The sequence below is a fragment of the Hypanus sabinus genome, chromosome 10 (genome assembly GCF_030144855.1).
Source record: "Hypanus sabinus isolate sHypSab1 chromosome 10, sHypSab1.hap1, whole genome shotgun sequence".
Taxonomy (NCBI): Eukaryota; Metazoa; Chordata; class Chondrichthyes; order Myliobatiformes; family Dasyatidae; genus Hypanus; species Hypanus sabinus.
In genome coordinates this window covers 142524069-143677501 of record NC_082715.1, presented here as the reverse complement: position 1 = coordinate 143677501, position 1153433 = coordinate 142524069, and the positions used below count along the sequence as shown (strand labels likewise).

The 1153433-nt window shown below is 46.6% G+C and overlaps 1 protein-coding gene and 2 long non-coding RNA genes across 7 annotated transcripts in view; 1 reads left to right on the top strand and 2 right to left on the bottom strand.

Annotated features, from left to right (window-relative positions):
- Window positions 1–8569, top strand: part of LOC132401193 (uncharacterized) — a 9347-nt gene extending 778 nt beyond the window's left edge. The window contains exons 2-3 of the long non-coding RNA XR_009514521.1: window positions 1314–1431; window positions 7609–8569. This is a non-coding gene — a long non-coding RNA (uncharacterized LOC132401193). The remainder of the gene's footprint in view (window positions 1–1313; window positions 1432–7608) is intronic.
- A 274974-nt stretch (window positions 8570–283543) lies between these two features.
- LOC132401189 (sialate:O-sulfotransferase 2-like) lies at window positions 283544–1047988 on the bottom strand. 5 transcript variants are annotated; one of them, XR_009514517.1, is made up of 11 exons: window positions 1046551–1047063; window positions 961146–961202; window positions 904463–905869; window positions 613348–613462; window positions 611208–611392; window positions 450255–450376; window positions 427034–427208; window positions 425550–425714; window positions 354757–354957; window positions 286113–288086; window positions 283544–285977 (listed from the first exon to the last, which is right to left on the bottom strand). XR_009514517.1 is itself a non-coding variant. In XM_059983172.1 (10 exons), the coding sequence occupies exons 3-10, from the start codon at window positions 904881–904883 to the stop codon at window positions 287734–287736; spliced, it is 1737 nt and encodes a 578-aa protein (XP_059839155.1). In that variant the 5' UTR covers window positions 904884–905869; window positions 961146–961202; window positions 1047444–1047988; the 3' UTR covers window positions 283544–287733. The 5 variants fall into 5 exon arrangements, 3 of the variants coding, with proteins under 3 accessions (XP_059839155.1, XP_059839153.1, XP_059839154.1); XR_009514518.1 differs by lacking the exon at window positions 283544–285977 and adding an exon at window positions 290382–290445 and having other exon boundaries at window positions 288033–288086; window positions 1046551–1047064; XM_059983172.1 differs by lacking the exon at window positions 1046551–1047063 and adding an exon at window positions 1047444–1047988 and having other exon boundaries at window positions 283544–288086.
- On the bottom strand, window positions 652879–667855 carry LOC132401190 (uncharacterized). The gene is made up of 3 exons (XR_009514519.1): window positions 667746–667855; window positions 664207–664402; window positions 652879–661437 (listed from the first exon to the last, which is right to left on the bottom strand). It is a non-coding gene; the product is annotated as an uncharacterized LOC132401190 (long non-coding RNA).
- Window positions 1047989–1153433: the final 105445 nt, after the last annotated feature.

Below are 1153433 nucleotides of genomic sequence, written 5' to 3'. Positions count from 1 at the left end.
ATACAAACAACACATTTCACTGTATGTTTCATAGTTCATGCGATAAATTAATCTGAATAGCCCCTTCTTGTCTCTTCAATGTCTTATTTTTATTTTCACCAGCTTAGTTTGCTCTGTTATTCTTTGGGCCACTTTATTGTTTTGCGCTCATCGCTGTAATTATTGTTGTTATTTATTAGTCTGTGAGATTCCAGTTCCTGGGTATTAACATCTCTGAAGATCTTTCCTAGGCCCAACGTATTGATGCAATTATGAAGAAGGCACGCCAGTGGCTATCTTTTATTAGGAGCTTGAGGAGATTTGGTTTGTCAGTAAATTTCTACTGATGTACCATGCAGGGCATTGTAACTGGTGGTATCACTGTCCAGTATGGAGAGAGCACCGCATAGGATGGGAAAAGATGTAAACTCTTCCAGTTCCATCATGGGCACCAGCATCGAGGGCATCTTCAAAAAGCAATGCTTCAAAAAGGCAAAGTCAATCATTAAGGACACTCAGCACCCAGGACAGGCCCTCTCCTCATTACTACCCTCAGAGAGAAGGTACAGGAGCCTGAAGACTTACAATCAATGTTTTAGAAAGAGCTTCTAGACCTCTGCCATCAGATTTCTGAGTGGACATTGAGACCATGAACACTACCTTACTAGTTTTGCTCTCTTGCTGCACTGCTTATTTAATTTTTATTTGTATTTCTTTTTGCAGTTTATAGTCTTTTTATGTTTTGCACTGTACTGCTGCCCCAAAACAACAACATTCATGACATATGTCAGTGATAATAAACCCGATTCTGATTCTGAGATTCGTTACACTCTGGTGTAAGTAACAATAAACTGATCCGAATCCAAATCTGAAGATCTCTCTGGTCTGAAGCACCGTTAGTGCTAATGACGGAATAAGCTTCAAGGTGCGATTTGCCCCATTTGTGCATTCTACTGCAAACCCTGGAGCTGCACCAGGGGGTCCTAGGCTTTGTTTCAACCCCATCTGATGTTGTGAGGAGCAGCTGGTAGTCAGGGGTGTCGCCGAGAGAACTGCCTTCATCCCAAGCTCCACTGAAAGCGTGGAAGCCCACAGAGAGGATCTGTCCAGTATGGAGAGAGCACCGCATAGGATGGGAAAAGTTGTAAACTCTTCCAGTTCCATCATCACTGTCCAGTATGGAGAGAGCATCGGCAGGGAGTTTGGAAACACCATGGGAGGGTGAATAAGGGGTGGTTCCTGCAGGAAAAGGTAGGGAAACAGTGGGACATGGAAGTAGAACGCCGAAGCAGGGTTTCATCCTGAAACATCAACAGCTCCCTTTTGCTCCACAGATGTTGCCTGACCTGCTGAGCTCCTCCGGCAGACTGTGCGTTGTTCCAGATTCCAGCATCTGCCATCTCTTGGGTCTCCATGGAAACGGGGTGATCTCACAAGATCTGCAAGCGCAAGGTCAGTAAAATATTTATCCAGGCTTCTTTATATTTTGGCTCAATTAAGACTTTGTTTGCAGTTTCTACGGCAAGAAGCTACTGAAACTTGAGCCGCAATAAAGAAAACTGAGGAATTCAATTAAATTACCTTTCAGGAAGGTGAAAATGCTTCAGAGAATTAATTTCTGATCTGCTTTGAAGCATTGTCTGACCTCCACTGCAAGACCAAGGAAGCTCTGCACAATCAAAGTGCCAACATTCAGAAGTGTTAAACCCAAGTTTCATCTGTTCCCACAACTGGATGTGTAAGATTCCCTGGTGCTATGCTGAAAAACAGCAGACGAGCCATGCCTGGTGTCTCAGCCAATATTTATTCCTCAATTAACATCGCTAAAACAGATTATCTGATCATTATCACTTTCCTCTGTGTGGGAAGTTTACTGAGCCAAAATTGCCTGCTGCATTTCCTGCGGCACCACAGCGGTTCCATTTAAAAATATTTTCATTTATTGAGGGAAACAAGAGAGTGCAGATGTTGGAATCTGGAGCATCAAACGATCTCAAAAGATGCTGGAAACCCACACGAAACGCCGCCTGGCCTGCTGAGTTCTTCCAGCACTCTGCGTGTGTTTCTACAAGCAGTCTGCTAGAGGAGCTCGGTGCGTCGAGAGGCATCTGGGTGAGGGAAGGAACTGTCGGCGTTTTGAATCAAAACTCTTGCTTCTTTGTCTCAAAGTTGCTTTATCCGTGGAGATGTTTAAACCCCAACCTCAGCTGTGGGTTAAACAGGTAAAAGTGGCAGATTTCCTTCCTGGGAGGACACTTGTCAATCAGATTTTTTTTATTATGTCCACTTCAAAGGGATGAAGATCAAAGGTGAACATTATTTGTCACGTGTGCATCAAAGAATTGAGACAGACAGTCAAGCCTATCAATGGCTAACACAGTCCGAGGAGGATCTGGGGGCAAGTCATCACACTTCCGACGCCCGTATAACATGCCTACAAATCAATAACCTGTCTGTCGGATGAAATGGAGCACCCGCAAGAAACCCACGTGGTCACGGGGAGGATGTACAAACCCCTTACAGGCAGCAGCGGGTGTTGAACCCCAATCGCTCACGTGGTATAGTGTTGTGCCAGTTGCTATGCCACTGAGCGGCCCACACATGGTGCTACAGGAAGTGCTCTGAGCAGCTGGTTATGGGTTGCATTAAATCCCATCATCCCGTTATATTGGAAACTTTACCCATTCTCCGATTGCTCCAATCAGTCCACTGATGCCATCATAGCCTCTGCACTCCACTCCGTCCTGTGCCCCACCTGGAAAATATTGCCTCACGCGCAAAGATGCTACTTATTGGCTTCAGTCCAGCATTTAATACCATCATTCTTCAGAAGCTGGCGAGTAAACTGATCTCGTTGAGTGTCAACACCTCTTTCTGTAAATGGATCTTAGACTTCTAGACAGAAACACCACAGTCAGTCGGTGTTGGCAGTCCAGCACCATCGGTCTGAGCACTGGCCCACTGCTGACGCGGGACTGTATTGCCTAGTCCCAGTTCCCAACAGAATCAGCAAGTTCACAACAGTGGCTGGCCTCATCAACATCGATGACAAGTGTTACGTACCCCGTAACTGGGTCACTTACCAGCAAAGATAGAGAGGTCCTTTGAAGTCTGATGGTACTATTTTTAACAGTATTTATTGATAAAAATACACAAAAATAATATCAATGCAAACATACAGATGATATACGTCGTCAATACAAAATCTAAAAGCGCGGGTATAATAATAATCAATAAGAAATAGCTCTATCATTGTCTAGGGGATAATGTATTGTCCGATGGGAATATAAAAGTCACTTTAGTTCGTTCAAGCTGCAGCTTTTTGGTTGGAGAGAAAGACGGGTTAAAACTTGCCCATTCCTTTAATGATGTCAATCCTTCGAGAGTCGTTGGGAGTTGATTTCCCCGTTGTTAGCTGAAAACCGTTCTTCCGTGGTAAAGGACCACCGATTCCGGGGCAAATGAAAACGGACGCACGTGGCCTTCCCACCGGCTTTTGCTAATACGGGATCGCTAGCGTTTCTTCTGGTGCGTCTGAGGGGCTGTTCCCACAGACCTTCTTTTATCCTGACTCACAGGGTCTCAGATGTCAATCAGGTTGGGGGTGATGCAATCCCTCCACCAACCAGCCCACTTTGCCTGAGGGCTTCCACGTAGCACAGTATTTTAATACACAATTCCGTCTCCAAGAGACAATGGCCGTTTCCAGTAGCTTTATATCGCCGGGGGTGGGGGGGGTCAAGACATTCCAAACGTCTCTCTCTCACTTCCTGGGTCTCCTGACCCAAATCAATAGCCATCCTGCGATTCTCAAAAACGAGGGGGCTGCAGGCGTAACACAAGAAAGGTAGTAGAGCAGCTGGTGGAATGGTATGAGCACAACAACTTGAGTCTCGATGTGGACAAGACCGAGGAGATAAATATGGACTTCAGGAAGGTGGAGGCTGACTGCTCATCACTGCAGTTAAATGGCTTCTCTGTGGAGAAAGTGAGGAGCATCAAGTCTCTGGGAATGTACGAAACAGACGAAATCACCTGGTCCCTCAACACCACCTCTTTGGTCAAGAACGCACAGCAGCATCTTCACTTGCTGAGGAGATTGAGGTGGGTGAGGCCCCTATCCACCACCCCCAGCCCATTCTAACCAATTCTTACAGGAGCACTATCGAGAGTGTCCTGACCAACGGCATCATCATCTGGTCGGGGAATTGTAAGGCATCCGACCTCACTGCTGAGAGGATCAACAAGGTCTCTCATTTACCCATCAGAGGTTTTTATCCAGAGGGCTGTGTACACAGGGCCTCATCCCTCCCATTTGCCCAACAAGGAAGGGTGGTGAGGTGACAATGGAAGTCAAAAACAGCATAAAAGCAAAAGAGAGGGCATATAATATAGCAAAAATTAGTGGGAAGTTAGAGGGTTTGGACATTTTTAAAAACCAGCAGAAGGAAACTAAAAATATAAGGATAGCAAAGGTAAAATGTGAAGGACAAAGAGCCAAAAAGTATCAAAGAAGATACCAAACATTATTTTCAGATATATAAAGAATAAAAGAGAGGGAAAAGTGGTTATTGAACTGCTGGAAGATGAAATTGGAGAGATTGTAATCGGGTCAAGGAAATGGCGGATGAATTTAATAAGTATTTTGCATCACTCTTCAAGGGAGAAGACACTAATGTTATGCTAGAAATTCCAGAGTGTCAATGGTCAGAAGTGAGTGTAGTTGCTATTACTAAGGTGAAGGTGTTTGGAAAACTGAAAGGTCTGAAGATAAATAGGTCATCTGGACCAGATGGACTACACCCCAGGGTTCTGAAAGAAGTAGCTGAAGAGATTGTGGAGGCATTAGTAATGATCTTTCAAAAATCACTAGATTCTGGATATGGTTCCAGAGGACTGTAAAATTGCAAATGTCACTCAACTCTTTAAGAAGGGAGGGAGTCAGAAGAAAGGGAATTATAGGCCAGTTAGTCTGATTTCAGTGGTTAGGAAGATGGTTTAGTCCATTACTAAGAATGAAGGCCCAGAGTACTTGGAGGCACATGATAAAGTAGGACAGAGTCAACTTAGTTTTCTTAAAGGGAAATCTGGCCTGACAAATCGGTTGGAATTCTTTAAAGGAATAACATGCAGGGTCGACAAAGGAAAATCGGTTGCTGTTGTGCACTTGGATTTTCAGAAAGCCTTTTACAAGGTGCCACACAAGGCTGCTTAAAAAGTTGAGAACCCATGGTATCACAGGAAAGATATGAGCATGGATAGAAGATCGGCTGCTAGGCAGGAGGCAAAGAGTTGGAATATAGGGAACCTATTCCGGTTGGCTGCTGATGACAAGTTGTGCCTCTGCTTCTTTTTATGTTTTATATCACGATTTGGATGATGGAATTGATGCCTTTGTGGCCAAATTTGCAGATGATACACAGATAGGTGGAGGAGCTGGTAATGTTGAGGATGTACGAGTCTCCAGAAGGACTTGGACAGATTGGGAGAGTGGGCAAAGAAGAAGCAGATGGAATATAGTGTAGGGAAGTGTATGGTCATGGACTTTGGTAGAAGGAATAAAAGCCTAGACTAATTCAGGACATGTTGTCGTCTTGTGCCATCATCAGAAGGAATGTATAGGAGTCTCAGAGCTCACGGCACCGGCTCAGAAACAGTTATTACCCCTCAACCATCAGGCTCTTGAACCAAAGGGGATAACTCCACTCAGCTTCACTTACCTCATTATTGAAATGGTCCCACAACCAAGGGACTCACTTTCAAGGACTTTTCATCTCATGTTCTCGACACTTATTGCTTATTTGTTTATTAATATTTCTTCTTTTTGTATTTGCATCATTTGTTGTCTTCTGCACTCTGTTAAATGCCCCAGTTGGGTTGTCTTTCAATGATACTATTATTGTTATTATTCTATAGATTTATTGAGTATGCCCACAAGATAATAAATCTCAGGGTTGTATATGGTGACATATGTGTACTTTGATAATAAATTTACTTTGAACTTTGAGTGTGACTAGAAAATGATCTAAAATCGTGAGCCTCGACACAGGCAAGGTGAAGGGTTCTCCAACCAAAGATGATTGACTTTGATCAATGATTATTTTTAAATTTAAGATTGAATTGGGGTGAAATTTGTATCTGACCATCCATGGTAAACATGTGAATGAGTTTCAGCTGACATTTGTGCCTGTTTTCTAATATTTGGTTCTGATCACTCCAATGGAGCCCAGTGTTTAATGCGTCTACCTCGGGAACAGTGGTATTGATGTGCGCATGTGGAGGCAGGTCATTGATCTATTGAAAAGATAGCATCTTAAAGGGCTGAATGGCCTCTAATATGACTGATAGATCAGATAGTTCACCCTGGTCAGGTGTAGTGACATCATCATGTCCCATCATTGCATCACCATGGAAGCAACAATTTTTCTATGTGATGTAATGTCAGACAGCGATGTCATCCCATAGTCATCAAGAAACAGTGTCACAAGACGCCAGAGGAATTCACAAGGTCAGGTAATCCATGGAGAAAATGGACAGTTGGCGTTCAAAAGATGCTGATGATCAACTGGCTATTCCCCTCCAGAGACACTGACCTGCTGAGCTCCTCCAGTGCTTTGTGTGTGTTACTCAAGATATCCAGCCTCTGCCAAACCTTGTGTCTGTTGCCACCAAAAGTCTGCTAAGAACTAGTTAATCACAGACAGAGGGCTTGGCAGAGACACACAGCCTAAATGAAAGTATAATTATGGAGGTTGTCACATGTGCAAAACTGAAGGAAGATATAATGTCTCCTCAAAACTACTTGCTATGGCACCCCTGATGTGCTCTAATCATGTGTCACAACCGAAGCCAATCAGTAAACTCCAAGATCTGGGCCTCAATATCCCTTTGTGCAATTGGATCCTGGATTTCCTCACTTGTAGACCACAGTCAGTCAGATTGGATTGGCAAAAACATCTCCTCCACAATCTCCATCAGGACAGGAGCACCGCAGGGATGTGTGCTTAGCCCCCTGCTCAACTCATTTACACCTGTGACTGTGTGGCTAAGTACAACTCCAGCACCATATACAAGTTTGCTGATGACACCTGTGTTGCCTTATGGCATGTGTTTAGTTTATAATATTTTCGCTTAGTAATTCATTTGTTAGCATTTTTCTAGTTAAAGTTAGGATTGTTTAAAGTAAATTCATTGTCTGTAATATATCGCGGCATGCGATGACATCATATCCATTTTCGCCGCGTCTTGTGGGAAAATACCGGTTTGGAGAAACGGGAAGGTGGGGGGGCACACATGTGCGATATCAGCGCAAGAAAAGTTGTCTTCTACGCATTAGAAACATAGTGAAGCAACGCCGTAAGTTCATGAGATAATCAATATGTTGAATTAAAATGTTAATGCTGATTCTGTTAAAAGTAATGACAGTTGATAAGGTTTATGTTTTCGTTAGTTAAAGAGTTGCGGATAGTTTGTGTTAAAGCAGTCAATGGTGTAGGTAGATTCTGACTGTATGCTGCACATTAATGCAATGTAGTTGTTGTAGTTTTACTTTTGCAAGTATTTATGATGTAAGTGCGATATCAAGAAGGAAACAAATGCTGTACAAATCTTGTATTGTTTTGTCAACAGTTTTCACCATACATTAATGAGGAAGAGTGAACAGTAAACGGTTAACCTTACTGCGACCCTGTTTTCATTGACTACGGTTTACCTCGTTGTTTAGTTCGGCGTTCTCTTACACCCGAGAGAGAATACTACAACACCACTGTTGTGAACTGTATCAAAGGGGCTGATGAATCAGCATACAGGAGGGAGATTGAAAACTTGTCCAAGTCGTTTTATAACAACACCCTCTCACTCAATGTCAATAAGACCAAGGAACTGATTGTAGACTTTAGGAGAGGGAAACCAGAGAGGTCTGTGAGTGAGTAATCATCAGAGGATCAGAGGCAGAGAGGGTCAGTAACTTTATATTCCAGGGTGTCACTATCTCAGAGGACCTGTCCTATGCCCATCATTTAAAAGTAATTGCGAAGAAAGTATGACAGCACCTCTATTTCCTCAGGAGTCTGTGGAGATTTAGCACGTCTTCAAGAACCTTGGCAAACTTCCACAAACGTGTGATGAAAACTGTGCTGGCTGGCTGATACAGGAGCATCAATGCTTTTGAGCAGAAAATTCTACAAAAGGTAGTGGATTCAACCCAGTACATCACGAGTAAAACCCTCGCAACCATTGAGCACATCTACATGAAATGTTACTGTAGGAAAGCAGCATCCATCTTCAAAGATCCTCACCACCCAGGCCGTGCTCGTTTCTCACTGCTGCCATCAGGTAGAAGGTACAAGGGCCCCAGGACTTGCACCACCAGGTTCAAGAACAATTACTATCCCTCAGTCATCCAGAATCTTGAACAAAAGGGGAAAACTACACACATTTATGGACTCTGTTATCTTGTTATTTCATGCTTGTTACTACTTATTTATATCTGCATTTGCACAGGTTGTTCACAGTTTATAGATTTGCTAAGTATGCCCACAGAAAAAGAATCTTGGAGTTGTAAAGTAAATTTTACCTTGAAATTGTGAACCGTCATCTCTTTTGATACCAGCAGCCGATGGTACAGAATTACTAACTCCTCTCCTTGTGTAGCAGCCTTGATTAAGTGCGTGAAGGTGTTCAGAATAGCAAGGAGAGAACTGATGAATTTCACAGAACTAAGGTTTACTTCTTTACTATTTGTGAGTTAATTATTGTGCTTTGCTGGTTCAGGTCAAGCCTCCCCAGGGATCAAGGATCGGGGATCAACTTTATTCGCCATATTCGTATAGATGTATTAGGAATTTGCCATGGTGCATTGGTCAGGGTACAACAGGCAACAAAAAATAACATTCAACAATTATAACAAACAAAATTGCATAAAAATGGAATTATATATAAAAAGCTAATAAAGTTCGAGTTTAAAGGATGGATTTTGAATAAAATGTGCACAAATAAATAAATAAAGACCACATATATTCACAATGTAAAGAACACTATAAAAAGTGGTTTGAAGTGTCTACAGTGCAGTACAGTGACTGAGGCAATACACACAATAGAACTAAGCATGGAACAAAAACCATGCAATGTATAACATTCATGGAACTGAATTGGTCCAGGTCGATTTAATTGTTATGCTATCAGTATTGATTTAACCTGAACCAATTATTAATCAAATGCTTCACGGGTTAGATACTGTGTTGATCTGACACAGATTATTTATTCAAATGAATGCAACCCTAATGAGAAAACTTATATAATGCTGGTGAATTTGAAAACCATTGTAGTACTTGTTAATTAATAGACTGGGTAAACTAAGTAAATTATTAAACTGATGTGAACTGAATAATTTCTGCACTGATAAAACTGAGTTAATTATAAAGTTGATCTAACCCATTTTTCATTTTATAATTCTAGCTAGTTATTAAATTATTATTAACAGTTGTTAATTCATGGACTGACAGTCCAAGTTTGGTGTTAACAGACAAGATGCTGGAGGAACTCAAAAGGTCAGGCACCATCTCAAAGTTCAAAGTAATTTTTTTTATCAAAGTATGTACTGTTATGCTACATGTATACTACCTTGAAATTAATTTTCCTGCAGGCATTTGCAGGGAAAAAGAAAAGCAGTGAATTCATGAACAACACGTAAACAGAGACCGTCCTGTCCAGATGAAGGGACTTGAGTCAAAATGCCAAATGTCCATTTCTCTCCATAAACTCTGCCTGACCTGCAAGTTCCTGCAGCAGCTTGTGTTTAGCATCCGCATTCTCTGTCGGTGTTAATCTGATGCTGGCCCAGCTAATGAATCTACCAATAAAATTCTCATCAATTATTTAACTGATGTAGTCTCAGTTTGTCATTATGCTGAAGTAAGCCAGGCTTGTTAACTTACCAAAGACATAAACCCAGATAATTATTAAACGGATACAAAACTGGTGGATTATACCTCAGGCACAACAACAAATTATAAAGGTGAGCATGATAAAGATTAGCTTTATATTTCACATGCATATCGAAAGATCTATGGTGAAATGCATCGACCACCAATGTGCTGAGGAGTGAGCTGGGAGCAGCCCACAAGCGTCACCGTGCTCCTTGTGCCCACAGCGCGTTAACCCTGAGCTGCTTCTCTTCGGATTGTGGGAGGAAAGCAGAGCACCTGGAGCAAAGCCACACAGTCGCGGGGACAACATGCAAACTCCTCACAGACAGCAACGGGAGCTGAACCCCATACTAACAGCTACACTACTGTACTGCAAGAAGAGCTAATCACTGTTCCAATGCAACCCTAATTAATCACGATATTAATGCAACATTGATTGATTACTGTCAGCCCTACTCAATTGCTCTAGCAATGTAACCCAATTTAACTACTCTATTGATATAGCTAGATTAATGGCAATATCAGTGTCACCCCAGTTAATCACAATATCAATGTAAGCACATAGAACATTTGGATTATGTTCCTTTCTTTGCCACTTTGGCCACATTTTCACATTAAGTAGATGGCAGCCTGTATTAAAATAGCAAAAGAAAGGCACATTAAGTACTCCACCTATTTAACACTGGCCCAGTCACAGGACAATTTACAATGACCAGATAACCTGCTAACTGGTACGTCTTTGGATGGTGGGAGCAAACAGAAGCGCCTGGAGGAAACGCACGCACTCGCAGGGAGAACAAAAAGACTCCTTACAGACAGCGCTGGAACTGAACCCCAGACTCTGGAACGCCCAAAGCTGCAACAGTGTTCTGCTAACCGTTGCAAACCATGGCACTAATTCCTCACTGTCGTCTCATACAACAAGTGAAAAAACTTAATTTTGCCTGCCATCTAGGTACAACACTTCATTAAGCAATGCATGGCAGTAGTCCAACGGGAAATGGTAACAGGATGCAGGATACAGTGTGACAGTTATGGAGGAAGAGCAGTATAGGCGGACAATGAGCTACAAATTCAGGGAAAAGTTGAAAGTACATTTATTATCAAACCATGTATACTCTATACAACCTTCAGATTCATCTCCTTAGAGCCTGCCAACAGAACCCATTAAAAAATGAAGATTGTCAAACACCCAATGTGCAGAAAAACAAACAAATCGTGCCAGCAATACTAGAAAGCAAGTGACATTTGGAATGGAAGTTCACCGAAGTGAATCCACAGCCACAAAGCCAGTCATCACTGCAGTCTTTCCAGCAGCCCGTTAAGCTGCAGGCCACAGCCTCCATTCAGCGCAGAAACAAGCTGAACTCTGGTCCCTCCCTTTCTTCAGGCTCTGACACCCTGACCTGGGCTGACGCTTAGATTGTTCATTCCTTAGGTCGTTCCTTACTCTCGAACCCAGGCCCTGTCACTTCAACACACTCCCAGGCCCTGTCACTTCAACATACTCCCAGGCCCTGCCTCTTCAACACATTCTGCAGGCCCTGCCTTTTCAACACACTCCCAGGCCTTGCCACTTCAACACACTCCAATACATTCCCAGGCCCTGTAACTACAACACATTCCCAGGCCCTGCCACTACAACACACTTCCAAGCCTTGGTACTACAACACACTCCCAGGCCCTGCCACTGCAACACACTTCCAAGCCCTGGTACTACAACACACTCCCAGGCTCTGCCACTTCAACACACTCCAATACACTCCCAGGCCCTGTAACTACAACACATTCCCAGGCCCTGCCACTACAACACACTTCCAAGCCCTGGTACTACAACACACTCCCAGGCTCTGCCACTACAACACACTCCAATACACTCCCAGGCCCTGTAACTACAACACATTCCCAGGCCCTGCCACTACAACACACTTCCAAGCCCTGGTACTACAATACACTCCCAGGCCCTGCCACTGCAACACACTCTCAGGACCAGGCTCTACCGCTTCAGTTTGGCCCGTACCTGACCTTTCCAATTTGGTCCGGTGTTTAAATCGATAAAACCTCAGCTCTTTCCTGCCTCTCGGCCAGTGGCCTGGGCTCCACTGCCTTAGCCCTGCATCGCCTCCACTCATCTTGCCTCAGTTCCGCCACATCCAAGTCCACTCCAATGAGCAAACATTGGCTCATTCCCTACTCTCGTGCCCAGGCCTCGCCGCCTTGATTCAGTCCATACTGCAACCATCCTGCACCTTCTAACTCAGTTCACACCACAAAAGAAACAGGTTATACAGGTGATTTACCAGCCGAACTCCGAATGGGAAGTTACAGGCAAGTTAAAGAGAAACTGATTGCAGTGATCGTATCTGAGAAAAAATGTAATTAATACAGACATTTTTTGTTTAATTTTCTACCAGCAAGTTGTCACTATGCTTCATCAGTGCCATCTTAAACAAGAGTCTATCTTATCATACTTGGCGACCATTTATGAGAATTATAACAGAGTGACAAAAGCTGTCCCTGAATAAGCAAAAGACAATAGGTGCAGAAGTAGACCATTTGGCCCTTCGAGCCTGCACTGCCATTTTGAGATCATGGCTGATCATCTACTATCAATACCCAGTTCCTGCCTTGTCCCCATATCCCTTGATTTCCCTATCCATAAGATACCTATCTAGCTCCTGAATCTGGTGGTATGCATTCTCAGGTTTTTGTATCCCCTGCCCATTGGGAGCGGGAAGAAAACAGCAACTTGTAGACTGTGATCTTGCATCTTGTGGATTATCATCGCAATTATAATACATCTTCAATGAATCTTCTCTTAACAAGAGTAAATCTGCTCATCAAGTCAAAATATAACAGGTACCAGCTGAATCTGACTCTTAGAACAAATTCAGGGGATGGTCCTGCGACTTACAGAACATTGCCATCTCACAACTGGGCAGATGCATTTCCAAGGTGAAATTTCTCTGGTGTCTTCCATTAATGTGTAAGGGGTCTTTGGGAGTAAGGGACGCTGGTAAGGCTGGATAGTTATCACGTGTGGGCCATTCTGCTACGTTCTCATGAATGGGAGCAAATCTGTAAATGTCTCTGCTTTGAACCACAGCACTGTGTGAAGGGAAGCGGTCCAGGTGAATATGAGCTACATATTTTCTACTTGTACTTGGGTCCAATGTCCATTTTGCATACCAATCTCTCCAGAAATCCACAGGAACTGCGGATGTCCAAGACCACCATCCTCTACTGAAATACATTCTCAACTTATTTATCTAAATATCTGTCTGTCTGTCTGTCTATATTCTGTCTATCTATTTATCTCTCTCTATCTATCAGACTATCTGTCCATCTGCCTGTCTATTTACCTATCCATCTATCTATCAGTTTATTTATCTCTCTGCCTATCTATGTCTACCTATCTGTGCATCAATCTATGTCTATCGATATCTATCTAGCTGTCTGTCTCTACGACTATCTATTTACTTATTTGTTTTTGAGTTAAAGCAACGTAACAGGCCCTTCCAGCCCAATGAGGTTGTGCTACTCAATTTCACCCATGTGGCCAATCAGTCATCTGCTGTGTACGTCTTTCGGGATGTGCGAGAAACCTGAGCACGAGACAAGGCCAGCACAGACTCAGGGTTAATGCACTCTCTCCTTACAGACAGCAGTGGGCATGGAACCCTGATCCGTGATCGCCAGTGCTGTAAAGCGATTAGACTAACCACTACGTTCCCATGGCAACGTATGTAGACTCAAATCTATCAGTTTTGAATACACTCAGCAACCAAACATCCAAAATCAGAGAATTCCAAGGAGTCCCTCCACTGACTGAAAAGATCTTTTGTCATGGACTGGGACATCCTGAGACTGACCGCAACCCCCATCCATTCATTACCTCTCACCTTCGCTTGAAGCTCCCCAGCCAAGGAAATCATTCTCAGCAGAAGTCTGTACAACCTCAGCCCAAATTAGAGTATACAGTCAAAGAGTCATAGAGCACGGGAACAGGCCTTTTAGGCCTTCTAGTCCATGCCAAACTGTTCTTCCACAATGTACAATGGACTGTGTATGTTAATCAAAATGGCTTCTTTGGTTTGCTAGAGTAGGAATGCTTTTATGTTTGATAAGTGTTTCTCTCGCAGTTGTTTAGCTTTGGACTTGCTGATATGGGGATTGTATTTATTTTTTAACCAATGGGGAATGTTATTTCGTCTTGTGAGGCTGGGAGCTGGGGGGTTTTCGCGGTCTTTTCAGGGGAGTCGGGAAGAAGACGCCGAGGAAGGTGGACGAGCGCTGCACTGCTCGGTCGACCACCGGGGTGGTCCCAGGTGCGAGGACGTGGAGGTCGGAGGAAAGTGACGAGGGGTCGAATGGTTCGATGATTGAGCTCCAACGATGTGCACTAAACTGACTGAACTTTGATAAGTTGGCGCCTTTTACTTTATTTTCTTTTCCTTCATATATACTGTATTGCATAGTACTCTTTTAGTTTTAGTAGAATCTTTAAAGTGTATTCCATAATGGTATCTGGTGTGAGTTTGATATTATGTGTGTACATGCGGCATAAACCTGATTCTAACAGCACCTGCGTGTACGGGAGGTGGGGTTGGTGAGTGGCTGGGTAAGTGTTACATGTTCTTCCGCTTAGCCCCATCGACCCACACCTGGACCACAGCCCTCCATATTCCTCCTACCCATGTACAGCCACGACTAGGAGTTGAGGATGCCATCGTCTACCTGCTGAACCATGTCTACCCCCACCTGGACAAGCCGGCGAGCACTGTGAGGGTCATGTTTTTTGATTTCTCCTGTGCGTTCAACACCATCCGCCCTGCTCTGCTGGGTGAGAAACTGACAGTGATGCAGGTGGATGCTTCCCTGGTGTCATGGATTATTGATTACCTGACTGGCAGACCACAGTACGTGCGCTTGCAACACTGTGTGTCAGACAGAGTGGTCAGCAGCACTGGGGCTCCACAGGGGACTGTCCTGTCTCCCTTTCTCTTCACCATCTACACCTCGGACTTCAACTACTGCACAGAGTCTTGCCATCTTCAGAAGTTTTCTGATGACTCTGCCATAGTTGGATGCTTCAGCAAGGGAGATGAGGCTGAGTACAGGGCTACGGTGGGAAACTTTGTCACATGGTGTGAGCAGAATCATCTGCAGCTTAATGTGAAAAAGACTAAGGAGCTGGTGGTGGACCTGAGGAGGGCTAAGGCACCGGTGACCCCTGTTTCCATCCAAGGGGTCAGTGTGGACATGGTGGAGGATTACAAATACCTGGGGATATGAATGGACAATAAACTGGACTGGTCAAAGAACATCGAGGCTGTCTACAAGAAGGGTCAGAGCCATCTCTATTTCCTGAGGAGACTGAGGTCCTTTAACATCTGCCGGACGATGCTGAGGATGTTCTACGAGTCTGTGGTGGCCAGTGCTATCATGTTTGCTGTTGTGTGCTAGGGCAGCAGGCTGAGGGTAGCAGACACTAACAGAATCAACAAACTCATTCGTAAGGCCAGTGATGTTGTGGGGGTGGAACTGGACTCTCTGACGGTGGTGTCTGAAAAGAGGATGCTGTCCAAATTGCAAGCCATCTTGGACAATGTCTCCCATCCACTCCATAATGTACTGGTTAGGCACAGGAGTACATTCAGCCAGAGACTCACTCCACCGAGATGTAACACTGAGCGTCATAGGAAGTCATTCCTGCCTGTGGCCATCAAACTTTACAGCTCCTCCCTCGGAGTGTCAGACACCCTGAGCCAATAGGCTGGTCCTGGACTTATTTCCACTTGGCATGATTAACTTACTTTTAATTTAATTATTTATCATTTTAAATTCCTATATTTCTACACTATTCTTGGTTGGCGCGGCTGTAACAAAACCCAATTTCCCTCGGGATCAATAAAGTATGTCTGTCTGTCTGTCTTACCCAAACCTCTTAAATGTGGCAATCAAACCCCCCATTCATCACTTCTGCTGGCAGCTCGTTCCACATTCTTTCACCACCCACTTAGGTTTCAATTAAACATTTCACCTTTCACCCTTAATATGACTCACCCAGCCTCAGTAGAAGACTGCTTGCATTCACCCTAATAATACCCCTCACAATTTTGTACACCTGTATCAGATCTTCCCTCATTCTCCTACACTCCAGGGAATAAAGTCCTAACCTATTCAACCTATCCCTATAACTCAGTTCTATAGTCCTGGCAACATCCTTGTAAAATTCTCTTTCTGTTAGTATCTTGCTGCTAAATGGTTAAAACTCCTCACCTTTGTAATGTAAATGTTGGAGTAGTCATTTATTAAAAGAAAAGCAGAGCAGTGAATGTTTCTTTAATGGCTTTTAGTCAAGTCTGAATTGATGTGAAGCAGTAAAGCATTTCTAATAGTTTAGCCGGATGCTGGAGACCCAATTTAACACTTGGCTGAGCTAAGCCATAATCCACCTTTCACATTTATTCTGAAATCTTTATTTAATATTGTTCTTTGTTTCAGATGTGAGGATCAACCCTTTCAAGTACACATAGGCATTCTGATCTTCTTGGCCCTTTGCAAAAAGTAACTAACCAGGTTTAAGAGCCCCTTGTGGGCACCTTTTCTACCGACCATGGTTACAAACTGGGTGGCCGATTAAGCCTGACTGCTCATCAAAGCTTTATAAGCTGCTTGAAGTTATCCCACTCAGCAAAAGTCAAAGAATGAATAAACCATGGGACTTTCACCAACTCAGGACATCCCAGAAATGCTTGCTGATCAGGCAACATGGCAGTGTAATGGTTAATGTAATGCAATTACAGTGCCAGTGACCCGGGTTCTATTCCCTCTGCTGTCTGTGGGGAGTTTGTACGTTCTCCTGATAACTGCATGGGTTCCCTCCAGTTGCTCCGGTTTTTTCATATATCCTTAAGACGTACGAGGTTAAAGGGTCACATGCAATGAGCCTGAAAGAGAGATTGCCAAGTCGAATATCTGTAGTAACGTACTTGACATCGCAGAGCAAGTGGTGAACAGTTTACACACAGCAAGATCCCATGAGCAGCCTTGGGACAATTACCAGAGCATTTGTTATGGTAAATAATTTTTTTAAATGTGTAAATTTGAAACAAAAACATAAAATGCTGCAAACATTCAGCAGGTCAGACAGCAACTGAGGAGAAAGAAACTGAAGGACTTGGACCAGAAACAATCTTAACCATATAACCATATAACAATCACAGCACGGAAACAGGCCATCTCGGCCCTCCTTGTAAACGTTCTTGCTCTCACCTTAAATCAGTGCCTTCTTGGGATAAGTTTATTTATAACACAACCACCATGGGATGAAGATATTTACAACACACCACATCTCAGTCCCACACTAACAGACAGATATTTAAAACATACCCTATCTTGTCCGTCATCACTTGATAAAACTACTTACAACACACTCTATCTCTGCCCCTCATTAACCGTTAAAGGTATTTCCAACACCCCCTCTCTCTGCCCTTCATTAACCGATGAAGATATTTCCAACTCCCCCTCTCTCTGCCCCTCATTAACCGATGAAGATATTTCCAACTCCCCCTCTCTCTGCCCCTCATTAACCGATAAAGAAATTTCCAACTCCCCTTCTTTCTGCCCCTCATTAACCAATGAAGATAGTTACAACACACTCTAACTCTGCCCCTGATAATTTTGCAGCAGGTCACCCGTCAGCATCCACTCCGGGGAAAACAAACAAAATCTATCTGATGTGTCCTTAGAACTGCCAAAGCCACTCTCTTAACAAGGTCCCCATTCAGCAACATCCCCCCCCCCGCCAGCCCACAGTAGCTGAAATGCGTACCACCACATACCAGTTCCCCTCCCTGCCGTGCCCCATCCTGATGTCGAAGTGTATTGCTTTTGTCACTGAATCTACGTCCTGCCTCACCTGCGTTGTTCAAAGAATCTCTTCCGTGTATTCAGTGGGTAAAGGAGAGCTACAGACAATGGTATCTTGGGGTCCAAGTTCACGGCTTTCTGTAGGTGGCTGCACAAATTCAGATTCAGTTTATTGTCATTTAGAAACCACAAATGCAATGCAGTTAAAAAATGAGACAACGTTCCTCCAGAATGATATCACAAAAGCACATGACAAAACAGACTACACCAGAAAATCCACACAATGTTTGGCAATCCCCAATCCAGAGTCCGGAGAGGCTGCTGCGTATTAATATCGCGCTACCGTCTTAGCGCATTCCCCGGAAAGGAGCTCCAAATTCACCAGACAAAACAAGACCAAAAACTAAAGCTACGAGACCTGCACAAAACCACATAGTTACAACATATAGTTACAACAGTGCAAATAATAGCATAATTGATAAAAAAAAAAAGACCATGGGCACAGTAAAAATAGTCCAAAGATGTTAAAGGACCATAAGTTCAAATGAAATCACCACACAGTTTCCACAAGTCCCCAGGGTCCCCGATAGACTCGCCATCCCACGCCGGCAGCAGAAGGGAATACCCCCGCTATGGACTTCCACGGCACCGCCCGACTCAGCCTCGCAGACGCAGCACACACCGAAATCGACCCGACCACAGCGGACAAATTGATAGGGTAGAAAAGAAGTTGTCCCACATGCTTGTCTTTATCAGCTCAGGGACTGGATTCAAAGTCAGGAAACTGTTTTGCAGATGTACAAAATCGTGATTCATTCCTAGTTGTCCTATTGGAAGGATGCAGAGGCTTTGGAGAAGGGTGCAGAAGAAGTTTGCAAAGATGATGCCTGGATTAGAGGCTAGTGCTAACAGGAAAGGTTAGAGAAACTTGATTTGTTTCTTCTGGACCAGTGGACATCTGATAGAAACTGATGAGAGGCATCGATAGAGAGATGCTATCTTTCTTCCCCCAGTCTAATACCTGTGGGCATTTATCTAAGCTGAGTGGGAGGAAGATGTACGCACCAGATGTTTTACACACAATGTCCGAACCACCGACGTCCAGTATCCGCTGCTCCGGAACCGCTGTCTGTTCCTCACACGTCCGTCCTCCTCACTCGCCTCCAGTTCAGCTCACATATAAAAGATAGTATTGTGGCGACCCACTTCCTAGCGCACTCGAACCGGCTCACAAATAGCCAGTGTGCTGGCATAAAGGCCAGTCCCAAAAGGGCACCAGGTCTGCTTCACTAACAAAGGGAAAAGCTTGCGCGGGACTGTGAATATGTGCCCCTACAGCATCCGCGCCCGGGGAGGGCGGGATCAGGGAGGCTTTAAAGCGAGGCTGCGAAGTTCGAATAAAATCTTCTTTAACTGCAGTTTACCGACACCGTGTCATTATTTCAGCGCTGCGTGTAGCACACCGCTACAGTATAACAATTCTCCATTGGTTACTTCCCCCCTTATCTACAGTTATAACCCAAACATTCTAGACACAGAAACCCATTACAGCATTAAGTAACATTTCAGAGAAGCCAGTTCATTACAACAATACAGAGAAGCCATTTTGTTAGTCTGAACAGTTAACACCACAGTTACTGGTACTGAGACACACACACACTTTCTTGATCCTGTTAACTGTTTGATAAAGCTGACATTGGTAAATACACGTTCTTTATAACTTTATGCAGTATATGATCTGTTATTCCTTGTCCACTGGTAACTACACATGGATGGTATCTGCACAGCATTCGCTCAAGTCAAGATTCCTTTAATCGGAATGCCCAATGGTCCTGGTTGGTTGAACTCCAAATCATAGACACGTATACTGTCTACGAATGATGGTCTCACCACTGAGTCACGTGGCTGTTAGTTGATGAGCCAAGTTTGTGTAGGAGTCCCAGTGAGAGGGATATGCTCACAATTAAGCTATCTTTGTGTGGGAGGAAAGCAGTGGACCCTGGCTAAATCTATACATGCAAAGTGCCCTGGTCAAGTTGGACCTGGATCAAGGGCAGCTGTGAAATATTCCCAATGCATCCACAAGATATAGGAGCAGAATTAGGCCATTTAGTGCATTGAGTCTTCCCCCTTATTCAATCATAGCTGATTTATTTTCCCTCTCAGCCCCATTCTCCCGTCTTCTCCCTGTAACCCGGTGGCATCCTAACTCTTCAATACAGAACCATAGTACCTTGCACATCATTCCTGCAAACAGACAGGGCCTCAATTTGTCAACATGCCTCCAATAATACCACACTCCCTCACCATTGCACAGAACTGTACACCGAATTCTTTTGTCCACAAGTTTCTAGAGTGAGACCGGAACTCAGAACAGAGAATGGGAGAGTCTGGGACCAGAGAGCACAGCCTCAAAATAGAAGAACGTCCCTTTAGAACAGAGATGAGGAGGAATTTCTTTGGCCGGAGAGTGATAATTCTGTGCAATTCATTGCTACAGACGGCTGTGGAAGCCAAGGCAATGGGCATATTTAAAGTAGAAGTTGATAGATTCTTGATTAGAAAGGGTGTCAAGGATTCTGGGAAGAAGGCAGCAGAATGGAGTAATCAATCAGCCATGATCGAATGTAGGAGCAGTCTCGATGGACAGAATGGCCTGGTTCTGCTCCTCTGTCTTATAAGTCTTATTGTCTTATGATGTTTCCAACAAGAGATTGGTGCCAGATGAGTCTCATTTGATAATAAATTATGTTGTATTAAAGCTTGAGGTAGGAAAACCAGCAGGTAGTCTTTTAGAAAAAGGTTTGGAGACTTAGAAACAGATGCAGAAGCATTTATCAAACTTCATCATAGTCAGTGGCAGCTTGCATTGGAGATCGGGAATTAAATCAAGCTTGAAAAAAAGTTGGGTTTCTGTCAGAAACACACTGAGTCTCAGCAATTTGCAGAACGGTAAACTTTATTTTTCGAGTCTGCAGAGTCGGACCCAACCAGCTCCTGCTAGATTGAGTGCCGAATTACACTTTGCACAGTTTTTTATACCCTACATTCTTCTTTAATCTCATTACAAAATTACAAATGTGATTACCCCTTTGGCCCACTTATCAGCCTCAGCGCATTAACACCGTTATTGTTCAACCGTTAAGCATGTCTTCCCGTTACCCGTATCGCTTCTTTAATCAGCAAGCTATTGTTTCATCCTGATTTTGCAAATTGGTTTATACGTTGCCCTGCAAGTTGCTTTGCACGTTCTTTCTGTGTCAGCACATTCTAAATGGACTCCTTAAGAATCATTTCTCTCAATCCACCCTTTTTCTTTTTAGAATGTGCTATCAGTTGGGCTTTTGCCACGGGTTTACATAGGCTTCTTCCTCTAGCTCTATTTCCCTTTGTAGGAGTACCTGAACAGGATCAGCCGGGGCCCCTGGTTGCATGACTTGTCTTGCCACCCGAGCTACTAGCTCCCGCAAGCAGGGGATCAGACATGGTAGCAGAAGGAGGACCATCAATCCCCCTCCTATAACCCCTAAAGCGGTTCGCCACCAGCCTCCTTTCAACCATCCGTCCAGCCAGTCCCAATACCCCAGCGGCTTCCAGGTCTGTACCGGCACGTGGGCCAGTTTCCTTATTTTATCTGATATTTTTTTGAACCACCTTTCCGTTGTCATCTATCTTTAAGCAGCAGTTGGTTAGATTAAACTTTCCACATACTCCTCCTTTTTGTTGTAGTCATAACATTTCTCGTTTACATGAGAGTGTGATACAAAGGACCCTGGAAAAACCGTCATGCCCACCCTTACCGTTGTCCTGCACTTATCACATCCCCCTTCAGCGCTTCTCAACAATAGCAGTATATACATTACAGTCCCAAAGTTCATTCTGTCCGTCTTTTGAGCTTTAGCACCATCGGGTCTTCTCCCTGGACGCAAGTCCATTCTGCACCTTCTTCGGGCTTTACGGGTCCCTTGATTCTCGCGGCGTGGGTCCACCCTTTTTCTTTTGTCCTTACTGCGGCTTCGGTGGTCAGTAGCACCTGGAATGGGCCTTCCCACTGCGGCTGTAACTTCTCTGGCTTCCAAGTCTTAATCAGGACCCAGTCACCGGGCTGAGTTCGGTGGAGTGCGAAGTCCAGAGGTGGGGTTTGTGCGAGTAACCCCTTCCTGCGCAATTCTGCAAAAGAACGAGACAGTGCCTGTAAATAGTCCTTTACAAAGACATCTCCCCCTTGCAGGGAAGGATAGCCCTCCACCTTGTTCCAATATGGAAGGCCAAACAACATTTCATAAGGGGATACTCCTATATCTTTTCGAGGAGCCGTGCGGATTCTTAGTAGGGCCAGGGGTAGACACTTGGTCCAGGGTAGCTTGGTTTCCATCATTAGTTTTGTCAATTGCGTCTTCAAAGTACTGTTCATCCTCTCAACTCTTCCTGAGCTCTGAGGGTGCCAGGGGGTGTGCAGCTTCCACTGGATTCCCAAGGCGTCACAGATTAGCTGGTGTGTTTTTGAGGCAAAGTGTGTTTCCCTATCTGAATCAATAGACCCCATTATTCCATATCTCGGGACTATATTTTCTAATAGGATCCGTGCCACTGTAGGGGCGTCCGCTTTAGTGGTTGGGAATGCTTCCACCCACCTAGTGAAGTGATCCACAATTACTAACAGGTACTTCCATCTCTGAACTTGTGGTAGTTCCGTAAAGTCTATTTGGATCCGATGGAACAGTCGGATGGCTAGTGTTTGTCCCCCCTTATGGGTGGCACGCATCATTTTCTTGTTTACCTTTTGGCAGGTGTAACAGCCCCACACCTCCTGTTGAGCTAGTGTGAATATCCCTTTACAAACATAGTCCCTTAGGATAGTGTCGCACATAGCTTGCACTCCCCAATGGCTTTGTTGGTGTAGTTGTTGCAGTATATGACGAGTTACTTCCTTATTCAGTACTTGCCGTCCGTCGGGGGTCTTCCACTCGCCTTCTGATGTTTGTCGGGCTCCCCTGTTGATTCCCCGTATAAGAACTGTGCCGGGTTACAACTATTGTTCCTTTCAAAGCTTACATCATCCCCGACCATCAGAATGGTTTCGTATTTCAGTATGCGAGAGTCCGTCAACCACCGCTGAGCTTTTTGGGCTAAGAGGGTGCTAACGGAGTGCTGGGTATACACCGTCATTCTTCCCCCAAAGGTTAATTTCCGTGCTTCTTCTACTAGTACGGCTGCTGCCGCTACGGCTTGTATGCACGTCGGCCATCCCCGGGATACCGGGTCTAACATTTTTGATAAAAAGGCCACAGGTTGCCGCTTTCCTCCTTTTTCTTGGGTTAGTACTCCTAACGCAGTTCCTTCATTGTTTGTTGCATACAGCTGAAAGGGCTTTTCCAGTGCTGGCAGTGTTAATACCGGGGCCCGAATTAGTTGCCCTTTTATTTTCCTGAACTTCTGTTCTTCTTCTTCGGTCCAGCTGATTATTCCCCGGTCTTCCTTTGCCAATTTGTCGTACATAAACTTCACCAGGGAGGTATAATTCTCTATCCAAATCCGGCAATAGCCCACTAAGCCCAGAAATTGTCTTATTTCCTTCTTTGTCCTGGGAAGCGGTATTTTAGTTATTCCCGCTATTCTTTCTGGGGTTATTTGGCGGTGCCCTTTACTGACTGTGTCCGAGGTATGTTATTTCCTTCTCGACAAATTGCAGTTTATTCTTGGACACCCGCAATCCTTTTTCTCCTAGGTAATTCAGGAGTCTTATAGTATCGTCTCGCACTACCTCCTCTGCTGGTCCCGATAGTAGTAGGTCATCGACATACTGTAATAGTTGGTTCTTTTCGGTACAATGGAATCCAGCCAATACTTGCTCCAGTACCTGTTCGAATAGGTTTGGGGACTCCGTGAACCCTTGGGGCAAGACGGTCCACCGGAGTTGCTTCTTCCGCCCAGTGAAGGGATTTTCCCATTCAAATGCGAACATATCTCGGCTACCTTCCTCCAACGGGCAACTCCAAAAGGCATCTTTTAGATCTATCACACTGAACCATTCATGTTCAGGAGGTATTTTGCTCATTAATGTATAGGGGTTAGGCACTACCGGGTATCGTGTTTGGACTACCGCATTTAAGCCTCTCAGATCTTGAACCATTCGATACGTGCCGTCGGGCTTTCGGACCGGTAGGATGGGGGTATTAAAGGGTGACATACATTCTTCCAGGAGTCCATCTGATACTAATGTCTCAATTACAGGTTGTAATCCCCTCCTCCCTTCCATGGCAATAGGATATTGCCGTCTTCTCTCTTCTGCTTGTTTGTCCCACTGTGGGTCGTTTACTGGAAATTTCCGGTCCCCCGGTAACTCATTCGGCTGTTCCCTTTCCCAAATTGATATTGCAGCTTGTCGTATCATTTGCCTCTCTTGTGCAGAAAATAGCGTTCCCATAATCGCATGCATTTCTTCCGAAGTGTAAACATTAGGTCCTAAGAATTGATCCAACTGTTCTGCCAGTCCCATTGGATCTTCTAATAAAGTTTTCATATCTTTCTTAAATCCTCGTACTTCGGTACTTGTCAGAGGGACGTTTACAAATCCTGTTCCTCCCCGTTCTCCTCCCATTGGAACCTCTCGAAGGGGACACAGCTGTACCTCTTTCTTTTTTAATTCGTCTTTCTTTTTCTTATCTGCTCCTGTCACACTCCTTGTTTCGATCCTTGCTTTTGCTTTTTCCCTAACATCCCTCTCTTCCCTTTCCGGGTCTATTTCTTCTGTTTTTTCACTTTCTTCACGTTCTCCCTCTGCTCCCGCAAGGGGCGCAGAAGGCTGGACATAGGGAGGGGGTAAATGATCGAGTGGGTCCCACTTCCGCTCCCCTTTAATGCCCAACTTAAAACTCTTTGTTGTTACTCCTGGCCAGGGAGCCCAACAAAAAGCATAAGCAATTTCTTCCGGTTTTACATTTGGTTTTGAATTAACGTAAATGTTTAAGGCTTGTCGTACCCAATCCTCCTCAGACCCAAGCCGCGGCCACCAGACCGCAGGTTTTTCTATCGGCTGTTTCGACCAAATTAAACAGTACTGTATCATTTTTTTCTTTTGTTTCCCTTTTAGTCTTCCACATCCCCAATTCTCAAACATTCTACCGAGGGGGCTATCAGGAGGAACCCCCGGGTATGGTCCCGGTCTTCTCCGTCTCCTCTTTCTTTTTAGAGCCACCCCCTCCCATCTTATTCCGCTCTTACTTAATCAGGAGGACCCCCGGGTAGCGATCCCGGTCTTCTCCGTCCTTACTTATTCCCGCACCTTTCTACTATAATAGTAGGCACTTACCCGGTGCGTCCTGGGGACTTCCAGTACCAGGTACTGTCCCCTTCTCCCCGTTTACCGCTCTGCGCTGTCCGGATATCACTCGCTCAAGCCGCGCTGGAGCGACGAGCAAGGAGTCAGGGACCGCCAAACTCGGCGGGGTGCACCGTCTCCGATGTCCTTCCTCGTGTCCACCGCGGCCGGAGTGTGGATCCCGGACGAGCCCCCACGTTGTCAGAAACACACTGAGTCTCAGCAATTTGCAGAACGGTAAACTTTATTTTTCGAGTCTGCAGAGTCGGACCCAACCAGCTCCTGCTAGATTGAGTGCCGAATTACACTTTGCACAGTTTTTTATACCCTACATTCTTCTTTAATCTCATTACAAAATTACAAATGTGATTACCCCTTTGGCCCACTTATCAGCCTCAGCGCATTAACACTGTTATTGTTCAACCGTTAAGCATGTCTTCCCGTTACCCGTATCGCTTCTTTAATCAGCAAGCTATTGTTTCATCCTGATTTTGCAAATTGGTTTATACGTTGCCCTGCAAGTTGCTTTGCACGTTCTTTCTGTGTCAGCACATTCTAAATGGACTCCTTAAGAATCATTTCTCTCAGTTTCCATAAGAATGTCACATCATCTGTGGGCAGAGAGCCAGTGGGTATTGTGCGCGTTGATTTCTGAAAAGCATTTGATAACATTCCTCCCAGTGTGCAAGGTATTGTGGGTAAGATTTTAAGATACATCTTGTACAAAGGGGTGAATCCTTGACTGCACAATTTGCCTCGATGTGGCCTCGCATCTTATTGTCTCCCTACACTGCACCTCCTCTGTAACTGCAACATGACAGTCTGCTTTCTCTTGTTTTTCTTTTGTACGACCTTGGTGTACAGATGAGATGCAATGATCTGTATAGAAGGCCTTTCTTTCTTTCTTTCTTTCTTTCTTGGTTTCATGGCCATCTGGAGAATTGAAGGATTTCAGTTACAGTATATTCTTTGATTATAAAGAAACATTTGAAACTTAATGTTTGTATGATGACCTGTTTGTAAATGTTCAGTGGATTTTCAGTAACTTGTAGTGTAGCTGTTTCTGTCTTTCTGTAGTTTCTTTGCCTTTGAGCCTGTGTCAAGATAAATCAAGATTGTGCTTGTTTTTTTCAGGGAGGAACCTTTATCTGACCAGTTTGAACCAGTTTTCAGTACAAAGAAAGACCATGAGGCAGGTTCTCTGTTAGAGTGAACTGGTTACAGTTCCCTGCTGCTGCACTTTACTGTCTTTTCTTTGTTAAGAACAAAGATATAAAATAGTTGTAACCACAAGATTTGTGCCCTGTTATTGAATGCTGGACAAGATCATCTCCAGGTTCAACAGGAACAGAAACTGAAGTTTAGTCATTCCCAGTTAACTATTCATAAGGTGTAAGAAATTAAAAGAACAATTTTTTAATCTTCATCTTTGGTAGTGAGGATAAGTTAAACAAAACGTGAAATATTTAAGGATAACCTGGGAGGGAGCTTCTTCACGCACAGGATAGGGTGAATATGGAATGATCTGCCAGTGAAAGCCTGGTGCTTTGCTGTGTTCCATGTTCACCATTATATGTTCTTTTTTCTATATTCAATGTTATATATGTTCCACGTTCTATGTTTGATGTTATACACTCTATGTTCTATGTTCGATGTTCCATGCAGGTTTGATTTCAATGTTTAACAGAAATCTGGATAAGTAAATGAATGGGATGCATATAGACCAGGTGCAGATCTTTCTTTTTCAATCTTTTTATTGATTTTCATATATAAAAAAATAACATAACATAATATTAAATAGATTGTAAATACATTAGGTTTGAAATTGAATTAGTGATAAGATATCGATATCTTATTAAAATATCAGTAAAAAAAACATCATATAATAATCAGTCAAACCTATATTGATTATACATGAAAAAGGATAATCATTAAAAGAGAGAAAAGAAAAAAAATATATAAAAAATACAAGAAAAAATATATATTGAAAAAAAATAAACCTAAACTAACATGGGCAATAATAAAAGTTTATATGTACATGATAGTGTCAAGAACTCCGGAACTCCATACCAGAACAAGGATAAAAAGAGAAAAGGTCCAGAAGAGGTCAAATTAACTCATATGAAAATGTCGAATAAACGGTCCCCAAGTTTCTTCAAATTTAATTGATGGATCAAAAATAGTACTTCTAATTTTTTCTAAGCTCAGACAAGAGATAGTTTGAGAGAACCACTGAAACGTGGTAGGAGGGTTTACTTCTTTCCAATTTTGTAATATAGACCTTCTCGCCATTAGGATTGTAAAAGCGATCATTCGTCTAATTGAAGGGGACGACTACCATCCTCATTTGGTATACCAAAAATTGCAGTAATAAAATGGGGTTGTAAATCAATATTCCAAACTGAGGAAATGATAGCAAATATGTCCTTCCAATAGTTATATAAGGTGGGACATGACCAAAACATGTGGGTCAATGAAGCAACTCCTGAATGACATCTGTCACATTGAGGGTTAATATGGGAGTAGAATCAAGCGAGCTTATCTTTAGACATGTGAGCTCTGTGTACCACCTTAAATTGTATTAAAGCATGTTTAGCACATATAGAAGAAGAATTAACCATTTGTAGATTTTTTTCCCATTTTTCTGTTGATATAGTATATTGAAGCTCTTTTTCCCAGTCTTGTTTAATTCTGCCTGACATTTCTGGTTGTATCTTCATAATCATATTATAAATAAGAGCCACTAATCCCTTCTGACAAGGATTCAAGGTAAAAATCATATCTAAAAAATCTATCGGGGTTGAATTGGGAAAGGATGGTAAAACTTTATATAAAAAGTTTCTGATTTATAAATATCTAAAAAAATAAGATTTAGGTAACTTAAATTTGTTAGAGAGTTGGTCAAAAGACATCAAACTGCCTTCAAAAAAAAGATCACGAAAACATATTATACCTTTCCTTTTCCATACACTAAAGGCTTGATCTATTAAAGAAGGTTTAAAAAAAAAGTTAAATAGGATTGGGCTATCAAGAACAAAATTTCTCAAGGTAAAAAACTTACAAAATTGAAACCAGATTCGTAATGTGTGTTTGACAGTAGGGTCAGATATCTGTTTATTGAATTTGACTAAATCAACGGGAAGAGAAGAACCAAGAACGGAGAATAAAGAATATCCTTGTACATCATTACATTCCAAATTTACCCACTGTGGGCATAATGGTGAATCCAAATCTTGTTTCCAGTATATTAAGTTTCGAGTATTATTCGCCCAGTAGTAAAATCTAAAGTTAGGTAAAGCTAAACCACCATCTTTTTTAGGTTTCTGTAACTGTTTTTTACTTAACCTGGGGTTTTTATTTTGCCACACAAATGAGGAAATTTTTGAATCTATGTTGTCAAAAAAAGATTTAGGGATAAAAATTGGTAATGTTTGAAATAAATATAAAAATTTCGGTAAAACCATCATTTTAATAGCATTAATCCGACCAACCAATGATAAGGATAAGGGAGACCATCTAGTAGTAAGTTGTTGAATTTGATGAAGCAAAGGTAAAAAATTCAATCTGAATAAATCTTTATGTTTCTTGGTAATTTTTATACCTAGATAAGTAAAGTTATCAGTAACAACTTTAAATGGTACCCTATCATTCAATAAAGTTTGCGCATTTAAAGGGAACAATTCACTCTTATCCAAATTTAATTTATAACCAGAAAAACTACCAAATTGAACCAACAAGGATAGAATAGTGGGAATGGATCTATCAGGATCAGAAATATATAACAGCAAGTCATCAGCATATAGTGATAACTTATATAACTTCTCATTATGGGTAATACCAAAAATATTAGGTGATTCACGAATAGCAATGGCTAAAGGTTCTAATGCAATATTAAATAATAAAGGACTTAAAGGACAACCTTGTCTCGTACCACGAGATAATTGAAAAAACGAGGACCTATGATTATTTGTAAGAACAGAAGCAACAGGTTTATAATATATTAGTTTAATCCATGATATAAAATTAGAACTAAAATTAAAATTTTTTAACGCATTAAATAAGTAAGTCCATTCAACTCTATCAAAAGCTTTTTAAGCATCTAATGAAATAACACATTCTGGGGTTCTAGATGAAGAGGTATAAATTATATTAATCAATTTTCTAACATTGAAAAAGGAGTACCGGTTTTTAATAAAACCAGTTTGATCTTCTGAAATAATCTGTGATAGTATCTTTTCTAACCTAATAGCTAAAATTTTTGTAAGAATCTTAGAGTCTACATTTAATAGTGATATAGGGCAATAGGATGCACATAAGGTAGGATCCTTATCATTTTAAGAATTAGAGAGATAGTAGCTTCATAAAAAGACTGGGGTAATCTCTTCTTAGTAAATGCATCATTGAAAATTTCACATAACCATGGGGAAAGCAAAGAAGAAAAAGTTTTTAAAAATTCCATAATATAACCATCAGGGCCAGGAGCTTTCCCTGAATTCATTGATGAAATAGCCTCTCCTACTTCAGCCATAGAAATAGGAGCATCAAACAAACTCCGATCCCCATCCACCAGGTGCAGATCAATGGGACTAGGCAGATTAATAGTTCAGCATGGACTAGATGGGCCAAATGACTTAGTTCTCCTATATCTTATGGCCTTACGTTGGCCCAAGGGCCTGTTTCTTTGCTGTGGGGCTCTGTGAATCCATAACTCTAAATGAATAGATCATCGGTTTGTTATTGTCACATGTACTGAGTGTGGTGAATTACGTATACCTGTCTGGACACTGTTGACTGCTGACTGCTCCTGTGGCTCCTCCCACAGACCCCTGTATAAAGGCGACTGGAGGCACTGCTCCTCCCTCAGTCTCCAGGATGTTGTGTGATGGTCTCTTGCTGCAGTCAGTGCTTTCTTCCAGCTAATAAAAGCCTATCTCTCGCCTCACGTCTCTGAGAGTTATTGATGGTGCATCACTGAGTTACAGTGGAAAGCTGTTGTCTGCCTGCCATCCTGACAGACCACTCCATGTATGTTAAAGTAGTACAGACGGAAAGGAGAATAGATTGTGGAATGTGCTGTTCCAGTTACAGAGTAAGGGCCCTGCAGACAGACAAGCAAGGTGCAAGGGGCATAATGTACTAGATCCAAACCTTCTGTATGCCCAGGACCGATACTATTAAGCAAGGGGTTCCTGGACTGCAGGTTGGGAACCCCTGCGTTAGATTGAGATACCAACAGTTCATCTTTTCTCATAAGATTACAGATTAGCTTTATTCATCACGTGCACATTGAAACATCGAAACAGACAGTGAAAAGTCTCGTTTGTGTTGATGACCAACACAGTCCAATGCTGGCGCCAACATAGCTTGCCCACACTTGCTAACTCTAACCCGTAAACGTCTTCAGAATGTGGGAGGAAGCTGGAGCACCCAGAGGAAACCCACACGTTCACGAGGAGAATATGCAAACTCCTTACAGGCAGCTGCTGGATCGGTAGAGCATTGTGCTGACTGCTACCACCCTGTGCTGCACGTCTGCACTACCATACCTCCTTTTCGGGTGGCATTCCTGCTGTTCCCATAGCGTTCAACTATTGTTTTATGAGGCCGAGACGCTAGCTTGATGCTCAACCAAGCACGGATGGAAAGGAACTGGCCAGATTTGGCCTCAGGACCATCCGCCTTGAAGTCTGGTGCTGATGCCACTGGCCAGCTGCCTCCCATGTATAAGGGGTCTTATTACAGCATAATAGAAGCCGAGCCGGGGTCTTTGATGAGGTTGGATACTTTTCCCAAGGCAGTAGGAGGTATGGAGTCAATGAAAAGGAAGCTGGTTTCCTTCATTCACAGTTCTGTGCCGTGCCTTGTGGTCCTGGGTGGAGCAGACGAGGCTGGAGCTAGTAAGTAAGAACTGAAGTGAGACTGCTCTGAAGGATATTGTGGTGTCCTCACGTGTAAGATGCAGGCAGTTGTCAAGCTGGCACAGGAAGTGACTAAGAAAGCAAGTGATATTTTGGCTCTTGTTGTGATGAGTACAAGAGAGGCAAATGCATTTGAGAGGGTTCCGGGGAGGTTCCTGAGAACGATTCCAGAAATGAAAGGGTTAATGTGTGAGGACTGTTTGATGGTTGTGGATCTGTACTCAGTAGAATTTAGAAGAATAAAGGGGGGATTTCATTGAAACCTATCGAATGTTGAAAGGCCTAAAGAGAGTGGATGTGGAGAAGATGTTTTTCAGAGAGGAGGAGTCTAGGACCAGATGGCACGGCCTCAGAAAAGTGGGAGGTCCCTTTAGAACAGAGAAAAGCAGGAATTTCTTTAGCCAGGGGGTGGTGAATCTGTGAAAATCTTAGCCACAGAAAGCTGTGGAGACTAAGTCATTGGGTATATTTAAAGCAGAGGCTGATAGGTTCTTGATTAGCCAGTGTGTCAAATGTAATGGAAGAAGGCAGGATAGTGGGGTTGAGAGGGATAATAGATCAGCCATGATGGAATGCCGGAGCAGACTCGATGGGCCAAATGGTCTAATTCTGTTCCTATGTTTTGCGGTCTTATGGACATTGTGCAGATCTGGTCTCCTGCCTACAGGAAAGTTATTAAAGAGTTTTAAAAAGTGCAGAGAAAATTTGCCAATATTTGCCGGGACTTGAGGACTTTATTCCCAAGAGTGTAGGAGAATACGGGGAGATATGATAGAGGCAATCAGAATTATGAGGGATATAGATAGGGTAAGTGCAAGCTAGCTTTTTCCACTGAGGACTGGACTAAATCTACAGGTCATAGAAGGTGAAAGGTGAAATATTTAAGTGGAACATGAAGGGGATCTTCTTCACTCAGAGGGCTGTGCGAGTATAGAATGAGCTGCCAGCAAAATTGGTGGATCCAGATCCAATTTCAACACTTAAGCTAAGTTTGGATAGGTATATTGATGAGAGGAATATTGAGGGCTCTTGGCCCAAAATATTGACTGTTTATTCCCCTCCTTAGATGTTGCCGACCAGCCGAATTCTTCCAGCATTTTGTGCGTGTTGGTAATGACAGCATGCTTGCCATTCTTGTCATGAAATGTGTTGTTTTGTGACAGCAGTACACTGCAATAAATAATAATTTAAAAAGACAGTTAATTACAATAAGAAACAGCAGAATCAGGTTTATTATCACCAGTATGTGTCATGAAATTGTTAACTTAGGAGCAGCAGTTCAATGCAATACATGATAATATAGAAAGAACAGATTAATAAGCATATCAATAACATTAAGTATATACATGGTAAGTATCAAGATGTACAAAAAAGCTGGATGAACTCAGCAGGTCGGGCAGCATCCGTTGAAATGAGCAGTCAACGTTTCGGGCCGAGACCCTGACAAAGGGTCTCAAAAGGGTCTCGGCCCGAAACGTTGACTGCTCATTTCTATGGATGCTGCCCAACCTGCTGAGTTCATCCAGCTTGTTTGTACGTCTTGATTTGACCAGGGCATCTGCAGTGTACTTTCTGTTTACATGGTAAGTATGTCTCTAACCATTTTATACACTCGATGGTGCCTTTACCACCCCCATTCACCTGGTTTTATCCCATGCCTTCTCCTTCAATCTCACTCAACCACGTTCTTTAACAGTGATTTGGTTTCGTTCTCTCTGTCATTGCCATTGTCTTTGCATTTTAAAATATTTTATCTCGAGCTCTTCCAGGTTCTGAAGGAAACCTGAAACATTAACCATTTTTCTCTAAACAGGCTCTGCCTGGTGTGAGAATAATTTGTGTTCCATTATAGATTTTATTGGACCTTGTTATAAATGTGATTGATTCGCATGTTGCTAAAGAAAAGTTCAATATTAACAAAAATTGGTCTGACACAGGCATTTATATAACCGAGCAACACTCACAAAGTACTGGGGAAACTCAGCAGGTTAGGCAGCAATGATGGAGAGGAATAAACAGTCAATGCTTTGAGCCAAGAACCTTCATCAGGACATGAAACATTGACTGTTTATTCCTCTCCATAGATGCTACCTGACTTGCTGAGTCCCTCCAGCATTGTGTGTGTGTTACTCTGCATTTCCAGCATCTGCAGAACCTCTTATTTATCATTTATATAAGAGTCTTCTGTTCATTGAGTATTAACGATGTGAACTTTGAAGACTTCCAAATCACTTTTTGCACATACCATACAATCAGTCTATGTACATAAGTTATCTATGTATTTATATTGATTGTGTTTATTTTATCACGTTCTTTTTGTGCTGCATCAAATCCCATTTAGCAATTACTCTGCTCTGCTTTACACTTGTGTACTGAAAATGACATGAAACAATCTTGAATCTTGCAATCAAAATGACCGTATTTTCAAATGCAAATCCACTAGACATCCCTCAATAATCTGCATAATAACTATTAAATGTGCTTGTTTCCTAAACTGGGAGGTAAGTGCACATTCCAGTAGTTTTTAATATTATGCACTATCCACCCCAGACATCACCAATCATTCAATCATCAATTCCACCACAATAGTTTCACAATCTTACCAAAAGAAAGTCCTGATTTTTTCGATATAGAAGCAGTCTGCTACCAATCCTCACCTAAAGGACATATTTTACATTTTGTTTAACCAGGCTTCCCTGCAGTTCAGGGCCTTTGAAGGTGGCATTGATTCTTCAGAGACAAAGTGGGTCAATGTCATGTTCAATCTGTCCTGTGACTGGAGGATATAACTGCTGAATTATTGGTGAAGATGTTACAGAGTTCGATTTGGTTCTAACTCAAACCATGGGAACTTCCTGCAGCAAACAGGATTTAAACTGAGGGCTGTGGTGAGGGGAGGGGGAGAGGAACAGAGAACATAGAATAGTACAGCACAGTACAGGCCCTTTGACCCACAATGTTGTACTGACCCTTAAACCCTGCCTTCCAGGTAACCCCCCCCCCCCCCCCACCTTACATTCCTCCAGATACCTGTCCAGTAGTCTCTTAAATTAGTGTATCTGCCTCCACCACTGACTCAGGTAGTGCATTCCATGCACCAACCACTCTCTGAGATTTACAACACCAGCGATCACTGATTCCGTGCAGGTTTCCTTCAGATCCTCTGGTCCCAAAGAGGCATGGGTTAGGGTCAGTAAGCCTGGAGTGGTAACTTGAATCACCACTGCTCTGAACTGATCCCACAACCGGCAGATTTGTTTTTAAGGACTACGACTCACGTTCTCAGTATTATTCATGCACTATTTTAATTTGCACTCTTTGGCTTTATTTTGCACATTGCTTGTTTCATATTCTTGGTTTGAGTATAGCTTTTATAAACTCTGTTGAATTTCTGCATTTTTCCTGTGGATGCCTATGAGAAAATGAATCTCAAGGTAGTATATGGTAACATATGTACTTGGATAATAAAGTTTCCTTTGTCTTTGACTTTGAATTTGACATTAATTTTGGGGGCTGGCTGATGCCTTTGCAACAAGTCCAGTCGTCTGTGCAACTTGGGATGAATCTGCCCGTTCTGCGTTTCCAGAAAAAGGCACTCATCTGGTTCCACACGCACATGCCAGTAGGTTGTGGGCATGTTATGTCGGCACTGGAGGCATGGTGTCGCTTGCAAGATGCCCACAGCACATCCTTGACTGTATGTTTGAATGTTTTGATGCACACGTGACAAATAAAGCTAACCCTTCAAAAAAAGCCTGAATCAGTAATCACAAAACTACTGGTTGTTGTAAAAACCCATTTGGTTCATTGCAGGCAGCAAATTCTACCATGCTGACAGGGTTTGGCCCAAAATCTACCTACCTGACATGGTTTGGCCCAAATCTACTATGTAGATAGAGTTTGGCCCAACATCTACCATCCTGACGAGGTTTGGCCCAAAAAACTCTGCCTTCCTGACAGAGACTGGCTCAAAAATCTACCTTCTTGACAGGATTAGGCTCAAAAATCTACCATGCAGAGTTTGGCCAAAATTCTACCATGCAGACAGAGCTTGGCACAAAATCTACCATCCTGACATTGTTTAGACCAAAAAATCTACCTTCTTGACAAGGTTTGGCTCAAAATCTACCGTACAGACAGAGTCTGGCCCAAAATCCACCATCCTAACAGGGCTTGGCCTAAAACTGATGCCAAGTCAGTTTTGTTTTAACCGAACTGTTTGATCGAGTGAGCCACTCAATGGGACTGGGCAGAATAACAGTTCAGCACAGACTAGATGGGCCAAAAGGCCTGTTTCTGTGCTGTAGTATTTTATGACTCTACCATGCAGGGGCAGTCAGTGAAGGTCCTGTGCAAGGTTTGCCATTCCTGTCAACAAGTGAATGAACAAAAAAAAATACTTCAAGGAGTGTTGGGAGCAGCTGAAGTCTGGCAGGACTTTTACAGTCCATCGATCTTCCTGGCAGCTTTGAAGGTGGGATCTTTCTACAGATTGTTCCTCTGAAACTGTCAAAACTGATATCATCTCCAGAAATCACTGTGAACTCCAGCTGTCTGCAGTGATCTTTGCAAATACAAATCTAGCTGCACTGCGGGCCCTGTTGTCATGACTTTGATGATTTTATTAACAGGATTCGAGGCTAGAGTCAGGGCTGACCCTAATTCGATTGCATTAACGTGCTGATCAGGATGTCATGATTCTGAAGGTCCGAGTGTGTACCACTTTCCCAAATCAAAGTTCAAACAGTTGACAGTAAATTTATATTCAACGTATGTATACTGTACGTAACCATAAACTGGATGACCTTGAGATTCATTTTCTCACTGGCATTTACAGGAAAAGTAAACAAATAAATTAGAGCTTAAATCAAGATGGTGCCGAGCTGAGGTCTCTGCCAAGATTGTCGCTCGGGCATAGTTGCTTTTCTTTAAGTTTGGGGACCAAGAGTGGATTTAGGGGTCGGGTTAGGGATGTACAGACGCTAGAGGCCAGGTCTCCACACTGTGCTCCGTGTTCAAAGTCCGATGATGTGGATGGGTGAAGAAGGATGTCCACAGTCTAGGATTCTGCCCTGCCCTCAAAGCAATGAAGGACATCTGCAGTCCAGGTCTCCTCTCCACGCTCAAAGGCCAACAATAGTCGGTCCTGGGATCAGATGACCAGGCGGGCAGGAAACACGAGGAGGCACAAGGGCCAGTGAGTCCGTGCACCTGGAGTTCGGGGTCCTGTCATCTGCTAGTCCGGGGTCAATACTAGAGGTAGATGACGCAAGGTTGATCTGAGGTCAAAAAGTCAAAGCCCGATGGCCAAGGCTTGTCCAAGAATTGGAGGACTGTCCATCTGTGTGGGAAAGAAGAAAGGGGATTCTTTTGTCTCTGTCGTTTTGTTGCTTGTTACATGTTGTTTTGCTGTGTTCTGTGTTGCTCTGACAACCACTGTGGGCTAATGCAAATCATGTATTTTACTGTATGTTAGCACTTCCATGTGATAAATCTGAATAGTGAAGTTATCCACTTTGGTTCAGGAGCCTGATGATTGAAGGGTGATAATTGTTCCTGAACCTAGTGATGTGGGACCTGAGGCTTCTGTACTCCTGAATGACAATCTATGTGGATCTAGTTACAAAAGCAGACTCCAAAGATGCCTGGTTACTAGGGAGATATGAATACTAGGCGTGCTTCGCACAGTCTTCGGCTGATTCAAACTATCTTTGTCCATTTGTGGTGAAACTCCCTGAGCGTGATCAAATTCAGCAAGTGTATGATTCTCCATAGGAAATGCAGATACTGACTTTCAGACAGCTACCTCCTAAAATCACTGACTTCACAACCAAAAGCATATTCTACATTCCAAATATTGCTTGAAGGAGAACTCCTAAATTAAGGAGAGGAGGAGGCAACTCAAGCCCTCTACCATTTCATACCTCAGCCCTCATTCATATCTACAGATAGTAACCATTCACTCCCTTTGCTTATGAAGCATCTACTGAACTATCTTGTGCACATTTTATCCCATATCCAAACTTCAAACGTTATGTTTTTTATATTCTATATTCTTTATCGTTGTTGAATGTTGTTATTTTTGTTACACCAACAGCAAATTCCTAAAATCAGTTAATGTATATAGCAAATAAAGTTGCTCCTTGACCCTTGACCCTATATGGGCACGTGGATGATAGTAAAATAGAGGCCTTTGCATGGGGGTAATTGTTAGATTGATCTTGGAGTCAGTTAAAAGGTCAGAACAATATTGTGGGCCAATGGGCCTGTACTGTTCTATGTTCAAACTCTGCCTCAAAAACTTTCAAAGATTGTTTCTTTGAAGAAGAGAAATGTGAAAACACACAATTTCAGTTGATCTCTGTCTAAAAATGGTGACTCCTTACCTTTGACCAGTAACCCCTAGTTTTAGGTTCTTCACTTTCAATAATCCCCATTCATTCTTCTAAGCTCCAGAAGATCCAAATCCAGTTTGCCTGATTTTTCCAAGTCTTAGTTTGGTAAACCTTGTCTGAACGTTCTTCTTTCGATAAACATCTTGATACTGTACACAAGGAGCACTGCTACAAGAAGCAGTATCCGTCATCAAGCACCATCCAGGACATGGTCTCTCATCACTTCTAACATCAGGCAGGAGATACAGGAACCTTAAGTCCCAAACCACCAGGTTCAGGAGCAGTTATTACTCTTTGACCATCAGGCTCCTAAACAAATGTGGACAGCTTCATTCGCCTCAACGCTGAACTATTCCACAGCCAGCACATGCAAAATGCTGGAGGAATGCAGCAGGCAAGGCAGTATCCATGGAAAACAGTGAGCAGTTGACATTGTGGGCTGAGAACCCTTCCTAAAGACTGATTAAAAAAGAAAAGACGAGAAGTGAGAGTAAGAAGGTGGGGTGAGTGAATCCCCTCGTCTGCTTTCTGGATGTCTGTAACTTTGTTTTCAACAAAACCTATTTTTGTGGTAGTCATTCAGAACACACATCAAAATACAAGTTACTCAAAAGAGGAGCAATTCACATTCATGGGTCACCCAGTCCATCACGCGACACCCTTTGGCCATGGGTAAATAAAAGATGGGGCCTTGTCAAAGGAGAAAAGCGCATTCCCTGGGTATACAAGGATGGTGCCAGGATTTCAGTTGCAGGGAAAAGTTGAATAGGTGAGGACTTTTATCCCAAGAGCATAGGTAAATGCAGGGAGATTTGACAAAGATATACAAAATTATAAGATATATAGATAGGAGTAATGCAAGTAGGCTTTTTCCACTGAGGGTGCGTGAGACTGGAACCAGAGGTTATAGGTTAAGGATGAAAGGTGAATTATTTAAGGGGAACCGCCCCTTAACTCCGAGGGTGGTGATGACGTGGAGTGAGTTGGCAGTGAAATTGGGGGATGCATACTCAAATATAACTCCTATCAGGGATTTTTTAACCCCTGTAGTTCCTTAACTCTACCCACAACGATTCTGCATCTTCTGATCCTATGTCACCTCTTTAAGGATTTAATTTCATTTTTTACCAAGGGAGCCACCCCATCCCCTCGGCCAACTACCTGTCCTGCCCTTCCAATACAATGTGTTTCCTCTCAGCTATAATCTTCCTTCAGCCACAACTCAGCAATGCCCACAATGTCATACCTGCTGAACTCGAACTACACTGCAAGATCATCTACCTTATTCTGTATACAGCATGTAGTCAAATGCAACACCTTCAGTCTTGTAATTGTCATCTTTTTTAATTTTGCCCTTCTATTTTCCTGTCCTTCCTGACAGTCTTGCCACACACTGCCTCCACTTCTATAGCACCCTCAGCCCCATTACTCAGATTCCCATCCACCTGCCAGATTAACCCCGCCCCAACAACTCTAGCAAACCTGCCCATAAGTATATTGGTAACCCATCCCTTTTGTATCGGCCATTCCTTCCCCGGTGGCAGTGTGGAGGGGCAGAGGTATGTCTCTACCTAAGGAAAAGTAAAACACTCCCTTCCTCTGCTAGCTGCAGGTCACCCTCGGGCAAGTTGTAGCATCTGCTTAGGCCCCCGACTCCGAACAGGGTCATGTGAAGCCATGGGATCAGGCAGTGGATGGTCGAATGAGCAGCTGGTGTATAACACAAGTCCTGGTTATGAAGCCAGTGACACCAGGCAGATGAGCTCTGAAGAGTATTGATAATGGCTAGGGTCACCCGTCTTGTAAAGACACTGCCAGAAGAAGGCAACGGCAAACCACTTCTGTAGAAAAATTTGCCAAGAACAATCATGGTCATAAACCATGATCGCCCCTGTCATACGAAATGGCACATAGTGATGGTGTCGTTCAAAACAGCGCATAGTGATGGTGGAGAAATCTGAACCCCTGCCCCCTGCACCATTTCCTCAGCCACACATTCATCTGCCACATCATCCTATTCTTACCCTCTCTGGAAATGACACAGGCAGTAATCCAGCGATTAGTACACTGGATGTCCTCTTTTTCAGCCTTCTACTTAGAGTGGCATTCAAAAGTTTGGACACCACTGGTCAAAATTTCTGTTACTGTGAATAGTTAAGTGAGTAGAAGATGAACTGATCTCCAAAAGTCATAAAGTTAAAGCTGAAACATTCTTTTCAACATTTTAAGCAAGATTAGTGTATTATTTTTGTTTTGTACAATTTTAGAGTGGAAAAAAGGGAAAGGAGCACCGTGCAAAAGTCTGAGCACCCCAAGAGATTTGAGCTCTCAGATAACTTTTACCAGGGTCTCAGACCTTAATTAGCTTGTTAGGGCTATGGCTTGTTCACAGTCATCATTAGGAAAGGCCAGGTGAAGCAAATTTCAAAGCTTTATAAATACCCTGACTCTTCAAACCTTGTCCCATCAATCAGCAGCCATGGGCTCCTCTAAGCAGCTGCCGAGCACTCTGAAATTAAAATAATTGATGCCCACAAAGCAGGAGAAGGCTATAAGAAGATAGCAAAGCATTTTCAGGCAGCCATTTCCTCAGTTTGTAATGCAATTAAGAAATAGCCGTTAACAGGAACGGTGGTGGTCAAGTTGAGGTCTGGAAGACAGAAAACTTCCCGAGAGAACTGCTAGAAAGGCAAATCAAATCCCCCGTTTGACTGCAAAAGACCTCCAGGAAGATTTAGCAGACTCTGGAGTGGTGGTGCACTGTTCTACTGTGCAGTGACACCTGCACAAATATGACCTTCATGGAAGAGTCATCAGAAGAAACCGTTTCCTGTGTCCTCACCACAAAATTTAGCGTCTGAGTTTGCAAAGGAACATCTAAACAGGCCTGATGCATTTTGGAAACAAGTCCTGTAGACTGATAAAGTAAACTTTTTGGCTGCAATGTGCAAAGGTATGTTTGGAGAAAAAAGGGTGCAGAATTTCATGAAAAGAACACCTCTCCAACTGTTAAGCACGGGGGTGAATCAATCATGCTTTGGGCTTGTGTTGCAGCCAGTGGCACAGGGAACATTTCACTGGTAGAGGGAAGAATGAATTCAATTAAATACCAGCAAATTCTGGAAGCAAACATCACACCATCTGTAAAAAAGCTGAAGATAAAAAGAGGATGGCTTCTACAACAGGATAATGATCCTAAACACACCTCGAAATCCACAATGGACTACCTCAAGAGGCGCAAGCTGAACTTTTGCCATGGCCCTCACAGTCCCCCAACCCAAGCACATCATTGTGAATCTGTGGATAGACCTCAAGAGAGCAGTGCATGCAAGACAGCCCAAGAATCTCACAGAACTAGAAGCCTTTTGCAAGGAAGAACGGGCGAAAATCCCCAAAACAAGAATTGAAAGTCACCTGCTTATTCATTTCCGTAGACGCTGCCTGGCCTGCTGAGTTCCTCCAGCATTGTGTGTGCATGGCTTTGGATTTTCTCTTGTTTGTGATATGATCACCTCCTCGGTCTCCTGTATGAGCCGAAGGTCCTTCGGTTGCAGCTCCAGTCCCTTAACACGATCTCTGAGGAGCAGCAGCTCAATGCGTCCAGTGTAGATGTGGCTATCCGGAATGCCCACATCTGACACAAAGATCACAACACACCCACTGGAGCAATTCTCAATGCGAAATGTACTAACAGACGAAGAATGAAGGATGAGGAAGGAACTTACCACATGCTTACCTCGCCCAAACCTGTTTCTTCCAAAGCCTCCCCGCTCTAACACTGGTCCACTCCAACAATGGCCTCTCTGCTTGCCCCTGCCTGATATTTATCTGCTCTTGCTAATGAATTGTGATTTGATTGAGCTGCCGAAAAATGCTAAAATCCTGCAAACGTTCCTTTTTAAATCTCACTGACTGACGTGTGAGTTGCCTCCTCTCTTACTCGGGCTGACTGAAGAAATATTGTTCTGTATATATGTTGCATTATTTAGCTTAACTATGGTTCACATTTTCGATTTGGTTCATGACCTGTCATACCCTTTGCTAACAAAACTCTATCAGACCTAATTATTCACTTTCAGCTTCTACAGGGAAAAGGTTTCCACACTTCCACCGTGAAGCAGCATTGCTCCTATTTTAAATTATCTCTTCCTGCTCTGTGCTCCTTCCATCTGGCAAAATAGTTTCATCTTTTACCAGTCCTGTACTGGTAGGAATAATTCTGTGAAAACCTGTTGCTACAGTGTCATGAAGTTACAGAGTTATGGAGATACACCAGACAGAAATAAGCCCTTCAGCCCAACTGAAGGCAGCTACCTGAAAAGCATGTACTTGTATGATAAGATAGATTCCTCGAATTCACAATCTACGCGCTTTGCTATGATTTTGCACCTTACTGTTCACCGGCACTGTATTTTCTCTGCAACTGTAACATTTTATTCCGCATTCTTACTTTATTTAGGGATACAGCACAGAAACAGGCCCTTCTGGCCCAACGAGCCTGAATGGCCCAACTACACCCATGTGACCAATTAACCAACTCATCTGAGCTGCGTTGGAATGCGGGAGGAAATCCATACGGTCACGGGAGATTGCACAAACTCGGACAGACAGCGGTAGAATTGAACCTGGACCACTGGCACCGTAGTAGTGTTACGTTAACCACTAACCCCCCCACATTCTGTCATTGCTTTTCCTTTGCTCTATCTCAGTGCGCTGGGTAATGGATTGACCTATATGAACAGTTTGCAAGACAAGCGTTTCCCTGTGTCTCTGCACACATGGCGGTAATAAACCAATTCCTACTTCAGTTCCAGTTCCATTTCCAATTCACTGTGCCAGCTGAGTTGCCAAATTGAGCTGATGTCATTTGCATACCCGTCTCACCATTCCTAAGCATGAACCTGTCCTCTTCAACTTTGTCATTATCATCACATCTACAGCTTCCAGCATTTTATCTCGGGTTTCATTCCGGTGAACTTCTCTGCAGTACTCGGGCCCAGAATGAGTGAGGAGACTGCAGATGGCCAGGACCTGGAACGGTACGTCCTATCATCAGGCAGGAGGTACAGGAGCCTGAGGACACAGACTCAGGAACAGCTTCTTTACCACCACTGCAGATCTCTGAAGGTCAGTGAGCCCATGTACACTACCTCACATTTCGCTACATCACATTTGTAGCGATGTGCTACACACAGCGCTGAAATAATAACACACAGTTGGTAAGTCGTTTCGAGACTAGTTTATTCAAACTTCACGGCGCTGGCATTTAATCCCTAGTGCCCGCCCTCTCCGGGCGGAAATGACATCAGAGGTGCGTCACCAAAGTCTCCCCCCGCGCCCCGCGCGCTGGCTATTTGTGAGCCAGTTCGCCTTCACAGAAAGTGGGTCGCCACATAACCCCCCCCCCCCCAGAACCAGCGATACACCCCCCAAATGTCCACAGTCTGGATCAGCCTCTGTTTGGGAGGTCTGCCTCTGCGTCGCGGTGCCTGAACCTCGACTGGCTGCGCCATGTCCACATGGGTTGGTTTGAGTAGGTCCACCATGAAAATCTCCTCTTTCCCCCCAATGTTCAGAACGTACGTGGACCCGTTCAAGGTTGATCACCTTGAACGGCCCCTCGTATGGCCGCTGTAGTGGTGCCCAGTGTATGCTCCTTCGTACAAACACAAACTTACAGTTCTGCAAGTCTTTGGGTACATGGGTCGGGGTCCATCTGTGAAGTGGGTAGGGGGGCCAGGTTGCCGAGCCTCTCACGTAGTCTGTCCAGGACTGCTGCAGGTTCTTCCTCTTGCCCCCTTGGGGCTGGTATGAACTCTCTGGGACGGCCAGGGGCGCGCCGTACACCAACTCAGCTGATGAGGTGTACAGATCCTCTTTGGGTGCTGTACGAATTCCAAGCAGGACCCAGGGAAACTCGTCCACCCAGTTAGGTCCTCTCAGGCGGGCCATGAGAGCTGACTTCAAGTGACGGTGGAAGCGTTCCACTAGTCCATTCGACTGTGGGTGATAGGCAGTAGTGTGGTGTAGCTGCATTCCCAACAGGCTGGCCACAGGCTGGAGGTGAACTGGGCGCCTCTGTCGGAGGTAATGTGGGCCGGTACCCCGAAGCGTGCTACCCAGGTTGCGATCAGTGCTCGGGTGCAGGAATTGGCAGATGTGTCGGTGAGCGGGACCGCCTCTGGCCACCTAGTGAACCCGTCTACCACCGTTAGGAGGTACCGCACTCCTCGGGACACTGGTAGGGGGCCCACGATATCCACATGAATGTGGTCGAACCTCCGGTGGGTGGGCTCAAACTGCTGCGGCGGGGCTTTAGTGTGCCGCTGCACCTTGGCTGTTTGGCACAGCGCGCACGTTCTGGCCCATTCACTGACCTGCTTGTGAAGTCCGTGCCACGTGAGCTTGCTGGAGACCAGCCAGACAGTTGTCCTGATAGATGGCTGCGCCAAACCGTGTATGGAGTCGAAAACTCGCCGCCTCCAGGCTGCCGGGACGATGGGGCGAGGTTGGCCGGTAGCCATGTCGCACAGGAGGGTCCTCTCACCTGGGCCCACCAGAAAGTCCTGCAGCTGCAAACCCGAGACTGCGGTCCTGTAGCTGGGCATCTCGTCATCTGCCTACTGCGCCTCCGCCAGTGCTGCATAGTCCACCCCCAGGGACAGGGCCTGGACAGCTGGTCTGGAGAGTGCATCCGCCACAATGTTGTCCTTTCCCGAGACATGCTGGATGTCCGTCGTGTACTCGGAGATGTAGGACAGATGTCGCTGCTGGCGAGCCGACCAGGGATCGGACACCTTCGTGAACACAAAAGTCAACGGTTTGTGTCCGTGAACGCAGTGAACTTCTAAGAATTATCTGAAATGCCGGATTGCCAGATACAGTGCCAACAGCTCCCGGTCGAAAGCACTGTACTTGAGTTCGGGTGGTCGTAGGTGCTTGCTGAAGAACGCCAAGGGTTGCCAGCGCCCCACCGACTGCTGTGTCGGATACATCCACCGTGGGGGCGGTCGGAACGTCTGTTCTGGGGTGCACCAGCATCGTGGCATCTGCCAAGGCTTCCCTGGCTTTAATGAAAGTGGCCGCAGCCTCCTCATCCCAAGTAATGTCTTTGCCTTTACCCGACATCAGGGTGTACAAAGGACGCATGATACGGGCTGCTGAAGGGAGGAAACGGTGGTAGAAGTTCACCATACCAACGAACTCCTGCAGGCCTTTGACCGTGTTGGGCTGGGCAAAGTGGCGGATCGCGTCTACCTTGGCGGGCAGAGATGTTGCCCTGTCTTTGGTAATCCTGTGGCCCAGGAAGTCGATGGTATTGAGACTGAACTGGCATTTGGCCGGGTTGATCGTGAGGCCGAAATCACTCAGGCGGGAGTAGAGCTGGCAGAGGTGGGACAGATGCTCCTGACGACTATTGCTGGCTATAAGGATGTCGTCCAAATAGATAAACGCAAAGTCCAGGTCGCATCCCACCTCATCCATTAGCCGCTGAAGTGTCTGTGCGGCATTCTTCAGGCCAAGCGGCATTCGGAGGAACTCGAACAGGCCGAACGGGGTGATGAGTGCTGTTTTGAGGATGTCTTCAGGGTGCACCAGGATTTGATGGTATCCCCGGACGAGGTCTACTTTGGAAAATATTCTTGCCCCGTGCATGTTTGCTGCAAAGTCCTGTATGTGCGGCACGGGATAGCGGTCTGGAGTGGTAGCCTCGTTCAGTCTGCGGTAGTTGCCGCATGGTCTCCAACCCCCAGCTGCTTTGGGCACCATGTGCAGGGGGGAGGCCCATGGGCTGTCGGACCTCCGTACAATCCCCAATTCCTCCATCCTCTTGAACTCCTCCTTCGCCAGGTGGGGCTTTTCCGGGGGGAGCCTTCGTGCGCGGGCGTGGAGGGGTGGCCCCTTGGTCGGGATGTGGTGCTGTACCCCGTGTCTGGGCATGGCTGCCGTGAACTGCGGTGCCAGAATCGATGGAAAGTCTGTCAGGATTCTGGTGAATTTGTTGTCTGATAGCGTGATGGAGTCCAGGTGTGGGGCCGGCAACTTGGCTTCACCCAGGGAGAACGTCTGGAAAGTCTTGGCATGTACCAGTCTTTTCCCTTGCAAGTCGACCAGCAGGCTGTGAGCTCAGAAGAAGTCCGCCCCCAGGAGTGGTTGGGCCACCGTGGCCAGTGTGAAGACCCACGTGAACCGGCTGGCGCCGAACTGCAGCTGCACTGTGTGGGTGCCTTAGGTCCGTATCGTGCTGCCGTTTGCGGCCCTCAGGGTGGGTCCTGGCTTCCTGTTGCAGGTGTCGTACCCCATCGGGGGCAAGACGCTGATTTCCACTCTGATGTCAACCAAGAAGCAGCGTCTCGACTGTTTATCCCAGACGTACAAGAGGCTGTCCTGGTGGCCAGCCGCCATAGACATTAGCGGCTGCTGGCCCTTGCAGGGCGGGCGACAATAGCGGGCTTCTGTGCCCCACCGCTAGTGGTAGAAACACCACTGTTCACTGTCCTCCTCACTCCTGCCTCTGTGTTGAGTGTGCCCCCCTGCCGGGCTTGGTCTGGTCTGCTGTTGGGCACGCGGCCTGGTAATCTGACCGACGAACGCCACACTCTCCCTCTTGGCTTCCCACAGCACGTCTGCCCGGGCCGCCACCTTCCGGGGTCGCTGAAATCTGCGTTGGCCAGCAGCAAATGTATGTCCTCGGGCAGTTGTTCTAGGAACACTTGCTCGAACATGAGGCAGGGCTCGTGTCCGTCAGCCAGGACCAGCATCTCGTTCATCAATGCTGATGGCAGTCTGCGTCCCAAACCGTCCAGGTGAAGCAGGCGGGCACCTCACTCGCCGCGAGAGGCCAAAGGTCCCAATGAGCAGCGTTTTGAATGCTTCATATTTGCCTTTTTCCGGGGGCGACTGTATGAAATCCGCAACCTGGGCGGCCGTCTCCTGGTCAAGGGCGCTCACCACAAAATAGTAACGCGTGGAATCAGAAGATATTTGCCGAATCTGGAACCGGGCTTCCGCTTGGCTAAACCACACGCGTGGTCGCAGTGTCCAGAAAGTTGGCAGTTTTAGCAAAACTGTGTGAACAGATGAAGAGTCGGTCATCTTTGGGCCAAATCACCAATGTAGCGAAGTGCTTCACACAGCGCTGAAATAACGACATGCAGTCGGTAAGTCATTTCGAGACTAGCTTATTCAAACTTTGCGGCGCTGGCATTTAATCCCTAGCGCCCGCCCTCTCTGGGCGGAAATGACATCAGAGGTGCATTACCAAAGCCTCTCCCCGAGCGCTGGCTATTTGTGAGCCAGTTCGCCTGCGCAGGAAGTGGGTCACCACATATTGCAATGTCCTGCTGCCAGAAAAAAAAACAACACATTTCACGACATACGCCAGTGATAATGAATCTGGTTCTGATTCTGCTGCACCAGAGCGATCAGAGTAGGATAAGTAGAACCCATAAACACAAGAGGTTCCGCACAGCAACACGCAGAGCGTTCTGGAGAACTCAGCATGCCAGGCAGCTCCTACGGAGGGGAATAAACAGTCGACATTGTAGGCCAAGGCTCTTCATCAGGACTTAGTGTAGTCCGGCTCACTTTTAAGATAACGACCCGCAGTAACATGTTTTAAACAAATTGTTTAGGCCAACAGAAGCTCCGAAGACCTCATCCCTGGGAGAGGAGGGGTCTTTTTGGAGCCGTGCGAGAAAACAGAAGCCACAGGGCCAGTCAAACTTCGATTGGCCCAGGACAGAGGACCCTGGTGAGCGGCTGTCGGCGGTCTATGACCAAGGAGGAAGGAGAAGAGGAAAATGAGAATAACTGTTTAATTAAATACAGATTTTACTGTTGATGTTTTGGCAAGCCAAGACTCTGCACATTGTCTGAAATAACAGCTCAATATTACGATAATTGTGTTACGTTCCTGCTCTGAGGATTCATCATTCCTGAAATTATTACCTAATTAGTTACCTTGTTCAGGATCATCCAAATATATAAAATATAATTAAGTCATTACACAAAACATAATTTAATTGGAATATTTTAATGTCATTGCTGCTCACTCCCATTGCTATAACAATTCATTTGTTCAGTTGCCCCAGAGGACAAACGATCCAAGGCAATGCAATATGTTTTTGTGTCTTACAGAGATCTCGTACAAATGAATATCTGCCTGTTTGTGTGGTGACGGTGAAGTACTAAATAAGATACGAGTTCTGCTCAGTGCCCTGGCCAATATTCATGCTTTGAACATCACTGCCTGGCAGCTTCAGGGATCCTGGTTCAATCCCAACCTTGGGCGGTGTCGGTATTTTGCCGCAGCAGGATAGAGTATAATCATAAAATAAATTACAGAAATAAATATATAGTGCAAAAAACCGTGACTAACAAGGCTGATGCAAGAGATGCTGCAGATGCTGAAAATTGTGTGCAAAGCACAAAAAGTACTGGGGAAACTCAGCAGCCCAGGCAGCATTTGTGGAGGGGAGTAAAGAGTTGATGTTTCAGGCCGGACCCTTCGTCAGGTCTGGAGAGGAAGAGGGCAGCAAAAGGTGGGGGGGAGGGGAAGAAATACAAGGTGGTAGGTGAGGGGGATGGTGGGCCAATGAGGGAAGGGGATGTGGGGAGGATATTTTCCAGAAACATAGGGCAGAGCATCAAAATTGAGGGGCGACCCTTTAGAACAGAGGTAAGGAGGAATTATTTTAGCCAGAGAGTAGTGAATCTGTGGAGGCCAAGTCTGTGGGTATATTTACAGCAGAAGTTGATGGTTTCCTGATTGGTCAGGGCATCAAAGGATATGGCGAGAAGGCAGGTGTATGAGGTTGAGTGGGATCTGGGATCAGCCACCATGCATCGTGCAAGGGAAGAAACTGAAGGGGAGGTGCACCAGAGTGAGGTGATCGACAGGTTGGGAGAAGAGTAGGGGTAAGAGGGTAATCAGAATGGAAATGGAAAAGCAGAGAAGGGGGGGGAGAAATTATTGGAATTTAAAGAAATTAATGCTCGTACCATCAGGTTGGAAGCTACCTAGACAGAATATGAGGTGTTGCTTCTCCAGCCTGAGTTTGGCCTCATCATGGCAGTAGAGGAAGCCATGGACAGACATGTCAGAATTGGAAGTGGAATTTGAACAAGGTAGTGTTCGTGGGTTCGTGGACCGATCAGAAATCTGATGGAAGAAACTATTATGGAATCGCTGAGTTTAGGCCAGTGGTAATAATGAGAAGAGGACATATCCTGGATAGTGAGGGTCCTTAGCGATGTTCTTCCTGAGTGAGCGTTGGTTTCTCCTGGGTGCTCTGCTTTCTTTACGAAGACGTGTCGGTGGGCTACCCAACTGCTGTAAATTACCCCTAAAGGGAATGACAGAGGGAAGTTGTAAGGCTAAAGAGAGTAAGAGGGAATAGGACTCTTGGGTGACAGTATTGTCCAAAGGACCAAATGCTCTCCTTTGTGTCATCATAAGTAAATGGTAATTAACATCAGTGGAACAGACTTCCCTTTCAATACCAGGCTATTGACAGATAGACATAATTTGTCTCCTGTCCTGTATGTATCTCAGTGGATTAACTTGAGAAATCATTCATTGATTACTAACACTTCAGAAACCTCTTAAAGTTATGAAGGGTGTAACAGAAATCAAAGGCCTTCCTTCTGAATGCACATCTTTCCTTGTCGCATCTGTCTGTAAAACCCAGAATATAACAATACTGCAACTATTAAAGTCACTGCCTGCTGCGTGGCAGGTCCAAGTTCAATCCTGCCCAGGTGCAATTTGCATTGACCTCGTGAATTTCTTCTGGTTGGTCCAGTTTGTTCCCACGTCCCAGAGATCACGTGGGTTAGTAAGTTAAATGGCTAATGACTCCTTGGCAGTTCTGAGATGACTCTTCAAGATGGAGAAGAGATGTCTGGGATTGTCCATGCATTGGGAGCACACAGACGTCAAGCCATAATGGAAGTGCACCACCTCTCAAACTGCCAACTTTCCCAAAATCTGCGGGTCCCACGTTGGCCTAATGAGTCACTCCAGACCCACACAAACTTGGAAGTGAATGCAAATTGTTCGTGACCTGGAAGGAAAGAAGACGGATGACCAAAGCGATAGGAGAATTGGAGGTATGCCAGGAAGTTGGACAAGTTACAGGAGGGTTGCAAATGTTCTAGGAAAGTTAGAAGGAGTACAGGTAAGTTGGAAGAGTTACAGGAGGGTTACAAATTTTCCAAGAAATTTAAAAAAGCTTCATAAAATCAGTCATGAAGACTGATGCATTAAGAATGAAGTACCTGGAGGAAGATATATTTAGGAATTAACTAATTAACTGTGGTGGAGGGAGGAGGGCTCTTGGGCCAGTAAAGAAACCATTTTGAGAAGTAAGAGGAAAATAAAACTAGAACAAAATGATTGCATTTTCTTCAGCTTCCAAATTAATTCTCAAAACAGAGCCCATTGAGGAACGAATGCTTCAGCACTTGTGCTGCCACAACAGTATCACACACGCTTCAAAGCAGCTTTCAAACTCTCGTTATTGTGTTTCCTTAAGCAATGATTGAGATAATTGAACTGATGCTCATCTTGCTAATCCTAGCCGGATGATGGATCGTTTTGCATATAAACTACATGTCCACAGGCTAACTGAACAAAGCTGCCACTTATGTAAGGTAATTACAGCTTGCTTCTCCTACCATTGCACAGATAAATCAGTTTATATACTGAAGGATAATGTAATTATAGAGATATGATGACAACTTCACAAATCAATGGTGTTTCAATTAAGAAAACATGGAAGCAAGTAGAAAATTAGGATTATAACCCAAAAGGCAGACTAGGATACAGAAACCTATTCAATAGGAAGTCTTTCACCCTCTTACCATTCAACTCATCTCATGGTTATGGTGCATACAGTTGACAGAATAGACTGTGGAAACTTATCAGAACTTTTCTAATAAACCTGCTGCCTCTGGCAACATGAGGGGAGCAGGTGTTTGTTAATTGGATCAAAGTTTAAGAATCAAAGTAAATTTAATATCAAAGTACGTATATGCCACAGTGTACTATCTTGAGATTTATTTCCTTGCAGGCATTTACAGTAGAACAGAGAAATGCAATGGAATGAATGAAAAACTACAAACCTGTGACAAGATGGTGCCAGCAACCAGTGCAACTAATGGCAGCATCCTGAAGACAGTCCATGAAACTACATCATCTTGTCCTCCTCTTGAGTAGCAAGATGCAGGCATCTAGGGTTTTGGGTCTTAGGCAAGGTTTGATCAGCAGGCTTTGTGGATTGGACTCATTAGAAAACTCAGCAGTGGATGTTATGATGTGTTTCTGGGTACTCCTTTTGTTTAATGCTACTTTGCATGATTTTGATTGGGATGGACTGGCTCATGCAAGTACTCTGTGGTTTGATGTTTCATATTCTGTCTACTATTCAAAGGCAACACGAGTGAATCTGCAGATGATGGAAATAAATAAAAGCACAAAATGCTGGCAGAACTCAGCAGGCCAGACAGCATCTATGGGAGGAGGTAGTGACGACGTTTCGGGCCGAAACCCTTCATCAGGAGTGAAGTAACATGGGATGGTCGAGGGGGGGATAAGAAGTAGAGAGCTGGGAAGTGATAGGCTGGAGGGAAATGAGCTAGGATGAAGGTGGAGAATTATGGGAAATGAAAGAGAAAGAAAGGTAAGGCTGGGGGGAGATTACCGTCAAGATGAGGCCACACGCAGGTTGATGGAGCAACACCTTATCTCCCGCCTAGGTAGCTTCCTACCTGCCAGCATGAACATTCAACTCACAGACCTCTGTTGATACCCCTGCCCTCTCCCTTACCCCATCCCTATCTATAATTTTGGTCTGGTTCTCTTTCTCTCTCTTTTTCCTTCCTCACTGTAATCTCCCCTCAGCCCCACCTTTCTTTCCCTTTTATTTCCCATAATTTTCCACCTTCCCCCTAGCCCATTTCCCTCTAACCTATCACTTCCCAGCTCTCCACTTTATCCCTCCCACCCACTTCTTATACCCCAGTCGACCATCCCATGTTACTTCACTCCTGATGAAGGGTTTCGGCCCAAAATGTCATCACTACCTCCTCCCATAGATGCTGTCTGGCCTGCTGAGTTCTGCCAGCATTTTGTGTTATTATTCTATTATTCACTCATTTTTTTGCCATTTGCGTGATTTGTTCTTTTTTTGTGTGTTGGGTGTTTGATGTTTTCTTTGAATGGTTTCCATAGCGTTTCTTTGTTTCCTGGCTGCCTGCGGGATAATGAATCTCAGGGTTATATCCTACATACATACTTCAATAATATGAAGGGTGATTGATAAGTTCATGGCCTAAGGTAGAAGGAGTCAATTTTCGAAAACCTAGCACATTTGTTTTTCAACATAGTCCCCTCCTACGTTTACACACTTAGTCCAGCGGTCGTGAAGCATATGGATCTTGGACCTCCAGAAAGTGTCCACAGATGGGTGATTGACAAGTTCATAGCCTAAGGTAGAAGGAGATGAGTTATACAGCTCTCTTTACATGCATACACAGTCAGCTTTTTGAGTGATTATGCAGGAAGTTTGAAGTTAATAACTCATCTCCTTCTACCTTAGGCCATGAACTTATCAATCACTCCTAATGGTTTACTAACTTCAAACTTTCTGCATAATCACTGAAAGAGTTGACCTGCATGTACATGTAATGAGAGCTGTACAGCTCATCTCCTTCTCCCTTAGGCCACGAGTTTATCAATCACCCATCTGTGGACACTTTCTGGAGGTCCAAGATCCGTATGCTCCACGACCGCTGGACTAAGTGTGTAAATGTAGGAGGGGACTGTGTTGAAAAATAAATGTGCTAGGTTTTCGAAAATTGACTTTTTCCACCTTAGGCCACGAACTTATCAATCACCCCTAATAAATGTACTTTGAATCTTTGAATTGTTGACAAAGATTGACAAACAATCAATGTGCAAAAGAAGACAAACTGCACAAGTAAACGATAAATAAACAGATAAATGAATGAACGAATAAATAAGCACTGAGAACATGAGTTGTAGAGTCCTTGAAAATGAGTCCATAGGTGGTGTTCAGTGCTCAGTCTGTGTTGAAGTTATCCATGCTGGTTCAGGAGCCTGATGGTTATAGGTTAGTGACTGGTCCTGAAGCTGGTGGTGTGGGATCTGAGGCTCTTTCCCGATGGCAGCAGCAAGAAGAGAGCATAGCCTGGATAGTGAGTAATGATCAGATATCCTTGCAAACAGGAGTCTCTGCCGGTTCTTCTCTTTCATTGTCAACCTCACTTGAAATGACTTCATCCCCAGCCATCTTCCACTCCTCAAGGCTGGAGTGGCTGTAAGACTTCCATATCGACTCTACGCAATACCATTATTATTTCCTGAACATCCTTTCCATGCTTAATAATAATTTCTTCTATTTTCCCTAATCATTATGTCAGCAAATGGGATAAAAGTTCTGTTTTCTCTCTTCATTCCTTCTTAAACAATGGAATTGTATTTGCAGAGGGGAAGAAGCTGTTTCTAAAATGTTCCACGTGTGTCTTCGGCCTCCCGTACTTCTCTCTGACGGTACAAATGAGATGACGGCATGTTCAGGGTGAGTATAAGATATGAACATGTTTAGGCCATTCAGCCCATCAGGTTCCTTCAAGGCTGACTTATTATCCCTCTCTACACCACTCTCCTGCCTTCATCGTGTAACCTTTGACACCCTAACTAATCAGGAACCTATCGACCTCCACTTTAAATATACCCAATGCCTTGGCCCCACAGCCATCAATACATTCACAGATTTACCGCACTCTGGCTAAAGAAATTCCTCCTCATCTCTGTTCTAAAGGAACATCCTTCTATTTTGAGGCTGTGCTCTCTGGTCCTAGTCTTCCTTAGACACTTCCAAGCTGACCCCAGCTGATCTTCAGACTGAGTTGGTTGCTGCCGCTAAATGACGCATTTTGCTGCATGTTTCAGTGTTTCTGAAGGTCGATTGGACGTCCAGAAGTCAAAGTCAAGTGGCCAGAGGACGAGTCTGTGAGTCCTCTGGGGAAGGCGAAGGTCCAGTGTCTGTGAATCCACCAGTCTGCTGGAGGTTGAGGCCAAAGAAGACAGTGGTTAAAGGACTGTGTGTGTGTGGGTGGGAGAGAGAGAGAGAGAGAGACGGAGCTGGTGTTGTTGTTGCTTTGTCACTTGCTATGCTCTGATCTGCTGAGCAGTGTGGGTATGCTGGTGCTAGAATGTGCCGTGACACTTGTGTGCTGCCTTGGATGTGCTGGTGGTTGAGGCAAGCAGCACGTTTCATTGTGTGCTCCATTGTAATAATTGAGTTGCAGATGAAAAAAGCAGGGGATGGACAAATCGTAAATGTTCTAGTTTGACACAGGTGCAATCTCCATGAAGCTGATCTGTTTTGACCCTTACAGCTATTGGTTCAATGGTTCAATATTATCTCATCATTGTAGCATCATTAATTGGTGCCTGTCAGGTAGCCACTGTGTTAAACAGGATGCCAGTGACATGCTTAAATGTTGAAGATACACAATAAAATCATCAGTGATAAAATCTGTGCTATATGAACCACGTACACAGTGTTTGTGAAGTCAACAATGCAGAGAATAACAGATTAAAGAAGCAGAATTGAAAGATATGAATTCATCCTCTTGCAATCAGTCTGGTGTCATTAAGAAGCAGCATCTTTATGTTGAACATTTTTTCTAACACAAAACTAATGACATGGCACATTTGATTCCAACAGTAGCATTTGTTTCACAATAATCCTGACTGACATACCTCATGAGAACATATAACTTTCCGATGAAGGGTCTCAGCCCAGATTGACAACTCTCTATTCCTTTCCATAGACGCTGCCTGAGCTGCTGAGTTCCTCCAGCATTTTGTGTGTGTTATTCCGGATTTCCAGCAACTGCAGGATCCCTTGCCTCCTGTTCCCTCTGCTACTCCTTCCTCCTGATGCGAGGTTTCTGATACCCGGTGGAGACACGCCGACAGACAAAAGACGTGCTCATCAATTCAGAATGGTCCCGCAGGAGTGCCGCACTGCCACAGGTGCTCTCTCCTGGTTGAAGAGTTAAACCAGGGCTCTGTTTGTCTCAGGTAGACAAATGGCATCCCATAGAACCATTGGCAAGAAGAGGGGAGGAGTTACTCCTGCTGACCAGGTCAACAATTTCCTGTCAGTCAGCATGAGGAGATTATCAGGTCAGTATGGGAGCTTCCTGTGCAAAATTCACTGCCATGTTTTCTACTCCACAACTGCCACGACCTTTCATTCTGCAGAGGACGTAAATGCAGCATGGCTCTAAGATCTTGAAAGGAAACATACAAAGAGAATATTCCCAATAGTGTTTTTCTTTTAAGACTGAGAAATTGAGATTCCCGCTTCTTACTACATAATTCAACATTTGTTTTATCAGAATCAGGTTCAATATCACCGGAAGTTGTTTTGCAGCAGGAGTACAGTGCGATGCATAAACAGGTACTGTACGGTAAGCAACACACACAACGTGCTGGAGGAAGTGAATCTAGTCCACGGTTCAGGCCAAGAACCTTCTTCAGGACCTTTTGCAACTTGCTACACAGCAAGTTACACTAAGAGATGTAGAAAAGTAAATCAGTGGTGAAAAAGAGAGCAGAAGAGTGAGGTAGTGCTTATGGGTTCATCGACCACTCAGAAATCTGACGGTGGAAGGGAAGAAGCTGTTATTAAGCTATTGTGTGTGGGTCCTCAGGCTCCTGCACCTCCTCTCCGATGGTTGTAATGAGAAGATAGCATGTCCTGGTTGGTGAGGATCCTTAATGGTGGACACCACTGTCTTGAGGCAAAGCCATTTGAAAATGCTGCGGAGGCTAGTGCCCGTGATGGAGCTGGCTGAGTTTACAATCCTCTGCAGCTTTTTCCAATCCTGTGCAGTGACCCCTCCATGCCAAAGGTGATGCAATCAGCTGGAACGCTGTCCATGGTACCTCTGTAGAAATTTGCTGGAGTCTCTGGTGATGTATCAAATCTCCTCAAACTCCCAATGAAATCAAGCCTTCCTTATAATTGGATCAATATGTTGGGTCTTCAGAGTTTTAATCTCATCATTTGCAGGGCACTGACGAGGCTATACTTTTTTAATCTATCCCAATTGGAGCTAAACCAATGAAACCCTGGTGTCCTTGGGCTGCGTATGTCCAGGGAATTAAAAAAAACTCCGGTCCCGCCAAACCCTGAGATTGAAACGGCTGTCCCACCCCAAAGCCCGGTTTGTGTGGATGCTACCCTGTCACAACTCAGACAGCACACTGCATACGATTAAAGAAATTATATTTACGAATCTTATCTTAACTAAAGGGTTAGTGAAGAAAAGAAAAAAAAAACTTAAAAAGAGCCCATTATAATTAAATGTGCAAAAGTTGGAGCTTAACCCTTCCAAAGGTGATATTCACTGATCCTCTGTAGAGCTCCACACCATCAAATCAAGGTCCCCCACCGGGTCGAATCTTACGACTGGGTCTTCTCTCTTCATCTCCTACCGAACAAAGACCCCAGCTCTCACCAGTGTCAGGCACACAAAAAAAAAAACCCACTCCCCTGATTGGATGGCTCACATTCCACAGCACCTGTTATCTCTGACCATAACCCAGACACTGCGTCTACAGACAGGCCATTACGTCAGCAGTGAAACCTTTTCCATGGCATTACACTAAGAAGGCAGTACAACGTCAGCCGCAGAGGTGCGTCTAAACTCACATGCAGATCAGTCCAAGTGAGGACAGCAGATTTCTATCTGCAAAGGAAATTAATGAACCAGGGAGGTTCTTGTGATAATCCACTAGTTTCATGTTAACCAATAATGAGTTTACCAACACACACAAAATGCTGGTGGAATGCAGCAGGCCAGGCAGCATGAGTTTACCACTTGTTTTAAGTGCAGTTATTTATCTGAATGTGAATTCCCCAGCTGCTGTGCTGGGATTTGAACTCATAACTCAAGGTCAAAGTCCCAGCCATCTGAATGCCATTCCAGCAAATATTAAAGAAAGAGATTACAGCATTTCTCAAAGATTAGCTTTATTTGTCACATGTACATCCCAGCGAGTGCTGGCTCGTGGCCAAGTGGTTAAGGCGTCGGTCTAGTGATCTGAAGGTTGCTAGTTCGAGCCTTGGCTGAGGCAGCGTGTTGTATCCTTGAGCAAGGTACTTAACCACACATTGCTCTGTGACGACACCGGTGCCAAGCTGTATGAGTCCTAATGCCCTTCCCTTGGACAACGTCGGTGGCATGGAGAGGGGAGACTTGCAGCTTGGGTTCTTTGCTCCGATGGTTCTTTGCTCTCTGCATGAACAGCCGATGTGTTTCTGCGGAGGGTGACCAGTAAAAAAAGGAGAAAGCTCCAGATCGTAAGACATAGGAGCAGAACTAGGCTCTTTGGCCCATCGAGTCTGTTATGTAACCCACCCAGGCTGTCCCTCCAGTGTCCAGGAGTACCCTGCTTTCTTAACCACCTCACTGCAGTGTGCCTTACAGACTCAAAAACACTTCCAACAAAAGGACTATGAGGAATGTAAAATCTGCGGACATACCTCACTGAGCTTGCACAAGTTAAACTTGCTTTTGCTGTAATGATTTACCTGCGTGTAATTTAATTTTGCATTCTGACAATTATTGCTATTGATTCCAAAGGTTTTAATGCCAAATTTCTCATGTCACCCCTTTGAGTATATGTGAAATCCTTTTTAAAGATTGGTTCATGATATTCTCTAATGAAATATTGCACCACTGATAACGTTGAGCCTTTTCTAATTATTGGCTCCACGCTGTGTATGCGATTTGAATTGGTTGTGATAAAGTAATAAAGTGGAAAGCTGTGATGGTATAATCATCCATGCTTTTTCCTGTATTTATGAATTACAGATATCGCATGCAATGACAGTTGATCTAATTTATAAATAAATATATTTTACTTTATAATGAAAATTCATCAGCTTTGTGTGTGCTTTAGAACAAAACCCTTGCTTCATGCAACCTTCTTGTTACCATGGCAATTAGGAAACCCAAAAGGCAGTGAGCATTTCCTTTCTAATCATCCTGATGTTATTATAATTATCTGATACTTTAATATACTGTATACAATACTGTGGAAGAGTCATAGGCACATACATCTAGCTGGGGAGCCTAAGACTTTTGCACAGTACTGTATTCGTCAACGTGGAGCAAAGAGTGAGTTTGTAAATCTGTCAGGAGCAAAGGATGTTGGGAATAGAGAGGGTGGACCACCACAGGAAGGGTGTGGGACAGGTGGCGGAGTACAGTGTCTATAAAAAGTATTCACCCCCTCCTCGTAAGTTTTCATGTTTTATTGTTTTATGACATTGAATCACAGTGGATTTAACTCGACTTTTTTTTGACGCTGATCAACAAAAAATGACTCTTTCACGTCAAAGTGAAAACCAATCTCTGTCAAAGTGATCGAAATTAATTACAAATATAAGAAATATAAAATAATTGATTGCATAAGTATTCACCCCCTTCAAGTTGGTATTTAGTAGATGCACCATTGACAGCAATTACAGCCTTGAGTCTATGTGGATAGGTCTCTATCAGCTTTGCACATCTGGACTGCAATTTTTCCCCATTCTTCTTTACAAAACTGCTCAAGCTCTGTCAGATTGCATGGGGATCATGAGTGAACAGCCCTCTTCAAGTCCAACCACAAATTCTTAATTCAATTGAGGTCTGGACTCTGACTTGGCCACTACAAGACATTAACTTTGGTGTTTTTAAGCCATTCCTGTGTAGCTTTGGTTTTATGCTTGTAGTCATTGTCTTGCTGGAAAACAAATCTTCTCCCAAATCACAGTTCTCTTCAAACTGCATCAGGTTTTCCTCCAGGATTTTCCTGTATTTTGCCACATTCATTTTACCCACAAGCCTTCCAGGGCCTGCTGCAGGGGAGCATCCTCACAGCATGATGCAGCCACCACCTTGCTTCACGGGAGGGATCATTTGTTTTTAATGGTGTACGGTGTTTGGCTTACACCAAACATAACACTTAGTCTGATGGCCAAAAAGCTCAATTTTGGTTTCATCAGACCATAGAACTTCCTTCCAGCTGACTCCCTGGCAAACTCTAGCCGAGAGTTCATAGGAGCTTTCTCCCATAAAGCCGTGACTGGTGAGGCACCCAGGCAACAGTTGTTGTATGTGCAGTCTCTCCCATCTCAGCCACTGCAGCTAGTAACTCCTCCAGAGTTGTCATAGGTCTGTTGGTGACCTCCTTCGCTAGTCCTCTTTGTGCACCATCACTCAGTTTTTGAGGACGGCCTGCTCTAGGCATATTTACAGCTGTGCCATATTCTTTCCATTTCTTGATTGACTTAACTGGGATATTCAGTGAGTTGGAAATTTTCTTGTTTCCATCTCCCGACTGGTGCTTTTCAAAAGCTTTTTCACGGAGTTGCTTGGAGTGTTCTTTTGTGTCCATGGTGTAGTTTCTGCCAGGATCCTGACTCACCAGCAGCTGGAGCTTCCAGACACAGGTGTATTTTTACTCCAATCAACCCTGACTGCACACAGGTGATCTCCATTAACTAATTATGTGACTTGTGAAACCAATTGGCTGCACCAGTGATGATCTGGTGTGTCATATTAAAGGGGGTGAATTCTTATGCAATTATTTTGTGTTTTATATTTGTAATTAATTTAGATCACTTTGTCAAGATGAGTTTTCACCTTGACATGAAACAGTCTTTTTCTGCTGATCAGTGTCAAAAGAAGCCAAATTAAATCTATTGTAATTCAATGTTGTAAAAAACCATAAAACATGAAAACTTCCAAGGGGGGGCTGAATACTTTTTATAGGCACACCTGGCCCTGAGACACCAGGCAAGGTAATTTTATTCCAAACATCTGATTTATTGATCATTATTGAAAGTCTCTCTGGTGTTTCCTGCTCCCTCCCCTTTTCCCAACCATAATTCCCCTTCTCCTGATCTCTTTCTGCTCTGTGTCCACAATAGAGACCCATATCAGAATTGGGTTTATCATTCACATATGTGCAAAAGTCTTATATATCTAGTGCTATATATCTGTGTGTAAGAGACATCTGCACAGTATTGCATTTACTGTGAAGTCATGGAAGTCGAGGGAACACGCACCAGTCCTTGTAGGGGGTTCAGCAGTGGAAAGGGTAAGCACTTTCAAATTCCTTGGTGTCAATACCTCTGAATATTGAAATATATTGATGCCATTATGAAAAAGGCACGTCATTATGAGGAGCTTGAGGAGATTTGGTATGTACCCAAAAGCTGGAGTGAATTTCTACAGATGTCCTGTGGAGACCATTCTAACTGGTTGCATCACCATCTGCATGTAGGCACCACTGCACAGAATCGGAAAAAGCTGCAGACAGTTAAAGAGTCTGTCAGCTCCAGCATGGTCAGTAGCCTCCCCACCACGGAACACGTCTTCAAAGTGATGTTTCAAGAAGGCAGCATCTATAATTAAGGACCCTCACCACCCAGTAGTCTTCTTCTCATTCGAGAGGAGGTACAGGAACACTCAAAGTTTTAGTCACAAATATTTCCCCCTCCACTGTCATATTTCTGAACGGACAATGAAGTCGTGAATGATACCTCATTATCTTTGCTCTCTTATACGAATTATTATTTTTTTTCATTTATTTCTTAATATATAAGAACAAGAGATCTGCTCAAGAATGTTTCAACAGTGGGATAGATGCTGCGCTCAAGCCTGGTGATGTATGTTTTAAGCTTTTGTGTTTTCTGCCTGATGGGCGGGGCCTTTATGTTGAAGTGACATACTAAATCAGTTTTTAGACATCATCTGAAATGTTAATTCTCTGCTTCACAGTGGCTGCCTGGTCTGTTGAGTATTGCCAGCAGTCCCTACTGCTAACTTTCTACCTTCTGCTTTTGTGTGAATCTTTCAGAAGCAGTTTATAAAAAAGTAACAACATAATCAATATGACATACTGGTGATGTTTTACTAAATATGCAACATTTTTATGTGACTGATAGATCATAAAAGGTTTCTATTTGTTTGAGAGAAAGCATCTCAGTGCCAGGAAAAGATGAGAAGCGGTGACACACACTGAACTGCCAAAGGAACTCGGCAGGCCAGGCAGTGTCTATGGAAAGGGATGCAGTCGACGTTTCAGACTGAAACTCTTCAGCAGGACTCAGTGAAATGACTTTGTAATAAAAATGTTTTCCTAAAGATTACTGAACCTGTTTATATTATATGTGTATAGATATATTGACAAGGAAAATTCATGTCTCATTCTCTCACTCCCACTTCTCATTCTGTCTGTATCTCTCTTCCACCCTCTCCGTATCTCTCTCTCCCTCCCCTCTCTCTGTACCTCTTTCCTGCACCCTTTCTCTGCTCTTTCTCCCCTATTTCTCTCTTCCTCCCTCTTTTTCTCTTTCTCTCTATCACACTTCTCTTTTCTCCCCTATATCTCACTCCCTTTCTCCTCTCTCTCTGTGTATCTCTTTCCCAACTCCTCTCTCTCTCCATCTCCTCTTTTTCTCTCATTGTATCTCTCTCTCTCACCTCTCAGCCCCCTGTCTTCCCCTGCCCCACTCCCACTCCTTCTCCCTCACTCCTTCCCTCCCTACTCATTCTATCCACCCTCACAATGGACCAGGCATGAGGAGCACATTATAACTGAGTGGCGATGCCTGCTTATGTTGAGATCGAAAAGATTTGTAACTATTGCACTCTGTCTCTTAGCAGCATCTCACCCACAATGCAAGAGACACAAGTGTCCGTCCAAGAGGCTGACAATGCACAGGTTAAAAGTGTGTGGTTGCTGAAACACCAGCCTACCCACCCATGGACTCTCACTGCCTCTATTGGGCATTCACTGGGCTGGGATACACCATTAACAAAGTTCTATTATCAGGAACGTTCATCAACTCTCATTTTGGCTTCATCCCCCTTCCTTTCCAGTACCCATGAAGGGCTGGGCCCAAAACGTCGACTGTTCATTCATTTCTGTAGATGCTGTCTGAGTTTCATTAAAATGGCTGAAACGTTGCCTGAGTTTTGTGTGTGTTGCTCTGGAGAATCTCTTGTGTATTGTCTTCCATACGTAGCTTCACTGGGACAGAATCACAAATTCCCACACCCAACAATGGTTTGAGTAGACACAAAGTAGCAATTGGCAGATAAATTGTTGACATGTTTTAATTCCTGAGGACTGATTTTCATTCTAGTTAATCCATAATTTCATAATCCCGGAATGATCCCCAACAATAACTAAACATACCTTTCACCCCTTGTTAAACACAAGAGATTCTGTAGATTTCTGTTGGAAATCTCAGAGTTACGCACATACAAAATGCAGGATGAGCTCAGCAGGTCAGGCAGCGTCTGTGGGGAAGAATAAACGGTCAATGTTTTGGGCTGATCCCTTCATCAGAACACTTCATGAGTCTTGATGAAGGGTGTGAACCTGAAACACTGACTGCTGACTTCCTCCGGTGTGTGTGTGTGTGTGAGAGTGTGTGTGTCTGTGAGTATATGGGTGTGTGCTTTTCGTGTGTGTAGTGTCTGTGTGTGTACCTTGAGGTACAATCTATATCCCGGTTTGGTTCTTTGTTTATCCACAGAGAAGATTCACATGGTTGATTCTTGGGACTGAGAGTGTGGAGTGTGTACTGTATGAAGTTTAGGAAAATGAAAGATGATTTTAATAAAACATATAAGACACGGAGGGGGCTGACAAGTAGAAGCTGAGAGAACGTTTGTTCTTGTGGAGGAATCTAGCACCACGGGCACTGGTCAAGACTGTGGGGTTTTCCATTTAAGAATGATTTCTTCTCTCAGAGGTTTGTCAATTTTTTAAAATTACTCTGAGAGAGTAATGGAGGCTGAGTCATCGACTCCATTGGTCGTTGATATTGATTTTTAGCCTGCAGGAGTACTGCCAAGCAGGCAGGAAAGTGAAGCTGCAGTCAAGATCGAATCAGTTCAATGGAAGACCAGTCCAACTCCTTCTGTTTCTTATCTACAGCTGCTAAGCCCTGTTTAACCATTCAAGCCCCACATGTTTACAGGTTTAAATGTTGGGACATCACCATTAAATGGGCCAGCAATGGAGAACACCAGCATCGACGGTGATATACAAGTTCCAATCATATTTCAAAATCAACTTTGCTCCAAGTCTGTTGTGTCACAAACACTATACTTGCCAGTGCTTGGACTTTCCGACATGTCTGAAATACCTGTCCTAACTCCACATTAAAGATCAGCTTTGCATGGAAACATGCAGCAAAATGTATCGTTCTTGCGTCAACGAGGATTGAGCTGGGGACAGCTAGCAAGAATCGCCACACTTCTGCCGCCAGCATAGCATGGCCACGACTTACTAACGCTCACCCTAACCGGCTGTCTCGAGGGAGAAGCCGGAGCACCCCAAAGAAAACCACACAGGAAAACACGCAAACTCCTCAGAGGTCACGGTGGAAATCGAACCTCGATCAGTGATCGCTAACACTGTAAACCAACAGTGCTAACTCCTAGGCGTTGGCCGACCAATTGGTGTAACTCTTGGAGAAATCCCAGAAACATATCTGAATCAATCCCTGAGAGTTTCAGCAGACCGTGACTCCACAATAACGCACAGCAATCCGATAAACTACCCAGATGAGGAAAACAATTCTTTAAACATCAAGGGTGAAGTATCCTTAGGATAAATAGTAAAATTCTGCAGAATCACATTACTAAGTCAGGAAGAGAGCCTGTCATGGTTTATATCAAATTCTAATCATCCTTGAACTGGCCACATATCTGTGATATAACCGTGATATGTCAACAGACATGGCTTGCCTGTCAGAACAATCATTAGACCAGCAGCTAGATTTGTCTTCCTTCAGCAAATCAATTATCAGGATACCAAACTTGATCTCCTTGTGGACACACAATAGGAAACTATTCTTGGAAAGGGAAAACGAGAGGTGGAGTTAGTTTGGTTCCATCGGAACTATCCACTGGCTCCAGGTACCAGGAAAGAGATGATCTACTCAGTGGCCACTTTATTGGGTATGCTGGTGTGGTGAAATACATATACCTGTCTGGACACGCCCCCTGCTGACTGCTCCTGTGGCCCCTCCCACACACCCCTGTATAAAGGCAATTGAGGCCTGAGCCCGGCCTCTCTGTCTCCAGGATGTAGTATGGTGGTCAACCACTGCTTGTTCCTTCTTCCAGTCAATAAAAGCCGATATCTTGCCTTTACGTCTCAGAGAGTTATTGATGGTGCATCAATTTTAATGACTGGAAGTTTTAAAACATGGAAAGTGTTTTACGTCTGGAAAGATTGGATTTGGACCCCAAAGACCCTGAAGCAGCTCTTGCCTTGGAACTCTGGCTTGCATGCTTCCAATCGTACTTGGAGGAGGTTCGTGTGACTGAACCCGCTGTTATGCACCGAATTCTCCTCTCGAGGGTCACCCCAAAAGTTTACTCACTTATCAGGGGCCTGTCGACCTACGAAGGGGTACTGGATGCCCTCAAAAGACAGTACCTGGGGCCGGTGAACACCGTCTACACAAGACATTGCTTTGCTACACGACGACAACGGCCTGGAGAATCGAGCGCCCAGTTTCTCCGAGCCTTACAGACGCTGGTCCAAATTTGTGACTGCAAAACTCTCACGGTGGAACAGCATGCGGAACTCTTGGTACAAGACACCTTTGTTACAGGAATCAGGTTAGTGTATGTGCGTCAACGGCTGCTGGAAAATGCAGATCTTACCTTATGCTCGGCGATCGAGATGGCTGACACGCTGGAGGCTGCTCTGCACAACGCTGATGCTGTCCAGCCACGCGATCCCCCGCCAGTCCTGTGGATGCCTCAGACCCCACCGCCGCCGGTTCCCGGGAGCAAATTCGCCAATGCCGCTGCCAGTCGCGATTCCACGAACTCCCCGAACCCGATAACAGCTACGGCCAGTCAAAAGCCTGCACAGTGTTACTTCTGCGGACTCGAAAAGCACCCCCGAAAATGCTGCCCGGCCCGAGAAGCGACCTGCTCCAGCTGCGGGAAGAAGGGCCATTTCGCCAAGGTCTGTAAGTCTGAACTTCGAGCGGGGTCGGGCAGCGCTGCGTGCAAGGCATGGGGGCCGCCATCTTGCATGCCCGGATGTGGGCGGCCATCTTTGTCGGCGTCAACATGCCCCGCCCCCGACCCACCGGTGCTTACCGGGCACCAAGACAGCGGTTCAACTCTGGCCTCCATAACCCTCGACCAAAGCGCTCCACACCAGCTGGCAAGGTCAATGATGGACATCCTGGTGGAGGGGCACAGGGCTAGCTGCCTGTTTGACTCGGGCAGCACTGAGAGTTTTATTGACCCGGACACGGTGCAACGCTGTGGACTCGTGACACGGCCGGTAAGCCAGAGGGTCACCAGGGCTTCTGGGTCGCATTCCACAGACATCCGGGTGGGTTGTGTAGCGACATTGGTGGCACAGGGCTCAGAATATCGGGACTTTGTGCTACTGGTCATGCCTCAACTGTGCGCACCTGTGTTATTGGGGCTGGACTTCCAGAGCCACCTTGTAAGTGTGACTATGGCATATGACGGGCTCCTCCCACCACTCACTGTCCGGAATCCTCAGTTTTGTGGGACTTCGTCATATACCCGCTACTGACCACACACACACACCGAACCACACGTCCCACCCAGCACCATGCCGACAGCTGCACTACTGACACCACTTGCAGCCTCTCCACTCTCAAGATCCCTCCCCCACCGCTGTTCGCCAACCTGACCCCCGACTGTAAACCGGTGGCAACTAAAAGCAGGTGGTACAGCGCGGGGGACAGGGCCTTCATTCAGTCAGAGGTGCAGCGGCTGCTCAGGGAGGGGATCATTGAGCCAAGCACAAGCCCTTGGAGGGCCCAGGTGGTCGTTGTTCGGACTGGGCAGAAAAATAGGATGGTCGTGGACTATAGTCAAACCATCAATAGGTTCATGCAGCTTGATGCGTACCCACTACCCCGCATCGCGGATATGGTCAGCCAGATAGCTCAGTACAAGGTGTACTCGACAATAGATCTGAAATCCACTTATCACCAGCTCCCCATCCGCCCAGAGGACCGTCCCTACGCCACTTTCGAGGTGGGCGGCAGGCTCTATCACTTCCTGCACGTCCCATTCAGTGTCACAAATGGTGTCTTGGTCTTCCAGAGGGAAATGGACCGGATAGTGGACCAGTACCAACTGAAGGCCACATTTCCCTATTTGGATAACATCACCATCTGTGGTCACGACTGGCCGGATCACAACGCCAACCTCCAATGATTTTTCCAAGTGGTCGAAGCCCTGAACCTTACTTATAATAGGGACAAGTGTGTGTTCGGAACCACCCGACTCGCTATCCTTCGGTATGTCGTGGAGAATGGGGTTATTGGCCCGGATCCCGACCGTATGCACCCCCTGTTAGAACTCCCTCTTCCCACCACCCTCAGAGCCCTCAGACGGTGCCTGGGCTTCTTTTCCTATTACGCCCAAAGGGTCCCCCATTACGCCGACAAGGCCTGCCCCCTGGTCAAGTCTACGACATTTCCCCTCTCTGCTGAGGCCCGCGCGGCCTTCAGCCACATTAAAGGGGACATTGCCAAAGCAATGATGCATGCGGTGGACGAGACCATTCCGTTCCAAGTAGAGAGTGACGCCTCCGATTTTGCGCTGGCTGCTACCCTCAATCAGGCAGGCAGGCCAGTAGCATTCTTTTCTCGCACCCTCCAAGGCTCTGAAATTCGGCACTCCGTGGTGGAGAAAGAAGCCCAGGCCATAGTGGAAGCTATTAGGCACTGGAGGCAGTATCTCGCTGGCAAAAGGTTCACCTTGCTGACCAACCAGCGCTCAGTTGCATTCATGTTCAGCAATCAACAGCGGGGCAAAATCAAAAATGATAAAATTTTGCGGTGGAGAATAGAACTCTCCACCTACAACTATGACATCCTGTACCGGCCTGGAAGGCTCAATGAGCCCCCTAATGCCCTATCCCAGGGAGCGTGTGCCAGCGCACAACTCGACCAGCTATACGCCCTCCATGCAGATTTTTGCCACCTGGGGGTCACCTGATTTTACCATTTCATGTAAGCCCAGAACCTGCCTTACTCAGGACGATGACCAGGGACTGCCAAGTCTGCGCTGAGTGCAAACCGCACTTCTACCGTCCTGAAAAGGCGCACCCGCCCCTTTGAGTGACTGAGTGTTGACTTTAAGGGCCCCCTTCCCTCCACAGACCGCAATGTCTACTTCCTCAACATTATCGACGAGTACTCGCGGTTCCCCTTTGCCATCCCCTGCCCTGACACCACTACCAAGTCCGTCATAAAAGCCCTGCGCCAGCTCTTCACTCTGTTCGGATATCCCTGCTATATCCACAGTGATAGAGGGTCCTCCTTTATGAGTGACGGGCTGCGCCAGTACCTGCTGGTTAGGGGCATTGCTACTAGTCGGACCACGAGCTATAATCCCTGGGGAAATGGACAGGTGGAGCGGGAGAATGCCACAGTGTGGAAGGCCACACTTTTAGCCCTTAAGTCAAAAGGGTTGCCGGTCTCTCGATGGCAGGAGGTCCTCCCCGAAGCACTCCACTCTATCCGCTCCCTGTTATGTACGTCCACCAATGCCACCCCTCACGAGCACCTATTCTCTTTTCCTAGGAAGTCTGCCACTGGGACCACCCTACCGGTTTGGCTGACGTCCCCAGGGCCAGTACTGCTCCGGAAACATGTGAGGAGCAATAAATACTCCCCGCTGGCCGAGAAGGTTCACCTTCTACATGCGAACCCCCAGTATGCCTAAGTGGTCTTACCTGATGGGCGGGAGGACACGGTCTCCATCCGCGACCTGACGCCCACAGGAGCAGCAGACCACTACCCTGAACACTCCACGGTAACTATGAACCCTGTACCTGAGGTGACACCGCGCACACCGAGCCCTACACAGACTCCTCACGACACTCATATACCGGGCGTCTCGTACGTGCATATACCAGGTGCCTCACACACGCATGAGGGATCACTGACGCCTAGTGGGCTGACACCTCCAGTTAGGCCGGAACCAGCACAACCACCACCTCTGGTACAATCACCACTGGCACCTGTGCAATCACAGCTGGTGCTACGTAGATCACAGCGACAGATTCAACCACCTGATAGACTTAACCTGTAAATATACTTGTAAGAAACTTCACCACATGGGGACTCTCTTTTAAAACAGGGGGGGATGAATGTGGTGAACTACATATACCTGTCTGGACACGTCCCCTGCTGACTGCTCCTGTGGCTCCTCCCACAGACCCCTGTATAAAGGCGATCAAGGCCTGAGCCCGGCCTCTCAGTCTCCAGGATGTAGTATGGTGGTCACTCACTGCTTGTTCCTTCTTCTAGTCAATAAAAGCCGATATCTCGCCTTCACGTCTCAGAGTGAGTTATTGATGGTGCATCAGCTGGTACACCTGCTCATTAATGCAAATAATTGATCAGCCGATCACGTGGCAGCAACTCACAGTGAATTGAGTTTAGTGAATTTACTGAATTGAATTTTCTTTAAATCTTACACGCGCCCCACATGTGAGAGGGTAAAAATCTTTGTGTTATGACTCCATTGCAGTGCACAGACATGTGAATTTAAAAATCTAATGGCCTATAGAAAGAAGCTGTTTTTGCCACACAGCTGTTGGTCCTGGTTTTAATGCTGCGGTACCGCTTTCCAGATGGAAGCAGCTGGACCTGTTTATGGTTGGGGTGTCTGGTGTCCCCCGATGACCTTCCAGGCCTTCCTTCCCCACCTGCTGCTGGAAATGTCCGCAATAGAGGGAAGTTCACATCCACACATGTGCTCGGCTGTCCGTACCACTTTCTGCAGTGCCCGGCGATCAAGGTTGGTGCAGATCCCGCACCACGTGGTGATACAGCCAGTCAGGATGCTCTCAATGGTGCCCCTGTAGAGGGTCTTGAGGATTTGGGGACCCATGCCAAACTTCTTCAGTCACCTGAGGTAGAAGAGACGCTGTTGTGCTTTTTTTGCCACAAAGCCGGTGTGTACAGTCCAGGTGAGATCTTTGGTGATGTGTACACCGAGGAACTTGAAACTACTCACCCTCTCAACTCCAGACCCAATGATGTGATCAGGGGAGAGCCCGTAATCCACAATCAGCTCTTTAGTGTTTTGGACATTGAGGAAGAGGTCGTTATCTTGGCACCCCTGTGTCAGGATGTTAACCTCTCCTCTGTAGGCTGTCTTGTCACCACCAGAAATAAGACCAATCAATGTTATGCCATCTGCAAACTTGATCAGCAGCAGGTTGGAGCTGTGTGTGGCAGCACAGTCATGGGTGTAAAGGGAGTAGAGGAGGGGCCTCAGGACACAACGCTGGGGGGCACCTGTGTTGAGGGGTAGAGGGGAAGAGATGCTGGAGCCCATCCTTACCACCTGTCGGCGATCCAATAGGAATGGCCACTGAGTAGATCATTTCTTTCCTGGTACCTGGATCTAGTGGATAGTTTGCATAGAACCAAGCTAACTCCAACCAAGCTCTCGTTTTCCCTTTCCAAGAATGCTTTCCTATTGTACGTCCAGAAGGAGATTAAGTTCGATCCGATGGAAACATGCTGACATGGTAAAGAGGTTCAGTTGGTGCTCACTCCAGACATCAGAATGGGGAAGAAATGTGATCATGGAATGATTGTTGGGGCCAGACTGGGTGGTTTCCGTGTCTCAGAAACTGCCGATCTCCTGGGATTTTCATGCACCACTGTCTTTAGAGTTTACAGAGAATGCAGAAGAGCATCTCTGAATGCACAACACATTGAGCCTTGAAGTGGGTGGTCTACAGCAGCAGAAGACCATGATCATACTCTCAAATGCTTGAATCTCGTGACCACATATGCATGCTTTCATGCTTTGAGTTGCTGCCACATGATTAGTTGATTAGATATTTACGTAACAGAGCAGATGTACCTAATAAAGTGGCCACTGATAATAAACCTGATTCTGACTCTAAGCCTTCAATCAAGAGGTTGTCTTAATACTCACTTCCACATGTCTCTGATACTATAATTGCATTGTCAGTACAATTAGTCCTAATCTTAGGCCACTTCACTGAATTAGATGTTCCTCAGTTGTCTCAGCTCCAATCAGTCACAATCCTCTCCCACTTTGCCTTGTTCAGGGGCTAGACTGGCTGACCGTCTATTTTACATTTTGTAAACTTTATTGACACCGATATATACTTTGATAATAAATTTACTTTCACTTTGATTGTTGAGAAACCTAATTCTTCGATATCCTGTTAATCTTACCCATATGTGACTTCTGGCACCAAATAATCCTTCCTCAAGTAGCATTCCCACAAGCCCAGGACCCAATATACTGTAATCAACCCTTGATCCTCTCTTTATCCTTCGGCAATATGAAGAGGCTAGACAGACCTTCTCACTCTACGGAAAGTATAAAATGGCATTTAAGGAGCATCTGCTGGCTTCAATTCACTTTCTCAATGTACTTAACTAAACAAGCCAATCTTGAAATTATCTACAAACTGGATATATAAGTTAAATTGAATCACTCATTTTGCTTTTGGCCTCAGGGACATAACCAAACTGTGGAGAGGATTGTTAGAATGAATATTAGTCCTTATCACAGAAAATGAGCTACAGGTTATTTCATATTAAAAGCAATTGTTATTTCAGAAGATTGTTGATTCTGAAGCAAATCTGGAGGAGATTACTTGTCAGCATCAAAGAGGACGTCAAACAATTATTCTACAGTATTAAGGTGTCAATAAGATTCTATTCAAATGTCTGAAAATGCAATGATTCAACTAAATAATTGTGAATATTTTATAACTGACATCCAAAGGTGTTTCAGACTAAAAGCAATCATTGTTCAAACATTAATATTTTGTTGAAATTTGCACATTAGTGTTGGAAACATTTGGTGTTAATGTTTACAAGATGTAATATTTCTTTATTTTCCTGTAGATTCTTGCAACAAAATGAATCTCAAGGTAGAATTTACAGGAAAATAAAGAAATACAGTAGAATTTACGAAAAAACTCCACATAAATTGACCAACAGCCAATGGGCAAAAGAAGATGCATTGTGAAAATAAAGTAAATACTGCTGAGAAAGTGAGTCTAGGTTGTAGATGAGTTCAGATCTGAGGTGAGTGAAAGCATCGACACCGGTTCAGAAGCCTGATAGTTACAGGATAATAATTGTTTCTGAAGTGGGTGGTGTCGGACTAGGCTCCTGTATCTCCTACTTGGTGACAGCAATGAGAAGAGAGCATGGACCAGAATGGTGGGTCCTTGATGACGGATGCTGCTCTCTTGTGGCAGTGCTCCTTGTGTATCAGAATCAGGTTTATTATCACTGGCATGTGACGTGAAATTTGTTAACCTAGCAGCAACAGTACAATACAATACACAATATAGAAGGGAAAAAAAAACAAAATAAAATAATAATAATAAATAAATAAAACAATCAATTACAATATGTGTATATTGAATAGATTAAAATTGTGCAAAAACAAATAATATATATTTAAAAAGTGAGGTAGTGTCCAAGGGTTCAATGTCCACTTAGGAATCAGATGGCAGAGGGGAAGGAGCTGTTCCTGAATCGCTGATTGTGTGCCTTCAGGCTTCTGTATCTCCTACCAGATGGTAACAGTGAGAAAAGGACATGCCCTGGGTGCTGGGGGTCCTTAATAATGGACGATACCTTTCTGAAACACCGATCCTTGAAGATGTCCTGGGTACTTTGTAGGCTAGTACCCAAGATGGAGCTGACTAGATTTACAACCTTCTGCAGCTTCTTTCGGTCCTGTGCAGTAGCCCCTCCATACCAGACAGTGATGCAGCCTGTCAGAACGCTCTCCATGGTGCAACTATAGAAGTTTTTGAATGTATTCATTGACATGCTAAATCTCTTCAAACTCTTAATGCTGTCTTACCTTCTTTATAACTGCATCGATATGTTGGGACCAGGTTAGATCCTCAGAGATCTTGACACCCGGGAACTTGAAGCTGCTCACTCTCTCCACTTCTGATCTCTCTATGAGGATTGATATGTGTTCCTTCATCTTACGCTTCCTGAAGTCCACAATCAACTCTTTTGTCTTACTGACATTGAGTGCCAGGCTTTTGCTGCGGCACCACTCCACTAGTTGGCATATCTCACTCCTGTACACCCTCTTGTCACCCCCAGAGATTCTACCAACAATGGTTGTATCATCAGCAAATTTATAGATGGTATTTGAGCTATGCCAAGCCACACAGTCATGTGTATTTAGAGAGTAGAGCAGTGGGCTGAGCACATGCCCCTGAGCTACGCCCATGTTGATCATCAGTGAGAAGGAGATGTTATCACCAATCCACAAAGATTGTGGTCTTCCAGTTAGGAAGTCGAGGATCCAGTTGCAGAGGGAGGTACAGAGGCCCAGGTTCTGCAACTTCTCAATCAGTATTTTGGGAATGATGGTATTAAATGCTGAGCTATAGTTGATGTACAGCATCTTGACATAGGTGTTTGTGAAGAGCCATTGAGGTTGCATCTGCTGTTGACCCATTGTGGCAATAGGCAAATTGCAATGGGTCCTTGTCCTTCCTGAGGTAGGAGTTCGGTCCAGGCACGACCAACGTCTCAAAGCAATTCGTCACTGTAGATTCGGAGCAAGAAGGCTGCAAGTGAACGGCCGATTTTTCAGAGCAAAGGGAGTTTTTTACTACTCGGGGTAAAAGTGAAGCGAGACTGTGCAAACACATGACATCAGCCAGTAGAGCGCTAAGACTTAAAAAGACAATCGCCATATCCAGCGGGCAGCGGAGTGAGAGGCAGCAGAGTGGTGGGGCTTTGGCTCAACGGGCGTAGGTGGTAACGGGACGTGGCGAGTCAGGTTTAACTGTGTTAATTGCGGAAAAGAGAAAGTACATGTGTGAGACCAGTTTTCTGTGCTTAGTGTGAGATGTGGGAGGCCCTGGTCTCTCAGCCTTTTGAATGGCCATATCTGCACCAGGTGTGTCTAGCTGCATCTCCTGAGGGATCGTTAGGGAACAGGAGATGCAGCTCGATGAGCTTCGCGAGGAGCTGACAGAGAGGAGTTGTAGGCAGGTGGTCACTCCGGGGCCATGGGAGACAGGCAGGTGGGTCACAGTCAGGAGGGGGAAGGGGAAGAGCCAGGTACTAGAGAGTACCCCTGTGGCTGTACTCCTTGAAAATAAGAACTGCTGTTTGAGTACTGTTGGCGGGGACAGCCTACCTGGGGGAAGCAGCAGAGGCCGTGCCTCTGGTACAGAGTCTGGCCCTGTGATTCAGAGGGTAGGGAAGGGAAGAGGAAGACAGTAGTTATAAGGGACTCCATAGTTATGGGGTCAGACAGACGATTCTGTGGATGCAGGAAAGAAATTCGGATGTAGTTTGCCTTCCAGGTGCCAGGGTCCGGGATGTTTCGGATTGCATCCATGATATCCTGCAGTGGGATAACTGTTGCCTTTCTGCCCGTAGCAGTCAGAGGTTGAAAATGGGCCCAATGGTGGGAAGGGCTTTGCCTGACATGGACTCGGCTGTTTTCCTAGGAACTTTTCCGTTCCTAGGCATTGTTTATTCCATACCAGGCCCTGATACAAGAAGTCAGGATACTCTCCACTCTGCATCCATAGAGGGACTTCTGCTTCTTTTAGTTCTATTAAAAGAGAATCTTTATTGCAAGGCATTTCATTGGATAGTAGAACAACAAACACTAAATGATGGGGGAGTTCACCAGGCCAGGCAGCATCTCCGGAGAGGAACCAACAGTCAATGTTTCGGGGAACGTTGTATTCAGTTTTGGCCATCCTGCTGTGGGAAAGATGCCATTAAGCGGGAAAGAGCTCAGAAGAAGACCTTAGGAGAATGCGACCTGGATCTGAGGGACTGGGCTATAGAGAGAAGTTTGGGAGGCTGGGATCCTTCATCGGAGCTGACAAAGAGAGAAACAAGTTAGGGAAAACAGCAGAAAAGGTGGGAGAGAAAGAAGGGATGGATAGAAAGAAGTGATAGCAGAAAGAAGAAAATTTCAAAGTAGTTTATTCAAATTCAGATTAGTTTTTTATTACATGGCAGTCAGAGGAAATTAACCTCTGACAGCTCTCCACACTGTCCACAGCACCCCCAACCTTTGTGTCATCAGCAAATTTAGTAACCCATCCCTCCACTTCCTCATCCAGGTCATTTATAAAAATCACGAAGTGTCTCACAACAGATCCCTGAGGCACACCACTGGTCACCAACATCCATGCAGAATATGACCCGCCTACAACCACTCTTTGCCTTCTGTGGGCAAACCAGTTCTGGATCCACAAAGTAATGTCCCCTCAGATCCCATGCCTCCTTACTTTCTCAATAAGCCTTGCATGGAGTACCTTATCAAATGCCTTGCTGAAATCCATATACTCTTCCTTCATCAATGTGTTTAGACACATCCTCAAAAAATTCAATCAGGCTCGTAAGGTATGACCTGCCTTTCACAAAGCTGTGTTGACTATTCCTACTCATATTATACCTCTCCAAATGTTCATAAATCCTGCCTGTCAGGATCTTCTCCATCATCTTACCAACCACTGAAGTAGACTGTCATGGTCCCATCTGGCTGTTGCCCATCTCACTCCTATCTCCTTGATTATGCTTTAATTCCCATCATCTAATTCCCAATTCCTGCTCAGTCACTTAATTACAGCACATCTGGTTTCCCTCAGAGGCTGCGGGATAGGAACTCTGGCATCACAACCATGAGTTGCCAGTTTGTTGGTCAATTCCCGTGTGTTGACCTTGTTTCCCGATTATTCAGGACCATTAGTTCTAAGATCAGCGCCAGTCTCCAGATATTCTATGAAAGCCTTGTCGCCAGGTGAAGACTCCCCTAGTTATCTGTTCCACCTTAGCGACTGTGCAAGCCCCTCTCAACCCTGTCTCCGTGTCTGTGTCCTGGACTTGGGTTCGCCCCCAGTCGCTCCATGGAACAGAACGAACTGGACAAGTATGAACCCAATGAACATGAACCCCCTGCAACAGGTCCTCACCAGCCAGGGTTCCCTACTGGGCCTACACGATCAACTGCTCAGAGACATCATGGAGAACCTCCATGCCCTGTCCGAGAATGTAAAGAACATCAGTGAGCAGGTCGACCAAGTATCCGCTCCCCTTACTCTGTCCCTTCCGCTAACGCGGTCTAACAACCCGCACAGCCTGGGATGGCAACACCATCAGCAAGAGAGCCGCACGTACCCGAACCGGAACCTGACGCTGGGGACCGAGGGAAGTGCCAGGCTCTCTTGGTTTTTGGTTTTTGATTGTTGGTTTTTGAGCAGCAGTTATGTACGTACGCCACGGACAGATCAAAGATGGTGTGCATCATGGGGTTGTTACAAGGGAATGCCTTAGCACGGGCCACCGCGATTTGGAATAACCAGCCAAAGAACTGTTCTTCTTTTCCCACCTTCATCTCTGAAGTGAGGAAGATTTTTGAACATCCCATTCGCGATAAGGATGCTGCTAAGCGCCAACTGACTCTCTGTCAGGGCTCATGAAGTGTAGCTGAATTCTCCGCAGAGTCCTGGAATCTAGCGGCCGACTCAGGGTGGAATGACGAGGCACTCCAGACAAGGCCTCTGTGACAGGATTGGTGGCGAGGGATGACGCAGAGACTTGGACTCTCAGACAGCTTTGGTCTCTCTAGTCACCAGGCTAGATAACCGACTCCAAGACCATCAGAGAGAGAAAACCCGTCGCCCCATTCCTCGAGTCACCCCACGGCCCATTTTACCATCTTCGACCAGCCCTCTCTCTCCCTTCCGCTCCCAGCACAGCTCCCGTTCCGACCATTCCCACTACCCTGGTGAGCCGGACGACCCTCCCTTCAGTCCCCCAAACCCGGATGCAGATCCACGCTACTGTGAACTATCACCAACAGTCCCTGTCTCTATCTACCTCGGTGGACTCCGCTGCCAAGGGAAATCTGTTGGACAAGGACGTAGCCTCCCGGGCCGGAATTCCTCGGGAACTGTTAAGTACCCTCTGGAAGCCCCTCTGGATAGAAGACTTCTGGCCCAGGTCACCCACTGTATGCCACCCCGACTTTGAATCCATTGGGAGCAGGTACAATTTAACCTGATCCATTTTCCTCAAGCCCATATAGTTCCGGGATACCCCTGGTTGAGTCACCATAATCCCCACATGGACTGGTCCACTGGGGGGATAGCCAGCTGGAGCCTGTTTTGTCACTTCACCTGTCTTCAGTCAGCCCTTTCCCTGGGGAGGTCACTGCGACCTCTCCTGTCGTGGAACCTCCCCCCATCCCGCCACCCCCCGACTTATCCAGGGTTCCAGCAGTGTATCACAAACTGGGACAGGTATTTAGTGAACAACAGGCTCTTTCCCTGCCTCCACACCAACCATACGATTCTGCTACCAACCTTCTCCTCAGGGCCTCATTACACACCAGTCGGTTATATAACTTGTCCCAGCCTGAGAGAGAAGCCATGGAGAAGTACATCAGTGAGTCTCTCGCGACGAGCATTATTCGGCCCTCATCCTCCCCGGTGGGCGCAGGGTTCTTCATTGTGGGGAAGAAGGATGGGTCACTATGTCCCTGCATTGATAACTGAGGCCTTAACAACATGACCGTTAAAAACAAGTTCCCACTGCCCCTCATAAATTCAGCGTTTGAACCACTTCATGGAGTCACCATCTTCTCGAAGTTGGACCTACTATCTGGGCAGAATTAGAGAGGGGTTGAGTGGAACACGGCATTTAATATCCCTCTAGGCCACTTCAAATACTTGATCATGCCGTTTGGCCTCACCAGTGCCCCCACTGTTTTTCAAGCTCTGATTAACGATGTGCTAAGAGACTTCATTAACCGCTTTATGTTTGTCTACCTGGATGACATCCTAATCTTCTCCAGCAGTCTCCAGAAACACATTCATTATGTCCGTCAAGTCCTACACAGGCTGTGGGAGAACAAGTTATCCATGAAGGCTGAGAAGTGTGAATTCCATGTCCCCTCGGTCAGCTTCTTTGGTTACATCATCGAGAGCGGATCCTGAGAAGACCCAGGCGGTGGCAGAGTGGCCCGGACCCACGACCCGCAAGCACCTCCAGCGATTTCTGGGGTTTGCGAACTTCTATCGCCGGTGTATCAGGGATTAAAGTCGGGTGGTTGAGCCCCTCACTGAACTTACCTCAGCTACACCGCCTTTCCTTTGTGACTCCGAGGCTGACTCAGCATCCACTGAACTGAAGAGGCGTTTCATGTCCGCTCTCATCCTGGGTCCAACTGGATCCCTCCATTGTGGAGATCGACGCCTCTGACTCCGGGGTAGGAGCAGTCTTGTCCAAACATTCAGGTCCTGATCAGAAACTTCATCCCTGTGCCTTCTTTTCTTGCTGGCTGTCGCCCGCTGAGCAAAACTACGATGTGGGAAACCGGGAGCTACCGGCATTGGAAGAATGGAGGCACTGGCTGGAGGGGGTGTAATACCCATTTATCATATGGACCAATCACAAGAACCTTGGATATATCCAGACCGCCATACGCCTGAATTCCTGCCAAGCCCATTGGGCGTTATTTTTTGGCAGGTTCAAGTTTACTCTCACCTATCGTCAGGGGTCCAAGAACGGGAAATTTGACGCGCACGCCCGTCAATATAATTCTGAAGAAGACCTTTCCTGTGTGATGGCGGCCCTCACCTGGGTAATCGGGTCCATAGTAACAGAGGCCCAACGGGCTGAACCTGACCCCGACAACGGACCCACCAATTGCCTTTTTGTGCCGGATTCCATTCGATCTCAGGTTCTCCAGTGGGGACACACACTGCCATTCCGGGAGTGATCAGACACTGTCTCTTCTGAAAAGACTCTTTTGGTGGCCTTCCATGGATGCTGATACCCGCTCCTATGTCTCTGCATGTTCTGTCTGTGCCTGTAGGAAAGCCTCCCATCGGCCACCTGCGGGATTACTTTGTCCCCTACCTGTCCCTAGTCGTCCTCGGTCTCACATCACACTGGATTTCATCACGGGATTACCCCTTCATATGGGAACACTGCTGTACTCGCCATGGTGGACCGTTTCTCCAAGACTGTGCACTTTGTAGCCCTCCCTAAACCCCCTCTGGTCAGGAGACCACAGACCTTCTCATCCACCAAATCTTCCGCCTTTATGGAATTCGTTTGGACATTATCTCCGACCGGGGCCCCCAATTCATATCGCAAGTCTGGAGATCCTCGTGCCGAGCCCTGGCTGCCTCAGTTAGCCTGTCGTCCGGATTTCATCCACGGACAAATGGGCAAATGGAACGGGTCAAGCAGGCGCTATGTTGTATAACAGCCAACAACCCGTCTACCTGGAGCAATCACCTCGTGTGGGTAGAGTACGCCCACAACCCTCTGGTCAGCACTGCCACCAGGATATCCCCTTCTGAACGCTCCCTTGGTTACCAAACCTCCGCTGTTTCCCACTCAGGAAGAGGATATTGCAGGGCCCTCTGTTCAGGCCCATATCTGCCGGTGCGGCAAGGTCCGTGAAGTCACACGCAAGGCCCTGCTCCGTTCAGCCGACCGCAACCGGAGGAATACCGATCGCCATCAGACTCCTGCGCCCGAGTATCGACCTGGGCGGAAGACGTGGCTCTCGTCTAAAGACATTCTTCTCAAGAACGAGCCCAAGAAGCTCGCCTCTCGCTTCCTGGGACCTTTCGAGATTGAGAGTATTATCAACCCCACAGCAGTTCGACTTAAGCTGCCTAAATCTATGCACATCCATCCTACATTTCACGTACCCCAATTCAAATCAGTTTCTGTCAGCCTCTTGTGCCCTCCGACCAAACCCCCTCCTCCCACCCAGACCATCGACGACCACCCAGCGTACACTGGCAGTTTCTGGATGTGCGCCGTCGGGGCAGGGGCCTCCAGTACCTGGTTGACTGGGAGGGATATGGCCCGGAGAAACGTTCCTGGATTCCCTACTCCTTCATCCTGTACCCTTCCCTCATCCGTGATTTCCATCAGAACCATCCAGACAAGCCTGGGGGATCGCCTGGAGGCTCCCATTGATGGGGAGCGGTTCTATCATGGTCCCATCTGGCGGTCCCCCATCTCGCTCCTATCTCCTTGATTATGCCTTAATTCCAGTTGTCTGATTCCCAAGTGCTGCGAGTTCACTTAATTACAGCACACATGGTTTCCATCCAAGACTGCAGGACAAGAACTGTGGCGTCACAACCACGGGTCACCAGTTTGTTGGTCGATTCCTGAGTGTTAACCTCATTTCCTGATCACTTAGGACCGTTAGATCTAAGTTCAGCGCCAGCTTCTAGATATTCTACGAAAACCTCGTCTCTGTGTCAAGACCTCCCTGGTTATCTGTTCCACATTCGTGACTGTGCAAGCACCTCTCAACCCTGTCTCCGTGTCTCTGTCCTGCACTTGGGTTCACCCCCAGTCACTCCGTGTAACAAAGACTCACTGGTCTATAATTTCCAGGGCTATCTCTACTCCCTTTCTTGAATAAGGGAACAACATCCACAGCCCTCCAATCCTCCGGAACCTCTCCCGTCCTCATTGATGATGCAAAGATCATTGCCAGAGGCTCAGCAATCACCTCCCTCATCTCCCACAGTAGGCTGGGGTACTTCACATCCAGTCCCAGTGACTTATCGAACTTGATGCTTTCCAAAAGCTTCAGCACATCCTCTTTCTTAATATCTACATGTTCAAACTTTTCAGTTCACTGCAAATCATTCCTACAATCGCCAAGATCCTTTCCCATAGTAAATACTGAAGAAAAGTACTCATTAAGTACATGTGCTATCTCCTCCAGTCCCATGCACACTTTTCCACTGTCACACTTGATTGGTCCTACTCTCTCACATCTTATCCTCTTGTTCTTCACATACTTGTAGAATGCCTTGGGGTTTTCCTTAATCCTGCCCACCAAGACCTTCTCATGGCCCCTTCTGGCTCTCCTAATTTTATCCTTAAACTCCTTCCTGCTCGCCTTATAATCTTCTAGATCTCTATCATTACCTGGTTTTTTGAACCTTCCGTAAGCTCTTCTTTTCTTCTTGATGAGATTTACAACAACCTTTGTACACCATGGCTCATTGGAATGTACCTATTGAGAATTCCATGCAAATATCCACTGAATATTTGCCAGATTTCTTCCATACATTTCCCTGAAAACATCTGTTCCCAATTTATGCTTCCAAGTTCCTGCCTGGTAGCCTCATATTTCCCCATACTCCAATTAAACACTTCCAAGTCTCTGTAATGGCCACAACATCATAGCTGCAAGTGCTGATCCCCGCTGTAAGTTCATATGCTTTGTTCATAATACTCCCTGAGAAATGGATAATCTGTTATAATGAGCTGTGTTGAAGAATGAATGGTGGCCAAGACTTGCTGAAACTTCTTGGTGTGGTGTTATTGGGTCCTATCCAAATGACAGGGCCTTTATCTGAAGTATTATTCACAAGACTTCACCTCCAGAGCCTCTGTGTCACAACAGCAGATTCTGTCTACTGACTTTACTGGCTGGAAGTTGAAGGATATAAGGAACTGGCACTGTTCCCATGTACTTTTGTGAACACACACCTGTTCTCCTCGTGAGGTCAGCACTGGAAAGGGTAACCAGTTTCAAATTCCTGGATGTCAACATCCTGAAGATCTATCTTGGGCAAAACATATTGATGTAATTATGAAGGGTCGGCAGTGGCTATATTTCATTCAGAATTTGAGGAGATTTGGTCTGTCACCAAAGACTAGCAATTTTCTCTAGTGGAGAGCATTCTGACTGGTTGTATCACTGCACGCACCAAAGCACATGACTGGAAAAAGCTGGGGGGATTGTAAACTCAACCTGTTCCATCTTGGGCACTCGTCTCCTCCCTATCTTCAGTAGGTAATGCCTCAAGAAGGCAACATCTGCCAATAAAGACGGTCACCAACCAGGACATTACTACCATCAGGAAAGAGGTACAGGAGCCTGAAGACAACTTCTTCCCCTCTGCCATGCGGTTTCTGAACACTCCATGAACCCATGAACCTCATTACTTCCCTGCAACACACACAAAATGCTGGTGGAACGTAGCAGGCCAGGCAGCATCTATAGGAAGAAGTACAGTCGATGTTTCGGGTCGAGACCCTTCGTGAGGACTAACTGAAAGGAAAGATAGTAAGAGATTTGAAAGTAGTGCGAGGAGGGGAAATGCAAAATGATAGGAGAAGAGTGGAGGGGGTGGGGTGAAGCTGAGAGCCAGACAGGTGACTGGCAAAAGTGATATAGAGCTGGAGAAGGGAAAGGATCATGGGACGGGAGGCCTAGGGAGAAAGAAAGGGGGAGGGGAGCACCAGAGAGAGATGGAGAACAGGCAGAATGATGGGCAGAGAGAGAGAAAAAAAAGAAGAGGGGGAGAAAAGGAGGGGGGTACAAAACTAAATATATCAGGGATGGGGTAAGAAGGGGAGGAGGGGCATTAATGGAAATTAGAGAAGTCAATGTTCATGCCATCAGGTTGGAGGCTACCCAGCCGGTATATAAGGTGTTGTTCCTCCAACCTGAGTGTGGCTTCATCTTGACAGTAGAGGAGGCCATGAATAGATATATCAGAATAGGAATGGGACGTGGAATTAAAATGTGTGGCCACTGGGAGATCCTGCTTTTTCTGGCAGACCGAGCGTAGATGTTCAGCGAAATGGTCTCCCAGTCTGCGTCGGGTCTCACCAATATATAAAAGGCCACACCGGGAGCACCGGACGCAGTATACCACACCTGCCGACTCACAGGTGAAGTGTTGCCTCACCTGGAAGGACTGTCTGGGGCCCTGAATGGTGGTGAGGGAGGAAGTGTAAAGGCAGGTGTAGCACTTGTTCCGTTTACAAGGATAAGTGCCAGGAGGGAGATCGGTGGGAAGGGATGGGGGGGATGAGTGGACAAGGGAGTCGCGTAGGGATCAATCCCTGTAGAAAGCAGAAAGAGTGGGGGAGGGAAAGATGGGCTTGCTAGTGGGATCCCATGTCTCCATCGCCAACTGACTCCAGTTGGCTTCAGGATCCGTTCTCGAGCTTTTCAATTTGGACTTTTTGAGAATCCCGGGTACTCACATTTAATTGACTCTGCCTCCCGTTGTTTCTCCCGTCGAGCTCTGAGGGTGACACTCTCCGCCATGAGAAGGTACCTGGCATTCCTGTCACAATCCCTTCCACACCTCCGGGACACCTTTCTCTCCGTTTGCAATGGACCCGTCAGTTATTTCATCCTCCGTCGGATCCATGCGTGCAATCGCCGTTTCTTTAACTTTATCACGTCCTGCAAGGATCGCACGATCTTCCATCTGCAGACCACAGAGCCTGCTGGCTCCACCACCAGCAGGCATGAACTTTGTATCGCGGCCCCGGCCATCGATCTCGGCTGCCCCAGCAACCCAGGGCATATTCGAAACCATTAACATCATCAACATGGGTTCCAACGACCATGGACAGCTTCAAAGCGATTGCACAACCACCGACTGCAACTCCAGCCTTGAACTCTAGGCCGGGTCTTCACATGCCCGTCTTTTCCTTCGCTGCATCGACGACTGCATTGACGCTGCCTCCTGCACGCGTGCTGAATTCAACTTCATTAACTTTGCCTCCAACTTTCACTCTACCCTCTAATTTATCTGGTCCATTTCTGACACCTCCCTCCCCTTTCTTGATCTTTCTGTCTCCATCTCTGGAGACGGCTTATCTACTGATATCTACTATAAGCCTGCAGACTCTCACAGCTACCTGGACTATTCCTCTTCCCACCCTGTCTCTTGCAAAAAGGCTATCCCCTTCTCACGATTCCTCTGTCTCCGCCGCAACTTCTCCGAAACTTCCGCCACCTCCAATGGGAACCCACTACCAAGCACATCTTTCCCTCCCCCACTCTTTCTGCTTTCTGCAGGGATCGCTCCCTACATGACTCCCTTGTCCACTCGTCACCTCCATCCCTTCCCACTGATCTCCCTCCTGGCACTTATCCTTGTAAGCGGAGCAAGTGCTACACCTGCCCTTACACTTCCTCCCTCACCACCATTCTGGGCCCCAGACAGTCCTTCCAGGTGAGGCAACACTTCACCTGTGAGTCGGCTGGTGTGGTATACTGCGTCCGGTGCTCCCGGTGTGGCCTTTTACATATTGGTGAGACCCGACGCAGACTGGGAGACCGTTTCGCTGAACACCTACGCTCGGTCTGCCAGAGAAAGCAGGATCTCCCAGTGGCCACACTTTTTAATTCCACACCCCATTCCTATTCTGATATATCTATTCATGGCCTCCTCTACTGTCAAGATGAAGCCACTCTCAGGTTGGAGGAACAACACCTTATATACCGGCTGGGTAGCCTCCAACCTGATGGCATGAACATTGACTCCTCTAACTTCCATTAATGCCCCCCTCCCCTTCTTACCCCATCCCTGATATATTTAGTTATTTTCCCCCCTCCTTTTCACCGCTCCTCTTTTTTTTCTCTCTCTCGGCCCATCACTCTGCCTGTTCTCCTTCTCCCTCCGGTGCTCCCCTCCTCCTTTCGTTCTCCTGAGGCCACCCGCCCCATGATCCTTTCCCTTCTCCAGCTCTGTATCCCTTTTGCCAATCACCTTTCTAGCTCTTAGCTTCACCCCACTCCCTCCAGTCTTCTCCTATCATTTCGCATCCCCCCCCCCCACTTTCAAATCTCTTACTATCTTTCCTTCCAGATAGTCCTGACGAAGGGTCTCGGCCCGAAATGTCGACAGCACTTCTCCCTGCCTGGCCTGCTGCATTCCACCAGCATTTTCTTTTTAAATCTTTTTATTAATTTTAAACAAACATAAGAGAAACATAGATACAGAGAGTTTGAGGATACATAGTTAATAGGTTAAAATATAAATACAAATAGATGATAATCCATATATAATAACCTCCCAAACTCATAGTAATTATGAAAAAGAATAAATAAGAAAAAAAAACCCTCCAAGTAAAAACCTAACCCACATTGGCCATTGCATTATATCAAATAAACACAGCAGCTTCAATAACTCTGAACCTCCATCCAAATAATTAAGGATAATAAAAGTAAGGTTTAGGAAAAGTCAGTTTAGCTCATATGAAAATGTTGAATAAATGGTCTCCAAGTTTCTTCAAATTTAACTGAAAGATCAAAAACAACACTGCTAATTTTTTCTAAACTCAAACAAGAAATAGTTTGAGAAAATCACTGAAATATAGTTGGAGGATTAATTTCTTTCCAATTCAATAGGATAGATCTTCTAGCCATTAACGTAACAAATGCAATCATCTGCCGAGCTGAGGGGGATAAGCAACTATTATCCACCATTGGTAAACTGAAAATTGCAGTAATAGGATGCGGTTGCAATTTGATATTCAGAACTTTTGAAATAATACCGAAAATATCTTTCCAATAATTTTGCAAGCGGGGGCAAGACCAAAACATGTGGGTCAATGAAGCAACTTCAGAATGACATCTGTCACAGGTTGGATTAACATGAGAATAAAGTCGAGCAAGTGCGCTCCACCAGCATTTTGTGTGTGTTGTTTGAATTTCCAGCATTGGGAGATTTCCTCATGTTGCTCATTACCTCCCTCTCGTTTTGCATGACTTATTTCTTTTCTCACATTTTTATTGTAACTTGCATCAACATTTTTATTTATTATGCTGGATGGCTGTTCCCAAACTAATGTCACAACACCTGTTAGTGTAACAAAGTGATTCTGATTCTTGTTCTTGTGTTCATGTACAATGGAAACATGGAGAATTGCAGCAAGGAGTCAGGTCCTTCTGCCCAACTCGTACATCCCCAGCAATGTGCCCAATGAAGCACATCTCATTTGCCTGCAATTGACCTTACCTAGCTATGCACTCTATCTAAGTGTTCTTGTAAAACTAACCCCTAATGATGTAAGTGATGTATTGCAGCAACAGTGGCTCTGAAATGCTGCTCTGTTGACTTCATTGACTCCTACATAGCAACAATGGGCAGAGGTGACGTTCTCTGGGGAAGTGCAGATGACCTTCAACATCCTAAGTGTTGTTAAGTTTCCAGCGCCAACATGACATGGCCACAACTTACTGTAGATCTTTGGAATGTGGGAGGAAACCAGAGCACCCAGAGGAAACCCATGCGATCACAAGGAGAACATTCAAACAGTGGCGGGAGTTGAACCTCGATTACTGACTGCTGGCGCTGTAAAGTGACACACAAGCCATTACACGACCATGCCACTCATCACTAACTTGCCAACCATAAAAGCAGCATTAGTAGTATAAAATGATTACAATGGACAGGGGAAGTAAAGTGACTCTATTTCCATTAATGTGTTAGTTGCCTGAAATGAGAATACCAGCAGAATTGGAGCTGTCTGTTCAGGGATGACATCAAGATGCACAAATGATTTTTCAAATCAATACTATAAGATCTATTGTCTAGGGATCAAAGGTTAGGTTGGGTAGATATGTTCCCCAGTTGAATGGTCCTAGTCCGAAACATTGAACGCTAATTTCTCTTTATCAGTGCATCATGACCTGCTGAGTTTCTGCAGTTGTAAGGAGCTCATTCGGCCTGTGTGAGGAGCCAGACAGTGTTGGCTCTGAGGTCTTTAGAACACCTGAACTGGTTAATGAGAGTCATTATTCATTTAGATCCCCTTTCTTGAGTGACACTCTTTAAAATGCCGTCTAATGATGCTTCTGTTAAAACCTGATATATTTATGTTGATAGGCTCAGGGATTCTGTATTAATTGTATTAGTTAAGTGGATGCCTGATTAGTGTTAATCCCGGGGTCCTGGTTTTGAGAATGTTTTCTCTTGTGGTGTCGCTCAGTCGAGCCACTGATGTTTTGTTGGAATTATGAATAAATACTGGTCATCATCTCTACATCTGCGCCTCTCTTTACTCCACACTCAGGGTCCAGCATTGCCAGTGCACATTGTGATACCAGTATTTTATGTGTGTTGCCGGAGGAATTTATGACCAGGTTTAAAATAAGAGGTGAGAGTATTAGAGGATATTCGTGGAAGAATCTTTAGGGCAGGTGGGATCTGGAAGCTACTGCCTGAGAGAGCAGTGGCTGAGCTCTTGAACAGACAGCCAGGAGCCGATAATGCTGCTAGAAGAAAGCTTTTCATAAGACCAAAAGGCAGAAATAGGCCATTAAGCCCATTAATTCTGCTCTGCCATTCCATCATCGCTCACTTATTTTCCTTCAACCCCAATCTCCGACCTCCTCCCCATAACCTTTGACACCCTTACTAATCAAGAACCTACCAACCTCAGATTTATAGACAATAGACAATAGACAATAGGTGCAGAAGTAGACCATTCGGCCCCTCGAGTCTGCACCGCCATTCTGAGATCATGGCTGATCATTCACTATCAATACCCAGTCCCTGCCTTGTCCCCATATCCCTTGATTCCCCTATCCATCAGATATCTATCCAACTCCTTCTTGAAAGCATCCAGAGAATTGGCCTCCACCGTCTTCCGAGGCAGTGCATTCCACACCTTCACAACTCTCTGGGAGAAGAAGCTCTTCCTCAACTCTGTTTTAAATAACTGACCTCTTATTCTCAATCCATGCCCTCTGGTACTGGACTCTCCCAACATCTGGAACATATTTCCTGCCTCAATCCTATCAAATCCTTTAATTATCTTAAACGTTTCAATCAGATCCCCTCTCAATCTCCTCAATTCCAGCGTGTACAAGCCCAATCTCTCCAATCTCTCTGCGTAAGACAGCCCTGCCATCCCAGGAATCAACCTAGTGAATCTACGCTGCACTTCCTCAATTGCCAGAATGTCCTTCCTTAAACCTGGAGACCAAAACTGTACACAATATTCCAGGTGTGGTCTCACCAGGGCCCTGTACAAATGCAAAAGAACATCCTTGCTCTTGTATTCAATTCCCCTTGTAACAAAGGCCAACATTCCATTTGCCCTCTTCACTGCCTGTTGCACTTGCTCATTCACCTTCATTGACTGGTGAACTAGGACTCCTAGGTCTCTTTGCATTTCTCCCTTACCTAACTCGACATCGTTCAGACAATACTCTGCCCTCTTGTTCCAGCTTCCAAAGTGGATAACTTCACATTTATTCACATTGAATGACATCTGCCAAGTATCTGCCCACTCAGTCAGCCTATCCAAGTCTCCCTGTATTCTCCTAACGTCCTCTTCGCATGTCACACTGCCACCCAGTTTAGTATCATCAGCAAACTTGCTGATATAGTTTTCAATGCCCTCATCTAAATCATTGACATAAATCGTAAAGAGCTGTGGTCCCAATACAGAGCCCTGTGGTACCCCACTAGTCACCTCCAGCCAGTCTGAGAAACACCCATTCACTGCTACCCTTTGCTTTCTATCTGCCAACCAGTTTTCTATCCATGTTGAAACCCTGCACCCAATGCCATGAGCTCTGATTTTACTCACCAATCTCCTATGTGGCACCTTATCGAATGCCTTCTGAAAATCTAGGTATACAACATCCACTGGCTTACCCTCGTCTAACATCCTTGTTACACGCTCAAAAAACTCCAACAGATTAGTCAAGCATGATTTGCCCTTGGTAAATCCATGCTGGCTCGGCCTAATCCTATTTCTGCCATCTAGATGTGCCACTATTTCGTCCTTAATAATGGACTCAAGCATCTTCCCCACGACTGACGTTAGGCTAACAGGGCGATAGTTCTCCGTTTTCTCCTTCCCTCCCTTCTTGAAAAGTGGGACATTAGCCACTCTCCAATCTTCAGGAACTGATCCTGAATCTAAGGAACATTGGAAAATGATTACCAATGCATCCGCAATTTCCTGAGCCACCTCTTTTAGAACCCTCGGATGCAGACCATCTGGACCCGGGGATTTATTAGCCTTCAGTCCTACCAGTCTACTCATCACAATTTCTTTCCTAATGTCAATCTGTCTCAATTCCTCTGATATCTTATGACCCTGGCCCATCCATACATCTGGGAGATTGCTTGTGTCCTCCCTGGTGAAGACAGATCTAAAGTATGCATTAAATTCTGTTGCCATTTCCCTGTTTCCCATAACAATTTCTCCCAATTCATTCTTCAAGGGGCCAACATTGTTCTTAACTATCTTCTTTCTCTTCACATAGCTAAAAAAGCTTTTGCTATCCCTTTTTATATTCCTGGCTAGACTGAGCTCATACCTGATTTTTTCTCTCCGTATTGCTTTTTTAGTTAAGATCTGCTGTTCCTTAAAACTTTCCCAATCATCTGTATTCCCAATCATCTTAGCTCTGTCATACTTCTTTTTCTTTAATGCTATACAATCTCTGACTTCCTTTGTCAACCACTGTGGCTGAATCTTTGAATCCTTCCTTCTCATTGGAATGAACTGCATTTGCATCTTTTGTATTATGCCCAAGAATATCTGCCACTGCTGATCCACTGTCTTTCCTGCCAGGGCATCCGCCCATTTAACTTTGGCCAGCTCATCCCTCATGGCTCCATAGTCTCCTTTATTTAATTGCAACACTGACACCTCTGATCTGCCCCTATCCCTCTCAAATTGTAGATAAAAACTTATCATGTTATGATCACTACTTCCTAATGGCTCCTTTACTTCAAGATCACTTATCAATTCCTGTTCATTACCCATCACCAAGTCCAAAATAGCCTCGTTCCTGGTTGGCTCAAGCACAAGCTGTTCCAAAAATACATCCCTTAGACAGTCCACAAACTCCCTATCCTGGGGTCCAGCACCTACCTGATTCTCCCAGTCCACCTGCAAGTTGAAATCTCCCATAATGACTGCATTACCTTTAGCACATGCCAATGTTAACTCCCTAATCAACTTGTACCCAATATCCACACTACTGTTTGGGGGCCTGTACACAACACCCATTAGGGTCTTTTTACCCTTACTGTTCCTCAGCTCAATCCACACAGACTCTACTTCCCCTGTTCCCAAGTCACCTCTTGCTAAGGACTGAATCTCATTCCTCACCAACAGAGCCACCCCACCCCCTCTTCCCATATTTCTGTCTCTACGATAGCACGTATACCCTGGTACACTCAATTCCCAGGCCTGATCCCCTTGCAGCCATGTCTCCGTTATCCCAACAATATCGTAGTTCCCCATTTTCATCTGAGCTTCAAGCTCATCTGTCTTATTTCTGACACTATGCGCATTCAAGTATAGAATTCTTAGCCCATTCCTCCTCTCTTTGCTTAAAACACTGTCTACTGTACCTAACCCAGCTCCTTGAACTTCCATCGGGCAAATTGCACCCTGAATTTTGATGACCTTCTCAAGATCACCCAAACCTTGTACACATTTAACCCCATGCACCTTCTGACCAACCCTCTGGATCTGGATCCCTGCCCCCTGCACATCTAGTTTAAACCCCCCTGAGCAGCACTGGCAAATACTCCTGCAAGAATGTTAGTACCCCTCCGGTTCAGATGTAGACCATCCCTTCGAAACAGATCCCAATGTCCCTGGAACAAAGACCAATTATCCAAAAACCTGAACCCTTCCTTCCTGCACCATGCTCTCAGCCTCGTATTAATGTGCATAATCATTCTATTCTTCGCCTCACTCGCACGTGGCACAGGTAGCAATCCCGAGATTGTCAACCTGGAGGTCCTGCCTTTCAGCTTCACTCCTAACTCCCTGATCTCTCTAAGCAGGACCCCCTCACTCACCTTACCTACATCATCGGTCCCTACATGGACCACTACATCTGGGTTCATGCCCTCACTCTCAAGAATAGCCTGCACCCGATCTGAGATGTCCCGGACCCTGGCACCAGGGAGGCAACATACCATCCGAGACTCCCGATCTGCCCCACAAAATCTCCTATCTGCCCCCCTAACTATAGAGTCCCCTAAAACTATCGCTCTCTTCTCTTCCCTCCTCCCCTTTCTAGTTGAGGGTTCAACCTCTGTGTCAGAGGCAGGACCACTACAACTCATTCCTGGTAGGTCATCCCCATCAACAGTATCCAGTACGGTATACTTATTGTTAATGGGAATGGCCGCAGGGGTGCTCTGCTCTCTCTGCCTGCTCCCCCTGCCTCTCTGGACCGTCACCCATCTGCCTACTTCTTGGATTTTTGGTGTGACTACCTCCTGATAACTCCTATCTATCTCTGCCTCCACCTCCCGAATGATCCGTAGTTCATCCAGCTCCTGCTCCAACTCCCTAACTCGGGCTGATAGGAGCTGCAGCTGGACGCACCTTTTGCAGGTGTGGTCATCAGGGACAACTGTGTTGACCCTGACCTCCCACATACTGCATACGGAGCACACCACTGCTCTGACTGTCTCCCCCATACCTGAACTGGATTAATAGAATAAGTCTAAAAAGCACCTAGTGACCTTACCTTCTTCCCCTCAGCGAGCAATCACACAAGCTTACCGAAGTCCCCTTACGCCGAAGCCCACTTAGCCAAAGCCCAGGACTCTGCTTCCACGGACTCCGCTGCCCGCTCGACGCTGATTTAAATATGACTTGGCCTCCACAGCCGTCTGTGGGAATGAATTTCACAGATTCACCAGCCTCTGGCTAAAGAAATTCACCTCATCTCTGTTCATTGCATCTGCGCACACATTTACTTGTGTGCATGACAATAAGCTCGACTTTGGCTTTGATCAGTTTAGGTTAAAGCTCTCAATGGCACTGCTCAGACATGGAGGATATTATAGATAAGCCTAAACACAGATCTGAAGACTGAGCCACACACCCACATATTCCAAAGGGCAAAAACTCTGCCAGTTCTGAAAAAAATAGCAGGACTTAAGGTTGAAAGCACAGGCCCCTGATGGCAGGCAGAAACTTTGTCGGGATGGAAGGAAGTCCCATTGAGCATGTTTATTCAACAACAGAGGAGAAGATGAAATTAGTAACAATTCACCAGTTTTATTAAAGGCAAATGCAGGCAAGCATTTTAAATCTATAATTCAGCATAACATTAACAAAAGTGCATGTTAATGGGTTTATTGAAGCCAAATCATGTTTGATAGTGATTTAAATGGAACACAGTCAACATAGTTTTCAAGATATTCTTCCTTAACCTTTTGTAAGGTGAGATTGAAGAAGAAATTACATGCACGTTGAAAAATGAAGTAATTTACATACACATTGAAAAATATTGGATGAACTCAGCAGGCCAGGCAGTATCTATGGAGATGAATAAACAGTCAAGGTTTCAGGCCGAGGCCACAGAGGGAAAGTGGGGTAAAAAACAAAGTGGAAGCAAGGAGTTGAGTCTGTGTTCCTCAGACAGGACCAGAGAAGATGGCTATGATAGATTCCCTTGCGGCTCTTGTGGTGTGTGGGAACCACAACAATCAGAATCAGCTTTATTATCACTGACATACGTCATGAAATTTGTTGCTTCGTGGAAGAAGTACTGTTCAACAGATAAAACAATTATTCAAAGTTAGAAGAACTATAAAAGTAGTGCAGACAGAGAGCAAAAATGTGAGGTCATGTTCGTGGGCTCAATAGAACATTCAGAAATCAGACGGAAAAGGGGAAGAAACTGTCCCTAAAATGTTGAATGTGTGTCTTCAAGCTCCTGTACCTCCTCCCTGATGGTAATGATGAGAAGAGGGTATGTCCTAGGTGGGGAGGGTCTTTAATGGTGGATGCCTCCTTCATCAGACGTCTTCTCTTGAAGACATCCTCGATGCTGGGGAGGCTAGTGCTCATGATGGAGCTTGCAACCCTCTACACATCTTTCTGATGCTGTGCATTGGAGCCTCCATACCAGATGAAGAAGCACCAGTCAGAAGGCTCTCCACGGTGCATCTATAAGTTTGCTAAAATCTTCGGTGACATACCAAATCTCCTCAAACTCCTCATGGAATATAGCCACTGGCATGCCTTCTTCATAATTGTATCAATTTGTTGAACACAGGGTAGATATTCAGAGACATGAACACCTAGGAACTTGAAGCTGGTCACACTTTCCACTGCTCATCACTCCATGAGGACTGGTGTGTGTTCTCCCAACTTCTCCTTCATGAAGTCTACAATTAATCCCTTGGTCTTACTGATGTTGAGGAGTGAACAATAACTCCGTTTGAAAGTTCTTCACTGATGTAAAGTACTTTAGGGCATCTGAAATCGTAGAACATACAAACTTATTACAGACAGTGTAAGGTATTGACTCTTGATCTTACAGCTGCTCTGTAAAACTTTGCACTTAACTGCTATGCAAATGTGCTGTCCTTTAAATACTGCAGAGACCTGTGGAGACCGAGTCATTGAGTATGCAGTATTCAAGACTGAGATAGATATAGTTCTTGGACTATCAGGGTCTCAAGGATTATAGATTATAAAACAGACAGCAGAGTTGAGGCCAAGATCAGGTCATTTATGGTTCTGGTAAACCTCAAGGGCTGTAAGGCTTCCTTGTGTTTCGATTTCTTATACTTCTATGTTCTTACAAAATGGAGTGTTTTTACCCAACAAAATGGTTGAAAATGGGCAGGGGCAGGGATAAACAAGAGAAAACCTGCAGATGCTGGAAATCCGAGCAACACACACAAAATGCTGGAGGAACTCAGCAGGTCAGGCAGCATTTATGGAAACCCTTTGGCAGGGGCAGGGATAGTTGACAATTCCAATTCCCCAAATATACAACTCCATACTGGCTTTACAAATAGGGTATTTGAAAAGAACTAGGACAAGTTGAGTTTATTGTCATATGCACAAGGGTACTGTCAAAGTCAAAGCAAATTTTTGATCAAAGTTCATATATATCACCACATTGAGATTCATTTTTTGACAGGCATTACAGGAAAATAAAGAAATGAAGAAGAAAACATAAAAATAGACGTCTTTTTGAGATTAGGAAGTTTTTCAACTGAGCAAATACTCAAGGCTATTTCCCCCAGTTGAGGAGTTGGTAATTAGTGGATCTCAATTTAAGTTTGTTAACAGAAGATTGAGCATAAAAGCTAGAAGAATTGATTTTAATGCAGAGGCTTGATGGAGCAAAAATGCTTTGCACAACGAGTACTGCAGATGAAACAATATCTTTTAAGCAGACACTTCAAGAAATATTTGAAACAGAAAGTAGCTATCCATGTGTGAGAACAGGGTAGTTTTTTTGTTTATACACAGAATTACATGAAGCTTATAATTTTGATTGTATTAATAGACAATAGAGAATAGATGCAGAAGTAGACCATTCGGCCCTTTGAGCCTGCACCGCCATTCTGAGATCATGGCTGATCAATTACTATCAATACCCAGTTCCTGCCTTGTCCCCATATCCCTTGATTCCCCTATCCATAAGATACCTATCTAGCTCCACACAGCTCGCCTCAGCTCTGAACTGACTGCACAGCATGTAGACTCACTTTTGCGGCTCTGCAGCTCATGTTCTCAGTATCACTTGTTTATGTTTTTTAACACAGGTTGAGAACCCCCTATCTGAAATTCCAAGATCTGACAACCTCAAAAATCCAAGAATTTTTTGAGCACTAACATGACATCACAAATGAGAAATTCGCAGGTGTTACATTTGTCCCTGCGCACCACGGACAGTTCTGAGAACTGACCTCACATATGTCATGAACAGCAGTTAATGTTAAGTAGAGAACACGGCATCAAGCAAAAATTGAAGATTTTGATTCGTGTATTGAATGAGTGGACTCATCATTATCAGATTTAACGTTTACTGCTTAACAGTGTGCTGATAATGAAACTAGCGAAGATCTGGCGTGATAAAATTTTTAAAAAGTAATTGTGAATATTCAACAGGCTTGTTGGAGAAATTTAAGAAAAGGCACAGCAATAAATTTCTGAAGTTTTGTGATGATAAAGAGCCAGCTGATCAGGAAGCCACAGGGAAGTTCATTGATGAGTTTGCCACGATCGTCGCTGATTAAAATCTAACACACTGTACAATACATATGTGTGATGAACAAGTGTAAGGCGAAGACTGCTTACCGGTGGCCCATAAATTCAGGGTCAGAAACGATGGCTTTCCCAAGCTATCTCATCACATATTCCAAAATCCAAAGCACGTACAGCTCCAAGAATCTCAGGTGAGGGGTACTCAACGTTCGTTTTCACTATTTGTCCTCTTTTGCACATTGGGTGTCTGTCAGTCTACGCTTTGCATGGTTTCTATTGCATTTCTTTTATTTGCCTGTGGGTGCCTACAAGAAAATGAATCTCAAAGTTGTATATGCTATACATACTTTGATAATAAATTGTCTTAGAATATTGAATTTTGAACTATTCCACACAATTGTACACCACAGAGTCATGGAGTCATGCAAAATAGAAATAGGAACTTCGATCCACTCTGAACATCAATGACCACTTACTCTAATCCAGATTTCAAAGATTCATAGATTCAAATACATTTATTATTGAAGTATGTACACAGTATACAGTACACAACCCTGCGATTCTATCTCCCACAGGCAGTCACAAAACAAAGAAACACAATGGAACCTGAACTATCTGCAGGGCATCACCACTGGTTGTGTTGGTTGCTAGTGCCATCTTGAAGACATTAAGATTTATTCAGACTAGTCCCAATTTTATTTGTCTCCCCACATTTCTACCAGTTCCCCCCAGACTCTATTACATACCAACTCAAATACTGTGCCCTATTACCCTAATAACTCACATATCTTTGGGATGTGCGAGGAAACCTATGCCATCACAGGAAGAACATGCAAACACCACACCGACAGCACCCCAAGGCAGAGGATCTACTGTCTTACCCACAATATGGGGATTGTCACTAATTAATCCAACAAGGAGTTTTGAGAACAATTTCTCCCAGGGAATAGTTTGTTTATGGAATATGCTAGCACATAGAGTAGTTAGGACAGCAATCTGCAGGAAGTTCTCAGTGGGCCGAGCAGCATCTCTGGAAGGAAAAGAAGTGCCAACATTTTGGGTCAGACTTAGACAGGGTTTCAACTCTAGACATTGCCAGTTCCTTTCCCCTGACAGTTGCCACTTGAGCTGCTGGGTTCCTCCAGCAGATTGCTTGTTGCTCCAGATTTCAGCAGCTCTTGGGTCTTACAAGTAGTTAGAGCAAATGATTTCAAAATTGCAAACAGATGGATTCTGATTCTCTTTGGGAAGGGTACTAAGGTGTACTGCAACCTTGAGGATTCGATGACTCAGCATTCGTCGTCCTTTAGGATAATAAATCCCAGAGATTCTGAACCCTCTGAAAGAAGAAATGCTTTCTCAACTCTGTGGCCAAACCTTTACCCTGAAATTATGCCCCACGGTTCTAGATACTCCACCAGGAGAAGCATCCTCCACCCCTCAGAACCTTACTGTGCTAAGTAACATTCACAAAATACTGGAGGAGATCAGCAAGTCAGGAGCCATCTTTGGAGGGGAATCAAGAATTGAAACGTTGGACACAGAACCTTAAGTATACCATCATGATATGACCATGGTCAATCAGTGAAGGCTGAGGATGACATCAGAACGGCAGCCTTCTGACTACAGGTACAATGGATAGAACATGTAGACAGTAGGATATGTTCTTGTGGCACAACATTCACAAAGGGACCAGCTTTCTTGTGAACCGATTTTCAATTACCAATTCAATTCTGGTTAAGGTGACTATGATATGGTTTGTGTAAAAACTAATCGGTCCCCAAGGTTGTTGAAGTTAACTAGGTTAAGCAGATATAGTGGACAACCATCCAATATGGCATGCCTCTTGAGTACAATGTAGATTTACTCTGTCAGATAACCCAAAGTGCATGTTTTGACATTGTCAGGGCTTGTAGTGATAAGTACATACAATGATTTGCTTCTCCTTATGTTCAGTTTTAAGACACCAGGGACAATCACTTCTGGAGAGAGGCAGATGTCAGCAATTGTGGAATTGTATAATCATAATCACTTATACACTATGTCCTCATTATATTTTCCTAAGGCCAAAAGATTAGCTTTATTTATCATATGTACAATGAAACATATCATGAAATGCATCATTTGCATCAGCTTCCAGTGCCAATGAACATGGTCACAACTTGCTAAGCCTTTGGAATGTGGGCGGAAGCTGGAACATCCAAAGGAAGCCCACGTGGTCACAGAGAGAATGTGTAAATGCAGTACCTACAGAGACACTGCCTCTAGGAGGCAACATCTATCATTAAAGAACCCCACTACCTGGGCAATCCACTTATTAATTATTAACAAGAGCTCATTAGAAGGATTGCTATAAGTTAATACAATATCTATAGAGAAGTCGGTTTTAACATTATACTTCCAAACAACAATTCATATTGTGGGGTTCCCAAGGGAAATCATATCAGCATTATCAAATATTTCAATATTTAAAAAAAATATTTGTTGTTAATTTTCACAGATTTTGAGGGATACAGATGCTCAGAGACATTGGGAGTTCTATGTAGAATTGACAGCCAGCAAAGCTGATGACTAAAGTTTATTGGCTGTCAAAGCTTGCAGGGGTATTTCATGGATGGGCTCTCTGCAGGGTACCATTCATGGCCTGACCCTGCTCACCCCTGGACACTGAAATGGCTCTAGGCCCAAGGTGGACTACCTGCATCTGGATTGAATGTTTGGAAATGCGGAGTGTTCATGGAATATAGAATAGTACAACACTACAGGTCCTTCAGCCCCCAGTGTTGGGCCAACCTGTCTAAACTAACTCCATGATCAATCTAACCCTTCCCTCCTACACAGCCCATATCCCTCCATCTTTTGTGCATCCATATGCCCAGCTAATTATCCCTGTCATATCAGCCTCTAACATTGCCCCCAACCGTGTGTTCCAGTCCTTACCACTTTCCAAGGTGACATCTCCCCAAAACTTTCCTCCATTCACCATAAATGGATTTCCCCTGGTATTGGTCATTGCTGCCCTGGGAGAAAGATGTTGGCTTTCCACTCTATCTATACCTCCCATAATCACATACACCTCTATCAAATTGCCTTTCACTTAGCTTGCTCAACTCTTCCCCAAAAGACATGTCCTCTAATCCAGGCAGTATCCTAGTAAATCTCTTCTGCACCCTCTCTAAAGCTTCCATATCCCTCCTGTAATGAGGTGACCAGAAGTAAGCACAGTTAGTCCAAGTGGGTCTAGGCATTGTTTTATAGAGCAGCAATATTATCTCCTGGCTCGTGAACTCAATCCCTCAGTTAATGAAGACCAATGCACCATATGCCTACTTACCCTTTCAGCTTGTCACTGCTCTTTCAACATTTCCTTCACAAGTCTGGCCCAATGGCTTTAACCTTCACTGTAGCTCATTGAAGGAAATTCCTGTTCACCTTGTACTAGACTCACTCTTTAATAATCTCAAGGTGGTGGAGCAGCTCAGGCAGATAGAAGTAATAACTGCATCTGAGATATCCTAGGAGGTGCCCTTCTGAGTCAGCATGTAACACCAGCAGCTGAATGTGGCTCAGTGCCAACAGGATTAGCTTCACATCTAATGAAATCAAGGCTAAACTGGAATGTTGATCTTGAAATTCACATTGCAATAACCTGATTACATTTATAACAAATTACTGAGGATCCGCTATCATTTTATTCCTTACACCACCATCTTCAATATCTGATTTAGACACATTCAGAGATAATTAGCAAATATTGAAGTTATCGAACTGACTGTCAAACCTTTGGCTGGAATGGTCCACGTCTGGTGTGGCAGGGCTAAGTAGATATCATAGACAAGCACAGCACAGATAAAGGCCATTCAGCCCATCTAGGCCATGCTGAACAGATATTTTTCCTGGTCCTATCAACCTGCACCTGGACTATAGACCTCCATGTCCATGTCCTTATTGAAATCAAACCCATATCCTCAACTTATTGCTCCCCACTCACACTACCCTCTGTGAAGAAGCTTACCCTTAAATATTTCACCCTTCATCCTTAACCTATGACCTCTAGTTTTAGTCTTCACCAACCTCCATGGAAAAGACTGCTTACCTTTACCTGATATATACCTTTTGGAATTTTGAATACTTCTATCAAATTCTCCTACGGTCCAGGGAATAAAGTCCTAACCTGTTCAACCTTTCCCTATAACTAGTTCAATATATATAATGTGGCATGCCAACATTAAATGTATTCATTCCAGGGGACTTGACAGTCAGAGCCTGGGAATTTGTTCTGTTGTTCTTCTGTGGGTTTACTAAGCTTGTACTCTTGTAGTTTGTTACCATGGGGAAATAGTGCTGTGTGGCTTTGCGCCACAGTAAAACTTTCAGAACTCAACCATCTACTGTTAGAAGGTGCAAGACAAGAGATTATGCCTTTCCAGTGCTCACAGTGTAGTCTTCTACAACATGCTCCAAGGTAATCTTCAGTAAATTGGCAAGATCTTCAAGGATTTACTGTCCAGTCAAACATTGTGCTTATTTATATGAGGTGTAAATGAATACCTTCTGACAAATTAAACCACAATGATTTTACAAAATCTTAAAACTGGAGTGTATAGAAATTTCTTATCTCAAAGGAACTCCACCATGGATGATCCCAAGCCTGGCTGCGAAGGGAGAAAGGTTGGGCATGAGCTAAGAACCGCACCCAGTGCTGCAGAAACACCAGCAGAAGCTCCAAAGACCTCATCCTTGGGAGAGGAAGGTTGCACCACGAAGATGGGCTACACCTGAGAAAACTTGAAAGTCTGGCCCAGGACAGAGGAGTTTGGTGAGCTGCTGTCGGCAGCCTGTACCCCGGGGCTGGTGGGGGGAATGGGTTTAAGAGGAAGAAGAAGAGAGAATAGTAAATCTCTGAAATACTTTACCCACTGAGGTGGAGGTGGAAGCCAGATCATTAGATATATTTAATGCAGGGGCAAGTGATTGAAAGCTCGAGGATTTGATGGTTATGGGAAATGAGCACAGAGAAAGAGCTGAGGCCGGCAGAGATCAATGAAGATCACACTGAATGGTGGAGTACACTTGAGAGGCCTATTCCTGCCTCCATGGTCTTATGATTGTGTGTTCTTGTACAGTTTATCAAACTTAATAACCCATTGGTTGTTTCAACAGCTATTTCTTCAAAAGGATATTTCAAAATATGAAAGGTAGATGATTCACTATAATACATGCTGAATATGCAATGTAGCAATGATTATGTAATTGGATTTCATCAACCGCTATCTGCATGGAGACAGCTCTACGACATAGCATGGTAGCAGTTAGTGCAATCTCATTACAGCCCCAACAATCACAGCCCAGTCTTCCAACTGTAATGGTTGTTGACGCAAGAGACACATTTCATTATATGTTTCGATGTTTCATTGTACATGTGACAAATTAATCTTTTGTCCAGAGTCACAGAATCATACAACATGGAAATAGGGCCTTTAACCCAACTCGATCATGCTAACCAAGGAGTCCATCCATTTGCCTGTATTTGGCCCACATTCCTCTAAACCTTAGACATCCATGCACCTGTTCAAATGTCTTTACTATCCATGTACTTGTTGAAGCATCTTTGCCTTTCATGTACCCATCCACATGTTTTAAACTTTGTAACTGTGCCTGCCTCTCGATTTCCTCTTACCACTCATTCCATACACTCACCAAGGCCCATGTGCAAAAGTTGCTTCCCAACTCCCCTGTAAACATATTCCCTCTCATCTATGCCCATATGTTCTTCATCTTGAATTTGCTTTTTGTGAAATGTTTCAAATTCCGTTTTTTTATTGCTGTTGGCGTGGATTGATCACTGCTTCACGGTCCCAGTGAACGGTGGGGGGGCGGGGGGCGGGGGAGGGTCCTGACCTCCTGTACTGCCTGCACGTTCTCTCTGTGACCACGTGGGATTCCTCCAGCATCACAAAAGTATCCCACTCTAAATTGCACCAAATGTAGCTGAGGGGTGGATTCTGTGGGAGGTGATGAGAGTAAGGGGAGAATAAGATAAAGAGAAAATAAGTGGAGAATGTTTGTTGGTTTGTGACTCAACTCAGATATACCTGTGAAAATGGCAGGAGACTGGTATTGGTTTGTGAGGTCACACAGATATACGGGGGAAATGGTTAAAGTTATTGGTTTGTGATCTGACACAGATGTTCTGGAAGAGAGATTTTGGTGTTCTTTTGCCGGGAAGAGATGAGGAGTGAAGATGCAAATGGAGAGAGTTGGTAGACCGCTGGACTTGGAGCGAGGGTCCAGAGGGCAACGACAATCGGAGGAGGTCGGTGGTGGACAATCGGCTTGTCAGTGAGCTCCAACATTGTGCAACAGACTGTTTCATGAGAATGGGCCCTTTTTCTTCTTTTTTGTTTTCTTTACTAACCATATAGTCAAAGTAAGGATTATAAATCTTAATCGTTTAATCACATATTGTGTACTGTTTGTTATTTTGGGGCACTGATTTGTCACAGGGGACACATCATGCAGAATCCCACCAAATGAGATTACTTAAGTTTGGCCGGGCCGGGGGCTATCACCCCCTACATTAAGCCGCTAGCCGTAGCGAGAGTCACATATAAGTAATAGTTTTTGTAATATGCATTGCAGTGTACTGCTGCAGCAAAACAACAGATGTCATGACATATCAGTGATATTACTCCAGACTCTGATTCTGTTTCTATATATATTTCCAAAGGGGCATCGCATACAATAAAGCATTCATGAAATCTGCGCTGTAATATTGGAATTACAGCTGCCAATTACCATACGGCAAGCTCCCACAAGCTGCAATCAACCATTTTTGGTTGCTGGTTGACGGGTAACTATTGGTCTACATAACGGGTGTAAAGATTGCCATGGGACAGTGTAAGTCTACAGAAGGGAGGAAGTTGTTCCTCAGTTTAATATTTCATTTGAAAATCATCCTCTCTGACGGTGTAGTCAGCCTGTACTGCAGTGGAACAGGAGCTCTTCAGGGATGTGGGTCAAAAGCTGGAGAGGTGGCTTAGAGGGTGGTTCTTACAGGAAGCCACATCACCTCTCTTTCTGCAAATCAAGATCCACAATATCCAAGCCGTACCATTTCCTCACAGCTACCATCGGGAGAGAGGTACAGAGGTGGAGGTAAATAGAATAGAGGAGTTAAGAGGCTCTTGGATAGGCACGTTAATATGGAGAGAATGGAGGGGAGTGGATGTTGTGTGAGCAGAGGGATCTTTTCCTGCGCTGTGCTGCGCCTATGTTCCAAGTCAAGCTGTCTGACTTTTCTCCTGCACTGTAATTACACACTACATTCAGTGTAGTGAATTGCACTTATATAGCACCTTCGAAAGATGTCAAGCCCTTTCCCAGATGTGTTAGCAAACTACATTGAAGGTTGAGATAGATAAAGAGGTTTTGAAACATGTTTTCCACTCAGTTTCAGGTAATGATGCACACTGCTGTTTATGCCCAACTGATCAGAATCAGGCTTATAATCACTGACATATGCCGTGAAATTTGTTTTTTTTTTACAGTAGCAGTACAGTGCAATACATAAAATATACTATAAATTATAAAAATAAATATATATAACAAGAATAAATCAGTAGCGCAATAAAGAGTAAAGAATAGTGAGATAGGGATCATGGCTTCATAGAACATCTGACAGCTGTGGGGAAGAAGCTCTCTAAAATATTGCAGAGGTGTCTTCAGGCTCCTCTACCTCCTCCCTGTTGGTAGTAATGAGAAGAGGGTCTTTCCCACATAGTGGGGGTCCTTCATGATGGGTATTGCCTTTTTTGATGCCATAGAGCGCTACAGCACAGAAACAGGCCTTTTCATCCATCTAGTCCTTGCTGAACCATTAACCTGCCCCGTCACATCAAACTGCACCTACCCTGCAAATCCCTCCCATCCACGTGCCTATCCAAATCTCTTTGAAAGGATGAAAAACACCCATGAGCAGTGATCAGTGGCACTGTAAAGCAATTGTGCTAACTGCTACGCAAACCCTTGTTGTAAAAAGGGATGAGAATAGAAAGGTAGAGACTGTTAGAAAGGGATTTTCAGAACTTTGGACCTCAAAGTTCAAAGTCAACATTCAAAGTAAATCTATTATCTAAGTGCATACATGTCACCATGTACAACCCTGAGATTCTTTTTTCTCACAGGCATACTCAATAAATCCAAAGACTAATAACCATAACAGAATCAATGAAAGACTGCACCAACTTGAGCATTCTACCTGTGTGAAAAAAACCATGCAAATACAAAAAGAAAAAAACAAGAAATAATAATATCAACAATAAATAAATAGGTAAGCAATAAATATCAAGAACATGAGATGAAGAGTCCTTGAAGGTGAGTCCATGGGTTGTGGGAACAGTTCAGTGATGTGGTAAGTGAAGCTGAGAGACACTATCCCCTCTGGTTCAGGGCCCTGATGGCTGAGGGGCAGTAACTGTTCCTGAGCCTGGTGTTGTGAGTACTGAGGCTCCTGTACCTTTCTCCTGATGGCAACAGTGAGAAGAGAGCATGTCCTGGGTGGCGGGTGTCCCTGATGATGAATGATGTTTTCTCATGACCGCATTTCATGTAGATGGTGGGGATTGTTTTAGAACACAGAGCATAGAACAGGCCCTTTGTCCCACAATGGTGTACTGAATCAGAAAATAAGCAAATCGGAAACACCCAAACACTAATCCCTCCTACCTGCACCATGTGCATATCCCTCCATCTTCCTCACATCCATGTGCCTATCTGAATGGTTCTTAAAAGCTTCTAATGTATTTGCCACTACCACCATACCAGGCAGTGCATTCCAGGCATCTACCAGTCTCTGAGTAAAAAACTTACCCCTCACACCCCCTTTCAAACTACCCCTCTCACCTTTAGTGATTGCCCTCTGGTATTAGACATTTGAATCCCAGGAAGCAGGTACTCCCTATCTTCTCTACCTATGTCCCTCATTAGTCTTGTAAACCTCTACCAGATCTCCACTACGCCTCCATCGCTCCACTGAAAATAACCCAAGTTTATCTAGCTTCTTATGTGTGCACATGCCCTCTAAACTGGGCAGGATACTGGTAATCCTCTTCTGCACCCTCTCCAAAGCCTCAACATCCCTCCTATAATGGGGCAGCCAGAACTGTACACAATACTCCAAATGTGGCCTAACCAGAATTTTATAAAGTTGTAACATAACCTCGTGACTTTTGAGCTCAAAGCCTCAACTAAGCCTCCCATAAGCCTTCTTAACCACCTTATCAATCTGTGTAGCCACTTTGAAGTAGCTATGAACTTTGATCCTAAAATCCCTCTGCTTAGCAACAGTGATAAAGACCTTGTCCTTTAACAGTGCACTGTCTCCTTGCATTTGCCCTGCTGGGGCGCAACAGCTCACAATTATCTGGGTTAAACTCCATCTGCGATTTCTCAGCCCATATCTCCAGCTGATCTATATTGTGCTGCATTCTTGGCCAGTCTTCTACACTATCCACAGCTCCACCGATCTCGGTATCATCCACAAACTTACTAACCCACTCATCTGCATTTTCCTCCACTCATTATAGCCCAACTTGAATAAGTCGCTTCAACCACTATACTCTGTCTTCTATGCACAAACCAGTTATGAATCAAAACAGCCAATTCACTGTGCAGCCTGTGTATCCTAATCTTCTGGATTAGCCCCCCACCCCATGAGGGAGTTTGTCAAACATCTTATTATAATCCATGTTGAAAACGTCCACTGCCCTACCCTCTTCAATCTCTCTCATTACCTTGTGAAAAAAACTTAATCAAGTTGTTAAGACACGACCTGCCCTGCACAAGGTCGTGCTGGCTCTCCCTAATTAGGCCATGGTGTTTCCAAATGCGCATATATCCTATCCCTAAAAAGTTTTTCCAGCAATTTCCCTCCAACTGATTTGAGACTCACCAGTTTATAGTTCCCAGGAATTTCCCTTCTTAAGTAGAGGTACAACATTAGCCACTCATCAGTCCTCAGGGACCTCACCTGTGCCTAGACAGGACATGAAGATACTGGTCAAGGCCCCAGCAATCTCATCTCATGCCTCCTTCAATCATCTGCGGTAAATCCCATGATGGACTGGGCCATATCCCCTCCTTTTTGTAGGATTTTCTGCTCAAAGGCATTGATGTTTCCATTCCAGGCTGTGATGCAGCCAGTCAATATACTCACCACAACTTATCAACAGAAGTTTGTCAAAGTTTTAGATAGCATGTTGAATCTTCGCAAACTACTTAGAAAGTAGAAGCACTGCTGTGCTTTCTTTGTAATTACACTTAATGTGCTGGGCCTAGGACAGGTCCAAAATAATAACACTGAGGAATTTATAACTGCTGACCCACTGCATGTCTGATCCTCCAATGAGGACTGGCTCATGGACATCTGGTTTCCTTTTACTTCCCAAATTTTATCAGTCTCCACTCTATATATTTACAAATTATCTAGCCTCCACAACTCTCCCCAGTAGAGGATAGCAGAAATTCACTACCTTCCACAAGAAGAAATTTCTGCATTCTCATGTCTTATAACTCCAAAACATAAAACAAATTGAAATGTCAGTCTGGAATGCGTGTGCATTAGTTTCATTTTTACTTTAAGGAAGGCACGTACTTATGACCTGGTGGCATGATGACGTATGCCATTTGCGTATTTTTACATATAACCCAAAATACGTTATGTAAACAAAAAATTCTTCATCAAACATGATATCTACAATATTACTCAAATATTACTGAAATATGAAATACACAACACTCCTCCCTGCTTAGCTATGAACTTCAACTCAATATAGAATGCATATAATATACACGGTATACTGAGTTTACATTCTTGGAAGACCATTGATGAATCTTGACATGTATTTGCTGAAATACAAATTACAATGGATACTATACCACTGGACTTGGATTAGGATTGTTGATATCTAGAAATCACTGCCAGAGAATGTGGTGGATTGGATACATTCGTAATGTTTAAAACATATTTAGACAGTGAATTAAATAGGTAAGACAAAGGATATGGACCTAATATATGCAGGTGGCCAAAAGGGTCAGTGTGCACATGAATGCAACAAGAGGTGCTTCCTCAGATCAATTCTTCACATTTGTGAATCAAAGCATAGGATTTCAGTTTGTAACATATCTCAGCAGACTTCAGGATCTCATGGGCACTCCGCACAACCAAGGACACACTTTAGAAGCATCATGGAGGAAATTCAGCAACCACATGAACTCAGGAACATCCCACAACTACCAAACTACCTTACAGGTAATCTCATAAGTGATCCTATCAGGTTCAAAATCAAGTAAGATGATTTTGTCATACATCATTATACATTTCTTATGATGATAGGCTGAGTGAGCTAGGACTATTCTATCTGGAGTGAAGAAGGACGAGAGGTGACTTAATAGAGGTGTATAACATGAAAAGAGACATAGATCTCTTTTTCCAGACATTTTTCCAGCGTGAAAATGGCTAATACAAGGGGACATAATTTTAAGGTAATTGGAGGGAAGTACTTTATAGGGGTGCTTTTTTCACACTGGGTGTGATGGGTGCATAATGGTAGAGATAGATACATTAGGGATATTTATGAATCTCTTAGATAATCACATGGATAATAGATACATGGAGAGTTATGTAGGAGGAAAGGGTTAGATTGATCTTAGACATGCTGGAAATCCAAGTAATCCAAGTAACATGGAAAAGAGTAAGTCGACATTTCAGTCCTGATGAAGGGTCTCAGCCTGAAACATCAACTATACTCGTTTCCATAGATGCTGCCTGGCCTGATGGGTTCCTCCAGCATTTTGTGTTTGTAGATTGATCATAGAGTAGGTTAAAAGGTCAGCACAACATCATGGGCCAGTGGACTTGTACTAGACTGTGTGATATATATTCACTAACCTGGACCAGAAGGCTTCTGGTTTTTTGCCAAGCTCAGCTTTCTAAACACTAGCAGCTGTGAGCTTCTGAGATCAAATTGTTTTTTTAATCTTAAACTTTCAACTAATATTCTTTGTTTAGCTTTGGGTGCTAAACGGGAGCCGGTCTTCTGTTCTCAATGTAAATGGGAAGGAAGCAGTAATCAGTTTGAAGTTGGATAGACAGCTTTGCAAAGAAGCACTGCCCATAGATCAGATTTGCTGGCCCCACAGCATCTGTGCTAACTGATGTAGAGATGCAGTTTAAGATCATAGGTTATTTAATCTGGTTTGTTTCAAAACAGACAACGCTGGCTAAGTTATTTAGTTCAAGGAAGCTGGGAGACCAGATGGATAATATCACTTAGCATATCAATAGCTAATCTGTTAATAAATTAGATGGTTTATGTACTCAAAGAGTAATCTTCACTGATTTAATTATGGGTGTCTGGATATTACCTCCAGAAGCTTTTTAGAGCATTGGGTTAAAAGGTACTTGATATGATATGTTATGTGTGTGAAGTCACCCAAGTGGAAAAGAAATAGTATAAATGAAGAGACAAGTTGAAGTTTATTAGGAATGGTCCTGGAACTTCAAAAATGACAAAAGCATGGGTGAAATGGAATCCATTCCTCTGCCTTCAACTTCTGCGATGGATGCTGGTTTGTCTGCAGCTCGTGGGTAGGTCTTTCCTGGCTTATAGGTAGTAGTACCTTGGTTTTGGGATTATTTTGTGTTTTCGAATTTGTTTGTGATTTGGAAATCTTTTATAAGATTGAAATCCTCTGTGAGTTTAAATGCATGTTTAAGAATTTTTTTGGATTTAAATGTGTATCACTGAAAATCGCTTAAATACACTGTCAGCTGGAAGTATCTTTGCCTTGGTGGGGGGGGGAACCCACCACTTAATTAGAGTTAAACTCACTGTGGAGGATAAACAGGGAGGTGAATCAGTGTTTTGAAGATTGAGTAGTTACAGCACAATCTCCCCTTAGCGAGGGTATTTGTAGCTATCTATATCAGAAAGGGATTATGGTCTTCATCTGAGTTTAGTGCTCTGTGGTCAGCAAACCCAACTGCAAAGCTCTACATTCTCATTCTAACATTCACAGTATTTTATTATCTGTCAAGTACTTTAGGTTTTGTGAAAGGGATGGAAATGATGCTAAATAAATGCAATTATTGATTTTGTTGAGTTTTATCCATTCTTGGCTTAAGTCTGAATAGAGGGCTTGATGGGAAAATCTCATAAATCACAGTTACATTATCACACCACAGCCTACAGAGCAAACTTTTCCGCTGCTTCATCAACACACTCCTGGCTGCCTCAGCCTTATTTTTAAAGCCTTATATTTCAGTAGGCACTCCAACCAGAACCAATCTCATCAGCAGATTACAGTTAATAACCGCAGCAGTACCTGCAATTCCCAAGGAAAGCTCTCAGTATGAGACTAATTGCTAATTGAGGCTTGCAGCTAGTTAGTAGCAACCATCGGGGGAAGACAACCCATTTTCTGATGGGCCTCTATTAATGACTACACCATGAGTCATTACTCCTCCCTTTGGGCTGCCCAATTCACTATGAATGGAGAATTGTCCGTACAGGAAAAGCCTGCAACCATTCCTTCCAACAACATGAGAAGGATATTTATAGGAACCAACCCTTGATAAAAGAATGGCCTAAATACAATCAGAGTCTACTTTATTAGGTGCACCTGTACACCTGTTTGTTAATGAAAATATCTAATCAGCCAATCATGTGGCAGCAATTCAATGCATAAAAGCATGCAGACATGGTCAAGAGGTTCAGTTGTTCAGACCAAACATCAGAATGGGGAAGAAATGTGATCTAAGTGACTTTGACTGTACAACTATTGTTGGTGCCAGATGGGGTGGTTTGAGTATCTCAGGAACTGCTGATCTCCTGAGGTTTTCATGCACAAGAGTCTTTAGAGTTTGCAGAGAATGAGGCAAAAGAACAACAAAACACTCCATGAGCAGAAGTGCTGTGGGTGAAAACACTTCATCGTGAGAGAGGTCAGAGGAGAATGGCCAGACTGGTTCAAGCTGACAGGAAGGTGACAGTAACACAAGTGGTCACACGTTACAACAGTGGCATGCATAAGAGCATTACTGAATGCACAGCACATTGAACCTTGAGGTGGACAGGCTACAGCAGCAGAAGACCACAAACATACACTCAGTGAGCACTTTGTGATGGAAGTACCCAATAAAGTGGCAACTGTGTGTATGTACCTACTCAAGAATTGTTTTAGGTTAATGACCACACTGCATACTGATGCTGGGAGCTTGCAGCATGTCTTTTCCCTGTTGCTTAAACATTTTTATCAGGTGGTGGTTTGGTTTTCATTCAGTCATACGTCGGGGTATTGCTGTCAATTGCTGTCAGGTGCAACATTTATTGTCTGCCCCAATAGTCCTTGAGAAGGTGGGAAGGAGTGGCCTTCATGAACCATTCCAGTCACTCTGGTGAAGATTATTCCGCAGATTAATTAGGCTGGGATTTCCAAGATTTAGACCTAGCAATAATGGAATAGAGATGCAGTTCCAGGTCAGGATGGTGTGTGACCTCAATATAAGCTTGTGGGTTTAGATCTTAGAGTCGATACAGCATGGAAACAGGCCTTTTGGCCCAACTAGTCCATGCTGACCACAGTGTTCTCCCTGCTAGGCTCAGTTGGCCATTACTGTCTGAGCCCCTTGTTTCTATGTACCTGCACAAATGTATCTTAGATGTTGTAATTGTACCCACTTCCACTGGCAGCTCATTCCGGCGTATATAAATTACCTCTCAGGTCTCTTCTAAATCCCTCTCCTCTTTTCTTGCATCTGTTCGAACTTCCCAGCCCTATGAAAAAGACAAAGACCTTATCTGTACCCCTCATGCTGTTACAAACCTTTATGAGGTCGCCCCTCATCCTGCTCCAGTGAGTAAAGAGCTTGCATGGCCAACGGCTCCCGAAAACTCAGGCCCACATGTTCTGGGCCAGGCTACCGGGGCAGTGGTGGAGACAGGTATATTGTCAGCATTTAAAAGGAAGTTGGATAGGAAAGGTTCAGAGGGATATGGGCCAGACACATGTAAATGGGATTAGCTTAGATGGTCGACATGGAGCAGCTGAGCGGATTTGTCTTCCATGATCTATGACTCGATATACATAAAAGGCTCAGAGGGCCAGTGAGGAAGCTTGACTTGCACTTGTTGATGACACAAACTAGGAGCATGGTTTTGGATGGTGTACAGGGTTAATGCTGGCTGTGGGCTGACAGTCAAACAGGTATATCAGGTGGGTGAATAAGTGTTCATCGCAGTCTCCAGGTGTAATAATACCAATATCTACGTTCTCCATTGGGGGAGCAATGTCATATTACAACACCAGACTGCTGAGGATTCACTCCTTTGACTTAGTGGTGATGTTGTTTTAACTGTTACTTTCAACTTCTGGGCTAAAGCATTGCCAGCTCTGATGGATAGGTCATATCAAATGGATGCCAAACTCACACCTCCTCAGATAGATTCTTTACTCCCAGTTGAAGGAAGGTTAATGAGTTCCTGTTGGGCAAAGGAAACACTTCAAAAGATAACATCAAAATCAGCCCTGAAGTAATTCAATTTTCCACCTAAAATTTGGGAAGACCTGGTACTCAAAAGTTACACCTGGAGGGAATCTGTTCAAGAGGGAGCTACGCTGCATGAATGCAACTTCCGTGTGCTACAGAGCACAAGCGACAGTTGTGAGAGACTCAACAGCCGAAAGACCCAAGAGTAGCTAACCACAGCAACTCTTACCCACAATGCACCAGGATATGTAGATCCCAGATTGGCCTCTACCAATGGAAACAACACTTTAGGAGAACTTCATACTCAACACAAGTGACTACACCATCCTTGGTTTGATAAGACAGAGTGATTGTAATGGATTGAAAATATGAGCATGCCACAAGAGGGATATTCCAACAGAGACTGGTAATTAGGATGGATAGAGTTCTTTGCTGTCATCAGCACAAGACTTATTCATGTCTGGCCATCTGCTGAAACAAGAAATGTTGGTCCTAAACTTACACAGTCACAGAGGTGGGAGCTTCTTAAAAGTGAGACTTTTTGCAACGTGAACAAGCATCCAACTGAATCAATGGGGATTTGATTACTAGTTCCACTTGCATTGAAGAATAGCTTGTAAATTATTCCAAAAGATCAGAGCAGAGCACAGAGCTGTTCAAAACGAAAGGAATAAAAAATGTTTCAGTGTTTAACATTGACAGGGCCACTATGTAATCTTTTTCATCTTGTCTGACCATTACCACACAATATCACGTTCATAATGACTTCATAGTAACCACACAATATCACGTTCATAGTAATATTTAGTCAATGTTACTGCTGCAACCTCCCCTCTTTTCAAGATGCTGAAAATCAGAGTAACACACAGTAGTTATGGGGGGATTTCAACATGCAGGTGAACTGGGAGAATCAGGTTGGTGCTGGACCACAGGATAGGGAGTTTGTAGAGTGCCTACGTGATGCATTCTTGGAACAGCTTGTACGAGAGCCGACCAGGGACAAGACTATTCTGGATTTAGTGTTATGTAATGAACAGGATTTGGTAAGCGATCTCGCAGTAAAGGAGCCATTAGGAGGTAGTGATCACAATATGATAAGCTTTAATCTGCAATTTGAGAAGGATAAGGGCAGCTCGGAGGTGTCAGTGTTGCAGATGAACAGGGGAAACTATGGAGCCATGAGGGAGGAGCTGGTCAAAGTTGACTGGACGGATAGCCTAGCAGAAAAGACAGTGGAACAGCAATGTCAGGTATTCTTAGGAATAATGCACACAAGATGCAAAATCAGTTCATCCCCCAGAGAAGGAAGGATTCAAAGGGTGGAAAGGGGCCACAGCGGTTGACAAAGGAAGTCAGAGATTGCATAGCATTAAAAAAAAGGATATATGATAGAGCTAAGGTGAGTGAGAGAACAAATGATTGGGAAGTTTTTAAGGAACAACAGAACTTTACTAAAAAGACAATACGGGGAGAAAAAATGAGGTACGAACGCAAGCTAGCCAGGAATATAAAGGAAGATAGCAAAAGCCTTTTTAGGTATGTGAAGAGAAAGAAGACAGTTAAGAACAATGTTGGGCCCTTGAAGAATGAATTGGGTGAAATTATTATGGGAAACAGAGAAATGGCAGAAGAATTTAATGAGTACTTTAGATCTGTTTTCACTAAGGAAGACACAAGCAATCTCCCAGATGTATGGATGGGCCAAGGACATAGGGTAACAGAGGAAATGAAACAGATTGACATTCGGAAGGAAACGGTGATGAGAAAACTGATGGGACTGAAGGCTGACAAATCCCCAAGTCCAGATGGTCTGCATCCTAGGGTACTAAAGGAGGTGGCCCTGGAAATTGCGTTTGCATTGGTAATCATTTTCCATTGTTCCTTAGAGTCAGGATCAGTTCCTGAGGATTGGAGAATGGCTAATGTTATCCCACTTTTTAAAAAAGGAGGGAGGGAGAAAACAGAGAACTATCGACCTGTCAGCCTGACATCGGTGGTGGGAAAGATGCTAGAGACCATTATTAAGGATGAAATAGTGGCATATCTAGATGGCAGTGATAGGATTGGGCCGAGCCAGCATGGATTTACCAAGGGTAAATCACGCTTGACTAATCTGTTGGAGTTTTTCGAGGATGTAACCAGGAAGTTAGACAGGGGGAGATCCAGTGGATGTAGTGTACCTCGACTTTCAGAAGGCATTTGATAAGGTCCCACATAGAAGATTGATGGGTAAAATCAAAGCTCAGGGCATCGGGGGGAAGATATTGACATGGATTGAAAACTGGTTGGCAGATAGAAAGCAAAGGGTAATGGTGAATGGGTGTTTCTCGGAATGGCTGGTGGTAACTAGTGGGGTGCCACAGGGCTCGGTATTGGGATCACAGCTGTTTACCATTTACGTTAACGATTTGGATGAAGATATTAAAAATAACATCAGCAAATTTGCTGATGATACTAAGCTGGGTGGCAGTGTGACATGTGATGAGGATGTTAGGAGAATTCAGGGTGACTTGGATAGGCTGGGTGAGTGGGCAGATACTTGGCAGATGACATTTAATGTGAATAAGTGTGAGGTTATCCACTTTGGGAGTAAGAACAGGAAGGCAGATTATTATCTGAACGGTGTAGAGTTGGGTAAGGGAGAAATACAAAGAGATCTCGGAGTCCTTGTTCATCAGTCACTGAAGGTGCATGAGCAAGTGCAGCAGGCAGTGAAGAAGGCTAATGGAATGTTGGCCTTTATTACAAAGGGAATTGAGTACAAGAACAATGAAATCCTCTTGCATTTGTACAGAGCCCTGGTGAGACCACACCTGGAGTATTGTGTACAGTTTTGGTCTCCAGGGTTAAGGAAGGACATCCTGGCTGTAGAGGAAGCGCAGTGTAGATTCACAAAGTTAATTCCTGGGATGTCTGGACTGTCTTATGCAGGGAAGTTAGAGAGACTGGGCTTGTACACGCTGGAATTAAGGAGATTGAGAGGGGATCTGATTGAAACATATAAGATTATTAAGGGATTGGACAAGATAGAGGCAGGAAATATGTTCCAGATGCTGGGAGAGTCCAGTACCAGAGGGCATGGTTTGAGAATAAGGGGTAGGTCATTTAGGACAAAGTTAAGGAAAAACTTCTTCTCCTAGAGAGTTGTGGGGGTCTGGAATGCACTGCCTCGGAAGGTAGTGGAGACCAATTCTCTGGATGCTTTCAAGAAGGAGCTAGATAGGTATCTTATGGATAGGGGAATCAAGGGATATGGGGACAAGGCAGGAACCGGGTATTGATAGTAATTGATCAGCCATGATCTCAAAATGGCGGTGCAGGCTCGAAGGGCCGAATAGTCTACTTCTACACCTATTGTCTATTGTCTATAAAATCCTGGAGGAACTCAACAGGTCAGGCAGCAACTATGGAAACAAATAAAGAGTAGATATTTAGGACCGAGACCCTTCATCAGGACTGATTCATCACCCTCTTTTCATTGCTTTTTTGTGTCAATGTTAATCAAAGTACCTTTCAAAGTATCAACTATTTTCAAAGCGTCATCCAGCCATTGAAATACAGTTTGGAGTAGTCATAACGTGGGATTTGCAACTTTCTATCTGTGTACAGTAATTGCTCATAATGAACAGAACATGTTAGAGTGCATTGGTGCCATACGTAAGATGGGAAAAAAAGGAGCAGTAGGCCACTATTCTAGATGTCCTGGCTAATCAGCCCCAGGCCTCATCTCTTCTGTACCCGTTCCCCATAATCCTCGGTTCCTGATAGCACTCAATATGGCAGCACTGTAGATCGGCAGTTATTGTAAAGCACAGGGGTCGGAAGATTGGTGTCCAATTCCTGCCGCTGTCTGTGTAGAGTTTGTACATTCTCCCTGTGGCCACGTGGGTTCCCTCCCACATTCCAAGGATGTACAGCTTAGGGCTACTAAGTTGTGGGCCTGCTGTGTTGATGCGGGGAGGCTGGCTGCCCTCAGCACATATTCGGACTGTGCTACTTGTTGAAGCAAACAACACATTTCACTGTATATGTGACAAATGCAGCTAATATTAAAGATTCCTTGACTTAAAAAAATCTAATTCCTCCGTGTACCCCTTTTGATCAGCCTACACTACCCTCCAGGCAAGAAAACTCCAGAGGTTCACCACCCACTGTAACAAGAGGCTGCCAAGCATCTTGGTTTTAAATGTCTGCCCCCTAATCTTGTCCCCCCAATTGAAATCCTCCTACTAGTGAAAACATCTCAACATCTACTCTCTGCTGCCCTCTTAGCTCTCGTGTCTGAATAATTACACCCTTCACAGATGGTTGGCTGAAGAGCAAAGTAATGTTCAGGACTGTTCATAAAACCACAGGGTATAAGAGCAGAATTAGGCCATTTGGCCCATTAGCTCTGCTCCACCATTCAATCATGGTTGATTTATTTCTTCTTGACCCCATTCTTCTTTCTTCTTCCTATAAACCTTTTTCTTCTTCTTCGGCTGTCCATCGATTTCGATGTTGACCATGCTGAGAGTTTAGTCTCTGCAGGCCCGTTTGTGGACCACAAGACCAGCATTGGATCGACTCTGTCTCCCACATCGGTTGCATTTGTGGTTTGACTGGTCTAGCACCGAATGTCTGCGTTCATGACCTGCTTCATATTTCTTCAGACTTTTCTCCTCGATATCTGGGATTGACTTCTTGTCAATGCAGCGCCGACTTCTTCAGTCCAAAGCATCTTTCTCCCAGGTGTTGATATTCATGTCAATGTTCTTCACATGGCGCTTGAGCACATCTTTGTAGCGCAGCTTCTGCCCACCATGCTTCCTCGTTCCTTCATGTAGCTCGCCATAGAAAACAGCTTTGGGTAAACGATCATCGCCCATTCTTGTGACATGACCAGTCTAACGCAGCTGAGAGGCTGTGATGAGCGATTCTGCGCTGACTGTCCCAGCACGTTTGAGCACCTCCACATGTGGTACCCTCTCTTGCCATTTGATGTGTAATGTTTGGCGTAAATGCCTGAGTTGTGACTTGGTCAATTTCTTGATGTGCTTCCGAAACAATGTCATCATTTCAGTTGAATAAAGCAGAGATGGTAAAACAGCTGTGTTATACACTTTGACCCTGTTTGCCATTTTAATGCTGAGACCAAAGTTGCTTCTGCAAAGCACCAAGGACTTTTGTAACTGATTGAATTCTTCTTTCAGCTTCCAGATCTAGTGAGTCAGTGTTGGTCACAGTGCTTCCTAAGTATGTGAGAGAGTCAGTACATTTCAGTGCTACCCCATTGACCGATATGACTGGTGGTTGGGTCTCACTGGGACTACACAGAGGAGGAGGCTGATACAGAAGTTCGGTTTTGGAGACATTGATTCTTAGGCCAAAAAGAGTGGCAGCAAACGAGAAGCGGTCTAAAATTTCTTGAATCACATCAGCATCAGTAGCAACCAGGGCTGAGTCGTCTGCATACAGAAGCTCTCTGACACACATCTCTCTCCATTTGATTGAGGCTTTGAGTCTCGACAGGTTGAACAATTTTCCATCTGAGCGAGTCCTGATGTACACAACTTTGTCCAAATTATGGTCCATTATTTCCAAAACTGCAGCAAGATATAGTGTGAACAAAGTTAACCTTAATCCCTTAACAATCAAAAACCTATCAATCCCTGTCTCAAGTACACCCAACTACTTAGCCCGCACAGCACCTTACGGCAATGAATTCCACAGGTACCACCATCTGGCTGTAGAGCCAATAGAGTATTGAAATGCCTAGACAGGATGGACATGGAGAGGATGTTTTCTATGGGGGGGGGGATTCTCGGACCAGAAGACACAGCCTCAGAATACAAGGACATCCCTTTACAACAGAGATGAATAGGAATTTCTTTAGCCAGAGAGTGGTGAATATGTGAAATTCATTACCTCAGATTCCGTGAAGCGAAGTCATTGCATTTATTTAAAATGGAAGTTGATGTTCTTGATTAGTAAGGGTGTCAAAGGTTACAGGAAGAAGGCAGGAGAATGGCGTTGAGAAGGAAAATAAATCAGCTATGATCAAATGGCAGAGAAAGTTTTATGGGACAAGTAGCCAAATTCTGCCTTTATGACTTATGGTCTTATAGTCTTATCTCAGTACTAAAGGGATGTCCCTTTATTCTGTGGCTGTGCCCTTAGATCCTTCAATCTCCTGCTAAGGAAAGGATAATGGAAAGATGCAAAGGGAAATGACATCTCTCCTCATCACTGTCCTAAATTTATTCCCCCAAATCTTGAGGCTATTTCCCCTTCCTTTAGCCTCACTTAGTAGTGGAAATAACATTCCTTCTTCCACCTTATCTTTCAATTTTATAATTTTATATGCAGCCTTCTAACAAGACAATTCCCTGATGGATGGAAAGATTTTTATCGTAGGGTGAACGCGAGATTGCTTAATACTGATTATAATGCCCATTATTGTATTAGGCCAGGGCAGCAAGCCTTTACAGATCCTGTAGGTACAGAGGGAGAAGAGTTTGAGAAACTGGAATGAAATGCAGCTGTAGTCAAGACAAGCCTGAAGGATCAGATGGCAGCAGTCACAGGGATAACACAGGATTGACTAGGTTTATGAGGTGCATCACTGAACCAGCCAGCTAATGACGGGCCGTACCCATTATCCACCTTTCCAAAGCCAAGTACATCTAGATGCAGGGTCTCCGTCTGAAGTGTCGACTGTTTATTCCTCTCCAAAGACACAGCCTCATCTGCTGAGGTTCTCCAGCAGTTTTTGTGTGTCACTCTGGATTTCCAGCATCTACAGAATCTCGTTCGTCTCCTCAGCTGAGCGTAGTCAGGATGCTCATGAGTACTTGACAATTATTGAGCATAATTCCTGCATTTGTAATCGAAACTAACTGCAGTGGAGGATGAGAGGTGACCTGGTAGAGGTGTACAAGATGGTAAGAGGCATTGATGGAGTGGCTAGGCAGAGGCTTCTTCCCAGGGTAGAAATGGACAATGCCAGGGGAATAACTTAATAATAACTTAAACCGGAGGAGAGTTTAGGGGTATGTCAGAGATAGAGAGTGGTGGGTGCAGAGAACATGTTGCTGGGGTGGTTCATTAGGGGCATTTTGAAAGGCTTAGATATGCATGTGGATGACAGAAGGAAAATGGAGGGCTATGTGGGAGGGAAGGCTGAGAATTATCTTATGGTAGGTTAAAAGGTCAGCACAACACTGTGCTGTAATGTTCTAGGTTTTATGGTCAAGGATAAGCCATGAAATCATCTCTGAGAATCTTTCCAGCTACCTTGGACAAGTCATGGTATAAATTAACATGTACAAACAAGCTGGATGAACTCAGCAGGTCGGGCAGCATCTGTTGAAATGAGCAGTAGTCAACGTCAGGATGAAGGGTCTCGGCCCGAAACATTGTCTGCTCAATTCGACGGAGTCTGCCTGACCTGCTGATTTCCTCCAGCTTGTTTGTACGTGTTGATTTGACCACAGCATCTGCAGTGTACTTTGTGTTTACACGGTATAAATTATTGTCCATGCAATCCAAATGACAACTTGTGTACCAAGCAGGAAATCATTCAAATACTGGAAGTTATACAGTACACAGCCACGCAAACACAATATAAAGTTTAAAGAAACTCTTGTGTTCATTCCTGCTGAATAAGATATAGTGTACATTGGGCTAAATGGATTGCAAACATAGAACGACAGAAATCTGAAAACGTTCCAGGCTTCAGTATGAGCCAGCAAAGCCTGCTTCAGAATGAGACCTTTGAACCTTTGAACATTGATTATTGTGGAAAAGGAACTGACAAGTTTTCAGTAGTCATAGGTAGTCAATCAGAACAGATCAAAGTATAATGTGCTGGGTCCCATACTACAACTGAATGAGCTATTAATGAATTGATAGCTATTTCCACATACGGAGGACTTTTGGATAGCTAGTCTCAGAGAATAGTCATCAGCTCTGTTTATTTCTCAGAATCCTGTTTATTATTATTGAAATATGCTTTGAAATTTGTTGTTTTCTGGTAGCAGCAAGGCGCTATTGGGGTATACAGTACAATTACACTGTAATAGAAGTTACAATAAATGAATAAACAGTCAAAAGAGGAATAGTGCGGCAGTGTTCATTGGAGCATTCAGAAATACGAAGGCAGAGGGAAGAGGCTCTTCTTAAAAAGTTGAATGTGTCTGTACCTTCTCCATCGTGGTAGTAATGAGAAGAGGCCATGTTCCATTTGGTGAGGACATTCTTCAGTCGTCGGCTTTTGAAGATGTCCTCGATGGTGGGGAGTCTCATGCCTGTGATGGAGCCAGCTGAGTTTATAACCCAGCACAGCCTGCCCATTTGGAGCCTCTGTGCCAGGCAGTGGTGCAACCCGTCAGATTGCTCTGCACTGTACGTCTGTAGAAACTTGCCACAGTCATTGGTGACATACCCAAGCTCCTATAGACACTGGAACCTCCTCCTCATGATTGCATCAATGTGTTGGGACCAGCATAGAATCTCTGAGAGGTTGATGTCCAGGAACTTGAAGCTGCTCACTCTCTCCATCACTGACAGACAGACAGAAAGACATACTTTATTGATCCCGAGGGAAATTGGGTTTCGTTACAGCCGCACCAACCAAGAATACTGTAGAAATATAGCAATATAAAACCATAAATAATTAAATGATAATAAGTTAATCATGCCAAGTGGAAATAAGTCCAGGACCAGCCTATTGGCTCAGGGTGTCTGACACTCCGAGGGAGGAGCTGTAAAGTTTGATGGCCACAGGCAGGAATGACTTCCTATGACGCTTAGTGTTACATCTCGGTGGAGTGAGTCTCTGGCTGAATGTACTCCTGTGCCTAACCAGTACATTATGGAGTGGATGGGAGACATTGTCATGCAACTTGGACAGCATCCTCTTTTCAGACACCACCGTCAGAGAGTCCAGTTCCACCCCCACAACATCACTGGCCTTATGAATGAGTTTGTTGATTCTGTTGGTGTCTGCTACCCTCAGCCTGCTGCCCCAGCACACAACAGCAAACATGATAGCACTGGCCACCACAGACTCGTAGAACATCCTCAGCATCGTCCTGCAGATGTTAAAGGACCTCATTCTCCTCAGGAAATAGAGACGGATCTGACTCTTCTTGTAGACAGCCTCAGTGTTCTTTGACCAGTCCAGTTTATTGTCAATTCATATCCCCAGGTATTTGTAATCCTCCACTATGTCCACACTGACCCCTTGGATGGAAACAGGGGTCACCGGTGCCTTAGCCCTCCTCAGGTCCACCACCAGCTCCTTAGTCTTTTTCACATTAAGCTGCAGATGATTCTGCTCACACCATGTGACAAAGATTCCCACCGTAGCCCTGTACTCAGCCTCATCTCCCTTGCTGATGCATCCAACCATGGCAGAGTCATCAGAAAACTTCTGAAGATGGCAAGACTCTGTGCAGTAGTTGAAATCCGAGGTGTAGATGGTGAAGAAAAAGGGAGACAGGACAGTCCCCTGTGTAGCCCCAGTGCTGCTGACCACTCTGTCTGTCACACAGTGTTGCAAGCACACGTACTGTGGTCTGCCAGTCAGGTAATCAATAATCCATGACACCAGGGAAGCATCCACCTGCATCACTGTCAGCTTCTCACCCAGCAGAGCAGGGCGGATGGTGTTGAACACACTGGAGAAGTCAAAAAACATGACCCTCACAGTGCTCGCCGGCTTGTCCAGGTGGGCATAGACATGGTTCAGCAGGTAGACGATGGCATCCTCAACTCCTAGTCGGGGCTGGTAGGCGAACTGGAGGGGTCTAAGTCTGGCCTAACCATAGGCCGGAGCTGCTCTAGAACAAGTCTCTCCAGGGTCTTCATGATGTGGGAGGTCAATGCCAACAGTCTGTAGTCATTGGAGCAACTGGTGACGGCGTCTTCGGTACGGGGACGGCGTCTTCGTTACAGGGACGAGACAGGACGTCTTCCACAGCACAGGAACTCTCTGGAGACTCAGGCTCAGGTTGAAGACATGGTGAAGTACTCCACATAGCTGGGGAGCACAGGCTTTGAGCACCCTGGGGCTGACACCATCCGGGCCTGCAGCCTTGCTTGGGTGGAGACATTTCAGCTGTCTTCTCACCTGTTCAGCTGTGAAGCCCAACGTGGTGGTATCAGGTGAGGGAGGGGTGTAGTCACGAGAGCAGGGTACTCAATGAGGACCAGTGTGTATCTTGTTGTAACTTCTCATGAAACAAAATTAAGCACATACTTATTCCACCATTTCATTCAGTATTAGATCACGTGGTAGAGGAACCAGTGACATCAAGGAAGCAAGGAAACAAGCATTATTCAGATGCTCATGTTTAACAGTGAGACATCTGTTAGCAAGCCACCATGTTCCACAGCATGTTACACCCTGCAGAGTTACCAATGTGTGGAACACAGCTGAGCTTAGTTCAGCCATATCTTTAGGGGAGAGTGAAAGAGGGGCAGTTGAGAATGAAACAAAATTAGAGCTTAAGCCCCAGCATTATAAACAACACGACAGGCTTTGTGTGTTAACATCACCCAGCAAATCTCACATCATCCAGAGGAGACAATGGCCATATGTGGTACAAAGGGATGGAATGACAAATATACACATGAATCACACCACTCCAACGAGTGATATAGAGGGAATTGGGGAAAGGTTATGTGGTTGTAACGATAGTCCTGAAACTGAGGGACCTTGAAAGAAGCAACACAAGATTCTACTGAACTGAGTTCAAAGTTCAAAGTAAATTTATTATTGAGCTACGTATATATGTGACCATATACTACATCGAGATTCATTGTCTTGCAAACATCTACAGTACAATGAAGAAGTACAGTAGAATCAGTGAAAAACAGACAGACAACCAATGTGCAAAAGAAGATAATCTGTGCAAATACAGAAATAAATAATGCTGAGAACTTGAGTTGTCAACTCCTTGAAAGTGAGTCCATAGGATGTGGAATCAGTTCAAAGTAAAGTTGTTCACACACTGGTCCAGGAGTCTGACGTTGAAGGAATAACTGAATTAACAAGTGTCACTTTCCCCAAGCCAGGAAGTTGATAAAAACTTAATAACACATTTCTTTGTGAAGATCAAAGAGAGCTTAGATTTATAAATAAGAAAGAAAGAATAAAATATTGCCATTTCAGAAAGGGGAAGGAATTGTACTTTCTCTAAGTACGTGTCGTGTATGGTGAATGCAGAGACAGGCACTGTTGTTGGAGACACTGAAAGCTACAAGATGCTCACATTATCACAGCTCTCTGGTCTCTAAGTGATTCATTACATTCCTACCACCACCCACCTTCAGAATAAGTACTCACCCATACATTACCAAACTCTTCCTGGAAAACAACTGGAAGTGTTGACCTGATTCTCGTCGAGCAATTCACCATCTGTCAGTGGTTCTCAGTGTAAAGTACAGAACTGCACTTCATTTTGAAATTTGGACTCGATTTAAGAGTGGAGAATAACACACAGCTGCCTAATGTTATACCTGGCATTTCTGAAGAGAGTTGATGTTGGTCTTCACTTTGCATTTGAATGGACTTCAAACTTTTTTAAGAAGAGGGATCATTCAACCATGCTAGTTTGGAATAGAAGTCATAAATAAGGACAAACAAGGAGAAGGTGGCAGAGTCTCATCTTAAGGAGCTTCTGCAAAGAATGGAATTGCTCGATGGTCAACTTGATTGATAACAATGGGCAAGGTGCAGATTCAGCTCAGTGGTTCAGACAGTATCCATGGAGAGAAAACGATTGGTTGACATTTCGGGTCAGGACCCATTGTCTGGGCTGGGGGTGGCCTAGCCAGTATGAAAGGAGGGAGGGAAGTGGGTGGAGAAAGAGATAGTCATAGTGGATTTAATGGTCATAGTGTTGCTAAACTGTAGTAATTAAGCTTGTATTACTTTGTCCCGAATGGTGGCTGTTCTTGAATCTGGTGGTGTGGGACTTCAGGCTTCTGTACCTCCTGCACAATGGCAGACGCCAAGGCCCAGAGGGTGGGGATCTTTGATGATGGATGCTGCCTTCATGAGGCATCTCCTCCAGTAGATACGACCAGTGGTGGGGAGGGAAGTGCTTGTGGTGCACTGGGCTGAGTCCTCAACTCTCTACAGCTTCTTACTTCCCTGAAAATCAAGGCACGTGGAAACCCCCTCCCTTCCACCCAGTAGAAGATGGCTGCCCCACAGCAGCCACCCAATTCCTCCCGATCCAGCCCAGCAGCTCTACGGGGTGTCCGTAAGTTGGGTGTTTGTAATGCGGGGAGACCTGTGTTCAGTGGGCTCAATGTGAGAAGCAGCAACTGGTTTACACTTGCCTGTGTCCCGAGGTTATTTTTGTTCACTGTGTTTACTGGGAAATAACCAGGACACTGGCGATGCCTCCTCTCTCCTGATTTACAGCAGCAGCACCATCAGCTCCCCCACTTCCTCTGAAAAGTTTTGAACTGAGCTCTGTAAGAGTGGGACGAGAACCCGGAACTTGGTGTCTTCGCTGAAGGAGACTCATACAACAATGAACGGATTACCTCGGGCTTTTCCAGACCTTGCGTTAAGGAAGGACGTATTTATTGTTGGCCTCCATTAGTTGGGGAATTGAATTCAAGAGCCATGAGGTTGCATTGCAGCTCTAAAAGACTCTGGTCAGACTGCACTTGGAATATTGTGTTCAGTTTTGGTCACCTCATTATAGGAAGGGTTCGGAAGCTTTGGCGAGGGTGCAGTGGAGATTTACTGGGATGCTGCTTGGATTTGAGAATAGGTTTTATGAGGGAGGGTTGAGCAGTCTGGGGATTTTCTCTGGAGCGAAGGAGGATGAGAGGTGACTTGATAGAAGTGTATAAAATGATGAGCTATGGATAGAGCAGACAGCCAGTGGCTTTTTCCGAGGCCAGAAGTGGCTAATATGAGAGGGCGTGATTTTAAGGTGATTGTAGGAAAGTATAGGGGGAATGTCAAGGGCAGGGTTTCTTTTACAGAGAGTGGTGGGTGCCTGGGACACACTGCCAGGGGTGGTGGTAGAGTCAGATACATTAGGGGTTTTAGGAGACTCTTAGGTAGGCACCTGGATGAAAGAACAATGGAGGGAAGTGACAGACTGATTTGAGAGCAGGTTAAAAGGTTGACACAACATTGTGGGCTGAAGGGCCTTATTGTGCTGTACTGTTCTATGTTCTGAGCTAAGGAGAGAAGCATCCTCAGTGAAACCTTATCTGCCACGCTTATGATGGTGATGTAGTTAACTGGGTAGTTATTAAGAGCCGCACTGTATGCCCTAGCGCACAGTTCCTTTGACATTTTCCTTTCAAATATCAGTCTTTTGTTGGCTGTACGAATGTTTAAAATGCATTTCCAGTAGCTGTCACAGCAGGGCACCACCTCCATTCTGAAATTAGACCCGAGGCCTCCCTGTGATGAAATATATCCCGGCCACTGGGCCTCCAATATCAATATGCAAATTCAGCCAGATTCCCTGAAGAGCTATTACCTGTCAGAGGATAATTAATGCCTATGTGGTTTGATAAAAATCTCCCAAAAGCCTGCTCACACTGCTTGCTACTCCCTGGCTTACCAACCATTGAGCTGTTGAATAGAAAATAGCTTTCAGACTTCGGGCTTGTTCCCTGGGCATCGACCCATGCCAGTCAAGGCTCTGGGAGAGCAGGCTGCACTGATGTGTTGTGCAGTGGACATTGTGGTTGCTGTTCAAGTTCCCCCTCACTTTGACTGATGAATGCAGCCCGTGAGGTTCCTTAGTGCAGATTGTTGTTACCTCTCAATCCATCACGTAACCCGTCCTTCAGTCGTCCCTTCAAGCCCAGGTACAGAACCTCCTGGGTAATAGCAACAACTAGACAAAAATATTAACATGCTCCTTAATCAAGGTTATGGGAACTTGTCATCACCAGCATGGAAATTTTGAAGTCATGTTTCTCTCAATTATCGAGCAGCTTATGTTAATGAAACCACAAATTAACTCTTCTCGGGCTTCCAGCCGGATACAGGTATCAATTATAACTGATGTTTCGATGACAAACTCTGCCATCTTCATCAGGGATGATGCCTGGTCATGTCTAGTCTGGTGGTATTTATACCCTCAATATCCATCCCTTCTGATTGGTTAGACTTCATCCAATCAGATTTCTGCTCTCCCACCTTGGTTACAATCAAATTCCGGTTCTTACTTAAAGGGAGACCTTCCTCTTTGTTAAAATCCTTTTCCTCTGGTTTCATTTCAATGGTTTCCTTTACCAGGCAGTTCTCAAAGCCACAGTGACTCTCCTGCACTGCAAACACTTCACACCACTTTTTATAAAGCTGTTTACATTGTAAATATATCATGGCATTTATGCATTTATGCATTTATGCACATTTATTCCATATCTGTACTTTAATTTCTAAATGTATTTTATATAATTCATTATGCTTATAATCGTTGAACATTGTTTTTGTTGCATGTCGTGTCAGCACGCCTAATTCCTGAAATGTGTAACTGTTCACAGTGACTGAAGTTGGTTCTCTGTCCTTGACTTTGGCCCTACGTACAGTTCATCCGGATCATATCATTGCACAGTTCATCGAGCTGGAACGAGAGGAACAATAACAGTGCAGAATGAAGTGTAACAGCTACAGAGGAAGTGCAGTGCAGGTACACAAGAAAGTGAAAGATCACAGTAACTCTTAGCGTTGAGAATTTCGATTTAAAAGCATAGAACGATTCTAATAGAAGTGATGGCTTGAAATGAGTTGCCACACTCCAGCACCGTACAAAATTCTTGTTGTTCTTGGAGTATTTAGAACTGGGATCACTCTCTAAACTTTGCTATTTAGAGCTGAGATGAGAAGTAATTGTTTCAACCAGAGAGTGTGTCGAACCTTTGCTGGAATTTCAATCCCTGAGTATATTCTGAGATTGGTAGACTGTTGGATTCTCAGGGAACAGATTGATATGGTGTTTGGACTAGAGGGGCTGCTGTGTTTGGAGATCAGCTAAGACCTTCCTGATTGCCTGTACAGACACTGAAGTCTCAAAGAACCATTCCTGCTCCTTTTTCCAGTATTCATATCAACAGTGAACTGTACATATTGTAAGAATGAGCAACAAGATGCCGTGATATATTTGATAAATAAAGGAGACAGCTTCTCATGTTTTCAGTAAGTGTTTACTGAGGGTTTATGTTTTCTTGCTTTGCTGCATCGTAAATACTAGTTACCCTCTCCGTCCAGCTCGCACTCCTTCCCCTCCCCATAACTTCTCCCCGTTCTTTCCAGTCCTGATGAAGCACCTCTTGGCCCCAAGTATCGACCCTTTATTCCGCTCCGTAGATGCTGACTGACCTGCTGAGCTCCCCCAGCATTTTGTGTGTGTGTGTACTCTGTTTTTCCCGAATCTGCGATATCTCTCGTGTTCATGCTCCCTCTACAAGCTGCTTAACTGAGGCAAAACAGTGCGGAACCAAAAGAGATTCTCAGGCACAATGAAGGAGAGCAGCTTTGACATCTTAGTCCTCAGGGAATTGTTTAGTCCCGCTGTGCACACTGTTGTACGACAGGAAGTGTTCTCAGTGAGACTCCTATTGGGTTATGCCTTGGCCACGTGGGGAACTATGGGCATGAGAGAACGTCGAAACTGGCAATCAAGCTCTTCCTCTGCTGTCCGCTCCGGAGTGAGTCCTCCTCCTCCTCCAGGGACCTGACGGACCGAAGAGAGGAGATTTCCCAATGCTGACGGACCGAAGAGAGGAGATTTCCCAATGCTGACGGACTGAAGAGAGGAGATTTCCCAATGCTGAGGGACTGAAGAGAGGAGATTTCCCAATGCTGACGGACTGAAGAGAGGAGATTTCCCAATGCTGAGGGACCGAAGAGAGGAGATTTCCCAATGCTGAGGGACTGAAGAGAGGAGATTTCCCAATGCTGAGGGACTGAAGAGAGGAGATTTCCCAATGCTGAGCGACTGAAGAGAGGAGATTTCCCAATGCTGAGGGACTGAAGAGAGATTTCCCAATGCTGAGACACTGAAGAGAGGAGATTTCCCAATGCTGACGGACTGAAGAGAGGAGATTTCCCAATGCTGAGGGACTGAAGAGAGGAGATTTCCCAATGCTGAAGGACTGAAGAGAGATTTCCCAATGCTGAGGGACTGAAGAGAGGAGATTTCCCAATGCTGAGGGACTGAAGAGAGGAGATTTCCCAATGCTGAGGGACCGAAGAGAGGAGATTTCCCAATGCTGAGGGACCGAAGAGAGGAGATTTCCCAATGCTGAGGGACTGAAGAGAAGAGATTTCCCAATGCTGAGGGACTGAAGAGAGGAGATTTCCCAATGCTGAGGGACTGAAGAGAGATTTCCCAATGCTGAGGGACTGAAGAGAGGAGATTTCCCAATGCTGAGGGACTGAAGAGAGCTTTCCCAATGCTGAGACACTGAAGAGAGGAGATTTCCCAATGCTGAGGGACTGAAGAGAGGAGATTTCCCAATGCTGAGGGACTGAAGAGAGGAGATTTCCCAATGCTGAGGGACTGAAGAGAGGAGATTTCCCAATGCTGAAGGACTGAAGAGAGATTTCCCAATGCTGAGGGACTGAAGAGAGGAGATTTCCCAATGCTGAGGGACTGAAGAGAGGAGATTTCCCAATGCTGAGGGACTGAAGAGAGGAGATTTCCCAATGCTGAGGGACTGAAGAGAGGAGATTTCCCAATGCTGAGGGACTGAAGAGAGGAGATTTCCCAATGCTGAGGGACTGAAGAGAGGAGATTTCCCAATGCTGAGGGACTGAAGAGAGGAGATTTCCCAATGTTGAGGGACCGAAGAGAGGAGATTTCCCAATGCTGAGGGACCGAAGAGAGGAGATTTCCCAATGCTGAGGGACCGAAGAGAGGAGATTTCCCAATGCTGAGGGACTGAAGAGAGGAGATTTCCCAATGCTGAGGGACTGAAGAGAGATTTCCCAATGCTGACGGACTGAAGAGAGGAGATTTTCCAATGCTGAGGGACTGAAGAGAGGAGATTTCCCAATTCTGACGGACTGAAGAGAGGAGATTTCCCAAAGTTGAGGGACTGAAGAGAGGAGATTTCCCAATGCTGAGGGACTGAAGAGAGGAGATTTCCCAATGCTGAGGGACTGAAGAGAGATTTCCCAATGCTGACGGACTGAAGAGAGGAGATTTTCCAATTCTGACGGACTGAAGAGAGGAGATTTCCCAATGCTGAGGGACTGAAGAGAGGAGATTTCCCAATGCTGAGGGACTGAAGAGAGGAGATTTCCCAATGCTGACGGACTGAAGAGAGGAGATTTCCCAATGCTGAGGGACTGAAGAGAGGAGATTTCCCAATGCTGACGGACTGAAGAGAGATTTCCCAATGCTGACGGACTGAAGAGAGGAGATTTCCCAATGCTGAGGGACTGAAGAGAGGAGATTTCCCAATGCTGACGGACTGAAGAGAGGAGATTTCCCAATGCTGACGGACTGAAGAGAGGAGATTTCCCAATTCTGACGGACTGAAGAGAGGAGATTTCCCAATGCTGAGGGACTGAAGAGAGGAGATTTCCCAATGCTGAGGGACTGAAGAGAGGAGATTTCCCAATGTTGAGGGACTGAAGAGAGGAGATTTCCCAATGCTGAGGGACTGAAGAGAGGAGATTTCCCAATGCTGAGGGACTGAAGAGAGATTTCCCAATGCTGACGGACTGAAGAGAGGAGATTTTCCAATTCTGACGGACTGAAGAGAGGAGATTTCCCAATGCTGAGGGACTGAAGAGAGGAGATTTCCCAATGCTGAGGGACTGAAGAGAGGAGATTTCCCAATGCTGAGGGACTGATTTCACAATGCTGAGCGACTGAAGAGAGGAGATTTCCCAATGCTGAGGGACTGAAGAGAGGAGATTTCCCAATGCTGAGGGACCGAAGAGAGGAGATTTCCCAATGCTGAGGGACTGCAGAGAGGAGATTTCCCAAAGCTGATGGACTGAAGAGAGGAGATTTCCCAATGCTGAGCGACTGAAGAGAGGAGATTTCCCAATGCTGAAGGACCGAAGAGAGGAGATTTCCCAATGCTGAGGGACTGAAGAGAGGAGATTTCCCAATGCTGAGGGACCGAAGAGAGGAGATTTCCCAATGCTGAGGGACTGAAGAGAGGAGATTTCCCAATGCTGAGGGACTGAAGAGAGGAGATTTCCCAATGCTGACGGACTGAAGAGAGGAGATTTCCCAATTCTGAAGGACTGAAGAGAGATTTCCCAATGCTGAGGGACTGAAGAGAGGAGATTTCCCAATGCTGAGGGACCGAAGAGAGGAGGTTTCCCAATTCTGAGGGACTGAAGAGAGGAGATTTCCCAATACTGAGGGACCGAAGAGAGATTTCCCAATGCTGAAGGACCGAAGAGAGGAGATTTCCCAATGCTGAGGGACTGAAGAGAGGAGATTTCCCAATGCTGAGGGACTGAAGAGAGATTTCCCAATGCTGACGGACTGAAGAGAGGAGATTTTCCAATGCTGAGGGACTGAAGAGAGGAGATTTCCCAATTCTGACGGACTGAAGAGAGGAGATTTCCCAAAGTTGAGGGACTGAAGAGAGGAGATTTCCCAATGCTGAGGGACTGAAGAGAGGAGATTTCCCAATGCTGAGGGACTGAAGAGAGATTTCCCAATGCTGACGGACTGAAGAGAGGAGATTTTCCAATTCTGACGGACTGAAGAGAGGAGATTTCCCAATGCTGAGGGACTGAAGAGAGGAGATTTCCCAATGCTGAGGGACTGAAGAGAGGAGATTTCCCAATGCTGACGGACTGAAGAGAGGAGATTTCCCAATGCTGAGGGACTGAAGAGAGGAGATTTCCCAATGCTGACGGACCGAAGAGAGATTTCCCAATGCTGACGGACTGAAGAGAGGAGATTTCCCAATGCTGAGGGACTGAAGAGAGGAGATTTCCCAATGCTGACGGACTGAAGAGAGGAGATTTCCCAATGCTGACGGACTGAAGAGAGGAGATTTCCCAATTCTGACGGACTGAAGAGAGGAGATTTCCCAATGCTGAGTGACTGAAGAGAGGAGATTTCCCAATGCTGAGGGACTGAAGAGGGGAGATTTCCCAATGTTGAGGGACTGAAGAGAGGAGATTTCCCAATGCTGAGGGACTGAAGAGAGGAGATTTCCCAATGCTGAGGGACTGAAGAGAGATTTCCCAATGCTGACGGACTGAAGAGAGGAGATTTTCCAATTCTGACGGACTGAAGAGAGGAGATTTCCCAATGCTGAGGGACTGAAGAGAGGAGATTTCCCAATGCTGAGGGACTGAAGAGAGGAGATTTCCCAATGCTGAGGGACTGATTTCACAATGCTGAGCGACTGAAGAGAGGAGATTTCCCAATGCTGAGGGACTGAAGAGAGGAGATTTCCCAATGCTGAGGGACCGAAGAGAGGAGATTTCCCAATGCTGAGGGACTGCAGAGAGGAGATTTCCCAATACTGAAGGACCAAAGAGAGGAGATTTCCCAATGCTGAGGGACTGAAGAGAGGAGATTTCCCAATACTGAAGGACCAAAGAGAGGAGATTTCCCAATGCTGACGGACTGAAGAGAGGAGATTTCCCAATGCTGAGGGACAGAAGAGAGGAAATTTCCCAATACTGAGGGACTGAAGAGAGGAGATTTCCCAATGCTGAGGGACTGAAGAGAGGAGATTTCCCAATGCTGAGGGACTGAAGAGAGGAGATTTCCCAATGCTGAGGGACTGAAGAGAGGAGATTTCCCAAAGCTGATGGACTGAAGAGAGGAGATTTCCCAATGCTGAGCGACTGAAGAGAGGAGATTTCCCAATGCTGAAGGACCGAAGAGAGGAGATTTCCCAATGCTGAGGGACTGAAGAGAGGAGATTTCCCAATGCTGAGGGACCGAAGAGAGGAGATTTCCCAATGCTGAGGGACTGAAGAGAGGAGATTTCCCAATGCTGAGGGACTGAAGAGAGGAGATTTCCCAATGCTGAGGGACCGAAGAGAGGAGATTTCCCAATGCTGAGGGACTGAAGAGAGGAGATTTCCCAATGCTGACGGACTGAAGAGAGGAGATTTCCCAATTCTGACGGACTGAAGAGAGGAGATTTCCCAATGCTGAGGGACTGAAGAGAGGAGATTTCCCAATGCTGAGGGACTGAAGAGGGGAGATTTCCCAATGTTGAGGGACTGAAGAGAGGAGATTTCCCAATGCTGAGGGACTGAAGAGAGGAGATTTCCCAATGCTGAGGGACTGAAGAGAGATTTCCCAATGCTGACGGACTGAAGAGAGGAGATTTTCCAATTCTGACGGACTGAAGAGAGGAGATTTCCCAATGCTGAGGGACTGAAGAGAGGAGATTTCCCAATGCTGAGGGACTGAAGAGAGGAGATTTCCCAATGCTGAGGGACTGATTTCACAATGCTGAGCGACTGAAGAGAGGAGATTTCCCAATGCTGAGGGACTGAAGAGAGGAGATTTCCCAATGCTGAGGGACCGAAGAGAGGAGATTTCCCAATGCTGAGGGACTGCAGAGAGGAGATTTCCCAATACTGAAGGACCAAAGAGAGGAGATTTCCCAATGCTGAGGGACTGAAGAGAGGAGATTTCCCAATACTGAAGGACCAAAGAGAGGAGATTTCCCAATGCTGAGGGACTGAAGAGAGGAGATTTCCCAATGCTGAGGGACAGAAGAGAGGAAATTTCCCAATACTGAGGGACTGAAGAGAGGAGATTTCCCAATGCTGAGGGACTGAAGAGAGGAGATTTCCCAATGCTGAGGGACTGAAGAGAGGAGATTTCCCAATGCTGAGGGACTGAAGAGAGGAGATTTCCCAAAGCTGATGGACTGAAGAGAGGAGATTTCCCAATGCTGAGCGACTGAAGAGAGGAGATTTCCCAATGCTGAAGGACCGAAGAGAGGAGATTTCCCAATGCTGAGGGACTGAAGAGAGGAGATTTCCCAATGCTGAGGGACCGAAGAGAGGAGATTTCCCAATGCTGAGGGACTGAAGAGAGGAGATTTCCCAATGCTGAGGGACTGAAGAGAGGAGATTTCCCAATGCTGACGGACTGAAGAGAGGAGATTTCCCAATTCTGAAGGACTGAAGAGAGATTTCCCAATGCTGAGGGACTGAAGAGAGGAGATTTCCCAATGCTGAGGGACCGAAGAGAGGAGGTTTCCCAATTCTGAGGGACTGAAGAGAGGAGATTTCCCAATACTGAGGGACCGAAGAGAGATTTCCCAATGCTGAAGGACCGAAGAGAGGAGATTTCCCAATGCTGAGGGACTGAAGAGAGGAGATTTCCCAATGCTGAGGGACTGAAGAGAGGAGATTTCCCAATGCTGACGGACTAAAGAGAGGAGATTTCCCAATGCTGAGGGACCGAAGACAGGAGATTTCCCAATGCTGAGGGACTGATTTCCCAATGTTGAGGGACTGAAGAGAGGAGATTTCCCAATGCTGAGTGACTGAAGAGAGGAGATTTCACATTGCTGAGGGACTGATTTCCCAATGCTGTGGGACTGAAGAGAGGAGATTTCTCAAAGCTGAGGGACCGAAGAGAGGAGATTTCCCAATGCTGAGGGACTGAAGAGAGGAGATTTCCCAAAGCTGAGGGACCGAAGAGAGGAGATTTCCCAATGCTGAGCGACTGAAGAGAGGAGATTTCCCAATGCTGAGGGACCGAAGAGAAGAGATTTCCCAATGCTGACGGACTGAAGAGAGGAGATTTCCCAATGCTGAGGGACTGAAGAGAGGAGATTTCCCAATGCTGAGGGACTGAAGAGAGGAGATTTCCCAATGCTGAGGGACTGAAGAGAGGAGATTTCCCAATGCTGAGGGACTGAAGAGAGGAGATTTCCCAATGCTGAAGGACTGAAGAGAGATTTCCCAATGCTGAGGGACTGAAGAGAGGAGATTTCCGAATGCTGAGGGACCGAAGAGAGGCGATTTCCCAATTCTGAGGGACTGAAGAGAGGAGATTTCAGAATACTGAGGGACTGAAGAGAGATTTCCCAATGCTGAAGGACCGAAGAGAGGAGATTTCCCAATGCTGAGGGATTGGAGATTTCCCAATGCTGAGGGACTGAAGAGAGGAGATTTCCCAATGCTGACGGACTGAAGAGAGGAGATTTCCAAATGCTGAGGGACCGAAGAGAGGAGATTTCCCAATGCTGAGGGACTGATTTCCCAATGTTGAGGGACTGAAGAGAGGAGATTTCCCAATGCTGAGGGACTGAAGAGAGGAGATTTCCCAATGCTGACGGACTGAAGAGAGATTTCTCAATGCTGAGGGACTGAAGAGAGGAGATTTCCCAATGCTGAGGGACCGAAGAGAGGAGATTTCCCAATTCTGAGGGACTGAAGAGAGGAGATTTCCCAATACTGAGGGACCGAAGAGAGATTTCCCAATGCGGAAGGACCGAAGAGAGTAGATTTCCCAATGCTGAGGGACTGAAGAGAGGAGATTTCCCAATGCTGACGGACTGAAGAGAGGAGATTTCCCAATGCTGACGGACTGAAGAGAGGAGATGTCCCAATGCTGAGGGACCGAAGAGAGGAGATTTCCCAATGCTGAGGGACCGAAGAGAGGAGATTTCCCAATGCTGAAGGACTGATTTCCCAAAGTTGAGGGACTGAAGAGAGGAGATTTCCCAATGCTGAGGGACTGATTTCCCAATGTTGAGGGACTGAAGAGAGGAGATTTCCCAATGCTGAGGGACTGAAGAGAGATTTTCCAATGCTGAGGGACTGAAGAGTGGAGATTTCCCAATGCTGACGGACTGAAGGGAGGAGATTTCCCAATGCTGACGGACTGAAGAGAGGAGATTTCCCAAAGCTGACGGACTAAAGAGAGGAGATTTCCCAATGCTGAGGGACTGAAGAGAGGAAATTTCCCAATGCTGAGGGACCGAAGAGAGGAGATTTCCCAATGCTGACGGACTGAAGAGAGGAGATTTCGCAATGCTGAGGGACTGAAGAGAGGAGATTTCCCAATGCTGACGGACTGAAGAGAGGAGATTTCCCAATGCTGAGGGACCGAAGACAGGAGATTTCCCAATGCTGAGGGACTGATTTCCCAATGTTGAGGGACTGAAGAAAGGAGATTTCCCAATGCTGAGTGACTGAAGAGAGGAGATTTCACATTGCTGAGGGACTGATTTCCCAATGCAGTGGGACTGAAGAGAGGAGATTTCTCAAAGCTGAGGGACCGAAGGGAGGAGATTTCCCAATGCTGAGGGACTGAAGAGAGGAGATTTCCCAATGCTGAGGGACCGAAGAGAGGAGATTTCCCAATGCTGAGCGACTGAAGAGAGGAGATTTCCCAATGCTGAGGGACCGAAGAGAAGAGATTTCCCAATGCTGACGGACTGAAGAGAGGAGATTTCCCAATGCTGAGGGACTGAAGAGAGGAGATTTCCCAATGCTGAGGGACTGAAGAGAGGAGATTTCCCAATGCTGAGGGACTGAAGAGAGGAGATTTCCCAATGCTGAGGGACTGAAGAGAGGAGAATTCCCAATGCTGAGGGACCGAAGAGAGGAGATTTCCCAATTCTGAGGGACTGAAGAGAGGAGATTTCCCAATACTGAGGGACCGAAGAGAGATTTCCCAATGCTGAAGGACCGAAGAGAGGAGATTTCCCAATGCTGAGGGACTGAAGAGAGGAGATTTCCCAATGCTGACGGACTGAAGAGAGGAGATTTCCCAATGCTGACGGACTGAAGAGAGGAGATTTCCCAATGCTGAGGGACCGAAGAGAGGAGATTTCCCAATGCTGAGGGACCGAAGAGAGGAGATTTCCCAATGCTGAAGGACTGATTTCCCAAAGTTGAGGGACTGAAGAGAGGAGATTTCCCAATGCTGAGGGACTGATTTCCCAATGTTGAGGGACTGAAGAGAGGAGATTTCCCAATGCTGAGGGACTGAAGAGAGGAGATTTTCCAATGCTGAGGGACTGAAGAGAGGAGATTTCCCAATGCTGACGGACTGAAGGGAGGAGATTTCCCAATGCTGACGGACTGAAGAGAGGAGATTTCCCAATGCTGACGGACTGAAGAGAGGAGATTTCCCAATGCTGAGGGACTGAAGAGAGGAAATTTCCCAATGCTGAGGGACCGAAGAGAGGAGATTTCCCAATGCTGAGCGACTGAAGAGAGGAGATTTCCCAATGCTGAGGGACCGAAGAGAAGAGATTTCCCAATGCTGACGGACTGAAGAGAGGAGATTTCCCAATGCTGAGGGACTGAAGAGAGGAGATTTCCGAATGCTGAGGGACTGAAGAGAGGAGATTTCCCAATGCTGAGGGACTGAAGAGAGGAGATTTCCCAATGCTGACGGACTGAAGAGAGGAGATTTCCCAATTCTGAAGGACTGAAGAGAGATTTCCCAATGCTGAGGGACTGAAGAGAGGAGATTTCCCAATGCTGAGGGACTGAAGAGAGGAGATTTCCCAATGCTGACGGACTGAAGAGAGGAGATTTCCAAATGCTGAGGGACCGAAGAGAGGAGATTTCCCAATGCTGAGGGACTGATTTCCCAATGTTGAGGGACTGAAGAGAGGAGATTTCCCAATGCTGAGGGACTGAAGAGAGGAGATTTCCCAATGCTGACGGACTGAAGAGAGATTTCTCAATGCTGAGGGACTGAAGAGAGGAGATTTCCCAATGCTGAGGGACCGAAGAGAGGAGATTTCCCAATTCTGAGGGACTGAAGAGAGGAGATTTCCCAATACTGAGGGACCGAAGAGAGATTTCCCAATGCTGAAGGACCGAAGAGAGGAGATTTCCCAATGCTGAGGGACTGAAGAGAGGAGATTTCCCAATGCTGATGGACTGAAGAGAGGAGATTTCCCAATGCTGACGGACTGAAGAGAGGAGATGTCCCAATGCTGAGGGACCGAAGAGAGGAGATTTCCCAATGCTGAGGGACCGAAGAGAGGAGATTTCCCAATGCTGAAGGACTGATTTCCCAAAGTTGAGGGACTGAAGAGAGGAGATTTCCCAATGCTGAGGGACTGATTTCCCAATGTTGAGGGACTGAAGAGAGGAGATTTCCCAATGCTGAGGGACTGAAGAGAGATTTTCCAATGCTGAGGGACTGAAGAGAGGAGATTTCCCAATGCTGACGGACTGAAGGGAGGAGATTTCCCAATGCTGACGGACTGAAGAGAGGAGATTTCCCAATGCTGACGGACTAAAGAGAGGAGATTTCCCAATGCTGAGGGACTGAAGAGAGGAAATTTCCCAATGCTGAGGGACCGAAGAGAGGAGATTTCCCAATGCTGACGGACTGAAGAGAGGAGATTTCGCAATGCTGAGGGACTGAAGAGAGGAGATTTCCCAATGCTGACGGACTGAAGAGAGGAGATTTCCCAATGCTGAGGGACCGAAGACAGGAGATTTCCCAATGCTGAGGGACTGATTTCCCAATGTTGAGGGACTGAAGAGAGGAGATTTCCCACTGCTGAGTGACTGAAGAGAGGAGATTTCACATTGCTGAGGGACTGATTTCCCAATGCAGTGGGACTGAAGAGAGGAGATTTCTCAAAGCTGAGGGACCGAAGGGAGGAGATTTCCCAATGCTGAGGGACTGAAGAGAGGAGATTTCCCAATGCTGAGGGACCGAAGAGAGGAGATTTCCCAATGCTGAGCGACTGAAGAGAGGAGATTTCCCAATGCTGAGGGACCGAAGAGAAGAGATTTCCCAATGCTGACGGACTGAAGAGAGGAGATTTCCCAATGCTGAGGGACTGAAGAGAGGAGATTTCCCAATGCTGAGGGACTGAAGAGAGGAGATTTCCCAATGCTGAGGGACTGAAGAGAGGAGAATTCCCAATGCTGAGGGACCGAAGAGAGGAGATTTCCCAATTCTGAGGGACTGAAGAGAGGAGATTTCCCAATACTGAGGGACCGAAGAGAGATTTCCCAATGCTGAAGGACCGAAGAGAGGAGATTTCCCAATGCTGAGGGACTGAAGAGAGGAGATTTCCCAATGCTGACGGACTGAAGAGAGGAGATTTCCCAATGCTGACAGACTGAAGAGAGGAGATTTCCCAATGCTGAGGGACCTAAGAGAGGAGATTTCCCAATGCTGAGGGACCGAAAAGAGGAGATTTCCCAATGCTGAAGGACTGATTTCCCAAAGTTGAGGGACTGAAGAGAGGAGATTTCCCAATGCTGAGGGACTGATTTCCCAATGTTGAGGGACTGAAGAGAGGAGATTTCCCAATGCTGAGGGACTGAAGAGAGGAGATTTTCCAATGCTGAGGGACTGAAGAGAGGAGATTTCCCAATGCTGACGGACTGAAGGGAGGAGATTTCCCAATGCTGACGGACTGAAGAGAGGAGATTTCCCAATGCTGACGGACTGAAGAGAGGAGATTTCCCAATGCTGAGGGACTGAAGAGAGGAAATTTCCCAATGCTGAGGGACCGAAGAGAGGAGATTTCCCAATGCTGAGCGACTGAAGAGAGGAGATTTCCCAATGCTGAGGGACCGAAGAGAAGAGATTTCCCAATGCTGACGGACTGAAGAGAGGAGATTTCCCAATGCTGAGGGACTGAAGAGAGGAGATTTCCCAATGCTGAGGGACTGAAGAGAGGAGATTTCCCAATGCTGACGGACTGAAGAGAGGAGATTTCCCAATTCTGAAGGACTGAAGAGAGATTTCCCAATGCTGCGGGACTGAAGAGAGGAGATTTCCCAATGCTGAGGGACTGAAGAGAGGAGATTTCCCAATGTTGAGGGACTGAAGAGAGGAGATTTCCCAATGTTGAGGGACTGAAGAGAGGAGATTTCCCAATGCTGAGGGACTGAAGAGAGGAGATTTCCCAATGCTGAGGGACTGATTTCACAATGCTGAGCGACTGAAGAGAGGAGATTTCCCAATGCTGAGGGACTGAAGAGAGGAGATTTCCCAATGCTGAGGGACCGAAGAGAGGAGATTTCCCAATGCTGAGGGACTGCAGAGAGGAGATTTCCCAATACTGAGGGACCAAAGAGAGGAGATTTCCCAATGCTGAGGGACTGATTTCCCAATGTTGAGGGACTGAAGAGAGGAGATTTCCCAATGCTGAGGGACTGAAGAGAGGAGATTTCCCAATGCTGACGGACTGAAGAGAGATTTCTCAATGCTGAGGGACTGAAGAGAGGAGATTTCCCAATGCTGAGGGACCGAAGAGAGGAGATTTCCCAATTCTGAGGGACTGAAGAGAGGAGATTTCCCAATACTGAGGGACCGAAGAGAGATTTCCCAATGCTGAAGGACCGAAGAGAGGAGATTTCCCAATGCTGAGGGACTGAAGAGAGGAGATTTCCCAATGCTGACGGACTGAAGAGAGGAGATTTCCCAATGCTGACGGACTGAAGAGAGGAGATGTCCCAATGCTGAGGGACCGAAGAGAGGAGATTTCCCAATGCTGAGGGACCGAAGAGAGGAGATTTCCCAATGCTGAAGGACTGATTTCCCAAAGTTGAGGGACTGAAGAGAGGAGATTTCCCAATGCTGAGGGACTGATTTCCCAATGTTGAGGGACTGAAGAGAGGAGATTTCCCAATGCTGAGGGACTGAAGAGAGATTTTCCAATGCTGAGGGACTGAAGAGAGGAGATTTCCCAATGCTGACGGACTGAAGGGAGGAGATTTCCCAATGCTGACGGACTGAAGAGAGGAGATTTCCCAATGCTGACGGACTAAAGAGAGGAGAATTCCCAATGCTGAGGGACTGAAGAGAGGAAATTTCCCAATGCTGAGGGACCGAAGAGAGGAGATTTCCCAATGCTGACGGACTGAAGAGAGGAGATTTCGCAATGCTGAGGGACTGAAGAGAGGAGATTTCCCAATGCTGACGGACTGAAGAGAGGAGATTTCCCAATGCTGAGGGACCGAAGACAGGAGATTTCCCAATGCTGAGGGACTGATTTCCCAATGTTGAGGGACTGAAGAGAGGAGATTTCCCAATGCTGAGTGACTGAAGAGAGGAGATTTCACATTGCTGAGGGACTGATTTCCCAATGCAGTGGGACTGAAGAGAGGAGATTTCTCAAAGCTGAGGGACCGAAGGGAGGAGATTTCCCAATGCTGAGGGACTGAAGAGAGGAGATTTCCCAATGCTGAGGGACCGAAGAGAGGAGATTTCCCAATGCTGAGCGACTGAAGAGAGGAGATTTCCCAATGCTGAGGGACCGAAGAGAAGAGATTTCCCAATGCTGACGGACTGAAGAGAGGAGATTTCCCAATGCTGAGGGACTGAAGAGAGGAGATTTCCCAATGCTGAGGGACTGAAGAGAGGAGATTTCCCAATGCTGAGGGACTGAAGAGAGGAGATTTCCCAATGCTGAGGGACTGAAGAGAGGAGAATTCCCAATGCTGAGGGACCGAAGAGAGGAGATTTCCCAATTCTGAGGGACTGAAGAGAGGAGATTTCCCAATACTGAGGGACCGAAGAGAGATTTCCCAATGCTGAAGGACCGAAGAGAGGAGATTTCCCAATGCTGAGGGACTGAAGAGAGGAGATTTCCCAATGCTGACGGACTGAAGAGAGGAGATTTCCCAATGCTGACGGACTGAAGAGAGGTGATTTCCCAATGCTGAGGGACCTAAGAGAGGAGATTTCCCAATGCTGAGGGACCGAAAAGAGGAGATTTCCCAATGCTGAAGGACTGATTTCCCAAAGTTGAGGGACTGAAGAGAGGAGATTTCCCAATGCTGAGGGACTGATTTCCCAATGTTGAGGGACTGAAGAGAGGAGATTTCCCAATGCTGAGGGACTGAAGAGAGGAGATTTTCCAATGCTGAGGGACTGAAGAGAGGAGATTTCCCAATGCTGACGGACTGAAGGGAGGAGATTTCCCAATGCTGACGGACTGAAGAGAGGAGATTTCCCAATGCTGACGGACTGAAGAGAGGAGATTTCCCAATGCTGAGGGACTGAAGAGAGGAAATTTCCCAATGCTGAGGGACCGAAGAGAGGAGATTTCCCAATGCTGAGCGACTGAAGAGAGGAGATTTCCCAATGCTGAGGGACCGAAGAGAAGAGATTTCCCAATGCTGACGGACTGAAGAGAGGAGATTTCCCAATGCTGAGGGACTGAAGAGAGGAGATTTCCCAATGCTGAGGGACTGAAGAGAGGAGATTTCCCAATGCTGAGGGACTGAAGAGAGGAGATTTCCCAATGCTGACGGACTGAAGAGAGGAGATTTCCCAATTCTGAAGGACTGAAGAGAGATTTCCCAATGCTGAGGGACTGAAGAGAGGAGATTTCCCAATGCTGAGGGACTGAAGAGAGGAGATTTCCCAATGTTGAGGGACTGAAGAGAGGAGATTTCCCAATGTTGAGGGACTGAAGAGAGGAGATTTCCCAATGCTGAGGGACTGAAGAGAGGAGATTTCCCAATGCTGAGGGACTGATTTCACAATGCTGAGCGACTGAAGAGAGGAGATTTCCCAATGCTGAGGGACTGAAGAGAGGAGATTTCCCAATGCTGAGGGACCGAAGAGAGGAGATTTCCCAATGCTGAGGGACTGCAGAGAGGAGATTTCCCAATACTGAAGGACCAAAGAGAGGAGATTTCCCAATGCTGAGGGACTGAAGAGATGAGATTTCCCAATACTGAAGGACCAAAGAGAGGAGATTTCCCAATGCTGAGGGACTGAAGAGAGGAAATTTCCCAATGCTGAGGGACAGAAGAGAGGAAATTTCCCAATACTGAGGGACTGAAGAGAGGAGATTTCCCAATGCTGAGGGACTGAAGAGAGGAGATTTCCCAATGCTGAGGGACTGAAGAGAGGAGATTTCCCAAAGCTGATGGACTGAAGAGAGGAGATTTCCCAATACTGAGCGACTGAAGAGAGGAGATTTCCCAATGCTGACGGACTGAAGAGAGGAGATTTCCCAATGCTGAGGGACTGAAGAGAGGAGATTTCCCAATGCTGAGGGACTGAAGAGAGGAGATTTCCCAATGCTGACGGACTGAAGAGAGGAGATTTCCCAATACTGAAGGACCGAAGAGAGGAGATTTCCCAATGTTGAGGGACTGAAGAGAGGAGATTTCCCAATGTTGAGGGACTGAAGAGAGGAGATTTCCCAATGCTGAGGGATTGAAGAGAGGAGATTTCCCAATGCTGAGGGACTGATTTCACAATGCTGAGCGACTGTAGAGAGGAGATTTCCCAATGCTGAGGGACTGAAGAGAGGAGATTTCCCAATGCTGAGGGACCGAAGAGAGGAGATTTCCCAATGCTGAGGGACTGCAGAGAGGAGATTTCCCAATACTGAAGGACCAAAGAGAGGAGATTTCCCAATGCTGAGGGACTGAAGAGAGGAGATTTCCCAATACTGAAGGACCAAAGAGAGGAGATTTCCCAATGCTGAGGGACTGAAGAGAGGAGATTTCCCAATGCTGAGGGACAGAAGAGAGGAAATTTCCCAATGCTGAGGGACTGAAGAGAGGAGATTTTCCAATGCTGAGGGACTGAAGAGAGGAGATTTCCCAATGCTGACGGACTGAAGGGAGGAGATTTCCCAATGCTGACGGACTGAAGAGAGGAGATTTCCCAATGCTGACGGACTGAAGAGAGGAGATTTCCCAATGCTGAGGGACTGAAGAGAGGAAATTTCCCAATGCTGAGGGACCGAAGAGAGGAGATTTCCCAATGCTGACGGACTGAAGAGAGGAGATTTCGCAATGCTGAGGGACTGAAGAGAGGAGATTTCCCAATGCTGACGGACTGAAGAGAGGAGATTTCCCAATGCTGAGGGACCGAAGACAGGAGATTTCCCAATGCTGAGGGACTGATTTCCCAATGTTGAGGGACTGAAGAGAGGAGATTTCCCAATGCTGAGTGACTGAAGAGAGGAGATTTCACATTGCTGAGGGACTGATTTCCCAATGCTGTGGGACTGAAGAGAGGAGATTTCTCAAAGCTGAGGGACCGAAGAGAGGAGATTTCCCAATGCTGAGGGACTGAAGAGAGGAGATTTCCCAATGCTGAGGGACCGAAGAGAGGAGATTTCCCAATGCTGAGCGACTGAAGAGAGGAGATTTCCCAATGCTGAGGGACCGAAGAGAAGAGATTTCCCAATGCTGACGGACGAAAGAGAGGAGATTTCCCAATGCTGAGGGACTGAAGAGAGGAGATTTCCCAATGCTGAGGGACTGAAGAGAGGAGATTTCCCAATGCTGAGGGACTGAAGAGAGGAGAATTCCCAATGCTGAGGGACCGAAGAGAGGAGATTTCCCAATTCTGAGGGACTGAAGAGAGGAGATTTCCCAATACTGAGGGACCGAAGAGAGATTTCCCAATGCTGAAGGACCGAAGAGAGGAGATTTCCCAATGCTGAGGGACTGAAGAGAGGAGATTTCCCAATGCTGACGGACTGAAGAGAGGAGATTTCCCAATGCTGACGGACTGAAGAGAGGAGATTTCCCAATGCTGAAGGACTGATTTCCCAAAGTTGAGGGACTGAAGAGAGGAGATTTCCCAATGCTGAGGGACTGATTTCCCAATGTTGAGGGACTGAAGAGAGGAGATTTCCCAATGCTGAGGGACTGAAGAGAGGAGATTTCCCAATGCTGACGGACTGAAGGGAGGAGATTTCCCAATGCTGACGGACTGATTAGAGGAGATTTCCCAATGCTGACGGACTGAAGAGAGGAGATTTCCCAATGCTGAGGGACTGAAGAGAGGAAATTTCCCAATGCTGAGGGACCGAAGAGAGGAGATTTCCCAATGCTGAGCGACTGAAGAGAGGAGATTTCCCAATGCTGAGGGACCGAAGAGAAGAGATTTCCCAATGCTGACGGACTGAAGAGCGGAGATTTCCCAATGCTGAGGGACTGAAGAGAGGAGATTTCCCAATGCTGAGGGACTGAAGAGAGGAGATTTCCCAATGCTGACGGACTGAAGAGAGGAGATTTCCCAATTCTGAAGGACTGAAGAGAGATTTCCCAATGCTGAGGGACTGAAGAGAGGAGATTTCCCAATGCTGAGGGACTGAAGAGAGGAGATTTCCCAATTCTGAGGGACTGAAGAGAGGAGATTTCCCAATGTTGAGGGACTGAAGAGAGGAGATTTCCCAATGTTGAGGGACTGAAGAGAGGAGATTTCCCAATGTTGAGGGACTGAAGAGAGGAGATTTCCTAATGCTGAGGGACTGAAGAGAGGAGATTTCCCAATGCTGTGGGACTGATTTCACAATGCTGAGCGACTGAAGAGAGGAGATTTCCCAATGCTGAGGGACTGAAGAGAGGAGATTTCCCAATGCTGAGGGACCGAAGAGAGGAGATTTCCCAATGCTCAGGGACTGCAGAGAGGAGATTTCCCAATAGTGAAGGACCAAAGAGAGGAGATTTCCCAATGCTGAGGGACTGAAGAGAGGAGATTTCCCAATACAGAAGGACCAAAGAGAGGAGATTTCCCAATGCTGAGGGACTGAAGAGAGGAAATTTCCCAATGCTGAGGGACAGAAGAGAGGAAATTTCCCAATACTGAGGGACTGAAGAGAGGAGATTTCCCAATGCTGAGGGACTGAAGAGAGGAGATTTCCCAATGCTGAGGGACTGAAGAGAGGAGATTTCCCAATGCTGAGGGACTGAAGAGAGGAGATTTCCCAATGCTGATGGACTGAAGAGAGGAGATTTCCCAATGCTGAGCGACTGAAGAGAGGAGATTTCCCAATGCTGACGGACTGAAGAGAGGAGATTTCCCAATGCTGAGGGACTGAAGAGAGGAGATTTCCCAATGCTGAGGGACTGAAGAGAGGAGATTTCCCAATGCTGACGGACTGAAGAGAGGAGATTTCCCAATACTGAAGGACCGAAGACAGGAGATTTCCCAATGCTGAGGGACTGATTTCACAATGCTGAGCGACTGAAGAGAGGAGATTTCCCAATGCTGAGGGACTGAAGAGAGGAGATTTCCCAATGCTGAGGGACCGAAGAGAGGAGATTTCCCAATGCTGAGGGACTGCAGAGAGGAGATTTCCCAATACTGAAGGACCAAAGAGAGGAGATTTCCCAATGCTGAGGGACTGAAGAGAGGAGATTTCCCAATACTGAAGGACCAAAGAGAGGAGATTTCCCAATGCTGAGGGACTGAAGAGAGGAAATTTCCCAATGCTGAGGGACAGAAGAGAGGAAATTTCCCAATACTGAGGGACTGAAGAGAGGAGATTTCCCAATGCTGAGGGACTGAAGAGAGGAGATTTCCCAATGCTGAGGGACTGAAGAGAGGAGATTTCCCAATGCTGAGGGACTGAAGAGAAGAGATTTCCCAAAGCTGATGGACTGAAGAGAGGAGATTTCCCAATGCTGAGCGACTGAAGAGAGGAGATTTCCCAATGCTGAAGGACCGAAGAGAGGAGATTTCCCAATGCTGAGGGACTGAAGAGAGGAGATTTCCCAATGCTGAGGGACCGAAGAGAGGAGATTTCCCAATGCTGAGGGACTGAAGAGAGGAGATTTCCCAATGCTGAGGGACCGAAGAGAGGAGATTTCCCAATGCTGAAGGACCGAAGAGAGGAGATTTCCCAATTCTGAGGGACTGAAGAGAGGAGATTTCCCAATGCTGAGGGACCGAAGAGAGGAGATTTCCCAATGCTGAGGGACCGAAGAGAGATTTCCCAATGCTGAGGGACTGCAGAGAGGAGATTTCCCAATGCTGAGGGACTGAAGAGTGGAGATTTCCCAATGCTGAGGGACTGAAGAGAGGAGATTTCCCAATGCTGAGGGACTGCAGAGAGGAGATTTCCCAATGCTGAGGGACTGAAGAGAGGAGATTTCCCAATGCTGAGGGACTGATTTCACAATGCTGAGCGACTGTAGAGAGGAGATTTCCCAATGCTGAGGGACTGAAGAGAGGAGATTTCCCAATGCTGAGGGACCGAAGAGAGGAGATTTCCCAATGCTGAGGGACTGCAGAGAGGAGATTTCCCAATACTGAAGGACCAAAGAGAGGAGATTTCCCAATGCTGAGGGACTGAAGAGAGGAGATTTCCCAATACTGAAGGACCAAAGAGAGGAGATTTCCCAATGCTGAGGGACTGAAGAGAGGAGATTTCCCAATGCTGAGGGACAGAAGAGAGGAGATTTCCCAATGCTGAGGGACTGAAGAGAGGAGATTTCCCAATGCTGTGGGACTGATTTCACAATGCTGAGCGACTGAAGAGAGGAGATTTCCCAATGCTGAGGGACTGAAGAGAGGAGATTTCCCAATGCTGAGGGACCGAAGAGAGGAGATTTCCCAATGCTGAGGGACTGCAGAGAGGAGATTTCCCAATAGTGAAGGACCAAAGAGAGGAGATTTCCCAATGCTGAGGGACTGAAGAGAGGAGATTTCCCAATACTGAAGGACCAAAGAGAGGAGATTTCCCAATGCTGAGGGACTGAAGAGAGGAAATTTCCCAATGCTGAGGGACAGAAGAGAGGCAATTTCCCAATACTGAGGGACTGAAGAGAGGAGATTTCCCAATGCTGAGGGACTGAAGAGAGGAGATTTCCCAATGCTGAGGGACTGAAGAGAGGAGATTTCCCAAAGCTGATGGACTGAAGAGAGGAGATTTCCCAATGCTGAGCGACTGAAGAGAGGAGATTTCCCAATGCTGACGGACTGAAGAGAGGAGATTTCCCAATGCTGAGGGACTGAAGAGAGGAGATTTCCCAATGCTGAGGGACTGAAGAGAGGAGATTTCCCAATGCTGACGGACTGAAGAGAGGAGATTTCCCAATACTGAAGGACCGAAGAGAGGAGATTTCCCAATGTTGAGGGACTGAAGAGAGGAGATTTCCCAATGTTGAGGGACTGAAGAGAGGAGATTTCCCAATGTTGAGGGACTGAAGAGAGGAGATTTCCCAATGCTGAGGGACTGAAGAGAGGAGATTTCCCAATGCTGAGGGACTGATTTCACAATGCTGAGCGACTGAAGAGAGGAGATTTCCCAATGCTGAGGGACTGAAGAGAGGAGATTTCCCAATGCTGAGGGACCGAAGAGAGGAGATTTCCCAATGCTGAGGGACTGCAGAGAGGAGATTTCCCAATACTGAAGGACCAAAGAGAGGAGATTTCCCAATGCTGAGGGACTGAAGAGAGGAGATTTCCCAATACTGAAGGACCAAAGAGAGGAGATTTCCCAATGCTGAGGGACTGAAGAGAGGAAATTTCCCAATGCTGAGGGACAGAAGAGAGGAAATTTCCCAATACTGAGGGACTGAAGAGAGGAGATTTCCCAATGCTGAGGGACTGAAGAGAGGAGATTTCCCAATGCTGAGGGACTGAAGAGAGGAGATTTCCCAATGCTGAGGGACTGAAGAGAGGAGATTTCCCAAAGCTGATGGACTGAAGAGAGGAGATTTCCCAATGCTGAGCGACTGAAGAGAGGAGATTTCCCAATGCTGAAGGACCGAAGAGAGGAGATTTCCCAATGCTGAGGGACTGAAGAGAGGAGATTTCCCAATGCTGAGGGACCGAAGAGAGGAGATTTCCCAATGCTGAGGGACTGAAGAGAGGAGATTTCCCAATGCTGAGGGACCGAAGAGAGGAGATTTCCCAATGCTGAAGGACCGAAGAGAGGAGATTTCCCAATTCTGAGGGACTGAAGAGAGGAGATTTCCCAATGCTGAGGGACCGAAGAGAGGAGATTTCCCAATGCTGAGGGACCGAAGAGAGATTTCCCAATGCTGAGGGACTGCAGAGAGGAGATTTCCCAATGCTGAGGGACTGAAGAGTGGAGATTTCCCAATGCTGAGGGACTGAAGAGAGGAGATTTCCCAATGCTGAGGGACTGCAGAGAGGAGATTTCCCAATGCTGAGGGACTGAAGAGAGGAGATTTCCCAATGCTGAGGGACTGATTTCACAATGCTGAGCGACTGTAGAGAGGAGATTTCCCAATGCTGAGGGACTGAAGAGAGGAGATTTCCCAATGCTGAGGGACCGAAGAGAGGAGATTTCCCAATGCTGAGGGACTGCAGAGAGGAGATTTCCCAATACTGAAGGACCAAAGAGAGGAGATTTCCCAATGCTGAGGGACTGAAGAGAGGAGATTTCCCAATACTGAAGGACCAAAGAGAGGAGATTTCCCAATGATGAGGGACTGAAGAGAGGAGATTTTCCAATGCTGAGGGACTGAAGAGAGGAGATTTCCCAATGCTGACGGACTGAAGGGAGGAGATTTCCCAATGCTGAGGGACTGAAGAGAGGAAATTTCCCAATGCTGAGGGACCGAAGAGAGGAGATTTCCCAATGCTGACGGACTGCAGAGAGGAGATTTCCCAATGCTGAGGGACTGAAGAGTGGAGATTTCCCAATGCTGAGGGACTGAAGAGAGGAGATTTCCCAATGCTGAGGGACCGAAGAGAGGAGATTTCCCAATGCTGAGGGACTGAAGAGAGGAGATTTCCCAATGCTGAGGGACCGAAGAGAGGAGATTTCCCAATGCTGAAGGACCGAAGAGAGGAGATTTCCCAATTCTGAGGGACTGAAGAGAGGAGATTTCCCAATGCTGAGGGACCGAAGAGAGGAGATTTCCCAATGCTGAGGGACCGAAGAGAGATTTCCCAATGCTGAGGGACTGCAGAGAGGAGATTTCCCAATGCTGAGGGACTGAAGAGTGGAGATTTCCCAATGCTGAGGGACTGAAGAGAGGAGATTTCCCAATGCTGAGGGACTGCAGAGAGGAGATTTCCCAATGCTGAGGGACTGAAGAGAGGAGATTTCCCAATGCTGAGGGACTGATTTCACAATGCTGAGCGACTGTAGAGAGGAGATTTCCCAATGCTGAGGGACTGAAGAGAGGAGATTTCCCAATGCTGAGGGACCGAAGAGAGGAGATTTCCCAATGCTGAGGGACTGCAGAGAGGAGATTTCCCAATACTGAAGGACCAAAGAGAGGAGATTTCCCAATGCTGAGGGACTGAAGAGAGGAGATTTCCCAATACTGAAGGACCAAAGAGAGGAGATTTCCCAATGCTGAGGGACTGAAGAGAGGAGATTTCCCAATGCTGAGGGACAGAAGAGAGGAGATTTCCCAATGCTGAGGGACTGAAGAGAGGAGATTTCCCAATGCTGTGGGACTGATTTCACAATGCTGAGCGACTGAAGAGAGGAGATTTCCCAATGCTGAGGGACTGAAGAGAGGAGATTTCCCAATGCTGAGGGACCGAAGAGAGGAGATTTCCCAATGCTGAGGGACTGCAGAGAGGAGATTTCCCAATAGTGAAGGACCAAAGAGAGGAGATTTCCCAATGCTGAGGGACTGAAGAGAGGAGATTTCCCAATACTGAAGGACCAAAGAGAGGAGATTTCCCAATGCTGAGGGACTGAAGAGAGGAAATTTCCCAATGCTGAGGGACAGAAGAGAGGAAATTTCCCAATACTGAGGGACTGAAGAGAGGAGATTTCCCAATGCTGAGGGACTGAAGAGAGGAGATTTCCCAATGCTGAGGGACTGAAGAGAGGAGATTTCCCAATGCTGAGGGACTGAAGAGAGGAGATTTCCCAAAGCTGATGGACTGAAGAGAGGAGATTTCCCAATGCTGAGCGACTGAAGAGAGGAGATTTCCCAATGCTGACGGACTGATGAGAGGAGATTTCCCAATGCTGAGGGACTGAAGAGAGGAGATTTCCCAATGCTGAGGGACTGAAGAGAGGAGATTTCCCAATGCTGACGGACTGAAGAGAGGAGATTTCCCAATACTGAAGGACCGAAGAGAGGAGATTTCCCAATGTTGAGGGACTGAAGAGAGGAGATTTCCCAATGTTGAGGGACTGAAGAGAGGAGATTTCCCAATGTTGAGGGACTGAAGAGAGGAGATTTCCCAATGCTGAGGGACTGAAGAGAGGAGATTTCCCAATGCTGAGGGACTGATTTCACAATGCTGAGCGACTGAAGAGAGGAGATTTCCCAATGCTGAGGGACTGAAGAGAGGAGATTTCCCAATGCTGAGGGACCGAAGAGAGGAGATTTCCCAATGCTGAGGGACTGCAGAGAGGAGATTTCCCAATACTGAAGGACCAAAGAGAGGAGATTTCCCAATGCTGAGGGACTGAAGAGAGGAGATTTCCCAATACTGAAGGACCAAAGAGAGGAGATTTCCCAATGCTCAGGGACTGAAGAGAGGAAATTTCCCAATGCTGAGGGACAGAAGAGAGGAAATTTCCCAATACTGAGGGACTGAAGAGAGGAGATTTCCCAATGCTGAGGGACTGAAGAGAGGAGATTTCCCAATGCTGAGGGACTGAAGAGAGGAGATTTCCCAATGCTGAGGGACTGAAGAGAGGAGATTTCCCAAAGCTGATGGACTGAAGAGAGGAGATTTCCCAATGCTGAGCGACTGAAGAGAGGAGATTTCCCAATGCTGAAGGACCGAAGAGAGGAGATTTCCCAATGCTGATGGACTGAAGAGAGGAGATTTCCCAATGCTGAGGGACCGAAGAGAGGAGATTTCCCAATGCTGAGGGACTGAAGAGAGGAGATTTCCCAATGCTGAGGGACCGAAGAGAGGAGATTTCCCAATGCTGAAGGACCGAAGAGAGGAGATTTCCCAATTCTGAGGGACTGAAGAGAGGAGATTTCCCAATGCTGAGGGACCGAAGAGAGGAGATTTCCCAATGCTGAGGGACCGAAGAGAGATTTCCCAATGCTGAGGGACTGCAGAGAGGAGATTTCCCAATGCTGAGGGACTGAAGAGTGGAGATTTCCCAATGCTGAGGGACTGAAGAGAGGAGATTTCCCAATGCTGAGGGACTGCAGAGAGGAGATTTCCCAATGCTGAGGGACTGAAGAGAGGAGATTTCCCAATGCTGAGGGACTGATTTCACAATGCTGAGCGACTGTAGAGAGGAGATTTCCCAATGCTGAGGGACTGAAGAGAGGAGATTTCCCAATGCTGAGGGACCGAAGAGAGGAGATTTCCCAATGCTGAGGGACTGCAGAGAGGAGATTTCCCAATACTGAAGGACCAAAGAGAGGAGATTTCCCAATGCTGAGGGACTGAAGAGAGGAGATTTCCCAATACTGAAGGACCAAAGAGAGGAGATTTCCCAATGATGAGGGACTGAAGAGAGGAGATTTTCCAATGCTGAGGGACTGAAGAGAGGAGATTTCCCAATGCTGACGGACTGAAGGGAGGAGATTTCCCAATGCTGAGGGACTGAAGAGAGGAAATTTCCCAATGCTGAGGGACCGAAGAGAGGAGATTTCCCAATGCTGACGGACTGAAGAGAGGAGATTTCGCAATGCTGAGGGACTGAAGAGAGGAGATTTCCCAATGCTGACGGACTGAAGAGAGGAGATTTCCCAATGCTGAGGGACCGAAGACAGGAGATTTCCCAATGCTGAGGGACTGATTTCCCAATGTTGAGGGACTGAAGAGAGGAGATTTCCCAATGCTGAGTGACTGAAGAGAGGAGATTTCACATTGCTGAGGGACTGATTTCCCAATGCTGTGGGACTGAAGAGAGGAGATATCTCAAAGCTGAGGGACCGAAGAGAGGAGATTTCCCAATGCTGAGGGACTGAAGAGAGGAGATTTCCCAATGCTGAGGGACCGAAGAGAGGAGATTTCCCAATGCTGAGCGACTGAAGAGAGGAGATTTCCCAATGCTGAGGGACCGAAGAGAAGAGATTTCCCAATGCTGACGGACGAAAGAGAGGAGTTTTCCCAATGCTGAGGGACTGAAGAGAGGAGATTTCCCAATGCTGAGGGACTGAAGAGAGGAGATTTCCCAATGCTGAGGGACTGAAGAGAGGAGAATTCCCAATGCTGAGGGACCGAAGAGAGGAGATTTCCCAATTCTGAGGGACTGAAGAGAGGAGATTTCCCAATACTGAGGGACCGAAGAGAGATTTCCCAATGCTGAAGGACCGAAGAGAGGAGATTTCCCAATGCTGAGGGACTGAAGAGAGGAGATTTCCCAATGCTGACGGACTGAAGAAAGGGGATTTCCCAATGCTGACGGACTGAAGAGAGTAGATTTCCCAATGCTGAGTGACCGAAGAGAGGAGATTTCCCAATGCTGAGGGACCGAAGAGAGGAGATTTCCCAATGCTGAAGGACTGATTTCCCAAAGTTGAGGGACTGAAGAGAGGAGATTTCCCAATGCTGAGGGACTGATTTCCCAATGTTGAGGGACTGAAGAGAGGAGATTTCCCAATGCTGAGGGACTGAAGAGAGGAGATTTTCCAATGCTGAGGGACTGAAGAGAGGAGATTTCCCAATGCTGACGGACTGAAGGGAGGAGATTTCCCAATGCTGACGGACTGATTAGAGGAGATTTCCCAATGCTGACGGACTGAAGAGAGGAGATTTCCCAATGCTGAGGGACTGAAGAGAGGAAATTTCCCAATGCTGAGGGACCGAAGAGAGGAGATTTCCCAATGCTGAGCGACTGAAGAGAGGAGATTTCCCAATGCTGAGGGACCGAAGAGAAGAGATTTCCCAATGCTGACGGACTGAAGAGAGGAGATTTCCCAATGCTGAGGGACTGAAGAGAGGAGATTTCCCAATGCTGAGGGACTGAAGAGAGGAGATTTCCCAATGCTGAGGGACTGAAGAGAGGAGATTTCCCAATGCTGACGGACTGAAGAGAGGAGATTTCCCAATTCTGAAGGACTGAAGAGAGATTTCCCAATGCTGAGGGACTGAAGAGAGGAGATTTCCCAATGCTGAGGGACTGAAGAGAGGAGATTTCCCAATGCTGACGGACTGAAGGGAGGAGATTTCCCAATGCTGAGGGACTGAAGAGAGGAAATTTCCCAATGCTGAGGGACCGAAGAGAGGAGATTTCCCAATGCTGACGGACTGAAGAGAGGAGATTTCGCAATGCTGAGGGACTGAAGAGAGGAGATTTCCCAATGCTGACGGACTGAAGAGAGGAGATTTCCCAATGCTGAGGGACCGAAGACAGGAGATTTCCCAATGCTGAGGGACTGATTTCCCAATGTTGAGGGACTGAAGAGAGGAGATTTCCCAATGCTGAGTGACTGAAGAGAGGAGATTTCACATTGCTGAGGGACTGATTTCCCAATGCTGTGGGACTGAAGAGAGGAGATTTCTCAAAGCTGAGGGACCGAAGAGAGGAGATTTCCCAATGCTGAGGGACTGAAGAGAGGAGATTTCCCAATGCTGAGGGACCGAAGAGAGGAGATTTCCCAATGCTGAGCGACTGAAGAGAGGAGATTTCCCAATGCTGAGGGACCGAAGAGAAGAGATTTCCCAATGCTGACGGACGAAAGAGAGGAGTTTTCCAAATGCTGAGGGACTGAAGAGAGGAGATTTCCCAATGCTGAGGGACTGAAGAGAGGAGATTTCCCAATGCTGAGGGACTGAAGAGAGGAGAATTCCCAATGCTGAGGGACCGAAGAGAGGAGATTTCCCAATTCTGAGGGACTGAAGAGAGGAGATTTCCCAATACTGAGGGACCGAAGAGAGATTTCCCAATGCTGAAGGACCGAAGAGAGGAGATTTCCCAATGCTGAGGGACTGAAGAGAGGAGATTTCCCAATGCTGACGGACTGAAGAAAGGAGATTTCCCAATGCTGACGGACTGAAGAGAGGAGATTTCCCAATGCTGAGTGACCGAAGAGAGGAGATTTCCCAATGCTGAGGGACCGAAGAGAGGAGATTTCCCAATGCTGAAGGACTGATTTCCCAAAGTTGAGGGACTGAAGAGAGGAGATTTCCCAATGCTGAGGGACTGATTTCCCAATGTTGAGGGACTGAAGAGAGGAGATTTCCCAATGCTGAGGGACTGAAGAGAGGAGATTTTCCAATGCTGAGGGACTGAAGAGAGGAGATTTCCCAATGCTGACGGACTGAAGGGAGGAGATTTCCCAATGCTGACGGACTGATTAGAGGAGATTTCCCAATGCTGACGGACTGAAGAGAGGAGATTTCCCAATGCTGAGGGACTGAAGAGAGGAAATTTCCCAATGCTGAGGGACCGAAGAGAGGAGATTTCCCAATGCTGAGCGACTGAAGAGAGGAGATTTCCCAATGCTGAGGGACCGAAGAGAAGAGATTTCCCAATGCTGACGGACTGAAGAGAGGAGATTTCCCAATGCTGAGGGACTGAAGAGAGGAGATTTCCCAATGCTGAGGGACTGAAGAGAGGAGATTTCCCAATGCTGAGGGACTGAAGAGAGGAGATTTCCCAATGCTGACGGACTGAAGAGAGGAGATTTCCCAATTCTGAAGGACTGAAGAGAGATTTCCCAATGCTGAGGGACTGAAGAGAGGAGATTTCCCAATGCTGAGGGACTGAAGAGAGGAGATTTCCCAATTCTGAGGGACTGAAGAGAGGAGATTTCCCATTGTTGAGGGACTGAAGAGAGGAGATTTCCCAATGTTGAGGGACTGAAGAGAGGAGATTTCCCAATGTTGAGGGACTGAAGAGAGGAGATTTCCCAATGCTGAGGGACTGAAGAGAGGAGATTTCCCAATGCTGAGGGACCGAAGAGAGGAGATTTCCCAATGCTGAGCGACTGAAGAGAGGAGATTTCCCAATGCTGAGGGACCGAAGAGAAGAGATTTCCCAATGCTGACGGACGAAAGAGAGGAGTTTTCCAAATGCTGAGGGACTGAAGAGAGGAGATTTCCCAATGCTGAGGGACTGAAGAGAGGAGATTTCCCAATGCTGAGGGACTGAAGAGAGGAGAATTCCCAATGCTGAGGGACCGAAGAGAGGAGATTTCCCAATTCTGAGGGACTGAAGAGAGGAGATTTCCCAATACTGAGGGACCGAAGAGAGATTTCCCAATGCTGAAGGACCGAAGAGAGGAGATTTCCCAATGCTGAGGGACTGAAGAGAGGAGATTTCCCAATGCTGACGGACTGAAGAAAGGAGATTTCCCAATGCTGACGGACTGAAGAGAGGAGATTTCCCAATGCTGAGTGACCGAAGAGAGGAGATTTCCCAATGCTGAGGGACCGAAGAGAGGAGATTTCCCAATGCTGAAGGACTGATTTCCCAAAGTTGAGGGACTGAAGAGAGGAGATTTCCCAATGCTGAGGGACTGATTTCCCAATGTTGAGGGACTGAAGAGAGGAGATTTCCCAATGCTGAGGGACTGAAGAGAGGAGATTTTCCAATGCTGAGGGACTGAAGAGAGGAGATTTCCCAATGCTGACGGACTGAAGGGAGGAGATTTCCCAATGCTGACGGACTGATTAGAGGAGATTTCCCAATGCTGACGGACTGAAGAGAGGAGATTTCCCAATGCTGAGGGACTGAAGAGAGGAAATTTCCCAATGCTGAGGGACCGAAGAGAGGAGATTTCCCAATGCTGAGCGACTGAAGAGAGGAGATTTCCCAATGCTGAGGGACCGAAGAGAAGAGATTTCCCAATGCTGACGGACTGAAGAGAGGAGATTTCCCAATGCTGAGGGACTGAAGAGAGGAGATTTCCCAATGCTGAGGGACTGAAGAGAGGAGATTTCCCAATGCTGAGGGACTGAAGAGAGGAGATTTCCCAATGCTGACGGACTGAAGAGAGGAGATTTCCCAATTCTGAAGGACTGAAGAGAGATTTCCCAATGCTGAGGGACTGAAGAGAGGAGATTTCCCAATGCTGAGGGACTGAAGAGAGGAGATTTCCCAATTCTGAGGGACTGAAGAGAGGAGATTTCCCATTGTTGAGGGACTGAAGAGAGGAGATTTCCCAATGTTGAGGGACTGAAGAGAGGAGATTTCCCAATGTTGAGGGACTGAAGAGAGGAGATTTCCCAATGCTGAGGGACTGAAGAGAGGAGATTTCCCAATGCTGTGGGACTGATTTCACAATGCTGAGCGACTGAAGAGAGGAGATTTCCCAATGCTGAGGGACTGAAGAGAGGAGATTTCCCAATGCTGAGGGACCGAAGAGAGGAGATTTCCCAATGCTGAGGGACTGCAGAGAGGAGATTTCCCAATAGTGAAGGACCAAAGAGAGGAGATTTCCCAATGCTGAGGGACTGAAGAGAGGAGATTTCCCAATACTGAAGGACCAAAGAGAGGAGATTTCCCAATGCTGAGGGACTGAAGAGAGGAAATTTCCCAATGCTGAGGGACAGAAGAGAGGAAATTTCCCAATACTGAGGGACTGAAGAGAGGAGATTTCCCAATGCTGAGGGACTGAAGAGAGGAGATTTCCCAATGCTGAGGGACTGAAGAGAGGAGATTTCCCAATGCTGAGGGACTGAAGAGAGGAGATTTCCCAAAGCTGATGGACTGAAGAGAGGAGATTTCCCAATGCTGAGCGACTGAAGAGAGGAGATTTCCCAATGCTGACGGACTGAAGAGAGGAGATTTCCCAATGCTGAGGGACTGAAGAGAGGAGATTTCCCAATGCTGAGGGACTGAAGAGAGGAGATTTCCCAATGCTGACGGACTGAAGAGAGGAGATTTCCCAATACTGAAGGACCGAAGAGAGGAGATTTCCCAATGTTGAGGGACTGAAGAGAGGAGATTTCCCAATGTTGAGGGACTGAAGAAAGGAGATTTCCCAATGTTGAGGGACTGAAGAGAGGAGATTTCCCAATGCTGAGGGACTGAAGAGAGGAGATTTCCCAATGCTGAGGGACTGATTTCACAATGCTGAGCGACTGAAGAGAGGAGATTTCCCAATGCTGAGGGACTGAAGAGAGGAGATTTCCCAATGCTGAGGGACCGAAGGGAGGAGATTTCCCAATGCTGAGGGACTGCAGAGAGGAGATTTCCCAATACTGAAGGACCAAAGAGAGGAGATTTCCCAATGCTGAGGGACTGAAGAGAGGAGATTTCCCAATACTGAAGGACCAAAGAGAGGAGATTTCCCAATGCTGAGGGACTGAAGAGAGGAAATTTCCCAATGCTGAGGGACAGAAGAGAGGAAATTTCCCAATACTGAGGGACTGAAGAGAGGAGATTTCCGAATGCTGAGGGACTGAAGAGAGGAGATTTCCCAATGCTGAGGGACTGAAGAGAGGAGATTTCCCAATGCTGAGGGACTGAAGAGAGGAGATTTCCCAAAGCTGATGGACTGAAGAGAGGAGATTTCCCAATGCTGAGCGACTGAAGAGAGGAGATTTCCCAATGCTGAAGGACCGAAGAGAGGAGATTTCCCAATGCTGAGGGACTGAAGAGAGGAGATTTCCCAATGCTGAGGGACCGAAGAGAGGAGATTTCCCAATGCTGAGGGACTGAAGAGAGGAGATTTCCCAATGCTGAGGGACCGAAGAGAGGAGATTTCCCAATGCTGAAGGACCGAAGAGAGGAGATTTCCCAATTCTGAGGGACTGAAGAGAGGAGATTTCCCAATGCTGAGGGACCGAAGAGAGGAGATTTCCCAATGCTGAGGGACCGAAGAGAGATTTCCCAATGCTGAGGGACTGCAGAGAGGAGATTTCCCAATGCTGAGGGACTGAAGAGAGGAGATTTCCCAATGCTGAGGGACTGAAGAGAGGAGATTTCCCAATGCTGAGGGACTGCAGAGAGGAGATTTCCCAATGCTGAGGGACTGAAGAGAGGAGATTTCCCAATGCTGAGGGACTGAAGAGAGGAGATTTCCCAATGCTGAGGGACCGAAGAGAGGAGATTTCCCAATGCTGAGGGACTGAAGAGAGGAGATTTCCCAATGCTGAGGGACCGAAGACAGGAGATTTCCCAATGCTGAGGGACTGATTTCCCAATGTTCAGGGACTGAAGAGAGGAGATTTCCCAATGCTGAGTGACTGAAGAGAGGAGATTTCACATTGCTGAGGGACTGATTTCCCAATGCTGTGAGACTGAAGAGAGGAGATTTCTCAAAGCTGAGGGACCGAAGAGAGGAGATTTCCCAATGCTGAGGGACTGAAGAGAGGAGATTTCCCAATGCTGAGGGACCGAAGAGAGGAGATTTCCCAATGCTGAGCGACTGAAGAGAGGAGATTTCCCAATGCTGAGGGACCGAAGAGAAGAGATTTCCCAATGCTGACGGACTGAAGAGAGGAGATTTCCCAATGCTGAGGGACTGAAGAGAGGAGATTTCCCAATGCTGAAGGACTGAAGAGAGGAGATTTCCGAATGCTGAGGGACTGAAGAGAGGAGATTTCCCAATGCTGACGGACTGAAGAGAGGAGATTTCCCAATTCTGAAGGACTGAAGAGAGATTTCCCAATGCTGAGGGACTGAAGAGAGGAGATTTCCCAATGCTGAGGGACCGAAGAGAGGAGGTTTCCCAATTCTGAGGGACTGAAGAGAGGAGATTTCCCAATACTGAGGGACCGAAGAGAGATTTCCCAATGCTGAAGGACCGAAGAGAGGAGATTTCCCAATGCTGAGGGACTGAAGAGAGGAGATTTCCCAATGCTGAGGGACTGAAGAGAGGAGATTTCCCAATGCTGACGGACTGAAGAGAGGATATTTCCCAATGCTGAGGGACCGAAGACAGGAGATTTCCCAATGCTGAGGGACTGATTTCCCAATGTTGAGGGACTGAAGAGAGGAGATTTCCCAATGCTGAGTGACTGAAGAGAGGAGATTTCACATTGCTGAGGGACTGATTTCCCAATGCTGTGGGACTGAAGAGAGGAGATTTCCCAAAGCTGAGGGACCGAAGAGAGGAGATTTCCCAATGCTGAGGGACTGAAGAGAGGAGATTTCCCAAAGCTGAGGGACCGAAGAGAGGAGATTTCCCAATGCTGAGCGACTGAAGAGAGGAGATTTCCCAATGCTGAGGGACCGAAGAGAAGAGATTTCCCAATGCTGACGGACTGAAGAGAGGAGATTTCCCAATGCTGAGGGACTGAAGAGAGGAGATTTCCCAATGCTGAGGGACTGAAGAGAGGAGATTTCCCAATGCTGAGGGACTGAAGAGAGGAGATTTCCCAATGCTGAGGGACTGAAGAGAGGAGATTTCCCAATGCTGAAGGACTGAAGAGAGATTTCCCAATGCTGAGGGACTGAAGAGAGGAGATTTCCGAATGCTGAGGGACCGAAGAGAGGAGATTTCCCAATTCTGAGGGACTGAAGAGAGGAGATTTCCCAATACTGAGGGACTGAAGAGAGATTTCCCAATGCTGAAGGACCGAAGAGAGGAGATTTCCCAATGCTGAGGGTCTGGAGATTTCCCAATGCTGAGGGACTGAAGAGAGGAGATTTCCCAATGCTGACGGACTGAAGAGAGGAGATTTCCCAATGCTGAGGGACCGAAGAGAGGAGATTTCCCAATGCTGAGGGAATGATTTCCCAATGTTGAGGGACTGAAGAGAGGAGATTTCCCAATGCTGAGGGACTGAAGAGAGGAGATTTCCCAATTCTGAGGGACTGAAGGGAGGAGATTTCCCAATACTGAGGGACCGAAGAGAGGAGATTTCCCAATTCTGAGGGACTGAAGAGAGGAGATTTCCCAATACTGAGGGACCGAAGAGAGATTTCCCAATGCTGAAGGACCGAAGAGAGGAGATTTCCCAATGCTGAGGGACTGAAGAGAGGAGATTTCCCAATGCTGACGGACTGAAGAGAGGAGATTTCCCAATGCTGACGGACTGAAGAGAGGAGATTTCCCAATGCTGAGGGACCGAAGAGAGGAGATTTCCCAATGCTGAGGGACCGAAGAGAGGAGATTTCCCAATGCTGAAGGACTGATTTCCCAAAGTTGAGGGACTGAAGAGAGGAGATTTCCCAATGCTGAGGGACTGATTTCCCAATGTTGAGGGACTGAAGAGAGGAGATTTCCCAATGCTGAGGGACTGAAGAGAGATTTTCCAATGCTGAGGGACTGAAGAGAGGAGATTTCCCAATGCTGACGGACTGAAGGGAGGAGATTTCCCAATGCTGACGGACTGAAGAGAGGAGATTTCCCAATGCTGACGGACTGAAGAGAGGAGATTTCCCAATGCTGAGGGACTGAAGAGAGGAAATTTCCCAATGCTGAGGGACCGAAGAGAGGAGATTTCCCAAAGCTGACGGACTGAAGAGAGGAGATTTCGCAATGCTGAGGGACTGAAGAGAGGAGATTTCCCAATGCTGACGGACTGAAGAGAGGAGATTTCCCAATGCTGAGGGACCGAAGACAGGAGATTTCCCAATGCTGAGGGACTGATTTCCCAATGTTGAGGGACTGAAGAGAGGAGATTTCCCAATGCTGAGTGACTGAAGAGAGGAGATTTCACATTGCTGAGGGACTGATTTCCCAATGCTGTGGGACTGAAGAGAGGAGATTTCTCAAAGCTGAGGGACCGAAGAGAGGAGATTTCCCAATGCTGAGGGACTGAAGAGAGGAGATTTCCCAATGCTGAGGGACCGAAGAGAGGAGATTTCCCAATGCTGAGCGACTGAAGAGAGGAGATTTCCCAATGCTGAGGGACCGAAGAGAAGAGATTTCCCAATGCTGACGGACTGAAGAGAGGAGATTTCCCAATGCTGAGGGACTGAAGAGAGGAGATTTCCCAATGCTGAGGGACTGAAGAGAGGAGATTTCCCAATGCTGAGGGACTGAAGAGAGGAGATTTCCCAATGCTGAGGGACTGAAGAGAGGAGAATTCCCAATGCTGAGGGACCGAAGAGAGGAGATTTCCCAATTCTGAGGGACTGAAGAGAGGAGATTTCCCAATACTGAGGGACCGAAGAGAGATTTCCCAATGCTGAAGGACCGAAGAGAGGAGATTTCCCAATGCTGAGGGACTGAAGAGAGGAGATTTCCCAATGCTGACGGACTGAAGAGAGGAGATTTCCCAATGCTGAGGGACTGAAGAGAGGAGATTTCCCAATGCTGACGGACTGAAGAGAGGAGATTTCCCAATGCTGAGGGACCGAAGAGAGGAGATTTCCCAAAGCTGAGGGACTGATTTCCCAATGTTGAGGGACTGAAGAGAGGAGATTTCCCAATGCTGAGGGACTGAAGAGAGGAGATTTCCCAATGCTGACGGACTGAAGAGAGATTTCCCAATGCTGAGGGACTGAAGAGAGGAGATTTCCCAATGCTGACGGACTGAAGGGAGGAGATTTCCCAATGCTGACGGACTGAAGAGAGGAGATTTCCCAATGCTGACGGACTGAAGAGAGGAGATTTCCCAATGCTGAGGGACTGAAGAGAGGAAATTTCCCAATGATGAGGGACCGAAGAGAGGAGATTTCCCAATGCTGAGCGACTGAAGAGAGGAGATTTCCCAATGCTGAGGGACCGAAGAGAAGAGATTTCCCAATGCTGATGGACTGAAGAGAGGAGATTTCCCAATGCTGAGGGACTGAAGAGAGGAGATTTCCCAATGCTGAGGGACTGAAGAGAAGAGATTTCCCAATGCTGAGGGACTGAAGAGAGGAGATTTCCCAATGCTGACGGACTGAAGAGAGGAGATTTCCCAATTCTGAAGTACTGAAGAGAGATTTCCCAATGCTGAGGGACTGAAGAGAGGAGATTTCCCAATGCTGAGGGACCGAAGAGAGGAGATTTCCCAATAGTGAGGGACTGAAGAGAGGAGATTTCCCAATACTGAGGGACCGAAGAGAGATTTCCCAATGCTGAAGGACCGAAGAGAGGAGATTTCCCAATGCTGAGGGACTGAAGAGAGGAGATTTCCCAATGCTGAGGGACTGAAGAGAGGAGATTTCCCAATGCTGACAGACTGAAGAGAGGAGATTTCCCAATGCTGAGGGACCGAAGAGAGGAGATTTCCCAATGCTGAGGGACTGATTTCCCAATGTTGAGGGACTGAAGAGAGGAGATTTCCCAATGCTGAGTGACTGAAGAGAGGAGATTTCACATTGCTGAGGGACTGATTTCCCAATGCTGTGGGACTGAAGAGAGGAGATTTCTCAAAGCTGAGGGACCGAAGGGAGGAGATTTCCCAATGCTGAGGGACTGAAGAGAGGAGATTTCCCAAAGCTGAGGGACTGAAGAGAAGAGATTTCCCAATGCTGAGCGACTGAAGAGAGGAGATTTCCCAATGCTGAGGGACCGAAGAGAACAGATTTCCCAATTCTGACGGACTGAAGAGAGGAGATTTCCCAATGCTGAGGGACTGAAGAGAGGATATTTCCCAATGCTGAGGGACTGAAGAGAGGAGATTTCCCAATGCTGAGGGACTGAAGAGAGGAGATTTCCCAATGCTGAGGGACTGAAGAGAGGAGATTTCCCAATGCTGAAGGACTGAAGAGAGATTTCCCAATGCTGAGGGACTGAAGAGAGGAGATTTCCCAATGCTGAGGGACCGAAGAGAGGAGATTTCCCAATTCTGAGGGACTGAAGAGAGGAGATTTCCCAATACTGAGGGACTGAAGAGAGGAGATTTCCCAATGCTGACGGACTGAAGAGAGGAGATTTCCCAATGCTGAGGGACCGAAGAGAGGAGATTTCCCAATGCTGAGGGACTGATTTCCCAATGTTGAGGGACTGAAGAGAGGAGATTTCCCAATGCTGAGGGACTGAAGAGAGGAGATTTCCCAATGCTGACGGACTGAAGAGAGATTTCCCAATGCTGAGGGACTGAAGAGAGGAGATTTCCCAATGCTGAGGGACCGAAGAGAGGAGATTTCACAATTCTGAGGGACTGAAGAGAGGAGATTTCCCAATACTGAGGGACCGAAGAGAGATTTCCCAATGCTGAAGGACCGAAGAGAGGAGATTTCCCAATGCTGAGGGACTGAAGAGAGGAGATTTCCCAATGCTGACGGACTGAAGAGAGGAGATTTCCCAATGCTGACGGACTGAAGAGCGGAGATTTCCCAATGTTGAGGGACTGAAGAGAGGAGATTTCCCAATGCTGAGGGACTGCAGAGAGGAGATTTCCCAATGATGAGGGACTGAAGAGAGGAGATTTCCCAATGCTGAGGGACTGAAGAGAGGAGATTTCCCAATGCTGAGGGACTGAAGAGAGATTTCCCAATGCTGACGGACTGAAGAGAGGAGATTTTCCAATGCTGAGGGACTGAAGAGAGGAGATTTCCCAATGCTGAGGGACTGAAGAGAGGAGATTTCCCAATGCTGACGGACTGAAGAGAGGAGATTTCCCAATACTGAAGGACCGAAGAGAGGAGATTTCCCAATGTTGAGGGACTGAAGAGAGGAGATTTCCCAATGTTGAGGGACTGAAGAGAGGAGATTTCCCAATGTTGAGGGACTGAAGAGAGGAGATTTCCCAATGCTGAGGGACTGAAGAGAGGAGATTTCCCAATGCTGAGGGACTGATTTCACAATGCTGAGCGACTGAAGAGAGGAGATTTCCCAATGCTGAGGGACTGAAGAGAGGAGATTTCCCAATGCTGAGGGACCGAAGAGAGGAGATTTCCCAATGCTGAGGGACTGCAGAGAGGAGATTTCCCAATACTGAAGGACCAAAGAGAGGAGATTTCCCAATGCTGAGGGACTGAAGAGAGGAGATTTCCCAATACTGAAGGACCAAAGAGAGGAGATTTCCCAATGCTGAGGGACTGAAGAGAGGAAATTTCCCAATGCTGAGGGACAGAAGAGAGGAAATTTCCCAATACTGAGGGACTGAAGAGAGGAGATTTCCCAATGCTGAGGGACTGAAGAGAGGAGATTTCCCAATGCTGAGGGACTGAAGAGAGGAGATTTCCCAATGCTGAGGGACTGAAGAGAGGAGATTTCCCAATGCTGACGGACTGAAGAGAGGAGATTTCCCAATGCTGAGGGACTGAAGAGAGGAGATTTCCCAATGCTGAGGGACTGAAGAGAGGAGATTTCCCAATGCTGAGGGACAGAAGAGAGGAGATTTCCCAATGCTGAGGGACTGAAGAGAGGAGATTTCCCAATGCTGAAGGACTGAAGAGAGATTTCCCAATGCTGAGGGACTGAAGAGAGGAGATTTCCCAATGCTGAGGGATCGAAGAGAGGAGATTTCCCAATTCTGAGGGACTGAAGAGAGGAGATTTCCCAATACTGAGGGACCGAAGAGAGATTTCCCAATGCTGAAGGACCGAAGAGAGGAGATTTCCCAAAGCTGAGGGACTGAAGAGAGGAGATTTCCCAATGCTGAGGGACTGAAGAGAGGAGATTTCCCAATGCTGACGGACTGAAGAGAGGAGATTTCCCAATGCAGAGGGACCGAAGAGAGGAGATTTCCCAATGCTGAGGGACTGATTTCCCAATGTTGAGGGACTGAAGAGAGGAGATTTCCCAATGCTGAGGGACTGAAGAGAGGAGATTTCCCAATGCTGACGGACTGAAGAGAGATTTCCCAATGCTGAGGGACTGAAGAGAGGAGATTTCCCAATGCTGAGGGACCGAAGAGAGGAGATTTCCCAATTCTGAGGGACTGAAGAGAGGAGATTTCCCAATACTGAGGGACCGAAGAGAGATTTCCCAATGCTGAAGGACCGAAGAGAGGAGATTTCCCAATGCTGAGGGTCTGAAGAGAGGAGATTTCCCAATGCTGACGGACTGAAGAGAGGAGATTTCCCAATGCTGACGGACTGAAGAGCGGAGATTTCCCAATGTTGAGGGACTGAAGAGAGGAGATTTCCCAATGCTGAGGGACTGCAGAGAGGAGATTTCCCAATGCTGAGGGACTGAAGAGAGGAGATTTCCCAATGCTGAGGGACTGAAGTGAGCAGATTTCCCAATGCTGAGGGACTGCAGAGAGATTTCCCAATGCTGACGGACTGAAGAGAGGAGATTTTCCAATGCTGAGGGACTGAAGAGAGGAGATTTCCCAATGCTGAGGGACTGAAGAGAGGAGTTTTCCCAATGCTGAGGGACTGAAGAGAGGAGATTTCCCAATACTGAAGGACCAAAGAGAGGAGATTTCCCAATGCTGAGGGACTGAAGAGAGGAAATTTCCCAATGCTGAGGGACAGAAGAGAGGAAATTTCCCAATACTGAGGGACTGAAGAGAGGAGATTTCCCAATGCTGAGGGACTGAAGAGAGGAGATTTCCCAATGCTGAGGGACTGAAGAGAGGAGATTTCCCAATGCTGAGGGACAGAAGAGAGGAAATTTCCCAATACTGAGGGACTGAAGAGAGGAGATTTCCCAATGCTGTGGGACTGAAGAGAGGAGATTTCCCAATGCTGAGGGACTGAAGAGAGGAGATTTCCCAATGCTGAGAGACTGAAGAGAGGAGATTTCCCAATGCTGACGGACTGAAGAGAGGAGATTTCCCAATGCTGAGGGACTGAAGAGAGGAGATTTCCCAATGCTGAGGGACTGAAGAGAGGAGATTTCCCAATGCTGAGGGACAGAAGAGAGGAGATTTCCCAATGCTGAGGGACTGAAGAGAGGAGATTTCCCAATGCTGAAGGACTGAAGAGAGATTTCCCAATGCTGAGGGACTGAAGAGAGGAGATTTCCCAATGCTGAGGGACCGAAGAGAGGAGATTTCCCAATTCTGAGGGACTGAAGAGAGGAGATTTCCCAATACTGAGGGACCGAAGAGAGATTTCCCAATGCTGAAGGACCGAAGAAAGGAAATTTCCCAATGCTGAGGGACTGAAGAGAGGAGATTTCCCAATGCTGAGGGACTGAAGAGAGGAGATTTCCCAATGCTGACGGACTGAAGAGAGGAGATTTCCCAATGCTGAGGGACCGAAGAGAGGAGATTTCCCAATGCTGAGGGACTGATTTCCCAATGCTGAGGGACTGAAGAGAGGAGATTTCCCAATGCTGAGGGACTGAAGAGAGGAGATTTCCCAATGCTGACGGACTGAAGAGAGATTTCCCAATGCTGAGGGACTGAAGAGAGGAGATTTCCCAATGCTGAGGGAACGAAGAGAGGAGATTTCCCAATTCTGAGGGACTGAAGAGAGGAGATTTCCCAATACTGAGGGACCGAAGAGAGATTTCCCAATGCTGAAGGACCGAAGAGAGGAGATTTCCCAATGCTGAGGGACTGAAGAGAGGAGATTTCCCAATGCTGAGGGACTGAAGAGAGGAGATTTCCCAATGCTGACGGACTGAAGAGCGGAGATTTCCCAATGTTGAGGGACTGAAGAGAGGAGATTTCCCAATGCTGAGGGACTGCAGAGAGGAGATTTCCCAATGCTGAGGGACTGAAGAGAGGAGATTTCCCAATGCTGAGGGACTGAAGAGAGGAGATTTCCCAATGCTGAGGGACTGCAGAGAGATTTCCCAATGCTGACGGACTGAAGAGAGGAGATTTTCCAATGCTGAGGGACTGAAGAGAGGAGATTTCCCAATGCTGAGGGACTGAAGAGAGGAGTTTTCCCAATGCTGACGGACTGAAGAGAGGAGATTTCCCAATGCTGAGGGAACGAAGAGAGGAGATTTCCCAATGTTGAGGGACTGAAGAGAGGAGATTTCCCAATGTTGAGGGACTGAAGAGAGGAGATTTCCCAATGTTGAGGGACTGAAGAGAGGAGATTTCCCAATGCTGAGGGACTGAAGAGAGGAGATTTCCCAATGCTGAGGGACTGATTTCACAATGCTGAGCGACTGAAGAGAGGAGATTTCCCAATGCTGAGGGACTGAAGAGAGGAGATTTCCCAATGCTGAGGGACCGAAGAGAGGAGATTTCCCAATGCTGAGGGACTGCAGAGAGGAGATTTCCCAATACTGAAGGACCAAAGAGAGGAGATTTCCCAATGCTGAGGGACTGAAGAGAGGAGATTTCCCAATACTGAAGGACCAAAGAGAGGAGATTTCCCAATGCTGAGGGACTGAAGAGAGGAAATTTCCCAATGCTGAGGGACAGAAGAGAGGAAATTTCCCAATACCGAGGGACTGAAGAGAGGAGATTTCCCAATGCTGAGGGACTGAAGAGAGGAGATTTCCCAAAGCTGATGGACTGAAGAGAGGAGATTTCCCAATGCTGAGCGACTGAAGAGAGGAGATTTCCCAATGCTGAAGGACCGAAGAGAGGAGATTTCCCAATGCTGAGGGACTGAAGAGAGGAGATTTCCCAATGCTGAGGGACCGAAGAGAGGAGATTTCCCAATGCTGAGGGACTGAAGAGAGGAGATTTCCCAATGCTGAGGGACTGAAGAGAGGAGATTTCCCAATGCTGACGGACTGAAGAGAGGAGATTTCCCAATTCTGAAGGACTGAAGAGAGATTTCCCAATGCTGAGGGACTGAAGAGAGGAGATTTCCCAATGCTGAGGGACTGAAGAGAGGAGATTTCCCAATGCTGAGGGACTGAAGAGAGGAGATTTCCCAATGCTGAGGGACTGAAGAGAGGAGATTTCCCAATGCTGACGGACTGAAGAGAGGAGATTTCCCAATGCTGAGGGACTGAAGAGAGGAGATTTCCCAATGCTGAGGGACTGAAGAGAGGAGATTTCCCAATGCTGAGGGACTGAAGAGAGGAGTTTTCCCAATGCTGAAGGACTGAAGAGAGATTTCCCAATGCTGAGGGACTGGACATTTCCCAATGCTGAGGGACCGAAGAGAGGAGATTTCCCAATTCTGAGGGACGGAAGAGAGGAGATTTCCCAATACTGAGGGACCGAAGAGAGATTTCCCAATGCTGAAGGACCGAAGAGAGGAGATTTCCCAATGCTGAGGGACTGAAGAGAGGAGATTTCCCAATGCTGAGGGACTGAAGAGAGGAGATTTCCCAATGCTGACGGACTGAAGAGAGGAGATTTCCCAATGCTGACGGACCGAAGAGAGGAGATTTCCCAATGCTGAGGGACTGATTTCCCAATGTTGAGGGACTGAAGAGAGGAGATTTCCCAATGCTGAGGGACTGAAGAGAGGAGATTTCCCAATGCTGACGGACTGAAGAGAGATTTCCCAATGCTGAGGGACTGAAGAGAGGAGATTTCCCAATGCTGAGGGACCGAAGAGAGGAGATTTCCCAATTCTGAGGGACTGAAGAGAGGAGATTTCCCAATACTGAGGGACCGAAGAGAGATTTCCCAATGCTGAAGGACCGAAGAGAGGAGATTTCCCAATACTGAAGGACCGAAGAGAGGAGATTTCCCAATGTTGAGGGACTGAAGAGAGGAGATTTCCCAATGTTGAGGGACTGAAGAGAGGAGATTTCCCAATGTTGAGGGACTGAAGAGAGGAGATTTCCCAATGCTGAGGGACTGAAGAGAGGAGATTTCCCAATGCTGAGGGACTGATTTCACAATTCTGAGCGACTGAAGAGAGGAGATTTCCCAATGCTGAGGGACTGAAGAGAGGAGATTTCCCAATGCTGAGGGACCGAAGAGAGGAGATTTCCCAATGCTGAGGGACTGCAGAGAGGAGATTTCCCAATACTGAAGGACCAAAGAGAGGAGATTTCCCAATGCTGAGGGACTGAAGAGAGGAGATTTCCCAATACTGAAGGACCAAAGAGAGGAGATTTCCCAATGCTGAGGGACTGAAGAGAGGAAATTTCCCAATGCTGAGGGACAGAAGAGAGGAAATTTCCCAATACTGAGGGACTGAAGAGAGGAGATTTCCCAATGCTGAGGGACTGAAGAGAGGAGATTTCCCAATGCTGAGGGACTGAAGAGAGGAGATTTCCCAATGCTGAGGGACTGAAGAGAGGAGATTTCCCAATGCTGACGGACTGAAGAGAGGAGATTTCCCAATGCTGAGGGACTGAAGAGAGGAGATTTCCCAATGCTGAGGGACTGAAGAGAGGAGATTTCCCAATGCTGAAGGACAGAAGAGAGGAGATTTCCCAATGCTGAGGGACTGAAGAGAGGAGATTTCCCAATGCTGAAGGACTGAAGAGAGATTTCCCAATGCTGAGGGACTGAAGAGAGGAGATTTCCCAATGCTGAGGGACCGAAGAGAGGAGATTTCCCAATTCTGAGGGACTGAAGAGAGGAGATTTCCCAATACTGAGGGACCGAAGAGAGATTTCCCAATGCTGAAGGACCGAAGAGAGGAGATTTCCCAATGCTGAGGGACTGAAGAGAGGAGATTTCCCAATGCTGAGGGACTGAAGAGAGGAGATTTCCCAATGCTGACGGACTGAAGAGAGGAGATTTCCCAATGCTGAGGGACCGAAGAGAGGAGATTTCCCAATGCTGAGGGACTGATTTCCCAATGTTGAGGGACTGAAGAGAGGAGATTTCCCAATGCTGAGGGACTGAAGAGAGGAGATTTCCCAATGCTGACGGACTGAAGAGAGATTTCCCAATGCTGAGGGACTGAAGAGAGGAGATTTCCCAATGCTGAGGGACCGAAGAGAGGAGATTTCCCAATTCTGAGGGACTGAAGAGAGGAGATTTCCCAATACTGAGGGACCGAAGAGAGATTTCCCAATGCTGAAGGACCGAAGAGAGGAGATTTCCCAATGCTGAGGGACTGAAGAGAGGAGATTTCCCAATGCTGACGGACTGAAGAGAGGAGATTTCCCAATGCTGACGGACTGAAGAGCGGAGATTTCCCAATGTTGAGGGACTGAAGAGAGGAGATTTCCCAATGATGAGGGACTGCAGAGAGGAGATTTCCCAATGCTGAGGGACTGAAGAGAGGAGATTTCCCAATGCTGAGGGACTGAAGAGAGGAGATTTCCCAATGCTGAGGGACTGCAGAGAGATTTCCCAATGCTGACGGACTGAAGAGAGGAGATTTTCCAATGCTGAGGGACTGAAGAGAGGAGATTTCCCAATGCTGAGGGACTGAAGAGAGGAGTTTTCCCAATGCTGAGGGACTGAAGAGAGGAGATTTCCCAATACTGAAGGACCAAAGAGAGGAGATTTCCCAATGCTGAGGGACTGAAGAGAGGAAATTTCCCAATGCTGAGGGACAGAAGAGAGGAAATTTCCCAATACTGAGGGACTGAAGAGAGGAGATTTCCCAATGCTGAGGGACTGAAGAGAGGAGATTTCCCAATGCTGAGGGACTGAAGAGAGGAGATTTCCCAATGCTGAGGGACAGAAGAGAGGACATTTCCCAATACTGAGGGACTGAAGAGAGGAGATTTCCCAATGCTGAGGGACTGAAGAGAGGAGATTTCCCAATGCTGAGGGACTGAAGAGAGGAGATTTCCCAATGCTGAGGGACTGAAGAGAGGAGATTTCCCAATGCTGACGGACTGAAGAGAGGAGATTTCCCAATGCTGAGGGACTGAAGAGAGGAGATTTCCCAATGCTGAGGGACTGAAGAGAGGAGATTTCCCAATGCTGAGGGACAGAAGAGAGGAGATTTCCCAATGCTGAGGGACTGAAGAGAGGAGATTTCCCAATGCTGAAGGACTGAAGAGAGATTTCCCAATGCTGAGGGACTGAAGAGAGGAGATTTCCCAATGCTGAGGGACCGAAGAGAGGAGATTTCCCAATTCTGAGGGACTGAAGAGAGGAGATTTCCCAATACTGAGGGACCGAAGAGAGATTTCCCAATGCTGAAGGACCGAAGAAAGGAGATTTCCCAATGCTGAGGGACTGAAGAGAGGAGATTTCCCAATGCTGAGGGACTGAAGAGTGGAGATTTCCCAATGCTGACGGACTGAAGAGAGGAGATTTCCCAATGCTGAGGGACCGAAGAGAGGAGATTTCCCAATGCTGAGGGACTGATTTCCCAATGCTGAGGGACTGAAGAGAGGAGATTTCCCAATGCTGAGGGACTGAAGAGAGGAGATTTCCCAATGCTGACGGACTGAAGAGAGATTTCCCAATGCTGAGGGACTGAAGAGAGGAGATTTCCCAATGCTGAGGGAACGAAGAGAGGAGATTTCCCAATTCTGAGGGACTGAAGAGAGGAGATTTCCCAATACTGAGGGACCGAAGAGAGATTTCCCAATGCTGAAGGACCGAAGAGAGGAGATTTCCCAATGCTGAGGGACTGAAGAGAGGAGATTTCCCAATGCTGACGGACTGAAGAGAGGAGATTTCCCAATGCTGACGGACTGAAGAGCGGAGATTTCCCAATGTTGAGGGACTGAAGAGAGGAGATTTCCCAATGCTGAGGGACTGCAGAGAGGAGATTTCCCAATGCTGAGGGACTGAAGAGAGGAGATTTCCCAATGCTGAGGGACTGAAGAGAGGAGATTTCCCAATGCTGAGGGACTGAAGAGAGGAGATTTCCCAATGCTGACGGACTGAAGAGAGGAGATTTCCCAATGCTGAGGGACTGAAGAGAGGAGATTTCCCAATGCTGAGGGACTGAAGAGAGGAGTTTTCCCAATGCTGACGGACTGAAGAGAGGAGATTTCCCAATACTGAAGGACCGAAGAGAGGAGATTTCCCAATGTTGAGGGACTGAAGAGAGGAGATTTCCCAATGTTGAGGGACTGAAGAGAGGAGATTTCCCAATGTTGAGGGACTGAAGAGAGGAGATTTCCCAATGCTGAGGGACTGAAGAGAGGAGATTTCCCAATGCTGAGGGACTGATTTCACAATGCTGAGCGACTGAAGAGAGGAGATTTCCCAATGCTGAGGGACTGAAGAGAGGAGATTTCCCAATGCTGAGGGACCGAAGAGAGGAGAGTTCCCAATGCTGAGGGACTGCAGAGAGGAGATTTCCCAATACTGAAGGACCAAAGAGAGGAGATTTCCCAATGCTGAGGGACTGAAGAGAGGAGATTTCCCAATACTGAAGGACCAAAGAGAGGAGATTTCCCAATGCTGAGGGACTGAAGAGAGGAAATTTCCCAATGCTGAGGGACAGAAGAGAGGAAATTTCCCAATACCGAGGGACTGAAGAGAGGAGATTTCCCAATGCTGAGGGACTGAAGAGAGGAGATTTCCCAATGCTGAGGGACTGAAGAGAGGAGATTTCCCAATGCTGAGGGACTGAAGAGAGGAGATTTCCCAAAGCTGATGGACTGAAGAGAGGAGATTTCCCAATGCTGAGCGACTGAAGAGAGGAGATTTCCCAATGCTGAAGGACCGAAGAGAGGAGATTTCCCAATGCTGAGGGACTGAAGAGAGGAGATTTCCCAATGCTGAGGGACCGAAGAGAGGAGATTTCCCAATGCTGAGGGACTGAAGAGAGGAGATTTCCCAATGCTGAGGGACTGAAGAGAGGAGATTTCCCAATGCTGACGGACTGAAGAGAGGAGATTTCCCAATTCTGAAGGACTGAAGAGAGATTTCCCAATGCTGAGGGACTGAAGAGAGGAGATTTCCCAATGCTGAGGGACTGAAGGGAGGAGATTTCCCAATGCTGAGGGACTGAAGAGAGGAGATTTCCCAATGCTGAGGGACTGAAGAGAGGAGATTTCCCAATGCTGACGGACTGAAGAGAGGAGATTTCCCAATGCTGAGGGACTGAAGAGAGGAGATTTCCCAATGCTGAGGGACTGAAGAGAGGAGATTTCCCAATGCTGAGGGACTGAAGAGAGGAGATTTCCCAATGCTGAGGGACTGAAGAGAGGAGTTTTCCCAATGCTGAAGGACTGAAGAGAGATTTCCCAATGCTGAGGGACTGGACATTTCCCAATGCTGAGGGACCGAAGAGAGGAGATTTCCCAATTCTGAGGGACTGAAGAGAGGAGATTTCCCAATGCTGAGGGACTGAAGAGAGGAGTTTTCCCAATGCTGAAGGACTGAAGAGAGATTTCCCAATGCTGAGGGACTGGACATTTCCCAATGCTGAGGGACCGAAGAGAGGAGATTTCCCAATGCTGAAGGACCGAAGAGAGGAGATTTCCCAATGCTGAGGGACTGAAGAGAGGAGATTTCCCAATGCTGAGGGACTGAAGAGAGGAGATTTCCCAATGCTGAGGGACTGAAGAGAGGAGATTTCCCAATGCTGAGGGACTGAAGAGAGGAGTTTTCCCAATGCTGAAGGACTGAAGAGAGATTTCCCAATGCTGAGGGACTGGACATTTCCCAATGCTGAGGGACCGAAGAGAGATTTCCCAATGCTGAAGGATCGAAGAGAGGAGATTTCCCAATGCTGAGGGACTGAAGAGAGGAGATTTCCCAATGCTGAGGGACTGAAGAGAGGAGATTTCCCAATGCTGACGGACTGAAGAGAGGAGATTTCCCAATGCTGAGGGACCGAAGAGAGGAGATTTCCCAATGCTGAGGGACTGATTTCCCAATGTTGATGGACTGAAGAGAGGAGATTTCCCAATGCTGAGGGACTGAAGAGAGGAGATTTCCCAATGCTGACGGACTGAAGAGAGATTTCCCAATGCTGAGGGACTGAAGAGAGGAGATTTCCCAATGCTGAGGGACCGAAGAGAGGAGATTTCCCAATTCTGAGGGACTGAAGAGAGGAGATTTCCCAATACTGAGGGACCGAAGAGAGATTTCCCAATGCTGAAGGACCGAAGAGAGGAGATTTCCCAATGCTGAGGGACTGAAGAGAGGAGATTTCCCAATGCTGACGGACTGAAGAGAGGAGATTTCCCAATGCTGACGGACTGAAGAGCGGAGATTTCCCAATGTTGAGGGACTGAAGAGAGGAGATTTCCCAATGCTGAGGGACTGCAGAGAGGAGATTTCCCAATGCTGAGGGACTGAAGAGAGGAGATTTCCCAATGCTGAGGGACTGAAGAGAGGAGATTTCCCAATGCTGAGGGACTGAAGAGAGATTTCCCAATGCTGACGGACTGAAGAGAGGAGATTTTCCAATGCTGAGGGACTGAAGAGAGGAGATTTCCCAATGCTGAGGGACTGAAGAGAGGAGATTTCCCAATGCTGACGGACTGAAGAGAGGAGATTTCCCAATACTGAAGGACCGAAGAGAGGAGATTTCCCAATGTTGAGGGACTGAAGAGAGGAGATTTCCCAATGTTGTGGGACTGAAGAGAGGAGATTTCCCAATGTTGAGGGACTGAAGAGAGGAGATTTCCCAATGCTGAGGGACTGAAGAGAGGAGATTTCCCAATGCTGAGGGACTGATTTCACAATGCAAAAGCGACTGAAGAGAGGAGATTTCCCAATGCTGAGGGACTGAAGAGAGGAGATTTCCCAATGCTGAGGGACCGAAGAGAGGAGATTTCCCAATGCTGAGGGACTGCAGAGAGGAGATTTCCCAATACTGAAGGACCAAAGAGAGGAGATTTCCCAATGCTGAGGGACTGAAGAGAGGAGATTTCCCAATACTGAAGGACCAAAGAGAGGAGATTTCCCAATGCTGAGGGACTGAAGAGAGGAAATTTCCCAATGCTGAGGGACAGAAGAGAGGAAATTTCCCAATACTGAGGGACTGAAGAGAGGAGATTTCCCAATGCTGAGGGACTGAAGAGAGGAGATTTCCCAATGCTGAGGGACTGAAGAGAGGAGATTTCCCAATGCTGAGGGACTGAAGAGAGGAGATTTCCCAAAGCTGATGGACTGAGGAGAGGAGATTTCCCAATGCTGAGCGACTGAAGAGAGGAGATTTCCCAATGCTGAAGGACCGAAGAGAGGAGATTTCCCAATGCTGAGGGACTGAAGAGAGGAGATTTCCCAATGCTGAGGGACCGAAGAGAGGAGATTTCCCAATGCTGAGGGACTGAAGAGAGGAGATTTCCCAATGCTGAGGGACTGAAGAGAGGAGATTTCCCAATGCTGACGGACTGAAGAGAGGAGATTTCCCAATTCTGAAGGACTGAAGAGAGATTTCCCAATGCTGAGGGACTGAAGAGAGGAGATTTCCCAATGCTGAGGGACCGAAGAGAGGAGGTTTCCCAATTCTGAGGGACTGAAGAGAGGAGATTTCCCAATACTGAGGGACTGAAGAGAGGAGATTTCCCAATGCTGAGGGACTGAAGAGAGGAGATTTCCCAATGCTGACGGACTGAAGAGAGGAGATTTCCCAATGCTGAGGGACCGAAGACAGGAGATTTCCCAATGCTGAGGGACTGATTTCCCAATGTTGAGGGACTGAAGAGAGGAGATTTCCCAATGCTGAGTGACTGAAGAGAGGAGATTTCACATTGCTGAGGGACTGATTTCCCAATGCTGTGGGACTGAAGAGAGGAGATTTCTCAAAGCTGAGGGACCGAAGAGAGGAGATTTCCCAATGCTGAGGGACTGAAGAGAGGAGATTTCCCAAAGCTGAGGGACCGAAGAGAGGAGATTTCCCAATGCTGAGCGACTGAAGAGAGGAGATTTCCCAATGCTGAGGGACCGAAGAGAAGAGATTTCCCAATGCTGACGGACTGAAGAGAGGAGATTTCCCAATGCTGAGGGACTGAAGAGAGGAGATTTCCCAATGCTGAGGGACCGAAGAGAGGAAATTTCCCAATGCTGAGGGACTGAAGAGAGGAGATTTCCCAATGCTGAGGGACTGAAGAGAGGAGATTTCCCAATGCTGAAGGACTGAAGAGAGATTTCCCAATGCTGAGGGACAGAAGAGAGGAGATTTCCGAATGCTGAGGGACCGAAGAGAGGAGATTTCCCAATTCTGAGGGACTGAAGAGAGGAGATTTCCCAATACTGAGGGACTGAAGAGAGATTTCCCAATGCTGAAGGACCGAAGAGAGGAGATTTCCCAATGCTGAGGTACTGGAGATTTCCCAATGCTGAGGGACTGAAGAGAGGAGATTTCCCAATGCTGACGGACTGAAGAGAGGAGATTTCCCAATGCTGAGGGACCGAAGAGAGGAGATTTCCCAATGCTGAGGGACTGATTTCCCAATGTTGAGGGACTGAAGAGAGGAGATTTCCCAATGCTGAGGGACTGAAGAGAGGAGATTTCCCAATGCTGACGGACTGAAGAGAGATTTCTCAATGCTGAGGGACTGAAGAGAGGAGATTTCCCAATGCTGAGGGACCGAAGAGAGGAGATTTCCCAATTCTGAGGGACTGAAGAGAGGAGATTTCCCAATACCGAGGGACCGAAGAGAGATTTCCCAATGCTGAAGGACCGAAGAGAGGAGATTTCCCAATGCTGAGGGACTGAAGAGAGGAGATTTCCCAATGCTGACGGACTGAAGAGAGGAGATTTCCCAATGCTGACGGACTGAAGAGAGGAGATTTCCCAATGCTGAGGGACCGAAGAGAGGAGATTTCCCAATGCTGAGGGACCGAAGAGAGGAGATTTCCCAATGCTGAAGGACTGATTTCCCAAAGTTGAGGGACTGAAGAGAGGAGATTTCCCAAAGCTGAGGGACTGATTTCCCAATGTTGAGGGACTGAAGAGAGGAGATTTCCCAATGCTGAGGGACTGAAGAGAGATTTTCCAATGCTGAGGGACTGAAGAGAGGAGATTTCCCAATGCTGACGGACTGAAGGGAGGAGATTTCCCAATGCTGACGGACTGAAGAGAGGAGATTTCCCAATGCTGACAGACTGAAGAGAGGAGATTTCCCAATGCTGAGGGACTGAAGAGAGGAAATTTCCCAATGCTGAGGGACCGAAGAGAGGAGATTTCCCAATGCTGACGGACTGAAGAGAGGAGATTTCGCAATGCTGAGGGACTGAAGAGAGGAGATTTCCCAATGCTGACGGACTGAAGAGAGGAGATTTCCCATTGCTGAGGGACCGAAGACAGGAGATTTCCCAATGCTGAGGGACTGATTTCCCAATGTTGAGGGACTGAAGAGAGGAGATTTCCCAATGCTGAGTGACTGAAGAGAGGAGATTTCACATTGCTGAGGGACTGATTTCCCAATGCTGTGGGACTGAAGAGAGGAGATTTCTCAAAGCTGAGGGACCGAAGAGAGGAGATTTCCCAATGCTGAGGGACTGAAGAGAGGAGATTTCCCAATGCTGAGGGACCGAAGAGAGGAGATTTCCCAATGCTGAGCGACTGAAGAGAGGAGATTTCCCAATGCTGAGGGACCGAAGAGAAGAGATTTCCCAATGCTGACGGACTGAAGAGAGGAGATTTCCCAATGCTGAGGGACTGAAGAGAGGAGATTTCCCAATGCTGAGGGACTGAAGAGAGGAGATTTCTCAATGCTGAGGGACTGAAGAGAGGAGAATTCCCAATGCTGAGGGACCGAAGAGAGGAGATTTCCCAATTCTGAGGGACTGAAGAGAGGAGATTTCCCAATACTGAGGGACCGAAGAGAGATTTCCCAATGCTGAAGGACCGAAGAGAGGAGATTTCCCAATGCTGAGGGACTGAAGAGAGGAGATTTCCCAATGCTGACGTACTGAAGAGAGGAGATTTCCCAATGCTGACGGACTGAAGAGAGGAGATTTCCCAATGCTGAGGGACCGAAGAGAGGAGATTTCCCAATGCTGAGGGACCGAAGAGAGGAGATTTCCCAATGCTGAAGGACTGATTTCCCAAAGTTGAGGGACTGAAGAGAGGAGATTTCCCAATGCTGAGGGACTGATTTCCCAATGTTGAGGGACTGAAGAGAGGAGATTTCCCAATGCTGAGGGACTGAAGAGAGGAGATTTTCCAATGCTGAGGGACTGAAGAGAGGAGATTTCCCAATGCTGACGGACTGAAGGGAGGAGATTTCCCAATGCTGACGGACTGAAGAGAGGAGATTTCCCAATGCTGACGGACTGAAGAGAGGAGATTTCCCAATGCTGAGGGACTGAAGAGAGGAAATTTCCCAATGCTGAGGGACCGAAGAGAGGAGATTTCCCAATGCTGAGCGACTGAAGAGAGGAGATTTCCCAATGCTGAGGGACCGAAGAGAAGAGATTTCCCAATGCTGACGGACTGAAGAGAGGAGATTTCCCAATGCTGAGGGACTGAAGAGAGGAGATTTCCCAATGCTGAGGGACTGAAGAGAGGAGATTTCCCAATGCTGAGGGACTGAAGAGAGGAGATTTCCCAATGCTGACGGACTGAAGAGAGGAGATTTCCCAATTCTGAAGGACTGAAGAGAGATTTCCCAATGCTGAGGGACTGAAGAGAGGAGATTTCCCAATGCTGAGGGACTGAAGAGAGGAGATTTCCCAATTCTGAGGGACTGAAGAGAGGAGATTTCCCAATGTTGAGGGACTGAAGAGAGGAGATTTCCCAATGTTGAGGGACTGAAGAGAGGAGATTTCCCAATGTTGAGGGACTGAAGAGAGGAGATTTCCCAATGCTGAGGGACTGAAGAGAGGAGATTTCCCAATGCTGAGGGACTGATTTCACAATGCTGAGCGACTGAAGAGAGGAGATTTCCCAATGCTGAGGGACTGAAGAGAGGAGATTTCCCAATGCTGAGGGACCGAAGAGAGGAGATTTCCCAATGCTGAGGGACTGCAGAGAGGAGATTTCCCAATACTGAAGGACCAAAGAGAGGAAATTTCCCAATGCTGAGGGACTGAAGAGAGGAGATTTCCCAATACTGAAGGACCAAAGAGAGGAGATTTCCCAATGCTGAGGGACTGAAGAGAGGAAATTTCCCAATGCTGAGGGACAGAAGAGAGGAAATTTCCCAATACTGAGGGACTGAAGAGAGGAGATTTCCCAATGCTGAGGGACTGAAGAGAGGAGATTTCCCAATGCTGAGGGACTGAAGAGAGGAGATTTCCCAAAGCTGATGGACTGAAGAGAGGAGATTTCCCAATGCTGAGCGACTGAAGAGAGGAGATTTCCCAATGCTGACGGACTGAAGAGAGGAGATTTCCCAATGCTGAGGGACTGAAGAGAGGAGATTTCCCAATGCTGAGGGACTGAAGAGAGGAGATTTCCCAATGCTGACGGACTGAAGAGAGGAGATTTCCCAATACTGAAGGACCGAAGAGAGGAGATTTCCCAATGTTGAGGGACTGAAGAGAGGAGATTTCCCAATGTTGAGGGACTGAAGAGAGGAGATTTCCCAATGTTGAGGGACTGAAGAGAGGAGATTTCCCAATGCTGAGGGACTGAAGAGAGGAGATTTCCCAATGCTGAGGGACTGATTTCACAATGCTGAGCGACTGAAGAGAGGAGATTTCCCAATACTGAGGGACCGAAGAGAGATTTCCCAATGCTGAAGGACCGAAGAGAGGAGATTTCCCAATGCTGAGGGACTGAAGAGAGGAGATTTCCCAATGCTGAGGGACTGAAGAGAGGAGATTTCCCAATGCTGACGGACTGAAGAGAGGAGATTTCCCAATGCTGAGGGACCGAAGACAGGAGATTTCCCAATGCTGAGGGACTGATTTCCCAATGTTGAGGGACTGAAGAGAGGAGATTTCCCAATGTTGAGGGACTGAAGAGAGGAGATTTCCCAATGCTGAGGGACTGCAGAGAGGAGATTTCCCAATACTGAAGGACCAAAGAGAGGAAATTTCCCAATGCTGAGGGACTGAAGAGAGGAGATTTCCCAATACTGAAGGACCAAAGAGAGGAGATTTCCCAATGCTGAGGGACTGAAGAGAGGAAATTTCCCAATGCTGAGGGACAGAAGAGAGGAAATTTCCCAATACTGAGGGACCGAAGAGAGGAGATTTCCCAATGCTGAGGGACTGAAGAGAGGAGATTTCCCAAAGCTGAGGGACCGAAGAGAGGAGATTTCCCAATGCTGAGCGACTGAAGAGAGGAGATTTCCCAATGCTGAGGGACCGAAGAGAAGAGATTTCCCAATGCTGACGGACTGAAGAGAGGAGATTTCCCAATGCTGAGGGACTGAAGAGAGGAGATTTCCCAATGCTGAGGTACTGAAGAGAGGAGATTTCCCAATGCTGAGGGACTGAAGAGAGGAGATTTCCCAATGCTGAAGGACTGAAGAGAGATTTCCCAATGCTGAGGGACTGAAGAGAGGAGATTTCCGAATGCTGAGGGACCGAAGAGAGGAGATTTCCCAATTCTGAGGGACTGAAGAGAGGAGATTTCCCAATACTGAGGGACTGAAGAGAGATTTCCCAATGCTGAAGGACCGAAGAGAGGAGATTTCCCAATGCTGAGGGACTGGAGATTTCCCAATGCTGAGGGACTGAAGAGAGGAGATTTCCCATTGCTGACGGACTGAAGAGAGGAGATTTCCCAATGCTGAGGGACCGAAGAGAGGAGATTTCCCAATGCTGAGGGACTGATTTCCCAATGTTGAGGGACTGAAGAGAGGAGATTTCCCAATGCTGAGGGACTGAAGAGAGGAGATTTCCCAATGCTGAGGGACCGAAGAGAGGAGATTTCCCAATTCTGAGGGACTGAAGAGAGGAGATTTCCCAATACTGAGGGACCGAAGAGAGATTTCCCAATGCTGAAGGACCGAAGAGAGGAGATTTCCCAATGCTGAGGGACTGAAGAGAGGAGATTTCCCAATGCTGACGGACTGAAGAGAGGAGATTTCCCAATGCTGACGGACTGAAGAGAGGAGATTTCCCAATGCTGAGGGACCGAAGAGAGGAGATTTCCCAATGCTGAGGGACCGAAGAGAGGAGATTTCCCAATGCTGAAGGACTGATTTCCCAAAGTTGAGGGACTGAAGAGAGGAGATTTCCCAATGCTGAGGGACTGATTTCCCAATGTTGAGGGACTGAAGAGAGGAGATTTCCCAATGCTGAGGGACTGAAGAGAGATTTTCCAATGCTGAGGGACTGAAGAGAGGAGATTTCCCAATGCTGACGGACTGAAGGGAGGAGATTTCCCAATGCTGACGGACTGAAGAGAGGAGATTTCCCAATGCTGACGGACTGAAGAGAGGAGATTTCCCAATGCTGAGGGACTGAAGAGAGGAAATTTCCCAATGCTGAGGGACCGAAGAGAGGAGATTTCCCAATGCTGACGGACTGAAGAGAGGAGATTTCGCAATGCTGAGGGACCGAAGACAGGAGATTTCCCAATGCTGAGTGACTGAAGAGAGGAGATTTCACATTGCTGAGGGACTGATTTCCCAATGCTGTGGGACTGAAGAGAGGAGATTTCTCAAAGCTGAGGGACCGAAGAGAGGAGATTTCCCAATGCTGAGGGACTGAAGAGAGGAGATTTCCCAATGCTGAGGGACCGAAGAGAGGAGATTTCCCAATGCTGAGCGACTGAAGAGAGGAGATTTCCCAATGCTGAGGGACCGAAGAGAAGAGATTTCCCAATGCTGACGGACTGAAGAGAGGAGATTTCCCAATGCTGAGGGACTGAAGAGAGGAGATTTCCCAATGCTGAGGGACTGAAGAGAGGAGATTTCCCAATGCTGAGGGACTGAAGAGAGGAGATTTCCCAATGCTGAGGGACTGAAGAGAGGAGAATTCCCAATGCTGAGGGACCGAAGAGAGGAGATTTCCCAATTCTGAGGGACTGAAGAGAGGAGATTTCCCAATACTGAGGGACCGAAGAGAGATTTCCCAATGCTGAAGGACCGAAGAGAGCTGATTTCCCAATGCTGAGGGACCGAAGAGAGGAGATTTCCCAATGCTGAGGGACCGAAGAGAGGAGATTTCCCAATGCTGAAGGACTGATTTCCCAAAGTTGAGGGACTGAAGAGAGGAGATTTCCCAATGCTGAGGGACTGAAGAGAGGAGATTTCCCAATGCTGAGGGACTGAAGAGAGGAGATTTCCCAATGCTGACGGACTGAAGAGAGGAGATTTCCCAATTCTGAAGGACTGAAGAGAGATTTCCCAATGCTGAGGGACTGAAGAGAGGAGATTTCCCAATGCTGAGGGACTGAAGAGAGGAGATTTCCCAATGCTGAGGGACTGAAGAGAGGAGATTTCCCAATGCTGACGGACTGAAGAGAGGAGATTTCCCAATTCTGAAGGACTGAAGAGAGATTTCCCAATGCTGAGGGACTGAAGAGAGGAGATTTCCCAATGCTGAGGGACTGAAGAGAGGAGATTTCCCAATTCTGAGGGACTGAAGAGAGGAGATTTCCCAATGTTGAGGGACTGAAGAGAGGAGATTTCCCAATGTTGAGGGACTGAAGAGAGGAGATTTCCCAATGTTGAGGGACTGAAGAGAGGAGATTTCCCAATGCTGAGGGACTGAAGAGAGGAGATTTCCCAATGCTGAGGGACTGATTTCACAATGCTGAGCGACTGAAGAGAGGAGATTTCCCAATGCTGAGGGACTGAAGAGAGGAGATTTCCCAATGCTGAGGGACCGAAGAGAGGAGATTTCCCAATGCTGAGGGACTGCAGAGAGGAGATTTCCCAATACTGAAGGACCAAAGAGAGGAGATTTCCCAATGCTGAGGGACTGAAGAGAGGAGATTTCCCAATACTGAAGGACCAAAGAGAGGAGATTTCCCAATGCTGAGGGACTGAAGAGAGGAAATTTCCCAATGCTGAGGGACAGAAGAGAGGAAATTTCCCAATACTGAGGGACTGAAGAGAGGAGATTTCCCAATGCTGAGGGACTGAAGAGAGGAGATTTCCCAATGCTGAGGGACTGATGAGAGGAGATTTCCCAATGCTGAGGGCCTGAAGAGAGGAGATTTCCCAAAGCTGATGGACTGAAGAGAGGAGATTTCCCAATGCTGAGCGACTGAAGAGAGGAGATTTCCCAATGCTGACGGACTGAAGAGAGGAGATTTCCCAATGCTGAGGGACTGAAGAGAGGAGATTTCCCAATGCTGAGGGACTGAAGAGAGGAGATTTCCCAATGCTGACGGACTGAAGAGAGGAGATTTCCCAATACTGAAGGACCGAAGAGAGGAGATTTCCCAATGTTGAGGGACTGAAGAGAGGAGATTTCCCAATGTTGAGGGACTGAAGAGAGGAGATTTCCCAATGTTGAGGGACTGAAGAGAGGAGATTTCACAATGCTGAGGGACTGAACAGAGGAGATTTCCCAATGCTGAGGGACTGATTTCACAATGCTGAGTGACTGAAGAGAGGAGATTTCCCAATGCTGAGGGACTGAAGAGAGGAGATTTCCCAATGCTGAGGGACCGAAGAGAGGAGATTTCCCAATGCTGAGGGACTGATTTCTCAATGTTGAGGGACTGAAGAGAGGAGATTTCCCAATGCTGAGGGACTGAAGAGAGGAGATTTCCCAATGCTGAGGGACCGAAGAGAGGAGATTTCCCAATTCTGAGGGACTGAAGAGAGGAGATTTCCCAATACTGAGGGACCGAAGAGAGATTTCCCAATGCTGAAGGACCGAAGAGAGGAGATTTCCCAATGCTCAGGGACTGAAGAGAGGAGATTTCCCAATGCTGATGGACTGAAGAGAGGAGATTTCCCAATGCTGACGGACTGAAGAGAGGAGATTTCCCAATGCTGAGGGACCGAAGAGAGGAGATTTCCCAATGCTGAGGGACCAAAGAGAGGAGATTTCCCAATGCTGAAGGACTGATTTCCCAAAGTTGAGGGACTGAAGAGAGGAGATTTCCCAATGCTGAGGGACTGATTTCCCAATGTTGAGGGACTGAAGAGAGGAGATTTCCCAATGCTGAGGGACTGAAGAGAGATTTTCCAATGCTGAGGGACTGAAGAGAGGAGATTTCCCAATGCTGACGGACTGAAGGGAGGAGATTTCCCAATGCTGACGGACTGAAGAGAGGAGATTTCCCAATGCTGACGGACTGAAGAGAGGAGATTTCCCAATGCTGAGGGACTGAAGAGAGGAAATTTCCCAATGCTGAGGGACCGAAGAGAGGAGATTTCCCAATGCTGACGGACTGAAGAGAGGAGATTTCGCAATGCTGAGGGACCGAAGACAGGAGATTTCCCAATGCTGAGTGACTGAAGAGAGGAGATTTCACATTGCTGAGGGACTGATTTCCCAATGCTGTGGGACTGAAGAGAGGAGATTTCTCAAAGCTGAGGGACCGAAGAGAGGAGATTTCCCAATGCTGAGGGACTGAAGAGAGGAGATTTCCCAATGCTGAGGGACCGAAGAGAGGAGATTTCCCAATGCTGAGCGACTGAAGAGAGGAGATTTCCCAATGCTGAGGGACCGAAGAGAAGAGATTTCCCAATGCTGACGGACTGAAGAGAGGAGATTTCCCAATGCTGAGGGACTGAAGAGAGGAGATTTCCCAATGCTGAGGGACTGAAGAGAGGAGATTTCCCAATGCTGAGGGACTGAAGAGAGGAGATTTCCCAATGCTGAGGGACTGAAGAGAGGAGAATTCCCAATGCTGAGGGACCGAAGAGAGGAGATTTCCCAATTCTGAGGGACTGAAGAGAGGAGATTTCCCAATACTGAGGGACCGAAGAGAGATTTCCCAATGCTGAAGGACCGAAGAGAGCTGATTTCCCAATGCTGAGGGACCGAAGAGAGGAGATTTCCCAATGCTGAGGGACCGAAGAGAGGAGATTTCCCAATGCTGAAGGACTGATTTCCCAAAGTTGAGGGACTGAAGAGAGGAGATTTCCCAATGCTGAGGGACTGAAGAGAGGAGATTTCCCAATGCTGAGGGACTGAAGAGAGGAGATTTCCCAATGCTGACGGACTGAAGAGAGGAGTTTTCCCAATTCTGAAGGACTGAAGAGAGATTTCCCAATGCTGAGGGACTGAAGAGAGGAGATTTCCCAATGCTGAGGGACTGAAGAGAGGAGATTTCCCAATGCTGAGGGACTGAAGAAAGGAGATTTCCCAATGCTGACGGACTGAAGAGAGGAGATTTCCCAATTCTGAAGGACTGAAGAGAGATTTCCCAATGCTGAGGGACTGAAGAGAGGAGATTTCCCAATGCTGAGGGACTGAAGAGAGGAGATTTCCCAATTCTGAGGGACTGAAGAGAGGAGATTTCCCAATGTTGAGGGACTGAAGAGAGGAGATTTCCCAATGTTGAGGGACTGAAGAGAGTAGATTTCCCAATGTTGAGGGACTGAAGAGAGGAGATTTCCCAATGCTGAGGGACTGAAGAGAGGAGATTTCCCAATGCTGAGGGACTGATTTCACAATGCTGAGCGACTGAAGAGAGGAGATTTCCCAATGCTGAGGGACTGAAGAGAGGAGATTTCCCAATGCTGAGGGACCGAAGAGAGGAGATTTCCCAATGCTGAGGGACTGCAGAGAGGAGATTTCCCAATACTGAAGGACCAAAGAGAGGAGATTTCCCAATGCTGAGGGACTGAAGAGAGGAGATTTCCCAATACTGAAGGACCAAAGAGAGGAGATTTCCCAATGCTGAGGGACTGAAGAGAGGAAATTTCCCAATGCTGAGGGACAGAAGAGAGGAAATTTCCCAATACTGAGGGACTGAAGAGAGGAGATTTCCCAATGCTGAGGGACTGAAGAGAGGAGATTTCCCAATGCTGAGGGACTGAAGAGAGGAGATTTCCCAATGCTGAGGGACTGAAGAGAGGAGATTTCCCAAAGCTGATGGACTGAAGAGAGGAGATTTCCCAATGCTGAGCGACTGAAGAGAGGAGATTTCCCAATGCTGACGGACTGAAGAGAGGAGATTTCCCAATGCTGAGGGACTGAAGAGAGGAGATTTCCCAATGCTGATGGACTGAAGAGAGGAGATTTCCCAATGCTGACGGACTGAAGAGAGGAGATTTCCCAATACTGAAGGACCGAAGAGAGGAGATTTCCCAATGTTGAGGGACTGAAGAGAGGAGATTACCCAATGTTGAGGGACTGAAGAGAGGAGATTTCCCAATGTTGAGGGACTGAAGAGAGGAGATTTCCCAATGCTGAGGGACTGAACAGAGGAGATTTCCCAATGCTGAGGGACTGATTTCACAATGCTGAGCGACTGAAGAGAGGAGATTTCCCAATGCTGAGGGACTGAAGAGAGGAGATTTCCCAATGCTGAGGGACCGAAGAGAGGAGATTTCCCAATGCTGAGGGACTGCAGCGAGGAGATTTCCCAATACTGAAGGACCAAAGAGAGGAGATTTCCCAATGCTGAGGGACTGAAGAGAGGAGATTTCCCAATACTGAAGGACCAAAGAGAGGAGATTTCCCAATGCTGAGGGACTGAAGAGAGGAAATTTCCCAATGCTGAGGGACAGAAGAGAGGAAATTTCCCAATACTGAGGGACTGAAGAGAGGAGATTTCCCAATGCTGAGGGACTGAAGAGAGGAGATTTCCCAATGCTGAGGGACTGAAGAGAGGAGATTTCCCAAAGCTGATGGACTGAAGAGAGGAGATTTCCCAATGCTGAGCGACTGAAGAGAGGAGATTTCCCAATGCTGAAGGACCGAAGAGAGGAGATTTCCCAATGCTGAGGGACTGAAGAGAGGAGATTTCCCAATGCTGAGGGACCGAAGAGAGGAGATTTCCCAATGCTGAGGGACTGAAGAGAGGAGATTTCCCAATGCTGAGGGACTGAAGAGAGGAGATTTCCCAATGCTGAGGGACCGAAGAGAGGAGATTTCCCAATGCTGAGGGACTGAAGAGAGGAGATTTCCCAATGCTGAGGGACCGAAGACAGGAGATTTCCCAATGCTGAGGGACTGATTTCCCAATGTTCAGGGACTGAAGAGAGGAGATTTCCCAATGCTGAGTGACTGAAGAGAGGAGATTTCACATTGCTGAGGGACTGATTTCCCAATGCTGTGGGACTGAAGAGAGGAGATTTCTCAAAGCGGAGGGACCGAAGAGAGGAGATTTCCCAATGCTGAGGGACTGAAGAGAGGAGATTTCCCAATGCTGAGGGACCGAAAAGAGGAGATTTCCCAATGCTGAGCGACTGAAGAGAGGAGATTTCCCAATGCTGAGGGACCGAAGAGAAGAGATTTCCCAATGCTGACGGACTGAAGAGAGGAGATTTCCCAATGCTGAGGGACTGAAGAGAGGAGATTTCCCAATGCTGAGGGACTGAAGAGAGGAGATTTCCCAATGCTGAGGGACTGAAGAGAGGAGATTTCCCAATGCTGACGGACTGAAGAGAGGAGATTTCCCAATTCTGAAGGACTGAAGAGAGATTTCCCAATGCTGAGGGACTGAAGAGAGGAGATTTCCCAATGCTGAGGGACCGAAGAGAGGAGGTTTCCCAATTCTGAGGGACTGAAGAGAGGAGATTTCCCAATACTGAGGGACCGAAGAGAGATTTCCCAATGCTGAAGGACCGAAGAGAGGAGATTTCCCAATGCTGAGGGACTGAAGAGAGGAGATTTCCCAATGCTGAGGGACTGAAGAGAGGAGATTTCCCAATGCTGACGGACTGAAGAGAGGAGATTTCCCAATGCTGAGGGACCGAAGAGAGGAGATTTCCCAATGCTGAGGGACTGAAGAGAGGAGATTTCCCAATGCTGAGGGACCGAAGAGAGGAGATTTCCCAATGCTGAGGGACCGAAGAGAGGAGATTTCCCAATGCTGAGGGACCGAAGAGAGGAGATTTCCCAATGCTGAAGGACTGATTTCCCAATGTTGAGGGACTGAAGAGAGGAGATTTCCCAATGCTGAGTGACTGAAGAGAGGAGATTTCACATTGCTGAGGGACTGATTTCCCAATGCTGTGGGACTGAAGAGAGGAGATTTCTCAAAGCTGACGGACCGAAGAGAGGAGATTTCCCAATGCTGAGGGACTGAAGAGAGGAGATTTCCCAATACTGAAGGACCAAAGAGAGGAGATTTCCCAATGCTGAGGGACTGAAGAGAGGAAATTTCCCAATGCTGAGGGACAGAAGAGAGGAAATTTCCCAATACTGAGGGACTGAAGAGAGGAGATTTCCCAATGCTGAGGGACTGAAGAGAGGAGATTTCCCAATGCTGAGGGACTGAAGAGAGGAGATTTCCCAATGCTGAGGGACTGAAGAGAGGAGATTTCCCAAAGCTGATGGACTGAAGAGAGGAGATTTCCCAATGCTGAGCGACTGAAGAGAGGAGATTTCCCAATGCTGAGGGACCGAAGAGAGGAGATTTCCCAATGCTGAGGGACCGAAGAGAGGAGATTTCCCAATGCTGAAGGACTGATTTCCCAAAGTTGAGGGACTGAAGAGAGGAGATTTCCCAATGCTGAGGGACTGATTTCCCAATGTTGAGGGACTGAAGAGAGGAGATTTCCCAATGCTGAGGGACTGAAGAGAGATTTTCCAATGCTGAGGGACTGAAGAGAGGAGATTTCCCAATGCTGACGGACTGAAGGGAGGAGATTTCCCAATGCTGACGGACTGAAGAGAGGAGATTTCCCAATGCTGACGGACTGAAGAGAGGAGATTTCCCAATGCTGAGGGACTGAAGAGAGGAATTTTCCCAATGCTGAGGGACCGAAGAGAGGAGATTTCCCAATGCTGACGGACTGAAGAGAGGAGATTTCGCAATGCTGAGGGACCGAAGACAGGAGATTTCCCAATGCTGAGTGACTGAAGAGAGGAGATTTCACATTGCTGAGGGACTGATTTCCCAATGCTGTGGGACTGAAGAGAGGAGATTTCTCAAAGCTGAGGGACCGAAGAGAGGAGATTTCCCAATGCTGAGGGACCGAAGAGAGGAGATTTCCCAATGCTGAGGGACCGAAGAGAGGAGATTTCCCAATGCTGAAGGACTGATTTCCCAATGTTGAGGGACTGAAGAGAGGAGATTTCCCAATGCTGAGTGACTGAAGAGAGGAGATTTCACATTGCTGAGGGACTGATTTCCCAATGCTGTGGGACTGAAGAGAGGAGATTTCTCAAAGCTGACGGACCGAAGAGAGGAGATTTCCCAATGCTGAGGGACTGAAGAGAGGAGATTTCCCAATACTGAAGGACCAAAGAGAGGAGATTTCCCAATGCTGAGGGACTGAAGAGAGGAAATTTCCCAATGCTGAGGGACAGAAGAGAGGAAATTTCCCAATACTGAGGGACTGAAGAGAGGAGATTTCCCAATGCTGAGGGACTGAAGAGAGGAGATTTCCCAATGCTGAGGGACTGAAGAGAGGAGATTTCCCAATGCTGAGGGACTGAAGAGAGGAGATTTCCCAAAGCTGATGGACTGAAGAGAGGAGATTTCCCAATGCTGAGCGACTGAAGAGAGGAGATTTCCCAATGCTGAGGGACCGAAGAGAGGAGATTTCCCAATGCTGAGGGACCGAAGAGAGGAGATTTCCCAATGCTGAAGGACTGATTTCCCAAAGTTGAGGGACTGAAGAGAGGAGATTTCCCAATGCTGAGGGACTGATTTCCCAATGTTGAGGGACTGAAGAGAGGAGATTTCCCAATGCTGAGGGACTGAAGAGAGATTTTCCAATGCTGCGGGACTGAAGAGAGGAGATTTCCCAATGCTGACGGACTGAAGGGAGGAGATTTCCCAATGCTGACGGACTGAAGAGAGGAGATTTCCCAATGCTGACGGACTGAAGAGAGGAGATTTCCCAATGCTGAGGGACTGAAGAGAGGAAATTTCCCAATGCTGAGGGACCGAAGAGAGGAGATTTCCCAATGCTGACGGACTGAAGAGAGGAGATTTCGCAATGCTGAGGGACCGAAGACAGGAGATTTCCCAATGCTGAGTGACTGAAGAGAGGAGATTTCACATTGCTGAGGGACTGATTTCCCAATGCTGTGGGACTGAAGAGAGGAGATTTCTCAAAGCTGAGGGACCGAAGAGAGGAGATTTCCCAATGCTGAGGGACTGAAGAGAGGAGATTTCCCAATGCTGAGGGACCGAAGTAGGAGATTTCCCAATGCTGAGCGACTGAAGAGAGGAGATTTCCCAATGCTGAGGGACCGAAGAGAAGAGATTTCCCAATGCTGACGGACTGAAGAGAGGAGATTTCCCAATGCTGAGGGACTGAAGAGAGGAGATTTCCCAATGCTGAGGGACTGAAGAGAGGAGATTTCCCAATGCTGAGGGACTGAAGAGAGGAGATTTCCCAATGCTGAGGGACTGAAGAGAGGAGAATTCCCAATGCTGAGGGACCGAAGAGAGGAGATTTCCCAATTCTGAGGGACTGAATAGAGGAGATTTCCCAATACTGAGGGACCGAAGAGAGATTTCCCAATGCTGAAGGACCGAAGAGAGCTGATTTCCCAATGCTGAGGGACCGAAGAGAGGAGATTTCCCAATGCTGAGGGACCGAAGAGAGGAGATTTCCCAATGCTGAAGGACTGATTTCCCAAAGTTGAGGGACTGAAGAGAGGAGATTTCCCAATGCTGAGGGACTGAAGAGAGGAGATTTCCCAATGCTGAGGGACTGAAGAGAGGAGATTTCCCAATGCTGACGGACTGAAGAGAGGAGATTTCCCAATTCTGAAGGACTGAAGAGAGATTTCCCAATGCTGAGGGACTGAAGAGAGGAGATTTCCCAATGCTGAGGGACTGAAGAGAGGAGATTTCCCAATGCTGAGGGACTGAAGAGAGGAGATTTCCCAATGCTGACGGACTGAATAGAGGAGATTTCCCAATTCTGAAGGACTGAAGAGAGATTTCCCAATGCTGAGGGACTGAAGAGAGGAGATTTCCCAATGCTGAGGGACTGAAGAGAGGAGATTTCCCAATTCTGAGGGACTGAAGAGAGGAGATTTCCCAATGTTGAGGGACTGAAGAGAGGAGATTTCCCAATGTTGAGGGACTGAAGAGAGGAGATTTCCCAATGTTGAGCGACTGAAGAGAGGAGATTTCCCAATGCTGAGGGACTGAAGAGAGGAGATTTCCCAATGCTGAGGGACCGAAGAGAGGAGATTTCCCAATGCTGAGGGACTGCAGAGAGGAGATTTCCCAATACTGAAGGACCAAAGAGAGGAGATTTCCCAATGCTGAGGGACTGAAGAGAGGAGATTTCCCAATACTGAAGGACCAAAGAGAGGAGATTTCCCAATGCTGAGGGACTGAAGAGAGGAAATTTCCCAATGCTGAGGGACAGAAGAGAGGAAATTTCCCAATACTGAGGGACTGAAGAGAGGAGATTTCCCAATGCTGAGGGACTGAAGAGAGGAGATTTCCCAATGCTGAGGGACTGAAGAGAGGAGATTTCCCAATGCTGAGGGACTGAAGAGAGGAGATTTCCCAAAGCTGATGGACTGAAGAGAGGAGATTTCCCAATGCTGAGCGACTGAAGAGAGGAGATTTCCCAATGCTGACGGACTGAAGAGAGGAGATTTCCCAATGCTGAGGGACTGAAGAGAGGAGATTTCCCAATGCTGATGGACTGAAGAGAGGAGATTTCCCAATGCTGACGGACTGAAGAGAGGAGATTTCCCAATACTGAAGGACCGAAGAGAGGAGATTTCCCAATGTTGAGGGACTGAAGAGAGGAGATTTCCCAATGTTGAGGGACTGAAGAGAGGAGATTTCCCAATGTTGAGGGACTGAAGAGAGGAGATTTCCCAATGCTGAGGGACTGAAGAGAGGAGATTTCCCAATGCTGAGGGACTGATTTCACAATGCTGAGCGACTGAAGAGAGGAGATTTCCCAATGCTGAGGGACTGAAGAGAGGAGATTTCCCAATGCTGAGGGACCGAAGAGAGGAGATTTCCCAATGCTGAGGGACTGCAGCGAGGAGATTTCCCAATACTGAAGGACCAAAGAGAGGAGATTTCCCAATGCTGAGGGACTGAAGAGAGGAGATTTCCCAATATTGAAGGACCAAAGAGAGGAGATTTCCCAATGCTGAGGGACTGAAGAGAGGAAATTTCCCAATGCTGAGGGACAGAAGAGAGGAAATTTCCCACTACTGAGGGACTGAAGAGAGGAGATTTCCCAATGCTGAGGGACTGAAGAGAGGAGATTTCCCAATGCTGAGGGACTGAAGAGAGGAGATTTCCCAAAGCTGATGGACTGAAGAGAGGAGATTTCCCAATGCTGAGCGACTGAAGAGAGGAGATTTCCCAATGCTGAAGGACCGAAGAGAGGAGATTTCCCAATGCTGAGGGACTGAAGAGAGGAGATTTCCCAATGCTGAGGGACCGAAGAGAGGAGATTTCCCAATGCTGAGGGACTGAAGAGAGGAGATTTCCCAATGCTGAGGGACTGAAGAGAGGAGATTTCCCAATGCTGAGGGACCGAAGAGAGGAGATTTCCCAATGCTGAGGGACTGAAGAGAGGAGATTTCCCAATGCTGAGGGACCGAAGACAGGAGATTTCCCAATGCTGTGGGACTGATTTCCCAATGTTCAGGGACTGAAGAGAGGAGATTTCCCAATGCTGAGTGACTGAAGAGAGGAGATTTCACATTGCTGAGGGACTGATTTCCCAATGCTGTGGGACTGAAGAGAGGAGATTTCTCAAAGCTGAGGGACCGAAGAGAGGAGATTTCCCAATGCTGAGGGACTGAAGAGAGGAGATTTCCCAATGCTGAGGGACCGAAGAGAGGAGATTTCCCAATGCTGAGCGACTGAAGAGAGGAGATTTCCCAATGCTGAGGGACTGAAGAGAAGAGATTTCCCAATGCTGAGGGACTGAAGAGAGGAGATTTCCCAATGCTGAGGGACTGAAGAGAGGAGATTTCCCAATGCTGACGGACTGAAGAGAGGAGATTTCCCAATTCTGAAGGACTGAAGAGAGATTTCCCAATGCTGAGGGACTGAAGAGAGGAGATTTCCCAATGCTGAGGGACCGAAGAGAGGAGGTTTCCCAATTCTGAGGGACTGAAGAGAGGAGATTTCCCAATACTGAGGGACCGAAGAGAGATTTCCCAATGCTGAAGGACCGAAGAGAGGAGATTTCCCAATGCTGAGGGACTGAAGAGAGGAGATTTCCCAATGCTGAGGGACTGAAGAGAGGAGATTTCCCAATGCTGACGGACTGAAGAGAGGAGATTTCCCAATGCTGAGGGACCGAAGAGAGGAGATTTCCCAATGCTGAGGGACTGAAGAGAGGAGATTTCCCAATGCTGAGGGACCAAAGAGAGGAGATTTCCCAATGCTGAGGGACCGAAGAGAGGAGATTTCCCAATGCTGAGGGACCGAAGAGAGGAGATTTCCCAATGCTGAAGGACTGATTTCCCAATGTTGAGGGACTGAAGAGAGGAGATTTCCCAATGCTGAGTGACTGAAGAGAGGAGATTTCACATTGCTGAGGGACTGATTTCCCAATGCTGTGGGACTGAAGAGAGGAGATTTCTCAAAGCTGAGGGACCGAAGAGAGGAGATTTCCCAATGCTGAGGGACTGAAGAGAGGAGATTTCCCAATACTGAAGGACCAAAGAGAGGAGATTTCCCAATGCTGAGGGACTGAAGAGAGGAAATTTCCCAATGCTGAGGGACAGAAGAGAGGAAATTTCCCAATACTGAGGGACTGAAGAGAGGAGATTTCCCAATGCTGAGGGACTGAAGAGAGGAGATTTCCCAATGCTGAGGGACTGAAGAGAGGAGATTTCCCAATGCTGAGGGACTGAAGAGAGGAGATTTCCCAAAGCTGATGGACTGAAGAGAGGAGATTTCCCAATGCTGAGCGACTGAAGAGAGGAGATTTCCCAATGCTGATGGACTGAAGAGAGGAGATTTCCCAATGCTGAGGGACTGAAGAGAGGAGATTTCCCAATGCTGAGGGACTGAAGAGAGGAGATTTCCCAATGCTGACGGACTGAAGAGAGGAGATTTCCCAATACTGAAGGACCGAAGAGAGGAGATTTCCCAATGTTGAGGGACTGAAGAGAGGAGATTTCCCAATGTTGAGGGACTGAAGAGAGGAGATTTCCCAATGTTGAGGGACTGAAGAGAGGAGATTTCCCAATGCTGAGGGACTGAAGAGAGGAGATTTCCCAATGCAGAGGGACTGATTTCACAATGCTGAGCGACTGAAGAGAGGAGATTTCCCAATGCTGAGGGACTGAAGAGAGGAGATTTCCCAATGCTGAGGGACCGAAGAGAGGAGATTTCCCAATGCTGAGGGACTGCAGAGAGGAGATTTCCCAATACTGAAGGACCAAAGAGAGGAGATTTCCCAATGCTGAGGGACTGAAGAGAGGAGATTTCCCAATACTGAAGGACCAAAGAGAGGAGATTTCCCAATGCTGAGGGACTGAAGAGAGGAAATTTCCCAATGCTGAGGGACAGAAGAGAGGAAATTTCCCAATACTGAGGGACTGAAGAGAGGAGATTTCCCAATGCTGAGGGACTGAAGAGAGGAGATTTCCCAATGCTGAGGGACTGAAGAGAGGAGATTTCCCAATGCTGAGGGACTGAAGAGAGGAGATTTCCCAAAGCTGATGGACTGAAGAAAGGAGATTTCCCAATGCTGAGCGACTGAAGAGAGGAGATTTCCCAATGCTGAAGGACCGAATAGAGGAGATTTCCCAATGCTGAGGGACTGAAGAGAGGAGATTTCCCAATGCTGAGGGACCGAAGAGAGGAGATTTCCCAATGCTGAGGGACTGAAGAGAGGAGATTTCCCAATGCTGAGGGACTGAAGAGAGGAGATTTCCCAATGCTGACGGACTGAAGAGAGGAGATTTCCCAATTCTGAAGGACTGAAGAGAGATTTCCCAATGCTGAGGGACTGAAGAGAGGAGATTTCCCAATGCTGAGGGACCGAAGAGAGGAGGTTTCCCAATTCTGAGGGACTGAAGAGAGGAGATTTCCCAATACTGAGGGACCGAAGAGAGATTTCCCAATGCTGAAGGACCGAAGAGAGGAGATTTCCCAATGCTGAGGGACTGAAGAGAGGAGATTTCCCAATGCTGATGGACTGAAGAGATGAGATTTCCCAATGCTGAGGGACCGAAGACAGGAGATTTCCCAATGCTGAGGGACTGATTTCCCAATGTTGAGGGACTGAAGAGAGGAGATTTCCCAATGCTGAGTGACTGAAGAGAGCAGATTTCACATTGCTGAGGGACTGATTTCCCAATGCTGTGGGACTGAAGAGAGGAGATTTCTCAAAGCTGAGGGACCGAAGAGAGGAGATTTCCCAATGCTGAGGGACTGAAGAGAGGAGATTTCCCAAAGCTGAGGGACCGAAGAGAGGAGATTTCCCAATGCTGAGCGACTGAAGAGAGGAGATTTCCCAATGCTGAGGGACCGAAGAGAGGAGATTTCCCAATGCTGAGGGACTGAAGAGAGGAGATTTCCCAATGCTGAGGGACTGAAGAGAGGAGATTTCCCAATGCTGAGGGACTGAAGAGAGGAGATTTCCCAATGCTGAGGGACTGAAGAGAGGAGATTTCCCAATGCTGAAGGACTGAAGAGAGATTTCCCAATGCTGAGGGACTGAAGAGAGGAGATTTCCGAATGCTGAGGGACCGAAGAGAGGAGATTTCCCAATTCTGAGGGACTGAAGAGAGGAGATTTCCCAATACTGAGGGACTGAAGAGAGATTTCCCAATGCTGAAGGACCGAAGAGAGGAGATTTCCCAATGCTGAGGGACTGGAGATTTCCCAATGCTGAGGGACTGAAGAGAGGAGATTTCCCAATGCTGACGGACTGAAGAGAGGAGATTTCCCAATGCTGAGGGACCGAAGAGAGGAGATTTCCCAATGCTGAGGGACTGATTTCCCAATGTTGAGGGACTGAAGAGAGGAGATTTCCCAATGCTGAGGGACTGAAGAGAGGAGATTTCCCAATGCTGACGGACTGAAGAGAGATTTCTCAATGCTGAGGGACTGAAGAGAGGAGATTTCCCAATGCTGAGGGACCGAAGAGAGGAGATTTCCCAATTCTGAGGGACTGAAGAGAGGAGATTTCCCAATACTGAGGGACCGAAGAGAGATTTCCCAATGCTGAAGGACCGAAGAGAGGAGATTTCCCAATGCTGAGGGACTGAAGAGAGGAGATTTCCCAATGCTGACGGACTGAAGAGAGGAGATTTCCCAATGCTGACGGACTGAAGAGAGGAGATTTCCCAATGCTGAGGGACCGAAGAGAGGAGATTTCCCAATGCTGAGGGACCGAAGAGAGGAGATTTCCCAATGCTGAAGGACTGATTTCCCAAAGTTGAGGGACTGAAGAGAGGAGATTTCCCAATGCTGAGGGACTGATTTCCCAATGTTGAGGGACTGAAGAGAGGAGATTTCCCAATGCTGAGGGACTGAAGAGAGATTTCCCAATGCTGAGGGACTGAAGAGAGGAGATTTCCCAATGCTGACGGACTGAAGGGAGGAGATTTCCCAATGCTGACGGACTGAAGAGAGGAGATTTCCCAATGCTGAGGGACTGAAGAGAGGAGATTTCCCAATGCTGAGGGACCGAAGAGAGGAGATTTCCCAATGCTGACGGACTGAAGAGAGGAGATTTCGCAATGCTGAGGGACCGAAGACAGGAGATTTCCCAATGCTGAGGGACTGATTTCCCAATGTTGAGGGACTGAAGAGAGGAGATTTCCCAATGCTGAGTGACTGAAGAGAGGAGATTTCACATTGCTGAGGGACTGATTTCCCAATGCTGTGGGACTGAAGAGAGGAGATTTCTCAAAGCTGAGGGACCGAAGAGAGGAGATTTCCCAATGCTGAGGGACTGAAGAGAGGAGATTTCCCAAAGCTGAGGGACCGAAGAGAGGAGATTTCCCAATGCTGAGCGACTGAAGAGAGGAGATTTCCCAATGCTGAGGGACCGAAGAGAGGAGATTTCCCAATGCTGAGGGACTGAAGAGAGGAGATTTCCCAATGCTGAGGGACTGAAGAGAGGAGATTTCCCAATGCTGAGGGACTGAAGAGAGGAGATTTCCCAATGCTGAGGGACTGAAGAGAGGAGATTTCCCAATGCTGAAGGACTGAAGAGAGATTTCCCAATGCTGAGGGACTGAAGAGAGGAGATTTCCGAATGCTGAGGGACCGAAAAGTGGAGATTTCCCAATTCTGAGGGACTGAAGAGAGATTTCCCAATGCTGAAGGACCGAAGAGAGGAGATTTCCCAATGCTGAGGGACTGGAGATTTCCCAATGCTGAGGGACTGAAGAGAGGAGATTTCCCAATGCTGACGGACTGAAGAGAGGAGATTTCCCAATGCTGAGGGACCGAAGAGAGGAGATTTCCCAATGCTGAGGGACTGATTTCCCAATGTTGAGGGACTGAAGAGAGGAGATTTCCCAATGCTGAGGGACTGAAGAGAGGAGATTTCCCAATGCTGACGGACTGAAGAGAGATTTCTCAATGCTGAGGGACTGAAGAGAGGAGATTTCCCAATGCTGAGGGACCGAAGAGAGGAGATTTCCCAATTCTGAGGGACTGAAGAGAGGAGATTTCCCAATACTGAGGGACCGAAGAGAGATTTCCCAATGCTGAAGGACCGAAGAGAGGAGATTTCCCAATGCTGAGGGACTGAAGAGAGGAGATTTCCCAATGCTGACGGACTGAAGAGAGGAGATTTCCCAATGCTGACGGACTGAAGAGAGGAGATTTCCCAATGCTGAGAGACCGAAGAGAGGAGATTTCCCAATGCTGAGGGACAGAAGAGAGGAGATTTCCCAATGCTGAAGGACTGATTTCCCAAAGTTGAGGGACTGAAGAGAGGAGATTTCCCAATGCTGAGGGACTGATTTCCCAATGTTGAGGGACTGAAGAGAGGAGATTTCCCAATGCTGAGGGACTGAAGAGAGATTTCCCAATGCTGAGGGACTGAAGAGAGGAGATTTCCAAATGCTGACGGACTGAAGGGAGGAGATTTCCCAATGCTGACGGACTGAAGAGAGGAGATTTCCCAATGCTGAGGGACTGAAGAGAGGAAATTTCCCAATGCTGAGGGACCGAAGAGAGGAGATTTCCCAATGCTGACGGACTGAAGAGAGGAGATTTCGCAATGCTGAGGGACCGAAGACAGGAGATTTCCCAATGCTGAGGGACTGATTTCCCAATGTTGAGGGACTGAAGAGAGGAGATTTCCCAATGCTGAGTGACTGAAGAGAGGAGATTTCACATTGCTGAGGGACTGATTTCCCAATGCTGTGGGACTGAAGAGAGGAGATTTCTCAAAGCTGAGGGACCGAAGAGAGGAGATTTCCCAATGCTGAGGGACTGAAGAGAGGAGATTTCCCAATGCTGAGGGACCGAAGAGAGGAGATTTCCCAATGCTGAGCGACTGAAGAGAGGAGATTTCCCAATGCTGAGGGACTGAAGAGAAGAGATTTCCCAATGCTGACGGACTGAAGATAGGAGATTTCCCAATGCTGAGGGACTGAAGAGAGGAGATTTCCCAATGCTGAGGGACTGAAGAGAGGAGATGTCCCAATGCTGAGGGACTGAAGAGAGGAGATTTCCCAATGCTGAGGGACTGAAGAGAGGAGAATTCCCAATGCTGAGGGACCGAAGAGAGGAGATTTCCCAATGCTGAGGGACTGAAGAGAGGAGATTTCCCAATGCTGACGGACTGAAGAGAGGAGATTTCCCAATGCTGACGGACTGAAGAGAGGAGATTTCCCAATGCTGATGGACCGAAGAGAGGAGATTTCCCAATGCTGAGGGACAGAAGAGAGGAGATTTCCCAATGCTGAAGGACTGATTTCCCAAAGTTGAGGGACTGAAGAGAGGAGATTTCCCAATGATGAGGGACTGATTTCCCAATGTTGAGCGACTGAAGAGAGGAGATTTCCCAATGCTGAGGGACTGAAGAGAGGAGATTTTCCAATGCTGAGGGACTGAAGAGAGGAGATTTCCCAATGCTGACGGACTGAAGGGAGGAGATTTCCCAATGCTGACGGACTGAAGAGAGGAGATTTCCCAATGCTGACGGACTGAAGAGAGGAGATTTCCCAATGCTGAGGGACTGAAGAGAGGATATTTCCCAATGCTGAGGGACCGAAGAGAGGAGATTTCCCAATGCTGAGCGACTGAAGAGAGGAGATTTCCCAATGCTGAGGGACCGAAGAGAAGAGATTTCCCAATGCTGACGGACTGAAGAGAGGAGATTTCCCAATGCTGAGGGACTGAAGAGAGGAGATTTCCCAATGCTGAGGGACTGAAGAGAGGAGATTTCCCAATGCTGAGGGACTGAAGAGAGGAGATTTCCCAATGCTGACGGACTGAAGAGAGGAGATTTCCCAATTCTGAAGGACTGAAGAGAGATTTCCCAATGCTGAGGGACTGAAGAGAGGAGATTTCCCAATGCTGAGGGACTGAAGAGAGGAGATTTCCCAATTCTGAGGGACTGAAGAGAGGAGATTTCCCAATGTTGAGGGACTGAAGAGAGGAGATTTCCCAATGTTGAGGGACTGAAGAGAGGAGATTTCCCAATGTTGAGGGACTGAAGAGAGGAGATTTCCCAATGCTGAGGGACTGAAGAGAGGAGATTTCCCAATGCTGAGGGACTAATTTCACAATGCTGAGCGACTGAAGAGAGGAGATTTCCCAATGCTGAGTGACTGAAGAGAGCAGATTTCACATTGCTGAGGGACTGATTTCCCAATGCTGTGGGACTGAAGAGAGGAGATTTCTCAAAGCTGAGGGACCGAAGAGAGGAGATTTCCCAATGCTGAGGGACTGAAGAGAGGAGATTTCCCAAAGCTGAGGGACCGAAGAGAGGAGATTTCCCAATGCTGAGCGACTGAAGAGAGGAGATTTCCCAATGCTGAGGGACTGAAGAGAGGAGATTTCCCAATGCTGACGGACTGAAGAGAGGAGATTTCCCAATGCTGACGGACTGAAGAGAGGAGATTTCCCAATGCTGAGGGACCGAAGAGAGGAGATTTCCCAATGCTGAGGGACCGAAGAGAGGAGATTTCCCAATGCTGAAGGACTGATTTCCCAAAGTTGAGGGACTGAAGAGAGGAGATTTCCCAATGCTGAGGGACTGATTTCCCAATGTTGAGGGACTGAAGAGAGGAGATTTCCCAATGCTGAGGGACTGAAGAGAGATTTCCCAATGCTGAGGGACTGAAGAGAGGAGATTTCCCAATGCTGACGGACTGAAGGGAGGAGATTTCCCAATGCTGAGCGACTGAAGAGAGGAGATTTCCCAATGCTGAGGGACCGAAGAGAGGAGATTTCCCAATGCTGAGGGACTGAAGAGAGGAGATTTCCCAATGCTGAGGGACTGAAGAGAGGAGATTTCCCAATGCTGAGGGACTGAAGAGAGGAGATTTCCCAATGCTGAGGGACTGAAGAGAGGAGATTTCCCAATGCTGAAGGACTGAAGAGAGATTTCCCAATGCTGAGGGACTGAAGAGAGGAGATTTCCGAATGCTGAGGGACCGAAGAGAGGAGATTTCCCAATTCTGAGGGACTGAAGAGAGGAGATTTCCCAATACTGAGGGACTGAAGAGAGATTTCCCAATGCTGAAGGACCGAAGAGAGGAGATTTCCCAATGCTGAGGGACTGGAGATTTCCCAATGCTGAGGGACTGAAGAGAGGAGATTTCCCAATGCTGACGGACTGAAGAGAGGAGATTTCCCAATGCTGAGGGACCGAAGAGAGGAGATTTCCCAATGCTGAGGGACTGATTTCCCAATGTTGAGGGACTGAAGAGAGGAGATTTCCCAATGCTGAGGGACTGAAGAGAGGAGATTTCCCAATGCTGACGGACTGAAGAGAGATTTCTCAATGCTGAGGGACTGAAGAGAGGAGATTTCCCAATGCTGAGGGACCGAAGAGAGGAGATTTCCCAATTCTGAGGGACTGAAGAGAGGAGATTTCCCAATACTGAGGGACCGAAGAGAGATTTCCCAATGCTGAAGGACCGAAGAGAGGAGATTTCCCAATGCTGAGGGACTGAAGAGAGGAGATTTCCCAATGCTGACGGACTGAAGAGAGGAGATTTCCCAATGCTGACGGACTGAAGAGAGGAGATTTCCCAATGCTGAAGGACTGATTTCCCAAAGTTGAGGGACTGAAGAGAGGAGATTTCCCAATGCTGAGGGACTGATTTCCCAATGTTGAGGGACTGAAGAGAGGAGATTTCCCAATGCTGAGGGACTGAAGAGAGATTTCCCAATGCTGAGGGACTGAAGAGAGGAGATTTCCCAATGCTGACGGACTGAAGGGAGGAGATTTCCCAATGCTGACGGACTGAAGAGAGGAGATTTCCCAATGCTGAGGGACTGAAGAGAGGAGATTTCCCAATGCTGAGGGACCGAAGAGAGGAGATTTCCCAATGCTGACGGACTGAAGAGAGGAGATTTCGCAATGCTGAGGGACCGAAGACAGGAGATTTCCCAATGCTGAGGGACTGATTTCCCAATGTTGAGGGACTGAAGAGAGGAGATTTCCCAATGCTGAGTGACTGAAGAGAGGAGATTTCACATTGCTGAGGGACTGATTTCCCAATGCTGTGGGACTGAAGAGAGGAGATTTCTCAAAGCTGAGGGACCGAAGAGAGGAGATTTCCCAATGCTGAGGGACTGAAGAGAGGAGATTTCCCAAAGCTGAGGGACCGAAGAGAGGAGATTTCCCAATGCTGAGCGACTGAAGAGAGGAGATTTCCCAATGCTGAGGGACCGAAGAGAGGAGATTTCCCAATGCTGAGGGACTGAAGAGAGGAGATTTCCCAATGCTGAGGGACTGAAGAGAGGAGATTTCCCAATGCTGAGGGACTGAAGAGAGGAGATTTCCCAATGCTGAGGGACTGAAGAGAGGAGATTTCCCAATGCTGAAGGACTGAAGAGAGATTTCCCAATGCTGAGGGACTGAAGAGAGGAGATTTCCGAATGCTGAGGGACCGAAAAGAGGAGATTTCCCAATTCTGAGGGACTGAAGAGAGATTTCCCAATGCTGAAGGACCGAAGAGAGGAGATTTCCCAATGCTGAGGGACTGGAGATTTCCCAATGCTGAGGGACTGAAGAGAGGAGATTTCCCAATGCTGACGGACTGAAGAGAGGAGATTTCCCAATGCTGAGGGACCGAAGAGAGGAGATTTCCCAATGCTGAGGGACTGATTTCCCAATGTTGAGGGACTGAAGAGAGGAGATTTCCCAATGCTGAGGGACTGAAGAGAGGAGATTTCCCAATGCTGACGGACTGAAGAGAGATTTCTCAATGCTGAGGGACTGAAGAGAGGAGATTTCCCAATGCTGAGGGACCGAAGAGAGGAGATTTCCCAATTCTGAGGGACTGAAGAGAGGAGATTTCCCAATACTGAGGGACCGAAGAGAGATTTCCCAATGCTGAAGGACCGAAGAGAGGAGATTTCCCAATGCTGAGGGACTGAAGAGAGGAGATTTCCCAATGCTGACGGACTGAAGAGAGGAGATTTCCCAATGCTGACGGACTGAAGAGAGGAGATTTCCCAATGCTGAGAGACCGAAGAGAGGAGATTTCCCAATGCTGAGGGACAGAAGAGAGGAGATTTCCCAATGCTGAAGGACTGATTTCCCAAAGTTGAGGGACTGAAGAGAGGAGATTTCCCAATGCTGAGGGACTGATTTCCCAATGTTGAGGGACTGAAGAGAGGAGATTTCCCAATGCTGAGGGACTGAAGAGAGATTTCCCAATGCTGAGGGACTGAAGAGAGGAGATTTCCCAATGCTGACGGACTGAAGTGAGGAGATTTCCCAATGCTGACGGACTGAAGAGAGGAGATTTCCCAATGCTGAGGGACTGAAGAGAGGAAATTTCCCAATGCTGAGGGACCGAAGAGAGGAGATTTCCCAATGCTGACGGACTGAAGAGAGGAGATTTCGCAATGCTGAGGGACCGAAGACAGGAGATTTCCCAATGCTGAGGGACTGATTTCCCAATGTTGAGGGACTGAAGAGAGGAGATTTCCCAATGCTGAGTGACTGAAGAGAGGAGATTTCACATTGCTGAGGGACTGATTTCCCAATGCTGTGGGACTGAAGAGAGGAGATTTCTCAAAGCTGAGGGACCGAAGAGAGGAGATTTCCAAATGCTGAGGGACTGAAGAGAGGAGATTTCCCAATGCTGAGGGACCGAAGAGAGGAGATTTCCCAATGCTGAGCGACTGAAGAGAGGAGATTTCCCAATGCTGAGGGACCGAAGAGAAGAGATTTCCCAATGCTGACGGACTGAAGATAGGAGATTTCCCAATGCTGAGGGACTGAAGAGAGGAGATTTCCCAATGCTGAGGGACTGAAGAGAGGAGATGTCCCAATGCTGAGGGACTGAAGAGAGGAGATTTCCCAATGCTGAGGGACTGAAGAGAGGAGAATTCCCAATGCTGAGGGACCGAAGAGAGGAGATTTCCCAATGCTGAGGGACTGAAGAGAGGAGATTTCCCAATGCTGACGGACTGAAGAGAGGAGATTTCCCAATGCTGACGGACTGAAGAGAGGAGATTTCCCAATGCTGAGGGACCGAAGAGAGGAGATTTCCCAATGCTGAGGGACAGAAGAGAGGAGATTTCCCAATGCTGAAGGACTGATTTCCCAAAGTTGAGGGACTGAAGAGAGGAGATTTCCCAATGATGAGGGACTGATTTCCCAATGTTGAGCGACTGAAGAGAGGAGATTTCCCAATGCTGAGGGACTGAAGAGAGGAGATTTTCCAATGCTGAGGGACTGAAGAGAGGAGATTTCCCAATGCTGACGGACTGAAGGGAGGAGATTTCCCAATGCTGACGGACTGAAGAGAGGAGATTTCCCAATGCTGACGGACTGAAGAGAGATTTCCCAATGCTGAGGGACTGAAGAGAGGAAATTTCCCAATGCTGAGGGACCGAAGAGAGGAGATTTCCCAATGCTGAGCGACTGAAGAGAGGAGATTTCCCAATGCTGAGGGACCGAAGAGAAGAGATTTCCCAATGCTGACGGACTGAAGAGAGGAGATTTCCCAATGCTGAGGGACTGACGAGAGGAGATTTCCCAATGCTGAGGGACTGAAGAGAGGAGATTTCCCAATGCTGAGGGACTGAAGAGAGGAGATTTCCCAATGCTGACGGACTGAAGAGAGGAGATTTCCCAATTCTGAAGGACTGAAGAGAGATTTCCCAATGCTGAGGGACTGAAGAGAGGAGATTTCCCAATGCTGAGGGACTGAAGAGAGGAGATTTCCCAATTCTGAGGGACTGAAGAGAGGAGATTTCCCAATGTTGAGGGACTGAAGAGAGGAGATTTCCCAATGTTGAGGGACTGAAGAGAGGAGATTTCCCAATGTTGAGGGACTGAAGAGAGGAGATTTCCCAATGCTGAGGGACTGAAGAGAGGAGATTTCCCAATGCTGAGGGACTAATTTCACAATGCTGAGCGACTGAAGAGAGGAGATTTCCCAATGCTGAGGGACTGAAGAGAGGAGATTTCCCAATGCTGAAGGACTGAAGAGAGATTTCCCAATGCTGAGGGACTGAAGAGAGGAGATTTCCGAATGCTGAGGGACCGAAGAGAGGAGATTTCCCAATTCTGAGGGACTGAAGAGAGGAGATTTCCCAATACTGAGGGACTGAAGAGAGATTTCACAATGCTGAAGGACCGAAGAGAGGAGATTTCCCAATGCTGAGGGACTGGAGATTTCCCAATGCTGAGGGACTGAAGAGAGGAGATTTCCCAATGCTGACGGACTGAAGAGAGGAGATTTCCCAATGCTGAGGGACCGAAGAGAGGAGATTTCCCAATGCTGAGGGACTGATTTCCCAATGTTGAGGGACTGAAGAGAGGAGATTTCCCAATGCTGAGGGACTGAAGAGAGGAGATTTCCCAATGCTGACGGACTGAAGAGAGATTTCTCAATGCTGAGGGACTGAAGAGAGGAGATTTCCCAATGCTGAGGGACCGAAGAGAGGAGATTTCCCAATTCTGAGGGACTGAAGAGAGGAGATTTCCCAATACTGAGGGACCGAAGAGAGATTTCCCAATGCTGAAGGACCGAAGAGAGGAGATTTCCCAATGCTGAGGGACTGAAGAGAGGAGATTTCCCAATGCTGACGGACTGAAGAGAGGAGATTTCCCAATGCTGACGGACCGAAGAGAGGAGATTTCCCAATGCTGAGGGACCGAAGAGAGGAGATTTCCCAATGCTGAGGGACCGAAGAGAGGAGATTTCCCAATGCTGAAGGACTGATTTCCCAAAGTTGAGGGACTGAAGAGAGGAGATTTCCCAATGCTGAGGGACTGATTTCCCAATGTTGAGGGACTGAAGAGAGGAGATTTCCCAATGCTGAGGGACTGAAGAGAGATTTCCCAATGCTGAGGGACTGAAGAGAGGAGATTTCCCAATGCTGACGGACTGAAGGGAGGAGATTTCCCAATGCTGACGGACTGAAGAGAGGAGATTTCCCAATGCTGAGGGACTGAAGAGAGGAGATTTCCCAATGCTGAGGGACCGAAGAGAGGAGATTTCCCAATGCTGACGGACTGAAGAGAGGAGATTTCGCAATGCTGAGGGACCGAAGACAGGAGATTTCCCAATGCTGAGGGACTGATTTCCCAATGTTGAGGGACTGAAGAGAGGAGATTTCCCAATGCTGAGTGACTGAAGAGAGGAGATTTCACATTGCTGAGGGACTGATTTCCCAATGCTGTGGGACTGAAGAGAGGAGATTTCTCAAAGCTGAGGGACCGAAGAGAGGAGATTTCCCAATGCTGAGGGACTGAAGAGAGGAGATTTCCCAAAGCTGAGGGACCGAAGAGAGGAGATTTCCCAATGCTGAGCGACTGAAGAGAGGAGATTTCCCAATGCTGAGGGACCGAAGAGAGGAGATTTCCCAATGCTGAGGGACTGAAGAGAGGAGATTTCCCAATGCTGAGGGACTGAAGAGAGGAGATTTCCCAATGCTGAGGGACTGAAGAGAGGAGATTTCCCAATGCTGAGGGACTGAAGAGAGGAGATTTCCCAATGCTGAAGGACTGAAGAGAGATTTCCCAATGCTGAGGGACTGAAGAGAGGAGATTTCCGAATGCTGAGGGACCGAAAAGAGGAGATTTCCCAATTCTGAGGGACTGAAGAGAGATTTCCCAATGCTGAAGGACCGAAGAGAGGAGATTTCCCAATGCTGAGGGACTGGAGATTTCCCAATGCTGAGGGACTGAAGAGAGGAGATTTCCCAATGCTGACGGACTGAAGAGAGGAGATTTCCCAATGCTGAGGGACCGAAGAGAGGAGATTTCCCAATGCTGAGGGACTGATTTCCCAATGTTGAGGGACTGAAGAGAGGAGATTTCCCAATGCTGAAGGACCGAAGAGAGGAGATTTCCCAATGCTGAGGGACTGAAGAGAGGAGATTTCCCAATGCTGACGGACTGAAGAGAGGAGATTTCCCAATGCTGACGGACTGAAGAGAGGAGATTTCCCAATGCTGAGAGACCGAAGAGAGGAGATTTCCCAATGCTGAGGGACAGAAGAGAGGAGATTTCCCAATGCTGAAGGACTGATTTCCCAAAGTTGAGGGACTGAAGAGAGGAGATTTCCCAATGCTGAGGGACTGATTTCCCAATGTTGAGGGACTGAAGAGAGGAGATTTCCCAATGCTGAGGGACTGAAGAGAGATTTCCCAATGCTGAGGGACTGAAGAGAGGAGATTTCCCAATGCTGACGGACTGAAGGGAGGAGATTTCCCAATGCTGACGGACTGAAGAGAGGAGATTTCCCAATGCTGAGGGACTGAAGAGAGGAAATTTCCCAATGCTGAGGGACCGAAGAGAGGAGATTTCCCAATGCTGACGGACTGAAGAGAGGAGATTTCGCAATGCTCAGGGACCGAAGACAGGAGATTTCCCAATGCTGAGGGACTGATTTCCCAATGTTGAGGGACTGAAGAGAGGAGATTTCCCAATGCTGAGTGACTGAAGAGAGGAGATTTCACATTGCTGAGGGACTGATTTCCCAATGCTGTGGGACTGAAGAGAGGAGATTTCTCAAAGCTGAGGGACCGAAGAGAGGAGATTTCCAAATGCTGAGGGACTGAAGAGAGGAGATTTCCCAATGCTGAGGGACCGAAGAGAGGAGATTTCCCAATGCTGAGCGACTGAAGAGAGGAGATTTCCCAATGCTGAGGGACCGAAGAGAAGAGATTTCCCAATGCTGACGGACTGAAGATAGGAGATTTCCCAATGCTGAGGGACTGAAGAGTGGAGATTTCCCAATGCTGAGGGACTGAAGAGAGGAGATGTCCCAATGCTGAGGGACTGAAGAGAGGAGATTTCCCAATGCTGAGGGACTGAAGAGAGGAGAATTCCCAATGCTGAGGGACCGAAGAGAGGAGATTTCCCAATGCTGAGGGACTGAAGAGAGGAGATTTCCCAATGCTGACGGACTGAAGAGAGGAGATTTCCCAATGCTGACGGACTGAAGAGAGGAGATTTCCCAATGCTGAGGGACCGAAGAGAGGAGATTTCCCAATGCTGAGGGACAGAAGAGAGGAGATTTCCCAATGCTGAAGGACTGATTTCCCAAAGTTGAGGGACTGAAGAGAGGAGATTTCCCAATGATGAGGGACTGATTTCCCAATGTTGAGCGACTGAAGAGAGGAGATTTCCCAATGCTGAGGGACTGAAGAGAGGAGATTTTCCAATGCTGAGGGACTGAAGAGAGGAGATTTCCCAATGCTGACGGACTGAAGGGAGGAGATTTCCCAATGCTGACGGACTGAAGAGAGGAGATTTCCCAATGCTGACGGACTGAAGAGAGGAGATTTCCCAATGCTGAGGGACTGAAGAGAGGAAATTTCCCAATGCTGAGGGACCGAAGAGAGGAGATTTCCCAATGCTGAGCGACTGAAGAGAGGAGATTTCCCAATGCTGAGGGACCGAAGAGAAGAGATTTCCCAATGCTGACGGACTGAAGAGAGGAGATTTCCCAATGCTGAGGGACTGAAGAGAGGAGATTTCCCAATGCTGAGGGACTGAAGAGAGGAGATTTCCCAATGCTGAGGGACTGAAGAGAGGAGATTTCCCAATGCTGACGGACTGAAGAGAGGAGATTTCCCAATTCTGAAGGACTGAAGAGAGATTTCCCAATGCTGAGGGACTGAAGAGAGGAGATTTCCCAATGCTGAGGGACTGAAGAGAGGAGATTTCCCAATTCTGAGGGACTGAAGAGAGGAGATTTCCCAATGTTGAGGGACTGAAGAGAGGAGATTTCCCAATGTTGAGGGACTGAAGAGAGGAGATTTCCCAATGTTGAGGGACTGAAGAGAGGAGATTTCCCAATGCTGAGGGACTGAAGAGAGGAGATTTCCCAATGCTGAGGGACTAATTTCACAATGCTGAGCGACTGAAGAGAGGAGATTTCCCAATGCTGAGGGACTGAAGAGAGGAGATTTCCCAATGCTGAAGGACTGAAGAGAGATTTCCCAATGCTGAGGGACTGAAGAGAGGAGATTTCCGAATGCTGAGGGACCGAAGAGAGGAGATTTCCCAATTCTGAGGGACTGAAGAGAGGAGATTTCCCAATACTGAGGGACTGAAGAGAGATTTCACAATGCTGAAGGACCGAAGAGAGGAGATTTCCCAATGCTGAGGGACTGGAGATTTCCCAATGCTGAGGGACTGAAGAGAGGAGATTTCCCAATGCTGACGGACTGAAGAGAGGAGATTTCCCAATGCTGAGGGACCGAAGAGAGGAGATTTCCCAATGCTGAGGGACTGATTTCCCAATGTTGAGGGACTGAAGAGAGGAGATTTCCCAATGCTGAGGGACTGAAGAGAGGAGATTTCCCAATGCTGACGGACTGAAGAGAGATTTCTCAATGCTGAGGGACTGAAGAGAGGAGATTTCCCAATGCTGAGGGACCGAAGAGAGGAGATTTCCCAATTCTGAGGGACTGAAGAGAGGAGATTTCCCAATACTGAGGGACCGAAGAGAGATTTCCCAATGCTGAAGGACCGAAGAGAGGAGATTTCCCAATGCTGAGGGACTGAAGAGAGGAGATTTCCCAATGCTGACGGACTGAAGAGAGGAGATTTCCCAATGCTGACGGACTGAAGAGAGGAGATTTCCCAATGCTGAGGGACCGAAGAGAGGAGATTTCCCAATGCTGAGGGACCGAAGAGAGGAGATTTCCCAATGCTGAAGGACTGATTTCCCAAAGTTGAGGGACTGAAGAGAGGAGATTTCCCAATGCTGAGGGACTGATTTCCCAATGTTGAGGGACTGAAGAGAGGAGATTTCCCAATGCTGAGGGACTGAAGAGAGATTTCCCAATGCTGAGGGACTGAAGAGAGGAGATTTCCCAATGCTGATGGACTGAAGGGAGGAGATTTCCCAATGCTGACGGACTGAAGAGAGGAGATTTCCCAATGCTGAGGGACTGAAGAGAGGAGATTTCCCAATGCTGAGGGACCGAAGAGAGGAGATTTCCCAATGCTGACGGACTGAAGAGAGGAGATTTCGCAATGCTGAGGGACCGAAGACAGGAGATTTCCCAATGCTGAGGGACTGATTTCCCAATGTTGAGGGACTGAAGAGAGGAGATTTCCCAATGCTGAGTGACTGAAGAGAGGAGATTTCACATTGCTGAGGGACTGATTTCCCAATGCTGTGGGACTGAAGAGAGGAGATTTCTCAAAGCTGAGGGACCGAAGAGAGGAGATTTCCCAATGCTGAGGGACTGAAGAGAGGAGATTTCCCAAAGCTGAGGGACCGAAGAGAGGAGATTTCCCAATGCTGAGCGACTGAAGAGAGGAGATTTCCCAATGCTGAGGGACCGAAGAGAGGAGATTTCCCAATGCTGAGGGACTGAAGAGAGGAGATTTCCCAATGCTGAGGGACTGAAGAGAGGAGATTTCCCAATGCTGAGGGACTGAAGAGAGGAGATTTCCCAATGCTGAGGGACTGAAGAGAGGAGATTTCCCAATGCTGAAGGACTGAAGAGAGATTTCCCAATGCTGAGGGACTGAAGAGAGGAGATTTCCGAATGCTGAGGGACCGAAAAGAGGAGATTTCCCAATTCTGAGGGACTGAAGAGAGATTTCCCAATGCTGAAGGACCGAAGAGAGGAGATTTCCCAATGCTGAGGGACTGGAGATTTCCCAATGCTGAGGGACTGAAGAGAGGAGATTTCCCAATGCTGACGGACTGAAGAGAGGAGATTTCCCAATGCTGAGGGACCGAAGAGAGGAGATTTCCCAATGCTGAGGGACTGATTTCCCAATGTTGAGGGACTGAAGAGAGGAGATTTCCCAATGCTGAAGGACCGAAGAGAGGAGATTTCCCAATGCTGAGGGACTGAAGAGAGGAGATTTCCCAATGCTGACGGACTGAAGAGAGGAGATTTCCCAATGCTGACGGACTGAAGAGAGGAGATTTCCCAATGCTGAGAGACCGAAGAGAGGAGATTTCCCAATGCTGAGGGACAGAAGAGAGGAGATTTCCCAATGCTGAAGGACTGATTTCCCAAAGTTGAGGGACTGAAGAGAGGAGATTTCCCAATGCTGAGGGACTGATTTCCCAATGTTGAGGGACTGAAGAGAGGAGATTTCCCAATGCTGAGGGACTGAAGAGAGATTTCCCAATGCTGAGGGACTGAAGAGAGGAGATTTCCCAATGCTGACGGACTGAAGGGAGGAGATTTCCCAATGCTGACGGACTGAAGAGAGGAGATTTCCCAATGCTGAGGGACTGAAGAGAGGAAATTTCCCAATGCTGAGGGACCGAAGAGAGGAGATTTCCCAATGCTGACGGACTGAAGAGAGGAGATTTCGCAATGCTGAGGGACCGAAGACAGGAGATTTCCCAATGCTGAGGGACTGATTTCCCAATGTTGAGGGACTGAAGAGAGGAGATTTCCCAATGCTGAGTGACTGAAGAGAGGAGATTTCACATTGCTGAGGGACTGATTTCCCAATGCTGTGGGACTGAAGAGAGGAGATTTCTCAAAGCTGAGGGACCGAAGAGAGGAGATTTCCCAATGCTGAGGGACTGAAGAGAGGAGGTTTCCCAATGCTGAGGGACCGAAGAGAGGAGATTTCCCAATGCTGAGCGACTGAAGAGAGGAGATTTCCCAATGCTGAGGGACCGAAGAGAAGAGATTTCCCAATGCTGACGGACTGAAGATAGGAGATTTCCCAATGCTGAGGGACTGAAGAGAGGAGATTTCCCAATGCTGAGGGACTGAAGAGAGGAGATTTCCCAATGCTGAGGGACTGAAGAGAGGAGATTTCCCAATGCTGAGGGACTGAAGAGAGGAGAATTCCCAATGCTGAGGGACCGAAGAGAGGAGATTTCCCAATGCTGAGGGACTGAAGAGAGGAGATTTCCCAATGCTGACGGACTGAAGGGAGGAGATTTCCCAATGCTGACGGACTGAAGAGAGATTTCTCAATGCTGAGGGACTGAAGAGAGGAGATTTCCCAATGCTGAGGGACCGAAGAGAGGAGATTTCCCAATTCTGAGGGACTGAAGAGAGGAGATTTCCCAATACTGAGGGACCGAAGAGAGATTTCCCAATGCTGAAGGACTGAAGAGAGGAGATTTCCCAATGCTGACGGACTGAAGAGAGGAGATTTCCCAATGCTGACGGACTGAAGAGAGGAGATTTCCCAATGCTGAGAGACCGAAGAGAGGAGATTTCCCAATGCTGAGGGACAGAAGAGAGGAGATTTCCCAATGCTGAAGGACTGATTTCCCAAAGTTGAGGGACTGAAGAGAGGAGATTTCCCAATGCTGAGGGACTGATTTCCCAATGTTGAGGGACTGAAGAGAGGAGATTTCCCAATGCTGAGGGACTGAAGAGAGATTTCCCAATGCTGAGGGACTGAAGAGAGGAGATTTCCCAATGCTGACGGACTGAAGGGAGGAGATTTCCCAATGCTGACGGACTGAAGAGAGGAGATTTCCCAATGCTGAGGGACTGAAGAGAGGAAATTTCCCAATGCTGAGGGACCGAAGAGAGGAGATTTCCCAATGCTGACGGACTGAAGAGAGGAGATTTCGCAATGCTGAGGGACCGAAGACAGGAGATTTCCCAATGCTGAGGGACTGATTTCCCAATGTTGAGGGACTGAAGAGAGGAGATTTCCCAATGCTGAGTGACTGAAGAGAGGAGATTTCACATTGCTGAGGGACTGATTTCCCAATGCTGTGGGACTGAAGAGAGGAGATTTCTCAAAGCTGAGGGACCGAAGAGAGGAGATTTCCCAATGCTGAGGGACTGAAGAGAGGAGATTTCCCAATGCTGAGGGACCGAAGAGAGGAGATTTCCCAATGCTGAGCGACTGAAGAGAGGAGATTTCCCAATGCTGAGGTACCGAAGAGAAGAGATTTCCCAATGCTGACGGACTGAAGATAGGAGATTTCCCAATGCTGAGGGACTGAAGAGAGGAGATTTCCCAATGCTGAGGGACTGAAGAGAGGAGATTTCCCAATGCTGAGGGACTGAAGAGAGGAGATTTCCCAATGCTGAGGGACTGAAGAGAGGAGAATTCCCAATGCTGAGGGACCGAAGAGAGGAGATTTCCCAATGCTGAGGGACTGAAGAGAGGAGATTTCCCAATGCTGACGGACTGAAGAGAGGAGATTTCCCAATGCTGACGGACTGAAGAGAGGAGATTTCCCAATGCTGAGGGACCGAAGAGAGGAGATTTCCCAATGCTGAGGGACAGAAGAGAGGAGATTTCCCAATGCTGAAGGACTGATTTCCCAAAGTTGAGGGACTGAAGAGAGGAGATTTCCCAATGATGAGGGACTGATTTCCCAATGTTGAGCGACTGAAGAGAGGAGATTTCCCAATGCTGAGGGACTGAAGAGAGGAGATTTTCCAATGCTGAGGGACTGAAGAGAGGAGATTTCCCAATGCTGACGGACTGAAGGGAGGAGATTTCCCAATGCTGACGGACTGAAGAGAGGAGATTTCCCAATGCTGACGGACTGAAGAGAGGAGATTTCCCAATGCTGAGGGACTGAAGAGAGGAAATTTCCCAATGCTGAGGGACCGAAGAGAGGAGATTTCCCAATGCTGAGCGACTGAAGAGAGGAGATTTCCCAATGCTGAGGGACCGAAGAGAAGAGATTTCCCAATGCTGACGGACTGAAGAGAGGAGATTTCCCAATGCTGAGGGACTGAAGAGAGGAGATTTCCCAATGCTGAGGGACTGAAGAGAGGAGATTTCCCAATGCTGAGGGACTGAAGAGAGGAGAATTCCCAATGCTGAGGGACCGAAGAGAGGAGATTTCCCAATGCTGAGGGACTGAAGAGAGGAGATTTCCCAATGCTGAGGGACTAATTTCACAATGCTGAGCGACTGAAGAGAGGAGATTTCCCAATGCTGAGGGACTGAAGAGAGGAGATTTCCCAATGCTGAAGGACTGAAGAGAGATTTCCCAATGCTGAGGGACTGAAGAGAGGAGATTTCCGAATGCTGAGGGACCGAAGAGAGGAGATTTCCCAATTCTGAGGGACTGAAGAGAGGAGATTTCCCAATACTGAGGGACTGAAGAGAGATTTCCCAATGCTGAAGGACCGAAGAGAGGAGATTTCCCAATGCTGAGGGACTGGAGATTTCCCAATGCTGAGGGACTGAAGAGAGGAGATTTCCCAATGCTGACGGACTGAAGAGAGGAGATTTCCCAATGCTGAGGGACCGAAGAGAGGAGATTTCCCAATGCTGAGGGACTGATTTCCCAATGTTGAGGGACTGAAGAGAGGAGATTTCCCAATGCTGAGGGACTGAAGAGAGGAGATTTCCCAATGCTGACGGACTGAAGAGAGATTTCTCAATGCTGAGGGACTGAAGAGAGGAGATTTCCCAATGCTGAGGGACCGAAGAGAGGAGATTTCCCAATTCTGAGGGACTGAAGAGAGGAGATTTCCCAATACTGAGGGACCGAAGAGAGATTTCCCAATGCTGAAGGACCGAAGAGAGGAGATTTCCCAATGCTGAGGGACTGAAGAGAGGAGATTTCCCAATGCTGACGGACTGAAGAGAGGAGATTTCCCAATGCTGACGGACTGAAGAGAGGAGATTTCCCAATGCTGAGGGACCGAAGAGAGGAGATTTCCCAATGCTGAGGGACCGAAGAGAGGAGATTTCCCAATGCTGAAGGACTGATTTCCCAAAGTTGAGGGACTGAAGAGAGGAGATTTCCCAATGCTGAGGGACTGATTTCCCAATGTTGAGGGACTGAAGAGAGGAGATTTCCCAATGCTGAGGGACTGAAGAGAGATTTCCCAATGCTGAGGGACTGAAGAGAGGAGATTTCCCAATGCTGACGGACTGAAGGGAGGAGATTTCCCAATGCTGACGGACTGAAGAGAGGAGATTTCCCAATGCTGAGGGACTGAAGAGAGGAGATTTCCCAATGCTGAGGGACCGAAGAGAGGAGATTTCCCAATGCTGACGGACTGAAGAGAGGAGATTTCGCAATGCTGAGGGACCGAAGACAGGAGATTTCCCAATGCTGAGGGACTGATTTCCCAATGTTGAGGGACTGAAGAGAGGAGATTTCCCAATGCTGAGTGACTGAAGAGAGGAGATTTCACATTGCTGAGGGACTGATTTCCCAATGCTGTGGGACTGAAGAGAGGAGATTTCTCAAAGCTGAGGGACCGAAGAGAGGAGATTTCCCAATGCTGAGGGACTGAAGAGAGGAGATTTCCCAAAGCTGAGGGACCGAAGAGAGGAGATTTCCCAATGCTGAGCGACTGAAGAGAGGAGATTTCCCAATGCTGAGGGACCGAAGAGAGGAGATTTCCCAATGCTGAGGGACTGAAGAGAGGAGATTTCCCAATGCTGAGGGACTGAAGAGAGGAGATTTCCCAATGCTGAGGGACTGAAGAGAGGAGATTTCCCAATGATGAGGGACTGAAGAGAGGAGATTTCCCAATGCTGAAGGACTGAAGAGAGATTTCCCAATGCTGAGGGACTGAAGAGAGGAGATTTCCGAATGCTGAGGGACCGAAAAGAGGAGATTTCCCAATTCTGAGGGACTGAAGAGAGATTTCCCAATGCTGAAGGACCGAAGAGAGGAGATTTCCCAATGCTGAGGGACTGGAGATTTCCCAATGCTGAGGGACTGAAGAGAGGAGATTTCCCAATGCTGACGGACTGAAGAGAGGAGATTTCCCAATGCTGAGGGACCGAAGAGAGGAGATTTCCCAATGCTGAGGGACTGATTTCCCAATGTTGAGGGACTGAAGAGAGGAGATTTCCCAATGCTGAAGGACCGAAGAGAGGAGATTTCCCAATGCTGAGGGACTGAAGAGAGGAGATTTCCCAATGCTGACGGACTGAAGAGAGGAGATTTCCCAATGCTGACGGACTGAAGAGAGGAGATTTCCCAATGCTGAGAGACCGAAGAGAGGAGATTTCGCAATGCTGAGGGACAGAAGAGAGGAGATTTCCCAATGCTGAAGGACTGATTTCCCAAAGTTGAGGGACTGAAGAGAGGAGATTTCCCAATGCTGAGGGACTGATTTCCCAATGTTGAGGGACTGAAGAGAGGAGATTTCCCAATGCTGAGGGACTGAAGAGAGATTTCCCAATGCTGAGGGACTGAAGAGAGGAGATTTCCCAATGCTGACGGACTGAAGGGAGGAGATTTCCCAATGCTGACGGACTGAAGAGAGGAGATTTCCCAATGCTGAGGGACTGAAGAGAGGAAATTTCCCAATGCTGAGGGACCGAAGAGAGGAGATTTCCCAATGCTGACGGACTGAAGAGAGGAGATTTCGCAATGCTGAGGGACCGAAGACAGGAGATTTCCCAATGCTGAGGGACTGATTTCCCAATGTTGAGGGACTGAAGAGAGGAGATTTCCCAATGCTGAGTGACTGAAGAGAGGAGATTTCACATTGCTGATGGACTGATTTCCCAATGCTGTGGGACTGAAGAGAGGAGATTTCTCAAAGCTGAGGGACCGAAGAGAGGAGATTTCCCAATGCTGAGGGACTGAAGAGAGGAGATTTCCCAATGCTGAGGGACCGAAGAGAGGAGATTTCCCAATGCTGAGCGACTGAAGAGAGGAGATTTCCCAATGCTGAGGGACCGAAGAGAAGAGATTTCCCAATGCTGACGGACTGAAGATAGGAGATTTCCCAATGCTGAGGGACTGAAGAGAGGAGATTTCCCAATGCTGAGGGACTGAAGAGAGGAGATTTCCCAATGCTGAGGGACTGAAGAGAGGAGATTTCCCAATGCTGAGGGACTGAAGAGAGGAGAATTCCCAATGCTGAGGGACCGAAGAGAGGAGATTTCCCAATGCTGAGGGACTGAAGAGAGGAGATTTCCCAATGCTGACGGACTGAAGAGAGGAGATTTCCCAATGCTGACGGACTGAAGAGAGGAGATTTCCCAATGCTGAGGGACCGAAGAGAGGAGATTTCCCAATGCTGAGGGACAGAAGAGAGGAGATTTCCCAATGCTGAAGGACTGATTTCCCAAAGTTGAGGGACTGAAGAGAGGAGATTTCCCAATGATGAGGGACTGATTTCCCAATGTTGAGCGACTGAAGAGAGGAGATTTCCCAATGCTGAGGGACTGAAGAGAGGAGATTTTCCAATGCTGAGGGACTGAAGAGAGGAGATTTCCCAATGCTGACGGACTGAAGGGAGGAGATTTCCCAATGCTGACGGACTGAAGAGAGGAGATTTCCCAATGCTGACGGACTGAAGAGAGGAGATTTCCCAATGCTGAGGGACTGAAGAGAGGAAATTTCCCAATGCTGAGGGACCGAAGAGAGGAGATTTCCCAATGCTGAGCGACTGAAGAGAGGAGATTTCCCAATGCTGAGGGACCGAAGAGAAGAGATTTCCCAATGCTGACGGACTGAAGAGAGGAGATTTCCCAATGCTGAGGGACTGAAGAGAGGAGATTTCCCAATGCTGAGGGACTGAAGAGAGGAGATTTCCCAATGCTGAGGGACTGAAGAGAGGAGATTTCCCAATGCTGACGGACTGAAGAGAGGAGATTTCCCAATTCTGAAGGACTGAAGAGAGATTTCCCAATGCTGAGGGACTGAAGAGAGGAGATTTCCCAATGCTGAGGGACTGAAGAGAGGAGATTTCCCAATTCTGAGGGACTGAAGAGAGGAGATTTCCCAATGTTGAGGGACTGAAGAGAGGAGATTTCCCAATGTTGAGGGACTGAAGAGAGGAGATTTCCCAATGTTGAGGGACTGAAGAGAGGAGATTTCCCAATGCTGAGGGACTGAAGAGAGGAGATTTCCCAATGCTGAGGGACTAATTTCACAATGCTGAGCGACTGAAGAGAGGAGATTTCCCAATGCTGAGGGACTGAAGAGAGGAGATTTCCCAATGCTGAAGGACTGAAGAGAGATTTCCCAATGCTGAGGGACTGAAGAGAGGAGATTTCCGAATGCTGAGGGACCGAAGAGAGGAGATTTCCCAATTCTGAGGGACTGAAGAGAGGAGATTTCCCAATACTGAGGGACTGAAGAGAGATTTCCCAATGCTGAAGGACCGAAGAGAGGAGATTTCCCAATGCTGAGGGACTGAAGAGAGGAGATTTCCCAATGCTGACGGACTGAAGAGAGGAGATTTCCCAATGCTGACGGACTGAAGAGAGGAGATTTCCCAATGCTGAGGGACCGAAGAGAGGAGATTTCCCAATGCTGAGGGACCGAAGAGAGGAGATTTCCCAATGCTGAAGGACTGATTTCCCAAAGTTGAGGGACTGAAGAGAGGAGATTTCCCAATGCTGAGGGACTGATTTCCCAATGTTGAGGGACTGAAGAGAGGAGATTTCCCAATGCTGAGGGACTGAAGAGAGATTTCCCAATGCTGAGGGACTGAAGAGAGGAGATTTCCCAATGCTGACGGACTGAAGGGAGGAGATTTCCCAATGCTGACGGACTGAAGAGAGGAGATTTCCCAATGCTGAGGGACTGAAGAGAGGAGATTTCCCAATGCTGAGGGACCGAAGAGAGGAGATTTCCCAATGCTGACGGACTGAAGAGAGGAGATTTCGCAATGCTGAGGGACCGAAGACAGGAGATTTCCCAATGCTGAGGGACTGATTTCCCAATGTTGAGGGACTGAAGAGAGGAGATTTCCCAATGCTGAGTGACTGAAGAGAGGAGATTTCACATTGCTGAGGGACTGATTTCCCAATGCTGTGGGACTGAAGAGAGGAGATTTCTCAAAGCTGAGGGACCGAAGAGAGGAGATTTCCCAATGCTGAGGGACTGAAGAGAGGAGATTTCCCAAAGCTGAGGGACCGAAGAGAGGAGATTTCCCAATGCTGAGCGACTGAAGAGAGGAGATTTCCCAATGCTGAGGGACCGAAGAGAGGAGATTTCCCAATGCTGAGGGACTGAAGAGAGGAGATTTCCCAATGCTGAGGGACTGAAGAGAGGAGATTTCCCAATGCTGAGGGACTGAAGAGAGGAGATTTCCCAATGCTGAGGGACTGAAGAGAGGAGATTTCCCAATGCTGAAGGACTGAAGAGAGATTTCCCAATGCTGAGGGACTGAAGAGAGGAGATTTCCGAATGCTGAGGGACCGAAAAGAGGAGATTTCCCAATTCTGAGGGACTGAAGAGAGATTTCCCAATGCTGAAGGACCGAAGAGAGGAGATTTCCCAATGCTGAGGGACTGGAGATTTCCCAATGCTGAGGGACTGAAGAGAGGAGATTTCCCAATGCTGACGGACTGAAGAGAGGAGATTTCCCAATGCTGAGGGACCGAAGAGAGGAGATTTCCCAATGCTGAGGGACTGATTTCCCAATGTTGAGGGACTGAAGAGAGGAGATTTCCCAATGCTGAAGGACCGAAGAGAGGAGATTTCCCAATGCTGAGGGACTGAAGAGAGGAGATTTCCCAATGCTGACGGACTGAAGAGAGGAGATTTCCCAATGCTGACGGACTGAAGAGAGGAGATTTCCCAATGCTGAGAGACCGAAGAGAGGAGATTTCCCAATGCTGAGGGACAGAAGAGAGGAGATTTCCCAATGCTGACGGACTGATTTCCCAAAGTTGAGGGACTGAAGAGAGGAGATTTCCCAATGCTGAGGGACTGATTTCCCAATGTTGAGGGACTGAAGAGAGGAGATTTCCCAATGCTGAGGGACTGAAGAGAGATTTCCCAATGCTGAGGGACTGAAGAGAGGAGATTTCCCAATGCTGACGGACTGAAGGGAGGAGATTTCCCAATGCTGACGGACTGAAGAGAGGAGATTTCCCAATGCTGAGGGACTGAAGAGAGGAAATTTCCCAATGCTGAGGGACCGAAGAGAGGAGATTTCCCAATGCTGACGGACTGAAGAGAGGAGATTTCGCAATGCTGAGGGACCGAAGACAGGAGATTTCCCAATGCTGAGGGACTGATTTCCCAATGTTGAGGGACTGAAGAGAGGAGATTTCCCAATGCTGAGTGACTGAAGAGAGGAGATTTCACATTGCTGAGGGACTGATTTCCCAATGCTGTGGGACTGAAGAGAGGAGATTTCTCAAAGCTGAGGGACCGAAGAGAGGAGATTTCCCAATGCTGAGGGACTGAAGAGAGGAGATTTCCCAATGCTGAGGGACCGAAGAGAGGAGATTTCCCAATGCTGAGCGACTGAAGAGAGGAGATTTCCCAATGCTGAGGGACCGAAGAGAAGAGATTTCCCAATGCTGACGGACTGAAGATAGGAGATTTCCCAATGCTGAGGGACTGAAGAGAGGAGATTTCCCAATGCTGAGGGACTGAAGAGAGGAGATTTCCCAATGCTGAGGGACTGAAGAGAGGAGAATTCCCAATGCTGAGGGACCGAAGAGAGGAGATTTCCCAATGCTGAGGGACTGAAGAGAGGAGATTTCCCAATGCTGACGGACTGAAGAGAGGAGATTTCCCAATGCTGAGGGACCGAAGAGAGGAGATTTCCCAATGCTGAGGGACAGAAGAGAGGAGATTTCCCAATGCTGAAGGACTGATTTCCCAAAGTTGAGGGACTGAAGAGAGGAGATTTCCCAATGATGAGGGACTGATTTCCCAATGTTGAGCGACTGAAGAGAGGAGATTTCCCAATGCTGAGGGACTGAAGAGAGGAGATTTTCCAATGCTGAGGGACTGAAGAGAGGAGATTTCCCAATGCTGACGGACTGAAGGGAGGAGATTTCCCAATGCTGACGGACTGAAGAGAGGAGATTTCCCAATGCTGACGGACTGAAGAGAGGAGATTTCCCAATGCTGAGGGACTGAAGAGAGGAAATTTCCCAATGCTGAGGGACCGAAGAGAGGAGATTTCCCAATGCTGAGCGACTGAAGAGAGGAGATTTCCCAATGCTGAGGGACCGAAGAGAAGAGATTTCCCAATGCTGACGGACTGAAGAGAGGAGATTTCCCAATGCTGAGGGACTGAAGAGAGGAGATTTCCCAATGCTGAGGGACTGAAGAGAGGAGATTTCCCAATGCTGAGGGACTGAAGAGAGGAGATTTCCCAATGCTGACGGACTGAAGAGAGATTTCCCAATGCTGAGGGACTGAAGAGAGGAGATTTCCCAATGCTGAGGGACTGAAGAGAGGAGATTTCCCAATTCTGAGGGACTGAAGAGAGGAGATTTTCCAATGTTGAGGGACTGAAGAGAGGAGATTTCCCAATGTTGAGGGACTGAAGAGAGGAGATTTCCCAATGTTGAGGGACTGAAGAGAGGAGATTTCCCAATGCTGAGGGACTGAAGAGAGGAGATTTCCCAATGCTGAGGGACTAATTTCACAATGCTGAGCGACTGAAGAGAGGAGATTTCCCAATGCTGAGGGACTGAAGAGAGGAGATTTCCCAATGCTGAAGGACTGAAGAGAGATTTCCCAATGCTGAGGGACTGAAGAGAGGAGATTTCCGAATGCTGAGGGACCGAAGAGAGGAGATTTCCCAATTCTGAGGGACTGAAGAGAGGAGATTTGCCAATACTGAGGGACTGAAGAGAGATTTCCCAATGCTGAAGGACCGAAGAGAGGAGATTTCCCAAAGCTGAGGGACTGGAGATTTCCCAATGCTGAGGGACTGAAGAGAGGAGATTTCCCAATGCTGACGGACTGAAGAGAGGAGATTTCCCAATGCTGAGGGACCGAAGAGAGGAGATTTCCCAATGCTGAGGGACTGATTTCCCAATGTTGAGGGACTGAAGAGAGGAGATTTCCCAATGCTGAGGGACTGAAGAGAGGAGATTTCCCAATGCTGACGGACTGAAGAGAGATTTCTCAATGCTGAGGGACTGAAGAGAGGAGATTTCCCAATGCTGAGGGACCGAAGAGAGGAGATTTCCCAATTCTGAGGGACTGAAGAGAGGAGATTTCCCAATACTGAGGGACCGAAGAGAGATTTCCCAATGCTGAAGGACCGAAGAGAGGAGATTTCCCAATGCTGAGGGACTGAAGAGAGGAGATTTCCCAATGCTGACGGACTGAAGAGAGGAGATTTCCCAATGCTGACGGACTGAAGAGAGGAGATTTCCCAATGCTGAGGGACCGAAGAGAGGAGATTTCCCAATGCTGAGGGACCGAAGAGAGGAGATTTCCCAATGCTGAAGGACTGATTTCCCAAAGTTGAGGGACTGAAGAGAGGAGATTTCCCAATGCTGAGGGACTGATTTCCCAATGTTGAGGGACTGAAGAGAGGAGATTTCCCAATGCTGAGGGACTGAAGAGAGATTTCCCAATGCTGAGGGACTGAAGAGAGGAGATTTCCCAATGCTGACGGACTGAAGGGAGGAGATTTCCCAATGCTGACGGACTGAAGAGAGGAGATTTCCCAATGCTGAGGGACTGAAGAGAGGAGATTTCCCAATGCTGAGGGACCGAAGAGAGGAGATTTCCCAATGCTGACGGACTGAAGAGAGGAGATTTCGCAATGCTGAGGGACCGAAGACAGGAGATTTCCCAATGCTGAGGGACTGATTTCCCAATGTTGAGGGACTGAAGAGAGGAGATTTCCCAATGCTGAGTGACTGAAGAGAGGAGATTTCACATTGCTGAGGGACTGATTTCCCAATGCTGTGGGACTGAAGAGAGGAGATTTCTCAAAGCTGAGGGACCGAAGAGAGGAGATTTCCCAATGCTGAGGGACTGAAGAGAGGAGATTTCCCAAAGCTGAGGGACCGAAGAGAGGAGATTTCCCAATGCTGAGCGACTGAAGAGAGGAGATTTCCCAATGCTGAGGGACCGAAGAGAGGAGATTTCCCAATGCTGAGGGACTGAAGAGAGGAGATTTCCCAATGCTGAGGGACTGAAGAGAGGAGATTTCCCAATGCTGAGGGACTGAAGAGAGGAGATTTCCCAATGCTGAGGGACTGAAGAGAGGAGATTTCCCAATGCTGAAGGACTGAAGAGAGATTTCCCAATGCTGAGGGACTGAAGAGAGGAGATTTCCGAATGCTGAGGGACCGAAAAGAGGAGATTTCCCAATTCTGAGGGACTGAAGAGAGATTTCCCAATGCTGAAGGACCGAAGAGAGGAGATTTCCCAATGCTGAGGGACTGGAGATTTCCCAATGCTGAGGGACTGAAGAGAGGAGATTTCCCAATGCTGACGGACTGAAGAGAGGAGATTTCCCAATGCTGAGGGACCGAAGAGAGGAGATTTCCCAATGCTGAGGGACTGATTTCCCAATGTTGAGGGACTGAAGAGAGGAGATTTCCCAATGCTGAGGGACTGAAGAGAGGAGATTTCCCAATGCTGACGGACTGAAGAGAGATTTCTCAATGCTGAGGGACTGAAGAGAGGAGATTTCCCAATGCTGAGGGACCGAAGAGAGGAGATTTCCCAATTCTGAGGGACTGAAGAGAGGAGATTTCCCAATACTGAGGGACCGAAGAGAGATTTCCCAATGCTGAAGGACCGAAGAGAGGAGATTTCCCAATGCTGACGGACTGAAGAGAGGAGATTTCCCAATGCTGACGGACTGAAGAGAGGAGATTTCCCAATGCTGACGGACTGAAGAGAGGAGATTTCCCAATGCTGAGAGACCGATGAGAGGAGATTTCCCAATGCTGAGGGACAGAAGAGAGGAGATTTCCCAATGCTGAAGGACTGATTTCCCAAAGTTGAGGGACTGAAGAGAGGAGATTTCCCAATGCTGAGGGACTGATTTCCCAATGTTGAGGGACTGAAGAGAGGAGATTTCCCAATGCTGAGGGACTGAAGAGAGATTTCCCAATGCTGAGGGACTGAAGAGAGGAGATTTCCCAATGCTGACGGACTGAAGGGAGGAGATTTCCCAATGCTGACGGACTGAAGAGAGGAGATTTCCCAATGCTGAGGGACTGAAGAGAGGAAATTTCCCAATGCTGAGGGACCGAAGAGAGGAGATTTCCCAATGCTGACGGACTGAAGAGAGGAGATTTCGCAATGCTGAGGGACCGAAGACAGGAGATTTCCCAATGCTGAGGGACTGATTTCCCAATGTTGAGGGACTGAAGTGAGGAGATTTCCCAATGCTGAGTGACTGAAGAAAGGAGATTTCACATTGCTGAGGGACTGATTTCCCAATGCTGTGGGACTGAAGAGAGGAGATTTCTCAAAGCTGAGGGACCGAAGAGAGGAGATTTCCCAATGCTGAGGGACTGAAGAGAGGAGATTTCCCAATGCTGAGGGACCGAAGAGAGGAGATTTCCCAATGCTGAGCGACTGAAGAGAGGAGATTTCCCAATGCTGAGGGACCGAAGAGAAGAGATTTCCCAATGCTGACGGACTGAAGATAGGAGATTTCCCAATGCTGAGGGACTGAAGAGAGGAGATTTCCCAATGCTGAGGGACTGAAGAGAGGAGATTTCCCAATGCTGAGGGACTGAAGAGAGGAGATTTCCCAATGCTGAGGGACTGAAGAGAGGAGAATTCCCAATGCTGAGGGACCGAAGAGAGGAGATTTCCCAATGCTGAGGGACTGAAGAGAGGAGATTTCCCAATGCTGACGGACTGAAGAGAGGAGATTTCCCAATGCTGACGGACTGAAGAGAGGAGATTTCCCAATGCTGAGGGACCGAAGAGAGGAGATTTCCCAATGCTGAGGGACAGAAGAGAGGAGATTTCCCAATGCTGAAGGACTGATTTCCCAAAGTTGAGGGACTGAAGAGAGGAGATTTCCCAATGATGAGGGACTGATTTCCCAATGTTGAGCGACTGAAGAGAGGAGATTTCCCAATGCTGAGGGACTGAAGAGAGGAGATTTTCCAATGCTGAGGGACTGAAGAGAGGAGATTTCCCAATGCTGACGGACTGAAGGGAGGAGATTTCCCAATGCTGACGGACTGAAGAGAGGAGATTTCCCAATGCTGACGGACTGAAGAGAGGAGATTTCCCAATGCTGAGGGACTGAAGAGAGGAAATTTCCCAATGCTGAGGGACCGAAGAGAGGAGATTTCCCAATGCTGAGCGACTGAAGAGAGGAGATTTCCCAATGCTGAGGGACCGAAGAGAAGAGATTTCCCAATGCTGACGGACTGAAGAGAGGAGATTTCCCAATGCTGAGGGACTGAAGAGAGGAGATTTCCCAATGCTGAGGGACTGAAGAGAGGAGATTTCCCAATGCTGAGGGACTGAAGAGAGGAGATTTCCCAATGCTGACGGACTGAAGAGAGGAGATTTCCCAATTCTGAAGGACTGAAGAGAGATTTCCCAATGCTGAGGGACTGAAGAGAGGCGATTTCCCAATGCTGAGGGACTGAAGAGAGGAGATTTCCCAATTCTGAGGGACTGAAGAGAGGAGATTTCCCAATGTTGAGGGACTGAAGAGAGGAGATTTCCCAATGTTGAGGGACTGAAGAGAGGAGATTTCCCAATGTTGAGGGACTGAAGAGAGGAGATTTCCCAATGCTGAGGGACTGAAGAGAGGAGATTTCCCAATGCTGAGGGACTAATTTCACAATGCTGAGCGACTGAAGAGAGGAGATTTCCCAATGCTGAGGGACTGAAGAGAGGAGATTTCCCAATGCTGAGGGACCGAAGAGAGGAGATTTCCCAATGCTGAGGGACTGCAGAGAGGAGATTTCCCAATACTGAAGGACCAAAGAGTGGAGATTTCCCAATGCTGAGGGACTGAAGAGAGGAGATTTCCCAATACTGAAGGACCAAAGAGAGGAGATTTCCCAATGCTGAGGGACTGAAGAGAGGAAATTTCCCAATGCTGAGGGACAGAAGAGAGGAAATTTCCCAATACTGAGGGACTGAAGAGAGGAGATTTCCCAATGCTGAGGGACTGAAGAGAGGAGATTTCCCAATGCTGACGGACTGAAGAGAGGAGATTTCCCAATGCTGAGGGACTGAAGAGAGGAGATTTCCCAAAGCTGATGGACTGAAGAGAGGAGATTTCCCAATGCTGAGCGACTGAAGAGAGGAGATTTCCCAATGCTGACGGACTGAAGAGAGGAGATTTCCCAATGCTGAGGGACTGAAGAGAGGAGATTTCCCAATGCTGAGGGACTGAAGAGAGGAGATTTCCCAATGCTGACGGACTGAAGAGAGGAGATTTCCCAATACTGAAGGACCGAAGAGAGGTGATTTCCCAATGTTGAGGGACTGAAGAGAGGAGATTTCCCAATGTTGAGGGACTGAAGAGAGGAGATTTCCCAATGTTGAGGGACTGAAGAGAGGAGATTTCCCAATGCTGAGGGACTGAAGAGAGGAGATTTCCCAATGCTGAGGGACTGATTTCACAATGCTGAGCGACTGAAGAGAGGAGATTTCCCAATGCTGAGGGACTGAAGAGAGGAGATTTCCCAATGCTGAGGGACCGAAGAGAGGAGATTTCCCAATGCTGAGGGACTGCAGAGAGGAGATTTCCCAATACTGAAGGACCAAAGAGAGGAGATTTCCCAATGCTGAGGGACTGAAGAGAGGAGATTTCCCAATACTGAAGGACCAAAGAGAGGAGATTTCCCAATGCTGAGGGACTGAAGAGAGGAAATTTCCCAATGCTGAGGGACAGAAGAGAGGAAATTTCCCAATACTGAGGGACTGAAGAGAGGAGATTTCCCAATGCTGAGGGACTGAAGAGAGGAGATTTCCCAATGCTGAGGGACTGAAGAGAGGAGATTTCCCAAAGCTGATGGACTGAAGAGAGGAGATTTCCCAATGCTGAGCGACTGAAGAGAGGAGATTTCCCAATGCTGAAGGACCGAAGAGAGGAGATTTCCCAATGCTGAGAGACTGAAGAGAGGAGATTTCCCAATGCTGAGGGACCGAAGAGAGGAGATTTCCCAATGCTGAGGGACTGAAGAGAGGAGATTTCCCAATGCTGAGGGACCGAAGAGAGGAGATTTCCCAATGCTGAAGGACCGAAGAGAGGAGATTTCCCAATTCTGAGGGACTGAAGAGAGGAGATTTCCCAATGCTGAGGGACCGAAGAGAGGAGATTTCCCAATGCTGAGGGACCGAAGAGAGATTTCCCAATGCCGAGGGACTGCAGAGAGGAGATTTCCCAATGCTGAGGGACTGAAGAGAGGAGATTTCCCAATGCTGAGGGACTGAAGAGAGGAGATTTCCCAATGCTGAGGGACTGATTTCACAATGCTGAGCGACTGAAGAGAGGAGATTTCCCAATGCTGAGGGACTGAAGAGAGGAGATTTCCCAATGCTGAGGGACCGAAGAGAGGAGATTTCCCAATGCTGAGGGACTGCAGAGAGGAGATTTCCCAATACTGAAGGACCAAAGAGAGGAGATTTCCCAATGCTGAGGGACTGAAGAGAGGAGATTTCCCAATACTGAAGGACCAAAGAGAGGAGATTTCCCAATGCTGAGGGACTGAAGAGAGGAAATTTCCCAATGCTGAGGGACAGAAGAGAGGAAATTTCCCAATACTGAGGGACTGAAGAGAGGAGATTTCCCAATGCTGAGGGACTGAAGAGAGGAGATTTCCCAATGCTGAGGGACTGAAGAGAGGAGATTTCCCAAAGCTGATGGACTGAAGAGAGGAGATTTCCCAATGCTGAGCGACTGAAGAGAGGAGATTTCCCAATGCTGAAGGACCGAAGAGAGGAGATTTCCCAATGCTGAGGGACTGAAGAGAGGAGATTTCCCAATGCTGAGGGACCGAAGAGAGGAGATTTCCCAATGCTGAGGGACTGAAGAGAGGAGATTTCCCAATGCTGAGGGACCGAAGAGAGGAGATTTCCCAATGCTGAAGGACCGAAGAGAGGAGATTTCCCAATTCTGAGGGACTGAAGAGAGGAGATTTCCCAATGCTGAGGGACCGAAGAGAGGAGATTTCCCAATGCTGAGGGACCGAAGAGAGATTTCCCAATGCCGAGGGACTGCAGAGAGGAGATTTCCCAATGCTGAGGGACTGAAGAGAGGAGATTTCCCAATGCTGAGGGACTGAAGAGAGGAGATTTCCCAATGCTGAGGGACCGAAGAGAGGAGATTTCCCAATGCTGAGGGACTGAAGAGAGGAGATTTCCCAATGCTGAGGGACCGAAGACAGGAGATTTCCCAATGCTGAGGGACTGATTTCCCAATGTTCAGGGACTGAAGAGAGGAGATTTCCCAATGCTGAGTGACTGAAGAGAGGAGATTTCACATTGCTGAGGGACTGATTTCCCAATGCTGTGGGACCGAAGAGAGGAGATTTCTCAAAGCTGAGGGACCGAAGAGAGGAGATTTCCCAATGCTGAGGGACTGAAGAGAGGAGATTTCCCAATGCTGAGGGACCGAAGAGAGGAGATTTCCCAATGCTGAGCGACTGAAGAGAGGAGATTTCCCAATGCTGAGGGACCGAAGAGAAGAGATTTCCCAATACTGACGGACTGAAGAGAGGAGATTTCCCAATGCTGAGGGACTGAAGAGAGGAGATTTCCCAATGCTGAGGGACTGAAGAGAGGAGATTTCCCAATGCTGAGGGACTGAAGAGAGGAGATTTCCCAATGCTGACGGACTGAAGAGAGGAGATTTCCCAATTCTGAAGGACTGAAGAGAGATTTCCCAATGCTGAGGGACTGAAGAGAGGAGATTTCCCAATGCTGAGGGACCGAAGAGAGGAGGTTTCCCAATTCTGAGGGACTGAAGAGAGGAGATTTCCCAATACTGAGGGACCGAAGAGAGATTTCCCAATGCTGAAGGACCGAAGAGAGGAGATTTCCCAATGCTGAGGGACTGAAGAGAGGAGATTTCCCAATGCTGAGGGACTGAAGAGAGGAGATTTCCCAATGCTGACGGACTGAAGAGAGGAGATTTCCCAATGCTGAGGGACCGAAGACAGGAGATTTCCCAATGCTGAGGGACTGATTTCCCAATGTTGAGGGACTGAAGAGAGGAGATTTCCCAATGCTGAGTGACTGAAGAGAGGAGATTTCACATTGCTGAGGGACTGATTTCCCAATGCTGTGGGACTGAAGAGAGGAGATTTCTCAAAGCTGAGGGACCGAAGAGAGGAGATTTCCCAATGCTGAGGGACTGAAGAGAGGAGATTTCCCAAAGCTGAGGGACCGAAGAGAGGAGATTTCCCAATGCTGAGCGACTGAAGAGAGGAGATTTCCCAATGCTGAGGGACCGAAGAGAAGAGATTTCCCAATGCTGACGGACTGAAGAGAGGAGATTTCCCAATGCTGAGGGACTGAAGAGAGGAGATTTCCCAATGCTGAGGGACTGAAGAGAGGAGATTTCCCAATGCTGAGGGACTGAAGAGAGGAGATTTCCCAATGCTGAAGGACTGAAGAGAGATTTCCCAATGCTGAGGGACTGAAGAGAGGAGATTTCCGAATGCTGAGGGACCGAAGAGAGGAGATTTCCCAATTCTGAGGGACTGAAGAGAGGAGATTTCACAATACTGAGGGACTGAAGAGAGATTTCCCAATGCTGAAGGACCGAAGAGAGGAGATTTCCCAATGCTGAGGGACTGGAGATTTCCCAATGCTGAGGGACTGAAGAGAGGAGATTTCCCAATGCTGACGGACTGAAGAGAGGAGATTTCCCAATGCTGAGGGACCGAAGAGAGGAGATTTCCCAATGCTGAGGGACTGATTTCCCAATGTTGAGGGACTGAAGAGAGGAGATTTCCCAATGCTGAGGGACTGAAGAGAGGAGATTTCCCAATGCTGACGGACTGAAGAGAGATTTCTCAATGCTGAGGGACTGAAGAGAGGAGATTTCCCAATGCTGAGGGACCGAAGAGAGGAGATTTCCCAATTCTGAGGGACTGAAGAGAGGAGATTTCCCAATACTGAGGGACCGAAGAGAGATTTCCCAATGCTGAAGGACCGAAGAGAGGAGATTTCCCAATGCTGAGGGACTGAAGAGAGGAGATTTCCCAATGCTGACGGACTGAAGAGAGGAGATTTCCCAATGCTGACGGACTGAAGAGAGGAGATTTCCCAATGCTGAGGGACCGAAGAGAGGAGATTTCCCAATGCTGAGGGACCGAAGAGAGGAGATTTCCCAATGCTGAAGGACTGATTTCCCAAAGTTGAGGGACTGAAGAGAGGAGATTTCCCAATGCTGAGGGACTGATTTCCCAATGTTGAGGGACTGAAGAGAGGAGATTTCCCAATGCTGAGGGACTGAATAGAGATTTTCCAATGCTGAGGGACTGAAGAGAGGAGATTTCCCAATGCTGACGGACTGAAGGGAGGAGATTTCCCAATGCTGACGGACTGAAGAGAGGAGATTTCCCAATGCTGACGGACTGAAGAGAGGAGATTTCCCAATGCTGAGGGACTGAAGAGAGGAAATTTCCCAATGCTGAGGGACCGAAGAGAGGAGATTTCCCAATGCTGACGGACTGAAGAGAGGAGATTTCGCAATGCTGAGGGACTGAAGAGAGGAGATTTCCCAATGCTGACGGACTGAAGAGAGGAGATTTCCCAATGCTGAGGGACCGAAGACAGGAGATTTCCCAATGCTGAGGGACTGATTTCCCAATGTTGAGGGACTGAAGAGAGGAGATTTCCCAATGCTGAGTGACTGAAGAGAGGAGATTTCACATTGCTGAGGGACTGATTTCCCAATGCTGTGGGACTGAAGAGAGGAGATTTCTCAAAGCTGAGGGACCGAAGAGAGGAGATTTCCCAATGCTGAGGGACTGAAGAGAGGAGATTTCCCAATGCTGAGGGACCGAAGAGAGGAGATTTCCCAATGCTGAGCGACTGAAGAGAGGAGATTTCCCAATGCTGAGGGACCGAAGAGAAGAGATTTCCCAATGCTGACGGACTGAAGAGAGGAGATTTCCCAATGCTGAGGGACTGAAGAGAGGAGATTTCCCAATGCTGAGGGACTGAAGAGAGGAGATTTCCCAATGCTGAGGGACTGAAGAGAGGAGATTTCCCAATGCTGAGGGACTGAAGAGAGGAGAATTCCCAATGCTGAGGGACCGAAGAGAGGAGATTTCCCAATTCGGAGGGACTGAAGAGAGGAGATTTCCCAATACTGAGGGACCGAAGAGAGATTTCCCAATGCTGAAGGACCGAAGAGAGGAGATTTCCCAATGCTGAGGGACTGAAGAGAGGAGATTTCCCAATGCTGACGGACTGAAGAGAGGAGATTTCCCAATGCTGACGGACTGAAGAGAGGAGATTTCCCAATGCTGAGGGACCGAAGAGAGGAGATTTCCCAATGCTGAGGGACTGAAGAGAGGAGATTTCCCAATGCTGACGGACTGAAGAGAGGAGATTTCCCAATGCTGAGGGACCGAAGAGAGGAGATTTCCCAATGCTGAGGGACCGAAGAGAGGAGATTTCCCAATGCTGAAGGACTGATTTCCCAAAGTTGAGGGACTGAAGAGAGGAGATTTCCCAATGCTGAGGGACTGATTTCCCAATGTTGAGGGACTGAAGAGAGGAGATTTCCCAATGCTGAGGGACTGAAGAGAGGAGATTTTCCAATGCTGAGGGACTGAAGAGAGGAGATTTCCCAATGCTGACGGACTGAAGAGAGGAGTTATCCCAATGCTGACGGACTGAAGAGAGGAGATTTCCCAATGCTGAGGGACTGAAGAGAGGAGATTTCCCAATGCTGAGGGACTGAAGAGAGGAGATTTCCCAATGCTGACGGACTGAAGAGAGGAGTTATCCCAATGCTGACGGACTGAAGAGAGGAGATTTCCCAATGCTGAGGGACCGAAGAGAGGAGATTTCCCAATGCTGAGCGACTGAAGAGAGGAGATTTCCCAATGCTGAGGGACCGAAGAGAAGAGATTTCCCAATGCTGACGGACTGAAGAGAGGAGATTTCCCAATGCTGAGGGACTGAAGAGAGGAGATTTCCCAATGCTGACGGACTGAAGAGAGGAGATTTCCCAATGCTGAGGGACTGAAGAGAGGAGATTTCCCAATGCTGAGGGACTGAAGAGAGGAGATTTCCCAATGCTGACGGACTGAAGAGAGGAGATTTCCCAATACTGAAGGACCGAAGAGAGGTGATTTCCCAATGTTGAGGGACTGAAGAGAGGAGATTTCCCAATGTTGAGGGACTGAAGAGAGGAGATTTCCCAATGTTGAGGGACTGAAGAGAGGAGATTTCCCAATGCTGAGGGACTGAAGAGAGGAGATTTCCCAATGCTGAGGGACTGATTTCACAATGCTGAGCGACTGAAGAGAGGAGATTTCCCAATGCTGAGGGACTGAAGAGAGGAGATTTCCCAATGCTGAGGGACCGAAGAGAGGAGATTTCCCAATGCTGAGGGACTGCAGAGAGGAGATTTCCCAATACTGAAGGACCAAAGAGAGGAGATTTCCCAATGCTGAGGGACTGAAGAGAGGAGATTTCCCAATACTGAAGGACCAAAGAGAGGAGATTTCCCAATGCTGAGGGACTGAAGAGAGGAAATTTCCCAATGCTGAGGGACAGAAGAGAGGAAATTTCCCAATACTGAGGGACTGAAGAGAGGAGATTTCCCAATGCTGAGGGACTGAAGAGAGGAGATTTCCCAATGCTGAGGGACTGAAGAGAGGAGATTTCCCAAAGCTGATGGACTGAAGAGAGGAGATTTCCCAATGCTGAGCGACTGAAGAGAGGAGATTTCCCAATGCTGAAGGACCGAAGAGAGGAGATTTCCCAATGCTGAGAGACTGAAGAGAGGAGATTTCCCAATGCTGAGGGACCGAAGAGAGGAGATTTCCCAATGCTGAGGGACTGAAGAGAGGAGATTTCCCAATGCTGAGGGACCGAAGAGAGGAGATTTCCCAATGCTGAAGGACCGAAGAGAGGAGATTTCCCAATTCTGAGGGACTGAAGAGAGGAGATTTCCCAATGCTGAGGGACCGAAGAGAGGAGATTTCCCAATGCTGAGGGACCGAAGAGAGATTTCCCAATGCCGAGGGACTGCAGAGAGGAGATTTCCCAATGCTGAGGGACTGAAGAGAGGAGATTTCCCAATGCTGAGGGACTGAAGAGAGGAGATTTCCCAATGCTGAGGGACTGATTTCACAATGCTGAGCGACTGAAGAGAGGAGATTTCCCAATGCTGAGGGACTGAAGAGAGGAGATTTCCCAATGCTGAGGGACCGAAGAGAGGAGATTTCCCAATGCTGAGGGACTGCAGAGAGGAGATTTCCCAATACTGAAGGACCAAAGAGAGGAGATTTCCCAATGCTGAGGGACTGAAGAGAGGAGATTTCCCAATACTGAAGGACCAAAGAGAGGAGATTTCCCAATGCTGAGGGACTGAAGAGAGGAAATTTCCCAATGCTGAGGGACAGAAGAGAGGAAATTTCCCAATACTGAGGGACTGAAGAGAGGAGATTTCCCAATGCTGAGGGACTGAAGAGAGGAGATTTCCCAATGCTGAGGGACTGAAGAGAGGAGATTTCCCAAAGCTGATGGACTGAAGAGAGGAGATTTCCCAATGCTGAGCGACTGAAGAGAGGAGATTTCCCAATGCTGAAGGACCGAAGAGAGGAGATTTCCCAATGCTGAGGGACTGAAGAGAGGAGATTTCCCAATGCTGAGGGACCGAAGAGAGGAGATTTCCCAATGCTGAGGGACTGAAGAGAGGAGATTTCCCAATGCTGAGGGACCGAAGAGAGGAGATTTCCCAATGCTGAAGGACCGAAGAGAGGAGATTTCCCAATTCTGAGGGACTGAAGAGAGGAGATTTCCCAATGCTGAGGGACCGAAGAGAGGAGATTTCCCAATGCTGAGGGACCGAAGAGAGATTTCCCAATGCCGAGGGACTGCAGAGAGGAGATTTCCCAATGCTGAGGGACTGAAGAGAGGAGATTTCCCAATGCTGAGGGACTGAAGAGAGGAGATTTCCCAATGCTGAGGGACTGCAGAGAGGAGATTTCCCAATGCTGAGGGACTGAAGAGAGGAGATTTCCCAATGCTGAGGGACTGAAGAGAGGAGATTTCCCAATGCTGAGGGACCGAAGAGAGGAGATTTCCCAATGCTGAGGGACTGAAGAGAGGAGATTTCCCAATGCTGAGGGACCGAAGACAGGAGATTTCCCAATGCTGAGGGACTGATTTCCCAATGTTCAGGGACTGAAGAGAGGAGATTTCCCAATGCTGAGTGACTGAAGAGAGGAGATTTCACATTGCTGAGGGACTGATTTCCCAATGCTGTGGGACTGAAGAGAGGAGATTTCTCAAAGCTGAGGGACCGAAGAGAGGAGATTTCCCAATGCTGAGGGACTGAAGAGAGGAGATTTCCCAATGCTGAGGGACCGAAGAGAGGAGATTTCCCAATGCTGAGCGACTGAAGAGAGGAGATTTCCCAATGCTGAGGGACTGAAGAGAGGAGATTTCCCAATGCTGAGGGACCGAAGAGAGGAGATTTCCCAATGCTGAGGGACTGCAGAGAGGAGATTTCCCAATACTGAAGGACCAAAGAGAGGAGATTTCCCAATGCTGAGGGACTGAAGAGAGGAGATTTCCCAATACTGAAGGACCAAAGAGAGGAGATTTCCCAATGCTGAGGGACTGAAGAGAGGAAATTTCCCAATGCTGAGGGACAGAAGAGAGGAAATTTCCCAATACTGAGGGACTGAAGAGAGGAGATTTCCCAATGCTGAGGGACTGAAGAGAGGAGATTTCCCAATGCTGAGGGACTGAAGAGAGGAGATTTCCCAAAGCTGATGGACTGAAGAGAGGAGATTTCCCAATGCTGAGCGACTGAAGAGAGGAGATTTCCCAATGCTGAAGGACCGAAGAGAGGAGATTTCCCAATGCTGAGAGACTGAAGAGAGGAGATTTCCCAATGCTGAGGGACCGAAGAGAGGAGATTTCCCAATGCTGAGGGACTGAAGAGAGGAGATTTCCCAATGCTGAGGGACCGAAGAGAGGAGATTTCCCAATGCTGAAGGACCGAAGAGAGGAGATTTCCCAATTCTGAGGGACTGAAGAGAGGAGATTTCCCAATGCTGAGGGACCGAAGAGAGGAGATTTCCCAATGCTGAGGGACCGAAGAGAGATTTCCCAATGCCGAGGGACTGCAGAGAGGAGATTTCCCAATGCTGAGGGACTGAAGAGAGGAGATTTCCCAATGCTGAGGGACTGAAGAGAGGAGATTTCCCAATGCTGAGGGACTGATTTCACAATGCTGAGCGACTGAAGAGAGGAGATTTCCCAATGCTGAGGGACTGAAGAGAGGAGATTTCCCAATGCTGAGGGACCGAAGAGAGGAGATTTCCCAATGCTGAGGGACTGCAGAGAGGAGATTTCCCAATACTGAAGGACCAAAGAGAGGAGATTTCCCAATGCTGAGGGACTGAAGAGAGGAGATTTCCCAATACTGAAGGACCAAAGAGAGGAGATTTCCCAATGCTGAGGGACTGAAGAGAGGAAATTTCCCAATGCTGAGGGACAGAAGAGAGGAAATTTCCCAATACTGAGGGACTGAAGAGAGGAGATTTCCCAATGCTGAGGGACTGAAGAGAGGAGATTTCCCAATGCTGAGGGACTGAAGAGAGGAGATTTCCCAAAGCTGATGGACTGAAGAGAGGAGATTTCCCAATGCTGAGCGACTGAAGAGAGGAGATTTCCCAATGCTGAAGGACCGAAGAGAGGAGATTTCCCAATGCTGAGGGACTGAAGAGAGGAGATTTCCCAATGCTGAGGGACCGAAGAGAGGAGATTTCCCAATGCTGAGGGACTGAAGAGAGGAGATTTCCCAATGCTGAGGGACCGAAGAGAGGAGATTTCCCAATGCTGAAGGACCGAAGAGAGGAGATTTCCCAATTCTGAGGGACTGAAGAGAGGAGATTTCCCAATGCTGAGGGACCGAAGAGAGGAGATTTCCCAATGCTGAGGGACCGAAGAGAGATTTCCCAATGCCGAGGGACTGCAGAGAGGAGATTTCCCAATGCTGAGGGACTGAAGAGAGGAGATTTCCCAATGCTGAGGGACTGAAGAGAGGAGATTTCCCAATGCTGAGGGACTGCAGAGAGGAGATTTCCCAATGCTGAGGGACTGAAGAGAGGAGATTTCCCAATGCTGAGGGACTGAAGAGAGGAGATTTCCCAATGCTGAGGGACCGAAGAGAGGAGATTTCCCAATGCTGAGGGACTGAAGAGAGGAGATTTCCCAATGCTGAGGGACCGAAGACAGGAGATTTCCCAATGCTGAGGGACTGATTTCCCAATGTTCAGGGACTGAAGAGAGGAGATTTCCCAATGCTGAGTGACTGAAGAGAGGAGATTTCACATTGCTGAGGGACTGATTTCCCAATGCTGTGGGACTGAAGAGAGGAGATTTCTCAAAGCTGAGGGACCGAAGAGAGGAGATTTCCCAATGCTGAGGGACTGAAGAGAGGAGATTTCCCAATGCTGAGGGACCGAAGAGAGGAGATTTCCCAATGCTGAGCGACTGAAGAGAGGAGATTTCCCAATGCTGAGGGACCGAAGAGAAGAGATTTCCCAATACTGACGGACTGAAGAGAGGAGATTTCCCAATGCTGAGGGACTGAAGAGAGGAGATTTCCCAATGCTGAGGGACTGAAGAGAGGAGATTTCCCAATGCTGAGGGACTGAAGAGAGGAGATTTCCCAATGCTGACGGACTGAAGAGAGGAGATTTCCCAATTCTGAAGGACTGAAGAGAGATTTCCCAATGCTGAGGGACTGAAGAGAGGAGATTTCCCAATGCTGAGGGACCGAAGAGAGGAGGTTTCCCAATTCTGAGGGACTGAAGAGAGGAGATTTCCCAATACTGAGGGACCGAAGAGAGATTTCCCAATGCTGAAGGACCGAAGAGAGGAGATTTCCCAATGCTGAGGGACTGAAGAGAGGAGATTTCCCAATGCTGAGGGACTGAAGAGAGGAGATTTCCCAATGCTGACGGACTGAAGAGAGGAGATTTCCCAATGCTGAGGGACCGAAGACAGGAGATTTCCCAATGCTGAGGGACTGATTTCCCAATGTTGAGGGACTGAAGAGAGGAGATTTCCCAATGCTGAGTGACTGAAGAGAGGAGATTTCACATTGCTGAGGGACTGATTTCCCAATGCTGTGGGACTGAAGAGAGGAGATTTCTCAAAGCTGAGGGACCGAAGAGAGGAGATTTCCCAATGCTGAGGGACTGAAGAGAGGAGATTTCCCAAAGCTGAGGGACCGAAGAGAGGAGATTTCCCAATGCTGAGCGACTGAAGAGAGGAGATTTCCCAATGCTGAGGGACCGAAGAGAAGAGATTTCCCAATGCTGACGGACTGAAGAGAGGAGATTTCCCAATGCTGAGGGACTGAAGAGAGGAGATTTCCCAATGCTGAGGGACTGAAGAGAGGAGATTTCCCAATGCTGAGGGACTGAAGAGAGGAGATTTCCCAATGCTGAAGGACTGAAGAGAGATTTCCCAATGCTGAGGGACTGAAGAGAGGAGATTTCCGAATGCTGAGGGACCGAAGAGAGGAGATTTCCCAATTCTGAGGGACTGAAGAGAGGAGATTTCACAATACTGAGGGACTGAAGAGAGATTTCCCAATGCTGAAGGACCGAAGAGAGGAGATTTCCCAATGCTGAGGGACTGGAGATTTCCCAATGCTGAGGGACTGAAGAGAGGAGATTTCCCAATGCTGACGGACTGAAGAGAGGAGATTTCCCAATGCTGAGGGACCGAAGAGAGGAGATTTCCCAATGCTGAGGGACTGATTTCCCAATGTTGAGGGACTGAAGAGAGGAGATTTCCCAATGCTGAGGGACTGAAGAGAGGAGATTTCCCAATGCTGACGGACTGAAGAGAGATTTCTCAATGCTGAGGGACTGAAGAGAGGAGATTTCCCAATGCTGAGGGACCGAAGAGAGGAGATTTCCCAATTCTGAGGGACTGAAGAGAGGAGATTTCCCAATACTGAGGGACCGAAGAGAGATTTCCCAATGCTGAAGGACCGAAGAGAGGAGATTTCCCAATGCTGAGGGACTGAAGAGAGGAGATTTCCCAATGCTGACGGACTGAAGAGAGGAGATTTCCCAATGCTGACGGACCGAAGAGAGGAGATTTCCCAATGCTGAGGGACCGAAGAGAGGAGATTTCCCAATGCTGAAGGACTGATTTCCCAAAGTTGAGGGACTGAAGAGAGGAGATTTCCCAATGCTGAGGGACTGATTTCCCAATGTTGAGGGACTGAAGAGAGGAGATTTCCCAATGCTGAGGGACTGAATAGAGATTTTCCAATGCTGAGGGACTGAAGAGAGGAGATTTCCCAATGCTGACGGACTGAAGGGAGGAGATTTCCCAATGCTGACGGACTGAAGAGAGGAGATTTCCCAATGCTGACGGACTGAAGAGAGGAGATTTCCCAATGCTGAGGGACTGAAGAGAGGAAATTTCCCAATGCTGAGGGACCGAAGAGAGGAGATTTCCCAATGCTGAGGGACTGAAGAGAGGAGATTTCCCAATGCTGAGGGACCGAAGAGAGGAGATTTCCCAATGCTGAGCGACTGAAGAGAGGAGATTTCCCAATGCTGAGGGACCGAAGAGAAGAGATTTCCCAATGCTGACGGACTGAAGAGAGGAGATTTCCCAATGCTGAGGGACTGAAGAGAGGAGATTTCCCAATGCTGAGGGACTGAAGAGAGGAGATTTCCCAATGCTGAGTGACTGAAGAGAGGAGATTTCACATTGCTGAGGGACTGATTTCCCAATGCTGTGGGACTGAAGAGAGGAGATTTCTCAAAGCTGAGGGACCGAAGAGAGGAGATTTCCCAATGCTGAGGGACTGAAGAGAGGAGATTTCCCAAAGCTGAGGGACCGAAGAGAGGAGATTTCCCAATGCTGAGCGACTGAAGAGAGGAGATTTCCCAATGCTGAGGGACCGAAGAGAAGAGATTTCCCAATGCTGACGGACTGAAGAGAGGAGATTTCCCAATGCTGAGGGACTGAAGAGAGGAGATTTCCCAATGCTGAGGGACTGAAGAGAGGAGATTTCCCAATGCTGAGGGACTGAAGAGAGGAGATTTCCCAATGCTGAAGGACTGAAGAGAGATTTCCCAATGCTGAGGGACTGAAGAGAGGAGATTTCCGAATGCTGAGGGACCGAAGAGAGGAGATTTCCCAATTCTGAGGGACTGAAGAGAGGAGATTTCCCAATACTGAGGGACCGAAGAGAGATTTCCCAATGCTGAAGGACCGAAGAGAGGAGATTTCCCAATGCTGAGGGACTGAAGAGAGGAGATTTCCCAATGCTGACGGACTGAAGAGAGGAGATTTCCCAATGCTGACGGACTGAAGAGAGGAGATTTCCCAATGCTGAGGGACCGAAGAGAGGAGATTTCCCAATGCTGAGGGACCGAAGAGAGGAGATTTCCCAATGCTGAAGGACTGATTTCCCAAAGTTGAGGGACTGAAGAGAGGAGATTTCCCAATGCTGAGGGACTGATTTCCCAATGTTGAGGGACTGAAGAGAGGAGATTTCCCAATGCTGAGGGACTGAATAGAGATTTTCCAATGCTGAGGGACTGAAGAGAGGAGATTTCCCAATGCTGACGGACTGAAGGGAGGAGATTTCCCAATGCTGACGGACTGAAGAGAGGAGATTTCCCAATGCTGACGGACTGAAGAGAGGAGATTTCCCAATGCTGAGGGACTGAAGAGAGGAAATTTCCCAATGCTGAGGGACCGAAGAGAGGAGATTTCCCAATGCTGACGGACTGAAGAGAGGAGATTTCGCAATGCTGAGGGACTGAAGAGAGGAGATTTCCCAATGCTGACGGACTGAAGAGAGGAGATTTCCCAATGCTGAGGGACCGAAGACAGGAGATTTCCCAATGCTGAGGGACTGATTTCCCAATGTTGAGGGACTGAAGAGAGGAGATTTCCCAATGCTGAGTGACTGAAGAGAGGAGATTTCACATTGCTGAGGGACTGATTTCCCAATGCTGTGGGACTGAAGAGAGGAGATTTCTCAAAGCTGAGGGACCGAAGAGAGGAGATTTCCCAATGCTGAGGGACTGAAGAGAGGAGATTTCCCAATGCTGAGGGACCGAAGAGAGGAGATTTCCCAATGCTGAGCGACTGAAGAGAGGAGATTTCCCAATGCTGAGGGACCGAAGAGAAGAGATTTCCCAATGCTGACGGACTGAAGAGAGGAGATTTCCCAATGCTGAGGGACTGAAGAGAGGAGATTTCCCAATGCTGAGGGACTGAAGAGAGGAGATTTCCCAATGCTGAGGGACTGAAGAGAGGAGATTTCCCAATGCTGAGGGACTGAAGAGAGGAGAATTCCCAATGCTGAGGGACCGAAGAGAGGAGATTTCCCAATTCGGAGGGACTGAAGAGAGGAGATTTCCCAATACTGAGGGACCGAAGAGAGATTTCCCAATGCTGAAGGACCGAAGAGAGGAGATTTCCCAATGCTGAGGGACTGAAGAGAGGAGATTTCCCAATGCTGACGGACTGAAGAGAGGAGATTTCCCAATGCTGACGGACTGAAGAGAGGAGATTTCCCAATGCTGAGGGACCGAAGAGAGGAGATTTCCCAATGCTGAGGGACTGAAGAGAGGAGATTTCCCAATGCTGACGGACTGAAGAGAGGAGATTTCCCAATGCTGAGGGACCGAAGAGAGGAGATTTCCCAATGCTGAGGGACCGAAGAGAGGAGATTTCCCAATGCTGAAGGACTGATTTCCCAAAGTTGAGGGACTGAAGAGAGGAGATTTCCCAATGCTGAGGGACTGATTTCCCAATGTTGAGGGACTGAAGAGAGGAGATTTCCCAATGCTGAGGGACTGAAGAGAGGAGATTTTCCAATGCTGAGGGACTGAAGAGAGGAGATTTCCCAATGCTGACGGACTGAAGAGAGGAGTTATCCCAATGCTGACGGACTGAAGAGAGGAGATTTCCCAATGCTGAGGGACTGAAGAGAGGAGATTTCCCAATGCTGAGGGACTGAAGAGAGGAGATTTCCCAATGCTGACGGACTGAAGAGAGGAGTTATCCCAATGCTGACGGACTGAAGAGAGGAGATTTCCCAATGCTGAGGGACCGAAGAGAGGAGATTTCCCAATGCTGAGCGACTGAAGAGAGGAGATTTCCCAATGCTGAGGGACCGAAGAGAAGAGATTTCCCAATGCTGACGGACTGAAGAGAGGAGATTTCCCAATGCTGAGGGACTGAAGAGAGGAGATTTCCCAATGCTGAGGGACTGAAGAGAGGAGATTTCCCAATGCTGACGGACTGAAGAGAGGAGTTATCCCAATGCTGACGGACTGAAGAGAGGAGATTTCCCAATGCTGAGGGACTGAAGAGAGGAGATTTCCCAATGCTGAGGGACTGAAGAGAGGAGATTTCCCAATGCTGACGGACTGAAGAGAGGAGTTATCCCAATGCTGACGGACTGAAGAGAGGAGATTTCCCAATGCTGAGGGACCGAAGAGAGGAGATTTCCCAATGCTGAGCGACTGAAGAGAGGAGATTTCCCAATGCTGAGGGACCGAAGAGAAGAGATTTCCCAATGCTGACGGACTGAAGAGAGGAGATTTCCCAATGCTGAGGGACTGAAGAGAGGAGATTTCCCAATGCTGAGGGACTGAAGAGAGGAGATTTCCCAATGCTGAGGGACTGAAGAGAGGAGATTTCCCAATGCTGACGGACTGAAGAGAGGAGATTTCCCAATTCTGAAGGACTGAAGAGAGATTTCCCAATGCTGAGGGACTGAAGAGAGGAGATTTCCCAATGCTGAGGGACCGAAGAGAGGAGATTTCCCAATTCTGAGGGACTGAAGAGAGGAGATTTCCCAATACTGAGGGACCGAAGAGAGATTTCCCAATGCTGAAGGACCGAAGAGAGGAGATTTCCCAATGCTGAGGGACTGAAGAGAGGAGATTTCCCAATGCTGAGGGACTGACGAGAGGAGATTTCCCAATGCTGACGGACTGAAGAGAGGAGATTTCCCAATGCTGAGGGACCGAAGAGAGGAGATTTCCCAATGCTGAGGGACTGATTTCCCAATGTTGAGGGACTGAAGAGAGGAGATTTCCCAATGCTGAGTGACTGAAGAGAGGAGATTTCACATTGCTGAGGGACTGATTTCCCAATGCTTTGGGACTGAAGAGAGGAGATTTCCCAATGCTGAGGGACTGAAGAGAGGAGATTTCCCAATGCTGAGGGACTGAAGAGAGGAGATTTCCCAATGCTGACGGACTGAAGAGAGGAGTTATCCCAATGCTGACGGACTGAAGAGAGGAGATTTCCCAATGCTGAGGGACTGAAGAGAGGAGATTTCCCAATGCTGAGGGACTGAAGAGAGGAGATTTCCCAATGCTGACGGACTGAAGAGAGGAGTTATCCCAATGCTGACGGACTGAAGAGAGGAGATTTCCCAATGCTGAGGGACCGAAGAGAGGAGATTTCCCAATGCTGAGCGACTGAAGAGAGGAGATTTCCCAATGCTGAGGGACCGAAGAGAAGAGATTTCCCAATGCTGACGGACTGAAGAGAGGAGATTTCCCAATGCTGAGGGACTGAAGAGAGGAGATTTCCCAATGCTGAGGGACTGAAGAGAGGAGATTTCCCAATGCTGAGGGACTGAAGAGAGGAGATTTCCCAATGCTGACGGACTGAAGAGAGGAGATTTCCCAATTCTGAAGGACTGAAGAGAGATTTCCCAATGCTGAGGGACTGAAGAGAGGAGATTTCCCAATGCTGAGGGACCGAAGAGAGGAGATTTCCCAATTCTGAGGGACTGAAGAGAGGAGATTTCCCAATACTGAGGGACCGAAGAGAGATTTCCCAATGCTGAAGGACCGAAGAGAGGAGATTTCCCAATGCTGAGGGACTGAAGAGAGGAGATTTCCCAATGCTGAGGGACTGAAGATAGGAGATTTCCCAATGCTGACGGACTGAAGAGAGGAGATTTCCCAATGCTGAGGGACCGAAGAGAGGAGATTTCCCAATGCTGAGGGAGTGATTTCCCAATGTTGAGGGACTGAAGAGAGGAGATTTCCCAATGCTGAGTGACTGAAGAGAGGAGATTTCACATTGCTGAGGGACTGATTTCCCAATGCATTGGGACTGAAGAGAGGAGATTTCTCAAAGCTGAGGGACCGAAGAGAGGAGATTTCCCAATGCTGAGGGACTGAAGAGAGGAGATTTCCCAAAGCTGAGGGACTGAAGAGAGGAGATTTCCCAATGCTGAGCGACTGAAGAGAGGAGATTTCCCAATGCTGAGGGACCGAAGAGAAGAGATTTCCCAATGCTGAGGGACTGAAGAGAGGAGATTTCCCAATGCTAAGGGACTGAAGAGAGGAGATTTCCCAATGCTGAGGGACTGAAGAGAGGAGATTTCCCAATGCTGAGGGACTGAAGAGAGGAGATTTCCCAATGCTGAAGGACTGAAGAGAGATTTCCCAATGCTGAGGGACTGAAGAGAGGAGATTTCCCAATGCTGAGGGACCGAAGAGAGGAGATTTCCCAATTCTGAGGGACTGAAGAGAGGAGATTTCCCAATACTGAGGGACCGAAGAGAGATTTCCCAATGCTGAAGGACCGAAGAGAGGAGATTTCCCAATGCTGAGGGACTGAAGAGAGGAGATTTCCCAATGCTGAGGGACCGAAGAGAGGAGATTTCCCAATGCTGAGGGACTGATTTCCCAATGTTGAGGGACTGAAGAGAGGAGATTTCCCAAAGCTGACGGACTGAAGAGAGATTTCCCAATGCTGAGGGACCGAAGAGAGGAGATTTCCCAATGCTGAGGGACTGATTTCCCAATGCTGAGGGACTGAAGAGAGGAGATTTCCCAAAGCTGACGGACTGAAGAGAGATTTCCCAATGCTGAGGGACTGAAGAGAGGAGATTTCCCAATGCTGAGGGACCGAAGAGAGGGGATTTCCCAATTCTGAGGGACTGAAGAGAGGAGATTTCCCAATACTGAGGGACCGAAGAGAGATTTCCCAATGCTGAAGGACAGAAGAGAGGAGATTTCCCAATGCTGAGGGACTGAAGAGAGGAGATTTCCCAATGCTGACGGACTGAATTGAGGAGATTTCCCAATGCTGACGGACTGAAGAGAGGAGATTTCCCAATGCTGAGGGACCGAAGAGAGGAGATTTCCCAATGCTGAGGGACCGAAGAGAGGAGATTTCCCAATGCTGAAGGACTGATTTCCCAAAGTTGAGGGACTGAAGAGAGGAGATTTCCCAATGCTGAGGGACTGATTTCCCAATGTTGAGGGACTGAAGAGAGGAGATTTCCCAATGCTGAGGGACTGAAGAGAGGAGATTTTCCAATGCTGAGGGACTGAAGAGAGGAGATTTCCCAATGCTGACGGACTGAAGGGAGGAGATTTCCCAATGCTGACGGACTGAAGAGAGGAGATTTCCCAATGCTGACGGACTGAAGAGAGGAGATTTCCCAATGCTGAGGGACTGATTTCCCAAAGTTGAGGGACTGAAGAGAGGAGATTTCCCAATGCTGAGGGACTGATTTCCCAATGTTGAGGGACTGAAGAGAGGAGATTTCCCAATGCTGAGGGACTGAAGAGAGGAGATTTTCCAAAGCTGAGGGACTGAAGAGAGGAGATTTCCCAATGCTGACGGACTGAAGGGAGGAGATTTCCCAATGCTGACGGACTGAAGAGAGGAGATTTCCCAATGCTGACGGACTGAAGAGAGGAGATTTCCCAATGCTGAGCGACTGAAGAGAGGAGATTTCCCAATGCTGAGGGACCGAAGAGAAGAGATTTCCCAATGCTGACGGACTGAAGAGAGGAGATTTTCCAATGCTGAGGGACTGAAGAGAGGAGATTTCCCAATGCTGAGGGACTGAAGAGAGGAGATTTCCCAATGCTGAGGGACTGAACAGAGGAGATTTCCCAATGCTGAGGGACTGAAGAGAGGAGAATTCCCAATGCTGAGGGACCGAAGAGAGGAGATTTCCCAATTCTGAGGGACTGAAGAGAGGAGATTTCCCAATACTGAGGGACCGGAGAGAGATTTCCCAATGCTGAAGGACCGAAGAGAGGAGATTTCCCAATGCTGAGGGACTGAAGAGAGGAGATTTCCCAATGCTGACGGACTGAAGAGAGGAGATTTCCCAATGCTGACGGACTGAAGAGAGGAGATTTCCCAATGCTGAGGGACAGAAGAGAGGAGATTTCCCAATGCTGAGGGACCGAAGAGAGGAGAATTCCCAATGCTGAAGGACTGATTTCCCAAAGTTGAGGGACTGAAGAGAGGAGATTTCCCAATGCTGAGGGACTGATTTCCCAATGTTGAGGGACTGAAGAGAGGAGATTTCCCAATGCTGAGGGACTGAAGAGAGGAGATTTTCCAATGCTGAGGGACTGAAGAGAGGAGATTTCCCAATGCTGACGGACTGAAGGGAGGAGATTTCCCAATGCTGACGGACTGAAGAGAGGAGTTTTCCCAATGCTGACGGACTGAAGAGAGGAGATTTCCCAATGCTGAGGGACTGAAGAGAGGAAATTTCCCAATGCTGAGGGACCGAAGAGAGGAGATTTCCCAATGCTGAGCGACTGAAGAGAGGAGATTTCCCAATGCTGAGGGACCGAAGAGAAGAGATTTCCCAATGCTGACGGACTGAAGAGAGAAGATTTCCCAATGCTGAGGGACTGAAGAGAGGAGATTTCCCAATGCTGAGGGACTGAAGAGAGGAGATTTCCCAATGCTGAGGGACTGAAGAGAGGAGATTTCCCAATGCTGACGGACTGAAGAGAGGAGATTTCCCAATTCTGAAGGACTGAAGAGAGATTTCCCAATGCTGAGGGACTGAAGAGAGGAGATTTCCCAATGCTGAGGGACCGAAGAGAGGAGATTTCCCAATTCTGAGGGACTGAAGAGAGGAGATTTCCCAATACTGAGGGACCGAAGAGAGATTTCCCAATGCTGAAGGACCGAAGAGAGGAGATTTCCCAATGCTGAGGGACTGAAGAGAGGAGATTTCCCAATGCTGAGGGACTGAAGAGAGGAGATTTCCCAATGCTGACGGACTGAAGAGAGGAGATTTCCCAATGCTGAGGGACCGAAGAGAGGAGATTTCCCAATGCTGAGGGACTGATTTCCCAATGTTGAGGGACTGAAGAGAGGAGATTTCCCAATGCTGAGTGACTGAAGAGAGGAGATTTCACATTGCTGAGGGACTGATTTCCCAATGCATTGGGACTGAAGAGAGGAGATTTCTCAAAGCTGAGGGACCGAAGAGAGGAGATTTCCCAATGCTGAGGGACTGAAGAGAGGAGATTTCCCAAAGCTGAGGGACTGAAGAGAGGAGATTTCCCAATGCTGAGCGACTGAAGAGAGGAGATTTCCCAATGCTGAGGGACCGAAGAGAAGAGATTTCCCAATGCTGACGGACTGAAGAGAGGAGATTTCCCAATGCTGAGGGACTGAAGAGAGGAGATTTCCCAATGCTGAGGGACTGAAGAGAGGAGATTTCCCAATGCTGAGGGACTGAAGAGAGGAGATTTCCCAATGCTGAGGGACTGAAGAGAGGAGATTTTCCAAAGCTGAAGGACTGAAGAGAGATTTCCCAATGCTGAGGGACTGAAGAGAGGAGATTTCCCAATGCTGAGGGACCGAAGAGAGGAGATTTCCCAATTCTGAGGGACTGAAGAGAGGAGATTTCCCAATACTGAGGGACCGAAGAGAGATTTCCCAATGCTGAAGGACCGAAGAGAGGAGATTTCCCAATGCTGAGGGACTGAAGAGAGGAAATTTCCCAATGCTGAAGGACTGATTTCCCAAAGTTGAGGGACTGAAGAGAGGAGATTTCCCAATGCTGAGGGACTGATTTCCCAATATTGAGGGACTGAAGAGAGGAGATTTCCCAATGCTGAGGGACTGAAGAGAGGAGATTTTCCAATGCTGAGGGACTGAAGAGAGGAGATTTCCCAATGCTGACGGACTGAAGGGAGGAGATTTCCCAATGCTGACGGACTGAAGAGAGGAGATTTCCCAATGCTGACGGACTGAAGAGAGGAGATTTCCCAATGCTGAGGGACTGATTTCCCAATGTTGAGGGACTGAAGAGAGGAGATTTCCCAATGCTGAGGGACTGAAGAGAGGAGATTTTCCAATGCTGAGGGACTAAAGAGAGGAGATTTCCCAATGCTGACGGACTGAAGGGAGGAGATTTCCCAATGCTGACGGACTGAAGAGAGGAGATTTCCCAATGCTGACGGACTGAAGAGAGGAGATTTCCCAATGCTGAGGGACTGATTTCCCAATGTTGAGGGACTGAAGAGAGCAGATTTCCCAATGCTGAGGGACTGAAGAGAGATTTTCCAATGCTGAGGGACTGAAGAGAGAAGATTTCCCAATGCTGACGGACTGAAGGGAGGAGATTTCCCAATGCTGACGGTCTGAAGAGAGGAGATTTCCCAATGCTGACGGACTGAAGAGAGGAGATTTCCCAATGCTGAGGGACTGAAGAGAGGAAATTTCCCAATGCTGAGGGACCGAAGAGAGGAGATTTCCCAATGCTGACGGACTGAAGAGAGGAGATTTCGCAATGCTGAGGGACTGAAGAGAGGAGATTTCCCAATGCTGACGGACTGAAGAGAGGAGATTTCCCAATGCTGAGGGACCGAAGACAGAAGATTTCCCAATGCTGAGGGACTGATTTCCCAATGTTGAGGGACTGAAGAGAGGAGATTTCCCAATGCTGAGTGACTGAAGAGAGGAGATTTCACATTGCTGAGGGACTGATTTCCCAATGCTGTGGGAATGAAGAGAGGAGATTTCTCAAAGCTGAGGGACCGAAGAGAGGAGATTTCCCAATGCTGAGGGACTGAAGAGAGGAGATTTCCCAATGCTGAGGGACCGAAGAGAGGAGATTTCCCAATGCTGAGCGACTGAAGAGAGGAGATTTCCCAATGCTGAGGGACCGAAGAGAAGAGATTTCCCAATGCTGACGGACTGAAAGAGGAGATTTCCCAATGCTGAGGGACTGAAGAGAGGAGATTTCCCAATGCTGAGGGACTGAAGAGAGGAGATTTCCCAATGCTGAGGGACTGAAGAGAGGAGATTTCCCAATGCTGAGGGACTGAAGAGAGGAGAATTCCCAATGCTGAGGGACCGAAGAGAGGAGATTTCCCAATTCTGAGGGACTGAAGAGAGGAGATTTCCCAATACTGAGGGACCGAAGAGAGATTTCCCAATGCTGAAGGACCGAAGAGAGGAGATTTCCCAATGCTGAGGGACTGAAGAGAGGAGATTTCCCGATGCTGACGGACTGAAGAGAGGAGATTTCCCAATGCTGACGGACTGAAGAGAGGAGATTTCCCAATGCTGAGGGACCGAAGAGAGGAGATTTCCCAATGCTGAGGGACCGAAGAGAGGAGATTTCCCAATGCTGAAGGACTGATTTCCCAAAGTTGAGGGACTGAAGAGAGGAGATTTCCCAATGCTGAGGGACTGATTTCCCAATGTTGAGGGACTGAAGAGAGGAGATTTCCCAATGCTGAGGGACTGAAGAGAGGAGATTTTCCAATGCTGAGGGACTGAAGAGAGGAGATTTCCCAATGCTGAGGGACTGAAGAGAGGAGATTTCCCAATGCTGACGGACTGAAGGGAGGAGATTTCCCAATGCTGACGGACTGAAGAGAGGAGATTTCCCAATGCTGACGGACTGAAGAGAGGAGATTTCCCAATGCTGAGGGACTGAAGAGAGGAAATTTCCCAATGCTGAGGGACCGAAGAGAGGAGATTTCCCAATGCTGAGCGACTGAAGAGAGGAGATTTCCCAATGCTGAGGGACCGAAGAGAAGAGATTTCCCAATGCTGACGGACTGAAGAGAGGAGATTTCCCAATGCTGAGGGACTGAAGAGAGGAGATTTCCCAATGCTGACGGACTGAAGAGAGGAGATTTCCCAATTCTGAAGGACTGAAGAGAGATTTCCCAATGCTGAGGGACTGAAGAGAGGAGATTTCCCAATGCTGAGGGACTGAAGAGAGGAGATTTCCCAATTCTGAGGGACTGAAGAGAGGAGATTTCCCAATACTGAGGGACCGAAGAGAGATTTCCCAATGCTGAAGGACCGAAGAGAGGAGATTTCCCAATGCTGAGGGACTGAAGAGAGGAGATTTCCCAATGCTGAGGGACTGAAGAGAGGAGATTTCCCAATGCTGACGGACTGAAGAGAGGAGATTTCCCAATGCTGAGGGACCGAAGAGAGGAGATTTCCCAATGCTGAGGGACTGATTTCCCAATGTTGAGGGACTGAAGAGAGGAGATTTCCCAATGCTGAGGGACTGAAGAGAGGAGATTTCACATTGCTGAGGGACTGATTTCCCAATGCTGTGGGACTGAAGAGAGGAGATTTCTCAAAGCTGAGGGACGGAAGAGAGGAGATTTCCCAATGCTGAGGGACTGAAGAGAGGAGATTTCCCAAAGCTGAGGGACTGAAGAGAGGAGATTTCTCAATGCTGAGCGACTGAAGAGAGGAGATTTCCCAATGCTGAGGGACCGAAGAGAAGAGATTTCCCAATGCTGACGGACTGAAGAGAGGTGATTTCCCAATACTGAGGGACCGAAGAGAGATTTCCCAATGCTGAAGGACCGAAGAGAGGAGATTTCCCAATGCTGAGGGACTGAAGAGAGGAGATTTCCCAATGCTGAGGGACTGAAGAGAGGAGATTTCCCAATGCTGACGGACTGAAGAGAGGAGATTTCCCAATGCTGAGGGACCGAAGAGAGGAGATTTCCCAATGCTGAGGGACTGATTTCCCAATGTTGAGGGACTGAAGAGAGGAGATTTCCCAATGCTGAGGGACTGAAGAGAGGAGATTTCCCAATGCTGACGGACTGAAGAGAGATTTCCCAATGCTGAGGGACTGAAGAGAGGAGATTTCCCAATGCAGAGGGACCGAAGAGAGGAGATTTCCCAATTCTGAGGGACTGAAGAGAGGAGATTTCCCAATACTGAGGGACCGAAGAGAGATTTCCCAATGCTGAAGGACCGAAGAGAGGAGATTTCCCAATGCTGAGGGACTGAAGAGAGGAGATTTCCCAATGCTGACGGACTGAAGAGAGGAGATTTCCCAATGCTGACGGACTGAAGAGAGGAGATTTCCCAATGCTGAGGGACCGAAGAGAGGAGATTTCCCAATGCTGAGGGACCGAAGAGAGGAGATTTCCCAATGCTGAAGGACTGATTTCCCAAAGTTGAGGGACTGAAGAGAGGAGATTTCCCAATGCTGAGGGACTGATTTCCCAATGTTGAGGGACTGAAGAGAGGAGATTTCCCAATGCTGAGGGACTGAAGAGAGGAGATTTTCCAATGCTGAGGGACTGAAGAGAGGAGATTTTCCAATGCTGACGGACTGAAGGGAGGAGATTTCCCAATGCTGACGGACTGAAGAGAGGAGATTTCCCAATGCTGACGGACTGAAGAGAGGAGATTTCCCAATGCTGAGGGACTGAAGAGAGGAAATTTCCCAATGCTGAGGGACCGAAGAGTGGAGATTTCCCAATGCTGACGGACTGAAGAGAGGAGATTTCCCAATGCTGAGGGACTGAAGAGAGGAGATTTCCCAATGCTGAGGGACCGAAGACAGGAGATTTCCCAATGCTGAGGGACTGATTTCCCAATGTTGAGGGACTGAAGAGAGGAGATTTCCCAATGCTGAGTGACTGAAGAGAGGAGATTTCACATTGCTGAGGGACTGATTTCCCAATGCTGTGGGACTGAAGAGAGGAGATTTCTCAAAGCTGAGGGACCGAAGAGAGGAGATTTCCCAATGCTGAGGGACTGAAGAGAGGAGATTTCCCAATGCTGAGGGACAGAAGAGAGGAGATTTCCCAATGCTGAGCGACTGAAGAGAGGAGATTTCCCAATGCTGAGGGACTGAAGAGAGGAGATTTCCCAATGCTGAGGGACTGAAGAGAGGAGATTTCCCAATGCTGAGGGACTGAAGAGAGGAGATTTCCCAATGCTGAGGGACTGAAGAGAGGAGATTTCCCAATGCTGAGGGACCGAAGAGAGGAGATTTCCCAAATCTGAGGGACTGAAGAGAGGAGATTTCACAATACTGAGGGACTGAAGAGAGATTTCCCAATGCTGAGGGACTGAAGAGAGGAGATTTCACATTGCTGAGGGACTGATTTCCCAATGCTGTGGGACTGAAGAGAGGAGATTTCTCAAAGCTGAGGGACCGAAGAGAGGAGATTTCCCAATGCTGAGGGACTGAAGAGAGATTTCCCAATGCTGAAGGACCGAAGAGAGGATATTTCCCAATGCTGAGGGACTGAAGAGAGGAGATTTCCCAATGCTGACGGACTGAAGAGAGGAGATTTCCCAATGCTGAGGGACTGATTTCCCAATGTTGAGGGACTGAAGAGAGGAGATTTCCCAATGCTGAGGGACTGAAGAGAGGAGATTTCCCAATGCTGACGGACTGAAGAGAGATTTCCCAATGCTGAGGGACTGAAGAGAGGAGATTTCCCAATGCTGAGGGACCGAAGACAGGAGATTTCCCAATTCTGAGGGACTGAAGAGAGGAGATTTCCCAATACTGAGGGACCGAAGAGAGATTTCCCAATGCTGAAGGACCGAAGAGAGGAGATTTCCCAATGCTGAGGGACCGAAGAGAGGAGATTTCCCAATGCTGAGGGACTGATTTCCCAATGTTGAGGGACCGAAGAGAGGAGATTTCCCAATGCTGAGGGACTGAAGAGAGGAGATTTCACATTGCTGAGGGACTGATTTCCCAATGCTGTGGGACTGAAGAGAGGAGATTTCTCAAAGCTGAGGGACCGAAGAGAGGAGATTTCCCAATGCTGACGGACTGAAGAGAGGTGATTTCCCAATGCTGAGGGACTGAAGAGAGGAAATTTCCCAATGCTGAGGGACCGAAGAGTGGAGATTTCCCAATGCTGACGGACTGAAGAGAGGAGATTTCCCAATGCTGAGGGACTGAAGAGAGGAGATTTCCCAATGCTGAGGGACCGAAGACAGGAGATTTCCCAATGCTGAGGGACTGATTTCCCAATGTTGAGGGACTGAAGAGAGGAGATTTCCCAATGCTGAGTGACTGAAGAGAGGAGATTTCACATTGCTGAGGGACTGATTTCCCAATGCTGTGGGACTGAAGAGAGGAGATTTCTCAAAGCTGAGGGACCGAAGAGAGGAGATTTCCCAATGCTGAGGGACTGAAGAGAGGAGATTTCCCAATGCTGAGGGACAGAAGAGAGGAGATTTCCCAATGCTGAGCGACTGAAGAGAGGAGATTTCCCAATGCTGAGGGACTGAAGAGAGGAGATTTCCCAATGCTGAGGGACTGAAGAGAGGAGATTTCCCAATGCTGAGGGACTGAAGAGAGGAGATTTCCCAATGCTGAGGGACTGAAGAGAGGAGATTTCCCAATGCTGAGGGACCGAAGAGAGGAGATTTCCCAAATCTGAGGGACTGAAGAGAGGAGATTTCACAATACTGAGGGACTGAAGAGAGATTTCCCAATGCTGAGGGACTGAAGAGAGGAGATTTCACATTGCTGAGGGACTGATTTCCCAATGCTGTGGGACTGAAGAGAGGAGATTTCTCAAAGCTGAGGGACCGAAGAGAGGAGATTTCCCAATGCTGAGGGACTGAAGAGAGATTTCCCAATGCTGAAGGACCGAAGAGAGGATATTTCCCAATGCTGAGGGACTGAAGAGAGGAGATTTCCCAATGCTGACGGACTGAAGAGAGGAGATTTCCCAATGCTGAGGGACTGATTTCCCAATGTTGAGGGACTGAAGAGAGGAGATTTCCCAATGCTGAGGGACTGAAGAGAGGAGATTTCCCAATGCTGACGGACTGAAGAGAGATTTCCCAATGCTGAGGGACTGAAGAGAGGAGATTTCCCAATGCTGAGGGACCGAAGACAGGAGATTTCCCAATTCTGAGGGACTGAAGAGAGGAGATTTCCCAATACTGAGGGACCGAAGAGAGATTTCCCAATGCTGAAGGACCGAAGAGAGGAGATTTCCCAATGCTGAGGGACCGAAGAGAGGAGATTTCCCAATGCTGAGGGACTGATTTCCCAATGTTGAGGGACCGAAGAGAGGAGATTTCCCAATGCTGAGGGACTGAAGAGAGGAGATTTCACATTGCTGAGGGACTGATTTCCCAATGCTGTGGGACTGAAGAGAGGAGATTTCTCAAAGCTGAGGGACCGAAGAGAGGAGATTTCCCAATGCTGACGGACTGAAGAGAGGTGATTTCCCAATGCTGAGGGACTGAAGAGAGGATATTTCCCAATGCTGAGGGACTGAAGAGAGGAGATTTCCCAATGCTGAGGGACTGAAGAGAGGAGATTTCCCAATGCTGAAGGACTGAAGAGAGATTTCCCAATGCTGAGGGACTGAAGAGAGGAGATTTCCCAATGCTGAGGGACCGAAGAGAGGAGATTTCCCAATTCTGAGGGACTGAAGAGAGGAGATTTCCCAATACTGTGGGACCGAAGAGAGATTTCCCAATGCTGAAGGACCGAAGAGAGGAGATTTCCCAATGCTGAGGGACTGAAGAGAGGAGATTTCCCAATGCTGAGGGACTGAAGAGAGGAGATTTCCCAATGCTGACGGACTGAAGAGAGGAGATTTCCCAATGCTGAGGGACCGAAGAGAGGAGATTTCCCAATGCTGAGGGACTGATTTCCCAATGTTGAGGGACTGAAGAGAGGAGATTTCCCAATGCTGAGGGACTGAAGAGAGGAGATTTCCCAATGCTGACGGACTGAAGAGAGATTTCCCAATGCTGAGGGACTGAAGAGAGGAGATTTCCCAATGCAGAGGGACCGAAGAGAGGAGATTTCCCAATTCTGAGGGACTGAAGAGAGGAGATTTCCCAATACTGAGGGACCGAAGAGAGATTTCCCAATGCTGAAGGACCGAAGAGAGGAGATTTCCCAATGCTGAGGGACTGAAGAGAGGAGATTTCCCAATGCTGACGGACTGAAGAGAGGAGATTTCCCAATGCTGACGGACTGAAGAGAGGAGATTTCCCAATGCTGAGGGACCGAAGAGAGGAGATTTCCCAATGCTGAGGGACCGAAGAGAGGAGATTTCCCAATGCTGAAGGACTGATTTCCCAAAGTTGAGGGACTGAAGAGAGGAGATTTCCCAATGCTGAGGGACTGATTTCCCAATGTTGAGGGACTGAAGAGAGGAGATTTCCCAATGCTGAGGGACTGAAGAGAGGAGATTTTCCAATGCTGAGGGACTGAAGAGAGGAGATTTTCCAATGCTGACGGACTGAAGGGAGGAGATTTCTTTATGCTGACGGACTGAAGAGAGGAGATTTCCCAATGCTGACGGACCGAAGAGAGGAGATTTCCCAATGCTGAGGGACTGAAGAGAGGAAATTTCCCAATGCTGAGGGACCGAAGAGTGGAGATTTCCCAATGCTGACGGACTGAAGAGAGGAGATTTCCCAATGCTGAGGGACTGAAGAGAGGAGATTTCCCAATGCTGAGGGACCGAAGACAGGAGATTTCCCAATGCTGAGGGACTGATTTCCCAATGTTGAGGGACTGAAGAGAGGAGATTTCCCAATGCTGAGTGACTGAAGAGAGGAGATTTCACATTGCTGAGGGACTGATTTCCCAATGCTGTGGGACTGAAGAGAGGAGATTTCTCAAAGCTGAGGGACCGAAGAGAGGAGATTTCCCAATGCTGAGGGACTGAAGAGAGGAGATTTCCCAATGCTGAGGGACAGAAGAGAGGAGATTTCCCAATGCTGAGCGACTGAAGAGAGGAGATTTCCCAATGCTGAGGGACTGAAGAGAGGAGATTTCCCAATGCTGAGGGACTGAAGAGAGGAGATTTCCCAATGCTGACGGACTGAAGAGAGATTTCCCAATGCTGAGGGACTGAAGAGAGGAGATTTCCCAATGCAGAGGGACCGAAGAGAGGAGATTTCCCAATTCTGAGGGACTGAAGAGAGGAGATTTCCCAATACTGAGGGACCGAAGAGAGATTTCCCAATGCTGAAGGACCGAAGAGAGATTTCTCAATGCTGAGGGACTGAAGAGAGGAGATTTCACAATACTGAGGGACTGAAGAGAGATTTCCCAATGCTGAGGGACTGAAGAGAGGAGATTTCACATTGCTGAGGGACTGATTTCCCAATGCTGTGGGACTGAAGAGAGGAGATTTCTCAAAGCTGAGGGACCGAAGAGAGGAGATTTCCCAATGCTGAGGGACTGAAGAGAGATTTCCCAATGCTGAAGGACCGAAGAGAGGAGATTTCCCAATGCTGAGGGACTGAAGAGAGGAGATTTCCCAATGCTGACGGACTGAAGAGAGGAGATTTCCCAATGCTGAGGGACTGATTTCCCAATGTTGAGGGACTGAAGAGAGGAGATTTCCCAATGCTGAGGGACTGAAGAGAGGAGATTTCCCAATGCTGACGGACTGAAGAGAGATTTCCCAATGCTGAGGGACTGAAGAGAGGAGATTTCCCAATGCTGAGGGACCGAAGACAGGAGATTTCCCAATTCTGAGGGACTGAAGAGAGGAGATTTCCCAATACTGAGGGACCGAAGAGAGATTTCCCAATGCTGAAGGACCGAAGAGAGGAGATTTCCCAATGCTGAGGGACTGAAGAGAGGAGATTTCCCAATGCTGACGGACTGAAGAGAGGAGATTTCCCAATGCTGACGGACTGAAGAGAGGAGATTTCCCAATGCTGCGGGACCGAAGAGAGGAGATTTCCCAATGCTGAGGGACCGAAGAGAGGAGATTTCCCAATGCTGAAGGACTGATTTCCCAAAGTTGAGGGACTGAAGAGAGGAGATTTCCCAATGCTGAGGGACTGATTTCCCAATGTTGAGGGACTGAAGAGAGGAGATTTCCCAATGCTGAGGGACTGAAGAGAGGAGATTTTCCAATGCTGAGGGACTGAAGAGAGGAGATTTCCCAATGCTGACGGACTGAAGGGAGGAGATTTCCCAATGCTGACGGACTGAAGAGAGGAGATTTCCCAATGCTGACGGACTGAAGAGAGGAGATTTCCCAATGCTGAGGGACTGAAGAGAGGAAATTTCCCAATGCTGAGGGACCGAAGAGAGGAGATTTCCCAATGCTGACGGACTGAAGAGAGGAGATTTCCCAATGCTGAGGGACTGAAGAGAGGAGATTTCCCAATGCTGAGGGACTGAAGAGAGGAGATTTCCCAATGCTGAGGGACTGAAGAGAGGAAATTTCCCAATGCTGAGGGACTGAAGAGAGGAGATTTCCCAATGCTGAGGGACTGAAGAGAGGAAATTTCCCAATGCTGAGGGACTGAAGAGAGGAAATTTCCCAATGCTGAGGGACTGAAGAGAGGAAATTTCCCAATGCTGAGGGACTGAAGAGAGGAAATTTCCCAATGTTGAGGGACTGAAGAGAGGAGATTTCCCAATGCTGAAGGACTGAAGAGAGATTTCCCAATGCTGAGGGACTGAAGAGAGGAGATTTCCCAATGCTGACGGACTGAAGAGAGGAGATTTCCCAATGCTGAGGGACTGATTTCCCAATGTTGAGGGACTGAAGAGAGGAGATTTCCCAATGCTGAGGGACTGAAGAGAGGAGATTTCCCAATGCTGACGGACTGAAGAGAGATTTCCCAATGCTGAGGGACTGAAGAGAGGAGATTTCCCAATGCTGAGGGACCGAAGACAGGAGATTTCCCAATTCTGAGGGACTGAAGAGAGGAGATTTCCCAATACTGAGGGACCGAAGAGAGATTTCCCAATGCTGAAGGACCGAAGAGAGGAGATTTCCCAATGCTGAGGGACTGAAGAGAGGAGATTTCCCAATGCTGACGGACTGAAGAGAGGAGATTTCCCAATGCTGACGGACTGAAGAGAGGAGATTTCCCAATGCTGCCGGACCGAAGAGAGGAGATTTCCCAATGCTGAGGGACCGAAGAGAGGAGATTTCCCAATGCTGAGGGACTGATTTCCCAATGTTGAGGGACTGAAGAGAGGAGATTTCCCAATGCTGAGGGACTGAAGAGAGGAGATTTTCCAATGCTGAGGGACTGAAGAGAGGAGATTTCCCAATGCTGACGGACTGAAGGGAGGAGATTTCCCAATGCTGACGGACTGAAGAGAGGAGATTTCCCAATGCTGACGGACTGAAGAGAGGAGATTTCCCAATGCTGAGGGACTGAAGAGAGGAAATTTCCCAATGCTGAGGGACCGAAGAGAGGAGATTTCCCAATGCTGACGGACTGAAGAGAGGAGATTTCCCAATGCTGAGGGACTGAAGAGAGGAGATTTCCCAATGCTGAGGGACTGAAGAGAGGAGATTTCCCAATGCTGAGGGACTGAAGAGAGGAAATTTCCCAATGCTGAGGGACTGAAGAGAGGAGATTTCCCAATGCTGAGGGACTGAAGAGAGGAAATTTCCCAATGCTGAGGGACTGAAGAGAGGAAATTTCCCAATGCTGAGGGACTGAAGAGAGGAAATTTCCCATTGCTGAGGGACTGAAGAGAGGAAATTTCCCAATGTTGTGGGACTGAAGAGAGGAGATTTCCCAATGCTGAAGGACTGAAGAGAGATTTCCCAATGCTGAGGGACTGAAGAGAGGAGATTTCCCAATGCTGAGGGACTGCTGACTCTGCAGTCTCTAAAACAGAATCAGACCCCCCAGAACAAAAGTCTCATGGTGCCGTTGGCGTGGTGACGGGCTCTCATTTGTTCAACAGCAGCAGCCTCTGCTACAGTCACCTTGACTTTACCAGCTGAGCAGTATTTAACTGCCGAATGGCAAAGCATTCATCAGACTTCTTTACCTAGTACGACCATAAGACATAGGAGCAAAATTAGACCAGTCAGCTAACTGAGACTGTTCCACAATTCCATCATGGCTGATTTATTCTTCATCTAAACCTCATTTCCCTGCCTTCTCCCTGTTATCTTTGACACCCCTACTAATCAAGGACCTATCAACCTCCACTTTAAATATATCCACTGTGGCAATGAATTCCACAGATTCACCACCCTCTTGCTAAAGAAGTTCCTCCTCATCTTTGGTCTAAAGGGAAGTCCTTGTATTCTGAGGCTGTGCCCTCTGGTCCTAGACTCCCGCACTATTAGTGGCATCCTCTCTATGTCCTATCAACGCAGGTCTTTGAATATTCGGTAGGATTCAATTAGATTCCTCACCCACCCGCATTCTTCTAAACTCTCATGTGTACAGGCACAGAGCCATCAAACACTCCCCATATGTTAACCCTTTCATTCCTGGGATCATTCTGTGAACCTCCTCTGGACCCTCTCCAATGCTAACACAAACTTTCTTAGATCAAAGGATGAAGGCCATGTCTATGAGAGAATCTTTGCATGTTTTATTTATTTATTCATTTATTGTAACTTGCAGTCATTTTTTATGTCTTTTACTGCACTGCTGTCGCAAAACAAACACATTTCACAGCATATGTTAGTGATAATAAACCTGATTCTGATTCTGATCAGCCCCTCACACCACAGGATTATGGAACAGCTCCTGGAATTAATGGCTTTGCATTTGGGAGGTGCACAGTCCCAGCTGAGATTCCATGTTTTCCTGAGCAGACAGAGAGGGTCTCCAGTTTTATGTTTCAACTGAAAAGCAGGAAGCAGCACCCCTGACAATGTATTGTCATTACATTGGATCGGAACCCCTGACAATGCATTGGTATTACATTGGATCAGCACCCCTGACAATGTATTGTCATTACATTGGATCAGCACCCTGGACAATGGATTGGTATTGCATTAGATCGGTGCACCTGACAATGAATTGGCATTCCCTTGGGTCAGCCTTATAAATATGTTTATTGCAAATAAATTTTATTTTGGTTAAAAAATGACCGTCAGGAGACTGGCAGATGTATTCGCCAACTGCCGCAAGTCTACAGATATCTTCTGCCATGTGGAAATGGGACAGCTCCCTGTTTCTTCTCTCCCCCGTTCCCTGAGCTGCAGCAATCAGGGCCTGGGTGAGTGAGAGCTGAGCCGGGAGCATTGAGTTAGACTCCTTCCCTCACCGACTGGCTCGGTGAGGCTGGACAGCGGCCACTCCTCCCGTGCTTCCTCACGGCGTTTATTTGAATGTATACCGTATACTGAATAAGGTAGCACGGTTACAGATTGGCATGCATTGGCATCACTGAATCGTGGCTGAGAAAAGATTGTAACTGCGAGCTTATACATTATATCGAAAGCACAGGCAGGTAGGCAGGGAGTTTGGTGTGGCTCTGTTGGTAAAAAATGAAATTAAATTATTAGAAAGAGGTGACATAGGGTCAGAAGGTGTTGAACCATTGTGGGTAGAGCTAAGGAACTACAAGTGTAAAAAGACTCTGATGGGAGTTATAGACAGACTCACAAACAGTAGTGAGGATGTAGTCTACAAATTACAATGGGAGATAGAAAACGCTTGCCAAAAGGGCAATGTTGCAATAGTCAAGGTGGATTTCAATATACATGTAGACTGGGAAAATCTAGTTGGTGCTGGATCTCAATAGGGGAATTTCGAGAATGCCTATGAAATAGCTTTTTGGAGTAGCTCATGGTTGAGCCCACTAGGGGACCAGCTATTCTGGCTTGGGTGTTGTGCAGTGAACTGGAATTGTTTAGAGAGTTTAAGGTAAAAGAACTCTTGGGGAAAAGTGATCACAATATGATCAAATACACCCTGAAATCAGATGTATCAGTATTACAGTGGAGTAAAGGGAATTACAGAGGCACAAGAGTGGAATTGACCAAAATTGATTGGAAAAGAACACTGGCAGGGATGATGGCAGTGCAGCAATGACTGGAATTTCTGGAAGCAATACAGAATTTGCAGGATATACACATCCCAAAGAGGAAGAGGTATTCTAAGAGCAAAACACACAACCGTGACTAACAAGAGAAGTCAAAGCCAACATTAAAGCCCAAGAAAGGGTATATAATAGAGCAAAATTAGTGGGAAGTTAGAGGATTGGGAAACATTTAAACCAACAATAGGCAACTAAAAATGTCATAAAGAAGGAAATGGTGGATTATGAAGGTAAGCTAGACAATAATATTAAAGAAGATACAGTTCCAGAAGTTTCGTCAGATACATGAAGTGTAAAGGAGAGGTGAGAGTGGATATTAGACCACTGGAAAACAGTGCTGGAGAGGTAGTCATGGGGGACAATGAAATGGTGGATGAACTGAATAAGTGTTTTGCATCAGTCTTCACTGTGGAAGACACCAACAGTATGCCAGAAATTCGAAAGTGTAAGAGGGCTGAAGTCTATGAATTTGCGATTACTAGGGAGAAGGCTCTTGGGAAACTGAAGAGTCTGAAGGTAAATAAGTAACCTGGACCAGATGGTGTACACCCTGGAGTTCTGAAAGAGGTACATGAAGAGAGTGTGGATGCATCAGTAATGATCTTTCAAGAATCAATTGACTCTGGCATTGTTCTGGACGAATGGAAAATTGCAAATGACACTCCAAGGAGGGAGAGAGGTAGTAGAAAAGAAATTATAGGTTAATTAGTCTGACCTCAATGATTGGGAAGATACTGGAGTTGATTGTTATGGATGAGGTTTTGGGATACTTGGAGGCACATGATAAAATAGGCCAAAGTCAGCATGGTTTCCTTGGGAGAAAATCTTGCCTGATGAATGGGAATTCCTTGAAGAAATAATAAGCAGAATAGACAAAGCAGAATTGGTGGATGTTGTGTATTTGGATTTTCATAAGTCCTTTTACCAGGTGCCACAGATGAGGCTGCTTAACAAGTTAAGAACCCATGGTACTACACAAAAGATACAAACATTTATAAAGCTGTGGCCAATTGGCAGGAGGGAATAAAGGGAGCCTTTTCTGGTTGGCTGCTGGTGACTAGTGGTATTCCACAGGGGTCTGTGTTGGGACCACTTCTTTGTATGTTGTATGTCAATGACTTGGATGATGAAATTGATAGCTTTGTGGCCAAGTTTGCAGACGATATGAATGTAGGTAGAGAGGGCAGGTAGTTTTGAGAGAGGCTATAGAAGAACTTTGACAGATTAGGAGAATAGGCACATAAGTGGCAGATGGAATACAGTGCTGGGAAGTGTCTGGTCATGCACTTGGGTGGAAGAAATAAAAGGGTAGTCTATTTTCTAAACAGTTTATTTTCTAAACTGGTGAGCAGGTTTGGGCCCCGTATCTAAGAAAGGATGTGCAGAGGGTTCCAAGGAGTCTTGTGAAAATGATTCCAGGATTGAATGGTTTGTCATATGAAGAGCATTTGATGGCTCTGGGCCTCTTACGCACTGGAATTCAGAAGAATGAGAGTTGACCTAATTGAAAACTATAGAATGTTGAAAGGCCTCAGTAGAGTGGACGTGGAGAGCACGTTCCCTATGGTGGGGGAGTCTCAGACCAGAGGACACAGCCTCGGAATAGAGGGGCGTCCTGTTAGAAAGGAGATCAGGAGGAACTTCTTTGGCCAGGGAGTGGTGAACCTGTGGAATTCGTTGCCACAGCCAACTGTGGAGGCCAAATCATTGGGTATATTTAAGGCAGAGATTGATAGGTTCTTGATTAGTCAGGGCATGAAGCAATACGGAAAGAAGGCAGGAGACTGGGGCTGAGAGGACAAATGCATCAGTCATGGTGAAATGGTGACCAGACTCGATGGGCCAAATAGCCTAATTCTGCTCCTATATCTTATGGTCCTTCCCATCACCGCAGTTTCTGGGACCATCTCCTACACGCTGCTCTTGTTCATTTCTGATGTGCTGAATAGTTCTGGTCACAAACAGCTCTCAGGAATGGAACCCTCGCGTAACTCAGAGACTGCTTATAGATTTAATCGGTAGAGGGGAGAAGTGGAAGAAAATGTTTCAAGCAAGACAGTCCTTGGGTCTGAAATTCATTACCTTGAAGGGTAGAGGAATTAAAAACTTTAACACTTAATAAAGAGTGCCCCCCCCCCCATTTTCCACATAAAGAACTAGCAGTACAATCGCTCCAGAGCCGAGAATGATCTCCTCAGGGGTTGTCCATTGGTGGATCCTCAGATGGTCGTAGAGCCCTCTCTGGCACCCACTTATCATGACCTTGACCCATTCAGCACTTTCTGATATGCTCAGGACTTAATCTAGGATGTTAGGGTGGAACTCTTCATGGAGAATGTCTGTGCGTGACTTTGTTTAACGTGAGGAGGCTGATGCACAGGAAGACACCACATGGTCATTGACAGATTGGGCTCAGGGCCGAGTGGCACGGAGGGCACAATTACTGGGGACCCTTCACTGCTGCAGTCTTCCTCCACATTTGCTACATCGTGATGTGTCGTCATCTTCTGCCTGCGCCATTGTTGAGGTCTTTGTTGGATCGCTCTTTGTCTGGAACATCTCCCTTGATGTCACCAGCATGGGTGACACTACCAGGAGCTCAGCACCAGGGGGATAAACACCAGATGGCTTAGCGCCAGACGGCTAAACTCCAGCCAGTATCGCCTCGTGATCTCAGTTACTGACAACCATCTCCACCGTGACAAGGCGATGATCCTCAGAGAAGATGTGCACCTACGTGGCTCTTTTTTCACCAGAACAGAAGCAGTGGGCCGAATGGTCTCTCTGTATCTCTTTGCAATCCTATTCCTATGGAAGCTGCAGGTACACAGGCACTGAGTGCATTGAAGTCTGAAGCAATTGATTTTCGGGCTTGCTAATCTGCAAATCTTCCACAGGCATCTGGATTGAGAGAAGCAATAACAGATGCAAAGGGAAAACTATCTCAGTCAGCACCTGTTGATAATGGTAAGTGAGAGAGATAAAGTTAAATCACAAAACCAAGTAAATGGTTCCTAAAATCTTGAATCGACTCGATGCACAATAGTTTGCTTTCAGCCAAGATTAGGTGTTTGAAAGTAAGCTATATCATGATGTTTGATAGTTAAAAGCTGAAAGTCTATATTTCCTTCCTCTTCCTTTCATGGTCTCCCTCTTGAATAAAGATTAGTGGCAGGCAACTGCAGATTTAATACTGTGTGCCCTTTGACTTCCGATCCTAAAGGAAGCCATGTGGATCAGATCTAATTCAGCAAAAAGACCTTGAAAGTAATGGCTTGCTTTCGGTCTTGAATTTAACTGTGTGTGTGTGTGTGTGTGTGTGTGTGTGTGTGTGTATGTGTGTGTGTGTGTGTGTGTGTGTGTGTGTGTGTGTGTGTGTGTGTGTGTGTGTGTGTGTGTGTGTGTGTGTGTAGAGGAGCGGTTGGTTATAGAATAACTTCACTGACTGAGAAACACAGAGATATGTGGATAACTGAATCATAGAGAGAGAGAGTGTGTGTCTGTGTGTGTGTGTTGGGGAAAAGGTCAGGGTATGGTTATAGAATACCTCTACAGTGATTGAGAAACACAATAGTTTGTGGGTAACTGATGCACCATCAATTAATCTCTGAGATGTGAGGCGAGATATAGGCTTTTATTGGCTGGAAGAAAGAACAAGCAGCAATTGACAACCACACTACATCCTGGAGACTGAGAGGCCGGGCTCAGACCTCAATCTGTGGGTCCGTGGGAGGAGCCACAGAAGCAGTCAGCTGGGAGGGGAGGAGTTGTCCAGACAGGTATATGTAGTTCACCACATTCACCCCCCCCCCCTGTTTTAAAAGAGAGTCCCCATGGGGCAAAGTTTCTTACAAGTATATTTACAGGTTAAGTCTATCAGGTGGTCAAATCTGTCGCTGCGATCTACGTAGCACCGGCTGTGATTGCACAAGTGCCGGTGGTGATTGCACTGGAGATGGAGGTTGTGCTGGTTCCGGCCTAACTGGAGGTGCCAGCCCACTATGCGTGTGCGAGGCACCTGGTATATGCACGTACGAGACGCCCGGCATAGGAGTGTAGTGAGGAGTCTGTGTAGGGCTTGGTGTGCACGGGTCACCTCGGGTACAGGGTTCATAGTTACCGTGGAGTGCTTGGGGTAGTGGTCTGCTGCTCCTGTGGGCGTCAGGTCACGGATGGAGACCGTGTCCTCCCGCCCATCAAGTAAGACCTCGTAGGCATACTGGGGGTTCGCATGTAGAAGGTGAACCCTCTTGACCAGCGGGGAGTATTTATTGCTCCTCACATGTTTCCGGAGCAGTACTGGCCCCGGGGACGTCAGCCAAACCGGTAGGGTGGTCCCAGTGGCAGACTTCCTGGGAAAAGAGAATAGGCGCTCGTGAGGGGTGGCATTGGCGGATGTACATAACAGGGAGCGGATAGAGTGGAATGCCTCGGGGAGGACCTCCTGCCATCGAGAGACCGGCAACCCTTTTGACTTAAGGGCTAAAAGTGTGGCCTTCCACACTGTGGCATTCTCCCGCTCCACCTGTCCATTTCCCCGGGGATTATAGCTCGTGGTCCGACTAGTAGCAATGCCCCTAGCCAGCAGGTACTGGCGCAGCTTGTCACTCATAAAGGAGGACCCTCTATCACTGTGGATATAGCAGGGATATCCGAACAGAGTGAAGAGCTGGTGCAGGGCTTTTATGACGGACGTGGTAGTGGTGTCAGGGCAGGGAATGGCAAAGGGGAACCGCGAGTACTCGTCGATAATGTTGAGGAAGTAGACATTGCGGTCTGTGGAGGGAAGGGGGCCCTTAAAGTCAACACTCAGTCACTCAAAGGGGCGGGTGCGCCTTTTCAGGACGGTAGAAGTGCGGTTTGCATTCAGCGCAGACTTGGCAGTCCCTGGTCATCGTCCTGATGTCCTCAAGGGAGTAAGGCAGGTTCTGGGCTTTCATGAAATGGTAAAATCAGGTGACCCCCAGGTGGCAAAAATCTGCATGGAGGGTGTATAGCTGGTCGAGTTGTGCGCTGGCACACGCTCCCTGGGATAGGGCATTAGGGGGCTCATTGAGCCTTCCAGGCCGGTACAGGATGTCATAGTTGTAGGTGGAGAGTTCTATTCTCCACCGCAAAATTTTATCATTTTTGATTTTGCCCCGCTGTTGATTGCTGAACATGAACGCAACTGAGCGCTGGTTGGTCAGCAAGGTGAACCTTTTGCCAGCGAGATAGTGCCTCCAGTGCCTAATAGCTTCCACTATGGCCTGGGCTTCTTTCTCCACCGCGGAGTGCCGAATTTCAGGGCCTTGAAGGAACGAGAAAAGAATGCTACTGGCCTGCCTGCCTGATTGAGGGTAGCAGCCAGCGCAAAATCGGAGGCGTCACTCTCTACTTGGAACAGAATGGTCTCGTCCACCGCATGCATCATTGCTTTGGCAATGTCCCCTTTAATGCGGCTGAAGGCCGCGCGGGCCTCAGCAGAGAGGGGAAATGTGGTAGACTTGACCAGGGGGCGGGCCTTGTCGGCGTAATAGGAAAAGAAGCCCAGGCACCGTCTGAGGGCTCTGAGGGTGGTGGGAAGAGGGAGTTCTAACAGGGGGTGCATACGGTTGGGATCAGGGCCAATGACCCCGTTTTCCACGACATACCCAAGGATAGCGAGTCGGGTGGTTCCGAACACACACTTGTCCCTGTTATAAGTAAGGTTCAGGGCTTCGACCACTTGGAGAAATCGTTGGAGGTTGGCGTTGTGATCTGGCCTGTCGTGACCACAGATGGTGATGTTATCCAGATAGGGAAATGTGGCCTTCAGTTGGCACTGGTCCACCATCCAGTCTATTTCCCTCTGGAAGACAGAGACACCATTCGTGACACCGAAGGGGACGCGCAGGAAGTGATAGAGCCTGCCGCCCGCCTCGAAGGCGGTGTAGGGGTGGTCCTCTGGGCGGATGGGGAGCTGGTGATAAGTGGATTTCAGATCTATTGTCGAGTACACCTTGTACTGAGCTATCTGGTTGACCATATCCGCGATGCGGGGTAGGGGGTACGCGTCAAGCTGCGTAAACCTATTGATGGTCTGGCTATAGTCCACGACCATCCTATTTTTCTGCCCAGTCCGAACAACGACCACCTGGGCCCTCCAAGGACTTGTGCTTGGCTCAATGATCCCCTCCCTGAGCAGCCGCTGCACCTCCGATTGAATGAAGGCCCTGTCCCCCACGCTGTACCTCCTGCTTTTAGTTGCCACAGGTTTACAGTCGGGGGTCAGGTTGGCGAACAGCGGTGGGGAAGGGATCTTGAGGGTGGAGAGGCTGCAAGTGGTGTCAGTAGTGCAGTTGTCGGCATGGTGCTGGGTGGGATGTGTGGGTCGGTGTGTGTGTGTGGTCAGTAGTGGGGTATATGACAAAGTCCCACAAAACTGAGGATTCCTGACAGTGAGTGGTGGGAGGGGCCCGTCATATGCCATAGTCACACTTACGAGGTGGCTCTGGAAGTCCAGCCCCAATAGCACAGGTGCACACAGTTGAGGCATGACCAGTAGTGCAAAGTCCCGTTATTCTGAGCCCTGTGCCACCAATGTCGCTACACAACCCACCCGGATGTCTGTGGAATGCGACCCAGAAGCCCTGGTGACCCTCTGGCTTACCGGCCGTGTCACGAGTCTGCAGCGTTGCACTGTGTCCGGGTCAATAAAACTCTCAGTGCTGCCCATGTCGAACAGGCAGCTAGTCCTGTTCCCCTCCACCAGGATGTCCATCATTGACCTTGCAAGCTGGTGTGGGGCGCTTTGGTCGAGGGTTACGGAGGCCAGAGTTGAACCGCCGTCTTGGTGCCCAGTAAGCACCGGTGGGTCGGGGGTGGGGCGAGGTGGCGCTGACAAAGATGGCGGCCCCCATGTCTCGCACGAGGCTGGCAGGCAAGATGGCGGCGACCAAGATGGCGACCCCCATGCCTCACATGTGGCGCTGCCTGACCCCGCTTGTGGTTTAGACTTACAGATCTTGGCGAAATGGCCCTTCTTCCCGCAGCTGCAGCAGGTGGCTTCTCAGGCCGGGCAGCGTTTTCGGGGGTGCTTTTCGAGTCTGCAGAAGTAACACTGCGCGGACTTGCGACTGGCAGCAGCTGTGGTCGGTTTTGGGGTGTTCGTGGACTCGCGACTGGCAGCGGCGTTGGTCAATTCACTCGCGGGCGGCAGGGGCGGGGTCTGGCGGGGGATTGTGTGGCTGGACAGCATCAACGTTGTGCAGAGCAGCCTCCAGTATGTCGGCCGTCTCGGTCACCGAGCATAAGGTAAGATCGGCATTTTCCAGCAGCCGCTGGTGCACGTACACTGATCTGATCCCCGTAACGAAGGCGTCTCGTACTAGCAGATCCGCATGTTGTTCTGCCGTCAGTCCCTTGCAGTCGCAGGCCCACACGAGTGTCTGTAGGGCTCGGAGAAACTGCCCGCTCGACTCGTCGGTTCGCTGTCGCTGCGTCGCTAAGTGATGTCTTGTGTAGATGGTGTTCACCGGCTGCAGGTACTGTCTTTTGAGGGCGTCCAGTTCCCCTTGGTAGGTCGGCAGGTCCCTGATAAGGGAGAATACTTTCGGACTTACTCTGGATAGTAGTATTTTGTACATTGTGGCAGGCTCAGTCATTGGAATCTGTTCCAAGTATGATTGGAAGCATGCAAGCCAGAGTTCAAAGGCAAGAGCTGCTTCTGGTGCTTGGGGGTCCAAGTCTAATTTTTCCGGATGTAAAATACTTTCCATGTTTTAAATCTTCCAGCCAATAAAATTGATGCACCATCAATAACTCTCAGAGACGTGAGGCGAGATATCGGCTTTTATTGGCTGGAAGAAAGAACAAGCAGCAATTGACCACCACACTACATCCTGGAGACTGAGGCCGGGGCTGTGTCTCCAATTGCCTTTATACCGGGGTCCGTGGGAGGAGCCACAGGAGCAGTCAGCAGGGGGGGCGTGTCCAGACAGGTATATGTAGTTCACCACAGTAACTGAATCAGAGTGTGTGTGTGTGTGTGTGTGTGGGGGGGGGGGGGATTGTTATGGAATAACTCTGCCATGACTGAGAAACCCAGAGGTATGTGGGTAAGTGAAGGATGATACAGCTTCCTGAGATGAGGCTCAGAATCAGAATCAGGTTTATTATCACCAAAGCACTTGGTTGTGAAATTTGAAATTTAGTGGCAGCAGTACAGAGCAATACATGAAAAATACTAAAAATTACAATAAATATATATTAAAGAAATTAAGGTAAATAAGTAGAATAAAATAGTGAAGTAGTATTCAGGGGCTGGTTCATTGTCCATTCAGGAATCTGGTGGCAGTGGAGAAGAAGCTGTTTCCAAGATGTTGAATGAGTGTCTTCAGGCTCCTGTGTAAAGATCAGAGGGCCTGTCCTGGGTGATGTGGGTCATTAATGCTGCTATAGGGAAGTGTTCCATTGCACTGTACATACTGGTACAATAAACTCAACTTGTACTTTCACTGTCCATGTATCTCCTTTGAACCATTATCATTCTACAAGCATGTATGACTTCCTTTGGTAGATTGCTCCACATCCTGACCACTCTGTCAGCACGGAGCTGATTATTGACGTCAGGAGGAGGAACCAGAGATCCACGAACCAGTCCTTCTTTGGGGGGGGGGGGGCAGAATCAGAGGTGGAGAGAGGCAGCAATTTTAAATCCCTCTATGTTATCATTTCAGAGGAACTGTCCTGGGTTCAGCATGGAAATGCCATCATGAAGAAGAAAGCATGGCAGCACGACTACTTCCTTTGAAATTTGAGAAGATTTGGCAATTCATCTAAAACCTTACCAAGTTTCTATAGATACGTGGTGGGGTGTATGTTGACTGGTTGTACATGGCCTGGTGTGGGAACACCGATATCCTTCAACAGAAGAGCCGACAGAAGGTAGCGGATATGGTCCAGTCCAGAATAGGTGAAGCTGAGCACGTCGACTCAGAACGAGTCACAGGAAAGCAGCAACCATCGTCCATCATCCAGGCCATGCTCCCTTCTCACTGATGCCACGAGGAAGAAGGTACAGGAGCCTCAGGATCCATGCCACCATGTTCAGGACCAATTATTACTCCTCAACTATCAGACTTTTTAACCAGAGGGGATAACTCCACTCACTCCGTCACTGAAATGTTCCCACAACACTCAAACTCACTTCAAAGGACTCTTCATCTCATGTTCTTGATATTTATCGCTTATTTATTTATTGTTCCTCTTCAGCTTATTACTACTATTTATTTTGCATTTGCAAAATTTACTGTCTTTTGCATACTGCAAATGCCCACAAGAAAATGAATCTCAGGATTGTATATAGTGACAAATACGTACTTTGACAATAAATTTACTTTGAATTTTGAACTCTGTGTAAAAAAGTTACCCCTCTGGTCCCTGTAAATTTCTCCCTCTCACCTTAAACGTTAAAAGCACCCATCAAGATGTGAAGAAGTACTGCTGTTTGCATCTGCAGTTAAGACATAAATGAAACAGAGGCTTTGTATTTGTTTCCACCTTTTTCTTAAGCACAGGACACCCCAAAACACTTTACAAGCAACTTGTAGGCATTTAATTCACTTCAATGTGAGGTATTGTGAGGTAAATATCTTCGCTCTTCCCTCGGCTGAGTCTGAATATCTTCCCTCTTCCCTCAGCTGAGTCGTACCGTCAACCTTCCTCATGCTCAGAGTTTCATATGTCATGGAAAGGAGGCGGATGCCCAATGTTTTGGATCATTATCTAGACGGTGAACAGTGCTGGATGGCAAAACTAAAATGAGAACCAGTCTTCAGAAGAAAAAAACTTGTACACAATTTAACTTCTAACAGATACTATATAGCTACTGAAACAAAATATATAGATGTGAAACATTCTGTCCCATTGACACTACTTGAGGAAGTTCGGTAGATCAATGTTCCTGCGATTGTTAAGGGTGTATTCCTACCCCTTAATGCACCGTTTAGGGCAGATCTTGTTTGTCTCTTAATTCTCTGGTTAATTGTATATCCATGGGGCCATCCCTCAAAGAAAGGGGCATGTTTTGAGCACTAGACATTCTGCAGATGTTAGAAATCCAGAACAACACACATAGAGTGCTGGAGAAACTCAGCAGGTCAGGCAGCATCTATGGAGAAGAATCAATAGTTGTGGTTTCGAGCTGAGACCCTTCACTGGAAGCATATTTTGGGTGCCTGGCTTTTAGAGCTGACGCCTGTATCGAAGATTCAAAAAGGCTCTGCTTGTTGGGATGTGATGTCGTTGTAACTATGTAGTTCTGTAAATTTAATTGACTGTATTACAAATGTTAACTTTGAGTAGATGATAATAGCAATTGGCATGGTGGTTTACTGTTTATTGTCATCTTTGTGTTGACAAATTATAAAACAGTGTCAGGAGAGTGAGATTCTTTTGGATTCTCCTCTACTCTCTCTCTCTCCAGATTGCTGTGAGTAAAGGCTTTTATATATCTCAGTTACAGCTTGTGCGTGACTAGCTTTAGTGGGTCACAACACCCATCACCCCCCCAATCACGCATCAGCGTTGATAACTGGGCTTGAATCTCCAGAGAATAGTTTGAACCGGCAACCTCTTGCTTCAGAAGAAAGAGTGTTACTCACACTGAGCCACGGAGGAGACCCACAGCTTTAGCATAGAACACACGTGAGGAAAGCATCCAGGGACGTTAATCCAGCCCAATAACTGACTGGTGATTGCAATTGTTCAATACACTATAAAATGTATTAAAAACCCAATATTAAATGAATATATTAAAAGTTCTACCAGAATGCATTATTTAAAATGCATGACACCATGCACAATCCACAATATAGTTTGGTTGGTGCATATTGAACTTGGCATTTACAGTTTCGTTCCCTGAGGAAGTTTTTGCCCTCACGGATTTGTGTTCATCTTAACCAGTTGGCACCTCTGGAGATGCCAAACTCAATGTTGCTGCACATGTCTTTCAGCTTTCCTTCACAATGAACGTTCACGAACCCCACTGTAGATATTAACCATTCTATCGGTGGAGTTATAGAATTAGACTGAGGTTACAACCTCTAAAACCGTGCTTTATTGCAACAGTACTAATTGTTCTTTGCGATCAATGGATTCTGAGATGGAGATTGTAGGTTTGTCCCAATCTAGGCTAATACTCTAGTTCAACACCAAGAGAACTATTGTAAGCATTACCTTTTAGACATTAAACTATTTGGATACAGCACAATAGCTGCATTGTTTTTTTTAATTAAAAGATTAGCTTTATTTGTCACATGTACATTGAAACATCAAAATAAGCAGTGAATGCATCATTAGCGTCATTGTCTGCGATATGCTGGGGGGGGGGCAGCCTGCAAATACCGCCATAGCTTAGGCACCAGCATAGCACATTAACAACTCACTAACCTGAAACTGTACATTGTTGGAATTTGGGAGAAAACTGGAGCACCAGGAGGAAACCCACACGGCCAGAGGGAAATGTACAAACTCCTTATAGACAGCATCGGGAGCTGAGCCTGATCAGTGATCACTGGTGCTGTAAAGGGATTGTGCTAGCCACCAAGCTATCATGCTCACCTAATGCTACCATCCCTGTTTTGAAAGAAACTGTACTGTACTGTTATCAAAATCAGTGGAGTTATTTCTGGTATTGTCAATCACCATCACTAAAACAGATTAACTGCCCATTTCCACAGAGCTCTCTAAGATAGCGAGTTGTGCTTAAGTCAGCTGACTGGTCTCCTTCATTTCTCAGTGACTGAACTTCAACATGGACTTTATAGGCTCTGTCTGTCCAGAGAGGAGGGTCAGGAGCCTGAAGATCTGCACTCAATGTTTTAGCAAAAGCTCCTTTCCTTTCTGAACGGTCCATGAACTACACCACCAATCTTCTTCTGCACTGTTTATTTATTTATTCACTTGTTGATTTGTTTCTATAACTTGTAGTAGTCTTTTGTCTGACACGACACTGCTGCCACAACCAACTTCATGTCATACGTCAGCTCATATGTAAACTCGATTTTGCTTCCGTGTAATCACTGGGTTTTCCATATTATAAGAGTATCTGTAATTGGAATAGACGTTGTTGTCTGGAAAGTGATTTGCCACGTCCTGAGCTTTGAAAGAGGTTATTATGCACAAGTGCTCCCACAACCTCACAGGGAAAGGTCGTGGAAGATGGGGCAAAATGAAGCTCTCAGCAGTGCTCCCCCCATTGACATGCACAGAGTACAGAGGAGAATTATGAAAATACTGCCGGGACTTGTGGGACCGAGTTATGAAGAGAGGTTAGGTGTTCTAATTGAAGCGTTGAAGAATGTGATGTGATCTTATAAAGGTGGCTTAAATCTTGAGGGGGACAGATCAGGTGAATGTGTGCAGCCATTTTCCCAGCGATGGGATTCACGAACCTGAGGATTTAGGTTTCAAGTGAGGGGGAAGAGATTTAACAGAATGCTGAAGGACAGCTTTATCACCCAGAGGGTGGTCAGTAGTGTATATGGAATGAGTCACCAGGGGCAGTGGCTCAGAGGTGCATTAACAACATTTAGAAGTTACTTGGACATGTCCATGGTTAGGAAGGGTTTGGAGGGATATGGTCAATAGCTGGCAAATATGAAGAGCTTAGATGGGAACCTGGGTGAGAAGGGACGATTTGGGCCGAAGGGCTGATTTCTGGGCTGAATGATTCTGTGACTCTCCATTGTTAGGTATGACTGGTGACATAACGCTCTTGGGGTTTGTTCTGAAGTAAAAAGCTTTCATTTTTAGCCTGGCCTTTACACCTTCTTCTGTTATGCTGCAGCAAATGTACATCTGTGGAGATAAAACCATTTCTTCTAAGTTCTCCTGTGTTCAGTGACCTAGTTTTCTCCTGAAAAATTCTTCAGTTTTTGAAGTTCTTATTCACGAGTTTGAGCCCTTCCAGGGATACAACCCCACCCCCCCCCCCCCTCCATTTCTGCAACCTTCCCAAACACTGGAGAACTCAGTGCCCTTCTAATCTTGGCTTTTTGCAAACTCCCCAATTTCCTTTGCTCTTCTCTCGGCAGCTATGTCCAGGCTCTCCCCGATAATGAACTGGTTCTGTGTCAGCCCACGGCCTCCAGTGCCACGGTGAGGCCACTCTCAGGTTAGAGGTGAAGCACTTCATGTTCCATCCGGGTAACCTCCACCTGATGGTATGTACATTAATCTCTCTAACTTCCCCTATTCTTCCATTCCCTACTCTGACTCCCCTCTTACCTCTTCTGGTGCACCCTTCTCCATCCCTTTCTCCCACAATTCATTTTCCACTCCTATCAGAGCTTTGTCCTTCAGCTCTTAACTTTTTCTACCAATCACCTCCCAGCTTCTCACTTCATCCACCCTCCCCTGCTCAGCTAGCCTCACCTATCGCCTTCCAGACTGTACCCTTCCCCTCTTCCCCTCTTCTTCTTTTGGATTCTTCTCCCTTCCTTTCCAGTCCTGATCAAGGCTTTTGGTCAGAAATGTCAACTGTTTGTTCCTTTCCATAGATGCTGCCTGACCTGCTGAGTTCCTCCAGCATTGTGTATGTGTTAGTCTGGGTTTCCAGCATCTGCAGAATCTCTTGTGTTTCTGTTTCTACAGATGTCCGTAAGCTGATTTTGTCAAAAAGTCACTCAATGCAATAATTATACTAACACAGCACTGTAATGAATTACATCAGGAGGACACAGGACCGATAAGTAAGACAATTATTTAAAGCGGTGAGAGTCAAAACTAGTTCTGTTATTCATGGGAATGAGTGTATGAACATACACTGGTCTTTCGAATTCAATATCATGGGATCTTGTTTCTATGCAGCAGTCTGTAAATTGGGTATTTGTAGTCTGGGAATATTCTGCATTTACTGCCCAGAATATTAAGCTCCAGATTCCCTTCACAAACATTTCTCCCTCATTCCACACTTTAAATTGTTCCTTGAATCTTTATCTTCTCTCTGCCCTCGCAACCCTCTTTTCACCCAGTAGGTTTGCCATCCTGTGACAAACCTCAGCTGAATGACTCGTGCCCAGAATCCAATCACACCATGTTTTTATGCTGTCCAAATGAAGTCCAATTTCCCCTGAAAGTAATACGGTAACAACAGTTTCTGGAGCGTTTTGTCTCAGGATGAAATTTATGATTGGACTCTACTGAATGCAAATTCTGCATTAGGCCATTCCTCCTTTTGGATCGTTGTAGGAGGTTGTACCATGTTGTCAGAGAGCTTCCATTGCTAGGCCAAGCAAGTTGAGAGGGTGGTTAAGAAGGCATTGTTAGCCTTCAAGAGCAACGGGTAACCTATAAAACCCTTGTTAGACCTCACAGAGTATTGTGTTCATTTCTGGATACCTCGTTACAAGAAGGATCTGGAAGCTTTAGAGAGGCTGCAAGGGAAATTTCCCAGGATGCTGCCTGTTTCTGAGAATAGAACTTTATCCAACGTCAATGATTGCCTCAGACCGTTTGACTGACATAACCTTTCTACCTGTGTCATTCTCACCATTTTCCATTTGTGAAGTTCACTGATGAAATAAAGACACAAGAGACAGCTCTGCAGATCATAAGAAGAATATTTTAATGCAGACCTGAGGATAATTCAGATGAATACAAGAACCGGACTTCAAGAAATTGACCAAGATTTATTTTCATTCATTTCCTCTCAGGAAATTCACATCTGGAAAAATATCATAAATGTCATATCAAATGATTACTTTTTAAATCCCCTTTTATACAAAATGTTTCATTCACTTTGTGTAAAAACCTGTCCCATTTTGCGTGTATAAAATATGTGTGGAGATCAGAAATTCTGCACAAAGACGGACAGTGACAACGATCTGCCACGTATCAATGTTACTTTTGACAAAGAAGCAGAGTTAAGGCCAGTTCACACAATCACTTGCATCAAATGCAATCCATTCAATAGCTTTGTAAGTTTATTATGGAACGAGGATCAAAGAATAGCCAGTATTTATCGTTCATTCTGAGCAGAAGGTAACACTGTATTTGTGAAGGGGCCAGGGCCAAGAGGGCATTGAGAAAGGATCCAAGGAGTCAAGTGCCAGTTCCCCCTCCCCCTCCCCGCAGTGCGATTATATAACACTGACCCATACGGGCATTTGAATGCTTGATGGGTCCAACCAAACTTGTTTGAGAGACCGGGGACACAAGCCCACTGCTCTCCAACTGAACAGGAAATTCTGGAGAAACTTCTTTACCCAGGGAGTGGACAGAAAGCTTAACTCCGTTTCACAAGGAGAGTTGAGACAACTAATAGATGCATTTGAAGGGCAAATAAATGATCTGCTTGTGGGATGGGGGCATAAACCCTAGCATAGGATTGTTGGGCAGAATGGCCTGTTTCTATGCCGTTAATTCCATCAGTTTCTGTGCAACAGGAAACTACAGCTCCTGTTGTTTTAGCAGAGAGCAGAGGACTGATACGATGCAAAGGTGCAAAGGTTTACACATGAGCATGTCGTGATGAGGGGACGAGTGGAATAGGGTGGTAGGGGTGGGTGGTGAAACTCACCGGCAAACTGATGGAAGGTCTGCCTGATGTTGTGGGTTCTCTTCTGTCTCCCCCCGCCCCCACCCCATTAGCTGCCATAAATCCAGCTAATGACTCAGGTCTGTGTGAACCCCTGCCAAAAGCAACTCAACCTGTTTCAACATCGCTGGTGAAGAGCCTCTTCAACAATAAACCTCTGTAGCTTTTTGCCAACACCTTCTCTTAATGAAGATGGAAAAGTGGCTCATCCTCTCTTGTTCCTTTTTCTGAAAGCCATTTGCAAAGAATTATTATATTTAACAAAGAACATGGAGCAGGACATCACAGTACAAGTCCTTTAGGCCATGATGTTGTGCCAACCTCTTAACCTACTTTTAAGTTAAATCTATCCGCTCCCTCCCACACAGCCCTTCATTTTCCCATCATATTATAGACCACTTTCAGGATTTGTTTCATCCTGGGTGAGCTGCTTTGTTGATGTGATGCTCTTCCCGAGTCTGGATCCAAGCCACAATGCTGCTCTTAAATCGAAGGATTTGCTTCCAACTTGTCAGACCCATTGACTTCATCAATGTGTGGTGATTACTGTGGGCACCCAATCCAGATGCATCACGGCAAGCACTCTGCTCAAGGAGCGGCAGAGTTGTGGACTCCGCTCACAAAACTGACCTCCTCTCTCTGCACTGGTATAGCGGCGACATCGCCAAGATCTGCTCCTGCCCCAGGCATTCTCTCTTCTCCGCCTCTCACTAGGTAGAACATACGAGAACCTAAGTGCAAGCATCACTAAGCTCCCAGATTATTGAATGGACCTCTGGTACAATAGGGTGGATTCTTGTCTTCACAATCTACCTCACAGTGGTCTTGCATCATTTATCTGTCTGCTCCACACTTCCTTTGTCTCTGTAACACTTTATACTGCATTCTGGTACAGTCTTTCCCTCGTGCTACCTCCATACTGATGTGATGAAATGATCTTTGAGGATGGCATATACAGCAAAGTTTTCACTGTACATATGACAACAATAAACCAATCACTGATTTCCCATGTCCCAGAAATAGAAAGACAAGAAGGGTAATCTCGATGACATCATGAATCAAGTTGTCATAGCAACCATTCCACTGTAACTCACCTCAAATGACTCTCTGATGCCTATCCTATCCAATCACACCAGAACTGAGGTGCCATGTCACAGAAGTGATTGCAAATTGCTTGTCTCTTTCTAATAAGTATACGATTTGAAATGTAAAGTGACTGAAACACATGAAATAAACATCATTATCAATTATGGGGTAAAGGATAAAGTCTGATGTTTCACTCCCAAATAGCCTTCCGTTTTTCTATCACCCACATGCCTAAGAGATAATTATTTTAAAAAGTCACTAAAAGATGTTTTTATATATTCATTTTATGAACAGCTCATCAATTAATTCAGTGGCAGAAATGATGAGGATAAGATTGACTGAGTGGGCAAGGCTTTTGGTCACATGTTGAAGCACTGAACCAAGTCTGACAACTCATCATGTCAGAAAACAAGGTTCGCTCTTAGGAATCAGGCTGGATCACGATGTGGGAAATGGGAGATACGGACATGGGTGATCAAATGCCAGAATCATTTCCCTGAAGTTGCATCATGGCCTGGTACGGAAACACCAACACCCAGGATCAGAAATGGCTACAGAAAGTGGTGGATACGGCCCAGTCCATCACAGGCGAAGCCCTCCCCACCACTGAGCACATTTACATGGAACACTACCACAAAAAAGCAGCATCCATCATTAGAGACCCCACCATCCAGGTGATGCTCTCTTCTCATTCCTATCACTGGGCAGGACGTACAAGAATCATAGCTCCCACACTACCATGAACAAGTATTACCCTGCTCCTGAACTGGCATGGATAACTTCAATCCCCACTCCTCTGAACTGATTCTACAACCTATAAACTCACTTTCAAGGACTCTTTCCAACTCATGTTCTCATAATTACTATTTTTATTTCCACGGTTTGTCTCCTTTTTCACATTGACTGTCAGTCTTTTTCTGTTTATGTACATACATTGTTGGGAATATTCTATCATATTTCTATTTTCCTGTAAATTCCTACAAAATGAATCTCAAGGTAACATATTTGGTATTTGGTAACACATACATACTTTGATAATAAATTCACTTTGAACTTTACACTTTGACCTTTTGAACTTTGTAGATGCCACATTCATCCATATAAAGGTTTCCAATTTTACTTGTTCCTATTGGTTGGCAGCATTGGCAAAGCTGGCATTGGGTAGCCACCCATGTCTGGGCTGGTGATGTAGCTTCTTGTGACACTGACAAAGTACATTCTCCTATTGCTGTCTGTTGGTTAAGAAGTAACTGATCCATTTGCAAAGGGAGGTGCTGAGTCCCGGGTTTAGGAGCTTGGAGCTGGTTTTCTTGGAGTTTTGTGCTGAAGGCACAGTCTTAGTTAATAATCATTAGTCTAACGTAGTAGAAATTCTAGGGATGTGACTAGGGCCAGGTGGAAGGTGATCATCTCTTTCAGTGGAAGGCCAATTTGTAGTAGGCAGAGGTAGTCAGGAAGGCTGGAGTTAATGTGTGCCATGACTAACCTCTCGAAGCACTTGTCTAATCCCAACAGCATATCCACTCCTGCACAAGTTACCACAGAATCAACCTTTGCCACAGTACCTCTTCCTCTACTCCTGATATCTTCCTTCAACTGGGAACATTCACAAATATCTCCTCAAGCTTAATATAAATATCAAGGATGGAGTGCTTTAATACTGCTTCTCATCATCCAGGGATGGAGAGGGTTAATTCTACCTCACTTCATCCAGGGATAGAGAGGGTTAATTTGAATCCCCATCACCCAGCAATGGAGAGAGATAATTCAATTTCCCATCAACTAGAGATGCAGAGGGTTAATTTAACTTCCCATCATCCAGGGATGCAGAGGGTTAATTCTATTTCCCATCACACAGGGATGGAGAGAGTTAATTCAATTTCCCATCACACAGGGATGGAGAGAGTTAACTCAATTTCCCATCACCCTGGAATAAAGAGGGCAAATTCTATTTCCTTTCACCCCAGGGATGCAGAGGGTTAATTCTATTTCCCTTCGCCCCAAGGATGGAGAGGGTTAATTCCAATTCTGATCACACTGCTTATTGTTCACCATTAATTTTGCCTTAAGTAAATCTGGATAAAATAGCCTCTGACAAAGACGTAATGAATTGTCAGCTGAATAAAAAACATATATCCCTCTCTTTGAACACAAATATTTTTGCCCACACCACCGTTGGATGTTAAACGTGGGACGCTGAACTCAATGCTGGGTTGTAACCGTGATTCTGCGTTGCTGCTGAGTCATTGCAGTTTACATGACTGAGCATTTGAGGATCTCCAGTGCCGAGGGATTTATCTGCTCGGTCACAGAAAGGCCGTCAGTCCCCTGAGCTCGTTCTGCTGTTCACTCACATCACAGCTGACTTGCATCCACCTGCCCAGTTTGAATTCAGTCCCTGTGATCAGATCATCAAACTGGATGGAGACTCAGAGCCAACATGCTAGTCGGTGACCTGAACACAGTGTGCTGAGGAATTTAAACACTGAGTGTGCTGGAACAATCTCCTGAGGATTTGGTCAAACCTTGATCTAACCTTCATGCTGCTTTGCTTCGGAGGTACAGCTGTTTGGCTCTCTGGTAAAACTGAACATCAGATCCAAAACCGCAACTCCCTCAGTGCTTGCTTTAAATAGAAAGTCAGGAGGGGAGACGTGGTCAATGAGAGGAAACTAAACAAATGTAGCGGCACAAAGCTTGAATGATAGCAAGGTGGATTAAAGAGCCATCGAGGTTAGTAGTTCCATAATGATTGTAAGCATGGAAGGGACAATGGGTGAAAAATCCCCAGCATCAACCCAAACCATTGCACTTCTGAGGGAACATTGTCAGCAGTCCTTGGATATCAACCGGTATCTCCCCCAAACGTCCTTTATTGTACCATCTCAGTAAGCAGCTGGAAGTGGGAGGGACCTTCCACATTGTTTGTGGAGTGCACGGGAGATTACTCAAAGTTTACTGTGCCTGATATCCATCAAATATTGAAAGGCTGAGATAGAGTGGATGGTGAGAGGATGTTTCCTGTAGTGGTGGAGTCTCGGACCAGAGGACACAGATAGAGTGGGTGTGGAGAGGATGTTTCCTGTAGTGGGAGAGTCTAGGACCACAGATAGAGGGGAGGTGGAGAGAATGTTTCCTGTAGTGGGGGAGTCTCGGACCAGAGGACACAGATAGAGTGGGTGTGGAGAGGATGTTTCCTGTAGTGGGGGAGTCTAGGACCAGAGGACACAGCCTCACAATACAGGAACGTCCATTTAGAAGAGAGATGAGGAAGAATTTCTTTAGCCAGTGGGTGATGAATCTGTCAAATTCATTGTCACGGATGGCTGTGAGGGCCAAGTTATTGAGGATATTAAAAGCTGAGGTAGATAGGTTCCTGCTTATTGAGGGAAGCAGAGGAAAAAGGCAGGAGAAAGGGGTTGTGAGGGATAATGAATCAGGCATGATGGAATGGCAGAGCAGACTCGATGGGCACATGTTCCTATTCTGTTCCCATTCCTATAGTCTTATGGTCTGACCTTCATTGTCACAGGAAATCCTGCAGATACCTCAAAGTTATTTCAGATCTATTTTAATGCTGGGAAGAGAAACCTTTGACAAATTAAAAAACAAGATGTCAGAGAAACTCAGCAGGTCAGTCAGCATCTGTGGAAGAAAATGGACAGGTGATGTTCAGGCTGTTACCCGTTGAATCAAATCATCGAATGTCCATTTCCCTCCAGAGACATTGCCTAACTTGCTGAGTTCTTCCAGAAACTTCTTGTTGCTCCACATTCCAGCATCTGCAGCATCTCTTGTGTCAACACCTCACCAGTCTGCTTTCAGAGGATCGAGTGGGGGGCTTCCCCTTGCCCTCCCAATGGTCCAACCGACTGACCTTCTGTGACGGGACAGCATGTGAAGTGTAACTTCAGTGTCGATCTGGTCAGCTGGCCGGTGGAGTCAGCACTATCAGCAGAGTTACTGCCTCAGGCAAATGCATCTTGTAAGGTGAAGGAAATATACCAGGGACATTACAAACCTGGCAGAGACATTGCGGTTACTAATGAAACCTACAGAGCCTCCCTGTCATCATGAAAATAATGAACATCATGTTATTTATGGTTAATTTAATGATTCAGGGACACCTACAGAGGAGTGTTATCAAGTCAGTTGTATTCTGACAACACAAAACACTAAAACTGTGAATAATTCCACCAAATGGGAAATATTATTTGGAAGGAAATTACCAAGGATGTTTGTGATTTTAACAGAGAGAATGCCCCAGGAACACTGCACTGAGGTGAGACCTTGCGGAGTAATGGGATGGTAACGGGGAGTTCCGAGCAATCACCAGAGTAATAGACCATGAGAAAAGTTATTTAACATGGAGCCATATTACACTGAAACAGGCCTTTCAGCCCAACCATTCAATGCCAACCAATGCCCATCTAAGCTAGTCCCAAGCAGCACATACAAAGTGCTGGAGGAACGCAGGTCAGGCAGCATCCATGGAAACGAACAGGCAGGTCAGGACCCTTCTGGACTGCAAAGGAAGGGGAAAGATGCCAGAATAAGAAAGTGGGTTGGAGACAGGAAGGAGGGCAAACTAGAAGGTGATAGGTTGAACCAGGTGGGTTGGGAAATGGAGGGGATGAAGAAAGAATTAGGAGATGATGGGTGGTAAAGGTTAGACAAGTAGGAATCTGATAGAAGTGGAGAGTGAACCATGGAGAAAGGGAAGGAGGAGGGGCACCAGAGGGAGGTGATCGGCAGATGAGGAGAGGAGATAAGAAGCCCGAGTGAAGAATTAAAGTGGGCAAGGGGAGGGAAAATTTACCGGAAGGTGGAGAAATCGATGTTCGTGCCGTCAGGTTGGAGGCTACCTAGAAGGAACATGAGATGTTGCTCCTCCACCCTGAGAGTGATCTGATCATGGCAAAAGAGGAGTTCACAGACTGTCCCATTTTCCAGCATTTGGCTGATATCCCTCTAAACTTCTCCTATCCATGTACTGTTCATGTCCGAAATCTTTTTAACTGTTATTATTGCACTTCCCTCAACTGCTTTCTCTAGCAGTTTGTTCCATACACAGAAAAACTGTCCCTCAAGTTCCTGTTAGATCTTTCCTCCCTCACCTTAAACCTTTGTCCTCTCATTCCTGATTCCCAAACCTCGGGTAAAAGACTGAGTGCATTTACCCCTCATGTTTTTATACACCTCTATAGGGTCACCTCTCATTTTCCAGGACTCCAATGAATAATGTCCTAGCATGTTCAACCTCTCTAGTAAGTCATCATAAATCTTCTCTGCACTCTCCCCATCTTTCCTATATCAGAGTGGTCAAACTGAATACAAGATTCAGAACCCTCTTACACCTTTCCCTTCACCTCACCTGCCCATCACCTCCCTCTGGTGCCCATCCACCTTCACTCTCCTCCACTATCACCTTCCCTCTTCTTCTGCTCTTCTCCTTTTCCATCTGTTGTCTCCCAGCTTCTCACTTCATCCCACCTACCTCCCCTCTCACATGGCTACACCTATCATCTGCCAGCTTGACCTCCTTCCCCTCTCCCTCCTCCTCAATCTGGCTTCTTCCTCATTCATTTCCATTCCTGATGAAGGGTCTCAGTCCAAAGGGTCAACTGTCTTTTCCTCTCCCTAGATGCTGCCTGACCTGCTGAGTTCTTCCAGCGTTTTGTGTTACATTGCCCTGGATTTCCAGCCTCAGCAGAATCTCGCATGTTTACAACATTCCTAATGCAGCCTCACCCATCACTTGGACATCCCAACATCTGCACTCATTGCCATGACTGATGAAGACCAGTGTGGGAAGCCTTCTCCAGTGCCCTTCAGTGATGCACCTTTCAGTGAGAATTGAGAACAGGTCACCGTGGAAACAACTAGGACCACAGATGCAACACACACAAAATGCTGGAGGAACTCAGCAGGTCAGGCAGCATCAATGGAGAGGAATAAACAATCGACGTTTCGGGCCTAGACCCTTCATCAGTACAGGAAAGGAAGGGGGCAGAAGCCAGAATAAGTAGGTGGGGTGAGTAGAAAGGGTATAAACTGATAGCTGATAGGTGAGATCGGTTGAGGGGGAAGGTGGCTGGGTAGGGAAGTTGTGGAAAGGATGTGAGAAGCTGGGATGTTATAGGCAGAAGGCGTAAAGGGCTGAAGGAGAAAGAATCTATCGGTGTCGGCCTGGAACGGTGACTGTTTCCCTCCACAGATGCTGCCTGAGCTGCAGAGTTCCTCCAGCTCTTTGTGTGTTGCACAAGGTTTACAGCATCTGCAGATCCTCTTTGGTCTCCGTCTTGCTGCAAGAGCTCGGGGGGTTCTGCCACTGATACAGACCGGGGAAAGCTCTGGGTCTGGGAGGAGAGACTGCACAGCTAAGGAGGCATGTATTATCACTGAGGGGTTGAAGAGAAGGATGCAGAGATTGGCTGGTTAGTGTCAGGGAGGTTTGTGGGATCTGGTGTATGGAAGGAGGGATTTGAGGTAGCAGGGATAGGGATGGACGGGGCAAAGAGGTAACTAAGCAAGGAATGGGCGCTGGTGATGAGCTGTGGGGTGAAGCAAGGAGACTGGAATGAGTAGGAGTGCACCGTGGAAGGTAAAGTTTAGCTTTGTTTTTCATGCGGACATCGAAACACACAGTGAACTGCATTGTTTGTATCAACGGCCAGCACAGTCCGAGGCTGGACTGGGGGCAGCCTGCAAGTGTCTCCATGCTTCCAGTACCAACATAGCATGCCCACAACTCACCAACTCTAACCCGTACGTCTTTGGAATGTGGCAGGAAAGTGGGACACCCAGGAAACCCACCGGGAGTTCGTACAAATTCCTTGCAGACAGCGGTGGGATTGTATCCCGATCTTACAGCTGGTGTTGCAGAGCGTTACGCTAACCACTGCACTATTGTGTACCTGAGGAAGTGCAGGCAGGGAGAGGCCTGATCTGTCTGAGAGAGCAGAGTGAAGCAAGCGAGAACTGTGAGGACACAGAGGCAGCAGGGATGTGGGTCCACACTCGGCAGGGTAGGGGAATTGTCTCAGGAGTTCCTCTGGCAGATCATGTCACCTGAACCAGGGGCAGGAAAGGGCAGAGCGAAGGGGCAACTTGGCGAGGAATGAGTGAGAGAAAGCAGCCGTGGGGTGAAGCACAGGTGGATGTGGGTAGTGCTAGAGGCAGATACGTTCAGGGCATTCAAGAGATTCTTAGATAGGTGCATGGATGAAAGGAAAATCAGAGGCCAGGTGTGGGTTATTTATCCAAATTAACCTGTTGTACCTGATTACTTGCACTTCAGTCATTTGTAAAGTCCTGGATAACATTTCCCTAAGCAGATCACTCCTATTTTGTCCAGTATGACCATCGTCACAGTGTCTCATCTTCTCAAAGACAACTGGACAGCCAGCAAACAGTTTCTTCCCCAAAATAAGATACTGGAAAAGAGTGGAGATATTTGAAATAGTCTTGAGAGGTAACTTCTTCACAACGAGGCAACAAGGCATGGAATGTGCTGCCAGAGGAAATGATTGAGGCAAGGTCCATTGCAACATTCAAAGTTCAAAGTATATTTATTATCAAATTACATATATATCATCATATACAACCCTGAGATTCATTTTCTGTGAGCATTCTCAGTAAATCCAAGATGTACATTAGAATCAATGAAAGACTGCACCCAACGGGACAAAAATACAACAAACTGCAAATATAAAAGAATAAATAAATAAGCAATAAATATTGATAAGATGAGATGAAGAGTAAATGAAAGAGAGTTCATAGGTTGTGGGAACAGCTCAGTGATGGGACGAGTGAAGTTATCCCCTCTGGTTCAAAATCCTGATGGCTGAGGGACAAAACTGTTCCTGAACCTGGTGGTGTGGGTCCTGAGGCTCCTGTACCTTCTTCCTGGTGGCAGCAGTGACAAGACAGCTGGGTCTGGGTGGTGGGGGTCCTTGATGATGGAAGTTGCTTTGCTTTGACTCTGTTCTGTGTCAATGTGTTCAACGGTGGGGAGGACTTTACCGGTGATGGATGGGGCATTTAGAAAGGTAGATGGAGGGATATGGACCAAATGCAAACCACGGGGACCAGTATGGAGGGTGCTGTGGACGGCATGGGCCAGTTAGGCTCAAGGTCCTGTTTCCGTGAACAACTGGCTGTCTCTACGTATGATATTCAACCAACAGCCAAATGGCTACTAATTCCCACTGCAGCATTTTGATTAAGAGTGTTGAAAGATAAAGTTTCACCAACTTGTGATGGCTCTCCTTTTTTTTTCCTGCTCCCAAGACAGCTTATTTTTATTAATTCCTGGAGGGAAGGGGGTGGATAATTACTCTTATTATTAATCTTGTTATTATTATTTTGTCTTATTGTTACCCGATTATTCTAATGAATGTTATTAGTCTAAAACTGAGAAACAGTCCAAAGCTTGAGAGAGGGTGTGGATGGTGGCAGGAGTGGGGGAAGCTCTCTCTCTCTCTCTCTCTGGCCTCGGCTCACAGCGGGGACTAGGCCTGGAACCACGGTGTCAGCTGTTTGCAGCCACTGCAGTGAGCAGACTTCACCAGGGGCAGCATCCAGAACAGAGTCGGAGCTGCCTTCCCAGGGTTTGGTTTCTCTCGGAAGAAGACGAGCTCTGTTGTGGCCGACTACAGATTTTATTTTGGCGGCACCAATAGACTCAGGCCTCAAGCTGCGGGTCGCTTGCTTTTCAGACGCTGCGGGAGAAGGCGTCCCAGCTGTCGTGCTCGACCGGGGACGACATAGCGCAGTTGTGGTCGACTGAAGATTGAAATTGGACTGAGGGGCCTGGACTATATTTTCTGGGTGTGTTTTACTGATATTCTTTATGAACCTGTATATGCGAGGATTGGGCCTTTAAGCCATGGTGTCGCCCACTGGGCGTCTGGTGTTGGGGTGGGTCGACATATTAAATTGGTGGGCTGGGAGATCTGGACTATATACATATTTTGCGTTGTTGTATTTTGACTAATATTCTATATGTGCTTGTACGTGTGAGGACTGTGCCTCAAATCCGCAGATTCACCAAGCGGAGTCAGGTGTCGGGGTGAGAACTGGGCCATGTCACTGGGCGGGTGGTCAGATGATCTTGGTGAGCTGGTCTGCACGATATACATGCACATTCTGCCTCGTTGTATTTTACTGATATTCTATGTTGACGGATGTGTGAGGACTGGGCATCATGTCGCGGGGGGGGGGGGGAGGACATTGGTGCTCTTATTCTGAGTGTGTGTTCTTGTGTGTGACTTGGCAATGTGTTTAGCACCTTGATCTGGTCTCCTTTGGTGATATTCACCAGCATTCATGGATGGTTGAGTGACAATTCAGCTTGAATCTGATGCTGTGGCAAGTTTTTCATTGTTCATACATGGCCTTGTGCTTGTAACAATAAACCTGGCTTTGACTTTGACATGCAAAGTCTATAAAATTGAAGGTGTGCTTGTGTCTGAGCACACAAACATAGGGTCCCCCACACCCTTGAGTCACAGTAGTTATAAGAGAGATTGGGATATCTCTGATTACCACCTTCTTATCCAGCACATTCCCAGTTCCAGGAATATTGTCAGCAAAATAACCATCATGAATGTCTCCAAGCAATTACTACAAGCAGAGGAGTTATTATCCAACTCTGTTCATTGACACCACCTTACAACCCCAAAGTCCTTTTGTCCAAATGAAAGTCTCTCATTGGCCGATCTTTAGAGAGACTGAGTTATTTTAATCAGAATTTCTTGTGGTACTACCGTGTCAACTGTGGAAACTTGAATTATTAGCTGTACATGAGATTCAAGCTTCTCTTTGTTTTGATCACCATTTCCTCAGGAAACGCTGTTCCTCTTTCCAGTTGTCCTTGACAGCAGTGGTGAATTCTGGGAATGACTCAGTTCTTCTGACAAAGTAATTTTACTGATGCACAAGAATGCACAACATTACCCTGAAAATGGCACACCTGTATGCTGTCATGTTTTTTACATGTCTTATGTTTACTGTGTAGGGATGGTTTCTTAACGTAAAGGATCTGAATTTTCCCAGGCCATCCCACCAAGATCACGCCATAACCTGCATGTAACAGCATCGAGAATACTGTAAATCTGACACAGTGAAATTCTGCTGCCTTTGAGAAAATCCCACTTAAATGTTGAAAGCAGACTGGGCTGGGGTATAATATTCCATATATTTTTGAGAAACATAACATCATTTCCTAGAAAACCCTTACAATATGGTTAAGTTTCCACATTGATCACTGTACTAATGCTGATTTCTGCACCAAGGCAGAATTCATCAAATTTATCACCTTCTCCTCCAACTTTTACTTTTCCAGTTCTCACGGTCCATTTCTGACACATCTTCCTCTTCCTGGTCTCTGATGGAAAGATGCATGATCAGAGCAACTTTGTGCTCTATGACTGTCCCCATCTCAGGAGACAAGCTCTCCATTGATACTTACTGTAAACTCACTGACTCTCTCTCAGTGCCTTTGACTAGAGCTCTTCCCACTCTCTCTGTCTCCATCTCAGGAGACAAACTCAATGACTCTCACACCTTCTCCCATCATGTCTCTTGTAAGGATAACATCCCTTTCTCTTAATTTCACATTCTCTGCCAAATCTGCTCTCAGTATGGGACTTTTCTTTCCAGGTCATCTGAAATGTCCTTTGTCAGGAAACGTGGCTTCTTTTCTGTGGTGGTTGATGGAGTCCACTCTCACATCTCCTCTGTTTCTGTATTTCGACTCTCACCCCACCTCGCAGCAGATTGAGCAGTTTCCCTGGTCTTCACCTTCCACCTTGTGAGCCTCTTTACCCAACATTTCATCCTTTGAAATTTTCACCAGCTGCCACAAGATCACATCAGCAGCCACATCACCTCCTCCCCACTTTGCATTCCCTTCACCGAGGATTAATCCTTGTCCTCCTTCGTGTCTTGGGGTACTCGCAAATGAGTGGGGACAATAACCATCAGAAATGATCGGCTATTATGACATGGGACTTGATACTCCTATTTCATCTGATCCAAACAAAGGATTACAGGCAGTACGTTGGAGAGCGGTTAAGTGCAAAGTTATTGCAGCACCAGCGACCCAGGTTCAAGTCCTCTGCTGTCTGTAAGCAGCCTGTACATTTTTCCCATGAGTGTGTAGGCTTCCTCTGGGTGCACCAGTTCCCTCCCATATTCCTACATTACTTCAGTTTGTACCGCTGTACTTGGCACCATCTTGTTTTGTGTTTGTCAGTGTACGTATTGTTGAAATTGTCATTCCCATGTGTAACTGTCAGTTTCACATGGGCCAGGAAGTTCATTGCACCCTGGTGTATGAAACAACAAACTGAACGTTTCCTCTGCTAGTTCGGCACAGATAGCATCTATTAGCAGGTCGTCAGTGCAAAGCTGAACAGTTTCTGAGTTACCGGTTGCTTAGGAAGAGGTGGAAGATCAATCCAAGTGCTGGAAATCTAAATCCAGTACTCAGCGCGGCAGTGCTAAGCCATTTATTCTGCAAACCCAACTAAATTATAACACAAAACTGTTCATTAATGGATCTCAAATGAATGAATTAATTAGAGCATTTTAACTAGAACAATGACAGCACAGCAGGAGTCCACTTCATCCATTGTGTCCTTTCCATTTATCTGCAGTTTTGTATAGTTCTAATTTAATTACTTTCCTAATCCTCTCATGTAGCTTCTCAAAGAAAATCAAATGGAAATGAGTGCTTTATTGAGTTACCTAATGTAAATAATTGACCCCAATTATATCAAAGTTCTCTCTCCTCTCTTTCTGTCTCACTTGCATTCTCTTTCTCTCTCGTTCTTTCTCCCCCCACCACCCCTCCCCCGACCTCTCTTCCCCCAACAAAGGCTCTGCATCATATTAGTGAGGTAAGATCTGCCGCCATGTCTATAAAATACACTAATTTCATTCTAACATGAGTCACCACCGTTTGGCAGGCAGTGGTTGACCGTTTCTGAAAGGCGCAGGAAACAGCCTGTGATGTCCTGTCATGTTAAGTATGTTGATCATCCCAGATGTTCTTAGTGAATGAATTTGCCAGGCTGAACTCTAAACAACAGCCCATAATCAATTCAGATTTTGAGGAAGGTGTGGAAGAGCAAGACAGTGACTGTGTTCTCAATCAAAGCGGGATAGGTTTGCACCTGATAAACCACGGGTTGCCTGTTGTGGTGTGATCCAGATGGGTGGGTGTTGGTTAAAATTAATAAGTACATGCTTTCCCTCAACTTGCCCCTTCTCTTCCCACCCCCTCCTTGGTAAAAGGCTCTTGGCTGGTTCCTGCCCATGTTCATTCCAACCAATCAGAGTCGCCACTTTTCTCTGCAACTCAGCTCCAAATTTGACAGTCCAAGAACAGCATTAAAAACAGAGGCAAAGGTCTAAGTCCAGTTTCAGAATGTCACAAAGCCCATGGACCACCCTGATTTCTCCTTCCACACTGTCCATGGACCACACTGATATCTTCCTCTGCACTGCCCATGGACCACTCTGATATCTCCTTCCACACTGCCCATGGACCACACTGATATCTCCTTCCACACTGTCCATGGACCACACTGATATCTCCTTCCACACTGCCCATGGACCACACTGATATCTCCTTCCACACTGCCCATGGACCACACTGATATCTCCTTCCACACTGTGACAAACTCTAGCTCCTGTATGTCACAAAGCCCATGAACCACACTGATATCTCCTTCCACACTGTGACAAACTCCAGCTCCTGTATGTCACAAAACCCATGGACCACACTGATATCTCCTTCCACACTGTCCATGAACCACACTGATATCTCCTTCCACCCTGTCCATGGACCACACTGATATCTCCTTCCACACTGCCCATGGACCACACTGATATCTCCTTCCACACTGCCCATGGACCACACTGATATCTCCTTCCACACTGTGACAAACTCTAGCTCCTGTATGTCACAAAGCCCATGAACCACACTGATATCTCCTTCCACACTGTGACAAACTCCAGCTCCTGTATGTCACAAAACCCATGGACCACACTGATATCTCCTTCCACACTGCCCATGGACCACACTGATATCTCCTTCCACACTGTGACAAACTCTAGCTCCTGTATGTCACAAAACCCATGGACCACACTGATATCTCCTTCCACACTGTGACAAACTCCAGCTCCTGTATGTCACAAAACCCATGGACCACACTGATATCTCCTTCCACACTGTCCATGAACCACACTGATATCTCCTTCCACCCTGTCCATGGACCACACTGATATCTCCTTCCACACTGTCCATGGACCACACTGATATCTCCTTCCACACTGTCCATGGACCACACTGATATCTCCTTCCACCCTGTCCATGGACCACACTGATTTCTCCTTCCACACTGTACATGGACCACACTGATTTCTCCTTCCACACTGTCCATAGACCACACTGATATTTCCTTCCACACTGCCCATGGACCACACTGATATCTCCTTCCACACTGCCCAAGGACCACAATATCTCCTTCCACACTGCCCATGGACCACACTGATATCTCCTTCCGCACTGCCCATGGACCACACTAATATCTCCTTCCACACTGCCCATGGACCACTCTGATATCTCCTTCCACACTGCCCATGGACCACACTGATATCTCCTTCCACACTGTGGCAAACTCCAGCTCCTGAATGTCACAAAGCCCATGGGCCACACATAATTTCTCCTTCCATATCATCACAAACTCCAGCTCCTGCATGTTAGAAAGCCCATGGACCACACTGATATCTCCTCCCACACTGTCCACGGGTCACACTGATATCTCCTTCCACACTGCCCATGGACCACACTAATATCTCCTTCCACACTGCCCATGGACCACACTGATATCTCCTTCCACACTGCCCATGGACCACACTGATATCTCCTTCCACACTGTCCACGGGTCACACTGATATCTCCTTCCACACTGCCCATGGACCACACTGATATCTCCTTCCACACTGTCCATGGACCACACTGATATCTCCTTCCACATTGTCCATGGACCACACTGATATCTCCTTCCACACTGCCCATGGACCACACTGATATCTCCTTCCACACTGTCCACGGATCACACTGATATCTCCTTCCACACTGCCCATGGACCACACTGATATCTCCTTCCACACTGTCCATGGACCACACTGATATCTCCTTCCACATTGTCCATGGACCACACTGATATCTCCTTGCACACTGCCCATGAACCACACTGATAAACCTTCCACACTGTCCACGGGTCACACTGATATCTCCTTCCACACTGCCCATGGACCACACTGATATCTCCTTCCACACTGTCCATGGACCACACTGATATCTCCTTCCACATTGTCCATGGACCACACTGATATCCCCTTGCACTCTGCCCATGAACCACACTGATAAACCTTCCACACTGTCCACGGGTCACACTGATATCTCCTTCCACACTGCCCATGGACCACACTGATATCTCCTTCCACACTGTGGCAAACTCTAGTTCCTGAATGTCACAAAGTCCATGGGCCACACATAACTTCTCCTTCCATATCATCACAAACTCCAGCTCCTGCATGTTAGAAAGCCCATGGACCACACTGATATCTCCTTCCACAGTGCCCATGGACCACACTGATATCTCCTTCCACACTGCCCATGGACCACACTGATATCTCCTTCCACACTGTCCATGGACCACACTGATATCTCCTTCCACACTGCCCATGGACCACACTGATATCTCCTTCCGCACTGTCCATGGACCACACTGATATCTCCTTCCACACTGCCCATGGACCACACTGATGTGGCAAACTCCAGTTCCTGAATGTCACAAAGTCCATGGGCCACACATAATTTCTCCTTCCATATCATCACAAACTCCAGCTCCTGCATGTTAGAAAGCCCATGGGCCACACTGATATCTCCTTCCACACTGTGGCAAACTCCAGCTCCTGAATGTCACAAAGTCCATGGGCCACACATAATTTCTCCTTCCATATCATCACAAACCAGCTCCTGCATGTTAGAAAGCCCTTGGGCCACACTGATATCTCCTTCCACACTGTGGCAAACTCCAGCTCCTGAATGTCACAAAGTCCATGGGCCACACATAATTTCTCCTTCCATATCATCACAAACTCCAGCTCCTGCATGTTAGAAAGCCCATGGACCACACTGATATCTCCTTCCACACTGCCCATGGACCACACTGATATCTCCTTCCACACTGTCCATGGACCACACACTGATATCTCCTTCCACACTGTCCATGGACCACACACTGATATCTCTTTCCACACTGTCCATGGACCACACACTGATATCTCCTTCCACACTGCCCATGGACCACACTGATATCTCCTTCCACACTGCCCATGGACCACACTGATATCTCCTTCCACACTGCCCATGGACCACACTGATATCTCCTTCCACACTGCCCATGGACCACACTGATATCTCCTTCCACACTGTCCATGGACCACACTGATATCTCCTTCCACACTGTCCATGGCCCACATTGATATCTCCTTCCACACTGTCCATGGCCCACACTGATATCTCCTTCCACACTGTCCATGGCCCACACTGATATCTCCTTCCACACTGCCCATGGACCACACTGATATCTCCTTCCACACTGCCCATGGACCACACTGATATCTCCTTCCACACTGTCCATGGCCCACACTGATATCTCCTTCCACATGGTGGCAAACTCCAGCTCCTTCAGGTCACAAAACCCAAAATCATACAAATGCCTCCTTCCACATTGTGGCGAACTTCAGTCAGTCACCCATCCTGGCAACACTCCACTTCCTAAAGGTTGCTTCCTGGCATAACCACACTATACAGTTACTGACACACTCAGCTGTTTCTATCTGGTGAACTTCTCTCTAGATGCTGGAAACACCTAGGAAGCTAATAGCTGTTGAATATTAAAAGAAGCCACCCACTGTGGGAGAAAGAGTACCGACCGGGGAAGGAGAGAACACAGCTATGTCCCAAAAGCATTTACCAACAAAATCATCTGGGGGCGTAATCCTCGGGAACACCAGTTAGGTTTCTCAGTTTGAGGGCCACGTCTACAGTCTTGACAAAAGCATCAATCATTTTCCTCATCTCCGGAGTATAGGGATCATATTCCAGTTTCCTGAGGCCAGAGCGTTTGAAGTTCCCATCCTTCTGGCTCTCCACACAGAGCAGCCTGTCGTCGGAGACACTGAGGCCCAGGATGAACACCATCTTTTTCAGCTGGTTGAAGAGATCGTGCTTCAGATCTTCATAGTGGACCACAAGGACTTCCTTGCCGTACTTTAACCAGTCGAGAGTGTGGGATGCCCACCAAGGTGCGTAGTTCTTCACGAACTCAGGCCATTCTGTAGAACAAAGGAAATCATTAAATATAAAAGACCGCTTTGGTTTAATTCATGACAACACATTTTCAATAGGTGACGGTTCGAGAAGGCAGCACTTATCACTGAGGGCCCTCACCATCCAGGTCATGCTCTCTTCTCATGGCTACCATCAGGCAGGAGGCAGAAAACCCCTGAAAACACAAACTCAATGTCTTAGGGACAGCTTCTTCCTGTCTGCTATTAGATTTCTGAATGGATCATGAACCCATGAACACTACCTCCTTATTCGCTATCTTGTCACTCTGTATTTATTTATTAATATTTCTTATTGTAACTTATAGTAAATTTTATGCATTGTACTGCACTGCTGCCAAAAAACAATAAATTTCATGGCATACACACAGTGGCCACTTTATTAGATACATCTGTTCACCTGCTCGTTGATGCAAATATCTAATCAGCCAATGATGTGGCAGCAACTCAATGCATAAAAGCATGCAGACATGGTCAAGATCTAAGTGATGTTGACGCCATGCAGTGTGGTTTGTGTATCTCAGAAGTTGATTTCCTGGGATTTTCAAGCACAATGATCTCTAGAGTTTACAGAATGGTGCAAGAAACAAAAAGATCATGCAGTGCTGTTACTGTTCTGTGCTTTGTTAATGAGAGAGGTCAGGGGAGAATGCCCAGACTGGTTCAAGCTGACAGGTAGGTGACAGCAACTCAAGTAACTATGTGTTACAATGTGGTGTGCAGGAGAGCATCTTTGAATGTACAGAACATCAAACCTTGATAGACTATGTGGCTTATTTAATGTGAGTAATATGTGAGGAATCTTGTGTATGCATTGGTTGATAAAGCATTATTGTTTGTTACAATAATTCTTACAGTTTATATGTATAAATACATGAATTGCATATGTCATCACACTACCATGAGATACAGTGGCATGCAAAAGTTTGGGCACCTCTGGTCAAAATTTCTGTTACTGTGAATAGCTAAGTGAATAAAAGATGGCCTGATTTCCAAAAGGCATAAAGTTAAAGATACACATTTCTTTAATATTTTAAGCAAGATTACTTTTTTATTTCCATCTTTTACAGTTTCAAAATAACAAAAAAGGAAAAAGGCCCAAAGCAAAAGTTTGGGCACCCTGCATGGTCAGTACTTAGTAACACTCCCTTAGGCAAGTATCACAGCTTGTAAATGCTTCCTGTAGCCAGCTAAGAGTCTTTCAATTCTTATTTGGGGGACTTTCACCCATTCTTCCTTGCAAAAGGCTTCCAGTTCTGTGAGATTCTTGGGCTGCCTTGCATGCACTGCTCTTTTGAGGTCTATCCACAGATTCTCGATGATGTTTAGGTCAGGGGACTGAGGGCCATGGCAAAACCTTCAGCTTGCACCTCTTGAGTAAGCCCATAGTGGATTTTGAGCTGTGCTTAGGATCATTATCCTGTTGTAGAAGCCATCCTCCTTTTATCTTCAGCTTTTTTACAGATGATGTGATGTTTGCTTCCAGAATTTGCTGGCATTTAACTGAATTCATTCTTCCCTCTACCAGTGAAATGTTCCCTGTGCCACTGGCTGCAACACAAGCCCAAAGCATGATCGATCCACCCCCATGCTTAACAGTTGGAGAGGTGTTCTTTTCATGAAATTCTGCACCCTTTTTTCTCCAAACATACCTTGGCTCATTGCAGCCAAAAAGTTCTATTTTAACTTCATCAGTTCACAGGACTTGTTTCCGAAACACATCAGGCTTGTTGAGATGTTCCTTTTCAAACCTCTGATGCTGACTTTTGTGGTGAGGATGCAGGAAAGGTTTTCTTCTCATGACTCTTCCATGAAGGTCATATTTGTGTAGGTGTCGCTGCACAGTAGAACACTGTACCACCACTCCAGAGTCTGCTAAATCTTCTTGAAGGTCTTTTGCAGTCAAACGGGGGATTTGATTTGCCTTTCTAGCAGTTCTCTCAGAAAGTTTTCTGTCTTCCAGACCTCAACTTGACCTCCACTGTTCCTGTTAACGGTCATTTCTTAATTACATTATGAACTGAGGAAATGGCTACCTGAAATCACTTTGCTATCTTCTTATAGCCCTCTCTTGCTTTGTGGGCATCTTTTATTTTAATTTTCAGAGTGCTAGGCAGCTGCTTAGAGGAGCCCATGGCTGCTGATTGTTGGGACAAGGTTTGAGGAGTCAGGGTATTTGTAAAGCTTTGAAAAATTGCATCACCTGGCTTTTCCTAACGATGACTGTGAACAAGCCATAGCCCTAACAAGCTAATTAAGGTCTGAGAGCTTGGTAAAAGTTACCTGAGAGCTCAAATGTCTTGGGGTGCCCAAACTTTTGCATGGTACTCCTTTCCTTTTCTTCACTCTAAAATTGTACAAAACAAAAATAATACACTAATCTTGCTTAAAATGTCAAAAAGAATGTTTCATCTTTAACTTTATGACTTTTGGACATCAGTTCATTTTCTACTCACTTAACTATTCACAGTAACATGAAATTTTGACCAAGGGTGCAAAGACTTTTGCACGCCACTGTATGTGCACACCTTGCTTAAAGAAAACACACAGACTAAGACACTCATCTCTCATGTTTTGCTTTGAATTAGTTTCATGTTTTGAAGTTACAAAACATAACAGCGGTGATGAGGTATTTTTAGAATGAACCTGAGACTGCTATCGACATATTGACATGCAGTATGGAATGATGGGTAAACAAACAATGCAGCACCACACCTGCAGAGATGACTGTTTAAAATAAAGGCCGAAAACGGAAGAATTTATGGGTTCATAAACAGTGAGTACCAGTTGATAATGAACATTAAAAAAAACAGAAATAGCGGCTATATTGTAAGGACAGATGCTTTTGATTACTCAGTGAGCAATTGGTTCAGATCTGCTGAACTAATTGAACAGTATTTTGAAGTATATAAAATAGCCAATGAGAAACAAGTATCATTTTTGCTGTGTGCATCATGTTTAAAGGCATACAGTTTACTTTGAAGTTTACCTGCTCCAACCAAAACTGCAGAAATTAACTTTGCTGATTTTATGAAAGTAATTCAGGAACAATTTGAACTGAAACCATTGTTGATTGCAAATGCTTTAAGTTTCATAAGCAGAACCAAAAGGAAAGGGAGTCCATTTCAGCCTATGTGGCTAAATTGAAGAGATTGTCTGAGCATTGTCAGTTTGGTAATGGTCTTAGTGATGCACTGACAGATCACTTAATTTCTAGAATCTTACGAGAAAGCATTCAAAATGGCTCCTAACTGAAGCACAACTTGCATTTAAAAGAGCAGTTGAAATTGCTGTATCAATAGAAATAGCAGACAGTCGCAAATGATTTGCAGTTAGGAATGAAAGTGAGTGTGAACAAAATTGTCAATGTCTAAACAGAAACTGGCCTGACCAATCAAATTGTGTTCGTTTTGTGGCAGAGGCTCACGTCCACCAGACCAATACAGATTTAAGGGTAAATCTTGCAGAAAATGTCACAGCGTAAGACATATACAAGCATAATGGGCAGACATAAATTAATGGACTGCACAGGGAAGAGAAAAAGATAAAAAGTCAAGTTGCAGTTTCAAACAGTGCTCCAATCTGGATGCTGTAGATGAAAAATCTGACAATGACGAGAGTTCACAGGACTGGCAAACCCTGAAATTTACAATAGGAACACTAGCAATAAACAAGCAATATGGCTTAAGCCAAAAGTGAACGACAAATTAATTGAAATGGAATTGGACACTGGTTCAGCTGTTTCAGCCATCACAGGAAATGAATTTGAATGGCATTTTAAAGATTCTACTAAGATGCAACTAAGAAAAGATAACTGTGTGAATGACATTCATATCAGTGACGTACAACAACCAACAAGCCACATTGGGCTTCTCTGTGGTAAAAAGAGGAGGACCAACATTGTGGGGGTGTGATTGGCTGAGACAACTACAACTTGACTGGAGATCCATCCGCTATTTGCATGCCACATGCCCTGCAGCAGTCAACTGAAAGTGGATTAAGAAAAGTACTGGATGGTGCCACAATTGCCCCCATACTGTACACCATGAGCCATTGCCCAGCACAGGGCAAACGGGTGATGGTGCCAATCTGTGTGTCTCTGGTTGGAAAGCATGTTGGTCCAAGAGATGACCATGTTGCTCAGAAGAATCATGAAAGTGGCAATAGTGGTGGTCCGAATACAAGATTTTGTAGCCAATGTATTTAAGAAAGCTTCTGGTATGTTATTCAGGCAGTTACTGCAAAATGTGGCTTGGTTTTAAGCTGGAAGAGTTCAAGGAGCTTCAGGAAAGTTGCAAGCGTTCAGCTTTTGTGAGTGTAAGGAACCAGAATCTACTCTGTGTGCATTAAGGTAATCGCATGAGCTTCAAGTGGGAGACAAAAAGCTGCTTGTAAAAGTAGATGCAAAAACCAAAGCCCAGCTGGATGAATGGAAGGTCATTAGGAAAGGAGTCAATGGAGATCTGAAAACAGAATTTGTCAGGTGATGCTGTGGGTGAGGAAACCAAGAGGAGAGATCAGATAAAGGAAGCAATAGAAGGATTAATAAGAGAATTCTCGAGTGAACTAAATGCACCTTCCTGAGATCAAGAAACTAGAAAGAAGGGCAGGATAAAGAGCAGGGATTGGGATCAAAGTAGATCCACAGAAAAGCTGAGAAAAAGGAGGAGAAAAGTGTCCAGAGCTGTCAGACCCATTCCTGCGGTCTCGGAATCAACTCCTACGACCACCACAGAGGAGGCTCCAGAACCTGAGATGGTTTCACAGCCACAAGTCTCGGTTGCCAAGCAGAGTGACCCCACTGTCAGGAAAGATGGTATCCCATGGTAAAAAAAATCCTCCCCAGTGATGAAAGCTTTAGGCCTGAATGGGGCAATTTAAAATTGATACTTTGTGGATGTCTATGTATAGTAATTGCATTATCTAGTGTACTGTGTATATAGCTGAGATGCATTCTCTGTTGATTTGGAGTTCGTAGATATGCAGGGAGGAGTGTTGTGTTGATTAAGCACTCTTGTTCATTTCAATAATTCATTACAGGCTATTGCATGTGTCCTGCTACCATGTGATATGTGAGTGTCTCGCTTCAAATAAAATCACAAACCAAGACCTGCATCTTGTGGCTCTTGTTTTCCTTTAAATTAACGTCCTGAAGTTACAAAACATAACAGGCTGCAGAAGGCTACAAATATGCAGAAATACTCTCAGTGGTCACTTTACTGGGTACAGGAGGTACCTAATTAACTGTAAGTGTATGTCAGGGATAATAAACCTGATTCTGATTCAGAATGGATCCATCCAGCTTTATGGTGATTCCCTCTGACTGTTAATCCAGTCTCAATTCCAGAATGTTCTCATTATCACATTCATTGAAGAGAAGAAATTTTCTCCTTTGGTGTGTTGCAATTCAATATTAAACATCAATATATAGTGTTGGAGGATTAGTCCAGGTTTTTGACTGTTGATGACACCATGGCTTGTTTACACATGGGCTTATTCTTAAATCAAAACCATTCTCTCTTGCCCTTCTCTTTTCTTCACCTGCCCATCACCTGCCTCTGGTGACTTTCCTCCTTCTTTCTCCCATTGTCCACTCTCGTCTCCTATCAGATTCCTTCTTCTTCAGCCCTTTATCTCCTCCACCTATCACCTCCCAGCTTCTCACTACTTCACCACTCCCCACCCACTGACCTTTCCCCCTCACCTGGGTTCACCTACCACTTGCCAGCTTGTACTCTATCCCCTCCCCCACCCCCTTATTTTGGCCTCTTCCCAATTCTTTTCCAGTTTTATGAAGCATCTCACCCCAAACATTGACAGCTTATTCCCCTCCATAAATGCTGCCTGATCTGCTGAGTTCCTTCAGCATTTTGTGTGTTACCTTTAGTTACTGACCCATTTTCGAAGAGTCACCTGAGCATCCCTCAATGACCCTTACTCCTGCCTTACTCTTCAGCCTCCCCTGGAGAAATTCCTTTCTTCTTCAACTTCTTCCTTACACCCCTGCAATATCTTGGGTGACGAAACTGAGACAAGTTGTCAGGTTACTAAACATACGGGGACACACTTGGCTAAATCCACTTGATTAATACACAACAAAAAGAAATGCAGGTCCAATGCCCCAGTAGGGGTGATGGGCTTTAGTCAATAAGTGAGTAAACTTACCCTGATTGCTGTTTGTAAAGATTTAGCTCCTAAGTGCACACTTTGCCACTCAGTAACAGTAGGGATGCTTCCATAGTTCCCTGCACACATTTCAGTCTGTAGAGAACATTTTTTCAAGGGAAATATGCAATGTTCTTAAAGCGGACGCAATACTATAATTGAACAATGCTGCTGTGCTGAAGAAAAGGCATGGATAATTTATCCAGAGGAACGAGTGACAACTTTCGCTGTCCGACTGTTTGGAAATCCTTCTGGTTCAGTATCGGATACACCAGGCAGTGTTTGTGTCCATCAGGGCCTGGTTCCCACACTCCCTTTTCACTTAATGGCAATTCACATACTCCTTTTCCTCTCACCCTGTTCCACTGTTACTTCTCAAATTACTCTGCTTGCTGCAAATTTTATTATAAAGCTGCACAACATCTAGAGAGTTAAAGGATGTGTTGGGGAATTGAGATATAGGAGCAGAATTACATTATTTGGTCATCGAGTCTGTCCAATCATTCACTCATGGCTGATTGATGTTCCCTCTCAAACCAATTCTCTTGCCTCCTACTCGTAACCTCTGATTAATCAACCCTTATTAATTAAGAACCCATCAACTTCTGCTTTAAATATACCTAATGAATTGGCCTCCACAGCAATGAGTTCCACAGATTCATCACACGCTGGCTAAAGGAATTCCTCCCCATCCCTGTTCCAAATGGTCTGTCACCATCAAAGCCCTAACTGAGCCGGATTATCAGAGTTCTACAGAAAATGACCCCATCTCCTGCTACTGAATATGTCCCAGTGTTGTATACCTCACAACAAAGAACAAGGGGTAACACTGTAGATCTGCGTTTAGTAGTGAATGCGTTCTATATTTACAGTTGTCTTTAAATTAAAAAATAGACAAAAATCGCTTGTTACGGTCACCAAACCGCCACAGTGTTGTAACGAGCAGCATCAAAAACACATCAGAATGATCAGAAGGAAGATTTCAAACAGTGGGGAGGGAGGAACAACAGTAGGTACATGTGTTACATTGAATTTAATAAAATTAGCGGAGCCCGTTCACATGTGTGGGTGGACATAGGCTCAGTGGCCACTTTATTAGGTACACCTGTACACCCGCTCACTAACACAAATATCTAATCAACCAATCACGTGGCAGCAACTCAATGCATAAAATGTGTAAGCATGGTCAAGTGGTTCGTGCCAGACATCAGAATGTGACAAAGAAATGTGATCTAGGTGAATTTGACCGTGGAACGATTGTTGGTGGATTGAGTATCTCAGAAACTGCTTAACTCTTGGGATTTTCATGCACAACAGCCTCTAGAGTTTACAGAGAATAGTGTGAAACATTAAAAAAAATTCTGTGAGCAGCAATTTTGTGGTGAAAACATCCTGTTAACGAGGCCAGTCCTGATGAAGGGTCTCAGCCCAAAACATTGACTGTTTACTCTTTTCCATAGATGCTGCCTGGCCTGCTGAGTTCCTCCAGCATTGTGTGTGTGCTGACAGAACTAAAAATAACCATTTGCTCTTTTCCATGCCAAGGTTGCAAGCAAACTGTGCTCAACTTGGTGTCACAGCTGACTGGCTCGGAGTGGGCTGGGACAGAGCCAGTGTTACACCTTGCTCTGTGATCAGACGTACCAGAGCAGATGCCGGAGTTGGCCATGAATTCCCCACTGAACCATCGGAGACGGAAGCTGTTTCATTAAGCAGATTCGGGGCAATCCACCTTGTGTAATCACAGCACATAAAGCTTTGCTTTACAACGGCCCTGAGGAGATCGTAAAACTAATGTCATGGAACAGAGTGACAATTTTGCAGACACTTCAGTCATGTCAAAGGGAACAGCTGGGGCAACACAGCAAGGGTCTTAGTCAAGTCTGTATGACTATTAGAATATGTGTACTGGAACATTCCTGCCCTTGCAATAGAATGTCAAGATCAATTAAATTGTGCTTAATGTTATCTTGAACTAATTCAGACCCATCAATTTAATGGTTTCCATCTCAGCTTGGGATCTTCCAACACCTGTTACTACTTCTGTTCCATGGCTGGAATTCCATCTGCTCCCTCTCTCAGCATCACTGCCTTGGATGGAGGCTCCAATGCACAGGATCAAAGAGGCTGTAGACTCTAGACTCAAAACTCCCCACCACTGAGGACGTCTTCACGAGGCAGTGCCTCAGGAAGGAAGCATCAATCATTTCGGACCCTCGCTGTCTTGCCCTCTTCTCATTACCACCATCAGGGAGAAGGTACAGGAGCCTGAAGACGCACACCCAATGTTATAGGAACAGCTGCTTTCCCTCTGCCATCAGATTTGAAAGTTGAAAGTAAATTTATTGTCAAATTACACATGGTATAAGAAACCAATTACTATACTGAGATTCATTTTCTTGCAGGCATTTGTAGGAGAGCAAATAAATGCAACAGAATCCATGATAAACTGCACAGAAACATTGCTGAGCGGCTAGTGTGCAAACGAAGACAAGCTGAGCAAATGTTCACCATAAACAAATAAACACTCCCGAGAAAGTGAACTGGAGAGTCCTTAAAGAGAGTTCAGAACCATCCGTGAACTCACAAACTAACACCATTAACGTAAACGTCGCTCTTCCTCTTTCACACTAATTATATATTCATTTAGTAAACACAAAGTACACTGCAGATGCCGTGGTCAAATCAACATGTACAAACAAGCTGGATGAACTCAGCAGGTCGGGAGCAGTCAACGTTTCGGGCCGAGACCCTTCGTCAGGACTGAAGAAGGAGGGGGCAGGGGCCCTATAAAGAAGGTGGGGGGAGGGTGGAAAACCAATCAGAGGAAGATCAAGGGGTGGGGGGGGGGGAACCAGGGAGAGGATAGGTAGGAGAGGTGAAGAAGGAATGTAAGGGGAAAGCACTATGGGTAGTAGAAGAAGACAGAATCATGAGAGTTGATAGGCAGCTAGAAGAGGAGACATAGTGAAAGTGGGATGGGGGAAGGGAGAGGGACAGAATTACCGGAAGTTGGAGAATTCGATGATAAGTTGACTACTGCTCATTTCAATGGATGGTGCCCGACCTGCTGAGTTCATCCAGCATGTTTGTACGTATATATTCATTTATTATTTTACCTTACAACAATCTTTTATCTCAGATACTGTGTTTCAGCCACAACACAACAAATTTCACAACTTTTAACAGTAATAATAAACCTAATACTGATTCTTCACTCGTACAAATGCCACTGAGGTGGAGTGATACGTATCACTCGAGTATTGTAAATGTCACTGAGGTGGAGTGATACGTATCACTTGAGTATTGTAAATGTCACTGAGGTGGAGTGATATGTGTCACTCGAGTATTGTAAATGTCACTGAGGTGGTGTGATATGTATCACTTGAGTATTGTAAATGTCACTGAGGTGGTGTGATACGTGTCACTCGAGTATTGTAAATGTCACTGAGGTGGTGTGATATGTATCACTCGAGTATTATAAATGTTACTGAGGTGGTGTGATACGTGTCACTCGAGTATTGTAAATGTCACTGAGGTGGAGTGATACGTATCACTTGAGTATTGTAAATGTTACTGAGGTGGTGTGATACGTGTCACTCGAGTATTGTAAATGTCACTGAGGTGGTGTGATACGTATCACTCGAGTATTGTAAATGTCACTGAGGTGGTGTGATACGTATCACTTGAGTATTGTAAATGTCACTGAGGTGGAGTGATACGTATCACTCGAGTATTGTAAATGTCACTGAGGTGGAGTGATACGTGTCACTCGAGTATTGTAAATGTCACTGAGGTGGTGTGATACATATCACTCGAGTATTGTAAATGTCACTGAGGTGGAAATCTGCTGCCACAGGAACATGCCAGGACTCGCTACACACTGGCTATGAGCAAAGCCAGCCATGTCAATATGATCCCATACGTCACAATCTAGTCAATCTCACTTGGATGAGAAAATGGTTGGTTTGGGAAACCACTTTGTCTCAACAGCAGATGTTCTATCGTCTTTGAGTAAATGAATCACATGTCCCTTACAAATTGGGATGCATCCTATCATGATCTCTAAATGAAGAAATTTTAATCCAAACCCAACCTTTTGTTATATCTTAGCATCAAAGGCATGGGTCTGGCACTGGAACTGAAAGTAATCTCTCTGCCAACATGTCTTTTCCAATTCAACACATAAATATATCAACAAGCTTAAAAGGCTTACTGTGTCAGATTCTCCACAGTTCTTTGTGTGAAGTACTTTCTTTATTGTCTGTGTAGCAGATACTGTACATTTGCTGTGGGCATACAACATCAAAGTGCCAATGGGAGCTTCAATAGGTGCCCATTAACACTAAACTAGCACCTACGCTCACTGGCCACTTTATGCGTGTATGGTCCTGGTCTTCTGCTGCTGGAGCCCATCCACTTCAAGGTTTGCCTTCCTGTCAGCATTCTCTTTTGCCCACAAATCCACTACTCACTAGAAGTTTTTTTTTGTTTGTTTTTTGCACCATTCCCTGTAAACAATAGAGACCAATGTGTGTGAAAACCCCAGAATTTCAGTGATTTCTGAGATCCTCAAGCCACCCCGTCTGGCACCAACAATCAAAGTCATTTAGATCACATTTCTTCCCCAATCTGACGTCCGGTCTGAACAACAACTGAACCTCTTGATCATGTCATGTCTACATGTTTTTATACATTGAGTTGCTGCCACATGATTGGTTGATCAGATGTTCACATTAATGAGCAGTTGTACAGATGCACCTCATAAAGTAGCCACTGCCACTGTAACATGATATTAAGCACGGCATGTTCTGCAAAAGTTAAAACTGTAAATGGAATTTCAAGAACAATATTCTAAACAAGCCAAACAGCTCATGGTTTCCTTTCTTTTTTCGTTCCTGCAGAGATTGTTTGGAGACAAAACAATTCTTTCAGACTGGTTTAACTTTCAAAAAAACTTCCCTCATTTGTCTTCTTGTCCTTACAACTGTTTCCACCCTGAGCATCGCCTTCATGATCTACTTTGACTTTTCATTCCATTGATAGGAAAGACACCAGCAGCGATACTCTGTGTGAATGGTCAATTGCTCATCTTCCCTCCCTGTGGACTCTGCCTGCAGTTCACCCATCACTGGAATGTCTGTTCACTTTGATGTCTCTGAGCTTTATTCAGCCGTGCTCCATCGATTTTCCCCTGTGACAGAATCTCAACGGCTGGTTAATGAATGCTTTCGTCACCCAGTGCAGTGTGACCCAATTGTTGCTCTGACCATCTAACCTTTGGCAACCTTCTGGTCCTTTCAATACCTCATTTGGTTTCATTCTTCTGAAAGAATTCTTGTTCTCTACACAAATACAAAACCTGTTTTCCTACGAGGATGATTTCATCCAGTTCCTCTATATCAAGCAACTTATCATCATCATCCTTGGCGATTTCAACCATCTGACCTCTCCAGCTCTTCAGACTCTCTTGCCTCTGTGACTTCCAGCTCAATAACCCTCTGAGATCTCCAGCCTCATCTAATTCTGGCCTCTTTCCCAGTGCAGTCTTTAGTCACTTGAATATTTTTCATCTGCATTTTCAGTTGCCTCGGCCTACTCTCTGGATTTCTCCCTCTTTTTTCTCTCCTATTTCTACGTTGGCTGAATTCTGCTTTCAACAGTGTACTCTGCATACTGTTCCCTTTGGACTACCTCGATGTGCTTATGCATGGTCTGATCTGCCTAGATGATACATAAAGATTAGCTTTATTTGTCACAAGTACATCGAAACATACGGTGAGATGCATCATCTACGCCAACAAACAGCACAGTCCAAATAAACAAAAAAATTCTATGGAGTTATCATTTCAGAGGACCTGTCCTGGGACCAGTGTGTAAGTGCCATTACAAAGAAGGTATGGCAGTGCCCCAACTTTCTAAAACAAATTGCACAGATTTGGCATGCCATCTACAACTCTGACAAACTTCTATAGATGCACAGGGGAGAGTATGGCCTGGTATGGAAAAGCCAATGCCCAAGAACAGAAATTCCCTACAAAAAGTTGTGGTTACACTCCAGTACGTCACGGGAAAAGCTCTCCCAACCCTTGAGCAGATCTACGAGACTCAGCATCTATCATCATGGACCATCCAGTCCATGCTCTCTTCCGCTGCTGCAGTTGGGGAGGAGGTACAGGAGCCTTAAGTTCCACACCACCATGATCAGGAGCAGTTATTACCCTACAACAACCAAGCTCCTGAACCAGTGTGGATAACTTCACTCACCTCAACACTGAACTGATTCCACAACCTACTTTCAAGGGCTCCAACTCATGTTCAAAATTTTGTTTAGTTATTTACTATTTTGTTGATTCCAATTTGTCTTCTTTTGCACTTTATTTATTGAGATACACTACAGAACAGGTCCTTCCGGCCCTTCGAACCATGTTGGCCAGCAACTCTTGATTTAACCCCAGCCTAATCACAGGACAATTTACAATGACCATTTAACCTACCACCGGTTCAACTTTGGAAACCGGAGCACCCAGAGGAAACCCACATGGTCACGGGGATTAAGGACAAACTCCCTACAGGCAGGGGTGACAATTGAACCCCAGTCACCTGTACTCTAAAGCATTTTGCTAACCACTACACTACCATGCTGCCCCAAAGAGTGGGCAAAGGAGGTCAGTGGGACAGGTGGGAGTCGAACCTCTAATCGTCTGATCACTAGTCAGAATGCACAGGCTCAATCCTTGTCTGTAGTTTTTCATTCGTTCTGTTGTGTTTCTTTGTATCTACTAGTGAATGCCCACTAGAAAATGATTGTGTAAATATAAGTGATTCAGAAGTGAGACTGGCACGTCATGAGAGCTCAAATCAGCTTCCAGGCGTTGCAACGCAACAAGGAATCCTTGCAGTAACGGAAACAGTAACAATGTTCTTTCTTTGTTCTGTTTGTCACATTAACTCGGGCATGGGCTGCTTGGTGGAGCTTTAAATCTATCAGCATTCCCACAGACAAAACGGTGATTGCTCCCACTGATTTGCAGTCTTCTGTTTAATAAATCCTGCCAGGATTGGGAGCCGGAGAGAAGGATTAAAAACACAAGGCCTTGCCCTTTACATGTCTGACAGCCTTACAGACTCTGGTACAATACGGTACAGGAGGAGGACACTCAGCCCATCAGTTCCAGGAAAGACAGTGGAGACACAAGGGACATGCAGATGGTGGAATTGAACAGCAAGTGGTCTGCTGGAGGAACTCAGCGGGTCAAGCAGTACCCGTTGGAAAGAAGGAAACGTTGACGTCTCTGGACAAAACGCTGCTTCAGGAAATTGTTTTCATGCTGATACAGGGTTTTGACCCAAAGCGTCAAAGATTCCTTCCTGCCCATTGATGCTGCTCGACCTGTTCAGTTCTGCGTGCTTATGCAAGTGTTTCTTCTTTCTCTGTGTCTCAAGCACGATGACTTTTTTTTTCATTCCTTGTGCAGTAAATATTCTAGATTCAGCGGAGGGGGAATGAAGGTGTTGGCCTATCAATGAGGACAAGCTGTAATGGATTAGGTGCTCCAAGTTATGAAGACAGCAAACACAACATAATGGTTTTGTCCTTCATTATTATTGGACATGGGCTTGTGAATTATTCACAGGGTCTGTCAGGTCCTATAAATGCCAACATTGGTTGATAATAATTAGCTGTATGTAGAACAAGTATGTTACATGGTTAACAGGCTGTTGGTTTGATTTCAACAGCACATACAATATTAAAATCAAACAGTGGTTGAAATGCTCGTCTGTCACAGATCAGTTCCGATCCATATCTTTTGGAAGTGTTGTTAGTCTCTTTATAATAAAGCATGAAGGGAAAGGGAAAATATAGAGCTTTAAACAGCTCGTTGGCAATCTTATTGACTCCCACTTAAAACACACAATTCAGTTTTACTGTTGTGTTAGAACACAAAGTGTACACTCAGTGGCCACTTTATTAGGAACCTCCTGCACCTAATAAAGAGGCCATAGATTATATGTTCATGGTCTTCTAATGCTGCAGCCCATCTACTCACGGTTCAATGTGTTGGGCATTCAGAGATGTAACACGTGGTTATCTGAGTTACTGTCACATGACCCAGTCTGGCCAATCTCCTCTGACCTCTCTCATTAACAAGGGGCTTTAGCCCACAGGACTGCTGCTCACTTTGGTCATCGCACCATCCCTGTAAACTCTAGAGATGATTGTGCATGAAAATCCAAGGAGAAGAGCAGTTTTTGAGATACTTAAACTGCACCTCTGAAAGGGGGAAGATCTGAGGATCCCTGCAGCACCCGGTGAGCCTGTGATCTCTGTCTCAGAGACCGACGTTAGGCTGTCTTTCAGGAGGGTGGACCCTCGCAAGGCGGCAGGTCCCAGAGGCTCCGAAAACTTGTGTCAACCAACTGGCAGGATTTCAGGACATTTTCAAACTCTCACTGCCACAGTCGGAAGATCCCACCTGCTTCAAAAAGGGAACAATTATTCCAGTGCCTGAGGAAGGTAGCAGGAGCTGCCTTGATGACTATCACCCAGTAGCACTCAGACCGACAGTGATGAACTGCTTCGAGAGGTTGGTCATGACTAGAATGAACTCCTGCCTCAGCAAGGACCTGGACCTTGCCTATCGTCACAATAGGTCAACTGCAGGTGCAATTTCAATAGCTCTTCACACCTGGACAATACAAACACCTACGGTATGTCAGGATGCTGTACATTGACTATAGCTCAGTGTTTAACTCCATTATTCCCACAGTCAGATCAACAAGCTGTAGAACCTGGGCCTCTGTACCTCCCTATGCAATTGGATCCTCGACTTCTTAACCAGAAGATCACAATCTGTGCAAATTGGTGATAATATCTCCTCCTGCTGACGATCAACACTGGTACATCTCAGGGGTGTGTGCTCAGCCCACTGCTCTACTCTCTCTATAACTATGACTGTGTCGCTGGGCATACCTCAAATGCCATCTATAAATTGGTTAATAACAACGGTTGTTGGTAGAATCTCAGATGGAGATGAGAGGGTGTACAGGAGCAAGATGTCCCAGCTAGTTGAGTGGTGTCACAACAATAACCTTGTATTTAATGTCAGTAAGTTGAAAGAGCTGATTGTGGACTTCAGGAAGGGTAAGACAAGGGAACACATACGAATTCTCATAGAGAGATTAGAAGTGGAAAGAGTTCCTGGATGTCAAGATCTCTGAGGATCTAACCTGGTCCCAACATTATCCATGCAGCTATAAAGAAGGCAAGACAGCAGTTATATTTCATTAGGAGTTTGAATATATTTGGTTTGTCAATGTAAATACTCAAAATCTTCTCGATGTACCGTGGAGAGCATTCTGACGGCAGACAGCATTACTGTCTGGTTTGGGGGATCTACTGTGCAGGACCAAATGAAACTGCAGAAAGTTGTCAAATTAGTCCACTCCACCTTGAGTACGGCCCTCCATAGAGTCCAAGACACCTTCAAGGAGTGGTGCCTCAGAAAGGTGACATCCATTACTGAGGACCCCTATCACTTAGGGAATACCCTCTGCTCATTGTTACTGTTAAGAGGGAGGTACAGAGGTCTGAAGGCAGACACTCAGTGGTTCTTCCCCCCGCCATCCGATTCCTAAATGGACGTTGAGCCCATGAATACTACCTCACTTTTAAAGTATACATTATTTCTGTTTTTGCACTATTTTAAACTATTCAATATACATATATATACTCACTGTAATTGATTTACTTGGTTATTTATTTATTTTTCTTCCTATATTGTGGCAACCCACTTTCTGCGCAGGCGAACCGGCTCACAAATAGCCAGAGCGTGGGGGGAGACGTTGGTAATGCACCTCTGACGTCATTTCCGCCCAGAGAGGGCAGGCGCTAGGGATTAAATGCCAGCGCTGCGAAGTTTGAATAAACTAGTCTCGAAACGACTTACCGACTGTGTGTCGTCTCTAGCTCTGTATGTAGTACATCGCTACAATATTATCATTTATTGCTTTGAACTGCTGCTGCTAAGTTAACAAATTTCACAACATACGCTGGTGATTTTACAGCTGATTCTAATTCTTTAGCGTTTGACTGTTTTTTATGTAGAATCGTAGAAACCTACAGCATAGTACAGGCTATTCAGCCCACAATGTGGTGCTGACCATGTAACCTACTCTAGAAACTACCTAGAATTTCCCCACCACATAGTCCTCTATTTTTCTAAGCTCCATGTACCAATTGTGTCCACCTCTACCACCATCACTAGTAGTGCAATCCACTCACCCACCACTCTCTGTGTGAAAAACTTACCTCCAACATGCCCCCATGTACCTACTTCCAAGCACCTTAAAACTATGCCCCCTTGTGCTAGGCATTTCAGCCCTGGGTAAAAACCTCTGACTATCCACATGATCAATGCCTCTCATCATCTTATACCCCTCCTTCAGGTCACCTCTGACCTCCAAGGAGAAAAGGCCAAGTTCACTCAACCTATTCTCATGAGGCACACTCTCCAAACCAGGCAACATCCTTGTAAATCTCCTCTGCACTCTCTCTTTGCCTTCTGTGGGCAAGCCAAATTTGTATTCTATGCTTCCTTAGTTTCTGAATGAGCTTTGAATGGGGAACCTTATCAAATGCCTTACTGAAATCCATATACACTACATCCCCTGCTCTACCTTCATCAATGTGTTTTGTTACATCCTCACAGAATTCAGACAGGCTCATAAGGCACAACCTGCCCTTGACAAAGCTGCATTGACTATCCCTAGTATGATTATGTCTCTCCAAATGTTCATAAAACTTGCCTCTCAAGATCTTCTCCAACAACTTGCCCACTACCGAAGTAAGTCTCACTAGTCTATTACTTCGTGGGTTATCTCTACTCCCTTTCTTGAACAGGGAACATCAGTTGCAACCCTCCAATTCTCTGGTACCTCTCCCGCCCCTATTGATAATGCAAAGATCATTGCCAGAAGCTCAACAATTTCCTCTCTTGCTTCCTACAGTAGCCTGGGTTATATTTCATCTGGACCTGGTGACTTGCCTAACTTAATGCTTTTCAAAAGCTCCAGCACATCTTCTTTCTTAATGTCTCTATGCTCAAGCATTTCAGTCTGCTGTAAGTTATCTCCACAATTGCCAAAGTCCTTTTCCCTGGTGAACACTGAAGCAAAGTATTAATTAAGTTCCTCCACTACCTCCTCCAACTCCAGGCCTACGTTTCCACTATTGCCCCTGATTTGTCCTATTCTCACATGGCTCATTCTCTTGTATGCTTTGGGGTTTTCCTTAATCCTGCTCATGGCCCCTTCTCGGTCTCCTAATTTCATTCTTGAGCTCCTTCCTGGCGCCCTTGTCATTTTCTAGAGCTCTAACAGTACCTAGCTCTTGAACCTTTGCTTGCTTGACGCTCAATCCCGCACGTTGGAAAGCACGCAAGGAGTCGGCCGGATTGAAATGCGGGGCCACTCGCCTCGAAGTCCGGTGTGGATGTCACTACACCACTGGCCAGTGGCATGCATTGTTACTGCCACATGATTGGCTGATGATGAGCAGTTGTACAGGACTACCTAATAAAGTGATCACTGACTGTAGGCTCCCACTTCAAACACACATTTCAGTTTTATTGCAATGCTGAAAACACTAGAACACAAAGTGTACTTTTATACTAAAGTCACCATATTCAGTGTATCTCACCTGCAAAGCCTTTCTTTGTAATGCAGCTGAAATTACACAGAGCTCTCCACCCCCACCCCGTCAACCTTCAGAAGCTTAAAGCAAGTATGAATCTCTGGTCAGGCTGCATGTGAGGTATTGCATTCATTTCTGTTGCCCTTTCAGGGCGGATGAGGAGGTTACGGAGTGGGTGCAGAGGAGGTTACTGTGATGCTGTCTGGACTGGAGGGGGAGGTTGTACAAACTGAAGTGACGGAGGCTGAGGGGAGATCTGTCAGAAGTTTACAAGATAATGAGAGGCATAGGTAACGTAGAGAGCCGGTATCCTTCTCCCAGGGTTGAAGTTTCTAATACTACAGGGCACGCATTTAAGGTGAGAGGGAGAAAGTTCAAAGGAGATGTGCAGGCAGATCGGGACATGAATGTTCAAAGTTCAAAATTCAAAGTAAATTTATTATCAAATACGTATATGTCACCACATATTACCTTGAGATTCATTTTCTTGCATGTATTAACAGAAAAATACAGAAATACATTAGAATTTATGAAAATCTCTTAATAACAAAAACTGACAAGCAACCGATGTGCACAAGAAGACAAATCATGTAAATAATAAAGAAAGTGTAGATAATGGAGGGACAAGGATGTTTGTAAGCAGAAGGGATTAGTTAGTTTGCTGTTTAATTCCTAGTTTCATTAGTTCAGCACACTGTGGGCTAAAAAGTCTGTTTCTGTGCTGTATTCCATGGCTGTTCGAAGTATTCTTTGTGACCTTGATGATGAACAAGGCACCCACTTAGACGTTTAATAGGTCGTTTCACCAAATACATTCAGCAAATCACAAGCTTGCCTATAATCCACCATCCACTGTCTGACCTTCCGTGCGGAGACTGCATCATAACATCACGTACAAAGTCATTTCAGCATTTACTATGTTTCTGATCTGTCCTACTGTTTCAATACTGTTGTAGTGGAACAGCATTGTAAAGACTGATGAAGTAAGTTTAACATGGTGTAAGGTCGTGAGGCAAAGGCTGATGGTCAGATTGAAAAGGTGCTGAGCAGAATTAACATGGAAGCCTGCAGACGGTGAAGGTCAGGGCACTACTTTGAACCGCAGTGTTACACAGATGGCCTGAGACAGAACAAGTGCAGAACGGTAGGGTAGCAGTTAGTGTGATGATTTTTACATCACCAGCATTGTGGGTTCAATTCCCACCGCTGCCTGTAGGGAGTTTATACATTTCCCCCGTGACCGCGTGATTTCCTCCCCGTGCTTTGGCTTCTTCCCACATTCCAAAGACGTAGGTGAATTGGTAACTCGGGTGTAATTGGGTGGCGTGAGCTTGTCAGCTAGAACTGCCTGTTACTGTGCTATGTTGTAAAAAAAGTGCATTAAATCTACCGAGAAGGTGGGAACAATGCACTCGAAATAAGTAAGTTAGGGGGCAGAACACAGTTACGAGATAGAGTGGACAAAGACAGGACTGAAACATTCGAAGGACACACTACGGAAACAAGTGACATTTGTGTTGGAATATGTCTGATAATCAGTGTGGGGTTCCTGAGAAAGCAAACAGCATTTCAATCTGAACACCTAGTAATGGGACGAGTAGTTAATCAGCTTTAAGTGATCAGGGATAAGGTAACTCAGGAGACTGACTGTTAGCAGTGAAGATCAAAGAAAACAAGTGTAAAACAGGTGGAATTGGAGGGAAGGGGGGAGAGATATAGAGTGAGGGATAGAGATAGAGAAAGGGAGGAAACAGAGAGTAAAAGAGAAAGGGCAAGAAAGAGGGGGGCAAAAGAAAGAGAGCAAGAGACAGTGATAGAGAACAAAAACAAGATACAGAGAGAAAGAAAGAGCAGGGGAATCTCAGGGTGGTATATGGTGACTTGTATACACTTTGACAATAAATTTACTTTGACTTTGAACTGAAAAAGAGATAGGAGCAACAGAGATGGAAAGCAGGAGAAAGACAGTGAGAGACTGAAAGAAGAGAATCTGCAGCTAACAGGGGGCAGTGAGCTTGTGTCTCCCTCGGAAGATGCCCAGTCTCTGGGGATGTCCAGGCACAGACCATGACTGACTAATTGGGTGCATTGTAGCGGTGTGCTACACGCAGCGCTAAAATTACGACACGGAGTCGGTAACTGCAGTCGAAGGAAAAAACTTTATTCGAAAACTTCAGCCTCACTTTTAAGCCTCTGTCAATCGGCCCCCCATGGCGAAGAGGCTCCAAAGCTCTGTGCTCGCAAACCCCCGTAGGCTATCTAATTGTGAGTCGGTTCGAATACGCTAGGAAATGAGCCGCCACATAACCCCCCCCCAGAACCGGCGATACACCCCCCAATGTCCACAGCCTGGGCCAGAACCTGCTTGGGAGGTCGGCCTCTGCGCTGAGGCGCCGGAAACTCGGCCGGTTGCGCCAGGTCCACATGGGCCGGCTTGAGGCGGTCCACCGTGAAAACCTCCTCCTTCCCCCCAACGTCCAGCACAAACGTGGACCCGTTGTTCCGGAGCACCGTAAACGGCCCCTCGTATGGCCGCTGCAGCGGTGGCCGATGCCCGCCCCTTCATACAAACACAAACTTACAGTTCTGTAGGTCTTTGGGTACGCAGGTCGGGTTCCGCCCGTGCTGTGAAGTGGGTATGGGGGCCAGGTTACCGAGCTTCTCGCGAAGTCTGCCCAGGACTGCAGCGGGTTCTTCCTCTTGCCCCCTCGGGGCTGGTAGGAACTCCCCGGGGACGGCCAGGGGCGCGCCGTATACCAACTCGGCCGACGAGGCGTGCAGGTCGTCCTTGGGCGCTGTGCGGATGCCGAGAAGGACCCAGGGAAGCTCGTCCGCCCAGTTGGCTCCTCGCAGGCGGGCCATGAGGGCCGACTTCAGGTGACGGTGGAAACGCTCCACTAGCCCGTTCGACTGTGGGTGGTAGGCAGTGGTGTGGTGCAGCTGAGTCCCCAAAAGGCTGGCCATAGCTGACCACAGGCTGGAGGTGAACTGGGCGCCTCTGTCGGAGGTAATGTGGGCTGGTACACCAAAGCGGGATATCCAGGTGGCGATCAGGGCTCGGGCGCAAGATTCGGAGGTGGTGTCGGTGAGCGGGACCGCCTCTGGCCATCTTGTGAACCGGTCCACGATAGTCAGGAGGTAACGCGCTCCGCGCGACACTGGCAGGGGGCCCACGATATCCACATGAATGTGGTCGAAACGCCGGTGGGCGGGATGGAACTGCTGCGGTGGGGCTTTGGTGTGCCGTTGCACCTTGGCCGTCTGGCAGTGCATGCACGTTCTGGCCCATTCACTGACCTGTTTGCGGAGTCCGTGCCAAACGAACCTGCTGGAAACCATCCGGACAGTTGTCCGGATGGAGGGATGCGCCAAGTTATGAATGGAGTCGAAAACGCGGCGCCGCCAGGCTGCGGGGACGACCGGACGGGGCTGGCCGGTGGCGACATCACAGAGTAGGGTCCTCTCACCTGGGCCCACGGGGAGGTCCTGGAGCTGCAAACCAGAGACTGCAGTCCTGTAACTCGGAATCTCCTCATCTACCTGCTGTGCCTCTGCCAGTGCCTCAAAGTCTACCCCTTGGGAAAGGGCATGAACGGTAGGGCGAGAGAGCGCATCCGCCACGACATTGTCCTTACCCGAGACGTGCCGGACATCCGTTGTGTATTCAGAGATGTAGGACAGGTGGCGTTGCTGGCGGGATGACCAGGGGTCGGATGCTTTCGTAAACGCAAAGGTAAGCGGTTTGTGGTCCGTGAACGCGGTGAAGGGCCGACCTTCTAGGAAGTACCTGAAATGCCGGATTGCCAGGTAGAGCGCCAACAGTTCCCGGTCAAAAGCACTGTACTTGAGCTCGGGTGGCCGCAGGTGTTTGCTGAAAAACGCCAGGGGTTGCCAGCGACCTACGATGAGCTGCTCCAGCACCCCACCGACTGCCGTGTTTGATGCGTCCACTGTGAGGGCGGTAGGGGTGTCCATTCTGGGATGTACTAGCATTGCGGCGTCAGCCAAAGCTTCCTTCATTTGAACGAAAGCGGCGGCGGACTCCTCGTCCCAGGTAATGTCCTTGCTCGGACCCGACATCAGGGCGAACAGGGGGCGCATGATCCGGGCAGCTGAAGGGAGGAAGCGGCGGTAGAAATTGACCATACCTACGAATTCCTGAAGGCCTTTGATCGTGGTGGGTCGGGGGAAGTGGCGGACCGCATCTACCTTAGCGGGCAGAGGGGTTGCCCCGTCTTTAGTAATCCTGTGGCCCAGGAAGTCAATGGTATCAAGTCCGAACTGGCATTTGGCAGGGTTGATTGTAAGACCGTACTCACTCAGTCGGGCGCAGAGTTGACGGAGGTGGGACAGATGCTCCTGACGACTGCCGCTGGCTATGAGGATGTCATCCAAATAGATGAACGCGAAGTCCAGGTCCCGTCCCACCGCGTCCATTAACCGCTGGAACGTCTGTGCGGCATTCTTCAGGCCGAACGGCATGCGGAGGAACTCGAAGAGGCCAAACGAGGTGATGAGAGCCGTTTTGGGGACGTCGTCAGGATGCATCGGGATTTGATGGTACCCTCGGACAAGGTCGACCTTGGAGAAGATCCGGGCGCCGTGCAGGTTTGCCGCAAAGTCCTGAATGTGCGGCACAGGGTAGCGGTCCGGTGTGGTAGCCTCGTTCAGCCTGCGGTAGTCGCCGCACGGTCTCCAGCCCCCCGTCGCTTTGGGCACCATGTGCAGGGGGGAAGCCCAGGGGCTGTCGGACCGCCGGATGATCCCCAATTCCTCCATTCTCTGGAACTCCTCCTTCGCCAGTCGGAGCTTGTCCGGGGGAAGCCGCCGAGCACGGGCATGGAGGGGTGGTCCCTGTGTCGGGATGTGGTGCTGTACGCCGTGCCTGGGCATGGCTGCTGTGAACTGCGGTGCCAGAACCGATGGGAACTCCGCCAGGACCCTGGTGAAGTCGTTGTCGGACAGCGTGATGGAGCCGAGGTGAGGGGCTGGCAACTGGGCCGCGCCCAGGGAGAACGTCTGAAAGGTCTTGGCGTGTACCAGTCTCTTCCTGGGCAGGTCAACCAGCAGGCTGTGAGCTCGCAAAAAATCCGCACCCAGAAGCGGTTGGGCTACGGCGGCCAGTGTGAAGTCCCACGTGAACTGGCTGGGGCCGAACAGTAGCTGCACCTGACGGGTGCCATAGGTCCTTACTGTGCTGCCATTCACGGCCCTCAGGGGGGGACCCGGTGCCCTGCTGCGGGTGTCGTAACTCGTCGGAGGTAAAACGCTGATCTCAGCCCCAGTAGCGACCAAAAACTGGCGTCCCGACCTTCTATCCCACACATACAGGAGGCTATCCCGATGGCCAGCCGCCATAGCCATCAGTGGCGGCTGGCCCTGGCGTTTCCCGGGAACTTGCAGGGCGGGCGACAACGGCGGGCTTCTGCGCCCCACCGCTGGTGGTAGAAGCACCAGTGTTCATTGGGCCGGGGGTTAGTGGGCTCTGCGGCCGGGCCTGGACTGGTTTGCTGCCGGGAGCGTGGCTGGGAGATCTGTGCGATGGACGCCCCGCTCACCTTTTTGGCGTTCCACAGCAAGTCTGCCCGGGCTGCCACCTTCCGGGGGTCACTGAAATCCGCGTCGGACAGCAGCAGGCGTATGTCCTCGGGCAGCTGCTCCAGGAATGCCTGCTCAAACATGAGGCCTGTGTGTCCCTCGGCCAGAGACAACATCTCATTCATTAAAGCCGATGGAGGTCTGGCGCCCAAGCTATCCAGGTGCAGTAAACGGGCAGCCCGCTCTCGCCGAGAGAGTCCGAAAGTCCTGAGGAGCAGGGCTTTGAATTCCGTGTACTTGCCGTCTGCCGGGGGCGACTGTACGAACTCCGCGACCTGGGCAGCTGTGTCCTGGTCGAGGGAGCCCACCACGTAGTAGTAGCGGGTGTCTTCTGAGGTGATCCGGCGAACGTGGAATTGGGCTTCGGCTTGCTGGAACCATAGGTCCGGGCGCTGTGTCCAGAAACCCGGCAGTTTCAACGAAACCGCATGAACAGAGGCGGCGTCGGTCATTTCTGGTCCAAAAATCGTTTGGACCGTCGGGGTCACCAATTGTAGCGGTGTGCTACACGCAGCGCTAAAATTACGACACGGAGTCGGTAACTGCAGTCGAAGGAAAAAACTTTATTCGAAAACTTCAGCCTCACTTTTAAGCCTCTGTCAATCGGCCCCCCATGGCGAAGAGGCTCCAAAGCTCTGTGCTCGCAAACCCCCGTAGGCTATCTAATTGTGAGTCGGTTCGAATACGCTAGGAAATGAGCCGCCACAGCATCACAATAAACCTGATGTGTTTACAACCAGAGCTCTTGCATCTTCTTTACTGTAATCATAAACAGTTTGAGTTAATGTGAATTACAACTTGAAAGTAAAAGAAAATTCTGAATTGGGAAAGATCCTACAAGTATTTCACCTCAATGAATATTTCACAAGAATCAAACAGCCAGTCCAGCCATTTGAGCCTCTGTAACCCTTTCCTGCAAAATTATCCAATTAATCCAATTTGTAGCCCTGTAGCTTCACTTCCCTTCAAACATTTACCTGATTCTCTGACAACAGTTTATTTAACTTCACCTCCCTTCAGGCTGCACAGCAATTCACAATATGTTTAAAAATAAAGTTTTGTTGTATTGCCCCTATTTATCTTTCTGAGATTTCAGCCAGATTCAGCCAGGGAGGGTAAATACCTGCGCGGCATCAGTATAGAATCACATCGACACAGACAAGTAGTCAGGGTGTCCTTGGAACGAATATCGACAGTTTGTGCAGCCTCGCTAGGACTCTCCCTGGGACACAGACTGAGGGGTCCCCTGACAGACCCACATCGTAGCACTCAGAAGCTGCACGGAGCAGAGGAACTGCGATCCTTCCGCCCAGGATCAGTGGGAGGAGTGAAGGATGAAAAGACCAAGGTGATTGGCGAGAGAAACGAAAGGGAGATGAGGCAACACTTTTCAACAAAGGGCTGGGAATCCATCGCTGGGTTTAGTGATGGAAATGACATTAGTCAGTGATAATAAACCCGATTCCGATTCTGTTTTGCTGGTTTGTGTAGTTCTGCAGAATTGGATTCAGCTCATCACTGGAGAGAAACGAGACTCTGGTGGGTGGGGAAATGGAAAGATGGAGGCTGGAGTTACACCCCTTCATCCTCAGTCCCAATTCAATGAGTTCATGACTGATCTGCTATTGAAATGAGACTCTGGTGGGTGGGGAAATGGAAAGATGGAGGCTGGAGTTACACCCCTTCATCCTCAGTCCCAATTCAATGAGTTAATGGCTGATCTGCTATTGAAATGAGACTCTGGTGGGTGGGGAAATGGAAAGATGGAAGCTGGAGTTGACACCCCTTCAATCCTCCGTCCCAATTCAATCAGGTCGTGGCTGAGCTGCTATTTATTTATCTGCCTGGAGATACAGGCCCTCCGAGCCCAACAAGCTGTGCCTCCCAGCAAGGCCCCTGTTGAACACTGGACTAGTCAGAGGACAATTTACAATGACCAAGTAGGTTTTTGGGCTGTGGAAGGAAACCAGAGAGCACACAGAGGAAACCCATGAACGTACAAACTCCTTACAGATGGGGCCAGAATTGAACTCTGAACTCCGTCTCCCCGAGCTGTAACAGCATCACGCTAACCGCTACGTTACTGTGGTGCCCCAGCGGTGCAGCTAGTACAGCAACCATCTCACACTTCCAGCAACTTGGCCCTGGCTTTACCGGAATGGTGCTCTCCACATGATCCCAACGACAAGCACATCAATAGGTTAACTGACCCTCCTGTCGGTGAATGGTGAAATTTTCATGTAGGGTGGGTGTTGATGGGATTACAGGGAGAATAAAAGCTAGCACTGATACTAATGGCTCATTGACACCAGGATTCAATGAATTCCACAGATTCAGCATTCACCACCCTCTGGCTAAAGTGATTCCTCCTCAACTCTGTTCTAAAGGAACGTCCTTGTACACTGAGGCTGTGCCCCCAGGTCTTCAACCATTGTAAATATCCTCTCCACGTCCACACTACCCAGGCCTTTCAATATTCAGTAGATCTCCCAATCTAAGAATGTTTAGTTTAGCTAGAAATACAGCATTATAATTACCTGGATTGTTTGGTATTTTGACAAAATGTCATTTTATATTTTAATATATATATTTTTATTTTAAATAAATATTACATTATTTTAATAATCTTGATCATTATTATTAACAGTTAGTGGAGGATAAATACACATCGATTTGCTTGTATGATAATGAGGCTTTTAGACAGATACCTAACCATGCAAGGTATGGAGGGATATGACTGGTCGTAAAGGTTTAGTTTAATCTGGTACTGTGTCCAGTACAGACATAGTGGGCTGAAGGGCCTGTTCCTGGAGTATACTGTTCTATGGGTCATTGACAGTGGGCTGCAGATCCTGTTTCAATGCTGCCTTACTATCTATGACTGTCCTAACAACACCCATTCAGTTTTGTTCATTTCCCCTAATAATGTCAGCAATCAAAAGCTTAACAGTCCCAGGTTTTGAGTTTTTCAATTGACTCACAGCACTTGAGGGTGTCTCAAACTCCCAATACCTTTTACACAGAGAAATGCATCTTGATATCTCTCCACAGGAGCCTGGCTCAAATTTTAAGCTGCCTTTTTAAAGGATTTCCCTCTCCAGAGGACATGATTTTTGCTAACTACCTCATTAATCATCAGAAAACCATCGAACCTTAGAACACTACAGCACAGTACAGGCCCTTCAGTCCTCCATGTTGTGCCGACCCATATAATCCCTAAAAAAAAGTACTAAACCCACACTACCCCATAACCCTCTATTTTTCTTTCATCCATGTGCCTGTCCAAGAGGCTCTTAATTATAACCTTTGCAAAACTTAATTATGAGGGTAACACTCAGGATAGAGTTTTGCCTCGGTGGAGTGCTATTCTCATCAGAGTGAGGAGCACTGGTTCAGAGATCGGAGGAGCAGGGGGGGCAACCCAAACCTTCTTGTGACTGGGCTATGAAGGAATGGGTGGGCAAGTATCGACTGTCACAGTATGGTCCAGAAACTGCTGAACAGCGGGCGGGAAAGCTCCACAATGCGCAGTTAAAACCTCCCAACGCATCACCGGCACCAGCCTGGCCACCATCAAGGACAGATATAGAGAAAGGGCCAGAAATATCATGAAGGATCCCATCTACAGAGTTTATCGACTGCCCACTCCCGTCAGGGAAGGGGTAATGCGGCACCCACGGTAGGACCACAAAACCCAAAAAAACAGTTTCTTCCCCCAAGCTGCCCAGCTGATCAACACCCCCGTCCGTAAACCCAGCCCCACCCACTACATCCCCTTATGTACGAACATTCTGTCTATGGATCTAAGCTAATCATATGCACATATGGCACACTCAAATCACTTGTACATTGTAATTTATAGGATTGCTTTTAAATTTATTTTATATTCATATTTACAGTGTTTTTATGCTTGTTGTGTTTATGCTGCATCGGATCTGGAGTAACAATCATTTCACTCTCCCTTACACTCCTGTACTGAAGAATGACGATAACCAAACGTGAATCTTGCGATCTCTCCACGGTTGGGTCAATGTTAACAAGGAACTAGGAACATGTGGAATAAACTAATTTGGGTATAAAGTACATCCTGATTGTGTTGCTGTAAATTGGTTTATTATTGTCTCCTGTTCTGAGGTATGGTGAACAACTTGTCTTCCATATTATTCATGCAGATCAGTTCATTCGACAGTGTGTTGAAGGAGTTCAGCGTGCAGAATAGTGTACTTACAGAGAAAGTGCAATATGGACAGACAACAAGGTGCAAGGTCGTAATGAAGTAGATTGAGAGGTCAAGGGTCGATTTTATCATATGAGGGAACTGTTCAATAGTTTTATAACAGCAGGGTCGAGCTTGCTGTTACGTGCTTTCAGGCTTTTGTACTTTCCACGGAGTGGAGAGAAGAGAGAATGTGTGGGGTGGGCGGGATCTTTGATTACATTGGCTGCTTCACTGAGGTACTGGGAAGTGTAGACAAAGGCCATGGCTTCTGAAGTGCTGAGCTGTGTTCACAACTCCCTGCTGCAGAGACCTGATGCCTGAAAAATGGAATCGTTTGGAGTCAGCTTTCACTGAGCTGAAGGAAAGTTCAGCAGAAGAAGAGAAGCAATCAAGTTCAGATTGGCCTTTGACAGTGAGCTGTGTAGTTTAGCCAGTTGTCAGGTACTTAATTGCATTATGATTCACTAATCTAATCATCTCTTCATTATCAGGCCAGTCCCATTGGATTGGAGTCTGTGAGTGATTCATCTCACTGAGGACAAAGATGAGGTTAACAAGCATATTTTAACAACCAATGTTTGTCATAAGAGAGTTTACAATTTAACGGACTCCTGAGCGTAATTTATCTTGTTATATAAAACCAATATCACTTAAAACCGTGACAAAAGATTACTAAAGTGGATAGCAGCTAACTAATGTGGAAATGTTGAATTCATGTCAATTTCTGCATTGGCATGCTCTGGCACTGTGCGTTCAATGCCCATATTCCTTGTCACTCTCACGTTTTCCCTTCTTGTTGTAAACCGCAGTCATTATCAACTGTCCGAGCGGATCTGTGCACCAGTCTATGTGTGTGGAGAGGCAGGTATGGTTAGGGCAATGGATCAGAACCAGGCTCATTATCACTGACATAGGTCGTGAAGTGTGTTGTTTTGTGGCAACAGTACAGAGCAATACATACAATACACTATAGATTATAATCAGAAATATACATCCAATGCCGCTTTATTAGGTACCTCAGAATCAGAATCAGGTTTATTACCACCGGTTTGTGTGCTGAAATTTGTTAACGCATCAGCAGCAGTTCAATGCAATACACGATAATGTAGAAGGAAGAAATAAATGATAAATACCTAAGTAAATCTACTATAGTGAGTATAAATCTATTAGTATAATATATATATATACATACTCAGTATAATAGATTTACTTAGTTACTTCTATATATCGAATAGATTCAAAAGAGTGCAAAAACAGAAATAATATATATTTTTAAAAGTGAGTTAGTGTTCATGGGTTCAACGTCCATTTAGGAATCAGATGGCAGAGGGGAAGAAGCTGTTCCTGAATTACTGAGTGTGGGCCTTCAGGCTTCTGTTCCTCATTTCTGACAGTAACAATGCGAAGAGGGCATGCCCAGGGTGGTGGGGGTCCTTAGTAATAGACGTTGCCTTTCATAGGCACTGCTCCTTAAAGATGTCTTAGGTACTTTGGAGGCCAGTACCCAAGATGGAGCTGACTAATTTTACAACTTTCTGTAGCTTCTTTCGGTCCTGTGCAGTAGCCCCCACCCCCTCCCCCCATATGAGACAGTGATGCAGCCTGTCAGAACGCTCTCCACAATACATCTGAAGAAATTTTCAAGTGTTTCATTTGACAAACTAAATCTGTTCAAACTCCAAATGAAACATAGCTGGTCTTGCCTTCTTTATAGCTGCGTCGATATATTGGGACCAGGCTAGATCCTCAGAGATCTTGATACCCAGGAACTCCAAATTGCTCACTCTCTCCAATTCTGTTCCCTCAATGAGGAATGGTTCCCTTGTTCCCTTGTTTTGCCCTTCCAGAAGTCCACAATTAGCAAGCTTGACATGTCGTGCATTCAGAGATGTTCTTCAGCACACCATTGCTGAAAAACGTAGTTTATTTGAGTTACTGTTGCCTTTGTAGGTTCTCGCAAATAAAATGATGCGAGGGACTTTATGTTAAAGAAAAGCCATGGCAACTAATTTAATTGTACTCCAAAACTTGAACGCAAAGCATGGTAACATTCCTTTACGTAATTATGTCATCATGTCAGACCAGCCTCTTAAAGTGAAACCCAGCTCAATGTTGATGGTTGTGAATTATGTACATTTCCACCAATTATGTTACCCTGCACAGCAATCCCCCCTCCACCCCAGAATTCACTAAAACCCGCATTGTGAGCCTGCCAGAGTTCAGAAGAGACACCCTGCTCGGGTCCAATGACCCACAAGTGGTGGAGTAGCAGGTGCCTCTGGCTCGTCCAGAGGTGTATTGACATGCTCCTGGTCACGTTGTGACGGCAGGGAAATGGCAGCAAATACTCCAAATCTCGGTGGTCTGGTTTAAGGTGATTTACTGAAATACATTCAGGTTTACCCCTTAGCTATGATGAGAGTCTTTTCTCTCCATTCCAAATCGCAGAAGGGCCTAAGGGGATGATAGTGTGCACCATGGTGAATGAAAACAAACGAGGTGCAGCGTATGTCACCAACAAGAGAAAACCTGCAGCTGCTGGAAATCCAAGCAACATACACAAAATGCCAGAGGAACGCAGCAAGCCAGGCAGCATCTACGGAAAATAGTACAGTCAACGTTTTGGACTGGGACCTGAAACGTCAACTGCACTCTTTTCCATAGATGCTGCCTGGCCTGCTGAGTTCCTGCAGCATTTTGTGTGGAACGTAGTTGAACAGGAACCCAAGACTGCTGTACTCCATGATGGGAGGCAGGAATATGTGAAAAGGAATAGAGTTTACTGAGCAGGGTGAGGCTGAGCAGGTGCTCATGGCATCGGGACTGAAATCACCTGGCACTCGTAATGGCTGCCCATATACCAGCTCAGCCGCGGACAAGTGCAGGTCCTCTTTTGGAGATGTTCTGAGCCCCAGCAGAGCCCCTGGGAGGCAATCATGCCAACACTCATCAGACAGGGAAGCTCTCAGAGCAACCTGTCTGTCAGGAGGGGTGAAACTGCTTGCCCAGGCCATTGGACTGCGGGTGATACGCCGTGGTGTGATTTAGCCTAACGCCAAGGTTCTGGGCCATCGCAGCCCCAGAGGTCTGAGATGAATTGGGGACCGCAGTCAGAGGAAATATGAGATGGAGTGTCAAACTGAGCAACTGAGCTGCTCATTAACCACCAAGCCATGTCTACAGCCATTGTCGGTGCTAGAGGGACAACCTCTGGCTACCTGATAATATGGTCCACCATAGTAAGAAGGTGTGTGAAACCGCGGGAGGGGAGAAGAGGACCAACAAGGTCCACATTGACATGGTCAAACCGTCACTCAGGGACCCCAAAAGATGCCAATGACACCTAAACATGATGGTCACTATCTGCTCGCTGGCACTCCACACAGGCTGCAGTTCAACCATGCACGTCCTTTCTATGGCCACAGCAGAAACTCGAGTGCAGCCAGTTCCTGTGAAGCCGTTCAGCCCAGATGTGAGAGGCTGTGTAGGGAGCGGAAAGCAGTCCAGTTTGTGGGATTGATGGGGTGAGGCCGAGCAGATGAGACATCGCACAGGAGAGAAACCCCAGCTTCCCTGAACTTAACGTCAGCCAACCGCAGGCCCATGAGGGCTGTTCGGTAAGCCTGGACCTCTGGGTCAGTAAATTAATCAGCTGCCATGCTGGCACAGTCATGTGTATGACCTCAACGGCTGGCCAGGAGAGGCAACCAGCCACGGCATTATTTTCCCCTTGATTTATTGTATATCAGTAATGAACTCGGATATGTAGGCCAGGTGGCATTGCTGTCCGTGCAGTGCAAGGGTCTGACATTTTGGCCATCACGTGCACAAGGGGTTTGTGGTCAATGAAAGCTGTGAAATAGCAAGCTTCTGGAATGAACCAAAAATGGTGGATAGCCAGATAGAGACAGAGAAGCTCATGGTCAAAGAGCTGCTACACGCCTCCAACCAGCTGTTCGTGCACAGACTGAAGCGTCAGTAATGTGGTTGTGGGTGCATCAGTAGGGTCAATTTGGAAAGAGCTTGTTTGGTGTCATCAAATGCCCTGTCACATCCACTGACCTGTCAAGCATATGCGATTTGGGGTATTGCTGTTATAGGGGAAATGTAAGTTCGCTAACTCGCAGAATGAAGCTGTGATAGAAATACACCATACCTAAAATCTCCTGCAGTTTTCTCGTAGTTCAGGGCAGTGGATTATCATAATAGTGACTACTTTTGGTGAGAGGGGTTTTGTACCTTTTGCGGAAATGCGATGGTCGAGAAAGTCAATGTTTGACAAATTGGCATTTAGAAGGGTTGGGTTAAGTGCTCAAAGTGTGCGGAGATGAGATGTGTGTTCGGAATTTGGATGCACTGGCGACAAGTATGTCATCCAGGTAAACTAAAAGAAAATCTCACTCTTTTAATGCTGAGGTCATCAGATGTTGGAAAGTCTGAGCTGGATTTTTCAGCCCAAGTGGCACGTGCAGGGGCCAAACGGGGATATCACCGCTGCTTTGGGAACATTCTCCAAGCACACAGGCACCTGATGGTAGCCCCTAACTAGACTGATTTTGGGAAAAATTAACTTCCTGGTTAGACGTGCAAAAAGTCTTGAATGAGTGGGACTGGATAACGATTGGAAGTGATGGCCTTATTAAGGGGTTGGTAATCATTCCGGTGGTAACCACCATCAGACGTAGGGTCCATATGGAGGGGTGAAGCCCAGGGCTATTCGACCAGCATACAATGACGAGTCGTTCCATGTTGGCAAACTCAGTCTTTGCGGGTTGCCAGCTTTTCTGAATCTAGTAGACGAATGCAGGCATGGACTGGTGGGCCAGTGGTGCTGTTCAGCCCCATGTTTTGTGATTGCCATGGAGAATGTGGGCTTGGTGAGGTCTGGGAATTTGCCCAGCAGTTCAGTAAACTCACGTGCGGTGGTGCGTGCACTTGACAGAATCGTCATGGGGAACTCACTGAGGGAGCAGGGTAACGACCCAAAGTTCTTGACATCCACAGGCTGGCAATTCTTAAGATCGACTAACAGTCCTTGGACATACAGGAAATCTGCATCGAGCAGAGTTCTAGCCACCTTAGCCAGGAGTCCCATGTGTAACTTTGCCCTCTGAAGCAGAGCATCACCGGTCAAGTCATGTAGGTCTGGATCCTGCTGCTGTTGGTGGCCTGCTTTGTCTTTGTCTTCTCATAAAAAGGTGATGCTGGCAGCTCACTCACTTGAGCACCTGTGTCACCCTGAAAGGATGTCCAGAATGAACAGGAGACGTCCCTGCCAGCTGGAACCCATGGTGTTCACGCAGTGCTCTGATGTCCCAATGCACTGGCATTGTTGAAGAGGGTTGCAACTTCCTAGTGCTTGTACCAAAGCGAACTTGGTAAAAACACAAGCCCAGTGTCGTTTATTTTGCAGCCGCAGGCATCTTTATGTTGGGGGCCTTGATGACTAGGCTTATCGAGGCAGAGAGTGTGGCTGAGTGTGGACTCTCAGTCATTTTAGTCCCTCACGGCTGCATTAACGAGGGCTGTACTGGAAATGTTGTAGATTCAGAGGAGGTCACCGATAAAGGAAGGAAGCGGAGGACTTTGGTAAAAAATGGAGGAGTTTATACATCAAGGTGTTGCTTAAAGATAAAGATAAGCTTTGTTTGTCACAGGTACAACTACAGCAAAATGCACCTTTTGCTTCAAGGATGAACAGAGTCCGAGGATGTGCTGGGGGCAGCTCACAATGCTTCTGGCTCCAGCATAGCATATCCACAACTTACTAACCCTTACTAACCCGCTTAGAGGTGGAGACTGACATGGAGCTTGCTGACTGGCAGAGACCAGTTGGGCTGAATGGCCTGCATACTCCATGTGATCCCACTGTAGAGGGAAGGAAACTTAATGATAGTGATTAACCAAGCAACAGTTTGTAGGACCCTTATGTCCACCATCAATGTGCTCACATTGTTATGGATGAGCCTCAGACCCCTGTCCCAGAGATGGTAGAGTCAACTTTCCAGTCCCCTTTTCCTCATCTGATTAATGTATTTCACCTTGGTAATACTTAATTTAATAGTCTAATAAAATATTTTGTTTCTTTATTTAAAGGGATCCTGAAAGAGTAACTCAATTACAGTTAATTTCTGACAAGCTTACAGCTCCGTTGTGTATATCATTGAAAAAAACCCTTGGGACTTCCTCTTGATTTGGCAGCGTTCCAGGGCAGTAATTCAATCGCCCGCTTCCAAGGCAAAGTAGCCCAGAGTGATGAGAGACTTAGGCAAGGATGATTAGGACCCAAGTGCTGGAGCACCCAAGATCAGAATTGAGACCAAAACAGATATGCTCCAGAGAGTTAGAATATCTAAACCATGGAGACTGGCGTGGCCGAGTGCATGTACTAACAGGATCCTCTCCCAGACTGGCAACTCCTAACCATCCTGGCTGCTCGGAGAGACGATGGTGGTAATCATGGATGAGTCCCGGATCCAAGATGTCTCCTTTAGAAACCCAGCACTGTTCCTCAGATCCAAATCCTTCCCAGTCCATGAGGAACTGTCGAACACCTGGAACAGTTTGTGTATCCAGAATTATTTTTACAGTGAAGACCTGTTCCGCATCAATACACCTGGATGGCAGTGGGACTGATGGTGGAGGGGTTAAAGGGCTGGTGCTTACAGGTTTTTATTTGAAATGTGGAAGCTGGGATTGACCTTGAGCGTCTTGGGGAGTGGCAAGGTGTAAGCGACCACATTTACTTTCTTGATCCAATAGAATTGGGCACCAACTTCCTAGACTCCAGAAAGGCAAATCCTGAGCAGACAGCCAGACCTGTTCCTCAGGCTGTAAGGCTGTTTCCTGTCTTCTCTTGCAGTTAGCCCTTATTTCAGCCTTCCAGGTAGAAGCTAACAAAACTTCCCTTGCCCTTTTCCATCTGTCTTTGCAGCGTTGGATGAGGTCTTCGGCAGCAGAAATCCCAAACTTGGCCTCCCACCCAGGGAGGAGTGGCGGAGAATATCCATATTGGCATTTGAACAGGGACATCCCACGCACAGAATGCTGTAAAGTATTGTAGGTGACTTCTGTCCACACGAAACGGTTACACTACTCATCAGGTTTTTCTGAGGCTAGGCATCTTAGGGTTTGTTCCATGTCCTGGTTCTCCCGCTCCGCCTGGCAATTGGACTGTGGGCAAAACACAGAGGAAAGACTCACTGTTGCCTCCAAAAACTTTCTGACATCGGAAATCCATGGACCCTGAAAACCTGGTACAGGATAATTTCAGCTGGCTACACCACAGATGGTAGTTTGTCTAAGGCAATGAATTGCAGGCCTTCAAAAAATGAACTGCAATTACCATGATGACAGCCTTCCCTTTGAAAGGCAGATGACAAAGTGCATGAAGATGTGCACCCATGGTCTGTCTGGAACAGGCAGAAGGTGAAGCAGCCCTTGAGGTTGGTTGCAGGGTTTCTTGTTCCGGATGCATAACTCACATGCCTGCATGTATTGTTGGACATCTCTCACCATTCCAGGCCACCATCATCTTTCCTTCATGAACCTTGTAGCGTTAATGTGACTCGGACACCGCAGAATTAAACACACATGTTTATTCACCAGACTTCCATTTTACAAAACCCGCGTTCTGACATCATACGCACTCTGACCTACGGATACTCACATAATACATTACATCCCCCTTCTCAAGTTTTTTTTTACAATACTGTGAATTAGCAAAACAATGCCTCTAGGTATGACTTTCTAACATTACAATAGCCATGACATAAACTAATAAAAATCTTAAACTTCTTATACTATATTCTACATTGTATCTTACAATACTAACAGCAGTACATTTTCTTTTACTAACATAGACTAATAAACCTTTTATTTCACACCTTGGAACTTATAACATGTGTGATTTTGTCTCAAACTGTGCGAGACTGTAGGTAGATCTAGTCTCTGTATCTAGCTGGAAGTTTGACTTGACTCCCAAACCTTGTGCGATAGAACTGTGACTGTGCTTGTCCTTCAGAGTCAGTCTCTCGAGTAACCCCTGTGTCTGCATTTCCACCTCGGTCTGTCTGCGCCGAACTTTCACCGTCATTGTGTCGTGGGGTTTCATCACGCCCCTCACTCTTGGTGTCGTTTGTTTCCATGTCTGTATCTGTGGAAATGTCCTGTGTATCTGTACGTGGAAACTCCCTCTCACCTGTCTTCAGCAGATGCTTCCTGTTCCTCCTGTAGGCTCTTCCATCCGGCGTGCGAACTATGAAGGATCTTGGTTGCTGATGCCTGTTCACAACCACAGCTGGCTGCCAAGTGTCTCCTCCCTGTATTCTGACATTTTCTCCTATATGCAGATCTGGTAACTGTCTTGTATGTCTGTCATAGTAGCTCTTTTGCTTTATTTGCTCGTACTTTAGCTTGTCATGTACTTGAGCATTACTTTCAGGAGTCAGTAGAGTTGTGGATGTTGACAGCTTGGACTTCAGACGACGTCCCATCAACAGCTGCGCAGGAGAGAACCCCACACCCTCAATCGGTGTGTTGCAATATTCAAGCAGATCAATGTAAGGGTCACCGTTGCTGCTTTGTGCCTTCTTCAGCATGTTCTTGACAGTTTGTACAGTTCTCTCTGCTTGTCCATTTGACTGAGCGTGCCCTGGACTGGAAGTAACATGTTGAAACTCCCACCTTTCTGAGAACCCTCTGAACTCACCACTGGCATATTGTGGACCATTGTCACTGACGACAATATCTGGAATACCATGTCTTGCAAATGTCGATTTCATTGTGGTAATGACACCTTGACTGGATGTGTCACTTAACTTGGTGATTTCCGGATATTTTGAATAGTAGTCCACACAAAGCAGATATTCTGCACCATTGTAGTGAAAGAGATCTGTGCCAGTCTTCTCCCATGGTCTTCCTGGTAGTGGATGGGGAAGCAAAGGCTCTCTTGGATTGCTGTTTTTATTTTCATTACAGACAGCACACTGAGACACAATGTCCTCTATCTGAGTTGACATACCTGGCCAATAGAGAATGTCCCTTGCTCTTTCTTTACATTTCACTATCCCCAGGTGTGACTCATGAATTCTGTTGAGCATTTCCTGTCTCATTTGGTTTGGTACAATGAGTTTTGCCACTTTGAACATTAGTTCTGATGCATAGCTGATTTCCTCTTTAAATGTCCAGTATTTCTGCATTTCCTATGGAACATCTTTTCTTTCTGTTGGCCATCCATTCATAGTACTGTTTTTTAGCATTTGCATTTCAGGATCATATGCAGTCACTTTCCTGAACATGTTCAACTTCTCCTCAGAGATGGGTAGCTGAGGTGTAACCCAGTTGACCTCCAGCTCTCTTCCTGGCAACTCTTCCTTTTGCTCTTTGAGGTAAGCACGGCTCAAAGCATCAGCGATGTACAGTTCTTTTCCTGGCTTATAGGTGACTGTGAGAGTGTACCTCTGTAGCCTGAGAAGCATCCTTTGCAGCCTCATAGGAGCTTAGTGAAGTGGTTTTTTGAAGATGCTCTCAAGTGGCTTATGATCACTCTCAACCTGGATTTCTTTGCCATATACATATTGGTGGAACATCTGTAAAGGGGGTTTCTTTTTTTTTCTTTGTTACTGTTGGGAAAGGGTTTCCTTTTGTTAACTAGCAGGAATGCTAATTTACTGATAACGAGAATGGTATTCCTTTGTAAACCAAATGGGGATTAATGTTCTTTCTTCTGAGTCTGTAAGCTTTTGTTGACGGGCTTTTGGGCAGATCGGCGCGAGGGGGTCGAGAGAGAGGACGCAATGCTCTAAGCTGGGCGAGGATCGGACCCCAAAGGGGGGTCCGAGGCCGGGAGATTCTCCGAGGGGGGGGGGGGGATGAAGCTAGATGTGCTTGGTTGACCACTCGAAGGGTCCTGAGCTGTTTGGAGAGTTGAGGAGTTCGGAGGGTCCTGAGCTGCGAGTCGAGGAGTTCGGAGGGGATCGAATGGTGGCCAGAAGACTTCAGTAATTGAGCTCCAAATGCTGTGCACGAAGTGGTTTGGACTTTGATAAGTTTGGCGCCTTTTCTTTAATTTTCTCTTCATATATACTGTATTGTTATTAATCACTTAATTATAGTAACCTTTATAAATTGTACTCATTTAATCGCATATGGTGTACTGTCTGTTTGTGGGCGAGGCGGGGACATCACACAGCATCCACACCAGCTGATTACCCAGTTTGGCGGGGCCGAAGGCTGCTCCCCCTAGACAAGAATGAGCTGAGCGAGCCTGAGGCGACCCAGGGAGTTACATTGTGGGGTGCTCGTCCGGGGTTGATTTCTGTGGAAGCTGTGTGATCACCCTCTTTAAATTGTGTCTGCGGCGAAGAGCTGGTGTGCCTTTGTGGGTGTGCGATTGCTGGTTATCGCTGTGTGTGTGTTGGGTGGGGTGGTTGCTGTTGGTAGCCTGGAGGTCGTTGTTCGAGTTCCGACTAGTGCTGACGAAATGGTGGTGGGACCATGGGCTGTCCGTACTGTTTGGAGAGTGAGGAGTGACAGGTTGGGATGTTTCAGCAGTGGTGAGCTCCGCCCGGTTATTGGAATAATGTCCAGCCCGAAAGGGGCGGAGGCGTGGGCGGAGCGGACCCCTCATTTGTTGGGTGAGTGGCAGTGCTTGGCTGAGGAAAAGCGACAGGGACGGGTTGAAAGTTTGAGTAGGCAGGCTGGTGACTTTGTTAGAACTGTCAGGCGCAATTACCTCGAAGTGACCGCTGCCAGTTCTGGGAAAGTGTGGGAAAATGCGTGTGGTTCGACTGGAAGTCAAATGCCGCAGCTGGGGGGCTTATTATATCTGTGGCAGGAGATTGGTGGGAAGTTTTTAGGGTATCCCTTTTTGCCTAGGGGGGGCAGATAAATTGCTTGTGGTGCCAAGGGGATCTGTCAAGGGGATCAGTTGTTCCGTTGATTCGAGAGGTGTCGGGAAACAGAGGAGGCCCAGTGGGGGAACGGCTTGGGGTCTCTGGGGGAGCACGTTCCCAGCAATGTACCAAGGAACTCCCGAAAGGAACAGACCCTATTCCTGAAGGCTTAGAGGGGCCATGCGCACAGGTGTTGTTACGGATGGATGGAAGTCAAGTTAAAGCCATCCTCGGCACCGGGGCGCCGGTGAAGTTGCTGTACAGTTTGTTTCATAACCGTTATTGGAAGCATTTACCCTTGACGACATTGAGGACACTGGAGATTCGGGGTACCAGTGCCGGTGATTATCCAGACGACGGTTGTTGGTCAGTGAAAATGGAGTTCTTAGAGGCAAATGTGGAGGAGACTGAGGTTCATGAATCGTTAATGCTGATGTGTCCAGACCCTGTTGAGACGGGCAGCGTTTCTGTTCTAGAGAGAACCAAAATCCTGCTGGTGCGCTTGGGGGCCTGCCCGGAGGAGGCGGGTGAGCGCTGTTTGGAGGCATTGTCGATGCACCCAGGGTTTCGAGCTGCTTGTGTGGACGTGTGAAGCAGCATTGGGCTGATACCGAATTCAAACAAGAGCCAGTGGTGGTATGGCCTGGGGGAAGTATCTGAGGGTGAGACCCTCTTCGTGGACGCTGCGAAATACCACAAGGGAGGGGAGTTGACTGCTGAAGACACCTTGGAGAGAGAGAGGTTGCGGCGACTGGCTCCTACAGCCGTGGAAGATGTAGGCAGTGTGTGTATGGATTATATTGCGTTGAAGAGGTGCACTGTCAGTGACCAGAATATGGCCCTGAGGGCCAGAGAGGCGATGGCCTGTCTGAGTGGTGTGAAGTGGTTTAAGGTGCTGGATCTGAGGAGTGGATGTTGCCAGATCCCGATGAGTGGGGCCAACAAGGAGGAGACGGCCGTTATAAATTCCCTAGGAGTCTTCGGGTCCGAAAAGATGCCACAGGGCATATCTGGAGCCCTTGCAACCTTCCTGCGGGGCAGGTGGAAGACCATAGGGGATGTGGAGGCGTTTGGAGTTTTGGTGTATGTGGATGATCTCTTGGTATTTGGATTTGCCTCAGGAGAATATGAAGTGAGGTCGTTGCAGGAGCAGCTGAGAACTACCGAGTTAAAGTGTTTTCGGGACACGTGCCAGGGCTGGCGAAGGTCGCAGCTCGTGAGAGACTGTCTCTACGGAATCAAGTTTGAAATGAAAACGGAGAGACTGGAGAAAGTGATCTGGAACCATTCGGAAGACTTACAAGTTGGAGAGAATGAAGAAAGTTGTCTGACTGAGGGTAATAGCAAACTGAGAACCCGGAGAGGGGAGTTTGCAGAGGTGAAGAAATTACAGACGAATCTCAGAAGAGAGAAGCGGAAGCTTGAAGGGAACCTGAAGATGACCATCAACAGTTCAAATGAAGTGCAAAACCTGAAAGTTGATCTGGAAGAAGTCATGAGGAAGAAAAAGCTGGAGAGAAGTGCAGTGAATACTGAACAGGAGGCTGAAGAGACTGCGGGAGCAGTGCAGGCCACGTGTTTCCGTTTGGAGAAGATCAAACAGCAGCTACCGATCACAGGAATGAGGAAGAATACAGATTCGATGGATGATGTGCTGGACATGTGGTACATGCTGCCTTTTGCTGACTTTCCCTCGATTGAGGAAGAGACCTTTGGCCCTTCTCCCATTGAGTCAGGTGTAGCGGGGAGGGTTAGCTGTGTGCAGTGTGGGGCATGAGTGAGAGGTTGAGAGAGGAGTTGGTAGTGGGCCCAAGGTATCCCCAGTTGTGTCCGAGCCTGAAGGGTTTAGGTGAGGGGGTACGGAGGCCTCAGAAGGGTTAGGGAACTCCCAGATAGTTGGCCTAAGTAGCGCCTGAGGAACAGGGCGTGAGGGTTACTGTGTGGGGAGGAGATGTCACTGTTTGTGCTTGGGTTACGGTGTGTTGGCAGGAAAGGTGGCGAGTTATTTAGTAGTCATGAGGACATGACTTTTATTTGGTGGAGGAAGTGTGTAAAGGGGGTTTCTTTTTTTTTCTTTGTTACTGTTGGGAAAGGGTTTCCTTTTGTTACCAGCAGGAATGCTAATTTACTCATAACGAGAATGGTATTCCTTTTTAAACCAAATGGGGATTAATGTTCTTTCTTCTGAGTCTGTAAGCTTTTGTTGACGGGCTTTTGGGCAGATCGGCGCGAGGGGGTCGAGAGAGAGGACGCAATGCTCTAAGCTGGGCGAGGATCGGACCCCAAAGGGGGGTCCGAGGCCGGGAGATTCTCCGAGGGGGGGGGGATGAAGCTAGATGTGCTTGGTTGACCACTCGGAGGGTCCTGAGCTGTTTGGAGAGTCGAGGAGTTCGGAGGGTCCTGAGCTGCGAGTCGAGGAGTTCGGAGGGGATCGAATGGTGGCCAGAAGACTTCAGAAATTGAGCTCCAACGGCTGTGCACGAAGTGGTTTGGACTTTGATAAGTTTGGCGCCTTTTCTTTAATTTTCTCTTCATATATACTGTATCGTTATTAATCACTTAGTTATAGTAACCTTTATAAATTGTACTCATTTAATCGCATATGGTGTACTGTCTGGTTTTGGGCGAGGCGGGGCCATCACACAGCATCCACACCAGCTGATTACCCAGTTTGGCGGGGCCGAAGGCTGCTCCCCCTAGACGAGAACGAGCTGAGCGAGCCTGAGGCGACCCAGGGAGTTACACATCTCACACCCATAAACTATGGCGAGTAATTCCTTCTCGATTTGAGCATATCGGCGTTGACAGTCTGTAAGTGTTCGTGATCCATACGCCACAGGCCTCCCAACCTGCAGTATAACAGCTCCTATTCCTTCCGAACTGGCATCCACAGACATCGTCAGTGTTTTATTGACATCATAGAACTTGAGTGCTGGTGCATTGGTAACCAACTGCTTCAATGTGTCAAAACTTTTCTTTTGTTCATCTTCCCAATGCCATTCAGTGTTGCTCTCTAGTAGCTTTTGAAGTGGAGCACTGCCCTCCGATAAGTTGGGAATGAACTTGGCAAGATGCTGTATCATGCCCATGAACCTCAAAAGTCCTTGCTTGTCTTCAGGTGGTGGTAGCTGTACCACAGCCCTGACCTTTCCATTATCTGGTTTTAGCCCATCAGCGCTGAGTACGTGACCTATGTATTTGACCTCTGTAGTTCTGATCCTATATTTACTTTTGTTCAGTTTTAGGTTGTACCCACGTGCTCTCTCCAGAAGCTTCCTCAATCTCTGATCATGCTCAATGGTGTCACCCCATATCAGCAAACCATGAATGATACTGACCACTCCATCCAGGCCGTCAATCATTCGTGCCACGGACCTCTGGAATACCTCTGATGCAGAAGAAATCCCAAAGGGTAGACGCAGGAAACGATATCTCCCTATGGGCGTGTTGAAAGTGCATAATTTCACAACTCTACTGATTCCTGAAAGTAATGCTCAAGTACACGACAAGCTAAAGTACGAGCAAATAAAGCAAAAGAGCTACTATGACAGACATACAAGACAGTTACCAGATCTGCATACAGGTGAAAATGTCAGAATACAGGGAGGAGACACTTGGCAGCCAGCTGTGGTTGTGAACAGGCATCAGCAACCAAGATCCTTCATAGTTCTCATGCGGGGTGGAAGAGCCTACAGGAGGAACAGGAAGCATCTGCTGAAGACAGGCGAGAGGGAGGTTCCCAATGATGCTGTCTTGTGGCCAAAATATCCACCAAGCTTGCAGGTGGATTTTCCAAGTTTTCCTCTGATGTCCAGTGAGTTGAATGTTTCTGCTGACATTACATTGCACTTCGCCCCAGTGTCAAGCTTAAATGTCACATTCCTCCTGTTTATTATCAGATCTTGAGTCCAATCATCTTCAACATCCATCTCTGCATTGTCAATATTCTTGATGCATACCTCCTGTTCCACTCCAATTGTTCCAATGAACATGTCACTGTTGCCCTCACTCTGTTCCACAGCATGCATTTTCCTTGCTTGCTCCTGCGATTTGCACATCTTTGCAAAGTGATTTTTCTTTCTGCATAATTTGCATATCTTATATGTTTATATCCACATTTGTTGCAGTTAACTTCCTTTTGATTATCCTGTGGAGCTGGCTTTGTCCTACTCTTGTCAGTTTTCACAGCTTTTATTTTGTCTCTTCATTCAGTCTCTTCAGTATATTCAGTCTCTTCATTAAGCATTTTAACCTGACTCGATGTGATCTCGCTAGCACGGCACATATCAATTGCTTTTTCCAATGTAAGTTCCGCTTCTCTCAACAGCCTGCCTCTCACATGATAATCTCGTATGCCGCAGACAATCCTGTCGCGTATTAAAGAATCATGCAGTTGTCCAAACTCACAGTTTTTTGCCTTGTTCTTCAAATCTGTTATGTAGGCGTCTATAGTCTCTGTCGGTCCTTGAGCCCTCGTAAAATATATGTCGAATGTACGGTAGGTTTTTTCTCGGCTTGCAGTAATCTTGAAACTTTTTCTTCAACACTTCAATTTTATCTCGCTCACCCTCTTGGAAGACAAACGTGTTGCAAACCTTTATTGCCTCTGCTCCAGTCACTTGCAGAAACGTAGCACATTGCACTTTCTCCGTCTTGTCATCTACGCCAGTAGCAGTGCAAAACAGCTCAAACTGCTGGAGCCATACCTTCCAATTCTCAGCAATATTACCTCGTAGGCTTAAACTCGACGGTGGCTATAACTGTGATATCTTTTCACGTGTCTTCTCTTCCTTTCCTTTCCGCTTTCTTCTGACACCATCTAGCATTAATGTGACTCGGACACCACAGTATTAAACACACACGTTTATTCACCAGACATCCATTTTACAAAACCCGCATTCTGATGTCATACGCACTCAGACCTACGAATACTCGCATAATACATTACAAACCTGAGGACCCTGGCAATCCCTGAGTGAGCAGTTATTTTTGACGAGTGTCCCCATTGAAGAACCTGAGAGCTGATGGACGAACAAACAAACTGGAATTCTGTTCTTGGGAATCTCCCTCGTTGCACTGGGCCTTGCAAATAAGTGCATCAATTTCCCAATGAATTAGTGCTATCACCTTAGCTTGGGGCAAAATTGTAGTTGGCTGTTCCTGTTTTTTGGGTCTGTAAAACCGGCAAGGCAAGGCATCTGGGTTCTGGTTCTTTGACCCTGAGTCGATAGATAAAGACAAAATTATAGCAGTTAAAGGAAAGAGACCACACTGTCCTGCCTGCAGTCTTCTGGCCTCCTGAATATAAGCCAGGTCGTTGTAGTCTGTCCATACAATAAAAGGGTTCTTGGCCCCCTCAAGCCATTCCTTCAGAGCCAATGTGACCAAGAGCAGCTATTTTGGATGTCATAGTTCACCTTGCCCAATGATAGCTGCCTGGAGAAGACTGCACATGGGTGCATTTTATTGTCTGAAGGTGTCCGTTGAGACAACACTGCACCCACTCTGACGTCCAAGACATCCACAATGAAGGGAAGGTGTGGGTCAGGTGAAACCTAAATGGGAGTTGTCATGAACTCCCATTCATGAACTCCCATGGTTTGAGCTCTGCAAAACCAGCCTCTGCTTTGGTAGTCACAATAAAAGTTCATCTCTTAGTTGGTGCTGTCAGCTGAGCTGAAGTTCCTGATGAACTTTCTGAAGAAGTTGGCAAATCCCAGGAATTGTTATGGACTTGTTTCATATTGGATGGTTGAGGTCCGTCCCTGACTGCCTGTGTCTGAGTAGGATCCACCTTGAGATTGACAGTAGAGATGATAAAACCCAAAAATGAAATGGCGGATACAGGAAATTCAGATTTCTCCAGCTTGACGTAAATTCCATAATCAAGAAATCTCTCTAGGAAATCTCTGATGTGAGTGATTTGCTCCTCCATGGACCTCAAGAAGATTAGGATATCATCCAAGTAGATGCAGGCATACTTCTGGAGAGTATCCTGGAGCACGTTGTTTATAAAGGCCTGGAAAACGACTAGAACACTCGCGAGGTCGAAGGGCATGATGGGCATGTTGAGTGCAGACTTCCACCCGTCGCCCTCCTTTATGCAGACCAGATTGTATGCACTCTTGTGCAGTCGATTTGTGCGGGTTCGACAGGATCCTGAGTAGGAGATGGGCTGGTCATTGTCTGAGGTCAAGAAGTGGAACTGCGATACACTGAGGCTGGGCTCGGGCTAGTCACCTTTGACCATGAGGTAGTCTCACTCTTGCTCTGCCAGGTGATTATCAAGGCAGAAGGACTGGCCTTCTAGGTCATCTACCGGTTCTCCCAATGCTAGGGCATCCTTTAGTTCACCTCAGAGTCACCAAGGCCTCTCCTCTCCTTGGCCAAAGTCTGAAATTCAAGTCTGGTCTGCTGCTGATCGACTACCCTTCATCAGATGGTCCGAGGCTCTGCTTACTCTGGTGGGATGGTGGAACACCCTCTTCATGGCGAGCATGAATTCCTTCCAATCCGAGAAAGTCTCCAACCTCTGCTCCCAATGCGTGGTGGCCCAGGCCAGGGCTCTTCCAGTCAGGAGACAGATCATGAAGGCCACCTTTACACACTCTGCAGGGGACCACGATGGCTGGGGTTCAAACACCAATGAGCAGTGAGTGAGGAAGTGCAGCAGGAGCCCGGGTCACTCCAGGGTCAGGAGATGGACTGACTCTGCAGAGCAACCAACAGCCTCACCCGAGTGGCTCTGGCTTCCTCCTTGTGCTAGCTGGTGCATGGCGACCTGCAGGTCGCGTATCACCAGGCTCTGTCGGGAAATTTTCTTGCAGGGTCCATGTTGGGCTCCATTGTACTGTGACGAGAGACCTAGGTGAGGATGGTTCGGACCCAAACACTGGAGTATCCAAGACTAGAATTGGGACACAATACAAGACTGAAACAAAGACAGGTTTGTAAACTAGACACTAGATGAGATTCCAAAATTGAGCTAATGATTGAGCACCAAACCTCAGTTCAGATATTCTTTAAATTGTTTAAATCCTGGTGCCAAAATATGGCCGCCAATTAGCAGGGCAGGCCTGAATCTTTAAAGGGCCACACCAGCTATCCATCTTCTGGAGAGTTCGAGCATGTAAACCTCGGAGGCTGGTGCGGCTGGTGGCGTGTCATAACACCCTTTAAGTCTTATCCAACACTGAGGAATTTAGGTGAATGCCAACGTGAACAAGGCTGTAGGGATCCCACTACTAAGCACAACTTTCCCTCCCCCCGCCTTTCTGCTTTCCACAGGGATCGCTCCCTACGCGACTCCCTTGTCCACTCGTCCCCACCATCCCTTCCCACCGATCTCCCTCCTGGCACTTATCCTTGTAAGCGGAACAAGTGTTACACCTGCCCTTACACTTCCACCCTCACCACCATTCTGGGCCCCAGACAGTCCTTCCAGGTGAGGCGACACTTCACCTGTGAGTCAGCTGGTGTGGTACACTGCGTCCGGTGCTCCCGGTGTGGCCTTTTATATATTGGTGAGACCCGACGCAGACTGGGAGACCATTTCGCTGAACACCTACGCTCTGTCCGCCAGAGAAAGCAGGATCTCCCAGTGGCCACACATTTTAATTCCACATCCCATTCCCATTCTGATATGTCTATCCATGGCCTCCTCTGCTGTCAGAGTGAATCCAAACTCAGGTTGGAGGAACAACACCTTATAAACTGGCTGGGTAGCCTCCAACCTGATGGCATGAACATTGACTTCTCTAATTTCCATTAATGCCCCTCCTCGCATTCTTACCCCATCCCCGATATATTTAGTTTTGTACCCCCCTCCTTTTCTCCCCCTCTTCTTTTTTTTCTCTCTCTCTGCCTGCTCTCCATCTCCCTCTGGTGCTCCCCTCCCCCTTTCTTTCTCCTGAGGCCTCCCGTCCCATGATCCGTTCCCTTCTCCAGCTCTGTATCGCTTTCGCCAATCACCTTTCCAGCTCTGAGCTTCATCCCACACCCTCCAGTCTTCTCCTATCATTTCGCATTTCCCCTCCCCCCACTACTTTCAAATCTCTTACTACCTCTCCTTTTGGTCAGGAAAGGTCTCGGCCCGAAACGTCAACAGTGCTTCTCCTTATAGATGCTTCCTGTCCTGCTGCGTTCGACCAGCATTTTGTGTGTGCTGTAGGAATTTGATGTTTTTCATACAGTGTATGGTTTTAGTCATACACAGAGGATGGAAATCACCGTTCAGAACCAGAAAGTTTTATAGCCAAGCGAGAGTCTTGGATTTAAAACCTTCCTCCCCTCAATGGATTCTGTCTACACTTCTCCCTGCCTCTGTAAAACAGCTAGCATAATCAAAGACCCCCACTACTCCCGACATCCTCTCTCCTCCCCTCTTCCATCGGGCAGATACAAAACCCTGAAAGCACATCACAGCAGGCTCGAAGGCAGATCTATCCAATTCATATCGGACCATTCATCAGACCCACCGGCTGACAGATCTCATATCCCACTGATATCGGACCATTGATCAGACCCACCGGCTGACAGATCTCCTATCCCACTGACATCGGACCATTGATCAGACCCACTGGATGACAGATCTCCTATCCCACTGATATCGGTCCATTGATCAGACCCACTGGATGACAGATCTCCTATCCCACTGATATCGGACCATTGATCAGACCCACTGGATGACAGATCTCCTATCCCACTGATATCGGACCATTGATCAGACCCACCGGATGACAGATCTCCTATCCCACTGATATCGGACCATTGATCAGACCCACCGGATGACAGATCTCCTATCCCACTGATATCGGACCATTGATCAGACCCACTGGATGACAGATCTGCTATCCCACTGATATCGGACCATTGATCAGACCCACTGGATGACAGATCTCCTATCCCACTGATATCGGACCATTGATCAGACCCACTGGATGACAGATCTCCTATCCCACTGATATCGGACCATTGATCAGACCCACTGGATGACAGATCTCCTATCCCACTGATATCGGACCATTGATCAGACCCACTGGCTGACAGATCTCCTATCCCACTGATATCGGACCATTGATCAGACCCACTGGATGACAGATCTCCTATCCCACTGATATCGGACCATTGATCAGACCCACCGGCTGACAGATCTCCTATCCCACTGACATCGGACCATTGATCAGACCCACTGGATGACAGATCTCCTATCCCACTGATATCGGTCCATTGATCAGACCCACTGGATGACAGATCTCCTATCCCACTGATATCCGGACCATTGATCAGACCCACTGGATGACAGATCTCCTATCCCACTGATATCGGACCATTGATCAGACCCACTGGATGACAGATCTCCTATCCCACTGATATCGGACCATTGATCAGACCCACTGGATGACAGATCTCCTATCCCACTGATATCGGACCATTGATCAGACCCACTGGATGACAGATCTGCTATCCCACTGATATCGGACCATTGATCAGACCCACTGGATGACAGATCTCCTATCCCACTGATATCGGACCATTGATCAGACCCACTGGATGACAGATCTCCTATCCCACTGATATCGGACCATTGATCAGACCCGCTGGATGACAGATCTCCTATCTCACTGATATCGGACCATTGACCAGAACCACTGGATGACTGATCTCCTATCCCACTGATATCGGACCATTGATCAGACCCACTGGATGTCAGATCTCCTATCCCACTGATATCGGACCATTGATCAGACCCACTGGATGACAGATCTCCTATCCCACTGATATCGGACCATTGATCAGACCCGCTGGATGACAGATCTCCTAACTCACTGATATCGGACCATTGACCAGACCCACTGGATGACTGATCTCCTATCCCACTGATATCGGACCATTGATCAGACCCACTGGATGACAGATCTCCTATCCCACTGATATCGGACCATTGATCAGACCCACTGGATGACAGATCTCCTACCCCACTGATATCAGACCATTGATCAGACCCTCTGGATGACAGATCTCCTATCCCATTGATATCGGACCATTGATCAGACCCACTGGATGACAGTTCTATCCCACTGATATCGGACCATTGATCAGACCCACTGGATGACAGATCTTCTATCCCACTGATATCGGACCATTGATCAGACCCACTGGATGACAGATCTCCTATCCCTCTGATATCGGTCCATTGACCAGACCCACTGGATGACAGATCTTCTATCCCACTGATATCGGACCATTGACCAGACCCACTGGATGTCAGATCTCCTATCCCACTGATATCGGACCATTGACCAGACCCACTGGCTGACAGATCTCCTACCCACTGATATAGGACCATTGATCAGACCCACTGGATGACAGATCTCCTATCCCACTGATATCGGACCATTGATCAGACCCACTGGCTGACAGATCTCCTATCCCACTGATATCGGACCATTGATCAGACCCACTGGATGACAGATCTCCTATCCCACTGATATCGGTCCATTGATCAGACCCACTGGCTGACAGATCTCCTATCCCTCTGATATCGGACCATTGATCAGACCCTCTGGATGACAGATCTCCTATCCCACTGATATCGGACCATTGATCAGACCCACTGGCTGACAGATCTCCTATCCCACTGATATCGGACCATTGATCAGACCCACTGGCTGACAGATCTCCTATCCCACTGATATCGGACCATTGATCAGACCCACTGGATGATAGATCTTCTATCCCACTGATATCGGTCCATTGATCAGACCCACTGGCTGACAGATCTCCAACCCCACTGATATAGGACCATTGATCAGACCCACTGGATGACAGATCTCCTATCCCACTAATATCGGACCATTTATCAGACCCACTGGATGATAGATCTTCTATCCCACTGATATCGGACCATTGACCAGACCCACTGGATGTCAGATCTCCTATCCCACTGATATCGGACCATTGACCAGACCCACTGGCTGACAGATCTCCTACCCACTGATATAGGACCATTGATCAGACCCACTGGATGACAGATCTCCTATCCCACTGATATCGGACCATTGATCAGACCCACTGGATGACAGATCTCCTATCCCACTGATATCGGACCATTGATCAGACCCACTGGATGACAGATCTCCTATCCCACTGATATCGGACCATTGACCAGACCCACTGGCTGACAGATCTCCTACCCACTGATATCGGACCATTGATCAGACCCACTGGCTGACAGATCTCCTATCCCTCTGATATCGGACCATTGATCAGACCCACTGGATGACAGATCTTCTATCCCATTGATATCGGACCATTGACCAGACCCACTGGCTGACAGATCTCCTATCCCACTGATATCGGACCATTGATCAGACCCACTGGTTGATAGATCTTCTATCCCACTGATATCGGACCATTGATCAGACCCACTGGATGATAGATCTACTATCCCACTGATATCGGACCATTGACCAGACCCACTGGATGTCAGATCTCCTATCCCACTGATATCGGACCATTGACCAGACCCACTGGCTCACAGATCTCCTATCCCACTGATATCGGACCATTGATCAGACCCACTGGATGGCAGATCTCCTATCCCACTGATATCGGACCATTGATCAGACCCACCGGATGACAGATCTCCTATCCCACTGATATCGGACCATTGATCAGACCCACTGGATGACAGATCTGCTATCCCACTGATATCGGACCATTGATCAGACCCACTGGATGACAGATCTTCTATCCCACTGATATCGGACCATTGATCAGACCCACTGGATGACAGATCTCCTATCCCACTGATATCGGACCATTGATCAGTCCCACTGGATGACAGATCTTCTATCCCACTGATATCGGTCCATTGATCAGACCCACTGGCTGACAGATCTCCTATCCCTCTGATATCGGACCATTGATCAGACCCTCTGGATGACAGATCTCCTATCCCACTGATATCGGACCATTGATCAGACCCACTGGATGATAGGTCTCCTATCCTACTGATATCGGACCATTGATCAGACCCACTGGCTGACAGATCTCCTATCCCACTGATATCGGACCATTGATCAGACCCACTGGATGACAGATCTTCTATCCCACTGATATCGGACCATTGACCAGACCCACTGGATGTCAGATCTCCTATCCCACTGATATCGGACCATTGATCAGACCCACTGGATGACAGATCTCCTACCCCACTGATATCAGACCATTGATCAGACCCTCTGGATGACAGATCTCCTATCCCATTGATATCGGACCATTGATCAGACCCACTGGATGACAGATCTCCTATCCCACTGATATCGGACCATTGATCAGACCCACTGGATGACAGATCTGCTATCCCACTGATATCGGACCATTGATCAGACCCACTGGATGACAGATCTCCTATCCCACTGATATCGGACCATTGATCAGACCCACTGGATGACAGATCTCCTATCCCACTGATATCGGACCATTGATCAGACCCGCTGGATGACAGATCTCCTATCCCACTGATATCGGACCATTGATCAGACCCGCTGGATGACAGATCTCCTATCCCACTGATATCGGACCATTGATCAGACCCGCTGGATGACAGATCTCCTATCTCACTGATATCGGACCATTGACCAGACCCACTGGATGACTGATCTCCTATCCCACTGATATCGGACCATTGATCAGACCCACTGGATGACAGATCTCCTATCACACTGATATCGGACCATTGATCAGACCCACTGGATGACAGATCTCCTATCCCACTGATATCGGACCATTGATCAGACCCACTGGATGACAGATCTCCAACCCCACTGATATCAGACCATTGATCAGACCCTCTGGATGACAGATCTCCTATCCCATTGATATCGGACCATTGATCAGACCCACTGGATGACAGTTCTATCCCACTGATATCGGACCATTGATCAGACCCACTGGATGACAGATCTTCTATCCCACTGATATCGGACCATTGATCAGACCCATTGGATGACAGATCTCCTATCCCACTGATATCGGACCATTTATCAGACCCACTGGATGATAGATCTTCTATCCCACTGATATCGGACCATTGACCAGACCCACTGGATGTCAGATCTCCTATCCCACTGATATCGGACCATTGACCAGACCCACTGGCTGACAGATCTCCTACCCACTGATATAGGACCATTGATCAGACCCACTGGATGACAGATCTCCTATCCCACTGATATCGGACCATTGATCAGACCCACTGGCTGACAGATCTCCTATCCCACTGATATCGGACCATTGATCAGACCCACTGGATGACAGATCTCCTATCCCACTGATATCGGACCATTGATCAGACCCACTGGATGACAGATCTATCCCACTGATATCGGTCCATTGATCAGACCCACTGGCTGACAGATCTCCTATCCCTCTGATATCGGACCATTGATCAGACCCTCTGGATGACAGATCTCCTATCCCACTGATATCGGACCATTGATCAGACCCACTGGCTGACAGATCTCCTATCCCACTGATATCGGACCATTGATCAGACCCACTGGCTGACAGATCTCCTATCCCACTGATATCGGACCATTGATCAGACCCACTGGATGACAGATCTCCTATCCCACTGATATCGGACCATTGATCAGACCCACTGGATGACAGATCTTCTATCCCACTGATATCGGTCCATTGATCAGACCCACTGGCTGACAGATCTCCTATCCCTCTGATATCGGACCATTGATCAGACCCTCTGGATGACAGATCTTCTATCCCACTGATATCGGACCATTGACCAGACCCACTGGATGTCAGATCTCCTATCCCACTGATATCGGACCATTGACCAGACCCACTGGCTGACAGATCTCCTACCCACTGATATAGGACCATTGATCAGACCCACTGGATGACAGATCTCCTATCCCACTGATATCGGACCATTGATCAGACCCACTGGCTGACAGATCTCCTATCCCTCTGATATCGGTCCATTGATCAGACCCACTGGCTGACAGATCTCCTATCCCTCTGATATCGGTCCATTGATCAGACCCACTGGCTGACAGATCTCCTATCCCACTGATATCGGACCATTGATCAGACCCTCTGGATGACAGATCTTCTATCCCACTGATATCGGACCATTGATCAGACCCACTGGCTGACAGATCTCCTATCCCTCTGATATCGGACCATTGATCAGACCCACTGGATGATAGATCTCCTATCCTACTGATATCGGACCATTGATCAGACCCACTGGCTGACAGATCTTCTATCCCACTGATATCGGACCATTGATCAGACCCACTGGATGATAGATCTTCTATCCCTCTGATATCGGACCATTTATCAGACCCACTGGATGACAGATCTCCTATCCCACTGATATCGGACCATTTATCAGACCCACTGGATGACAGATCTCCTATCCCACTGATATCGGACCATTGATCAGACCCACTGGATGACAGATCTCCTATCCCACTGATATCGGACCATTGATCAGACCCACTGGATGACAGATCTCCTATCCCACTGATATCGGACCATTGATCAGACCCACTGGATGACAGATCTCCTATCCCACTGATATCGGACCTTTGATCAGACCCACTGCATGACAGATCTCCTATCCCACTGATATCGGACCATTGATCAGACCCACTGGATGACAGATCTCCTATCCCACTGATATCGGACCATTGACCAGACCCACTGGCTGACAGATCTTCTATCCCACTGATATCGGACCATTGATCAGACCCACTGGATGACAGGTCTTCTATCCCACTGATATCGGACCATTGACCAGACCCACTGGCTGACAGATCTTCTATCCCACTGATATCGGACCATTGATCAGACCCACTGGATGACAGATCTCCTATCCCACTGATATCGGACCATTGATCAGTCCCACTGGATGACAGATCTCCTATCCCACTGATATCGGACCATTGATCAGACCCACTGGATGACAGATCTTCTATCCCACTGATATCGGACCATTGATCAGACCCACTGGATGACAGATCTCCTATCCCACTGATATCGGACCATTGATCAGTCCCACTGGATGACAGATCTTCTATCCCACTGATATCGGTCCATTGATCAGACCCACTGGCTGACAGATCTCCTATCCCTCTGATATCGGACCATTGATCAGACCCTCTGGATGACAGATCTCCTATCCCACTGATATCGGACCATTGATCAGACCCACTGGATGATAGGTCTCCTATCCTACTGATATCGGACCATTGATCAGACCCACTGGCTGACAGATCTCCTATCCCACAGATATCGGACCATTGATCAGACCCACTGGATGATAGATCTTCTATCCCACTGATATCGGACCATTGACCAGACCCACTGGATGTCAGATCTCCTATCCCACTGATATCGGTCCATTGATCAGACCCACTGGATGACAGATCTCCTATCCCACTGATATCGGACCATTGATCAGACCCACTGGATGACAGATCTCCTATCCCACTGATATCGGACCATTGATCAGACCCACTGGATGACAGATCTCCTATCCCACTGATATCGGACCATTGATCAGACCCCCTGGATGACAGATCTCCTATCCCACTGATATCGGACCATTGATCAGACCCACTGGATGACAGATCTGCTATCCCACTGATATCGGACCATTGATCAGACCCACTGGATGACAGATCTCCTATCCCACTGATATCGGACCATTGATCAGACCCACTGGATGACAGATCTCCTATCCCACTGATATCGGACCATTGATCAGACCCGCTGGATGACAGATCTCCTATCCCACTGATATCGGACCATTGATCAGACCCACTGGATGACAGATCTCCTATCCCACTGATATCGGACCATTGATCAGACCCGCTGGATGACAGATCTCCTATCCCACTGATATCGGTCCATTGATCAGACCCACTGGATGACAGATCTCCTATCCCACTGATATCAGACCATTGATCAGACCCTCTGGATGACAGATCTCCTATCCCATTGATATCGGACCATTGATCAGACCCACTGGATGACAGTTCTATCCCACTGATATCGGACCATTGATCAGACCCACTGGATGACAGATCTTCTATCCCACTGATATCGGACCATTGATCAGACCCATTGGATGACAGATCTCCTATCCCACTGATATCGGACCATTTATCAGACCCACTGGATGATAGATCTTCTATCCCACTGATATCGGACCATTGACCAGACCCACTGGATGTCAGATCTCCTATCCCACTGATATCGGACCATTGACCAGACCCACTGGCTGACAGATCTCCTACCCACTGATATAGGACCATTGATCAGACCCACTGGATGACAGATCTCCTATCCCACTGATATCGGACCATTGATCAGACCCACTGGCTGACAGATCTCCTATCCCACTGATATCGGACCATTGATCAGACCCACTGGATGACAGATCTCCTATCCCACTGATATCGGACCATTGATCAGACCCACTGGATGACAGATCTTCTATCCCACTGATATCGGTCCATTGATCAGACCCACTGGCTGACAGATCTCCTATCCCTCTGATATCGGACCATTGATCAGACCCTCTGGATGACAGATCTCCTATCCCACTGATATCGGACCATTGATCAGACCCACTGGCTGACAGATCTCCTATCCCACTGATATCGGACCATTGATCAGACCCACTGGCTGACAGATCTCCTATCCCACTGATATCGGACCATTGATCAGACCCACTGGATGACAGATCTCCTGTCCCACTGATATCGGACCATTGATCAGACCCACTGGATGACAGATCTTCTATCCCACTGATATCGGTCCATTGATCAGACCCACTGGCTGACAGATCTCCTATCCCTCTGATATCGGACCATTGATCAGACCCTCTGGATGACAGATCTTCTATCCCACTGATATCGGACCATTGACCAGACCCACTGGATGTCAGATCTCCTATCCCACTGATATCGGACCATTGACCAGACCCACTGGCTGACAGATCTCCTACCCACTGATATAGGACCATTGATCAGACCCACTGGATGACAGATCTCCTATCCCACTGATATCGGACCATTGATCAGAGCCACATGATGACAGATCTTCTATCCCACTGATATCGGACCATTGATCAGACCCACTGGCTGACAGATCTCCTATCCCTCTGATATCGGACCATTGATCAGACCCACTGGATGACAGATCTCCTATCCCACTGATATCGGACCATTGATCAGTCCCACTGGATGACAGATCTCCTACCCACTGATATCGGACCATTGATCAGACCCACTGGATGACAGATCTTCTATCCCACTGATATCGGACCATTGATCAGACCCACTGGATGACAGATCTCCTATCCCACTGATATCGGACCATTGATCAGTCCCACTGGATGACAGATCTTCTATCCCACTGATATCGGTCCATTGATCAGACCCACTGGCTGACAGATCTCCTATCCCTCTGATATCGGACCATTGATCAGACCCTCTGGATGACAGATCTCCTATCCCTCTGATATCGGACCATTGATCAGACCCACTGGATGACAGATCTCCTATCCCACTGATATCGGACCATTGATCAGACCCACTGGATGATAGGTCTCCTATCCTACTGATATCGGACCATTGATCAGACCCACTGGCTGACAGATCTCCTATCCCACTGATATCGGACCATTGATCAGACCCACTGGATGATAGATCTCCTATCCCACTGATATCGGACCATTGATCAGACCCACTGGCTGACAGATCTCCTATCCCACTGATATCGGACCATTGATCAGACCCACTGGATGATAGATCTCCTATCCCACTGATATCGGACCATTGATCAGTCCCACTGGATGACAGATCTCCTACCCACTGATATCGGACCATTGACCAGACCCACTGGATGTCAGATCTCCTATCCCACTGATATCGGTCCATTGATCAGACCCACTGGATGACAGATCTCCTATCCCACTGATATCGGACCATTGATCAGACCCACTGGATGACAGATCTCCTATCCCACTGATATCGGACCATTGATCAGACCCACTGGATGACAGATCTCCTATCCCACTGATATCGGACCATTGATCAGACCCCCTGGATGACAGATCTCCTATCCCACTGATATCGGACCATTGATCAGACCCACTGGATGACAGATCTCCTATCCCACTGATATCGGACCATTGATCAGACCCACTGGATGACAGATCTCCTATCCCACTGATATCGGACCATTGATCAGACCCACTGGATGACAGATCTCCTATCCCACTGATATCGGACCATTGATCAGACCCGCTGGATGACAGATCTCCTATCTCACTGATATCGGACCATTGACCAGACCCACTGGATGACTGATCTCCTATCCCACTGATATCGGACCATTGATCAGACCCACTGGATGACAGATCTCCTATCCCACTGATATCGGACCATTGATCAGACCCACTGGATGACAGATCTCCTATCCCACTGATATCGGACCATTGATCAGACCCTCTGGATGACAGATCTCCTACCCCACTGATATCAGACCATTGATCAGACCCTCTGGATGACAGATCTCCTATCCCATTGATATCGGACCATTGACCAGACCCACTGGATGTCAGATCTCCTATCCCACTGATATCGGTCCATTGATCAGACCCACTGGATGACAGATCTCCTATCCCACTGATATCGGACCATTGATCAGACCCACTGGATGACAGATCTCCTATCCCACTGATATCGGACCATTGATCAGACCCACTGGATGACAGATCTCCTATCCCACTGATATCGGACCATTGATCAGACCCCCTGGATGACAGATCTCCTATCCCACTGATATCGGACCATTGATCAGACCCACTGGATGACAGATCTCCTATCCCACTGATATCGGACCATTGATCAGACCCACTGGATGACAGATCTCCTATCCCACTGATATCGGACCATTGATCAGACCCGCTGGATGACAGATCTCCTATCTCACTGATATCGGACCATTGATCAGACCCGCTGGATGACAGATCTCCTATCCCACTGATATCGGACCATTGATCAGACCCACTGGATGACAGATCTCCTATCCCACTGATATCGGACCATTGATCAGACCCGCTGGATGACAGATCTCCTATCTCACTGATATCGGACCATTGACCAGACCCACTGGATGACTGATCTCCTATCCCACTGATATCGGACCATTGATCAGACCCACTGGATGACAGATCTCCTATCCCACTGATATCGGACCATTGATCAGACCCACTGGATGACAGATCTCCTATCCCACTGATATCGGACCATTGATCAGACCCACTGGATGACAGATCTCCTACCCCACTGATATCAGACCATTGATCAGACCCTCTGGATGACAGATCTCCTATCCCATTGATATCGGACCATTGATCAGGCCCACTGGATGACAGTTCTATCCCACTGATATCGGACCATTGATCAGACCCACTGGATGACAGATCTTCTATCCCACTGATATCGGACCATTGATCAGACCCATTGGATGACAGATCTCCTATCCCACTGATATCGGACCATTTATCAGACCCACTGGATGATAGATCTTCTATCCCACTGATATCGGACCATTGACCAGACCCACTGGATGTCAGATCTCCTATCCCACTGATATCGGACCATTGACCAGACCCACTGGCTGACAGATCTCCTACCCACTGATATAGGACCATTGATCAGACCCACTGGATGACAGATCTCCTATCCCACTGATATCGGACCATTGATCAGACCCACTGGCTGACAGATCTCCTATCCCACTGATATCGGACCATTGATCAGACCCACTGGATGACAGATCTCCTATCCCACTGATATCGGACCATTGATCAGACCCACTGGATGACAGATCTTCTATCCCACTGATATCGGTCCATTGATCAGACCCACTGGCTGACAGATCTCCTATCCCTCTGATATCGGACCATTGATCAGACCCTCTGGATGACAGATCTCCTATCCCACTGATATCGGACCATTGATCAGACCCACTGGCTGACAGATCTCCTATCCCACTGATATCGGACCATTGATCAGACCCACTGGCTGACAGATCTCCTATCCCACTGATATCGGACCATTGATCAGACCCACTGGATGACAGATCTCCTATCCCACTGATATCGGACCATTGATCAGACCCACTGGATGACAGATCTTCTATCCCACTGATATCGGTCCATTGATCAGACCCACTGGCTGACAGATCTCCTATCCCACTGATATCGGACCATTGACCAGACCCACTGGATGTCAGATCTCCTATCCCACTGATATCGGACCATTGACCAGACCCACTGGCTGACAGATCTTCTATCCCACTGATATCGGACCATTGATCAGACCCACTGGCTGACAGATCTCCTATCCCTCTGATATCGGACCATTGATCAGACCCACTGGATGATAGATCTCCTATCCTACTGATATCGGACCATTGATCAGACCCACTGGCTGACAGATCTTCTATCCCACTGATATCGGACCATTGATCAGACCCACTGGATGATAGATCTTCTATCCCTCTGATATCGGACCATTTATCAGACCCACTGGATGACAGATCTCCTATCCCACTGATATCGGACCATTGATCAGACCCACCGGATGACAGATCTCCTATCCCACTGATATCGGACCATTGATCAGACCCACTGGATGATAGATCTTCTATCCCTCTGATATCGGACCATTGACCAGACCCACTGGCTGACAGATCTCCTATCCCACTGATATCGGACCATTTATCAGACCCACTGGATGACAGATCTCCTATCCCACTGATATCGGACCATTGACCAGACCCACTGGCTGACAGATCTCCTATCCCACTGATATCGGACCATTGATCAGATCCACTGGATGACAGATCTCCTATCCCACTGATATCTGACCTTTGATCAGACCCACTGGATGACAGATCTCCTATCCCACTGATATCGGACCATTGATCAGACCCACTGGATGACAGATCTCCTATCCCACTGATATCGGACCATTGACCAGACCCACTGGCTGACAGATCTTCTATCCCACTGATATCGGACCATTGATCAGACCCACTGGATGACAGGTCTTCTATCCCACTGATATCGGACCATTGACCAGACCCACTGGCTGACAGATCTTCTATCCCACTGATATCGGACCATTGATCAGACCCACTGGATGACAGATCTGCTATCCCACTGATATCGGACCATTGATCAGACCCACTGGATGACAGATCTTCTATCCCACTGATATCTGTCCATTGATCAGACCCACTGGATGACAGATCTCCTATCCCACTGATATCGGACCTTTGATCAGACCCACTGCATGACAGATCTCCTATCCCACTGATATCGGACCATTGATCAGACCCACTGGATGACAGATCTCCTATCCCACTGATATCGGACCATTGACCAGACCCACTGGCTGACAGATCTTCTATCCCACTGATATCGGACCATTGATCAGACCCACTGGATGACAGATCTGCTATCCCACTGATATCGGACCATTGATCAGACCCACTGGATGACAGATCTTCTATCCCACTGATATCGGTCCATTGATCAGACCCACTGGATGACAGATCTCCTATCCCACTGATATCGGACCTTTGATCAGACCCACTGCATGACAGATCTCCTATCCCACTGATATCGGACCATTGACCAGACCCACTGGCTGACAGATCTTCTATCCCACTGATATCGGACCATTGATCAGACCCACTGGATGACAGGTCTTCTATCCCACTGATATCGGACCATTGACCAGACCCACTGGCTGACAGATCTTCTATCCCACTGATATCGGACCATTGATCAGACCCACTGGATGACAGATCTCCTATCCCACTGATATCGGACCATTGATCAGTCCCACTGGATGACAGATCTCCTATCCCACTGATATCGGACCATTGATCAGACCCTCTGGCTGACAAGGTGGACTCTTCACCCCACTGTCTCCCTCATTATATCATGCCCTTTACCTGCACTGCACTCCTTTAGTAGTTTCTATACTGCTACACTTTCTGCAAAGCTTTACATTTGGTGCTGCACTTATACTGCCCCGGGGTTCACTTTCTTGCAGGCATTCACAGCAGAACAAAGAAATACAATAGAATCAATGGATAACTACACACAATGACTGATAACAACCTAAGTGCAAAAGGTGACAAACTGTGCAAATGGAACAAAATGATAAGTAAATAAATACATATTTTCCCTTAGATGAGGAAACTTCAGGTCCAGCCATAGATTCTCCAGACATTTTATAAATGCTCCAGTGAATCAATATTAACTTACAACATCACGGCGTGGTGCAGAGCAATGTGCACTATCAGCCTCAGCCCACTCAACAGAATTGTCAGAATAAGTAGTAAAATCATTGGCCAGTTACAAGAATCTCTCAGCAGCGTCCATAGGAGACGGACTATAAAGAAGGCTCAACGAATAGTAGAGGACATCACACATACGACACTCTCACGCCATCTGGACACCACTACAGGTCCCTGCCCATCAGCACCAGAAGAGCCTTATCCAGTTTTGTGCCTTCCTCCCTTTGCCTCCTCTACAACCAGTTTTGAATATATAGTACGCATAGTACATTTGACAGTAAAAAGAGTCCGTTTTATTATGTGTGTTTGTATTTTAAATTACATGCATTAATTTTTAGTATTTATTATCTATTGTGAGTATTTTATATTGTGTTTAACAATATGTAGTGTCAGGTTCTGTATCTTAAGCTCTGTGACGTCATCCTTACTAGTGCGCAAGTGAAATACCTCACAGAAAATGAATTGAATTGAAGATTATTCCTCCTCCTTTCTCTACCTCAATATAGCAGGCCCCCAACATAAGGAAGTCTGTGGCTGTGAGACAGATAACGCTGGGCCGATGTTTTTACCACGCTCGCTTTGGAAATGCTGACTATCTTTCAGCTTCAACAGTGCCAGTGCATCGGGGCATCGGAGGCCTGGGAACACTGTGGGCTTCAGGGTCGTTTCCTGTTCATTACAAACACCGTTTCAGGGTGACACTTCCTGTGTGACAAGGGGTGCTCAAGCGTGTGTGCTGCCAGCATCACCTACTGATGAGAAGGCAAAGGGCGATGAAAACTCGCTGGAGGCCACCAATGGCAGCAGGAGGCAGACTTACAGGACACGATGGGTGATGATCTGTTTCACTGGGCGACGTTACACATGGGAGTTCAATCCTGGCTAAAGAGACTGGACCTCTGCTCGTTGCAGATATCCTGTCTACTCAAAGACTGGTAGTTGACCTGAAAAGCTACCGGTTTGGTTTGTTACCCTGCTCCCCCAGTTAGTTCCCCACAAACACTCTATCCAAGCACATGTGAGTTTACTCATATGCTGGGTGAATTCCCAGACCTCAGCAAGCCCACATTCTCCACTACAGTCACAAAACATGGGGTTTAGCACCACATTTCCACAACTGGTCCGCCTGTCCATGCTCGTGTGCGTAGTCTGAACCCTGAAAAGCTGACAAATATGAAGGCTGAGTTTGTCAACATTGAAGGACTTGGCATTCCACACCAGTCGAATAGCCCCTGGGCTTCACCTCACCCTAAGTCCAAAGGTGGTTGCCCCATGTGGAGTTTACCGATGCTTTAACAAGGCCACCACCTCTGGTCATCACCCGGTCTCACACATCCAAGACTTTATGGCACATTTAGTTGGAACGTTAACTTCTTTCCAAAGTTCATCTAGTTGGGGGCTACCATCAGGTGCCTGTGTGCTTGGAGGGCAATCCCAAAAAGGCTGTGATAATCCTGTTTGGTCACATGTTGTTTAGGCTGAAGAGTGTAGCATAGACTTTCCAACAGCTGATGGACACTATTAAAAGTACAGTAACAGCACAGACATCTACTCGACAATGTGGAACACAGTCCAAGGGCAGCCCGCAAAAGTTGCTAACGTAGCATGCCCACCATTCACTAACCCTATTGCTAACCATTCGTCATTGGGGGAAACTGCAGCACCTGGAGAAGACACACACGGTCACGTGATGAACGTACAAACTCCTTACGGACAACGGCGGGAAATGAACCTCGATCTTCACATTGTCGGCGCTGTAAAGCGTTACGTTAACTACTACACTACCTTAAATACTGAACTGATAGTTCCTGTGCCCATGTTACATTCCTCTGGATTGACATCACTGGTAAACATCTTTCGAGTACGACAGCTGTAGATTTTTATGCTTCATGCACTGATTTCATCAAAATATGGCACTCAGTTCATAATTATCCATTTCTTATAGTCTGAATAAGACTTCACTGAACGTAACTCAAACTTCCTTTGACAGCTTCAAGCATTTAGTTGACATTTTAAAACTCTTTATTTGACAGATAAGCTTAAAAAATACCAGAAGATTAAGATACCAGCTGTCCTTTTGGATACTGTAACCACCATTTCGAGATAATTTAAGGAAGATGGATGGTTTATTAAAACTGTTCTGAGACAAAACTAACATAGTAACATGGGAGGGGAAAGAGAGAGCCTGAGTCGTGCGTCTTTGAAGCTGCAGTGATTTAAAATGAGATTGTTTTCAAAAGCAACAAGGCACAAAACAGTGCATCTCTCCCCAAGCAGAGGCTGATTGGGGATTTGAAACCAACCTCGACCTGGGAACAAGAAAGTCAAATTATCCGGCTTTCTAACACTTGGCCTCAGGGGTAAGACACCTCCAGTCGACACAAGGCTTGGTCAGAGAATCATTCCCAAGTACCCCGGTGACCTTGCAGTGCCACCTGATCCTGAGTGTGGTTAGATGAAAGATTAGCTTTACTTGTCACACATACATCGAAACACGTGCCCTTTGTGTCACAACCAGCACAGTCCGAGCATGTGCGGGGGAGAATGCAAGTGTCGCCAGGCTTCCAGCACCAAAGTAGCACGTCCACAGGTCACCGACCACAACCCATCCGTGTCCGGAGTGTGGGAGGAAACCCGGGAGAAGAGATAAACTCCTTATAGACAGCAGTCAAGATTCAAGTTCATGTGTCACGTGTATGTTGAAGTGAAATGAGTTATTTGTGTTAACTTATGTATAGACTCTCCTGTGAGTCATACAGTCAATCTATGTACATAAACCGTCTTATGTATTTATAATTGTTCTGTGTTTTCATTGTGCTCCTTCTTGTGCTATAGAGAATCTGGAATTATTTCATTCCCCTTTACATTTATGTACTGGAAATGACATTAACTAATCTTGAATCTAACAACTTGCACACCTGAGGGTGTGCTGGGGGCAGCCCACAAGTGTAGCCACACGTTTCAGTGCCAACCTAGCATAGCCACAACGCTCAGCAGAACAACACAGAACAAATCCCGTTCCTCACTCCCACCCACGCCCGTACACAGCCCTCTGTCCCCGGTTGCTGGTGCTGTAAGGCGTTATGCGAACTGCCACACTACAATGCAGGAGAAAAGCTTCATCACTCCCTGGCGTCACACTCCCAGCACGCTCCACAGACTCTCCTCTTGCCGCACTGCTGTATTTTGTGAGCATTGAGGGGCACATAATTCCAGTACAGAGATGATTTAATCTCCCCAAATTGTCAACAGGTCCGTAAGCAGAGAGCAGATCACATCGGATTTGTTTCACTGTAAACCTTGTGGCTGACACTCCTTTACCACACACAAACCATAGGGCAAAGCTACCTGCCCCCCCCAATCAAACCTAAAGATCTCAGGTCGATCCAATATGCCATTGATCACTCACACAAGCAAGTAATGGTTTGGCTGTTCTTTTCAGCAGATGCCCCACAGAGAACATATGAGCTAGATGGTGTCCCGACCAAGGAAATTGTTATTCTATGAATCTGCATCATTTATACTGGTTCACTTTCCATAGCTGCTGCCTGACCTGCTGGGTATATGCAGCATTTTCTGATCTTTCGACCTACTCGATATGTTTTCACTGTCCTCTCTTTCTTCCAGGAATCTCAATCTCCTCTGAACTGTGAAATGGAACTGCAGGTGCTGAAAATCTGAAACAAAATCAGGACCTGCAGGAAACACTCAGCAGGTCAGGCAGCACCAGTGGAGGGAGAATCGGGATTAACATTTCCCGTCAAAAGCCCTGAAGGATTTTTAAGTTTTAGAGAGGTTGCAGAAATGGTGGATAAGGAATAGAATGTGTGGGGATAAGATGTAGAGGTAATCTGACTGAATACAATTAGACACGTGCGGTCACCGGGAGAACACATGAATTCTACACTGACGGAACTGGAGGCCAGGATCGAACCTGCAGTTGTGAGGCAGCAGCTCTACTTGCTGTGTCACTCTGCTGCCTGTTGTGCCCATTTCTGGAGGAGTATGCATGGGAGAATCAATTCTCATCACTTCTGCTTCTCGTCTCACTTAAAGAGCAAGTGTGGTGTGAGGGTTTCCATATCAGTGGCTGTGTGAAAAGGTGAGGTGTCACGAGGGTGATTCCTCTCCAGGCAATAGGGACAGTCACTCCACTAACTGGGTGTGGATGTGCATGATCTGGGGTGGGGAAGGAGGGAGGGAGAGAGGGATGCTGGTAGAGTGGGAGAGAGAGAGAAAGAGAGGAGAGATATAGAAAGAGAGAGAGGGAGAGAGAGCGTGAGGGGGAGAGAGAGAACAAGAGATGGAACATAGCATGGAGGCAATTTTTCAAATCGCTACAGGGATCCTGGAAATTGTAACTATTAAATGTTCATTGCTGCAAGATACTTGGAAAATAAATCAGGACAAAGGAAAACAAAAACTGCCTGGCCTAGTCTGGTTTGAACAAGGGGAGGGTAACCCTCCATGTGTTCCTCCATTGCTTCGCCATGGTAACAACATTAATCACTTTGCTGCTTCTTACAACTCCCAGAATGCTCTTGGGGCTGTCAGTTGTATTTTCCCTCAGCACTTTGTCCTTCAGAAAACAATTAAAAAGAAATGCCTTTGTCCCCATGGTTACTCGGCCATTCCACCTCTCCTGTGAAGTGAGTGTTTTGTGAAATCTGGCATCTGTCGTGTGATGCTGTGAGGAAACGCTGTAGGGAGGAGTGAAGGGAGGGATGAGGTTCTAACTGATCATCCCTTGGAAAGCTAAGCAGAGCAAATCAGAATCAGGTTCATCATCACCGACATACATCATGAAATCTGTTGTTCTGTGCCAGCAGTACAGGGCAAGGTATGAAATTACATACAAGTTAAAATAAAAATGAAAAACTGTATATATATAAATTGTGCAAAAGAGCAGGGTAGTGTCCATGGGTTCATGGACCATTCAGAAATCTAAGGATGCTAATATGTCCTGGTCTGGCCATGCAGATGCTAAGGACATCAAATCAACAAATGCTCCAGTCTAAGGGAGTTTGCCACGTCCCCACTGACCGTCATGGCTTTTTACAGGTGGACCACAGAAAGCATCCTATCCAGACGCACCACAGCGTGGTGTGGCAACGACCCTGTCCATGACGATAAGAAACTGCAGAGAGTTCTGTACACACCTCAGTCCATCACAAAAACCTCCACAGACTCTGTTTACCAATCCAGAAACCCAACCACCTAGAACATTCTCTCTCCACACCACGCCCATCAAAGGCCAGAGAGCATGTACCACCAGGCCAAGGACAGCTCCTATCCCATTGTTACATTCCTCTTGTTGAACAGATCTCTTCTGTGATAAAGATGAATTCTTGACCCCTCAATCTAACTCATCATACCCTAAGCCGTTTATTTGTGAACCTACCCAGCACTTTCTTTGCACCTAAAACACTGTTTTCTGTATTCTGTTTTCCTTTATACTACATCTATGTATTGATGTGTGGAATGCCCTTTCCAGATGGTACACATACAAACATGTTTTTACTGTAAACCCATACATGTTACAGTACCAAACCAATAACTTATTGTTAACATCAGATTCGATCTAGTGCTGGTTCCATCTTCCCTTGGCCTCACCCAGTAACTGAACTTCAGACAAGCGAAAGGCAACTTCCCAAAACCTACCTTTCCCCCTCCAGTGGGCCTCGGAGGCAAACCCAATGTGACCTCCGTATTTGCGGTTAAATTCGGCCATCAGTGCTTTGTAAGGATTCCGGATAAGGAGGATTGCGGCGTCGAATGATTCGATTTCCTTCCTGCCGCTCTCGTGTGTCTTTATACAAATCAGCCGCCCACTTTTCCAGTGGTCCCGCTCTCCCTTGAAACCTGAGGGAGCATAAAGGAGAGAACAGGCATCACCATCAGCAGCTGATCCTGGCGGGCTCTGGGCAGCTCTGGCTTGAAATGAAGTCACCCTCTGGACAAAGGAAACAAGGACAGTGACTTCTTTTCTCCTCATCTGCCCATTACCTTCTCCTTCACTTTCTCCCACGGTCCACTGTCCTCTCCTACAAGATTCCATCTCCTTCAACCCTTTACCTCTTCTACCTTTTGCCTTCCAGCTTCTCACATTGTGTGGAAAGGCTCCCTAGGCCACAAGGTCAGAACTCATCATGACCTAAAGATTAAAGATGAACTGTGTTTGTCACAGATACATGAACCGAAATGCATCATTTGTATCAAAACAAATCAGTGGGGGGCAGCCCACAAGTGTCACCATGCTTCCAGGGCCAACACAGCCTGTCCACAGCAGGAAACCAGAGCACCTGGAGGGAAGCCATGAGTCATGAGGAGGGAATCGAGCCCCGATCAGTGATCAGTGAACTGTAACACTATAGTTCTAACCACTACACTACTGATCCACTCTTAGTATTACAGTCAGGGAGGGAATCGAGCCCCGATCAGTGATCAGTGCACTGTAACACTATAGTTCTAACCACTACACTACTGAGCCACTCTTAGTATTACAGGCAATGGTGGGAATCGAGCCCTGATCAGTGATCAGTGCACTGTAACACTATAGTTCTAACCACTACACTACTGAGCTACTCTTAGTATTACAGTCAGGGAGGGAATCGAGCCCCGATCAGTGATGGGTGGTGTTGTAAAGTAATTGCACTAACCACTCTGCCACTGTACTCTTTCCCCCTATCAGTTCCTGGTTTACCCTGGCTCACTGAACCACAGGGAGCCCTGTTGGCCAATCTTTGTTCCTGAGCTCAAACTGTGAGACTGCCTGAAAATGGAGTCATTACACCTTGATTTCCCATTCGCATTCCAACATGTCAGTCCATGGCCTTCTCTGCTGCCACAAAGAGGCCACGTTCAGGTTGGAAGAGCAACACTTCATATTCTGTATGGGTAGCTTCCATCCCGATGCTTGAGTATCAATTCCTCCAACATCCAGTAATTTCTCCTCCTTCCCCTTCCCTTTTCCATTCCTCTTTCTGGTTACCCTCTCACTCCTCCTTTTTTCCTCACCTGCCCATCACCTCCCTCTGGTTATCTCCTCCTTCCCTTTCTCCCATGGTCCACTGTCCTCTGTTATTAAATTCCTTCTTCTTCAGCCCTTTACCCCTCCAACCTCTCACATCCCAGCTTCTCACTTCATCCCTCCCTCCCCTACTCTCACCTGGACTCACCTCTTATCTGCCAGCTTCTACTCCTTTGTACAGTGAACAGATAGTCTCAGTCACATTACACAGGAGCCATGGAATAAATCTATTGCCCCTGCTCAACATACAGTGATAGGATCTTCTGTATCCACTGAGAGAGACGTCTCAGCCCCAAGGAACATGCACCTCTAGGCACTGCCCTGGCAATTGAATCGACGTTGTTAAATTCAATGGTCTAGCTAAATGCACAATCTTTAGATTTGGAGGACAGAGATAAACTGACAGTGACTCTCAGTATTAAGGGAACATTATGGTAAAAAAACCATTTATTTTCATCTGAAATATTAAGCACAAGAGATTCTACGGATGCTGGAAATCCAGGCAACACACAAGATCTGCTGGAAGAACTCCACAGGTCAGGCAGCATCCATGACGGCAATAAATGTTTGATGTTTCAGGTCAAGACCCTTCATCAGGACTCATGATAAAGGGCTTCATCCCAAAATGTTAACTGTTTATTCCTTGCTATAAATACTGACTGATCTGCTAAGTCCCTCCAGCATTTTGTGTGTGTTAAACCATGTTCAGCTAAACATAATAGAGACCTGTGGTCTGTTCAATGAATGACGAGGAAGATCTCTTGGTCCTTCCACATCTTGAATAAACAGCTGGGAAATACACTTGGTGGCCACTTTATTAGGTACACCTGTACACTTGCTCGTTTATGTAATGTCTAATCAGCCAATCATGTGGCAGCTACTCAATGCATAAAAGCAGCAGGCTCAGACCAAACATCAGGATGGGGAAGAAAAATGATTTGGAGCATGGATTGACTACCGGTGCCAGATGGGGTGGTTTGAGTATTTCAGAAACTGGTGATCTCCAGACGCACAACAGTCTCTAGAGCTTAAAGAGTGCATAAAAAAAAATTCTAGTGAGCGGCAGTTCTGTGGGTGAAAATGCCTTGTTAGTGAGAGAGGTCAGAGGAGAATAGACAGACTGGTTCAAGTTGACAGGAAGGTGACAGTAACTGAACTAACCAAGCATTACAACAGTGGTGTGCAGAAGAGCATCTCTGAATGCACAACATTTCAATCCTTGAAGTTGTCGGGCTACAGCCGCAGAAGGCCATGAGCATACACTCAGTGGTAACTTTATTAGGTACAGGAGACAGTTAATGAAGTGACCATAAACAGCTTAGACTTGGCTACAATCCAGGGAAAGGAAATCAAAGGCAATGAGAAAGCCCATTCTCTTTCAAGTTATGAGATGACTGATGGGAAATTTCTTTTGATGTGCTGTTTACAGGATTGAGAAAATTATGATAGACCGCTACTCATTTTGTATGCAAATTCTCTTTGTGCATTCCAGTGGTTCTCTGACTTTCAAATAGTCATTTCAAAACACAGAAAACTTACATAATGTGTAACTGTTATTGTGAAAGCAAGTTGACCTATTCGCAATCTTATTACAATGAAGTCTTGGGTCTTCCCCCCATGTACGAGACTCAGCTCGCATTGCTCTGTATCCTTGTGGGGCCCCTGTCGGTAACTTTGTCCACTATCCTACACTTGCGTTGTTGCCGGGACCTGAGGGCCTGAGCTACAGCAGGTTAACATAACGGTTACACAACGTTTACAATGCCAGACGGAAGATCTGGGTTCACTTCCTGCCACTGTCTGGAAGGAGTTTGAAGATTCTCCCCGTGACTGTGTGGGTTTCCTCCGGTGCTCTGGTTCCCTCCCACAGACAGAAGACATTCCTTTAGTGTTAGTGAGTTGTTGACATGCTATGTTGGTGCTGGAAGCCTGTCAACCCTTGTGGGCTGCCCAACACAATCCTTTTTCACTCTATGTTTTGACGTAATTGACAAATAAAACAAACCTTTTAATCTTAAATCATGTTTTTCTCCATAGGGAGAGGTTGGGCAGGCTAGGATTTCCTTGTAACGTAGGAGACTGAGGGGTGACTTTATCAAGGTGTACAAAACCACGTGGAGCATTGATAGAGTGAATGTACAATCTCTTGCCCGGAGATGGGGAATCAAAAACTAGAGAGTAGCTTTAATATGTGAGCGAAAAGATTTAAAAGGGACCTGAACGGCAGTTTCCTGGGCAAAAATGCCTTGTTAATCAGAGAGGTCAGAGAACGATGACCAGACTGGTTCAAGCTGACGGGAAGGTGACAGTAACGTAAATAACCACGTGTTATAACAGAAGAATATCTCTAAATGCACAACCTGTCAAATCTTGGAGAAGGTGGGCTACAGCAGAAGACCACCCTGGATGAGACTCCAGTGTGAATGGTTTTGGAGTGTCAGTGAACACCACCCATAGACACATACTGAAACTGTACGGTACACTTACATAGAACCTATCACAATGCTCCAACATCTACAACCAATGAAGCATTTCTAAAGTGCATTCCTGGCTGAGTCATAGAAAACAAAGACTCATTGCAGGAGTACAAGATCTTTTAGAGTTAGGAAGCCAAACGTGAGCAGAACTTTACACATTTTTAATCTGCAGATGCTTTTGCTAACATCAAGAACTTGACCGCTGGCCTCGGAAAGGTCAGGTTGCTCATTAATCCTACAGATCAGGTTTGAACCGCCCTTCCACACTCTGCTCCACTGAGGGAAATTTATGCAAAGATTTCTCCCTGATCCTGAAACGTATTGAAAACAAAACTCCAAAGAATCTGACTAGGTCATGATATCCATTACTGAATGCCAGCCAGTTAATGAGGAATCCAGCGTCACGTTGTCTCCTTTGATCAGTCTGTGTTTACCCCAAGTAACTTCAACCTCAGTTCTAACCAGAGTGGATAACTTCACTCACCTCAACACTCAACTGATTCCACAACCCACAGACTCACTTTCAAGGACTCCACAAGTCATGTTCTCAATATTATTAGGCTGCAATTTATTATTAATTTTTGGTTCCTTTGCACATTGATTATTTGTCAGACTGTGCAGTTTTTTACTGAAGCTATTGAATTTCTTATTCTACTGTGATTGCCCACAAGAAAATGAATCTCACGGTAGTATGGGATGATACTTACAAACTTGATGATAAACGGTTCAAGGTAAATTTATTATCAGAGTACAATCATGTCACCACACACAACTCTGAGATTCTTTTTCTGCGGGCATACTTAGCAAATCTATTTATACAACAGTAACTGTAAACTGTAAACAAACTGTGCAAATGCAGATATAAATAAATGGCAATAAATAATGAGCATGAAATTACAAGCTAAGAGTCCTTAAATGAGTGTAGTTATCCCCTTTTTATCAGGAACCCGACGGTTGAGGGGTAGTAACTGTTCTTGAACCAGGTGCTACGAGTCCTGGGGCACTTGTACCTTCTACCTGAGAAACGAGCATGGCCTGGGTGGTGCGGATCTCTCCTGTTGGATGCTGCTTTTCTACGGCAATGCTTCGTGTAGACGTGCTCAGTGGTTGGGAAGGTTTCACCCATGATGAACTGGGCCGAATTCACTAACTTCTGTAGGATTTTCTGCTCAAAGGCATTGGCGATCCATACCAGGCTGAAATGCAGCCAGTCAGCACACTTTCCACCATATATCTACAGAAGTTTGCCAAGATTTTCGATAACATGCCGATCCTCTGCAGACTCCTGAGGAAGTAGAGGCACCGTTGTGCTTTCTTCGCTTCTTCTTACTTTGACCTTGAACTTTGAACCTGATTAATAAAACTGTAATTATTGGCTGAAGATGCTTTAAGGTTGATGTCAATCCCACTAACTAATTTTCATGTTTGTTTTTCAGTTTCTTCACTCCCAGGTTCTGGACAACAATGACAATGCCGGTGTTTCTCCGCCCTTAGTTGCTCTGAACTAGGGTCAGTAAGGTATGGACGTGCTTTGCTGGTGCTGGAAGCACGGTAACACTTGCGGGCTGCCCCCAGCGAGTCTGTCTTGGTCTTCGAAGCAAACGATGCTTGTCACCGTATGTTTCGATGTTTTGTGGCAAATGAAGCTGATCTGTAATCTGTAACATAGAACATGGCGCAGTACAGCACTGGATCAGGACCTCTGACCAGAGTGAATGATAGATTCTCTTCCCCAAAGGACACTTGTAAACCATCTGGTAGTTTCACGGTCAAGGCTTAGGAGGGGCCCAGCAAGCGTATTCTGGCTTTTCAGAACAATCCCGCCTGTTCTACCCCTCCCACTTGTTTCTCTGTTACCGGCTCTCTCTCAGATTTAGAATCAGGTTTATTATCACTGACTGAGATGTGTTGTTAAATTTGTTATTTTGCAGCAACTTTACAGTGCAGGACATAAAATTTACAGTAAGTAGGCCACCAGGAGCCCACTAATGTAACCCTAGCCTAATCACAGGACAATTTGCAATACCTACTAACTGGTGCATCTTTGGACTGTGAGAGGAAATTGGAGTGCCCGGAGGAAACCCATGCGTTCCTTATGGAGGAAGTACAAACTCCTTACACAGGAACACAAGTTCAAGAACCATGAGGTAACGTTACGGCTATATAAGACCTTGGTCAGAGCCCACGTGGAGAACTGTGTTCAGTTCTGGTCACCTCACTATAGGAAGGATGTAAATACTACACAGAGTACAGAGGAGATTTACAAGGATGCTGCCTGGATTGGAGAGCATGCCTCATGAGAATAGGTTGAGTGAACCTGGCCTTTTCTCCTTGGAGCAAAACATTGGCCTTTTCTCCTTGCCAAAACATTGAATTCTCCAACTTCTGATAATTCCCTCCCCCACCCTTCCCCCATCCCAGTTCCACTCTGCCTCCTCCTCCAGCTGCCTATCACCTCTCTCATGATTCTGCCTTCTTCTACTACCCATAGTGCTTTCCCCTTACATTCCTTCTTCACCTTTACTGTCTATCCCCTCCCTGGTTCCCCTCCCCTACCCCTTGATCTTTTCTCTGATTGGTTTTTCTCCTGGCACCTACCAACCTTCTCCTTCCCACCCTCCCTCCACCTTCTTTATAGGGCCTCTGCCCCCTCCCTCTTCAGTCCTGATGAAGGGTCTCGGCCCGAAACGTTGACTGCTTGTTTCCATGGATGCTACCTGACCTGCTGAGTTCCCCCAGTGTGTTGTACGTGTTACCTCATATTCCATCTGAGTACCTGCCAACCTAGTGGTACGATTATCAATTTCCCATTCCAGTGAACTAAATTCCCCACCCCCCCATTCCCCACTCAGACCTTTTTCTTCTCCTCAGCAACCCCGGGTCCCCTCCTCCTTCCCTTTCCCCCACGGTCCCATCGGATTCCTTCTTCTCCAGCCCTTGGCCTTTCCCACCCACCTGGCTTCACCTCTCACCTTCCAGCTAGCCTCCTTCCCTCCTCCCACATTTTAATTCAGGCATCTTCCCCCCCTCCCTCTCAGTCCTGAAGAAGGGTCTCGGCCCGACATGTCGACTGTCTACTCGTTTCCATCGACGCTGCCTGGCCTGTTGGATTCCTCCAGCACGTCGTTTGTCTCGCCAGAGAGAGACGGCACGACGGGTGATGCTGAGCCTTCAGTGCTGACAGAGCTCCCCCTGTGACTGCGTGGGTTTCCCTCGGAGCTCCAGATTCATCCAGCACGTGGATCAATTGGTCACTCTGTCCTGTGCAAGAGGGATGTGAACGTGGGGACAAGGGTTACAGGGAACGATATTGCTGGCATCATTCAGTGGGCCAAATGGTCTCCCTTCTGTGACTTATGGAAACACAGAAATGCAATATAACCTGTGGGCTTAATGTTCACAAGGAATCTCCCTGTTTGGTTCCTATTGTCAGTGTCCTGGACAGCTACAATCCATCAACTCCTTCCCCAAAGACCAGCTTACTGATATTCCTCCATCATGAAATGCACAATTTATCAATGCTTCCTGTGACATCAATCATCATTTGGGGTACATCTTTGAGTTACGATGCTATTTTTTGTTATTGTAAATCACTCATCACTGTCTCCGAATATACAGGACCCGAACTCCTGTAATGTAAATCACATTCCCCACTCTCTGAATATACAGGACCAGAACACCTGTGATGTAAATCACATTCCCCACTCTCCGAATATACAGGACCAGAACTCCTGTGATGTAAATCACATTCCCCACTCTCCGAATACACAGGACCAAACCTCCTGCGATGTAAATCACATTGCCCACTCTCCGAATACACAGTACACAAACTCCTGTGATGTAAATCACATTCCCCACTCTCCGAATACACAGGACCAAAACTCCTGTGATGTAAATCACATTCCCCACTCTCCGAATACACAGGACTAAAACTCCTGTGATGTAAATCACATTCCCCACTCTCCGAATACAAAGGACCAAAACTCCTGCGATGTAAATCATTCTCCACTCTCTGAATACACAGGACCAAAACTCCCGTGATGTAAATCACATTCCCCACTCTCCGAATACACAGGACCAAAACTCCTGCGATGTAAATCACATTGCCCACTCTCCGAATACACAGGACCAAAACTCCCGTGATGTAAATCATTCTCCACTCTCTGAATACACAGGACCAGAACTCCTGTGATGTAAATCACATTCCCCACTCTCCGTATACACAGGACCAAAACTCCTGCAATGTAAATCACATTCCCCGCTCTCCAAATACACAGGACCAAAACTCCCGTGATGTAAATCATTCTCCACTCTCTGAATACACAGGACCAGAACTCCTGTGATGTAAATCACATTCCCCACTCTCCGAATACACAGGACCAAAACTCCTGCGATGTAAATCACATTGCCCACTCTCCGAATACACAGGACCAAAACTCCTGTGATGTAAATCACATTCCCCACTCTCCGAATACACAGGACCAAAATTCCTGTGATGTAAATCGCATTCCCCACTCTCCGAATACACAGGACCAAAACTCCTGCGATGTAAATCATTCTCCACTCTCTGAATACACAGGACCAAAACTCCCGTGATGTAAATCACATTCCCCACTCTCCAAATACACAGGGCCAAAACTTCTGTGATGTAAATCACATTCCCCACTCTCCGAATACACAGTACACAAACTCTTGTGATGTAAATCACATTCCACACACTCCGCATACACGGGACCAAAACTCCTGTGATGTAAATCACATTCTCCACTCTCCGAATACACAGTACACAAAATCCTGTGATGAAAATCACATTCCCCACTCTCCAAATACACAGGACCAAAACTCCTGTGATGTAAATCACATTCCCCACTCTCCGAATACACAGTACACAAACTCTGTGATGTAAATCACATTCCCCACTCTCCGAATACACAGTACACGAACTCCTGTGATGTAAGTCACATTCCCCACTCTCCGAATACAGAGCACCAAAATGCCTGTGATGTAAATCACATTCCCCACTCTCCGTATACACGGGACCAAAATTCCTGTGATGTAAATCACATTCTCCACTCTCCGAATACACAGTACACAAAATCCTGTGACGTAAATCACATTCCCCACTCTCCAAATACACAGGACCAAAACTCCCGTGATGCAAATCACATTCCCCACTCTCCGAATACACAGTACACAAACTCCTGTGATGTAAATCACATTCTCCACTCTCCGAATACAGAGGAGCAAAACTCCCATGATGTAAATCACATTCCCCACTCTCCAAATACACAGGACCAAAACTCATGTGATGTAAATCACATTCCCCACTCTCCGAATACACAGGACCAAAACTCCTGTGATGTAAACACATTCCCCACTCTCCAAATACACAGGACCAAAAATCCTGTGATGTAAATCACATTCCCCACTCTCTGAATACACAGTACACAAACTCTTGTGATGTAAATCATATTCCCCACTCTCTGAATACACAGTACACAAAATCCTGTGACATAAATCACATTCCCCACTCTCCAAATACACAGCACCAAAACTCCCGTGATGTAAATCACATTCCCCACTCTCCAAATACACAGGACCAAAACTCCTGTGATGTAAATCACATTCCCCACTCTCGATATACACGGGACCAAAACTCCTGGGATGTAAGTCACATTCCCCACTCACCGAATACACAGTACACAAACTCCTGTGATGTAAATCACATTCTCCACTCTCCGTATACACAGGACCAAAACTCCTGCGATGTAAATCACATTGCCCACTCTCCGAATACACAGGACCAAAACTCCCGTGATGTAAATCATTCTCCACTCTCTGAACACACAGGACCAGAACTCCTGTGATGTAAATCACATTCCCCACTCTCCGTATACACAGGACCAAAACTCCTGCAATGTAAATCACATTCCCCACTCTCCAAATACACAGGACCAAAACTCCCGTGATGTAAATCATTCTCCACTCTCTGAATACACAGGACCAGAACTCCTGTGATGTAAATCACATTCCCCACTCTCCGAATACACAGGACCAAAACTCCTGCGATGTAAATCACATTGCCCACTCTCCGAATACACAGGACCAAAACTCCTGTGATGTAAATCACATTCCCCACTCTCCGAATACACAGGACCAAAATTCCTGTGATGTAAATCGCATTCCCCACTCTCCGAATACACAGGACCAAAACTCCTGCGATGTAAATCATTCTCCACTCTCTGAATACACAAGACCAAAACTCCCGTGATGTAAATCACATTCCCCACTCTCCAAATACACAGGGCCAAAACTTCTGTGATGTAAATCACATTCCCCACTCTCCGAATACACAGTACACAAACTCTCGTGATGTAAATCACATTCCACACACTCCGCATACACGGGACCAAAACTCCTGTGATGTAAATCACATTCTCCACTCTCCGAATACACAGTACACAAAATCCTGTGACGTAAATCACATTCCCCACTCTCCAAATACACAGGACCAAAACTCCTGTGATGTAAATCACATTCCCCACTCTCCGAATACACAGTACACAAACTCTCGTGATGTAAATCACATTCCCCACTCTCCGAATACACAGTACACGAACTCCTGTGATGTAAGTCACATTCCCCACTCTCCGAATACAGAGCACCAAAATGCCTGTGATGTAAATCACATTCCCCACTCTCCGTATACACGGGACCAAAATTCCTGTGATGTAAATCACATTCTCCACTCTCCGAATACACAGTACACAAAATCCTGTGACGTAAATCACATTCCCCACTCTCCAAATACACAGGACCAAAACTCCCGTGATGTAAATCACATTCCCCACTCTCCGAATACACAGTACACAAACTCCTGTGATGTAAATCACATTCTCCACTCTCCGAATACAGAGGAGCAAAACTCCCGTGATGTAAATCACATTCCCCACTCTCCAAATACACGGGACCAAAACTCCTGGGATGTAAGTCACATTCCCCACTCACCGAATACACAGTACACAAACTCCTGTGATGTAAATCACATTCTCCACTCTCCGTATACACAGGACCAAAACTCCTGCAATGTAAATCACATTCTCCACTCTCCGAATACACAGTACGCAAAATCCTGTGACGTAAATCACATTCCCCACTCTCCAAATACTCAGGACGAAAACTCCTGCGATGTAAATCACATTCTCCACTCTCCGAATACACAGTACACAAACTCCTGTGATGTAAATCACATTTTCTACTCTCCGTATACACAGGACCAAAACTCCTGCAATGCAAATCACATTCCCCACTCTCGAAATACACAGGACCAAAACTCCTGTGATGTAAATCACATTCCCCACTCTCCGAATATACAGGACCAGAACTCCTGTGATGTAAATCACATTCCCCACTCTCCGAATACACAGGACCAAAACTCTTGCGATGTAAATCACATTGCCCACTCTCCGAATACACAGTACACAATCTCCTGTGATGTAAATCACATTCCCCACTCTCCGAATACACAGGACCAAAACTCCTGTGATGTAAATCACATTCCCCGCTCTCCGAATACACAGGACCAAAACTCCTGCGATGTAAATCATTCTCCACTCTCTGAATACACAGGACCAAAACTCCCGTGATGTAAATCATTCTCCACTCTCTGAATACACAGGACCAGAACTCCTGTGATGTAAATCACATTCCCCACTCTCCGAATACACAGGACCAAAACTCCTGTGATGTAAACACATTCCCCACTCTCCAAATACACAGGACCAAAAATCCTGTGATGTAAATCACATTCCCCACTCTCTGAATACACAGTACACAAACTCTTGTGATGTAAATCATATTCCCCACTCTCTGAATACACAGTACACAAAATCCTGTGACATAAATCACATTCCCCACTCTCCAAATACACAGCACCAAAACTCCCGTGATATAAATCACATTCCCCACTCTCCAAATACACAGGACCAAAACTCCTGTGATGTAAATCACATTCCCCACTCTCGATATACACGGGACCAAAACTCCTGGGATGTAAGTCACATTCCCCACTCACCGAATACACAGTACACAAACTCCTGTGATGTAAATCACATTCTCCACTCTCCGTATACACAGGACCAAAACTCCTGCGATGTAAATCACATTGCCCACTCTCCGAATACACAGGACCAAAACTCCCGTGATGTAAATCATTCTCCACTCTCTGAATACACAGGACCAGAACTCCTGTGATGTAAATCACATTCCCCACTCTCCGTATACACAGGACCAAAACTCCTGCAATGTAAATCACATTCCCCACTCTCCAAATACACAGGACCAAAACTCCCGTGATGTAAATCATTCTCCACTCTCTGAATACACAGGACCAGAACTCCTGTGATGTAAATCACATTCCCCACTCTCCGAATACACAGGACCGAAACTCCTGCGATGTAAATCACATTGCCCACTCTCCGAATACACAGGACCAAAACTCCTGTGATGTAAATCACATTCCCCACTCTCCGAATACACAGGACCAAAATTCCTGTGATGTAAATCGCATTCCCCACTCTCCGAATACACAGGACCAAAACTCCTGCGATGTAAATCATTCTCCACTCTCTGAATACACAAGACCAAAACTCCCGTGATGTAAATCACATTCCCCACTCTCCAAATACACAGGGCCAAAACTTCTGTGATGTAAATCACATTCCCCACTCTCCGAATACACAGTACACAAACTCTCGTGATGTAAATCACATTCCACACACTCCGCATACACGGGACCAAAACTCCTGTGATGTAAATCACATTCTCCACTCTCCGAATACACAGTACACAAAATCCTGTGACGTAAATCACATTCCCCACTCTCCAAATACACAGGACCAAAACTCCTGTGATGTAAATCACATTCCCGACTCTCCGAATACACAGTACACAAACTCTCGTGATGTAAATCACATTCCCCACTCTCCGAATACACAGTACACGAACTCCTGTGATGTAAGTCACATTCCCCACTCTCCGAATACAGAGCACCAAAATGCCTGTGACGTAAATCACATTCCCCACTCTCCGAATACACAGGACCAAAACTCCCGTGATGTAAATCACATTCCCCACTCTCCGAATACACAGTACACAAACTCCTGTGATGTAAATCACATTCTCCACTCTCCGAATACAGAGGAGCAAAACTCCCGTGATGTAAATCACATTCCCCACTCTCCAAATACACGGGACCAAAACTCCTGGGATGTAAGTCACATTCCCCACTCACCGAATACACAGTACACAAACTCCTGTGATGTAAATCACATTCTCCACTCTCCGTATACACAGGACCAAAACTCCTGCAATGTAAATCACATTCTCCACTCTCCGAATACACAGTACACAAACTCCTGTGATGTAAATCACATTTTCTACTCTCCGTATACACAAGACCAAAACTCCTGCAATGCAAATCACATTCCCCACTCTCGAAATACACAGGACCAAAACTCCTGTGATGTAAATCACATTCCCCACTCTCCGAATACACAGGACCAAAACTCCTGCAATGTAAATCACATTCCCCACTCTCCAAATACACAGGACCAAAACTCCCGTGATGTAAATCATTCTCCACTCTCTGAATACACAGGACCAGAACTCCTGTGATGTAAATCACATTCCCCACTCTCCGAATACACAGGACCGAAACTCCTGCGATGTAAATCACATTGCCCACTCTCCGAATACACAGGACCAAAACTCCTGTGATGTAAATCACATTCCCCACTCTCCGAATACACAGGACCAAAATTCCTGTGATGTAAATCGCATTCCCCACTCTCCGAATACACAGGACCAAAACTCCTGCGATGTAAATCATTCTCCACTCTCTGAATACACAAGACCAAAACTCCCGTGATGTAAATCACATTCCCCACTCTCCAAATACACAGGGCCAAAACTTCTGTGATGTAAATCACATTCCCCACTCTCCGAATACACAGTACACAAACTCTCGTGATGTAAATCACATTCCACACACTCCGCATACACGGGACCAAAACTCCTGTGATGTAAATCACATTCTCCACTCTCCGAATACACAGTACACAAAATCCTGTGACGTAAATCACATTCCCCACTCTCCAAATACACAGGACCAAAACTCCTGTGATGTAAATCACATTCCCCACTCTCCGAATACACAGTACACAAACTCTCGTGATGTAAATCACATTCCCCACTCTCCGAATACACAGTACACGAACTCCTGTGATGTAAGTCACATTCCCCACTCTCCGAATACAGAGCACCAAAATGCCTGTGACGTAAATCACATTCCCCACTCTCCGAATACACAGGACCAAAACTCCCGTGATGTAAATCACATTCCCCACTCTCTGAATACACAGTACACAAACTCTTGTGATGTAAATCATATTCCCCACTCTCTGAATACACAGTACACAAAATCCTGTGACATAAATCACATTCCCCACTCTCCAAATACACAGCACCAAAACTCCCGTGATGTAAATCACATTCCCCACTCTCCAAATACACAGGACCAAAACTCCTGTGATGTAAATCACATTCCCCACTCTCGATATACACGGGACCAAAACTCCTGGGATGTAAGTCACATTCCCCACTCACCGAATACACAGTACACAAACTCCTGTGATGTAAATCACATTCTCCACTCTCCGTATACACAGGACCAAAACTCCTGCGATGTAAATCACATTGCCCACTCTCCGAATACACAGGACCAAAACTCCCGTGATGTAAATCATTCTCCACTCTCTGAATACACAGGACCAGAACTCCTGTGATGTAAATCACATTCCCCACTCTCCGTATACACAGGACCAAAACTCCTGCAATGTAAATCACATTCCCCACTCTCCAAATACACAGGACCAAAACTCCCGTGATGTAAATCATTCTCCACTCTCTGAATACACAGGACCAGAACTCCTGTGATGTAAATCACATTCCCCACTCTCCGAATACACAGGACCGAAACTCCTGCGATGTAAATCACATTGCCCACTCTCCGAATACACAGGACCAAAACTCCTGTGATGTAAATCACATTCCCCACTCTCCGAATACACAGGACCAAAATTCCTGTGATGTAAATCGCATTCCCCACTCTCCGAATACACAGGACCAAAACTCCTGCGATGTAAATCATTCTCCACTCTCTGAATACACAAGACCAAAACTCCCGTGATGTAAATCACATTCCCCACTCTCCAAATACACAGGGCCAAAACTTCTGTGATGTAAATCACATTCCCCACTCTCCGAATACACAGTACACAAACTCTCGTGATGTAAATCACATTCCACACACTCCGCATACACGGGACCAAAACTCCTGTGATGTAAATCACATTCTCCACTCTCCGAATACACAGTACACAAAATCCTGTGACGTAAATCACATTCCCCACTCTCCAAATACACAGGACCAAAACTCCTGTGATGTAAATCACATTCCCGACTCTCCGAATACACAGTACACAAACTCTCGTGATGTAAATCACATTCCCCACTCTCCGAATACACAGTACACGAACTCCTGTGATGTAAGTCACATTCCCCACTCTCCGAATACAGAGCACCAAAATGCCTGTGACGTAAATCACATTCCCCACTCTCCGAATACACAGGACCAAAACTCCCGTGATGTAAATCACATTCCCCACTCTCCGAATACACAGTACACAAACTCCTGTGATGTAAATCACATTCTCCACTCTCCGAATACAGAGGAGCAAAACTCCCGTGATGTAAATCACATTCCCCACTCTCCAAATACACGGGACCAAAACTCCTGGGATGTAAGTCACATTCCCCACTCACCGAATACACAGTACACAAACTCCTGTGATGTAAATCACATTCTCCACTCTCCGTATACACAGGACCAAAACTCCTGCAATGTAAATCACATTCTCCACTCTCCGAATACACAGTACACAAACTCCTGTGATGTAAATCACATTTTCTACTCTCCGTATACACAAGACCAAAACTCCTGCAATGCAAATCACATTCCCCACTCTCGAAATACACAGGACCAAAACTCCTGTGATGTAAATCACATTCCCCACTCTCCGAATACACAGGACCAAAACTCCTGCAATGTAAATCACATTCCCCACTCTCCAAATACACAGGACCAAAACTCCCGTGATGTAAATCATTCTCCACTCTCTGAATACACAGGACCAGAACTCCTGTGATGTAAATCACATTCCCCACTCTCCGAATACACAGGACCGAAACTCCTGCGATGTAAATCACATTGCCCACTCTCCGAATACACAGGACCAAAACTCCTGTGATGTAAATCACATTCCCCACTCACCGAATACACAGTACACAAACTCCTGTGATGTAAATCACATTCTCCACTCTCCGTATACACAGGACCAAAACTCCTGCAATGTAAATCACATTCTCCACTCTCCGAATACACAGTACGCAAAATCCTGTGACGTAAATCACATTCCCCACTCTCCAAATACTCAGGACGAAAACTCCTGCGATGTAAATCACATTCTCCACTCTCCGAATACACAGTACACAAACTCCTGTGATGTAAATCACATTTTCTACTCTCCGTATACACAAGACCAAAACTCCTGCAATGCAAATCACATTCCCCACTCTCGAAATACACAGGACCAAAACTCCTGTGATGTAAATCACATTCCCCACTCTCCGAATATACAGGACCAGAACTCCTGTGATGTAAATCACATTCCCCACTCTCCGAATACACAGGACCAAAACTCTTGCGATGTAAATCACATTGCCCACTCTCCGAATACACAGTACACAATCTCCTGTGATGTAAATCACATTCCCCACTCTCCGAATACACAGGACCAAAACTCCTGTGATGTAAATCACATTCCCCGCTCTCCGAATACACAGGACCAAAACTCCTGCGATGTAAATCATTCTCCACTCTCTGAATACACAGGACCAAAACTCCCGTGATGTAAATCACATTCCCCACTCTCCAAATACACAGGGCCAAAACTTCTGTGATGTAAATCACATTCCCCACTCTCCGCATACACGGGACCAAAACTCCTGTGATGTAAATCACATTCCCCACTCTCCAAATACACAGGACCAAAACTCCTGCAATGTAAATCACATTCTCCACTCTCCGAATACACAGGACCAGAACTCCTGTGATGTAAATCACATTCCCCACTCTCCGCATACATGGGACCAAAACTCCTGTGATGTAAATCACATTCCCCACTCTCCAAATACACAGGACCAAAACTCCTGCAATGTAAATCACATTCTCCACTCTCCGAATACACAGTACGCAAAATCCTGTGACGTAAATCACATTCCCCACTCTCCAAATACACAGGACGAAAACTCCTGCGATGTAAATCACATTCTCCACTCTCCTAATACACAGTACACAAACTCCTGTGATGTAAATCACATTTTCTACTCTCCGTATACACAGGACCAAAACTCCTGCAATGCAAATCACATTCCCCACTCTCGAAATACACAGGACCAAAACTCCTGTGATGTAAATCACATTCCCCACTCTCCGAATATACAGGACCAGAACTCCTGTGATGTAAATCACATTCCCCACTCTCCGAATACACAGGACCAAAACTCTTGCGATGTAAATCACATTGCCCACTCTCCGAATACACAGTACACAATCTCCTGTGATGTAAATCACATTCCCCACTCTCCAAATACACAGGACCAAAACTCCTGTGATGTAAATCACATTCCCCGCTCTCCGAATACACAGGACCAAAACTCCTGCGATGTAAATCATTCTCCACTCTCTGAATACACAGGACCAAAACTCCCGTGATGTAAATCACATTCCCCACTCTCCAAATACACAGGACCAAAACTCCTGCAATGTAAATCACATTCTCCACTCTCCGAATACACAGGACCAGAACTCCTGTGATGTAAATCACATTCCCCACTCTCCGCATACACGGGACCAAAACTCCTGTGATGTAAATCACATTCCCCACTCTCCAAATACACAGGACCAAAACTCCTGCAATGTAAATCACATTCTCCACTCTCCGAATACACAGTACGCAAAATCCTGTGACGTAAATCACATTCCCCACTCTCCAAATACACAGGACGAAAACTCCTGCGATGTAAATCACATTCTCCACTCTCCGAATACACAGTACACAAACTCCTGTGATGTAAATCACATTTTCTACTCTCCGTATACACAGGACCAAAACTCCTGCAATGCAAATCACATTCCCCACTCTCGAAATACACAGGACCAAAACTCCTGTGATGTAAATCACATTCCCCACTCTCCGAATATACAGGACCAGAACTCCTGTGATGTAAATCACATTCCCCACTCTCCGAATACACAGGACCAAAACTCTTGCGATGTAAATCACATTGCCCACTCTCCGAATACACAGTACACAATCTCCTGTGATGTAAATCACATGCCCCACTCTCCAAATACACAGGACCAAAACTCCTGTGATGTAAATCACATTCCCCGCTCTCCGAATACACAGGACCAAAACTCCTGCGATGTAAAACATTCTCCACTCTCTGAATACACAGGACCAAAACTCCCGTGATGTAAATCACATTCCCCACTCTCCAAATACACAGGACCAAAACTCCTGCAATGTAAATCACATTCTCCACTCTCCGAATACACAGGACCAGAACTCCTGTGATGTAAATCACATTCCCCACTCTCCGCATACACGGGACCAAAACTCCTGTGATGTAAATCACATTCCCCACTCTCCAAATACACAGGACCAAAACTCCTGCAATGTAAATCACATTCTCCACTCTCCGAATACACAGTACGCAAAATCCTGTGACGTAAATCACATTCCCCACTCTCCAAATACACAGGACGAAAACTCCTGCGATGTAAATCACATTCTCCACTCTCCGAATACACAGTACACAAACTCCTGTGATGTAAATCACATTTTCTACTCTCCGTATACACAGGACCAAAACTCCTGCAATGCAAATCACATTCCCCACTCTCGAAATACACAGGACCAAAACTCCTGTGATGTAAATCACATTCCCCACTCTCCGAATATACAGGACCAGAACTCCTGTGATGTAAATCACATTCCCCACTCTCCGAATACACAGGACCAAAACTCTTGCGATGTAAATCACATTGCCCACTCTCCGAATACACAGTACACAATCTCCTGTGATGTAAATCACATGCCCCACTCTCCAAATACACAGGACCAAAACTCCTGTGATGTAAATCACATTCCCCACTCTCCGAATACACAGTACACAAACTCTCGTGATGTAAATCACATTCCCCACTCTCCGCATACACGTGACCAAAACTCCTGTGATGTAAATCACATTCTCCACTCTCTGAAAACACAGTACACAAAATCCTGTGACGTAAATCACATTCCGCACTCTCCAAATACACAGGGCCAAAGCTACGGTGATGTAAATCACATTCCCCACACTCCGAATACACAATACACAAACTCTCGTGATGTAAATCACATTCCCCACTCTCCGCATACACGGGACCAAAACTCCTGTGATGTAAATCACATTCTCCACTCTCCGAATACACAGTACACAAAATCATGTGACGTAAATCACATTCCCCACTCTCCAAATACACAGGGCCAAAACTCCCGTGATGTAAATCACATTCCCCACTCTCCAAATACACAGGACCAAAACTCCTGCAATGTAAATCACATTCTCCACTCTCCGAATACACAGGACCAGAACTCCTGTGATGTAAATCACATTCCCCACTCTCCGCATACACGGGACCAAAACTCCTGTGATGTAAATCACATTCCCCACTCTCCAAATACACAGGACCAAAACTCCTGCAATGTAAATCACATTCTCCACTCTCCGAATACACAGTACGCAAAATCCTGTGACGTAAATCACATTCCCCACTCTCCAAATACACAGGACGAAAACTCCTGCGATGTAAATCACATTCTCCACTCTCCGAATACACAGTACACAAACTCCTGTGATGTAAATCACATTTTCTACTCTCCGTATACACAGGACCAAAACTCCTGCAATGCAAATCACATTCCCCACTCTCGAAATACACAGGACCAAAACTCCTGTGATGTAAATCACATTCCCCACTCTCCGAATATACAGGACCAGAACTCCTGTGATGTAAATCACATTCCCCACTCTCCGAATACACAGGACCAAAACTCTTGCGATGTAAATCACATTGCCCACTCTCCGAATACACAGTACACAATCTCCTGTGATGTAAATCACATGCCCCACTCTCCAAATACACAGGACCAAAACTCCTGTGATGTAAATCACATTCCCCGCTCTCCGAATACACAGGACCAAAACTCCTGCGATGTAAATCATTCTCCACTCTCTGAATACACAGGACCAAAACTCCCGTGATGTAAATCAGATTCCCCACTCTCCAAATACACAGGGCCAAAACTTCTGTGATGTAAATCACATTCCCCACTCTCCGCATACACGGGACCAAAACTCCTGTGATGTAAATCACATTCCCCACTCTCCAAATACACAGGACCAAAACTCCTGTGATGTAAATCACATTCCCCACTCTCCGAATACACAGTACACAAACTCTCGTGATGTAAATCACATTCCCCACTCTCCGCATACACGTGACCAAAACTCCTGTGATGTAAATCACATTCTCCACTCTCTGAAAACACAGTACACAAAATCCTGTGACGTAAATCACATTCCCCACTCTCCAAATACACAGGGCCAAAGCTACGGTGATGTAAATCACATTCCCCACACTCCGAATACACAATACACAAACTCTCGTGATGTAAATCACATTCCCCACTCTCCGCATACACGGGACCAAAACTCCTGTGATGTAAATCACATTCTCCACTCTCCGAATACACAGTACACAAAATCATGTGACGTAAATCACATTCCCCACTCTCCAAATACACAGGGCCAAAACTTCTGTGATGTAAATCACATTCCCCACTCTCCGAATACACAGTACACAAACTCCTGTGATGTAAATCACATTTTCTACTCTCCGTATACACAGGACCAAAACTCCTGCAATGTAAATCACATTCCCCACTCTCCAAATACACAGGACCAAAACTCCTGTGATGTAAATCACATTCTCCACTCTCCAAATACAGATGAGCAAAACTCCTGTGATGTAATTCACATTCCCCAATCTCTGAATACACAGTACACAAACTCCTGTGATGTAAATCACATTCCCCACTCTCCAAATACACAGGACCAAAACTCCTGCGATGTAAATCATATTCCCCACTCTCCGAATACACAGTTCACAAACTCTTGTGATGTAAATCACATTCCCCACTCTCCAAATACACATGACCAAAACTCCCGTGATGTAAATCACATTCCCCACTCACCAAATACACAGGACCAAAATTCCTGTGATGTAAATCACATTCTCCATTCTCCGAATACACAGTACACAAACTACTGTGATGTAAATCACATTCCGCACTTTCCAAATACAGAGGAGCAAAACTCCCGTGATGTAAATCACATTCTCCACTCTCCAAATACACAGGGCCAAAGCTTCTGTGATGTAAATCACATTCCCCACTCTCCGAATACACAGTACACAAACTCTCGTGATGTAAATCACATTCCCCACTCTCCGCATACACGGGACCAAAACTCCTGTGATGTAAATCACATTCTCCACTCTCCGAATACACAGTACACAAAATCCTGTGACGTAAATCACATTCCCCACTCTCCAAATACACAGGGCCAAAACTTCTGTGATGTAAATCACATTCCCCACTCTCCGAATACACAGTACACAAACTCCTGTGATGTAAATCACATTTTCTACTCTCCGTATACACAGGACCAAAACTCCTGCAATGTAAATCACATTCCCCACTCTCCAAATACACAGGACCAAAACTCCTGTGATGTAAATCACATTCTCCACTCTCCGAATACAGATGAGCAAAACTCCTGTGATGTAATTCACATTCCCCACTCTCTGAATACACAGTACACAAACTCCTGTGATGTAAATCACATTCCCCACTCTCCAAATACACAGGACCAAAACTCCTGCGATGTAAATCATTCTCCACTCTCTGAATACACAGGACCAAAACTCCTGTGATGTAAATCACATTCCCCACTCTCCAAATACACAGGACCAAAACTCCTGCGATGTAAATCACATTCCCCACTCTCCGAATACAGAGTACACAAAATCCTGTGACGTAAATCACATTCCCCACTCTCCAAATACACAGGGCCAAAACTTCTGTGATGTAAATCACATTCCCCACTCTCCGAATACACAGTACACAAACTCCTGTGATGTAAATCACATTTTCTACTCTCCGTATACACAGGACCAAAACTCCTGCAATGTAAATCACATTCCCCACTCTCCAAATACACAGGACCAAAACTCATGTGATGTAAATCACATTCCCCACTCTCCGAATACACAGGACCAAAACTCCTGTGATGTAAACACATTCCCCACTCTCCGAATACACATGACCAAAACTCCCGTGATGTAAATCACATTCCCGACTCACCAAATACACAGGACCAAAACTCCTGTGATGTAAATCACATTTTCTACTCTCCAAATACACAGGACCAAAACTCCTGCGATGTAAATCACATTCCCCACTCTCCGAATACACATGACCAAAACTCCCGTGATGTAAATCACATTCCCCACTCACCAAATACACAGGACCAAAACTCCTGTGATGTAAATCACATTCTCCATTCTCCGAATACACAGTACACAAACTACTGTGATGTAAATCACATTTTCTACTCTCCGTATACACAGGACCAAACTCCTGCAATGTAAATCACATTCCGCACTCTCCAAATACAGAGGAGCAAAACTCCCGTGATGTAAATCACATTCCTCACTCTCTGAATACACAGTACACAAACTCTCGTGATGTAAATCACATTCTCCACTCTCCAAATACACAGGACCAAAACTCCTGTGATGTAAATCACATTCCCCACTCTCCGAATACACAGTACACAAACTCTCGTGATGTAAATCACATTCCCCACTCTCCGCATACACGTGACCAAAACTCCTGTGATGTAAATCACATTCTCCACTCTCTGAATACACAGTACACAAAATCCTGTGACGTAAATCACATTCCGCACTCTCCAAATACACAGGGCCAAAGCTACTGTGATGTAAATCACATTCCCCACTCTCCGAATACACAGTACACAAACTCTCGTGATGTAAATCACATTCCCCACTCTCCGCATACACGTGACCAAAACTCCTGTGATGTAAATCACATTCTCCACTCTCTGAATACACAGTACACAAAATCCTGTGACGTAAATCACATTCCGCACTCTCCAAATACACAGGGCCAAAGCTACTGTGATGTAAATCACATTCCCCACACTCCGAATACACAGTACACAAACTCTCGTGATGTAAATCACATTCCCCACTCTCCGCATACACGGGACCAAAACTCCTGTGATGTAAATCACATTCTCCACTCTCCGAATACACAGTACACAAAATCCTGTGACGTAAATCACATTCCCCACTCTCCAAATACACAGGACCAAAACTCCTGTCATGTAAATCACATTCTCCACTCTCCAAATACAGATGAGCAAAACTCCTGTGATGTAATTCACATTCCCCACTCTCTGAATACACAGTACACAAACTCCTGTGATGTAAATCACATTCCCCACTCTCCGAATACACAGTACACAAACTCCTGTGATGTAAATCACATTCCCCACTCTCCAAATACACAGGACCAAAACTCCTGCGATGTAAATCACATTCCCCACTCTCCGAATACACAGTACACAAACTCCTGTGATGTAAATCACATTCCCCACTCTCCAAATACACAGGACCAAAACTCCTGCGATGTAAATCATATTCCCCACTCTCCGAATACACAGTACACAAACTCTTGTGATGTAAATCACATTCCCCACTCTCCAAATACACATGACCAAAACTCCCGTGATGTAAATCACATTCCCCACTCACCAAATACACAGGACCAAAACTGCTGTGATGTAAATCACATTCTCCATTCTCTGAATACACAGTACACAAACTACTGTGATGTAAATCACATTTTCTACTCTCCGTATACACAGGACCAAACTCCTGCAATGTAAATCACATTCCGCACTCTCCAAATACAGAGGAGCAAAACTCCCGTGATGTAAATCACATTCCTCACTCTCTGAATACACAGTACACAAACTCTCGTGATGTAAATCACATTCTCCACTCTCCAAATACACAGGGCCAAAGCTTCTGTGATGTAAATTACATTCCCCACTCTCCGAATACACAGTACACAAACTCTCGTGATGTAAATCACATTCCCCACTCTCCGCATACACGGGACCAAAACTCCTGTGATGTAAATCACATTCTCCACTCTCCGAATACACAGTACACAAAATCCTGTGACGTAAATCACATTCCCCACTCTCCAAATACACAGGGCCAAAACTTCTGTGATGTAAATCACATTCCCCACTCTCCGAATACACAGTACACAAACTCCTGTGATGTAAATCACATTCCCCACTCTCCAAATACACAGGACCAAAACTCCTGCGATGTAAATCACATTCCCCACTCTCCGAATACACAGTACACAAACTCCTGTGATGTAAATCACATTCCCCACTCTCCAAATACACAGGACCAAAACTCCTGCGATGTAAATCATATTCCCCACTCTCCGAATACACAGTACACAAACTCTTGTGATGTAAATCACATTCCCCACTCTCCAAATACACATGACCAAAACTCCCGTGATGTAAATCACATTCCCCACTCACCAAATACACAGGACCAAAACTCCTGTGATGTAAATCACATTCTCCATTCTCCGAATACACAGTACACAAACTACTGTGATGTAAATCACATTTTCTACTCTCCGTATACACAGGACCAAACTCCTGCAATGTAAATCACATTCCGCACTCTCCAAATACAGAGGAGCAAAACTCCCGTGATGTAAATCACATTCCTCACTCTCTGAATACACAGTACACAAACTCTCGTGATGTAAATCACATTCCCCACTCTCCGCATACACGGTACCAAAACTCCTGTGATGTAAATCACATTCTCCACTCTCCGAATACACAGTACACAAAATCCTGTGACGTAAATCACATTCCCCACTCTCCGAATAAACAGTACACAAACTCCTGTGATGTAAATCACATTTTCTACTCTCCGTATACACAGGACCAAAACTCCTGCAATGTAAATCACATTCCCCACTCTCCAAATACACAGGACCAAAACTCCTGTGATGTAAATCACATTCTCCACTCTCCAAATACAGATGAGCAAAACTCCTGTGATGTAATTCACATTCCCCACTCTCTGAATACACAGTACACAAACTCCTGTGATGTAAATCACATTCCCCACTCTCCAAATACACAGGACCAAAACTCCTGTGATGTAAATCACATTCTCCACTCTCCAAATACAGATGAGCAAAACTCCTGTGATGTAATTCACATTCCCTACTCTCTGAATACACAGTACACAAACTCCTGTGATGTCAATCACATTCCCCACTCTCCAAATACACAGGACCAAAACTCCTGCGATGTAAATCACATTCCCCACTCTCCGAATACACAGTACACAAACTCCTGTGATGTAAATCACATTCCTCACTCTCCAAATACACAGGACCAAAACTCCTGCGATGTAAATCATATTCCCCACTCTCCGAATACACAGTACACAAACTCTTGTGATGTAAATCACATTCCCCACTCTCCAAATACACATGACCAAAACTCCCGTGATGTAAATCACATTCCCCACTCACCAAATACACAGGACCAAAACTCCTGTGATGTAAATCACATTCTCCATTCTCCGAATACACAGTGCACAAACTACTGTGATGTAAATCACATTTTCTACTCTCCGTATACACAGGACCAAAACTCCTGCAATGTAAATCACATTCCGCACTCTCCAAATACAGAGGAGCAAAACTCCTGTGATGTAAATCACATTCCCCACTCTCTGAATACACAGTACACAAACTTTCGTGATGTAAATCACATTCTCCACTCTCCAAATACACAGGGCCAAAGCTTCTGTGATGTAAATCACATTCCCCACTCTCCGAATACAGAGGAGCAAAACTCCCGTGATGTAAATCACATTCCCCACTCTCCGAATACAGAGGAGCAAAACTCCTGCAATGTAAATCACATTCCGCACTCTCCAAATACACAGGACCAAAACTCCTGTGATGTAAATCACATTCTCCATTCTCCGAATACACAGTACACAAACTCTCGTGATGTAAATCACATTCTCCACTCTCCAAATACACAGGACCAAAACTCCTGTGATGTAAATCACATTCCCCACTCTCCAAATACACAGGACCAAAACTCCTGCGATGTAAATCACATTCCCCACTCTCCGAATACAGAGTACACAAAATCCTGTGACGTAAATCACATTCCCCACTCTCCAAATACACAGGGCCAAAACTTCTGTGATGTAAATCACATTCCCCACTCTCCGAATACACAGTACACAAACTCCTGTGATGTAAATCACATTTTCTACTCTCCGTATACACAGGACCAAAACTCCTGCAATGTAAATCACATTCCCCACTCTCCAAATACACAGGACCAAAACTCATGTGATGTAAATCACATTCCCCACTCTCCGAATACACAGGACCAAAACTCCTGTGATGTAAACACATTCCCCACTCTCCGAATACACATGACCAAAACTCCCGTGATGTAAATCACATTCCCGACTCACCAAATACACAGGACCAAAACTCCTGTGATGTAAATCACATTTTCTACTCTCCAAATACACAGGACCAAAACTCCTGCGATGTAAATCACATTCCCCACTCTCCGAATACACATGACCAAAACTCCCGTGATGTAAATCACATTCCCCACTCACCAAATACACAGGACCAAAACTCCTGTGATGTAAATCACATTCTCCATTCTCCGAATACACAGTACACAAACTACTGTGATGTAAATCACATTTTCTACTCTCCGTATACACAGGACCAAACTCCTGCAATGTAAATCACATTCCGCACTCTCCAAATACAGAGGAGCAAAACTCCCGTGATGTAAATCACATTCCTCACTCTCTGAATACACAGTACACAAACTCTCGTGATGTAAATCACATTCTCCACTCTCCAAATACACAGGACCAAAACTCCTGTGATGTAAATCACATTCCCCACTCTCCGAATACACAGTACACAAACTCTCGTGATGTAAATCACATTCCCCACTCTCCGCATACACGTGACCAAAACTCCTGTGATGTAAATCACATTCTCCACTCTCTGAATACACAGTACACAAAATCCTGTGACGTAAATCACATTCCGCACTCTCCAAATACACAGGGCCAAAGCTACTGTGATGTAAATCACATTCCCCACTCTCCGAATACACAGTACACAAACTCTCGTGATGTAAATCACATTCCCCACTCTCCGCATACACGTGACCAAAACTCCTGTGATGTAAATCACATTCTCCACTCTCTGAATACACAGTACACAAAATCCTGTGACGTAAATCACATTCCGCACTCTCCAAATACACAGGGCCAAAGCTACTGTGATGTAAATCACATTCCCCACACTCCGAATACACAGTACACAAACTCTCGTGATGTAAATCACATTCCCCACTCTCCGCATACACGGGACCAAAACTCCTGTGATGTAAATCACATTCTCCACTCTCCGAATACACAGTACACAAAATCCTGTGACGTAAATCACATTCCCCACTCTCCAAATACACAGGACCAAAACTCCTGTCATGTAAATCACATTCTCCACTCTCCAAATACAGATGAGCAAAACTCCTGTGATGTAATTCACATTCCCCACTCTCTGAATACACAGTACACAAACTCCTGTGATGTAAATCACATTCCCCACTCTCCGAATACACAGTACACAAACTCCTGTGATGTAAATCACATTCCCCACTCTCCAAATACACAGGACCAAAACTCCTGCGATGTAAATCACATTCCCCACTCTCCGAATACACAGTACACAAACTCCTGTGATGTAAATCACATTCCCCACTCTCCAAATACACAGGACCAAAACTCCTGCGATGTAAATCATATTCCCCACTCTCCGAATACACAGTACACAAACTCTTGTGATGTAAATCACATTCCCCACTCTCCAAATACACATGACCAAAACTCCCGTGATGTAAATCACATTCCCCACTCACCAAATACACAGGACCAAAACTGCTGTGATGTAAATCACATTCTCCATTCTCTGAATACACAGTACACAAACTACTGTGATGTAAATCACATTTTCTACTCTCCGTATACACAGGACCAAACTCCTGCAATGTAAATCACATTCCGCACTCTCCAAATACAGAGGAGCAAAACTCCCGTGATGTAAATCACATTCCTCACTCTCTGAATACACAGTACACAAACTCTCGTGATGTAAATCACATTCTCCACTCTCCAAATACACAGGGCCAAAGCTTCTGTGATGTAAATTACATTCCCCACTCTCCGAATACACAGTACACAAACTCTCGTGATGTAAATCACATTCCCCACTCTCCGCATACACGGGACCAAAACTCCTGTGATGTAAATCACATTCTCCACTCTCCGAATACACAGTACACAAAATCCTGTGACGTAAATCACATTCCCCACTCTCCAAATACACAGGGCCAAAACTTCTGTGATGTAAATCACATTCCCCACTCTCCGAATACACAGTACACAAACTCCTGTGATGTAAATCACATTCCCCACTCTCCAAATACACAGGACCAAAACTCCTGCGATGTAAATCACATTCCCCACTCTCCGAATACACAGTACACAAACTCCTGTGATGTAAATCACATTCCCCACTCTCCAAATACACAGGACCAAAACTCCTGCGATGTAAATCATATTCCCCACTCTCCGAATACACAGTACACAAACTCTTGTGATGTAAATCACATTCCCCACTCTCCAAATACACATGACCAAAACTCCCGTGATGTAAATCACATTCCCCACTCACCAAATACACAGGACCAAAACTCCTGTGATGTAAATCACATTCTCCATTCTCCGAATACACAGTACACAAACTACTGTGATGTAAATCACATTTTCTACTCTCCGTATACACAGGACCAAACTCCTGCAATGTAAATCACATTCCGCACTCTCCAAATACAGAGGAGCAAAACTCCCGTGATGTAAATCACATTCCTCACTCTCTGAATACACAGTACACAAACTCTCGTGATGTAAATCACATTCCCCACTCTCCGCATACACGGTACCAAAACTCCTGTGATGTAAATCACATTCTCCACTCTCCGAATACACAGTACACAAAATCCTGTGACGTAAATCACATTCCCCACTCTCCGAATAAACAGTACACAAACTCCTGTGATGTAAATCACATTTTCTACTCTCCGTATACACAGGACCAAAACTCCTGCAATGTAAATCACATTCCCCACTCTCCAAATACACAGGACCAAAACTCCTGTGATGTAAATCACATTCTCCACTCTCCAAATACAGATGAGCAAAACTCCTGTGATGTAATTCACATTCCCCACTCTCTGAATACACAGTACACAAACTCCTGTGATGTAAATCACATTCCCCACTCTCCAAATACACAGGACCAAAACTCCTGTGATGTAAATCACATTCTCCACTCTCCAAATACAGATGAGCAAAACTCCTGTGATGTAATTCACATTCCCCACTCTCTGAATACACAGTACACAAACTCCTGTGATGTCAATCACATTCCCCACTCTCCAAATACACAGGACCAAAACTCCTGCGATGTAAATCACATTCCCCACTCTCCGAATACACAGTACACAAACTCCTGTGATGTAAATCACATTCCTCACTCTCCAAATACACAGGACCAAAACTCCTGCGATGTAAATCATATTCCCCACTCTCCGAATACACAGTACACAAACTCTTGTGATGTAAATCACATTCCCCACTCTCCAAATACACATGACCAAAACTCCCGTGATGTAAATCACATTCCCCACTCACCAAATACACAGGACCAAAACTCCTGTGATGTAAATCACATTCTCCATTCTCCGAATACACAGTGCACAAACTACTGTGATGTAAATCACATTTTCTACTCTCCGTATACACAGGACCAAAACTCCTGCAATGTAAATCACATTCCGCACTCTCCAAATACAGAGGAGCAAAACTCCTGTGATGTAAATCACATTCCCCACTCTCTGAATACACAGTACACAAACTCTCGTGATGTAAATCACATTCTCCACTCTCCAAATACACAGGGCCAAAGCTTCTGTGATGTAAATCACATTCCCCACTCTCCGAATACAGAGGAGCAAAACTCCCGTGATGTAAATCACATTCCCCACTCTCCGAATACAGAGGAGCAAAACTCCTGCAATGTAAATCACATTCCGCACTCTCCAAATACAGAGGAGCAAAACTCCTGTGATGTAAATCACATTCCTCACCCTCCGAATACAGAGGAGCAAAACTCCTGCAATGTAAATCACATTCCGCACTCTACAAATACAGAGGAGCAAAACTCCTGTGATGTAAATCACATTCCTCACTCTCTGAATACACAGTACACAAACTCTCGTGATGTAAATCACATTCCCCACTCACCAAATACACAGGACCAAAACTCCTGTGATGTAAATCACATTCTCCATTCTCTGAATACACAGTACACAAACTCCTGTGATGTAAATCACATTCCCCACTCTCCAAATACACAGGACCAAAACTCCTGCGATGTAAATCATTCTCCACTCTCTGAATACACAGGACCAAAACTCCTGTGATGTCAATCACATTCCCCACTCTCCAAATACACAGGACCAAAACTCCTGCGATGTAAATCATTCTCCACTCTCTGAATACACAGGACCAAAACTCCTGTGATGTAAATCACATTCCCCACTCTCCGAATACACAGTACACAAACTCTTGTGATGTAAATCACATTCCCCACTCTCCAAATACACAGGACCAAAACTCCTGCGATGTAAATCACATTCCCCACTCTCCGAATACACAGTACACAAACTCCTGTGATGTAAATCACATTACCCACTCTCCAAATACACAGGACCAAAACTCCTGCGATGTAAATCATATTCCCCACTCTCCGAATACACAGTACACAAACTCTTGTGATGTAAATCACATTCCCCACTCTCCAAATACACATGACCAAAACTCCCGTGATGTAAATCACATTCCCCACTCACCAAATACACAGGACCACAACTCCTGTGATGTAAATCACATTCTCCATTCTCCGAATACACAGTACACAAACTACTGTGATGTAAATCACATTTTCTACTCTCCGTATACACAGGACCAAAACTCCTGTGATGTAAATCACATTCTCCACTCTCCGAATACACAGGACCAAAACTCCTGCGATGTAAATCATTCTCCACTCTCTGAATACACAGGACCAAAACTCCCGTGATGTAAATCACATTCCCCACTCTCCAAATACACAGTACACAAACTCCTGTGATGTAAATCACATTCCTCACTCTCCAAATACACAGGACCAAAACTCCTGCGATGTAAATCATATTCCCCACTCTCCGAATACACAGTACACAAACTCTTGTGATGTAAATCACATTCCCCACTCTCCAAATACACATGACCAAAACTCCCGTGATGTAAATCACATTCCCCACTCACCAAATACACAGGACCAAAACTCCTGTGATGTAAATCACATTCTCCATTCTCCGAATACACAGTGCACAAACTACTGTGATGTAAATCACATTTTCTACTCTCCGTATACACAGGACCAAAACTCCTGCAATGTAAATCACATTCCGCACTCTCCAAATACAGAGGAGCAAAACTCCTGTGATGTAAATCACATTCCCCACTCTCTGAATACACAGTACACAAACTCTCGTGATGTAAATCACATTCTCCACTCTCCAAATACACAGGGCCAAAGCTTCTGTGATGTAAATCACATTCCCCACTCTCCGAATACAGAGGAGCAAAACTCCCGTGATGTAAATCACATTCCCCACTCTCCGAATACAGAGGAGCAAAACTCCTGCAATGTAAATCACATTCCGCACTCTCCAAATACAGAGGAGCAAAACTCCTGTGATGTAAATCACATTCCTCACCCTCCGAATACAGAGGAGCAAAACTCCTGCAATGTAAATCACATTCCGCACTCTCCAAATACAGAGGAGCAAAACTCCTGTGATGTAAATCACATTCATCACTCTCTGAATACACAGTACACAAACTCTCGTGATGTAAATCACATTCCCCACTCACCAAATACACAGGACCAAAACTCCTGTGATGTAAATCACATTCTCCATTCTCTGAATACACAGTACACAAACTCCTGTGATGTAAATCACATTCCCCACTCTCCAAATACACAGGACCAAAACTCCTGCGATGTAAATCATTCTCCACTCTCTGAATACACAGGACCAAAACTCCTGTGATGTCAATCACATTCCCCACTCTCCAAATACACAGGACCAAAACTCCTGCGATGTAAATCATTCTCCACTCTCTGAATACACAGGACCAAAACTCCTGTGATGTAAATCACATTCCCCACTCTCCGAATACACAGTACACAAACTCCTGTGATGTAAATCACATTCCCCACTCTCCAAATACACAGGACCAAAACTCCTGCGATGTAAATCACATTCCCCACTCTCCGAATACACAGTACACAAACTCCTGTGATGTAAATCACATTACCCACTCTCCAAATACACAGGACCAAAACTCCTGCGATGTAAATCATATTCCCCACTCTCCGAATACACAGTACATAAACTCTTGTGATGTAAATCACATTCCCCACTCTCCAAATACACATGACCAAAACTCCCGTGATGTAAATCACATTCCCCACTCACCAAATACACAGGACCAAAACTGCTGTGATGTAAATCACATTCTCCATTCTCTGAATACACAGTACACAAACTACTGTGATGTAAATCACATTTTCTACTCTCCGTATACACAGGACCAAACTCCTGCAATGTAAATCACATTCCGCACTCTCCAAATACAGAGGAGCAAAACTCCCGTGATGTAAATCACATTCCTCACTCTCTGAATACACAGTACACAAACTCTCGTGATGTAAATCACATTCTCCACTCTCCAAATACACAGGGCCAAAGCTTCTGTGATGTAAATTACATTCCCCACTCTCCGAATACACAGTACACAAACTCTCGTGATGTAAATCACATTCCCCACTCTCCGCATACACGGGACCAAAACTCCTGTGATGTAAATCACATTCTCCACTCTCCGAATACACAGTACACAAAATCCTGTGACGTAAATCACATTCCCCACTCTCCAAATACACAGGGCCAAAACTTCTGTGATGTAAATCACATTCCCCACTCTCCGAATACACAGTACACAAACTCCTGTGATGTAAATCACATTCCCCACTCTCCAAATACACAGGACCAAAACTCCTGCGATGTAAATCACATTCCCCACTCTCCGAATACACAGTACACAAACTCCTGTGATGTAAATCACATTCCCCACTCTCCAAATACACAGGACCAAAACTCCTGCGATGTAAATCATATTCCCCACTCTCCGAATACACAGTACACAAACTCTTGTGATGTAAATCACATTCCCCACTCTCCAAATACACATGACCAAAACTCCCGTGATGTAAATCACATTCCCCACTCACCAAATACACAGGACCAAAACTCCTGTGATGTAAATCACATTCTCCATTCTCCGAATACACAGTACACAAACTACTGTGATGTAAATCACATTTTCTACTCTCCGTATACACAGGACCAAACTCCTGCAATGTAAATCACATTCCGCACTCTCCAAATACAGAGGAGCAAAACTCCCGTGATGTAAATCACATTCCTCACTCTCTGAATACACAGTACACAAACTCTCGTGATGTAAATCACATTCCCCACTCTCCGCATACACGGTACCAAAACTCCTGTGATGTAAATCACATTCTCCACTCTCCGAATACACAGTACACAAAATCCTGTGACGTAAATCACATTCCCCACTCTCCGAATAAACAGTACACAAACTCCTGTGATGTAAATCACATTTTCTACTCTCCGTATACACAGGACCAAAACTCCTGCAATGTAAATCACATTCCCCACTCTCCAAATACACAGGACCAAAACTCCTGTGATGTAAATCACATTCTCCACTCTCCAAATACAGATGAGCAAAACTCCTGTGATGTAATTCACATTCCCCACTCTCTGAATACACAGTACACAAACTCCTGTGATGTAAATCACATTCCCCACTCTCCAAATACACAGGACCAAAACTCCTGTGATGTAAATCACATTCTCCACTCTCCAAATACAGATGAGCAAAACTCCTGTGATGTAATTCACATTCCCCACTCTGTGAATACACAGTACACAAACTCCTGTGATGTCAATCACATTCCCCACTCTCCAAATACACAGGACCAAAACTCCTGCGATGTAAATCACATTCCCCACTCTCCGAATACACAGTACACAAACTCCTGTGATGTAAATCACATTCCTCACTCTCCAAATACACAGGACCAAAACTCCTGCGATGTAAATCATATTCCCCACTCTCCGAATACACAGTACACAAACTCTTGTGATGTAAATCACATTCCCCACTCTCCAAATACACATGACCAAAACTCCCGTGATGTAAATCACATTCCCCACTCACCAAATACACAGGACCAAAACTCCTGTGATGTAAATCACATTCTCCATTCTCCGAATACACAGTGCACAAACTACTGTGATGTAAATCACATTTTCTACTCTCCGTATACACAGGACCAAAACTCCTGCAATGTAAATCACATTCCGCACTCTCCAAATACAGAGGAGCAAAACTCCTGTGATGTAAATCACATTCCCCACTCTCTGAATACACAGTACACAAACTCTCGTGATGTAAATCACATTCTCCACTCTCCAAATACACAGGGCCAAAGCTTCTGTGATGTAAATCACATTCCTCACTCTCCGAATACAGAGGAGCAAAACTCCCGTGATGTAAATCACATTCCCCACTCTCCGAATACAGAGGAGCAAAACTCCTGCAATGTAAATCACATTCCGCACTCTCCAAATACAGAGGAGCAAAACTCCTGTGATGTAAATCACATTCCTCACCCTCCGAATACAGAGGAGCAAAACTCCTGCAATGTAAATCACATTCCGCACTCTACAAATACAGAGGAGCAAAACTCCTGTGATGTAAATCACATTCCTCACTCTCTGAATACACAGTACACAAACTCTCGTGATGTAAATCACATTCCCCACTCACCAAATACACAGGACCAAAACTCCTGTGATGTAAATCACATTCTCCATTCTCTGAATACACAGTACACAAACTCCTGTGATGTAAATCACATTCCCCACTCTCCAAATACACAGGACCAAAACTCCTGCGATGTAAATCATTCTCCACTCTCTGAATACACAGGACCAAAACTCCTGTGATGTCAATCACATTCCCCACTCTCCAAATACACAGGACCAAAACTCCTGCGATGTAAATCATTCTCCACTCTCTGAATACACAGGACCAAAACTCCTGTGATGTAAATCACATTCCCCACTCTCCGAATACACAGTACACAAACTCTTGTGATGTAAATCACATTCCCCACTCTCCAAATACACAGGACCAAAACTCCTGCGATGTAAATCACATTCCCCACTCTCCGAATACACAGTACACAAACTCCTGTGATGTAAATCACATTACCCACTCTCCAAATACACAGGACCAAAACTCCTGCGATGTAAATCATATTCCCCACTCTCCGAATACACAGTACACAAACTCTTGTGATGTAAATCACATTCCCCACTCTCCAAATACACATGACCAAAACTCCCGTGATGTAAATCACATTCCCCACTCACCAAATACACAGGACCACAACTCCTGTGATGTAAATCACATTCTCCATTCTCCGAATACACAGTACACAAACTACTGTGATGTAAATCACATTTTCTACTCTCCGTATACACAGGACCAAAACTCCTGTGATGTAAATCACATTCTCCACTCTCCGAATACACAGGACCAAAACTCCTGCGATGTAAATCATTCTCCACTCTCTGAATACACAGGACCAAAACTCCCGTGATGTAAATCACATTCCCCACTCTCCAAATACACAGTACACAAACTCCTGTGATGTAAATCACATTCCTCACTCTCCAAATACACAGGACCAAAACTCCTGCGATGTAAATCATATTCCCCACTCTCCGAATACACAGTACACAAACTCTTGTGATGTAAATCACATTCCCCACTCTCCAAATACACATGACCAAAACTCCCGTGATGTAAATCACATTCCCCACTCACCAAATACACAGGACCAAAACTCCTGTGATGTAAATCACATTCTCCATTCTCCGAATACACAGTGCACAAACTACTGTGATGTAAATCACATTTTCTACTCTCCGTATACACAGGACCAAAACTCCTGCAATGTAAATCACATTCCGCACTCTCCAAATACAGAGGAGCAAAACTCCTGTGATGTAAATCACATTCCCCACTCTCTGAATACACAGTACACAAACTCTCGTGATGTAAATCACATTCTCCACTCTCCAAATACACAGGGCCAAAGCTTCTGTGATGTAAATCACATTCCCCACTCTCCGAATACAGAGGCGCAAAACTCCCGTGATGTAAATCACATTCCCCACTCTCCGAATACAGAGGAGCAAAACTCCTGCAATGTAAATCACATTCCGCACTCTCCAAATACAGAGGAGCAAAACTCCTGTGATGTAAATCACATTCCTCACCCTCCGAATACAGAGGAGCAAAACTCCTGCAATGTAAATCACATTCCGCACTCTCCAAATACAGAGGAGCAAAACTCCTGTGATGTAAATCACATTCATCACTCTCTGAATACACAGTACACAAACTCTCGTGATGTAAATCACATTCCCCACTCACCAAATACACAGGACCAAAACTCCTGTGATGTAAATCACATTCTCCATTCTCTGAATACACAGTACACAAACTCCTGTGATGTAAATCACATTCCCCACTCTCCAAATACACAGGACCAAAACTCCTGCGATGTAAATCATTCTCCACTCTCTGAATACACAGGACCAAAACTCCTGTGATGTCAATCACATTCCCCACTCTCCAAATACACAGGACCAAAACTCCTGCGATGTAAATCATTCTCCACTCTCTGAATACACAGGACCAAAACTCCTGTGATGTAAATCACATTCCCCACTCTCCGAATACACAGTACACAAACTCCTGTGATGTAAATCACATTCCCCACTCTCCAAATACACAGGACCAAAACTCCTGCGATGTAAATCACATTCCCCACTCTCCGAATACACAGTACACAAACTCCTGTGATGTAAATCACATTACCCACTCTCCAAATACACAGGACCAAAACTCCTGCGATGTAAATCATATTCCCCACTCTCCGAATACACAGTACACAAACTCTTGTGATGTAAATCACATTCCCCACTCTCCAAATACACATGACCAAAACTCCCGTGATGTAAGTCACATTCCCCACTCACCAAATACACAGGACCACAACTCCTGTGATGTAAATCACATTCTCCACTCTCCGAATACACATTACACAAACTACTGTGATGTAAATCACATTTTCTACTCTCCGTATACACAGGACCAAAACTCCTGTGATGTAAATCACATTCTCCACTCTCCGAATACACAGGACCAAAACTCCTGCGATGTAAATCATTCTCCACTCTCTGAATACACAGGACCAAAACTCCCGTGATGTAAATCACATTCCCCACTCTCCAAATACACAGGGCCAAAACTTCTGTGATGTAAATCACATTCCCCACTCTCCGCATACACGGGACCAAAACTCCTGTGATGTAAATCACATTCCCCACTCTCCGCATACACGGGACCAAAACTCCTGTGATGTAAATCACATTCCCCACTCTCCAAATACACAGGACACAAACTCTCGTGATGTAAATCACATTCCCCACTCTCCGCATACACGGGACCAAAACTCCTGTGATGTAAATCACATTCTCCACTCTCCGAATACACAGTACACAAAATCCTGTGACGTAAATCATATTCCCCACTCTCCAAATACACAGGGCCAAAACTTCTGTGATGTAAATCACATTCCCCACTCTCCGAATACACAGTACACAAACTCCTGTGATGTAAATCACATTTTCTACTCTCCGTATACACAGGACCAAAACTCCTGCAATGTAAATCACATTCCCCACTCTCCAAATACACAGGACCAAAACTCCTGTGATGTAAATCACATTCTCCACTCTCCAAATACAGATGAGCAAAACTCCTGTGATGTAAATCACATTTTCTACTCTCCGTATACACAGGACCAAAACTCCTGCAATGTAAATCACATTCCCCACTCTCCAAATACACAGGACACAAACTCTCGTGATGTAAATCACATTCCCCACTCTCCGCATACACGGGACCAAAACTCCTGTGATGTAAATCACATTCTCCACTCTCCGAATACACAGTACACAAAATCCTGTGACGTAAATCACATTCCCCACTCTCCAAATACACAGGGCCAAAACCTCTGTGATGTAAATCACATTCCCCACTCTCCGAATACACAGTACACAAACTCTCGTGATGTAAATCACATTCCCCATTCTCCGAATACACAGGGCCAAAACTTCTGTGATGTAAATCACATTCCCCACTCTCCGAATACACAGTACACAAACTCCTGTGATGTAAATCACATTTTCTACTCTCCGTATACACAGGACCAAAACTCCTGCAATGTAAATCACATTCCCCACTCTCCAAATACACAGGACCAAAACTCCTGTGATGTAAATCACATTCTCCACTCTCCGAATACAGATGAGCAAAACTCCTGTGATGTAATTCACATTCCCCACTCTCTGAATACACAGTACACAAACTCCTGTGATGTAAATGACATTCCCCACTCTCCAAATACACAGGACCAAAACTCCTGCGATGTAAATCATTCTCCACTCTCTGAATACACAGGACCAAAACTCCTGTGATGTAAATCACATTCCCCACTCTCCAAATACACAGGACCAAAACTCCTGCGATGTAAATCACATTCCCCACTCTCCGAATACACAGTACACAAAATCCTGTGACGTAAATCACATTCCCCACTCTCCAAATACACAGGGCCAAAACTTCTGTGATGTAAATCACATTCCCCACTCTCCGAATACACAGTACACAAACTCCTGTGATGTAAATCACATTTTCTACTCTCCGTATACACAGGACCAAAACTCCTGCAATGTAAATCACATTCCCCACTCTCCAAATACACAGGACACAAACTCTCGTGATGTAAATCACATTCCCCACTCTCCGCATACACGGGACCAAAACTCCTGTGATGTAAATCACATTCTCCACTCTCCGAATACACAGTACACAAAATCCTGTGACGTAAATCACATTCCCCACTCTCCAAATACACAGGGCCAAAACTTCTGTGATGTAAATCACATTCCCCACTCTCCGAATACACAGTACACAAACTCTCGTGATGTAAATCACATTCCCCACTCTCCGAATACACAGTACACAAAATCCTGTGACGTAAATCACATTCCCCACTCTCCAAATACACAGGGCCAAAACTTCTGTGATGTAAATCACATTCCCCACTCTCCGAATACACAGTACACAAACTCCTGTGATGTAAATCACATTTTCTACTCTCCGTATACACAGGACCAAAACTCCTGCAATGTAAATCACATTCCCCACTCTCCAAATACACAGGACCAAAACTCCTGTGATGTAAATCACATTCTCCACTCTCCGAATACAGATGAGCAAAACTCCTGTGATGTAATTCACATTCCCCACTCTCTGAATACACAGTACACAAACTCCTGTGATGTAAATGACATTCCCCACTCTCCAAATACACAGGACCAAAACTCCTGCGATGTAAATCATTCTCCACTCTCTGAATACACAGGACCAAAACTCCTGTGATGTAAATCACATTCCCCACTCTCCAAATACACAGGACCTAAACTCCTGCGATGTAAATCACATTCCCCACTCTCCGAATACACAGTACACAAAATCCTGTGACGTAAATCACATTCCCCACTCTCCAAATACACAGGGCCAAAACTTCTGTGATGTAAATCACATTCCCCACTCTCCGAATACACAGTACACAAACTCCTGTGATGTAAATCACATTTTCTACTCTCCGTATACACAGGACCAAAACTCCTGCAATGTAAATCACATTCCCCACTCTCCAAATACAGATGAGCTAAACTCCTGTGATGTAATTCACATTCCCCACTCTCTGAATACACAGTACACAAACTCCTGTGATGTCAATCACATTCCCCACTCTCCAAATACACAGGACCAAAACTCCTGCGATGTAAATCACATTCCCCACTCTCCGAATACACAGTACACAAACTCCTGTGATGTAAATCACATTCCTCACTCTCCAAATACACAGGACCAAAACTCCTGCGATGTAAATCATATTCCCCACTCTCCAAATACACAGTACACAAACTCTTGTGATGTAAATCACATTCCCCACTCTTTAAATACACATGACCAAAACTCCCGTGATGTAAATCACATTCCCCACTCACCAAATACACAGGACCAAAACTCCTGTGATGTAAATCACATTCTCCATTCTCCGAATACACAGTGCACAAACTACTGTGATGTAAATCACATTTTCTACTCTCCGTATACACAGGACCAAAACTCCTGCAATGTAAATCACATTCCGCACTCTCGAAATACAGAGGAGCAAAACTCCTGTGATGTAAATCACATTCCCCACTCTCTGAATACACAGTACACAAACTCTCGTGATGTAAATCACATTCTCCACTCTCCAAATACACAGGGCCAAAGCTTCTGTGATGTAAATCACATTCCCCACTCTCCGAATACAGAGGAGCAAAACTCCCGTGATGTAAATCACATTCCCCACTCTCCGAATACAGAGGAGCAAAACTCCTGCAATGTAAATCACATTCCGCACTCTCCAAATACAGAGGAGCAAAACTCCTGTGATGTAAATCACATTCCTCACCCTCCGAATACAGAGGAGCAAAACTCCTGCAATGTAAATCACATTCCGCACTCTACAAATACAGAGGAGCAAAACTCCTGTGATGTAAATCACATTCCTCACTCTCTGAATACACAGTACACAAACTCTCGTGATGTAAATCACATTCCCCACTCACCAAATACACAGGACCAAAACTCCTGTGATGTAAATCACATTCTCCATTCTCTGAATACACAGTACACAAACTCCTGTGATGTAAATCACATTCCCCACTCTCCAAATACACAGGACCAAAACTCCTGCGATGTAAATCATTCTCCACTCTCTGAATACACAGGACCAAAACTCCTGTGATGTCAATCACATTCCCCACTCTCCAAATACACAGGACCAAAACTCCTGCGATGTAAATCATTCTCCACTCTCTGAATACACAGGACCAAAACTCCTGTGATGTAAATCACATTCCCCACTCTCCGAATACACAGTACACAAACTCCTGTGATGTAAATCACATTCCCCACTCTCCAAATACACAGGACCAAAACTCCTGCGATGTAAATCACATTCCCCACTCTCCGAATACACAGTACACAAACTCCTGTGATGTAAATCACATTACCCACTCTCCAAATACACAGGACCAAAACTCCTGCGATGTAAATCATATTCCCCACTCTCCGAATACACAGTACACAAACTCTTGTGATGTAAATCACATTCCCCACTCTCCAAATACACATGACCAAAACTCCCGTGATGTAAATCACATTCCCCACTCACCAAATACACAGGACCAAAACTCCCGTGATGTAAATCACATTCCCCACTCACCAAATACACAGGACCAAAACTCCTGCGATGTAAATCATTCTCCACTCTCTGAATACACAGGACCAAAACTCCTGTGATGTAAATCACATTCCCCACTCTCCGAATACACAGTACACAAACTCCTGTGATGTAAATCACATTCTCCATTCTCTGAATACACAGTACACAAACTACTGTGATGTAAATCACATTTTCTACTCTCCGTATACACAGGACCAAAACTCCTGTGATGTAAATCAAATTCCCCACTCTCCGAATACACAGGACCAAAACTCCTGCGATGTAAATCATTCTCCACTCTCTGAATACACAGGACCAAAACTCCCGTGATGTAAATCACATTCCCCACTCTCCAAATACACAGGGCCAAAACTTCTGTGATGTAAATCACATTCCCCACTCTCCGCATACACGGGACCAAAACTCCTGTGATGTAAATCTCATTCTCCACTCTCCGAATACACAGTACACAAAATCCTGTGACGTAAATCATATTCCCCACTCTCCAAATACACAGGGCCAAAACTTCTGTGATGTAAATCACATTCCACACTCTCCGAATACACAGTACACAAACTCTCGTGATGTAAATCACATTCCCCACTCTCCGCATACACGGGACCAAAACTCCTGTGATGTAAATCACATTCTCCACTCTCCGAATACACAGTACACAAAATCCTGTGACGTAAATCACATTCCCCACTCTCCAAATACACAGGGCCAAAACTTCTGTGATGTAAATCACATTCCCCACTCTCCGAATACACAGTACACAAACTCCTGTGATGTAAATCACATTTTCTACTCTCCGTATACACAGGACCAAAACTCCTGCAATGTAAATCACATTCCCCACTCTCCAAATACGCAGGACCAAAACTCCTGTGATGTAAATCACATTCTCCACTCTCCAAATACAGATGAGCAAAACTCCTGTGATGTAAATCACATTTTCTACTCTCCGTATACACAGGACCAAAACTCCTGCAATGTAAATCACATTCCCCACTCTCCAAATACACAGGACACAAACTCTCGTGATGTAAATCACATTCCCCACTCTCCGCATACACGGGACCAAAACTCCTGTGATGTAAATCACATTCTCCACTCTCCGAATACACAGTACACAAAATCCTGTGACGTAAATCACATTTCCCACTCTCCAAATACACAGGGCCAAAACTTCTGTGATGTAAATCACATTCCCCACTCTCCGAATACACAGTACACAAACTCTCGTGATGTAAATCACATTCCCCACTCTCCGAATACACAGTACACAAAATCCTGTGAAGTAAATCACATTCCCCACTCTCCAAATACACAGGGCCAAAACTTCTGTGATGTAAATCACATTCCCCACTCTCCGAATACACAGTACACAAACTCCTGTGATGTAAATCACATTTTCTACTCTCCGTATACACAGGACCAAAACTCCTGCAATGTAAATCACATTCCCCACTCTCCAAATACACAGGACCAAAACTCCTGTGATGTAAATCACATTCTCCACTCTCCGAATACAGATGAGCAAAACTCCTGTGATGTAATTCACATTCCCCACTCTCTGAATACACAGTACACAAACTCCTGTGATGTAAATCACATTCCCCACTCTCCAAATACACAGGACCAAAACTCCTGCGATGTAAATCATTCTCCACTCTCTGAATACACAGGACCAAAACTCCTGTGATGTAAATCACATTCCCCACTCTCCAAATACACAGGACCAAAACTCCTGCGATGTAAATCACATTCCCCACTCTCCGAATACACAGTACACAAAATCCTGTGACGTAAATCACATTCCCCACTCTGCAAATACAGATGAGCAAAACTCCTGTGATGTAAATCACATTTTCTACTCTCCGTATACACAGGACCAAAACTCCTGCAATGTAAATCACATTCCCCACTCTCCAAATACACAGGACACAAACTCTCGTGATGTAAATCACATTCCCCACTCTCCGCATACACGGGACCAAAACTCCTGTGATGTAAATCACATTCTCCACTCTCCGAATACACAGTACACAAAATCCTGTGACGTAAATCACATTTCCCACTCTCCAAATACACAGGGCCAAAACTTCTGTGATGTAAATCACATTCCCCACTCTCCGAATACACAGTACACAAACTCTCGTGATGTAAATCACATTCCCCACTCTCCGAATACACAGTACACAAAATTCTGTGACGTAAATCACATTCCCCACTCTCCAAATACACAGGGCCAAAACTTCTGTGATGTAAATCACATTCCCCACTCTCCGAATACACAGTACACAAACTCCTGTGATGTAAATCACATTTTCTACTCTCCGTATACACAGGACCAAAACTCCTGCAATGTAAATCACATTCCCCACTCTCCAAATACACAGGACCAAAACTCCTGTGATGTAAATCACATTCTCCACTCTCCGAATACAGATGAGCAAAACTCCTGTGATGTAATTCACATTCCCCACTCTCTGAATACACAGTACACAAACTCCTGTGATGTAAATCACATTCCCCACTCTCCAAATACACAGGACCAAAACTCCTGCGATGTAAATCATTCTCCACTCTCTGAATACACAGGACCAAAACTCCTGTGATGTAAATCACATTCCCCACTCTCCAAATACACAGGACCAAAACTCCTGCGATGTAAATCACATTCCCCACTCTCCGAATACACAGTACACAAAATCCTGTGACGTAAATCACATTCCCCACTCTGCAAATACACAGGACACAAACTCTCGTGATGTAAATCACATTCCCCACTCTCCGCATACACGGGACCAAAACTCCTGTGATGTAAATCACATTCTCCACTCTCCGAATACACAGTACACAAAATCCTGTGACGTAAATCACATTGCCCACTCTCCAAATACACAGGGCCAAAACTTCTGTGATGTAAATCACATTCCCCACTCTCCGAATACACAGTACACAAACTCCTGTGATGTAAATCACATTTTCTACTCTCCGTATACACAGGACCAAAACTCCTGCAATGTAAATCACATTCCCCACTCTCCAAATACACAGGACCAAAACTCCTGTGATGTAAATCACATTCTCCACTCTCCAAATACAGATGAGCAAAACTCCTGTGATGTAATTCACATTCCCCACTCTCTGAATACACAGTACACAAACTCCTGTGATGTCAATCACATTCCCCACTCTCCAAATACACAGGACCTAAACTCCTGCGATGTAAATCACATTCTCCATTCTCCGAATACACAGTGCACAAACTACTGTGATGTAAATCACATTTTCTACTCTCCGTATACACAGGACCAAAACTCCTGCAATGTAAATCACATTCCGCACTCTCCAAATACAGAGGAGCAAAACTCCTGTGATGTAAATCACATTCCCCACTCTCTGAATACACAGTACACAAACTCTCGTGATGTAAATCACATTCTCCACTCTCCAAATACACAGGGCCAAAGCTTCTGTGATGTAAATCACATTCCCCACTCTCCGAATACAGAGGAGCAAAACTCCCGTGATGTAAATCACATTCCCCACTCTCCGAATACAGAGGAGCAAAACTCCTGCAATGTAAATCACATTCCGCACTCTCCAAATACAGAGGAGCAAAACTCCTGTGATGTAAATCACATTCCTCACCCTCCGAATACAGAGGAGCAAAACTCCTGCAATGTAAATCACATTCCGCACTCTACAAATACAGAGGAGCAAAACTCCTGTGATGTAAATCACATTCCTCACTGTCTGAATACACAGTACACAAACTCTCGTGATGTAAATCACATTCCCCACTCACCAAATACACAGGACCAAAACTCCTGTGATGTAAATCACATTCTCCATTCTCTGAATACACAGTACACAAACTCCTGTGATGTAAATCACATTCCCCACTCTCCAAATACACAGGACCAAAACTCCTGCGATGTAAATCATTCTCCACTCTCTGAATACACAGGACCAAAACTCCTGTGATGTCAATCACATTCCCCACTCTCCAAATACACAGGACCAAAACTCCTGCGATGTAAATCATTCTCCACTCTCTGAATACACAGGACCAAAACTCCTGTGATGTAAATCACATTCCCCACTCTCCGAATACACAGTACACAAACTCCTGTGATGTAAATCACATTCCCCACTCTCCAAATACACAGGACCAAAACTCCTGCGATGTAAATCACATTCCCCACTCTCCGAATACACAGTACACAAACTCCTGTGATGTAAATCACATTACCCACTCTCCAAATACACAGGACCAAAACTCCTGCGATGTAAATCATATTCCCCACTCTCCGAATACACAGTACACAAACTCTTGTGATGTAAATCACATTCCCCACTCTCCAAATACACATGACCAAAACTCCCGTGATGTAAATCACATTCCCCACTCACCAAATACACAGGACCACAACTCCTGTGATGTAAATCACATTCTCCATTCTCCGAATACACAGTACACAAACTACTGTGATGTAAATCACATTTTCTACTCTCCGTATACACAGGACCAAAACTCCTGTGATGTAAATCACATTCCCCACTCTCCGAATACACAGGACCAAAACTCCTGCGATGTAAATCATTCTCCACTCTCTGAATACACAGGACCAAAACTCCCGTGATGTAAATCACATTCCCCACTCTCCAAATACACAGGGCCAAAACTTCTGTGATGTAAATCACATTCCCCACTCTCCGCATACACGGGACCAAAACTCCTGTGATGTAAATCACATTCCCCACTCTCCGAATACACAGTACACAAACTCTCGTGATGTAAATCACATTCCCCACTCTCCGCATACACGGGACCAAAACTCCTGTGATGTAAATCACATTCTCCACTCTCCGAATACACAGTACACAAAATCCTGTGACGTAAATCACATTCCCCACTCTCCAAATACACAGGGCCAAAACTTCTGTGATGTAAATCACATTCCCCACTCTCCGAATACACAGTACACAAACTCCTGTGATGTAAATCACATTTTCTACTCTCCGTATACACAGGACCAAAACTCCTGCAATGTAAATCACATTCCCCACTCTCCAAATACACAGGAACAAAACTCCTGTGATGTAAATCACATTCTCCACTCTCCAAATACAGATGAGCAAAACTCCTGTGATGTAAATCACATTTTCTACTCTCCGTATACACAGGACCAAAACTCCTGCAATGTAAATCACATTCCCCACTCTCCAAATACACAGGACCAAAACTCCTGTGATGTAAATCACATTCTCCACTCTCCAAATACAGATGAGCAAAACTCCTGTGATGTAATTCACATTCCCCACTCTCTGAATACACAGTACACAAACTCCTGTGATGTCAATCACATTCCCCACTCTCCAAATACACAGGACCAAAACTCCTGCGATGTAAATCACATTCCCCACTCTCCGAATACACAGTACACAAACTCCTGTGATGTAAATCACATTCCTCACTCTCCAAATACACAGGACCAAAACTCCTGCGATGTAAATCATATTCCGCACTCTCCGAATACACAGTACACAAACTCTTGTGATGTAAATCACATTCCCCACTCTCCAAATACACATGACCAAAACTCCCGTGATGTAAATCACATTCCCCACTCACCAAATACACAGGACCACAACTCCTGTGATGTAAATCACATTCTCCATTCTCCGAATACACAGTACACAAACTACTGTGATGTAAATCACATTTTCTATTCTCCGTATACACAGGACCAAAACTCCTGTGATGTAAATCACATTCTCCACTCTCCGAATACACAGGACCAAAACTCCTGCGATGTAAATCATTCTCCACTCTCTGAATACACAGGCCCAAAACTCCCGTGATGTAAATCACATTCCCCACTCTCCAAATACACAGGGCCAAAACTTCTGTGATGTAAATCACATTCCCCACTCTCCGCATACACGGGACCAAAACTCCTGTGATGTAAATCACATTCCCCACTCTCCGCATACACGGGACCAAAACTCCTGTGATGTAAATCACATTCCCCACTCTCCAAATACACAGGACACAAACTCTCGTGATGTAAATCACATTCCCCACTCTCCGCATACACGGGACCAAAACTCCTGTGATGTAAATCACATTCTCCACTCTCCGAATACACAGTACACAAAATCCTGTGACGTAAATCACATTCCCCACTCTCCAAATACACAGGGCCAAAACTTCTGTGATGTAAATCACATTCCCCACTCTCCGAATACACAGTACACAAACTCCTGTGATGTAAATCACATTTTCTACTCTCCGTATACAGAGGACCAAAACTCCTGCAATGTAAATCACATTCCCCACTCTCCAAATACACAGGACCAAAACTCCTGTGATGTAAATCACATTCTCCACTCTCCAAATACAGATGAGCAAAACTCCTGTGATGTAAATCACATTTTCTACTCTCCGTATACACAGGACCAAAACTCCTGCAATGTAAATCACATTCCCCACTCTCCAAATACACAGGACCAAAACTCCTGTGATGTAAATCACATTCTCCACTCTCCAAATACAGATGAGCAAAACTCCTGTGATGTAAATCACATTTTCTACTCTCCGTATACACAGGACCAAAACTCCTGCAATGTAAATCACATTCCCCACTCTCCAAATACACAGGACACAAACTCTCGTGATGTAAATCACATTCCCCACTCTCCGCATACACGGGACCAAAACTCCTGTGATGTAAATCACATTCTCCACTCTCCGAATACACAGTACACAAAATCCTGTGACGTAAATCACATTCCCCACTCTCCAAATACACAGGGCCAAAACTTCTGTGATGTAAATCACATTCCCCACTCTCCGAATACACAGTACACAAACTCTCGTGATGTAAATCACATTCCCCACTCTCCGAATACACAGTACACAAAATCCTGTGACGTAAATCACATTCCCCACTCTCCAAATACACAGGGCCAAAACTTCTGTGATGTAAATCACATTCCCCACTCTCCGAATACACAGTACACAAACTCCTGTGATGTAAATCACATTTTCTACTCTCCGTATACACAGGACCAAAACTCCTGCAATGTAAATCACATTCCCCACTCTCCAAATACACAGGACCAAAACTCATGTGATGTAAATCACATTCTCCACTCTCCGAATACAGATGAGCAAAACTCCTGTGATGTAATTCACATTCCCCACTCTCTGAATACACAGTACACAAACTCCTGTGATGTAAATCACATTCCCCACTCTCCAAATACACAGGACCAAAACTCCTGCGATGTAAATCATTCTCCACTCTCTGAATACACAGGACCAAAACTCCTGTGATGTAAATCACATTCCCCACTCTCCGAATACACAGTACACAAACTCCTGTGATGTAAATCACATTTTCTACTCTCTGTATACACAGGACCAAAACTCCTGCAATGTAAATCACATTCCCCACTCTCCAAATACACAGGACCAAAACTCCTGTGATGTAAATCACATTCTCCACTCTCCGAATACAGATGAGCAAAACTCCTGTGATGTAATTCACATTCCCCACTCTCTGAATACACAGTACACAAACTCCTGTGATGTAAATCACATTCCCCACTCTCCAAATACACAGGACCAAAACTCCTGCGATGTAAATCATTCTCCACTCTCTGAATACACAGGACCAAAACTCCTGCGATGTAAATCACATTCCCCACTCTCCGAATACACAGTAGACAAACTCCTGTGATGTAAATCACATTCCCCACTCTCCAAATACACAGGACCAAAACTCCTGCGATGTAAATCATATTCCCCACTCTCCGAATACACAGTACACAAACTCTTGTGATGTAAATCACATTCCCCACTCTCCAAATACACATGACCAAAACTCCCGTGATGTAAATCACATTCCCCACTCACCAAATACACAGGACCAAAACTCCTGCGATGTAAATCACATTCCGCACTCTCCAAATACAGAGGAGCAAAACTCCCGTGATGTAAATCACATTCCTCACTCTCTGAATACACAGTACACAAACTCTCGTGATGTAAATCACATTCTCCACTCTCCAAATACACAGGGCCAAAGCTTCTGTGATGTAAATCACATTCCCCACTCTCCGCATACACGGGACCAAAACTCCTGTGATGTAAATCACATTCTCCACTCTCCGAATACACAGTACACAAAATCCTGTGACGTAAATCACATTCCCCACTCTCCAAATACACAGGGCCAAAACTTCTGTGATGTAAATCACATTCCCCACTCTCCGAATACACAGTACACAAACTCCTGTGATGTAAATCACATTTTCTACTCTCCGTATACACAGGACCAAAACTCCTGCAATGTAAATCACATTCCCCACTCTCCAAATACACAGGACCAAAACTCCTGTGATGTAAATCACATTCTCCACTCTCCAAATACAGATGAGCAAAACACCTGTGATGTAATTCACATTCCCCACTCTCTGAATACACAGTACACAAACTCCTGTGATGTCAATCACATTCCCCACTCTCCAAATACACAGGACCAAAACTCCTGCGATGTAAATCACATTCCCCACTCTCCGAATACACAGTACACAAACTCCTGTGATGTAAATCACATTCCCCACTCTTTAAATACACATGACCAAAACTCCCGTGATGTAAATCACATTCCCCACTCACCAAATACACAGGACCAAAACTCCTGTGATGTAAATCACATTCTCCATTCTCCGAATACACAGTGCACAAACTACTGTGATGTAAATCACATTCTCCATTCTCCGAATACACAGTGCACAAACTACTGTGATGTAAATCACATTTTCTACTCTCCGTATACACAGGACCAAAACTCCTGCAATGTAAATCACATTCCGCACTCTCGAAATACAGAGGAGCAAAACTCCTGTGATGTAAATCACATTCCCCACTCTCTGAATACACAGTACACAAACTCTCGTGATGTAAATCACATTCTCCACTCTCCAAATACACAGGGCCAAAGCTTCTGTGATGTAAATCACATTCCCCACTCTCCGAATACAGAGGAGCAAAACTCCCGTGATATAAATCACATTCCCCACTCTCCGAATACAGAGGAGCAAAACTCCTGCAATGTAAATCACATTCCGCACTCTCCAAATACAGAGGAGCAAAACTCCTGTGATGTAAATCACATTCCTCACCCTCCGAATACAGAGGAGCAAAACTCCTGCAATGTAAATCACATTCCGCACTCTCCAAATACAGAGGAGCAAAACTCCTGTGATGTAAATCACATTCCTCACTCTCTGAATACACAGTACACAAACTCTCGTGATGTAAATCACATTCCCCACTCACCAAATACACAGGACCAAAACTCCTGTGATGTAAATCACATTCTCCATTCTCTGAATACACAGTACACAAACTCCTGTGATGTAAATCACATTCCCCACTCTCCAAATACACAGGACCAAAACTCCTGCGATGTAAATCATTCTCCACTCTCTGAATACACAGGACCAAAACTCCTTTGATGTCAATCACATTCCCCACTCTCCAAATACACAGGACCAAAACTCCTGCGATGTAAATCATTCTCCACTCTCTGAATACACAGGACCAAAACTCCTGTGATGTAAATCACATTCCCCACTCTCCGAATACACAGTACACAAACTCCTGTGATGTCAATCACATTCCCCACTCTCCAAATACACAGGACCAAAACTCCTGCGATGTAAATCACATTCCCCACTCTCCGAATACACAGTACACAAACTCCTGTGATGTAAATCACATTACCCACTCTCCAAATACACAGGACCAAAACTCCTGCGATGTAAATCATATTCCCCACTCTCCGAATACACAGTACACAAACTCTTGTGATGTAAATCACATTCCCCACTCTCCAAATACACATGACCAAAACTCCCGTGATGTAAATCACATTCCCCACTCACCAAATACACAGGACCACAACTCCTGTGATGTAAATCACATTCTCCATTCTCCGAATACACAGTACACAAACTACTGTGATGTAAATCACATTTTCTACTCTCCGTATACACAGGACCAAAACTCCTGCAATGTAAATCACATTCCGCACTCTCCAAATACAGAGGAGCAAAACTCCTGTGATGTAAATCACATTCCCCACTCTCTGAATACATCGTACACAAACTCTCGTGATGTAAATCACATTCTCCACTCTCCAAATACACAGGGCCAAAGCTTCTGTGATGTAAATCACATTCCCCACTCTCCGAATACAGAGGAGCAAAACTCCCGTGATGTAAATCACATTCCCCACTCTCCGAATACAGAGGAGCAAAACTCCTGCAATGTAAATCACATTCCGCACTCTCCAAATACAGAGGAGCAAAACTCCTGTGATGTAAATCACATTCCTCACCCTCCGAATACAGAGGAGCAAAACTCCTGCAATGTAAATCACATTCCGCACTCTCCAAATACAGAGGAGCAAAACTCCTGTGATGTAAATCACATTCCTCACTCTCTGAATACACAGTACACAAACTCTCGTGATGTAAATCACATTCTCCACTCTCCAAATACACATGACCAAAACTCCCGTGATGTAAATCACATTCCCCACTCACCAAATACACAGGACCAAAACTCCTGTGATGTAAATCACATTCTCCATTCTCCGAATACACAGTACACAAACTACTGTGATGTAAATCACATTTTCTACTCTCCGTATACACAGTACCAAAACTCCTGTGATGTAAATCACATTCCCCACTCTCCGAATACACAGGACCAAAACTCCTGCGATGTAAATCATTCTCCACTCTCTGAATACACAGGACCAAAACTCCCGTGATGTAAATCACATTCCCCACTCTCCAAATACACAGGGCCAAAACTTCTGTGATGTAAATCACATTCCCCACTCTCCGCATACACGGGACCAAAACTCCTGTGATGTAAATCACATTCCCCACTCTCCGCATACACGGGACCAAAACTCCTGTGATGTAAATCACATTCCCCACTCTCCGCATACACGGGACCAAAACTCCTGTGATGTAAATCACATTCTCCACTCTCCGAATACACAGTACACAAAATCCTGTGACGTAAATCACATTCCCCACTCTCCAAATACACAGGGCCAAAACTTCTGTGATGTAAATCACATTCCCCACTCTCCGAATACACAGTACACAAACTCCTGTGATGTAAATCACATTTTCTACTCTCCGTATACACAGGACCAAAACTCCTACAATGTAAATCACATTCCCCACTCTCCAAATACACAGGACCAAAACTCCTGTGATGTAAATCACATTCTCCACTCTCCGAATACAGATGAGCAAAACTCCTGTGATGTAATTCACATTCCCCACTCTCTGAATACACAGTACACAAACTCCTGTGATGTAAATCACATTCCCCACTCTCCAAATACACAGGACTAAAACTCCTGCGATGTAAATCATTCTCCACTCTCTGAATACACAGGACCAAAACTCCTGTGATGTAAATCACATTCCCCACTCTCCAAATACACAGGACCAAAACTCCTGCGAGGTAAATCAGATTCCCCACTCTCCGAATACACAGTACACAAACTCTTGTGATGTAAATCACATTCCCCACTCTCCAAATACACATGACCAAAACTCCCGTGATGTAAATCACATTCCCCACTCACCAAATACACAGGACCAAAACTCCTGCGATTTAAATCACATTCCACACTCTCCGAATACACAGTACACAAACTACTGTGATGTTAATCACATTTTCTATTCTCCGTATACACAGGGCCAAAACTCCTGCAATGTAAATCACATTCCGCACTCTCCAAATACAGAGGAGGAAAACTCCTGTGATGTAAATCACATTCCTCACTCTCTGAATACACAGTACACAAACTCTCGTGATGTAAATCACATTCTCCACTCTCCGAATACACAGTACACAAACTCCTGTGACGTAAGTCACATTCCCCACTCTCCGAATACACAGGACCAAAACTCCCGTGATGTAAATCACATTCCCCACTCTCCAAATACACAGGACCAAAACTCCTGTGATGTAAATCACATTCTCCACTCTCCGAATACACAGGACCAAAACTCCTGTGATGTAAATCACATTCCCCACTCTGAATACACAGTACACAAACTCTCGTGATGTAAATCATATTCCCCACTCTCTGAATACACAGTACACAAAATCCTGTGACATAAATCACATTCCCCACTCTCCAAATACACAGGACCAAAACTCCCGTGATGTAAATCACATTCCCCACTCTCCAAATACACAGGACCAAAACTCCTGTGATGTAAATCACATTCCCCAGTCTCTGTATACACGGGACCAAAACTCCTGCGATGTAAATCACATTCCCCACTCTCCGAATACACAGTACACAAACTCCCGTGATGTAAATCACATTTTCTACTCTCCGTATACACAGGACCAAAACTCCTGCAATGTAAATCACATTCCCCACTCTCCAAATACACAGGACCAAAACTCCTGCGATGTAAATCACATTCCCCACTCTCCGAATACACAGTACACAAACTCCTGTGATGTAAATCACATTTTCTACTCTCCGTATACACAGGACCAAAACTCCTGCAATGTAAATCACATTCCCCACTCACCAAATACACAGGACCAAAACTCCTGTGATGTAAATCACATTCTCCACTCTCCGAATACAGATGAGCAAAACTCCTGTGATGTAATTCACATTCCCCACTCTCTGAATACACAGTACACAAACTCCTGTGATGTAAATCACATTCCCCACTCTCCAAATACACAGGACCAAAACTCCTGCGATGTAAATCATTCTCCACTCTCTGAATACACAGGACCAAAACTCCTGTGATGTAAATCACATTCCCCACTCTCCAAATACACAGGACCAAAACTCCTGCGATGTAAATCACATTCCCCACTCTCCGAATACACAGTACACAAACTCCTGTGATGTAAATCACATTCCCCACTCTCCAAATACGCAGGACCAAAACTCCTGCGATGTAAATCATATTCCCCACTCTCCGAATACACTGTACACAAACTCTTGTGATGTAAATCACATTCCCCACTCTCCAAATACACAGGGCCAAAACTCCCATGATGCCTTTCAAATGGCCATCTCAACTTACTAACAACACTCTCCAGGGTCGCAGCCCTTTCACAAGTCGAGCCATTGCTCTAGCTCAGGGGCTCCTCGTGGACCAATACTACTAAGCAAGGAGTTCCTGGACCACAGGTTGAGGATCCCTGTTCTAGCTGAATCACCGATTGTTCATTCTTCTCCATAGATGCTGCCTGACCGGCTGTTCCTCCAGCATTTTGCATGTCTTGCTCTGGATTTCTAGCATCCGCAGAACCTCTTGAGTTTATACATTGCTCCTACTGCCCAATATTGCAACGTCAATAGTGGGATCTCACTGTGCACTAAGTGAAGTTGGATTTTTCCTCCAGGCCTTCCCTGGCTTACAAACGCCAGTCTTGTGCACACTCTGTTCATATGAATGAGCTCCCACTAATATTATTAAACTCAAATTGGAGCCAGTCTTGCATGTCACATCCCCACAGGAATCAGGCACCAATGCATCTTAAAGCAACAGAGAAACACGGGCTTCTGATTTTACCATGAGAGGCCACTTAAAGAGATTTGCTTTGGAAATCGATATTCAATCTCTTCTTTAGATGGTTACTCAATACAACATGCACTAATACGAATAGACCATTGAAACTGGCCGCTGGGTGTGGGCGACACCCAGATCTTCAATTCCCATGGTAACGCAGCAGTTAGTGCGACACTATTACAGCTCAGGTCATCAGAGCTCGGAGGTCAAATCTGATGCCATCAGTAGGGAGTTTGTACGTTCTCCTCGTTACTGACTGGTTCCCCCCCCCCCCCCCCCCACCACCCCAGCAGTCCAACAACACAGCAGTGAGTAGGGTCGTCGGGCATTGTGAATAGTCCTGTGATTAAGCGAGTGTTAAAGAGGTGGATTACTGGGTGGCATGGCTCATTGGGCTGCCAGGACCGTTTGTGCTGTTACTCCAGATAAAAGCAGTAAATAAATAAATATCTCTTTCTTACAAGGCAGGTGGAGACAATAAACAAATATTCATGTTAGCTGGCCTTCATCAACACCATCCCTGACAATATTGTGGAGGAATGATGACTGTATTCAGTGATTTTGTGCATTTTCTAACATATGGACAAAGTAGCTTATTGACATACAGACAGACATACTTTATTGATTCCGAGGGAAATTGGGTTTCGTTACAGCCGCACCAACCAAGAATAGTGTTGAAATATAGCAATATAAAACCACAAATAATTAAATAATAATAGGTAAGTTATGTCAAGTGGAAATTAGTCCAGGACCAGCCTATTGGCTCAGGGTGTCTGACACTCCGAGGGAGGAGTTGTAAAGTTTGATGGCCACGGGCAGGAATGACTTCCTATGCCGCTCAGTGTTGCATCTCGGTGACATTTGAAATGACATGACATGGAGACGGCCTGTGTGCACCAACAACAACTTGTGTTTGTATATCACCTCAATAATGTAGAGAGGACAAGGTGCCTCACATTGCCGACAATTTCTGCGATCAATGGGCAAATAGGTGAGTGCTCAGGACAAAGTGAGATGGGATATGCAGAGGTTGAGAAGCCTTCGCAAGGTTCATGAGTTAAGATTGTTTATTGTCATTTCCAGTATACAAGTGTAAAGGAGATCACAATAATCGTTACTCCTAATTCGAAGCAGCACAAAAAACACAGTAAGATAAAGAACACAATAATAATAAAAACACAATCAATATAAATACATTTAGCAGCTTCTATGATTGATTGTGTGTCCATAAAGAGATGCTAGGCACAGGGGTGTCTGTGCATAAGGTGACTGATGGGAAATGATGAAGTAGTGGTAGTTGGGGGTATGGAGGGGTGGGTTAGTGGGTGGAGGTGTTGATCAGCCTCACTGATTGGAGAAAATAACTGTTTTGGTGTGTGATCCTGGTGTGGATACCACGTGGCCTGCTCCTGACAAACCATCCATAAGCAGGGCGGGTGGGATCCTTCATGTTGTTGCTGCCCTTTTCCCAGCACCTTTCTATGTATATATTCGTCTCACCCCCTGAAACCACTGTCACCCAATAGACCATCAAGAATAGACAACCGATGAAGAGAACCTCAAACATTTTAGCCGCACGGATACGTAGTGCTCTACACTGCAACTAACTGGATATTACTGAAATGTGTTTAAGACAGTTTTCTCTCGGTGTAGCATGATGTTTTTGCATGAGTAATTTTGACTGCTTTTGCAAAGTGAAAAATTCCACGGTTAAAAGTGATAATGAGAGGATAAATTGCAGCAGGATTAGCAATTATCTTCAAGCAGTAGGCTGCTTTGGAATTGTTAAACTGATAAACTGCAGAACTTCCATTAATATCCTACGACAATAAGTGGTCAGAACACACTGGCATTCATTATCCTGGCAGTGGCTATACAGTGACCATACCTCCACAATATTGTAATGAATGGTGTTGATGAGGATCAATTAACATGAATCTCAAGCTTGTATATTTTATACACACTTTGATAACAGATATACTTTGTACTTTTGAGTTGACTGTCCAGTTTCTCACTGAAAACTGGGATTGCAGAGCAAATGGTAAAAATATTGGTTGTTGAGTGTATCAGACCCCATGGATTTACCAGCTGTCAAATGTATCAATAATTCTGAATATCTCTGAATGTCACTGACATCCAAAAACGATTATTTGGACGGACTCTTCTCACTAAGATAAGTGAGTCGCATGATATTAGACTCTGATGTTATGACTGGATAGATCAACACTCAAAATCTTCACCTGGACTGAAAGGTCTCAGCCCGAAATACCGATTACCCATTTCCCTCCACAGATGCTGCCTGACCCGCTGGGATCCTTTTTCAGCACATTGTAGGCTGCTCCAGATTCCAGCATCTGCAGACTCCATGAATGGATGGATGCAGTGAAGGCACATACAAATAAGCCATTCAGCCCATAGGTCCATGCCAAACGTTTTGCTGCCAATCTGGTATAATAGCGTAGTGTATAACGCCATTACAGTGCTAGCAATCACAGATAGGGGTCCGATTCCTGCTGCTGTCTACAAGGAGTTTGTACATTCTCCCCGTGACCGTGTTGATCTTCTCTGGGTGCTCTGGTTTCCTCCCACATTCCAAAGGGTTAATGAGATGAGGCCATGCTATGAGGTGACTGTTTCTGCCAGGAGAATGGACCGGGTTTGGTAAACTAACCTGTCTTTGCTTGTTTGTCAGTATCTGATGTAAATGATTCACACTATAATCACAGACTTTATTCCAGATCAGGATCTGAAACACAGACAGTGGACAACAGAGACAGTAGATGACAATTGACTGCTTGGAGGGTGATGGAGGGATTTATAACACTTCACTTCACTAAAGAATTCTTATCCCGTCTGCTTAAGAACTAGTCTAGTCCGCTCTTTAGTTATTAATGGAGGTAAGCTGAAAAGAGCCCTTTGTGTTTATATGAGTGGATAGCTCCATAAATAACCATGGATCACTTGACAGGTGATAAACCACAATCATTTACCTGTAAGTGATCACCGTTTGCATTGAAATAAATTAATAATGGGTGAGCTGCCTCTGACACTCATAAAACTCACACTTCATCTAACGCTGCCTGACTCCGACTGGTCAAAATCAACTTTTAATAAAACATGTGGTTTTGAAGTGTCCCAATTTTTGGATTATTTTTAAATTAATTCAGGAATTGCTGCACGGAACAGCGACTCCATTCATTTTCAGGGTGAGGCATTGCTGTGCCAGATAAAATAGCGAGTCATTTCTATTTCTTCAATTAATTGGATTTAATTAAATTATTTCATAATTAAGGTTATTTTAATCAAATTTTAATCATCTTTATAATGTTATGATCCCATTGATTTCAATAGTACACTTTGTATTTGGATGCGTTTGAAAGCAGTGATTTCAGCATTGTGAATATAAGAACAAGGAGTAAGACTAGGCCATTCAGCCCCTCTATCTACCCCACCATTTATCAAACTCCTGGCTGATCTACCTGTGGCATTTTTTTGCCCTATCTCAGAAACCTTTTCTCAATGAACTCAATGGCTGAACCTCTACAAATTTCTGGTGTGGAGGATTCCAAAATCCATTGCCCTTTACATGAAGATATCTCTCCTTTTTCAGAATTGAATGGACCTGCCTCATTCTTTGACTTTGACCCCTGTGTTCCCACATCAGGATGTCTCCAGCTTGATGGATCTTGTAAGAATTCTATAAGGTTCAATGAGATTCCCTCTTGTCCCTCAAATTCCAGCTTCAACTGAGGCAAGAGCAACTCTGCTATTCTAGGAACCAAACTTTCAATCTTTGCTGCAGCTTTTCAATGATATGTGAAAACTATCTGTGCAAAGTGGCCAAAACTGCACCCCCGTCCAGTAGCCATGGTTTCTCTGAGGGCCCATATAATCGCAGCAAGTTGCCTCCTGTTCTGGGACTTAAACACCATTCTCTACGGAAGCCCACCAGTTGTAGCGCTGTGGCCAAAGGACTGCAAAGGTCCAGTGGAAGATACTGCTCCCCGTGGCCACATAGGTCCCAGATATTTTGTGCTTTAATTGATTTTTGAGTTTGTGAGGATGGTTTTGAGGACAGCGATGGGAGTTAGGGGTCAGGCTAGGGAATACGACAGCAAAGTTGTAAGGCCAGAGTCTAAATCTTTGCTCTTCATTTGAAGACCCAACGACGTGGATGTGATCAGATGTTGGACTGGCAGAGAGTAGGTGAAGATTGCCTCAGGTCAGCAAGTTGTTCAAAGGTTCTGGAGTTAGAGTTCCAGGCTGACAGCAGAAACAAGTTCCAATGACCCGCTTGGGTTTGCGAATAGCCAAGACCAGTGTTTGAGGCCTAGTGTTCAGCGTCCTGTCATCAGCAAATCTGGAGTCCGAGACCTAGGATTTGGTGCTTGGCCTATCCTGGAACTGTTGCTGACAATTGAGGCTCAAGAGTTACATTGGAAGTCTAGACGTTGAGGCCCGTTGACTGGAGCTGTGTCTGCGGATCTCTGTAAGTTCGCTGGGGAGTTCAAAGACTAATATCTGCAAATCCGAGCCACGTTCACTGGATGCTGAAGGCTAGGTGCCTGTCCTGGGGTTAAAGTATGTGTGTGGGTGGGAGGGAGGAATGGGGCTTGTTTATGATGTTGTTTCTTTGGTGCTTGATGTAGTCTGTGTTGTTCTGCTGAGCATTGTGGGCAAGTCAGATTGGCTCTGGAATGAATGGCAACACTTGTCAGCTGCCCCCAGCAAACCCTGGTATGTGTTGGGTGTCAATGCAAATGACAGATTTCACTGCAGGTTTTGGTGTACCATGACAGATAAACTAGAACCTTGTCTGTTGGATGTTCCTGGACTCATACAGACCGCCCCCATTCTGAGGCTGTGATCCCCTGTGCCAGAATCAGGAGCAGGTCCAGCTGCCAACTTGAGGAAGTTACATTGTTCAGTGTATAGATACCTAGCAGGCAAGGGCAAAGCATCACGGGACAAGCATCTGTTCTGTTCAGAGTTTGAGGAGACTGCAAATGTCTATAGACATACGGGGGAGAACATTTCGCCTGGTTACATCACAGGCTAATATGGAGATACCAAGGCCCAGGATGGCAAGAGGCCGCAGAGAGTTGTAGCACCAGCCAGCTCCAATCCTCCCCGCCACTGAGGACATCTTCAAGCGATGGTGCTTCAAGAAAGCAGCATCCATTATTACGGACCCTCACCATCTGGAACATACCCTCTTCTCATTGCTACCATCAGGGAGGAGGGACAGGAGCCTGAAAACCCACACTCAACTATCCTGACACAGGTTTTTCTCTGCAACCAGCAGATTTCTGAATGGTCCATGAAACCAAGAACAATCCCTCAATATTTCTTATTTTACATTATTTTTGCAATTTTCAGTAATTTTATTTCTTGGGTAAGAATAGAATGAGAAGTCAACAGTTAAGGGTGAAAGCTGAAAAGTTTAAGGGGAACATGAGGGGGAACTTCTTCACTTGGGGGGGTGAGAGTGTGGAGTGAGCTGCCAGTGAAAGTGATGGGTGCTGGTTCAATTTCAGCACTTTACAGAGGGTTGGAATGGGAGGGGCATGAAGGGCTGTGGTCCACTTGGCAGAATATCAGTTCAGAACAGATGGGCCAAAGGGCCTCGTTCTGTGCTTTATTGTTCTGTGGCTTCATGAGTTTTCACTGTTCTGTTACACAAAACAACAAATTTCCTGTCAGAATCAGATATATTATCACTGGTGTACGTCATCATATACAGCAAGTGATAGTCATAATAAACCTGATTCTGGTTCTTCAGAAATACTTCGGAGTTCTAAAAACTGAAGCCTATTCTTCAGAAAGACCATAAGTCTAAAGATTCCCATGTTCTCCAACATTATTCCAAGGGAAGAACCTTTGGACTCAGCGGCCTTTAAAATCCGTTGACTATTCTTACCTTATTTATCTGTAAACTGGCTTTCAGGATCTCTTCCCTGAGCAGTGAATTCTGAGTCCTGAGTTAAGGGTTTGGGAAATCAGTTCCTATCTACACACAAGGAGATGAAGGAACTCAGTAGATCAGACAGCATCTACGAAGGGGAATAAACAATTGACATGGCGGGCTGAAACCCCTCAGGGCTGCTGAATGAATAGGCTGTTAATGTCGACTGTTTATTCTTCTCCATAGATGCTGAGTTCCTTCAACACTTTGTATGTGTTACTCTATGTATGTGTTACTCTGGATTTCCAGCACCTGTGAATTTCTTGTCTTTATCAGTTCCGTTATCTGATTCACCAGCTGGGTTTATTCATAATTTGCAGTTCAAAAGAGCTGACGTACTGGGCATCCTGCATCAAACCTGGTATTTCACATTAAAGCCTGAAATGAAGCACTTCGACCCTGTCTCCGATAATTGATGGTGACGTTGGCAGTAGATGGCTGGAGGCTGCCGATGCCTCAGGGTCATCGAGAGTTTCTCAGTCACCAGTAAAAAGCTGTCCAATGGAATATTACAACGTGCCTTTACTAAATATAATTTCTAAAGTCACAGTGACATCTTTAATCTATTATTAATTCACAGACCCCGCCAGCAATGCCACTATTTATGGTCTATGCTGAATTACCTGAGCAAAGGAGAAGTCGGCTATATTAGCGGTCTGGAGTCACGCGGGTCAGACCAAGGTATGGTTGTAGTTTCTTTACTGTAGGGTAGCAGAGAGCCAGATGGGTTTCTATGGCAATTTGCTGGTTCCATGGTTACTGTTACCAATACTTTAATAAACAAAAACTGCATTTTTTATTTACGTAGTCACTTCAATTTTAATTCCCAGCTGCCACTTGAACTCGGGTCACTTGTGTGATAATGTAGAAGATTGGCTGTTGATCGAGCAACTTGCCCCTGCACCAGTACACCTGAGGTGTTGTGTACAGGGACGTAGAGTCATAGAGCGCAGAAACAGGCCCTTCAGCCCTTCTAGTCCATGCCAACCCTGCATACAATTACAGATAGAGTGTGGAGTAGATCCTTCCAGCTTTTGAGACGTGATGCCCAACAAATTCCGATCTAACTCTAGCCTAATGGGCCAATTTACAATGAGCAATTAACCTACCAACTGGTACGCCTCTGGACTGTGGGAGGAAACCGGAACAGCCAGACTAACCCACATGGTCACGGGGAGAACGTACAAACTCCTGACAGGCAGCAGCGGCAGGAATTGAACAGTGGTTGCCTGAACGGTAAAGTGTTGTGCTAAACACTACACCAACGTGCTGCCAGACATTCTGCCTATTCGGAATGTCTGAATGACCTGCACCTGGACCGTACCCTCCATAACCTTCCCAAAAAGTACCAATCCATTAAACGTTGAAATCAAACCCGTATCCACCACATCCGATGGCAGCTTGTTCCACACCACCCATCAGAGAACAGAAGATTCCCCCCCCCCAGGACAATGTTAAATATTTCTCCTTTAACCCATGACCTCTAGTTGTAGTCCCACCCACCTCAGCGAAAAAGGTCTGCTTGCATCTACCTTATCTGTACCCCTCCTAACTTCATACACCACTATCAAATCTTATCTCATTCTTCTACGCTCTAGGGAATAAAGTCCTAACCGACTCAACATTTCCCTATAACTCAGGTCCTCAAGTCTCGGCAATGTCCCTGTACATTTTCTTTGCAGTCTTTCAATGTTACTGATTGTTTCCTATGGGTCAGACCGTTGGAGTACCATGTGTTTCCTGGAATTGATTCTTTCCTGTGGGTCTGAGGACTGTGTGCTTCCTGGAAGTGATTCTTTCCTGTGGGTCTGAGGACTGTGTGCTTCCTGGAAGTGATTCTTTCCTGTGGGTCTGAGGACTGTGTGCTTCCTGGAAGTGATTCTTTCCTGTGGGTCTGAGGACTGTGTGCTTCCTGGAAGTGATTCTTTCCTGTGGGTTGGAGGACTGTGTGCTTCCTGGAAGTGATTCTTTCCTGTGGGTCTGAGGACTGTGTGCTTCCTGGAAGTGATTCTTTCCTGTGGGTTGGAGGACTGTGTGTTTCCTGAAAGTGATTCTTTCCTGTGAGTCGGAGTACTGTGCGCCGGAAGCACTGCAGCTCTCTCATGTAGTATTCAATGCAGTGCTATTACAACGCCAGTGAAGGGTTCAATTCCCGCTGCTGGCTCTCGGGAGGCTGCACATTCTCCCCGTGACTGTGTAGGTTTTCTCTGAGTGCTCTGGTTGTCTCCCACATTCCAAAGTCACACAGATGGGTTAGGTGGCACGAGACCATTGGGCCAGAAAGCCAGTTACTGTGCAGTATCTCTAATGCATGCTGCCTCGGACTGTGGTGATTGTCGACTCACACAACACGTTTCGCAGTACGTTCTGATGTCTGGAATCCCAGCTTTGACGCTCCTTTCTGTGGCCTCAGTGACCAGCTGGCTCAGAAAGTGTCAGTTTACGGATGTGAGACCCGGAAAGCATTGCCAGCCGTAATGGTAGAGGCTGAGACAATAGGGAGATTTAAAAACTCTCAAATAAACACATGGAGGTAAGAAAAATGAAAAGTTATAGATGTGTAGGAGAGAAGCGTTGGCTTGATCATGCAACAGGTTGATATAGGTTGGCGCAACATCCTGAGCTGAGGGCCAGTACTGTGCTGTAGTCGTCTACGTTTGTGTAACACCCTGCTCAAATAAATACAGAGATTTTCAATGATTCTCCGTTCACACAGGAAGCTGAGGTTCAGAGGGCGGAGAGATCCAAGTTCCTAAAAGTGAACATCACCAATAGTCTGTCCTAGTCCAACCACAGAGACACCACGCACAAGAAAGCAAACAGCATCTCCACTTACCAATAGTCTGTCCTAGTCCAACCACAGAGATACCACGCACAAGGAAGCTTATCAGCAGCTCCACCTCACCAACAGCTGACCCAGCTACAGAATCACCATGGACCAGAAAGCAAACAGCATCTCTCCTCACCAATAGTCTGACCTGGTCCAACCACGGAGACACCATGGACCAGAAAGCAAACAGCATCTCTCCTCACCAATAGTCTGACCTGGTCCAACCACAGAGACACCATGGACCAGAAAGCAAACAGCATCTCTCCTCACCAATAGTCTGACCTGGTCCAACCACGGAGACACCATGGACAAGAAAGCTTATCGGTACTTCTATTTCCTCAGGAGGTTTAAGAAACCTGGCAGGTCCCATTTAACCCTGAACAATTTTTATTGATGCACCATAGAAAGCATCAAGTCCAGCTCCATCATGGTAACTGGTCTGCTCACAATCTCAGGAAACTGCAGGGAATTGTGAACAGAGTTCAGTAAATCACATTGAACAGCCTCACTTCCATGGACTCTGTCTACATGTCTCAGTACCTTGGTAAAGCAGCGGGCATAAAGACCGCACCCACCCTGGACAATCTCCCTTCTCTCCTCTCCTATCAGGCAAGACCCTGTAAGGATGTACCACCAGGCTCGAGGATCTTTGATGTTGTTTCTTTGTTGCTTGATGTAGTCCGTGTTGTTCTGCTGAGCATTGTGGGCAAGTCAGATTCTGAGAGGCTGGGTTCGATGGAGCTTTCATTGTGTGCTGTGTCTGCGAGGCTGAGTCGGGCGGTTCCGTGGAAGTCCATAGCGGGGGTATTTCCTTCTGCCACCGGCGTGGGATGGCGAGTCTGTCGGGACCCTGGGGACTTGTGGAAACTGTGTGGTGATTTCTTTTGAACTTATAGTCCTTTAACATCTTTGGACTATTTTTACTGTGCCCATGGTCTGTTTTTTTTATCAATTATGCTATTGTTTTCACTGTTGTAGCTATATGTTGTAACTATGTGGTTTTGTGCAGGTCTTGTAACTTTAGTTTTTGGTCTTGTTTGTCTGGTGGATTTGGAGCTCCTTTCCGGGGAACGTGCTAAGACGGTAGCACAATATTAATACGCAGCAGTCTCTCCGGACTCTGGATTGGGGATTGCCAAACGTTACGTGGATTTTCTGGTGTAGTCTGTTTTGTCATATGCTTTTGTGATATCATTCTGGAGGAACGTTGTCTCATTTTTTAACTGCATTGCATTTGTGGTTTCTAAATGACAATAAACTGAATCTGAATCTGAATGAATGGCGACACTTGTCAGCTGCCCCCAGCAAACCCTGGTATGTGTTGGGTGTTAATGCAAATGACAGATTTCACTGCAGGTTTTGGTGTACCATGACAGATAAACTAGAACCTTGTCTGTTGGATGTTCCTGGACTCATACAGACCACCCCCTTTCTGAGGCTGTGATCCCCTGTGCCAGAATCAGGAGCAGGTCCAGCTGCCAACTTGAGGAAGTTACATTGTTCAGTGTATAGATACCTAGCAGGCAAGGGCAAAGCATCACGGGACAAGCCTCTGTTCTGTTCAGTTTGAGGAGACTGCAAATGTCTATAGACATACGGGGGAGAACATTTCGACTGGTTACATCACAGGCTAATATGGAGATACCAAGGCCCAGGATGGCAAGAGGCCGCAGAGAGTTGTAGCACCAGCCAGCTCCAATCCTCCCCGCCACTGAGGACATCTTCAAGCGATGGTGCTTCAAGAAAGCAGCATCCATTATTACGGACCCTCACCATCTGGAACATACCCTCTTCTCATTGCTACCATCAGGGAGGAGGGACAGGAGCCTGAAAACTCACACTCAACTATCCTGAAACAGGTTTTTCTCTGCAACCAGCAGATTTCTGAATGGTCCATGAAACCAAGAACAATCCCTCAATATTTCTTATTTTACATTATTTTTGCAATTTTCAGTAATTTTATGTCTTGGCTCCATCATGGTAACTGGTCTGCTCACAATCTCAGGAAACTGCAGGGAATTGTGAACAGAGTTCAGTAAATCACGTTGAACAGCCTCACTTCCATGGACTCTGTCTACATGTCTCAGTACCTTGGTAAAGCAGCGGGCATAAAGACCGCACCCACCCTGGACAATCTCCCTTCTCTCCTCTCCTATCAGGCAAGACCCTGTAAGGATGTACCACCAGGCTCGAGGATCTTTATAAGATTATTGAAAGGTGCCCTAGTATAATACAATGGACTCTTATCCTCACAAAGTACACTGCAGATGCTGTGGTCAAATCAACATGGATGATGTACAAACAAGCTGGATGAACTCAGCAGGTTGGGCAGCATCCGTTGAAACAAGCAGTCAATGTTTTGGGTTGAGACCCTTCGTCAGGACTAAAGAAGGAGGGGGCAGGGGCCCTATACAGAAGGTGGGGGAAAGGTGAAAAATCAATCAGAGGAAAGATCAAGGGGTGGGGGGGCGGAGGAGGCAGGGAAGAGATGGGCAGGAGAGGTGAAGAAGGAATGTAAGGGGAAAGCACTATGGGTAGTAGAAGAAGACAGAATCATGAGAGAGGTGATAGGCAGCTAGAAGAGGAGACATAATGAAAGTGGGATGGGAGAAGGGAGAGGGAGGGAATTACCAGAAGTTGGAGAATTCGATGTTCATACCAAGGGGCTGGAGACTACCGAGACGGTGTATGAGGTGTTGCTCCTCCAACCGGAGTTTGGCCTCATCATGGCAGTAGAGGAGGCCATGTATGGACATATCCGAATGGGAATGTGAAGCAGAGTTGAAGGGGGTGGCAACCGGGATCCAACTTTCACTCTGTCTCCTCCTCCAGCTGCCTATCACCTCTCTCATGATTCTGCCTTCTTCTACTACCCATAGTGCTTTCCCCTTACATTCCTTCTTCACCTCTCCTACCTATCCCCTCCCCCACCCCTTGATCTTCCTCTGATTGGTTTTCCACCCTCCCCCCACCTTCTTTATAGGACCACTGCCCCCTACTTCTTCAGTCCTGACGAAGGGTTTCGGCCCGAAACGTTGACTGCTCCCGACCTGCTGAGTTCATCCAGCTTGTTTGTACGTGTTGATTAAACTCATAATGGTCTTTGGACACTATTGTCTGCTTGCTCCACATATTCTCTGTCACAATAACACTTTATCCTGCATTCTGTTATTGTTTTCCCTCGCATGACCTCAATGTACTGAGGTGATGAAGGGATCTGTGTGGATGACATGCAAACCAAAGTTTTCACTGTACCTCACTCCATTTGCCAAAACCAAACCAATCTACAATTTACAAGTTATTGGGTTGCTGGTCCTAATCTCCAACTGCCCACTGTTTCTCTCCAACAGTTCCTGCATGTTTTCTGTTCACTTCAGAATTCCAGCATCTGCAGTTTATTTTTGATTTTCTATAAGACCATGTGATAGAGGAGCAGAGTTGGGCCATTTGGCCCATTGTGTCAGTTCCACCATTTAAACATGGCTAATTTTTTTTCAATCCTATCCTCTCACCTCATCTCCATAACCTTTAACCCCCTTACTAATCAAGAACCTAACAATCTCTGCCTTAAATACACCCAATGGCTGCCTGTGGCAATGAATTCCACAGATTCACCACCCTCTGGCTAAAGAAATTCCTCCTCATCTCTGTTCTAAAGGGACGTCTTTGTATTCTGAGAACGTGGCTTCAGATCCTCAGCTCTGCTGGTAATGGAAACACCTTCTCCACGTCCAACCTATCAGTAGGTTTCAATGAGGTACTCTCTTATCCTCCTGAGCTCATCAGAGTAAAGGCCCAGAGACATCAAAAGCTCCATAACGTTAAACTTACTGCACAATTAAGCTAACACGTCAGAGAAATAGTCCATTCAATTAAAGCAACAGGAATTCACGGACATTCCTGATTATTTTCTTCATATAATTTAGGGTGGCACGGTAGTGTAATGCTACCTCAGTGCCAGTGACCTGGGGGTGATGCAGAGTGTCACCGGTCCTGTCCTGTAATCTGGATCCTGCCGCCTTTGGAGGTCTCCAATCAGGTTTCTTTGCTCTGCCTTCTCATCAATAGGCAATGCTGGCAGCACACTCACTTCAGCACCCCTGTCACCCTTGAAAGGGTGCCCATAATGAACAGTAGGTGACCCTGGTGACATCTGATGTCGAAGCTGCAAGGTGATCGGCACTTCCTGGTGTTGGTGCTAAAGCGAGCACAGGCCCGGGGTCATCTGTTTCGGAGTCGAGGGTGTCCTTATGTTGGAGACTTGCTGTTCGGGCCTGTTGAGGTGGAGAAAGGACGAGGAGTGATACACCGCTGCCTGGCTGAGCGTAGACTATCAGCCATTTCAGCAAGCTCCCTGTTGTCCATCACAGCTGCAATCGCGAGGGCTGTGCAAACTGGATCAGGCATTTGCTGGAAGATGAGTTCTTTAAAAATAAAACGAGGATGGTGATTTCCCAGGAGAGACGGCATCTGGTCTGTTCGCTCCGAAGGCCCGGCATCTCCGAGACCGGGTAAAGAGAGCAACTGTTTGGAGCACTCAGACTCCGAATATCTGTAGAAGGTGAGATCTCAGCAATCGGTATTTATCGTCTTCAAGCAGACTCATGGCTCTCGCAGCCGTGGAATTGCCGAGCGATGCTACCACACAGTAGAATTTATTGTTTTTGATAGTGATTTCTCACTGAGCGAGCTGGGCCTCAGCTTGTACAAACCAAGCGATGGGTTTTGCTCCCAAGACTCCGGCAGTTTCAAAGTGATTGTATTGGCCAACATGTTCGATAATTCTGGAATCATCCTACAGCATTGGGGTCACCATGGCTTTTGTAATTAAATTAAGTGAAGCGTTTTATGTTTAATGAAAACCGTAACACATTTCATTGAACACCAAAACCTAAAGATAAAAGTGCGCTAAAGCTTTTTACGTTAACGTCATCACATCAGACCAGCCTCTTAAAGTGAAACCCCAACTCAGTGTTGGAGGTTGTGAATTATGTACATTCCACCAATTACTTTACCCTACAATTATCTCCTACAAAACCCCTTTCGACTGGAATCCCTTGCGGACCTGAGTTAGGGGAAAGGTTGAATGCTAGGACTTTATTCAGTGGAGTGTAGCAGAATGAGGGGAGACTTGAGAGAGGTATTCAAAATTATGAGGGGTATCGGTAGGGTAAATACAAGCAAGTGTTTTTCACTGAGGTTGGGTTAAACTATAACTGGAGGTCATGTGTTAAGGGCGAAAGGGGAACATGAGGGGAACATCTTCTCTCTGTGGATGGTGAGAGTGTGGAGGCAGCTGCCAGTGGAAATGGCTGATGAGGGGTCAATGTCAACACTTACAGGAAATTTGGATAACACACATGGATGGGAGGTGTCTGGGGGGCCATGGTCAATGGGACGAGGCAGATTAATGGCTTGTCACAGACTAGGTGAGCTGAAGGGTCTGTAGTGTTCGGTAACTCTGGAACGACGACAAATGGCAGGAGAGAGACAAGATGGGCCTTGCCCAATTTAATTAGCTGATGGTGCAATGGCCACAAACAACATAGACACAGGGACTGAGAGAATGGCAGAGAGCAGAGAAAGAGAGTGAGTGTGAGAGAGAGAGAGAGAGAGTGTGGGGAGAGAGAGAGAGGAAGGGTGGGGAAGACAGGGAAAAAAGACTGAGAGGAGGGAGTAACAGAGAGAGGGAGAGAGGGAAAGGAGAGGGGGAGCAGAGATGAGGAAAAAAGAGCAAGGAGACAGAGAAAGAAAGAAAAGGAGAGAGTGAAACAGGAGAGAGAGCAAGAGGGAGAGAGAGGGAGAAAGAGATGGGGACAGAGAGAGGGGGGAGTAAGATCTAGAGATAGAAATTGAGAGAGTGGAGAGAGATGGAGGGAGGGAGGAGAGAGATTAAGAAAGAGTGAGAGAGAGGGTGAGAGAGAGAGGGAGGAAGAGACCAAGAGATGTGGAGGGGTGGTGGAGAATTCCAGAAGACAAGAACACAGAAGGTACGGCTGCCAATGGTGGAACAATGGACATCAGGGATAAGCTGCTTTCTATGACAGAGGCCATTCAACCCATCCAATCCATGCACAGCAGTGACCATATGCCAACAATGATTTTGGTTTAAGCTTCTTCTGCATCAAGTCTCAGACTCCCGTCTGGAGACTCTTGTTGGACCTCGAACCCAAGCTCTACTCCCATCTCAGACGAAGCCTCTGGTGCTGCTATATTTTTGCAAGGATCCTACCTTTGTTGTAGAGAGAGCCATCGAAGTAATAGCTGCCCGTGTAGTAGCCGGTGGTGAGCTCCATCAAGTGACGGCCCCACGTGTTCCCCGCCCCCGGGAAGCTGGCCAGGGCCACAAGGCGTTTCGAGCGTGCAGGCAGGAACCGGCGATCCATGCAACGGTTATCTGTAAGAACAGTCAGATATTCACTGAGCTCCATCCAGTCCTGTCCTTTCAGTAAGATCACAAGAAACAAGGATCTCAGCAAGTGACGGACGTCTGTGGGGGGAGGGATTGTCAACAAGACAGGTCCTGGTGCAGGCTGTCAACCCTTCCTTTGCCCCTACAGATACTGCTCGTCCTCTGACTTCTCCTAATGGCACGTTTTGTTGCTCCAGATCCGAGCATCTCCATTTCTGAGGTCGAACCTTGTCCACAATTCTGCCTGATCCTGTAGCCCCAGTTTCCTTCGTCCATCTCCCAATCCATGAATATCCTCAACTACTGATCATCCACGGCTCTTCGGAAGAGACACTTACACCCCGTCTTGAGTGAAGAGGTTTCTCCTCTCACACCCAAGTGCCTGATGTCTTATCTTAACCCTGAACCTTCTGGCCCAGACTCTCCACCCAGGACAGCAGTATCCTGTCAATCCCATCCACTTGGGCTCACCTTTTACAACACACACTTGTTTGTGACACAACCTACGCATTGTGACATATTGAGCAGGTAAATCCCTCCATGTTTCCTATGTTACAACAATATCTGTGCTAAACTCAACACTCCATTGGCTATAACGGACAGAGTTTGTACAAGGTGCTATGGAAATGCGTTTTCTCTGTGTGTGTGTATGAAGAAGTTATCAACACTAACGGCAGGAAAACTCCAATGTAACTGACATGCTGAGTAACCTGGTAACTGCTGGACACATGGATGATAGAAAGTGGAGGCTATGAGGGAGGGAAGGGCTAGGTTGATCTTGGAGTAGGTTAGAAGGTCAGCACAACATCATGGATTGAAGGACCTGTACTGTGCTGTAATGCTCTATGTCCTTCGGTAAAAGACTTGCCAAGTTATTATCTGCCACAGCAGTTTGAATGCAGAGGAACATAAGAAGCTGCAGAGGGTAGTGAACTCAGCCCAATGCATCACAGACACATCCCTTTTCCCTACTGAAAGTACCTCATGAGGCATTGCCCCAAGGAGGCAACCATATCCTCAAAGATCCCCACATCTGCTCCATGCCATCGAGCAAGAGGGCCTGAAGTCCCAGAAAGTTCAAGATCAGCTTCTTCCCTTCAACCATTCTGTCCTTGAAGCAACCTGAACCTTCCTAATCACCAGCTCATTATAACAACACTATGGCCATTGCAATGCAATGGGTATTCATTTTTGTTCAAATTGAGTTCCTTTTCTATAATTTATGTGTTCTTAGTGTCTCTAATGCTGCTCTGAGTAATACTTGTGCACATGACAATAAACTTGCCTTTGATTTTGCACCCCACCTTGCACTTGGGTCTGATAAACGACGTAGTACTCCGCACTCCCGCAGTGCTCGTATTCTTCACCCGCGCATTTCTGGGCACACAGGTGCTCGTCCTCGGGGGCATGCAGCGTGAAATGCGTGGTAGGAAAGCCACAGTGACACATTACGCCACCCAGCACAGCCAGGGTGTATTCCTGCAGAGAGAGAAAGCCACTGTACTTCGGAACAGAACAAAACCAAAACAACTTCTTTGCATAAACACATCACTGTAGGTTGAATGCTGAGACTTAGAACATGGAACAGTATAGCACAAGAATGGGCCTCGGGCTGTGACACTGTGCCGAACTAATTAAACTAGTAATTAAAAGATTAACTAAACTAATCTCTCTGCCTGCACAATGGCCGTATCCGTCAGTACTTTGCACCTTCGTGAGCCTACAAATTCTATTGTATTTGCTTCCACTACCACCCCTGACAGTGCATTTCAAGCACGCGTCATTCTCTGTAAAAACTGGCCCACCTTTTGAACTTACCCCCCTTCTCAGCTTTAATGTGTACTCTCTAATTGGAGAGGATTTGACCGTGGGGAAAAGTGATACAGACTATTCTACTCTACCTCTGCTTCTCAAGGTCTATCAGGTTTCCCCTCAGTCTCTGCAGCCACAGAGAAAACAACCCCTGTCTGTCCAAACTCTCTTTATATTTCATGCCCTCTAATCCAGACAGTATTCTAGTGAACCTCTTCTGCACCCTCTCCAAATCCTCCGCACCCTTCCTCTCATGAGGTGACCACAATTGGATTTAATACTGACGGAGTGGCCTGGCTACAGTTTTAAAAAGCTGCAATGTACAGTATCCTCCTGACTTGTATTTGTGCTGCAGTAGTGAAGTTTCTAAACCATTAATCTGAGTCAGAAATCCAATGTCAATCTATACAAGTAATTAAATAAATCCAATTAATAGAGCTATTACTGACAGAGGTAAAGTTGAAACTTAAAAAGAAAGACACTTCAGACTCGTTATAGACCTTCACAGAAAGAAATCTGTCACCCTTATCCAATTTAGCCAATATATAACTCCAATGTCCTGACTTTTTCCACAATCTTTCCTCAATACATCGAGACACATGGATGGACGGCCAAAAGCAGAAGGTTTATTGACAGGACAACACACTAATTGCTGACCCCCTGAGACTGGAAGACAGGCTACTTATGACACAGTTACATTGATTAAGAACTAAACATCCCAGTTAGATATTAGAACACAATACAAACACATGGGCAGATATAGAGAAAACTGCATGTTTCACACTGAATGTACCGTAAATTCCGGACTATAAGCCGCTACTTTTTTCCCACGCTTTGAACACTGCGGCCTATACTACGGTGCGGCTAATGCATGTTTTTTTTTCATGCCGCCAAAAACATTTTGCCTCGTAACAGTAGACCAATAAAATTGATGAGTAGTTCACAGAGGTCCAATGAAATTGTACGATAAATCAAGCGCACTTTCACAATTAAATTATTGTAAATCAGTCATTTGTACTCACCCTCATCAACATGGAAAACACTCGAAGAAAAGCATATGATGCAGCTTTTAAGTTAAAGGCGATCAATCTGGCGGTTGAAGAAGGAAATCGAGCTGCTGCACATAATCTTGGCATAAATGAATCGATGGTGAGACGGTGGAGACGCCAGCGTGAAGAACTGAGTCAATGCAAAAAGACGACAAAAGCTTTCAGAGGTAATCATTGCAGATGACCCGAACTTGAAAACTTTCTTGAAGACTGGGTTAACACACAGAGAGCAGGCGGCCGCAGTGTTTCCACCGTGCAGATCAGACTGAAGGCTAAAGCAATCGCCACCAAAATGAAAATCGAAGATTTTAGAGGTGGGCCATCGTGGTGTTTTAGATTTATGAGACGAAAAGGCCTGTCCGTCAGGGTACGCACGACTCTGTGTCAGCAGCTCCCTCCCGACCACGAGGAAAAGCTTGCTAACTTCCGCACATTCACTCAAACTAAGATAGCGGAGAATTCCATCGGGCCAGATGATATCATAAATATGGATGAAGTACCTTTGACGTTTGACCTGCCTCTCACTCGGACTGTTAATAAAAAAGGTGACTCATCCATCACACTGAAAACAAGTGGCCATGAGAGAACGCATTTTACTTGTGTTCTGAGCTGCACAGCATCCGGACTAAAGCTTCCACCGATGGTGATTTTTTAAGCGGCTGACAATGAAAGTTCAGTGAAAGCTGCCATCAAGAGTACAAACTCAATTCCAGCTGTGTTTCCTGGGGGCACCACAAAGTATTTGCAGCCACTGGACATCAGCGTGAACTGGGCATTTAAAGTGGCGCTGCGCGTTGAGTGGGAGGCTTGGATGACGAGCGGCGAGAAATCCTTTACCAAAACAGGACGCATGCAAAGAGCATCTTTAACTCAAGTCTGCCAATGGATCCTAAATGCGTGGAGCCGTGTCACAACATCCACCATCACCAGCGGGTTTTGAAAGGCTGGACTGCTGCATGATGAAGAGGACCACGTGCGCTCAAGTGAGAGCGACAACGAAGAGACTGAAGTGAGTGACGAGATCCTGAGGTTTTATTCAATTCGGACACTGAAGAAAGGACTTTGATGGTTTTAGTGCGCAGGAGGAAGATGAAGAAGGCGATCAATAACTTTTCCTGGTAGGCTGCAGTATATATATTTTTTTACCAGTCGTTAGGAGATATTGGAATGTTGTTCGTGCACTGTTCAGTAAAAAAGTATACGCAACGTAATTTGTGTGTTACCGATACGTATGTATATTTAAAAGTAGCTGTGTTACAGGCACTGTTCGAAAAAAAGCATTTGCAATATATATTTGTTTATGTTACCATACGGATTTAATTAAAAGTCAAAAAATCCTCACGTGTAATATCTTTCTGCGTAAAGATCTCATATTACAACGTGGGACACCTGCGGCTTAAAATCCGGTGTGGCCTGTACAAGTACAAGATTGATTTTCTTTCTAAAATTAGAGCGTGCGGCTTTTAATCAGGTGCGCTCTGTAGTCCAGAATCTACAGTAGATCACAATACAAACACATGGGCAGATATAGAGAAAACTGCACATTTCACACTGAATGTACATCGCGGAGTTGGCAATAAATTCAGGTTTGTCCAAATCCTGCTCATGAATAAAGTGAAAAAGTATGTTTTAAGGTTCCCTCATCCAAGAAGAAATTCTCAAAGATTTCTGTTTCTTCCCTGGGATTTTGACGTGATGCCCCCTTATCCGTCTCTTTATTCCGTCTCTGAAATGTCACTCTGCTGCAGGAAGGATGCAGAAGAGGTTTACCAGGATGTGTTGCCTGGATTCGCGCTCATGCACTGGAAAGAGAGGTTCCGCAGGTTATGTTGGCACTGGAAGCATGACAACACTTGCACGCTGCCCCAGCGCATCCTCGGACTGTGCTGGCAAGTGATGCATTCCACTGTATTGATGGTTCGGTGTTCTTGTGACGAATAAAAGTAATCTTTATCATTATCTGTACGTGGCACCAAACTGGCTGAGGTTTCAGCAAAAGAAATGAGGAGGCGCGGGAGAACCATTCAAAGTGTGTTTATTATCTAAGTTGGTATATGTCACCAAATGCTACCTTGAGAGTAATTTTCTTGTGGGCATTCACAATCGAACAAAAAATTTAAAAAAATGCTCACAAACATGGATAAACAACCAATGTGCAAAACAAGACAAAGTGTGAGAATACAAAAAAAGAAACAAACAACAATAATAACAAATAAATAAGTAAATAAATAAGAAATGCTGAGAACATGAGTGTAGAGTCCTTGAAAGTGAGTCTGTAGACTGTGGAATCAGTTCAGAGTTGAGGGGAGTGAAATTCTCTCCACTGGATCAGAAACCCGTCAGTTGATGGGTAATAACTGTTCCTGAACCTGCTGATCCGGGACCTCGGCTTCCTGCAGCTCCAGTGGACAACCAAGGACCCATCACAATACCTGAAGAAAATTCAGGGAAACATATGTCAAATACATTTCTTCCTATAAAACTCAGATGCCAAACAGTGCATTTTTGCAGTTTGCTGTTTGTGGGAGCTGGCTGTGTGTCCAAAGTTCACACAGCACAACTGTGGGAAGCTCAAGGGACAACTAGTAGAGCCAGAATTTCACATCTCCAGCAGTCCAGTTCCAATGCAGAACAGGTTCACACGGTGGCCATGTGGGCGTCTCACACACACCAATGACCAGCAGGTTAATAGATGTCGATTGTCCATTGTAAATTGTTCCCAGTGTGTAGGTGGGTGATGTAATCTGGGGGTAATTCATTGTCCATTGTAAATTGTTCCCAGTGTACAGGTGGGTGCTGGAATCTGGGGGTAATTCATTGTCCATTGTAAATTGGTCCCAGTGTACAGGTGGGTGATGGAATCTGGGGGTAATTCATTGTCCATTGTAAATTGTTCCCAGTGTGTAGGTGGGTGATGGAATCTGGGGGTAATTCATTGTCCATTGTAAATTGTTCCCAGTGCGCAGGTGGGTGATGTAATCTGGGGGTAATTCATTGTCTATTGTAAATTGTTCCCAGTGTACAGGTGAGTGATGGAATCTGGGGGTAATTCATTGTCCATTGTAAATTGTTCCCAGTGTGCAGGTGGGTGATGGAATCTGGGGGTAATTCATTGTCCATTGTAAATTGGTCCCAGTGTGTAGGTGGATAATGGAATCTGGGGGTAATTCATTGTCCATTGTAAATTGTTCCCAGTGTGTAGGTGGGTGATGGAATCTGGGGGTAATTCATTGTCCATTGTAAATTGTTCCCAGTGTGCTGGTGGGTGATGGAATCTGGGGTAATTCATTTTCCATTGTAAATTGTTCCCAGTGTGTAGGTGGGTAATGGAATCTGGGGGTAATTCATTGTCCATTGTAAATTGTTCCCAGTGTACAGGTGAGTGATGGAATCTGGGGGTAATTCATTGTCCATTGTAAATTGTTCCCAGTGTGTAGGTGGGTGATGGAATCTGGGGGTAATTCATTGTCCATTGTAAATTGTTCCCAGTGTGTAGGTGGGTGATGGAATCTGGGGGTAATTCATTGTCCATTGTAAATTGTTCCCAGTGCGCAGGTGGGTGATATAATCTGGGGGTAATTCATTGTCTATTGTAAATTGTTCCCAGTGTACAGGTGAGTGATGGAATCTGGGGGTAATTCATTGTCCATTGTAAATTGTTCCCAGTGTGCAGGTGGGTGCTGGAATCTGGGGGTAATTCATTGTCCATTGTAAATTGGTCCCAGTGTGTAGGTGGGTAATGGAATCTGGGGGTAATTCATTGTCCATTGTAAATTGTTCCCAGTGTGTAGGTGAGTGATGGAATCTGGGGGTAATTCATTGTCCATTGTAAATTGTTCCCAGTGTGCTGGTGGGTGATGGAATCTGGGGTAATTCATTTTCCATTGTAAATTGTTCCCAGTGTGTAGGTGGGTAATGGAATCTGGGGGTAATTCATTGTCCATTGTAAATTGTTCCCAGTGTGTAGGTGGGTAATGGAATCTGGGGGTAATTCATTGTCCATTGTAAATTGTTCCCAGTGTACAGGTGGGTGATGGAATCTGGGGGTAATTCATTGTCCATTATAAATTGTTCCCAGTGTGTAGGTGGGTAATGGAATCTGGGGGTAATTCAATTTCCATTGTAAATTGTTCCCACTGTGCAGGTGGGTGATGGAATCTGGGGTAATTCATTGTCCATTGTAAATTGTTCCCAGTGTACAGGTGGGTGATGGAATCTGGGGGTAATTCATTGTCTACTGTAAATTGTTCCCAGTGTGTAGGTGGGTGATGGAATCTGGGGGTAATTCATTGTCCATTATAAATTGTTCCCAGTGTACAGGTGGGTGATGGAATCTGGGGGTAATTCATTGTCCATTGTAAATTGTTCCCAGTGTGTAGGTGGGTGATGGAATCTGGGGGTAATTCATTGTCCATTGTAAATTGTTCCCAGTGTGTAGGTGGGTGATGGAATCTGGGGGTAATTCATTGTCCATTGTAAATTGTTCCCAGTGTACAGGTGAGTGATGGAATCTGGGGGTAATTCATTGTCTACTGTAAATTGTTCCCAGTGTACAGGTGGGTAATGTAATCTGGGGGTAATTCATTGTCTACTGTAAATTGTTCCCAGTGTGCAGGTGGGTAATGTAATCTGGGGGTAATTCATTGTCTACTGTAAATTGTTCCCAGTGCGCAGGTGGGTGATGTAATCTGGGGGTAATTCATTGTCTACTGTAAATTGTTCCCAGTGTGCAGGTGGGTGATGGAATCTGGGGGCAATTCATTGTCTACTGTAAATTGTTCCCAGTGCGCAGGTGGGTGATGTAATCTGGGGGTAATTCATTGTCCATTGTAAATTGTTCCCAGTGCGCAGGTGGGTGATGTAATCTGGGGTAATTCATTGTCCATTGTAAATTGGTCCCAGTGTGTAGGTGGGTGATGGAATCTGGGGGTAATTCATTGTCCATTGTAAATTGTTCCCAGTGTACAGGTGGGTGATGGAATCTGGGGGTAATTCATTGTCCATTGTAAATTGTTCCCAGTGCGCAGGTGGGTGCTGGAATCTGGGGGTAATTCATTGTCCATTGTAAATTGTTCCCAGTGCGCAGGTGGGTGATGGAATCTGGGGGTAATTCATTGTCTATTGTAAATTGTTCCCAGTGTACAGGTGGGTGATGGAATCTGGGGGTAATTCATTGTCCATTATAAATTGTTCCCAGTGTGTAGGTGGGTAATGGAATCTGGGGGTAATTCATTGTCCATTGTAAATTGTTCCCAGTGTGCAGGTGGCTGATGGAATCTGGGGTAATTCAATTTCCATTGTAAATTGTTCCCAGTGCAGGTGGGTGATGGAATCTGGGGGCAATTCATTGTCTATTGTAAATTGTTCCCAGTGTGCAGGTGGGTGATGGAATCTGGGGGTAATTCATTGTCCATTGTAAATTGTTCCCAGTGTGCAGGTGGCTGATGGAATCTGGGGTAATTCAATTTCCATTGTAAATTGTTCCCAGTGCGCAGGTGGGTGATGGAATCTGGGGGTAATTCATTGTCCATTGTAAATTGTTCCCAGTGTGCAGGTGGGTGATGGAATCTGGGGGTAATTCATTGTCTACTGTAAATTGTTCCCAGTGCGCAGGTGGGTGATTGATGTCAATGTGAGGAGTATAAAATACTTTGTGTAGGATTACTGTTTGTATTGTCTGTGGTACTCGGGATTAGTGTAAAAATGGGTTCTTGATATTTGCATTACTCAGTGGACAAGAGGATTTTCTCTTGTACTATAAAGTTATGTCTGTGTGACAGCAGCTGAACTGTAAGAGTCTCGGAACATCCTGGGATCACCCTCAGTTGACATACTTACTTCCTTTTAACAAGACGTTCAATTTATTTCAACAGGAGGGGATTTCCAGCACTAACCCATTAATATCTAAATGTAATATTTCAGAAACCAAGGTAAAAATCAATAGACTTTAAAGGCTGTATGGGCAGAGGAAACATGGCAAATTGATTTCAAATTTATGAAGTAGGAATACAATTGGTGCATTCGTTGTTTTGCCTGTATCCGATTACTGGCTTAGAGAGTGGGATGAATCATCACTCAGTGCGATTGCTTCACTTGACTGAGCACATCTCCAATTAAGGACAGAGTAATACAACGGTTAAGATCGTGGGCAAGTATCAAGAGGGTTGCATTGTTCGGTTCACAGCCTGTCAGGGTAGTAGAAGAATTATAACCTGAGTAATTGAGTAAATTTGGATCACCCGGTCTAGTACGGAGAGACCGCAGCACAGGATCGGAAAAAGCTGCAGGAAGCTGTAAACTCAGCCAGCTCCATCATGGGCACGACCTCCCCGGCATCGAGGACACCTTTAAAAGACAATGCCTCAAAAAGGTGGCATTCATCATTAAGGGCCCCCCATCATCCGAAACGTACCCTCTTCTCATTGCTGCCATAAGGAGGGGTACAGGAGCCTGAAGACGCACACTCAACATTTCAGCAACAGCTTCTTCCGCTCCACCATCAGATTTCTGAATGGACAATGAGCCCGTGTACACTACCTCACTATTTTTCACTCTCTTTTCGCACTACTTTTTAATTCATTATACACACACACACACACATATATATACATTTATTATATACATATGCACACCTCTTATTATAATATATAAATTTTATTACTATGTATTGCAATGTACTGCTGCCAGAAAACAACAAATTCCACGAGGTATGCCAGTGGTATTAAACCTGATTCTGATTCTTTCCTAAAAAAGGTAAGTTTCGTGTTCATGAAACTTTCAGACTGTTGTAAAGAACCTCCTGATTCCTGTGCACGGGCTTGGTGGCAGGAAATCTGCCACCCTTATGCAGTTTATATGGAGTCACCAGATCACGCAGCACTAAGAGGAAGAGAGACCCATCCGAATGTGCTGACCACCAAGCACCCATTCCTGACCACCCACACTATCCCAATTTTATTCCAATTTGCAAGTAGCTCAATACATCACAGGAACATCCCTCCCCCACCATCGGTTGTACCCACATGATATAATATTCCAATATGGCAATATCTTCATCAAAGATCCCCACCATGCAGGTGATGCCATCTTCCTACAGCTACCATCAGACAGAAGATACAGAATCCTAATGTCCCACCAGCTATAGGAACAGCTACTTCTTTCTTTGGTTCTTGAACCAATTGGCAAAATCGGAATCACTACCTCAACAAAGAAACACCAAGACCACTTTGCAATACAATAGATTTGAGTTTTTTTTTTATAAGATTGTCTTCTTTCTTGTATAATTCTGATTAATTTATATCCTTAATATATATTTTTCTTGTGAATGTTGTGTATCTGATTCTGCAAGTAAGTTTTTCATCGCACCTGCACTTGTGCATATGACAATAAACCCAACTTGCAAACTTTCTCGATGAGAAAATGTGCAGATGCTGGAATCCAAGCAACACACACAAAATGGCGGAGAAAGACAGCAGGCCAGCCTGCATCTATGGAAAAGAGTAAACAATTGACATTCCCATAGATGTTGCCTGGCCTGCTGAGTTTGTCCAGCATTTGTTGTGTGCTGCATTCTAACTTATTTTCCACACATCCTCATCTACCCTCCAAACTTTACCACTTCCATACACAGTTGGGGTGCCTTGTGATAACTAATTAACCTACCAACCAGGGACCTGGCAGAAAACTGGAAAATGTGAAGAAAGAGAAAGAATGGGATGGCAGTGTGGAGGTGAGCGTAACACTACTACTGCACCAGTCACATGGGTTCAATTCCCACCATTGCCTGGAAAAAGTTAAGTCAATTCTTTCAAAACTCTGTCAAAATGTGAAACAGAGTGCCCAAACGACCTGTAATATACACTAGGGTCTGGTGTTAAATATTCCTCTTGCATCAGAAAATCCTGTCAGATTTTTCTGATGAGCTCCAATCTAACATACTGCAATGCAAACAATAGATGTTATCACACTCACTGAAAGTAAATGGTGCAAATTGTTTAAAAACCCCTGCTTGAAAACAATTTACTGAATCTTTTACTTGCTCAGACCTTGCACCACGGTGAGAAATTATATCAGAGATACGGCTTCCTACAATGCAACACAGACAACACTTCAAAAATATTTAATTGACTGAAGCGCTTTGAAGTCTGGAGGTTCTGAAAGTCAAAAAAAGAAAGTTTTATGTGCTGCTGGGGACAAATGTTAATCACACTGACTCAGGGAGTGACTTAAAGCATTGTGTCTCCAAGAATTGAAATAATCAGGTATTACATCAAATCACACCAACATCTAAACAATGGTGAGCAGAAACCAGTGTAGGGAAAATTTTATGTCAAATAAGTGCGTAGAGGATCCAATGTCATCTGTAGATATGATGGGGGAGAATAGCCCTCCTTTTCTCTATGTTTCTATCTATGTATTTATTATTGATGCATCGTAGAAAGCATCCGACCCACGTGCATCACGGCTCAGTGATGGACGATAGAAACATCCGACCCACGTATATCACAGCTCGGTGACGGACGATAGAAACATCTGACCCGCGTTTATCACAGCTCAGTGACGGACGATAGAAACATCCGACCCGCGTATATCACAGCTCGGTGACGGACGATAGAAACATCCGACCCACGTATATCACGGCTCAATGATGGACGATAGAAACATCCGATCCACGTATATCACAGCTCGGTGATGGACGATAGAAACATCCGATCCACGTATATCACAGCTCGGTGATGGACGATAGAAACATCCGATCCACGTATATCACAGCTCGGTGATGGACGATAGAAACATCCGACCCGCGTATATCACAGCTCGGTGATGGACGATAGAAACATCTGACCCGCGTATATCACGGCTCGGTGACGGACGATAGAAACATCCGACCCACGTATATCACAGCTCAGTGATGGACGATAGAAACATCCGACCCGCGTATATCACAGCTCGGTGATGGACGATAGAAACATCCGACCCACGTATATCACAGCTCGGTGATGGACGATAGAAACATCCGATCCCCGTATATCACAGCTCGGTGACGGACGATAGAAACATCCGACCCACGTATATCACAGCTCGGTGACGGACGATAGAAACATCCGATCCACATATATCACAGCTCGGTGACGGACGATAGAAACATCCGATCCCCGTATATCACAGCTCGGTGACGGACGATAGAAACATCCGACCCACGTATATCACAGCTCGGTGACGGACGATAGAAACATCCGATCCCCGTATATCACAGCTCGGTGATGGACGATAGAAACATCCGACCCGCGTATATCACAGCTCGGTGATGGACGATAGAAACATCTGACCCGCGTATATCACGGCTCGGTGACGGACGATAGAAACATCCGATCCACATATATCACAGCTCGGTGATGGACGATAGAAACATCCGACCCACGTATATCACAGCTCGGTGACGGACGATAGAAACATCCGATCCACATATATCACAGCTCGGTGATGGACGATAGAAACATCCGACCCATGTATATCACAGCTCGGTGACGGACGATAGAAACATCCGACCCGCGTATATCACGGCTCGGTGATGGACGATAGAAACATCCGATCCGCGTTTATCACAGCTTGGTGACGGACGATAGAAACATCCGACGCACGTATATCACGGCTCGGTGACGGACGATAGAAACATCCGATCCGCGTATATCACAGCTCGGTGATGGACGATAGAAACATCCGATCAGTGTATATCACAGCTCGGTGACGGACGACAGAAACATCCGACCCGCGTATATCACAGCTCGGTGATGGACGATAGAAACATCCGACCCACGTATATCACAGCTCAGTGACGGACGACAGAAACATCCGACCCACGTATATCACAGCTTAGTGATGGACGATAGAAACATCCGATCCCCGTATATCACAGCTCGGTGACGGACGATAGAAACATCCGACCCACGTATATCACAGCTCGGTGATGGACGATAGAAACATCCGATCCGCGTATATCACGGCTCGGTGACGGACGATAGAAACATCCGATCCGCGTATATCACAGCTCGGTGATGGACGATAGAAACATCCGATCCACGTATATCACGGCTCGGTGACGGACGATAGAAACATCCGACCCACGTATATCACAGCTCGGTGACGGACGATAGAAACATCCGATCCACGTATATCACGGCTCGGTGATGGACGATAGAAACATCCGATCCACGTATATCACAGCTCGGTGATGGACGATAGAAACATCCGATCCGCGTATATCACGGCTCGGTGACGGACGATAGAAACATCCGATCCGCGTATATCACAGCTCGGTGATGGACGATAGAAACATCCGATCCACGTATATCACAGCTCGGTGACGGACGATAGAAACATCCGACCCACGTATATCACAGCTCGGTGACGGACGATAGAAACATCCGATCCACGTATATCACGGCTCGGTGATGGACGATAGAAACATCCGACCCGCGTATATCACGGCTCGGTGACGGACGATAGAAACATCCGATCCACGTGTATCACAGCTGAGTGATGGACGATAGAAACATCCGACCCGCGTATATCACGGCTCGGTGATGGACGATAGAAACATCCGACCCGCGTATATCACGGCTCGGTGAGGGACGATAGAAACATCCGACCCGCGTATATCACGGCTCGGTGAGGGACGATAGAAACATCCGATCCACGTATATCACAGCTCGGTGATGGACGATAGAAACATCCGATCCGCGTATATCACGGCTCGGTGACGGACGATAGAAACATCCGACCCACGTATATCACCGCTCGGTGACGGACGATAGGAACATCCGATCCACGTATATCACGGCTCAATGATGGACGATAGAAACATCCGATCCACGTATATCACAGCTCGGTGATGGACGATAGAAACATCCGATCCACATATATCACGGCTCGGTGACGGACGATAGAAACATCCGACCCACGTATATCACAGCTCGGTGAGGGACGATAGAAACATCCGACCCACGTATATCACAGCTCGGTGATGGACGATAGAAACATCCGATCCCCGTATATCACGGCTCAGTGAGGGACGATAGAAACATCCGACCCACGTATATCACTGCTCGGTGATGGACGATAGAAACATCCGACCCACGTATATCACAGCTCGGTGATGGACGATAGAAACATCCGAACCACGTATATCACAGATCGGTGACGGACGATAGAAACATCCGACCCGCGTATATCACAGCTCTGTGATGGACGATAGAAACATCCGATCCACGTATATCACAGCTCGGTGATGGACGATAGAAACATCCGATCCACGTATATCACAGATCGGTGACGGACGATAGAAACATCCGATCCACATATATCACAGCTCGGTGATGGACGATAGAAACATCCGACCCACGTATATCACAGCTCGGTGACGGACGATAGAAACATCCGATCCACATATATCACAGCTCGGTGATGGACGATAGAAACATCCGACCCACGTATATCACAGCTCGGTGACGGACGATAGAAACATCCGATCCACATATATCACAGCTCGGTGATGGACGATAGAAACATCCGACCCATGTATATCACAGCTCGGTGACGGACGATAGAAACATCCGACCCGCGTATATCACGGCTCGGTGATGGACGATAGAAACATCCGATCCGCGTTTATCACAGCTTGGTGACGGACGATAGAAACATCCGACGCACGTATATCACGGCTCGGTGACGGACGATAGAAACATCCGATCCGCGTATATCACAGCTCGGTGATGGACGATAGAAACATCCGATCAGTGTATATCACAGCTCGGTGACGGACGACAGAAACATCCGACCCGCGTATATCACAGCTCGGTGATGGACGATAGAAACATCCGACCCACGTATATCACAGCTCAGTGACGGACGACAGAAACATCCGACCCACGTATATCACAGCTTAGTGATGGACGATAGAAACATCCGATCCCCGTATATCACAGCTCGGTGACGGACGATAGAAACATCCGACCCACGTATATCACAGCTCGGTGATGGACGATAGAAACATCCGATCCGCGTATATCACGGCTCGGTGACGGACGATAGAAACATCCGATCCGCGTATATCACAGCTCGGTGATGGACGATAGAAACATCCGATCCACGTATATCACGGCTCGGTGACGGACGATAGAAACATCCGACCCACGTATATCACAGCTCGGTGACGGACGATAGAAACATCCGATCCACGTATATCACGGCTCGGTGATGGACGATAGAAACATCCGATCCACGTATATCACAGCTCGGTGATGGACGATAGAAACATCCGATCCGCGTATATCACGGCTCGGTGACGGACGATAGAAACATCCGATCCGCGTATATCACAGCTCGGTGATGGACGATAGAAACATCCGATCCACGTATATCACAGCTCGGTGACGGACGATAGAAACATCCGACCCACGTATATCACAGCTCGGTGACGGACGATAGAAACATCCGATCCACGTATATCACGGCTCGGTGATGGACGATAGAAACATCCGACCCGCGTATATCACGGCTCGGTGACGGACGATAGAAACATCCGATCCACGTGTATCACAGCTGAGTGATGGACGATAGAAACATCCGACCCGCGTATATCACGGCTCGGTGATGGACGATAGAAACATCCGACCCGCGTATATCACGGCTCGGTGAGGGACGATAGAAACATCCGACCCGCGTATATCACGGCTCGGTGAGGGACGATAGAAACATCCGATCCACGTATATCACAGCTCGGTGATGGACGATAGAAACATCCGATCCGCGTATATCACGGCTCGGTGACGGACGATAGAAACATCCGACCCACGTATATCACCGCTCGGTGACGGACGATAGAAACATCCGATCCACGTATATCACGGCTCAATGATGGACGATAGAAACATCCGATCCACGTATATCACAGCTCGGTGATGGACGATAGAAACATCCGATCCACATATATCACGGCTCGGTGACGGACGATAGAAACATCCGACCCATGTATATCACAGCTCGGTGAGGGACGATAGAAACATCCGACCCACGTATATCACAGCTCGGTGATGGACGATAGAAACATCCGATCCGCGTATATCACAGCTCAGTGATGGACGATAGAAACATCCGACGCACGTATATCACAGCTCGGTGACGGACGATAGAAACATCCGACCCACGTATATCACAGCTCGGTGACGGACGATAGAAACATCCGACGCACGTATATCACAGCTCGGTGATGGACGATAGAAACATCCGATCCGCGTATATCACGGCTCGGTGATGGACGATAGAAACATCCGACCCGCGTATATCACGGCTCGGTGACGGACGATAGAAACATCCGACCCACGTATATCACAGCTCGGTGACGGACGATAGAAACATCCGATCCGCGTATATCACGGCTCGGTGACGGACGATAGAAACATCCGATCCCCGTATATCACAGCTCGGTGACGGACGATAGAAACATCCGACCCACGTATATCACAGCTCGGTGACGGACGATAGAAACATCCGACCCACGTATATCACAGCTCGGTGATGGACGATAGAAACATCCGACCCGCGTATATCACAGCTCGGTGATGGACGATAGAAACATCCGACCCGCGTATATCACAGCTCGGTGATGGACGATAGAAACATCCGACCCACGTATATCACGGCTCGGTGATGGACGATAGAAACATCCGACCCACGTATATCACTGCTCGGTGACGGACGATAGAAACATCCGATCCACGTATATCACAGCTCGGTGACGGACGATAGAAACATCCGACCCATGTATATCACGGCTCGGTGACGGACGATAGAAACATCCGACCCGCGTATATCACAGCTCGGTGATGGACGATAGAAACATCCGACCCACGTATATCACAGCTCGGTGATGGACGATAGAAACATCCGACCCGCGTTTATCACAGCTCGGTGATGGACGATAGAAACATCCGACCCGCGTATATCACAGCTCGGTGATGGATGATAGAAACATCCGACCCGCGTATATCACAGCTCGGCGACGGACGATAGAAACATCCGACCCGCGTATATCACAGCTCGGTGACGGACGATAGAAACATCCGACCCGCGTATATCACAGCTCGGTGATGGATGATAGAAACATCCGACCCGCGTATATCACAGCTCGGTGATGGACGATAGAAACATCCGACCCGCGTATATCACAGCTCGGTGATGGACGATAGAAACATCCGACCCGCGTATATCACAGCTCGGTGATGGACGATAGAAACATCCGACCCACGTATATCACAGCTCAGTGACGGACGACAGAAACATCCGACCCACGTATATCACAGCTTAGTGATGGACGATAGAAACATCCGATCCCCGTATATCACAGCTCGGTGACGGACGATAGAAACATCCGACCCACGTATATCACAGCTCGGTGATGGACGATAGAAACATCCGATCCGCGTATATCACGGCTCGGTGACGGACGATAGAAACATCCGATCCGCGTATATCACAGCTCGGTGATGGACGATAGAAACATCCGATCCACGTATATCACGGCTCGGTGACGGACGATAGAAACATCCGACCCACGTATATCACAGCTCGGTGACGGACGATAGAAACATCCGATCCACGTATATCACGGCTCGGTGATGGACGATAGAAACATCCGATCCACGTATATCACAGCTCGGTGATGGACGATAGAAACATCCGATCCGCGTATATCACGGCTCGGTGACGGACGATAGAAACATCCGATCCGCGTATATCACAGCTCGGTGATGGACGATAGAAACATCCGATCCACGTATATCACAGCTCGGTGACGGATGATAGAAACATCCGACCCACGTATATCACAGCTCGGTGACGGACGATAGAAACATCCGATCCACGTATATCACGGCTCGGTGATGGACGATAGAAACATCCGACCCGCGTATATCACGGCTCGGTGACGGACGATAGAAACATCCGATCCACGTGTATCACAGCTGAGTGATGGACGATAGAAACATCCGACCCGCGTATATCACGGCTCGGTGATGGACGATAGAAACATCCGACCCGCGTATATCACGGCTCGGTGAGGGACGATAGAAACATCCGACCCGCGTATATCACGGCTCGGTGAGGGACGATAGAAACATCCGATCCACGTATATCACAGCTCGGTGATGGACGATAGAAACATCCGATCCGCGTATATCACGGCTCGGTGACGGACGATAGAAACATCCGACCCACGTATATCACTGCTCGGTGACGGACGATAGAAACATCCGACCCGCGTATATCACGGCTCAATGATGGACGATAGAAACATCCGATCCCCGTATATCACAGCTCAATGATGGACGATAGAAACATCCGATCCCCGTATATCACAGCTCAATGATGGACGATAGAAACATCCGATCCCCGTATATCACAGCTCGGTGACGGACGATAGAAACATCCGATCCACGTATATCACGGCTCGGTGACGGAGGATAGAAACATCCGATCCACGTATATCACAGCTCGGTGACGGACGATAGAAACATCCGATCCGCGTATATCACAGCTCGGTGACGGACGATAGAAACATCCGATCCGCGTATATCACGGCTCGGTGACGGACGATAGAAACATCCGATCCGCGTATATCACGGCTCGGTGATGGACGATAGAAACATCCGATCCGCGTATATCACAACTCGGTGATGGACGATAGAAACATCCGACCCACGTATATCACAGCTCGGTGACGGACGATAGAAACATCCGATCCCCGTATATCACAGCTCGGTGATGGACGATAGAAACATCCGACCCACGTATATCACAGCTCGGTGAGGGACGATAGAAACATCCGACCCGCGTATATCACCGCTCGGTGATGGACGATAGAAACATCCGATCCACGTATATCACGGCTCGGTGACGGACGATAGAAACATCCGATCCACGTATATCACAGCTCGGTGATGGACGATAGAAACATCCGATCCACATATATCACGGCTCGGTGACGGACGATAGAAACATCCGACCCATGTATATCACAGCTCGGTGAGGGACGATAGAAACATCCGACCCACGTATATCACAGCTCGGTGATGGACGATAGAAACATCCGATCCGCGTATATCACAGCTCAGTGATGGACGATAGAAACATCCGACGCACGTATATCACAGCTCGGTGACGGACGATAGAAACATCCGACCCGCGTATATCACAGCTCGGTGATGGACGATAGAAACATCCGACCCACGTATATCACAGCTCAGTGATGGACGATAGAAACATCCGACCCGCGTATATCACAGCTCGGTGATGGACGATAGAAACATCTGACCCACGTATATCACAGCTCGGTGATGGACGATAGAAACATCCGATCCCCGTATATCACAGCTCGGTGACGGACGATAGAAACATCCGACCCACGTATATCACAGCTCGGTGACGGACGATAGAAACATCCGATCCACATATATCACAGCTCGGTGACGGACGATAGAAACATCCGATCCCCGTATATCACAGCTCGGTGACGGACGATAGAAACATCCGACCCACGTATATCACAGCTCGGTGACGGACGATAGAAACATCCGATCCCCGTATATCACAGCTCGGTGATGGACGATAGAAACATCCGACCCGCGTATATCACAGCTCGGTGATGGACGATAGAAACATCTGACCCGCGTATATCACGGCTCGGTGACGGACGATAGAAACATCCGATCCACATATATCACAGCTCGGTGATGGACGATAGAAACATCCGACCCACGTATATCACAGCTCGGTGACGGACGATAGAAACATCCGATCCACATATATCACAGCTCGGTGATGGACGATAGAAACATCCGACCCATGTATATCACAGCTCGGTGACGGACGATAGAAACATCCGACCCGCGTATATCACGGCTCGGTGATGGACGATAGAAACATCCGATCCGCGTTTATCACAGCTTGGTGACGGACGATAGAAACATCCGACGCACGTATATCACGGCTCGGTGACGGACGATAGAAACATCCGATCCGCGTATATCACAGCTCGGTGATGGACGATAGAAACATCCGATCAGTGTATATCACAGCTCGGTGACGGACGACAGAAACATCCGACCCGCGTATATCACAGCTCGGTGATGGACGATAGAAACATCCGACCCACGTATATCACAGCTCAGTGACGGACGACAGAAACATCCGACCCACGTATATCACAGCTTAGTGATGGACGATAGAAACATCCGATCCCCGTATATCACAGCTCGGTGACGGACGATAGAAACATCCGACCCACGTATATCACAGCTCGGTGATGGACGATAGAAACATCCGATCCGCGTATATCACGGCTCGGTGACGGACGATAGAAACATCCGATCCGCGTATATCACAGCTCGGTGATGGACGATAGAAACATCCGATCCACGTATATCACGGCTCGGTGACGGACGATAGAAACATCCGACCCACGTATATCACAGCTCGGTGACGGACGATAGAAACATCCGATCCACGTATATCACGGCTCGGTGATGGACGATAGAAACATCCGATCCACGTATATCACAGCTCGGTGATGGACGATAGAAACATCTGATCCGCGTATATCACGGCTCGGTGACGGACGATAGAAACATCCGATCCGCGTATATCACAGCTCGGTGATGGACGATAGAAACATCCGATCCACGTATATCACAGCTCGGTGACGGACGATAGAAACATCCGACCCACGTATATCACAGCTCGGTGACGGACGATAGAAACATCCGATCCACGTATATCACGGCTCGGTGATGGACGATAGAAACATCCGACCCGCGTATATCACGGCTCGGTGACGGACGATAGAAACATCCGATCCACGTGTATCACAGCTGAGTGATGGACGATAGAAACATCCGACCCGCGTATATCACGGCTCGGTGATGGACGATAGAAACATCCGACCCGCGTATATCACGGCTCGGTGAGGGACGATAGAAACATCCGACCCGCGTATATCACGGCTCGGTGAGGGACGATAGAAACATCCGATCCACGTATATCACAGCTCGGTGATGGACGATAGAAACATCCGATCCGCGTATATCACGGCTCGGTGACGGACGATAGAAACATCCGACCCACGTATATCACCGCTCGGTGACGGACGATAGGAACATCCGATCCACGTATATCACGGCTCAATGATGGACGATAGAAACATCCGATCCACGTATATCACAGCTCGGTGATGGACGATAGAAACATCCGATCCACATATATCACGGCTCGGTGACGGACGATAGAAACATCCGACCCACGTATATCACAGCTCGGTGAGGGACGATAGAAACATCCGACCCACGTATATCACAGCTCGGTGATGGACGATAGAAACATCCGATCCCCGTATATCACGGCTCAGTGAGGGACGATAGAAACATCCGACCCACGTATATCACTGCTCGGTGATGGACGATAGAAACATCCGACCCACGTATATCACAGCTCGGTGATGGACGATAGAAACATCCGAACCACGTATATCACAGATCGGTGACGGACGATAGAAACATCCGACCCGCGTATATCACAGCTCTGTGATGGACGATAGAAACATCCGATCCACGTATATCACAGCTCGGTGATGGACGATAGAAACATCCGATCCACGTATATCACAGATCGGTGACGGACGATAGAAACATCCGATCCACATATATCACAGCTCGGTGATGGACGATAGAAACATCCGACCCACGTATATCACAGCTCGGTGACGGACGATAGAAACATCCGATCCACCTATATCACAGCTCGGTGATGGACGATAGAAACATCCGACCCACGTATATCACAGCTCGGTGACGGACGATAGAAACATCCGATCCACATATATCACAGCTCGGTGATGGACGATAGAAACATCCGATCCACGTATATCACAGCTCGGTGACGTACGATAGAAACATCCGATCCACGTATATCACAGCTCGGTGACGGACGATAGAAACATCCGATCCCCGTATATCACAGCTCGGTGACGGACGATAGAAACATCCGATCCACGTATATCACAGCTCGGTGACGGACGATAGAAACATCCGATCCCCGTATATCACAGCTCGGTGACGGACGATAGAAACATCCGATCCCCGTATATCACGGCTCGGTGAGGGACGATAGAAACATCCGACCCACGTATATCACAGCTCGGTGACGGACGATAGAAACATCCGATCCACGTATATCACAGCTCGGTAATGGACGATAGAAACATCCGACCCGCGTATATCACGGCTCAATGATGGACGATAGAAACATCCGACCCACGTATATCACGGCTCGGTGATGGACGATAGAAACATCCGATCCGCGTATATCACGGCTCGGTGATGGACGATAGAAACATCCGACCCACGTATATCACGGCTCGGTGATGGACGATAGAAACATCCGACCCACGTATATCACAGCTTAGTGATGGACGATAGAAACATCCGACCCACGTATATCACGGCTCAATGATGGACGATAGAAACATCTGATCCACGTATATCACGGCTCGGTGACGGACGATAGAAACATCCGATCCGCGTACATCACAGCTCGGTGACGGACGATAGAAACATCAGACCCGCGTATATCACGGCTCGGTGACGGACGATAGAAACATCCGATCCGCGTATATCACGGCTCGGTGACGGACGATAGAAACATCCGATCCGCGTATATCACTGCTCGGCGACGGACGATAGAAACATCCGACCCGCGTATATCACAGCTCGGCGACGGACGATAGAAACATCTGACCCGCGTATATCACGGCTCGGTGACGGACGATAGAAACATACGACCCGCGTATATCACAGCTCGGTGACGGACGATAGAAGCATCCGACCCACGTATATCACAGCTCGGCGACGGACGATAGAAACATCTGACCCGCGTATATCACGGCTCGGTGACGGACGATAGAAACATACAACCTGCGTATATCACAGCTCGGCGACGGACGATAGAAACATCTGACCCGCGTATATCACGGCTCGGTGACGGACGATGGAAACATCCGACCCACGTATATCACAGCTCAGTGAAGTACATCAGATCTACGTACATCTGTGCTTGCTTTAGCACCTGCTCTGCCCAAGACTGGAAATACGGCCACCCCGGGCATTTCTCTTCTCCCACCTCCCACTAGGCAGATACAAAATCCTAAAAAGACACACCACCAGGCTCAAAGCTAAATTCAATCCCTCTACTATAAGACGATTGAACAATACATTAAGATGGCTTCTTGACAACATCATGACGTTGCTCCCTATTGCCTGTCTGCATTGCTCTGTGTTACTGTAACACGTCAGTCTGCATTCTGCTGTCGTCTTCCCTCTAGGCACTGATGTGATGAAAGGATGTGTATGGATGACACACAAAACACAGTTTTTCACTTGATCTCGGTACAAGTGACAAATATAAACCAATTTACCAGCTGAAATAATCTCATTCCAGGGTGACTGTGCAACGGTTCTGATGGACATTCGAAGCTGAGGCATTCCTGTATAGTCAGAGGACCAGGAACCAGCTCCATACGACAGTAAGACACAGGAACAGAATTAGGTAATTTGGCCCACTGAATCTGCTTTGCCAATCTATCATGGCTGAATTACTTTCTGTCTCAATCCCATTCTCCTGCCTTCTCCCTGTAAACTCTGACTACTTAATAATCCAGAAACAATCAACCTCCACTTTAAATTTCCCCAGTGACCTGCTCTCCATAGCTGTCTGAGACAATGAAGTCCACAGATTCACCACCCTCTGGCTAAAGGTCAGTTCTGACTATGATACTAATCAAATTAAGCCCCAACTGCCTGCACATTGTCAGTGTCCCTCCATTCCCTGCCTGTTTATGTATCTGTCTAAATTATCTTCAATATTGCCATCGTACCTGTATTTCGAACACTTTACCTGATAATGAACTCTAGTCCCCTCCCAAACTCCGTGTAAAAACAAAATTTCCCTTAGACACAGAATCACAGAACACGACAGCACAGAAACAGGCCCTTTTGCACAACTAGTCCGTGCCAAACTTTTATTCATCCTAGTCCCATCGACCTGCTTGGGGACCACAACCATCCATAACCCTCCCATCTATTTACCTATCCAAACTTCCCTTAAATTTCACGTCGAACCCACATTCACCACTTCTGTTTGGAGGTCGTTCTATACTCACACCACCCACTGAGCGAAGAAATTCCAACTTAGGTTCCTTTAAACTTTCCTCCCCTCACCTTAAACCTATGTCCTTTAGTGTTTGACATTTCTACACTGGGAAAAGTGTTGCCCTAACTATGTCTTTCAACATGTTGTAAGCCTGTATCAGGTCGTTTGTTTTCTATCTGGTCTCCCCGTGGCATTCGTCTCCCCTTGCTGTCTGTCTCCCCGTGGCATCTGTCTCCCTTTGCTGTCTGTCTCCCCTTGCCATCTGACACTCCAGAGAAAACAATCCAGGTTTGCCCAGACTTTCCTTTTGTCTTTTCACTTCAGAATAATGACAGCAACACCGAGAGTTTCAATGCCAAATCCTTCAGCAGGAATCTACTCCAGTGTACATTAGTGGTTGGTAAGTTACCTTCTCAGTGCAGTGGTCCACACATTTATCCACGGACATGTTCTGCAGGACGGTGCTGGTGGGCAGGGCGAGGGAAACATTGGCTGGTCTTTTGAAACATCCTCGGAACAAGGCACTGCCATCTGGAACCAGACATCAAAGAAGGTGGGAAGTCAGGGTGAACATTATACACTCTCTTTTATTCCGTCATGGTGTAGGCATGTGCCTAATGGTTAATAATCTCAAGATCACCGCACTCCACACCACCAGGTCCAGGAACAGTTATTACCCCATAAACATCAGACTCCTGAACTTCACTCCCCTCAACACTGAACTGATTGCACAGCCTTTGGACTCACTTTCAAGGGCTCTACATCGCATGTTCTCAGTATTGTTTATTTATTTAGCAAATGGTGTGGAGTAGACCCTTCTGCCCTTCTGGCCATGCTGTCCCAGTAATCTCAACAACCCCAATTAAACCTAATCTAATTGTAGGACAATTTACAATGACCAATTAAGCTACACAGTATGACTTCAAACAGCAATAGGAAACCAGTGCAGACAGGAAAGGCCACACTTTTTACAGGGAAAATGTATAGAAACTCCTTACAAACTAGGCCGGAATCGATCTCTGAACTCCAACGCCCCTAGCTGTGATAACATTGTGCTAACCACTACACTATCGTTAATCTACATACGTATTTTTTATTTATTTGGGTTTTTTTCAGTATGTTCATTTATTATTATTTTTTGATTTACAGTTTGTCTTATTTTGCATGTTGGTTGTCTGGCAGTCTTTGTTTTGAGTTGATTTTTATTGACTTTATTGTATTTCTTTTTCCTGTAAATGCCCACAAAAAATGAATCTCAGGGTAGTACATACATAGATTGATAATAAATTTACATTGACTTTTTAACTTTGAACTTGATGGGTAAAGAAGCCAACTTTACATGAGCATCACAAAAAATGTGAGCACTGAATAGAAGTTGTAGAGGCAAATCGCAGTCCATCACGAAAACCATCCCTGCCACTCCTCTCTCAGCGCCTCAGTGAAACTGACATTATCAAAGACCCCAGCCACCCCGGAGATGAACTCAACCTCACAGTCTACCTCATCATGGCCTTTGCACCTTATTATCTGCCTGCATTTCACTCTCTATGTAACTGTGACTATATATTCTACACTCTTTTATTGTGTCTCACATGTATTTCATCTTGTGATGCATTTATGTTATGAAATGACCTGTTTGTAAGGCTTGCAAAACTGTTTGCAGGCTAAGTTTTTCTCTGTATCTCGGTACATGTGACAGTAATAAATCAATTGCTAATTACCAATTACCAGTTTATGGTTAATTCTCACAGTAAGGAACAATGGACTTGACCTCACATTCTACCTCACTCTGATCTTGCACCTTATTTTTTTCCCTGCAATGCACTTTCTCTGTAGCTGTTACACTTTATTCTGCATTCTGTTACTGTTTTATCTTGCTCTACCTCAATACACTAGTGCTGGACAAAGACCCACTGGCTCATTGAGTTCGGTGTGAGTATCTCTGTCTCTCATACAGATTCTCCATTGAACTCCCATAGACCAAGACCCACTGGCTCATTGAGTTCGGTGTGAGTATCTCTGTCTCTCATACAGATTCTCCATTGAACTCCCATAGACCAAGACCCACTGGGTCATCGAGTTCGGTGTGAGTATCTCTGTCTCTCATACAGATTCTCCATTGAACTCCCATAGACCAAGACCCACTGGCTCATTGAGTTCGGTGTGAGTATCTCTGTCTCTCATACAGATTCTCCATTGAACTCCCATAGACCAAGACCCACTGGCTCATTGAGTTCGGTGTGAGTATCTCTGTCTCTCATACAGATTCTCCATTGAACTCCCATAGACCAAGACCCACTGGCTCATTGAGTTCGGTGTGAGTATCTCTGTCTCTCATACAGTTTCTCCATTGAACTCTCAACATGCAAACACCAGATACCAAATGACTCCAGCAGTAGAAGTATTTCTATAGAACAAAACAATGATGTCAGGAGGGGGTGTCACACCCAAAAGATGAATCATTGCAAGAGAAATCAACAAGACCGTAAGTGCAGAATTAGGCCAATCAGTCCATTCGAACATGCCTTATTTAATATCCCTCTCAACCCCATACTCCTGCCGTCTCCCTGTGTCATTGATGCTATTACTAAATAAGTACCTGTTAACGTCTGCTTTCAATTGGTGCAGAAGAGATTTACCAGGATGCTGCCTGGACTAGACAGCAGGTCTGATCAAGATAGGTTGAGTAAGATAGGGCTTTTCTGATTGGAACAAAGAAAGATGAGAGATGACCTGATAGAGGTGTACAAAATGATATGTGGCATAGATTGAGTGGACAGCCAGAGAGTTTATCAGCATGTAGAAATGGTGATGACAAGGGGGCATAACTTCTACATCATTGGAGGAAAGTATATAGGGGATGACAGAGGTAGGGTTTTTATATCAAGTGGTGGGTGTGTGAGATGCCCTGCCAGGGTGGTGGTACAGGCAGATATGTCAGGGGCTTTTAAGAAATCTTAGGTAGGCACATGGATGATACAGTGGCATGCAAAGGTTGGGCACCCCTGGTCAAAATTCCTGTTACTGTGAATAGTTAAGCGAGTAGAAGATGAACTGATCTCCAAACATCATAAGGTTAAATATGAAACATTCTTTACAACATTTTAAGCAAGATTAGTGTATTATTTTTGCTTTGTACAATTTTAGAGTGAAAAAAAGGAAAGGAGCACCATACAAAAGTTTGGGCACCCCAAGAGATTTGGGCTCTCAGATAACTTTTACCAAGGTCCCAGCTCTTAATTAGCTTGTTAGGGCTATGGCTTGTTCATTAGGAAAGGCCAGGTGATGAAAATTTCAAAGCTAAACCCTGACTCCTCAAACCTTGTCCCAACAATCAGCAGCCATGGGCTCCTCTAAGCAGCTGCCTAGCACTCTGAAAATTAAAATAAAAGATGCCCACAAAGCAGCAGAAGGCAATGAGAAGATAGCAAAGTGATTTCAGGTAGCCATTTCCTCAGTTCATAATGTAATTAAGAAATGACCGTTAACAGGAACAGTGGAGGTCAAGTTGAGGTCTGAAAGACCAAGAAAACTTTCTGAGAGAACTGCTCATAGGATTGATAGAAAGGCAAATCATAACCCCTGTTTGACTGCAAAAGACCTTCAGGAAGATTTAGCAGACTCTGGAGTGATGGTGCACTGTTCTACTGTGCAGCGACACCTGCACAAAAATGACCTTCATGGAAGAGTCATGAGAAGAAAACCTTTCCTGCATCCTCACCACAAAAGTCAGCATCAGAGGTTTGAAAAGGAACATCTCAACAAGCCTGATGCGTTTTGGAAACAAGTCCTGTGGACTGATGTAGTTGAAATAGAACTTTTTGGCTGCAATGAGCAAAGGTATGTTTGGAGAAAAAAGGGTGCAGAATTTCATGAAAAGAACACCTCTCCAACTGTTAAGCACGGGGGTGAATCAATCATGCTTTGGGCTTGTGTTGCAGCCAGTGGCACAGGGCACATTTCACTGGTAGAGGGAAGAATGAATTCAATTAAATTCTGGAAGCAAACATCGCACTGTCTGTTAAAAAAAAAGCTAAAGATGAAAAAAGGATGGCTCCTGCAACAGGATAAATCAGTGAGTTGTTTTGTTATGTCTCCCCTCTCACTGTGAAACAGGTACTCCTCTTTTTCTCTTAATAGTGAACGAGAGCCTGTGGTATGTTGAATACCTGGTGAACGAGCAGTCTTTGGGGTACTGCAAGTCTGGGTCTTTGCTGATGCTTTGCTACATGCTTGAGTGCTCGGTGGGGGAGGGGGTTGTGCCGATGCTTCTTGCTGGTGGGGGGGGGGTCGTTGCTTTGCTGCTGGGAGGGGAGCTGGGGGTGCTGTGGGGATCTACCACTTAACTGTCGTTCATTCTTTGGGGCACTCCTCTGTTTTTGTGGATGTTTGTGAAGAGCAAAATTTTCAGGATGTATATTGTATAGATTTCTGACATTAAATGAAGATATTGAAACTTAATAACTTGGCCTCCACATCTGTCTGTGGCAATGAATTCCACCACAGACTCCTCACCCTCTGGCTAAAGAAATTCCTCCTCATCTCTGTTCTAAAGGGACGAACTTCTGTTCTGAGGATGTGACCTCTGTCCTGCACTGCCCCACTATAGGAAACATCCTCTGCATGCCCAGTTATCTAGACATTTCAATATACAATAGCTTTCAATGAGATCCCTCCTCCATCTTCATTCCTCTAAACTCCAGCAGGTACAGGTCCAGAGCCATCAAACTACCATTATATTAACTCTTTCATTCCCAGGATCATTCTAGTGAACATTCTTTGGACCATCTCCAATGCCAGCACATCCTTTCTCGATAAGTGGCCCAAAAATGATCACAATACTTCAAGTGAGGTCTGAGCAATGCTTTATAAACCTCAGCTGGAATGTTTCCAGAGTCTCTCAGGCTCTGCAGAGTAAGTCTGACTGACGTTGAGCTGAGACAGCAGCAAAATAAAAATGGGTGCAGAAAGTTTGTGTAAAATTACAGACACAAGGGATTCTGCAGATGCTGGAAACCCAGAGAACCCACACAAAATGCTGGAGAAACTCAGCAGGTCAGGCAGCATCTATGGAGGGGAATAAACATTTTGGGTGGAGACCCTTCATCTGGTAAAATTATAGAGGCTTTTTAAAAATTGCTGGTTATGGCCATAGAAGTGAAGTTGAACCTGAGCTGCTGGGAAACTGAAGAAACGACAGGCAGAACGCCAAGTGGCGTCCTGACAAAGGGTCTCGGCCCGAAACATCGACAGCGCTTCTCCCTGTAGATGCTGCCTGGCCTGCTGCGTTCCACCAGCAGCTTGTGTGTTGCTTGAATTTCCAGCATCTGCAGATTTCCTCGTGTTTGCCAAGCGGAGTGACAGTTTTCCACTTGGTGTTAAAACACAGAACTGCTTTCAATGATTTGTATTCAACAAATCGGGGTCCTCTTTCAACTCCAATTTTACCAGCTTCCCCCACTCTGTTCGAAGTGTTAAATCTGTTTCTTTTCACTGTCGTTTCACAAACAGTTAATGAAATCACTGGTTGTTAAACATACAACATTCACAGAATGTGATCTCGTCATCAGGAATGAATACTGAAACACTCACACTGTGAAATCACTGGTTATCACTGGAAATTAGGAATGAATAAAGAAACTACTACACTGAAATCACTGTTTGTACACTGTTGACAGAATATGATCTCATCATCGGGAATGAATAATGAAACTCCACAGTGTACACCTGTAGTAACACTGCTTCAGCACTTTCAAAGCAGATTGTGAGCCACTCAAGCCAGATTAATGAAGATGTTTCATCCCTGCACACTGCTGTGGGGCTGATGTGCAGGTAGTACATCACCCCCCCATTACTTCCAGCACTCAATTTCTGATCAATTGTGTGTCTGAACTCCACTTCAAATCCAAACTCCCCCGAACACCATCTCTCCTCCCAACCCAACACAATTCTAAACACAAACAAAATACTGTGGGAGCTCAGCTGGGACTCAGGAAGCATCAGTCCCACTGAATGGTCTCGGCCTGAAAGATCGACTATTCCTTTTCCTCCGTAAAGGCTGCCTGACCAGCTGAGTTTCTCCAGCATTCGGAGTGTGTAATTGAAGACTTCCATCATCTACAGAATCTCCTGTGTCTATAGTTTTAAATGACAGTGGTATACGCTCTGTGGCCATTTCATTAAATACCTCCTCAAAGCGTCCACAGAGTGTACAGCACATTCATGGTTGTCCGCTGTGTAGCCCATCTACTGTTGTGCACAGAGCTGTTCTTCTGCACACCACTGTTGAAATGTGTGGATATAGGATTACTGTCCTCTCCCTTTCAGGCTGAATCAACCCAGCCATTCTCCTCTGACCCCTCTCATTAACAAGGCATTTTTGCCCTCAGAACTGCCCCTCGATGTTTGTTGTTTTTTGTATCATTCTCTGTAAATTCTAGAGATTGTGGTGCGTGAAAATCCCAGGAGATCATCAGTTTCTGAGATACTCAAACTACTCCAACTGGTGCCAAGAATCATTCCATGGTCAAAGTCACTTAGATCCCATTTCTTCCCCATTCTGATGTTGGGTCTGAACAACAACCGAACTGCTTAACCATGTTTGAATGCTGTTATGCAGTGAGTTGCTGCCTCATGATTGGCTGATTAACGGGCAGGTGTATCTAATAAAGTGGCACAGAGTGTGGAGTCACAGAATCACGCCCCATAGAAACAGGCCCTTTGGCCAACCGCAACTGTTGGTCACTGTAACAGCATCAAATTTACCAATAGTGAAAGATCAGTCTGTTTTACATCTTCCTCAAGGTTTTATCTCACCAATAGAAATTGATTTGTATAGACACTGAGGGTCTCATCTCTGGGACTTACTCGTATAGAGAATGGGGGAGGAACAGAGTAACATAGGAGGATTAACAGCATCTGATCACGCACGGCGTAGGAACGTGGGGGAGTGGCAGCTATCTGTTGATGCATGTCCCCATCACATCAAAAACATCCCCCTTCAACGTCTTTGGGAGCTGTTGCCCATGTGACAAGACTGCTTCCTCTGTTGCTGTGAGCCATTCTAATATTGAGTACATTGATTGAAGGAGCTGATCATGTCATTCTAGTGACTGAGTGAGTAAATGCTAATGTATGCCTCAGAGGAGAAGCAAATTACGGAAAATGATGCATTAAATACCAATCATTTCCATCTACTTGTACTAAGGTATTCAGTATTAAATTACATTTCACTTAATGTCATGCAAACAAATTAACACGTGTGCTACTCCACAGAGAGGCTAGTATTGCTTGATTGAATTCTTGGAAAATCACAAGGTGGTTAAAATACTTTTGATGCATTTGTTTTTATTTCATTCTGTGGTTTCTGCTCAGGTGTTGGTCCTGTCCAGGTGGGCCAGACCCTCGCTCTGCCGTGCAGGTGTGAATCTTACTCCGGGAACTTGAGAGCACACGCCTGGGCTGACTGCGAGGTGCAGTTATCGAGCGAGCAGTCAACGTTCTGGACCACTGGCTCCGAGACGCTAGTTCGAATCCCAGCACAGCAGCTGGGGACTCGTTAAATAAATCTGGAATTGAAGTGAGTCTCAGTAACGGTGACAGTGAAACTACTGGACTGTTGTAAAAACCCATCTGGTTCTCTAATGGCTTCTGCTTTGCACTCAGATACTCTCAGCACGCTTAGAAAGATTCCAATATCTAATGCACATTTATTATCAAACGATATATAAAGAATACAACCCTGAGATTTGTCCTCTGACAGACAGCCACAAAAGAAAGAAACCATTCAAGAAAACCTCAAACATCCAATGTGAGAAAAAAAAAGAACAAATTGTGCAAACAGTAAAAAGTGAGTGAACAAACGTGCCTGTCAAACATCAGACCTGTTGTCCAGTATTCGGCTTAGTTCAGTTCGCACTGCCAGACCAGCAAATGCGGGCTGCAAGGCCACTCTTTGCCAAAGTGCCCCAGTCCACATTGATCTCCCCAAGCAAACCACTCAAACACTGCAACAGAACATGCTAATGCAAATCCACAAATACACGCAGCGTGAACCTGAATGTCCCCCACAACAAATCTACAGCTTCACTGATCAGCCCTGGCAACGTGGCTCCCAGGACTCCTACACTTTCCTCCAAAAGCAGCTACTGCCAGGGAGAGGAAGACCAGACAAACACAGGCAGACGGCGCCACTCCCCTATCCTCCGTTCTCATGCTCATTGACTTTGACCTTGCCCAATGTCTCAGTAGGCAAGAAACAATGGAATCTATCATGTGGCCTCGATGCCTCCATAGAAGAGAAGTAAAGGAATTCACCATGGGCTCACACCCTCGATGCCTCAATAGGAGAGAAGTAAAGGAGTCAATCATGAGCTCTCACCCTCGATGCTTCAATAGGAGAGAAGCAATAGAGTCGATCATTGGATCTCCCCCTCGATGCCTCAATGGGGAGAAGAAATGGAGTTGATCGTGGGCTCTCAGCCTCAATAGGAGAGAAGAAATGGAGTCGATCATGGGCTCTCCCCTTGATGCCTCAGTAGGAGAGAAGCAATGGAGTCGATCATGGGGTCGTGCACTCGATGCCTCAATAGGAGAGAAGTAGCTGGATGAGCAGCTGAATCACTCAAGCAATTCAGGTTAGGGACAAAATACTGGTCCCTGGGATTAGTATTGATAGTATTGTGAGCCTGGTGGGCCAATGGGCTTATTTCCGTGTTCTCTGACTCACTATGGCTCTAATTGGATGTCAGGGATGGATAACTTCCCAGCTCTTTATTGAGATATTGAATTTTCAGAGTGTGCCTGTAATGCTGAGATCCTCCAGGATTTATTATGAAATTCAGAATAGGCTCTGCCAGCCCGACTAGTCACATGGCCTTGTAACCCACCGTTTAACTCCAGCCTAATCACGGGACAATTTACAATGACCATTTAGCCGACTAACCAGTAGGTCTTTGAATTGTGGGATCCCGAAGGAAACCCACTCAATTCACAGAGAAAACATACAAACTCCTTACAGACGGTGCTGGAATTGAACTCCGGAATGCCCCAAGCAGTAACAGCATTGCGCTAACCATTACACTACTGTGGCGCCCCATTTCAGGGAAGTGAATTACCACACTTCAGGGAAAAGGGAAACGAGTTAGTCTGGAGTCAACCGCACCACATGGAAGATTTAAACAGTCTTCTGCTGAAATCTTCGAAGATGAGTAACAATGCACAGACCAATAAAGGGAATTCATTTATCAGCAGTTCTAATTAAAGCTGAGTTACCAGTGTGACCTATAAGACATCTCCAGAGAAAACGTGCTGGGGAATCCATTCTCGAGAAGCAGGATGTCTTTAGTGGGAAGCTGAGACAGGGCAAGAGATTGCCGAGAGATGGCAACTTATTTCCCTGGTGGAATAACACTTCACTAAACAAATATAATTGCTGTCAGGGAACCACACAAAACCCTTCCAGTTTCCTCGATATCCTACGACCTCCCTTTTGTAATTTGATCAAGGCGATGGAAACCAAAGATGAGCTGTGCTTGTTTTGTATTCAGCTGACAGGAAGGATCCTCTGTGGGTTCTGGAGAGATTTTTCAAAGCCTCCACATTACCACAGCAATCTGCATTACATTGTCTCTTTGGCACACTGAACTATTACAAGGTGCTTCAGTGGAACATTATCAATCGCAACAACAATAGATCAAGCAAAATAAGGAGATAATGACTCGTTTGGAACAAACTCAGTCAGAGGTAAATTTGTGTAAATATACTCAGCGACTTTTCTAGATTCCTCCTGTAGGTAATAAAGCAGCCACTGAGTGTGTGTTCATGGTCTTCTGCTGCTCTAGCCCGTCCACTTTAAGGTTCAGGAGATGTGTTGTGGTTTGAGATGTTCTTCCGCACACCACTGTTGTAATGCATGGCTATTTGAGTAACTGTCAGCTTGGACCAGTCTGGCCATTCTCCTCCGATCTCTCCGATTAACAAGACCTGCCGCTCACCGGATGTTTGTTGTTTTTCTCTGTAAACTCTCGAGGCCGTTGTGTGTGAAAATCACAAGGGATCAGCAGTTTCTGAGATCCTCAAACCACCCGGTCTGGCACCGACAATCATTCCACGGTCAAATTCACTGACATCACATTTCCTCTGATCATCAACTGAACGTCTTGACCACGTCTGCATGTCTTTATGCATGGACCTACTGCCACACGATTGGTTGATTAGATATTTGCATGAACAGGTGTACCTAATAGAGTGGTCACTGTGAGTATTTCATTCATACAAGAGGAGAGAGAAGCTGAGGGGTTAAAAGACAGAACTTGGGGTGTCAAGATCCAGGCAGCTGAAGGGATGGCTGTCAATACTGGATTAAAACTTGGAAACCTGTAGCATCAGGAATTAAAGGAATGTAAAGGGAGGGTCTAGTGCTGGTTGGGGGGTTTACAGAGAGAGGACTGGGTCATATCACTGAAAATACATGTGAGAATTTTAATGCTGAGTTACTCAGGTGGTATATTGACCTAATGGTTAGCACAATGTTCGTAGTGTCAGTGATCCAGGTTCAATCCCATTGCTGTCTGTAAGGAGTTTGCAAGCTCTCCCCATGATTGCGTGGGCCTCCTCCAGGTGTTCTGCTCTCCTCCCACATTCGAGAGACATTCAGATTAGGGTAGGTGTTAAGAAGTTGTACACATGCTATGTTGGTGCTAGAAGCACAAAGACACTTGTGGGCTGCCCCCAGCACAATTCTCGGACTGTGTTGGTCGTTGACGCAATCGATGTATTTCAATGTATGCTTCGATGTAAACATGGTAATTGCAGCTAATCGTTGGATCTTTGAATGGGAGCTGTAGCAGGGTTTGTTACGAGTTCTCTACATGAGAAGTAGACAATGTCCATGTTGAAGAACAATTATAAAACAATATCGGAAAATGAATTTGAAGAAGTATTGAGACAAATGAAGTGAAATAAACAGCAGAGATTTCTTTATTAAACCAACTCCTCTTTCCCCAGATTCCAATGTGTCACAGAAGCTCTTTGAAGCATCTATCTGAAAGCAAACTATCCCTGAATTCATCTGTTTAACCCTGTAGCCTCTCATTCTTGAACAAACAGTTGGGAAATGGGTGAATTCATTAAGTGCAAGATGCAGTAGGCAGCGTCCAACATGATTAAAGAAACTCAGGTTGCAAGCTGATTTTCCCCAGACATTGTTTTGCTCTGCATCTATTCAAGAGAAGCTCACAGTTAACTCAAAAGCTTCATTCTCTTTAAAATGGTCCAGGCACTCCGACATATCTGCACAGAAAGGATGAAAGAATAAATTATGGGCAGTGCAAGACCCTGTTGCCTTCAGTGGGTGCTATACTAGTGGCTTTGCACTCTCTCCACAATCTTTACAACGGGTGTTTTGTTTCCAGCAATCAGAATATTAAATCTTGTAAATACTCAGCATTTATAGGGACATATAAACAGAGGTAATATTTCAGGTCAATGATCCTGTACTGGAATGGGGGGAAAAATTAGAAATATGAAGCTGCAGAGAAAGGGAGCTAGGGCAGAAGAAGGAACTTGATGTGCCGCACTCTATTGGCACCAGGTTTGATGTGAGTGAAGTTATCCACACCAGCTCGGGAATCAGACGGTTACTGTTCCTGAACCTGGTGGTGTGAGACCAAAGGCCAGGCTCTGACTCTGAGACACAGATCATTTTAATTACTCTCACAAGGAGGCTCTAAGGATGTTTCAGATTCATTTACAAGTACTAGGCCTAATAATGGAAAGAAAATGGACAATATATCAAATTTTATAATATTTCTTTCATCACAGGCTGCACAGAAATGGAAAATAGGCAAGATATCATTAGTTTTTATGACCTTTTACATACTTAACTGCAATGATTGTGGAATTTGTAATGAGGGATTGTATATCTGAATACTTTCTATCTGGAGAACAGGAACAATGTCAGCTCAGTAAAGACCCCCGATCCATTTGGGCTGATCTCTGTAAGTCCGTCAGTTGCGCCTCAGTGGGTAATAATCTTACTTTAGATACTGAAGGCTGTGGGGTCAAATATTGAGATGGCCTGGTAGCACAATGCTTTACAGTGCCAGTGACCTGGGTTCAATTCCCACCATTGTCTGTAAGGAATTTCATGCAACTGATGCCAAAGACGTCTGGGTTAGAAGGCTAATTGGTCACTCCGGTAATATTTCGACTGCATGGGCTTGTCGGGCTGGAAGAGCTCGTTACTGGCTGTATATCAAAATAAATAAAAATTTACTCTAGAGCTTGAGTACGAACATCAGTGTTGATGTATTGAGGGATTGTACCTCAGTAGAATATTCAACTGAGACCTGCTCTCTGATGTGTGTGTGACACCCTATACCTTAGTTTTTGAAATGTAATTCGAAATTTGAAGATTATGGTGAACTTGTACAAACTAAAAACGTTGTGGAGACCCATTTCCTGGCACATCCGAACCGACTCACAATTAGCCACCGTTCCGGCTAAGGGAGATAGCCTACGGGGGTTTGTGAGTACGTGTCTTTTGGAGCATCCGCGCCCATGGGGACGGGTTGAGGGAGGCTTTAAATCAAGGCTGTTTAGTTCGAATAAAGTTACCTTTGACTGCAGTGTCTTTATTTTAGCGCTGCGTGTAGCGCTAAACCACTACAACGTGTTTTTTATCGCTATTGATATACATCACCACTGCCAATGCCTGACACCCGAAGGTGCGCGCTTTCTTTTAATTCTTCGATCCAAGGTAGGCTAACTATGTAACCTTCAACCTAACGTCTTTTTTTCGGAGTTCAAAATGTTTTTGTTGCATGCAGAAATGTAATTTCATTTTCTCTGCAAGAGTTCGTCAATTTCATAAATGTAACACATTATAGTTTGTTTATACATAGCATAAAGGCAAAAAAAAACGTTGTATGAAGTGTTATTTCATTTTAAATGTCAAACGGGTTTTGTGGCTCCCAGTGTTTTCTTTTCTGTGGGAAATGGGTCCATATTGGCTCTTTCAGTGGTAAACGTTGCCGACCCCTGCCCTATACGGATGAACAGCAAGCTCTCATTCTAAATTATTGAGAAAAAGGAACTGCATTATTTATCAATTATCTAATTGCTGACTGGAGTAGTACAAACTGTGTGTCCAAGGGGGTACAACAGTGACTACACTTCAAAGCAACTTGGTACGTGCCTGAAAATCAATGAAGGTTGCTATCAAAATGCAGGCCTTGGTAAAGTAGTTTTATGTTAATTCCCCTCGTGATTATTCGGCTCATTATTAAGCAGGTCCTTTTCACCATATAAAAGCCTGAAAGCACATACTACTGGACTCAAGGACAACTTTAATCCCACTATTATAGAACTATTACTAGTACAGTAAATTGAACTCCTGACTTTGTTATCCACTGTTAAATAAGGGGGCCAGGACGGAGTACAGTACCCCAGGAGTGGCTTCACCACCACCCTGTACCATTCAAAGTCAAAATAAATACATGATCAAAGTACATTCAGTATATGTCACCATCTACTGCTTGAGATGAATTTTCCTGCTGGTATTTACAGGAAAACACAATAGAAATTACGAGAAACTATAACTAGCAACATCAAACAACCAATGTGCAAAATAAGACAAATCCTGCAAATAATAAAAAAGTAAACCAATAAGATAGAGTACATAAGTTGTAGAATCCGTAAAGTGTGTCCAGAGATGTGGAGTCAGTTCATTGTTGAGGACAGTGAAGCTATCCACACTGGTTCAGAAGCCTGATGGTTGTAGAGTAATAACTGTTCCTGAACCTGGTGGTGTGGGACCTGATGGTTGTAGGGTAATAACTGTTCCTGAACCTGATGGTGTGGGTCCTGATGGTTGAGGGTAATAACTGTTCCTGAACCTGGTGGTGTGGGTCCTGATGGTTGAGGGTAATAAATGTTTCTGAACTTGGTGGTGTGGGACCTGATGGTTGAGGTAATAACTGTTCCTGAACCTGGTGGTGTGGGTCCTGATAGTTGAGGGTAATAACTGTTCCTGAATCTGGTGCTGTGGGACCTGATGGTTGAGATAATAACTGTTCCTGAACTTGGTGGTGTGGGACCTGATGGTTGAGGTAATAACTGTTCCTGAACCTGGTGGTGTGGGTCCTGATGGTTGAGGGTAATAACTGTTCCTGAACCTGGTGGTGTGGGACCTGATGGTTGAGGGTAATAACTGTTCCTGATCCTGGTGGTGTGGGACCTAGTGGTTGTAGGGTAATAACTGTTCCTGAACCTGGTGGTGTGGGACCTGATGGTTGAGGTAATAACTGTTCCTGAACCTGGTGGTGTGGGACCTAGTGGTTGTAGGGTAATAACTGTTCCTGAACCTGGTGGTGTGGGATCTGATGGTTGAGGGGTAATAACTGTTCCTGAACCTGGTGCTATGAGACCTGATGGTTTTAGGGTAATAACTGTTCCTGAACCTGGTGGTGTGGGACCTGGTGGTTGTAGGGTAATAACTGTTCCTGAACCTGGTGGTGTGGGACCTGGTGGTTGTAGGGTAATAACTGTTCCTGAACCTGGTGGTGTGGAACCAGTTGGTTGAGGGTAATAACTGTTCCTGAACCTGGTGGTGTGGGATCTAAGGCTCCTGTACCTCCTGGCAGTAGGGAGAAGAGAGCTGGGCCTGAATGCTGGAGGTCGTTAGTGATGGCTGCTGCATTCTTGTGATAGTTTTCCATGTAAACGTTCTGAATGATGGGGAGGATTTTGCCTGTGATGAGCTGGGCTGAATCCACAGCCTTTTGTAGACTTTTCTGTTCCAATCAGGCCATGGTGCAACCAGTCAGGATACTCTCCACTGTGCTTCTATGCAAGTTATTCAAAGATTTAGGTGAGATGACAAATCTACGCCAACTTCAAAGAAAGTAGAGGTGCTGCCATGCCTCGTTTGTGATGGCACTTGTACGCTGGTCCCAGGACAGATCCTCTGAAATGGCAACAACAAGGAATTTAAAGTTACTGACCCTCTCCATCTCCGATCCCCTAATATGGACTGGCCATGGACCTCTGGCTTCCTGCTCTTTGGTTTTATTGACATTGAGTGAGAAGTTGTTGTTATTGTAACAATGATTCTCTGTTCTAAACTCCACCCCCTTTCCAATAAAGACCGTCTTCCCCATGCATTACTCACTGCACTGCAAACTCTTATTTGATTTTTGTAAAAGAACACTTAGATCCTGCTACACTTCACTCATTTACAATCTCTCTTTAAAATGAAGTCTGCTTTTTGATTCTACTTAGGAAGGACATCAGCTCAGACTTTCTCACATTAAGCTCCATTTCACCCAAACTGTCTCTATTGTGGAGACCCAAGAGACTGCAGAAGCTGGAATCTGGAGCAGGACACCGAGTGGGTCAGGCAGCATCTGTGGAGGCAAACGGACGGTCCAGATGAAGGGTCTCGACCGAAATGCCAACTATTTCCCTCCACAGATGCTGTCTGACCGACTGAGTTCCTCCAGCATCTTGATGTTTTGCTATTTATATCCCATTGTAGTCACGATATCCTGATCACAACATGACCTTTCACCTGATTCCGTGCCAGAGACCAACCTGCGTATCCTACATTCTGCCCATTCTCTCAGGCCTGGTATGGAGGCTCGAAAGCACAGGATCACAAGACCATCAGAGGGTCAGAGATTCACTCATCTCCATCACAGACACAACCGTCCCCACCGCTGAAGACATCTTCAAAAGATGGCGCCTCAAGAAGGTGACAATCTCTGAGCATCCTCACCACTCGAGACGTGCTCTCTTCTCACTACTTCCATTAGAGAAGAGACGTAGGAGCCTGAAGAGCCACACTCGGTGTTTAGGAACCGTGTCTTCCTCTCTGCCACCAGAATTCGGAACGGTCCATGAACACAGCCTCACTGTTCCGGTTCCACATTATTTATTTATTTATCGGTTTATCAACTGTTTGTGTCTTACAGTAACTTTTTATGCCTTGGGCTGTACTGCTACCACAAAACAAAGAATTTCACAACAGATGTCGGGAATAATAATCCTGATTCTGATAAATAGAAGATATCCCAGCAATCCTTTTGACAATTCCACCCTGGGAAAAAGGCTCTTCTTATTCAACTTGTCTATATCTCTCATAATTTTATATACTTCTACCTGATCATCCTTAAACCTGTTCCAAGTTTAATCATTTTCTCCTTGTAGCTAATACTCTCTGATCCAGACCACATCGAATCCAATCCTTTCTGCACCCTCTCCAGAGCTTCTTTATCTTTCTGTAACACTGCAGTCAGAATTGCAAACAGTACTCCAAATGTGGCCTAAACAGGGTTTTCTACCGCTGCAATATGTCTTGCCAATGTTTACACCCAATGCAATGTATTTGGAATGATGGCTCTACCACCAGAGGGTGGGGTGTGATGAAGGGACAGGGCAGGAAGGTGGATTCACTGGAGCTGGAGGTGACTGTGAAACATAAAGGACCAAAATACCAGAAAGATTTATAGAACAGGTCTGGATTTTGGTCTTGATGTGGAGGGCATCACAAACTGAGTGAGGATCAGGTAATGAGAGAAATGAGAACCTGAGTAAGGTGACGAAACAGACCGTGTGTCTGGCTGGGGTGACGATACAAACCGTGCGTCTGACTGGGGTGATGATACAGACCGTGCGTCTGGCTGGGGTGACGATACAGACCGTGCGTCTGACTGGGGTGACGATATAGACCGTGCGTCTAACTGGGGTGACGGTACAGACCGTGTGTATCACTGGGGTAACGAAACAGACTGTGCGTCTGACTGGGGTGATGAAACAGACCGTGTGTATCACTGGGGTGACGAAACAGACCGTGCGACTGGCTGGGGTGACGATACAGACCGTGCGTCTGGCTGGGGTGACGATACAGACCGTGCGTCTGGCTGGGGTGATGATACAGACCGTGCGTCTAACTGGGGAGATGATACAGACCGTGTGTCTGACTGGGGTGAGGATACAGACCGTGTGTCTGGCTGGGGTGACGATACAGACCCTGTGTCTGGCTGGGGTGACGATACAGACCGTGTGTCAGACTGGGGTGATGATACAAACAGCAGATCTAACAAAGCATTGTTCAGCTGCACTTGTGGTATTGTTAACAATTCTGGGCCACTTATCTAATAAAGGACGTGCTGGAGATTCACAAAATGATCCCACGATGTATGAGGAGCAATTGATAGCTCTGGGCCACTAGAGTTTTGAAAAATGAGGGGGATCTCACTAAATCTTATCTAATATTGAAAGGCTTAGATAGAGTGGCTGTGTAGAGGATAGTGGGGGAGTCTACTATCAGAGACTCAGAATAGAAGTTCGACCCTTTTAGGACAGAGAAAGGGAGGAATTTCTTTTGCTTGAAAGTGGTGAATCTGTGAAATTCATTGTCACATTCAGCTATGGAAGCCAAGTCACTTGGTATATCTAAAGGAGAGATTATTTTTTTGATTAGTAAGGGCGTCATAGGTTACGGGGAGAAGACAGGGTGAATGGTGCTGAAAGGGATAATAAATCAGCCATGATGGAATGGTGGACCAGATTCGATGGGCTGAACGGCCTAATTTTGCTCTTTATGTTTATGGTCTTATGGTCTAAAGCTGTGATGAGGACATGTTGTTTGAAACTGAACTGGAGGTCAATTAGCACACTGCGGTGTGCAGAATCTGGTTTAATGTGAATGAAAAGCCATTGAAGGAAATGAAACTAGGACTTCAGGGATCATTTTATACCTTTCCCAAATTACAAAGGGCATTGCCTATTGTATATTAATCCATACCCATTCTATTTGGTCGATACGTCACTGCAATTAAACCGAACATTACGCATTTCCCCTGTTAACATCGAGTGCATTGAGAATAAACAGCCAAGGGTGAACCTGTCCAACCATGGAGAATTGGCCAATACCTACCCCCATAACAGAAGCAGTAACATGAGATTAATAACACTGAGGTGGAACTGAATGATAATTCACTAATGAAGGTAAAAGTAATTAAAAATAATTATGAAAGAGCACAAGATTATCATTAGGAAAGTAACTGTAATTATTGTCATTAAATTATGTATAGATTTGTTGGATAACTCTCTCAAGTCTCCAGACAAAGTTCATCAGCACATTTGATCTTCAACCAGACGTAATATAAATGATTTAAGCACTGCTGTTTCTGCACCCTGAATGCAAATGAGACTTCACACATAGTCAGTCAACCACAATGCAATTGCTTCCATTCATAATAAGAGATTTAGCATCAATTAACATTTAATCAACTTTCTATTGTTTTGAAATAACTTTTAATTTTTCTGCAGATTAATGAGACTTTCACACTCAGATCGAACAAAGGAAAATACAAAATGGGAATTAAAGGAGGCTACTTGGCCCCTCGAGTTCATAGAAACATAGAAAATAGGGGCAGGAGTAGGCTATTTGGCCCTTTGAGCCTGCACCGCCATTCAGTATGATCATGGCTGATCATCCAGGAACCCTGTACCTGCTTTCTCTCCATACCCCTGATCCCTTTAGCCACAAGGGCCATATCTAACTTCCTCTTAAATATAGCCAATCAACCAGCCTCAACTGTTTCCTGTGGCAGAAAATTCCACAGACTCACCACTCTCTGTGTGAAGAAGTTTTTCCTCATCTCGGTCCTAAAAGGCTTCCCCTTTATCCTTAAAATGTGAGTCCTCCTTCTGAACTTCCCCAACATCAGAAACTATCTTCCTGCATCTAGCCTGTCCAATCCCTTTAGAATTTTATACGTTTCAATAAGATCCCCCCTCAATCTTCTAAATTCCAGTGAGTATAAGCCTAGTCGATCCAGTCTTTCTTCATATGAAAGTCCTGCCATCCCAGGAATCAATCTGGCGAACCTTCTCTGTACTCCCTCTATGGCAAGAATGTCTTTCCTCAGATTAGGGGACCAAAACTGCACACAATATTCTAGGTGCAGTCTCACCAAGGCCTTGTACAACTGCAGTAGAACCTCCTACTCTTGTACTTAAATCCTTTTGCTATGAATGCCAACATACCATTTGCCTTTTTCACCGCCTGCTGTACCTGCATGCCCACCTTCAATGACTGGTGTACAATGACACCCAGGTCTCGTTGCACCTCCCCTTTTCCTAATTGGCCACCGTTCAGATAATAATCTGTTTGCCTGTTCCTGCAACCAAAGTGGATAACCTCACATTTATCCACATTAAATTGCATCTGCCATGAATTTGCCCACTCATCTAACCTATCCAAGTCACGCTGCATCCTCTTAGCATCCTCCTCACAGCTAACACCGCCGCCCAGCTTCATGTTATCCGCAAACTTGGAGATGCTGCATTTAGTTCCCTCGTCTAAATCATTAATATATATTGTAAACAACTGGGGTCCCAGCACTGAACCTTGCGGTACCCCACTAGTCACTGCCTGCCATCATGAAAAGGTCCCGTTTACTCCCACTCTTTGCTTCCTGTCTGCCAACCAATTCTCTATCAATACCATACCCCCAATACCGTTTGCACACTAATCTCCTGTGTGGGACCTTGTCAAAAGCCTTTTGAAAATCTAAATATACCACATCCACTGGCTCGCCCCTATCCACTCTACTAGTTAAATCTTCAAAAAATTCTATAAGATTCGTCAGACATGATTTTCCTTTCACAAATCCATGCTGACTTTGTCCGATGATTTCACCTCTTTCCAAATGTGCTGTTATCACATCTTTGATAACCAACTCTAGCATTTTCCCCACCACCGATGTCAGACTATAATTCCCCGGTTTCTCTCTCCCACCTTTTTTAAAAAGTGGGGTTACATTAGCCACCCTCCAATCCTCAGGAACTAATCCAGAATCTAAGGAGTTTTGAAAAATTATCACTAATGCATCCACTATTTCTTGGGCTACTTCCTTAAGCACTCTGGGATGCAGACCATCTGGCCCTGGGGATTTATCTGCCTTTAATCCCTTCAATTTACCTAACACCACTTCTCTACTAACATGTATTTCCCTCAGTTCCTCCATCTCACTGGACCCTCAGTCCCTTACTATTTCCGGAAGATTATTTATGTCCTCCTTAGTGAAGACAGAACCAAAGTAGTTATTCAATCGGTCTGCCATGTCTTTGTTCCCTATGATCAATTCACCTGTTTCTGACTGTAAAGGACCTACATTTGTCTTGACCAATCTTTTTCTTTTCACATATCTATAAAAGCTTTTATAGCCAGTTTTTATGTTCCCTGCCAGCTTTCTCTCATAATCTTTTTTCCCTTTCCTAATTAAGCCCTTTGTCCTCCTCCGCTGGTCTCTGAATTTCTCCCAGTCCTCAGGTGTGCCGCTTTCTTTTGCTAATTTATATGTTTCTTCTTTGGACTTGATACTATCCCTAATTTCCCTTGTCAGCCACGGGTGCACTACCTTCCCTGGTTTATTCTTTTGCCAAACTGGGATGAACAATTGTTGTAGTTCATCCATGCGATCTTTAAATGCTTGCCATTGCATATCCACTGTCAACCTTTTAAGTATCATTTGCCAGTCTATCTTAGCTAATTCACATCTCATACCTTCAAAGTTACCCTTCTCTAAGTTCAAAACCTTTGTTTCTGAATTAACTATGTCACTCCCCATCTTAATGAAGAATTCCACCATATTATGGTCACTCTTACCCAAGGGGCCTCGCACGACAAGATTGCTAACTAACCCTTCCTCATTGCTCAATACCCAATCGAGAATGGCCTGCTCTCTAGTTGGTTCCTCGACATGTTGGTTCAGAAAACCATCCTGCATACATTCCAAGAAATCCTCTTCCTCAGCACCCTTACCAATTTGGTTCACCCAATCTATACGTAGATTGACGTTGCCCATTATAACTACCGTTCCTTTATTGCACGCATTTCTAATTCCCTGTTTAATGCCATCCCCAGCCTCACTACTACCGTTAGGTGGCCTGTACACAACTCCCATCAATGTTTTCTGCCCCTTAGTATTATTCACCTCTACCCATATCGATTCCACATCCTCCAGGCTAATGTCCTTCCTTTCTTTTGCATTAATCTCCTCTCTAAACAGCAATGCTACCCCACCTCCTTTTCTTTCCTGTCTATCCCTCCTGAATATTGAATATCCCTGGATGTTGAGCTCCCATCCTTGGTTACCCTGGAGCCATGTCTCTGTGATCCCAACTATATCATATTCATTAATAACTATCTGCACATTCAATTCATCCACTTTGTTATGAATGCTCCTCGCATTGACACACAAAGCTTTCAGGCTTGTTTTTACAACACTCTTAGCCCTTATACAATTATGTTGAAAAGTGGCTCTTTTTGCTTTTTGCCCTGGATTTGCCTGCCTGCCACTTTTACTTTTCACCTCACTACTTTTTGCTTCTACCCTCATTTTACACCCCTCTGTCTCCCTGCACCATTCAGCAAGGTCATGGCTGATCACATCAAACACCATTTCCCTGCCGTTTTCCCATTTATCTTTCATAGAATCATAAAGTCACAGCACAGAAACAGGTCCAAGTTATGATTCTGCCTAGTCTCATCAACCTACACCTGGGCAGAGCCCTCCACACCCCTCCCACCTATGTACCTACCCAAACCTTGAAATCAAACCTGCATCCACCACTTCCACTGGCAGCTTGTTCCACACTCGCAAAGCTGGCCTCACCAGTGTCTTATACAAATTCAACATGATATCTCAACTACCTTGATTCCTTTATATATCCCTAAATCAGTCTTGGAATGAAATAAGTAACCAGCAATCCCACTCAAATGGACAATTTCAAAGAATCATGAGTTTGCGTTTGAAGGTAATGAAATTTCTCCTCACTTACATTCCAAACAGCCTTATTCAGGAGATAGAACTTGTTGCCCAAGTGGATTTGAGGGCAGGATGGACATGAGTCTACTGAGAATTCAGCATGCAAAGCAGCAGCAAAGGAGCAGAGAAAGATTTGGGGAGTGGTGTCAGAATTGATATGGGACTACAGCGAACAAAAAAGAATGTGTAACTGCGAGTGCCCATGGCTACTCATTTGCTTCATAGAGGAATCAAAAGGAAAGTTGTTCAGGCTGAAACAAGTTCAACCAGATGGAGGAGAATGATGGGACAGGGAAACCAGTTGGATCTATGTATCAGGGAGAAATGGAGTACCCGATGGTCTTCCAGATAGAGAACTGAGATGTATAGGGACTGCACATCCACGGTGAAGAGGAGGCAGTGACAACCAGTAAATAGATCTGGCCACTTACTGAGTAACTGTGACTATTAGTTTCCACAGTTTCAAATACACACACACACAAATTTTCCCCACACCTACCCCATCAAGCACCTAGGAACATTGTACTCTCAATGAAATTATCTAAGCTCCATTGACTGGAGGCCTACATTATTCAGTCATTCCTCGAATGGCAAACTTGTTATTTTACCATGTTACGGATGCTTTATAAATGCACTTTTCTTTTGTTGTTTGCACTAGACCGGGGGTCGGCAACCCGCGGCTCCGGAGCCACATGTGGCTCTTTTACGTCTGTGCTGCGGCTCCCTGTTGCTTTGGGAAATAATTGGTTGTGGCGACCCTTTTCCTGGCACATCCGAACCGACTCACAATTAGATAGCCTACGGGGGTTTGCGAGCACAGAGCTTTGGAGCCTCTGCGCCATGGGGGGCAGGTTGAGGGAGGCTTAAAAGTGAGGCTAAAGATTTCGAATAAAGTTTTTTCCTTCGACTGCAGTTACCGACTCCGTGTCGTAATTTTAGCGCTGCGTGTAGCACAGCGCTACATGGTCAGTATTTAATTAAAATGTATTTTATGTTAGTTTGTTAGTTTTTGAAATGTAAATCTAAATTTGAAGATTATGGTGATCTTGTACAATCTAAATAAGACTTTGTGGCGACCCATTTCCTGACACATCCGAACCGGCTCACAATTAGCCAGCGTTCAGGCTAAGGGAGATAGCCTACGGGGGTTTGTGAGTATGTGTCTTTTGCAGCATCCGCGCCCATGGGGGGCGGGTTGAGGGAGGCTTAAAAGCAAGGCTGTTTAGTTCGAATAAAGCTATCTTTGACTGCAGTTTACTGACTGCGTGTAGCAACCGCTACAACGTGTTTTTATCGCTGGCTGTCCAGAGGGGAGGTGCTGAAACGCTTTGTCGCGTGTCTGGAAGAAGTGAAAACTTTCCTGGGCAGCAAAGGGCTCACCTTTCCTGAGCTGGAACAGCCAGAGTGGCTGGAAAAGCTACACTTCATGGTAGACATAACAGCGCACCTGAACACGCTGAACACAGCTCTTCAACGGGGTAAGGACGTACAGCCCTGCACATGTTGGAGGATGTTTTGGCATTCGAGCGCAAGTTGACGTTGCTTGCCAGAGATTTACAGAAAGGCACATTGTCTCACTTCCCCAATTTGAGAGAGTACAAAAAAGGTCACGACATGATAAATTCGGAGTATTTACATTGGGCAATCATCGCAATGCAAACATCGTTTGGGAAACGCTTCTGTGAGTTCAGAGAGGAAAAAAACACATTATCCTTCCTGGTCACTCCCCTAAGCATCGATCCATCCCTACTGAATACGACTGCATTGTCAGGTGTGAGTCAACCTGAACAAGGATGATAAATATTTTAATTGCCTATTATTTTACGTATATTCATATGCTTTCATTGTTCAGTGAAATAGTCCTTTTATTTTTCAGGTTGACAGCTGGCTGACGTTATTTTTGGTTTGCTGCTGGCGGCAAATTTAAGTTTGGCGTTTTTCATAAATACAAGAAGGACTCAAATAGACGTTGAGTATTTTACTTAAAAGTAACCTTCAACCCAACGTCTTTTTTTCGGAGGTCAACATGTTTTTGTTGCATGCAGAAATGTAATTTCGTTTTCTCTGCAGGAGTTCATCAATTTCATAAATGCAACACATTATAGTTTGTTTATACATAGCATAAAGGCAAAACAAAACGTTGTATGCAGTGTTATTTCATTTTAAATGTCAAACGGGTTTTGCGGCTCCCAGTGTTTTCTTTTCTGTGGGAAACGGGTCCAAGTGGCTCTTTCAGTGGTAAAGGTTGCTGACCCCTGCACTAGACTGTGAAAACATCCCGCGTCTCCCTGACTGACAGCATGCTGATTTACCACTCTGTCAGAACTCTCTCCCTTCGCCATGGTCCCTGTGATGGAGTCACCAGGCAGACTGAGGAATCTCATTTTATAAAATGCAGATTTATGAAATTTTGTTTAATACAGCATTTTGCAAGTATGCATCTCTTTAGTAAAGAGAGGAATGTCTCTGAATGTCAAAGGATCTAGTTCCTGGAGATCAAGGAAAACTTTGTAAATCAAAAACTAATCCATGGTACATCTGATACAGCCACTGCCTCTCAGCTCCAGACACCTGGGTTCAATCCTGGCCTTGGGTACCCGATGCAGAAAGACTGCACATTCCAAAATGAGCACGTGGGCTTCTCTGTGTGCTCCAGTTTCATTCCCCACACGTACAAACTGCTAGGAACTGTCCCCAGTGAGTACACAAGTGGCATAATTGAGGGAAGTTGAGGAGAGGTTAAAAATTGGGATTAAATAGAGATGGGTGGTTGGAGTTAGTAGGCTGAAGTGGACTTCCGCGTTACACGATATTATGTGTATTTTGTTACAGTGCATCCTCATCGATGGAGAGTAGGATGCTGTTTGTTACAACAAAAAAAAGACGTAGCTCCATTAATTAAAAATAGCCCCAAATCCAACGTTTATGGCATGGATGATACATTGATGAATTACTGTAGTTTAAACAGTTTCAGTGGCACACGGAGATGGTCGGATGATCTTATAGGAACTGGACAGATACTAGAAAGATGGGCTTCGAGATAGTTGGATAACCTTGCACAGCGCCAGTCTAGACTCAGTGTTCCTAATAACATCCATCAGTCCTTTTTTCTCTTCAGTGTTTGAAGAATGAAATACTCATGGGAGTGCTGCCACAAGAAAGCAGCAACCATCATTAAGGCCATGATCTCCTCACATTACTACCATTGGGAGGAGGTACAGGAGCTTCAGATCCCGCACCACCAGGTACAGCAACAGTAATTACCCTACAACCATCAGGTCCCGCACCACCAGGTTCAGGAACAGTTATTACCTCAACCATCAGGTCCCACACCACCAGATTCAGGAACAGTTATTACCTCAACCATCAGGTCCCACACCACCAGGTTCAGGAACAGTTATTACCCTACAACCATCAGGTCCCACACCACCAGGTTCAGGAACAGTTATTACCCTCAACCAACAGGTCCCACACCAGCAGGTTCAGGAAAAGTTATTACCCTCAACCAACAGGTCCCACAGCACCAGGTTCAGGAACAGTTATTACCCTACAGCCATCAGGTCCCACACCACCAGGTTCAGGAACAGTTATTACCTCAACCATCAGGTCCCACATCACCAGGTTCAGGAACAGTGATTACCCTACAACCATCAGGTCCCACACCTCCAGGTTCAGGAACAGTTATTACCCTCAATCATCAGGTCCCACACCACCAGGTTCAGGAACAGTTATGACTCTACAACCATCAGGTCCCACACAACATGGTTAAGGAACAGTTATTACCCTCAACCATCAGGTCCCACACCACCAGGTTCAGGAAGATATTACTCTACAACCATCATGTCCCACACCACCAGGTTCAGGAACAGTTATTACCTCAACCATCAGGACCCACACCAACAGGTTCAGGAACAGTTATTACCCTCAACCATCAGGTCCCACACCACCAGGTTCAGGAACAGTTATTACCCCTCAACCATCAGGTCCCACAACACCAGGTTCAGGAACAGTTATTACCTCAACAATCAGGTCCGAGACCACCAGGTTCAGGAACAGTTATTACCCTACAACCATCAGGTCCCACACCACCAGGTTCAGGAACAGTTATTACCCTACAACCATCAGGTCCCACAACACCAGGTTCAGGAACAGATATTACACTACAACCATCAGGTCCAACACCACCAGGTTCAGGAATAGTTATTACCCTACAGCCATCAGATCCCACACCACCAGGTTCAGGAACAGTTGTTACCTCAACCATCAGGTCCCACATCACCAGGTTCAGGAACAGTTATTACCCTACAACCATCAGGTCCCACACCACCAGGTTCAGGAACAGTTATTACCCTCAACCATCAGGTCCCACACGACGAGGTTCAGGAACAGTTATTACCCTCAATCATCAGGTCCCACACCAAAAGGCTCAGGAACAGTTATTACTCTACAACCATCAGGTCCCACACCACCAGGTTCAGGAACAGTTATTACCCTACAACCATCAGGTCCCACAACACCAGGTTCAGGAACAGATATTACACTACAACCATCAGGTCCAACACCACCAGGTTCAGGAATAGTTATTACCCTACAGCCATCAGATCCCACACCACCAGGTTCAGGAACAGTTGTTACCTCAACCATCAGGTCCCACATCACCAGGTTCAGGAACAGTTATTACCCTACAACCATCAGGTCCCACACCACCAGGTTCAGGAACAGTTATTACCCTCAACCATCAGGTCCCACACCACGAGGTTCAGGAACAGTTATTACCCTCAATCATCAGGTCCCACACCAAAAGGCTCAGGAACAGTTATTACTCTACAACCATCAGGTCCCACACCACCAGGTTCAGGAACAGTTATTACGCTCAATCACCAGGTCCCACACCACCAGGTTCAGGAATAGTTATTACCCTCAACCAACAGGTCCCACACCAAAAGGTTCAGGAACAGTTATTACCCTCAACCAACAGGACCCACACAACCAGGTTCAGGAACAGGTATTACCCTCAACCATCAGGTCCCACACCACCAGGTTCAGGAACAGTTATTACCCTCAACCATCAGGTCTCACACCACCAGGTTCAGGAACAGTTATTACGCTCAACCATCAGGTCCCACACCACCAGGTTCAGGAACAGTTATTACGCTCAACAATCAGGTCACACATCACCAGGTTCCGGAAAAGTTATTACCTCAACCATCAGGTCCCACATCACCAGGTTCAGGAACAGTTATTACCCTACAACCATCAGGTCCCACACCACCAGGTTCAGGAACGGATATTACCCTACAACCATCAGGTCCCACACCACCAGGTTCAGGAACAGTTATTACCCTCAACCATCAGGTCCCACACGACCAGGTTCAGGAACAGTTATTACGCTCAAGCATCAGGTCCCAGAGCAGCAGGTTCAGGAACAGTTATTACCTCAACCATCAGGTCCCACAACACCAGGTTCAGGAACAGTTATTACCACTCAACAATCAGATCACACACTACCAGGTTCAGGAACAGTTATTACCCTCAACCAACAGGTCCCACACCAGCAGGTTCAGGAAAAGTTATTACCCTCAACCAACAGGTCCCACAGCACCAGGTTTAGGAAAAGTTATTACTCTACAATCATCAGGTCCCACACCACCAGGTTAAGGAACAGTTATTACCCTCAACCATCAGGTCCCACACCACCAGATTCAGGAAGTTATTACTCTACAACCATCAGGTCCCACACCACCGGGTTCAGGAACAGTTATTACATCAACCATCAGGACCCACACCAACAGGTTCAGGAACAGTTATTACCCTCAACCATTAGGTCCCACACGACCAGGTTCAGGAACAGTTATTACCCCTCAACCATCAGGTCCCACACCACCAGGTTCAGGAACAGTTATTACCTCAACAATCAGGTCCGAGACCACCAGGTTCAGGAACAGTTATTACCCTACAACCATCAGGTCCCACACCACCAGGTTCAGGAACAGTTATTACCCTACAACCATCAGGTCCCACACCACCAGGTTCAGGAACAGTTATTACTCTACAACCATCAGGTCCCACACCACTAGGTTCAGGAACAGTTATTACGCTCAACCAGCAGGTCCCACACCACCAGGTTCAGGAATAGTTATTACCCTCAACCAACAGGGCCCACACCAAAAGGTTCAGGAACAGTTATTACCCTCAACCAACAGGTCCCACAGCACCAAGTTCAGGAACAGTTATTACCTCAAACAACAGGTCCCACACCACCAGGTTCAGGAACAGCTATTACCGTACAGCCATCAGGTCCCACATCACCAGGTTCAGGAACAGTTATTACCTCAACCATCAGGTCCCACATCACCAGGTTCAGGAACAGTTATTACCCTACAACCATCAGGTCCCACACCACCAGGTTCAGGAACAGTTATTACCCTCAACCAGCAGGTTCCACACCACCAGGTTCAGGAACATTTATTACCCTCAATCATCAGCTCCCACACCACCAGGTTCAGGAACAGTTATTACTCTACAACCATCAGGTCCCACACCACCAGGTTCAGGAACAGTTATTACGCTCAACCACCAGGTCCCACACCACCAGGTTCAGGAATAGTTATTACCCTCAACCAACAGGTCCCACACCAAAAGGTTCAGGAACAGTTATTACCCTCAACCAACAGGTCCCACAGCACCAAGTTCAGGAACAGTTATTACCTCAACCAACAGGTCCCACACCACCAGGTTCAGGAACAGCTATTACCGTACAGCCATCAGGTCCCACATCACCAGGTTCAAGAACAGTTATTACCCCTCAACCATCAGCTCCCACACCACCAGGTTCAGGAACAGATATTACCCTCAACCATCAGATCCCACACCACCAGGTTCAGGAACAGTTATTACCCTACAACCATCAGGACACACACCACCAGGTTCAGAAACAGTTATTACCCTCAACCATCAGGTCCCAGACCACCAGGTTCAGGAACAGTTATTACCCTCAACCATCAGGTCTCACACCAACAGGTTCAGGAACAGTTATTACGCTCAACAATCAGGTCCCACATCACCAGGCTCCGGAAAGGTAATTACCTCAACCAGCAGGTCCCACATCACCAGGTTCAGGAACAGTTATTACCCTACAACCATCAGGTCCCGCACCACCAGGTTCAGGAACAGTTATTACCTCAACCATCAGGTCCCACACCACCAGATTCAGGAACAGTTATTACCTCAACCATCAGGTCCCACACCACCAGGTTCAGGAACAGTTATTACCCTACAACCATCAGGTCCCACACCACCAGGTTCAGGAACAGTTATTACCCTCAAGCATCAGGTCCCACAGCACCAGGTTCAGGAACAGTTATTACCCTACAGCCATCAGGTCCCACACCACCAGGTTCAGGAACAGTTATTACCTCAACCATCAGGTCCCACATCACCAGGTTCAGGAACAGTGATTACCCTACAACCATCAGGTCCCACACCTCCAGGTTCAGGAACAGTTATTACCCTCAATCATCAGGTCCCACACCACCAGGTTCAGGAACAGTTATGACTCTACAACCATCAGGTCCCACACAACATGGTTAAGGAACAGTTATTACCCTCAACCATCAGGTCCCACACCACCAGGTTCAGGAAGATATTACTCTACAACCATCATGTCCCACACCACCAGGTTCAGGAACAGTTATTACCTCAACCATCAGGACCCACACCAACAGGTTCAGGAACAGTTATTACCCTCAACCATCAGGTCCCACACCACCAGGTTCAGGAACAGTTATTACCCCTCAACCATCAGGTCCCACAACACCAGGTTCAGGAACAGTTATTACCTCAACAATCAGGTCCGAGACCACCAGGTTCAGGAACAGTTATTACCCTACAACCATCAGGTCCCACACCACCAGGTTCAGGAACAGTTATTACCCTACAACCATCAGGTCCCACAACACCAGGTTCAGGAACAGATATTACACTACAACCATCAGGTCCAACACCACCAGGTTCAGGAATAGTTATTACCCTACAGCCATCAGATCCCACACCACCAGGTTCAGGAACAGTTGTTACCTCAACCATCAGGTCCCACATCACCAGGTTCAGGAACAGTTATTACCCTACAACCATCAGGTCCCACACCACCAGGTTCAGGAACAGTTATTACCCTCAACCATCAGGTCCCACACCACGAGGTTCAGGAACAGTTATTACCCTCAATCATCAGGTCCCACACCAAAAGGCTCAGGAACAGTTATTACTCTACAACCATCAGGTCCCACACCACCAGGTTCAGGAACAGTTATTACGCTCAATCACCAGGTCCCACACCACCAGGTTCAGGAATAGTTATTACCCTCAACCAACAGGTCCCACACCAAAAGGTTCAGGAACAGTTATTACCCTCAACCAACAGGACCCACACAACCAGGTTCAGGAACAGGTATTACCCTCAACCATCAGGTCCCACACCACCAGGTTCAGGAACAGTTATTACCCTCAACCATCAGGTCTCACACCACCAGGTTCAGGAACAGTTATTACGCTCAACCATCAGGTCCCACACCACCAGGTTCAGGAACAGTTATTACCTCAACCGTCAGGTCCCACACCACCAGGTTCAGGAACTGTTATTACCCTCAACCATCAGGTCCCACATCACCAGGTTCAGGAACAGTGATTACCCTACAACCATCAGGTCCCACACCTCCAGGTTCAGGAACAGTTATTACCCTCAATCATCAGGTCCCACACCACCAGGTTCAGGAACAGTTATGACTCTACAACCATCAGGTCCCACACAACATGGTTAAGGAACAGTTATTACCCTCAACCATCAGGTCCCACACCACCAGGTTCAGGAAGATATTACTCTACAACCATCATGTCCCACACCACCAGGTTCAGGAACAGTTATTACCTCAACCATCAGGACCCACACCAACAGGTTCAGGAACAGTTATTACCCTCAACCATCAGGTCCCACACCACCAGGTTCAGGAACAGTTATTACCCCTCAACCATCAGGTCCCACAACACCAGGTTCAGGAACAGTTATTACCTCAACAATCAGGTCCGAGACCACCAGGTTCAGGAACAGTTATTACCCTACAACCATCAGGTCCCACACCACCAGGTTCAGGAACAGTTATTACCCTACAACCATCAGGTCCCACAACACCAGGTTCAGGAACAGATATTACACTACAACCATCAGGTCCAACACCACCAGGTTCAGGAATAGTTATTACCCTACAGCCATCAGATCCCACACCACCAGGTTCAGGAACAGTTGTTACCTCAACCATCAGGTCCCACAGCACCAGGTTCAGGAACAGTTATTACCCTACAACCATCAGGTCCCACACCACCAGGTTCAGGAACAGTTATTACCCTCAACCATCAGGTCCCACACCACGAGGTTCAGGAACAGTTATTACCCTCAATCATCAGGTCCCACACCAAAAGGCTCAGGAACAGTTATTACTCTACAACCATAAGGTCCCACACCACCAGGTTCAGGAACAGTTATTACCCTACAACCATCAGGTCCCACAACACCAGGTTCAGGAACAGATATTACACTACAACCATCAGGTCCAACACCACCAGGTTCAGGAATAGTTATTACCCTACAGCCATCAGATCCCACACCACCAGGTTCAGGAACAGTTGTTACCTCAACCATCAGGTCCCACATCACCAGGTTCAGGAACAGTTATTACCCTACAACCATCAGGTCCCACACCACCAGGTTCAGGAACAGTTATTACCCTCAACCATCAGGTCCCACACCACGAGGTTCAGGAACAGTTATTACCCTCAATCATCAGGTCCCACACCAAAAGGCTCAGGAACAGTTATTACTCTACAACCATCAGGTCCCACACCACCAGGTTCAGGAACAGTTATTACGCTCAATCACCAGGTCCCACACCACCAGGTTCAGGAATAGTTATTACCCTCAACCAACAGGTCCCACACCAAAAGGTTCAGGAACAGTTATTACCCTCAACCAACAGGACCCACACAACCAGGTTCAGGAACAGGTATTACCCTCAACCATCAGGTCCCACACCACCAGGTTCAGGAACAGTTATTACCCTCAACCATCAGGTCTCACACCACCAGGTTCAGGAACAGTTATTACGCTCAACCATCAGGTCCCACACCACCAGGTTCAGGAACAGTTATTACCCTCAACCATCAGGTCTCACACCACCAGGTTCAGGAACATTTATTACGCTCAACCATCAGGTCTCACACCACCAGGTTCAGGAACAGTTATTACGCTCAACAATCAGGTCCCACATCACCAGGTTCCGGAAAAGTTATTACCTCAACCATCAGGTCCCACATCACCAGGTTCAGGAACAGTTATTACCCTACAACCATCAGGTCCCACACCACCAGGTTCAGGAACGGATATTACCCTACAAACATCAGGTCCCACACCACCAGGTTCAGGAACAGTTATTACCCTCAACCATCAGGTCCCACACGACCAGGTTCAGGAACAGTTATTACGCTCAAGCACCAGGTCCCAGAGCAGCAGGTTCAGGAACAGTTATTACCTCAACCATCAGGTCCCACAACACCAGGTTCAGGAACAGTTATTACCACTCAACAATCAGATTACACACTACCAGGTTCAGGAACAGTTATTACCCTCAACCAACAGGTCCCACACCAGCAGGTTCAGGAAAAGTTATTACCCTCAACCAACAGGTCCCACAGCACCAGGTTTAGGAAAAGTTATTACTCTACAACCATCAGGTCCCACACCACCAGGTTAAGGAACAGTTATTACCCTCAACCATCAGGTCCCACACCACCAGATTCAGGAAGTTATTACTCTACAACCATCAGGTCCCACACCACCGGGTTCAGGAACAGTTATTACATCAACCATCAGGACCCACACCAACAGGTTCAGGAACAGTTATTACCCTCAACCATTAGGTCCCACACGACCAGGTTCAGGAACAGTTATTACCCCTCAACCATCAGGTCCCACACCACCAGGTTCAGGAACAGTTATTACCTCAACAATCAGGTCCGAGACCACCAGGTTCAGGAACAGTTATTACCCTACAACCATCAGGTCCCACACCACCAGGTTCAGGAACAGTTATTACCCTACAACCATCAGGTCCCACAACACCAGGTTCAGGAACAGATATTACCCTACAGCCATCACGTCCCACATCACCAGCTTCAGGAACAGTTATTACCCTCAACCAGCAGGTCCCACACCACCAGGTTCAGGAACAGTTATTACCCTCAATCATCAGGTCCCACACCACCAGGTTCAGGAACAGTTATTACTCTACAACCATCAGGTCCCACACCACTAGGTTCAGGAACAGTTATTACGCTCAACCAGCAGGTCCCACACCACCAGCTTCAGGAATAGTTATTACCCTCAACCAACAGGGCCCACACCAAAAGGTTCAGGAACAGTTATTACCCTCAACCAACAGGTCCCACAGCACCAAGTTCAGGAACAGTTATTACCTCAAACAACAGGTCCCACACCACCAGGTTCAGGAACAGCTATTAGCGTACAGCCATCAGGTCCCACATCACCAGGTTCAGGAACAGTTATTACCTCAACCATCAGGTCCCACATCACCAGGTTCAGGAACAGTTATTACCCTACAACCATCAGGTCCCACACCACCAGGTTCAGGAACAGTTATTACCCTCAACCAGCAGGTTCCACACCACCAGGTTCAGGAACATTTATTACCCTCAATCATCAGCTCCCACACCACCAGGTTCAGGAACAGTTATTACTCTACAACCATCAGGTCCCACACCACCAGGTTCATGAACAGTTATTACGCTCAACCACCAGGTCCCACACCACCAAGTTCAGGAACAGTTATTACCTCAACCAACAGGTCCCACACCACCAGGTTCAGGAACAGCTATTACCGTACAGCCATCAGGTCCCACATCACCAGGTTCAAGAACAGTTATTACCCCTCAACCATCAGCTCCCACACCACCAGGTTCAGGAACAGTTATTACCCTCAACCATCAGATCCCACACCACCAGGTTCAGGAACAGTTATTACCCTACAACCATCAGGACACACACCACCAGGTTCAGAAACAGTTATTACCCTCAACCATCAGGTCCCAGACCACCAGGTTCAGGAACAGTTATTACCCTCAACCATCAGGTCTCACACCAACAGGTTCAGGAACAGTTATTACGCTCAACAATCAGGTCCCACATCACCAGGCTCCGGAAAGGTAATTACCTCAACCAGCAGGTCCCACATCACCAGGTTCAGGAACTGTTATTACCCTCAACCATCAGGTCCCACATCACCAGGTTCAGGAACAGTGATTACCCTACAACCATCAGGTCCCACACCTCCAGGTTCAGGAACAGTTATTACCCTCAATCATCAGGTCCCACACCACCAGGTTCAGGAACAGTTATGACTCTACAACCATCAGGTCCCACACAACATGGTTAAGGAACAGTTATTACCCTCAACCATCAGGTCCCACACCACCAGGTTCAGGAAGATATTACTCTACAACCATCATGTCCCACACCACCAGGTTCAGGAACAGTTATTACCTCAACCATCAGGACCCACACCAACAGGTTCAGGAACAGTTATTACCCTCAACCATCAGGTCCCACACCACCAGGTTCAGGAACAGTTATTACCCCTCAACCATCAGGTCCCACAACACCAGGTTCAGGAACAGTTATTACCTCAACAATCAGGTCTTAGACCACCAGGTTCAGGAACAGTTATTACCCTACAACCATCAGGTCCCACACCACCAGGTTCAGGAACAGTTATTACCCTACAACCATCAGGTCCCACAACACCAGGTTCAGGAACAGATATTACACTACAACCATCAGGTCCAACACCACCAGGTTCAGGAATAGTTATTACCCTACAGCCATCAGATCCCACACCACCAGGTTCAGGAACAGTTGTTACCTCAACCATCAGGTCCCACAGCACCAGGTTCAGGAACAGTTATTACCCTACAACCATCAGGTCCCACACCACCAGGTTCAGGAACAGTTATTACCCTCAACCATCAGGTCCCACACCACGAGGTTCAGGAACAGTTATTACCCTCAATCATCAGGTCCCACACCAAAAGGCTCAGGAACAGTTATTACTCTACAACCATAAGGTCCCACACCACCAGGTTCAGGAACAGTTATTACCCTACAACCATCAGGTCCCACAACACCAGGTTCAGGAACAGATATTACACTACAACCATCAGGTCCAACACCACCAGGTTCAGGAATAGTTATTACCCTACAGCCATCAGATCCCACACCACCAGGTTCAGGAACAGTTGTTACCTCAACCATCAGGTCCCACATCACCAGGTTCAGGAACAGTTATTACCCTACAACCATCAGGTCCCACACCACCAGGTTCAGGAACAGTTATTACCCTCAACCATCAGGTCCCACACCACGAGGTTCAGGAACAGTTATTACCCTCAATCATCAGGTCCCACACCAAAAGGCTCAGGAACAGTTATTACTCTACAACCATCAGGTCCCACACCACCAGGTTCAGGAACAGTTATTACGCTCAATCACCAGGTCCCACACCACCAGGTTCAGGAATAGTTATTACCCTCAACCAACAGGTCCCACACCAAAAGGTTCAGGAACAGTTATTACCCTCAACCAACAGGACCCACACAACCAGGTTCAGGAACAGGTATTACCCTCAACCATCAGGTCCCACACCACCAGGTTCAGGAACAGTTATTACCCTCAACCATCAGGTCTCACACCACCAGGTTCAGGAACAGTTATTACGCTCAACCATCAGGTCCCACACCACCAGGTTCAGGAACAGTTATTACCCTCAACCATCAGGTCTCACACCACCAGGTTCAGGAACATTTATTACGCTCAACCATCAGGTCTCACACCACCAGGTTCAGGAACAGTTATTACGCTCAACAATCAGGTCCCACATCACCAGGTTCCGGAAAAGTTATTACCTCAACCATCAGGTCCCACATCACCAGGTTCAGGAACAGTTATTACCCTACAACCATCAGGTCCCACACCACCAGGTTCAGGAACGGATATTACCCTACAAACATCAGGTCCCACACCACCAGGTTCAGGAACAGTTATTACCCTCAACCATCAGGTCCCACACGACCAGGTTCAGGAACAGTTATTACGCTCAAGCACCAGGTCCCAGAGCAGCAGGTTCAGGAACAGTTATTACCTCAACCATCAGGTCCCACAACACCAGGTTCAGGAACAGTTATTACCACTCAACAATCAGATTACACACTACCAGGTTCAGGAACAGTTATTACCCTCAACCAACAGGTCCCACACCAGCAGGTTCAGGAAAAGTTATTACCCTCAACCAACAGGTCCCACAGCACCAGGTTTAGGAAAAGTTATTACTCTACAACCATCAGGTCCCACACCACCAGGTTAAGGAACAGTTATTACCCTCAACCATCAGGTCCCACACCACCAGATTCAGGAAGTTATTACTCTACAACCATCAGGTCCCACACCACCGGGTTCAGGAACAGTTATTACATCAACCATCAGGACCCACACCAACAGGTTCAGGAACAGTTATTACCCTCAACCATTAGGTCCCACACGACCAGGTTCAGGAACAGTTATTACCCCTCAACCATCAGGTCCCACACCACCAGGTTCAGGAACAGTTATTACCTCAACAATCAGGTCCGAGACCACCAGGTTCAGGAACAGTTATTACCCTACAACCATCAGGTCCCACACCACCAGGTTCAGGAACAGTTATTACCCTACAACCATCAGGTCCCACAACACCAGGTTCAGGAACAGATATTACCCTACAGCCATCACGTCCCACATCACCAGCTTCAGGAACAGTTATTACCCTCAACCAGCAGGTCCCACACCACCAGGTTCAGGAACAGTTATTACCCTCAATCATCAGGTCCCACACCACCAGGTTCAGGAACAGTTATTACTCTACAACCATCAGGTCCCACACCACTAGGTTCAGGAACAGTTATTACGCTCAACCAGCAGGTCCCACACCACCAGCTTCAGGAATAGTTATTACCCTCAACCAACAGGGCCCACACCAAAAGGTTCAGGAACAGTTATTACCCTCAACCAACAGGTCCCACAGCACCAAGTTCAGGAACAGTTATTACCTCAAACAACAGGTCCCACACCACCAGGTTCAGGAACAGCTATTAGCGTACAGCCATCAGGTCCCACATCACCAGGTTCAGGAACAGTTATTACCTCAACCATCAGGTCCCACATCACCAGGTTCAGGAACAGTTATTACCCTACAACCATCAGGTCCCACACCACCAGGTTCAGGAACAGTTATTACCCTCAACCAGCAGGTTCCACACCACCAGGTTCAGGAACATTTATTACCCTCAATCATCAGCTCCCACACCACCAGGTTCAGGAACAGTTATTACTCTACAACCATCAGGTCCCACACCACCAGGTTCATGAACAGTTATTACGCTCAACCACCAGGTCCCACACCACCAAGTTCAGGAACAGTTATTACCTCAACCAACAGGTCCCACACCACCAGGTTCAGGAACAGCTATTACCGTACAGCCATCAGGTCCCACATCACCAGGTTCAAGAACAGTTATTACCCCTCAACCATCAGCTCCCACACCACCAGGTTCAGGAACAGTTATTACCCTCAACCATCAGATCCCACACCACCAGGTTCAGGAACAGTTATTACCCTACAACCATCAGGACACACACCACCAGGTTCAGAAACAGTTATTACCCTCAACCATCAGGTCCCAGACCACCAGGTTCAGGAACAGTTATTACCCTCAACCATCAGGTCTCACACCAACAGGTTCAGGAACAGTTATTACGCTCAACAATCAGGTCCCACATCACCAGGCTCCGGAAAGGTAATTACCTCAACCAGCAGGTCCCACATCACCAGGTTCAGGAACAGTTATTACCCTACAACCATCAGGTCCCACACCACCAGGTTCAGGAACGGTTATTACCTCAACCATCAGGTCCCACATCACCAGGTTCAGGAACAGTTATTACCCTACAACCATCAGGTCCCACACCACCAGGTTCAGGAACAGTTATTACCCTCAACCATCAGGTCCCACACCACCAGGTTCAGGAACAGATATTACCCCTCAACCATCAGGTCCCACACCACCGGGTTCAGGAACAGTTATTACATCAACCATCAGGACCCACACCAACAGGTTCAGGAACAGTTATTACCCTCAACCATTAGGTCGCACACGACCAGGTTCAGGAACAGTTATTACCCCTCAACCATCAGGTCCCACACCACCAGGTTCAGGAACAGTTATTACCTCAACAATCAGGTCCGAGACCACCAGGTTCAGGAACAGTTATTACCCTACAACCATCAGGTCCCACACCACCAGGTTCAGGAACAGTTATTACCCTACAACCATCAGGTCCCACAACACCAGGTTCAGGAACAGATATTACCCTACAGCCAGCACGTCCCACATCACCAGCTTCAGGAACAGTTATTACCCTCAACCAGCAGGTCCCACACCACCAGGTTCAGGAACAGTTATTACCCTCAATCATCAGGTCCCACACCACCAGGTTCAGGAACAGTTATTACTCTACAACCATCAGGTCCCGCACCACTAGGTTCAGGAACAGTTATTACGCTCAACCACCAGGTCCCACACCACCAGGTTCAGGAATAGTTATTACCCTCAACCAACAGGGCCCACACCAAAAGGAGCAGGAACAGTTATTAACCTCAACCAACAGGTCCCACAGCACCAAATTCAGGAACAGTTATTACCTCAAACAACAGGTCCCACACCACCAGGTTCAGGAACAGCTATTACCGTACAGCCATCAGGTCCCACATCACCAGGTTCAGGAACAGTTATTACCTCAACCATCAGGTCCCACATCACCAGGTTCAGGAACAGTTATTACCCTACAACCATCAGGTCCCACACCACCAGGTTCAGGAACAGTTATTACCCTCAACCAGCAGGTCCCACACCACCAGGTTCAGGAACAGTTATTACCCTCAATCATCAGCTCCCACACCACCAGGTTCAGGAACAGTTATTACTCTACAACCATCAGGTCCCACACCACCAGGTTCAGGAACAGTTATTACGCTCAACCACCAGGTCCCACACCACCAGGTTCAGGAATAGTTATTACCCTCAACCAACAGGTCCCACACCCAAAGGTTCAGGAACAGTTATTACCCTCAACCAACAGGTCCCACAGCACCAAGTTCAGGAACAGTTATTACCTCAACCAACAGGTCCCACACCACCAGGTTCAGGAACAGCTATTACCGTACAGCCATCAGGTCCCACATCACCAGGTTCAAGAACAGTTATTACCCCTCAACCATCAGCTCCCACACCACCAGGTTCAGGAACAGTTATTACCCTCAACCATCAGATCCCACACCACCAGGTTCAGGAACAGTTATTACCCTACAACCATCAGGACCCACACCACCAGGTTCAGAAACAGTTATTACCCTCAACCATCAGGTCCCACACCACCAGGTTCAGGAACAGCTATTACCGTACAGCCATCAGGTCCCACATCACCAGGTTCAGGAACAGTTATTACCTCAACCATCAGGTCCCACATCACCAGGTTCAGGAACAGTTATTACCCTACAACCATCAGGTCCCACACCACCAGGTTCAGGAACAGTTATTACCCTCAACCAGCAGGTTCCACACCACCAGGTTCAGGAACATTTATTACCCTCAATCATCAGCTCCCACACCACCAGGTTCAGGAACAGTTATTACTCTACAACCATCAGGTCCCACACCACCAGGTTCATGAACAGTTATTACGCTCAACCACCAGGTCCCACACCACCAAGTTCAGGAACAGTTATTACCTCAACCAACAGGTCCCACACCACCAGGTTCAGGAACAGCTATTACCGTACAGCCATCAGGTCCCACATCACCAGGTTCAAGAACAGTTATTACCCCTCAACCATCAGCTCCCACACCACCAGGTTCAGGAACAGTTATTACCCTCAACCATCAGATCCCACACCACCAGGTTCAGGAACAGTTATTACCCTACAACCATCAGGACACACAACACCAGGTTCAGAAACAGTTATTACCCTCAACCATCAGGTCCCAGACCACCAGGTTCAGGAACAGTTATTACCCTCAACCATCAGGTCTCACACCAACAGGTTCAGGAACAGTTATTACGCTCAACAATCAGGTCCCACATCACCAGGCTCCGGAAAGGTAATTACCTCAACCAGCAGGTCCCACATCACCAGGTTCAGGAACAGTTATTACCCTACAACCATCAGGTCCCACACCACCAGGTTCAGGAACGGTTATTACCTCAACCATCAGGTCCCACATCACCAGGTTCAGGAACAGTTATTACCCTACAACCATCAGGTCCCACACCACCAGGTTCAGGAACAGTTATTACCCTCAACCATCAGGTCCCACACCACCAGGTTCAGGAACAGATATTACCCCTCAACCATCAGGTCCCACACCACCGGGTTCAGGAACAGTTATTACATCAACCATCAGGACCCACACCAACAGGTTCAGGAACAGTTATTACCCTCAACCATTAGGTCCCACACGACCAGGTTCAGGAATAGTTATTACCCCTCAACCATCAGGTCCCACACCACCAGGTTCAGGAACAGTTATTACCTCAACAATCAGGTCCGAGACCACCAGGTTCAGGAACAGTTATTACCCTACAACCATCAGGTCCCACACCACCAGGTTCAGGAACAGTTATTACCCTACAACCATCAGGTCCCACAACACCAGGTTCAGGAACAGATATTACCCTACAGCCAGCACGTCCCACATCACCAGCTTCAGGAACAGTTATTACCCTCAACCAGCAGGTCCCACACCACCAGGTTCAGGAACAGTTATTACCCTCAATCATCAGGTCCCACACCACCAGGTTCAGGAACAGTTATTACTCTACAACCATCAGGTCCCGCACCACTAGGTTCAGGAACAGTTATTACGCTCAACCACCAGGTCCCACACCACCAGGTTCAGGAATAGTTATTACCCTCAACCAACAGGGCCCACACCAAAAGGAGCAGGAACAGTTATTAACCTCAACCAACAGGTCCCACAGCACCAAATTCAGGAACAGTTATTACCTCAAACAACAGGTCCCACACCACCAGGTTCAGGAACAGCTATTACCGTACAGCCATCAGGTCCCACATCACCAGGTTCAGGAACAGTTATTACCTCAACCATCAGGTCCCACATCACCAGGTTCAGGAACAGTTATTACCCTACAACCATCAGGTCCCACACCACCAGGTTCAGGAACAGTTATTACCCTCAACCAGCAGGTCCCACACCACCAGGTTCAGGAACAGTTATTACCCTCAATCATCAGCTCCCACACCACCAGGTTCAGGAACAGTTATTACTCTACAACCATCAGGTCCCACACCACCAGGTTCAGGAACAGTTATTACGCTCAACCACCAGGTCCCACACCACCAGGTTCAGGAATAGTTATTACCCTCAACCAACAGGTCCCACAGCACCAAGTTCAGGAACAGTTATTACCTCAACCAACAGGTCCCACACCACCAGGTTCAGGAACAGCTATTACCGTACAGCCATCAGGTCCCACATCACCAGGTTCAAGAACAGTTATTACCCCTCAACCATCAGCTCCCACACCACCAGGTTCAGGAACAGTTATTACCCTCAACCATCAGATCCCACACCACCAGGTTCAGGAACAGTTATTACCCTACAACCATCAGGACCCACACCACCAGGTTCAGAAACAGTTATTACCCTCAACCATCAGGTCCCACACCACCAGGTTCAGGAACAGTTATTACCCTCAACCATCAGGTCTCACACCAACAGGTTCAGGAACAGTTATTACGCTCAACAATCAGGTCCCACATCACCAGGCTCCGGAAAGGTAATTACCTCAACCAGCAGGTCCCACATCACCAGGTTCAGGAACAGTTATTACCCTACAACCATCAGGTCCCACACCACCAGGTTCAGGAACGGTTATTACCTCAACCATCAGGTCCCACATCACCAGGTTCAGGAACAGTTATTACCCTACAACCATCAGGTCCCACACCACCAGGTTCAGGAACAGTTATTACCCTCAACCATCAGGTCCCACACCACCAGGTTCAGGAACAGATATTACCACACAACCATCAGATCACACACCATCAGGTTCAGGAACAGTTATTACCCTCAACCAACGGGTCCCACACCAGCAGGTTCCGGAAAAGTTATTACCCTAAACCAACAGGTCCCACAGCACCAGGTTCAGGAACAGTTATTACCCTACAACCATCAGGTCCCACACCACCAGGTTCAGGAACAGTTATTACGCTCAACCACAAGGTCCCACACCACCAGGTTCAGGATTAGTTATTACCCTCAACCAACAGGTCCCACACCACCAGGTTCAGGAACAGTTATTACCCTCAATCATCAGGTCCCACACCACCAGGTTCAGGAACAGTTATTACTCTACAACCATCAGGTCCCACACCACCAGGTTCAGGAACAGTTATTACCTCAACCATCAGGTCCCACATCACGAGGTACAGGAACAGTGATTACCCTACAACCATCAGGTCCCACACCACCAGGTTCAGGAACAGTTATTAACCTCAACCATCAGGTCCCACACCACCAGGTTCAGGAACAGTTATTACCCTCAACCATCAGGTCCCACACCACCAGGTTCAGGAACAGTTATTACTCTACAACCATCAGGTCCCACACCACCAGGTTCAGGAACAGTTATTACCCTCAATCATCAGGTCCCACACCACCAGGTTCAGGAACAGTTATTACCCTACAACCATCAGGTCCCACAACACCAGGTTCAGGAACAGTTATTACCCTACAACCATCAGGTCCCACACCACCAGGTTCAGGAACAGTTATTACCCTACAACCATCAGGTCCCACAACACCAGGTTCAGGAACAGATATTACCCTACAGCCAGCACGTCCCACATCACCAGCTTCAGGAACAGTTATTACCCTCAACCAGCAGGTCCCACACCACCAGGTTCAGGAACAGTTATTACCCTCAATCATCAGGTCCCACACCACCAGGTTCAGGAACAGTTATTACTCTACAACCATCAGGTCCCGCACCACTAGGTTCAGGAACAGTTATTACGCTCAACCACCAGGTCCCACACCACCAGGTTCAGGAATAGTTATTACCCTCAACCAACAGGGCCCACACCAAAAGGAGCAGGAACAGTTATTAACCTCAACCAACAGGTCCCACAGCACCAAATTCAGGAACAGTTATTACCTCAAACAAAAGGTCCCACACCACCAGGTTCAGGAACAGCTATTACCGTACAGCCATCAGGTCCCACATCACCAGGTTCAGGAACAGTTATTACCTCAACCATCAGGTCCCACATCACCAGGTTCAGGAACAGTTATTACCCTACAACCATCAGGTCCCACACCACCAGGTTCAGGAACAGTTATTACCCTCAACCAGCAGGTTCCACACCACCAGGTTCAGGAACAGTTATTACCCTCAATCATCAGCTCCCACACCACCAGGTTCAGGAACAGTTATTACTCTACAACCATCAGGTCCCACACCACCAGGTTCAGGAACAGTTATTACGCTCAACCACCAGGTCCCACACCACCAGGTTCAGGAATAGTTATTACCCTCAACCAACAGGTCCCACACCCAAAGGTTCAGGAACAGTTATTACCCTCAACCAACAGGTCCCACAGCACCAAGTTCAGGAACAGTTATTACCTCAACCAACAGGTCCCACACCACCAGGTTCAGGAACAGCTATTACCGTACAGCCATCAGGTCCCACATCACCAGGTTCAAGAACAGTTATTACCCCTCAACCATCAGCTCCCACACCACCAGGTTCAGGAACAGTTATTACCCTCAACCATCAGATCCCACACCACCAGGTTCAGGAACAGTTATTACCCTACAACCATCAGGACCCACACCACCAGGTTCAGAAACAGTTATTACCCTCAACCATCAGGTCCCACACCACCAGGTTCAGGAACAGTTATTACCCTCAACCATCAGGTCTCACACCAACAGGTTCAGGAACAGTTATTACGCTCAACAATCAGGTCCCACATCACCAGGCTCCGGAAAGGTAATTACCTCAACCAGCAGGTCCCACATCACCAGGTTCAGGAACAGTTATTACCCTACAACCATCAGGTCCCACACCACCAGGTTCAGGAACGGTTATTACCTCAACCATCAGGTCCCACATCACCAGGTTCAGGAACAGTTATTACCCTACAACCATCAGGTCCCACACCACCAGGTTCAGGAACAGTTATTACCCTCAACCATCAGGTCCCACACCACCAGGTTCAGGAACAGATATTACCACACAACCATCAGATCACACACCATCAGGTTCAGGAACAGTTATTACCCTCAACCAACGGGTCCCACACCAGCAGGTTCCGGAAAAGTTATTACCCTAAACCAACAGGTCCCACAGCACCAGGTTCAGGAACAGTTATTACCCTACAACCATCAGGTCCCACACCACCAGGTTCAGGAACAGTTATTACGCTCAACCACAAGGTCCCACACCGCCAGGTTCAGGATTAGTTATTACCCTCAACCAACAGGTCCCACACCACCAGGTTCAGGAACAGTTATTACCCTCAATCATCAGGTCCCACACCACCAGGTTCAGGAACAGTTATTACCCTCAATCATCAGGTCCCACACCACCAGGTTCAGGAACAGTTATTACTCTACAACCATCAGATCACACACCACCAGGTTCAGGAACAGTTATTACCCTCAACCAACAGGTCCCACACCAGCAGGTTCAGGAAAAGTTATTACCCTCAACCAACAGGTCGCACAGCACCAGGTTCAGGAACAGTTATTACCTCAACCATCAGGTCCCACATCACGAGGTTCAGGAACAGTGATTACCCTACAACCATCAGGTCCCACACCACCAGGTTCAGGAACAGTTATTACCCTGAACCATCAGGTCCCACACCACCAGGTTCAGGTACAGTTATTACCCTCAATCATCAGGTCCCACACCACCAGGTTCAGGAACAGTTATTCCTCTACAACCATCAGGTCCCACACCACTAGGATCAGGAACAGTTATTACCCTCAACCATCAGGTCCCACACCACCAGGTTCAGGAACAGTTATTACTCTACAACCATCAGATCCCACACCACCAGGTTCAGGAACAGTAATTACCTCAACCATCAGGACCCACACCAACAGGTTCAGGATCAGTTATTACCCTCAACCATCAGGTCCCAGACCACCAGTTTCAGGAACAGTTATTACCCCTCAACCATCAGCTCCCACACCAACAGGTTCAGGAACAGTTATTACCTCAACCATCAGGTCCCACACCACCAGCTTCAGGAACAGTTATTACCCTCAATCATCAGCTCCCACACCACCAGGTTCAGAAACAGTTATTACCTCAACCATCAGGTCCAACAACACCAGGTTCAGGAACAGTTATTACTCTACAACCATCAGGTCCCACATCACCAGGTTCAGGAACAGTTATTACCCTACAACCATCAGGTCCCACACCACCAGGTTCAGGAACAGTTATTACCCTCAACCATCAGGTCCCACACCACCAGGTTCAGGAACAGATATTACCCTACAGCCATCACGTCCCACATCACCAGGTTCAGGAACAGTTATTACCCTACAGACATCACGTCCCACATCACCAGGTTCAGGAACAGTTATTACCTCAACCATCAGGTCCCACACCACCAGGTTCAGGAACAGTTATTACCCTACAGCCATCACGTCCCACATCACCAGGTTCAGGAACAGTTATTACCTCAACCATCAGGTCCCACACCACCAGGTTCAGGAACAGTTATTACCCTACAGCCATCACGTCCCACATCACCAGGTTCAGGAACAGTTATTACCTCAACCATCAGGTCCCACATCACCAGGTTCAGGAACAGTTATTACCCTACAACCATCAGGTCCCACACCACCAGGTTCAGGAACAGTTATTACCCTCAACCAGCAGGTCCCACACAACCAGGTTCAGGAACACTTATTACCCTCAATCATCAGCTCCCACACCACCAGGTTCAGGAACAGTTATTACTCTACAACCATCAGGTCCCACACCACCAGGTTCAGGAACAGTTATTATGCTCAACCACAAGGTCCCACACCACCAGGTTCAGGAATAGTTATTACCCTCAACCAACAGGTCCCAGACCAAAAGGTTCAGGAACAGTTATTACCCTCAACCAACAGGTCCCACAGCACCAGGTTCAGGAACAGTTATTACCTCAACCAACAGGTCCCACATCACCAGGCTCAGGAACAGCTATTACCGTACAGCCATCAGGTCCCACATCACCAGGTTCAAGAACAGTTATTACCCCTCAACCATCAGCTCCCACACCACCAGGTTCAGGAACAGTTATTACCCTCAACCATCAGATCCCACACCACAAGGTTCTGGAACAGTTATTACCCTACAACCATCAGGACCCACACCACCAGGTTCAGAAACAGTTATTACCCTCAACCATCAGGTCCCACACCACCAGGTTCAGGAACAGTTATTACCCTCAACCATCAGGTCTCACACCACCAGCTTCAGGAACAGTTATTACCTCAACAATCAGGTCCGAGACCACCAGGTTCAGGAAAAGTTATTACCCTACAACCATCAGGTCCCACACCACCAGGTTCAGGAACACTTATTACCTTGAACCATCAGGGCCCACACCACCAGGTTCAGGAACAGTTATTACCCTCAAACATCTGGTCCCACAGCACCAGGTTCAGGAACAGTTATTACGCTCAACCAGCAGGTCCCACACCACCAGGTTCAGGAACAGTTATTACCCTCAATCATCAGGTACCAGACCACCAGGTTCAGGAACAGTTATTACTCTACAACCATCAGGTCCAACACCCCCAGGGTCAGGAACAGTTATTACCTCAACCATCAGGTCCCACACCAACAGGTTCAGGAACAGTTATTACCCTCAACCATCAGGTCCCACACCACCAGGTTCAGGAACAGTTATTACCCTCAATCATCAGATCCCAGACCACGAGGTTCAGGAACATTTATTACTCTACAACCATCAGGTCCCACACCACCAGGTTCAGGAACAGTTATTACCCTCAACCATCAGGTGCCACACCACCAGGTTCAGGAACAGTTTTTACTCTACAACCATCAGGACCCACAACCCCAGGTTCAGGAACAGTTATTACCGCTCAACCATCAGATCCCACACCACCAGGTTCAGGAACAGTTATTATCCTCAAACATCAGGTCCCACACCACAAGGTTCAGGAACAGTTATTACCGCTCAACCATCAGATCCCACACCACCAGGTTCAGGAACAGTTATTACCTCAACCATCAGGACCCACACCACAAGGTTCAGGAACAGTTATTACCGCTCAACCATCAGATCCCACACCACCAGGTTCAGGAACAGTTATTATCCTCAAACATCAGGTCCCACACCACAAGGTTCAGGAACAGTTATTACCGCTCAACCATCAGATCCCACACCACCAGGTTCAGGAACAGTTATTACCTCAACCATCAGGACCCACACCACTAGGTTCAGGAACAGTTATTACCCTCAACCATCACGTCCCACACCACCAGGTTCAGGAAAGGTTATTACCTCAACCATCAGGTCCCACACCACCAGGTTCAGGAACATTTATTACCTCAACCATCAGGTCCCACATCACCAGGTTCAGGAACAGTTATTACCCTCAACCCTCAGATCCCACACCACCAGGTTCAGGAACAGTTATTACCCTACAACCATCAGGTCCCACACCACCAGGTTCAGGAACAGTTATTACCCTCAACCAGCAGGTCCCACACCACCAGGTTCAGGAACAGTTATTAAGCTCAACCACAAGGTCCCACACCACCAGGTTCTGGAATAGTTATTACCCTCAACCGACAGGTCCCACACCAAAAGGTTCAGGAACAGTTATTACCCTCAACCAACAGGTCCCACAGCACCAGGTTCAGGAACAGTTATTACCCTACAGCCATCACGTCCCACATCACCAGGTTCAGGAACAGTTATTACCTCAACCATCAGGTCCCACATCACCAGGTTCAGGAACAGTTATTACCCTACAACCATCAGGTCCCACACCACCAGGTTCAGGAACAGTTATTACCCTCAACCAGCAGGTCCCACACAACCAGGTTCAGGAACACTTATTACCCTCAATCATCAGCTCCCACACCACCAGGTTCAGGAACAGTTATTACTCTACAACCATCAGGTCCCACACCACCAGGTTCAGGAACAGTTATTATGCTCAACCACAAGGTCCCACACCACCAGGTTCAGGAATAGTTATTACCCTCAACCAACAGGTCCCAGACCAAAAGGTTCAGGAACAGTTATTACCCTCAACCAACAGGTCCCACAGCACCAGGTTCAGGAACAGTTATTACCTCAACCAACAGGTCCCACATCACCAGGTTCAGGAACAGCTATTACCGTACAGCCATCAGGTCCCACATCACCAGGTTCAAGAACAGTTATTACCCCTCAACCATCAGCTCCCACACCACCAGGTTCAGGAACAGTTATTACCCTCAACCATCAGATCCCACACCACAAGGTTCTGGAACAGTTATTACCCTACAACCATCAGGACCCACACCACCAGGTTCAGAAACAGTTATTACCCTCAACCATCAGGTCCCACACCACCAGGTTCAGGAACAGTTATTACCCTCAACCATCAGGTCTCACACCACCAGCTTCAGGAACAGTTATTACCTCAACAATCAGGTCCGAGACCACCAGGTTCAGGAAAAGTTATTACCCTACAACCATCAGGTCCCACACCACCAGGTTCAGGAACACTTATTACCTTGAACCATCAGGGCCCACACCACCAGGTTCAGGAACAGTTATTACCCTCAAACATCTGGTCCCACAGCACCAGGTTCAGGAACAGTTATTACGCTCAACCAGCAGGTCCCACACCACCAGGTTCAGGAACAGTTATTACCCTCAATCATCAGGTACCAGACCACCAGGTTCAGGAACAGTTATTACTCTACAACCATCAGGTCCAACACCCCCAGGGTCAGGAACAGTTATTACCTCAACCATCAGGTCCCACACCAACAGGTTCAGGAACAGTTATTACCCTCAACCATCAGGTCCCACACCACCAGGTTCAGGAACAGTTATTACCCTCAATCATCAGATCCCAGACCACGAGGTTCAGGAACATTTATTACTCTACAACCATCAGGTCCCACACCACCAGGTTCAGGAACAGTTATTACCCTCAACCATCAGGTGCCACACCACCAGGTTCAGGAACAGTTTTTACTCTACAACCATCAGGACCCACAACCCCAGGTTCAGGAACAGTTATTACCTCAACCATCAGGACCCACACCAGCAGGTTCAGGAACAGTTATTACCTTCAATCATCAGGTCCCACATCACAAGGTTCAGGAACAGTTATTACACCTCAACTATCAGGTCCCACACCAGCAGGTTCAGGAACAGTTATTACCCTCAATCATCAGGTCCCACATCACCAGGTTCAAGAACAGTTATTACCCCTCAACCATCAGCTCCCACACCACCAGGTTCAGGAACAGTTATTACCCTCAACCATCAGATCCCACACCACAAGGTTCTGGAACAGTTATTACCCTACAACCATCAGGACCCACACCACCAGGTTCAGAAACAGTTATTACCCTCAACCATCAGGTCCCACACCACCAGCTTCAGGAACAGTTATTACCCTCAACCATCAGGTCTCACACCACCAGCTTCAGGAACAGTTATTACCTCAACAATCAGGTCCGAGACCACCAGGTTCAGGAAAAGTTATTACCCTACAACCATCAGGTCCCACACCACCAGGTTCAGGAACAGTTATTACCTTGAACCATCAGGGCCCACACCACCAGGTTCAGGAACAGTTATTACCCTCAAACATCTGGTCCCACAGCACCAGGTTCAGGAACAGTTATTACGCTCAACCAGCAGGTCCCACACCACCAGGTTCAGGAACAGTTATTACCCTCAATCATCAGGTACCAGACCACCAGGTTCAGGAACAGTTATTACTCTACAACCATCAGGTCCAACACCCCCAGGGTCAGGAACAGTTATTACCTCAACCATCAGGTCCCACACCAACAGGTTCAGGAACAGTTATTACCCTCAACCATCAGGTCCCACACCACCAGGTTCAGGAACAGTTATTACCCTCAATCATCAGGTCCCAGACCACCAGGTTCAGGAACATTTATTACTCTACAACCATCAGGTCCCACACCACCAGGTTCAGGAACAGTTATTACCCTCAACCATCAGGTGCCACACCACCAGGTTCAGGAACAGTTTTTACTCTACAACCATCAGGTCCCACAACCCCAGGTTCAGGAACAGTTATTACCTCAACCATCAGGACCCACACCAGCAGGTTCAGGAACAGTTATTACCCTCAATCATCAGGTCCCACATCACAAGGTTCAGGAACAGTTATTACACCTCAACTATCAGGTCCCACACCACCAGGTTCAGGAACAGTTATTACCTCAACCATCAGGTTCAGGAACAGTTATTACCTCAACCATCAGGACCCACACCAACAGGTTCAGGAACAGTTATTACCCTCAACCATCAGGTCCCACACCACCAGGTTCAGGAACAGTTATTACCCTCAACCATCAGGTCCCACACCACCAGGTTCAGGAACAGTTATTACTCTACAACCATCAGGTCCCACACCACCAGGTTCAGGAACAGTTATTACCCTCAATCATCAGGTCCCACACAACCAGGTTCAGGAACAGTTATTAATCTACAACCATCAGGTCCCACACCACCAGGTTCAGGAACAGTTATTACCCTCAACCATCAGTTCCCACACCACCAGGTTCGGGAACAGTTATTACCTCAACCATCAGGACCCACACCAACAGGTTCAGGAACAGTTATTACCCTCAACCATCAGATCCCACACCACCAGATTCAGGAACAGTTATTACCCCTCAACCATCAGGTACCACACCAACAGGTTCAGGAACAGTTATTACCTCAACAATCAGGTCCGAGACCACCAGGTTCAGGAACAGTTATTACCTCAACCATCAGATCACACACCACCAGGTTCAGGAACAGTTATTACCCTCAACCAACAGGTCCCACACCAGCAGGTTCAGGAAAAGTTATTACCCACAACCAACAGGTCCCACAGCACCAGGTTCAGGAACAGTTATTACCCTACAACCATCAGGTCCCACATCACGAGGTTCAGGAACAGTTATTACCTCAACCTTCAGGTCCCACACCACCAGGTTCAGGAACAGTTATTCCTCTACAATAATCAGGTCCCACACCACCAGGTTCAGGAAAAGTTATTACCCTCAACCATCAGGTCCCACACCACCAGATTCAGGAACAGTTATTACCCCTCAACCATCAGGTCCCACACCAACAGGTTCAGGAACAGTTATTACCTCAACCATCAGATCACACACCACCAGGTTCAGGAACAGTTATTACCCTCAACCAACAGGTCCCACACCAGCAGGTTCAGGAAAAGTTATTACCCTCAACCAACAGGTCGCACAGCACCAGGTTCAGGAACAGTTATTACCTCAACCATCAGGTCCCACATCACGAGGTTCAGGAACAGTGATTACCCTACAACCATCAGGTCCCACACCACCAGGTTCAGGAACAGTTATTACCCTGAACCATCAGGTCCTACACCACCAGGTTCAGGTACAGTTATTACCCTCAATCATCAGGTCCCACACCACCAGGTTCAGGAACAGTTATTCCTCTACAACCATCAGGTCCCACACCACTAGGATCAGGAACAGTTATTACCCTCAACCATCAGGTCCCACACCACCAGGTTCAGGAACAGTTATTACTCTACAACCATCAGATCCCACACCACCAGGTTCAGGAACAGTAATTACCTCAACCATCAGGACCCACACCAACAGGTTCAGGATCAGTTATTACCCTCAACCATCAGGTCCCAGACCACCAGGTTCAAGAACAGTTATTACCCTCAAACATCTGGTCCCACAGCACCAGGTTCAGGAACAGTTATTACGCTCAACCAGCAGGTCCCACACCACCAGGTTCAGGAACAGTTATTACCCTCAATCATCAGGTACCAGACCACCAGGTTCAGGAACAGTTATTACTCTACAACCATCAGGTCCAACACCCCCAGGGTCAGGAACAGTTATTACCTCAACCATCAGGTCCCACACCAACAGGTTCAGGAACAGTTATTACCCTCAACCATCAGGTCCCACACCACCAGGTTCAGGAACAGTTATTACCCTCAATCATCAGGTCCCAGACCACCAGGTTCAGGAACATTTATTACTCTACAACCATCAGGTCCCACACCACCAGGTTCAGGAACAGTTATTACCCTCAACCATCAGGTGCCACACCACCAGGTTCAGGAACAGTTTTTACTCTACAACCATCAGGTCCCACAACCCCAGGTTCAGGAGCAGTTATTACCTCAACCATCAGGACCCACACCAGCAGGTTCAGGAACAGTTATTACCCTCAATCATCAGGTCCCACATCACAAGGTTCAGGAACAGTTATTACACCTCAACTATCAGGTCCCACACCACCAGGTTCGGGAACAGTTATTACCTCAACCATCAGGACCCACACCAACAGGTTCAGGAACAGTTATTACCCTCAACCATCAGATCCCACACCACCAGATTCAGTAACAGTTATTACCCCTCAACCATCAGGTACCACACCAACAGGTTCAGGAACAGTTATTACCTCAACAATCAGGTCCGAGACCACCAGGTTCAGGAACAGTTATTACCTCAACCATCAGATCACACACCACCAGGTTCAGGAACAGTTATTACCCTCAACCAACAGGTCCCACACCAGCAGGTTCAGGAAAAGTTATTACCCACAACCAACAGGTCCCACAGCACCAGGTTCAGGAACAGTTATTACCCTACAACCATCAGGTCCCACATCACGAGGTTCAGGAACAGTTATTACCTCAACCTTCAGGTCCCACACCACCAGGTTCAGGAACAGTTATTCCTCTACAATAATCAGGTCCCACACCACCAGGTTCAGGAAAAGTTATTACCCTCAACCATCAGGTCCCACACCACCAGATTCAGGAACAGTTATTACCCCTCAACCATCAGGTCCCACACCAACAGGTTCAGGAACAGTTATTACCTCAACCATCAGATCACACACCACCAGGTTCAGGAACAGTTATTACCCTCAACCAACAGGTCCCACACCAGCAGGTTCAGGAAAAGTTATTACCCTCAACCAACAGGTCGCACAGCACCAGGTTCAGGAACAGTTATTACCTCAACCATCAGGTCCCACATCACGAGGTTCAGGAACAGTGATTACCCTACAACCATCAGGTCCCACACCACCAGGTTCAGGAACAGTTATTACCCTGAACCATCAGGTCCCACACCACCAGGTTCAGGTACAGTTATTACCCTCAATCATCAGGTCCCACACCACCAGGTTCAGGAACAGTTATTACCTCAACCATCAGGTCCCACACCACCAGGTTCAGGAATAGTTATTACCCTCAACCATCAGGTCCCACACCAGCAGTTTCAGGAACAGTAATTACCTCAACCATCAGGACCCACACCAACAGGTTCAGGATCAGTTATTACTCTACAACCATCAGATCCCACACCACCAGGTTCAGGAACAGTAATTACCTCAACCATCAGGACCCACACCAACAGGTTCAGGATCAGTTATTACCCTCAACCATCAGGTCCCAGACCACCAGTTTCAGGAACAGTTATTACCCCTCAACCATCAGCTCCCACACCACCAGGGTCAGGAACAGTTATTACCTCAACCATCAGGACCCACACCAACAGGTTCAGGATCAGTTATTACTCTACAACCATCAGATCCCACACCACCAGGTTCAGGAACAGTAATTACCTCAACCATCAGGACCCACACCAACAGGTTCAGGATCAGTTATTACCCTCAACCATCAGGTCCCAGACCACCAGTTTCAGGAACAGTTATTACCCCTCAACCATCAGGTCCCACACCACCAGGTTCAGGAACAGTTATTACCTCAACCATCAGGTCCAACAACACCAGGTTCAGGAACAGTTATTACTCTACAACCATCAGGTCCCACATCACCAGGTTCAGGAACAGTTATTACCCTACAACCATCAGGTCCCACACCACCAGGTTCAGGAACAGTTATTACACTCAACCATCAGGTCCCACACCACCAGGTTCAGGAACAGATATTACCCTACAGCCATCACGTCCCACATCACCAGGTTCAGGAACAGTTATTACCTCAACCATCAGGTCCCACATCACCAGGTTCAGGAACAGTTATTACCCTACAACCATCAGGTCCCACACCACCAGGTTCAGGAACAGTTATTACCCTCAACCATCAGGTCCCACACCACCAGGTTCAGAAACAGTTATTACCTCAACCATCAGGTCCAACAACACCAGGTTCAGGAACAGTTATTACTCTACAACCATCAGGTCCCACATCACCAGGTTCAGGAACAGTTATTACCCTACAACCATCAGGTCCCACACCACCAGGTTCAGGAACAGTTATTACCCTCAACCATCAGGTCCCACACCACCAGGTTCAGGAACAGATATTACCCTACAGCCATCACGTCCCACATCACCAGGTTCAGGAACAGTTATTACCTCAACCATCAGGTCCCACATCACCAGGTTCAGGAACAGTTATTACCCTACAACCATCAGGTCCCACACCACCAGGTTCAGGAACAGTTATTACCCTCAACCAGCAGGTCCCACACAACCAGGTTCAGGAACACTTATTACCCTCAATCATCAGCTCCCACACCACCAGGTTCAGGAACAGTTATTACTCTACAACCATCAGGTCCCACACCACCAGGTTCATGAACAGTTATTATGCTCAACCACAAGGTCCCACACCACCAGGTTCAGGAATAGTTATTACCCTCAACAAACAGGTCCCAGACCAAAAGGTTCAGGAACAGTTATTACCCTCAACCAACAGGTCCCACAGCACCAGGTTCAGGAACAGTTATTACCTCAACCAACAGGTCCCACATCACCAGGTTCAGGAACAGCTATTACCGTACAGCCATCAGGTCCCACATCACCAGGTTCAAGAACAGTTATTACCCCTCAACCATCAGCTCCCACACCACCAGGTTCAGGAACAGTTATTACCCTCAACCATCAGATCCCACACCACAAGGTTCTGGAACAGTTATTACCCTACAACCATCAGGACCCACACCACCAGGTTCAGAAACAGTTATTACCCTCAACCATCAGGTCCCACACCACCAGGTTCAGGAACAGTTATTACCCTCAACCATCAGGTCTCACACCACCAGCTTCAGGAACAGTTATTACCTCAACAATCAGGTCCGAGACCACCAGGTTCAGGAAAAGTTATTACCCTACAACCATCAGGTCCCACACCACCAGGTTCAGGAACAGTTATTACCTTGAACCATCAGGGCCCACCCCACCAGGTTCAGGAACAGTTATTACCCTCAAACATCTGGTCCCACAGCACCAGGTTCAGGAACAGTTATTACGCTCAACCAGCAGGTCCCACACCACCAGGTTCAGGAACAGTTATTACCCTCAATCATCAGGTACCAGACCACCAGGTTCAGGAACAGTTATTACTCTACAACCATCAGGTCCAACACCCCCAGGGTCAGGAACAGTTATTACCTCAACCATCAGGTCCCACACCAACAGGTTCAGGAACAGTTATTACCCTCAACCATCAGGTCCCACACCACCAGGTTCAGGAACAGTTATTACCCTCAATCATCAGGTCCCAGACCACCAGGTTCAGGAACATTTATTACTCTACAACCATCAGGTCCCACACCACCAGGTTCAGGAACAGTTATTACCCTCAACCATCAGGTGCCACACCACCAGGTTCAGGAACAGTTTTTACTCTACAACCATCAGGTCCCACAACCCCAGGTTCAGGAACAGTTATTACCTCAACCATCAGGACCCACACCAGCAGGTTCAGGAACAGTTATTACCCTCAATCATCAGGTCCCACATCACAAGGTTCAGGAACAGTTATTACACCTCAACTATCAGGTCCCACACCACCAGGTTCAGGAACAGTTATTACCTCAACCATCAGGTTCAGGAACAGTTATTACCTCAACCATCAGGACCCACACCAACAGGTTCAGGAACAGTTATTACCCTCAACCATCAGGTCCCACACCACCAGGTTCAGGAACAGTTATTACCCCTCAACCATCAGGTCCCACACCACCAGGTTCAGGAACAGTTAATACCTTAACCATCAGGTCCCACACCACCAGGTTCAGGAACAGTTATTACCTCAACAATCAGGTCCGAGACCAGCAAGTTCAGGAACAGATATCACCTCAACCGTCAGGTCCCACACCACCAGGTTCAGGAACAGTTATTACCCTCAACCATCATGTCCCACACCACCAGGTTCAGGATCTGTTATTACCCCTCAACCATCAGGTCCCACACCACCAGGTTCAGGAACAGTTAATACCTCAACCATCAGGTCCCACACCACCCCGTTCAGGAACAGTTATTACCTCAACCATCAGGTCCCACACCACCAGGTTCAGGAACAGTTATTACCCTCAACCATCAGGTCCCACACCACCAGGTTCAGGAACAGTTATTACCCCTCAACCTTCAGGTCCCACACCACCAGGTTCAGGAACAGTTAATACCTCAACCATCAGGTCCCACACCTGCAGGTTCAGGAACAGTTATTACCTCAACAATCAGGTTCCGAGACCAGCAGGTTCATGAACAGTTATTACCCTCAACCATCAGGTCCCACACCACCAGGTTCAGGAACAGTTATTACCCTCAACCATCATGTCCCACACCACCAGGTTCAGGAGCAGTTATTACCCCGCAACCATCAGGTCCCACACCACCAGGTTCAGGAACAGTTATTACCGCTCAACCATCAGATCCCACACCACCAGGTTCAGGAACAGTTATTATCCTCAAACATCAGGTCCCACACCAACTGGTTCAGGAACAGTTATTACCCTACAACCAACAGGACCCACACCACTAGGTTCAGGAACAGTTATTACCCTCAACCATCACGTCCCACACCACCAGGTTCAGGAAAGGCTATTACCTCAACCATCAGGTCCCACACCACCAGGTTCAGGAACATTTATTACCTCAACCATCAGGTCCCACATCACCAGGTTCAGGAACAGTTATTACCCTCAACCCTCAGATCCCACACCACCAGGTTCAGGAACAGTTATTACCCTACAACCATCAGGTCCCACACCACCAGGTTCAGGAACAGTTATTACCCTCAACCATCAGGCCCTACACCACCAGGTTCAGGAAACGTTATTACCTCAACCATCAGCTTCAGGAACAGTTATTACCTCAACCATCAGGACCCACACCACCAGGTTCAGGAACAGTTATTACCCTCAACCATCAGGACCCACACCACCAGGTTCAGGAACAGTTATTACCTCAACCATCAGGTTCAGGAACAGTTATTACCTCAACCATCAGGACCCACACCAACAGGTTCAGGAACAGTTATTACCCTCAACCATCAGGTCCCACACCACCAGGTTCAGGAACAGTTATTACCCCTCAATCATCAGGTCGCACACCACCAGGTTCAGGAACAGTTAATACCTCAACGATCAGGTCCCACACCACCAGGTTCAGGAACAGTTATTACCTCAACCATCAGGTCCCACACCACCGGGTTCAGGAACAGTTATTACCTTCAACCATCAGGTCCCACACCACAACGTTCAGGAACAGTTATTACCCCTCAACCTTCAGGTCCCACACCACCAGGTTCAGGAACAGTTAATACCTCAACCATCATGTCCCACACCACCAGGTTCAGGAACAGTTATTACCCCGCAACCATCAGGTCCCACACCACCAGGTTCAGGAACAGTTATTACCGCTCAACCATCAGATCCCACACCACCAGGTACAGGAACGTTATTACCCCTCAACCCTCAGGTCCCACACCCCCAGGTTCAGGAACTGTTATTACCCTACAACCATCAGGTCCCACACCACCAGGTTCAGGAACAGTTATTACCCTCAACCATCAGGTCCTAGACCACCAGGTTCAGGAACAGTTATTATCCTCAAACATCAGGTCCCACACCAACAGGTTCAGGAACAGTTATTACCCTACAACCATCAGGACCCACACAACTAGGTTCAGGAACAGTTATTACCCTCAACCATCAGGTGCCACACCACCAGGTTCAGGAACATTTATTACCCTCAACCCTCAGATCCCACACCACCAGTTTCAGGAACAGTTATTACCCTACAAACATCAGGTCCCACACCACCAGGTTCAGGAACAGTTATTACCCTCAACCATCAGGCCCTACACCACCAGGTTCAGGAACAGTTATTATACTCAACCATCAGGTCCCACACCAACAGGTTCAGGAACAGTTATTACCCTACAACCATCAGGTCCCACACCACCAGGTACAGGAACAGATATTACCCTCAAGCATCAGGTCCCACAGCACCCGGCTCAGGAACAGTTATTACCCTACAACCATCAGGTCCCACAACACCAGGTTCAGGAACAGTTATTAAACTACAACCATCAGGACCCACACCACCAGGTTCAGGAACATTTATTACTCTACAACCATCAGGTCCCACACCACCAGGTTCAGGAACAGTTATTACCCTCAACCATCAGGTGCCACACCACCAGGTTCAGGAACAGTTTTTACTCTACAACCATCAGGTCCCACAACCCCAGGTTCAGGAACAGTTATTACCTCAACCATCAGGACCCACACCAGCAGGTTCAGGAACAGTTATTACCTTCAATCATCAGGTCCCACATCACCAGGTTCAGGAACAGTTATTACCCCTCAACTATCAGGTCCCACACCACCAGGTTCAGGAACATTTACTACCTCAACCATCAGGTTCAGGAACAGTTATTACCTCAACCATCAGGACCCACAACAACAGGTTCTGGAACAGTTATTACCCTCAACCATCAGGTCCCACACCACCAGGTTCAGGAACAGTTATTACCCCTCAACCATCAGGTCCCACACCACCAGGTTCAGGAACAGTTAATACCTCAACCATCAGGTCCCACACCTGCAGGTTCAGGAACAGTTATTACCTCAACAATCAGGTTCCGAGACCAGCAGGTTCATGAACAGTTATTACCCTCAACCATCAGGTCCCACACCACCAGGTTCAGGAACAGTTAATACCTCAACCATCAGGTCCCACACCACCCCGTTCAGGAACAGTTATTACCTCAACCATCAGGTCCCACACCACCAGGTTCAGGAACAGTTATTACCCTCAACCATCAGGTCCCACACCACCAGGTTCAGGAACAGTTATTACCCCTCAACCTTCAGGTCCCAGACCACCAGGTTCAGGAACATTTATTACTCTACAACCATCAGGTCCCACACCACCAGGTTCAGGAACAGTTATTACCCTCAACCATCAGGTGCCACACCACCAGGTTCAGGAACAGTTTTTACTCTACAACCATCAGGTCCCACAACCCCAGGTTCAGGAACAGTTATTACCTCAACCATCAGGACCCACACCAGCAGGTTCAGGAACAGTTATTACCCTCAATCATCAGGTCCCACATCACAAGGTTCAGGAACAGTTATTACACCTCAACTATCAGGTCCCACACCACCAGGTTCAGGAACAGTTATTACCTCAACCATCAGGTTCAGGAACAGTTATTACCTCAACCATCAGGACCCACACCAACAGGTTCAGGAACAGTTATTACCCTCAACCATCAGGTCCCACACCACCAGGTTCAGGAACAGTTATTACCCCTCAACCATCAGGTCCCACACCACCAGGTTCAGGAACAGTTAATACCTTAACCATCAGGTCCCACACCACCAGGTTCAGGAACAGTTATTACCTCAACAATCAGGTCCGAGACCAGCAAGTTCAGGAACAGATATCACCTCAACCGTCAGGTCCCACACCACCAGGTTCAGGAACAGTTATTACCCTCAACCATCATGTCCCACACCACCAGGTTCAGGATCTGTTATTACCCCTCAACCATCAGGTCCCACACCACCAGGTTCAGGAACAGTTAATACCTCAACCATCAGGTCCCACACCACCCCGTTCAGGAACAGTTATTACCTCAACCATCAGGTCCCACACCACCAGGTTCAGGAACAGTTATTACCCTCAACCATCAGGTCCCACACCACCAGGTTCAGGAACAGTTATTACCCCTCAACCTTCAGGTCCCACACCACCAGGTTCAGGAACAGTTAATACCTCAACCATCAGGTCCCACACCTGCAGGTTCAGGAACAGTTATTACCTCAACAATCAGGTTCCGAGACCAGCAGGTTCATGAACAGTTATTACCCTCAACCATCAGGTCCCACACCACCAGGTTCAGGAACAGTTATTACCGCTCAACCATCAGATCCCACACCACCAGGTTCAGGAACAGTTATTATCCTCAAACATCAGGTCCCACACCAACTGGTTCAGGAACAGTTATTACCCTACAACCAACAGGACCCACACCACTAGGTTCAGGAACAGTTATTACCCTCAACCATCACGTCCCACACCACCAGGTTCAGGAAAGGCTATTACCTCAACCATCAGGTCCCACACCACCAGGTTCAGGAACATTTATTACCTCAACCATCAGGTCCCACATCACCAGGTTCAGGAACAGTTATTACCCTCAACCCTCAGATCCCACACCACCAGGTTCAGGAACAGTTATTACCCTACAACCATCAGGTCCCACACCACCAGGTTCAGGAACAGTTATTACCCTCAACCATCAGGCCCTACACCACCAGGTTCAGGAAACGTTATTACCTCAACCATCAGCTTCAGGAACAGTTATTACCTCAACCATCAGGACCCACACCACCAGGTTCAGGAACAGTTATTACCCTCAACCATCAGGACCCACACCACCAGGTTCAGGAACAGTTATTACCTCAACCATCAGGTTCAGGAACAGTTATTACCTCAACCATCAGGACCCACACCAACAGGTTCAGGAACAGTTATTACCCTCAACCATCAGGTCCCACACCACCAGGTTCAGGAACAGTTATTACCCCTCAATCATCAGGTCGCACACCACCAGGTTCAGGAACAGTTAATACCTCAACGATCAGGTCCCACACCACCAGGTTCAGGAACAGTTATTACCTCAACCATCAGGTCCCACACCACCGGGTTCAGGAACAGTTATTACCTTCAACCATCAGGTCCCACACCACAACGTTCAGGAACAGTTATTACCCCTCAACCTTCAGGTCCCACACCACCAGGTTCAGGAACAGTTAATACCTCAACCATCATGTCCCACACCACCAGGTTCAGGAACAGTTATTACCCCGCAACCATCAGGTCCCACACCACCAGGTTCAGGAACAGTTATTACCGCTCAACCATCAGATCCCACACCACCAGGTACAGGAACGTTATTACCCCTCAACCCTCAGGTCCCACACCCCCAGGTTCAGGAACTGTTATTACCCTACAACCATCAGGTCCCACACCACCAGGTTCAGGAACAGTTATTACCCTCAACCATCAGGTCCTAGACCACCAGGTTCAGGAACAGTTATTATCCTCAAACATCAGGTCCCACACCAACAGGTTCAGGAACAGTTATTACCCTACAACCATCAGGACCCACACAACTAGGTTCAGGAACAGTTATTACCCTCAACCATCAGGTGCCACACCACCAGGTTCAGGAACATTTATTACCCTCAACCCTCAGATCCCACACCACCAGTTTCAGGAACAGTTATTACCCTACAAACATCAGGTCCCACACCACCAGGTTCAGGAACAGTTATTACCCTCAACCATCAGGCCCTACACCACCAGGTTCAGGAACAGTTATTATACTCAACCATCAGGTCCCACACCAACAGGTTCAGGAACAGTTATTACCCTACAACCATCAGGTCCCACACCACCAGGTACAGGAACAGATATTACCCTCAAGCATCAGGTCCCACAGCACCCGGCTCAGGAACAGTTATTACCCTACAACCATCAGGTCCCACAACACCAGGTTCAGGAACAGTTATTAAACTACAACCATCAGGACCCACACCACCAGGTTCAGGAACATTTATTACTCTACAACCATCAGGTCCCACACCACCAGGTTCAGGAACAGTTATTACCCTCAACCATCAGGTGCCACACCACCAGGTTCAGGAACAGTTTTTACTCTACAACCATCAGGTCCCACAACCCCAGGTTCAGGAACAGTTATTACCTCAACCATCAGGACCCACACCAGCAGGTTCAGGAACAGTTATTACCTTCAATCATCAGGTCCCACATCACCAGGTTCAGGAACAGTTATTACCCCTCAACTATCAGGTCCCACACCACCAGGTTCAGGAACATTTACTACCTCAACCATCAGGTTCAGGAACAGTTATTACCTCAACCATCAGGACCCACAACAACAGGTTCTGGAACAGTTATTACCCTCAACCATCAGGTCCCACACCACCAGGTTCAGGAACAGTTATTACCCCTCAACCATCAGGTCCCACACCACCAGGTTCAGGAACAGTTAATACCTCAACCATCAGGTCCCACACCTGCAGGTTCAGGAACAGTTATTACCTCAACAATCAGGTTCCGAGACCAGCAGGTTCATGAACAGTTATTACCCTCAACCATCAGGTCCCACACCACCAGGTTCAGGAACAGTTAATACCTCAACCATCAGGTCCCACACCACCCCGTTCAGGAACAGTTATTACCTCAACCATCAGGTCCCACACCACCAGGTTCAGGAACAGTTATTACCCTCAACCATCAGGTCCCACACCACCAGGTTCAGGAACAGTTATTACCCCTCAACCTTCAGGTCCCACACCACCAGGTTCAGGAACAGTTAATACCTCAACCATCAGGTCCCACACCTGCAGGTTCAGGAACAGTTATTACCTCAACAATCAGGTTCCGAGACCAGCAGGTTCATGAACAGTTATTACCCTCAACCATCAGGTCCCACACCACCAGGTTCAGGAACAGTTATTACCCCTCAACCTTCAGGTCCCACACCACCAGGTTCAGGAACAGTTAATACCTCAACCATCAGGTCCCACACCACCAGGTTCAGGAACAGTTATTACCGCTCAACCATCAGATCCCACACCACCAGGTTCAGGAACAGTTATTATCCTCAAACATCAGGTCCCACACCAACTGGTTCAGGAACAGTTATTACCCTACAACCAACAGGACCCACACCACTAGGTTCAGGAACAGTTATTACCCTCAACCATCACGTCCCACACCACCAGGTTCAGGAAAGGCTATTACCTCAACCATCAGGTCCCACACCACCAGGTTCAGGAACATTTATTACCTCAACCATCAGGTCCCACATCACCAGGTTCAGGAACAGTTATTACCCTCAACCCTCAGATCCCACACCACCAGGTTCAGGAACAGTTATTACCCTACAACCATCAGGTCCCACACCACCAGGTTCAGGAACAGTTATTACCCTCAACCATCAGGCCCTACACCACCAGGTTCAGGAAACGTTATTACCTCAACCATCAGCTTCAGGAACAGTTATTACCTCAACCATCAGGACCCACACCACCAGGTTCAGGAACAGTTATTACCCTCAACCATCAGGACCCACACCACCAGGTTCAGGAACAGTTATTACCTCAACCATCAGGTTCAGGAACAGTTATTACCTCAACCATCAGGACCCACACCAACAGGTTCAGGAACAGTTATTACCCTCAACCATCAGGTCCCACACCACCAGGTTCAGGAACAGTTATTACCCCTCAATCATCAGGTCGCACACCACCAGGTTCAGGAACAGTTAATACCTCAACGATCAGGTCCCACACCACCAGGTTCAGGAACAGTTATTACCTCAACCATCAGGTCCCACACCACCGGGTTCAGGAACAGTTATTACCTTCAACCATCAGGTCCCACACCACAACATTCAGGAACAGTTATTACCCCTCAACCTTCAGGTCCCACACCACCAGGTTCAGGAACAGTTAATACCTCAACCATCATGTCCCACACCACCAGGTTCATGAACAGTTATTACCCCGCAACCATCAGGTCCCACACCACCAGGTTCAGGAACAGTTATTACCGCTCAACCATCAGATCCCACACCACCAGGTACAGGAACGTTATTACCCCTCAACCCTCAGGTCCCACACCCCCAGGTTCAGGAACTGTTATTACCCTACAACCATCAGGTCCCACACCACCAGGTTCAGGAACAGTTATTACCCTCAACCATCAGGTCCTAGACCACCAGGTTCAGGAACAGTTATTATCCTCAAACATCAGGTCCCACACCAACAGGTTCAGGAACAGTTATTACCCTACAACCATCAGGACCCACACAACTAGGTTCAGGAACAGTTATTACCCTCAACCATCAGGTGCCACACCACCAGGTTCAGGAACATTTATTACCCTCAACCCTCAGATCCCACACCACCAGTTTCAGGAACAGTTATTACCCTACAAACATCAGGTCCCACACCACCAGGTTCAGGAACAGTTATTACCCTCAACCATCAGGCCCTACACCACCAGGTTCAGGAACAGTTATTATACTCAACCATCAGGTCCCACACCAACAGGTTCAGGAACAGTTATTACCCTACAACCATCAGGTCCCACACCACCAGGTACAGGAACAGATATTACCCTCAAGCATCAGGTCCCACAGCACCCGGCTCAGGAACAGTTATTACCCTACAACCATCAGGTCCCACAACACCAGGTTCAGGAACAGTTATTAAACTACAACCATCAGGACCCACACCACCAGGTTCAGGAACATTTATTACTCTACAACCATCAGGTCCCACACCACCAGGTTCAGGAACAGTTATTACCCTCAACCATCAGGTGCCACACCACCAGGTTCAGGAACAGTTTTTACTCTACAACCATCAGGTCCCACAACCCCAGGTTCAGGAACAGTTATTACCTCAACCATCAGGACCCACACCAGCAGGTTCAGGAACAGTTATTACCTTCAATCATCAGGTCCCACATCACCAGGTTCAGGAACAGTTATTACCCCTCAACTATCAGGTCCCACACCACCAGGTTCAGGAACATTTACTACCTCAACCATCAGGTTCAGGAACAGTTATTACCTCAACCATCAGGACCCACAACAACAGGTTCTGGAACAGTTATTACCCTCAACCATCAGGTCCCACACCACCAGGTTCAGGAACAGTTATTACCCCTCAACCATCAGGTCCCACACCACCAGGTTCAGGAACAGTTAATACCTCAACCATCAGGTCCCACACCTGCAGGTTCAGGAACAGTTATTACCTCAACAATCAGGTTCCGAGACCAGCAGGTTCATGAACAGTTATTACCCTCAACCATCAGGTCCCACACCACCAGGTTCAGGAACAGTTATTACCCTCAACCATCATGTCCCACACCACCAGGTTCAGGAGCAGTTAATACCCCGCAACCATCAGGTCCCACACCACCAGGTTCAGGAACAGTTATTACCGCTCAACCATCAGATCCCACACCACCAGGTTCAGGAACAGTTATTATCCTCAAACATCAGGTCCCACACCAACAGGTTCAGGAACAGTTATTACCCTACAACCATCAGGACCCACACCACTAGGTTCAGGAACAGTTATTACCCTCAACCATCACGTCCCACACCACCAGGTTCAGGAAAGGTTATTACCTCAACCATCAGGCCCCACACCACCAGGTTCAGGAACATTTATTACCTCAACCATCAGGTCCCACATCACCAGGTTCAGATACAGTTATTACCCTCAACCCTCAGATCCCACACCACCAGGTTCAGGAACAGTTATTACCCTACAACCATCAGGTCCCACACCACCAGGTTCAGGAACAGTTATTACCCTCAACCATCAGGCCCTACACCACCAGGTTCAGGAAACGTTATTACCTCAACCATCAGCTTCAGGAACAGTTATTACCTCAACCATCAGGACCCACACCACCAGGTTCAGGAACAGTTATTACCCTCAACCATCAGGTGCCACACCACCAGGTTCTGGAACAGTTATTACTCTACAACCATCAGGTCCCACAACCCCAGGTTCAGGAACAGTTATTACCTCAACCATCAGGACCCACACCAGCAGGTTCAGGAACAGTTATTACCCTCAATCATCAGGACCCACATCACCAGTTTCAGGAACAGTTATTACCCCTCAACTATCAGGTCCAACACCACCAGGTTCAGGAACAGTTATTACCTCAACCATCAGGTTCAGGAACAGTTATTACCTCAACCATCAGGACCCACACCAACAGGTTCAGGAACAGTTATTACCCTCAACCATCAGGTCCCACACCACCAGGTTCAGGAACAGTTATTACCCCTCAATCATCAGGTCCCACACCACCAGGTTCAGGAACAGTTAATACCTCAACGATCAGGTCCCACACCACCAGGTTCAGGAACAGTTATTACCTCAACCATCAGGTCCCACACCACCAGGTTCAGGAACAGTTATTACCTTCAACCATCAGGTCCCACACCACAACGTTCAGGAACAGTTATTACCCCTCAGCCTTCAGGTCCCACACCACCAGGTTCAGGAACAGTTAATACCTCAACCATCATGTCCCACACCACCAGGTTCAGGAACAGTTATTACCCCGCAACCATCAGGTCCCACACCACCAGGTTCAGGAACAGTTATTACCGCTCAACCATCAGATCCCACACCACCAGGTACAGGAACGTTATTACCCCTCAACCCTCAGGTCCCACACCCCCAGGTTCAGGAACAGTTATTACCCTACAACCATCAGGTCCCACACCACCAGGTTCAGGAACAGTTATTACCCTCAACCATCAGGTCCTAGACCACCAGGTTCAGGAATAGTTATTATCCTCAAACATCAGGTCCCACACCAACAGGTTCAGGAACAGTTATTACCCTACAACCATCAGGACCCACACCACTAGGTTCAGGAACAGTTATTACCCTCAACCATCACGTCCCACACCACCAGGTTCATGAAAGGTTATTACCTCAACCATCAGGTCCCACACCACCAGGTTCAGGAACACTTATTACCCTCAACCCTCAGATCCCACACCACCAGTTTCAGGAACAGTTATTACCCTACAACCATCAGGTCCCACACCACCAGGTTCTGGAACAGTTATTACCCTCAACCATCAGGCCCTACACCACCAGGTTCAGGAACAGTTATTATACTCAACCATCAGGTCCCACACCAACAGGTTCAGGAACAGTTATTACCCTACAACCATCAGGTCCCACACCACCAGGTACAGGAACAGATATTACCCTCAAGCATCAGGTCCCACAGCACCAGGCTCAGGAACAGTTATTACCCTACAACCATCAGGTCCCACAACACCAGGTTCAGGAACAGTTATTAAACTACAACCATCAGGACCCACACCACCAGGTTCAGGAACATTTATTACTCTACAACCATCAGGTCCCACACCACCAGGTTCAGGAACAGTTATTACCCTCAACCATCAGGTGCCACACCACCAGGTTCAGGAACAGTTTTTACTCTACAACCATCAGGTCCCACAACCCCAGGTTCAGGAACAGTTATTACCTCAACCATCAGGACCCACACCAGCAGGTTCAGGAACAGTTATTACCCTCAATCATCAGGTCCCACATCACCAGGTTCAGGAACAGTTATTACCCCTCAACTATCAGGTCCCACACCACCAGGTTCAGGAACAGTTACTACCTCAACCATCAGGTTCAGGAACAGTTATTACCTCAACCATCAGGACCCACAACAACAGGTTCTGGAACAGTTATTACCCTCAACCATCAGGTCCCACACCACCAGGTTCAGGAACAGTTATTACCCCTCAACCATCAGGTCCCACACCACCAGGTTCAGGAACAGTTAATACCTCAACAATCAGTTCCGAGACCAGCAAGTTCAGGAACAGTTATTACCTCAACCGTCAGGTCCCAAACCACCAGATTCAGGAACAGTTATTACCCTCAACCATCAGGTCCCACACCACCAGGTTCAGGAACAGTTATTACCCCTCAACCATCAGGTCCCACACCACCAGGGTCAGGAACAGTTAATACCTCAACCATCAGGTCCCACACAACCAGGTTCAGGAACAGTTATTACCTCAACAATCAGGTCCGAGACCAGCAGGTTCATGAACAGTTATTACCCTCAACCATCAGGTCCCACACCACCAGGTTCAGGAACAGTTATTACCCTCAACCAGCATGTCCCACACCACCAGGTTCAGGAACAGTTATTACCCCGCAACCATCAGGTCCCACACCACCAGGTTCAGGAACAGTTATTACCGCTCAACCATCAGATCGCACACCACCAGGTACAGGAACAGTTATTACCCCTCAACCCTCAGGTCCCACACCACCAGGTTCAGGATCAGTTATTACTCTACAACCATCAGGTCCCATTCCCCTAGGTTCAGGAACAGTTATTACTTCAACCATCAGGACCAACACCAGCAAGTTCAGGAACAGTTATTACCCTCAACCATCAGGTCCCACACCACCAGGTTCAGGAACAGTTATTACCCTCAACCATCAGGTCCCACACCACCAGGTACAGGAACAGATATTACCCTCAAGCATCAGGTCCCACAGCACCAGGCTCAGGAACAGTTATTACCCTACAACCATCAGGTCCCACAACACCAGGTTCAGGAACAGTTACTAAACTACAACCATCAGGACCCACACCACCAGGTTCAGGAACATTTATTACTCTACAACCATCAGGTCCCACACCACCAGGTTCAGGAACAGTTATTACCCTCAACCATCAGGTGCCACACCACCAGGTTCAGGAACAGTTTTTACTCTACAACCATCAGGTCCCACAACCCCAGGTTCAGGAACAGTTATTACCTCAACCATCAGGACCCACACCAGCAAGTTCAGGAACAGTTATTACCCTCAATCATCAGGTCCCACATCACCAGGTTCAGGACAGTTATTACCCCTCAAATATCAGGTCCCACACCACCAGGTTCAGGAACAGTTACTACCTCAACCATCAGGTTCAGGAACAGTTATTACCTCAACCATCAGGACCCACAACAACAGGTTCTGGAACAGTTATTACCCTCAACCATCAGGTCCCACACCACCAGGTTCAGGAACAGTTACTACCCCTCAACCATCAGGTCCCACACCACCAGGTTCAGGAACAGTTAATACCTCAACCATCAGGTCCCACACCACCAGGTTCAGGAACAGTTATTACCTCAACAATCAGGTCCGAGACCAACAAGTTCAGGAACAGTTATTACCTCAACCGTCAGGTCCCAAACCACCAGGTTCAGGAACAGTTATTACCCTCAACCATCAGGTCCCACACCACCAGGTTCAGGAACAGTTATTACCCTCAACCACCATGTCCCACACCACCAGGTTCAGGAACAGTTATTACCCCGCAACCATCAGGTCCCACACCACCAGGTTCAGGAACAGTTATTACCGCTCAACCATCAGATCGCACACCACCAGGTACAGGAACAGTTATTACCCCTCAACCCTCAGGTCCCACACCACCAGGTTCAGGATCAGTTATTACTCTACAACCATCAGGTCCCATTCCCCTAGGTTCAGGAACAGTTATTACCTCAACCATCAGGACCAACACCAGCAAGTTCAGGAACAGTTATTACCCTCAACCATCAGGTCCCACAACACCAGGTTCAGGAACAGTTATTACCCCTCAAACATCAGGTCCCACACCACCAGGTTCAGGAACAGTTATTACCTCAACCATCAGGTTCAGGAACAGTTATTACCTCAACAATCAGGTCCCACACCACCAGGTTCAGGAACAGTTATTACCCCTCAACCTTCAGGTCCCACACCACCAGGTTCAGGAACAGTTAATACCTCAACCATCAGGTCCCACACCACCAGGTTCAGGAACAGTTAATACCTCAACAATCAGGTCCGAGACAAGCAGGTTCATGAACAGTTATTACCCTCAACAATCAGGTCCCACACCACCAGGTTCAGGAACAGTTATTACCCTCAAACATCATGTCCCACACCACCAGGTTCAGGAACAGTTATTACCCCGCAACCATCAGGTCCCACACCACCAGGTTCAGGAACAGCTTTTACCGCTCAACCATCAGATCCCACACCACCAGGTACAGGAACGTTATTACCCCTCAACCCTCAGGTCCCACACCCCCAGGTTCAGGAACAGTTATTACCCTACAACCATCAGCTCCCACACCACCAGGTTCAGGAACAGTTATTACCCTCAACCATCAGGTCCTAGACCACCAGGTTCAGGAACAGTTATTATCCTCAAACATCAGGTCCCACACCAACAGGTTCAGGAACAGTTATTACCCTACAACCATCAGGACCCACACCACTAGGTTCAGGAACAGTTATTACCCTCAACCATCACGTCCCACACCACCAGGTTCAGGAAAGGTTATTACCTCAACCATCAGGTCCCACACCACCAGGTTCAGGAACATTTATTACCCTCAACCCTCAGATCCCACACCACCAGTTTCAGGAACAGTTATTACCCTACAACCATCAGGTCCCACACCACCAGGTTCAGGAACAGTTATTACCCTCAACCATCAGGCCCTACACCACCAGGTTCAGGAACAGTTATAATACTCAAACATCAGGTCCCACACCAACAGGTTCAGGAACAGTTATTACCCTACAACCATCTGGTCCCACACCACCAGGTACAGGAACAGATATTACCCTCAAGCATCAGGTCCCACAGCACCAGGCTCAGGAACAGTTATTACCCTACAACCATCAGGTCCCACAACACCAGGTTCAGGAACAGTTACTAAACTACAACCATCAGGACCCACACCACCAGGTTCAGGAACATTTATTACTCTACAACCATCAGGTCCCACACCACCAGGTTCAGGAACAGTTATTACCCTCAACCATCAGGTGCCACACCACCAGGTTCAGGAACAGTTTTTACTCTACAACCATCAGGTCCCACAACCCCAGGTTCAGGAACAGTTATTACCTCAACCATCAGGACCCACACCAGCAAGTTCAGGAACAGTTATTACCCTCAATCATCAGGTCCCACATCACCAGGTTCACGAACAGTTATTACCCCTCAAATATCAGGTCCCACACCACCAGGTTCAGGAACAGTTACTACCTCAACCATCAGGTTCAGGAACAGTTATTACCTCAACCATCAGGACCCACAACAACAGGTTCTGGAACAGTTATTACCCTCAACCATCAGGTCCCACACCACCAGGTTCAGGAACAGTTATTACCCCTCAACCATCAGGTCCCACACCACCAGGTTCAGGAACAGTTAATACCTCAACCATCAGGTCCCACACCACCAGGTTCAGGAACAGTTATTACCTCAACAATCAGGTCCGAGACCAACAAGTTCAGGAACAGTTATTACCTCAACCGTCAGGTCCCAAACCACCAGGTTCAGGAACAGTTATTACCCTCAACCATCAGGTCCCACACCACCAGGTTCAGGAACAGTTATTACCCTCAACCACCATGTCCCACACCACCAGGTTCAGGAACAGTTATTACCCCGCAACCATCAGGTCCCACACCACCAGGTTCAGGAACAGTTATTACCGCTCAACCATCAGATCGCACACCACCAGGTACAGGAAGAGTTATTACCCCTCAACCCTCAGGTCCCACACCACCAGGTTCAGGATCAGTTATTACTCTACAACCATCAGGTCCCATTCCCCTAGGTTCAGGAACAGTTATTACCTCAACCATCAGGACCAACACCAGCAAGTTCAGGAACAGTTATTACCCTCAACCATCTGGTCCCACAACACCAGGTTCAGGAACAGTTATTACCCCTCAAACATCAGGTCCCACACCACCAGGTTCAGGAACAGTTATTACCTCAACCATCAGGTTCAGGAACAGTTATTACCTCAACAATCAGGTCCCACACCACCAGGTTCAGGAACAGTTATTACCCCTCAACCTTCAGGTCCCACACCACCAGGTTCAGGAACAGTTAATACCTCAACCATCAGGTCCCACACCACCAGGTTCAGGAACAGTTATTACCTCAACAATCAGGTCCGAGACCAGCAGGTTCATGAACAGTTATTACCCTCAACAATCAGGTCCCACACCACCAGGTTCAGGAACAGTTATTACCCTCAAACATCATGTCCCACACCACCAGGTTCAGGAACAGTTATTACCCCGCAACCATCAGGTCCCACACCACCAGGTTCAGGAACAGCTTTTACCGCTCAACCATCAGATCCCACACCACCAGGTACAGGAACGTTATTACCCCTCAACCCTCAGGTCCCACACCCCCAGGTTCAGGAACAGTTATTACCCTACAACCATCAGCTCCCACACCACCAGGTTCAGGAACAGTTATTACCCTCAACCATCAGGTCCTAGACCACCAGGTTCAGGAACAGTTATTATCCTCAAACATCAGGTCCCACACCAACAGGTTCAGGAACAGTTATTACCCTACAACCATCAGGACCCACACCACTAGGTTCAGGAACAGTTATTACCCTCAACCATCACGTCCCACACCACCAGGTTCAGGAAAGGTTATTACCTCAACCATCATGTCCCACACCACCAGGTTCAGGAACATTTATTACCCTCAACCCTCAGATCCCACACCACCAGTTTCAGGAACAGTTATTACCCTACAACCATCAGGTCCCACACCACCAGGTTCAGGAACAGTTATTACCCTCAACCATCAGGCCCTACACCACCAGGTTCAGGAACAGTTATAATACTCAACCATCAGGTCCCACACCAACAGGTTCAGGAACAGTTATTACCCTACAACCATCTGGTCCCACACCACCAGGTACAGGAACAGATATTACCCTCAAGCGTCAGGTCCCACAGCACCAGGCTCAGGAACAGTTATTAAACTACAACCATCAGGACCCACACCACCAGGTTCAGGAACAGTTATCACCCTCAACCATCAGGTCCCACACCACCAGGTACAGGAACAGATATTACCCTCAAGCATCAGGTCCCACAGCACCAGGCTCAGGAACAGTTATTACCCTACAACCATCAGGTCCCACAACACCAGGTTCAGGAATAGTTACTAAACTACAACCATCAGGACCCACACCACCAGGTTCAGGAACATTTATTACTCTACAACCATCAGGTCCCACACCACCAGGTTCAGGAACAGTTATTACCCTCAACCATCAGGTGCCACACCACCAGGTTCAGGAACAGTTTTTACTCTACAACCATCAGGTCCCACAACCCCAGGTTCAGGAACAGTTATTACCTCAACCATCAGGACCCACACCAGCAAGTTCAGGAACAGTTATTACCCTTAATCATCAGGTCCCACATCACCAGGTTCAGGAACAGTTATTACCCCTCAAATATCAGGTCCCACACCACCAGGTTCAGGAACAGTTACTACCTCAACCATCAGGTTCAGGAACAGTTATTACCTCAACCATCAGGACCCACAACAACAGGTTCTGGAACAGTTATTACCCTCAACCATCAGGTCCCACACCACCAGGTTCAGGAACAGTTATTACCCCTCAACCATCAGGTCCCACACCACCTGGTTCAGGAACAGTTATTACCCTCAACCATCATGTCCCACACCACCAGGTTCAGGAACAGTTATTACCCCGCAACCATCAGGTCCCACACCACCAGGTTCAGGAACAGCTTTTACCGCTCAACCATCAGATCCCACACCACCAGGTACAGGAACGTTATTACCCCTCAACCCTCAGATCCCACACCACCAGGTTCAGGAACAGTTATTACCCTACAACCATCAGCTCCCACACCACCAGGTTCAGGAACAGTTATTACCCTCAACCATCAGGTCCTAGACCACCAGGTTCAGGAACAGTTATTACCCTACAACCATCAGGACCCACACCACTAGGTTCAGGAACAGTTATTACCCTCAACCATCACGTCCCACACCACCAGGTTCAGGAAAGGTTATTACCTCAACCATCAGGTCCCACACCACCAGGTTCAGGAACATTTATTACCCTCAACCCTCAGATCCCACACCACCAGTTTCAGGAACAGTTATTACCCTACAACCATCAGGTCCCACACCACCAGGTTCAGGAACAGTTATTACCCTCAACCATCAGGCCCTACACCACCAGGTTCAGGAACAGTTATAATACTCAACCTTCAGGTCCCACACCAACAGGTTCAGGAACTGTTATTACCCTACAACCATCTGGTCCCACACCACCAGGTACAGGAACAGATATTACCCTCAAGCGTCAGGTCCCACAGCACCAGGCTCAGGAACAGTTATTAAACTACAACCATCAGGACCCACACCACCAGGTTCAGGAACAGCTATCACCCTACAACCATCAGGTCCCACACCACCAGGTTCAGGAACAGTTATTACCCCTCAATCATCATGTCCCAGACCACCAGGTTCAGGAACAGTTATTACTCTACAACAATCAGGTCCACACCACCAGGTTCAGGAACAGTTATTACCCTCAATCATCAGGTCCCAGACCACCAGGTTCAGGAACATTTATTACTCTACAACCATCAGGTCCCACACCACCAGGTTCAGGAACAGTTATTACCCTCAACCATCAGGTGCCACACCACCAGGTTCAGGAACAGTTTTTACTCTACAACCATCAGGTCCCACAACCCCAGGTTCAGGAACAGTTATTACCTCAACCATCAGGACCCACACCAGCAGGTTCAGGAACAGTTATTACCCTCAATCATCAGGTCCCACATCACCAGGTTCAGGAACAGTTATTACCCCTCAACTATCAGGTCCCACACCACCAGGTTCAGGAACAGTTACTACCTCAACCATCAGGTTCAGGAACAGTTATTACCTCAACCATCAGGACCCACAACAACAGGTTCTGGAACAGTTATTACACTCAACCATCAGGTCCCACACCACCAGGTTCAGGAACAGTTAATACCTCAACCATCAGGTCCCACACCACCAGGTTCAGGAACAGTTATTACCTCAACAATCAGGTCCGAGACCAGCAAGTTCAGGAACAGTTATTACCTCAACCGTCAGGTCCCACACCACCAGGTTCAGGAACAGTTATTACCCTCAACCATCAGGTCCCACACCACCAGGTTCAGGAACCGTTATTACCCCTCAACCATCAGGTCCCACACCACCAGGGTCAGGAACAGTTAATACCTCAACCATCAGGTCCCACACCACCAGGTTCAGGAACAGTTATTACCTCAACAATCAGGTCCGAGACCAGCAGGTTCATGAACAGTTATTACCCTCAACCATCAGGTCCCACACCACCAGGTTCAGGAACAGTTATTACCCTCAACCATCATGTCCCACACCACCAGGTTCAGGAACAGTTATTACCCTGCAACCATCAGGTCCCACACCACCAGGTTCAGGAACAGTTATTACCGCTCAACCATCAGATCCCACACCACCAGGTACAGGAACAGTTATTACCCCTCAACCCTCAGGTCCCACACCACCAGGTTCAGGAACAGTTATTACCCTACAACCATCAGCTCCCACACCACCAGGTTCAGGAACAGTTATTACCCTCAACCATCAGGTCCTAGACCACCAGGTTCAGGAACAGTTATTACCCTACAACCATCAGGACCCACACCACTAGGTTCAGGAACAGTTATTACCCTCAACCATCACGTCCCACACCACCAGGTTCAGGAAAGGTTATTACCTCAACCATCAGGTCCCACACCACCAGGTTCAGGAACATTTATTACCCTCAACCCTCAGATCCCACACCACCAGTTTCAGGAACAGTTATTACCCTACAACCATCAGGTCCCACACCACCAGGTTCAGGAACAGTTATTACCCTCAACCATCAGGCCCTACACCACCAGGTTCAGGAACAGTTATAATACTCAACCTTCAGGTCCCACACCAACAGGTTCAGGAACTGTTATTACCCTACAACCATCTGGTCCCACACCACCAGGTACAGGAACAGATATTACCCTCAAGCGTCAGGTCCCACAGCACCAGGCTCAGGAACAGTTATTAAACTACAACCATCAGGACCCACACCACCAGGTTCAGGAACAGCTATCACCCTACAACCATCAGGTCCCACACCACCAGGTTCAGGAACAGTTATTACCCCTCAATCATCATGTCCCAGACCACCAGGTTCAGGAACAGTTATTACTCTACAACAATCAGGTCCACACCACCAGGTTCAGGAACAGTTATTACCCTCAATCATCAGGTCCCAGACCACCAGGTTCAGGAACATTTATTACTCTACAACCATCAGGTCCCACACCACCAGGTTCAGGAACAGTTATTACCCTCAACCATCAGGTGCCACACCACCAGGTTCAGGAACAGTTTTTACTCTACAACCATCAGGTCCCACAACCCCAGGTTCAGGAACAGTTATTACCTCAACCATCAGGACCCACACCAGCAGGTTCAGGAACAGTTATTACCCTCAATCATCAGGTCCCACATCACCAGGTTCAGGAACAGTTATTACCCCTCAACTATCAGGTCCCACACCACCAGGTTCAGGAACAGTTACTACCTCAACCATCAGGTTCAGGAACAGTTATTACCTCAACCATCAGGACCCACAACAACAGGTTCTGGAACAGTTATTACACTCAACCATCAGGTCCCACACCACCAGGTTCAGGAACAGTTAATACCTCAACCATCAGGTCCCACACCACCAGGTTCAGGAACAGTTATTACCTCAACAATCAGGTCCGAGACCAGCAAGTTCAGGAACAGTTATTACCTCAACCGTCAGGTCCCACACCACCAGGTTCAGGAACAGTTATTACCCTCAACCATCAGGTCCCACACCACCAGGTTCAGGAACCGTTATTACCCCTCAACCATCAGGTCCCACACCACCAGGGTCAGGAACAGTTAATACCTCAACCATCAGGTCCCACACCACCAGGTTCAGGAACAGTTATTACCTCAACAATCAGGTCCGAGACCAGCAGGTTCATGAACAGTTATTACCCTCAACCATCAGGTCCCACACCACCAGGTTCAGGAACAGTTATTACCCTCAACCATCATGTCCCACACCACCAGGTTCAGGAACAGTTATTACCCTGCAACCATCAGGTCCCACACCACCAGGTTCAGGAACAGTTATTACCGCTCAACCATCAGATCCCACACCACCAGGTACAGGAACAGTTATTACCCCTCAACCCTCAGGTCCCACACTACCAGGTTCAGGATCAGTTATTACTCTACAACCATCAGGTCCCATTCCCCTAGGTTCAGGAACAGTTATTACCTCAACCATCAGGTCCCACAACACCAGGTTCAGGAACAGTTATTACCCCTCAACCATCAGGTCCCACACCACCAGGTTCAGGAACAGTTATTACCTCAACCATCAGGTTCAGGAACAGTTATTACCTCAACAATCAGGTCCGAGACCACCAGGTTCATGAACAGTTATTACACTCAAACATCAGTTCCCACACCACCAGGTTCAGGAACAGTTATTACCCTCAATCATCAGGTCCCACACCACCAGGTTCAGAAACAGTTATTACCTCAACCATCAGGTCCAACATCACCAGGTTCAGGAACAGTTATTACCCTACAACCGTCAAGTCCCACACCACCAGGTTCAGTAACACTTATTACCCTCAACCATCAGGTCCCACACCACCAGTTTCAGGAACAGATATTACCCTACAGCCATCACGTCCCACATCAGCAGGTTCAGGAATAATTATTACCTCAACCATCAGGTCCCACATCACCAGGTTCAGGAACAGATATTACCCTACAACCATCAGGTCCCACACCACCAGGTTCAGGAACAGTTATTACCCTCAAACAGCAGGTCCCACACCACCAGGTTCAGGAACAGTTATTACCCTCAATCATCAGCTCCCACACCACCAGGTTCAGGAACAGTTATTACTCTACAACCATCAGGTCCCACACCACCAAGTTCAGGAACAGTTATTACGCTCAACCACAAGGTCCCACACAACCAGGTTCAGGAATAGTTATTACCCTCAACCAACAGGTCCCACACCAAAAGGTTCAGGTACAGTTATTACCCTCAACCAACAGGTCCCACAGCACCAGGTTCAGGAACAGTTATTACCTCAACCAACAGGACCCACATCACCAGGTTCAGGAACAGCTATTACCGTACAGCCATCAGGTCCCACATCACCAGGTTCAAGAACAGTTATTACCCCTCAACCATCAGCTCCCACACCACCAGGTTCAGGAACAGTTATTACCCTCAACCATCAGATCCCACACCACAAGGTTCAGGAACAGTTATTACCCTACAACCATCAGGACCCACACCACCAGGTTCAGAAACAGTTATTACCCTCAACCATCAGGTCCCACACCACCAGGTTCAGGAACAGTTATTACCCTCAACCATCAGGTCTCACACCACCAGGTTCAGGAACAGTTATTACCTCAACAATCAGGTCCGAGACCACCAGGTTCAGGAACAGTTATTACCTTGAACCATCAGGGCCCACACCACCAGGTTCAGGAACAGTTATTACCCTCAAACATCTGGTCCCACAGCACCAGGTTCAGGAACAGTTATTACGCTCAACCAGCAGGTCCCACACCACCAGGTTCAGGAACAGTTATTACTCTACAACCATCAGGTCCAACACCCCCAGGGTCAGGAACAGTTATTACCTCAACCATCAGGTCCCACACCAACAGGTTCAGGAACAGTTATTACCCTCAACCATCAGGTCCCACACCACCAGGTTCAGGAACAGTTATTACCCTCAATCATCAGGTCCCAGACCACCAGGTTCAGGAACATTTATTACTCTACAACAATCAGGTCCCACACCACCAGGTTCAGGAACAGTTATTACCCTCAACCATCAGGTGCCACACCACCAGGTTCAGGAACAGTTTTTACTCTACAACCATCAGGTCCCACAACCCCAGGTTCAGGAACAGTTATTACCTCAACCATCAGGACCCACACCAGCAGGTTCAGGAACAGTTATTACCCTCAATCATCAGGTCCCACATCACCAGGTTCAGGAACAGTTATTACCCCTGAACTATCAGGTCCCACACCACCAGGTTCAGGAACAGTTATTACCTCAACCATCAGGTTCAGGAACAGTTATTACCTCAACCATCAGGACCCACACCAACAGGTTCAGGAACAGTTATTACCCTCAACCATCAGGTCCCACACCACCAGGTTCAGGAACAGTTAATACCTTAAAAAATCAGGTCCCACACCACCAGGTTCAGGAACAGTTATTACCTCAACAATCAGGTCCGAGACCAGCAAGTTCAGGAACAGTTATTACCTCAACCGTCAGGTCCCACACCACCAGGTTCAGGAACTGTTATTACCCTCAACCATCAGGTCCCACACCACCAGGTTCAGGAACAGTTATTACCCCTCAACCATCAGGTCCCACACCACCAGGTTCAGGAACAGTTAACACCTCAACCATCAGGTCCCACACCACCAGGTTCAGGAACAGTTATTACCTCAACCATCAGGTCCCACACCACCAGGTTCAGGAACACTTATTACCCTCAACCATCAGGTCCCACACCACCAGGTTCAGTAACAGTTATTACCCCTCAACCTTCTGGTCCCACACCACCAGGTTCAGGAACAGTTAATACCTCAACCATCAGGTCCCACACCTGCAGGTTCAGGAACAGTTATTACCTCAACAATCAGGTTCCGAGACCAGCAGGTTTATGAACAGTTATTACCCTCAACCATCAGGTCCCACACCACCAGGTTCAGGAACAGTTATTACCCTCAACCATCATGTCCCACACCACCAGGTTCAGGAGCAGTTATTACCCCGCAACCATCAGGTCCCACACCACCAGGTTCAGGAACAGTTATTACCGCTCAACCATCAGATCCCACACCACCAGGTTCAGGAACAGTTATTATCCTCAAACATTAGGTCCCACACCAACAGGTTCAGGAACAGTTATTACCCTACAACCATCAGGACCCACACCACTAGGTTCAGGAACAGTTATTACCCTCAACCATCACGTCCCACACCACCAGGTTCAGGAAAGGTTATTACCTCAACCATCAGGTCCCACACCACCAGGTTCAGGAACATTTATTACCTCTACCATCAGGTCCCACATCACCAGGTTCAGGAACAGTTATTACCCTCAACCCTCAGATCCCACACCACCAGGTTCAGGAACAGTTATTACCCTACAACCATCAGGTCCCACACCACCAGGTTCAGGAACAGTTATTACCCTCAAACATCAGGCCCTACACCACCAGGTTCAGGAAAAGTTATTACCTCAACCATCAGGTTCAGGAACAGTTATTACCTCAACCATCAGGACCCACATCACCAGGTTCAGGAACAGTTATTACCCTCAACCATCAGGTGCCACACCACCAGGTTCTGGAACAGTTATTACTCTACAACCATCAGGTCCCACAACCCCAGGTTCAGGAACAGTTATTACCTCAACCATCAGGACCCACACCAGCAGGTTCAGGAACAGTTATTACCCTCAATCATCAGGACCCACATCACCAGTTTCAGGAACAGTTATTACCCCTCAACTATCAGGTCCAACACCACCAGGTTCAGGAACAGTTATTACCTCAACCATCAGGTTCAGGAACAGTTATTACCTCAACCATCAGGACCCACACCAACAGGTTCAGGAACAGTTATTACCCTCAACCATCAGGTCCCACACCACCAGGTTCAGGAACAGTTATTACCCCTCAACTATCAGGTCCAACACCACCAGGTTCAGGAACAGTTATTACCTCAACCATCAGGTTCAGGAACAGTTATTACCTCAACCATCAGGACCCACACCAACAGGTTCAGGAACAGTTATTACCCTCAACCATCAGGTCCCACACCACCAGGTTCAGGAACAGTTATTACCCCTCAATCATCAGGTCCCACACCACCAGGTTCAGGAACAGTTAATACCTCAACGATCAGGTCCCACACCACCAGGTTCAGGAAAAGTTATTACCTCAACCATCAGGTCCCACACCACCAGGTTCAGGAACAGTTAATACCTCAACCATCAGGTCCCACACCACCAGGTTCAGGAACAGTTATTACCTCAACAATCATGTCCGAGACCAGCAGGTTCATGAACAGTTATTACCCTCAACAATCAGATCCCACACCACCAGGTACAGGAACGTTATTACCCCTCAACCCTCAGGTCCCACACCCCCAGGTTCAGGAACAGTTATTACCCTACAACCATCAGGTCCGAGACCACCAGGTTCAGGAACAGTTATTACCGCTCAACCATCAGATCCCACACCACCAGGTACAGGAACGTTATTACCCCTCAACCCTCAGGTCCCACACCCCCAGGTTCAGGAACAGTTATTACCCTACAACCATCAGGTCCCACACCACCAGGTTCAGGAACAGTTATTACCCTCAACCATCAGGTCCTAGACCACCAGGTTCAGGAACAGTTATTATCCTCAAACCTCAGATCCCACACCACCAATTTCAGGTACAGTTATTACCCTACAACCATCAGGTCCCACACCACCAGGTTCAGGAACAGTTATTACCCTCAACCATCAGGCCCTACACCACCAGGTTCAGGAACAGTTATTATCCTCAACCATCAGGTCCCACACCAACAGGTTCAGGAACAGTTATTACCCTACAACCATCAGGTCCCACACCACCAGGTACAGGAACAGATATTACCCTCAAGCATCAGGTCCCACAGCACCAGGCTCAGGAACAGTTATTACCCTACAACCATCAGGTCCCACAACACCAGGTTCAGGAACAGTTATTAAACTACAACCATCAGGACCCACACCACCAGGTTCAGGAACAGATATCACCCTACAACCATCAGGTCCCACACCACCAGGTTCAGGAACACTTATTACCCCTCAATCATCATGTCCCAGACCACCAGGTTCAGGAACAGTTATTACTCTACAACAATCAGGTCCCACACCACCAGGTTCAGGAACAGTTATTACCCTCAATCATCAGGTCCCAGACCACCAGGTTCAGGAACATTTATTACTCTACAACCATCAGGTCCCACACCACCAGGTTCAGGAACAGTTATTACCCTCAACCATCAGGTGCCACACCACCAGGTTCAGGAACAGTTTTTACTCTACAACCATCAGGTCCCACAACCCCAGGTTCAGGAAAAGTTATTACTTCAACCATCAGGACCCACACCAGCAGGTTCAGGAACAGTTATTACCCTCAATCATCAGGTCCCACAACAACAGGTTCTGGAACAGTTATTACCCTCAACCATCAGGTCCCACACCACCAGGTTCAGGAACAGTTATTACCCCTCAACCATCAGGTCCCTCACCACCAGGTTCAGGAACAGTTAATACCTCAACCATCAGGTCCCACACCACCGGGTTCAGGAACAGTTATTACCTCAACAATCAGGTCCGAGACCAGCAAGTTCAGGAACAGTTATTACCTCAACCGTAAGGTCCCACACCACCAGGTTCAGGAACAGTTATTACCATCAACCATCAGGTCCCACACCACCAGGTTCAGGAACAGTTATTACCCCTCAACCATCAGGTCCCACACCACCAGGGTCAGGAACAGTTAATACCTCAACCATCAGGTCCCACACCAACAGGTTCAGGAACAGTTATTACCTCAACAATCAGGTCCGAGACCAGCAGGTTCATGAACAGTTATTACCCTCAACCATCAGGTCCCACACCACCAGGTTCAGGAACAGTTATTACCCTCAACCATCATGTCCCACACCACCAGGTTCAGGAACAGTTATTACCCCGCAACCATCAGGTCCCACACCACCAGGTTCAGGAACAGTTATTACCGCTCAACCATCAGATCCTACACCACCAGGTACAGGAACAGTTATTACACCTCAACCCTCAGGTCCCACACCACCAGGTTCAGGATCAGTTATTACTCTACAACCATCAGGTCCCATTCCCCTAGGTTCAGGAACAGTTATTACCTCAACCATCAGGACCAACACCAGCAAGTTCAGGAACAGTTATTACCCTTAACCATCAGGTCCCACAACAACAGGTTCAGGAACAGTTATTACCTCTCAACCATCAGGTTCAGGAACAGTTATTACCTCAACAATCAGGTCCGAGACCACCAGGTTCATGAACAGTTATTACCCTCAAACATCAGGTCCCACACCACCAGGTTCAGGAACAGTTATTACCCTCAACCATCAGGTCCCACACCACCAGGTTCAGGAAAGGTTATTAACTCAACCATCAGGTCCCACACCACCAGGTTCAGGAACATTTATTACCTCAACCATCAGGTCCCACATCACCAGGTTCAGGAACAGTTATTACCCTCAACCCTCAGGTCCCACAACCCCAGGTTCAGGAACAGTTATTACCTCAACCATCAGGACCCACACCAGCAGGTTCAGGAACAGTTATTACCCTCAATCATTAGGTCCCACATCACCAGGTTCAAGAACAGTTATTACCCCTCAACTATCAGGTCCAACAACACCAGGTTCAGGAACAGTTATTACTCTACAACCATCAGGTCCCACATCACCAGGTTCAGGAACAGTAATTACCTTACAACCATCAGGTCCCACACCACCAGGTTCAGGAACAGTTATTACCCTCAACCATCAGGTCCCACACCACCAGGTTCAGGAACAGATATTACCCTACAGCCATCACGTCCCACATCACCAGGTTCAGGAACAGTTATTACCCTCAATCATCAGCTCCCACACCACCAGGTTCAGGAACAGTTATTACTCTACAACCATCAGGTCCCACACCAACAGGTTCAGGAACATTTATTACGCTCAACCACAAGGTCCCACACCACCAGGTTCAGGAATAGTTATTACCCTCAACCAACAGGTCCCACACCAAAAGGTTCAGGAACAGTTATTACCCTCAACCAACAGGTCCCACACCACCAGGTTCACGAACAGTTATTACCCTCAACCATCAGGTCCCACAACACCAGGTTCAGGAACAGTTATTACCCCTCAACCATCAGGTCCCACACCACCAGGTTCAGGAACAGTTATTACCTCAACCATCAGGTTCAGGAACAGTTATTACCTCAACAATCAGGTCCGAGACCACCAGGTTCATGAACAGTTATTACCCTCAAACATCAGTTCCCACACCACCAGGTTCAGGAACAGTTATTACCCTCAATCATCAGGTCCCACACCACCAGGTTCAGAAACAGTTATTACCTCAACCATCAGGTGCAACATCACCAGGTTCAGGAACAGTTATTACCCTACAACCATCAGGTCCCACACCACCAGGTTCAGTAACAGTTATTACCCTCAACCATCAGGTCCCACACCACCAGTTTCAGGAACAGATATTACCCTACAGCCATCACGTCCCACATCACCAGGTTCAGGAACAGTTATTACCTCAACCATCAGGTCCCACATCACCAGGTTCAGGAACAGTTATTACCCTACAACCATCAGGTCCCACACCACCAGGTTCAGGAACAGTTATTACCCTCAACCAGCAGGTCCCACACCACCAGGTTCAGGAACAGTTATTAAGCTCAACCACAAGGTCCCACACCACCAGGTTCTGGAATAGTTATTACCCTCAACCGACAGGTCCCACACCAAAAGGTTCAGGAACAGTTATTACCCTCAACCAACAGGTCCCACAGCACCAGGTTCAGGAACAGTTATTACCTCAACCAACAGGTCCCACATCACCAGGTTCAGGAACAGCTATTACCGTACAGCCATCAGGTCCCACATCACCAGGTTCAAGAACAGTTATTACTCCTCAACCATCAGCTCCCACACCACCCGGTTCAGGAACAGTTATTACCCTCAACCATCAGATCCCACACCACAAGGTTCAGGAACAGTTATTACCCTACAACCATCAGGACCCACACCACCAGGTTCAGAAACAGTTATTACCCTCAACCATCAGGTCTCACACCACCAGGTTCAGGAACAGTTATTACCTCAACAATCAGGTCCGAGACCACCAGGTTCAGGAAAAGTTATTACTCTACAGCCATCAGGTCCAACACCCCCAGGGTCAGGAACAGTTATTACCTCAACCATCAGGTCCCACACCAACAGGTTCAGGAACAGTTATTACCCTCAACCATCAGGTCCCACACCACCAGGTTCAGGAACAGTTATGACCCTCAATCATCAGGTCCCAGACCACCAGGTTCAGGAACATTTATTACTCTACAACCATCAGGTCCCACACCACCAGGTTCAGGAACAGTTATTACCCTCAACCATCAGGTGCCACACCACCAGGTTCAGGAACAGTTTTTACTCTACAACCATCAAATCCCACAACCCCAGGTTCAGGAACAGTTATTACCTCAACCATCAGGACCCACACCAGCAGGTTCAGGAACAGTTATTACCCTCAATCATCAGGTCCCACATCACCAGGTTTAGGAACAGTTATTACCCCTCAACTATCAGGTCCCACACCACCAGGTTCAGGAACAGTTATTACCTCAACCATCAGGTTCAGGAACAGTTATTACCAAACAACCATCAGGTCCCACACCACCAGGTACAGGAACAGTTATTACCCTCAACCATCAGGACCTACACCTCCAGGTTCAGGAACAGTTATTATCCTCGACCATCAGGTCCCACACCAATAGGTTCAGGAACAGTTATTACCCTACAACCATCAGGTCCCACACCACAAGGTTCAGGAACAGTTATTACCGCTCAACCATCAGATCCCACACCACCAGGTTCAGGAACAGTTATTATCCTCAAACATCAGGTCCCACACCACAAGGTTCAGGAACAGTTATTACCGCTCAACCATCAGATCCCACACCACCAGGTTCAGGAACAGTTATTACCTCAACCATCAGGACCCACACCACTAGGTTCAGGAACAGTTATTACCCTCAACCATCACGTCCCACACCACCAGGTTCAGGAAAGGTTATTACCTCAACCATCAGGTCCCACACCACCAGGTTCAGGAACATTTATTACCTCAACCATCAGGTCCCACATCACCAGGTTCAGGAACAGTTATTACCCTCAACCCTCAGATCCCACACCACCAGGTTCAGGAACAGTTATTACCCTACAACCATCAGGTCCCACACCACCAGGTTCAGGAACAGTTATTACCCTCAACCAGCAGGTCCCACACCACCAGGTTCAGGAACAGTTATTAAGCTCAACCACAAGGTCCCACACCACCAGGTTCTGGAATAGTTATTACCCTCAACCGACAGGTCCCACACCAAAAGGTTCAGGAACAGTTATTACCCTCAACCAACAGGTCCCACAGCACCAGGTTCAGGAACAGTTATTACCTCAACCAACAGGTCCCACATCACCAGGTTCAGGAACAGCTATTACCGTACAGCCATCAGGTCCCACATCACCAGGTTCAAGAACAGTTATTACTCCTCAACCATCAGCTCCCACACCACCCGGTTCAGGAACAGTTATTACCCTCAACCATCAGATCCCACACCACAAGGTTCAGGAACAGTTATTACCCTACAACCATCAGGACCCACACCACCAGGTTCAGAAACAGTTATTACCCTCAACCATCAGGTCTCACACCACCAGGTTCAGGAACAGTTATTACCTCAACAATCAGGTCCGAGACCACCAGGTTCAGGAAAAGTTATTACTCTACAGCCATCAGGTCCAACACCCCCAGGGTCAGGAACAGTTATTACCTCAACCATCAGGTCCCACACCAACAGGTTCAGGAACAGTTATTACCCTCAACCATCAGGTCCCACACCACCAGGTTCAGGAACAGTTATGACCCTCAATCATCAGGTCCCAGACCACCAGGTTCAGGAACATTTATTACTCTACAACCATCAGGTCCCACACCACCAGGTTCAGGAACAGTTATTACCCTCAACCATCAGGTGCCACACCACCAGGTTCAGGAACAGTTTTTACTCTACAACCATCAAATCCCACAACCCCAGGTTCAGGAACAGTTATTACCTCAACCATCAGGACCCACACCAGCAGGTTCAGGAACAGTTATTACCCTCAATCATCAGGTCCCACATCACCAGGTTTAGGAACAGTTATTACCCCTCAACTATCAGGTCCCACACCACCAGGTTCAGGAACAGTTATTACCTCAACCATCAGGTTCAGGAACAGTTATTACCAAACAACCATCAGGTCCCACACCACCAGGTACAGGAACAGTTATTACCCTCAACCATCAGGACCTACACCTCCAGGTTCAGGAACAGTTATTATCCTCGACCATCAGGTCCCACACCAATAGGTTCAGGAACAGTTATTACCCTACAACCATCAGGTCCCACACCACAAGGTTCAGGAACAGTTATTACCGCTCAACCATCAGATCCCACACCACCAGGTTCAGGAACAGTTATTATCCTCAAACATCAGGTCCCACACCACAAGGTTCAGGAACAGTTATTACCGCTCAACCATCAGATCCCACACCACCAGGTTCAGGAACAGTTATTACCTCAACCATCAGGACCCACACCACTAGGTTCAGGAACAGTTATTACCCTCAACCATCACGTCCCACACCACCAGGTTCAGGAAAGGTTATTACCTCAACCATCAGGTCCCACACCACCAGGTTCAGGAACATTTATTACCTCAACCATCAGGTCCCACATCACCAGGTTCAGGAACAGTTATTACCGTCAACCCTCAGATCCCACACCACCAGGTTCAGGAACAGTTATTACCCTACAACCATCAGGTCCCACACCACCAGGTTCAGGAACAGTTATTACCCTCAACCATCAGGCCCTACACCACCAGGTTCAGGAAAAGTTATTACCTCAACCATCAGGTTCAGGAACAGTTATTACCTCAACCATCAGGACCCACATCACCAGGTTCAGGAACAGTTATTACCCTCAACCATCAGGTGCCACACCACCAGGTTCTGGAACAGTTATTACTCTACAACCATCAGGTCCCACAACCCCAGGTTCAGGAACAGTTATTACCTCAACCATCAGGACCCACACCAGCAGGTTCAGGAACAGTTATTACCCTCAATCATCAGGACCCACATCACCAGTTTCAGGAACAGTTATTACCCCTCAACTATCAGGTCCAACACCACCAGGTTCAGGAACAGTTATTACCTCAACCATCAGGTTCAGGAACAGTTATTACCTCAACCATCAGGACCCACACCAACAGGTTCAGGAACAGTTATTACCCTCAACCATCAGGTCCCACACCACCAGGTTCAGGAACAGTTATTACCCCTCAATCATCAGGTCCCACACCACCAGGTTCAGGAATAGTTAATACCTCAACGATCAGGTCCCACACCACCAGGTTCAGGAAAGGTTATTACCTCAACCATCAGGTCCCACACCACCAGGTTCAGGAACATTTATTACCTCAACCATCAGGTCCCACATCACCAGGTTCAGGAACAGTTATTACCCTCAACCCTCAGATCCCACACCACCAGGTTCATTAACAGTTATTACCCTACAACCATCAGGTCCCACACCACCAGGTTCAGGAACAGTTATTACCCTCAACCATCAGGCCCTACACCACCAGGTTCAGGAAAAGTTATTACCTCAACCATCAGGTTAAGGAACAGTTATTACCTCAACCATCAGGACCCACATCACCAGGTTCAGGAACAGTTATTACCCTCAACCAACAGGTGCCACACCACCAGGTTCTGGAACAGTTATTACTCTACAACCATCAGGTCCCACAACCCCAGGTTCAGGAACAGTTATTACCTCAACCATCAGGACCCACACCAGCAGGTTCAGGAACAGTTATTACCCTCAATCATCAGGACCCACATCACCAGTTTCAGGAACAGTTATTACCCCTCAACTATCAGGTCCAACACCACCAGGTTCAGGAACAGTTATTACCTCAACCATCAGGTTCAGGAACAGTTATTACCTCAACCATCAGGACCCACACCAACAGGTTCAGGAACAGTTATTACCATCAACCATCAGGTCCCACACCACCAGGTTCAGGAACAGTTATTACCCCTCAATCATCAGGTCCCACACCACCAGGTTCAGGAACAGTTAATACCTCAACGATCAGGTCCCACACCACCAGGTTCAGGAAAAGTTATTACCTCAACCATCAGGTCCCACACCACCAGGTTCAGGAACAGTTAATACCGTCAACCATCAGGTCCAACACCACCAGGTTCAGGAACAGTTATTACCCTCAACCTTCAGGTCCCACACCACCAGGTTCAGGAACAGTTAATACCTCAACCATCAGGTCCCACACCACCAGGTTCAGGAACAGTTATTACCTCAACAATCAGGTCCGAGACCAGCAGGTTCATGAACAGTTATTACCCTCAACAATCAGGTCCCACACCACCAGGTTCAGGAACAGTTATTACCCTCAACCATCATGTCCCACACCACCAGGTTCAGGAACAGTTATTACCGCTCAACCATCAGATCCCACACCAGCAGGTACAGGAACGTTATTACCCCTCAACCCTCAGGTCCCACACCCCCAGGTTCAGGAACAGTTATTACCCTACAACCATCAGGTCCCACACCACCAGGTTCAGGAACAGTTATTACCCTCAACCATCAGGTCCTAGACCACCAGGTTCAGGAACAGTTATTATCCTCAAACATCAGGTCCCACACCAACAGGTTCAGGAACAGTTATTACCCTACAACCATCAGGACCCACACCACTAGGTTCAGGAACAGTTATTACCCTCAACCATCACGTCCCACACCACCAGGTTCAGGAAAGGTTATTACCTCAACCATCAGGTCCCACACCACCAGGTTCAGGAACATTTATTACCCTCAACCCTCAGATCCCACACCACCAATTTCAGGTACAGTTATTACCCTACAACCATCAGGTCCCACACCACCAGGTTCAGGAACAGTTATTACCCTCAACCATCAGGCCCTACACCACCAGGTTCAGGAACAGTTATTATTCTCAACCATCAGGTCCCACACCAACAGGTTCAGGAACAGTTATTACCCTACAACCATCAGGTCCCACACCACCAGGTACAGGAACAGATATTACCCTCAAGCATCAGGTCCCACAGCACCAGGCTCAGGAACAGTTATTACCCTACAACCATCAGGTCCCACAACACCAGGTTCAGGAACAGTTATTAAACTACAACCATCAGGACCCACACCACCAGGTTCAGGAACAGTTATCACCCTACAACCATCAGGTCCCACACCACCAGGTTCAGGAACAGTTATTACCCCTCAATCATCATGTCCCAGACCACCAGGTTCAGGAACAGTTATTACTCTACAACAATCAGGTCCCACACCACCAGGTTCAGGAACAGTTATTACCCACAATCATCAGGTCCCAGACCACCAGGTTCAGGAACATTTATTACTCTACAACCATCATGTCCCACACCACCAGGTTCAGGAACAGTTATTACCGCTCAACCATCAGATCCCACACCACCAGGTACAGGAACGTTATTACCCCTCAACCCTCAGGTCCCACACCCCCAGGTTCAGGAACAGTTATTACCCTACAACCATCAGGTCCCACACCACCAGGTTCAGGAACAGTTATTACCCTCAACCATCAGGTCCTAGACCACCAGGTTCAGGAACAGTTATTATCCTCAAACATCAGGTCCCACACCAACAGGTTCAGGAACAGTTATTACCCTACAACCATCAGGACCCACACCACTAGGTTCAGGAACAGTTATTACCCTCAACCATCACGTCCCACACCACCAGGTTCAGGAAAGGTTATTACCTCAACCATCAGGTCCCACACCACCAGGTTCAGGAACATTTATTACCCTCAACCCTCAGATCCCACACCACCAATTTCAGGTACAGTTATTACCCTACAACCATCAGGTCCCACACCACCAGGTTCAGGAACAGTTATTACCCTCAACCATCAGGCCCTACACCACCAGGTTCAGGAACAGTTATTACCCTACAACCATCAGGTCCCACACCACCAGGTACAGGAACAGATATTACCCTCAAGCATCAGGTCCCACAGCACCAGGCTCAGGAACAGTTATTACCCTACAACCATCAGGTCCCACAACACCAGGTTCAGGAACAGTTATTAAACTACAACCATCAGGACCCACACCACCAGGTTCAGGAACAGTTATCACCCTACAACCATCAGGTCCCACAACACCAGGTTCAGGAACAGTTATTACCCCTCAATCATCATGTCCCAGACCACCAGGTTCAGGAACAGTTATTACTCTACAACAATCAGGTCCCACACCACCAGGTTCAGGAACAGTTATTACCCTCAATCATCAGGTCCCAGACCACCAGGTTCAGGAACATTTATTACTCTACAACCATCAGGTCCCACACCACCAGGTTCAGGAACAGTTATTACCCTCAACCATCAGGTGCCACACCACCAGGTTCAGGAACAGTTTTTACTCTACAACCATCAGGTCCCACAACCCCAGGTTCAGGAACAGTTATTACCTCAACCATCAGGACCCACACCAACAGGTTCAGGAACAGTTATTACCCTCAATCATCAGGTCCCACATCACCAGGTTCAGGAACAGTTATTACCCCTCAACTATCAGGTCCCACACCACCAGGTTCAGGAACAGTTACTACCTCAACCATCAGGTTCAGGAACAGTTATTACCTCAACCATCAGGACCCACAACAACAGGTTCTGGAACAGCTATTACCCTCAACCATCAGGTCCCACACCACCAGGTTCAGGAACAGTTATTACCCCTCAACCATCAGGTCCCTCACCACCAGGTTCAGGAACAGTTAATACCTCAACCATCAGGTCCCACACCACCGGGTTCAGGAACAGTTATTACCTCAACAATCAGGTCCGAGACCAGCAAGTTCAGGAACAGTTATTACCTCAACCGTCAGGTCCCACACCACCAGGTTCAGGAACAGTTATTACCCCTCAACCATCAGGTCCCACACCACCAGGGTCAGGAACAGTTAATACCTCAACCATCAGGTCCCACACCACCAGGTTCAGGAACAGTTATTACCTCAACCATCAGGTCCCACACCACCAGGTTCAGGAACAGTTATTACCCTCAACCATCATGTCCCACACCACCAGGTTCAGGAACAGTTATTACCCCGCAACCATCAGGTCCCACACCACCAGGTTCAGGAACAGTTATTACCGCTCAACCATCAGATCCTACACCACCAGGTACAGGAACAGTTATTACCCCTCAACCCTCAGGTCCCACACCACCAGGTTCAGGATCAGTTATTACTCTACAACCATCAGGTCCCATTCCCCTAGGTTCAGGAACAGTTATTACCTCAACCATCAGGACAAACACCAGCAAGTTCAGGAACAGTTATTACCCTCAACCATCAGGTCCCACAACAACAGGTTCAGGAACAGTTATTACCTCTCAACCATCAGGTCCCACACCACCAGGTTCAGGAACAGTTATTACCTCAACCATCAGGTTCAGGAACAGTTATTACCTCAACAATCAGGTCCGAGACCACCAGGTTCATGAACAGTTATTACCCTCAAACATCAGGTCCCACACCACCAGGTTCAGGAACAGTTATTACCCTCAACCATCAGGTCCCACACCACCAGGTTCAGGAAAGGTTATTAACTCAACCATCAGGTCCCACACCACCAGGTTCAGGAACATTTATTACCTCAACCATCAGGTCCCACATCACCAGGTTCAGGAACAGTTATTACCCTCAACCCTCAGGTCCCACAACCCCAGGTTCAGGAACAGTTATTACCTCAACCATCAGGACCCACACCAGCAGGTTCAGGAACAGTTATTACCCTCAATCATTAGGTCCCACATCACCAGGTTCAAGAACAGTTATTACCCCTCAACTATCAGGTCCAACAACACCAGGTTCAGGAACAGTTATTACTCTACAACCATCAGGTCCCACAACACCAGGTTCAGGAACAGTAATTACCCTACAACCATCAGGTCCCACACCACCAGGTTCAGGAACAGTTATTACCCTCAACCATCAGGTCCCACACCACCAGGTTCTGGAACAGATATTACCCTACAGCCATCACGTCCCACATCACCAGGTTCAGGAACAGTTATTACCCTCAATCATCAGCTCCCGCACCACCAGGTTCAGGAACAGTTATTACTCTACAACCATCAGGTCCCACACCAACAGGTTCAGGAACATTTATTACGCTCAACCACAAGGTCCCACACCACCAGGTTCAGGAATAGTTATTACCCTCAACCAACAGGTCCCACACCAAACGGTTCAGGAACAGTTATTACCCTCAACCAACAGGTCCCACACCACCAGGTTCAGGAACAGTTATTACCCTCAACCATCAGGTCCCACATCACCAGGTTCAAGAACAGTTATTACCCCTCAACCATCAGCTCCCACACCACCAGGTTCAGGAACAGTTATTACCTCAACAATCAGGTCCGAGACCACCAGGTTCAGGAACAGTTATTACTCTACAACCATCAGGTCCCACACCACCAGGTTCAGGAATAGTTATTACCCTCAACCAACAGGTCCCACACCAAAAGGTTCAGGAACAGTTATTACCCTCAACCAACAAGTCCCACAGCACCAGGTTCAGGAACAGTTATTACCTCAACCAACAGGTCCCACATCACCAGGTTCAGGAACAGCTATTACCGTACAGCCAGCAGGTCCCACATCACCAGGTTCAAGAACAGTTATTACCCCTCAACCATCAGCTCCCACACCACCAGGTTCAGGAACAGTTATTACCCTCAACCATCAGATCCCACACCACAAGGTTCAGGAACAGTTATTACCCTACAACCATCAGGACCCACACCACCAGGTTCAGAAACAGTTATTACCCTCAACCATCAGGTCTCACACCACCAGGTTCAGGAACAGTTATTACCTCAACAATCAGGTCCGAGACCACCAGGTTCAGGAAAAGTTATTACCCTACAACCATCAGGTCCCACACCACCAGGTTCAGGAACAGTTATTACCTTGAACCATCAGGGCCCACACCACCAGGTTCAGGAACAGTTATTACCCTCAAACATCTGGTCCCACAGCACCAGGTTCAGGAACAGTTATTACGCTCAACCAGCAGGTCCCACACCACCAGGTTCAGGAACAGTTATTACCCTCAATCATCAGGTACCAGACCACCAGGTTCAGGAACAGTTATTACTCTACAGCCATCAGGTCCAACACCCCCAGGGTCAGGAACAGTTATTACCTCAACCATCAGGTCCCACACCAACAGGTTCAGGAACAGTTATTACCCTCAACCATCAGGTCCCACACCACCAGGTTCAGGAACAGTTATTACCCTCAATCATCAGGTCCCAGACCACCAGGTTCAGTAACATTTATTACTCTACAACCATCAGGTCCCACACCACCAGGTTCAGGAACAGTTATTACACTCAACCATCAGGTGCCACACCACCAGGTTCAGGAACAGTTTTTACTCTACAACCATCAAATCCCACAACCCCAGGTTCAGGAACAGTTATTACCTCAACCATCAGGACCCACACCACCAGGTTCAGGAACAGTTATTACCCTCAATCATCAGGTCCCAGACCACCAGGTTCAGTAACATTTATTACTCTACAACCATCAGGTCCCACACCACCAGGATCAGGAACAGTTATTACCTCAACCATCAGGTTCAGGAACAGTTATTACCTCAACCATCAGGACCCACACCAACAGATTCAGGAACAGTTATTACCCTCAACCATCAGGTCCCACACCACCAGGTTCAGGAACAGTTATTACCCCTCAACTATCAGGTCCCACACCACCAGGATCAGGAACAGTTATTACCTCAACCATCAGGTTCAGGAACAGTTATTACCTCAACCATCAGGACCCACACCAACAGATTCAGGAACAGTTATTACCCTCAACCATCAGGTCCCACACCACCAGGTTCAGGAACAGTTATTACCCTCAATCATCAGGTACCAGACCACCAGGTTCAGGAACAGTTATTACTCTACAGCCATCAGGTCCAACACCCCCAGGGTCAGGAACAGTTATTACCTCAACCATCAGGTCCCACACCAACAGGTTCAGGAACAGTTATTACCCTCAACCATCAGGTCCCACACCACCAGGTTCAGGAACAGTTATTACCCTCAATCATCAGGTCCCAGACCACCAGGTTCAGTAACATTTATTACTCTACAACCATCAGGTCCCACACCACCAGGTTCAGGAACAGTTATTACACTCAACCATCAGGTGCCACACCACCAGGTTCAGGAACAGTTTTTACTCTACAACCATCAAATCCCACAACCCCAGGTTCAGGAACAGTTATTACCTCAACCATCAGGACCCACACCAGCAGGTTCAGGAACAGTTATTACCCTCAATCATCAGGTCCCACATCACCAGGTTTAGGAACAGTTATTACCCCTCAACTATCAGGTCCCACACCACCAGGATCAGGAACAGTTATTACCTCAACCATCAGGTTCAGGAACAGTTATTACCTCAACCATCAGGACCCACACCAGCAGGTTCAGGAACAGTTATTACCCTCAATCATCAGGTCCCACATCACCAGGTTTAGGAACAGTTATTACCCCTCAACTATCAGGTCCCACACCACCAGGATCAGGAACAGTTATTACCTCAACCATCAGGTTCAGGAACAGTTATTACCTCAACCATCAGGACCCACACCAACAGATTCAGGAACAGTTATTACCCTCAACCATCAGGTCCCACACCACCAGGTTCAGGAACAGTTATTACCCCTCAACCATCAGGTCCCACACCACCAGGTTCAGGAACAGTTAATACCTTAACCATCAGGTCCCACACCACCAGGTTCAGGAACAGTTATTACCTCAACAATCAGGTCCGAGACCAGCAAGTTCAGGAACAGTTATTACCTCAACCGTCAGGTCCCACACCACCAGGTTCAGGAACAGTTATTACCCTCAACCATCAGGTCCCACACCACCAGGTTCAGGAACAGTTATTACCCCTCAACCATCAGGTCCCACACCACCAGGTTCAGGAACAGTTAATACCTCAACCATCAGGTCCCACACCACCAGGTTCAGGAACAGTTATTACCTCAACCATCAGGTCCCACACCACCAGGTTCAGGAACAGTTATTACCCTCAACCATCAGGTCCCACACCACCAGGTTCAGGAACAGTTATTACCCCTCAACCTTCAGGTCCCACACCACCAGGTTCAGGAACAGTTAATACGTCAACCATCAGGTCACACACCTGCAGGTTCAGGAACAGTTATTACCTCAACAATCAGGTTCCGAGACCAGCAGGTTCATGAACAGTTATTACCCTCAACCATCAGGTCCCACACCACCAGGTTCAGGAACAGTTATTACCCTCAACCATCATGTCCCACACCACCAGGTTCAGGAGCAGTTATTACCCCGCAATCATCAGGTCCCACACCACCAGGTTCAGGAACAGTTATTACCGCTCAACCATCAGATCCCACACCACCAGGTTCAGGAACAGTTATTATCCTCAAACATCAGGTCCCACACCAACAGGTTCAGGAACAGTTATTACCCTACAACCATCAGGACCCACACCACTAGGTTCAGGAACAGTTATTACCCTCAACCATCACTTCCCACACCACCAGGTTCAGGAAAGGTTATTACCTCAACCATCAGGTCCCACACCACCAGGTTCAGGAAAATTTATTACCTCAACCATCAGGTCCCACATCACCAGGTTCAGGAACAGTTATTACCCTCAACCATCAGGCCCTACACCACCAGGTTCAGGAAAAGTTATTACCTCAACCATCAGGTTCAGGAACAGTTATTACCTCAACCATCAGGACCCATACCAGCAGGTTCAGGAACAGTTATTACCCTCAACCATCAGGTGCCACACCACCAGGTTCTGGAACAGTTATTACTCTACAACCATCAGGTCCCACAACCCCAGGTTCAGGAACAGTTATTACCTCAACAATCAGGACCCACACCAGCAGGTTCAGGAACAGTTATTACCCTCAATCATCAGGACCCACATCACCAGTTTCAGGAACATTTATTACCCCTCAACTATCAGGTCCAACACCACCAGTTTCAGGAACAGTTATTACCTCAACCATCAGGTTCAGGAACAGTTATTACCTCAACCATCAGGAGCTACACAAACAGGTTCAGGAACAGTTATTACCCTCAACCATCAGGTCCCACACCACCAGGTTCAGGAACAGTTATTACCCCTCAATCATCAGGTCCCACACCACCAGGTTCAGGAACAGTTAATACCTCAACGATCAGGACCCACACCACCAGGTTCAGGAACAGTTATTACCTCAACCATCAGGTCCCACACCACCAGGTTCAGGAACAGTTATTACCCTCAACCATCAGGTCCCACACCACCAGGTTCAGGAACAGTTATTACCCCTCAACCTTCAGGTCCCACACCACCAGGTTCAGGAACAGTTAATACCTCAACCATCAGGTCCCAAACCACCAGGTTCAGGAACAGTTATTACCTCAACAATCAGGTCCGAGACGAGCAGGTTCAGGAACAGTTATTACCCTCAACAATCAGGTCCCACACCACCAGGTTCAGGAACAGTTATTACCCTCAACCATCATGTCCCACACCACCAGGTTCAGGAACAGTTATTACCCCGCAACCATCAGGTCCCACACCACCAGGTTCAGGAACAGTTATTACCGCTCAACCATCAGATCCCACACCACCAGGTACAGGAACGTTATTACCCCTCAACCCTCAGGTCCCACACCCCCAGGTTCAGGAACAGTTATTACCCTACAACCCTCAGGTCCCACACCACCAGGTTCAGGAACAGTTATTACCCTCAACCATCAGGTCCTAGACCACCAGGTTCAGGAACAGTTATTATCCTCAAACATCAGGTCCCACACCAACAGGTTCAGGAACAGTTATTACCCTACAACCATCAGGACCCACACCACTAGGTTCAGGAACAGTTATTACCCTCAACCATCACGTCCCACACCACCAGGTTCAGGAAAGGTTATTACCTCAACCATCAGGTCCCACACCACCAGGTTCAGGAACATTTATTACCCTCAACCCTCAGATCCCACACCACCAGTTTCAGGAACAGTTATTACCCTACAACCATCAGGTCCCACACCACCAGGTTCAGGAACAGTTATTACCCTCAACCATCAGGCCCTACACCACCAGGTTCAGGAACAGTTATTACCCTCAACCATCAGGTCCCACACCACCAGGTTCAGGAACAGTTATTACCCTCAACCATCAGGCCCTACACCACCAGGTTCAGGAACAGTTATTATCCTCAACCATCAGGTCCCACACCAACAGGTTCAGGAACAGTTATTACCCTACAACCATCAGGTCCCACACCACCAGGTACAGGAACAGATATTACCCTCAAGCATCAGGTCCCACAGCACCAGGCTCAGGAACAGTTATTACCCTCAACCATCAGGTCCCACAACACCAGGTTCAGGAACAGTTATTACCCCTCAATCATCAGGTCCCACACCACCAGGTTCAGGAACAGTTAATACCTCAACGATCAGGACCCACACCACCAGGTTCAGGAACAGTTATTACCCCTCAATCATCAGGTCCCACACCACCAGGTTCAGGAACAGTTAATACCTCAACGATCAGGACCCACACCACCAGGTTCAGGAACAGTTATTACCTCAACCATCAGGTCCCACACCACCAGGTTCAGGAACAGATATTACCCTACAGCCATCACGTCCCACATCACCAGGTTCAGGAACAGTTATTACCCTCAATCATCAGCTCCCACACCACCAGGTTCAGGAATAGTTATTACCCTCAACCAACAGGTCCCACACCAAAAGGTTCAGGAACAGTTATTACCCTCAACCAACAGGTCCCACACCACCAGGTTCAGGAACAGTTATTACCCTCAACCATCAGGACCCACAACACCAGGTTCAGGAACAGTTATTACCCCTCAACCATCAGGTCCCACACCACCAGGTTCAGGAACAGTTATTACCTCAACCATCAGGTTCAGGAACAGTTATTACCTCAACAATCAGGTCCGAGACCACCAGGTTCATGAACAGTTATTACCCTCAAACATCAGTTCCCACACCACCAGGTTCAGGAACAGTTATTACCCTCAATCATCAGGTCCCACACCACCAGGTTCAGAAACAGTTATTACCTCAACCATCAGGTCCAACACCACCAGGTTCAGTAACAGTTATTACCCTCAACCATCAGGTCCCACACCACCAGTTTCAGGAACAGATATTACCCTACAGCCATCACTTCCCACATCACCAGGTTCAGGAACAGTTATTACCTCAACCATCAGGTCCCACATCACCAGGTTCAGGAACAGTTATTACCCTACAACCATCAGGTCCCACACCACCAGGTTCAGGAACAGTTATTACCCTCAACCAGCAGGTCCCACACCACCAGGTTCAGGAACAGTTATTACCCTCAATCATCAGCTCCCACACCACCAGGTTCAGGAACAGTTATTACTCTACAACCATCAGGTCCCACACCACCAGGTTCAGGAACAGTTATTATGCTCAACCACAAGGTCCCACACCACCAGGTTCAGGAATAGTTATTACCCTCAACCAACAGGTCCCACACCAAAAGGTTCAGGAACAGTTATTACCCTCAACCAACAGGTCCCACAGCACCAGGTTCAGGAACAGTTATTACCTCAACCAACAGGTCCCACATCACAAGGTTCAGGAACAGCTATTACCGTACAGCCATCAGGTCCCACATCACCAGGTTCAAGAACAGTTATTACCCCTCAACCATCAGCTCCCACACCACCAGGTTCAGGAACAGTTATTACCCTCAACCATCAGATCCCACACCACAAGGTTCAGGAACAGTTATTACCCTACAACCATCAGGACCCACACCACCAGGTTCAGAAACAGTTATTACCCTCAACCATCAGGTCTCACACCACCAGGTTCAGGAACAGTTATTACCTCAACAATCAGGTCCGAGACCACCAGGTTCAGGAAAAGTTATTACCCTACAACCATCAGGTCCCACACCACCAGGTTCAGGAACAGTTATTACCTTGAACCATCAGGGCCCACACCACCAGGTTCAGGAACAGTTATTACCCTCAACCATCAGGTCCCACACCACCAGGTTCAGGAACAGTTATTACCCTCAATCATCAGGTCCCAGACCACCAGGTTCAGGAACATTTATTACTCTACAACCATCAGGTCCCACACCACCAGGTTTAGGAACAGTTATTACCCCTCAACTATCAGGTCCCACACCACCAGGTTCAGGAACAGTTATTACCTCAACCATCAGGTTCAGGAACAGTTATTACCTCAACCATCAGGACCCACACCAACAGATTCAGGAACAGTTATTACCCTCAACCATCAGGTCCCACACCACCAGGTTCAGGAACAGTTATTACCCCTCAACCATCAGGTCCCACACCACCAGGTTCAGGAACAGTTAATACCTTAACCATCAGGTCCCACACCACCAGGTTCAGGAACAGTTATTACCTCAACAATCAGGTCCGAGACCAGCAAGTTCAGGAACAGTTATTACCTCAACCGTCAGGTCCCACACCACCAGGTTCAGGAACAGTTATTACCCTCAACCATCAGGTCCCACACCAACAGGTTCAGGAACAGTTATTACCCCTCAACCATCAGGTCCCACACCACCAGGTTCAGGAACAGTTAATACCTCAACCATCAGGTCCCACACCACCAGGTTCAGGAACAGTTATTACCTCAACCATCAGGTCCCACACCACCAGGTTCAGGAACAGTTATTACCCTCAACCATCAGGTCCCACACCACCAGGTTCAGGAACAGTTATTACCCCTCAACCTTCAGGTCCCACACCACCAGGTTCAGGAACAGTTAATACCTCAACCATCAGGTCACACACCTGCAGGTTCAGGAACAGTTATTACCTCAACAATCAGGTTCCGAGACCAGCAGGTTCATGAACAGTTATTACCCTCAACCATCAGGTCCCACACCACCAGGTTCAGGAACAGTTATTACCCTCAACCATCATGTCCCACACCACCAGGTTCAGGAGCAGTTATTACCCCGCAACCATCAGGTCCCACACCACCAGGTTCAGGAACAGTTATTACCGCTCAACCATCAGATCCCACACCACCAGGTTCAGGAACAGTTATTATCCTCAAACATCAGGTCCCACACCAACAGGTTCAGGAACAGTTATTACACTACAACCATCAGGACCCACACCACTAGGTTCAGGAACAGTTATTACCCTCAACCATCACTTCCCACACCACCAGGTTCAGGAAAGGTTATTACCTCAACCATCAGGTCCCACACCACCAGGTTCAGGAAAATTTATTACCTCAACCATCAGGTCCCACATCACCAAGTTCAGGAACAGTTATTACCCTCAACCATCAGGCCCTACACCACCAGGTTCAGGAAAAGTTATTACCTCAACCATCAGGTTCAGGAACAGTTATTACCTCAACCATCAGGACCCACACCACCAGGTTCAGGAACAGTTATTACCCTCAACCATCAGGTGCCATACCACCAGGTTCTGGAACAGTTATTACTCTACAACCATCAGGTCCCACAACCCCAGGTTCAGGAACAGTTATTACCTCAACAATCAGGACCCACACCAGCAGGTTCAGGAACAGTTATTACCCTCAATCATCAGGACCCACATCACCAGTTTCAGGAACAGTTATTACCCCTCAACTATCAGGTCCAACACCACCAGGTTCAGGAACAGTTATTACCTCAACCATCAGGTTCAGGAACAGTTATTACCTCAACCATCAGGAGCCACACCAACAGGTTCAGGAACAGTTATTACCCTCAACCATCAGGTCCCACACCACCAGGTTCAGGAACAGTTATTACCCCTCAATCATCAGGTCCCACACCACCAGGTTCAGGAACAGTTAATACCTCAACGATCAGGACCCACACCACCAGGTTCAGGAACAGTTATTACCTCAACCATCAGGTCTCACACCACCAGGTTCAGGAACAGTTATTACCGTCAACCATCAGGTCCCACACCACCAGGTTCAGAAACAGTTATTACCCCTCATCCTTCAGGTCCCACACCACCAGGTTCAGGAACAGTTAATACCTCAACCATCAGGTCCCAAACCACCAGGTTCAGGAACAGTTATTACCTCAACAATCAGGTCCGAGACGAGCAGGTTCATGAACAGTTATTACCCACAACAATCAGGTCCCACACCACCAGGTTCAGGAACAGTTATTACCCTCAACCATCATGTCCCACACCACCAGGTTCAGGAACAGTTATTACCCCTCAACCATCAGGTCCCACACCACCAGGTTCAGGAACCGTTATTACCCCTCAACCATCAGGTCCCTCACCACCAGGTTCAGGAACAGTTAATACCTCAACCATCAGGTCCCACACCACCAGGTTCAGGAACAGTTATTACCTCAACAATCAGGTCCGAGACCAGCAAGTTCAGGAACAGTTATTACCTCAACCGCCAGGTCCCACACCACCAGGTTCAGGAACAGTTATTACCATCAACCATCAGGTCCCACACCACCAGGGTCAGGAACAGTTAATACCTCAACCATCAGGTCCCACACCACCAGGTTCAGGAACAGTTATTACCCTCAACCATCATGTCCCACACCACCAGATTCAGGAACAGTTATTACCCCACAACCATCAGGTCCCACACCACCAGGTTCAGGAACAGTTATTACCTCAACCATCAGGACCAACACCAGCAAGTTAAGGAACAGTTATTACCCTCAACCATCAGGTCCCACAACACCAGGTTCAGGAACAGTTATTACCTCTCAACCATCAGGTCCCACACCACCAGGTTCAGGAACAGTTATTACCTCAACCATCAGGTTCAGGAACAGTTATTAACTCAACAATCAGGTCCGAGACCACCAGGTTCATGAACAGTTATTACCCTCAAACATCAGGTCCCACACCACCAGGTTCAGGAACAGTTATTACCCTCAACCATCAGGTCCCACACCACCAGGTTCAGGAAAGGTTATTAACTCAACCATCAGGTCCCACACCACCAGGTTCAGGAACATTTATTACCTCAACCATCAGGTCCCACATCACCAGGTTCAGGAACAGTTATTACCCTCAACCCTCAGGTCCCACAACCCCAGGTTCAGGAACAGTTATTACCTCAACCATCAGGATCCACACCAGCAGGTTCAGGAACAGTTATTACCCTCAATCATTAGGTCCCACATCACCAGGTTCAAGAACAGTTATTACCCCTCAACTATCAGGTCCAACAACACCAGGTTCAGGAACAGTTATTACTCTACAACCATCAGGTCCCACATCACCAGGTTCAGGAACAGTAATTACCCTACAACCATCAGGTCCCACACCACCAGGTTCAGGAACAGTTATTACCCTCAACCATCAGGTCCCACACCACCAGGTTCAGGAACAGATATTACCCTACAGCCATCACGTCCCACATCACCAGGTTCAGGAACAGTTATTACCCTCAATCATCAGCTCCCACACCACCAGGTTCAGGAATAGTTATTACCCTCAACCAACAGGTCCCACACCAAAAGGTTCAGGAACAGTTATTACCCTCAACCAACAGGTCCCACACCACCAGGTTCAGGAACAGTTATTACCCTCAACCATCAGGTCCCACAACACCAGGTTCAGGAACAGTTATTACCCCTCAACCATCAGGTCCCACACCACCAGGTTCAGGAACAGTTATTACCTCAACCATCAGGTTCAGGAACAGTTATTACCTCAACAATCAGGTCCGAGACCACCAGGTTCATGAACAGTTATTACCCTCAAACATCAGTTCCCACACCACCAGGTTCAGGAACAGTTATTACCCTCAATCATCAGGTCCCACACCACCAGGTTCAGAAACAGTTATTACCTCAACCATCAGGTCCAACACCACCAGGTTCAGTAACAGTTATTACCCTCAACCATCAGGTCCCACACCACCAGTTTCAGGAACAGATATTACCCTACAGCCATCACGTCCCACATCACCAGGTTCAGGAACAGTTATTACCCTACAACCATCAGGTCCCACACCACCAGGTTCAGGAACAGTTATTACCCTCAACCAGCAGGTCCCACACCACCAGGTTCAGGAACAGTTATTACCCTCAATCATCAGCTCCCACACCACCAGGTTCAGGAATAGTTATTACCCTCAACCAACAGGTCCCACACCAAAAGGTTCAGGAACAGTTATTACCCTCAACCAACAGGTCCCACAGCACCAGTTTCAGGAACAGTTATTACCTCAACCAACAGGTCCCACATCACCAGGTTCAGGAACAGCTATTACCGTACAGCCATCAGGTCCCACATCACCAGGTTCAAGAACAGTTATTACCCCTCAACCATCAGCTCCCACACCACCAGGTTCAGGAACAGTTATTACCCTCAACCATCAGATCCCACACCACAAGGTTCAGGAACAGTTATTACCCTACAACCATCAGGACCCACACCACCAGGTTCAGAAACAGTTATTACCCTCAACCATCAGGTCTCACACCACCAGGTTCAGGAACAGTTATTACCTCAACAATCAGGTCCGAGACCACCAGGTTCAGGAAAAGTTATTACCCTACAACCATCAGGTCCCACACCACCAGGTTCAGGAACAGTATTTACCCTCAACCATCAGGTCCCACACCACCAGATTCAGGAACAGTTATTACTCTCAATCATCAGGTCCCAGACCACCAGGTTCAGGAACATTTATTACTCTACAACCATCAGGTCCCACACCACCAGGTTTAGGAACAGTTATTACACCTCAACTATCAGGTCCCACACCACCAGGTTCAGGAACAGTTATTACCTCAACCATCAGGTTCAGGAACAGTTATTACCTCAACCATCAGGACCCACACCAACAGATTCAGGAACAGTTATTACCCTCAACCATCAGGTCCCACACCACCAGGTTCAAGAACAGTTATTACCCCTCAACCATCAGGTCCCACACCACCAGGTTCAGGAACAGTTAATACCTTAACCATCAGGTCCCACACCACCAGGTTCAGGAACAGTTATTACCTCAACAATCAGGTCCGAGACCAGCAAGTTCAGGAACAGTTATTACCTCAACCGTCAGGTCCCACACCACCAGGTTCAGGAACAGTTATTACCCTCAACCATCAGGTCCCACACCACCAGGTTCAGGAACAGTTATTACCCCTCAACCATCAGGTCCCACACCACCAGGTTCAGGAACAGTTAATACCTCAACCATCAGGTCCCACACCACCAGGTTCAGGAACAGTTATTACCTCAACCATCAGGTCCCACACCACCAGGTTCAGGAACAGTTATTACCCTCAACCATCAGGTCCCACACCACCAGGTTCAGGAACAGTTATTACCCCTCAACCTTCAGGTCCCACACCACCAGGTTCAGGAACAGTTAATACCTCAACCATCAGGTCACACACCTGCAGGTTCAGGAACAGTTATTACCTCAACAATCAGGTTCCGAGACCAGCAGGTTCATGAACAGTTATTACCCTCAACCATCAGGTCCCACACCACCAGGTTCAGGAACAGTTATTACCCTCAACCATCATGTCCCACACCACCAGGTTCAGGAGCAGTTATTACCCCACAACCATCAGGTCCCACACCACCAGGTTCAGGAACAGTTATTACCGCTCAACCATCAGATCCCACACCACCAGGTTCAGGAACAGTTATTATCCTCAAACATCAGGTCCCACACCAACAGGTTCAGGAACAGTTATTACCCTACAACCATCAGGACCCACACCACTAGGTTCAGGAACAGTTATTACCCTCAACCATCACTTCCCACACCACCAGGTTCAGGAAAGGTTATTACCTCAACCATCAGGTCCCACACCACCAGGTTCAGGAAAATTTATTACCTCAACCATCAGGTCCCACATCACCAGGTTCAGGAACAGTTATTACCCTCAACCATCAGGCCCTACACCACCAGGTTCAGGAAAATTTATTACCTCAACCATCAGGTTCAGGAACAGTTATTACCTCAACCATCAGGACCCACACAACCAGGTTCAGGAACAGTTATTACCCTCAACCATCAGGTGCCATACCACCAGGTTCTGGAACAGTTATTACTCTACAACCATCAGGTCCCACAACCCCAGGTTCAGGAACAGTTATTACCTCAACAATCAGGACCCACACCAGCAGGTTCAGGAACAGTTATTACCCTCAATCATCAGGACCCACATCACCAGTTTCAGGAACAGTTATTACCCCTCAACTATCAGGTCCAACACCACCAGGTTCAGGAACAGTTATTACCTCAACCATCAGGTTCAGGAACAGTTATTACCTCAACCATCAGGAGCCACACCAACAGGTTCAGGAACAGTTATTACCCTCAACCATCAGGTCCCACACCACCAGGTTCAGGAACAGTTATTACCCCTCAATCATCAGGTCCCACACCACCAGGTTCAGGAACAGTTATTACCCTCAAACATCAGTTCCCACACCACCAGGTTCAGGAACAGTTATTACCCTCAATCATCAGGTCCCACACCACCAGGTTCAGAAACAGTTATTACCTCAACCATCAGGTCCAACACCACCAGGTTCAGTAACAGTTATTACCCTCAACCATCAGGTCCCACACCACCAGTTTCAGGAACAGATATTACCCTACAGCCATCACGTCCCACATCACCAGGTTCAGGAACAGTTATTACCTCAACCATCAGGTCCCACATCACCAGGTTCAGGAACAGTTATTACCCTACAACCATCAGGTCCCACACCACCAGGTTCAGGAACAGTTATTACCCTCAACCAGCAGGTCCCACACCACCAGGTTCAGGAACAGTTATTACCCTCAATCATCAGCTCCCACACCACCAGGTACAGGAACAGTTATTACTCTACAACCATCAGGTCCCACACCACCAGGTTCAGGAACAGTTATTACGCTCAACCACAAGGTCCCACACCACCAGGTTCAGGAATAGTTATTACCCTCAACCAACAGGTCCCACACCAAAAGGTTCAGGAACAGTTATTACCCTCAACCAACAGGTCCCACAGCACCAGGTTCAGGAACAGTTATTACCTCAACCAACAGGTCCCACATCACCAGGTTCAGGAACAGCTATTACCGTACAGCCATCAGGTCCCACATCACCAGGTTCAAGAACAGTTATTACCCCTCAACCATCAGCTCCCACACCACCAGGTTCAGGAACAGTTATTACCCTCAACCATCAGATCCCACACCACAAGGTTCAGGAACAGTTATTACCCTACAACCATCAGGACCCACACCACCAGGTTCAGAAACAGTTATTACCCTCAAACATCAGGTCTCACACCACCAGGTTCAGGAACAGTTGTTACCTCAACAATCAGGTCCGAGACCACCAGGTTCAGGAAAAGTTATTACCCTACAACCATCAGGTCCCACACCACCAGGTTCAGGAACAGTTATTACCTTGAACCATCAGGGCCCACACCACCAGGTTCAGGAACAGTTATTACCCTCAACCATCAGGTCCCACACCACCAGGTTCAGGAACAGTTATTACCCTCAATCATCAGGACCCAGACCACCACGTTCAGGAACATTTATTACTCTACAACAATCAGGTCCCACACCACCAGGTTTAGGAACAGTTATTACCCCTCAACTATCAGATCCCACACCACCAGGTTCAGGAACAGTTATTACCTCAACCATCAGGTTCAGGAACAGTTATTACCTCAACCATCAGGACCCACACCAACAGATTCAGGAACAGTTATTACCCTCAACCATCAGGTCCCACACCACCAGGTTCAGGAACAGTTATTACCCTCAACCATCAGGTCCCACACCACCAGGTTCAGGAACAGTTATTACCCTCAATCATCAGGTCCCAGACCACCAGGTTCAGGAACATTTATTACTCTACAACCATCAGGTCCCACACCACCAGGTTTAGGAACAGTTATTACCCCTCAACTATCAGGTCCCACACCACCAGGTTCAGGAACAGTTATTACCTCAACCATCAGGTTCAGGAACAGTTATTACCTCAACCATCAGGACCCACACCAACAGATTCAGGAACAGTTATTACCCTCAACCATCAGGTCCCACACCACCAGGTTCAGGAACAGTTATTACCCCTCAACCATCAGGTCCCACACCACCAGGTTCAGGAACAGTTAATACCTTAACCATCAGGTCCCACACCACCAGGTTCAGGAACAGTTATTACCTCAACAATCAGGTCCGAGACCAGCAAGTTCAGGAACAGTTATTACCTCAACCGTCAGGTCCCACACCACCAGGTTCAGGAACAGTTATTACCCTCAACCATCAGGTCCCACACCACCAGGTTCAGGAACAGTTAATACCTCAACCATCAGGTCCCACACCACCAGGTTCAGGAACAGTTATTACCTCAACCATCAGGTCCCACACCACCAGGTTCAGGAACAGTTATTACCCTCAACCATCAGGTCCCACACCACCAGGTTCAGGAACAGTTATTACCCCTCAACCTTCAGGTCCCACACCACCAGGTTCAGGAACAGTTAATACCTCAACCATCAGGTCACACACCTGCAGGTTCAGGAACAGTTATTACCTCAACAATCAGGTTCCGAGACCAGCATGTTCATGAACAGTTATTACCCTCAACCATCAGGTCCCACACCACCAGGTTCAGGAACAGTTATTACCCTCAACCATCATGTCCCACACCACCAGGTTCAGGAGCAGTTATTACCCCGCAACCATCAGGACCCATACCACCAGGTTCAGGAACAGTTATTACCGCTCAACCATCAGATCCCACACCACCAGGTTCAGGAACAGTTATTATCCTCAAACATCAGGTCCCACACCAACAGGTTCAGGAACAGTTATTACCCTACAACCATCAGGACCCACACCACTAGGTTCAGGAACAGTTATTACCCTCAACCATCACTTCCCACACCACCAGGTTCAGGAAAGGTTATTACCTCAACCATCAGGTCCCACACCACCAGGTTCAGGAAAATTTATTACCTCAACCATCAGGTCCCACATCACCAGGTTCAGGAACAGTTATTACCTCAACCATCAGGTTCAGGAACAGTTATTACCTCAACCATCAGGACCCACACCACCAGGTTCAGGAACAGTTATTACCCTCAACCATCAGGTGCCATACCACCAGGTTCTGGAACAGTTATTACTCTACAACCATCAGGTCCCACAACCCCAGGTTCAGGAACAGTTATTACCTCAACAATCAGGACCCACACCAGCAGGTTCAGGAACAGTTATTACCCTCAATCATCAGGACCCACATCACCAGTTTCAGGAACAGTTATTACCCCTCAACTATCAGGTCCAACACCACCAGGTTCAGGAACAGTTATTACCTCAACCATCAGGTTCAGGAACAGTTATTACCTCAACCATCAGGAGCCACACCAACAGGTTCAGGAACAGTTATTACCCTCAACCATCAGGTCCCACACCACCAGGTTCAGGAACAGTTATTACCCCTCAATCATCAGGTCCCACACCACCAGGTTCAGGAACAGTTAATACCTCAACGATCAGGACCCACACCACCAGGTTCAGGAACAGTTATTACCTCAACCATCAGGTCCCACACCACCAGGTTCAGGAACAGTTATTACCGTCAACCATCAGGTCCCACACCACCAGGTTCAGGAACAGTTATTACCCCTCAACCTTCAGGTCCCACACCACCAGGTTCAGGAACAGTTAATACCTCAACCATCAGGTCCCAAACCACCAGGTTCAGGAACAGTTATTACCTCAACAATCAGGTCCGAGACGAGCAGGTTCATGAACAGTTATTACCCTCAACAATCAGGTCCCACACCACCAGGTTCAGGAACAGTTATTACCGTCAACCATCATGTCCCACACCACCAGGTTCAGGAACAGTTATTACCCCGCAACCATCAGGTCCCACACCACCAGGTTCAGGAACAGTTAATACCTTAACCATCAGGTCCCACACCACCAGGTTCAGGAACAGTTATTACCTCAACAATCAGGTCCGAGACCAGCAAGTTCAGGAACAGTTATTACCTCAACCGTCAGGTCCCACACCACCAGGTTCAGGAACAGTTATTACCCTCAACCATCAGGTCCCACACCACCAGGTTCAGGAACAGTTATTACCCCTCAACCATCAGGTCCCACACCACCAGGTTCAGGAACAGTTAATACCTCAACCATCAGGTCTCACACCACCAGGTTCAGGAACAGTTATTACCTCAACCATCAGGTCCCACACCACCAGGTTCAGGAACAATTATTACCCTCAACCATCAGGTCCCACACCACCAGGTTCAGGAACAGTTATTACCCCTCAACCTTCAGGTCCCACACCACCAGGTTCAGGAACAGTTAATACCTCAACCATCAGGTCACACACCTGCAGGTTCAGGAACAGTTATTACCTCAACAATCAGGTTCCGAGACCAGCAGGTTCATGAACAGTTATTACCCTCAACCATCAGGTCCCACACCACCAGGTTCAGGAACAGTTATTACCCTCAACCATCATGTCCCACACCACCAGGTTCAGGAGCAGTTATTACCCCGCAACCATCAGGTCCCATACCACCAGGTTCAGGAACAGTTATTACCGCTCAACCATCAGATCCCACACCACCAGGTTCAGGAACAGTTATTATCCTCAAACATCAGGTCCCACACCAACAGGTTCAGGAACAGTTATTACCCTACAACCATCAGGACCCACACCACTAGGTTCAGGAACAGTTATTACCCTCAACCATCACTTCCCACACCACCAGGTTCAGGAAAGGTTATTACCTCAACCATCAGGTCCCACACCACCAGGTTCAGGAAAATTTATTACCTCAACCATCAGGTCCCACATCACCAGGTTCAGGAACAGTTATTACCCTCAACCATCAGGCCCTACACCACCAGGTTCAGGAAAAGTTATTACCTCAACCATCAGGTTCAGGAACAGTTATTACCTCAACCATCAGGACCCACACCACCAGGTTCAGGAACAGTTATTACCCTCAACCATCAGGTGCCATACCACCAGGTTCTGGAACAGTTATTACTCTACAACCATCAGGTCCCACAACCCCAGGTTCAGGAACAGTTATTACCTCAACAATCAGGACCCACACCAGCAGGTTCAGGAACAGTTATTACCCTCAATAATCAGGACCCACATCACCAGTTTCAGGAACAGTTATTACCCCTCAACTATCAGGTCCGAGACCAGCAAGTTCAGGAACAGTTATTACCTCAACCGTCAGGTCCCACACCACCAGGTTCAGGAACAGTTATTACCTCAACCATCAGGTTCAGGAACAGTTATTACCTCAACCATCAGGAGCCACACCAACAGGTTCAGGAACAGTTATTACCCTCAACCATCAGGTCCCACACCACCAGGTTCAGGAACAGTTATTACCCCTCAATCATCAGGTCCCACACCACCAGGTTCAGGAACAGTTAATACCTCAACGATCAGGACCCACACCACCAGGTTCAGGAACAGTTATTACCTCAACCATCAGGTCCCACAACACCAGGTTCAGGAACAGTTATTACCGTCAACCATCAGGTCCCACACCACCAGGTTCAGGAACAGTTATTACCCCTCAACCTTCAGGTCCCACACCACCAGGTTCAGGAACAGTTAATACCTCAACCATCAGGTCCCAAACCACCAGGTTCAGGAACAGTTATTACCTCAACAATCAGGTCCGAGACGAGCAGGTTCATGAACAGTTATTACCCTCAACAATCAGGTCCCACACCACCAGGTTCAGGAACAGTTATTACCCTCAACCATCATGTCCCACACCACCAGGTTCAGGAACAGTTATTACCCCGCAACCATCAGGTCCCACACCACCAGGTTCAGGAACAGTTATTACCGCTCAACCATCAGATCCCACACCACCAGGTACAGGAACGTTATTACCCCTCAACCCTCAGGTCCCACACCCCCAGGTTCAGGAACAGTTATTACCCTACAACCATCAGGTCCCACACCACCAGGTTCAGGAACAGTTATTACCCTCAACCATCAGGTCCTAGACCACCAGGTTCAGGAACAGTTATCACCCCTCAACCATCAGGTCCCACACCACCAGGTTCAGGAACAGTTATTACCCTCAACCATCAGGTCCTAGACCACCAGGTTCAGGAACAGTTATCACCCCTCAACCATCAGGTCCCACATCACCAGGTTCAGGAACAGTTATTATCCTCAAACATCAGGTCCCACACCAACAGGTTCAGGAACAGTTATTACCCTACAACCATCAGGACCCACACCACTAGGTTCAGGAACAGTTATTACCCTCAACCATCACGTCCCACACCACCAGGTTCAGGAAAGGTTATTACCTCAACCATCAGGTCCCACACCACCAGGTTCAGGAACATTTATTACCCTCAACCCTCAGATCCCACACCACCAGTTTCAGGAACAGTTATTACCCTACAACCATCAGGTCCCACACCACCAGGTTCAGGAACAGTTATTACCCTCAACCATCAGGCCCTACACCACCAGGTTCAGGAACAGTTATTATCCTCAACCATCAGGTCCCACACCAACAGGTTCAGGAACAGTTATTACCCTACAACCATCAGGTCCCACACCACCAGGTACAGGAACAGATATTACCCTCAAGCAACAGGTCCCACAGCACCAGGCTCAGGAACAGTAATTACCCTACAACCATCAGGTCCCACAACACCAGGTTCAGGAACAGTTATTAAACTACAACCATCAGGACCCACACCACCAGGTTCAGGAACAGTTATCACCCTACAACCATCAGGTCCCACACCACCAGGTTCAGGAACAGTTATTACCCCTCAATCTTCAGTTCCCAGACCACCAGGTTCAGGAACATTTATTACTCTACAACCATCAGGTCCCACACCACCAGGTTCAGGAACAGTTATTACCCTCAACCATCAGGTGCCACACCACCAGGTTCAGGAACAGTTTTTACTCTACAACCATCAGGTCCCACAACCCCAGGTTCAGGAACAGTTATTACCTCAACCATCAGGACCCACACCAGCAGGTTCAGGAACAGTTATTACCCTCAATCATCAGGTCCCACATCACCAGGTTCAGGAACAGTTATTACCCCTCAACTATCAGGTCCCACACCACCAGGTTCAGGAACAGTTACTACCTCAACCATCAGGTTCAGGAACAGATATTACCTCAACCATCAGGTCCCACACCACCAGGTTCAGGAACAGTTATTACCCCTCAACCATCAGGTCCCACACCACCAGGTTCAGGAACAGTTAATACCTCAACCATCAGGTCCCACACCACCAGGTTCAGGAACTGTTATTACCTCAACAATCAGGTCCGAGACCAGCAAGTTCAGGAACAGTTATTACCTCAACCGTCAGGTCCCACACCACCAGGTTCAGGAACAGTTATTACCCTCAACCATCAGGTCCCACACCACCAGGTTCAGGAACAGTTATTACCCCTCAACCATCAGGTCCCACACCACCAGGGTCAGGAACAGTTAATACCTCAACCATCAGGTCCCACACAACCAGGTTCAGGAACAGTTATTACCTCAACAATCAGGTCCGAGACCAGCAGGTTCATGAACAGTTATTACCCTCAACCATCATGTCCCACACCACCAGGTTCAGCAACAGTTATTACCCTCAACCATCATGTCCCACACCACCAGGTTCAGGAACAGTTATTACCCCGCAACCATCAGGTCCCACACCACCAGGTTCAGGAACAGTTATTACCGCTCAACCATCAGATCCCACACCACCAGGTACAGGAACAGTTATTACCCCTCAACCCTCAGGTCCCACACCACCAGGTTCAGGATCAGTTATTACTCTACAACCATCAGGTCCCATTCCCCTAGGTTCAGGAACAGTTATTACCTCAACCATCAGGACCAACACAAGCAGGTTCAGGAACAGTTATTACCCTCAACCATCAGGTCCCACAACACCAGGTTCAGGAACAGTTATTACCTCTCAACCATCGGGTCCCACACCACCAGGTTCAGGAACAGTTATTACCTCAACCATCAGGTTCAGGAACAGTTATTACCTCAACAATCAGGTCCGAGACCACCAGGTTCATGAACAGTTATTACCCTCAAACATCAGGTCCCACACCTCCAGGTTCAGGAACAGTTATTACCCTCAACCATCAGGTGCCACACCACCAGGTTCAGGAACAGTTTTTACTCTACAACCATCAGGTCCCACAACCCCAGGTTCAGGAACAGTTATTACCTCAACCATCAGGACCCACACCAGCAGGTTCAGGAACAGTTATTACCCTCAATCATCAGGTCCCACATCACCAGGTTCAGGAACAGTTATTACCCCTCAACTATCAGGTCCCACACCACCAGGTTCAGGAACAGTTACTACCTCAACCATCAGGTTCAGGAACAGTTATTACCTCAACCATCAGGTCCCACACCACCAGGTTCAGGAACAGTTATTACCCCTCAACCATCAGGTCCCACACCACCAGGTTCAGGAACAGTTAATACCTCAACCATCAGGTCCCACACCACCCGGTTCAGGAACTGTTATTACCTCAACAATCAGGTCCGAGACCAGCAAGTTCAGGAACAGTTATTACCTCAACCGTCAGGTCCCACACCACCAGGTTCAGGAACAGTTATTACCCCTCAACCATCAGGTCCCACACCACCAGGGTCAGGAACAGTTAATACCTCAACCATCAGGTCCCACACCACCAGGTTCAGGAACAGTTATTACCCCTCAACCATCAGGTCCCACACCACCAGGGTCAGGAACAGTTAATACCTCAACCATCAGGTCCCACACCACCAGGTTCAGGAACAGTTATTACCTCAACAATCAGGTCCGAGACCAGCAGGTTCATGAACAGTTATTACCCTCAACCATCAGGTCCCACACCACCAGGTTCAGCAACAGTTATTACCCTCAACCATCATGTCCCACACCACCAGGTTCAGGAACAGTTATTACCCCGCAACCATCAGGTCCCACACCACCAGGTTCAGGAACAGTTATTACCGCTCAACCATCAGATCCCACACCACCAGGTACAGGAACAGTTATTACCCCTCAACCCTCAGGTCCCACACCACCAGGTTCAGGATCAGTTATTACTCTACAACCATCAGGTCCCATTCCCCTAGGTTCAGGAACAGTTATTACCTCAACCATCAGGACCAACACAAGCAGGTTCAGGAACAGTTATTACCCTCAACCATCAGGTCCCACAACACCAGGTTCAGGAACAGTTATTACCTCTCAACCATCGGGTCCCACACCACCAGGTTCAGGAACAGTTATTACCTCAACCATCAGGTTCAGGAACAGTTATTACCTCAACAATCAGGTCCGAGACCACCAGGTTCATGAACAGTTATTACCCTCAAACATCAGGTCCCACACCACCAGGTTCAGGAACAGTTATTACCCTCAACCATCAGGTCCCACACCACCAGGTTCAGGAAAGGTTATTAACTCAACCATCAGGTCCCACACCACCAGGTTCAGGAACATTTATTACCTCAACCATCAGGTCCCACATCACCAGGTTCAGGAACAGTTATTACCCTCAACCCTCAGGTCCCACAACCCCAGGTTCAGGAACAGTTATTACCTCAACCATCAGGACCCACACCAGCAGGTTCAGGAACAGTTATTACCCTCAATCATTAGGTCCCACATCACCAGGTTCAGGAACAGTTATTACCCCTCAACTATCAGGTCCCACACCACCAGGTTCAGGAACAGTTATTACCTCAACCATCAGGTTCAGGAACAGTTATTACCTCAACCATCAGGACCCACACCAGCAGGTTCAGGAACAGTTATTACCCTCAATCATTAGGTCCCACATCACCAGGTTCAGGAACAGTTATTATCCTCAAACATCAGGTCCCACACCAACAGGTTCAGGAACAGTTATTACCCTACAACCATCAGGACCCACACCACTAGGTTCAGGAACAGTTATTACCCTCAACCATCACGTCCCACACCACCAGGTTCAGGAAAGATTATTACCTCAACCATCAGGCCCTAAACCACCAGGTTCAGGAACAGTTATTATCCTCAACCATCAGGTCCCACACCAACAGGTTCAGGAACAGTTATTACCCTACAACCATCAGGTCCCACACCACCAGGTACAGGAACAGATATTACCCTCAAGCATCAGGTCCCACAGCACCAGGCTCAGGAACAGTTATTACCCTACAACCATCAGGTCCCACACCACCAGGTTCAGGAACAGTTATCACCCTACAACCATCAGGTCCCACACCACCAGGTTCAGGAACAGTTATTACCCCTCAATCATCATGTCCCAGACCACCAGGTTCAGGAACAGTTATTACCCTCAATCATCAGGTCCCAGACCACCAGGTTCAGGAACATTTATTACTCTACAACCATCAGGTCCCACACCACCAGGTTCAGGAACAGTTATTACCCTCAACCATCAGGTGCCACACCACCAGGTTCAGGAACAGTTTTTACTCTACAACCATCAGGTCCCACAACCCCAGGTTCAGGAACAGTTATTACCTCAACCATCAGGACACACACCAGCAGGTTCAGGAACAGTTATTACCCTCAATCATCAGGTCCCACATCACCAGGTTCAGGAACAGTTATTACCCCTCAACTATCAGGTCCCACACCACCAGGTTCAGGAACAGTTACTACCTCAACCATCAGGTTCAGGAACAGTTATTACCTCAACCATCAGGACCCACAACAACAGGTTCTGGAACAGTTATTACCCTCAACCATCAGGTCCCACACCACCAGGTTCAGGAACAGTTATTACCCCTCAACCATCAGGTCCCACACCACCAGGTTCAGGAACAGTTATTACCTCAACAATCAGGTCCGAGACCAGCAAGTTCAGGAACAGTTATTACCCCAACCGTCAGGTCCCACACCACCAGGTTCAGGAACAGTTATTACCCTCAACCATCAGGTCCCACACCACCAGGTTCAGGAACAGTTATTACCCCTCAACCATCAAGTCCCACACCACCAGGGTCAGGAACAGTTAATACCTCAACCATCAGGTCCCACACCACCAGGTTCAGGAACAGTTATTACCTCAACAATCAGGTCCGAGACCAGCAGGTTCATGAACAGTTATTACCCTCAACCATCAGGTCCCACACCACCAGGTTCAGGAACAGTTATTACCCTCAACCATCATGTCCCACACCACCAGGTTCAGGAACAGTTATTACCCCGAAACCATCAGGTCCCACACCACCAGGTTCAGGAACAGTTATTACCGCTCAACCATCAGATCCCACACCACCAGGTACAGGAACAGTTATTACCCCTCAACCCTCAGGTCCCACACCACCAGGTTCAGGATCAGTTATTGCTCTACAACCATCAGGTCCCATTCCCCTAGGTTCAGGAACAGTTATTACCTCAACCATCAGGACCAACACCAGCAAGTTCAGGAACAGTTATTACCCTCAACCATCAGGTCCCACAACACCAGGTTCAGGAACAGTTATTACCTCTCAACCATCAGGTCCCACACCACCAGGTTCAGGAACAGTTATTACCTCAACCGTCAGGTTCAGGAACAGTTATTACCTCAACAATCAGGTCCGAGACCACCAGGTTCATGAACAGTTATTACCCTCAAACATCAGGTCCCACACCACCAGGTTCAGGAACAGTTATTACCCTCAACCATCAGGTCCCACAACACCAGGTTCAGGAAAGGTTATTAACTCAACCATCAGGTCCCACACCACCAGGTTCAGGAACATTTATTAAATCAACCATCAGGTCCCACATCACCAGGTTCAGGAACAGTTATTACCCTCAACCCTCAGGTCCCACAACCACAGGTTCAGGAACAGTTATTACCTCAACCATCAGGACCCACACCAGCAGGTTCAGGAACAGTTATTACCCTCAATCATTAGGTCCCACATCACCTGGTTCAGGAACAGTTATTACCCCTCAACTATCAGGTCCCACACCACCAGGTTCAGGAACAGTTATTACCTCAACCATCAGGTTCAGGAACAGTTATTACCTCAACCATCAGGACCCACACCAACAGGTTCAGGAACAGTTATTACCCTCAACCATCAGGTCCCACACCACCAGGTTCAGGAACAGTTATTACCCCTCAATCATCAGGTCCCACACCACCAGGTTCAGTAACAGTTAATACCTTAACCATCAGGTCCCACACCACCAGGTTCAGGAACAGTTATTATCCTCAAACATCAGGACCCACACCACCAGGTTCAGGAACAGTTATTACCCTCAACCATCAGGCCCTACACCTCCAGGTTCAGGAACAGTTATTACCTCAACCATCAGGTTCAGGAACAGTTATTACCTCAACCATCAGGACCCACACCACCAGGTTCAGGAACAGTTATTACCCTCAACCATCAGGTGCCACACCACCAGGTTCAGGAACAGTTATTACTCTACAACCATCAGGTCCCACAACACCAGGTTCAGGAACAGTTATTACCTCAACCATCAGGACCCACACCAACAGGTTCAGGAACAGTTATTACCCTCAAACATCAGGTCCCACATCACCAGGTTCAGGAACAGTTTTTACCCCTCAACTATCAGGTCCCACACCACCAGGTTCAGGAACAGTTATTACCTCAACCATCAGGTTCAGGAACAGTTTTTACCTCAACCATCAGGACCCACACCAACAGGTTCAAGAACAGTTATTACCCTCAAACATCAGGTCCCACAACACCAGGTTCAGGAACAGTTATTACCTCAAACATTAGGTCCCACACCACCAGGTTCAGGAACAGTTATTACCCTCAACCATCAGGTCCCACACCACCAGGTTCAGGAACAGTTAATACCTCAACCATCAGGTCCCACACCAGCAGGTTCATGAACAGTTATTACCCTCAACCATCAGGTCCCACACCACCAGGTTCAGGAACAGTTATTACCCTCAACCATCATGTCCCACACCACCAGGTTCAGGAACAGTTATTACCCCGCAACCATCAGGTCCCACACCACCAGGTTCAGGAACAGTTATTACCGCTCAACCATCAGATCCCACACCACCAGGTACAGGAACGTTATTACCCCTCAACCCTCAGGTCCCACACCCCCAGGTTCAGGAACAGTTATTACCCCTCAACCATCAGGTCCCACACCACCAGCTTCAGGAACAGTTAATACCTCAACCATCAGGTCCCACACCACCAGGTTCAGGAACAGTTATTACCTCAACAATCAGGTCCGAGACCAGCAAGTTCAGGAACAGTTATTACCGCAACCGTCAGGTCCCACACCACCAGGTTCAGGAACAGTTATTACCATCAACCATCAGGTCCCACACCACCAGGTTCAGGAACAGTTAATACCTCAACCATCAGGTCCCACACCAACAGGTTCAGGAACAGTTATTATCCTACAACCATCAGGTCCCACACCACCAGGTACAGGAACAGATATTACCCTCAAACATCAGGTCCCACAGCACCAGGCTGAGGAACAGTTATTATCCTACAACCATCAGGTCCCACAACACCAGGTTCAGGAACAGTTATTAAACTACAACCATCAGGACCCACACCACCAGGTTCAGGAACAGTTATCACCCTACAACCATCAGGTCCCACACCACCAGGTTCAGGAACAGTTATTACCCCTCAATCATCATGTCCCAGACCAACAGGTTCAGGAACAGTTATCACCCTACAACCATCAGGTCCCACACCACCAGGTTCAGGAACAGTTATTACCCCTCAATCATCATGTCCCAGACCACCAGGTTCAGGAACAGTTATTACTCTACAACCATCAGGTCCCACACCACCAGGTTCAGGAACAGTTATTACCCTCAATCATCAGGTCCCAGACCACCAGGTTCAGGAACAGTTATTACTCTACAACCATCAGGTCCCACACCACCAGGTTCAGGAACAGTTATTACCCTCAATCATCAGGTCCCAGACCACCAGGTTCAGGAACATTTATTACTCTACAACCATCAGGTCCCACACCACCAGGTTCAGGAACAGTTATTACCCTCAACCATCAGGTCCCACACCAGCAGGTTCAGGAACAGTTATTACCCTCAATCATCAGGTCCCACATCACCAGGTTCAGGAACAGTTATTACCCCTCAACTATCAAGTCCCACACCACCAGGTTCAGGAACAGTTATTACCTCAACCATCAGGTTCAGGAACAGTTATTACCTCAACCATCAGGACCCACACCAACAGGTTCAGGAACAGTTATTACCCTCAACCATCAGGTCCCACACCACCAGGTTCAGGAACAGTTATTACCCCTCAACCATCAGGTCCCACACCACCAGGTTCAGGAACAGTTAATACCTCAACCATCAGGTCCCACACCACCAGGTTCAGGAACAGTTATTACATCAACAATCAGGTCCGAGACCAGCAAGTTCAGGAACAGTTATTACCTCAACAGTCAGGTCCCACACCACCAGGTTCAGGAACAGTTATTACCATCAACCATCAGGTCCCACACCACCAGGTTCAGGATCAGTTATTACCCCTCAACCATCAGGTCCCACACCACCAGGTTCAGGAACAATTAATACCTCAACCATCAGGTCCCACACCATCAGGTTCAGGAACAGTTATTACCTCAACCATCAGGACCCACACCAACAGGTTCAGGAACAGTTATTACCCTCAACCATCAGGTCCCACACCACCAGGTTCAGGAACAGTTATTACCCCTCAACCATCAGGTCCCACACCACCAGGTTCAGGAACAGTTAATACCTCAACCATCAGGTCCCACACCACCAGGTTCAGGAACAGTTATTACCTCAACAATCAGGTCCGAGACCAGCAAGTTCAGGAACAGTTATTACCTCAAACGTCAGGTCCCACACCACCAGGTTCAGGAACAGTTATTACCATCAACCATCAGGTCCCACACCACCAGGTTCAGGAACAGTTATTACCCCTCAACCATCAGGTCCCACACCACCAGGTTCAGGAACAATTATTACCTCAACAATCAGGTCCGAGACCACCAGGTTCATGAACAGTTATTACCCTCAAACATCAGGTCCCACACCACCAGGTTCAGGAACAGTTATTACCCTCAACCATCAGGTCCCACACCACCAGGTTCAGGAAAGGTTATTACCTCAACCATCAGGTCCCACACCACCAGGTTCAGGAACATTTATTACCTCAACCATCAGGTCCCACATCACCAGGTTCAGGAACAGTTATTACTCTACAACCATCAGGTCCCACACCACCAGGTTCAGGAACAGTTAATACCTCAACCATCAGGTCCCACACCACCAGGTTCAGGAACAGTTATTACCTCAACAATCAGGTCCGAGACCAGCAAGTTCAGGAACAGTTATTACCTCAACCGTCAGGTCCCACACCACCAGGTTCAGGAACAGTTATTACCATCAACCATCAGGTCCCACACCACCAGGTTCAGGATCAGTTATTACCCCTCAACCATCAGGTCCCACACCACCAGGTTCAGGAACAATTAATACCTCAACCATCAGGTCCCACACCACCAGGTTCAGGAACAGTTATTACCTCAACAATCAGGTCCGAGACCAGCAGGTTCATGAACAGTTATTACCCTCAACCATCAGGTCCCACACCACCAGGTTCAGGAACAGTTATTACCCTCAACCATCATGTCCCACACCACCAGGTTCAGGAACAGTTATCACCCCGCAACCATCAGGTCCCACACCACCAGGTTCAGGAACAGTTATTACCGCTCAACCATCAGATCCCACACCACCAGTAACAGGAACAGTTATTACCCCTCAACCCTCAGGTCCCACACCACCAGGTTCAGGATCAGTTATTACTCTACAACCATCAGGTCCCATTCCCCTAGGTTCAGGAACAGTTATTACCTCAACCATCAGGACCAACACCAGCAAGTTCAGGAACAGTTATTACCCTCAACCATCAGGTCCCACAACACCAGGTTCAGGAACAGTTATTACCCCTCAACCATCAGGTCCCACACCACCAGGTTCAGGAACAGTTATTACCTCAACCATCAGGTTCAGGAACAGTTATTACCTCAACAATCAGGTCCGAGACCACCAGGTTCATGAACAGTTATTACCCTCAAACATCAGGTCCCACACCACCAGGTTCAGGAACAGTTATTACCCTCAACCATCAGGTCCCACACCACCAGGTTCAGGAAAAGTTATTACCTCAACCATCAGGTCCCACACCACCAGGTTCAGGAACATTTATTACCTCAACCATCAGGTCCCACATCACCAGGTTCAGGAACAGTTATTACCCTCAACCCTCAGGTCCCACACCACCAGGTTCAGGAACAGTTATTACCTCAACCATCAGGACCCACACCAGCAGGTTCAGGAACAGTTATTACCCTCAATCATCAGGTCCCACATCACCATGTTCAGGGACAGTTATTACCCCTCAACTTTCAGGTCCCACATCACCAGGTTCAGGAACAGTTATTACCTCAACCATCAGGTTCAGGAACAGTTATTACCCTCAACCATCAGGTCCAACACCAACAGGTTCAGGAACAGTTATTACCCCTCAATCATCAGGTCCCACTCCACCAGGTTCAGGAACAGTTAATACCTCAACCATCAGGTCCCACACCACCAGGTTCAGGAACAGTTATTACCTCAACCATCAGGTCCCACACCACCAGGTTCAGGAACAGTTATTACCCTCAACCATCAGGTCCCACACCACCAGGTTCAGGAACAGTTATTACCCCTCAACCTTCAGGTCCCACACCACCAGGTTCAGGAACAGTTAATACCTCAACCATCAGGTCCCACACCTGCAGGTTCAGAAACAGTTATTACCTCAACAATCAGGTCCGAGACCAGCAGGTTCATGAACAGTTATTACCCTCAACCATCAGGTCCCACACCACCATGTTCAGGAACAGTTATTACCCTCAACCATCATGTCCCACACCACCAGGTTCAGGAACAGTTATTACCCTGCAACCATCAGGTCCCACACCACCAGGTTCAGGAACAGTTATTACCGCTCAACCATCAGATCCCACACCACCAGGTTCAGGAACAGTTATTATCCTCAAACATCAGGTCCCACACCAACAGGTTCAGGAACAGTTATTACCCTACAACCATCAGGACCCACACCACTAGGTTCAGGAACAGTTATTACCCTCAACCATCAGGACCCACACCACCAGGTTCAGGAAAGGGTATTACCTCAACCATCAGGTCCCACACCACCAGGTTCAGGAACATTTATTACCTCAACCATCAGGTCCCACATCACCAGGTTCAGGAACAGTTAATACCTCAACCATCAGGTCCCACACCACCAGGTTCAGGAACAGTTATTACCTCAACAATCAGGTCCGAGACCAGCAAGTTCAGGAACAGTTATTACCTCAACCGTCAGGTCCCACACCACCAGGTTCAGGAACAGTTATTACCATCAACCATCAGGTCCCACACCACCAGGTTCAGGATCAGTTATTACCCCTCAACCATCAGGTCCCACACCACCAGGTTCAGGAACAATTAATACCTCAACCATCAGGTCCCACACCACCAGGTTCAGGAACAGTTATTACCTCAACAATCAGGTCCGAGACCAGCAGGTTCATGAACAGTTATTACCCTCAACCATCAGGTCCCACACCACCAGGTTCAGGAACAGTTATTACCCTCAACCATCATGTCCCACACCACCAGGTTCAGGAACAGTTATCACCCCGCAACCATCAGGTCCCACACCACCAGGTTCAGGAACAGTTATTACCGCTCAACCATCAGATCCCACACCACCAGTAACAGGAACAGTTATTACCCCTCAACCCTCAGGTCCCACACCACCAGGTTCAGGATCAGTTATTACTCTACAACCATCAGGTCCCATTCCCCTAGGTTCAGGAACAGTTATTACCTCAACCATCAGGACCAACACCAGCAAGTTCAGGAACAGTTATTACCCTCAACCATCAGGTCCCACAACACCAGGTTCAGGAACAGTTATTACCCCTCAACCATCAGGTCCCACACCACCAGGTTCAGGAACAGTTATTACCTCAACCATCAGGTTCAGGAACAGTTATTACCTCAACAATCAGGTCCGAGACCACCAGGTTCATGAACAGTTATTACCCTCAAACATCAGGTCCCACACCACCAGGTTCAGGAACAGTTATTACCCTCAACCATCAGGTCCCACACCACCAGGTTCAGGAAAAGTTATTACCTCAACCATCAGGTCCCACACCACCAGGTTCAGGAACATTTATTACCTCAACCATCAGGTCCCACATCACCAGGTTCAGGAACAGTTATTACCCTCAACCCTCAGGTCCCACACCACCAGGTTCAGGAACAGTTATTACCTCAACCATCAGGACCCACACCAGCAGGTTCAGGAACAGTTATTACCCTCAATCATCAGGTCCCACATCACCATGTTCAGGGACAGTTATTACCCCTCAACTTTCAGGTCCCACATCACCAGGTTCAGGAACAGTTATTACCTCAACCATCAGGTTCAGGAACAGTTATTACCCTCAACCATCAGGTCCAACACCAACAGGTTCAGGAACAGTTATTACCCCTCAATCATCAGGTCCCACTCCACCAGGTTCAGGAACAGTTAATACCTCAACCATCAGGTCCCACACCACCAGGTTCAGGAACAGTTATTACCTCAACCATCAGGTCCCACACCACCAGGTTCAGGAACAGTTATTACCCTCAACCATCAGGTCCCACACCACCAGGTTCAGGAACAGTTATTACCCCTCAACCTTCAGGTCCCACACCACCAGGTTCAGGAACAGTTAATACCTCAACCATCAGGTCCCACACCTGCAGGTTCAGAAACAGTTATTACCTCAACAATCAGGTCCGAGACCAGCAGGTTCATGAACAGTTATTACCCTCAACCATCAGGTCCCACACCACCATGTTCAGGAACAGTTATTACCCTCAACCATCATGTCCCACACCACCAGGTTCAGGAACAGTTATTACCCTGCAACCATCAGGTCCCACACCACCAGGTTCAGGAACAGTTATTACCGCTCAACCATCAGATCCCACACCACCAGGTTCAGGAACAGTTATTATCCTCAAACATCAGGTCCCACACCAACAGGTTCAGGAACAGTTATTACCCTACAACCATCAGGACCCACACCACTAGGTTCAGGAACAGTTATTACCCTCAACCATCAGGACCCACACCACCAGGTTCAGGAAAGGGTATTACCTCAACCATCAGGTCCCACACCACCAGGTTCAGGAACATTTATTACCTCAACCATCAGGTCCCACATCACCAGGTTCAGGAACAGTTATTACCCTACAACCATCAGGTCCCACACCACCAGGTTCAGGAACAGTTATTACCCTCAACCATCAGGCCCTACACCACCAGGTTCAGGAACAGTTATTACCTCAACCATCAGGACCCACACCACCAGGTTCAGGAACAGTTATTACCCTCAACCATCAGGTGCCACACCACCAGGTTCAGGAACAGTTATTTCTCTACAACCATCAGGTCCCACAACCCCAGGTTCAGGAACAGTTATTACCTCAACCATCAGAACCCACACCAGCAGGTTCAGGAACAGTTATTACCCTCAAGCATCAGGTCCTACAGCACCAGGCTCAGGAACAGTTATTACCCTACAACCATCAGGTCCCACAACACCAGGTTCAGGTACAGTTATTAAACTACAACCATCAGGACCCACACCACCAGGTTCAGGAACAGTTATCACCCTACAACCATCAGGTCCCACACCACCAGGTTCAGGAACAGTTATTACCCCTGAATCATCATGTCCCAGACCACCAGGTTCAGGAACAGTTATTACTCTACAACCATCAGGTCCCACACCACCAGGTTCAGGAACAGTTATTACCCTCAATCATCAGGTCCCAGACCACCAGGTTCAGGAACATTTATTACTCTACAACCATCAGGTCCCACACCACCAGGTTCAGGAACAGTTATTACCCTCAACCATCAGGTGCCACACAACCAGGTTCAGGAACAGTTATTACTCTACAACCATCAGGTCCCACAACCCCAGGTTCAGGAACAGTTATTACCTCAACCATCAGGACCCACACCAGCAGGTTCAGGATCAGTTATTACCCTCAATCATCAGGTCCCACATCACCAGGTTCAGGAACAGTTATTACCCCACAACTATCAGGTCCCAGACCACCAGGTTAAGGAACAGTTATTACCTCAAATATCAGGTTCAGGAACAGTTATTACCTCAACCATCAGGACCCACACCAACAGGTTCAGGAACAGTTATTACCCTCAACCATCAGGTCCCACACCACCAGGTTCAGGAACAGTTATTACCCCTCAACCATCAGGTCCCACACCACCAGGTTCAGGAACAGTTAATACCTCAACCATCAGGTCCCACACCACCAGTTTCAGGAACAGTTATTACCTCAACAATCAGGTCCGAGACCAGCAAGTTCAGGAACAGTTATTACCTCAACCGTCAGGTCCCACACCACCAGGTTCAGGAACAGTTATTACCCTCAACCATCAGGTCCCACACCACCAGGTTCAGGAACAGTTATTACCCCTCAACCATCAGGTCCCACACCACCAGGTTCAGGAACAGTTAATACATCAACCATCAGGTCCCACACCACCAGGTTCAGGAACAGTTATTACCTCAACAATCAGGTCTGAGACCAGCAGGTTCATGAACAGTTATTACCCTCAACCATCAGGTCCCACACCACCAGGTTCAGGAACAGTTATTACCCTCAACCATCATGTCCCACACCACCAAGTTCAGGAACAGTTATTACCCCGCAACCATCAGGTCCCACACCACCAGGTTCAGGAACAGTTATTACCGCTCAACCATCAGATCCCACACCACCATGTACAGGAACAGTTATTACCCCTCAACCCTCAGGTCCCACACCACCAGGTTCAGGATCAGTTATTACTCTACAACCATCAGGTCCCACACCCCCAGGTTCAGGAACAGTTATTACCCCTCAGCCATCAGGTCCCACACCACCAGGTTCAGGAACAGTTAATACCTCAACCATCAGGTCCCACACCACCAGGTTCAGGAACAGTTATTACCTCAACAATCAGGTCCGAGACCAGCAAGTTCAGGAACAGTTATTACCTCAACCGTCAGGTCCCACACCACCAGGTTCAGGAACAGTTATTACCATCAACCATCAGGTCCCACACCACCAGGTTCAGGAACAGTTATTACCCCTCAACCATCAGGTCCCAAACCACCAGGTTCAGGAACAGTTATTACCTCAACCATCAGGACCCACACCACCAGGTTCAGGAACAGTTATTACCCTCAACCATCAGGTGCCACACCACCAGGTTCAGGAACAGTTATTTCTCTACAACCATCAGGTCCCACAACCCCAGGTTCAGGAACAGTTATTACCTCAACCATCAGAACCCACACCAGCAGGTTCAGGAACAGTTATTACCCTCAAGCATCAGGTCCTACAGCACCAGGCTCAGGAACAGTTATTACCCTACAACCATCAGGTCCCACAACACCAGGTTCAGGAACAGTTATTAAACTACAACCATCAGGACCCACACCACCAGGTTCAGGAACAGTTATCACCCTACAACCATCAGGTCCCACACCACCAGGTTCAGGAACAGTTATTACCCCTCAATCATCATGTCCCAGACCACCAGGTTCAGGAACATTTATTACTCTACAACCATCAGGTCCCACACCACCAGGTTCAGGAACAGTTATTACCCTCAACCACCAGGTGCCACACAACCAGGTTCAGGAACAGTTATTACTCTACAACCATCAGGTCCCACAACCCCAGGTTCAGGAACAGTTATTACCTCAACCATCAGGACCCACACCAACAGGTTCAGGAACAGTTATTACCCTCAACCATCAGGTCCCACACCACCAGGTTCAGGAACAGTTATTACCCCTCAACCATCAGTTCCCACACCACCAGGTTCAGGAACAGTTAATACCTCAACCATCAGGTCCCACACCACCAGTTTCAGGAACAGTTATTACCTCAACAATCAGGTCCGAGACCAGCAAGTTCAGGAACAGTTATTACCTCAACCGTCAGGTCCCACACCACCAGGTTCAGGAACAGTTATTACGCTCAACCATCAGGTCCCACACCACCAGGTTCAGGAACAGTTATTACCCCTCAACCATCAGGTCCCACACCAGCAGGTTCAGGAACAGTTAATACATCAACCATCAGGTCCCACACCACCAGGTTCAGGAACAGTTATTACCTCAACAATCAGGTCTGAGACCAGCAGGTTCATGAACAGTTATTACCCTCAACCATCAGGTCCCACACCACCAGGTTCAGGAACAGTTATTACCCTCAACCATCATGTCCCACACCACCAAGTTCAGGAACAGTTATTACCCCGCAACCATCAGGTCCCACACCACCAGGTTCAGGAACAGTTATTACCCCTCAACCATCAGGTCCCACACCACCAGGTTCAGGAACAGTTAATACCTCAACCATCAGGTCCCACACCACCAGGTTCAGGAACAGTTATTACCTCAACAATCAGGTCCGAGACCAGCAAGTTCAGGAACAGTTATTACCTCAACCGTCAGGTCCCACACCACCAGGTTCAGGAACAGTTATTACCATCAACCATCAGGTCCCACACCACCAGGTTCAGGAACAGTTATTACCCCTCAACCATCAGGTCCCAAACCACCAGGTTCAGGAACAGTTATTACCTCAACCGTCAGGTCCCACACCACCAGGTTCAGGAACAGTTATTACCATCAACCATCAGGTCCCACACCACCAGGTTCAGGATCAGTTATTCCCTCAACCATCAGGTCTCACACCACTAGGTTCAGGAACAATTAATACCTCAACCATCAGGTCCCACACCACCAGGTTCAGGAACAGCTATTACCTCAACAATCAGGTCCGAGACCAGCAGGTTCATGAACAGTTATTACCCTCAACCATCATGTCCCACACCACCAGGTTCAGGAACAGTTATCACCCCGCAACCATCAGGTCCCACACCACCAGGTTCAGGAACAGTTATTACCGCTCAACCATCAGATCCCACACCACCAGTAACAGGAACAGTTATTACCCCTCAACCCTCAGGTCCCACACCACCAGGTTCAGGATCAGTTATTACTCTACAACCATCAGGTCCCATTCCCCTAGGTTCAGGAACAGTTATTACCTCAACCATCAGGACCAACACCAGCAAGTTCAGGAACAGTTATTACCCTCAACCATCAGGTCCCACACCACCAGGTTCAGGAACAGTTATTACCTCAACAATCAGGTCCGAGACCACCAGGTTCATGAACAGTTATTACCCTCAAACATCAGGTCCCACACCACCAGGTTCAGGAACAGTTATTACCCTCAACCATCAGGTCCCACACCACCAGGTTCAGGAAAGGTTATTACCTCAACCATCAGGTCCCACACCACCAGGTTCAGGAACATTTATTACTTCAACCATCAGGTCCCACATCACCAGGTTCAGGAACAGTTATTACCCTCAACCCTCAGGTCCCACACCACCAGGTTCAGGAACAGTTATTACCTCAACCATCAGGACCCACACCAGCAGGTTCAGGAACAGTTATTACCCTCAATCATCAGGTCCCACATCACCATGTTCAGGGACAGTTATTACCCCTCAACTATCAGGTCCCACATCACCAGGTTCAGGAACAGTTATTACCTCAACCATCAGGTTCAGGAACAGTTATTACCTCAACCATCAGGACCCACACCAACAGGTTCAGGAACAGTTATTACCCTCAACCATCAGGTCCCACACCAACAGGTTCAGGAACAGTTATTACACCTCAATCATCAGGTCCCACACCACCAGGTTCAGGAAGAGTTAATACCTCAACCGTCAGGTCCCACACCACCAGGTTCAGGAACAGTTATTACCTCAACCATCAGGTCCCACACCACCAGGTTCAGGAACAGTTATTACCCTCAACCATCAGGTCCCACACCACCAGGTTCAGGAACAGTTATTACCCCTCAACCTTCAGGTCCCACACCACCAGGTTCAGGAACAGTTAATACCTCAACCATCAGGTCCCACACCTGCAGGTTCAGAAACAGTTATTACCTCAACAATCAGGTCCGAGACCAGCAGGTTCATGAACAGTTATTACCCTCAACCATCAGGTCCCACACCACCAGGTTCAGGAACAGTTATTACCCTCAACCATCATGTCCCACACCACCAGGTTCAGGAACAGTTATTACCCTGCAACCATCAGGTCCCACACCACCAGGTTCAGGAACAGTTATTACCGCTCAACCATCAGATCCCAGACCACCAGGTTCAGGAACAGTTATTATCCTCAAACATCAGGTCCCACACCAACAGGTTCAGGAACAGTTATTACCCTACAACCATCAGGACCCACACCACTAGGTTCAGGAACAGTTATTACCCTCAACCATCAGGTCCCACACCACCAGGTTCAGGAAAGGGTATTACCTCAACCATCAGGTCCCACACCACCAGGTTCAGGAACATTTATTACCTCAACCATCAGGTCCCACATCACCAGGTTCAGGAACAGTTATTACCCTACAACCATCAGGTCCCACACCACCAGGTTCAGGAACAGTTATTACCCTCAACCATCAGGCCCTACACCACCAGGTTCAGGAACAGTTATTACCTCAACCATCAGGACCCACACCACCAGGTTCAGGAACAGTTATTACCCTCAACCATCAGGTGCCACACCACCAGGTTCAGGAACAGTTATTTCTCTACAACCATCAGGTCCCACAACCCCAGGTTCAGGAACAGTTATTACCTCAACCATCAGAACCCACACCAACAGGTTCAGGAACAGTTATTACACCTCAATCATCAGGTCCCACACCACCAGGTTCAGGAAGAGTTAATACCTCAACCGTCAGGTCCCACACCACCAGGTTCAGGAACAGTTATTACCTCAACCATCAGGTCCCACACCACCAGGTTCAGGAACAGTTATTACCCTCAACCATCAGGTCCCACACCACCAGGTTCAGGAACAGTTATTACCCCTCAACCTTCAGGTCCCACACCACCAGGTTCAGGAACAGTTAATACCTCAACCATCAGGTCCCACACCTGCAGGTTCAGAAACAGTTATTACCTCAACAATCAGGTCCGAGACCAGCAGGTTCATGAACAGTTATTACCCTCAACCATCAGGTCCCACACCACCAGGTTCAGGAACAGTTATTACCCTCAACCATCATGTCCCACACCACCAGGTTCAGGAACAGTTATTACCCTGCAACCATCAGGTCCCACACCACCAGGTTCAGGAACAGTTATTACCGCTCAACCATCAGATCCCAGACCACCAGGTTCAGGAACAGTTATTATCCTCAAACATCAGGTCCCACACCAACAGGTTCAGGAACAGTTATTACCCTACAACCATCAGGACCCACACCACTAGGTTCAGGAACAGTTATTACCCTCAACCATCAGGTCCCACACCACCAGGTTCAGGAAAGGGTATTACCTCAACCATCAGGTCCCACACCACCAGGTTCAGGAACATTTATTACCTCAACCATCAGGTCCCACATCACCAGGTTCAGGAACAGTTATTACCCTACAACCATCAGGTCCCACACCACCAGGTTCAGGAACAGTTATTACCCTCAACCATCAGGCCCTACACCACCAGGTTCAGGAACAGTTATTACCTCAACCATCAGGACCCACACCACCAGGTTCAGGAACAGTTATTACCCTCAACCATCAGGTGCCACACCACCAGGTTCAGGAACAGTTATTTCTCTACAACCATCAGGTCCCACAACCCCAGGTTCAGGAACAGTTATTACCTCAACCATCAGAACCCACACCAGCAGGTTCAGGAACAGTTATTACCCTCAAGCATCAGGTCCTACAGCACCAGGCTCAGGAACAGTTATTACCCTACAACCATCAGGTCCCACAACACCAGGTTCAGGAACAGTTATTAAACTACAACCATCAGGACCCACACCACCAGGTTCAGGAACAGTTATCACCCTACAACCATCAGGTCCCACACCACCAGGTTCAGGAACAGTTATTACCCCTGAATCATCATGTCCCAGACCACCAGGTTCAGGAACAGTTATTACTCTACAACCATCAGGTCCCACACCACCAGGTTCAGGAACAGTTATTACCCTCAATCATCAGGTCCCAGACCACCAGGTTCAGGAACATTTATTACTCTACAACCATCAGGTCCCACACCACCAGGTTCAGGAACAGTTATTACCCTCAACCATCAGGTGCCACACAACCAGGTTCAGGAACAGTTATTACTCTACAACCATCAGGTCCCACAACCCCAGGTTCAGGAACAGTTATTACCTCAACCATCAGGACCCACACCAGCAGGTTCAGGAACAGTTATTACCCTCAATCATCAGGTCCCACATCACCAGGTTCAGGAACAGTTATTACCACACAACTATCAGGTCCCACACCACCAGGTTAAGGAACAGTTATTACCTCAAATATCAGGTTCAGGAACAGTTATTACCTCAACCATCAGGACCCACACCAACAGGTTCAGGAACAGTTATTACCCTCAACCATCAGGTCCCACACCACCAGGTTCAGGAACAGTTATTACCCCTCAACCATCAGGTCCCACACCACCAGGTTCAGGAACAGTTAATACCTCAACCATCAGGTCCCACACCACCAGTTTCAGGAACAGTTATTACCTCAACAATCAGGTCCGAGACCAGCAAGTTCAGGAACAGTTATTACCTCAACCGTCAGGTCCCACACCACCAGGTTCAGGAACAGTTATTACCCTCAACCATCAGGTCCCACACCACCAGGTTCAGGAACAGTTATTACCCCTCAACCATCAGGTCCCACACCACCAGGTTCAGGAACAGTTAATACATCAACCATCAGGTCCCACACCACCAGGTTCAGGAACAGTTATTACCTCAACAATCAGGTCTGAGACCAGCAGGTTCATGAACAGTTATTACCCTCAACCATCAGGTCCCACACCACCAGGTTCAGGAACAGTTATTACCCTCAACCATCATGTCCCACACCACCAAGTTCAGGAACAGTTATTACCCCGCAACCATCAGGTCCCACACCACCAGGTTCAGGAACAGTTATTACCGCTCAACCATCAGATCCCACACCACCATGTACAGGAACAGTTATTACCCCTCAACCCTCAGGTCCCACACCACCAGGTTCAGGATCAGTTATTACTCTACAACCATCAGGTCCCACACCCCCAGGTTCAGGAACAGTTATTACCCCTCAACCATCAGGTCCCACACCACCAGGTTCAGGAACAGTTAATACCTCAACCATCAGGTCCCACACCACCAGGTTCAGGAACAGTTATTACCTCAACAATCAGGTCCGAGACCAGCAAGTTCAGGAACAGTTATTACCTCAACCGTCAGGTCCCACACCACCAGGTTCAGGAACAGTTATTACCATCAACCATCAGGTCCCACACCACCAGGTACAGGAACAGTTATTACCCCTCAACCATCAGGTCCCAAACCACCAGGTTCAGGAACAGTTATTACCTCAACCATCAGGACCCACACCACCAGGTTCAGGAACAGTTATTACCCTCAACCATCAGGTGCCACACCACCAGGTTCAGGAACAGTTATTTCTCTACAACCATCAGGTCCCACAACCCCAGGTTCAGGAACAGTTATTACCTCAACCATCAGAACCCACACCAGCAGGTTCAGGAACAGTTATTACCCTCAAGCATCAGGTCCTACAGCACCAGGCTCAGGAACAGTTATTACCCTACAACCATCAGGTCCCACAACACCAGGTTCAGGAACAGTTATTAAACTACAACCATCAGGACCCACACCACCAGGTTCAGGAACAGTTATCACCCTACAACCATCAGGTCCCACACCACCAGGTTCAGGAACAGTTATTACCCCTGAATCATCATGTCCCAGACCACCAGGTTCAGGAACAGTTATTACTCTACAACCATCAGGTCCCACACCACCAGGTTCAGGAACAGTTATTACCCTCAATCATCAGGTCCCAGACCACCAGGTTCAGGAACATTTATTACTCTACAACCATCAGGTCCCACACCACCAGGTTCAGGAACAGTTATTACCCTCAACCATCAGGTGCCACACAACCAGGTTCAGGAACAGTTATTACTCTACAACCATCAGGTCCCACAACCCCAGGTTCAGGAACAGTTATTACCTCAACCATCAGGACCCACACCAACAGGTTCAGGAACAGTTATTACCCTCAACCATCAGGTCCCACACCACCAGGTTCAGGAACAGTTATTACCCCTCAACCATCAGGTCCCACACCACCAGGTTCAGGAACAGTTAATACCTCAACCATCAGGTCCCACACCACCAGTTTCAGGAACAGTTATTACCTCAACAATCAGGTCCGAGACCAGCAAGTTCAGGAACAGTTATTACCTCAACCGTCAGGTCTCACACCACCAGGTTCAGGAACAGTTATTACCCTCAACCATCAGGTCCCACACCACCAGGTTCAGGAACAGTTATTACCCCTCAACCATCAGGTCCCACACCACCAGGTTCAGGAACAGTTAATACCTCAACCATCAGGTCCCACACCACCAGGTTCAGGAACAGTTATTACCTCAACAATCAGGTCCGAGACCAGCAAGTTCAGGAACAGTTATTACCTCAACCGTCAGGTCCCACACCACCAGGTTCAGGAACAGTTATTACCATCAACCATCAGGTCCCACACCACCAGGTTCAGGAACAGTTATTACCCCTCAACCATCAGGTCCCAAACCACCAGGTTCAGGAACAGTTATTACCTCAACCGTCAGGTCCCACACCACCAGGTTCAGGAACAGTTATTACCATCAACCATCAGGTCCCACACCACCAGGTTCAGGATCAGTTATTACCCCTCAACCATCAGGTCCCACACCACCAGGTTCAGGAACAATTAATACCTCAACCATCAGGTCCCACACCACCAGGTTCAGGAACAGTTATTACCTCAACAATCAGGTCCGAGACCAGCAGGTTCATGAACAGTTATTACCCTCAACCATCAGGTCCCACACCACCAGGTTCAGGAACAGTTATTACCCTCAACCATCATGTCCCACTCCACCAGGTTCAGGAACAGTTATCACCCCGCAACCATCAGGTCCCACACCACCAGGTTCAGGAACAGTTATTACCGCTCAACCATCAGATCCCACACCACCAGGAACAGGAACAGTTATTACCCCTCAACCCTCAGGTCCCACACCACCAGGTTCAGGATCAGTTATTACTCTACAACCATCAGGTCCCATTCCCCTAGGTTCAGGAACAGTTATTACCTCAACCATCAGGACCAACACCAGCAAGTTCAGGAACAGTTATTACCCTCAACCATCAGGTCCCACACCACCAGGTTCAGGAACAGTTATTACCTCAACAATCAGGTCCGAGACCACCAGGTTCATGAACAGTTATTACCATCAAACATCAGGTCCCACACCACCAGGTTCAGGAACAGTTATTACCCTCAACCATCAGGTCCCACACCACCAGGTTCAGGAAAGGTTATTACCTCAACCATCAGGTCCCACACCACCAGGTTCAGGAACATTTATTACCTCAACCATCAGGTCCCACATCACCAGGTTCAGGAACAGTTATTACCCTCAACCCTCAGGTCCCACACCACCAGGTTCAGGAACAGTTATTACCTCAACCATCAGGACCCACACCAGCAGGATCAGGAACAGTTATTACCCTCAATCATCAGGTCCCACATCACCATGGTCAGGGACAGTTATTACCCCTCAACTATCAGGTCCCACATCACCAGGTTCAGGAACAGTTATTACCTCAACCATCAGGTTCAGGAACAGTTATTACCTCAACCATCAGGACCCACACCAACAGGTTCAGGAACAGTTATTACCCTCAACCATCAGGTCCCACACCAACAGGTTCAGGAACAGTTATTACACCTCAATCATCAGGTCCCACACCACCAGGTTCAGGAACAGTTAATACCTCAACCGTCAGGTCCCACACCACCAGGTTCAGGAACAGTTATTACCGCAACCATCAGGTCCCACAGCACCAGGTTCAGGAACAGTTATTACCCTCAACCATCAGGTCCCACACCACCAGGTTCAGGAACAGTTATTACCCCTCAACCTTCAGGTCCCACACCACCAGGTTCAGGAACAGTTAATACCTCAACCATCAGGTCCCACACCTGCAGGTTCAGAAACAGTTATTACCTCAACAATCAGGTCCGAGACCAGCAGGTTCATGAACAGTTATTACCCTCAACCATCAGGTCCCACACCACCAGGTTCAGGAACAGTTATTACCCTCAACCATCATGTCCCACACCACCAGGTTCAGGAACAGTTATTACCCTGCAACCATCAGGTCCCACACCACCAGGTTCAGGAACAGTTATTACCGCTCAACCATCAGATCCCAGACCACCAGGTTCAGGAACAGTTATTATCCTCAAACATCAGGTCCCACACCAACAGGTTCAGGAACAGTTATTACCCTACAACCATCAGGACCCACACCACTAGGTTCAGGAACAGTTATTACCCTCAACCATCAGGTCCCACACCACCAGGTTCAGGAAAGGTTATTACCTCAACCATCAGGTCCCACACCTCCAGGTTCAGGAACATTTATTACCTCAAATATCAGGTCCCACATCACCAGGTTCAGGAACAGTTATTACCCTACAACCATCAGGTCCCACACCACCAGGTTCAGGAACAGTTATTACCCTCAACCATCAGGCCCTACACCACCAGGTTCAGGAACAGTTATTACCTCAACCATCAGGACCCACACCACCAGGTTCAGGAACAGTTATTACCCTCAACCATCAGGTGCCACACCACCAGGTTCAGGAACAGTTATTTCTCTACAACCATCAGGTCCCACAACCCCAGGTTCTGGAACAGTTATTACCTCAACCATCAGAACCCACACCAGCAGGTTCAGGAACAGTTATTACCCTCAAGCATCAGGTCCTACAGCACCAGGCTCAGGAACAGTTATTACCCTACAACCATCAGGTCCCACAACACCAGGTTCAGGAACAGTTATTAAACTACAACCATCAGGACCCACACCACCAGGTTCAGGAACAGTTATCACCCTACAACCATCAGGTCCCACACCACCAGGTTCAGGAACAGTTATTACCCCTCAATCATCATGTCCCAGACCACCAGGTTCAGGAACAGTTATTACTCTACAACCATCAGGTCCCACACCACCAGGTTCAGGAACAGTTATTACCCTCAATCATCAGGTCCCAGACCACCAGGTTCAGGAACATTTATTACTCTACAACCATCAGGTCCCACACCACCAGGTTCAGGATCAGTTATTACCCTCAACCATCAGGTGCCACACAACCAGGTTCAGGAACAGTTATTACTCTACAACCATCAGGTCCCACAACCCCAGGTTCAGGAACAGTTATTACCTCAACCATCAGGACCCACACCAGCAGGTTCAGGAACAGTTATTACCCTCAATCATCAGGTCCCACATCACCAGGTTCAGGAACAGTTATTACCCCACAACTATCAGGTCCCACACCACCAGGTTCAGGAACAGTTATTACCTCAAATATCAGGTTCAGGAACAGTTATTACCTCAACCATCAGGACCCACACCAACAGGTTCAGGAACAGTTATTACCCTCAACCATCAGGTCCAACACCACCAGGTTCAGGAACAGTTATTACCCCTCAACCATCAGGTCCCACACCACCAGGTTCAGGAACAGTTAATACCTCAACCATCAGGTCCCACACCACCAGTTTCAGAAACAGTTATTACCTCAACAATCAGGTCCGAGACCAGCAAGTTCAGGAACAGTTATTACCTCAACCGTCAGGTCCCACACCACCAGGTTCAGGAACAGTTATTACCCTCAACCATCAGGTCCCACACCACCAGGTTCAGGAACAGTTATTACCCCTCAACCATCAGGTCCCACGCCACCAGGTTCAGGAACAGTTAATACATCAACCATCAGGTCCCACACCACCAGGTTCAGGAACAGTTATTACCTCAACAATCAGGTCTGAGACCAGCAGGTTCATGAACAGTTATTACCCTCAACCATCAGGTCCCACACCACCAAGTTCAGGAACAGTTATTACCCCGCAACCATCAGGTCCCACACCACCAGGTTCAGGAACAGTTATTACCGCTCAACCATCAGATCCCACACCACCATGTACAGGAACAGTTATTACCACTCAACCCTCAGGTCCCACACCACCAGGTTCAGGATCAGTTACTACTCTACAACCATCAGGTCCCACACCCCCAGGTTCAGGAACAGTTATTACCCCTCAACCATCAGGTCCCACACCACCAGGTTCAGGAACAGTTAATACCTCAACCATCAGGTCCCACACCACCAGGTTCAGGAACAGTTATTACCTCAACAATCAGGTCCGAGACCAGCAAGTTCAGGAACAGTTATTACCTCAACCGTCAGGTCCCACACCACCAGGTTCAGGAACAGTTATTACCATCAACCATCAGGTCCCACACCACCAGGTTCAGGAACAGTTATTACCCCTCAACCATCAGGTCCCAAGCCACAAGGTTCAGGAACAGTTAATACCTCAACCATCAGGTCCCACACCAACAGGTTCAGGAACAGTTATTATCCTACAACCATCAGGTCCCACACCACCAGGTACAGGAACAGATATTACCCTCAAACATCAGGTCCCACAGCACCAGGCTGAGGAACATTTATTACCCTACAACCATCAGGTCCCACAACACCAGGTTCAGGAACAGTTATTAAACTACAACCATCAGGACCCACACCACCAGGTTCAGGAACAGTTATCACCCTACAACCATCAGGTCCCACACCACCAGGTTCAGGAACAGTTATTACCCCTCAATCATCATGTCCCAGACCAACAGGTTCAGGAACAGTTATCACCCTACAACCATCAGGTCCCACACCACCAGGTTCAGGAACAGTTATTACCCCTCAATCATCATGTCCCAGACCACCAGGTTCAGGAACAGTTATTACTCTACAACCATCAGGTCCCACACCACCAGGTTCAGGAACAGTTATTACCCCTCAATCATCAGGTCCCAGACCACCAGGTTCAGGAACAGTTATTACTCTACAACCATCAGGTCCCACACCACCAGGTTCAGGAACAGTTATTACCCTCAACCATCAGGTCCCACACCACCAGGTTCAGGAACAGTTATTACCCTCAACCATCAAGTCCCACACCAGCAGGTTCAGGAACAGTTATTACCCTCAATCATCAGGTCCCACATCACCAGGTTCAGGAACAGTTATTACCCCTCAACTATCAAGTCCCACACCACCAGGTTCAGGAACAGTTATTACCTCAACCATCAGGTTCAGGAACAGTTATTACCTCAATCATCAGGACCCACACCAACAGGTTCAGGAACAGTTATTACCCTCAACCATCAGATCCCACACCACCAGGTTCAGGAACAGTTATTACCCCTCAACCATCAGGTCCCACACCACCAGGTTCAGGAACAGTTAATACCTCAACCATCAGGTCCCACACCACCAGGTTCAGGAACAGTTATTACCTCAACAATCAGGTCCGAGACCAGCAAGTTCAGGAACAGTTATTACCTCAACCGTCAGGTCCCACACCACCAGGTTCAGGAACAGTTATTACCATCAACCATCAGGTCCCACACCACCAGGATCAGGAACAGTTATTACCCCTCAACCATCAGGTCCCACACCACCAGGTTCAGGAACAATTAATACCTCAACCATCAGGTCCCACACCACCAGGTTCAGGAACAGTTATTACCTCAACAATCAGGTCCGAGACCAGCAGGTTCATGAACAGTTATTACCCTCAACCATCAGGTCCCACACCACCAGGTTCAGGAACAGTTATTACCCTCAACCATCATGTCCCACACCACCAGGTTCAGGAACAGTTATCACCCCGCAACCATCAGGTCCCACACCACCAGGTTCAGGAACAGTTATTACCGCTCAACCATCAGATCCCACACCACCAGGAACAGGAACAGTTATTACCCCTCAACCCTCACGTACCACACCACCAGGTTCAGGATCAGTTATTACTCTACAACCATCAGGTCCCATTCCCCTAGGTTCAGGAACAGTTATTACCTCAACCATCAGGACCAACACCAGCAAGTTCAGGAACAGTTATTACCCTCAACCATCAAGTCCCACACCAGCAGGTTCAGGAACAGTTATTACCCTCAATCATCAGGTCCCACATCACCAGGTTCAGGAACAGTTATTACCCCTCAACTATCAAGTCCCACACCACCAGGTTCAGGAACAGTTATTACCTCAACCATCAGGTTCAGGAACAGTTATTACCTCAATCATCAGGACCCACACCAACAGGTTCAGGAACAGTTATTACCCTCAACCATCAGATCCCACACCACCAGGTTCAGGAACAGTTATTACCCCTCAACCATCAGGTCCCACACCACCAGGTTCAGGAACAGTTAATACCTCAACCATCAGGTCCCACACCACCAGGTTCAGGAACAGTTATTACCTCAACAATCAGGTCCGAGACCAGCAAGTTCAGGAACAGTTATTACCTCAACCGTCAGGTCCCACACCACCAGGTTCAGGAACAGTTATTACCATCAACCATCAGGTCCCACACCACCAGGATCAGGAACAGTTATTACCCCTCAACCATCAGGTCCCACACCACCAGGTTCAGGAACAATTAATACCTCAACCATCAGGTCCCACACCACCAGGTTCAGGAACAGTTATTACCTCAACAATCAGGTCCGAGACCAGCAGGTTCATGAACAGTTATTACCCTCAACCATCAGGTCCCACACCACCAGGTTCAGGAACAGTTATTACCCTCAACCATCATGTCCCACACCACCAGGTTCAGGAACAGTTATCACCCCGCAACCATCAGGTCCCACACCACCAGGTTCAGGAACAGTTATTACCGCTCAACCATCAGATCCCACACCACCAGGAACAGGAACAGTTATTACCCCTCAACCCTCACGTACCACACCACCAGGTTCAGGATCAGTTATTACTCTACAACCATCAGGTCCCATTCCCCTAGGTTCAGGAACAGTTATTACCTCAACCATCAGGACCAACACCAGCAAGTTCAGGAACAGTTATTACCCTCAACCATCAGGTCCCACAACACCAGGTTCAGGAACAGTTATTACCCCTCAACCATCAGGTCCCACACCACCAGGTTCAGGAACAGTTATTACCTCAACCATCAGGTTCAGGAACAGTTATTACCTCAACAATCAGGTCCAAGACCACCAGGTTCATGAACAGTTATTACCCTCAAACATCAGGTCCCACACCACCAGGTTCAGGAACAGTTATTACCCTCAACCATCAGGTCCCACACCACCAGGTCCAGGAAAGGTTATTACCTCAACCATCAGGTCCCACACCACCAGGTTCAGGAACATTTATTATCCTACAACCATCAGGTCCCACACCACCAGGTACAGGAACAGATATTACCCTCAAACATCAGGTCCCACAGCACCAGGCTGAGGAACATTTATTACCCTACAACCATCAGGTCCCACAACACCAGGTTCAGGAACAGTTATTAAACTACAACCATCAGGACCCACACCACCAGGTTCAGGAACAGTTATCACCCTACAACCATCAGGTCCCACACCACCAGGTTCAGGAACAGTTATTACCCCTCAATCATCATGTCCCAGACCAACAGGTTCAGGAACAGTTATCACCCGACAACCATCAGGTCCCACACCACCAGGTTCAGGAACAGTTATTACCCCTCAATCATCATGTCCCAGACCACCAGGTTCAGGAACAGTTATTACTCTACAACCATCAGGTCCCACACCACCAGGTTCAGGAACAGTTATTACCCTCAATCATCAGGTCCCAGACCACCAGGTTCAGGAACAGTTATTACTCTACAACCATCAGGTCCCACACCACCAGGTTCAGGAACAGTTATTACCCTCAATCATCAGGTCCCAGACCACCAGGTTCAGGAACATTTATTACTCTACAACCATCAGGTCCCACACCACCAGGTTCAGGAACAGTTATTACCCTCAACCATCAGGTCCCACATCACCAGGTTCAGGAACAGTTATTACCCCTCAACTATCAAGTCCCACACCACCAGGTTCAGGAACAGTTATTACCTCAACCATCAGGTTCAGGAACAGTTATTACCTCAACCATCAGGACCCACACCAACAGGTTCAGGAACAGTTATTACCCTCAAACATCAGGTCCCACACCACCAGGTTCAGGAACATTTATTACCCCTCAACCATCAGGTCCCACACCACCAGGTTCAGGAACAGTTAATACCTCAACCATCAGGTCCCACACCACCAGGTTCAGGAACAGTTATTACCTCAACAATCAGGTCCGAGACCAGCAAGTTCAGGAACAGTTATTACCTCAACCGTCAGGTCCCACACCACCAGGTTCAGGAACAGTTATTACCATCAACCATCAGGTCCCACACCACCAGGATCAGGAACAGTTATTACCCCTCAACCATCAGGTCCCACACCACCAGGTTCAGGAACAATTAATACCTCAACCATCAGGTCCCACACCACCAGGTTCAGGAACAGTTATTACCTCAACAATCAGGTCCGAGACCAGCAGGTTCATGAACAGTTATTACCCTCAACCATCAGGTCCCACACCACCAGGTTCAGGAACAGTTATTACCCTCAACCATCATGTCCCACACCACCAGGTTCAGGAACAGTTATCACCCCGCAACCATCAGGTCCCACACCACCAGGTTCAGGAACAGTTATTACCGCTCAACCATCAGATCCCACACCACCAGGAACAGGAACAGTTATTACCCCTCAACCCTCAGGTCCCACACCACCAGGTTCAGGATCAGTTATTACTCTACAACCATCAGGTCCCATTCCCCTAGGTTCAGGAACAGTTATTACCTCAACCATCAGGACCAACACCAGCAAGTTCAGGAACAGTTATTACCCTCAACCATCAGGTCCCACAACACCAGGTTCAGGAACAGTTATTACCCCTCAACCATCAGGTCCCACACCACCAGGTTCAGGAACAGTTATTACCTCAACCATCAGGTTCAGGAACAGTTATTACCTCAACAATCAGGTCCGAGACCACCAGGTTCATGAACAGTTATTACCCTCAAACATCAGGTCCCACACCACCAGGTTCAGGAACAGTTATTACCCTCAACCATCAGGTCCCACACCACCAGGTTCAGGAAAGGTTATTACCTCAACCATCAGGTCCCACACCACCAGGTTCAGGAACATTTATTACCTCAACCATCAGGTCCCAGATCACCAGGTTCAGGAACAGTTATTACCCTCAACCCTCAGGTCCAACACCACCAGGTTCAGGAACAGTTATTACCTCAACCATCAGGACCCACACCAGCAGGTTCAGGAACAGTTATTACCCTCAATCATCAGGTCCCACATCACCATGTTCAGGGACAGTTATTACCCCTCAACTATCAGGTCCCACATCACCAGGTTCAGGAACAGTTATTACCTCAACCATCAGGTTCAGGAACAGTTATTACCTCAACCATCAGGACCCACACCAACAGGTTCAGGAACAGTTATTACCCTCAACCATCAGGTCCCACACCAACAGGTTCAGGAACAGTTATTACCCCTCAATCATCAGGTCCCACACCACCAGGTTCAGGAACAGTTAATACCTCAACCATCAGGTCCCACACCACCAGGTTCAGAAACAGTTATTACCTCAACAATCAGGTCCGAGACCAGCAGGTTCATGAACAGTTATTACCCTCAACCATCAGGTCCCACACCATCAGGTTCAGGAACAATTATTACCCTCAACCATCATGTCCCACACCACCAGGTTCAGGAACAGTTATTACCCTGCAACCATCAGGTCCCACACCACCAGGTTCAGGAACAGTTATTACCGCTCAACCATCAGATCCCAGACCACCAGGTTCAGGAACAGTTATTATCCTCAAACATCAGGTCCCACACCAACAGGTTCAGGAACAGTTATTACCCTACAACCTTCAGGACCCACACCACTAGGTTCAGGAACAGTTATTACCCTCAACCATCAGGTCCCACACCACCAGGTTCAGGAACATTTATTACCTCAACCATCAGGTCCCACATCACCAGGTTCAGGAACAGTTATTACCCTACAACCATCAGGTCCCACACCACCAGGTTCAGGAACAGTTAATACCTCAACCATCAGGTCCCACACCACCAGGTTCAGGAACAGTTATTACCTCAACAATCAGGTCCGAGACCAGCAAGTTCAGGAACAGTTATTACCTCAACCGTCAGGTCCCACACCACCAGGTTCAGGAACAGTTATTACCATCAACCATCAGGTCCCACACCACCAGGATCAGGAACAGTTATTACCCCTCAACCATCAGGTCCCACACCACCAGGTTCAGGAACAATTAATACCTCAATCATCAGGTCCCACACCACCAGGTTCAGGAACAGTTATTACCTCAACAATCAGGTCCGAGACCAGCAGGTTCATGAACAGTTATTACCCTCAACCATCAGGTCCCACACCACCAGGTTCAGGAACAGTTATTACCCTCAACCATCATGTCCCACACCACCAGGTTCAGGAACAGTTATCACCCCGCAACCATCAGGTCCCACACCACCAGGTTCAGGAACAGTTATTACCGCTCAACCATCAGATCCCACACCACCAGGAACAGGAACAGTTATTACCCCTCAACCCTCAGGTCCCACACAACCAGGTTCAGGATCAGTTATTACTCTACAACCATCAAGTCCCATTCCCCTAGGTTCAGGAACAGTTATTACCTCAACCATCAGGACCAACACCAGCAAGTTCAGGAACAGTTATTACCCTCAACCATCAGGTCCCACACCACCAGGTTCAGGAACAGTTATTACCATCAACCATCAGGTCCCACACCACCAGGATCAGGAACAGTTATTACCCCTCAACCATCAGGTCCCACACCACCAGGTTCAGGAACAATTAATACCTCAACCATCAGGTCCCACACCACCAGGTTAAGGAACAGTTATTACCTCAACAATCAGGTCCGAGACCAGCAGGTTCATGAACAGTTATTACCCTCAACCATCAGGTCCCACACCACCAGGTTCAGGAACAGTTATTACCCTCAACCATCATGTCCCACACCACCAGGTTCAGGAACAGTTATCACCCCGCAACCATCAGGTCCCACACCACCAGGTTCAGGAACAGTTATTACCGCTCAACCATCAGATCCCACACCACCAGGAACAGGAACAGTTATTACCCCTCAACCCTCAGGTCCCACACCACCAGGTTCAGGATCAGTTATTACTCTACAACCATCAGGTCCCATTCCCCTAGGTTCAGGAACAGTTATTACCTCAACCATCAGGACCAACACCAGCAAGTTCAGGAACAGTTATTACCCTCAACCATCAGGTCCCACAACACCAGGTTCAGGAACAGTTATTACCCCTCAACCATCAGGTCCCACACCACCAGGTTCAGGAACAGTTATTACCTCAACCATCAGGTTCAGGAACAGTTATTACCTCAACAATCAGGTCCGAGACCACCAGGTTCATGAACAGTTATTACCCTGAAACATCAGGTCCCACACCACCAGGTTCAGGAACAGTTATTACCCTCAACCATCAGGTCCCACACCACCAGGTTCAGGAAAGGTTATTACCTCAACCATCAGGTCCCACACCACCAGGTTCAGGTACATTTATTACCTCAACCATCAGGTCCCAGATCACCAGGTTCAGGAACAGTTATTACCCTCAACCCTCAGGTCCAACACCACCAGGTTCAGGAACAGTTATTACCTCAACCATCAGGACCCACACCAGCAGGTTCAGGAACAGTTATTACCCTCAATCATCAGGTCCCACATCACCATGTTCAGGGACAGTTATTACCCCTCAACTATCAGGTCCCACATCACCAGGTTCAGGAACAGTTATTACCTCAACCATCAGGTTCAGGAACAGTTATTACCTCAACCATCAGGACCCACACCAACAGGTTCAGGAACAGTTATTACCCTCAACCATCAGGTCCCACACCAACAGGTTCAGGAACAGTTATTACCCCTCAATCATCAGGTCCCACACCACCAGGTTCAGGAACAGTTAATACCTCAACCATCAGGTCCCACACCACCAGGTTCAGAAACAGTTATTACCTCAACAATCAGGTCCGAGACCAGCAGGTTCATGAACAGTTATTACCCTCAACCATCAGGTCCCACACCATCAGGTTCAGGAACAATTATTACCCTCAACCATCATGTCCCACACCACCAGGTTCAGGAACAGTTATTACCCTGCAACCATCAGGTCCCACACCACCAGGTTCAGGAACAGTTATTACCGCTCAACCATCAGATCCCAGACCACCAGGTTCAGGAACAGTTATTATCCTCAAACATCAGGTCCCACACCAACAGGTTCAGGAACAGTTATTACCCTACAACCATCAGGACCCACACCACTAGGTTCAGGAACAGTTATTACCCTCAACCATCAGGTCCCACACCACCAGGTTCAGGAACATTTATTACCTCAACCATCAGGTCCCACATCACCAGGTTCAGGAACAGTTATTACCCTACAACCATCAGGTCCCACACCACCAGGTTCAGGAACAGTTAATACCTCAACCATCAGGTCCCACACCACCAGGTTCAGGAACAGTTATTACCTCAACAATCAGGTCCGAGACCAGCAAGTTCAGGAACAGTTATTACCTCAACCGTCAGGTCCCACACCACCAGGTTCAGGAACAGTTATTACCATCAACCATCAGGTCCCACACCACCAGGATCAGGAACAGTTATTACCCCTCAACCATCAGGTCCCACACCACCAGGTTCAGGAACAATTAATACCTCAACCATCAGGTCCCACACCACCAGGTTCAGGAACAGTTATTACCTCAACAATCAGGTCCGAGACCAGCAGGTTCATGAACAGTTATTACCCTCAACCATCAGGTCCCACACCACCAGGTTCAGGAACAGTTATTACCCTCAACCATCATGTCCCACACCACCAGGTTCAGGAACAGTTATCACCCCGCAACCATCAGGTCCCACACCACCAGGTTCAGGAACAGTTATTACCGCTCAACCATCAGATCCCACACCACCAGGAACAGGAACAGTTATTACCCCTCAACCCTCAGGTCCCACACAACCAGGTTCAGGATCAGTTATTACTCTACAACCATCAAGTCCCATTCCCCTAGGTTCAGGAACAGTTATTACCTCAACCATCAGGACCAACACCAGCAAGTTCAGGAACAGTTATTACCCTCAACCATCAGGTCCCACAACACCAGGTTCAGGAACAGTTATTACCCCTCAACCATCAGGTCCCACACCACCAGGTTCTGGAACAGTTATTACCTCAACCATCAGGTTCAGGAACAGTTATTACCTCAACAATCAGGTCCGAGACCACCAAGTTCATGAACAGATATTACCTCAACCATCAGGTCCCACAACACCAGGTTCAGGAACAGTTATTACCTCAACCATCAGGTCCCACATCACCAGGTTCAGGAACAGCTATTACCCCCAACCATCAGATCGCACACCACCAGGTACAGGAACAGTTATTACCCCTCAACCATCAGGTCCCACACCACCAGGTTCAGGAACAGTTATTACCAAACAACCATCAGGTCCCACACCACCAGGTACAGGAACAGTTATTACCCTCAACCATCAGGACCTACACCTCCAGGTTCAGGAACAGTTATTATCCTGAACCATCAGGTCCCACACCAACAGGTTCAGGAACAGTTATTACCCTACAACCATCAGGACCCACACCACCAGGTTCAGGAACAGTTATTACCCTCAACCATCAGGTCCCACACCACCAGGTTCAGGAACAGTTATTATCCTCAACCATCAGGTCCCACACCAACAAGTTCAGGAACAGTTATTACCCGACAACCAACAGGACCCACACCACCAGGTTCAGGAACAGTTATTATCCTCAACCATCAGGTCCCACACCAACAAGTTCAGGAACAGTTATTACCCGACATCCAACAGGACCCACACCACCAGGTTCAGGAACAGTTATTACCCTCAACCATCACGTCCCACACCACCAGGTTCAGGAAAGGTTATTACCTCAACCATCAGGTCCCACACCACCAGCTTCAGGAACAGTTATTACCTCAACCATCAGGTCCCACACCACCAGTTTCAGGAACAGTTATTACTCTCAACCATCAGGTCCCACAACACCAGGTTCAGGAACAGTTATTACCCCTCAACCATCAGATCCCACACCACCAGGTTCAGGAACAGTTATTACCCTCAACCAACAAGTCCCACACCACCAGGTTCAGGAACAGTTATTACCCTCAACCATCAGGTCCCACACCACCAGGTTCAGGAACAGTTATTATCCTCAAACATCAGGTCCCACACCAACAGATTCAGGAACAGTTATTACCCTACAACCATCAGGACCCACACCACTAGGTTCAGGAACAGTTATTACCCTCAACCATCACGTCCCACACCACCAGGTTCAGGAAAGGTTATTACCTCAACCATCAGGTCCCACACCACCAGGTTCAGGAACATTTATTACCTCAACCATCAGGTCCCACATCACCAGGTTCAGGAACAGTTATTACCCTCAACCCTCAGATCCCACACCACCAGGTTCAGGAACAGTTATTACCCTACAACCATCAGGACCCACACCACCAGGTTCAGGAACAGTTATTACCCTCAATCATCAGGTCCCAGACCACCAGGTACAGGAACATTTATTACTCTACAACCATCAGGTCCCACACTACCAGGTTCAGGAACAGTTATTACCCTCAACCATCAGGTCCCACAACACCAGGTTCAGGAATAGTTATTACCCCTCAACCATCAGGTCCCACACCACCAGGTTCAGGAACAGTTATTACCTCAACCATCAGGTTCAGGAACAGTTATTACCTCAACAATCAGGTCCGAGACCACCAGGTTCATGAACAGTTATTACCCTACAACCATCAGGACCCACACCACCAGGTTCAGGAACAGTTATTACCCTCAATCATCAGGTCCCAGACCACCAGGTACAGGAACATTTATTACTCTACAACCATCAGGTCCCACACCACCAGGTTCAGGAACAGTTATTACCCTCAACCATCAGGTCCCACAACACCAGGTTCAGGAACAGTTATCACCCCTCAACCATCAGGTCCCACACCACCATGTTCAGGAACAGTTATTACCTCAACCATCAGGTTCAGGAACAGTTATTACCTCAACAATCAGGTCCGAGACCACCAGGTTCATGAACAGTTATTACCTCAACCATCAGGTCCCACAACACCAGGTTCAGGAACAGTTATTACCTCAACCATCAGGTCCCACATCACCAGGTTCAGGAACAGCTATTACCCTCAACCATCAGATCCCACACCACCAGGTACAGGAACAGTTATTACCCCTCAACCCTCAGGTCCCACACCACCAGGTTCAGGAACAGTTATTACCCTACAACCATCAGGTCCCACACCACCAGGTTCAGGAACAGTTATTACCCTCAACCATCAGGACCTGCACCACCAGGTTCAGGAACAGTTATTATCCTCAACCATCAGGTCCCACACCAACAGGTTCAGGAACAGTTATTACCCTACAACAATCAGGACCCACACCACCAGGTTCAGGAACAGTTATTACCCTCAACCATCAGGTCCCACACCACCAGGTTCAGGAACAGTTATTACCCTCAACCATCAGGTCCCACACCACCAGGTTCAGGAACAGTTATTACCCTCAACCATCAGGTCCTACACACAAGGTTCAGGAACAGTTATTATCCTCAAACATCAGGTCCCACACCAACAGGTTCAGGAACAGTTATTACCCTACAACCATCAGGACCCACACCACTAGGTTCAGGAACAGTTATTACCCTCAACCATCACGTCCCACACCACCAGGTTCAGGAAAGGTTATTACCTCAACCATCAGGTCCCACACCACCAGGTTCAGGAACATTTATTACCTCAACCATCAGGTCCCACATCACCAGGTTCAGGAACAGTTATTACCCTCAACCCTCAGATCCCACACCACCAGGTTCAGGAACAGTTATTACCCTACAACCATCAGGACCCACACCACCAGGTTCAGGAACAGTTATTACCCTACAACCATCAGGACCCACACCACCAGGTTCAGGAACAGTTATTACCCTCAATCATCATGTCCCAGACCACCAGGTACAGGAACATTTATTACTCTACAACCATCAGGTCCCACACCACCAGGTTCAGGAACAGTTATTACCCTCAACCATCAGGTCCCACAACACCAGGTTCAGGAATAGTTATTACCCCTCAACCATCAGGTCCCACACCACCAGGTTCAGGAACAGTTATTACCTCAACCATCAGGTTCAGGAACAGTTATTACCTCAACAATCAGGTCCGAGACCACCAGGTTCATGAACAGTTATTACTCTCAACCATCAGGTCCCACACCACCAGGTTCAGGAACATTTATTACCTCAACCATCAGGTCCCACATCACCAGGTTCAGGAACAGTTATTACCCTACAACCATCAGGTCCCACACCACCAGGTTCAGGAACAGTTATTACCCTCAATCATCAGGTCCCAGACCACCAGGTACAGGAACATTTATTACTCTACAACCATCAGGTCCCACACCACCAGGTTCAGGAACAGTTATTACCCTCAACCATCAGGTCCCACAACACCAGGTTCAGGAAAAGTTATTACCCCTCAACCATCAGGTCCCACACCACCATGTTCAGGAACAGTTATTACCTCAACCATCAGGTTCAGGAACAGTTATTACCTCAACAATCAGGTCCGAGACCACCAGGTTCATGAACAGTTATTACCTCAACCATCAGGTCCCACAACACCAGGTTCAGGAACAGTTATTACCTCAACCATCAGGTCCCACATCACCAGGTTCAGGAACAGCTATTACCCTCAACCATCAGATCCCACACCACCAGGTACAGGAACAGTTATTACCCCTCAACCCTCAGGTCCCACACCACCAGGTTCAGGAACAGTTATTACCCTACAACCATCAGGTCCCACACCACCAGGTTCAGGAACAGTTATTACCCTCAACCATCAGGACCTGCACCACCAGGTTCAGGAACAGTTATTATCCTCAACCATCAGGTCCCACACCAACAGGTTCAGGAACAGTTATTACCCTACAACCATCAGGACCCACACCACCAGGTTCAGGAACAGTTATTACCCTCAACCATCAGGTCCCACACCACCAGGTTCAGGAACAGTTATTATCCTCAACCATCAGGTCCCACACCAACAAGTTCAGGAACAGTTATTACCCGACAACCAACAGGACCCACACCACCAGGTTCAGGAACAGTTATTATCCTCAACCATCAGGTCCCACACCAACAAGTTCAGGAACAGTTATTACCCGACAACGAACAGGACTCACACCACCAGGTTCAGGAACAGTTATTACCCTCAACCATCACGTCCCACACCACCAGGTTCAGGAAAGGTTATTACCTCAACCATCAGGTCCCACACCACCAGCTTCAGGAACAGTTATTACCTCAACCATCAGGTCCCACACCACCAGTTTCAGGAACAGTTATTACTCTCAACCATCAGGTCCCACAACACCAGGTTCAGGAACAGTTATTACCCCTCAACCATCAGATCTCACACCACCAGGTTCAGGAACAGTTATTACCCTCAACCAACAAGTCCCACACCACCAGGTTCAGGAACAGTTATTACCCTCAACCATCAGGTCCTACACACAAGGTTCAGGAACAGTTATTATCCTCAAACATCAGGTCCCACACCAACAGGTTCAGGAACAGTTATTACCCTACAACCATCAGGACCCACACCACTAGGTTCAGGAACAGTTATTACCCTCAACCATCACGTCCCACACCACCAGGTTCAGGAAAGGTTATTACCTCAACCATCAGGTCCCACACCACCAGGTTCAGGAACATTAATTACCTCAACCATCAGGTCCCACATCACCAGGTTCAGGAACAGTTATTACCCTCAACCCTCAGATCCCACACCACCAGGTTCAGGAACAGTTATTACCCTACAACCATCAGGACCCACACCACCAGGTTCAGGAACAGTTATTACCCTCAATCATCAGGTCCCAGACCACCAGGTACAGGAACATTTATTACTCTACAACCATCAGGTCCCACACCACCAGGTTCAGGAACAGTTATTACCCTCAACCATCAGGTCCCACAACACCAGGTTCAGGAATAGTTATTACCCCTCAACCATCAGGTCCCACACCACCAGGTTCAGGAACAGTTATTACCTCAACCATCAGGTTCAGGAACAGTTATTACCTCAACAATCAGGTCCGAGACCACCAGGTTCATGAACAGTTATTACTCTCAACCATCAGGTCCCACACCACCAGGTTCAGGAACATTTATTACCTTAACCATCAGGTCCCACATCACCAGGTTCAGGAACAGTTATTACCCTACAACCATCAGGTCCCACACCACCAGGTTCAGGAACAGTTATTACCCTCAATCATCAGGTCCCAGACCACCAGGTACAGGAACATTTATTACTCTACAACCATCAGGTCCCACACCACCAGGTTCAGGAACAGTTATTACCCTCAACCATCAGGTCCCACAACACCAGGTTCAGGAACAGTTATTACCCCTCAACCATCAGGTCCCACACCACCATGTTCAGGAACAGTTATTACCTCAACCATCAGGTTCAGGAACAGTTATTACCTCAACAATCAGGTCCGAGACCACCAGGTTCATGAACAGTTATTACCTCAACCATCAGGTCCCACAACACCAGGTTCAGGAACAGTTATTACCTCAACCATCAGGTCCCACATCACCAGGTTCAGGAACAGCTATTACCCTCAACCATCAGATCCCACACCACCAGGTACAGGAACAGTTATTACCCCTCAACCCTCAGGTCCCACACCACCAGGTTCAGGAACAGTTATTACCCTACAACCATCAGGTCCCACACCACCAGGTTCAGGAACAGTTATTACCCTCAACCATCAGGACCTGCACCACCAGGTCAGGAACAGTTATTATCCTCAACCATCAGGTCCCACACCAACAGGTTCAGGAACAGTTATTACCCTACAACCATCAGGACCCACACCACCATGGTCAGGAACAGTTATTACCCTCAACCATCACGTCCCACACCACCAGGTTCAGGAAAGGTTATTACCTCAACCATCAGGTCCCACACCTCCAGGTTAAGGAACAGTTATTACCTCAACTATCAGGACCCACATCACCAGGTTCAGGAACAGTTATTACTCTCAACCATCAGGTCCCACAACACCAGGTTCAGGAACAGTTATTACCCCTCAACCATCAGATCCCACACCATCAGGTTCAGGAACAGTTATTACCCTCAACCAACAAGTCCCACACGACCAGGTTCAGGAACAGTTATTACCCTCAACCATCAGGTCCCACAGCACCAGGTTCAGGAACAGTTATCACCCTACAACCATCAGGTCCCACACCACCAGGTGCAGGAACAGTTATTACCCCTCAATCATCATGTCCCAGACCACCAGGTTCAGGAACAGTTATTACTCTACAACCATCAGGTCCCACACCACCAGGTTCAGGAACAGTTATTACTCTACAACCATCAGGTCCAACACCACCAGCTTCAGGAACAGTTATTACCTCAACCATCAGGTCACACATCACCAGTTTCAGGAACAGTTATTTCTCTCAACCATCAGGTCCCACAACACCAGGTTCAGGAACAGTTATTACCCTCAACCATCAGGTGCCACACCTTCAGGTTCAGGAACAGTTATTACTCTACAACCATCAGGTCCCATTCCCCTAGGTTCAGGAACAGTTATTACCTCAACCATCAGGACCCACACAAGCAAGTTCAGGAACAGTTATTACCCTCAACCATCAGGTCCCACAACACCAGGTTCAGGAACAGTTATTACCCCTCAACCATCAGGTCCCACACCACCAGGTTCAGGAACAGTTATTACCTCAACCATTAGGTTCAGGAACAGTTATTACCTCAACAATCAGGTCCGAGACCACCAGGTTCAAGAACAGTTATTACCCTCAACCATCAGGTCCCACACCACCAGGTTCAGGAACAGTTATTACCCTCAACCATCAGGTCCCACACCACCAGGTTCAGGAAAGGTTATTACCTCAACCATCAGGTCCCACACCACCAGGTTCAGGAACAGTTATTACTCTCAACCATCAGGTCCCACACCACCAGGTTCAGGAACATTTATTACCTCAACCATCAGGTCCCACATCACCAGGTTCAGGAACAGTTATTACCCTACAACCATCAGGTCCCACACCACCAGGTTCAGGAACAGTTATTACCCTCAATCATCAGGTCCCAGACCACCAGGTACAGGAACATTTATTACTCTACAACCATCAGGTCCCACACCACCAGGTTCAGGAACAGTTATTACCCTCAACCATCAGGTCCCACAACACCAGGTTCAGGAACAGTTATTACCCCTCAACCATCAGGTCCCACACCACCATGTTCAGGAACAGTTATTACCTCAACCATCAGGTTCAGGAACAGTTATTACCTCAACAATCAGGTCCGAGACCACCAGGTTCATGAACAGTTATTACCTCAACCATCAGGTCCCACAACACCAGGTTCAGGAACAGTTATTACCTCAACCATCAGGTCCCACATCACCAGGTTCAGGAACAGCTATTACCCTCAACCATCAGATCCCACACCACCAGGTACAGGAACAGTTATTACCCCTCAACCCTCAGGTCCCACACCACCAGGTTCAGGAACAGTTATTACCCTACAACCATCAGGTCCCACACCACCAGGTTCAGGAACAGTTATTACCCTCAACCATCAGGACCTGCACCACCAGGTCAGGAACAGTTATTATCCTCAACCATCAGGTCCCACACCAACAGGTTCAGGAACAGTTATTACCCTACAACCATCAGGACCCACACCACCATGATCAGGAACAGTTATTACCCTCAACCATCACGTCCCACACCACCAGGTTCAGGAAAGGTTATTACCTCAACCATCAGGTCCCACACCTCCAGGTTAAGGAACAGTTATTACCTCAACTATCAGGACCCACATCACCAGGTTCAGGAACAGTTATTACTCTCAACCATCAGGTCCCACAACACCAGGTTCAGGAACAGTTATTACCCTTCAACCATCAGATCCCACACCATCAGGTTCAGGAACAGTTATTACCCTCAACCAACAAGTCCCACACGACCAGGTTCAGGAACAGTTATTACCCTCAACCATCAGGTGTCACAGCACCAGGTTCAGGAACAGTTATCACCCTACAACCATCAGGTCCCACACCACCAGGTTCAGGAACAGTTATTACCCCTCAATCATCATGTCCCAGACCACCAGGTTCAGGAACAGTTATTACTCTACAACCATCAGGTCCCACACCACCAGGTTCAGGAACAGTTATTACTCTACAACCATCAGGTCCAACACCACCAGCTTCAGGAACAGTTATTACCTCAACCATCAGGTCACACATCACCAGTTTCAGGAACAGTTATTACTCTCAACCATCAGGTCCCACAACACCAGGTTCAGGAACAGTTATTACCCTCAACCATCAGGTGCCACACCACCAGGTTCAGGAACAGTTATTACTCTACAACCATCAGGTCCCATTCCCCTAGGTTCAGGAACAGTTATTACCTCAACCATCAGGACCCACACAAGCAAGTTCAGGAACAGTTATTACCCTCAACCATCAGGTCCCACAACACCAGGTTCAGGAACAGTTATTACCCTCAACCATCAGGTCCCACACCACCAGGTTCAGGAAAGGTTATTACCTCAACCATCAGGTCCCACACCACCAGGTTCAGGAATATTTATTACCTCAACCATCAGGTCCCACATCACCAGGTTCAGGAACAGTTATTACCCTCAACCCTCAGGTCCCACACCACCAGGGTCAGGAACAGTTATCACCCTACAACCATCAGGTCCCACACGACCAGGTTCAGGAACAGTTATTACCCCTCAATCATCATGTCCCAGACCACCAGGTTCAGGAACAGTTATTCCCCTCAACCGTCAGGTCCCACACCACCAGGTTCAGGAACAGTTATTACCCTACAACCATCAGGACCCGCACCACCAGGTTCAGGAACAGTTATTACCCTCAAGCATCAGGTCCCACAGCACCAGGTTCAGGAACAGTTATTACCCTACAACCATCAGGTCCCACACCACCATGTTCAGGAACAGTTATTACCCTACAGCCATCAGGTCCCACACCACCAGGTTCAGGAACAGTTATTACCTCAACCATCAGGTCCCACATCACCAGGTTCAGGAACAGTTATTACCCTACAACCATCACCTCCCACACCACCAGGTTCAGGAACAGTTATTACCCTGAACCATCAGGTCCCACACCACCAGGTTCAGGAACAGTTATTACCCTCAATCATCGGGTCCCACAGCAGCAGGTTCAGGAACAGTTATTACCTCCACCATCAGGTCCCACAACACCAGGTTCAGGAACAGTTATTACCCTACAACCATCAGGTCCCACACCACCAGGTTCAGGAACAGTTATTACCCTCAACCAACAGGTCCCACACCAACAGGTTCAGGAACAGTTATTACCCTCAACCAACAGGTCCCACAGCACCAGGTTCAGGAACAGTTATTACCTCAACCATGAGGCCCCACACCACCAGGTTCAGGAACAGCTATTACCCTACAGCCATCAGGTCCCACATCACCAGGTTCAGGAACAGTTATTACCCCTCAACCATCAGCTCCCACTCCACCAGTTTCAGGAACAGTTATTACCCTCTACCATCAGGTCCCACACCACCAGGTTTAGGAACAGTTATTACCCTACAACCATGAGGACGCACACCACCAGGTTCAGGAACAGTTATTACCCTCAACCAACAGGTCCCACACCACCAGGGTCAGGAACAGTTATTACCCTCAACCAACAGGTCCCACAAGCACCAGGTTCAGGAACAGTTATTACCTCAACCATTAGGTCCCACACCATCAGGTTCAGGAACAGCTATTACCCTACAGCCATCAGGTCCCACATCACCAGGTTCAGGAACAGTTATTACCCCTCAACCATCAGCTCCCACACCACCAGGTTCAGGAACAGTTATTACCCTCAACCATCAGGTCCCACACCACCAGGTTCAGGAACAGTTATTACCCTACAACCATCAGGTCCCACACCACCAGGTTCAGGAACAGTTATTACCTCAACCATCAGGTCCCACAGCACCAGGTTCAGGAACAGTTATTACCCTCAACCATCAGGTCCCACACCACGAGGTTCAGGAACAATTATTACCCTACAACCATCAGGTCCCACACCACCAGGTTCAGGAACAGTTATTACCTCAACCATGAGGTCCCACACCACCAGGTTCAGGAACAGTTATTACCGTCAACCATCAGGTCCCACACCACCAGGTTCAGGAACAGTTATTACCTCAACCATCAGGTCCCACACCACCAGGTTCAGGAACAGTTATTACCCTCAATCATCAGGTCCCACACCACCAGGTTCAGGAACAGTTATTACCCTCAACCATCAGGTCCCACACCACCAGGTTCAGGAACAGTTATTACCCTCAACCATCAGATCCCACACCACCGGGTTCAGGAACAGTTATTACCCTACAACCATCAGGACCCACACCACCAGGTTCAGGAACAGTTATTACCCTCAATCATCAGGTCCCACACCACCAGGTTCGGGAACAGTTATTACCTCAACCATCACGTTCCTGAATGAGTGTGGATAACTTCACTCAGCATGACTCTGAGCTGATCCCCATACCTTTACAGGCTCACTTTGAAAGAGTCTACAATTTTAAAGTTCAAAGGGAATTGATTATCAAAGTACATATCGTACCTGTCACCATAAACTACTGAGATTTGTTTTCTTTAGACATTCACAGTAGAACAAAGAAACACAATAGAATCAATGAAGAACTACACACAAGCAGAGACTGACAAACAACCAACGGTCAAAAGAAGACAATGTGTGCAAATACAATTAAATAAATAATACTGAGCACACGAGCAGTTGATTCCTTGAAAGTGTGTCAATAGGTTGTGGGATCGTTACAAGTTTGACCTGAATGATGTTACAAATCATATTCTCTGTATTATTCGTCTCTTTTGTTTCTACGATATGTCCTCTTTTGCACATTGGTTGTTTGTCAGTCTTTGTTTGATTTTCATATAATGTATTCTGTTTAGTTATTTTCCTGTAAATGCCTGCAAGCAAATGGTAACATGTACTTACTTTGATAATACATTTACTTTGACTGAAATAGTGTCCTTGAGTGTTTGTTTCTTTTGGTCTGGGTTGTTCTTTTCTTTATTTTCTGATACTTGTGTTTAGTTGAAGAAAAATCAGGTTCTGAGCTGCTGTGTTGTTTGAATGAAAATCACAAAAAAAACAAATATCTGCAAATACTGTGGGGCTGAAATGATGCTGGAAATACTCAGCAGGTCAGTCAGCAGCTGTGGAGAGAAGCTGTTAAAACCTCTGGTCAATGAGTCAGAACTGAGAAAGAGGAGGTTTAGATAGGACAAAGGGAATATTTCTAACAGAGTGAACTGTTGGCCCAACTCTGAGGGAAGATCTTTAACCTGAAACAGTAAGACTGGTACTCTTTCCACAGATGCTGGCTGACCTGTTGAGTGTTTCCAGCATACTTGGCTTTCCTGTTGACCACACTGCCAGTACCAGGTTTCCCACTAAAGCTTGACTACTTTTGTGAAACAGCACAGGAAGACTCCATTTCTTTCCAGGATACCTGTGACTGTAGTTTGAAACAACAGCTGTTGTAGGCAGAATCTCAGATGGTGATGACGAGGGATCCAAGAGTGAGATAGATCAGCTGGTTGAGTGCTGTCACAACAACGACCTTGCCCTCAACGTCAGTAAGACAAAGAAATTGATAGTGGACTCCAGGAAGGGAAAGACAATGGACCACACACCAGTCCTCATCAAGGAGACAGCTGTGGAAAGGGTGAGCAGTTTCTAGTTGCTGGGTGTCAACATCTCTGAAGATCTCTCCTGGGCATAATACATTGATGCACTTATGAAGAAGGCATGACAGTAGCTATAATTCATTAGGAAATGAGGAGATTTGTTATGTCAGAATCAGAATCAGGTTTATTATCACCTGCATGTGTCATGAAATTTGCAAACTTAGCAGCAGCAGTTCAATGCAATATATAATAAAGAAGAAAAAATAAGTAAATTAATTAGAGTATATGTACATTGAATAGATTAAAATGGTGCAAAAACAGAATATATATGTATTAAAAAAAAGTGAGGTAGTGTTCATGGGTTCAACACCCATTTAGGAATCGGATGGCAGAGGGGAAGAAGCTGTTCCTGAATCGCTGAGTGTGTGCCTTCAGGCTTCTGTACCTCCTACCTGATGGTAACAGTGAGAAAAGGACATGCCCTGGGTGCTGGGCGTCCTTAATAATGGACACTGCCTTTCTGAGACACCACTACCTGAAGATGTCCTGGTTACTTTGTGGGCTAGTACCCAAGATGGAACTGACTAGATTTACAACCTTCTGCAGCTTCTTCATCAAAGATTCTGGCAAATTTCTACAGATTTACCCTGGACAGCAACCTAACTGGTTACATCACCATCTGCTATGGAGGCACCAATGTACATGTAACATGTTGTAAGGTTTTACTGCTAATGTAATGGTTTCTCTGTAGCAGCAATGTTTGGGTTATGACTAGAGATAATGGGGTTTTGGAATGCAGGGACTATCCAGTGAGAGAAATGTTGTTCTTTCTTGGGAGTCCGGAAGAGAGATTTTCCTGGTCTTTTGCTGGAGAGAGATGGGGAGAGAAGACGAGAACGGAGAGAATTGGTAGACCGCTGGATGGACTGAACTTGGAGCGAGGGTCCAAAGGTCAGCGATGATCAGAGGCAGTTGATGGTGGACGACCGGCTTATCAGTGAGCCCCAACGCATTAGACTGTTTCATGAGAATGGGCCGTTTCTCTTTATTTTTGTTTCCTTTACTAACCACATTGTCAAATTAAGAATTATAATGCTCAATCATTTAACTGCATATTGTGTACAGTTTGTTATTTCGGGGCACTGATTTGTAACAAGGGTCACATGGTGCAGCATCCACCCAAACGCGATTTAAGTTTGGCCAGGCCGAGGGCTATCATCCCCTGTCTGGGCTGTCTGGGAAGGCAAACCTCATGGTTGTGCACTGCATACATACTTTGACAATAAAAGTACTTTGAACTTTGAACTTTACTTATATTTTATATTTCTTATTATAACTTATAGTGTTTATTATGTAATGCACTGTACTGCTGTGCAAAAAAAGCAAACTAAGGTATATGTCAGTGATAACAAATTTGATTCTGATTCTAACAGTTTTGCAAGCAGCAACAAAAGGAACTCATGACCAAAACTACTGCAAAGTGTTCCAATAATTATTGATCCAGCAATAAATGTGGGACAGGGTGATTACGTACAGTACAGTAGTTTGAATTTTGCAAATCAAATCTTCTCAATCATCCCATTCCCAGGTCTTTAGGCATGATTGACAGGTTATTGCCCAATCAGCTCTGTTCCACCTAAAGACCAGAGAAGTCACTCTGTGCAGTGTTTGATTGAGAAGTTGGTGTATGTGTGTGAGAACGTTTCACGCTGCAGTGCTATGGAGGGAGATAGACTGTGAATGTGCTGAACAACTGTTACTGGGCTTACAGCGTCTGGCGGACTCGTTGGTCAGCTCCAGTCGGTAGACAGACAGCCGGTTCGGGCCTCCGCACGTACTGCTCTTTTCCCCCTTACACTCCATGTTGCACTCGGACTCACTGGTGTTCTGGGTCTGGATCCTGTGTCCACAGTAACATTCAGCTCCAAACTCCAGGCCCGCGTACTGATAGCCCCTGCAGATACAAATGAGAGAGGCTATTAACACTTGGGTGCACTGTGGTGCAACCCCACTGCTCCAGCCTCCTGGGTTCAGTACCGACCTCAGCTGCTGTCTGTGTGGAGTTTGCAGTCTGCCAGTGACCACGGTTTGGTAGCGGAGGGGCCAGTATAACACTTTACAGCGTCAGCAATCGGGGTTCAGTTCCGCCGCGATCTGTAGGTGGGTGTATGTTCTCTCCGGGTCCCTCCCTCATTCCACAGCCGTGCGGGTGAGGGTTAGTAAGCTGTGGTGACAGAGGCATGGTGACACTCGCGGGGCACCCTCAGATTGTGTTGGTCATTGACGCAAACGGCGCTTTTCGCTCTATGTTTCAATCTACATGTACAAATGAAACTAATCTTTCATCTTTAATCTTCCCCTTGGTTGCTCTGGTTTCATCCCACATCCCAAAGACATGCGGGCGGGTGTGTTAATTATCCTGAGTTGCCTCTAGTGTGTAGGTGAGTGGTAGAATCCGGGCAGAGTTGATGGAATGTGCTGAGAATAAAGTGGGATTAATGTAGGGGTAATGTAAATGGTCAGCACAGACTCAATGGGCCGAAGGGCCTGTTTTGTGCTGTATCTCTGTCACTCTATCACATCAGCAACAGGGCAACAGAACGGTACACAAGGAAAAGATCATTTCAAAATGGACGAACTTCACAGTTTAGGAATCTAATTAACTGGTAAATTAGTTTGTTATTGTCACATGTACCAAATACAGTAGTAAAGTTAATTTTGCACAGCTTCCAAACAGATAATTTCAAAACATAAGTCTATTGGATGGTACAAGTGAAAAGCAATAACAGGATGCAGAATAAAGTGATACAGTTAAAGAGAGAGTGCAGTGCAGACAGACAGTGAGATGAAAGGGTCAAGACCGAGGTAGCTTGTGGGGTCAAGGGTTCATCTTTACATACAAGAACCGTAATCAAGGGCCTTATAACTGGGGACAGAAGCCTGGTGTTGGGCTGTGGAATTGCTGTGAGTCTTGAAGGACAATCTTTTCTTCCAGAAGGTGGTGGGTATTTGTCATGAGCTGCCAGAGGAAGTGGTACAGTGGTAGCATTCCAGAAGCACAGAGTCCTGGAGAGGTGGGCTTTATCGGAATATGGGAAAATGCAGGGAATTGGAGTGAGCTGGATGGTCACCATGGACTTATTGGGCCGACTGGCCTGTATCTGTATATCTGTGACTCTGGGGACACCAGCCCCGGAGAATTTCCTGCTCTAGGTGGTCACACACATTCATATTTCACTGGTCCTTCATTCTCATTGGATCTAAAAGCTGGAATTTCTTCCTCATTGGTACCGTGGAGGTACAGTCATTGGAAGGGCTGCACTTGCTCAAGGACAATAGGGGCCTGTCTTTCCAGCCACGTCCTTGGCCCTTTATCATTCTTCTATCTTGCTCTTGGTTTTTCTCTCTGTTTCTAAGTAATTAAGTGCCAATGAAACTGGTGAAGCAGAGCATAAACAAATTGTCATTGTCTCCCAAGAGTTAAATACCTTCATGCATTATTATGTCCTTATTACATGGAAGAGCATGAAAGAGAACGATAAATGGAACTCCATTACCTTTCCTTTCAGCACAGTTCTCCTGGCAACAAAATGGGGTTATCTTTAGGGTGAGAAGGGAAAGGGATCTGGGGGTAATTTTTCACGTACCGGAAGGTGTGAATGGAAAGAGCTGCCGGGGAAGTGGTTGAGGCAGGAACAGTAGCAGCGTTTAAGAAACAATTGGATAGGAACATGGAGAGGTGCCGAATGCAGGAAATTGGGACAAGCTGGATGGTCACCAGGGTCAGCATGGACTCTTTGGGCCGAATGGTCTGTACTGCTCTGTGACTCTGGGAACACCAGCCCTGGAGAATTTCCTGCCCGCATTCACACACCCTCATACACAGTAAATGGAATTCCATGACCCTACCTTTCGGCACAGTTGTCCTGGCAACGAAATATGGTCATCTTTCTGTAGTCAAAGAACGCTGTTCCCCTTAATGCCCTCTGCTTGTTGCTGTCGAGATAACATCCGATATATTTTGCTAGGATGGAGAGAGAGAGGCAAAGTAAATAAATTGTCACACAATTCTAATAATTAAAACTTGTAGATGCAGTGTGCAGATTCATCGTAAGACCATAAGAAATAGAAGCAGAATTAGGCCATTTGGCCCATTGAATCTACTCTATCATTCCATCGTGGCTATTATTATCCCTCAACCCCATTCTCCTGTTTTCTCCCCATAACCTTTGACATTCTTACGAATAAAGAACCTATCAACCTCCACTTTAAATACACCCAACGACTTGGCCTCCACAGCCATCTGTGGCAATGAATTCCACAGATTCACTTCCCTCTGGCTAAAGAAATTCCTCCTCATCTCTGTTCCAAATGGACGTCCCTCTATTCTGAGGCTGTACTCTCTGGTCCTCGACACCCACTATAGGAAACAACCTCTCCACAAACACTCTGTCCTGGCCTTTCAGTATCTGATAGGTTTCAATGAGATCCCCTCCCTCACATGACACGAGATCTGTCCTGGGGCGAAAGAATTCCCACTGCTGCTTCGTGGGAAAACTTCTCCTGTTTCACAACAGGTCAGTTACAGGTGATCAACGGTGCTGCAAACTGGAACACGGACATCTTACTTGTGGTGCAGGGAAAGGCTGAAATTCTGAAATTTTAACGGGGGCTGTGCTGTCATACAAGATGGCAGGAACAGGCATAAAGCCAAAAAGATGGTCCCTGTTGGGTTCCATGGTCTCTTGTTCTCCCAAACAGTCCTGGAGTCTCCAGACCTGGATGTCCAAGCCTCCACTGTCTACCCGTGACACCTATTGCAGGGAAGATTATCCTTGCAAGCTCGAAGCAAGGCAACTTGGATGAGACATGTAATGTAACTATCCCTCATCAGCAGGAGGGAAATAGAAAAGAAATGAGTGCTGAACTGAAACAATACAATCTGTGGAAAGAGTTAACCCTTCCTCCCAGTCCAGGCTAGTTCCTGTTCCCCCTCATCACCAGTTCCCTTCATCGCTTCCAGTTTGGAGAATCCCACAGACCAGCACTCTGTGAAGGACATGGTAGTGAGCTTAGTTAGTGTAAACAAACAGAATCTTTTCCTCAGGATAGTAATGTTAAGCAGACATCGAGTACTACAGCACAGAAACAGGCCTTTGTCCCAGCTGGTCCACACTGGCTGCAGCATCCTCTCTGCCCACGTTCAGCCCATCACCCTCCCAGCCTCTCCCCTCTCTACCAATACAAGTGTTTGGTAAATATTTTTTCCCCCAGATCAATCCTTTGTCATTGTTTTTGAATAGCTTTTCAAAAATCCAATTGTATTTCTTTATTTATCTGCAGGTAAATCAATCTCAGGGTAGAATGTGGTAACATACATGTACTTTGATAATAAATTTGATTTTGTCTTTGAGCTCTCCTATTGTAGATAGGCATTGACTGGCACTTTAGTAGTTGAAAGTAATTTGTAGGCTGAATATTTACTGCTTTTTGCATTCTGTGAAATATCTTGTGGAGATCATTGGAATTACCACTATTATTAAAATGTAGTAGTAAGTGGAAATAACAATAAGAAATGGTTTGGTGACTAACCCAGCCAAATGCAACACACTTGAGGAGGATCCAGGAGCAGGTAAGACAATCACTTGATAAGATCCCAGAAGACTAATCTCTTCTTTAAGTGTCTCCTAAAATATAACATGTCAGAGAGTTCCAGAAATCCTATGAAATTCAATGATAACTAAAGCAGAAAAAGACTGCACATCAATATTTTAAAAGGACTGTGTTGTTAACTCAGACTGAGTTAGTCCTGAATTTTGGGGCTCCAGGTATAGATAGATCTCTGACGGATGGTAAATTAAGTTTCACTGAATCTCAGGGAATTCTTCAATGAATATTAAACATAGGAAACTGGAATTCTTCCAAAAGGCACCGAGTAATTACAGCGAATACCCCTGTGTCACACAGTGACCTATTTATCAGAAGCCCTTGTATAAACAACCTCATGTTAATTTGGTTTTAAAGCTAACTTCATAGAGTCATGATTTGTGAGGCTGGAGGGCATCTTATTCATAAATTAAAGATTAAAATTGTGGAATTTGCTGACAAATGGAGAAGATTAGCAGATTAACCACTTGTTCAAACACACTGACAGGATGGCTTATGGTTTTAATTGCCTTTTTAATCGCTGAGCAGCTTAGATCAAATTGCTGGCCACGTTGAGCAAAGGAAGGTGGCATTGATGGGCTTGCAAAGCCCCATGAGCTCCAGGTAGAAAGGGATTGAAGAATTTGACAGCTTCCAGGTAATGGTTACAAATGGCCAATGCAAAATTCCTGTACAGTTTTGGTTCCTTTAGTTAACAACAAATATTCTCACCTTACAGAATGGGAGAATGGTCCACTGATTAATGTAAGACCCAAACTCTCTCAACTTCAGAAAACCTCGGTGAAAGATATAGAATTCTTAATAGTGCTTGGCAGTGTAGATATTGAGCTCCTCTCTTGCCAGAGTCAGAGAGTCAGAGAGCACTATAATACAGAAACAGGCCCTCTGGCCCATCTAGTCTGTGCCAAGCTGTTATTCTGCATAGTCCCAGCTAAACGAAAGCTCTAGTATAAATTCAAAACTAGCCCCAGTCAACCCACAGCTGGACCATAGTTGCTCATACAGGGGTGAGATAGTCTATACCTGTTTCCATATGAAGAGGTGAGATGGTCTATACCTGTTTCTATATGGAGTGAGATGGTCTATATCCGTTTCTATATGAAGGGGTGAGATGGTCTATACCTGTTTCCATATGAAGAGGTGAGATGGTCTACATCTGTTTCTGTATGGAGAAAGATGGTCTATATCCGTTTCTACATGAAGGGGTGAGATGGTCTATATCTGTTTCTATATGAAGGGGTGAGATGGTCTATATCTGTTTCTATATGAAGGGGTGAGTTGGTCTATATCTGTTTCTATATGAAGGGCTGAGATACTCAGTACCAAAGCTGATGAAGTCAAGTGTGCCATATACCTTCTTGCAGGGATCTACTGAAAGTGTGTATGTACTCGAGGTCTCTGTTCAACAACACTGTCCAGGACCCTGCTATTATCTTTCCATGTCCTGCCCTATTTCAACCACTCAAAGTGCATTACCCTGCACTTGTCTGAGTTGAATTTCATCTCTCATTCCTTTGCCCACATTCTCAGTTGATGAATAGTTTCTCTTCTCCACTCTCCCATCAGACAGGAGGTATAAAGTCCTGAACACATGTGCCACCAGGCTCAAGGACAGCTTCTGTCCCACCATTACCAGATGATAAGATGGACTCTTGCCCTTACATTCATTATGATCTCACACTTTATCGGTTACCTGCACTCCACTTTTTCAATGACTTTTACTCTTTATTCTGCACTGGTATTCTAATATATTCCAGCTCAATGCACTGTGTAATGATTTGATGCACGTAAGCAGTATGCAAGACAAGCTCTTCACTGAATCCTGAAATGTGTTGTTTGTGTTAACAACCAACACACCTCAGGATGAGCTGGCAGCAGCTGCAAGTGTTACCACACGAAATAGCGTGCCCCCAATGATCAGTAGAACAGCAGAAGCCAACAATAGAACAAAACAACGACAGCAAAACAAGCCCATTTCCCACCCACACACCCACACTCCCACCCAAACTCACCCACCCACCCACTCACTCACTCACACACACTCCCACCCAAACTCACCCACCCACCCACTCACTCACTCACACACACTCCCACCCAAACTCACCCACCCACCCACTCACTCACTCACACACACTCCCACCCAAACTCACCCACCCACCCACTCACTCACTCACACACACTCCCACCCAAACTCACCCACCCACCCACTCACTCACTCACACACACTCCCACCCAAACTCACCCACCCACCCACTCACTCACTCACACACACTCCCACCCAAACTCACCCACCCACCCACTCACTCACTCACACACACTCCCACCCAAACTCACCCACCCACCCACTCACTCACTCACACACACCCACCCAAACTCACCCACCCACCCAAACTCACCCACCCACCCACTCACTCACACACTCCCACTCAAACTCACCCACCCACCCACTCACTCACACGCTCCCACTCAAACTCACCCACCCACTCACTCACTCACACACACACACACTCCCACCCAAACTCACCCACCCACCCACTCACTCACTCACCCACCCACTCATTCACTCACCCACCCACCCACTCACTCACACACACTCCCACCCAAACTCACCCACCCACCCACTCACACACACTCCCACCCAAACTCACCCACCCACCCACTCACTCACACACACTCCCACCCACCCACTCACTCACACACACTCCCACCCAAACTCACCCACCCACCCACTCACTCACTCACACACACTCCCACCCAAACTCACCCACCCACTCACTCAGTCACACACACTCCCACCCAAACTAACCCACCCACCCACTCACTCACACACACTCCCACCCAAACTCACCCACCCACTCACTCAGTCACACACACTCCCACCCAAACTCACCCACCCACTCACTCAGTCACACACACTCCCACCCAAACTAACCCACCCACCCACTCACTCACACACACTCCCACCCAAACTCACCCACCCACCCACTCACTCACTCACACTCCCACCCAAACTCACCCACCCACCCACTCACTCACTCACACACACTCCCACCCAAACTCACCCACCCACTCACTCACTCACACACACTCCCACCCAAACTCACCCATCCACATAATCACTCACACACACCCACCCACCTAAACTCACCCATCCACATATTCACACACACACTCCCACACAATCACCCCCCCCCCCCCACAACCCAGGACAGGCCACCTCCAGCTTTGGCCCCAGACACTCTGACTTGTACACATCGGGCTTCCAACCCCCAGCCCCTGACCCTGGAAGGATATATAATGAGCTGTTTATGCCCTCCTAATTTCCACCTTAAATGTGCAATAAGTCCTTTCAAACTTGTTTGACCTCAGCTGCCTAGATGTGGCATCTAGAACATAGAAGAGCACAATACAGGCCCTTTGGCCCATGATGTTGTGCTGACACTTTAACCCACTCGAAGGTTAATCTCACCCTTTCTCCTACAGAGCACTTTAGTTTCTATCATCCATGTCCCTAAGAGTTTCTGAAATGTCTCTAATAATAATAACAAATACACACAGAGTTGAACAGTTGTTTATGCTTATTGCATTTGGTAGGAAAGATTTTCTGTAACGATCCTTGTGACAGCAGAGCTGACTGAGTCTGTTTGAAAGGGTGTTGCATTGCCGATTCAGTAGGGGTGGGGAGGATGTGCCACATTGTCCACAATGGGTAAGAGTTTGCTCAGTGACCTCCTCTCCACCTCTAACTCAGAAGAGTCTAGGTTGTGGCCAAGGACGGATCCAGCCCTTTTGATGAGTTTATTTAGTGTTTTTGCATCACCAGCACCAATGCTGCTCACCCAACACAACGTCACAAAGAAGACTGGGCTCGCTACAACAGACTGGTAAGAGGTCTCCAACATTCTGCTGCACACATTGAAGGATCTCATCTTCCTTAGAAAATAGAGTCTGCTCATCCCTTCTTGTAAACAGTTTTGGTGTTGGTTTTCCAGTCAAGTCAGTTGTCGAGGTGAACACACAAGTATTTGTACTCCTCCACCACAGCAACTTCCTCTCCCAGAATGTATAATGGACTAGTCACAGTCCTCTTCCTCCCACACCACTACACAAACTTGTCCGCCAGTCCTCTGTACTCTGACTCCTGCCCACCTCTGATACACCCAACCACTACAGAGTCATCAGAGAACTTCCGCAAGTGACTAGACTCATATTTGTACTGAAAATCAGAGGTGTACGATGTCTCTGCCTCTAACATCATCCCTGGCAGTGTGTTCCACTCACCCACCACTCTCTGTCTATAGAACTCATCTCTGACATTCTCCCTGTCATTTTCTCCAATCACCTTAAAATTATGCCCTTTGTATCAGCCCTGGGAAAATTTCTCTGGCTATCCACTCAGGATGCACCTAATCGTCTTGTACACCTCTGTCAATTCACCTCTCCGTCACTCCAAAGAGAAAAGCCTTGTCCCCCTGTGACACGTCCTCGGGTCCAGACACCAGCCTGGTAAATCTCCTCTACAACCTCTCTGAGGCTTCTACATCCATTCTATAATGAGGCAACCAGTACTGAACACAATAGTCCAAGTATGGTCTAACCAGGTAGATGTCTTCTTTCTCTTGACCAGATTCTCATTATGCCTAATCAACCAAGGTTTCCCAATTTTCATCTTGCCCGTCACCCTAAGGGGAATCTGCTGGCCCTGAGCATTTATTATCACACTTTATCTCCTATCTCACCGTGAAGGGATGATATTTGGGAATTCTAGTCTGAAGCTGGACCACCACAAGACCCTGTCTCACATACTAAATGGCCCATCCCTTTGAGAGCTGAGGCTGTCGAGCTTTGTATTCCAACTGGCACGGCATTCATCAGATTTAATTGTGCCAGTTCAGCCAGACCCATTCACATTCCAGATGTCTATTCCGAGAATGGTGCAAACACTGTCTGAATTTCCCCATGGACTAATCTCAACTTTCCACTGCAATAAAGGCATGAGCACAAAACAAAGCAAAATTTAAAGAGATACCATAAAAGTGCACAGAAAAATAACATAGACAAGCAATAAAGCAGAATTGCTAAATTTTTTTCTTCAGAACTACGTGACTCCCGAAACCTGCAGTGGAAGGGAATGCATATGAGATCCCAACGTGAAGTTCGCAAGCTCTCTAATTTTTAAATATTCTCTGCAACCTCTCAAAGTTTAGCCTTGGTGATGAAAACATCAATGAATTGTACCACCAGTGAATTCAGGTGGAGGTGTGTGGGAAGGGATTCAGTAGGTTTCAGCTTGTAGTGGTTGGATTTTGTTAGTGTTGCTGCTGCTACACGACAAACATCTCTCCAGTGGGGCTTGTGTTTGTCCTTTAGTAGCACTGGAGTTTAATATTCTGGATACGGTTCCAGAAACTTGGCTTTGCTTCAAACAGTGAGACACAAAATCCCAAAGTTTTAATAAGTATATTGTTGGAGTGATGTGGAATTGGAGGATGACGGGGAGAAAGTCAAGCTGAATCAGATCAACATTAAATGTCCAAACAGGTTATTTGAGCTGCTCATTATTATTTTTATAGGTACATGAGGGAGGAAAAAAGAATAACTGCACTGTAATTTCTCCTCCTTTCCCCTTCCCTTTTCCGTTCCCCATTCTCGTGGCTCTCTCATGCTTTCTCTTTTCCTGCGATGCCCTCGTGACCACCCACCACCTCCCATTTCCTCCCCATCTCATTCTCTTTCTTCCATGGTCTGCTCTCTTCTCCCACCAGATTCCTCCTTCTTCAGCCCTTCACCTCTCCCCACCTGATCTTGCCTATTACCTGCACATCCCTTTCCCACATCTGTCTTCCTCTCCAGTCCTGGTGAAGGGTTTCGGCCCAAAATATCAGCTGTTTTTTTCCCTTCTTACATGTTGCCCATCCAGCTGCTGTCCTGCATTTTGTGAGTAACCTCTCTGGGTGCCTGGAAAATTGTGATAGGTGATTCCAGCGAGGATCAGATGCAATCAGGCACAACCATGATTACCTGGCTTGTGGGAGTTGGTTAGTATGTCTGTTTATGAAGCTACACATACTCTGCTTGAGAAGCCAACTGCAGCAGTGTCTTCTCCACAAGTCATCGCCCCATCACCGACAGATACATCCACTTAGTACCAAAGCTGTTTCCACAGTAACCATTAGTGGTCAATTTTGTCAGCAATCTTCCCTCATTACTGTCAGCAACCTTTAATCTGTCGCAGACTCATCAGACTGACTAGCCAGGAACTAGCCCCGGTGATTTCAAGATTTAGGATTGTTTGCTGTCATTCCTCAGTTCACAAATGTAAATAAGAATAAAATGATCTGATACAACATTTAAAAAACACAATAGACATAAAGAATTCAATTAAAAAAACAGTTTAAATATAAATATTAATGAAATCCAACACAACACAGTGTACGAGGAACTGGAGGAACTCAGCAAGTCAGGCTCAGGCAGCATCTATGAAAAGGAATAAAGAATTGGTATTTATTCCTCTCCATAGACGCTGCCTAACCTACTGAGTTCCACCAGCATTTCCTACGGGTTACTCTGGATTCGGGGCATCTGCAGAATCTTGTGTTTATGTACAAGTATCTGTAACATACAGTACGTAGACTAATTGTATGTGCATAAGGTGACACTAGTTGATACTACATAGTGGAGGTTGTGATGATCAGCCTGTCAGCTTGGGGGCAAAGTAACTGCTTTTCAGTCTCGTGTAAAGAGAAAGACGATTGCTAAGTGCTGGGAAAGTTAACTCTACATTATTTTTCTAACCTCGCTGGAGTTTAGAAGAAAGAGTGGAGATCTCACTAAAATCTATCGAACATCGAAAGGCTTAAATCGAGTGGATGTGAAGCGGGTATTTCCTATGGCAGGGGGAAGTCTAGAACCAGAGGGCACAGACACAGAATATAGGGATGTCCATTTAAACAGAGACAAGGATAAATTTCTTTAGCCAGAAGGTGGTGAATCTGTGGAATTCATTGCCACAGATTGCCTGGATGCCAAGTCATTGGGTATATTTAAAATGAAGGTTGAGAGGTTCTTGATTGGTAAGGTTGTCAAAGGTTATGGGAAGAAGGCAGGGGAGTGGGGTTGAGAGGGATAATAAATCAGCTATGATGGAATGGCAGAGCAGACTCGATAAGCCGAATGGCCTAATTAACGACGACTCCCATCCACTCCATAATGTACTGGTTAGGCACAGGAGTACATTCAGTCAGAGACTCATTCCACCGAGATGCAACACTGAGTGTCATAGGAAGTCATTCCTGCCTGTGGCCATCAAACTTTACAACTCCTCCCTCGAAGTGTCAGACACCCTGAGCCAATAGGCTGGTCCTGTACTTATTTTTCCACTGGGCATGATTAACTTATCATTATTTAATTATTTATGGTTTTATATTGCTATATTTCTTCACTATTCTTGGTTGGTGTGGCTGTAACGAAACCCAGTTTCCCTCGGGATCGATAAAGTATGTCTGTCCATCTGTCAGAGAGGGGAAGCTAGACTTCATGATGTGCTAAGCTATGTCTGTCTGTCTGTCAGTCATTATGCTCCTGTGTCTTACGTTCTTACAGTCTAATCTCTGATTTAATCCATAAACAGAAAATATTTGTTCCATGGTAACCCTAAAAGTAAGAAGGCTAGATAACATGTCTTTGCTTTGCAATTATGACACAGGATCTTACCACTTATTGAAGACCCTGCCTGACAAAGTATCACCAGTCTCCTGAACCAGCGTGGGTAACTTCACTCACAACTCTGAACTGATCCCAAAACATACAGACTCACTTTCAAGGACTCTTTACAACTCATATTCTCAGTGTTAACTTTTGTTTACACAACTTGTCTTCTTTTGCACATTGGTGGTTTGCCCGTCTTTGTTTATGAAGTTTTTCTCATCAGTTCTATTGTGATTTTTACCTTCCCGTAAAAGCCTGCAAGAAAATGAACCTCAAGGTAGTATATAATAACACGTATGCACTTTGATAAAGTATTTACTTCGTACTGTAAATTCTAACATGTTCTACAGATGTACAGAGGAAAGATTTCAGATTAGTTTACATCGCGCCCGATATGGGACGAACTGTCGCGGCCTGATATGGGATGAAGCATGCACAACAATGCAAACCGCTCCAGACAGTTGCGGACAGCTCCATCACGAGTCCAGTTCTCCCCACCACTGAGCATATCTACAGAGGCACACGCAGGAAGCCAGTCAGCCCCTGGGACATGCCCTCTTCTCATTGCTGCTATCACACAGGAGCCCGAAGACCCAGGCCTCAAGGTCCAACAATAACTTCTTCCCCACTGCCACCACTATCCCTGACAATGAATTTAACTGTGAACATCTGGTAGAAAGGGTGCTAAAAAAGACACATCAACATCTCGATACAGGAGTTCAAATGCTATGTTGAAGTTGTATAAGACATTGCTGAGGTCTAATTTAGAGTACTGGTCATTTACCTACAGGAAAGGCATCAATAAGTTAGAGATAGTACAGAGAAAATTTGCAAGGATGTTGGTGCTGGGACCCGAGGAACTGAGGTTGAATAGGTTAGGATTTTATTCCCTGGAGCACAGGTGCACGAGGAGCAGATTTCACAGAGGTACATGAAATTATGAGGGGTATAGATAGGGTCATTTCAAGCCGGTGTTTCCCATTATGGTTGGGTGAGACCAGAACTAGAGGTTATAGGTTAAGGGCAAAAGTTGAAATATTTAAGGACAACTTGAAGGGGAACTTCTTCGCTCAGAGGATGGAGTGAGTGTGGAGTGACCTGCCAGTGGGACTGGTGGATGTGGGCTCAACTGCAACATTTAAGAGAAGCTTGTATAAATACATGGTTGGGAGGGCTATGGTCCACGGGACTAGGCAGAACAGTTCAGCAGTGACAAGATGGGCAAAAGGCCTGTTTCTGTGCTGCAGTGTTCTATGACCGTACGGTGAGCTTGCCTTCAAGCGGTCAGGACACTAAGTTAGGAAACAGTGGCGAGCTATATAAAACTTCAGTTAGGCCACAATGGGAGCTTTGCATGCAATTCTGGTTGCCCCATTACAGGAAAGATGTAGAGTACAGGTGAAGATCACCAGAAGTTGTCAGGATAAGAGGACATGAGCTGTAAGGAGAGGTTGGAGAAACTGGGGTTGTGTTCTCTGGGGTGTCGGAGGCCTGACCGTATGTTATAAAACTATGAAAGGTGTAGGTAGGGTAGGTGGATAACAAGTATTTGTACACCGTGAATGGTGGGTGATTGGAACAGTCTGCCGAGGTAGTGATGGAAACAAATGCAACAGTGACATTAGAGGGGCTGTTAGACAGGTGAACAGACTGGGTATGGAGGGGCATAGAACATGTGCTAGTCGGAGCGATTGAGTTTCATTTGACATCGAGTTTAGCACAAACAATGTGGGACAAGGGGGCCTATTCCTGTGTTGTGCTGTTCGATTTTGCATGTATCAGCATCATTGATGCAAATTACCAGGTCCAGGGGGAGCCCAGACCAGCTCCATTACAACTACATCATTTACGAAAAAATGGGAAGATGGAAATGGATAATATGCATGTATGCACACGTGCCTGTGTGTCCATGGGGGGGGGGGGGAAGAGTGTGTGTGTGTGTGTGTGTGTGTGTGTATGTGTGTGTGTGTGTGTGTGTGTGTGTGCATGCACACATGCATGTCTCTGGGTGTGCGTCTGTGTTTGCGCATGTGTGTGTACGCGTGCACAGCTCTATTTGTCTGTGTGTGTGCATTTCTCTTTGTGTGTGTGTGAGAGAGTGGGGGGCGTAGTTAAAAGGGTATATGGCATAAAAGCAGGCCCTTCTGCCTAGCTCGTCCATGTTGACAATCTCTGCTAGAATTGGAGCCATTTTCCCATAACTGTCCATATTCATCCAACCCCTTCTGAGGCACGCAGCTGTCAAACTGCCTGTTAAAGATTGTAAATACATGCAGATCTATCACGTCATTAATGTAACACCATCTGTAATATTGAGATTCAATTCCCACTGCTATCTGTCGGGAGTTTGTACGTTCTGAATGGAGTTTCATCGGGCGCTCTGCTTTCCTCCAACAGTTCAAAGACGTATGGGTTAGGGGTAGTCAGCTGAGGATAAGCTCAGCACTAAAAGCATAAGGACTCTTGCAAATTGCCCTGCACAACCCTGATTTGATTTGATGCATTTTTCTTTAGGTTCGACGTATGTAACAAATAAAGCCAACCTTTGTCTTTATCACCACCAACTTTTGTGAAAATGTTGCCCCCAGATCCCTTCCCTTTCTCGCTTAACTTATGTCCTCTTCTTTTAGATTTCTCGTGTGTGTGTGTGTGAGAGAGAGAGAGAGAGAAAGAGAGAGAGAGAGAGAGAGAAGGGAGGGAGAGAGAGAGAGAGAGAGAGCATGCAAGCACCCTGTATTTGTTAGGGAATTCCAATCCCGTGTCACAGTAATACAGTGGGAACTATTCCTGATCAGTACTTACACTAAGCTTAATTGATGTCATCAGGGTAGCCAGTGGAAAATATATCTCCTGTTCCCATTGCTTTCACTGATGAACACAAACACAGAGGTGTGTTCAAATCTTTTTCCAACTGGGCCCTGCACTGATCTACCCCCATCACCAGCCAGACTGCACCGTAAGCTGTTCCCGAACACCGTTGACCGATGTCCTCTCCGATATTGCTTCAGTCTTTCTGGAGGTTTGTCACAGAGGTAATGGCACTTTCTCTTTGAACTTTATCTAATTGACAACACTGCTCCCCACAATATACTCTGGCTGAGCTCGACACACTGTGTGTTGCACAGTATTTGACACAGATATAATTTACAGGGCAAAAGATAATGAAGGACACAGATGGATGCATGAGAACAGGGTGGGTGTTGTCTCTCTGTTACTAGACAGGCTTTTATTGAGGGTTTGAATTTAACTTTGCTTAATGTTGAAGGAATGGTTATAGAAAACATCAGCTTGGAATCAAGCCATTCCGTGCATTGAGTCTGTACTGACCATTAACCACCCATTTACATTTTTCCCAGCCCAGTCCAATCACATTGAGTCTGTACTGACCATTCACCACCCATTTACATTTTTCCCAGCCCAGTCCAATCACAAAGTCCTCTCCACCAGTGAGCACATTTACACTGTGTACTGCCAGACGAAAGCAACATGAATTAACAAAGACCCACCCCCACCATCCAGGCCATACTCTCTTATTGCTAGAGAAGGAGGTACAGATGCCTTGGGTCGAACAGCACCAGGTTCAGGAACAGTTATTACCCTCAACCATCAGGTCCCACACCACCAGGTTCAGGAACAGTTATTACCCTCAACCATCAGGTTCCACGTCACCAGGTTCAGGAACAGTTATTACCCTCAACCATCAGGTCCCACAACACCAGGTTCAGGAACAGTTATTACCACTCAACAATCAGATCACACACCACCAGGTTCAGGAACAGTTATTACCATCAACCATCAGGTCCCACACCACCAGGTTCAGGAACAGTTATTACCCCTCAACCATCAGGTCCCACACCACCAGGTTCAGGAACAGTTATTACCCTCAACCATCAGGTCCCACACCACCAGGTTCAGGAACAGTTATTACCCTCAACCAACAGGTCCCACACCACCAGGTTCAGGAACAGTTATTACCCTCAACCATCAGGTCCCACACCACCAGCTTCAGGAACAGTTATTACCCCACAACAGTCAGGTCCCACACCACCAGGTTCAGGAACAGTTATTACCCTCAAACATCAGGTCCCACACCACCAGCTTCAGGAACAGTTATTACCCTACAACCATCAGGTCCCACACCACCAGGTTCAGGAACAGTTAGTATCCTCAACCATCAGGTCCCACACCACCAGGTTCAGCAACAGTTATTACCCCTCAACCATCAGGTCCCACACCACCAGGTTCAGGAACAGTTATTACCCTACAACCATCAGGTCCCACACTACCAGGTTCAGGATCAGTTATTACCTCAACCATCAGGTCCCACACCACCAGGTTCAGGAACAGTTATTACCCTACAACCATCAGGTCCCACACCACCAGGTTCAGGATCAGTTATTACCCTACAACCATCAGGTCCCACACCACCAGGTTCAGGATCAGTTATTACCCCTCAACCATCAGGTCCCACACCATCAGGTTCAGGAACAGTTATTACCCCTCAACCATCAGGTCCCACACCACCAGGTTCAGGAACAGTTATTACCCTACAACCATCAGGTCCCACACCACCAGGTTCAGGAACAGTTATTACCCTACAACCATCAGGTCCCACACCACCAGGTTCAGGAACAGTTATTACCCTACAACCATCAGGTCCCACACCACCAGGTTCAGCAACAGTTATTACCATCAACCATCAGGTCCCACACCACCAGGTTCAGGAACAGTTATTACCCTACAACCATCAGGTCCCACACCACCAGGTTCAGGAACAGTTATTACCCTCAACCATCAGGTCCCACACCACCAGGTTCAGGAACAGTTATTACCCTCAACCAACAGGTCCCACACCACCAGGTTCAGGAACAGTTATTACCCTCAACCATCAGGTCCCACACCACCAGCTTCAGGAACAGTTATTACCCCACAACAGTCAGGTCCCACACCACCAGGTTCAGGAACAGTTATTACCCTCAAACATCAGGTCCCACACCACCAGCTTCAGGAACAGTTATTACCCTACAACCATCAGGTCCCACACCACCAGGTTCAGGAACAGTTAGTATCCTCAACCATCAGGTCCCACACCACCAGGTTCAGCAACAGTTATTACCCCTCAACCATCAGGTCCCACACCACCAGGTTCAGGAACAGTTATTACCCTGCAACCATCAGGTCCCACACTACCAGGTTCAGGATCAGTTATTACCTCAACCATCAGGTCCCACACCACCAGGTTCAGGAACAGTTATTACCCTACAACCATCAGGTCCCACACCACCAGGTTCAGGATCAGTTATTACCCTACAACCATCAGGTCCCACACCACCAGGTTCAGGATCAGTTATTACCCCTCAACCATCAGGTCCCACACCATCAGGTTCAGGAACAGTTATTACCCCTCAACCATCAGGTCCCACACCACCAGGTTCAGGAACAGTTATTACCCTACAACCATCAGGTCCCACACCACCAGGTTCAGGAACAGTTATTACCCTACAACCATCAGGTCCCACACCACCAGGTTCAGGAACAGTTATTACCCTACAACCATCAGGTCCCACACCACCAGGTTCAGCAACAGTTATTACCATCAACCATCAGGTCCCACACCACCAGGTTCAGGAACAGTTATTACCCTACAACCATCAGGTCCCACACCACCAGGTTCAGGAACAGTTATTACCCTCAACCATCAGGTCCCACACCACCAGGTTCAGGAACAGTTATTACCCTACAACCATCAGGTCCCACACCACCAGGTTCAGGAACAGTTATTACCCTCAACCATCAGGTCCCACACCACTAGGTTCAAGAACAGTTATTACCCTACAACCATCAGGTCCCACACCACCAGGTTCAGCAACAGTTATTACCATCAACCATCAGGTCCCACACCACCAGGTTCAGGAACAGTTATTACCATCAACCATCAGGTTCCACACCACCAGGTTCAGGAACAGTTATTACCCTCAATCACCAGGTACCAGACCACCAGGTTCAGGAACAGTTATTACCCTACAACCATCAGGTCCCACACCACCAGGTTCAGGAACAGTTATTACCCTCAACCATCAGGTCCCACATCACCAGGTTCAGGAACAGTTATTGCCCTGAACCATCAGGTCCCACACCACCAGGTTCAGGAACAGTTATTACCCTCAAGCATCAGGTCCCACACCACCAGGTTCAGGAACAGTTATTACCCTACAACCATCAGGTCCCACACCACCAGGTTCAGGAACAGTTGTAGGGTAATAACTATAAGGCTCCTGAACCATGCGTGGGCAGCTTCTCTCTGATTCTATGACCTATAGGCTCACTTTCAAAATCTCTTTTCACCTGTTCTTAGTAGTTTTTCTCCCCATAACTTGTCTTTTTTTGCACATTGGCTGTTTATCAGTCTTCAACAAAATAGCTTTTGTTGTAAATTCAATAGTTTTTTAAAATTTTTCTATAAATTCCTGCAAGGAAAAGAATCTCAATGTAGTTTATGTTTATGTACTTTGATAATAAATTTTACTTTGAACTTTGAACTTTGAACTTTGAATCTTATAGCAAGCCCAAATCCCTATTAAATCCTCCCCAGATTCTAGCACACACCCCAGACGAATAGTAGTTTACATTAGCCAATTAACCAACCGAACTGCACAGCTTTGGGATGCGGAAGGAAACTTCTCTATTCACTGAGAGAACTCGCAAACTCCACACAGACAGCAGCCAAGCTGAGGATTGAAATGGGTCTCAGGTGCTGTGAGGCATCAGCACTACTAATCGTGTCACTGTGCTGCCAATAAACACTGGGCTGTCCCTTGTACATTAGTGAGACACTATACTGTATGTGAACCGTGGCTTTTCAAAGAAGAGTTTAAAAAAAAGAAATCAGTGACCCTTACGACAGCTTCTCAATGAGTGTCTATAAATGTCACCTGGATACACTGTCTGCAGGATTTATCTCCTGGTGACACGGTCATCTACCCAGAGGAAAGTTATCAATTTGATTGAAAGAGTGCAGAGAAAGTTTACTCGAGTGTTGCTGGGACCTGAGGAACTGAGTTACAGGGAAAGGTTGAATAGCTTAGGATTTTGTTCCCTGGAGTGTGGGAGAGTGAGGGGTCATTTGGCAGAAGTATACAAAATTACGAAGGGGTATATGTCGGTAGGGTGAATACAAGGCTTTTTCCACTGATACAAGAACTGGAACTACGTAAGGGCAACCTGAGAGGCAACTTCTTCACTCAGAGAGGGTGGTGTATGTGGAACCAGCCGAGAGCAGAGTGTCGGATGCAGGTTTGATCGCGACATTGAAAGAGAAGTTTTGCAATAGGATTGGAGAGTTCTGGAGGGCTGTGGTCCAGGTGGAGATCGAAGGATCTAGGCAGAATAACAGTTAGGCATGGACTAGATGGGATGAAGGGCCTTTTTCTGTGCTGTAGTGCTCTGTGATTCGATGACATTTGACCTTAGTGTTCCATTTATAATTGCTCCATTAAGATTCATGACCACCTTTTTTGCTTATTATTTCTTCTGGGCATTGTGGGTACGTTTCAATGTTAAAATAAATGAATCTGATCCTGAATCTTAAGAGAGGTTATTTAACAATTGGTGTTAATGGGTTAGAGGGGTGCGAGGAGGCTCGTATGGAGCACAAATACCAGCAGGAAGCCGTTGTGCTGAATGGCCTGTGACTCCTGTCTTATCACAAGCTCTTTGTGGGCAGAATGAATAATGACTTTTGCACTCTTTTACTATTCCATGTAAGTATCAGGAACATGCAAAGAACTCTGGATAATTACTATAATGCATAGGTATTCAAATTACTGCTCATTTACCTAACTATGCTAATTGTTGGCTTTAACCAGTGAGAGAGACCCTCATGACAACAAATTAGCATTTTATGCATAACATTCCTACTTACACCGACAACAGCAGTCAATGACTTTGACACTTTGGTATATTTAATCATACCAGCAGTATATAGAATATTCTTCTCTTCACAACACCTCGCTAAACAAAATGTGGATTTGCATGAGAATAATAGTCTATCACAATGGACTTCACATGTGCTCATTTCCCCCAACAACATGGAACACTGTGCTACTTATATCGAGAAACTCTCGGTGGATTTCCTGAGCTAACTTTCTCTGGCATTGGCTATGGCTGCAAGTGATTTATTACTCCAGAGCCCTGCTCTTGGTTAAAGCTTTCCTTGATGTTTATCTGTCTTATTTCTAATTATATGTCGCACTGTTCCCTGCAGCGTACAGGAATGAGGGGAGATTTGATCGAGGTACACAAAATTATAAGGGTTGAGAGAGGGTAAATGCAAACAGGCTTTTTCCCTCTGAGGTCTGCTGGGAGTGGAACCAGAGGCAATGGGTTAAGAGACACAGAGTCACAGAAAAGTACAGCGCAGAAACAGGCCTTTCGGCCCCTTTACTTCATGCCAAACTGTTATTATGCCTGACCAACCTCTCCCTATAGCTCAGTTCCTCGAGTCCTGGCAGCATCCTTGTAAATCTTTTCTGCACTCCCTCCAGTTTAATGATGTCTCCTATAGCAAGACGATCAAAACTGAAGGCAATATTTATTCAGTGTGCAGAGAAGGTTAGAGGGAAATAAGTGGGTGATGTGATTCATTGCCATAAACTCAATGGATTGGAATTGGAATTGGATTAGAATGGATTATTATTGTCACGTACCGAGACAGAGTGAAAAGCTTGTTCATACAGATCAGATCATCACACGGAAGTAGAACAAGGTAAGAGAATAACAATAAAGTGTAACAGCTGCAGTGAAAGTATGGTGCAACAACGGTAAGGTGCAAACTCATAACGAGATAGACGGTGAGGTTGAGAGCCCAGTTCATTGTACAAGGAAACTGTTTAATAGTCTGACACCAGCGGGGTAGACTCTGTCTTGAGCCTGGTGGTGCCCAGAGGAAGAGGAGAGAAGAGGGAATGTCTGGGGTGAGTGGAGGATTTGATTATGCTGCCTGCTTTCCTGAGGCAGCAAGAGATTCCATGGAGAGGATGGGCCAAATGGGCCTCTGGTTTGTAAAGAAAGAGAACATAATCATCTCTATGTTGCTATACCACACTGCAGTTAAAAATACTGTTAGTCAGACTCATAGAAAATTACAACACATAAACAGGCCCTTCAGCCCATCTAGTCTGTGCCAAACTATTTAAACTGCTACTCCCAACAACCTGCAACAGGACCATAGAGTTCCATATCCCTAATATCCATATAACACATCCAAACTTCTCTTAAGCATTGAATTCGAGCTTGCACGCACCATTAGTGCTGGCAAATCATCCCCCTCCCAGAACCCGCTTATTGAAAATGTTTCCCCTCATGTTTCCCTTAAAACTTTTCACCCTTAACCCAGGACCTTTGGTTGTAGTTCCACCCAACCTCAGTGGAAAAAGCCTGCTTGCATTTACCTTATATATACCACTCATAATTTTGTACACCTCTGTCAAATCTCTCAATCTTTGACATTCTATATAATATAGTCCTAATTGGTTCAATCTTTCCTTATAACTCAGGTCCTCCAGACCTGGCAACATCTTTGTACATTTTCTTTGTACTCTTTCAATCTGATTTACACCTTTCCTGTAGGTAGGTGACTAAAGCCGCCCACAATACTCCAAATGAGGCCTCATCAACTTCTTGTACATAACATTGCATCTCCTGTACTCAGTACTTTGATGTATGAAGGCCATTGTGCCAAGAGCGTTTTTATGGCCCTTTTACCTGTGCCACCATTTTCCATGAAGTATGGACCTGTATTCCCGGATCCCTTTGGTATTCCACACTCCTCAGTACCCAGCCGTTCACTGTGTAACACCCACCCTGGTCAGTCCTATCAAAAAGCTTTATTGAGACAGCAAGAAGCTTTGTCCATGAACAACGTTCTCTGTGCCCCAGATCCTCAACACCATTCCTGAATGAAAAACAAAACATTCTTCCCCACTGTTTCTGACGAGTAAATGATAACCCCAGGGCTCTCCACTATGAGGCTAATGGTAAGAAATTGCTACTTTCTATCCCCAGATCTGAGCTCTGACGTCCTTGAAAATCTCATGTGAACTTGCCTTCTTGAAGTTGTGGCCAAGACATTAGAAGCCACTCCCAAATGAGCGGATTGATGTGGGGACGTGGGAGCTAAACGAGGAGCCTGACAGGAGCACAGAGTAGACAGGAACGGGACACTCACTTGTGAAGTCCCACCCCATCATTTCTGTCTTCTCTTTTCTGTTCAAAATCAAAGTCCACTCAAAGTTAATTTGTTGTCCAAGTGTGTTTATGTTACCATAGACAATCAAGATTAATTTTCTTGTGGGCATTTACAGGAAAATAAAGAAATACAATAGAGTTTATCAAAAACTATACATAAACTAAAGCTGACAAACAATGTGTGAAAGAAGACAAATTATGCAAATAAAAATAATATTTCTAAGAACACAAGTTGTAGACCCATGAGCTGTAGAGTCTTTGAAAGTGAGTCTGTAGGTTGTGAGATCATTTCTGAGTTTAACTGATTTCTTGAGTCGTTCTTTTACCCCCTCTGTCTACCGTTTCATAACTTAAAAGATTTTTCCCTCTTTCATTTTTAGCAACTGGACAATCTTCTAAGAGCAGCTTTCGACTTACAGGTAGTGACCACTGAATTCTAAAATGGGGCTAACCAAAGCTTCACACAAGTGAAACTTCATTTCCATTCTTCATATCCCTCTCTTGAGATTAAGATTCAATGAAATGTTTAAATGTTTTATTCGGAATAGTTCAGCCACCAGACAGACAGATAGGACAGGCTCCATTCTCATTGCTACCACCAAGGAGGAGATACAGGACCCTGAATGACACACTCAACACTTTAGTAACAGCTTCTTCCCATCCACCATCAGATTTCTGAATGGACAACAAACCCATGAACACGACTGCACGATCTTTTTGCTCTCTTTGGAACTTACTATAATTTACTGTATATTTTATTGACTGTACTGCTGCCATAAAACAACAATTTTCACAAAGTACGTCAGTGATAATAAGCCTGATTCTGAAGATCTACATCAGGCTGAGGACAGCATTTACTGCCCATCCCTCTTTGTTCTTGAACTGAGTGATCCACCAGGCCATTTCAGAGTCACACACGGAACAGAGATTTCATCTCTCGAAGGACATTTGTACCAGACAGATTTGTATAACACAAGAGATTCTGCAGATGCTGCAACTCCAGAGCAACACATACAAAATGCTGGAGAAACACAACAGGTCAGGCAGTATCCATGCATGGGAATAAACGGTCAAGGCTTCAGGCCGAGACCTTTCATCAGGACATGAAAGGAAGGGAACAGAAGTCAGGATAAGTAGGTGTGTGGAGGGAGAAGGAGTGAAAGTTGGCAGTTGAAAGGTGAGGCCAGGTGAGGGGGAAGGTGGCTGGGTGGGGGAGTGGCGTCCACCGATCACTCCCAGTTTCTCACATCATTCTCCCTCATCCTCCATCAACCCAATGACCCCCAACCCCTCCCGGACCCACCCGATCCCTTGTTGCAGAGTGAGTTTATCTCAGGCAAGTGTGAGCTGTAAACTTTTGGAGGTCAAATGTAAGTGGAAAGTAGACGGTTACTGGCAGGTCCCTTAACGACGGTGATCTACAGAGGGGTCTTGGGGGCCGCCCGTAACCATTCTAAACGGCAGCACAAGTACGCTGAGTGGTAACGAAGGCTTTCCCTCATCCCTCGAGGCATTGAGTATAAAACTCACAAAGGAAGCTGCAGCAGAGTGGTAACGAAAGCCTGTCCTCATCCCTCGAAGCATTGAGTATAAAACTCAGAAAGGAAGCTGCAGCAGAGTGGTAACGAAGGCTTTCCCTCATCCCTCAAGGCATTGAGTATAAAACTCACAAAGGAAGCTGCAGCAGAGTGGTAACGAAAGCCTGTCCTCATCCCTCGAAGCATTGAGTATAAAACTCACAAAGGAAGCTGCAGCAGAGTGGTAACGAAAGCCTGTCCTTATCCCTCGAGGCACTGAGTATAAAACTCAGAAAGGAAGCTGCAGCAGAGTGGTAACGAAAGCCTGTCCTCATCCCTCGAGGCATTGAGTATAAAACTCACAAAGGAAGCTGCAGCAGAGTGGTAACGAAAGCCTGTCCTCATCCCTCGAAGCATTGAGTATAAAACTCACAAAGGAAGCTGCAGCAGAGTGGTAACGAAAGCCTGTCCTTATCCCTCGAGGCACTGAGTATAAAACTCAGAAAGGAAGCTGCAGCAGAGTGGTAACGAAAGCCTGTCCTCATCCCTCGAGGCACTGAGTGTTACAGGCAGGACAGAGAGGCTTTGCAAATCACGGAAAAGAGGTTTAACAGGATGCAGCTTAGATTAGAGGATATTAAGTACCACGAGAGGCTGAACAAACTTGGGTTGCTTTCCCTGGAGCACTGGAGAGGCCTGAAGGAAGTCTATACGATTATGAGAGGTATAGATAGATGACACAGTAATAATCTTCCACCTAGGGTAGGAACGTCAAATACTATAGGACACAGATTTAAGGTGAGAGGGGGAAAGGTTAGAGGAGATGAGCTGAACAATGTTTTTTTTTACACTTATTCTCTGTTCTACATTATCTAAACGTTTTGGTCAATGTTACCAGCTACTAGATGTTTTGAAGTATCAGATCATTAACTGAATGCAAATTCCACAGTTGTTGTGATAGGATTGAAGCTCATGCTTTTGGATGTAGAGTTCAGGCCTTGGATTTTATAAAGCATTAAACCAGCATCTGACCAACATTGCTGTAGATGCACAATTGTGGGACGAGGAAAGAAACAAATGATTACTCGAGGTGGGGGAGGCAGAATCAGTAAACTGGATCGGATTTGATCCAAGCCTGTCACCTGCACTTCTCCACCCCGTTCATCATGTTGATCACCGGAGACTGTGTGACTGTCAAAGATCTCGAGCCCTTGGTTCTGTGACCATCTCCATGGCTGGCAAATTCTAATATCACCCCAGCACCAACCTGACTGTCTTCAACAGCTCACTGGACATATATACAAATTTCAAATAAACTGAAGAGATTTTTAAATGTAAATTCTCTAAAAACCAAGGCTGATTTGATTTTAAATTACTGCTAATCAGAACGCAAATCTGCCGGGATTAATAAAAAACATAGAAAACCTTTGCTAAATTTACTTTTCTAATTAACATCAGTCACCCTATTCAAATCAATTCCCTTATGTTCCACTTACAGCAGGCCGGGATGTGACCTTGTAGACATTTATAAAATTATATGGAGCATTGTCAGGGTCGTTCACAGGACAGGGAGACTAAAACGAAAGAGCATGGAGTTTCAGAGAGAAGGGAAAGTTTTAAGGGGGACTTGGGGCACAACTTTTTCACACAGAGGCTGGGGGACAGAGACCAAGCTGCCAGAGGAAGGGGTAGATAGAGGTGGGTCCAGTTACAATGCTTAATAGACATTTTAAATGTCCATGGCTAGGAAAGGTTTAGTGGGATAAGAGCAACTGCAGAGAAGTTCGATACAAGTAGATGGACTTCTTTGCCGGTACGGATGAGCCGGATGAAGGGTGTGTTTCTATGTTGCATAACGTGATATATCTACATCTGTATAAAGCTAAATCCATCCCCGGAGCTCAGCATCTTCGAATTGTTGCTGTTATTACTTGTGATCTGATATTCTGAAATACAGTGCATGCATTCAGTCAGGTATAGTAATGCAGGTAGCAAGTTTGCTTGACAGGGAAATTATCCAATCACTTTCACAGCTTCTGGGTACAGTTAAATACACTTAATCCAGCGGGCTGGGGACGGTCAGACGAACAGAGTTTGCAGATTATTCGATGTGGGAAGGAAGAGTTTGATTGATCTTAGAGTAGGTTAAGGGTTTGGCACAACACTGTGGGCCGAAGGGCCTGTACTGTGCTGTAAGTTATTCCCTATTAATACTGTAACAGATCTATAACTTGATTTTTTTAGATCTTTGTTAGAGGTTGCTGGATCGACTTTTAAATGTCAACAAGGACAGATTATATTTGTGCAAAACATTTTTTTAAAATTAATTTTTTTATACATTTTCTACATCGCTACAGATAAAAAAAAAACCCAGATCAAAATGAAGAACATTAATACAGTGCAAAAATAAACATACAATAATAATATAATACCAGAAAAGATAATTGAGAAAGCACCCAAATTGAAGACATGAAAAATTAGTATCCTCCCCAAGCCCCACAACAAAAAAAGAACTCCAGACCAACCACAACACAATATAGAGAATATGAATCAGGACATTCAAACCCCCAAAACTGTAAATACACTTAGCAACAGAAGATATTAATGCCTACTACCAAAAAAAAGGGAGCTGAAAGCAAGGGACCGAAAAGAAAAAAAAACCCTAGTTAAGAGGAAGGTTATGAAAGTACTCAATAAAAGGCCCCCAGACCTTATGGAACTTTATATCCGAATTAAGAACTGAATAATGAATTTTTTCAAGGTCTAAGCAGGACATAATATCGTTAAGCCATTGAGCATGCGTGGGTGGGGCAACATCTCTCCATCTAAGGAGGATTAAACGTCTAGCCAGGAGAGAAGCAAAAGATAATATTCGACACTTAGTTGAACTCAGACGTAATTCCGTCTCACCCAAAAAACCGAACAAAGCAATTAAAGGGTTAGGTTCTAGGTGGTGATTCAGAATATACGATAACGTTATGAAGACATCTTTCCAAAATTTCTCCAAGCTAGGGCAGAACCAGTACATATGAATGAGAGAGGCCTCGCCCCTTTTGCATTTATCACAAAGAGGATTAATATTAGGGTAAAATCGAGATAGTTTAGATTTAGACATGTGGGCTCTATGAACAATCTTAAACTGTAAAAGGCAATGACGAGCACAAAGAGAGGTTGAATTAACCGATTTGAGAATCGAGTCCCAAGCCTCATCAGATAAGGAGATATTTAAATCATGCTCCCAAGCCATTCTAATTTTATCCACAGGGGCACATCGTAAGGATGCTAATTTATCATGAATAAATGACATTAAACCTTTACCTAGTGGATTAATAGAAAGAAATAAATCCATAACATTTTTCTCAGGCATTTCAGGGAAGTTAGGAATTAAAGGGTTAATAGAGTGTCTAATTTGGAGATATCTAAAAAAATGAGCATTAGGCAGATTGAATTTAGCAGAGAGCTGTTGAAAAGATGCGAAACGATTATCAATAAAAAGATCTTCAAAATGTCTAATGCCCTTCCTATACCAATCATGGAATGCTGAATCATACGTAGTAGGTAAAAAAAGGTGATTATAGGGCTAGAAAAGGAAAACCATGGAAACCATAAAATTTCCTAAACTGAGCCCATATACGCAAAGTGTGTCTAACAAGAGGATTAACAATTAATCTGGACAAACTCCGAGGGAGTACAGAGCCAAGAAGTGCAGAAATAGATAAATCTTTAGTGGAACTCAACTCCATTGCCACCCAACTAGGGCACTCGGGTTGGCCATGGAAAAAAGACCAAAAGGTAGCACAACGTATATTGGCTGTCCAATAATATAAACGAAAGTTAGGTAAAGCCATGCCACCCTCTTTTTTAGATTTTTGGAGATAAACTTTATTAATTCTAGAGCGCTTATTCTTCCACAGATATAACAAAATAATAGAGTCTAAGGAATCAAAAAAAGATTTAGAAATAAAAATTGGGATTGATTGAAATAAATATAAAAGTTTAGGGAGAACATACATTTTAACAACATGAAAGATTGGCAAAATTTTCACGAAAAAAATCTTTAAACTTCCTTGTGACTGTAATCCCAAGATAAGGAAATTGATTATGAACTACTTTAAAAGGGAGATCACGGAATGTTAATTCTTCTGCTTCTTTATTAATTGGGAAAAGTTCGCTCTTATGTAAATTAAGTTTATAGCCAGAGATCTGGCTAAACTGATCAAGAAGTAAAAATATTGGAGGTAAGGATGTAGACGGATTTGAAAGAAAAAGTAATAAGTCATCAGCATAAAGAGAAACTTTATGCTCAACGCCCCCTCTCCCGGTCAATTCAGGACAAATTCGAAATGCTATCGCCAAAGGTTCTATAGCCAAATTAAAGAGAAAGGGACTTAAGGGGCATCCCTGACGGGTGCCACGTTTGAGGTTAAATAACTGGGATTTCTGAAAATTAGTCAAAACAGAGGCAGTAGGACAGCAAAGCATTTTAATGTTGGAACAGTTCAGGTTCTGGGATTTAAATTAACAATGGACACATTATGGTGAGTATATCGGGCTTCAAAGTAGTAGAACAATCTTAACTGGAGCACGGTTCTCTGTGCTGATAGGGGGTGTGAGTGGATGAGATTTATTTTGTACGCCACCTTAATATCTTAATACATTTAAATCTTGGGTTCAGTCCTCCACTCATTAGATCTACCCATTGACCCACCACACCATACCTCCACAACCACTACGGTCATAGAATATTACTGTAGTGCCCTAGTTAAGATTTTTACTGCTTCACTGTGAGGTAGTTTATATTAGTAGTTTTCTGTAAAAGCAGTGTGTCATGCTAGTAAGAATGTTTTGGTTTCAGCTAAAGATCAGGAGCCATTTTATCCAGCTTAGGGATGAGTCGGCCAATTAGGATGGTGGGATGTGAGAGAAGAGCTCTTGGGGAAGAGTTTTCTGAAGGACAGTAGTGTGGTTTGGGGTCTTTAAGGCAGGAGCTGCAGAGTGGGACGGGAAGTTGCCGCAGGATCTTGTGGGAAGCCGAGTTCCAGTTGCTAGAAGTGCCTGGTGCAGATGAATGGTTCCAAGGAGGAAGGCCAATACCCCTGAGAGAAGCTATTTTTTCGAGATGGTCTTTGAAGGGAGTTCGAAAATGTGGCAGGTTTTTTCACGTGGGTTCTGTGTTGTGAGTAACGGTTATACCCAGCATTGGAAGAGACGATCTCCAACGGTCGTGTGAATATATAGACTGGTTTAACTGTGATGGCCATTTCACTTTTTTCTTTTCTTTCTCTTGATAAAGCTGAAATCAATAAATACACTTTCATTTCAGTTTTATGCAGTGTATGATCTGTTATTTCTTACCAACTGATAATTATGGAAAGCCAGTATTTACACACAATTTGCTCAAATCGGGGTTTCTTTCATTACAACATAATGACATTTCTATTTGGTTAAACCCCGGGACATACATTGTTTATGAAAGGTGGCCTTTTCACCACTGAGTCATGAGGCTGTTAACAGAGTTAACGAACGAACCTAGTTTGTACACGAGCTCAGTGAGAGACCTACACTACAGTCTAGAAACAGTCCCTTCAGCCCATCTAGTCCATGGTGAACTATTAATCTGCCTAGTCCAGCCGTCCTACACCCAGACAGTTACCCTCCATACCCCTCCCATCCATGTATTTATCTCTTACATATTGAAATCAATCCTGAATCCACCACTTCCACTGACAGCTCATTCCACACCCAGAGTCACCTCATGTGTAGATACTCCAGCACCTACTGTCACTTTGTGTGCGTACAATCATTCTATGTGGATCAACTAATCTGATGTATTTATATTCACTGTCTTATATTGTGCTCTTTATGCTTATTTTTCTTAATGTTGCATTGGATCCGGAGTAACAATCATGTTGCTCTCCTTTGCAATTGTGTACTGATGAATGACGATGGACAATCCTGGATCTGGAGTTTTGGTCACCCCGCAACAGGAAAAATGTAACTAAACTGGAAGGAGGACAGAAGGTTTGCAAGGATATCACCAGGACTTGAGGGACTGAGTTACAGGGAGAGCTTGAGCAGGTTTGGAGTTCACTCTGGAGTGTAGGAGACAGAGGGGTGATCTTATAGAGGTGTATAAGTTCACGAGGGGAAGAGATAGAGTGAATGCACACAGTATTTTTCCCAGGGTCAGGAATCAAAAACTAGAGGGCAGAGGTTTAAGGTGAAAGGGGAATATTTTACCAGACCTTGAGTGACAATTATTTTCAACAGAGGGTGGTGAGTTTATGGAATGAACTGCCGGAGGAAGTAGTTGAAGCAGGAACAATATAACAAAGTTAAAAGGTGCGTGGATAGGAAAAGTTTGGAATGTCAGCCAATGGGACTAACTTGTACGGGAGTCTGGGCTGGCATGAACTGAAGGGCTGAATAGCCTGGTTCTATTCTGTTTGACTCTACGACTCAACAGAGGTTTAAAAAAGCCACAGAAAGGAGGAGGGAGAAGTCAGGATAAATCAGCTGGTTTCTGAGTGACATTATCCATTTGGAAGTGGTGGACTGCACCCCACCATATTCCAGTGAATGACAGTCCAAGCAAGGACAGCAAAGAAGCACGAATTTAATTCCCCCTATTTTGTGATTCCAGTGTAAGTGCTCTGTATCCTTGGGGAAGTGATCGAGAACATTGTACAGATGCTTTGACCAATGCGGAAGTAACTTCGTGGCGTTTCACAATGTATTGCAATGATTTAAAGACGGACCATGAAGGAAATGTAATGGAAAACATTACCTTCAGTCCCGGGTCAGGGCAGCAGAGAAAAACGTATCTTTAATAAAGCTTCCAGACTCAAATTGATGTACCTGCTGCTGGGAGAGGTCAGGAGGAAATGGCAGGCTGTATGCATTTTTCATTTTGATAGAGTCTTCCTGTTACATTATAAAGAAAATAAAATGTGCAAATGGAATAATGTGGTCCTAATGCAGGAGCAGATTACATCCTTTTACAAAGTAGCTTGAGTGTTTCTTTCAGAAAGTGATGGTTGGCTGGAAAGCGCTGTCTGGGTCGGTGGCAGAGGCATTTAATGCTTTTAGGTGCTCTTAGAAAGGGACATGAATGTGGAGTGAATAGACAGGGTGTTACGACTGTGGAATGAGCTGCCAGCAGAAGTGGTAGATGAGGTTTGGACACGCACGTGGATGAGACAGATATGGAGGATATGGTCCGGGTACAAGTAGATGGAATGAGACAGAAGATTTAGATGGACCGAAGGCCTGTTTCTGTGTGATAGTGCTCGATGATTCTATGTGCAGGCTGAAGGGATCACATGCCATTAGCTTAATAAGTTCGGCACAGACAGGGCCTGTTCCAGTGCCGTGATGCCCTACGTTCTGAGTAGAACACGTCTGAAATTTGTCTCCAAGCTCTCCTGGAGGAAATAGAAACGTGCTGCTCCTGTTAGGCAGGAAAGATGCACCCATTCTCCTTCTCGTCCTTTCAACCCTTCCGTTCCTCAAGACGATGTCCAGTTCCCCGTTCACCTGACTGACTATACTTTCCAGACAGATGCCAGCACTTTTGCCCCTTTGCCCAGCTCAGGAAGATAATTACCTGCTGGGATCTCCCTCCACACTCACTTTACACCTCTCAGCATGCCCAGTGTCACTTTATGTAAACTACACTCCCCTCCACGGACTTCCCACTGCCTCGGTAAATTACTGTTATTTAGTGATAATGAGCTCACGGCTCCCAATTACACCCATGTGACAATTAACCTACAAACCCGTGCACGTTTGGACTGTGGGAGGAAACCGGAGCACCCAGAGGAAACCCACGCGGTCACGGGGAGAACGTACGAACTCCTGCCAGACAGCGGCAGAAACTGAACCCGGGTCACTGGTGCTGAAGTAGTGTTACGCTAACCGCTACAACACCGTGTCACCCCCGGTTCAGATACGTTCTACCCTGCTGTGTGCATCCAGCGGTCTCTGCTCTTATTTCAGAATCCCAGCAATTGTATTTTTTCATTAAAATTTACAGTCGACGTCCAGGCCAGCAAAACCACACCCCTTTAAATCAGCTTACCATCTGTAACTCCATCAGATATTTTCTTCCCTCTACATGAGGGGAGAATGGTTTCCAGCTTTGTAGAACTGAAGCTCCCTGCCTTCCCTTTGAGTTAAAAAACAGGCAAGGTTGGAAAGTCTACGTGTTTTGAGCACATGGATTTTACTTTTAGTGAGGAGCTTAATGTGTCAGACAGACTCAGCTGAAGCTGAATGTTGTGATTGTAATCTCAGCTGGATCACTTGTAGATTTTCTCCCCCCACACAGTTACCTCAGAGGGTGAGGCATTTATTCCACAGTTTGCAAAACAGATCTTTTAACTTGACAATCTTTCTGGTCACGTTGTCGTTCACTTGCTCTGACATGAGATACCCGGAACAAATGAAACCAAACTCTCTGTCTGTGCAGTTTGTCTGCATCAGCAGTGCCAAAGGTGGAACCCATCCAGTGTCCTTACCACAGAGTGTTCTCAGCATCGACAAGTTAAACGAATAAAACCCACAAACTCCGTTCGACGGCTTAACCACGCGAGTTTCCCCTCACCGTACTCTGCTGTGAGATTTCATCGTGGTTCAGACCAGGGAGTGGGATTGGGGCAGGGACGGGGAGACTGGTGACAGGTTGGGGGAGTTCAGTTCTGACTGGGTACTGTTGGTTAAATCGGACAGTTAATCATTGCAGATTCAATTACACCACTGTACAATTCCTTTCTGTCTCTGCTTGAGGAGCTGGAACTCTGATCTGAGATTCTTGATACAAATTCCACTCCACCATGTTTAAATGCGCACAGCTGCTCTGGAGCTTTAGGGAGAATTGCTTGGTAGGAGATCTTACCTTACACACAAACATAAATCCAGGCCACGTATATTCTCTCAGGTGAATGTAAAGGATCCCTTGGGCTATCCTGAAGACCATAAGGCCACAAGATATAGGAGCAGAATTAGGCCATTTGGCCCATCGAGTCTGTGCCACCATGGCTGATCCATTTTCCCCTCAGCTCCGATGCCCTGCCTTCCCTCTGTATCCGTTCATGCCCTGACCAGTCAAGAACCTATCAAGCCCTGTCTTAAATATACATAAACATTTTGCCTCCACAGCTGCCCATGACAATGAACTCCACAGAATCACCACCCTCTGGCTAAAAAAAATTCCTCCTCACCTTCGTTCTAAAAGGACACGCCTCTATTTTGGGCCTTGTCCTCTGGTCGTTGACAGTCCTACCATAGGAAACATCCTTTCCTGTCTCCATTCAATTAGGTCACCCCTCATTCTCCTAAATTCTAGTGAATACAGGTCCAAAGCCATCAAATATTCTTCATATGACAAACTGTTTAATCCTGGAATCATTTTCATGAACCTTCTTTGAACCCTCTCCAGTTTCAGCACATCCTTTCTACGATAAAGGCCCCAAAACTGCTCACACTACTCCAAGTGAGGCCTCACCAGTTGATGCACCATCAATAACTCACACTGAGACGTAAGGCGAGATATCGGCTTTTATTGACTGGAAGAAGGAACCAGGAGTGAGTGTCCATCATACAATGTCCTGGAGACTGAGGCCGAGCGTCAGGCCTCAGATCTCCTTTATACAGGGGCCTGTGGGAGGAGCCACAGGAGCAGTCAGCAGGGGCGTGTCCCGACAGGCACATAGTTCACCACACCAGTGCTTTATAAAGTTCCACCAACATTACATTCTTGCTCTCACATTGTAGTCCTCTTGAATTGAATGCTAACATCGTATTTACCTTCCTCACAGACTGAAACTGCAAAATTAACATTTAGGGAATCCTGCACAAGGTCCCTTTGCACCTCAGAATTTTTTTATTTTCTCTCCATTTAGAAAACAGTCAACCCTTTCATTCCTTCTACCGAAATGCATGGTCGTGCACTTCCCAGCACTGTATTCCATCTGCCACTTCTTTGTCCATTCTCCTAATCTGTCTAAATCCTTCCGTAGCCTCCCTATTTCCTCAACAATAAACTACCCCACCACCTATCTTCACATCATCTGCAAACTTTGCAACAAAGCCATCAATTTCATCATCCAAATCATTGACATATATAGTAAAAAGAATCAATCCCAACACATACCCCTATGGAACACCACTAGTCACTGGCAGCCAGCCAGAAAAGGCTCCCTTTATTCCCACTCTTTGCCTCCTGCCAATCAGCCACTGCTTTATCCATGCTAGACTCCCTCCTGTAATACTCAGGGCTCAGAGTTTGTTAAGCAACTGCATCTGATGTACCTTGTCAAAGGCCTTCTCAAAATCCAAATACACAGCATTGACTGACTCTCCTTTGTCTATCCTGCTTGTTATTTCTTCAAAGAAGAAATCCATGGGTGTTCTAGATTAATCAATATTTCTACAAATCTGAAACCTGGTCATGGTCAGATTGATGGTTGCAGGAGTGTCCTCTGTGCAGATTGAGTTGTTCTTTCAAAAAATAAAGAGCAAAGAGCTCTGAAGGTTTCAGAAGTGGCTGTGAAAGGCTTATTTCTGCTTTAGTTGAGTTAAAGAATGGTGGGAAGTTAGTCCGTGAGATGAGGAGGAATTTCTTTAGCCAGAGGGTGGTGAATCTGTAGAATTCATTGCCATGGACAGTGTGGAAGCCAATTAAAATAGAGGTTCTTAATTAGTAAGGACATCAGAGGTTACAGAGGGAAACCAGGAGAATGGAAAATAAATTAGCCATGATTGAATGGCGGAGCAGATTCAATGGGCTGAATGGCCTAATTCTGCTCTTATGCCTTACTGTCTTATTCCTGAAGACTCCCAGAGCTGATTAAGTTTTTAGTCCTGAATGTTCGTAATACACACCTAATAGACATTAAATCTCAAACAAATCAACATACCATGCAGGAAACATGCAGCAGGTTTGGGTGCATCAGTGCAAAGGGAGACAGAGTTGAACATTTTCGCTTTGAGGAAGGTTCACTGCCCTGAAGCATTAACTCAGATGCTGTTTTGGCCCAAAACACAGACATTTAATTCCTTTTCGTAGATGCTGCTTGGCTTGCAGAGTTCCTCCAGCATTTTGTGTATGTTCTTCCTTTACCCATTCCACCCCATGTTGGACAAAATGAGCAGAATATTCATTTTGATCCTTCATGTAATAGATCTCCTCTCCATCTTGGAATAAATGCATTAATTAGCTGACAAACATTAGCTTAGCAAACCCCAGCATCAATTTGATCCACAGTCATTCTCCCTGAGTCATAACTTATTCTGAAGAAAAGCTTGAGCTGAAATCCACTAAGGATTATACAAAATGAACTAAAGTGTTTCCAGTGTAGTGCAGTGACTGGGGTAATAGATCGGGAGGGGTGCAGAGGGTGCTAACCAGAAGTGTTGATCAGATTAATTGCCAGGGGGATGAAATATTTAAGATGCTGTAAAGTAATTTTGTTTAAAAGTCCAACAGCAAGTTCCAGGAGGAAATTTATTTATTCTTTCTGAGTTTTCTATTATGCTCCTGTAGTCCTGGGGTTGTATAGTGACCCACACCATACACATTACTACAAGAGCAATATAAATAGGGGCTTTAAATCTGCCAATCTTTGAAAACAAACACAAACACAAAGACACACACACAACCTTGGTGTTATGGGGCAAATGTGTAAGTGTGCTCCATAGCAAGGGGTCAAAGTGCACTGTTGGGGTCAGCAGAAAAGCACTGACATTTTAAACCAAACTCACATGCAAGTTATGGAAGCACACTGGGCTCACAAATTGTTCTATCTATTTAATCATAATTAGCAAGAGTTGGCAGAGACTGGTGAGGCTGCTGTTTACAGACGGGTAATGAATATGAAAGGTCATCTCCCAGGACAACTTCTACATCTTCCCGGGAATTACAGCAGCATAATCCACGTAAACTTTCTGGGATTCCTAGCTTTACAAAAATTCAGAGTGTTGCACTTCACATAATCCCCACAAGTTTACTTTTGTAAACTGCAGACATCCAGTTAATCTTGAGTTAATATTACTTTCACTTTGTCAGATTTGTGGAAATAAAACTATGACAATGCTTCTGAACATGTTTCTTTGCTAAATCTCAGAAGTTACTGCAGAAGAGATGACACGTCGGTGGTGGAGCAACGTGAACCTACCCGGAAGGCTGCCATTCCCTCATTTCAGGGGTTACTCTGAAACTAATGTCCATGGTGTGTTAACGCCACAAGAGACCACAGATGCCGGAATTGGGAGCAACAAGCAATCTGCTGGAGGAATTCAGTGGGTTGAGCAGCATTGGTGAAGGGAAATGGACAATCAATGTTTTAGGTCGAGGCCTTTCATTTGGACTGAGAGGAAATGATGTCACCATTTCTGGTCTAAACCTTAACTCAGGTCCCACAATGTAGTCTTTCTATTATAGAGTGACCGGAACGGTACACAGTATAACACATGCAGTCTATTCAGGGGCACTAAATCCACCAGCCTTTGGAGGCTATGCACTAAATAAGGAAAACTCTAATTATATAATAGCTGCTATTTAATAAAAAGATGGTATAAAGTAGTGATAAAGTAGTGGTGGCTAGAATGTGGACGGTTTAGTTACAGGGTGGAGGGCATGATCAGCCTCACTGTTTAGGGAAAGTAACTGCTTTTGAGTCTGATAGTCCTGGCATGGATGCTATATAGCCTCTTCCCTGATGGGAGTGGGACACAAGTAGTCCATGAGTAGGGTGGGTGGGATCCTTCATGATGTTACTGTCCTTTTCTGGCATCTTTCTCCATATATGTCCTTGATGGTGGGAAGGATTTTCTATCTTCAATAAGATCCAAGGCCAAATATATCACTCACTCCACCTTTTCACTCAATTTTCATACCTCTGGATTCATTTAGTGTCCAAATATCCTTCAGTCTCAGTATTGACAAGCCTTACGTCAAATGTTCACACTATTCTAAGTAAATTTCTCTTCATCCAGCCTTCTGGGAAATATTGACACAAGAGATTCTATAGATGATGGAAATTTTGAGCAACACTCAGAATATGCTGGAGGAACTCAGCAAGTCAGGCAGCATCTATGGAGGGAAATGAACAGCTGATGGATTAGGCTGAGACCCTTTGTCCAGACTGGAAAGGACGGGGGGAAGAAGCCAGAATAAGGAGGAAGGGGAGGGGGAGGAAGACAAATGGGCAGGTACTAGATGAGTTCAGGTGAGGAAAGAAGATAGGTGGTTGGGGAGGGGGTGAAAGAGAATGATGTAGGAAGCTGTAGGTGGAAGAGGTGAACGGCTGAAGAACAAGGAATCTGATTGGGAAGGAGTAGTACATGGAATAATGGGAAGGAGGTGGGAAACCAGAGGGAAGTGATGGGCAGGTCATGAGGTTGACGGAGGGGAGCACAAGGGGTGAAAGTGCCACCAGAATGAGGGAAAACAAAGGTGGGGGTGGGGGGAGGACAGAGGGAGGGGTTACTGAAAGTTAGAGAAATCGATGTTAATGCCATCAGCTTAAATGTATGTTGTAATGAGAAGACCTCTGGCCTACTTTCCTCACTCCCCACTGAAACTCAACAACTCCAAAATGTGATTGGACAGCAGTCAGGAGTGAGAACGTCAGCTGACCAATCTCAGATTTAGCTAGAACTTCAGAGCTAGACACTTTCTCTCCCATGCTTTAGAATGGACCAGAAGCTAAGTTCAACAACATAGTTGTGTGAAAGTTTCCACCGCTTGCTGGGCAGTGCTCCCATTAAAAGGGAAATTCTCAGGGCTTTGCAATTTAAGATTGGTAGGTTGATTTGTCACTGTGTATGGCCCTGAGCAGTAGGGTCTGAAAGGAATTCCAAATTCAAGTTCAAGTTTATTGTCACAGCCAGGGTGTGGATGCCATGAGGCAGCAGCTCTGCCCATTATGAACAAGACAGACATAAATTAACATAAAATAACACAAATTATAATTAACTCACACAACAAAATTAACATAATGATGTTCATGCAAACTGAGAGGGAGAGAGAAAAGTAATAAATCCAAGGTAGTGTTGAAGGGGAGTTGAAGGAAAGGTAGGCAATGGGATTTGTGCAAGTAGTGCCGCAGAGTTAGAATGGACTCAATGGGCAGAACAGCCTGCACTCCTGCTGTGTTATTTTAAAATCATTTACTGTTTGCAATCCAATTGCTTCCGGAGCCTTAAGCTTTCTCTACCATGGAGACAGCTTTCACTGGAGTTGTTCACATCAGCAGATGAGATTTTATCTTCGAGTCTCACTGACTAATGCACCCCAGTAAGCAGAAACCTTCTGCTTCAGTCCCCACTGGAAGCACAATTTTATCCCTGCAAACCGAGAGAAAGTGTCAGCCAGATACAGTTAGCACAATGTTTATACCAGAAATCAATGGGATGACTAATCTAATAATTCATTACCTGGGAAACCTACACTTCACCAGACGGCTGAATTGTTAGTCATTTGATTTGGGAAATGTTGTGAATCCGATCACTAAAAAATTACAGATGCAAGGTTCGCAATGGGTGTAATTATTACAAATTGCAGCTCAGAACGAAACCACTTGATCCAGCTTGTCGCTACCGGAGTTTATTTCTGCGTGAGTCTTGGTCAATTTTATCCACTTCTGTCTCTCAGCATCTCTTTCCATCCCTTTTATCTCAAATACTCATCTAGTGTCCTTCAGAAAGCTGCTAACCTTGTTGGCTCAACTACTTCATGTGTGGTGAATATCACATTCTAACACTCTTTGTATCAATCCAAAGAAATGATTATTGTAGAAGGTGGTGCCAGTGTGGGACAAGCTGCCAGTGTAAATGGTGGATGTGGGTTTGATTTCAACACTTAGAGAGAAATCTGGATAAGTCCATGGATGGGAGGTGTATGGAAGAATATGGACTAGTTGTGGGTTGATGGCTCTGGACAGAATAATAATTCAGTGCAGACTAGATGGGCCAAAGGGCCTCTTACTGTGATCCATGACTCTATGAATCCATGTATCTTTGGCACAATCAGAAATGTTACTTTCCTGGGAGGTATGAGTTTTTAAAGCTGATCGAGGGATCCCGGAAAGCAATAAAGGCATGTGAATTGGAATATCCTTAACCATCAGCTTTGTGAAGAGCAGGAATCGGTCACTGTGCATTAATTTGCAGGCTGTAAGTAAAAGGTCACATTGGGAAACAAATTATTTCTCGAAGGGAAGTGGGCAAAGTCTGAATTCAATGCCCATCCATAATAACTGTTGGGAAAGTGACAGTCCATGAATTGTAGACATCATGTGGTGAATATCTTTCTGTGGAGTTATTGGGCTGGGAGTCCCAAAACGTTGACCCAGCGATATGAAAGAGGAATTGCAGTTCAGGTCAGTTTGGTACTTGGCGTTGAAGTGCTCCTGTTCATCTGCGGCTGAGAGCCTCTACAGTCACAGGAGTCACGGGTCTGTTGAGGAAGCCCTGGCAAGATTCTGCTGTGGATGTGCTGGGTCGAAGGGTCCATTTCTGTTCTGTATGGCAGGGACAAATTTTAAGATGGTCGGTGGGCAGCCAATCAGGTTATTTTCTTTAGTTGTCACTGACCTTCTTGAGTATTGTTGGAGCCTCATCTATAGGCAAGCGGAGAGTGTTCCACCACACTCCTGAATTCTGTCTTGGACACAGTAGAAGCACTCTGAGGGGTCACTTGCTACAAGATATTCAGCCCCTGAAGCACTCTGGGGAGTCACAAGATATTCAACCCCTAGAGTGCGATTGGTAGTCACATTTGATCTGATTAATTTCCTGAGAGTTTCACTATCCAGGGCAGCTAGTAGAGGAATCCGGTTCAATCCTGATCTCGGGAGCTCTCTACGTGGAGTTTGCACATTCTTCCTGTGACCCTGTGGGCTTCTTTCAAGTGCTCCATCTTCCTCCCACATCCCAAAGACATGAGGATTGATTGGTTAATTGGCCACTACAAATGTCCCTGGTGTGTAGGTTCAGGGAGGAGATGATGAAGATGTGGGGAGAATAGGGAACAGGGGAATAGGATTGTTCTGTGAGTCAGTAAAGAATCAAAGGGCTCAAATGGCCTCCTTTTATACCATGCAGCTAATGGCAGGATCCTTTCTAACACTGATGTGCAAGTCCACAGCTGACAGAAGGTGGTCTCCCTCATACACAGGGTGGTAATGGCATGCTTGCCTTCATTCACTGGAACAGTCAATCTCAGTGCAAGGGAGTCAAGGTGCAGCTGTATAAAAGTTTGGCTAGACCAAACTTAGAGTGTTGTATGCATTTCTGACTACTCCTTTACAGGAAAGGTGTGGGGGCTTTGGAGAGGGCGCAGAAGAGATTCACCAGGATGCTGCCTGGATTAGAGGGTGAGAGCTTCAAGGAGAGATTGGATAAAAGAGTGGAGACCAGACAGAAGTTTATAAAATTGTGACGTATATTCACTGTCCTGAGCCCATGGTCTCTTGTTTTGCAAAGCTCGCTTTCTAAACACACCAGCTGCCACTTGAAAACAAATTTCCCACTAATATTATTTTGTTTAACTTGTAGTCATTAATAGAAGACTGTCTTCAGTTCTTAAAATATAAATGCAAGGCAATAATTAGGTTGAAGTTTGAAAACACAGCTTTGCAAGCAAGCTCTGTAAGTGGAAGATGCTCTGTCTGTCCTAAGTCACTGCACTGGGTTTATTAGTTTGAGAGTACAGTACAAGACAATGGGCTATTTAATTTGGCTTGTTGTGGCTCTATTGCTGTGTGCCTGTGATGGTTCTGTAAGCTTTTTTATTGCGCCTGTGTGGTCCTGCACTTGTGCATATCACAATAAACTCAACTTTGACCTTGCGTTCTTGTGCATTGAAGCATTCCAATAGGCACAGAATTGCGGCTGCCTCTGCATAGTCAGAGTACAGATGAGCAGCTCGTACACCAGCAACCAGAGGAAGTGGGTGCCATCAGATCACATTTCCTGTGGGAACCTTTGTGATGTTAACTCACATGACCATGGTTTGGGTCAGCAAACCAGCCAAGCCCAGAGGCGAGCGACAGAGTTTGTTGAAGCAGATCAAGTTCCCCAGAAGACTCACTGGCATCAATCAAGGCAGGTTTGGTTGCCTGAGCAGCCACTGAGCTAGGCCTTTTCCCATTCCAAACAAACCTTGACAGAGAAGCTGAAACTCAAAGCACTTGTATTAAATGGACCAGGAGACAATGGGTTCGTGAGCACAGGAGTGAGAGATGGAACTGGGCTCAATGCATAAGAACCATGAAAATAGAAGCAGGAATCAACTACTCAGTCCTTTGTCATCCTATAAGATCGTGGTCATTGTGGTCTGACTTGGCCTTACTTTCCTGCTTTACAGGGTTTTACCTTAAAAGGAAGGCCTTCCAGCCACGTGGGTACTGTAAGGAATGGCTGATTGAACCAACATCAATGGGATCAGCTATCAGCACAGTGGAAAACACGCAACCACAATCCCAGAAACTAACCATGGTATCCCAGCAGGGGAAAAGGTTCCGAGAAATAGGGAGCTTTATATAACTTTAGAAAGAGTGCAGAAGAGATTTACAAGGATGCTGTTTGAGAGCATGTCTTATCTGGAGAAAGGTTGAGCAAACTAAGGCATTTCTCTTTGGAGTGAAGGAGGATGAGTGATGACTTGATAGAATACAAAGGGATAAGAGACTTGGATCAAATGGATAAGCCAGAGACTTTTCCACGGAGCTGAAATGGCTAATGCGGGGGGCGGGGGGGGGGCATAATTCTAAAATGATTGGAGGAAAGATTGGTGAGGGTATGTCAGAGGGTATGTCTGTTCTTTACACAGAGTTTGGTGGGTGTGTAGAAAGTCCCGTCAGGAGCAGAGGTAGAGGCAGATACATTAGGGATATTTCAGAAAGTCTTAGATAAGCACATAAATGATTTAAATTCTAAAGATATTTGCAGCAGGGAAGTGTTAGATTGATTTCAGAGTAGGTTATAATGTTGGCACAACATCATGGGCCAATGGGCCTGTACTCTGCTGTAGAGTTCTATGTGAAAACACTGAGAGACACGGAGAGGTGCCTTTGATTCCATCATTTTCACCATTCATAGTGATAATGTTGTTGTAAAGGCTCCAAAAATCATTAACTATTGAGTCAAAAACAGTTGAAAAAAAATACATACAGAAAGGTCACCTGTCTAGCAAACAAGTAAAACAACATTCTTGAATCTCTAGTAATAAAAACCGAACAGGTGGTGGGAAGCTTTTGAAATTTTTATCTCCCATCTGGAATACACAGCATTGCGAACGTGTAATTGACTCAGAAGTGTTTTTCCATTTGAAGATTCGTTGAAGCAAAAAGTTTATTAAGACTGACCAACTGGAATGTATCTCAGAAATTATGTTGGAAATATTACAACATTAAAGTTCGCTTCAGACAGAATCTGAATCAAAATCAGATTAAATATCACTGGCATATGTTGTGAAATTTGTTGTTTTGCAGCAGCAGTACAATGCAACACAAAATCACAATGAAACTATACATTACATTAAGAAATATATATATTAATAAATCAAGTATATAGTGGAAAGTGGAGTGGTTTCCATGGTTTCATTGTCCATTCGGAAATCGGATGATGGAGGGGAAGAAACTAATTCTAATACATTTGATGTGTGTCTTCGGGCTCCTGAACCTCCCCACTGATGGTGGCAATGAGAAGAGCTGACACAAACATGGGGTGGGAGAGGGTAAAGTAGCTCCGATCACTGTCACCTCAGGCCAGGCGAGGAGGGACAAACACATTGTCTCAAATTAAAGGCAATGAGAATAACTATCAACACTCAACACCCCCTCCTGCCTCAGTCCACCACTCATCCCACACCTCCATTTAATCACTCAACACCCCCCTCCCTTACCTCTGCTTAATCACTCAAAACCCCCTTGTGCCTCAGTCCACCACTCATCCCTCACCTCTGTTTAATCACTCAACACCCCCTCCTCCCTGTCCACCACTCATCCCTCACCTCTGTTTAATCACTCCCTCCTATCTCCATCCAGCAATCATCCCTCAGCTCTGTTTATTCACACTCCCTCCTGCCTCAGTCCGCCACACATCCCTCACCTTTGTTTAATCACTCAACACTCCCTCCTGCCTCAGTCCACCACTCATCCCTCACCTTTGTTTAATCACTCAACACTCCCTCCTGCCTCAGTCCACCACTCATCCCTTGCCTCTTTCATCACTCAAAGAAATACAGGAAACCTACAACACAATATAGGCTTACTTTAGAAATTACCTAGACTTACCCATAGCCCTCTATTTTTCTAAGCTCCATGTACCTATCCAGGAGTCTCTTAAAAGACCCTATTGTATCCGCCTCCACCACCATCACCGGCAGCCCATTCCACACAATCACTACTCTCTGCATAAAAAACTTACCCTTAACATCTCCTTTGTACCTACATCCAAGCACCTTAAAACTATACACCCTCATGTTAACTATTTCAGCCCTGGGAAAAAACCTCTGACTATCCACACGATCAATGCCTCTCATCATCTTGTACACCTCTATCAGGTCACCTCTCATCCTCCGTCGCTCCAAGGAGAAAAGGCCAAGTTCACTCAACCTGTTTTCATAAGGCATACTCCCCAATCCAGACAACATCCTTGTAAATCTCCTCTGCACTCTTTCTATAGTTTCCACATCCTTCCTGTAGTGAGGTGATCAGATCTGAACACAGTACTACAAGTGGGGTCTGACCAGGGTCCTATATAGCTGTAACATTACCTCTTGGCTCTTAAACTCAATCCCACGGTTGATGAAGGCCAATGCAGCTTAATCACAGAGTCAACCTGCGCAGCAGCTTTGAGCGTCCTATGGACTCGGACCCCAAGATCCCTCTGATCGTCCACACTGCCGAGAGTCTTACCATTAATACAATATTCTGCCATCGTATTTGACTTATTTGACTCATCGTAAATGAACCACCTCACAATTATCCGGGTTGAACCATTTGCCACTTCTCAGCCCAGTCTCAATGTCCCGCTGTAACCTCTGACAGCCGTCCACAATATCTACAACACCTCCAACCTTTGTGTCATCAGGAAATTTACTAACCCATCCCTCCACTTCCTCATCCAGGTCATTTATAAATATCTGAAAGAGAAGGGGTCCCAGAACAGATCCCTGAGGCACTCCACTGGCCACCAGCCTCCATGTAGAATATGACCCGTCTACAACCACTCTTTGCTCTCTGTGGGTGAGCCAGTTCTGGATCCACAAAGCAATGTCCCTTTGGATCCCATGCCTCCTTACTTTCTCAATAAGCCTTGCTGAAACCCATATACACTACATCTTCTACTCTACCTTCATCAATGTGTTTAGTCACATCCTCAAAGATTAGCTTTGTACTGAACATTGAGATACGTCATTCCCATTATTGACCAGCACAATGGTCCTTGCAGATGACACCCATGAGGACGTGCTGGGCACAGCCCACGAGTGCGGCCATACTTCTGCACTGACACAGCATGCACACAACTTACAGCCATAACCCGTTCCTCTTTGGACTGTGGGAGGCAACCGGAGCACCAGGAGGAAACCACATGGTCAAAGGGAGGAATGTACAAACTCCTTCCAGACAGCAGCAGGAATTGAACCTCTGCTATGCTGCCATGCTCCCCTTCTCCAATTTAGACCGGTTATTTCCCCTCTCCACTCTCCCAACACAGAGTTTCAACCCAAAATGTCGACAGTTCCAGATGCTGCTTGGCCTGCTGAGCTCCTCCAGCTATCAGACCACGAATTCCTGCTACGTTCACAGGATACCTGGCTTTTAGTTCCTGGTTTTCTGTCTTTTTTTGGATTCTGAGACTACATTTGCAACATTATTGTGTTCAGTTCTGGTCACCTATCTATAGGAAGGATATCACTAAGGTTGAAAGAGTGCAGGGAAGATTTACTAGGATGTTGTCGGGTCTTCAGGAGTTGAGTTACAGGGAAAGATTAAACAGGTTAGGACTTTATTCCTTGGAGTGTAGAAGAATGAGGGGGGGATTTGATAGAGGTTTACAAAATTATGAGGGGTATAGACAGAGTAAATACGAGTAGGCTCTTAGATTAGGAGAGATAAATACGAGAGGACATGGCTTTAGGGTGAAAGGGGAAAGGTTTAGGGGGAACTTCTTTACTCAGAGGGTGGTGGGAGTGTGGAACAAACTGCCATCTGATGTGGTAAATGCAGGCTCACTCTTAAGTTTAAGAATAAATTGGATAGATACATGGATGGGAGAGGTCTGGAGGGTTATGGACTGGGTTAAGGTCAAAGGGACTAGCAGAATAAAGTTTTGTCACAGACTAGAAAGGCCGAAGGGCCTGTTTTCTGTGCTGTAGTGTTCTATGGTTCTATTCCAATCCAAAGGGAGCCAGGGATTTCCAGCATTGACTGATCAGTTTGAATGGACTTGAAGAGACCATAATTGAAAGTGATGTCCAGTGACAGGAGAAACTGCATTATTGATGTGGTATTCAGTCAAAGGAGAGGTTGTGGTTCAGAGACATTTCTATAATGTTAGACAGCAATGAAGAAAACCAACTGAAGTAAATGATTTCAAAAGCTCAAATATCAGGAATATAAAAACAACCTGTGTTATCAGCCATCTACCATTTCTTGATGAAAGACCCAGTTCCTTAAGCCTGTCCTCTTGGTCAAGAGTCTTTGATCTCTTTCCTCCACAAAACCACAAGGTAAGATGTAAGATCAGAATTAAGCCAAGCAGGCCATTGATTCTTCTCTGTCATTCAATCATGGCTGACTTCTTTTCTCTTGCCTTCTCCTCATAACCCTTAACTGCCTTACCAATAAAGAGCCCATCAATCTCTGCTTTAAATATACCCAATAACATGGTCTCCATAGTCTTCCGTGGCAATAGAGTCCACAGATTCTCCACCATCTGGTGATGAATTCCTTCTCATCTCAGTTTTAAGGGGATGTCCCTTTACTCCAAGGCTATGCCGTTGCAGCCTAGACTGACCTACTAATGGAAACAACTCTTCATCCAAGCCTTTCGATATCTGGTAGGCTTCAATGAGATCTCCCCTCATCCTTCTGAACTCCACTGAGTACAGGCCCAGAGACATCAAACTCAAGCCTTCATTCCTGGGACCATTCTTGGGCCAGCAGGTCCCTCCATACATGTGGGGCCCATTATTGCTTTCAAAATTCCAAATATGAGGTAAATCTCCTGATATTGGGCAAATCTCCTAATGCTCAAGGGCCTGTTGTCAAGAGGTGGCGTTGAGTGTTCACAGGAGATAAAGGAGATATAAACCTCCCAGAGTAATTGCTCTGAACAGTTCAGTGGCTCGTCTAATACTTCACTCTCCACATCATGAGAACAACCCGATTATTCTTGCGTTGCTACTTGTGAGTAAACTATGCCTAAACCACCTGCTGTCTTTCCGACATTGTGCTTCAGAACACCATAAGACCATGGTGGGTTGGGGTGGGGGGGGCAGCCTTGCATGAACGTTGGTACAGACCAGGTCTAATATATTCTCTCTCCTGGTTGTGAAGTTGACGTGTGGTAGAACTTTGGCAAGTCTGTTCAAGTTGGTATGACTTGAAGTCACCAGCAACAATGAAGCCACCATCAGGGAGAGTGGCTGCAGCACTGGGGGGTGGTGTAAATAGCAATAATCTCAATGGCAGTGATCTCCCTTGGTAAGTAGAAGGCCTGCACTTCACCATACATCAGGTTACTAAGTTTACAGGCAATCAAGTGATCACACAAACATATAAGGAAACATAAAGAAAGATAATACTACAAGGAAAAACTCAATAAAAGTAACAATTCCAATCCTAATCCTGTCGGAAACACAACAAAAAACCAAAAGAATCATTGAATTAATTCCATATTGAGCAGAAAGCATAATGAAATGATAATAATCCTCCCTTGACTATTCAGAAAGGTTGATAGTTAGGCAATGGGTTATCTAAGTGATGTTTACGATGATCTCTTTAAACTTCCTGCAGCTCTGGTTCCCATATTCCCTTTCAACTCATCACATTCGGTGGATATAGAACACTGAACATAGAACAGTACAGCACAGGAACACAATGCCTGTACCAAACACGATGACAAATTAAACTAAGTCTCTTCTGCCTGTACAGGTATGTTCTGTATTGTTGTGTTCTGTGGATCACTGTGGATTGCTATGTTGGTACTGGAATATGTGTGACACTTGTGGGTTCTCCCCAGCACATCCTTGCAGGTGTTGGTTGTTAATGCAAGCACTTTGTTTTGATGCACATGTAATAAATCAATTTGAATCTGAATATTCTTGTTCCCTGCTTTTAATGTGCTTGTCTAACAACTTCTGAAACATCACCACCGTATCTGCATCCACTACCCTCCATGTAAACATACTTTGCCTCACAAGTCTCCTTTTAACTTTCCTATCTCATGTTCTCTGGTATTGGACAGTTCAACCTTTAGCAAAAGATAACGGGACTCTATCATTGCTGTTTAGTCGTGTCTGACTCTTTGTGACCTCATGGACTCCTGCAGCTATCTATCTAAGCCTCCATAATTTTATAAGCATTGATCAGGTCCCCCTTTTGCCTCCAGAGAAAACAACCTAAGTTTGTCCAACCTCTCACAGCTCACTTCCTGGTAGAAGGCTGCAAAGCCTTTTGAAAACTTCTGTTGATCCTTTCCAAAACCTCCATGTCCTTTCTATAATGAAGTGACCAGAACTGGACATATTTATGATAACGCTATGTAATATCTTTAAAAGAAAGTATATTATAAATGTTTTGGTGTGTTAATAAAAAGAAGAACCAATGTTTCAAGAAGTCTACCAATCAGGTACTGACAATGACTGAATTATTGGAGTTTTAGGGTACAAAGGGATGCAGATGTGTAAGAATTAATTTCTTAACTATTTACACAACTAGTGTCCTTTGATTTCTAAAGCTATAAACCTAATGCAGTATGATGCTCCATGCAAGATGACATCCATCTCACCATCCCATGGCTTTCTGCCTTGGCGTCATCGACAATTCAAAGAAAATTAGTTAATGTAACTGACTGAGAGATGATCTGAGGCAGTGAAATAATCTGAGCTCTAATGACACCAGACCAGTGTGCCTAAAATAAATCTTTCACATAAGCATCAGATTGTGTTAAGTCAAAGGATCATTACAGCACAAAGAGAGGCCATTTGGCCCATTGTGTCCATGTCAGTCAACACTAGGAGATAGAAATCAGCCCCACTTCTCAGCACTCAGCTGACAGCTTTGTGGGTGGACACAGTCCGGTGACTCAATGCGATGAGGGGTCCTGCCTCCAACATGCAAGAATTCCCTCCTTCCGCCACCTTCCAGCCCTACTGACAGGAGAATGGGAAAAAGGCGGGTTACTGGCACCTTAAAACTTCAGGCAGATGGGCTTGTCAGCCACGGTTGGCTGCTCATCTAGAAGGAAAACTCGGATCCCAAACCTCCACTGCCTTGCAGCTATACCCATTCGTATATGGAAACGACAGTGACCTCTAAAGTCAGCAGACAGGTCCTAGGCTGCAGGCTACCATGTGTCCAGGACAAAGAAGTGGGCATGAAAAATCATTGTGGACACTAGCCACTCAAACAAAATGTCTTTCCTAAAATCTCTTTACTGCAAGGTGCTGTAGGGCTATTCAATCAAAATCTTCATGCTATCTTATAAGTTTCTTCCCCCAGGTTATTAATCTGATCAACCAATTTAGTTGTTCCTCCACCCCCTCCATCTGCTACCTCAGTCACTGCACTGTAAACACTCTCACAGACCTCTAATAATGCTGTTTACATTGTAAATACATGCTGGTTTTATCTGTTTATGCACAGTTTATTCCATATCCATTCTTTAACCACTAACTTTATTGTTATATAATTTAGTCATTGTTGAATTTTCTTGTTTTTGTTGCATGTTGGACCAACACACTACAGCAAATTCCTACTACATGTAAGTGTCTATGGTGAATAATGTTGATCCTTGAAGTACTACTGGAGTCTGATTCAGAGGTGTAGGTCTCAAAGACAACAAATCTCAACTGAGTCAGTCACGGAATTGTGGAGTTGAGCTTACCAGGTTAGGAAAGTTGGTTAGAGTTTTCTGTCTGGGAATGTGCCAGTCAGGTACAAATAATGAAGCAGATTTATGAAGTTTTATATATGAAGAGGTGTGGATTACGTTACTGATCACACCCTTGAGAACATCTCAAATTTTTGTTCATGAAGTGACAGAGCAAATAAATAACCTAAACTGGTGACCTTGTAAGATATTGCGCTGGAGTTATAGAATACGTTTCACTTGAAAAATTATATTGCAAGTAGTTTTATACTAAACAAGGCTCTTACTGACTGAAAATGCAAGATTATTATCATTGCCACATTCTCTCTTCTCCCATCTCCCAATGGGCAGAAGATACAAAAACCTGAAAGCACATACCATACCACCATGACTCTGGCTGCCTTTCACCCCCGGTGCTCCTTTTCCTTCCCTTCCTCCCATGGTCCACTCTACTCCCCAATCAGATTCTTTCCTCTCCAGCCCTTGATCTTTCCAACTTACCTGGCTTCACCTATCACCTTCCAGCTATTCTCCTTGCCCTCCCATCCACCTTTGTATCCTGGCACCTTCCCTCTTCCTGAAGAGGAGTCTTGGCCCTAAACGTCAACTGTTTATTCATTTCCACAGATGCTGCCAGACCTGCTGAGTTCCTCCAGCATTTCATGTGCAGCTTCCATTCGGCTGTTAACGTGTGAATGGACCTCTTGGACAATAAAATATCCTGACCTCAAAATACACCTCGTTAAGACTTTGCACTTTTGTTTACCTACACCGCATTTTCTCTGTAGCTGTTACACTTTATTCTGCATTGCTATTGTTTTACCTTGTTTTATTTCAATACACTGAGTAATGATCTGATCTGTATGAACAGTATGCATGGCAAGCTCCTTCACTGTACCTCGATACCTGTGACAATAATAAACCAATTCCAACACATACGAGTGAACGTTTGGGAGACCAGCGGATGGATTTGCCAGCCACAGGCATTTTCTCAGTGAGGGAACTCACTTCACGTTTCCAACTTGCAGATTGTTCACGTCACGGACAGCTCACAGTGCGAGGTCAGAGCTACGGCGGTGCTCAACAGTGACTCCTTCGAGCTCATCTGCAGAAACGGCTTAATTTCTACTTCTAATATCTCTATTTTCCCCTTACAAGGTGGACGGGTTTCTGGTGAAGACCCTGACCTCGAGTTGCTCTCAAACTTTGGTTCTTTGCGGTGCTGGGACCCGCACCCAGAGGTCATCGACTGCCCGGTTTTCGAAATCCCAAGGACGCGGAAGATGAGTGCACCTTCGGGGTTCTCAGGCTTTGCGGCCCTGGGGACCAGTTGATTCCATGCTGGTGCCACAGACTGAAGTGTCACGGGAGAAACCGGAACGTCAGGAACAGCGGATCAGCTGCCGGGGGCCCAATATTCAGATCGCATGCTCTCTCTCTTTCTCCCATTGGTGGGGAGAATTTGTTGCCCATTCTCAAGATGGAGAGTGCAAAAAAAAAAGCGACTTTATGACCATAAATCAATGAGTTGTTTTGCTTATGTTTCTCCTCTCACTGTGAAAGGGCGACACCTCTCTGTCCCCGAGCCTGTGGTATGTTGAACTGTCGGTTGAACGGTTGGTTTCGGCTGTACTGCAGATCATGGTCTTGCATGGGAGCTTTGCTGCTGCATGTGTGTGGGAGGAGGGAGTAGGAGGGGCTTTACTGTTCTTACTGTCACTCATTCTTTGGGGTACTCTTCTGTTTTCGTGGATGGCTGTGAAGAACAAGAATCGCAGGCTGTATAATGCACACATTTTCTGATATTAAATTGAACTACTGAAAAAGAACAGAAACCTGTTGTAATCCCAGGAAAACCCACCTGACCAATCCCCATGGAATCATTCAATTCCAGAGGCATCCAAGACTCTCCCAAGAATCTGCGTTAAATCTTACCTTGCAATCCTTTAAAGAATTCCAGCTGTTTAAACAAAGAATCTCCGTGTCAAGTGCCAGTACGGTAAGGAAAAATCTGCTCCCCTTGAAGCAGACCTGATGAATTATACAAACTAACAAGCTTCAGTCTATTCCCCACCGGCAAACTGAAGATGCACCTGTGCCTGGATCTCTCTCTGCAACGTGTTTGACACACACAGCCAGCGGAATCAGTGGCCGGCTGTGAGCAGGAATGGTCAGAGCCTGAATGCGATCCACCAAACTCTCACATTCCTGCCTCTAATTATACCTTCAGTGCACCGTGCCAAGCCTTGGTCAGAGGAATGGATTCTGCAGGAGGTCCACAGATGAAATGGAATGTTCCTTTGCCAAGTCGCACTTGGAAGATTAATGCACCGCGTGCCAAGGTTTTCCTCATGAGGTCAAATAACGGAATTCAACACAAACCGCTGATAGAGCTGAATAAATTTAAAATGGAAAGATGCATTTTTCGAGAGTCTCAACTGTTACTCAACTGCTACTCAGTTACTGACCTGACCAGTACAGTCTGCATTTTTATTACTGTCATTTGTTTCAGTGATATTTTGAACGGTGCATTGTCTATTTTTTGTTCAAAATATCTTTATTTAACAAACGAGGTAAAGGATCTCAGCCTGAAAAGTCGACTGTTTATTCCTCTTAGATACTGACTGACCGCCAGCATTTTGTCAGTGTTGCTCTGGATTTCCAGGATCTGCAGAATCTCTTGTGGTTATGAAAATAAATTAATTTATATTTTTGTTGTCAAGCCAACTGGACTGAGAGCTTCATGGAGTGTAAACTGGATAGTTCGAATGCTCTGAAGCTGATAGGTTCTACAGAACTATCCGATCACATTCCACAGTAGAAGCTCTCAGTACAAGTCCACGTCGAGTTTATTTTCACGTCCACAGGTACAGCGAGGCACAGGTGCAGAGAAAAACTTGCTTCTGGCAGCATCAAAGACCCACCGGTTCAGAAAATAAATATATGTAAGTTATACCAGACAGTTCAGGAAAAATAATGTGCAAAGGAAGACATCAGAGTCACGGTTATACAGCATGGAAATAGGCCATTCGGCCCAACTGGTCAATGCTGACCATGATGCCCCATCCATGCTAGTCCCATTCACCAACATTTGGCTGATAACCTCTTAAACCTTTGCTATCCGTCTATGGGTCCATTTGTCTTTTCAATGATATTAACCATCAGGCTTACCCTGCAACCCAACGTGGATAACCAGGCACCTCACGCCGAACTGACTCCACAACCTACGGGCTCACTTTCAAGGAGCCCACAACTCTCATTCTCAGTGTTATTTATTTATTTTATTTTAATTATTTGCATGACTTGTCTTCTTTTACAAGTTGGTTGTTATTTATAGTTTCTTTCATAAATTTTTCATAAATTAAATTATATTGCTTTATTGTCTTGTAAATGCATGCAAGAACATGAATCTCCAGGTGATGAGATGTGATCGTACGTACAGTACATACCGTACATTGGTACTAAATTTACTTTTCTTTGTGTAAAACGTTGCCCCACTGGTTCCCATTAAATCCTTCCCTCTCATCTTCACCCTTTAGCTTTTGATTCCCCACCGCTGGGGGAAAATACAGGGCACATTCACCCTGTCACTGTCCCCTCATGATTTTATGCCCCACTATAAGTTCGGCCCTCGCTCTCCTACACTCTAAGGAGTAAGGTCCAAGTCAGTGCAACCTCTCCCTACAACCCAGTCCCTCAAGTCCTGTCAACATCCATGTACATCTTTCCTGTTGAAACACCACTGCAAATACCCTGAGGTGTGGGAACCAGAAAAAGCTCACAGAGTTGCAAACCAGAGGATGATTCCTTCTGTTTTCAAACTCCTGCCTGTAATTTGGTCATTAATTGGACAGATGGAAGACCAAGGGGGTTTAAGATCATAAAGGGAGCCACTAGACAATGCAGGTGGGACAGCAGTTGGATTACTGGACTGGTAGCACACGGGTAACAAGAAAGAACACGGCCAGAACAAAACAAACGTCGACTTTAGTGCAAAGTGACCAAAGTGGTCATGGCATTGCTAAGCGGCAGTGATTGGTGTTATGTCAGTCGGTTCAAGCTTCTGTACCTCCTGTCCGAATGCAACTGGGATAAGATGACAGAGCCTGGATGTGGTGACCTTTGAAGGTGGATTTTGCCTTTTCAAAAGCCACTTGGACAGGTACGTAGACTGGAAAGTCGTAGAGGGATATGGATCTATCACAGGCAAATAGAATTGGTGTAGACAGTCATCAGGGTCGGCAGGGAGAAGGGCCTTCTATGAATCTGTCATCCTTGATTCTAGAAATGGCCTTATTGGACAGTGAGCAGGCTTAAGCAGCTCTGCGGCCTATTCTTCCTATATTTCTCCAGATTTATTTTCTTATGATGGACTTCCTGCTCCTCTGGCAAGATTCTCCTCTTCAAGTACTTACGTGATTTCATTCCTATAGCTTCCACTGAGCTTCCATCATTCTAAATGCCAACCACGCGTCGTGTAACAATACTTTCCCTCATGCCGCCTCCCATTCTCTTTGCCAATTACCTTAATTCTTCCTCCTCCGTGGCCATTGAAGCTCCATCCACTGGAAACAGTTTCTTTTCTCGTACTTAAGCACCAAACATGTCAGCTTTGTCTTCACACTTGACCACCACTGCAAGGTTAATTCCCCAGTATCAGAAATGAATTATGTATCAGTTGTCAAACCGGCAGCTCCACGATATAAAGTCTCCATAATTCCCTGTTGTCAGATGTTAACAAGGATCAGTGTGAGGGCAGTTAATTTGTCAGAGTGCACACTGGTGGGCTGTGTACTAAATTTCAGCCTCTACAAGCAATCAACACAGCCATAGATCACACCATTCAGTCTCACACAGGCACGAGTTCCTTTAAACATATTCCAAAGCTTCATTACAGATGCTACATTCAGTGTAGGGTCTTGACCTCATCTTCTTCTCATTGTTCAATTCCCTGAAAATCTCTGCTAAATGGATTATCACAAGTTGGAAAATGTCAAAACTTGAGATTTGAAATCCCTTGGGCCTCCTGTTTCCCATTGAGAGTCTGCGACAAGAAAATATTCAGGATTATCACCCTTAACCTCAGTCTATTAAGTTGTCTTAGCATTTCATATCCTGATTTTAATTTGCAACAGTCATTGTGCTAAGATCGAGGTTCAAAAACTTTGGATGAGTGTTTCTGTGTAAGACCAACAAACAAATGTTTGGTCTAAGTTTGCATCAACGGCTTTAAGTGCTTTTAGACCACTAGATAATATGATATAGGAGCAGAGCTAGGCCATTTGGCCCATCGAGTCTGCTCTGTCATTTTATCAGAAACTCATGAGACTGTAAGATATGGGAGCAGAAGTAGGCCACTTGGCCCATCGAGTCTGCTTGGCCATTTCATCATGGCTGATCCAATTTTCCTCTCAGCCCCAATCTCCTGCCATCTCCCCATTCCCCTTTATGTTCTGACCAATCAAGAATCTGTCAATCTCTGCCTTAAATGTACATAAAAATGTGGCTTCCACAGCTGCCTGTGGCAAAGAATTCCACAGATTCACTGCTCTCTGGCTAAAGAACCTCTTCTTCATCTCCGTTCTGAAAAGACAGCCCTCTATTCTGGTCATCGACTCTCCCACCATAGGATCCACCATCCTTTCCACATCCTCTCTAGCAAGGCCTTTCACAATTTGATAGGTTTCAATTAGGTCACTCCTTATTCTTCTGAATACCAGTGAATACAGGCCCAGAGCCTTCAAACGCTCTTCATATGACAAGCCATTCATATGGACCTCCTTTGAATCCTCCCCAGTTTCTAAGATAAGGGGTCCAAGACTGCTCACAATACTTCAAGTGAGGCCTCAGGAGTGCTTTGAAAAGTCTCAACATTACATCCTTGCTTTTATATTCTAGTCCTCTTGAAATGAATGCTAAGATTGCATTTGCCTTCCTCAACACAAACACAACCTGGAAATCAACCTTTTGGGAATCCTGCACAAGGACTCCAAAGTCCCTTTCTGCCTCAGGATTTTGTTTTGTATTTTCTCTCCATTAAGAAGTTAGTCAACCCTTTCATTTCTTTTACCAAGGTGCATGGCCATATACTTCCCGACACTGTATTCCATCTGCCATTTCTTTGCCCGTTCTCCTAATCTGTCCTGCTCCTTCACCCATCTTCATAACATCTGCAAACTCTGCAACAAAACCATCAATTCTATCATCCAATTCATTGACATATAATGTAAAAAGAATTGGTCCCAACACAGACCCCTGTGGAACCACCAGTAGTCCCCCAGCAGCCAACTAGAAAAAGCTCCCTTTATTCCCACTCTTGGTCGCCTGCCAATCAGCCACTGCTTAATTCATACTAAAATCTTTCCTGTAATTCTATGCGCCCATAGCTCATTAAGCAGCCTCATGTGTGGGACCTTGTAAAAGGCCTTCTGAAAATCAAAATACACATCATAGCATACCAACCTGATTTTCCCAACCACATGAATATTGAAATACCCTATGATATTGTAACATTGCCCTTTTGGCATGCATTTTCTATCTCCTATTGTAACTTGCACCCCACATCCTTACGACTCTTTGGAAGTCTGTATATAACTCCCATCAGGGTCATTTTACCCTTGGAGTTCCTTAGCTCTATCCACAATGATTCAACATCTTTGGACCCTATGTCACCTCTTTCTAATGATTTAATTTCATTTTTTTTAACCAACAAAGCCACACCACCCCCTTGGCCTTCCTGCTTGTCCTTTTCATATAATGTGTATCCTTGGGCATTAAGCTCCCAGCTAGAATCTTCTTTCAGCCATGATTCAGTGATGCCCACAACATCATATTTGCCAATCCGTGACTATGCTACAAGCTTATCGACCTATTCCAAACGCTGCACACATTCAAATATAACACCTTCCGTCCCGTATTTACCTTTTTCGATTTTGATCACCTTTTAAGTTGTAACTCATCCTGTTGACTGCAATGTTGCCCTATCATCAGCATTTCTTTGCTAGGAGTCTCACTGCACATTGCCTCTGTTTGTAAACCGACTACCTCACCTTCCGCACGATCACTCCAGTTCCCATCGCCCTGCTAAGTTAGGTTAAACCCACCTGAATAACTCTAGCCAACCTGCCTGCAAAGATATTGGACCCCCTTGGGTTCAAGTGTAACCTGTCCCTTTTGTACAGGTCATACCTTCCCCAGAAAACATCCCAATGATACATAAATCTGAACCCCTGCCCCCTGCACCAGTTCCTCAGCCATGGATTCACCTGCCAAATTACCTATTTCTACCCTTACTGCCACATGGCACAAACAACAATCCAGAGATTACTACCTTGGAGGTCCTCTTTCTCAGCCTTCTACCTAGCTCCCTAAAATCTCTCCTCAGGACCTCCTCATCTTGTCTACCCATGTCATTGGCGCCAATACATACCAAGCCTGGCTGCTCACCCTCACCTTTGAGAATGCCATGATCCTGGCACCAGGGTGGCGACATACCATCCAGGTGCCCACGGAACTTTGTCTCTGTTCCTCTGACTCAGGAATCTCCTATAAGCACTGCAGTCCTCTTTATTTCTCTGCTCTTTGGAGCCACAGCACCAGACTCAGTGCAGAGACCCGGCCACTGTGGCTCCCCATGGTAGCCGTCTCCCTCAATAGTATTTAAAGTTGTATATTTATTATTGAGTGGAACGGCCGCAGGTGTACTTGCCACTGGCTGTGCATTTCCCCTCCCCTCCTGACAGTCACCCAGTAATCTGTCTCCTGCAACCAAGGGGTGACTACCACCCTGCGGCTCCTATCACCTCCTCATTCTCCCTTATGAGTCAAAGGTCATCGAGCTTCAGCTCCCGTTCCTTGATACATTCTCTCAGGAGCTGCAGCTCAGTGCACCTGGTGAAGGTGTGTTTATCTGGGAGACTGGAGGCCTCCCAATCTTCCCATATCCCTCACAAAACACTGACCCTGGAACCATTCTCACTATGAGGAACGAACAAAACAAGAAGAACAGAGAGAAAGTAACTTACAAAACAATCTACCCCACTCTCTAAAGAATGGCACACTTACAAGAAAGGCTGCTCCACTTGCACTTCAGTTATTCTTATTGGCTCTTTCAAATGAATCCCTCTTGCTGATTGGTCATTCCTCAATGCAGAAAAACTGCTGCGAAATTCTGCCTTCAAAATTTTGGTCAAGCCTTGATTAAAAAGTAGCTCTTTAAACGCACCCCTGGTGTGGATTGTCCAACTTTTTTGCTTCTGTAGTATAGTAATTATTCATATGTTTTAATGGTTTCATTGATATTTTTCTGGTTGTTTCTTGATCCAGCCAGTAAGGATAAGGCTGGCCTTATCTAAAGAGAGCTATCTCATTACAACAACTCCTTAGAAGGTACAATTTTATTTCCCTGCAAGGCTGGTTGTGAAGAGCTGTCTCACCACAACAGATTCTCAAAAAGCATGACTGTATTTCCCTCTGTGTTTGCTTGCAAGTATAGGTGGCTGAGCCCTATCATGCTTTTCCACCATGATCATTGATAAGTCTAATAATTAACTATACAGGAACTCTTCAGGGAATAGAAAACACAATTTACCAAACCACAACTTTATGAAAATTCTCTCCCAATTTTTTAAAGAAATATTCAGGATAGTACTTGTGTTGCCTTTAAGGCATTTGTTTAGTTTATTATATTTTCGCTTTAGTAATTCGTTTGTTATCGTTTTCTAATTAAAGTTAAGATTGTTTAAAGTAAATTCGTTGTCTGTGATATATCGCTGCATGCGATGACGTCACACCCGGTTTCGCCGTGTCTTGTGGGAAAATACCGGTTTGGAGAAACGGGAAGGAGGGGGCTCATGTGCAGGATCAGCACAAGAAAAGTTCTCTCTCTACGCACTAGAAACATTAGTGAAGCAATGCCATAAGTTCATGAGATAATCGATATGTTGAATTAAAAATGTTAACGCTGATTCTGTTAAAAGTAATGATGGTTGATAAAGTTTATGTTTTTTGTTAGTTAAAGAGTTGTGGATAGTTTGTGTTGAAGTGTATTTAAAGCCAGTTGATGGCGTAGGTAGATTCTGACTGTATGTTGCACTTTAATGTAATATAGTTGTTGTAGTTTTACTTTTGCAAGTATTTATGATGTAAATATGATGTCAAGAAGGAGACAAATACTGTATATATTTTGTATTACTTTATCAACAGTTTTCACCATACGTTAATGTGGAAGAGTGAACAGTAAACGGTTAATCTTACTGGGACCGCCTCATTGATTGGTTTATGCTTGGTGTTTAGTTCAGAGTTCTTTTACACCTGTGCGAGAACACTTCAGTACTAATAATAATATGTTTGGTGGTATATTTCAACAACTGATTACAATATACACTCAGTGGTTACTTTATTAAGAATCTGCTGTACCGAATGAAGTGGCCAATAAGTGGACTTTTAGCAACTTGAAGTATGTCCTATATTTTTACACAAATCAATCTTAATTATTGAAAAAAATCTAACAACCCTTTGCTGTATTTACAGGGGAAATATAAACACAGTTACATTACTGCTTAGAAACATTCAGTAATGTGAGCTCCGCACCATCGAGAACATCTGTCACAGGAACGGGGCATCAACAATCTGCGAACCCCCACATCTAGGTTATGCTCCCTTCAGGCAGGAGGTACAGGAGTCGAAGACCCACACCTCAAGCTTTAACAGATTTCTCCCCACTACCTTGAACCTATTTGTAATGCTTATTTTGCTTTAGTTTGTAAATTTCTACTGAAAATTGATAAATATAAATTTATAATACTCATGAATAAATATTCTTCAGTTCACTCTAAGGTTCAAACTACTGTGAAACTGTATACCTCAACCCTTTTTTAGTAAGGACAGAAGAATATTTTACCATGAAAATTTGATAATGATTGGCCATCATCAAGTTGTCTACTTGTGTCAAATAAATCCAGAGTCCAGGGATGATCAGAGAACATAGAACATTACAACAAGAACGAGTCCTTCACCAATGATGTTGTACTAACATTTTAACCCACGCTAATCTAACCCTTCCCTCCCACATAGCCCATTTTTCTATCATCCATGTGCCTATCTAAGAGTCTCTTAAATGTCCCTGATGTATCTGCCTCTACCACCACACCTGACAGGTGTTCCATTGACGCACCATTCTCTGTGTAATAAATTGATCTCTGACATCCCAAAAAGTTTCTGTCCAATCACCTTAACATTATGGCCCCTTGTATGAGCCATTTGCATCTTGTGAAACAGTCTCTGACAATTCACTCGATCTGTGTCTTATCATTTTGCATTCATCTCTCAAGTTACCTCTCATCCATCTTCATTCCAAAGAGAAAGCCCCTAGCTCATATGACCTATCTTCATAAGACGAGATCTCTAATCCAGGCAGAATTCAGATCTTCCCTGTACCATCTCTAAAACCCATTCATCCTTCCTATAATGAGGTGCCAGAACTGAACATAATACTCTAAGTGTGGTGTAACCAGGGTTTTATGCTGCTGGAAACTAATCTCACAGAAGCTACCTTAATCAGAAACATGTTAGCTTGTTAGCTCATTCAGCTTGTTAAATTGCTTACAATGAAAATCTGTGCCTACGTTCCATCCAAATAAAGAAATGCTTTTCAATGTCTCTTCTCCCAGCCCTAACCCTATCCCAAATGCTTTGCACTTTTGAATAGTCACAGTTTGAAGCAGACATCACTGTGCACAGTGAGACCCACAGACTGCCACCTGACGATGAATCGTTTCAATGCCATTCTGTGAGAGACGTACCTTGGCCATGACGTTAGGAAGAACACTCACACTGCAAACTGGCAACATACAATCACAACAAACTGGAGCTGAATACCCTCACAAACACGGAGATGCACGTCAGCTTCAGGAGAAATGTGTCTCCTCTCCACCCACTCATCGAAAATAAATTGACAGCTGGACTGTTACAACATTCAGATCCTGGCATCATTATTTCACAGGCCCTCACATGGGAGAACCATATCTCCTCCATGAACAGAAAGCCTCTGACAACAAGAAGCTTTAACAGTTTCTCTGCCCAGCTGCTGCCTGACCTGCTGAGTATTTCCAGCATCTTTTCAGCCTCACAGCATTTGCAGCTTTTTTGATTTTTAATTTTTTTAAATTTTCAATCAAGCAACATTGCAGGTCAGTACCTGACTTTCCTCCAACTAAACCAAGTATCAGAAAACAAAGAACTACCCAAACCAAAGGAAAACTTAACGGTCAAAAACACTGTTGCCTCAATATTTCAACTCATTACCAAAGTACATATTTGTTACTGTAAAGGACCCTGAGATTCATTTGCCTGCAGTTATTTACAAGAAAATAAATAGATACAATACAAAACCTGAAAAACACCCAATGTGCAAAAGACATATTGTGTAAATAAAAAAATAAAAATATGATTTTGTAACATCGTGAAGGTCAAATCTGAAGCAGGTGTGACATTCCTCAGCCTGCCAATCTATCTCACTCATGTACAAACTCTACAGACAGCAGCGGGAACTGAACCGCTGTCTTCCAGCAGTGTTATGCTAACTGTCATGCTACCATGTCACCCAAATATTTATACCCAAACATTGCAAGAAATGGAGCCCAGGGTACCTCCATCAAACACCCTGGAGCCCCTGTCTGTATAATTCACTCTGGCGTCATTAGTCAATAGCTGAGCAGTTTTTTTTTATCATCCACTGAACTTCCATTAACTACTCTGGCCAGTTATCAATGGCAGGGCTTCACCTACTGATAGCACTAAGAATACAGTAAGTCAGATAAATGTGGAGTTATTTTCATAGTTTACACACCAAAGGACAGGTTTGTAATTGTAACCTCATTCAATGAACTATTGATGATAGGAAACGGAGTGTTTTACTGAGTCCCTGAAACGAAACAGTCCTTCACAGAATAGACAGAGACTTGTTTCCCAGGGTAGAAATGGTCAATACAAGAGGCATTAATTTTAAGCAAAGCACAGGGGTGGAGGATGTACGAGGGCTACACAGAGAGTGGTGGGTGTGTGGAATGTCCTTCCAGGGGTGGTGGTAGAGACAGATACTTTAGGGGCATTTAATAAACCCACACATAGGTACCTGGATGATAGAAAAATGGAAGGCTGTGTAGGATTGATCTGAGAGTAGGTGGAAGTTTCAGCACAACATTGTGTGCTGAAGGTCCTGTACTGTGCTGAAATGTACCACGTCACGTTGCCGCTGAACCTGGACAGACTTCACACCGAGGAAACAGACTGACAATCCAATTCAACACCAACCCTCAGCTGCAAACTGTAAGAACAGAAACCAGACACGTCTGTCCAGCTGTCCGACAGCTCAGTGCCTGCTTTGATCAATAGCTTTTCATTTCCAAGCGGCCATGAGATGAAAGGGTAAATCCAACCCCACCTCTCTCATTTGGTAACTCCACTGCTGTGAGTAACTGAGATTGATCTTCCATCGTCCTGGAGACATTGCTCCGCTTGTATCAGGGAAGTCGCTTCAGTTTCTTACCATCATTCTTTAAATTAGACTCTTTTGTCTGAATAAACTAGAGTCATAGAAACTATAGCATATAAACAGGCCCTTCAGCCCATCTAATCCATGCCAAACTATTATTCTGCCTGGTTCCGTCGACCCACACTTGGACCATAGCTCTCCATACCCCTCCCATCCATGTCCTTATCCAAACTTCTCTTCAATGTTGAAATCAAACCTACATCTGCCACTTCCAATGGCAGCTCATTCCACACTCTCACCACCCTCTGAGAGAACAAGATCCATTCCCTTTAAATTGATTTTGATTCGTACATGGTATATTTTTATGGTGATATCAACTCATCCCACCTGTGTGATATCTCCACCTCATAGGCTGAAGCAGTGATGAGTCATCCCCCCCCCCCCCCCCGTGACATCTCCACCTCATCAGCTGTAACAGTGACAAGTCATCCCCGCTCCCCCCCCCCCGTGATATCGCCACCTCATTGGCTGAAGCAGTGATGAGTCATCCCCCCCCCCCCCGTGACATCTCCACCTCATCAGCTGTAACAGTGACAAGTCATCCCCGCTCCCCCCCCCCCCGTGATATCGCCACCTCATTGGCTGAAGCAGTGATGAGTCATCCCCCCCCCCCCGTGACATCTCCACCTCATCAGCTGTAACAGTGACAAGTCATCCCCGCTCCCCACCCCCCCCCCCCGTGATATCGCCACCTCATTGGCTGAAGCAGTGATGACAATTAACAATTCTATATTTTTATATCCGAATAGAAATATCTGTAGGGTTGGAATAGAATAGATAACCAGAGCACCAATCGTATATTGGAGAACGGGGAAGGACCAGGCATAAAAGGGAGACACTGCCTTGTGGAGCAGTCATCAAAGGAGTGGTAGGGTTTTGGCTCATTTTGGCTTCAGTGAGGTAAGTGGGTAAGTGGACTTCATTTCTCCTTGCATTTTTGAGGAATGGGGAGCATGTCTGTATAGTTAGTACTTCGCTGTGGGTGTCAGATGTGAGAATTCTGGGAATCTTCCAGTCTCCCAGATGGCCACATCTGCACCAGGTGCACCGAGATGCAGCTTCGGAGAGACCCTGTTAGGGATCTGGAGCTGCAGCTCGATGACCTACAGCTTATTAGGGAGAGCGATCAGGAGATAGATATGAGCTACAAGGAGTTAGTCACCCCAAGGCTGCAAGAGTTAGATCAGCAGATGACTGTCAGGGAAAGGAAGAGCTCAGATAGGAGAGAACACCCCTGTGGCCATCCCCCTCAGTAATCATTATCTAGTTTTGGATACAGTTGAGGGGGGTGACCTGAAAAAGGACGACAACGATGAACGGGTCTCTGGCACTGAGCCTGGCTTTGTAGTGCAGATAGGAGAGAAGAAGATGAGGAATGTGGTAGTCACAGGGGATTCCATAGTGAGGGGAACAGACAGGAGGTTCTGTCAGCCTGTTGGAGATACCTGCATGGTATGTTGCCTCCCAGGTGCCAGGGTACAGGATGTCTCGGATCGGGTGCAGGATATTCTGAAAGGATTGGGTAAACAGCCACAAGTCTTGGTAGACATTGGTACCAATGACGTAGGTCGAAAAAGGGAGGAGGTCCTGAAGAGAGAATTCAGGGAGTCGGAATTCAGGGGGTAGGAAGCTGAAAAGCAGGACCTCCAGGGTAGAAATCTCAGGATTGCTGCCTGTGCCATGTGCTAACGAGCACAAAAACAGCATAATCAGCCATATTAATGTGTAGCTGAGAGATTGGTGTAGGGGGCAGGGCTTCGGGTTCCTGGATCATTGGGGCCTCTTTTGGGGGCGGTACAACCTGTACAAAAAGGATGGGTTACACCTGAACCCAAAGGGGTCCAATATCCGTGCAGGCAGGTTTAATAGAGCTGTTAGGGAGGGTTTAAACTAATTTGGCAGGGGGAAGGGAACCGGAGTGATAGGGCTGAGGAAGGGGGAAAACAGAAATAAATCAAAGATAGTGTGCAACAGAGATAATACAAAGAACAGGCAGGAGATGAGACATAATCGCAGCCAGTGGGCAATAAAGGTGTGGTGCAGTTAAAACAGAAAGTAACATATACTGGACTGAAAGTGTTGTATTTGAATGTACACAGCATAAGAAATAAAATGGACAATCTTTAAGTTCAGCTACAGATTGGTGAGGATGACGCTGTGGCCATCTCTGAAACTTGGCTAAAGGATAGCTGCCATTGGGAGCTGAATGTCCAAGACTGTACAGTGCATCAGAAAGGTAGATTAGTAGGCAGAAGAAATGGTGTGACTGTGTATTAGAAATAATATTAAATCATTGGAAGGAGATGGCATATGATTGGAAGGTGGAGAAGGTGGAGAGTCTCTATGGGTTGAGTTAAGAAATGGCAAGGGTAAAATGATCCTAATGGCAATTGTACACAAGCCTCCAGAACAGCAGCTGGGATGTGGATTACAAATTACAACAGGAGGTAGACAAGGTGTGTCAGAAGGGCAATGTCATGATAATCATTGGGGATTTTAACATGGAAGTGGATTGGGAAAACCAGGCCAGTACTGGACCTTGAGAGAGAATTTGTAGAATGTCTAAGGGATGGCTTTTTAGAACAGCTTGTTGTTGAGCCCACTAGAGGATCAGCTGTGCTGGATTAGAAGTTGTGCAATTATCTGGAGGTGGTAAGAGAGCTTATGGCTAAGGAAACCTTAGGGAACAGTGATCACAATATGATCAAGTTTACTTTGAAATTTGAGAAGTTGAAACTAAATTCCAATGTGTTGGTATTTCAGTGCAAGAAAGGAAATTACAATGACATGAGAGAGGAACTGGCCAAAGTTGACTGGAAAGGGACACCAGCAGGAAGGACAGCAGAGCAGCAATGGCTGGAGTTTCTGCGAAAAACGAAGGAAGTGCAAGACAGATATATTGCGATTAGGAAGAAATCTTTGAATGGAAGAAGGACACTACCATGGCTGACAAGTGAAGTCAGAGTGAAAGTAAAAGCAAAAGGGAGGGCATACAAGGAAGCCAAAGCTCATGGGAAGATAGAGGAAACACGAGGAAATCTGCAGATGCTGGAAATTCAAACAACACACACAAAATGCTGGTGGAACACAGCAGGCCAGGCAGCATCTATAAGGAGAAGCACTGTTGACGTTTCGGGCCGAGACCCTTCGTCAGGACTAACTGAAAGGAAAGATAGTAAGAGATCTCTGAGAAGTTCGTTAGGAAGGAAAAGACGAATTACAAAAGAAAGTTGGCAATTAATATCAAAAAAGACACTGTAAGTTTTTTTAAGTATATAAAGGGTAAAAGAGAGTTGAAGGTAGATTATAGGATCAATAGGAAATGATGCTGGAAATATTGTAATTAGAGATGCAGAGATGGCAGACGAACTGAAAGCACATTTTACATCAGACTTCACAGTGGAAGACATCTGCAGTATACCAGAGATTCAAGAGTGTCCGAGAACTGAATTATGTGCAGTGAAAATTATGACCTAGAAGGTGCTCAGGAAGCTTAATGGTCTGAGGGTGGATAAATCTCCTGGACTTGATGGAATGCACCCTCGGGTTCTGAAGGAAGTAGCTGGAGAGATTGTGGAGGCATTAACAATGATCTTTCAAGAATCGATAGATTCTGGCATTGTACCAGATGACTGGAAAATTGCAAATGTCACTCCGTTATTTAAGAAGGGTGGGAGGCAGCAGAAAGGAAACTACAGACAGTTACAGAAAGTTATTGGAATCGATTGTTAGGGATGAGATTAGACAATAGACAATAGGTGCAGAAGTAAACCATTCGGCCCCTCGAGTCTGCACCGCCATTCTGAGATCATGGCTGATCATTCACTATCAATACCCAGTCCCTGCCTTGTCCCCATATCCCTTGATTCCCCTATCCATCAGATATCTATCTAGCTCCTTCTTGAAAGCATCCAGAGAATTGGTCTCCACCATCTTCCGAGGCAGTGCATTCCACACCTCCACAACTCTCTGGGAGAAGAAGTTCTTCCTCAACTCTGTTTTAAATAACTGACCTCTTATTCTCAATCCATGCCCTCTGGTACTGGACTCTCCCAACATCTGGAACATATTTCCTGCCTCAATCCTATCAAATCCTTTAATTAAACGTTTCAATCAGATCCCCTCTCAATCTCCTCAATTCCAGTGTGTACAAGCCCAATCTCTCCAATCTCTCTGCGTAAGACAGCCCTGCCATCCCAGGAATCAACCTAGTGAATCTACGCTGCACTTCCTCAATTGCCAGAATGTCCTTCCTTAAACCTGGAGACCAAAACTGTACACAATATTCCAGGTGTGGTCTCACCAGGGCCCTATACAAATGCAAAAGGACATCCTTGCTCTTGTACTCAATTCCCCTTGTAATAAAGGCCAACATTCCATTTGCCCTCTTCACTGCCTGTTGCACTTGCTCATTCACCTTCATTGACTGATGAACTAGGACTCCTAGGTCTCTTTGCATTTCTCCCTTACCTAACTCTACACCATTCAGACAATACTCTGCCCTCTTGTTCCTGCTTCCAAAGTGGATAACTTCACATTTATTCACATTGAATGACATCTGCCAAGTATCTGCCCACTCACCCAGCCTATCCAAGTCTCCCTGTATTCTCCTAACATCCTCTTCGCATGTCACACTGCCACCCAGTTTAGTATTATGTTTAGATTATGGAGTATTTGGAGGCTCATGACAAGTTAGGCCAAAGCCAGCATGGTTTCCTGAAAGAAGAATCCTGCCTGATTAACCTATGCAATTTTTTGAGGAAATTACAAGCAGGGTAGACAAAGGAGATACAGTAGATGTGGTGTACTTTGAATTTCAGAAGGCCTTTGACAAGGTGTTGCACAGAAGCTGCTTAGAAAGATAGCAGCCCATGGAATTACAGGGAAGCTACTAGCATGGGTGGAACATTGGTTGATTGGCAAAAAACAGAGAGTGGGAATAAAGAGATCCTATTCTGGCTGGCTGCCGGTTACCGGTGGAGTTCCACAGGTTGGTGTTGGGACCGCTGCTTTTTACAATGTATCTCAATTATTTGGACTATGAGATTAATGGATTTGTGGCTAAATTTGCTGATGATACAAAGATAGGTGGAGGAGTGGGTAGTGTTGATGAAACAGAGAGCCTGCAGACAGACTTAGATAGATTAGGGGAATGGGCAAAGAAGTGGCAACTGAAATACAATTTTGTAAAGTGTATGGTCATGCACTTTGGTAGAAGAAATAAACGGGCAGACTATTATTTAAATGGGGAGAGAATTCAAAGTTCTGAGATGCAATGGGACTTGGGAGTCCTCATGCTGGATACCCTAAAGTTAACCTCCAGGTTGAGTCGGTGGTGAAGAGGCCAAATGCAATGTTGGCATTCATTTCTAGAGGTGTAGAATATAAGAGCAGGGATGTGATGTTGAGGCTCTATAAGGCACTCGTGAGACCACACTTGGAGTATTGTGAGCAGTTTTGGGCTCCTTATTTTAGAAAGGACGTGCTGACATTGGAGAGGGTTCAGAGAAGATTCACGAGAATGATTCCAGGAATGAAAGGGTTACCGTATGAGGAATGTCTGGCAGCTCTTGGGCTGTATTCCCCGAAGTTCAGGAGAATGAGGGGGAATCTCATAGAAACATTCTGAATGTTAAAACAACACACACAAAATGCTGGTGGAACACAGCAGGCCAGGCAGCATCTATAGGGAGAAGCACTGTTGACGTTTTGGGCCTAGACTCCTTGTCAGTTAGATATGGCCCTTGTGGCTAAAGGGATCAGGGGTATGGAGAGAAAGCAGGTACAGGGTTTTGAGTTGGATGATCAGCCATGATCATACTGAATGGCGGTGCAGGCTCGAAGGGCTGAATGGCCTACTCCTGCACCTATTTTGTATGTTTCTATGTCAGGACTAACTAACTAACTAAGGGTCTCGGCCCAAAACGTCGACAGTGCTTCTCCCTGTAGATGCTGCCTGGCCTGCTGTGTTCCACCAGCATTTTGTGTCTGTTGGTTGAATTTCCAGCATCTGCAGATTTCTTTGTGTTTGCTGAATGTTAAAAGGCCTGAACAGATTAGATATAGCAAAGCTATTTCCCATGGTAGGGAAGTCTAGGACAAAAGGGCACGACTTCAGGATTGAAGGATGTCCACTTGGAACAGAGATGCAGAAAGATTACTTTAGTCAGAGGTGGTAAATCTGTGGAATTTGTTGACATGAGTGGCTGTGGAGGCCAAGTCATTGGGTGCATTTAAGACAGAGATAGATAGGCCCCTGATTAGCCAGGGCATCAAAGGATATGGGGAGTAGGCAGAGGTGTGGGGATGACTGGAAAAATTGGATCAGCCCATGATAGAATGGTAGAGCAGACTCGAAGTGCTGAAAGACCTACTTCTGCTCCTATAGATTATGGTCTTAAGAAATTCATCAAACTGTCTTGGCAAGATTTGATCTACTGTATCATGTCTCCAGGGACATAAACATTGTACTCCTGCACCTTGTTGGTATATTTTTGGTATCTTCATTGTGCAAGGTTTATATTTTAGTAGACAAGCCTGATTTCCTGAAGATTTAGTCCTGAATTATTAATTCTTGCTCCACTGTCACAGGGTCTGAGTAGAAAGCATCCTATTAACCACCGGAATAATTCTTCGTGCTTCCTCACTTTGAAAAATATTATCAGTAATGACGTGCTGATTTACCCCCGTCAGTGCCTGAGTTTTATTTTATAAAGAAACTGGAAATCAAACGTGAAAGAAATAAAGAAAACAAAGACTTTCATTCATTTAACACCTTTCAAATTTCCTGTGTCATACTTCCAAAAATATATATTGTTCATTAAAAATATACTGGGGACAGTGCACTGTCATCATATGTTGTACCAATCACATCATTACATTCCCGATCCAAAAACAAACTGCGGGCCTAATTCAGCGGGAAGCAGAGGGAACGGGCAATATTCTGGTTCAACAACCTGTGTGAGGACTGAGAGTTTTAAAAATTAACTTTATTTCTCACATGAACATCAAAACTTAAGATTGAAATACTTCATTTACATGAACGTCCAACACACTCTGGAAATGTCTGGGAGCAGCCTGAAAGTGGTGCTCTGTTTCTGACACCAACACCACATCTCAGTAACCCTTACTAACCCAGACTCTTTGGAGTGTGGGAGAGAATCGGAGCAGCTGGACGAATCCCACACGGTCACTGTGAGAACGTACACGCCCCTGACAGACAAAAGGTGGCATTTGGGCTTCTGCTTTAATTTGATCTCATTAATAAACGAGATGGAGTTCCCGGGTTGAAGAAAGCCAGTATCTACAGACGGATATGGAAAGCTGGAAGGTGATGGGGGACAAATTCCCTGAGAGGACCCGTCGCTGTGGTAGCGAGGCTGGGTGAACACAAGGTCGAGGAATGAGAGAACACCCAGTGATTACAGCCGTGAGAGAGGGTTCCTGGGAAAGTCACATATCACCCATCATTTTCCCCTCCCCTTCCACTTTCTTATTCTGGCTTCTACCCCCTTCCTTTCCAGTCCTGATGAAGAGATTCAGCCCAGAACATCAACCGTCTGTTCCTCGTCACTGACACTGCCTGACCTGCTGAATTCCGCATCGTTGTGGGTGTGTTAATGGGAGATCAGATGATTTCCCTCGTCACATTGCAGGACAGAAGCTGCTCGTGAGCCTGGTGGTACTTTTGTGGACCACAGTCCGATGATGAAAAGTGGAATTGAAATAATATGTTTTTAAGATACCTCCACCCGGCAAGCAACTGCTTTGCATCAATTATTTGCCCACGCCCACCCTCAAATCACACAAACTCTCACTTATTGCAAAGTACGTGATCCTCAGCTTGGACTAAATCACAACTTCACTGAACTGGCAAATAAATCAAACCTTCCTGCACACTCCTGAGGCCTCAGATCTGGTGCCTCCACACATCGGAACCGGAGCCAGGCTGGGTCGGGCAATCGCTGTGCAACGGGCCCCTTAATACATCAAGGCAAGATTAATTGATTGTGTCAGGAACTGCTGATTAAAATTCCAGCCAATCATTCAATTGGAATTGATTAATTTACACAGACCTCACTGTGGTTTTTGGTCACGAATGCTTTAACATCGCAATTCCAAGTTGTGCTCAAGTCTGAATGGATCTGATGCAGTTAAATTGGAATCTATGGCCGAGGATGAAAACGACAACATTTCCTTCATGGAACATCTATTCTCTTTGTGGCAATGTGCTACACACGGCGCTGAAATTTCGAGACTAGTTGACTCGAACTTCGCGGCGCTGGCATTTAAAGCCTGAAATGACGTCAGACGTGCGTCACCAAAGTCTTCCCCCCCCCCCCCCCCCGCGCTGGCTATTTGCGGCCGGTTCGCCTGCGCAGAAAGTGGGTTGCCACATAACCTACCCCCAGGACCGGCGATACACCCCCCCCCCCCAATGTCCCTTTGGTCCAACCTAGTCCGCATTGAGCATCTACACTAATTCCATTCTACTCTCCCCATGTTCACACCAACTCCTCTCCTCCCCCCCTGCCATATACATATACCACCAGGCTGAAGGGCAGCTTCTATCCCACTGTTATCTTGAGTGAACACCTGAGACACTAAAATGGACCTTTGGTCTCACAGTCTCCTCGCTATGATCCTGCATGTCATCATTTAACCTGCACTGCACTAGTAGATAACGTTTACAGTTTATTCTGCAATGTAGCTGTTCACCTTGTTTCCCCTCAATGCACTGTGCATCTGATCCATTATGAACAGAATGCAAGACAAGCTTTTCACTCAATACAGGTGACAAGAATAAACCAGTTCCAGTTCCAATTCTGCCATTCACCTTCACCATTCCCCAGTACGTCGCAGCGGCCAAGCAACCCACCACCACCACAACCCATGATTTTCGCATTTCCCCCTCCCCCCACTACTTTTAAATCTCTTACTATCTTTCCTTTCGGTTAGTCGTGACGAAGGGACTTGGCCAGAAACATCGACAGCGCTTCTCTCTATAGATGCTGCCTAGCCTGCTGTGTTCCACCAGCATTTTGTGTGTGTTGTTGTTTGAATTTCCAGCATCTGCAGATTTCCTTGTGTTTGCACCACCTGCTGGTTTGTGGTGTGTTGGAGAAAACCAAAGCAGGGGTTCCCAACCTTTTTTATGCCATGGACTCCTAACATTAACCGAAGGGTCCGTGGTCCCCTACCATTAACCAAAGGGTCCGTGGTCCCCCACCATTAACCGAAGGGCCTGTGGTCCTACCATTAACCGAGGGGTCCGTGGTCCCCCACCATTAACCGAGGGGTCCGTGGTCCCCTACCATTAACTGTTTCGTGGATCCACAGACTGTCTAGGCAATCCATTAGAGGTGTGAAGACTGCCAGCCGATTCTTTGCTTAGCACAGCTGCAAGTTTCAGTTAAAATGGATAAAGTGAATCGGATTATTTCCAGCATACAGGCCTTGATAGATAAAAATTCACAATCAAATTTTCTAAGTGAAAAGACTGCAGAAATAAGTGAAGGACAATTAGCATGGTAAGAGTCTAGAGAGACGGGTTACCATTCCAGCAGTAATTATATCTCTGATTAAAGCTGTTGAACAGCCTCAGACAATGATGTCAGGCATTGACTCAGCTTCCCCTGCTCCCACTCTGTGAATAGACTCGTGCTTCTCTCATGTCTTTACAACTCCGAGACTTTGTCAAGTGCTTCACGTCCAATGACAGTTTTTTTTTGAGGAGTACTTGCAGCTACAATGTAGGAAAATTAATCTTAGGTCACATTGTTAGAATAGAGTTATAGCAGAGGTATTGATTTGGATGAATTTTAAACACTCAAAGATCAAGGGTCAACCATATTCACCATATACATTCAAATGTATGAGGGATTTGCTGTGGTGTGTTGCTCCGGGCTCATGCAACAAAAGATCGAGACATAAAGAATAAAGAATTAGATAAAAAATAAAGTTTGAGTTTAAGGTACAAATACAGAATAAAATGCGCATTTAGAACGAGCTGCCAGAGGAAGTGCTGAGGCAAGTACAATATTTAAAGTGCACTTGGATAGGTACATGGATAGGAAAGGTTCAGAGGGATATGGGCCAAACATGGGCAAATGGACAAGCTCAGATGGGAATTTTGCTCAGCATGGACCAGATGGGCTGAAAGGCTGTTCCATGCTTTAAGACTATAACTCCAGCAGCGTGTGGACACCTACTCCCCAGCAGTGTTAAAGACCTTCAAGGGCCTGCTTTCCAGTGTGAAGTGTTGCATCATCAATGTCTCTTGTCTCAATGAGAATGCCCACTCTAACCACACACAGAGACCTCAAGTAATGCAGTCTTGGTATCTGCACATGGGACACGTTAACTTGGTCTGATCCCAGGATCAAACCTCTGAGCTTCCAAAGGAAGTCTAAAGGAAATAAAGTAAGAAATCACAGTAATTTTAGTGCTTGCTTAATGACAAACAGTTCACAATTGTTGTATTAACACTTCCCAACGTTAGCAAAGTAACAGCATTAACTAAAGCTGGGAAATTAGCAGCGATGAAATAAATGGAAGGAGAAGATAGTTTAATAACTATCGTTTACTTTAATTGGTACAGAAAGCAGATGCAATAAAAAATTCAACACATCGTGACACTATAAATGAGAACTTACTTAACTCACTTAACTTTATAGCTTTCATGTAAAGACACTGTTGTGCTATCTCTGATAAAATGTCTATTTCATGCTTTCATCCTTTTTACTTTGCAAAAAGCTACAAAAGCCATGAATATATTGCTTTTGGAAATGGCTACTCAAAGGTTTAATGTAAGGCCAGCCACACAGCTAATATTGCTTTGGTCCATCGTTAAGGTGGCAGACAGTGATAAAGACAGCATATAACAAAGGGCAGCAAGGTGTATGTGACTAACCGAGGTATTGGCAATCACAGTGAGGACCAGACATCAGAACATCACACCATAAATATCCTTGACCACCTCTGGCTGCTCCAGCTCTGTGTTTCTCAAGAAATATGTTTTCCCTCTAGTCCTCTGGGATCCTGAGTTCCTGGTGGCCATAACATCACCATTTCAGCTCAGGGAATCCCTCTCTCAACCTCTCTTCTTTTAAAAGATATACCCTAGAACTAGCTTTGTGATCAACCATTTGGTCTCCCTGTTGGAACAGAGATATTGGGACAGGAAATTGAAACATATAATGAGAATCAGCGACAGTATGCTAACCAAACACAGATAAGAGGGGCCAGCTCAGATGGGTAACATGGTCTGAATGAATGAGCTGAGCCAAAGGGCTTGTTTTCCATTGCAGTAAGATGCTGCAGAGAGCAGACTCTGCCCAATAACCCCCCCCCCCAAATCCCTCCCCACCATTGATTGTATCTACATGAGGCATTGTCTCAAGAAGGTGATATACAATACTCCAGCTGAACACAATACTCAAACCCAATATACAATACTCCAACTGAACACAATACTCAAACCCAATATACAATACTCCAGCTGAACACAATACTCAAACCCAATATACAATACTCCAACTGAACACAATACTCAAACCCAATATACAATACTCCAGCTGAACACAATACTCAAACCCAATATACAATACTCCAACTGAACACAATACTCAAACCCAATATACAATACTCCAACTGAACACAATACTCAAACCCAACATACAATACTCCAACTGAACACAATACTCAAACCCAACATACAATACTCTAACTGAACTCAATACTCAAACCCAATATACAATACTCTAACTGAACTCATTACTCAAACCCAATATACAATACTCCAGCTGAACACAATACTCAAACCCAATATACAATACTCCAACTGAACACAATACTCAAACCCAATATACAATACTCTAACTGAACTCAATACTCAAACCCAATATATAATACTCCAACTGAACACAATACTCAAACCCAATATACAATACTCCAGCTGAACACAATACTCAAACCCAATATACAATACTCCAGCTGAACACAGTACTCAAACCCAATATACGATACTCCAAATGTACACAATACTCAAATCCAGTATACAATACTCCAGCTCAACACAATACTCAAACCCAATATACAATACTCCAGCTGAACACAATACTCAAACCCAATATACAATACTCCAGCTCAACACAATACTCAAACCCAATATACAATACTCCAGCTGAACACAATACTCAAACCCAATATACAATACTCCAGCTGAACACAATACTCAAACCCTATATACAATACTCCAACTGAACACAATACTCAAACCCAATATACAATACTCCAGCTGAACACAATACTCAAACCCTATATACAATACTCCAACTGAACACAATACTCAAACCCAATATACAATACTCCAGCTGAACACAATACTCAAACCCAATATACAATACTCCAGCTGATCACAATACTCAAACCCAATATACAATACTCTAACTGAAATTTTATAGAGCTGCAACACTAGCTCCTGGCTCTTGAACTTATTCACCAGACTAATGAAGACCAACACACCATACACGTTCTTAACCACCCAATTAACTGCATCTGCCCTTTCTCCGCCCAGCTCTGCATCCCTCATAATATCCTATTGTGACCTACAACAACCTTCTTCACAAATACCTTCTACACTACCAGCACCTACTCAAGGGCACTAATGAGTGGGCAACAAATGCAGGACTTTTTCACAATGCCCAGATACACATCCCCTGTCCCTCCACCGAAAATAAAATGTCTGTGCTGTTTGTCCCTGTAATCCAGCACTGTTTGCCAAGGCAGTGTCCAAAATGTTCCTTTGAAGAAAGAGGCTGCTCTGATGGATTGTATAACCTTTGTACAAATGACTGACGGGCTGTTCTTGCAACAGGAACTCTGGCAGAATGAGCTTGTCACGTTGTTTCTCAATAGAGATGGCAGCTGGGATCACGGAACCACAGTGTGACTGATTAAAGGGCGGCAAAGCTCACTGTGACTAATGGTGTGAATTGAGACGCTATCCGGCGACACAGCCCTGCAGTCGACTCAATCACAAGCTTGCCACTGAAGCTTATGGACTGAACGCTGCCATCACACACCACCCCAGGTACTCCCAGGCACTGCCGGCAGCTGACAACTCTTCAGCCATTGCTGTTGATAAATTCCTGTGATTAAAAAGCTTCTGGTGACTCAGTTTTGTGACATGCACAGATCCAGACCAGCTTATAGAAGGCAGCTGCCATACTGTACCTTATGGAAAAAGTGAAGAAAGAAGACCAACATTTATTTTGTACTTTCTAAATTGTATGCACAAAGAAACACTTCTTTGATGTATAGTGACTGTAGTACTGAGGGAAGCACGGCTAACAATATACAGAGAGCTCCTGTGAAAAGGAGCATTAATAAATGCCAGTTACCTTTATTTTAAGCTGTACTAAACACTGAAGAAAAGTCCCTGCTTTTCCTTGAAACAGAAGCACAGTCATAGATCTATAGAGTCATACCACAAGGAAACTCCAACCCAACTGGTCCTTACAGACCAAGCTTGTCCCATTCGCTAGTGTTTGGCTCATGATCTTTTAAGCCTTTCCTAACCGTGTACCTGTCCAACTGTCTTTTAAAATAGGATTATTACAGCATAAAAAACTGGCCAGTCTGCACACTGAGTCTACGCTCTCTCCTTCTAAAGTAATCCCATCAGTCTCAAGTGCCATTCCAATTTCCTGTTATATTGTTGAGGCTTCAGTCAGAATCAGGTTTATTATCACTGGGTATGTGACGTGAAATTTGTTAACTTAGCAGCAGCAGTTCAATACAATACATAATCTAACAGAGAGAGAAAAAAATAATAAATAAAATAAAACATAATAGATAAACACATCAATTGCATATATATAATTATTTTTAAAATGTGCAAAAACAGAAATGCTGTATATTAAAAAAAGTGAGGTAGTGTTCAAAGATTCAACGTCCATTTAGGAATCGGAATACAGAGGAGAAGAATCTGTTCCAGAATTGCTGTGTGTGTGCCTTCAGGCTTCTGTACCCCCTTCCTGGTGGTAGCAATGGGAAGAGCAATGTCCTGGGTGCTGGAGGTCCTTAATAATGGACGCTGCCTTTCTGAGACACCGCTCCCTAAAGATATCCTGGGTACTTTGTAGGCTGAGAGGGCTGTAGGTAGTGTTCCCCCCCCCCCGCCCCCTTCATTACATTTGCTCAGTTAGGACAGCAGAGATGTCAGGTAGGAGAGCTGAATGCTCCTCTTGCAGAGCATGGGAAGGCAGGGAAATCTCCAGTGTCCCTGACGACCACAACTGTGAGAAGTGCATTGAGCTGCAGCTTCTAACTGGATGAACTCCGAATCATTGGGGAGGCTGAAGGGGTGATAGACAGGACATATAGAGGGGTAGTTATACCCAAGGTGCAGGATACAGTAAACTGGGTGAGAGTCAGGGAGGGGAAGGGGTTAATGAGCTGGTGCAGAGTACCCCTGAGGCCATTCCCCTGAACAACGGGTATATCACTTTGGATACTGTTGGGGCAGGGGATGACCTGGCAGACGAAAGTCACAGTGGTGTGCCTCTGGCTCCGAGTCTGGTTCTGTGACTCAGAAGGGAGGGTGGGGGAGAAGGGACACAGTGTGATGATTGGAGATTCATTGATTAGGGGAACAGAACGGAGGTTCGGTGGATGAGAATGAGATTCCAGGATGGTGTGTTCCTTTCTGGGTGCCAAGGTCTGTGACATCTCGAATCAAGTCCTCAGCATTCTCAAGTGGGATGGTGATCAGCCAGAAGTTGTGGTCCACGCAGGCACCCCGACATGGGTAGGACCAATGACAAAGTTCTGCAAAGCGAGTTCATGGAGTTGAGTTCTAGGCTAAAGGACGGGACCTCCAGGGCTGTGATCTCTGGATCGCTTCCTGTGCCACGTGCTAGTGAGGCCATGAACTAGGAAGATTGAGGAGTTGGTGTAGGAGGAAGGGCAAAGGATTTTAGCATCATTGGGCTCTCTTCCAGGGAGGTGAAACCTGTACAGAAGGGGTAGTTTTCTCTTGAACTGGAGCGGGACTAATGTCCTAGTGGGAAGGTTTGTTAATGCTGCACGGTGGGGTTTAAACTAGAGTTGCAGGGGGATGGGAACCAGAGTGCCAGAACAGTTAGTGGAGAGGTTGTGGAGGCAGATGTTGGTAAGACCGCAGACAAAGTCAGGAATCAAAAGGTTGAGCTCGGTGCAGCTGGTGTCCTGAGCTGCATACATTCCCATGCAATAAGTCTTGTAGGAAAGGCAGATGAGTTCAGGGCATGGATCAAGTTCTGGAATTATGATATTGTAGCTATTAATGAGACTTGGTTCCAGGAGGGACAGGACTGGTGACTCAATATTCTGGGTTTCCGTTGTTTCAGAAGCGACAGAGCGATTAAGGGAAGAGACCTGGTGTTATTAGTCAGGGAAAATGCTCTGTCAGGACAGACTCGGGAATTCATCTAGTGAGGCATTACGAGTGGAACAGAGAAATAAGCAAGATATGACCACATTAATAGGGCTATATTGCAGATCACCCAACAATCCTAGGGATTTAGAGGAACAAATTTGTAAACAGATTGCAGACTATTCCAAAAAACATAAAATTGTTATAGTGAGTGATTTTAACTTTCCACATATTAGATACAGGAGCAGAAGTAGACCATTTGGCCCATCGAGTCTGCTCTGCAATTCAATCATGAGCTGAACCAATTCTTCCAGCAATCCCCACTCACCTGCCTTCATCACCCCATACCCTTTGATGCCTTGGCTCATCAAGAACCTAGCTATTTCTGTCATAAATACACCCAATGACTTGGCCTCCACAGCCACTTGTGGCAACAAATTCCACAGATTTACCACCTCGACTGGGAAACCCATTCTGTAAAAGGACTGGATAGGATAGAGTTTGTCAAATGTGGTCAGGAAAGTTTTCTCATCAGCACGTAGAAGTTCCAACAAAAATGTGTGATCTGCTATTACAGAATGAGCGCAGGTGACTGAATTTTGTGTAGGGGAACACTTTTCATTTAATAACCACAATGTAATTAGCTTCAAAGTTAATAGGCAAAAAGGTAGGTCTGGTCCTCGGGTTGTGATCTTAAATTGGAGTATGGCCAATTTTAATAGTATCAGAAATGATCTGGCAAGTGTGGATTGGGATAAGCTGTTTTCTGGCAAAGGTGTAGTTGGGCAGTGGGAGACTTTCAACAGTGAAATTTTGAGAGTACAAAGCTTGTATATGCCTGTCAGAATAAAAGGCAAAGATAACAAGTGAGGGAAACTTGGTTTTCAAGAGATGCTGAGGCCTTGGTTAAGAGAAAATAAAAAGGAGCTGCATAGTAGGTATAGGCTGGAAGGGACAAATGAGCTGCTTATGGACTATAAGAAGAACACTTAAGAAAGAAATTGGTACGGCTAAAAGAAGCCATGAAAGAAGGAGAAGTGGAATCCGAGGAGATTTTGCGAATATGTTAAGATCAAAAGCATTGCAAGGGACAAAATTGGTCCTCCAGAAGACCAGAATGGTACTCCATGTATGGAGCCAAAGCAGATGGGGAGATTTTAAATTTTTTTGCATCTGTATTTACTCAGGACACAGAGTCTGTAGAAGTAAGGCAAACCAGCATCAACTTCATAGATGTTGTACAGATTACAGAGAAGGAGGTGTTCACTGTCAAGGTGGATAAATCTCCAGGGCCTAACATGTTGTTCCCTTGGACCCTACAGGAGGTAAGTAAAGAAATTTCTGGGGCCCTAGCAGAGATATTATCTAAAGCATCCTTAGCAACAGGAGAGGTACCAGAGGATTGCAGGATAGCCAATATTGTTCTGCTGTTTAAAAAAAGCTCCAAACATAAACCAGGAAATTATAGCCCCGTGAGTCTGACAACAGTTGTGGGAAAGTTATTGGTAGGTATTCTAAAGGACTAGATATAAAGTATTTGCATGGTTTCGTGCATGGTAGGTCATGTCTAACCAATCTTATAGAACTTTTCAATGAAGTTACCAGGAAAGTGGATGAAGACAAGGCAGAGGATATTATCTACATGGACTTCAGCAAGGCACTTGACAAGGTCCCGTGTTGGTAGTTGTTCAAAAAGGTCAGTTGCTCAGCATTTGAGATGAGGTAGTAAATTGGATTAGACAATGGCTTTGGTGGTAGTAGATAGTTTCTTCTCTGACTGGAGGTCTGTGACAAGTGGTGTGCCACAGGGATCAGTGCTGGGTCCTTTGTTGTTTGTCATCTATATCAATGATCTGGATGATAATATGATCGACTGGATCGGCAAATTTATGAATGACACCAAGATTGGGGGGTGTAGAGGACAGTAAGGAAGGGTATCTTGGCTTGCAGAGGGATCTGCATCAGCTGGAAAAACAGGTTGAAAAAATGGCAGACGGAATTTAATATAGACAAGAGTGAAATTTTACACTTCAGTAGGACCAACCAGGATAGGTCTTACGCAGTGAACGGTAGGGTGATAGAATATGGAATCTGGGAATACAAGTCCATAATTTATTGAAAGTGGCATCACAGGAAAATAGGGTCGTAAAGAAAGCTTTTGGCACATTGGCCTTCATAAGTCAATGTATTGAGTACAGGAGATGGAATATTATATTGAAGTTATACAAGACGTACAAGAAATTGATGAGGCCTGTATACAATTTTGTTCACTTACCTTCAGGAAAGATGTAAACAAGGTGGAAAGAGTACAGACAACATTTACAAGGAGTTACAACAAAAGATTTAATAGGTTAGGACTATAAGTCCTTAGACCGTAGGAGATCGAGGGAAGATTTTTTGGAGGTATACAAAATTAGATAGAGTAAACACAAACAGGCTTTTTTCCCACTGAGGTTTTTCGGGACTACAACCAGACGACATGGCTTAAGGGTGGAAGGTGAGAAGTTTAAGGGGAACTTGAGGGTCAAAGGGCAGTGAGAGTATGAAATGAGCTGCCAGCACAAGTGGCGCATGCGAGCTTGGTTTCAAAGTTTAAGAGAAGTTTGGATAGGAACGCAGACAGCAGGGGTATGGAGGGCTACGGTCCCAGTGCAGATCGATGAGAGTAGGCAGTTTAAATGGTTTCAGCATGGACTAGATGGGCCAAAGGGGCTTTTTCTGTGCTGTACTTTTCGATGACTCTAACTCGTATAAATATGTATTGATTTATTTATTATGCCGCAGTTTGTACTCTTTTGCAGATCTGTTGTTTGACAATTCTTTTCAGCTTTTCACTGATTCTATTGTATCTCTTTGTTCTATTGTGAATGCCTGCAAGGAAATGAACTCAAGGTAGTACATGGTGACACATACATATTTTAATAATAAATTCACTTCAAAGTTTGAACAACATTAAAAAAAACTAACAGTTATGAACATATTGTTTGTGAGAACTTGCTGCTGAGAAGCAGATGGATGTATTTCAGGTACTACACCAGTAACTGTAATTAATTTGCTGCAAATGGACATATTTCTAGTATTACACCTGTAACTGGAATTAATTTGCTACAAGATGCCCCAAATTTGTGAAAGGCTCTAAATAAATGCAAATTTAATCTTCTGTCTTTCTTCAAGGTTCCTGATTTGATTGTTGGTTGTGGTCAGAGCTCTGGTTCAATTGTGAATGATGAACTTCAACAGCCACTCCTCAAAAGTCAATGAACTGTTATTATTCTAAAGAAAAATAAGCGGTCTCTGAACTTGATAAAATGATGGAGTGGCTCTGACCTTCACAGCGACTTCAGTCTTTAGGATATGGTGATGAGCTCAAACTTCATTAAATTTCTCATTAAACCACACATGCAAAAGCCTGCAGCCAAAATCTACTCCACTGATTATGATTGAACTCTGAGTGAGAAACTTAGGAAGAGGATTGGAACTATCTAAAGTGGGTTTGTCCAATTAATGGACAATTCATCAGGATGTCCTGACGAAGGGTCTCGGCCCGAAACGTCAACAGTGCTTCTCCCTATAGATGCTGTCTGGCCTGCTGCGTTCCACCAGAATTTTGTGTGTGTTGCTTGAATTTCCAGCATCTGCAGATTTCCTTGTCTTTGTCCAATTAATTATTGAGTGAATTTAGAAAATTGAATCTGGCATTCAGCCTGACACACACACAAAGTGCTGGAGGAACTCAGCAGGTCAGGCAGCATTGACGGAGAGGAATAAGTACTTGATGTTTGGGCTGTGGCCCTTCGACAGGACATCCAGTCACTCAGAATATGCCATTCAGCCACTGAGTCTACTTTGCCATTCAGAATTCTTTTCATCAAAATATCCTGACTCTTTCTACTCACACCAGCTGAGGATGGGTCTGATGAAGGGTCTTGATCCAACCAATTGACTGCTTGTTCCCCTCTATAGATGCCAGCTGACTTGCTGAGTTCCTCCAGCGTTGTGTGGGTGTTGCTGAAAACTCACAACACCTGCAGAATCTCTTGCATTTATACGAACAAATGCAACGTGCTTTCCCTTTGCTGCTAATGTTTGGTGTGTGTTCGGGAATACTGAAGCAACATTAACTTCTGAAAGAGTTGTGTAAAATGAGCTGTACGTACAGAGCAGTGTGACTGAAGGTGAGTACAACACTAATTCATCTGCTGCCCTGCATTCTCCTCTCCTGTAAGCAAGCCGTGCCAAGCTCTGAAGTCCCTAGCAGCTGTGAAAACCTCTGTCGATCCCCATTTATAACTTCCACCCGAGAACGGTGACCACGGCTTCCACCCGTCTGTGACTGGCAGGTTGCCTGCCGAGAAACAGCACGCTGCTCGAGAACGGTCTTTTTCAGAGCTTGGCAGATCTGTTTGCCTGCTGTCAGCCAGGATAATATCTTTCCTTTCAGAACCACTACAGTACCTTGTCCCGTTGTGTAATGACTCTCATTTTCCAACAAAGTGCTGGTGATGACCGGGTTAGACATCCCTGCGACTGAGGATTTTGGTGTTTTTTTTTCCCTTAGTTATGCAGTCACAAAATTAAGGCTAAAATTATATCACTCATCACAAAAATAAGAAATAAAATTAGACATAAGACATAATATAAAGGAAACAACTGTTTAAGTTTATAGTGATCTCACTGGGCAAACAAGAATGGTTAAACTATGGGAATGGGACTGAAAATCCTATGTCATTAATAGATGAGAGAAAATAATTTTCCTTTGTGTAAGTGGTAGACAATCTGAAGAAATAATAGTTCAGTACTTCCATAGGGTAGATTTCGGTGTTGGGAATTGAGAGATGAGTTTACAGGGATTCTGTTCTCATGCATAGAAACACAGAAAACCTACAGGACAATACAGGCCCTTCGGCCTACAAAGTTGTGCCGAACATATCCCTAACTTAGAAATTACTAGGCTTACCCCTAGCCCTCTATTTTTCTAAGCTCCATGTATCTATCCAGGAGTCTCTTAAAATCATACCCGCTTCCACCACCGTTGCCGGCAGCCCATTCCACGTACTCACCACTCTCTGACTAAAAAACTTACCCCTGACATCTCCTCTGTACCTACTCCCCAGCACCTTAAACCCGTGCCCTCTTGTGGCAACCACTTCAGCCCTGGGAAAAAGCCTCTGACTATCCACATGATCAGTGCCTCTCATCATCTTATATGCTTCTATCAGGTCACCTCTCATCCTCTATCACTCCAAGGAGAAAGGGCCGAGTTCACTCAACCTGTTTTCATAAGGCATGCTCCCCAATCCAGACAACATCCTTGTAAATCTCCTCTGCATCATTTCTACGGTTTCCACATCCTTCCTGTAGTGAGATGACCAGAACTGAGCACAGTACTCCAAGTGGGGTCTGACCAGGGTCCTATATAGCTGCAACATTACCTCTTGGCTCCTAAATTCAATTCCACTATTGCTTCTATTCATTCTCAAGAGAAAGTGAGAAAATGCCTCTTACTCAACCTAAAGATGTCCCAAAGCAATTTAAGACCAGTGAAGTACTTTTGAAGCATAGAGATGAAGGGAAAATAGGAGCTAATTTGCATTCAGTGCGCTCTCAAAAAGGGAAGAGTGATCTCTGACTAAATAATCCACCTTCAGTGATTATCCAGTGGGGGCCAAAGGTGAGCTAGCTGCCCTCAAATGGACACAAGAAGCCTCTACCCCTCCCCATTCAGGCAGGCTCAACCAGGTGAGGGTAGCCTTCAGCCTCATGCCCCATTGAGATTGGGACTTGCCTGCCCTACCATGCAAAGTCAGCTCCATCGGACTTGCTGGATGAGATCCAATGGCCAGGAAGGTGGTTCTGCATGGAGAACGAAGGGCAGGCCGAAGCTGAGAAGATATCGTGGCCACCCATTGCAACCAAGAAAGAGCTCAGTTTGCGTCACTCGTTCGGATCACTAGACCTGGACTAGTGAGGTTGAGAGAGTGGAACTGCCCCAGTGCAATGACTTTTAAACTTAAAAACTCTTCCACACAGGTTTCCTGTCATCGTTGGACATGATGGATGACCACCACAGTGATTATTGTTCCCTTCCCTCCATGGTTATATACTGGCTATCCCTCCTCTGTCTTTCAGTCCAGATGAAGGGTCTCAACCTGAAATGCCATCTCCATCCGCAGATGCCACCTGACCTGCTGAGTTCCTCCAGCATCACGAGTGTCCCTCCACATTCCAGCATCTTGCTGAGTCTTGTATACTAGACTGAGGACTCCTGGCAAATTCGGGATGTGAATATCGCCAATGAAGGACGAAAATGGAACGGCTGGATGTTTGCCCAGAAAATTCAAACTCAAAGTCGCCATATTTCATAACCTGAGATTTATTTTCTTACAGAGATTGACAGGAAAATAAAGAAAATCAATGGGATTTAAGAAAAACTATACCTAAACAAAGACTGACAAACATCCAATTTGCAGAAGAAGGCAGAATGTGCAAATAAAGACAAATAACATGAGTTGTAGGGTACTTGAAAGTGAGACTGTAGGTTGTGGAATCTATTCAGAGTTGAGAGAAGATCCAGAAAAGACGAGGAATTTGAGCGTAATTGTGTCACTCAGCTGATCTATTGAGAGAATTCTCTGAAAAGAACAGCCCAGGAGAAAACAAGGACACTGCCATGTCATGTCAAGCTTACAGACAGAAACTACAGAAATACAGAACACAGATTACTGAAAATCCACTGAACATTTACAGACAAACAAGTGATTGTAATGAAACACAGAAATGTTTAGGGAAAGTTAAGTTACCAGGAAAAATTACAATTCAGACGCTAATCCATCTGACAATCTAATTAGGTTATGTGACACATATAACCTGGCACTTCTAAGCACTTTTACTTTTAAGCCACAAAGTTCTGTTCAGTTTAAAGCCTTGTCTCAGGCATTTGCCCAAAATTACTGGGATGTGTGACCCTTGTCCCTTAAAACTGCTCTGTGCCATTTTTCCTTATATAAAGACCATAAGACATAGGAGTAGAATTCGACCATTTGGCCCATCGAGTCTGCTCCGCCATTCAATCATGGCTGATCCTTTTTTACCTTCAGCTCCAGTTCCTGGCCTTCTCTCCGTAACCTTTGATGCCAAGAACCTATCAATCTCTGCCTTAAATACAGCCAATGACCTGGCCTCCACAGCTGCACGTGGTAATAAATTCCACAAGTTCACCACCCTCTGGCTAAAGAAATTTCTCTACATCTGTTTTAAATGGACTCCCCTCGATTCTGAGGCTGTGCCCCCTTGTCCTAGACACCCCCACCATAGGACACATCCTTTCTACATCTACTCTGTCTAGGGCTTTCAACATTCAAAAAGGTTCAATGACATCCCCCTCATCCTTCTAAATTCCAGTGAGTACAGACCCAGAGCTATCAAACATTCCCCGAAAGATAACCCCTTCATTTGCAGAATCAACCTCTGAACCCTCTCCAATGCCAGCACATACTTTCATGGATGACGAACCCAGAACTGTTCACAATACTCAAGGTGAGGCCTCACCATTGCCTTATAAAGCCTCAGCATCACATCCCTGTTCTTGTATTCTAGACCTCTTGAAGTGAATGCCAACACTGCATTCGCCTTCCTCATCACCAGCGCTACCTGTAAGTTAATCTTTAGGATGATCTGAACAAGGATTCTCAAGTCCCTTTGTATCTCAGATTCTTGGATTTTCTCCCCATTTAGATAATAGTCTGCACATTCATTTCTACAACCAAAGTGCATGACCATGCATTTTCCAACATTATATTTCATTTGCCACTTTCGTGCCCATTCTCCTAATCTGTCCAAGTCCTTCTGCAGCCTACCCATTTCCTCAATGCTTCCTGTCCCTCCACCAGCCTTCACATCACCTGTGAATTTGGCAACAAAGCTTCTACTCCATCATCTAAAACATCGATGTACAAGAAGCGGCCCCAACACCGACCCTTGAAGAACATCACTAGTCACTGGCAGCCAACCAAAAGGTTCCTTTTATTCCCACTCACTGCCTCCTACCAATCAGCCAATGCTCCAACCATGTTAGTAACTTTTCTGTAATACCATGGGCTTTTAACTTGGTAAGCAGCCTCATGTGTGGCACTTTGTCAAAGGCCTTCTGAAAGTCCAAATATACAACATCCACTGCATCCCCTTTATCTATCCTACTTGTAATCTCCTCAAAGAATTGCAACAGGTTTGTCAGGCAGGATTTTCCCAGAAGGAAACCATGATTACTTTGTCCTATCTTGTCCCGCGTCACCAAGAACTCCATAATCTCATCCTTAACAATTGGCTCCAAAATCTTCCCAACCACTGAGGTCAGGCTAACTGGTCTGTCATTTCTTTTCTGCTCTCTTCCTCCTTTCTCAAAGAATGGGGTGACATTTACAATTCTCCAGCTCTCTGGCATCATGCCAGAGTCCAATGATTTTTAGAAGATCATGACTAAGGCCTCTACAATCTCTACAGCTTCCTCTTTCAGAACTCTAGGGTGTAGTTCATCTGGTCCGGGTGACTTATGTACTGTTAGGTCTTTCAGCTTTTTGAGCACCTTCTGTCTTGTAGTAGTAACTGCACTCACTTCTCTTCCCTCGCACCCTTCAACATCAGGCACACTGCTAGTGTATTCCACAGTGAAGACATCATTAGAACAACCTTGTGGGCCCAAGCCCACCTGTGAAAACCAGGTACAGAAAGCAAAAATTTCAGTGGAGTCTCCCTATGTACTCCTGTGCTGAAAATGACGTTGTTGACCTAGCAACTTCTCATAGCTGCCAGCATGTAGCCTAGCAGTTGCAATCTCTGCAGCCAGCTCTCACAGAGACACAGAGCAAAACAAGTAATGCTATACCAGATCCTGCGGAGTGAGTCATGCCGATCAGTGAATGAGATTAAAGTCCTGATAAATGGTCTCGGCTCAAAACATCAACTGTGATTGGCCACTGGTGTGCTACTCGGCCCGAAATATCGACAGCGCTTCTCCTGATAGATGCTGCCTGGCCTGCTGTGTTCCACCAGCATTTTGGGCATGTTGGTTGCATTAACTGCTTCGTTGAGTTTGAGCTGGATAGGTGCAGTAATAATGAGAGATGAATAGGAGAGGGCTCTCGGGAGTCACAAGAACCAGAACAGACTGGCTCAGAACAGCACTGTAGGAAAATGATGGTAGGTGGAGGAAGGGAGGAGGAGAAGAGGGACTGTCCAGGCCCAAAGACAGACTGTTTTGGCAGGAGGTTTACAGCGAGATTAGGCAAGGACATGAATAAAGTTTGTGAAGGCCTCGACTCCAGGGAAAGCTGCAATACAGCGAAATGTTATACCCACTCTGTGGATGGGAGGTAAAGTAGGTGAAGTCTCCTCTCCTTGAGGGTGGGGTGTGTCTGCTTCCCTGCTGCAACAAGCTGTGAGATGTGGCAGAGATCGACAGCCTGTCTTGACCCTGGGGCCGGAGAAGTTGCTAGTCACTGTGACGCTAACCTTCATGTTCAAAGGGTGTGTTTAAAGTCAAGGGTCACAGATTTAAGTTGGGACAAACACAGTTCGAGTGTAGTCTCTCAATTGCATGGGTCCAGGGAAACAGGGCTAAAAAAAACACTTGTTCTTTGAGGATAGAACAGTGATCTGTCAGAACAGTGTGGCTGAAAATACCACAGTAGCTGAGTTTTACATCCAGTGCCACCTCTCACATCACTTGGGGGAGTTTCACGCCAAACGACTGTAAACATCAACTCCATCAGCAGGAACAGCCGAGACCTGCCCCCATCCTGATCAGCATCTCTTACCGAGAGTGCAATCCAAGCCCGTCAGGACCCGTTCTCGTCAGTTTCAGAAACAGGTCACTTTCTTCAATGTTAATTGTCTCAGACACATCACATGTGGCCTGAAACAGAAGATACAACATGTACATCTGCCCTGGCTCACAATAAGTTTTTCCCAACCATCTGTTAGGGATATTCCAAGTGCCAGCATTAATTACCGCGACAAGCTGAGTTACGAATCAGAGAGGAGTTTAATCATTTTCCTTCCTTCAAAATCTGCACAGTTTTTTTTTACTTTTGTTACACACGTCAGGAGTACTGTTGAAAGTAGTTTACTATTTGGCTTGTTTTAATTTCCCCAGGAGAGGCCAGGGAAGTAAAGAGGGGGGAGAATGGGAAAGGATATTCTGAAAAGCACCTTTAAAGTGCTTTGGCAGTCACATCAATCGTCACTTCATCAGCCTGTTCTAATTCCACAGGAAACTACAACCATAGCACAAACAAGTGAGTCAATGGAACCAGACAAACCTCTGTGCTTACTTTGCAAACATAAGGGATGTTGTCAGGACGCTGGAGCAGGGATCCAATCGCAGCCCCAATGATATTAATTGAGTAACAAATCCTGAGGTGCAAACAAAGTCGGCATCAAAGTTCAGCAGAGATCAAAACATCCAGAGAAATCCCAAAACCAGAATGGGTTTCCTCTGGCAGAGTCAATATTCAGACAGAGTACAGATACAAATGCTAGAAAGGCTCAGGAAAATTCACTGGCACAATCTGACAACAGGTGAAAACACAGGACTGAAATACACTGAGCAATAAACAGAGAGGCATTTGATAGGTGGAGCACAATGAGACAGAGGTGGCAGCAAAACAGGTAATACTGAGAATCAGGTGAGAGATGGAGTACTCAGTGATACAGGGGCCGGAGTAGAGCAGGAGCGGGGACAGGAGCACATGACAATATAAAACCACAGACTGACAGCCGGGGGAAACTCACAAAAGGACAGTTCAACTGGAGGTACTGACAGGATGTTGTTTTTTTGAACATGGAGTAATAACTCTGCCTTGCATGAAAGTGACTAGGTACACCAAGAGCCAAATGAGAATGTCCATGAAACCATAAAACTATAGAACATAGGAGCAGACTTAGGCCATTCGGCCAATCCTCTGCTCTGCCATTCCATCATTTCTCACCACTCGATTCTCCTGCCATCTTCCCATAACCTTTGACACTCTTACTAATCAAGAACTTATCAAACTTCACTTTAAATATATCCAATGACTTGGCCTCCACAGCCATCCGCAATGAATTCCACAGGTCCACTACCTGCTGGTTAAGGCAATTTCTTCTCATCTCAGTTCAAAAGGGACATCCTTCTATTCTGAGCCTGTGCCTCAGAAAATATCCTCTCCACATCAACTCTGTCTAGGCTTTTCAATATTTGGCAGGTTTCAATAAAACCATCCCTCATTCTTCTAAGCTCCGCATGTACAGGACATTAAATGTTCTTCATATGTTAACACATTCATTTCTAGGATCAGTCTCATAAACTTCATCTGGACCCATTCCTAGGTCTTCATAAATAGAAGGATTTTAATAGAATTTCATGCAGACAAGTGTGAGGTGTTGCACTTTGGAAGGACAACCCAGGGTAGGACTTGCACGGTGAGTGTCAAGTGCAGTAGAACAAAGAGATCTGGGAATACAGATCCTTATTTCATTGAAAGTGATATCACAGGTAGGTGGAGTTATAAATAGAGCTTTTGGCATATTGGCCTTCATAAATCAACGTACTGAGTACTGAAGTTGGGAGGTTATGTTGAAGTTGTATAAAGTATCGGTGAGGTCTAATTTAGTGTGCAGCTTTGGTCACCTACCAGCATCAAAGATATTGATAAAGTTGAAAGAATGCAGAGAAAATTCACAAGGATGTTGCCAGGACATGTTTGTGGGCTGAAGGGCCTGTATTGTGCTGTAGGTTTTCTATGTTTCTGTATTTATCTGAATTATAGGGAAAGGTTGAATGCTTTACTCCCTAGAGCATAGGAGAACGTGAGGAAATTTGGTACACGTATACAAAATTATGAGGGATATAGAGAGGGTAAATACAAGCAGGCTTTTCCTCTTGAGCTTGGGTGAGACTGGAACTAGAGGTCATGGTTAAGGGTGAAAGTTGAAATGCTTAAGGGGAACATGAGGGGCAGCTTCTTCACTCAGAGGCTGGTGAGAGTGTGGAACGAGCTGCCGGTGGAAAGTGGAGGATGTGGGTTTGATTTCAACATTTGAGTGAAATTTGGATAGGTACATGGATGGGGGTGTATGGAACGCTGTGATTCAGGTGCAGTTCAATGGGACTAGGCAGATTAACAGTGTGGCATGGACTAGATGGACCAAAGGATCTATTTCTGTGCCGTTGTGTTCTATGACTCTGTGGCTCGGAGGTCTACATTGACCTTTCACCTTCAATAAAACAAATGTGGGCTTCAAAATTTAATTAAAGAACATGTTTCTAAAAAAAAATAATAAGATAAAAACCAGGAAATAGGAAAGCAAAATGGAAAGGAAAGATAAAACTAACAGAACAAAAAATACAAATATTGTTGCCTTGAATGTCATTTCTATAATGTAAATTCATTCAGCCTCACAACTGTCATCAGCAATATGACATTGTTAACTAGGTAGAGGACTGATAAAATGTGTTTGGCCTGATCTAGGTAGCAAATGAATACCTTATCTTTCAGCTGCTGCCACTGGAGCTAAGATCAAAATTTTTTGTGCGCCTTTGTGGAGAGAGAGATAAGTTTGTAAGTCGAGAAAGGAACTGGATAAATACGGAACGGAAAAAGAATCTACAGAGCTACCAGGAGCAGGGAGAGTGTAAAATATGTAACTGTTCGTTCAAAGGTGTATTAGATAGAGTCAAGATACAGGTCAGAAGTATGTGGCCAGGTACAGTACATCAATGCCAGGAGTTTAGAGGGATATGGGCCAAGTGCTGGGAAATGGCATTAGCTTGACAGTACTGTACATCTCGGTCAGCCTGGACAAGTACAGGCAGAAAGGCCTTTATTTCTGTGCTATGACTTTACAACTCCAGAATAACAGAACATGAGGGAAACAATTACTGGTCGGGCAGCATCTATCGGAAGAGAAGCAGAGTTAATGTTTCAGGACTGAGAACCTTTGGCAGAACCAGGGAATGGAGAAAACAAAGTTTTAGTACTAGAGAGGTGAGGGGAGAGGTGGGGGATGGTAGGATTGTGGTTTGGCTCAGTGTTTCTCTCCAGGAGTTAAGTCTGACCTGCTGTGTATGGGCGTCAGCTCTGCCAATAACCATACATCCCACAAAGAGGCATAACTTGCATGTAACTATCACATTGATGAGATTGGTCCCACCCTATCAGATATTTCCTTTGTCCTGTCCATCCCTCCTCCAACTTCACTGCAACTAAACTCATTCTCTGACTCCCAGCTGTGATACAGTGCCGTGAATCCCATTAATCCCATCCTTTTTACAGCTTCACCACAACTATTCTCTTTTCCAGCTGAAACATTAATAGCTTCTCCCTCGGTAGAAATTGTTAAGAGCACCAAATTTCTTGGTGTTCACCTGGCGGAGAATCTCGCCTGGTCCCTCAACACCAGCTCCATAGCAAAGAAAGCCCAGCAGCGTCTCTACTTTCTGCGAAGGCTGAGGAAAGTCCATCTCCCACCCCCTATCCTCATCACATTCTACAGGGGTTGTATCGGGAGCATCCCGAGCAGCTGCATCACTGCCTGGTTCGGAAATTGCACCATCTCGGATCGCAAGACCCTGCAGCGGATAGTGAGGTCAGCTGAGAAGATCATCGGGGTCTCTCTTCCCGCCATCATGGACATTTACACTACACGCTGCATCCACAAAGCAAACATCATTATGAAGGACCCCATGCACCCCTCATACAATCTCTTCTCCCTCCTGCCGTCTGGGAAAAGGCTCCGAAGCATTCGGGCTCTCACGACCAGACTATGTAACAGTTTCTTCCCCAAGCTATCAGACTCCTCAATACCCAGAGCCTGGACTGACACCTTACTGCCCTATTGTCCTGTTTATTATTTATTGTAATGCCTGCACTGTTTTGTGCACTTTATGCAGTCCTGGGTAGGTCTGTAGTCTAGTGTAGTTTTTTTTCCTCTGTGTCGATTTTTACGTAGTTCAGTCTAGTTTTAGTAATGTGTCATGTAACACCATGGTCCTGAAAAACGTGGTCTCATTTTTACTATGTACTGTACCAGCAGTTATGGTCGAAATTACAATAAAAGTGACTTGACTCGACTTTCCACAGATGCGGTCTGACCTGTAGAGAGTTTCCATCAGTTTCTGCTTTTATTTCACATATACAGAATCTGCAGGGTTTTTTAAAATGTTCTGCTCCCTCAAAAAGCTGGGATTGGCACATGGACTGAATGGCCTTCTGCATTGTGAGATTCTCTAAGCAGAGGTAGGCTTAGGCTATAGGCAGCACAGGGGGCAGACTCATCCTACCACACCTCCACTCCACTGCTACCTCCTTTCATAGCCCTTCCTGCACAAAATTGTCCCATTGTCTGACGTGGCAAGATGCCAAGTCTCCTCGGTTCAGTGTCCAAGTGTGGAGGAAGATCCCTCTTGGTCCTGAACACTGAGAAACTCATGCTGATGCAAGATCTGGGGAAAGTTGGTCAGTGAGAGAAACTATCCCTCCAAAAATGAAACGCAAACACGTGCATCGCATTCTACCACTGCCAAAGTGAAAATGATAAAGATATGCATTTAGCTCTTGAGGCACCTTCCTTAGCTAAATGCTCCTATCTCTTAGAAGCCATGAAGTCCTACCAATAGAGAACCCCTTAGGAGAACACCACACTCAACTTGAGTGACCACATTAAAACATGTAAGAATATCAGTGATGGAGCCTGTGGGAAACTGATGGGAACATGAGGAAAATAAGTTGGAATTAATAAAGGACAGGTGCAAATGAGGGCTTGGTGTTTAGTATGAATATGATGGGCCGAAGGATCTGTCCCATGCTGTGTGAGTTTATGACTGCTTTGGTATTCAATAAATGAGAACAAAAAGAAACTTTTCCTGAAAGGAACATTTTAAACTGGAGGAAAGTAATTATACAGACCTTCGCTAGATAGACCAGACAATTTCCTTCAGTGATGTCTAAATATTAGTCAGGCCATTCTCCTTTGAACTAAAGCCTTGATATCATTTACATTCACTTCAGTTTAATGGTACATCTGACATACAGTGTCTTTGATAGAGCAACAATCCCATTTACTGTACTGAAATGTCACCTTTGATTATCTACTCTGGGTCTCAGAAAGTATATGTGGAGTGGTAAATAATTAAATGCAGAAAACTGGACGTATATATTTGTACTTGAGAAATTGAACAAAGGGACCAGTTCCTAATGAAAACTACATTATAATAAACACTTGCTCAGCCAGCGGAGGTATAATAAGTTACCATAATAAATGTAAGACCTTATTTCATTTTGGTATCATAAATCTCTGAAGGCACATTGTTCAGCAAATGCCATCATCTGAAGCTTTTTTTTATTTGCAGGACCTGTAATGGAAAGACCAGCATTTCCCTCTCATCCCTATTTACGTTCCACATGTCCAGTTTGAAGGATTATTTTAGAGAGCTTCTCAGATTCAACCCTCAATTCTAGATTGTTCCAGAATCGCATACCAAGAGATGTGTACGGCTGACAGATTACTCCCTGTGACACTCGTGGACCAGATTAAATTTTATAAGGATCTGGAAGTTCTGTGGTCACTATTTTTATTTCTTCATGCCTGATTATTAACAAAAATTTAACGTCACTGCTGCTGTGGGGATCGGAACTCAGGACTGTGGCCCAGAGGTTGAATCGTTTAGCCATGGAGCCGTTACTGAATGTGAACCCATTATATCATAGAACATGGAACAGTAGAGCATAGGAATACGCCCTTCAGCACAAGCTATCATGCCAAAGTAATTAAATAATCAAATGCCCAACTAACGTAATCCCTTCAGCCTACACAGTGTCCATATCCTTAGATTTTCTGCACATCCACCTGCCTCCTGAACACCTCAGCTGGAGTTGCCTCCACCACATCCCTTGGTAGCACTTCCAGGCACCCAGCCCTCACTCCGTGTAAGCAACTTGTCCCACACATCCACCTGCTCTGCACTTTCTCTGTAGATGTTCCAATTCATTCTGCATTCTGTTATTGTATTCCCTTGTACCATCTCAGTGCACTGTTGTATCTGTGTGAACAGTGAACAAGACAGGGTTTTCACTGGACCGTGTTCCACCTCAGTGTACGGTTGTATCTGTATGAACAGTGAACAAGACAGGGTTTTCACTGGACCGTGTTCCACCTCAGTGTACGGTTGTATCTGTATGAACAGTGAACAAGACAGGGTTTTCACTGGACCGTGTTCCACCTCAGTGTACGGTTGTATCTGTATGAACAGTGAACAAGACTGGGTTTTCACCGGACCGTGTTCTAACTCAGTGTACGGTTGTATCTGTGTGAACAGTGAACAAGACAGGGTTTTCACTGGACCGTGTTCTAACTCAGTGTACGGTTGTATCTGTGTGAACAGTGAACAAGACAGGGTTTTCACTGGACCGTGTTCTAACTCAGTGTACGGTTGTATCTGTATGAACAGTGAACAAGACAGGGTTTTCACCGGACCGTGTTCCACCTCAGTGTACGGTTGTATCTGTATGAACAGTGAACAAGACAGGGTTTTCACTGGACCGTGTTCCACCTCAGTGTACGGTTGTATCTGTATGAACAGTGAACAAGACAGGGTTTTCACTGGACCGTGTTCCACCTCAGTGTACGGTTGTATCTGTATGAACAGTGAACAAGACTGGGTTTTCACTGGACCGTGTTCTAACTCAGTGTACAGTTGTATCTGTATGAACAGTGAACATGACAGGGTTTTCACTGGACCGTGTTCCACCTCAGTGTACGGTTGTATCTGTGTGAACAGCGAACAAGACAGGGTTTTCACCGGACCGTGTTCCACCTCAGTGTACGGTTGTATCTGTATGAACAGTGAACAAGACAGGGTTTTCACTGGACCGTGTTCCACCTCAGTGTACGGTTGTATCTGTATGAACAGTGAACAAGACAGGGTTTTCACTGGACCGTGTTCCACCTCAGTGTACGGTTGTATCTGTATGAACAGTGAACAAGACTGGGTTTTCACCGGACCGTGTTCTAACTCAGTGTACGGTTGTATCTGTGTGAACAGTGAACAAGACAGGGTTTTCACTGGACCGTGTTCTAACTCAGCATACGGTTGTATCTGTATGAACAGTGAACAAGACAGGGTTTTCACCGGACCGTGTTCTAACTCAGTGTACGGTTGTATCTGTATGAACAGTGAACAAGACAGGGTTTTCACTGGACCGTGTACCACCTCAGTGTACAGTTGTATCTGTATGAACAGTGAACAAGACAGGGTTTTCACTGGACCGTGTTCTAACTCAGTGTACGGTTGTATCTGTATGAACAGTGAACAAGACAGGGTTTTCACTGGACCGTGTTCTAACTCAGCATACGGTTGTATCTGTATGAACAGTGAACGAGACAGGGTTTTCACCGGACCGTGTTCTAACTCAGTGTACAGTTGTATCTGTATGAACAGTGAACATGACAGGGTTTTCACTGGACCGTGTTCTAACTCAGTGTACGGTTGTATCTGTATGAACAGTGAACATGACAGGGTTTTCACTGGACCGTGTTCTAACTCAGTGTACGGTTGTATCTGTGTGAACAGTGAACAAGACAGGGTTTTCACTGGACCGTGTTCCACCTCAGTGTACGGTTGTATCTGTATGAACAGTGAACAAGACAGGGTTTTCACTGGACCGTGTTCCACCTCAGTGTACGGTTGTATCTGTATGAACAGTGAACAAGACAGGGTTTTCACTGGACCGTGTTCCACCTCAGTGTACGGTTGTATCTGTATGAACAGTGAACAAGACTGGGTTTTCACTGGACCGTGTTCTAACTCAGTGTACGGTTGTATCTGTATGAACAGTGAACAAGACAGGGTTTTCACTGGACCGTGTACCACCTCAGTGTACAGTTGTATCTGTATGAACAGTGAACAAGACAGGGTTTTCACTGAACCGTGTTCTAACTCAGCATACGGTTGTATCTGTATGAACAGTGAACAAGACAGGGTTTTCACCGGACCGTGTTCTAACTCAGTGTACGGTTGTATCTGTATGAACAGTGAACAAGACAGGGTTTTCACTGGACCGTGTACCACCTCAGTGTACAGTTGTATCTGTATGAACAGTGAACAAGACAGGGTTTTCACTGGACCGTGTTCGAACTCAGTGTACGGTTGTATCTGTATGAACAGTGAACAAGACAGGGTTTTCACTGGACCGTGTACCACCTCAGTGTACAGTTGTATCTGTATGAACAGTGAACAAGACAGGGTTTTCACTGAACCGTGTTCTATCTCAGCATACGGTTGTATCTGTATGAACAGTGAACAAGACAGGGTTTTCACCGGACCGTGTTCTAACTCAGTGTACGGTTGTATCTGTATGAACAGTGAACAAGACAGGGTTTTCACTGGACCGTGTACCACCTCAGTGTACAGTTGTATCTGTATGAACAGTGAACAAGACAGGGTTTTCACCGGACCATGTTCTAACTCAGTGTACGGTTGTATCTGTATGAACAGTGAACAAGACAGGGTTTTCACCGGACCGTGTACCACCTCAGCATACGGTTGTATCTGTATGAACAGTGAACAAGACAGGGTTTTCACCGGACCGTGTTCTAACTCAGTGTACGGTTGTATCTGTATGAACAGTGAACAAGACAGGGTTTTCACTGGACCGTGTACCACCTCAATGTACAGTTGTATCTGTATGAACAGTGAACAAGACAGGGTTTTCACTGGACCGTGTTCTAACTCAGCATACGGTTGTATCTGTATGAACAGTGAACAAGACAGGGTTTTCACCGGACCGTGTTCTAACTCAGTGTACGGTTGTATCTGTATGAACAGTGAACAAGACAGGGTTTTCACTGGACCGTGTACCACCTCAGTGTACAGTTGTATCTGTATGAACAGTGAACAAGACAGGGTTTTCACCGGACCGTGTACCATCTCAGTGTACGGTTGTGTCTGTGTGAACAGTGAACAAGACAGGGTTTTCACTGGACCGTGTTCTAACTCAGCATACGGTTGTATCTGTATGAACAGTGAACAAGACAGGGTTTTCACTGGACCGTGTTCTAACTCAGTGTACGGTTGTATCTGTATGAACAGTGAACAAGACAGGGTTTTCACTGGACCGTGTACCACCTCAGTGTACGGTTGTATCTGTGTGAACAGTGAACAAGACAGGGTTTTCACCGGACCGTGTTCTAACTCAGTGTACGGTTGTATCTGTATGAACAGTGAACAAGACAGGGTTTTCACTGGACCGTGTACCACCTCAGTGTACAGTTGTATCTGTATGAACAGAGAACAAGACAGGGTTTTCACCGGACCGTGTACCACCTCAGTGTACGGTTGTGTCTGTGTGAACAGTGAACAAGACAGGGTTTTCACTGGACCGTGTTCTAACTCAGCATACGGTTGTATCTGTATGAACAGTGAACAAGACAGGTTTTTCACTGGACCGTGTTCTAACTCAGCATACAGTTGTATCTGTATGAACAGTGAACAAGACAGGGTTTTCACCGGACCGTGTTCTAACTCAGTGTACGGTTGTATCTGTATGAACAGTGAACAAGACAGGGTTTTCACTGGACCATGTTCTAACTCAGTGTACGGTTGTATCTGTATGAACAGTGAACAAGACAGGGTTTTCACTGGACCGTGTTCTAACTCAGTGTACGGTTGTATCTGTATGAACAGTGAACAAGACAGGGTTTTCACTGGACCGTGTTCTAACTCAGTGTACGGTTGTATCTGTGTGAACAGTGAACAAGACAGGGTTTTCACTGGACCGTGTTCCACCTCAGTGTACGGTTGTATCTGTATGAACAGTGAACAAGACAGGGTTTTCACCGGACCGTGTTCTAACTCAGTGTACAGTTGTATCTGTATGAACAGTGAACAAGAAAGGGTTTTCACTGGACCGTGTTCTAACTCAGTGTACGGTTGTATCTGTATGAACAGTGAATAAGACAGGGTTTTCACTGGACCGTGAGCCACCTCAGTGTACGGTTGTATCTGTATGAACAGCGAACAAGACAGGGTTTTCACTGGACCGTGTTCCACCTCAGTGTACGGTTGTATCTGTATGAACAGTGAACAAGACAGGGTTTTCACTGGACCGTGTTCCACCTCAGTGTACGGTTGTATCTGTATGAACAGTGAACAAGACAGGGTTTTCACTGGACCGTGTACCACCTCAGTGTACTGTTGTATCTGTATGAACAGTGAACAAGACAGGGTTTTCACTGGACCATGTTCCACCTCAGTGTACGGTTGTATCTGTATGAACAGTGAACAAGACAGGGTTTTCACTGGACCGTGTTCTAACTCAGTGTACGGTTGTATCTGTATGAACAGTGAACAAGACTGGGTTTTCACTGGACCGTGTACCACCTCAGTGTACTGTTGTATCTGTATGAACAGTGAACAAGACTGGGTTTTCACTGGACCATGTACCACCTCAGTGTACAGTTGTATCTATATGAACAGTGAATAAGACAGGGTTTTCACTGGACCGTGTTCTAACTCAGTGTACGGTTGTATCTGTATGAACAGTGAACAAGACTGGGTTTTCACTGGACCGTGTACCACCTCAGTGTACTGTTGTATCTGTATGAACAGTGAACAAGACAGGGTTTTCACTGGACCGTGTTCTAACTCAGCATACAGTTGTATCTGTATGAACAGTGAACAAGACAGGGTTTTCACCGGACCGTGTTCTAACTCAGTGTACGGTTGTATCTGTATGAACAGTGAACAAGACAGGGTTTTCACCGGACCGTGTTCTAACTCAGTGTACGGTTGTATCTGTATGAACAGTGAACAAGACAGGGTTTTCACTGGACCATGTACCACCTCAGTGTACAGTTGTATCTATATGAACAGTGAACAAGACAGGGTTTTCACCGGACCGTGTTCTAACTCAGTGTACGGTTGTATCTGTATGAACAGTGAACAAGACAGGGTTTTCACTGGACCGTGTTCTAACTCAGTGTACAGTTGTATCTGTATGAACAGTGAACAAGACAGGGTTTTCACTGGACCGTGTTCTAACTCAGTGTACGGTTGTATCTGTATGAACAGTGAACAAGACAGGGTTTTCACTGGACCGTGTTCTAACTCAGCATACAGTTGTATCTGTATGAACAGTGAACAAGACAGGGTTTTCACCGGACCGTGTTCTAACTCAGTGTACGGTTGTATCTGTATGAACAGTGAACAAGACAGGGTTTTCACCGGACCGTGTTCTAACTCAGTGTACGGTTGTATCTGTATGAACAGTGAACAAGACAGGGTTTTCACTGGACCATGTACCACCTCAGTGTACAGTTGTATCTATATGAACAGTGAACAAGACAGGGTTTTCACCGGACCGTGTTCTAACTCAGTGTACGGTTGTATCTGTATGAACAGTGAACAAGACAGGGTTTTCACTGGACCCTGTTCTAACTCAGTGTACAGTTGTATCTGTATGAACAGTGAACAAGACAGGGTTTTCACTGGACCGTGTTCTAACTCAGTGTACGGTTGTATCTGTATGAACAGTGAACAAGACAGGGTTTTCACCGGACCGTGTTCCACCTCAGTGTACGGTTGTATCTGTATGAACAGTGAACAAGACAGGGTTTTCACTGGACCATGTACCACCTCAGTGTACAGTTGTATCTATATGAACAGTGAATAAGACAGGGTTTTCACCGGACCGTGTTCTAACTCAGTGTACGGTTGTATCTGTATGAACAGTGAACAAGACAGGGTTTTCACTGGACCGTGTTCTAACTCAGTGTACGGTTGTATCTGTATGAACAGTGAACAAGACAGGGTTTTCACTGGACCGTGTTCTAACTCAGTGTACGGTTGTATCTGTATGAACAGTGAACAAGACAGGGTTTTCACCGGACCGTGTTCCACCTCAGTGTACGGTTGTATCTGTATGAACAGTGAACAAGACAGGGTTTTCACTGGACCGTGTTCTAACTCAGTGTACAGTTGTATCTGTATGAACAGTGAACAAGACAGGGTTTTCACTGGACCGTGAGCCACCTCAGTGTACGGTTGTATCTGTATGAACAGCGAACAAGACAGGGTTTTCACTGGACCGTGTTCCACCTCAGTGTACGGTTGTATCTGTATGAACAGTGAACAAGACAGGGTTTTCACTGGACCGTGTTCCACCTCAGTGTACGGTTGTATCTGTATGAACAGTGAACAAGACTGGGTTTTCACTGGACCGTGTTCTAACTCAGTGTACGGTTGTATCTGTATGAACAGTGAACAAGACAGGGTTTTCACTGGACCGTGTTCTAACTCAGTGTACAGTTGTATCTGTATGAACAGTGAACAAGACAGGGTTTTCACTGGACCGTGTTCCACCTCAGTGTACGGTTGTATCTGTATGAACAGCGAACAAGACAGGGTTTTCACTGGACCGTGAGCCACCTCAGTGTACGGTTGTATCTGTATGAACAGTGAACAAGACAGGGTTTTTACTGGACCTCAGTACATGGAGTTATAGAACAATATTTGGATACAGGCCTTTCAGCCCAACAGGTCTTTACAGACCATGGTGCTACACAGTTGTCCCAATTTCCTGCTTTTGGATCATATCTCTCTAAGCCCCGGCCCATCATGGACTTATCTAACTGCTTTGTAAATTATATTTGAGTGTATTATTAGCATATTATATATAGTGAATTGTGTACTATCCAATGTAAGTGTATATAGTGCCCCTCACATTTCCTTTGAACCTTGTCACACAGTCACTCTGTGAACATGTGAACTCCGGACAAAGACTGCATCCAAGGACAGGATCGAACCATCATCTCTGACACTGAGGCAGTGGCTCTACCCAGTTTTTGGTTCATTTCAGCTGGTGGAGAATGAGGGGCATTGTTAAGTTGGTGAACTATCCCCTGGCCCCTGCAAATACAGCAAGACACCAAGTCGAACCCTTCCCAGGAATGAGAGATGGGGAACTCATCCCAAACCTCATGGGACAGGATCACGTGTCAGTCTGACAGGCAGAGGCCTCAGCTGTGGATCTGGCGATGGGAATTTGCATTCCCAGAATGGCAGCTTGGAACTTAAATGCAAGAATTAACCCGGACCTCAAAAAAATTTGGTGAACAATAAAATCAGCAGTTTCTCATGAAAACCCATCTGGTTCAGTCACGTCATTCATTGATGGAAATCTGCCTTCTTTAACCAGCCTGGCACTGAGACAAGATGCCATACAACCATATAACCATATAACAATTACAGCACGGAAACAGGCCATCTCGGCCCTTCTAGTCCATGCCGAATGCTTACTCTCACCTAGTCCCACTGGCCCACACTCAGCCCATAACCCTCCATTCCTGCCCATATACCTATCCAATTTTACTTTAAATAACAATACTGAACCTGCCTCTACCACTTCTACTGGAAGCCCATTCCACACAGCTACCACTCTCTGAGTAAAGAAGTTCCCCCTCATGTTACCCCTAAACTTTTGCCCCTTAACTCTCATGTCCTCTTGTTTGAATCTCCCCTACCCTCAATGGAAAAAGCCTATCCACATCAACTCTATCTATCCCACTCATAATTTTAAATACCTCTATCAAGTCCCCCCCTCAACCTTCTACGCTCCGAAGAATAAAGACCTAACTTTTTCAACCATTCTCTGTAACTTAGGTGCTGAAACCCAGGTAACATTCTAGTAAATCTTCTCTGTACTCTCTATTTTGTTGACATCTTTCCTATAATTCGGAGACCAGAACTGTACGCAATACTCCAAATTTGGCCTTACCAATGCCTTGTACAATTTCAACAATTCATCCCAACTCCAATACTCAATGCTCTGGTTTATAAATGCCAGCATATCAAAAGCTTTCTTCACCACCCTATCCACATGAGATTCCACCTTCAGGGACCTATGCACCATTATTCCTAGATCACTCTGTTCTACTGCATACTTCAATGCCCTACCATTTACCATGTATGTCCTATTTGGATTATTCCTACCAAAGTGTAGCACCTCACACTTATCCCCATTAAACTCCATTTGCCATCTTTCAGCCCATTCTTCTAACTGGCCTAAATCTCTCTGCAAGCTTTGAAAACCTACTTCATTATCCACAACGCTACCTATCTTAGTATCATCTGCATACTTACTAATCCAATTTACCACTCCATCATCCAGGTCATTAATGTATAAACAACATTGGACCCAGTACAGATCCCTGAGGCACACCACTAGTCACCGGCCTCCAACCTGACAAACAGTTATCCACCACTACTCTCTGGCATCTCCCATCCAGCCACTGTTGAATCCATTTTACTACTTCAGTATTATTACCTAACAATTGAACCTTCCTAACTAACCTTCCATGTGGAACCTTGTCAAAGTCCTTAAGTCCTTATAGACAACATCCACTGCTTTACCATCATCAACTTTCCTAGTAACCTCTTCAAAAATTTCAATTTGTCAAACATGACCTTCTACGCACAAATCCACGTTAACTGTTCCTAATCTGACCCTGTCTATCCAGATGATTATATATACCATCTCTAAGATTACTTTCCATTAATTTACCCACCACTGACGTCAAACTTACAGGCCTATAATTGCTAGGTTTACTCTTAGAACCCTTTTTAAACAATGGAACCACATGAGCAATACACCAATCCTCCGGCACCATCCACTTTTCTAATGACATTTGAAATATTTCTGTCAGAGCCCCTGCTATTTCTACACTAACTTCCCTCGAGGTCCTAGGGAATATCCTGTCAGGACCTGGATACTTACCAATTTTATATTCCTTAAAAGCGCCAGGACTTCCTCTTCTTTAATCATCATAGTTTCCACAACTTTCCTACTTGTTTCCCTTATCTTACACAATTCAATATCCTTCTCCTTAGTGAATACCAAAGAAAATAAATTGTTCAAAATTTCCCCCATCTCTTTTGGCTCCACACATAGCTGTCCACTCTGATTCTCTAAGGGACCAATTTTATCCCTCACTATCCTTTTGCTATTAATATAACTGTAGAAACCCTTTGGATTTATTTTCACCTTACTTGCCAAAGCAACCTCATATCTTCTTCTAGCTTTTCTAATTTCTTTCTTAAGATTCTTTATACATTCTTTATATTCCTCGAGCACCTCATTTACTCCATGCTGCCTATATTTATTGTAGATCTCTCTCTTTTTCCGAACCAAGTTTCCAATATCTCTTGAAAACCATGGCTCTCTCAAACTTTTAACCTTTCCTTTCAACCTAACAGGAACATAATGATTCTGTACCCTCAAAATTTCCCTTGGCTCTTTGACCGACACCCATTTCCACAAACCCTTCATCACTGTAATTTCCTCAGATCCAACAATTCACCTACACACTCAGGGCTTTTTCAAATGGCAGTCATGAGCTGCAAAGTCCTTGGGAACGTGAGAGGGATCCAGGGGACCCGGTGAGGAGTGGCTGGGTTACAGCAGGAGCACACAAATGCACACAGAGAGCATCTGAGGTCAGGATCGAACCTGGCTCTCTGGCACCGTGAGGCAGCGACTCGACCAGCTGTGCCCCTGTGCCACCGTGTACGTGTGTGACTCCAGAATCACCAACACTGTTGATCCCGGATTCTTAACAGTCCCGTTATCCCACTGCAGTAGATGGGAGCTTGCTTCCTCTGATAGTTCAAGATTACTCCACTGGGTGGAAAATGCAGTGAAACGTAGAGTGAAGAAGTCCTGGGGCATGGAAAGAGACCATTTGGCCCATCACATCCATGCTCCCTTTCTTTCCCCAACTACACTAATCCCATTTGTCCACATTAATTCTTTGGCCCAAGACTTGCCTATTTAAATATTTGACTTCTATCACATGTACATCGAAACAATCAGTGAGATGTGTCACCCATCCAACACACCCAGGGATGTGCTGGCAACAACTCAAGTATGGCCAAACTCCCAGTGCCAACGTAGCCTCCCCTCAACGTTCAGTGGGAGAACACAAACAAGAGAACTAAACAAGACAGCAGCGAAACAAGCTCGTTTCCCATGGTGACACATAAAACCACGGAGATTGCATCTGACTGCACCGTCCCCTCTGGCACTGCATTCCAGACATCGACCCTTTTCACTCTGTGTAAAACAAAATATCCTCAGATCCCCTTTAACAATCCTTCCTTTGGCACTTGTTTTTGCTTCTGACTATCCGCCCTATCTAATTCATAATTTTGTACACTTGTAGTACACATTCTGAAAAATTTATAACAAATGCATCACCATTTAAATATATAAGTGCAAACCAGCAGGTTATCAATGAATTTCAACCTCTACAAGACACTGATGGATTCACACAGCTCCTGACACAATGCAGGTAATTGGAGCTTCTCCAATAAATAAAATTCTGCAGAACAACTCAACAATGGGCTGCAGCTCATTCTGTATTAAACAGTTACGTTTCAATTGAGTCCCGATGTGCTTCTGCAGAAACATTTACTGCATTTGAAGCAGATGGTTATCGACCCTGGGAAGTCCAAAGCAGCGAGGTTCGTGTCAGGGAACCGGTCTGACAAAAGCTGATAAAAGATAGCCGGCAATCAATGCATCTGGAAAAGACCATTAAACGTTGTGTCACCTAGCTCAGTTAGAGAGGCGATGCTGAGTTTATCAGTCAGAAAGGAATGCAATTATTTCATATTTCTGATCCTGGTAAAGCAGTCAACCGATCAATAGTCATCACTTAGTGGGTCTGCTACATCCTCCGCTGTTGAGAAGGGAGACACCGAGAGATTCCAGCCTTCATTATTTCTGCAGAGATGGTAGGTAATTGCAAGACAATAATCAGAGGCAGGTGGGACTTTCCCCTGTCAGAGGGAACATCGTACTTGTACATCCGCACTTCTGCAAGACCACAGCATCTCTTACAGAGCAACACACACAAGATGCTGGAGGAACTCAGCAGGGCAGGCAGCGTCTATGGAAAGGAGTGTGTGTTGCTTTGGATTTCCAGCATCTGCAGATGTTCATGTGTTTATCATCACTTTTAGAGTGTCACCTGCTTCTGAGTAGGAAAAGTACCCCATACGTGGTGTCCAGTGGATGAAAGGCTTGGACTGTCTTTGTTATCCCTCTAACTTGACTGATTGGTTACAGGCCCTTCCAGCCCAATGAGTTTGCACTGCCCATTATCATCCATGTGATCATTTAACGTACAACCCATATGTCTTTGGACCGTGGGGGGGAAACGGAGCACCCGGAGGAAACCCACGCAGTCACGGGGAGAACGTACAAACTCCTCCCAGACAGCGATGAGATTTGAACCCGGGTCCCCAGTAGTGCAATAGTATACAATCAGCACTACGCTACCATGGTGCCCCTAAGCCCACGCGGTCATGAATGCCTTATTAAAAACCTTTCCGAATCAGAGAGCCAGAGCGGGAACATTTTGTTCAACTTGTTTAAGGCCTTTGACATCAGCGTTGTCTGATTGAAAGCACTGAACCTGCACTTGTTCAGACACAGTGTGGCTGCCTACACCACCTCCTCCCCTCGTGTCCCTTCATCTCAGAATCAATCAGGTTCATTATCACCAGCAAGCGTCGTGAAATTTGTTCCCTTACTTCCTCCTGCAACAGAATACCCACAGTTGTTTATTCTCAGACATTATGTTCTCCCCTCGATTTACCTTCCCCCCCTCTCTTCATCTTTCTACACATGTTAAAAGGGTGCTATGCTCAAAGCAGTTTGTGGCTAAGTTGAAAGTCTGTCCATCTCCCCTCTCCCACTGGGCAGAAGATACAAAAGCCCGCAAGCATTCACCACCAGGCTGAGAGACAGCTTCTATCCTGTTACTATCAGACTACTGAATGGTCCTTATGGTCAATAAGAGAGGCTCCTGACCTCACAATCTACCTCATTATGACCTTGTACCTTACTGGCTGCCTATACAGCACTTTCTCTGTCTCTGCCACACTTCATTCTGCTTTTTGTTATTGTTTAAACTTTTTCGACCTCAATGCATTGTGGAATGAATTGACCTCAGAATTGGGTTTACGGATACTGATCTGTACGAACAGTGTGCAGAACAAGCTTTTCACTCTCTCTCTGTACAGGTGACAATAATAAACCAATTCCGGTTCCACTTCCACGTGCTAGCTCCCAAGGCCGTTGCCTCAGACACATTCACTCACTTAACCCCCCATATTCTTTACTTTTTCACTTCCCACCACCCAACTCTCCTTCCACCAACCACTCGAGAGATAACATCAGGTGGTTAGTTAACCCTTGCCTGTCAACTCTTTAATACCCTACTCCAGGGGTCAGCAACCTTTACCACTGAAAGAGCCACTTGGACCCGTTTCCCACAGAAAAGAAAACACTGGGAGCCGCAAAACCCGTTTGACATTTAAAATGAAATAACACTGCATACAACGTTTTGTTTTGCCTTTATGCTATGTATAAATAAACTATAATGTGTTGCATTTATGAAATTGATGAACTCCTGCAGAGAAAACGAAATTACATTTCTGCATGCAACAAAAACATTATGAACTCTGAAAAAAAGACGTTGGGTTGAAGGTTACTTTTAAGTAAAATACTCAACGTCTATTTGAGTCCTTCTTGTATTTATGAAAAACGCCAAACTTAAATTTGCCGCCAGCAGCAAACCAAAAATAACGTCAGCCAGCTGTCAACCTGAAAAATAAAAGGACTATTTCACTGAACAATGAAAACATATGAATATACGTAAAATAATACGCAATTAAAATATTTATCATACTTCTTCAGGTTGACTCACACCTGACAATGCAGTCGTATTCAGTAGGGATGGATCGATGCTTAGGGGAGTGACCGGGAAGGATAATGTGTTTTTTTCCTCTCTGAACTCACAGAAGCGTTTCCCAAACGATGTTTGCATTGCGATGATTGCAGAATGTAAATACTCCGAATTTATCATGTCGTGACATTGTTTGAACTCTCTCAAATTGGGGAAGTGAGACAATGTGCCTTTCTGTAAATCTCTGGCAAGCAACGTCAACTTGCGCTCGAATGCAAAACATCCTCCAACATGTGCAGGGCTGTACGTCCTTACCCCGTTGAAGAGCTGTGTTCAGCGTGTTCAGGTGCGCTGTCATGTCTACCATGAAGTGTAGCTTTTCCAGCCACTCTGGCTGTTCCAGCTCAGGAAAGTTGAGCCCTTTGCTGCCCAGGAAAGTTTTCACTTCTTCCAGACACGCGACAAAGCGTTTCAGCACCTCCCCTCTGGACAGCCAGCGATAAAAACAAGTTGCAGCGGCATGCTACACGCAGTCAGTAAACTGCAGTCAAAGATAGCTTTATTCGAACTAAACAGCCTTGCTTTTAAGCCTCCCTCAACCCGCCCCCCATGGGCGCGGATGCTGCAAAAGACACGTACTCACAAACCCCCGTAGGCTATCTCCCTTAGCCTGAACGCTGGCTAATTGTGAGCCGGTTCGGATGTGTCAGGAAATGGGTCGCCACAACGTCTTATTTAGATTGTACAAGATCACCATAATCTTCAAATTTAGATTTACATTTCAAAAACTAACAAACTAACATAAAATACATATTAATTAAATACTGACCATGTAGCGGTGTGCTACACGCAGCGCTAAAATTACGACACGGAGTCGGTAACTGCAGTCGAAGGAAAAAAACTTTATTCGAAATCTTCAGCCTCACTTTTAAGCCTCCCTCAACCTGCCCCCCCCCCCCCATGGCGCAGAGGCTCCAAAGCTCTGTGCTCGCAAACCCCCGTAGGCTATCTAATTGTGAGCAGGTTCGGATGTGCCAGGAAAAGGGTCGCCACAACCAATTATTTCCCAAAGCAACAGGGAGCCGCAGCACAGACGTAAAAGAGCCACATGTGGCTCCGGAGCCGCGGGTTGCCGACCCCCGCCCTACTCCCACCACCCAACTCTTCATTACCCCACTCCCACCACCCAACTCTCCTTCCACCAACCACTCGAGAGATAACGTCAGGTGGTTAGTTAACCCTTGCCTGTCAACTCTTCATTACCCCACTCCCACCACCCAACTCTTCATTACCCCACTCCCACCACCCAACTCTCCTTCCACCAACCACTCGAGAGATAACGTCAGGTGGTTAGTTAACCGTTGCCTGTCAACTCTTCATTACCCTACTCCCACCACCCAACTCTTCATTACCCCACTCCCACCACCCAACTCTCCTTCCACCAACCACTCGAGAGATAACGTCAGGTGGTTAGTTAACCGTTGCCTGTCAACTCTTCATTACCCTACTCCCACCACCCAACTCTTCATTACCCCACTCCCACCACCCAACTCTTCATTACCCCACTCCCACCACCCAACTCTCCTTCCACCGAGCACACGAGAGACAATGTCAGTTAACCCTCTCGCACATCTTTGGGATGTGGGAGGAATCAGAGTACCTGGAGAAACCCCACGTTGTCACGAGGAGAACAAGCAAACTCCACATTGAGGGTGGAATGGTAACGTAGCTCTTAGTGGAACTCTGTCACAGTGCCAGTGACCCTAGTTCAATTCCACTGCTGTCTGTAAGGAGTTTGTACGTTTTCCCCACGACCACGTCAGTTTTCTCTGGGTGTTCCGGTTTTCTCTCACATTCACTAGACATGCAGGTTAATTGGTTAATTAAGCAGTGTGAGCTCATTGGACCAGAGGGCCTGTTACTGGGCTGTTTCTCTAAAATGAAATCCACACAGAGAGCTCCAGAGGTCAGGACTGAACCCAGGTCATTGGAGCTGACAGACAGCAGCTCCACCTGCTGTACCACCACATGGAACTGAAGATAACTTTCTTCCCCTCCAGCATTTTAAGGGGTGGAAGATGCCTGTGCATGAACCCATTACATTAACGTTGTCCTTGAATACTGATCCCCAAATGGTCTCGACAGGGTGAGATCTTCATCCAGAGACACTGAACCCATTACAGTGACGTTGTCCTTGAATTCTGATCCCCAAATGGTCTCGACAGGGTGAGATCTTCATCCAGAGACACTGAACCCATTACAGTGACGTTGTCCTTGAATACTGATCCCCAAATGGTCTCGACAGGGTGAGATCTTCATCCAGAGACACTGAACCCATTACAGTGACGTTGTCCTTGAATACTGATCCCCAAATGGTCTCGACAGGGTGAGATCTTCAACCAGAGACACTGAACCCATTACAGTGACATTGTCCTTGAATATTGGTCACTGAGTGGTCTTGACAGGGTGAGATCTTCATTCAGAGGCACTGAACCCATTACAGTGACATTGTCCTTGAATACTGATCCCCGAATGGTCTTGACAGGGTGAGATCTTCATCCAGAGACACTGAACCCATTACAGTGACGTTGTCCTTGAATATTGGTCACTGAGTGGTCTGTGGTCCCGACAGGGGGAGATCTTCATCCAGAGGCAAAGAGGCTCCAGACAGTTGGGGATCAAGCTTTGTTACAGAGAACAAGTATATAAGCATGGATGAACACATATACACACACACACACACACACACACACAAAATTACTGTTACAACAATAGCAGAGGACAAATTTGTCAAGTACAGATTGAGTACAACTTAGAAAGGTGTCATTGGCTAAGAAGTATATTCATACATTCTCAAACTGGGAAAGGTGCGACAGAAATGCAGCCTTTTCCTTTCCCAAGGATTTTATGAACAATTCATTCAGAATACTATATTACTTACTCAATGTTGGTGGGGATGGGGGAGGAGGGAGAGAGGGAGAATGAGAGAAAATAGGGAAAAAGAGAAAGGAAGACAGAGACATGGACAATCAGAATGAGAGAAGTGGAGAAAGAGAGGGAATAGGAGTAAGAGACAGGGAAAGGGAGAGGGGAGAGATTGGGGAAGAAAGAGCGAGGCAAAGACAAGGAAAGAGAAGGGGAGAGATAGAAAGAGGGAAAGGAAGAGAAACAGGAACAGAGTTAAATGGGGAAAGAGAGGGTCTCCCATTGCCACCAGCATTCTCATGAAAGCCTCAAATGTGTTTCAACATTTGCCTTTGGTGATCAGCTGACTCTCAATGGAGAGCCCGCTGTCCCAAACAGTGTCTGCAGATCGCCCGGCAGAGAGGTTTCCCGGGACAACATCCCGACACACGTACACGGACACGGAGATAGAGAGCTCGCTGTCCCAGACAGTGTCCGCAGATCGCCCGGCAGAGAGGTTTCCCGGGACAACATCCCGACACACGGACTGGGACACGGAGATGGAGAGCTTGCTGCCCCAGATGTGACGTTGTCTCTGGTACACTCTGTGTGACACATTCACTTCACAGACAGTGTCAGCATATCACCCGGCAGAGAGGTTCCCCGGGACAACATCCCGTCACACGGACACCTGCAGGAAACGATGACAGGAAGAGGATAGCCACATCCTGCCCTTCTCTTTGAGCGCTCAGCAAACTGTGGAACTGCAATACGAAGGGACATTTCAAACGGGGGTGGTAATTGCAATCCACCTTGCTTTCAAACACTGCTTCTACACGAATGCATCAAAACATGTCAAGCTTTCACCGCGGCTCTCGCTGCCTCTCAGTGTACTCTGCTGCTCATCTGCTCTCATGCTTTGTTGAACACTGTATCTTGATTTCCCTGAACGCCACAGCAACATAACTAGTATTGACGTTGGTATCCGCGTCAACACACAAGGCTTGGGCTATAATACTGTTGTTAATTTCCAAGCTGTCACAGTAACAGAAAAGTCAACAGAAAATGCTGGACACAGCCCAGGCAAAGCCCTCCCTGCCATTGAGCACATCCACAAGAGAGCAGCATCCGTCATCAAGGACCCCCACCATTCAGGTCTTGCCCATTTCTCGCTGCTTCCATCGGGAAGGAAGTACAGGAGCCTTAGGTCCCATACCAGCAAGATCAGGAACAGTTATTACCTTCAGCTGTCAGGCTTCACTCAGATTCCACAACCTCTGGACTCACTTTCAAGGGCTCTACAACTCATGCTGTCAGTGCTGTTTATTTAGTGACCTATTTGGATTTCCACACTTTGTCTGTCAGTCTTTGTTTCAGTGTATTCTTTACATTTATTCTGTTTTGCTTTTTTTTCCCTACGTGCCTGCAAGAAAATGAATCTCAGGTAGAAAATAATGACATATTGAGAATAAATTTACTTTGAACTTTCCTGCCGCATGTACACACGAGGCTAATAAAACAGGGGATAACTGGCAAACAAAACTTGCCGCAGAAATTAACTCGCTCTCTTCAAGGTCAGTTTTATTTGTCACGTATACATTGAGACATACAGTGAAGTGCATCGTTTGCGCCAAGTCAAATCAGCGAGGATTGTGTTGGGCAGCTCGCGATTGTCACCACACTTCCGGTGCAACGCAGCATGTCCACAACCTTTACGGATAATGTCACAGACAAATATACGGTGACATTGAATCGTAGGATGAAACAGTGAGGAGGACATTCACTCCATCTTATTTTCCTACATTATTCAAGTTCATGTTTATTTGTTTTTAAGGTTATTGTCATGGTTCACATGCCCAGGGTATAATTACCATGAAAATTAGCTTGTGGGAGCAACAGCAGCACAATACATCATAAACATGTCCAACACAAATTGACACATATAATTTATACAGCAAGACAAACAAAAATAAACATTAATAACGGGGGGCATGCTAGTGTAGCAGTTAGCACAACACTTTACAGCACCAGTGAGAGGGATTCAATTCGCACTGATGTCTATAAGGAATTTGTACGATCTCCTTTGTGTGGGTTTCCACCAGATGCTCTGGTTTCCTCCCACATTCCAAAGATGTTCTGGTCAGGGTGAGTAATTTGTGGACACTATGTTGGCACTGGAAGTGTGTGACCCTTGTGGGTTGCCCCAGAACATCCCAGACGCTTGACCCCTTTCACCGTATCTTTCGATTTACATGTAACAAATAAAACCAAACTTGATCTAAACTGAGGGAAATGTGGTCTGGGTTGGAATTTGGTTCAGTAGAGTGGGGAAGAAGCTGCTGTTGAACCTTGAAGAGCGGATCGTCAGGCTCCTGCTCCTCCTGCCTCATGGCAGCAGCGAGGAGAGGTCACCTTCCTGGGACATCGCCTCGTGCAGATTCCTTGACTGAGCCCAGCATTCATGACGAAGAAGACATCAAAGTGTTCTTCTGGTGTTCTTCTGGAGCTGAATTTTAATCACAGAACAGCCCCGATCAGGGAATCACTCCAAACCACAAATTCTACATACAGTCCGCGTCTTTTCCCTGGCACGGGAAGGACTAATACAAGGGGCACAATTTTAAGGTGGTTAGAGGGAAGCAAAGGAGGAATGATAGAGGTAATTCTTCTTACACAAGGTGGTAGATGCATGGAACAAGGTGCCAGGGATGGTGGCAGAGACAGACACATTACAGACATTTAACAGACTCTTAGTTTGGCAAGTGGATGAAAGAAACACAGAGAGCCGTGTAGGAGGGAAGCGTTAAGATTGATGTTGGAGTTGGTTAAAAGGTCGGCACAATATTGTGGGCCGAAGGGCCTATACTCTGCTGTCCTGTTCTAGATAGGTGTTGAGTATTTTTGCATTTTATTGGCGTGCACAGTTCTGCAACACCCCATCCCTCAGGGTTCGCTGGAATGTGGAATCTGACCAGCAGCCTCGACCGGAGAGTCTGAGCTGTGAGGAGAGGCCAGAGATCGCTTCCTCCGGAACGTCGGGAGGAAAAGCAAGCTGACGGAAAAGTATAAAATTACAAGAAGCACAGGTCGTTCCTCAGGGTTAAATGTCAGATACTAGAGGGCATGTCTTTGTAGAGAATGGGGGAACGTTTTAAGGAGATTTACAAGTCACAGACGGTGAGAGATGCCTGGAACGTGCTGCCAAGGGAGATGGTGGAAGCAGACACAATAGCCACATTGAAGATCCGCTTAGACAGACAGGGGAGAGACCATCAACGATCAAGGATAAAGGATCAATTTTATTCCCCATTTGCATTTACACGCATTAGGAATTTGCTGTGATGTGTTGGTGTGACATGTAACAACACTCAACAACTGTAAGAAAAAATTACATATAAAAAAAACCGTGATTGAAGTACAGATGTGGAATAAAATGAATACAAATACCAGGGTGTTTTTACAGTGTAAACAGCATTATCACGAGTGTTCACAGTACAGTGACTGACGTGTAAAATAGATGGGGTGGGGTGGCTGACTAGATCAGCTGATCAGACTGACAGCCTGGGGGAAGGAACTTTGAAAATGGTGCGAAGTTTTTTTGTTTTAATTGCACCAGAGACTTTCCAGAAGTGAGTTTATAGAAAGGGCAGTTTGCTGGGTGGGTCGGTAGGAAGAAGGCAGATGGGATTTCCACTGGGCATGATTAACTTATTATTATTTAATTATTTATGGTTTTATATTGCTATATTTCTTCACTATTCTTGGTTGGTGCGGCTGTAAGGAAACCCAATTTTCCTCGGGATCAATAAAGTATGTCTGTCTGTCTGTCAGTTTCAATTGGAATCAGTGTCGGCACAGTTATCACGATGCTCTGTGTTCTCATTTCATGTCAGGGCATGCACTTTTCTCATTACTAACCTCAGTACAGGAGCCTGAAGAGACAGACTGAAAGTTTTAGGAACAACTTTTTCCCCTCCGCCATCAGACTCATGAACGGACATTAAACCCATGAACACCACCTCAGTATATTTGCTCTCTTTTTGCATGACGTATACGCTCAGTGTTGTCATCGGGGACACACTCTGACTCCGTGTCAGCTGCTGTAGAGAAACTATCGACATGGTGAAAGAAGCCCAGTCCTCACTGGTATCCCTAAGCAAGGCTCTCTCTGTCCATTACCAAGTATAGTGGATTCCGGTTCATTGGGACACATCCAGACCAACACATTTTCACCCAATTAAGCAACTGCCCCAATTAGCTGAAGCTTCATGGAAACCGTTTAAGAGGTATAAAAAATGACAAACTTCCATTTGACTGACAAACAAATAATGTATTTAAATGAAATACAGAACAAATTACAACACTGCCAGTACTGTTACAGTACTATAAAATTGTGCATTAGTTCCTAATAGTTACTGACGGAGGAATTAATCCAGTGTATGCCGCTGTGTTCTTTTCATTGATGGGTAAATGAACAAAATCCATGCAGACACCTAGTGCAGATAATGGACTGCCCTCATTGAATGCCCTCGAGGAATGCACCCTCCAAATCTTCTCTTTCGTTGTAACATTGTCAATACCTTCAAACTCTTCGTAGTTCCTAGAAGCAGCAAAATAATTTCAATTTCACTCCTGGCCATTTCTGGCATCTCCAAGCCTGAATGCTTGAAATCACAGTGAGCAAGACAGTTCTGAATTGTCTTATTGCTTATTTCTCGGCAACTATCAGTGACAAAAATCGCTGCTTTTTGAACACAAACACGTGTAACTGATGCTATTTAAAAACTGTTCACTTGAAGCACAAAATATTGTCTACCAGCCAGGCAAGTACATGTGGTTGACACTAGTTCAGCAAGTCTCCTGTCCCAATTTAGCGGCAAAGTGTCTCAAATAAATGAAGGGAATCCCGGCTATTTTCTCGATTAGGTTTTGCTCTTTAAGAGTTCTCCCAAATAAGCAGTTGCCCAGTTAAACGGAATCCATTGCACTGCAAACTGCCTGCACCAAGGCCCAGGACTGAGAGATAAGGTTTGTGCTAAAGCCGTGTGCAGCCTCTGCAAGTGTTCTCAGGGTCTCACACATTGCACAGAGTCTCCGTTCAAACCATGAACGATTGCTCAAGGGTTCAAGACAAAGAGGATGAGCTACTGTTAAATAATAGGAATAATATGACATATAATGAAAATGTATACTGAATTCTTCTGTATTTGAATTTTAAATAAATGAAATATGCATTGTGTTGAAATAAAACACACCTCACTTTTCCCTTTAGAGAGACTGACAGGACTTGCTATTTATAGTGCACATATATTTCCTATCACAACCGTTCTGGACTCAGAAAACATCCAGTTTGGAATTCTAACAGAAAAAGACTTTTAATTAATCTAATTAACATTCATAACCCATTAATCTGCTCAACCATTATGGCGTTCCAGGTTTTGAAAAGTAGGCTTCATGTTGTTTGAGCTATAAATATAGTGTGCCTCACACAGATTTTCCATGGCCTAGTTATTTCCCTGCCCTCTCGTTAGTCTCCCTGTCTAACGTAGATTAAACCTGCAGTGAAGAGAGGGGTTTCACTACAATGTATCCAATACTGCATGAAGGAACTTGCTCAGTCAAAAGTGGACAGAATTTGAAGATGAAAGATTATTTCGAATTGTAAGTTCAAATACACAGACTCTAGTCAAGATGGTGCCAGGTAATCAATTACTTCAGTTTTTCTACAGCTGCTGGTCCGTGTCACTTCCCTCGGAGACGCCATAGGTTCGAGTCACTGCCTCGGAGGGGCTGCTGTTCCGTGTCACTGACGTCGGAGACGCCATTGGTTCGAGTCACTTCCTCGGAGGGGCTGCTGGTCCGTGTCACTTCCCTCGGAGACGCCATTGGTTCGAGTCACTTCCTCGGAGGGGCTGCTGGTTCGAGTCACTTCCTCGGAGGGGCTGCTGGTCCGTGTCACTTCCCTCGGGGACGACATTGGTTCGAGTCACTTCCTCGGAGGGGCTGTTGGTCCGTGTCACTTCCCTCGGAGATGCCATAGGTTCGAGTCACTGCCTCGGAGGGGCTGCTGGTCTGTGTCACTTCCCTCGGAGACGCCATTGGTTCGAGTCACTTCCTCGGAGGGGCTGCTGGTCCGTGTCACTGACGTCGGAGACGCCATTGGTTCGAGTCACTTCCTCGGAGGGGCTGCTGGTCCGTGTCACTTCCCTCGGAGACGCCATTGGTTCGAGTCACTTCCTCGGAGACGCCATTGGTTCGAGTCACTTCCTCGGAGGGGCTGCTGGTCCGTGTCACTTCCCTCGGAGACGCCATTGGTTCGAGTCACTTCCTCGGAGGGGCTGCTGGTCCGTGTCACTTCCCTCGGGGACGACATTGGTTCGAGTCACTTACTCGGAGGGGCTGCTGGTCCGTGTCACTTCCCTCGGGGACGCCATTGGTTCGAGTTACTTCCTCGGAGGGGCTGCTGGTCCGTGTCACTTCCCTCGGGGACGCCATTGGTTCGAGTTACTTCCTCAGAGGGGCTGCTGGTCCATGTCACTTCCCTCGGGGACGACATAGGTTCGAGTCACTTCCTCGGAGGGGCTGCTGGTCTGTGTCACTTCCCTCGGGGACGCCATTGGTTCGAGTCACTTCCTCGGAGGGGCTGCTGGTCCGTGTCACTTCCCTCGGAGATGCCATAGGTTCGAGTCACTTCCTCGGAGGGGCTGCTGGTCCGTGTCACTGACGTCGGAGACACCATTGGTTCGAGTCACTTCCTCGGAGGGGCTGCTGGTCTGTGTCACTTCCGTCGGAGACGACATTGGTTCGAGTTACTTCCTCGGAGGGGCTGCTGGTCCGTGTCACATCCCTCGGAGACGCCATTGGTTCGAATTACTTCCTCGGAGGGGCTGCTGGTCCGTGTCACTTCCCTCGGAGAGGCCGCTGGTTCAAGTTGTTGCCCTCAGGGGGGCCATTGGTTTGTGTCCATAAGAGATAGGAGCAGAATTAGGCTATTTGGCCCATCGAGTCTGCTCTGCCAATCAATTATGGCTAATCCTTTTTTCCCTCCTCAGCCCCACTCCCTGTAACCATTCATGCCATGTCCAATCAAGAACCTATCAAGCTCTGCCTTAAATACACCCAATGATCTGGCCCTCATAGCTGCTTGTGTTAATAAATTCCACAAATTCACCAACTAAAGGCATTTTGCTGCATCACTTGTTTTAAATGGATGCCCCTCTATCCTGAGGCTGTGCCCACTTGTCCCAGAGTCCCCACCATGTGAAACATCCTTTCCACACCTTTTTGCACAAGGATTCCCAAGATGCTTTGCATCTCAGATTTTTGGATTTTCTCCTCATTTAGAAAATAATCCGTACATTTATTTCTTTTAGCAAAGTGTATGACCGCACATTTTCCAGCACTGTATTTCATTTTCCACTTTATTACCCATTCTCCTAACCTATTCAATTCCTTCTGAAACCTACCTGTTTCCTCAACATTACCTGGCCCTTGACCAATCTTCATATCATCGACAAACTTGGCAACAAAGCCATCTACTCCATCTTCTAATCACTGATATACAGCATAAAAGAAAGCGGTCTCAACTCCGACCCCTGCAGAACACCACTAGTCACCGGCAGCCAATAAGAAAAGGATCCTTTTATTCCCACTCACTTAACTCCTACCAAACAGCCAGTGCTCCAACCACGGCAATAACGTTTCTGTAATACTTAACTTGGCTCTTAACTTGGTAAGCAGCCTCAGGTATGGCACCTTGGCAAAGGCCTTCTGAAAGTCCAAATATACAACATCCCTTTATCTATCCGACTTGTAATCTCCTCAAAGAATTCCAACAGGTTCGTCAGGCAAGATTTTCCCTTAAGGAAACCATACAGACTTTGTCCTACCTTGACCTGTACCACCAAGTACTCCAAAACGTCATCCTTCACAACTGACTCCAACATCTTCCCAACCACTGAGGTCAGGCTAACCAGTCTTTAATTTCCTTTCTGCTGCCTTCCTCCTTTTGTATAGAGTGGAGTGACATTTGCAATTTTCTAGTCCTCTGGCATCATGCCACAGTCCGATGATTTTTGAAAGATCATTTCTAACGCAACCACAATGTCTACCGCTACCTCTTTCTGAACTCTAGGGTACAGTTGGTCCGGGTGACTTGTGCATCCTTAGGTCTTCAGCTTTTTGAGCACTCTCTCCCTTGTAATAATAACTGCAATCACTTCTCTTCCTTCACACCCTTCAACGTCTGGCACACGGCTAGCACCCTGACGTCACCTCTCTCAGTGAGGCCACCGGGTCTCGATGTTCTCGCAGATGCTATCGAAATTCTGAGGTCTGTGGATTGGACTGTGTTCACACTGGCCTCTTTCATTTCAATGTGGGGTTTTTTTTATGTTCTCACTCATTCTTTCTTGTTGTGGATTGGTGGGCGGCAGGCTTTGGGTGATCTGTTAGGTTTTGTGCAAGGGAGGGGTTGGGGGTGTTTGGAGTTTGCGAGTTTTTCTTTCTATTTCTTTCCATGTGGTGGTGGTGGGGGGGGGGGGGTGGGGTTGATGTTTTCCTTCCACTGCTTCTATGGATTTCTGTATTCTACGACCAGCAGGAACGGGCAAATTTCAGTTGTTTTCTGTATACATACTTTGACCATAAAATAAACCTTTGAACATTGATTTCTGAGCTGTCACAGGACTGAAAAATGGAAAGCTGTAAGTGGAATGTGGAGCATCTGTCTCCTTTACATCTGAAATTAGGAAGAGCTGGTCCAGCCCATTTGATCATCAGTTCATACACCACAGTGGACATTCATCCACAACCAGACCTTCTGTCTTCTTCCCTCTCCCATCAGGCAGAAGCCTGGAAATACAATCAAAGCTCAGAGTTCAGAGAACAATTATTATCAAAGTGTGTATACTTGATACAACCCTGAGATTCGTCTCCTAACAGGCAGCCACTAAACAAAGTAACCTCAAAAGAACCCAATATTAAATAACTTCACACACCCAATGCACAGAGGGAGAAAAACAAACAAATCGTGCAAACAATACAAGTTAGCGAGCAGCATTCAGAACTGAAGTTTTATGAGAAGCACGAAGCCAGGCATCACGGCAGCTGGAGCAGGCCACTGCCCAGTTCACCTCGGAGTGTCGTAAACGAGCAGAACCAGCCCTCGCCCCGCCTCTCGTCCTGACACCGTCAATCTGGCCTCGTGCTTAAGTCGTCATCCCTCGCTCTCAGAGCGCCCTGGGAGCCGAAGCCCACTGCCACAATTCAGCCCGTACCGTCCTTCCCGCTTCACCTCTGTGCTTACATCAATCGGACATCGGGACTTGCTTTTGCTCTCGGGGATGCCACAACTCTGCCTTGACCCCGGCTCTGCTTGCCTGTTCCTCCGCAAGCACCGCTTCCCTGTGGAATCTCTGGTGCTCCCCGTGAGGAGTTTGCACGTTCTCCCTCTGACCGCATGGGTAACTCCTGTATCCTCCCATGTGCCCAGGTAGGTTAACTGGTATTTGTAAAATATCCACAAGCACAAGAGATTCTGCAGATGCTGGAAATCCAGACCAACAGATACAAAATGCTGAATGAACTCAGCAGGTCAGGCAGCACCCATGGAGAGGAATGAAGAGTCACTGTTTCGGACCGAGACCCTTCCTCAGGTCTAATCCTGATGAAGGTCACAGCCTGAAACGTCGACTCTTTATTTCTTTCCATGGATGCTTCCTGACCTGCTGAGTTCCTCCAGCAATCTGTCTCCAAGCTGTCCTTAATGTAGGTGGCTGGTTGGAGAATTAGGGAAAGGGAATGGAGGTGAGAGAGGAACAAGACTGGATTAGAGTCATTGGGGGTGTGGTGGTCAACACTATCACAGTGGGCTGAAGGGTCTGTCTTGGTGCTGTTGTGCCTGTGACTGGAGTAAGATGCAGGTCACCGACTACAGCTGGGATAAATGGGAAATTAGCACCCTGGGGACTGTGTGCTCCTGGGGCAACCAGCCAGTGGTACGAGGAATACAGATAGAGTGAGTGATTACAGGCCTTTTCCTCTCAGGCTGGGTGAGACTAGAACTACATGTGGAGGGGGAAAGGTGCAATATTTAAGGGGAATCTGAGGGGGAGCTTGGGTACTGCACCGTACTGCTGCTGCAAAACAACATATTTCACAATATACACCCGTGATCATAAACCTGATTTGTGAAATACTGCACTCAGAGGGTAGTGTGACTGTGGAAGTGGTTCAACTGCAAGATTGAAGAGAAGATTGGAGAGGATCCGAGAGGTATGGAGGTCCAGGCGCAGGTAGGTGGGACGAGACAGAAAACCAGGGTGGCAAGGCCTAGATGGGCTGAAGGGTCTGTTTCGGTGCTGTAGTGCTCTATGACTTGTCCCTTTGGATCCTTGCACCAACCGTGAAGGGTGGGCTTTTGACCCAAACGTTTCGGTGCTGTGATCAGCATCACAGTAACTCCCAACCATCTCCCACTCTCACCGCAGTCTGGGAGACAGAAAATCAGTGTGCCGGAATTCTTACTGCTAATTCAAATTCAATCTCAATCCATAACTATGTTCAGGAATGTGCTGAAGGTTTCCTTGAAGAAATGCAACATTCTCTTGTGACTCATGGAACCCCTGGGCCATGATGCATATATCTCCCTCTCTCCCTCCCCCTCTCCCCACATCTCTCTCTCTCTCTCTCTGTGATTGTGAAGGCACTGACAGTCTCAACTGTCTTCACTTCCTCAATGAAGACAAAATATGGCTCACTGCATCCTTTGAGGTTGCTGAACTGGACAGAGATTTAACTAGAACATAGAACCTTACCAGACAGTACAGGCCCTTCAGCCCATGATGTTCTGCTGACTTTTTAACCTCCTCTAAGATCAATCTACCTCTTCACTCCTACATAGCCCTCCATTAGTGTGGAGATGCTGTAATGCATTGTCCACGATCTACCTCTTCTCTCCTACATAGCCCTCCATTAGTGTGAAATACTGTAATGCATTGTACACGATCTACCCCTTCTCTCCTACATAGCCCTCCATTAGTGTGGAGATGCTGTAATGCATTGTACACGATCTACCCCTTCTCTCCTACATAACCCTCCATTAGTGTGGAGATGCTGTAATGCATTGTCCACGATCTACCCCTTCTCTCCTACATAACCCTCCAACAGTGTGAAATACTGTAAGGCATTATACACAACCAGTCGTAGAAGCTCTCCTCCTGAAGAACTGATGTTTGCATTAATACAACTTCGATTTCTTTATAATTTCTCAAGAGGTCACAGCATCTGTTTCACACTGTGACAGTGTAAAACCAAAAATAACAAGAACACTTACAAAATAAAATGACCCTTACCGAGCTTCATTCCTGACAAAAGAATACCGGACCTGCTTTTCTGAAGTTAAGAACAAAATAATGTTCTATCGAACAGAGCATTGAGCACAGTACAGGCCCTTCAGCCCACAATATCATGCTGACCTTTTTACCAATTCTACAGTCAATCGAACCCTTCCCCTCATAGTCTTCTGGTTTTCTTTCATCCACAAAATTCTGTATGTCCCTAAAGTACCAGCCTCGAGCATGACCCCCAGGAGTATGTTCCTTGCACTTACTGTGTAAAAACCTATCTGACATACACTCTTATACTTCGTCCAGTCAGTTTTACAAGAATGTCTTAGCCATTTCTGCCCTGGGGGAAAGTCTCTGGCTGTCCACTCATCTACGTCTCTTATCATTTTACACACCTCTTTCAAGTCACTTCCTGTATCTCTGTATAAACCCGTCCAGATTGCTCAACAGTTCATGGCCCATAAACACCCCCTCACTATTCCTCTTTTATTTGATATGTTATTGTAACTTAAATAATTTCTTATGTCTTGTACCGAACTGCTGCCACAAAACAACAAATTACACAACACTTGTCAGTGATTCTGAATCTGATTGGACAGCCAGGCGGTCAGACGTACCTGAAGTTCAAGAAGAGCAAGGTAGGCAGTCACCTAGGGCTGCCCTCATTAGGGGCCTGCAGTTTGCCCACCAGGAGCACATTGGCGTCGATGCTGTCATCATCCACCTGCTGAATAGAGTCTATTCTCATTTGGATAAGCAGGGTAGCACGACAAGGATCATATTTTTGATTTCTCAAGTGCCTTCAATACCGTACAGCCGTCATTGCTGGGGGAAAAGCTCAGTTCAATGCAGTTGGCATTTCCATTGTATCCAGATAACGGACTACCTGACTGGCAGAACACAGTCTGTGCAGCTTCAGAGCTGTGTGTCAGACAAGGCTAAAGCGGTACTGGGGCCCCACAGGGGACTGTATTGGCTCCCTTCCTGTTTACCCTGTGTACCTCAGATTTTAGATACAACACCGAGTTACGTTATCTGCAGAAATTCTCTGATGACTCAGCAATAGTTGGGTGTATAAAGGGAGGACGGGAGGCTGAATACAGGGCCCTGGTGGAGGACTCTGTCAGATGGTGCAAGCTGAATCATCTGCAGCTCAACGTCAGTAAGACAAAGGAGATGGTGATGGTCTTTAGGAAGACTAAGCCTACATGCTCCCTGTTACTATTGATCGTGAGGACATGGACGAGGTGAGGACCTACAACTACCTAAAGGTGCACCTGGATGACAGACTTGAGTGGAGCACCAACACGAGGGCTGTGTACATGAAGGACCAGAACTTCCTGGGGAGACTGAGGTCCTTTGGAGTATGCAGGCCTCTCCTTCACATGTCCTACCAGTCTGTTATCGCCAGTACAATCTTCTATGTGGCGGTGTGCTGGGGCAATGGCATCAACACGGGTGATGCCAACAGGCTCAATAAACTGATTAGAAAGGCTGGCTCTGTTGTAGGAGTCAGACTGGACACACTGGAGGCTGTGGTAGAACAAAGGACCTGACGAAAAATCCTGGCACTTCTGGACAATGTATCTCATCCTCTGCATACCACCTTGGCTGAACAGAGGAGCTCTTTTAGCAATAGATTAAGACAACTGGGCTGCTCCAAAGATGCAATATGACGTCATTCTTACCCTCGGCCATAGGCTCTATAATAAGTCAACCTGTAGCTGATGACCTCCTCCTGTTAAGACTGTTTGAGGAAATTTATTTTTAATCCTTCTACTTCTCTTCTAATATTTATATCTGTGCACTTGTAATGCTACTGTGACACTGTAATTTGGGATTAATAAAGTATCTATCTGTATCCCAGAGCCAGTTTGGTGGCTACAAACAGTTCCTGGCCACACATCAGACTTTTCATCCTTCCTTAACTTCTTGATACAATGGACAACCCACTGGTGGCACAGGAAAAACCACAGCAAGTTAGGGAAGCTTCCAGAAAATTATTATTTTCTGTCGCTTTAGTTGGCTTAGTGCAGGGCTTCTGTTTAGCACCACTGATAATGTAATAGTTCCAACAGGTCATAGGTCCAAGTGGCACAGGGACTGTCAAACCTTGCTTCAAATTTCTGGGACAGGTCTGAAGGTAGAAGAGACGTAAACAAGGAATAGATTTCTGATCAAAAAGCAACAGAACCTGGGCCTCTGTACCTCCCTCCACAATTGGATCCTCGACTTCCTGACTGGAAGACCACAGTCTCTGCAGATTAGTGATAACACCTCCCCCTCTCTGACGATCAACACTGGCACACCTCTGGAGTGTGTGCTTAGCCCACTGCTCTACTCTCTGTATACACATGACTGTGTGGCTAGGCAGAGCTCAAATAACATCTATAAATTTGCTGATGATACAACCATTGTTGGTAGAATCTCAGATGGAGATGAGAGGGCGTACAGGATCGCGATATACCAGCCAGCTGAGGGGTGTCACAGCAACAACCTTGCACTCAACGTCAGTAAGACCAAACAGATGATTGTGGACTGGAAATGGTAAATCGAGGGAACACAAACCAATCTTCAGAGGGATTAGAAGCAGGGAGACTGAGCAATTTAAAGTTCCCGATTGTCAATATTACTGAGGACCTAACCTGGTCAAAAACATATTGATGCAGTTATAAAGAAGGCATGACAGCAACTATACTTCATTAGGAGTTTGAGGAGGTTGGTTTGTCACTCAAAAATTTCTACAGATGTTATCGTGTATTGCGTTGAACTGCTGCTGCCAAGTGAACAAACTTCTCCACACATGCCGATGATAATAAACCTGATTCGGAGTCTGAATATCAAGGAAAGATGCTTTAGGCGAATCGTTGCTTAAGATCTTTGAAAGGCGGAATAATTTCTGTTCTTTAAATAAAGCTGTTATGTTTTGTAACCTCAAAATATTAAACTAATTCAAAGGAAGACATGAGTCCAAAGCGAGGGTCTAACTTTGCGTTCGTCTTAAGCGAGGTGCAAACATTTCACCTGGTAGAATGATGTTGTATGCAATTAACACAGTTTTCCAGAAAACCTGCAATTAATTATTGAAACGAACAGTAGTGCTTAATCAACCAATACATACACAAGATTATTCAAAATTTACTTAAATAGTAAATAAACAACAAGATTTTTTTTCCCTGTCAACCAGGGATATGGATGTTGTGAAGCTTTCCTCCACTATTTCGCTTGCATGCTAATTACTACTAATTATTTTTGTTAAAAGTTGCCAGAATTCCTCCCCAGGCACATATGTTCTTGATGCATTTTGCTGGCACAGGGCTGTGCATCTGGGAAAGATCATTGAGTAAGTAAGAGTCAAACAAGTTTCTGCAGCATGTCAGTGAGGTCAAGGTGGTGAGGCCGCCGGTCAGTGAGGTCACGGCAGTGACATAGCTGGTCAGCGAGGTCACGGCAGTGACACGGCCGGTCAGTGAAGTCATGGCAGTGACACGGCTGGTCAGTGAGGTCACGGCAGTGACATGGTTGGTCAGTAAGGTCATGGCGGTGAAGCGGCCAGTCAGTGAGGTCACGGCAGTGACATAGCTGGTCAGTGAGGTCACAGCGGTGAGGCGGTCGGTCAGTGAGGTCACGGCAGTGACATAGCTGGTCAGTGAGGTCACGGCGGTGAGGCGGTCAGTCAGTGAAGTCATGGCAGTAACATAGCTGGTCAGTGAGGACACAGCGGTGAGGCGGTCAGTCAGTGAGGACACGGCGGTGAGGCGGTCAGTCAGTGAAGTCACGGCAGTGAGGCGGTCAGTCAGTGAGGTCACGGCAGTGACATAGCTGGTCAGTGAGGTCACGGCGGTGAGGCGGTCAGTCAGTGAGGTCACGGCGGTGAGGCGGTCAGTCAGTGAAGTCATGGCAGTGACATAGCTGGTCAGTGAGGACACAGCGGTGAGGCGGTCAGTCAGTGAGGACACGGCGGTGAGGCGGTCAGTCAGTGAGGTCACGGCAGTGACATAGCTGGTCAGTGAGGTCACGGCGGTGAGGCGGTCAGTCAGTGAGGTCACGGCGGTGAGGCGGTCAGTCAGTGAAGTCACGGCAGTGAGGCGGTCAGTCAGTGAGGTCACGGCAGTGACATAGCTGGTCAGTGAGGTCACGGCGGTGAGACGGTCAGTCAGTGAGGTCACGGAGGTGGAACGGTCAGTCAGTGAGGTCACGGCGGTGAGACGGTCAGTCAGTGAGGTCACGGCAGTGAGGCGGTCAGTCAGTGAGGACACGGCGGTGAGGCGGTCAGTCAGTGAAGTCACGGCAGTGAGGCGGTCAGTCAGTGAGGTCACGGCAGTGACATAGTTGGTCAGTGAGGTCACGGCGGTGGAACGGTCAGTCAGTGAGGTCACGGCGGTGAGACGGTCAGTCAGTGAGGTCACGGTGGTGATATAGCTGGTCAGTGAGGTCACAGCGGTGAGGCGGTCAGTCAGTGAAGTCACGGCGGTGAGGCGGTCAGTCAGTGCGGTCACGATGGTGAGACGGTCAGTCAGTGAGTTCGCGGTGGTGGTGCAGGGGATGGTTTCAGATCAATGTAATGACTTTTTGCGCATGGCCGATGTAACTTCAGTACCCTGTCTCAACAAAATGCTGCAGTTGATGAAAATCTAAAATAAAAACTGAAATAGTTGGAACTAAACTCAACAAACTCAGAATTTCAAACCCAGCACTAACACACTTGACAAACCATAGCACCATCAGAGTGGTCAGAGACACAGCCTGTAAAACTAAACACAAACTCAGAATTTCAAACCCCATCGCTTACATATACAAGCTAAACACTTCACAAAAACAGAAATACAATCCAACAGACACAAGCTGGAAACTTAACCAAATCGCATCTTCATTTTCTCAAACTGAAATTCGATCACGGTTCAAACTAAAACCCTTGCTAACTCTGGGGATAGCAAAGTCCTGGTAACGTGGCAGTTACCACCTGTGATCTTGCAAGCATAACCGAGATTCAATTCCCACCACTGTCTGCAACGGCACAGCAGTGAGCGTCGCACTCTTACAGAGCCAGGGACTTGGATTCAGTCATTTCCACCGCTGTCCGTAAGGAGTTTGCATGTTCAACCAGAGGTTTCCTCCGAATACTCCAGTTTCCTCCCACACTCAAAAGACAAATGGTCACAAAATGTACTCAGTATAAACTCACACTCAGCACAAACTCGTACTCCATACAAACTCGCACTCCATATCATCCACACTGAACACTATCTGACAAGTCTAATTGTCATTACAAGGACGTAATTTAACTGCAGGATTATCATAAACTGTAATAGTGATTTTATGGTCATTAACAACGCAGCTTGCAGATCAGAATAGGTCCACATGAATGCAAATGAGGTCCAAAACAATATAACTGTGTCTCAATCCAGTGCACACAGAGAAACAATATAACTGAATCACAGTCCATCTCCAGTGTATACAGAAAGAATATAACTGAATCACAGTCCATCTCCAGTGTATACAGAGAAACAATATAACTGAATCACAGTCTATCTCCAGTGTATACAGAAAGAATATAACTGAATCACAGTCCATCTCCAGTGTATACAGAAAGAATATAACTGAATCACAGTCCATCTCCAGTGTATACAGAAAGAATATAACTGAATCACAGTCCATCTCCAGTGTATACAGAGAAACAATATAACTGAATCACAGTCTATCTCCAGTGTATACAGAAAGAATATAACTGAATCACAGTCCATCTCCAGAGTATACAGAAAGAATATAACTGAATCACAGTCCATCTCCAGTATACAGAAAGAATATAACTGAATCACAGTCCATCTCCAGTGTATACAGAAAGAATATAACTGAATCACAGTCCATCTCCAGTATACAGAAAGAATATAACTGAATCACAAACCATCTCCAGTGCACGCATTGCGAACAATATAAATGAATCACAAACCATCTCCAGTGCACGCATTGCAAACAATATAAATGAATCACAAACCATCTCCAGTGCACACACAGAAAAGAACCCAACCTGCGGTTATATTGCACAGATAATCCAGTGTTGGGAGGTAGTCAATTGCAAAGCAGAGGTTTGGAAAGGATTTGGAAGTTGTTACCACGTACAAAGGAAGAAAGGAATTAAATCGATGTGTTCAGGGGGATGGTGTTCAAATCTGTGGTGTGATCCTCACAATCGCTGGGATCTACAGGGCTGGGAGGAGCAACAGAAACACAGAAGTGAAATCTGTATTTAAAGCTGGAGGAACACTGCAGGTCTGGCAGATTCTGCAGAGGGAAATGGACAGTCAAAGTTTGGGAGCAAAATCCTTCATCCAGACTGGAAGAGTTGAGGGACGATGCCCGATATAATGCGCTGAGGGAAAAGGCTGGGGCACGATTGGTAGTGGATGTGAGGGGGAGTGACAGGGAGATGGAGGAGGGGAGATTGGGAACAGCGACAGAGCTTGGAAGATGAAAGATGGAGGGAACAAGGGGCTATAGATGGTGGAATCTGATGGGAGAGGAAAGTGAAACATAGAACAAAGGCCCAGTTTCTTTAATCCATCCACCATCATCCTGTCCTGTCAGGTTCCACAATCAAAAGTCATTTGTGAACTCCACCAATCACCTCCCTGCCTACCTGTCACTATTTCCACTCTAATACATTTATATATACACATATTTACTTCATGTAATTGAATATTTTTTCAGACATCTGCCCTCAACTCTCAGTCCAGGTGAAGGGTTTTGACCCAATTCGTTGACAATATATTTCCCACTGCAGATGGGACTTGACCTGCTGAGTTTCTCGAACGTCTTGTGTGTTAATCCCAACAAGATAGTGAGAGGATGAGAGATCCAGCCATCACCCTCCGCCCATTCTCCCCCTATGAAAGGATGGTCAGGTGACAGAGCGATTGCATTCTACCCCTATGAAAGGAAGGTCAGGTGACAGAGTGATTGCATTCTACCCCTATGAAAGGAAGGTCAGGTGACAGAGTGATTCCATTCTACCCCAATGAAAGGAAGGTCAGGTGACAGAGCGATTGCATTCTACCCCTATGAAAGGAAGATCAGGTGACAGAGTGATTGCATTCTACCCCTATGAAAGGAAGGTCAGGTGACAGAGTGATTCCATTCTACCCCAATGAAAGGAAGGTCAGGTGACAGAGCGATTGCATTCTACCCCTATGAAAGGATGGTCAGGTGACAGAGTGATTGCATTCTACCCCTATGAAAGGAAGGTCAGGTGACAGAGTGATTGCATTCTACCCCTATGAAAGGAAGTTCAGGTGACAGAGCGATTGCATTCTACCCCTATGAAAGGAAGGTCAGGTGACAGAGTGATTCCATTCTACCCCAATGAAAGGAAGGTCAGGTGACAGAGTGATTGCATTCTACCCCTATGAAAGGAACGTCAGGTGACAGAGTGATTCCATTCTACCCCTATGAAAGGAAGGTCAGGTGACAGAGTGATTGCATTCTACCCCTATGAAAGGAAGGCCAGGTGACATTGTGATTGCATTCTACCCCTATGAGAGGAAGGTCAGGTGAGAGAGCGATTGCATTCTACCCCTATGAAAGGAAGGTCAGGTGACAGAGCGATTGCATTCTACCCCTATGAGAGGAAGGTCAGGTGACATTGTGATTGCATTCTACCCCTATGAGAGGAAGGTCAGGTGAGGGAGCGATTGCATTCTACCCCTATGAAAGGAAGGTCAGGTGACAGAGCGATTGCATTCTACCCCTATGAAAGGAAGGTCAGCTGACAGAGTGATTCCATTCTCCCCCTATGAAAGGAAGGTCAGCTGACAGAGCGATTGCATTATACCCCTATGAAAGGAAGGCCAGGTGACAGAGTGATTGCATTCTACCCCTATGAAAGGAATGTCAGGTGACAGAGTGATTGCATTCTACCCCTATGAAAGGATGGTCAGGTGACAGAGCGATTGCATTCTACCCCTATGAAAGGAATGTCAGGTGACAGAGCGATTGCATTCTACCCCTATGAAAGGATGGTCAGGTGACAGAGTGATTGCATTCTACCCCTATGAGAGGAAGGTCAGGTGACAGAGAGATACCATTCTACCCCTATGAAAGGAAGGTCAGGTGAGAGAGCGATTGCATTCTACCCCTATGAAAGGAAGGTCAGCTGACAGAGCGATTGCATTATACCCCTATGAAAGGAAGGCCAGGTGACAGAGTGATTGCATTCTACCCCTATGAAAGGAATGTCAGGTGACAGAGCGATTGCATTCTACCCCTATGAAAGGATGGTCAGGTGACAGAGTGATTGCATTCTACCCCTATGAGAGGAAGGTCAGGTGACAGAGAGATACCATTCTACCCCTATGAAAGGAAGGTCAGGTGAGAGAGCGATTGCATTCTACCCCTATGAAAGAATGGTCAGGTGACAGAGCGATTGCATTCTACCCCTATGAAAGGAAGGTCAGGTGACAGAGCGATTGCATTCTACCCCTATGAGAGGAAGGTCAGGTGACAGAGCGATTGCATTCTACCCCTATGAAAGGAAGGTCAGGTGACAGAGTGATTGCATTCTACCCCTATGAGAGGAAGGTCAGGTGAAAGAGTGATTGCATTCTACCCCTATGAAAGAAAGGTCAGCTGACAGACCGAATGCATTCTACCCCTATGAAAGGAAGGTCAGGTGACAAACTGCATTCTACCCCTATGAGGGGAAGGTCAGGTGACAGAGTGATTGCATTCTACCCCTATGAAAGGAAGGTCAGGTGACAGAGTGATTCCATTCTACCCCTATGAAAGAAAGGTCAGCTGACAGAGCGATTGCATTATACCCCTATGAAAGGAAGGCCAGGTGACAGAGTGATTGCATTCTACCCCTATGAAAGGAAGGCCAGGTGACAGAGTGATTGCATTCTACCCCTATGAAAGGATGGTCAGGTGACAGAGTGATTGCATTCTACCCCTATGAGAGGAAGGTCAGGTGACAGAGAGATACCATTCTACCCCTATGAAAGGAAGGTCAGGTGAGAGAGCGATTGCATTCTACCCCTATTAAAGGATGGTCAGGTGACAGAGCGATTGCATTCTACCCCTATGAAAGGAAGGTCAGGTGACAGAGCGATTGCATTCTACCCCTATGAAAGGAAGGTCAGGTGACAGAGTGATTGCATTCTACCCCTATGAGAGGAAGGTCAGGTGAAAGAGTGATTGCATTCTACCCCTATGAAAGAAAGGTCAGCTGACAGACCGAATGCATTCTACCCCTATGAAAGGAAGGTCAGGTGACAAACTGCATTCTACCCCTATGAGGGGAAGGTCAGGTGACAGAGTGATTGCATTCTACCCCTATGAAAGGAAGGTCAGGTGACAGAGTGATTCCATTCTACCCCTATGAAAGGAAGGTCAGCTGACAGAGCGATTGCATTATACCCCTATGAAAGGAAGGCCAGGTGACAGAGTGATTGCATTCTACCCCTATGAAAGGAAGGCCAGGTGACAGAGTGATTGCATTCTACCCCTATGAAAGGATGGTCAGGTGACAGAGTGATTGCATTCTACCCCTATGAGAGGAAGGTCAGGTGACAGAGAGATACCATTCTACCCCTATGAAAGGAAGGTCAGCTGACAGAGCGATTGCATTATACCCCTATGAAAGGAAGGCCAGGTGACAGAGTGATTGCATTCTACCCCTATGAAAGGAATGTCAGGTGACAGAGCGATTGCATTCTACCCCTATGAAAGGATGGTCAGGTGACAGAGTGATTGCATTCTACCGCTATGAGAGGAAGGTCAGGTGACAGAGAGATACCATTCTACCCCTATGAAAGGAAGGTCAGGTGAGAGAGCGATTGCATTCTACCCCTATGAAAGAATGGTCAGGTGACAGAGCGATTGCATTCTACCCCTATGAAAGGAAGGTCAGGTGACAGAGCGATTGCATTCTACCCCTATGAGAGGAAGGTCAGGTGACAGAGCGATTGCATTCTACCCCTATGAAAGGAAGGTCAGGTGACAGAGTGATTGCATTCTACCCCTATGAGAGGAAGGTCAGGTGAAAGAGTGATTGCATTCTACCCCTATGAAAGAAAGGTCAGCTGACAGACCGAATGCATTCTACCCCTATGAAAGGAAGGTCAGGTGACAAACTGCATTCTACCCCTATGAGGGGAAGGTCAGGTGACAGAGTGATTGCATTCTACCCCTATGAAAGGAAGGTCAGGTGACAGAGTGATTCCATTCTACCCCTATGAAAGGAAGGTCAGCTGACAGAGCGATTGCATTATACCCCTATGAAAGGAAGGCCAGGTGACAGAGTGATTGCATTCTACCCCTATGAAAGGAAGGCCAGGTGACAGAGTGATTGCATTCTACCCCTATGAAAGGATGGTCAGGTGACAGAGTGATTGCATTCTACCCCTATGAGAGGAAGGTCAGGTGACAGAGAGATACCATTCTACCCCTATGAAAGGAAGGTCAGGTGAGAGAGCGATTGCATTCTACCCCTATTAAAGGATGGTCAGGTGACAGAGCGATTGCATTCTACCCCTATGAAAGGAAGGTCAGGTGACAGAGCGATTGCATTCTACCCCTATGAAAGGAAGGTCAGGTGACAGAGTGATTGCATTCTACCCCTATCAAAGGAAGGTCAGGTGACAGAGTGATTGCATTCTACCCCTATAAAAGGAAGGTCAGGTGACAGAGTGATGCATTCTACCCCTATGAAAGGAAGGTCAGGTGACAGAGTGATTGCATTCTACCCCTATGAAAGGAAGGTCAGGTGACAGAGCGATTGCATTCTACCCCTATGAAAGGAAGGTCAGGTGTCAGAGCGATTGCATTCTACCCCTATGAAAGGAAGGTCAGGTGACAGAGTGATTGCATTCTACCCCTATGAAAGGAAGGTCAGGTGACAGAGTGATTGCATTCTTCCCCTATGAAAGGAAGGCCAGGTGACAGAGCGATTGCATTCTACCCCTATGAAAGGATGGTCAGGTGAAAGAGTGATTGCATTCTACCCCTATGAAAGAAAGGTCAGCTGACAGACCGAATGCATTCTACCCCTATGTAAGGAAGGCCAGGTGACAGAGCGATTGCATTCTACCCCAATGAAAGGAAGGTCAGGTGACAGAGTGATTCCATTCTAGCCCTATGAAAGGAAGGTCAGGTGACAGAGCGTTTGCATTCTACCCCTATGAGAGGAAGGTCAGGTGACAGAGTGACTGCATTCTACCCCTATGAAAGGATGGTCAGGTGACAGAGTGATTGCATTCTACCCCTATGAGAGGAAGGTCAGGTGACAGAGAGATACCATTCTACCCCTATGAAAGGAAGGTCAGGTGAGAGAGCGATTGCATTCTACCCCTATTAAAGGATGGTCAGGTAACAGAGCGATTGCATTCTACCCCTATGAAAGGAAGGTCAGGTGACAGAGCGATTGCATTCTACCCCTATGAAAGGAAGGTCAGCTGACATTGTGATTGCATTCTACCCCTATGAGAGGAAGGTCAGGTGAGAGAGCGATTGCATTCTACCCCTATGAAAGGAAGGTCAGGTGACAGAGCGATTGCATTCTACCCCTATGAAAGGAAGGTCAGCTGACAGAGCGATTGCATTATACCCCTATGAAAGGAAGGCCAGGTGACAGAGTGATTGCATTCTACCCCTATGAAAGGAATGTCAGGTGACAGAGTGATTGCATTCTACCCCTATGAAAGGATGGTCAGGTGACAGAGCGATTGCATTCTACCCCTATGAAAGGAATGTCAGGTGACAGAGCGATTGCATTCTACCCCTATGAAAGGATGGTCAGGTGACAGAGTGATTGCATTCTACCCCTATGAGAGGAAGGTCAGGTGACAGAGAGATACCATTCTACCCCTATGAAAGGAAGGTCAGGTGAGAGAGCGATTGCATTCTACCCCTATGAAAGGATGGTCAGGTGACAGAGTGATTGCATTCTACCCCTATGAGAGGAAGGTCAGGTGACAGAGAGATACCATTCTACCCCTATGAAAGGAAGGTCAGCTGACAGAGCGATTGCATTATACCCCTATGAAAGGAAGGCCAGGTGACAGAGTGATTGCATTCTACCCCTATGAAAGGAATGTCAGGTGACAGAGCGATTGCATTCTACCCCTATGAAAGGATGGTCAGGTGACAGAGTGATTGCATTCTACCGCTATGAGAGGAAGGTCAGGTGACAGAGAGATACCATTCTACCCCTATGAAAGGAAGGTCAGGTGAGAGAGCGATTGCATTCTACCCCTATGAAAGAATGGTCAGGTGACAGAGCGATTGCATTCTACCCCTATGAAAGGAAGGTCAGGTGACAGAGCGATTGCATTCTACCCCTATGAGAGGAAGGTCAGGTGACAGAGCGATTGCATTCTACCCCTATGAAAGGAAGGTCAGGTGACAGAGTGATTGCATTCTACCCCTATGAGAGGAAGGTCAGGTGAAAGAGTGATTGCATTCTACCCCTATGAAAGAAAGGTCAGCTGACAGACCGAATGCATTCTACCCCTATGAAAGGAAGGTCAGGTGACAAACTGCATTCTACCCCTATGAGGGGAAGGTCAGGTGACAGAGTGATTGCATTCTACCCCTATGAAAGGAAGGTCAGGTGACAGAGTGATTCCATTCTACCCCTATGAAAGGAAGGTCAGCTGACAGAGCGATTGCATTATACCCCTATGAAAGGAAGGCCAGGTGACAGAGTGATTGCATTCTACCCCTATGAAAGGAAGGCCAGGTGACAGAGTGATTGCATTCTACCCCTATGAAAGGATGGTCAGGTGACAGAGTGATTGCATTCTACCCCTATGAGAGGAAGGTCAGGTGACAGAGAGATACCATTCTACCCCTATGAAAGGAAGGTCAGGTGAGAGAGCAATTGCATTCTACCCCTATTAAAGGATGGTCAGGTGACAGAGCGATTGCATTCTACCCCTATGAAAGGAAGGTCAGGTGACAGAGCGATTGCATTCTACCCCTATGAAAGGAAGGTCAGGTGACAGAGTGATTGCATTCTACCCCTATCAAAGGAAGGTCAGGTGACAGAGTGATTGCATTCTACCCCTATGAAAGGAAGGTCAGGTGTCAGAGCGATTGCATTCTACCCCTATGAAAGGAAGGTCAGGTGACAGAGTGATTGCATTCTACCCCTATGAAAGGAAGGTCAGGTGACAGAGTGATTGCATTCTTCCCCTATGAAAGGAAGGCCAGGTGACAGAGCGATTGCATTCTACCCCTATGAAAGGATGGTCAGGTGAAAGAGTGATTGCATTCTACCCCTATGAAAGAAAGGTCAGCTGACAGACCGAATGCATTCTACCCCTATGTAAGGAAGGCCAGGTGACAGAGCGATTGCATTCTACCCCAATGAAAGGAAGGTCAGGTGACAGAGTGATTCCATTCTAGCCCTATGAAAGGAAGGTCAGGTGACAGAGCGTTTGCATTCTACCCCTATGAGAGGAAGGTCAGGTGACAGAGTGACTGCATTCTACCCCTATGAAAGGATGGTCAGGTGACAGAGTGATTGCATTCTACCCCTATGAGAGGAAGGTCAGGTGACAGAGAGATACCATTCTACCCCTATGAAAGGAAGGTCAGGTGAGAGAGCGATTGCATTCTACCCCTATTAAAGGATGGTCAGGTAACAGAGCGATTGCATTCTACCCCTATGAAAGGAAGGTCAGGTGACAGAGCGATTGCATTCTACCCCTATGAAAGGAAGGTCAGCTGACAGAGTGATTGCATTCTACCCCTATGAAAGGAAGGTCAGGTGACAGAGCGATTGCATTCTACCCCTATGAAAGGAAGATCAGGTGACAGAGCGATTGCATTCTACCCCTATGAAAGGAAGGTCAGCTGACAGAGTGATTGCATTCTACCCCTATGAAAGGAAGGTCAGGTGACAGAGCGATTGCATTCTACCCCTATGAAAGGAAGGTCAGGTGACAGAGTGATTCCATTCTACCCCTATGAAAGGAAGGTCAGGTTACAGAGTGATTGCATTCTACCCCTATCAAAGGAAGGTCAGGTGACAGAGTGATTCCATTCTACCCCTATTAAAGGATGGTCAGGTGACAGAGCGATTGCATTCTACCCCTATGAGAGGAAGGTCAGGTGACAGAGCGATTGCATTCTACCCCTATGAAAGGAAGGTCAGGTGACAGAGTGATTGCATTCTACCCCTATGAAAGGAAGGTCAGGTGACAGAGTGATTCCATTCTACCCCTATGAAAGGAAGGTCAGGTGACAGAGTGATTGCATTCTACCCCTATGAAAGGAAGGTCAGGTGTCAGAGTGATTGCATTCTACCCGTATCAAAGGAAGGTCAGGTGACAGAGTGATTGCATTCTACCCCTATAAAAGGAAGGTCAGGTGACAGAGTGATTGCATTCTACCCCTATGAGAGGAAGGTCAGGTGACAGAGCGATTGCATTCTACCCCTATGAAAGGAAGGCCAGGTGACAGAGTGATTGCATTCTACCCCTATTAAAGGAAGGTCAGGTGACAGAGCGATTGCATTCTACCCCTATGAAAGGAAGGTCAGCTGTCAGAGTGATTCCATTCTACCCCAATGAAAGGAAGGTCAGGTGACAGAGTGATTGCATTCTACCCCTATGAAAGGAACGTCAGGTGACAGAGTGATTCCATTCTACCCCTATGAAAGGAAGGTCAGGTGACAGAGTGATTGCATTCTACCCCTATGAAAGGAAGGCCAGGTGACATTGTGATTGCATTCTACCCCTATGAGAGGAAGGTCAGGTGAGAGAGCGATTGCATTCTACCCCTATGAAAGGAAGGTCAGGTGACAGAGCGATTGCATTCTACCCCTATGAGAGGAAGGTCAGGTGACATTGTGATTGCATTCTACCCCTATGAGAGGAAGGTCAGGTGAGAGAGCGATTGCATTCTACCCCTATGAAAGGAAGGTCAGGTGACAGAGCGATTGCATTCTACCCCTATGAAAGGAAGGTCAGCTGACAGAGTGATTCCATTCTCCCCCTATGAAAGGAAGGTCAGCTGACAGAGCGATTGCATTATACCCCTATGAAAGGAAGGCCAGGTGACAGAGTGATTGCATTCTACCCCTATGAAAGGAATGTCAGGTGACAGAGTGATTGCATTCTACCCCTATGAAAGGATGGTCAGGTGACAGAGCGATTGCATTCTACCCCTATGAAAGGAATGTCAGGTGACAGAGCGATTGCATTCTACCCCTATGAAAGGATGGTCAGGTGACAGAGTGATTGCATTCTACCCCTATGAGAGGAAGGTCAGGTGACAGAGAGATACCATTCTACCCCTATGAAAGGAAGGTCAGGTGAGAGAGCGATTGCATTCTACCCCTATGAAAGGATGGTCAGGTGACAGAGTGATTGCATTCTACCCCTATGAGAGGAAGGTCAGGTGACAGAGAGATACCATTCTACCCCTATGAAAGGAAGGTCAGCTGACAGAGCGATTGCATTATACCCCTATGAAAGGAAGGCCAGGTGACAGAGTGATTGCATTCTACCCCTATGAAAGGAATGTCAGGTGACAGAGCGATTGCATTCTACCCCTATGAAAGGATGGTCAGGTTACAGAGTGATTGCATTCTACCCCTATGAGAGGAAGGTCAGGTGACAGAGAGATACCATTCTACCCCTATGAAAGGAAGGTCAGGTGAGAGAGCGATTGCATTCTACCCCTATGAAAGAATGGTCAGGTGACAGAGCGATTGCATTCTACCCCTATGAAAGGAAGGTCAGGTGACAGAGCGATTGCATTCTACCCCTATGAGAGGAAGGTCAGGTGACAGAGCGATTGCATTCTACCCCTATGAAAGGAAGGTCAGGTGACAGAGTGATTGCATTCTACCCCTATGAGAGGAAGGTCAGGTGAAAGAGTGATTGCATTCTACCCCTATGAAAGAAAGGTCAGCTGACAGACCGAATGCATTCTACCCCTATGAAAGGAAGGTCAGGTGACAAACTGCATTCTACCCCTATGAGGGGAAGGTCAGGTGACAGAGTGATTGCATTCTACCCCTATGAAAGGAAGGTCAGGTGACAGAGTGATTCCATTCTACCCCTATGAAAGGAAGGTCAGCTGACAGAGCGATTGCATTATACCCCTATGAAAGGAAGGCCAGGTGACAGAGTGATTGCATTCTACCCCTATGAAAGGAAGGCCAGGTGACAGAGTGATTGCATTCTACCCCTATGAAAGGATGGTCAGGTGACAGAGTGATTGCATTCTACCCCTATGAGAGGAAGGTCAGGTGACAGAGAGATACCATTCTACCCCTATGAAAGGAAGGTCAGGTGAGAGAGCGATTGCATTCTACCCCTATTAAAGGATGGTCAGGTGACAGAGCGATTGCATTCTACCCCTATGAAAGGAAGGTCAGGTGACAGAGCGATTGCATTCTACCCCTATGAAAGGAAGGTCAGGTGACAGAGTGATTGCATTCTACCCCTATCAAAGGAAGGTCAGGTGACAGAGTGATTCCATTCTACCCCTATTAAAGGAAGGTCAGGTGACAGAGCGATTGCATTCTACCCCTATGAGAGGAAGGTCAGGTGACAGAGCGATTGCATTCTACCCCTATGAAAGGAAGGTCAGGTGTCAGAGTGATTGCATTCTACCCCTATCAAAGGAAGGTCAGGTGACAGAGTGATTGCATTCTACCCCTATAAAAGGAAGGTCAGGTGACAGAGTGATGCATTCTACCCCTATGAAAGGAAGGTCAGGTGACAGAGTGATTGCATTCTACCCCTATGAAAGGAAGGTCAGGTGACAGAGCGATTGCATTCTACCCCTATGAAAGGAAGGTCAGGTGTCAGAGCGATTGCATTCTACCCCTATGAAAGGAAGGTCAGGTGACAGAGCGATTGCATTCTACCCCTATGAAAGAAAGGTCAGCTGACAGACCGAATGCATTCTACCCCTATGTAAGGAAGGCCAGGTGACAGAGCGATTGCATTCTACCCCAATGAAAGGAAGGTCAGGTGACAGAGTGATTCCATTCTAGCCCTATGAAAGGAAGGTCAGGTGACAGAGCGTTTGCATTCTACCCCTATGAGAGGAAGGTCAGGTGACAGAGTCACTGCATTCTACCCCTATGAAAGGATGGTCAGGTGACAGAGTGATTGCATTCTACCCCTATGAGAGGAAGGCCAGGTGACAGAGAGATACCATTCTACCCCTATGAAAGGAAGGTCAGGTGAGAGAGCGATTGCATTCTACCCCTATTAAAGGATGGTCAGGTAACAGAGCGATTGCATTCTACCCCTATGAAAGGAAGGTCAGGTGACAGAGCGATTGCATTCTACCCCTATGAAAGGAAGGTCAGGTGACAGAGTGATTGCATTCTACCCCTATGAAAGGAAGGTCAGGTGACAGAGCGATTGCATTCTATTCCTATGAAAGGAAGATCAGGTGACAGAGTGATTGCATTCTACCCCTATGAAAGGAAGGTCAGGTGACAGAGTGATTGCATTCTACCCCTATGAAAGGAAGGTCAGGTTACAGAGTGATTGCATTCTACCCCTATCAAAGGAAGGTCAGGTGACAGAGTGATTCCATTCTACCCCTATTAAAGGATGGTCAGGTGACAGAGCGATTGCATTCTACCCCTATGAGAGGAAGGTCAGGTGACAGAGCGATTGCATTCTACCCCTATGAAAGGAAGGTCAGGTGACAGAGTGATTGCATTCTACCCCTATGAAAGGAAGGTCAGGTGACAGAGTGATTCCATTCTACCACAATGAAAGGAAGGTCAGGTGACAGAGTGATTGCATTCTACCCCTATGAAAGGAAGGTCAGGTGACAGAGTGATTGCATTCTACCCCTATGAGAGGAAGGTCAGGTGACAGAGCGATTGCATTCTACCCCTATGAAAGGAAGGCCAGGTGACAGAGTGATTGCATTCTACCCCTATTAAAGGAAGGTCAGGTGACAGAGCGATTGCATTCTACCCCTATGAAAGGAAGGTCAGGTGTAAGAGCGATTGCATTCTACCCCTATGAAAGGAAGGTCAGGTGACAGAGTGACTGCATTCTACCCCTATGAAAGGATGGTCAGGTGACAGAGTGATTGCATTCTACCCCTATGAGAGGAAGGTCAGGTGACAGAGAGATACCATTCTACCCCTATGAAAGGAAGGTCAGGTGAGAGAGCGATTGCATTCTACCCCTATTAAAGGATGGTCAGGTGACAGAGCGATTGCATTCTACCCCTATGAAAGGAAGGTCAGGTGACAGAGCGATTGCATTCTACCCCTATGAAAGGAAGGTCAGGTTACAGAGTGATTGCATTCTACCCCTATGAAAGGAAGGTCAGGTGACAGAGCGATTGCATTCTACCCCTATGAAAGGAAGGCCAGGTGACAGAGTGATTGCATTCTACCCCTATTAAAGGAAGGTCAGGTGACAGAGCGATTGCATTCTACCCCTATGAAAGGAAGGTCAGGTGTCAGAGCGATTGCATTCTACCCCTATGAAAGGAAGGTCAGGTGACAGAGTGATTGCATTCTACCCCAATGAAAGAAGGTCAGGTGACAGAGTGATTGCATTCTTCCCCTATGAAAGGAAGGCCAGGTGACAGAGCGATTGCATTCTACCCCTATGAAAGGATGGTCAGGTGAAAGAGTGATTGCATTCTACCCCTATGAAAGAAAGGTCAGCTGACAGACCGAATGCATTCTACCCCTATGAAAGGAAGGCCAGGTGACAGAGCGATTGCATTCTACCCCAATGAAAGGAAGGTCAGGTGACAGAGCGATTGCATTCTACCCCTATGAAAGGATGGTCAGGTGACAGAGTGATTGCATTCTACCCCTATGAGACGAAGGTCAGGTGACAGAGAGATACCATTCTGCCCCTATGAAAGGAAGGTCAGGTGAGAGAGCGATTGCATTCTACCCCTATTAAAGGATGGTCAGGTGACAGAGCGATTGCATTCTACCCCTATGAAAGGAAGGTCAGGTGACAGAGTGATTGCATTCTACCCCTATCAAAGGAAGGTCAGGTGACAGAGTGATTCCATTCTACCCCTATTAAAGGAAGGTCAGGTGACAGAGTGATTGCATTCTACCCCTATGAGACGAAGGTCAGGTGACAGAGAGATACCATTCTGCCCCTATGAAAGGAAGGTCAGGTGAGAGAGCGATTGCATTCTACCCCTATTAAAGGATGGTCAGGTGACAGAGCGATTGCATTCTACCCCTATGAAAGGAAGGTCAGGTGACAGAGCGATTGCATTCTACCCCTATGAAAGGAAGGTCAGGTGACAGAGTGATTGCATTCTACCCCTATGAAAGGAAGGTCAGGTGACAGAGTGATTCCATTCTACCCCTATGAAAGGAAGGTCAGGTGACAGAGTGATTGCATTCTACCCCTATGAAAGGAAGGTCAGGTGTCAGAGTGATTGCATTCTACCCGTATCAAAGGAAGGTCAGGTGACAGAGTGATTGCATTCTACCCCTATAAAAGGAAGGTCAGGTGACAGAGTGATTGCATTCTACCCCTATGAGAGGAAGGTCAGGTGACAGAGCGATTGCATTCTACCCCTATGAAAGGAAGGCCAGGTGACAGAGTGATTGCATTCTACCCCTATTAAAGGAAGGTCAGGTGACAGAGCGATTGCATTCTACCCCTATGAAAGGAAGGTCAGCTGTCAGAGCGATTGCATTCTACCCCTATGAAAGGAAGGTCAGGTGACAGAGTGACTGCATTCTACCCCTATGAAAGGATGGTCAGGTGACAGAGTGATTGCATTCTACCCCTATGAGAGGAAGGTCAGGTGACAGAGAGATACCATTCTACCCCTATGAAAGGAAGGTCAGGTGAGAGAGCGATTGCATTCTACCCCTATTAAAGGATGGTCAGGTGACAGAGCGATTGCTTTCTACCCCTATGAAAGGAAGGTCAGGTGACAGAGTGATTCCATTCTACCCCAATGAAAGGAAGGTCAGTTGACAGAGTGATTGCATTCTACCCCTATGAAAGGAACGTCAGGTGACAGAGTGATTCCATTCTACCCCTATGAAAGGAAGGTCAGGTGACAGAGTGATTGCATTCTACCCCTATGAAAGGAAGGCCAGGTGACATTGTGATTGCATTCTACCCCTATGAGAGGAAGGTCAGGTGAGAGAGCGATTGCATTCTACCCCTATGAAAGGAAGGTCAGGTGACAGAGCGATTGCATTCTACCCCTATGAGAGGAAGGTCAGGTGACATTGTGATTGCATTCTACCCCTATGAGAGGAAGGTCAGGTGAGAGAGCGATTGCATTCTACCCCTATGAAAGGAAGGTCAGGTGACAGAGCGATTGCATTCTACCCCTATGAAAGGAAGGTCAGCTGACAGAGTGATTCCATTCTCCCCCTATGAAAGGAAGGTCAGCTGACAGAGCGATTGCATTATACCCCTATGAAAGGAAGGCCAGGTGACAGAGTGATTGCATTCTACCCCTATGAAAGGAATGTCAGGTGACAGAGTGATTGCATTCTACCCCTATGAAAGGATGGGCAGGTGACAGAGCGATTGCATTCTACCCCTATGAAAGGAATGTCAGGTGACAGAGCGATTGCATTCTACCCCTATGAAAGGATGGTCAGGTGACAGAGTGATTGCATTCTACCCCTATGAGAGGAAGGTCAGGTGACAGAGAGATACCATTCTACCCCTATGAAAGGAAGGTCAGGTGAGAGAGCGATTGCATTCTACCCCTATGAAAGGATGGTCAGGTGACAGAGTGATTGCATTCTACCCCTATGAGAGGAAGGTCAGGTGACAGAGAGATACCATTCTACCCCTATGAAAGGAAGGTCAGCTGACAGAGCGATTGCATTATACCCCTATGAAAGGAAGGCCAGGTGACAGAGTGATTGCATTCTACCCCTATGAAAGGAATGTCAGGTGACAGAGCGATTGCATTCTACCCCTATGAAAGGATGGTCAGGTGACAGAGTGATTGCATTCTACCCCTATGAGAGGAAGGTCAGGTGACAGAGAGATACCATTCTACCCCTATGAAAGGAAGGTCAGGTGAGAGAGCGATTGCATTCTACCCCTATGAAAGAATGGTCAGGTGACAGAGCGATTGCATTCTACCCCTATGAAAGGAAGGTCAGGTGACAGAGCGATTGCATTCTACCCCTATGAGAGGAAGGTCAGGTGACAGAGCGATTGCATTCTACCCCTATGAAAGGAAGGTCAGGTGACAGAGTGATTGCATTCTACCCCTATGAGAGGAAGGTCAGGTGAAAGAGTGATTGCATTCTACCCCTATGAAAGAAAGGTCAGCTGACAGACCGAATGCATTCTACCCCTATGAAAGGAAGGTCAGGTGACAAACTGCATTCTACCCCTATGAGGGGAAGGTCAGGTGACAGAGTGATTGCATTCTACCCCTATGAAAGGAAGGTCAGGTGACAGAGTGATTCCATTCTACCCCTATGAAAGGAAGGTCAGCTGACAGAGCGATTGCATTATACCCCTATGAAAGGAAGGCCAGGTGACAGAGTGATTGCATTCTACCCCTATGAAAGGAAGGCCAGGTGACAGAGTGATTGCATTCTACCCCTATGAAAGGATGGTCAGGTGACAGAGTGATTGCATTCTACCCCTATGAGAGGAAGGTCAGGTGACAGAGAGATACCATTCTACCCCTATGAAAGGAAGGTCAGGTGAGAGAGCGATTGCATTCTACCCCTATTAAAGGATGGTCAGGTGACAGAGCGATTGCATTCTACCCCTATGAAAGGAAGGTCAGGTGACAGAGCGATTGCATTCTACCCCTATGAAAGGAAGGTCAGGTGACAGAGTGATTGCATTCTACCCCTATCAAAGGAAGGTCAGGTGACAGAGTGATTCCATTCTACCCCTATTAAAGGAAGGTCAGGTGACAGAGCGATTGCATTCTACCCCTATGAGAGGAAGGTCAGGTGACAGAGCGATTGCATTCTACCCCTATGAAAGGAAGGTCAGGTGTCAGAGTGATTGCATTCTACCCCTATCAAAGGAAGGTCAGGTGACAGAGTGATTGCATTCTACCCCTATAAAAGGAAGGTCAGGTGACAGAGTGATGCATTCTACCCCTATGAAAGGAAGGTCAGGTGACAGAGTGATTGCATTCTACCCCTATGAAAGGAAGGTCAGGTGACAGAGCGATTGCATTCTACCCCTATGAAAGGAAGGTCAGGTGTCAGAGCGATTGCATTCTACCCCTATGAAAGGAAGGTCAGGTGACAGAGCGATTGCATTCTACCCCTATGAAAGAAAGGTCAGCTGACAGACCGAATGCATTCTACCCCTATGTAAGGAAGGCCAGGTGACAGAGCGATTGCATTCTACCCCAATGAAAGGAAGGTCAGGTGACAGAGTGATTCCATTCTAGCCCTATGAAAGGAAGGTCAGGTGACAGAGCGTTTGCATTCTACCCCTATGAGAGGAAGGTCAGGTGACAGAGTCACTGCATTCTACCCCTATGAAAGGATGGTCAGGTGACAGAGTGATTGCATTCTACCCCTATGAGAGGAAGGCCAGGTGACAGAGAGATACCATTCTACCCCTATGAAAGGAAGGTCAGGTGAGAGAGCGATTGCATTCTACCCCTATTAAAGGATGGTCAGGTAACAGAGCGATTGCATTCTACCCCTATGAAAGGAAGGTCAGGTGACAGAGCGATTGCATTCTACCCCTATGAAAGGAAGGTCAGGTGACAGAGTGATTGCATTCTACCCCTATGAAAGGAAGGTCAGGTGACAGAGCGATTGCATTCTACCCCTATGAAAGGAAGATCAGGTGACAGAGTGATTGCATTCTACCCCTATGAAAGGAAGGTCAGGTGACAGAGTGATTGCATTCTACCCCTATGAAAGGAAGGTCAGGTTACAGAGTGATTGCATTCTACCCCTATCAAAGGAAGGTCAGGTGAGAGAGCGATTGCATTCTACCCCTATTAAAGGATGGTCAGGTGACAGAGCGATTGCATTCTACCCCTATGAAAGGAAGGTCAGGTGACAGAGTGATTCCATTCTACCCCAATGAAAGGAAGGTCAGTTGACAGAGTGATTGCATTCTACCCCTATGAAAGGAACGTCAGGTGACAGAGTGATTCCATTCTACCCCTATGAAAGGAAGGTCAGGTGACAGAGTGATTGCATTCTACCCCTATGAAAGGAAGGCCAGGTGACATTGTGATTGCATTCTACCCCTATGAGAGGAAGGTCAGGTGAGAGAGCGATTGCATTCTACCCCTATGAAAGGAAGGTCAGGTGACAGAGCGATTGCATTCTACCCCTATGAGAGGAAGGTCAGGTGACATTGTGATTGCATTCTACCCCTATGAGAGGAAGGTCAGGTGAGAGAGCGATTGCATTCTACCCCTATGAAAGGAAGGTCAGGTGACAGAGCGATTGCATTCTACCCCTATGAAAGGAAGGTCAGCTGACAGAGTGATTCCATTCTCCCCCTATGAAAGGAAGGTCAGCTGACAGAGCGATTGCATTATACCCCTATGAAAGGAAGGCCAGGTGACAGAGTGATTGCATTCTACCCCTATGAAAGGAATGTCAGGTGACAGAGTGATTGCATTCTACCCCTATGAAAGGATGGTCAGGTGACAGAGCGATTGCATTCTACCCCTATGAAAGGAATGTCAGGTGACAGAGCGATTGCATTCTACCCCTATGAAAGGATGGTCAGGTGACAGAGTGATTGCATTCTACCCCTATGAGAGGAAGGTCAGGTGACAGAGAGATACCATTCTACCCCTATGAAAGGAAGGTCAGGTGAGAGAGCGATTGCATTCTACCCCTATGAAAGGATGGTCAGGTGACAGAGTGATTGCATTCTACCCCTATGAGAGGAAGGTCAGGTGACAGAGAGATACCATTCTACCCCTATGAAAGGAAGGTCAGCTGACAGAGCGATTGCATTATACCCCTATGAAAGGAAGGCCAGGTGACAGAGTGATTGCATTCTACCCCTATGAAAGGAATGTCAGGTGACAGAGCGATTGCATTCTACCCCTATGAAAGGATGGTCAGGTGACAGAGTGATTGCATTCTACCCCTATGAGAGGAAGGTCAGGTGACAGAGAGATACCATTCTACCCCTATGAAAGGAAGGTCAGGTGAGAGAGCGATTGCATTCTACCCCTATGAAAGAATGGTCAGGTGACAGAGCGATTGCATTCTACCCCTATGAAAGGAAGGTCAGGTGACAGAGCGATTGCATTCTACCCCTATGAGAGGAAGGTCAGGTGACAGAGCGATTGCATTCTACCCCTATGAAAGGAAGGTCAGGTGACAGAGTGATTGCATTCTACCCCTATGAGAGGAAGGTCAGGTGAAAGAGTGATTGCATTCTACCCCTATGAAAGAAAGGTCAGCTGACAGACCGAATGCATTCTACCCCTATGAAAGGAAGGTCAGGTGACAAACTGCATTCTACCCCTATGAGGGGAAGGTCAGGTGACAGAGTGATTGCATTCTACCCCTATGAAAGGAAGGTCAGGTGACAGAGTGATTCCATTCTACCCCTATGAAAGGAAGGTCAGCTGACAGAGCGATTGCATTATACCCCTATGAAAGGAAGGCCAGGTGACAGAGTGATTGCATTCTACCCCTATGAAAGGAAGGCCAGGTGACAGAGTGATTGCATTCTACCCCTATGAAAGGATGGTCAGGTGACAGAGTGATTGCATTCTACCCCTATGAGAGGAAGGTCAGGTGACAGAGAGATACCATTCTACCCCTATGAAAGGAAGGTCAGGTGAGAGAGCGATTGCATTCTACCCCTATTAAAGGATGGTCAGGTGACAGAGCGATTGCATTCTACCCCTATGAAAGGAAGGTCAGGTGACAGAGCGATTGCATTCTACCCCTATGAAAGGAAGGTCAGGTGACAGAGTGATTGCATTCTACCCCTATCAAACGAAGGTCAGGTGACAGAGTGATTCCATTCTACCCCTATTAAAGGAAGGTCAGGTGACAGAGCGATTGCATTCTACCCCTATGAGAGGAAGGTCAGGTGACAGAGCGATTGCATTCTACCCCTATGAAAGGAAGGTCAGGTGTCAGAGTGATTGCATTCTACCCCTATCAAAGGAAGGTCAGGTGACAGAGTGATTGCATTCTACCCCTATAAAAGGAAGGTCAGGTGACAGAGTGATGCATTCTACCCCTATGAAAGGAAGGTCAGGTGACAGAGTGATTGCATTCTACCCCTATGAAAGGAAGGTCAGGTGACAGAGCGATTGCATTCTACCCCTATGAAAGGAAGGTCAGGTGTCAGAGCGATTGCATTCTACCCCTATGAAAGGAAGGTCAGGTGACAGAGCGATTGCATTCTACCCCTATGAAAGAAAGGTCAGCTGACAGACCGAATGCATTCTACCCCTATGTAAGGAAGGCCAGGTGACAGAGCGATTGCATTCTACCCCAATGAAAGGAAGGTCAGGTGACAGAGTGATTCCATTCTAGCCCTATGAAAGGAAGGTCAGGTGACAGAGCGTTTGCATTCTACCCCTATGAGAGGAAGGTCAGGTGACAGAGTCACTGCATTCTACCCCTATGAAAGGATGGTCAGGTGACAGAGTGATTGCATTCTACCCCTATGAGAGGAAGGCCAGGTGACAGAGAGATACCATTCTACCCCTATGAAAGGAAGGTCAGGTGAGAGAGCGATTGCATTCTACCCCTATTAAAGGATGGTCAGGTAACAGAGCGATTGCATTCTACCCCTATGAAAGGAAGGTCAGGTGACAGAGCGATTGCATTCTACCCCTATGAAAGGAAGGTCAGGTGACAGAGTGATTGCATTCTACCCCTATGAAAGGAAGGTCAGGTGACAGAGCGATTGCATTCTACCCCTATGAAAGGAAGATCAGGTGACAGAGTGATTGCATTCTACCCCTATGAAAGGAAGGTCAGGTGACAGAGTGATTGCATTCTACCCCTATGAAAGGAAGGTCAGGTTACAGAGTGATTGCATTCTACCCCTATCAAAGGAAGGTCAGGTGACAGAGTGATTCCATTCTACCCCTATTAAAGGATGGTCAGGTGACAGAGCGATTGCATTCTACCCCTATGAGAGGAAGGTCAGGTGACAGAGCGATTGCATTCTACCCCTATGAAAGGAAGGTCAGGTGACAGAGTGATTGCATTCTACCCCTATGAAAGGAAGGTCAGGTGACAGAGTGATTCCATTCTACCACAATGAAAGGAAGGTCAGGTGACAGAGTGATTGCATTCTACCCCTATGAAAGGAAGGTCAGGTGACAGAGTGATTGCATTCTACCCCTATGAGAGGAAGGTCAGGTGACAGAGCGATTGCATTCTACCCCTATGAAAGGAAGGCCAGGTGACAGAGTGATTGCATTCTACCCCTATTAAAGGAAGGTCAGGTGACAGAGCGATTGCATTCTACCCCTATGAAAGGAAGGTCAGGTGTAAGAGCGATTGCATTCTACCCCTATGAAAGGAAGGTCAGGTGACAGAGTGACTGCATTCTACCCCTATGAAAGGATGGTCAGGTGACAGAGTGATTGCATTCTACCCCTATGAGAGGAAGGTCAGGTGACAGAGAGATACCATTCTACCCCTATGAAAGGAAGGTCAGGTGAGAGAGCGATTGCATTCTACCCCTATTAAAGGATGGTCAGGTGACAGAGCGATTGCATTCTACCCCTATGAAAGGAAGGTCAGGTGACAGAGCGATTGCATTCTACCCCTATGAAAGGAAGGTCAGGTTACAGAGTGATTGCATTCTACCCCTATGAAAGGAAGGTCAGGTGACAGAGCGATTGCATTCTACCCCTATGAAAGGAAGGCCAGGTGACAGAGTGATTGCATTCTACCCCTATTAAAGGAAGGTCAGGTGACAGAGCGATTGCATTCTACCCCTATGAAAGGAAGGTCAGGTGTCAGAGCGATTGCATTCTACCCCTATGAAAGGAAGGTCAGGTGACAGAGTGATTGCATTCTACCCCAATGAAAGAAGGTCAGGTGACAGAGTGATTGCATTCTTCCCCTATGAAAGGAAGGCCAGGTGACAGAGCGATTGCATTCTACCCCTATGAAAGGATGGTCAGGTGAAAGAGTGATTGCATTCTACCCCTATGAAAGAAAGGTCAGCTGACAGACCGAATGCATTCTACCCCTATGAAAGGAAGGCCAGGTGACAGAGCGATTGCATTCTACCCCAATGAAAGGAAGGTCAGGTGACAGAGCGATTGCATTCTACCCCTATGAAAGGATGGTCAGGTGACAGAGTGATTGCATTCTACCCCTATGAGACGAAGGTCAGGTGACAGAGAGATACCATTCTGCCCCTATGAAAGGAAGGTCAGGTGAGAGAGCGATTGCATTCTACCCCTATTAAAGGATGGTCAGGTGACAGAGCGATTGCATTCTACCCCTATGAAAGGAAGGTCAGGTGACAGAGTGATTGCATTCTACCCCTATCAAAGGAAGGTCAGGTGACAGAGTGATTCCATTCTACCCCTATTAAAGGAAGGTCAGGTGACAGAGCGATTGCATTCTACCCCTATGAGAGGAAGGTCAGGTGACAGAGCGATTGCATTCTCCCCCTATGAAAGGAAGGTCAGGTGACAGAGTGATTGCATTCTACCCCTATGAAAGGAAGGTCAGGTGTCAGAGTGATTGCATTCTACCCCTATCAAAGGAAGGTCAGGTGACAGAGTGATTGCATTCTACCCCTATAAAAGGAAGGTCAGGTGACAGAGAGATTGCATTCTACCCCTATGAAAGGAAGGTCAGGTGACAGAGTGATTGCATTCTACCCCTATGAGAGGAAGGTCAGGTGACAGAGCGATTGCATTCTACCCCTATGAAAGGAAGGTCAGGTGACAGAGCGATTGCATTCTACCCCTATGAAAGGAAGGTCAGGTGTCAGAGCGATTGCATTCTACCCCTATGAAAGGATGGTCAGGTGACAGCGTGATTGCATTCTTCCCCTATGAAAGGAAGGCCAGGTGACAGAGCGATTGCATTCTACCCCTATGAAAGGATGGTCAGGTGAAAGAGTGATTGCATTCTACCCCTATGAAAGAAAGGTCAGCTGACAGACCGAATGCATTCTACCCCTATGTAAGGAAGGCCAGGTGACAGAGCGATTGCATTCTACCCCAATGAAAGGAAGGTCAGGTGACAGAGTGATTCCATTCTAGCCCTATGAAAGGAAGGTCAGGTGACAGAGCGTTTGCATTCTACCCCTATGAGAGGAAGGTCAGGTGACAGAGTGACTGCATTCTACCCCTATGAAAGGATGGTCAGGTGACAGAGTGATTGCATTCTACCCCTATGAGAGGAAGGTCAGGTGACAGAGAGATACCATTCTACCCCTATGAAAGGAAGGTCAGGTGACAGAGTGATTGCATTCTACCCCTATGAAAGGAAGGTCAGGTTACAGAGTGATTGCATTCTACCCCTATCAAAGGAAGGTCAGGTGACAGAGTGATTCCATTCTACCCCTATTAAAGGATGGTCAGGTGACAGAGCGATTGCATTCTACCCGTATCAAAGGAAGGTCAGGTGACAGAGTGATTGCATTCTACCCCTATAAAAGGAAGGTCAGGTGACAGAGTGATTGCATTCTACCCCTATGAGAGGAAGGTCAGGTGACAGAGCGATTGCATTCTACCCCTATGAAAGGAAGGCCAGGTGACAGAGTGATTGCATTCTACCCCTATTAAAGGAAGGTCAGGTGACAGAGCGATTGCATTCTACCCCTATGAAAGGAAGGTCAGGTGTCAGAGCGATTGCATTCTACCCCTATGAAAGGAAGGTCAGGTGACAGAGTGACTGCATTCTACCCCTATGAAAGGATGGTCAGGTGACAGAGTGATTGCATTCTACCCCTATGAGTGGAAGGTCAGGTGACAGAGAGATACCATTCTACCCCTATGAAAGGAAGGTCAGGTGAGAGAGCGATTGCATTCTACCCCTATTAAAGGATGGTCAGGTGACAGAGCGATTGCATTCTACCCCTATGAAAGGAAGGTCAGGTGACAGAGCGATTGCATTCTACCCCTATGAAAGGAAGGTCAGGTTACAGAGTGATTGCATTCTACCCCTATGAAAGGAAGGTCAGGTGACAGAGCGATTGCATTCTACCCCTATGAAAGGAAGGCCAGGTGACAGAGTGATTGCATTCTACCCCTATTAAAGGAAGGTCAGGTGACAGAGCGATTGCATTCTACCCCTATGAAAGGAAGGTCAGGTGTCAGAGCGATTGCATTCTACCCCTATGAAAGGAAGGTCAGGTGACAGAGTGATTGCATTCTACCCCAATGAAAGAAGGTCAGGTGACAGAGTGATTGCATTCTTCCCCTATGAAAGGAAGGCCAGGTGACAGAGCGATTGCATTCTACCCCTATGAAAGGATGGTCAGGTGAAAGAGTGATTGCATTCTACCCCTATGAAAGAAAGGTCAGCTGACAGACCGAATGCATTCTACCCCTATGAAAGGAAGGCCAGGTGACAGAGCGATTGCATTCTACCCCAATGAAAGGAAGGTCAGGTGACAGAGCGATTGCATTCTACCCCTATGAAAGGATTGTCAGGTGACAGAGTGATTGCATTCTACCCCTATGAGAGGAAGGTCAGGTGACAGAGAGCTACCATTCTGCCCCTATGAAAGGAAGGTCAGGTGAGAGAGCGATTGCATTCTACCCCTATTAAAGGATGGTCAGGTGACAGAGCGATTGCATTCTACCCCTATGAAAGGAAGGTCAGCTGACAGAGCGATTGCATTCTACCCCTATGAAAGGAAGGTCAGGTGACAGAGTGATTGCATTCTACCCCTATGAAAGGAAGGTCAGGTTACAGAGCGATTGCATTCTACCCCTATGAAAGGAAGGTCAGGTGACAGAGTGATTGCATTCTACCCCTATGAAAGGAAGGTCAGGTGTCAGAGTGATTGCATTCTACCCCTATCAAAGGAAGGTCAGGTGACAGAGTGATTGCATTCTACCCCTATAAAAGGAAGGTCAGGTGACAGAGAGATTGCATTCTACCCCTATGAAAGGAAGGTCAGGTTACAGAGCGATTGCATTCTACCCCTATGAAAGGAAGGTCAGGAAACAGAGTGATTGCATTCTACCCCTATGAAAGGAAGGTCAGGTGACAGAGCGATTGCATTCTACCCCTATGAAAGGAAGGTCAGGTTACAGAGCGATTGCATTCTACCCCTATGAAAGGAAGGTCAGGTGACAGAGTGATTGCATTCTACCCCTATGAAAGGAAGGTCAGGTGTCAGAGTGATTGCATTCTACCCCTATCAAAGGAAGGTCAGGTGACAGAGTGATTGCATTCTACCCCTATAAAAGGAAGGTCAGGTGACAGAGAGATTGCATTCTACCCCTATGAAAGGAAGGTCAGGTGACAGAGTGATTGCATTCTACCCCTATGAGAGGAAGGTCAGGTGACAGAGCGATTGCATTCTACCCCTATGAAAGGAAGGCCAGGTGACAGAGTGATTGCATTCTACCCCTATTAAAGGAAGGTCAGGTGACAGAGCGATTGCATTCTACCCCTATGAAAGGAAGGTCAGGTGTCAGAGCGATTGCATTCTACCCCTATGAAAGGAAGGTCAGGTGACAGAGTGACTGCATTCTACCCCTATGAAAGGATGGTCAGGTGACAGAGTGATTGCATTCTACCCCTATGAGAGGAAGTTCAGGTGACAGAGAGATACCATTCTACCCCTATGAAAGGAAGGTCAGGTGAGAGAGCGATTGCATTCTACCCCTATTAAAGGATGGTCAGGTGACAGAGCGATTGCATTCTACCCCTATGAAAGGAAGGTCAGGTGACAGAGCGATTGCATTCTACCCCTATGAAAGGAAGGTCAGGTTACAGAGTGATTGCATTCTACCCCTATGAAAGGAAGGTCAGGTGACAGAGTGATTGCATTCTACCCCTATGAGAGGAAGGTCAGGTGACAGAGCGATTGCATTCTACCCCTATGAAAGGAAGGTCAGGTGACAGAGTGATTCCATTCTACCCCTATTAAAGGAAGGTCAGGTGACAGAGCGATTGCATTCTTCCCCTATGAGAGGAAGGTCAGGTGACAGAGCGATTGCATTCTACCCCTATGAAAGGAAGGTCAGGTGACAGAGTGATTGCATTCTACCCCTATGAAAGGAAGGTCAGGTGTCAGAGTGATTGCATTCTACCCCTATCAAAGGAAGGTCAGGTGACAGAGTGATTGCATTCTACCCCTATGAAAGGAAGGTCAGGTGACAGAGTGATTGCATTCTACCCCTATGAAAGGAAGGTCAGGTGTCAGAGTGATTGCATTCTACCCCTATCAAAGGAAGGTCAGGTGACAGAGTGATTGCATTCTACCCCTATGAAAGGAAGGCCAGGTGACAGAGTGATTGCATTCTTCCCCTATGAAAGGAAGGTCAGGTGAAAGAGTGATTGCATTCTACCCCTATGAAAGAAAGGTCAGCTGACAGACCGAATGCATTCTACCCCTATGAAAGGAAGGCCAGGTGACAGAGCGATTGCATTCTACCCCAATGAAAGGAAGGTTAGGTGACAGAGTGATTGCATTCTACCCCAATGAAAGGAAGGTTAGGTGTCAGACCGAATGCATTCTACCCCTATGAAAGGAAGGCCAGGTGACAGAGCGATTGCATTCTACCGCAATGAAAGGAAGGTTAGGTGACAGAGTGATTCCATTCTACCCCAATGAAAGGAAGGTTAGGTGACAGAGTGATTCCATTCTACCCCTATGAAAGGAAGGTCTGGTGACAGAGTGATTGCATTCTACCCCTATAAAAGGAAGGTCTGGTGACAGAGTGATTGCATTCTACCCCTATGAGAGGAAGGTCAGGTGACAGAGCGATTGCATTCTACCCCTATGAGAGGAAGGTCAGGTGACAGAGTGATTACATTCGACCCCTATGAACGGAAGGTCAGGTAACAGAGTGATTCCATTCTACCCCTATTAAAGGAAGGTCAGGTGACAGAGCGTTTGCATTCTACCACTATGAGAGGAAGGTCAGGTGACAGAGTGATTGCATTCTACCCCTATGAAAGGAAGGTCAGGTGACAGAGTGATTCCATTCTACCCCTATGAAAGGAAGGTCAGGTGACAGAGTGATTCCATTCTACCCCTATGAGAGGAAGGTCAGGTGACAGAGTGATTCCATTCTACCCCTATGAAAGGAAGGTTAGGTGACAGAGCGTTTGCATTCTACCCCTATGAAAGGAAGGTCTGGTGACAGAGTGATTCCATTCTACCCCTATGAAAGGAAGGTCAGGTGACAGAGCGTTTGCATTCTACCCCTATGAGAGGAAGGTCAGGTGACAGAGTGATTCCATTCTACCCCTATGAAAGGAAGGTCAGGTGACAGAGCGTTTGCATTCTACCCCTATGAGAGGAAGGTCAGGTGACAGAGTGATTCCATTCTACCCCTATGAGAGGAAGGTCAGTTGTCAGAGTGATTGCATTCTACCCCTATGAACGGAAGGTCAGGTGACAGAGTGATTGCATTCTACCCCAATGAAAGGAAGGTCAGGTGACAGAGCGTTTGCATTCTACCCCAATGAAAGGAAGGTCAGGTGACAGAGTGATTGCATTCTACCCCTATGAGAGGAAGGTCAGTTGTCAGAGTGATTGCATTCTACCCCTATGAACGGAAGGTCAGGTGACAGAGTGATTGCATTCTACCCCTATGAGAGGAAGGTCAGTTGTCAGAGTGATTGCATTCTACCCCTATGAATGGAAGGTCAGGTGACAGAGTGATTGCATTCTACCCCTATGAGAGGAAGGTCAGTTGTCAGAGTGATTGCATTCTACCCCTATGAGAGGAAGGTCAGGTGACAGAGTGATTGCATTCTACCCCTATGAAAGGAAGGTCAGTTGTCAGAGTGATTGCATTCTACCCCTATGAGAGGAAGGTCAGGTGACAGAGTGATTGCATTCTACCCCTATGAGAGGAAGGTCAGGTGACAGAGTGATTGCATTCTACCCCTATGAAAGGAAGGTCAGTTGTCAGGGTGATTGCATTCTACCCCTATGAAAGGAAGGTGAGGTGACAGAGTGATTACATTCTACCCCTATAAAAGGAAGGTCATGTGACAGAGTGATTCCATTCTACCCCAATGAAAGGAAGGTCAGGTGACAGAGTGATTGCATTCTACCCCTATGAAAGGAAGGTCAGGTGACAGAGTGATTCCATTCTACCCCAATGAAAGGAAGGTCAGGTGACAGAGCGATTGCATTCTACCCCTATGAGAGGAATGTCAGGTGACAGAGTGATTGCATTCGACCCCTATGAAAGGAAGGTCAGGTGACAGAGCGATTGCATTCTACCCCTATGAAAGGAAGGCCAGGTGACAGAGTGATTGCATTCTACCCCTATGAAAGGAAGGTCAGGTGACAGAGTGATTGCATTCTACCCCTATGAAAGGAAGGCCAGGTGACAGAGCGATTGCATTCTACCCCTATGAAAGGAAGGTCAGGTGACAGAGCGATTGCATTCTACCCCTATGAAAGGAAGGTCAGGTGACAGAGCGATTGCATTCTACCCCTATGAAAGGAAGGTCAGGTGACAGAGCGATTGCATTCTACCCCTATGAAAGGAAGGTCAGGTGACAGAGCGATTGCATTCTACCCCTATGAAAGGAAGGTCAGGTGACAGAGTGATTGCATTCTACCCCTATGAAAGGAAGGTCAGGTGACAGAGCGATTGCATTCTACCCCTATGAAAGGAAGGTCAGGTGACAGAGCGATTGCATTCTACCCCTATGAGAGGAAGGTCAGGTGACAGAGCGATTGTATTCTACCCCTATGAAAGAAAGGTCAGGTGACAGAGTGATTGCATTCTACCCCTATGAGAGGAAGGTCAGGTGACAGAGTGATTGCATTCTACCCCTATGTGAGGAAGGTCAGGTGACAGAGTGATTGCATTCTACCCCTATGAAAGAAAGGTCAGGTGACAGAGTGATTGTATTCTACCCCTATGAAAGGAAGGTCAGGTGACAGAGTGATTGCATTCTACCCCTATGAGAGGAAGGTCAGGTGACAGAGTGATTGCATTCTACCCCTATGTGAGGAAGGTCAGGTGACAGAGTGATTGCATTCTACCCCTATGAAAGAAAGGTCAGGTGACAGAGTGATTGCATTCTACCCCTATGAAAGGAAGGTCAGGTGACAGAGCGATTGCATTCTACCCCTATGAGAGGAAGGTCAGGTGACAGAGTGATTACATTCGACCCCTATGAACGGAAGGTCAGGTAACAGAGTGATTCCATTCTACCCCTATTAAAGGAAGGTCAGGTGACAGAGCGTTTGCATTCTACCACTATGAGAGGAAGGTCAGGTGACAGAGTGATTGCATTCTACCCCTATGAAAGGAAGGTCAGGTGACAGAGTGATTCCATTCTACCCCTATGAAAGGAAGGTCAGGTGACAGAGTGATTCCATTCTACCCCTATGAGAGGAAGGTCAGGTGACAGAGTGATTCCATTCTACCCCTATGAAAGGAAGGTTAGGTGACAGAGCGTTTGCATTCTACCCCTATGAAAGGAAGGTCTGGTGACAGAGTGATTCCATTCTACCCCTATGAAAGGAAGGTCAGGTGACAGAGCGTTTGCATTCTACCCCTATGAGAGGAAGGTCAGGTGACAGAGTGATTCCATTCTACCCCTATGAAAGGAAGGTCAGGTGACAGAGCGTTTGCATTCTACCCCTATGAGAGGAAGGTCAGGTGACAGAGTGATTCCATTCTACCCCTATGAGAGGAAGGTCAGTTGTCAGAGTGATTGCATTCTACCCCTATGAACGGAAGGTCAGGTGACAGAGTGATTGCATTCTACCCCAATGAAAGGAAGGTCAGGTGACAGAGCGTTTGCATTCTACCCCAATGAAAGGAAGGTCAGGTGACAGAGTGATTGCATTCTACCCCTATGAGAGGAAGGTCAGTTGTCAGAGTGATTGCATTCTACCCCTATGAACGGAAGGTCAGGTGACAGAGTGATTGCATTCTACCCCTATGAGAGGAAGGTCAGTTGTCAGAGTGATTGCATTCTACCCCTATGAATGGAAGGTCAGGTGACAGAGTGATTGCATTCTACCCCTATGAGAGGAAGGTCAGTTGTCAGAGTGATTGCATTCTACCCCTATGAGAGGAAGGTCAGGTGACAGAGTGATTGCATTCTACCCCTATGAAAGGAAGGTCAGTTGTCAGAGTGATTGCATTCTACCCCTATGAGAGGAAGGTCAGGTGACAGAGTGATTGCATTCTACCCCTATGAGAGGAAGGTCAGGTGACAGAGTGATTGCATTCTACCCCTATGAAAGGAAGGTCAGTTGTCAGGGTGATTGCATTCTACCCCTATGAAAGGAAGGTGAGGTGACAGAGTGATTACATTCTACCCCTATAAAAGGAAGGTCATGTGACAGAGTGATTCCATTCTACCCCAATGAAAGGAAGGTCAGGTGACAGAGTGATTGCATTCTACCCCTATGAAAGGAAGGTCAGGTGACAGAGTGATTCCATTCTACCCCAATGAAAGGAAGGTCAGGTGACAGAGCGATTGCATTCTACCCCTATGAGAGGAATGTCAGGTGACAGAGTGATTGCATTCGACCCCTATGAAAGGAAGGTCAGGTGACAGAGCGATTGCATTCTACCCCTATGAAAGGAAGGCCAGGTGACAGAGTGATTGCATTCTACCCCTATGAAAGGAAGGTCAGGTGACAGAGTGATTGCATTCTACCCCTATGAAAGGAAGGCCAGGTGACAGAGCGATTGCATTCTACCCCTATGAAAGGAAGGTCAGGTGACAGAGCGATTGCATTCTACCCCTATGAAAGGAAGGTCAGGTGACAGAGCGATTGCATTCTACCCCTATGAAAGGAAGGTCAGGTGACAGAGCGATTGCATTCTACCCCTATGAAAGGAAGGTCAGGTGACAGAGCGATTGCATTCTACCCCTATGAAAGGAAGGTCAGGTGACAGAGTGATTGCATTCTACCCCTATGAAAGGAAGGTCAGGTGACAGAGCGATTGCATTCTACCCCTATGAAAGGAAGGTCAGGTGACAGAGCGATTGCATTCTACCCCTATGAGAGGAAGGTCAGGTGACAGAGCGATTGTATTCTACCCCTATGAAAGAAAGGTCAGGTGACAGAGTGATTGCATTCTACCCCTATGAGAGGAAGGTCAGGTGACAGAGTGATTGCATTCTACCCCTATGTGAGGAAGGTCAGGTGACAGAGTGATTGCATTCTACCCCTATGAAAGAAAGGTCAGGTGACAGAGTGATTGTATTCTACCCCTATGAAAGGAAGGTCAGGTGACAGAGTGATTGCATTCTACCCCTATGAAAGGAAGGTCAGGTGACAGAGTGATTGCATTCTACCCCTATGAGAGGATGGTCAGGTGACAGAGTGATTGCATTCTCCCCCTATGAAAGAAAGGTCAGCTGACAGACCGAATGCATTCTACCCCTATAAAAGGAAGGTCAGGTGACAGAGTGATTGCATTCTACCCCTATGAACGGAAGGTCAGGTGACAGAGTGATTGCATTCTACCCCTATGAGAGGAAGGTCAGATGTCAGAGTGATTGCATTCTACCCCTATGAACGGAAGGTCAGGTGACAGAGTGATTGCATTCTACCCCTATGAGAGGAAGGCCAGGTGACAGAGTGATTGCATTCTACCCCTATGAAAGGACAGTCAGTTGTCAGAGTTTTTTGCATTCTACCCCTATGAGAGGAAGGTCAGGTGACAGAGTGATTGCATTCTACCCCTATGAGAGGAAGGTCAGGTGACAGAGTGATTGCATTCTACACCTATGAAAGGAAGGTCAGTTGTCAGGGTGATTGCATTCTACCCCTATGAAAGGAAGGTGAGGTGACAGAGTGATTGCATTCTACCCCTATAAAAGGAAGGTCAGGTGACAGAGTGATTCCATTCTACCCCAATGAAAGGAAGGTCAGGTGACAGACTGATTGCATTCTACCCCTATGAAAGGAAGGTCAGGTGACAGAGTGATTCCATTCTACCCCAATGAAAGGAAGGTCAGGTGACAGAGCGATTGCATTCTACCCCTATGAGAGGAAGGTCAGGTGACAGAGTGATTGCATTCGACCCCTATGAAAGGAAGGTCAGCTGACAGAGCGATTGCATTCTACCCCTAAGAGAGGAAGGTCAGGTGACAGAGTGATTGCATTCTACCCCTATGAAAGGAAGGTCAGGTGACAGAGCGATTGCATTCTACCCCTATGAAAGGAAGGCCAGGTGACAGAGTGATTGCATTCTACCCCTATGAAAGGAAGGTCAGGTGACAGAGCGTTTGCATTCTACCCCTATGAAAGGAAGGTCAGGTGACAGAGTGATTGCATTCTACCCCTATGAAAGGAAGGTCAGGTGACAGAGCGTTTGCATTCTACCCCTATGAAAGGAAGGTCAGGTGACAGAGTGATTGCATTCTACCCCTATGAAAGGAAGGTCAGGTGACAGAGTGATTGTATTCTACCCCTATGAAAGGAAGGTCAGGTGACAGAGCGATTGCATTCTAACCCCATGAAAGGAAGGTCAGGTGACAGAGCGATTGCATTCTACCCCTATGAAAGGAAGGTCAGGTGACAGAGTGATTGCATTCTACCCCTATGAAAGGAAGGTCAGGTGACAGAGAGATACCATTCTACCCCTATGAAAGGAAGGTCAGGTGACAGAGTGATTGCATTCTACCCCTATGAGAGGAAGGTCAGGTGACAGAGAGATTGCATTCTACCCCTATGAAAGGAAGGTCAGGTGACAGAGTGATTGCATTCTACCCCTATGAAAGGAAGGTCAGGTGACAGAGTGATTGCATTCTACCCCTATGAAAGGAAGGTCAGGTGACAGAGTGATTGCATTCTACCCCTATGAGAGGAAGGTCAGGTGACAGAGTGATTGCATTCTACCCCTATGAAAGAAAGGTCAGCTGACAGACCGAATGCATTCTACCCCTATAAAAGGAAGGTCAGGTGACAGAGTGATTGCATTCTACCCCTATGAACGGAAGGTCAGGTGACAGAGTGATTGCATTCTACCCCTATGAAAGGAAGGTCAGGTGACAGACCGAATGCATTCTACCCCTATAAAAGGAAGGTCAGGTGACAGAGTGATTGCATTCTACCCCTATGAAAGGAAGGTCAGGTGACAGAGTGATTGCATTCTACCCCTATGAAAGGAAGGTCAGGTGACAGAGTGACTGCATTCTACCCCTATGAGAGGAAGGTCAGGTGACAGAGCGATTGCATTCTACCCCCATGAGAGGAAGGTCAGGTGAAAGAGTGATTGCATTCTACCCCTATGAAAGGAAGGTCAGGTGACAGAGTAATTGCATTCTACCCCTATGAAAGGAAGGTCAGGTGACAGAGCGATTGCATTCTACCCCTATGAAAGGGAGGTCAGGTGAGAGAGCGATTGCATTCTACCCCTATGAAAGGATGGTCAGGTGACAGAGTGATTGCATTCTACCCCTATGAAAGGAAGGTCAGCTGACAGACCGAATGCATTCTACCCCTATAAAAGGAAGGTCAGGTGACAGAGTGATTGCATTCTACCGCTATGAACGGAAGGTCAGGTGACAGAGTGATTGCATTCTACCCCTATGAAAGGAAGGTCAGGTGACAGACCGAATGCATTCTACCCCTATAAAAGGAAGGTCAGGTGACAGAGTGATTGCATTCTACCCCTATGAAAGGAAGGTCAGGTGACAAACTGCATTCTACCCCTATGAAAGGAAGGTCAGGTGAGAGACTGATTGTATACTACCCCTATGAAAGGAAGGTCAGGTGACAGAGCGATTGCATTCTACCCCTATGAAAGGAAGGCCAGGTGACAGAGTGATTGCATTCTACCCCTATGAAAGGAAGGTCAGGTGACAAACTGCATTCTACCCCTATGAAAGGAAGGTCAGGTGAGAGACTGATTGTATACTACCCCTATGAAAGGATGCTCAGGTGACAGAGTGATTGCATTCTACCCCTACGAACAGAAGGTCAGGTGACAGCGTGATTGCATTCTACCCCTGTGAAAGGAAGGTCAGGTGACAAACTGCATTCTACCCCTATGAAAGGAAGGTCAGGTGAAAGAGTGATTCCATTCTACCCCAATGATAGGATGGTCAGGTGACAGAGTGATTGCATTCTACCCCTATGAAAGGATGGTCAGGTGACAGAGCGATTGCATTCTACCCCTATGAAAGGAAGGTCAGGTGACAGAGTGATTGCATTCTACCCCTATGAAAGGATGGTCAGGTGACAGAGCGATTGCATTCTACCCCAATGAAAGGAAGGTCAGGTGACAGAGTGACTGCATTCTACCCCTATGAAAGGAAGGTCAGGTGACAGAGCGATTGCATTCTACCCCTATGAAAGGAAGGTCAGGTGACAGAGTGATTCCATTCTACTCCAATGAAAGGATGGTCAGGTGACAGAGTGATTGCATTCTACCCCTATGAGAGGAAGGTCAGGTGACAGAGTGATTCCATTCTACCCCAATGAAAGGATGGTCAGGTGACAGAGTGACTGCATTCTACCCCTATGAGAGGAAGGTCAGGTGACAGAGTGATTGCATTCTACCCCTATGAAAGAAAGGTCAGCTGACAGACCGAATGCATTCTACCCCTATAGAAGGAAGGTCAGGTGATAGAGTGATTGCATTCTACCCCTATGAACGGAAGGTCAGGTGACAGAGTGATTGCATTCTACCCCTATGAAAGGAAGGTCAGGTGACAGACCGAATGCATTCTACCCCTATAAAAGGAAGGTCAGGTGACAGAGTGATTGCATTCTACCCCTATGAAAGGAAGGTCAGGTGATAGAGTGATTGCATTCTACCCCTATGAAAGGAAGGTCAGGTGACAGACCGAATGCATTCTACCCCTATAAAAGGAAGGTCAGGTGACAGAGTGATTGCATTCTACCCCTATGAAAGGAAGGTCAGGTGACAGAGTGATTCAATTCTACCCCTATGAAAGGAAGGTCAGGTGACAGAGCGATTGCATTCTACCCCAATGAAAGAAGGTCAGGTGACAGAGTGACTGCATTCTACCCATATGAGAGGAAGGTCAGGTGACAGAGTGATTCAATTCTACCCCTATGAAAGGAAGGTCAGGTGACAGAGCGATTGCATTCTACCCCTATGGAAGGAAGGTCAGGTGACAGAGCGATTGCATTCTACCCCAATGAAAGAAGGTCAGGTGACAGAGTGACTGCATTCTACCCCTATGAGAGGAAGGTCAGGTGACAGAGCGATTGCATTCTACCCCTACGAACAGAAGGTCAGGTGACAGAGTGATTGCATTCTACCCCTATGAAAGGAAGGTCAGGTGACAAACTGCATTCTACCCCTATGAAAGGAAGGTCAGGTGAGACAGCGATTGCATTCTACCCCTATGAACAGAAGGTCAGGTGACAGAGTGATTCCATTCTACCCCTATGAAAGGAAGGCAGGTGACAGAGCGATTGCATTCTACCCCTATGAAAGGAAGGTCAGGTGACAGAGTGATTCCATTCTACCCCTATGAAAGGAAGGCAGGTGACAGAGCGATTGCATTCTACCCCTATGAAAGGAAGGTCAGGTGACAGAGTGATTCCATTCTACCCCTATGAAAGGATGGTCAGGTGACAGAGCGATTGCATTCTACCCCTATGAAAGGATGGTCAGGTGACAGAGTGATTGCATTCTACCCCTATGAGAGGAAGGTCAGGTGACAGAGTGATACCATTCTACCCCTATGAAAGGAAGGTCAGGTGACAGAGTGATTCCATTCTACCCCTATGAAAGGAAGGTCAGGTGACAGACCGAATGCATTCTACCCCTATAAAAGGAAGGTCAGGTGATAGAGTGATTGCATTCTACCCCTATGAAAGGAAGGTCAGGTGACAGAGTGATTGCATTCTACCCCTATGAAAGGAAGGTCAGGTGACAGAGCGATTGCATTCTACCCCTATGAAAGGAAGGTCAGGTGACAGAGCGATTGCATTCTACCCCAACGAAAGAAGGTCAGGTGACAGAGTGACTGCATTCTACCCCTATGAGAGGAAGGTCAGGTGACAGAGCGATTGCATTCTACCCCTATCAGAGGAAGGTCAGGTGAAAGAGTGATTGCATTCTACCCCTATGAAAGGAAGGTCAGGTGACAGAGTAATTGCATTCTACCCCTATGAAAGGAAGGTCAGGTGAGAGAGCGATTGCATTCTACCCCTATGAAAGGATGGTCAGGTGACAGAGTGATTGCATTCTACCCCTATGAAAGGAAGGTCAGGTGACAGACCGAATGCATTCTACCCCTATAAAAGGAAGGTCAGGTGATAGAGTGATTGCATTCTACCCCTATGAAAGGAAGGTCAGGTGACAGAGTGATTGCATTCTACCCCTATGAAAGGAAGGTCAGGTGACAGAGCGATTGCATTCTACCCCTATGAAAGGAAGGTCAGGTGACAGAGCGATTGCATTCTACCCCAATGAAAGAAGGTCAGGTGACAGAGTGACTGCATTCTACCCCTATGAGAGGAAGGTCAGGTGACAGAGCGATTGCATTCTACCCCTATGAGAGGAAGGTCAGGTGAAAGAGTGATTGCATTCTACCCCTATGAAAGGAAGGTCAGGTGACAGAGTAATTGCATTCTACCCCTATGAAAGGAAGGCCAGGTGACAGAGCAATTGCATTCTACCCCTATGAAAGGAAGGTCAGGTGACAAACTGCATTCTACCCCTAAGAGAGGAAGGTCAGGTGACAGACTGATTGTATACTACACCTATGAAAGGATGGTCAGGTGACAGAGTGATTGCATTCTACCCCTACGAACAGAAGGTCAGGTGACAGAGCGATTGCATTCTACCCCTATGAAAGGATGGTCAGGTGACAGAGTGATTGCATTCTACCCCTATGAGAGGAAGGTCAGGTGACAGAGAGATACCATTCTACCCCTATGAAAGGAAGGTCAGGTGAGAGAGCGATTGCATTCTACCCCTATGAAAGGATGGTCTGGTGACAGAGCGATTGCATTCTACCCCTCTGAAAGTAAGGTCAGGTGACAGAGTGATTCCATTCTACCCCTATGAAAGGAAGGTCAGGTGACAGAGCGATTGCATTCTACCCCTATGAAAGGAAGGTCAGGTGACAGAGTGATTGCATTCTACCCCTATGAAAGGAAGGTCAGGTGACAGAGTGATTGCATTCTACCACTGTGAAAGGAAGGTCAGGTGACAAACTGCATTCTACCCCTATGAAAGGAAGGTCAGGTGACAGAGTGATTGCATTCTACCCCTATGAACGGAAGGTCAGGTGACAGAGTGATTGCATTCTACCCCTATGAAAGGAAGGTCAGGTGACAGAGTGATTGCATTCTACCCCTATGAAAGGATGGTCAGGTGACAGAGCGATTGCATTCTACCCCAATGAAAGGAAGATCACGTGACAGAGTGATTGCATTCTACCCCTATGAAAGGAAGGTCAGGTGACAGAGAGATACCATTCTACCCCTATGAAAGGAAGGTCAGGTGACAGAGCGATTGCATTCTACCCCTATGAAAGGATGGTCAGGTGACAGAGCGATTGCATTCTACCCCTATGAAAGGATGGTCAGGTGACAGAGTGATTGCATTCTACCCCTATGAGAGGAAGGTCAGGTGACAGAGAGATACCATTCTACCCCTATGAAAGGAAGGTCAGGTGACAGAGTGATTGCATTCTTCCCCTATGAAAGGAAGGTCAGGTGACAGAGCGATTGCATTCTACCCCTATGAACGGAAGGTCAGGTGACAGAGTGATTGCATTCTACCCCTACGAACAGAAGGTCAGGTGACAGAGTGATTGCATTCTACCACTGTGAAAGGAAGGTCAGGTGACAAACTGCATTCTACCCCTATGAAAGGAAGGTCAGGTGACAGAGTGATTGCATTCTACCCCTATGAACGGAAGGTCAGGTGACAGAGTGATTGCATTCTACCCCTATGAAAGGAAGGTCAGGTGACAGAGTGATTGCATTCTACCCCTATGAAAGGATGGTCAGGTGACAGAGCGATTGCATTCTACCCCAATGAAAGGAAGATCACGTGACAGAGTGATTGCATTCTACCCCTATGAAAGGAAGGTCAGGTGACAGAGAGATACCATTCTACCCCTATGAAAGGAAGGTCAGGTGACAGAGCGATTGCATTCTACCCCTATGAAAGGATGGTCAGGTGACAGAGCGATTGCATTCTACCCCTATGAAAGGATGGTCAGGTGACAGAGTGATTGCATTCTACCCCTATGAGAGGAAGGTCAGGTGACAGAGAGATACCATTCTACCCCTATGAAAGGAAGGTCAGGTGACAGAGTGATTGCATTCTTCCCCTATGAAAGGAAGGTCAGGTGACAGAGCGATTGCATTCTACCCCTATGAACGGAAGGTCAGGTGACAGAGTGATTCCATTCTACCCCAATGAAAGGATGGTCAGGTGACAGAGTGATTGCATTCTACCCCTATGAAAGGATGGTCAGGTGACAGAGCGATTGCATTCTACCCCTATGAAAGGAAGGTCAGGTGACAGAGTGATTGCATTCTACCCCTATGAAAGGATGGTCAGGTGACAGAGCGATTCCATTCTACCCCAATGAAAGGATGGTCAGGTGACAGAGTGATTGCATTCTACCCCTATGAAAGGATGGTCAGGTGACAGAGCGATTGCATTCTACCCCTATGAAAGGAAGGTCAGGTGACAGAGTGATTCCATTCTACCCCTATGAGAGGAAGGTCAGGTGACAGAGTGATTCCATTCTACCCCAATGAAAGGATGGTCAGGTGACAGAGTGATTGCATTCTACCCCTATGAAAGGAAGGTCAGGTGACAGAGCGATTGCATTCTACCCCTATGAAAGGAAGGTCAGGTGACAGAGTGATTCCATTCTACCCCTATGAAAGGAAGGTCAGGTGACAGAGTGATTCCATTCTACCCCTATGAAAGGAAGGTCTGGTGACAGAGCGATTGCATTCTACCCCTCTGAAAGTAAGGTCAGGTGACAGAGTGATTCCATTCTACCCCTATGAAAGGAAGGTCAGGTGACAGAGCGATTGCATTCTACCCCTATGAAAGGATGGTCAGGTGACAGAGTGATTGCATTCTACCCCTATGAGAGGAAGGTCAGGTGACAGAGAGATACCATTCTACCCCTATGAAAGGAAGGTCAGGTGACAGAGTGATTGCATTCTTCCCCTATGAAAGGAAGGTCAGGTGACAGAGCGATTGCATTCTACCCCTATGAACGGAAGGTCAGGTGACAGAGTGATTCCATTCTACCCCAATGAAAGGATGGTCAGGTGACAGAGTGATTGCATTCTACCCCTATGAAAGGATGGTCAGGTGACAGAGCGATTGCATTCTACCCCTATGAAAGGAAGGTCAGGTGACAGAGTGATTGCATTCTACCCCTATGAAAGGATGGTCAGGTGACAGAGCGATTCCATTCTACCCCAATGAAAGGATGGTCAGGTGACAGAGTGATTGCATTCTACCCCTATGAAAGGATGGTCAGGTGACAGAGCGATTGCATTCTACCCCTATGAAAGGATGGTCTGGTGACAGAGCGATTGCATTCTACCCCTCTGAAAGTAAGGTCAGGTGACAGAGTGATTCCATTCTACCCCTATGAAAGGAAGGTCAGGTGACAGAGCGATTGCATTCTACCCCTATGAAAGGAAGGTCAGGTGACAGAGTGATTGCATTCTACCCCTATGAAAGGAAGGTCAGGTGACAGAGTGATTGCATTCTACCACTGTGAAAGGAAGGTCAGGTGACAAACTGCATTCTACCCCTATGAAAGGAAGGTCAGGTGACAGAGTGATTGCATTCTACCCCTATGAACGGAAGGTCAGGTGACAGAGTGATTGCATTCTACCCCTATGAAAGGATGGTCAGGTGACAGAGCGATTGCATTCTACCCCAATGAAAGGAAGATCACGTGACAGAGTGATTGCATTCTACCCCTATGAAAGGAAGGTCAGGTGACAGAGAGATACCATTCTACCCCTATGAAAGGAAGGTCAGGTGACAGAGCGATTGCATTCTACCCCTATGAAAGGATGGTCAGGTGACAGAGCGATTGCATTCTACCCCTATGAAAGGATGGTCAGGTGACAGAGTGATTGCATTCTACCCCTATGAGAGGAAGGTCAGGTGACAGAGAGATACCATTCTACCCCTATGAAAGGAAGGTCAGGTGACAGAGTGATTGCATTCTTCCCCTATGAAAGGAAGGTCAGGTGACAGAGCGATTGCATTCTACCCCTATGAACGGAAGGTCAGGTGACAGAGTGATTGCATTCTACCCCTACGAACAGAAGGTCAGGTGACAGAGTGATTGCATTCTACCACTGTGAAAGGAAGGTCAGGTGACAAACTGCATTCTACCCCTATGAAAGGAAGGTCAGGTGACAGAGTGATTGCATTCTACCCCTATGAACGGAAGGTCAGGTGACAGAGTGATTGCATTCTACCCCTATGAAAGGAAGGTCAGGTGACAGAGTGATTGCATTCTACCCCTATGAAAGGATGGTCAGGTGACAGAGCGATTGCATTCTACCCCAATGAAAGGAAGATCACGTGACAGAGTGATTGCATTCTACCCCTATGAAAGGAAGGTCAGGTGACAGAGAGATACCATTCTACCCCTATGAAAGGAAGGTCAGGTGACAGAGCGATTGCATTCTACCCCTATGAAAGGATGGTCAGGTGACAGAGTGATTGCATTCTACCCCTATGAAAGGATGGTCAGGTGACAGAGCGATTGCATTCTACCCCTATGAACGGAAGGTCAGGTGACAGAGTGATTCCATTCTACCCCAATGAAAGGATGGTCAGGTGACAGAGTGATTGCATTCTACCCCTATGAAAGGATGGTCAGGTGACAGAGCGATTGCATTCTACCCCTATGAAAGGAAGGTCAGGTGACAGAGTGATTGCATTCTACCCCTATGAAAGGATGGTCAGGTGACAGAGCGATTCCATTCTACCCCAATGAAAGGATGGTCAGGTGACAGAGTGATTGCATTCTACCCCTATGAAAGGATGGTCAGGTGACAGAGCGATTGCATTCTACCCCTATGAAAGGATGGTCTGGTGACAGAGCGATTGCATTCTACCCCTCTGAAAGTAAGGTCAGGTGACAGAGTGATTCCATTCTACCCCTATGAAAGGAAGGTCAGGTGACAGAGCGATTGCATTCTACCCCTATGAAAGGAAGGTCAGGTGACAGAGTGATTGCATTCTACCCCTATGAAAGGAAGGTCAGGTGACAGAGTGATTGCATTCTACCACTGTGAAAGGAAGGTCAGGTGACAAACTGCATTCTACCCCTATGAAAGGAAGGTCAGGTGACAGAGTGATTGCATTCTACCCCTATGAACGGAAGGTCAGGTGACAGAGTGATTGCATTCTACCCCTATGAAAGGAAGGTCAGGTGACAGAGTGATTGCATTCTACCCCTATGAAAGGATGGTCAGGTGACAGAGCGATTGCATTCTACCCCAATGAAAGGAAGATCACGTGACAGAGTGATTGCATTCTACCCCTATGAAAGGAAGGTCAGGTGACAGAGAGATACCATTCTACCCCTATGAAAGGAAGGTCAGGTGACAGAGCGATTGCATTCTACCCCTATGAAAGGATGGTCAGGTGACAGAGCGATTGCATTCTACCCCAATGAAAGGAAGATCACGTGACAGAGTGATTGCATTCTACCCCTATGAAAGGAAGGTCAGGTGACAGAGAGATACCATTCTACCCCTATGAAAGGAAGGTCAGGTGACAGAGCGATTGCATTCTACCCCTATGAAAGGATGGTCAGGTGACAGAGCGATTGCATTCTACCCCTATGAAAGGATGGTCAGGTGACAGAGTGATTGCATTCTACCCCTATGAGAGGAAGGTCAGGTGACAGAGAGATACCATTCTACCCCTATGAAAGGAAGGTCAGGTGACAGAGTGATTGCATTCTTCCCCTATGAAAGGAAGGTCAGGTGACAGAGCGATTGCATTCTACCCCTATGAACGGAAGGTCAGGTGACAGAGTGATTCCATTCTACCCCAATGAAAGGATGGTCAGGTGACAGAGTGATTGCATTCTACCCCTATGAAAGGATGGTCAGGTGACAGAGCGATTGCATTCTACCCCTATGAAAGGAAGGTCAGGTGACAGAGTGATTGCATTCTACCCCTATGAAAGGATGGTCAGGTGACAGAGCGATTCCATTCTACCCCAATGAAAGGATGGTCAGGTGACAGAGTGATTGCATTCTACCCCTATGAAAGGATGGTCAGGTGACAGAGCGATTGCATTCTACCCCTATGAAAGGATGGTCTGGTGACAGAGCGATTGCATTCTACCCCTCTGAAAGTAAGGTCAGGTGACAGAGTGATTCCATTCTACCCCTATGAAAGGAAGGTCAGGTGACAGAGCGATTGCATTCTACCCCTATGAAAGGAAGGTCAGGTGACAGAGTGATTGCATTCTACCCCTATGAAAGGAAGGTCAGGTGACAGAGTGATTGCATTCTACCACTGTGAAAGGAAGGTCAGGTGACAAACTGCATTCTACCCCTATGAAAGGAAGGTCAGGTGACAGAGTGATTGCATTCTACCCCTATGAACGGAAGGTCAGGTGACAGAGTGATTGCATTCTACCCCTATGAAAGGAAGGTCAGGTGACAGAGTGATTGCATTCTACCCCTATGAAAGGATGGTCAGGTGACAGAGCGATTGCATTCTACCCCAATGAAAGGAAGATCACGGGACAGAGTGATTGCATTCTACCCCTATGAAAGGAAGGTCAGGTGACAGAGAGATACCATTCTACCCCTATGAAAGGAAGGTCAGGTGACAGAGCGATTGCATTCTACCCCTATGAAAGGATGGTCAGGTGACAGAGCGATTGCATTCTACCCCTATGAAAGGATGGTCAGGTGACAGAGTGATTGCATTCTACCCCTATGAGAGGAAGGTCAGGTGACAGAGAGATACCATTCTACCCCTATGAAAGGAAGGTCAGGTGACAGAGTGATTGCATTCTTCCCCTATGAAAGGAAGGTCAGGTGACAGAGCGATTGCATTCTACCCCTATGAACGGAAGGTCAGGTGACAGAGTGATTGCATTCTACCCCTACGAACAGAAGGTCAGGTGACAGAGTGATTGCATTCTACCACTGTGAAAGGAAGGTCAGGTGACAAACTGCATTCTACCCCTATGAAAGGAAGGTCAGGTGACAGAGTGATTGCATTCTACCCCTATGAACGGAAGGTCAGGTGACAGAGTGATTGCATTCTACCCCTATGAAAGGAAGGTCAGGTGACAGAGTGATTGCATTCTACCCCTATGAAAGGATGGTCAGGTGACAGAGCGATTGCATTCTACCCCAATGAAAGGAAGATCACGTGACAGAGTGATTGCATTCTACCCCTATGAAAGGAAGGTCAGGTGACAGAGAGATACCATTCTACCCCTATGAAAGGAAGGTCAGGTGACAGAGCGATTGCATTCTACCCCTATGAAAGGATGGTCAGGTGACAGAGCGATTGCATTCTACCCCTATGAAAGGATGGTCAGGTGACAGAGTGATTGCATTCTACCCCTATGAGAGGAAGGTCAGGTGACAGAGAGATACCATTCTACCCCTATGAAAGGAAGGTCAGGTGACAGAGTGATTGCATTCTTCCCCTATGAAAGGAAGGTCAGGTGACAGAGCGATTGCATTCTACCCCTATGAACGGAAGGTCAGGTGACAGAGTGATTCCATTCTACCCCAATGAAAGGATGGTCAGGTGACAGAGTGATTGCATTCTACCCCTATGAAAGGATGGTCAGGTGACAGAGCGATTGCATTCTACCCCTATGAAAGGAAGGTCAGGTGACAGAGTGATTGCATTCTACCCCTATGAAAGGATGGTCAGGTGACAGAGCGATTCCATTCTACCCCAATGAAAGGATGGTCAGGTGACAGAGTGATTGCATTCTACCCCTATGAAAGGATGGTCAGGTGACAGAGCGATTGCATTCTACCCCTATGAAAGGAAGGTCAGGTGACAGAGTGATTCCATTCTACCCCTATGAGAGGAAGGTCAGGTGACAGAGTGATTCCATTCTACCCCAATGAAAGGATGGTCAGGTGACAGAGTGATTGCATTCTACCCCTATGAAAGGAAGGTCAGGTGACAGAGCGATTGCATTCTACCCCTATGAACGGAAGGTCAGGTGACAGAGTGATTGCATTCTACCCCTACGAACAGAAGGTCAGGTGACAGAGTGATTGCATTCTACCACTGTGAAAGGAAGGTCAGGTGACAAACTGCATTCTACCCCTATGAAAGGAAGGTCAGGTGACAGAGTGATTGCATTCTACCCCTATGAACGGAAGGTCAGGTGACAGAGTGATTGCATTCTACCCCTATGAAAGGAAGGTCAGGTGACAGAGTGATTGCATTCTACCCCTATGAAAGGATGGTCAGGTGACAGAGCGATTGCATTCTACCCCAATGAAAGGAAGATCACGTGACAGAGTGATTGCATTCTACCCCTATGAAAGGAAGGTCAGGTGACAGAGAGATACCATTCTACCCCTATGAAAGGAAGGTCAGGTGACAGAGCGATTGCATTCTACCCCTATGAAAGGATGGTCAGGTGACAGAGCGATTGCATTCTACCCCTATGAAAGGATGGTCAGGTGACAGAGTGATTGCATTCTACCCCTATGAGAGGAAGGTCAGGTGACAGAGAGATACCATTCTACCCCTATGAAAGGAAGGTCAGGTGACAGAGTGATTGCATTCTTCCCCTATGAAAGGAAGGTCAGGTGACAGAGCGATTGCATTCTACCCCTATGAACGGAAGGTCAGGTGACAGAGTGATTCCATTCTACCCCAATGAAAGGATGGTCAGGTGACAGAGTGATTGCATTCTACCCCTATGAAAGGATGGTCAGGTGACAGAGCGATTGCATTCTACCCCTATGAAAGGAAGGTCAGGTGACAGAGTGATTGCATTCTACCCCTATGAAAGGATGGTCAGGTGACAGAGCGATTCCATTCTACCCCAATGAAAGGATGGTCAGGTGACAGAGTGATTGCATTCTACCCCTATGAAAGGATGGTCAGGTGACAGAGCGATTGCATTCTACCCCTATGAAAGGAAGGTCAGGTGACAGAGTGATTCCATTCTACCCCTATGAGAGGAAGGTCAGGTGACAGAGTGATTCCATTCTACCCCAATGAAAGGATGGTCAGGTGACAGAGTGATTGCATTCTACCCCTATGAAAGGAAGGTCAGGTGACAGAGCGATTGCATTCTACCCCTATGAAAGGAAGGTCAGGTGACAGAGTGATTCCATTCTACCCCTATGAAAGGAAGGTCAGGTGACAGAGTGATTCCATTCTACCCCTATGAAAGGAAGGTCTGGTGACAGAGCGATTGCATTCTACCCCTCTGAAAGTAAGGTCAGGTGACAGAGTGATTCCATTCTACCCCTATGAAAGGAAGGTCAGGTGAGAGAGCGATTGCATTCTACCCCTATGAAAGGATGGTCTGGTGACAGAGCGATTGCATTCTACCCCTCTGAAAGTAAGGTCAGGTGACAGAGTGATTCCATTCTACCCCTATGAAAGGAAGGTCAGGTGACAGAGCGATTGCATTCTACCCCTATGAAAGGAAGGTCAGGTGACAGAGTGATTGCATTCTACCCCTATGAAAGGAAGGTCAGGTGACAGAGTGATTGCATTCTACCCCTATGAAAGGAAGGTCAGGTGACAGAGTGATTGCATTCTACCCCTACGAACAGAAGGTCAGGTGACAGAGTGATTGCATTCTACCACTGTGAAAGGAAGGTCAGGTGACAAACTGCATTCTACCCCTATGAAAGGAAGGTCAGGTGACAGAGTGATTGCATTCTACCCCTATGAACGGAAGGTCAGGTGACAGAGTGATTGCATTCTACCCCTATGAAAGGAAGGTCAGGTGACAGAGTGATTGCATTCTACCCCTATGAAAGGATGGTCAGGTGACAGAGCGATTGCATTCTACCCCAATGAAAGGAAGATCACGTGACAGAGTGATTGCATTCTACCCCTATGAAAGGAAGGTCAGGTGACAGAGAGATACCATTCTACCCCTATGAAAGGAAGGTCAGGTGACAGAGCGATTGCATTCTACCCCTATGAAAGGATGGTCAGGTGACAGAGCGATTGCATTCTACCCCTATGAAAGGATGGTCAGGTGACAGAGTGATTGCATTCTACCCCTATGAGAGGAAGGTCAGGTGACAGAGAGATACCATTCTACCCCTATGAAAGGAAGGTCAGGTGACAGAGTGATTGCATTCTTCCCCTATGAAAGGAAGGTCAGGTGACAGAGCGATTGCATTCTACCCCTATGAACGGAAGGTCAGGTGACAGAGTGATTGCATTCTACCCCTATGAAAGGATGGTCAGGTGACAGAGCGATTGCATTCTACCCCTATGAAAGGAAGGTCAGGTGACAGAGTGATTGCATTCTACCCCTATGAAAGGATGGTCAGGTGACAGAGCGATTCCATTCTACCCCAATGAAAGGATGGTCAGGTGACAGAGTGATTGCATTCTACCCCTATGAAAGGATGGTCAGGTGACAGAGCGATTGCATTCTACCCCTATGAAAGGAAGGTCAGGTGACAGAGTGATTCCATTCTACCCCTATGAGAGGAAGGTCAGGTGACAGAGTGATTCCATTCTACCCCAATGAAAGGATGGTCAGGTGACAGAGTGATTGCATTCTACCCCTATGAAAGGAAGGTCAGGTGACAGAGCGATTGCATTCTACCCCTATGAAAGGAAGGTCAGGTGACAGAGTGATTCCATTCTACCCCTATGAAAGGAAGGTCAGGTGACAGAGTGATTCCATTCTACCCCTATGAAAGGAAGGTCAGGTGACAGAGCGATTGCATTCTACCCCTATGAAAGGAAGGTCAGGTGACAGAGCGATTGCATTCTACCCCAATGAAAGAAGGTCAGGTGACAGAGTGACTGCATTCTACCCCTATGAGAGGAAGATCAGGTGACAGAGCGATTGCATTCTACCCCTATGAGAGGAAGGTCAGGTGAAAGAGTGATTGCATTCTACCCCTATGAAAGGAAGGTCAGGTGACAGAGTGATTGCATTCTACCCCTATGAAAGGAAGGTCAGGTGACAGAGCGATTGCATTCTACCCCTATGAAAGGAAGGTCAGGTGACAGAGTGATTGCATTCTACCCCTATAAAAGGAAGGTCAGGTGATAGAGTGATTGCATTCTACCCCTATGAAAGGAAGGTCAGGTGACAGAGTGATTGCATTCTACCCCTATGAAAGGAAGGTCAGGTGACAGAGCGATTGCATTCTACCCCTATGAAAGGAAGGTCAGGTGACAGAGCGATTGCATTCTACCCCAATGAAAGAAGGTCAGGTGACAGAGTGACTGCATTCTACCCCTATGAGAGGAAGGTCAGGTGACAGAGCGATTGCATTCTACCCCTATGAGAGGAAGGTCAGGTGAAAGAGTGATTGCATTCTACCCCTATGAAAGGAAGGTCAGGTGACAGAGTAATTGCATTCTACCCCTATGAAAGGAAGGCCAGGTGACAGAGCAATTGCATTCTACCCCTATGAAAGGAAGGTCAGGTGACAAACTGCATTCTACCCCTAAGAGAGGAAGGTCAGGTGACAGACTGATTGTATACTACACCTATGAAAGGATGGTCAGGTGACAGAGTGATTGCATTCTACCCCTACGAACAGAAGGTCAGGTGACAGAGCGATTGCATTCTACCCCTATGAAAGGATGGTCAGGTGACAGAGTGATTGCATTCTACCCCTATGAGAGGAAGGTCAGGTGACAGAGAGATACCATTCTACCCCTATGAAAGGAAGGTCAGGTGAGAGAGCGATTGCATTCTACCCCTATGAAAGGATGGTCTGGTGACAGAGCGATTGCATTCTACCCCTCTGAAAGTAAGGTCAGGTGACAGAGTGATTCCATTCTACCCCTATGAAAGGAAGGTCAGGTGACAGAGCGATTGCATTCTACCCCTATGAAAGGAAGGTCAGGTGACAGAGTGATTGCATTCTACCCCTATGAAAGGAAGGTCAGGTGACAGAGTGATTGCATTCTACCCCTATGAAAGGAAGGTCAGGTGACAGAGTGATTGCATTCTACCCCTACGAACAGAAGGTCAGGTGACAGAGTGATTGCATTCTACCACTGTGAAAGGAAGGTCAGGTGACAAACTGCATTCTACCCCTATGAAAGGAAGGTCAGGTGACAGAGTGATTGCATTCTACCCCTAGGAACGGAAGGTCAGGTGACAGAGTGATTGCATTCTACCCCTATGAAAGGAAGGTCAGGTGACAGAGTGATTGCATTCTACCCCTATGAAAGGATGGTCAGGTGACAGAGCGATTGCATTCTACCCCAATGAAAGGAAGATCAGGTGACAGAGTGATTGCATTCTACCCCTATGAAAGGAAGGTCAGGTGACAGAGAGATACCATTCTACCCCTATGAAAGGAAGGTCAGGTGACAGAGCGATTGCATTCTACCCCTATGAAAGGATGGTCAGGTGACAGAGCGATTGCATTCTACCCCTATGAAAGGATGGTCAGGTGACAGAGTGATTGCATTCTACCCCTATGAGAGGAAGGTCAGGTGACAGAGAGATACCATTCTACCCCTATGAAAGGAAGGTCAGGTGACAGAGTGATTGCATTCTTCCCCTATGAAAGGAAGGTCAGGTGACAGAGCGATTGCATTCTACCCCTATGAACGGAAGGTCAGGTGACAGAGTGATTCCATTCTACCCCAATGAAAGGATGGTCAGGTGACAGAGTGATTGCATTCTACCCCTATGAAAGGATGGTCAGGTGACAGAGCGATTGCATTCTACCCCTATGAAAGGAAGGTCAGGTGACAGAGTGATTGCATTCTACCCCTATGAAAGGATGGTCAGGTGACAGAGCGATTCCATTCTACCCCAATGAAAGGATGGTCAGGTGACAGAGTGATTGCATTCTACCCCTATGAAAGGATGGTCAGGTGACAGAGCGATTGCATTCTACCCCTATGAAAGGAAGGTCAGGTGACAGAGTGATTCCATTCTACCCCTATGAGAGGAAGGTCAGGTGACAGAGTGATTCCATTCTACCCCAATGAAAGGATGGTCAGGTGACAGAGTGATTGCATTCTACCCCTATGAAAGGAAGGTCAGGTGACAGAGCGATTGCATTCTACCCCTATGAAAGGAAGGTCAGGTGACAGAGTGATTCCATTCTACCCCTATGAAAGGAAGGTCTGGTGACAGAGTGATTCCATTCTACCCCTATGAAAGGAAGGTCAGGTGACAGAGCGATTGCATTCTACCCCTATGAAAGGAAGGTCAGGTGACAGAGCGATTGCATTCTACCCCAATGAAAGAAGGTCAGGTGACAGAGTGACTGCATTCTACCCCTATGAGAGGAAGATCAGGTGACAGAGCGATTGCATTCTACCCCTATGAGAGGAAGGTCAGGTGAAAGAGTGATTGCATTCTACCCCTATGAAAGGAAGGTCAGGTGACAGAGTGATTGCATTCTACCCCTATGAAAGGAAGGTCAGGTGACAGAGCGATTGCATTCTACCCCTATGAAAGGAAGGCCAGGTGACAGAGTGATTGCATTCGACCCCTATGAAAGGAAGGTCAGGTGACAAACTGCATTCTACCCCTATGAAAGGAAGGTCAGGTGAGAGAATGATTGTATACTACCCCTATGAAAGGATGGTCAGGTGACAGAGTGATTGCATTCTACCCCTACGAACAGAAGGTCAGGTGACAGAGTGATTGCATTCTACCCCTGTGAAAGGAAGGTCAGGTGACAAACTGCATTCTACCCCTATGAAAGGAAGGTCAGGTGAGAGAGCGATTGCATTCTTCCCCTATGAAAGGAAGGTCAGGTGAGAGAGTGATTGCATTCTACCCCTATGAAAGGAAGGTCAGCTGACAGAGTGATTGCATTCTACCCCTATGAAAGGAAGGTCAGGTGACAGAGTGATTCCATTCTACCCCTATGAAAGGAAGGCCAGGTGACAGAGCGATTGCATTCTACCCTTATGAAAGGAAGGTCAGGTGACAGAGTGATTCCATTCTACCCCTATGAAAGGAAGGTCAGGTGACAGAGCGATTGCATTCTACCCCTATGAAAGGAAGGTCAGCTGACAGAGTGATTGCATTCTACCCCTATGAAAGGAAGGTCAGGTGACAGAGTGATTCCATTCTACCCCTATGAAAGGAAGGCCAGGTGACAGAGCGATTGCATTCTACCCCTATGAAAGGAAGGTCAGGTGACAGAGTGATTCCATTCTACCCCTATGAAAGGAAGGCCAGGTGACAGAGCGATTGCATTCTACCCCTATGAATGGAAGGTCAGGTGACAGAGTGATTCCATTCTACCCCTATGAAAGGAAGGTCAGGTGACAGAGCGATTGCATTCTACCCCTATGAAAGGAAGGTCAGGTGAAAGAGTGATTGCATTCTACCCCTATGAATGGAAGGTCAGGTGACAGAGTGATTCCATTCTACCCCTATGAAAGGAAGGTCAGGTGACAGAGTGATTGCATTCTACCCCTATGAAAGGAAGGTCAGGTGAAAGAGTGATTGCATTCTACCCCTATGAAAGGAAGGTCAGGTGACAGAGCAATTGCATTCTACCCCTATGAGAGGAAGGTCAGGTGACAGAGAGATACCATTCTACCCCTATGAAAGGAAGGTCAGGTGACAGACCGAATGCATTCTACCCCTATAAAAGGAAGGTCAGGTGACAGAGTGATTGCATTCTACCCCTATGAAAGGAAGGTCAGGTGACAGAGCGATTGCATTCTACCCCTATGAAAGGAAGGTCAGGTGACAGAGCGATTGCATTCTACCCCAATGAAAGAAGGTCAGGTGACAGAGTGACTGCATTCTACCCCTATGAGAGGAAGGTCAGGTGACAGAGCGATCGCATTCTACCCCTATGAGGGGAAGGTCAGGTGAAAGAGTGACTGCATTCTACCCCTATGAAAGGAAGGTCAGGTGACAGAGTAATTGCATTCTACCCCTATGAAAGGAAGGTCAGGTGACAGAGCGATTGCATTCTACCCCTGTGAAAGGAAGGTCAGGTGACAAACTGCATTCTACCCCTATGAGGGGAAGGTCAGGTGACAGAGTGATTGCATTCTACCCCTATGAAAGGAAGGTCAGGTGACAGAGCGATTGCATTCTACCCCTATGAAAGGAAAGTCAGGTGACAGAGCGATTGCATTCTACCCCTATGAAAGGAAGGTCAGGTGACAGAGTGATTGCATTCTTCCCCTATGAAAGGAAGGTCAGGTGACAGAGCGATTGCATTCTACCCCTATGAAAGGAAGGCCAGGTGACAGAGTGATTGCATTCTACCCCTATGAGAGGAAGGTCAGGTGAGAGAGCGATTGCATTCTTCCCCTATGAAAGGAAGGTCAGGTGACAGAGCGATTGCATTCTACCCCAATGAAAGGAAGGTCAGGTGACAGAGTGACTGCATTCTACCCCTATGCGAGGAAGGTCAGGTGACAGAGCGATTGCATTCTACCCCAATGAAAGGAAGGTCAGGTGACAGAGTGACTGCATTCTACCCCTATGAGAGGAAGGTCAGGTGACAGAGCGATTGCATTCAACCCCTATGAGAGGAAGGTCAGGTGAAAGCGTGATTGCATTCTACCCCTATGAAAGAAAGGTCAGCTGACAGACCGAATGCATTCTACCCCTATGAAAGGAAGGCCAGGTTTCAGAGCGATTGCATTCTACCCCTATGAAAGGAAGGCCAGGTGACAGAGTGATTGCATTCTACCCCTATGAAAGGAAGGTTAGGTGACAGAGTGATTGCATTCTACCCCTATGAAAGGATGGTCAGGTGACAGAGTGATTGCATTCTACCCCTATGAAAGGAAGGTCAGGTGACAGACTGATTGTCTACTACCCCTATGAAAGGATGGTCAGGTGACAGAGTGATTGCATTCTACCCCTACGAACAGAAGGTCAGGTGACAGAGTGATTGCATTCTACCCCTGTGAAAGGAAGGTCAGGTGACAAACTGCATTCTACCCCTATGAGGGGAAGGTCAGGTGACAGAGTGATTGCATTCTATCCCTATGAGAGGAAGGTCAGGTGACAGAGAGATACCATTCTACCCCTATGAAAGGAAGGTCAGGTGACAGAGTGATTGCATTCTACCCCTATGAAAGGAAGGTCAGGTGACAGAGCGATTGCATTCTACCCCTATGAAAGGAAGGTCAGGTGACAGAGTGATTGCATTCTACCCCTATCAAAGGAAGGTCAGGTGACAGAGTGACTGCATTCTACCCCTATGAAAGGAAGGTCAGGTGACAGAGCGATTGCATTCTACCCCTATGAAAGGAAGGCCAGGTGACAGAGTGATTGCATTCTACCCCTATGAGAGGAAGGTCAGGTGACAGAGTGATTGCATTCTACCCCTATGAAAGGAAGGTCAGTTGTCAGAGTGATTGCATTCTACCCCTATGAAAGGAAGGTGAGGTGACAGAGTGATTGCATTCTACCCCTATGAAAGGAAGGTCAGGTGACAGAGTGATTGCATTCTACCCCTATGAAAGGAAGGTCAGGTGTCAGAGCGATTGCATTCTACCCCTATGAAAGGAAGGTCTGGTGACAGAGTGATTGCATTCTACCCCTATGAGAGGAAGGTCAGGTGACAGAGCGATTCCATTCGACCCCTAGGAAAGAAAGGTCAGGTGACAGAGCGATTGCATTCTACCCCTATGAGAGGAAGGTCAGGTGACAGAGCGATTGCATTCTACCCCTATGAGAGGAAGGTCAGGTGACAGAGTGATTGCATTCTACCCCTATGAACGGAAGGTCAGGTGACAGAGTGATTCCATTCTACCCCTATTAAAGGAAGGTCAGGTGACAGAGCGTTTGCATTCTACCCCTATGAGAGGAAGGTCAGGTGACAGAGTGATTGCATTCTACCCCTATGAAAGGAAGGTCAGGTGAGAGAGCGATTGCATTCTACCCCTATTAAAGGATGGTCAGGTGACAGAGCGATTGCATTCTACCCCTATGAAAGGAAGGTCAGGTGACAGAGCGATTGCATTCTACCCCTATGAAAGGAAGGTCAGGTTACAGAGCGATTGCATTCTACCCCTATCAAAGGAAGGTCAGGTGACAGAGTGATTCCATTCTACCCCTATTAAAGGAAGGTCAGGTGACAGAGCGATTGCATTCTACCCCTATGAGAGGAAGGTCAGGTGACAGAGCGATTGCATTCTACCCCTATGAAAGGAAGGTCAGGTGACAGAGTGATTGCATTCTACCCCTATAAAAGGAAGGTCAGGTGACAGAGTGATTGCATTCTACCCCTATGAAAGGAAGGTCAGGTGACAGAGTGATTGCATTCTACCCCTATGAGAGGAAGGTCAGGTGACAGAGCGATTGCATTCTACCCCTATTAAAGGAAGGCCAGGTGACAGAGTGATTGCATTCTACCCCTATTAAAGGCAGGTCAGGTGACAGAGTGATTGCATTCTTCCCCTATGAAAGGAAGGTCAGGTGACAGAGTGACTGCATTCTACCCCTATGAAAGGATGGTCAGGTGACAGAGTGATTGCATTCTACCCCTATGAAAGGAAGGTCAGGTGTGAGAGCGATTGCATTCTACCCCTATTAAAGGATGGTCAGGTGACAGAGCGATTGCATTCTACCCCTATGAAAGGAAGGTCAGGTGACAGAGCGATTGCATTCTACCCCTATGAAAGGAAGGTCAGGTTACAGAGTGATTGCATTCTACCCCTATCAAAGGAAGGTCAGGTGACAGAGTGATTCCATTCTACCCCTATTAAAGGAAGGTCAGGTGACAGAGTGATTGCATTCTACCCCTATGAGAGGAAGGTCAGGTGACAGAGCGATTGCATTCTACCCCTATGAAAGGAAGGTCAGGTGACAGAGTGAGAACATTCTACCCCTATGAAAGGAAGGTCAGGTGTCAGAGTGATTGCATTCTACCCCTATCAAAGGAAGGTCAGGTGACAGAGTGATTGCATTCTACCCCTATAAAAGGAAGGTCAGGTGACAGAGTGATTGCATTCTACCCCTATGAAAGGAAGGTCAGGTGACAGAGTGATTGCATTCTACCCCTATGAGAGGAAGGTCAGGTGACAGAGCGATTGCATTCTACCTCTATGAAAGGAAGGCCAGGTGACAGAGTGATTGTATTCTACCCCTATTAAAGGAAGGTCAGGTGACAGAGTGATTGCATTCTACCCCTATGAAAGGAAGGTCAGGTGACAGAGTGACTGCATTCTACCCCTATGAAAGGATGGTCAGGTGACAGAGCGATTGCATTCTACCCCTATGAAAGGAAGGTCAGGTGACAGAGCGATTGCATTCTACCCCAATGAAAGGAAGGTCAGGTGACAGAGTGATTGCATTCTACCCCTATTAAAGGATGGTCAGGTGACAGAGCGATTGCATTCTACCCCTATGAAAGGAAGGTCAGGTGACAGAGCGATGGCATTCTACCCCAATGAAAGGAAGGTTAGGTGACAGAGCGATTGCATTCTACCCCTATGAAAGGAAGGTCAGGTGACAGAGTGACTGCATTCTACCCCTATGAAAGGATGGTCAGGTGACAGAGTGATTGCATTCTACCCCTATGAAAGGAAGGTCAGGTGAGAGAGCGATTGCATTCTACCCCTATTAAAGGATGGTCAGGTGACAGAGCGATTGCATTCTACCCCTATGAAAGGAAGGTCAGGTGACAGAGCGATTGCATTCTACCCCAATGAAAGGAAGGTTAGGTGACAGAGTGATTGCATTCTACCCCTATGAAAGAAAGGTCAGCTGACAGACCGAATGCATTCTACCCCTATGAAAGGAAGGTCAGGTGACAGAGTGACTGCATTCTACCCCTATGAAAGGATGGTCAGGTGACAGAGTGATTGCATTCTACCCCTATGAAAGGAAGGTCAGGTGAGAGAGCGATTGCATTCTACCCCTATTTAAGGATGGTCAGGTGACAGAGCGATTGCATTCTACCCCTATGAAAGGAAGGTCAGGTGACAGAGCGATTGCATTCTACCCCTATGAAAGGAAGGTCAGGTGACAGAGTGACTGCATTCTACCCCTATGAAAGGAAGGTCAGGTGAGAGAGCGATTGCATTCTACCCCTATTAAAGGATGGTCAGGTGACAGAGCGATTGCATTCTACCCCTATGAAAGGAAGGTCAGGTGACAGAGTGATTGCATTCTACCCCTATGAAAGGAAGGTCAGGTGAGAGAGCGATTGCATTCTACCCCTATTAAAGGATGGTCAGGTGACAGAGCGATTGCATTCTACCCCTATGAAAGGAAGGTCAGGTGACAGAGCGATTGCATTCTACCCCTATGAAAGGAAGGTCAGGTTACAGAGTGATTGCATTCTACCCCTATCAAAGGAAGGTCAGGTGACAGAGTGATTCCATTCTACCCCTATTAAACGAAGGTCAGGTGACAGAGCGATTGCATTCTACCCCTATGAGAGGAAGGTCAGGTGACAGAGCGATTGCATTCTACCCCTATGAAAGGAAGGTCAGGTGACAGAGTGATTGCATTCTACCCCTATGAAAGGAAGGTCAGGTGACAGAGCGATTGCATTCTACCCCTATCAAAGGAAGGTCAGGTGACAGAATGATTGCATTCTACCCCTATAAAAGGAAGGTCTGGTGACAGAGTGATTGCATTCTACCCCTATGAAAGGAAGGTCAGGTGACAGAGTGATTGCATTCTACCCCTATGAGAGGAAGGTCAGGTGACAGAGCGATTGCATTCTACCCCTATGAAAGGAAGGCCAGGTGACAGAGTGATTGCATTCTACCCCTATTAAAGGAAGGTCAGGTGACAGAGTGATTGCATTCTACCCCTATGAAAGGAAGGTCAGGTGACAGAGTGACTGCATTCTACCCCTATGAAAGGATGGTCAGGTGACAGAGTGATTGCATTCTACCCCTATGAAAGGAAGGTCAGGTGAGAGAGCGATTGCATTCTACCCCTATTAAAGGATGGTCAGGTGACAGAGCGATTGCATTCTACCCCTATGAAAGGAAGGTCAGGTGACAGAGCGATTGCATTCTACCCCTATGAAAGGAAGGTCAGGTTACAGAGTGATTGCATTCTACCCCTATCAAAGGAAGGTCAGGTGACAGAGTGATTCCATTCTACCCCTATTAAAGGAAGGTCAGGTGACAGAGCGATTGCATTCTACCCCTATGAAAGGAAGGTCAGGTGACAGAGTGATTGCATTATACCCCTATGAAAGGAAGGTCAGGTGACAGAGCGATTGCATTCTACCCCTATGAAAGTAAGGCCAGGTGACAGAGTGATTGCATTCTACCCCTATTAAAGGAAGTTCAGGTGACAGAGCGATTGCATTCTACCCCTATGAAAGGAAGGTCAGGTGTCAGAGCGATTGCATTCTACCCCAATGAAAGGAAGGTTAGGTGACAGAGTGATTGCATTCTACCCCTATGAAAGAAAGGTCAGCTGACAGACCGAATGCATTCTACCCCTATGAAAGGAAGGCCAGGTGACAGAGCGATTGCATTCTACCCATATGAAAGGAAGGCCAGGTGACAGAGCGATTGCATTCTACCCCTATGAACGGAAGGTCAGGTGACAGAGTGATTGCATTCTACCCCTATGAGAGGAAGGTCAGTTGTCAGAGTGATTGCATTCTACCCCTATGAGAGGAAGGTCAGGTGACAGAGTGATTGCATTCTACCCCTATGAAAGGAAGGTCAGTTGTCAGAGTGATTGCATTCTACCCCTATGAAAGGAAGGTGAGGTGACAGAGTGATTGCATTCTACCCCTATAAAAGGAAGGTCAGGTGACAGAGTGATTGCATTCTACCCCTATGAAAGGAAGGTCAGGTGTCAGAGCGATTGCATTCTACCCCTATGAAAGGAAGGTCTGGTGACAGAGTGATTGCATTCTACCCCTATGAGAGGAAGGTCAGGTGACAGAGCGATTCCATTCGACCCCTAGGAAAGAAAGGTCAGGTGACAGAGCGATTGCATTCTACCCCTATGAAAGGAAGGTCAGTTGTCAGAGTGATTGCATTCTACCCCTATGAGAGGAAGGTCAGGTGACAGAGTGATTGCATTCTACCCCTATAAGAGGAAGGTCAGGTGACAGAGTGATTGCATTCTACCCCAATGAAAGGAAGGTCAGGTGACAGAGCGATTGCATTCTACCCCTATGAGTGGAAGGTCAGGTGACAGAGTGATTGCATTCGACCCCTATGAAAGGAAGGTCAGCTGACAGAGCGATTGCATTCTACCCCAATGAAAGGAAGGTCAGGTGACAGAGCGATTGCATTCTACCCCTAAGAGAGGAAGGTCAGGTGACAGAGTGATTGCATTCTACCCCTATGAAAGGAAGGTCAGGTGACAGAGCGATTGCATTCTACCCCTATGAAAGGAAGGTCAGGTGACAGAGCGTTTGCATTCTACCCCTATGAAAGGAAGGTCAGGTGACAGAGTGATTGCATTCTACCCCTATGAAAGGAAGGTCAGGTGACAGAGTGATTGCATTCTACCCCTATGAAAGGAAGGTCAGGTGACAGAGCGATTGCATTCTACCCCTATGAAAGGAAGGTCTGGTGACAGAGTGATTGCATTCTACCCCTATGAAAGGAAGGTCTGGTGACAGAGTGATTGCATTCTACCCCTATGAGAGGAAGGTCAGATGACAGAGTGATTGCATTCTACCCCTATGAAAGGAAGGTCAGGTGACAGAGTGATTGCATTCTACCCCTATGAAAGGAAGGTCAGGTGACAGAGCGTTTGCATTCTACCCCTATGAAAGGAAGGTCAGGTGACAGAGTGATTGCATTCTACCCCTATGAAAGGAAGGTCAGGTGACAGAGTGATTGCATTCTACCCCTATGAAAGGAAGGTCAGGTGACAGAGCGTTTGCATTCTACCCCTATGAAAGGAAGGTCAGGTGACAGAGTGATTGCATTCTACCCCTATGAAAGGAAGGTCAGGTGACAGAGCGATTGTATTCTACCCCTATGAAAGGAAGGTCTGGTGACAGAGTGATTGCATTCTACCCCTATGAGAGGAAGGTCAGGTGACAGAGTGATTGCATTCTACCCCTATGAAAGGAAGGTCTGGTGACAGAGTGATTGCATTCTACCCCTATGAAAGGAAGGCCAGGTGACAGATTGATTCCATTCTACCCCTATTAAAGGAAGGTCAGGTGACAGAGCGATTGCATTCTACCCCTATGAAAGGAAGGTCTGGTGACAGAGTGATTGCATTCTACCCCTATGAGAGGAACGTCAGGTGACAGAGTGATTGCATTCTACCCCTACGAGAGGAAGGTCAGGTGACAGAGTGATTGCATTCTACCCCTATGAAAGGAAGGTCAGGTGACAGAGCGATTGCATTCTACCCCTATGAAAGGAAGGTCTGGTGACAGAGTGATTGCATTCTACCCCTATGAAAGGAAGGTCAGGTGACAGAGTGATTGCATTCTACCCCTATGAAAGGAAGGTCAGGTGACAGAGTGATTGCATTCTCCCCCTATGAGAGGAAGGTCAGGTGACAGAGTGATTGCATTCTACCCCTATGAAAGAAAGGTCAGCTGACAGACCGAATGCATTCTACCCCTATAAAAGGAAGGTCAGGTGACAGAGTGATTGCATTCTACCCCTATGAAAGGAAGGTCAGGTGACAGAGTGATTGCATTCTACCCCTATGAAAGGAAGGTCAGGTGACAGAGTGATTGCATTCTACCCCTAGGAGAGGAAGGTCAGGTGACAGAGTGATTGCATTCTACCCCTATGAAAGAAAGGTCAGCTGACAGACCGAATGCATTCTACCCCTATAAAAGGAAGGTCAGGTGACAGAGTGATTGCATTCTACCCCTATGAACAGAAGGTCAGGGGGCAGAGTGATTGCATTCTACCCCTATGAAAGGAAGGTCAGGTGACAGACCGAATGCATTCTACCCCTATAAAAGGAAGGTCAGGTGACAGAGTGATTGCATTCTACCCCTATGAACGGAAGGTCAGGTGACAGAGTGATTGCATTCTACCCATATGAAAGGAAGGTCAGGTGACAGAGTGATTGCATTCTACCCCTATGAACGGAAGGTCAGGTGACAGAGTGATTGCATTCTACCCCTATGAGAGGAAGGTCAGTTGTCAGAGTGATTGCATTCTACCCCTATGAGAGGAAGGTCAGGTGACAGAGTGATTGCATTCTACCCCTATGAAAGGAAGGTCAGTTGTCAGAGTGATTGCATTCTACCCCTATGAGAGGAAGGTCAGGTGACAGAGTGATTGCATTCTACCCCTATAAGAGGAAGGTCAGGTGACAGAGTGATTGCATTCTACCCCTATGAAAGGAAGGTCAGGTGACAGAGTGATTGCATTCTACCCCAATGAAAGGAAGGTCAGGTGACAGAGCGATTGCATTCTACCCCTATGAGTGGAAGGTCAGGTGACAGAGTGATTGCATTCGACCCCTATGAAAGGAAGGTCAGCTGACAGAGCGATTGCATTCTACCCCAATGAAAGGAAGGTCAGGTGACAGAGCGATTGCATTCTACCCCTAAGAGAGGAAGGTCAGGTGACAGAGTGATTGCATTCTACCCCTATGAAAGGAAGGTCAGGTGACAGAGCGATTGCATTCTACCCCTATGAAAGGAAGGTCAGGTGACAGAGCGTTTCCATTCTACCCCTATGAAAGGAAGGTCAGGTGACAGAGTGATTGCATTCTACCCCTATGAAAGGAAGGTCAGGTGACAGAGTGATTGCATTCTACCCCTATGAAAGGAAGGTCAGGTGACAGAGCGATTGCATTCTACCCCTATGAAAGGAAGGTCTGGTGACAGAGTGATTGCATTCTACCCCTATGAAAGGAAGGTCTGGTGACAGAGTGATTGCATTCTACCACTATGAGAGGAAGGTCAGATGACAGAGTGATTGCATTCTACCCCTATGAAAGGAAGGTCAGGTGACAGAGTGATTGCATTCTACCCCTATGAAAGGAAGGTCAGGTGACAGAGCGTTTGCATTCTACCCCTATGAAAGGAAGGTCAGGTGACAGAGTGATTGCATTCTACCCCTATGAAAGGAAGGTCAGGTGACAGAGTGATTGCATTCTACCCCTATGAAAGGAAGGTCAGGTGACAGAGCGTTTGCATTCTACCCCTATGAAAGGAAGGTCAGGTGACAGAGTGATTGCATTCTACCCCTATGAAAGGAAGGTCAGGTGACAGAGCGATTGCATTCTACCCCTATGAAAGGAAGGTCTGGTGACAGAGTGATTGCATTCTACCCCTATGAGAGGAAGGTCAGGTGACAGAGTGATTGCATTCTACCCCTATGAAAGGAAGGTCTGGTGACAGAGTGATTGCATTCTACCCCTATGAAAGGAAGGCCAGGTGACAGATTGATTCCATTCTACCCCTATTAAAGGAAGGTCAGGTGACAGAGCGATTGCATTCTACCCCTATGAAAGGAAGGTCTGGTGACAGAGTGATTGCATTCTACCCCTATGAGAGGAACGTCAGGTGACAGAGTGATTGCATTCTACCCCTATGAGAGGAAGGTCAGGTGACAGAGTGATTGCATTCTACCCCTATGAAAGGAAGGTCAGGTGACAGAGCGATTGCATTCTACCCCTATGAAAGGAAGTTCAGGTGACAGAGCGTTTGCATTCTACCCCTATGAAAGGAAGGTCAGGTGACAGAGTGATTGCATTCTACCCCTATGAAAGGAAGGTCAGGTGACAGAGTGATTGCATTCTACCCCTATGAAAGGAAGGTCAGGTGACAGAGCGTTTGCATTCTACCCCTATGAAAGGAAGGTCAGGTGACAGAGTGATTGCATTCTACCCCAATGAAAGGAAGGTCAGGTGACAGAGCGATTGCATTCTACCCCTATGAGTGGAAGGTCAGGTGACAGAGTGATTGCATTCGACCCCTATGAAAGGAAGGTCAGCTGACAGAGCGATTGCATTCTACCCCAATGAAAGGAAGGTCAGGTGACAGAGCGATTGCATTCTACCCCTAAGAGAGGAAGGTCAGGTGACAGAGTGATTGCATTCTACCCCTATGAAAGGAAGGTCAGGTGACAGAGCGATTGCATTCTACCCCTATGAAAGGAAGGTCAGGTGACAGAGCGTTTCCATTCTACCCCTATGAAAGGAAGGTCAGGTGACAGAGTGATTGCATTCTACCCCTATGAAAGGAAGGTCAGGTGACAGAGTGATTGCATTCTACCCCTATGAAAGGAAGGTCAGGTGACAGAGCGATTGCATTCTACCCCTATGAAAGGAAGGTCTGGTGACAGAGTGATTGCATTCTACCCCTATGAGAGGAAGGTCAGATGACAGAGTGATTGCATTCTACCCCTATGAAAGGAAGGTCAGGTGACAGAGTGATTGCATTCTACCCCTATGAAAGGAAGGTCAGGTGACAGAGCGTTTGCATTCTACCCCTATGAAAGGAAGGTCAGGTGACAGAGTGATTGCATTCTACCCCTATGAAAGGAAGGTCAGGTGACAGAGTGATTGCATTCTACCCCTATGAAAGGAAGGTCAGGTGACAGAGCGTTTGCATTCTACCCCTATGAAAGGAAGGTCAGGTGACAGAGTGATTGCATTCTACCCCTATGAAAGGAAGGTCAGGTGACAGAGCGATTGCATTCTACCCCTATGAAAGGAAGGTCTGGTGACAGAGTGATTGCATTCTACCCCTATGAGAGGAAGGTCAGGTGACAGAGTGATTGCATTCTACCCCTATGAAAGGAAGGTCTGGTGACAGAGTGATTGCATTCTACCCCTATGAAAGGAAGGCCAGGTGACAGATTGATTCCATTCTACCCCTATTAAAGGAAGGTCAGGTGACAGAGCGATTGCATTCTACCCCTATGAAAGGAAGGTCTGGTGACAGAGTGATTGCATTCTACCCCTATGAGAGGAACGTCAGGTGACAGAGTGATTGCATTCTACCCCTATGAGAGGAAGGTCAGGTGACAGAGTGATTGCATTCTACCCCTATGAAAGGAAGGTCAGGTGACAGAGCGATTGCATTCTACCCCTATGAAAGGAAGGTCTGGTGACAGAGTGATTGCATTCTACCCCTATGAAAGGAAGGTCAGGTGACAGAGTGATTGCATTCTACCCCTATGAAAGGAAGGTCACGTGACAGAGTGATTGCATTCTCCCCCTATGAGAGGAAGGTCAGGTGACAGAGTGATTGCATTCTACCCCTATGAAAGAAAGGTCAGCTGACAGACCGAATGCATTCTACCCCTATAAAAGGAAGGTCAGGTGACAGAGTGATTGCATTCTACCCCTATGAACGGAAGGTCAGGGGACAGAGTGATTGCATTCTACCCCTATGAAAGGAAGGTCAGGTGACAGACCGAATGCATTCTACCCCTATAAAAGGAAGGTCAGGTGACAGAGTGATTGCATTCTACCCCTATGAACGGAAGGTCAGGTGACAGAGTGATTGCATTCTACCCCTATGAAAGGAAGGTCAGGTGACAGTCCGAATGTATTCTACCCCTATAAAAGGAAGGTCAGGTGACAGAGTGATTGCATTCTACCCCTATGAGAGGAAGGTCAGTTGTCAGAGTGATTGCATTCTACCCCTATGAACGGAAGGTCAGGTGACAGAGTGATTGCATTCTACCCCTATGAGAAGAAGGTCAGTTGTCAGAGTGATTGCATTCTACCCCTATGAATGGAAGGTCAGGTGACAGAGTGATTGCATTCTACCCCTATGAGAGGAAGGTCAGTTGTCAGAGTGATTGCATTCTACCCCTATGAGAGGAAGGTCAGGTGACAGAGTGATTGCATTCTACCCCGATGAGAGGAAGGTCAGGTGACAGAGTGATTGCATTCTACCCCTATGAAAGGAAGGTCAGTTGTCAGGGTGATTGCATTCTACCCCTATGAAAGGAAGGTGAGGTGACAGAGTGATTGCATTCTACCCCTATAAAAGGAAGGTCAGGTGACAGAGTGATTCCATTCTACCCCAATGAAAGGAAGGTCAGGTGACAGAGTGATTGCATTCTACCCCTATGAAAGGAAGGTCAGGTGACAGAGTGATTCCATTCTACCCCCATGAAAGGAAGGTCAGGTGACAGAGCGATTGCATTCTACCCCTATGAGTGGAAGGTCAGGTGAAAGAGTGATTGCATTCGACCCCTATGAAAGGAAGGTCAGGTGACAGAGCGATTGCATTCTACCCCTAAGAGAGGAAGGTCAGGTGACAGAGTGATTGCATTCTACCCCTATGAAAGGAAGGTCTGGTGACAGAGTGATTGCATTCTACCCCTATGAAAGGAAGGCCAGGTGACAGATTGATTCCATTCTACCCCTATGAAAGGAAGGTCAGGTGACAGAGCGATTGCATTCTACCCCTATGAAAGGAAGGTCTGGTGACAGAGTGATTGCATTCTACCCCTATGAGAGGAACGTCAGGTGACAGAGTGATTGCATTCTACCCCTATGAGAGGAAGGTCAGGTGACAGAGTGATTGCATTCTACCCCTATGAAAGGAAGGTCAGGTGACAGAGCGATTGCATTCTACCCCTATGAAAGGAAGGTCTGGTGACAGAGTGATTGCATTCTACCCCTATGAAAGGAAGGCCAGGTGACAGATTGATTCCATTCTACCCCTATGAAAGGAAGGTCAGGTGACAGAGCGATTGCATTCTACCCCTATGAGAGGAAGGTCAGGTGACAGAGCGATTGCATTCTACCCCTATGAAAGGAAGGTCAGGTGACAGAGTGATTGCATTCTACCCCTATGAAAGGAAGGTCAGGTGACAGAGTGATTGCATTCTACCCCTATGAAAGGAAGGTCAGGTGACAGAGTGATTGCATTCTACCCCTATGAGAGGAAGGTCAGGTGACAGAGTGATTGCATTCTACCCCTATGAAAGAAAGGTCAGCTGACAGACCGAATGCATTCTACCCCTATAAAAGGAAGGTCAGGTGACAGAGTGATTGCATTCTACCCCTATGAACAGAAGGTCAGGGGACAGAGTGATTGCATTCTACCCCTATGAAAGGAAGGTCAGGTGACAGACCGAATGCATTCTATCCCTATAAAAGGAAGGTCAGGTGACAGAGTGATTGCATTCTACCCCTATGAACGGAAGGTCAGGTGACAGAGTGATTGCATTCTACCCATATGAAAGGAAGGTCAGGTGACAGAGTGATTGCATTCTACCCCTATGAACGGAAGGTCAGGTGACAGAGTGATTGCATTCTACCCCTATGAACGGAAGGTCAGGTGACAGAGTGATTGCATTCTACCCCTATGAGAGGAAGGTCAGTTGTCAGAGTGATTGCATTCTACCCCTATGAGAGGAAGGTCAGGTGACAGAGTGATTGCATTCTACCCCTATGAAAGGAAGGTCAGTTGTCAGAGTGATTGCATTCTACCCCTATGAGAGGAAGGTCAGGTGACAGAGTGATTGCATTCTACCCCTATAAGAGGAAGGTCAGGTGACAGAGTGATTGCATTCTACCCCTATGAAAGGAAGGTCAGGTGACAGAGTGATTGCATTCTACCCCAATGAAAGGAAGGTCAGGTGACAGAGCGATTGCATTCTACCCCTATGAGTGGAAGGTCAGGTGACAGAGTGATTGCATTCGACCCCTATGAAAGGAAGGTCAGCTGACAGAGCGATTGCATTCTACCCCAATGAAAGGAAGGTCAGGTGACAGAGCGATTGCATTCTACCCCTAAGAGAGGAAGGTCAGGTGACAGAGTGATTGCATTCTACCCCTATGAAAGGAAGGTCAGGTGACAGAGCGATTGCATTCTACCCCTATGAAAGGAAGGTCAGGTGACAGAGCGTTTCCATTCTACCCCTATGAAAGGAAGGTCAGGTGACAGAGTGATTGCATTCTACCCCTATGAAAGGAAGGTCAGGTGACAGAGTGATTGCATTCTACCCCTATGAAAGGAAGGTCAGGTGACAGAGCGATTGCATTCTACCCCTATGAAAGGAAGGTCTGGTGACAGAGTGATTGCATTCTACCCCTATGAAAGGAAGGTCTGGTGACAGAGTGATTGCATTCTACCACTATGAGAGGAAGGTCAGATGACAGAGTGATTGCATTCTACCCCTATGAAAGGAAGGTCAGGTGACAGAGTGATTGCATTCTACCCCTATGAAAGGAAGGTCAGGTGACAGAGCGTTTGCATTCTACCCCTATGAAAGGAAGGTCAGGTGACAGAGTGATTGCATTCTACCCCTATGAAAGGAAGGTCAGGTGACAGAGTGATTGCATTCTACCCCTATGAAAGGAAGGTCAGGTGACAGAGCGTTTGCATTCTACCCCTATGAAAGGAAGGTCAGGTGACAGAGTGATTGCATTCTACCCCTATGAAAGGAAGGTCAGGTGACAGAGCGATTGCATTCTACCCCTATGAAAGGAAGGTCTGGTGACAGAGTGATTGCATTCTACCCCTATGAGAGGAAGGTCAGGTGACAGAGTGATTGCATTCTACCCCTATGAAAGGAAGGTCTGGTGACAGAGTGATTGCATTCTACCCCTATGAAAGGAAGGCCAGGTGACAGATTGATTCCATTCTACCCCTATTAAAGGAAGGTCAGGTGACAGAGCGATTGCATTCTACCCCTATGAAAGGAAGGTCTGGTGACAGAGTGATTGCATTCTACCCCTATGAGAGGAACGTCAGGTGACAGAGTGATTGCATTCTACCCCTATGAGAGGAAGGTCAGGTGACAGAGTGATTGCATTCTACCCCTATGAAAGGAAGGTCAGGTGACAGAGCGATTGCATTCTACCCCTATGAAAGGAAGTTCAGGTGACAGAGCGTTTGCATTCTACCCCTATGAAAGGAAGGTCAGGTGACAGAGTGATTGCATTCTACCCCTATGAAAGGAAGGTCAGGTGACAGAGTGATTGCATTCTACCCCTATGAAAGGAAGGTCAGGTGACAGAGCGTTTGCATTCTACCCCTATGAAAGGAAGGTCAGGTGACAGAGTGATTGCATTCTACCCCAATGAAAGGAAGGTCAGGTGACAGAGCGATTGCATTCTACCCCTATGAGTGGAAGGTCAGGTGACAGAGTGATTGCATTCGACCCCTATGAAAGGAAGGTCAGCTGACAGAGCGATTGCATTCTACCCCAATGAAAGGAAGGTCAGGTGACAGAGCGATTGCATTCTACCCCTAAGAGAGGAAGGTCAGGTGACAGAGTGATTGCATTCTACCCCTATGAAAGGAAGGTCAGGTGACAGAGCGATTGCATTCTACCCCTATGAAAGGAAGGTCAGGTGACAGAGCGTTTCCATTCTACCCCTATGAAAGGAAGGTCAGGTGACAGAGTGATTGCATTCTACCCCTATGAAAGGAAGGTCAGGTGACAGAGTGATTGCATTCTACCCCTATGAAAGGAAGGTCAGGTGACAGAGCGATTGCATTCTACCCCTATGAAAGGAAGGTCTGGTGACAGAGTGATTGCATTCTACCCCTATGAGAGGAAGGTCAGATGACAGAGTGATTGCATTCTACCCCTATGAAAGGAAGGTCAGGTGACAGAGTGATTGCATTCTACCCCTATGAAAGGAAGGTCAGGTGACAGAGCGTTTGCATTCTACCCCTATGAAAGGAAGGTCAGGTGACAGAGTGATTGCATTCTACCCCTATGAAAGGAAGGTCAGGTGACAGAGTGATTGCATTCTACCCCTATGAAAGGAAGGTCAGGTGACAGAGCGTTTGCATTCTACCCCTATGAAAGGAAGGTCAGGTGACAGAGTGATTGCATTCTACCCCTATGAAAGGAAGGTCAGGTGACAGAGCGATTGCATTCTACCCCTATGAAAGGAAGGTCTGGTGACAGAGTGATTGCATTCTACCCCTATGAGAGGAAGGTCAGGTGACAGAGTGATTGCATTCTACCCCTATGAAAGGAAGGTCTGGTGACAGAGTGATTGCATTCTACCCCTATGAAAGGAAGGCCAGGTGACAGATTGATTCCATTCTACCCCTATTAAAGGAAGGTCAGGTGACAGAGCGATTGCATTCTACCCCTATGAAAGGAAGGTCTGGTGACAGAGTGATTGCATTCTACCCCTATGAGAGGAACGTCAGGTGACAGAGTGATTGCATTCTACCCCTATGAGAGGAAGGTCAGGTGACAGAGTGATTGCATTCTACCCCTATGAAAGGAAGGTCAGGTGACAGAGCGATTGCATTCTACCCCTATGAAAGGAAGGTCTGGTGACAGAGTGATTGCATTCTACCCCTATGAAAGGAAGGTCAGGTGACAGAGTGATTGCATTCTACCCCTATGAAAGGAAGGTCAGGTGACAGAGTGATTGCATTCTCCCCCTATGAGAGGAAGGTCAGGTGACAGAGTGATTGCATTCTACCCCTATGAAAGAAAGGTCAGCTGACAGACCGAATGCATTCTACCCCTATAAAAGGAAGGTCAGGTGACAGAGTGATTGCATTCTACCCCTATGAACGGAAGGTCAGGGGACAGAGTGATTGCATTCTACCCCTATGAAAGGAAGGTCAGGTGACAGACCGAATGCATTCTACCCCTATAAAAGGAAGGTCAGGTGACAGAGTGATTGCATTCTACCCCTATGAACGGAAGGTCAGGTGACAGAGTGATTGCATTCTACCCCTATGAAAGGAAGGTCAGGTGACAGTCCGAATGTATTCTACCCCTATAAAAGGAAGGTCAGGTGACAGAGTGATTGCATTCTACCCCTATGAGAGGAAGGTCAGTTGTCAGAGTGATTGCATTCTACCCCTATGAACGGAAGGTCAGGTGACAGAGTGATTGCATTCTACCCCTATGAGAAGAAGGTCAGTTGTCAGAGTGATTGCATTCTACCCCAATGAATGGAAGGTCAGGTGACAGAGTGATTGCATTCTACCCCTATGAGAGGAAGGTCAGTTGTCAGAGTGATTGCATTCTACCCCTATGAGAGGAAGGTCAGGTGACAGAGTGATTGCATTCTACCCCTATGAGAGGAAGGTCAGGTGACAGAGTGATTGCATTCTACCCCTATGAAAGGAAGGTCAGTTGTCAGGGTGATTGCATTCTACCCCTATGAAAGGAAGGTGAGGTGACAGAGTGATTGCATTCTACCCCTATAAAAGGAAGGTCAGGTGACAGAGTGATTCCATTCTACCCCAATGAAAGGAAGGTCAGGTGACAGAGTGATTGCATTCTACCCCTATGAAAGGAAGGTCAGGTGACAGAGTGATTCCATTCTACCCCCATGAAAGGAAGGTCAGGTGACAGAGCGATTGCATTCTACCCCTATGAGTGGAAGGTCAGGTGAAAGAGTGATTGCATTCGACCCCTATGAAAGGAAGGTCAGGTGACAGAGCGATTGCATTCTACCCCTAAGAGAGGAAGGTCAGGTGACAGAGTGATTGCATTCTACCCCTATGAAAGGAAGGTCTGGTGACAGAGTGATTGCATTCTACCCCTATGAAAGGAAGGCCAGGTGACAGATTGATTCCATTCTACCCCTATGAAAGGAAGGTCAGGTGACAGAGCGATTGCATTCTACCCCTATGAAAGGAAGGTCTGGTGACAGAGTGATTGCATTCTACCCCTATGAGAGGAACGTCAGGTGACAGAGTGATTGCATTCTACCCCTATGAGAGGAAGGTCAGGTGACAGAGTGATTGCATTCTACCCCTATGAAAGGAAGGTCAGGTGACAGAGCGATTGCATTCTACCCCTATGAAAGGAAGGTCTGGTGACAGAGTGATTGCATTCTACCCCTATGAAAGGAAGGCCAGGTGACAGATTGATTCCATTCTACCCCTATGAAAGGAAGGTCAGGTGACAGAGCGATTGCATTCTACCCCTATGAGAGGAAGGTCAGGTGACAGAGCGATTGCATTCTACCCCTATGAAAGGAAGGTCAGGTGACAGAGTGATTGCATTCTACCCCTATGAAAGGAAGGTCAGGTGACAGAGTGATTGCATTCTACCCCTATGAAAGGAAGGTCAGGTGACAGAGTGATTGCATTCTACCCCTATGAGAGGAAGGTCAGGTGACAGAGTGATTGCATTCTACCCCTATGAAAGAAAGGTCAGCTGACAGACCGAATGCATTCTACCCCTATAAAAGGAAGGTCAGGTGACAGAGTGATTGCATTCTACCCCTATGAACAGAAGGTCAGGGGACAGAGTGATTGCATTCTACCCCTATGAAAGGAAGGTCAGGTGACAGACCGAATGCATTCTATCCCTATAAAAGGAAGGTCAGGTGACAGAGTGATTGCATTCTACCCCTATGAACGGAAGGTCAGGTGACAGAGTGATTGCATTCTACCCATATGAAAGGAAGGTCAGGTGACAGAGTGATTGCATTCTACCCCTATGAACGGAAGGTCAGGTGACAGAGTGATTGCATTCTACCCCTATGAGAGGAAGGTCAGTTGTCAGAGTGATTGCATTCTACCCCTATGAGAGGAAGGTCAGGTGACAGAGTGATTGCATTCTACCCCTATGAAAGGAAGGTCAGTTGTCAGAGTGATTGCATTCTACCCCTATGAGAGGAAGGTCAGGTGACAGAGTGATTGCATTCTACCCCTATAAGAGGAAGGTCAGGTGACAGAGTGATTGCATTCTACCCCTATGAAAGGAAGGTCAGTTGTCAGGGTGATTGCATTCTACCCCTATGAAAGGAAGGTGAGGTGACAGAGTGATTGCATTCTACCCCTATAAAAGGAAGGTCAGGTGACAGAGTGATTCCATTCTACCACAATGAAAGGAAGGTCAGGTGACAGAGTGATTGCATTCTACCCCTATAAAAGGAAGGTCAGGTGACAGAGTGATTCCATTCTACCCCAATGAAAGGAAGGTCAGGTGACAGAGCGATTGCATTCTACCCCTATGAGTGGAAGGTCAGGTGACAGAGTGATTGCATTCGACCCCTATGAAAGGAAGGTCAGCTGACAGAGCGATTGCATTCTACCCCAATGAAAGGAAGGTCAGGTGACAGAGCGATTGCATTCTACCCCTAAGAGAGGAAGGTCAGGTGACAGAGTGATTGCATTCTACCCCTATGAAAGGAAGGTCAGGTGACAGAGCGATTGCATTCTACCCCTATGAAAGGAAGGTCAGGTGACAGAGCGTTTGCATTCTACCCCTATGAAAGGAAGGTCAGGTGACAGAGTGATTGCATTCTACCCCTATGAAAGGAAGGTCAGGTGACAGAGTGATTGCATTCTACCCCTATGAAAGGAAGATCAGGTGACAGAGCGATTGCATTCTACCCCTATGAAAGGAAGGTCTGGTGACAGAGTGATTGCATTCTACCCCTATGAAAGGAAGGTCAGGTGACAGAGTGATTGCATTCTACCCCTATGAGAGGAAGGTCAGATGACAGAGTGATTGCATTCTACCCCTATGAGAGGAAGGTCAGGTGACAGAGTGATTGCATTCTACCCCTATGAGAGGAAGGTCAGGTGACAGAGTGATTGCATTCTACCCCTATGAAAGGAAGGTCAGGTGACAGAGCGATTGCATTCTACCCCTATGAAAGGAAGGCCAGGTGACAGACTGATTCCATTCTACCCCTATGAAAGGAAGGTCAGGTGACAGAGTGATTGCATTCTACCCCTATGAGAGGAAGGTCAGGTGACAGAGTGATTGCATTCTACCCCTATGAAAGAAAGGTCAGCTGACAGACCGAATGCATTCTACCCCTATAAAAGGAAGGTCAGGTGACAGAGTGATTGCATTCTACCCCTATGAACGGAAGGTCAGGTGACAGAGTGATTGCATTCTACCCCTATGAAAGGAAGGTCAGGTGACAGACCGAATGCATTCTACCCCTATGAAAGGAAGGTCAGGTGACAGAGCGATTGCATTCTACCCCTATGAAAGGAAAGTCAGGTGACAGAGTGATTGCATTCTACCCCAATGAAAGGAAGGTCAGGTGACAGAGTGACTGCATTCTACCCCTATGAAAGGAAGGTCAGCTGACAGAGTGATTGCATTCTACCCCTATGAAAGGAAGGTCAGGTGACAGAGCGATTGCATTCTACCCCTATGAAAGGAAGGTCAGGTGACAGAGTGATTCCATTCTACCCCTATGAAAGGAAGGCAGGTGACAGAGCGATTGCATTCTACCCCTATGAAAGGAAGGTCAGGTGACAGAGTGATTCCATTCTACCCCTATGAAAGGATGGTCAGGTAACAGAGCGATTGCATTCTACCCCTATGAAAGGATGGTCAGGTGACAGAGCGATTGCATTCTACCCCAATGAAAGGAAGGTCAGGTGACAGAGTGACTGCATTCTACCCCTATGAAAGGAAGGTCAGGTGACAGAGCGATTGCATTCTACCCCTATGAAAGGAAGGCCAGGTGACAGAGTGATTGCATTCTACCCCTATGAAAGGAAGGTCAGGTGACAGAGCGATTGCATTCTACCACAATGAGAGGAAGGTCAGGTGAAAGAGTGATTGCATTCTACCCCTTTGAAAGGAAGGTCAGCTGACAGACCGAATGCATTCTACCCCTATGAAAGGAAGGTCAGGTGACAGAGCGATTGCATTCTACCCCTATGAAAGGAAGGCCAGGTGACAGAGTGATTGCATTCTACCCCTACGAACAGAAGGTCAGGTGACAGAGTGATTGCATTCTACCCCTGTGAAAGGAAGGTCAGGTGACAAACTGCATTCTACCCCTATGAGGGGAAGGTCAGGTGACAGAGTGATTGCATTCTACCCCTATGAAAGGAAGGTCAGGTGACAGAGTGATTCCATTCTACCCCTATGAAAGGAAGGTCAGCTGACAGAGCAATTGCATTATACCCCTATGAAAGGAAGGCCAGGTGACAGAGTGATTGCATTCTACCCCTATAAAAGGAAGGTCAGGTGACAGATTGATTGCATTCTACCCCTATGAACGGAAGGTCAGGAGACAGAGTGATTGCATTCTACCCCTATGAAAGGAAGGCCAGGTGACAGAGTGATTGCATTCTACCCCAATGAGAGGAAGGTCAGGTGACAGAGAGATACCATTCTTCCCCTATGAAAGGAAGGTCAGGTGACAGAGCGATTGCATTCTACCCCAATGAAAGGAAGGTCAGGTGACAGAGTGACTGCATTCTACCCCTATGAAAGGAAGGTCAGGTGACAGAGCGATTGCATTCTACCCCTATGAAAGGAAGGCCAGGTGACAGAGTGATTGCATTCTACCCCTATGAAAGGAAGGTCAGGTGACAGAGTGATTGCATTCTACCCCTATGAAAGAAAGGTCAGCTGACAGACCGAATGCATTCTACCCCTATAAAAGGAAGGTCAGGTGACAGAGTGATTGCATTCTACCCCTATGAACGGAAGGTCAGGTGACAGAGTGATTGCATTCTACCCCTATGAAAGGAAGGTCAGGTGACAGACCGAATGCATTCTACCCCTATGAAAGGAAGGTCAGGTGACAGAGCGATTGCATTCTACCCCTATGAAAGGAAAGTCAGGTGACAGAGTGATTGCATTCTACCCCAATGAAAGGAAGGTCAGGTGACAGAGTGACTGCATTCTACCCCTATGAAAGGAAGGTCAGCTGACAGAGTGATTGCATTCTACCCCTATGAAAGGAAGGTCAGGTGACAGAGCGATTGCATTCTACCCCTATGAAAGGAAGGTCAGGTGACAGAGTGATTCCATTCTACCCCTATGAAAGGAAGGCAGGTGACAGAGCGATTGCATTCTACCCCTATGAAAGGAAGGTCAGGTGACAGAGTGATTCCATTCTACCCCTATGAAAGGATGGTCAGGTAACAGAGCGATTGCATTCTACCCCTATGAAAGGATGGTCAGGTGACAGAGCGATTGCATTCTACCCCAATGAAAGGAAGGTCAGGTGACAGAGTGACTGCATTCTACCCCTATGAAAGGAAGGTCAGGTGACAGAGCGATTGCATTCTACCCCTATGAAAGGAAGGCCAGGTGACAGAGTGATTGCATTCTACCCCTATGAAAGGAAGGTCAGGTGACAGAGCGATTGCATTCTACCACAATGAGAGGAAGGTCAGGTGAAAGAGTGATTGCATTCTACCCCTTTGAAAGGAAGGTCAGCTGACAGACCGAATGCATTCTACCCCTATGAAAGGAAGGTCAGGTGACAGAGCGATTGCATTCTACCCCTATGAAAGGAAGGCCAGGTGACAGAGTGATTGCATTCTACCCCTACGAACAGAAGGTCAGGTGACAGAGTGATTGCATTCTACCCCTGTGAAAGGAAGGTCAGGTGACAAACTGCATTCTACCCCTATGAGGGGAAGGTCAGGTGACAGAGTGATTGCATTCTACCCCTATGAAAGGAAGGTCAGGTGACAGAGTGATTCCATTCTACCCCTATGAAAGGAAGGTCAGCTGACAGAGCAATTGCATTATACCCCTATGAAAGGAAGGCCAGGTGACAGAGTGATTGCATTCTACCCCTATAAAAGGAAGGTCAGGTGACAGATTGATTGCATTCTACCCCTATGAACGGAAGGTCAGGAGACAGAGTGATTGCATTCTACCCCTATGAAAGGAAGGCCAGGTGACAGAGTGATTGCATTCTACCCCAATGAGAGGAAGGTCAGGTGACAGAGAGATACCATTCTTCCCCTATGAAAGGAAGGTCAGGTGACAGAGCGATTGCATTCTACCCCAATGAAAGGAAGGTCAGGTGACAGAGTGACTGCATTCTACCCCTATGAAAGGAAGGTCAGGTGACAGAGCGATTGCATTCTACCCCTATGAAAGGAAGGCCAGGTGACAGAGTGATTGCATTCTACCCCTATGAAAGGAAGGTCAGGTGACAGAGCGATTGCATTCTACCACAATGAGAGGAAGGTCAGGTGAAAGAGTGATTGCATTCTACCCCTTTGAAAGGAAGGTCAGCTGACAGACCGAATGCATTCTACCCCTATGAAAGGAAGGTCAGGTGACAGAGCGATTGCATTCTACCCCTATGAAAGGAAGGCCAGGTGACAGAGTGATTGCATTCTACCCCTATGAAAGGATGGTCAGGTGACAGAGTGATTGCATTCTACCCCTACGAACAGAAGGTCAGGTGACAGAGTGATTGCATACTACCCCTGTGAAAGGAAGGTCAGGTGACAAACTGCATTCTACCCCTATGAGGGGAAGGTCAGGTGACAGAGTGATTGCATTCTACCCCTATGAAAGGAAGGTCAGGTGACAGAGTGATTCCATTCTACCCCTATGAAAGGAAGGTCAGCTGACAGAGCAATTGCATTATACCCCTATGAAAGGAAGGCCAGGTGACAGAGTGATTGCATTCTACCCCTATAAAAGGAAGGTCAGGTGACAGATTGATTGCATTCTACCCCTATGAACGGAAGGTCAGGAGACAGAGTGATTGCATTCTACCCCTATGAAAGGAAGGCCAGGTGACAGAGTGATTGCATTCTACCCCAATGAGAGGAAGGTCAGGTGTCAGAGTGATTGCATTCTACCCCTATGAGAGGAAGGTCAGGTGACAGAGAGATACCATTCTACCCCTATGAAAGGAAGGTCAGGTGAGAGAGCGATTGCATTCTACCCCTATTAAAGGATGGTCAGGTGACAGAGTGATTGCATTCTACCCCTATGAAAGGAAGGTCAGGTGACAGAGCGATTGCATTCTACCCCTATCAAAGGAAGGTCAGGTGACAGAGTGACTGCATTCTACCCCTATGAAAGGAAGGTCAGGTGACAGAGCGATTGCATTCTACCCCAATGAAAGAAGGTCAGGTGACAGAGTGACTGCATTCTACCACTATGAGAGGAAGGTCAGGTGACAGAGCGATCGCATTCTACCCCTATGAGAGGAAGGTCAGGTGAAAGAGTGATTGCATTCTACCCCTATGAAAGGAAGGTCAGGTGACAGAGTAATTGCATTCTACCCCTATGAAAGGAAGGTCAGGTGACAGAGCGATTGCATTCTACCCCTATGAAAGGAAGGCCAGGTGACAGAGTGATTGCATTCTACCCCTATGAAAGGAAGGTCAGGTGACAAACTGCATTCTACCCCTATGAGAGGAAGGTCAGGTGAGAGACTGATTGTAAACTACCCCTATGAAAGGATGGTCAGGTGACAGAGTGATTGCATTCTACCCCTACGAACAGAAGGTCAGGTGACAGAGTGATTGCATTCTACCCCTATGAAAGGAAGGTCAGGTGACAGAGCGATTGCATTCTACCCCTATGAAAGGAAGGTCAGGTGACAGAGTGATTGCATTCTACCCCTATGAAAGGAAGGTCAGGTGACAGAGTGATTGCATTCTACCCCTATGAAAGGAAGGACAGGTGACAGAGTGATTGCATTCTACCCCTATGAAAGGATGGTCAGGTGACAGAGCGATTCCATTCTACCCCTATGAAAGGAAGGTCAGGTGACAGAGTGATTGCATTCTACCCCTATGAGAGGAAGGTCAGGTGACAGAGTGATTGCATTCTACCCCTATGAGAGGAAGGTCAGGTGACAGAGAGATACCATTCTACCCCTATGAAAGGAAGGTCAGGTGAGAGAGCGATTGCATTCTACCCCTATGAAAGGATGGTCAGGTGACAGAGCGATTGCATTCTACCCCTATGAAAGGAAGGCCAGGTGACAGAGTGATTGCATTTTACCCCTATGAAAGGAAGGTCAGGTGACAGAGTGATTGCATTCTACCCCTATGAAAGGAAGGTCAGGTGACAGACCGAATGCATTCTACCCCTATAAAAGGAAGGTCAGGTGACAGAGTGATTGCATTCTACCCCTATGAAAGGAAGGTCAGGTGACAGAGTGATTGCATTCTACCCCTATGAAAGGAAGGTCAGGTGACAGACCGAATGCATTCTACCCCTATAAAAGGAAGGTCAGGTGATAGAGTGATTGCATTCTACCCCTATAAAAGGAAGGTCAGGTGACAGAGTGATTGCATTCTACCCCTATGAAAGGAAGGTCAGGTGACAGAGCGATTGCATTCTACCCCTATGAAAGGAAGGTCAGGTGACAGAGCGATTGCATTCTACCCCAATGAAAGAAGGTCAGGTGACAGAGTGACTGCATTCTACCCCTATGAGAGGAAGGTCAGGTGACAGAGCGATTGCATTCTACCCCTATGAGAGGAAGGTCAGGTGAAAGAGTGATTGCATTCTACCCCTATGAAAGGAAGGTCAGGTGACAGAGTAATTGCATTCTACCCCTATGAAAGGAAGGTCAGGTGACAGAGCGATTGCATTCTACCCCTATGAAAGGATGGTCAGGTGACAGAGTGATTGCATTCTACCCCTATGAGAGGAAGGTCAGGTGACAGAGAGATACCATTCTACCCCTATGAAAGGAAGGTCAGGTGAGAGACCGATTGCATTCTACCCCTATGAAAGGATGGTCAGGTGACAGAGTGATTGCATTCTACCCCTATGAAAGGAAGGTCAGGTGACAGAACGAATGCATTCTACCCCTATAAAAGGACGGTCAGGTGATAGAGTGATTGCATTCTACCCCTATGAAAGGAAGGTCAGGTGACAGAGTGATTGCATTCTACCCCTATGAAAGGAAGGTCAGGTGACAGAGCGATTGCATTCTACCCCTATGAGAGGAAGGTCAGGTGAAAGAGTGATTGCATTCTACCCCTATGAAAGGAAGGTCAGGTGACAGAGTAATTGCATTCTACCCCTATGAGAGGAAGGTCAGGTGACACAGCGATTGCATTCTACCCCTATGAAAGGAAGGCCAGGTGACAGAGTGATTGCATTCTACCCCTATGAAAGGAAGGTCAGGTGACAAACTGCATTCTACCCCTAAGAGAGGAAGGTCAGGTGACAGACTGATTGTATACTACACCTATGAAAGGATGGTCAGGTGACAGAGTGATTGCATTCTACCCCTACGAACAGAAGGTCAGGTGACAGAGCGATTGCATTCTACCCCTATGAAAGGATGGTCAGGTGAGAGAGCGATTGCATTCTACCCCTATGAACAGAAGGTCAGGTGACAGAGCGATTGCATTCTACCCCTATGAGAGGAAGGTCAGGTGACAGAGTGATTGCATTCTACCCCTACGAACAGAAGGTCAGGTGACAGAGCGATTGCATTCTACCCCTATGAAAGGATGGTCAGGTGACAGAGTGATTGCATTCTACCCCTATGAGAGGAAGGTCAGGTGACAGAGAGATACCATTCTACCCCTATGAAAGGAAGGTCAGGTGAGAGAGCGATTGCATTCTACCCCTATGAAAGGATGGTCAGGTGACAGAGCGATTGCATTCTACCCCTATGAAAGGAAGGTCAGGTGTCAGAGTGATTCCATTCTACCCCTTTGAAAGGAAGGTCAGGTGACAGAGTGATTGCATTCTACCCCTATGAAAGGAAGGTCAGGTGACAGAGTGATTGCATTCTACCCCTATGAAAGGAAGGTCAGGTGACAGAGTGATTGCATTCTACCCCTATGAAAGGATGGTCAGGTGACAGAGCGATTGCATTCTACCCCTATGAAAGGATGGTAAGGTGACAGAGTGATTGCATTCTACCCCTATGAGAGGAAGGTCAGGTGACAGAGAGATACCATTCTACCCCTATGAAAGGAAGGTCAGCTGACAGAGCAATTGCATTATACCCCTATGAAAGGAAGGCCAGGTGACAGAGTGATTGCATTCTACCCCTATAAAAGGAAGGTCAGGTGACAGATTGATTGCATTCTACCCCTATGAACGGAAGGTCAGGAGACAGAGTGATTGCATTCTACCCCTATGAAAGGAAGGCCAGGTGACAGAGTGATTGCATTCTACCCCAATGAGAGGAAGGTCAGGTGTCAGAGTGATTGCATTCTACCCCTATGAGAGGAAGGTCAGGTGACAGAGAGATACCATTCTACCCCTATGAAAGGAAGGTCAGGTGAGAGAGCGATTGCATTCTACCCCTATTAAAGGATGGTCAGGTGACAGAGTGATTGCATTCTACCCCTATGAAAGGAAGGTCAGGTGACAGAGCGATTGCATTCTACCCCTATCAAAGGAAGGTCAGGTGACAGAGTGACTGCATTCTACCCCTATGAAAGGAAGGTCAGGTGACAGAGCGATTGCATTCTACCCCAATGAAAGAAGGTCAGGTGACAGAGTGACTGCATTCTACCACTATGAGAGGAAGGTCAGGTGACAGAGCGATCGCATTCTACCCCTATGAGAGGAAGGTCAGGTGAAAGAGTGATTGCATTCTACCCCTATGAAAGGAAGGTCAGGTGACAGAGTAATTGCATTCTACCCCTATGAAAGGAAGGTCAGGTGACAGAGCGATTGCATTCTACCCCTATGAAAGGAAGGCCAGGTGACAGAGTGATTGCATTCTACCCCTATGAAAGGAAGGTCAGGTGACAAACTGCATTCTACCCCTATGAGAGGAAGGTCAGGTGAGAGACTGATTGTAAACTACCCCTATGAAAGGATGGTCAGGTGACAGAGTGATTGCATTCTACTCCTACGAACAGAAGGTCAGGTGACAGAGTGATTGCATTCTACCCCTATGAAAGGAAGGTCAGGTGACAGAGCGATTGCATTCTACCCCTATGAAAGGAAGGTCAGGTGACAGAGTGATTGCATTCTACCCCTATGAAAGGAAGGTCAGGTGACAGAGTGATTGCATTCTACCCCTATGAAAGGAAGGACAGGTGACAGAGTGATTGCATTCTACCCCTATGAAAGGATGGTCAGGTGACAGAGCGATTCCATTCTACCCCTATGAAAGGAAGGTCAGGTGACAGAGTGATTGCATTCTACCCCTATGAGAGGAAGGTCAGGTGACAGAGTGATTGCATTCTACCCCTATGAGAGGAAGGTCAGGTGACAGAGTGATTGCATTCTACCCCTATGAAAGGAAGGTCAGGTGACAGAGTGATTGCATTCTACCCCTATGAAAGGAAGGTCAGGTGACAGAGTGATTGCATTCTACCCCTATGAAAGGATGGTCAGGTGACAGAGCGATTGCATTCTACCCCTATGAAAGGATGGTCAGGTGACAGAGTGATTGCATTCTACCCCTATGAAAGGAAGGTCAGGTGACAGAGTGATTGCATTCTACCCCTATGAAAGGATGGTCAGGTGACAGAGCGATTGCATTCTACCCCTATGAAAGGATGGTCAGGTGACAGAGTGATTGCATTCTACCCCTATGAGAGGAAGGTCAGGTGACAGAGAGATACCATTCTACCCCTATGAAAGGAAGGTCAGGTGAGAGAGCGATTGCATTCTACCCCTATGAAAGGATGGTCAGGTGACAGAGCGATTGCATTCTACCCCTATGAAAGGATGGTCAGGTGACAGAGCGATTGCATTCTACCCCTATGAAAGGAAGGCCAGGTGACAGAGTGATTGCATTTTACCCCTATGAAAGGAAGGTCAGGTGACAGAGTGATTGCATTCTACCCCTATGAAAGGAAGGTCAGGTGACAGACCGAATGCATTCTACCCCTATAAAAGGAAGGTCAGGTGACAGAGTGATTGCATTCTACCCCTATGAAAGGAAGGTCAGGTGACAGAGTGATTGCATTCTACCCCTATGAAAGGAAGGTCAGGTGACAGACCGAATGCATTCTACCCCTATAAAAGGAAGGTCAGGTGATAGAGTGATTGCATTCTACCCCTATAAAAGGAAGGTCAGGTGACAGAGTGATTGCATTCTACCCCTATGAAAGGAAGGTCAGGTGACAGAGCGATTGCATTCTACCCCTATGAAAGGAAGGTCAGGTGACAGAGCGATTGCATTCTACCCCAATGAAAGAAGGTCAGGTGACAGAGTGACTGCATTCTACCCCTATGAGAGGAAGGTCAGGTGACAGAGCGATTGCATTCTACCCCTATGAGAGGAAGGTCAGGTGAAAGAGTGATTGCATTCTACCCCTATGAAAGGAAGGTCAGGTGACAGAGTAATTGCATTCTACCCCTATGAAAGGAAGGTCAGGTGACAGAGCGATTGCATTCTACCCCTATGAAAGGATGGTCAGGTGACAGAGTGATTGCATTCTACCCCTATGAGAGGAAGGTCAGGTGACAGAGAGATACCATTCTACCCCTATGAAAGGAAGGTCAGGTGAGAGACCGATTGCATTCTACCCCTATGAAAGGATGGTCAGGTGACAGAGTGATTGCATTCTACCCCTATGAAAGGAAGGTCAGGTGACAGAACGAATGCATTCTACCCCTATAAAAGGACGGTCAGGTGATAGAGTGATTGCATTCTACCCCTATGAAAGGAAGGTCAGGTGACAGAGTGATTGCATTCTACCCCTATGAAAGGAAGGTCAGGTGACAGAGCGATTGCATTCTACCCCTATGAGAGGAAGGTCAGGTGAAAGAGTGATTGCATTCTACCCCTATGAAAGGAAGGTCAGGTGACAGAGTCATTGCATTCTACCCCTATGAGAGGAAGGTCAGGTGACACAGCGATTGCATTCTACCCCTATGAAAGGAAGGCCAGGTGACAGAGTGATTGCATTCTACCCCTATGAAAGGAAGGTCAGGTGACAAACTGCATTCTACCCCTAAGAGAGGAAGGTCAGGTGACAGACTGATTGTATACTACACCTATGAAAGGATGGTCAGGTGACAGAGTGATTGCATTCTACCCCTACGAACAGAAGGTCAGGTGACAGAGCGATTGCATTCTACCCCTATGAAAGGATGGTCAGGTGAGAGAGCGATTGCATTCTACCCCTATGAACAGAAGGTCAGGTGACAGAGCGATTGCATTCTACCCCTATGAGAGGAACGTCAGGTGACAGAGTGATTGCATTCTACCCCTACGAACAGAAGGTCAGGTGACAGAGCGATTGCATTCTACCCCTATGAAAGGATGGTCAGGTGACAGAGTGATTGCATTCTACCCCTATGAGAGGAAGGTCAGGTGACAGAGAGATACCATTCTACCCCTATGAAAGGAAGGTCAGGTGAGAGAGCGATTGCATTCTACCCCTATGAAAGGATGGTCAGGTGACAGAGCGATTGCATTCTACCCCTATGAAAGGAAGGTCAGGTGTCAGAGTGATTCCATTCTACCCCTTTGAAAGGAAGGTCAGGTGACAGAGTGATTGCATTCTACCCCTATGAAAGGAAGGTCAGGTGACAGAGTGATTGCATTCTACCCCTATGAAAGGAAGGTCAGGTGACAGAGTGATTGCATTCTACCCCTATGAAAGGATGGTCAGGTGACAGAGCGATTGCATTCTACCCCTATGAAAGGATGGTAAGGTGACAGAGTGATTGCATTCTACCCCTATGAGAGGAAGGTCAGGTGACAGAGAGATACCATTCTACCCCTATGAAAAGAAGGTCAGGTGAGAGAGCGATTGCATTCTACCCCTACGAAAGGATGGTCAGGTGACAGAGCGATTGCATTCTACCCCTATGAAAGGATGGTCAGGTGACAGAGCGATTGCATTCTACCCCTATGAAAGGAAGGCCAGGTGACAGAGTGATTGCATTTTACCCCTATGAAAGGAAGGTCAGGTGACAGAGTGATTGCATTCTACCCCTATGAAAGGAAGGTCAGGTGACAGACCGAATGCATTCTACCCCTATAAAAGGAAGGTCAGGTGACAGAGTGATTGCATTCTACCCCTATGAAAGGAAGGTCAGGTGACAGAGTGATTGCATTCTACCCCTATGAAAGGAAGGTCAGGTGACAGACCGAATGCATTCTACCCCTATAAAAGGAAGGTCAGGTGATAGAGTAATTGCATTCTACCCCAATGAAAGAAGGTCAGGTGACAGAGCGATTGCATTCTACCCCAATGAAAGAAGGTCAGGTGACAGAGTGACTGCATTCTACCCCTATGAGAGGAAGGTCAGGTGACAGAGCGATTGCATTCTACCCCTATGAGAGGAAGGTCAGGTGAAAGAGTGACTGCATTCTACCCCTATGAAAGGAAGGTCAGGTGACAGAGTAATTGCATTCTACCCCTATGAAAGGAAGGTCAGGTGACAGAGCGATTGGATTCTACCCCTATGAAAGGATGGTCAGGTGACAGAGTGATTGCATTCTACCCCTATGAGAGGAAGGTCAGGTGACAGAGAGATACCATTCTACCCCTATGAAAGGAAGGTCAGGTGAGAGAGCGATTACATTCTACCCCTATGAAAGGATGGTCAGGTGACAGAGTGATTGCATTCTACCCCTATGAAAGGAAGGTCAGGTGACAGACCGAATGCATTCTACCCCTATAAAAGGAAGGTCAGGTGATAGAGTGATTGCATTCTACCCCTATGAAAGGAAGGTCAGGTGACAGAGTGATTGCATTCTACCCCTATGAAAGGAAGGTCAGGTGACAGAGTGATTGCATTCTACCCCTATGAAACGAAGGTCAGGTGACAGAGTGATTGCATTCTACCCCTATGAAAGGAAGGTCAGGTGACAGAGTGATTGCATTCTACCCCTATGAAAGGAAGGTCAGGTGACAGAGTGATTGCATTCTACCCCTATGAAAGGAAGGTCAGGTGACAGAGTGATTGCATTCTACCCCTATGAAAGAAAGGTCAGCTGACAGACCGAATGCATTCTACCCCTATAAAAGGAAGGTCAGGTGACAGAGTGATTGCATTCTACCCCTATGAAAGGAAGGTCAGGTGACAAACTGCATTCTACCCCTATGAAAGGAAGGTCAGGTGAGAGACTGATTGTATACTACCCCTATGAAAGGAAGGTCAGGTGACAGAGCGATTGCATTCTACCCCTATGAAAGGATGGCCAGGTGACAGAGTGCTTGCATTCTACCCCTATGAAAGGAAGGTCAGGTGACAAACTGCATTCTACCCCTATGAAAGGAAGGTCAGGTGAGAGAGCGATTGCATTCTACCCCTATGAAAGAAAGGTCAGCTGACAGACCGAATGCATTCTACCCCTATAAAAGGAAGGTCAGGTGACAGAGAGATTGCATTCTACCCCTATGAACGGAAGGTCAGGTGACAGAGTGATTGCATTCTACCCCTATGAAAGGAAGGTCAGGTGAGAGAGTGATTGCATTCTACCCCTATGAAAGGAAGGTCAGGTGAGAGAGTGATTGCATTCTACCCCTATGAACGGAAGGTCAGGTGACAGAGTGATTGCATTCTACCCCTATGAAAGGAAGGTCAGGTGACAGAGCGATTGCATTCTACCCCTATGAAAGGAAGGTCAGGTGACAGAGTGATTGCATTCTACCCCTATGAAAGGATGGTCAGGTGACAGAGCGATTGCATTCTACCCCTATGAAAGGATGGTCAGGTGACAGAGTGATTGCATTCTACCCCTATGAGAGGAAGGTCAGGTGACAGACAGATACCATTCTACCCCTATGAAAGGAAGGTCAGGTGACAGAGCGATTGCATTCTACCCCTATGAAAGGATGGTCAGGTGACAGAGCGATTGCATTCTACCCCTATGAAAGGATGGTCAGGTGACAGAGCGATTGCATTCTACCCCTATGAAAGGATGGTCAGGTGACAGAGTGATTGCATTCTACCCCTATGAGAGGAAGGTCAGGTGACAGAGAGATACCATTCTACCCCTATGAAAGGAAGGTCAGCTGAGAGAGCGATTGCATTCTACCCCTATGAAAGGATGGTCAGGTGACAGAGCGATTGCATTCTACCCCTATGAAAGGAAGGTCAGGTGACAGAGTGATTCCATTCTACCCCTTTGAAAGGAAGGTCAGGTGACAGAGTGATTGCATTCTACCCCTATGAAAGGAAGGTCAGGTGACAGAGTGATTGCATTCTACCCCTATGAAAGGAAGGTCAGGTGACAGAGTGATTGCATTCTACCCCTATGAAAGGATGGTCAGGTGACAGAGCGATTGCATTCTACCCCTATGAAAGGATGGAAAGGTGACAGAGTGATTGCATTCTACCCCTATGAGAGGAAGGTCAGGTGACAGAGAGATACCATTCTACCCCTATGAAAAGAAGGTCAGGTGAGAGAGCGATTGCATTCTACCCCTACGAAAGGATGGTCAGGTGACAGAGCGATTGCATTCTACCCCTATGAAAGGATGGTCAGGTGACAGAGCGATTGCATTCTACCCCTATGAAAGGAAGGCCAGGTGACAGAGTGATTGCATTTTACCCCTATGAAAGGAAGGTCAGGTGACAGAGTGATTGCATTCTACCCCTATGAAAGGAAGGTCAGGTGACAGACCGAATGCATTCTACCCCTATAAAAGGAAGGTCAGGTGACAGAGTGATTGCATTCTACCCCTATGAAAGGAAGGTCAGGTGACAGAGTGATTGCATTCTACCCCTATGAAAGGAAGGTCAGGTGACAGACCGAATGCATTCTACCCCTATAAAAGGAAGGTCAGGTGATAGAGTGATTGCATTCTACCCCAATGAAAGAAGGTCAGGTGACAGAGCGATTGCATTCTACCCCAATGAAAGAAGGTCAGGTGACAGAGTGACTGCATTCTACCCCTATGAGAGGAAGGTCAGGTGACAGAGCGATTGCATTCTACCCCTATGAGAGGAAGGTCAGGTGAAAGAGTGATTGCATTCTACCCCTATGAAAGGAAGGTCAGGTGACAGAGTAATTGCATTCTACCCCTATGAAAGGAAGGTCAGGTGACAGAGCGATTGCATTCTACCCCTATGAAAGGATGGTCAGGTGACAGAGTGATTGCATTCTACCCCTATGAGAGGAAGGTCAGGTGACAGAGAGATACCATTCTACCCCTATGAAAGGAAGGTCAGGTGAGAGAGCGATTACATTCTACCCCTATGAAAGGATGGTCAGGTGACAGAGTGATTGCATTCTACCCCTATGAAAGGAAGGTCAGGTGACAGACCGAATGCATTCTACCCCTATAAAAGGAAGGTCAGGTGATAGAGTGATTGCATTCTACCCCTATGAAAGGAAGGTCAGGTGACAGAGTGATTGCATTCTACCCCTATGAAAGGAAGGTCAGGTGACAGAGTGATTGCATTCTACCCCTATGAAAGGAAGGTCAGGTGACAGAGTGATTGCATTCTACCCCTATGAAACGAAGGTCAGGTGACAGAGTGATTGCATTCTACCCCTATGAAAGGAAGGTCAGCTGACAGACCGAATGCATTCTACCCCTATAAAAGGAAGGTCAGGTGACAGAGTGATTGCATTCTACCCCTATGAAAGGAAGGTCAGGTGACAAACTGCATTCTACCCCTATGAAAGGAAGGTCAGGTGAGAGACTGATTGTATACTACCCCTATGAAAGGAAGGTCAGGTGACAGAGCGATTGCATTCTACCCCTATGAAAGGATGGCCAGGTGACAGAGTGATTGCATTCTACCCCTATGAAAGGAAGGTCAGGTGACAAACTGCATTCTACCCCTATGAAAGGAAGGTCAGGTGAGAGAGCGATTGCATTCTACCCCTATGAAAGAAAGGTCAGCTGACAGACCGAATGCATTCTACCCCTATAAAAGGAAGGTCAGGTGACAGAGAGATTGCATTCTACCCCTATGAACGGAAGGTCAGGTGACAGAGTGATTGCATTCTACCCCTATGAAAGGAAGGTCAGGTGGGAGAGTGATTGCATTCTACCCCTATGAAAGGAAGGTCAGGTGAGAGAGTGATTGCATTCTACCCCTATGAACGGAAGGTCAGGTGACAGAGTGATTGCATTCTACCCCTATGAAAGGAAGGTCAGGTGACAGAGCGATTGCATTCTACCCCTATGAAAGGAAGGTCAGGTGACAGAGTGATTGCATTCTACCCCTATGAAAGGATGGTCAGGTGACAGAGCGATTGCATTCTACCCCTATGAAAGGATGGTCAGGTGACAGAGTGATTGCATTCTACCCCTATGAGAGGAAGGTCAGGTGACAGACAGATACCATTCTACCCCTATGAAAGGAAGGTCAGGTGACAGAGCGATTGCATTCTACCCCTATGAAAGGATGGTCAGGTGACAGAGCGATTGCATTCTACCCCTATGAAAGGATGGTCAGGTGACAGAGCGATTGCATTCTACCCCTATGAAAGGATGGTCAGGTGACAGAGCGATTGCATTCTACCCCTATGAGAGGAAGGTTAGGTGACAGAGTGATTGCATTCTACCCCTATGAGTGGAAGGTCAGGTGACAGAGAGATAACATTCTACCCCTATGAAAGGAAGGTCAGGTGACAGAGCGATTGCATTCTACCCCTATGAGAGGAAGGTCAGGTGACAGAGAGATACCATTCTACCCCTATGAAAGAAAGGTCAGGTGACAGAGCGATTGCATTCTACTCCAATGAAAGGAAGGTCAGGTGACAGAGTGATTGCATTCTACCCCAATGAAAGGAAGGTCAGGTGACAGAGCGATTGCATTCTACCCCAATGAAAGGAAGGTCAGGTGACAGAGCGATTGCATTCTACCCCTATGAAAGGAAGGTCAGGTGACAGAGTGATTCCATTCTACCCCTATGAGAGGAAGGTCAGGTGACAGAGAGATACCATTCTACCCCTATGAACGGAAGGTCAGGTGACAGAGCGATTGCATTCTACCCCTATGAAAGGAAGGTCAGGTGACAGAGCAATTGCATTCTACCCCTATGAAAGGAAGGTCAGGTGACAGAGTGATTCCATTCTACCCCTATGAAAGGAAGGTCAGGTGACAGAGCGATTGCATTCTACCCCTATGAAAGGAAGGTCAGGTGACAGAGTGATTGCATTCTACCCCTATGAAAGGAAGGTCAGGTGACAGAGTGATTGCATTCTACCCCTATGAGAGGAAGGTCAGGTGACAGAGTGATTGCATTCTACCCCTATGAAAGAAAGGTCAGCTGACAGACCGAATGCATTCTACCCCTATAAAAGGAAGGTCAGGTGACAGAGTGATTGCATTCTACCCCTATGACAGGAAGGTCAGGTGACAGAGTGATTGCATTCTACCCCTATGAGAGGAAGGTCAGGTGACAGAGTGATTGCATTCTACCCCTATGAAAGAAAGGTCAGCTGACAGACCGAATGCATTCTACCCCTATAAAAGGAAGGTCAGGTGACAGAGTGATTGCATTCTACCCCTATGAACGGAAGGTCAGGTGACAGAGTGATTGCATTCTACCCCTATGAAAGGAAGGTCAGGTGACAGACCGAATGCATTCTACCCCTATGAAAGGAAGGTCAGGTGACAGAGTGATTGCATTCTACCCCTATGAAAGGAAGGTCAGGTGACAGAGTGATTGCATTCTACCCCTATGAAAGGAAGGTCAGGTGACAGAGTGATTGCATTCTACCCCTATGAAAGGAAGGTCAGGTGACAGAGTGATTGCATTCTACCCCTATGAAAGGAAGGTCAGGTGACAGAGCGATTGCATTCTACCCCTATGGAAGGAAGGTCAGGTGACAGAGCGATTGCATTCTACCTCAATGAAAGAAGGTCAGGTGACAGAGTGACTGCATTCTACCCCTATGAGAGGAAGGTCAGGTGACAGAGCGATTGCATTCTACCCCTATGAGAGGAAGGTCAGGTGAAAGAGTGATTGCATTCTACCCCTATGAAAGGAAGGTCAGGTGACAGAGTGATTGCTTTCTACCCCTATGAAAGGAAGGTCAGGTGACAGAGCGATTGCATTCCACCCCTATGAAAGGAAGGCCAGGTGACAGAGTGATTGCATTCTACCACTATGAAAGGAAGGTCAGGTGACAAACTGCATTCTACCCCTATGAAAGGATGGTCAGGTGACAGAGTGATTGCATTCTACCCCTACGAACAGAAGGTCAGGTGACAGAGTGATTGCATTCTACCCCTATGAAAGGAAGGTCAGGTGACAGAGTGATTCCATTCTACCCCTATGAAAGGAAGGTCAGGTGACAGAGCGATTGCATTCTACCCCTATGAAAGGAAGGCCAGGTGACAGAGCGATTGCATTCTACCCCTATGAAAGGAAGGTCAGGTGACAGAGTGATTCCATTCTACCCCTATGAAAGGAAGGCCAGGTGACAGAGCGATTGCATTCTACCCCTATGAATGGAAGGTCAGGTGACAGAGTGATTCCATTCTACCCCTATGAATGGAAGGCCAGGTGACAGAGCGATTGCATTCTACCCCTATAAAAGGAAGGTCAGGTGACAGAGTGATTGCATTCTACCCCTATGAAAGGAAGGTCAGGTGACAGAGTGATTGCATTCTACCCCTATGAAAGGAAGCTCAGGTGACAGAGCGATTGCATTCTACCCCTATGAGAGGAAGGTCAGGTGACAGAGAGATACCATTCTACCCCTATGAAAGGAAGGTCAGGTGACAGACCGAATGCATTCTACCCCTATAAAAGGAAGGTCAGGTGACAGAGTGATTGCATTCTACCCCTATGAAAGGAAGGTCAGGTGACAGAGCGATTGCATTCTACCCCTATGAAAGGAATGTCAGGTGACAGAGCGATTGCATTCTACCCCAATGAAAGAAGGTCAGGTGACAGAGTGACTGCATTCTACCCCTATGAGAGCAAGGTCAGGTGACAGAGCGATCGCATTCTACCCCTATGAGAGGAAGGTCAGGTGAAAGAGTGACTGCATTCTACCCCTATGAAAGGAAGGTCAGGTGACAGAGTGATTGCATTCTACCCCTATGAAAGGAAGGTCAGGTGACAGAGCGATTGCATTCTACCCCTGTGAAAGGAAGGTCAGGTAACAAACTGCATTCTACTCCTATGAGGGGAAGGTCAGGTGACAGAGTGATTGCATTCTACCCCTATGAAAGGAAGGTCAGGTGACAGAGCGATTGCATTCTACCCCTATGAAAGGAAGGTCAGGTGACAGAGCGATTGCATTCTACCCCTATGAGAGGAAGGCCAGGTGACAGAGCGATTGCATTCTACCCCTATGAAAGGAAGGTCAGGTGACAGAGTGATTGCATTCTACCCCTATCAAAGGAAGGTCAGGTGACAGAGTGATTGCATTCTACCCCTATGAAAGGAAGGCCAGGTGACAGAGCGATTGCATTCTACCCCTATGAAAGGAAGGTCAGGTGACAGAGTGATTGCATTCTACCCCTATGAGAGGAAGGTCAGGTGACAGAGCGATTGCATTCTACCCCAATGAAAGGAAGGTCAGGTGACAGAGTGATTGCATTCTACCCCTATGAACGGAAGGTCAGGTGACAGAGTGATTGCATTCTACCCCTATGAACGGAAGGTCAGGTGACAGAGTGATTGCATTCTACCCCTATCAAAGGAAGGTCAGGTGACAGAGTGATTGCATTCTACCCCTATGAAAGGAAGGTCAGGTGACAGAGCGATTGCATTCTACCCCTATGAAAGGAAGGTCAGGTGACAGAGTGATTGCATTCTACCCCTATGAGAGGAAGGTCAGGTGACAGAGCGATTGCATTCTACCCCAATGAAAGGAAGGTCAGGTGACAGAGTGATTGCATTCTACCCCTATGAGAGGAAGGTCAGGTGACAGAGCGATTGCATTCTACCCCTATGAAAGGAAGGTCAGGTGACAGAGCGATTACATTCTACCCCAATGAAAGGAAGGTCAGGTGACAGAGTGATTGCATTCTACCCCTATGAGAGGAAGGTCAGGTGACAGAGCGATTGCATTCTACCCCAATGAAAGGAAGGTCAGGTGACAGAGTGATTGCATTCTACCCCTATGAGAGGAAGGTCAGGTGACAGAGCGATTGCATTCTACCCCTATGAAAGGAAGGTCAGGTGACAGAGCGATTACATTCTACCCCAATGAAAGGAAGGTCAGGTGACAGAGTGACTGCATTCTACCCCTATGAGAGGAAGGTCAGGTGACAGACCGAATGCATTCTACCCCTATAAAAGGAAGGACAGGTGACAGAGTGATTGCATTCTACCCCTATGAAAGGAAGGTCAGGTGACAGAGTGATTGCATTCTACCCCTATGAAAGGAAGGTCAGGTGACAGACCGAATGCATTCTACCCCTATAAAAGAAAGGTCAGGTGACAGAGTGATTGCATTCTACCCCTATGAAAGGAAGGTCAGGTGACAGAGTGATTGCATTCTACCCCTATGAAAGGAAGGTCAGGTGACAGAGCGATTGCATTCTACCCCTATGAAAGGAAGGTCAGGTGACAGAGCGATTGCATTCTACCCCAATGAAAGAAGGTCAGGTGACAGAGTGACTGCATTCTACCCCTATGAGAGGAAGGTCAGGTGACAGAGCGATCGCATTCTACCCCTATGAGAGGAAGGTCAGGTGAAAGAGTGACTGCATTCTACCCCTATGAAAGGAAGGTCAGGTGACAGAGTAATTGCATTCTACCCCTCTGAAAGGAAGGTCAGGGGACAGAGCGATTGCATTCTACCCCTATGAAAGGAAGGCCAGGTGACAGAGTGATTGCATTCTACCCCTATGAAAGGATGGTCAGGTGACAGAGTGATTGCATTCTACCCCTATGAAAGGAAGGTCAGGTGACAAACTGCATTCTACCCCTATGAAAGGAAGGTCAGGTGAGAGAGCGATTGCATTCTTCCCCTATGAAAGGAAGGTCAGCTGACAGAGTGATTCCATTCTACCCCTACGAACAGAAGGTCAGGTGACAGAGTGATTGCATTCTACCCCTGTGAAAGGAAGGTCAGGTGACAAACTGCATTCTACCCCTATGAAAGGGAGGTCAGGTGAGAGAGCGATTGCATTCTACCCCTATGAAAGGAAGGTCAGCTGACAGAGTGATTCCATTCTACCCCTATGAAAGGAAGGCCAGGTGACAGAGCGATTGCATTCTACCCCTATGAAAGGAAGTCAGGTGACAGAGTGATTGCATTCTACCCCTATGAAAGGAAGGTCAGGTGACAGAGTGATTGCATTCTACCCCTATGAAAGAAAGGTCAGCTGACAGACCGAATGCATTCTACCCCTATAAAAGGAAGGTCAGGTGACAGAGTGATTGCATTCTACCCCTATGAAAGGAAGGTCAGGTGACAAACTGCATTCTACCCCTATGAAAGGAAGGTCAGGTGAGAGACTGATTGTATACTACCCCTATGAAAGGAAGGTCAGGTGACAGAGCGATTGCATTCTACCCCTATGAAAGGATGGCCAGGTGACAGAGTGCTTGCATTCTACCCCTATGAAAGGAAGGTCAGGTGACAAACTGCATTCTACCCCTATGAAAGGAAGGTCAGGTGAGAGAGCGATTGCATTCTACCCCTATGAAAGAAAGGTCAGCTGACAGACCGAATGCATTCTACCCCTATAAAAGGAAGGTCAGGTGACAGAGAGATTGCATTCTACCCCTATGAACGGAAGGTCAGGTGACAGAGTGATTGCATTCTACCCCTATGAAAGGAAGGTCAGGTGAGAGAGTGATTGCATTCTACCCCTATGAAAGGAAGGTCAGGTGAGAGAGTGATTGCATTCTACCCCTATGAACGGAAGGTCAGGTGACAGAGTGATTGCATTCTACCCCTATGAAAGGAAGGTCAGGTGACAGAGCGATTGCATTCTACCCCTATGAAAGGAAGGTCAGGTGACAGAGTGATTGCATTCTACCCCTATGAAAGGATGGTCAGGTGACAGAGCGATTGCATTCTACCCCTATGAAAGGATGGTCAGGTGACAGAGTGATTGCATTCTACCCCTATGAGAGGAAGGTCAGGTGACAGACAGATACCATTCTACCCCTATGAAAGGAAGGTCAGGTGACAGAGCGATTGCATTCTACCCCTATGAAAGGATGGTCAGGTGACAGAGCGATTGCATTCTACCCCTATGAAAGGATGGTCAGGTGACAGAGCGATTGCATTCTACCCCTATGAAAGGATGGTCAGGTGACAGAGTGATTGCATTCTACCCCTATGAGAGGAAGGTCAGGTGACAGAGAGATACCATTCTACCCCTATGAAAGGAAGGTCAGCTGAGAGAGCGATTGCATTCTACCCCTATGAAAGGATGGTCAGGTGACAGAGCGATTGCATTCTACCCCTATGAAAGGAAGGTCAGGTGACAGAGTGATTCCATTCTACCCCTTTGAAAGGAAGGTCAGGTGACAGAGTGATTGCATTCTACCCCTATGAAAGGAAGGTCAGGTGACAGAGTGATTGCATTCTACCCCTATGAAAGGAAGGTCAGGTGACAGAGGGATTGCATTCTACCCCTATGAAAGGATGGTCAGGTGACAGAGCGATTGCATTCTACCCCTATGAAAGGATGGAAAGGTGACAGAGTGATTGCATTCTACCCCTATGAGAGGAAGGTCAGGTGACAGAGAGATACCATTCTACCCCTATGAAAAGAAGGTCAGGTGAGAGAGCGATTGCATTCTACCCCTACGAAAGGATGGTCAGGTGACAGAGCGATTGCATTCTACCCCTATGAAAGGATGGTCAGGTGACAGAGCGATTGCATTCTACCCCTATGAAAGGAAGGCCAGGTGACAGAGTGATTGCATTTTACCCCTATGAAAGGAAGGTCAGGTGACAGAGTGATTGCATTCTACCCCTATGAAAGGAAGGTCAGGTGACAGACCGAATGCATTCTACCCCTATAAAAGGAAGGTCAGGTGACAGAGTGATTGCATTCTACCCCTATGAAAGGAAGGTCAGGTGACAGAGTGATTGCATTCTACCCCTATGAAAGGAAGGTCAGGTGACAGACCGAATGCATTCTACCCCTATAAAAGGAAGGTCAGGTGATAGAGTGATTGCATTCTACCCCAATGAAAGAAGGTCAGGTGACAGAGCGATTGCATTCTACCCCAATGAAAGAAGGTCAGGTGACAGAGTGACTGCATTCTACCCCTATGAGAGGAAGGTCAGGTGACAGAGCGATTGCATTCTACCCCTATGAGAGGAAGGTCAGGTGAAAGAGTGATTGCATTCTACCCCTATGAAAGGAAGGTCAGGTGACAGAGTAATTGCATTCTACCCCTATGAAAGGAAGGTCAGGTGACAGAGCGATTGCATTCTACCCCTATGAAAGGATGGTCAGGTGACAGAGTGATTGCATTCTACCCCTATGAGAGGAAGGTCAGGTGACAGAGAGATACCATTCTACCCCTATGAAAGGAAGGTCAGGTGAGAGAGCGATTACATTCTACCCCTATGAAAGGATGGTCAGGTGACAGAGTGATTGCATTCTACCCCTATGAAAGGAAGGTCAGGTGACAGACCGAATGCATTCTACCCCTATAAAAGGAAGGTCAGGTGATAGAGTGATTGCATTCTACCCCTATGAAAGGAAGGTCAGGTGACAGAGTGATTGCATTCTACCCCTATGAAAGGAAGGTCAGGTGACAGAGTGAATGCATTCTACCCCTATGAAAGGAAGGTCAGGTGACAGAGTGATTGCATTCTACCCCTATGAAACGAAGGTCAGGTGACAGAGTGATTGCATTCTACCCCTATGAAAGGAAGGTCAGGTGACAGAGTGATTGCATTCTACCCCTATGAAAGGAAGGTCAGGTGACAGAGTGATTGCATTCTACCCCTATGAAAGAAAGGTCAGCTGACAGACCGAATGCATTCTACCCCTATAAAAGGAAGGTCAGGTGACAGAGTGATTGCATTCTACCCCTATGAAAGGAAGGTCAGGTGACAAACTGCATTCTACCCCTATGAAAGGAAGGTCAGGTGAGAGACTGATTGTATACTACCCCTATGAAAGGAAGGTCAGGTGACAGAGCGATTGCATTCTACCCCTATGAAAGGATGGCCAGGTGACAGAGTGATTGCATTCTACCCCTATGAAAGGAAGGTCAGGTGACAAACTGCATTCTACCCCTATGAAAGGAAGGTCAGGTGAGAGAGCGATTGCATTCTACCCCTATGAAAGAAAGGTCAGCTGACAGACCGAATGCATTCTACCCCTATAAAAGGAAGGTCAGGTGACAGAGAGATTGCATTCTACCCCTATGAACGGAAGGTCAGGTGACTGAGTGATTGCATTCTACCCCTATGAAAGGAAGGTCAGGTGAGAGAGTGATTGCATTCTACCCCTATGAAAGGAAGGTCAGGTGAGAGAGTGATTGCATTCTACCCCTATGAACGGAAGGTCAGGTGACAGAGTGATTGCATTCTACCCCTATGAAAGGAAGGTCAGGTGACAGAGCGATTGCATTCTACCCCTATGAAAGGAAGGTCAGGTGACAGAGTGATTGCATTCTACCCCTATGAAAGGATGGTCAGGTGACAGAGCGATTGCATTCTACCCCTATGAAAGGATGGTCAGGTGACAGAGTGATTGCATTCTACCCCTATGAGAGGAAGGTCAGGTGACAGACAGATACCATTCTACCCCTATGAAAGGAAGGTCAGGTGACAGAGCGATTGCATTCTACCCCTATGAAAGGATGGTCAGGTGACAGAGCGATTGCATTCTACCCCTATGAAAGGATGGTCAGGTGACAGAGCGATTGCATTCTACCCCTATGAAAGGATGGTCAGGTGACAGAGCGATTGCATTCTACCCCTATGAGAGGAAGGTCAGGTGACAGAGTGATTGCATTCTACCCCTATGAGTGGAAGGTCAGGTGACAGAGAAATAACATTCTACCCCTATGAGAGGAAGGTCAGGTGACAGAGCGATACCATTCTACCCCTATGAAAGAAAGGTCAGGTGACAGAGCGATTGCATTCTACTCCAATGAAAGGAAGGTCAGGTGACAGAGTGATTGCATTCTACCCCAATGAAAGGAAGGTCAGGTGACAGAGCGATTGCATTCTACCCCAATGAAAGGAAGGTCAGGTGACAGAGAGATTGCATTCTACCCCTATGAAAGGAAGGTCAGGTGACAGAGTGATTCCATTCTACCCCTATGAGAGGAAGGTCAGGTGACAGAGAGATACCATTCTACCCCTATGAACGGAAGGTCAGGTGACAGAGCGATTGCATTCTACCCCTATGAAAGGAAGGTCAGGTGACAGAGCAATTGCATTCTACCCCTATGAAAGGAAGGTCAGGTGACAGAGTGATTCCATTCTACCCCTATGAAAGGAAGGTCAGGTGACAGAGCGATTGCATTCTACCCCTATGAAAGGAAGGTCAGGTGACAGAGTGATTGCATTCTACCCCTATGAAAGGAAGGTCAGGTGACAGAGTGATTGCATTCTACCCCTATGAGAGGAAGGTCAGGTGACAGAGTGATTGCATTCTACCCCTATGAAAGAAAGGTCAGCTGACAGACCGAATGCATTCTACCCCTATAAAAGGAAGGTCAGGTGACAGAGTGATTGCATTCTACCCCTATGACAGGAAGGTCAGGTGACAGAGTGATTGCATTCTACCCCGATGAGAGGAAGGTCTGGTGACAGAGTGATACCATTCTACCCCTATGAGAGGAAGGTCAGGTGACAGAGTGATTGCATTCTACCCCTATGAAAGAAAGGTCAGCTGACAGACCGAATGCATTCTACCCCCATAAAAGGAAGGTCAGGTGACAGAGTGATTGCATTCTACCCCTATGAACGGAAGGTCAGGTGACAGAGTGATTGCATTCTACCCCTATGAAAGGAAGGTCAGGTGACAGACCGAATGCATTCTACCCCTATGAAAGGAAGGTCAGGTGACAGAGTGATTGCATTCTACCCCTATGAAAGGAAGGTCAGGTGACAGAGTGATTGCATTCTACCCCTATGAAAGGAAGGTCAGGTGACAGAGTGATTGCATTCTACCCCTATGAAAGGAAGGTCAGGTGACAGAGTGATTGCATTCTACCCCTATGAAAGGAAGGTCAGGTGACAGAGCGATTGCATTCTACCCCTATGGAAGGAAGGTCAGGTGACAGAGCGATTGCATTCTACCTCAATGAAAGAAGGTCAGGTGACAGAGTGACTGCATTCTACCCCTATGAGAGGAAGGTCAGGTGACAGAGCGATTGCATTCTACCCCTATGAGAGGAAGGTCAGGTGAAAGAGTGATTGCATTCTACCCCTATGAAAGGAAGGTCAGGTGACAGAGTGATTGCTTTCTACCCCTATGAAAGGAAGGTCAGGTGACAGAGCGATTGCATTCCACCCCTATGAAAGGAAGGCCAGGTGACAGAGTGATTGCATTCTACCCCTATGAAAGGAAGGTCAGGTGACAGAGTGATTCCATTCTACCCCAATGAAAGGAAGGTCAGGTGACAGAGTGATTGCATTCTACCCCTATGAAAGGAAGGTCAGGTGACAGAGTGATTGCATTCTACCCCTATGAAAGGAAGGTCAGGTGACAGAGTGATTGCATTCTACCACTATGAAAGGAAGGTCAGGTGACAGAGTGATTCCATTCTACCCCAATGAAAGGAAGGTCAGGTGACAGAGTGATTGCATTCTACCCCTATGAAAGGAAGGTCAGGTGACAGAGTGATTGCATTCTACCCCTATGAAAGGAAGGTCAGGTGACAAACTGCATTCTACCCCTATGAAAGGAAGGTCAGGTGAGAGACTGATTGTATACTACCCCTATGAAAGGAAGGTCAGGTGACAGAGCGATTGCATTCTACCCCTATGAAAGGATGGCCAGGTGACAGAGTGATTGCATTCTACCCCTATGAAAGGAAGGTCAGGTGACAAACTGCATTCTACCCCTATGAAAGGAAGGTCAGGTGAGAGAGCGATTGCATTCTACCCCTATGAAAGAAAGGTCAGCTGACAGACCGAATGCATTCTACCCCTATAAAAGGAAGGTCAGGTGACAGAGAGATTGCATTCTACCCCTATGAACGGAAGGTCAGGTGACAGAGTGATTGCATTCTACCCCTATGAAAGGAAGGTCAGGTGAGAGAGTGATTGCATACTACCCCTATGAAAGGAAGGTCAGGTGAGAGAGTGATTGCATTCTACCCCTATGAACGGAAGGTCAGGTGACAGAGTGATTGCATTCTACCCCTATGAAAGGAAGGTCAGGTGACAGAGCGATTGCATTCTACCCCTATGAAAGGAAGGTCAGGTGACAGAGTGATTGCATTCTACCCCTATGAAAGGATGGTCAGGTGACAGAGCGATTGCATTCTACCCCTATGAAAGGATGGTCAGGTGACAGAGTGATTGCATTCTACCCCTATGAGAGGAAGGTCAGGTGACAGACAGATACCATTCTACCCCTATGAAAGGAAGGTCAGGTGACAGAGCGATTGCATTCTACCCCTATGAAAGGATGGTCAGGTGACAGAGCGATTGCATTCTACCCCTATGAAAGGATGGTCAGGTGACAGAGCGATTGCATTCTACCCCTATGAAAGGATGGTCAGGTGACTGAGCGATTGCATTCTACCCCTATGAGAGGAAGGTCAGGTGACAGAGTGATTGCATTCTACCCCTATGAGTGGAAGGTCAGGTGACAGAGAGATAACATTCTACCCCTATGAAAGGAAGGTCAGGTGACAGAGCGATTGCATTCTACCCCTATGAGAGGAAGGTCAGGTGACAGAGAGATACCATTCTACCCCTATGAAAGAAAGGTCAGGTGACAGAGCGATTGCATTCTACTCCAATGAAAGGAAGGTCAGGTGACAGAGTGATTGCATTCTACCCCAATGAAAGGAAGGTCAGGTGACAGAGCGATTGCATTCTACCCCAATGAAAGGAAGGTCAGGTGACAGAGCGATTGCATTCTACCCCTATGAAAGGAAGGTCAGGTGACAGAGTGATTCCATTCTACCCCTATGAGAGGAAGGTCAGGTGACAGAGAGATACCATTCTACCCCTATGAACGGAAGGTCAGGTGACAGAGCGATTGCATTCTACCCCTATGAAAGGAAGGTCAGGTGACAGAGCAATTGCATTCTACCCCTATGAAAGGAAGGTCAGGTGACAGAGTGATTCCATTCTACCCCTATGAAAGGAAGGTCAGGTGACAGAGCGATTGCATTCTACCCCTATGAAAGGAAGGTCAGGTGACAGAGTGATTGCATTCTACCCCTATGAAAGGAAGGTCAGGTGACAGAGTGATTGCATTCTACCCCTATGAGAGGAAGGTCAGGTGACAGAGTGATTGCATTCTACCCCTATGAAAGAAAGGTCAGCTGACAGACCGAATGCATTCTACCCCTATAAAAGGAAGGTCAGGTGACAGAGTGATTGCATTCTACCCCTATGACAGGAAGGTCAGGTGACAGAGTGATTGCATTCTACCCCGATGAGAGGAAGGTCTGGTGACAGAGTGATACCATTCTACCCCTATGAGAGGAAGGTCAGGTGACAGAGTGATTGCATTCTACCCCTATGAAAGAAAGGTCAGCTGACAGACCGAATGCATTCTACCCCTATAAAAGGAAGGTCAGGTGACAGAGTGATTGCATTCTACCCCTATGAACGGAAGGTCAGGTGACAGAGTGATTGCATTCTACCCCTATGAAAGGAAGGTCAGGTGACAGACCGAATGCATTCTACCCCTATGAAAGGAAGGTCAGGTGACAGAGTGATTGCATTCTACCCCTATGAAAGGAAGGTCAGGTGACAGAGTGATTGCATTCTACCCCTATGAAAGGAAGGTCAGGTGACAGAGTGATTGCATTCTACCCCTATGAAAGGAAGGTCAGGTGACAGAGTGATTGCATTCTACCCCTATGAAAGGAAGGTCAGGTGACAGAGCGATTGCATTCTACCCCTATGGAAGGAAGGTCAGGTGACAGAGCGATTGCATTCTACCTCAATGAAAGAAGGTCAGGTGACAGAGTGACTGCATTCTACCCCTATGAGAGGAAGGTCAGGTGACAGAGCGATTGCATTCTACCCCTATGAGAGGAAGGTCAGGTGAAAGAGTGATTGCATTCTACCCCTATGAAAGGAAGGTCAGGTGACAGAGTGATTGCTTTCTACCCCTATGAAAGGAAGGTCAGGTGACAGAGCGATTGCATTCCACCCCTATGAAAGGAAGGCCAGGTGACAGAGTGATTGCATTCTACCACTATGAAAGGAAGGTCAGGTGACAAACTGCATTCTACCCCTATGAAAGGATGGTCAGGTGACAGAGTGATTCCATTCTACCCCTATGAAAGGAAGGTCAGGTGACAGAGCGATTGCATTCTACCCCTATGAAAGGAAGGCCAGGTGACAGAGCGATTGCATTCTACCCCTATGAAAGGAAGGCCAGGTGACAGAGCGATTGCATTCTACCCCTATGAATGGAAGGTCAGGTGACAGAGTGATTCCATTCTACCCCTATGAAAGGAAGGCCAGGTGACAGAGCGATTGCATTCTACCCCTATAAAAGGAAGGTCAGGTGACAGAGTGATTGCATTCTACCCCTATGAAAGGAAGGTCAGGTGACAGAGTGATTGCATTCTACCCCTATGAAAGGAAGCTCAGGTGACAGAGCGATTGCATTCTACCCCTATGAGAGGAAGGTCAGGTGACAGAGAGATACCATTCTACCCCTATGAAAGGAAGGTCAGGTGACAGACCGAATGCATTCTACCCCTATAAAAGGAAGGTCAGGTGACAGAGTGATTGCATTCTACCCCTATGAAAGGAAGGTCAGGTGACAGAGCGATTGCATTCTACCCCTATGAAAGGAATGTCAGGTGACAGAGCGATTGCATTCTACCCCAATGAAAGAAGGTCAGGTGACAGAGTGACTGCATTCTACCCCTATGAGAGCAAGGTCAGGTGACAGAGCGATCGCATTCTACCCCTATGAGAGGAAGGTCAGGTGAAAGAGTGACTGCATTCTACCCCTATGAAAGGAAGGTCAGGTGACAGAGTGATTGCATTCTACCCCTATGAAAGGAAGGTCAGGTGACAGAGCGATTGCATTCTACCCCTGTGAAAGGAAGGTCAGGTAACAAACTGCATTCTACTCCTATGAGGGGAAGGTCAGGTGACAGAGTGATTGCATTCTACCCCTATGAAAGGAAGGTCAGGTGACAGAGCGATTGCATTCTACCCCTATGAAAGGAAGGTCAGGTGACAGAGCGATTGCATTCTACCCCTATGAGAGGAAGGCCAGGTGACAGAGCGATTGCATTCTACCCCTATGAAAGGAAGGTCAGGTGACAGAGTGATTGCATTCTACCCCTATCAAAGGAAGGTCAGGTGACAGAGTGATTGCATTCTACCCCTATGAAAGGAAGGCCAGGTGACAGAGTGATTGCATTCTACCCCTATGAAAGGAAGGTCAGGTGACAGAGCGATTGCATTCTACCCCTATGAAAGGAAGGTCAGGTGACAGAGTGATTGCATTCTACCCCTATGAGAGGAAGGTCAGGTGACAGAGCGATTGCATTCTACCCCAATGAAAGGAAGGTCAGGTGACAGAGTGATTGCATTCTACCCCTATGAAAGGAAGGTCAGGTGACAGAGCGATTACATTCTACCCCAATGAAAGGAAGGTCAGGTGACAGAGTGACTGCATTCTACCCCTATGAGAGGAAGGTCAGGTGACAGAGCGATTGCATTCTACCCCTATGACAGGAAGGTCAGGTGAAAGAGTGATTGCATTCTACCCCTATGAAAGAAAGGTCAGCTGACAGACCGAATGCATTCTACCCCTATAAAAGGAAGGTCAGGTGACAGAGTGATTGCATTCTACCCCTATGAACGGAAGGTCAGGTGACAGAGTGATTGCATTCTACCCCTATGAAAGGAAGGTCAGGTGACAGACCGAATGCATTCTACCCCTATGAAAGGAAAGTGAGGTGACAGAGTGATTGCATTCTACCGCTATGAAAGGAAGGTCAGGTGACAGAGTGATTGCATTCTACCCCTATGAAAGGAAGGTCAGGTGACAGAGTGATTGCATTCTACCCCTATGAAAGGAAGGTCAGGTGACAGAGTGATTGCATTCTACCCCTATGAAAGGAAGGTCAAGTGACAGAGTGATTGCATTCTACCCCTATGAAAGGAAGGTCAGGTGACAGAGCGATTGCATTCTACCCCTATTAAAGGAAGGTCAGGTGACAGAGCGATTGCATTCTACCCCAATGAAAGAAGGTCAGGTGACAGAGTGACTGCATTCTACCCCTATGAGAGGAAGGTCAGGTGACAGAGTGATTGCATTCTACCCCTATGAAAGGAAGGTCAGGTGACAGAGCGATTACATTCTACCCCAATGAAAGGAAGGTCAGGTGACAGAGTGACTGCATTCTACCCCTATCAGAGGAAGGTCAGGTGACAGAGCGATTGCATTCTACCCCTATGAGAGGAAGGTCAGGTGACAGAGTGATTGCATTCTACCCCTATGAAAGGAAGGTTAGGTGACAGAGTGATTGCATTCTACCCCTATGAAAGGATGGTCAGGTGACAGAGTGATTGCATTCTACCCCTATGAAAGGAAGGTCAGGTGACAGACTGATTGTCTACTACCCCTATGAAAGGATGGTCAGGTGACAGAGTGATTGCATTCTACCCCTACGAACAGAAGGTCAGGTGACAGAGTGATTGCATTCTACCCCTGTGAAAGGAAGGTCAGGTGACAAACTGCATTCTACCCCTATGAGGGGAAGGTCAGGTGACAGAGTGATTGCATTCTATCCCTATGAGAGGAAGGTCAGGTGACAGAGAGATACCATTCTACCCCTGTGAAAGGAAGGTCAGGTGACAAACTGCATTCTACCCCCATGAGGGGAAGGTCAGGTGACAGAGTGATTGCATTCTATCCCTATGAGAGGAAGGTCAGGTGACAGAGAGATACCATTCTACCCCTATGAAAGGAAGGTCAGGTGACAGAGTGATTGCATTCTACCCCTATGAAAGGAAGGTCAGGTGACAGATTGATTGCATTCTACCCCTATGAAAGGAAGGTCAGGTGACAGAGCGATTGCATTCTACCCCTATGAAAGGAAGGTCAGGTGACAGAGTGATTGCATTCTACCCCTATCAAAGGAAGGTCAGGTGACAGAGTGACTGCATTCTACCCCTATGAAAGGATGGTCAGGTGACAGAGCGATTGCATTCTACCCCTAAGAAAGGAAGGCCAGGTGACAGAGTGATTGCATTCTACCCCTATGAGAGGAAGGTCAGGTGACAGAGTGATTGCATTCTACCCCTATGAAAGGAAGGTCAGTTGTCAGAGTGATTGCATTCTACCCCTATGAAAGGAAGGTCAGTTGTCAGGGTGATTGCATTCTACCCCTATGAAAGGAAGGTCAGCTGACAGAGCGATTGCATTCTACCCCAATGAAAGGAAGGTCAGGTGACAGAGCGATTGCATTCTACCCCTATGAGAGGAAGGTCAGGTGACAGAGTGATTGAATTCTACCCCTATGAAAGGAAGGTCAGGTGACAGAGCGATTGCATTCTACACATATGAAAGGAAGGTCAGGTGACAGAGCGATTGCATTCTACCCCTATGAAAGGAAGGTCAGGTGACAGAGTGATTGCATTCTACCCCTATGAAAGGAAGGTCAGGTGACAGAGCGATTGCATTCTACCCCTATGAAAGGAAGGTCAGGTGACAGAGCGATTGCATTCTACCCCTATGAAAGGAAGGTCAGGTGACAGAGCGATTGCATTCTACCCCTATGAAAGGAAGGTCAGGTGACAGAGCGATTGCATTCTACCCCTATGAAAGGAAGGTCAGGTGACAGAGTGATTGCATTCTACCCCTATGAAAGGAAGGTCAGGTGACAGAGCGATTGCATTCTACCCCTATGAAAGGAAGGTCAGGTGACAGAGCGATTGCATTCTACCCCTATGAAAGGAAGATCAGGTGACAGAGTGATTGCATTCTACCCCTATGAAAGGAAGGTCAGGTGACAGAGCGATTGCATTCTACCCCTATGAAAGGAAGGTCAGGTGACAGAGTGATTGCATTCTACCCCTATGAGAGGAAGGTCAGGTGACAGAGTGATTGCATTCTACCCCTATGAAAGAAAGGTCAGCTGACAGACCGAATGCATTCTACCCCTATAAAAGGAAGGTCAGGTGACTGAGTGATTGCATTCTACCCCTATGAACGGAAGGTCAGGTGACAGAGTGATTGCATTCTACCCCTATGAAAGGAAGGTCAGGTGACAGACCGAATGCATTCTACCCCTATAAAAGGAAGGACAGGTGACAGAGTGATTGCATTCTACCCCTATGAAAGGAAGGTCAGGTGACAGAGTGATTGCATTCTACCCCTATGAAAGGAAGGTCAGGTGACAGACCGAATGCATTCTACCCCTATAAAAGGAAGGTCAGGTGACAGAGTGATTGCATTCTACCCCTATGAAAGGAAGGTCAGGTGACAGAGTGATTGCATTCTACCCCTATGAAAGGAAGGTCAGGTGACAGAGCGATTGCATTCTACCCCTATGAAAGGAAGGTCAGGTGACAGAGCGATTGCATTCTACCCCAATGAAAGAAGGTCAGGTGACAGAGTGACTGCATTCTACCCCTATGAGAGGAAGGTCAGGTGACAGAGCGATCGCATTCTACCCCTATGAGAGGAAGGTCAGGTGAAAGAGTGACTGCATTCTACCCCTATGAAAGGAAGGTCAGGTGACAGAGTAATTGCATTCTACCCCTCTGAAAGGAAGGTCAGGGGACAGAGCGATTGCATTCTACCCCTATGAAAGGAAGGCCAGGTGACAGAGTGATTGCATTCTACCCCTATGAAAGGATGGTCAGGTGACAGAGTGATTGCATTCTACCCCTATGAAAGGAAGGTCAGGTGACAAACTGCATTCTACCCCTATGAAAGGAAGGTCAGGTGAGAGAGCGATTGCATTCTTCCCCTATGAAAGGAAGGTCAGCTGACAGAGTGATTCCATTCTACCCCTACGAACAGAAGGTCAGGTGACAGAGTGATTGCATTCTACCCCTGTGAAAGGAAGGTCAGGTGACAAACTGCATTCTACCCCTATGAAAGGGAGGTCAGGTGAGAGAGCGATTGCATTCTACCCCTATGAAAGGAAGGTCAGCTGACAGAGTGATTCCATTCTACCCCTATGAAAGGAAGGCCAGGTGACAGAGCGATTGCATTCTACCCCTATGAAAGGAAGTCAGGTGACAGAGTGATTCCATTCTACCCCTATGAAAGGAAGGTCAGGTGACAGAGTGATTGCATTCTACCCCTATGAAAGGATGGTCAGGTGACAGAACGATTGCATTCTACCCCTATGAAAGGATGGTCAGGTGACAGAGTGATTGCATTCTACCCCAGTGAGAGGAAGGTCAGGTGACAGAGAGATACCATTCTACCCCTATGAAAGGAAGGTCAGGTGAGAGAGCGATTGCATTCTTCCCCTATGAAAGGATGGTCAGGTGACAGAGCGATTGCATTCTACCCCTATGAAAGGAAGGTCAGGTGACAGAGCGATTGCATTCTACCCCTATGAGAGGAAGGTCAGGTGACAGAGCGATTGCATTCTACCCCTATGAAAGGAAGGTCAGGTGACAGAGTGATTGCATTCTACCCCTATGAAAGGAAGGTCAGGTGACAGAGCGATTGCATTCTACCCCTATGAAAGGAAGGTCAGGTGACAGAGCGATTGCATTCTACCCCTATGAAAGGAAGGTCAGGTGACAGAGTGATTGCATTCTACCCCTATGAAAGGAAGGTCAGGTGACCGGACGATTGCATTCTACCCCTATGAGAGGAAGGTCAGGTGACAGAGCGATTGCATTCTACCCCTATGAAAGGAAGGTCAGGTGACAGAGTGATTGCATTCTACCCCTATGAAAGGAAGGTCAGGTGACAGAGCGATTGCATTCTACCCCTATGAAAGGAAGGTCAGGTGACAGAGCGATTGCATTCTACCCCTATGAGAGGAAGGCCAGGTGACAGAGCGATTGCATTCTACCCCTATGAAAGGAAGGTCAGGTGACAGAGTGATTGCATTCTACCCCTATCAAAGGAAGGTCAGGTGACAGAGTGATTGCATTCTACCCCTATGAAAGGAAGGTCAGGTGAGAGAGCGATTGCATTCTTCCCCTATGAAGGGAAGGTCAGCTGACAGAGTGATTGCATTCTACCCCTATGAAAGGAAGGTCAGGTGAGAGAGCGATTGCATTCTTCCCCTATGAAAGGAAGGTCAGCTGACAGAGTGATTGCATTCTACCCCTATGAAAGGAAGGTCAGGTGACAGAGTGATTCCATTCTACCCCTATGAAAGGAAGGCCAGGTGACAGAGCGATTGCATTCTACCCCTATGAAAGGAAGGTCAGGTGACAGAGTGATTCCATTCTACCCCTATGAAAGGAAGGCCAGGTGACAGAGCGATTGCATTCTACCCCTATGAATGGAAGGTCAGGTGACAGAGTGATTCCATTCTACCCCTATGAAAGGAAGGTCAGGTGACAGAGTGATTGCATTCTACCCCTATGAAAGGATGGTCAGGTGACAGAGCGATTGCATTCTACCCCTATGAAAGGATGGTCAGGTGACAGAGTGATTGCATTCTACCCCTATGAGAGGAAGGTCAGGTGACAGAGAGATACCATTCTACCCCTATGAAAGGAAGGCCTGGTGACAGAGTGATTGCATTCTACCCCTATCAAAGGAAGGTCAGGTGACAGAGTGATTGCATTCTACCCCAATGAAAGGAAGGTCAGGTGACAGAGTGACTGCATTCTACCCCTATGAAAGGAATGTCAGGTGACAGAGCGATTGCATTCTACCCCAATGAAAGGAAGGTCAGGTGACAGAGTGACTGCATTCTACCCCTATGAGAGGAAGGTCAGGTGACAGAGCGATTGCATTCTACCCCTATGAGAGGAAGGTCAGGTGAAAGAGTGATGGCATTCTGCCCCTATGAAAGAAAGGTCAGCTGACAGACCGAATGCATTCTACCCCTATGAAAGGAAGGCCAGGTGACAGAGCGATTGCATTCTACTCCTATGAAAGGAAGGCCAGGTGACAGAGTGATTGCATTCTACCCCTATGAAAGGAAGGTTAGGTGACAGAGTGATTGCATTCTACCCCTATGAAAGGATGGTCAGGTGACAGAGTGATTGCATTCTACCCCTATGAAAGGAAGGTCAGGTGACAGACTGATTGTCTACTACCCCTATGAAAGGATGGTCAGGTGACAGAGTGATTGCATTCTACCCCTACGAACAGAAGGTCAGGTGACAGAGTGATTGCATTCTACCCCTGTGAAAGGAAGGTCAGGTGACAAACTGCATTCTACCCCTATGAGGGGAAGGTTAGGTGACAGAGTGATTGCATTCTATCCCTAAGAGAGGAAGGTCAGGTGACAGAGAGATACCATTCTACCCCTATGAAAGGAAGGTCAGGTGACAGAGCGATTGCATTCTACCCCTATGAAAGGAAGGTCAGGTGACAGAGCGATTGCATTCTACCCCTATGAAAGGAAGGTCAGGTGACAGAGTGATTGCATTCTACCCCTATCAAAGGAAGGTCAGGTGACAGAGTGACTGCATTCTACCCCTATGAGAGGAAGGTCAGGTGACAGAGAGATACCATTCTACCCCTATGAAAGGAAGGTCAGGTGACAGAGTGATTGCATTCTACCCCTATGAAAGGAAGGTCAGTTGTCAGGGTGATTGCATTCTACCCCTATGAAAGGAAGGTCAGGTGACAGAGTGATTGCATTCTACCCCTATAAAAGGAAGGTCAGGTGACAGAGTGATTCCATTCTACCCCAATGAAAGGAAGGTCAGGTGACAGAGTGATTGCATTCTACCCCTATGAAAGGAAGGTCAGGTGACAGAGTGATTCCATTCTACCCCAATGAAAGGAAGGTCAGGTGACAGAGCGATTGCATTCTACCCCTATGAGAGGAAGGTCAGGTGACAGAGTGATTGCATTCTACCCCTATGAGAGGAAGGTCAGGTGACAGAGTGATTGCATTCTACCCCTATGAAAGAAAGGTCAGCTGACAGACCGAATGCATTCTACCCCTATAAAAGGAAGGTCAGGTGACAGAGTGATTGCATTCTACCCCTATGAAAGGAAGGTCAGGTGACAGAGTGATTGCATTCTACCCCTATGAAAGGAAGGTCAGGTGACAGACCGAATGCATTCTACCCCTATAAAAGGAAGGTCAGGTGACAGAGTGATTGCATTCTACCCCTATGAAAGGAAGGTCAGGTGACAGAGTGATTGCATTCTACCCCTATGAAAGGAAGGTCAGGTGACAGAGCGATTGCATTCTACCCCTATGAAAGGAAGGTCAGGTGACAGAGCGATTGCATTCTACCCCAATGAAAGAAGGTCAGGTGACAGAGTGACTGCATTCTACCCCTATGAGAGGAAGGTCAGGTGACAGAGCGATCGCTTTCTACCCCTATGAGAGGAAGGTCAGGTGAAAGAGTGACTGCATTCTACCCCTATGAAAGGAAGGTCAGGTGACAGAGTGATTGCATTCTACCCCTCTGAAAGGAAGGTCAGGTGACAGAGCGATTACATTCTACCCCTATGAAAGGAAGGCCAGGTGACAGAGTGATTGCATTCTACCCCTATGAAAGGAAGGTCAGGTGACAGAGTGATTGTATACTACCCCTATGAAAGGATGGTCAGGTGACAGAGTGATTGCATTCTACCCCTACGAACAGAAGGTCAGGTGACAGAGTGATTGCATTCTACCCCTGTGAAAGGAAGGTCAGGTGACAGAGTGACTGCATTCTACCCCTATGAATGGAAGGTCAGGTGACAGAGTGATTCCATTCTACCCCTATGAAAGGAAGGTCAGGTGACAGAGTGATTGCATTCTACCCCTATGAAAGGATGGTCAGGTGACAGAGCGATTGCATTCTACCCCTATGAAAGGATGGTCAGGTGACAGAGTGATTGCATTCTACCCCTATGAGAGGAAGGTCAGGTGACAGAGAGATACCATTCTACCCCTATGAAAGGAAGGCCTGGTGACAGAGTGATTGCATTCTACCCCTATCAAAGGAAGGTCAGGTGACAGAGTGATTGCATTCTACCCCAATGAAAGGAAGGTCAGGTGACAGAGTGACTGCATTCTACCCCTATGAAAGGAAGGTCAGGTGACAGAGCGATTGCATTCTACCCCAATGAAAGGAAGGTCAGGTGACAGAGTGGCTGCATTCTTCCCCTATGAAAGGAAGGTCAGGTGACAGAGCGATTGCATTCTACCCCAATGAAAGGAAGGTCAGGTGACAGAGTGACTGCATTCTACCCCTATGAGAGGAAGGTCAGGTGACAGAGCGATTGCATTCTACCCCTATGAGAGGAAGGTCAGGTGAAAGAGTGATTGCATTCTACCCCTATGAAAGGAAGGTTAGGTGACAGAGTGATTGCATTCTACCCCTATGAAAGGATGGTCAGGTGACAGAGTGATTGCATTCTACCCCTATGAAAGGAAGGTCAGGTGACAGACTGATTGTCTACTACCCCTATGAAAGGATGGTCAGGTGACAGAGTGATTGCATTCTACCCCTACGAACAGAAGGTCAGGTGACAGAGTGATTGCATTCTACCCCTGTGAAAGGAAGGTCAGGTGACAAACTGCATTCTACCCCTATGAGGGGAAGGTTAGGTGACAGAGTGATTGCATTCTATCCCTAAGAGAGGAAGGTCAGGTGACAGAGAGATACCATTCTACCCCTATGAAAGGAAGGTCAGGTGACAGAGCGATTGCATTCTACCCCTAAGAAAGGAAGGTCAGGTGACAGAGCGATTGCATTCTACCCCTATGAAAGGAAGGTCAGGTGACAGAGTGATTGCATTCTGCCCCTATCAAAGGAAGGTCAGGTGACAGAGTGACTGCATTCTACCCCTATGAGAGGAAGGTCAGGTGACAGAGAGATACCATTCTACCCCTATGAAAGGAAGGTCAGGTGACAGAGTGATTGCATTCTACCCCTATGAAAGGAAGGTCAGTTGTCAGAGTGATTGCATTCTACCCCTATGAGAGGAAGGTCAGGTGACAGAGTGATTGCATTCTACCCCTATGAAAGGAAGGTCAGTTGTCAGGGTGATTGCATTCTACCCCTATGAAAGGAAGGTCAGGTGACAGAGTGATTGCATTCTACCCCTATAAAAGGAAGGTCAGGTGACAGAGTGATTCCATTCTACCCCAATGAAAGGAAGGTCAGGTGACAGAGTGATTGCATTCTACCCCTATGAAAGGAAGGTCAGGTGACAGAGTGATTCCATTCTACCCCAATGAAAGGAAGGTCAGGTGACAGAGCGATTGCATTCTACCCCTATGAGAGGAAGGTCAGGTGACAGAGTGATTGCATTCTACCCCTATGAGAGGAAGGTCAGGTGACAGAGTGATTGCATTCTACCCCTATGAAAGAAAGGTCAGCTGACAGACGGAATGCATTCTACCCCTATGAACGGAAGGTCAGGTGACAGAGTGATTGCATTCTACCCCTATGAAAGGAAGGTCAGGTGACAGACCGAATGCATTCTACCCCTATAAAAGGAAGGTCAGGTGACAGAGTGATTGCATTCTACCCCTATGAAAGGAAGGTCAGGTGACAGAGTGATTGCATTCTACCCCTATGAAAGGAAGGTCAGGTGACAGACCGAATGCATTCTACCCCTATAAAAGGAAGGTCAGGTGACAGAGTGATTGCATTCTACCCCTATGAAAGGAAGGTCAGGTGACAGAGTGATTGCATTCTACCCCTATGAAAGGAAGGTCAGGTGACAGAGCGATTGCATTCTACCCCTATGAAAGGAAGGTCAGGTGACAGAGCGATTGCATTCTACCCCAATGAAAGAAGGTCAGGTGACAGAGTGACTGCATTCTACCCCTATGAGAGGAAGGTCAGGTGACAGAGCGATCGCTTTCTACCCCTATGAGAGGAAGGTCAGGTGAAAGAGTGACTGCATTCTACCCCTATGAAAGGAAGGTCAGGTGACAGAGTGATTGCATTCTACCCCTCTGAAAGGAAGGTCAGGTGACAGAGCGATTACATTCTACCCCTATGAAAGGAAGGCCAGGTGACAGAGTGATTGCATTCTACCCCTATGAAAGGAAGGTCAGGTGACAGAGTGATTGTATACTACCCCTATGAAAGGATGGTCAGGTGACAGAGTGATTGCATTCTACCCCTACGAACAGAAGGTCAGGTGACAGAGTGATTGCATTCTACCCCTGTGAAAGGAAGGTCAGGTGACAAACTGCATTCTACCCCTATGAAAGGAAGGTCAGGTGACAGAGCGATTGCATTCTACCCCTATGAAAGGAAGGTCAGGTGACAGAGCGATTGCATTCTACCCCTATGAAAGGAAGGCCAGGTGACAGATTGATTGCATTCTACCCCTATGAGAGGAAGGTCAGGTGACAGAGTGATTGCATTCTACCCCTATGAAAGGAAGGTCAGCTGACAGAGTGATTCCATTCTACCCCTATGAAAGGAAGGTCAGGTGACAGAGTGATTGCATTCTACCCCTATGAAAGGATGGTCAGGTGACAGAGCGATTGCATTCTACCCCTATGAAAGGATGGTCAGGTGACAGAGTGATTGCATTCTACACCTATGAGAGGAAGGTCAGGTGACAGAGTGATTGCATTCTACCCCAATGAAAGGAAGGTCAGGTGACAGAGCGATTGCATTCTACCCCTATGAAAGGAAGGTCAGGTGACAGAGCGATTGCATTCTACCCCTATGAAAGGAAGGTCAGGTGACAGAGCGATTGCATTCTACCCCTATGAGAGGAAGGTCAGGTGACAGAGCGATTGCATTCTACCCCTATGAAAGGAAGGCCAGGTGACACAGTGATTGCATTCTACCCCTATCAAAGGAAGGTCAGGTGACAGAGTGATTGCATTCTACCCTTATGAAAGGAAGGCCAGGTGACAGAGTGATTGCATTCTACCCCTGTCAAAGGATGGTCAGGTGACAGAGTGATTGCATTCTACCCCTATGAAAGGAAGGCCAGGTGACAGAGTGATTGCATTCTACCCCTATGAAAGGAAGGTCAGGTGACAGAGTGATTGGATTCTTCCCCTATGAAAGGAAGGTCAGGTGACAGAGCGATTGCATTCTACCCCTATGAAAGGAAGGCCAGGTGACAGAGTGATTGCATTCTACCCCTATGAAAGGAAGGTCAGGTGACAGAGCGATTGCATTCTACCCCTATGAAAGGAAGGCCAGGTGACAGAGTGATTGCATTCTACCCCTATGAAAGGAAGGTCAGGTGACAGAGTGATTGCATTCTACCCCTATGAAAGGAAGGTCAGGTGACAGACCGAATGCATTCTACCCCTATAAAAGGAAGGTCAGGTGACAGAGCGATTGCATTCTACCCCTATGAGAGGAAGGTCAGGTGACAGAGTGATTGCATTCTACCCCTATGAAAGGAAGGTCAGGTGACAGACCGAATGCATTCTACCCCTATAAAAGGAAGGTCAGGTGACAGAGAGAATGCATTCTACCCCTATGAAAGGAAGGTCAGGTGACAGAGTGATTGCATTCTACCCCTATGAAAGGAAGGTCAGGAGACAGACCGAATGCATTCTACCCCTATGAAAGGAAGGTCAGGTGACAGAGCGATTGCATTCTACCCCTATGAAAGGAAGGTCAGGTGACAAACTGCATTCTACCCCTATGAAAGGAAGGTCAGCTGACAGAGTGATTCCATTCTACCCCTATGAAAGGAAGGTCACGTGAGAGACTGATTGTATACTACCCTTATGAAAGGAAGGCCAGGTGACAGAGCGATTGCATTCTACCCCTATGAAAGGAAGGTCAGGTGACAGAGTGATTCCATTCTACCCCTATGAAAGGAAGGCAGGTGACAGAGCGATTGCATTCTACCCCTATGAAAGGAAGGTCAGGTGACAGAGCGATTCCATTCTACCCCTATGAAAGGAAGGCCAGGTGACAGAGCGATTGCATTCTACCCCTATGAAAGGAAGGTCAGGTGACAGAGTGATTGCATTCTACCCCTATGAAAGGATGGTCAGGTCACAGAGTGATTCCATTCTACCCCTATGAGAGGAAGGTCAGGTGACAGAGCGATTGCATTCTACCCCTATGAGAGGAAGGTCAGGTGACAGAGTGATTGCATTCTACCCCTATGAAAGAAAGGTCAGCTGACAGACCTAATGCATTCTACCCCTATGAAAGGAAGGTCAGGTGACAGAGTGATTGCATTCTACCCCTATGAAATGAAGGACAGGTGACAGAGTGATTGCATTCTACCCCTATGAAAGGAAGGTCAGCTGACAGAGCGATTGCATTCTACCCCTATGAAAGTAAGGCCAGGTGACAGAGTGATTGCATTCTACCCCTATGAAAGGAAGGTCAGGTGACAGAGTGATTGCATTCTACCCGTATGAAAGGAAGGTCAGGTGACAGAGCGATTGCATTCTACCCCTACGAAAGGAAGGTCAGGTGACAGAGTGATTGCATTCTACCCCTATGAAAGGAAGGTCAGGTGACAGAGCTATTGCATTCTACCCCGATGAGAGGAAGGTCTGGTGACAGAGCGATTGCATTCTACCCCTATGAGAGGAAGGTCAGGTGACAGAGTGATTGCATTCTACCCTATGAAAGAAAGGTCAGCTGACAGACCGAATGCATTCTACCCCTATGAAAGGAAGGTCAGGTGCCAGAGTGATTGAATTCTACCCCTATGAGAGGAAGGTCAGGTGACAGAGTGATTGCATTCTACCCCTATGAAAGGAAGGTCAGGTGACAGAGCGATGCATTCTACCCCTATAAAAGGAAGGTCAGGTGACAGAGTGATTGCATTCTACCCCTATAAGAGGAAGGTCAGGTGACAGAGTGATTGCATTCTACCACTATGAAAGGAAGGTCAGGTGACAGAGCGATTACATTCTACCCCTATGAAAGGAAGGCCAGGTGACAGAGTGATTGCATTCTACCCCTATGAAAGGAAGGTCAGGTGACAGAGTGATTGCATTCTACCCCTATGAAAGAAAGGTCAGGTGACAGAGCGATTGCATTCTACCCCAATGAAAGGAAGGTCAGGTGACAGAGTGATTGCATTCTACCCCTATGAAAGAAAGGTCAGCTGACAGACCGAAAGCATTCTACCCCTATGAAAGGAAGGTCAGGTGACAGAGTGATTCCATTCTACCCCTATTAAAGGAAGGTCAGGTGACAGAGCGATTGCATTCTACCCCTATGAAAGGAATGTCAGGTGACAGAGTGATTGCATTCTACCCCTATCAAAGGAAGGTCAGGTGACAGAGTGATTGCATTCTACCCCTATCAAAGGAAGGTCAGGTAACAGAGTGATTGCATTCTACCCCTATGAAAGGAAGGTCAGGTGACAGAGTGATTGCATTCTACCCCTATAAAAGGAAGGTCAGGTGACAGAGTGATTGCATTCTACCCCTATGAAAGGAAGGTCAGGTGACAGAGTGATTGCATTCTACCCCTATAAAAGGACGGTCAGGTGACAGAGTGATTGCATTCTACCCCTATGAGAGGAAGGTCAGGTGACAGAGCGATTGCATTCTACCCCTATGAAAGAAAGGTCAGCTGACAGACCGAATGCATTCTACCCCTATGAAAGGAAGGTCAGGTGACAGAGTGATTGCATTCTACCCCTATAAAAGGAAGGTCAGGTGACAGAGTGATTGCATTCTACCCCTATGAAAGGAAGGTCAGGTGACAGAGTGATTGCATTCTACCCCTATGAAAGGAAGGTCAGGTGACAGGGTGATTGCATTCTACCCCTATGAAAGGAAGGTCAGGTGACAGAGTGATTGCATTCTACCCCTATGAAAAGAAGGCCAGGTGACAGAGTGATTGCATTCTACCCTTATGAAAGGAAGGTCAGGTGACAGAGCGATTGCATTCTACCCCAATGAAAGGAAGGTTAGGTGACAGAGTGACTGCATTCTACCCCTATGAGAGGAAGGTCAGGTGACAGAGTGATTGCATTCTACCCCTATGAAAGAAAGGTCAGCTGACAGACCGAATGCATTCTACCCCTATGAAAGGAAGGTCAGGTGACAGAGTGACTGCATTCTACCCCTATGAGAGGAAGGTCAGGTGACAGAGCGATTGCAGTCTACCCCGATGAGAGGAAGGTCAGGTGACAGAGTGATGGCATTCTACCCCTATGAAAGAAAGGTCAGCTGACAGACCGAATGCATTCTACCCCTATGAAAGGAAGGTCAGGTGACAGAGTGATTGCATTCTACCCCTATGAAAGGAAGGTCAGGTGACAGAGTGATTGCATTCTACCCCTATGAAAGGAAGGTCAGGTGACCGGACGATTGCATTCTACCCCTATGAAAGGAAGGTCAGCTGACAGAGCGATTGCATTCTACCCCTATGAAAGTAAGGCCAGGTGACAGAGTGATTGCATTCTACCCCTATGAAAGGAAGGTCAGGTGACAGAGTGATTGCATTCTACCCCTATGAAAGGAAGGCCAGGTGACAGAGTGATTGCATTCTACCCCTATGAAAGGAAGGTCAGGTGACAGAGTGATTGCATTCTACCCCTATGAAAGGATGGTCAGGTGACAGAGCGATTGCATTCTGCCCCTATGAAAGGAAGGTCAGGTGACAGAGCAATAGCATTCTACCCCTATGAAAGGAAGGTCAGGTGACAGAGCGATTGCATTCTACCCCTATGAGAGGAAGGTCAGGTGACAGAGTGATTGCATTCTACCCCTATGAAAGGAAGGCCAGGTGACAGAGTGATTGCATTCTACCCCTATGAGAGGAAGGTCAGGTGACAGAGCGATTGCATTCTACCCCAATGAAAGGAAGGTCAGGTGACAGAGTGATTGCATTCTGCCCCTATGAAAAGAAGGCCAGGTGACAGAGTGATTGCATTCTACCCCTATGAAAGGATGGTCAGGTGACAGAGCGATTACATTCTACCCCTATGAAAGGAAGGTCAGGTGACAGAGTGATTGCATTCTGCCCCTATGAAAGGAAGGTCAGGTGACAGAGTGATTGCATTCTACCCCTATGAAAGGATGGTCAGGTGACAGAGCGATTACATTCTACCCCTATGAAAGGAAGGTCAGGTGACAGAGTGATTGCATTCTACCCCTATGAAAGGAAAGTCAGGTGACAGAGCGATTGCATTCTACCCCTATGAAAGAAAGGTCAGCTGACAGACCGAATGCATTCTACCCCTATGAAAGGAAGGTCAGGTGACAGAGTGATTGCATTCTACCCCAATGAAAGAAAGGTCAGGTGACAGAGTGATTGCATTCTACCCCTATGAAAGAAAGGTCAGCTGACAGACCGAATGCATTCTACCCCTATGAAAGGAAGGTCAGGTGACAGAGTGATTGCATTCTACCCCTATGAAAGGAAGGTCAGGTGACAGAGCGATTGCATTCTACCCCTATGAAAGGAAGGTCAGGTGATAGAGCGATTGCATTCTACCCCTATGAAAGGAAGGTCAGGTGACAGAGCAATTGCATTCTACCCCTATGAAAAGAAGGCCAGGTGACAGAGTGATTGCATTCTACCCCTATAAAAGGAAGGTCAGGTGACAGAGTGATTGCATTCTACCCCTATGAAAGGAAGGTCAGGTGACAGGGTGATTGCATTCTACCCCCATGAAAGGAAGGTCAGGTGACAGAGTGATTGCATTCTACCCCTAAGAAAGGAAGGTCAGGTGACAGAGCGATTGCATTCTTCCCCTACGAAAGGAAGGTTACGTCACAGAGTGATTGCATTCTACCCCTATGAAAGGAAGGACAGGTGACAGAGTGATTGCATTCTACCCCTATGAAAGGAAGGTCAGGTGACAAACTGCATTCTACCCCTATGAAAGGAAGGTCAGCTGACAGAGCGATTGCATTCTACCCCTATGAAAGGAAGGCCAGGTGACAGAGTGATTGCATTCTACCCCTATGAGAGGAAGGTCAGGTGACAGAGCGATTGCATTCTACCCCTATGACAGGAAGGTCAGGTGACAGAGTGACTGCATTCTACCCCAATGAAAGGAAGGTCAGGTGACAGACCGATTGCATTCTACCCCTATGAAAGGAAGGCCAGGTGACAGAGTGATTGCATTCTACCCCTATGAAAGGAAGGTCAGGTGACAGAGCGATTGCATTCTACCCCTATGAAAGGAAGGTCAGGTGACAGAGTGATTGCATTCTACCCCTATGAGAGGAAGGTCAGGTGACAGAGTGATTGCATTCTACCCCTATGAAAGGAAGGTCAGGTGACAGAGCGATTGCATTCTACCCCTATGAAAGGAAGGTCAGGTGACAGAGTGATTCCATTCTACCCCTATGAAAGGAAGGTCAGCTGACAGAGCGATTGCATTTTACCCCTATGAAAGGAAGGCCAGGTGACAGAGTGACTGCATTCTACCCCTATGAAAGGAAGGTCAGGTGACAGAGCGATTGCATTCTACCCCTATGAAAGGAAGGTGAGGTGACAGAGCGATTGCATTCTACCCCTATGAAAGGAAGGTCAGGTGACAGAGCGATTGCATTCTACCCCTATGAAAGGAAGGTCAGGTGACAGAGTGATTGCATTCTAACCCTATGAAAGGAAGGTCAGGTGACAGAGTGATTGCATTCTACCCCTATGAAAGGAAGGTCAGGTGACATTGTGATTGCATTCTACCCCTATGAAAGGAAGGTCAGGTGACAGAGTGATTGCATTCTACCCCTATGAAAGGAAGGTCAGGTGACAGAGCGATTGCATTCTACCCCTATGAAAGAAAGGTCAGGTGACAGAGTGATTGCATTCTACCCCTATGAAAGGAAGGTCAGGTGACAGAGCGATTGCATTCTACCCCTATGAAAGGAAGGTCAGGTGACAGAGTGATTGCATTCTACCCCTATGAGAGGAAGGTCAGGTGACAGAGCGATTGTATTCTACCCCTATGAAAGGAAGGTCAGGTGACAGAGCGATTGCATTCTACCCCTATGAAAGGAAGGTCAGGTGACAGAGTGACTGCATTCTACCCGTATGAAAGGATGGTCAGGTGACAGAGTGATTGCATTCTACCCCTATGAAAGGAAGGTCAGGTGACAGAGTGATTGCATTCTACCCCTATGAAAGGAAGGTCAGGTGACAGAGTGACTGCATTCTACCCGTATGAAAGGATGGTCAGGTGACAGAGTGATTGCATTCTACCCCTATGAAAGGATGGTCAGGTGACAGAGTGATTGCATTCTACCCCTATGAAAGGATGGTCAGGTGACAGAGCGATTGCATTCTACCCCTATGAGAGGAAGGTCAGGTGACAGAGTGATACCATTCTACCCCTATGAAAGGAAGGTCAGGTGAGAGAGCGATTGCATTCTACCCCTATGAAAGGATGGTCAGGTGACAGAGCGATTGCATTCTACCCGTATGAAAGGAAGGTCAGGTGACAGAGCGATTGCATTCTACCCCTACGAAAGGAAGGTCAGGTGACAGAGTGATTGCATTCTACCCCTATGAAAGGAAGGTCAGGTGACAGAGCTATTGCATTCTACCCCGATGAGAGGAAGGTCAGGTGACAGAGCGATTGCATTCTACCCCTATGAAAGGAAGGTCAGGTGACAGAGCGATTGCATTCTACCCCTATGAAAGGAAGGTCAGGTGACAGAGTGATTGCATTCTACCCCTATGAAAGGAAGGTCAGGTGACAGAGTGATTGCATTCTACCCCTATGAAAGGAAGGTCAGGTGACAGAGTGATTGCATTCTACCCCTATGAATGGAAGGTCAGGTGACAGAGTGATTACATTCTACCCCTATTAAAGGAAGATCAGTTGACAGAGCGATTGCATTCTACCCCTATGAAAAGAAGGCCAGGTGACAGAGTGATTGCATTCTACCCCTATGAAAGGAAGGTCAGGTGACAGAGTGATTGCATTCTACCCCTATGAAAGGAAGGCCAGGTGACAGAATGATTGCATTCTACCCTTATGAAAGGAAGGCCAGGTGACAGAGTGATTGCATTCTACCCCTATGAAAGGAAGGCCAGGTGACAGAGTGACTGCATTCTACCCCTATGAGAGGAAGGTCAGGTGACAGAGTGATTGCATTCTACCCCTATGAAAGAAAGGTCAGCTGACAGACCGAATGCATTCTACCCCTATGAAAGGAAGGTCAGGTGACAGAGTGACTGCATTCTACCCCTATGAGAGGAAGGTCAGGTGACAGAGCGATTGCATTCTACCCCTATGAGAGGAAGGTCAGGTGACAGAGTGATTGCATTCTACCCCTATGAAAGAAAGGTCAGCTGACAGACCGAATGCATTCTACCCCTATGAAAGGAAGGTCAGGTGACAGAGTGATTGCATTCTACCCCTATGAAAGGAAGGTCAGGTGACAGAGTGATTGCATTCTACCCCTATGAAAGGAAGGTCAGGTGACAGAGTGATTGCATTCTACCCCTATGAAAGGAAGGTCAGGTGACAGAGTGATTGCATTCTACCCCTATGAAAGGAAGGTCAGGTGACAGAGTGATTGCATTCTACCCCTATGAAAGTAAGGCCAGGTGACAGAGTGATTGCATTCTACCCCTATGAAAGGAAGGTCAGGTGACAGAGTGATTGCATTCTACCCCTATGAAAGGAAGGTCAGGTGACAGACTGATTGCATTCTACCCCTATGAAAGGATGGTCAGGTGACAGAGCGATTGCATTCTGCCCCTATGAAAGTAAGGTCAGGTGACAGAGTGATTGCATTCTACCCCTATGAAAGGAAGGTCAGGTGACAGAGCGATTCCATTCTTCCCCTACGAAAGGAAGGTTACGTCACAGAGTGATTGCATTCTACCCCAATGAAAGGAAGGTCTGGTGACAGAGCGATTGCATTCTACCCCTATTAGAGGAAGGTCAGGTGACAGAGTGATTGCATTCTACCCCTATGAAAGGAAGGTCAGGTGCCAGAGTGATTGCATTCTACCCCTAAGAGAGGAAGGTCAGGTGACAGAGTGATTGCATTCTACCCCTATGAAAGGAAGGTCAGGTGACAGAGCGATTGCATTCTACCCCTATAAAAGGAAGGTCAGGTGACAGAGTGATTGCATTCTACCCCTATAAAAGGAAGGTCAGGTGACAGAGTGATTGCATTCTACCACTATGAAAGGAAGGTCAGGTGACAGAGCGATTACATTCTACCCCTATGAAAGGAAGGCCAGGTGACAGAGTGATTGCATTCTACCCCTATGAAAGAAAGGTCAGGTGACAGAGCGATTGCATTCTACCCCAATGAAAGGAAGGTCAGGTGACAGAGTGATTGCATTCTACCCCTATGAAAGAAAGGTCAGGTGACAGAGCGATTGCATTCTACCCCAATGAAAGGAAGGTCAGGTGACAGAGTGATTGCATTCTACCCCTATGAAAGAAAGGTCAGCTGACAGACCGAAAGCATTCTACCCCTATGAAAGGAAGGTCAGGTGACAGAGTGATTCCATTCTACCCCTATTAAAGGAAGGTCAGGTGACAGAGCGATTGCATTCTACCCCTATGAAAGGAAGGTCAGGTGACAGAGTGATTGCATTCTACCCCTATCAAAGGAAGGTCAGGTGACAGAGTGATTGCATTCTACCCCTATCAAAGGAAGGTCAGGTGACAGAGTGATTCCATTCTACCCCTATTAAAGGAAGGTAAGGTGACAGAGCGATTGCATTCTACCCCTATGAGAGGAAGGTCAGGTGATAGAGCGATTGCATTCTACCCCAATGAAAGGAAGGTCTGGTGACAGAGTGATTCCATTCTACCCCTATAAAAGGAAGGTCAGGTGACAGAGTGATTGCATTCTACCCCTATAAAAGGACGGTCAGGTGACAGAGTGATTGCATTCTACCCCTATGAGAGGAAGGTCAGGTGACAGAGTGATTGCATTCTACCCCTATGAAAGGAAGGTCAGGTGACAGAGCGATTGCATTCTACCCCTATGAAAGGAAGGTCAGGTGACAGAGTGATTGCATTCTACCCCTATAAAAGGAAGGTCAGGTGACAGAGTGATTGCATTCTACCCCTATGAAAGGAAGGTCAGGTGACAGAGTGATTGCATTCTACCCCTATAAAAGGAAGGTCAGGTGACAGAGTGATTGCATTCTACCCCTATGAAAGGAAGGTCAGGTGACAGAGCAATTGCATTCTACCCCTATGAAAAGAAGGCCAGGTGACAGAGTGATTGCATTCTACCCTTATGAAAGGAAGGTCAGGTGACAGAGCGATTGCATTCTACCCCAATGAAAGGAAGGTTAGGTGACAGAGTGACTGCATTCTACCCCTATGAGAGGAAGGTCAGGTGACAGAGTGATTGCATTCTACCCCTATGAAAGAAAGGTCAGCTGACAGACCGAATGCATTTTACCCCTATGAAAGAAAGGTCAGGTGACAGAGTGACTGCATTCTACCCCTATGAGAGGAAGGTCAGGTGACAGAGCGATTGCATTCGACCCCGATGAGAGGAAGGTCAGGTGACAGAGTGATGGCATTCTACCCCTATGAAAGAAAGGTCAGCTGACAGACCGAATGCATTCTACCCCTATGAAAGGAAGGTCAGGTGACAGAGTGATTGCATTCTACCCCTATGAAAGGATGGTCAGGTGAGAGAGTGATACCATTCTACCCCTCTGAAAGGAAGGTCAGGTGAGAGAGCGATTGCATTCTACCCCTATGAAAGGAAGGTCAGGTGACAGAGTGATTGCATTCTACCCCTATGAACGGAAGGTCAGGTGACAGAGTGATTGCATTCTACCCCTATGAACGGAAGGTCAGGTGACAGAGCGATTGCATTCTACCCCTATGAAAGGAAGGTCAGGTGACAGAGTGATTGCATTCTACCCCTATGAAAGGAAGGTCAGGTGACAGAGCGATTGCATTCTACCCCTATGAAAGGAAGGTCAGGTGACAGAGTGATTGCATTCTACCCCTATGAAAGGAAGGTCAGGTGACAGAGGGATTGCATTCTACCCCTATGAAAGGAAGGTCAGGTCACAGAGTGATTGCATTCTACCCCTATGAAAGGAAGGTCAGGTGACAGAGTGATTGCATTCTACCCCTATGAAAGGAAGGTCAGGTGACAGAGCGATTGCATTCTACCCCTATGAAAGGAAGGTCAGGTCACAGAGTGATTGCATTCTACCCCTATGAAAGGATGGTCAGGTGACAGAGCGATTGCATTCTACCCCTATGAAAGGAAGGTCAGGTGACAGAGTGATTGCATTCTACCCCTATGAAAGGAAGGTCAGGTTACAGACTGATTGTATACTACCCCTATGAAAGGAAGGTCAGGTGACAGAGCGATTGCATTCTACCCCTATGAAAGGAAGGTCAGGTGACAGAGTGATTGCATTCTACCCCTATGAAAGGAAGGTCACGTTACAGACTGATTGTATACTACCCCTATGAAAGGAAGGTCAGGTGACAGAGCGATTGCATTCTACCCCTATGAAAGGAAGGTCAGGTGACAGAGCGATTGCATTCTACCCCTATGAAAGGAAGGTCAGGTGAGAGAGCGATTGCATTCTACCCCTATGAAAGGAAGGTCAGGTGACAGAGCGATTGCATTCTACCCCTATGAAAGGATGGTCAGGTGACAGAGCGATTGCATTCTACCCGTATGAAAGGAAGGTCAGGTGACAGAGCTATTGCATTCTACCCCTATGAAAGGAAGGTCAGGTGACAGAGTGATTGCATTCTACCCCTATGAAAGGAAGGTCAGGTGACAGAGCGATTGCATTCTACCCCTATGAAAGGAATGTCAGGTGACAGAGTGATTGCATTCTACCCCTATGGAAGGAAGGTCAGGTGACAGAGTGATTCCATTCTACCCCTATTAAAGGAAGGTCAGGTGACAGAGCGATTGCATTCTACCCCTATGAAAGGAAGGTCAGGTGACAGAGCGATTGCATTCTACCCCTATGAAAGGAAGGTCAGGTGACAGAGTGACTGCATTCTACCCCTATGAGAGGAAGGTCAGGTGACAGAGCGATTGCATTCTACCCCAATGAAAGGAAGGTCAGGTGACAGAGTGATTGCATTCTGCCCCTATGAAAGGAAGGCCAGGTGACAGAGTGATTGCATTCTACCCCTATGAAAGAATGGTCAGGTGACAGAGCGATTACATTCTACCCCTATGAAAGGAAGGTCAGGTGACAGAGTGATTGCATTCTGCCCCTATGAAAGGAAGGTCAGGTGACAGAGTGATTGCATTCTACCCCTATGAAAGGAAGGTCAGGTGACAGAGCGATTGCATTCTACCCCAATGAAAGGAAGGTCAGGTGACAGAGTGATTGCATTCTACCCCTATGAAAGAAAGGTCAGCTGACAGACCGAATGCATTCTACCCCTATGAAAGGAAGGTCAGGTGACAGAGCGATTGCATTCTTCCCCTACGAAAGGAAGGTTACGTCACAGAGTGATTGCATTCTACCCCTATGAGAGGAAGGTCAGGTGACAGAGTGACTGCATTCTACCCCTATGAGAGGAAGGTCAGGTGACAGAGCGATTGCATTCTACCCCTATGAGAGGAAGGTCAGGTGACAGAGTGATTGCATTCTACCCCTATGAAAGGAAGGTCAGGTGACAGAGTGATTGCATTCTACCCCTATGAGAGGAAGGTCAGGTGACAGAGTGATTGCATTCTACCCCTATGAGAGGAAGGTCAGGTGACAGAGCGATTGCATTCTACCCCTATGAAAGGAAGGTCAGGTGACAGAGTGATTGCATTCTACCCCTATGAAAGGAAGGTCAGGTGACAGAGTGATTGCATTTTACCCCAATGAAAGGAAGGTCAGGTGACAGAGTGATTCAATTCTACCCCTATGAAAGGAAGGTCAGGTGACAGAGCGATTGCATTCTATCCCTATGAAAGGATGGTCAGGTGACAGAGTGATTGCATTCTACCCGTATGAAAGGAAGGTCAGGTGACAGAGCGATTGCATTCTACCCCTATGAGAGGAAGGTCAGGTGACAGAGTGATACCATTCTACCCCTATGAAAGGATGGTCAGGTGACAGAGTGATTGCATTCTACCCCTATGAAAGGAAAGTCAGGTGACAGAGGGATTGCATTCTACCCCTATGAAAGGAAGGCCAGGTGACAGAGCGATTGCATTTTACCCCAATGAAAGGAAGGTCAGGTGACAGAGAGATACCATTCTACCCCTATGAAAGGATGGTCAGGTGACAGAGTGATTGCATTCTACCCCTATGAAAGGAAGGTCAGGTGACAGAGTGATACCATTCTACCCCTATGAAAGGAAGGTCAGGTGACAAACTGCATTCTACCCCTATGAAAGGAAGGTCAGGTGAGAGACTGATTGTATACTACCCCTATGAAAGGAAGGTCAGGTGACAGAGCGATTGCATTTTACCCCAATGAAAGGAAGGTCAGGTGACAGAGTGATTGCATTCTACCCCTATGAAAGGATGGTCAGGTGACAGAGTGATTGCATTCTACCCCTATGAAAGGAAGGTCAGGTGACAGAGTGATTGCATTCTACCCCTATGAATAGAAGGTCAGGTGACAGAGTGATTGCATTCTACCCCTATGAAAGGAAGGTCAGGTGACAGAGTGATTGCATTCTACCCCTATGAACAGAAGGTCAGGTGACAGAGTGATTCCATTCTACCCCTATGAAAGGAAGGTCAGGTGACAGAGTGATTGCATTCTACCCCTATGAAAGGAAGGTCAGGTGACAGAGTGATTGCATTCTACCCCTATGAACAGAAGGTCAGGTGACAGAGTGATTGCATTCTACCCCTATGAAAGGAAGGGGAGATGAGAGAGCGATAGCATTCTACCCCTATGAAAGGAAGGTCAGTTGACAGAGTGATTGCATTCTACCCCTATGAAAGGAAGGTCAGGTGACAGAGCGATTGCATTCTACCCCAATGAAAGGAAGGTCAGGTGACAGAGCAATTGCATTCTACCCCTATGAGAGGAAGGTCAGGTGACAGAGCGATTGCATTCTACCCCATTGAAAGGAAGGTCAGGTGACAGAGTGATTCAATTCTACCCCTATGAAAGGAAGGTCAGGTGACAGAGCGATTGCATTCTACCCCATTGAAAGGAAGGTCAGGTGACAGAGCGATTGCATTCTACCCCTATGAAAGGAAGGTCAGGTGACAGAGCGATTCCATTCTACCCCTATGAAAGGAAGGTCTGGTGACAGAGCGATTGTATTCTACCCCTATGAAAGGAAGGTCAGGTGTCAGAGCGATTCCATTCTACCCCTATGAAATGAAGGTCAGGTGACAGAGTGATTGCATTCTATCCCTATGATAGGAAGGTCAGGTGACAGAGTGATACCATTCTACCCCTATGAAAGGAAGGCCAGGTGACAGAGCGATTCCATTCTACCCCTATGGAAGGACGATCAGGTGAGAGAGCTATTGCATTTTACCCCAATGAAAGGAAGGTCAGGTGAGAGAGCGATTGCATTCTACCCCGATGAAAGGAAGGTCGGGTGAGAGAGCGATTGCATTCTACCCCTATGAAAGGAAGGTCAGGTGACAGAGCAATTGCATTCTACCCCTATGAAAGGAAGGTCAGGTGACTGAGTGATTGCATTCCACCCCTATGAAAGGAAGGTCAGGTGACAGAGTGATTGCATTCTACCCCTATGAAAGGAAGGTCAGGTGACAGAGTGATTGCATTCTACCCCTATCAAAGGAAGGTCAGGTGACAGAGCGATTGCATTCTACCCCTATGAAAGGAAGGTCAGCTGACAGAGTGATTGCATTCTACCCCTATGAGAGGAAGGTCAGGTGACAGAGCGATTGCATTCTACCCCATTGAAAGGAAGGTCAGGTGACAGAGTGATTTAATTCCTCCCCTATGAAAGGAAGGTCAGGTGACAGAGCGATTGCATTCTACCCCATTGAAAGGAAGGTCAGGTGACAGAGCGATTGCATTCTACCCCTATGAAAGGAAGGTCAGGTGACAGAGCGATTCCATTCTTCCCCTATGAAAGGAAGGTCTGGTGTCAGAGCGATTCCATTCTACCCCTATGAAATGAAGGTCAGGTGACAGAGTGATTGCATTCTATCCCTATGATAGGAAGGTCAGGTGACAGAGTGATACCATTCTACCCCTATGAAAGGAAGGCCAGGTGACAGAGCGATTCCATTCTACCCCTATGGAAGGACGATCAGGTGAGAGAGCTATTGCATTTTACCCCAATGAAAGGAAGGTCAGGTGAGAGAGCGATTGCATTCTACCCCGATGAAAGGAAGGTCGGGTGAGAGAGCGATTGCATTCTACCCCTATGAAAGGAAGGTCAGGTGACAGAGCAATTGCATTCTACCCCTATGAAAGGAAGGTCAGGTGACTGAGTGATTGCATTCCACCCCTATGAAAGGAAGGTCAGGTGACAGAGTGATTGCATTCTACCCCTATCAAAGGAAGGTCAGGTGACAGAGCGATTGCATTCTACCCCTATGAAAGGAAGGCCAGGTGACAGAGCGATTACATTCTACCCCTATGAAAGGAAGGTCTGGTGACAGAGTGATTGCATTCTACCCCTATGAAAGGAAGGTCAGGTGACAGAGTGATTGCATTCTACCCCTATGAAAGGAAGGTCAGGTGACAGAGCGATTGCATTCTACCCCTATGAAAGGAAGGTCAGGTGAGAGAGCGATTCCATTCTACCCCTATGGAAGGACGATCAGGTGAGAGAGCTATTGCATTTTACCCCAATGAAAGGAAGGTCAGGTGACAGAGTGATTGCATTGTACCCCTATGAAAGGAAGGTCAGGTGACAGAGTGATTGCATTCTACCCCTATAAAAGGAAGGTCAGGTGACAGAGTGATTGCATTCTACCCCTATGAAAGGAAGGTCAGGTGACACAGTGATTGCATTTTACCCCGATGAAAGGAATGTCAGGTCACAGAGCAATTGCATTCTACCCCTATGAAAGGAAGGTCAGGTCACAGAGCAATTGCATTTAACCCCTATGAAAGGATGGTCAGGTGACAGAGCGATTGCATTTTACCCCTATGAAAGGAAGGTCAGGTGACAGAGCGATTACATTCTACCCCTATGAAAGGAAGGTCAGGTCACAGAGCAATTGCATTCTACCCCTATGACAGGAAGGTCAGGTCACAGAGCAATTGCATTTTACCCCTTTGAAAGGATGATCAGGTGACAGAGCGATTGCATTCTACCCCTATGAAAGGACGATCAGGTGACAGAGCGATTGCATTCTACCCCTATGACAGGAAGGTGAGATGAGAGAGCGATTGCATTCTACCCCTATGAAAGGAAGGTCAGGTGACAGAGTGATTGCATTCCACCTCTATGAGAGGAAGTTCAGGTGACAGAGTGATTGCATTCTACCCCTATGAAAGGAAGGTCAGGTGACAGAGCGATTGCATTCTACCCCTATGAAAGGAAGGTCAGGTGACAGAGCGATTGCATTCTACCCCTATGAAAGGAAGGTCAGCTGACAGAGTGATTGCATTCTACCCCTATGAAAGGAAGGTCAGGTGACAGAGTGATTCCATTCTACCCCTATGAAAGGATGGTCAGGTGACAGAGTGATTGCATTCTACCCCTATGAAAGGAATGTCAGGTGACAGAGTGATTGCATTCTACCCCTATGAACAGAAGGTCAGGTGACAGAGTGATTGCATTCTACCCCTATGAAAGGAAGGTCAGGTGACAGAGTGATTGCATTCTACCCCTATGAAAGGAAGGCCAGCTGACAGAGTGATTGCATTCTACCCCTATGAAAGGAAGGTCAGGTTACAGAGTGATTGCATTCTACCCCTATGAAAGGAAGGTCAGGTTACAGAGTGATTGCATTCTACCCCTATGAAAGAAAGGTCAGCTGAGAGACCGAATGCATTCTACCCCTATGAAAGGAAGGTCAGGTGACAGAGTGATTGCATTCTACCCCTATGAAAGGAAGGTCAGGTGACAGAGCGATTCCATTCTACCCCTATGAAAGGAAGGTCAGGTGACAGAGCGATTCCATTCTACCCCTATGAAAGGAAGGTCAGGTGACAGAGCGATTGTATTCTACCCCTATGAAAGGAAGGTCAGGTGACAGAGCGATTCCATTCTACCCCTATGAAATGAAGGTCAGGTGACAGAGTGATTGCATTCTATCCCTATGAGAGGAAGGCCAGGTGACAGAGCGATTCCATTCTACCCCTATGGAAGGACGATCAGGTGAGAGAGCTATTGCATTTTACCCCAATGAAAGGAAGGTCAGGTGAGAGAGCGATTGCATTCTACCCCAAAGAAAGGAAGGTCAGGTGACAGAGCAATTGCATTCTACCCCTATGAAAGGAAGGTCAGGTGACAGAGTGATTGCATTCTACCCCTATGAAAGGAAGGTCAGGTGACAGAGTGATTGCATTCTACCCCTATCAAAGGAAGGTCAGGTGACAGAGCGATTGCATTCTACCCCTATGAAAGGAAGGTCAGGTGACAGTGTGATTGCATTCTACCCCTATGAAAGGAAGGTCAGGTGAGAGAGCGATTCCATTCTACCCCTATGAAAGGAAGGTCTGGTGACAGAGTGATTGCATTCTACCCCTATGAAAGGAAGGCCAGGTGACAGAGTGATTGCATTCTACCCCTATGAAAGGAAGGTCTGGTGACAGAGTGATTGCATTCTACCCCTATGAAAGGAAGGTCAGGTGACAGAGTGATTGCATTCTACCCCTATGAAAGGAAGGTCAGCTGACGGAGTGATTGCAGTCTACCCCTATGAAAGGAAGGTCAGGTGAGAGAGCGATTCCATTCTACCCCTATGAAAGGAAAGTCAGCTGACAGAGTGATTGCATTCTACCCCTATGAAAGGAAGGTCAGGTGACAGAGCGATTGCATTCTACCCCTAAGAAAGGAAGGTCTGGTGACAGAGCAATTGCACTCTACCCCTATGAAAGGAAGGTCAGGTGACAGAGTGATTGCATTCTACCCCTATGAAAGGAAGGTCAGGTGAGAGAGCGATTCCATTCTACCCCTATGAAAGGAAGGTCAGGTGACAGAGTGATTGCAATCTACCCCTATGAAAGGAAGGTCAGGTGACAGAGTGATTGCATTCTACCCCTATGAAAGGAAGGTCTGGTGACAGAGTGATTGCATTCTACCCCTATGAAAGGAAGGTCAGGTGACAGTGTGATTGCATTCTACCCGTATGAAAGGAAGGTCAGGTGAGAGAGCGATTCCATTCTACCCCTATGAAAGGAAGGTCAGGTTGCAGAGTGATTGCATTCTACCCCTATGAAAGGAAGGTCAGGTGACAGAGTGATTGCATTCTACCCCTATGAAAGGAAGGTCAGATGACAGAGTGATTGCATTCTACCCCTATGAAAGGAAGGTCAGGTGACAGAGCGATTCCATTCTACCCCTATGAAAGGAAGGTCAGGTGACAGAGAGATTGTATTCTACCCCTATGAAAGGAAGGTCAGGTGACAGAGCGATTCCATTCTACCCCTATGAAAGGAAGGTCAGGTGACAGAGCGATTGTATTCTACCCCTATGAAAGGAAGGTCAGGTGACAGAGCGATTCCATTCTACCCCTATGAAATGAAGGTCAGGTGACAGAGTGATTGCATTCTATCCCTATGAGAGGAAGGCCAGGTGACAGAGCGATTCCATTCTACCCCTATGGAAGGACGATCAGGTGAGAGAGCTATTGCATTTTACCCCAATGAAAGGAAGGTCAGGTGAGAGAGCGATTGCATTCTACCCCAATGAAAGGAAGGTCAGGTGACAGAGCAATTGCATTCTACCCCTATGAAAGGAAGGTCAGGTGACAGAGTGATTGCATTCTACCCCTATGAAAGGAAGGTCAGGTGACAGAGTGATTGCATTCTACCCCTATCAAAGGAAGGTCAGGTGACAGAGCGATTGCATTCTACCCCTATGAAAGGAAGGTCAGGTGACAGTGTGATTGCATTCTACCCCTATGAAAGGAAGGTCAGGTGAGAGAGCGATTCCATTCTACCCATATGAAAGGAAGGTCTGGTGACAGAGTGATTGCATTCTACCCCTATGAAAGGAAGGCCAGGTGACAGAGTGATTGCATTCTACCCCTATGAAAGGAAGGTCTGGTGACAGAGTGATTGCATTCTACCCCTATGAAAGGAAGGTCAGGTGACAGAGTGATTGCATTCTACCCCTATGAAAGGAAGGTCAGCTGACGGAGTGATTGCATTCTACCCCTATGAAAGGAAGGTCAGGTGAGAGAGCGATTCCATTCTACCCCTATGAAAGGAAAGTCAGCTGACAGAGTGATTGCATTCTACCCCTATAAAAGGAAGGTCAGGTGACAGAGCGATTGCATTCTACCCCTAAGAAAGGAAGGTCAGGTGACAGAGCAATTGCACTCTACCCCTATGAAAGGAAGGTCAGGTGAGAGAGCGATTCCATTCTACCCCTATGAAAGGAAGGTCAGGTGACAGAGTGATTGCATTCTACCCCTATGAAAGGAAGGTCAGGTGACAGAGTGATTGCATTCTACCCCTATGAAAGGAAGGTCTGGTGACAGAGTGATTGCATTCTACCCCTATGAAAGGAAGGTCAGGTGACAGTGTGATTGCATTCTACCCGTATGAAAGGAAGGTCAGGTGAGAGAGCGATTCCATTCTACCCCTATGAAAGGAAGGTCAGGTTGCAGAGTGATTGCATTCTACCCCTATGAAAGGAAGGTCAGGTGACAGTGTGATTGCATTCTACCCCTATGAAAGGAAGGTCAGGTGAGAGAGCGATTCCATTCTACCCCTATGAAAGGAAGGTCTGGTGCCAGAGTGATTGCATTCTACCCCTATGAAAGGAAGGTCTGGTGACAGAGTGATTGCATTCTACCCCTATGAAAGGAAGGTCTGGTGACAGAGTGATTGCATTCTACCCCTATGAAAGGAAGGTCAGGTGAGAGAGCGATTCCATTCTACCCCTATGAAAGGAAAGTCAGCTGACAGAGTGATTGCATTCTACCCCTATGAAAGGAAGGTCAGGTGACAGAGTGATTGCATTTTACCGAATGAAAGGAAGGTCAGGTGACAGAGTGATTGCATTCTATCCCTATGAAAGGAAGGTCAGGTGACAGAGTGATTGCATTCTACCCCTATGAAAGGAAGGTCAGGTGAGAGAGCGATTGCATTCTACCCCTATGAAAGGAAGGTCTGGTGACAGAGTGATTGCATTCTACCCCTATGAAAGGAAGGTCTGGTGACAGAGTGATTGCATTCTACCCCTATGAAAGGAAGGTCTGGTGACAGAGTGATTGCATTCTACCCCTATGAAAGGAAGGTCTGGTGACAGAGTGATTGCATTCTACCCCTATGAAAGGAAGGTCAGGTGAGAGAGCGATTCCATTCTACCCCTATGAAAGGAAAGTCAGCTGACAGAGTGATTGCATTCTACCCCTATGAAAGGAAGGTCAGGTGACAGAGCGATTGCATTCTACCCCTATGAAAGGAAGGTCAGGTGACAGAGTGATTGCATTCTACCCCTATGAAAGGAAGGTCAGGTGACAGAGCGATTCCATTCTACCCCTATGAAAGGAAGGTCAGGTGACAGAGCGATTCCATTCTACCCCTATGAAAGGAAGGTCAGGTGACAGAGCGATTGTATTCTACCCCTATGAAAGGAAGGTCAGGTGACAGAGCGATTCCATTCTACCCCTATGAAATGAAGGTCAGGTGACAGAGTGATTGCATTCTATCCCTATGAGAGGAAGGCCAGGTGACAGAGCGATTCCATTCTACCCCTATGGAAGGACGATCAGGTGAGAGAGCTATTGCATTTTACCCCAATGAAAGGAAGGTCAGGTGAGAGAGCGATTGCATTCTACCCCAAAGAAAGGAAGGTCAGGTGACAGAGCAATTGCATTCTACCCCTATGAAAGGAAGGTCAGGTGACAGAGTGATTGCATTCTACCCCTATGAAAGGAAGGTCAGGTGACAGAGTGATTGCATTCTACCCCTATCAAAGGAAGGTCAGGTGACAGAGCGATTGCATTCTACCCCTATGAAAGGAAGGTCAGGTGACAGTGTGATTGCATTCTACCCCTATGAAAGGAAGGTCAGGTGAGAGAGCGATTCCATTCTACCCCTATGAAAGGAAGGTCTGGTGACAGAGTGATTGCATTCTACCCCTATGAAAGGAAGGCCAGGTGACAGAGTGATTGCATTCTACCCCTATGAAAGGAAGGTCTGGTGACAGAGTGATTGCATTCTACCCCTATGAAAGGAAGGTCAGGTGACAGAGTGATTGCATTCTACCCCTATGAAAGGAAGGTCAGCTGACGGAGTGATTGCAGTCTACCCCTATGAAAGGAAGGTCAGGTGAGAGAGCGATTCCATTCTACCCCTATGAAAGGAAAGTCAGCTGACAGAGTGATTGCATTCTACCCCTATGAAAGGAAGGTCAGGTGACAGAGCGATTGCATTCTACCCCTAAGAAAGGAAGGTCTGGTGACAGAGCAATTGCATCTACCCCTATGAAAGGAAGGTCAGGTGACAGAGTGATTGCATTCTACCCCTATGAAAGGAAGGTCAGGTGAGAGAGCGATTCCATTCTACCCCTATGAAAGGAAGGTCAGGTGACAGAGTGATTGCAATCTACCCCTATGAAAGGAAGGTCAGGTGACAGAGTGATTGCATTCTACCCCTATGAAAGGAAGGTCTGGTGACAGAGTGATTGCATTCTACCCCTATGAAAGGAAGGTCAGGTGACAGTGTGATTGCATTCTACCCGTATGAAAGGAAGGTCAGGTGAGAGAGCGATTCCATTCTACCCCTATGAAAGGAAGGTCAGGTTGCAGAGTGATTGCATTCTACCCCTATGAAAGGAAGGTCAGGTGACAGAGTGATTGCATTCTACCCCTATGAAAGGAAGGTCAGATGACAGAGTGATTGCATTCTACCCCTATGAAAGGAAGGTCAGGTGACAGAGCGATTCCATTCTACCCCTATGAAAGGAAGGTCAGGTGACAGAGAGATTGTATTCTACCCCTATGAAAGGAAGGTCAGGTGACAGAGCGATTCCATTCTACCCCTATGAAAGGAAGGTCAGGTGACAGAGCGATTGTATTCTACCCCTATGAAAGGAAGGTCAGGTGACAGAGCGATTCCATTCTACCCCTATGAAATGAAGGTCAGGTGACAGAGTGATTGCATTCTATCCCTATGAGAGGAAGGCCAGGTGACAGAGCGATTCCATTCTACCCCTATGGAAGGACGATCAGGTGAGAGAGCTATTGCATTTTACCCCAATGAAAGGAAGGTCAGGTGAGAGAGCGATTGCATTCTACCCCAATGAAAGGAAGGTCAGGTGACAGAGCAATTGCATTCTACCCCTATGAAAGGAAGGTCAGGTGACAGAGTGATTGCATTCTACCCCTATGAAAGGAAGGTCAGGTGACAGAGTGATTGCATTCTACCCCTATCAAAGGAAGGTCAGGTGACAGAGCGATTGCATTCTACCCCTATGAAAGGAAGGTCAGGTGACAGTGTGATTGCATTCTACCCCTATGAAAGGAAGGTCAGGTGAGAGAGCGATTCCATTCTACCCATATGAAAGGAAGGTCTGGTGACAGAGTGATTGCATTCTACCCCTATGAAAGGAAGGCCAGGTGACAGAGTGATTGCATTCTACCCCTATGAAAGGAAGGTCTGGTGACAGAGTGATTGCATTCTACCCCTATGAAAGGAAGGTCAGGTGACAGAGTGATTGCATTCTACCCCTATGAAAGGAAGGTCAGCTGACGGAGTGATTGCATTCTACCCCTATGAAAGGAAGGTCAGGTGAGAGAGCGATTCCATTCTACCCCTATGAAAGGAAAGTCAGCTGACAGAGTGATTGCATTCTACCCCTATAAAAGGAAGGTCAGGTGACAGAGCGATTGCATTCTACCCCTAAGAAAGGAAGGTCAGGTGACAGAGCAATTGCACTCTACCCCTATGAAAGGAAGGTCAGGTGAGAGAGCGATTCCATTCTACCCCTATGAAAGGAAGGTCAGGTGACAGAGTGATTGCATTCTACCCCTATGAAAGGAAGGTCAGGTGACAGAGTGATTGCATTCTACCCCTATGAAAGGAAGGTCTGGTGACAGAGTGATTGCATTCTACCCCTATGAAAGGAAGGTCAGGTGACAGTGTGATTGCATTCTACCCGTATGAAAGGAAGGTCAGGTGAGAGAGCGATTCCATTCTACCCCTATGAAAGGAAGGTCAGGTTGCAGAGTGATTGCATTCTACCCCTATGAAAGGAAGGTCAGGTGACAGTGTGATTGCATTCTACCCCTATGAAAGGAAGGTCAGGTGAGAGAGCGATTCCATTCTACCCCTATGAAAGGAAGGTCTGGTGCCAGAGTGATTGCATTCTACCCCTATGAAAGGAAGGTCTGGTGACAGAGTGATTGCATTCTACCCCTATGAAAGGAAGGTCTGGTGACAGAGTGATTGCATTCTACCCCTATGAAAGGAAGGTCAGGTGAGAGAGCGATTCCATTCTACCCCTATGAAAGGAAAGTCAGCTGACAGAGTGATTGCATTCTACCCCTATGAAAGGAAGGTCAGGTGACAGAGTGATTGCATTTTACCGAATGAAAGGAAGGTCAGGTGACAGAGTGATTGCATTCTATCCCTATGAAAGGAAGGTCAGGTGACAGAGTGATTGCATTCTACCCCTATGAAAGGAAGGTCAGGTGAGAGAGCGATTGCATTCTACCCCTATGAAAGGAAGGTCTGGTGACAGAGTGATTGCATTCTACCCCTATGAAAGGAAGGTCTGGTGACAGAGTGATTGCATTCTACCCCTATGAAAGGAAGGTCTGGTGACAGAGTGATTGCATTCTACCCCTATGAAAGGAAGGTCTGGTGACAGAGTGATTGCATTCTACCCCTATGAAAGGAAGGTCAGGTGAGAGAGCGATTCCATTCTACCCCTATGAAAGGAAAGTCAGCTGACAGAGTGATTGCATTCTACCCCTATGAAAGGAAGGTCAGGTGACAGAGCGATTGCATTCTACCCCTATGAAAGGAAGGTCAGGTGACAGAGTGATTGCATTTTACCGAATGAAAGGAAGGTCAGGTGACAGAGTGATTGCATTCTATCCCTATGAAAGGAAGGTCAGGTGACAGAGTGATTGCATTCTACCCCTATGAAAGGAAGGTCAGGTGACAGAGTGATTGCATTTTACCCCGATGAAAGGAAGGTCAGGTCACAGAGCAATTGCATTCTACCCCTATGAAAGGAAGGTCAGGTCACAGAGCAATTGCATTTTACCCCTTTGAAAGGATGGTCAGGTGACAGAGCGACTGCATTCTACCCCTATGAAAGGACGATCAGGTGACAGAGCGATTGCATTCTACCCCTATGAAAGGAAGGTGAGATGACAGAGTGATTGCACTTTACCCCAATGAAAGGAAGGTCAGGTGACAGAGTGATTGCATTCTACCCCTATGAAAGGAAGGTCAGGTGACAGAGCAATTGCATTCTACCCCTATGAAAGGACGATCAGGTGACAGAGCGATTGCATTCTACCCCTATGAAAGGAAGGTGAGATGACAGAGTGATTGCATTCTACCCCAATGAAAGGAAGGTCAGGTGACAGAGCAATTGCATTCTACCCCTTTGAAAGGATGGTCAGGTGAGAGAGTGATACCATTCTACCCCTATGAACGGAAGGTCAGGTGACAGAGCGATTGCATTCTATCCCTATGAAAGGATGGTCAGGTGACAGAGTGATTCAATTCTACCCCTATGAAAGGAAGGTCAGGTGACAGTGTGATTGCATTCTACCCCTATGAAAGGAAGGTCAGGTGACAAAGCGATTCCATTCTACCCCTATGAAAGGAAGGTCAGGTGACAGAGCGATTGCATTCTACCCCTATGAAAGGAAGGTCAGGTGACAGAGCGATTGCATTCTACCCCTATGAAAGGAAGGTCAGCTGACAGAGTGATTCCATTCTACCCCTATGAAAGGAAGGTCAGGTGACAGAGTGATTGCATTCTACCCCTATGAAAGGAAGGTCAGGTGACAGAGTGATTGCATTCTACCCCTATGAAAGGAAGGTCAGGTTGCAGAGTGATTGCATTCTACCCCTATGAAAGGAAGGTCAGGTGACAGTGTGATTGCATTCTACCCCTATGAAAGGAAGGTCAGGTGAGAGAGCGATTCCATTCTACCCCTATGAAAGGAAGGTCTGGTGACAGAGTGATTGCATTCTACCCCTATGAAAGGAAGGTCAGGTGACAGAGTGATTGCATTCTACCCCTATGAAAGGAAGGTCTGGTGACAGAGTGATTGCATTCTACCCCTATGAAAGGAAGGTCAGCTGACAGAGTGATTGCATTCTACCCCTATGAAAGGAAGGTCAGGTGAGAGAGCGATTCCATTCTACCCCTATGAAAGGAAAGTCAGCTGACAGAGTGATTGCATTCTACCCCTATGAAAGGAAGGTCAGGTGACAGAGCGATTGCATTCTACCCCTATGAAAGGAAGGTCAGGTGAGAGAGCGATTCCATTCTACCCCTATGGAAGGACGATCAGGTGAGAGAGCTATTGCATTTTACCCCAATGAAAGGAAGGTCAGGTGACAGAGTGATTGCATTCTACCCCTATGAAAGGAAGGTCAGGTGACAGAGTGATTGCATTTTACCCCGATGAAAGGAAGGTCAGGTCACAGAGCAATTGCATTCTACCCCTATGAAAGGAAGGTCAGGTCACAGAGCAATTGCATTTTACCCCTTTGAAAGGATGGTCAGGTGACAGAGCGATTGCATTCTACCCCTATGAAAGGACGATCAGGTGACAGAGCGATTGCATTCTACCCCTATGAAAGGACGATCAGGTGACAGAGCGATTGCATTCTACCCCTATGAAAGGACGATCAGGTGACAGAGTGATTGCATTTTACCCCAATGAAAGGAAGGTGAGATGACAGAGTGATTGCATTTTACCCCAATGAAAGGAAGGTCAGGTGACAGAGTGATTGCATTCTACCCCTATGAAAGGAAGGTCAGGTGACAGAGCAATTGCATTCTACCCCTTTGAAAGGATGGTCAGGTGAGAGAGTGATACCATTCTACCCCTATGAACGGAAGGTCAGGTGACAGAGCGATTGCATTCTACCCCTATGAAAGGATGGTCAGGTGACAGAGTGATTCAATTCTACCCCTATGAAAGGAAGGTCAGGTGACAGTGTGATTGCATTCTACCCCTATGAAAGGAAGGTCAGGTGACAGAGCGATTGCATTCTACCCCTATGAGAGGAAGGTCAGGTGACAGAGTGAATGCATTCTAGCCCTATGAAAGGAAGGTCAGGTGACAGAGCGATTGCATTCTACCCCATTGAAAGGAAAGTCAGGTGACAGAGCGATTCCATTCTACCCCTATGAAAGGAAGGTCAGGTGAGAGAGCGATTGTATTCTACCCCTATGAAAGGAAGGTCAGGTGACAGAGCGATTCCATTCTACCCCTATGAAAGGAAGGTCAGGTGACAGTGTGATTGCATTCTACCCCTATGAAAGGAAGGTCAGGTGAGAGAGCGATTCCATTCTACCCCTATGAAAGGAAGGTCTGGTGACAGAGTGATTGCATTCTACCCCTATGAAAGGAAGGCCAGGTGACAGAGTGATTGCATTCTACCCCTATGAAAGGAAGGTCTGGTGACAGAGTGATTGCATTCTACCCCTATGAAAGGAAGGTCAGGTGACAGAGTGATTGCATTCTACCCCTATGAAAGGAAGGTCAGCTGACAGAGTGATTGCATTCTACCCCTATGAAAGGAAGGTCAGGTGAGAGAGCGATTCCATTCTACCCCTATGAAAGGAAAGTCAGCTGACAGAGTGATTGCATTCTACCCCTATGAAAGGAAGGTCAGGTGACAGAGCGATTGCATTCTACCCCTATGAAAGGAAGGTCAGGTGACAGAGCAATTGCATTCTACCCCTATGAAAGGAAGGTCAGGTGACAGAGTGATTGCATTCTACCCCTATGAAAGGAAGGTCAGGTGAGAGAGCGATTCCATTCTACCCCTATTAAAGGAAGGTCAGGTGACAGAGTGATTGCATTCTACCCCTATGAAAGGAAGGTCAGGTGACAGAGTGATTGCATTCTACCCCTATGAAAGGAAGGTCTGGTGACAGAGTGATTGCATTCTACCCCTATGAAAGGAAGGTCAGGTGACAGTGTGATTGCATTCTACCCCTATGAAAGGAAGGTCAGGTGACAGAGTGATTGCATTCTACCCCTATGAAAGGAAGGTCTGGTGACAGAGTGATTGCATTCTACCCCTATGAAAGGAAGGTCAGGTGACAGTGTGATTGCATTCTACCCCTATGAAAGGAAGGTCAGGTGAGAGAGCGATTCCATTCTACCCCTATGAAAGGAAGGTCAGGTGACAGAGTGATTGCATTCTACCCCTATGAAAGGAAGGTCAGGTGACAGTGTGATTGCATTCTACCCCTATGAAAGGAAGGTCAGGTGAGAGAGCGATTCCATTCTACCCCTATAAAAGGAAGGTCTGGTGACAGAGTGATTGCATTCTACCCCTATGAAAGGAAGGTCAGGTGACAGAGTGATTGCATTCTACCCCTATGAAAGGAAGGTCTGGTGACAGAGTGATTGCATTCTACCCCTATGAAAGGAAGGTCAGCTGACAGAGTGATTGCATTCTACCCCTATGAAAGGAAGGTCAGGTGAGAGAGCGATTCCATTCTACCCCTATGAAAGGAAAGTCAGCTGACAGAGTGATTGCATTCTACCCCTATGAAAGGAAGGTCAGGTGACAGAGCGATTGCATTCTACCCCTATGAAAGGAAGGTCAGGTGAGAGAGCGATTCCATTCTACCCCTATGGAAGGACGATCAGGTGAGAGAGCTATTGCATTTTACCCCAATGAAAGGAAGGTCAGGTGACAGAGTGATTGCATTCTATCCCTATGAAAGGAAGGTCAGGTGACAGAGTGATTGCATTCTACCCCTATGAAAGGAAGGTCAGGTGACAGAGTGATTGCATTTTACCCCGATGAAAGGAAGGTCAGGTCACAGAGCAATTGCATTCTACCCCTATGAAAGGAAGGTCAGGTCACATAGCAATTGCATTTTACCCCTTTGAAAGGATGGTCAGGTGACAGAGCGATTGCATTCTACCCCTATGAAAGGAAGGTCAGGTGACAGAGCAATTGCATTCTACCCCTATGAAAGGACGATCAGGTGACAGAGCGATTGCATTCTACCCCTATGAAAGGAAGGTGAGATGACAGAGTGATTGCATTTTACCCCTATGAAAGGAAGGTCAGGTGACAGAGCAATTGCATTCTACCCCTTTGAAAGGATGGTCAGGTGACAGAGTGATACCATTCTACCCCTATGAACGGAAGGTCAGGTGACAGAGCGATTGCATTCTACCCCTATGAAAGAAAGGTCAGGTGACAGAGTGATTGCATTCTACCCCTATGAAAGGATGGTCAGGTGACAGAGTGATTCAATTCTACCCCTATGAAAGGAAGGTCAGGTGACAGAGTGATTGCATTCTAGCCCTATGAAAGGAAGGTCAGGTGACAGAGCGATTGCATTCTACCCCATTGAAAGGAAGGTCAGGTGACAGAGCGATTGCATTCTACCCCATTGAAAGGAAGGTCAGGTGACAGAGCGATTCCATTCTACCCCTATGAAAGGAAGGTCAGGTGACAGAGCGATTGTATTCTACCCCTATGAAAGGAAGGTCAGGTGACAGAGCAATTCCATTCTACCCCTATGAAAGGAAGGTCAGGTGACAGAGCGATTGTATTCTACCCCTATGAAAGGAAGGTCAGGTGACAGAGCGATTCCATTCTACCCCTATGAAATGAAGGTCAGGTGACAGAGTGATTGCATTCTATCCCTATGAGAGGAAGGCCAGGTGACAGAGCGATTCCATTCTACCCCTATGGAAGGACGATCAGGTGAGAGAGCTATTGCATTTTACCCCAATGAAAGGAAGGTCAGGTGAGAGAGCGATTGCATTCTACCCCTATGAAAGGAAGGTCAGGTGACAGAGCAATTGCATTCTACCCCTATGAAAGGAAGGTCAGGTGACAGAGTGATTGCATTCTACCCCTATGAAAGGAAGGTCAGGTGACAGAGTGATTGCATTCTACCCCTATCAAAGGAAGGTCAGGTGACAGAGCGATTGCATTCTACCCCTATGAAAGGAAGGTCAGGTGAGAGAGCGATTCCATTTTACCCCTATGAAAGGAAGGTCTGGTGACAGAGTGATTGCATTCTACCCCTATGAAAGGAAGGCCAGGTGACAGAGTGATTGCATTCTACCCCTATGAAAGGAAGGTCTGGTGACAGAGTGATTGCATTCTACCCCTATGACAGGAAGGTCAGGTGACAGAGTGATTGCATTCTACCCCTATGAAAGGAAGGTCAGCTGACAGAGTGATTGCATTCTACCCCTATGAAAGGAAGGTCAGGTGAGAGAGCGATTCCATTCTACCCCTATGAAAGGAAAGTCAGCTGACAGAGTGATTGCATTCTACCCCTATGAAAGGAAGGTCAGGTGACAGAGCGATTGCATTCTACCCTTATGAAAGGAAGGTCAGGTGACAGAGCAATTGCATTCTACCCCTATGAAAGGAAGGTCAGGTGACAGAGTGATTGCATTCTACCCCTATGAAAGGAAGGTCAGGTGAGAGAGCGATTCCATTCTACCCCTATGAAAGGAAGGTCAGGTGACAGAGTGATTGCATTCTACCCCTATGAAAGGAAGGTCAGGTGACAGAGTGATTGCATTCTACCCCTATGAAAGGAAGGTCTGGTGACAGAGTGATTGCATTCTACCCCTATGAAAGGAAGGTCAGGTGACAGTGTGATTGCATTCTACCCCTATGAAAGGAAGGTCAGGTGAGAGAGCGATTCCATTCTACCCCTATGAAAGGAAGGTCAGGTGACAGAGTGATTGCATTCTACCCCTATGAAAGGAAGGTCAGGTGACAGTGTGATTGCATTCTACCCCTATGAAAGGAAGGTCAGGTGAGAGAGCGATTCCATTCTACCCCTATGAAAGGAAGGTCTGGTGACAGAGTGATTGCATTCTACCCCTATGAAAGGAAGGTCAGGTGACAGAGTGATTGCATTCTACCCCTATGAAAGGAAGGTCTAGTGACAGAGTGATTGCATTCTACCCCTATGAAAGGAAGGTCAGCTGACAGAGTGATTGCATTCTACCCCTATGAAAGGAAGGCCAGGTGAGAGAGCGATTCCATTCTACCCCTATGAAAGGAAAGTCAGCTGACAGAGTGATTGCATTCTACCCCTATGAAAGGAAGGCCAGGTGACAGAGTGATTGCATTCTACCCCTATGAAAGGAAGGTCTGGTGACAGAGCGATTGCATTCTACCCCTATGAAAGGAAAGTCAGCTGACAGAGTGATTGCATTCTACCCCTATGAAAGGAAGGTCAGCTGACAGAGTGATTGCATTCTACCCCTATGAAAGGAAGGTCAGGTGAGAGAGCGATTCCATTCTACCCCTATGAAAGGAAAGTCAGCTGACAGAGTGATTGCATTCTACCCCTATGAAAGGAAGGTCAGGTGACAGAGCGATTGCATTCTACCCCTATGAAAGGAAGGTCAGGTGACAGAGCAATTGCATTCTACCCCTATGAAAGGAAGGTCAGGTGACAGAGTGATTGCATTCTACCCCTATGAAAGGAAGGTCAGGTGAGAGAGCGATTCCATTCTACCCCTATGAAAGGAAGGTCAGGTGACAGAGTGATTGCATTCTACCCCTATGAAAGGAAGGTCAGGTGACAGAGTGATTGCATTCTACCCCTATGAAAGGAAAGTCTGGTGACAGAGTGATTGCATTCTACCCCTATGAAAGGAAGGTCAGGTGACAGTGTGATTGCATTCTACCCCTATGAAAGGAAGGTCAGGTGAGAGAGCGATTCCATTCTACCCCTATGAAAGGAAGGTCAGGTGACAGAGTGATTGCATTCTACCCCTATGAAAGGAAGGTCAGGTGACAGTGTGATTGCATTCTACCCCTATGAAAGGAAGGTCAGGTGAGAGAGCGATTCCATTCTACCCCTATGAGAGGAAAGTCAGCTGACAGAGTGATTGCATTCTACCCCTATGAAAGGAAGGTCAGGTGACAGAGCGATTGCATTCTACCCCTATGAAAGGAAGGTCAGGTGAGAGAGCGATTCCATTCTACCCCTATGGAAGGACGATCAGGTGAGAGAGCTATTGCATTTTACCCCAATGAAAGGAAGGTCAGGTGACAGAGTGATTGCATTCTATCCCTATGAAAGGAAGGTCAGGTGACAGAGTGATTGCATTCTACCCCTATGAAAGGAAGGTCAGGTGACAGAGTGATTGCATTTTACCCCGATGAAAGGAAGGTCAGGTCACAGAGCAATTGCATTCTACCCCTATGAAAGGAAGGTCAGGTCACAGAGCAATTGCATTTTACCCCTTTGAAAGGATGGTCAGGTGACAGAGTGATTGCATTCTACCCCTATGAAAGGAAGGTCTGGTGACAGAGTGATTGCATTCTACCCCTATGAAAGGAAGGTCAGCTGACAGAGTGATTGCATTCTACCCCTATGAAAGGAAGGTCAGGTGAGAGAGCGATTCCATTCTACCCCTATGAAAGGAAGGTCAGGTCACAGAGCAATTGCATTTTACCCCTTTGAAAGGATGGTCAGGTGACAGAGCGATTGCATTCTACCCCTATGAAAGGACGATCAGGTGACAGAGCGATTGCATTCTACCCCTATGAAAGGAAGGTCAGGTGACAGAGCAATTGCATTCTACCCCTATGAAAGGACGATCAGGTGACAGAGCGATTGCATTCTACCCCTATGAAAGGAAGGTGAGATGACAGAGTGATTGCATTTTAGCCCAATGAAAGGAAGGTCAGGTGACAGAGTGATTGCATTCTACCCCTATGAAAGGAAGGTCAGGTGACAGAGCAATTGCATTCTACCCCTTTGAACGGATGGTCAGGTGAGAGAGTGATACCATTCTACCCCTATGAAAGGAAGGTCAGGTGACAGAGCGATTGCATTCTACCCCTATGAAAGGAAGGTCAGGTGACAGAGTGATTGCATTCTACCCCTATGAAAGGATGGTCAGGTGACAGAGTGATTCAATTCTACCCCTATGAAAGGAAGGTCAGGTGACAGTGTGATTGCATTCTACCCCTATGAAAGGAAGGTCAGGTGACAGAGCGATTGCATTCTAGCCCTATGAAAGGAAGGTCAGGTGACAGAGCGATTGCATTCTACCCCTATGAGAGGAAGGTCAGGTGACAGAGCGATTGCATTCTACCCCTATGAACAGAAGGTCAGGTGACAGAGCGATTGCATTCTACCCCTATGAGAGGAAGGTCAGGTGACAGAGTGATTACATTCTGCCCCTATGAAAGGACGGTCAGGTGACAGATTGATTGCATTCTACCCCAATGAAAGGAAGGTCAGGTGACAGAGTGATTGCATTCTACCCTTATTAAAGGAAGGTCAGGTGACAGAGTGATTCCATTCTACCCCTATGAGAGGAACGTCAGGTGACAGAGTGATTGCATTCTACCCCTATGAAAGGAAGGTCAGCTGACAGAGTGATTGCTTTCTACCCCTATGAGAGGAACGTCAGGTGACAGAGTGATTGCATTCTACCCCTATGAGAGGAAGGTCAGGTGACAGAGTGATTGCATTCTGCCCCTATGAAAGGAAGGTCAGGTGACAGAGTGATTGCATTCTACCCCTATGAAAGGAAGGTCAGGTGACAGAGCAATTGCATTCTACCCCTATGAAAGGAAGGTCAGGTGACAGAGCGATTGCATTCTACCCCTATGAAAGGAAGATCAGGTGACAGAGCGATTGCATTCTACCCCTATGAAAGGAAGGTCAGGTGACAGAGTGATTGCATTCTACCCCTATGAAAGGAAGATCAGGTGACAGACCGAATGCATTCTACCCCTATGAAAGGAAGGTCAGGTGACAGAGTGATTCCATTCTACCCCTATGAAAGGAAGGTCAGGTGACAGAGTGATTGCATTCTACCCCTATGAAAGGATGGTCAGGTGACAGAGAGATTACATTCTACCCCTATGAAAGGAAGGTCAGGTCACAGAGCAATTGCATTTTACCCCTTTGAAAGGATGGTCAGGTGACAGAGCGATTGCATTCTACCCCTATGAAAGGACGATCAGGTGACAGAGTGATTGCATTTTACCCCAATGAAAGGAAGGTCAGGTGACAGAGCGATTGCATTCTACCCCTATGAAAGGAAGGTCAGGTGACAGAGCGATTGCATTCTACCCCATTGAAAGGAAGGTCAGGTGACAGAGCGATTCCATTCTACCCCTATGAAAGGAAGGTCAGGTGACAGAGCGATTCCATTCTACCCCTATGAAAGGAAGGTCAGGTGACAGAGCGATTGTATTCTACCCCTATGAAAGGAAGGTCAGGTGACAGAGTGATACCATTCTACCCCTATGAAAGGAAGGCCAGGTGACAGAGCGATTCCATTCTACCCCTATGGAAGGACGATCAGGTGAGAGAGCTATTGCATTTTACCCCTATGAAAGGAAGGTCAGGTGACAGAGTGATTGCATTCTACCCCTATGAAAGGAAGGTCAGGTGACAGAGTGATTGCATTATACCCCTATGAAAGGCAGGTCAGGTGACAGAGTGATTGCATTCTACCCCTATCAAAGGAAGGTCAGGTGACAGAGCGATTGCATTCTACCCCTATGAAAGGAAGGTCTGGTGACAGAGTGATTGCATTCTACCCCTATAAAAGGAAGGTCAGGTGACAGAGAGATACCATTCTACCCCTATGAAAGGAAGGTCAGGTGAGAGAGCGATTCCATTCTACCCCTATGAAAGGAAGGTCTGGTGACAGAGTGATTGCATTCTACCCCTATGAAAGGAAGGTCAGGTGACAGAGTGATTGCATTCTACCCCTATGAAAGGAAGGTCAGGTGACAGAGTGATTGCATTCTACCCCTATGAAAGGAAGGTCAGGTGACAGAGTGATTGCATTCTAACCCTATGAAAGGAAGGTCAGGTGACAGAGTGATTGCATTCTACCCCTATGAAAGGAAGGTCAGGTGACAGAGTGATTGCATTCTACCCCTATGAAAGGAAGGTCAGTTGACAGAGTGATTGCATTCTACCCCTATGAAAGGAAGGTCAGGTGACAGAGCGATTGCATTCTACCCCTATGAAAGGAAGGTCAGGTGAGAGAGCGATTCCATTCTACCCCTATGGAAGGACGATCAGGTGAGAGAGCTATTGCATTTTACCCCAATGAAAGGAAGGTCAGGTGACAGAGTGATTGCATTCTACCCCTATGAAAGGAAGGTCAGGTGACAGAGTGATTGCATTCTACCCCTATGAAAGGAAGGTCAGGTGACAGAGTGATTGCATTCTACCCCAATGAAAGGAAGGTCAGGTGACAGAGTGATTGCATTCTACCCCTATGAAAGGAAGGTCAGGTGACAGAGTGATTGCATTCTACCCCTAGGAAAGGATGGTCAGGTGACAGAGCGATTACATTCTACCCCTATGAAAGGAAGGTCAGGTCACAGAGCAATTGCATTTTACCCCTTTGAAAGGATGGTCAGGTGACAGAGCGATTGCATTCTACCCCTATGAAAGGACGATCAGGTGACAGAGTGATTGCATTTTACCCCAATGAAAGGAAGGTCAGGTGACAGAGCGATTGCATTCTACCCCTATGAAAGGAAGGTCAGGTGACAGAGCGATTGCATTCTACCCCATTGAAAGGAAGGTCAGGTGACAGAGCGATTCCATTCTACCCCTATGAAAGGAAGGTCAGGTGACAGAGCGATTGTATACTACCCCTATGAAAGGAAGGTCAGGTGACAGAGCGATTCCATTCTACCCCTATGAAAGGAAGGTCAGGTGACAGAGCGATTGTATTCTACCCCTATGAAAGGAAGGTCAGGTGACAGAGCGATTCCATTCTACCCCTATGAAAGGAAGGTCAGGTGACAGAGTGATTGCATTCTACCCCTATGAAAGGAAGGTCAGGTGACAGAGTGATTGCATTCTATCCCTATGAAAGGAAGGTCAGGTGACAGAGTGATTGCATTCTACCCCTATGAAAGGAAGGTCAGGTGACAGAGTGATTGCATTCTATCCCTATGATAGGAAGGTCAGGTGACAGAGTGATACCATTCTACCCCTATGAAAGGAAGGTCAGGTGACAGAGCGATTGCATTCTACCCCTATGAAAGGAAGGTCAGGTGACAGAGTGATTGCATTCTACCCCTATGAAAGGAAGGTCAGGTGACAGAGTGATTGCATTCTATCCCTATGATAGGAAGGTCAGGTGACAGAGTGATACCATTCTACCCCTATGAAAGGAAGGTCAGGTGACAGAGCGATTGCATTCTACCCCTATGAATGGAAGGTCAGGTGACAGAGTGATTGCATTCTACCCCTATGAAAGGAAGGTCAGGTGACAGAGTGATTGCATTCTATCCCTATGATAGGAAGGTCAGGTGACAGAGTGATACCATTCTACCCCTATGAAAGGAAGGCCAGGTGACAGAGCGATTCCATTCTACCCGTATGGAAGGACGATCAGGTGAGAGAGCTATTGCATTTTACCCCAATGAAAGGAAGGTCAGGTGAGAGAGCGATTGCATTCTACCCCGATGAAAGGAAGGTCGGGTGAGAGAGCGATTGCATTCTACCCCTATGAAAGGAAGGTCAGGTGACAGAGCAATTGCATTCTACCCCTATGAAAGGAAGGTCAGGTGACAGAGTGATTGCATTCTACCCCTATGAAAGGAAGGTCAGGTGACAGAGCGATTGCATTCTACCCCTATGAAAGGAAGGTCAGGTGAGAGAGCGATTCCATTCTACCCCTATGAATGGAAGGTCAGATGACAGAGTGATTGCATTGTACCCCTATGAAAGGAAGGTCGGGTGAGAGAGCGATTGCATTCTACCCCAATGAAAGGAAGGTCAGGTGACAGAGTGATTGCATTCTACCCCTATGAAAGGAAGGTCAGGTGACAGAGTGATTGCATTCTACCCTTATGAAAGGAAGGTCAGGTGACAGAGTGATTGCATTCTACCCCTATGAAAGGAAGGTCAGGTGACAGAGTGATTGCATTCTACCCCTATGAAAGGAAGGTCAGGTCACAGAGCAATTGCATTCTACCCCTATGAAAGGAAGGTCAGGTCACAGAGCAATTGCATTTTACCCCTTTGAAAGGATGGTCAGGTGACAGAGTGATTGCATTCTACCCCTATGAAAGGAAGGTCAGTTGTCAGGGTGATTGCATTCTACCCCTATGAAAGGAAGGTGAGGTGACAGAGCGATTCCATTCTACCCCTATGAAAGGAAGGTCAGGTGACAGAGCGATTGTATACTACCCCTATGAAAGGAAGGTCAGGTGACAGAGCGATTCCATTCTACCCCTATGAAAGGAAGGTCAGGTGACAGAGCGATTGTATTCTACCCCTATGAAAGGAAGGTCAGGTGACAGAGCGATTCCATTCTACCCCTATGAAATGAAGGTCAGGTGACTGAGTGATTGCATTCCATCCCTATGATAGGAAGGTCAGGTGACAGAGTGATACCATTCTACCCCTATGAAAGGAAGGCCAGGTGACAGAGCGATTCCATTCTACCCCTATGGAAGGACGATCAGGTGAGAGAGCTATTGCATTTTACCCCAATGAAAGGAAGGTCAGGTGAGAGAGCGATTGCATTCTACCCCGATGAAAGGAAGGTCGGGTGAGAGAGCGATTGCATTCTACCCCTATGAAAGGAATGTCAGGTGACAGAGCAATTGCATTCTACCCCTATGAAAGGAAGGTCAGGTGACAGAGTGATTGCATTCTACCCCTATGAAAGGAAGGTCAGCTGACAGAGTGATTGCATTCTACCCCTATGAAAGGAAGGCCAGGTGACAGAGTGATTGCATTCTACCCCTATGAAAGGAAGGCCAGGTGACAGAGCGATTGCATTCTACCCCTATGAAAGGAAGGTCAGGTGACAGAGCGATTGCATTCTACCCCTATGAGAGGAAGGTCAGGTGAGAAAGCGATTCCATTCTACCCCTATGGAAGGACGATCAGGTGAGAGAGCTATTGCATTTTACCCCAATGAAAGGAAGGTCAGGTGACAGAGTGATTGCATTCTACCCCTATGAAAGGAAGGTCAGGTGACATAGTGATTGCATTCTACCCCAATGAAAGGAAGGTCAGGTGACAGAGTGATTGCATTTTACCCCGATGAAAGGAAGGTCAGGTGACAGAGCAATTGCATTCTACCCCTATGAAAGGAAGGTCAGGTCACAGAGCAATTGCATTTTACCCCTATGAAAGGATGGTCAGGTGACAGAGCGATTGCATTTTACCCCTATGAAAGGAAGGTCAGGTGACAGAGCGATTACATTCTACCCCTATGAAACGAAGGTCAGGTCACAGAGCAATTGCATTCTACCCCTATGAAAGGAAGGTCAGGTCACAGAGCAATTGCATTTTACCCCTTTGAAAGGATGGTCAGGTGACAGAGTGATTACATTCTGCCCCTATGAAAGGACGATCAGGTGACAGAGCGATTGCATTCTACCCCTATGAAAGGAAGGTGAGATGAGAGAGCGATTGCATTCTACCCCTATGAAAGGAAGGTCAGGTGACAGAGTGATTGCATTCTACCCCTATGAAAGGATGGTCAGGTGACAGAGTGATTCAATTATACCCCTATGAAAGGAAGGTCAGGTGACAGTGTGATTGCATTCTACCCCTATGAAAGGAAGGTCAGGTGACAGAGCGATTGCATTCTACCCCTATGAAAGGATGGTCAGGTGACAGAGTGATTCAATTATACCCCTATGAAAGGAAGGTCAGGTGACAGTGTGATTGCATTCTACCCCTATGAAAGGAAGGTCAGGTGACAGAGCGATTGCATTCTACCCCTATGAAAGGAAGGTGAGATGAGAGAGTGATTGCATTTTACTCCAATGAAAGGAAGGTCAGGTGACAGTGTGATTGCATTCTACCCCTATGAAAGGAAGGTCAGGTGACAGAGCGATTGCATTCTACCCCTATGAAAGGAAGGTCAGGTCACAGAGCAATTGCATTTTACCCCTTTGAAAGGATGGTCAGGTGACAGAGTGATTACATTCTGCCCCTATGAAAGGACGATCAGGTGACAGAGCGATTGCATTCTACCCCTATGAAAGGAAGGTGAGATGAGAGAGCGATTGCATTCTACCCCTATGAAAGGAAGGTCAGGTGACAGAGCGATTGCATTCTACCCCTATGAAAGGAAGGTGAGATGAGAGAGCGATTGCATTCTACCCCTATGAAAGGAAGGTCAGGTGACAGAGTGATTGCATTTTACTCCAATGAAAGGAAGGTCAGGTGACAGAGTGATTGCATTCTACCCCTATGAAAGGATGGTCAGGTGACAGAGTGATTCAATTATACCCCTATGAAAGGAAGGTCAGGTGACAGTGTGATTGCATTCTACCCCTATGAAAGGAAGGTCAGGTGACAGAGCGATTGCATTCTACCCCTATGAAAGGAAGGTCAGGTGACAGAGCGATTGCATTCTACCCCTATGAGAGGAAGGTCAGGTGACAGAGTGAATGCATTCTACCCCTATGAAAGGAAGGTCAGGTGACAGAGCGATTGCATTCTACCCCTATGAGAGGAAGGTCAGGTGACAGAGCGATTGCATTCTACCCCTATGAACAGAAGGTCAGGTGACAGAGCGATTGCATTCTACCCCTATGAGAGGAAGGTCAGGTGACAGAGTGATTACATTCTGCCCCTATGAAAGGAAGGTCAGGTGACAGATTGATTGCATTCTACCCCAATGAAAGGAAGGCCAGGTGACAGAGTGATTCAATTCTACCCCTATGAAAGGAAGGTCAGGTGACAGTGTGATTGCATTCTACCCCTATGAAAGGAAGGTCAGGTGACAGAGCGATTGCATTCTACCCCTATGAAAGGAAGGTCAGGTGACAGAGCGATTGCATTCTACCCCTATGAGAGGAAGGTCAGGTGACAGAGTGAATGCATTCTAGCCCTATGAAAGGAAGGTCAGGTGACAGAGCGATTGCATTCTACCCCTATGAGAGGAAGGTCAGGTGACAGAGCGATTGCATTCTACCCCTATGAACAGAAGGTCAGGTGACAGAGCGATTGCATTCTACCCCTATGAGAGGAAGGTCAGGTGACAGAGTGATTACATTCTGCCCCTATGAAAGGATGGTCAGGTGACAGAGTGATTGCATTCTACCCCAATGAAAGGAAGGTCAGGTGACAGAGTGATTGCATTCTACCCTTATTAAAGGAAGGTCGGGTGAGAGAGCGATCGCATTCTACCCCTATGAGAGGAACGTCAGGTGACAGAGTGATTGCATTCTACCCCTATGAAAGGAAGGTCAGCTGACAGAGTGATTGCTTTCTACCCCTATGAGAGGAACGTCAGGTGACAGAGTGATTGCATTCTACCCCTATGAGAGGAAGGTCAGGTGACAGAGTGATTGCATTCTGCCCCTATGAAAGGAAGGTCAGGTGACAGAGTGATTGCATTCTACCCCTATGAAAGGAAGGTCAGGTGACAGAGCAATTGCATTCTACCCCTATGAAAGGAAGGTCAGGTGACAGAGTGATTGCATTCTACCCCTATGAAAGGAAGGTCAGCTGACAGAGTGATTCCATTCTACCCCTATGAAAGGAAGGTCAGGTGACAGAGCGATTGCATTCTACCCCTTTGAAAGGAAGGTCAGGTGACAGAGTGATTGCATTCTACCCCTATGAACGGAAGGTCAGGTGACAGAGTGATTGCATTCTACCCCTATGAAAGGAAGGTCAGGTGACAGAGTGATTGCATTCTACCCCTATGAAAGGAAGGTCAGGTGACAGAGTGATTGCATTCTACCCCTATGAAAGGAAGATCAGGTGACAGACCGAATGCATTCTACCCCTATGAAAGGATGGTCAGGTGACAGAGTGATTCAATTATACCCCTATGAAAGGAAGGTCAGGTGACAGTGTGATTGCATTCTACCCCTATGAAAGGAAGGTCAGGTGACAGAGCGATTGCATTCTACCCCTATGAAAGGAAGGTGAGATGAGAGAGTGATTGCATTTTACTCCAATGAAAGGAAGGTCAGGTGACAGTGTGATTGCATTCTACCCCTATGAAAGGAAGGTCAGGTGACAGAGCGATTGCATTCTACCCCTATGAAAGGAAGGTCAGGTCACAGAGCAATTGCATTTTACCCCTTTGAAAGGATGGTCAGGTGACAGAGTGATTACATTCTGCCCCTATGAAAGGACGATCAGGTGACAGAGCGATTGCATTCTACCCCTATGAAAGGAAGGTGAGATGAGAGAGCGATTGCATTCTACCCCTATGAAAGGAAGGTCAGGTGACAGAGCGATTGCATTCTACCCCTATGAAAGGAAGGTGAGATGAGAGAGCGATTGCATTCTACCCCTATGAAAGGAAGGTCAGGTGACAGAGTGATTGCATTTTACTCCAATGAAAGGAAGGTCAGGTGACAGAGTGATTGCATTCTACCCCTATGAAAGGATGGTCAGGTGACAGAGTGATTCAATTATACCCCTATGAAAGGAAGGTCAGGTGACAGTGTGATTGCATTCTACCCCTATGAAAGGAAGGTCAGGTGACAGAGCGATTGCATTCTACCCCTATGAAAGGAAGGTCAGGTGACAGAGCGATTGCATTCTACCCCTATGAGAGGAAGGTCAGGTGACAGAGTGAATGCATTCTACCCCTATGAAAGGAAGGTCAGGTGACAGAGCGATTGCATTCTACCCCTATGAGAGGAAGGTCAGGTGACAGAGCGATTGCATTCTACCCCTATGAACAGAAGGTCAGGTGACAGAGCGATTGCATTCTACCCCTATGAGAGGAAGGTCAGGTGACAGAGTGATTACATTCTGCCCCTATGAAAGGAAGGTCAGGTGACAGATTGATTGCATTCTACCCCAATGAAAGGAAGGCCAGGTGACAGAGTGATTCAATTCTACCCCTATGAAAGGAAGGTCAGGTGACAGTGTGATTGCATTCTACCCCTATGAAAGGAAGGTCAGGTGACAGAGCGATTGCATTCTACCCCTATGAAAGGAAGGTCAGGTGACAGAGCGATTGCATTCTACCCCTATGAGAGGAAGGTCAGGTGACAGAGTGAATGCATTCTAGCCCTATGAAAGGAAGGTCAGGTGACAGAGCGATTGCATTCTACCCCTATGAGAGGAAGGTCAGGTGACAGAGCGATTGCATTCTACCCCTATGAACAGAAGGTCAGGTGACAGAGCGATTGCATTCTACCCCTATGAGAGGAAGGTCAGGTGACAGAGTGATTACATTCTGCCCCTATGAAAGGATGGTCAGGTGACAGAGTGATTGCATTCTACCCCAATGAAAGGAAGGTCAGGTGACAGAGTGATTGCATTCTACCCTTATTAAAGGAAGGTCGGGTGAGAGAGCGATTGCATTCTACCCCTATGAGAGGAACGTCAGGTGACAGAGTGATTGCATTCTACCCCTATGAAAGGAAGGTCAGCTGACAGAGTGATTGCTTTCTACCCCTATGAGAGGAACGTCAGGTGACAGAGTGATTGCATTCTACCCCTATGAGAGGAAGGTCAGGTGACAGAGTGATTGCATTCTGCCCCTATGAAAGGAAGGTCAGGTGACAGAGTGATTGCATTCTACCCCTATGAAAGGAAGGTCAGGTGACAGAGCAATTGCATTCTACCCCTATGAAAGGAAGGTCAGGTGACAGAGTGATTGCATTCTACCCCTATGAAAGGAAGGTCAGCTGACAGAGTGATTCCATTCTACCCCTATGAAAGGAAGGTCAGGTGACAGAGCGATTGCATTCTACCCCTTTGAAAGGAAGGTCAGGTGACAGAGTGATTGCATTCTACCCCTATGAACGGAAGGTCAGGTGACAGAGTGATTGCATTCTACCCCTATGAAAGGAAGGTCAGGTGACAGAGTGATTGCATTCTACCCCTATGAAAGGAAGGTCAGGTGACAGAGTGATTGCATTCTACCCCTATGAAAGGAAGATCAGGTGACAGACCGAATGCATTCTACCCCTATGAAAGGAAGGTCAGGTGACAGAGTGATTCCATTCTACCCCTATGAAAGGAAGGTCAGGTGACAGAGTGATTGCATTCTACCCCTATGAAAGGAAGATCAGGTGACAGAGCGATTCCATTATACCCCTATGAAAGGAAGGTCAGGTGACAGAGCGATTCCATTCTACCCCTATGAAAGGAAGGTCAGGTGACAGAGCGATTGTATTCTACCCCTATGAAAGGAAGGTCAGGTGACAGAGCGATTCCATTCTACCCCTATGAAATGAAGGTCAGGTGACAGAGTGATTGCATTCTACCCCTATGAAAGGAAGGTCAGGTGACAGAGCGATTCCATTCTACCCTTATGAAATGAAGGTCAGGGGACAGAGTGATTGCATTCTATCCCTAGGATAGGAAGGTCAGGTGACAGAGTGATACCATTCTACCCCTATGAAAGGAAGGCCAGGTGACAGAGCGATTCCATTCTACCCCTATGGAAGGACGATCAGGTGAGAGAGCTATTGCATTTTACCCCTATGAAAGGAAGGTCAGGTGACAGAGTGATTGCATTCTACCCCTATGAAAGGAAGGTCAGGTGACAGAGTGATTGCATTCTACCCCTATGAAAGGCAGGTCAGGTGACAGAGTGATTGCATTCTACCCCTATCAAAGGAAGGTCAGGTGACAGAGCGATTGCATTCTACCCCTATGAAAGGAAGGTCAGGTGAGAGAGCGATTCCATTCTACCCCTATGAAAGGAAGGTCTGGTGACAGAGTGATTGCATTCTACCCCTATGAAAGGAAGGTCAGGTGACAGAGTGATTGCATTCTACCCCTATGAAAGGAAGGTCAGGTGACAGAGTGATTGCATTCTACCCCTATGAAAGGAAGGTCAGGTGACAGAGTGATTGCATTCTAACCCTATGAAAGGAAGGTCAGGTGACAGAGTGATTGCATTCTACCCCTATGAAAGGAAGGTCAGGTGACAGAGTGATTGCATTCTACCCCTATGAAAGGAAGGTCAGGTGAGAGAGCGATTCCATTCTACCCCTATGGAAGGACGATCAGGTGAGAGAGCTATTGCATTTTACCCCAATGAAAGGAAGGTCAGGTGACAGAGTGATTGCATTCTACCCCTATGAAAGGAAGGTCAGGTGACAGAGTGATTGCATTCTACCCCTATGAAAGGAAGGTCAGGTGACAGAGTGATTGCATTCTACCCCAATGAAAGGAAGGTCAGGTGACAGAGTGATTGCATTCTACCCCTATGAAAGGAAGGTCAGGTGACAGAGTGATTGCATTCTACCCCTATGAAAGGATGGTCAGGTGACAGAGCGATTACATTCTACCCCTATGAAAGGAAGGTCAGGTCACAGAGCAATTGCATTTTACCCCTTTGAAAGGATGGTCAGGTGACAGAGCGATTGCATTCTACCCCTATGAAAGGACGATCAGGTGACAGAGGGATTGCATTTTACCCCAATGAAAGGAAGGTTAGGTGACAGAGCGATTGCATTCTACCCCTATGAAAGGAAGGTCAGGTGACAGAGCGATTGCATTCTACCCCATTGAAAGGAAGGTCAGGTGACAGAGCGATTCCATTCTACCCCTATGAAAGGAAGGTCAGGTGACAGAGCGATTGTATACTACCCCTATGAAAGGAAGGTCAGGTGACAGAGCGATTCCATTCTACCCCTATGAAAGGAAGGTCAGGTGACAGAGCGATTGTATACTACCCCAATGAAAGGAAGGTCAGGTGACAGAGTGATTGCATTTTACCCCGATGAAAGGAAGGTCAGGTGACAGAGCAATTGCATTCTACCCCTATGAAAGGAAGGTCAGGTCACAGAGCAATTGCATTTTACCCCTATGAAAGGATGGTCAGGTGACAGAGCGATTGCATTTTACCCCTATGAAAGGAAGGTCAGGTGACAGAGCGATTACATTCTACCCCTATGAAACGAAGGTCAGGTCACAGAGCAATTGCATTCTACCCCTATGAAAGGAAGGTCAGGTCACAGAGCAATTGCATTTTACCCCTTTGAAAGGATGGTCAGGTGACAGAGTGATTACATTCTGCCCCTATGAAAGGACGATCAGGTGACAGAGCGATTGCATTCTACCCCTATGAAAGGAAGGTGAGATGAGAGAGCGATTGCATTCTACCCCTATGAAAGGAAGGTCAGGTGACAGAGTGATTGCATTCTACCCCTATGAAAGGATGGTCAGGTGACAGAGTGATTCAATTATACCCCTATGAAAGGAAGGTCAGGTGACAGTGTGATTGCATTCTACCCCTATGAAAGGAAGGTCAGGTGACAGAGCGATTGCATTCTACCCCTATGAAAGGATGGTCAGGTGACAGAGTGATTCAATTATACCCCTATGAAAGGAAGGTCAGGTGACAGTGTGATTGCATTCTACCCCTATGAAAGGAAGGTCAGGTGACAGAGCGATTGCATTCTACCCCTATGAAAGGAAGGTGAGATGAGAGAGTGATTGCATTTTACTCCAATGAAAGGAAGGTCAGGTGACAGTGTGATTGCATTCTACCCCTATGAAAGGAAGGTCAGGTGACAGAGCGATTGCATTCTACCCCTATGAAAGGAAGGTCAGGTCACAGAGCAATTGCATTTTACCCCTTTGAAAGGATGGTCAGGTGACAGAGTGATTACATTCTGCCCCTATGAAAGGACGATCAGGTGACAGAGCGATTGCATTCTACCCCTATGAAAGGAAGGTGAGATGAGAGAGCGATTGCATTCTACCCCTATGAAAGGAAGGTCAGGTGACAGAGCGATTGCATTCTACCCCTATGAAAGGAAGGTGAGATGAGAGAGCGATTGCATTCTACCCCTATGAAAGGAAGGTCAGGTGACAGAGTGATTGCATTTTACTCCAATGAAAGGAAGGTCAGGTGACAGAGTGATTGCATTCTACCCCTATGAAAGGATGGTCAGGTGACAGAGTGATTCAATTATACCCCTATGAAAGGAAGGTCAGGTGACAGTGTGATTGCATTCTACCCCTATGAAAGGAAGGTCAGGTGACAGAGCGATTGCATTCTACCCCTATGAAAGGAAGGTCAGGTGACAGAGCGATTGCATTCTACCCCTATGAGAGGAAGGTCAGGTGACAGAGTGAATGCATTCTACCCCTATGAAAGGAAGGTCAGGTGACAGAGCGATTGCATTCTACCCCTATGAGAGGAAGGTCAGGTGACAGAGCGATTGCATTCTACCCCTATGAACAGAAGGTCAGGTGACAGAGCGATTGCATTCTACCCCTATGAGAGGAAGGTCAGGTGACAGAGTGATTACATTCTGCCCCTATGAAAGGAAGGTCAGGTGACAGATTGATTGCATTCTACCCCAATGAAAGGAAGGCCAGGTGACAGAGTGATTCAATTCTACCCCTATGAAAGGAAGGTCAGGTGACAGTGTGATTGCATTCTACCCCTATGAAAGGAAGGTCAGGTGACAGAGCGATTGCATTCTACCCCTATGAAAGGAAGGTCAGGTGACAGAGCGATTGCATTCTACCCCTATGAGAGGAAGGTCAGGTGACAGAGTGAATGCATTCTAGCCCTATGAAAGGAAGGTCAGGTGACAGAGCGATTGCATTCTACCCCTATGAGAGGAAGGTCAGGTGACAGAGCGATTGCATTCTACCCCTATGAACAGAAGGTCAGGTGACAGAGCGATTGCATTCTACCCCTATGAGAGGAAGGTCAGGTGACAGAGTGATTACATTCTGCCCCTATGAAAGGATGGTCAGGTGACAGAGTGATTGCATTCTACCCCAATGAAAGGAAGGTCAGGTGACAGAGTGATTGCATTCTACCCTTATTAAAGGAAGGTCGGGTGAGAGAGCGATTGCATTCTACCCCTATGAGAGGAACGTCAGGTGACAGAGTGATTGCATTCTACCCCTATGAAAGGAAGGTCAGCTGACAGAGTGATTGCTTTCTACCCCTATGAGAGGAACGTCAGGTGACAGAGTGATTGCATTCTACCCCTATGAGAGGAAGGTCAGGTGACAGAGTGATTGCATTCTGCCCCTATGAACGGAAGGTCAGGTGACAGAGTGATTGCATTCTACCCCTATGAACGGAAGGTCAGGTGACAGAGTGATTGCATTCTGCCCCTATGAAAGGAAGGTCAGGTGACAGAGCGATTGCATTCTACCCCTTTGAAAGGAAGGTCAGGTGACAGAGTGATTGCATTCTACCCCTATGAACGGAAGGTCAGGTGACAGAGTGATTGCATTCTACCCCTATGAAAGGAAGGTCAGGTGACAGAGTGATTGCATTCTACCCCTATGAAAGGAAGGTCAGGTGACAGAGTGATTGCATTCTACCCCTATGAAAGGAAGATCAGGTGACAGACCGAATGCATTCTACCCCTATGAAAGGAAGGTCAGGTGACAGAGTGATTCCATTCTACCCCTATGAAAGGAAGGTCAGGTGACAGAGTGATTGCATTCTACCCCTATGAAAGGAAGATCAGGTGACAGAGCGATTCCATTATACCCCTATGAAAGGAAGGTCAGGTGACAGAGCGATTCCATTCTACCCCTATGAAAGGAAGGTCAGGTGACAGAGCGATTGTATTCTACCCCTATGAAAGGAAGGTCAGGTGACAGAGCGATTCCATTCTACCCCTATGAAATGAAGGTCAGGTGACAGAGTGATTGCATTCTACCCCTATGAAAGGAAGGTCAGGTGACAGAGCGATTCCATTCTACCCTTATGAAATGAAGGTCAGGGGACAGAGTGATTGCATTCTATCCCTAGGATAGGAAGGTCAGGTGACAGAGTGATACCATTCTACCCCTATGAAAGGAAGGCCAGGTGACAGAGCGATTCCATTCTACCCCTATGGAAGGACGATCAGGTGAGAGAGCTATTGCATTTTACCCCTATGAAAGGAAGGTCAGGTGACAGAGTGATTGCATTCTACCCCTATGAAAGGAAGGTCAGGTGACAGAGTGATTGCATTCTACCCCTATGAAAGGCAGGTCAGGTGACAGAGTGATTGCATTCTACCCCTATCAAAGGAAGGTCAGGTGACAGAGCGATTGCATTCTACCCCTATGAAAGGAAGGTCAGGTGAGAGAGCGATTCCATTCTACCCCTATGAAAGGAAGGTCTGGTGACAGAGTGATTGCATTCTACCCCTATGAAAGGAAGGTCAGGTGACAGAGTGATTGCATTCTACCCCTATGAAAGGAAGGTCAGGTGACAGAGTGATTGCATTCTACCCCTATGAAAGGAAGGTCAGGTGACAGAGTGATTGCATTCTAACCCTATGAAAGGAAGGTCAGGTGACAGAGTGATTGCATTCTACCCCTATGAAAGGAAGGTCAGGTGACAGAGTGATTGCATTCTACCCCTATGAAAGGAAGGTCAGGTGAGAGAGCGATTCCATTCTACCCCTATGGAAGGACGATCAGGTGAGAGAGCTATTGCATTTTACCCCAATGAAAGGAAGGTCAGGTGACAGAGTGATTGCATTCTACCCCTATGAAAGGAAGGTCAGGTGACAGAGTGATTGCATTCTACCCCTATGAAAGGAAGGTCAGGTGACAGAGTGATTGCATTCTACCCCAATGAAAGGAAGGTCAGGTGACAGAGTGATTGCATTCTACCCCTATGAAAGGAAGGTCAGGTGACAGAGTGATTGCATTCTACCCCTATGAAAGGATGGTCAGGTGACAGAGCGATTACATTCTACCCCTATGAAAGGAAGGTCAGGTCACAGAGCAATTGCATTTTACCCCTTTGAAAGGATGGTCAGGTGACAGAGCGATTGCATTCTACCCCTATGAAAGGACGATCAGGTGACAGAGGGATTGCATTTTACCCCAATGAAAGGAAGGTTAGGTGACAGAGCGATTGCATTCTACCCCTATGAAAGGAAGGTCAGGTGACAGAGCGATTGCATTCTACCCCATTGAAAGGAAGGTCAGGTGACAGAGCGATTCCATTCTACCCCTATGAAAGGAAGGTCAGGTGACAGAGCGATTGTATACTACCCCTATGAAAGGAAGGTCAGGTGACAGAGCGATTCCATTCTACCCCTATGAAAGGAAGGTCAGGTGACAGAGCGATTGTATTCTACCCCTATGAAAGGAAGGTCAGGTGACAGAGCGATTCCATTCTACCCCTATGAAATGAAGGTCAGGTGACAGAGCGATTGCATTCTACCCCTATGAAAGGAAGGTCAGGTGACAGAGTGATTGCATTCTACCCCTATGAAAGGAAGGTCAGGTGACAGAGTGATTGCATTCTATCCCTATGATAGGAAGGTCTGGTGACAGAGTGATACCATTCTACCCCTATGAAAGGAAGGTCAGGTGACAGAGTGATTGCATTCTACCCCTATGAAAGGAAGGTCAGGTGACAGAGTGATTGCATTCTATCCCTATGATAGGAAGGTCAGGTGACAGAGTGATACCATTCTACCCCTATGAAAGGAAGGTCAGGTGACAGAGCGATTGCATTCTACCCCTATGAAAGGAAGGTCAGGTGACAGAGTGATTGCATTCTACCCCTATGAAAGGAAGGTCAGGTGACAGAGTGATTGCATTCTATCCCTATGATAGGAAGGTCAGGTGACAGAGTGATACCATTCTACCCCTATGAAAGGAAGGTCAGGTGACAGAGCGATTGCATTCTACCCCTATGAATGTAAGGTCAGGTGACAGAGTGATTGCATTCTACCCCTATGAAAGGAAGGTCAGGTGACAGAGTGATTGCATTCTATCCCTATGATAGGAAGGTCAGGTGACAGAGTGATACCATTCTACCCCTATGAAAGGAAGGCCAGGTGACAGAGCGATTCCATTCTACCCCTATGGAAGGACGATCAGGTGAGAGAGCTATTGCATTTTACCCCAATGAAAGGAAGGTCAGGTGAGAGAGCGATTGCATTCTACCCCGATGAAAGGAAGGTCGGGTGAGAGAGCGATTGCATTCTACCCCTATGAAAGGAAGGTCAGGTGACAGAGCAATTGCATTCTACCCCTATGAAAGGAAGGTCAGGTGACAGAGTGATTGCATTCTACCCCTATGAAAGGAAGGTCAGGTGACAGAGCGATTGCATTCTACCCCTATGAAAGGAAGGTCAGGTGAGAGAGCGATTCCATTCTACCCCTATGAATGGAAGGTCAGGTGACAGAGTGATTGCATTGTACCCCTATGAAAGGAAGGTCGGGTGAGAGAGCGATTGCATTCTACCCCAATGAAAGGAAGGTCAGGTGACAGAGTGATTGCATTCTACCCTTATGAAAGGAAGGTCAGGTGACAGAGTGATTGCATTCTACCCTTATGAAAGGAAGGTCAGGTGACAGAGTGATTGCATTCTACCCCTATGAAAGGAAGGTCAGGTGACAGAGTGATTGCATTCTACCCCTATGAAAGGAAGATCAGGTGACAGAGCGATTGCATTCTACCCCTATGAAAGGATGGTCAGGTGACAGAGTGATTACATTCTACCCCTATGAAAGGAAGGTCAGGTCACAGAGCAATTGCATTCTACCCCTATGAAAGGAAGGTCAGGTCACAGAGCAATTGCATTTTACCCCTTTGAAAGGATGGTCAGGTGACAGAGTGATTGCATTCTACCCCTATGAAAGGAAGGTCAGTTGTCAGGGTGATTGCATTCTACCCCTATGAAAGGAAGGTGAGGTGACAGAGCGATTCCATTCTACCCCTATGAAAGGAAGGTCAGGTGACAGAGCGATTGTATACTACCCCTATGAAAGGAAGGTCAGGTGACAGAGCGATTCCATTCTACCCCTATGAAAGGAAGGTCAGGTGACAGAGCGATTGTATTCTACCCCTATGAAAGGAAGGTCAGGTGACAGAGCGATTCCATTCTACCCCTATGAAATGAAGGTCAGGTGACTGAGTGATTGCATTCTATCCCTATGATCGGAAGGTCAGGTGACAGAGTGATTGCATTCTACCCCTATGAAAGGGTCAGGTGACAGAGCGATTGCATTCTACCCCTATGGAAGGACGATCAGGTGACAGAGCGATTCCATTCTACCCCTATGGAAGGACGATCAGGTGAGAGAGCTATTGCATTTTACCCCAATGAAAGGAAGGTCAGGTGAGAGAGCGATTGCATTCTACCCCGATGAAAGGAAGGTCGGGTGAGAGAGCGATTGCATTCTACCCCTATGAAAGGAATGTCAGGTGACAGAGCAATTGCATTCTACCCCTATGAAAGGAAGGTCAGGTGACAGAGTGATTGCATTCTACCCCTATGAAAGGAAGGTCAGCTGACAGAGTGATTGCATTCTACCCCTATGAAAGGAAGGCCAGGTGACAGAGTGATTGCATTCTACCCCTATGAAAGGAAGGCCAGGTGACAGAGCGATTGCATTCTACCCCTATGAAAGGAAGGTCAGGTGACAGAGCGATTGCATTCTACCCCTATGAGAGGAAGGTCAGGTGAGAGAGCGATTCCATTCTACCCCTATGGAAGGACGATCAGGTGAGAGAGCTATTGCATTTTACCCCAATGAAAGGAAGGTCAGGTGACAGAGTGATTGCATTCTACCCCTATGAAAGGAAGGTCAGGTGACATAGTGATTGCATTCTACCCCTATGAAAGGAAGGTCAGGTGACAGAGTGATTGCATTTTACCCCGATGAAAGGAAGGTCAGGTCACAGAGCAATTGCATTCTACCCCTATGAAAGGAAGGTCAGGTCACAGAGCAATTGCATTTTACCCCTATGAAAGGATGGTCAGGTGACAGAGCGATTGCATTTTACCCCTATGAAAGGAAGGTCAGGTGACAGAGCGATTACATTCTACCCCTATGAAACGAAGGTCAGGTCACAGAGCAATTGCATTCTACCCCTATGAAAGGAAGGTCAGGTCACAGAGCAATTGCATTTTACCCCTTTGAAAGGATGGTCAGGTGACAGAGTGATTACATTCTGCCCCTATGAAAGGACGATCAGGTGACAGAGCGATTGCATTCTACCCCTATGAAAGGAAGGTGAGATGAGAGAGCGATTGCATTCTACCCCTATGAAAGGAAGGTCAGGTGACAGAGCGATTGCATTCTACCCCTATGAAAGGAAGGTGAGATGAGAGAGCGATTGCATTCTACCCCTATGAAAGGAAGGTCAGGTGACAGAGTGATTGCATTCTACCCCTATGAAAGGATGGTCAGGTGACAGAGTGATTCAATTATACCCCTATGAAAGGAAGGTCAGGTGACAGTGTGATTGCATTCTACCCCTATGAAAGGAAGGTCAGGTGACAGAGCGATTGCATTCTACCCCTATGAAAGGAAGGTCAGGTGACAGAGCGATTGCATTCTACCCCTATGAGAGGAAGGTCAGGTGACAGAGTGAATGCATTCTACCCCTATGAAAGGAAGGTCAGGTGACAGAGCGATTGCATTCTACCCCTATGAGAGGAAGGTCAGGTGACAGAGTGATTGCATTCTACCCCTATGAAAGGAAGGTCAGGTGACAGAGTGATTGCATTCTACCCCTATGAAAGGAAGGTCAGGTGACAGAGCAATTGCATTCTACCCCTATGAAAGGAAGGTCAGGTGACAGAGTGATTGCATTCTACCCCTATGAAAGGAAGGTCAGCTGACAGAGTGATTCCATTCTACCCCTATGAAAGGAAGGTCAGGTGACAGAGTGATTGCATTCTACCCCTATGAAAGGAAGGTCAGGTGACAGAGAGATTGCATTCTACCCCTATGAAAGGAAGGTCAGGTGACAAAGTGATTGCATTCTACCCCTATGAAAGGAAGGTCAGGTGACAGAGTGATTGCATTCTACCCCTATGAAAGGAAGGTCAGGTGACAGAGTGATTGCATTCTACCCCTATGAAAGGAAGGTCAGGTGACAGAGTGATTGCATTCTACCCCTATGAAAGGAAGGTCAGGTGACAGAGTGATTGCATTCTACCCCTTTGAAAGGATGGTCAGGTGACAGAGCGATTGCATTCTACCCCTATGAAAGGACGATCAGGTGACAGAGTGATTGCATTTTACCCCAATGAAAGGAAGGTCAGGTGACAGAGCGATTGCATTCTACCCCTATGAGAGGAAGGTCAGGTGACAGAGTGAATGCATTCTACCCCTATGAAAGGAAGGTCAGGTGACAGAGCGATTGCATTCTACCCCTATGAGAGGAAGGTCAGGTGACAGAGCGATTGCATTCTACCCCTATGAACAGAAGGTCAGGTGACAGAGCGATTGCATTCTACCCCTATGAGAGGAAGGTCAGGTGACAGAGTGATTACATTCTGCCCCTATGAAAGGACGGTCAGGTGACAGATTGATTGCATTCTACCCCAATGAAAGGAAAGCCAGGTGACAGAGCGATTCCATTCTACCCCTATGAAAGGAAGGTCAGGTGACAGAGTTATTGCATTCTACCCTTATGAAAGGAAGGTCGGGTGAGAGAGCGATTGCATTCTACCCCTATGAGAGGAATGTCAGGTGACAGAGTGATTGCATTCTACCCCTATGAAAGGAAGGTCAGCTGACAGAGTGATTGCATTCTACCCCTATGAGAGGAAGGTCAGGTGACAGAGTGATTGCATTCTACCCCTATGAAAGGAAGGTCAGGTGACAGAGTGATTGCATTCTACCCCTATGAAAGGAAGGTCAGGTGACAGAGCAATTGCATTCCACCCCTATGAAAGGAAGGTCAGGTGACAGAGTGATTGCATTCTACCCCTATGAAAGGAAGGTCAGCTGACAGAGTGATTCCATTCTACCCCTATGAAAGGAAGGTCAGGTGACAGAGTGATTGCATTCTACCCCTATGAAAGGAAGGTCAGGTGACAGAGTGATTGCATTCTACCCCTATGAAAGGAAGGTCAGGTGACAGAGTGATTGCATTCTACCCCTATGAAAGGAAGGTCAGGTGACAGAGTGATTGCATTCTACCCCTATGAAAGGAAGGTCAGGTGACAGAGTGATTGCATTCTACCCCTATGAAAGGAAGGTCAGGTGACAGAGCGATTGCATTCTACCCCTATGAAAGGAAGGTCAGGTGACAGAGCGATTGCATTCTACCCCTATGAAAGGAAGGTCAGGTGACAGAGCGATTCCATTCTACCCCTATGAAAGGAAGGTCAGGTGACAGAGCGATTCCATTCTACCCCTATGAAATGAAGGTCAGGTGACAGAGTGATTGCATTCTATCCCTATGATAGGAAGGTCAGGTGACAGAGTGATTGCATTCTATCCCTATGATAGGAAGGTCAGGTGACAGAGCGATTCCATTCTACCCCTATGGAAGGACGATCAGGTGAGAGAGCTATTGCATTTTACCCAAATGAAAGGAAGGTCGGGTGAGAGAGCGATTGCATTCTACCCCTATGAAAGGAAGGTCAGGTGACAGAGCGATTGCATTCTACCCCGATGAAAGGAAGGTCGGGTGAGAGAGCGATTGCATTCTACCCTATGAAAGGAAGGTCAGGTGACAGAGCGATTGCATTCTACCCCTATGAAAGGAAGGTCAGGTGACAGAGCGATTGCATTCTACCCCTATGAAAGGAAGGTCAGGTGACAGAGCGATTGCATTCTACCCCTATGAAAGGAAGGTCAGGTGACAGAGCGATTGCATTCTACCCCTATGAAAGGAAGGTCAGGTGACAGAGCGATTGCATTCTACCCCTATGAAAGGAAGGTCAGCTGACAGAGTGATTGCATTCTACCCCAATGAAAGGAAGGTCAGCTGACAGAGTGATTGCATTCTACCGCTATGAGAGGAAGGTCAGGTGACAGAGTGATTGCATTCTACCCCTATGAAAGGAAGGTCAGGTGAGAGAGCGATTGCATTCTACCCCTATGAAAGGAAGGTCAGCTGACAGAGTGATTGCATTCTACCCCTATGAAAGGAAGGTCAGGTGACAGAGTGATTGCATCCTACCCCTATCAAAGGAAGGTCAGGTGACAGAGCGATTGCATTCTACCCCTATGAAAGGAAGGTCAGGTGAGAGAGCGATTCCATTCTACCCCTATGAAAGGAAGGTCAGGTGACAGAGTGATTGCATTCTACCCCTATGAAAGGAAGGTCAGCTGACAGAGTGATTGCATTCTACCCCTATGAAAGGAAGGTCAGGTGACAGAGCGATTGCATTCTACCCCTATGAAAGGAAGGTCAGGTGAGAGAGCGATTCCATTCTACCCCTATGAAAGGATGGTCAGGTGACAGAGTGATTGCGTTCTACCCCTATGAGAGGAAGGTCAGGTGAGAGAGCGATTCCATTCTACCCCTATGGAAGGACGATCAGGTGAGAGAGCTATTGCATTTTACCCCAATGAAAGGAAGGTCAGGTGACAGAGTGATTGCATTCTACCCCTATGAAAGGAAGGTCAGGTGACAGAGTGATTGCATTCTACCCCTATGAAAGGAAGGTCAGGTGACAGAGTGATTGCATTTTACCCCAATGAAAGGAAGGCCAGGTGACAGAGCGATTCCATTCTACCCCTATGAAAGGAAGGTCAGGTGACAGAGTGATTGCATTCTACCCTTATGAAAGGAAGGTCGGGTGAGAGAGCGATTGCATTCTACCCCTATGAGAGGAACGTCAGGTGACAGAGTGATTGCATTCTACCCCTATGAAAGGAAGGTCAGCTGACAGAGTGATTGCATTCTACCCCTATGAGAGGAAGGTCAGGTGACAGAGTGATTGCATTCTACCCCTATGAAAGGAAGGTCAGGTGACAGAGTGATTGCATTCTACCCCTATGAAAGGAAGGTCAGGTGACAGAGCAATTGCATTCTACCCCTATGAAAGGAAGGTCAGGTGACAGAGTGATTGCATTCTACCCCTATGAAAGGAAGGTCAGCTGACAGAGTGATTCCATTCTACCCCTATGAAAGGAAGGTCAGGTGACAGAGTGATTGCATTCTACCCCTATGAAAGGAAGGTCAGGTGACAGAGTGATTGCATTCTACCCCTATGAAAGGAAGGTCAGGTGACAGAGTGATTGCATTCTACCCCTATGAAAGGAAGGTCAGGTGACAGAGTGATTGCATTCTACCCCTATGAAAGGAAGGTCAGGTGACAGAGTGATTGCATTCTACCCCTATGAAAGGAAGGTCAGGTGACAGAGTGATTGCATTCTACCCCTATGAAAGGAAGGTCAGGTGACAGAGTGATTGCATTCTACCCCTTTGAAAGGATGGTCAGGTGACAGAGCGATTGCATTCTACCCCTATGAAAGGACGATCAGGTGACAGAGTGATTGCATTTTACCCCAATGAAAGGAAGGTCAGGTGACAGAGCGATTGCATTCTACCCCTATGAAAGGAAGGTCAGGTGACAGAGCGATTGCATTCTACCCCTATGAAAGGAAGGTCAGGTGACAGAGCGATTCCATTCTACCCCTATGAAAGGAAGGTCAGGTGACAGAGCGATTCCATTCTACCCCTATGAAATGAAGGTCAGGTGACAGAGTGATTGCATTCTATCCCTATGATAGGAAGGTCAGGTGACAGAGTGATTACATTCTACCCCTATGAAAGGAAGGCCAGGTGACAGAGCGATTCCATTCTACCCCTATGGAAGGACGATCAGATGAGAGAGCTATTGCATTTTACCCAAATGAAAGGAAGGTCGGGTGAGAGAGCGATTGCATTCTACCCCTATGAAAGGAAGGTCAGGTGACAGAGCGATTGCATTCTACCCCGATGAAAGGAAGGTCGGGTGAGAGAGCGATTGCATTCTACCCCTATGAAAGGAAGGTCAGGTGACAGAGCGATTGCATTCTACCCCTATGAAAGGAAGGTCAGGTGACAGAGCGATTGCATTCTACCCCTATGAAAGGAAGGTCAGGTGAGAGAGCGATTGCATTCTACCCCTATGAAAGGAAGGTCAGCTGACAGAGTGATTGCATTCTACCCCTATGAAAGGAAGGTCAGGTGACAGAGTGATTGCATTCTACCCCTATGAAAGGAAGGTCAGGTGACAGAGTGATTGCATTCTACCCCTATGAAAGGAAGGTCAGCTGACAGAGTGATTGCATTCTACCCCTATGAAAGGAAGGTGAGGTGACAGAGCGATTGCATTCTACCCCTATGAAAGGAAGGTCAGGTGAGAGAGCGATTCCATTCTACCCCTATGAAAGGATGGTCAGGTGACAGAGTGATTGCGTTCTACCCCTATGAGAGGAAGGTCAGGTGAGAGAGCGATTCCATTCTACCCCTATGAAAGGAAGGTCAGGTGACAGAGTGATTGCATTCTACCCCTATGGAAGGACGATCAGGTGAGAGAGCTATTGCATTTTACCCCAATGAAAGGAAGGTCAGGTGACAGAGTGATTGCATTCTACCCCTATGAAAGGAAGGTCAGGTGACAGAGTGATTGCATTCTACCCCTATGAAAGGAAGGTCAGGTGACAGAGTGATTGCATTTTACCCCTATGAAAGGAAGGTCAGGTGACAGAGCGATTGCATTCTACCCCTATGAAAGGAAGGTCAGGTGAGAGAGCGATTCCATTCTACCCCTATGGAAGGACGATCAGGTGAGAGAGCTATTGCATTTTACCCCAATGAAAGGAAGGTCGGGTGACAGAGTGATTGCATTCTACCCCTATGAAAGGAAGGTCAGGTGACAGAGTGATTGCATTCTACCCCTATGAAAGGAAGGTCAGGTGACAGAGTGATTGCATTTTACCCCGATGAAAGGAAGGTCAGGTCACAGAGCAATTGCATTCTACCCCTATGAAAGGAAGGTCAGGTCACAGAGCAATTGCATTTTACCCCTATGAAAGGATGGTCAGGTGACAGAGCGATTGCATTTTACCCCTATGAAAGGAAGGTCAGGTGACAGAGCGATTACATTCTACCCCTATGAAAGGAAGGTCAGGTCACAGAGCAATTGCATTCTACCCCTATGAAAGGAAGGTCAGGTCACAGAGCAATTGCATTTTACCCCTTTGAAAGGATGGTCAGGTGACAGAGCGATTGCATTCTACCCCTATGAAAGGACGATCAGGTGACAGAGCGATTGCATTCTACCCCTATGAAAGGAAGGTGAGATGAGAGAGCGATTGCATTCTACCCCTATGAAAGGATGGTCAGGTGACAGAGTGATTGCATTCTACCCCTATGAAAGGAAGGTCAGGTGACAGAGTGATTGCATTCTACCCCTATGAAAGGATGGTCAGGTGACAGAGTGATTCAATTCTACCCCTATGAAAGGAAGGTCAGGTGACAGAGCGATTGCATTCTACCCCTATGAAAGGAAGGTCAGGTGACAGAGCGATTGCATTCTACCCCTATGAGAGGAAGGTCAGGTGACAGAGTGAATGCATTCTACCCCTATGAAAGGAAGGTCAGGTGACAGAGCGATTGCATTCTACCCCTATGAGAGGAAGGTCAGGTGACAGAGCGATTGCATTCTACCCCTGTGCTGTCTTTACGACAGTTATTTAGTTTATAATATTTTCGCTTAGTGATTCATTCAATAGTATTTTCTAGTTAGAATTAGAAGTGTTTAAAGTATATTCATTGCATGTAAAATATATCGGCATGCGATGACGTCACATCCGGTTTCGCCGCGTCTTGTGGGAAAACACCGGTTTGAAATTAGCGCGAGGGTGGGGGCTTTCCACGAGGCTCACCTGAGCACAAGCAGTTTTGCAGGCATGAGAAATCACAGTGAGAGCAACGCTGTAAGTTAATAGATAATCGATATATTGAACTAAGATGTTAATGCTGATCCTGTTAGAGGTAACGACGGTAGATAATGTTTATGCTTTCGTTAGTTAAAGAGTCGCGGATAGTTTGCATGGAAGTGTATTTAAAGTAGTCAATGGAGCAGGTAAACTCTCCCTGTATACTGCACCTTAGTGTAATGTAGTTATAGTCACCTTTGCAAGTATTTACACTTGAAATGTGATATTAAGGAAGGAACAAATACTGTATCAATCTTGTATTGTTTTATCAACAGTTTTCACCATATGTTAATGTGAAGAGTGAACAGTAAATGGTTAATCTTACTGCGATCTGGTTTGCATTGGCTGTGGTTTATCCGGACGTTAAATTCGGCGTTTCGTTACACCCGAAGGAGAACGTTACAACCCCTATGAACAGAAGGTCAGGTGACAGAGCGATTGCATTCTACCCTTATGAAAGGAAGGTCGGGTGAGAGAGCGATTGCATTCTACCCCTATGAGAGGAACGTCAGGTGACAGAGTGATTGCATTCTACCCCTATGAAAGGAAGGTCAGCTGACAGAGTGATTGCATTCTACCCCTATGAGAGGAAGGTCAGGTGACAGAGTGATTGCATTCTACCCCTATGAGAGGAAGGTCAGTGACAGAGTGATTGCATTCTACCCCTATGAAAGGAAGGTCAGGTCACTGAGCAATTGCATTCTACCCCTATGAAAGGACGATCAGGTGACAGAGCGATTGCATTCTACCCCTATGAAAGGAAGGTCAGGTGACAGAGCGATTGCATTCTACCCCTATGAAAGGAAGGTCAGGTGACAGAGTGATTGCATTTTACCCCAATGAAAGGAAGGTCAGGTGACAGAGTGATTGCATTTTACCCCAATGAGAGGAAGGTCAGGTGACAGAGGGATTGCATTTTACCCCAATGAAAGGAAGGTCAGGTGACAGAGTGATTGCATTTTACCCCAATGAAAGGAAGGTCAGGTGACAGAGCGATTCCATTCTACCCCTATGAAATGATGGTCAGGTGACAGAGTGATTGCATTCTACCCCTATGAAAGGAAGGTCAGGTGACAGAGCGATTGCATTCTACCCCTATGAAAGGAAGGTCAGGTGACAGAGCGATTGCATTCTACCCCTATGAGAGGAAGGTCAGGTGACAGAGTGATTGCATTCTACCCCTATGAAAGGAAGGTCAGGTGACAGAGCGATTGCATTCTACCCCTATGAAAGGAAGGTCAGGTGACAGAGCGATTGCATTCTACCCCTATGAAAGGTCAGGTGTAAGAGCAATTGTTGCTGTTGAAGAATCTGACCCACCTCTGTTCTCCTCCTGATCCCTCCACATCTTCCCCTTCAATGCTCGACTCCAGCTGCCGATGGGCTCTCCGGATCTCAGCTTGTCCAGGGCGTCCTGCAAGACTGGTTTCAGCCATGGAGGTCCATACCTTCTGGGCAGGGCTGGAGGCAGTGCCGGCCACTGCTCCTTCTGAGGCACCTCCTGATTTGCCCTCCCGAAGGGCAGGAAGGAGAAACGCTGGAGGCCAGAAGGAGATCCCAAGGCTGTGTGAGGTGCCCCCTCTCTGTGGGGTGAGGCCCTCCCAGCGACGGTGCTGTCTCCTACAAAGCCTGTGTGCAGGAACAGTAGACTTCCAGCCATGAGGTAAACCGTAATGAAGGTGAAGAATCGTAATGGCTTCCTGTGGAAGCAGCGATGTATCTTGATCGCTAGTCTGGCCATTCCCAACACATAACTTTCCTTTAGTGCGTCGTAACGTCAGGGCAGCGACGTGTAAAAATACAGATCTTTCAGACAAGCTTTCCAAACAGAGAAAGTGTACAAAATATTTTGTAATCCAGGGCTAGCGCAGCCATGCGTTTGTCCTGGTGCTCTGCATCGACTTTCTCCCAACCTTGTGCTTCATCTGTTTTGTGTCTCCTTTCAGTGTCGGTAGAGAGTCACCAAACGAGCTTCCTATACCTTTAGGCCAATCGCTTACAATGTCAGTATTACTGTCGTCAAACTCAGGAAGTTAATTGTATCCCTCCATCAATAAGGGACAGACCTGACCCAAATCCTTCCTCACCATAACCTGTCTCCACTCATCACACACTTTAACCCACCTAACCCAATGTGCCTGGAGGTGGTTAATTGTACCCCTCCATCAGTAAGGGACAGACCTGACCCAAATCCTTCCTCACCTTATCCTGCCTTCACCCCTCAGCCACCCCCAACAATGGTCCGCCTGGAGAAGGTTATCCAGTTGGCCACATTTCTATCCACTGAGATAGTGATTGGTTGAGCAGGCTGTAATTTTATATTCCACTCGTCGGCTGTCTTAACAAAGTTTCCTGAAATCTGTTCCCTGTTTAAATTCTTCGGAAACCCTGAGGCGGACTACTGACTGAGGAAGTTTATCTGGTAAATAAAGAGAGTAGAGATGGATTGAAAGCAGATGAATGGACACGTGTCTCAGTTTCCCTTTGAATGGCAGACACAGCATTCTCGTGGGCATCTTTTCTACCCTGTGGAGTTTATACCTCTGGACCCATCTCCATCACCCTCTTTGCCCAAACTGCCCTTCCATTGCCCATCCCCTTCCTTTCATACAAACAAAGCTTGTTTAGATCACTCGGGGGTGGGGAGGGGAGATCAGGGGTAAGAAGCAGCAAGTCTGAGACAGTTTCTCTGCAGCAGCTCGACCCTCATTCCACCAGGATTCACCTCTGCAAGAGAACAAAACAATGGTTTATTATTGTCACACGTAACCAGAAGCAGAGGAAAATACCCCAATACCCCATCCAGATCATACCACACTGAAGTACATTGTAACAAGAGGCAGAGGAAAATACCCCATCCAGATCATACCACACTGAAGTACATTGTAACCAGAGGCAGAGGAAGGCAATTCCAGTAAAAATTACTGCCAGTCATGCCGAATTTGACTGAAAATATACAACAGCATCAGGAACAAACCACACCGTCCCTCAGGTCTGCTCCCCTCTTCAGTGAGATCAGGACCGATTCTGTGCCTCATGTCCTTGACCCTGCCCAATCCCGGATGTGAACAGTCACCTTTCTCCATCTGGGAGATATTCCCTGGAAGTCAAGTTGGATTGCCTTCATCTGCAGTTGACTCAGTAAGAGATGAGGAACTGCAGTGTGCTTGATGTTGCTGAAACGTGGCTCCAAGACAACATTCCATGCGCCATCAATCTTCAAGCCTTGCCACTCGGGGACTTGTGTTAAGAACCTTTTGTCATTCTATGTGCTATTGAACCTATATTTACTGTGCACTGTGTGTGACTGTATGCTCTGCGTCTTGCACCACAACCACGGAGGAACACAGTTTCGTTTAGCTGTATACATGTGTATGGTTAAATAACAATAAACTTGAACCTGATTCAACGACTCTGCCACCTTTGCTCTCTGGGGTGGCAATTCCAGAGAGTCTCAATACAGTGGAGAGCATTCTGATTGGTGGAGCCTCCAACGCACAGGATTGCAACAGGCTGCAAAGGGTTGTTGAATCAGCCAGCACAATCACAGGCGTGAGCCTCCCCACCATCTTCAGAAGTCAGTGCCTCGAGATGGAGGCATCCATCACTAAGGACCATCACCATCCGTGATGTGCCCTTTTCTTGTTACTAACATCAGGCTGAAGACCCAATCTCAAAGCTTAAGGAACAGGTTCATTGCCTCTGCCATCAGATTTCTGAATGGTCCATGAACTGATGAGTAATACCTCATTATTCCTTTTTTTAATAAGTAACTAGTGTGGCAAAAAGCATTTAAGAGGTGGGTTTTGAGGCTGTCATCAATAGGCGATGCCTCAAAAAGATGGCATCCATCATCATCATTAAGGACCCTCCCCATCTAAGACATGCCCAGTCCTCGTTACTACCATCAGGGAGGAAGATTAGCCCTGTCTGCCCGAAGCCTGAAGACCCACACTCAATGATTCAGGAACGACTTTCTCCCCTCAACAATCTGATTTCTGAACAGCCCATGAACCCAAGAACACTGCCTTGTTATTCCTTTTTTTTTGCACTATTTATTTTTATGAGTTTTCTCTGACACAAAGCCTCAAATTTCACATCTTTTATGTGGTGGATAATGAGCCTGATACTGTGGTTCTTGCAGGAAATGCACTGCACTGCTGTGCTTAGAGCTTCGAAAGACATCAGAATGAGGGTCAGCACAACAGCGGCAGTTTTTGTAACACTGATCCACAGCACTTTGAGAGAGACAGGGAATGTAGTTTCATTGCTACCGGAATCACACAGTGCCAGATTGGGTTAGCTCCACAAAACAACACCACAGATTAAACTCTCGCCGTGCAGGTCCCTCAGAAACTCTCCCATGGTCTTCTCACAGTCCCTCGGGCTGAAGTGGTTTAATTATGTTACTGCATTTCACTTGGGTTCAACATTCAGCCGACCCTCAAATAACAAAAACAGGGTCTTTTAGCATTACATCTTTAGTTTCTATATACATATGCACTCAGTAGCCACTCAATGAGGTACACGTGTTCACCTGCTCGTTAATGCAAATATCTAATCAGCCAATCATGCGGCAGCAACTCAATACATAAAATCATAAAGACAATCATAAAAGTTGTTGTTCAGACTAAATATGGTCTGTTTGGGGAATGGGGAAGAAATGGGATTTGAGTGATTTTGACCGTGGAATGATTGCTGGTGGTTTGAGTATCTCAGAAACTGCTGATCTCCTGGGATTTTCATGCACAGCAGCCTATAGATCAGGGTTCCCAACCCTTTTTATGCCATGGACCCGTAGCAATAACTGAGGGGTCCATGGACCAGGTTGGGAAACCCTGCTCTAGAGTTGACAGAGAATGGTGCAAAAAAAACATCCAATGAGCAGCAGTTTTGTGGTGAAAATGCCTTGTTAATGTGAGAGAGGTCGGAGGAGAATGGCCAGATGGGTTCAAGCTGACAGGTAGGCCACAGTAACTCAAATAACCACACGTTACGACAGTGGTGTGCAGAAGAGCATCTCTGAACACACAACACGTCGAACCATGAAGGGGATGGGCTGCAGCAACAGAAAACCACTCTGGATTTCACTCCTGTAACTAATTAAGTGGCCACTGAATGTATATTTCTTGTTGCGATTTACAGTATATTTTACATATTGCACTGTACTGCTGCCTCAAAAAAATTGCACAAAATATGTCCGTGATAATAAACCTGATTTTGATTCTGAACATATTTCACCAGACATATAAATAAGAGAGAGAACTTCTGATTAAAACTATATTTCTTTCCAAAATCCCTTCATGTCACCCGAGGGAAAGAAACTGAGGATTCAAGTTATATTTTATTTATCTTTCACAGTGGCTTTCTGAAAATAACTATTGCTGTGGTTAACAGGATATTTCTTCATCGGCCCTTGTCCAGATGTTGGATTTCATCCAGGTTACTATCTCACAGCAGGCATTGTACCCTGGAGAGTTTCTTTGTAGTTATAAAGATCAAATAGCTGTGATTCCTCAGGAAACCTGTTACATTATTCAACTGGACGTATCTCTCTGTCGACTGTGTGTACCTGCCTTGGTTCAGTGACACTAATGCCATCAGCAAATATAATCCATCAAAGAGCAAAAAACACAGATACTGAGAATCTAAAATAAACACAGAAATTCGCAACAGATCAGTCAGCGCCTGTGGAGAGGGAAACCGAGCTGGTGTTTCATTACAGGTTAAAGGAAATAAGTTCCCCGCCCACACACACACTAACAACCCAAGAGATGATCTCTTTTCATTACAACCACCATCCAATGAACACCAGCTCAGAATTTTCACTCTCTTTTAACTGTTCTTCAAAATCTGTCACCCGTGAAAATCCTAAAAACTGTTGGTGTCAGAAATGCTAAACTGAAAGACACGGGATCTGTGAAACGGGACACTGTAAACATTTTAGATCGAGGACCCTTCACCGCATCCTACCACCCTCATGTGGTTTGCTCTTCACCAATTACTAAACCTGGATCTTTTAACCCTTTAAGGTTAAATCGGGGGTTGCTGGACAACGAGGCCTGAAGGGCTGGAACACTGATCTCAATAAATAAACACAATCTTGCTTCTCCACAGTCCTGATCTATTTTCCTGAGCCTAATGAGGATGCCTCCCACATCTCATGTTCCCCTCTCACTTGCCTGGTCCCTAGGGTTTCAATGCTTAATTTTCAACCACAAGACTCACCTGGGAACAAAAGAATGCTTTAATTTTCACGATCGATCTCCGAGGCAGCAAGACACAAGTGGGATTCTTGGTCATTTTGCACTGACAGGGCCATACGTGGCTCTCATCACCAACACCATTCGACTGCGGGTCCTGTGTGTCGTCACCAATTAACTCAACTCTGAAAACTCACACTCGCTCCTCAATCACACTTTATTTACTTTGCACAGGGAGAACAACATGCCCGTAACCATACTGCTCTGAAGACTAAACAGAGAAATGGCATTTTTATACAGAATTGACTAGCAATTACGGATATTGATCATCTGGTAAACTGTATGTTTGAATTCTTACTTGGAAGATCAATTGTCGTTCACAATACAAGTGTTAAAAATCAGTAGAAACTACAAGTCAACAACTGATGCTACATTAAAGTTCATAAATTGTCCCCAAGCTGGTGAGTGTGCCCCTTGCATCCTTACCTCGTCTCTGTAAGCCAAATGGCTCCAGTTTGCTGCTGTAAAAAGGGAAGCTATACTCTTCAAAGACATATTTCTCACCTGGGCTGTCTGCACTCTATCTGCAACCTACCTACCTTGCTTGGACATTAGTCAAATCAAGTCAAGTTTATTGTAATTTTGACCATAAACTGTTGGTACAGTGCACAGTAAAAATGAAACAATATTCCTCCAGGACCCTGGTGTTACTTGAAACAACACAAAACTACACTAGGTTATGTGAGACAGCACAAGGCTGCGCTAGACTACATAAAACAACATAACCCTTTACTTAACCTTTGCCTTGCCATGACTTCCACAAGTGTGGGATTGGAGGTGATGAACTAATTGGAAATTGGTAATTGGTAATTGGAAACCAAAAATCAAGGATAAAGGGCTGTTGCAAACATGCAGAACCTTAGTTGGAGTTGAAGACATTCTTGGAGAGTTCTGCTCAACTCATTACAGGAAGGATGGGTGCAGAGGAGATCTACCAGGATGCCGCCTGGATTAGAGAATCTGCCTTATGAGGAAAGGTGAGGAAGCACGGGCTTTTCTCTTCGGAGTGACAGAGGATGACAGGTGACTTGATGGAGGTGTACAAGGTTATGAGAGACATAGATAGAGTGGACAGTCAGCACCTCCCACCCCCCCCCTACAGAACAACTACCAATACCAGAAGATATCCTTTAATGGTGAGAGGAGGTAAGTTTAGAGGAGATGTGAATGGTATTTCTTTTCACACAAGAGAATGGTGGGTGCGTGGAGCACGTTGCTGGGGATGGTTGTAGAGGCTGGTACAATACGGATTTATAAGAGATCCATAGGTAGGTGTGTAGATAATGGAGGGTTACAGGCTGTGTAGAAGGGAAGGGTTAGATTCACTGCAGAGTCGGTTTAGGTTGGTTGGCACATCATGGGCCAAGGGGTCTGTACTGAACTGTACTGTTCTATGATATAATTGAATTAAATCCTGCCAAAGATAGGTCTATAATTATTACTATTTACAATTTTGATTTAGTTGTGTTTTATCAAAAACAAAATTTGATGCATTTCACTGTTTACCGCATTTAACAGAAAGTTCCTACGCACTCAAACTAAAGCAAGGCAGTGAAAACGTTAAGCTCTATCTACTACTATCACCGCACCAGCTCGTTTGTGTTGAGCCAATGAATAAACATTCGAAGATCTGTTGATTGTTATTACATGAGATGGTGCAATCCCAACATTTCAATCATTCCTAGTTTTGGCTTGGACACTAAGGGATTCTGAGACCTTGGGACAGAACAGGACAATAAATCTGAGCTGACACATTAAATATTTTGGTCCAAGGTTAGCTGGGCCAACCAGTTCAATACAGCGAGACTATATTGTGCATTGTTATTGTTTTTCCCCTGTGCTACGTCCATGTCCTTTAGTTTGTAATGATCAGTATGGATAACATGCAAAGCCAAGACTCTCACTGTCGCTCAGAATGTGTGACAATAGTAAATCAATTATCAGTTCATGTTGCAATTCAGTATGTTATACAACGGACATAGTTCCATCAACTATGCATAGAATTAGAAGTCTTTGAGCTCGGCTGGGGATTGTATTTACAGAACGTGAGCATCACTGGCAAGACCACTATTTACTGCCCATCCTGAGAATTTGGCAGTGGGCTACCTTCTTGAGTCTGAGTGTTCAAGTTGCTCCTACTGTGCCGTCAGAGAGGGAGCTCCAGGATCTGAACCCAGCGATGATGAAAGAGCTGCGATATATTTCCACATCAGAGCTGATTTTCAGGGATGTGCTTGAAACAAGAATTACTCCAGTGTGAATGATGTCTGGCTTGTTTCAGCTCCTTCCATAATTTATGAAAGACCAGAGAAAAATTCCATTAATACTAATGTACGTTTGGTTATGAATCACAGCTAAGGAAGTTAAATGAAGTGGAAGGTTTTTGCAGAACAGCCAGCTCCAAGCAAAAGCCTGCAGTCAGACGGCCACTCATTTTAATTTGTCTGTAGGACACATACTGCTCAGCATTTAACACCTAACACGGCTGGAAATTCTATGTCAGTGTGTGGCCGGGGAAGTCAGTTTCCAGTGCACAGACATCAGCCAGTCTTCCCTTTAGCAACACAAAGTGGATGAAGTAACAGGCTGTATATCTTTACTGGTCTGAATCTTCATTCAACGATATCATAGTTGATCCAGATATTGTCCACTTTCCTGCCTGTTTCCAATATCCCAAAACATTTCACTCATCCCCACTTTAAATGACTGGACAACAACAGACCTCTGCACTGGAGAATCCCGAAAAGCTTCAGCCCTCCTCGTGTCGATTTCCCCTCATCTCAGTGCTGATCCGTTATCCTGGCAATATCTCCTGGTTCTTTACACTCCAGGGGACGGGAATGCAGAACTCGAGGCTGGTGAATGTGACAGGAATCAACACTCAGAAGCACAAAGGGTTGCAGCACAGAAGGAGGCTATTCAGCCCACTGAGTCAATGCTGTCTATTGTCAAGTGTCCACTCTCCTACCCACTTCCCACAGCTCTACAAATTCTACAAATGCCACAATTAAATCTACCTCCACCGGCAGTGTATTCTGGATTATAACCAATACAGATCCTAAGCAATCACCGACACGGAACATTGAATATAGAACATTAAACACAGAACGTGGAACAGTACAACACACTACTGGCCCTTTGGCCCACAATGTGTGAACACATAAACTACTCCAAGACCAATCGAACCCATCCCTCCACTTTTCTTTCATCCATGTGCCTATCCGAGATTCTCTTCACTGTCCCTCATGCATGTCTCCAGCACCACCCGACAGCTCATTCCACACACCTTCCACTCTCTGTACAAAAACAAAGACAAAAAGTTGCTTTTCATTGCTTAACCAATGACAGTCATCTTGGACCTCTGGTCCTTAACTGTGCATAGAGTCACAGGGTCATAGAACAGTACAGCACAGAAACAGGCCCTTTGGCCCATCTAGTCCATGCCAAACTATTATTCTGCCTAGTCCCACAGACCTGCATTTGGATCATAGCCCTCCATATCCCTACATCCAGTTACTTATACAAACTTGGCTGAAATCGAACCTTCATCCTCCACTTCTGCTGGCAGTTCATTCCACACTTCCACTACCCTCTGAGTGAAGAAGTTCCCCCTCAGGTTCGCCATTAACATTTCACTTTTCATCCGCAATTCATGAGCTGTAGATGTACTCACTCAACCTCAGTGGAAAAAGACTCTATGCATTTACTCTGTTACAACCCCTCATCATTTTATATAGCTCCATCAAATCTCCCCTCATTCTCCTACACTCTGCAGAAGAAAGTCCTAACCTATTCAACATATCTCTCAGCTGCTGAGAACAGTTTCTCTCTGCCTACTTTTTGAAGCTTTCATGATTTTAAATAACTCTATCAGATTCACTTGCGATGGCATCTGTTGCAGAGAGATCTGTTGCCTCATCTCTGGGGTTTCCATCCTTCTTCTGCTATTCCTAAACCAGGGAGCATTTTATTACAATAACGTCTGTTCTTTATTGGTCCATCCATGTAACCATTTGCACCTCCACCTCACTACGTCCTGTTTCTACATCTGCTTCACCACGAACCAGCATCTCCTTCCCACTGTAGTTGCTGCCCGACCAGACGAGTGTTTCTCACAGTTCTTTTTAAAAAATGTTCTGAAAGGTTTCACAAGGAAGCAAGTTGCACCACCTCAGTTAGAGTATTTTAATTAACTAAATGGTGTTGTCACCAGGAAACCCATCCCTTAACTACCCAAAAGCCAACCTAGTTCTCCAATGTATTGAGGGGAAGGAAATTTGCCTTCCTTATCTAGAGCAACAAATAATCTGCTGGAGGAACTCAGCCAGTCGAGCAGCATCTGTGGGGGAAGAGGAAATGGCAGCTTTTCAGGTCAGTTCAACCCAACTGGAGACAATCAATCAATCTCAATCTCCCTCTCCCTCCCTCTAAAGATGCTGCTCAACCTGTTGAGCTCCTCCAGCAGATTGCCTGCAGTCTTCTGTGTCTACTTTTCTAATTCATTTTTGTCGGATGCTACACCAGAGTACAGGCAGTCCCCGGGTTATGTACGAGTTCCGTTCCTGAGTCTGTATTTAAGTCAGATTTGTACGTACGTCGGAACAAGTACATCTGGTATTATTTAGTGTCAGTCAGACGTTTGTCTTAGTATATAGTATTTATTTTACCTTTCTATGCATATGAAACACTTAAACGTATGTATTCCAACAATTAAACCACTGCGTTGCTTAGTAATAATTGTAGCTTTCATCGGGGCAGGGCCTTTCACATGCTCCATTATTCTCACTTTATCCGTTATCCTTTAAAATTGTTCGGATCGTTGACCGACTGTAGCCTAACGCTTTTCTAATGACCAATGGCATTTCACCTCTTTCCAAACGCTTTATTATTTCCACTTTATTTTCAATTGTGATTGCTTCCCGCCAATGGAACAGAAACACTGCGGGCATTGGGTCCCGACCTCCACCGGCTCCTGAGGTCCGCGGGGTCTTAAGGACCACCACACACCGTCAACAGAACAGAAACACTGCGGGCAGTGGGTCCCGAGGTCCACTGGGTCCTAACGACCACCGCACTGAGACAGGCTGAATGGGACAAGTGGGGGCTGTGCTGGGTTTGCTTATTTGTTCATCCACAATATTCCGCATGGGAATTTAAACTGGAGGTGGCAGTGTTTTTTTTAAGAAGGTCGAGTTGCGAGCTCAATACCAACCCGGTATGGATGGTATGGGAGTCACTGGATCGACATCAACCAGGCACAGAAACATCTGTTCTCCAGCCCGGGGCTGATCTCACTGCGCCACCAGCCAACCGGAATGGTGTGGGGGGGGGGGGGTGTCAGGGTGAATCTTACTAAGAAAATTTTAAGCCAAATACAAAGTTAAACACTCAACACAGTGTCAGCGGCAACGACTTAAAATGGCGGACAGCGTTCTCCTTCCTCGGTTCGTAAGTACGAGTTGTCCGTAAGTCGGACATTCATAACTCGGCGACTACCTGTATAATAAACTTTACAATGAACAGATTACATTCAAAGGAAACACAAGAAATAAAATAAGTTTAAAAACAAGTCAGGAAAACAGAACCAGGTGAGACAGATGTCAATTTAGTTGGTAGCTGGTTCATTATTGTCACACATACCAAAGTAGAATGGAAAGATTTTGTTTGTGTGCCATCCAGACAGATCATTCTGTACAAAAATACATTCAGTGGCCATTTTATTAGGTACACCTGCTCATTAATGTAAATATCTTATCAGCCAATCATATGGCAGCAACTCAATGTATAAAAGCATGCAGACATGGCCAAGAGGGTCAGTTGTTGTTCAGACCAAACATCAGAATGGGGAAGAAATGTAATCCCAGTGATTTCAACCATGGAATGATTGTTGATGCCACGTGGGGTGGTTTGAGTATCTCAGACACTGATCTCCAGGGATTTTCGTGCACGGCATGAAAATCTAGAGTTGACAGAGAATGGAGCGAGAAACAAAACAAATCAGTGAGCGCCGGTCTTGTGGGCATAAACGCCTCTTTAGTGGGAGAAGTCAAGCAGTAACTCAAGTAACCACGCGTTACAACAGTGGTGTGCAGAAGAGCATCTCTGAATGGACAACACGTCAGATATTGAAGTGGATGGGCGACAGCAGCAAGAGACTCAGTGGCCACTTCATTAGGTAAAGAAGGTGCTAACAGCATGGCAATTGAGTGCATCTAGAGATGGTACAAAATGGGAGGAAAAAAGCAGAATACAGTCCACCCTCCTTATCCGCAGATTCAACTAACCACGGATCTGGAAAACCCGGAAGTTCTCTCTCCAGCACTCGTTGTTTGAGCATATACAGATTACTTTTTCTTGCCATTTTCCCGAAACAATACAGTATAACAGCTATTTACATAGCATTTACTTTGGATTAGGTATTGTAGGTAATCTAGAGATGATTTAAAAGTACAGGCAGTCCCCAGGTTATGAGTTCTCTTCCTGAGTCCATCTTTAAGTCGGATTTGAAGTCGGAACAGGTACATCCGGTATTATGTAGCCTCAGTTAGTAAAATGTTTGTCTTAGTATATAGTATATATTTTACTTTTCTATGCATATAAAAACACTTAAGAAACATACTTATTTCAATAATTAAACCACTGTGTTGCTTAGTAATAATTGTAGCTTTCATCGAGGCAGGGCCTTTCACATGCTCCATTCTGATCGTTGACTGGCTGTAGTCTAACACTTTTCCAATGACAGTTGACCTTTCACCTCTTTCCGATGCTTTATCACTTCCATTTTATTTTCAATCGTGATCATTTTTGTGAACAGAAATACTGCGTACTCAGAGCTCTGCCGCCAGATCCTAACGTCCACCGCACTGAGACACATTAAATAAGGTCTGGGGTTCCGCTGGGTCTTAAAGACCACCGCATTGAGATAGGTTAAATACGGGACTTGAGCATCCGTGTTTTTTGGTATCCGCGGGGGTCCTGGAACCAATCCCCCGCGGATAAGGAGGGCCAACCATACAGTGTTAGAGAAAGAGTGCACTGCAGGAAGACATCACAATTTCCAAATGACAGGATAACAGAATTTCAGAGTTACTGTATCTTTTTACCTGTTCTATTAAATGCAACCTCTCAGAATAGATAAACAATGTGTACAATGTCCTGTGTATGTTACTCAAAATGGGTTTTTTTGGTTTGTTAAGAGTAGGAATGCTTCTTTGTCTGATAAGTGTTTCTCTCGCAGTTGTTTTGCTTTATACTTGCTGATATGGTAATTGTATTCATTTGTTAACCAACGGGGAATGTTATTTTGTCTTGTGAGGTTGGGAACTTGGGGGAGGGGTTTTTCGCGGGCTTTTGGGGAGGCGCGGGAGGAAGACGTCAAGAAGGTGGACATGCGCTGCACTGCTCGGAAGACCACTGGGCGTGGTCCTAGGTGCGAAGACGTGGAGGTCGGAGGCCAGCGACGAGGGGTCGGATGGTTGATGGTTGAGCTCCAGCGATGTGCACTAAACTGACTGAACTTTGATAAGTTGGTGCCCTTTTGTTTTTTTCCCTTGCATATATATTGTATTGCCTAATACTCTGTTAATTTTAGTAAACTCTTTAAAGTGTATTTCATAACGGTATTTGTTGTGGGTTTGATACTGTGGGCGGGCGCGAGGCATAAACTCAATTCTCACAGCACCTGCGTGTACGGGAGGTGGTGATGGTGTGTGGCTGGATCACCTTTTCCCCTAGACATATACCAGCCTGTTGGGCAAGTGTTACAAATGTACTGGTGGAACTTAGCATCTTTAGGAGGGAAGGAACTGTCAATGTTTTGAATTGAAAAAAAGAACTGCTTGCATTCACCAGGGACACAAAACAGAAGTTTTATAATTGCTTGAGCAAAGACGTGCAGCAGACAACTTCATTCTAATCTGAGTTCTGTGGGAACTGTGTTCTGGATATAATTCGCTGAACACAGCTCAGCAGAACTTACAAATTCATTAATATTAAAGCCTTATTTTCATCAAACGCCAATCAAATACAATCCTCCCGTGTTCTGATCTATGATAACTTCACAACAATCTACTACCTCTCGAGTCTACAGAGGTTCAGAATGTCATCGAAAACTTTGGCAAACTTCTACAGATATGTGATGGGAAGTGTGCTCTCTGGCTGCATTTTGGTATTTGCGGTATGGGAACACCAATGCCTTTGAACAGAAAATTCTACAAAAGATAGTGGATTTGGCCCAGTACATCATGGGTAAAACCCTTCCAACCGTTGAGAATATCAACATGAAATGTTACCGTAGGAAAGCAGCATCCATCATCAGAGATCCTCACCCACCCAGGCCGTGCTCTTTCCTCACTGCTGCCATCAGGTAGAAGGTACAAGTGCCTCAGGACTCGCATCACCAGGTTCAACAACAGTTACTAGCCCTCAACCATCAGGCTCTTGAACAAAAAAGGATATAACTACACTCATTTCAGGACTTTGTTATTTTGTTATGTCATGCTTGTTATTTATTGCTGTTTATATCTACATTTGTATGGTTTGTTTACAGTTTACGGTTACTGGTATATAGATTTGCTAAGTATGTGTGCAAAATAAGAATCTCAGAATTGTATGTGGTAACATGTCTATACTCTGATAATAAATTTTACTTGGAATTTTTAACAATTGATATTGTGAACCTCAGGAAAAGTTTTGCCTGTAGCAGAGTTTTTAGCTTTTACTCCTTCCCCTCCCCTAGCTTCTTATTTTGGCATCTTCCCCTTCCTGACGAAGGGTCTCAGGCTGAAACGCTGACTGTTTACTCCCCTCCGTGGATGCGGCCTGGCCTGCTGAGCTCCCCCTGCATTTTGTGTGTGTTAATCAGGGAAGGTCACAGGGAGGAAAGACACAATGGGCCAAAAGACCTGTTTCCCTGCTACATCTCTCGACTATAGAATGTCAGAGCAGACTCGATGGGCCGAATGTCCCACCTCTGCTCCTATGTCTTATGCTCTTATGACTCCTTCTCCAACTGTACTTAAGTTTAGATGTCTGGAACAACAGAAACCTAAACACAAATAACTGCAGAAAAAGCAAAATAGGTTCTTGTTAAGTAAATCAATGGAGAGAATTTGAAACTTTTTTCTGATGGACAGGAAGCCAATACCGGGAAGACATGACTGTAGTCTAAAACACTCTGTATACATAATGTATTCTTCAGAAATTGCTTCAGAATTTTTGCACAGTCAGATATCTGGACATAAAAAGGCAAAATTTAAATCAATTGTTATGGAATCGTTACTCAAGCACAAGACATCAAAACCTGTTAAAAGCTTGGGGAATATGTTGGCGCTTATAATCAATTACACGTTTTTTCAAGGTCATCACTTAATTTAAATGTAAGATGTCAAGAGGAATTCATGATTGAAGGTGTTGGAATAATTTGATAACATGCAATGATTGTGCGGGGAGATGGACTCAAACCAGCATTGTAATTGAGTCAGGACTGAAGATTCATTTTTGAAGTCGGGTTTGTAAGTTCTCAGGTCATATTCCCCAAAGACTCTCCACACAAAGAACATGCACATCCTTACTCTTCAATAGGACCAAGAAAGTTCAAAGTAAATTCATTATCAAAGTACGTACGGTGTACGTCACCATACACTGAGATTCGGTTTCTTGCTGGCATTCAAGGTAGAACCGAGTCAATGAAAAACTACACAACAAACAACCAATGTGCAAAAGACAAACTGTGAAAATACAGTAAAAAGCAAATGATAATAATATAGTAAAAAATAATTCTGAGAACAGGAATTGTTGACTCCTTGAAAGTGAGTCTGTAGGTTGTGGGATCATTTCAGTGTTGAGTGAAGTTATCCACAATGGTTCAGGTGCCTGATGGTTGGGAGGTAATTAACTGTTTCTGAACCTGGTGCGGTGGGATCTAAGGATCTTGCACCTCTTCCCTGTATCAGATAAGATGAACACTTGACCTCATTACGATCTTGCACCTTATTACCTGCCTGCACCTCACTTTCTCTGTAACCATTACACTTTATTCTATACTATCATTGTTTTTGATAACCTACTGACATGAAAATCAGTTTCTCTAATTCTGGAAATTTCTCACCCTCCCATTTCGCTCCTGTTCGGTTCCCCATTCTGGCTCTCTTCATACTTGTTTTCTTCTCCTCGCCTGCCCATCATCTCTCTCTAGTTCCCCCCCCCCCCACCACCCACAATTTCCCTTTCTCCTATGGTCCACTGTCCTCTCCTATCAGATTCCTTCTTCTTCAGCCCTATCACCTCCCAGCTTCTTACTTCATTTCCCCTCCCCCATCTCTCCACCTTCCCCCTCAGCTGCTCTCACCCATCATCTGCCAGTTTGTCTCCTTCCCTGCCTCCACCTTCTTATTCCGGCTTCCTCCCCCTTCCTTTCCAGTCCTGATGAAGGGGCTCATTCTGAAAAGTCAAGTGTTTATTTACTCCATAAAGGCTGCCTGCCCTACTGAATTCCTCCAGCATTTTGTGTGTGTAGCTCACAATTCTCTGCAACTCCAGAATATCTAGTGTTTTTGCCTTTTCTACCTTAATGTACTCTGTAATGATTTGATCTGTATGAACAGCATGCAAGACAATCTTTTCACTGTATCTCAGTACATGTGCCAATAATAAACCAATTCCAAGTCCAAAGCTGCATTGTTAGGATTGACATTGAGGTGACAAGGTAAGGGAGAGGCATCTTCTCGCTGAGTCCTCCTGAGTCAAAGCATCAATAGACCACAGGCAATAGGTGCAGGAGTAGGCCATTCGGCCCTTTGAGCCAGCACCACCGTTCGATGTGATCATGGTTGATCATCCACTATCAGTACCACGTTCCTGCCTTCTCCCCATATCCCTTCACTCCACTATCTTTAAGAGCTCTATCTAACTCTTTCTTGAAAGCATCCAGAGAATTGGCCTCCACTGCCTTCCGAGGCAGAGCATTCCACAGATCCACAACTCTGGGTGAAAAAGTTTTTGCTCATCTCTGTTCTAAATGGCCTACCCCTTATTCTTAAACTGTGGCCTCTGGTTCTGGACTCACCCATCAGGAAAAACATGTTTCCTGCATCAGCGCGTCCAATCCCTTAATAATCTTATATGTTTCAATCAGATCCCCTCTCATCCTTCTAAATTCCAGTGTATACAAGCCCAGTCTCTCCAATCTTTCAACATATAACAGTCCTGCCATCCTGGAATTAACCTTATGAACCTACGCTGCACTCCCTCAATAGCAAGAATGTCCTTCCTCAAATTTGGAGACCAAAACTGAAGATAATACTCCAGGTGTGGTCTCACCAGGGCCCTGTACAACTGCAGAAGGACCTCTTTACTCCTATACTCAACTCCCCTTGTTATGAAGGCCAACATGCCATTAGATTTCTTCATTACCTGCTGTACCTGCATGCTTATTTTCAGTGATTGATGAGCAAGGACACCTATATCTTGTTGTACTTCCCTTTTCCTAATTTGACACAATTCAGATAGTAATCTGCCTTCCTGTTCTTGCCACCAAAGTGGATAACCTCACATTAAACTGCATTTGCCATGCATCTGCCCACTCACCCAACCTGTCCAAATCACCCTGCATTCTCCTAACATCCTCCTCATATTTCACACTACTACCCAGCTTTGTGTCATCTGCAAATTTGCTAATGTTACTTTTAATCCTTTCATCTAAATCATTAATGTATTTTGTAGATAGCTGTGGTCCCAGCACTAAACCTTGCAGTACACCACTAGTCACTGCCTGCCTTTCAGAAAAGGACCCGTTAATCCCTACTCTTTGTTTCCTGTCTGCCAACCAATTTTCTATCCATGTGAGTACCCTACCCCCAATACCATGTGCTTTAATTTTGCCCACTAATCTCCTATGTGGGACCTCGTCAAAGGCTTTCTGAAATTCCAGGTACACGACATCCACTGGCTCTCCCTTGTCCATTTTCATAGTTACATCCTCAAAATAATTCCAGAAGATTAGTCAAGCATGATTTCCCCTTTGTAAATCCATGCTGACTCAGACCTATCCTGTTACTGCTATCCAAATGTGCCACTATTTCATCTTTTATAATTGACTCCAGCATCTTCCCCACCACTGATGTCAGGCTAACTGGTCTATAATCCCATTTTCTCTCTCCCTCCTTTCTTAAAAGGTGGGATAACATTAGCTACCCTCCAATCTTCAGGAACTGATCCTGAATCTATAGAACATTGGAAAATGATTGCCAAAGCTTCCATGATTCCTAGAGCCACCTCCTTAAGTACCTTGGGATGCAGACCATCAGGCCCTGGGGATTTATCAGCCTTCAGTCCCATCAGTCTGCCCAACACCATTTTCTGCCTAATGTGAATTTCCTTCAGTTCCTCCATTACCCTAGGTCCTCTGGCCGCTATTACATCTGGGAGATTATCTGTGTCTTCCCTAGTGAAGACAGATCCAAAGTACCTGTTCAACTCATCTGCCATTTCCTCGTTCCCCATACTAAATTCACCCATTTCTACCTTCAAGGGCCCAACTTTGGTCTTAACTAATTTTTTCCTCTTCACATGCCTAAAGAAGCTTTTACTACCCTCCTTTAAATTCTTGGCTAGCTTACCTTCGTACCTCATCTTTTCTCCCCATATTGCCTTTTTAGTCATCTTCTGTTGCTCATTAAAAGTTTCCCAATCCTCTGGCTTCCCACCCATCTTTCTATGTTATACTTTTATTTTTATACTGTACCTGACTTTCCTTGTCAGCCACAGTCCCCTTAGAATCTTTCTTCCTCTTTGGAATGAACTGGTCCTGCACCTTCTGTATTATTCCCAGAAATACCTGCCATTGTTGTTCCACTGTCATTCCTGCGAGGGTATCCTTCCAGTCAACTTTGGCCAGCTCCTCCCTCATGGTGCCATAATCCCTTTTGTTCAACTGTAATACTGACACTTCCGATTTTCCCTTCTCCCTCTCAAATTGTAGATTAAAATAGTATTATTATTATTATTATTATATTATGGTCACTGCCTCCTAATGGCTCCTTTACCTTGAGTTCTCTTATCAAATCCGGTTCATTACACAACACTAGACCCAGAATTGCCTTCTCCCTGGTAGGCTCCAGTACAAGCTGCTCTAAGAATCCATCTCAGAGGCACTCCACAAACTCCCTTTCTTGGGGTCCAGTACCAACCTGATTTTCCCAGTCTACCTGCATGTTGAAATCCCCCATTACAACCGCAGCATTACCTTTGCGACATGCTAATTTTAGCTCTTGATTCAACTTGCACCCTTTATCAAGGATACTGTTTGGGTGCCTGTAGATAACTCCCATTAGGGTCTTTTTGCCCTTACAATTTCTCAGTTCTATCCATACTGACTCTACATCTCCTGATTCTATGTCACCCCTCGCAAGGAACTGAATTTCATTCCTCACCAGCAGAGCCACCCCACCTCCCACTGCCCACCTGTCTGTCCTTTTGATAGGATGTATACCCTTGAATATTCATTTCCCAGCCCTGGCCCTCTTGCAGCCATCTCTCTGTTATTCCTACAATAGCATACTTACCAACTTCCAACGGAGCTTCAGCTCATCCACTTTATTTCTTATACTTTGTGCATTCGTATATAATACTTTTAATCCATTACTCCTCTCGCTTCTCACATCGGTCCCTATTGCACTTGGCCATACTCTCCGATCCCTTCCTGAGCTTTCTGCCCCATCAATTCTGTTGTCTTTCTTAACTTTTCTTATTCTCTTTCCCTTTAACTCCAACCTTATACTTCCAGTTCATCTCCTTCCCCCCCCCCCACTTATTAGTTTAAACACACCCGTGTAGCGGTGGCAAACTTGCCTGCCAGAATGCGGGTCCCCCACCTGTTAAGGTGCAACCCGTCCCTTTTGTACAATTCATCCCTACCCCAAAACAGATCCCAGTGGTCTAAGAATCTAAAACCCTGCTTGCGGCACCAGCTCCTCAGCCACACATTGAGATCCCATATCTCCCTGTTCCTGCCCTCACCGGCACGAGGAACTGAAAGCAAACCGGAGATAACCACCCTGGAGGTTCTGGTTTTCAGCCTTCTTCCGGGTTCTCTGAAGTCCCGCTGCAGAATTTCTTTCCTCTTCTTCCCGATGTCATTTGTGCCGACATGCACTACCACTTCCAGCTGTTCACCTTCACCCTTGAGGATGCTCTGCAATCGGTCTGTGACGTCCTGGATCCTGGCTCCAGGGAGGCAACTCACCATCTTTAAATCCCACCTGTTGCCCCAGATACCCCTTTCTGTACCTCTCACTATGGAGTTCCCTATTACCATGGCTCTGCCTGTCGTCTGCCTCTTCAGCTTTGCTTCAGTGCCAATTTTTGACTTGCAGACCTGTCCGCCTCTAAGACGGGCAGTGTCTTCTGTCCTGACAGCTTCCAAGAGGGTGAACCTGTTTTCAAAAGGCACATCCCCCGGGGTCTCCTGTACTTCAAGCATCCATCCTTTCCTCATTGTCGACCCCATTCTCTCCTCCGGTATCTTCAGTGTAATGATCTCACTGTAGGTCTTGTCCAGAAAACTCCCGTTTTCCCGGATAAAGCTGAGGTCATCCAGTTGCCTCTCCAGTGCCCCAACATGGTCCTTCAGGAGCTGAACCCGGACACACTTACCACAGCTGTAGCAGCCAGAGGCACCATCAGTGTCCCTGACCTCCCACATCAGGCAAGCATCACACTGAATCAGTTTACCTGTCATCTCTTCAGCACCTCTCACCCTCTCCAACTGTGGCGTAGTCTCCTCCCTCAGCCTCCTCGCCGAAGAGTCTCGAGCCAAGACTTGCACTTTCCTCACAAGGCACCTCCCTCGACAAGGCCGCTCCCCAAGTCAAAGCCACAAAGCTCCACTCCTTTACTGGCCGTTTTCCATTCCCTGTCCTTTACCACAATGACACACTTCTCCTTACAGGCCTTTGCCGAGTGCCTAATAAACCGTGATATCTCAAGTTCACTGAGAAGTTTTGAAAGGGTCTGCTTGCGATTTAATTCCCGCACTCAATATTGATGGAGATTTAGCAAGAGGATCACTCGATCATAGGACTTGGAACCACACGTAGTTGAGGTGAACCATCCTGCTGATTTTAAGAGGAAGCTGGCATCCAGAGAGTTGGATGGGGGCAACATACAAAGAGGCTGCACTGCCAAAACAGCGACTTAACGGCTAATAGAGCCACTTTCTCACAAGGCCACTGGGCTGGGTTTAATCCCCACCTCAGGCACTGTCTGCGTGGAGTTTGCACGTTCTCCCCCGTGACTGGGAAGCTTTCCTCCGGGTGCTCTGGTTTCCTCCCACATCTCAAAAACATGATTGAGGTTATAAATGATGATGGTGTGGAAGGGGTAGACGCAGGAAACTTTCCCCATGTTGGTGCTGGATAAAACTAGAGGACGCAATCTCGGGTTGTAAACTTTTCTCATATTGATGCTGGATAAAACTAAAGGATTCTATCTCGGTCCTGGATAAAGCTAGAGGATTCGATCTCGGGTTAAGGGGAAAAGCTAGAGGATATTTGATGGTGAATTTTTCACCCAGAGAGGGGTGAGTACCCAGAATGCAATCACAGAGAGGGTGGTGGAAGCAGAGTCACTGACAGCATTTAACAAATATCTAGAGGAGACCTTGAATCACCGAGACACAAAATGCTACAGGGCAAATGCTGGGAGACAGGATCAATATAGACCGGCCACGCAAGGAGACGTGGTCAGTATAAACGGGGCAAATGCTGGGAGACAGGATCAATATAGACTGGCCACGCAAGGAGACGTGGTCAGTATAAACGGGGCAAATGCTGGGAGACAGGATCAATATAGACTGGCCACGCAAGGAGACGTGGTCAGTATAAACGGGGCAAATGCTGGGAGACAGGATCAATATAAACTGGCCATGTGAGGAGACGGGATCAATTTGAACAGATGTCCACTGGTTGTCATGGACATAGACACAGAACATAGAAATCTACAGCACATTACAGGCCCTTTGGCCCACAATGTTGAGTCGACCATGTATAACCTACTCGAGAAACTGCCTAGAATTTCCCTACCGTATCGCCCTCTACTTTTCTAAGCTCCATGTACCTATCTAAGAGTCTCTTAAAAGACCCTACAGTATCCGCCTCCACCCCCATTGCTGGCAGTGCATTCCACTCACTCACCACTCTCTGTATGAAAAACTTATCTCTGACATCTCCTCTGTACCTACTTCCAAGCACCTTAAAACTCTGTCCTCTCATGTTAGTCACTTCAGCCCTGGGAAAAAGCTATCCACACAATCAATGCCTCTCATCATCCTGTACACCTCAATCAGGCCACCTCTCATTCTCCATTGCTCAAAGGAAAAAAGGCCAAGTTCACAGAACCTATTTTTTTTCATAAGGCACACTCTTCAGTCCAGGCAACATCTTTGTAGGTCCTCTCTACACACTCTCTCTATAGTATCCATATCCTTCCTGTATTACGTGAACTGAACACAGTCTCCAAGTGGGGTCTAACTAAGGTCACATATAGCTTTAACATTACCTCACAGCTCTTGAGCTCAACCCCATGGTTGATGAATGTCAACACATCATTCGCCTTCTTAACAACACTGTCAACCTGCACAGCAGCTTTGAGTGTCCTATGGACATTGACCCCAAGATCTCCCTGATCCTCCACATTGCCAAGAGACTTAACAGTAATATTACATTCTGTCTTCCAATTTGACCTTCCAAAATTAACCATTTCACACGTATCGGGGTTGAACTACATCTGCCACTTCTCAGCCCGGTTTTGTATCCTATCAATGTCCCGCTGTAACCTCTGACACCCCTCCAGACTATCCACAACACCCCCAACCTTTGTGTCATCAGCAAACTTACTAACCCACCCCTCCAATTCTTCATCCAGGTCATTTATAAAAATCACAAAGAGGAGGGGCCTCAGAACAGCTCCCTGCAGAACACCACTGGTCTCCGTCCTCCATGCAGAATACAAACCATCTACAACCACCTTTTGCCTTCTCTGGGCAAGACAATTCTGGATCCACAATTCTGGATTCTGGTCTCCTTGGATCCCATGACTCCTTACTTTCTGAATAGGCCTTGCATGGAGAACTTTATCAAATGCCTTACTGAAATCCTTATGCACGACATCTACTGCTCTACCTTAATTAATATGTTTTGTTACATATGGTGGGCCAAATGGCAAAGGCCAAGGACTGGAGAATAGAAGCCTAGAGGCAGACCGCTCTGGGCTTGGAGGCCTAGAGGCAGACCATTCTGGATTTGGAGATGTAAAGGAGGCTTGGGGACCTAGTGTTAGACTATCCTGCATTTGGAGACATAGATCTGGGTTTGAAGGCTTAGAGGCAGACTGTTCTGGGTTTGGAGACGTAGAGAACTGTTCTGGGTTTGGAGACCTGCCTGTATGTGAGGGGGTGGGTGGGTGGGAGGGCAGAAGGGAAGAGGGCTTGTTTTACTGCTATTGTTGTTGCTTCTGTTGTTCTGCTGAACAGTGAAGGCGTGCCATGTTTGTACTGGAATATTGATGGACACTGATGGACTGCCCCCCGCCCCCCGAACATCCTTGGGTATGTTGGTTGTTAACACAAACAACTCATTTCACTCTATGTTTCAATGCACATATAATGAATAAATAAATAAATCTGAATCAAAATCTCCCTTGCTGCGCTCACAGACACCACCAACCTGAGGTAAGAATTCCTCAATATTTACCATCCAGGGTCCTTCAATCTTTGTGATCACTTCAATTGTAACTTACTTTCATTTTCAACATCCATATAACTGTAGCCTTCAGGAAAGAAAGAGGGAGTGAAAACAATTATCAGACAAGGAAAATGACCTTCAGTATTTCAGTTCTCCTTCAGCTGCAGCCAGCCAGACGTCATCAAAACAGCAGCCAGAACCTTGGGAAAGAATTGCAGAAAACCTATTGCTATTGTTACTGTGAGGGTGGGGGCAGCGAGGTGACTGCTAAACGACCAAACTGGAGAGTGTGAAGCAGATTTACAAGAAATGTTATCAGGACCCAGGGACCTGAGTTACAGGGAGAGGTTGGGTAGGCTAGGAATTTATTTCTTGGAGAGTTGAAGAATGGGAATGGGCACCCAGGGGTACACAAGTTCATGGAGCATAGACAGTTTTCCATTTCCCAGGGATGGTAAACCAACAAGAAGAGGGCATTGGCTAAAGATGCAGGGGAAGAAAGTAGATGTGGAGAGGATGTGTCCTATAGAGATTCTAGGACCAGAGAACACAGCCTCAGTGTACAAGGAGATGAGGAGGATATGTGTTTTAGACAAGGGGAATTCATTGCCAGAGACAATCGTGGAGGCCAAGTCATTGGGTATAATTAAAGTAGAAGTTGATAGTGTCTTGATTAGTAAGGGCATTGAAGGTTCTGGACAAAAGGCAAAACGGGGTTGAGGGGAAAGTAAATCAGCCACTGAATGGCAGAGCAGACTCGATGAGCTAAATGACGTGATTCTGCTCCCATGCCTGATACAAAAGATTTAAAAGGGTCTGAGGCACAACTTCACACAGAGGGTAGGGGTGCACAGATCAGATGCCAGAGATGGTAGTCGAGGCAGGTACAATTAGAGTTAAAAGATATCTGGGTAAGTACATGGATAGGAAAGGTTGAGCGGGTATCAGCCCAAAATGTTGATTCTTTACTCCTTTCCATAGATGCTGTCTGACCTGCCGGGTTACACACGGGTTCTAAAGTCAAGTAATTACACAGTTATAGAGAGACTCGACATGGTTGGGCAAGGGAGCGCATGACACTATTACAGCTCAGGGCACAGAGTTCTGAGTTCAGCCCCAGTGCTGTCTGTAAGGAGTTTGTACAATCACCTCGTGACCACATGGGTTTCCTCCGGGTGCTCCGGTTTCATCCCACAGTCCAAAGATGTACCAGTTGGAAGGTTAATTGATCATTGTAAACTGTTCTGTGATGAGGTTAGGGTTAACAACAATGGTTTGATGGGCGGTGTGACTCGTTGTGCAATAAAGACCTGTTCCGCACTGTATCCACACTAGATACAAACGTTATGTGGTTTTTCTTGTGTGGTCTGTTTTGTGCTTTTTCGTGATATCATTCCAGAGAACGTTGTCTCATTTTTTGACTGCATTGTATTTGTGGTTTATAAATGACAATAAACTGAATCTGATAACAGGCTCTGCCGACCATCTACAACTCACTTTCACTAATCCCATTGTTTTTATTTTCTCCTTACATTCCCACCAACTCTCTGCAGATTTTATCACCCACTGACCCAGCGGCAATTCACAGTGCCAAATTCACCAACCAGCAGCTTACCTTTGCGACGTGGGAGGAAACCCATGCGGTCACAGGTGGAACGTGCAAATTCCTACAGACAGAACCCAAAGTCAGATTGCACCAGGGTCACTGGGGCTGTGAGGCAGTGACTCTACTAGTACCATCACCACTACCCCCTGCCAGTTGTAATGGACACTAAAGCTGGTCTCAGTAGTGAGCACAAAACTTCATCGTGCTTCTGTTTCTATCCCAATGTTGTAAGGCTATTGAACGGTCTCCTAGTATGATAAGGCGGACTTGGTACCTCACAACCTATCTTGCTGTGCTCTTGGTTATGAGTTTGCACCTTACTGTCTGCACTTTCTCTATAACTGCACTCTGTCATTGTTTTCCCTCGTACTATCTTAGTGCACTGTTGTGATTAAATGATCTGTATGGCTGGTACGCAAAACAAAGTTTTTCATTGTATCTCCACGATACATGTGACAGTAATAAACCGATTTCTCAATGTTCTTGTGGTAAATGACTGGTTGGAGTCTCTGTTTGAACACCGGCCTCTGACACAATCTGCTGCAGAATGAGAAAGTAATATTTAGTCCATAAGATACGGGAGCAGAATCATGGCTGATCCATTTTTCCTCTCAGCCCAATCTCCTGCCTTCTCCCCGTATCCCTTCATGGCCTGACCGGTCAAGAATCGATCAACCTCTGCCTTAAATATACTTAGATTTGGCCTCCACAGCTGCCTGTGGCAAAGAATTCCACAGATTCATCACTCTCTGGCTTGAAAAATTCCTCCTCATCTCCATTGAGGACCCTCTATTGAGGACCAGGCTGTGTCATCTGGTCAGACTCTCCCACCATAAGAAACACCCTATCAAGGCTTTTCACCATGTGATAGGTTTCAATGAGATCACCCCTCATTCTTCTGAATTCTAATGAAATAATAGTGAATATATTATTTTAAACAATCATGTTCTTGTTGTAAATGACTGATCCTCCACACTGGTTGGAGTCTCTGTTTAAGCACTGTCAGTTGACACAATCTACTGCAGAATGCAAAAATAATATTTAAACCATCCAGTTTAATTACAGCGACATTGAAAGCTGAGTCAAGTCAACGGAGGGAGATGGCTCTCTGTCACATTCACTGGGTTTGTGATGTCTGCTTGCACGGAAGAACAATAAAATTTTTTTTAATTAAAAGGCAAGATATTGTACAGATGCTGAAGTCTTCAGCATCACACACAAAGTGCTGAAGGTGGTCAGCAGGCCAGGCAGCTCAATGGAGAGGAATAAACAGTCGACATTTCAGGTTGAGACTCTTCACCAGGACTGGAACAGAAGTGGGAAGAAGTTAGAGTACGAAGCTGGGGAAGCGGAAGGAAAGCAGGTGACAGGTGAAGCCAGGTGAGGGGGAAGGAAGAGACGAAGTACAAAGCTGGCAGGTGAGGAAAAGGGATGAAGATGAAGATGCAAGGCACTTAATCACACACTGCTCCAGCACGTTTATAGCCCAGTGGCGGCAGTTGGTGCAGTATGGACCCCAGTGGCGGCAGTTGGTGCAGTATGGACAAGACAAGAATCTGAGAGAGAGGACAGTGGATCTTGGAAGAAAGGGAAGGAAAGAAAGGGAAGGCAACAAAGAAAGGTAAAAAGGAGTAAGAGGAGAGCCAGAGTAGGGAATGGAAAAAGAGAGAAAGGGAGGAGGGACCAGAAGTTACAGAAATAGATGTTGGGATTTCAGACTGGAGCAAGGGTGTATTATAAGCCTCCGTTAGTCTTGATAGACTGAGGATTTGCGCCTTGGAAAGTTTCAGAGGAACTGCCACAGAAGATGTAATTGGTCTCAGAACATTGCTGGGTGGAAAAATTGACTGCAGTCGCCTTGGGTGCAACGAGGAAAGGTAACCCTTTCTTTACAGATGATTCCTTGTCGACTTTAATATGATCAGCACTGTCATGTTGACCCAGCTCCTCCTCATTTACCCTCATCAATGTGCAATCATCACCCACGAGAGCCAAGGTACACCGAATGCACACTCTACCACCTGGATGCCAGTGAGTGTGTTACACAGGGGCTTGTGTGTGCTTGTGTAGAACCTGCTCACCAATGTTTCCAAAAGTCTGCACGGCTTTAATATGAGGCTCTAGTGCTAACTGGAATCTTGCTGTGCAGAAGGCAGGCATAACGTAATTCCAGCAGTGTTTTTTTTTTTCCCCGACCTTATGATCATAGCTCAGGCACCTTGTTCAGCTTTGGGCTCTTCTCATTCAGACAAACCACCATCTGATATCACTATCAAGGCCATCTTCAAAAGGTGGTACCTCAGGAAGGCAGCATCCATCATCAAGGACCCTCACCGTCCGGGACACGCCTCCTCCTCATCGCTACCATCAGTGAGGAGGTACAGGAGCCTGAAGACACACACTCAGGAACAGATTTTTTCCTCTCTGCCATCAGATTTTTGAAGAGTCCATTAACATTTCCTTACTTCTGCTCTCTTCTTGCATTTCTTACTCATTATATTAATTAAATGGTAATTTTTAACATATTGCAGCATATAGCTGTTGTAAAACAAGAAATTTCATGACAATGATGATAAACCCGATTCTGAAATCAATAGCACAATTATCACCAATTAAGAAATAGTTATGGATTTGTGTGATCACACCTGTCATCTTCAAAGTGGTTTAATCATAAATGTAAGGATTAAAGGTCTGCGAACAATGAGAACTTTAAAAAAATAAAATACAGGAAGTGCTTAACACCTGTAGTGTGGAAAATTCAAGTTATGCCCTCCCACCTGGAACTGGACCATCGGACAAGTGCCTGCCTTGGAAGATGCAACAGGATGGGGTTGATTACGAAAGAGGATATTTGCTTGTGAATCTAACAACACAGATTTTAAAATGGTCACTCATTCATCCAAATCCTTCAATGTCCTTGCTAATTCCAGCCTCGGAAACTGCTGTAACCTATTGCACATCGAATTCTGGCATCTCGTGGATTCCTGATTTAAATGCTGCATTATTACTTTCCCTATATCCAACTGCCTCACCATATCTGTGCTACCTGCCTCTGGTCTGTTAAACAGCTGAAGTTAGTTCACAAAAATCATAAAGCTGTAGGTGATGGAAGTCTGAAATTAAAGAGCAAACAGAAAATACTGGGAAGACTCAATAGGAGAGAATTTGTGGAATATCTAAAGGATGGCTTTTTAGAACAACTTGCTGAGCCCACTAGGGGATCGGCTGTGCTGGATTGGCTATTGTGCAATGATCCAGAGGTGATAAGAGAACTTAAGGTTAAGGAACCCTTAGGGAACAGTGATCACAAGAAGATCGAGTTCACTTTGAAATTTGAGAACTCGAAACTAAATTCCAATGTGTCAGTATTTCATGGAATAAAGGAAATTACAATGGCATGAGAGGGGAAGTGGCTAAGGTTGACTGGAAAGAGACACCAGCAGGAAGGACAGCAGAGCAGCAATGGCTGGAGATTCTTCAAAAAAAAATGAGGGAAGTTCAAGACAGATATATTCCAAATAAGAAGAAATTTTCAAATGGAAGAAGTGTCTGACGATTGAAGTCAGCGCCAAAGTAAAAGCAAAAGAGAGGGCATACAAGGAAACCAGAGCTAGTGGGAAGATAGAGGATTGGGAAGCTTTTAAAAACTTGCAGAAGAAAACTAAGGTGGTCATTAGGAAGGAAAAGAATTATGAAAGGAAGCTGATAACTAATATCAAAGAATATAGTAAAAGCTTTAAGTAAATACAGGGTAAAAGTGAGTCAAGGATAGATATAGGACCAATAGAAAATCTCCTGAACCTGATGGAATGCACCCTCGGGTTCTGAAGGAAGTAGCTGGAGAGATTGTGGAGGCATTAACAATGAACTTTCAAGAATGATAGATTCTGGCATTGTACCGGATGACTGGAAAATTGCAAATGTTACTCTGCTATTTAAGAAGGGTGGGAGGCAGAAGAAAGGAAACTACAGACCTGTTAGCCTGGCGTGAGTGGTTGGGAAGTTGTTGGAATTGATTGTTAGGGATGAGATTATGGAATACCTGGAGGCACATGACACATGGTTTTCTGAAAGGAAAATCCTGCCTGACAAACGTACCGTAATTTTTTTGAGGAAATTACAAGCAGGGTAGACAAAAGAGATGCAGTAGATGTGGTGTACTTGGATTTTCAGAGGACTTTTGACAAGGTTGGTTGGTGGCACAGTGACATCAGCACCAGACTCCGGAATGGAGGTTCCCGGGTTCGAATCCAGTCGGGCCATTCCTGAGTACACTTTCCATCCGTGCCGGGTTGAGTGTTGAGCTTGCAACTCGGCCTCGTAAAATAAAGAAAATTACTGTGAAATCCTCTTTCATTCGGCATAAGGCATGAAAATGCCTGGCGCTGGCCTCTTAGGCCTGAGTCCACGTCTTCATCATCTCATTTGACAAGGTGCCATACATGAGGCAAGATAAGAGTCCATGGAATTACAGGGAACTCGCTGGAATTACAGGGGAAAAAAAAAGAGGGAATAAAGCACTCCCATTCCAACTGGCTGCTGGTCACCGGGGGAGGTCCACAGGGGTTGGTGTTGCGACCGGTGATTTTTACAATGTACGTCAATGATTTGGACTATGGAATTAATGGATTTCTGGCTAAATTTACCAATGAGTCAAAGATAAGTGGAAGAGTGGGTAGTGTTGAGGCAACAGAGCCTGCAGAGAGACTTAGATAGTTTAGGGGCATGGGCAAAGAAGTGGCAAATGAAATACAATGTTGGAAAGTGTACAGGCAGGCTATTACTTAGACAGGAAGAGAACTCAAAATGCAGAGATGCAAAGGGACTTAGGAATCCTAAAGGTTAACCTACAGGTTGAATCGATGATGAAGGTGACTACAATGTTGACATTCATTTCTAGAGGTTTAGAATAAAAGAGCAGGGATGTGGTGTTGAGGCTGTAAAAGGCACTCGTGAGACCACACAGGAGAAAGAAGGGGGATCTCATAGAAGCATTTCAAATGTTAGAAAGGCTGAACAGATTAGATATGGCAAAGTTATTTCCCATGGTAGAGGAGTCTAGGACAAGAGGGCACGACTTTAGGATTGAAGGATGTCCATTTAGAACAGAGATGCAGAGAAATTACTAGAGTCAGAGGGTGGTAAACCTGTGGAATTTGTTGCCACAAGTGGCTGTGGAGGCCAAGTCATTGGGTGTATTTAAGGCAGAGATAGCTATGTTCTTGATTAGCCAGGACATCAAAGGGTATGGTGAGAAGGCAGGGGAGTGGGGATGACTGAAAGAATTAGGTCAGCCCATATCTAAATGGCAGAGCAGACCTGATGGGCTGAATGGCCTACTTCTGCTCCTCTATCGTTCTGTGCTCTTTGTAGGATTGTGGGCAGTTCTCGGCCCCACAACCAATGTGCTGGTATTGGAGAAGGTCCAGAGGAGGTTCACGACAATGATCCTGGGAATGGAAGAGTTAATGTAGGAGGTCAGTTTGATGGCTCTGGACTTGAAGTCACTGGGGTTTCGAAGATTGAGAAAGAAACTCAATGAATCCTGAAACATCAGTCTCGGCCTGAAACATCAACTGTTTATTCCTTCCCATAGATGCTGCCTAATCTGCTGAATCCCTGCAGCATTTTGGATGTGTTACTCTGGATTTCCAGCATCTGCAGAATCTCTTGTGTTTAGGATCTCATTAAAACTTATTGATTATTGAAAGGCCTAGAAAGAGTGGACATGGGGAAGATGTTTCCTATATGGGGCGAGTCTAGGACAGAGGGCATAGCTTCAGAATACAAGGATGCCCCTTTAAACAGAGATGAGCAGGAATTTCTTTAGCCACAAGGTGGTGGATCTGTGGAATTCATTGCCACCGACGGCCGTGGAGCTGTCATTGGGTATATTTACAGGGGAGATTGATAGATCCTTAATTAGTAAGGGTGGCAAAGGCTATGGTGAGAAGGCAGATGAATGGGTTGAGAGGGATAATATATCAGCCATGGTGGAATGGAAGAGCAGTCTCGATGGGATGAATGGCCTAATTCTGCTCCTATGTCTTCTATCACCGCTGGCATGCCAAATGCCTTTTGCTACAGAGAGTTGTGCTGTGTTACACAGTGCTGTGGAGGAGTGGCATGGCCTTGTGGAGGAGCTGATGTTCTTTCAGCATTTGGAATTTGTCACTTTATCTCTCCAAACCCATGTGATCTGCCGCTGCCTAGTGAGTTCAGTTTATTTCTGCTGATTGCCTTCATCAGTTTATAGGGCTCTGAGGGATCTGAAACTCACCCTCACTATAAATATCTTCAGTACCAATATAGTTTATAGACAGTTTGGAAAATATTCACTTTACAACATCTAACAGGCACAGAGTCATACAACATGGAAAAGACCCTGCAGCCCACCTGGTCCATGCTGAACAAGATTCCTATCATAGAGCCGCATGCTGATATTTATGTATTTATGCACATCTTATTCCATAGGTGTACTTTAACCTCTATTTTTTAAAATAATTCTTACTAATTGTTGAACGTTGCTTGTTTTTGGTTCAAGTCGTGCCAATGCACCACAGCTAATTTCTAATATGGGAAAGATATCAATAAATTAGAGAGAGAGCAGAGAAGATTTACTAGAATGTTACCTGGGATTCAGCACTTAAGTTACAGGGAAAGGTTGAACAAGTTAGGTCTCTATTCATTGCAGCGTAGAAGGTTGAGGGGGGATTTGATCGAGGTATTTAAAATTTTGAGAGGATTAGATAGAATTGACGTGAATAGGCTGTTTCCATTGAGGGTAGGGGAGATTCAAACGAGAGGACATGATTTGAGAGTTAGGGGGCAGAAGTTTAAGGGAAACACGAGGGGGTATTTCTTTACTCAGAGAGTGATAGCTGTGTGGAATGAGCTTCCTGTAGAAGTAGTAGAGGCCAGTTCAGTTGTGTCATTTAAGGTAAAATTGGATAGGTATATGGACAGGAAAGGAGTGGAGGGTTATGGGCTGAGTGCGGGTAGGTGGGACTAGGTGAGATTAAGAGTTCGGCACGGACTAGGAGGGCCGAGATGGCCTGTTTCCGTGCTGTGATTGTTATATGCTCAGCAAATAAAGTTGAGGAAATCTGCAGATGCTGGAAATTCAAACAACACACACAAAATGCTGGTGGAACACAGCAGGCCAGGCAGCATCTACAGGGAGAAGCGCTGTCGACGTTTCGGGCCAAGACCCTTAGTTAGTCAGTTAGTCCTGACGAGTGTCACTTTCAAAGACTCTTTACAACTCATGATCTCTATATCATTTTTATTTTACACAGTTCGTCTTCTTTTGCACTTGGTTGTTTGTCACTCTTCGTTTATATATCATTTTTCATCAAAATTATATGACATTTCTTTTTCCTGTAAATGCATACAAGAAAATTAATCTTGAGGTAGTATATCATCATATGCTGTGTTGTATGACGTGGACGATCATGGTCTTTGACTGTGTTTTTCTTGGCAAATCTTTCTACAGAGTGGTCTGCCATTGCCTTCTCCTGGGAAGTGTCTTTACAAGACGGGTGACCCCAGCAATTGACAATACTCTTCAGAGATTGTCTGCCTGGTATCAGTGGCCACATAACCAGGACATGATATGCACCGGCTGCTCGTACAGCCATCCACCACCCGGCTTCACGTAACCCTGATCGGCAGGCTAAGTAGGTGTTATACTTTGCCCAAGGGTGACCTGCAGACTAGCAGAGGGAAGGAGCACCCGACACCTCCTTTGTTAGAAATGTATCTCCATCCCGCCACCCAAAACATACAGTACAAGTCTTCTGATAATACATTTATTCAGAACTTTGCAATGGACTCACAGCAACCTCTTGTGCAACTCAGGAGTAAATAATTCTATTTTTGTCATCAGTTTGCTGAAGCCATGAGAGTGAGACACTGAGGTGGCATTAAGGCAAAAACAGACCATTAAAGTACAGGCTAGCCGAATTTGACAGGAGCTTGTGGTGACAGGCTTGTCAAGAATGAGGTCTCATTAAGAATGAGGTCTTTAATCTTGACAACCAATCCTCAGCCCAGCCACAGACACAAGTGCACACATGCTTGTGTACACATTACATAAAACACTTCACATATTTGCATTCTATAAGGGGATTGTGATCAGGAGAGAGAAGCCTATTAATCTTTCTTTCCTCTCTAGCTCGGATGCATCCAGACCAATTATCCACATCCCATTACTGATATACAACTGGAGACACAAAAGACAGCAGATGTTGAGTCTGGAGCAAAAACAAAGTATTCCTGATGAAAAGTCTTGACCTAAAACATTACTACTTCCTCTCCCCCACCAAGATGCTCTTTGTCCCACTGAGTTTCTCCAACATTTTGTTTTCAGCTGTTAAATCAGGGCTCACCAGAGACTGATACAGGGCCGGGCCAGATTAGTGCTCACTGGATGAACTAAAGATTGGCTTTCTTTGTCACATACATATCGAAGCATGCAGTACAGAGAAACGTGTCATTGTGTCGATGACCAACACAGTCAGAGGAGGAGCTGGAGCAGACTGCAAGAGTTGCCAGGCTTCTGGGACCAACAAAGCATGCCCACAACTCCATGACACTAACCATAACCTTCCTTGGAACGTGGGGCACCCAGAAGAACCCACCTGGCGTTAGGGAGAGTGTCGGCAGCGGTGGGAATTGAACCCCAATCACTGGCGCTGTAAAGCATTGCACAAACCCCACTCCGTTACCATGACACCTGCTTACCAGTGAAGACATGCTTGTGTCTGAAGCAGGCGGCTGTGCAGCTCTACCCCAGTGACAGAAGCACATTAGGACGATGCCGCGGAACAGCCATGACGGAGATGAGTGAGAGCTCGGTCTCAGTTAGATATGGATCAATGTGTAGTTGCTGGGTTTACACACACCATAAACGAACTTGTAGAACTCTTTGCACATTTACAGGAGTACAAATGCCTAGCTATTGCAGGCAAATAATCCAGAAACGGATTGAAATCCCATCACGACAGCTGGGGTATTTACATCCATTTACCACACTGTACATCTGAAGGTCATGTTGGTGGATAAGAAGCCCACTGAGATGTCAGAGTTGTACTCCCCAACCCGCAAAAGAACTGGGACACCGTCTCCAGCTGATATTTATCTCTCGCTCAAAATCACAAAGCAAGGTCACTATCACACTGGGATCATCCTGTGTACCACTTGCTCATCTGTGTCCTCGTCACGTCAGAACAGCTTAAAAGCACTGATACATCCGGAGGTGGTCTCACAAGAGACGGCAGACGTCGGAATCTGGAGCAGCAGATTCAGAGGTTGGTGATGTGGAGTTCTGACACAAAACATTGATGACTCCTTCCCACATCCCTCCCAGAGATGCTGCTTGACCTGCTGAGTTCCTGCAGCAGAGTGTTGAGCCAGAGAAGGTAGACAGTACCATGGAACTGTCAGTTTGTGTCCCAATAAATCATCAGTGCTGAAGCTCTCACCTCGCCTGTTGGTCTTGTGATGTTCAGAGTTCTCAGAGTAGATGAATCAGACAGCAAGCATCAGCACAAGCTGAATCTGGTCAGTAATACAGTTCCTCTTTCTATAAATCCTCGAAGCATTCCACCCCTTTACTTCCCAATATCAGCCGACTGTTCATGACTCATGACAATAATGAAAGTCAGCAGGGCTGGGACACAAATTCTAGCACAGCCATGGTCAGACCTGGCTCAGTGCTGGGATTCCTCAGCCACCAATCTGACTGAGAATAGAGTCTGTTCCACGTAACTCACACAAAATGCTGGAGGAACTCAGGTGGTCAGGCAGCATCTATGGAAAAAAGTACAGTCAGCATTTTGGGCCTAGACGCTCCGTGCTCCTCCTCCCTTTTCTTTCTTTCGTGGATTTTTGTCCTCTCCTATCAGATTCCCCCTTCTCCAGCCCTGTATCTCTTTCACCAATCAACTTCCCAGCTCTTTACTCTACCACTCCCCCCTCCTGGTTTCACCTGGCACCTTGTGTTTCTCTCTCCCCGCCCCCAACAGTTAAATCTACTCATCTTTTTATTTCTTCAGTCCTGCCAAAGGATCTCAGCCTGAAGCATCGATTATACTTTCTTTTCCACAGACGCTGCCTGGCCTGCTGAGTTCCTTGAGCATTTTGTGTCTGTTGCTTGGATTTCAAGCATCTGCAGATTTTCTCTCCTGTTCCACGTAACTCCGGTCTATCTTTCACTAGTTAAGACTTCATTTTGCATGTGGAAAGTTGTTGGCATAGACCAGTGAATGATAAAGCAGAGAAACAGAACCTTCAGCCCATCCAGTCCATGCTAACCACTAACCATCCACTTACACAAGTTCCACTCCAGTCCTCACATTCTCATCAGCTCCTCCCACTCACCCACACCCCAGGGGCAATTCACAGTGACCAACTAATCTCCCAACCTGCGTGTCTTTGGGATGTGGGAGGAAACCCACAAGGTCACAGGGATAAAATATAACTTGCAAGGAGACAGTGCTGGTGGTCAGGACTGAACCTGGGTTACTGGCGATGTGAGACAGCTCACACCAATGGGTGCCAATGCACCACCCTTGTCCTTTCCTTTCTCAGTGCTCACACCAACGGGTGCCAATGTAAATGGAATCAACGATGAACTTTCAATGTTCATGCTGAGGAACTAACGGCAAGGAATTGACTGTGGACGTCAGGGGAACACACACCAGCCCTCAGTGTTGGGTGAGTGGTGAGAAGGATGGGCAGCTTCAAATTCCGGGCTGTCAACATCTCAGAGGACCTCTCTGTGGTCCAGCACACCGAGGCAATCATGAAGGGGGCACACCTGCAGCTCCACTTCATTAGGAGCTTGAGGAGATTTGGTCTGTCACCAGATTGGAGAATTTCTGCAGCCCTACAGTGGAGAGCATTCTGACTGGTTGCTCAGTGTCCGGCATGGAGATCCCAACGGCTGCAGAGTCAGCCAGCTCCACCACGGGTACAAGTCTTCTGACCATTAAGGACATCTTCTAGAAGTGGCATCCATTATTAAGGGATCCACCATCCAGAACAAGCCTTCTTGTCATTATTAACATCAAGGAGGTGGTACAAGAGCATGAAGAAACACACTCAAAAGATTTAGACGCAGCTTCTTTCCTTCCATTATCAGATCTCTGAACTGTCCATGAACAGATGAATATTACTTCATTATTTAATGTTTACACGATATATTGTATGTATTTTGTAACTTAAAACAACATCTATGTTTTTGTACTGTATCACTGCCAAAAAAAAGCAAATTCCAATTCCTTTCATCTATCATCAGCCAGATCCTGTCTCACCCCACGCCTCTTTGTACAAACCATCTTCCATCTCTCCAAGAAAAGGATTCAATCTCATTCTAGCTCCCATTTTACCCCTCATCTTCTCATCAGCTCCCTTTGGTGCCCCTCCTCCTTCCCCTTCTCCAATGGTTCACTCTCCTCTCCTATCACATTCCTCCTTCTTGAGCCCTTTACTTCTTCCACTTATCACCCCCACCCCCAGCTTATCACTAATCCCCTCTACCCCACTCGCCTATCTTTCTCTAAGCGTAAATCAAATAACAGCAGCACAAAAAGATTGCTACTTATCTTTTTCACCCATTTATTTCCTCGAGCTCAGCTGGCGAGTGAACTTGGTCCCAACATCAGGGGAGAAGCATTCTCATCCCTCCGCTGGTTCAACAAGTTCACTGCCTGATGTCAGAATTGTAAGAGGTTATAAGGCCACCGATACAAAAGAACAATCAGTTTGATCAGCATTCCAGCCACCTTAATTAAAGAAAGGAATGTCCTACCTGGTTTGTTGGAGCCACAACTTAATTACAAAGATAAGAACATCCATCAAATATATGCTTTAATTAAGAAAGAAATGTCCTGTCTAATTTCCATCAGGTACTGCCTCTTGTCAAAACTACAAGGTGTGAAAAGCCAGGAGACATCTTACTTTAACCCTCACCTTGCTCCAAAGAAAGCAGCTGTGAGACATTATTCAAGCCCACTGCAGTCACCCACAAAATACACAGACATAGTCGGTACCTAACCCATTATTTACAGGAATCTGAGAATCCCCCAATTCCCTTAAACTTTGTCATTTCCCTCACTTGGCTTCCCCCATCAACTTACAGCTTCCACTCCATCCCCTCCCCATCGTTTTGTCCTACCCCTTCCCTCTTCCTTTCCAGTCCTGATGAAGGGTCTTAGCCTGAAATGTCGACTCTTTACTCCTCTCCACAGATGCTGCCTGACCTCCAGCATTTTGTGTGTGTTACTCTGGCTTTCCACGATCTGCAGAAACTCCTGTATTTATGACTCAAATCAACACGATTCCCTTCCTTTGACTTTTCTTTTTAAAAAGCAAAATTCTACAAAGCATGCTGCACGTACAAAGCTTATGCACAGCAAGACCTGGCGAGCCACATAAAATTTTAATGGATGGTATTTATAGTCAATTAACTGCAAATCAGCCAGGCAATGCACCCCTTGAACACATAAACTCTAATAAACCTTTCACCCTCATTTCAATCATAAAGTGCTCTGTGGCAGGGCCACCGCTCCTGTGGTGCCAGTGATCGTCTGAAGGAAATAGGCAGTTTCTTTTTTCTGAATGCAACAAATAGTTTCATTTCCCCATAACAGTCAAAGAAAATAAAAGATTTACAGCACTAAAGTTGGCCATTATTCTTGCTGGTCAGCAATGGGAAAACATAAGATTGATGGGTGCAAACAACAGATTATGTCCACTCTCTGTTCTGTAATCCCTGTACAGTGACCGGTACCAACAGAACAGGTTATGAAAGGGAAGATAATTATGTCCTTTGATAACCAGCAGTTCCATTGCCTCATTGTGTGCTGTTAGCAGTCAAGAAATTCCTTTTGCCATGAAAACTTGGGTTTTATAATAGCTTTCTACTATCAACGATAACTAGAGGTCTTAGTTACCAGGGAAAGTGAGTGGGTTCATTCCCTTAAACAGGAAATCCACAACATGAGGATGAGAAGGTCAGGTTTTACAGAGAAAGTGCAGTACAGGCAGGCATTAAGCTGGAAGGCTATGCTGGGGCAGATTGTGAGGTTAAGAGTCCATTTTATTGTCGTTGGGGACGGTTTCATAGTCACAGAATCAGAGAAATACAGCGCAAAATAGGCCCTTTGGCCCATCTAGTCAATATCAAAACTATATTGCCTAGTCCCGTTGACCTGCACCGAGATCATACACTACCCCCGCCCCCCATCCACGTATCTTCTCTTAGACATTGAAACCGAGCTCACGTGCACCATTTGCGCTGACAGGTCATTCCACACTCTCGAAACCCTCAGAGTGAAGACATTTTCCCTCATGATCTCATTAAACTTTTCACCTTTCACCCTCAATCCATGACTTCTGTTGTCCAACCAAATCTCAGTAGAAAACGCCTGCTCTTACCTTACCCTCATAGTTTTGTAAACCTCTATCAAATCTCCTCTCAATCTTCTACATTCTAAACAACATAATCCTAGCCTATTTAATCCTGCCTTACAACTCCGGTCCTCCAGACCCGGCGACTTCCCTATAAATTTTCCCTGTACTCTTGTCAACCTTATTTACATCTTTCCTGTAGGTAGGTGACCAAAGCTGCACACAGTACTCCAAATTAGGCCTCATCAACATCTTATACTACTTCAACATAACATGCCATCTTCTGTACTCAATACATTGATTTATAAAGGCCAATGGGCCAAAGCTCTCTTTATGACCCTGTCTAACTGTGATGCCACTTTGCACAAATTATGGTCCTGTACTCCCGGATCCCTTTGTTCTACCACCCTCCTCAGTACCCTACCGTCCACTGTGTAAGACCTACCCTGGTTGGTCCTTTGTCGTTCAGTCGTTACATCGAGTTCAACTCTTCATGACCTCATGGACTCCTGCATACCAAGCCTTCTTGTTGGAAACTGCCTCTCTAAGATCTCCCAAGGTCATATGCATTGTCTGACCAAGCCTCCTAGTGAGCAGGCTGATTGTATTTCTTCAAATATTGACTTGTTGGATCTTCTTGCTGTCCAACAAACCCTTAACACATTCCTCCAGCATCCAAGTTCAAAGGCGACAATTGTTTTGTATTCAGCTTTACTAATAGTCCAGCTCTCACTTCATACATCCCAACTGGAGAAACCATAGACTTGACTATACAGATCTTCATAGACAATGTAACGTCTCTGCTCTTGAGTATTTTATCTAAATTTGCCATTGCAGCCCTCCCCAGAAGTAAGCGCCGTTTAATTTCATGCCTGCTGTTACCATCTATAGAAATCTTTGAAGCAAGGAAGACAAAATCCGTCACTGCCTCCACTTCCTTTCCATTTATCACCATGGAGTTAGTAGGGCTGGTCGACATAATCTTGGTTTTCTTAATACTGAGGTACAAGCCAGCTTTTGCACTTCCTTCTTTCACTTTGATTAGAAGCTTCTTCCACACTTTCAGACATTAGAGGAGTATCATCTGTATATCTGACATTATTAATATTTCATCCGGTAATTTTGAGTTCAACATTTGAGTCCTCTAGACCAGCATTCCTCATGATATGTTCAGCATATAGATTTAATAAGTATGGTGACAGTATGAAGCCTTGTCATACTCCGTTCCCAATCTTGAACCAGTTTGTTTTTCTTTGTTCAGTCCTAACTGTTGTGTCTTGATCTTCGTTCAAGTTTCTTATAAGGCAGATCAGATGTCCAGGTATCCCCATTTCTTTAAGGATTTGCCATAGTTTATTATGATCCACACAGCTGAAGGCTTTAGCGTCATCAATATAACATGGATAAATACTTTTCTGGAATTCCCTCAATTTCTCCATTATCCAGCATAGGTTAGCAATTTGGTCTCTGGTGCCTCTGCCTCTTCTAAAACCAGCTTGTACATCTGACAGTTCTCATTCCATATATTGCTAGAGACTAGTTTATTCCATAAACTGATCTTTTTCCAGTCTAAAGGTCATTGTTGAATTTTCCAGATATGTTTGCAAATTGAATGCAACACTTCTACAGCATCATCTTTTAAGGTTCTAAACAGTTCAACTGGAATCCTGTCACATCCTGCAGCCTTATTATTGGCAATGTTTTCCACCGCCCATTCAACTTCACTTTCCAGAATGTCTGGCTCTAGATTGATGAGAGAGTCATGGCAGGTGTCTTTGTTCTTGGGATCTTTCCTGTACAATTCTCCTGTGTGTTCCTGCCATCTCTTTTTGATGTCCTCTGCTTCTGTAAGGTCCTTCCCTTCTTTGTCCTTTACTATACTCATTTCTCTAATCTTCTTGAATAGATCTCGTTTTTCCAATTCTGTTGGCTTCTTCAGCTTCTGTGCATCACTCCTTTAATTTTCCTCATCTTTCCTTACTATCTTCTTGAATTTTGCATTCAGTTGGAGATATTTGTTCCAATTTCCATTGGTCTTCACTTCTCCTCACTACACTTGAAGAGCCTCCAATGAAAGCCATTTTGCTTTCCTGGTCTTCTTTCTCTTCACAATATTTTTTGCTTTGGCCGGTTGGTCCTACCGAATGGCAAAACCTCGCACTTGTCTGCATTAAATTCCACCTTTTTCCAGCTGATGCAGATCCCTCTACAAGCCTTGATAGCCTTCCTCACTGTCCGCTACATAGCTTTCTTGGTGTCATCCACAAATTTGCTCATCCAATTAGCTACATTATCATCCAGATCATTGATATAGATTGACAAACAAAGGATCCGGCACTGGTCCCTGTGGCACACCACTAGTCGCCGTCCTCCAGCCAGACAGGCAACCATCTACAACCACTCTTTGGCTTCTCACACAAAGCCAATGTCTAATCCAATTTACCACCTCATCCTCAATGCCAAGCAACTGATCCTTTCTGACCAATCACCTATGTGGGACATTGTAAAATACCTTGCTGAAGTCCACATAGGCAATGTCCACTGCCTGGCCTTCATCCACTTTCCTGGTGACCTCCTGATAGCCCACTGCGTCCTTGAGGACAACGGGAATCTAAAAAATTGCAGTGACAATGTCTCCACCCAAGCTGTTGACGGCCTGGTCAACCCAGAGTACTCTGATACACCTCGAGTGTGGGAACAGAGAGAGTCAGGTTGAAAATAGCAGAACTTTATTTGAAAGGAGTCCTCAGCTGCTCAACAAAAATGAAGATTCAGAACATTGCTAGGCCTCGAGGACCTGACCTATAGAGAGGGGATAATATAGAAAAAGAAAATGGAAGAGTACTGTCCCTTTGGCCAGACATGGAAATTCAGATATAAATTTGTAAAGTTTAAAGATTAGCTTTGTTTGTCATATGTATATGCAAAGATACAGTACAGTAAAATACATCATTTGCATCAACAACCAACACAGTCCGAGACGTGCTGGGGCAGCCCACAAGTGTCACCCTCACATTTCCCTCACACCTTCAACGCATGCCCTCTGGTAGTAGATATTTCAACCATGGGAAACAAATAATCCCTGTCTATGCCTCTCATAATCTTATAACCCTCCATCAGATCTCCCGTCACCTCCAGCGCTCCAGAGAAAACAACCCAAGTTTATCCAGCCTCTCGTGACAGCACATACCCTCTAAACCTCCCCAAAGCCTCAACATGCTTTCTATAGTGGGGTGGCCAGAGCTGTATGCAATATTCCAGATGTGGCCAAACCAGAACTTTATAAAGTTAATCTCTTGATCATAATGCATAGGAAATACGGTGAGCTCCAGAGCAAGTGTGTGCACTTTGTCACAAACTAACAATTACTGACACATGCTTGCATCATAAATTTAGTGACATCATTATATCACAGGTTCCCCGATCTTATGTGTACACAAATATACTACACTCTAGAACTAGCAGAAGTAATTACTATTCTATCAATTTCATGCATCAACACTTTGATGACACTGGCCTTTAATTTTCTTGATTCCAGGAACACAATCCAGTCACTATAATTTTAACTCTTAGATTACATTGGTTTTCTGGTAAGTCTAAGATGTGAAGACAGTCACAGCAGGAAATGCTGACCTGTCACTTCAAGCTATAATTTAATAAACAACCTATGTTATTTGTTTAAATTACTAACTGAAATCCGTGATTTTCAATGGAAATATTTGGGACATTTCTCTGCTGACTGACGTACAAGTGGTTCCATGGCAAGTCTGTGTGAAGTGATTGCATGCTTCCATGAACCTCGTCCCATCAAAGAACCCTGGCCTGATCAACTGTTTCATCCAATATCTGTCTCCGGCATGTTGGGGGGGTCACCAAGGGACAAGGGTGCTGGGGGACACACCAAGGGTCAAGGGGTCCATCCAATTTGTTTCAAATGCTAAACCCAAGAGATGTTGCAGACGCTGGACATCACGAACACGTATGCAAACTGCAGGAGGAACTCAGCAGGTCAGGCAGCATTTAAGGAGGGGACGTTTCAGGCCAAGACCCTTCATCAGGACTGAAATGAAGGGAGAAAAGCCAGAATTAGAAGTTCGGGAGAAGGGAACGGACACAAGCTGGCAGGTGATATGTGAAAATAGGTGAGGGGGAAGATGGTTTGGGGGGGGGGGAGAAATGAAGTGAGAAGCTGGGAAGTGATAGGTGAAGAGATAAATGGCTAAGATCTGGTAGGAGAGGACAGTGGACCATGTGGGAGAGAGGAAGGGAGGAGGGACACCAGTGGGAGGTGAGGAGAAGAGAAGGGGTAAGAGGGTAGCCAGAAAAAGTTAACCTTCTCCCCCAATTCTTTTTTCCAGATTTATGGGGTGTGCAAAAACTAGTTTTTAGAGCCCGTTGCAAACGGCTTTTGAGAAAGTATTGGTAAGTTGTCTTTTGAGCCATTGCAGCCGTCAAAGGGAAGGGGCTCCCACAGTGCTGCTGGGGAGGGATTTCCAAAATTTAGACTCAACCATGAGTGACTGGTGATATATTGGCAAGTCAAGATGGTGTGTCGCACAGAAGGTGGTGTTTCGATGTATCTGCTGCATTTTTGGCAGTAAAGGTTGCGGTGGGGGGGGGGGCCTATGCCAGTAGCCACAGGGCCACCTGTGGGTACTCCAACTACAAGCTCACCAGATTACTGGTTAAATACCGGCCCCATATTTTCTCCATTATGAATATCTCCCACACCACCCGAGTGATGCAAAGGTGTCTCAGATTAGACAGAGTTGAAGGTTCAGCAGGAATATGAGAATGAACTTTGTTACTCAGAGGCTGGTTGCAATCTGGAATGCACTGCTCAAGGAGGTGGTGGAGGCAAGTTCTTTCACAACAGTTAAAAAGCGTCTGAGTGAGCACTTGAATCATGAGGCATGGTCGACTACAGGCAATGGGATCAGTATCAGAATCAAGCTTACTGTCACAGATAATCATATGTTGTGAAATTTGTTCTTTTGCACTGATAGTACAGTGTAATATGCAAAAAATACACAAGTTTCGATAAGAAATATTAAAAAGTAAATAAATAATGGAAAAAGAGAACAAAATAATGAGATAGTGTTCATGACCCGCTCAGCAATCTGATGGTGAGGTTGTGTTTATGGGTTCAGGACCAGCTCAGAAATCTGATGGTGAGATTGTGTTTATGGGTTCAGGACCCGCTCAGAAATCTGATGGTGAGGTGGTGTTTATGGGTTCAGGACCCGCTCAGCAATCTGATGGTGAGGTTGTGTTTATGGGTTCAGGACCCGCTCAGAAATCTGATGGTGAGGTTGTGTTTATGTGTTCAGGACCCGCTCAGAAATCTGATGGTGAGGTTGTGTTTATGTGTTCAGGACCCGCTCAGAAATCTGATGGTGAGGTTGCGTTTATGGGTTCAGGACCCGCTCAGAAATCTGATGGTGAGGTTGTGTTTATGTGTTCAGGACCCGCTCAGAAATCTGATGGTGAGGTTGCGTTTATGGGTTCAGGACCCGCTCAGAAATCTGATGGTGAGGTTGTGTTTATGGGTTCAGGACCCGCTCAGAAATCTGATGGCAGAGGAGAAGAAGCTAATCCTAAAACGTTGGGTCTTTAGGTAGAAATGGGGATTTGATGTACGACATTGCCGTGATGGGTCAAAGGGCCTCAGAATGACTCCTGGTTTTATTCCTTCAATGAATGGTGGCTTTGCAGGCAGAGCCAGCAATTAATTGCCCATCCCCAAATGCCCTTGAGAATGTGGTAGGGAGCCGATTTCTCGAATCTCTGCAGTCGTTCAGATGTCAGTAACCCACAACACTGTTAGGGAGAGTTCCAGGATTTTGACCCAGCGACCATGAAGAAGTGGCAATGTATTTAGAGGTCAGGATGATGTGAGGTTTGGAGAGCAGCCTCTGGGTGGTGCTGTTCCTTTGACTACTCTTGTCCTTTTAGCTGGTAGAGATCCTATGTTTGGAAGGTGCTGTCTAAAGACTCTTACTGAGCTGCCCTTAGGAAGTTCGAACAACTGTTCACAAGCATTTGAATTGCTATTGTAGGCTATTACAAAGGGAAGATGCAACACGAGGCCAAAGGGCCTGTTCCTGGGTAACTCTATGGCAAATTGGAACTGAGTGTGTGTCAACAATGGTAACCCACCTCAACATAAAACAACACATGGGTAGGTTTTGTTTCTGTATTTTGTTTCACTTTGCCCATCCCACAAGTAATGCAAGTGTTTTGGCTATTTTAACCAGACAACGTGCTCCTTCTTCCAGTGACAGATGGAGTTAAAATGAACCTCAACCAACAGGTTCTGGATTCTCACCAGGACTCCTGTTTCTCTCATGCATGAGATCACTCAGTGATCCTGTCCAAATCACGTTCTGATCCAAATTACCCGAGGGAGAGGGAGTCTTGCTGCAACTCAAGCCAAAACGCAAATCAAATCCATTTTTATTTTAATGATGATGCTATGGATTTGGCAGGGGACAATTTTCCTTTGAATCGTCAGTCGTTGTTATTGGTCTCGGGTGTGTAGCCAGCTCCCCTTCCTCAAGGCCAAAAATTTCACATTCTACTTGAGTTCTAAATTGAGCTTGGATTCTCATAGGTTAGCAAGATCCTGAAGAGTGGGTCAATGAGGTTCAATCCCCTCGAAATGCACAATGCTTAAAAAATTTCTGTATTACGTTAACATCTCCTTATAAGTAAACGGCTGCGCAATTATGTCACACAGGACACATCCAACCTTTATACATCCCTGCCAAACAGGCGATGAAATCTCTCAATAGATTTATAAGGTAGTACAGCCCAAAGACAGACTCTTTGGCCCATCTAGTCCATGCTAACCTGGTCTTCTGTCTAGTCCCATTTACATGCACCAGGACCACTTCCACTGGCCATTTTTTTCACACTCTCATCAGCCTGAGGGAAGACACCTCTTCCCTTCAACCTAGGATTTTGAATTCTAGTCTTACCCAACCCGAGGGGAAAAATGCCCACACGTGCTCACCCCATCTGTACCCCTCAAATACCTCTATAAGATATCCCCTCATTTAGCTGTGCCCAGGGAAGAAAGCCCTCACTTATCCAATCTTTCCCCATATTTCAGGTCCTCAAAACTTGGCAACATATTTTAAAGGACACATCTAACCTTTACACATCCTCGTCAACCAGGCGATGAAATCTCTCAATAGAATCAGAGGGCTCAAAGTTACTTTTTATAGGCACAGTATATGTATGTATGTGTATATATAGTTAACAAATCATGAAGCACTATAGTGCTGCCACAAAAAACACAGATCTCATGACATACGGGAGTGATGATAACTTAATTCTGATATGGGTATCTATTGTGGACTGAGAGTGGGAAGTGGCTAGGGGAGGGGAAATCATGGCTGGGAAAAGGGGGAGGAAGAGGGGATGGAATGGGAACTCCCAGAGAGAAATTCTGTAACAATCGATAAACCAATTGTTTGAAATCAAACAGCCTATTGTCTCAGAACTAGGTTTGTCTGCATTCCCCACCACCCTGCCAACCCTGGCACTCCTCTGCCACCTGTCCCACACCCCTCCCTTGGCACTCCACCAACACCATTCCCAACATTCTTTGTGCCCACCAGATTTACAAACACAAACAGTATATTATGTGAATACACAAGTATTCACTCCCCCCGCCCCCCGGAAGTCTTCATGTTCTATTGCTTTACAATATTGAATCACAGTGGACTTTATTTGACTTTTTTTTGGCACTAATCAACAGAAGAAGACTCTCATGTCAATGCAAAAACAGATCTCTATAAAGAGTTCTAACTTAATTACAAATATACAACACAAAAATTGATTGCATAAGTATTCACCCCCTTCAAGTCAGTATTTAGTAGATGCACCTTTGGCAGCAAATACAGCCTTGAGTCTGTGTGGACAGGTCTCTATCAACTTTGCATATCCGGACACTGCAATTTCCCCCCATTCTTTACAAAACTGCTTAAGCTCTGTCAGATTGCATGGGGACCGTGAGTGAACAGCCCTTTTCAAGCCAGTTGGATTGAGGTCTGGACTCTGACTTGGCCACTCCAGGACATTCATTTTGTTGTTTTTAAGCCATTTCTGTGTAGCTTTGCCTTTATGCTCAGGGTCATTGTCTTGCTGGGAAACAAATCTTCCAGTCGCAGTTCTCTTGCAGACAGCATCAGGTTTTCCTCCAGGATTTCCCTGTATTTTGCTGCATTCATTTTACCCCCTACCTTCACAAGCCTTCCAGGGCCTGCTGCAGTGAAGCATCCCCACAGCATGATGCAGCCACCATCTTGCTTCACAGTGGGGATGGTGCGTTTTTGATGATGGTTGGTGTTTGGCTTACACCAAACATAAGTTTTCGTCTGATGGCCAAAAAGCTCAATTTTAGTTTCATCAGATCATAGATCCTTCTTGCAACTGACTTCAGGGTCTCCAACATGCTCTCTGGCAAACTCTAGGCAAGATTTCATGTGAGATTTTTTTCCACAGTGGCTTTCTCTTAACCACTCTCTGACAACACTGCGACTGGTGAGACCATGGATCTGCACCTGGGAAGTCCTCTTCAGGGCACAGGCCTGGGCAAGGTTGTATGGAAGACTGGCAGTTGCCCATGCAGCAAGTCTCCCCTCTCCATGCCACCGATGTTGTCCAAGGGAAGGGCAAGGGCCGATACAGGTTGGCACCAGTGTCGTTGCAGGAATTGCTAAAATGAGGTTGAAGGCAACATCGGACTGCCTTAGGGACTCCAGCTCCGGATTTGTCCTCAGGGTTTACTCCCAAAGCCTCTCCCATGAGTGGGTATGGCCGCAAGGCAGCGGAGGTTTGAAATCAGTTTTCCCTCTCTTAGGGTGTGAGTGTGTGTGTGTGTGTGTGTGTTATGGTTACAAGAAATGTGCTTACTAAAGGAACATGTGACTGCAAGCACTCAATGTACTGAATATTGTTCAAGAGTAAGGAAGTAGCTGAGATGACTCAACTGCAGATGACAGATACAAGGAATGTGTCCAAAGGACACATTCGCTGGAAGCTGTAAATTCATCTCATTCTCATGTATGAGAGCAATGCTTTGTAAATGGTGTGTTGGAGTTCTCTTACCATCCCTGATGGGAGTAGAGGGAGCCTTCCCCTTGCAAGTAATAAAGTTGCTAGATAAAGATCCACTTAATGCTGGTACTGTCATTTGTGAGACTTAGTGGAGAAATACTCGACAGCTTTCGAAGCACCCACCGAGATCACCTGTCTAGGTTCAGTAACGCAGTTAGGAATTCCTAGCGACTGAACTGCTGGAGGGAAATGCCACGGGAGTAGCGATTACTTCTTCCTGCTCCTTTGGGTGTTCCCTCTTCAGTCAGATTTCTGGTTTCTGTTTCGCTGCTGTCCTATACACGGCGACTGATGCTGCATCCTTGAGTTTCTTTCACTGTGACGCCAACACTTTCAGCAAGGCGGCAGAAATACTAAAACAGGGGCAGTAAAGGGTTCAGGGATGCACAGCTTGAGTCAGTTAAAGTTAAAGGATAGTGAGAATGTGAAGAGGGTAAGGGGTACGTGTAGAAGGGATGGGCGAGGGGTAAGTGTAGCAAAATATGTAGACAGGACCAGGGGGAGGAGACGTTATTGGGGAAATAGCTAAAATAAGATTCCAGACAGCAAGTGGCAACCATAAAGAAGAAGAACCTTGCGACCACAAGACTATGAGTTCGGCAAAGTATTTTCAGCTATATACCTACTTCGAGTGTTTTGCTTGCGCCCATACCCATTCCAAGTATTACACTTGCGTCTACGCTTATTCCGAGTATTTTGCGTGCTTAGCTATGCAATGGCCAATCAATTGATGAATTCGAATTGGTAACCATATTTGAGAATGTAGTACCCTGCTTTTGGGTATAAGTATGACCTTTATAAACCGACAAATGGGGAGTTGGCTACCTTACGCCTGAAGTGCGTGGGGTTGCGAACTCCTCTCTGAATAAAAACCGTTTCAGAGGTAATTTCGTGTCTCTGGTGTTTTTCCTCAACTGAGCAGGTTAATAATTTCAGGTTGACAATAGTGTCAGGGACACCTGGAAGGGTCGATCCAGCCTCTGGGACAACTAACTTATTGTTAGTCAAGGAGAAGCGGTAGTAATCGATTGCCCCTAAATCAACAGAAGTACATTAAAAAATTACAATAACGCCTGTGTAACAATGCATAAGATTTCAAGGACACTGTACTGATACAGGAATGGACTGCATTGATTGTGGAATACATTAAGTAAAGCAAGGCAAGTGAAATGATGGGCCAGGGAGCATCAATCCCTGACCTCGAGGAAGGAACACTGGCTTGGTACATGCTTACTAATTATGGGAAAAGGTCAGTGGAGGAATTAAAGAGATGGGTGAAATGACCTAAAAATACTGATATAAAATTAGTAAAACTGATTAAAAAAATATATAAAATTGTTGCATCATGCTTCTCGCAACTAATCACCACTCAGATAACCACAATATACTTACAGAAGAGCAGAAAGAATGCCACAAGGGTATGAAAGAATGTAAAAAAAAACAACAGGTAATAGATTCCATAATTCTAATTCAAGTCCCACAGAAAAGGAAAAAAATTCATGTTGCTATATCATCTACGAAAGAGCATTTGATTCTGTCCCACATTCATGGTTAATAGACATTTTTTATAACTACACCCAGTATATGTGGAATTCCCTCGACATCTGATGAAGCATTGGCATGCTATAATTACCCTATCTATTCGCAATCTAAAAAGATCAACCACTGTTATCAAAACAAATAGAGGCATTTTCCAGGGGGATTCTCCAAGCCCACTATGGTTCTGTCTGGCTTAAAAACACGCTAATTACTGAATTGGATGAAAATTGGGTAATAAGCTATATTTTAACACACCTTTTATACATGGATGATTTGAAGTTATATGCTCCTTCACCAGTGAAGCTTAAGCAATTAAATCAAAAAGAACTTTAGACTGGATAGATGCAGAACATTAAACATAAAGAAAGGTGCAATAGAGCTAATAGAATATAAAACAAAACAGCAGGATACAATACAACCGATGGATGATCATGAAACATATCTGGGATATCAACAAGCAAAGAAAATAGATCATAGTGCAATAGAGGAAAAAACTTTTGACAGAAGTTACTTCAAAGTTTAAGAAAATCTGTCAAACAGAGCTCAACAGTTAAAATATAACAAAGGCAGTAAATACTTTCACTTTACCCATTTTAATATATTCTTCTGACATAATATCTTGGTCTGAAACCAATCGGGAAAATTGACAAAGAAAAATAAGAAATGAAATGACAAATTTTAGAAAATACTAAGGATATAATTTCATCAACAAAAACAGGTTCAACACGCCACACGAACACATGCCATTGTGAAAAGTACACACTACTAAACTTAAGTGAAAGCACAACCCAAAAAAAAATGAAGAAATTATCACTACAGATGACAAGGTTAATCAATGAAAGAGCATGACCCTCCATGGAAGTCATCCCTACGATCTGAGAGGACTAGGTGTAAACTAGGAAGCATCAAACATCTGGCTAAGCATTGAAGACCTCTTCCCAGAAACAGAGGACAATACAGGACCAGGCAGTTAAGACAAAAAAAATTATTAAAAGGTATTATAGAAGACCAACAATTTCAAGATGATAAATGGAGAAAATTTTAAGAGAAACCAGAAACAATACACCACATTATAGGATCCTGCAGTAGTTTAACGCAATCTGATTACTTGCACAGGCACAATTAAGTGGTAAACATTATTCACCAAAATCTTGCTTTAAAATATAAACATAAAGTACACAATGCCTTCATAAGTACAAGCCTGAAGATGTAAACGTAAGTAGGAGCAGGAATAAGCCATCTGAACCTTCGAGCCTGCTCTGCTATTCAATAAGATCATGGCTGATCTGGCCGTGGATTCATTTTCACCCACCTGACTTTTCCCCATAACCCTTAATTCCCTTACTATGCAAAAATCTATCCAACCTTGTCTTAGATATATTAACTGAGGTAGTCTCCACTGCTTCATTGGGCAGAGAATCCCACGGATTCACCACGCTCTGGGAAAAGCAATTCCTCCTCATCTCCATCCTAAATCTACTCCCCGAATCTTGAGGCTATGTCCCCTAGCTTCAGTCTCACCTACCAGTGGAAACAAGTTTTCTGCCTCTATCTTATCACATAACATATAGAAATCAATAAGTGAAAAATACCACAAATCTGCTGAATTAAAAGAGGAAATTGAAAGACTATGGAACATGTCTGAAAAGTGATATCTACAACCGGCATCATCTCAAAGCTACTATCCTACAGCAGTAAACAATTGGGCCTACATAGCAATGTTGATGTAGCTTCAATACTAAACACCACTAGAACAGTCCAAAAGTTCCTAGCAATTGGGAAATGAATGTACTTGGCTCTATGCCTGAACTTCAGGCTTCGGCTGAGAAAAAAATGTAAAAGATAATAATAGTTCCTTATTTAAAGAGCACTCTTCATATAAATGATATAGTTCAAAGTGCTTTACAATGGGATAAAGTGCAAACATTGAGGAAAAATGATGTTAGTTAAAAGCAAGGTTAAATAAAAGTGTTTTGAGCTGGTGTTTAGAAGTGTCAGCCGAGTCTGCATCCCTTATAGTCTAAGGCGTTGAGTTCCACAGTTTAGGTGTGTCCTTCAAAAATGCTGACTTTCCAATTTTCTTTGGTTAAATTTGAGAGACTGGCGGCAGAAGACCTGAGAGCTCGAGCAGATTTACAAAGCAAAAGCAGTTCTGTGATGAACTCCGGTCCCAGACAATTACCAGCTTTAAAAGCAAGCAAGTGAACTTTAAAATCAATTCTAAGCGACACGGAAAGCCGACGCAGAGTAGTTAGGATGGGAGTGATATGCTCCATCACCGTGGTTTTAGCAGCGATGAAAAACACCTGAATGAGTTGAAGTTTGTCAAGATTGCTTAGGAAGACCTATAAAAAGAGTAATGCAGAAACCTAGTCTATTCCATATAAAGTCATGAATTAGTTTTCCAACATCACTACGTGATAGAAACAGACATGTACTTCCAATACTTCTTAAGTGTAAAAACGTTGCTCTAGTCGCTTTCTTTAAGTGAGATTTAAAATTCAAATCTGAATCAAAGATAACACCCAGGCTTGTAACTTCTGATTTTACAAGGGGATCCAAATTCCCAAGATTATCAAGAAGGTAATGCCTTTTGGCTTTGGATCCAACTAAAAATGTTCCGGTTTTATCCTCATTTAGTTTTAGCAAATTATTGCTGAACCATTTGTTTATATTAGCCATATCAGAAGTCAAAGAAGATAGGGGGTTATCATCATCGAGCTCAGCCAAGATATACAATTATGTGTCATCTGCATAACTGTGGAAATCAAGTTAATGCTCTCTAAGGGGAGCATGTTTCAGTTGAAATGCAAAGGAACCAAGCCAGCTTCACTGAGCAACACCAAAAACGAATATCGTATCTCTTAGAAAAATGCTTTCCAAGACAAATAGAAGATGTTCTCTCTGAGATATCTGAGTGAAACCAATTCAGAGTGTTACCAAAGAGACCATGCCTAGTCTCATCTAGGTGATCAAGGTAGTCAGAGAGTGGTGAATCTGTGGAATTCATTACCATGTCTGGCTGTGGAGGCCAAGTCATTGATATATTTAAAGTAAGGGTTGATAGGTGACTGATTAGCAAGAGTGTCAAAGGTTATGGCGAGAAGGCTGAAGAAAATAAATCATCCATAATGGAATACGGGAACAGACAACAGGCCAATAGGCCTAATTCAGCTTCAACTCTTATGCAAAAACCTAAAGCTTGTTAGATTCCTGTACTTTATATTGATTCACACGTCAGAACATGTATTGATTTTGCTATTTGGGATGCCATTGGTGTAATGCATTTTTTAAATCATTCTGACCTTCAATATTAATAGAAAGACCCTCTGGGTTGGACAATTCTGATTGAAAACCTTTTCAAAACTGGTCTGGGATGGCTTTGACAATCTATGGCCTTGCCAAACGTTGGCAGATTTATATTTTGCCTGCAGTTCTTAAAACTAACAACCAAACAGTTGACACACTCGAGGGTTGCTGGGGAAAAAAAACAAATAAAGTCTTGCATTGATACAGTTTTCAGGCCATTGCAAAGTACTTTGCAGCAGTTCTGAAATCCAGAGTAACATGCACAAAATGCTGGAGGCACTCAGCAGGTCTGACAGCATCCACAGAGATTTATTTATTTATATAAGAGTCGTGTTTCAGGCTGAGGCCCTTCATCAGGGCTGGAAAGGAAAGGGCAGGAAATGGGAATCAGAAAACAGGGGGAGGGGAGGAGTACAGACGAGAAGGTGAAACAAGGTGAGGGGGGAGGTAGGGGATTGAGTGAGAAGCTCGGAGGTGGTAGGTGGAAAAGGTAAAGTGTTGAAGGAGGAGGAACTTGACAGGAGAGTGGACCACAGGAGAAAAAGGAGGAGGAGGGACACCAGAGGGAGATGATAGGCAGGTGAGAAGACATAAGAGGGAAGCCACAAGTAGGAAGAAAAAGAGTGAAGAGGAGAAATTACCGGAAGTTTGGGGAAATCAATGTTCATTTCATCAAGTTGCAGGCTACTTAAATGGAACACAAGCCGTTACTCCTCCAACCTGAGAGTGGCAGGAAAGGTGGCCATGGACAACATGGCAGAATAGAAATGGGAACTGGAATTAAAATGCAGTCACTGATGTACTATCAAGCTTTCTCAGCCAACTGTGCTCAGCAATTTCCCCAAACAAAAATCAGTAACTGGCAAATAGCTTTTCATTATGTTCATTAAGAACTAAATACTGGTCCGGGAGAACTCACCTGTCTTCTGAACCATTGTTATGGGATCTCTTAGATTAACAATGGATGTGAAATATGGAACCTCTATCTGTGCAGCTCCCACAGTCTGGGATTGGAAGAACAAGCTGAACTGTTGTTCTTACAATCTCCAGAGTAGAGTATCTGCTCACTTGTTTGTCCAGGACTTGTATGTGTCCAGGGCGAAGAAACAGGCAGGAGAAACTGTTGTAGATACAACCCACTGACTTTTCTAAAAGCTGCTTCTGGAAAGCTACTAAAACAATAAATTCATACCATCTTAAAAGTTTCTTCTCCCAGGTAGTTAATCTGATCAACCATTCTAGTTGGTACCTCCACACACCCCTCTATCTATTACCCCCGTCACCGCACTGTAAACACTTCAAACCACTTTTTATAATGCTGTTTACATTGTTTACACACTTATGCATTTATGCACATTTTCCTCCATATCTGTGTTTTAATCTCTAACTTTATATTTTATATTATTCTTTATTGGATGTTGTGTTTTGTTGTATGTCATGCCCTGACCAACACACCACAGCAAATTCCTAATACACATAATTGTGGAATATCATGTTGATCCTTGAACCTTGATCCTGTAAACTCAAAACTGTCCGACTCGAGGGAGAGAGCAGCCCATTACATGATAGCTGACAACAAACCGAACACTATGGCACAGCTGGTAGAGCTGCTCTCTCACACACAGGTCCAGTTGCCCTCTTGATCCTGACCCCTGGTGCTGTCTGTGCAGAGTTTGCATGCTCTCCCTGTGACCATGTGTGATCAGAATTCAAAGGTCAAAATATTTTTTTTTCAAATCAATCCACACATTTGTAACCACTTACTACCTTGAGATTGTTTTCTTCCAGGCTTCTACAGGAATATAAAGAAATACAATAGAAATTATAAAAATCAATAAAGACTGACATGTATAAAAGAAAAAAGTTTCTCTGGATGCTCCAGTTCATTGCCACATCTGAAAGACATGAAGCTGGTCATGTAATTGGCCACTGTAACTAGTCCCTGGTGTGTAGGTGAATGACAGAATCTGGGATAATTATTAGAAATGTAGCAAGAATGGGTTACAGGGAAAATGAATAGGGAAATAAGCCAGTCTAGGACTCAATGGACCAGATGGTGACATGTCATATAAGTACATAGAACAGTACATTGCAGTATAGGCCCTTCGGCCCACAATTCTGTGCTGACCTTTAACTTACTCTAAGATCAATCTAACACAATCCCTCCCCCATATCCCTCCGTTTTTCTTTCATCCATGTTAATATCTGTGGAAATCCGGTACACTATCCAAGCAGGAGAGAAAGGGAGAGGGCAGCTGTCATTTTCACCTATTGACTAATGCTGGGTACATCTCATACTTAAATGGACAAGAATCACAGACAAAAAGTATTTTGCCTACAAAAAGTATTTAACCCCACCCCCTCTCTGGAAGTTTTCATATTTTATTGTCTTACAACTTTGAATCACAGAGGATTTAATTTGTTTTTTTTTAAACACTTATCAACTGAAAAAGACTCCTTCATGTCAAAGTGAAAACAATCTCTACAAAGTGATCTAAATTAATTACAAATATAAAACAGATAACAATTGCGTTTGCCCCTATTTGATATAACACACCAGATCATCACTGGTGCAGCCGATTGGTTTCAGAGTGACATGATTAGTTAATGGAGATCACCTGTGTGCAGTCAGGGTTGATTGGAGTAAAAATACACCTGTGTCTGGAAGCTCCAGCTGCTGGTGAGTCAGTATCCTGGCAAAAACTCCACCATGGACACAAACAAGACACTCCAAGCAACTTCACGAAAAGGTTATTGAAAAGTACAAATCAGGAGATAGATACATTTCCAAATCACTGAATATCCCTTGGAGTAAAGTTGTCAATCATCAAAATATGTAAAGAATATGGCACAGCTGTAAACCTGCCTACAGCAGGCCATTCTCAGAAACTGAATGACTGTGCAAGAAGGGGACTAGTGAGGGAGGCCACCAAGAGACCGATGACAACTCTGAAGGAGTTACAAACTTCAGTGGCCGAGATGGGAGAGACTGCACATACAACAACTGCTGCTTGGATGCTTCACCAGTCACAGTTTTATGGGAGAGTGGCAAAGAGAAGGCCCCTGTGGAAAAAAACTCTCATGAAATCTCAGTTTGCCAGAAGGCATGTGGGAGACTCTGAAGTCAGCAGAAAGGTTCTTTGATCTGATGAAACCAACATTGAGCTTTTTGACCATCAGACTAAAAGCTATATTTGGTGAAATAAAATACGCACAATCCCTACTGCGAAGCAAGCTGGTGGCTGCATCATGCTGTGGAGATTCCTCACTGCAGCAGGCCCTGGAAGGCTTGTGAAGGTAGAGGGTAAAATGAACGCAGCAAAATGCAGACAGATCCTGGAGGAAAACCTGATGCAGTCTACAAGAGACCTGCAGCTTGGGAGAAGATTTGTTTTCCAGTAAGACAATGACCCCAAACGTAAAGCCAAAGTCACAGGAATGGCTTAAAGACAACAAAATTAATGTCCTGGAGTGGCCAAGTCAGAGTCTCAATCCAATCGAGAATTTGTGGTTGGACCTGAAAAGGGCTGATCACTCATGCTCCCCATGCAATCTGACAGAGCTTGAGCAGTTTTGTAAAGAATGGTGGTAACAATTGCCGTGTCAAGATATGCAAAGCTGATGGAGACCTATCCACACAGACTCAAGGCTGTAATTGCTACCAAAGTTGTATCTACTAAATACTGACTTAAAGGTGGTGAATACTTATGCAAATCAATTATGTTATGTTTTATATTTGTAATTAATTTAGATCACTTTGTAGAGATCTGTTTTCACTTTGACACGAGAGTCTTTTTTTTGTGGATCTGTGACAAAAAAGCCAAATTAAATCCATTGTGATTCATTGTTGTAAAACATGAAAACATCCAAGGGGGGGGGGGTACTATATCACATGCAAACTACCAAATACTCTCTGCAGGTTACATTTTGTTTATTTTAATTTACTCTGTTTGTGACACAAACATAAACCATTGTTCCCCTCTCTCCCCTGGGGAAGTAGTAAAGTTTGGAAAGGGTCATAACGGTAAGGTAGGTAACTTTGATTTGATGTTTGATATTGGAGCGTTGAAATAAGAGATAAAGGGGCATTGAGAGTAAAATGAAATATTGAACTCAATAAAACACACTCAGGAATATGACTCAAATTGATACCATTTTGTCTCAAGGGTATGCAAACTCCCAACTTAGCACAACTGAAATGAAAGCAATGCATTCAAATATCCAATCAAGGGAATATGTCACAGACAATATGTGTCAGTGTCTGTTATCTGAAACAATCCACAATAATTCACCACCAATCCAGAGCTATTCATTCACCTGTAAAAGTATTCACCTAGCTCTTCCTCAGAGAGAAACACTAGAGATTCTGCAGAGGCTAGAAATCCAGAGTAAGACACACAAAATGCTGGAGGAATTAGGAGCTAAGGATTGGGACACATTAGGACCCGCGCTGCCTGACCTGCTGAGCTCCTCCAGCATTGTGTGTTTGAGTTACTCCTCCTGAGGCAGGTCATCATTGAGAAAGAGCCCACTGAGGAAGAATGAGGCTACTCTCTCCATGATATCACGGTTATAGTAAAGACCTCACCATCCAGGAGATGTCATGTCCACAGAGATATCATTGTGCAGAAGGTACTGAAGCCTGAAGTCCCAACACCAACAGGTTCAAGAGCAGCTACTTCCTTTCAACTATTCAGTGCTTGGACCATCTGGGACAACCCTGATCACAACCTCAGAACAGCAACACCATGACCACTTTGACTACTTTGTACTAAAATGGACATTGCGATTTTTGTTCTAATTATGTTCTTTCTTGTTCAATTTATGTTTTTGTTGTGTATCTGATGCTAGGTGCCTGTGATGCTCCTGCAAGCAAGTTTTTCATTGCACTTGTGCAAACAGCAATAAACTCAACATTCATGTAGTTTCACTTTACCTCCAAGACAAGCCAACACCTCTCTTACATTCAGAGTGCATACAGCCATTAGTGCAATAATTCCACTCACCAGGTAGCCATTGCCATTGTGGTTGTACTCTTGATCCAAGGAGAGATTTATAGCAACCTGAAACGTGAATGAAAGGAATAGCTGTAAGAACATCAAACCCCTAACTTTCCAAACAGTTCTTCACTTAAAGTTACCAAGGTAAAAGCATACGCTTGACAGTGTGTAACGCAGAGAAAGTGATGCAGAAACTCAACAAGTCAGGCAACATCTCTGGAGGGGAATAAACCGTCAAAGTTCCAGGCCGACCCTGTTTCGGGCAAAGACAGTCCCATTAAATGCTGAGTTCCTCCAGCATTCCTTGAGCGTTGTTACTCAGGATTTGCAGCATCTGCAGAATCTCTTTCCATGGTGGTGGACTCTTTTAGTACTGAGATTTCAACAGAGAATAGAATTAACTAGTATACAGGTATAAAACTGGAACTGTTAAAGCCCACTGACTACACGAGGAAAGGATGATCAAGTATGGCAAAGAATTATCATAAAATTGTCAAGTCGAGTGAGAACTCTCAGCCCATTGAATGATTGCATCTGGATCTGATAACTGGCAAGCACAGCACCAGTGGTGACAACTTAGTTCAAATTCAAAGTTCGAAGTAAGTTTATTATCAAAGTACAGATGTGTCACCAAATACTACCTTGAGATTCATTGTCCTGTGGGCATTCACAGTAGAACAAAGAAATACATTAGAATCGATTAAAAACTATACACAAGGCTGACAAACAACCAACATGCAAAAGACAAACTGCACGTTTAAAAAAAATAAATAAGTAAACAACCAATACTGAGAATGAGTTATAGAGTGCTTGATTGTGGAATCAGTTCAGAGTTGAGGTGAGTGAAGTTATTGACTGACATGGGTTTAGAAGCCTGATGGTTGAAGGGCAACAACTGTTCCTAAACCTGGGGGTGTGGAACCAAAATCCCTCTACTTCCTTCCCAATGGCAGCAGTGAGAAGAGAGCATAGCCTGGATGGTGGGGGTCCTTGATGATGGACGATGCTCTCTTGTGGCAGCGTTTTTGTAGATGTGCTCAGTGATGGGGAGAGTTTTGCCTGTGATCGACTGGGCTACATCCACTACTTTTTGTAGGCTTTTTCCATTCATGAGCATTAATCATTCCAAGCAGACAGATCTCAAGATTGTATAATTTACACGTTCTTTGATAATAAATGGACTTGGAATCTTTGAACCTTTGAATCTTTCCACACTAAGCCATGTTGCCACCAGTCAGGATACTGTCCACTGCGCATCTGCAGAAGTCTGTCGAAGTTTTAAATGGCACTCTGAATCTGCTAGAACAGGCACTGCTGGGAGTTCTGGTCCACACAACACTTCAGTCTCCGTGTCTGAGGGTTCAGAGTTCCTGTCAAACCTGAGACTCAAGTACAACAACCTGGCATGGCGTTCTGTTGCTTACCCGAGGAGGAGCTGCAGTGCTGGAGGAGTGAGCTGTTGGAAGAGATTTTATACAGAGACGCCTGTACACCTGTTTACAGAAAGGTAGTTATCCCTAGTGTTCTGGCCAATATTTATCCCCAAAATCAAAACATATTATAGCAGGTCGTCTGATTAACATCAGACGCAGTTTGTGCAAGTTCACTGTACACAGATTGGCTGTCATGTTTCCTACATATGACAGTGACTGCATTTCAAAACTACTTCACTGGTTACCAAGCAGCCTACAATGACAAGAATTTCCTTTTAAAAATTCCACATGAAGGTATCCTTTTGCATTGTCCAGGAGCAGCAATTCTACTGACTGTGCATAGTGATAAGGTTATAGCCATCCAATGCCGTAGTAATTGGGTTATTCAAGGTTAATGAGGGTCTTGTTGCAGGGTATTTATCTGACACATCAACAATTCCTCCCCCTCCCCCCATCAATCCACCGAGTTCTCCAGTAGATTGTGTATTGCTCCAGATTCCAGCATCCACAGTCTCTGTAGATCTCGGCATCTTCCCTGATGACTGCACTGCTGAACGTGGCTGAGACACCAGAGACTGCAGGCGCTGGAATATGGACCAACAAACAATGCTGGAAGAACTCACCAGGTCAGGCAGCTTCTGTGGAAGGAAACGGAGAGACCACATTCTGGTTGAGGTCTAGTCAGCAGTACATTTCCCTCCACTGATGCTGCCTGACCTGCTGAATTCCTCCAGCATTTTGTTTGTATCTGACTGAGGTTAATTTTATTCAAGATTGAAAACTGTTTATCGTCATTCTTCAGTGCATGAGCGTTAATAGGAATAAAGTGATTGTTACCCCAGATCCAAAGCAGCATGAACAAAACACAATAAATGTAAATAGAAAAGCAATCCAATAACAGAATGTACAAGTAACGGTTGAGTGTGGCTGTATATTCATAGGATCAGCTGAGATATAGTCTGATTGTATGAACTGTGATGAGCAAAAATTTTAGACCCATGTTAAAAAAATTCTGTAAAGATACTTTCAAAAATGATGAAATTAAAAGTTTTTAAATTTCAGAATTACTATAAAGAACAGTTAACAGGAAAAACTAAATCAAATCAATACTGGGTGTGACTATTCTTTGCCTTGAAAATGGCATCAATTTTCAAGTTGGATAAGTTACCAGGACCAGACGGGATGTACCCCAGGCTACTGTGGAAGGCGAGGGAGGAGATTGCTGAGCCTCTGGCGATGGTCTTTGCATTATCAATGTGGACAGGAGAGGTTCCAGAGAATTGGAGGGTTGCGGATGTTGTTCTATTATTCAAGAAAGGGAGTAGTGATAGCCCAGGAAATTATAGGCCAGTGAGTCTTACTTCAGTGGTTGGTAAGTTGATGGAGAAGATCCTGAGAGGCAGGATTTATGAACATTTGGAGAGGTATAATATGATTAGGAATAGTCAGCATGGCTTTGTCAAGGGGAGGTTGATTATGAGCCTGATTGAATTTTTGAGGATGTGACTAAACACATTGATAAAAGTAGAGCTGTAGATGTAGTGTATATGGATTTTAGCAAGGCATTTGATAAGGTACCCCATGTGAGGCTTATTGAGAAAGTAAGGAGGCATGGGATCCAAGGGGACATTGCTTTGTGGATCCGGAACTGGCTTGCCCACAGAGGCAAAGAGTGGTTGTAGATGGGTCATATTCTGCATGGAGGCACGTCACCAGTGGTGTGCCTCAGGGATCTGTTCTGGGGCCCCTACTCTTTGTGATTTTTATAAATGACCTCGATGAGGAAGTGGAGGGATGGGTTAGTAAACTTGCTGATGACACTAAAGTTGGAGGTTTTGTGGATAGTGTGGAGGGCTATCAGAGGTTATAGCGGGACATTGATAGGATGGAAAACTGGGCTGAGAAGTAGCAGAAGTTCCACCCAGATAAGTGTGAGATAGTTCATTTTGGTAGGTCAAATATGGTGGCAGAATAAAGCATTAATGGTAAGACTCTTGGCAGTGTGGAAGATCAGAGGAATCTTGAGGGTCTGAGTCCATAGGACACTCAAAGCAGCTGCGCAGGTTGACTCTGTGGTTAAGAAGGCATATGGTGCATTGGCCTTCATCAATCGTAGGATTAAGTTTAAGAGCCGAGAAGTAATGTTGAAGCTATAATCAGACCCTGGTCAGACCCCACAGAGTACTGTGCTCAATTCTGTCACCTCACTACAGGAAGGACGTGGAAACCATAGAAAGGGTGCAGAGGAGATTTACAGAGTGCGTGGAATGGGCTGCTGGCGGCGGTGGTGGAGGGGGAAACGATAGGGTCTTTTAAGAGACTCCTGGATGGATACATGGAGCTTAGAAATATAGAGGACTATGGGTAAGCCTAGGTAGTTCTAAGGTAAGGACATGTTCAGCACAGCTTTGTGGGCCAAAGGGCCTGTATTGTGCTGTAGGTTTTCTATTTTCTCAGGCATACTGTGGCACAGCTTTACAAGAAGATCGGCTGATAGGTTGTTCCAAGCATCTTGGAGAACTTGCCACAGTTCTTCTGCAGACCCTGGCTGTTTCATTTGCTTCTGTCTCTCCAAGTAATCCCAGACAGCTTTGATGATTCATAGATTCAAACTACATTTATTATCCAAGTACGTTTACAGAATCTGAGTTGTACTCCCTATAGATTCTTTGATAATAAATGCACTTTGAATCTTTGAAGTTGAGATCAGGGCTCTGTGGAGACCATACCGCCTGTTGCAGAACTCCTCCCTCCTTTCACTGAAGATAGTTCTTTATGACCTTGGCCATATGCTTAGGGTCATTGTCCTGTTGCAGAATGAAGTTGGGACTGATTAGACACATCCCTGATGGTACTGTATGATGGATGAGAATCTGCTTGTACCTCTCAGCATTCAGGATTTCATAAATTCTGACCAGATCACCAACACCATTTGCAGAAATGCAGCCCCAAACCTGCAGGAAACCTCCGCTGTGCTTCACTGTTGCCTGCAGACACTCGTCCATGTAGTGCCCTCACATTCTGGCTCATCACTCCAGAGCACTTGCTGCCATTGTTCAGCATCCCTGTCCTTGTGTCTTTGTGCGTAGGCGAGTCTCTTGGCTTTGCTTCAACCTCAGAGGAATGACTTTTTGGCGGCAACACTTTTATGAAGACCACTTCTGACAAAACTTTTTCAGACTCTGTATTTGGGTTCCAGTGGTTTCTGTGGGTTCAGAGCTGATAACATTGCTGGACTTCTTCCGACTTAGAAGGGACGTCAGTATGACGCGTGTCTCATCTGCTGTTCTCACTTTCCGTGGCCAACCACTGCGTTTCTATGTGCTTCTTCAGAAAATCTTGTATAGCACATCCTGACACTGTTGTGAAATTTCTGCTTGGGAAACCGTACCGAGGCAGGATGACCACCTTGCGTCTTGTTGCTATACTCATTCTTGCCATGGTGGAGGAACTGATGATCTAAAGGTTAAACTGTCACATCTGCCACACTCTCACCTTTTAGTTCGCTTGTCCTTCACCCAGTTTGATTCCTTCCACACCCATTTCTGTTACTGTTAATCAGTTTAGTTCATTGAACTCATTATGTTATTGATCATTAGCACCTGTTTGTTATCTTTGCTTAATCATACTAAGTAATCCAACTTTTATTTGAAAAGTGGTCCATCAATTAATATGTTACTTTCTTTAATGAAATGCAAAAAAAATTTTTGTAATATTTAAGCTAATGTTTGGAAATCTACAATTTGGTCTTTTCTACAAAAACACTAATGCAAAAGACAAAAAGTAAACATCCAAAACAAAACTTATATAAAATCTAGTGTGCCCAAGACTTTTGCACATTACTGTACGTAAGTGATGCTAGGTACAGGAGTATCTGAACATAAGGTGACTCTGAAAGAAAATGTTGAAGTGACACAGTCACTCCTGGGTACAAGAGGAACTCTTCTGGTTCAGATTAGATAAGATGAGATGATCTTTATTTGTCAAATGTACATTGATATGCTGAAACATACAATGAAATGTACCGTTTGCATCAACGGCCAGCAGAGTCCAACGATGTGCTGGGTCAGCCCTCAACAATCGCCATGCTTCCGGGAGCTACACGGCATGCCCACAGCTCACTAACCCTAACCCACATGTCCTGGAATGTGGGAGGAAACTGGAGCACCTGGAGAAAACCAATGCAATCATGGGGAGAGATTGCAAACTGGGCAGGAAATGAACTTGGTTTGCTGGCGCTGCTAAGTTACAGTAGCCGTTACTGTTCTGTACATAAAATCAAAGTTCAAAGTAAATTTATTACCAAAGTACATGTGTGTCACTATATTCAACCTAGAGATTTATTTTCTTGCAGTAAATACAAAAAAAGCACAATAGAATCAATGAAAAGCTGCACACAAGATGGAGAAACAACTCATATACAAAAGATAACAAACTATAAATAAATGAGACAATAATTAATAAATAAACAATAAATTATCAAGAGCATGAGGGAAGGATCCTGGAAAGCGAGTTCTAGGCACAGCTCAATGTCGGAGTGAGCGAAGTTGAGTAAAGTTACCCCCTTTGGTTCAAGGGCTTGATGGTCAAGGGGTAATAACTGTTCTTGAACCTGGTGGTGAGGGTCCTGAGGCTCCTTCCTGCTGGCCCCAGCAAGACGAGAGCATGGCCTAGATGGTAGGGGTTCCTGATAATACTCCTTGTAGATGTGCACAGTGGTGGGTGGCCTTTACCCATGATGGACTGGAAAATGGAAATATTATTTTCCTGAAAAGGGCACAAAAGGTGCAAACAGTAAAAAAGGGGCTTAGGGTGCTCATGAGTTGGGACGAACTATTATATAGGAAAATGCTCATGAAGGTCTTGATGCAATAGGGCATTTTTCCCATCATGACTTTCTTCATTCCTCTGAGAATGAAAAGAGCTTTCCAGAAGTTAATAGTCCTGGAAATTAATCCAGTTTGATCTTTGGGATTCAGCCAGATTCTTATAGCATTGAGTATTTTCTCCAGTCAGATTAATAACAACATGAACTTCACTGTTCCCTGCGTATTTAGCCAGCTACAGTCCGAATTTTCTCCCAGTATCAAGCCTCCCATGCAGTTATTTGTCAGTCTGCCTCCAGAGTGGACTGCCACAGTCACCACCTGCTGTCACTTGAGGTTCTCTGTCCAGTAACTAACAATTCTACCGGGCGAGAAAATACCCCCTTTCAGATTCTGCATTTCAGTTTTCCTGAGTTTTTGTTTGTTTGGAATTCAATCTCCCAAACCCTTCGAAGGTCTGGGTTTCTTTTATTTATTTAGAGACAAGAGCTTTCAGCCCCCAAGCCACCACTGCCCAATTACATCCATGTAACCAGCTAGCCTGCTAACTCGTACGTCTTTGGACATACCTGGAGGAAACCAGGGCACCAGGAGGAAACCCACACAGTCGTGGGGAGCAAGTACAAATTCCTTACAAAGGAGGAAACTGGACCCAGATCATTGGTGCTGTAAAGGGTTATGCTAACCACTATGCTACCATGGACCTTGATACCTTTGAGCATTCCCTCCTTGAACAATGTCTGCTCTGTCAACCTAAACTGCTTTTAAATCACATAACTAATCTTCTGTGAAGTAAAACAAAATAGGGGAACCCACAGCTTGGGGACAGAGGTTTAGGTTGAGATGGGAAAGAGTTTGAAAAGGACCCGTGGAACAAAGTCTTTGAGCAGAGGGTGGCGAGTGCATGGAATGAGCTGCCGGAAGCAGTTCAGACAGGTAACATTTATTTACACGGAAGAGGCAGGGTTTGGATGGATATGGGACATGTGGACATTGGAACTAGCTGGGTGGACACAGAAGCTCTATGACTCTATTCCACACATTGTTTATAATACTAGCAATTCCACATACAGACACACCTCCCTGTATATACATAATCAGGCTCACCTTGAGATTAATCCACGTTGATTAGCCGTTTTGTTAGTATCATGTTGGCTTTCTCTAAATTGAGGATCACATTATCTCATCATGACACCCAATATAATACATTTGAAGTCCTCAGCCCATCAGTTTGAAGGTGATCGAGTTTCCTTACCTTAGACAGTTTGAGATGAAGAGATGGTTTTATAACCTACCTAGTTACATCATGGCCTGATATGGAATCACCAACGCCCAACAACAGAAAGTGGACAGTGGTGGGTACAGTCCAGTCCATTACGGGCAAAGCTCTTCCCACCACTGAATACATTGACACAGAGCACTGCCGCAGAAAGCAGCATCGCTCATTAAAGATCCCCACCACCCAGGCCACAGTCCTTTCTCAATACACGCATCAGGCAGGAGCTACAAAAGTCTTCAGGTACACACCACCAGAGTCAGGAATCCTATAAGCATTAGACTCCTGAACCGGAATGGATAACTTCAATCACATCAATTTGAACTCTCTTTCCAGAGCTCTTACAACTCCCGTTCTCAGGATGAGTTATTTTATTTGCAGTGTCTTCTTTTGCACATTGGTTATTTGTCAGTGTTTGTCTGTTTAGGTATAGTCTTTCATAAATTTGACCACATATCTTTACTTTCCTGTAAATGCCAGCACGAAAGTGAATGTCAGGGTAGTATATGGTAGCATATATGTACTTTGATAAGACATTGACTTTAAATGCATAACATGCAAATATGAGCAAAGTCTGTCCGCATCCCTCACTAAAGGATGAATGTCAAAGGGTTGAGATAAATGTTTGCAGACCTGTTCCAGTCAGCATTCCCTCGGTACAGCTCAGTCCATTTATCAACAACCTCCGCTTTTTGTTGCCAACCCATTTGCAAATCTTCTTTAAGAGCCTCGGTTGCTGAAGTACATCAGATGCTTGTCAGGAGTGTCGACAAGGTTATAAACTAGGATGGCCTTTTCTCATGCACGACTGACTGGCTATGAGTTAGAGAGTAGCTCGTGTGTCTGCTTAATGCCCTGCAATTCTTTCCTCCTCCTATTCTGAAGATGTTGAGAATTCCAAGGTTCAATTCCATGGATACCAACCTCCACTGTGATTGAATAAGAAAGCTCCTGTAGATCTTGAGCGATTTTTCCCTTTGGCTCGGCAGAATTTATTGTCCTTGCAAAGGTAGAGAATCCTGACACCTTCAGTTAGGTTCTCCAAAACCTCTCCCGTTTCTCCAAGGACATCAGGATTCACTTTAGAAAGAAGCAACAGATCTCTTGAATGCTAAACAAAAACTTCCCATCAGATAATCCAAAACACACATACAGTACATTCAAAATCCCAGCTCTAGCTGCCTTTAAATAAGGGTTTTTATTTCAAGAAAATAGATGTAAGCATTCACGTCTCCTTTCATTGAGAATGAAGGAAACCAGGAACAGAGACAAACTTTTATCATTTGTGTCAGCGGTTGCCTCTTGTATTTTAAATTGGCGATCTGCTCCCAACCCACACCCTGCGGGCTGTTCAAACGTTTTCACATCAGAATTGTATTACACTGCATCTAATAAAGTGTGTTAGGCTGACAGAAGAGATAAATATACTGGCTCGGTGAAAGGGAATCAGTTTCTCATTGCCCTACAAAAACCCTGCAGTCATGATTTCAACACATTCATCAAAAACTGGACACAAAGAAATGGCCTTCAGGTCCACAGATTTGTTATTGGCTGTTTTCCTGGAATAACATTTTTAAAAATAGTTCTTTTGAATGAATTGACAGATGGACTCAAAAACATATTTCCACCACCTGATTTTGTCACAAAGGGAAATTCTACTTCGTTGAGGCAAGAGGTCCCTTGTTCCCATGGCAACGGCCCACCCTGCTTGTTGCTGTGGTGATTGCCTCTTTTATTTCTACATTTTTTATCAGTTGTTTAACTAAAAAGATAAGTACAGCCAAGTATGACATGGAAAATGTCAAAAAGCTAAATTGCTTTGGAGTCATGGAAGTTGGTTCCATGTGACTCCAAGTTCTCAACTCTTGCCTTAGTTCTGGATCAATGATGGGTGGGTCAAACGTGGGCATTCACATCACAACTAATCCTCCCACTACTGGACACTGAGACACTGGGCTCTGTGTAATCACCTCTCAAACACTTTACGGGTGTGTTGTTTAGGAAGAAACTATCAGTGGGTTGTAAGAGAATGTATTGAACTGATGATATAATAAATGCAGAGTTGACTTTATCGAGTTTATTTGCCATGAATAAAGTCCACTTAAAAAAATTCATCATTATATAAAGAAATAAAGTGCACTTGCACCTCACCTACTTCCAGTTTTTGGAAATAGAACTGAAGATTAGACCATAAGGTACAGGACAGAATTAGGCCATAAGTCTGCTTTGCCATTTCATCCTGGCTGATTTATTATCTCTTTCAACCCTACTCTCCTGCCTTCTCCCCACAACTTTTGACACCATTAGTAATCAAGAACACATCAAACTCCACTCCAAATACACCCACAGTCATCTGAGCACTTGAACTCCACAGACTCCACCACCCTCTGGCTAATAACATTCTTCATCTCTGTTCTCAAAGGCAGTCCTTCTATTCTGAGGCTGCGTCATCTAGTCCTAGACTCCCCTGGCTGAGGAAACATCCTCTCTACATCCGCTCTGTCTAGGGCTTTGAATATTCCACAGGATTCAATGAGATTCCCACCCCAACTCAATCTTCTAAACTCCAGCGAGTACTGGCCCAGAGCCATTAAACGTTCCTCAAACGTTAACCCTTCCATTCCCAGGATCACTCTTGTGCAGCACCTCCAGACCCTCTCCAGTGCCAGCACATCCTTTCTTAGATACGGCCCCAAAACTGTCCACAACACTCCAATAACTTATAAAGCCTCAACCTTCTCTAGTAATTTAACAATATGTGGAAATCAGCAGCATTTGATTCCTTCACACCCATCCCTATCTCTCCCTGGACGTGACTGGGACATTTTAGAGGGTATTGTGGAATGAACCACAGCTCTGTGATGTGGAGTCACAGTTATGTCAAACTGGGTGAGAATGACGGATTCCCTTCCCTGAAGAGTTTGACTCAGCAAGACCGTAAATCAGTTTCGTGGTCAATGTTACTGACTCAAATTCTTTAAATCCCAGTTGATTCATTTGGATTTAAATTCCTTGTTGTAGAACATTGTTTACTGAAAGTGGACATGCAGGTGGACCGGGTGCTGAAGCAGACTTCCAGCAAGGATTGAGGACGGATAGTCTGACACTTTACACCTCAGAGTGCAGGACACTGAGGAGTGATCTTATAGAGGTGTGTACAATCATGGGAAGGGGGTATGCAAGGTGGCTGCACCTGGTCCTTTTCCCCAGGGTCAGGGAATCAAGAATTAATGTGAGAAGGGAAAGATTTAATAGTAACTCGGGGGGTATGAATGTGAAATGATCTGCCAGAGGAAGTGGAAATACATTAATAACTTTTCAAAGACAGTCAGACAGACACATGGATTGGAAAGGCTTAGAAAATTACAGGCCACATGCCAGAAAATGGGGCTGGCTTGGATGGGGCATTTGGGTTGGCATGGACCGGATGAGCCAAAGGGCCTGTTTCTACGCAGCGTTGCTCTTTGACTACAAATAGAAGCAGAAGTGGGCCATTCAGCCCCTCATACTTGCTCAGTCAGTCAATAATATCAAGGCTGATATGCTCCCTCGGCACCCTATACTTTCCTCCAATCACCCTAACATTGTGCCTCCTCGTATTAGACATTTCAACCCTGGGTAAGAGACTCTAGTTACCCACTCGATCAATGTGCGCAAGTTGTTAAAAAAAAGCATACATCCCTTGCAAATACATTCAGTGGCCACTTTCCTAGGTATCTTCTGTACCTAATAAAGTGGACGTTCATGGTCTTTTGCTGCTGTAGCCTAACCCCTTCAATGTGTTGTGCATTCAGAGATGTTATTCTGCACATTACTCTTGTAACAGGTGGTTATTTGCATTATTGCCACATTCCTGTCAGCTTGAACCAGTCTGGCCACTCTCCTCTGACCTCTCTCATTAATAAAGTGTTTTCACCCACAGAGCTGCCAGTCACTGGATTTCTTTCCTCTTTGCATCATTCTCTGCACGAAAATTCCAGAAGATCAGCAGTTTCTGAGATACTCAAAAAACCATCCTATCTGGCACCAACAACCATTCCACAGTCAAAGCCACTTAAATCACATTTTTTTCCCCATTCTGATGGTTGGTCTGAACAACAACTGAACCTCTTGACCATGTCTGCATGCTTTTATGCACAGAGTTGCTGCCACATGGTTGGCTGATTAGATATTTATGAGCAGGAGTACCTAATAAAGTGGCCACTGATTCTATGTCAGCATTTTGTTTCCCTCCTGCTCTGCCTGTGTGTACAGCACGCTATTTGTACACTGTTCATTCCTCCTGTAACTCACACACATTCGGGGCATAATTCAATCAGAAAGCACAATCTGTCCGGCACACTTCTCATCATATACAAATAACGACAGGGTTATTTTTTTTTAAATGAGGATAATTTTTATAGCCACTAATCTTCTGCGTGACTTCTACCTGTTCCCATCTCAAAGTCCGTTCCCAGCGTCTGCAAACTCACCCTCACATCAGCTTGTCTTTGCAAAATAACCTCAGATGAAATACTCTGCATTTGCAAGCCACTGGAAGCTGGACCCATCCATCAAGGCGATCACCAGCTTCCCCATCGATAAAGAAGTTTTCACTTGGAACATCAAACTTCAAAAAAATCCTTTCCAACCAAAAAAAAATGGTACAACGCACTGATTGAGTTTTGCTGTCGGTTCATGAAGTTTTGTTGTCAATGCAGAAGGCAATAAATATTTTAGGAAATCTCCATCCCAGAGGACTGAGGGTGCTGTTGTTGAACATAACACAAGTGAGCAGTAGCTGCAGTAGGCCACTTGGCTCCTCAAGCCAGATCTACCATTCGAAACGGACTGTCCTGGAATTATCTCCTCTCTAAGCATTTAACATCCATTTCGAGAGGAAAGTAATGCTGAGACTTCATATGGTATTGGTCAGACCGTACTTGGAGTATTCTGATGGGTTTTGGGCCCATTGTCTATGAAAGGATGCGCTGGCATTGGAGATGGTCCACAGGAGGTTCACAAGAATGATCGCAGGAATCAAAGTATTAACGTATCAGGAGTGTTTGATGGCTTTCGGCCTGTTCACTGGAGTTCTGAAAAATGAGGGGCATCTCATTGAAACCAATCAAACATGGAAAGCCCTAGATAGAGAGGATGTTTCCTGTAGTGTGAGAATCTAGGACCCGTGGGTGCAGCCTCAGAACAGATGGACTTCCCTTTAGAACAGATATGAAGAGGTCTTTCTTCAGCCAGACAACGGTGAATCTGTGGGATTTATTGCCACATATGGGTGTGGAAGGCAAGTCACTGGGTATTTAAAGTGGAGCTTGAGGATTTCTTGATTGGTAAGAGTGTCAAAGGTCAAGTGGAGAAGGCAGGAATAAAATCCTCGACTGCCCACCGTTAAGTCGTGGCAACATTTGTGTACATTTTCTTTGCACTTCGTCCAGCTTAATGACGTCTTTCTTACAACCACTCCATTGCTCCCCAGTTAATGGCCACCTCAGGAGGGGGGAGTCGAGGGAAGACACACCAGTCCTCAGCGAGGAATCAGCAGTGGAGAGGGTGAGCAGTTCAGGGTTCTGTGTGTTACCGTCTCTACATCCATCCTGGGCCCAACATGCTGATGGAATTGTGAAGGTGGTACCAGTGACCATTTCATTGGGAGCTTAAGGAGACTTAACATTGTAACTTCTAGTATATTTTATGCTTTGCAAAGTACTGTTGCCACAAAACAACAAATTTCACAAGACCTGACGAAGGGTCTCGGCCCGAAACGTCGACAGCGCTTCTCCCTGTAGATGCTGCCTGGCCTGCTGCGTTCCACCAGCATTTTGTGGGCGTTGCTTGAATTTCCAGCATCTGCAGACTTCCTCGTGTTTAAATTTCACAAGATACGTCTTTGATAATAAAGCATTTCTGGTTGTGCCTTTCTGAATAAAGAAAATTTTCCTTGTGCCTTCCTGTGACCCATTAAGATTTCAGAGTTGAGGTCGATTGGACACCAAGGGAATCAACTGAGACTGGATAGGGAAGGAGGGTGGAGTTGAGGAGCAAGATCGGCCATGATGTTGTTGAGTGGTGGGGCAACAGGCTCAGTGGATGACTAATGCTTCAATATTTCTTATCCTCTTAGCTGTGGAAATTGCAAAACTCCTTGGAATAAGAACAAGGAAATAGGCCACAGACAAGTTATTAGGATACTTAAAGAGAAGGTTGATGGGTTCTTGATTAGTAAAGGTGTCAAAGGTTACAGGGAGAAAGCAGGAGAATGGGGTTGAGAGGAATAGTAAATCTGCCATGATGGAATGGCGGAGCAGACTCGATGGGATGAATGGCCTCATTCTGCTCCCAAGTCTATGGTCTTTATTAAAATACTGTGACAGAAAATGTAAGAACTGCTACTATCCAGGGCCACATGACTTCAAACAGAACCTGTCAGAATATATTGTAAATTACACCATTCAGCTACATTGCATGTTCATTGCCGGCAACACTAAACTCATCACAAAGGGGACAAATCCTTATTTGTTTTCTTTCGAAATTTGCATTTTGAATTTTTTTTTTGCCTTTGCTACTGAGCTGCATCATTCACTGATGCAAGGACAGATTAGTTACAAAGAAATTTCACTGTGCAGTCAGAGATGTTTGATGCTCTTCCAGGAGAGACAACCACAGAAAAAACACAACCTTACAGATCTCATAGCACTGCAGAGTTGGAGTTAACAGTTACAGATGTGACAAAGGGCTCTTAAAAATAAAATCATACATTTTGATTCTTTTGAACTATGTGTTTTACTTTTCCTTGATTACCGAGAAATTGAACAGAAAGTTCACAAAAGTATTAAATCTTTTTAACTCTGCTTGAAGTCCAGCTGTTAATACTAATCACGCTCAGAGCTCATGCTTCAGAAACCTGTCTGATGGTGCAAACAAAAGGTAACAGAAAAGTAAAACCATTGGTTTGAAAGACTCAAAGGCTGAGTGGAAAACATCTGAAATGGTGTGTTTCAGATACTAAACCTGAGTTACATTGTCCAGCAGGCTCTATTTATTTATTTAGAGGTACAGCACAGTAACAAGCCCACACCAATGTCTTTGGAATGTGGGAGGAAACCAGAGCACCTGGAGGGAACCCACACATCACTGCATGACCCTCATTGTAAACACAAGAGCAGATGCTGGAAATCCAAGACAGCACACACTAAGTGCTGGAAGAACTCAGCTGGTCAGGCAGCCTTTATGGAGAAGAATAAACAGTTCAGGTTTCAGGCTGAGACCCTTCATCAGAATGTCCTGACCTGCTGAGTTCCTCCAGTAACCCACATTGCATCCTACCCTAGCTGAACAATCCACTTCTCCAGGTCAAACTCCTATGCTCTATGAGAAAGAACAGAACAGAACTGATTAGAACAGAAGCATAGTGGTTAAATGACTAGACTAGTCACCATTAATAGACCAATGTAAATTGAATTCCCATTTTGGAAGAGGACACATTAAAATTCAAGTAATAAAATAAATTGTATTTCAGAGATGGGGATCAAAAGCTTCCAAATAGTTACAAAAAAGCATCAGGTCCACATGCTCTTCAGGGAGAAGAATCTCTCATCCTTACCCAGTCTGGTCTTCATGTGGTTGAATTTTCCCTGCCTGGTTGGGCCATTCGGAGTGGGCACTAAATGCCAGTGTGCCAATGAGGCCAAAACATGGTCAGGCAATCCCAACCTTTCACCACCGGGAAGGGCAACTGGCAGGGAACAGAACCGAGCCTCCCACCATCTGGCACAGCTTCAGAAGGCGATGCTTGAAAAAGACATTAAGAACCCCTATTAATCAGGATAGACCCCCTTCTCATCAGAACCATCGAGGAGATGGTGGTAATTTATAGTTTTATTATGTGCTGGCTGCCACAAAACAACAAATTCCACGACATATGTCAGTGATAATAAACCTGACTCTGATTCTCAGAGTTCACAGTCAGCTGTGGGATATTTCTGTTTAGAGACACAGCATGATAACAGACCCTTTCGGCACAATGAGCCCAATTACACCGTGAGACCAATTAACCCATCGGAGGAATCCAGCGCACCCACACGACGAGCAGAAGGTATAAACTCTTACAGACAGCGGTGGGAACTGAGCCCATATCACTGGCACTGTGATAGTGTTACACTAACCACCACACTGTTGTGCTGCCCTGATAATGTCATGGGTATAAGTGTCATGAAAATTAGCTTTTTACAGCAGCACCACAAACATGATCAACAATAATTACATAAACTTAAATTTCACATAAATTATACATAACTTACATGACAGATTAACTAAATAAAACATAATAACCTGAGGCAGAAAACACTGGAGGAACTCAGAGGGTCCGGCAGCATCTATTGAGGGAAGTAAACAGTTGATGTTTCGGACAAGACCATCATGACTTCAGCAAACCTGACGAAGGGCCTCGGACCAAAATGTTGACTGTTTGCCCCCCACTCCCCCTTCCTCCAGAGATGCTGCCTGACCTGCTGAGTTCCTCCTGCAGTTTCAGTGTTGCACAAGATTTCCAGCATCTGCAGAATCCCTTGTGTTTACAAGGACATCAGTGCAAATGAGAGAGATACAGTCCGAAGTAGAGAAGATCTTTCAGGTTCTCTCTAAGGTAAAGGGTTCAAGCCCGCTCCAGGACATCAGAACCCAGCCCAGGGTTGGGACTCCAATGCAATGATAAAGAAACAAATGGGCCCCATCAGCCCAAATGGGTGAGGACAAACAATCCTATGGCAGTGTTTTATGCTCTCAGTGACCTGACCAATATTTTCCACTACATTCAACAGTGATTAGTGCCCACGGGGTGAAGTAGGGTAGAGGCAGAACAGTATTGCACACAAACTGGCTAGCACAATTCCCATGGTACAACAGTCAACAGCCCAAAAGAACATCAAGAACGTGAAGGGACACATTCTTTCTTTGGCTTATCTGGCCACAGGGATTCAAAGAGAAATGCAAACTCTACTTCCTTTCCACACTCACTCAGCACTGAGCCCAGAGGGAACAGTTCTAGCCTTGATGCAGGGTTGCAACTCAACATGTTAACCATCCCTTTGCCTCCACAGATGCTGCCTGACCCACTGAGTTCTTCCAGCAGTTTGTTTGATGTGCACCAGTTCCCAACATGCACAATCCCTTGAAATCTCCTTACAGATCAGTCTGTGTGTGGAGCCAACTCTCGTCTACTAGGCATGATTGATCAATCAGTATCTCTGGCTAGTCTATGCTCCTGTCTCATCACAGAGTGGAATGGGCCACACTTACAGTGACACAGGAGTCTATAAGCTGTGTCTACTCTTCACCAGGACAAGTCGTCCCAATGCTAGTGTAATCCCAAAAGAAGGGAAACATCTCTTGACAAGACGCCCAAATCACCGGAAAACTCACATCGGCCTCGGCTCACTGTGCAAGTAAAATCTGGACTGGGCGGGATTGATATTCAGAAGTGTGTCTGGGCTGATTTCTCTGCTTTTGTTAGTACCTTGCTCTGAACTTTCTGCTGAGTCAAAAGACGTGGTGAATACCACCAACCTGAAAACCGCATTTCTGTTCTCCACAGCTGTGGGAAGAGCTGACCCATTTTTCTTTAACCACGCTTGTGCTGAATTTTTGAACACAGAACTTCACAGCACAGTACAGGCACTTCCACCAACAATGCCGTGCCGAACTTTCAAGTTACACTAAGATCGATCTAACCATACCCTCCCACAGAAACCTCCATTTCCCCATCATCCTTCTGCCTAACTAAAAGCTTCTTAAATGCCCCTAATGTATCTGCCTCAACCACACCCTTGGCAGGGTGTTCCACATACCCACTAATCTCACCGTATGGAACTTGTCTCTGACATGCCCCCATACTTTTCTCCAATCACCTTAAAATGATGTCGCCCAGTAGTACCTATTTTCACCCTGGGAAAATGTATCTGGCTGTCTAATCTATCTTTGCCTCTTATTATCTTGCACACCTCTATCAAGTCACCTTCTCCCCAAAGAGAAAATCCCCAGTTTGCTCAACCTACTTTCAAAAGGAATGTGGTTTAGTCCAGGCAGCATACTGGTAAATCTCCTCTGCACCCTCTCTACGGCTTCCCCGTCCTTCCTACAATGAGGTGACCAGAACGGAACAGAACATTCTACCTGCCTCAACAGTTAATAACACCCCGACAATGCAAGAAGATGCACACACCCGGACAACAACTTCACAGAAGGAAATGTTCTTCTATGTGGGTACAGTGGGCAGGGAGGAGTAGTTGGTATAAAATTGACCGATTGGTTTATCATCACATGTATGGAGATGCAGTGAACAACTTTGTTTTGCTTGCCATCTAGACACATCAATCCATACATAATAGACCGAGGAGGCACGGGGAGGAAAAACAATATGCAGAATAAAGTGTTGCAGAGAAAGTGCAGTGAAGTAGACACTAAGAAACAAGACCACCACAAGGGAAACCGAGAGATCAAGAGTTTATCTTTATCATACAAGAAAACTGTGGGATAGAAGTTGCCCACGAGCCTGATGGTAGAGGCTTTCAACCTTTTGCATCGTCTGCCTGGTGGGGAGGGGGAGAGGAGAGAATGTCTGGGCTGGGGGGAGTCTCTCATGGAGATGAGGCTGACACTCACATAGACATTGATATTGGGTGAAAGAGAGAAAAGTAGAAAAAACAAGAGCATCCTCATTAAAAATAAAAACTGCAGAATCTGGAAACCTGAAATAAAAAGTGGAAATGCTGGAAACACTCGCCAGGTCAGGCAGCATCTGTGGGAAGAAAAATAATTAACGTTTCAGATCGGGGTACATTTGTCAGAGCTGGGAAAGAAAGTTAGTTTGCAGTAGCAGAGAAGATGGGGGAGAGGTGAGTAGAACAAAGAGCATCTCTCCCTAAATTTCTTCATTTTCCTATTTTATTAGCTCAGTCTGCCATGTTTGGACATGTCCCACAGACTCATCATTAGCAACACAACAGAGAATCAGAATCAGCTTTATTTTCAGTGACTTCTATGTGAAATGTGTTGTTTTGCAACAGCAGTATAGTGCAAAGACACGAAATTATGATAAATTACAACACAAATAAATGGTACAAAAGGGAAATAATGAGCTAATGTTCACGGATGGTTTAGAAATTCAGAAATCCAATGATGGCCGGTAGGTGGGTCTGTTCCTAAATCATTAAGTGTTAAGAAAGTTATTGTGTTTTTAACTAGTTCAAGTCACTTGGTCTCACCCCAACATTGATATTTCCTCTGAATCATCCCGTCCGCTCCTTTCCAGTGATGCTGCCTGACCCACTGAGTGCCCAACATTTTCCCTTTTGCTTGGGAATCTGAAATGCCCTTGAAGCCAGGGCTGCGGAAGGCAGATTTTGATGGATCTGCTCTCAGGAGCTGGGGGTTTGCCTCCATTTCCCGGCAAGTGAGGTAATGAAGGCTTGGGGTGAGGAGAGGAATTTTCTCTGCGTCTCTTCCTCTCTGAATCAACAGCAGCCTGATAGCACAGAGGCCTACAGTTTAACCTTGACAAACAAAGCCCAAATTCTCATGAAAGCATCGATTTGTACAGCACTCAAACAGGCCCTTCAGCCCATCACAATAATGCTGAACTAGCCTATTTACACCAGTCCCCTGTGCTCTCATTAAGTCTGTATGTTTGTAGGCCTTGCTTACTGAGGAAACTGAGGGGGAGAGCTTATAAAGGCTAGCAAAATTATGAAGGATATAGGTAGGGCTAAAGCACAGAGGCTTCTTCCCCTCATGTTGGGTGAGACTAGAACTAAGGTCATAGGTTTAGGGTGAAAGGTGAGATGTTTCAGAAGAAACTGAGGGGGAACTAGTTCAGTCAGAGAGTGATGCTAGCGTGGAACAAGCTGCCAGTGGAACGATGGATATGGGTTCGATTGTAAGAATTAAGAGAACTCTGGTTAGGCACATGGCTGAGAGTGGTATGATGGGCAATGGTCTTGGTACCGTTTGAAGGTACTAAGCAGATCAGGTTGGCATGGAATCGATGGGCCAAAGGGCCATAGTTGTCCCTGATGCTACTTTGTCTAAATGCCGAGTACTTGCACTGATTCCATCTCGTCCTCTAGTAGCAAACTCCACATATTAAACACTCTCTGTAAAAAAAATCCCATCCCTTTTAAAACTCCTTCCTCTCACCTAACCCCAGGTCCTCCAGTTCCTGGCACCCCCGCCACCAGATAAAGATTCTAACTGCACTCAGACCCCACTTAACGCTGAGGATACGTTCCTGGGAGGTGGAGCGCCATGTAAATCAGCTCTGTGCAGGGTCATTATAACATTACCTAAATGGACGTGTGTGCCTAACTTTAAAACAATCAAACCTGAGATATTTATCATTTTATGTAGACACGGTAATTCGTGGAGTCACAAACACGCAGACGGGCCTAACCTGTACATCAGCGGAGGGAGGCGGGTCCTGGGCACATCTCAGAGGAGGGATGTAGGCGTCGAGATTTGACGGCCTTTTCTTCAGTTTCCCCTCACGAAGCAGTTCTCGGCAGCAGGAAACCACGTTGAGACCTCCTGTCGTTGCATTATCGCTTTGCTCCTATCACCGATGAACTGGTCCATGATTTGTGTGAGTGAGGTGAAGCCAGTGCTTCTCCACCCGTGTCTCAGATTCACCCAGGACGTGTTGCTCTGCCAATTCTCGAAGCTCAATGCTCTCACGGTGAGAATGCAGTAACTCGTCAACATCCTCACACCGTATCATTGACAGTTTAACAATGCTTTCCCTGGACATCTGAGATGTTCTCGCCTCACTGGGAGTTACAGACCGTTTTCCACACGTGATGGTGAAAAAATGGAACAAATTGGCGAGGGAGCAAGAAAGTTTACACAAACGGGGGAGGCGAAACGTGATTGGCTGAGAGTGGCTCCAGAGCGCTCTCATTGGTTAATCGAATGGATACTGTAACGTCGGCCGATCGAGGAATTGTAACTGTTGTTTAGAATTAATTGTTGTCATTTTTAAACGTTTCATTAAAGGATTGAATAACCGCGATGTAACTAATCAGCGCAATGCGGGGTATTTACGCTATCCAGGCCTCCCATATCACCGTTAGGTCACACCACTGGACAGAGAAATGCCCTTCCATCACCACCTGTGACTTGCTGCATTTCCTCCGGACGAGACGCACCGGGTGCCCGACAAATCCGAAAGCACTCCGGTGCTCCCGGCGAGGAGGGTACGGAGAATTCACGTTCGTTATTTGAATGCAGACATTATTTTACAAGGACTCTCCACAACATGTATACTGTACATCAGTGGGGGGAGACTGTGTAATCGTGAGTGCTGAAATGGGACTGAGAACAGCTCCGTCAGAAGTTATCACTTGCGTTGAGGTGAGGTTGTCCTGACTGGAAGGTGATAGTTTGGGAGCTGGGAACTTCAGGTCGGGAGTTCTGACATTGGGCCCCATGCTCCATCTGCGTTGGTAGCCCACGAAGGAGACTCCTGGTTTCACAACCGGTTTGAGTCTTTCGATGCGTTGGATTGCGCTTTAATTGAATCCAGTTAATTCCGCCTTTAATTTATTTTCAACGCTACTGCAGAGCAGCTGTTTAATTCTGTCTCCGGGCGGCGCTGCGGTGATCAAAGTCAGATATCCTCTCCTGTACTCACTCCTCACACGAAGGGTCTTTACCCCACGCTGGGCCCTGACATTTTAGGGGTGGCACTCCACAGAACTAGCAATTGTGGTTCGATCCCAGCTGCCGTCTGTATATTTGTCCCGTGAACGCGTGCTGTGGTTTCCTCCCGCATTGCAAAGGTGCATAGGTTAGGGTCAGTAAGCCGTGGGTGTGTTATGTTGACGCAGGATACACGGTGACACTTGTGGCTGCCCCAGCTTATCCTCGGACTGTGCTGGGTATTTCCCTATTTTTTTTATGAATATGTGTAAATAAAGTTAACTTTAAAGAGCAGAGGGTGAAGGAGAGAGTGAGAAATTAAGCAGTTTGGGACATTTTTAGACCATAAGATATAGGAGCAGATTTAAGCCATTTGGCCCATTGAGTCTGCACCACGATGTCATCATGGCTGATTCATTTTCCCTCTCAGCCCCAATCTCCTGTCTTCTCCCCATAGCTCTTTGTGCCCTGACCAATCTGCCTTAAAGACTTGGCCTCTGCAGCTGGCTGCAGAGAATTCCACAGCTTTGCCACTCTGCCTAAAGAAATTCCTCCTCATTTCCATTCTAATAGGATGCCCCTCCATTCTGAGGCTGTGTCCTCTGGACCTAGACTCTCCCACAATAGGAGACATCCTCTTCACATCCACTCTATCGAGGGGCCTTTGAACATTTGATAGGTCTCAATTAAGTCACCACTCACTCTTCTGAATTCTAGTGAATACAGACCTAGAGCCATCAAATGCTCTTAAAATGACAAGCCATTCAACCCCGAAACCATTTTCACGAAAAGCTCCTCTGAACCCTCTTCAGTGTCAGCACATTCTGGTTTGAATCCCACCAAGGCAGCTGTGAAATTTAAATTCAAGTAATTAAATAAATCTGGATTGTTTTTTGAAAGTGAGTGTCTGGAACTTCAAGAGCAGAACTATCAAACTGTAAAATTGCTAATGGCAATGGCTCTGCCCAAGATTGCAAGAAGTTGCAGAGTTGTGACTGCAGCCCAGTCCATCACCAAAACCAGCCTCCAGTCCACGGACTCGGTCTACACGTCCTGCTCCCTCGGGAAAGCAGCCATCCCATCCTGGTTATTCTCTCCTCTCCATTCTGTCGGGCAGTTGATACAAACGCTTTGAGAACATGTGCCACCAGGCTCAAGGACAGCTTCTATCCCATCTGCGAAGCTTAGACAGAGCCAGCAGTGCGGCTTGAAGCAAGTAACTGGCCTGTGTACGTGGCGGAATGGGTCTCTATCCTTCATCTGTTGGTGTCGCAGTTTAGCTGGAGAAGACTTGTGTTGAAATTCAGCGTGTTAGCGATTGAACAGGCACATTCAGGTATAAATATAAACCCAAACCCAAATATGTACAATTTAAACCACTCCTGATTCTGGGCACCTTAGACAAACAACAACAGCAACTCCTGGGGAATTTGTTCCTGATTTAGTCTGGTTGTGTAAGGTCAGCTTAGTCTCGATTCCTGGATTGTATTTGCTACACAATGCATAGATGAAACCAAAGTACTCAACATTGTAGCAAGTTGGGAAGGTAATTCCAGGAGCAGGAGTCAAGCTTGCTCTGTCAGATTATGATGGCCTGATCATTGGCTCTGGACTCCTGCTGGAGAGTTTCTGCACACTGGTTGGTAAATTGGAGTATTATTGTTGCATGTGCTGAGGTACAGTGTAAAACCTTGTCTGCACACTGTCTGTACAGATCGATGCATTACAGCAGTGATGGAGAGTTACAATAGACAATAGGTGCAGAAGTAGACCATTCGGCCCCTCGAGTCTGCACCGCCATTCTGAGATCATGACCCGGGGATTTATTAGCCTTCAGTCCTACCAGTCTACTCATCACAGTTTCTTTCCTAATGTCAATCTGTCTCAATTCCTCTGATATCTTATGACCCTGGCCCATCCATACATCTGGGAGATTGCTTGTGTCCTCCCTGGTGAAGACAGATCTAAAGTATGCATTAAATTCTGTTGCCATTTCCCTGTTTCCCATAACAATTTCTCCCAATTCATTCTTCAAGGGGCCAACATTGTTCTTAACTATCTTCTTTCTCTTCAGATAGTTAAAAAAGCTTTTGCTATCCCCTTTTATATTCCTGGCTAGACTGAGCTCATACCTGATTTTTTCTCTTCGTATTGCTTTTTTAGTTAAGATCTGCTGTTCCTTAAAACTTTACAAGGAAAGACAATAACCATCTGGTGTGGAGCTCCCTCATGGACATTATCCTTCCCACCATCAGGCACGTCTTCAAATGGCGACGATGTTTCAGGTAGGTGGCATCCATCACGGACCACTGTCACCATCCAGGACATGTCTTCTTCTCTTCAGGGAGGAGCTACAGGAGCCTGAAGACCCTCATTCACTGTTTTGCAAATGCTCCTTCCCCTCTGCCATCAGATTTCTGAACAGTCCATGGACCATGAACTCACTATTTTGCTCTCCTTTTTTTGCACTATTTATTTTTATATATTGTGATGTATAGTAATACTTTTGTTTTGCACTGCACTGCCACAAAGCAACAAATTTGACGACATACTGTGTGTCAGTGATAATCAACCTGACTCTGAGAATTCAGATTAACTGGAGATCCTGTTAAGGGTCAGTGACCAGACAGGGTGGGCAGTGTAGGACAGAGGGAACCAGAACACAGCTCGGGGGGGGGGGGGGGTAGTCGTTGACTCGGTGCTTCATCGGGAAGCTCTTATCTTTGCCACAACACAGTCTAAAATGTAGCCCTATTTAAAACAAGATTTTTAAATAGAAAGTACTTTCAGTATTCCAACTGAACTGTAGAAAGCCGTGGGTTTTCAAGAACCGTTTTAAACTGAATGGGCTGACTACCAATTTGGTTGGTTGTTTAATGATTTCATTAGGATCTCTTTCCAAAGATAAAGCAATATAGTATTAACGATAGGAAACTTTAGACTGATCTTTCATTCTGTTGGAATTCTTTGAAGAAGTAACAAGTAACAAGCAAAGGAGATTCGGTGGATGTTGTGTACTTGGATCTTCAGAAGGCTTTTGACAAGGTGTCACACATGAGGCTGCTTAACAAGAACCCACGGTATTACAGGAAAGATATGAGCACGGATAGAGCATTGACTGAATGGCAGGAGGCAAGGAGAGGGAATAAAGAGAGCCTTCTCTGGTTGGCTGATGGTAACTAGTGATGTTCCACAAGTGTTTGTGTTGGGACTGCTCATTTTACATTATATGTCAATGACTTGGATAACGGAATTGATGGCTTTGTGGCAAAGTTTGATGGCTCTGGGCCTTTACTCACCGGATTCAGAAGAATGAGGGGCGACCTCATTGAAACCTATCAAATGTGGCCCATCCAGTCCATGCCAAACTATTGTTCTACAGAGTCCCATGGACCTGCACTTGGACCATAGCCCTCCAGACCCCTCCCATCCATTTACTTAATGCAAACTGCTCTCAAATGCTGAAATAGAAACTGCATCCACCTCTTCTGCTGGCATCTCATTCCATAGTCACACCACCCCTTTAGTTTCCCCTTAAATATATCACCTTCCACCCATCCTCAATGGGAAAAAGCCTGTTTGCATTTATGTTATCTATAAACTTCCTAATTGTATATGTCTCTATCAAATCCCCTCCTTATCCTCCTCCTCTCCTATTCAACCTTTCCAAAAACTCAGGTTTTCACCAGCAATGTAAAGATTGAAATAAATCTCAGACTTCCTTCAACTTGCTCTTTTCTAACGGTTCTCACTTAATCTACCCACTTTACCACTGAATAACATTTATCATTCTTTCACCTATCTCAAATTATTTGTTTCATTATCTTCTCATCCCTCGAGTCTTTGCTCTGACAGATATCCTGCTTCATGATGAGTGTTCACAGTGAGACACTGGGTAGAAACACTGCAGACCACAATAGTACTCCTTAATTTGAGCCAAACAACTGACACAAAGTGTTAGAACAATGAATTAAAAAAAAACATTATTCTGCAAAAGTCTGACAGTGTCGGGCTGTATTCCCACTGCATTCGGGCTTAAACCTCTGCCCTCCGGCAAGAATCTGGATCTAAATGGGACGACTCCGCTTTCCTGCTGCCTATTTAAGTATCTACGGGAAACTAAGAATCTGCAGGATGTTTACTATTTTGATTATTAGTTTCGGGCAGCAAAGTTATGTAATGGTTATGGTATCGCTTCATAGTGGCAGCTGTATGATCGGGGTTCGGTTTATCTGTAAGGAGTTTGTACATTCCCTCTAACATGTGGGTCTCCTCCAGCTGCTCAGCTTTCTCCCCACATTCCACTACGGGTTAGTAAGATGTGGGCATGTCCAATCTGCACCAGACGCATTGTGATACCTGCGGGCTGCCCGCAGCACATCTCGGTCCCTGTTGATGCACATTTGACAAATAAAGCTAATCTTTAAATCTTTTCACTCACAATAACAAATTTTCCTGCTATAATCCTGGATCGATCAATGGAGATACTGGGGTGTTGGACACAGGTAGTGAAGCTGTTGTCTGACCAGTGACCCACGGGGTGATGGACACAGGTAGTGAAGCTGTTGTCTGACCAGTAACCCGGGGGGTGTTGGACACAGGTAGTCAAGCTGCTGTCTGACCAGTGACCCAGGGGGTGTTGGACACAGGTAGTCAAGCTGTTGTCTGACCAGTGACCCAGGGGGGTGTTGGACACAGGTAGTGAAGCTGTTGTCTGACCAGTGACCCAGGGGGTTGTTGGACACAGGTAGTGAAGCTGTTGTCTGACCAGTGACCCAGGGGGTTGTTGGACACAGGTAGTGAAGCTGCTGTCTGACCAGTGACCCCGGGGGTTGTTGGACACAGGTAGTGAAGCTGTTGTCTGACCAGTAATCCGGGGGGTGTTGGACACAGGTAGTCAAGCTGTTGTCTGACCAGTGACCCAGGGGGGTGTTGGACACAGGTAGTGAAGCTGCTGTCTGACCAGTGACCCAGGGGGGTGTTGGACACAGGTAGTGAAGCTGCTGTCTGACCAGTGACCCGGGGGGTGTTGGACACAGTTAGTGAAACTGTTGCCTGACCAGTGACCCGGGGGGTGTTGGACACAGGTAGTGAAGCTGCTGTCTGACCAGTGATCTGGGGGGTTTTGGACACAGGTAGTGAAGCTATTGTCTGACCAGTGACCCAGGGGGGTGTTGGACACAGGTAGTGAAGCTGCTGTCTGACCAGTGACCCAGGGGGGTGTTGGACACAGGTAGTGAAGCTGCTGTCTGACCAGTGACCCGGGGGGTGTTGGACACAGTTAGTGAAACTGTTGCCTGACCAGTGACCCGGGGGGTGTTGGACACAGGTAGTGAAGCTGCTGTCTGACCAGTGATCTGGGGGGTTTTGGACACAGGTAGTGAAGCTGTTGTCTGACCAGTGACCCAGGGGGGTGTTGGACACAGGTAGTGAAGCTGCTGTCTGACCAGTGACCCAGGGGGTGTTGGACACAGGTAGTCAAGCTGTTGCCTGACCAGTGACCCGGGGGGTGTTGGACACAGGTAGTGAAGCTGCTGTCTGACCAGTGACCCAGGGGGTGTTGGACACAGGTAGTGAAGCTGTTGTCTGACCAGTGACCCAGGGGGGTGTTGGACACAGGTAGTGAAGCTATTGTCTGACCAGTGACCCAGGGGGGTGTTGGACACAGGTAGTGAAGCTGTTGTCTGACCAGTGACCCGGGGGGGTGTTGGACACAGGTAGTGAAACTGTTGTCTGACCAGTGATCTGGGGGGTTTTGGACACAGGTAGTGAAGCTGTTGTCTGACCAGTGACCCAGGGGGTGTTGGACACAGGTAGTGAAGCTGCTGTCTGACCAGTGACCCAGGGGGTGTTGGACACAGGTAGTGAAGCTGTTGTCTGACCAGTGACCCAGGGGGGTGTTGGACACAGGTAGTGAAGCTGTTGTCTGACCAGTGACCCAGGGGGTGTTGGACACAGGTAGTGAAGCTGTTGTCTGAGCAGTGACCCAGGGGGGTGTTGGACACAGGTAGTGAAGCTGTTGTCTGACCAGTGACCCAGGGGGGTGCTGGACACAGGTAGTGAAGCTGTTGTCTGAGCAGTGATCCGGGGGGTGTTGGACACAGGTAGTGAAGCTGTTGTCTGACCAGTGACCCAGGGGGGTGCTGGACACAGGTAGTGAAGCTGTTGTCTGACCAGTGACCCAGGGGGGTGTTGCACACAGGTAGTGAAGCTGTTGTCTGACCAGTGACCCAGGGGGGGTGTTGGACACAGGTAGTGAAACTGTTGCCTGACCAGTGACCCGGGGAGTGTTGGACACAGGTAGTGAAGCTGCTGTCTGACCAGTGATCTGGGGGGTTTTGGACACAGGTAGTGAAGCTGCTGTCTGACCAGTGACCCAGGGGGTGTTGGACACAGGTAGTGAAGCTACTGTCTGTCTAGTGACCCAGGGGGGTGTTGGACACAGGTAGTGAAGCTGTTGTCTGACCAGTGACCCAGGGGGTGTTGGACACAGGTAGTGAAGCTATTGTCTGTCTAGTGACCCAGGGGGGTGTTGGACACAGGTAGTGAAGCTGTTGTCTGACCAGTGACCCAGGGGGTGTTGGACACAGGTAGTGAAGCTACTGTCTGTCTAGTGACCCAGGGGGGTGTTGGACACAGGTATTGAAGCTGTTGTCTGACCAGTGACCCAGGGGGGTGTTGGACACAGGTATTGAAGCTGTTGTCTGACCAGCGACCCCAGGTGTGTTGGACAGAGTTATGGAGCTGTTGTCTCACCAGTGACCCAGTTTTAATACTGTTTTACAGTTTGTATGTTCTCTCTGTGAATGTGTGGGCTTCCTCCCACACCCCAGCGATGTAAGGATTGGAATTTGCTCCCAGTGTGCAGGTGAGTGTGAGAGCCTGGGATGAATTAAGAGGAATGAACCTGTCCAAGTACCTTTCAAATGTATCTGGCTCAACCACGTTCTCCAGCAGCTCGTTCCATGTACTGCCCATACTCTGAGTGAAAAAACTGTCTCTCCGGTTTGCATTAAATCTTTCCCCTTTCACCTTAAACCTCTGCCCTCTAGCCCTTGATTCCCCAAACTATGGAAAAAGACTGTTTTCCTCAGTCTATCTGTGCCCCTCGTGATTTTATACACCTCTGTGAGATTGTCCCTCATTCCGCTCTGCTCCAACCTGCACAGCCTCTCTCTGTCACTCATGCCCCTGGATCCATTGCCACTAACGATTGAGACATCTCCCTGCAGCGTCGTTTTGCAGTTAAGAAATGGGTCAAGGCTGTTGCTGAAAGACAGCAGAAAACCAGGAGGACCTTTTACACCAAGAGTGAGTAAGAGCTGCACCCTTGCAGACAGGGATAGCGTGGGCTGAATGGTCTCCTTTGATCTTAAACATCAGAAACACAGATGTTTCAAGGAGCAAGTCACATAGCGGGAAGTACCTTTCATTGTTGAAGGTGTCCACATTCCACTCGACTGGACCGTGACCACAATCTGTCAATGACCACGTGGTGGCTGCCTCTCGATCAGCCTCCCCACGTCAAACAGTCATGCACAGACATTCTCCATTAAAGGAATCCACCCGTTGTCTCACCCATCTTGTCAAAGGCCTTCCTTTGTAATCCCTGGCTTCCCTTTGATCAGTCTGTTTGACTAACTGAGAGCCAGTGCTTGCTTTCAGAGTCAGTGTAAGTGACAGCTGTGGACACCGCCATTCAAATGGGCAAGCTGACCCAATTATGGATTTTACTGTGATGATTTTGGGAAAACCACTAGGAAATTGCCAACTAAAACTGGTGGAATGTGAAGGAACCAGAGCACTGCCAGAATGTTTTGAATTCGCTTGTAGCATTTCCAAAACTTCTCCCTCTAAATATTTATTCTCATGAAACTAATATATGAATTGGCAAGATCTATAAATGGCTTCAAACCTTACTGAGTGTTTTTCAGGCTTACAGACCAGGGAGATGACTAGCCCCCATGCTGTGCACATCGTCGGGCAGCATCTGTGGAGGGAAATCCACAGCGCAGCGGTTAGCACAACACTTTACAGTGTCCTCGATCGGGGTTCATTTCCCACTACCATCTGTAAGGAGTGTGTACATTTCCCCCAAAACCACATGAGCCTCCCTCTGGGCTCTGGTTTCCTCTCACATTCTGAAGACGAACGGGTCAGTGTTGGCAAGTTGTGGACTTGCTAAGTTAGCGCTGGAAGCATGGCAGGCCGCGAGCTTGCGGGCTGCCCCTTGCATATCCTCGGTCTGTGTTGGTCGTTGACACAAAAGTCACATCGTATGATTAGTGGTTTCTAAGCACGTGATAAATGAAGCTCATCTTTAAAAAAAGCCGAAAACTGACATTTCAGCTCAAGATGTTTCATCAGCCTTCCATTCATTAACAATTTGTTTATTTATCGGGTGTACATTGAAACATCCAGTGAAATGTATCATTAACAACAACAAACACACCCGAGGGTGTGCTGGGGCAGCCCACAAGTGTAGTTACACATTCCAGCACCAACACAGCATGCCCATAATGTCCAGCAGAACAACACACACCTCAGCAAGAAAAAAATAAGCCTCATAAGAGGAAATCTTATGACATATAAGACATAAAATTATGAAAGGAATAGATAAAATAGAGGCAGGAAAGTTGTTTCCACTGCTAGGTGAGACGAGAACTAGGGGACATAGCCTCAAGATTCAGGTGAGATTTAGGATGGAGATGAGGAGGAATTGCTTTTCCCAGAGAGTGGTGAACCTGTGGAATTTTCTGCCCAATGAAGCAGTGGAGGCTACCTCAGTAAATATACTTAAGACAAGTTTGGATGAATTTTTGCATAGTAGGGTAATTAAAGGTTATGAGGGAAAGGTGGAGAAGAGGGAATGTTCTGGATGTGAGGGTCCTTAATGATGGATGCTTTCTCCTTGAAGCGCCGACTTTGAAGGTGTTCTTTACGGTGAGGAGACGTGCCTGTAATGTAACTGGCTGAGCCAGCCTCTGTCGATCCTGGGTAATGGAGCCTCCGTACAGAGAGGTGATGCAGCCAGTAGGAATAGTCTCCATGGTACGTGTGTTGAGATCTGCAGGTCTTTGGTGACATACGTACCAAATCTCCCCAAACTCCAAATGAAGTACAGCAGCTGGCAAGCTGTTCACCCTTTCCACTTCTGCCTCCTCAATGAGGACTGGTGCTCTCCCAACTTCACCTTCCTGAAACCCACACTCAATTTCTTGGTCTTGCTGACATTGAGTGCGAGGTTGTTGTTGTGACAGCACTCAGCCACCAATCTATCTCACTCCTGCATGCTTCCTTGTCACCGTCAGATCAGATTTGATGAGTTTCCACACTGCATAACTCTACGGTAGCCTGGATGACTAAACCCCGACTAATGCATTGGCTTTGTTGATCCTTTTTAATCTCCAGGTAAAAATAAGATTGGATTGTACATTATTAACCTTAAGTGCTTTGGGAGGCCAGTCTAACTGCTGTACGCTGGGAGAAAGGTTCTGACATCACTGGCATTGCCACTTTACGATCTGAACTGAGGAGCAAAATCTAATCTCTTTTTAAAGGATTGTAACATTATAAAATACTTGGAGGCAGCAACATTACTGACGCCAGCAAGGAGCTGTGAAAAACAGGCAGATTTCTGGAAAATCCTAGCAGCATTGTGCTCAAGTTTTCCACTTGGAATAAATATGTCCAAAAATTGCCGTGGAGTGGACCCAGGTTTTGTTTGTTACTCCAACCTCTGCTGAACTTCATTTGGGCACAGATTCTCACTTCAACCAGCATGATAAAATTGCATCTTAAAGCATCATCAACAGTGTTAAAAAGGCAAAATGGCCATGATTGACTGATAGATCTACTAGGTTTATCATTTCAAAACTTAGATAAGCAGATTGGGTTTCTCAATCACTTATTGTAATTAGATTTAAAATTTTAATTACCCTTAAAAAGAAATTTATTGTAGTGAACTAACTAGCAGGTGGTAAAGCTGCTGCCTCGTAGCGCTAAAGGATACTGTCTTTGTGGAGTTTGCATGCTCTTCCTGTGACTGCGTGGATTTCTTCCGGGTGCTCCAGTTTCTGCCCACATCCCAAAGACGTGTTGGTTGCGAGGTAAATTGGTGGCTCTAAACTATCCCTAGTGTGCAGGTGAGTGGCAAAACCTTGGGTATGTTGGTGGGACTGTGGGGAGAAAAGTAATTATGGGGCTGGTGTAGGATTGGTGTGAATGAGTAGTTGATGATTAGTGCAGACTTGATGGGCTGAAGGGCCTGTTTCCCCATTGTCTAACTGTATAAGGATTGGGAACCAACCATTGCCTTAAAGGAAAATAGTGACATGGATTCTGTGGGCCATGCTGGTGCCAGCAAGCTTTTAAATTTATAGAGCAAACACGAGGAAATCTGCAGATGCTGGAAATTCAAACAACAACACACACACAAAATGCTGGTAGAACACAGCAGGCTAGGCAGCATCTATGGGGAGAAGCGATGTTGACATTTTGGGCCGAGACGTCGACATCGCTTCTCCCTATAGATGCTGCCTAGCCTGCTGTGTTCTACCAACATTTTGTGTGTGTTTTAAATTAATATATTGGATTCAGGTAAGTTTTTATATTTCAGGTTCCATCAGATTCATATGCAAACTTCATGATCACAAACTTTCTGACACCTGTTTCGCTGAGCTTCCTCACCCTGTGCCATTTTTGGAATCTGCCTGAGGTTTGGAGAGAACTCTGCCCATAAACCAAACCAGTCTTTAATGTGGAATTTCCAGAGGAAAGACTCTGCAACTGATAAATACCTTTAACATGACTGTATCAGGAAAGTCAGTGTGGAGCTTGGCTTCGCCACTCACAAATAGTTGCCAGAAATGTATTGAACTGTGGTCTTAAAGTGACATAAGAAACAAGGTTCTACAATGTACCATCTCCCCAGGGTCCCACATTGGAAGATCTATACACATTTCTTAACATGGAACCATTTAAACTGATTAGAAACAATTTGTATCTGAGACCATATGACAGAGGAAAGTATCAAGTCTGCTCTGCCATTCCCATCATGACAAATTTAAAATCCCTCTGAAGATTACAGAGAGAAGGCAGGAGAATGGGATTCAATGTCATTACTAATCAATAATCTATCAACCTCCACTTTAATTATACCCAATAACTTAGCATTCACAGCCATCTATGGAAATGAATTCCATAGATTCACTACCCTCTGCCGAAAGAAATTCCTCACTCTGTTCTATTGTATTCTGAAATTGTGCCCTGTGGTCCGAGATTCCCTCATTATAGGAAACTTCCTCTTCGTGTCTATTCTATCTAGGCCTTCCAATAATGTTTCCTCATTCTTCTAAACTCCAGTGGGTACAGGTCCAGAGCCATCAGACACTCCTCATGAATTTTCCCGAGATCATCCTTGTGAACCTTCTCTGGACCATCTCCAATGTCAGAACGTCCCAGATGAGGGGCCCAAAACTGCTCCCAATACTCCAAGAGTGGCCATGCCTTATAAAGCCTGGACAAAGTGCAGAGGAACTCAGTGGATCAAACATCTGTGGAGGCCCAGGCAGAGTCGACATTCCAGGTGGAGACCCTACATCAGGATTGGTAGAAACTTGATGAGCAAAGAGATGCAAGATTACAGTGCGTGAACTAGACTGCAGGGCTGAAGTCACAGTTGGATGTTGGACAGGCTGGTAGGTCATCTGATTTACACTTACTTCTAACTAATTGGTAAATTGGTTTATTATTGCCCCATATACTGAGGTGCAGTGAAGAATGTTGTTTTGTACGCCGTCCATAGACACCATTTCATTACCACAATGCAGTGAGGTTGTTTTACTGTCCATAGACACCATTTCATTACCATAATGCAGTGAGGTTGTTTTACTGTCCATAGACACCATTTCATTACCACAATGCAGTGAGGTTGTTTTACCATCCATAGACACCATTTCATTACCACAATGCAGTGAGGTTGTTTTACTGTCCATAGACACCATTTCATTACCACAATGCAGTGAGGTTGTTTTACTGTCCATATTGACCATTTCATTACCACAATGCAGTGAGGTTGTTTTACCGTCCATAGACACCATTTCATTACCACAATGCAGTGAGGTTGTTTTACCGTCCATACTGACCATTTCATTACCACAATGCAGTGAGGTTGTTTTACTGTCCATAGACACCATTTCATTACCACAATGCAGTGAGGTTGTTTTACTGTCCATAGACACCATTTCATTACCACAATGCAGTGAGGTTGTTTTACTGTCCATAGACACCATTTCATTACCACAATGCAGTGAGGTTGTTTTACTGTCCATAGACACCATTTCATTACCACAATGCAGTGAGGTTGTTTTACTGTCCATACTGACCATTTCATTACCACAATGCAGTGAGGTTGTTTTACTGTCCATAGACACCATTTCATTACCACAATGCAGTGAGGTTGTTTTACTGTCCATAGACACCATTTCATTACCACAATGCAGTGAGGTTGTTTTACTGTCCATAGACACCATTTCATTACCACAATGCAGTGAGGTTGTTTTACTGTCCATAGACACAATTTCATTACCACAATGCAGTGAGGTTGTTTTACTGTCCATAGACACCATTTCATTACCACAATGCAGTGAGGTTGTTTTACCGTCCATACTGACCATTTCATTACCACAATGCAGTGAGGTTGTTTTACTGTCCATAGACACCATTTCATTACCACAATGCAGTGAGGTTGTTTTACCGTCCATACTGACCATTTCATTACCACAATGCAGTGAGGTTGTTTTACTGTCCATACTGACCATTTCATTACCACAATGCAGTGAGGTTGTTTTACCATCCATAGACACCATTTCATTACCACAATGCAGTGAGGTTGTTTTACTGTCCATAGACACCATTTCATTACCACAATGCAGTGAGGTTGTTTTACCGTCCATACTGACCATTTCATTACCACAATGCAGTGAGGTTGTTTTACTGTCCATACTGACCATTTCATTACCACAATGCAGTGAGGTTGTTTTACTGTCCATAGACACCATTTCATTACCACAATGCAGTGAGGTTGTTTTACTGTCCATAGACACCATTTCATTACCACAATGCAGTGAGGTTGTTTTACTGTCCATAGACACCATTTCATTACCACAATGCAGTGAGGTTGTTTTACTGTCCATAGACACCATTTCATTACCACAATGCAGTGAGGTTGTTTTACTGTCCATAGACACAATTTCATTACCACAATGCAGTGAGGTTGTTTTACTGTCCATAGACACCATTTCATTACCACAATGCAGTGAGGTTGTTTTACCGTCCATACTGACCATTTCATTACCACAATGCAGTGAGGTTGTTTTACTGTCCATAGACACCATTTCATTACCACAATGCAGTGAGGTTGTTTTACCGTCCATACTGACCATTTCATTACCACAATGCAGTGAGGTTGTTTTACTGTCCATACTGACCATTTCATTACCACAATGCAGTGAGGTTGTTTTACCATCCATAGACACCATTTCATTACCACAATGCAGTGAGGTTGTTTTACTGTCCATAGACACCATTTCATTACCACAATGCAGTGAGGTTGTTTTACCGTCCATACTGACCATTTCATTACCACAATGCAGTGAGGTTGTTTTACTGTCCATACTGACCATTTCATTACCACAATGCAGTGAGGTTGTTTTACTGTCCATAGACACCATTTCATTACCACAATGCAGTGAGGTTGTTTTACTGTCCATAGACACCATTTCATTACCACAATGCAGTGAGGTTGTTTTACTGTCCATAGACACCATTTCATTACCACAATGCAGTGAGGTTGTTTTACTGTCCATAGACACCATTTCATTACCACAATGCAGTGAGGTTGCTTTACTGTCCATAGACACCATTTCATTACCACAATGCAGTGAGGTTGTTTTACTGTCCATAGACACCATTTCATTACCACAATGCAGTGAGGTTGTTTTACTGTCCATACTGACCATTTCATTACCACAATGCAGTGAGGTTGTTTTACTGTCCATAGACACCATTTCATTACCACAATGCAGTGAGGTTGTTTTACTGTCCATACTGACCATTTCATTACCACAATGCAGTGAGGTTGTTTTACTGTCCATAGACACCATTTCATTACCACAATGCAGTGAGGTTGTTTTACCGTCCATAGACACCATTTCATTACCACAATGCAGTGAGGTTGTTTTACTGTCCATAGACACCATTTCAATACCACAATGCAGTGAGGTTGTTTTACTGTCCATACTGACCATTTCATTACCACAATGCAGTGAGGTTGTTTTACTGTCCATAGACACCATTTCATTACCACAATGCAGTGAGGTTGTTTTACTGTCCATACTGACCATTTCATTACCACAATGCAGTGAGGTTGTTTTACTGTCCATAGACACCATTTCAATACCACAATGCAGTGAGGTTGTTTTACTGTCCATACTGACCATTTCATTACCACAATGCAGTGAGGTTGTTTTACTGTCCATAGACACCATTTCATTACCACAATGCAGTGAGGTTGTTTTACTGTCCATTGACACCATTTCATTACCACAATGCAGTGAGGTTGTTTTACCGTCCTTAGACACCATTTCATTACCACAATGCAGTGAGGTTGTTTTACTGTCCATAGACACCATTTCAATACCACACTGCAGTGAGGTTGTACAAAGGGAGAGCAAAAACAGAACAGAATAAGGCGTTAGAGTTACAGGGCGAGGGCAGTGAAGGCAGACAATAAGCAGCAGTTCCAGAATGAGGTAGATTGTGAGGCAAGTGCTCACTTTACCGTGTTAGGGGACTGTTCGATAGGGTGGAAGCCGTCATTGAGCTGATGGGATGGGCTTTCAGGCTTCTGTATCTTCTGCCCGATGGGAGAGGGGAGAAGAGAGAATGTCTGGGCTGGGTGAAGTCTTTGCATTTCTCACTGCCTCAGTAAAGCAGCCATGGAGGGGAGACTGGTTTCTGTCATCTACTCAGCTGTGTCCACAACTCTGTACCGTTTCTCCGCAGTGGGAAATTCCTGTGGTCCCTAAAGCGGTGACCAGGCTGTTCAGAGTCCGATAGTTGCGGAGCAGTGGGGGTGGGTGGGGGGGAAACAGAAGGAGAAGTGAATTTGTGATGGGAACTTTGGTCTTTTCAATATTTAGATTTAGAGGTACAACACACTAAGCCCTTCTGGCCCAGCAAGCCCAATTACACCCGTATGACTAATTAACTGGATATCTTTGGAGTGTGGGAAGAAACCGGAGTATCAGGAGAAAACACATATCGTCACAGGGAGAACATACAAACTCCTTCCAGACAGCAGAGGAGCTGAGCCCCCGGTAACAGTATTATACTGACCACAGTGCTACTGAACCCTGCAGTTGGAGGAGGTTTCTGTTTTCCAGTGGTGGATGTCAAGCCTTAAAATAAGTTATTCTTCCAGTATGGTTATACTGTGAGATTAGCACGGGGTAAAATTATTTTTTCTCTACCATATCATAGGGAAAATTGGACATAAATTCAGTGCAAAGCTGCTCTGTCTCAGTAAGGGTCAGGACCTGGTTCAACAAGACACTGAAATGTCAAAATGAGTGTCCAAATTGTTCGGGACAGGAAAAACTAAACCAGGAAGCCACAGAGCCACGTTGAGTACAATATCCCGTCAGTCCCATCCTGGTGCCAAGTTCCCAGAATCCTGTCAATTAACCCTGGTGTCTATCCAATTGCACCCCGAAGAGTTGAATGAATGTTTTTACCACCTCTACAGAAAATGAATTCCACAATAACTAGTACACTGTGTAAAATAGTTTCTCTGCTCAAATCCCTCCAGGATCTTTCATCCAGTAATGCTCAAAGGACTAAACCCTAACTTTGATCCACCATTAATTGGAATATCTTAACTTGAGTTATTATATTCTGATCGAAAGTGGAGGTGCTGTTGTGGATTCTTTGTGCTGGTCCCAGGACATCTTTCCTGTTTTCGTATTCTATTTATATGAAACAAAGGATCCAACATATTTTACTAACCATTCCATCCTGACATTTTTAATAATTTAGGCACGTGTTCACCCTCTTTCCCTCTACCCACTTGAGAACTGTGCAGATTAACATATATGAAAACTATCCTTTGGTTCATCCTACTTTCTCCAAACTCCAGGAGTAGCCATGGGCACCTGCACAGGCCCCAGCTACGCCTACCTCTTTATTGTCCACGTTTGAAGCCTTTACCAGTAATACTCCCCAACTCTTTCTCCGCTACTTTGACGACTGTATTGGTGCTGCTTCATGCACTAATGTTGAGCTCATCAATTTTATCTACTTTGCCCCTAACTTCTACTCTGCCCTCAGATCAGCTTGGTCCATTTCTGACACCTCCCTCCCCTTTCTCAATCTTTCTGGATCCATCTCTGGACACAAACTGTCAACTGATATCTTTCATAAACCTACAGATTCCCACAGTTATCTTGACTATATTCCTTCCAACTCTATTTCCGTTAAAAATGCTGTTCCCCTTTCCCTTGCTTCCACCACATCTGTTCCAGGACGTTGCTTTCAAAAGAATGGGTTTCCCATCCTTGACTATTGATGCTGTCCTCAGCTGCATCTCCTCCATTTCCTGAACATCCACGCTCACTCCATCATCCTGCCTCCTTTTTAGTGATAGATCTCCTTTCATCATTACCAACCACCCCTTCAGCCTCCACATCCAACGCATCATCCACTGAAACTGCACCATCTCCGAACAGATCCTACTACTAAAAATGTCTTTATCTGCCCCCTCTCTGCCGGGATCACTCCCTCAGCGATTCCCTTGTCCACTCCTCCCTCCCAACACTTATCCCTGCAAGCACCCTAAGTGCTACACCTGCCCATTGCCTCCATTCAAAGCCCCGAAGAGTTCTTCCAGGTGAGACAGTTCACCTGCGAATCTGCTGGGGTCGCCTGTTGTGTCTGATGCTCCTTGTGCAGCCCCCTTTACATCAGTGAGACCTGTCATAACTCGGGGGGCCGTTTCGTTGAGCACCCCCACTTCATCCGTCACGAGCAGAACTTTCCAGTTGCCAAGCATCTTAATTCCAGTTCCCATTCCTGTCCGACATGTCAGCCCAGGGTGGAGAAGCAACACCTTATATTCCGTTCCCTCCAACCTGGCGGCAATTTCTCTTTCCGGTTAAAAAGAAAATGTCCATCCTTTACTCTATTCCCTATTCTGACCTTTAACTCTTTTCACTTATCTGCCACTTCCCCTGGGTCCCTTCCTCCTTCCCTTTCTCCTGTGGTCCACTGTTCCATCCTCTTGGATTCCTTCTTCTCCAGTCCTTGTCCTTTCTCACCCACCTGGCTTCACCTATCACCTTCTAACTGACGAAGGGTCTCGGCCTGAAACGTCGACTGTGCTTCTCCCTATAAATGCTGCCTGGCCTGCTGTGTCCCACCAGCATTTTGTGTGTGTTACCTTCTAACTTGTCCTCCTTCCCTTCCACCCACCTTTTTATTATGCCACCTTCCCCCTTCCTTCTCAGTCCTGAAGAAGGGTCTCAGCCCAAAGTGTCGACTGTCCATTCGCCTGCAGTCTGACCTGCTGAGTTCCTCCAGCATCATTTGTTGCACAGCTCCAAAGCAAGTGAAGGAAACACAAAGCCCCTGGGACATCAGATGATACATCTCCATCTGAGCAGAAGGGAGCATGTGGAATAAACCAGTGTAAATCACCCTAAAGCAGACAGTGCAAATAGATTTAAAAGGCAATTAGAAGGAATTTTATGAAGGGAAAGTGGCCAAGAATATAATGAGATGACAGGGTTTGATTTAATAAAAAGGTGATGAGTGATTTTATGCAGCTCATTACTTGCACATTTAGATCTTGCTGCAGAATCTTGTCCCTGGTTCCAGAACCTGTTATTCTATCTCCTCCCTCTAGAATAGCTAATCATATCAACTCCAGGTTTATTATCAAACTACATTCATGTCACTGTATTCTACCTTGAGATTAATGTTTTTGCAGACGTTACAGGAAAATAAAGAAATACAGTGGAAAACTATATACAACAAAGACTGATAAGCATTCATTGTGAAAAGGAGGATAAATCATGCCAATAATAAATTTTTAAAAAGTAAACAAATAACTGAGAACATGAGCTGTAGTCCTTGAGGATCAGTCTATAGGTTGTGGAGTCTGTTCAGCATTATGACGAGTGAAGTTATCTACACCAGTTCAGGAGCCTGATGGTTTTAGATACTAACTGTTCCCGAACCTAGTGTATAATAGATATTCACTTGGTTCTCTGAACCAAGTTTTCTGAAGCTTGTTCTCTGAACATCAGCTTCCACTTCTAAGATCAAAAGCAGTTGTGAGTAAACTTACAACTATATTGCTTTGTTTAACTTCTGGTCATAAAGGTAGACAAAAAAAAAGGAAGTACAAGTTCTTAAAATGTATGTGGAAATCAGTCATCAGTTTGAAGTTAAAATGAAGTATTGTCTATAGAACAGCTTTGTAAACAAACTGTGTATTTTGCAGATGCCCTGTCTGTGTAGAAGCAGATGCTTGTCACTACACCTGCTTTGTAACTGCTCAAGGTAGATTATAAGACAATGGGTTGTTTAATTTGAGTTGTTTCAAACTGACAAGCTGACTCTTAAATTGCTAAGTTCAAGGAAGCTTGCAGAAATCATGGATAATATCATTTAGCATATCAATAACTGATGTGATCATTTGAAAGTTTTATATGTTGAAAGAAGTTAGCTTCCCAGCATTAACAGCATTAGTTGATGTCAATGTCTCCAAAAATGCTTTTAGACCATTTGTGTTAAAACGAGATCTGAGGAAATACCACATGCTTGTGAAGTCAAGTGAGAGAAAAAGGATATAAATGTAGAGAACAGTTCAGGTTTATTAGGAACGAGGTAAGAATCACGGAAGGAACACGGGGGTGTGGGGGGGGGGGGTCTAGAATCCATTCCCTAGCTGCAGTTTCCAAGATATATTACATAATTCAATATGGATTTTTAGTTTAGGAATTGTACCTGTATTTTGGAAATCTTTGAGTTTAAGACATCTTTAATGCTTTGTGCTTTATGATTTGTTGTTTGGAAATGTTTTATATTGCTTCAAGATTCAATATAATGATTCTGTGATTCAAGATAAGAATCTTCAATGAGAATTTTGAAATGATAGAAATCCTTTGTGAGTCTTAAATGTGTTTTTAAAAAGGTGTTGTTAGGATATTAGTGTGTATCACTGAAATTAACTGTGTTTAAGATTACTTTGTTAACTGGAAGTATCTTCTCCTTGGTACGGAGAGGGGACCCACCACTCAAATAGTGGGTATTAACAGCTAAACTCACTGTGGAGAATAAACTGGGAAGAAAACAAATCATTAAAGATTGGGTAGTTAGAGTAGTGTATAATCTCTTTATACTGTTGTTATTCATGGCTGTTTATATCCGATAGAACTTAACGTCTTTGGTTGACTTTAGTATTTTGCGGTCAGCAAACCCGATACCATCACAGATGGTGTGGGACCTAAGGCTACTGTACCCCTGCCCAATGGTAGACGCAAGAAGAAAGCGTAGGCTGGATGGTGCGAGTCCTTGACATTGGATGCTACATTCTTGTGGCGATGTTACTTGTGGGGAGGATTTTGCCTGAGATGGACTGGGCTGTATCCATCACTTTCCACATATCTTGGAGCAGACCTCTGACAAAGTTGCACGGATTCCTCCAGCAAAGGAAGTCCCGGCTCAGCAAAACCACTCTGCATCAGGCTGTGGTGATGCAGCCTGTTACCCCCTGCAGATCTGTGGGACAGCTCAAACAACCAGACGGAGACCAGCCTGGGAACCCTTTCCGTAGCACCTGTAAGAAGATTAGCTTCATTTGTCACATGTACATTGAAACATATATTGAAGTGTGTCCTTTGTTTCAATAACAAACAATTCAATGACATGCTGGGGGCAGCCTGCAAGTGTGGGATCATCGTCAAGTGCTGATGAGGACTAGCGATCTCGGAGGTCACTGGGCCCAGAGATCGAAGGCCAATGACCCACCCGAGGATGGCAAGTGCTGGGGTCAGGAGTCCATGTGGAGCAGGCCCGGAGGCCTAAGGTCATTCAGCAGATCTGGAAACCTGAGACTGGTGAGCAGGTACAGATGTTGAACTCCAGTCATCCCCGAGGGTAGGGGTTGGTACTGAGAATGGAGACCTGCGATTCCTGAGAGGCCGGCAGGCTCTGACGATGAGGGCTGCTGATCCTCGATGACCGGGGTGGGAGTATGAGTAGGAAAGGATTTGTTTTGCTGATGTTGGGTCTGTCTTGTTATACACTGGCATGTTGTTCTGCTGAACATTGTGGGCTTGCTATGTTGGTACCAGAAACAGGACCACACCTGCGGTCTACTCCGAGCACGTCCTTCAAATGCTGAGCAAGCACCTCACCGCACGCTTTGATGCACCTACAGACTAATAAACCTGATCCAGGCTCACGGAGGCTGGCGTCAGCAGGGGAAGGCCGAGGCTGTGCCCCACGGGGGCGGGGATGAAATCTGCAAGCATGCCCCCTCAAACAACGTGGGTCTGGCATTCAGTCTCAAAGCCCCCAAACAGTACTGGACAATGGCCCACTGAGAGTAGGCAGAGAGAATTCCAGTGTGGCCCTGAGCACTCTCAAATCCACACCTGTCAACCTTAATTTGTTTCAAGCAGCAACTCAGTTTGTTTTTCCCTTTATGTACAGTGTGGCTGGAGGCGGGGGGGGGGGGGGGGGTGATGGAGGAAATAATGGCTCTTTGGCTGCTCTTGCTGTCGGGCAGACTTCCATTCCGCACCGTTCTACTCAATGTGACACCTCTCTTCATGAGACAGAATAAAAACCGGCAAGATCCCGACCCTGTCAGTACCAGTACCAGGAATTTTACAGCACTCCCCCCGAACATTCGTTCCACTGGCTCAGGGGAAACAGGAAAGGATTCACATCCGGTGCTGAAGGGTCTCGGCCCAGAACAACCACTGCTTATTCCTTTCCAGGGATGTTGCCTGAGTCCTACTGAGTTCCTCCAGCATGTTATATGTTTCACATTTTAAAAAAAAATCAAAATAAGCTTTATTCATTACATTTCTCTCTATCTCTATCTCCCCCGAGACCGTTTCAATGACTCTCTGGTTTGACGTTTTGTATTCTGTGTTTTCCGCTTGTGTGTGTTTTTTTTACCGTTTGCGTGATTTGTTCTTTTTTTGTGCACATTGGGTGTTTGATGTTTTCTTTGAATGGTTTCCATAGTGTTTCTTTGTTTCATGGCTGCCTGCGGGAAGACTAATCTTGGGCTTGTATACTGCATGCTTGCTTCGATAATAAATGTACTTTGAATCTTTGAAGATCACAATGTAAACAGCACCAATGGCAATAATCAGCAGAAAGGTATGATGTACAACAGTGCAAACTGAGGCGACACAAAATGGAACGTTGAAGAGACAATACCGGAAGAACTGAGAATGTGGCGGCACCGACGGGAAGGAGCGGTGAAAGAGCTGATTGGTTCAGGAGTCTGAAAGCAGTGGGGAAGTCTGGACACCTGGGCTTTTAAGCTCCTGTATCTACCTCTAGAAGTTGGAAGAGAGAATGGCCAGGGCATCAGGCATTTTCGACAATGCTGTTACCGATCCTGAGAAAGCTGCTGTTCCCCAGTTTTTATTTCAGATTGACAGTGGCTATGGGACTTCAGCTTGCACCTAGTGGGAGGGGATCTGCTGCCCTGCCCCACACTAGTTTGCCCCATTGCTTCTCCCTGGCCACCTTAAGAAGAGTTCATTGGGAACACCATTTTCCTGGCAAGTCCACATCAGACGTGTGGAGGGTGTTTAACGATCAATTGCACAGAGTACAGGAAGGGTACGTTCCTGCTAGAAGGAAGTACAGGGGCGGAAAGATAAGAGAATCTTGGATATCCAGACAGTGATGAATTTAGTCAAGAAGACAAAAAGAAAAGTGTGTCAAGCTTCAGAAGGAAGGCTCAAATGAAGAACATCAGGACTATAAAGAAGCCAGAAAAGAACTAAAAAGGGAATTATGAAAACCAGGAAGGGCCAGTTAAAAAAAGTCCTTGGCAAGTCTGATTAAGGTGAATTGTAAGGCATTCTCTACATACATCAGAGCAAAAGGATAACTAGGGAGAGGGAGAGAACACGTGATGATAAAGGGGGGAGCATTTGCTTGGATATAGAGAATGTGAGTGAGGTACTTAATGAGTACTTTGTTTCAGTATTTACTCAAGAAAAAGATATGGAGGACCAGGAGATCAGTGCAGAGTGTATAAATATGTTAGGGTGTTTACAGATCAAGGAGGAGGACGTATTGAGCATCCTAATGAGTATTAACGTGGATAATTCCCCAGGGCCTGATGGGATTTACCCCCAGGTTATTGAAGGAGGCAAGAGATGACATTGCTGGGGCTTTGACTGGTATAGGAACTGCAGACCAATGTCTCATGTCTGTTGTAGGGTAATTGCTGGAGAAAATTCTGGCTGGATTCAGAACTGGCTTGCACATAGATGGTAATGGTTGGCAGACAGGAAACAAAGAGTAGGGATTAACGGGTCCTTTTCAGAATGGCAGGCAGTGTCTAGTGGGGTACTGCAAGGCTCGGTGCTGGGACCACAGCTATTTACAATATACATTAATGATTTAGATGAAGGAATTAAAAGTAACATTAGCAAATTTGCAGATGATGCAAAGCTGGGTGGCAGTGTACAATGTGAGGAGGATGTTATGAGAATGCAGGGTGACTTGGACAGGTTGGGTGAGTGGGCAGATGCATGGCTGATGCAGTTTAATGTGGATAAATGTGAGGTTATCCACTTTGGTGGCAAGAACAGGAAGGCAGATTACTATCGGAATGGTGTCAAGTTAGGAAAAGGGAAGTACAACGAAATCTAGGTCTTCTTGTACATCAGTCACTGAAAGTAAGCATGCAGGTACAGCAGGCAGTGAAGAAAGCTAATGGCATGTTGGCCTTCATAACAAGAGGAATTGAGTACAGGAGTAAAGAGGTCCTTCTGCAGTTGTACAGGGCCCTGGTGAGACCACACCTGGAGTATTGTGTTCAGTTTTGGTCTCCAAATTTGAGGAAGGACATTCTTGCTATTGAGGGATTACAGCGTAGGTTCATGAGGTTGATTCCCGGGATGGCAGGACTGTCATATGTTGAAAGATTAGAGCGACTGGGCTTGTATACACTGGAATTTAGAAGGATGAAAGGGGATCTGATTGAAACATGTAAGATTATTAAGGGATTGGACACGCTAGAGGCAGGAAACATGTTCCCAATGTTGGGGGAGTCCAGAACCAGAGGCCACAGTTTTAGAATAAGGGGTAGGCCATTTAGAACAGAGTTGAGGAAAAACTTTTTCACCCAGAGCTGTGGATCTATGGAATGCTCTGCCTCAGAAGGCAGTGGAGGCCAATTCTCTGGATGCTTTCAAGAAAGAGTTAGATGGAGCTCTTAAAGATAGTGGAGTGAAGGGATACAGGGAGAAGGCAGGAATGGGGTGCTGACTGTGGATGATCAGCCATGATCACATTGAATGGTGGTGCTGGCTCAAAGGGCCGAATGGCCTACTCCTGCACCTATTGTCTATTGACAATCCTCAAAAGTGTCTATGCTGATATAAACGCTGCGCAATGTAGGGTTCTTGATTGGTCGTCATTCAGGGTTTTGACCCACAACATCGCCAGTTCCTTTCTCCCCACTGATTCTGCTCAACCCACTGTGTTCCCATGGCAGATGGATTGTCGCTGCAGATTTCAGCAACTGCTGTCCCACGTCCCTGTTGTGAGAACAGAGGGGGAAGTGGAGGGAGGTTTGAGCAACAATGGAGAGCTGGTGGGGGAGTGGGTCCACATTCTGGTGTGACAGTACTGTTGCCTGAGGAAGTGGATCCAAGTCATGAAATTTCAAGGGTAGCGCAGACAATGGTGTTTTCTCACAGGTGCTGCCTGAGCTGCTGATTCCTCCAGCAGTTTGTGTGTGTTACGTTGGGTTATGGCTGTTAGGTTAGAATTCTGTTTCTGGATTAGTTTGGAACTCTACACTACTGTCCCACAGACCTTGGTGAACAGAATTCTGTCTCTGGATTAGTTTGGAACTCTACATTACCGTCCCACAGACCTTGGTGAACAGAATTCTGTCTCTGGATTAGTTTGGAACTCTACATTACCGTCCCACAGACCTTGGTGAACAGAATTCTGTCTCTGGATTAGTTTGGAACTCTACATTACTGTCCCACAGACCTTGGTGAACAGAATTCTGTCTCTGGATTAGTTTGGAACTCTACATTACCGTCCCACAGACCTTGGTGAACAGAATTCTGTCTCTGGATTAGTTTGGAACTCTACATTACCGTCCCACAGACCTTGGTGAACAGAATTCTGTCTCTGGATTAGTTTGGAACTCTACATTACTGTCCCACAGACCTCGGTGAACAGAATTCTGTCTCTGGATTAGTTTGGAACTCTACATTACTGTCCCACAGACCTCGGTGAACAGAATTCTGTCTCTGGATTAGTTTGGAACTCTACACTACTGTCCCACAGACCTCGGTGAACAGAATTCTGTCTCTGGATTAGTTTAGAACTCTACATTACCGTCCCACAGACCTTGGTGAACAGAATTCTGTCTCTGGATTAGTTTGGAACTCTACATTACCGTCCCACAGACCTTGGTGAACAGAATTCTGTCTCTGGATTAGTTTGGAACTCTACACTACTGTCCCACAGACCTTGGTGAACAGAATTCTGTTTCTGGATTAGTTTGGAACTCTACACTTCTGTCCCACAGACCTTGGTGAACAGAATTCTGTTTCTGGATTAGTTTGGAACTCTACATTACTGTCCCACAGACCTTGGTGAACAGAATTCTGTTTCTGGATTAGTTTGGAACTCTACATTACTGTCCCACAGACTGTGGTGAACAGAATTCTGTTTCTGGATTAGTTTGGAACTCTACACTACTGTCCCACAGACCTTGGTGAACAGAATTCTGTTTCTGGATTAGTTTGGAACTCTACATTACTGTCCCACAGACCTTGGTGAACAGAATTCTGTTTCTGGATTAGTTTGGAACTCTACATTACTGTCCCACAGACCTTGGTGAACAGAATTCTGTTTCTGGATTAGTTTGGAACTCTACACTACTGTCCCACAGACCTTGGTGAACAGAATTCTGTTTCTGGATTAGTTTGGAACTCTACATTACTGTCCCACAGACCTTGGTGAACAGAATTCTGTTTCTGGATTAGTTTGGAACTCTACATTACTGTCCCACAGACCTTGGTGAACAGAATTCTGTTTCTGGATTAGTTTGGAACTCTACACTACTGTCCCACAGACTGTGGTGAACAGAATTCTGTTTCTGGATTAGTTTGGAACTCTACATTACTGTCCCACAGACCTTGGTGAACAGAATTCTGTTTCTGGATTAGTTTAGAACTCTACATTACTGTCCCACAGACCTTGGTGAACAGAATTCTGTTTCTGGATTAGTTTGGAACTCTACACTACTGTCCCACAGACCTTGGTGAACAGAATTCTGTCTCTGGATTAGTTTGGAACTCTACATTACTGTCCCACAGACCTTGGTGAACAGAATTCTGTTTCTGGATTAGTTTGGAACTCTACATTACCGTCCCACAGACCTTGGTGAACAGAATCCTGTTTCTGGATTAGTTTAGAACTCTACATTACTGTCCCACAGACCTTGGTGAACAGAATTCTGTTTCTGGATTAGTTTGGAACTCTACATTACCGTCCCACAGACCTTGGTGAACAGAATTCTGTTTCTGGATTAGTTTAGAACTCTACATTACTGTCCCACAGACCTTGGTGAACAGAATTCTGTTTCTGGATTAGTTTGGAACTCTACACTACTGTCCCACAGACCTTAGTGAACAGAATTCTGTCTCTGGATTAGTTTGGAACTCTACATTACTGTCCCACAGACCTTGGTGAACAGAATTCTGTTTCTGGATTAGTTTGGAACTCTACATTACCGTCCCACAGACCTTGGTGAACAAACTCTTACTCCTCGGTGTAAATACCCCTCGGTGCAACTGGGTGTTGGACTTCCTAACCAACAGATAGTCAGATGTACAACCGCCCCTCCCTCCTCATCATCCCCAACGCGGGTGCCACCCCCATCACGGACCGTGTCCTGAGCCCATTGGCTCACACCTGAGTAACCACATTGTCAAGTTCGTTGATGACACGGCAGCGGTGGGGCTCATCGCCAACAACGATGAGGTGGCCTACAGAGAGGATTAGGAAGAGCTCAGGACCTGATGCCAGGCAAATAGACCCTTCATCAGTGCCAGCAAAACAAAGGAAATGGTTATCGACTTCAGAAGAACTCGCACCACCCACACCCCTCTTTATCGGTGGCACAGCAGTGGAAACTGAGCAGTTCCTAACTCCTGGGGGTGCACATCACACACAACCTCTCATGGTCCCAGAACACGTCCTAACGAGTCAGGAAAGCTGACCAATGCCTCTACTTTCTGAGGAGGCTGAGGCGAGCTGGACTTCACCCATCCATACTCATGTCATTCTACAGAAGTCCAGCAGGGGGCACCCTAACAAGCTCTATCACTGCTTGGTACTGAAACTGCAGCAGACAGGAAGCCTCTACAATGGGTAGTCAAGACTATCCAACGCATCACCGGCACCAGCCTACCTGATATCATGGACGTATATACAGAAAGGTGCTGGTATTATCATGAAAGATCCCATCCACACTGCTCATGGTCTGTTTGTCCCACAACGGTGAGGGACGAGGCTATGTCACATCCACACCAGGACCACTGGACTCAAAAACAGTTCATTTCACCAAGAACTAACGCTGATCAGCACCTCCTCCCACAAATCCGCCCCACTACACAGCCCATAACCACTATGTTATCATTTCCTTTCAGAGTCAGCTTTTGTAGAGACAGTTCTGTACCTAGTGTCACTTTATCGACATACAACCAATCCACGGGTAGAAACAAACACAGGGAAATCTGCAGATGCTGGAAATTCAAACAACAACACACACAAAATGCTGGTGGAACACAGCAGGCTAGGCAGCATCTATAGGGAGAAGCGATGTCGATGTTTCGGGCCGAGACCCTTCGTTTCTCCCTATAGATACTGCCTAGCCTGCTGCATTCTACCAGCATTTTGTGTGTGTTGTTGTTCATGAGTAGAAGCTCTTCTTTTTTACTACTGTGTACTTGATCTTATTGTGTGTGTTTTTGTTGTGCTGCATTGGATCTGAAGTAAAAATTATTTGTTCTCGTTTACATTTGTGTACTGGAAATAACATTAAACAATCCTGAATCTTGTTTCTCCTTTTCATTTTCTTTGAAGATGCTGCCTTGCAACGTAGGAAGAGATTCATATCTTTGAGGAATGCCACCAATCTCACACTCACAACTTTCCTTCTACAAACTGCACCATCACACACCCAACTCCACCCCGACTCTCCTGCAATCTACTCATCACCAAGGGTAGTCCATAGTAAACCAATTGATCTCCCAGCTTTGGCATGTGGGAGGAAATCAGAGCACCCAGACAAAAGACACATGATCAAGGAAAGAACTTGCAGACTCCACAGAGACAGCACCCAAGGTCAGTTTGAACCAGGGTCATTGGAGATTTGAGGCACAAGTTACCCAATATCCAGGTATTCCACCATGTCACCATTTTGTGCTTGCGCTTCAAAATCAGCTGGTTCTGATCCCTTACTGACTAGCAACAGGAATATAGATTCTCCCTCCTCCAGCTAAAACTTTACTTCTGTTAAAGTTATCAGGATGGGGTGGGTATTGAGAAAATGATGAACAAGAACTAGTCAATATGAGGTCTGGGGAACAAGTATAGTCCAGTGCTTAGAACAGGGATGGGAGAGGAATGTGGGATGGTATTTGAAGCCACAGATTTAGTAAGAGTTGGGAACAGGGCCGGTGATCATCTGAGATCAAGGATTCCATCAGGACTTTGGTGGGGTGTTGAGTAGAATGATGAAAATTAAGAATGAGGCGACATTTATTTGATCTGTTTATGAATGTTATTTTATTGTAACTTATTGTCGCTTTTTGTAGTCTTGCACGATACCACTGGCACAAAAACAACAGATTTCACCACACAAATCAGTGATTAACCTGATTCCTGTTACTGTAGAGACAGAGATGAAGAGGTTAACCTTGTCACATGTACATCAAAACACAGTAAAATGAATCGACCGTCTCAAATCAAATCAGCGAGGATTGTGCTGGGCAGCCCACAAGTGTCGCCACACTTTTGGCACCAACACAGCGTGGCACAGCTCACTAAGTGCATGTCTCTGGAGCGGAGGAAACCCACACGGTCACAGGAGAATGTATAAACTCCTTATGGACAGCGGCAAGAATTGAACCCTGATCAGTGACCGCAGCACAGTAAAGTGGTGTACTAACCGCTGCACAACCGTTCCGTCCCCTATGCTACTGGGCCCCCATCAGATTAATTAGTACACAATTATCCTTCAATCAATATACTTTTCAGGATACTTGGGTGGCTTTGGGCAATGTCTAGTTCTCCCAAAGGCAGCAAATGAGCCCCTCGATAACCTGGTCCAAAAAAACCCCTTAAGTATTCCCCAAGGATTGTTGCTCATGGAATTCTGTGGGCACGATGTGTCATTCACATCAAGAGGAGCCCAGTTGAGAATTACTGTTAAGTGAAGTGGCCCGGAAATAATTTTCAATCACATGACACTAAAGGGGGAAATAACTGTTCTTTATACTTAAATTTCTTTAGGAAATTGAGTAAAGTTTACAAAGAAATAAAATTGCCATCTTCATAGAGTAGGTTTACATAGGACAGAACAACATTGTGGGCTGAAAGGCCTGCTTTGTGAGACACTGCTCTCTGTTCTATCTCGAATGAATGTATTTCACCCAACTCTTTCTGAAGCCATTCTAGCTTAAAGGACAGGTGGTCATATATAGATGGAATAATTTTTACAGTGATAAACAAAACTTTACACAATAATTTAGGTGTAATTTCTAGTATTACAGAGCCACTGCTAATATCCATGGATTTATACTACCATAGTGTCATTTTGTTCCAAAGATTCCGATGGTCTACATTATCCTTTCTACTTTGCTATTCTGCTTTGACTTCAAAGATTCGTCCAACATCAATTTACCTTTAAAGACTCACAATCCCTTTTGCTGATTTTGTTTCAGAGTTTCAATAACCACAGATTCATTTCTATAGATTGAGACTCGACATATTTCAAATTCCAAAAGTCGAGCTCAAAGCTGTCAGCTGTACTTTATTTAATTGCCATATTTTGCCGGGAGTTGTTCTCAGCGAGTTGAAAATCAAAACTTCTCCGCTTCCACCAACTTCCTTTCAAGGTCATGACCAATATTACAGAGGTTTACAGATCACCGGGCTCACGTTAATGGTCACGTTTTTCTCTCGAGCTCAGAGGATGTTCAATCTGTTTCTAAGTCTGCTGTAACTCCACTGCCAAGCCTCAATGATACCTTCTGCTATCATCTCAGTGGAAACCTCGAGGCTGCTTCACAAGCACCCGATAATCCCATCAAACATTCCACCCTGCGCAGGTACATGTGCTGAAGTTGCCAATCGCCAGTCATACATTGCCGAGAATTTTCTCAAACAACAGAACATTCTCAAATTACTGAGCATGTCACTAAATACTAGTCAACTTGCTCATGGTGCTGTGTACTGGTAGACAGTGGTCAGATTATTGCTGCAACAAACACAAGATAGAAATTACTTGGTTGTAAAAAAAAAGTGCTAGTTTTACGTACACACACCAATGCTGGCACTTCCCTCAAATTCCTCTCTCGAAATGAATCCAAAGAGGATACAGCCAAGTGCAGATGCAGACAGGTTTTACTCCCTGTGAGAAGTGTCTCCCACCTCCATTTTAAATCCTGGCCTATTCTTGTAACTTGTTCCACATAACCTTGAATTCTGGACAACAGGGAAAGTCAATCTGTTGGAAGCTTTGCAAAATAAATTGAGGGACTTATGACTGAGATTTTTGCTGGTGACTCGTTCTTCCTTGGTGATTAGTTTATACTTAATAAGTCAGATGTGTGATTGCTAACACTTAAATAGAAATGTTTGTGACAGGTTTCTGACCAGTGAGTGTGGGACTTGAAATGAGCACATGACACCTCTGGAAAGGATGCACTGGATGTGAACCATTAATTATAAAGGGTATCTGGCTTCCCACTTTCCTTTATTGAAATATTATACACAATTCCTTTGCTGCTTTACAATGGGCTTCCATTCACACTGGTGAATTTATGTAGCATTACTCTCTGCACAACACAGTTACTCATGCGTTTAAGATAAACATTTTAATGATGGAGTTCAAATTTTACATGAACTTGTTAAACACCTCATCACCAAAGGAATTTCACCCCATTAGTAAGCTCAGACACTATATGATACATTCAACAATGCACAGTGTGGTTCATTGGCCACATTCACAGGAGAGGACAATCCATAGGAGATGGCACGCTGACTAGTACCAATACTTAAGCAGATCATTGCTCTCTGTCCTTCGATCCTGGATTCAGACACAGAGGGAATCCCCAAAGACTTGCATTTATGGGGTGTCGTTCAGCACTGCAGAGAGATCCTGATCAGGCAGGGAGCTGGGCTGAGGAATGGTAGATGGATTTCAACTTAAAGCATGAGGTGATACATTGCAGCTGTTGAAACCAGGGCAGGACCTATACAGTGAATTGCAGGACACTGACAAGTGTTGTGGAGCACAGGGACCTGGAATCACAAGCTCACAGTTCTCTAAAACAGTGGTGAAGAAGACAGTGACTAAGCTGTTTGGCCTTCATCAGTGAAGATATGGAGTTCAGGAGTAGGGCCATTATGTTGCAGTAATGCAAGTCACTGGCGAATCCTCAGGTGGAGCATTGGTCACTGTGTTGTAGGAGACTGACTGTCGAGCTGGAGAGAGTGCAGAGGAGATGACTGCCTGAACAAGAGAGCTGGAGTTATAGGGAGAGATTGCCTTGCTGGATCTTTATTCCTTTGACAGTCAGAGAGGTTTATAGAATCTATATTCTGTGGGGTATGGATAAGATAGACTGTCAGGGTCTTTCCCCAGGGTTGGGGAGTCCAAAACTAGAGGACGCAGAAACAAGAAGGGAAAGATTTAACACAGAGGGTAGTGAATACTCGGAATGAGCTGCCAGAGGAAGTGGTCAGGGTGGGTACAATTGCAATATCCAAGAGGCATTTTGATAGGTTCATGGAAAGGGAAGACTTGGAAGGTTCATGGAAAGGGAAGACTTGGCCAAACATGGACCATTGGGACTAGCAGAGAGGATGCTGTGGTCGGTGTTGACAAGTCGGGCTGAAGGTCTGTTTCTGTGCTGTATTACCCTATGATTCCAATTCCCAAAACATCCCAGGACAATCAGAGCCAATAAAGTACATTAAAGTTGTAGGAAAAGGTGGGAAATAGTTTACAATCTTGAATAGAAATGCATTTAAGAATAGGGTAAGGTTTCAATGTGATTACAGTAACAAACACTGAGTGCAATGTATACCATCCGTAAAATACTTTGCATTTACTCCTTACAGCATCTCCAAAGTCCTCAGTCTCTACCAGCAAGGAGGACAAGGACAGAGATGGATTACAAAACCACCACTGAAAGTTTCCCTTCATCCTGGTTTGGAAATGTATTGACATTCCTTCATCATCACTGGATCTAATTCCTGGAGCTCCTGACCCAACAGCACTCTGGGAGTGGAGACGCAGACTGCAGATGCTGGAGTCCAGGACAACAGACTATCTGCTGGAGGAGCTCAGCAGACCCCTTCCTTTATGGTATTGATCCACAGCATGGAAAAGGTTGGCAACCCCTGCCACAGGATCAAAGAGCACTCCAGCACAGAAGCAAGCCCTTTGGCCCATCTAGTCCATGTCTACCCGACCTTCTGCCTGGTCCCATCCACCTGCACCCGGATCATATCCCATCAAACCCCTTCCATCCAAGCACCTGTCCAATCCAACACTGTTAAATGTCACAATTGAACCCGCATCTAGAACTTCCACTGGGAGCGCATTCCACACACGCACACGCACACACACAAAATCTGAGGAGAAAAAGTCTGCATGCACTCACCTATCTATACCCCTCATAATTGTGAATACCTCTCATCCTAAAAATATTTCCCCTCATCCTAAAAAGACAAAATCCAATGTGACTCCTCATCGCTAGGCAACGGCATTGCATTTTACTATCTTGGCAGCAATGATTCACACCATTCTTTTATATATTGGGGAACACGTGGTCATCTTTGGTGAGTTCAGTCGGGAGGATGCATTCCTCCACACCTCCGTAACTGCCTTCAGAATCGAACAGTCCACTTCATGCTTGGCCTGGGTCACAGGCAGTACCACCTTCCAGTTCTCCACAAGACAAGCAAGGAACACCATCCACTCGGCCATTTTGTGTTCCTCACTCTCCAAACCACACAGCCACAGCTCAAACTCCTCTCCAAAAACAAAGCTTCCAACAATGTCCTTCGATGTGGTTTTGTCCAGTTATCCTCTGTGTGTTCTGAGACAGTCCCAGCTAATTTTGCCCGAAGCATTTGAGACCCTCAAAAGCAGGGTTAGTGTGGTTGGGCATGGAATGAGGAACGGCAGACATGGCAGGGGTGGGGGAGGGAGGCTGCCTTTCATACGTGGATCTGTCTTTCCTCTTTGTGTCACTCCCCCTCTCTCCTCACACACTGACTGGCAACACACAAAATTTTGGAAGACCTCAGCAGGTCGGGCAGCATCCATGGAGGGGAATAAACAGTCAACTGTCACAATCACGGATTCAGCAGCACAGCAGATACGGCAATTACGCTCATGAATATGCACGCGTCAGCTAATTATCATTTCATTGTGATGGTATTTAACTCCATTCTTTTCATCATTGCCCTTGTTGAGACGAGCAAAGCACAGCAACGTTTCACTGCCTGCTTGCATTCAGCCTTGCCTGAGAAATTGGCCTGTCAAGTCAACTGACTCTGAAGAGTGACAGTATTCATTTTGTATTTAGTTATTCCTTTCAGCTGCAGTGTTTGCTTCATTTTTCATTTGATAGTAATTGTTAACAAACTTGTTTGGCCTAGTGTTTATTGTTTACCTTTCCCTCTAACTCCATTCACATTAAAGTCTGTGAACTATCAACCTGCTTCAGTGTTTGCCTCTGTCTCTCAGCACTTGGGCCATACCTGAACATATTGACACAATATTTTATCAAGATTTCAACGATCTTGGCCCAGGATGTTGAATGCTTATTCCCTTCTCTGGATACTGCCAGATCTAACATTGTGTATACATTACTCTGGATTTCCAGTAGCTGCAGAAGCTCCTGTGTTTATGCCCCAATGATTGGCAATTGCTTCTCTGTTCAACCAAAGGCAGAGCTAATGACCAAAAGCATGGAAGGTATTACTTGATTGCTCCAATTCAGAAAAGAAATGCCTCCATCACTAAGCTGCAGGATAAAAAGGACAATTTCTGTCACGTGCTGCGTAAATACTCAGTGGCCACTTTATTAGGTAAACCTGCTCATTAATGCAAGTATCTAATCAGCCAATCTTGTGGCTGCAACTCAATGCATATGCAGACATGGTCAAGAGATTGAGTTGTTGTTCAGACCAAACATCAGAATGGAGGAGAAATGTGATCTAAGTGACTTTGACTGTGGAATGTTTGTTGGTGCCATACGGGGTGGTTTGAGTATTTGAGAGACTGCTGAACTCCTGAGATTTTCACATACAACAATCTCTAGAGTTTACAAAGACTGGTGTGAAAAGCAAAAAATCCTCCAGTGAGCAGCAGTTCTGTGGGTGAAAAGTTAATGAGAGAGGCCAGACTGGTTCGAGCTGACAGGTAACTCAAATACCCACACGTCACAACTGTACAAAACAGAAGAGCACCTCTAATGCACAACATGTTGAACTTTGAAGTGGCCGGGCTACAGCAGCGGAAAACCACACCAGGTTCCACTCCTGTGACTAATAAATCGGCCAAAGTGTTAATATTCGGTTCAGCTGTTTTTGACTTTACAGCGCTGTTAGGCTTCAGATATTTCCATTTTCCAATTTTAAATAGCTTGCATTCGATGAGATATCCTTAATCAGTTGGCTTCCATCACCTCTGTTCTCCAACAGATGCTTCGATTAAAAGAGATTTAAAATATGTTTGACTTCAACCAGCCATAAAAAGCCTATCTCTGCTTTCAGAGACCTCATACTGGGGCTTTCAGTGAACAAGGGTGATGAAGAAATGGAGGTTAATGCTTGAACTGCACTTCTGATAAAGGGATGAGATGGGAAATCGGCAGTGCAATTTATTCGGCAATTCATGCACATCCGTATTTCACGCTGGGCTTCTGAAAACCATGCAGCATTACCGACGCACAGAACACAGTTATTACAGATTATGGGAGAAGCACATTACAATGTTCCATTCAAAGTAAATTTTTTATCGAAGTACATATACGTCATCATTTACAAGCCTGAGATTAATTTCTTGCAGGCATACTCAGAAAATCCAGGAAACGCAATAGAATCAATGAAAGACCACACCAATATGATGGACGAAAAAACGTGCAAAAAACAACAAACTGTGCAAATATGAAAAAGAAGAAATGATAATAATGAATAAATAAGCAACAGATATCAAGAATACGTCCTGAAGAGCACTGTGAAAAAGGTTATTGAAAAGCACAAGTCAAGGGATGGATACAAGAAAATTTCCAAGTAACTTGATATCCTTTGGAGTACAGTTAAGTCAATCATCAAGAAATGGAAAGAATATGGCTGTAAATCTGCCAACAGCAGGCCATCCTCAAAAACTGAGTGACCATACAAGGGGACTAGTGAGGGAGGCCACCAAGAAACCAATGACAGCGCTGGAGGAGTTACAAGCTTCAGTGGCTGAGATGGGAGAGATTGCACATACAACAACTGTTGCCCGGGTGCTTCACCAGTCACAGCTTGATGGGAGAGTGGCAAAGAGAAAGCCACTGTTGGGGAAAAAAAACTTGCATGAAATCTTGGCTAGAGTTTGCCAGAAGGCATGTGGGAGACTCTGACGTCAGCTGGAAGAATGTTCTATGATCTGGTGAAAACAAAATTGAGTTTTTTGGCTATCGGACTATGTTTGGTGTAAGCCAAATACTGCACGTGTGAATCCTGATGGTGGCTGCATCACGCTGTGGGGACGCTTCACTGCAGCAGGCCCTGGAAGGCTTGTGAAGGTAGAGGGTAAAATGAATGCAGCAAAATACAGGGAAATTCTGGAGGAAAACCTGATGCAGTCTGCATGAGAACTGCGACTTGGGAGAAAATTTGTTTTCCAGCAAGACAATGACCACAAGTGTAAAGCCAAAGCTACAAAGCAACGGCTTAAAGGGAATGTCCTGAAGTGGCCAAGTCAGAGTCCAGGCCTCAATCTAATTGAGAACTTGTGGTTGGATTTGAAAAGGGCTGTTCACTCATGATCCCCATGCAATCTGACAGAGCTTGAGCAGTTTTGTAAAGAATGGGGGGAAATTGCAGTGTCCAGATGTGCAAAGTTGATAGAAACCTATCCACACAGACTCAAGGCTGTAATTTGCTACCAAAGTGAGTATCAATTATTTTCTGTTTAACAATTGTAATAAATTTAGACCAATTTGTAAACATTTGTTTCACTTTGACACGAATGAGCCTTTTCTGTTGATGTGTTTCCAAAACGGTCAGATTGAATCCACTGTGAATGACTGTTGTAAAACAATAAAACATGAAAATTTCCAGAGCTGGGAGGGTCAAGAGGATGGTGAGGGGAGTGGATGAAGAGGAGGGGTGTGTGGTGAGAGGCAAGGGGAGGGGTGAGATGAGCAGAAGATGCTAGAAAGAGGGGGAGGAGAGGATGGAGCTAGAGGGGGAAGGGGAGAGAAGGGGGAAGGGGAAAAGGAAGAGAGTTGGGGGAGAGTGTGAGGTAGTGAGAGGGCAGGAGAGAGTGGGGGAGAGGATGACTGGGAGGGAAGAGAAGAGGAGAGGGAGGGGGAGGGACCAACTGTGATGGGTGGGGGAGAGAGATGGATGGACTGTCTGTCTGCCTGTGACTTTAACCTTCGGCAGGAACACGAGATTTCTTTGCTCCCGAGTGTCACATTCCCATTTTGTCGCCCTGCCAGCCTGAGAGCACACCAGCACACACAAAATGCTGGAGGAACTCAGCAGGCCAGGAAACAACTATGGAAAAGAGTGAGCAGTTGGTGCTTTGGGTCAAGACCCTTCATCAGGACAGGTATATGAAACGTAGGAAGTTGGAAATGAATCTCTGTGCATGCATGCATTTCTGTTGTGTGTGTGTGTGTGTGTCTGTTTGTGCATGCCTCGGTGTGTCTGTGTCTCTGTTTGTGCATGTATGTGTGTGTGGGTTTGGATTTCCAGAATCTGTGGATTTTTTTGATGTTTCAGAGAAAATATCACATCAGTTCTGTTTGAACATTGTAATTTGATACTGGATTGCAAACTGAACAAAACTAACCTGCCTGCTTGGCACCTACAATTTTCTGCCCCATTCATGCCCAATGAAAGCACCCCCTCAGTAGAAACGGATGGCGTGGCGCTCTCGCCCCCCCCCCCCCCCCCCGGGATGGACGGTGTGGTGTTGTCTCACCCCCGGGATGGACGGTGTGGTGTTATCTCACCCCCGGGATGGACGGTGTGGTGCTGTCTCACCCCCGGGATGGACGGTGTGGCGCTGTCTCACCCCCCGGGATGGACGGTGTGGCGCTGTCTCACCCCCGGGATGGACGGTGTGGTGTTGTCTCACCCCCGGGATGGACGGTGTGGCATTGTCTCACCCCCGGGATGGACGGTGTGGCGCTGTCTCACCCCCGGGATGGACGGTGTGGTGTTGTCTCACCCCCTGGGATGGACGGTGTGGCGCTGTCACCCCCCCCGGGATGGACGGTGTGGTGTTGTCTCACCCCCCGGGATGGACGGTGTGGTGTTGTCTCACCCCCTGGGATGGACGGTGTGGCGCTGTCACCCCCCCCGGGATGGACGGTGTGGTGTTGTCTCACCCCCGGGATGGACGGCGTGGCGCTGTCTCACCCCCGGGATGGACGGTGTGGCGTTGTCTCACCCCCCGGGATGGACGGCGTGGTGTTGTCTCACCCCCGGGATGGACGGCGTGGCGTTGTCTCACCCCCCGGGATGGACGGTGTGGCGCTGTCTCACCCCCGGGATGGACGGTGTGGTGTTGTCTCACCCCCCGGGATGGACGGTGTGGTGCTGTCTCACTGCTGCGGCTGGAGGAATTTCTTTTTCCAGAGAGTGCTGAACCTGTGGAGTTCATTGGAGGCTGAGTCGTTGGGCACATTTAAAACGAAGGTTGATAAACTCTTGACTAGTCAAGGTGCTGAAGGTTACAGTAAGAAGGCAGGAGAACAGGGTTGAGAGGGATAATAAATCAGCCATGATGGTATGGTGGAGCATGCTCGATGGGCTAATAGCTAATCCGATTTTTTATAGTTCAAAAGCACTTTGTAGACAAGGATATTCTTCTGAAGCAAAGTCACTGCCGTGCCATAGGTAACACAGCAAGATCCCATCGACGAATCAGATTGTAATTCATTGATGGACACTGATGAGGCACAATGGAAAGCAGCCAAGTTCTAATTTAAAACAGAACCCCTCTCATATCATTGTGTTACAGTAGCTCAAGGATTAAAATATTCCATTGGAATCCGGAGCCAAGCATTCAATTCCCACCAGGACACTGGAGAACATCTATAAGAGGCTCCTCACAAACACAAGAGATTCTGCAGATGCTGAAAATCCAGAGAATATACACAAAATACTGGAGGAACTCAGCAAGTCAGGCAGCATCTATTGAAATGAATGAACAGTCAACATTTTAGGCCAAACCCCTTCATCAGGACTGATCCAAAGTGTCTCAGTACAAAAGTATTTATTCCTCTCCATAGATGCTGCTGGCCTGCTGAGTTCCTCTAGCACAAAGAAGAGAAAATCTGCAGATGCTGGAAATGTAAAACACATATACACACACACACACACACACGCACACGCACGCACGCACGCACGCACGCACGCACGCACGCACACACACACACACACACACACACACACACACACACATGAAAGATCGCAGCCTGAAACTTTGACTGTTTACCTACTTCTTCCCCACTGCCATCTGGTTCTTGAATCCAAATGAAAAACCTGAACACTACCTTTCACTCTAACATCCTGCATTCTGTATTTCTCTCTTTCAGTCTTGCATTTGTATTGTGTTGATCTTGTAGTTTATTATCGAGTATGTATATTTTACATCATGTTCACTTGTGTTAGATAAGTACTTGCTGCAAAAAGTTTATTTCCAGGGTGTATGTTTGCCTATGAAAACAACAAACATTAATTCACATGCAATTGATTAATAAACTGCTTGATTATCATCTGTTTCACAAATTCCTTTTATGGGATAAAATGTTCTAATTGCTACTTTTCCCAGGACTGATATATCTAATACCTGATGACATGTATTTAAGGTGAAAAGAGGAAACTTCAAATCAAAATTTTATTTACTTTTTGTTAGACACAACACGGTTACAGACCTTTCCGGCCCAACGAGCCTGGCCCACCCAGTTGCACCTGTGACCAATGAATCTATTGTGACAGACCTACCTGTGGCAAATTAATACGTCTGGAATATGGGAGGAAACATGAACACCCAGAGGAAACCCACATGGTCACAGGGAGAATTGTACAAACTCCTTACAGACAGCAGTGGGAATTGAACGAGGGTTGCTGGCTCTGCAGGAGTGTTATGATAACTGCTAACTACCACACACCCCAAAAGAGGAGCAGGACCACCTTGTTTTGTAAAAGCAGAGAGAGAGAGAGAGAGAGAGTGGTGGGCTGTTTGTGCCGGAGGTGTTGGATAAGCACAGAATATGCAGAGAATGGAGGGATATGGACCAATTGTATCAGACTTCGGAATGGATGGTTTCTACAGTAAGATGGAATCTAGATCTCACAATCTACCTCGTCATGACCGTAGGCCTTTGCCTGCGCTGCGCTTTCTCTGTGCCTCTAACACTATATCCTACATTCTGTTATCTTGTCCTACCTCACTGCATCGATGTGGTGAGATGATCTGTCTGGATGGCATGGAAAGCAAAGCTTTTGTTACCGTACCTTGGAACACATGAAAAAAATAGGGTTAAATGCCTCAGATGACAAGGATTAAATGCCATTAAATTAATGAACTTGTCCCACCATCATGGGATGAAGAGAAGGGTCTGTTCCTGTTCTATGTCCTGAACTAGAACAGCACAGTACCAGTGACAATACATCATCTCCATGGACACGTACTGGTGCGCTCTGTTCTCCAGCTCCTCAAATTGAATGACAAGACCAACACTGAGAATTGGGAACATTGAACCCCACTCCCAACAAACTATAAAATTTCATTTTCCTGAACACGGTGGTCACCTGTGATTCACCCCACAATGTCTTTCAAAATCTGTCGTCTAAAACGGCTTTAAAATTTAGTTGGATGAAGGGTCTCAGTCCAAAATGTCGACAGTTGATTCATCTCCTCGAATGCTGCACAGTCTGCTGCGTCCTCCAGCATTTTGAGTGTGTGCATCTATAGAAGCTTTTTGGTGACCTGCCAACCTCACATCTTTGGGACATAGTTCAGATCTATTATACAATTGCTCTCAAAGGAAACTCGGACAGCCACAGTAGGAATGTGTATTGGTAGTACTGGTGTCACAGAGGCCAGATTTGGGTGAGTTGGCAGATTTCCTTACCTGGAGGAAACAGGGAACCAGATGTTTCTTTAAAAACAAACAACCCAGCACATTGAAGGGAGCTGTTGCAGGGACTTAAAACTTCAAATTTAATTGCATGAATTTTAAATTCCTAAATTGCAATGGTGGAATTTGAACTCATACCTCCAGATCAATGGATCAGAACTCTGGTAATTATTCCAGTAACTTAGCCACTACACCACCATGGAAAAACGTTTCCTTCAATAGTTATGCAAGAGAAACTTTAATACTTTATCCATTAGCATCCTTTTAATTACATTTTGAAGTATGTGTCCTTAATGCATTTAATTAATTGAATTGTACAGTGAAGCCCCATTTTCTCTTCAGTAGAAGTAATTTTCCCAGGTGACACACAAAATGCTGGAGGAACTTAGCAGGCCAGGCAGCATCTTTGGAGAGGAACAAGCTGAGGACATCTCTGCTGAGACCTTTCATCAGTGGTCCTGATTTTCCCTACTTCCCTTCCCTAACCGAGATGATTTATGCTAGGCCCAGCCCCAGGAACTTCAGCGTCAAGACTGAAAACTTCCAATATTGTTCCCCCATCTACCAATCAGATCATGTATTAAAGTGATTTTGACTGACTCAGATCTCCACGGAACACCTCTCACATGCTTCCTGATCCAACAACTTGGCAGGGTTCCCATTTTGCCAAGAAACATCTTCTCTATCCATGCAAATAATTCCCTTCATTGCAGAGAAGATTTATAGAGCGAGCCCTTGAGTGAGCTTGGGCTTTTCTCTCTGGAGTGCAGGACAAGAGGTGGCTTGATAGAGTTGTACAAGATGACCAGAGACCATTTCCCAGGGCAGAATGGCCAATACAAGGGGGCATAATGTTCAGGTGATTGGAGGGAAGTATACGGGGGTGGGGATGTCAGAGGCCACTTTTCTAAACACAGAGTGATGGGTGTGTGGGACACCCTGCCAGAGCTGGTGATAGAGGAACACTTAAGAAATTCTTAGATAGGCACGTGGATGGCAGAAAAATGGAGAGCTACAGGATGCAACAGGGACGGGTTAGATTGGCTAAAAGATCAGCACAGCATAGTGGGCTGAAGGGCCTGTAGTGTGCTGTAATGTTCTGTATTCGATGTACACTGTGGCAAGACCTTTCGTACTAATGTGAATGACACCATTGATGAGGGTCTATCTTCGTCTGCTGGGGCTTTGAAGCTTCCTCCCCCATGGTATCCACCCGTCTTCTAATGAAAACTCCTTCAAACTTGCCTCCTTGACTGAGCCAGTACTTATCTGTCTTGACATCTTGTTAAGCTATTCAATATTACATACTGTTTATTGACGCTCCTGTGAAATGCAATGCCATGACTTTCTGTGTTAAGATGTAGAACGATTATGGTACCATCGCAAATACTTTGCCAAAATCATAGAGTCACGGAGCAGTACTGCACAGAAACTAGCCCTTCAGCTCAGCCAGTCCGTGCCAAACTATTATTCTGCTGAGTCCCATCAACCAGCACCTGGACCATAGCCCTCCTTGCCCTCCTGTCTTTACCCTGCTTCACTAGGGAGTAAGCCCACGGAGATGCAGGTGAATGCTCCACTAGTGTCCTGGATTACAGACTACCTGTCCAGACGACCACAGTACGTGAGATTGCAGAGCTGTGTGTCCGATACTGTTGTTGGCAGCACAGGGGCACCTCAGGGACTGTCCTGTCCCCCTTCCTGTTCACCGTCTCCTCCTCAGACCAGATAGAACTCAGGGTCCTTCCAGCTGTAGAGGTTTTCAGATGATTTGGCAATTGGGGGTGTATCAGCCGGGGTCAGGAGGCTGAGTACAGGAGAGTGGTGGATAACTCTGCTGAGTGGTGTGGGCTGAATCACCTGCAGTTCAACATCACTCAGACAAAGGAGTTGAGTGTGAGAACACCCTGCATTCCCATCTCCATCAAGGGAATGGATATGGAAATTGTTCGGCAGTACAGATACCTGGGAACTCACCTGGACAAGGAACTGGACTGGGCTGAAAATTCCAGGGGCTCTGTACACGAAGGGACGGAGCCGACTGTACTTCCTGAGGAGGCTCCGGTCTGCAGTACTTTGCTGCAGATGGTCTACGACTCAGTGGCGGCCAGTACTCTGTTCTACACTGTGGTCTGCTGGGGCAGCAGGGTGAGAGCCGCTGACACCAAGAAGATCGATAAGCTTGTCTGGAAGGCTGGTTCTGTTCTGGGGGGCGGAACTGGGTTTGCTGGTGGTCGTGTCTGAGAGGAGATACTGCAGAAGCCACAGAGAATAAGGGACAATCCCTCTCACCCCCTCCATGACACACTGGACAAACAGAGGAGCACCTTTAGTAAGAGACTGATTCCATGGAGATGCCCCACCGAACACCACAGGAGATCCTTTCTCCCTGTGGCTATCAGACTCTACAACCCCTCCTCCATAAGTATATGGTTTCATTGCACATCTGTATCTTGCACTATTACTTTTTAATGCAGTTTGTATTTTTTCATACCTCAGTGCCTACATTTCATATTTTACAGTAATACTTCTGACTGAGCAACCTTGCGATAATAATTTCCTTTGGGATAAATAAAGTTTTATCTTATCATATCTTATTCATGTACTTATCCAAACTTCTCTTAAGATATGAACCCATATTTCCAGTGGCAGCTCATTCTACACTCTTAATGCCCCGAGTGAAAAAGTTGCCAACGCTCCACTTAAACATTTCACCTTTCACCTTTAACCTAAAACTTGTAGTTCTAGTCTCACTCAACCTCAGTGGAAAAAGCCTCTTGCATTTCTGAGGGGTATAGATTGGGTAATTTTATATACCTTTATAAAATCTCCCTTCATTCTCCTCGGAATAACATCCCAACCTATTCATCCCAACCGAGATGAAGTGTCTCGGCCTGAAACGTCGACAGTGCTTCTCCTTATAGATGCTGCCTGGGCTGCTGTGTTCCACCAGCATTTTGTGTGTGTTGTTTGAATTTCCAGCATCTGCAGACTTCCTCGTGTTTGATCCCAACCTATTCAACCTTTCCCTAAAACTCAGGTCCTCAAGTCCCAACAAGACCCTTGTAAAGTTTCTCTGCACTCTTTCAAATCTTATTTCAACTCCTTCCTGTAGGTAGGTGGCCAGAACTGCACACGATACTCCAAATGGGGCCTCACCAATGTCAACTGAGCTTCAATGTAGAAAGTCCAAATAAACATCAGCCTCTGCATTTTCATCTATTCCCTCTGTTTTTGTTTGAAGTTTCTGTAAACCTCTGTCTAAATAACCCGTTAAAAACACTTGTAATTCAAATATTTTTGTTTCATTCCTTATTATAGCCCCCAGGTTATTTAAAATGAATTGCAAAACTGATTGCCAACAATTGTCTGGCCTCTCGCCATCTTTTATTCCAGAGGTCTGATATTGCAAGAGGCCTGGATAGAGGTAAATGCGAAGGAGTGACTTTGTGAATCAGTTTAAACTGACAGGCGGGTTAGCTGGGAGAAGGGGAAAATGTTCTTTCAGCCACCAGTCAGGATGTGTCTGGAACTCTGACAGTACAGGCAGAAATCTCTTCACACATCACTGGGATGGGACGGGCTTGGTCACAAAGGCCTCTCCAGCATTTTTAAATTTTCTAGGTTTCGAAGATCTCCTTTCCTTATGTGCTCAGGAACATTTTCCCCTTGCTACAAGATTTAAGAGAATGAGTTCCGTCTAGCTTTTTGTAATAATAATCCAGTTGGCTCCCTTCCCTTGATATTTCCCTATTCTCATTACTTTATCTCTCCCCTCAAGATCACAGCACATAGGAGCAGAATGAGGCCATGTTGGACATTGAGACTACTCTCCCGTTTCATCGTGTCTGATTTATTTCCCCTCCCAATCCCATTCTCCTGCCTTCACCCCATAACCTTAGATGCCCTTACTAATCAAGAAGCTGTCAACCTCTGCTTTAAATATAGCCAATAACTATAGCCATTATATAAAGCAAATATAACTATTGCAAATATAGCCAATACCACAGTCCCTGGGCAATGAATTCCACAGATTCATCACCCTTTGGCTAAAGAAATTCATAGAACATAGGTTAAAGGTGAAGCAAAACTTGCTGGTAGCAAAGAAAGCAAACAAAACTATAAATCACTGTACTAATCACACTTTTTCTCGGATACGATCAGCGCAATCAATGTCCATTTCAGAGCTGGGGTTTTGGATCACCTGTGTGACCCGGCATTTTTGTGGTGTGAACTGAAGTCTTGAAGATGAAAGAGAACTGGGACGTCGTGTCTATGGGCCTAATCGAAGCAGTGGGACCTGGGCCTGAGAGCAGGGAACGAGCCAGCGTTTGGCCATTGCTGGAGAGGACTTGGAGGTGATTTGATGCAGCAGAACTGAGGGGAGGCAAGATCAAAGTGGCAGCGCCTGGGCTCAAGAGCAAGGAAAGCCCTGAGGTTCAACCAATTTAAGTGCCAGGCTGAATTCGAAAGGTCGGGCACAGGTCTAATTGGGGCAGCGGTGCCCAGGCCCAAGAGCATATCAAAATGCCAGAAGACAGGTCTGAGAGCAAGGTTCGGACAATTTAAGCACCAGTCCAGATTGAAGTGGCCAGAGTGTCAGTGCCGGAGGTGAGAGATAAGCAGGTACAGCTCGCTACTCTGCAAGGTTCACTCATCTCTGCAATGAACTGAGGCTGTGGCCTGCAAATAATGGGCTCTTGAATTGGCTGCAGGGGTCATGGCTGTGAACTCACTTTTGTGCACTTCAGTCTTGAATGGTATTTTCTTACTTTTGTTGTTTGCATGATTTGATGTTTTTTTTTGTACGTTGGTTGGGTGTTTGATGGTCATTTTTTCATGGGTTCTATTGGGTTTCTTTGCTTTGTGGCTGCCTGTAAGGAGACAAATCTCAAGGTTGTATTTGTATACATACTTAAATAATATGTAATACCCTGGTTTAAGACCATACATTATTTTATTAAATACAGTTATGCTGTTGGGTATTTTATTCTTTTGTAAATTTTCTCACGATGTATTAAATGTTCCTTTAATTTCATTATACAATCGAATATTTCATTTTGCTGCTTAAAATTAAAATTCAGTTGATTGATCAGTCAGACTTGTTAAATTAGTCAATAGTATTTGTCTTGTTAACAATTTTTTTCTGGCGAGAGCGTGGAATTGAAGAAGGAGAAAGAGGGAAATGGAAACAGACAACGAGCATCGCAGAAGAACATGGTGAAATGTTCACAGAAGTCATTTGGAAGGACAGGTATTGCTGTCAGAAAATCCTTCTGTTACTTTGGTTTCACGCAGAATGGGCAGATAATTTTTAGCTGGTTAGCACATGATCTTGCAGAGAATTCGATGCCTTGTCCCTTGAATGGCGCATGGAGATTTATTTGTGTTTCGTTCAGACTGGTTCTTCAGTGCAAAACCATTTCAGTACCATGAGTAAATGAAGTGAGGCAAACTGGATTGATTATACAACAATGAGATCCAACAATTACATGCACAATATGGTGGCCCTTTTCCTTTTTTTTTTGCTTACTATAGTTTAAAATATTTTGTCAATACAATTTTCAATCTAACTTTTTACTGGTGTAAGTTAATTCTTGCTTTCTGGCAAACAGTAAATTTGCTTGGGTGTGTCAGTATTCGTAATTAACAATCCTACTTTTCCTTAAAGGAAACTTCAAACTTTTATGTTTTGTATTTACCCAAATCATATTTACGCTAGACATGTTTATTTATTGGAAATGGTCTTTTCATCATTATTCCCCATGCATTGTTGCTGTTAGGTTGAATTCACAGTAAAAGATGATTCATTACAAGCTTACAGTGAGAGGGTTACAAATAAATAATAATACTTAAATAAAAATCTACTTATAACTTTGAACACAACAGAATAGAGGCCCTTTGGCCCACAATGTTGTGTGACCTTTTAAGCTACTCCAAATCAATCTAACCATATATAGAAATTCCTCATCTCTATTCTAAAGGAACATCCTTCTATTCTGAGACCATGTCCCCTTGATCTTGGTCTTTCTCACTATTGGAAACATCCTCTCCACATCCGGCACCTGCACCCATCATCCTTGCAAGGAGTAAATCATAAATATTTGATGGAAGAAAGTATTTCTCTTACTTTTCATCTAGATGTGATTTAGCTCAAATCTACGCCTTTCGTTTCTTGATTCTCTATCAACGGGAATAGTTTACTATTACTTAGAACAGTAAACTAAATGCCCTTCGACCCACAATGTTGTACTAGTCTTACAACCTACTCTGAAATTAATGTAACCCTTTGCTCCATTGTCCTTTCTTCCATGTGCCCATCTCAGAATCTCCTAATGTCTCTGCACCTGCTACTACCCCAGCACTGTGTTCCATTCATCCACCACTCACTGTGTAAAAGGCCTACCTCTAACATTCCCCCTAAAGTTCAAAGATCAAAGTAAATTTCATTTTCTCACAGGCATACTCAATAAATCTATAGAATAATAACCACAACAGAATCAATGAAAGACTGCCCAACTAGGGCGTTCACCCAGCGTGCAGAAGACAACAAACTGTGCAAGTACAAAAAAAAGAAAGAATTAAAATAAATAATCAATAAATATCAAGAACATGAGATGAAGAGTCTTTGAAAGTGAGTCCATTGGTTGTGGGAACACTTCAATGATGGGTATGTGAAGTTGAGTGAAGTTATCTCTTTGGTTCAAGATCCTAAACCAGGTGGTGTAGGTCCTGAGGCTCCTGTACCTTCTTCCTGATGGCAGCAACAAGAAGAGAGTGGGTGGTGGGGGCTCTCTGATGATGGATGCTGCTTTCTTGGGACAGCGTCTCGTGTAGATGTGCTCAGTAGTGTGGATGGCTTTACACTTGATGTACTGGGCTGCATCCAGCACTTTTTCTGGGATGTTCCGTTCAAGGGCATACCAGGCTGTGATGCAGCCAGTCAATATTCTCTCCACCACACATCTATAGAAGTCTGTCAAAGTTTTAGATGTCATGCCGAATCCCCACAAACTCCTAAGGAAGTAGAGGTGCTGTAGTGCTTTGTTCGTGATTGCACTTTTCCTCGGATCATCTTAAAATTATGCCCCCTTGTTTTAGCCATTTCCATCCTGGGAAAAAGTCCATAATATCTATGCCTCCTTAACCTGTCAAGTCACCTCTCATTCTGTTCCTTGCACTAGTTTAGGCACCACAGTCATCCAGATGGTAGAGCTGCAGCCTATCAGTGAAACGGCTCAATCCTGACCTCTGGCGCTGTCTGTGTGGAGTTTGCATGCTCTCCTTGAGTTTTCTCCCACATGTCAGTCGGTTAATTGGCTGCTGCAAATTTTGCCCCCTGCATGCAGCTGAGTGGTAGAATCTGGAGGGAGGGTTGAAGGGAATGTGGACAGCTCACCATAGGATCAGTGTAAGTGAGCGTTGGATAGTCAGCAGGGATTCAATGGGCTGAAAGGTCTGTTTCCAATCTGATCTGATGAGAACAGTTTCACATCTCTGGCGAAGTCCCACTATACTAAATCTTCTCTGCATGCACTCTTAAGGTCATCGCTACTTCCAGTAATGAGGCAACCAGAATCAAAGAGTAATACTGTAACAACAGTTCAGTGAGTGCTTCAGTTAACGAGCTTTCTCCTAGCTTCCCTCCTGATCCTTGGCTGCAGTACAGAAGATCCCTGTGACTTATCTATCCAAAACCATGAGCTCTTCTGGCCATCTCTTTGAGCCTGTAATCCAGTGATCAATCTCAATATCCACCACCTCACAAAAAACAAAACCTCTTTGGCTCTAATTGCCACCTAACACAAGGGCATCTGTTCCCAACTCCCACAAGCCCAATTTCTGACTTAGAAGTATGAGGCTATTATGAAAGTCATCAGTACATTTTACATTACCGATTTGTAGAGGTGAAGTTGAGCTGTGTCCACAATACTCTGCAGTACTTCGCCATCACCAGCAGTGCAGTTGCCTTAGCAAGCTATGAAATATCTGCATTAGACACTTTCTATGGTGCATCAATACAAATTGGTGTGGATCCAAGGGGACATGCCAAATTTCTGACAAAGTAGAGAAAACAGAAGTGCAGAGGAGGGCTGCTGGATTAATTGGATGGTTCTCTCAAGGAGCTAGCATTAACATAGAGGGCTGAAGAGCCTTCATCTGCAAAATGTGATTCCAAGTATATCCAACCTAGATCATAGAGTTCTCTGTTTTAAGAACGTTAGTAAACATTCATTCTGACAAGATCTTCAACCACCGAATCAACAATTGAGCGTAGGTCACCGCTAATTGACAGGAATTCCTCCACCTACTCTTTAGATTGGGTTTGCTTTGAATTCCTTTTACTGAAATACAGCTGTCTGGACGTGACTGGGTGGCTGCCTCCAAACACTGCATTGCAATGAATGCTGACGGTGGTGAGTTATCATATTCAGGGCTCTCCACCCCTCAACAGGAACGTAATCACGACAGGATTATCAAGTGATAATCTGCATTTGGCTCACAATAGAGGACAGAATTAAAGTCAATTGAATTACTACAAGCTTCTAAAGCAGAAAGGCCAGGGAATTCCACGACAGAGCAACAAAACCATTGCAGAATTTGCAGTGAGGATTTACTGATTAATGAGATACACAAGGATGGGCATTTCTGATCAAAAAGGAGTGCAGTTTTCTGCAGCAGGAATTTCACACGGAGACAACATTCCCAGAATGGCAGCAGGATACCTGCAAAGGGACAAGGATTTGAGCCATATGGATTTCTCTTTCCTGGGCGCAGGCAGATTGGAATGACTCACTTCTGAATACTAATTTCCTGTCAGCATGGACAAGATGTTTCTGTGCTTAGACCATAAGATGTAGGTGCACAATCAGACTATTCCACCCATCCAATCTGCTCCATAATTTCATCATGGCTGAGTTATTATCCCTTTCATCTCCATTCTCCTGCCTTCTCTCCATATCCTTTGACACCCTTTCTGATCAAGAAGCTATCAATTTCCTGTTTAGAGCCAAGGACTTGGGCTCCACAGCCATTTATGGCAATAAATCCCGACTCACCGCCCTCTGGCTAAAAGATTCCTCACCTCTGTTCTAAAGGGATGCCCTATATTCTGAGGCTGTGCCCTCTGATCCTAGACTCTCCCACTATTGGAAACACCCTCTCCACATCCACTCTATCCAGAACTCTCAATATCCAATAAGTTTCAATGAGATTCCCCCCCCCACCCCCGCATTCTTCTACACTCCAGCGAGTGCAGGCCCAGAGCCATTAAACGCTCCTGTGTTAACCCTTTCATTCCCAGGATCATTCTAAATGGGTCAAAGGGCCTGTGCTGCAGTACTCTGACTCTATAAACTAACGTAAAAAAACTTAAGACATGTTCAACGGGGGGACATGGTAGTGCAGTGGCTAGTGTGATGCGATTATAGTGCCAGCAACCCAGGCTCCATTCTGCCGCTGTCTGTAAGGGGTTTGTATGTCGTCCCCGTGTCCACATGGGTTTCCTCCTGGTGCTCGGGTTCCCTCCCACATTCCAAAGGCATACAGGTTAGTGGATGCATTGGTCACATGGGTGTAGTTGGGCAACACGGACTCGTTGGGCGGGAAGGGCCTGTCACCATGTTGTACCACTAAATGGCAACCAGTATTTTGAAGGTACCCTTAATCACCCTGGGTGAGATGGAGAATCATAATCTTTGTACCGAGCGTTACAATGTCAAGTACCAGAAGACATGCATTTCCACTGTGAGGATGAGGTTTAAAGGAGATAGCTGGGACAAGTTCCTTTTAAAAGAAAGCAGTGTGCTGGGTGCCATGGAAACAGATATGACAGTGTGTTTATGAGGCTGTTAGATAGATGCAAGTATACGTTCAGGGAATTGGGGGGGGGGGGTACATCACATGCTGGCAGAGGAGTTTTAGAGTAATCTTCGTGTACAGCACTGACATTGCGGGCCAAACACAACACTGAATTAAAATAGAACATGGTGTATGTTAAATTACCAAAACACATTCTAACAAATGAAGAGGAGCAGAGGAGAATGAGGGGAGATTTTACAGAAAATTATGAGCAGTGCAGATAGGATAAATGCAAGCAGGCTTTTCCCACTGAATTTGGGTGAGACTAGAACTAGGTGTCGTAGGTTAAGGGTGTCAGGTGAAGTATTTAAGGGGGACCCGAGGGCAAACTTCTTCACTCAGAGGGTGATGTGAATGTGGAGTGAGCTGCCAGTGGAAGTGCTGGATGCAGGTTTGATTGCATCATTCAAGGGCTATGATCCAAGTGTGCATGGATGCGACTCGGCAGGATAACAGTTCAGCATAGACTAGATGGGCCAAAGGGCCTGCTTCTGTGCTGTAGTGCTCTAGGACTCGGAAGATTTGTTCAAATGTAACCACAATCGTCATGAGAAATGTAACAGCCAACATGCACAGAGAGCTCACACACCACATTAATGCAGAATACCTGGTTATTTGTCGTGGAAATCGACCAAGCGAACACTTCTCCAGAAGCTGGTGAGGACTCCCAGTGCCATGGAATCAAAAGGGCAGTTGAGAGAACAGACCAGGCCTCAGTTTAACACATTAATGAGTAATGAGGCACTAAGAACTGAGCAGAGCTCCCCCACTCCAGCATTAAGGTGTGAGCCTGGTGAAGGTCTTTGGATTCTGGGGACATGACAGACTAATAGGCTAAGCTCTCAGGTCTGTAACCTCACACAATCAGCAATGCCCCCCTCCTGCATCACTGCCACAGCCCACCGCCCGCGGGGTGACCAGTGGGGAGGAAACAGCAGCTCACCTCTTTGCGGACTGCAGGTTGGCCAAGAGGCAGAGGGACGGTGAGAGGGCCTGTGACGGGGTTCATCTCGAATAACTGGGCGACAAAAGGTTCCCTCATCTGAGGGCTGCTCCCAGGGACACCCACGGAGGCAAACGTCCAGAGCTGCTGGTGTGTCATCAGCTGGGTGAAATCTGTTGGTCTATCAGCACGTGGAGATGTCCACGTAAGAATGCTGCCGACTGCCACAGTCTAGGCTGTGGGAGTACTTGCTGGGGGACGCACTGAAGCTTGGTGCAGCCACTGCACGGGCTGGTGGAGGGGTGGGGGGGGAGAACCATGATGGAGGGTTATGCTCCCACTGGAGAGGGAAGGGCAGGGTGGGGGGAGGAAGTTCCTCCTCTTTTGTAGTAGTATACAGTACATGAGTGGCAGTAATGGAATGGCATAGAAGGCCAAGTTTGTAAAGAACAAAAAGGCATCCGATGGTTTATGGGTCATAAATAATTTATAATTTTTATTATGAATAAAGCTTATTTTGTTTATTTTCTCCTTTTTTGCTGATAGATACCTGCACCTCAATTCATTTCATTTTGACCACAACTGCTGGTACAGTACGTAGTAAAAATGAGACGACGATTTTCAGGACCATGGTGCTACATGAAACAATATAAAAACTACACTGAACTACGTAAAAACAACACAGAAAAAAAAAATGACACTAGACTACAGACCTACCCAGGACTGCATAAAGTGCACAAAACAGTGCAGACATTACAATAAATAATAAAAAAGACAATAGGCACAGTAGAGAGCAGTAAGTTGGTGTCAGTCCAGGCTCTGGGTATTGAGGAGTCTGATAGCTTGGGGGAAGAAACTGTTACATAGTCTGGTCATGAGAGCCCGAATGCTTCGGCGCCTTTTCCCAGATGGCAGGAGGGTAAAGAGTTTGTATGAGGGGTGCGTGGGGTTCTTCGTAATGCTGTTTGCTTTGTGGATGCAGCGTGTAGTGTAAATGTCTGTAATGGCAGGCAGAGAGACCCCGATGATCTTCTCAGCTGACCTCACTATCCGCTGCAGGGTCTTGCGATCCGAGATGGTGCAATTTCCGAACCAGGCAGTGATGCAGCTGCTCAGGATGCTCCCGATACAACCCCTGTAGAATGTGATGGGTGAGAGATGGACTTTCCTCAGCCTTCACAGAAGGTAGAGACGCTGCTGGGCTTTCTTTGCTATGGAGCTGATGTTGAGGTGACATTCTCCACCAGGTGAACAAGAAATTTGGTGTTCTTAATGATCTCCACCGAGGAGCCGTCGATGTTCAGCGGAGTGAACCTCCTTCAGACTAGAGATCCCAAGTTTAATGTGAGACCCCCCTCACCTGGTTTCACCTATCAGCTGCTAGCCAATACCCTGTCCCCTCCCTGGCTTATGCCTCCTTCCTTTCCAATCCTGTCAAAGGGTCTCGGCCCAAAATGTCAACTGTTTATTCCTCTCCATAGGTGCTGCCTGGCCCGCTGAGTTCCTCCAGCATTTTGTGTGTGTTGCTCTGGATTTCCAGCATCTGCAGAATCTCTGGGGTTTAAGGTGGGGGGGGGGAATGATTTCAGAGGCTCAGGGCGTAATTTCTTCTCCCAGAGGGTCATCCATGCAGGGAATGAGCTGCCAGAAGAAGAGATCAAGGTAGGACCAATAACAAGATGTAAAAGAAATTTGAATTTCATATGGATTGTGGGTGGAAACCGGAGCACCCAGAGGAAACCGCACACATAGGAAGACATGTACAGATTTGCTTACAAAGGACGCCGGGAGCTGAACTCCGAACTCTGATATCCCAAGCTGTAATAGCATTAATCTAACGGTTATGCTACCCTGGTAGCACATGATTCTTTGACCTTTGCCCTATGACTCTACGGCCAACCTCTCCCACCGCTATCAAACAGGCAACTACCACTTCCATCACAACCTCCACTCTATCTGACACCTTCTGTCTGGTTCCCTGCCTTCCTCCAACCTCAAAACAAATTACCTACACATCACGAAACTCTACCCCGAGATTCATTTTCAAACTTATTATCAAGTACGTACATCACGAAATTCTACTCTGAGCCTCATTTTCTTGCAGGCATTCACAGTAGAACAAAGTAGTACAATAGAATGAATGACAAACTAAACACAAAGACTGAAACTGCAAATACAAAAACTACTTCAATATTACATAAATAAAGCTGAGAACGAGTTGTAGAGTCTTTAAAAGCGGGTTGTGTTCAGTATCAAGGGGAGTGAAGATTTCAGGAGTCTGACAGTTGAAGAGTAATAACTTCCTGAACCTTACGACTCAACACCGTACAGCTTATTCCCCACCCAGCCCACCCTCTCGACCCTCCCTTGACCACCGTCACCGCCAGGCCTGCGGAGCTCACTGCCTGATTTCCTGTGCTCGGGACCCGGGAGCACGACTTCAAACCGAGCCAACAGTAAGTGGATTACGGGCAGCCGCTGCGGCGAGTGGCATCGCTTAGTAAAGATTATTGCAAAGCTAATTTCACAAGACATAAAGGAATTGGATAATCTACCTTCTGCTGGTCTCACATAAAACCCAAAAGAAGTTAATGCCCGAGTTAAAATAACAGGGATACGAATTTAATACGAGCATATTGAATTGGGAACCAGAAGATCCAGCATAAATGCAAACTCTACAATCCCGATCAGATTTTATCCTCACTGGTCATTATTTTGTTTGTGTTGCTGAAGCTGACACGGAAAGCCGATTATGGGCTCCGTACATCCTTCCCCCCTGAATTCACGTTAACGATCATTCAAGCACCTTGCTCGCAGGTCTGGACAGTTCATTCCGTCCCTGGAGAGAGCCCAGGCTGCAGTGCGACTCCCGTCGAGCCCGGCAGGTTTAGCGAGCTCCCTGCCGACCGTCACACGGAAGGTAGCGAGTGAGAAATGGTGATGTCGGCGGGCTGCCCCTGCAGCAGACAGTCCAAGTACTGTACACGAAAAGGGTAACAGTTCTAATGAGAATCTCAGAAACCCGCAGCAAGGAAGAAATAAGAACAATTTGCATTTATATCGCATCTTTTATTACCATGGAACATATTACAGCCAATGAAATTTTTAAAAATTGTGTCATTTTGCAAACGGTTGCTGTAAAATGTATACAGTACGTGCCAATCGATTTAAACATGAAGTCAGAGAGTAACAACATGAAAACCGGCCCTTCGGCCCAACTGACCCATCCTGACTACGGTGCACACCAATTGCCTGGGTTTGACCCGTATCACTCCAAACCTCTCCGATCCATTTAATAATCTAAAGCAAGTTCCCACAATCAGATAATGAAGAGACTTTTCCCCACTGCAATGTTTGATGAAGGCAAAACAAGAAATAACTCAGCTTTGATGGGCAATAGTTAGATTCAGACACAGGATCCAAGTTTCAAAGTTTCATTAATCAGCATATTGGACACCACCTCTCAGTCTCCCCCTCTCATTCATCCACTCAGGGTCTGGAGAGTATTCAATAATTTAAACAAAGATAATTTATATATAAAACAGAACTTACAGTGCAAAGCGGAATTTCCTTGAGGTTTAGTGTACAAGTATAGACTATTTCTGGAAAGCCGTTCACTAGAGCCATTGCAGAGAACAGTAGGTCACATGAAACAATTCTTAAAGGGGTATACACCCAATATCGTATGTCCACGTGTATCACACTGACGTGGCCACCGTCCCTGGTCTTATCTGAAACTGTGCCTGATGTCCCACGAAGAACAGGATAATGACACCTCCAACAACGTAGAACCTGCAGGGAGAGTGACTGTTGACCCAAAACCACGTGACTCAGGGGAGAGCGAGAAGTCGTTTATTGCCTGCACACAGTTCAGTGCAGATACAGAAACGAGGAAAAAGCTGCTGGCAGCAGCATCACAGACAACACTCAGAACAGTTGATGAAAATGTGAGGGATTTCCTAACATTTACAGAGGTACCCACTTATTCACTCATCTATGCAAAACTGAAAGAGATTTGAACCAGAAACCTCCCACTCGGACAAGAGCTTCATCACCTCTCAACGTGGTGTCTACATTTCTAGCGACAATATTAGATTATAAAATTAGCTTTATTTGTCACAGGTACAGTGAAACAGAGTGAAATGCGTTGTTTGTATAAATAACCAACACTGTCCGTCTATGTGGAGGGGACGGCCTGTAAGAATTACTAAGCCTCGTGCCCACAACTTACTAACCCTAACCAGGATGGCTTTGGAAAGTGGGAGGAAACTGGAGCACCCAGAGGAAATCCACATAGTCACAGGGAGAACGTACAAACTCCTTACAGACCACGGCAGGAATTGAACCCCAATCACTGGCACTGTAAAGCAATATGTTATCTGCTATGCTACTGTGTCAACCAATTTGCTGGGATTGAGGTGGGAATAGGCGGGACAGACAGACAGACAGACTTTATTGATCCCAAGGGAAATTGGGTTTCGTTACAGCCGCACCAACCAAGAATAGTGTAGAAATATAGCAATATCAAACCATAAATAATTAAATAATAATAAGTTAATCATTCTAAGTGGAAATAAGTCCAAAATAAGAGACAAGTTTTTGGAATGGAAACGTTAAATTGAAAATATGAAATTGGTTTGAAAGTTGTATTCTTCTATTTGCGAGTCTGCACAGCACAAACAAAACTGTACAATTTACAACTTCCTGCTTCCCTGATTGGGTCAGACAGGGGAAATCTGCAAGGCTGATGTGCCCAAGACAGACAGGGGAAATCTGCAAGGCTGATGTGCCCAAGACAGACAGGGGAAATCTGCAAGGCTGATGTGCCCAAGACACAGAGCCCTCACGATGGAGACCCAGCGATTCTGGAAGCAGCAATTAACCTCATCTCAATAGACTCCTTTACTTTGCAAGATTACATGCTGCTCTCTAAATAGTATTGTCAATATGCATGTCAAGCGCATACATCATCAAATAAATTGTCTGCTTCCTTTTCAATAAATCAATGTCATCAAGTACCTTTGTTAGCTCGGTATCATGATTAATAGAAAGCCTTGGAAAGCAACTTAGAATGCGCAGTAGGAATATATGGTTTTTAAAGTGATCCCGAGCACCATTCCATTATTATGTTGATTAGACATTGCTGTAACTGACACCAATGAGACACCAATACAGAGCAGAGACTCTGTATTGTCTGATGTTATTTCCTGTACACAAAGTGTAGGGATAACAGAATAATTGTTAGATGCAGCACAAAAAACACAAAAGGTAAAGAACAAATAATAATAATTAAAATACACAATAATAAATATAAGATACCTTATATACATAAATTAACTGTTTGTCCATAAAATGATGTGAGGCTGTGCATCAGGTGACGTGAAATAATAAAGTAGTGGTGGAGTTAATTGGAGGAGGTGTTGATCAGCCTTACTGCTTAGGGAAAGTAACTGTTTCCGAGTCTGGTGTACTTGGATGCACATCCAGCCTCAGATGAAGCAGCTGATTTGACAGCTAGCATTAATTTACAGTGAAAACAGTGTTTACCACATAAAGGACAAACAGTGCACAGGAAGCAACAGTCTGAGCAGAATTTCACCACACAAGCAATGACTGGCAGGTAAATGCAAACGAATTATAGACTTCAATGGAATCCAGGTTACTTCAGTAATGTTATCACCAATATTATAGAACCTAGAACAGTACGGCACAATAGAGGCTCCTCAGCCCTCAATGCTGTGCCAAACTTTTAATCTTCTGTAAGATCAATCTAGCCGTCCCCTCCCACATGGTTCTCCATTCTCCTTCCATGCTTATTCAAAGTAAGTTTATCATCAAAGTACATGTAAGTCACAAATACAAACCCGAGATTCATCTTCTTGTGGGCATTTACAGTAAATAAAATAAACACAATAGAATCAATGAAAGATCTCACCCAACAAGACAGACAATTTGCAAAAGACAAAAAAATTATGCAAATACAAAAAGAAATAAATAATAATAATACATAAATAAGCAATAAACATTAAGAACATGAGATGAAGAGTCCTTGAAAGTAAGTGGGAACTGCCTCTGCCTCTATTCCTGACAGCAGATTCCACACCCCTTCCACTGTGTAAGCAAACTTACTTCTGACATTTCCCCCGTACTTACCTTAAAATTCTCCCCCTCAAATTGGCCATTTCTATCCTGGGAAAAAAGTCTCTGCCTGTCCACTCGATCTATGCCTCTTATCATCTTGTACACCTTTGTCAAGTTATCTCCCATCTTCCTTCACTCCAAAGAGAGAAGTCCAATCTATCTTGGACAAAGTTTGTCATATCCAGCTTTTCCTTCAATTTGTGAACAGCAAGCTCCCACACATGAGGTTTCAACAATGGATTGTTGGTATTAGTTAGAGGGGTTGGTATTAGTTAGAGGGGTAGATATGAACAAAAACACCTCCCTTATTCTTTATCTGCACAGTGCCAGGGATTCTCATTTGTGCTCCTGCATCTTCAGGGAGAACGTTGGTTTAATGTCAGTTTCAAAAGACAGTTCAGCACTCCCTCAATCTGGGTTTCATTACAGAGGAATGCAGCACAGAAACAAGCCCACTGGGTCCACACTGACCAGCATCCCCCCCACCTTTCTATTGTCAACTCTTCCATCAACATTCACCTCACACTTGATGTCAACCTGTCAATCATCAAGCCAAGCCACTCAGGGACATGCTAATATTTTGTGACAATATGTGCAGGATATGTGCTGTGTGTGACTATATAAACTCTGTTTTGTACCTTGGTCCTGGGGCATGATGCTTCCTTTAGCTACATACTTGTGTGTAGTTGAATGGCAATTAACTTGGACTTAAACTATTCCAGAGTCCATCAGTTACCTACACACAACAGGCAATTTACAATGGCCAATTAGCCCGCTAACCTGCTTGCCTTTGGGATCCCCAGCCTTGAGAACACCTTCAAAAGGTGATGCCTCAAAAAGGAAACATTGAATCATTAAGGACCCCCATTGCTACCATCAAGGAGGAGGTACAGGAGCCTAAAGGCACACTCAACTCTTCAGCATTTCCCCTCTGCCATTAAATTTGTGAATGGACTATGAACCCATGTATGATATTACAACTTTTCCATGATTATTTTTCCTCTTTTTCTGCACCAATTTGATTTTATATACAGCATATATATAAAAAATGCATCTATACACATACTGTATATATCTACACACACATATACTTATTGTAATTTATAGTTTTTATTATCATGTATAACTGTAGCAAAATAACAGATCTCATGACATATACCGGTGATGTTAAACCTGATTCTGGTTCTGAGGGAACTGGAACACCCTAAGAAACCCTTGTGGTTTCAGGGAGAACATGCAGACTCCACACAGACAGCAGCCAAGGTCAGGACAAAATCTGGATCACTAGATTAGTTTTTGAGCCAAACCCTTCCCAATCAGAGTGTTATCTACTGGAACAGCTTGTACGAGAGCCGACCAGGGACAAGACTATTCTGGATTTAGTGTTATGTATTGAACAGGATTTGATAAGTGATCTCGCAGTAAAGGAGCCATTAGGAGGTAGTGATCACAATATGATAAGTTTTTATCTGCAATTTGAGAAGGATAAGGGCAGCTCGGAGGTGTCAGTGTTGCAGTTGAACAGGGGAAACTATGGAGCCATGAGGGAGGAGCTGGCCAAACTTGACTGGACAGATAGCCTAGCAGAAAAGACAGTGGAACGGCAATGGCAGGTATTCTTGGGAATGATGCACAAGGTGCAAAATCAGTTCATCCCCCAGAGAAGGAAGGATTCAAAGGGGGGAAAGGGGCCACAGTGGTTGACAAAGGAAGTCAGAGATTGCATAGCATTAAAAAAAAGGAAGTATGACAGAGCTAAGGTGAGTGGGAGGACAGATGATTGGGAAGTTCTTAAGGAACAACAGAACTTAACTAAAAAGACAATACAGGCAGAAAAAATGAGGTATGAACGCAAGCTATCCAGGAATATAAAGGAAGATAGCAAAAGCCTTTTTAGGTATGTGAAGAGAAAGAAGGTAGTTAAGAACAATGTTGGGACCTTGAAGAATGAATTGGGTGAAATTGTTATGGGAAACAGAGAAATGGCAGAAGAATTTAATGAGTACTTTAGATCTGTTTTCACTAAGGAAGACACAAGCAATCTCCCAGATGTATGGATGGGCCAAGGACATAGGGTAACAGAGGAAATGAAACAGATTGACATTAGGAAGGAAACAGTGATGAGAAGACTGACGGGACTGAAGGCTGACAAATCCCCAGGCCCAGATGGTCTGCATCCTAGGGTACTAAAGGAGGTGGCCCTGGAAATTGCGGATGCATTGGTAATCATTTTCCAATGTTCCTTAGATTCAGGATCAGTTCCTGAGGATTGGAGAATGGCTAATGTTATCCCACATTTTAAGAAAGGAGGGAGGGAGAAAACAGAGAACTATCAACCTGTCAGCCTGACATCGGTGGTGGGGAAGATGCTAGACTCCATTACTAAAGATGAAATAGTGGCATATCTAGATAGCAGTGATAGGATTGGGCCGAGCTAGCATGGATTTACCAAGGGTAAATCATGCTTGAATAATCTGTTGGAGTTTTTCGAGGAAGTTAGATGGGGGAGATCCAGTGAATGTAGTGTACCTCGATTTTCAGAAGGCATTTGATAAGGTCCCACATAGGAGATTGGTGGGTTAAATCAAAGCTCATGGCAATGGGGGGAAGACATTGACATGGATAGAAAACTGGTTGGCAGATAGAAAGCAAAGGGTAACAGTGAATGGGTGTTTCTCAGAATGGCAGGTGGTGACTAGTGGGGTGCCACAGGGCTCAGTATTGGGACCACAGCTGTTTACAATTTATGTCAACGATTTGGATGAAGGCATTGAGAATAACATCAGCAAATTTGCTGATGATACTAAGCTGGGTGGCAGTGTGACATGTGATGAGGATGTTAGGAGAATTCAGGGTGACCTGGATAGGCTGGGTGAGTGGGCAGATACTTGGCAGATGACATTTAATGTGAATAAGTGTAAGGCTATCCACTTTGGGAGTAAGAACAGGAAGGCAGATTATTATCTGAACAGTGTAGAGTTAGGTAAGGGAGAAATACAAAGAGATCTAGGAGTCCTTGTTCATCAGTCACTGAAGGTGAATGAGCAAGTGCAGCAGGCAGTGAAGAAGGCTAATGGAATGTTGGCCTTTATTTAAAAAGGGAATTGAGTACAAGAACAATGAAATCCTCTTGCATTTGTACAGAGCCCTGGTGAGACCACACCTGGAGTATAGTGTACAGTTTTGGTCTCCAGGGTTAAGGAAGGACATCCTGGTTGTAGAGGAAGTGCAGCATAGATTCATGAGGTTAATTCCTGGGATGACTGGACTGTCTTACGCAGAGAGGTTAGAGAGACTGGGCTTGTACACGCTGGAATTAAGGAGATTGAGAGGGGATCTGATTGCAACATATAAGATTATTAAGGGATTGGACAAGATAGAGGCAGGAAATATGTTCCAGATACTGGGAGAGTCCAGTACCAGAGGGCATGTTTTGAGAATAAGGGGTAGGTCAATTAGGACAGAGTTAAGGAAAAACTTCTTCTCCCAGAGAGTTGTGGGGTCTGGAATGCACTGCCTCTGGATGCTTTCAAGAAGGACCTAGATAGGTATCTTATGGATAGGGGAATCAAGGGATATGGGGACAAGGCAGGAACTGGGTATTGATAGTAGTTGATCAGCCATGATCTCAAAATGGTGGTGCAGGCTCGAAGGGCTGAATGGTGTACTTCTGCACCTATTGTCTATTGTCTATTGAATGGCCAGCCAATATCTTCACAGTGTGGACTCAGAGACAAACACCCTCCATTGCTGTAACCATTCACAGTGTGGACTCAGAGACAAACACCCTCCATTCCTGTAACCAGGGCATCAAAGGTTACAGGGAGAATGGGGTTGAGAGGGATAATAAATCAGCCATGATGGAACGACAGAACAGACCCAATGAGTCGAATGGTCTAATTCTGCTCCCATGTCATATGCTTGCTCAGAAACAGCCAAGCTTGGATGATTCATACCAAAATGCAATATATCATTGCTGCCTGGCCTCAGGTTGTCAGTGCAAAGTCGTTATGTTATTTATAAAAGGAGACGATGAGGTGTTGACCTCTTTTCTAACATTGCGAACTCCAGGGCCAATGAGCAAAGTATCTCCTGCTCCACCCAGGGTTTTGCACGCTTGTGAGGCTGGAATCTGGTGACGGAAGAGTACCCCTGGAGGAGGTTTGGAACCCAGGGCAAAGGTGACAGCCACAGTGGGGCAATTGTACACACAAGAGATTCTGCAGATGCTGCAAATCCAGAGCAACATCCTTAAAATGCTGCAGGCACTAAACAGGTCAGGCAGCACCGATGGAGGGGGATAGGCAGTCAATGTTCCAGGCCAAGATTCTTCATCAGGACTGGAAGGAAGGGGGCAAAAGTCTGAATAAAAAGGCGGGGGAGGGGAAGGAGTACAAACTGGCAGGTGATAGATGAAGACAGGTGAGGGGTGGGTGGGTGAAGGATGGGGGGATGAAATACGAAGTCGGGAGGGATAGGTGGAAGACGTAAAAGGAAAAATCTGATAGCAGAGTAGAGTAGACCATGAGAGAAAGAAGAGGATTTGCACCAGTGGGGCAATCAGTTGTGGTTTCTGGTGGATGTGCATCTTGTCAGACTGAGGGAACAGTGGAGATATAGAGACCCAGCTGGTAATCTCAAGGGCAAGATGATGTTCCTGGAACTGGAGGATTGAGTAATGAGGCTGGGCTCCACCCACCCCTGTGTTCTGGAAGCTTCTAACGTCATGAGAGGCAGAGGTGAGTTGAAAGGTCATGGTCTTTTTCCACCAGGCTAAGGGAGTGGAATGCAAAACTGGAGCGGGTACGAGGGGAAAGATTGCAAGGGACCCGAGGGGTAACGTTTTAAGCACAGTGTGGTGGGTGTATGGAACAAGCTGCAGAGTCAGGTGCAAGTGCAATAGTTAGGGGGCATTTTGACAGTTACCATGGATAGGGAAGGTTTAGAGATGAGGAGCCGAATGCAGGCAGACACCTTGTTCACCAAGGACACGGAGGGCCGAGGGGCCCATTTCTGTGCTTCATGACGCCATATCCCGACCCGAATACGTTGTGAAACGGAATTCAGTTCCAGTTTAGAAACAAGAGCCCGTGGAAGTGAAAGGGATCACATCACCAAGCCAGTCACTGGAAAAGCAAATGCCCTGTTGGGAAGCGAATGTACTACTGGTCTACTCCGGGTTTACAAACGGCTCCAGCCTGCTCCAACAGCATCTTCTCGGGATCGCAGGAGTTCGTCCATTAACCTTGAACTCTAAACAAAGCAAACCCTCCATTCCGACCAAAGGGGTCTGAAGCAGAGCAGAATTGTCTTTAACTGTCCACGGGTGGAGGATCGGGTCAGTCAGGGGGCAATTGGATTGACGGCTCGCAAGCATGCCGTTCTTTGCTGAAACCGTTCTAGCATTAAGTTTCATGTTGTAAACGGAAGGGGCCGCGGACGCACATTCAATCCAACTTTCACGGAGGGAACTGGAATAACTAAAGAAAACGCAGATTTGCAGGCGGCAGGGGAAGAGTTAAGGACGTGGGATGAACCGGATTGCTGCGAGACTGCGGCGTTCGGCACGGTTGCCTTCAAACCCTGCGAGTTTCGGTCCCGCTTCAGGCTGACCCTCTGGAAGGGGAGGGAAACGCCGTCGAAGCATCTGCCTCCGGAGGGAGGGCTTGGTAAACCGAGCCCTTGAAATCTCTCTAAAATGGACAGCAAACATCCCGCGGTACCAATTCCTTCATATGTCACTTCTGAGCGAAAGGCATTTCTCAGGTGCAGCCCGCTCTCTGAAACCTCCTCATCACACAAACAACCTCAGTTCTGTTGTATTGGGGAACCCCGCCGTCAACCGCTGTAAACGGTACACGGTCCTCACTGAGACGTTCAAACCCACGTCCCAGCCCGGAATTGCAATACTTAACTCTTTCAAATAATTACGCCCCTCCTGATTACAAGCTTTGTTAATTGCGCGGGAGGAAATAACAACCGTTTAATTACCAGTCCCCAGCAATACGTCTAGAAAAGCAACTGCGGGGAGATCCCGATCAAAGGCTCGCAGTCTCAAATTCGCCGTAAAATTAAAACGTGCCCCGGTTTAAAATGTTGCATTTCACGGGCTATTAGGAGAGAGTGCAGTCTCGCCCAGAGCGTTATTCGCGAGAAAAAGCGACGCCATTCATAATTACAAGCAGCTTATTTCGCAAAGTACAAGAAGATGCAGCGGCGATTCTCTCTCTCTGTCTTTCTCTCTTTCTCTCTTTCTCTCTCTCTCTCTCTCTCTCTCTCTCTCTCTCTCTCTCTAGCATTGAGAAAAAAAATCCCAGACACAGCACAGAAATGTGTGTGTGTGTGTGTGTGTACACGCGCCACTTTATAATCACTGAATGTGTGCCACTGTACTTGTGAATATATATATTTAAAAGTCAGAGTATGAAATGTTTGACAATGCAGATGTCAAAAAGTGTCAGCGAGGATTCTCATTTGTTCCAAGTTTTTAATCGGACTCTCCGGCCCTCTGTAATGACAGATTAACTGACAGACAGCCTGTTTTACGCGCTGTTGCATCCCAGAGTATTGTTTAATTATAACAAGGCTCCTGCACCTTAAACCAGAGATGTTTATTCACAATTAAGTTGGAAAGTAAAACGCTTTCCCCGCGTGTTTAGCCAAGATGTAAGGTTTGCTGCATCTGAACTCGTGTTGCAAAAAATAACATACCCACGCTTTATGGACCCCCTCCCCGTCATACGTTGCTCCCTCCCCAAGACTCAGACTATCTGCATTCCTCCACCACAGGCGCGTTCAGCCCGTCGTCCGCCAACCACCGTGCCTTTTACCCTCTCTCCCCTCTCCCACCCTAACCCATTGGCCGGGGACTGAGCCACGCCGTCCATTCTAACTGCAGCACCCATTCAATATATCCCGCGGGAGCACCCACGGAACAGGCGGAGTTTCCAGCAAAAAAGACACTGCTGTAAATAAAGAGCAAATCTTTCGATTTCCTCCAAAAGAACAAAGTTAAAAGTAGCACATAGTTGGAGAGAACTGAGAAGGAAAAGCCCGTCTCCAATAAGTATTCACACATTTCGGGTTGCCTGCGCTGGACTGAGTACGGGCGGGAAGGGGGACATTAACCTGAGAGACGATCGAAACGAGAGTGGGTTTCGCAACGCGGAATGTCGCTCCACCCGGCGAATTTAATTTGCCCCTCAGCTCACGGGGGCGGCTGCCCCTCTCTACCTGGCACGGGTCTGGGATCGGCCGGACCAGCAGTCCGCCTCTCCTACCTGCTCGGTGGGACAGGGAGCCGCATCGGAAGGAACCCCGGCGTCGCCGCAGCCTCGGGATGTTCGGCTCTCTTCTCCCGCGGTGTTCTCCCCTCTTCTCTACCGAGGAGGGGTGGAAGCCAGGCACTAACTCCACGTACAATCACACCAACTCGGGTAGCAAGAACTCCGCGCTCCCAACCTCAAAGGGCTTTGGGTCTCAATTCTCATGAAGAGGCGCAGCATTAAGGCTAATTTTGAAATTTAAGGTGACAAGTATAGGCCAACCGGCAGATGAACTATACATTATTGTTTTTTTTCTCTCTCTCTATCCTCGCTCCTGCCCCTCTCTTCTCCTCCTGTTATCTGGAGTCTGAATTTAAACGCAACCCCCTCTCCGCTCTCAGCCAGCACGCAGGCGTTGTAAGCACAGCCACGCCGCTTAAAGCGGATCACCTTCCAACCGCTCATCCGTCTCCCCTTCTCCATCACCAAAATAAAATGTTTAATTTTCTGTCTCTATTCACCGCCCAATAATCCCCCATATCGTACCTATCTCTAATAACGGCGGCAGAGCTGTGGGGTAAAGAGAGAAACACGCAGTGACACGGACAGAAAGCAAGCTGGAGGAATTCGGCAGCTGCTTTGGAAAAGAGTGCAATCGACGTTTCAATCAGTTCTGTTGAAGGGTGTCGGCCCGAAACGTCGACTGTACGCTTTCCCCGGCCCGCTGAGTTCCTCCAGCACTTCGCGGGTTTGCTCGGATTTCCAGCATCTCCCGTTTGTAACACACAAATGTTGGTCAAACGGCAGTCTGTGGAGAGCAATGCACAGTCGACCCTTCGGCAGAACTGGGAAAGTGAGGGCGAAGGACCCAGGACACGGAGGGCTTCTCTCCATAGACGCTGCCTGACCTGCCGGTTTGCCGCAGCGTTTTGTGTGTGTTACTCCGGATTTCCAGCACCTGCCGAACCTCTTGTACTTCACCGAGACACGGAAGTGGTTTCCCCTCTCGGGGCAGAACCCGGAACATTTCGAAATGGGGACCAGACTGAGGTGTGAGTGGCCACATTGAAACAAGATCAATCAGGTAGTGACCGGGTAATTCTGTCTCAAAGAGAATCGGCCAGGGACAGGCGAGGGGTTCAGTTCCACAAGAGCACGGGGTGAGGGGCTGTCTGCCTGGACTCATCGCCTCCTCTCACGGCCTGCACCCGTTCCCAGGGCCATTTCTGGACCTGAGGTTCAACGGAACGGGTGGGGCTTTCATCCAAATTCAGCGATAAAGAATTTGGTAAATGTATAGAGGAGAAGAGTTTGAAGATTGGTTACTGTAATTTCCAGTTCACAAGTGTAAAGGAGAAGACAATAACTGTTACTCCGGATCCGATGCAGCATATACAAATACAATAAGATAGATAACACAATAATGATAAAAACACACGATAAATATAAACATGTAAGATAGCTTATGTACATAGATTGATTTTACCTCCAGAAAGTGGCATAATGTGACAGCGTCTGTACATAAGGTGACTGACAGGAAATGATAAAGTAGTGGTGTTTGGGGGGGTGGAGGGGTGGGTTAGTGGGTGGAGGTGTTGATCAACCTCACTGCTTGGGGAAAGCAACGAGTTTTGAGTCTGGCGGTCCTGGTGTAGATGCTACATAGCCTCCTCCCTGATGGGCGTGGGACCAACAGTCCATGAGCAGGGTGGGTGGGATCCTTATGATATTACTGGCCCTTTTCTGGCACCTTTCTGTATATGTGTTCTTGATGGCTGGCAGGCTGTTGTCAGTGATGTGCTGGGAAGTCTTGACTACCCGTCATAGAACTGTGCGGTTTCCTGTGCCATGCAGCGATACAGCGTGCTCGGATATTCTCTCGAGTGATGTGAGTACAGATGTGCAAGGGCCAGCTCGCTTCAGCCTCCTCAGAAAGTGCGGGTGTTGGTGAGCTGCCCTGTGTGTTCTGGGACCGTGAGATGACGGAGCTTGAAACTGCCCGCAGTTTCCACTGCTGTGCTGGTGTCAAGAAGGTTGTGAGTCCATCATCCTAGTTCACCAATAAATAACCTGGTGAATATGTGTAGAAGAGTTTCAAGGTTAAATGTAAAAGCAGCAGAATGAAACTAATTGCAGGAAAAAAAAAACAACTGTAGAATTTATTATATAAATCTGAAAATAAAATAAAACCAGAAAATGTCAGAAACACGCGGCGGGTCAGGAAGCATCTGAGGAGAGAGGAACAAAGTGCTAATGTTTCATCTCAGCAACGTACATGGAGAGCAATTGGTGCGTCGTTGCAAAGGCTGGTCACAATGGGCTGTGTGGTTTCTCTCCACAGTGAATAATTTCATTACACTTGGAGGTGTCTGCATGTTCAACCGCTTGATTATTAACAAATAATCTGCTGGAAGAACTCAATGGGTTGAGCAGCATTTGTGGAGGAAAAAAGCTGTTGAAGCTTTGGGTCAAAACCCTCTTCTCATTACCACCCTCAGAGAGGAGGGACAGGAGCCTGAAGATGTACCCTCAATGTTTTAGGAGCAGCTTCTTTGCCTCTGCCATCCAACTTGAAACATGTAAGATTAAGGGATTGGACACGCTAGAGGCAGGAAACATGTTCCCGATGTTTTTTTTTATTACAAAATCCTTTATTACAAATATCGGTGCTATACAATATATACAAAACAGTGGCAAACACAATTACTGCACTACAAATAGACAATAGACATTACACCAGAATGTTGCCATCCCTATCCACGATGGCATTTACACCCCGCGGAGCCCAACGGTCTCGAAACTCCTCCAAGGCCGCTGTGGACTGCATGTGTTCTTTTTCAATAGTTACCCAGGCACGAACATACCCGCTAAACATTGCCAGGCAGTCTGCCCGGGGAGATCCTCCCGCCACCCGTTTCCAAGACCCACGGATGGCGGATTTCGCCAGCCCCAGGAGCAAGTTGACTGGGACATCCTCATCCCTCCATGCCCCCTTCCTTACTGGATGACCATATATAAGGGAGTCCAGAACCAGAGGCCACAGTTTAAGAATAAGGGGCAGGCCATTTAGAACGGAGTTGAGGAAAAACTTTTTCACCCAGAGAGTTGTGGATCTGTGGAACGCTCTGCCCCAGAAGGCAGTGGAGGCCAATTCTCTGGATGCTTTCAAGAAAGAGTTAGATAGAGCAATTAAAGATATCTGAGTCAAGGATATGGGGAGAAGGCAGGAACGGGGTACTGATTGTGGATGATCAGCCATGATCACATTGAATGGCGGTGCTGGCTCGAAGGGTCGAATGGCCTACACCTATTGTCTATTGAACATTGTCTATTGACTTCTGAATGGTCCATGAACTCTGCCTCATTTTATTAAATTTCTATTTGCATTTAAAATAAATTCTCATTGTACCTTATAATTTTTAAAATGTATTATACTGTACTGCTGCCATAGAACATTTTTTTTGGAGTTTTGATTCTGGTCAAAACTGGACATCCAGCAGATTGTCAGTTGCTTCAGAGTCCAGGATCTGCAGTCCCTTGTGTTTCCACTCGCTCCATAAACCCCTGCTGGTTCCTGTTTCCTGAGTTGATGTCCATTTCCCTAGTTGTTGAAGCTGCCTGTAACCCTCCCCTGCACTCCCATTCAAAATGTATGGATTCAAATAGTGGCAGCAGGAACCCCACAGGGTACTGCAGAAGTATCACAGAGTCAGGCTGAGAATAACTCAGAACCAGATGTGTTGTCAGTGGCATACATCATGAGATGTGCTGTTCTGTGGCAGCAGTACAGTGCATGACATAAACATTACTATAAGTTATAAAATAAATAAACATTGCAAAAAACAAATAATGAGTTTGTGTTCTTGGGTTCATGGACTGTTCTGGAATCTGATAGCAGACGGGCAGGAGCTGCCCTTAACATGTTGAGTGTGTGTCTTCAGGCTCCCTGATGATAGCAATGCAAGAATAGTAATGCCCTGAATGATAAGGGTCATTAATGAGGCACGGACTTTTGATGATGTCCCCAATGGCAGGGACAGTTGTGCCCATGATGGAACTGTCCACAACCATCCGCAGCCCCTTTTGATCCTGTGCATTGTACGTAACCAGTGAGGATGTTCTGCACTCTACATCCAGAGAAATGTGGAAGGGTCCTAATGACCTCAAGCTGTTGGCCTACCTTCTTTGTGATTGCATTAATTCACTGGCCCAGGACAGATCCTCTGGGGTATCTGGCACCCAGCGACCGGAAGCTGCTTACCCTTTCCGTTGTCAAGTCATCATCGAGGACAGGTTGTGTGCTCCCCCAACTTCCCCTTCTTTAAATCCAGTGTTATTTTGCAGACGTAAAAGATCTCAGCAAACCATAATGTTGAAATTGTCATGGTTCATGCACTAACTACAGCATCTTACTGACCGTAAAACTCTTTGGGACATTCTGAGATTTAAAGGCTCAAACAAATTCCATCTTCTTCCTGCCTCTGCAGCACAGTGATGCCAGGATTTAGACAGAAGGGGTGGTGGAATGAGGGGTGAGAAACCTGTGGGAAACTGCCCCAGACACCCCACTGATTCCTCCAGGAGGCTGGTATTATCAGTATCCTCTTTAACTTGTGGGAATCCCAAAGAACCTCTAGCTCCATCAAGGGGCCACCAGGGACCAATTACATCCAACCTCCTGACATGAGAGCCATCTACATTAAAATATTTTGCTTTCATCGTGTTTTGGGAATCGTACATTGCTGACAAGGTTGCTGTTTAGTGCCCAGTTATAGCTGCTCTTGACAAGATAGAGATGAAGTGCCTACTTGAACTGTTGCAATACTGCTGGTGAAGGTGCTCTCACAACGTTGTTGGGGAAGGAGTTCCAGGGCTTATTGATCAAAGATAAGCATTATTTGCCACATGCACATCGAGATATCGAAATGCACAGTGAAGTGCATCATTTCTGTCAAATTAAATCAGTGTGGATAGTGCTGGGGGCAGCCCACAAGTGTCACACACTTCCGGCCCCAACGTAGCATGCCCCCAACCCTAACCGTGCGTCTTTGGAATGTGGGAGGAAACCGGAGCACCTAGAGGAAACCCGCACAGTCACAGGGAGAAGGTACAAACTCTTGTCAGGGTTTAGACCTGGCATTAATAAAGGAACAGCAATACATTTTCCTATCAGTGCTAGTGTCCCCATGTGCCCTCCACCTTCATAGTCACAGAGATCACATCTTCCGTAGTCCAGAGGTGGTGGCTCAGTGATCCAGAATCTTGGATCCAGCAGCCTGAGGTTATTATTATTATTATTATTATTATTATCATCATTATTATTCTCCATGGCTTGTGGTACATTGGGTGGCAACCTTGCCATTCCTTTAACATTTTTGTCTGCTTTTTACAAGGCCGATTTGCTAGCTCAACCCTCACCCCAGCATGGATGGCAAATGTCAAGGAACTGGCTGGATTTGAACCTGGGACCAGTCGTCTCAAAGTCCATAGCAGATGCCACTACACCACCTGCTGGCTAATGACCAGAGGTAGCTGAGAGGGAAATTAAATCTTACTTAAATAGTGTGCAGATCTGGAATTTTGATAGAAGTCATTCACAGCAGTGATCACAAGGCACTGGACTTTTTAATTGTGTTGCATAGACTAGATGGAATAGTTCAATGTTAAGGAACGTGAGTCTGGCTAGATTCCAACTATACAATGAAACAATGCTGAATGAGGTTTACATTAAGATTATCCTTTGGAGGGGGCATAATTTTAAGGTGATTGGAGGAAGGTGTGGGCAGATGTCAGAGGTAAGTTTTTTTTACACAGAGAGTGGTGCGTGCATGGAACGCACTGCCAGGGATGGTGGCATATTAGAGATATTTAAGAGGTTCTTGGGTAGGGACATGGACAAAAGAAAAATGGAGGGTTATGTTGGAGGAGAGGGTTAGACTGATCTTCATGTAAGTTGAAAGGTTGGCACAACATCGTAGTCCAAAGAGCCTGCAGTGTGCTGTAATGTTCTATGTTCCTTTGCAAATGTTTTCTTATCAGTCCCACATAGTTAACCTTGCTCCATCGCATACTTTCATTTTTCCTCAAACGTGCCACCCTTTCTCTATATACTGTATGTGACTCCAGACTCACCAACAGGATCGACTCTTACATGTCAATTGAAGAAACCTCAGATGCTGGGGCCTGGAACAATGCACAGAGAGCTTCCTGTCAGGCAGCATCTGCGGAAGGAAATGGACTCTTCATCTGGATTGGAAAAAGAGGAGAACCACAGAGATCACAGAGGAGGAGTAGGGAGTGAGGGTCTTACAGAACTCCGAAAGGGAGGAGGAAAGCATCTTGAGGGTATTCAGTGAAGGCATAGGTTGAAGGTGAGAGGAAGGAGCTTTGAAGGGGATATGAGGGACAAGTTTTTCTACACAGACAGAAGCTGACATCAAAACACTCTGCTAGATAGCAGCCACTTTTGAGATTTTGCGAGTACTGTACACTGTTTGGTGAGTGCCAGGTTTTATGAAAGAGCCGTGGAGTGGATCCATGGCTGGAACTGATGGAATACAGCCACATGGTTTTGAATACAGCATGCTCTTTTATTGTATTCTTTGAAATATTGCTCATTTATCTTTGGTTGTAAACTAACTCAAGGTGAACAAACTGAGGCAAAGGAGTCTCAAGTGCCAAGAGAACACTGAGTCTATTAATGGATTCGAAAGTGAGAGGGCTGGACAGATGAAATTGATACATGGGTTCTAATTACATCTTGGCAACTGGTTAAGTTAATTAATTAAATACAGAAGTAAAGAGCCAGATCACTAATGGGGACCACAAAACTATTGGGTTGCTACTACACAAAGAAAGACTTTCACTCCACTGCCATGTCTTTTGGGAAAGGAGATGGACCTTGTTAACTGATCTGGCTGATCTCAGGTTTACAGCCATGTGGCTGACTCCGGGTAGGAATCAGCTAGGATTCAACCAGGAGAGTCTCAAATGATGGCTCATAGTTACAAGGTAAGGAAAGATCTGGCCTTTTATGTAGAAAATTCTTCCCAGAGAGGAAGCCAGCATAATCAAAGATCCCAGCGACCCAGACATTCCCTTCCACATGCTAGAAGATACAAACCTGCACAGCCAGGCTCAAGGTTTTGTCCTGCTGTTATCAGACTCTGCAATGAGAAAGGTGAACTCTTGACTTCACAATATTCTTTACCATTGGCCTTCCACCTTTCTTTCTACATACTCTGCACTTTCTCCATAACTGTAACACGTTATTCTGCACCCTGGTATTGTACTTCCCTTCACACTACCTCCATGTGCTTCTGTTGTGAAATGATCTGTGCAGATGCCATGTAACACGAAGCTTGTCACTGGATCTTGGTGCATATGACAATAATAAACCAATTTCCGTCACCTTTTCAATTGCGGAGGCAGGTGTCTCACCTGCCAAGTCACAATTGAAACAATGAGTAATACATCCCAGAAGCTGCTCTCAACATACATCGAACACACACGCACAGGCATCTGGTTTGATAGATTAAATTGCCCAGCAATTACACAAATATTTTTAACTTTGAAATTTATCATAGGCAGCTCAGTCCTCTGTCTAAACTCTAATCCCCCTTAGATACAACTTACAGCATCTGGCACAGTGCTGTGCTTCAGAAGGCCATGGTTGAGAAGCAATGAGAGATGACACCATCATAACAGACGAGTTATCTGAAGACATTATAATATTATGTAAGAGCCTTCTTGGCAATCTGAACTTAATTTATTAGTACATTCCACATTCACATCTTTGCCTGGCCACAGTGGATGGAAACAATCTGCCCCTGAGCCCTGAGCAGCGCCACCGTTCCAACGTGCTTCAAGGCCGCCACCATCGTCCCTGTGCCAAAGAAGTCTTCAGTGTCCTGCCTGAATGACTACCGTCCTGTTGCACTTTTATCGATCATCATGAAGTGTTTCGAGAAGCTTGTCATGAGACATATCAAGACCTTACTGGACCCCCTGTTCGTGTACCGTCCCAACTGCTCAACAGACGATGCCATTACCACCACCCTCCACCTGGCCCTAACCCACCTGGACAAAAAAGTCACGTATGTTCGAATGCTGTTCATAGACTTCAGTTCAGCATTCAACACAATCATCCCTTAAAAACTGATTGGAAAGTTGAGCTTACATAGAAAATAGGGGCAGGAGTAGGCCATTCGGCCCTTCGAACCTGCACCGCCGTTCAGTATGATCATGGCTGATCATCCAACTCAGAACCCTGTATCTGCTTTCTTTCCATACCCCCGATCCCATTAGCCACAAGGGCCATATCTAAATTCCTCTCAAATATAGCCAATGAACCGGCCTCAACTGTCTCCTGTGGCAGAGAATTCTACAGATTCACCACTCTCTGTGTGAAGAAATTTTTCCTCATCTCGATCCTAAAAGGCTTCCCCTTTATCCTTAAATTGTGACCCCTCATTCTGGACTTCCCCAACATTGGAAACAATCTTCCTGCATCTAACCTGTCCAATCCCTTTAGAATTTTATACGTTTCAATAAGATCCCCCCTCAATCTTCTAAATTCCTGAACACCTCCCTCTGCAACTGGATCCTAGACTTCCTGACTGGGAGACCTCAGTCAGTCCGGATCAGAAGCAGCATCTCCAACACCATCACACTGAGCACAGGGGCTCCCCAGGGCTGCGTGCTCTGTCCACTGCTATTCACTCTGCTGACCCACGACTGTGCTGTAACACACAGCTCGAACCATATCATCAAGTTCGCCGATGACATGACCATGCTGGGTCTCATCAGTAAGAACGACGAGTCAGCTTACAGAGAGGAGGTGCAGCGGCTAACGGACTGGTGCAGAGACAACAACCTGTCTCTGAATGTGAACAAAACAACAGAGATGGCTGTTGACTTCAGGAGGGCACGGAGCGACCTCTCCCCGCTGAACATCAACGGCTCCTTGGTAGAGATCATTAAGAGCACCAAATTTCTTGGTGTTCACCTGGCGGAGAATCTCACCTGGTCCCTCAACACCAGCTCCATAGCAAAGAAAGCCCAGCAGTCTCTACTTTCTGCGAAGGCTGAGAAAACTCCATCTCCCACCCCCCATCCTCATCACATTCTACAGGGGTTGTATTGAGAACATCCTGAGCAGCTGCATCACTGCCTGGTTCGGGAATTGCACCATCTCGGATCGCAAGACCCTGCAGCGGATAGTGAAGTCAACTGAGAAGATCATTGGGGTCTCTCTTCCCACCATCATGGACATTTACACTACACGCTGCATCCGCAAAGCAAACATCATTATGAAGGACCCCATGCACCCCTCATACAAACTCCTGCCATCTGGGAAAAGGCACCGAAGCATTCGGGCTCTCATGACCAGACTATGTAACAGTTTCTTCTCCTAAGCTATCAGACTCCTCAATACCCAGAGTCTGGACTGACACCTTGCCCTGTTTATTATTTATTGTAATGCCTGCACTGTTCTGTGCACTTTATGCAGTCCTGGATAGGTCTGTAGTCTAGTAACAGACACAAAATGCTGGTGGAACACAGCAGGTCAGGCAGCATCTATAGGAGAAGCACTGTCGACGTTTCGGGCCGAGACCCTTCATCAGGACTAACTGAAAGGAAAGACAGTAAGAGATTTGAAAGTAGGAGGGGGAGGGGGAAATGTGAAATGATAGGAGAAGACCGGAGGGGGTGGGGTGAAGCTGAGAACTGGAAAAGTGATTGGCGAAAGCGATACAGAGCTGGAGAAGGGAACGGATCATGGGACGGGAGGCCTCGGGAGAAAGAAAGGGGGAGGGGAGCACCAGAGGGAGATGAAGAACAGGCAGAGTGATGGGCAGAGAGAGAGAAAAAAAACGAACAACTAAATATGTCAGGGATGGGGTAAGAAGGGGAGGAGGGGCATTAACGGAAGTTAGAGACGTCAATGTTCATGCCATCATGTTGGATGCTACCCAGCCGGTATATAAGGTGTTGTTCCTCCAACCTGAGTGTGGCTTCATCTTGACAGTAGAGGACAGTAGAGAACCGTCCTCTACTGTCAAGATAAAGCCACACTGAGGTTACGTAGTTCAGTCTAGTTTTTGTACTGTGTCATGTAACACCATGGTCTTGGAGGAACGTTGTCTCATTTTTACCGTGTACTGTACCAGCAGTTATGGTTAAAATGACAATAAAAAGTGACTTGACTTGACTTGGTTCTGATGGATTCCAACTTTCAGCCTCTCTGCCCCCTCCAATAATAGATTTGTAATACAAGCACCCTTCACCACACACTGCACACCTCATCACAAACCAGGACAAGACTTGAATCTAACGGGAAAGCTGAGGAAAGCACCTGTCACAACCGAAGGTAATCACAAAGTGGTTATTGGTTTATTAATGTCACACGTATTGAGGTGCAAAGGAAAACTTTGTTTGCATGCCACCAGACTCATCACTCCCTACTTTGAGGTCACATGAATGGAAAGTAACGAGCTGCAGAATATAGTATTACGGTAACAGAGGTAGTTCAGTGCACGTAGACGAATTAAATACAAAGACAGAGTTTTATATTCCGATCGGGATTCTTTAAATCTGGTCAATGTACAATCTGCTGAAGGAACTCAGGCTGAGCAGCATCTTTGGAGGGAAAGGAATTGTCATTGTTTTGGGTCAAAAATCCAGCATCAAGAAGTTAAAGGCAGAGCATTGGTTGTAATGTAGGAAACACAGTCAATCTGCAGGTAACAAACTCCCAGAAACTGCAATGTGACAGAGATCAGATCATCAATTTGAGCAATATTGACTGAGGGATGAATGTTGGACAGAACTTTTTGGAGTTCTTCGAACTAGTGTCATTACAGATCTTGGAGATCAGCTTTATTTATGGCATGTACATCAAAACTTACAGTGAAATGTGTCACTTGCTTTGAGGATGTGCTGGGGGCAGCCCGCAAGCTTCCAGCACCAACATAGCTTGCCCACAGCTTACTGACCCGAACTTGTACAGTACATCTGTGACCCAGAGTAAACCGCTGCAGACATGGAGAGAACGTACAGGCTTCTTACAGACACTGGCAGGAATTGAACCCCTAGCTTACCTCTGGCATGTTGTAAAGCATTGTGCTAACCACTATGATAATGTGCCACCCCCAGCATTAGCTTAATGTCCAGTCCCTCCTTCGTTATTGCACTGCCGCGTCAGGTCTTCGGAGACGCTCAAGTCCCTGGAGTGGGAATTAATCATTAAGCGTGATAACCTGGTAAAGCACGCCAGGTCCCGTCTGTTCCTGATGCATCATGGGCTCCCACTCAGGCTGACACATTCCCATCCTCAGCCCTGTCAAAGAGGAGAAAATAAAGCTAGTGATGAAAGGAAAGGTAAAGGAACCCCAAAACCCTTATGGATCATTTTCAATTGTTTCCACTATTGCAGAAAGCTGTTTGTTGAGTGGTGATTAGCATAACGCTTTGCAGTATCATCGACCCAGGTTCAATCGGATCAGCCCGTGACGGAATGGCGGAGCAGACTCGATGGGCCGAATGGCCTGCTTCTACTCCTACATCTTACGGTGGTATGGTAATTCCCGCTGCTGCCTATGAGGAGTTCATGCTTTCTCGTCACGACCGCGTGGATTTCCTTTGGGTGCTGTGGTTTCCTCCCGCACACTGAAGATGTACCGGTTGGTCGGTTGACTGGTCGTTGTGAATTGTCCTGTGATCAGGCTGGGATTGAACTGGGGGGATTTCTGGGAAGTGCGGCTTAAATGGTCAAAGGGACCTGTTCAGATAGATAATACTTCCTCACACTGACTCGAAACATGCTGAGGCTTTCCACACTCCAACTCTGCCCCAGCAGCATCAAGCCCATGTGTGTCATGAATGTAATATACAGAACGGGACCAGTAAGTGCATTATAGCTGTGAAAGGAGAGCCTGAACAGCCAAAAAAACCCCGACAACTAACCACAGCTCTGCTTACTATTACCTACACTCCACCAGAATCTGTGGATTCCGATCAGCCTCTACAGCCTCCCGAGGACCCACCAGTAGACAACCCCTCGGGAGAACATCAGACACACCATGGATAACACCAGGGAGCTTGATTTTAATGTGATTGGAGGAAATTATGTCAGAGATAATTTTCTTTTACACAGATTGATAGATGCGTGGAACACACTGCCATGAGGTGGCAAAGCGGGGGCATTTGAGGGCATTTAAGAAACTCTTGGATAGGTGGATGATAGGACAATGGAGGGTTATATAAGAGAAACTGATCTTAGAGTAGATTAAAATGTTGGCATCACATTGTGGGCCATAGGGCTTGTACTGGGTTGTAATATTCCATAGACTATATTCTATGTTCTATTATCTGACAGATTATTCCTGAATATTTGAGTTTCTAAAATTACAAAGACATCGACATGAATCTGTGAGTTCATTGCTACAGGGGTCTGTGGAAGTTGATAGGTTCTTGTTTAATCAGGGTGTCAAAGGTTACAGGGAGGAGGCAGAAGAATGGGGTTGAAGAGATAATAAATCAGCCGTGATGGAATGGTGGAGCAGACTCGATGGGCCGAATGGCCTAATCCTGATCCTATGTCTCATAGTCTAAACAACCAGTATCTGTTTTGTTCCCAGAGCTGAATTGCTGAATACCACAGGACAAGCATTTTAATTGGGGGGGGGGGGAGTTCAAAGGAGATGTGAGGGACAAGTTTTATTTCATTTTACGTGGAGGGTGGTGATGGCAGATAGAATACAGGTGTTTTTGAGAAGTTCTTAGACAGGATTGTGAATGAAGGAAACATTGAGGGCTATGTGGATGGGAACGGTGAGACTGATCTTACAGCGCAACATTGTGGGCAAAGGGCCTGGTCCTGTGTTGCACAGTTCTACGTTCTCTGAATGTGCAGGAAATGATGGGATAAGAAGTACGTAACGACAGAAGGGATTTGGTGCCATTAGCTTTACTATTTCGACTCTACATTGTGGGCAAAGGGCCTGTTCCTGTGTAGCACTGCTCGATGTTCTATCTGCGCTTCCGTGATCTCCTCAACTCTTTCTGGATGTCTATCCAATTATCTCTTCAGTCTTTCTCTACCTCCCAATAAAAGTATCAACCCTGCTAACAAATTTCACTCTTCTAGTAGTTTAGGGCCAAAATGTTTGTTCAAACTCCTCATTGCTTTTCCCAGATCAAATCTGAAAACTCGCACTTACAAGAAATTCTCCTGATGTAATTTTTCTGAAATTCTTTTCTAAAACCAAAGGCTTTGGCACAAGATTTGCAGAGGCCACTGGCATCCAGTAGTCAAAACAAACCCCAAAACTTAGACCCGAATTCCCGGATTACCTTACAGACAGACTGCCATAGTTTTGAATCTATTCCTGTCCTGAAGCAGGAAAATCAAATTTAACCAACTTGCAGTGTCTAGCACATGACATCGCACATCCCAAAGCTGCAAAAAAGAGATTTAAGCCCTTTGGTTCAGTTATCCCTGGGATGCTGTTGTAGATTTTAAGAAGCCTGCAGGTGAGGTACAACTCAATAAGCTGAAGCCAGTGCTCACCAGGATGCCATTGCTGTAAATAACTTTTGTCAAACCTGACCAGATGAGCCCAAGCACATTTTGAACTCTACATTAACAACATAAAGAATGAGTTGCAAAAAGCCTCCAGTGCTGGCAAACTGCAACATTAACGCGAGCACAGCTTGGAATTGTGAAATGAAGTTGCAAAAATTGTTGTTCCACTTGTTGTTCTCAGTAGCCGGAACTGAAAGTGACTGTTGCAGGACAGCATAAGAAGTCATAGAGTTATACAGCACGGACACAGGCCCTTCAGCCCACTGAGTCTGTGCTGACCCTCAAACACTCAAGTACACCAATCCTACATTAATCCCATTTGTAATTCTCCCCATGTTCCCACATCTCCTCCATGATTCTAATCCCACCCCCCACCTGCACATTCAGGGCAATAGGCCAATCAACTTGCCTTTTTTAACAAACAGAGTGAAAGTGCATAACAAAGTGGTCTTTGTTCTGCATCAGGTTAATCTTTTGTTTCATGAAGAACTTCAGTTGAGTGGGAATCAATGGTGCATGAGATTGTGCAGTACGTAACAGGCTCTTCCATCCTGTGCTATTCCAGTATAGAGATGAGTCTTGTGAAATCAAAGATCAAAGAGTGATCTGCCCATTTGGTTCACAGAGTCAATCCATGCCCAGTGTAGGTGGGTCTCTCCATCTTGCACTGAGCCAGGCTTCACAGTGATCTGCCCATTGGGTTCAGAGTGTCAGTCTGTGCCCAGTGTAGGTGTGTCTCTCTAACTTGTGCTGTGAAAACCTGCCTCCACGTGATCGGCCTGTGGATAACCCACATACACAGTTGTAAATGATGCGAATGGCATCTCGGGTTTCAATTCCCACTGCTGTCTTGAAGGAGTTTGCTTCCTCCGGGTGCTCTGCTTTCTTCCCACATTCCAAAGATGTATGGGTTAAGGTTAGTGAGTCGTGGGCATATTACGTTGACGCAAGAAGCATGGTGACAACTCTGGGCTGCCTCCAGCACATCCTTGGACTGTGTTAGTCACTGGCACGAACAACACATTTCACTGTACCTGTGAAAAATACAATCTATCTATCAATCATACACGATGCACCATTGTCTGCCATCTCTGGACATAAAGCACTTCTGTCATACGCAGCACCCGGAAGATAATTTTGTGTGCTATGCGAGTCACATAAACAGCCCACTTGTCATCTTGCTTTGAGGCATTGCACAATTTCCAGGTCACTGTCTGCAGCTCCATCTTCCAGTTACTACAGGGAATGTTTTTAAGGATTATTTCAAATTGCACTAAACAAAATAAAATTCTGTACCTACCTGGTCCATTTCAGATTTTTCCAATTCACCAGGGAGACATTGAGATGCTTTCACCATAAGCCATAGGAGCAGAATTAAGCCATTCAGCCCATCGAGTCTGCTCTGCCATTTCATCATGGCTGATTTATTGACCCTCTCAACTCCATTCTCCCGCCTTCTCCCCATTACCTTTGGTGCCCTTAATAATCAAGAACCTATCAATCCAGTCCAACTCTGTTGTCATTCTGGAAACAAACAAATTTGTGTGCTGAAATTTCTTTGGAAACAACAGCATATTGATGATCCAATAATCATTGCCAGAGAACCAAACATACTGAATCTTCTTTACATACGGAAAGACGTTTACGAACTTGGCCTGCACTCCCCCCCACCATCATTTCCAATTCAATCCGTTTGCAAATTATGGTACATTTCAGTACTATTTTGTGGCCAGCATTTGCCTAGTGCCAGTTGATAACAAAGCATGTACTTCTGTTGATGTTTCTGCACCCAAACCATAAACCTAATCCTAACCTCAAGGTGGACCTAGTTGATGAGTGAACTCTTCTCGGGCTTGTAGCCAGATAGGAATATCAATTATAACTAACTAACTCAGCATCTTTATCAGGGATGGCAGAGTCTGTCCTTGAAATGTCAGGTATAATTAATACCTGTACCTACTGGAAGTGCAAGAAGATTTTATTTGTCATATACACTAGGAAAGCACTAGATCCTTTTCATGCACTAGTTATCATTCATGGTGTATTTCTACCGGTTTTGTTGTGTCTGCTGTAATTTATAGCGAACTTCCTGCACAAATCCCTGCAGAGATGCAGGTTGCGATCCCTATTAGTGTGTATATTCCTTCTAAATATACTTTTAAATATACCTCTTTGAATTACTCCCAAGGCAATCTGCAAAATGTAATTTCCCTCTAAGCAATGTACTTTTAAATCAACTTAATGATGACCAGATTTCACGATCGTCTGAAGATCTCAGTGGACCAAGCAGTACGGCACCGTGAAGTGGATAAAGATTCCTTGCCCCGTCTGGAAGTGAGCCAGGAGGGAGTGACTCCAAGCCAGGCTGACTGACGGAGGGATGAGGGCCTCCTACCCAGCATCTTGGTAGCAAATGTGCAGTCGCTGGAGAACAAAATTTAGGACCTGGGAGCAAGGGTGCTGCATCGGAGGGAAATGCGGGACTGTTGTATTCCATGTCTGAGTGAGACTTGGCTGTCTCCCAGTACGCAGGATACAGAGGTCAAACCAAAGGGCTTCTTGATTTACCGAATGGGCCAAATTGTTGAGTTGGAAACAGCAAAAGGTGGCGGTGTGTGTTTCATGATAAACTCTCAATGTGGCAGTTTTGTCAAATTCATTTTAAGACCATAAGACATAGGAGCAGAAATTAGGCCATTTGGCCCATCGAGTCTGTTCTGCCATTCAACCATGGCTAATCCTTTTTATTTCTCCTGCTCAACCCCATTTCCCGGCCTTCTCCCCGTAACCTTTGATGCCATGTCCAATCAAGAACCTATCAATTTCTGCCTTAAATACACCCAATGACCTGGGATCCACAGCTGCCTGTGGTAACAAATTCCACAAGTTCACCACCCTCTGGCTAAATAAATCTGTCTGCATCTCTGTTTCGAATGGACGCCCCTTTATCCTGAGGCTGTGCCCTCTTGTCCTAGACTCCCCCACCATGGGAAACACCTTTTCCAAATCTACTCTGTCTAGGCCTTTCAACATTCGAAAGGTTTCAATGAGATCCCCCCTCCCCATCCTTCTGAATTCCAGTGAATACAGACCCAGAGCCATCACACGTTCCTTGTATGATAACCCTTTCATTCCTGGAATCATCCGTGTGAACTGCCTCCGGATCCTCTCCAATGCCAGCACATCTTCTCTAGGATGAGGAGCCCTCTCTCATAATACCACTGTAATTTCCCTTATTCCACTGAAATACTGCTTCCCCTGTCCTTGAACACCTAACAGTCAAAGACCGTCCATTCTATTTACTCCCAACACACTAGACTACAGAGATAAGGAATGCCCACTGTTCCATGCCTGGACTGTATTTCAATAAATCAGACCACTGGGCTGTCCTTCCCCTACCCTTACACAGGCAGAGGTTAAAGAGCACAGCTCCAGGAATTAGGACAACAAAGAGGTGGCAGAGGAGCATCTATGGGATTGCTTTGAGTCTGTGCACTGGGCTGTTTCAGGGGCTCATCTGTGTGTCGGAATGAATACACCATGGTTGTAATGGACTTTATTAAAACAGTGGTAGATGAGTGTATCCCCACAAAATCATTCAGTCTTCCCCGACAGAAGCCCTGGATGAACCATGAGTTCTGAAATCCGCTGAGAGCCATTGAAGTCTCTTATAAAGATGTCCAGGTATGACCTCCGGAAAGCCATCTCACAGGCAAAGGGGCATTTCTGGACTAAACTTGAATCAACAAAGGATGCTCTACAGTTATGACATAGCTGTCACCTCTTGAATACTATCACCTCTTGTAAAGTTTAATCAAGTGACATCAGGGCTTCACTTCCAGATGAGCTCAATGCCTTCTGTGCTCATTTTGTTCATCTAAACACGGTGGAAACATCACAAACTCCCACAGCTCCCAATGATCCTGTGATTTCAATCCAGTCCAGACAGGGTACCTGGCTAAGTTCCAAAGACCTGTGCTGATCAACCGGTTGGGGTGTTCACTGTGATCGTTTCCCTCTGAAGTACCCACCTGCTTCGAGCAGGCTTCAATTATACCCGCGCCCAAGGAAACTCTCATCCAGTAGCACTTACAGCGATGAAGTGGTTTGAGAGGTTGGTCATGAAACCCATCGCCTCCTGCCTGAGAAGTGACTCAGATACGATTGTGGTTAAACTCCCACCGCTGTCTGTGAGTACCCCAGTTTCTTCCCAGATTCAAGCGGCATACAGGTGAGTAAGCAGGCTATGTGGGCGCGGAAATAGATTGTGTTGGTCACTGATGCAAATGACACATTTCACTGTATGTTTTGATGTACATATGACGGATAAAGCAAAGTTTTAGTCTCAACAGCTTGTGTAGAGCATGGGACCACTTGGAACTCAATTTGTGTCAATTTGGGAGGCAAGTGAAATAATGGGAAGGTTGGGGCTGTTGGTGTACTCCCATCCCCACTATTTCATTACCTCCATTACAGCTTGATCTGCATCCACCCAGTGGAGTTGGGGAAGGGCTTTATTCAAGCTCTGACACTGTGGTGCTGACATGGCCATTGTGGACCACACAAGTAAAGACTTTAATGTCGTTGGTCTACTGTCACAGGTCCAAGATACAGTGAAAAGTCTTTGTTTACATAGTTCCCAGACAGCTAATTCCATAAACAAGTGTGGTGCAGAAAAACAAAAGAAAACTAAATGCAGATGATAGTGTTTCAGTTACAGAGAAAGTGAAGGGCAGTTCAGCTTCACTCATGGATGAGGGTGAAGACCAGCCTAGGCGTTCCTTATGCGGCTTTCCCAAGTTTTCGTGGTCATTGGACTGGGCAACAGTTCCACACACAGGACACCATTTTGTGTATGTAGAAAGGGGGAAGTCCATTTTAGGATCATAGAAAATGGAACAGTGTGAAATAGTACAGGCCTTTTGGCCCAAGATGTTGTGTCGACTTTTTAACCAACTCCAAGATCCATCCAGCCCAGCCCTCACACAGAATCCTCCGTTTTTCCTGCATCCATGCACCTATCTAGGAGACTCTTAAATGTCTCTAATATATCTGCTTCTACCACCACCCATTTCCAGGTCAATGAGACACGGGACAACCGTACTGTCTGCCCCTCCTGGCGGCTTTCTTCAAACTAATCTCTGACACTGAGAAACTCCATTCAGAATCTACCTTCATCTAAACATCTTCAGAAAGTCCTGCAGAATCCCAGCACACTGAGGGAATGCCAGCACTCAGTGGATGGCATGGTAATCTATCTAACAGTGTTTTCTGTGACGATTAAGGCAGGGTGTCACCAGAAATGGGACGATGTCAGCACATTACTTTTCATAAACAGGATATGGTGTTTGGAAGTCACAAGTAACCAGAAACTCACCAGAGATCACAGGCCACAAGTTAATACTGCAGCTCTATAAAACCCTGGTCAGACCACACTCTGAATATTGTGTTTGGTTCTGGTCTCTTCATCATCAGAAAGATCTAGAAGCTTTAGACAGGGTGCAGAGGAGATTTACCAGGATGCTGCCAGGATTAGAGAACATGTCTTATGAGGATAGATTGAGTGAGCTCGGTTTTTTAAATTTGGAGTGAATGAGAGGGAACCTGATAGAAATGTTCGAGATGATAAGAGTCATATGTAAAGAGGGTTTCTTCTTTTTTGTTAACTAGCAGGAATGCTAATTTACTGATAACGAGAATGGTATTCCTTTGTAAACCAAATGGGGATTAATGTTCTTTCTTCTGAGTCTGTAAGCTTTTGTTGACGGGGGTCGAGAGAGAGGACGCAATGCTCTAAGCTGGGCGAGGATCGGACCCCAAAGGGGGGTCCGAGGCTGGGAGATTCTCCGAGGAGGGGGGGATGAAGCTAGATGTGCTTGGTTGACCACTCGGAGGGTCCTGAGCTGTTTGGAGAGTCCGAGGAGTTCGGAGGGTCCTGAGCTGCGAGTCGAGGAGTTCGGAGGGGATCGAATGGTGGCCAGAAGACTTCAGAAATTGAGCTCCAACGGCTGTGCACGAAGTGGTTTGGACTTTGATAAGTTTGGCGCCTTTTCTTTAATTTTCTCTTCATATATACTGTATCGTTATTAATCACTTAGTTATAGTAACCTTTATAAATTGTACTCATTTAATCGCATATGGTGTACTGTCTGTTTTTGGGTGAGGCGGGGACATCACACAGCATCCACACCAGCTGATTACCCAGTTTGGCGGGGCTGAAGGCTGCTCCCCCTAGACAAGAACGAGCTGAGCGAGCCTGAGGCGACCCAGGGGGTTACACATAGATCAAGGGGGCAGCCAGTGACTTTTTCCCAGGGCAGAAATGGTTAATAAAGGGGAAATATTTTTGAGGTTTTGGAGGAAAGTGCAGGGAGAATGTCAGAGGTAAGTATTTTTTTACACAGAGAGTGGTGAGTGTGTGGAACGCCCTGCCAATGTTGGTGGTTGAGGCAGATACGCTAGGGGAATTTAAAAAACTCTTAGATAGGCACATGGATGATAAAAACAATGGAGGGTTATCAGGGTAGGAAGGGTTAGATAAATGTTAAAAGGGCCTGTACTATGCTGTAGTGTATATATTCAATGTTCAAGGTTAAATTAGACCAGATACATAAATACTAAAGTCCCAGAGAAGGTCAGGGGTTAGATATCCAGCAATGAGTGACCCAACTCCTCATATTTAGGATCTTTCTACCATCTACATAGCACAAGTTGGGAATGTTTTGTTTAGAGATGCAGCACAATGAGCCTGTACTGCCCAATTACAGCTACGTGACCAATTAACCAATTAAACTTTTCATTCGAAATTGTCCTCTGATTAGGTGGGTTGCTGGACGGTGTGATTCGTTGGGCCCGTCCAGACTGTATCTCTAAATACAAGATAAAATAAATAAAATCTCAAACAATTAAGTATATTTTTTATCTCATCACCAGTGATGTCTGCATCCCCTCACTGCTTGATAACCTTTGCCTCTTAAATCAAACTCCATATTGACAGATCATAGTTGAACACGCTATTTATAACCTGTCTCATCTTGTGACCTTTCTTTCCATTGGCCGGCACAATATCACCTGACAAAAGCAATGAATCACTGTGCATAAAGTTAATGCAGGATTAGGTAGCTCTGACTGAATCATTCCTCCACAGATACCGGTTTATCTTTTCAATTGCGTTTGTTTACAGAAAAAGAATCACCTGCAGGTCCTCATCAGATCCCAGGAGCCCCTTAGTGAGATCAGCCGCTGTGTGGGCACGTGGGCTTCAGAAGGCTCACTCCTCCGATAACCATCTCTGCAACGGGTTTTAGGTGCTGCCAGGTAAAGGTCAAATCTTACTGAGCCACAAAGGGGGAGCCTAATGTGTTATATATCATTACTTTTCAACAGAAAGTGAGACCGGAGCAGTGACGATAAAGGGGGAGGTGTATGTGAATGGCAAAGGGGACATGTAGAGATATGTATGCATACGCACCTTCGTACAGTAACCCATGGGCACATACCGTCACCAGTCTGTTTATGTGTAGTTTTTCATGAATTCTATTATATTTCATTTTCCTGTAAACACAATGAAATGGATCTCAGGGAAGTATATGATAACATACAATCAGTGGCCACTTTATTAGGGGCACTGTAAACCTGCTGGTTAGTGCACACTGGGTTCCACTCCTGAACCTAATACAGTTGCCACTGGGTGGATATGCATGTTGGTAATGAAATTAATTTGACTTTGATCCGCAAACATATATATATAATCTCTGTCTTTATCTTATAGTGTTGCTTCTTGTACTGCATCAGATCTGAAGTAACAATTATTTTGTTCTCCTTTACACTTGTGTCTGGAAATGACATTAAACAATCTATAATCCTTTATCTTGAATATAAACCATTTTAAAATGAGATTAGCTTTATTTGTCACATGTACATTGAAACATACAGAGAAATGTGCTGTTTACGTCGAGGATGTGCTGGGGACAGCCCACAAGTGTGACCGCGCTTCCAGCACCAACACAACGCACTGATGACTTACCAACCCTGACTCGAACCTGTACCTCTTTGGAATGTGGGAGGGAACCGGAGCACCCGGAGAAAACCCTTGTGGTTGTGGGGATGTAGACAGAAGCAGGAAGAGAACTCAGACAGTGATCACTAGTGCTGTTCATTGATCACTAGTGTTGTAAGGCATTACAGTAATCGCTGTTCACTAGTGCTGTAAAGTATTACACTAATCACTGATCTCTAGTGCTGTAAACTGTTACAGTAATCACTGATCGCTAGTGGTGTAAAGTATTACACTAATCACTGATCTCTAGTGCTGTAAACTGTTACAGTAATCACTGTTCGCTAGTGGTGTAAAGTATTACACTAATCACTGATCACTAGTGCTGTAAAGTGTCACACTAATTGCTGATCATTAGTGCTGTAAACTGTTACACTAATTGCTGATCACTAGTGCTGTAAAGTGTTACATTAATGGCTGTTTACTAGTGATATAATGTGTTACACAAATGGCTGTTCACTGGTGATATAGAGCATCACACTAATGGCTGTTCACTAGTGACATAGAGTGTTACACTAATGGCAGTTCACTAGTGATATAATGTGTTACACTAACCACTACACTGTTATCCTGCCCCACATAATTATTTATTTATTCAGAGATACAGCACAGAACGTGTCCTTCCAGAATTTCAGCCGCCCCTCCCAGCAATTCACCGATTTAATCCCGGCCTAATCTTAGGGACAGTTTGCAATGACCAACTAGCCCATTAACAGGTACGACTTTGGAATGTGGGGGAAAACCAGAGAATGCGGAGGAAACCCACTCGCACATGGGAAGGAAAGTACAAACTTGCTTACAGAAGGTGCTGGAGTTGAAACCTGAACTCCGACGACCTGAGCTGAAATATTGTGGTGCTAACCATTATGTTACCGTGGTGCCGTGGGAGTGAGAGAAGGGTTTCTTGAACAGTGTGGGACCATGGGAGTGAGAGAGGGGTTGTTGGGACAGTGTGGGGCCATGGGAGTGAGAGAGGGGTTGTTGGGACAGTGTGGGGCCATGGGAGTGAGAGAGGGGTTGTTGGGACAGTGTGGGGCCATGGGAGTGAGAGGGGGGTTGTTGGGACAGTGTGGGGCAGTGGGAGTGAGAGAGGGGTTGCTGGGACAATGTGGCTCGAAGGGTTAGATTGGCCTGTTCCGTGCTGATTTAAACACAAGTTCATGGCCAGATTTTCTTTCTGATTGAAGTTTGTTGATCATAAACCATGAGTGTAGCTGATTGTTTTGGGATGAAGCACTCAGACAATCTTTCCATTCAGCCACTGTGAGGAGATGCATTTGGTATTTAAGTTGTGTTTTTCATGTAACCTTTCTTCACCCAGGTAACTGTGAGCCACTTTGGTTACAGAGTATCCCTGTAGTGCAGAGCTAACTGCTGAAGCTCAGCAATGGGGCTGGAAAACCAGAGGTTTGGAGTGGGTTGTTGGGGATTTATAGCCACATCCACCATCAACTTGCTGAAGGAGCTACGGATCTGCGGTCAGACTTCACGGCAGACCACCAGAGTCGGTGGAAAGAAGCGGTCACTGGCTTTGGATCAAGCAAAAAGACCTCTTCTGGGCTAGCATCGAGAGAATATGCAGTCACAACAGTGGGTGACTCTGGGACGTCAGAAGTCATTGTCGAGCTCTCCGAGATGTAGTGGGTTGATCGATGAAACACTAAGGAAGGAGGGTGCCCACTTGAAAACCCCTGTGTGACAATCCTGTGCACTCCCAACATGAAGGCAGCCTTGAACGAGTGCTCCCGACCCATTGGCACATGGGATATTAACATCTCATCCTCTGATTTCTGATTTTTTTTTGTTGGTGATAGTATTTTAAAACAGGGTTGGATAGCTACAAGCCTGCTATTCTTGCATAAAACTGTCTCTCTCACTGAGCCCATTATTAAGCTGGTCCATTCTTTGTGGCTGTGTTCTAATTCAGGAACGTGTGTTTGCATGCGCAGGTTTTGTTTCCTCTCTTTAGCTCTGGGTTGTGACTATCATGGAGTCAAAACAGAAACAATCTCCATCCAAAGAGACTGGGGGATAAGCAGCAGAACTAAAGATAGCACCAGCCGATCTGGATCCACAACCGCTTTGGTTGTGGGCTCGGAGGAGGTTGCCTGGGTCAATACTCCCCTGCTGACTCTTCAGCAACTCTTCAATTAGTCTCCCGTCTGCCTTCATCCACGATCCTGCACGATCTCCCTTCTGACTGTTTGTCCACTGGAAAGTTACAGCTGAATCTGCCTCCTGTCCTTTCTGTTGTGGGTCTTAACAACTCCGAAAACAGCGACCCTTGGTGAAATCTGAAACTAAAAGACAGAAAATGTCAAAGTTACTATCAAAGTACGTCTATGTTACCTTGAGATTCATTTTCTTGCAGGTGTTTACAGAAAAATAAGGAAACACAATGGAGTTTACAAAAGACTATACAGAATTTCTTTTCTAAATGGTGCCTGCATTCAATGCTCCTTCAGTCAACATCTTCCGGATAGATCAGGAAATCATATATTTCAGTTCTTTTGTGTCTTTCTTGTTTGTTTCTCATCTTGGAATTGATTCTGGAACTGTTAGAGCTTGGCCTGCTGTTTGGAGATTTCATGGGTGTTCCAGCGCTCCAGTCTCTGAACGGATTCCAGGAGACAGAGGCAGTATGTCAGCCAGGCTGCGAGCTGGTGTTCAACTCCATTTCACTGATTAAAGCTTCCATTCTTCACTGATTCAAGCAAAGAGTGAGATTGAAACATGAAGGCGAATGCGGAAGCTTGGAGATCGTTTGGGTGCTTCAGCGCTCTGCAGTCTCTGAGAAGATTGCAGGAGACAGAGGCCGTGTGTGTGTGAACTTTGTAGCGAGAAGGCTGTGGGATGAGGTGCAATGCTTTGTTTGACTCCATTTCACCAATTAAAGCATCAAGGCGAGTACAGAGGGTGAGCACTGGCTGCCTGTCTTTTGATCGAAAGGTTTGTCGCTGGGCTGGAGAGCGTTCCTCAGGTTTTCTGCATTTTATATATGGACTTGGACTATAAACTTTTTAACAGTCTTATAGTTTTTTAATTCTGCCTTTTTTGCCCCAACTTTCTTGTGTTTTTTTGTGCAGAAAGAGAGATTTGGGGGTTGATGTGCCTGTTCTGTTTGTTTTTTTTGTGTGGGAGGAGGAATTTGGGGGTTGAATGGGACTGTTCTGTTTTTGTGTGGGGGCTGTATCTGGCGGGTCGATGATCATGCTGCCTTTCTTTCTTTCTTGGTTTCATGGCTACCCGGAGAAGGAGAATTTCAAGTTGTATACTTCGATAATAAATCAAACTTCGAACTTTTGATTCTTTGAGTGAACAAAGACTGACCAACAAGCAATATGCAAAAGAAGACAAATTGCTCAAGTTAAATACTGAGAACGTGAGTGGAGAAATGTCCTTGAAAGTGAATCTGTAGGTTGTGGAATCAGTTCAGATTAGTGTGATTGAAGTTATCCACACAGGCTCTAGATCCTGATGGTTGAAGGGCTATAACTGTTCCTGAACCTGGTGGTGTGGGACTGAAGGCTCCTCTAACTTCTACACTGTGGTAGTGGTGAGGAGAGAGCACGACTCTGCGATTGAGGTCCCCGATGATGGATCCCGCTTCCCTGTGGCAACGCTCCATGTAAACGTGCGCAATGGTGAGGAGGGTTTTGCCTGTCATTGATGGGAATATTGGAAGAAACCAGCTAATCAAGCAGCGTCTGTGGAAAGAGAAATCAGTCAACAGTTTTGGGCCAGTGGGTCTTCCTCAGAACTAAATAACTTTTTTCCTTTAGCTCACCCACCACGAGCTGTTTCACCCTCAAACATTGGCAGTGGTTCCTTCTTGTTATCCTCAGCAAAAGCCCTCACAATTCTGAATGCCTCTTATCAAATTAACTCTGCTCCAGTCTGCTCTACGATTTTACACACAGGACCAACCAGCTCCCCATCAAAATCAACTCCTGGAACAAGGACCTTTCACAAACTATTTTCTGGGCACTTGACTGAGGAGGGGCCTGAGGGAGGAAGAGAGATCAGAATCAGGTTTAATGTCACGTGCAGATGTCGTGAAATATGTTAAGTTAGCAGAAGCAGTACAATGCAACACATGATAATTTAAGTAAACCAATTACAGTAAGTATACTTAAAAATAAAGTAAAAACAGTGCCAAAGCAGAAATAATGAAAGAATGAGGTGTAGCTTATGGGTTCAATGTACTTTTAAGAATTGGATGGCAGAGGGGAAGAAGCTGTTCCTGAATCACTGAGTCTGTGTCTTCAGGCTTCTGTACCTCCTACCTGATGGTAACAGTGAGAAAAGGGCATGGCCTGGGTGATGGGGGTCCTTAATAACGGATGTCGGCTTTCTGAGGCTCTGCTCCTTGAAGTTGTCTTGGATACTGTGGAGGCTAGTACCCAAGATGGAGCTAATTTTACAAATGTCTGTAGCTTCTTTCAATCCTGTGCAGGAGCCCTCCCATACCAGACAGTGATGCAGCCTGTCAGAAAGCTCTCCATGGTACAACGAGTGTTTTAGGTGACAAACCAAATCTCCTCAAACTCCTAATGAAATATAGCAGCTGTCTTGCCTTCTTTATATCTGCATTGATATGTTTGGATCAGGTCAGATCCTCAGAGATCTTGACAGTCAGGAACTTGAAATTGCTCACTCTCTCTACCTTTGATCCCTTGTATTCCCTTGTCTGACCCTTCCTGAAGTCCACAATCAGCTCTTTGGTCTTATTGTCATTGAGTGCAAGGTTGTGGCTATGACACCACTCAACTGGTTCATTCTGCCAACAATGGTTATATCATCAGCAAATTTATAGATGGCATTTGAAGTATACCTAGCTTCACAGTATAGAGGGAGTAGAACAGTGGGCTAAGCACACCCCCCTAAGGTATGCCAATGTTAATTGTCAGCAAGGAGGATATGTTATCACCAATCCGCACAGACTGTGGTCTTCTGGTTAGGAAGTCGAAGATTTAATTGCAGAGGGAGGTACAGAGGCCCAGGTTCTGTGACTTATTGATCAGGATTGTAGGAATGATGGTGTTAAACGCTGAGCTATAGTCAATGTACAGCATTCTGACACACAGTAGGTATTTGTATTGGCCTGGTGATTCAAGGACGCATGATGACCCGCTGAGATTGCATCTGCCATAGACCTATTGTGGTGATAGGCAAATTGCAGTGGGTCCAGGTCCTTGCTGAGGCAGGAATTGATTCTAGCCATGACCAACTTCTCAAGGCATTTCATCACCGTCGATGTGAGTGCTATTGGGTGATAGTCATTAAGGCAGCACACATTGCTCTTCTTTGGAACCGGTATAACTGAAATAGTCAGTAAGCAGTGGAGAGGAACAGATGCTTGTATTGAAGTGCAATGCCAGTATGTGAAATGAAAGGGACAGGATATGTGTTGGCTGTTATAAATCATCATATCAATGGGGAAAGATGCATCTGCTATTGAAACACAAATGCAAATTCCACACTCTCTGTGGGATCATTCCCGTGATATATTGGCAAAACATTAAAAATGGTAAACCAGAGAATGCTCCCAAACAACAACCTGAAAATCAGCAGGAATGGAGAGAGTGTTAGATCCAAGGAGATGCTGTAAAGACACCCATGACCATGTGAGTTTCAACTGAGCTCAGAATGAATGGAATAAATTAACCCCCTCACTCTCTCTGATGACGTCCTAAATGGGACGTTGGGTTGTTCTCAAAACAACTCTGACAGGTAAAATGGAGAGAACTGTGCATAAAGCAATCGCTATTACAGTATTTGTGTCTGGGATGTTCACCCATGGGTGAGAGGAACACTCCACTGCCTTGGAGTAAGAAGTCTGTGGGTTCTGATCCAAAGACTTCGGTAGAAACACTTCAGCTGTCCTCCAGAGATGTACGGGAGCGTTGCACTGGAGGGACCACCATTTACAGTGATGTTAGACCAAGGCCATAGGAGCAAAATTAGGCTGTTCGGCCCATTGAAACGGCTACATCATTTGATCGTGGTTAATTTCTGTTTCCTATCGGGAAAAGGACCTGTTTCGTTGTTGCTGTCTTGTTTCGTTCTGCCGAGTTTGTTGCTTCTGCTGCTCATGTTGTTCTCTGCTTTGTCAAACACTGTGGGCATGTCGGCGCCAAAATGTGTGGCAACCCTTGTGGGCTGCTCCCAGCGCGTCCTTTGCTCGCGTTGGTTGTTAATGCAAGCGACACTTTTCAATGTATCTGTGACTAAATAAATCTGAATCTGGATCTCTCAATCCCATTCTCCTGCCTTCTCCCCATAACCTTTGATCCCCTAACTAACTGCATACTTATCAATGTCTGCTTTAAATTTACCGTACTCAGTGGCCGCTTTATAAGGTACACCTGTACACATGCATATTAATGTAAGTGTCAAATTAGCCAATTATGTGGCTGCAAATCAATGCATAAACGCATACAAACGTGGTCAAGAGGTTCCGTTGTTGTTCAGACCAAACATCAAAATATAGAAGAAATGTGATCAAAGTGACTTTGATCACGTTGAATGATTGTTGGTGCCAGATGGGGTGGTTTGAGTATCTCCTAGGATTTTCACAAACAACAGGATCTAGATTGGGGTTCCCAGCCTTTTATATACCATGGACCAATACCATTAAGCAAGGGGTCAGTGAACCGCAGGATGGGAATCCCTGATCTAGAGTTTACGGAGAAGCAACAAAAATCCAGTGAGCGGGAGTTCTGTGCGCAAAAATACCTCGTTAATGAAAGAGGTCAGAGGAAAATGGCCAGACTGACGGGAAGGTGACAATAACGTAAGTATGCACACATTACGATAGTGACGTGCAGAGGAGTAACTGTGAATGTAGCTTGTAGCTATTAGTATTAAAATTAGAGCAACACACAAGATGCTGGTGGAACTTAACAAGTCAGGTAGCATCTTTAGAAAGGAATAAAGAGCTGACATTTTGGACCGAGAACTTTCATCAGGACTGAAAATGAAGGGGGAAGAAGCCAGAATAGGAAGGTGGGGGAGGGCAAGGTGTGCAAGCTGGAAGGAGATAGGTAAAACCAGGTGATGGGGAAGGAAGGTGGGTGAGATAGGGGGGATGAAACGAGAAGCTGGGAGGTGATAGATGGGAAAGTTAAAGGACCGAAGAACAGGGATTCTGAATCTGAGCAAGCAAGCAACGTTTATTCATATAGCACTTTTCAAGCACAAGGCAGTTTAAAGTGCTTTACATAAAACAAGATATAAAAATCAAACATCAAATTTCAGACGATATATCAGAGAATAAAATCACACAAAAATTGAGATAAATAGAAGTCACAATGCAGGAGATTCTAATTAAAAGCTACGGCGGAAAAAAAATTTCAAGCCCCGATTTAAAAGTGCTTAAAGTTGAGCAGACTTCAGATACTCGGGATGGTTATTCCAGATACGTGGAGCACAGTAGCTAAAAACTGCTTCGCCGTGTTTAGTTTTGACCCTGGGGATGGTAAGTAGACCAGTCCCAGACGACCTGAGAGCTCGGGAAGGTTCATAATGCAGCAAGGGATCTGAGACGTATTTTGGCCCGAGACCATTCAGTGCCTTATAAACAAGTAGTAATACTTTGAAGTCAGTCCTCTGATGGACAGGATCTGAGACCTGGAGTGATGTGTTCTACTTTCTTGGTCTCATTGAGGACTCTAGCAGCAGCGTTCTGATTGAGCTGCAGCTGCCTGCGGGACCTTTAACCGTAGTCAAGCCTGCTAAAAATAAACGCATGGATGAGTCTTCTAGATCTTGCTGGGACATAAGCCTTTTAACTCTCGCTATATTTTTAAGACGGTATAAGGCTGACTTTGTAAGTCTCTTAATTCGGCATTTAAAATTTAAGTCAGAGTCCATCACAACACCAAGGTGCAAAAATCCCCATGCAGTGTGTGGAAGAGGAGAGATTTCCCCAATCTCCAAAGGCATATTTGCGTGGGCTGCTTCTCGCCTTCTGGCTGCATTTTAGTCCCACCCTGTTTATATATGGTCATCCAGTAAGGAAGGGGGCATGGAGGGATGAGGATGTCCTAGTCAACTTGCTCCTGGGGCTGGCGAAATCCGCCATCCGTGGGTCTTGGAAACGGGTGGCGGGAGGATCTCCCCGGGCAGACTGCCTGGCAATGTTTAGGGGGTATGTTCGTGCCCGGGTAACTATTGAAAAAGAACACATGCAGTCCACAGCGGCTTTGGAGGAGTTTCGAGACCATTGGGCTCCGCGGGGTGTGAATGCCATCGTGGATAGGGATGGCAACATTCTGGTGTAATGTCTATTGTCTATTTGTAGTGCAGTAATTGTGTTTGCCACTGTTTTGTATATATTGTATAGCACCGAAATTTGTAATAAAGAATTTTGTAATAAAAAAAAGGCTCCTGACTGACTGACTGGAATGACAGCAGCCCGCCAAAGCTTACTGCTCTTGTGGTATAATTGCCCATTAAACATGGCACAGAGCTGACAATTAACTGTGTAAATACCTTTTCAATGGGAATATTTATGTTCCTGCAATGCTCCTCGACTGCATGGAGTCAAAGGAAACTGACAAGCTCTTCCAATAGCCGGTAAATTACTGACTCAAGGTTCTGAGAATTTAAACTGCCAAGTATTATTTGTCACTCCACCCAATCTTCAGTTGTTTCTGCAACTGATTTGACTCCCCCCTTCCCTGTGTCACTTTTCTGTTTCTCTCTCCCTCTCTCAATCCTTGCTTCATGACCATAAGGCTTCAGTGCAGATTTAGGCCATTTGACTCATTGAGTCTGCTCTGCCATTCCATCATGGCAGATTTATTCTCCCTCTCAATATTTATATTTATCCCTCTTTATTATCTGCCTTCGCCCTTATTACTCAACAATCTACCAACCTCTGCTTTCAACATCCACAGCGACAGCCTCCAGAGTTGTACGTGGCAATGAATTCGACAGATTCGCCACCCTCTGGCTGAGTAAATTTCTCCTCATTTCTATTCTAAAAGGGGCATACTTCTATTCTGAGGCTGTTCCCTCTGGTCCTGGACTCCCCCACTTTATGAAACATCCTCTCTACATCTACCCTATATAGGCATTTCAATATTTGGTAGGTTTCAATGTGATCCCCCTTGTTCGTCTAAACGCCAGTGAGAACAGGTCCAGAGCCATCAAACTCTGCACATCCGTAAAGCCTTTCATTCCCTGAATAACTCTCTGGAGTTATTCTCTGGATCCTTTCCAGTGCCAGCACATTCTTTCTCAGATAACAGGAGCAAAACTGCTCACAATGCATCAAGTGCAGTCTGACCAACACTTTTATAAAGCCCCTTGCACTGCTTTATAAGGTACAAATGCATTGCTGTTTCCTTTGTTGTAGGATCCTCGATTACATCATGCCTGTTTAGCTGACATCAAAGTCAAAGTAAATTAATGATCAAAGAAGAATATCTCTGTTACCATATGCTACCTTGAAATTTACTTTCTCTCAGACATTTACAGAAAAATATAGAAATGCAATCGAATTTATGAAAGGCGTTCATAAGGAATGACTGACAAACAACTGAAGTGCAAAAGAAGACAAGCTGTGCAAAGTAAAGACTGAGAACTGGTGTTGTAGAGTCATGTGTTGTGGAATCGGTTCAGATAGTGGTGAATGAAGTTACCCATGTTGGTTGAGGAGCCTGATGCTTGTAGGGTAATAACTGTTCCTGAGCCTGGTGACGTGGTATCTCAGTCTCCTGCACCTTCTGCCGGATGCTGGTAGTGAGAAGAGGACATGGCTTGTATGGTGGGAGTCCTTGATGATGGATGCTACTTTCTTGTGGCAGCACTCCTTGTAGATGTGCTCAATGGTTGAGATGGCTTTGCTTGTGATGGACTCGGTAGTAGCCACCATTTAACATAAACAAGGGTAAACGATAATGGAACGCAAACTGAAGTGCCGCAGTTATAGAAGAAAATCGCACTGCAGTCAGGCAGTAGGGTGCCAGACCATGATGAGGACAAGAGTCCATCTTATCGTACAAGTAGACCATTCAATAGTTCCATAACAGCAGGGTAGAAGCTGTCCTTGAGCCTGGTGGTACATGCTTTCAGGTTTTTGTATTATATACCTGATGGACGGGGTGGGGGGGGAAGGGAGAATGTCTGGGGTGGGTGGGGGCTTTGATTATGTTAACCACTTTACCAAGAAGTGTAGTCCGAGCCCTGTTTCCATCCAAGGGGTCAGTGTGGACATGGTGGAGGATTACAGATACCTGGGGATATGAACTGGACTGGTCAAAGAACACTGAAGCTATCTACAAGAAGGGTCAGAGCCCTCTCTACTTCCTGAGGAGACTGAGGTCCTTTAACATCTGCCGGACGATGCTGAGGATGTTCTACGAGTCTGTGGTGGCCAGTGCTGTCATGTTTGCTGTTGTGTGCTGGGGCAGCAGGCTGAGGGTAGCAGACACCAACAGAATCAACAAACTCATTCGTAAGGCCAGTGATGTTGTGGGGGTGGAACTGGACTCTCTGATGGTGGTGTCTGAAAAGAGGATGCTGTCCAAGTTGCATGCCATCTTGGACAATGTCTCCCATCCACTCCATAATGTACTGGTTAGGCACAAGAGTACATTCAGCCAGAGACTCATTCCACCGAGGTGCAACACTGAGCGTCATAGGAAGTCATTCCTGCCTGTGGCCATCAAACTTTACAACTCCTCCCTCGGAGTGTCAGACACCCTGAGCCAATAGGCCGGTCCTGGACATATTTCCACTTTGCATAATTTACTTACTATTATTTATGGCTTTGTATTGCTATATTTCTACACTATTCTTGGTTGGTGCGACTGTAACGAAACCCAATTTCCCTCAGGATCAATAAAGTATGTCTGTCTGTCTGTCTGTCAGAGAGGGGAAGCTAGACTCCATGATGTCCACCACTCTCTGCAGTTTCCCACAGTCAGGGGCAGAACATTTGCCATTCCAAGCTGTGATACTTCTGGATAAGATGTGTTCTATGGTACATCTATAAAAATTGGTGAAAATCAATAGGGACATGCCAAGCTTCTTTAGCTTTCTGAGGAAATAGAGCTGTTGGTGTATTTTCTTGTCCGTGGAGTACATCAATCTATCCATCTACTCCAACCTCTGCTCCTCAAGATATCACACCAGCACAGATCAACTGGAGTAGTTAGATGCATTATTGCACAGGGAGCGGCAACAGATTTTCTCTCTAATAAGTGAAACCCACCCCCTACTGGGCGTCTCTGGAAATGCAGTTCATTAGCCCCTGGCTAACAGCCACTGGATTCCACAGCAAGAAACCCACCTTTCTCAAGCTTCATACGTGTAGGGTGTGTCTGACTTTGGTCCTGCCAAACCTGTGAGGTTGGGATGTCTGGCCCACCCAAACCTCAGTTTGTGTGAATGCTGTGTGACTTACTGCCCCGGCAATTGCCCGTCGACAAGAAATAACGACATACAATTAATCAGAAGTATATTTAATGATGTTAACTTAAGCAAACAGTTATTAAAGGAAAGAAAGAAAAAAGACAAAAAGTGCCCATTGTACTTAAACAGCCACACATTCATGGTGGAGCTCAAATTTTGAACTTGTCTGTAACTCAGGTGCTGGATGCTCGGTCTGCGTGAAAACACACACCACCTTGCAAAGATCACTGGAAGTTCATCTGGAACAAACAGGTCTCCCACGGGAGGATTGGTCCTTCCTCCTCGAAGTCATTCAGGTGCACGAAGCACCTTGTGCAACAGGGATGATATCCTCCGCCTTCTTCCCTCTGTCCTCTCCCAGCTCCTGCCAAGAGAAACCTCTCCCCCCAGTGTTCTCTAGCACCTTCTCCCAGTCCCACCATCCTGACCGGCTGACACCTCATTCCTAAGCTGAACAACAAAGCCTCTTACCTCAGCTCAAACCCAAACAGAACAGACTGCACTTACAGAACTGTTAAAATGAAATACCTGCAGCATAGCAGTAAAAATCTTAATCCAGGGCATTACAGGATGCTTTAGTGCTTTCTATTTTATTGATTTGGTGCTAATGGGAAATCTCTCGCTGAACTCTGGTGCTCCCCAATGCTGTGTGCTCAGCCGGCGGCTGTAAACACTGCCGTACCCAACTTCCCTCGGGATCAATAAAGTATATCTGTCTGTCTGACGCACGAATGTGTCACTGTTTCATCCAGTTTGCAAATGACACAACACTGGTTGGCCTTATCAAGAACCATGACAAGGCGGAGTATAGCGAGGAAGTGGAGTGGCTGGTGGATTGGTGTGAGAAGAACAAGCCAAGCCTGAAAATGGAGAAGACAAAGGAAATCACTGTGGATTTCAGGAAGATGCAGGCAAATCATCTCCCTCTGCAAATACATGGCTGCTCCACGGAGAGAGTTAAGTGCACCAAGTTCCCGGGAACTCACATCATGGATGACCTCACCTGGTCCCTCAATACCACCTCCCTGAACAAGAAGGCTCAGCAGCACCTCCACTTCCTAAGGAGATAGAGGCAAGCAAGGTCCCGTCTCCAATCTTAACTGGAGCAGTCGAGCATCGGACCAGAAGTCCCTATGAAGGACTGTGAGAACAGCCAGGCCATTAGACTTCTGAACTCCCGGCCACATCATATTCAAAGTATCCCTGGTTAATCTGTACTGTATGTTTCAATGTTTAATATTAATGCACTTTAGTTTGTTATATACATGTGATATAGCTGTAGATTTTACCCTTACCTTCATGAATCATTGTGTATTATGTGTGTCATACACTTTACACCCTGGTTTGAAGAAATGTTGACTTGCTTCTATATACATTATATACATGTATGTAGTTAAATGACAGTAAACTTGACTTGACTGGTAGTAAATGAATTCATTCTGTATGTATTTTATGTACTGACTCTTTATAATTTTAGTTTCAATACAGTTTGATCTCCAAGCTGTCTGGCTTAATAAAAGATAAAAAACCAACCTGTGTTACATTTCGTTCTGATCTGAGCACAATCTGGTCAAACTGCTTTGGTGTAGCAGTCCCTGTGGGGAGCTCTCTGTCAGTTCAGGAGTGTCCCTGTGGGGAGCTCTCTGTCATTCAGTAGTGTCCCTGTGGGGAGCTCTCTGTCAGTTCAGTAGTGTCCCTGTGGGGAGCTCTCTGTCATTCAGTAGTGTCCCTGTGGGGAGCTCTCCGTCATTCAGTAGTGTGTCTGTGGGGAGCTCTCTGTCATTCATTTGTGTCCCTGTGGGGAGCTCTCTGTCACTTCAGTAGTGTCCCTGTGGGGAGCTCTATGTCAGTTCAGTAGTGTGTCTGTGGGGAGCTCTCTGTCATTCAGTAGAGTCCCTGTGGGGAGCTCTCTGTTATTCATTAGTGTCCCTGTGGGGAGCTCTCTGTCATTCAGTAGTGTGTCTGTGGGGAGCTCTCTGTCATTCAGTAGTGTGTCTGTGGGGAGCTCTCTGTCAGTTCAGTAGTGTGTCTGTGGGGAGCCCTCTGTCATTCAGCAGTGTCCCTGAGGGGAGCACTCTGTCATTCAGTAGAGTGTCTGTGGGGAGCTCTCTGTCAGTTCAGTCGTGTCCCCATGGGGATTTCTTTGTCATTCAGTAGTGTCCCTGTGGGGAGCTATCTGTCATTCAGTAGAGTCCCTGTGGGGAGCTCTCTGTCAGTTCAGTCGTGTCCCCGTGGGGATCTCTCTGTCATTCAGTAGTGTCCCTGTGGGGAGCTCTCTGTCAGTTCAGTAGTGTGTCTGTGGGGATCTCTCTGACATTCAGTAGTGTGTCTGTGGGGAGCTCTCGGTCATTCAGTAGTGTCCCTGTGGGGAGCTCTCTATCATTCAGTAGTGTCCCTGTGGGGAGCTCTCTGTCATACAGTAGTCTGTCTGTGGGGAGCTCTCAGTCATTCAGTAGTGTGTATGTGGGGAGCACTCTGTCAGTTGAGTAGTGTCCCTGTGGGGAGCTCTCAGTCATTCTGTAGTGTCCCTGTGGGGAGCTCTCTGTCAAACAGTAGTGTGTCTGTGGTGAGCCCTCTGTCAGTTCAGTAGTGAGGCTGTGGGGAGCTCTCAGTCATTCAGTGGTGTCCCTGTGGGGAGCTATCTGTCATACATTAGAGTGTCTGTGGGGAGCCCTCTGTCAGTTCAGTAGTGAGTCTGTGGGGAGCTCTCTGTCATTCACTAGTGTCCCCGTGGGGATCTCTCTGTCATTCAGTAGTGTCCCCGTGGGGATCTCTCTGTCATTCAGTAGTGTGTCTGGGGGTGCTCTCTATCATTCAGTATTGTCCCTGTGGGGAGCTCTCTCTCTGTTCAGTAGTGTGACTGTGGGGAGCTCTCTATCATTCAGCAGTGAGTCTGTGGGGAGCTCTCTGTCATTCAGTAGTGTCCCTGTGGGGATCTCTCTGTCAGTTCAGTAGTGTCCCTGTTGGGATCTCTCTGTCAGTTCAGTATTGTGTCCCTGTGGGCAGCTCTCGGTCATTGAGTAGTGTCCCTGTGGGGAGCTCTCTGTCAGTTCAGTGGTGTCCCTGTGGGGATCTCTCTGTCATTCAGTAGAGTCCCTGTGGGGATCTCTCTGTCAGTTCAGTAGCGTCCCTGTGGGGAGCTCTCTGTCATGCAGTAGTGTGTCTGGGGGCGCTGTCTGTCAGTTCAGTAGTGTCCCTGTGGGTAGCTCTCTGTCATTCAGCAGTGTCCCTGTGAGTAGCTCTCTGTCATTCAGTAGTGTGTCTGTGGGGAGCTCTCTGTCTGTTCAGTAGTGCGTCTGTGTGGAGCTCTCTGTCATTCAGTAGTGTCCCTGTGGGGATCTCTCTGTCAGTTCAGTAGTGTCCCTGTGGGGAGCTCTCTGTCATTCAGCTGTGAGTCTGTGGGGAGCTCTCTATCTGTTCTGTGGTGTCCCTGTGGGGAGCTCTCTGTCATTCAGTAGTTTGTCTGTGGGGAGCTCTCTGTCAGTTCAGTAGTGCGTCTGTGGGGATTTCTCTGTCATTCAGTAGTGTCCCTGTGGGGAGCTCTCTGTCTGTTCAGTAGTGTGTCTGTGGGGATCTCTCTGTCATTCAGTAGTGTCCCTGTGGGGAGCCCACCGTCAACACAGTAGTGTGTCTGTGGGGCGCTCTCTGTCATTCAGTAGTGTCCCTGTGGGGAGCTCTCTGTCATTCAGTAGGGTGTCTGTGGGGAGCTATCTGTCAGTTGAGTAGTGTGACTGTGGGGAGCTCTTGGTCATTCAGTAGTGACCCTGTGGGGAGCTATCTGTCTGTTCAGTACTGTGTCCCTGTGGGGAGCTCTCTGTCAGTTCAGTAGTGTCCCTGTGGGGATCTCTCTGTCACTCAGTAGTGTCCCTGTTGGGATCTCTCTGTCAGTTCAGTATTGTGTCCCTGTGGGCAGCTCTCGGTCATTGAGTAGTGTCCCTGTGGGGAGCTCTCTGTCAGTTCAGTGGTGTCCCTGTGGGGATCTCTCTGTCATTCAGTAGAGTCCCTGTGGGGAGCTCTCTGTCTGTTCAGTAGTGTCCCTGTGGGGATCTCTCTGTCATTCAATAGTGTCCCTGTGGGCAGCTCTCTGTCATTCAGTAGTGAGTCTGTGGGGAGCTCTCTGTCTGTTCAGTAGTGTCCCTGTAGGGAGCTCTCTTGTCATTCAGTAGTGCATCTGTGGGGATCTCTCTGTCAGTTCAGTACTGTGTCCCTGTGGGCAGCTCTCGGTCATTGAGTCGTGTCCCTGTGTGGAGCTCGCTGTCTGTTCAGTAGTGTCCCCGTGGGGATCTCTTTGTCATTCAGTAGTGTCCCTGTGGGGAGCTCTCTGTCAGTTGAGTAGTGTGACTTTGGGGAGCTCTCTGTCATTCAGTAGTGTCCCTGTGGGGAGCCCTCTGTCAGTTCAGTAGTGTCCCTGTGGGGAGTTATATGTCAGTTGAGTAGTGTGACTTTGGGGAGCTCTCTGTCATTCAGTAGTGTCCCTGTGGGGAGCCCTCTGTCAGTTCAGTAGTGTCCCTGTGGGGAGTTATATGTCAGTTGAGTTGTGTGACTGTGGGGAGCTCTCGGTCATTCAGTAGTGTCCCTGTGGGGAGCTCTCTGTCAAACAGTAGTGTGTCTGTGGTGAGCCCTCTGTCAGTTCAGTAGTGAGGCTGTGGGGAGCTCTCAGTCATTCAGTGGTGTCCCTGTGGGGAGCTTTCTGTCATACAGTAGAGTGTCTGTGGGGAGCCCTCTGTCAGTTCAGTAGTGAGTCTGTGGGGAGCTCTCTGTCATTCACTAGTGTCCCCGTGGGGATCTCTCTGTCATTCAGTAGTGTCCCCGTGGGGATCTCTCTGTCATTCAGTAGTGTGTCTGGGGGTGCTCTCTATCATTCAGTATTGTCCCTGTGGGGAGCTCTCTCTCTGTTCAGTAGTGTGACTGTGGGGAGCTCTCTATCATTCAGCAGTGAGTCTGTGGGGAGCTCTCTGTCATTCAGTAGTGTCCCTGTGGGGATCTCTCTGTCAGTTCAGTAGTGTCCCTGTGGGGAGCTCTCTGTCATTCAGCAGTGAGTCTGTGGGGAGCTCTCTATCTCTTCAGTAGTGCGTCTGTGGGGATTTCTCTGTCATTCAGTAGTGTCCCTGTGGGGAGCTCTCTGTCTGTTCAGTAGTGTGTCTGTGGGGATCTCTCTGTCATTCAGTAGTGTCCCTGTGGGGAGCCCACCGTCAACACAGTAGTGTGTCTGTGGGGCGCTCTCTGTCATTCAGTAGTGTCCCTGTGGGGAGCTCTCTGTCATTCAGTAGGGTGTCTGTGGGGAGCTATCTGTCAGTTGAGTAGTGTGACTGTGGGGAGCTCTTGGTCATTCAGTAGTGACCCTGTGGGGAGCTATCTGTCTGTTCAGTACTGTGTCCCTGTGGGGAGCTCTCTGTCAGTTCAGTAGTGTCCCTGTGGGGATCTCTCTGTCACTCAGTAGTGTCCCTGTTGGGATCTCTCTGTCAGTTCAGTATTGTGTCCCTGTGGGCAGCTCTCGGTCATTGAGTAGTGTCCCTGTGGGGAGCTCTCTGTCAGTTCAGTGGTGTCCCTGTGGGGATCTCTCTGTCATTCAGTAGAGTCCCTGTGGGGATCTCTCTGTCAGTTCAGTAGCGTCCCTGTGGGGAGCTCTCTGTCATGCAGTAGTGTGTCTGGGGGCGCTGTCTGTCAGTTCAGTAGTGTCCCTGTGGGTAGCTCTCTGTCATTCAGCAGTGTCCCTGTGAGTAGCTCTCTGTCATTCAGTAGTGTGTCTGTGGGGAGCTCTCTGTCTGTTCAGTAGTGCGTCTGTGTGGAGCTCTCTGTCATTCAGTAGTGTCCCTGTGGGGAGCTCTCTGTCTGTTCAGTAGTGCGTCTGTGTGGAGCTCTCTGTCTGTTCAGTAGTGTCCCTGTGGGGAGCTCTCTCTCTGTTCAGTAGTGTGACTGTGGGGAGCTCTCTGTCATTCAGCAGTGAGTCTGTGGGGAGCTCTCTGTCATTCAGTAGTGTCCCTGTGGGGAGCTCTCTGTCTGTTCAGTAGTGCCCCTGCTGGGATCTCTCTGTCAGTTCTGTACTGTGTCTGTGGGGTCCTCTCTGTCAGTTCAGTAGTGTCCCTGTGGGGAGCTCTCTGTCATTCAGTAGTGTCCCTGTGGGGAGCTCTCTGTCAGTTCAGTCGTGTCCATGTGGGGAGCTCTCTGTCATTCAGTAGTGTGTCTGTGCAGAGCACTGTGTCATTCAGTAGTGTCCCTGTAGGGAGCTCTCTGTCAGTTCAGTAGTGTCCCTGTGGGGAGCCCACTGTCAACTCAGTAGTGTGTCTGTGGGGATCTCTCTGTCAGTTCAGTTGTGTGTCTGTGAGGCGCTCTCTGTCATTCAATAGTGTCCCTGTAGGGATCTCTCTGTCATTCAATAGTGTCCCTGTGGGGATCTCTCTGTCATTCAGTAGTGTGTCTGTGCGGAGCACTTTGTCATTCAGTAGTGTCCCTGTAGGGAGCTCTCTGTCAGTTCAGTAGTGTCCCTGTCGGGAGCTCTGTGTCATTCAGTAGTGTGTCTGTGGGGAGCTCTCTGTCAGTTCAGTAGTGTCCCTGTGGGGAGCTCTCTATCATTCAGTCGTGTGTCAGTGGGGATCTCTCTGTCATTCAATAGTGTCCCTGTGGGGATCTCTCTGTCATTCAGTAGTGTGTCTGTGCGGAGCACTTTGTCATTCAGTAGTGTCCCAGTAGGGAGCTCTCTGTCAGTTCAGTAGTGACCCTGACGGGAGCTCTGTGTCATTCAGTAGTGTGTCTGTAGGGAGCACTCTGTCAGTTGAGTAGTGTCCCTGTGGGGAGCTCTCTGTCATTCTGTAGTGTCCCTGTGGGGAGCTCTCTGTCAAACAGTAGTGTGTCTGTGGTGAGCCCTCTGTCAGTTCAGTAGTGAGGCTGTGGGGAGCTCTCAGTCATTCAGTGGTGTCCCTGTGGGGAGCTATCTGTCATACAGTAGTGTGTCTGTGGGGAGCCCTCTGTCAGTTCAGTAGTGAGTCTGTGGGGAGCTCTCTGTCATTCACTAGTGTCCCCGTGGGGATCTCTCTGTCATTCAGTAGTGTCCCCGTGGGGATCTCTCTGTCATTCAGTAGTCTGTCTGGGGGTGCTCTCTATCATTCAGTGTTGTCCCTGTGGGGAGCTCTCTGTCATTCAGTAGAGTGTCTGTGGGGAGCTCTCTGTCTGTTCAGTAGTGTCCCTGTGGGGAGCGCTCTGTCTGTTCAGTGGTGTCCCTGTGGGGAGCTCTCTGTCTGTTCAGTAGTGTCCCTTTTGGGAGCTCTCTCTCTGTTCAGTAGTGTGACTGTGGGGAGCTCTCTGTCATTCAGCAGTCAGTCTGTGGGAAGCTCTCTGTCTGTTCTGTGGTGTCCCTGTTGGGAGCTCTCTCTCAGTTCAGTACTGTGTCTGTGGTGTCCTCTCTGTCTGTTAGTAGTGTCCCTGTGGGGAGCTCTCTGTCAGTTCAGTACTGTGTCCTGGTGGGGAGCTCTCGGTCGTTGATTAGTGTCGCTGTGGGGATCTCTCTGTCAGTTCAGTAGTGTCTCTGTTGGGATCTCTCTGTCACTCAGTAGTGTCTCTGTGGGGAGCTCTCTGTCAGTTCAGTACTGTGTCCCTGTGGGCAGCTCTTGGTCATTGAGTAGTGTCCCTGTGGGGATCTCTCTGTCACTTCAGTAGTGTCCCTGTGGGGAGCTCTCAGTCATTCAGTAGTGTGTATGTGGGGAGCACTCTGTCAGTTGAGTAGTGTCCCTGTGGGGAGCTCTCGGTCATTCTGTAGTGTCCCTGTGGGGAGCTCTCTGTCAAACAGTAGTGTGTCTGTGGTGAGCCCTCTGTCAGTTCAGTAGTGAGGCTGTGGGGAGCTCTCAGTCATTCAGTGGTGTCCCTGTGGGGAGCTCTCTGTCAGTTCAGTATTGTGTCTGTGGGGAGCTCTCTGTCATTCAGTAGTGTCCCTGTGGGGAGCTCTCTGTCAGTTCAGTAGTGTCCCTGTGGGGAGCTATCTGTCTGTTCAATACTGTGTCCCTGTGGGGAGCTCTCTGTCAGTTCAGTAGTGTCCCTGTGGGGATCTCTCTGTCACTCAGTAGTGTCCCTGTTGGGATCTCTCTGTCAGTTCAGTACTGTGTCCCTGTGGGGAGCTCTCTGTCAGTTCAGTAGTGTCCCTATGGGTAGCTCTCTGTCATTCAGTATTGTGTCTGTGTGGAGCTCTCTGTCATTCAGTAGTGTGTCTGGGGGCGCTGTCTGTCAGTTCAGTAGTGTCCCTGTGGGGATCTCTCTGTCAGTTCAGTAGTGTCCCTGTGGGGATCTCTCTGTCATTCAGTAGTGTGTCTGGGGGCGCTGTCTGTCAGTTCAGTAGTGTCCCTGTGGGTAGCTCTCTGTCATTCAGTAGTGTCCCTGTGGGGAGCGCTCTGTCTGTTCAGTGGTGTCCCTGTGGGGAGCTCTCTGTCTGTTCAGTAGTGTCCCTTTTGGGAGCTCTCTCTCTGTTCAGTAGTGTGACTGTGTGGAGCTCTCTGTCATTCAGCAGTCAGTCTGTGGGAAGCTCTCTGTCTGTTCTGTGGTGTCCCTGTGGGGTGCTCTCTGTCATTCAGTAGTGTGTCTGTGGGGATCTCTCTGTCTGTTCAGTAGTGTCCCTGTTGGGAGCTCTCTCTCAGTTCAGTACTGTGTCTGTGGTGTCCTCTCTGTCACTCAGTAGTGTCTCTGTGGGGAGCTCTCTGTCAGTTCAGTACTGTGTCCGTGTGGGCAGCTCTTGGTCATTGAGTAGTGTCCCTGTGGGGAGCTCTCTGTCATTCAGTAGTGTGTATGTGGGGAGCACTCTGTCAGTTGAGTAGTGTCCCTGTGGGGAGCTCTCTGTCATTCTGTAGTGTCCCTGTGGGGAGCTCTCTGTCAAACAGTAGTGTGTCTGTGGTGAGCCCTCTGTCAGTTCAGTAGTGAGGCTGTGGGGAGCTCTCAGTCATTCAGTGGTGTCCCTGTGGGGAGCTATCTGTCATACAGTAGTGTGTCTGTGGGGAGCCCTCTGTCAGTTCAGTAGTGAGTCTGTGGGGATCTCTCTGTCATTCAGTAGTGTCCCCGTGGGGATCTCTCTGTCATTCAGTACTCTGTCTGGGGGTGCTCTCTATCATTCAGTGTTGTCCCTGTGGGGAGCTCTCTGTCATTCAGTAGAGTGTCTGTGGGGAGCTCTCTGTCTGTTCAGTAGTGTCCCTGTAGGGAGCTCTCTGTCATTCAGTAGTGAGTCTGTGGGGATCTCTCTGTCTGTTCAGTAGTGTCCCTGTGGGGAGCTCTCTCTCTGTTCAGTAGTGTGACTGTGGGGAGCTCTCTGTCATTCAGCAGTGAGTCTGTGGGGAGCTCTCTATCTGTTCTGTGGTGTCCCTGTGGGGAGCTCTCTGTCATTCAGTAGTGTCCCTGTGGGGAGCTCTCTGTCATTCAGTAGGGTGTCTGTGGGGAGCTATCTGTCAGTTGAGTAGTGTGACTGTGGGGAGCTCTTGGTCATTCAGTAGTGTCCCTATGGGTAGCTCTGTGTCATTCAGTATTGTGTCTGTGGGGAGCTCTCTGTCATTCAGTAGTGTCCCTGTGGGGAGCTCTCTGTCAGTTCAGTAGTGTCCCTGTGGGGAGCTATCTGTCTGTTCAGTACTGTGTCCCTGTGGGGAGCTCTCTGTCAGTTCAGTAGTGTCCCTGTGGGGATCTCTCTGTCACTCAGTAGTGTCCCTGTTGGGATCTCTCTGTCAGTTCAGTACTGTGTCCCTGTGGGGAGCTCTCTGTCAGTTCAGTAGTGTCCCTATGGGTAGCTCTCTGTCATTCAGTATTGTGTCTGTGTGGAGCTCTCTGTCATTCAGTAGTGTGTCTGGGGGCGCTGTCTGTCAGTTCAGTAGTGTCCCTGTGGGGATCTCTCTGTCAGTTCAGTAGCGTCCCTGTGGGGATCTCTCTATCACTCAGTAGTGTCCCTGTTGGGATCTCTCTGTCAGTTCAGTACTGTGTCCCTGTGGGGAGCTCTCTGTCAGTTCAGTAGTGTCCCTATGGGTAGCTCTGTGTCATTCAGTATTGTGTCTGTGGGGAGCTCTCTGTCATTCAGTAGTGTCCCTGTGGGGAGCTCTCTGTCAGTTCAGTAGTGTCCCTGTGGGGAGCTATCTGTCTGTTCAGTACTGTGTCCCTGTGGGGATCTCTCTGTCAGTTCAGTACTGTGTCCCTGTGGGGAGCTCTCTGTCAGTTCAGTAGTGTCCCTATGGGTAGCTCTGTGTCATTCAGTATTGTGTCTGTGGGGAGCTCTCTGTCATTCAGTAGTGTCCCTGTGGGGAGCTCTCTGTCAGTTCAGTAGTGTCCCTGTGGGGAGCTCTCTGTCATTCAGTATTGTGTCTGTGTGGAGCTCTCTGTCATTCAGTAGTGTCCCTGTGGGGAGCTCTCTGTCATTCAGTAGTGTGTCTGTGTGGAGCTCTCTGTCATTCAGTAGTGTGTCTGTGGTGAGCCCTCTGTCAGTTCAGTAGTGTCCCTGTGGGGCGCTCTCTGTCATTCTGCAGTGTCCCTGTAGGGAGCTCTATGTCAGTTCAGTAGTGTGTCTGTGGGGAGCACTCTGCCATTCAGTAGTGTCCCTGTGGGGAGCTCTCTGTCTGTTCAGTAGTGTCCCTTTTGGGAGCTCTCTGTCTAATCAGTAGTGCGTCTGTGTGGAGCTCTCTGTCTGTTCAGTAGTGTCCCTGTGGGGAGCTCTCTCTCTGTTCAGTAGTGTGACTGTGGGGAGCTCTCTGTCATTCAGCAGTGAGTCTGTGGGGAGCTCTCTGTCATTCAGTAGTGTCCCTGTGGGGAGCTCTCTGTCTGTTCAGTAGTGTCCCTGCTGGGATCTCTCTGTCAGTTCAGTACTGTGTCTGTGGGGTCCTCTCTGTCTGTTCAGTAGTGTCCCTGTGGGGAGCTCTCTGTCATTCAGTAGTGTCCCTGTGGGGAGCTCTCTGTCAGTTCAGTCGTGTCCCTGTGGGGAGCTCTCTGTCATTCAGTAGTGTGTCTGTGCGGAGCACTGTGTCATTCAGTAGTGTCCCTGTAGGGAGCTCTCTGTCAGTTCAGTAGTGTCCCTGTGGGGAGCCCACTGTCTACTCAGTAGTGTGTCTGTGGGGATCTCTCTGTCAGTTCAGTTGTGTGTCTGTGAGGCGCTCTCTGACATTCAATAGTGTCCCTGTAGGGAGCTCTCTGTCATTTAGTAGTGTGTCTGTGCGGAGCTCTCTGTCAGTTCAGTAGTGTCCCAGTAGGGAGCTCTATGTCAGTTCAGTATTGTGTCAGTGTGGAGCTCTCTGTCATTCTGTAGTGTCCCTGTGGGGAGCTCTCTGTCAGTTCAGTAGTGTCCCTGTGGGGAGCTCTCTGTCATTCAGTAGTATCCCTGTGGGGAGCTCTCTGTCAGTTCAGTAGTGTCCCTGTGGGGATCTCTCTGTCAGTTCAGTAGCGTCCCTGTGGGGAGCTCTCTGTCATTCTGTAGTGTGTCTGGGGGCGCTGTCTGTCAGTTCAGTAGTGTCCCTGAAGGGAGCTCTCTGTCATTCAGTAGTGTCCCTGTGGGGAGCTCTCTGTCAGTTCAGTAGTGTCCCTGTGGGGAGCTATCTGTCTGTTCAATACTGTGTCCCTGTGGGGAGCTCTCTGTCAGTTCAGTAGTGTCCCTGTGGGGATCTCTCTGTCACTCAGTAGTGTCCCTGTTGGGATCTCTCTGTCAGTTCAGTACTGTGTCCCTGTGGGGAGCTCTCTGTCAGTTCAGTAGTGTCCCTATGGGTCGCTCTCTGTCATTCAGTATTGTGTCTGGGTGGAGCTCTCTGTCATTCAGTAGTGTGTCTGGGGGCGCTGTCTGTCAGTTCAGTAGTGTCCCTGTGGGGATCTCTCTGTCAGTTCAGTAGTGTCCCTGTGGGGATCTCTCTGTCATTCAGTAGTGTGTCTGGGGGCGCTGTCTGTCAGTTCAGTAGTGTCCCTGTGGGTAGCTCTCTGTCATTCAGTAGTGTCCCTGTGGGGAGCGCTCTGTCTGTTCAGTGGTGTCCCTGTGGGGAGCTCTCTGTCTGTTCAGTAGTGTCCCTTTTGGGAGCTCTCTCTCTGTTCAGTAGTGTGACTGTGGGGAGCTCTCTGTCATTCAGCAGTCAGTCTGTGGGAAGCTCTCTCTGTTCAGTAGTGTGACTGTGGGGAGCTCTCTGTCATTCAGCAGTGAGTCTGTGGGGAGCTCTCTGTCACTCAGTAGTGTCCCTGTTGGGATCTCTCTGTCAGTTCAGTACTGTGTCCCTGTGGGGAGCTCTCTGTCAGTTCAGTAGTGTCCCTATGGGTAGCTCTGTGTCATTCAGTATTGTGTCTGTGGGGAGCTCTCTGTCATTCAGTAGTGTCCCTGTGGGGAGCTCTCTGTCAGTTCAGTAGTGTCCCTGTGGGGAGCTCTCTGTCATTCAGTATTGTGTCTGTGTGGAGCTCTCTGTCATTCAGTAGTGTCCCTGTGGGGAGCTCTCTGTCATTCAGTAGTGTGTCTGTGGGGAGCTCTCTGTCATTCAGTAGTGTGTCTGTGGGGATCTCTCTGTCTGTTCAGTAGTGTCCCTGTTGGGAGCTCTCTCTCAGTTCAGTACTGTGTCTGTGGTGTCCTCTCTGTCACTCAGTAGTGTCTCTGTGGGGAGCTCTCTGTCAGTTCAGTACTGTGTCTGTGTGGGCAGCTCTTGGTCATTGAGTAGTGTCCCTGTGGGGATCTCTCTGTCATTCAGTATTGTCCCTGTGGGGAGCTCTCTGTCATTCAGTAGTGTGTATGTGGGGAGCACTCTGTCAGTTGAGTAGTGTCCCTGTGGGGAGCTCTCTGTCATTCTGTAGTGTCCCTGTGGGGAGCTCTCTGTCAAACAGTAGTGTGTCTGTGGTGAGCCCTCTGTCAGTTCAGTAGTGAGGCTGTGGGGAGCTCTCAGTCATTCAGTGGTGTCCCTGTGGGGAGCTATCTGTCATACAGTAGTGTGTCTGTGGGGAGTCCTCTGTCAGTTCAGTAGTGAGTCTGTGGGGAGCTCTCTGTCATTCACTAGTGTCCCCGTGGGGATCTCTCTGTCATTCAGTAGTGTCCCCGTGGGGATCTCTCTGTCATTCAGTAGTCTGTCTGGGGGTGCTCTCTATCATTCAGTGTTGTCCCTGTGGGGAGCTCTCTGTCTGTTCAGTAGTGTCCCTGTGGGGAGCTCTCTCTCTGTTCAGTAGTGTGACTGTGGGGAGCTCTCTGTCATTCAGCAGTGAGTCTGTGGGGAGCTCTCTATCTGTTCTGTGGTGTCCCTGTGGGGAGCTCTCTGTCATTCAGTAGTGTCCCTGTGGGGAGCTCTCTGTCATTCAGTAGGGTGTCTGTGGGGAGCTATCTGTCAGTTGAGTAGTGTGACTGTGGGGAGCTCTTGGTCATTCAGTAGTGTCCCTGTGGGGAGCTATCTGTCTGATCAGTACTGTGTCCCTGTGGGGAGCTCTCTGTCAGTTCAGTAGTGTCCCTGTGGGGATCTCTCTGTCACTCAGTAGTGTCCCTGTTGGGATCTCTCTGTCAGTTCAGTACTGTGTCCCTGTGGGGAGCTCTCTGTCAGTTCAGTAGTGTCCCTATGGGTAGCTCTGTGTCATTCAGTATTGTGTCTGTGGGGAGCTCTCTGTCATTCAGTAGTGTGTCTGTGGGGATCTCTCTGTCTGTTCAGTAGTGTCCCTGTTGGGAGCTCTCTCTCAGTTCAGTACTGTGTCTGTGGTGTCCTCTCTGTCACTCAGTAGTGTCTCTGTGGGGAGCTCTCTGTCAGTTCAGTACTGTGTCTGTGTGGGCAGCTCTTGGTCATTGAGTAGTGTCCCTGTGGGGATCTCTCTGTCACTTCAGTAGTGTCCCTGTGGGGAGCTCTCTGTCATTCAGTAGTGTGTATGTGGGGAGCACTCTGTCAGTTGAGTAGTGTCCCTGTGGGGAGCTCTCTGTCTGTTCAGTAGTGTCCCTGTGGGGAGCTCTCTCTCTGTTCAGTAGTGTGACTGTGGGGAGCTCTCTGTCATTCAGCAGTGAGTCTGTGGGGAGCTCTCTATCTGTTCTGTGGTGTCCCTGTGGGGAGCTCTCTGTCATTCAGTAGTGTGTCTGTGGGGAGCACTCTGCCATTCAGTAGTGTCCCTGTGGGGACCTCTCTGTCTGTTCAGTAGTGTCCCTTTTGGGAGCTCTCTGTCATTCAGCAGTGAGTCTGTGGGGAGCTCTCTGTCATTCAGTAGTGTCCCTGTGGGGAGCTCTCTGTCTGTTCAGTAGTGTCCCTGCTGGGATCTCTCTGTCAGTTCAGTACTGTGTCTGTGGGGTCCTCTCTGTCAGTTCAGTAGTGTCCCTGTGGGGAGCTCTCTGTCATTCAGTAGTGTCCCTGTGGGGAGCTCTCTGTCAGTTCAGTCGTGTCCCTGTGGGGAGCTCTCTGTCATTCAGTAGTGTGTCTGTGCGGAGCACTGTGTCATTCAGTAGTGTCCCTGTAGGGAGCTCTCTGTCAGTTCAGAAGTGTCCCTGTGGGGAGCCCACTGTCTACTCAGTAGTGTGTCTGTGGGGATCTCTCTGTCAGTTCAGTTGTGTGTCTGTGAGGCACTCTCTGTCATTCAATAGTGTCCCTGTAGGGAGCTCTCTGTCATTCAGTAGTGTGTCTGTGGGGAGCTCTCTGTCAGTTCAGTAGTGTCCCTGTGGGGAGCTCTCTGTCATTCAGCAGTGAGTCTGTGGGGAGCTCTCTGTCTGTTCAGTAGTGTGTCTGTGAGGAGCTCTCTGTCAGTTCAGTATTGTCCCTGTGGGTAGCTCTCTGTCATTCAGTAGTGTGTCTGGGGGCGCTGTCTGTCAGTTCAGTAGTGTCCCTGTGGGGAGCGCTCTGTCTGTTCAGTGGTGTCCCTTTTGGGAGCTCTCTCTCTGTTCAGTAGTGTGACTGTGGGGAGCTCTCTGTTATTCAGCAGTCAGTCTGTGGGGAGCTCTCTGTCTGTTCTGTGGTGTCCCTGTGGGGAGCTCTCTGTCATTCAGTAGTGTGTCTGTGGGAATCTCTCTGTCTGTTCAGTAGTGTCCCTGTTGGGAGCTCTCTCTCAGTTCAGTACTGTGTCTGTGGTGTCCTCTCTGTCTGTTAGTAGTGTCCCTGTGGGGAGCTCTCTGTCAGTTCAGTACTGTGTCCCGGTGGGGAGCTCTCGGTCATTGATTAGTGTCCCTGTGGGGATCTCTCTGTCAGTTCAGTAGTGTCTCTGTTGGGATCTCTCTGTCACTCAGTAGTGTCTCTGTGGGGAGCTCTCTGTCAGTTCAGTACTGTGTCCCTGTGGGCAGCTCTTGGTCATTGAGTAGTGTCCCTGTGGGGATCTCTCTGTCACTTCAGTAGTGTCCCTGTGGGGAGCTCTCTGTCATTCAGTAGTGTGTATGTGGGGAGCAGTCTGTCAGTTGAGTAGTGTCCCTGTGGGGAGCTCTCTGTCAGTTCAGTAGCGTCCCTGTGGGGAGCTCTCTGTGATTCAGTAATGTGTCTGGGGGCGCTGTCTGTCAGTTCAGTAGTGTGTCTGTGGGGAGCACTCTGTCATTCAGTAGTGTCCCTGGGGGAGCTCTCTGTCTGTTCAGTAGTGTCCCTGTGGGGAGCTCTCTCTGTTCAGTAGTGTGACTGTGGGGAGCTCTCTGTCATTCAGCAGTGAGTCTGTGGGGAGCTCTCTGTCACTCAGTAGTGTCCCTGTTGGGATCTCTCTGTCAGTTCAGTACTGTGTCCCTGTGGGGAGCTCTCTGTCAGTTCAGTAGTGTCCCTATGGGTAGCTCTGTGTCATTCAGTATTGTGTCTGTGGGGAGCTCTCTGTCATTCAGTAGTGTCCCTGTGGGGAGCTCTCTGTCAGTTCAGTAGTGTCCCTGTGGGGAGCTCTCTGTCATTCAGTATTGTGTCTGTGTGGAGCTCTCTGTCATTCAGTAGTGTCCCTGTGGGGAGCTCTCTGTCATTCAGTAGTGTGTCTGTGTGGAGCTCTCTGTCATTCAGTAGTGTCCCTGTGGGGATCTCTCTGTCAGTTCAGTAGTGTCCCTGTGGGGCGCTCTCTGTCATTCTGCAGTGTCCCTGTAGGGAGCTCTATGTCAGTTCAGTAGTGTGTCTGTGGGGAGCACTCTGCCATTCAGTAGTGTCCCTTTTGGGAGCTCTCTGTCTAATCAGTAGTGCATCTGTGTGGAGCTCTCTGTCTGTTCAGTAGTGTCCCTGTGGGGAGCTCTCTCTCTGTTCAGTAGTGTGACTGTGGGGAGCTCTCTGTCATTCAGCAGTGAGTCTGTGGGGAGCTCTCTGTCATTCAGTAGTGTCCCTGTGGGGAGCTCTCTGTCTGTTCAGTAGTGTCCCTGCTGGGATCTCTCTGTCAGTTCAGTACTGTGTCTGTGGGGTCCTCTCTGTCAGTTCAGTAGTGTCCCTGTGGGGAGCACTGTGTCATTCAGTAGTGTCCCTGTAGGGAGCTCTCTGTCAGTTCAGTAGTGTCCCTGTGGGGAGCCCACTGTCTACTCAGTAGTGTGTCTGTGGGGATCTCTCTGTCAGTTCAGTTGTGTGTCTGTTCAGTAGTGTCCCTGTTGGGAGCTCTCTCTCAGTTCAGTACTGTGTCTGTGGTGTCCTCTCTGTCTGTTAGTAGTGTCCCTGTGGGGAGCTCTCTGTCAGTTCAGTACTGTGTCTGTGGTGTCCTCTCTGTCTGTTAGTAGTGTCCCTGTGGGGAGCTCTCTGTCAGTTCAGTACTGTGTCTGTGGTGTCCTCTCTGTCTGTTAGTAGTGTCCCTGTGGGGATCTCTCTGTCAGTTCAGTTGTGTGTCTGTTCAGTAGTGTCCCTGTTGGGAGCTCTCTCTCAGTTCAGTACTGTGTCTGTGGTGTCCTCTCTGTCTGTTAGTAGTGTCCCTGTGGGGAGCTCTCTGTCAGTTCAGTACTGTGTCCCGGTGGGGAGCTCTCGGTCATTGATTAGTGTCCCTGTGGGGATCTCTCTGTCAGTTCAGTAGTGTCTCTGTTGGGATCTCTCTGTCACTCAGTAGTGTCTCTGTGGGGAGCTCTCTGTCAGTTCAGTACTGTCTCCCTGTGGGCAGCTCTTCGTCATTGAGTAGTGTCCCTGAGGGGATCTCTCTGTCACTTCAGTAGTGTCCCTGTGGGGAGCTCTCTGTCAGTTAAGTAGTGTGTCTGTGGGGAGCTCTCTGTCATTCAGTAGTATCCCTGTGGGGAGCTCTCTGTCAGTTCAGTAGTGTCCCTGTGGGGAGCTCTCAGTCATTCAGTAGTGTCCCTGTGGGGAGCTCTCTGTCATTCAGTAGTGTCCCTGTGTGGAGCTCTCTGTCATTCAGTAGTGTGTCTGGGGGCGCTGTCTGTCAGTTCAGTAGTGTCCCTGTGGGGATCTCTCTGTCAGTTCAGTAGCGTCCCTGTGGGGAGCTCTCTGTCATTCCGTAGTGTGTCTGGGGGCGCTGTCTGTTAGTTCAGTAGTGTCCCTGTGGGGATCTCTCTGTCAGTTCAGTAGCGTCCCTGTGGGGATCTCTCTGTCATTCAGTAGTGTTTCTGGGGGCGCTGTCTGTCAGTTCAGTAGTGTCCCAGTAGGGAGCTCTATGTCAGTTCAGTATTGTGTCAGTGTGGAGCTCTCTGTCATTCTGTAGTGTCCCTGTGGGGAGCTCTCTGTCAGTTCAGTAGTGTCCCTGTGGGGAGCTCTCTGTCTGTTCAGTAGTGTGTCTGTGAGGAGCTCTCTGTCAGTTCAGTAGTTTCGCTGTGGGTAGCTCTCTGTCATTCAGTAGTGTGTCTGGGGGCGCTGTCTGTCAGTTCAGTAGTGTCCCTGTGGGGAGCTCTCTGTCATTCAGTAGTGTCCCTGTGGGGAGCGCTCTGTCTGTTCAGTAGTGTCCCTTTTGGGAGCTCTCTGTCTGTTCAGTAGTGCGTCTGTGGGGATCTCTCTGTCTGTTCAGTGGTGTCCATGTGGGGAGCTCTCTCTCTGTTCAGTAGTGTGACTGTGGGGAGCTCTCTGTCATTCAGCAGTGAGTGTGTGGGGAGCTCTCTGTCTGTTCTGTGGTGTCCCTGTGGGGAGCTCTCTGTCATTCAGTAGTGTGTCTGTGGGGATCTCTCTGTCTGTTCAGTAGTGTCCCTGTGGGGAGCTCTCTGTCGGTTCAGTACTGTGTCCCGGTGGGGAGCTCTCGGTCATTGATTAGTGTCCCTGTGGGGATCTCTCTGTCAATTCAGTAGTGTCTCTGTTGGGATCTCTCTGTCACTCAGTAGTGTCTCTGTGGGGAGCTCTCTGTCAGTTCAGTACTGTGTCCCTGTGGGCAGCTCTTCGTCATTGAGTAGTGTCCCTGTGGGGAAATCTCTGTCACTTCAGTAGTGTCCCTGTGGGGAGCTCTCTGTCAGTTAAGTAGTGTGTCTGTGGGGAGCTCTCTGTCTGTTCAGCAGTGTCCCTGTGGGGAGCTCTCTGGCTGTTCAGTAGTGTGTCTGTGGGGAGCTCTCTGTGATTCAGCAGTGTGTCTGTGGGGAGCTCTCTGTCATTCAGTAGTAGCCCTGTGGGGAGCTCTCTGTCAGTTCAGTAGTGTCCCTGTGGGGAGCTCTCTGTCATTCAGTAGTGTCCCTGTGGGGAGCTCTCTGTCAGTTCAGTAGCGTCCCTGTGGGGAGCTCTCTGTCATTCAGTAGTGTGTCTGGGGGCGCTGTCTGTCAGTTCAGTAGTGTCCCTGTGGGGAGCTCTCTGTCATTCAGTAGTGTGTCTGGGGGCGCTGTCTGTCAGTTCAGTAGTGTCCCTGTAGGGAGCTCTATGTCAGTTCAGTATTGTGTCTGTGTGGAGCTCTCTGTCATTCAGTAGTGTCCCTGTGGGTAGCTCTCTGTCATTCAGTAGTGTGTCTGTGGGGCGCTCTCTGCCATTCAGCAGTGAGTCTGTTGGGAGCTCTCTGTCTGTTCAGTAGTGTCCCTGTAGGGAGCTCTCTGTCATTCAGTAGTGTCCCTGTGGGGAGCTCTCTGTCATTCAGCAGTGAGTCTGTGGGGAGCTCTCTGTCTGTTCAGTAGTGTGTCTGTGAGGAGCTCTCTGTCAGTTCAGTAGTTTCGCTGTTGGGATCTCTCTGTCAGTTCAGTATTGTCCCTGTGGGTAGCTCTCTGTCATTCAGTAGTGTGTCTGGGGGCGCTGTCTGTCAGTTCAGTAGTGTCCCTGTGGGGAACTCTCTGTCATTCAGTAGTGTCCCTGTGGCGAGCGCTCTGTCTGTTCAGTAGTGTCCCTTTTGGGAGCTCTCTGTCTATTCAGTAGTGTGTCTGGGGGCGCTGTCTGTCAGTTCAGTAGTGTCCCTGTGGGGAGCTCTCTGTCATTCAGTAGTGTGTCTGGGGGCGCTGTCTGTCAGTTCAGTAGTGTCCCTGTGTGGAGCTCTCTGTCATTCAGTAGTGTCCCTGTGGGGAGCTCTCTGTCATTCAGTAGTGTGTCTGGGGGCGCTGTCTGTCAGTTCAGTAGTGTCCCTGTGGGTAGCTCTCTGTCATTCAGTAGTGTGTCTGTGGGGCGCTCTCTGTCATTCAGCAGTGAGTCTGTTGGGAGCTCTCTGTCTGTTCAGTAGTGTCCCTGTAGGGAGCTCTCTGTCATTCAGTAGTGTCCCTGTGGGGAGCTCTCTGTCATTCAGTAGAGTCCCTGTGGGGAGCTATCTGACATGCAGTAGAGTCCCTGTGGGGAGCTATCTGTCAGTTGAGTAGTTTGTCTGTTGGGAGCCCTCTGTCACTCAGTAGTGTCCCTGTGGGGATATCTCTGTCTGTTCAGTAGTATCTCTGTGGGGAGCTCTCTGTCAGTTCAGTAGTGTGTCCCTGTGGGGAACTCTCTGTCAGTTCAGTAGTGTCCCTGTGGGGAGCCCACTGTCAACTCAGTAGTGTCCCCGTGGAGATCTCTCTGTCAGTTCAGTTGTGTGTCTGTGAGGCGCTCTCTGTCATTCAATAGTGTCCCTGTGGGGAGCTCCCTGTCATTCAGTAGCGTGTCTGTGGGGAGCTCTCTGTCAGTTCAGTAGTGTCCCTGTCGGGAGCTCTGTGTCATTCAGTAGTGCGTCTGTGTGGAGCTCTCTGTCTGTTCAGTAGAGCATCTGTGGGGATCTCTCTGTGAGTTCAGTAGTGTCCCTGTGGGGAGCTCTCTGTCATTCAGTATTGTGTCTGTGGGGCGCTCTCTGTCATTCAGTAGTATCCCTGTAGGGAGCTCTATCTCAGTTCAGTAGTGTGTATGTGGTGAGCTCTCTGTCATTCAGTAGTGTCCCTGTGGGGAGCTCTCTGTCTGTTCAGTAGTGCGTCTGTGTGGAGCTCTCTGTCTGTTCAGTAGAGCATCTGTGGGGATTTCTCTGTCATTCAGTAGTGTCCCTGTGGGGAGCTCTCTGTCTGTTCAGTAGTGCGTCTGTGTGGAGCTCTCTGTCTGTTCAGTGGAGCATCTGTGGGGATTTCTCTGTCAGTTCAGTAGTGTGTCTGTGAGGCGCTCTCTGTCATTCAATAGTGTCCCTGTGGGGAGCTCTCTGTCATTCAGCAGTGTCCCTGTGGGGAGCTCTCTGTGTCATTCAGCAGTGTCCCTGTGGGGAGCTCTCTGTCTGTTCAGTAGTGTGTCTGTGGGGAGCTCTCTGTCATTCAGCAGTGAGTCTATGGGGAGCTCTCTGTCATTCAGTAGTGTCCCTGTGGGGATCTCTTTGTCAGTTCAGTCGTGTGTCTGTGGGGATCTCTCTGTCAGTTCAGTAGTGTCCCTGTGGGGATATCTCTGTCATTCAGTAGTGTGTCTGTGGGGAGCTCTCTGTCATGCAGTAGGGTCCCCGTGGGGAGCTCTCTGTCATGCAGTAGTGTCCCCGTGGGGAGCTATCTGTCATGCAGTAGAGTCCCTGTGGGGAGCTCTCTGTCATTCAGTATTGTGTCTGTGGGGCGCTCTCTATCATTCAGTAGTATCCCTGTAGGGAGCTCTATGTCAGTTCAGTAGTGTGTCTGTGGGGAGCTCTCTGTCAGTTCAGTAGTGTCCCTGTCGGGAGCTCTGTGTCATTCAGTAGTGTCCCTGTGGGGAGCTCTCTGTACAGTTCAGTAGTGTGTCTGTGGGGCGCTCTCTGTCAGTTCAGTAGTGTCCCTGTGGGGAGCTCTCTGTCATTCAGTAGTGTCCCTGAGGGGAGCTCTGTGTCATTCAGTAGTGTCCCTGTGGGGAGCTCTCTCTCTGTTCAGTAGTGTCCCTTTTGGGAGCTCTCTGTCTGTTCAGTAGTGCATCTCTGTGGAGCTCTCTGTCTGTTCAGTAGTGTGACTGTGGGGAGCTCTCTGTCATTCAGTATTGTGTCTGTGGGGCGCTCTCTGTCATTCAGTAGTATCCCTGTAGGGAGCTCTATCTCAGTTCAGTAGTGTGTCTGTGTGGAGCTCTCTGTCTGTTCAGTAGAGCATCTGTGGGGATTTCTCTGTCATTCAGTAGTGTCCCTGTGGGGATTTCTCTGTCAGTTCAGTAGTGTGTCTGTGAGGCGCTCTCTGTCATTCAATAGTGTCCCTGTGGGGAGCTCTCTGTCATTCAGCAGTGTCCCTGTGGGGAGCTCTCTGTGTCATTCAGCAGTGTCCCTGTGGGGAGCTCTCTGTCTGTTCAGTAGTGTGTCTGTGGGGAGCTCTCTGTCATTCAGCAGTGAGTCTATGGGGAGCTCTCTGTCATTCAGTAGTGTCCCTGTGGGGATCTCTTTGTCAGTTCAGTCATGTGTCTGTGGGGATCTCTCTGTCAGTTCAGTAGTGTCCCTGTGCGGATATCTCTGTCATTCAGTAGTGTGTCTGTGGGGAGCTCTCTGTCATGCAGTAGGGTCCCCGTGGGGAGCTCTCTGTCATGCAGTAGTGTCCCCGTGGGGAGCTATCTGTCATGCAGTAGAGTCCCTGTGGGGAGCTCTCTGTCATTCAGTATTGTGTCTGTGGGGCGCTCTCTATCATTCAGTAGTATCCCTGTAGGGAGCTCTATGTCAGTTCAGTAGTGTGTCTGTGGGGAGCTCTCTGTCAGTTCAGTAGTGTCCCTGTCGGGAGCTCTGTGTCATTCAGTAGTGTCCCTGTGGGGAGCTCTCTGTACAGTTCAGTAGTGTGTCTGTGGGGCGCTCTCTGTCAGTTCAGTAGTGTCCCTGTGGGGATCTCTCTGTGAGTTCAGTAGTGTCCCTGTGGGGAGCTCTCTGTCATTCAGTAGTGTCCCTGAGGGGAGCTCTGTGTCATTCAGTAGTGTCCCTGTGGGGAGCTCTCTCTCTGTTCAGTAGTGTCCCTTTTGGGAGCTCTCTGTCTGTTCAGTAGTGCATCTCTGTGGAGCTCTCTGTCTGTTCAGTAGCGTGACTGTGGGGAGCTCTCTGTCATTCAGCAGTGAGTCTGTGTGGAGCTCTCTGTCTGTTCAGTAGTGTCCCTGTAGGGAGCTCTCTCTCTGTTCAGTAGTGTGACTGTGGGGAGCTCTCTGTCATTCAGCAGTGAGTCTGTGTGGAGCTCTCTGTCTGTTCAGTAGTGTCCCTGAAGGGAGCTCTCTCTCTGTTCAGTAGTGTGACTGTGGGGAGCTCTCTGTCATTCAGCAGTGAGTCTGTGTGGAGCTCTCTGTCTGTTCAGTAGTGTCCCTGTAGGGAGCACTCTCTCTGTTCAGTAGTGTGACTGTGGGGAGCTCTCTGTCATTCAGCAGTGACTCTGTGGGGAGCTCTCTGTCTGTTCTGTGGTGTCCCTGTGTGGAGCTCTCTGTCACTCAGTATTGTCCCTGTGGGGATCTCTCTGTCAGTTCAGTACTGTGTCCCTGTGGGCAGCTCTCGGTCATTGAGTAGTGTCCCTGTGGGGAGCTCTCTGTCTGTTCAGTGGTGTCCCTGTGGGGATCTCTCTGTCAGTTCAGTAGAGTCGCTGTGGGGAGCTCTCTGTCAGTTCAGTAGTGTCCCCGTGGAGATCTCTCTGTCAATTCAGTTGTGTGTCTGTGAGGCGCTCTCTGTCATTCAATAGTGTCCCTGTGGGGAGCTCCCTGTCATTCAGTAGTGTGTCTGGGGGCGCTGTCTGTCAGTTCAGTAGTGTCCCTGTGGGGATCTCTCTGTCAGTTCAGTAGTGTCCCTGTCGGGAGCTCTGTGTCATTCAGTAGTGTGTCTGTGGGGAGCACTGTGTCATTCAGTAGTGTCCCTGTAGGGAGCTCTCTGACAGTTCAGTAGTGTCCCTGTGGGGAGCCCACTGTCAACTCTGTAGTTTCCCCGTGGAGATCTCTCTGTCAGTTCAGTAGTGTGTCTGTGTGGCGCACTCTGTCATTCAATATTGTCCCTGTCGGGAGCTCTGTGTCATTCAGTAGTGTCCCTTTGTGGAGCTCTCTGTCCAGTTCAGTAGTGTGTCTGTGGGGAGCTCTCTGTCAGTTCAGTAGTGTCCCTGTTGGGATCTCTCTGTGAGTTCAGTAGTGTCCCTGTGGGGAGCTCTCTGTCATTCAGTACTGTGTCAATGGGGAGCTCTCTGTCTGTTCAGTAGAGCATCTGTGGGGATTTCTCTGTCATTCAGTAGTGTCCCTGTGGGGAGCTCTCTGTCTGTTCAGTAGTGCGTCTGTGTGGAGCTCTCTGTCTGTTCAGTGGAGCATCTGTGGGGATTTCTCTGTCAGTTCAGTAGTGTGTCTGTGAGGCGCTCTCTGTCATTCAATAGTGTCCCTGTGGGGAGCTCTCTGTCATTCAGCAGTGTCCCTGTGGGGAGCTCTCTGTGTCATTCAGCAGTGTCCCTGTGGGGAGCTCTCTGTCTGTTCAGTAGTGTGTCTGTGGGGAGCTCTCTGTCATTCAGCAGTGAGTCTATGGGGAGCTCTCTGTCATTCAGTAGTGTCCCTGTGGGGATCTCTTTGTCAGTTCAGTCGTGTGTCTGTGGGGATCTCTCTGTCAGTTCAGTAGTGTCCCTGTGGGGATATCTCTGTCATTCAGTAGTGTGTCTGTGGGGAGCTCTCTGTCATGCAGTAGGGTCCCCGTGGGGAGCTCTCTGTCATGCAGTAGTGTCCCCGTGGGGAGCTATCTGTCATGCAGTAGAGTCCCTGTGGGGAGCTCTCTGTCATTCAGTATTGTGTCTGTGGGGCGCTCTCTATCATTCAGTAGTATCCCTGTAGGGAGCTCTATGTCAGTTCAGTAGTGTGTCTGTGGGGAGCTCTCTGTCAGTTCAGTAGTGTCCCTGTCGGGAGCTCTGTGTCATTCAGTAGTGTCCCTGTGGGGAGCTCTCTGTACAGTTCAGTAGTGTGTCTGTGGGGCGCTCTCTGTTAGTTCAGTAGTGTCCCTGTGGGGATCTCTCTGTGAGTTCAGTAGTGTCCCTGTGGGGAGCTCTCTGTCATTCAGTAGTGTCCCTGAGGGGAGCTCTGTGTCATTCAGTAGTGTCCCTGTGGGGAGCTCTCTCTCTGTTCAGTAGTGTCCCTTTTGGGAGCTCTCTGTCTGTTCAGTAGTGCATCTCTGTGGAGCTCTCTGTCTGTTCAGTAGTGTGACTGTGGGGAGCTCTCTGTCATTCAGCAGTGAGTCTGTGTGGAGCTCTCTGTCTGTTCAGTAGTGTCCCTGTAGGGAGCTCTCTCTCTGTTCAGTAGTGTGACTGTGGGGAGCTCTCTGTCATTCAGCAGTGAGTCTGTGTGGAGCTCTCTGTCTGTTCAGTAGTGTCCCTGAAGGGAGCTCTCTCTCTGTTCAGTAGTGTGACTGTGGGGAGCTCTCTGTCATTCAGCAGTGAGTCTGTGTGGAGCTCTCTGTCTGTTCAGTAGTGTCCCTGTAGGGAGCACTCTCTCTGTTCAGTAGTGTGACTGTGGGGAGCTCTCTGTCATTCAGCAGTGACTCTGTGGGGAGCTCTCTGTCTGTTCTGTGGTGTCCCTGTGTGGAGCTCTCTGTCACTCAGTATTGTCCCTGTGGGGATCTCTCTGTCAGTTCAGTACTGTGTCCCTGTGGGCAGCTCTCGGTCATTGAGTAGTGTCCCTGTGGGGAGCTCTCTGTCTGTTCAGTGGTGTCCCTGTGGGGATCTCTCTGTCAGTTCAGTAGAGTCGCTGTGGGGAGCTCTCTGTCAGTTCAGTAGTGTCCCCGTGGAGATCTCTCTGTCAATTCAGTTGTGTGTCTGTGAGGCGCTCTCTGTCATTCAATAGTGTCCCTGTGGGGAGCTCCCTGTCATTCAGTAGTGTGTCTGGGGGCGCTGTCTGTCAGTTCAGTAGTGTCCCTGTGGGGATCTCTCTGTCAGTTCAGTAGTGTCCCTGTCGGGAGCTCTGTGTCATTCAGTAGTGTGTCTGTGGGGAGCACTGTGTCATTCAGTAGTGTCCCTGTAGGGAGCTCTCTGACAGTTCAGAGGTGTCCCTGTGGGGAGCCCACTGTCAACTCTGTAGTTTCCCCGTGGAGATCTCTCTGTCAGTTCAGTAGTGTGTCTGTGTGGCGCACTCTGTCATTCAATAGTGTCCCTGTCGGGAGCTCTGTGTCATTCAGTAGTGTCCCTTTGTGGAGCTCTCTGTCCAGTTCAGTAGTGTGTCTGTGGGGAGCTCTCTGTCAGTTCAGTAGTGTCCCTGTTGGGATCTCTCTGTGAGTTCAGTAGTGTCCCTGTGGGGAGCTCTCTGTCATTCAGTACTGTGTCAATGGGGAGCTCTCTGTCTGTTCAGTAGAGCATCTGTGGGGATTTCTCTGTCATTCAGTAGTGTCCCTGTGGGGAGCTCTCTGTCTGTTCAGTAGTGCGTCTGTGTGGAGCTCTCTGTCTGTTCAGTGGAGCATCTGTGGGGATTTCTCTGTCAGTTCAGTAGTGTGTCTGTGAGGCGCTCTCTGTCATTCAATAGTGTCCCTGTGGGGAGCTCTCTGTCATTCAGCAGTGTCCCTGTGGGGAGCTCTCTGTGTCATTCAGCAGTGTCCCTGTGGGGAGCTCTCTGTCTGTTCAGTAGTGTGTCTGTGGGGAGCTCTCTGTCATTCAGCAGTGAGTCTATGGGGAGCTCTCTGTCATTCAGTAGTGTCCCTGTGGGGATCTCTTTGTCAGTTCAGTCGTGTGTCTGTGGGGATCTCTCTGTCAGTTCAGTAGTGTCCCTGTGGGGATATCTCTGTCATTCAGTAGTGTGTCTGTGGGGAGCTCTCTGTCATGCAGTAGGGTCCCCGTGGGGAGCTCTCTGTCATGCAGTAGTGTCCCCGTGGGGAGCTATCTGTCATGCAGTAGAGTCCCTGTGGGGAGCTCTCTGTCATTCAGTATTGTGTCTGTGGGGCGCTCTCTATCATTCAGTAGTATCCCTGTAGGGAGCTCTATGTCAGTTCAGTAGTGTGTCTGTGGGGAGCTCTCTGTCAGTTCAGTAGTGTCCCTGTCGGGAGCTCTGTATCATTCAGTAGGGTCCCTGTGGGGAGCTCTCTGTACAGTTCAGTAGTGTGTCTGTGGGGCGCTCTCTGTCAGTTCAGTAGTGTCCCTGTGGGGATCTCTCTGTGAGTTCAGTAGTGTCCCTGTGGGGAGCTCTCTGTCATTCAGTAGTGTCCCTGAGGGGAGCTCTGTGTCATTCAGTAGTGTCCCTGTGGGGAGCTCTCTCTCTGTTCAGTAGTGTCCCTTTTGGGAGCTCTCTGTCTGTTCAGTAGTGCATCTCTGTGGAGCTCTCTGTCTGTTCAGTAGTGTGACTGTGGGGAGCTCTCTGTCATTCAGCAGTGAGTCTGTGTGGAGCTCTCTGTCTGTTCAGTAGTGTCCCTGTAGGGAGCTCTCTCTCTGTTCAGTAGTGTGACTGTGGGGAGCTCTCTGTCATTCAGCAGTGAGTCTGTGTGGAGCTCTCTGTCTGTTCAGTAGTGTCCCTGAAGGGAGCTCTCTCTCTGTTCAGTAGTGTGACTGTGGGGAGCTCTCTGTCATTCAGCAGAGAGTCTGTGTGGAGCTCTCTGTCTGTTCAGTAGTGTCCCTGTAGGGAGCACTCTCTCTGTTCAGTAGTGTGACTGTGGGGAGCTCTCTGTCATTCAGCAGTGACTCTGTGGGGAGCTCTCTGTCTGTTCTGTGGTGTCCCTGTGTGGAGCTCTCTGTCACTCAGTATTGTCCCTGTGGGGATCTCTCTGTCAGTTCAGTATTGTGTCTGTGGGGCGCTCTCTATCATTCAGTAGTATCCCTGTAGGGAGCTCTATGTCAGTTCAGTAGTGTGTCTGTGGGGAGCTCTCTGTCAGTTCAGTAGTGTCCCTGTCGGGAGCTCTGTGTCATTCAGTAGGGTCCCTGTGGGGAGCTCTCTGTACAGTTCAGTAGTGTGTCTGTGGGGCGCTCTCTGTCAGTTCAGTAGTGTCCCTGTGGGGATCTCTCTGTGAGTTCAGTAGTGTCCCTGTGGGGAGCTCTCTGTCATTCAGTAGTGTGACTGTGGGGAGCTCTCTGTCATTCAGCAGTGACTCTGTGGGGAGCTCTCTGTCTGTTCTGTGGTGTCCCTGTGTGGAGCTCTCTGTCACTCAGTATTGTCCCTGTGGGGATCTCTCTGTCAGTTCAGTACTGTGTCCCTGTGGGCAGCTCTCGGTCATTGAGTAGTGTCCCTGTGGGGAGCTCTCTGTCTGTTCAGTGGTGTCCCTGTGGGGATCTCTCTGTCAGTTCAGTAGAGTCGCTGTGGGGAGCTCTCTGTCAGTTCAGTAGTGTCCCCGTGGAGATCTCTCTGTCAATTCAGTTGTGTGTCTGTGAGGCGCTCTCTGTCATTCAATAGTGTCCCTGTGGGGAGCTCCCTGTCATTCAGTAGCGTGTCTGTGGGGAGCTCTCTGTCAGTTCAGTAGTGTCCCTGTCGGGAGCTCTGTGTCATTCAGTAGTGTGTCTGTGGGGAGCACTGTGTCATTCAGTAGTGTCCCTGTTGGGATCTCTCTGTGAGTTCAGTAGTGTCCCTGTGGGGAGCTCTCTGTCATTCAGTACTGTGTCAATGGGGAGCTCTCTGTCATTCAGTAGTGTCCCTGTGGGGCGCTCTCTGTCATTCAGTAGTGTATCTGTGGGGAGCTCTCTGTCAGTTCAGCAGTGTCCCTGTGGGGAGCTCTCTGTCTGTTCAGTAGAGCATCTGTGGGGATTTCTCTGTCAGTTCAGTAATGTGTCTGTGGGGAGCTCTCTGTCATTCAGCAGTGTGTCTGTGGGGAGCTCTCTGTCATTCAGTAGTTTGTCTGTGGGGAGCTATCTGTCAGTTGAGTAGTGTGACTGTGGGGAGCTCTCGGTCATTCAGTAGTGTCCCTGTGGGGAGCTATCTGTCATGCAGTAGAGTCCCTGTGGGGAGGTATCTGTCAGTTGAGTAGTTTGTCTGTTGGGTGCCCTCTCTCACTCAGTAGTGTCCCTGTGGGGATTTCTCTGTCTGTTCAGTAGTGTGTCTGTGGGGAGCTCTCTGTCATTCAGCAGTGAGTCTGTGGGGAGCTCTCTGTCATTCAGTAGTGTCCCTGTGGGGAGCTCTCTGTCAGTTCAGTCGTGTGTCTGTGGGGATCTCTCCGTCATTCAGTAGTGTCCCTGTGGGGAGCGCACCGTCAACTCAGTAGTGTGTCTGTGGGGATCGCTCTGTCAGTTCAGTAGTGTGTCGGTGGGGAGCTCTCTGTCATTCAGTAGTTTGTCTGTTGGGAGCTCTCTGTCATTCAGTAGTGTGTCTGTGGGGACCTATCTGTCAGTTGAGTAGTGTTACTCTGGGGAGCTCTCGGTCATTCAGTAGTGTCCCTGTGGGGAGCTATCTGTCATGCAGTAGAGTCCCTGTGGGGAGCTCTCTGTCATGCAGTAGAGTCCCTGTGGGGAGCTATCTGTCATTCAGTAGAGTCCCTGTGGGGAGCTATCTGTCATGCAGTAGAGTCCCTGTGGGGAGCTATCTGTCATTCAGTAGCGTGTCTGTGGGGAGCTCTCTGTCATTCAGTAGTGTCCCTGTGGGGAGCTCTCAGTCAGTTCAGTCGTGTGTCTGTGGGGATCTCTCTGTCATTCAGTAGTGTCCCTGTGGGGAGCGCACCGTCAACTCAGTAGTGTGTCTGTGGGGATCTCTCTGTCAGTTCAGTAGTGTGACTGTGGGGAGCTCTCGGTCATGCCGTAGAGTCCCTGTGGGGAGTTCTATGTCATGCAGTAGTGTCCCTGTGGGAAGCTATCTGTCATGCAGTAGAGTCCCTGTGGGGAGCTCTCTGTCATTCAGTAGTGTCCCTGTGGGGAGCTCTCTGTCATTCAGTAGAGTCCCTGTGGGGAGCTATCTGTCATGCAGTAGAGTCCCTGTGGGGAGCTATCTGTCAGTTGAGCAGTTTGTCTGTTGGGAGCCCTCTGTCACTCAGTAGTGTCCCTGTGGGGATATCTCTGTCTGTTCAGTAGTATCCCTGTGGGGAGCTCTCTGTCAGTTCAGTACTGTGTCCCTGTGGGGAACTCTCTGTCAGTTCAGTAGTGTCCCTGTGGGGATCTCTCTGTCACTCAGTAGTGTCCCTGTGGGGAGCTATCTGTCATGCAGTAGAGTCCCTGTGGGGAGGTATCTGTCAGTTGAGTAGTTTGTCTGTTGGGAGCCCTCTCTCACTCAGTAGTGTCCCTGTGGGGATTTCTCTGTCTGTTCAGTAGTGTGTCTGTGGGGAGCTCTCTGTCATTCAGCAGTGAGTCTGTGGGGAGCTCTCTGTCATTCAGTAGTGTCCCTGTGGGGAGCTCTCTGTCAGTTCAGTCGTGTGTCTGTGGGGATCTCTCCGTCATTCAGTAGTGTCCCTGTGGGGAGTGCACCGTCAACTCAGTAGTGTGTCTGTGGGGATCGCTCTGTCAGTTCAGTAGTGTGTCGGTGGGGAGCTCTCTGTCATTCAGTAGTTTGTCTGTTGGGAGCTCTCTGTCATTCAGTAGTGTGTCTGTGGGGACCTATCTGTCAGTTGAGTAGTGTGACTCTGGGGAGCTCTCGGTCATTCAGTAGTGTCCCTGTGGGGAGCTATCTGTCATGCAGTAGAGTCCCTGTGGGGAGCTCTCTGTCATGCAGTAGAGTCCCTGTGGGGAGCTATCTGTCATTCAGTAGAGTCCCTGTGGGGAGCTATCTGTCATGCAGTAGAGTCCCTGTGGGGAGCTATCTGTCATTCAGTAGCGTGTCTGTGGGGAGCTCTCTGTCATTCAGTAGTGTCCCTGTGGGGAGCTCTCAGTCAGTTCAGTCGTGTGTCTGTGGGGATCTCTCTGTCATTCAGTAGTGTCCCTGTGGGGAGCGCACCGTCAACTCAGTAGTGTGTCTGTGGGGATCTCTCTGTCAGTTCAGTAGTGTGACTGTGGGGAGCTCTCGGTCATGCAGTAGAGTCCCTGTGGGGAGTTCTATGTCATGCAGTAGTGTCCCTGTGGGAAGCTATCTGTCATGCAGTAGAGTCCCTGTGGGGAGCTCTCTGTCATTCAGTAGTGTCCCTGTGGGGAGCTCTCTGTCATTCAGTAGAGTCCCTGTGGGGAGCTATCTGTCATGCAGTAGAGTCCCTGTGGGGAGCTATCTGTCAGTTGAGTAGTTTGTCTGTTGGGAGCCCTCTGTCACTCAGTAGTGTCCCTGTGGGGATATCTCTGTCTGTTCAGTAGTATCCCTGTGGGGAGCTCTCTGTCAGTTCAGTACTGTGTCCCTGTGGGGAACTCTCTGTCAGTTCAGTAGTGTCCCTGTGGGGATCTCTCTATCACTCAGTAGTGTCCCTGAGGGGATCTCTCTGTCAGTTCAGTAGTGTCCCTGTGGGGAGCCCACTATCAACTCAGTAGTGTCCCCGTGGAGATCTCTCTGTCAATTCAGTTGTGTGTCTGTGAGGCGCTCTCTGTCATTCAATAGTGTCCCTGTGGGGAGCTCCCTGTCATTCAGTAGCGTGTCTGTGGGGAGCTCTCTGTCAGTTCAGTAGTGTCCCTGTCGGGAGCTCTGTGTCATTCAGTAGTGCATCTGTGTGGAGCTCTCTGTCTGTTCAGTAGAGCATCTGTGGGGATTTCTCTGTCAGTTCAGTAGTGTCCCTGTGGGGATCTCTCTGTGAGTTCAGTAGTGTCCCTGTGGGGAGCTCTCTGTCATTCAGTATTGTGTCTGTGGGGCGCTCTCTGACATTCAGTAGTATCCCTGTAGGGAGCTCTATGTCAGTTCAGTAGTGTGTATGTGGTGAGCTCTCTGTCTGTTCAGTAGTGTCCCTTTTGGGAGCTCTCTGTCTGTTCAGTAGTGCGTCTGTGTGGAGCTCTCTGTCTGTTCAGTAGTATCCCTGTGTTGAGCTCTCTGTCTGTTCAGTAGTGTCCCTGTGGGGAGCTCTCTGTCTGTTCAGTAGTGCGTCTGTGTGGAGCTCTCTGTCTGTTCAGTGGAGCATCTGTGGGGATTTCTCTGTCAATTCAGTAGTGTGTCTGTGAGGCGCTCTCTGTCATTCAATAGTGTCCCTGTGGGGAGCTCTCTGTCATTCAGTAGTGTGTCTGTGGGGAGCTCTCTGTCTGTTCAGTAGTGTGTCTGTGGGGAGCTCTCTGTCATTCAGCAGTGAGTCTATGGGGAGCTCTCTGTCATTCAGTAGTGTCCCTGTGGGGAGCTCTCTGTCAGTTCAGTCGTGTGTCTGTGGGGATCTCTCTGTCAGTTCAGTAGTGTGTCTGTGGGGAGCTCTCTGTCATTCAGTAGTTTGTCTGTGGGGAGCTCTCTGTCATTCAGTAGTGTGTCTGTGGGGAGCTATCTGTCAGTTGAGTAGTGTGACTCTGGGGAGCTCTCGGTCATTCAGTAGTGTCCCTGTGGGGAGCTATCTGTCATGCAGTAGAGTCCCCGTGGGGAGCTCTCGGTCATTCAGTAGTGTCCCTGTGGGGAGCTATCTGTCATGCAGTAGAGTCCCCGTGGGGAGCTCTCTGTCATGCAGTAGTGTCCCCGTGGGGAGCTCTCTGTCATTCAGTATTGTGTCTGTGGGGCGCTCTCTATCATTCAGTAGCATCCCTGTAGGGAGCTCTATGTCAGTTCAGTAGTGTGTCTGTGGGGAGCTCTCTGTCAGTTCAGTAGTGTCCCTGTCGGGAGCTCTGGGTCATTCAGTAGTGTCCCTGTGGGGAGCTCTCTGTACAGTTCAGTAGTGTGTCTGTGGGGAGCTCTCTGTCAGTTCAGTAGTGTCCCTGTGGGGATCTCTCTGTGAGTTCAGTAGTGTCCCTATGGGGAGCTCTCTGTCATTCAGTAGTGTCCCTGAGGGGAGCTCTGTGTCATTCAGTAGTGTCCCTGTGGGGAGCTCTGTCTGTTCAGTAGTGTCCCTTTTGGGAGCTCTCTGTCTGTTCAGTACTGCATCTCTGTGGAGCTCTCTGTCTGTTCAGTAGTGTGACTGTGGGGAGCTCTCTGTCATTCAGCAGTGAGTCTGTGTGGAGCTCTCTGTCTGTTCAGTAGTGTCCCTGTAGGGAGCTCTCTCTCTGTTCAGTAGTGAGACTGTGGGGAGCTCTCTGTCATTCAGCAGTGAGTCTGTGTGGAGCTCTCTGTCTGTTCAGTAATGTCCCTGTAGGGAGCACTCTCTCTGTTCAGTAGTGTGACTGTGGGGAGCTCTCATTCATTCAGCAGTGACTCTGTGGGGAGCTCTCTGTCATTCAGCAGTGACTCTGTGGGGATCTCTCTGTCATTTCAGTACTGTGTCCCTGTGGGCAGCTCTCGGTCATTGCGTAGTGTCCCTGTGGGGAGCTCTCTGTCTGTTCAGTGGTGTCCCTGTGGGGATCTCTCTGTCAGTTCAGTAGTGTCCCTATGGGTAGCTCTCTGTCCAGTTCAGTAGTGTGTCTGTGGGGATTTCTCTGTCATTCAGTAGTGTCCCTGTGGGGAGCTCTCTGTCTGTTCTGTTGTGTCCCTGTGGGGAGCTCTCTGTCATTCAGTAGTGTGTCTGTGGGGAGCTCTCTGTCAGTTCAGTAGTGCATCTGTGGGGATTTCTCTGTCATTCAGTAGTGTCCCTGTGGGGAGCTCTCTGTCTGTTCAGTAGTGTCCCTGTTGGGATCTCTCTGTCAGTTCAGTACTGTGTCTGTGGGGTCCTCTCTGTCATTCAGTAGTATGTCTGTGGGGAGCACTGTGTCATTCAGTAGTGTCCCTGTAGGGAGCTCTCTGACATTTCAGTAGTGTCCCTGTGGGGAGCCCACTGTCAACTCTGTAGTGTCCCCGTGGAGATCTCTCTGTCAGTTCAGTTCTGTGTCTGTGAGGCGCACTCTGTCATTCAATAGTGTCCCTGTCGGGAGTCTGTGTCATTCAGTAGTGTCCTTGTGTGGAGCTCTCTGTCCAGTTCAGTAGTGTGTCTGTGGGGAGCTCTCTGTCAGTTCAGTAGTGTCCCTGTGGGGATCTCTCTGTGAGTTCAGTAGTGTCCCTGTGGGGAGCTCTCTGTCATTCAGTAGTGTGTCTGTGGGGAGCTATCTGTCAGTTGAGTAGTGTGACTGTGGGAAGCTCTCTGCAATTCAGTAGTGTGTCAGTTGGGTGCTCTCTGTCATTCAGTAGTGTCCCTGTGGGGATCTCTCTGTCATTCAGTATTGTCCCTGTGGGGATCCCTCTGTCATTCAGTTGTGTCCCTGTAGGGAGCTCTCTGTCATTCAGTAGTGTGTCTGTGGGGATCTCTCTGTACAGTTCAGTAGTGTGTCTGTGGGGAGCTCTCTGTCAGTTCAGTACTGTGTCCCTGTGGGCAGCTCTCGGTCATTGAGTAGTGTCCCTGTGGGGAGCTCTCTGTCTGTTCAGTGGTGTCCCTGTGGGGATCTCTCTGTCAGTTCAGTAGTGTCCCTATGGGTAGCTCTGTGTCATTCAGTAGTGTGTCTGTGGGGAGCACTGTGTCATTCAGTAGTGTCCCTGTAGGGAGCTCTCTGACAGTTCAGTAGTGTTCCTGTGGGGAGCCCACTGTCAACTCTGTAGTGTCCCCGTGGAGATCTCTCTGTCAGTTCAGTAGTGTGTCTGTTTGGCGCACTCTGTCATTCAATAGTGTCCCTGTGGGGAGCTCTCTGTTAGTTCAGTAGTGTCCCTGTCGGGAGCTCTGTGTCATTCAGTAGTGTCCCTGTGTGGAGCTCTCTGTCCAGTTCAGTAGTGTGTCTGTGGGGAGCTCTCTGTCAGTTCAGTAGTGTCCCTGTGGGGATCTCTCTGTGAGTTCAGTAGTGTCCCTGTGGGGAGCTCTGTGTCATTCAGTACTGTGTCAGTGGGGAGCTCTCTGTCATTCAGTAGTGTCCCTGTGGGGCGCTCTGTGTCATTCAGTAGTGTCCCTGTGGGGAGCTCTCTGTCATTCAGTAGTGTGTCTGTGGGGAGCTATCTGTCAGTTGAGTAGTGTGACAATGGGGAGCTCTCCGTCATTCAGTACTGTCCCTGTGGGGAGCTCTCTCTCTGTTCAGTAGTGTGACTGTGGGGAACTCTCTGTCATTCAGCAGTGAGTCTGTGGGGAGCTCTCTGTCTGTTCTGTTGTGTCCCTGTGGGGAGCTCTCTGTCATTCAGTAGTGTGTCTGTGGGGAGCTCTCTGTCAGTTCAGTAGTGCATCTGTGGGGATTTCTCTGTCATTCAGTAGTGTCCCTGTGGGGAGCTCTCTGTCTGTTCAGTAGTGTCCCTGTTGGGATCTCTCTGTCAGTTCAGTACTGTGTCTGTGGGGTCCTCTCTGTCATTCAGTAGCGTGTCTGTGGGGAGCTCTCTGTCAGTTCAGTAGTGTCCCTGTCGGGAGCTCTGTGTCATTCAATAGTGTCCCTGTGGGGAGCTCTCTGTACAGTTCAGTAGTGTGTCTGTGGGGAGTTCTCTGTCAGTTCAGTAGTGTCCCTGTGGGGATCTCTCTGTGAGTTCAGTAGTGTCCCTGTTGGGAGCTCTCTGTCATTCAGTAGTGTCCCTGTGTGTAGCTCTCTGTCATTCAGTATTGTGTCTGTGGGGCGCACTCTGTCTTTCAGTAGTGTCCCTGTAGGGAACTCTATGTCAGTTCAGTAGTGTGTCTGTGGGGAGCTCTCTGTCATTCAGTAGTGTCCCTGAGGGGAGCTCTGTGTCATTCAGTAGTGTCTCTGTGGGGAGCACTCTGTCTGTTCAGTAGTGTCCCTTTTGGGAGCTCTCTGTCTGTTCAGTAGTGCATCTCTGTGGAGCTCTCTGTCTGTTCAGTAGTGACCCTGTAGGGAGCTCTCTCTCTGTTCAGTAGTGTGACAGTGGGGAGCTATCTGTCATTCAGCAGTGAGTCTGTGTGGAGCTCTCTGTCATTCAGTAGTGTCCCTGTGGGGAGCTCTCTGTCAGTTCAGCAGTGTCCCTGTGGGGAGCTCTCTGTCTGTTCAGTAGAGCATCTGTGGGGATTTCTCTGTCAGTTCAGTAGTGTGTCTGTGGGGAGCTCTCTGTCATTCAGTAGTGTCCCTGTGGGGAGCACTCTGTCAGTTCAGTTGTGTGTCTGTGGGGATCTCTCTGTCATTCAGTAGTGTCCCTGTGGGGAGCGCACCGTCAACTCAGTAGTGTGTCTGTGGGGAGCTCTCTGTCATTCAGTAGTTTGTCTGTTGGGAGCTATCTGTCAGTTGAGTAGTGTGACTGTGGGTAGCTCTCGGTCATTCAGTAGTGTCCCTGTGGGGAGCTATCTGTCATGCAGTAGAGTCCCTGTGGGGAGCTCTATGTCATTCAGTAGTTTGTCTGTTGGGAGCTATCTGTCAGTTGAGTAGTGTGACTGTGGGTAGCTCTCGGTCATTCAGTAGAGTCCCTGTGGGGAGCTATCTGTCATTCAGTAGAGTCCCTGTGGGGAGCTATCTGTCAGTTGAGTAGTTTGTCTGTTGGGAGCCCTCTGTCACTCAGTAGTGTCCCTGTGGGAATATCTCTGTCTGTTCAGTAATGTGTCTGTGGGGAGCTCTCTGTCAGTTCAGTAGTGTCCCTGTGGGGATCTCTCTGTGAGTTCAGTAGTGTCCCTATGGGGAGCTCTCTGTCATTCAGTAGTATCCCTGAGGGGAGCTCTGTGTCATTCAGTAGTGTCCCTGTGGGGAGCTCTGTCTGTTCAGTAGTGTCCCTTTTGGGAGCTCTCTGTCTGTTCAGTAGTGCATCTCTGTGGAGCTCTCTGTCTGTTCAGTAGTGTGACTGTGGGGAGCTCTCTGTCATTCAGCAGTGAGTCTGTGTGGAGCTCTCTGTCTGTTCAGTAGTGTCCCTGTAGGGAGCTCTCTCTCTGTTCAGTAGTGTGACTGTGGGGAGCTCTCTGTCATTCAGCAGTGAGTCTGTGTGGAGCTCTCTGTCTATTCAGTAGTGTCCCTGTAGGGAGCACTCTCTCTGTTCAGTAGTGTGACTGTGGGGAGCTCTCTGTCATTCAGCAGTGACTCTGTGGGGAGCTCTCTGTCATTCAGCAGTGACTCTGTGGGGATCTCTCTGTCAGTTCAGTACTGTGTCCCTGTGGGCAGCTCTCGGTCATTGAGTAGTGTCCCTGTGGGGAGCTCTCTGTCTGTTCAGTGGTGTCCCTGTGGGGATCTCTCTGTCAGTTCAGTAGTGTCCCTATGGGTAGCTCTGTGTCATTCAGTAGTGTGTCTGTGGGGAGCACTGTGTCATTCAGTAGTGTCCCTGTAGGGAGCTCTCTGACAGTTCAGTAGTGTCCCTGTGGGGAGCCCACTGTCAACTCTGTAGTGTCCCCGTGGAGATCTCTCTGTCAGTTCAGTAGTGTGTCTGTTTGGCGCACTCTGTCATTCAATAGTGTCCCTGTCGGGAGCTCTGTGTCATTCAGTAGTGTCCCTGTGTGGAGCTCTCTGTCCAGTTCAGTAGTGTGTCTGTGGGGATTTCTCTGTCATTCAGTAGTGTCCCTGTGGGGAGCTCTCTGTCTGTTCTGTTGTGTCCCTGTGGGGAGCTCTCTGTCATTCAGTAGTGTGTCTGTGGGGAGCTCTCTGTCAGTTCAGTAGTGCATCTGTGGGGATTTCTCTGTCATTCAGTAGTGTCCCTGTGGGGAGCTCTCTGTCTGTTCAGTAGTGTCCCTGTTGGGATCTCTCTGTCAGTTCAGTACTGTGTCTGTGGGGTCCTCTCTGTCATTCAGTAGTATGTCTGTGGGGAGCACTGTGTCATTCAGTAGTGTCCCTGTAGGGAGCTCTCTGACATTTCAGTAGTGTCCCTGTGGGGAGCCCACTGTCAACTCTGTAGTGTCCCCGTGGAGATCTCTCTGTCAGTTCAGTTCTGTGTCTGTGTGGCGCACTCTGTCATTCAATAGTGTCCCTGTCGGGAGTCTGTGTCATTCAGTAGTGTCCTTGTGTGGAGCTCTCTGTCCAGTTCAGTAGTGTGTCTGTGGGGAGCTCTCTGTCAGTTCAGTAGTGTCCCTGTGGGGATCTCTCTGTGAGTTCAGTAGTGTCCCTGTGGGGAGCTCTCTGTCATTCAGTAGTGTGTCTGTGGGGAGCTATCTGTCAGTTGAGTAGTGTGACTGTGGGAAGCTCTCTGTCATTCAGTAGTGTGTCAGTTGGGTGCTCTCTGTCATTCAGTAGTGTCCCTGTCGGGATCTCTCTGTCATTCAGTATTGTCCCTGTGGGGATCCCTCTGTCAATCAGTAGTGTCCCTGTAGGGAGCTCTCTGTCATTCAGTAGTGTGTCTGTGGGGAGCTCTCTTTCAGTTCAGTACTGTCCCTGTAGGGAGCTCTCTGTCATTCAGTAGTGTCCCTGTGGGGAGCTCTCTGTCATTCAGTATTGTGTTTGTGGGGATCTCTCTGTCATTCAGTAGTGTGTCTGTTGGGAGCTCTCTGTCATTCAGTATTGTCCCTGTGGGGATATCTCTGTCATTCAGTAGTGCCCCCGTGGGGATCTCTCTCTCATTCAGTAGTGTCCCTGTGGGGAGCTCCCTGTCATTCAGTAGCGTGTCTGTGGGGAGCTCTCTGTCAGTTCAGTAGTGTCCCTGTCCGGAGCTCTGTGTCATTCAGTAGTGTCCCTGTGGGGAGCTCTCTGTACAGTTCAGTAGTGTGTCTGTGGGGAGCTCTCTGTCAGTTCAGTAGTGTCCCTGTGGGGAGCTCTCTGTCATTCAGTAGTGTGTCTGTGGGGAGCTCTCTGTCTGTTCAGTAGTGTGTCTGTGGGGAGCTCTCTGTCATTCAGCAGTGAGTCTATGGGGAGCTCTCTGTCATTCAGTAGTGTCCCTGTGGGGAGCTCTCTGTCAGTTCAGTCGTGTGTCTGTGGGGATCTCTCTGTCAGTTCAGTAGTGTGTCTGTGGGGAGCTCTCTGTCATTCAGTAGTTTGTCTGTGGGGAGCTCTCTGTCATTCAGTAGTGTGTCTGTGGGGAGCTATCTGTCAGTTGAGTAGTGTGACTCTGGGGAGCTCTCGGTCATTCAGTAGTGTCCCTGTGGGGAGCTATCTGTCATGCAGTAGAGTCCCCGTGGGGAGCTCTCGGTCATTCAGTAGTGTCCCTGTGGGGAGCTATCTGTCATGCAGTAGAGTCCCCGTGGGGAGCTCTCTGTCATGCAGTAGTGTCCCCGTGGGGAGCTCTCTGTCATTCAGTATTGTGTCTGTGGGGCGCTCTCTATCATTCAGTAGCATCCCTGTAGGGAGCTCTATGTCAGTTCAGTAGTGTGTCTGTGGGGAGCTCTCTGTCAGTTCAGTAGTGCATCTGTGGGGATTTCTCTGTCATTCAGTAGTGTCCCTGTGGGGAGCTCTCTGTCTGTTCAGTAGTGTCCCTGTTGGGATCTCTCTGTCAGTTCAGTACTGTGTCTGTGGGGTCCTCTCTGTCATTCAGTAGTATGTCTGTGGGGAGCACTGTGTCATTCAGTAGTGTCCCTGTAGGGAGCTCTCTGACATTTCAGTAGTGTCCCTGTGGGGAGCCCACTGTCAACTCTGTAGTGTCCCCGTGGAGATCTCTCTGTCAGTTCAGTTCTGTGTCTGTGTGGCGCACTCTGTCATTCAATAGTGTCCCTGTCGGGAGTCTGTGTCATTCAGTAGTGTCCTTGTGTGGAGCTCTCTGTCCAGTTCAGTAGTGTGTCTGTGGGGAGCTCTCTGTCAGTTCAGTAGTGTCCCTGTGGGGATCTCTCTGTGAGTTCAGTAGTGTCCCTGTGGGGAGCTCTCTGTCATTCAGTAGTGTGTCTGTGGGGAGCTATCTGTCAGTTGAGTAGTGTGACTGTGGGAAGCTCTCTGTCATTCAGTAGTGTGTCAGTTGGGTGCTCTCTGTCATTCAGTAGTGTCCCTGTCGGGATCTCTCTGTCATTCAGTATTGTCCCTGTGGGGATCCCTCTGTCAATCAGTAGTGTCCCTGTAGGGAGCTCTCTGTCATTCAGTAGTGTGTCTGTGGGGAGCTCTCTTTCAGTTCAGTACTGTCCCTGTAGGGAGCTCTCTGTCATTCAGTAGTGTCCCTGTGGGGAGCTCTCTGTCATTCAGTATTGTGTTTGTGGGGATCTCTCTGTCATTCAGTAGTGTGTCTGTTGGGAGCTCTCTGTCATTCAGTATTGTCCCTGTGGGGATATCTCTGTCATTCAGTAGTGCCCCCGTGGGGATCTCTCTCTCATTCAGTAGTGTCCCTGTGGGGAGCTCCCTGTCATTCAGTAGCGTGTCTGTGGGGAGCTCTCTGTCAGTTCAGTAGTGTCCCTGTCCGGAGCTCTGTGTCATTCAGTAGTGTCCCTGTGGGGAGCTCTCTGTACAGTTCAGTAGTGTGTCTGTGGGGAGCTCTCTGTCAGTTCAGTAGTGTCCCTGTGGGGAGCTCTCTGTCATTCAGTAGTGTGTCTGTGGGGAGCTCTCTGTCTGTTCAGTAGTGTGTCTGTGGGGAGCTCTCTGTCATTCAGCAGTGAGTCTATGGGGAGCTCTCTGTCATTCAGTAGTGTCCCTGTGGGGAGCTCTCTGTCAGTTCAGTCGTGTGTCTGTGGGGATCTCTCTGTCAGTTCAGTAGTGTGTCTGTGGGGAGCTCTCTGTCATTCAGTAGTTTGTCTGTGGGGAGCTCTCTGTCATTCAGTAGTGTGTCTGTGGGGAGCTATCTGTCAGTTGAGTAGTGTGACTCTGGGGAGCTCTCGGTCATTCAGTAGTGTCCCTGTGGGGAGCTATCTGTCATGCAGTAGAGTCCCCGTGGGGAGCTCTCGGTCATTCAGTAGTGTCCCTGTGGGGAGCTATCTGTCATGCAGTAGAGTCCCCGTGGGGAGCTCTCTGTCATGCAGTAGTGTCCCCGTGGGGAGCTCTCTGTCATTCAGTATTGTGTCTGTGGGGCGCTCTCTATCATTCAGTAGCATCCCTGTAGGGAGCTCTATGTCAGTTCAGTAGTGTGTCTGTGGGGAGCTCTCTGTCAGTTCAGTAGTGTCCCTGTCGGGAGCTCTGGGTCATTCAGTAGTGTCCCTGTGGGGAGCTCTCTGTACAGTTCAGTAGTGTGTCTGTGGGGAGCTCTCTGTCAGTTCAGTAGTGTCCCTGTGGGGATCTCTCTGTGAGTTCAGTAGTGTCCCTATGGGGAGCTCTCTGTCATTCAGTAGTGTCCCTGAGGGGAGCTCTGTGTCATTCAGTAGTGTCCCTGTGGGGAGCTCTGTCTGTTCAGTAGTGTCCCTTTTGGGAGCTCTCTGTCTGTTCAGTACTGCATCTCTGTGGAGCTCTCTGTCTGTTCAGTAGTGTGACTGTGGGGAGCTCTCTGTCATTCAGCAGTGAGTCTGTGTGGAGCTCTCTGTCTGTTCAGTAGTGTCCCTGTAGGGAGCTCTCTCTCTGTTCAGTAGTGAGACTGTGGGGAGCTCTCTGTCATTCAGCAGTGAGTCTGTGTGGAGCTCTCTGTCTGTTCAGTAATGTCCCTGTAGGGAGCACTCTCTCTGTTCAGTAGTGTGACTGTGGGGAGCTCTCATTCATTCAGCAGTGACTCTGTGGGGAGCTCTCTGTCATTCAGCAGTGACTCTGTGGGGATCTCTCTGTCATTTCAGTACTGTGTCCCTGTGGGCAGCTCTCGGTCATTGCGTAGTGTCCCTGTGGGGAGCTCTCTGTCTGTTCAGTGGTGTCCCTGTGGGGATCTCTCTGTCAGTTCAGTAGTGTCCCTATGGGTAGCTCTCTGTCCAGTTCAGTAGTGTGTCTGTGGGGATTTCTCTGTCATTCAGTAGTGTCCCTGTGGGGAGCTCTCTGTCTGTTCTGTTGTGTCCCTGTGGGGAGCTCTCTGTCATTCAGTAGTGTGTCTGTGGGGAGCTCTCTGTCAGTTCAGTAGTGCATCTGTGGGGATTTCTCTGTCATTCAGTAGTGTCCCTGTGGGGAGCTCTCTGTCTGTTCAGTAGTGTCCCTGTTGGGATCTCTCTGTCAGTTCAGTACTGTGTCTGTGGGGTCCTCTCTGTCATTCAGTAGTATGTCTGTGGGGAGCACTGTGTCATTCAGTAGTGTCCCTGTAGGGAGCTCTCTGACATTTCAGTAGTGTCCCTGTGGGGAGCCCACTGTCAACTCTGTAGTGTCCCCGTGGAGATCTCTCTGTCAGTTCAGTTCTGTGTCTGTGAGGCGCACTCTGTCATTCAATAGTGTCCCTGTCGGGAGTCTGTGTCATTCAGTAGTGTCCTTGTGTGGAGCTCTCTGTCCAGTTCAGTAGTGTGTCTGTGGGGAGCTCTCTGTCAGTTCAGTAGTGTCCCTGTGGGGATCTCTCTGTGAGTTCAGTAGTGTCCCTGTGGGGAGCTCTCTGTCATTCAGTAGTGTGTCTGTGGGGAGCTATCTGTCAGTTGAGTAGTGTGACTGTGGGAAGCTCTCTGCAATTCAGTAGTGTGTCAGTTGGGTGCTCTCTGTCATTCAGTAGTGTCCCTGTGGGGATCTCTCTGTCATTCAGTATTGTCCCTGTGGGGATCCCTCTGTCATTCAGTAGTGTCCCTGTAGGGAGCTCTCTGTCATTCAGTAGTGTGTCTGTGGGGATCTCTCTGTACAGTTCAGTAGTGTGTCTGTGGGGAGCTCTCTGTCAGTTCAATAGTGTCCCTGTGGGGATCTCTCTGTGAGTTCAGTAGTGTCCCTGTTGGGAGCTCTCTGTCATTCAGTAGTGTCCCTGTGGGTAGCTCTCTGTCATTCAGTATTGTGTCTGTGGGGCGCACTCTGTCATTCAGTAGTGTCCCTGTAGGGAACTCTATGTCAGTTCAGTAGTGTGTCTGTGGGGAGCTCTCTGTCATTCAGTAGTGTCCCTGAGGGGAGCTCTGTGTCATTCAGTAGTGTCCCTGTGGGGAGCTCTCTGTCTGTTCAGTAGTGTCCCTTTTGGGAGCTCTCTGTCTGTTCAGTGGTGCATCTCTGTGGAGCTCTCTGTCTGTTCAGTAGTGACCCTGCAGGGAGCTCTCTCTCTGTTCAGTAGTGTGACTGTGGGGAGCTATCTGTCATTCAGCAGTGTGATTGTGGGGAGCTCTCGGTCATTCAGTAGTGTCCCTGTGGGGAGCTATCTGTCATGCAGTAGAGTCCCTGTGGGGAGCTCTATGTCAGTTCAGTAGTGTGTCTGTGGGGAGCTATCTGTCAGTTGAGTAGTGTGACTGTGGGGAGCTCTCGGTCATTCAGTAGAGTCCCTGTGGGGAGCTATCTGTCATTCAGTTGAGTCCCTGTGGGGAGCTATCTGTCAGTTGAGTAGTTTGTCTGTTGGGAGCCCTCTCTCACTCAGTAGTGTCCCTGTGGGGAGCACTCTCTCTGTTCAGTAGTGTGACTGTGGGGAGCTCTCTGTCATTCAGCAGTGACTCTGTGGGGAGCTCTCTGTCATTCAGCAGTGACTCTGTGGGGATCTCTCTGTCAGTTCAGTACTGTGTCCCTGTGGGCAGCTCTCGGTCATTGAGTAGTGTCCCTGTGGGGAGCTCTCTGTCTGTTCAGTGGTGTCCCTGTGGGGATCTCTCTGTCAGTTCAGTAGTGTCCCTATGGGTAGCTCTGTGTCATTCAGTAGTGTGTCTGTGGGGAGCACTGTGTCATTCAGTAGTGTCCCTGTAGGGAGCTCTCTGACAGTTCAGTAGTGTCCCTGTGGGGAGCCCACTGTCAACTCTGTAGTGTCCCCGTGGAGATCTCTCTGTCAGTTCAGTAGTGTGTCTGTTTGGCGCACTCTGTCATTCAATAGTGTCCCTGTGGGGAGCTCTCTGTTAGTTCAGTAGTGTCCCTGTCGGGAGCTCTGTGTCATTCAGTAGTGTCCCTGTGTGGAGCTCTCTGTCCAGTTCAGTAGTGTGTCTGTGGGGAGCTCTCTGTCAGTTCAGTAGTGTCCCTGTGGGGATCTCTCTGTGAGTTCAGTAGTGTCCCTGTGGGGAGCTCTGTGTCATTCAGTACTGTGTCAGTGGGGAGCTCTCTGTCATTCAGTAGTGTCCCTGTGGGGCGCTCTGTGTCATTCAGTAGTGTCCCTGTGGGGAGCTCTCTGTCATTCAGTAGTGTGTCTGTGGGGAGCTATCTGTCAGTTGAGTAGTGTGACTGTGGGGAGCTCTCCGTCATTCAGTACTGTCCCTGTGGGGAGCTCTCTCTCTGTTCAGTAGTGTGACTGTGGGGAACTCTCTGTCATTCAGCAGTGAGTCTGTGGGGAGCTCTCTGTCTGTTCTGTTGTGTCCCTGTGGGGAGCTCTCTGTCATTCAGTAGTGTGTCTGTGGGGAGCTCTCTGTCAGTTCAGTAGTGCATCTGTGGGGATTTCTCTGTCATTCAGTAGTGTCCCTGTGGGGAGCTCTCTGTCTGTTCAGTAGTGTCCCTGTTGGGATCTCTCTGTCAGTTCAGTACTGTGTCTGTGGGGTCCTCTCTGTCATTCAGTAGCGTGTCTGTGGGGAGCTCTCTGTCAGTTCAGTAGTGTCCCTGTCGGGAGCTCTGTGTCATTCAATAGTGTCCCTGTGGGGATCTCTCTGTGAGTTCAGTAGTGTCCCTATGGGGAGCTCTCTGTCATTCAGTAGTGTCCCTGTGTGTAGCTCTCTGTCATTCAGTATTGTGTCTGTGGGGCGCACTCTGTCTTTCAGTAGTGTCCCTGTAGGGAACTCTATGTCAGTTCAGTAGTGTGTCTGTGGGGAGCTCTCTGTCATTCAGTAGTGTCCCTGAGGGGAGCTCTGTGTCATTCAGTAGTGTCTCTGTGGGGAGCACTCTGTCTGTTCAGTAGTGTCCCTTTTGGGAGCTCTCTGTCTGTTCAGTAGTGCATCTCTGTGGAGCTCTCTGTCTGTTCAGTAGTGACCCTGTAGGGAGCTCTCTCTCTGTTCAGTAGTGTGACAGTGGGGAGCTATCTGTCATTCAGCAGTGAGTCTGTGTGGAGCTCTCTGTCATTCAGTAGTGTCCCTGTGGGGAGCTCTCTGTCAGTTCAGCAGTGTCCCTGTGGGGAGCTCTCTGTCTGTTCAGTAGAGCATCTGTGGGGATTTCTCTGTCAGTTCAGTAGTGTGTCTGTGGGGAGCTCTCTGTCATTCAGTAGTGTCCCTGTGGGGAGCACTCTGTCAGTTCAGTTGTGTGTCTGTGGGGATCTCTCTGTCATTCAGTAGTGTCCCTGTGGGGAGCGCACCGTCAACTCAGTAGTGTGTCTGTGGGGAGCTCTCTGTCATTCAGTAGTTTGTCTGTTGGGAGCTATCTGTCAGTTGAGTAGTGTGACTGTGGGTAGCTCTCGGTCATTCAGTAGTGTCCCTGTGGGGAGCTATCTGTCATGCAGTAGAGTCCCTGTGGGGAGCTCTATGTCAGTTCAGTAGTGTGTCCGTGGGGAGCTATCTGTCAGTTGAGTAGTGTGACTGTGAGGAGCTCTCGGTCATTCAGTAGAGTCCCTGTGGGGAGCTATCTGTCATTCAGTAGAGTCCCTGTGGGGAGCTATCTGTCAGTTGAGTAGTTTGTCTGTTGGGAGCGCTCTGTCACTCAGTAGTGTCCCTGTGGGAATATCTCTGTCTGTTCAGTAATGTGTCTGTGGGGAGCTCTCTGTCAGTTCAGTAGTGTCCCTGTGGGGATCTCTCTGTGAGTTCAGTAGTGTCCCTATGGGGAGCTCTCTGTCATTCAGTAGTATCCCTGAGGGGAGCTCTGTGTCATTCAGTAGTGTCCCTGTGGGGAGCTCTGTCTGTTCAGTAGTGTCCCTTTTGGGAGCTCTCTGTCTGTTCAGTAGTGCATCTCTGTGGAGCTCTCTGTCTGTTCAGTAGTGTGACTGTGGGGAGCTCTCTGTCATTCAGCAGTGAGTCTGTGTGGAGCTCTCTGTCTGTTCAGTAGTGTCCCTGTAGGGAGCTCTCTCTCTGTTCAGTAGTGTGACTGTGGGGAGCTCTCTGTCATTCAGCAGTGAGTCTGTGTGGAGCTCTCTGTCTATTCAGTAGTGTCCCTGTAGGGAGCACTCTCTCTGTTCAGTAGTGTGACTGTGGGGAGCTCTCTGTCATTCAGCAGTGACTCTGTGGGGAGCTCTCTGTCATTCAGCAGTGACTCTGTGGGGATCTCTCTGTCAGTTCAGTACTGTGTCCCTGTGGGCAGCTCTCGGTCATTGAGTAGTGTCCCTGTGGGGAGCTCTCTGTCTGTTCAGTGGTGTCCCTGTGGGGATCTCTCTGTCAGTTCAGTAGTGTCCCTATGGGTAGCTCTGTGTCATTCAGTAGTGTGTCTGTGGGGAGCACTGTGTCATTCAGTAGTGTCCCTGTAGGGAGCTCTCTGACAGTTCAGTAGTGTCCCTGTGGGGAGCCCACTGTCAACTCTGTAGTGTCCCCGTGGAGATCTCTCTGTCAGTTCAGTAGTGTGTCTGTTTGGCGCACTCTGTCATTCAATAGTGTCCCTGTCGGGAGCTCTGTGTCATTCAGTAGTGTCCCTGTGTGGAGCTCTCTGTCCAGTTCAGTAGTGTGTCTGTGGGGATTTCTCTGTCATTCAGTAGTGTCCCTGTGGGGAGCTCTCTGTCTGTTCTGTTGTGTCCCTGTGGGGAGCTCTCTGTCATTCAGTAGTGTGTCTGTGGGGAGCTCTCTGTCAGTTCAGTAGTGCATCTGTGGGGATTTCTCTGTCATTCAGTAGTGTCCCTGTGGGGAGCTCTCTGTCTGTTCAGTAGTGTCCCTGTTGGGATCTCTCTGTCAGTTCAGTACTGTGTCTGTGGGGTCCTCTCTGTCATTCAGTAGTATGTCTGTGGGGAGCACTGTGTCATTCAGTAGTGTCCCTGTAGGGAGCTCTCTGACATTTCAGTAGTGTCCCTGTGGGGAGCCCACTGTCAACTCTGTAGTGTCCCCGTGGAGATCTCTCTGTCAGTTCAGTTCTGTGTCTGTGTGGCGCACTCTGTCATTCAATAGTGTCCCTGTCGGGAGTCTGTGTCATTCAGTAGTGTCCTTGTGGGGAGCTCTCTGTCCAGTTCAGTAGTGTCCCTGTGGGGATCTCTCTGTGAGTTCAGTAGTGTCCCTGTGGGGAGCTCTCTGTCATTCAGTAGTGTGTCTGTGGGGAGCTATCTGTCAGTTGAGTAGTGTGACTGTGGGAAGCTCTCTGTCATTCAGTAGTGTGTCAGTTGGGTGCTCTCTGTCATTCAGTAGTGTCCCTGTCGGGATCTCTCTGTCATTCAGTATTGTCCCTGTGGGGATCCCTCTGTCAATCAGTAGTGTCCCTGTAGGGAGCTCTCTGTCATTCAGTAGTGTGTCTGTGGGGAGCTCTCTTTCAGTTCAGTACTGTCCCTGTAGGGAGCTCTCTGTCATTCAGTAGTGTCCCTGTGGGGAGCTCTCTGTCATTCAGTATTGTGTTTGTGGGGATCTCTCTGTCATTCAGTAGTGTGTCTGTTGGGAGCTCTCTGTCATTCAGTATTGTCCCTGTGGGGATATCTCTGTCATTCAGTAGTGCCCCCGTGGGGATCTCTCTCTCATTCAGTAGTGTCCCTGTGGGGAGCTCCCTGTCATTCAGTAGCGTGTCTGTGGGGAGCTCTCTGTCAGTTCAGTAGTGTCCCTGTCCGGAGCTCTGTGTCATTCAGTAGTGTCCCTGTGGGGAGCTCTCTGTACAGTTCAGTAGTGTGTCTGTGGGGAGCTCTCTGTCAGTTCAGTAGTGTCCCTGTGGGGATCTCTCTGTGAGTTCAGTAGTGTCCCTGTTGGGAGCTCTCTGTCATTCAGTAGTGTCCCTGTGGGTAGCTCTCTGTCATTCAGTATTGTGTCTGTGGGGCGCACTCTGTCATTCAGTAGTGTCCCTGTAGGGAACTCTATGTCAGTTCAGTAGTGTGTCTGTGGGGAGCTCTCTGTCATTCAGTAGTGTCCCTGAGGGGAGCTCTGTGTCATTCAGTAGTGTCCCTGTGGGGAGCTCTCTGTCTGTTCAGTAGTGTCCCTTTTGGGAGCTCTCTGTCCGTTCAGTAGTGCATCTCTATGGAGCTCTCTGTCTGTTCAGTAGTGACCCTGTAGGGAGCTCTCTCTCTGTTCAGTAGTGTGACTGTGGGGAGCTATCTGTCATTCAGCAGTGTGACTGTGGGGAGCTCTCGGTCATTCAGTAGTGTCCCTGTGGGGAGCTATCTGTCATGCAGTAGAGTCCCTGTGGGGAGCTCTATGTCAGTTCAGTAGTGTGTCTGTGGGGAGCTATCTGTCAGTTGAGTAGTGTGACTGTGGGGAGCTCTCGGTCATTCAGAAGTGTCCCTGTGGGGAGCTATCTGTCATTCAGTAGAGTCCCTGTGGGGAGCTATCTGTCAGTTGAGTAGTTTGTCTGTTGGGAGCCCTCTCTCGCTCAGTAGTGTCCCTGTGGGAATATCTCTGTCTGTTCAGTAATGTGTCTGTGGGGAGCTCTCTGTCAGTTCAGTACTGTGTCACTGTGGAGAACTCTCTGTCAGTTCAGTAGTGTCCCTGTGGGGATCTCTCTGTCACTCAGAATTGTCCCTGTGGGGATCTCTCTGTCAGTTCAGTACTGTGTCCCTGTGGGCAGCTCTCGGTCATTGAGTAGTGTCCCTGTGGGGAGCTCTCTGTCTGTTCAGTGGTGTCCCTGTGGGGATCTCTCTGTCAGTTCAGTAGAGTCGCTGTGGGGAGCTCTCTGTCAGTTCAGTAGTGTCCCTATGGGTAGCTCTGTGTCATTCAGTAGTGTGTCTGTGGGGAGCTCTGTGTCATTCAGTAGTGTCCCTGTAGGGAGCTCTCTGACAGTTCAGTAGTGTCCCTGTGGGGAGCCAACTGTCAACTCTGTAGTGTCCCCGTGGAGATCTCTCTGTCAGTTCAGTAGTGTGTCTGTGAGGCGCACTCTGTCATTCAATAGTGTCCCTGTGGGGAGCTCTCTGTTAGTTCAGTAGTGTCCCTGTCGGGAGCTCTGTGTCATTCAGTAGTGTCCCTGTGTGGAGCTCTCTGTCCAGTTCAGTAGTGTGTCTGTGGGGAGCTCTCTGTCAGTTCAGTAGTGTCCCTGTGGGGATCTCTCTGTGAGTTCAGTAGTGTCCCTGTGGGGAGCTCTGTGTCATTCAGTACTGTGTCAGTGGGGAGCTCTCTGTCATTCAGTAGTGTCCCTTGGGGCACTCTGTGTCATTCAGTAGTGTCCCTGTGGGGAGCTCTCTGTCATTCAGTAGTGTGTCTGTGGGGAGCTATCTGTCAGTTGAGTAGTGTGACTGTGGGGAGCTCTCCGTCATTCAGTACTGTCCCTGTGGGGAGCTCTCTCTCTGTTCAGTAGTGTGACTGTGGGGAACTCTCTGTCATTCAGCAGTGAGTCTGTGGGGAGCTCTCTGTCTGTTCTGTTGTGTCCCTGTGGGGAGCTCTCTGTCATTCAGTAGTGTGACTGTGGGGAGCTCTCTGTCAGTTCAGTCGTGCATCTGTGGGGATTTCTCTGTCATTCAGTAGTGTCCCTGTGGGGAGCTCTCTGTCTGTTCAGTAGTGTCCCTGTTGGGATCTCTCTGTCAGTTCAGTACTGTGTCTGTGGGGTCCTCTCTGTCATTCAGTAGCGTGTCTGTGGGGAGCTCTCTGTCAGTTCAGTAGTGTCCCTGTCGGGAGCTCTGTGTCATTCAATAGTGTCCCTGTGGGGAGCTCTCTGTACAGTTCAGTAGTGTGTCTGTTGGGAGCTCTCTGTCATTCAGTATTGTCCCTGTGGGGATATCTCTGTCATTCAGTAGTGCCCCCGTGGGGATCTCTCTCTCATTCAGTAGTGTCCCTGTGGGGAGCTCCCTGTCATTCAGTAGCGTGTCTGTGGGGAGCTCTCCGTCAGTTCAGTAGTGTCCCTGTCCGGAGCTCTGTGTCATTCAGTAGTGTCCCTGTGGGGAGCTCTCTGTACAGTTCAGTAGTGTGTCTGTGGGGAGCTCTCTGTCAGTTCAGTAGTGTCCCTGTGGGGATCTCTCTGTGAGTTCAGTAGTGTCCCCGTTGGGAGCTCTCTGTCATTCAGTAGTGTCCCTGTGGGTAGCTCTCTGTCATTCATTATTGTGTCTGTGGGGCGCTCTCTGTCATTCAGTAGTGTCCCTGTAGGGAACTCTATGTCAGTTCAGTAGTGTGTCTGTGGGGAGCTCTCTGTCATTCAGTAGTGTCCCTGAGGGGAGCTCTGTGTCATTCAGTAGTGTCCCTGTGGGGAGCTCTCTGTCTGTTCAGTAGTGTCCCTTTTGGGAGCTCTCTGTCCGTTCAGTAGTGCATCTCTGTGGAGCTCTCTGTCTGTTCAGTAGTGACCCTGTAGGGAGCTCTCTCTCTGTTCAGTAGTGTGACTGTGGGGAGCTATCTGTCATTCAGCAGTGTGACTGTGGGGAGCTCTCGGTCATTCAGTAGTGTCCCTGTGGGGAGCTATCTGTCATGCAGTAGAGTCCCTGTGGGGAGCTATCTGTCAGTTGAGTAGTTTGTCTGTTGGGAGCCCTCTCTCACTCAGTAGTGTCCCTGTGGGAATATCTCTGTCTGTTCAGTAATGTGTCTGTGGGGAGCTCTCTGTCTGTTCTGTAGTATCCCTGTGGGGAGCTCTCTGTCAGTTCAGTAGTGACCCTGTAGGGAGCTCTCTCTCTGTTCAGTAGTGTGACTGTGGGGAGCTATCTGTCATTCAGCAGTGTGACTGTGGGGAGCTCTCGGTCATTCAGTAGTGTCCCTGTGGGGAGCTATCTGTCATGCAGTAGAGTCCCTGTGGGGAGCTATCTGTCAGTTGAGTAGTTTGTCTGTTGGGAGCCCTCTCTCACTCAGTAGTGTCCCTGTGGGAATATCTCTGTCTGTTCAGTAATGTGTCTGTGGGGAGCTCTCTGTCTGTTCTGTAGTATCCCTGTGGGGAGCTATCTGTCATGCAGTAGAGTCCCTGTGGGGAGCTCTATGTCAGTTCAGTAGTGTGTCTGTGGGGAGCTATCTGTCAGTTGAGTAGTGTGACTGTGGGGAGCTCTCGGTCATTCAGTAGTGTCCCTGTGGGGAGCTATCTGTCATTCAGTAGAGTCCCTGTGGGGAGCTCTCTGTCAGTTCAGTACTGTGTCACTGTGGAGAACTCTCTGTCAGTTCAGTAGTGTCCCTGTGGGGATCTCTCTGTCACTCAGTATTGTCCCTGTGGGGATCTCTCTGTCAGTTCAGTACTGTGTCCCTGTGGGCAGCTCTCGGTCATTGAGTAGTGTCCCTGTGGGGAGCTCTCTGTCTGTTCAGTGGTGTCCCTGTGGGGATCTCTCTGTCAGTTCAGTAGAGTCGCTGTGGGGAGCTCTCTGTCAGTTCAGTAGTGTCCCTATGGGTAGCTCTGTGTCATTCAGTAGTGTGTCTGTGGGGAGCTCTGTGTCATTCAGTAGTGTCCCTGTAGGGAGCTCTCTGACAGTTCAGTAGTGTCCCTGTGGGGAGCCAACTGTCAACTCTGTAGTGTCCCCGTGGAGATCTCTCTGTCAGTTCAGTAGTGTGTCTGTGAGGCGCACTCTGTCATTCAATAGTGTCCCTGTGGGGAGCTCTCTGTTAGTTCAGTAGTGTCCCTGTCGGGAGCTCTGTGTCATTCAGTAGTGTCCCTGTGTGGAGCTCTCTGTCCAGTTCAGTAGTGTGTCTGTGGGGAGCTCTCTGTCAGTTCAGTAGTGTCCCTGTGGGGATCTCTCTGTGAGTTCAGTAGTGTCCCTGTGGGGAGCTCTGTGTCATTTAGTACTGTGTCAGTGGGGCGCTCTGTGTCATTCAGTAGTGTCCCTGTGGGGAGCTCTCTGTCATTCAGTAGTGTGTCTGTGGGGAGCTATCTGTCAGTTGAGTAGTGTGACTGTGGGGAGCTCTCCGTCATTCAGTACTGTCCCTGTGGGGAGCTCTCTCTCTGTTCAGTAGTGTGACTGTGGGGAACACTCTGTCATTCAGCAGTGAGTCTGTGGGGAGCTCTCTGTCTGTTCTGTTGTGTCCCTGTGGGGAGCTCTCTGTCATTCAGTAGTGTGACTGTGGGGAGCTCTCTGTCAGTTCAGTCGTGCATCTGTGGGGATTTCTCTGTCATTCAGTAGTGTCCCTGTGGGGAGCTCTCTGTCTGTTCAGTAGTGTCCCTGTTGGGATCTCTCTGTCAGTTCAGTACTGTGTCTGTGGGGTCCTCTCTGTCATTCAGTAGCGTGTCTGTGGGGAGCTCTCTGTCAGTTCAGTAGTGTCCCTGTCGGGAGCTCTGTGTCATTCAATAGTGTCCCTGTGGGGAGCTCTCTGTACAGTTCAGTAGTGTGTCTGTGGGGAGTTCTCTGTCAGTTCAGTAGTGTCCCTGTGGGGATCTCTCTGTGAGTTCAGTAGTGTCCCTGTTGGGAGCTCTCTGTCATTCAGTAGTGTCCCTGTGGGTAGCTCTCTGTCATTCAGTATTGTGTCTGTGGGGCGCACTCTGTCTTTCAGTAGTGTCCCTGTAGGGAACTCTATGTCAGTTCAGTAGTGTGTCTGTGGGGAGCTCTCTGTCATTCAGTAGTGTCCCTGAGGGGAGCTCTGTGTCATTCAGTAGTGTCTCTGTGGGGAGCTCTCTGTCTGTTCAGTAGTGTCCATTTTGGGAGCTCTCTGTCTGTTCAGTAGTGCATCTCTGTGGAGCTCTCTGTCTGTTCAGTAGTGACCCTGTAGGGAGCTCTCTCTCTGTTCAGTAGTGTGACAGTGGGGAGCTATCTGTCATTCAGCAGTGAGTCTGTGTGGAGCTCTCTGTCATTCAGTAGTGTCCCTGTGGGGAGCTCTCTGTCAGTTCAGCAGTGTCCCTGTGGGGAGCTCTCTGTCTGTTCAGTAGAGCATCTGTGGGGATTTCTCTGTCAGTTCAGTAGTGTCCCTGTGGGGAGCTCTCTGTCAGTTCAGTTGTGTGTCTGCGGGGATCTCTCTGTCATTCAGTAGTGTCCCTGTGGGGAGCGCACCGTCAATTCAGTAGTGTGTCTGTGGGGAGCTCTCTGTCATTCAGTAGTTTGTCTGAGGGGAGCTATCTGTCAGTTGAGTAGTGTGACTGTGGGTAGCTCTCGGTCATTCAGTAGTGTCCCTGTGGGGAGCTATCTGTCATGCAGTAGAGTCCCTGTGGGGAGCTCTATGTCAGTTCAGTAGTGTGTCTGTGGGGAGCTATCTGTCAGTTGAGTAGTGTGACTGTGAGGAGCTCTCGGTCATTCAGTAGATGCCCTGTGGGGAGCTATCTGTCAGTTGAGTAGTTTGTCTGTTGGGAGCCCTCTCTCACTCAGTAGTGTCCCTGTGGGAATATCTCTGTCTGTTCAGTAATGTGTCTGTGGGGAGCTCTCTGTCTGTTCTGTAGTATCCCTGTGGGGAGCTATCTGTCATTCAGTAGAGTCCCTGTGGGGAGCTATCTGTCAGTTGAGTAGTTTGTCTGTTGGGAGCCCTCTCTCACTCAGTAGTGTCCCTGTGGGAATATCTCTGTCTGTTCAGTAATGTGTCTGTGGGGAGCTCTCTGTCTGTTCTGTAGTATCCCTGTGGGGAGCTATCTGTCATTCAGTAGAGTCCCTGTGGGGAGCTATCTGTCAGTTGAGTAGTTTGTCTGTTGGGAGCCCTCTCTCACTCAGTAGTGTCCCTGTGGGAATATCTCTGTCTGTTCAGTAATGTGTCTGTGGGGAGCTCTCTGTCTGTTCTGTAGTATCCCTGTGGGGAGCTCTCTGTCAGTTCAGTACTGTGTCACTGTGGAGAACTCTCTGTCAGTTCAGTAGTGTCCCTGTGGGGATCTCTCTGTCACTCAGTATTGTGCCTGTGGGGATCTCTCTGTCATTCAGTATTGTGTCTGTGGGGCGCTCTCTATCATTCAGTAGAATCCCTGTAGGGAGCTCTATGTCAGTTCAGTAGTGTGTCTGTGAGGAGCTCTCTGTCAGTTCAGTAGTGTCCCTGTCGGGAGCTCTGTGTCATTCAGTAGTGTCCCTGTGGGGAGCTCTCTGTACAGTTCAGTAGTGTGTCTGTGGGGCGCTCTCTGTCAGTTCAGTAGTGTCCCTGTGGGGATCTCTCTGTGAGTTCAGTAGTGTCCCTGTGGGGAGCTCTCTGTCATTCAGTAGTGTCCCTGAGGGGAGCTCTGTGTCATTCAGTAGTGTCCCTGTGGGGAGCTCTCTGTCTGTTCAGTAGTGTCCCTTTTGGGAGCTCTCTGTCTGTTCAGTAGTGCATCTCTGTGGAGCTCTCTGTCTGTTCAGTAGAGTGACTGTGGGGAGCTCTCTGTCATTCAGCAGTGAGTCTGTGTGGAGCTCTCTGTCTGTTCAGTAGTGTCCCTGTAGGGAGCTCTCTCTCTGTTCAGTAGTGTGACTGTGGGGAGCTCTCTGCCATTCAGCAGTGAGTCTGTGTGGAGCTCTCTGTCTGTTCAGTAGTGTCCCTTTTGGGAGCTCTCTGTCTGTTCAGTAGTGCATCTCTGTGGAGCTCTCTGTCTGTTCAGTAGAGTGACTGTGGGGAGCTCTCTGTCATTCAGCAGTGAGTCTGTGTGGAGCTCTCTGTCTGTTCAGTAGTGTCCCTGTAGGGAGCACTCTCTCTGTTCAGTAGTGTGACTGTGGGGAGCTCTCTGTCATTCAGCAGTGACTCTGTGGGGAGCTCTCTGTCTGTTCTGTGGTGTCCCTGTGTGGAGCTCTCTGTCACTCAGTATTGTCCCTGTGGGGATCTCTCTGTCAGTTCAGTACTGTGTCCATGTGGGCAGCTCTCGGTCATTGAGTAGTGTCCCTGTGGGGAGCTCTCTGTCTGTTCAGTGGTGTCCCTGTGGGGATCTCTCTGTCAGTTCAGTAGAGTCGCTGTGGGGAGCTCTCTGTCAGTTCAGTAGTGTCCCTATGGGTAGCTCTGTGTCATTCAGTAGTGTGTCTGTGGGGAGCACTGTGTCATTCAGTAGTGTCCCTGTAGGGAGCTCTCTGACATTTCAGTAGTGTCCCTGTGGGGAGCCAACTGTCAACTCTGTAGTGTCCCCGTGGAGATCTCTCTGTCAGTTCAGTAGTGTGTCTGTGAACCGCACTCTGTCATTCAATAGTGTCCCTGTGGGGAGCTCTCTGTTAGTTCAGTAGTGTCCCTGTCGGGAGCTTTGTGTCATTCAGTAGTGTCCCGGTGTGGAGCTATCTGTCCAGTTCAGTAGTGTGTCTGTGGGGAGCTCTCTGTCAGTTCAGTAGTGTCCCTGTGGGGATCTCTCTGTGAGTTCAGTAGTGTCCCTGTGGGGAGCTCTGTGTCATTCAGTACTGTGTCAGTGGGGAGCTCTCTGTCATTCAGTAGTGTCCCTGTGGGGCGCTCTGTGTCATTCAGTAGTGTCCCTGTGGGGAGCTCTCTGTCATTCAGTAGTGTGTCTGTGGGGTGCTATCTGTCAGTTGAGTAGTGTGACTGTGGGGAGCTCTCGGTCATTCAGTAGTGTCCCTGTGGGGAGCTCTCTGTCTGTTCAGTAGTGTCCCTTTTGGGAGCTCTCTGTCTGTTCAGTACTGTCCCTGTGGGGAGCTCTCTCTCTGTTCAGTAGTGTGACTGTGGGGAACTCTCTGTCATTCAGCAGTGAGTCTGTGGGGAGCTCTCTGTCTGTTCTGTTGTGTCCCTGTGGGGAGCTCTCTGTCATTCAGTAGTGTGTCTGTGGGGAGCTCTCTGTCAGTTCAGTAGTGCATCTGTGGGGATTTCTCTGTCATTCAGTAGTGTCCCTGTGGGGAGCTCTCTGTCTGTTCAGTAGTGTCCCTGTTGGGATCTCTCTGTCAGTTCAGTACTGTGTCTGTGGGGTCCTCTCTGTCATTCAGTAGTGTGTCTGCGGGGAGCACTGTGTCATTCAGTAGTGTCCCTGTAGGGAGCTCTCTGACAGTTCAGTTGTGTCCCTGTGGGGAGCCCACTGTCAACTCTGTAGTGTCCCCGTGGAGATCTCTCTGTCAGTTCAGTTCTGTGTCTGTGAGGCGCACTCTGTCATTCAATAGTGTCCCTGTCGGGAGTCTGTGTCATTCAGTAGTGTCCTTGTGTGGAGCTCTCTGTCCAGTTCAGTAGTGTGTCTGTGGGGAGCTCTCTGTCAGTTCAGTAGTGTCCCTGTGGGGATCTCTCTGTGAGTTCAGTAGTGTCCCTATGGGGAGCTCTCTGTCATTCAGTAGTGTCCCTGTGGGGAGCTCTCTGTCATTCAGTATTGTGTTTGTGGGGCACTCTGTGTCATTCTGTAGTATCCCTGTGGGGAGCTCTCTGTCAGTTCAGTACTGTGTCACTGTGGAGAACTCTCTGTCAGTTCAGTAGTGTCCCTGTGGGGATCTCTCTGTCACTCAGTATTGTCCCTGTGGGGATCTCTCTTTCATTCAGTATTGTGTCTGTGGGGCGCTCTCCATCATTCAGTAGTGTCCCTGTGGGGAGCTCTCTGTCTGTTCAGTAGTGTCCCTGTTGGGATCTCTCTGTCAGTTCAGTAGTGTCCCTGTGGGGATCTCTCTGTCAGTTCAGTAGTGTCCCTGTGGGGATCTCTCTGTCATTCAGTAGTGTGTCTGGGGGCGCTGTCTGTCAGTTCAGTAGTGTCCCTGTGGGTAGCTCTCTGTCATTCAGTAGTGTCCCTGTGGGGAGCGCTCTGTCTGTTCAGTGGTGTCCCTGTGTGGAGCTCTCTGTCTGTTCAGTAGTGTCCCTGTAGGGAGCTCTCTGACAGTTCAGTAGTGTCCCTGTGGGGAGCCAACTGTCAACTCTGTAGTGTCCCCGTGGAGATCTCTCTGTCAGTTCAGTAGTGTGTCTGTGAACCGCACTCTGTCATTCAATAGTGTCCCTGTGGGGAGCTCTCTGTTAGTTCAGTAGTGTCCCTGTCGGGAGCTTTGTGTCATTCAGTAGTGTCCCTGTGTGGAGCTCTCTGTCCAGTTCAGTAGTGTGTCTGTGGGGAGCTCTCTGTCAGTTCAGTAGTGTCCCTGTGGGGATCTCTCTGTGAGTTCAGTAGTGTCCCTGTGGGGAGCTCTGTGTCATTCAGTACTGTGTCAGTGGGGAGCTCTCTGTCATTCAGTAGTGTCCCTGTGGGGCGCTCTGTGTCATTCAGTAGTGTCCCTGTGGGGAGCTCTCGGTCATTCAGTAGTGTCCCTGTGGGGAGCTCTCTGTCTGTTCAGTAGTGTCCCTTTTGGGAGCTCTCTGTCTGTTCAGTACTGTCCCTGTGGGGAGCTCTCTCTCTGTTCAGTAGTGTGACTGTGGGGAACTCTCTGTCATTCAGCAGTGAGTCTGTGGGGAGCTCTCTGTCTGTTCTGTTGTGTCCCTGTGGGGAGCTCTCTGTCATTCAGTAGTGTGTCTGTGGGGAGCTCTCTGTCAGTTCAGTAGTGCATCTGTGGGGATTTCTCTGTCATTCAGTAGTGTCCCTGTGGGTAGTTCTCTGTCAGTTCAGTACTGTGTCCCTGTGGGGAACTCTCTGTCAGTTCAGTAGTGTCCCTGTGGGGATCTCTCTGTCACTCAGTAGTGTCCCTGTTGGGATCTCTCTGTCAGTTCAGTACTGTGTCTGTGGGGTCCTCTCTGTCATTCAGTAGTGTGTCTGTGGGGAGCACTGTATCATTCAGTAGTGTCCCTTTAGGGAGCTCTCTGACAGTTCAGTTGTGTCCCTGTGGGGAGCCCACTGTCAACTCTGTAGTGTCCCCGTGGAGATCTCTCTGTCAGTTCAGTTCTGTGTCTGTGAGGCGCACTCTGTCATTCAATAGTGTCCCTGTCGGGAGTCTGTGTCATTCAGTAGTGTCCTTGTGTGGAGCTCTCTGTCCAGTTCAGTAGTGTGTCTGTGGTGAGCTCTCTGTCAGTTCAGTAGTGTCCCTGTGGGGATCTCTCTGTGAGTTCAGTAGTGTCCCTATGGGGAGCTCTCTGTCATTCAGTAGTGTCCCTGTGGGGAGCTCTCTGTCATTCAGTATTGTGTTTGTGGGGCACTCTGTGTCATTCCGTAGTGTCCCTGTGGGGAGCTCTCTGTCATTCAGTAGTGTGTCTGTGGGGAGCTATCTGTCATTTGAGTAGTGTGACTGTGGGAAGCTCTCTGTCATTCAGTAGTGTCCCTGTGGGGAGCTCTCTGTCATTCAGTAGTGTCCCTGTGGGGAGCTCTCTGTCAGTTCAGTAAAGTGTCTGTGGGGATCTCTCTGTCATTCAGTATTGTGTCTGTGGGGAGCTCTCTGTCATTCAGTAGTGTGTCTGTTGGGAGCTGTCTGTCATTCAGTCTTGTCCCTGTGGGGATCTCTCTGTCATTCAGTAGTGTCCCTGTGGGGAGCTCTCTGTCATTCAGTATTGTGTTTGTGGGGCACTCTGTGTCATTCCGTAGTGTCCCTGTGGGGAGCTCTCTGTCATTCAGTAGTGTGTCTGTGGGGAGCTATCTGTCATTTGAGTAGTGTCCTTGTGGGGAGCTCTCTCTGTCATTCAGTAGTGCCCCCGTGGGGATCTCTCTCTCATTCAGTAGTGTCCCTGTGGGGATCTCTCTGTCATTCAGTATTGTCCCTGTGGGGATCCCTCTGTCATTCATTAGTGTCCCTGTAGGGAGCTCTCTGTCATTCAGTAGTGAGTCTGTGGGGAGCTCTCTGTCAGTTCAGTAGTGTCCCTGTGGGAGCTATCTGTCAGTTGAGTAGTGTGACTTTGGGGAGCTCTCGGTCATTCAGTAGTGTCCCTGTGGGGAGCTCTCTGTCATTCAGTAGTGTGTCTGTGGGGAGCACTGTATCATTCAGTAGTGTCCCTGTAGGGAGCTCTCTGACAGTTCAGTTGTGTCCCTGTGGGGAGCCCACTGTCAACTCTGTAGTGTCCCCGTGGAGATCTCTCTGTCAGTTCAGTTCTGTGTCTGTGAGGCGCACTCTGTCATTCAATAGTGTCCCTGTCGGGAGTCTGTGTCATTCAGTAGTGTCCTTGTGTGGAGCTCTCTGTCCAGTTCAGTAGTGTGTCTGTGGTGAGCTCTCTGTCAGTTCAGTAGTGTCCCTGTGGGGATCTCTCTGTGAGTTCAGTAGTGTCCCTATGGGGAGCTCTCTGTCATTCAGTAGTGTCCCTGTGGGGAGCTCTCTGTCATTCAGTATTGTGTTTGTGGGGCACTCTGTGTCATTCCGTAGTGTCCCTGTGGGGAGCTCTCTGTCATTCAGTAGTGTGTCTGTGGGGAGCTATCTGTCATTTGAGTAGTGTGACTGTGGGAAGCTCTCTGTCATTCAGTAGTGTCCCTGTGGGGAGCTCTCTGTCATTCAGTAGTGTCCCTGTGGGGAGCTCTCTGTCAGTTCAGTAAAGTGTCTGTGGGGATCTCTCTGTCATTCAGTATTGTGTCTGTGGGGAGCTCTCTGTCATTCAGTAGTGTGTCTGTTGGGAGCTGTCTGTCATTCAGTATTGTCCCTGTGGGGATCTCTCTTTCATTCAGTAGTGTCCCTGTGGGGAGCTCTCTGTCATTCAGTATTGTGTTTGTGGGGCACTCTGTGTCATTCCGTAGTGTCCCTGTGGGGAGCTCTCTGTCATTCAGTAGTGTGTCTGTGGGGAGCTATCTGTCATTTGAGTAGTGTCCTTGTGGGGAGCTCTCTCTGTCATTCAGTAGTGCCCCCGTGGGGATCTCTCTCTCATTCAGTAGTGTCCCTGTGGGGATCTCTCTGTCATTCAGTATTGTCCCTGTGGGGATCCCTCTGTCATTCATTAGTGTCCCTGTAGGGAGCTCTCTGTCATTCAGTAGTGAGTCTGTGGGGAGCTCTCTGTCAGTTCAGTAGTGTCCCTGTGGGAGCTATCTGTCAGTTGAGTAGTGTGACTTTGGGGAGCTCTCGGTCATTCAGTAGTGTCCCTGTGGGGAGCTCTCTGTCATTCAGTAGTGTCTCTGTGGGGAGCTATCTGTCAGTTGAGTAGTGTGACTTTGGGGAGCTCTCGGTCATTCAGTAGTGTCCCTGTGGGGAGTTCTCTGTCATTCAGTAATGTCTCTGTGGGGATCTCTCTGTCTGTTCAGTAGTGTGACATTGAAGAGCTCTCGGTCATTCAGTAGTGTCCCTGTGGGGAGCTCTCTCTGTCATTCTGTAGTGTGTCTGTGGGGATCCCTCTGTCATTCAGTAGTGTCCCTGTGGGGAGCTCTCTCTGTCATTCTGTAGTGTGTCTGTGGGGATCCCTCTGTCATTCAGTAGTGTCCCTGTGGGGAGCTCTCTCTGTCATTCAGTAGTGTGTCTGTGGGGAGCTCTCGGTCATTCAGTAGTGCCCCTGTGGGGAGGTCTCTGTCATTCTGTAGTGTGTCTGTGGGGATCCCTCTGTCATTCAGTAGTGTCCCTGTGGGGAGCTCTCGGTCATTCAGTAGTGTCCCTGTGGGGAGCTCTCTGTCATTCTGTAGTGTGTCTATGGGGATCTCTCAGTCATTCAGTAGTGTGTCTGTGGGGAGCTCTCTGTCATTCAGTATTGTCCCTGTGGGGATCTCTCTGTCATTCTGTAGTGTCCCCGTGGGGATCTCTCTCTCATTCAGTCGTGTCCCTGTTGGGAGCTCTCTGTCATTCAGTAGTGTCTCTGTGGGGAGCTCACTGTCAGTTCAGTAGCATCCCTGTGGGGAGCTCTCGGTCATTCAGTAGTGTCCCTGTGGGGAGCTCTCGGTCATTCAGTAGTGTCTCTGTGGGGAGCTCACTGTCAGTTCAGTAGCATCCCTGTGGGGAGCTCTCGGTCATTCAGTAGTGTCCCTGTGGGGAGCTCTGTGTCATTCTGTAGTGTGTCTGTGGGGATCTCTCTGTCATTCAGTAGTGTGTCTGTGGGGAGCTCTCTATCATTCTGTAGTGTGTCTATGGGGATCTCTCTGTCATTCAGTAGTGTGTCTGTGGGGAGCTCTCTGTCATTCAGTATTGTCCCTGTGGGGATCTCTCTGTCATTCTGTAGTGTCCCCGTGGGGATCTCTCTCTCATTCAGTCGTGTCCCTGTTGGGAGCTCTCTGTCATTCAGTAGTGTCTCTGTGGGGAGCTCACTGTCAGTTCAGTAGCATCCCTGTGGGGAGCTCTCGGTCATTCAGTAGTGTCCCTGTGGGGAGCTCTCGGTCATTCAGTAGTGTCTCTGTGGGGAGCTCACTGTCAGTTCAGTAGCATCCCTGTGGGGAGCTCTCGGTCATTCAGTAGTGTCCCTGTGGGGAGCTCTCTGTCATTCTGTAGTGTGTCTGTGGGGATCTCTCTGTCATTCAGTAGTGTGTCTGTGGGGATCCCTCTGTCATTCAGTAGTGTCCCTGTGGGGAGCTCACTGTCAGTTCAGTAGTGTCCCTGTGGGGAGCCCACTGTCAACTCAGTAGTGTCCCCGTGGAGATCTCTCTGTCAGTTCAGTAGTGTGTCTGTGGGGATCTCTCTGTCATTCAGTAGTGTGTCTGTGGGGAGCTCTCTATCAGTTCAGTAGTGTCCCTGTAGGGAGCTCTCTGTCATTCAGTAGTGTGTCTGTGGGGAGCTCTCTGTCATTCAGTAGTTTGTCTGTGGGGAGCTATCTGTCAGTTCTGTAGTGTCCCTGTGGGGAGCTCTATGTCATTCAGTAGTGTCCCTGTGGAGAGCTATCTGTCAGTTGAGTAGTTTGACTTTGGGGAGCTCTCGGTCATTCAGTAGTGTCCCTGTGGGGAGCTCTCTGTCATTCAGTAGTATCTCTGGTGGGATATCTCTGTCTGTTCAGTAGTGTGACTTTGCGGAGCTCTCGGTCATTCAGTAGTGTCCCTGTGGGGAGCTCTCTGTCATTCTGTAGTGTGTCTGTGAGGATCTCTCTGTCATTCAGTAGTGTGTCTGTGGGGAGCTCTCGGTCATTCAGTAGTGTCCCCGTGGGGATCTCTCTGTCATTCAGCATTGTCCCTGTGGGGAGCTCTCTGTCAGTTCAGTAGTGTCCCTGTGGGGATCTCTCTGTGAGTTCAGTAGTGTACCTATGGGGAGCTCTCTGTCATTCAGTAGTGTCCCTGTGGGGAGCTCTCTGTCATTCAGTATTGTGTTTGTGGAGCACTCTGTGTCATTCCGTAGTGTCCCTGTGGGGAGCTCTCTGTCATTCAGTAGTGTGTCTGTGGGGAGCTATCTGTCAGTTGAGTAGTGTGACTGTGGGAAGCTCTGTGTCATTCAGTAGTGTCCCTGTGGGGAGCTCTCTGTCATTCAGTGGTGTCCCTGTGGGGAGCTCTCTGTCAGTTCAGTAGAGTGTCTGTGGGGATCTCTCTGTCATTCAGTATTGTGTCTGTGGGGAGCTCTCTGTCATTCAGTAGTGTGTCTGTTGGGAGCTGTCTGTCATTCAGTATTGTCCCTGTGGGGATCTCTCTGTCATTCAGTAGTGTCCTTGTGGGGAGCTCTCTCTGTCATTCAGTAGTGCCCCCGTGGGGATCTCTCTCTCATTCAGTAGTGTCCCTGTGGGGATCTCTCTGTCATTCAGTATTGTCCCTGTGGGGATCCCTCTGTCATTCATTAGTGTCCCTGTAGGGAGCTCTCTGTCATTCAGTAGTGTGTCTGTGGGGAGCTCTCTGTCAGTTCAGTAGTGTCCCTGTAGGGAGCTCTCTGTCATTCAGTAGTGTGTCTGTGGGGAGCTCTCTGTCAGTTCAGTAGTGTCCATGTGGGAGCTATCTGTCAGTTGAGTAGTGTGACTTTGGGGAGCTCTCGGTCATTCAGTAGTGTCCCTGTGGGGAGCTCTCTGTCATTCAGTAGTGTCTCTGTGGGGAGCTATCTGTCAGTTGAGTAGTGTGACTTTGGGGAGCTCTCGGTCATTCAGTAGTGTCCCTGTGGGGAGTTCTCTGTCATTCAGTAGTGTCTCTGTGGGGATCTCTCTGTCTGTTCAGTAGTGTGACATTGGGGAGCTCTCGGTCATTCAGTAGTGTCCCTGTGGGGAGCTCTCTCTGTCATTCCGTAGTTTGTCTGTGGGGATCCCTCTGTCATTCAGTAGTGTCCCTGTGGGGAGCTCTCTCTGTCATTCTGTAGTGTGTCTGTGGGGATCCCTCTGTCATTCAGTAGTGTCCCTGTGGGGAGCTCTCTCTGTCATTCAGTAGTGTGTCTGTGGGGAGCTCTCTGTCTGTTCAGTAGTGTGACTTTGGGGAGCTCTCGGTCATTCAGTAGTGTCCCTGTGGGGAGCTCTCTCTGTCATTCTGTAGTGTGTCAGTGGGGATCCCTCTGTCATTCAGTAGTGTCCCTGTGGGGAGCTCTCTCTGTCATTCTGTAGTGTGTCTGTGGGGATCCCTCTGTCATTCAGTAGTGTCCCTGTGGGGAGCTCTCGGTCATTCAGTAGTGTGTCTGTGGGGAGCTATCTGTCAGTTGAGTAGTGTGACTGTGGGAAGCTCTGTGTCATTCAGTAGTGTCCCTGTGGGGAGCTCTCTGTCATTCAGTGGTGTCCCTGTGGGGAGCTCTCTGTCAGTTCAGTAGAGTGTCTGTGGGGATCTCTCTGTCATTCAGTATTGTGTCTGTGGGGAGCTCTCGGTCATTCAGTAGTGTGTCTGTTGGGAGCTGTCTGTCATTCAGTATTGTCCCTGTGGGGATCTCTCTGTCATTCAGTAGTGTCCTTGTGGGGAGCTCTCTCTGTCATTCAGTAGTGCCCCCGTGGGGATCTCTCTCTCATTCAGTAGTGTCCCTGTGGGGATCTCTCTGTCATTCAGTATTGTCCCTGTGGGGATCCCTCTGTCATTCATTAGTGTCCCTGTAGGGAGCTCTCTGTCATTCAGTAGTGTGTCTGTGGGGAGCTCTCCGTCAGTTCAGTAGTGTCCCTGTAGGGAGCTCTCTGTCATTCAGTAGTGTGTCTGTGGGGAGCTCTCTGTCAGTTCAGTAGTGTCCATGTGGGAGCTATCTGTCAGTTGAGTAGTGTGACTTTGGGGAGCTCTCGGTCATTCAGTAGTGTCCCTGTGGGGAGCTCTCTGTCATTCAGTAGTGTCTCTGTGGGGAGCTATCTGTCAGTTGAGTAGTGTGACTTTGGGGAGCTCTCGGTCATTCAGTAGTGTCCCTGTGGGGAGTTCTCTGTCATTCAGTAGTGTCTCTGTGGGGATCTCTCTGTCTGTTCAGTAGTGTGACATTGGGGAGCTCTCGGTCATTCAGTAGTGTCCCTGTGGGGAGCTCTCTCTGTCATTCCGTAGTTTGTCTGTGGGGATCCCTCTGTCATTCAGTAGTGTCCCTGTGGGGAGCTCTCTCTGTCATTCTGTAGTGTGTCTGTGGGGATCCCTCTGTCATTCAGTAGTGTCCCTGTGGGGAGCTCTCTCTGTCATTCAGTAGTGTGTCTGTGGGGAGCTCTCGGTCATTCAGTAGTGTCCCTGTGGGGAGGTCTCTGTCATTCAGTAGTGTGTCTGTGGGGATCCCTCTGTCATTCAGTAGTGTCCCTGTGGGGAGCTCTCGGTCATTCAGTAGTGTCCCTGTGGGGAGCTCTCGGTCATTCAGTAGTGTCTCTGTGGGGAGCTCACTGTCAGTTCAGTAGCATCCCTGTGGGGAGCTCTCGGTCATTCAGTAGTGTCCCTGTGGGGAGCTCTCTGTCATTCTGTAGTGTGTCTGTGGGGATCTCTCTGTCATTCAGTAGTGTGTCTGTGGGGAGCTCTCTGTCATTCAGTATTGTCCCTGTGGGGATCTCTCTGTCATTCTGTAGTGTCCCCGTGGGGATCTCTCTCTCATTCAGTCGTGTCCCTGTTGGGAGCTCTCTGTCATTCAGTAGTGTCTCTGTGGGGATCTCTCTGTCATTCTGTAGTGTGTCTGTGGGGATCCCTCTGTCATTCAGTAGTGTCCCTGTGGGGAGCTCACTGTCAGTTCAGTAGTGTCCCTGTGGGGAGCCCACTGTCAACTCAGTAGTGTCCCCGTGGAGATCTCTCTGTCAGTTCAGTAGTGTGTCTGTGGGGAGCTCTCTGTCATTCAGTAGTGTGTCTGTGGGGAGCTCTCTATCAGTTCAGTAGTGTCCCTGTAGGGAGCTCTCTGTCATTCAGTAGTGTGTCTGTGGGGAGCTCTCTGTCATTCAGTAGTTTGTCTGTGGGGAGCTATCTGTCAGTTCTGTAGTGTCCCTGTGGGGAGCTCTATGTCATTCAGTAGTGTCCCTGTGGAGAGCTATCTGTCAGTTGAGTAGTTTGACTTTGGGGAGCTCTCGGTCATTCAGTAGTGTCCCTGTGGGGAGCTCTCTGTCATTCAGTAGTATCTCTGGTGGGATATCTCTGTCTGTTCAGTAGTGTGACTTTGCGGAGCTCTCGGTCATTCAGTAGTGTCCCTGTGGGGAGCTCTCTGTCATTCTGTAGTGTGTCTGTGAGGATCTCTCTGTCATTCAGTAGTGTGTCTGTGGGGAGCTCTCGGTCATTCAGAAGTGTCCCCGTGGGGATCTCTCTGTCATTCAGTATTGTCCCTGTGGGGAGCTCTCTGTCATTCAGTAGTGTCCCCGTGGGGAGCTCTCTGTCATTCAGTAGTGTCCCTGTGGGGAGCTCTCTGTCATTCAGTATTGTCCCTGTGGGGAGCTCTCTGTCATTCAGTAGTGTCCCCGTGGGGATCTCTCTGTCATTCGGTATTGTCCCTGTGGGGAGCTCTCTGTCATTCAGTAGTGTCCCCGTGGGGAGCTCTCTGTCATTCAGTAGTGTCCCTGTGGGGAGCTCTCTGTCATTCAGTATTGTCCCTGTGGGGAGCTCTCTGTCATTCAGTAGTGTCCCCGTGGGGATCTCTCTGTCATTCGGTAGTGTGTCTGGGGGTGCTCTCTATCATTCAGTATTGTCCCTGTGGGGAGCTCTCTGTCATTCAGTAGTGTGTCTGTGGGGAGCTCTCTATCAGTTCAATACTGTCCCTGTAGGGAGCTCTCTGTCATTCAGTAGTTTGTCTGTGGGGAGCTATCTGTCAGTTCTGTAGTGTCCCTGTGGGGAGCTCTATGTCATTCAGTAGTGTCCCTGTGGGGAGCTATCTGTCAGTTGAGTAGTTTGACTTTGGGGAGCTCTCGGTCATTCAGTAGTGTCCCTGTGGGGAGCTCTCTGTCATTCAGTATTGTGTCTGTGGTGATCTCTCTGTCATTCAGTATTGTGTCTGTGGGGAGCTCTCTGTCATTCAGTATTGTCCCTGGTGGGGATCTCTCTGTCATTCAGTAGTGTCCCTGTGGGTAGCTCTCTCTGTCATTCAGTAGTGTCCCCTTGGGGATCTCTCTCTCATTCAGTAGTGTCCCTGTGGGGAGCTCTCTGACCTTCAGTATTGTCCCTGTGGGGATCTCTCTGTCATTCTGTAGTGTCCCCGTGGGGAGCTCTCTGTCATTCAGTATTGTCCCTGTGGGGAGCTCTCTCTCATTTGGTAGTGTCCCTGTGGGGAGCTCTCTGTCATTCAGTATTGTCCCTGTGGGGATCTCTCTCTCATTCAGTAGTGACCCCGTGGGGAGCTCTCTCTGTCATTCAATAGTGTCCCCGTGGGGATCTCTCTCTGATTCAGTAGTGTCACTGTGGGTATATCTCTGTCTGTTCAGTAGTCTGTCTGTGGGGAGCTCTCTGTCTGTTCCGTAGTGTCCCTCCGTGGAGCTCGCGGTCATTGAGTGGTGTCCCTGTGTGGAGCTCTCTGTCATTCAGTAGTGTCCCCGTGGGGATCTCTCTCTCATTCAGTAGTGTCCCTGTGGGGAGCTCTCTGTCATTCAGAACTGTCTCTGTGGGGATCTCTCTGTCTGTTCAGTAGTGTGTCTGTGGGGAGCTCTCGGTCATTCAGTAGTGTCCCTGTGGGGAGCTCTCTGTCATTCTGTAGTGTGTCTGTGAGGATCTCTCTGTCATTCAGTAGTGTGTCTGTGGGGAGCTCTCGGTCATTCAGTAGTGTCCCTGTGGGGAGTTCTCTGTCATTCAGTAGTGTGTCTGTGGGGATCCCTCTGTCATTCAGTATTGTCCCTGTGGGGAGCTCTCTGTCATTCAGTAGTGTCTCTGTGGGGAGCTCTCTGTCTGTTCAGTAGTGTGACTTTGGGGAGCTCTCGGTCATTCAGTAGTGTCCCTGTGGGGAGCTCTCTCTGTCATTCTGTAGTGTGTCTGTGGAGATCCCTCTGTCATTCAGTAGTGTCCCTGTGGGGAGCTCTCTCTGTCATTCTGTAGTGTGTCTGTGGGGATCCCTCTGTCATTCAGTAGTGTCCCTGTGGGGAGCTCTCGGTCATTCAGTAGTGTCCCTGTGGGGAGCTCTCTGTCATTCAGTAGTGTGTCTGTGGGGAGCTCTCTGTCATTCAGTATTGTCCCTGTGGGGATCTCTCTGTCATTCTGTAGTGTCCCCGTGGGGATCTCTCTCTCATTCAGTAGTGTCCCTGTTGGGAGCTCTCTGTCATTCAGTAGTGTCTCTGTGGGGATCTCTCTGTCATTCTGTAGTGTGTCTGTGGGGATCCCTCTGTCATTCAGTAGTGTCCCTGTGGGGAGCTCTCTGTCATTCAGTAGTGTCCCTGTGGAGAGCTATCTGTCAGTTGAGTAGTTTGACTTTGGGGAGCTCTCGGTCATTCAGTAGTGTCCCTGTGGGGAGCTCTCTGTCATTCAGTAGTATCTCTGGTGGGATATCTCTGTCTGTTCAGTAGTGTGACTTTGCGGAGCTCTCGGTCATTCAGTAGTGTCCCTGTGGGGAGCTCTCTGTCATTCTGTAGTGTGTCTGTGAGGATCTCTCTGTCATTCAGTAGTGTGTCTGTGGGGAGCTCTCGGTCATTCAGTAGTGTCCCCGTGGGGATCTCTCTGTCATTCAGTATTGTCCCTGTGGGGAGCTCTCTGTCAGTTCAGTAGTGTCCCTGTGGGGATCTCTCTGTGAGTTCAGTAGTGTCCCTATGGGGAGCTCTCTGTCATTCAGTAGTGTCCCTGTGGGGAGCTCTCTGTCATTCAGTATTGTTTTTGTGGGGCACTCTGTGTCATTCCGTAGTGTCCCTGTGGGGAGCTCTCTGTCATTCAGTAGTGTGTCTGTGGGGAGCTATCTGTCAGTTGAGTAGTGTGACTGTGGGAAGCTCTGTGTCATTCAGTAGTGTCTCTGTGGGGAGCTCTCTGTCATTCAGTAGTGTCCCTGTGGGGAGCTCTCTGTCAGTTCAGTAGAGTGTCTGTGGGGATCTCTCTGTCATTCAGTATTGTGTCTGTGGGGAGCTCTCTGTCATTCAGTAGTGTGTCTGTTGGGAGCTGTCTGTCATTCAGTATTGTCCCTGTGGGGATCTCTCTGTCATTCAGTAGTGTCCTTGTGGGGAGCTCTCTCTGTCATTCAGTAGTGCCCCCGTGGGGATCTCTCTCTCATTCAGTAGTGTCCCTGTGGGGATCTCTCTGTCATTCAGTATTGTCCCTGTGGGGATCCCTCTGTCATTCATTAGTGTCCCTGTAGGGAGCTCTCTGTCATTCAGTAGTGTGTCTGTGGGGAGCTCTCTGTCAGTTCAGTAGTGTCCCTGTAGGGAGCTCTCTGTCATTCAGTAGTGTGTCTGTGGGGAGCTCTCTGTCAGTTCAGTAGTGTGACTTTGGGGAGCTCTCGGTCATTCAGTAGTGTCCCTGTGGGGAGCTCTCTGTCATTCAGTAGTGTCTCTGTGGGGATCTCTCTGTCTGTTCAGTAGTGTGACATTGGGGAGCTCTCGGTCATTCAGTAGTGTCCCTGTGGGGAGTTCTCTGTCATTCAGTAGTGTCTCTGTGGGGATCTCTCTGTCTGTTCAGTAGTGTGACATTGGGGAGCTCTCGGTCATTCAGTAGTGTCCCTGTGGGGAGCTCTCTCTGTCATTCTGTAGTTTGTCTGTGGGGATCCCTCTGTCATTCAGTAGTGTCCCTGTGGGGAGCTCTCTCTGTCATTCTGTAGTGTGTCTGTGGGGATCCCTCTGTCATTCAGTAGTTTCCCTGTGGGGAGCTCTCTCTGTCATTCAGTAGTGTGTCTGTGGGGAGCTCTCGGTCATTCAGTAGTGTCCCTGTGGGGAGGTCTCTGTCATTCAGTAGTGTGTCTGTGGGGATCCCTCTGTCATTCAGTAGTGTCCCTGTGGGGAGCTCTCGGTCATTCAGTAGTGTCCCTGTGGGGAGCTCTCGGTCATTCAGTAGTGTCTCTGTGGGGAGCTCACTGTCAGTTCAGTAGCATCCCTGTGGGGAGCTCTTGGTCATTCAGTAGTGTCCCTGTGGGGAGCTCTCTGTCATTCAGTAGTGTCCCCGTGGGGAGCTCTCTGTCATTCAGTAGTGTCCCTGTGGGGAGCTCTCTGTCATTCAGTAGTGTCCCCGTGGGGATCTCTCTGTCATTCGGTAGTGTGTCTGGGGGTGCTCTCTATCATTCAGTATTGTCCCTGTGGGGAGCTCTCTGTCATTCAGTAGTGTGTCTGTGGGGAGCTCTCTATCAGTTCAATACTGTCCCTGTAGGGAGCTCTCTGTCATTCAGTAGTTTGTCTGTGGGGAGCTATCTGTCAGTTCTGTAGTGTCCCTGTGGGGAGCTCTATGTCATTCAGTAGTGTCCCTGTGGGGAGCTATCTGTCAGTTGAGTAGTTTGACTTTGGGGAGCTCTCGGTCATTCAGTAGTGTCCCTGTGGGGAGCTCTCTGTCATTCAGTATTGTGTCTGTGGTGATCTCTCTGTCATTCAGTATTGTGTCTGTGGGGAGCTCTCTGTCATTCAGTATTGTCCCTGGTGGGGATCTCTCTGTCATTCAGTAGTGTCCCTGTGGGTAGCTCTCTCTGTCATTCAGTAGTGTCCCCTTGGGGATCTCTCTCTCATTCAGTAGTGTCCCTGTGGGGAGCTCTCTGACCTTCAGTATTGTCCCTGTGGGGATCTCTCTGTCATTCTGTAGTGTCCCCGTGGGGAGCTCTCTGTCATTCAGTATTGTCCCTGTGGGGAGCTCTCTCTCATTTGGTAGTGTCCCTGTGGGGAGCTCTCTGTCATTCAGTATTGTCCCTGTGGGGATCTCTCTCTCATTCAGTAGTGACCCCGTGGGGAGCTCTCTCTGTCATTCAATAGTGTCCCCGTGGGGATCTCTCTCTGATTCAGTAGTGTCACTGTGGGTATATCTCTGTCTGTTCAGTAGTCTGTCTGTGGGGAGCTCTCTGTCTGTTCCGTAGTGTCCCTCCGTGGAGCTCGCGGTCATTGAGTGGTGTCCCTGTGTGGAGCTCTCTGTCATTCAGTAGTGTCCCCGTGGGGATCTCTCTCTCATTCAGTAGTGTCCCTGTGGGGAGCTCTCTGTCATTCAGTAGTGTCTCTGTGGGGATCTCTCTGTCTGTTCAGTAGTGTGTCTGTGGGGAGCTCTCGGTCATTCAGTAGTGTCCCTGTGGGGAGCTCTCTGTCATTCTGTAGTGTGTCTGTGAGGATCTCTCTGTCATTCAGTAGTGTGTCTGTGGGGAGCTCTCGGTCATTCAGTAGTGTCCCTGTGGGGAGTTCTCTGTCATTCAGTAGTGTGTCTGTGGGGATCCCTCTGTCATTCAGTATTGTCCCTGTGGGGAGCTCTCTGTCATTCAGTAGTGTCTCTGTGGGGAGCTCTCTGTCTGTTCAGTAGTGTGACTTTGGGGAGCTCTCGGTCATTCAGTAGTGTCCCTGTGGGGAGCTCTCTCTGTCATTCTGTAGTGTGTCTGTGGGGATCCCTCTGTCATTCAGTAGTGTCCCTGTGGGGAGCTCTCTCTGTCATTCTGTAGTGTGTCTGTGGGGATCCCTCTGTCATTCAGTAGTGTCCCTGTGGGGAGCTCTCGGTCATTCAGTAGTGTCCCTGTGGGGAGCTCTCTGTCATTCTGTAGTGTGTCTGTGGGGATCTCTGTGTCATTCAGTAGTGTGTCTGTGGGGAGCTCTCTGTCATTCAGTATTGTCCCTGTGGGGATCTCTCTGTCATTCTGTAGTGTCCCCGTGGGGATCTCTCTCTCATTCAGTAGTGTCCCTGTTGGGAGCTCTCTGTCATTCAGTAGTGTCTCTGTGGGGATCTCTCTGTCATTCGGTAGTGTGTCTGTGGGGATCCCTCTGTCATTCAGTAGTGTCCCTGTGGGGAGCTCTCTGTCATTCAGTAGTGTCCCTGTGGAGAGCTATCTGTCAGTTGAGTAGTTTGACTTTGGGGAGCTCTCGGTCATTCAGTAGTGTCCCTGTGGGGAGCTCTCTGTCATTCAGTAGTATCTCTGGTGGGATATCTCTGTCTGTTCAGTAGTGTGACTTTGCGGAGCTCTCGGTCATTCAGTAGTGTCCCTGTGGGGAGCTCTCTGTCATTCTGTAGTGTGTCTGTGAGGATCTCTCTGTCATTCAGTAGTGTGTCTGTGGGGAGCTCTCGGTCATTCAGTAGTGTCCCCGTGGGGATCTCTCTGTCATTCAGTATTGTCCCTGTGGGGAGCTCTCTGTCAGTTCAGTAGTGTCCCTGTGGGGATCTCTCTGTGAGTTCAGTAGTGTCCCTATGGGGAGCTCACTGTCATTCAGTAGTGTCCCTGTGGGGAGCTCTCTGTCATTCAGTATTGTGTTTGTGGGGCACTCTGTGTCATTCCGTAGTGTCCCTGTGGGGAGCTCTCTGTCATTCAGTAGTGTGTCTGTGGGGAGCTATCTGTCAGTTGAGTAGTGTGACTGTGGGAAGCTCTGTGTCATTCAGTAGTGTCCCTGTGGGGAGCTCTCTGTCATTCAGTAGTGTCCCTGTGGGGAGCTCTCTGTCAGTTCAGTAGAGTGTCTGTGGGGATCTCTCTGTCATTCAGTATTGTGTCTGTGGGGAGCTCTCTGTCATTCAGTAGTGTGTCTGTTGGGAGCTGTCTGTCATTCAGTATTGTCCTTGTGGGGAGCTCTCTCTGTCATTCAGTAGTGCCCCCGTGGGGATCTCTCTCTCATTCAGTAGTGTCCCTGTGGGGATCTCTCTGTCATTCAGTATTGTCCCTGTGGGGATCCCTCTGTCATTCATTAGTGTCCCTGTAGGGAGCTCTCTGTCATTCAGTAGTGTGTCTGTGGGGAGCTCTCTGTCAGTTCAGTAGTGTCCCTGTAGGGAGCTCTCTGTCATTCAGTAGTGTGTCTGTGGGGAGCTCTCTGTCAGTTCAGTAGTGTGACTTTGGGGAGCTCTCGGTCATTCAGTAGTGTCCCTGTGGGGAGCTCTCTGTCATTCAGTAGTGTCTCTGTGGGGATCTCTCTGTCTGTTCAGTAGTGTGACATTGGGGAGCTCTCGGTCATTCAGTAGTGTCCCTGTGGGGAGTTCTCTGTCATTCAGTAGTGTCTCTGTGGGGATCTCTCTGTCTGTTCAGTAGTGTGACATTGGGGAGCTCTCGGTCATTCAGTAGTGTCCCTGTGGGGAGCTCTCTCTGTCATTCTGTAGTTTGTCTGTGGGGATCCCTCTGTCATTCAGTAGTGTCCCTGTGGGGAGCTCTCTCTGTCATTCTGTAGTGTGTCTGTGGGGATCCCTCTGTCATTCAGTAGTGTCCCTGTGGGGAGCTCTCTCTGTCATTCAGTAGTGTGTCTGTGGGGAGCTCTCGGTCATTCAGTAGTGTCCCTGTGGGGAGGTCTCTGTCATTCAGTAGTGTGTCTGTGGGGATCCCTCTGTCATTCAGTAGTGTCCCTGTGGGGAGCTCTCGGTCATTCAGTAGTGTCCCTGTGGGGAGCTCTCGGTCATTCAGTAGTGTCTCTGTGGGGAGCTCACTGTCAGTTCAGTAGCATCCCTGTGGGGAGCTCTCGGTCATTCAGTAGTGTCCCTGTGGGGAGCTCTCTGTCATTCTGTAGTGTGTCTGTGGGGATCTCTCTGTCATTCAGTAGTGTCCCTGTGGGGAGCTCTCTGTCATTCAGTATTGTCCCTGTGGGGATCTCTCTGTCATTCTGTAGTGTCCCCGTGGGGATCTCTCTCTCATTCAGTCGTGTCCCTGTTGGGAGCTCTCTGTCATTCAGTAGTGTCTCTGTGGGGATCTCTCTGTCATTCTGTAGTGTGTCTGTGGGGATCCCTCTGTCATTCAGTAGTGTCCCTGTGGGGAGCTCACTGTCAGTTCAGTAGTGTCCCTGTGGGGAGCCCACTGTCAACTCAGTAGTGTCCCCGTGGAGATCTCTCTGTCAGTTCAGTAGTGTGTCTGTGGGGAGCTCTCTGTCATTCAGTAGTGTGTCTGTGGGGAGCTCTCTATCAGTTCAGTAGTGTCCCTGTAGGGAGCTCTCTGTCATTCAGTAGTGTGTCTGTGGGGAGCTCTCTGTCATTCAGTAGTTTGTCTGTGGGGAGCTATCTGTCAGATCTGTAGTGTCCCTGTGGGGAGCTCTATGTCATTCAGTAGTGTCCCTGTGGAGAGCTATCTGTCAGTTGAGTAGTTTGACTTTGGGGAGCTCTCGGTCATTCAGTAGTGTCCCTGTGGGGAGCTCTCTGTCATTCAGTAGTATCTCTGGTGGGATATCTCTGTCTGTTCAGTAGTGTGACTTTGCGGAGCTCTCGGTCTTTCAGTAGTGTCCCTGTGGGGAGCTCTCTGTCATTCTGTAGTGTGTCTGTGGGGATCTCTGTGTCATTCAGTAGTGTGTCTGTGGGGAGCTCTCTGTCATTCAGTATTGTCCCTGTGGGGATCTCTCTGTCATTCTGTAGTGTGTCTGTGAGGATCTCTCTGTCATTCAGTAGTGTGTCTGTGGGGAGCTCTCGGTCATTCAGTAGTGTCCCCGTGGGGATCTCTCTGTCATTCAGTATTGTCCCTGTGGGGAGCTCTCTGTCATTCAGTAGGGTCCCCGTGGGGATCTCTCTGTCATTCGGTAGTGTGTCTGGGGGTGCTCTCTATCATTCAGTATTGTCCCTGTGGGGAGCGCTCTGTCATTCAGTAGTGTGTCTGTGGGGAGCTCTCTATCAGTTCAATACTGTCCCTGTAGGGAGCTCTCTGTCATTCAGTAGTTTGTCTGTGGGGAGCTATCTGTCAGTTCTGTAGAGTCCCTGTGGGGAGCTCTATGTCATTCAGTAGTGTCCCTGTGGGGAGCTATCTGTCAGTTGAGTAGTTTGACTTTGGGGAGCTCTCGGTCATTCAGTAGTGTCCCTGTGGGGAGCTCTCTGTCATTCAGTATTGTGTCTGTGGTGATCTCTCTGTCATTCAGTATTGTGTCTGTGGGGAGCTCTCTGTCATTCAGTATTGTCCCTGGTGGGGATCTCTCTGTCATTCAGTAGTGTCCCTGTGGGTAGCTCTCTCTGTCATTCAGTAGTGTCCCCTTGGGGATCTCTCTCTCATTCAGTAGTGTCCCTGTGGGGAGCTCTCTGACATTCAGTATTGTCCCTGTGGGGATCTCTCTGTCATTCTGTAGTGTCCCCGAGGGGAGCTCTCTGTCATTCAGTATTGTCCCTGTGGGGAGCTCTCTCTCATTTGGTAGTGTCCCTGTGGGGAGCTCTCTGTCATTCAGTATTGTCCCTGTGGGGATCTCTCTCTCATTCAGTAGTGACCCCGTGGGGAGCTCTCTCTGTCATTCAATAGTGTCCCCGTGGGGATCTCTCTCTGATTCAGTAGTGTCACTGTGGGTATATCTCTGTCTGTTCAGTAGTCTGTCTGTGGGGAGCTCTCTGTCTGTTCCGTAGTGTCCCTCCGTGGAGCTCGCGGTCATTGAGTGGTGTCCCTGTGTGGAGCTCTCTGTCATTCAGTAGTGTCCCCGTGGGGATCTCTCTCTCATTCAGTAGTGTCCCTGTGGGGAGCTCTCTGTCATTCAGTAGTGTCTCTGTGGGGATCTCTCTGTCTGTTCAGTAGTGTGTCTGTGGGGAGCTCTCGGTCATTCAGTAGTGTCCCTGTGGGGAGCTCTCTGTCATTCTGTAGTGTGTCTGTGAGGATCTCTCTGTCATTCAGTAGTGTCTCTGTGGGGATCTCTCTGTCTGTTCAGTAGTGTGTCTGTGGGGAGCTCTCGGTCATTCAGTAGTGTCCCTGTGGGGAGCTCTCTGTCATTCTGTAGTGTGTCTGTGAGGATCTCTCTGTCATTCAGTAGTGTGTCTGTGGGGAGCTCTCGGTCATTCAGTAGTGTCCCTGTGGGGAGTTCTCTGTCATTCAGTAGTGTGTCTGTGGGGATCCCTCTGTCATTCAGTATTGTCCCTGTGGGGAGCTCTCTGTCATTCAGTAGTGTCTCTGTGGGGAGCTCTCTGTCTGTTCAGTAGTGTGACTTTGGGGAGCTCTCGGTCATTCAGTAGTGTCCCTGTGGGGAGCTCTCTCTGTCATTCTGTAGTGTGTCTGTGGGGATCCCTCTGTCATTCAGTAGTGTCCCTGTGGGGAGCTCTCTGTCATTCAGTAGTATCTCTGGTGGGATATCTCTGTCTGTTCAGTAGTGTGACTTTGCGGAGCTCTCGGTCATTCAGTAGTGTCCCTGTGGGGAGCTCTCTGTCATTCTGTAGTGTGTCTGTGAGGATCTCTCTGTCATTCAGTAGTGTGTCTGTGGGGAGCTCTCGGTCATTCAGTAGTGTCCCCGTGGGGATCTCTCTGTCATTCAGTATTGTCCCTGTGGGGAGCTCTCTGTCATTCAGTAGTGTCCCCGTGGGGAGCTCTCTGTCATTCAGTAGTGTCCCTGTGGGGAGCTCTCTGTCATTCAGTATTGTCCCTGTGGGGAGCTCTCTGTCATTCAGTAGTGTCCCCGTGGGGATCTCTCTGTCATTCGGTA

Coding starts and splice junctions, on each gene's coding strand:
- LOC132401189 (XM_059983172.1), bottom strand. CDS start 904,883: ATGGCCAGACTAGCGATCAAGATACATCGCTGCTTCCACAGGAAGCCA. Junction 611,393..613,347: donor CAGGACAACTGTGCCGAAAG/GTAGGGTCATGG, acceptor TTGTATCTGCAG/GGGCTATCAGTACGCGGGCC. Junction 450,377..611,207: donor CAACGAGTCCGCCAGACGCT/GTAAGCCCAGTA, acceptor GTCTGGTTCCAG/ATGGCAGTGCCTTGTTCCGA.